Consider the following 1143987-nt stretch of genomic DNA (forward strand, 5'->3'; position numbering starts at 1 on the left):
AAGAGCTGTGTTTTATGGAATTCTTCCCGTGTTGGACTTAGGGTGCTTTACGTTTTATGCATGACAGAAATATGAAATACAGGAATGCAAATCCATTGTTTTTAACTGAGGCATCTGTAAGAAAGGATGTAACATTTGAACAAGATTTGCGCAAGTGACTTGTTACTTTGGGATATGCATGGGGAAACATTAAGAGTACTCCTCAAGAGGCTGAGGAGACAGACATCTGCCTCTGCTGCTCCTTCTCCTCAGGGAGACCACTCCTCAAACTCTTCTCCCCTGCTCCAGCACAGGGTCCCTCCCCTAGAACACAGTCCTGCACAAACTTCTCCAACATGAGTCCAATCCCAAGGCTGCAGATCTTCACATCCTGCTCCAGTGTGGGTCCCCACAGGTTCCCAAGTTCTGTGACCAAACCTGCTCCAGCATGGGCTCTTCTCCATAGGTCCTGATTTCCCATGGAGTCACGACCTCCTTCAGGCATCCTGCTCTGATGTGGTTTCCCTCCAGGGGCTGCAGGTGGATCTCTGCTCCACCATGGACTTCAGTGGGCTGCAGGAAAATCTGCTCTGGTGGCTCGAGCACCTCCTCTCTCCCCTTCTCCACTGAACTTGGTGTCACCAGAGTTTCTCTCATGTATTCTCACTCATCTCCCCAGCTGCAATGGCTGTTGTGCAGGTTTTCCTCCACTTCTGGAATAAATTCTATCCCATCCACTGTTGCTGATGGGCTCAGCCCTGGTCAGCAGCAGCTCCATCCTAGAGCTGGCTGGCATTGGCTCTATCAGACACGGGGGAAACTTCTGGCACCTTCTCACAGACGCCACTCCTGGAGCCTCCCACCACCAAAGCCTTGTCACAGAAACCAAATCTGTTGCTAAACCTGACAGAACTCTGCAGCTGCAGTACAGCTGGCCCTCCCTCTTCTCTCCCATACTTATGCAATTCTTTCAATAGATTTTGTGCCAAATCACACCTATTTTAATCTTTCCTGTTTATTTGCTCTTGCTCAGTAGAAAATAATCTAGAAAAAACATTAAAAATGTGTCTAGAAAAAGAAATGAGAATGAATTAACAACTTGACAGTGGCAAGTTGTGAAGTACTTTCTTCTGTAGATACAGAAAATCATATTATTTTGTAAGATCATTTTGAGCTATACCAGTTAAAAAAATAGTGTAGATTAAATCATTTGCAGTGTTATTCTTTGGTCAAGCAAAAGGACATCAGTGTATATATATCAGGCACTATATCCAGCTGAGGGCCCTGCCCACAGTGTCCCAATCAAAAAAAATGAAGTTTTAATTAGCTTTGAAATACTTAACTGTCCTTGACAAATATGGGCACCAACTTGTTTTTCTGGAATAAGAGACTTTTTATTAATAGATTCCTGTTTCACGTCCTCCACTGAAGATGAGAGAACTAAGTGCTTACAGTGAAACAGTAGGGAGGCTTATTAAATCAATACACATCTGTTAGATAATGGGCTCTAAGTCAAGAATGTTATTCTGAAAACCTCTCAGCAAAATGCTGCTTGTTTGGCACTGTTTTCTTACAGCTATTCCCTCGTTGAAGAATCCCCTCCAGAGCTGACCATCTATTTTGTAGCGTTCAGTTCCTAACAAGCGTGTCCAAACATCTCTGCCAAATGGAAAGGATTCTCCAAAAATGTCAGACAATATTCTCAATTATGCCAGCAAGTGACAGCAACAGGCTGTGAAGTTTAAATCTCTTCATCCTACAACAGAAGGTTAAGGCCTTAAGAACACCATGTAAAACCAAAAAAAAAACACTATACCAGTTGCAACATACAGTGAACAATTTGTAATGACATCTTGAAATACGACAAAAATTAGACACATATATATCATTACACAAATATAAAATAGAATTAAACTGTATTAACTGTATAGAATTAAACTGTATTAAATATATGTTATATGACAGATACTCCTCAATTAAAAATAGTTCACTGTTGGGACATGTGGGCCCTTCGTGTGTATGATCAGCATCTGTCAGCTCAGTCAGCAGACACTGTTCCTAAGCAGTCCACCTATCTCTTACAAAGCTCCTCTAAAAGAGTCATTTCCCAGGCTGTGTGTGCACTCTCATCTTTTGATTGTCTTGCTTATTTTTGCTACAAAATGTATGAGGTAAAAATTGCTCCTTGCAGTACCTATGAACCGCTCAGCAATTTCGTTCAGAGTCCTTAGCCATTATTGTAATAAATCTGAGTAAAATAATATTTACCTGGTTAGAGATGTGTAAACATTTTACCTTTATCATCCTAAAATAAACACATCTTGATTGCTAGCTGGTATGCCTGTATTACTTCAGAAAGGAACAGTAAAGAAACTTAAAAATTAACTTATATTTAATGATGTAATTGTAATGAATAGGAACTTGTACAAATGCCAAAGCAAGATGCTCTGAAAAGATGGCAGGGAATACAAGAGATCAGCTTATGCTTGTGACACTTCACTCACCCATGGTATTTCCATTATAAGCGCACATTTGGCTGCTTCTGTAATACTTGAATTTGTATTTTACAGTGGGCAAATGTTTTTCTGCAGTAGGAAAACAAAAATGAAAAATGTACCTGTAAGGCTGTCATCTACTGACTCACCATGGTAATTCCTCATACAGTAGCTTCAGTGATAGCACTGAGCATGGGCAGAAGAAATATGGGATGCTGATGTTTGCACACTAAACAATGTGAATCATAACGTGATATCAATATTAATCTATCCCTTATAAAGTCTTAAGGCCTTTTCATTTAATGAATAAGATGCTGCACAACAATAATCTGTACTTTTCCAAATTAGCCACAAACCATCTGGTTTCTCTCCAATTACTTCATTTTTTTTTTCTATATCTCTAAATGTTCCTGACCTAAAAAAGATTTCATCAAAGGCGGTAGGAATCCTAACCCCTCTAGCAACTATTAAATTGGTCCACTCTGTGTCCTGTGCTGACAAATCATTATACTCCAGAGCCTTACAATCCATGGTAGTATCTCAATTAGGGATAAAGATGGAGCAACAGCGTTCCAAATTCATCCATCCATCTAAATTTATTCTTAAATAAAACAAAAAAAATCAATATACAGGGATCCCTTAGTTGGTCATTGCTAAGTTCACCCATAACAAAATACTGTTTCTGCAGTAAACAAATCAAGTGGTTTCAAAACAACGGTTTAAAGTTAAGTGTCCTGCCTAAGTTTAATGACATTGGAAACAGCAAAATCTTCCTTTTTCTTTTGTTTTCTTCCATTTTGCATTGTACAAAAGTATAGCTTTTAATTTAATTTAATTTTTATTTTTATTTTAATTTAGAGTTTACCTTGGCAAGTACTATGCCTAATGAGTGAGGTCAGAGGTAACACATTCTGAAATTCAGGGTATCCAGAAAACAACAGTGTAATTACTGAAAAATACATCTGCTAAATTCTATTAATTTCTTAATTTTTGTTAACTGACCATCCTAGTACAGAGACCGGAGTACAGCTTAGCCCTTCTATTTCCAATGCTAAAGCTATTCCCAAACGTGTTATAAGGACCACAAAATTTATTACCTTTGGCAGCAATACACTGAGATATCACGTGCCAACTGTTCAAGAGATTTCAAGTAAACTTGGAAGTGAAATGAGACTTTTTTTGGTCTTTTAATAGGCAAATACACACATGGCTGAGCCATGCTGTCTAATGCTGAGCAAGAATGCCTGAACAATAATAACTATACTGCTTTTGGTGGCTCTTTTAAAGCCTAAATTTCAGTATGGTGGAAGTAGGCTCTTGTGGCAGCAGAAGCTGTTGTGGAGAAATGGAGCATTAGTTGTGCCATTTCTGTAATTCCTATTTCCTGATTTTAGAAATCCAGTCTATCAGAGGCAGCAGCCACTAAATGGCTGCAAATACAGAATCTTCAGTTCAGAAAAATAAGCAAGCCCATTTCTTCTCAGAACAGCATTTCAGTTGACTCTAACTAAAAGAAAAAGAAAGAAAGGCAAAAAAAGGCACAATTGCAGTGGGACCTGTGCCATCTGAGCAGGGAGTCTCTGTGGAGGTACAATGAGCACTTCCAACCTACTGCAGATTTTCTGGTGTGTGGTGTCACTGGTACAATAACACTTTTTTACCTTGTGGAATTATTTAGAGGATGATAAATACAGCTATGTTTCACTACTAAATCATCTGGCACCTGCTGGAACAGTCAGGAAAATATCTGGCAGTCTTTTTGCACTCCCTTTTATTAGAGCATGTGAAGTTAGACTACAAGAAATTCTCCTTTAGGCAACAAACATTCTCATTTGTCTCTGTATTTGGGATACTGGGAGCCAACCAATAGAAAGCTACTTGCAGTGACAGCTTTTCCACATTGCTTTGGCATCATCATCCCCCACTTGTCTAGGCTAAAACAATAAATTTTAAACACAAAGTCACTCCCTGAATGGGCTCCATAGGCAACTAGATCCCTAACTCCCTGGGTACTTTGAACTTGTTGAGATGCTCAATATATTTACTGGACTTAGATTCTGTTTTAGTCAATCTTGAGAGAATGCTGAAGATACCTTAAAGATTTTAGAGCTTCCTGAACTCAGATGTTTTTAATAAAGTCTGTAATTCACCTATTTCTCATCTTACAGGTGCCTCAATGAACATGACTATTGCAAATTAAATTTGAAACAATCAGTAGTATGTCATCCCATTGTGGGAATTTTCTGCTTATGTTTTACCAGTATCTTCAACTTAGTCATCAATTTTTTGTTTCAAAGAACTTGGCAGATCCCACACACACATTAACTTCAGTAGCAGACCAAGTACTGACCTAATTAGTAACTAATCTGATCTAATTATTGACAAGCTGTCAGTCTAGGAAGGTTAGGTAACTGTAGGTATAGTTACTTCCACCAGTTCTATCCTGAAATAAAACAGAGGTTGAGAGAAAACATTAGCTTTAGATAATTCCAATATCAGGGTGCAGCTAGTTGCCCTCATGCATTTCAAGCCATGATTACTTTTATGTACCACACAGAGACCATTCTGTTAACTTGGCACTCCTAAAAGGGAAGCACTAGAATTACATGCCATGGTGGGCACAGAAGCAAAACATTTAGCTTCAGAAAAGGAGGACTCTAGTTGCTAGACAAAAATTAATTCATTCATTTTGCTTTTTCAAAGGAAAGTACAAGCCAGATACTCACATTGATGCTGACAGTTCATCCAATTGGGGACGATGCAGCTTTAATGGTTTACCTGCAGCTTTACAGTTATCTTAAGATGTGGTTGCTATCTGTTGCTATGTTGTTCACTTAAAAGAAAAACTACAGTTTTAATACTAGAATTTTTATTCTGGATAACCTTTTTTCAGTCAATGCAGTGTCCTCTGTATTGGTGGATCAAAATTCATAACAAATTTTAGTTATCTTCTTAATAGATATGCACAATGAAATGCTACACTGTATTCCAGTGCTGTGGAACAGGAAGCGTTACAGCAGTCCTTCTTTGGCTAAGTGGTTTTTTGATTCTAAGATCATTAAGCTGTTTTTTCCCCTCTGCAGTTCAGAACTAATTCTTCTAATAGTAACCCCATATTTTGTTATCAATATGGGAGCAGTGAATATTTACACTGTGGGTGTTATGTACTGTAAACAGATCTCTGGCATAAGTGTCACCAACTTCAAAGGCCTTTGAAGCAGCCCTGGTTCTGACTACCCAAATCCATCTCAAGTACATCACTGTCTGTAAGGGAACAGCGTAATACCTACTGTGAAATGAATATTCCTGCCATATCAATCTTTCTTGAATTTAGTATTTTATTGTGACCCATGACTTAATTCACCTTTTGTACTGCTCTGTTTGATTATAATTTTATCTATTAATCATGTTAATCCAATAGATTGTGACTTAATCAAATGCAAGTAAATTACTTCGCCAAATTATATTTTTAATGAAAGACATTTTTTAAGGGTGACTACCAATTAGGGATGTGTTTAGAGAAGTGTGGACAGCTTTAGACCATGGGAACATTTGACTCTGCCCTGAGAAGGTAGTTGTCCTATCCACTTCCAGGTCAAGTAGTTTGAAGAACACTTCTGAACACTGAACAGCAGGCAGTTGTGCCTGTGCACCCACCTAAAAAAATACCTGCATGTCTGCATGCTGTCAGATCCAAGGAAGGGATTAGGCTGGGAGGACTTTGAAAAAGAGGTCATGACTTACCACATGAGAATTGGAGGAAATTAAGAGGAAAACTGCACGGTACAGCTCTGACTTGGAGAGGTTTGCTTGCTTCTGATACACTGACTTGCCTAACAGGCTTGTGCAACGTCAGCAGTCCAACACCAGGATACCAAATGGCACCATCAAGTTCCAAAATGTACTCACCTTGGAAAGGGAAGGTTGTCCTTAATATTTGGAGACTGCTTCAGGTACCTGTGCTTGTGTCTCTTTGGAACGACAGCAATGTGAACCTGCAGAGAACTGAGCAACTATGATAAAATACTCTGACTTCATTAAGGGCAAAGTGTTCAGCTCCTACTCTTGTTTTCCTTTAATGATCCATTACACATTTTCTTCTAAATCTGAGCAGTTTTCAGCTCCCCCCCCTCCTTCTTTTTTAAATTTCATTTTCCAGGTGAGACACTTGATAAACTTCACTAGAGCTTGAGTTAGACCATAGCCAGTATCAAATCTCTAAGGCTCCAAAACAGTAACAAGAGTGATTGCATGAGGTTGGCAGGCAGGAAGGCCCAGCTTCACACTAGTTCCTCTCTACTGTATATCTCATTTTTCTTATTGGGACATGTCAAGCTGATCCTTGGTCCCATCTTAAAATATTCTGATTTTCAGTGCAAACATTTGATACATGATGCAATTATTCTGTTGTTGAAATGGAGGATGTCACTTAACTACTAAGGTAATTCCACACAGTGAGCTTTTAAATGCATTTTGTATGTCCTAAGAAGTTTTCTTTCTAGGATGAAATTTAAATAATTTGGCTTCAATTTATGCTATGCAGCTTACCAGAAGGGACTCTTGTTGGAAAATGGGACTACTTATATCCTTCTTATATATATATCCTATGTATATACTTATATACAGAGGACTTGGAAGGCAACAGCTTTCCAAACTTTGAATTTGCATAGTGAAACAAACATTAGTAGAAGACTTGGTCTAATACTGAGTGACATGAAATACTAAATACATTTATTCTGCAGATACATTGCCTACCGAAGAGGAATATTTCAAGGAAACTAACCTTTATCACTTAAATTAGGCTTTTTGCATTATTTTACTGACAAATACCTTACTAAAGAAGTAATCTCTAATTATATTACTAATCTCCAGTTTGAAGTAAATTAGCAATTTACACACATTGACTGGTATGACTTTCCTGCAGCAACCATGCAGTAATTTTTAAAACATCATGTCCATTTTATTACTGTGATTAGACTTAAAATAATTTTATTTACAAAACTGTTTTAATATTCTAAATTCTTTTCCTTAAAAATTGAATAGTTTTAATTTGCTGTTAATTGAATCTCAATAAATATTAAGTAACAGAGACATTTGGGGCTTTTAAAAGAAGTTATGCCAGTCAGCCAGAGCTCAGGTTTTCTCACAAAACTGATTGATGGCATGGAACATAGTAAACAATCTATTTTCTATCTCCTAACAGCTACATGATGTCCTTGATTCTTATAATAACAGGATTGCCAATGCAATATTGACAAAGCATCACCAGGCTGGAGCCAAGCTGAGCTCCCATCTCCATTTTTCTTTCTGGGTACATAAACCTTGTGCTGCAGCTCAGGAACAGCCAGCCCACAGCAGTCCTGTCAGAAAGACAGAGCTCTCAGGGCACCTCAGAACACCAGACTTGCACTGACTGGATAAAAAAAGCCACTCAAAAATGAAACTGGTTTGGGTCATTGTCTGGGTGCCAGAAGGACTGTGAAAGCCAGGTGTTTTCCTTATATCTGTACACACTTTTCTGGATTTCTGAAGTGCACATGGTGTTGGTTATGCACAAGATACTGGTTACCCAAGCACTCCCAGGAACTGTGTGTCGTCTGCTGGGTGTTGTGAGTGGAACCCTAAATTCTGGCAAGCTTTGCAAAATTTCTGAACAAAAATATTTCCTTTCTCGAAGTTCTGAACAATCAAAAAATCCTTCTGGTCCAGGACTAAATACCAAATCATGGTTAACACAAAGCAGGACAAAATAAAACTATCCAAAACATCTGCAATTAACTTCAGGATTCTATAAAATCTAAATATCCTGAATGTCTTTTGTGGAGGTTACACAAACTTATCATCTGAAAATACACATATGAAAGAAATTGAGTAAAAAATGCTGTATATATAGTAAATCACTGAATCCCTGTGTTTTGGAGAAGGGTGTTCTGTACAGCAAAGCCTCATGGAGCTTCCCTACAAAGAAAACTAAATCTGTAAATAATCTTCAGCTCAGTATCACAGCAATTTTTGTTTATTTTGCAAGTGTACATCACATCACAGTGGTTCAGTCCTTTGAACCACTGGCTGTTGAACCAGAATTAGATGCTTTTTGAAGCAGTGACCACTGATTTAACTGCAATTGCCATGAACTTATATTTTTACATCATAAATTATATGGAATAGATTTATATAGAAAATAAAGACTATTACAGTCTGTAATAAGCACAAAAATATTCTCAAGGCTTAACTGTCCAACACAGTGACTGAATAATAAATTTATGTTTTATTTAGCCATGTAAGTGCTGTTAGAACTGGGGACAAATTTCTGTAGGGTTGTCAGATACCAAATCCACACCAAATTCCAATTTTTTTAATAATTTTTAATTCTGACAAACATTCCACCCTACTCCCATCCGCCAAGACCTTAATGATTATATTCTTTTTCCTGGAAGCCTTTTTGTCAGTTACAGTGTCTGAAGTGTGTTAGCCTCTGTCTGGGACCTTGCAGTTTTAGCAGGTGTGGGATAAAGCAACTTTGATACTCAGTGCTGCAAAACTCACAGCCATACTTCTTCAGCCTCCTGTTCACCAATTATCCTGAATTTTTCACAGTTCTAAATTGGTTCCAGTTAATACAGCTCTAGGATTTTTCCCACCTTTCCCCCTTACAACATCCTTTACTTTTAGGAATGTGCAGCCAGTTGATACTTCAGGTGATTGGTACACATGAAAAATGAAGCCTGCTTCAATATTGCCCATTAGTACTGCAGTACTTGAAGTCTCCCCAAATGATCCCTACTCTCATTTACATGACCTAGATAATTTTCCCGTCAACACTTTCAAACAGAAAGAAATCTCCAAATTTGAATGAACAATCTCAAGCTCATCTCAGGCTGATTACTGGGCTTGCATTAATATCCTAAAGTAGTTTCCTTCACAAGTAACAGCCACGCAGCAAAACCCCTCCTGTGCTGGCTCCCTGGAGCTGGTCCTTGCTGCCCTTACAAATGACATCTGGGTGATTTTCTCTGACACAAAAGGATACTTCCATCCCTCTTTAACCCTGGCTGGAGATAATTAAACTGCACCATTCTCTTGAGCCCACGGTGATTTAGCACAAGAGTTTTGCATTTCCATCTGGACCTACTGGAGGAGCCAAGTGCCTGACTAATTTTGTGCATGTCAGTACATGAGTGTCTGAGCAGTTCCATTTACAGCAGTCACACTACTTACATGCTTAGGATTAATTAGACATTTAAGACAGATTTGCCAGTGATTACCATTAATTGCAACTGCAGTGACTTAGGTCCTTCCATGAGAGTTAGCTAACTGCAAATGTCTCTTTCTTTATAAAAGTTCTTGAAATATTACCAACTCCAAACATACTGAAAAATGACAAGTTAAAACAGTAATTTTATATTCTGTATTAAATTGAATCTAGGACTGTTCACAATATGACATTTTCTTTTAATTTCTGCAAAGGGCCATCTTTATTCAGCAAATGCGTGTGGAGGAGGCTCAATGAGGCAGAGACACAAGAAGAAAATGCTGGGTTAATAATGATAAAAAGAGATTTAGACTTTTAGGAGTCAAGTCAATTTTCATCCTGATTGATCATAATCAAATACAATAATTACCAGTTAAAATACCACTCCAAGAGGACTCAGTGCTGTAAGGCAGCATCAGGAAATCTCAGCTTCAGCCAGCATCTCTTAACAGGGTTACTTGCACAAACTAAGGCTTTGTATGAAATGATCCTAAACCATGGGCAAACAAGTATGGAAACAGAAAGTTACTTTGTCAGAGTAAGCCTGGGTATTAGGGCCTGACACTCCTGACAGTCCCATCACTGAGGGCCTGTGCACACTAGGACAAGAAAAATACTGATGTGTCCTTTTAGGAAACCATTAGAACAAAGTGTTAGCATTTCTTCACTCTTCCTTTGAGCCTGATTTTGTGTCACAATACATCCACCCTGAATGTTATAATACCTTACTGGCTGCACATCGATTGCTATTCAGGAGTTTTTATACTGGCATCCAAAAATGATCAAATAAGTAGCTCAAGGAAGGAAGGAAGGAGAATGTTGCACCTGCTTCTTTGAAATTCTTTTCTCCTCTTTTTTTTTTCCTGACTAACCTTCTTCTCCAAAACCATGTAAAATGTTTTCAGTTAGTAATGGCTCATCAGGAAGAAGAAAGTGCCTTATTCAGGCAGTGTCTCCAGTGCCTTATTCAAACTTAGTAGGGTTTTTTGAGAACAGCAATGAAAAGTATCAGTTCAGCACGTATGACAGCTAAGTGGTGAAGATATCTGTTTACATTATGACATATATACATCTATACAATAAATACTGCCATAACATCTCTGTTTGTTAGTGATTACCTAAAACATCCTTATCTTCAGAACCACATTTTCTAAAATAAATTCCAATCAATATTTTTTATTTGCCTAATTTTATTCAACTTGCCATACTATCAGTTAGAACACTGTTCAAAAATGTTCTGGTGTTAAGTTTTGACAATGAGAACACCTCTTTCTAATGACTAAATGAAAAATTAAAAATAATTACATATATTAATTTATAGCTATTTATTCATAATTAAATCTATATCTACGTGTCTCTGTGTATAGCTAAAAGACACAAGGAAATGAGAAATCTATAGTTTATCTATACACATAATAAATCCAAAATAAATACAGCCTAGTCATTTTATATTATCCTTTTGATCTTAGGCTACCAGTGGAAGACATAATCTTTTATTTATATTATGTGAGGTTAAATTTTGAAACAGGATTTTCTGTGTCTATCTTCCTGCTCACTTCATAATTAAGCCTGTAGGGCTGCATGATTTAGTTTTTAATGCTGTACTTGTCAATTTCTATTATCACTAATTTAAAGTTCACAGCTCCATATATCATATAAATATGAGGGCTCAACAATCTGTATATATTAAAAAAAACCCAACCAACAACAACAACAAAATGTTTTACATTAACGGGGTGTCTAAGTTTTCCTGTGCATTCTCTTGATGATTTAATTTCAAACAGTGCTGATTTATAGAGAGCACCAAGCTCTAATGACATGCACTTTCCTCCACACCTCCATATCTCTCCCCATATATATATATATATATATTTATATTATATATATATATGACTGAGAAAAGAATATTGCCTTCATTAGTATGTTAGCCTTTTAAATTTAACTCCAAACTTGCTAACACAGTCAGTTCTACCAAGATCAACCATGACACTCACTATGAAGAAAAAGCATCTTCTATTTTACACAAAACATTACAAGGTCATATCTGTGCCTTTCATCTCTTCCCACCTTCACCAGACTGAACAATGGGCAGCAACAATCCTGTGATATCCACAACTAATTTATCCAACAAGAAGACAGGTAGCACTCTGAACCGCACTGCTGCCTGAATAGGTGCAGTAAATAAGCAGCTTAATGGTAGCCTTTCAGGCAGGAGGGCAACATATCACAGCATGGCATTTTTATAATCTTCTTGGCATGCCTACAGCCAGAGCACCGAGCTGAGCGTATGTTCCCTCTTCTGTCGGGCTGAGGATGCATGGAATCGTTAGATTGTGACACATTGTGCCTTTAAGCAAGTTTAACTGTTTTATATCCCCTCTGATCTACAGCTTTGTACATCTGTTAAGTTGTCTCTTAAACTTCAGTCAGCACATCTGTGGATCTGATCTTTCTGAAGCTCATTGCATGGCTTAGGTTTTGCTCCGTGTTTCTTTGTATCTGTCCAGTGTTTATTTGCAAGGAATACCCTTTGTATTAGTGTACTAGCTGAGCGGGAGCAAAAGCCCACAGTTAAATCCATATGGGACATCTTCGTCTGGCAAAAAATGAATGGGACACTAGGAACTTATTCCAATAACTTGAATTATAAATTGGTGAAGTAAGTTGCCTTTTCTTTATTTCCTCTGTCTGAGCAGAGGAAATGTCTTCTCCCTGCTCAAAATTCATTTTGCTGTAGAGGCATAAAGGAGGCAGTTACTGGACTTCTCCCACAGAGAATACGGATTCCCCTAGGAATACTGATGAAATGGTGCTGATTGTGGATAGATGCATTAATTTGCAGGTGCACTACCCCCTTAAGGTGACTACCCCCTTAACCTCTGAATGATGTTGGCAGGATTTCAGCTGCTATTACCTGCTGACCAGCCTCAGCATTTTGTCCTCTGGCAGGAAGCAGCCCTGACCAGCCAGCATCCCCCAAAACTGCTGCAGGGAGCCTTATGCAAGTACTGCTGCATAGCAGATTGGGCCAGCAAAGCAGAAATCCCTTTGAATCCTAGGAATAGTTGTAGAATTCCTCTGCAAAGAATATATGTCAGCCGTAAAGGCAGCCTGGAGATCTCTGCAGAAAGGCTCATGCTAGATGTATTTTACACCACTGTTTTATTGTTCTACCACTCTGCATTGAGAGCCTTCATAGAAACTGCAGGTGTATGGAAGGAACATCTGAATGGTCCCCAGTGCAGCAGGTCTGGATAATGCACAGACTGAGCAATGACATTTAAACATCCATGTAAGCATAAACTCAAAGGTCAGAAGGGCCTCACAGCTTCTACCACACAGCCACCAAAATGCAAACATGCTCCAGTAAACCTTAAGCTAATACAGTTCTCTCTGCATGTACTTGTCAGCTTTCTACATTTTTTTTCTTGGGGAGCTTTTCCAAGTGACAGAGGAAATGGTGCAAATAAGTAATGTAGAAGGTTATGAATCTTTAGGTTTATTCCTGCCTTGTATTGAAAGGGATGAACTGTTATTTAGTGAGTGAAAAGTTATAAACTGCCCCTTACAAGCTGCTGACAGAGCCTTTATTGAGCCAACATCATCAGTGGATGTTTGCAAATAGTTCTTGTCCTACCCCAGCAGTCAGTACAGCTCAGTCCACGTGAGCAGATAGAGAGCATAGCAAAGCCCTCACACCACGACAGCCAGAGTCTGGCTTCTCCAGACAAAACTACTGTGGGCAAAACCATGCCTACACTGACATCAGTGGCAGAACTCCCCATTACCTACTTACGTAGTAAGAGAAATTCAGGTGCTAGATATCTGCTTTACCACAGAATAAATTGTTTTGAGATACCACCTGGACATGGGTGCAGCTTTTAGTTACTATTCTGCCAAGATATTGATAGAGATCACATAACTATTCACTTAAGAAAAAATAAAATTACATTGAGCTACAGAAACAGCTTTTTGATTAGTCTCACAGTTGGGATTTCAACTACTCTTGTAAAACTATCTTTACTTCAAATCTAGAGGCCCAAGAACTGAAATAGAACTAACTGTTCAGGTTAGATAAGATCAAATGAGACCAAAAGCAAGTGGATGAGGAAGTGTGTGTTTCTCAGAATGACTCGGATGCAAGAGTTCATTATCTAAAAGTGGCATATGCTGCTGAACAGAGCCATAAAGGAAAAGAGTCTTCTGCTGAGGCTTCCCACTAGGATCCTTTTGTACAGTTTGGCATCCTGACAAACATGAGCATTTGATTTAGCAGTGCTGCTTAATTGCTAAGAGATGTCACAACTACCTTTCCCAACACAGACATTCAGCTCCAAGGTTTGTCTCTTTAAGCAACTCTTGTTGCTCAGATGAGTTTTCTCCCTTTCTTCCCCCGTGACACCTTTCCTGCTCTCCCCAAAATGATCCCCTGTGTTTATATATGATGAATTTTCCAGAACAGTGAGAACAGACTTCTTAGTGCAGCATCATTACCCCTTTGCTTGGCACAGAAGTAGAAAAGAGCTTGTCTGAGCTGGCAACCATCAAGCTTTACAGTCTAACAAGTTCCACTACTATAATGAAAATCCAAAGACCTGGAAACAATATACAGAGCTTCCCTGACTAATTTTATTACATAGACACACTTAATAGCTCCTGTTACAATCACATTTATGGCAGGAAAACAGTATTGGATTGTGACTATCACACTAAATCGACATGGATTATCAGTCATTAAAAAGGAACAAAATTAGCAGCAAGCAGCAATATTTTACACTTATCAAATCTACAGCTGGTCAAGGTTCATTACAATACTGTGCAATAAAGTCAGGAAGCATTGGCTCATTCTACAGAACATTTAAATCTCTATTGTATTTGTGTAGGATATAATTTCTGATAGTAATAAAGCCTAATAAAAGTTACACCCCGATGAATAAAGTGTTAATAAATTGACCCAAGACATTTAAATGGCTAATTATATTTGAGATAAAGGAGGATTCACTTGTTTCTATAGATTGTTTGAAGCTGTACTCTAACCAGCTAACTAACCAACTACAGAATTATTTTATATAAATATATCTGTGATATAAAATATTAATTTTTCTAGCTCCTTTTTCAATAGATTAATAATTAATCAGAATTTCCCAACACATTTCCTATTCATCAAACGACTCATACCTCTCTTTAAAATGTCCAAGTTTTGCATAACTTAACTATTCCCTAGATTTGATTTTATTTAAAGGTATTTATCCCAACTATGTTTAGTTTTTCCATAGGCCATTTCGGTAATAAAAGGGGTATTTTATTATAAAATACCAGCACTCTCTTACTGTATGTAAAGTTTGCATGGTATATAAAAACCAGACCAAACAAGCACTGACCAGGTCTGGGTATTTCTGCAGGATAATTACTGTGATGGGCCTCCCAAAATCCTGAGCCTGACTGAAAAGTGGTCATCCTTTAAGTCTGAACCAAGAGCTAAATAGACAGTAATCCTACAGTTAATTCCTTATAAAAAGTGACCTTATAAATTCAGAAGTACCTCCCTAAAGTCGGGGCATCACAGGAGCAGATGCTGACACACATCCACACCCCCCTTGCCAGCGTTTGGGCAGGGCCAGAGCCCGGCTCCACAGGTGGCACCAGCTTGCACAGGCATCCAGAGAGCTGGGGGAGCAAGGATGAACTAAAGAGAGACAGATTTCTGAACAGAACTGAGGGAGCAGTGAGGACCTGGCTGAATCTTGACAAACACAAGGGACAAAACCAACGAGCAGCAGGTCGACAGAACAATTTCTTTGGTGTCATTCATTGCTGAAACTACACCAGAGAGTTTTGGAAATCTTTGGTGATTTGCTTTTCCAAACCACTTCAGACACAACAGTTAAAGTAGCAACAGGCTTTGACATGAATGGAATTGTCCACCAGTGTCACTGTTTTTCAGGGTGCTGGTTTCCAGATACTGGAGAAATAGTGACTTCTGTGTGGAAAATGACTGGAGCGATAAAAAAGGGAGGCAAAATGAGTAACCTTGTCAAACCCTGTTAGCAGATACAAATTCTTTCGTTAGTCATCAGGGTGAAAAGTAGCTGATAATATTTACAGTTTAAAAACCCTGTATATTTTTAAAAGGTATGAACACATGAATCACAGGTGGCTAAAATTTCATTTGCTACATTGCGCTTACACAAACATGTAATGAAGTACAAACAATTCACAAAGGCATTTGGCACTCTAAGTCTAAATCAGTTTACTAGCTATTGATTGCAATAGCTTGATCTCCCAGGTCATACTTCTCTTTTGTAATTGAAGCTTTAAGATCAGGTACAGGAGAGGCAAACACTCAAAATATAGTTACTTGGTTAAAACAAGACCATCCTGCAATTCCATGCAGAAAGTCTGATTCTACATTCAAAAGCAAATCTTGCTCATCTTGCTAAGGAAATCACACTGTGTGAAACATGCAATTGATATTGCTGTTGTTAAATAAAATTTGAAGTGTCAATAGCTGCAAAACCAGTATTTACTTTTCCCTCTTTGATGTTTTTTCAAAATTCTGTATTAAAATCCCAAAAGCCTAAGGGTGTTTGTTCTTATTCAAAATAGCTTCAGTCTCATCAATGCATTACCTTAATTCTTTGCATGCTCAATTTCCTTCCTAAAATATATCTACATTGTGTGCTTTTGAAATGGGTTTCCAAGCAGGTGTTTGCTTGGAAATGCAGTCCAAAGCAGAGAGCAGCAAGTGAGCCTTCCTAGAAACATCCTGCCTTACTGGGAACACTGGGCAGGCACAGCAGTGGGGTCCATGCTGGAAACCTGCAGGGTTGTCTTGGATGACTCTTCATCAGTGCTCAACACAAATAGAAGGTTTTATGATAGGTGCCATTACTCTGCTTCCCACTGACCATCTTCCTGTGGACCTCAGTAACCCATCCCTCATTTGTTTTATTAGAGTATAAATACTTAAGGAAAGGATTTGGAGGGGTCACTAAGAGGGTTGGGAACTTTCTGGACTACACATAACTATCTCCCATAGATAGAGTGGTAAAATATTTCCACTTTCCCCCAGGGCATGTAAACATGAAAACTGCACTGTGATTGCCCTGAAGTATCCAGCTCCTCTGGGAAGCCTGGGACAGGTTAAACATCTGCCTTCTCTATCTTGTAGAAAGTATCTCTAACTTCTCCAGCAGCATTAAACCATTTGACCTGCAAGCTAAGTTACAGATGCTCTGGATTGTCCAGGTTCGTCTCACCTACACATTAAGTATCTCCATTTTCTCACAGGAGCCTCTCTAAATAAGCAGCATGAGATCTAACCAAAACTTATTTCAAATATTGCGTATTTCCCTGCTTTTCTTAATCAATGGTAGAGTTTCTCTAGTTATTCAGGAAAGGTATGCTATAAAGGTTTAGGTTGCTTCTGTCATATTGACCTGGCTCAAGACAACTTAATTCCAGCACTATTAGCAGCAGTTAAACCTGTCAAACTCTTGAAAAGGCAACTAATTGAAAGTCACCGGAATTATTCATAGCATTTGCAAAAAAAAAAAAAAAGGTTGCACAATCTGTCCTTTCTCCAGCAAGCCATTTAAATAGCCATCAGACTACAGCACTAGAGTAAACAAAAATCATGTTCTAGAAGCACAGCCCACAAACATGAAGAGAGAATCCCATGAGAAGTGGAGGAATCATCTCAGGGAAGACAGATCAGTCCCTGAAAGGCAAAATGCAGTCACATTTATTCAAAGACGACTTTGATCTTTTCAGCTGAAGGTTTATGAAGCTTTAATTTTTTTCCTGAATATCAAAGTGTTTTCATTACAGCCTCATTCCTTGAACAGGGAGACTGAGAACTTCAGCTTACAAAGACCTGTGGGTACTAGAATTTCAAACCATCCACTTGCACTCAAGTCAGTCCCTGGCAAATTCCAGAAGTTCTGAATGCTCAATTTATCCTCAGCCTTATTTATTGTAGGTAGCTCTTCTCAGCAAGTGTACTACATATCCGTACTGAAAATATTAAATTAAAGATGAATATTTATTAAGTGAATTAATAATCCAGAAGTTTTCCTAAGTAACCATGGAGGGGGGGAGGAAATTAAAAGCATGCTTAAAACTATGGCAGCAGTACTACATGAAATACAGAGAGAGGCACAATTATATGTGAGGAAACTGCTCTCAATGGAAAAGAGGAGCCAGCTCCATTTCCTTCACACTTTCACTGCTCACAAGCATCTGCCTCTTCAATGGCTGCTGCAGCCACCTCGGCAGGAAGCAGAAATCCTTACCTCACTGGAAAACATCTCAATTCAATCTTGAGTCCAGTTTTGTATCTGTAACTGGGCCTGTGTGTCTTGCTTTATTTGTTGCTAGAGGACACATTTGCGATCTTTCTTGAAGACAAAGGGAGTTGCAGGTGAATGTCAATTGGAAGAGACCAGCTGACTGGTAACTTAAAAAGTTGTGCTTACCCATGCAAGGGATTTGCATGACTTTTCAGAGAAAAAGCACAGACAGCCCTCAAAACTGAAATCCAGCAAAAAGGAAGAGAATTTCTTCCTGTGGAAATGCTGGCCTGCAGTACAGCAGGAAGATGGACCCTGTACAGAACCAATGTACTGAGGCAAGTGTAGCACAAATTTGTACAGAACCAGAAATCCTCAGCTGCAATCAACTGGAATAACTCTGTTGTAGAAAACAAGGTATTTCCATAGTTTCTTCCAGAAAACTCCTAAACCAAAACTGACTAACTTCAGAGAGGGCAGTTTGTAGTAAGGAAGAGCCAGTGTTGTGGTGCTGCCCAGCTCTAGCACCAGCACCAAGTCTCTTCTTCTGAAAGGCAGATAAACTGCACACAGCACCACCAGAATGGACCCTGCTCCAGGAATAGTCAAAGTCATAAAACACCAAGAACTTATGGGCCTTGGAACCACAGCATGTTAGCAAGGGCCACCGCAAATAACTGGATGCCAGCTGCGACTGAAGACACATCTTTTTTCTAACTTGTTTCAACTCTGGGGAATCATGGATGGTAGCTGAGAAACATAGAATAGAAAACAAACAAATGAAAAGCAGGAACAAAGAGATCAGTGAAAAACAAAAGTAGGGGGTAATGAATCAGAAAAAGGCATGACACCTAAGTGTTATGCATAGCATCTAATGCTGACCTGGTGAAGAATCTAAAGAGAGAAGATTAAAAAAAAGTCATAAATCAAACATGTACTAGCTAGGCAAAAACCTCCTTCAAATTACAGTGGAATTAGAGGAGAAAATAGAGGACAAAGTAAAGTTTTTAATGGAAAAATGTTTATGCAGATAAATTATTCCAACAAAATTATTCCAACAAAATTATTCCAACAGCGAGTTTCCATCAGTTCCACCCATCCCATCTCTCTGCCATGTTCCATCACATCATCCTGGGATCCAAATACTGACTTGCACAGATCTGTCATGGATGTAATGCAGATGCACACTGCAAGAATACGTTATAATCTAGTGACAGTTTTGAGAGACATTATTCCTGCAAGTCACTGCTGGGAAATGAGCTGGAAACACACACACTTTCTCATCAGTAAGTTTCCAAGAAAGGAACCCTTCAAATACTTACTTTCCTAATTAATCTAAATCTCAGTCATAGCAAGATTGTTGCTTAGTGCCTCTTTTGCACCCTTGGTTTCAGTTTTCTTTGGGTGTCTAAGTAGGAAGCAGAATGTGCAGAGACACAGAGATAATTTACTGAATTCTCAAGGACAGATAATTCTCCTAGATTAAACAACATTTACTCTCTGTCAGAAGCTTCAAAATTGCCAAAGCATGAGGAGAATAAAGTGCTGCTTAGACCTTTCTGTGCATGACAGGATAAAACGCAAGACTTCTATGCCTAAAGGAATCCAGATAACGAAATAATCTTTAATCTTTGTCCCTTCAAGGCACTCTCAACACCTGTTATCCTTGATACTGTCACAGGCAAAAAAAAAAAAAGTGTGTGGATTCATCTCAAGGCTGGTAATTATTTCAGCTAATTGCTCATTTGGATGTGGGGCAATTACCAACACTCCTTCAGGTACAGCAGTAGCCACTTTTATTCCGGCTGATACTTCACAAAGCAGGAGAGTTGATGTTCCCTCATCTCTGTTCTTACAGGAAGATGAACTCCCATGCTACTTAAAATTACTGCAGTGAAATAGCCTGGCCAACTGGTTAAACCCAAATCTTCAGCAATTCATTTTACAGTCAAACACCACTGAACTCATTCAATATTATTACACACAGCAGCAGTTCAGTATCTTTCTTGAGTAGTGTGTTTATCTGGCACTGCATTTCCAACCACCCTTCTAGTTCCTATAAACAGGAACTAGACCTCTAACAAATGTATTTAAATTTGACTTTGTTTTTCCGAAATCAATAGTGGTTGCAAATCACAAATACTCATGATGAACTGAAAGCAAACACAGTTTGGAATCAGGGATTTTGGTGCAGCTCTGCAAAGGCATAAAATGGGGGAAGTTCAGTTTTAAAAGCACAACGATGCCAAGACAGTGCCCTTCCTTTGTATTTTCAAAACAATTTCAGACAAAAAATCCTTTCCAGGCTCTTCTTGGGGCTAAACCCAATCCGAGTTGTTTTCTTGGTCTGCTGGAGAGCTCAGACTGCTTCTCCTGTACTATGCCTTCAGTAAGTATTCTACCTCCATCTGCCCAGAAAAGAATCAAGCAAAAGCTTCTCAGCCTTCAGCCAGGGTGAAAGTATCCAGCTGTGTTTTGGTGTGGAGACTGCTCATTCCTCTCAGCTACTAATTTCTAATTCACAGCAGTTCAGGGCTGTGGAGACTCCAACACTACAGATATTCAAAACTGGGCTCAACGCAGACATGAGCAACCCTCTCCAGCTCTGAAATCAGCCCTGTTTCCAAAGATTCCTCTCAAATTGAATTATTGTGTGGTTTTTTGTGTTTATTGGAGGAATTGGTATCACTGGAGGGCACCTACCCTTTTGCAAGTCACAGGTATAAATAAGCCAGTTGGTTGAAGGTCGCTTTTCCAGAGTGTGACTGCTGTGGGCAAGAGGGAGTGGGCAGGAATACCCAGAGCTGGGCAGGGAAACCACTCACCAAGCAGCTGGGACTGAGTCAGAACACAGCTACCACTCAGTGAAGGAAAGGCACCAGCAATACTGGTTCTGCTCAGCTTGAATTCCCATTCATGTGTCTGTACAAACAGCAGCACAGGTCCTTCAGCACCGCTTTTCTCCACAGTAGGCCAAACCTTTTAAAATTTATGTCTCATAAAGAGAAATAAAGGAACAGCATATTCCTCATTTCTGAGAGAAATCTCCTTAAGGATTCCTTTAAAATAATAATAAAACCAATTTTTTACTAGGAAGAAACCATATTTTTTTATTTGTTTAGCTGTCTTTAGTTTTCTAAATGTTAAATTACATAAAAATACAGTACCATATAAACCAGTCATTTTAGTGCACAATATAGCACATTGCTTTGATTTTTCTTTTTAGTACTCACCACTCAGAGACTGCTTCAGGTTCTTAAATAATTGGGAAGACAATTGTAGCCCCTCAGATTCCAGTGGTCATTAGCAGCTAAAGATCCTAAAGAGCTGCACTGCTCCAAGCAGCAGAGTGGTTTTATACTCTTAAAGAGGCAATTAATACCTCTGTATTGTTTTGTTCTCATCAGCTGGAGAACGGTCTGTGCTTTAGCAGAGGGCATTATTTATGGTCTAGTTTGCTACCGAGTGGGATTCTCTGCTGACCGATTGATGTCTTCTGACATGTCTGACACAGGAGGGACACAATATTGGAAAGAGAAAAGTAGCAAATAGTCCATCCTTTGAGAGTCACCAATCAGCAGCACAATCCCTCATCATTAGCATCAGTGCCACATTCTCTACAGCATCTAGTTTTGCCTGGAAGATAAATGTACAAGGATTGAATTTTTTTTTTATACTATATTTAGGCAATTAATATTATATCACCACATGTGTCTCTTCAGGACATGATCTAAAAAATGAACTCTGCTCTCTCCATACTTCCAGCACACATTTTGATAACATCACAGGAATTTCTCTTTTTTCTGTTTACTGTCTACAGTAAAGATTCACTGCCATTTGGTCCTCTGGCTATTCTTCCCATAATACTGAGCACAGTAATAGATAATACTGTAATGGTTCTGATATTCTAATTGTTCTTTGTCTGTTAGCTGATCAAACTGGTGAATTGTGGCTGCTGCCACCTGTGTCTGACCCTTTTCCGTAGGAAATTCTCTCCAACCAACTAGTGCCTAGAGTGTTCCTAGGGAGCCTCAATCTTGTCCCTTAATTATTATCCTTATTCTGGTCCACTTTCTGCTCCTCCACCCCTGAAGAGGTACCTTGAGCTGCACAAAGGGAAGCCCTATTTCTTCTTTCCTTGGCAGGAGACCTGCTTTCTCCTTTCTGATCTCACACATACAGATATCACAGGCTCCCAGTTCCAGTGCCTTCCTTCCTGCTCCTTGCCTTCTGTTTCTATAAGCCAGCTGGAAGGATTTTCTGGGATCCTATCTCCCAGTAGAATGCCTGTATCTTCTCTGTATCTCACCTCAGAAATTGTCCCTTTTGTCTTCTTCAGCTATCAAAGATTTGGTTGGCATCCTCAAGATTCTTCAACCTGGTCTGTCTTTGGATATTACCTTACTCCTGTGTGGTCAGTGTGTTAATCAGATACACTAACCAAGACAGCCCAGGAACACAGAGACTGCAAGCAAATGCTGCAACTTCTTTGCTCACCCAGCCAAGTCATAACCAAGCACTCCTGGTTCCACAGGAAGAGTTTGAACAACAGATGTCCCACATGCCTGCTCCCTAGATCTGAAATAGACTCACAGATACATTGTGATTGTGTAAATATTTCAGAACTGTTTGTACCAACAATCACAGTAAGATGATTTAAGCAGATATTTCATGGGGCTTATTTTACTTGAACTGTCACACTTTTGTAATTGAAACTTCCAGCTGGCTGAACTCAGGTACCTTTTTTTTTCCATACAGCAATATGGTCTTTCTCTCCCTGGATAGATCTCTTTCCCTCACTATCTTTCACTTAAACCTTTCCTTCTTTTCCTGACCAGCATATAAGCAAAAATCTAGAACTACTGGATTAACAGTGAGATGGTCTATATTACTTTGCTGCCTTCTATGGAAATATTAAATATGGAGATGAATCTAAGATCATAATTACATAGCAGCAACAGTAAAAGAGGCAGTGCTTGAACTGACTGCATTAATTAGACTTGGCAAATAATATTATCTAATTTGCTAATATTTTGAAACCAAAGTTTTCTGTTAGCCACTGCCAAACTCATAACCCAGAGGAAAACTGCCCATTTAAAAACATCTGCGTTGTACACCTTTGTAAATGAGAATACAGAAAACCTCATGCCCTGTAACTTGCTAATATGATACCCTGGCATTACAGAGTGAAAATACTTTGACAGCTTTAATGTGTCCTTTTCCAGTGTAATGACTTGGTGCTTAAAAATGAATGTTTTTCTACAACATGATCCCTCAGCTCCTAGCAGAAGATTTCAGCTCATTTTATAACACATGATGAAGCATCTTCCTTATTATAATGTGACAATGGCACTACTGAGCACAACAATTTGAGCCTGAATGTGCCACTGCAAGACAGAAAAAATCTGAAGAGGCAATTCCACCTAGAACTATGCAGCAAATGCATAAGAAAGAGGAAGAAGAATGATTAAAGATGCATTAGCACAGTCAGACAAACACGGCCCTCGACAAAAGAACGCTTGGTCCTCTGGTAAAAGGGGAGCAGCAGAGATTATCTGAGTGAGACACAGCCAAAGAATCTGATCAAGTCTTACAAAGTCTCACGTTTTGAAGTACTTGAGATGAAAATGTGTCTGCTCAGACAAAGTAAATTCTAAACAATCTCACTATAAAATATATCACTTCTGAAAAGCTTTTTAAGTCTAGAAAAAGACCTCTTTTCCTAATTACCCAGCCCAAGTATTAAATTTAGCTTGTGGAATAGCCAAAAATACGTTACACATGACCTCGATACTTTAATTTCAAATAAATTAACATACAACAAATGGGTTTAACGTCTCATGCCAGCTCATAACTCATCACTTCTGCAACTTGTGTGTTTGGTCTCAGCTCCGGATCAGGAGAAATCCAACCACAAACACCAGCAGTTAGTGAGATTTTGAATCAATCCAGGTCAGACCTGTAATAATTAGTGTGCCCTCAGAGAGAAGCAGCTGCTTGGATATTTTCTTTTGGTATGGACTGACCTTGGCTTACAAAGTACCTTTAGAGAGACTGCCCCAAGGAAATATAAGTAAAGCCATATCTGTATTTGACATTTTAAACCCCCTTTTTAATCTCAGTTCTCCCACACACTATTTTCAAAAAATAAACACCACATTGAATCTCCTCTGCTAAGCAGACTAAGTCATCTTCTGTTTTGCTAAACTGCAGGAGGACCCACATGTGGCCTCAAGAAATGACTGGTCCCTCAACCTCTACCTGTGTGATGGAGCATTACAACCACCTGACACCGGTTTCTAACATATTTGGTAGCAGCCTTCATTTGAGTCTCTGGATTTCCAGGAAGGAATACATTACCGATTGCTGAACCAGTTAACCAGTTCTTCACAGTCTCAAAATGAAATTAAGACATTCAAGATTCAGACTGGGGAAAGATACCTGCTTTAAAACATAATCTGATGAGTCTCTATAAAGATCTAAATACATTTTTTTAGAAAAACTCACATTTTACATATGATTTGAGGTTTGCAATTGCCACATTAATTAATATCACTTGCTTTTGCACAGTGCATGGACCCTTCAGAACAGTATAAACTACTTGTATACACAAGGACGGAATCATTCTATTTTAAACAGAAGGCAGTATTCTTTCAGCTTTTGTAAATCTCAAAATCTTCTTGCCCCTTCAGTAAATCAGCACTGTGCACGAAGCTGTTCTGCGTGCCCCCCTCGGTACAGAGCAGCAGATCTGTGCAGATTGCCAGCCTCAGTTATTAGTAAGTCCTGCATCATTTACTTGTGTTTCCTGCAGAATTAGCTTGTGAAGAGCGTGGGAGATTTCAGGAGTGATGGACCACCACAGCTCCCCTGGTTCTGCTGCAGTGGATAAATGCCCAGCACCCTGGCATGTCTCACAGGGATGCATAACCAAACTGATCAGGATCTTCCTGAGGGAACTCTTCATTAAATCCTAGCCATTTATAACACTAACTCATTACAAGAAATAATTACCATAGCAACCAGTGCACACCATGCATTCGCTGGCACTAACAGTGAGTCTTCTGGGTGGAAGAAGTAGGAGGGAAATGAGTCAAAACAAAAACTTCTGCAGAGGCTTGGCATAGTCAGGCACAACTAGATTATGTTTCTCTGTATTTTATTTATCAAAATACCATATCCTATATTAAGGATAGTGTTTCAAATAAGCAGCAAACATTTTTGAATTTAGAAATACAACATAGTATGTCAACATTTCACACAGCATTGTACCAAAGCCCTTTGGTGCTTTTATATACAATAGCACTTTACATACTCTAGTTCTTCCGATCTCCCTTAGAATGCCGAGGCAAGCTGGACTGCAGCTGAAGATGTGAGGAACCTGGGGTTGTCTGGTTTTTTCCTTTTCCTCTCTGTATCAGAAGGCCAATGCAATTCCCATTTAAACCCAGACACTCAAAAGACATTTAGTTGTGTTTTGCCCCAGTTCCTCAGAGGACCCAGTCACAGAAAACAGAACACAATTTCCCACCCATAAAAATGGAAGTGGCACTGCCCTAACTGCTTTATTGCAACCATACTCTAGACTCTGACATCCTTAGATTCTCAAAGTAGTGGAACCACACAACAGGTGACAAAGACAGATGCAGAACCAGGGCCAAGAATGTCTTACAAAAGACAGACCAGGGGAGTTCAGATCTTCCCCAGCATGAAAAACAGAGAAAGAGATGCACTGGGGACAGCTCAGTTGCCTTAAACTACCTGAGTCAGCATCATCAGAGAAGCCTTTATGCTCCTACAGAACTCACCAAGAGCTTTTTTCATTATCTCCTAAAGACAAAATCTATTTCCACTGGTCAGGATTTCAACGACTGCAAGACCAGCTGTGCAAGGCCAAACTCTAATACCTTGTGAGACACCTAATGTGTCCAGAGAGACCGAGACAGCTTTAGCTAACCAGTTACGGTTCCATCTGTTGTTTTTAATGCCTAGCTATCACAGAACAGGGAACAAGACCTGGGACTTGTGAGGATGGTGTTTGTCATCTGCACAGAGGAGTGGAGCTTCTCAGCTGAAGGTTGTCCAACCAGTTCAAACACATTCTTACTCTTTGCAGTTGTGAGGCTTAGAAAAATAACTCTGGAGTTTCTGGCCTCAGAAGGCTGGAAAAGTGTGTTTCATTGGGAAGTTTTACAATATCAATTATAGATTCCAAAGGGCAATAAGGCAAAAGGTTCTGTCCCCTTCTGAGCTCCTCCCATTTGTTAAGCTTTCCCTTCCTTTCTACAGGAAAAAAAAATCACCATTATTTTACTTTACAGGATTAAAAAAAGCAAGAAAGTGAAACCCTGGGGGCTGGGAGACTTGGACTTTAAAGGACTCTGTAATGAACTGTTTCATGGTAGTTAATCACTTTAATCGTGCTTCCTTTCCTCAATAAAAGTTTCCCTGTCTGTACTCTCCAAGTGATCTCCAATCCTTCTCTAATACAATGCCCGGAGGGTTAGAGCATGATCCAGCTCTGGAACATTGGCCTGAGCAAAGGGCAAAAATCCCTTATTCTTCTGGCTGATTATTTTCTGAATTCATTCCAGAATTACCACATTTAAACTCCAGTGCCATGCAGAACATGCTCATATTATCAATTACAACAGGCTCTTATTGTATTGCTTTTCAGTCATTAGCTTTCCATTTTATATCCGGGTTTATACTTACATTTCACAAATTATTTTTAAAAAACTTCGAATGAAAACTGGATTTCTTTCATGACTGTATCTCTTCTTAGTTTGGAAAAATAAGCTCAGGATTAAAAAAAAAAGAGAAATAAGGATTTGAGACCCACTGCAACGGTTTGGGGAAATGGGAGAAAGAAAGGAGAAGATGCCTTATGAGTTTTGGTCTTCTGTCTTGTTGTCAAAGGAGATGAGAGTCCCAGTAAACTGCTGTGTGCACCTACACAAACCTGATCATCAGTGCTTTTCTGCAATGGGAACAAAGGATTCCTGTTAGTAGTGGGGGCTCATTGAGCTCTTCTGGCATCTGCCTGACTCCCCTTCTGCAGTCCTTGGTTTGTACACAGTATAAAGCACAAGCTTTCAGGCATTCCTCAGTATTAACAAATTATTAACACTGTGTCTGTTTAAGTCAATGGTTATCGGAGGGGTTCCTATTTTCAAAATAGTTTCTTTTAAGCTATGTCTGCATTCAGTCCTATTTTGAATACAACTTTTAGTTTATTATCCCAGTGGAATAAGTGCATCCCTTTGTCCACATTGAAAAGAATCCATTTCTCTCCAAACACTGAAAAATTTCTGTTCACACTGAAATAAACACTGAAACTTAGAGCAGTGTCTTCACCTCCACAGCCTCATCCTCCCCCCCACATTTGCTTCTTGACAACTACTAACAATAAATGTAAAAGTAATCCTAGTTTTTATTTGAAGCTATCTCAGCTTTAAAAGAACCTTCCAAATATGATTGAGGCTATGATTTAAACCCATAGGTAACCCCTGAAATCTGCTTTGAATAGCAACAAATGCCTAACAAGATCTTGAGCGCTTGCAGCAAAGAAATCTAATCTCTGAACTCCTAAAGGTCAAGATTTACTGCCTGGTAACATGGCTCAAGTGTAAATGCTCTGTAATGCTACAGCAGGTGATTGCTTTGCTCTCTAGACACTGTCAATTTTGCCCAAGTAGCAGCAGATGTGTCTAGCATTAAGCCAGAATGGTGTCAAGGGCCCTTCTTGAACAGAACTGCTTCTCAGAGAAACTGGTCCTAAAGCCCTAGTCTATTAAGACCATACCCAAAAGACAGACATTTAAAACTTAAAGGATGCTGGAGAATCAGGTGCTTTAGAGCCTTGATTCTAAATTTCAGAGTCCAGTATCCTGGGAGAAGAAATTCTCTTGTGATACAAACACACATCCTCAAATGTGCAAGCACAGCCTCTAACACACAAGCCTGCCGGGGTAGCTAAAGTAACTTGCACCAGAAAAGTGTTTGGCTCTGAATATTCTTCCTTCCAAACGTCTTCCTCCTGAATTTCCTCATTGAGGTGCTGCCATGCTGTCACAGTTAATGTCTGTGCTCCCACCAGGGGTGCTCCTGCATCCCCCTGGCTCCCCTACCCAAGCCATTTATGCCCAATACCTATGGCAGCTATGAAATCCTAAATCTACTTGTTGAAATCATTCATCATTGCTCTGACCTCTCCAGGCTACAGAGACACAAAAATTAAAGATTTCATTACATTAAATACTACCTGTTTTTATATGATACATTCTAAGTCCAAGAATAAGAAGATAGGGAAAACACATTCCATTTGCAAATAAAGACCTGTAATCAGTTTGTAGAGATCCAGTGCACTTTAGTTCTACTTATGTAAAAGAAGCAACACAAAATGATTCCAAAAGCAGCAGTGGAAGTTCCTCACACACTTTCCCATATCATACTCCAACACTTGTGGCTGCAGGCTGAACCCTTTCCCAGCAGAGCTTTTATCCAGCTGTTGATAGCCCTTCCCACCTTGGTGCTGCTGGGCATAGATACTCCAAAGGCTTCAGAAAACACAAAACGGGCTCACAGTATTTCTCAGGCCTGCAGTCTCTAAAGAATATTCATGGAGAAGTTTAGGACAGCTTGAGGGCCAGCTAAAACCAAGGACAGCATTGCCCAAGAGTCTGAATTTGGTCTTGTTTGCTTTTCAAAACAGGTCAGTGAAGACAAAGAAGGAATGCAGGTATGATTTTCAGGATGTTGCTGAGGACAAGTTTTCCTTCCAGGCAGATCCTGCTTCTGAAAGAGATGATTCTAAATACCTGTACCTGGGCTGAACAACATGGAAACAACTTGGCTGCCAAAATGCAACTTAGTCTGTTGAATAGGAATTTAAGCGGAATATTCTCTACTTGTTACAGGGATTAAGTTGCCCTGGATAACTTGAGATTTTATGTTTTTCCTCCAAGAACGTTTAGAAAAGGTTTTCATAGAATTCACACGTGATTAATAAATATTTTGACAACTGTGTAATTACCCAATGTGTATTCCAACAAATTTAGCCCATTCTCTGATTTCATCCAGCTGAGAATTCTTTGCACTTCACATAATACAGTTTATTGGATGGGGTTGCTTTGTGTTGCAATTCCTGTCTGGGGTGCTTTGTGCTGACTTGGCATACACACACTTCATGTCTGTAACTTACCTGTAGATATTTAAGATACCTAGTAGGCTTTTACACACCAGTTCTACATGCAAATCAGTATTACAGTGACTGAGGTCCTTACGTAAACATTATTTCTGCAAGTCTGAATCTTGATTTTGGGCTTCCCAAGAGCAGAAAATAATCTCTCCCTCAGATTAAACTTTTCATGGAGGCCAGTAAGCAGCCTTTAGAAAAAGCTCTGACAGACTCTGTTTATGTGTAGAAGTCATACTCGGACAGCTTAAAAAAATGAATGTAAAATCCTACTGCAATCAACAGAGTTTAAAATTAATTACATTGGCTGAGTCTCTGGCTTTAAATCATACAAGTAATTTCACTAGTGCTAGCAGAGTAGGCATCTCTGCCAGACCTCACTGGGAGCTTGCTCACCTATATCATTTGAAGTAATCCTTTTGAGGTCTTATTTATGGATGCATGGCAAGCACAATGCTATCCTGCGCCATGCTGGGCATGCTGTCATTAAGCAGTGAATGGCAGCAAATGCAATTTAACTTCTCTGAACAGCATCATTTGGAATAGTCCCAGGAAAACCCAGCCTAAAACTAATTTCTAGTTGCATCAGATATGTAAGTATTTACAGAGCTCTTTGTAAACATACTGCAATTAAAAACATTTAATAGAGAACAAACCCACTTTACCATATGGCAAGTCATCTTCAGTTAAGGCAAGAGAGACTTAGTGTCTGACAAAGAGGGCAAGGGAGACAGACTGTAAATTCCAAAGACTTGACAGAAAAGGGGCCCCCAAAATAGCTTATCTGTGTTGGAATTATGACGATGACATAGAAAAAGTAGCACCAGGCCTCAAATCTTTGCCATGGGATACAAAGACACCTGTAAAAATCCCTGAGTAGGACCAACACATCTTACCTGAAAAATAATTGCTTCAAACAGGAGGAAGCATAAGGTGCAGCATTATCCCAGAATATCCCAACCTGTTAGTGCTGTCAAGAGCTGAATCAGGAGATTATTCTCCATCTACACAAGGCTTTCGCTCAAGTAAAAAATTCCCATACAAAGTTGGCGTGAAGGGAAGAGGCTGACAGTGGAATGGAAGATATACTCGATTCCTGCAGCAAGACCCTTAGAGTCCTCTTTCAGGATATATTTGGTACAAGATAATAAAAAGATGACTCAGAAGATTCAACCAAACTCTTGATCACTCAAAACCACAGATTTTTCCAAACAAACCTCAGCTCCAGCAGCAACAGCTCTCCCTCTGTGCCACAGAAAGCAAAGGTCTGCTGCACAGGAAGATGTCACCAGGGGTACCAGGATTCAGTCACCTTCCAGAACTCACAGTGGCAGGAGTTCAGAGGATGACCTCGGTAAAACGCAAGCAGGGATGGCCAATGCTTTGCAGAAAATGCCGTAAAATACACAGAGAAAAGAACAAGAACTGGAACAGGCTGGGCCTAAGCCCAGGGAGGGAGAAGCTGCCTCGCTTCATCCCCATGCTGACCCACTCTCACAAAATTTGTCAATCTGCAGGGAAGCACATCTGAACGTGCTCAGAGTGAGCCTTGGCACAGCCAAGAACACCCCCCCCCCCGCCAGAAGCCCAGCTTAGAACCTGCAGTGATCCTGGTGATTAGAAGTACCTGTATAAAGTCAATTTTTTATGTAACTTTGATAGGATGTCTGAGTTGTCAGATGGCTCAGAAACACCTGAGTAGTCTTCAGTGGATTAAATGCTTTCATAACAGGTTGAAGTTGAGTGACATTTTTAAGCTCCTAAGTGAACCAACATGCAAAACTAATGAGATCATAAATTTTTCCTCCAGTTAATGTACTAGATGGAGGATGGAGAGCAGAGAGAAGCAGGAAGATGAGAGGCTGCCCAAACACATGAAGTTGATTAAACTAATTTAATCGGCAACAAAGAATAAGACCCACAGAAGCAGAGCTATTATTCACTGGGCTGCAGTATCCCCACCAAGGATACAGTCTTCAGCTGCTCTGCCTGCCCAGGGTCCAGACTAACTCAGTGCTTTTAAAGTTACAGCAAGAAACTGAAACACAGGGTTGTTGAACAAGAAAAGCACATCCCTTCATCCCTTTTTCTTTTAAGGTTCAGTAAAATAACGTGCTGCTGTCACAACCCAATAACTGCAGTTTTCTGTGTATCATCTTTGGAAAGCAATGGGGATGGTCTGGCAATGGCTGTCACTGCAGGGGAGGCAGGGTACACATGTGCACCACCTGAATTGCTGCTCCTACAGCTGCAGCAAACAAAATGCACAGTGTCACTGCAAAAGGCAACATAACGTTATACCTTGTCTCTGTTAGCAGATACCACACATCAACAGAGACAGACTGAAGAAACAAGAGCTAGATCCAGAAGAAACCCACTCAGAGCAATGCTTCAGCTACTGTGTTAGTTACAGTAACCATCAGAACATGAGACCATCTCAGCCAAAATTCTTGCTGTTTTTAGTCCTTACAATTCTCATTTGAGATGAATGATTTGTATTCTCCAACCAAAGGTACTGTTTTGATTATATATACATACACAGACCAACTTACCAAAATTAAACCTATGCACATTAAATTGCTCATTATGTAAATTTTTAAAAAATAATAGTATTTTGTCTTAGCAAAAAATTAGCTGCTTGCAAACTAACTGCTTATTTCAAAATTTAAGTTCAGTAAGCCTAAACTTTGGCACATTTGTGAAAAAGCATCCACCAAAATCCTGTCTTTTCCTGGAGGCAGAAGTACCAAGCACTGCCACAACAGTCCTCGCTGCCAGATGGGGAATGGACTGGCATTGCACAAGGTGTGTTACAGCTGCTGGGAGACAGGCACATGCAGGCACTTAATGATCTTTCTGCCTTGTTTAGCTTGGAAACTCAGCAGTCCTTGGAAACCTTGAGTGTCCAAGTTGAGACTTGCTTTACTTTTTTAGGGGTTCCTCCCTTCTCACCAGTCACAGACTAGAGTAAATCCTAAGCATGATGCAATTGTGGTGTTATTCACATGGTGCTTGGCGAAGATGATCAGGTTTTGGGTTCACCAGGACTTTAGACATGTGCAAGTTAAACACAGGATGAGCAAACTCCACGTTTGTTTGAAAGTTAATCCCATTTCCCCAGACATTCCAGGATAGGCTCATGCTAATTAAAGTGGAAACAGTCACATTTACTCACTGCAGCATCATCTCTTTGTGCTTCTTCCTCAGGGACAGTCAAGGTAACAAGTCACAAGGAAGCTGGAGTTCCCAACAAACCTGAACTGACTACTTAGACCTGTAAGTCTGATCACAACAATTGCTTTTCTGAATCCCTTTCAACAGACCTGTAACATTTCCTATATTTCCATACAAATTTCTTTCCTTTTCCCAGCTCAGTACTGAAAGAACACTACACAACACTCTGTTCAGCTGCTGCTTCTTTCCCTGTTGATTAACACTGGTTTGAGTTTCCCTACACAACAAGGTTTGCATCTCAAACTCATAACTGAGACAGAGAAAGGAAAGTCCACTGCCTGGCAGGCAATCCCAAAGCACAGGAAACCAGATCAGCCCCAAATTCGTTTGTGAGTTCTGGTAAATGGGATACAGCAAGGTTCTCAAATCTTAGCTCCAGCCTCTGTGTCTCAAATCCTATTTTTTCTCAGCCTTGTGAGTGAAGTTCTTAAGAGACTAAGTTAAGGCAATCATATTAAGGAATCAAGACTTTCCAGAGGTAAAGCCAGACTATAATATACTCTGTTGATGGATGATATGTTAGCCTTTACTTCCCGCATCACCCAACAGATAGGATTTCACATTGACCCAATTCTTGCCTTAAACACACCTTTTTCCGTGATAACACCTAAATTCTTATGCTGTTCACCTGCAGATCATCTCTTTGCCTTGTGCTGTGCACCACTGGCTATTAAGGATTGAAAGGAGACCAGCCTATCTCTATTATAGCCTTGGATTTGAATTACAGAAGTGTTAAAATTCCCAGCATGAGACCACAACTGAAATGAACTAGGCCTTAATTAAACAGAGCTGAAGCTCATTGTTTAATTAAACAGATGTAAGTGCCTAATCATTCAACTATTCCAAGAATACACTGCATATCATTTAATCTCCCCACCCACAAAATGAAGGCACAGCTCTAAGACTTCACTGCAATCAAACCATTTCAAATAAGCCAGCCTATGCTTTCAACACAAAAAAAGAAATTTCCAATGACTGGATAAGCATGCAAAAGAAGAGTGAATGTGAATTTACTGAGAGAGTAATTTCCAGTACAGTGTGTGTGAAATGACAATCTCTCTATGGTGCAGCACACCCACACCTCTTGATTTTTCTGACTTACAGAGGCCACACGATGAAAGGCTTTTCAACACCATGAATGTCTTTCAAACAACACTCCTGCAACGTGTAGGATACTGCATAGATCCTTGTTTGGGCAAAGAGGATACATTTTCCTCAGAACACTTCCAGAAAGCCTGGGCTGTGTGTGCACACATCCAGGCAATGTCTCAGTGATCTACCAGAGGAACCAACCTACAGTGCTACACTCTGCCTTGTGTGGTCCAGGGGAGAGGCCTGACAGCAGAGGAGGGAAATAGTTTCCTATAGATCCTTTTTGTGTAGCAGCCATAAGATTACTACTTCCTGGAGCAAAAGAGTTCATCTGAAAGGAGTTTGCTGCATGGAGGGAAAATCAAAATTGATACGTTGGGCAGTCAGCTTTTTACCCCAACCTAACAGATCCAATTGTTTATGAGGAGAGCAGAGGGAAAGAGATTGACAGATTTCTCCAGATTCCTCAAGTCAGCTGGCAAAACCAGGATGGATTCCAGAATGGATTAAAAAACATGGACAGGGAGTCTAAATTATAATATTTAGCAGTGAAAGGAACCTAAGACATAGGCAGAGAAGCTGTAGGTACATTCCATGTTCGACAGGAGAGTCACCAAAAAAGGACCCTCCTGACATGTCCAGCCACTTGTTTCCACCCCTTGTGCCAGTGGCTACTGTCTTCTCAGGCTGCACTATGGCATGCACTGAGGGTGGCAGTGTGACAGAAAGCATAGTCCCTTGTCTCCCTTATCCAGTGACTTCAATGTCAAAGCTGTGGTGCCAGCTCATATCCCAACAACAGAGCATTTCTCAGCTGGATCAGGTTTGGCTGAAAAGAACGCACTGGCCTAGACCAGGAAAGCACAGGGAAAGTGAAAAGATGAGGAGGGTGTTAGGGATTGGGTTGGTTTTGTGAAACAAATCCATGCAGATTTAAGAATGTACATCAGATTATTTCTATTGCTATAATTATTTCAAATGGCAGTTAATTTTTAATGATCTAAAAATGAACAGTCAAGTTCATTTCTGCAGTGTTGTTCAGAAGACAGATGAGACAGCAGCCTCACTGTAGCAGGAGCAAGAGGCAAGAGCAGCAGCAGCAGAACTTCTCGGATGAGCTTTACCCAAAGGCTTCATAATGCAGACCTGGCTGTGCCCAGCACTACCACTTTGACCTGAAGACTCAGGTACTTGCAGCCAGGAAAACTCTAAGTTTTAACAATGAGATAAACAGGTGGAGTGTTCACTGCTTCCTTACGGGGAGGCAGGATCAGACCTTTGCAAGGGAACAGAAGTCACTTATTCATAGTATCAAGCCAGTGGCCTGACACAGCCTAGATGTGTCAACAATCCAGTAGTGAGCAGAGCAGGCAACCCCACAGCACAGAGAATGTGCAAGAATTTATCACACTTGGCAGGAGGGAGTCCTTTCTACTCTTATTGCCCAGATAAGCAGCCCAGGCTTTAGCCCTTACAAGTACCTGAAAATTGTCTGAACTTTTACAGATACCCAGCTATGAAGTTGATTACTGAAAAAGCACAAGACACACTTGCAGCAATTACTTTTCTGAAACCACACATCAGGTGGGAAATAAAAATATGGCAACTGTTACATGAGGGAGAATCAAAGACATTTGAAAACAAATTGTTCTAGCTCAGCTTTTTTGTTCCTCAGTGGTAACAGGGTCACACTTGCCTGGCATGAGTCTTTCCACAAGAGACCAAATAATTTTGGATAGGTTTCAAAGTGAATACTACAATGACATCATATAGGGTTTTTTCCCATATGTATTGCTTTTGCAGGGAAAAATAAATGTACCAGGAGAGAATTATTCCACAATGGTAAATTTGCAGTCTTTGTGCTGGGTTTTTTTGCAGACTGTAAAGTAAAAAGAAAATCAGAAATTTAATCTTCCTATCAGCCAGTGCTAACAAATGACTGTGTGCTCCCAGTAATGTTGCAAAGTGACAGGATTCCTGTTGTTAAACTTGATGAGCAGCACCATCGCCAAGGAACACGTAACAACCGGTGAACTTTCCACAAAGACACTTTGCTTCCCATAGATCTCCATACATAACCTTTACTGGTCTCAGTAGGATCATTACATCCATTAGACTGTGGACTCAGCACTGCTTTAGCTCTTAAGTTAATACAACTGAGACTTTTTTTTACTTTCCTATTGGGAAGTAGCATGTGCAATTTTAGTGATTTCTTAGATCATTCTATAAGTAAATCAAATATTCTTTCAAGCCTAGTTATCAAAATTGTGTCCTTTGATACTACATCCTCCATCAAACTGCAGTAATCCAGATCAACACATTTTAAACCTCCACTATCTCTCCTAATATCATTCTAGCAGATAGAGTAATTAAATTTGTACATTTTTTTAAGTCCTACTCAATAAATCTGAATAAATTAACAACGCATTACTAAGGCTGCTACATTAAATTTGCATAGTGCATTTAATGAATATGCAACTGCAAGTGAAAAGGTCTGCTACTGTGAACCTTCCACATTAGCATAACTACTTCCAGCATGTTTCTTAAATAATGCACTCATTTGCACATCACTGACTTGGCTAATTCTGACTTCAGTCAGGGTAGCCTTGTAATTAAGACTCTTGCTTTAATTTTTAATGAAGTTTATGTTACATCAATCCTGACAGTAATGAGGGGACATGGAAACAAAAAGGCTGCTAATAATTAAATTCACAAACCAGTTTGAGGGATAATAATTCCTGAGGAGAAATTACATGACTAATTATTAATTAAATATTCATACTATTGCAGGGCCATCTCCCTTAACTGCTCCTTCTTGTTGGTAATAATGCTGAGATGTGGATGCCTCCTGCAACCATTCTGATTTTAAGGTCTTTGGTTAATTTTAGTGCACCATTAATCAATATGACACAAAAAATAAAATTGCTTTAATTGGTATCACTTTATTGTTTCTAAATATTACTACAGTTGGTTTAGTTGTGTAGAATTAATCTAGTTAGTCGGTGCCCATTTAATGGCAACATAAATCCAGTTTATATCCATAAACTTCTAATGGCAGGACAACTTGACCTTTTTTTGTAACATTACTGTTTACAGATAATTACACCAACTCTTTAAAAGGTTGTTTAATAGCTTTGCATTCATCATAGTAAAATGAAAAACATGCATATTATTTAACTCCAGACTGTTCTAAGAAGGTCTCAAAGACCCTAATTTACCCCTGCTGAAAAGTAAGCAATATTAATTTGTGTATTTTTAAGAAATCTATGAGAACTTTTCCTCAAATGCATACAAACAGATCAAAAGTGTTTGTGTATAGATCTCTATTCATCTTTCACACATTAGATGATATATATAACAGAATAACAGCCCTTCAATGACACCTTTCACAGAAAGAAAGATGTTGGTGTGTGGCTTCTCTATCACACAGGTCTTGAACTGATAGTTTTCCAATCTCTCATATACAGATACCATAAATTCACATAGGAATTAGAATGATTAATCCTAATTTATGTCAACATTTCTATCAGCCAGGATTCTGCTTACTAAAAGTAATAGGCCTTTAGGATTACATGTTTACTCAAATAAGTCTAGTTTGTAGGAAAGTTTAGCAGGAGGAAAGAAATTCCTTAAATGAAGCTTATTAGTCACCAAACTCAATTGGATTATGAATTTGTTTTAAAGTGTATGTTAGTGCTTTAAAGAGAGAGTATTTTGCATAGCATAAAATTGATTCTCAAATTATTAAAAAGACATAAAGCATGTCCTTTTATCCTGAAGGGGTATTTGGAAATTCTGAACCAGGGCAAACATTTCATTTTTCTAATAATTCAAACCAGTTGATTCATCAAAGTGAAACAAGTCCATCACCATACATGGGGCAATGATTCCCTTTAGCAAGCACTTGTCACATTACTACAATCTGACAGGTTTGTAGGGCATTATTACTAGCTCTGATTTGTACCAATCTATCCCTTTTACTAAATCTTAAAAATCTTTTTAACTTTTCTTTCTTCCTCTACTCTCTTAAACTAACACCTGAAGGCAATTTAAATATACCACTCCATAATGAAATAGCACTTTCATTCTCTCTAGAATTAAGATGTCATTATCAACCATCTGTTCCTGGTCCTGCTCTCTATTTCTTCCATCAAAGAGATAATTCCAGGCATGAAACACCTCATTGGAGCAACAATCACCTGAAACTGCTGGAGTGCTGCAATATGAGGGTGGGCCCGGCTTGCAGGGGAAATAGCAATTGAAGAAACTTTTTCAGGTAATTTGGTGTCCCTTTATGCAGCAGTTGAGGAGAATTGCTACTGGGTCTCTCTCCTCATTCCTAGTCTCTACAAGCAGCACCATTTCGTTGCTACCTGTGCTCCTGAGAGTGCCATGACTGGTACACAGGACAAAAAGCATCTGAAGAGTCCTTGGGTCAAGCCCCAGTTTGAGGACCAAAGATACAGGGCTCATACTAAGCCATCTCAATGGAATTCTGTGGATTCTGAAAAAGGATTTGGTTGTAGCAGTCAGAAAAGCACAACTACAGTTGTGCTTCTCTGAACATCACCAGCAGTTTTGCATTTTTACACACACAGGCTGTGTGTAAAACCTGACGTGATTTGCTGTCACAAATCTAACATCCTTCTGCAAGAGAATAACCACCCTGTGGGAGGGAGAATCAAAAAGGAAAGGCAAACTTCATGGGTTGAGATAAGAATGGTTTACTAACTAAAACATAATAGTCATAACAAAAAGGAGGGCTAGATAGAAATAAAACCCAAGAGAAAGAGCTGCTGTACAGAACAATTGATCACCATCCACTGACTGACACCCAGCCTGTCTCTGAGCAGCAGTCAGCACTCCCCAGTTGACTCTCCCCAGCTTGTGTGTGACATTCCACACCTTGGAGCGTCCCTTTGGCCCGTTCAGGTCAGCTCTCCCAGCGGTGCACCCCACCCACCATGCTGTGTACCTGCTCACTGGCAGAGCGTGAGACACTGGGAAGTCGCTGATTTAGTGTAGACATTACTCAGCAACAACTAAAACATCTGTGTGTTATCAACATTACTCTTGTACTGAATCCAAAGCACAGCACTGTAGCAGCTACTAGAAGAAAGATCACTCTCTATGAGCCAAAACCAGGACAAGAGTGAACTCTGACGCAGGTAGAAAATCACCCTTGAGAGCAATTCCTGTTGTTCCAGTGTCAAACTCCCCTGTGGGGTTGGGCTCTCCATGCTTTCCCTCCTGCATTAGTATCAATCCATACTTTCACTACTGACTTGGATGAAAAGACAGCATGCCTATAAATCTACTGCAAGGTGGGAAGGTGAGTGCTCTCAAGGAATAGAATTCAAAGTAATCTTACCAGATAAAAAACACGTAGACGTGGAAATAAACCCAGAGGAAGACAACCAGATACAACATAACATTAGAACAAGCAGATCCCACTGAGGAAAACTGAAACAACTGTGGTTCTATTTGTCCCGGAGAAGAGGTTTCTCACAGGAGAGAGCTAAAGGGTGATACTAAGGAGATTATTTTCCCCCACATCCATGATGATTGGTAATAAGAAAAACTAGTCATGTACTTCAGCAGGAAAACTAAATATTAGCATTAGTACTGGAATATGTTGTGCATCTTAATTATCTAGGTTTAAAAGCAGTGTAGACAAAAATCAGTCAGGAATGACTTCTGTAGAACTGATCCAGACTTAAGAGAGAGACAAGCTACATGTCTTCTTTGGGTATCCCAGTCCTGATTCTAGAATGAGTTCAGTTTTAAGCAAAAGCTGTGGTTGTGTGCACAAAGCCTGTGCACTACAACTGCAAATCCATCAGTATGACTAAATAACTACTAACAGAAACTTGAGGTCAGTTTTGGGGATTCAGAGGAATTACAGTGTTTAAATGAGGCCTTCAGCTCCCTAAGAAGATAAAATTATAGGTGCTGAATAGAAGAGTGTAGATCACTCCCATTAGACATGGAAGTGAAAAGGATGAGGAGGGAGTTGGAATCAAAGGAAGGGACTGAGGAAGGGCTAGGAAGCAAAAGCTTCCTTGTGAACAGGACACAAAGAAGGCCAAGGATTCCTTGCTGTCTCTGTTTCTTCTTTTTGTGCTGTTCACCTCAGAAAGTGAACCTCTTGAGGTGAAGACAAAGTAAAACTCCAAGCAGTTTCCCTCTTGCACTGCTGTGGGCTGCAGTGGCTCCGTGCTGCCTGGGACAGAAAGCATTGCTGCACAGGCACGAGATGCGCCCGTAAACCCAGAGCTGATCTGTGAACCACAGCTCAGCTCTGAAGCCCGAGCCTGGCCTCTTTGCTGAGTTTGCCAACAAAAAAAGTCACTGAGGGGATTTTGTGGAGACCCACCAGCACTTCCCTCTCTACTCAAAATATGTATGTTTTCAAATATTCCTGGGATATTTTTGAAATAGGTTTGGCTTAAAGTGTAAAAAAGAATGTTTCAACTGACTCTTCGTTCTCCAGCTAATTCTATTTACTTGAAAAGAAGTATTTTAAAATAAGAAGATGCAAATATTCAATTTGACAATGTTTGTTTGGTTTGGTTTTGTGGCATTTGGTTTTTAATTAGAGCTCTCTTCTCCCAAGCATACCGCCATTAAAAACAGCACAGTTTTTGGAAAAAATCATTCCCACAAAAATATCTTCCAACACACCAAACATTTACTAGAAGATTTTTACTACCCTGTACTAAGATTAGTAATACTTTATTTTTCACAAAAATTACTGTAACTGAAATCTATTATTAATGTAGTAATGAATTAGGTCTTAGATGTGCAGCCATGATGAGTTCTCCCTGTGTGAGAAGATAATGGCCTGATCCTATGTGAAAGCAACAACAAGAATTAAGACAGCAGATAGGATCCTCTGAAAACTATTTGGCAAGTGAATAATGATTTTATTACATTGCTTTTAAACAACAATTCAGTAAGAATGATTTGCTGAAAATATTTGAGTAGCAGGATGGTTTTTAAATTAAAAGACACTCTCTAACCAGCTGGGTTTTAGCACAAATCTGTATAGCTTTCAGAAAAAGTAGAAAATACAGAATCCTACTAGCACTGAGGAGCACAAGTGGAGTGTTAGCAATATGAACTGCAGCGTGACTGAGTAGGATATCACGTTATTGTAAATCTGATGAAAGAAATGGCACATGGTACAGAAAATCAGTATCTATACAATGCCACTTCACCAATCAGCCCCTTCAAACACTACCTTCCCATTAAGAAATTCCATGTAAAAAGTTTTTTATACGTTCATTTTTCAGCAGCCACCATGTCAGATAAGCTTACATATTAACATTCAGTCCTGCAGGGTGTCAATATTTCCTAGAGGAAAGTGGCCTCAGCCACCTTCCAAGCCACTTACAGCTACAGCATTCTGACCAACATGGGAGCAAGGGCTCCAAGTCAGGGAGCCTAAGAGTGCCTGGCACAGGAAATCAGCTTGAATCTGAGTGTCCCCTAATTATATTTTCCTTCTACAAATTCTCAATTTTGGTAGTACCATCAAAAGCAGAATAGGATGCGAGGGAGCAACCATACTTGAAAATTTGTGTGCAGTTCTTTTAGGAATACACAAACTCAAATTCTCTCACTTTTGTCCTTCCAATTGCACCCCCACCCTACTGGGGGTGCAGTGGCTGTGGGTGCCAGGCTGCCTGCTGGGGTTAAGCCATGACACCAGTCAGCACAAATCTGCATTTTGGCCATGCACAAGCCTGCCTGTAGCCTGCTGGTGTCCATAGTTGTGCAGCACAGCTGGCTGATCAAGTTTTTCAGTCTGCATTTACAAAACTGCAGTCCATGCCTCCATGCAAAGCTGCCAAGACTTTTAACCCTCAATACACCAATTTCAGATGCCACTGCCCACTCCTCCCATGTGCTTACATAAAATGCCAGTCTTGGAGCAGTTCACTTTCTCACTCTACAGAACAGTGTGGAAAGCACAGTGTGTCCCAAACATCTCTTCTGCCAGAATTTGGGTCCTTAGCAAGAATAAAATAATACTCTCCAACACTCTCTTTGCTTACTGCAGACTCTGATACTGTCTGATAATGATAATTCAGTTTCTACTAATGACTAATTCCACAGTACTTTATTGTTAAGATCTAATAGTTTAAACACCTAATGACAGTAAACACAGATTTACTCATGCAGTGTCTTCCCATTGTTTAAGATCCACAATTTCAGTGAGCATTCCCAACATGGAATTTATTTCTCAAAACTGGAACAAAAAAATAATCCCAGGATCAAGTGCAATGAGAGCTCTAAACCCGCACAAGAAACTCATGGTTTCCAGGGGAACCTACATTAGTAGAGAAATCTGTTTGTAGCCTGCAAGATGCAGATACTCTTTTATAATTATAGTTTGAGTTTTACTTTTTCAATCAGCAAAGCAGAATTTTCATCATACTTTCTATGAACTCAATTTGAGTTTTGCTTCTATTATTACAACAATACAATGATGGGAATTTCTTTTCTTTTACCCTTCAACATCATGAACTAGTCAGATGAGAACTTTGTATTGCATAATACATGATGCCCTGCCTTACATGTGGTATGCTCACAAAAATCTTAGACTAATTGTGAAAGACTACTGTTACAAAATATTCTCATCACTGGCGTGTTTAATTGAGCTCCTGAGAGGCAGTATCAGTAAGACTTAGGGATAAATAACTGGTAGTCCCATTGGTCTCACCAAGAATCCATTGATGTTTCATAAATCCTAGTCAGTACAAATCTAATTGAGTTACCATGCTGAATTAGCTTACATCTAAATGGCATTCATGTCTACAAATGGAATAATTAGAGGCTAGAAAATGGGACGTATGAAGTGCTATCCCAAGTGACAACAGCAAGACATTTGTATTCATTCAATCAACTGCTTTAAAAAAGCAGATGCAATACTTGATTTGGGGTTGATGACAAGACAGTGTTATTGAGTCTAGCAATGATATTAGACAGAGAATGTTAACTGCTTCTTCATATCTGTCTATTTATATTTATTCTAAGAGATTCTTCACTTTGATTCTTTCAGATTTTGCTTTAGGATACAAAGTCATTACATGACTACCGTGACTACAGACTCCCTATTTTATATCTAGGGTAATGAAATCAGCTACGCTCATTGGCTCTCTTCTTTCCACTACTAGAATTCTAATATGAATAGAAAATAAATCAATAAATAACAGAGCTTCAAACAGAACTTTCAAAGCTACTAGTATTTTTAGCCTCAGTACTGAAAGAGTCTTTTTCAACAGAATAAAGCAAATAGGAGTGTTAATTTTGTCACCTTGCTTAGCCACTTGGTTCTGTACACTAAATTAAATAAGATACTGTCACACTCACACTGGAGTCCAGTGTCAACCTGCCAGTGATACCCTGCATTACACACTGGCATTTATCAGATGCCACTAGTTGGCTGGTTCAGGCTTAGTTAAAGACCATCTAGTTTTTTCAGGACAAATATGAAACATGGCTATCTCAAACAATATATAAAACCTATTAAATTAGGATGAATCTTTGCAATGCTGGATAACAGATTCCTTTAATTCAGAAAGTAGTCTAATTTGCATGCATATTTTATTTATTACACCAATTAAGTTTTGCAAATAGTTTGCAATGAGGTCCCTATGACCTAATAATTCACAATTACTCCTGGGATATCCTGCCCACTTTAGCATGTTTTGAATAATATTGCTACCTCCTTGAGAAAAATAATGCATTTTTTACATGATGAATTTATTAAGAGTGCACACACCTCTTTCTTAACCAATTTTACTCTAGACAGGGTTACTGGAGCTACTTCATAGACCTTTGTCGTTTTGGTTAATGAATGCTTTCCTTCAGTTTCCTCTCTTTTCACATACTTGTCTCCTAAGCTCTTGTGGAAATCCCACATATATACAACCTAGATGAGCACTCCAGGTGGTAACACAATATAAATGAATAATAACCATTTGAAGCTCCCAGAAAGAGAATCTCTTTCTGCTCTGGCATTAAATAATGGACAACAGTTGAAAATGGACATTGTGGGGCAAACTTATTGCAGTCTAACCTCCCCAAGACTAGCAAACTTGCTTTAGATTGATACTGCAGAATTCAACTTCTAAAAAACTGCATCAGAAAATAAAAAGTTGATAGTTACGTTAATCTATTCAAATAATGACAAGTTACATTGACTTAGTCCATAAAAACAAACTACCACTCAGATTGCTTTGCTTTAGAGAGCTTTATAAGGAATTTTTGACGAGCTCAGAGTATGAGAAAGTGCTTTATTTTGGTACAGTGTTCAATCAAGCATTGGCATTTCCTTGTACTTCACACATATGGCTTCTTCCCTTAAAGCATTCAGCTAGTAATCTGCATTTATATATTTTAATTCCAACACAAATAAATAAAACTCCTCTTTCCAAAAAAGAAAATTTGTAGCTTGCAATGGCAGTTATAGAAGATTATATATTTGCTAAAAAAAGAGAAAAAAAATTAGGCTTATTTTTCATGTGACTTTCACATACAAACTTGCATATCTGACTGTTTTTGGAGAACGTGATTTCTACAGGAGTAGAAATCTGCTCAAGAAGGGAGTACCCTACAAGAGAATGTAATTTTCTTTTTAAACTGTCTATAGTGATATGGATCATCTTGGTATTCCTACGTCTGTTTTTTAGATCGTTTACTTGGACACACTCAGATAAAACCCTAAAGCAAATATGCCATAGTGAAAAGCCCACCTTCCTAAGTCCTTTCAGTACTTTTGCTAACCAGGGGCTTTCCAGCACTTGAGAAGAGCAGGAGAGGCCCCGAATTCCCTCTGCCCACCAGCAGGAAGGCTGGAGCTGCCTGCCCGCTGCCCCGCAGGCTGAGGGAGCCTCCCTGGACATTCCCCTTCCTTGGGTGTGATGAGCTCTGCTGTCACACTCTGCTCGAGCACAACACTGAACACACCCCGTTCTTTCCCCGTGCTAAGAGCTCCTCAACACTTGTGAGCACATCTCAGCTTCAGTCTTCACAGAGCAGCAGCCTTTTGTCAGAGCTCACCCACCTCACCCCCTTGGTGGCAGATGGCAGCTCTCTCCTGAGGGGTTTACACCCCATCGCTGCTCTCTGATACCCAAGTGCTGAGCACTGGCACTCCTCGCAGAGCCAGGCACTGCCTTCACACGGGGGAACCTCCTCTGGTGCTCTGTGCACACAGAAGGCAACATCTGCAGCTCTTACACTCCAGGTCTACTCAAAAATAGCCAAAATCCTTCCTACTGCTGCCTTCAATCACTACTGGCTCATGCTGAGCCTTTGCAATGGCCCACCAAGTTTCCTGTCCCATCCCTTGGCTGATCACCACCTTTTCCTCAGCCAGTCCCTTAAGTAATCTCAGTTCAGATTACTTGCCCAGCAAAATGGCTTCATTGGCACCTTCTACCTTTTCTAACACCTTTAGATTTAGATACTTTTCTTTATGTCTGAAGTTCCCCTTGCTAAAATGCACCTGACAATGTCAGCAGTAAAACGAACAATTCCCAATTAAGCAACTACAGGGGATTGTAAAAGTATAGGTTGTACTTTTAATTATTTTTTTTAAGTAGTTATTTCCTTATCCCCAGCAAACAGTTTCTAAAGAAAATGCTGCAAAAGGCCTTCACATGGCTTTGCTTAGAGTGGGACATAGCTTAAAGGACGACAAAATGAAGGAGTGACATCTGCATTTTGGTCTACAAAAACTTGTATTTAACTAGCGGGACCTGTGTTCATGTGCATGAGAACATAATCCAAACCCACAAAAGCATGCAGAATAAAAGCCTCTTATGCAGCATAACTCTCAAGTAGCTGGATTCACTGGAGCTATGAGGAATGAAACTGAACCCCTCCCTGGACGAGGGATGTAATGAAAGATCCTACAAAGCAAGCTTAAAACAAAGCATGTTTACAATAGTCATAATAGGCAATAAGCACAAACTACAAAATATTCCAGCTCTTTGAGGTCTTTCTATTTTAATTCTGTGCAATTTCATTAACCCCCTTGCAAGGAGAGGTGCTTGAAGGAACTCTATAATATAGGTCATTTTTAGTAGACATTTATATTCCATTGTTAATTGGCAAAGCAAGGAGGAATGAAATAGCCTGGGAAGTATCCAACAGGGAATAGCTTGCATTGGCAAACAAAATGAGCAAGTAATCTCACAGATATGTTTCATTTTCTAAAATCCTTCTACAGCACCACATTTCCAAGTATGAGCGTGAAATGCAACAAATTAGGATTAGTACAGATAATTTTGTGCTGTGCCAACAGTTAAGTGATGAGCAGGGCAAGAGAACCCAACCCCCATTTCTTCTGTGCACCAAGCCAACAGCTGGAGGTGGCAAACACATGTTAAGACATCGACCCCAAAAATGCTGTGGCAACCATGTGAAGCCAAAATAGAACATTTGGTTTCATCGTGATGGAGGGAGAGCTGGTTGGACTACATTTCCCATCATGCAGAGTGTAGGAATATGATTGACAGTTTTGGCAACTTCATAAAAACAGTCTTGTGACTTGGCTTCGAGAAAAAAATACTGTGCGAAATTGCTTGGTGTTATTTAAAAGGACACAGACTAAATGACTGCTTATCAGTACACAAAATACTGAGTGGAATTTTCACACAGGAGTAGCAGCCTGAATAGTATTAACAGTGCTTTAAACTGTAATGAATTCCCAGTCTAATTCACTATGAGGTTTCAATTTATACCACATTTAGAGTACTCCAGGTTCAAGTAATCACTGCAGTAATTAGCTTACTTCCAGTCCTCCAAAATAAACCCACTAATTTTTGCAATCAGCCTTCATTTGGTTAATCACCAGTTTAATTGATTTAATTAGTTTGATCTGCAAAATTAGTCAAGTGTAAATACTGTTTTGTAAACAGAGTTTAGCTCCAAGCTGTAATGTAGGGAATTCTAATTCAAAGCTAGAGTTAATAATAAAAACCAACACACACATGATTTTGTTCCAGTAACCAGCAGTTTTAAGTCTGCAAGACACAAATTTACACTTTTAATAGATTATGTGATTTTATATTAGTGATAAAACTGAGGACATTGTCTCTCAGAATTTTATTCCTGACTTATGATTTTTACACTCCAGCAATTGACGCTAGAACAGTGTTCTTACTTTCTCTAGGTTAACAGAGAAAATTTTCCTTTTTAACTTTTTCATTTCAAAAGGTAATAAAAGGCATTTATTAATAAGCTAAACCAAAGGAAAATTTATATATAAGGAAAGCTGCAGTTACTCCTAAACAAACATTTCCAAATATTTAAGAAGGCACAAGAGTAAAAGAAGTAGACCAAGCTGCCAACATATCAGGCAGAGGGAATGTCTAAACAAAAATAATGCCATGAAATCAGAAGTTGAACAAAATTTGAAATAGTTCTGGAATCAAAGATATGGCATTCTAGCACAGCTTCATCAGCTGCTGATACTGACCATCCTACAAGTCCAGTTGATCCCTCTGAAAATCGCTGTGTGTTTTCTACAGACACCCAAACTCACCCCGCACATGAAGCTCTGTAGTGTCACCCCAGAGGCTGCAGAGCATTTGCTCAAACCAAGGAAAGATGCTCAGGACAGGCAGGTTGGCACGTCCCTGGGAGGTGACAAACGCTGTCACCCAGCACGGTGCGTCGCTGTCACTCAGCAGAGTGTGTCACTGCCACACACAGCCCAGCCTTCCACCCTGGCCATGCAGAGAAAGGGAGTGGCTGGGATTTACCAGCTATGGCCACAAAAGGTTTCTTCCCGAAGATACAAATCCAGGATGCAGATAAGGGATCTGTTCTTAGCTCTGCTGGGCTGCTTCTGACATCACCATCAAATCATTTAGATTTCCTGAATCTCAGTTCAAACAGTAAATGTAAATAGTGTTCATTCCTAACTCAAAAAGAGATTGCATCAATCTATTACCAAAAAGGGGAAAATAAAATATCCTATTGAAAAATCAGACTCTATGGACAAATCATCAAAAAGTTCTCAGATTATTTTTCCCTATAAAAGTGTATTTATATTCCAGTTTGTTTTAAATTAATTCTCTATTCTATTTTAAATCTTCCTTTTTTGTAGCAAGCTTTACCACATCTCTCATCTCAATCTTGTGCCTAAATATAAAAGTATGTATACAATTTACTTTTCTCCCATTTCCACCACCCCCTTTTTCCAGCTGAAACCTTTCAAAGTATTTTGAAATTGAAGAAATTTAACCACTATCCTCAAACACTTCAGGATTTCCTCCTCTGTCTAATTTATCTCCTGACAGCAGTCCATTCTCCTAACTGCAGAGACATTACACTTCCAGAGGAGGAAAAGGAAAGAGGGAAGAAGGAAAAGAAAAAACATATGAAAACCCAATTACCATTTTTTTTCAGGTCACATCACTGTATGAAACGGAACACACCTGACAAAAGATATATTTAAGGAAAAAAATTCAACAGTGAAAACAAATTTCTGTTCATTGCAATTTGAATTTCTCTCCCACAAAACACCTGCAAATTCACATCAAATGTTTTCTTTTAAGTATATTTAATATTTTGTTTCTTTGATTAGCCACTTAGGGGGGAAAAAGCCAGCAACAACAAATCCAAGAGCATCTCATTGGAGCCCTTCAAATTTTAGAAAAGCTTTCATCCAGTTCTGGATGGGAGCAGAAGCCAGCCAAGAAAGCTGCAGGGATTGCACCAGCCCTGTGCCTAAGCTCAGTGCTCGACTTCATTCCACACACTGCATCACTGCTCAGCCCACGTTCCACCCTGGAAGGGCACTGAAAACATACAAGGTTTAAACCAAGAAATAGGCTTAGACTGTGAATTCTGGTTTGTACATGTGTGGTTACCACTGAGGGGGTTCACAGTCCCAGGTGTTTTTATCCTCATTATTTGCATTCACAGTCCCAGGTGTTTTTATCCTCATTATTTGCATTGATCTCATATTTGTCAGTTCTAATTATTAATCAAATTGAATGAACTAAGTCAGCCACTCTGCAGAACACCTATTTATACACGTGATCAAGAGCAGAGCCATGGTACAAAACCTGAAGAGGTTCCCAAACCTCCTCAGTGATGGGTCTTTTCATGGAAGACATAACCCTGCCCAGCCCCATCTCCTGAGCAAACACAGCCTGTGTAAGTCCCTCAGTCTCTCCGCAGGATTTCTATGTGAATAAGTAACATTTGCTGCATGAAAACAAAACCTCTAATCACCCAGCCCTTGAAGAACAGCACCCTGTGGGATAGATTACAATATTTTAGCATGTTCATCTCATTTGGTGTTTCTACCAGTGCTGCTTTAGCAGCAATACAAACTGCACATGGAGTACTCGTTACACCACACTGGAGAGAACAGGGATCTTGTAAATATGCATTAAACTGGGGCTACATATTCCTCCCCTGCACACTGTGTCTGAGCTATGGCACAAACTTGTGTCCTTGAGAGCGGGAGTTGGGGCACATTCCTGGCACGCTGCCGCTGTCAGTGAAATATGTCCTTTTTACAGATGTTCCTTGTACTTCTGGGAACAAACTGCTCATCCACATGCACAAAGACATACCTAGGTAGACAGAAGGTACGAAGAAGAAAAAAATTTATGTCTATATATTCTGTGAAATGTAGGTTTAAACATACTCAGTTTGGAGAGCACTAAGTGTGGACAGCTCCCATTTTCTTAAACACAAGTCAGTGAAAAAAACCACACATTCTACACAGGTGGGTGTAGAAATGTGCATCATTTGGTTTAACCAAATGCAAAGTAGAATTAAAGCTTAATAGCTTTGTTAACATATATAAAAAACTCTAACTAGTTCTACAAATAAACTCCAATTTGTCCCTTCATATCCTGTTGAAAGATGTCATATGACTATGAACACTGGGAAATTTCCAGAGTTTCTGAAGCCAATTCCTGCTGAAGATCCAGCACATTTCCTTTTTTTGAGAAGTGAAAGGTTCTCCCAGAGCTGTTTGATGAATGGGCTGGACAAGAACTTCAGAGTGCACAATGATCTGACATCAAAGAACCCTGCAGGTAGGACAGCTTTATTAGCTTATGAGACTTTTAAAAATATTTTAGCTTTTGCATACCTATAAAAACAACATTTCTAAAAGTTTAGAGGATGGGAATCTATTTAAGTTCAGAGTCCTGTCTCCACAATCACCAGGGCTGGATCTCTGCATTGGCATTTTAGGAGGATCTCCATCTCCACAGTTCTGTCAAAGTTGCCAGAATATATGAGATAATGTTTAGACCAGATTCCTGCTCTCAGTTTTATGCTTTCTATGGAAAGGTCCTGCATATACCTGGAGGCATGTGGATGCAAGATATGTAGTCCAGAATAAACACTGCTAGTGCAAAGCCCTGTCACCAACATTCTTTAAAAATTCAGTTTAGTAGAACAAATTTAATATTGGCTTAATAACATGTACTATGTAGAGACAAAGTTGTTGCTTTAGTAGTTAGAAACCCTAAGAGCCTTTGTCATTGAATTTTATCACTGAACTTGGGCTCCAAAGTCCTGACCACATCAACCATATTTTAACTAAACTGCAATTTACTTTCTTTTATTTATATAGCAAGTTCTTTTAGCTTTGCTCTCACAAGAGGAAGAAATTAAGGGCTTGAAATACATTCTGTATTCTTATTTATCTGTGTTATTCATGTTTCGCCCCATCTGATGGATTTTCTAATTTGTAAGATTTCTTAGGCAATCAAGAGTAACTCTGAAACAACAATGAATGGATAATGAGCACACTTGCTATATTTGATTTAATGCATTTGGCCAGGGTGAACCTATTTGTGTTTGTTTCCTCCAACCATATGTTAGTAAAGTTTCATTAAAATGAAAAAGGATCATACATATTCTTGTAAGGCATACTGCATAATCTTCAGCAGGTTTCAGGCCAGGTAATTTCCTGTTTTGAAGGTGCAGACAAGCCTCAACAGAAGCTTTAAAACTTACTTGAATTTTAACATTCACATGAACTCATGTTACTGATCATGAATGCTAAGAACTGATTAAGACTGGTCCATAAATATAACACTTAAAAAGGAAAAATAGAGCTACACACAGCAAGCAATTCTTGTTGGAGTCACAACAGAGATTTCCCCTCACCATGCCAGTACCGGTTACCCTTGTCGTCCCTTTCCTTATGGTCTGTGGCTTCTATCAGAGGAAATGAGAGCACAGTGCAGAAAGCATGCAGCATTACAGCCCATATGGATCAAGGAATAAGAGACAGTTACATTCCAGGAGCTCTCAGAATTTCTGGCAGCAGATTTTAGGCGACTTTGAGCACAACATGGTCCCAGACAATTGTTCAATGACCACTCAGGCATAGGCTCAGTCTCAGATACACACCCGAGTTTCAGTCTTAATTTTAAAACGAAGTTGCTCACCCTCTGCCTCCGATCGAGGCCTCAAAGTTCTTTCAAAAGAAATGTCTCCTCGGCCATTGAGGACTGCATCCACGCAAACATTCCCTGCTAGATGTGGAGTGCCCCCCTGAGCCGGCCCAAGCCCTTCTTCTGTGGCCGGCAGGTGCTGGCTCCAGGGCGCGGCAAGCTCCTGTTGCAGCCCTTGACTCCAGGCTGCCTCCAGACCCGCACCTGCGGCGCAAACCCAGGCGATCTCCCACCAGGTGTATCCCGGACAAGTGATTACACATCAGTACCCTCTCCTTTCTCTCCTTCGCACCACCTCTAAACAGAGACTCTTCCCAGTCATTGCGCTGCGTAAGAGGATGGCTTCAGGGTAGAGAAAAGTAAAAAAAAAAAAAAAAAAAAAAAAAAAAAAATTAAAAAAAAACCAGCCTAAAATGGGTGGCAAGACTAGAGAAAAAAGACTTTTACAAACCTCCTGGCATTTGTTTTGAATGCTAATTAAGACGACCTCACTCTTCTGGATGCCTATGAGGTCAAACCCCCACAGCAATTTTCACAAATGCTGACAATCACTTACAAATGCAATCAGCAGTCCCTTGAGCACCCTGCATCAGGTGGCAGTCCTTGCCTTTGAGACACCGACAAGGCAGCAGGAACCTGCACAGAACTTTTCCATGGCATATAAACAGGTTTTTAAACGAGTGAACCTCACCTCAGTTTTTATAATCTCTATCTATAAGATCCCTATAGTCATGTTTTATTGGCCAAATTTATCCCTCTAAATCATATATCATTTTCCACGGGTCTGTTTCTGCAGATCTAGGATTGCTAATTTGCCCTGCAGCACGTGGCTGTATGCGGAACTGTAACAGCCAAAATGAACTAAGCAAGCTTCTGAGGATACTGGGTGATACTTTGTATTTCAGACTTCTAGGAACGCGTTGGTTTTAATGACGAATCCATTCCCGAGCCTCTCCCCTCAGGACTTTTTAATAAGTAGGTGATATCACATGACTGCCATCATCTTCAAAGAGAGGTCATTATGCTGAGACCAATAAGCCACAAGGAGCAAATACTAATATTTTTAAGATTATTAATGGAAAACAGGCCTGAAAATTGCAAGAGTCAGAGAGACACTTGTAGGAATAATGCAATCCCAATTAACAGCAACAGGTTTATATAACCATATCTGAAGATAGCAAATGTCACCCATAAAGGAAAACGTTGTCAGAATAAATTTCTTAAAAGTAATGAGAATAAATGAAGATATAAAATCTGCCTGGAGGTGGGCACTTCACCTATTCCCCCACCTTCTGCCTGCACCATACAGTGCCAGTCAGCTGAGCAGAGAAAGAGTTAATAAGTTCTCTTCATGCAGTTCTGTGCTTTCATATGATGTTTATTTGGCTATATTCCACTTGCTTTAAGAAATTATGTTTTCATAAACATAAACCAGTGCCTTTCTTGATCAGCATTTTAAAGCATAGCCACAACTCTAAACCTGGGTTGAAAACACAGATTTGGAAAACATTGACCTGTCTTCAAAAGGAGCAGCCTAACATTCCACACATCTGTGTGCACACACACATGCACAGCACATTGGCTACACGTGACAGAAGCTGCTAAGACACTTCATAGCACCTCAAACCCTCATCTTCCTGCAACAGAGTCCCAGGATAATCTGGCAGATGCTCTCACCCACTACCCCCAAGAGCTGCAGCTTTGGATCCCTACAAGCCCTGCTGAGGTGTGTGTAGGCACGGATACAAAAAGTGCCACTGAACTGATCCCAAGTCTCTGCTGACAACCCTGCTCCCTCTGAATGCTCCCTCAGCTGGGTGGCTCTGCTGCTCCTGCTGCTTCCTCACCTTCAGGAGCCTTTTTGGTCACTGAAGTCTTCACAGTCTCTGGGAAGTTTTGTCCATTCTAAACTATAGCTTCATAGTCTCTCCAGTGAAGCAGCTATGTCAAATAAATGTTTTACAAACAGTGGTGTTCATTTGATGTTGAGGTACCACAACCACTCGAAACACTCAACTCCAGTCAACCTTTATAATGCCTTTTTTTTTCTTGGCAGCATTGCACATCCTTATGTAGTTACCGTGAATATTCAAATACTGTAATTGGAAATGATTTACTTTGTTTTGAATTAACTAAAATTCCATTGTTAAGCACAAATACTGCTTCACTAAATCATCAAGCTTTTAATAGGTCCACGTGAGCAGGTTACTGAGCGTGTTAGGATTTATAATGCTCCTGGGGAGCTGACCACTGTATTATGCTTCCTGCTGCTAGGTAATATGCATGACACATTTCTGGACACTAATTCATTTATTTAATAGTAGCAGTATGCAAAAACAGAGTTCAAAATGAGGCTGACAAAGAAGGTATAAAAGTTTTATTAATCCATAGCTAATCAAAGGCCAGAGGAAAGCATATAATGGTGGCATTTACAGACCATATCGAATGTGAATAAATTAAATTTTTGTTTCCTAAAATCTTACTAATAGGATGTATTCAGCTTGAAACATTTATACTTTTAATTACAGTGGCAGCCAATTTAGAGTAGGTATCTGGTTGTACTGCACTTAAAACTTTGCATCAAGGATCTCCACAAATCCCCTCATCAGCTATTCTTTGAATCCGATTTGTTACTGTGTGCACTGTGTCCATGCTCAGAAATAATAACATTATTTACTTTCTCATTTAATTATACAGTGACAGGGGGAAAGGTCACTAAGGGAAAGTATTGTCTTCCTGTGAGAGAAATCCCCCTGAAAGACTCAGCATCATGTACATGCAATCTAACTTTGCAGATCTATCCTTCATATGTTTCTATACAAGAACAAATCAATGGAACTTCTCATATGGAAACAGTCACTGCTCAGGCAAAAGTTTTCATAGGATCATAATCTCATTTCCAACAAGTTATCAAACACTCAGATTGCACTGCAGATTTTGTTTGAAAAAATACCTAATAATTACTAATAAACATAAATATTAGATCACTCACAAATATGAATAAAATAAAAAGGAAATTAATAGAAAAATGAGATCATACTAATTTGATCTGTGTTCTGAAATTCCCTTAAAATTTTAATTACTTTGATCCAAACCTTTCAGAAAGCAATCCAGGGAGACAATGCTCCGATTAAGAAATGAGGGGAGCACAATGCTTGTATGGAATATTTCAGGATGAATTTCGATAACACTGTCATTACTTCCTGTTCTGCCCCACCATTTGGAGATGGGAAGATAAGACATTTTGTTGGAAATACAAAATTATCATCTTTGGTTTACTTCAGAAGCAAATGCACATGTGAAATTTGTAGTTCCATGTCGCTGATGAGCCCTAAGCTAGCCAAGAACTCTGGCATTTCCCAAACAATACAGCAGTTTATGCAAATGGAGGTGACTGTCGGCTGCTTAAGTGAAGGCACACCCTTCAGTGCTCTGCTGAATCACAGAGTTTTTGCCACACACAGAGAACCTTCTTGCAGAGCTGGAAAGAGAACTCACAGCCAGCTCAATATTTTAACTGTAGCTGTCCTGTAAGAATGATCTAAAGCTTTCCCAGAGAAGTAAAGCTCTACAGAATTGTGGCATTAGATTTCAGTGTCTAATAAGGATCACTTTGTAAAAATCTTTACTTTCTTCTTCAATGAGTTATGCTTGCTGCCAACTGAAGTTCTGCCTTTATTTCTTACCAGATTTCTTCTTTAAAATTAATTAATCATTATTTGTGCCACCAAATAAGCACAGGACTCTTGATAAAAGCTGAAGGCTAGAAGAGGTTATTTTCATTTTAAATTTTGAAGGCAAAGTAAAACTGGGTTAAGACGGCAATCTTAGTGTTCACATTATAAACACTATTGACTTGCATTCAGAGCACAAGGCTGTGACTGAGCAGCAGCAGTTGCTGCAGGCAGTGCCAGGGAAAGTTCAGCAGAATTCACAATGGATTTGTCCAACATCCACGTGCAACAGCAGTGAATGTTTGAGAGATCAAGTTATCACTGCCTTAAATCCCCAGCCATGTTAGCATGCACTTCATAAACCAACTGGACAGGCAGACAACATGGAAAACCTAAAGGTTAAGTACACATTATTGACCCCAAGGACGCTGCGTTCTACAGATCATTAAATAAGTTGTGCTCTCCTCTTTCAGCCAGTCAGACTGAGAAGTGCCCTGGGAACATTATTTAATGCTTAGATGTTCTACCTACATTTGTATGACACAAAATCAATACCTTTCCCCTAACCTCACTTGCTTAGATTATTCTCAGCTATTAGCTGCTGTTTAAACCACAATGATTCCATCCTTTGCACACCCCTGTATGAGGCCTTTCCTACATTTTAATGACAAATAGACACAGATTGGGAACTCCCCTTCCCACATCGGGTACAGCCTTCTCAACACATGAAACAGAACACAGATTGGAACAAGGCATTTTTTGGTTCATTGTTTTGCAGAGGCAACTCTGCTTTTTAGGTGGGAGGGATCCCACTCCCTGAGGGCCGTGCTGGTGCCACACAGCTCCCAACAGGTGCCCTGTCCCTGCTTACTGCACTGCACCACTCCACTCTCTCTCATGGAATTCTAAACTTGGGCTGAGACTTATGCCATAGAATTCTCCTGGCATCCCTAAACAGTGCATAACACTAACACTAACTAGGGGCAAAACACTGATAGCATCCCTCACTTTTCTTTGGTAGCTCCTTCTGAGAATTATTTAATGATTAGGACATTTCATTCTCAGAGCTTCCACTTTAATCTAGTCCTTAACTCTTGACTGAAGCCTACATCAGGAATGTGGCCATGTGCCTGGTTTACATAATATCAAGGACAATATCCCACCAGCCGTTCCCAGGCTACTTTGGCAGCTCCTCTCAGTGTCATTCTTACCCATTTCTTAGTTTAAGTCTTCTGGAAAGCCTGACCCCAATCCCAGCTCTAACCCTAGACTAAGATTTATGCAGTGGTACACACAGCTCCAGGTTAAGGGTTACTGAAGTGAGGGCAGTTCTCACTTCATTTTACCATTTATTTCTGAGTTCCTCTGTTGCTGTAATATGTCCCAGTTGTCTGCTTCCTGGAACTGTTTCCTATGGCTCTTTGGGACCACAACTTCCCTGTTCCAGAAGAGAACAGCCCATCTCAAACAGCTGCCAACCTCAGATACACAAGCAGTGATCAACAGCTGCCAAGTGGGAACCCAGAGCACCACGGACTGGGGCACACCCTTGGGATACTCATCTACTATTGCTTTTCCCAAATACTACAAGGTGCATGTGCTGAAAGGCTTGGGCTTCCTACTGAAATAGGAAAAACTCAGGCACCATGTCAAATCCAATGATTATCCAACGCAGAGTAACCATTTCTACCTTGGGAAACAGTAACTGAACACAGACTTATGGCTGCACATTTCTAGGACAAGCCCAGATAACCAAGGAAATGGAAATACTGGCTTTAGTAAGAAGTCTGTTACATCATGCTGTTGACTAACCCATGGTCTGGGAAGAACAAGGAGGTATGAGCAAGCTTAACACAGGCTCAGCAAATTACCATGTTTAAATGTCCAATAACCAAATGCAGGGCATTTCAAATCCAGTTCTGCTCTTGTGGGATTAACTCTACTTTCCTTGAGATGTGTCATTTTGATGTCTTCAGAGGCTCTAAATTCTCAAGGAAATTTTCATTGATATTTTAAAAATAAGTTGAAGCTGCTTATTTCTCAAATCCCTTCAATTTCTCTCAGTCAGAAAACTGACAACACTGATTTGATGTCAAAAAACAGGAAGACTGAGATTAGCACTGAAACTACATAGAGTCAGTACCTGGCTCTGGAGATTAACATGTGAAATCCAAAGTTCTCCTTTCAACTCTGGTATGAATTGAATTGCCCAAATTCATACTTTCAGATATACACACAGCTGTTCTTGGAAAACTGCAGTTCATCTCCTGGTGAAGGCAGGCCAGAGGAGGATGAGAAGCAAAGCAAAGCTGAACAGTATTCAGCATGTGGGAGATATGGCCACATTTCTGACCCTTGGCAACATCTGCACTGGGAACCATTTGTCAATTACCAGTTCCACTTCTCCCCTAAAAAGCTATTATTTACTTAATGATTTCTCTGAATACCAGCAAAGTTGTGCCACACTTTTAGTCCTGATTTCTGTTAACATTGTCAACTCTCATTTGTTTGTAGGTGTTCTTCTGTGCACAGTAGGCCAACCCCAAACAGTGATAGTATTAAACATATGAATAGATTTCAAAGCACAGGCCATGTCCTACATCTCGAGGGAGGATCCAGATATTAATAAACTTGAACTTTGGAGCACCCATCAGTTCCAGTAACCCAAGTCTGAGCTGGCATGAGTTTTTTGTTTTAACACTTGGGAAAAACACCAAGGAACACTTTTCTCAGAAGCAGTTGCTCTACACACTGCATATCAGGCCTCTTAAGGAGTCTGTATGCCAGAGCAACTTTTGTGCCAATCCGTGACAGTCTATTGCCTTTAGTGCACCATCAATTTTTCATAAATTTATGAAAAAGCTTCAGTAGGAAAAAAACCAACCCAACCACAAATAATCTCTAACCCACAAGCTAAATGTATCCCTTCTTCTTTGTAACCCTCCTGCATGTTGTATCTTCACGCTTTTCAGTTTTGTCCTTCCATTCACTCCCTCGTCATTTTCTTTTTTAACTTCAATGCACTGTATTTATTCCTTTTCATTTTTTCATGGTCATCCTTATTAACCTGCTTTGGAAATGTACTTACACTGCTTATCCACTTTTTCACCCTTTACATCAAAATATCCCTTTTCTACATTCTTTCTTTTCTTTTCACACAAGTCAGGGGGTTTTCCTTCGTTCACTTTGTATTCCAAATTCCCTTTTGCAGTCCTTTCCTCAACCTTCTTCCCATCTGGCATCAAACAGTGTGTTGGAATTTCATGGGAGTTACAATTCAGCCATCTCCTGGTCCAGCCACAGGCTGCTTTCTGAGCACATGGTCTGGCATCAGTCATCCCCCACTAACTGGGGGTCCCCATTTCTCAGAGCTCTGTTATGAGCCAGACAAAAAAGAGACTTTGCTACACATTGTGAAACAAAGTCACATCTAGTGAAGCACTGCAAGTGTTGGGGTCACAGTCAGAGCATCACCATCACAAGTCAGTATTTATTACCCTACCCATTCACAAATTAGATCTGAAATCCCACTGCTAGAAAAAAATGAAAATATTTCTCTCTTGTCTGTGGAAAAAGCCAAAATATTAGAAAGGTTATGACAAAAATTGCCATTTCAACCAATTCAACAAATAATCAACAAGACCATAAACTATCAGTAACACTGAGAGTTGTTTCCACCCCAGGAATACCAGCTGATCTCGTAATTGTCTGTAGGGACTGTTTCTCTTCCTGCTGTTTTTAAGACTCACCAAAAAATAAATCCTAAAAGCCACTGAATAGTGATCTATTGCCATTTACACAGATATTCTATCAGCATTGACAGCAAGATAAGTAATTTTATTGGTCTACTCAAAAAGATTGCACTTCAAATGAAGTTTTATTATTTTATATTAAAAGGCATTCCTTTGCTCAGCTCCAGCTGCAGTGGCACCTCTGCTAGGTGTCAGGTATGATTTTATATTTCCAAATGAAAATAGTTTCTTATGGCTACTGACAGATTCCTGCCTTTACTTGGTGTTAGATACAGTGCTCCAGATACACCGTCCCAGGTCATGTTTTGTTACACAGAACTGTGCAACTGTATTGCTTTACAACCTAGAAATCAATTAGTCTATATCTGTTATTATGAAGTAAAATCAGTGTCTGTACTTGATCTCTTATGTTTCAGCATCACATACCAAGAATAACCACTGGAACCATGTTACTGAATACAGTTCCCAAATTATGAATATTAGACTTTAAATGCACTTCAATACATGAAACAAGTCAAATACAGAGACATTTGTAAAATATGACTCAGTTGAGGTGTCAGGTCTGTAGACACACAAACAACAGAGCTGTGTCCCTGAAGGGTCCCCTCTGATTTTCTAAGGGAAGAGAAAGGTCCTCCCCACTGGTTCTGTGGGTGCATTTCTAAGACTTCTGAAAGCACATCCAGAATCCAAGGAATTCTTTCTGTTTGGTGATGGGTAGCACTGGTAACAGAAGCTTCAATCATGAAAATGCCATTTCACTGAATATTTATTTCTCATAGTAGTCATAAACTTGCAAAAGTGCACTGTGTCACAGTGCCATGAAAATGCAGCCTTCCCTAAGGACTTCAGCATCTGAATAGAGACATGACAAATGACAAAAGACAAAACAGACAGAGGAAGTGAAGTGCAAAATGCAAGATTTTCAGTTATCTTAAGGGCATTATGGTGGTCTGGTTTTCACATCCATTTCAGCTGTTGCTTCTGTCTAGATAAGCATGGTGAGGGGCCGTGCCCTTTGATGTTACATCAGTCGATCTGTGGACATTATATCTAGGTTCAGAGACACTTGTACACACCTATATACACATTTATATACCCTCAAGAGCATATTTCCAGGGAATCTGGTAAATGAATTTTCTACCTAGATTGCTCAATACTTTCAGCTTTAGAGGACATCTGTGACCTCACTTTTGAAAAGTTCTCACACCTCCATTGTGTGTAGAAGGCCTTTGATAAGCAGCCCTGCAGGTGGTGAAGCGCCCTTCCTTTGTCTCATGAAATCCCATTCAGTTTTGGCAGGGAGATAAAGAGGAGCATGATGGTTTCCCCTTTCTTGCTGGCTCTGCAAAAACAGTTTGGCAGCTCGCTGGAACTCCTGGAGCTCCCAACACGGGCTTCCCATCACCACCAAAGGAGCTGCAGCAGCCAATGCTGCAACTGATAAAGGCAGTGGGGTCCTCAGCTTGTATGGGGAGAGGGAAGAAGATAAACCAGAGAAACTCCTGGTCCCACCAGTTCACCTCCCCGAGCATTCTCACTCTTCCACTCACTCCTCTTTGTCATCTCTGCCTTCTCTTTTCTCCCTTCTCTGAGCTCAGCTGCCCACAGGAGGGTTTGCTGTGTCTCAATTACACTCTCTTAGTGAGGGTACCAAAGGCAGGTGAAGTTCTGTTCAGCCCCATGCCCATCACACTCTCTGGAAAATGACCAAGATTACCAGATTACTTCCAGATTTATTGAGCAGGAATTCCAGCTAGGCTGCCAGTTCCAGAAAACAAAGAAAAATGAAAAGGTCACCTTGGGGAGGTCAAACAAAGTGGTGACACAAGCAAGAAAATCCAGAGGCACAACACTGCTAGCTGGGCATCCTTGAAGAACACCTCTGCACAGCAGCTGCAGGTCAGGTCAGGAGTCCTCCGCTGTGTCCAAAGGAACACAGGTTCCTTTGCCACAAACAGCTGTGAACCCCCAAGACAGTAGTAGTAATAATAATAATAATAATAATAATAATAATAATAATAATAAAGTTTCTCCTCCTACTGTGTTGGCCGGTTCACATGGAATATAAAAGACAACCATTGTTTTGCTTGTCTGAAAACTCAAGGTGTGCAGATCTATACAACACATTTAAAGGAATCGCTACTGTCTAAATGAATATAAATTTATTTTCACATTATTTTACCTTTTATTGTGGCTTATTTACTTGCATTTTAATTGGGAAATCTTTTAAAGCAGCTTAATTGAAAAGTTAAGCCCAGAAAAGCTGTCTTGATAGCTCTAATTTGGCCCCTTGTGACTACACACTACCATGTAAAGAAAAAGAGAGAACTGCAGAAATCACTATGACTGCATTTCAGTGCTGAAGCTTTGATTTCAGTAGATGTAACATTAGTGACAACAAAACAAAGCAAAACCACTTTTTTCAGCCTAGCTGCAAACACACCTTCTGTGCCCACAAACATCTGATCTACTTTGTCAGAGCTTCAATTAGACCTGGAACTTCAGGAGCATCCCTGCTGGCCTACTCAGGGCTGAGGAACAGCACAGCCTCAGAACTGGGTGCAGAGGGTCACACTGCTGTGGTGCTCAGCCCATGGGAGAGAGGCCTTTGCCTTTCCTTCCATTGCATGCAAGATGAGCATCACCCATTTTTAACATTATTGCACACACTTCTATGGTCTGATCTCTGTGCTGTAGCAAGCTTTAGTGACTGAGGATGAAGAACTGTAGATTATTAATTGGGTTTTGTCTTATTTCAGCCACCACCTGTACAGATACTTAAATTTCTCTTCTTATTTTACTCCATGGACTTAACTTCAGGCATCTTCTTAACAGCCATTTTGCAAAGATTTTTGTGGTCTGTGAATCAGAGCACTGGAGAAAAATTATTTTCCTTCATGAATAAATGTTACAGTTTAATGATAATGAAGCATTTCCAGGGAAATATCCACAGTATTGCAGCTGATGCACCATTAACACCACAAAATAATAGAAAACAAATATTAATCCACACCTCAGCTTCAAAAGGACTTTGAATTGGGCAGTCCATGACATTCTATAGAAACACTACCTCACTCATCCTCATACTCCATGAAGTGGCAAGAAATCAGGCAGAAGACTGTGAAACAATTGCACGCCCATCACAAAGTGAATGTGGGCAAATACCAGGTGATTTTGTGCCCTGTATATTCTTACTAAATACAATCAATGATGTTATTTTTGCTCATATACCTTAAAAGCATAGGAGCACCAGCTCTGTGAAGGAAGGGTTCACATTTAAAGGGATCTGTTCCCTTCTCAGTACTTCGAGTGGTTCACCTCGATTTGTTCCTCATTGAAACCCATGTCCTGTTCCCCTTGTGGTACCTCCAAACCACTCAGAGATCTGCCTAATTCCACCTTCCCAGGCTCCATCCTCATCTCTCAGACCACAATAACTTCTGCCTTAGTCTCTCACAGAAACCTGCTAAAACACTTGTATGTCTCTCTTCTCAGTTCCTCTTTTCCTTTCCTTAATGGCTACTCATGGATATTCCTGATCTTTCAAAGAATCTGCCTTTTTGTTCTTCTTGCCACCGACACAATCAGCTGGCTCTAATCTCTGTCTCATCAGAACCTAGGGCTGCTGCCTGCAGAAGCCAACAGCAAAGCCTACAAGGATTTCCTATGGACTTCAGAGACACTGGTTAGGAGGTCAGGTGCTCTTCTACACAAACAAGAAAACACTCAACCTCAGTTTTGAAAAAGTCAGTAAAAATGCACCAGGAAACATCTGGATGAAAAACATTCCCAAAAGCAATAGTACTAAGTAGAAAATGTAATTATCCAGATGTGGCCTTCCTGAGGCATCCTTCCCTTTCTGGGCAAAGTCCATGGAAGTCTAAGCTCAGCAAGGTCACTAAAATGATTTGCCTGGCTCCTGTAAGAGGGTCAGTGAAGCAGTAACTGTTCCATGATGCTAGATTGAAATACGTGCCTGCAACACCACACCTGGATGATTCAGAGACCTGCAATGCACGAATCCCCACAAAGATCCATCCTTAAGCATAACCTCTAAATTGTAATTTTATACTAGGCTCTTTTCCACCTGTTTTCTCTTTGCACTGAAATTCCTCCCCCTCAGCTGTGAGCAGTGAATCTTCCTTTAGAACACAGCAATATTTATTGACTGTATTCTTTGTTCACATCTGTCAGACATGGGAAGTCACCACTGCTTTACAAGACTATCAGTTTTAAGTAATGCCATTCATCACAAAGTGGAATAGTGTGAGCAACATTTCCTCAACTGCAATGAATTTTACAAGGGTCAGCAAGCTGGAGTCGCGGTTGGCAACACAAACATTGGCCTCAGGTAGCAAACCCATCTTTGCAGCTGTTCTCATCCATATGGGTTCAATGAACTGCAGAGAGTACAGGCCTTTGCTTATTGAGAGTATCTGCTGGAACTATTTCATCTAACCAGCATCATAAAACAACTCTGAAGTAAGGTGAATGCTATTCATCTAAAGCTTGTCTGGTAGCCAACTGCTGACAGAGGGGGAAATAGAGATGGCAAAACAGCAGAAATGGTCGGGAGATGCAGGAGTTCCTGGATTTCAAAATGCAGAGATTAAAACCACAAGAAATGGAAACAATGCACCTGTGATTCACAGGCATCTGGTCACCCCAACAGCGCTCAGCTTCCTGACAAACAATTTCCAGGAGCCCTCAGTGAATTTCCTCACCAGCATAGTGCCCTTTTAATGGACATGCTGTCAAGCAGATTTGTTTGGCAGCCACCCAATTAGCCCTATTTTTGGTCTAAACCAGAAGATTTTGTTCATACACATGGTTTTGCAAGTAAGATTATTCTGTGATTAAATACAGACATTTTCCCAGAAGCCCCATCGCTTGTACACAGCACACACAAGGCTGGTGTCCCTAATGGTGTCTGTCTGCTTTCTGAATGCCCCAGCATTCACTAAGGTTTTACTTCTAATAATGGGTTCTGCAATAAGTTCATTTTTCTAGAAAAGATTTAACACCAGATTGCATTCCTCAGCCTTGTTTCCCTTTTCACTTCCATCAGTATAATCAGATCCTTAGCAGTTTTCTATTTAAAACTGTGCTTGTGTGAACAACTGACCAAGAACGCCAGAAGTCCTTATTGAATTGGTAACCATTAACTGCAAAAATACTACAAAGCTGTCTTAGACTAAAAGAGGAACAGATTCAAAAGACAAGGCCTTTAACAGAAATTGCTTCTATATACAAGAAGCCTAAAGATGCTTGAATTTTCTTTCCTAATGACATTTAACCTAATAAAATTAATTACAAGTTAAGCACTCCCAAGAAAAGAAGAAAAGCTTGAAACAGAAATATCAAAGCCTTAAATGTCAGTTACTAACAGCAATAATTCCCAAGTAACACCATTGACTCAGTTTGCTTAGCCCAAAAGCTATAGCATTTTGGACTGTTCACTCAAAAAACCAGGATCTTTAAGAGGTACAGTCTCTCTAGTTCAGGATTAGGCTAAGACAGCCAGGTGAGTATCCCATCTAAGGGATAACAGCCCCATAAATCGTCTTGGTATTAGATAAAATAAGCAAATCCCCTCAAATATGGATCCACTGTACTGATGGGTCGTAGAGGAAAATGATGACATTAAAGGATGGCTTCATGACCATATGTGTATAACATTTCATTCTTTTAGATGTTTCCTGAGATGAATTAAATTATGTAAATATATGTTAACAATAATTCATAATATTTCAATAAAATCTTTTTCTTTCTCTTGGCTTCTTAGAAGTGCAGTCCCAGGTGTCCTTAGGGTGGTGGGTATTTTGTTTTTACACTTTAAGGACACACAAGGTTATACACTTCATAAGCAAGGAAGCACAACTATTGATATATAATGCAGATAATGATGCTGGGCATCCTTTGTCTGGTATCATTCCCAGTTTTTGCTGGGAGCACTGTTCATCAACAAAGTGACTTGGTATCAAGAAAGAGGATTCACATTTTTCAAGTTTTCTGCCAGACAGCTATTCTGGGAAAGAAAAAAGTATTTTGATTTTCTTTTTTCCCCTCTAGTGGAAGATTAAACAGTGAAGGTGTCTTTACTGTTGACAGATTTTGTATTTGTAAATGCAATCAAATGTACCTGAGACTCCTGCCTCAAGTGAACTTACTCACTGAAAGTGCATCCCCAGAGACACTGCTCTCCACATGGTCCCCCTGTTCAGGCTGTGAAAGTTCATCAAGTTTAAGGTGACCCTTTCTTCAAAATAAAAAATAGTAATTTTAAAAATTGTAACTAAGTAGCTGCATAGGAGTTATATAAGAGATACTTTTCAGTGCTGCCAGTTTCATCATCATCAGGATTCTAGCACAGGAGGGAGGTGATCCTGTGTCCTGGCATGCAAAAAGTTTCTCCACAGCAAAGCAGCTCAAAGAAGCCTCACTGGATCCTGAATGGGACCAAGCATACACCAAGTCTGACTACACCCACAAATATTGACAAGTCTAAAAGCAGCATTAGGGTGACAAGTTTCACTGCTTAAAGCACTCAGGATCAGCTAGAATACTAGAAAACAATATAATTTTCTCATGTTTTCAAACTCTTCAGACCACTCAGCACAGGATTGCTTTAAACAAACTGATTCTTCCTCAAGATGACAACTTTCCAAAGCTAATGTAACATGAGCAATATTATTTTCCAAGTGTTGACACACTAATGTGCTGAGTACAGAAATATAAAAAGAACACATAATTTACAGGGGAATTATTGTGGGACTAAAAACTTAGCTACATTTTCCATTGATACCACAGAGTCCAATTAAGTTACAACCCCCACCTACAAATCTTGTCTACCACAGTTCTCAGATCTGAACAGTCACAGCCAAACTTCTGTTTCTCAGTGTATTTTTATTACTTTTCTCTTACTGCAGAAAAAGGAAGCTCTAAACAATATGAAAATGTGTCACAATTGTATCCCCATACAATTTCAGAAGGCTTTAAGCATTCCCCCATACACAGTAACACCATACCTCATCAGAAGGCTGCCAGCATCTGCCCTTCTTGCTCTTCAGCCCAGCCTTTCATACCCCTCACGTTGATGCAGTGCACCTGTGTGCCCTCTGTTCCCTTTGGTGGTTGCTCAGTGCCCCTGGGCACTCCATGGCTCATTGCTGTCACTGCTGCTCACCTGCTTCTCACAGCTGTGCCCACTGGGGATGAGGCTGGGCTGCAGCCCCACTCCCAATCACCACAAACTGTGTGCCTACAACAGTGCAGGAAGGACATTTAAAAATTCCATTTAGGCCAGTATTTACAAAGGTTTTCATCTTCAGGATTAAATTTAAGCATGTGTTTGCCAGTCATTGAACAGATGAACTGGATAAGCCAAATTCAAGTTCCTTTAGAGACTTAGGACTCAAGTAAAATAGGCTTTAGCAGCTTTAAATTACTTTTGATCCCTTGACTTTTTAGAGCTACATAAACTTCTGTCAGAACATGACAGTGGTCCCAGCTCCGGCCCCTTTGCTGGATGAACCAGCCACGGGCTGAAGAAAGGCCTTGCAGCTTCCCAGGTAACAGGACACAGAACAGAAGGTGGATGGTTGGGATGAAGGGCTGAAGAGAAGGATACACAGCTTTTCAAATGTGATGAAATCCACAACAAACATGACTGTCTAGAAAATGGCACTGGAAAGACTGGTTCTGTAGACTCTTCAGCCTACTCAGCTGATTGACTCCTGCTGCTCAAGGCCCTTGGGGCTGAACTGGGGATATAAAGAGAATTGAAGAGTCGAGGATTGTGGCCACTGAACAACCCCAGTGGTCACAAAGCTTTGCAGAGAGCAATCCCCAAATGACTGATTCCACATCCACAAATTAATAATCCTCACTCTAAACCTGACCATAGAGAAAATACACTTGATTAACATAATTCCCTAATATCAGACCAGACATGATTAAGTAAATTAATTTTAGTGTTGTTATATGTTAACACATCCCAAGGTCCCTTCTTCTCTGCCTGTTTACTCTGTCCTCCTCTCTTTTGCTAGAGGTTCTCATGATAAAGCACTTTTCACTCTAACAAGGTCTCTCTTTAGAATAGCATCCTTAAATTATTTAAATATTCATCTGGTAAACAACACAATATTTTTAGCAATAAAGTAAAAATCATGTTGCTTTATGAACCAATCCCAAGGGAAATGTTGGATTATACAAACTGGTTTATTTCTTAGTCGATAGAAGGTGTGCTCAAGGAACTGTGAGCATCAGGACTTTATGATTAAAACCAAACTTAAATTTCTAATTCTATGAGGAAAGAAATGCCTACAAAAGCCCCCTGCAGTAACTGCTACACACACACAAAGTTGATGAGAAACACAGAATGCTCTTGCCAAAGATAAGGACCATACCTTCAGCATCTGCAGAATATTCCTTTACGCTCTGCAGAATAAGAAAGAAAAAAGCCTAATCCCTTACAAAAGCAACCAAGAACCATTCCCACTTTTACCAGAGTTACCAAGGCAAAAAGTGCCACTGTTCAGCTGTCGCGTACCTCACCCACCTCTGGAGTAGGATGCGCCTCTAGAGGTTCCTGGGATGCCACAGGATAGCATCCTATGGTGAATGTCCATCCCCCCGCAAACAGCAGCCCATCAAACGGAAGTCTGTCATTATAAGGAAAAGGGGAAGACAGAAAATGATCTGCCTGTGCATAAATCCTTGCCAGGACTTTGCTCATAAATGATTAACATCCCGTGTGGCAGCAGTGACTCTGCTGCAATCCTGTGATCCCTGAGCTGGAGGATGTGGTTCTGCAAGTGAGACCCTGAGTCAGTATCAAAGCTGAGCAGCACCGAGGCTTCCCTGCTCTGTTCCTGTGGATCCAGCACTGTTTGCCTGATTCCCCACATCCTCCATATGCAATATTCTCATTCCCTGCCCTTCTGTCCCCCTGAAGCCTGCAAACTTCTGAGTGAAGAAGATACGTTTTCTCTTTTTCCCCCGTAAGCATCTTCTGACTGGACACAGGGTATTTGAGAGGTTACAGAAATTAGACATGGGAGGGCAGGTACACATGATGAGACAAAAGGGCCATTTACCAGTTTACTACAGCCATAAAACCCCCACAAAGACACTATTTCTGCATGAAAAGAAATCAGTTCCTGCTCTCTGAGTCAGTAGGCTCAGTGTAGGCATAAGTTCACTGCTGACGTAGTTGATTTAAGACCCTTTGCTGTGATGGCAGTGTTGGTAAAAGCTTTAACCATAGTTTTTACGATGCTATTAAGTTTTAGTCATTTGTGGGTTTTGCAGTATATGAATACTATAGATGCCACCTTAATTAAAAGGTCTTGTCATCTTGTGCAATTAAAAAGAGAAAATGTACTCTCCTATGAATAGCCAGGAACAAATTGAGCAAGCTGCATTATACACGCTAAGTACACAGCAATTTTGTGCCCCTTCCTGTATCACATCTATTCTCCAGCATTCAGTACTCTTTAATATTCCTCTTACATTGTTTTATGTTTAATTGACTTCTGAAGTAGCAGTGCCATGGCATCTCTGACCATTAATGACAACCAAGTTAAACAAAGTTCTACTTTGCAAATGCATACAAACTTTACATGCACAGCACAGAACCGCTGCATCTCCGGATTTTTGTGTACTCTCAGTAAAAGAGGCATTCTTTTTTTCAGAAGAAAATATATAACGGATTATCAGACAGTCTCTTCCTAAAGAGCACATAAGACAAATATAACTTTAAATAGCTTTAATATCCATGCAAGTATTTAGTTGGACAGCATATGCACATAAAGTAAATCACACACATGGCATTCACAGCCTAAACATGAAAGTGCGCTTCCACAGCTACCTGCAAGGGATCCCAGCAGATGGTTACCAGCATGTGTCCACTCTTGTCAGCTGCAAACGCATTCACCTTCATCAGTCTGGCTCATTATTTCAATTTTGACTCCAGCTCAAGGTCTTTCAAGATAATGAAGCAGCAAGTGATTGGCTGCCTTGAGTTTTGTGCCCAGAGCAGGTCTTCTTCAGGATCCACTAGTAACTTTTGACCATGAGAAAAGTCCATCTATCATCCATCTGCAGCCTATGCCCTGAATGCCCGAGGGTGTTATATTGACAGGGAAGCAAGAAATCCAGGCACACCTCCCTGGGCCAGTTAGACAGAAGCATTCTCAGGATTTGCTCTAGGCTACAGAGTCAATAATATTTATGGTGATTTTTGACAGACATTCCTATAGGTCCATGCATCACAGCTCTTATGTCTGGATCATGAAGAAACTGAACATTCAGAAGGCACATGCAATTCATGTGTTCATTACCATTTGCAAAATACACCAATTCCACTGATGTAGCAGAACCTCCTGTCCTTGGGCTTATTTTTAAAGTTATATAACTCCACTGGAAAACTTGTCCTTAAAAGGTGCTGGGTAAGTTAGGCTCAAAAGGATGTTATCTCCAAAGTCTTTACCATCTGACATCATGCAGATGAAAACACAAAGTTTACATAAGTAAGGAAACCATTTTTTCCCTTGTGTCTTGCAAATAAAGTAGGGTCTTCAGTTTTGGAGAGCTGACACCTACCACCATCCAAACAAGTAACACGGTGGTCTTCAGGTTGGTACAAGACCGCCATAACTTGGGGGCTGAGAGCTTACCCACAGCTGAACAGGCCATGCTCTCACCTCTCCCCACCACGCTCCCCCTCGGTGCTTTGACTCGCACAGGAGTTCCCCACACAGCTGCTCTAGCTTCTGGGAAGATCTTCACAATCTGCATAGAGGATCCTGGCTTGCTGCCTTGAAGTGCCCAGTGCTCCCCTACAGAAGGAAACTCCAAAGCTGCTCCTTGAAAGGAGCTTTTCCTCTTACATCCATGCCAACAGCCACCTTTGGGGCTTTGAGGCCCGCAAGCGCCTGTTTTCTGGCTGCTGTGAGCCTGCAGCTTCTCCTTTGAAGTGCAGCAACCTTTGGGGAGCATCCTGGGGCGCTTCTGAGCTGCACAGGCAAGCAACAACTGCTGCAGCTTAGACAAGCATATGCTCCAGAGGAAGAGGTGCATTCTAGATGAGGGATGAGCAAAGTTTTGATCACAGATAAAATAAAGAAGAAAGGTTTTCAAAGGAACTGGAGAAATACTAAGGTTACAGGAGGATTCAAGGCAAAAACTGCAATCATCTTGGCTGTGATAGTGTAAATGAAGTATAAACTAATCAATAATCCAACTGACAAGCTACCGATGGTCAGAATAAATACCCTTAGGCATGGCTCCAAGACCCGCGGTCCCACATGGACAGGAGCCCAGCAGCCAGTGAGCAGCCGGTGCAATGCCAGAAACATCCCAGCTATTGAGCAAGGGTGATGGAGCCACATCACAACACACACTGTCCTGGCAGCACCCTCGGGGCCAATGACACCTCTGGACAGGAGGCTGCTGGCATGACCGGCCTTCAGAGTGTAAAACAATAACCTAAGGTTACTTGTATGTTGAAATGACAGATGAATGTGTATTACTATGCAAACTCTTATTAATTCCTGACAGTCTTCCCCTCCCTCTAAGCAGACACAGCTGTAATAGATGAGTAGCACCCAATCACTGCTGAAGGACTGTTTGGAAGACAGCCACCAAGAACTGCATCTTTGAACTGTGGGCATGAGAGTAAGGGATATTCTCATATGCCTTGGAAGCTGGCACTGTTGAAGTCAAAGACAGCAAGACAGAGTCAGTACAGAAGACAAAAAACACCCCCAAACCTGCAAGCTGCAATAAACTGACTCGAGAAGAAATACACAGCAGTCATCAGTAAGAGAACGTGCCCCTCCTTCAGCACTGATGGAGCAAGCATGTCTCATTCACAGGCTGGAGCAGCTGCAGAGCCCTTCCAGCTGTTTGAATGCCCACTGACAACAGGTACAGACACAGACAGGCTCTCCTTAAACCTCCAGTCACCCGAGGACAGAACCAAGGCAGAAAGTCTGAATACAGATCAACAGGCTCATAACTTTACTTATAAGTGTGCTGCACATGGGGAGGCTGAACCAGCTGCTGCAACAGTGTCTTAGTAGGGCTCCTGTCCATTAAAGAAAGAATATTTCACAGGAAGTGGCTTCAGAGTGGATCAAAGCACAAAGAAGAGAGAAAAATATAATTTTGAAAAGAAATGCATAAACCCCACATTTGGGCAACTGTGGATTGGTAAACTCTACTTCCTCTCCACCCTCCAATTGAGCTGCAGCGTCTGTCTAGTCTGAGCAGCATGAATACCACTTAGATACTAACTATGCCACCTTCTGTACAAGTCTGGGTAAATATACACTGCTACATGAGATACAAGTAGAAACATATCCTAATTATAAAAAAAGAAAGCCAAACCAGCAACAACCCAAAAACCCACAAAAATGTGGCATATTCCTGGATATTACTGATCATCACCACTAACTTGTGCACCTCACTACTGGTTTAAAGCATGAAATATTCTATAACAACCTTTAAGTTACAATGTGGGATGAAAGACTGCTTCATCACTTCCTATTTTACTGTTGATTAACTACTCTAGATCACTTTTGTCCTATCATTTTACCTGAGCCAACTATATCCAGCATTCAGATGCACAACCCTTGCTTTTGAATTAGTGCGTGATCTATAATCCTTTGTGGATCCAGCCATGTAAGCCAAAATTAAAGGGGACAAAAAAGAAAAAAAAAAGGAAGAAAAAAAAAAGGAAATAAATCAACAGAGAGAAAAAGTAAGCAGGAAACTACTTGGCTTGAAACCTAGAGGGTGATGTCCAAGCTGCACAGGCTGCTCTCATTATCGTGCCCTGTTACTCTGCACATGAGCAGGTTCAGAGTATGCTGCCTGCTTGTGAACTTAAGATGCTGAGAGACTTTATGAGCAGAGCTGTTGTTTTATTTACTCTCAATTAATCATGCTCAACTGTAAACAAAGTGTCTGTTTTAGTTCTGTTGACAATTATCCACTTGTCAACATCTCCCTCAAGTACCTTCAGCATCTGGCAACAGCACAAAACTGCTACATCAAAATGAACATTTTGTCTCAATAAAAAGATAGACGTGTGGCAGGGTTTCATCTGTTTTCTAGCCCATCAACAGTCAGGCTGTATTGTCATGGATGCAACCAGACAGTGGTCTATTCCTAAGGAATATTTACTTGCAAAGGGGAAGGAAAGCCAGATTTTGTTTGTATCAGTAAGGCAGACTCACAGAAGAAACACGAACTCCCACACTTCCCCACAAAGGCAGGAGCCAGCCCTCCCTGCAGCCTGCCTGGTGCCTCCTATTCTGCTGGGGCAGGTCCAGTCCCAGCTTCACCAGTCACCTAGCTAAAAGCTGCAGAGTAGGACTTGTTTATTTTGTGGTGTTCAGCAAATCCCAGTGTAAATGCAGACCACTTACTGGTGCCTCCCCAAGTACTCCCAGTGTGATAGTCTTTCCACTACCTGCTACATAACCTGGGCTTTTTTCAGATCCTAGGGCTCCCATGCTGGTTTGAATTTTGCCATTTTAGCTTGGAAGATATAATTATTCCCATCAGCTAAAAATCCTTCCTGAATTTTAACACAGCCTCCCTCATGCTTAAACTGAAAGCTACCAAATAAATGCAGTCTGGCACCTTTTTGGGTACGGTCAGGTTCAAACTGGACACTCCTTTTATTCTGGGGGGGGGGGGGTGGGGAGTAAAGGATCTTGTTAGGTAGCCTCTCTAACAGGTGAGGAGGTGCTGGACCTGTAGAGAACATCCCCTCACACCTCCAAGGCACCAAAACTGTGTGCCATGGCTCTGGCTACCTAAAACTGTTAATATTATTTGAAACTTGTTCCCACTGTTGCAAAGTAATAGGAAAATCTGACTAACTCCACTGGAAAACACCCCAACCTAATGCCTGAAGAATCACAAACCTGGTTTTTCCTCCCAGAATAAAATACTCAGGGGAGCGGGGAGGGCAGGATGCTCCACGGAACGGAGCGGTCAGTGCAGAGAGCGCATCCCGGTCCCGGGCCGTACCGTGCTCGGGGCGGCTCCGGCGCTCCGGGCTGGGCTCGGCAGGGCCGCCGCGCCCTGACGCGCGCTAATCAACCTCCGCGGTGTAATTGATTCTAATGAGCGCGGCCGGCTGGCTCCGCGCTAACGACCGCCCCGAGTTGGCGGCGGCTCCGGCCGCGTTCCCCGCCCGCAGCGCTCGGCCTGGCCGGACCGCCAGCCTCCCCTTTAACCTCCTCCTTCTCCCTCCACAATTAATTGAGATATCTTTTATACTTGATGTGTTGTAAAATTAATGCCTAATTTATGTAATTAGTCAATTAACTGTAATTCTAGCATATGGTGCCAAATGCCCAGAAGGTGTTCTTGTTTCCCAGGTACTTATTTTGATGTCATGAAATGCAGCTAATTAATTTTACATGCATATTAATTTCGGATCTATTTAGCGGCTCCCTTTGTGAAGGCAGATTTAATATTTGTCTTTCTAACCTTTTTGGGCAAATTCCGCGCTCGGTGCTGAAATGGAGGTGACTTTTAAAACACATTTCCATCGGTCTCCCTTTTCTCTGCGGAGCCTTTGCTGACACCGGGTCTATCCTTCCTGTGTGAAGATGCACAAGGGCTGATTATCTATAGCTTCCCGCACATCTATAACTGTCGCAGGATACGGCTATTGAATTTAAATCCGATTAATATTTAATATTAAACATTTCTGAGGGAATTTTTGTTTGTTTTTTGCAAAGCACAATATCCCACGGACATTTTTTTTAAATAGCTGCTCTTAATACAATGCTCCTTGGAAAAATTATGAGAATTTAAGTATTGCCTAATTAGAAAATGAGCGTAATCCTGATCACTGGCTTCTGATGTTCGCAGTTCTCCTGACTGCACCGAGAAACTGCGAGCCCGCTGCCAGCGCGCCCCGCGCTTGGCTGCTCCTGGTCTCGGGAAGCATTCGCGCTTCTCCCCAGCAAAGCGTTCAGGTTACGCTTCTGTCTCTGTCGGAAAAGTGATCGCATTCGATTTTGTCCATAGTACTACGAAAGATGAGATTACGCCTCTTCTTTCTGCATTTTTTTTCCCTGCGCAGAGATTAAGGGGTAAATCGCATCGTGGGCTTTCCCGCTCCCCAGATGCTGAGAAAAGATTTAAGTAGAAAAAGAGATGAAACTCGAAGACTACGCTTCAAAATCCCAGCGATACCCTTTTTCCCTTTGCTGCAGCAGCACTCACTGCCGCATTACACTTATCTCTGGGGTGAGGGGAGATAAAGATGCACCTGGCTGAGGGGCGCGGGACTCCGCGCGTGGGGCGGCTGCGCTGCCGCTGCCCGGCCATCCGCCGGCCCCGGGGAAACGCTTTCCTGCAGAGCGACAGGGCGGCACTTCGCTCTTTGGGGCGTCTACGAGAGTGCTGTGGCGTCATAAAACTTTTTATCTCTCTTTCTGGATAAATTAATGAGCAATTTAATTAATAAAATCAGAGAGTAGCGTAAGTGCTATGATAATGAAGTTAAATGAGCGCGCAGTAAAATATTCACTAATCCAGCACATTGGCAAATGCCCCCTTAATTCTGCTTAGCACTAAAAGGGTTTTGAGCACCATAATGAGATTCCTCTGTCTGCTAATTAATTGACACTCTCCTGAATATTCATATGTGCTAGCACCAATACGTTCCTAATTGCACCGTGGAATGGATCTCAGAGGAAAGTAAATCGCCATAGACTTAATTAAAATAATGTATGCCAGATCCAGCTCGCTGAAGACGAGACATTTGCCATCAAGCGGTGTAAGAAAGTGGCACCTGGTTTGTAGCGAAAAATGAGGAGAAAATCTTTATCCCTCCCAAGGTGAAGTCAGCGGGGGCTTAGAAGCGCCAGGCTTTTCAGCCTGAAGATCTGAAAGCGAGAGCTTCGCCTTCAACCACTGCTGCAAGTGCGCAACCCGTGAGGGCGGCGCGGAGCCCGTTCGCGGGCGGCGGAGCCGCGCACGGAGCACCTGCGCTCCGCAGTTCAGAGCGGGGGGAGCGGGCTGCGCACGGCGAGGTGGGAGAAATCTGGTCAGGGATGCCCTCTACAGAAACGTTCGGGGAAAACCGTTTGTCTCCGGCGAGGGAGGGAGGAGGGGGAGGCAGGGAAGGAGGGAGGGAGGGAGGGAGCAGCCACATTTGTAAACTTTTCCTTGAGGGGAATCCGGTGCCTTTGAAGCTCAGTCTCTGAATGGATTGTTCTTTGCACCTCCAGACTAATACTGTGAGCTAATATTGTACATTTAAATTGTTCTGCTGTTAAAAGCGTGGCAAGTTGCACTGAGAAATGAGTGCCTGACGCTGCCTGGCCGCGGCCTCCATCCCGCGCCGGGGGAGCGGGCGGTGGCTGCGCCCGGCGCGCCCCGGGACGCGCTGCGGCGGGCAGCCAGAGCCCGGGCCCGCGCATCCCCCGCTGTCACTGAAAAGCAGATGTGAAGCGCTTTGCTAGGTCTTTTCCATCCCTACCAGCTCAGGAAACGAAAAGGAAAATTGGTTTCTTGGAAAAGACAGCTTTTAAAAAAATCACCACAGGTTAGAAACTAAAAAGAGTTTATTTGAAGACATACAAATGCATATTTATTATACACATGTAGGCATTAACAATGTAAATTACACCGCCAGCACTTGCTGGTTGTTTATTCATTAGATCTTTAGAAAATCTACATTGCCTGCAGATAGCGGGATGATAATGTGAAATACACAAGCAGTTTACCCAGGCAGCTCCGCCCGGCTCCGCGCAGCTCCACGCGGGGCTGCCAACAGGTCCGCGGGGCTCAGCGCCGGCCCCGGGTCCCTTCCGCTACCGGGGGCGCTTCTTACAAGTGTAATTCTACCTTGACGAGAAAACAGTCGTGCCGACTGAAAAGCTGCCGTCACCCAAAATACAGAGCAAGGCTTTTACAGGTCGCGGCTTAAGAGAGCAAACTTGGACGGAAATACTTCCTCATAGAAGAAATACGAAAGGGCTCTCCTCTGAATGACAGCGCAGACATCTCGCTCTCAGAGCCCAAAAAGCTTTGCCATTCCCAATGCCTTTTATTCCCATGTAAAATCTTTGCTCGCCAAAAGGGGAAAAAACACTTTATCAAATTCTATCCTCTTTAACTGGTTGGATGCTACATGAATACCATTTCTCTCGATAATAAATACGGAGAAAAAAATACATGGGAAGAAATCGCTGGGGGGAAGTCTTTTCTAAAGTTAGATCCAAAGAATTTCTTCCAGGAATGAAATATTAAAGAAGGTTAATATGGTTTTTGCTGCAGAGCTGAGGGTTGATGGGAAGACGGGAGCTTTGCTCGCATCCTGAGTATAGCGGGCGAGAGCTGGGGCGGGCGGAGGATGTCAACAGATAGAAGGAAGCGATGGAAGCCGTTGGACTCGGGAAACGCAATCAGCGCTTCGCCTGCAGCCGCCAGGCTGGCCTGTCACCGTCCCGCCCTGCTGCACGGGCCCCGAGCGTGCGGGGCGCTCCACCGCCGAGCCGCCTCCCGCAGCGCTCGCAGCCCCGAGCCGGCCCCGCGGATCCCCCTCGCCGCGGGGTGGGCGCTGAAACCGGCCCACAGCACGGGGAGGGGCGAGCAGCCCCTCTGCTTTCGCGGACGCACGGCGTGGCCGAGGAAGCGCTGCCGCTTCCCCGTGGGACGCAGGTGCGAGTGCCGGGGGGGCTCTGGCGGGCGGTGCTGCCCCGTCCCGTCCCGTCCCGTCCCGTCCCACCGAGGAGCGGGGCCCGGCGGGGCCGCGGGGGCGGGGAGCCCCGCGCTCGGGAATTGTGTTCCCTGGCCCTGGGCAGCTTGGTGGGTGGCGGCCGGGCGGGGGCGGCGCGGGGCGGGGGCGCTGCGGCAGGAAGGGAAAGTGCAGAGCCCCGGCGCCCACACAGTCACACCACCCCCCCACCGCGCTGCGGCTTCGCGGCGGCAACTTACGGATCTGTTTGCAAACATGCCCCCCGCCAACAGAGAGAAAAACACGAGCATTCAAAGTTCTGACCCTAATTAAAGCCCGGCTCGTTAAAGACTTCACACAATGCAGGAAAAAGTTTGTCCGAGCCTGAATTCCGCAAGCGGTTATTACTTTTGCTTATAAAGAGGGGAAACAACCGTAACGTGCGCGCCATTATTCTTGTGGATATGCAATTTAAAATCATCGTCAATTGTCATAAAAACCATTTCACAATGTTTGGCTAAGTAATAACTTTGTAATTTAAAGGTGTTTTTTGCCGGGCGACACGCACATGCAATTCAAGAAAGATTTACATTGCTTACAGATTTTGAACCTGAGAACGGGACTCAGCCTAATATTTTTTTGCCTTCTGGTTTTACACAGAACACCAAGGCAAGAGCAGACTGTAGGAGAAAGAGTAAATGGGATGAGCATGTCTTGTAAAAAAAGACTCATGATAAAATATAAAGTTTATGAAACGGATGGAGCTGGAAAGAAGAGTCCTTGAAAAAAATCCAAAAAAAAAAAAAAAAAAAAAAAAGAGAGACAGAAAAGAAAGAAAGAAAAGAAAGAAAAAGGAAAATCAAGTTTGCTCCACCCAGCTATTAACCAAAACACAATACCTTTTTCTGGGTGGTACTGCACAGAAGTTGATTCAGTTTTGACAATGTTGTTTAGCTATCATTTGCTATTTTGAATGAATGGGAGCAATCCCCCTTTTTACAACAGTTGTTTCCTATTATGGAGAGGTGCAGCAGTTGAGGGCAGACATGTGAAAGTGGCTGTTTGATTCCCTTTTTCATCCCCCTGACCCTGCCTTTGTCCCTCCTCACCCTGGGAATGTCACGCCTCACTACTTCACTTTGAGATGCTCTAGAAAGTGGCTTTGTTATTCCCTTTTAGACATACACGAAATTGTTCTCATTCCCCCTGCTGTAAAAGATACTTCAAATTGGGACTCGGTTCACAAGTGCAATGCAATTTGGCTTAGCTCAACCTTTGTTCTGCTTGTACAAATGACCAAACAGTGCACACATTATACAGTTGATCTACTGCTCCCTTTACACCAGAGTTAGCGGCTGGGAGAAAAGCAAGTTAATCCCTTCAATACTAAGGTGGCATTTTCAATATTTCCTACAATGTGAAGAGGAGAAGAGAGGGCAGCTTGAAATGCGACATTTGTTTAAAAGGGAAGATTAAAAAGAAAAAGTTTGCGAGGCCTCCCCTGATACTTCTCCAAATAAATAAATAAACAAACCAATAAATCCCAAACGTGTAGATAAATACTCCAGCACCGCCGGGAAGGCTAGAGAAGTTTACCACAAAGACAGACGTTCAGGGCAATAACGTCGAGACTCAAGCTGCAATCCGCGCTAACCGCACAGTACTTAACAAAACGCCGTGGAGTCACGGCTGCTGCGCTGCCTGAGCCTGCGGCCCCGGCGCGCACCTGCGCGGTCCCGCGGAGGGGGGCCCGGGCCGGGCCGACAGCCCAGGCGGGGGCAGGTGCTGGCAACGAGGGGTGCGGAAGCGGCGCGGCGGGGGCAGCGCTGTGTGCCCGGCGTGCCCAGCCCGGCGTGCCCAGCCCGGCGTGCCCAGCCCGGCGTGCCCAGCCCGGGTTCACGCACTCGGTGTAACCCTGGCACTCCTCGGAGCCGTCCTAGGGAGCTCTTGGGCATGTGGAGGGAGGGGAGGCTGAGGTGCTGCGTTTACCGGCGCGTGGATTTACCGCCGGCGGCAGAGGGAAAAGAAGTCTCCGGGAAACCGGCTCCGATGAGGAGCCAGGTGCTCCGGAGCAGCGCCAAGAGCCATGAGCGGGAACAGCCTCCTCTCGGGGTTAAGGAATTCGGGTGGTCCCAGCGCGGGCTCTCCGAGCGCTGGAAAATGCGAACGGCTGCCCGGGGCCCAGGCCCGACGGCGATGAGCTCGGGACACGGGGGACGCTCCGTCCTCGGGTGCGCCCCGGCGGCGCCCAGCGGGACCAAGCGCCGGCTCGGGCTGGTGGCGCTTGAAATCCCCGACGGGGCAGCCGAGGACAGCGCATACCAGCAGCCGGCTCTCGGGAGGGTGACAGCAGCGAGGAGCGAGCGGGCGGTGGTGGCAGGGCAGGGCAGGGGCGGCCTAGTGCGTTGCCCAGCGCCGGGAGCCCCGGGTCCCCAGCGGCGCAGCCTGGCCCGGCCCCCCCGGGCACAAAGCGCACTGCACATCCCAAACTATCGGGAATACAGGTTTGGGGAACCGTCCTCTCAGTCCGGCCTTGACAGGCAGAAGGAGTTTGTTTAGTGCTCATTGGGAAAGGAACAAAATCCTTTTGAAAGGGCGCTAAGTAGTTTCACGCCAAAGTGCCAGATTTGGTGAAGAATGTGGGGTGGGACAAAGCCCAGCCGTTCCCAGAGCGGCCGGAGCTATTCGGGAAACCGCACCGGGAATTCAAGCACACAGAAAAGCAGGAGACCTCAAGTATCTTGGCTTTCTCCTCAGCCCTCAAGAAGCAGAAGCAGAACCATTAAAAAAAAAAAAAAAAAAAAAGGCAAGGCTTAGCCGAAACGCAGCCACAACCAACACCCTGCAGTTGACTTTCCAAAACGGGGGAAGCTTGCTCAGACACTGGCATTGTGTTTTGCAGCCTAGGAAACCCTAAGAAGCTGGTACTTCCCCCCTCCTTTTTCTTTTCTCCCAACTGGTTTGTAAATATTAACAAGGTTGTGAGTATTCTCTCACACAGAGTGGATTTTTTTATCCTTGGATTTTTTTATTCTTGGCTTCCTCCCACAGCCCCTCTCCCACTCCTCCCCTCTGCAAAGCTACACACCTGCTTGCAGCCACAAGGATTCAAAATCAATATTGTATTTGTCACTTTTCTGTCTCCTTTTCCTCTCTCAACAGTCCTACTTGCCACTGAGGCGAATTGTGGATTTATGGAGGAAAATTAGCATAAATTATTACCAAATCTGTAAACGTGTGTGGTCTTGCTTGTGGGAAAGGGGGCTATTGCAAACCTTCCATGCAGAAAGGTGGTCCATGATGGGCTCCATGCAAGGGCTGAATGGCTCTTGCATGAAATAGATTTCCATTGGGTTTGAACATTGATATAATTGACTTATGTGTATTTTATATAGTTTTCCCAACACTTCCTCTGAGCTCCTTATGTGAATTAGACTTCAGAAAAACGACTATTTGTTTTGGTTTTCCACACAATGGATTTGGATTCACTTCACCTTCTCCTCCTCCCTAATGTTGGCTTTCAAAGTAAAAGGGAAATGCTACAATTACCTTTAAATCCTATATTGCCCAAGTCTATCATCTGTTGCTTGCTTAGCACGAGATGAAACTTTGGGTATCAATTACTGGGATGACTTCGGCTGCCCTACCCCTCCAATCAGACATTCCTTCGCAATGGAAAAAAAAAAAAAGAAAACCAGGAAAAAAACAACGGATGCCTTACAGCCATACCTTGTTTGCACTCCGAGTAGCAAATGACAACGGAAGTCGACTTTCCTTTAACTTTACAGCTTGTGGGTTCCTTTTTGCATCAGCTGATTCGGTTTTTTCTTTCTTGGAAAAGAAAAGGTACCGGCAAAGAGAAGTGGAAAAGTTTTTGTCAGTTTGTGGATTTTCTGAGCTGTCTTTTAGATAGGTAGATAGGCATCCCAGGAGTGAACTTGGGCCGAGAGACAAAACCTGAACTGAGGGGTCTTAGAAGTTGGGGATGGGGGAGCTGGTTGTGTGCTGTGTGTGGGAGGGCAGTATCCCTTACACCCACTTATTTGGGGGCTCTCAAGACAAAAACAGAAGCCTCCTGTCCAGTGTTAGGGGATGGTGGGAGGAATCCCTCTGCATTTCAGAGTATTGTCTTTCCTACCCTCTAACAAATATCCATAGTCTCAGCATCTCTTACCCACCCCACCCACCAAAAAAAAAAAAAAAAAAAAAGTTGGAGGCTGCCTGGCTGGATGAAGCATCTCGGAGCCGATTAACTGAGGAAGGCTACTCCCAGGCTCTGAACAGCACAAACACTCCCGGGCCCTCTCTGCAAGGGGCAGAGGGTGGCATGTGGCAGGTCTATCCCCTCAAAAGGGCTCGGTTAGCTCGGCAGCGCGGGGCCCGTCGGCTTCTCGGATTCCTAGAAACACAATTATTTACTTCTTATTCTCTAAACGACATCCTGCCCCCGAGAGAGTAGGATTAGATGGGACCGAGGGCAGCCGGGTTGGGATGAAGGGAGCACGGTTTAACACACACGAAGTCGGCGCTGGTCGCAATGTGAAAATGCGTTTTGAGGCCAGGTTTGAGGGAGCCCTGCTTGATGGGGACCGGCCCTCCGAGAGGACTGCAAGGCTCTCGCAGAGCCCGTCTCTCAGCAGCCACGCTGCACAGAGCTGGTCCTGCTCTCCCTCCCCCAGCCCGGCTATTTTTGCTGAATTAAGAAGGTGACATTATTCTTCTTTTCAAGTACTTCTGTTAATATTGAAAAACGTGTGCTTGCATTTCAAGCGCGCGCGCTCAGCCTCAGCGGCCATTTCAATATTAATGAAATTGTTTAATCTCCTAAATTCATCGTGTTTAAGTTACGTTTTGGTGAGTTATTGACCGACTCCGAAAATATTGTTAATGGAGTTGATGTGTATTCACCACAAAGGCTCTTCCTCCCCGGGCTCGCAGCTCTCCAGACAATCTTCGGTTCTGGCTCTAGGGTGACAGGATGCACCGCAGCCTCGGGAATACACATCATGCAAACTTCCCTCCTGTGCCAGGGCAAGCCTGGGACCTTCCGGGCCTGATCCTCCCCCCAGGACACACGGCTGGCAGTGAGCTGCTCTTCTGGGCTGCGGTTGCAGGATGGGGCCTTGGTTCCCGGGGAGGAGGGAGTACCGTGCACCAGAAAGAGCCGCAGCTCGGCTGTTACATGTCCTGCCTGCTCCCACACGCACAAGTGCGCACCGAGAAGCACACAGGCAGGCGAACAGTCTGACACTCATCACGCAAACCCCGCAGAAGGCGTCAAGATGACGATGTTTAGCAGACACGGACCCACGAGCCCAGACCGGCTCTGCGGGACCCTCCAGCCTCGAGGCCGGCCGGATACCCCCCGGTCCCGCGAGCAGAGCAGCGGTGTGACGGTAGCTCGTTACCGAGCACACCGGGACCGTATGTCCGGTCATGAGCCCGTTCGCTCTGGTGTACTGAGAGCAACTCCGGCGTCTTTACACCAACAGGTTCGCGGAACTAGAGCAGCGGTCCTGCAAGGGGTGGGGCGGGGTGCTAGGGGAGGGAGGGGGACGGGACGGGACTGACTTCCCGGGGCGGCTAACGAGGAGCCCCGATCTTACCGCTCCTCGAAAAAACCTTCGCTCGGGGAGAGCGGATTTGGCAAGGAGAAAGTCCCTCCTTACAGGGGAAAAGGCTCGCCTTAAGTCAGCCAACAATACAAATCAGATAACAATGCAGAACAAACAGAATACCACAGCCAAGCAATTTCCATGTCAAACATCCCACTGCTCAGTACCTCCATTTGTAAGTGTGAATTGCAGACTAAGCTTCCTGCAAAGTCCACACAGAGGTTAGTGCATACCTTCCCCCCACCCCCAGCCACCGGGTACCATCGCACTGCAATTCCGCTGGCGGAGCCTTTTCACCCCTCGCCTTGTCTTCAAATGGAAATGATTCCCATTGGCCCAAGGTGTCCATGTAAATAGGTGTAAATGAAACCAGATTATGCCTTTCTCTCCAGCCCCCTCCTCCCTGCTCCCCTCCCCCTGCTCCCAAGGCGATTGTCATATGATAGCAAAGAAGTGGCACATTAATGAAGCGCCTCTACAGGGGTCTTTTCTGCTCATGTCACCACATAAAACTATCAGATGGTTAGAGGAAGGACATGGAGGCAACTAGTTAGCTCATCGCCGCTGCAGAGAAGCAAACAAGCCTCTGCTACAGTGCAGCTGCCAGTGGTGTAAAAGAAGCTGATTCAGCCCGCGGAGGCGAAGGGAGGGGTGTACAAGAGGATTCCCAAAACCAAGCCAGCCCGCTGCCTCCTCAGGACTAAACCGGAGCAGCGTGGCCGCGGAAGGAGCGAGAGACACGCCGGAGGAGAGGGGTGGGAAAGAGTCCGGACTCCCAGCTGCGTCCCGGATGCGGACTGTCAACTTCCAGCAACTTTAAGGTGGGCACATGCAGGGGCTGGCATGGAGTTGGGTGGGAGTCGAGGGGAGGGGATGGGGTCCCCTTCATCCTCGCAGAGACCAGAAGACAGAGCTATCACTAGAGTAACTTCACGGACGCGGGCTCCTGCGGGAAGGCCAGGCTGAGGGAGGCCAGAGCTTGGAGAAGCACATCGCTTTTCCCTCTGCGGCCGCACAGGGCTCTGGGCTGTTTTCTCCTGCCCTCATCTGCGCCCCACTCCACCCCCACCCCCCCCACACCCCGCGTCCCCCATTTCGAGGGCTGAGATCCACCGCGCCCCTTCCCTGTGCCCTTCTTTCTCCAGCCCAGCCCCAGAGCCACCGGATGACCCGACTGGGTATCCGTGCAAATTCTCTCGGACTCACCCCTCTACCCCCTCCTCCCGCCCCCCCTCCCCTTGTCGCTGCCCTTCTGCAGATCTCCGCGGGTCGCCTAGCGAAGATGCCTCGCCCGGGCAGAAACACTTACAGTGATCAGAAGCCTCCCTACTCCTACATCTCGCTGACCGCCATGGCGATCCAGAGCTCCCCGGAGAAGATGCTGCCCCTGAGTGAGATCTACAAGTTCATCATGGACCGCTTCCCCTACTACCGGGAGAACACACAGCGCTGGCAGAACTCCCTCCGCCACAACCTCTCCTTCAACGACTGCTTCATCAAGATCCCGCGCCGCCCCGACCAGCCGGGCAAGGGCAGCTTCTGGGCGCTGCACCCCAGCTGCGGGGACATGTTCGAGAACGGCAGCTTCCTGCGCCGCCGCAAGCGCTTCAAGGTGGTCAAGTCGGACCACCTGGCCCCCAGCAAGCCGGCGGACGCGGCGCAGTACCTGCAGCAGCAAGCGAAGCTGCGGCTCAGCGCCCTTGCGGCCACCGGCACCCACCTGCCCCAGATGTCCACGTACAATCTCGGCGTGTCCCAGCCCTCCAGCTTCAAGCACCCCTTCGCCATCGAGAACATCATCGCCAGAGAGTACAAGATGCCCGGGGGCCTCGCCTTTTCCACGATGCAGCCCATGCCGGCCGCCTACCCCCTCCCCAATCAATTGACTACGGTGGGCAGCTCCATTGGCACGGGCTGGCCCCACATGTACAGCTCCGGCATGATCGACACCGCCACCCCCATCTCCATGGCCAGCAGCGAGTACGGCGCCTACGGCGTGCCCATCAAACCGCTCTGCCATGGGGGGCAGACTTTGCCGGCCATCCCCGTCCCCATCAAGCCTACCCCTGCCGCGGTGCCAGCCCTGCCCGCCCTGCCCGCGCCCATCCCCACCATCCTCTCGAACTCGCCGCCCTCCCTCAGCCCCACGTCCTCGCAGACGGCCACCAGCCAAAGCAGCCCTGCCACCCCCAGCGAGACTCTCACCAGCCCGGCGCCCGCCCTGCACTCCGTGGCTGTGCACTGACCCGGGCCGCCTGCACGGACGCTGCCTTCCCCTTTCTCCCAAAGTTTCCTCGGAGCTCTCCTCCCCTCCCCTTCTCTCCCTCCTTTCGCTTCTTTCCCCTCTCCTCTCTACTCTTTTCCTCGAAAGCAGAGACAACTCCCCGCGGGAAGCTGAGTTCTGCCGTTCGCGTGAGCTCCCTTTCCTCTTCCCCCCTTCAGCCGAGCCCTCCCTCACGGCTCGGTTTCTCCCCTGGTTCTGAACTTTGTTTTCCGTTCTTCTGAGGCGAAAGGAACCGGCCCGGCCCTCCCCCTCCCGCCCGGTAGGAGCTGCCACTTGCATTGCTAGTTTTCCAAAAGTACTTCAGGCATCTTCGATTTGTCGGCGACCAGGCAAGCCTGGCTCGGCGATGCCAGGCTCCCTTCTTTTGTCTGGGGTTTATACAGGACCAATCTTTAGTACCGCAAACAAGGATGGCTGCTGTGTCACTGCATGAGAGCAGCGACGTTTCCAGCCTCCAAGCAGCAAAGGCTTGGATCTTGGAAACGCCGGGAAGCGCTCGGTGTCCTTTGTGTGGGTGCGTGTCCCGTGGCGCCGCCAAGGGCAGCGTTTCGGCGGGGGAGGGCCGCGGCCCGGGGCTGAGGCGGCCCCGGGGCTGAGGCGGCCCGGGGCTGAGGCGGCCCCGGGGCTGAGGCGGCCCGAGCACGAGCGGGGCCGCGGCCCGCAGGTGAGGGAGCGGCGGGGGCGGCGCGGAGCGGGCCGGAACCGCGCCGGGCCGCTCACGCCACCCCTGCAATGTTTACAAAGCGCCTGTGTTAATGTAAATACTGAACCTGCATCTGTACTGTACACCAGATGAGGTCCCTTTTGCAGTACCTGTTGTAACGTGGATGTTTACTGTAGTTTTCAGGTGAAAGAGAAGGAGGAGTTGACTTGTCTGTTAACTTCTGGTTAACCCGAAGGTTTGGGGGAGCTGAGGTTTTCTTTGTTTGTTTTTTTTTGGTTGTTGTTGTTATTTTTTAAAATTTTGTAGCTATTTACTTCATAGCTTAAAACCAAACAACAACCATAATTATAATAAAAATAAAGCTGTTACCAAGCATATAATCCGACACAGCTTAAAGAAAAGCTGTTGAAGTCACTGATAAAATGTGGAAAAGTAACACAATAGCAGGTACAAACTCTGAAAGTCATCCTGATTTCTGCTGGAGCTTTGCAGACGAGAGGGGGCTAGGGAAACTGTAAATGTTTGTGCATATGAATGATTATAAAATGTGTAAAATGCACTTTTGTTTGATATACTCCTTTCTAGTTTTAGGTAGTTTGCTGGAAACTGAACTGTTGTTCTGTTGTGAACTGCTTAAGTTAAGAGAAAAAAAAAATGAACACGCCCTCTAAACAGCATTAGTGTTTATTGAAACTGTAAAGACATTTATTTTAATTTTTTTTCCTGTACAGAATAAGCATGGCATTTTAAATATTGATGTTCTTGTTCCCAGCATGTGTGTTTTAAGACAAAGGTTAAGAAGTGTCTACGTTAAATTATGAACCTAGTCGTCCAAATAATATTTTCTCATTAAAATATGTAAATTCAGATTTAGTTTCTTATTTGTCTTTTTAAAGAGTTTACACGAGAAAAGTAAAAACACTAGTTCATGATGAAGGAATGGTGTTATTCCAATATTTAGATAATCTAAACAGCCTTTTCATGCAAGCTTAGTATAAATATAGTTATTAATATAGCACAACTTCTTAGAATTGTCATCGCTGGTTTAGCAAAGGGAGAACATGTTCTGTGGGGTTTATATCAATATATCTGTACATCTGTGCATACACACACATCTGCATTTGTGCCCTATACACTTATCCCCAATATAAACACGTATTACATTCATGCCTGGGTGCATGTATACCCATCACCTACTTCCTCCCAGCTGCATTTTCTCTAAAAAGTGTAAAAATTAGTAAGCTTCTGCAATACAGAGCAAACATAAAAAATCGTTAAAGAATTAGTTACTTTTTTGGGACTGAGAACACTGAATTTTTTTCAGTGGTGTTTTTTCTTACAAGTGGCATCACAAATTTTTTTTTTTTTTGAGTTAAAGTGAGTTATTGGAGCCTTTTACCTGGCGTTTAAACCTGCTCAAGCACAAGTTAGTTCAACCACTGCTAGAATTTCTCCATCCTTATTGATCAACACTTTCCCAAACCGGTAATTTGCAAAGTGTAACACAATTGTACCACTTTTTCTGTAATTCAATACACAGTCCCTTTTAAAAAGTAAGGGCAAAGTAGTTACAATGAAAACTGGATTCTGAACACTCTAGTAGGATTCCCCAAATCTGCTAGGGATTTTACAAGGATTCCGCAACTGTTGAAAATTAGAGAAGACATCTAGTGAAATGAGTAAATAAATGCTTTGGAAATGAGGCATTCTGCGAGCACAGTTAGAAGACAACTGAAGCACTAACTAGCAAGAAAACGACATTGTATTCTAATGAAGCGGCAGGATTCACGAGTTCTACGGCAATGATGTTACGGAGGTTTTGTCTCCGACTCATCTCTCTGAATTTCTGGACCATAAACACGGTAAGCGACATCCCCATTTCCTTAATACACATCACAAGGTTCTTGCAAAAGTTTTAAGATTAATGTAGAGGGCAATTAATCCAGTTGTGACCATTAAAACGAAACAAAACAAAAAAAACCCTAAAAAAACCCAAAACGGATCCCACACACAGAAAAAAGGTGGAAAATACATGAATCATTGGGCTGATTAAAATGCATGAAGCTGCTAAAGCTTGTCGGATGGGGGACAACTGAACTCATTCATCAAGTCCAACCCACGATTATATCAACACGATCAGTTAAAGAAAGCATTCAAAACTTATCACCAGATCAGTGGACACACAACTCGACAAACTTTTCCTAAACAAGCGATGACCTACATTTTTAGACAACGATGAAGCTTTTCCTCCTTCCCTTTTTTTCTTTAAAGATCTAGCAGTCAGAACAAATCCTCAAAGATGAAATCCGAGCCCGACTAACAAGATGAAGCTGCAGTCTTTTTTTTTAAACTATACAGTAACGGCGGAGATAAAGATCTGAAACGATTGTACCCCAAAGCAAAATACTTTCAAAAGGTGCAATAGGTTTCTCGCTGCACAATGCGAGTGTGCGACTTGCCACCGTACATTTAAAGTGCCATTTTCCCCTTTATCTTTGCGATTGGCCGAGACTGCCCCAGCCCGGGGAACCCTTCTCCCTCCCGCGGCCCCCAGCGTGCAGCCCGCCGAGCCGCCGCGCTCCTCCGCGCATCTCCGCCCGCTTCCCCAAATGTTGTGATGCTGATTTCAAACAAATACGCAGCTCAGCGCGTCGCTTGAATTTACTGCTTTGACTTGTTAAATCTCCCTAATGGCTCAAGTCCAATGTCAATAAACACAGATCTGAAATAGAGCAGCAACAGACAACAGCGCGGAGGGAAGGGGCGGATGGGGGGTGGTGGGGGGCGAGGGACGAGGGAACCAGCCGCGGCCGAGCCCTCCGTCCTGTTTAGACATTTCGTGGGGGGTCGGGGAGGATTACTTGTGGGTTTTTTTTTAATTTTATTTGCCACGGAGACATTACAAGCTAGGCGTACTTAATGCAAAGACACCGTTCATTTCAGGCAAAAGCTCTTTTCTTCCGGAGGATGGGTTGGAGCCCGGCTGTGCAAGGTAAGCGCGAGAAGCCAGCCGGGCTTGGCGGCTCGGGGGTTTGCTTCATGTCAGCGCATGGTGTGTGAATCCTTTCTCGGAGGCGTTTTTTTTCTTTTTTTTCTTTTTTTGTGGTCTTGTTTTGTTTTCTCCCTCCTCGACATGTGACAAGACACCACCCCACAGGACTGAATCCTCTATTGAAGGCAGCCAGCTCCTTCTCACTCAGAATATTTATTTTCTCTCGAACCGCGCCTTGCAGGGAAGGGCGGTCTGTGCCAGGTAGGGAGAAAAGAGCTCCCCGGCGACCCCTGAGAGGGAGTTTTATGAGCCAGACTTTTTTCAAAAGTGGTCCTTGGGAAAGGGAGAAAAAACTTAGCAGCTTCATCAACTTCAGTGCCGAATTATCTCGGAATCTTAATATAAATGTCACTTTCTGGGTTGGTTGTGGGGTTTTTTTTGTTTTGTTTTTGTTAACAAAAAGAAACCGAGGCTGTGAAGCTTTGGAGAGGCTGTATTTGTTTCTTTTAAACTAACAACAAATTATCTAATTAATATGTTTCAATTACAGCATGAAAAAGGGAGGCTTTGGACCGCCTGCAGTGGGTTTACAATAGCCCCAGAGCCCACTATAAGAATTTACAATAACTTCACATCTGTTTCTTTATTTCCCACTTTTCGAGTCTAAAACTCCTCTTGAAATCACTTCAAACCGTAGCCCAAGTTATGAAATATGGTCTCTCAGCCAGGAAAAAAAAAAAAGATAGAAAGAAAAAAAGGACAAAACTTTGCAGATCGAGGCTTCATTTGCAAGCTAGAAAGTGAAAGCCCCATTGAAGAGCATTAAACAAATATATTAGAATTCTGTCACTTTATGCAATTGAGTAGATCAAATAAAGGGTCCCAGGCCACTTCATTCACTCTCATTCACTTGAATAGAAAATGCAAAGAATAGCAAACCTAGACTGGGCCACCGATGTAGATTTAGCCCTTTTTTCTGAGAGACAAAAAGGCTGAATTTTCACAAACACATTGCTGACTCGGGGACTAGGAAACCAGCAGTGAAACCCCTTTGGAATTTAAATTCATTTTATCTTCTTCTCTCTTTCTGGGTCCCTTTGCGCTACAGGGCGAGTTGCACTGGCACCCTTGCTTGGAAAAAAATACAATACAACAACAACAACCAGAAAAAAAAAAGTTCCAGATTTTTCCAGCAGAGTCACAGTACAGTTTGGAAGGTGACATTTATATTTGCAAAGAGAAAAGAGGGAAGAGCTGCCCTTTGCCCTAGAGATCGCAGCCTCTTCAGCCCCTTCTCGAAATGCCTGGGCAGAGTGTTCCTGCCCGGCTGCTCTCCAGGGCTTGGGGCTCTGTGCACACCAGGGCTGCCACACTCGGGGCACACAGAGAGTGCCACACTCGGGGCACACAGAGAGTGCCACACTCGGGGCACACCAGGGCTGCCACACTCAGGGCACACAGAGAGTGCCACACTCAGGGCACACCAGGGCTGCCACACTCGAGGCACACAGAGAGTGCCACACTCGGGGCACACAGAGAGTGCCACACTCGGGGCACACAGAGAGTGCCACACTCGGGGCACACCAGGGCTGCCACACTCGAGGCACACCGGGGCTGCCACACTCGGGGCACAGAGAGTGCCACACTCGGGGCACACCAGGGCTGCCACACTCAGGGCACACAGAGAGTGCCACACTCGGGGCACAGAGAGTGCCACACTCGGGGCACACAGAGAGTGCCACACTCAGGGCACAGAGAGTGCCACACTCGGGGCACACCAGGGCTGCCACACTCGGGGCACACAGAGAGTGCCACACTCGGGGCACACAGAGAGTGCCACACTCGGGGCACACCAGGGCTGCCACACTCGGGGCACACCGGGGCTGCCACACTCGGGGCACACAGAGAGTGCCACACTCGGGGCACACCAGGGCTGCCACACTCGGGGCACACCGGGGCTCCTGTGCTGCGTGGGGCCAGGGCTGTGGCTGGGAGATCCTCCCCTTTATCTAGTGCTGGCCTTGCCCTGGCTATGCCCGCAGGCAAGGCCGGGCACTGTGCCCATGCTGCACTTCACAGGGCACGGCAGCACAGCCATGTCCATCTGTGCCACTGGGAGCAAGCAATGGACAGCAGAGACACGGCCACTCTTTTCACAGGGGTGGGCCAGGGGGTGTCAACTGCTGTATCAGGACCAGGTGACCCTCCCTTTTCTTCTGCAGCTTCTATATGTGAAGGTTTTTATCTGCCATCCTCCCTCTGCTGGGGCCCTCAGCACTGAGGCAGCCAGAGCAGGGCAGAGCACCTTGGCACCCAAAGTGGGCCTCGCCACCTCCTCCCTTACATATCCCTAACATGGCCACACCAACGTGTCTGACAGGTTAACTCACACCACAGCTGCAGGCACTACTAAATAAAGGCTCTCGACTTTGCACTATTTTGTAGGGCCTCAGTATTAATTAAGTAGTAAGTAGAGTATTTTGCATTAATTAGAGCAGCTCCTTAGAGAGATATTACAGCCAAGACTAATCTTATATCATAGGAAAATGCTCAGCATTTCCACTGCCCCCAATTACCAGACAGCACAGACCATCTGCATGTGTTGGACTTGTTTGCAAGCACTAACCTGTAGACATTTTTCCCAAGGATGACATCAAGGCACTTTGAGGTTTGCAGCTTCCATCCTCCTTGCTGGCTTTAATGACTACTAGATAGACAATAAATAAGTAGGGATTGAGTCCAAAACTCAGACCTTGTTCTACTCTTAGGTGGGCTCACCAGCCATGGCCTTGACAGCTTAAGGTGCCTTCTCAGACTTTAAAAACCTCTAGTACAACTGCTTCTTGCCAGAGGATCTGGGAACTCTTGCTCCCAAGGCTGTTCTCCTGAGTCCATGTTAGTTCCATATTTTAACAGCCTAAGCTACTAATTAGGGGGCACATTTATTCCTATTATCAGCACTGCCACTGCATTACAAATTAAACATGAAACAAATACAAACTCAAATGAAACAAGAAAAAAGTTACCCGAGCCTGTTTTCTGGAATACCTGAACATAAAAGCACACAAAGTCATCCAACTTTTGGCCAAAAAGATCTGCTTTAAATGTTAGGTCAGACAAGAAACTCTGCTGCAGAATATCAAGGTGGACAAAGCATCCATTTCAGAGCAGGGAAGACAATTCTTCACTGCTAGCCACAGATGGCAACCATTTCTTCACACAGTTGGAAGCCCACATCTTCCACACCACAAAAGTGCAATTTTTTACCAACTCGAGCAATATCACCATCAGATTCTCTCCCACCTCTTCCTGTATTTCTCTCCTGCAGGAGCATTCTCTCTGTGGCTCTGACTACCAAAGTTTCACCTCAGCTTAATGATGTGTGTTGCTGGGAGAAGAATTCTGAGAAGCTGAAAGGTGCTGTCTGCATCCTGGGGTCTTTAAAACATTTTGCTTTCTGCCTTGGAGACATCCCTCCCTGAAGGCTAATGGGGCATGAACAGTTCCCCCAGGTGTTTCCCACTGGAGTGCTGAATCCACAGAAACATGGCTTGTGTCTTGTCTCCCTGTGCTCCTGCCTCTCCTTGGCTTTTCACACCAGTAATGAGCCTGCTCACACACAGAAGGATGGGAATCAGCCTGCATGGACCTGCTGAAGGACACCACAAACAGTTTCTGTTTCTTCTCAATTTGTGCTGACTGCACTTGAGCTCTTGTTGAACATAATTTCATAATTAACTCATATAATTTTCAGGTTAAGGAGGTTCTCTGGAGAACAGGGAAGAGGATCAAGAGAGAGCTGATCCCTGTTACACGCAATTTGGCTCCAAATTGCTGTTTTGTTTGCATCTGTGAGAACTCAGAGAGAGAGAGGAATTCTAACAGACTTGAAAGCAGATTTGAATGATTGCTACACCTGCAGAAAGTTTTTAATAGCCATACTCATTTCCTTATTGAGCTAGAGCTTCCTCATCTTTGCTAGACCTAGAAGGGTTGGGTATATCCAGAGGCTCAGAGAAGCAGACACACTCCTGAACGTAAATGGGGTTGGGGACAAGCTGGACCACCCTGAGCTGCTCTCCTCACCAGCCAAAGGATGTGTTTTAGAGGTACCTTATATTCAGCCATTAATGATTTGCAAGACTGGCACCAGTAGTTTCTCCCTAAGAACGACAAGTACTGTGTATGGCAGAGGAAGACACACAAGTCCCTCAACAGATGATTCCCCAGGAGGGGAGGCTTGTCCCTTCTGGCTTGCCCTACCACTGCTGAGTTTTCTCACCTCTCAGGCATAGAGTCCTGTAGTTACAGCACAGCTCACCCAATTCATGCTTGCAAATGCGTGCACTAAGGGTGAGGTTCAGGGTAAAAATTTAACTGCATAAAAAACCACAGAAAGTTCCCGGTGAATTAAACAGATTTAGAGTTTCACTATCAAGGTTTTCCAGAGCATTCCGATGATTTTCTGATTAGGTAAGTAATTTATCTTTCTCTCAGTTTGGGGTCACATTCAGTGGATATGGAAGGTCACACGCAGCTGTACACAGGTGCCCTAAAGATTCATGGTCATGGGCATCTCTGAAAGCTGTGGAAAATGTCTACATTCTTTGTCATTTTTTCTTCACGTGTTAGTCCAGTGTTTCAGACCATAAGCCAGAAGCCTTTTTTTTGCCTCACATGCAAAAGAACTTGCCAAAGAAGGGCCAAACCCAGACCAAACCATGTTCCTCTCTGCCTATAACAAGGTTTGGGTGTTTTTGCATTGGCGGTGGGTGGGTTTTTTTGTTTGTTTGTTTTTGTTTTGTTTTAGTTGGTTGGCTGGTTTGAGTTGTTTTTTAATCCTTGGAGGAAGAAAGTACAGCTCATTATCCATTTTTAGGATGTTAGGGTACTTTTCAAGATGTGGACTCATCTATATGAACATTAATAAAATCACTGTCCTAAATATTTTTGATAAAACTCTAGAAAGTTTTAAGAAATTATCTTTTCTATGTTTTGACTCCACCTTCTCGATGGTGAGGAATTTTTCAAATCCTTTTGCATCAAAACCACATCATCTGCTTCTTATCAGTAATACCTCAAATGGATTTCCTCCCTCCTTTTCTAACAACAAAGAGATCACTGGAAATTCTCCAGCATTCAGGTTCTCCAGGATTGTTAAGCAAAGCATCAGGCACTGTAAAACCTTTGATAAAGTCTTACTAATACTGGATTTTCTTCTGAAAGCATGACTAAAAGAGCTGGAATTCCAGTGAAGAATCCAGAGAGGGTTTAGCTAAAACAGAGCCATAGGACTGGTCATGTCCACACGGGAGTGACAGCAGGGCCAGAGAGGAGCAAGAGGGCACAAGGAGGGTGAAACTCCTGCTCTGCCCCCACTCAGCCAGCACTGCCCAACACAATCTGGAGAATGGACACCACCAGCTGCAGTCAGCCAGGGGCTGACTGCTCTGAAATTGCCTCGTTCTCTTCCCCACTCATTCAGTGAACAAAAGGAGGGACAATTAACAGCAAATTCCATTGTCTGTACATAGTTTGATACTACAATTTCTCTTACTGTCTATATATACCTACATATTATAAACCCCTTTATGGTAAGATGGTTTGGGTAAGTCTTTTGAAAGCACAGGTTCATCTTGCAGAGCCTTGTTTTTGAGGAATTTGGGTTAGGGGTTTATTTCTTTTTTTTCCTTTTCTTTCTTTTTCTTTTTTTCCTGTCAGAAGATATACAAAGATATGTCTTTTTATCAGCTTGGCATTACTCTGAGATTTTTCCATAAGCTCAAGATCAGGCTCTTTTGAAGTCATTGCACAGGAATCACCAGGGGCACCTAGTGCATGTTCAAATGAAGGCTCTCCATTGGAAAATAAACCCAGTGCTGCCTGTAGCACTCCAATTCTATCAAAGTGCTCCTCTTTCTCTATCTGCATTGATGTGTCCGAGTTGTATTTCGGAGAACAGCATTTTCCTCCTAACTGGTCACAGGCATAAATTATAAAACAAAATACATTCTAAAGAGAAGTAAAGCCTTGTCAGACCATGGAGTGTCTGACAGCCATCAGATCACACAGCCACCCAGAACATTAGAAAAGAAGAAAGCACATGAGACATCTAGCACTCTCGATCCCTCGTTAGCCCTCCCTTTGCACTGAGGACTGTGTATATCTAAGTGCTGCTTTTTCTTTTGTTCAGAATATCAAAAGTCCCTCAACATTATTCTATTTTCCTGAGCATTCTCCTTTGTCAGTTCCTACAACTAAATAAAACAAGCCAAACCCCAAACTATTTCTCCATGATCAAACTCTGATTTTTTTCTTTCCAAGTAAAGATATACTGCTTAAAAGGACAGTTTGGGGGTCAAATGCCGCTGCAAAGAAACTCAATGGGATGAATTTGGGTCAGTAACAATGCGTTCTTTAGTTCTCAATGCAAGTCAGGGAGGTTATGGTTCTGTGAATGTGGATGTGGCACTGTTGGGTAGGAGGTCAACAGCACAGAGTTAAGTACTATTTTCAGCATTGTCTTCTCCTTCATCCTTTTGAGGATACAAAGCAGAAGCTGTCAGTATTCATCCACTTGAGCTCTGGAAATACGTCTTAGGAAAGCTGGGAACTGATCTTGCAGGAAAACAGCAAGCATCATTATATAAGCCTGGATCCTTGGAGTATCCTGGCATAAGGTGGAATTCCTGGTGTCTCTCAGAACAGCAACAGTAAAAGCCTTTCTCCCTGGAGTGGGGGATGCAAACATGCCTGTCCATTTCTTCACAGTGTCAGGTGAAAGGAAAGGCTGCCCCTTGCACTGCAGACCTTGAGGCAGTGGGTTTGGTCATTTGTTTTGTGTTAGCTCAGGTAATTCATGTACGGGTAGCAGCATGAGGCTTCAGAGAGGCTGATTTACCTCTCAAAAGCTCCAAACCACAGCCTCTCACCCGGCTGTGAAAAGAGTGGAAAATGTTCCACTCTTCCAAGCATGCTACACCATGCACTTTCTCTCTTTGCATCAGTAAATGGTAAATGTTATTTTGAAAAGAGAAAACTCCTTTGTTACAAATATTTTTTCATTCTGCCTAAACTTTCTCTTTACTCTGATGGAATTATGATTGACTCATATTTTCTGTATGGAGGCAAACCCTCCTAATACACTGCTTTAACTAGAGTGAATGGACTGAACAAACACTAATCTCTATAGCAAGCTACCAAAACCTGCTTTGTGTGCTCCTTATTTCAGCCCAGCAGAGCTGGGTGTCATTTCAGGTGTCATTTCAGCTGTGCAGAGCAAGACTGTCAAACACAAATTCATGAACAAAGTTCCTGTGCTGCCAAGGTATGTATGCAAGTAACCACTATGTGCACAGAAAGCAACAAGACCATTACGCTCAAGAAAATGGGCATGAAAATGCCACCAATTTTGTTTTCTTTTCAAAATAAAATAATATTTCTCAATCCTTGTGGACAGTTTAAAACTTTGGGCAATAAAAAAACTTTTGGCCATGTATTAACTTGTTCCTTTCAAGGCAGCCAGCAATGCAAAGCACCATATACAATTGTGTAAACCAAAGGATTCAGACTATTTTGGATGTTTCCATTTAATCTTTCACTTACTGGCATTGTGTAATTAACACAAAATCACTGGAAAAATCAACAGTTAGAAAAAGATCTGCTAAAATATTGTTGTTAAGTGTTTTCTCAACTAGTTGCAGCATCCAGACAAAGACATAAAGAAAACTTTAATTTGTTCTTACAGGCCCTCTCCATGACCTTGTTGGGAACAGCACAAGGATTTCATTCTGGAAATCCTGTAAGGAGCTGTTAGTACTGGCACTCAGGGATCTTTCTCTGGACACAGAGGCTTTTCAAGATTGTACATTCCCATTCTTTATGCTGTTATCCTTTCAGTCCACAATACAACTCCCATTGATCTCAGTGGGGATGGCTGACAGACAGCAGTACTGAAAAGCACACTGTAGTGTAAGCACTGGAATAAATTTACCTGATACCCTACAGATAATGGTCTTTGTTCCCTAAACTATACCTGCCTGAAGAGCCCTCCTCCCTTATTTCTGTATGATAACCTACCCAACAAGAGCAGAGGGAACAGAGCTGCCTGCTGACTTGTCAGAGGAGGCACCACTGATGGCTGGCTTGTTACTGCCACACACAATGAGCAGTGCTTGAGTTCAGAATGGCTTTCCCTCTGGGACTAATTTGAGCCTATCTTTTCTATCTAGTCAACATTTTAAGAAACCATTTAGGAGAACACTTAAAAAAAACTAAGGAACTTCAATTAGTAGAAAGAGGCATTCCACTCCTCTCAATTTTGACTGAAGCTGGCCAAAACATTCAACATTGCTTGGGTTGAGAGGAGAGAATATAAAGGCATAAAATATGGTCTCATAAGCCCCACTTCCTCAGCAAACCAGGATAAAACTTCCAAGTTAATTAATACCACCAAATCCCATGTAGTCACTAGGATCGCCCAGGAAATATTCTCTACCTCCACAACTATCTAAAAAACCCAAGTAACATATCAATCTCATCACCAAACTGAAGCAATTCTGTTCAACCTCTAGTTCATGCTCTGACTGATGCAATTTTCAAATGTATTTTCTCCTTGTCCTACTCTTTGTCTTAACTCCTTTGAACTCCTTGTTCAATAACAGCAGATTAATATTGCATCTTACAAAGAGGAATTAGGATGGATTTCATTAATGCTAACAACTTGGCTATGTTCTCACCATAGGAATATGCCATAAGTAAAACATTTTTTATGTCAAATCTTGGGCTTATGAAACACTGAATTATTTTGCTCAAAATCCCTGTCAAGTTTCCATTAATTACTGATAAATGCTAAAATGGTGCAGCAAATAATCTCCGCCCATTTGGAACATCTGTACTCTCTTTGGGACTGGCCTATTTACAACAGCTATGATGTTCCACAGGCTTGGAAAGAACATGGGATTTCTTTCCTTCACGCTCTGAAAGCATTCAGACTCTTTTTAAGGTATGGGTTTTTTTTTTTTTTTAATTTACTGTTTTCCTACATTTCCCATAACAGGCATGAAACTTTTTTTTCCTTTGATCTGAGTATAGACCAATCCTCCACAGGCAAAGAATCACATCTCCTCCATGTGTGGATGGATATTTTAACTTGGTCCCTGATTGTTATAGGCATATCAGGTTCAGATATCTAATCTCTGGAAGACTCTGCTCTCTGCATCAACACTCATTCCACTGGTAACATTATTTATTATTTATTTATAGGATAGGAAATTCTGAATTTGTGGCCTAAACCTGAGTCTGTACATTTGTGATTAGAGACAGAACTACTCCCCTCAGAAAGAGGAATGTCCTGCTTTTAAGGAGCAACAGATATTAATTGATTGTTGCTGAGATCCCAATTATTTATCAGTACCTGTGGAGAATTGGCAAAGGAAAGAGATGTCACATGACAAGTTGTGCTGTGTGCTATGCCCAAAGAAAATGTGGTCTCTTGAGTGTCTCAGGTAAAGGCCCGCCTCTTTCAATCTCTTCTCTTCTGCTAGGAAATCCCAGGATCAGTTTTAACTCGCAGCTGGACTTGTGGCTATCATATCTACATTTCTGTTACATGACCCTAACTGCTAATTCTGCCTGGCTGTACAGATACAGCCATGTAAATACATTGAACAGCATCTTAATTCAAACAGAAAAGAAGGCTGCAGAACTTGATACATTTTCCATGGAAAACAGGGGAAAGTGCCTTCTACCAGTTCAATGTGAAAAAATAAATAAGAGTGAATCAAAACAAAAATGTTTGGAATTGATTCTGAAGTATCTGAAGACATGAAAGTCATTAATATTTATGACATCAAATATTAGTTATATTTGATGTCTAACAAAGACTTATCTGTTCCATTGGAAATAGCTTTCTTATTTTGTCATGAATACAGAGGCAGCCTTATTAATAAAACAAAATACCATAAAAGAAAACAAGCAGAGACTGAAGGTTCTGCTAGTTTTTAAGGGTTTGTATTCTGCTATGTTATGTACTTATTTTTGATGGTTTTCCCCTTAAATTATGAGCTTGGGGAAAGAGAAGAAAATAACTTGAGTGTAAAGTTTAAACTGCTTATAAATAAGACAGATATGTTTGAAGCTGCATTTCCTTGTCTGGGAAAAAAAAAAAAAAGAGCTACTACACAACACTCTTGAGGATCATAAATCAGTTCACACACACAGTCCCTGCAGTCACCGTCTGGAGCATTGCCCCAGCTGTGGATCCAGTCCTGGGTATTGTAGCACATGAGGTCCCAGAGCCTGAGCAGGACTGGCTGCTGGGGAGCCCAAGGCCCAGCTGTGTTGGCTAAAATGTGTCTGCTCACAGCTACCACATCTCTGGCTTTTGTGGTTCAGAGACAGAACAATGCAAACAGAAATACACTTCCTAAAACTTGGGAAAAGTAGGTTAATACTCCAACTCATTCATGGACTCCTGAAGTGCCCACAAGGTCTCACAAGGAAAAAAATATTAGAGCAGATGGATCTCAGAACACTGTAGAATCATTTAGGTTGGAAAATACCTCTAAGATGGAGTCTAGTCTTAACAGAGCACTGCCAAGCCCACGTCTAAACCATGTCCCTCAGTGCCACATCTACACATCTTCCAGTGTCTCCAGGAATTTTGACTCCACCAGTTCCCCTGAGGAGCCTATTCCAGTGCTTGACAATGCTATTCATGAAGAATTTTTCCCTAATATCCAATCTATATCTCCCCTGGCACAACTTGAGTCCATTTCCTTTCATTCTGTCACCTGTTACTTTGGAGATGAGGCCAGTCCCCGTCTGGCTACAACCTCCTGTCAGGGAGTTGTAGAGAACAAGATTCCCCCTTGAACCTCCTTTTCTCCGGCTAAACTGCCCAAGTCCCTCAGCTACTCCTCGTAGGACTTGTGATCCAGACCTTCCCCTGAACTCTGGGGAGTCCTGCCCTTCTCTGGACATGCTCCAGCACCTCAGAGTCCTTATTTTCATGAGAGCCCAGAACTGGACCCAGCACTCGAGGTGTGGCCTCAGCAGTGCCCAGCACAGGGAGAAGGTCAGTGCATGGCTCCTGCTGGACACACCATGGCTGGTACAGGCCAGGTGCCATTGGCCTTCTCGGCCACCTGGCACACCTGGCTCAGGTTCAGCTGCTGTTGACCGGCACCCCCAGGGCCTTTGCAGCTTTCCAGTCCCTCTGCCCCAGCCTGTGGCACTGCAGGGGTTGGTGTGAGCCAAGGGCAGGACCCAGCCCTGGCCTTGCTGAACCTCACACAGCTGGCCTCAGCCCACTGAGCCAGCCTCTGCGTACAATGGTTTTCCTGTACCCAGACAGCCTGAAACAGGCCTGGACTGCCTTGAAAGCACTTGTATAGTCCCTTCTCTAAATTTACAAAGGGTTTACAACACCTACAATGCTCCAGTATCTAAATATCTTTGTTGCTGATATTTCTGAGACATGACCTATATATTCTTTGCTGCAAATATTATACATTGGGCCCCTTTGTGCCTCTTCTCCATAAAGAATCTAGTGCCATTTGCCAAACTCACAATAATATTGTGTAATTGTGTGCACAAATATTTGTGAAGGATTTGAATCCTATGGTAGGAGGAATCACAGAAGTATCTAAAACTTTGAGTATAAGGAGCCTCTGAGAAATGTGAACCTCAGCTGCAGGAAGCCTCAGGCTCAGAATACAGCACAGAGCTGATGAGCTTTGGATGGAATTCTCTTATCACAGAGGGCCTGTACAAAGGCCAGCACCTGGAAGAAGTGAAATAGAAGTGAAGAAACTTGCTCTGAGTACCTGCCTGTACCCTAGAAAGACCAGTTAAAGGAGGCGCAGGTAAAGACAGTATAAAAGCTCTGCGTGGGACAGTTCAGTATCTCAGACCTGCACTTTCTCGTGACCTCAGAAAAGACAGAAAGCTCTCTGGCAGTATTCAGTTTGTTCCAGCCCCAACTCCCACTGCTGGGCCAGCCAGGGCCAGGCTCCCAGCTACAGCAACAGTGCCCTCACCAGCCAGAATTGCTCTTTTTGTGCCCTGGCTGCCACTTAGATTTATCTATGTATTTTATGTCTTCTGTCTGGGTAGGCAGAAAGGTTTTTTGGGTCGGTACCCTATGTAAATTAGAATACATGAATAAATTGGAAAGCTTATTTAATTATCTATGGACAAAGGAAGCATGACAGTTGTTTTGAATAGATAAATAATTTTGTGAATGAATCAAATTCCAGTGAAAAAAGATGTTGCACCTGCAGTACACTTAGTCTGATGACTTCACCAAGTTTGCTGCCCATTAACCATATTATATATAATAAATTGGTCAGTTGCATAATTCCAGCAGCATAGTAGGAGCATGCTACATCTTGTTCCTGAGGTCAAATGCAGTAAGCTGGAATTTTGCCAGGACAGGGAATGTCATGGTGTAGATGAAAATAGCCTGTGCTTTAAGGGCTGAATTTGACTCTGTGTTTTGGAGATATGGGTTGGACCTGCATGACTGAGGAAAAAGAACACACAAAATTCCTGTTTGCCGGTTACAGTATGAGGGACCATAAGAAAGTGAACCAGGACATACGCCAGGTGTCACGTGCGCTGTGGGACATTGCACCAGCAGAAATGAGTACCTAGGCCAAAACCTGGTTCCACTTCTTTTTTGTGGTTGAATGGCTTCTGGGTACAACACTGATGGCTGTGCATCATGGAAGTTCTTCTTGGGGTATCCCTCATGACAGAAATGCTGATAGATACTTAAAACTCATGGAAAATCCTGCATTATTTCTCAATACAGTGAGAATGCTCTGGTGAAGAAACAGGGTCTGAAACTACTGCTACATGAGTCTGGTATTGGGGGACCATCAAGAAATCAGAAATGTTCTTCTGTAAGCTGAATCATACATGTCCTGGCAGAGCTGCAGCACAGTAGCTGTGTGAGATTAAATCTCTTTAATCTAGCAGTGGGTTTTATCTCTGTTACTGAGGGAAGGAGATGCTGTAAGTGCTTTTAGGACACATCTAAGTCATATTTGCTAGGCTACCTTATTTATTTACCATTGTTTTTTTTTAAGTGTGTGGATTTCTTATCTCATGCACACATGCAGACAAACAGAGGGGAAAAAAAAGGAAGACAGAGCCAGGTCAGCTCCTCTGTTGAATCAGCAGATGTTTGCAGTTGAATTGCCAGTGTTTCACTGGTCTGAAAACAGCCCGGTTTGTCACTGTTGGCACAGCAAGGACTCTCACTGCAGCCACCAGGTGCAAGGAACACAGGACCCTGCTCTCTCAAAACCTGGAGGAAGCAAACATTGGTGGGAAGACTTGGAGAAGACTGGAAGATCTAAGAAGAATATAGGAAAAAGGAAGAATTTGGAGGGCTCAGACTTAAACCAGACCAAGAACAGGAGGCAGAATTCTGCATACGAGAAGAAATTAATCTTGAAGCTTTGGCTTACACATCTTCCTGTCCAGATGGCAAGGTCAAGTGCAGAAAATAGATAGCTGTTAAAAAAAACTATACAGCTTTTTTGTTTTGTTGTTTTTTGTTTGGTTATATAATGAAAACTAAACTCAGACTCCACGTTTCTCAATGAAACTTCAAAAGAAAAATTCAAAAATAACTTTTAAAAATGTCTTAGTATAACTTTGTCAATCTCTCTCCTAAGTGAGACCCAGCTTTTACCTGGACACTGACATTGGCAGTATTGCTGGGCACCTCTTAGCCATGAGGTGTGGTTGAGGTGTTTTGTTTCAGTGCTGCCAATTATAAGAAACTTGTCAGGTAGCTCAACTGGCACCCCCATCAAAACTGCACCCAAATGGTACCAGATGTCACACTCTCTTGAGCCCTTCATGAAGACCATCATGTTTCAACTTCATATTTCTTTCCACAGTGAAGCCAATTAGAAATTTATCTATCCAGCATTTGGGGCTGAGCCCAAAGCCTCCTTTGCTTTGGCCTGTTCTGGGATGGAACAAGGTACTGCAGTAAGCTGAAAAACCCCCTTAGGCTTCCACGAGCCTTTTGCAAGGGAGGAGAGAAGATGCTCACTGAAAATGCCCCTAATTCTAAACTAACTGGCCTGAGAAAGAACTGGCAGTTTACACACAATGTTTCTGCTGCACATCACAAATTGTAAGGCCAGATACTGGCTGTATATTTTGTGTGTGAGGATGTGTGCAAGTGAATGTCTGTGTGTGTGTGTGTGCGTGCAGGGATATTCCTAGAATTTCTTTTGTTTTTAAGATGTCCTAGAAATTTAACTGAACTCTCACATGGAATCAATTTTAAATAGAAGACCTGGCATGGCTTTACTTGTATATCTTTCTTATGCATTTGTCCAATCAAAATGATAATGTAGACAAACTGTGGACTGCAAAGCATATTATCCAGCAATATCTCATTATTATGCAAAAAATCAGATATTCACAGCAACTGTCTCATCTATTTATTGTTTGGTTACTCATCTGGAAATTTTAATACTTTCTTCAGGGGCAGGGGCTGGCAATAAAAAAATAGATCTATATATCAAACCTTTAACTTCCAGCCATCATTGTGTGCCATAATACAGATGGAGTAGCTATCAGCTCTCTTTACCTTGTTGGTTTATTTACTTCGACTAAGAATAGAGATTTAAAAAGAATACAATAACAAAGTCCACTGCAAGCTAAATTTTCATGCTCCAGTGTGGAAAAAACCTTGACAAACAACAAAAATAATAAAGAATAATCGATATACATCTCTATGACCAATTAATTTATGAAAACTATAGACCCAACCTTAACAACCTTCAAACTTCCCTGTTTTTCCCAAGTACATCGGTGGGTCTGCTGAGCCACATCACCAGGCCTGCACCTCTGTATGTCTAAGTCACATCTTGGCTGCAGCAGCATTATTCAAAAATTTTGCTCCTTAGTTTAATGAAACACTGAATCAATTGCTCGCCTCACTCTAAGCACCTGACGGATCCTATTGAACTCTCCAGCAGGATTACACATCCTCTTTAAAAGGGTCACAGCCCCAAAACAGGGAGTTCAATACACAAGAACACACAACTGTTGGGAAGCACTTCAGTCTGGTCACCAAATTCAGCATCTGCAATTGCAGGAGTGAGAAAGTGCCTTTGGCAGCCTGAGCTTGTGAAGGCATTACTACTGCCACCATGTCACTACAGCTTCATAAGACACAAAAGGACATAACAAAAAGATACTACCTTCTGAAAATTAATCAAGCTTGATTTTAAGGGTACAGCAGGATTTTCTGCAGTCATATACAAGAAATGCATGATTCAGGAAGATCAGCCAGACTAAATTAGAGAGGCAGGTGGGAAACTGCTGCCACACACACAGGCTTTTAGCCCCCTTGCCATAAAGAATCTTTTACCTGCAGTGGGGCAGGCCTGAAAGAAATCAATAGACCTCCATGAGTAGTTCCCCTAGGTACAAGTATACAGTTAAGATGATTGTCACTTCACACCCACAAACCAGCTTGACTTGGAATTGCCACATACTTACAGAAGAATGGAAATTTGAGGAGACATGGAAGAGTTTCAAGGAATTGTATGAGTACTAACCTATTCCAATGTAATTCAGAATTTTCCTGGTTATGTATTTGGAGCAAAAGAAAATCTAGTTTCTATTTACTGCTTTGTTTTGCAAATTAATTAGTGTAGAATTTAGAACCTGAATAAAATAATAGTCAACATTATGTATTTACTCCCTGCACCTTCAAGTGTTACAAAATGAAATGACCCCTATGCTTTTGCAGATTCCTGTTGAAATTAAATTCTATGTTGCTACAGGCATTTAAACACAGCAAATAATTCACAGGATCATCACTTTACTTTTTAAAATGAAACTTATTTTATATGTTGCTTTCTGCTGGAAAAACTGCAGGCAGATTTGGCATGCTGGTACAACCCAAACAAAGCATACAATATCAGGGTACACCAGGCTGTGTTCACATCACCCACTGCACACACGCTTCTGTCTGCCAAGCATGCATTTTCCTTAAATCTTCATTTTCTTTAAACTGTAATAAAATACCAAAGGGTTTTTAATTTCCATAAACTATTTTTGGTTGTAGTGAGCAAACAATAATCACTGAAATGTAACATTTAAAAGCCAGTCCTTCTAGCTAATTCACAGCTCTCCTATTTGTTCCTGATGCTCTTCAATAGAAGTAATCAGTCAAGAAAGGATGCACTTGCCTTGGTGGGGGTAACTTAGTCTGGCAGCCAGGAGCTCTGGAAAATTTGTTCTATGTCTTAAAAAAGAATCTAACTGTATTGCTTGAAACTGGTTGTGAAACAGCAAATGATTGATGGGGTTATTACCATCTACTGCTTCTGTTTACCCCAAATTAATCTCAAGTAGACTTCCTTGTAAATAATTTAGCTGTAGGTATTCAGTATCCTTAGTGAAAGCAGGAGTGAAGTTCCTCTCTCTGGCAAGAAGGGAAGGGTGGGGAGAAGGTGCTTTAAGATTTAGTTTTATTTCTCACTACAGGCAAAGCAGAAACTGTTTGATATGACAACTTTACATTAATCTTCTTAGATAGCCCAACTAATTTGTCTTAATAGCCCAACTAATTTATGGTCAGAAGAGGGTTAGAAATTTAAAAATTTAAAGAAGAAGAATGCAAAACCATGTCTTTCATCCACAGGATATGCCCAAGCGTATATTCAGCATGTGAGGTGATCCAAACTGCAGCACTGTTTTAGGAACTGCTATAGCAGGCAGATGTGAGCAGCACTTCTATGCTTTCAACTCACACAAACACCAGTAATTAACGTAATTTTACCATGTTGCAATAGAGAAGGCAGAGGAACATCCCCCAGTACTATTTCCCCATACAAACTGCTGAAGATATGCAATAAAGGCTGAAGTCAATCTTTTATTATCTCAAAATAACTTTGTACGTAACAATGCTTTTTTATTTCTGCTTATGGATCCTGATCTTTGGATTTACTCAGTACCCACTTTGCCACCTAGCAGTGCAACCTTTTAGCTGATTCCCCATGACACTTAGGGGGAAGGTAAACAGTTGGGCTGCTATTTTCTCGATTCTGCTAATTCTGTTCTTACGTGGAGGTTTGAAAAGCTGCAGGAGTGCTGAGCAAGTTCTCTGATGATTAGATGTGCAAGTTAAGATACACAGCGGTTGAATTCACCCCTCGGAGCAATGCTGTCTTCAAATATCTTTGATATACATGCTGTGCATGGGTTCTTGATAACTGGTGCTGAGAACCTTCTGGTGTGGCACCGTGCCCAGCCAGAAGGCAGCTAAAGCCATTTCACTCACCCCTGTGTGTCAGACAGGGGCATTCACGGGAGTTTGGCTGAGTCCTCTGCTTTCGGTCCCTTTCCCTACACCAATAAAGTCCCGTTGGTTCTATAAGCTGCTTCTTTATTTATCCCAAGTGTTAACGCTTCCATGCAAAAATAAGAATCTCTGATCCATGGAGAAAGACAGGCAGAGGGTTTGTAGGCACTGGTAGCTGCCAAAAAGACAGGCTGTGAGAAGGCAGGCACTTGGGAAATCTATTGAAACCAGATGGCTTGTCAAAACATATGCTATATAAGAGCACAGCCTGCAGGCACCGAGAGGAAGACAAGCCTATGGCAAACAATGGCATCAAGGAATGACTGAAATCACACAGGAATCACTGCAACGAGGAGCAAAGCCTAAACTGCAGATTCACCCAAGGAACTGCAGATGAGATGAAATCTGTTCCAAAGTGCATATTAAAATTCATTCCCCAAACAGGAGATAGAGAGAGATGCAACATTTGCATGCCAGCAAGTTTTCAGCTTTCTAAAATCTGGCTCTTTCTACATGGAATAAACAGGTCATATACAACGAGCACAAGTCTTTAAACTCATTTTCACTGTAACTGAAGACTTTGCTTTCTATTACAATATGTGAAATTCAGGTGTTGCCACAGAAGACCTCAGAAAAAAACCTAAGAATGGAGTCAAGCACAAAATATTTAAACAAATCTTAAAAGTTAGATTGATGCCACATATACAATACATTATTCATTTCTCTTCCTAACATACCTTAGATTAATAGTGTGCAAACACATAAAATTGTTTGGATACACCGAATACATAGGAGCATAATTATTCCTATTGCCATGGAATTATAGAATGGTTTGGGTTGGAAGGGCCTTGACCGAGTTTTTTCCTGTATCACTAAAAGTGTTTTTTCTGGTAGGAGATAACCACGGCTGTATGGGGCAGCTATTTATTTCAAACAAAGCAGCATGAAATGAAATGAAACAACACCAAAGAAATCATAAGGGTGAGACCAAAGGATGAGCATCAGAGGGTTGGAACTACCAACAAACAGTGAATTTAAACCAGAAAATTCCCATTTACTTGTGTGGATGTGCACTTTGGCCAGTGCACAAGCAGCAAACAATCAAACAGGGAGCTGTGAAGAAACGGGCAGGACACCATGTTAGATCAACAGGGAAAGAGGAGGACACAAATGTGCCAGCATGACTGGCCAGGAGCACACCTTGCTGTTATATGCACTGTGAAGGAAGGTGAACTGCATAGATGGGAGAGAAGAGATGTCAAGATGGGCAACCTTTGCTATTTTCCTTAAATACTCTCTTATCAGCCACTCCTTTTTGACCCACCAGTTACTTGTCTGGCAATTGAAGCACATCCAATGAACAGTTTCTTTATTTGGATTTTGGGAAGGCACAGAGGCCTCAAAACTGCCAAGAACAGGTAAACAAGAACAAAATAGTAAACTCCAGCAAAGGGCAAAAGAGAAAGGGCACATACAGGCTTTGCTTTTAAGAATCAGAATCAAATGAAGCATTTCGTCTCTGCTGCTATTCCTGCTATTAAGCTAGTGGTGCTGCCACTGTGGACAAATCCTTTGCAAGGAGCAGTGTAACTGAATTGTTGTGCCCTGAGCACTTTTGAGAAGCCAAAGCCACTTAGAAAGAACATACTTGGGACTCAGATAATTCTGATGGTTTACCACTAATATAAAATGCCAAGTAAATGAGAAGTCCTGGGAAATTATTTATTTGTGCTTGTTTTGGAAATTACCAATACTACACCACTCTTTAGCTTCATTCCTTCAAGAATGCCTATCCTTTCCCTGTGTGTTGGCCCTTGCCTTCCCGACACAATCATAGCTTTTCATTGAAGAATCTCATTTCTTAGCACTGCAACAGAACATGAACATTTTTCAAATTTCCCAGTGATAGCAAGGGTAGATTGCTCTTTGTATTTACTACTTAAGTGAATTAAACCAACTCAAATGTGTGATCTCTCCAGACAAAGATGAAGGTTACATAGTTTAAGGATGAAATATAGACCATCCTCTACAAAACCACTGTGTTGCAGTTTAATTAAAAGAATTCATTAAAGTCATGCCCCATCCAAGGTAATTAGTATGCATAATTTATGCTTTGCCTAATACACAGGGGCAGTAGTCTGAATAATAAACTCAAGTTAACCTTAAGTGGAAGAGATTGAATGGTCAGATGTTTATTTAGCTCAGGTTTGTTCAAGAGCTAAGGTTAAAGAGGTGAAATTTTATTATAGTTAATTAATTTCTTAAATTTTCTTCATAAAATGCTGCCTACCCAGTAGGATGAAAGGTTTTTTTTTCTTTTCTTAAGGAAGGAATCCAGTAAGTGTCTCTGGTTCCCATCAGCTACCAGAACACAGAGTACACTTATCACACACATGTAGTTCACAAGGTTATGTCTTGAAGGAGGGCTCCCATGAAAATTTTCACCAAGGAGTAAATGTAGCAAAAGTTTCCAAGCCAGCAATCCACAAAGTAGAAATTCACAATCCAAAGTCAGTGGCTTCCATGGCACCCTGACCTACTGCCTTTCCACTCCCTACTTATTCAAGCTCCTGACTCCCTGTCAGTGGCACAGCCTCATTGCACACCAAACCAGCAATATGATGTGACCAAACTCCCAAACCAACCCCACCCTATTCTGATCTCTTCTCAGTAGGATGCAGTTCAGTGAGCCCTCATGTGCCACCATCACTGAGGTGCCCACCAGAGGATCCTCCACAGTGCCTTGAGCTGCTGTTGCTACTGGAGACCCCACTAACCTTGTTACAATGTCCTGAGCATTGAGCAGCTAGAAGTCTCTCTTCCACAGAGTGACCTGAATCTGCCCCCTACATACAAATTACTGTATTGGAGCGATACTGCTATTCATGAGTGACATCCCTGCTAAGCCCCAAGGACCTGAAGTTCAAGCCCTGAGCTCCAGTGAGCTCCTGTCACAGAGTTCTGCTCTGTATGAGCAATGCCAGAGGTGTCAGGCAGATTTGTGCTAACAGGATCTCAGTGTTTGGGGCAAGAGATATGAGGCTGGCAAGACTGTCAGATGCCAGATTTGTCACTCCAGCGGAGGAATTATAAAGTTTATTGCTGGAAAAGAAGGCCCCAAAGTCTTCTGGTAAGACCAAGGAAACAAGCTTGACCAAAGATCTTCTCAGCTACAGATCCTCTTTCAGCCAACAGCCTTACTTACTTACTCAGGACAAGCTGTATGCTGTAAGGCTTAAGGCAGGATAGGGGCACCACAGGAGCCACCTTCACATCTGCACTGACTTGCAGCACAAGTTCAGCTTTAAGGCACAGGGGTGAGGCCATGCGGGTTGGTGGACGGGAAAGATCTTGGGGGGTGACAGGAGGCAGAAGTAAAGCTGCAAGGCTCTGCAAGATTTGAAATGAATAAGTCTGAAAAATGCTCTGTGTGCTACTTTTTTTTTCCCCTGATCATTTTTTTTCCAATTGCAGAAGGGTTGGATGTGATCTATTCATCACTGGAAAGCATAAGAAATGTTCATCCTTGTCAAAGGCCAGTTGAATTAATGTGCCTGAAATACAAATTTCACTTAGAGGCAGGAAGTTCTGTTAATCAGAAACTCATTAGCTCTTACACAGGTAGATTATTTCCCCCAAATGCTTTTGTCTTGTCAACATATTTGACTTGTTTGCTTTTGCATTTCCCCTTAGTGTCTACTCACACTAAGAAGTCTTCATAATTCCAGCATTCAAAAAAAAAAAAAAATCTGTGCTGGATTTGGTCATGTCTTCTGTTGCCTGAGTGGGGAAAGTCCTTGAAGCACATGGGGTTTGGATTAGGCCTAATACTGAATGTGTGTTTTCTTTTCTTAGAACTTACATTTGATTTTTGCTGCCTGTTGCAGAACAGCAGAAAAGCTACAGGCATTAGTCTGAGGTAACACAGGAACTCTGCACCTGGAAGTAAATCCAGGCTTTGTGCACCATCCTGTCCTCATGTCACCTTCTTTCCTGGACAGACAAGTGGAAGAATTGGTATAGTAGATCATGCAACAACCTCCAGATGCTTTTTTTTTTTTTTTGAGTTGCATTCTTGAGTAATTCTGAAGTATTATCTGCAGCAGGATTTTCACTCCAAAACACAGGTATGATAAAAATCAAATGTTTATTTTGGAGTTTGTATCACCAAATGATCCTTATTTGCTTCCTCTCTGATTTATTTGTATCAATAGCCATATGCAAGCTTTCTGTACAGGATTAGCTCTTATTTAGGGATCCCACTCCACGGCTCTAAACAACAATCCAAGTGTTGGCTTAAACATCTCCCACTCCCACACTCCCAGCAGGAAGAGGCATTAATAAGAGTTGTCCTGTACAACGGTACGGGAGGCCAGTTCCCAGTCTCACTGAAAGTGCTGGCAAAAGACAGCTCTTAAGAAAATTGAATCTATGTGAAACGAACTCTTAGAGCCAACAAAAATCTACTTTCTTTGGATCAGAATACTCTGTTCACATGGAAATCCTTTATCTTCTGCCATTATCTCTCAGCTAAGGCTTGGTCCCATAATCACTAAAAAAAAATCTGCAGAAATCTGTGTATATTACGATTTTTTTCAAGTCTTCTGGAATATGTAGTAATACAGAATGCCAGCTAGAGAATTACTGCAAATTAATGTATTACTTGTGCTACACATTTCTGACCTTTTATCCTCTTTTCTGTCAACGTTCAGATAACTCAGAGTAACTAAATTTTAATGAGGACACATGGTGGAAGAAAATAGTTCTCAGTCACAAATACATATGTTTGTATAAATTCAATTGCATGAATTTTTGTCACACAAAAAAGAAACCAAAACACAGAAGAGTCTAACTTCTAAAAACAATAACCATCACCTAACCAAACTCACATTGCTAAGGCTAAGACTAAGTAGTGTCCAAGAGATACAAATGTATTTTTGAATAATTATCCCACATTTTTTTCCAAAATGTGAAAATTCTCAAGTGTACTTCCTTGAAAATACATTTGTGAAAATTGTTCTTGGGGAAAAAAAAAAAAAGAGGTCAGTGAGCAAGCAAATTTTATAAAGAAGAGACTAGTTTGCTGCTGTTAAACTGGAGTCCTGCTCAATCCATCAAATTATGCAAAGAGATCATGGCATTACAGAGAGAAATTTCACTAGAGCTGAGGTTCAAACTGCAGATGTTCCCATTTCATAAAATACGATTAAAACTAAACACAAATTTAAATAAACGTTCTTGTATTTCCACATAATAAAAGAAGACCATTTGAACTGGATACCACTCAGCAATCCCCAAACTCAGAGTATGATCCAAAGCCAACTGTTCAGACTTTCAGGTTCTGGGGAAGCAACTAACTAGTTTCAGTCAGGAAAATCATCAACTACGCAACAAAAAAAGAGGAACAGGTTTTCTATAATTCATCAGCATGGATATAACTACACTATTGAACCTTATTATGAACTACAAGACATAAAATCATGACAGATTTTATTAGCTTTATTATTAAAGGGTTTTTATTTGTTTTAGCTTTGTAGCTAGACTTACTCCTGAAAAATCACAATAATTCCATTAACTTAGTTGTTTTCAACCTATTTTTGTTGGAATGCTTGTTTTCCTGAGGTGCCTTATGCCCTTAAAAGAGCATAAGGCTCTTTTTAAAGAGCTGGCCACCCCCTCCTCCTCCCCACAGCTCTGCCATCCAGCTCAGTGTCATTGCTTTTAATAATGTGGCACGTGTCCAAAGCTTTATCAGCGTCAATTCACTGGGCACCTCAGCGAGTCAAAAGGTGCTCAGTGCATGAAGCCATTTACTTCTCTTTCTTGGACTCCATTTTTAATTTTAATTAGAAAAGAATGCACAAATAGAAGCAGCTATGAATATAGCACTTATCCAACAGATTCCTTCAAGGCAGAGATTTAACAGCAGACACAGCTTCATTAAACTTACAAAATTACATTTCATCCTCTGATTTTTTAGAATTCAAGTATTATTGAAGTGCCTATCAGCAAGTCAGTAAACAGAGTATACGAATATGATGCTCAGAGTGAAACTCCTGTAATGCTCTTTTAGTATCTGGAGCAATGCTATTTACAAATCCTGGCTGGAGTGAGTGTGCAAGACATTTACATCAATCTTTATCCATTTCAATTACCAACAAAGGTAATATCACAGGCAGCACACATTTAACATTAAATGGCACATATCTGGGCAGACCTGAGAAGCTGCAGAATAAATATTGATATATTAAAACAGAGTGTATTACTCACCTTCTGAATAAACCACTGATTTTAATTTACCTACAATTTTGCAATAGCATCTTTCCAAGGAGGAAATTAGGTTTTTACATATCATAGCAAATCACAAAGCCAAAATGTCAATTTAATATATCAAGCAATTACTTGTACTGTTTATTTTTGGGGAAAATTTTAACATATATTTACTTAGAAAGCCACATGGGTCCCTCCAAAATAAATAGGGGCTATAATTCTTGCCAAAAAAACCCACAGTTCCAGAGATCTACTCATCAATTTCCTGCAGCATTAATGAGGAAAGGCGCTGAGACAGTCATTCATACTGTCTTTATGATAAGACTAACCTACAGGGCAAATCAAGATTAAGGACAAAGGGAAGACAAATGAATAGAATCCAGAAAGAGGTTTTTTAATGCCTTGCTTGAAATTTTTGTTTGCCATCTTAAATGTAAGTACTACATTCAAAGTACACATGAAAATGAAAGATATTCTCCCAACAGGAAACTACATAAATGGAGAGATTGAGTTATTTTTACCTAAAGATTTATTTGGCTAGAGGTGAGAGGAGGGGGAAGAGGCTGCGTTACTCATTCCTTAGAAAGCACCTGTGAAATTGCTATGAGATACCTTTATAAGAATTTATAAGAATTATTTATAATTCTTCTCAGAAAGGTAACTTGTAGCAGCTTGCAGCAAAGGTAACTTGTAGCAACCTCAGTTATGAAACAAAAGGTCAGAAGTCACAGTGATCTGGCTCTCCAAGGACATTGCCACTGCTGAAGGCTTGTGAAGTTGCTCAAGTCTCAGGAAACTCCTTCCAGAAATATTTGCATTCATACTCTCAACTCTACCAGAACTATATTTCCATCTGAATATTTCAGGGGTTTTGGCTTCATGCTACCTGGAAAGGAACCAGCAGCAGCCTATTTTAATGCACAAGAAGGTCTCGAGGAGTCTTATACTCTTAAGAAAAAAGGATTAGAAAGGATGCAGTAAATTCATCCCCAGGCATTTGAGAATACAAATCCTTGCATAAACCACCCTCAAAGTGGGCATGGTTAATAAAATATGCAAGCCACTGGCATAAAGAACAGTGCCAAACATAACCCTCTGTCATATGCTCACTTTTCCTCTACTATGATCTCCATGAGATTCATGCTGAGATACAGACACTCTTTTTTAAAACCTTGTGACATTGTAATTTTTGTAATAGTTCCTCTGTACATCCTTGCCAGGTTGAGACAGACTCTATTTCTGAAAGAGATGTATCAGCATTAGGAAATGACCAGCGTGCTGGACTTAGGCTATAGACTATAGGCTGTAGACACTGGAGATGGTTCTGCCAGTGCTAACCTTGGCACCCAAAGGTTTGGGGGATCAGTCCAGATGAATCTGAGCTGGCTCTCTGTGACTCAGCTAAATCCCAAAAACAGAGCTGCAGTGTGGATGCTGGCTGAGCCAACGAGCCTGCCAAGGGCATTTATCACTTCCCATCACTGTAAACCTGCCCGTAGCAGCTCACAGCTTAGCAAACATGACCTGCAAACAAGGCCTGGCTTCTGCTCCTGACAGGAGAGGCACAGTCACATGGAACTTTCTGAAGCAATAGCAAGGATTTTTCATTTCAGTTATGGCACAAACTGTCTCACACACTAAAAGAGTCCACCCAGCATTCCATGAAGGGAGGTGATTATATTCTTACCCAAAATCTAAACAAATTGAGGCAAATAGATGATATTCAAACTGCTTCTAATGACATAAGCTTTCATGAATGAGACGGGCAAATAGTACCATTGTGTGTTTTTAGTCTCAACATGTTGTTCTTATTTTCTCTACCTTCTTTTTCACTGCTTTCTGGTGCTTTTGCCTTCTCTCACAGACACCACCTTAGTTACTCTCACATTAGCTACTGCCACTTCAGTGGAAATAACAAGACAGAATTTATCACTAAGCCCCTCTAAATGTGCTACTAAGCCCTTCAAGTCCTAATTGATTTAGGAGGCTGGCCCAGCTGATAATGTTCTCTAATCCAGACACTATATGTTTGACCTGATGGAATAAAGAAACCTTTGGAGAGATTTGAAATGCTTTAATCAACTCTGAGGCTTCATATGCTCTAACCCTACTCTTGGTGTCTGTGCCTGCATCCCTGTGGCCCTGGGCTTCCTCACAAGGGACACGATGACTCCCAGAGCCACCCCTGGGCCCCCTCAGGCTCCTCCACAGCAAGTGTTCCTGCTGAGCTCTGCTCGTGCCTGCACAGCAATATCACTACATAGCACATTACTAAACCCTCTTTTCTCTCTCTTTACCTTACCTAAGCAGGCAGAAAAGCTGCAACTTACAGTCTGGTTTTCTCAAGGAATTTTGAAGTTCAATCTAAAACTCATGCATCATTATTTTGGTTGCAATTTGGTAGGACACCAGCCAGCATCAGGAGCTACACAGGCAAGTGCCAGCTGATCAGGCTTCTTCTCTGTGAGATGCTAAATAGCTCCACTGCCAGGTTCTCATTATACAAAAATATCCAAACCAAAAAATTCTCCCTTCCAGCTCTCTCCTTCTGGACTAACCAGATGGCTGAAAACAAACAAACAAATAAATAAAACACTGAGAAAGAAAAGCAAAACCAAACCAAAATAAATCCTGACCACTTTTTGCTTAGTAGCCAGTTGATAAAATCTCCTGCAAGGCCAAGGTCAAGTGGGCAGGTCCAGGCACAGACCACATTTGACACCTGCCAGCCCTGAATGGGCAGGAAGAGAGTCCTGCCTGCTGGCATGCAGAGCATGTAGGGAAGAGGAGTGGGTCTCTTCCATACCTTGTTTCTTTATTTGGGAAAAGGAAGAGCTGAGGGCAAGCCAGAGGGCTCTTTCAAAGCATAGGGGAGACCACAGGGAGTCCAAAAAACCTCATTAATGCCTCCTGGGAGAAATACAAATGCTGACACATTGTCTTGCAGAGTATCAACAATATTAACCTGTGAGGTTTTTTTCTGACATTAAATACATACAAATTGCAAGGACATTGAGAAATTGTAGGTTGTCATAAAAACGTCCAACATGCCCAGAGTCTGAAATACAATGACAGAAAGCTGATAAAGAATACAATAATTTAGCAGCTAGACTCATTGCACCATCCACATCCAACTTGTTTCCTTTTCCTATCAAATTATTATTTTCCTCTAGCTGCTAATAGCAAATCTTGGCAGATTCTTGAAACTCGTTGTAGCAGGATGTGCTGCCTAGAGTGGAGTAAGATAATTGACCAATACCTGATTAGCAAAACTCTCAGTGGTGAATGGAGCAGGGTTGTCGTGCTGCATTTGGTGCTGAAAAATGCAGAAACCAGCCTGAATCATCAATCCCAAAGTTAAACACTCTGAGGAAAAACAAAGTACCTGATAAAAGGAACTAACAAGTGATACTACTGACAACTTATCTAAAGATGCTGAGCTGACTCAGCCAGCCTGCAGACTGGCTTGATCACTCAATACTACCCAAGCACAGTCCCACTTTTTAATGGCAGGGTCTTCTAACATACCCCTTTTCTTGGAGTGTGTGGAGATTCTTCCCTTGTGTGGGGATGCCCCTCAAGGTTATTCTTTGAGGATGAGTGAAGATTTGCCTAGGGTTTTTCGTGTGGGTGAATAACATCAGTCTCTACTTGATAATTGGTTCTGCTAGCTTTAATATAATTGTTTCAATATTGCTTCAGCAGGCTTCCAGTCTGAAATGTTCACGTGTCCCTGAAACAGCACATCTGATACTGGCAGGGTTTGCTCAGCTCTCTGTCCTTCTGAGGCAAGTAAATTTGCTTCTGCAAAGTTTACTGAGCATCATTCTTCTGGACTAAAACCCCACCAAGTTCCTTTTTATGCTGAATAAAGATCTGTCACATCTCAGACACAAGGACTTGCCCAAGTGTCTTAGCTGAAATCTCTTCCCTTTGCACTGCTGCAGTATTGCCCATGCTAGCTAGGTCCTGAATTCCAGCTCAGTGCAGACAGCCTGTTAATGGGCTGTGCATGCAGAGTCTGGAATCCTTCCACAGGATAGGAGATCTGTATATGCTTCTGTCCTCACACAGTTCAGTCGTGGCACTCCTGTCAGATCCAGGGATGCCAAAGCTGAAGCACTGGATCACAGCCACAGGCAGTTCTGGACCACGATGAATTAACACAGAGGAATGTCACATGGCTCATGAGTACCTATTATTCTCATCAGTACTTGATAACAATCCAGATCTTTCAGAGCTCCCAAACTCACACAACACTGGGAAAGCAGCAGGCAGGTATTTTTATGTTTGACAGTTTGCTCTGTTCAACCATCAGGTGCCACCAAGCTCCACAGCAACTCTTTGGCATCCTTGTCAGCAATTCCACTATGGAGCTCTGAGAATGTTTCTGCCATGTGCCATTGGAGAGTGCCTTTAGATCTGTGAATAACTATTCAAAGCCATTCTTTTGGCTTTGCTGTGACTTTTGGGTGCCTTTCAAGAAAAACAAAAGACTTTCTTCAAAGCAAAATAAATCTGCTCTTTCACCACAATTAACTGCACTTTGTATGGAAGTGAAACAAAACTACAAAATGGAGACAGAAAAATCCACAGTGTTCATACCTGCAAGCTTTTACTGTATTTGTAGTGAAAAGCTAGACTTCTGAGGCTGACTCTGCCATGATTACCCCAAGAAGCCTCAGGATTGCACTTGACACTAACTGAAGTGGGAAGCAGTTCTCTTCAGAGAGAGCAACTGGCAAAGTTGTCCATTCCATGGCAGAGCAGACAGCCAGGGCTGTCCCCAAGGCAGCCCACTTTGGCCATGCAAGAGTCACAAGAAGCCAGGCTTTTTGCTGGGGCAGAGCACAGAGGCCATGGGAGGCAGCAGTCCCTGTTGGGGACAGCTCTTCCCTGGCCACCCCCAGCTCATCACACTGTGCCAGCTGCACATCTCTCCCTTCCTGTGGCAAAGGCAGCTCAACCCCAGCCAGGCCACATCCTCTCTCTCTCTCTTCACGATGACAGCCTTGCACTACTTCCAGGGACAGAGTTATGGGACTAAAAGGAGAAGAATGTTTGAGCCTTACGGCCTTTGACCAGTGTCTGGCAGGTGGGTGTCTGAATCTGGCTGTGGTTTTCTCTCTGGCCAGTGTGCTCAAAGATTAGGTGCATATAGAGACTGAATTTCATTTTAGCTCCAGTGGTGGCTGCCTGGAGTGAGGATTTTGGTGAAAGATCTTTGCAACAATCATTAATGGACATCAGTCCCCAGGAGCAAAACTGTGACAGCTTTCAACTTTAAGCCAGACAGAAATAAACAGTTTTGAGAATAAACCCATCTATTTCATACAGGAGTTATGAGAAAAATCTGTTAAACACAGTGAAAAAAAAATCAAACAACAAACCAACTAATTGCAATTTTTGCTGTAAACATGCTTGGCCAGCCTCTAGTACAACGAGAGCAGTGTGAGCTCCTGGGCACAGGGCAGGGCTGTGCAGCTTTATCCAGCCCCAGACTTTGCAGGAAGGTAGGAACTTCCCTTTGGGCAGCTGTGAAAAGGCCTTGTCTCCCTGATTTACACAGGTATGGTGTGAATGGCTGAGAGGCTGAGGCCTGCTCAGCCAAACACCCATGTGTGCATGAAATTAGAATGTCAACATTTGATTCATGCTGCCAGGCTGTGACTGTGAAACAAATTATGTCAGTGGGTGGCAATTGCAATATTAGTCTAAGCAGATAACATTTAGCTAAAAGGAGGGGCTCAGTTCACATTCTCTCTACCATTTTAATATGTCAACATCATTAGACTTAGAAGGCCTGGAATTTTGTCAGAATGGAAAAAATATGGAGACAAACAAAGATGTTATAGGTTGAGAGCAGGTTTATGATAAAGCACAAGCAGCATAATCCAGACAAAGGTTCAGCAATTTCATTGCTGCTCCTTTACCACATACCTTCGTTATGAACAGTTCAGTCTTTGAATTTTGTCACCCCCCCTCCACCCCAACCCACCCCCATTTAAAGATTTTAAGAACAGTGACTGACCAGAGTAGAATGGAATGGCAAATAACATCACCTACAGTATGTTAAAAATTGCCTCTTTAAGGAAGAAATGCCATTTACTAATTAATTTTTTTTAAAAAAAGCCTTGGAAATGTTTGGTTTGAGCAACCAAACTTTTGAACACATGAAAATAAGGCTCTAAGTCTGGCTTCTTTCCAATTCAAAGAAATACAAATAGGTTTTTTAGAAGACAGAAAACCCCCAGGTTTTTCTAAGTTGCTCCTAGCATTTCAAAGTGCAGTCCTATGAAATCAACAGTTTTTGAGATGTGAAGTTAACATTTTGTAGTAAAATTGATTTTAGAAAAAAACCCAAAACATATCTGAAAGCAATACAGGATACTTAAAAGTATCTGGGTTCATTACAGAACTAATTAACAACTACACAAAACACATCATGCTGTAAAGGTAGAAGATAACCTAAGAGAAAATAGTAGTTTTTCTGGCTCTCATTTAATTATCAAAAAGTGCCCGTATCAGAAGACAATATTACCACAGAAACTATCATAATCTTAGCTTCATTTTTTCTCCCTTGTTTTAACTAGCAAAATGGCAGAACCTCAACTTAAGGTTTTAATCCATAGCAAACACCCATGTTGTTAAAGTTAATACTGTGAAAAATCTTACTTGTAGCAGTGAAATATTTAGAGAAGCAGCCACTCATTCAGTTGCAGAACTAAGGATCAGCAATCACCTTTCTAGGTAATGTACAGAAATAGAGTTTTTAGGCGTTTCTACCAAAAATTAGTTTATCAGCTTGATGTTCCAGCTTACAAAAACTAGCTTTATCCAAAAGTCATTCAGAGGGAAATGGACTGCAGGCACCTCCACTGGCCATCACCCTGTGCTCTGTATTCCAGAGCAGTCACACACCTGTCCCAGTGCCCCATCCCAGAGCCATGCCCAGCTCAGCCTGGCTCTCACTGGGACAAATTCCCACTGCCTTCCTCACCTGAGAAATTCCACTGAAGGTGATGTGCCAAATGAATCACTGCTGTATCTGCATGGGCTGCACCAAAGACCAGTTTGATTCAATAGGAATTTTCAGCATGCCAGGACTGGATGCATGGACTTCAATGGGACTTAGATGGGCAACATAATGAAAACCCAGATCATTTATCTGTCAAACTTTGCAAAGATTGATTTAAACTGACTTTGGAAAACACACGTTGCAGTAACACGTACACGTTTGTGGCCTAGCTATCATTTTACAAGCTCAAAAGTCAAACTGTGCTACCAGTGCAGTTACTATGTGGTGTAACAGGGATTTCCAGAGCCTTACAAGTTAAAGTCCTTATCGTGTTTCTCCAGCAGAGTATTTTAAAAAAAGGTTTATGTGAAGGGACTATACAGACTCAGACGATAATATTTAACTAATATAATATTAGTTAACTAATTAATTAATTAATTAGTTATATTAATATATAACGCAGACTATAATATTTAACTCGGAAAAAACCCAACAGAAAATGCAGCTATAACTGACTCCCTTAATTCAATTACACTTATTGTATTTTTAACAGCTGTTACAGTGTGACCTTTACACATAACAACAACAACAACAAAAGGGAAAAATTCATAGTAGAAGATTGCAATTTTTCTATTGCTTCACCTACTTCAGGGTATGTGTTTTTGGAATATATTCAAAAGGGAGGATTTCTCATTCAAATTTTTTAGAATTGTCCAAATGAGCAAAAAAGGTTCAAAAGTGCTGATTTTTTTCTCTCTGTGATATAAACTGCTGAGTTCCCAAAACCTTCATTAAAAAAAAAAATCTACTTGCATCAGAAGTTACGTCTTTGTCACAATGGAAATGTCTCTCTCCAGTTCAGCACACTTGCCTGTCCATCCCCCCACCCAGTAATTAATAAGGATATAATAAGCCAAATAAAACAGAAGAAAAAAAGTACACAAAAACTGCTGTGGAATTGAAAACTATTTTTGTCTCTTTGGACTACTTGATGTTGAGGACAAATGTCTGGAGAGAACACTGTAGCTCATTTTAAAAGCTCAGCTATTGCCCCTGTATAGAAAATAAGTGTAAACAATCAAACTTCTCCAAAGGTAATTTGGTAACAGCGTTTACAAAGAGGAAAGCAGAAAAGACAGCAGTGAGAGTGCAGGAAAGATTCTTTCTTTATGGTGTAGTGACAGCCTTGTAACTTCTCCATTATGATGGGAACCCCAGCATAAAGATTGCATTATCATCTGTGGTTAACTGTCAAATGCATTTTAATGCTTTATTTGGGAGAGCTAAGTTAAAGACAAAACAATCCTTCTCTTAATCTATCCATCTCTGAGAATGTAAATACAGCTCAAACTTGTGTGTCAGAGTGTGGGGAGTTAACTGTATTCTTTCAGCTTTGTGTAGATTCCTGAAGATCAGAGAGCTGAGTAAACAATATTTTGATGTAAACAGATTATCAACATGAGAGGAATGACCGTCTGGTCACCTGTGGGGGTTTATTCACTTAACACTTCCACCCCATAAAGACAATTGTGTGCAATCAATGCATATAGGGCCTTTCACTGGGTTGCTAAGTGATATGTAGTGTCAACAGAAAAATGCATGATGTACAGAAGGGCTGCTCAACAGCCAGCAGAAAACAACACACATGGATGATATTTTAAACTTAATTCAGTGCGTTATGAAGATTGTGACAGGCACAGTGGCTGACCAGAAAGCACTTGAAAAATTTGACTTTATAAAGTTGGATCTCCCACGTGTGTAAAGAGTTTAATTTGGTAACAAGTGAATCACAGCGCAGAGCTGTAGCTGGTTCAAATAGGAAAAGCCAACCCAGCAGGGAAGCACTGAATATTCATTCACTGGAAGGCACAGCAGTCATTTTACAATCCAGGCTTCAATATATGAGCAGATCATTTGTCTAAGATTGTATATGCATTCTCTCATTTTCTTCATCTCTGGAAACTATTTTAGTAAAAGCCCAGAAGCTGTTTTCAACAGTTTCTTCAGAATTTCTAAAGAAAGGAGAGAAAGTTGAATGGCATCACATTGCCCCATACAACCATGAAAACCTGTTTTGTGGGACATTCTTGAAACCAACCCAGAAAGAAACCCTTAAGAGGTTTTGTATTTATTTACCCATTCTCTGCCCACCACCCACTTGATAGGTTTTATATTCAAATGCAAAATACCTCTGCTTTGTTCTAAGGATTCAATCTGATTTTGGTCTGATTTACAGAACAAATCCTGAGAAATTCAGTCTTTTGCCAAATTTTATTTTTCTAATAGCTACACACAGCAAACAGAAAACATCCAATCCCCCAAGCTTCTCTAAATCACTTGCAATGATAGTTCAGCCTACTGTCATATTCAAAGGTTCCTCAGAGACCACAAAGCTTTGACCAAACATGTAGCTTGCTGGAACATTAGTGCTATTTTCTGTGGAATACAATTCCCAAACTCTTTTTTTTTTTTTTTAACAAGATATCAGAGAGCTCTGTGTTCACCAGGCTGCTCCTGACAGTACATGGGCAAAGTGAGGATCTGTGGTAACAAAAGGGGTAACCCCATATGTATCAGACAAGTCTAGATAGGTTGGTAAATCCCTGAGCTTTCAAAAGGATATTTTTTACTAATATACAGAGGTCTCTTCTTTGAAGCAATTAGTATTTAATATATTTCAGAGGAATTTTCATAAACAGGAAAACATTTTATTGAGGGAATCTCTTCTGAAATGCTACCTAGGTTCAGGTCAGTGAAGGTTGTTACTAGTGTTTCTGAGCTACATGTAAGCAGATGGGATCTACTCAGAAGACCCAGCTTCCCAAAAGCACTTGCAGGCTTCAGCCCAGGACACACAAAGCAAAGAAATTTCTCTAAGTCCTTCCACTGGAAGGTAGAAAAGTACTGAGTAGAAAGGAATCAACCTGTTCAAGGAAAGAAGGACAATTAGGTTTTGAATTGTGTCACGAATCATTTCCTGAACAAGTCAGGTTGCTGGATTTATAAACTGAAAACATACCAAGTCAATAAAGAGAAGTTTGGAATTCAAATTTTGGCAATATACTTGGGTACGTGACAATTTTCAGGACAGTAGAAATTTAGCTCCTTATACAATCAGCTTGCAACTGAATTTGCATTAATAAGTTAGATCTGATTCCTAATAGAACTAACTGAGAAGATAATTTCTTTTAATAATAATGTGTAATTACTAGAATAAAAATATTCCAATAGTTTATCAATATTAATAAAATTAGCCTACTGAGTCAGGAACAGAATTTTATGCTCATTGTCAATAAACTATCAGATTGCCTGGAAGATAACTACAAAAAGATTTATCTACCCTGTAGAGAACTCCCACTCTACTTGGAAAAGCTCTCTATAAAAACTAAAATTAGAATATGCAGCTTATATACTGGTAAAAATATTACCCAGCAACCCCTCCTCTCCTCCCATATGCTGTGCTATTTTTTTGTAACAATTTTTGAAAAGGAAAAAAGAGAAAAAGGCACAACCCAGAAGTGTAGCAAAGCTTTGAAGCCATTCACAGCAGTCAGTGCGGTGTAGCAAACACCGCTCCAAGTGAAAGAATGAAGGAAATGAGGCTGAGCACAGATCCTGCTTCTGAGCCACACACAGTCTGTGGAAGCATCTCAGAAGCTGGCAGCAAAGTAAAATCTTTTAAGGGCAAATTCTTCCACTACCTGGACCTGTGTAAGGAGTGTAAAACCCCAGTCTGAATTTTGCTGGTTCCAGGACCCTTGGGCTGTGTGACACAAAGACAAAAGAGGATTTTATCTCTTTATGCCAATTCTCCTCTAATAACAAGCCATAAATCAGAGATGCTGGAAGGGGTGGCTCTGGGTTACATCAGGCCCAGAATAACTTGGGAATAAAATCCCTATATCTTCAGCTCAGTCAGTGTTGGGATGAAACAGTTTTAATTGTCTAACAACAGTTCTTGGTGCAAAATTAGAAAAAAAAGTCTTCCTGTGTTCACTTGTCAATGTCAAATGACACATCCCAAGCCTTGTTTTAGAAGTCTGGGTCTAAGACCTGCTTCACTACACAACTCTTAGTCTTGGAGCTCAGTATTTAAAGATATGTGTGTGCCAAGAAGGGCAGTGGCACCTGGCCTGTACCAGCAATGGTGTGACAAGGCCAGGGATGTGGAAGATCAGACAGCTACAGGAGCTGAGCCGGGTAGCGCTGCCGACCCCTTGGTCCTGGTACAGTGGAAGCTGTTGGGGAGAAACTCAAGGCAAGAACCCAAGTGAAGACATCATGTCTGGTCACTCTGATGAGAGAAGATGTAACAAGGACATTGCTAGTGCAAAAGAATCTAACAAGGACCTGATAACCGAAAAGACTGCATTGCTATGGGACCAGGGGCAAAGGGGTCCAAGTGGAAAATTTTGTACGGAACTCTGAGAAGTAGAAATACGAGTGATGAGTGTAATCAACTGGCTGTGCTTGCAAAGCATGGCCCGTGTCCCTCAGCTCCCGCGAGTGGTGCTCCGTGGGAGGAACGACATTTCAGTTCCCCTACCTGGCCACCCAGCAGGGAGCCCCACGGGGCTGGAAGTGCTGCTGAAAGGAAGCAGGAGCTCCATCAATCAAGTGATTGTCCCTCAGTACTGGGCACTGCTGAGGCCACACCTTGAGTTCTGTGTCAGCTCTGGGCCACTCATGAGAAGAAAGACATGGACGTACTGGAGCATGTCCAGACTGAAGCGATGGAGCTGGGAAGGGTCTGGAGCACAAGTCTGATGAGGAGCAGCTGAGGGAGCTGAGAGTGTTTAGTTTGGGGAAAAGGGGGCTTGAGGGGGATCTTATCACTCTCCAACTCCTGAAAGGAGGGTGGAGCCAGGTGGGGGTTGGCTTCTTCTCCCAAGTACCAGGAAGAAAGGAAGTGGACTCAAATTGTGTGATGGCAGGTTTGGGTTGAATTAAAGCACAGACAAGCACTATAAAGGGTTGCCCAGGAAGCAGAGTAGATTGGAGTGCCCAGAGTAGATTGGAGTGCCCAGATGGAGTCCCCATCCCTGGAGACACTGAGAGATATAGGGTGGCAGTGAGGACCATGATTTTATGGTGGGTTTGTCAGTGCTCTGTTAAAGCTTGGACTTGATCTCTGAGGTATTTTTCCACCTAAATGACTCTGTAATTACAAGGACTTGGTTATGCATTTATAAGTAGATGTTTTGCTTTTGGTTAATGCAAAAATAAAACGGGTCTAAAGTTAAAAATTTATTCAGTCTTTTATTTCCTGAGTCAGCATATTGCTCTTTGAACACCTAAGTGTGCAATTACACAGTCAAGTATCAATTTGTTTAATTGTGAGACTGCCCCACGTTCAAGGTAGCCTCAGCAACACCAATTCTGAACTGCCTTCCTGCCCCCATTTTGAACAGGAGAAATATTCTTACATGAATCTCTAGAGGTTTGTTCCAAGCAGCTTGTTCTTTCTCACACAGAACATGTCTGATACAGCCCCACGATCCCCAAGGCTCAAGGAGCAAAGGCTGCGAGTCTCACAGAGCTTGTTCACCTGGAAAGGTCTGTCAAGAAAAACTGGCAGCTGCTGGGACTGTGGCAGCAAGTCTGCTCCTGCACTGTCACGCACAGAGGGTCTCACCAGTAGTTGGACCACTGTTCTTTCTAACTTGGTTTTTAGGCTGCTCATAGAGTGGAGGATGCTCTCAGCACCACTGCATTGAGGCAGTTCTGCTTTAGAAGGCAACATTAAACCTTGTAACTCCTCCACCCAATTCCCCCCATCCTCTTAACACTCAAGGCCAAAGGGTTACTGCAGCTGTGAGGAGCATCCCCCAGCCCACATGGAGGGATGGGAACTTTAGCACCCCCGTTGCTTGGAGGAGATTTCCTAGGAAGAGAATGAGAGTTTTGATCTGTTTCCATTTAACAGGAATACAGCATTAAAATGCTCTTTTATCTTAAAGCACTGATGCAATTAAGTTCAGACTAGCTGAAATACCAGGCCAAACTCAGTAACATTGCTGGACAACACTGCTAGACAACAGAGGATACTTAGCTGGACCTAAATGAACAGGTAGCCTGAAAAGCTGAGTAGAGATCTTGGCCACTGGAACCATTGTTAGGACTGACTGCAGCTGGGGAATACTGGAAAGTAAGCAACAAGGGCTGAAGTGGAGGTATCTCAGGGGAACACTTGACCAGCACTAGATTACAGCAACCGGTCTTGGGGAAAGCTATCCTCAAACTATTCTCAAATCCCCTGTCACTGGAAACAAAGGAAATGTTTGCTTCTAATTTTTGAGTCTGTGGACAGATGAAAGGATTGTACAAGTGTTTCAACAATACCAAAAAGCTTTTCCATATAAAGTAGCAAATTTACTGTTATGGTTACACTTAAGTCAATTAAAATGCTTTATTTGCAAGGATTTGAATCTCTTACCTTCATTAACATTTAGCAGTAAATGGGAGAAAAAAGGTAAATAAAATATTATCTGGCTTTTTAAAGGTCATTCCAGCTTGATCATTATGAAAAACCAGGTAGGAACACAGAATGTGCCCCTTTGTGTGGATTTAATACAAGCAGCCAGTGCAGATTAGTACCAGTGGAAGACAGCAAACACCGAGTCACTAGCTGAGAGTCTGTAGTGCTCGTGTTTAATACATGCTTAATTACAGCCACCCTTTGTTCATCTGACTCGAGATAATTTTCCTTTTTTTGCTCAAGCTTTCCATCATAAATCACCCTCATCACAGAGCATTTTACTGATGTACCTATTCTTAGCACCTGCTTTTAAACAACCCTAGGCTAGCAATCCAAACTGATGAAGTGACATACCTAATACTTTGCATGCCTTTACCAAAGGAATAGTCAGCAAGGTTCTGGAATCTGGGTCCTACCTAGGCTGGAGGGTGTGTAGGAGGGCAACTCCTCCACTGTAATTATGCAGTGATTGCAGTGTCTTACTTCAAGAGCTTTTATATTCCTGTTTATTAAAAAGAATAACATGGTTTTCAAAATTCATTACCACAAACCTCTTTCAAATGAAGATTTTTATTGTTTGTAAATAGATATAAAACTAATGATGCAGGAACACCCTGAGTTTTGAATACATAAAAAAAATTAGACCAGAAAAGTAAGAAATATTTGTGCTCCTGTGGGCAAACATTTATTCAAACACACAGTTTAAATTAAGCTTGCTTCTTTCCCTTTTTCTACATCCCTCACTGCTGATAGTAACAGGAAAATAGAAATTCCTCACAAACCACAGAACATTCACAGAAAAATGCCACCTAGTACAATATACAGTTATTTTCCATCACATCACTGTTCTTGGTAAACAAATTGTCCTCAATACAAAACTACAAATAAAAAGTCTCTACAAATGTTTAATATGAGGGTTCAAATGCTACAAATCTCCACTCAATGCACACTGTAAACTAAACCCCTGCCCCTAAGACCAGAGGAAAAGAGACCCTTAAAACTACAACATCTGAGAGACTTTCCCAAAAAGTTGACATCAGTCAGGAGTCCTGCAAACAACTGAAGAGCTCAAATCTCACCACCCTCATCAAAGAGCACAAGTTGCAATGAAATCCCCAGAGCTCCAAGGCAAGTGCAGACTAACTGAATTTACACATGGGTGTATACTAAAGTTTTAATGAGTATTTAGCTAGTGACAAATTGCTCTGTCTAAATTAAATTTTCATAACCAGGATATTTTCAAGAGGATTTCTTTCATTTTCAAGAAAATGAAGACTCCCAGCAAATATTAAATGCCTTAGGAATTTGCAGTGGATACTTCAAATGGTTTTGCTGGGTAGTGATTCAGTGATTAAAATCAAAGGATGATTTGTTTCTTTGTTTATTTCTTCTCCTTGGCTATCTATTCTTCACACAGGTGCTTCAACCACTTAGTATTTCCTGTGGAGGAACCAAGTGGTTCCTCTTGTCTAAAGAAAATAATTAACTGCTTGCTCTTATTTCCATAGGAGTTGTGTGTGTGAAAAGCCAATAATTCAAGAAGCAGGATTAACAGACATGGGATTAAAAATATAACCTGAACCTCGTAATCAAATTTTAAGCCTTCCAGTTACAACCTTCCTCTATCTAAACTAGTAGACAGCACAGATTGCACTATTAAAATAAATAAATCCACATAGCATTCTATGCAAACACATAGCACCCCAAATCTACATAGCACCCTAGCAACACACACAACATAATGTGATGAAATGTTTCCCTCTCATTCAAAGCAGGCCCACCAGTGATGAAAGCTGCAGCAGTGCCAGACCCACCTGGTGGATGCAGAGCAATGCCCAAGCTCCCACATCCTGCTGGGTCAGGATGAGCACTCCTGTGGTTCAGAGAGGGGCACCTTCCCCAAGAGCTGCCACCATGCACCAGGCTGGCTGTGTAAACTTGGGCTCCACATAAATTGCAAGACCTGGATGTTTCAGTCAAGTTGAAGGTCACTTGCTAGAACCAAGTAACAAGAGGGTCAGAAGTACCCTAAAATTGTTGCTGAGATGAAAAATAAGATACAAGTTACTATGACTGAGACACAGACACAGACTTCATCTGATTCTACAATGATTGTCACCACCACAGCACATACTGAAATGGGACTTGGAGAAAAGTGAGGCACAAAGGCTCCTGGCTACTTCCACAGAAAGCCAATCCAAAACTGTATTTCACAAGCAGCTGCTAGGAAATGTTTATCCAAGGGTACTGTAAGAACTGCTTCAGGCAAGGGTGACCATTACATTGCGCCCACTTTCTTGGCAGGGTGGGGAGCAGAAATAAAATATTTTATTCCTTTCTGCTGCTATTTACAGAATGTAAAACATAGAAAATCTGGCAGTGAGATTTTAATTAGATTTAGGAATAGCTGATAATTAACTTACATTCTCTTCAAAATGTAGTTTTCTCTATGACCCGATAACCAAGCAACAGGAAAAGTAACAATAGAAAAGTGTGATAATAAAGCCTTTTTTTATAAATACAGAAATTATATTTTCAAGCATTATTTCTTATTCTATGTGTAAATTTATTTCTGTCTCGTACTGAAAGGGCCTGGACCAAAAAAAGGAAATACAGTTAACATTAAATAAATGGAATATTTGGGAACAGAATTAGGCTACATCTTAATGTGGCCTGCTGTACAGTACTCACCAGCAACATCTTGCCTATGTTTTGCCAGGATGGAATACACCCACAGAGGAGAAACACTATGTGCTGCATTGCTCCTTTCCTAACAGAGATAAGCAGGACCAAGTGCCAAAAAGTTCTGAACTCAAGTCATACCCACTAATAGAGACTTAAAGGGAAAGTATGTGCAACAATATTTTTCAGTGTAGCTGTCCCGACTCTGACCTAGACTATTTTGCCAGCCCATGTCCATCCCCTGCATCAGCACCCAGAGCACACAGAATCACTTTTTCCTTCAGGACACAGACAGGTGTGTGCAGGTTGCCTCAGGAAACAACTCCTCGACAGCCAAATCCAGAATTCTGAGCACCACTGAAAGACTGGGGAAGAAACAGCATTCTGGCACAGAAACATCTGCAGATACATTTCAAACTGAGTGTGGGAAGGTTTACACAGCCCTTAGGAGGTGTTTTCTGCTCTTTAATTTGAGGAACTCTTTCTCAAGAGCTTTGCTATTTAAGGAACCAATTCCCAGCTTTCATGTGCTATGTCTTTAACAAGATGGGCCTAATCAAGTCTTCAAACATAAGAAAGATCAAAGCCTATATCTGTAATAAAACAAACGATATGTGTCTGGCATGTATTGACAAGGCTACATGGCTTCAGCCATTCAGTCTCATTATTACTGACATTCATCATACAAAATCTGGGATGGCATACTAGAAGTTCTTCCCTAACTTTCTAGCAAAAATGATGTCAAACAGCAATAACACTTGACTTGACCTCAGTTTTACCCCCTTAATACCTGCAGTGATTTGCAAGCTCAAACAACGCAGCAGCACTTAGGAAAAAAATGAACTTGTCATTATCACAGTAAATTTGAGGAACAATAATTTTATGGTAAAAACTTTAACTATTCATTGACACAAACACAACACAGAAGGGCTGTACAGCTCCCTGATGAGCCCTTTAAAATGCTTGCTGGACATCAGTTAAGCCTGACTCCACGCCTTGAGGGAGGTTGCAGTTACTGGGGCATTTTCCAGATAGGCCTGTCCGGGGCTTGAACTTAATTGAGCTCAGAGATCTGATTCTCCTCTGCTCTGACTAATCAGCAATCCTATGCCCCAATTAAAGGAGTGAGCACAATCTCTTGCATTCCCTGGCACATTCAGTCTCAATAATTCTTTTCTTTCCCTCTCTTCTTGTAACTTCTCAGTCTGTGTTTGTGTAATAGTTCTTTGGACTTGCAGCACACAGAGTGGAAGCACCAAACATCAATTTTTCTTAACTTTTAAATAATGGCTATAACAAACATCAATTTTTCTTAACTTTTAAATAATGGCTATAATAAATCAGATTTTAAAAATCTTTTGTCAAATTGAAAATTAACAAAATCCAAATTTAACTACTTTAAAATATTTGCCTTTTAAGTCACAAAATAAAACCTAGACAAAATTTTTAAGAATCACACTTTCACATTGCAATAATTTGAAAAATTTGAATCTCAATTTGGCATAATTGCATTTTACTTTTAAGGTCATCCTAGACCACCTAGGTTATTTCCAGGAGTCTTTCACTGAAAATATGTCACCGCTTGTCCCTCAAACATGATACAAATGAAGACCTACTACATTTATGTGACTAACAGGACAACCTGCTTTGTGAATCCTTCCTCTGGATGCAGGAGAAACAGGAAAAATAAAACCACTCCCTCCTGAAACACCGTCTCTGATATTACAAGAAAGCCCTGCAGAGCTGAAGTGACTCTGCTGATGGCTCGAGATAACCACAGCAGCTGGGTTCCAGTTACTGGCATTCAGCTAAGGTCCCACACTTGTATCTCTCACTGAAGACAGTCTCTAAAGACAGAAATTTGTTGACTCAGGATTGTGAGTCGCAGTATTTGTGCTCTGTGTTTTGTCTACCACAGATCACAACGTTAGTGTCAGACAAAAAAGAAAGTAAATTAAGAAAATTCATTCAAGATAAAAGCTAACAGCAAATGATTCCACAGATCCAGCATTTAAGAATCTTTTAAGCTTCGCTGAAGGGAACAAACACTTCAATACGAGGTTTACTGGTGCTTTGCATTTCAATTGTGTCACCCTCTCCTAATTGTTCTAATGTCAACAATGTCCTATGCTGTTTCTGAATAGTCAGTCTTTTCTCAGATAAAATAACAAGGTTACCACTTCATCCCACACACTGTACAACTGCATAGCCATTTGTTAGGTCCTGCCTTAAAGCCAATTCAACCTTTTTCTATGATCTCTTTTCAGAAGTGTCAAAGTTCTAGCAATCTAACTTTTTGCAGTTTCTTTTAACAGCATTATCTGGCTTTTATGGCAAACTAGCTGTCCACGGGTTAGAAGAGCCTTTGCTCCTCAAATGTACTGTATCTGCCCTGCTAATTATCTGTCAAAATCCATATGGAGTGGACAGAAACCAGACTGTCAAAGGGAATTGATGCAATCTATTTTTTTCAAATTTCTTACTGTGTGCCTTACATCAAGACATACCTTATTCTGGGACATCAAAAAGTGCTGGCACAGGAGCAATCCAAAGCAATGCCTCAGAAAGGCTTTGAAAGATTTTTATGCTGGACAGACACCTATTTAGCCAGTGAGTGAGAATAATTCAATAGGAATTTTTGGGAACATCTATAGAAATTGTTTTCACACATCCTAGTATATCTGTATTAGTGATTACTCCATTGTTTGTCTATTTGCTTTTCTCTTCACACCACAGTTCCTTTTCAACCCTCAGGAAGAAGAGTTGTCCAGACAAAGCTCAGTCATTTCTTACTTAGTAACAGCACATTGAGATGCCAGCCAGAAACAAAGGGTAGCAGCCCTCAGTCAGCGCAATCACCATTTCCAGGGATCAAGTCAATAGGGAGGGAAAAATGGAACAGAAAAATTCAACATGTATATTACCACAGATGAACTAAGTGTAATTTCCAACCAAGTTTTTTTGTTGCTCTTTAGTAGCAGATGACAAGAGAATCCTGCCAGCACTGCAGACTCAAGGAAGAGAGGGAAGAGAGCAAACTTGGGTTACAAAGCAATTGTGACTTTTTATACAAATCCTTTCACACCACCTAAACAGAGGATTCCAGTGTGCCCACTTTGCAGAGTGAGCATTGTGCACGTCAGAAAACAAAAAACGCCCCAAACCCCACCAGAATTACAAGGTTGACATATATTCTGTTTTGGCCTAAGACAGGAACAGAATTGAATCAATTTATATTAATAGCCAACTAAAAATATTTACAAATAATTATAGATATATATGAATGCAAGCTAAGTAAATCTAACATAAAATAAAAATACTATGAGATGATGCAGTTTAATTTTCTCTTGAAGGAATCCCTTTGTGCTACGCTACAGACAAGTGTATCTAAGCATATTTAACAATTTAATGTAGAATCACAACTGCCCAGTGAAGTTCAGATCATGAGGGACAACCAGTATGAAATTCAAGTGCTCAAAAGGCCATGGGTCTCTGTGTCTGTTTTTCAACTCTGGAATTCTCTAGTGAAGCAGACAGGCGTCAAATTATTTTTTGAGGTAATAAAATCATAATTACATAACTAAAGGGGACTTAAAAATAAAATAACTGGCAACATTTAAAAGTGATAAATAATAGGGAATGAGGTCTTCCCAAGAAAGCTGGCTCACAGACCAGAGCAAGAATAAGGCAGCCATGGTACAAATCCCACAGGCATCATGATTATGACAGGTTTCTGTCTCCCTCCACCACAGAAGTCCTTATTTTCTAAGGAAAGCAGTTGTGGGGTTTTTGTTGGTGGGGTTTTTTTGGGTGTTTTTGTTTTGTCTTGTTAGACACACTTCCCTGTAACATTTAAATAGAGAGGATAAACTATTTTAAGCATCCCTCCTTAACACAAAAACCCCACCTGCTTTACACTCAGAAGGCAAACTCCCTTTTTGCTTGCGTTCAATAAAGCAGAAGAATATCAAGGACAGCCATCAATTTTAAACAGACCTCTTGACTGTGGAATGCCTTGCTACCTGACTTGGAGCTTCACTGAGGAGCAGATCAGGTCTCTGCTCTCGCTAAAGCTGGCAATCTGCCGATCTGGCCCACTCGTGCCTATCTGAAACATGTATTCACTGCTTCTCCTGCCTCCTTTTGCTGTTTACTCTCACATCCTGAGAAGGTCTGGAAAGGGCATTTGGCATTTCAAAATGCTTTTGTTTTTAAGAAGAAACAGCAGCAAATTAAACAAATGTTACTTCAAGCAAATAAAGATCCTAATTTTCTTTGGCTTCAGAATATTTCCTGTCACCTGGCCTCAAGACTTATTTTGAGAGCAATGATGAGAATTTTCTATAGGTATGTAATTTGCTGTTCTTGCTACAAGAGTTTACACAAACAACTTTCAAAGCTTGACTGGAGAACTGGTCAGCATATCATTCTGGTCAATTATTTGCCATGCTAGAAATGCATCAGGATAATGACACAGGGAGGGCCTGTATGGCAATATTGTTCCCCAGAAGCCTTTGTCTAACAAGGTAATTTATGACCTGTTCTGGAATCCAGTCTTTACAAAACCATTAATTCACACTTGTATTCAACTTCAAAGGGACCATTATCAGTAAAGGTGGCAGAAGGCATCAGACTGCTGCAAGCCAGATAAACAGATAAGTGAGACTTTCATGGTTTTCTCCTCTAGGTCTGCTCGCAGGACAAAGGTACCCAAAGGTGCAGCTGCCCCTCGGCATTTGGTCCTGTTATTTGCAAAGTTCATCACTGAATGTGCTACTTCCCTTTTACAAGGTGAGGAAAACCTTACTCACTCAAGTGCAAAAACTCACAGCACTAGCAGAGCTTTGAAAGCTCTTTCAAGAACCTGTCAACGCTCACCTGGGAGCTGGTGCTTTCCGATGAACATAATGACACGTAGAGCAAAACCAAAGAAACAACAAAACCCCCACAAATCAGTGCTTTGCATCCAGAATAAAAATAAAATTAAGGCCCTGCAGAGCAGCACGTTTTAACTGATGCCTGTCCCCACAACTGGAAAACTTCCTGGGCTCTTGCAGTGGGCCCTCTCTGTTGCATTGGATGAGCAGTACATGTAGTTGCATTGGTGCTCCCAAGTTGGGCTGAACCCCTTCCCTGAAGGTGGGAGATCAGAGCCTCTAAGGACAGTGCTGCATGTGAAAAAAGGGTCACATTCATATTCAGTGCCTTTCAAACAAAAGCCTGCTAATTTTGGACAGTTATTCTTGTCACACTGGAAATTCACAGCACAATACATGTGAAAAAAATCCTTGAATAATCCCATTTTACTGGAGCAACCAAAGGGTGATAGGGAAGGCAGGCAGCTGCCCCAGGTGATTAACTGTGCTCGGTGCTACCAATGTGCCTGATTAGGCACCCAGACAGCAGGGCTTAGTCAAGAGCCACTGAGAGAGCAGCACCTTAGAAACACTCCCTTGCTGAGAGTGAAAACTTCCACCTACCCTTCCATCTCTTCTGGAGAGATTAATTAGTTAATGTTTGCACAGTGTTATGAAGATCTAATGAGCCAAGTGTGAGCATGGGTGCTGACCAGAATGACTTCTAATTTATGTGCTGGAATAGAATATGGCATTGCTATGGGAAGGTGTGAGGGGACAGAACAAATGGCCTTTTTCTGGCCCAAATCTCCAGCAGTGACAGTGCTCTCCAGCAGAGGACCTGGGACAGGGAACAGAAGCTGGGCAGTGCAGCCAGCAGAGGAGGTGAAGCACAGCACAAGGGAGGGATTCAAATAAGGGCTCCCAACCCAGAGAACACAAACCAACCCAGGCAGATGACTGCAGCTACTCTCCTGCTGAGGCCATTTATCTCCTAACTGCGTTTTCAATACAGCTTCATGCAGAACTGTCTTTTGATTAAAGTTCAGCCCTGTCTGGGATAAGACAGAAGGAGTTGTGCCCATTTAAGTTTTATGTACTGAAAAAAACGTAGGCTACTAATTTTGTATTCCAGGCAGGTAAAAATGCCTGGCAGAAATGTTATATGTAATAATACTATTGATGAATCCTATCTGAAGTTCTAGATCACAAGCAGTACAAGCAGCATTAGCTAAGCTCTGTGCCCTGAAAACAAGCCCTTAACACTATTATTGTCCCTGCTATAACTTGGACTTTTTAGCTGAAGTTTTTAAGCCATCAGTGGCAGAATTAGCTGGTGTCCTCCAGACACTTCACTGGCCAGTGTCAAGGTTTAACCCCACCAGCAGCCCAACCCCACGCAGCCACTTGTTCACTCTCCCAGCAGCTGGATGGGGCAGAGCATCAAAGGGGGAAAAGCTGGGAAACTCATGAGTGGAGACAGAGTTTAATAGGGAAAGCAAAAGCCATGCACAGGCAAAGCAAGACAAGGAACCAATTCACTGCTTCCCATGGCTGGGCACTGGTTCAGCCATCCCCAGGAGAGCAGGGCCCTGTCACAGGTGACTTGACACCATCAGTCCAAACGTGTCCCTCCTCCTCCTCCTCCTTCATTGTTGCCCAAGATAAAATTATGTCTTTAGCCGTTCAAAGTTTTTTGCAAAAGCAGTGATAGCACTGATGTTTGATATGGCTGTTGAACAAAGAATTTTAAAAATGTTCATGTACCAGGACCTGGTACTGTCCACAGTTCATCACCAGCCCGTGTGTCTGCATTTACTCTTTCCTAACTTAGTGACACATTTCCCACTTGATAATTTATTATTTAAAGAAATAACAGTTATACTTAAGGTTAACCAAAAAATCTCTAGCATTAAGGAAAACACAAAGTGTTGGGGAGCTGAGAATGCTGTTCAGTACAAGTATTCCAGCAAAAATTAGTAATTCCCTGCATCACAAATAATGGCTAACTTTGGTTTCCCTCCATGACTTCAATCTGTTTTTAAACATAGGCCATTGAGAAGAAATCACTACTGTTCTCAGCAGTATCCAAGAAGTTCTAATACTTCCACAATAGCCAGTCTAAGTAAGACATACTGACCTCCTTAATTTCCAGTAAAAATCCCTGATTCATGAATCTAGGAATTGCTTGCTAATTGACTGGGGGAAAAAAACCCCACAATCCAAAAGCAAGATAAGGGAAAAAAAAAAAAAAAAAAAAAAAAGCAAGCCCAACACAACAAAGCCAAGAGCACAAACACAGTCATATCCTCAGGATAAGGAATGTTTTCTGTCCCATCTCACTGCTCTTTCTTGCAGGGCAAACTCCCCACCTGAGCCAACACTGATGCAGTGGGACACCCCCACACTCAAAGCAAAGAATGGGCAGAGATAACTGCAACAGCAGCACTCACTCGGCCTTGGCTACCCCTCTGCAACCCTGCTCTTCCTTTCCTTTCCCTCTGCTTTCTCTACTCTAGAGGCCCAAGCAGCAGAATAAACTCAGCCTGAAGAGTAACAAACCTTGCTTGCTTGTTGTACTCTCAGTTCCCACTCCAGCAATGCAGAACACAGAATAAAGGGCCACCAAAAATAGGCTATCAGATAATAATCATCAAATCCCAGAAAAGCTCAGTGACAATCGAATGTGCATGTCATAGCACAAGCCACGTGGTTTTTGCTTTTCTGACAGTAATTAGTTAACCTGATGCTTTATTTTGCAGTTCAATACTCAGATGTGTTTTTTAAAATTGATACAGGTAAGCACCTTTAACTACATAAGCCAAAACCATGCAGCAATTTGCTCTTTGCATCAAAAAGGTTACCATTAAAATGGTTCCATGATAGACACTACTGTCAAATGCTTTCAGGTTGTGGACTTCTGAGCATAAAATGTAGGGGGAAAAACCCCAACAAAAGCCCCCACCACCTTGAAAAACTCCCAAACTGCAAGTTTTAAATGCAAACAACCAGCATGCAAATGGCATTAGTGATGAAAACCCCAACCCTGAGCAGCACTGTTCTGAAAGCAGTAACTTCACAGAACTAAAGTTTGTTTCTCAGGGCTAAAGAGAAAGAAGTTTGTCCTTTCCCGGGGAGCTGATCCCCACCAGCAGATACACCACCACCACCCACAGAACTCTGTTAACAGGCCAACACATCCCTGCTCCCACATCTCGTCTGTCAGCTTATCCAGCACAGAGGCTGCACTCTCAGTGCCACAAATCACCAGTTAAAATAGTTCTGCCTCTTCAAAGGGGAAGGAAGGACATTCGGGGGGTGGTGTGTGTGTTGGGTGTTTAAACAAGAGGGAGAGATGCTCAAAGTGATTTACAACCCCCCTTTGAGAACAAGCCAGACCTGGGGAAAGTAATTTTTTTGCACCTGGACCATTATGAGGCAAAAAGGATGATCTCTCAAGGAGCAAAAGACATTCAAATGTACAAGTCAAAGACCAGGACGATTCAATCTTTCCTAGGATCAGCCTGGCTTAAAGAGAAAATTCTGGGAAAAATATACATCTCTCTCTTCCACAGAGTAAAAGGGAAAGGAGATTAGGAAACAAGAGGTCTTGAGTATTCAAAGTGCTAATTCAGAACTTCTCTCTCTAAAGCACTCATGAAACATTTTAATTGTCTGACTTTGCATTCAAAAACCTTGTTTGCAACTCTTAATTGCAGACAGCTTTGAACAAATAATTGAAATGCATGACTTGTGGGGCCTGCTTAAACAATTATAATGTGCTTTGCCAATAGGTACTTTGTCCCATTCTCCTCCCCCCACCTTTTTCATAATGAAAATGAGCTAGCATGATATTTGGAGCAAAGTTAAAACCTTGCTAATTTGCAGCACTGCGATCTGGGACTGTGACAGTGGTCGTACCTGTACAACTGCTTATATCAGCAAAAAATACACTAATAGCTCAACTGAATGCAAAAAAGACCTTTTCATTTTCTGCTGAGAACAACCCACTGGGAGATTATTTTCTAAATACAAATCCTTCATATGTCTGTTAGTTTTGCATTTCCTAAGATTTATGTAGCTATTTTCCTGAAAATTCCCTTTGTATGGTTTAAGCAGAGCCACCATAAATATAAACAATCTTTTCACAGAGAGTTTAGAAAATAAGTTGAATCAAACCGTATCCTTCTCAGAAGAAACACATTATTTTGGCATGGTGTAGTCAAAACCATTCTAAGCAACTTTTTGTGCTCCTCAAACTGTAATAAACTGAAAAACTGAGAGCATTTTATCCTCATTCAGAAAACAGTCAGCAGTTTATGCCGATCCCTGAAGGCAAAAGTGCCCTTGCAAGAAAAGTGAACTTGGTTCAGGTCAGCTTATTCAAAGTCCTGACTTCAAACGGTCTCCTTTTACCCTGCTCTGCTCTTAGTCTGTTGAGAAAGACCTTCCCTGCTCATTTCTGGATGTGGAATGTGATTCCTGTTCTGATGCCTGACATTTAATCCAAGTCTGGGGATGATTCAAGCACATTTCAAACTGTCTTACCTCAGACACTTGGTGCTGGGTGCAGACAGGACAGAGGCTCTACAGCAGTTCCTAGAATGTTATTTGCACTTCAGTCTGTTGAATTGTTGGTGTGCTGATAAGCAGTGCTGAGTAACTCAGAATCAGTATTACTGCATTTGCCAAAACCAGGACCGCCTGTGTTTCAAGGCGGGAGGAGAGCAACTAATGAGGCACTCACTTCCAGTTAACCCAATTTCCTCACTACACAGACTCGCAGCTGGGCACAGGCAGCTCGGACACCTGATAATCACTGTCACTCAGCCTCCTCCATCTCCAGCACAGGTTTCAGCTCCCTTGAACAAACAGATCTGCAAACTCAAGGATTTAAGAACAGCAAATCTAATTCAATGAAGAAATAAAACTGTAACTGTAAATCAAATTTAATCAAGATCTAAAATACAATCAAATGAGGCTAGTAAGAGCTTTTCTATATGAACTCTAGAAGCTGGAAAAGCTGCAAGAATTTTAAACAATACAGAGATGTAGCATCCAGCCATCTGCCACTACAAGGTAAAGACCTTCTGCTGCTATTGCTCCTGGCTAACATGCTAAGAAAACAGGAAAGGAGTTTTCTGTAGGCCGCGTTTTATATTTCTTGCTTTACAATCCACTGTGCAAGACGATGACTATCTTGTTTTTCCAGCAGTATAAAAAGTATGAAAAGGATTCAGAGCTCTGCAGGATTAGACCAATACTATTTCTGCAAGTAAATTTCACCAAGACTTCAGATATGTAAGCAAGCTACTTTGGGTTTTATTTACAGAGCCACGTTTCAGTTTAAATAAATACCTTCTGAATATAGAAAACAACCCTATCTATAGGAAGCATAGGTATAATTTCACAGGAGTAAAAAAAAAATTGCATATATGCATTAGCAAAATTTAAGCCTAAGTTTATAAATCACCATGCAAGTTTATGGGGGCACATAACAGTTTTGTGATAATTATAATAAATGCAATCTCTGGCAGGAGTTTAATAACTCATTCTGAAAATGCTTCCCATGTTCACTACCCATTTCATTGGCTACTCCCATCAATAACCCAACTAACATAAAAACAAGGTCAGCCAAGCAACTGAAAGACTGAAAAAGAATGTTGAGAAGATCAGATTCTTACAAGCACACCAGGCCTGATAATTCAGTTTCAGATAATTCAGAGAGCACATAATAACAAAACCCGAAAATTGCACAACTGGAATGCAGTATGGGCCTGTCCAGGTAGCATTTCATTTGTGGTTCAGTCAGCCAATGTGGGGCACACCATCCACAAAGCAGCAATCATCCCCCTTCCCAGTAAGTTCTGTAATGGCATAATTCCCACAACAAACTCATCCTCCACCAGCAGGAGTTTGAGTTCCCTCTCCACGCACAGCCAGTTCTCAGAGGCGGCTCCAGGCATGGGCACCTGTGCAGCAAGTCATGAGAGACACTTGCACAGAATTGTGCCCTTAGTTGAGAGGCAAAGGATTATGACTATTCCACTCAGAGTTCTGCTGAGAGGCAGGCTGCATCACTCAGTGAAAGCTGTCACTCAGAAAAAGAACATTTAACAGACACTTTCTGAGTGGTGTGAGTGTGTTGAGATAAACAGAGTAAATGCTAACAGAGATCTTCTCTCATGTACTCAGTAAGAGAGTCTTGCTAGTTTTACTCCCTCTATTTTAGTACATTGCATTTAGATTGTCTTTTAGTTTGGACAAACTAAAATGGGAATTTCTCTGTCCCAAGACTGCAGGACAGCCACACATACTAAGATATTAAATGGAAAATTAATTTCCATGGTAGAAGAAAAGTTCACCAGTGAACTGGGCAAGTAAAGGATTATATTACAGAACTGTGATAGAAAACTACTGTGTGGTACTGTATAAAATATGAGAAAAATTGTGGCAATAAGAGGTACTTTCATATGGTCTTCCAAGGTCAGTCCCCGATCCCATGAATCAAGCCCTCTTGAGGGAATTCCAGCTGACACCTAGAGCTCTGCATTCACAAAGTACAGGCTGTACAGTCCCATGAACAGACAAGAATTTTTTCACTTAATAAAAGAATTGTTTAAACATTAAGCTGGCTAAATATATTAAGGTGAAAGCCCGTAGGGATTTACCATTTGAATTGCTTGGTACAGACCCAAATTTTGAAAAATGTTTAGCAGACAATTTCCCATGAAATTACCCCGATTCCACACAGGTAATTTAGTCTCACAGTTATGTCTGTGCACACAGCTTTGAGTATTTGGGCTTCCTGTTTCCTTTTCACTTCCTCCAAGCATCAATAAAGCACCTCTGCCAAAGTTCAGAAGCACAACAAATGAAAGAGGGGACCACACCCCTTTAGGCAGACTTTACTGGCTTCTTTTATGCAGGAAAAAATATACAAAAAAGCCCTGAGAGGTGAGAAAGAAGAAAGAAAGGGACAGAATTCTATCCTGCAGCTGCTCAATGATGCAAAGTCCCTGGCTGAGCTCAGAAGTCAGTAAGTACTGGAAAAGCTCTCTTCTCCAGTCAGGATGCCGTCCTCCATCCTCATCTTGCAGTCTTATTCATGCAACTCAATCTTAGCATCTCACTGGAAGTCTTTGGCCTGTCACAAAAGCAACAACCCACCCATTGCAATCAGCAAGGCTTCTCTCCCAGCTGACAGCCTGGGCCATCACTACATTCACAGCATTTTTCAGTAGGATTAGCTTGATTTAGATTCAATAAATGTAGAACATAATGAGTTATTCCAAGAGAATCTGCATTTCTAATAAAACAACCACTTCACTGATCTCTAATTACAGTAAGACTCAAGAGTCTTCCTTTTGATTTGTAAGGTGTACATCAACAATACTTTTCTGTGCAAATATTTCACTTACATTTTGTGTTTTATCTAATATTCCAGCTAATAACCATTCCATAACCAAAACAGTCCCTCTGAGAAATGTCTGAATCCCTGAAAAGCTAGTAATTATAAATGAAAAAAAATTATTTTTATGGCACTGATGAAACATTGATAAATGCAAAACATTGAAAGATTTTTTAAGGTCACCCATTATTTTAGAAGAAGAAATAATATAAATCTTTTTCTGTTTAAGAATTTAAATTAAGTTCTCTTTCAAGTGAAATTTGCCATGTCCCACCACCATAATTTTAGATGGTGAAAAAAATATAGACATCTTCAGAGCAAGATATTTCAGCTAGAAATTTTCAGGAAGAAAACTGGATGAGTTTACCCTGAGATTCATATTGCTGAACAGTGAATTTCAATAGGACGACTTATATTACTAATGTATTTTATTTATCTCCAAACAACAAGAAAAATTCATGTATTGATTTGGATTTGGGCATTGAGTGGGACGCAACACATTAATGCCAAAGCAGTATTCTAGAATAATTTTATGTATGCAGCTGAGAAAACACCTCACTGTATCCTGCAAAATTACAGTTACAGGGCAGGGAAGAGAAGGAGGATGGCAAGTGCAAGAAAAAAGTAAACACTGGGCAGCTGACAGTGTAATTGCCAGCTCTGTCCCATTCATGCACACTATGGTTGTTTCAAAATGGCATGAATTGACATTGCTTTTTAAAATTTCTCCAAAAAAAGAAAGGTTTGGAGTGAAAATGCCAACAATTATTACAGCTCAGGTGCCTGAAGCGAGATAATTATTGCTGAGGTGTTTAAGTGGCGTGTGATTTTCTGTTTTATTTTCATAGAGAAGTGTGATTTTTGAAGTAACTGCTGCAATTGATGTGCAAATTTTGACACATTTTGTATGACAAGTGACTAGCCCAGTGGTACCTCTGCAGATCAATAATAGCACATCTCAGTTACCTGACTAGTGGGTGTTTGGAAGGAAAAGGGAAAGGTTTGCAATCATGCCCAGCAGCAAAATGATTCCCAGAGGCTTTTGCTCTCTACATAACTGAACACCTGAGCTGTTTTTATGGAACGAACTCAGACAGCATTGCTAATTCCCTGGTGTGAAAGGTTTGGATTCATAGAAGCAGAAGTCAGAAATATGTGGCTTCACTGATGTTAAATCACTCACTGATGACCTAATAGTTGACATATTCCATTGGGACATGAATTTCAATTTAATTTAATATGCAACCCAAAGTATAACAGGAAAGTTCCACCAGAATTCTCTGGAGATGTAGAGGCACTCACCTCAAACTGTTTTTTCAAAGAACTGGCTACTTTAATACAAAGGAATAGGTACCTCAAGGCCCCTTGGGCTTACCAGGAAATAAAGTGCTGAAAAAACCCACCACAAGCAAGCACAGTAAGATACACCATTCTTCTACACGAGTGCAAATAGCAAAGAGTTCCTATTCCTGTTCCAGAGCAGCTTTCTGGAATATTGGGAGCTCAAAGAATGCTTAATATTTTGCATTGTACAGTTTCTTGTTTCTTAGGGGCATCTTCCCCTAAAAGGCCAATGTAAAAACTTCTAAGATTTCTTAATCTCAAATGTTTTATTTGTTTTGTACTTTTATTTTTTTTCCTCTCCAAAGGGAAGGAGGTACAACTCTATGAAAATTGCAATGGGCTTCCTATGTAAAATGCTATGCAATTGTCTCTGCTAACATTCTTTAAACACAGAAATTTACTGATAAATCTTGGCATGCATCTGTGAAAAACAGATTTACAAGACAAATGCAAGACAGTTTTAAAAAACACTGCATATTGTGTGATTTTCACAGAAATGTTCCCTTTCAAAATAGAAGTTTAATAAAATGGAAGCATTTAAAATAAATATGTTCATCTCAACAATACATTTTATGAAACCCAGTCTAATTATGTTGTTAAAATGAGATATGGTACACATGTCAAAATATCAGCAGAATAAAATATTTCTTTCTTACTTAATAATTTACAGCAATTTCATCTCACTCACAAGAAGAAAAACCCAGGTGAATCGGGTCAGCTGGTGAAGAAGGTTTGAATACCTGGGAGAGGTGACCTCTGCAAAGCTCATCAAGTTCAACAATGCCAAGTGCAAGGTCCTGGGCCCGGCCAGGGCAGTCCCGAGCACAAGCAGAGGCTGCACAGGGAATGCAGTGGGAGCAGCCCCAAGAAGGACTTGGGTGTTGGTGGATGAGAATCTTGTCTTGACCCAGCAGCATCAAGACATCAGCTGTGTCCTTGGCTGCATCCAAAGGAGTGTGGCCAGCAGGTCAGGGGAGGACATTGTTCCCATCTGATCCATCCCCTTTGTCAGAGCCCCCTGCAGTGCTGCACCCAGCTCTGGGACACTCAGCACAGCGAGGACATGGACTGGAGCCGCTCTAGAGGGGCCCATGAAGATGATCAGAGAGCTGGAGGAGCTCTGCTGTGAACACAGGGTCAGAGAACACCCTGAACCCCAGCTGGCACTGTTCAGCCTGGAGAAGTAAGGGCTCTGAGGAGAGCTTAGAGTCCCTCTCAGTGTCTAAAAGAGCTTCTAAAGTGGGGCCCAGAGAGGCTGTGGCTGCCCCATATCTGGAAGTGTCCAAGGCTGGGTTGGTGGGGCTTGGAGCAACCCGGTCTAGTGGAAGGTGTCCCTGCCCATGGCAGGGGGGTTGGAAAGATATGATCTTTAAGGTTCCTTCCAACCCAAGCCATTCTATGATTTTTGGGGAACTGCAACTGCTAAGTCATGAGAGGAACAAGGACCTGGTGCTGTAGTCAAGGTAATGGCACAAGAGGAATAAAATGAGTCCACTGACTTCTAACTTCAGCGATACAGTGTTTGTTAACTTCTTAGAGATGATGAATACAAACACAGCTGAATCACATCTTTTCAACTGACCATGATACCTCTGACACAACACAGGCAGGGACAGAGCTGTGCTGAAGGACAACTGGAGGAACTTTAGTGTTAGAAGTTAAAATTCATTTGTCCCTAACTATAGTTCTATCCTGCCTGGAAGCAGCACAGTAAATTCTCTTACCTTCCACTCAATAAAATGCTTTGTAAAAGGGTTTTATAACATAACTTTCTAAGCCTGTTCATTTTTGTTCCTCCTGTCTTTTCAGCTTTTCTAGTACACAACCTTTCTATATAAATTTATTAGACAACAATTTATAGTATTACCATCAATGATTCTTCCTGCTGCATTATAAACATGCATAATGGTTTACATAACTGATAAGGCAGGTTCCTGCCCCAAGGGCCTGTGTTAGTTATTAAATCAAGTCTTTATACTTTTTACATTAATATACTTCAATACAAATTTTAAAAGGCATTATTATGAAAGAGCAAAGTGGATCAATGAAAAGCAAAGTACCAAGAATTACCTACTAACAGATTCTAAATAAGAATAACAGTGTTTTGACAATACTGTCCAAAAGTTCTTAATGTTCAAGGAATATCTACAATATTATTGCCTTCAGTTCAGTTACAACTTACTGATATCAAACTTCACAGCACCTGAAGCAACAGGTGCTACATACACCTGTAGCACAACTAAATACAAAGAGTACAACTAAAACAAAGAGTTTCAAGCTATTCACACTGAGAACTGGCCTTCAGTCATTTCAGGACTGAAAAGAAAGAAAAAGTGTTTCTCAATTTCACTGTTATGAATAAGCCTGTCTTACCCCCCTGCAATTCTTTAGCTCCTTGCATGCAGGCAAGACTCTGGGCCAGCACATGAAAAACAGCAGGCTGGCACATTCTTCATGCTCCCTCTTTTCAATTTACTATTTCACTTAAAAACAAAGTCATGACAGTTGATGTGAAAGCCTCAAAAACCTGAGCCAAGAGCCGAAGTTGGTAAGATCTGCCAGCCTCCAGCAAAGCCTGACACATGACTCTGAGAGCAGAGGCCTGCACTCTTTCTCAAAGGGTGGAAAAACTGAACATGGAAGACAAAGAGGAAGATCCACATCACAGAAAATTCCACAGGAGACCCTGAGCAAATGCAATAATGCTGTGAACCTGCAGTCACCCCATTTGACTGGAATGTAATGAGTGGAGCTCATCTTGTGGGAGGAAAATGAGGAGGAAGCCCTGGGATGGGACAGACAGCAAATGAATCTGAGCAAAAGGAGCTAAGGAGGCAGTGAGATGGGACAGGGACAGACCAGAGAGGCCAGAAAGCAGGCAGCAATCCACAAGATGTGGGCAAAAGAAACTACCAGAATTTTCACCATCCCACAGCCCTGTGATGGAATCCAAGGCTCCTCAAGTATTCTCACTGCTCTGCTCTGGCAGCAGTGCCTCCCACCCACCTGCCACAGGGAAACAATTTGCTCCCATATCAGGTGCAGTGGTATCACAGTCAGCAGAGTCCTGGGTCATGGGCACAAACGTGACAAGCACATGACAGGAGGACCAGGGTGGAGCAGGCTGAAAGTGTTTCTGTTATCAGGATGCCACCAGAGAATGAGAAGTAAAATCGGATAGGACATACAAATATGGTGCTGGGGAAATATTTCAGGCTTACAAACCTTCAGAGGTTATTTAGCATTGGGAATGTATCCCAAACCACCACTGAGTTCCTTATCAAAGTAAGAGTGAACCAAACTTTGAAAGTTTTTCATAGCACACCCTTCATTTCTAGATTCATAATGTGATACCTCAAAATCTTATTTGATGAAATCTTCATTTGTGCCCCAAATCAACAGGCACTGTGTCTGAATAAAAACATGGCATTTAATGCTAAGAGAATAAAAAATGTTGCATCTTGAAAAAATGTTGCACACAAATTTAGAGATTACTTTTTAACACTGTACCTCAGCCAGTAATCCCTATAAAGGGAATAATCCTATTCATTCACTTCATAAAGGTGAAAACAATTTCATTAATGTCTGAAAAAGTGTATAAACTCCAGGTAAATTAATCATTAGTTGTTCAAAGTAAAGTTTGAAAAGCACATATTAAATAAATGCATCATGTTTGAATAAGGGCAAAAAGCCTACTAAAAGGCAAACATATGTTCTGGGCCCTGAAAATGGTCAGGGTCTTGTAGGAAAAGAAATACTGCCTTAATATTCATGCTGATATAAAGCTTGCACTATCTGTCATACAGGTAAGGGAAGTCAGCATTCAGGGTTTGACTTGGTAAGCTCGGTCATGGGCTTTTAATGTGGCTTCCTGAGTGTAAGATGCAGAGCAAAAACCTACATTTTGCTAATCATGGTTCTACCAATTTTCCTCCTGCATTCTCAGAAGACACTTAGAAAAGAGACCAATGCCTTGTGAGCCAGCAAAAAATCATCTGTGTGACAAACCTCTTTCTTCCACCTCTATGTGATACAATTTCCTGTTTGGTCAGCATCCTTTAAACCCTTTCTTTGTGGGTGTCCATAAAATGCTGTGGTATCTTAAGCCTGTTATATTCAGAAGCCTGTGCTTCTGAACTCCTCCCCTGGCATTTACCACTCTGCATGACACAGTTCCTCCTGAATCCTGCACATATTTTATGTCATCCTTTCAGACATCCTTAAAGTTTTATTCAAAAGAAACGCTCACAGTGTTTCTCAGTTTCTCACACTCCATGGCTGTTAGTTCTAGCCAAAGCTCTGCCACCTAACCAAAGCTCACTGAAAATTCTGAAGTCCCCCCCCGCAAAAAAAAGAAAAATATGTGACATGAGCGGGTTATTAAAACCCTGAATATCTACAAGTTTTGCTCAAGTTTCTTTCTCAGATATAAGAGACACATAAAACAAGTCAGGGAAAAATTTAAATTAGTAAGAAGTTATTTTTATTATCTCATCAAGATTGGGATGGCAGAAGCCTCAGCTTCCATCTGTCACACCAAGAGGCTCCACAGCAGCAGTCAGAGCACACAGGGCTTATCTCTTGGCACACAAGAACAGCCTGTCCTGCCCCTTTGAGAGTTCCTTCTTGGAGGGAGGAGGAAATTAATTAGTACTAATTAGTTAGGTCAGAAGGCAACAAGGATTTCCAAGCTATGCACTACATGAGCACCACACATGGACTTGCACACACTGACACAGAGGTTGCCCCACTTGGTGTCTTTCTGAAGGACAGAGAGCAGCCCCAGTGGCCGTGGTGTACACGAGGCCGTGCTGGTTTGTACATTCCCACAGGGGAACTGTACAGCTCCAGTGAGGCTCACTGGTGTCAAACATCTCCCCATTTACACTTTCATAGCCAGGAATGGCCTTGATCTAGAGCCTGTGGCAATGACAACCTAAATTAATATCAGGGAAACACTAAATTCAGCAAGTAATGTTGAGATAAACATGAAAGGCCTTATTAAAAGCTACCACAAATCCTTCTGCAGATTCCAGCAAGCTTTGAATCAGGCCCTATTAGAGCAGCGCCCAAGCTCTGACTCTGCTGACCAGATTCAAGGCTCCTGCCCTTCATTTTACCAGTTCCATTTTCCTCTGGTTCATGATCTCATGGACAAAGACCAAGGTCCCCATGTGAGACCTTCCTCAGAAACACAGGATGCGACTAATGTAGAGAGATAAGCAAAACACAAGACCCAAGTTGGAATAGTCACGCTTACTACTGTGTAAGCCAGTGTATTTAAAAATGAGCATAAAACTAAGTGCAGACAAGAATAATTTTCATATCAGAAGACAAATATCACTGGTATAATAATAATGTAAAATTAAAATATTAGAATCAGCTAAACTTAGAAGATAGATAGCAAAATGAATAATATATGCAAGTACAATCCAGAGTTCTGTTTTATGCATACAAGGGGAATAATTAACTGATCTGGAAACATGTAAATGAGGGCTTAAAAGCATTTTCAAAACAGCACATCCAATTCCAGTTACACACGCAGAAGTTGCTACATTATAATAATTAGATTTTTTTCACAAAAGATTTATTTATTTTGAATAGGAGTATTAAATATTATACTAATTACTAGTTATTTTACTTTGTACCCAGGGAAAAGGAATGAATATTCATTAATTCCTCAAGCTACCAAACCCCAACAGACCAGATGATTCCAGCATAGCTACTGATAAGTAAGGAAAAATTTTGGTACAAAATCAGTCTTATCTCTCTCTCTCCACAAATTACAGCTCTGTCTTTTTTACATGTTAAATGCACTTCAAGAAGCAACAGACAACAAATAAAATCACAATATATCAGTGTTTTTCCTTTAATTTCTAAATCTTTTTGTATAATGCCCTCCAGTAAACTTTTTGTTAGTATTATTTTAGGAGTATTATATCACTTCTGCTGGGGTAGCAAAGGTAAAACTCAGTGTATTCTGGACGTAAATAATAATCAAAACTTCATACACATATTCATCTGTCCATTATTTTTTATGGCAGCAGAAGCTCTGCTGGTTTTCTGCCATGGTTATAGCAAGGGTGGGAAAGGCCCTTGTCCCTCAGACCCCAAGTGGCCCAGAACAACCCCACCCTAGGGGAGCTCATCCCTGAACACCACAGAGCCCAGATGCAGGCACCAGTCACGGTGTGCCTCAGGCTCAGTCCCTGCACAGCTTCAGCCAGGGCCTGGAGGCTCCAGCTGTGCATGGAAAACCTCCCCAGGCTCCTTGGAAGACCAGCCCTGCCTGTCAAAAGATCTTAAATGGTCAGAGATGGAGAGGAACTATCTGCCTGGAAGTTAATTTGATATTTATGTTTTAATTCCCATTTGTGGCATTTCATTCACATCCAGAATAGTTGCAGACCAACTAAATTTATTTCTCAAACTAGACCTAAATCTTACTGGAATTAGGTGGACTCTCTTGACAGTGTCTTAGTGGAAGACATGAATTCTGTATGAGCCTGGATGCTTTCTGTTGCACTATTTCACTCTTCATTTTAAATTGCCTTTATTTTACAGTTAGAGACAGTGCAAGATGAATTTTTACATGCAAGTTCAGAATCTGATCATTGACATAGTAGTCAACTCATTACTTTATAATTTGTTTTATTAAAACATTACTGTTTATTAAAACATCATTGCAAAAACCCCTCAAAATTCATGAATTGCTTCCACATACTTCTAAGAGGCTAAAATTTAAAAAATAAATAAAATAGGCCTTAAGAGAATTTTTACTTTAGCTGAAATTTAAGTATTTACACTTTGCACTTTGAAATCAGTCTGCAGTTTCACATTCAGATGTTCTCACAGAAGGTTAAAATCTCTTATTTGGACACTCAATCCAAACAGACATAAGAAACTCCCTCTACTCCCTATAAGCAGAATCTACATCTGATCTAGTGACTGAGATGCAAGATTCCCATGGCTTTGAAGAGCATTTAATAATATACGTAAAATATTTCTTTCAAGCCGCACGAATTTCCTACTGATCCTCTCACTTTAAATAACCCAAATTTTCTTCTCTCTTAAAGACCCCTCCCAGGTCTCATGCCTTGGAGTGGCAGTGTAAAACAGCTTTTCTTGGATTGACTGTTTGCACTTTGTTTTCCTTGCACAGGCATAAGAAGTCACCTCTCCCGAGTCCAAAGTATGAACTGCAGACCATCTGCTGAGGAACACATCCGTGTCATTCCATACATCCCACTGAAAAAGGGCATTCTGGAAGACAGTATGCACTAAAGCTAAATGACATCAAGTCCCTTGCCAACCCCCAGCACTCTGAGAACGGAATATGCTTCTTTTGAGTGCAGAACTGGACTCACTCTTAGCTCAATGGGAAGAATAAGGAGGGTTCTTTTGTTTGCTTGCCTTGCCTCAGCTAAAATCTAGAAATACAAACACATGAAATCCCAGGCACTCCTCTCACACTGCACATAGTTTCCAAGATATTGGAATGTAGTGTAGTTCTGAGCAAAGCACAGAAACATACAGTGTGGTGTCAAAAAGTGTGCCAGGGCCTGATCACAGATGTGCAGGAACAGTACGTAAACTGAAACCAAATTCTTTTCAGCTTGGAACTAAGTCCTCAAAGACTAACAGCAATTCAGGGACCATGCTCTAGCCCTATATATATATGAATGAATGGTGAAGTTCTTTCCTGGACAAGAGGATATGTGAAGAGTTGTTTTCAGAAGTTAACCAATTACATGGATTTTTCTATTACTTTTTTTGTTTTAAACTTCACTTTTTCTTTTATACTCATGAGGACAATTTATAACATGCCATGATTAGTAGGAAACAACATAGTGACATGAAGCATGTCACTGCTTTTTAAAGAACCTGTATAGATAAATAATATAAAATAAACCAATTAAAATAAAGACATTGAAGTATAAATAATATAAAAAACCATAATTTAACAAGCTACTGAAATAAACTAGTAGTGTATGTATTTACTATCAGTCTAACCCAATGTAGTCAGAATCAGGTTAAGTGAGTTGTGTGCATGCAGAGGTGATACATTGGTCAGAATTATCCTTTACTAATTTGAGATGCTACTATAAAACATGCAGTGAAATATTTCAAAGAAAATGTTATTATATTAAATGTTACCTTTTTTTGCTATTCAAGTAATTAATTATTCAGACTGTTACGAGGAAGTCTAGATTCACACACTTGTAATGACTAGGAGGATATTTAAAATTCATTACAGTACATTAAACTTCCACTGATTAGTTAGCATCACTGCAAAATAAATAAATAGCCAATTTGCTTTGATCAGCAGAAATTCTGATAAAATCAGCAAAACACCAATTAAAATGTGAAAAATGCCACCTACTGTTGTTATTCTAATGGAACTAAGACATATAGAAGAAACTGATTCAATGTTTATTTTCATATCAGCTGCGTCTTCAAACTGTAAATCATTACAGCTTTTACTTGCATCTCTTCCTCACAAGCCCAGAATTAATTCTGTAGATGGATTTACTATGGACTGCATCGTACTGGAATAGACCATCCTATCATAAACAGAATAATAAGGTCTTGCTGCACTTCTGTGAACTCCTGTTGGGAGGGGCAGTGGGGAGCAGCAATTCACTCAGAAATATGGTAAGAGAGATGAAACTTGACATGAGGGATTTTTGCCTGAAACTTTGTTCTTTGGTAGCAGGTGGAAGAGAATGAAATGATTAAGTAGAGGTGCTATATTTAGTTATACACATTTCTTATTTATTGGGTTCCTCAGCTTTGAGGCCCTGAGCCTGAAAATAACAATGCACTTGCCTGTAAATTGGCTGGAATGTTCTGAAGACATGGGAGGTAAGATCTCAGTAGCTGGTCTGCAGTTTTTAGCAGCTCTAAAGGGGATTTCATAGAATGAACAATACTTTTACCTACACAAGCTTCTGACAATGCCAGTGCCTCTAATTTCACACATGTAATCTTCAACTGGAGTGACTGCTGGGTATCCAGCTAACACAACCTGAGTAAATCCCTGGAGCTCCTGGCTGTTTCAGCTGAACACAGACTGCACCTTTTGAGCACAGCCTCACATTTTGGGGTGACACAATTGCAGCCTTCCGGTACCTACAGAGAACCTACAGGAAAGATGGGGAAGAGCATGGAGTGACAGGATAAGAGAAAAGGGCTTCAAACTGACACAGGTTTAGATTAGCTATTGGGAGGAAATTGTTCCCTGTGAGAGTGATGAGGCCCTGGCACAGGTTGCCAAGTCTGCCCCATTCCTGGCAGTGTTCGAGACCAGGTTGGGTGGGGCTTGGCGCACCCTGGGAAGGTGCCCCTCCCCGGCAGGGGGTGGACCTAGATGATCTGTTATGTCCCTCCCAACCCAGGCCAGTCTGTAATTCTATGATGGCTATGATTGATTTGAACTACTGCATTCTTACCATCTTAGAAGTCTTGCCAGCTCTCAGAAAAGAGAGCCACACCATCTACCCAACATACCAGTTGCCTGCACTGCAGCCTGGGCAACATAAAAGGAAAAGCTGTGGCCCACGAGAGCCAAATAATTAGTGTTTACTCTTTCCCTATGGGAAGTCATTTTGGTCAGATATCTTCTGCATGAACCACACCACATGAAGTGTTTCTTTATGTAGACAAACCAGCTTCCTCATGGCTTATTTGTCCATTTAAACTCCAAAATGGGAAATTTTCATAGTACCCGGAATGGAAACTGAGCAAAGACTTTAGTATTTGATCCACTGCAGTCACTAGGTCCTGTACTGACTGTCAGCAGCAGCTGGCACTTGTTTAGAGATAAATCATGGACTTGCAACCACAGGGAGACACGGTTCTGGAATAAAATATCAGCTAACAGGGAATAAAAAAGCTTAATCACAAGCATATTCTTCTCTTGGAGTAGAGTTCCTGTGAGAGATTAACTCTGAGTGCCCTTGCAAAACAGGATTTGATATCAGAAGGACTTCAATGGAGAGAAACTAATGATCTGGCACATAGGAGGAAAAGAACCCCAAACTATCACAGGTTTGGAGAAGTCAGCACAAAGATAAGAAGAGCTGAGACATGAAGGGAGAAAAGCCAGAGTGTGCATGCGCCAATGCAAAAGAATGCAGAGTGCACAGCACCTTGGAAAAAAAAGGAAAAACTAACCTTGAAGTCAATGAAGGAATTCAACAGTAAAGACCTGTCAGTTATGGGGTAAAGCTCTTGAAACAAATTCACCAGGTAACATCTATTTTCCCAGCTCTCATTACCTTTCCCTTGCTGACAAAATTTGCTCAGATGGCAGAGCAACAAAAAAAAACCCTACCACACATCTCCCTAAACAAGACGACTTTGGCCCAAGGCTTATTTTTTCTCATCACCTGCAGTTGTGGCAGCAAAAATGTGAGCAAGGCGGCTAAATAGATGGCTAAACAAATACAAAGTGCCTGCTACAGCCAGTGTCAGGCTGCCCTGAGACGCTTATAAAGTTCATTCATTTTGGTCTCATGAAAAACCAATATATGCCATAAGAGCTTACTCTAATTGGTATTTTGATTTCTAATGAGGAATCATAGCCTAAGAATAGACAGCTTGTACTCATGCTGCAAACCCAGCTGCTGACCAGAATCAATAGCAATCAAGTAGATATTTTTGTTTCTTTTTTTTTTCTGTTTAAGCAGCAAGGGAAGTAGGATTTATTTGCTCAAATGCCTATTAACCAACACATCGCAATATCTAAACTAGCTCTTCATGAGGGCCCAGGTCTATTTGAACACAAACAAATAGACAAGAACTCATAAAAAATAAAAGAGAAACATTAATATATCAATCTGTTTTTCTTACTGTCAGAGTCCCCATGCTCACTTTCAAGCCATAAGGCTGGTAAAGTGCAGACACTGCTGTAAAATGCACACCACATCAGAGTCCTGCCACCAGCGCACAAGGTACCTTTGAGCCACATGCAGCTCCTTATTAAGAGGTTTTGGGTACAGTCAGGAAAATGTTTGAAACATGACACAGTTTTTGCTGCCCACTTTTTCAGCGTCCAGCACCCACAAGCCTCATGACATAAACAGGCCTATGCTATCTCTCTCCAGCCCATGCCTATATGAAATTTTGTAAATGATTATGTTAACAACAAGGAAGGAACTCCATGTGTAGTCTCAGCCATGAGAAGAGAGCACCATTCTATAAGAAGAAGACAAAATTTCATACCGGATCCACAATGCAGGTAAAAGTTTTAGAATGAGAGACCTGGCCTTACATCTCTCCCTGTGCCTGCATATAGGATGTGCAAAGAAGACATTAAAGTTGATGGTTCTGGGCTATCAAGGAACCCTCACAGCCTGTGGATCTCTGTTTCTCCAAGAAAGTGCTGTTTTAGGATAAGAGTGCAAGGTGCAGCACAGACTCGCAGTTACCTTATTGTCCTTGGGTGTAAGTCAGCCTTTAACACAGTGTCCTTGCAGAACTTGCAATATAATTAACTTACATCCTCTGCTGTTCATTGTTTATGAAACCTGCATCTTTCACAACTTCCTTTTCAACTATTGCAGCACTTTCAAATACACAGAAAAAATAGATACTCAAAATGAAATGTTACTCTGAAGTTCAGTAATTTGGAAGAAAAGTTACAGATACACATACACCAGCAATCGTAAATGGTCTGAGGTTTGAATGATTTTTCCACTTCAGTTAAATATATTGAGAAGTATATTCAAATAATTAAAAAGTGCTGGAAATAAGCAGTATTTGGAATTAATGGAAGCTATATATTCACCCTGTTGCATTCATTATTTTTAAATTATAGTTCCCACAGATTAAGAAACGCAGTGAAGTTAAAATGAAGCAATTTTGTTGCTAAATATTGTCATTTAGATTAAAATATATGTGTCTGTTGAATCCAAAAGCTAAACAGTACTACTGCAGCTGCTTTTATATTTGCAAAATCTAAAATAAACTGCCAACAAGCAATGAACAACAAATGGGAAAACATTTAAAAAGAATAAAAGCCTCAATATCCCCATCTCCATGGGTAACTGTTTTCTTACATGGTACTTGTTGTCAATCGTATTATGCAGACATCAAGAAAGTCATGTTATATTAATTGCACATTTCTAAATAGCCTAATAAGGGATATTTACCTTATAGATGCTGAAATATATGGTTGAGTCCAAAAGGTTGTTCATAACCCTCTCTTGTTCAGTTACTGGCTAGCACTCTGTAATTAAGTACCACCTTCATCATTTTGGCAACGCAGAATATAATTAAAAACATTTGATAAGCCCTTTTAAAATGAATATGACTGATTGGAAGCAACAGTGAAAGAAAGAATGGAAACTCTTGTCCTGCCAAGAGTCTCACAGGATCCAGGTCACACAATTGCACAGGTCTACAAACTCAAACATCATTCTTCCAAATCATCAAATCTCTATGGACTTCTGAACTTTTCAAGTTAGATCCTCCATCTGGGGGAGCAGTCATTCGAAGCAAACTACCAGACAATTTTACCCATCCTTTCAGGATATTGGTAAGACATCGAATGTTAGCAGCCTGTGTTCACTAATCATGGAAGAAAAGGTCTTCCACAGGACAGTGGAAAAATATAATTTTAAATACATCATCACACAATTCAACACATAAATAAATCCACATTCACGGCTCAAGTTTCATTTACATTAAAGACCCTACTGGTTCCTTTTGAGGCACAATTTCATCCCAACAACTCCAGAGAGAAGGTAAAGTTTTGTGTAACCCATTTTCTGTTTCAAAAACTTCAGTGTATTTTAAAGGGAAACACATAATATACATTTTACATTTACTCCTTCACACTAGTATAGAACTTACAGAAATGTCACCAACCAGTTCTTACACATTTCTATGGTTCCCTAGAGACTCTACCAATTTTTTTTTTCAATTCCATTCAATAAATGATGACATTTCATATCAGATCTAAACAAACCAGCTACAGCAAATGGGGTGGGGATGTATCTCCTAAATGATTTTACTAAATAGGTTACCATTACTACATTTTCCTACAACCTTTCCATGCAGTCCTTCATAGGCATAATCATCAGCAGAAGTAACACAACAATACTTTAGAATAAACTCTCTTCTCTGCTCATTTGATGCAAAAAGTGAACATGAAATTCTAGAAGCTCCTTGAAATTGTGTGTTTCAAGGATCTCACCAGTGGCACAATGTGAAATGACACCAGAAGAATTCAGCTATGAGGATATTGGGGTGGGGTGCTTACCTGGCTCAAGGCTTCTGGGCTGAACTGTAGCTGCAGTATTTTACATTAATTGCCACTCCTTGTTCTCCTCACAGCAGCTCCAAAACCAATATGCCATTCATTAGCTGGAAGAGAAAAGAGAAAACATAAATACACAAAAATTAGAAAGATAGAAAATGAGAAAATTTGTCTGTGTGTTTTACAAGTGAGAAGAGTTTGTTACAGCATTTAAAAAGAAATAATTTCCTGTAAGCACATACTCAGAATACTATGAAATCTTTAGGGGTATATGACTAACCAGTCAAGGAAACAAGTTCTGTCTTTATGCTACTTGGTTATCCTGTTTATTTCCTAATAGTTCTACATCCATAAAAGGCCAAAGGACTCTGACCTTGGCAAGCTAACTAAGCAAGAAAAGGCAATCATGTGTGCAAGGTTGTCACCTACACTACAAATTATGATAAAATATATCTCAGTATTGGAAAAAATAGCTGTATGTCTTCAGTGACATCCACTGTAGTACATTTAAGAATTTGAATAGGACAGCAATTTATTTTGCACTAAAATGTTTTATGGTTATCATAAAGCATTATGTCTTCAGAGACTGAAAGGAGATGTTTTTATGGACTGTTGCTTCTTGTTGCATTATCTTCGTAGATCAAAAATTATTCCTCTGGTTTTTTTTCCTTTTTTTTTTTCCAAGCAGCCCCCATTGCCCCACTAATAATAGATGTCATACAGTGGTTCAGTCTGATAAAAAGGAAACTGTTAAACAAAGTGTACAAGGAACATATTTCTACCACTAAAGAGTTTTACAATGAATGATTATCCAGCTAATTAGTGAAATAAATAATAATAATTGCCTGTCCCTTCTTATTAGACTCCTAGAAAGAAAATGGAGCCCCAAAGCAGACTTCTAGCTTTTGATTTGAAAAATTGGACTTTGTTACAATTTTATTATCACTTTGCCAGAAATCCAGTCCTCTTGCACGTGGAGAGGTGGAAAAAATGACAGGCAGATTGACTGATGGGCAAGATGTCCATATTTAGCTTAATAATAGATTTGAGATGGTAATTGAGTAACCTTATATGGTTACTGTGCTTCTGATTTATTCCTTGTGGAGAGTATGAACTACCAGTGAAGATTAGGTGGAACAAATACCCAGTGTGTGCTTTTGACAGGGTAATCTGATGGATTTCAGGCTTATCTAAATATATGTAAATTGTAGATAGTGTCTAAGTTGATTATGCTTCAATGCTATCAATATATCAAAGCTCTTTCCCTTTCATCACATGTTCTTCAGCCTTTGACCAAAATTCTGCTAGCACATGGCTGACATTGGTCTATGTTTCTGCCACCTTTGGATTGTCCTCTTTAGTCTGTCTTCCAGACTTTTCTGAAAATTCTCCACTTTACACAGAAATAGAGTGTCTGCAAAACAAAACACATCTAAACACATTACTTGATGCTGGAGGAATTTCACTGGCTTCTAATGAGGCAGCCAATCAGCCTGGAGGGTTCTGGTTCCAATGTGATGCTGGCATTAAACTGAGTTATTCATATCACACAACCGATCAACCTCTCTAGATTTTAATATAGCTCTCAACAGCGTTTTACTGAACCAGAGGCCTTCAGAGGATTAGCACAAGAACCTTCTGTCCACTAATATGATATTACACATTACCCCCAAGTACCAGCAAGATCTTTGACGACTGTTGTCAGATACCAATAAACAGAACAATCAAGATCCCCTACATAGCCCAAAAGAGATAAGGCTAAAATATGGATATGCTTTCAAGAAAATACATGGAATGGTTGTTTACTTATTTTAACATCACTCCTTGCCATAATCCCAGTGTGATCCATATAAAATGTCCCATAAATCCTTATGCAAAACTGTGCTCCCAATCCTGGATACCAGTTTAGGTGCAGAATGTAATCAAGACAGTGAAGAGGACACCAGAGTTTTAAAGAGCCTCCTCCAGGCTGTAGTATTATACCTCTGAAGCCCTTCCAAACATTTCTTTGTAATGCTTTATCATTTTAGTCTTTCAGATATTAAGCTTCAATTTCCAATCTAAAAAAAACCCCAAGAAACAACAAATCGATCCCACTACCAAACCAGCAAAACCCTCAAGATAATCTTCTAACTTTACCATCCTTTACAGATTTTTAACTTAAAATGTCATGTAAAGCTGCAGACTTTTACACATGCTAGATAAGGAAATTTACTCACTGAAGATATTCCAAAGTCTTTCCCACCACAGGATTAAAAGTGGCATTTTTTGAAGCGTCATTTCAGATTATATTACCAGAGGAACATTTATACTTCTCTAACTCCTTTGTTTCTTTGGCTGTGCTCCCCAGTAGAGTAAGAAACCATAATTTTAATCATCTTTGTACTGCACATAGCACAGAACTTCTTTTGTCATTATAAAATAGTCCTGGAGAAAATTCCATTGACAAACACACAGAACCTCTAAATAACTTTCATTTCCCAAACAGAAAAGTGTGAGTCATAGCACATGAACAACTGCTTCTCTCTAACTCCTGCCTTATATCTTCACATTAATAAATGCTTTTTCAAGTTATAAACAGCAGCATATTTTCCTAGGGTTTTTCTTTAACTCCTGAATGACACATCTCACAGATGACATGTAATGTGCAGGATGGAACTGGGAACAGCTAAAGTGGAGGGAAACAGCCCTTCAGCAAAAACTCATACAAAAATGGAATTCCTAAAATGGAGTTGCTAAGGTGTCCACATGAAAAGCACACCTCCTACATTCATTTTTATGTCATGTGCTTCAAACTATGCCTGGATAAAACATAAAAATTCCTCATTCTCATGCCAGAAGGAGTGGATTTGAATTAAACAAATAATACTTTTATATACCTAAAAGCTCGGATGAAAACCCTGAAAAAAACTCAGAGCTGTTCAGAAAGGCATCAGTGTTCTTATTCCCCAGATGCTCAGCTTGGGCTCATTTGTGATCCAGGCTTGTGAGATCAAACTAAATTATATGTTTCTGTTTGGTAAATAGCTATATTATTTTAATCTCCCTGTTCCAAAATAAATTAGTGCCAGCAGGATTGTTGCAGCATATGTCACAGTTGGCCGCAATACACAGAGTATCCCCATACAATTTCAGAAGGCTTCAACCCATACAGAGTAACACCATACCTCATCAGAAGGCTTCAGCCGTCTGCCCACACCATGGGCAGATTACACTTCAGAAAGCTGCAAGCATCTGCCCCTCCTGTTCTCCAGCCCAATCTTTCATACCCCTCATGTTGATGCAGTGCACCTGTGTGCCCTCTGTTCCCTTTGGTGGTTGCTCAGTGCCCCTGGGCACTCCATGGCTCATTGCTGTCAGTGCTGCTCACCTGCTTCTCACAGCTGTGCCCATTCCCAGTGACCACAAACTGTGTGCCTAAAGAGGATCAACTAGATCATCACACCACAGTATCCCAGAAAGCTGATCATTTAAACAGTTCAAACCCAGGGCTTGCTGCAATCAGTCTGAAGTCCTATCCAACAGCAAGAATCTAGTTATGAAGGCAAGTCCGTTCAGTTGCTGAGGCCTCCAGACCACACTCTGAATTACAAATGCAAAGAGTTGCCCATGTTCCTCACCTGTCAGGCAGTGATGGGTATCTGCTGTTCGCACCATGAGACCACACCAACTCTTTATTTGTCACATCCATTTAATGTTAGTATGCAATAAAACGGGAGATTGTGTCCACACATCTCTACACAAAGATAAAAACTGTCAAAACAAAAACTTCTTTAAATGCTACTCAATCAGAGGGAGAGCCAAAGCTCATTAAAATCAATGGAAGTTTTTCTTCTTCACTGCAACAAGGAAGAGGCTTTTCCTTTCTCAATAATGTACAAAAAATGTACCACACAAAGATGTGTTCCAAGAAGAAAACTGCATCAAGGCAATTGCAACCTACCAAAAACTGGACAAGCCAGGCTAATTTCAAGCATAGTTTTGAATGGAAGTCACGTTGCACACAACATCTATTTATCATAATACTTGTACCACACATCTAAAATGAAAAGTGAAAATACTCACAACATGTTACTTTGTGAGAAGGGCAGCTATTTTGCCTGAATCTTGAATAAAAGGGGAACAGACTCCTCTCTCTGAACAGTTACCAAAAGCTCTCATTAGAAGGTTCCTCTGTTTTCATTGATTATTTTGTTGCAACAAGAACACCTATAAATCTGATTGAATTAGGTTTTTAGACCTTTATTCCAGGTAATTTCCTCTACTCATTTGGACTTTCTCAGGAAATGAGATTTAATGAGTCATAGTTCTTACTGATAATCACAGGAGAGCTCATTAGCTTTCTGTCAGATTTGTACCCACTATTTGCCCTCAATATGCTTGTGACTTACTAGAGCTAAATAGGACACAACAGAGAAAGCAGACTTACGCAGATGAAGCAATACAGTGGATTTGAAATACTATAGAGATAAATATTTCTCCTTAATTTATTTAGAGAACTTAAAGGAAAAAAATCAACATGCTTTCTCTCCTTTTTTAGCCTACTTTCTCTGTTGTGTTGGCATTGCTGCCAGCAAGACATGCAGAATTAGAGAAAATTAAGAATGACATTTGAAGACTACTTGGAGATACTGTAGCAGAGAACCAGCCTAAACAGTCCGAAATACAAGGCACTGGGGACCAGAATACATTTCTGTTCTAGAATATAAATTGTGATTTACCACAATCCTACAGAATCTTCAGGCTATCAATGACAGTGATGCACAAGGAGGGGCAGCTGAACCTGTTTTTTGACCTATCCCTCCCCTATTTACAGCTCTTGATGTCCATTTCAGACCTTGCAGGTGGGGTTTTCTTCCTCTCAGCCCCTCACTGGCACAGCCTCCTGCTGCTGCCTGCAGGGCTTGGCTCTGAGCTGGGCTGTGCAAGAACTCCTGAGCCCCATGGCTGCAGCACTGGGCACGACGTTTCTGCTCTCCAGTGCTCAGTGGAGCAGCAGGGCTCTTCTGAGAGACCGGGAGATGGGAACTGTAGATGGAGGAACAGTAAGGCCATACACATCTGAAAGCAGAGGCTGAGGGAAGCTGTCATTCTTGTTTCCTGGCTGGTTCCCAGCATTACTGATGGAATGCTGGTGGTTCCTGCAAGGCGCTGGTCCCAGGCAACTTCACAACTGGTCACTTTTTTAGATAGTGTTTGCTTTTATCTCTCTCTACAGCTTTCACAGAATTTCTTAGCTGGAAGGGAAAACTTATCCTGCTTCCTAGAAAACTGAAGGTCACGCTGCACTCTCACAATCTGCTTTCACAAAATACCCCCTTTTCCAAACATATCTGAAGGTCACCCAATATGCAGGTATTGAACTCAGCAAGGGGTTTTACCAGATTGTAAGTATTCCATTTTCCCAGAAAATAATCCATAGCACAAGAAAAAAAACTAGAAATTAACATCTTTCTCGAGCAATTCACTGTAGTTCCAATCCCCAAAGCAACAAGTACTCTTCTCAGCTTAACAGACAATAATATTTTGTTTTAACCCTCTCCCCTCAGCCATCCTTTGTACAGCCTTTCCTGTTCTTCACTCCATCTTCTCTCCCCATTGTGTTTTCACATTTTACACAGAGAACAGCAGTGATTGCAAAGGGACTGATGAGGCTGGAAGGGGTGACATACAAGAGTTGTCAAAGCAAAAGTAATTCTAAATTTCCTATTTCCAGAGCTCATCAGAGCTGACACAAGCCCCTTCTCCATAAAATTCGATTGATCTCCACATATTATAATGTTAACAAAGTTTAAATAAACCATGGGAAAACTCTGAAGATGTGTGTTTTTAAATGTATTGGTAAGTCTGGTCAAGTAAAGGAATTATCACCAGCAATGAATGTGACTACAAATTTCTAGCATGTTTATTTTAGCACCATTAACAGACCCCAGATGGACCTAAATTGAATTCCATCAGACAGGATGAAGATAAAATGTAAAAACACATAACACATTTTGCTACTTATTTCCCAACTATTTTAATGACCTGCTTATTCTCTATAAAGAGGATTGTTAGAAAACAGAAACTTTCAGCGAACAGTGAGTTAAAAATGATCAGAGGTCAGTGAAGAAAACATAATTAAATGGGACCAAAGCCTTGATCCCACTCCTTTTTCAATTAGAGCTGTCTGTTCAGATCTATCCTTTAATTTCACACTTGCAAACTTCAACACATATTCCCTGTGTACCTACAGCACCCATAGAAACATGCAGTCTTTATTTTACATTTGGGAAGTAGATGTGCAAATGGTTATTTTTGCTGCATCAGGAAGAAAAATCAAATATGCACAGCACCAGCTACTGCTTCAGAAGTGAGACCTTGTAAGACTTTCACAAGGCTTCCATTCCACTAATGTCTGAGCACTTCCATTACTGCAATTTTTGGTAGTCATCTTCACAGCCTTCCCTTAAGGTAGGAAATGTTTTTATTTTCTTTCTTCAGATGAAGAAGCAAGTCAATCTCCCAGTGTTCAGAAAGGAAAAGGGGCACAAGGGTTTTATGTCCCATGCTAGCTTACTTTGTCATGAACCAGCCCTGCAAGGTCATCAGGTCGCTTGACCGTACATGCAACCACTCAGTTCTTCACCCAGGAACATGACTGAAAGCAATGAGCTCAAATAATCCAAATCCCTTACAGTTTATAGTGTTCTGCACCAAATCTCACTTTTCTCCAGCTTGAATAAGCTTTTGATAAAAGTTTAAGTGATAATGAGCTATACACCCATCTTTGGCTTTTTAAGAAACTTACCTTGGTCATGAGGTAGACTAATGGGCAGAGTAACTAACTGAGACCAGGAATTACAGTTCTATCACTGCCTCAGGTCAGAGCTTTGAGCAAAACAATCCACCTGTTTCATGCACCCTACTATAAGTGCAGGAGGGGAACCAACCTGTAAGAGTTTGAGATCAGCCAGTGCAAACTTGTATTTATACAAGCTATAAAAGCTCTGCATTTTCAATGAGTAATGTTGCTTTTATCACCAGTTCAGTAGGGCTAGTGGATAAGTAGCAGTTTTATACGTCTGCTCCTTCCTGTACTTGGCATCTCTCCCCTCCTCAGAAACTTCATGTTGAGATAGTATTTTCTTCCCATTTAGAGTGTTTCCTGAGGGGCCAGTGGTGGCCACTGAAGCTGGAAGTTCCCTAGCCCAGCACTGAGGGAAGCAGAGTCGGCTGTGCACAGGAACAGGTTGTACTGACATAAGGTCTTCCTGAAGATCCCAAACAATTTGCCTAATCAGACCAGTTGCACATTCATGTACTTTTCATCTGTCATTTTCACGGCAACAGAAATTATCAGTTTTTTATGCCATTATATAAGGGATTTTTTTCCCCCAGGAAGCTAATGGTTTTAAAGTCTGAGACATTGCAAATAAGGATTGCAGGTGTGATTCCAGCTCAGGATGACTTCAGGGTTCCAGAGCCAGTCATTAATCACCCGACCTGCACTTTCTGGGTTTATGATTTTGACAAAATCTCTTCATCTGAATTATGGCCTTGTATTTAGAGCATGTGTTCTCCACACAATTTTTAAATACAAAGTGAAAGAGCATGGAAAAATTAGGATCTATAACTTAAAAAAATCTAGTCCTTTTATGGCATTGGCAAACAGAACACTCTTGACTTTAACCTATGGGTTCCACTTCATATGTGGTGTATTTTTCATACATCATGGGGTTTTATAAATTTGCTGTATAAAGCACCAGAGCTACGTTACCAGCAAAATAGAAGGAAAACAAATATGTCAGGGTAATGATGCCAGGACAATTCCTTATTGAAAAAAAAAAACAGTTTATTAATACCTTATTGCTACAAGCTAGATCTTATTATCATCTTGGGTCATTTAGAATCTTATTAGGTATTCTGATGGTGGATGAATAATCCTGTGATAAATTCTTTGCCATGTCCTTCACAGTTGTCATAGCAGGATCATAAACAGCATTTATAACAATCTAGCCTGGAGGAAAAGGCTTACAATGGTCTGTTTAACATGCAGGAAATATTCAGATCGGCCGTGTCTGGTTAAATTTGAGACCCACAGGAGAGATACCAAAGTTAAATGTAGCATGGGTTTCTCTGAAGATTAGCTTTAGAAAAGGCTTTGGGTCAGGGACAGGGGGACTAATGCCAATGATATGGCCACAAGCAGCCTTCTTTCAAGAAAGTCAACTTGAATAAAAATGGTGGCTACGAGTTACTTTCTTGCTGAAAAATCCCCATGTCAGGTTACTTGAGCTGTTACTTAAGGAGCATGGTTGAAAATATTTGTCGTTGAATTTCCTGGACCTCAGTCACCTACTTCAGTGATTATTATATAAAAAAATAGTGTATGCACTCACATAGTGAAAAATATGCAGATTTTTCCAGAGCTATAGGATATCTTGCTTACACCGTGTAACTTCTTGAACTCTTGCAAGCTCAGGACTGAAAGCTTCAGAACAACTACAAAAGTAACATGGGTAAAGTAAACTGTAGGAAAAAAAATTTACACTGCTTTGAGTAGGTACTTTAAAAAAAAACAAACTCAAATAATCTAAGCATATAAACACACTAAACCCAGTGAATCACTTATATTTGCTGTCACTCACCAATTCTCCAAGCCTAAGTGCAGCCAGTGCCTGTCAAACTGCTAGAATTCTTCAGGACTGGCATTCATTTTAAACACTTTGAGTGGTGCAAATTAAAGCTCAGCCAAAACTAATCCTGCAGGACCTGTCAGATACATTTTCAGGAGAGCAATAATAGAAAAGGGTGGTTCATTGGAAGAAATTGTGGTGGCACATTTGAGTCCAGCCAGATGCATACACAAAGGTCTTTCTCTACAATAGCTGATGTTGCTCTCTGCACAAGGAACTGAAGTTGCCCCTACCACCTACAAAAATGGATTTTGCAGATATCTATGTGCACACACATTCTTTATACCAACGCAGAGACACAACACTTCCCAGGACAGCATACATCGCAGCAGACTTAAATGGGTGCAGGTCACAGTCTCCACATGATGAGCTAAGTACTGTCATTTGCTCAGAATTTGTTCCCAACTCAAAATAAAAAATTGTCAGTAACTCTGATGTTTTTATCACTTTGGGAATGTACCAGCAGAAATAAAACTGCAGTAATCACAGAGAAAAAAGAAAATGAGCTTTGAATAGAGAAGTTAGATCAGATGGAAGCCTGCAGGACAACATACTCTCCAAAGGCTCTAGGCTTGGGGTACTATGTAAGTTTAGCTGAAGCTGAGACACAAATTTTCCCTTGTGACTAAAATCAGTCAGTCTGGTTTGGTCTTTAGAAAAGTCTAGTTAGGCTGAAGAAGAGCTCACCTGTAGCACTCCAGCTGCCACAGCAGAGCATACCTGTGTCAGTCACACTGCAAACAGGATGGTACCTCAGGTTCTCACATCTCTAAAGCAATGGCAGGTCGGATACGGAATTAAAGCACTCAGGAAACAGAATTACAATGGCCTTTTTTTTTAACTAGTAAAATTACTTCCTCTTGAAAAGCCATGCTTCCTAGTGAGGAGTAAAGGTTTTAATTATTTTTTTTTCAATTTGAGATTCACACTGATAATCTTCCTTATTAATTAAAAAAAATCTTAAGTATACTATGACTGTACACAAAAAAAGATAAAATTATTTACCTTCTTGGCAAAAAAAAAACCTCCAAGACACCCACAGACCTTTCCATCTCTGTTTTATGACAGAACAGCAGTACAAAGAAGTACCACATGTGAAGATTACTATATTGAATGCACAGATAAACACTTAACCAGACTGAAAAAGCAGGAACATAAAATTAATACCCTTAAGACTGCAAATTAACTGAAAGTCTTTGGAGATTAAAAATTGTTAGTACCTTTCTATAAGTGCACAAAATCCCTCCAAGGCAACTCTCTTGGCATAGTCACCTAAGCACATGAATTTACAAAAATCTCCCAATGTCAACACATTTCAAATTCTAGGTTCTAGTTAGTCTTCGACTAAAAAAAACTTAACTGTGATGAAAGAATCTCTTTTACAAGCTAAAAAGCCTTTTCCTTTTGTCTCTAAACTTAAAATAAGTAATATCTGCTTATCTTAAGATAATGTCTCTCTGCCTTTGGAACACATCCCTGCAGCTGTTTCAGGCTGAGGTGGGATCTCAACATAATGCAGTTTTCTTCCCCATCCACTGCTCACGTAAAATCCATTTTCCTGCTGAAATCAGTGGGACTTCTGCCTCTGATCTGGTCTCATCTGAATCATACCAACCAATTTGCTGTCAGTTTTATTGCTGGTATGAAAGCACATGTGGGCCAGCAAGACCATCTCTGTTTGATTTCATAGTATTTTTACAGAGCTATGCAATGAAATAATCTACTTTATACAGATATGACCCAAATTAACATTATTTGACAAAATTTGAAGGTTGCTCTTAAATTGACATAAGCCAGATATTGACATAATCTAGCTCCACTGGGCTGCTTTTAACACTAAACTCATATTAATTTTTTTTTTTTTTTTAATGCACATTACTAGATTCAAAATTTTTAGCCCTTTTTCAGTGTTTTCATTCAGCTTGCAAAGCCCATGAAGGTAAGTGTCTGGACAGCTTTCACAAACAATCCTGTACAAATCTGTCTGGGGAGGCTGATTTCTAGCCAGGTGCTTGCCCACAGCATCTTGAAGTGTCCTGGTAAAAGGTGCAGATATAACCTATGGCCAAAGGCAAAATACAACCCAGTATGAACCCACTCAGATAGAACAGAGCTTGCTTGAGTTTCCTGGCAGAGATTCTCAAGTCTCTAAGCTGAGTTAGGCAGCCTGCTCTAGGGTAGGGTGATGATTATGACACCAAAAGCACCTTCCCTCTAACCTACTAATTCCCCTCAAACACAGCTCTCTGGAGTTTCTAGAAAAGTGCTATGAGGCTCAGCAGGAACCATCAGAAGAAAGGTTTTTAAAGATCAGGCACTGTCAACTCCCAAATCAGGGGCTAAAGACCCTCAGAAATTTTGTGAGTTTGGGAAGTTAATTTTCAATTGGTACCTGTGACAGAGCCTTGAACAGCAACACTGCAGAAAGAAATTAACATTCAACATTCATCTCATTGCCAAGGACCCTCTCCTGCTGTATACAGACAGATGTAGTACACAATCCTGATTAAGAATGGAATTGAAGTATGCTTGCCAAGTGTGCTGATTAAAATATGAGCCCCAGCAACTAAAGGTTACGTTTCTTTCCCAGGTGCTAAGGAGAAGGAGAGTTGGTCAGTGGCTTGGGGAAAAGGCTGAGTAGGGCTGTCCCACTTTCTGGGGCAGAGGGTTGCAGCCAGAGGTCCCTGCTGTAGCTGTAGGCCAGGTGTAACCTATGGTTTGTGTGGAGTGAAGCTCATCCAGCTGAGCCTGCCTTGCTGCAGTCACAGCTTCAGGTGCCTTGAGTGGAGCCAGCATGTTCAGGGATATGAATCCAACCCTGGATCCTGAGTAGCTGTAGTCAGTTCTAGTTGCAGTAGGCAAAATGTCTTAGAATTATGTCTTGGATGTGAAAACCCTATAATACACTAACAGGGAAGCTGATGCCTAGGTCAAATCAGCTCAGAGGTCAAGATGACAATGCTACTGCTCCAGAATGGGTGTGTGAGAGCAATGTATAAACACTGCAGAATATTCCTCATAGACACTGCACTAGCTTCCAGGGAACTGAAGTGACAGATAAACAGTGGGCAAGACTGGCTTCCAAATCACTTGGAGCAAAACAAAGAAAGATGGTAAATACTAGTGAAGGAAAAACAGTATCCCAGTAATTCCAAAGGGAAGAGATTTTCAAAATTTCCCTTATTTTTCCAAATTAACTTGCGTTTGATTTTATATCCTCAAGTCTGAATGAAACCCCCCCTCCTCACTCACTCCCCAGAAAACAGAAATATTTGTTAGGAGGTTTTCTGGGACCTGGCTTGGCTCTCTTAGTAAAACACCTCTTCCGTTTTCCTTATGCACTGAGATTCATTTTCAAAACCATTTTCATTGAAAATGTAGATATACACTATAACTCAAAATGTGCCCACATCCATATTTCCCACTGGAAACCAGTCAAATGTCCAAACTGTAGCCATGCTCTTCTGCACCTTACTGGGTATCTGTGAGTACCTAAACCAGCTGTCCTTTGGAGCCACTCAGCTGTAAATGCTTCTGGAGTAAAGCATTGATTAGATCAACTGCCGATACAATTCCCGGTGAGTGAATGCTCTGTACACTCCCTGTCTTAAGTGTTGCCAATTAGAGCTTAAATGTCTAATTAACAAGACATAGACAGAGTTCTCTACTGCTGACTTTGGAGGAGTATGACCAATAACTCTACCTGCAGAGCACAATGAGATGGAGAAAATGAGAAAGTGAGAACTGAATTAGTTTAGTAATGTCTGGACAGCCTTAATGTGTGTGTACAAATATAAATAAATAAATTTTAAAAACCATGTATCTTTGTATGTGTGTGTGTGTATATACATGCCTGTAAACATTCCAAACCAACCTGAATGCATTCCTGTGTCACCTGCTCCAGGTGACCCTGCCCGAGCAGGGGGTTGGACTGGATAATCTCCAGAGGTCCCTTCCAACCCTGACTATTCTGTGATTCTATGAAATAATGTGGGTACAAATTTTCTTGGCTTATTTCTCAATACATTGTTTTTTTGTTTTTTTTTTTGAATATACCATCATTGGTTTCTATTGATTTCTGCTTGATTTGCCTTGGCTTCTCCAAGAAAATACAATCATTTTTGAATGTGAAGTAACTACAAAATAAGAACCTATAGCACAGTTAATTTGGCTGTAATAATAGTAATGATCCTGGAATCTGAGTGTTTGAAAGCATCCTTGTAAGCAAATAATGTATGGATTAAACTGTACTTTTCCTTTAAAAACATATCATGTATTATTGACATTCCTCTTGCAACAAATGAGACAGAGAAAAGGCAGATTAAGAAACTCTACAATGCAAACTTAGTGCATTCATTGCGAATCTGAGCAGTTAATCAATACACATTATGAACTGCTCTGGTTGGTTTAGAGCCAGTTGCTCAGTATGTTGATAGATACCTTGCTCACAAACAGCCCCAGCATTGTTTCTCATGGTTCAAAGCAATTTTCCCCTCTTGACCAGGATTAGACTTTACAACTGCCAAGAGCTACACAAATAAATGCAGTGCTACCTAGAACAGAAATCTGCTGAGAAAGACATTTGAAACTGGCAATAGATGCAGGCACTGGAAATAATTTTTCTGCATAGACAGATGATGCACCAGAGACCAGCTCTTATCATAAAAAACTACAATAGCATATGTCAGTGAAATAATATTTAGCAATGACATGGACATCCTACAAAAGTCAATGAGGAAAAAAATCTGCTCAGATACACGTGTATGTTGTTAATCATAATTAAGGCAAGTGTGACAGTTTCTTGGCAACAGAACTGAGTTCCCTTCCCTGACAAACAAATCCTGCAGGAATACTCTCTTTCATTACATCAAGCCTGCAGTTCTTTACACTAATATCCTCCACTTGGAACACCCCAAGTCATAGGGAAACTTTTGTTTTGTCAATTGTTTTTTTGCTGGGTAATCCCATGATGACCGCCACCAAAGAGAAGAGCAAGTTTCTCATTAGCAAAGTAAAAAGAGCTTTAAAAACCAGTACTATAAACAAGCACACATTATACTGTTGCAGGCAGGGGTGGAAGAACAGGGACAAAAGAGAGATTCACAGCATCCAAGTTAGGAAAATAATGCCAACCATATCCTACAAGGAGATTCAGAGCAGCACATGGAAAAGCAAAGCATGACTGCCCTAAAAGCAGCAAGTGGATGACAGTCACTCTGAAATGTATTTTTACTTGCATAATATATCTGATATATGCATAATAGTATCTGTAACACCTGGCTATCAGCACCTATGTGTAAACACTGCCAAGAAAGCAATTTATAGTACATGACTGTATATTATAAATACATATATATACATATACGTGTGGATATATATATATATATAAAGTAAGTATACAAATATATTTACTACTGACTTTTGAGTAATCAGGGGATTACTGATTCTTCAACAACAAAAACCTGATGGTTTGGAGGGAAGCAAGCATTTTCTGAGAACGTCTGTTATCCTCCCTCCTTAAAAAAAACCAAAACCTTTTTGATGGCAAGGTTTTGGTCAGCTGAAAGTTTTTCACTCAAAAGAAGTCACCTTTTACTATGATACATTACATTTTTTTATAAAAGGAAAAAAGATTTAATAAAGAATGCTGAACCATTTAAAGAATAAGCCATAAATGCATGTATTGGCTACAAGGCTTGCAAAGAAAAAATGGTTATGATTCTAAAAGATGGTGTAAATACCACAGAGAGAAAAGAAATCCCTTACAGTATATATAATTACATTACTGATAATTATATCTCAGTAATGAGGAAATTACACTAGAACACCAGCAAAGCATCTCACAATAAATTGCACAAGTTTATGGAACAATCTCTTTAGGGAAGTGTGGAAACTCCCTACATCATCTGAAAGCCATAAAACACAGGAGACAAAACACATTCACAATGTGCTGTGGGGACAATACTGAGCAGGAAGAGAGATGGACTGGCCTTTTCCATCTCTCAGTACTGTGCCATAAGCCTGGCAGTGGGGTTTAAAATCACCACCTCTGCTATCTTCCGATTTTGTTGTCTGTTCCTGGCTGTATCTCATGTTAGTGAGATCCCACTGGGTTTAGCAATTAGCATGAAGAAAGCAGTATGATAATCAGAAGAAATTAATGGTTTAAAAACATAATCTTACACTTCCCGTGAGACTTGCTCCATACAACGATTCTCAAAAAAAAAAAAAAAAAAACCCAAAAAAAACCCAAAACCAAACCAAACCAAAACAAAACCAAAAAAAAAAACCAAACAGGTAATTGATTCTTATTAAGAGAATGATCTGCCACAAAATGCTATCCATGTGAAAAAGATGTTCATTTTAAGTGCTCTCAGAGTTGGTGTGAACCTCTTCTCTGACTGGCTTTCCGAGGAAGAGAGGGATCCTCAATGCCACCTTTGCTTTTGCACCTGCTTGGAACAGCTGAGCAAAATGGGTTTTCATCTGCTAACAACCAGCAGCTGGAAAAGGGAGCATGATGTGACAATGAAATAGAAATCTCTAAACCATTTCAGTGAGAAAAGACAATTTCTCCATCTTTCTCAGTCAATTGTGTGGAGAAGATAGGCGAGCTCATGAGTCATGAATAAGCTATATTTATTGTGCTTGACCATGTCCATTGCTGAATTTTTATATACCTTTCAGGAAAACTGAGTTACAGACTTTATTCCTATGGTTAACTACACTATTATTAATAACACTTTGTGTGTTATTTATTCTGGCTTAATTCCTGTCTCACTGCATTGTTTAATAATGTAAAAAAAATCATTTAAGTAAAGCAGAAAACTCTTGGTAAATGTCTTGTCCTACTTTTATAAGTGTTGAACCTAAGTGGACCTCCTAGGGACTTAAAAAAAAAATTAGATAGAAATGCTCAAGCACTTCAGACCAAAATAATGCTTCCTTATACTCAGTAGATCAACCCGCTCTTGATTAAAATAATTTTCAAGATTGCCATTCTAGGGGGAAAAGAAATGTTTCATATAAAGCTTTTTGACAAAACAGTAGAGGTTCTTCAACTCCACCATTTCTTTATACAGTTTTCTCTATGAAGCGCGAGCAGCATTTTTCTTGCGAGCCTTTTCATTAGCCGTGCATGCCCTGACTCACACAGAGCAGCCGTGCCTCAAACATTCGCTGCAGTCGAAGGGAAAGGCTGCGTGCTCATTTTCGGTGTTGCGGCAAACCCAGCCCCGCGGCGCATCAGCTGCCCAGCAGCTCGCACGGCACACAGCAGACTGGAAGTCCGTGTGATCCAACGCCACCTGGTGATCCCTGTCCCCTCGCACAGGGGGACTTCAAAGTTACATTTCTCGTTTCCAAGACGGAAAGGTTAAAAAAAAATATAAAAGTAGGTAACATTCCCAATCACAAAAAGTTGTAATTAAAATTTTAAACTGTCTATAAAATGTAAAAACGTTACTGTTAATTCTAAATCTCAAGACCCCAAAAGTTGGTTTTGGTTTTGGGGGTTTTAAATTATTTTCTTTTGTTTGTTTGTTTTTAAAATATACGGTTTGTATTGTAGCATGGCAAGAACAAGTCACGTGGGGAAGGCAGATCAGGAGACTGAGATCAGCAAGAGGCAACTCAAACCAAACTGAAATCAGGCACCACCAAGACACCAATTTATCCTTTGCCAAACCCGCCGGTTTCACAGCAGGGAGAGAACGGTGCCCTCCCTGCAGCCGGAGTGGCTGCTGGTGCCTCCTCACCCTGCCCTTCCTTCTGCCTGGGACACGAGGCCCAGCGCGGCCCCGCTTCAGCTGGGAGAGCTGCAGCACATTAACCTAAGGAGCTCTGGGTGGAAGGGATATCTATGCCAGACATCAGGAATCTCTGCATTTCTGAATTACAGCTGATTTTTACACACACAGCTGGTGTTCTTCACAGACCTGGAGCCCCCTTCAGAACCAGACACCAGCTTACAGCATCATGCCCTTAGTGGCTCCAAACACAACATCTGTAATATTAGTCCAGGAAAAATCAGAACAAGTACTGTATTCAGACAGATGTCAAAACAGTTCCTTTTCCCCAGGGACAGTCTGCCTGACTGCCCTGCTGGTTTTGTCATTCTGAGAGCTCAACACAACTCTATTAGGTTAAATTTTGTCATAAGATGAATTGCATGCTCAAAATGCCTCCTGAAGTTTCAAAATCCACAATTAACAATTTCATATTCATAATGGTAAACATCAATACATCTTCCTTGGAAAGAAACTACCATCTGCATAAATTTAATGAGTACTTCATTACAGTGCTATTGTGGTAGCAGACTCATGCCACTATCTCTCTTGTGAAGTCTGAAAATATGTACTAGAAATATATTGAGGACATTGTGGTTTCCTAGGTTGTTTTCACAGGCTACACAAAACAAGCAGATACGTTCACAAAATGTGTTGATGATTACAAGGGAGAAACAGACTTGACCCTCAGGGAGTGATAACAGACACTGCTTTTTTGCATTTTAAAAGACTGGACATTTAAGGCCAATGGAAGCTCTCCATGAATTGGGCTGGGTGTTTTTTTTTTTTTTGTTTTTTTTTTTTTTTTTTTGTTTAATTTATACTCTGCAACAGAATATCAACCTGCAGAGAAGCTAAAAAAGGAGGAAATGTTGAAAAGACAATACCTTCTAAAATTCAGTGTATTTAAAAGAATGAATATTTGTCAAGTATCTTTACCTGGAGGTAGCCAGTCAGACCAGATGATAAAGATACACATGGAGTAGCAGATCCAGCAGTTCAGTTTTGCCCCAGATCATTATGGTTATACAATTATACTCATGGCATACTGTAAATAAGTCTGATCTGTATCAAAGATGCATTGCCCCCTTATTTGTAAGAACAACTTATAGCAGAGACATTCCAACAAGTCCAACTAATACTATTAGAAATATTTATGTTTACTATTTCCTTTTATAAAGGAAGGATTAACACCACTATCAAAGAAGGAATGGCAAAGAGCAGTTAAAATAAGTCTTTGATCCTCTGCCATATGGTTCACCAAGCCTAACTCCATAACAGTCTTCTCTGAATCTATTAAACAATTCCATAATTTTCAGACTCAAAGTCAGCCCAAAGTGTACAGAGCTGACTGCAAATAAGAATTAGTCAGAACTCTGAGCCACAACAGAAAGCAGTAGCTTATTTTTTTCCCTGAATTTCTAAGAAAAACACCGTGGTGAGACGAGGTACACAATTTCAAAGCAGCTGCTTCATTGGCAGAAGTAGGATTTATATACACCGTATAAAAAAGGAAATTTTCCATAACTGTACAAACAGCCACCCTCTGAAGGTTAATATGCTGTTGGTTTCAGAGGCACTGATGCATTATTGTTATCAAGAACTTATGGAAGTTGTGGCAATGGAAGATATTCTCTGACTTCAGAACAAGAGACAGGCTGTTAAACACCCAATCATCTCCAGCATTCTTTCCTTACCATCTAGTTTGTATTTTTATTATGAATACTGTGTTCAACTTCTAATTTTCTAATCAACTGAAACAGCAAAATACTGATTAATCTAAATGATAACATAATTATAGCGAAATCAGATGCGCCACTGACTGAAGGCAGACGTAATCTGAAGAGAGTGATTGGTGCCTTAAAAATGGCATCTTGGGATAACAGCAGGGAACCTAAAAGGATTTTTAATGCTAATGTTACAGTTGGTAAGTAAATCCTATGACATAGAGCTATTTAGAAAGATAGAAGGAAACAAGATTAGGGTGGAGTGGTTTTGTCACAGAATCTCCTAATTCTTTGTCTAGGAAGTGCCATCAGTGAAGGAAAAATTATTCAGTAGAGGATGTTCATTATTAAAATGTTTCATCTACCTCTCATTCCAAATCACTCCAGCTACATGTTCTGTCAAGGTCATTTGAAATTTCTGGTTTATTTGCTGATCTGGTAAAGGAACCCTGGGGTTTCTCCCAAATTAGCTTTTGCTCCTCTAGAAAAAAAACATTCTATTTCATTTTTCTTTTCTATTCCATACATCTTGGGTAGCTTCTGACTGATCTGGAAATCATAAGACTAAGTTAAAAATGGTGGAGATGGCTTTTTAATTTTTAGGTGGCCCTGATTTAAGTTGGACTTCCATAACTCCAACATTTCTCTTCATTCCAGGTATCTAATCAAATTTTTCCCTCAAATAATTTTTAAATGACCAGTGATGTACTCGAATGGCTATTTAAGAAGTCATAACATTCTATTTAAAAACCCAAGCAAACTAAAGAAACCCAGAATTATGTGGCAATAAGACCACTAAACCTATCACCACTGTAGTATAAAGTTCCATCTCATGTCCTGCTTTCAAGTGACTCTGGGCATGTCATTCTCCAGCCTTACATCCTAAGAGGCTTGAGCACCCCAGAGCATGGGCAGAGGAAATCAATCTCACTCTACATCTGTTCAGATACACAAATCTTCCTTGTGCCAGAAAAATGTTTGTAGTGCAAGCAGAGTATCATCATGTTATAGACTGAACTCCCCTCCTCATTTCTGGGTTTATTCTCTCAAACAATTCCAATACAAGTTATTTAATTGCCACTGCCTAAATTCCATTTTTGGTAGCTGAATATCATATTAGTGTCCACTACCTTACTCCAAAATGCAGAGTAAGTCACGGTGCTGTCACAGAAATAAGAAAGGGACCCCAGTTACAACTGTGTGAGCACTTGAATGCTGCAACAGGCTTTTGATCCACCACTTTATGTTGCTCATTACTCAAATTCCCTTAGAGCTTACCCTATTTTATTTGTTTTTTACTTAGGCATACATGCAGGTTTGAGATCAAGATTCCTAAGTTTCTATACTATCACTTCAGCTCTGATTCAACAGTTTCTTATCTGATCATAGAAAAGATTAAAGCAATTTTAAATTTAATTTTTCTTTAAGCCTTATTACAGATGTGTGTATAAGAAGTACAGGCCAATTTTCTAATAAAAATTTTTCAAGTCAGAAAACTGAATACAGTGATGATACATTTGGAATTTGCTGTTCGAGCACACTTTATAAATGCTTTCTGATGCTGGAAGGACCTGAAGAATTTTGACTGGTGAAGCAGAGCAAACCAACTAATGTCCATCTGCCTCCGTCCTTTGCCTCTACAGCAAATAATCCTCAAGGTACCGAGAGCTTGGAAGCTGCTGAATACACTCAAACATATTTTATTACAAGAAAGGAAATTCCATGGTATTTCTTTCTTCAGAGCAAGCAGTGTCTGTAGCATTTGTTGTCATTGGATGAAGTTCCACACAGAACTTCCAGCCCATTCCCATTTTCTTTTTAGAGCTTCTGTTAGCACTCAGAGCAATCTGTGATCAAATACAGGCTTAGCATTCTGATATAAATCCATCGTATTGGAGATTGCCTGAGTGACACCTGAGTTTTCTGAACTTAACTTGTCTCCCATAACACAAAACAATTAAAGATGCACTGCATTAATTTTACTAATCCTTAATAGATATAATTGGAATTAGATTCTCTAAAGGGAGGGTTTGAATATGTGTTTACCAGTAGAAGAGTGACAATGATTGATCAGAAATAAAACCAGGATGTTTAGACTAATTAATTTCTTGGTTATTTGAATATAACTCACATTTTATTTAAGGTTGTTTGTCTAGAAAAACAAGATTGCCACTGGAAACAAGAAATCCCTTAGCTTTCTTCTTTCCACTGGCAATCTGCTAACAGCAGCAAATTACATTTAAATTGCACATCAACTAGTATTAGTATTAATTGTAAACTAACCTCAGTTCACTTAATTGTGGGCATAATGAAGTATTACAATTAGCCATAATTTTTTATTTAAATAAGAAATATCAATATTATTTAGAGCAGGTGCCAATTACAGCAGGCAGTGAAATATGCTGCCAAAAAGGATTTCAATTAGAAATTCAATTTCAGGGAAGACAAAGGTTCCAATCACCCTGTGAAAGAGCCAAGAGCCCCAGTTTGCATGACAGGGAGGGCAGGAACGTGGAGCTCACCCGCTCAGTGCACTGTGGATTTCAGGGGAGTTCTGGAAAGGTGGCTACAGACACACCTGCAGAGCAGCTCAATACAGCACAGTACAGGAGAGAGAAATCACTACACAAATCCACCATGTTCGACCTTAAAATTCCTTTGGTCAAAGTCACATTTCATATCTTTATAGTCACTACGGCTTGAAATTCTCTTTGCTTAATGCAGTGATAAATACAAAACCTAGTCTTCAAAGGATTTGGATGCAAAAACTCTAGGGCTGAATATGTGTTCCTTTTTCAGTATTTTAGAACTTTCAAGATCTCTTCCTGGCTTCTTATTCCAGTTCTCTGCAGTTTTGAGCAAAGTAGTAAATGCTGAAATTTAAATCCCTCCTGACATAAATTTGGATTGAAGATCCTCAGCTCTCCTATTAAAAAGGAATGTATCCAGTTCAGTCATTCTACACACAGTTTTCTATCAGGATGAGGACATTCACTCAAAATACTCATGTCAAACTTACTATTAGATAGAGTAAGCAATGCTTTTGTCAGAATATGTTTGCCTTTGCAGTAAGGAAATTGCATCTACTAGAACAGTATCTGCCAAAGTGGAAACAAGAAGCATTTATAAAACAGCCTAGAATAATTTATACTAATTAAACTTTATACTGAAGATGACATACTTGTGCTGCTAAAATCTATATTTCTCAGCTCTCACATATTCTTACTTCTTCCTACCTCAGTTTGTATAATTATAAATTAGATGTAGCAAGTCCAGGTTAGCAAAGCATGAAACATCTCAGGGGAAAAAGCCAAAACAACAAACAGGTTTTGTGTATTCCATTAGGGCCTAGAAGTGCTCCTAGGTTATGTTGGACTCTAAAACTGAGGCTGTCAGATGAATGTTGCCAACAACAAAACATGGCATCAGTGATTCTTTTAATTTTTCTGGTACCTGAGAGCATTAGTCAGTTCCTGACTTCATGTTGCAATAAGACAAAGCAAGGAAAAGATTTTGATTAGCTAGGAAATGTTGAAAAGAAAAATTGCAAGCTAAAATATGCTGCAAGTATGCTCAAGTTTCAGCCACAGGCCCATGGTGATAGAACTTTTCTTGCTGTACATTAAGATAATTTCAGTATACTACAATTATGTGCCTAATTAAAATTAAGAAATTAGAACACAGTTAAAAGGAATGATATTTTGCTCACAGCTAATTTCATTAAAGTATTAATGAACAGGACTCATTTTATGGCTAGAGGGCAACTACTTTCTGCAAAGTACTTCCATGCTAGCTAATTTATTCATGCATGAAAAACAATCCAATGAGAAATGAGTGAGCCGGGAACTGCTGGTCCTAATTAAAATATTTAAAACACCATGTCTATTCTGTTCCATCCAGCCAAAGACCTAAGCTAGGAGCCAGCACGATACCAATTAACATGGAACAAGCAAACACACAACACCCACAGATTCTGATTAAAGTGCATATTATTGCACCATACAATATATTGTTCTACACATGTATGTAAATGTTTAATTAACCCATGTCTAAATCTCTGTAATGTTCGAGAATTGATACTTTAAATCCTAAACAAGTGACAATCAGACTGCATGATGCTCACTTTTATTTATAACAATGCTTTCTTAGCACACTCATTGGAGTCATCCTGCAATTACGTGGTGAATTTCTGAAGGGAGGGAGGTGAGGCAGAAGCACAGGAGGAAAAAGGAATAGGCAAAAGATTTTCTTCTCTGCATTTTAGACAGCAATGAGATTGCTGGTTGCCAAAGGCTTGGAAATGGAACGAAATGTTGGGTTAGCCTCAGGTAATACAATATTTTTCATTAATAATTGAAAGAAGAGCCTGGGACTAAACCCATTTGTCAGTCTTGGACGCCAGCAACAAAAACAAAATAAAAGCGCTTCCTTTATAAACCAAAGAACTGTTTGTGGGGGAAGAACCCAAGGGATGGTTCCCACTAGAGAAGAACACTGCAAAGGCTCAGAGAGAGACTTACAAACTTACTAGAAAGCAGGATCAGAAAAACAGAAAATTCTCTAAACTTTACTTCATACACAGATGAGAAAAATCTGAGTTCAAGGAGACTTGAAAAAGCAGAAATTTGCCTCAGTTTGCACCATTATAGGTCTTCCTTTTTGAAAAGTTTCTAGGGTCGTTCCTCTCCCCTTAGTTAAAACATTTCATGAGAAATTTGGTTCCCCATAGATGTTTTTTGTATGCCATTCCCCTACAAAACTCATATACCAGCTTCTTAATTAAATGCAGCAAGTGAAAGAAATTAAATAGCCTTCCCTTGCTTTTTTTCTGTCCTATTGGGTAGATTATTTTCTACCCTTTACTAAATGACAAGCTTTGCAACGTATTGATGTAACTGTCCAAAAGAACCCAGAGCTGCCAGAAATCTCACCAGAGAAGCTCTTACAAAAATCTTCCTATTATCAAACCATGCAAATCTGTTATCACAGCCAGTACCCATGCAAACTGATGTGTGCCCAGTCTTCATGCACTGGCTGTGGAGAGGTGAGACAGGAGTGAGCCCACACCCAGGCCAGGTATTTTGACTCTTCCCAGGCCAGCTATTTTGTGCCCTGGACTTGCTCCTCACCTTTCTCTGGCTCAGTGGCAGAAACTGAGTGCTGTAATCCTTCAGAGACCAGGGATGCAAAGATACATGGCTGAAAGGGAAAGAGGCAGGAAGAGCCAGGGAGCTCAGAAAGACTAAGGATTTGGAGGGCAGGTGAGGTCTGAATGCAGAGGGCAGTGAAAGGCTGCAAGGAGCTTTTAAGGAAGACATACAGGCCAAGAACAATTAAAGTTCCTGGCAGAGGGAGCAAAGAGAAGTGTTTGCAGGGGAAAAGAGGAAATAAAAGATCTGAGGAACAGAGAAAAACTGAAGGCAAAGAAAACACAGGTACAAACCCAGTGGAAGGAGATCCTTGCGGCCAAGAGACATGAGCACATCATCTCAGGTGAACACAAAGAACAGAAAAACTAACAAGACAGCAAAGGAATTACCCAGAAGTACTGAAATGAACAGTTTGTGTTACAGTGCTGGGATGGAAATGGCAGTTGAAATCCGCTCGTGCCTAAGGCACATCTAAACCACTCCACAGAGAGGTCACCTTGCTCTGACAGCATTAGTTTGCACCAGGAAGTTATAACTTCCCATGAAACAGATTTGCCCCAAAATCAGTTTCAACACCCCTGCTGCTGCCATTTACTGAAAGTAAATGTAGACTGTAGCATCTTCTATGACAAAACAATCCTGTAGCCTCCTATAATGTCTTCAGTCTCCACGTGTACATTCTGGTCTTTACCAATTTGAGCAGCCAGCTACACTACACATCCCACTCCAGTTCCTATTCCCTGCTCAGTCTCTCTGCTGCCACAACAGCACAACCGAGTCAGATTCAGGATCCAGCTTGAGGTACAAGACAGAAAGATGTCTTAAGGTTGCTTTAGTCCATCCTCACCCTCTGTTGTTCTTGCGCTCAGGACAATTACCTGACCAAGTCCATGTATCGGGACCAATGCATAATCATTTTCAGACATCATGGTTGTTTATTGCCAGCTAATGTTGTTTCTCTTTGTCAGTATTTTTGGTGCTAAACTGGAAAAATATACAAAAAGGTTCTGTGGTTCCATATTCTAAAGCCTGGAGAACACCTTTACTGTCCTTACAAGACTATAAATTTTTTGTGGTTTGCCCCCACTGCCCAGACTCTTAAAACATTATCTGCACATCACTGAGTGATAATACATTTGTGACCTTTGTAACTCTATACATTTAAGATAAAATTATGTCTCACGCTAAATAATTCTGCTGCCTGTCCTTCGCAACAGATGTACTTGAATGTCTTGTGTCCCATGGTAACCACTGAGGGAGTTTTGCTACAAACTACTGCATGTGGAAACATGATTCTGCTCACTCAGCGTGACTGGCAAGATCAGGACCTAAGAGAGCTCGGGGTTGTCAGTTTGGAGGTTTTTTTTAATTTCCTAATTCATCCCATACAAGTAAGCATGAATACAAAGATATATAATGGGCTTCATCAGTGTTGAAGATCCTTCTTGATATTCAAGCAGCCGATAGAAAAAGAGCTTTTACTTTGTCTCAAACTCTGGTGGAAGTGAAGAAAGGTTTTCCAAAAAAACTGTGGGTATTTTCTCAATAAGGTGTCATCTCTTTGCAAAGACCTAATCTTTTCCTTGAGATCTGCAATGAAATTTGAATAGCCTCTGTATACTGCATACAAAGGCAGAAGTTACTGGTGACAGCCAAACCTCTAAACAATATACTCCTATGGATTTTGGGATTTTTAAAGACACTGCAAAAGCAATGTTTATCTGAGATACCAGATTTCCTGCATTCTCTATTGGGAAACTGTGCTTTCACTTGTGTTCTAAATTATGTGGTGTAGGTTAATTTCAACATTCTCAAGTAGCAGGAGCAAAGAGCAAACTTCAAAGAAGACACTACATTTTTATGCATCTTTAGCCAGACAAACATTAGTCCTTTCCCCTAACCGAAGCAGCTATTCTAAAGAACGTTAACTGTTTTCTAAATATTCAGATGTTCTGTTGTCATAGTTTCATAAAGTAATGAACAGCTTCTTAATATTTAATAAACCTTGCCTGCTGTCCCCAGGCAGGGAGCAGAGACTGATGATAGCCAGCTACTAAAAGTCTATTAAAATACAATAGCTCTCCTTAAAATGTACTTCACAAACAGGTTTTATCACCTGGAATGAAATGTTAATTGCTTCAGCCACAAGACTGAAATGGTCTTATCCTACAAGAAACAGATGGGGAGCAGGGAAAGCTGGTACTTCCTGCACTCTGTTCTGGCTCTGATGGAACCCTTACCCTGAGACGAGTGCTTGTTACTGGTGCCATTGCACTCTGCTGTGTGGCAAAGTGACGAACCAAAAGAACTGGGACAGTCAAGGAACGCTGCAGAGGAGCTATTTATAAAGCTGCTGCTAGGGAGTCTTGTTTATTATCTCTTGTGTGCAATGCAAGTCAGAACATATTGCAATAATGATCTGCACTAATTGGATACAGAAGTCATTGATACAGAACAATAATATTTGCACACTTTAGTTGTAGCTTTTTATGTTCTCAAAGCAAAAACTAATACTAATGGGATGTGAAAGAAACAAGGAAAAACATAAATGCAGCTAGGTCCAGATATCACCCTTTATGGTGCTGCCAAATTTGAAATCCATCTGTGCACTGGACCCTAGCTGGACTGACAGCCATGTGGCCTAAAGATGTGTCAAAGAGCTGTGAAAGAAAAGTGCCACCAAAAAATGTGGGAAATTTCTACCTCCTCCTGCCTGATCCATACAGGTGTGCAAAGGCCACATCCAAAGAACTGTTCTGTATCTGCAGTTATCTGTTGATATCATCTTTATCACCTGCTCTCCTCACAAATTACCTACATTGCCAACACAGATGTCATCAGTTTGAAATAAAAGAAGTATGTTCATATCAAAAGACAAAAAACTTACACAATCAGAAATAAATATGAGAACCAACTATTTCTCCAAAGGCCCGTGTAGTTGACAAGGAGTTTGGCTCTGGCTTTACAGGAAACACAGAAATAGGAGGAGGATAAGTATTCTGCTTTAACAATTTAGAGAGTCTTTAAAACTGATCTCAATTAACTCTGTAAGAATTTTGTGCAAAGAACTTTATAATTTTAGATTTTATTTCTTGGTATCAAATTGGTTCGGTGGCTGAAGAGAAGGAACAAACTTGATTAGAGAAACACAATCTGCCTTTTGAAATCAAGATTGTCTTAGAATCTTGAATCCCTCTTGAAAATGAATTGGCTTCAGTTGGCTACTTCAGGGCTTTTGAGCTACTAGACTCCAACTAGGCTACAGTTCATAACTTAAAAGCTTGTAGAAATTACAGGGCCAATCTATTCTAGATAAACTCATACAGAATACAAAAATCTCATGTGTTCCCTGCAAGACTGCAAATATAAATAGGGAAAAGGTTAGTACAAGACATCACTGATTTATTTTTCCACTTCCATATATGTTGGTCCTTGGCTGCAGCAGCCTGTGATGATATGAACCTGGGTTCATATCTGTCCCAAACTGACCAGGAAGCAAATTGGAAATAAAAATGTTCTCAAAGGCTTTTATTTCTACATATCCATGAAACAGGCAAGCATCATGCCTTGAGAAGAAAGAGCACCTGCTAAAAGGATCCAAAGTAATAATAAAATATTTTATATTTCTTATCTAAGTACCACTGTCCCTTATTTCTCACTAAGATTTCGACACATCTGTTCGTATAACCAACTACAACTGTATATTTTAAAAACACTCCTAATCTAACCAGTTGTATTCATCCTGTACAGCTTTCAAAGTTTTTAGAAGGTGCACAACAGTAGCTTCCCCGGGATATTCTCAGAAACAGTTTTGAACTCTGGATGCCATTTTTGCTCCTGGTCATTTTCTGATCAGGTGAATTAGAAATACAGCAATTTGATTTGTTCATAGGTCTTGCATGGCATGAGAATGGATATGGAGAGAGTTTGCATGCTTGTGGGGAAGAAGGAAAAAGAGAATGAATTAAAATATTTTTCCCATAAGCAAGGACAGTTGTTCCATATCTTTCAAGTGAGAACTCTCGTTTGAGATCTTACAGAGTCACTTCAGTCAGATGAGCCAAAAGCCAGCGAACTTCAGATACTGTGAGGAAATAGTGGAATAAGGCATATTACACTGAAAGCACAAAATTGTGATGTGATTTTGGTAATTTCTTTCTCTAAACCTTTCAAAAGCATTAGAAAGATAAAGAACCTTTTTAAGGACTCAATTTTTATCACTCAGATACACTATGTCTACTGTGGTGGCATTGAATGTCAGCAACAAACTAAAAAACACAGGCACATCCAGAAAACAATGTAATGGCAATAATATTTATCTAGAGACTGGCTTTTCCTTACCTTAAAGACAAGATAGATTTAGAGATCTCAAAGTAGATCAAACCATGGATCTTCCTGCTAAGAGACAGTAAACAGCAAATAACTCTCACATTAGCCGTGAGTTCAAGCCTCAGTTTCCCCCACCTTGTAGCAACTGCTGGGTGTGAATGCCCAATCAGCCAGGTTTAGTAAACTGAGCTGTGGCTCTCCATGTGATCAGCTGCTGGAACCAGTAGCTCTGTCCTGTTATAATCCTTGGGTAAGTCTCCTTATAAACAACTAGGCATGGATAGTATGTACCCATGCTTAAAACTGAGGTCTAAAAGCAGCAGATGTATCCACAACCAGAAGGAAGAATTAGAACCTAAGCCTAAAATCTGGGAATGCATGCCATATCCCTGGGCTCTGGGCTCTACCCAGCCAAGCAGGAATGACAGAGGATGCTGCCCTTGGCAGCCCATGAAAAATGACACCGTCAGTGTTTGCCACAGCTTGATGGGGGAATGTAGATAAGCAGTTACTCTCTCCCTGTAAATGACCTGAAGGCAGACCACAGAACTGCTATAGATTAAAACAGTTTTGTTTCTCAGACAATTCACCAAACTCACAATACAAAATCTCATCTGGGGCTCCTCAAAAGTTGCACTGAGATTCTGATGAGAGATTGCCTCCCATGAAGCTGCTGTTGAGCCCGACTGCCAGCAGCCTGCAGTTTCCAAAGGGAATTTCTACCACATGGAGAAGTAAATATACTGCCTTTATACACTACAGTTGACTGTTACATATTATGGAGGAAAGTAGTTTCAGCCTTAAACTTCAGAAAATAAATATCGCATATTAAAATATTTCCTTTGTAGTTCAGAGACCTTGACACCCTGAGATTGAAAGACTCCCACTCTGGGTAGATACTGTAATTAAGATAAATAATCATGAAATGGGTATTGAGTAAAAGTTGCAGCTTACAGCAGTAGGCAGAATAAACACCCCCAAAACATCAGATTTCTGAATTTCTTCAACTTAATAATGATCTGCAAGTTTTTCAAGACAAATTCATTTAAAAGTTCCTGGTACTAGGTACCTCTGTCCAACATTTAGAATTTTTTTTTTATCATAACATGGCTCAAAAAAACTCCACTTATACAAAAAAGGCTTGTACAGGAGCTATGAAACTGTGTGTCCTAATGGTGGATTTCCATGACACTGCACTTTCAGCTACCTCGATATTCATAGAGGCAATTAGGCAACATCTGTGAAGAAGAGACTTTAAGGCAAAGAAAATCAAGCCTTAACAGTCTGAATTGAATAATGGATAAGAAAACTTGAAGCTTCCAAACAAATAGAATGGCTGACTGCCTGTGGAACACGGAATCTTGAATAAAGATGCCATGGGTGCAGCATTGAGAACTTTTCTTTAACTAGACCTTCCACAGCACTCATTACACACCAGAACATTTCTTGAAATTGTATTGTTCAAGCTTACGGGAGTTCTGAGTAAGGAATGCTGGACAGGGCCCCATCTCGCCCTTGCATTGTGATTGAGTTTGATTTTAAGTCTGTAAATAGTTTTATTGATACCTATACATTTATTCTAGCTATTAGTCCAAGACGCTGGCCCATGAGATTTTAGGAATTTTCACACAGACATCTTTGACATATTTCTTAAAGATGCCTATGTTAACACTCTGCTACCTGTGCTGTGGCTGAAATCAAATATTGAGAGGTCAGTATTTGTATCCCACATGGCTGGATGCACCAACATTTGAAGTAAGAGCCCATCTCCATAAGAAAAAAAACCCCAAATTTCTAAAAGCATTTTATCACCTGTCTGGTTGTTATTTGAGATTTTTAAAGAATTTTTAAAAACACAAAACCCACTTTGAGCTTAAAGTTCTGTAATGATTGGTATCTGACTTTACCAACACTCTTAAATCAAGAACTTATTTCTTTTTCATAAGAGTCCATAAAAGGTAGTTTCATTTTCCTGCCACCTAAAAAACTTTTTCTGTGGAGGAACATTCTGGAGATTATCAGCTTCCAAAGCAGATGATGTCTCACACAATTAAAATGTTGCAAGTGCTGATTGCTGGTGATAATATTAGCTCTCAATAATTAATTTCTTTAAGAAGATATCTGATACTTTATTTAGAAAATAATTATTCCTATAAACAATCATTAGAAATATACACATGCTGCATAAACTGGAGATGCCCTGAGCAATGATCCAAAGAGCAAACCTATCAGAGGAACACGTCAACAAGCCTGTCATCAAAATAGCCCCTTCCACCAGCCACGGATGCTGCACTCTAATTATAACTTGGATTAACTTTAAAATATATATAACTGCTGCTAGAATTTTAAGTAGAAAACAGCCTTTTTTATTATTTTGATATCACAAAACCATTACAGACAACCTTCTCCCTCTGAACAAAAGGACTTTATGTATGTACTGTAACTCTTTTCTCTGTGGGTTTGAAATTACACACAGTAGTGCCAAAGGTAAGTCATTTCTAGAGGTTTAATACATTTCTGATTTTTTTCCTCCCTCTTGTGAAATATATTTGTGGCCCACAGCAATCACTTTAGACTTTTTAGACACGTCCGGATAGAGATAGATGACACAAGTAATCTACTTATCTTCCTTTTCCATCACCAATAAAAGTGACAGCCTGCCTAATTAGGCCTAATAAAGCAGCAGCCGAGAGAGGGGCTCCGCAGCGATCTAAGGAGGAATGGCATTGACCCACAGATACAGGTGCCGCCTTGAGGCAGTACTGGTATTGCTTTATCTTCAACACATTACAGCCAGCTCATACCATATTCAAATGCAAGTAGCATGTTTTTCTCCTCAATTCTTAGATCAAGAACAAAAAAAAAAAAAAAAGTCTCATCTAATCAAAAAAGGCACTGACAATTTTTCAGCCTCACATTAAAAGCAAAGAGTCATTCAGAACAGTGCACTCCATATTCTATTTTATAATATCACTTTAAGCTATTTCTTTGGATCACAGACATTTCTTTGTTAGGAAGGAAAATCAAAAATTCATCAGAAGAAGTTCTCAGGTTTTTTTTTTCTTTTTTCCCCACCCCTTTTTTCCTTCCCTCCCCCCCCTCCCCCTTTCCTTCAAAGAGGGCTATTGCATGGGGTTTTTAGCTGGAACCAACATTTATAGAAGTTAGGGATCCTTAAGCAATTATTAGTGGTGAGACTTTGACATGCCTGAGAGTTGTCAACAACTGACTTTAAATAAAGTGGAAGGGAAGGGAAATAAACGGTACTCAGCAAAATTAATACACAGCCCTGCAAATTAAAGATGGTGTGTTTTTTAAACAAGGAAAAAAGTGAACTTTGCATGAAACAGCATTTTAAGCATATCTTTGTAAAAATTATCAGATTGTCAAATGGCATAAAAGTAAATCAAATCTGCAGCTATGTGTGATATTTCTACATCTGCTCAAAACAAAACAATCTTGTTTTTTTCTATCTGCAAGTGTTCTTCATTCTTATTAGTCCAGACAGCCAAAGGCTGTTTTTGTTCAGCTGGTACTGGAGTACCACCACTTTCAGTACATTCCTAGCCAGTGGAGGGTTTGTACCAGGAGAGTTGAATACACAAAGGACGTTATTTCAAATTATTATTCAAGTTTCTATCTTTTCTGAATGACGTGGAAAGGCTGCTGTTCTATGGTCCAGAAAGGTTGTCAATGTTTTGCATAAGAACACCCCCAAGTACCCCACTTCAAATGGCAGCTTGTACATCTGTCAGTGGTATCTGTGCAGGCAGAACTTGGATTTGCTGTTCAAAATGGATGCAGAGTATTGTAGATGAAGCAATCTCCTTCCATTAGAGAACTGTGTCTGTGAAAATATGCAGTACCAGTCTGTGCAAAAGGTATCATCAAGACTAAGGCCACTGGAGGGGAAAAATAAAAGAACATTATCTAACTAACAAATTTCAGAAGGAACCAGACCTTCCAGTTCAGGGCATTAACTCACCTATGAGCACCAGAAATTACTGAAAAACACCCTGACTGTTGTTGTTGTTCCTTAATAACATAAGAACTGAAACACACATTTGCTGACTGGGAATCCAAAACACTTTAATCAAAAGATTTCAATTTATGCCAATGTCCTTGATTGAGATTTTTTTATGACTACAGGAGAAGACTGTTGTAGAAATTTAAAACACAGAAAAAGCTGACGGTTTGTGAGAATAGAGAATATTATCACAGTGACATTTTCTATCCTTTCTGCATCATAGAAAAATGACCCTTCACACACAAGGCACTGGATAATGACACACTAGTGGGTGCCAAAGAGCAGTTTTACTTTTAACTAAGCTTATCTTGTTAAAGGAGTCCTTCAGAAGAAAAGTTTAACTAATCCATAGTTACTCTTGAAATTAAATTCCTACTTAGCATAAAATTAAACAAATAATACTTTTCATGCAATCACTACACAAAGGTGACATGGAAGATATAAATGAGAAATCTGTGAAAAGCTTCTTCAGGTATGTGATATAAACCTAAACTTAAAGTTCAGGGGATGATGTGTCAACAGGCACATATTGAAGAAGGATATAAAGAATTGAGACCCATTATTCTGATTTGACTGATCCTAGTGAAACCACATTTCAGCCTAAAAGTGTTAATATTCTACTTCTCATTCATCAGTATATACTTTCACAACAGCTGATGTCTTGTCATTGTTTGATGAAGTTTCTTTTAAAGGAAAGAGTTTTTCCAGTTCACTATGACAAAAAAATTCAGAACTCAGACCTCACTAAAATATTAGTTACCTTAGGAGCCATAGAAAAGGCAGAACCACTGCTTGTTTAACAGGTTTTCTTCCCCTAATTCTATTGAAAACAGAATTCAGTTTAAAAAAATTAGCTATCCTAATAAGCCAAATGATGTGCAAATTATGCTGAGCTGTAACATCAACAGATTTGTAATTGGAAACTGGAGTTGAATAAGGGACAACAGACTGCTGACACCCGTTTTAGAAAGAATATGGGTGTACTACCAGAAGCATTTACACAGAGCAGGAAAACAGAGCTGCCACCAAATAAACAACACAACACAATGAACACAGAAAAAACCATAAAACCAACTAGTTAACATCAAGAAACCACTGCAAGGTACTCAATATGTTCAGCTTTGAAGTAATTTATGGAGGGATGGAGCTTATGTTAGGCTCAGCTACCAGAATCAGTCAAGCTATTGCTATTATCAGCTCTAGTGCACTAAAGTACTTGGAGGCCTCTGACTCCAGCCTCAAAGTTCTCAGTGTATTACCAAAATATGAGTACCTGGACTAAGCAAAAGCCAGACAATTTGATTAAAGAAAGTTCTCTGCAAAAATGAGAGCATTTTTGGTCTGCTTGCATATTCATCTTTTGTTTTTAGTGGCCTGTTACCTGTTTCAAAACAGCCGTTTTGCACAGAAACTATGGAGGGTTATCTAAAGGGCTGAGTGCAGCAGCTTTGGTGGCTCAGCAGCATAAATTCAGATGGGCTTAACAGAGAGGAAAAATAATCCCTCACTATTACATTCAAACTACCTCAAGATTCAACCTCTTAGATCATAGTTCATCTCACTGGTTTAGTATTCTTGGGAAAAGATGAGAGTTGACGAAAAAGAGGTGCTGCTCACAGGTAATGTCCCACCATAATCACAGGGAATAGTAATTCGTTTACTATATTTGTTGCTTCTGTTTTCTCCACATTATGGAGGACAAAAAGTTATTCCTGCTCCTCTTATATGATGCTGATTTTCTTACTATGGAGAGCTAGGACTTCTTCCATAAGGATGTGGAAACAACCTTGAGCAGGCAAACATGAAGTCAACATGGACAGCTCTACAGGACTGGAAGAGTTGACAGAGGTAAGTGAACCAAGAGCAATCAGAAGGCTGAGAGGTTTAGATTAGGAGGGGACAATTTTGGGTCACTTCCTCTGAGAATCAAAAATCTGTGGACAGAATCAGTTATGTATTTCTTATTGCCCACATGACAACTGTACGTACTCAAGTCACTGGTTTATAACACAAACCCCAAGCACTTTCCCAATCAGACCCCTTCAGCACTGAGGGTGATTGTGCTGGAACAGAGGACATCCACCTCTGTGGCAGCCCTCAATAATGTGGCATGTGCTGGCTCAGCACTGCTATCTCAGCCTGAATTGGTAATAGACTGACATAAAACCCTTAACCCTTAATGAAGTGAAATAATGTGATTTGCTGAAAATGTTGGGCCATCTTTTTTATTGGTATTATTTGAAAGGAAGTAACAGATGTAGGTCAGGTTATGAACATAACAGATGAACAGCATTTCACTGCCTCGTGCTGGTCAAAGCTAAAATGCTCTGCTGGGACTGTTACCTGCAAGTTTGCAATGTGCAACATCTTACTCATTTCAAACTAAGGTTTCCACTTCAGTACATTCATGATAGAAGGCTTGTCATTATATAAATTTATGGGTCAACTGGGCATGAAAAACCCATGTACATTGTCCTAGGTGTTTCAAGATTTGAAAGTTTCCATTTTCACTAACAAGCCCGATTTAAATAAATCAGATCTTATTAGCAATTTTGTGCAGTGGTGATAGCCCCTCGTGAATGAGGTCATAGCTCCAGAAGTACAGGGAAGTTCACTGCCAGATCCTGCATTAAGAAATGGAATTTTCCTGCACCAGCTTTCAAAGACACTCCAAAGCTTCCTGACTTGATTGAAACCTGGTGATCCGCTGTTTTGAAGACTTGACCCAAAAGACATCTCTTAGCAAATTCCAAGACAAAGTTACCATATCGAGCCTAAAGTTAATAGCATTTTGTTTGCTGATACCTACCAAAGAGACCACATTAACTTTAGCTGAAAATATTCCTCAGCCTCTTAAGGAAGCTGTTATTGCCTTCTCATTTTTCAGTTCAATGATTTACTCACATAAGAAAAATCTTTACATTTATGTTATGAACTTCAGGAAACAGGAAGAGAAAAAAGCATTTTATCTAGTTAATCCATTGAATGATTTTTCAATCTGAGTCTCAGAATCACCCTCCTTGATACCTAGGCAGCAAATTGCTATGGCTTTACTCCCAGTAGGTCCTGGTTAAGAATCAAAAATCCTCCTACATTCCTACATCCTCCTACAAGTACACATTTATGGTTGAACAGGTTACTAGTTCCACCCATGCAATGACTTGTCCACCTGAAGTGAAGTCAGTGTGCTTTGCTAGACTGGATTTCTGGTGCACATCTTGTGATCAGGAACAAATGATGAAGAATGAGGCCTAGACAGAACTGGTGAGCAATGCCAAGTGGTTTTCTAAACACCTGTCTCACCTACATCTTTTCTTAGGCTGATTCTACATCACCTCCCCATAAGCAGAGAAAGTACATAAGAGATTGACAAAGATAAAATTTAAGATAAGCTACTGTAAAAAGCATTTTAAAAACTGGTGTTTTGTATCAAACCTATCAAAATCCCACTTCATGCCCACAGAAATACAGTCTTCAAAAGCCCTGTACACTTACCCGTGCTTTATGACCCTGTACCTCAGAGATCAAGGGCATAAGAGGATACAAAGCTATATATTTATGAATCCATCATGTGTCAGAATTTTTTTTCCTCCTTTTTCTTCTCTCTTTTTGTGAGGGATTGGGCAGGTTTTCTAGAGAGACAGATATTTGTAACAATGCCCTGAGGGTTAAATAATGATGTTGAGGGGGAAAAGTTGGGTCAACCTGCATAGTTTCATATGGCCTTAGTGACCAGAGTGGAGCTGATCACCACAGCTAATGATTACATGGAGAAAAAAATTCCCTCAGTGCTCCATAAGTAAATAGAAAATGCTAACCTTAGCATATTCAAAGGAGCATTTTAGCATGCAGTCATTAAGTTATCTCTTGGTTATTTATTTCTTCTGCTTGTTATTAGCTGTGTGAAGAATATTATTCTAATTATGTCAGCCCAATCAGCAGTATTGCATGTCCAGGCTCATTTCCATTAGTTTGAGCTTTGTCTTTCACACTGTGATACTAATTCAATGAGACATCAAACATTTAAATCGACCCAGGATGCCGAGGTCAGGCAGTTTTGCCCTTCCACTCTATTAGCACTCGAGTGTAATTGTGTTTGTCACTCCCTGCATGACTAATAGTATCAGGGTGACTATCAGAGCACAAATGAGCAATGCACTAATATATTATTTTGTTCTATAATATCAATATGTGTTTATTCAGTGGTTGTGTTAGCCAAGTTGAAATGTTCGCTTTAATACAGTAACCATAAACTGTTCACTTAAACAGGGGCTCTCACTCATACAATTAGTTTACAGCAATAGCATTTTTACTTTGCAGCACTAGAATTTTGCATAAGTGGGAAAAATGAAAACAAAACATTTCACTTTAAAAAAAGCTTTCAGAGAAGCAGCAAATCTCAATTTGGCCTAAAAGCATCAGGAAAACTGTGCATAGTTCATACAAGAGCATATAAAACAATTTGCAGTGTATAAATATAAATGTATTATGAGCTATATGTAATCAGAGAGTGCATATACCACTGAAGCAATTTAAAAGCAGTTTGCATCTTTAAGAACGATTGCTAAAAACTTTAAAGCACCAGACCTTGAACTAGAATATTTAGATACCCAAAGAAAAAGAAACCAAGGGATTTCCTTTACATCACTGCAATGACGCAATCCGCTATGGAATTTCAGCATGTGGCAGACTTGAAAGAGTCAGGTAATCGCCAGCTGATGCTGTTCATGTACTTACAGCTATAAATTTGCCTTAATAAATTCCTGAAAGGGAGACACGCTTAATTCCCCCAAAACTTACATAAATTTGGGAAAAAGAAGGGGAAAAAAACTAATTAGGAATTCAGCACATCTGATAATTATCAAATCTGATAATTTCAGAAAAAAAAGAAATTCTCTCTTCTCGGTGCAGTAAAGCCTCTGAGTATTTTAAATGCTGCATCATTAACAGATGGCTTCAGAATAGCTATCAATGTCCTTATTCATTTTCTTTTCTAGTTCACGTTTCAAAACAAGGTAAAATTTATTGTTTATACTTTCTAGGGCAGAATTTGCTCCAGCTCCAGGGAAAGTAAGTTTTCACCTATAGCAGTTGTGCTTTTGCACTTTCCTTCTCTAGTGCAGAGGAAAGAACACACAACACCTTTTGTGCCAGCTTTAAAAATGCCAACGGTAAAAAGTATTACTTCACAGCAGCATGACATAATCAGCTCATTCAAGGTTAGAGATGGATAGGGGAGCTTTATGTCTTCATTGAACAATTTGCTTCTCAATAATATACAGTAATTTTCAACATTCGTAATGCACAAATAAACTTCATAAAAATAATCCAAACTTTTCTCATTTTTAATCATATCCATTAAACAAAAACAGAAGGACAAAATATACACAACCAGTCAACTCTGAGAGCCATCTGCCAAAGTTCTGGGATGCTCTCCTGCCTGCCACAATGTATGTGCAACCCTTCCTCTAGGCAAGGTTTCAACATTTGTTGAACTTAAAAACATGTTTGGATTCATTAGAGGTAACATGCTAAAATCTCCCAGATTTGAATACAGACTCTGAATATTAAGGTAGACGATATCACCATCATTGTCAGCCTCCCCCAGGAATGTACACTGTGTTTACTCACAGCTGCCTGCTTCACTCATGCAACTTAAAGTACAGGTAAGGCTCTTCCATGAAAAAGTATTGCAGCTCATGTCACAAATTGTTTTAGAAGGAGATCCTTGCCCTGTGACATTAACTAGACCTAAGTAACTTCTGAAATTTCAGACTGAATAAAACCCACTCAGTAAAATTCACTTCAGCATGACAAGTTAGAACCAACAAAGCACAGTACACCTGGCCCAACCCTTTTTCTTACCACATGGTTTTATTCCTGACTTTTCTTCAGCAGGATATACAAGACCCCCAGCAAACTCCACCAAAATTTCTTCTGACTTCAGGCCAGAGTACAGGGATTTAGGAATTGCTTCAAGCTCCAGGAATGGTACCTGAGCTGAACTTTTAAACATTTATACATCACTGAGCTTTAGTGATCTGCACCCTCTTTACATTGTCAGCTTGTGATGAATCTGCAGCAGACCAAATTTGGCATCATGCCCAGTCTAACTTATCTATCTTCTCCAAATCATAAACTTCCTAAACAAATGCTTCCCTGTGCAAAGATACTGGAAAGAGGATAAATCTTCAGCCATAGCAGCCTGTTAAAATTCACTGAATTTCATGGGTTAACTGAAAAAAAATGGTCTTTATAAATATAATTTTTAAAAAAGTACATTTTAACAGTTTTTTTATTGACCTTTCCCTATATGAACAATCTCTCAAGAGAGCAAACACATCTAACTTCACATCACTTCAAATATTTATTAACGTACCTAATTTGTGCAGGAACATTCTATCTCATTTATTCCTCAGACAAAAACTACATTTTTGTTCAATCTTCACAAGTTTCTCAAATTAAAAAAAAACAACAAACCAAACAAACAAATCACCCCCCACCCCTCTACTTTTATGGAACATAGAACAGATGGGGCAGCTGTTTTCTGGCCTTCCTAAGAGTAGAAACCTCAAAGTATTAACCCCCTCGACATTGATTTACAACACAGCCTTGGACAAATTACTGAAAAGTATCTTTGTATGTCCCTGTTCCCTGTGTGTTGAAGAGACGCTATAAGCCACCAAGTGAAACTCAAGAGTTGTGTTTGTCTACAGTATGCTTATCTTCTACCATGCAGCAAATGTTTCTGTTCCCTTCTGTGCCCTTCCCAATTAGAGTTTTATGTATTTCTAATGAGTAAAATTAGCTTTCTTTGCTTTGAGTTTAACTTCAAAGTTTTCTTTTTTATTTATCTTTGTCTGTGACAAGTAATTACTATATATGGTAGAGTTGGTGCATGTTTTTCTATCAAAATATTTATTTTGATAAAAAACAAGGAAAGTGTGGGTGGCAGGAAAAAATGCATTTTCTGCCCAACTCTAATTATATATGTATATACACACATATGTGAAGAGTAAATGTACTGTTTTGCATACTTTGTTTTTGCCTACCCATCCATGGTAATTAAACCCATGTGTATTATATTTATTCCCCTGAGTTCAACCCTCCCTTTTGACAAATCAAATGATTAAACATACACTTTACTTCTAACAAGACTATGCAACGCTAAACTGCTGCCACTTAGTTGCAAGAGCTTTGCTTTTTATAATAAACAACTAAATGTCTCTATTCCCCACCCCCTTTGACTCGTGCTTTGATAAGCAGCAGCCCTAAGCTCTGACAATATTTTGCTTCCTCTGGGGAGGGCATTACCCTTCATTCTGCAATGCAACTTCTGTGTGCCAGCCCTTGGACCACTGGCTGCTTCTAAGGCAGTCACACCGGCATTTTCAGGGTGATGCACACACCCCTAACTACATCCAGGGAAGACCATGAAGTAGTGATCTCATATGCAGTAAAATCGGAGCACAAAAGAAACTGTTACCACTGGAAAGGCCTTACCTTAGCAGAGGAAGCAGCTCGGCAGACTCCCCACTGCAGACAGCACAGGCAGCCTTGGGGCTCCTGCCAAAGCACAGTGGAAGGTTAATAACAGAACTTCCTGCTCAGGCCTCCGTATGTTTTGTTGATTTCAGTTTCCATAAAATTGGTTACTAATTCATTAACTTTTTGGAAAGGAAGATGCTTAGGTCAAGCAGCCATTTGACTGCTCGATCAGCTAGAGGACTTGGATTCCAAATCGGTGGTGCTTCTGTAAGTTCTGCAAATGGATTATGCAAGTATGTCATGTTTGGAAACAGGTTTTTTCAGAAAAATCACCATGATTCTAGAGAGAAGCAAAGGAGTCCCAATAGCAAATGAAATGCCCCTTCAGAGTAAAACATGGCCCATAGAATCAGGACGATGGCCTGGTACTTGAGCTAACAGTGAGGACTCTGTGAGCAACCAGTACAAGTGCCAGCAGGAGTGTGATGGTGCAACTCTTGTCCACCAAAAAAAAAAACAAGGAAGTATTTGCTCCTGTCACAGATAAACAAAAATGAAGTTAAAACCCCCTTGAGTTTCTTTGAAAATTCTTCATAAAGACAACAGTGGTTATAACAAAGTATCCAAAAATTTGTATACTCTTTCTGTTAATTAGTCAGACAGGCTGTGTGTGGAGGGAGCTCACATCTTTTAAACATTGCAAATTGACAGACTATTCTGCTAGCCAGAGAATGAAAACTTAGCTTCAGGCAGATATCCTGTTGGACCTCTCCTTCCAAGAACAGAATAAATGACAGGGGTGAGGGGAGCTGGATAGAACAGACAACTTAAACATTCACATTCCCTGCAGTCCCTATTTTATTGGGAAGGGAAGTGTCTCTCCTCCTTTCTAGAGGTTCTTCTTTCACACAGGGTCAAGGCCTGCAGATTCTTTATAACTTACTCATGACATGTAAAATACTGGCAGTCCAGCTGACCAAGAAATCCATAAAAGTAGCAGTACTACTCCCAAGCCCAAGAAGAACTCAAGTTCTGTCGTGTCTGCACTCCATCAGTATCCTACAGTGGGCTTGTGAGAGGGTTACATGTGATCCATTCCCAAATTCCACATCTTTTAGAAGAGGACATCTTTTAGATTTGGAGAAGATTACAGTTCATTTGAAGGATTAACATAGGTACATGTTAGAGAAAAGCCAATGTGATACAGGAAAAAAAAAGGCAGGTGCTTTTGAACTAGTAACATAGGAATTTAAAAATCAGAGGTCTCAGATAATTTCCTTATTACAGTCTGCTGAAAATATCCATGTTTTAAATCCTCTACTAATAGTTTTCTGGTTAGTTTCTAATACAGATTAGAATGTATTACTATAAAATGCCATTAACTACAGCTTTGAAACTCAATATCCATAAATTTATATATATACCTCTGTAAGACAGGGTTGGTTTACCTCTGTAAAGTGAAACACACAGGTATGACACTTCAAAGGGATTTGCCTTTATTTACCAGACAAAATTACAGACACATCACATTTGCAGTTGTGGCCCTGATTCCACTTTATGTGAAATATGTTGTCCCTTTGTTTGCTGCTGACAAGCGTAAAGAGCCACTTTCACTGCAGATAATAATGGTTAATTTATCACACAGAGCAGTGGCTGACCTCTGTGCGTCCCTGGCCCTCCATCACCTTCACACCTGCTCAAGCTAATTGTTAGAGCCAAGTGTAAATGAAAATCAACTGGGCTAATAATGAATGGAGGCCATTACTCGCAACAGCACATTGCTTTACAAAGGTTTATCAAGTTCCGATAGAACCAGTCCCTTAGTCACAGCTCCCTGTTTTATAAATGACAACAAGGCAAATTCTTCAGGCCAGGAAAGAAAAGCAGGCAGTAAGGTGAAACACCTATGTTTGCCACTGGTTTTATAGATCTTAGCACAGCAAATATCCTGACACTGGAAAAGGCAAGCCAGAAATGCTGGTTCATAAAGCAGTGGAAGTATTTTTAAAATTCTGGAACTGGATAAAGTGTTTATTCATTTAACATGGTACTGGACTCTTAAGATTCATGGGTGCAAGTATACAAACTAATGAACAGGCAAAAATCTGTTGGTGAATAGGGAGGAATTGGGTGAAAATCCAGCCCATAAGTCACACTAGAGACTTTCCCTGTAAAGAGCGCATGACAATCCACTACTTCAAAAACTAAAATGTTAAGGAACTTTACCTTGCTCAAAACAAAACACAGAACTTGCTATATTTTTTTAGCGAATCTGATGTCTTCATCCATTTATCTTCAGACAATAAGGACAGAAATTATAAAAATATCACAAATAATCATTCTCACACAATCAAAAAATTGTAGAATTTAGGGAATGGAAGGTTATCTATAACATCAAAACTGAGAACATAGAAGATATAAAGATGTAAGAGCTACTAAATTCTCTTTAAGATCCCACCTCTGTAATTGTTTTCTCATACAAAAAGAATTGTGAGGCCATCAGTACATTTTATGTATTTCCTCCAAGCCCCCCAAGAGAAAAAAAAAAGACAGCAGTTACATTCAGAATCATACAGCATATAAATAAACAGCTTGATAAAGATTAAAACAAAAACCAAATAAAATTCCACTTCCAGCTTCTTATCCACGTTCAGATTATTTTTCAAGCAAAAACTCAGGACCTACAGACAGTGAACACTGTGTAAACAAGCTTTAAACACATCTGAACTGGGTCCTGCTGCCTTCAGTGATTTACTAGTAGAAAAGCAAATACCTGTTTTTCTGTATGACTCTCATTACTCCTCTGTACACATCACCACAATTTTGACTTCTGCTCATTTGAAGGGAACACAGTATGTATTAAAATTGTTCATAATCTGATAAATTAATTTTATTTACCCAGTGGAATAATTTTTATTAAAAGCAAATCCATACTCAACCTTCCCACAGAGTATCATAAAAGCAGAACTTCTGATCAATTCAAAAGCATTTTTTCATAAAAAGTTAATACAAATAATGAAAACATGCATCATGTCTTCAACCATGTATACTGTATTAACAATCACCTAGATGCCTTCAGATTAGTAAAATGAAGTGCTTTCTTGCATGGATCTACAGGACAGAATGCAACACCCTATACAGATAAATAAAGGAGCTGCAAACAGTTATTGAACATCACATTGCTTGTGGCAGGGCAAAGCTTAAAAATATGGAAATGAAAACCTGAAGGTGTGACACAAACTTGGGACAACAAAGTCAGCAATGCTGCTGAAAGTTCAATGCACACAAGCTGGAAGAAAACTGTATATGTACATATTTCACAGGTTCACAGTGCTATCCTGATTCTCCAGAATTATTTAGTAAATTTGCTTGACTTACACTTTTGGTCCCTATTACATTTTCTCTTGTTTTCCCATCCTCATCAATATGGAGCTAGCATAGAATTGTGCACTATGAGCATGGCTCTCTATTGCATGGCGAGGATAAGAGAGAAAATTCCTCTGGTGTAGCCTGGACACAGCCAGAGCATGTCCAGTCTGAACAGAGTTCTTGGGATCTCATTACACTCAATAACCCCTCAAAGACATGCAAAACAAAAACCCAAATTCATGTTCCATTTTCCTTAAGCGGAAAATATTTTGCCATATTTGCCAGTCTTATGAAAAAACTGTAATTCCTTTTGCCCTTCTCATGGTCAGACTTGTTTTATGGCACAGCATGGTACCCTACACTAGCTAGTGCTGCTTTTCCACTGTACAGGGTCCAAAATCTTATTTGACAGGAAGTGCCATTCACAAAGCTGTACCTCTTACCCCAGAATATGTGTGTGTATTTCTGAATAAGTACTGAGCTATCTTCAGTCTTTTCCAAGAGTACTAAAATACTAAAGAAATGTAAGCACATAGAACTGTTGCTGTTTTTCACAGAGGTTCTTTGCCATTTTATATTAGTTACATATGGGAGGGACTTTCAGAGCCACCATATCTGTTCCCCATGTTATGACCAGAAAGAGGCAATTATATTTTATATAAAGTGATAACAGATTGCTAGCCAAGCTACTCTAAGTATTCTCCATCAAATATCCTTAGATATCCCATTCCTTTCCCATACATTGTCACAGTTGCACATGCTCCGACTGCAATATCTAACACATTTTCTATAATTCAGTTTAAACTTGGTATTCTTTGTTCAGTTTTAGCTGTCAATTGAAGGAAATTGCTATAAAAACGTTGAAGTAAAAAATAAAATCTGTAGGAAGTAGTCAACAAACTTTATGCCAAGCAAGCATGAAGTCCATGACTTCAGAAAAGAAAATATATGTACCAGAGTAAAGGAGTCTGATAAAGCAAGTACTGTGCTCATACTAGCAAACATTTTGTATTATACTCCAAGAGCAAGATCATCCTGAATATATAACTGGATTGTATTTTTAACTTTTATACCCATTAAAACTTCAAAGTATTTTATGAATAGAAAATTTATGCTACATATCCCATGAAGCTGTGCTAACCCTTTGGAGAACTAATCATCCCACTAAACAGAATTTTCCCTCTCAGTAATATTTAATACAGTAGAGAGGCTGATTGTGATAGCAAAAATATGTTTTAGTTTCCTAAAAAGAAAAACCCTCAGAAAGTCCAGGCTTGAGCAACTGTTTTCTTACACAATCAAGTTTAAAAGACAGGGAATAAAGCTTGGAGTAAGGTTCTATTTAAACTGCATTGCATACTCTTATATTAGTGAAAAAATGTGTACTTGGAATGGGGGGGAAAAAAACCAATCATCTAGATTATATAGTTCATGGGGAGCATGTGATTCATTAATGGTAGGGGTATTCAGTAAATCCAGTTAAGGAAGGCAGCCAAAACCAGTTAATGCAATCAGAATGCTCTCCCTATCTATTAGGCATACAACATTTAAGAAAATTTACAAGCAGCAACATAACTACTGTTCCCAGCCTTTACAATTTGTAAAATGAACTCAGTCTTCAACAGACAGAATAATTATGCTAATAGAAGAAAAACTTTCCAAAAAAAAAGGCAGCCAAATCTTAGAGACCTGTCAATGCCAGTGTCATCAGTGGAGTGATAACTAGTAAAGAGCAGATATCAAAGGCTGTCTTTTTCTTCCCCTCCATGCTCTGTTCTGTTTGAGCCCATGGTGGTCACAGCTCCTTTAACAATATTTATAATGAAGGAACAACGTTGGAGATGTCAACCCTGATTATTCATAAAGGCTCCTCCTGCCTAGCTCTCCCCTTAGGCTAACTGTAAAAGTACCTGATTCCCAATTCTCAAACACAAAAGCGCACAGAGCTTGAAAGCTGAGCTGACTAATAAAGTTTGCATATCCCTAAGAACAAGAGCACACAATGAAGAAGAAAAGGAATGGCAAGATTAAACAAAAACAGTAAGCTTGGATGGGAAATAATAAAAATTTAAAGAGGCAAGAACTTAGATACCCCTCTACCCCCCCCCATACTCCTGTTCATTTACATTTCAGCATGTCCTAAGAAGCTTCTGTTTTATCTCCTGACTGCTGCATCAAGGTATAACATACACCACAAAACCTAAATCACAGTTTGGAGTTGGAATGATGAGAGGTTGTGAGCAATGTAACTTCTAGGTCATGGAACTTCAGCTCAGGAGGAATCTAGAACAAGGGATAAGACTGACCCAGCAAACAAATCTGGGTTACTGTTTCACTTTGGACATTTATTGTATGTAAAACACGCATAAATATGGGAAATGCCTTCAAACAAACAGGAAACAGCATCCTTACCATAGTACCATGAGCTGGACTTGTTTGCTGTAGAACTTCAACACATTTCTGAGCACTTGTCAGCAATAGTAGCTCAGGGATAGACCGCCAGAGATTTTTTTTTTTCTTATTCACACACCGGAGTAAAAGAATACAAGGCCATCTTTGTCTCTCTGCTCTGCCTTACTTACATTATGACTGACTGCTGGAAAGGGCAGGGGCCTCCTGCCCAGCACAGGCAAGCAGGGAAGAAGGAAAATCAGGGCAAGGAGTCCATTTTACCCCAAGCATCCAGCAAGCTGCAGGAGACGCCGCTTCACTGCTCCTTTCTGGAAGCTGGCACCACAGCATCACCTCACATTCTGAGAGGCCTGCCTGGTCAAATGAGATATGGGAACCTTGGAGGCTGCCACCTCCTCCTGAGAAGTGTGAAGCTGGTGGACTCCACTCTATGTTGCTTAAGGCAGAAAGAAATAACAAAACTACTGTATCTCAAGAAAGCTGCAGGGGCATTTTGAGGTGGAAATAGCAAAAGTACAGAACCTTCCAATAGAGAGTTTGAAGAGGATGCTGGGAAGAACAGTCTAAGCTGGAGGAATGGACATGACATCATCTCTGCCAAGCTCCCTTCCTGCTGGTTACTTCCATGGCAGAGGGGCTTAGGGCTGAGCAGGCACAGGCTGCCACATGCCCACAGAACTGCTGACAGTCCCCCGGCTGGCAGAGCCACGTGGAACCACATCTGAGTCCTTCCTAAGTGAGTGCAGTGGACCACACACCTCCTATCCATCTGAACTGCCAATGAAAAGAGTACCTATAAATAACAAATGGGAATAAAATTGATTTTATTTAATCTTTAACAAAAATTGAGTTTATTTCACCTCGCTTTCATAGACTAGAACAGTAATGGAAGACGGGAGCTAACTATATTAGCAGGATAACACTTTCAAGCAACCTTGAAAACTCTACAGAAAGTGTGAATGAAAAGGAAACAATGAAACAGAAGGAAAGATACATTCAGCAGTAATATTTTAAAACAACTGTTACTGTACAAGTCCACTAGTAGTAATTTTTTTTAAATCACACATGCACTACACAACCCTTTATGAAGCAGTGGCATGGGACTGGCAAAGCTAGTTAATCATACAGGATACACAAAATATCCCACAGAAGGCAATGGGGAAACAGCTGATCCATGTAATTTTTTCAGAGCATTTGAAAGCAGCTACCCCCCTCAGCAGGCAGGCTGCACTTACAGACCATCCATAGCAATTGATCTATGTACAGATATGCCATCCCAGTGGGAATGGCAGAATATGTGTTACGAGAAGCAAGGTGTAAAGCATCTGAGCTTTACAAATACAAGAGATAGCAGTGACAAATTAAGCTGGGTTAAAGTTGTAGCAACTGAAAAAAACACATTTTCATTGAGAAATTCACATTACCCATAACAACTTTTGTAGACTGTAATAGTCTCTCTAGAACAGCTGGAATAGTCCTCCTTAACAGCAGCAACAAAGGATATGCTCTCTTAGTGCAACAGCAGACATTTTCCTTTTTGTGAAAGAATCCTCCATGCTATGACAGGAAATGGGCAAGGCCTACCTCAGTTGATTTTGCCAACACACACACGTCCTTGTGCACATTTTCATGGAAGAATTAAAAATGGGTAAAATTTCAGACTACCACAGCCTAGACTAGTTTTTATCTTACCCTTACAGCTCAAGTTATGCCCCCTTAGATGGCAGGACAGTCATAGTACTGGCTCTGGGATTCAGCAGCCTTTCCACCAGCATTGTCCTGCTTTGGTTTACTGTAAATCCCACAAGGAGAAGGACAATACTGTGGGTGGTTTTTACCCACAGACAACATATTCTGTATTGAGATATGCAAGGCAGCATTGCAAAAGGTCAAACAGAATCTTCCTCAGAAATGTGGTTCACTTTAATCATTGCTTGTAAACAGTTCAAGAAAAACTGGCTTCCATTCTAATAGTTTGGGAAGTTTTGTGCCTTTGAGATGTAATAGCTACTCAATCTGAGATTTCAGATTCTGTCTGTTGATTCCCCTACATATAATGGAAGCTAAAAAAAGCATTTCATTTTCTATGAGATTCTTTTTCTATCACAACTGTGTTAACCTGATCTAAATGAGAGATGGCTCCAAGAACAACTTAAGCATTGAGAAGTCCATAAAGTTTAGAAACTGGCGAATGGACTCAATTATACATGATCCAAATGAAACTATTTCTGCTCAGGGATCAATATTGTCCATTTAAAAAATCCCAGCTCTATCACTCCAGAAGTTTTTCTTGAATTACAAGTCTTCATACTTAGCTGCTGCAGGAGTTACAGACCTTTGTCTAGCTAGACAAACAGCTGTGTCATTACACAGTGATGTGCAGGTGTTTACAATGTCACTGTCCTCCTCTGCTGAATTTTATTCATGTATCTTTGTCATCTGGAAACATAACAGAATACATTCACCTCAATTGCCACCCTGACGACCTCAGTGTGATTCTAGGAGGAATGTGCTCAGCCCAGTATTCATGATACACGTCTCACATCTCTAGCAAGAGGGCAGTGCATCGAGTGATCAGGGAGATAAGGGCAGTACCTGACTCAGCTCAGTAGCCATAAGGCCATGGCCTTTTTATTAATTAGCATGATTTCAAAAATAATTGGCCCTCTTGACTATGCCACAGTGCATCAAATGAAGTTGAGTGCTAAGAAAGTGGCACAGTAAACTCATTACTGTGTACTCATTCGCTGCCAAATTGTTAAGAGAGGTCATTTAAAAGGTCAAGAGTGATACTACACTACATGAGAGCTTTAATCTAAACATATAAAAATTGGCAGCACCTAATTACAAAACCAGAATTAATAGGGAGATGGTTCAGAACAAGAAGATAAGCACAATACAGTGAGAGAGGAGTCATTAACCGAAACAGTCATATATCTTGAAACAAGCCAGCCCTACCTTTCTAGTCATTGTACAGTACTGCTGATCAATTTTAGTGTACCTCACTAGCCATTCACTGAACTGCTACCTGGAGCTATACACTATTTTAAACCTCTGCAACCCAAGTAGAGATAAGGATGCTAAATCCCCCTCTTTTGACATTGTGAGGCACCCTACTTTAGGGCAGTATCAACTCACAGGGCAGTGCTCCTGACTTGAGTCTTTAGCCTCCCTCCATACCTCACAACAGTCCTTGACAAAGGACTGTCAGCAGCTTTTGGTTTGCAAATGAGCTTTTTAGGAGAATTGTGGTAGAAGTAAACACCTCATGCTTGTTCCAGTTTTTAAACATAAGAAATAAACCTTCAATTTATAAAACAAACGTACAAATCTCTTGCCCTTTTACACCTTTCCACTGCTCTTTACCAGGAGCATCCTTAATAAGGCACTATCCAGAGGAAGCAGGAGCTGCCTTTGGTGAATTGGGGCCAGCTGATTTTCCAGGTGGTTTGTGTTTGAAAGCTTTTTCAGTGTTTGATTCACACCCATCCCAGCTGCCCGGTCTCCACTCTGACTTGAAGATAGAAAGGAGAATGCCTATATACTGAAAAAGAGTTTGCAGCTCACGAAAGGCACATACACATATTAAAAACAAATTTAAAGTAACACTCTCACAAAAAAGACAAATCTTGCTCAATCTCTTTTCTTAGTACACAGCCTTCTCTGTAAAAACACCGTGCCTTAGGAAAACAGGGAGGGAAGGAAGAATCACATAAGCAAACTCTCACACACCACCACCTGAAAAAAACCTTTACTTTAACCCTCCCTGTCCCAGCTGCCTGCCTCCCAGGAGTTACTGCCTGTCCTAAACATTCCAGCAAAGCAGTGACATCTTTGCAAGGCTGCGCATTAACCATCACATTGGAATTTCCCATTCCACCAGCAAAGTTGCATTTTACATCTGACTACCTAGAACATTTAATCAAACTCCCACTAGGAGCCAAGTACAGGTCCAGAAACTCATGGCAAACTTCAGTGGGTAAATGAAGTAAATTTTTAAAAACATTAATTTCCCAGCCAGTCACTGTTGGTAAAATTAGCTTTATAGCATCTGCAGCCAAACATGCAGACATATGTGACTAAAGAAGCCAGCTCTCCATTTCCTAAACCACACATTCAATTTAGATTTAATAAGACAGTAATTGCACATTAAGTACTCATTGATTACCTAAAATACATTTATTAAGAAATAACAGCTATGTAACGCATCTCTTAGATACTCACATATCTATTACAAAGCTGTTAAACAGCAATAAATGTTTATCTAAAAAATTAGCATTCGGCTAACATAAAATACACATCCTATTAAATCCAAGAGAAATACACATTGAAGACAATTAAAGCCCCTGTCTAGTTGCCTCAATTCTTCTGAGAAATGCTGTTCTCCCAATGTCTTGAGCTGCAGCACCAAACCTTTGAATAGCAAACTTCTTCTCAAAAAGATTCAAGAAATTTTCAAGAAGAAATCTCCAGCCTATCAAGAAATCCATCTTAGAGTTTCGTTTACTTGGTGAGAGAACATCACTCTTCACAGCTCTGACTCAGGGGTACAGAGGATGGCTTTTTACCACACTCCATCCTTCAGTGAAGACAGGTTCCCAGGAAACTCATTTCCATGGGACCTCAGAATGGTAGCTTCAGATGGAAAAGGAATTTGTGTATTGCATCCTTATTTCTGTGTCAGTAAGGAAAGTACTTGTCTCTGCTGAACAGGTACACACAATGAGGTGAGCAAGGGAGGTGGCATTCAATGAAGTAAAGAACATTGCAGTCCCATGAGATACACTGCACAGAGCTAAAAATAACACTCAGCCATATCTGACCAGGATCAAAGACTTCTGAGAAAGAGTTGGCAGGATTCTGGTGAAAGATGCCAAAACAAGCACCAAAAGGAAAACAGAGTGTGGACCTTAGGGACAAGGGCTCTACACAAACATGAGGCACTGAACAAATACATACAAAATGGGAGCTGCATTCTGAACAGTTCCTTTATGCCCAGAGAATTGCCTTTAGAGAGACAAAAGCTATGGAGCAAAATGAGGTACATTCTGTCCAGTGGGCACTCCCTGGAATCAGATCTGAAGCACCTATGTAGGGCAGCATAATGAAACTTTATTTCTGCTGGTCACAATTCATCAATTTTCTGGCTAAGTCCAAAACTCCTACAGACTCACTGGCCTCCTGCTGCAGCAATTAACTCACTTTTCCAACTAACTTATTAATTAATTTTAAAAAGCCCTTGCTATTGAGCAATGCATATACATCATTAACATCAGAGAACTCTTTTATTGCATTATTGTTTATTAAAACACAAAGTCAGAAAAAGGAAATTGGAAAGAATGAAGGTTATAAAGCAAAAACACCCAGAGATGGGTCTGGAACATAGGCATACTCAGTCATGGAAATTCTGTTTGAAGCTTCACTGTCTGTTTTATTATGGATTCCATAGGCAGCTTCTAATTTAGTGCAGCTGTTAACACTCCTGCTACATCAAAAATTCCCTCTGCTGAACTTTTGTAGAGGTTTTTTTTTGTTAGACAAGAACCAGTCCTTTCCAATTTCACAGTTTCCTAATGATGGTATTGCAGTTCTCATTTGTACTATAAACCTGATCAGATTTTTTAAAAAACAGTAATTTACAAGTGTTGGTAGCACTGTTTTTCCCAGCTGCTGCATTTACCCAGTGATACATAAAAGGTGAGCAATAGCTGGTCAGTAACCAGCTTAGCAAATCGTGTCTAAGAATATTGCTGTGAAATATGCATTACAGCACCTTCGGTGACAAACCACCTGTAAAAGCTTTGATCTTCAGTTGCTATTCAAAGCCTCAATACTAATTTCTTTTAACTGCATACTTTAAGAAAATGAATATAAACAAATAGCTCAATTACCAACAAATGAAGGGTAAAACCAAGAAGGATTAATGCACTAATTGGACATTTAAAGCTTTAATAGCAAACTAACTCTGAATGACTAATAAAAAGGCTGTCACTGTTAAAATATGTCTGATAAACAAGACAGATTTGTTTTTCTTCTTCTATGTTTACAATAGCCACCTTTCTGTCCAATCACATCCACAGAGGTATTTACCTTTTCTTTAACATATTGAGTTTATTGTAGACAAAACAATTCATATCTTTTTCCAGCAATAATGGTTCAGGGCCCCTCAGAAGTATTTGTTCTGCAAAGTGACATATTGTGACAAATACAATGATAATGGGGAAATATGGAAGTCTGACAGAAATATTTTAATCCCCGTTTCTACTAATGAGAATAAAAACAATGAGAGACACCTATCAAAAAATTGCAGTAAGCAATTTATTTGGTTGAAGCACAAGCAGTGCTTTTTCTTTCCTTACATCCCTTTCCCTTACTTTGCTTAGAGCAGACTTTTCATTTTTTTTCTTCGTTTTGCTTTATATTGTCAACCAAGAACAGAGTTCCTGAGGAGACAAACAGGGGGTAAAGAAGACAAATCTGTCTCCTTTGTGTGAGAGCTGTAGGCCAGAGTTATCAACTCCTCTGCTATTCAAGATAGATTTGCATATCCAAGGCCACCCGAGGCAGAGAAGGCATTTGGAGTCTGATTTTTTTTTTCCACAAGAACACATCAGGGAGCTAAGAAAAATAAGGAAACTCCGAAAAAATACAAGTAACTGCTGAAAAAAGCCCCCATCCAAACCACCACAAAACTTTGTGGATGGAAAAAACCTTTTGTTCAAGAATTCATTTCTTGAAAATAAGACATTTTATACATAATTTGGAAATACTATTTTTAAAGAACTTTCATTGTTAGAACTTGGCACAAGAACTGCAGATTGACATCCATGCTGCTTCTGTCTATACCTTAATACAACACAACTTCTCTGGATTCAGGAATCAAGGAGGATGGAGCAGCCAGTCTGCAAACAGGTCAGTCACCTTCCCAGCAGTCTCATCCCAAACACACAGACAAAGCCCCTGTGGTGGGTACACGGTGCATCAACTCTCATTAATACCTACTCTTTGGTAGTATTGCAGAAATGTCACTGGTGAGGGGTGAGGCTCCAGTACAATCCATCCCTAATTGCAGTGCTTGTCTTCTTACAGGTGCAACGCTGGAATTAATAGATCTCATGATAGCAATGCAGTGCCTGCAGAAATTACTTTTAGAAGTGTTCTCAGGAAAATAACAATTAGTACAAATACGTTTAAGTTAAAGTTCACTTTGTGTATATCACATAGATACCAGGAATGTGCATGTAACCTACAGGATGCTCTGGAGACTGTACACATTCAGTACTTCCATTAACCACAAGTGCCAACTAATTGGCTGCTAAGCTCTGCTGCTGCCCCGTTACCTGTTTAGTCCAAGTTGGAGCTTCTTGTGCACTTCATTTCCTCCCCAAATCCATTTTCAGTGCAAAAAGGCTGCCATCTACAATGGCATAGGAGCACACTGGCAGATCAAGGTGCTATAAACCTGAGTAAAGACAACTAAATTCCATTCCTCAATAGATTCCTCAAAAGATCCTAAAATCCCCATTCTTGTCTGCTGCCCACACTGAACTGCTGTTAAAAGAATCATCTTGACTTCCACAGAAGTCAATGAGTAATTTGTTCTTGATATTATGAATATTATAAACACCTGTCTTAGCTAGACCTGAAACACTACCCAGCTGCCCAAATCCAAGCTGTATATATATGTATATACAGCTAGACCATGCTACAGAACAGTTCTTAGGAAAAAGTAGCACACAAAGACAACATTTGTTTCAGCAATTTAAAATCACTGTTCTGAGTCTAAACTTTTAACCTGTGATTTGTTTGGTTTAAAAAGAATAGTTGTGGATGTAACATTTTCATAAACATTTATCACTAGCATGAGAAATTTATCAGTAATTAAAAAAAAAATCAGAAAATCAGAAATTTATCCTTTATCAGTAGCATGAGAAACACCTCCTGGAAACCATTAGATCTATTCATATCCATATTGCACATTAGAGAATTCTTATTACATTAATTATTTATTAATTTATTTAGGCATACTTTCCAAAGAAAGCGAGGAATGTAAGTTTGCTGAAGTAGAATCTGAATTTAATTTGTATTAATTTATCAAAAACAAAAATAGAGATTATTTTAGAGCAAAACAGTGTGTGGTTGAGGAACTAGCCAAAACAGACAAAAGTCAGAACACCAGAGTCATGTGAGTCAATCTCCAAACCAGCTGATTTTTTGTTTTGGAGCTTGTGTGTGGTTATCTAAAACCAATTTTTGGGGTTTTTATGTGTATTTTGAATTATGGGGCTTTATACAGTAGTAGGACACATTTTTCAAGTGTTTCTTTATAACAGGATTTCTGAAGGAGTGTATTAGAACTACCTCCCACACAAAACCAAGCAGTCCCCCACAAAGCCCCTCAAAATCACTGATCCACATGGTGCTGAAGTTGAAGAAAAGGAATAAAGTCACCACCAAATACTCAGAGATCCGTTGAAATACAGGTCACAGGTATTCATAGCCTGGCATGTGATTTCCATGCTTTCTTATATGCTGGGAAATATTAGTAAAATGTCAATGCCAAGAGAAGAGGAGAGTTTTGCTGTGTGAGACACTGGCTGGGAGCAAGTAAAGCATCAGAACTCCCTGTCTGACCTTTCCAGTTGCCTGTTGCCACAAAGAGTTAAAGGCTGGTAGATGCAAAAGGATGAGAAACTGCAGCAGAACAGAGTAGAAACTTGGAGCAGCTCAAGCTTTTCCTCATCTATTTATACACCACCACATTTCTTCTCACATGGCACATTAACTATTAATGTAGTACAAAAACGAACCTGTTCTCTCTTAGAAGCTTCCCAGAATTGGTGTGACTGAAGTGAGATTCTTCTTTCTGTGCCCAGACTGGATTCTTCTAATCAATTTCCTATCTCCAGGATAGTAGTTACTAGAAGTGAAGAATATGGCCTGTAGCTTCTAAAACTAATTGGAGGGCAAGACACAAATGAAAATCTGATGGCACTACTTTGCAATCCTACAATCCATCAAGAGTAGAAAAACTAAAATTCATATAATTAATATAACTGGTTTTTAAACCTATGAAATTACTTCAAAGTGAGGAAAGGTCTAAGTTCTATTCTTACTCCATCCGTTTCATAAGCATTATGACTTTCCAGGTATTAAGAGACTAATTTTCAATAGCAAAAAAAAATTTATTCAGCAGGGAATCTTGAACAAGAATATGCAAGTCACACATCAGGCTATTCTGCAGGAAGAGGATAAACAAAAAACACACATATATAAAACACTTACTCTATGAATACTTAGTATTCTTTCAGGATAAAGAACACATCGTTGATGGTAAAATTGTGCAAGTGCCATGAGCCACACCATTGGAAGTACAATGTCCCAAACCAGACACTATTTAAGGACAATTTGGACCAGTTTCAAGTAACTCAGCACTTTCTCTAAAACAAATCAGTTCATAGGTGTCACAGCATATGTCACAGTTGAAATGGCCACAATACACAGAATATCCCCATACAATTTCAGCAGGCTTTAAGCATTCCCCCATACACAGTAACACCATAGCCATCTGGCCATACAGCATAACATCACTTCAGAAGGCTGCCAGCACCTGCCCCTCCTGTTCTCCAGCCCAGCCTTTCATACCCCTCACGCTGATGCACTGCACCTGTGTGCCCTCTGTTCCCTTTGGTGGTTGCTCAGTGCCCCTGGGCACTCCATGGCTCATTGCTGTCAGTGCTGCTCACCTGCTTCTCACAGCTGTGCCCACTGGGGATGAGGCTGGGCTGCAGCCCCACTCCCAATCACCACAAACTGTGTGCCTACACATAGGTATATTAATGAGATTTCACTGCTTTTTCTTCCATTTACAAGGGTCAGCTTTCAGAACAGCCCAGAATCTTATCAATGTACTGCTTTCTTTCCAGAAAATCTGTGCTAGAGGAGAAGCTGCGGGACAATGTAAGTCCTGACAGACTCTGTATGGAAACACCTGTCTTGGTTTGCTTGGGTGTCACTGCTGGGCTTTTTCCAGCCAGTGCTTTTCAAGAAATAGCTTATTTCACCCTTCCTGGACAGAGGCAACCTGCAATGATTAAGGCAATAAATTGTTTAGCGCCTACATGAAAATATACAACACCATCAACTATAAAGTTTAACTCTTCTTTGAAAATGGGGCTGCTGAGTCCATTGCAATCAGTTATAAATTATAAGGTAGACATTCAGAAATAGTAATTCAGAGCCTTTATGAAGCTAGAACTGTAGTTTCTTAATCATTTAAGGTCCTGTTGAAAAAGCTGCTAGAAAGTTACACTAAAAAGATCATAGGTAACAGACAAGGTTAAGTCTCATGATAACTGCCTTTAAGACTGATCTCAGGAATCAGTTCTTTACCCTATGTTTTTCATACTGCAGAGATTTCTTTTGCCAGAGTTGGTCAACTCTCTTACATCTTTTAAATTTCTGTTCTTAAATTAAATATGCTAAATACCACCCTTCTCAATGGAAGCAAGTCAAGTAATTGGCTGTTGCAGATAATGGAGATTTTTTCAGCTAATGTAAATCAATATGCTCAGTATATAGATGCTCAGACAGATCTACATCTGTCCTGCATTTGGTATAATACTTCATTTGCCATAATATTCCCTTTTTTGGCAGGTGTTCTTAAAAATATTATCTCACATAGGTCTGTGAGCAAGAAGTTGTATAAAAACCTGACAGTTGGATGTTCTGAAATTGAGTCCAATATACTTTGTTTGAGAATCAGTGAAGTGATCGCATTTTCATTTCCATATGCCCCTTTAGATTATAGAAATGCAGGAACTTCATTTGTTTTTAATTCACTTTGAAAATATAATGAAAAGTATTATTTTTGAGCCAATACAAATACCAAGTCTCCCTATTTCTTCCCATCTCAAATAATTTTAAAAGCATTTGCTCAGCAGCAGCTAAATGTAGAATTGGGAGAGCTTGAGGAGAATTTGAAGATATATGTAAAATTAAAGTCCTTCAGTTGTAACGTTACTTCAAATATTCAAATGTTCAACGACAGTAACATAGCACCAGAAAATTAACTATCTTAAAATTCATGTCTTTTCTAAGCTCAAATGGATTAGCAGCAGATTTGAGGTAATTAATTATAATTACAAGTTTCCTAGGGAAACATGGTATAATAGACTCATTAAGTGAAATGTTACATTTGTTCTGTGTTTGATTCTCAGATTATTTTAACACAGTGCAACATTAGTTAAAGTTTTTTGGGCCAGACACCTTCACTTATGCTGAACAGTTGCTCCCTCAATGAATAGCCCCAGCTGACATCAAAGCAAACCTACTTGGGCCCTTAATTAGACATTTTCAGCCTACGAAGGTAAAATTCATTCCTCCTCGGTCAAATTCTGTGGTGTCTATTGAATGTCAGTCAGTGGGAGCTTTTCTCTGGGAAGGACCATTGAATCTGCCTCACAGTTACTTCCTGATACTCTCTTCAGTGCTGACAAAAGATTTACCACCTAACCAAATATCTAACTAAATAGCACCTGCACAGTTTGGAAGTAGTCTTTAAAAAGGGCGCAATTATGTTTTTAATTTTTCAACTATCTTCTGTTTGAGGCTATTGCTAAGCAGAGGAGTATTTTACATCTGCCTTCCATTATGAAGACATAAATGCCACTGGACTCTTTATGAACTGAATACGCAGAAAACTCACTGCAGTCATTACTACATTCAATACATAGAGAATTCCACACAGCTATTAATAAAACTCCTCATACAAGCCATAGCTCTCAGTCTAGACAATGCCAGGAACACGAAAGATGCCTCTTGATGCATGCAGAAGATCCCTCTTTGATTCCCCTGTACCATTGTCCTCAGTTTGAAAGTCAAGGGAAACTGATGATGCACTTGCCAAAGAAAGTAGCTGCAAAAGTGAAGTAGTGGCTAATTAAACCAGAAAGGACTATTTATTTTATGGTCTTCTGTGCTCTCGGGAAATTCTGACGCACAGAAGACAAATTAAACAACGATTCATTTTGTGTCTGTGCTTTGAGAACCATGCCCAGTAAGATTACAGATAGGACAGTGATAGGTCCAGCAGGGATTTCTACCAATTAAGCTTCCACACTCTGGGTGGGTTGAGGTGTTTTGTGAGCCATGAGTTATTTTTGCACATTTCATGGGTTGCAGTGGATAGCCACAAAAAGGCTACATTAGGAGCAGTGTTACAGGCTTTGCTCAGAGCTACTGTGTGTTCCTGCAAGTCCAGACCTCTAAGAAGATTTCAGTGACAGAACTGAGAATGCTTAGTTCTCTAATACTATCAAAAGGTTGATAGGCATGCTTTTAGTTACCCAACCTTTAAATTTCTGCAATCAAGAGGGAAAAAGAAAAGATTACAAGGTTTAATTGAGAACAGATACAGCTAGATGATGCCAGGTTTTGTTCCACTGAGTATTTATGTTTTTGCCTATATGCCACCTAGCATCCCCAGAAGCTGTATGTCACAGTCTCTTTGTAACTAAACCAGAGCATTCACATTACCTTATTTTTTTAAAAATGAAAGACACAGTTTCTACACAGAAATAATGGTAGTATTTTAGGCATTTCTATCATATGTTTTAGGAAACATAAATTCAAAAAACAATGAAATGAAATTAACAAATTCTGGGTGTGTCTCAGGGTAATAGCAATATCCTATTTTGTAGAGTGACAATTCAAAGTTACACACACACAGAGAATTCAGTAAAGGCAGTTTTCCTTTGATAGTTCTACAAGTCCACCAGACCACAGCAAAAGTATCAATGTATGTATCCACAGAAAGTGTGATGTATATCATACAAGTGTGGCACACATCCTGAATATTTCATCTTCTCTTTAGAGGACTACGATCATAAGGCAATCCCTGTATTATACTTTTGTTTTTCCTTGTACAGAGCAAAGACCTGTGTTCGGCACAGTAAACATTTTGGCTTAGATTTTAAGCATATTTTGAAGATCAGATGCTTTAGAGAAAAGGTAAACTTCATGCTATTGTAAAAGCACAGAATCTGGTGTTGCAGGCAAGGCTGGCATACGGTGCCAAAATGCGAAAGACTAATGAAAGAAAAAAGCAAAGCCACTTTGATGCAAAACCTATACAAGATGGAATATATTCTATCAAGAGACCAATGGAAGCAAAAATTTACTGAAGGTCATGGGACAGATTCAGACAGTTGCTTTGATTTCGAATGTCTGTGAGGAAAGCATGAGTGGAAACGGATACTTGAAAGTAAAAAGAACAAATGGATAAAGCCACCCTGCCTGAAACAATCACATTTTTAAATCACAAAATACAATTTCAAAACAAAAGAAAGAATTTATTATTAAAACTTTGTTTTTAACCATTTATGCAAATTACCCAGTCATAATTTCCCCTTCTCAGGAAGGCATTCAAATAAGAAACAGAAAAAAATATATAATTAAACAGGATATGTCTAAAACTTCCATGTTCCACAAAATTTTCTATGTTTATTTTACCCTTTTGTTAAGGCTAACTGAAGTCTTAAAATGCCTCAAGAATGATTTTCTGGTAAAAATAAGCCAGAACTACTACTAATTTCCTCTTATCACATACCTTACACATACATCATAGAACCATAGGCACGCTTCGTTTTGCTGTCCTAAGGCCAGAAGGAGAACCTGCACACCTGCTGGGATTCATGTTTGGCTTACTGCCTGAAGGAAAAACCTCCTTCGGTCAGTCTCAGCATAGAGCTGTTTTACTAAGTTGATACATAAAACTAGGCTTTCCTCCAGTTAACAATAATTTGTTTTAGTTTGATAGGTCTTTCTAAATAATGGTGTGATCAGTAAACATCTGGCTTCTTCCTAGCAGATTAAGCCTCCAATGAGGAAAGCGTGTTTATAATTCTAATTTGAAACACTGCACATTAATATGCTGATTCTCATAATGTTTGCCTTAACCTGTTTGGAGAAATTATGACTACAAATATCTTGTACACAACACCTCTAAACTACCAGCTTGTACAAACAACACAAGAGCGGCTGCAGTCTCATACAGATGATTAGAACCACTTCAGAGGCAATCATGATTAGCGCTTTGGCTTGAAGCCATATTTTACACATAAACAAAGCATCTGTTTCTGAGTTCCTGTCCCAGGCTAATAGACCCACCTCCACTATTACTAATAAGCTCATTCAAGAGAGCCAGATGGCCTATCTGAAACAGCCCCGGCTTCTTCCTGAGCGAGGCAAACCAGAGCAGAGCCATGGAGGCAGAGCTGGCTCTAAAGTGTATTTCCTTGGGCTCTAGGAGCCAGTAAAACATGGCATAAACTGGCTCCACTAAAAAAGAATACAAATGCTGCTACCATCCATTATTTAGAATTGGTGGGAGGCCAACATCTGTCCCTCCAGAAGATCCTTTCATGTAGGTACGATGAAGGAAGATGAAAAGTACAGCACACTTCTGCAGGAGTCGGTGCAGTGCAATGCTCAGTGTCCCCATCCCTTGCGGGGTTTTTTTGCAGACTTTGCAAATCCCTGCCTGCAGCCAGCACTCCTGCTCAGCTGTCTTTGCTGTACATTGTGTGTACTTGACAATTGGCTGGTTTTACATATTTAATAAAAGTGTCATATTTAATTAGTAGAACCGGTCTCTAAAAAGGATCTTGTGCTCCTTAGCAGCAACAGAAAGTGTTGAGAACCAAACAGAAAAGCACTTGGCTCGTCCAGTTTTAAGATCTCTTTTTTTAACCTGTGATCCAAGTTCTCATTTAACTAGTTCAGTTTCTAAGTAGATTACAGTCAAGATGCTCCACAAGCCAAGGAATTGATGCTGCAGGGAAACCCATAATTGACCCAGACAAGGAAGACTCCTTATATTTTACTTCAAAGCAAAAAGACAGGTGAAAGTCAGTGACAGGGAGAGATGGCCATTTAGGTCACCTGCCCCAGCAAAGCACATGTGTAAAGAAAACTCAATTTCCCCCTTCCACTATGAGGCACAGACTGCTTTATTCTACTGTGCTGACAACTGAATTTCAGCAGAGTATGTGTCTGCATGAACTATCAAAGACAATTCACTACACCAGGAGCAAATGAACTTCACTCTAAGAGCAGCAGCAGGTCACGTCACCCCTGCAAAAGTAAGGAAGTTTTGCAGAGATAAAGTCCTTTCAGAACAGCACAGCCACAGTGAGCATCCTTCTTGTGTGCTACTATCCTGAAGCTACAGACAAAAAATCCTTTACTTCTGTCTCACGGGGATACCAGCAGAGTTGCAAAGATACAAACCTCCCCAAACGCAGCTCTCCTCCCCCTCCCCTCACCATCAGAGACAGAAAAATGAACCACTCTGTGAGAGGAAAAACCCTCATGGAAATGTGCTGAAACAATTGAGGCCTGTCACTCCTCTTCATTAAAGGCAGGTTCCATGGTAGTTACTGAAACTCTGTGGGATCTCTTGGGATAAAAGCTAGAATAAGATGTGTAAAGTATTGTTCTTCATGTCTTTTTGCCATACTGCCAGTCTTGTGAGCTATGAACACAGGGCATTCCTCGATTTAAAGGAGAGCCCTGAAGAAGTCACATTTCAGTACCCAGGTCAAGTGTGACCCCCAGCCTGTGCCACTGTCCACACCAGCAGCTGAGAACAACCTGATTTTCCTCAAGAGCCCAAAGGATTTACTCAAAGGTACATAACCACAATTGTCCTTCTACTGCAAGGATTTCAGCTGTTTTTCCTTGAAGCGATTAATACAGTGCAGGTAAGCAGGAGTATGAGATTTGAATATAAAAAAAAACATCTTTCTGCATATCTAGAAATGTAAGAATGCACTGTCTTATGCATATGGAAATAATGACATGTAAGTTCCAGGTTTTCTCTCTCTTCATATTTTGAATTGCACAACACCAGTCATTTTGTAGGGGTAAAAAGAGATGGGGTTTTTTTCTCACTGAGGGATAGAAAGAATGGGCTAAGTAGAAAAAAGGAAGAGAGGAAAAGTGATCAGAAGCAAAACCAAACCCATTGTTCCAAGAAGAAAAGCAGGTACAAGGTTCTTACAAGCTTCATATAATTAACAAAATGCATAGCAGTTATATCAAGCACGGTCCACACCAGGCATTACTGAGACCAGCATTCTCTTATATTCTCTGTACCAAATGAAGTTATTTAGAATAAATCTTTGGGATTCATTCTACCCTCTGAGAAAGCTGGTTTAACAGAACAATTGGGAATGAAGTCTTAATCCAGCAAAATATTGTGTGCCCAGAGCAGCCCGTTCCAAGGGACACAATGGATTTCCCAAAGTTTTTAGAGGAATTCAACCTCAGTCTGCTACCTCTGGGGGAAAAGGAAAATAAAAAGCCCTTTGTAATTTTGACAGACTATGACATTCTCTGTATCACTGCTGGACAATTTCACTCTGACAAAGAGCCTTTCCTCCTCTGCCACAGCACCCTGCTCTACCAAAGAGAATTTCCCCATGGTGCCACTCAGTCTTTGCTTCCTCTAACACTGATCACGAGATCTTATCAATTTTATCACAGCATAGGGATTTTCAATCTAATGAAAAATCTCAATGTGTTGCCATTTTTCAGAGAAGCCTTCAGATGCTATTTCCACTATTAATCTATTTGAGTAAGAGCACACCAGACATGTCGTGAAACAGTGTGAAACATACACTATAACTCCTTTTAAGCTGAAGACTTTGAGATCTCTTTGCTTATTACTCCCCACCAAATGGTAATGCACAATTTATTTAATGCCTACTCTGTGTGCGCTGAATTAGTTCACAACGCTGCTGAGTGTCCCTTGTGAGCATGTGCTCCATTTGCACATGTCAAGCATCCTGGTCTATTTAGTCCTATCCCAACTGCTTAATGTCTGAAACAGAAGCATCCACTACATTCTGCTTGATCTAAACAGATAATTTAATACCCTTGGACAAAAGGGACCTGGTGTTTTGGTAAGCTCCCATGGGTCTAACTATCACAAAGAAGAGATTGTTGAATACACACACACACACAAAAAAAAAGAGATAGGAGGCAGGCAGTCTGATCTTTATGACCCACTGATTATTCCATCAGTAAGTAGCAGCATAAATCTAACTCCCAACCTAACAAAATACTATTTTACTTCCCTTTACTCTATATTTTATCTTTTATAGCCAATAAAACATTAAACATTACAAAAGGTTATGTTCTCACCAATATTTTCACTAAATGACAATAAATTCCTAGTTGAGCCAAGCAGACGTTTCAGCAGCAGCTCTCCTGACTTTGCTGGACACTCTTCCTGCAATTCCCTCTGAATACGCTGGCGCCACTAATACTGAGAAAGCCCATCTGGAAAATCTGACGCTGAACTTGAATCAGTGTAATGACCCTCTTAATGATTTAATGGCAAATCTATACACTAATACAAAGCTGAGCTCTTTTCCAATGATCTGGGCAGTATTTACCACAGAAAGGAAAATTCCTTCCTTAACCTTGCTTTTTTGAACATCCCCAAATAAGAAAATCAGTATCAGCCTTCTTAACTGATCTCCCTGAGCTTTTAGATCAAGGCTCTAGGCTTGTTCTCATTTTTTACTCCATGAGTTAAGAGGAGAAAATTAAAAGAATTGTAGATTAAATAAAAGAAAAAGGAAAAAAAATAAGAGAGATTAAGGTAGTTCAGAAGGATCAGGAAGGGACGAAGACTACACCTTCAATCTGCTCTCAAAGCAAAGCACACCATTTACCTGGACTATATGTGTATGAAAGCCACGTAGATTGCAGAAAAGATGTGAAAAACAATACACATTTCACGGTCTATTTGGGAGAGAACAGCAGAGCACGCAGTCATTTCAAAACAGATACAGAAAACCCCCACCCAGAACCATCAATGACAGAAGACTCCCAAAGAAGATTGGCCAAAGAGCGTTGGAATGACAGGCAGGACAGTTCCCCTATCACGACACAAGACTTGCCCAAATATTTCAGCCTTACAGGTTCACTCATACACCAGCTGCTCCATTTATTCCACAGAACATTGCATATTGTGCATTGAACTGTGCATTCTCATCTGAGCTGCCTTGTCCCAAGTTTTCAGATTCACTCTTGCCCTAGTACAAGGTAGGACCAAGACCTGCAGCCTGGACAACTGTGGAAGTACTTGTCCACCTGGGGAAATAACTCAGATACACAGGCTATGAAAATTGGGTCAAAGCTTCAAAACACATTTCCCAGGCAGCATTCGAGCTGAAACATAATCATTAATGTTAATCAGTCCTGAAGAAGTGAACTTGGGAACTGAAAACACTTAATGAAAACAGCTCATCAACTGCTGTAATAGGTTTGCTGTATCAGGAATTACTAAAAAACATTGGGGTTTTTTGTTTTGTTTTTTTTTTTTTTTTAGTTTAAAGAGAAGAAATTTATCTCTGATTTAGAAGGAAAACAGAAACTGAGATAAACTAAATTACCTGGATAATATCATACAATAAATAGATGAGGAGAGAAAAAGGAATTGCAATCAGATGATTTTGTCCCACAGAGTGTTTATTTCTTTTCTTCTATCAATGAGTCCAAACTGCTGCCAGAATAATTAAACAGAGAACAGTACACCTTGGTAATACTGTTTCAAAGCATGCACTCATGCCTACACATGAAAATATAGCAAATGTTAACTATCATTTTGCTGGGGGGAAAAGAGAACAGATATACTTATAAAGCACATAAACTACTGTATTAATCCTGAATCAAGAGCATTTTCACAATCAATTCATGCCTATTTATAATTGGTAGCAACTTCTTCCAGTTATGATTTTTACTAAAACAATGAGATTTTCTGATGACATAAGAATATATGATGACAAAGATTAAGGTAAGAGACAAAGAAAACTGGGATCAAAAAGCCAGGAGGTCTGCAAGCCCAGTATTTGCCCTATAAAGAAAAAACTCTGAACAAGGTCACTGGGGCACTGTCCTGGCTGAAGGGCCTGCAGCACTTCAGAACCTGATAAATGCCTGATGTTAGGAGGCAGTCACACAACAGGAGACTCAGCCACTGAAAGGTGTTTAGACACCTAATTCCCATTACTGAAAATGACAGGTCTGGAGCTTCCAGGACATTGGAGTGCCTCATGCTTTATACTGCAGACACAGACCTGAATTTACAGCTGACTCAAGGCTCCAGCTGAGCATGCTACTCACACGGACAGCTTGGGGAGGCCCTTACCAGACGCATCACACCAGGGCCCCAGTGTTCCTTTCCCATCTCAGCGATTTCCTTCCATAAATTGCACAGCATATTCCCTTCTTTTCTTTCTAATATTGAATCAGAGGAGATCAATCTGTGTATGTACTCAACTTCCTGTCCTTCTAAAATACAGTTCTTACACACAAAGCCTAGAGAGGCAGCTCTGCAGCTTATTCATCCAACATCAGGGTATTTTCTGAGCTGTGACCTCCACTAATCCAAAATACCTGCCACACAATTGCTTAAAACAAAAGAAAGGCAGATTGCAAATTTATTTCCTATGTCATGTTCTACTAAGTCAGAGCTCCACTCATAACACACAGTCTGAATTTTTTTGTTAGTTCACCACTTACCTTAGTGGAGTTAATTATTTTCAGCCTTGTGACTCCTATGCAGATCTAATTCCATGTTTTAAAACACTGCATTAGCATTATCACCAATTACAGATACAGCAGTTTATATCGGAAATAACTGCACTTCTGATTTCTCTCCACAATCCCGTCTCCATGTCTATGGCAAGAAATGGTGGAGGGAGAAATAACTGAAAAAGTACCATCCTATTTTATTAGGTTTTTAAAAATTTTCTTCTACATTGCACTCTCAGACTAATACAGCTCATGTCCAGGCTGGTTTTGAACCAGCAGGATATCCAAGCCTGTTTTCTCAAAGTAAAATAAAATAGATCAAGGCAGAAGAGGAACAGAAAAAAGAAGAAAATTGTCCCATCTACCCACATTAAACATGTAGAATGTGAGAGCTGAAAGCAACCAGAATATAAAAAGCAGTTTCTTTAGTAAGACTTTCTCTAGTAAAAAAATCTAAAACCCACCCAAAACCCAAACCAGGGCAAACAAACTCTGCAGTATTCCAGGTGTAATTATAGCTCACCTCAGCCTCTTTTTGCCTTGATTTACCCTAAAGATTTACTAAATAAGATATTTGTATATAAAATGTTTAAAACCGAGCTATTAAAACCTTGATGTGTTGAGTGCATTTGCAATATACAAAGTTCCAAGAGACCAGGAAACAACCCTCCTGTAATTCATCATTTGCAATAATAGCACTACAATGCAGTCACAGTCCAGAACCACTACAGGGTACAGACTGTTTCCTGCTTACAGGGAAAACCTTCCTACAATGAGGAAGAAAATTCACAACTGAGTTCACAGTAAAGCCTAAAACACACATAAAGAGCTCCTAACATTTTTTATTTTGAGTGTGGAGGAAAAAACTGGAAAGAATTTAAATCCCCTGTTATTAATGTATTTGTTGTACAATGCCAACTGTTGCTTTACTGATGTATTTAAGCACATCATTGTTCATATATCTGGAATAAGTTAATTGCAATACCTTCTGACAAACAAAATACAATTTACATATATATTCACAGAAAGCCTATAAATTAATAGAATTTAATATTTTTTTTACAAAATGTTAACAAAAATATTTTCCCAGAATACTCACCCATCTTTATTGCTTCATAGATCTAAAATACTTTAGTATTTGTTTTTTAAAAAAATCTATTAAAGCTACCTTAAATAAAACTTTCTCCTTCACAGAATGTAATCACAAAATATTTGATAAGTTCAATATTTAATAAGATGCCTATTTTGAATCTCCTAATTCATCCTGATTTTTGTACAGAAGTGATAAAATAGATTCAATGAGTATTCAATAACAATATTAAAACTGATTTTCAGATAAGTTCTGTGTATGCTTAGAAATAGGCTTCACAAGCCTTACATTTTATTTTTACCTTACAAGTAAAACATTACCTGAAAATAAGTGAGTATAAGCCAGCCAGCTAAGGACACTTAGCAGAGGAGAGTTCTGCCCACATTCCTCAGCAGTTATTCAATCAGGAGTCACAGCAATAGTCTGTGTTCCACTCAACCTTCTTAAATAGCTACATATGGTGTTGGTTGGTTTGGGTTTGTTTTTCTTTTTTCTTCTGTGTTCAGCATTAAACAGGACCTTACATAAACCATACTCAAAAGAAGATTAATTAATATCTTCTTTTCTTGATCCTAAAAATGAATAAGATGAACTTAAACAGCCACCTCACGTAACAAATTCTTTCTATATTAAAATTTTAAAAACATTGCCTATTGTGAACAGATCAAAGTGAGAGGAAAGGAGGGTTAATACACATGAATAAATCGAAATATCTCCTTTAGAAAAGCTACTTTAATAACACATTTTTTTTTTATTAGCAAAGATAGTGAAAAAGCAATGAGTGTGCAGTGCTCGCAATTTTTATATTATGAACGCGGCAAAAGATATGGGGTTGTGTTTAATTTTCTACAGAAAATAACAGTATACCTGATTTAAGTCAGGAAGCAGCAGCTAATTTCAAGATCGAAACCCCTTCCTTTAAAGAAAAGGAAGAAAATTCCTTTACACTTATTGTTATTATTAACCCACTCTTTGAAAGGTTCTTTCTAGAAAACCTCTCCGTTTTGGAAACTCACAACATGGTTAGAACTTAAGAAACCGTTTCGTTTGCCTACACCTAAAGACAGCAATTATTAAAATTGGTGAAGTATGTCAGAGAGGAGAGCAGGAAGAAAATACTGGAAGATGGAACTGAATTTTTGACACGAAGGCTTAGAGTCGGGGAATGTAAATGTTTGGAGAGAGCAGAGTTCGTTCGCAAGGATTCCAGCGCTCGGTGTGTTGTGCTTGGCCGCGGGAACACCTTGGCGCTTTCTCCGAGCTCCCTCTCGTGAGCGGCCGCTGCCAGTGCACCCAGAGCGGCCCGCAGCGCTCGGGGCAGCCGCGGCCGCACCGCGAGCTGCTTCTCGGCCCCAGAAGGACCTTGCGAACAAATGTCTGCTGCCAAACATGCCACCCAAATACGGCCCTTTCTCTAGAAGCGACAGGATAGAAACACAGACACGCCGGACACCCCACCCCGAACCAAAAACCCCACCTCTGCTGCTCGAGGTGGTGCTTCTGAAGAGCTCATCTGTCCCCACTGCAGTGGGAAAAAGCTACACTTGAGAAACAATCCCTACAAACAATCAAAGCAGTGTTCAGGGAGCAAACATTACCCATTTGGAAAACGAAATTATAGACAACTTTTTAATATTAATTAAGAAGGTGTTTTAACAGCAAGGACTCAAAGCTTCCATCTTGCAATGAACCTTTTCTTTTACCAGAATGCAAATGTTGGCTTCGGTTTGGCTGAACTACATTTAAATTTAATTAAACCATTCTACATCTGATTCTCACTTGTAAAACACCTTGCATGACTCCTCATCTATGCACAGCACTAATAAACTGCTTGTTTATAAGCTGTTTAGATGCTGCGCAAATGAAGGCAGGAATTGCAGAAATAAGGAATATGGCTTAGTACAAGCATGACAACTATTCTTTAGTGATGTTCTGTTGCTCTGAATTGGACTGTTTAGAGCCTGACTTAGAAAAATTCCTCTGAAATATGAGTGAGTTCTGAAAGAAACAGTAAAATCTCCCTTATACATTGGATAAGGAACCACCTCTCCATGTTAGAAACATCACTACTTAATAAGAAAGTTTAATACTGGCCCAGAGGTACCGTTCTTTAGCTCTATATTCCAATGTCTGTGTTAAACAGTAAGTCTGGTAAGAAATACATCAAATTGAATCCGACTGCTGCTATTTGCTGTGCAATTTGGGGTAGTTAAAGAAACACTGCCTATGAAGTGTAAAACTTCTGGTTATTGCCTGTGCTATTGGAATGGGAACACCAAAGAGCAAACACAAGAAACTGAATCAAGATATGACCTGAAAAAAATTTCTTCACAGATTCTTGGGACAACAAAGACTGGGAACAGCAAATTTTAAGGTTTTGGGGTTTTTTGTGGTGTATTTTTTTTTGTTTGTGAGGTTTTTTTTGGTTTTTTTTTTTTTTTTTTTTTTTTTTTTTTTTTTTTTTTTTTACTTCTGAACATAAATAGATCTTAGATAATGGTCTAAATTACATTATCAACTACTGAAATTTTGTTTGTTTTTAATCATGTATTTAATTTGCCATGTGGGGATTTACTAATAAAATGCTGCAACACTGTCAAACATAATTCCTCAAGGTATTCCTATCTTTCAAAGTCTTGGAGACCTGATTTTTGCAATACATGATGGACAGGGACCCCTCTTGCTTATTAGCAAGGCTGCAACCTAACGACAGGATCAACATCAGAGCTTGGAAATTTATTCCTATCTGAAACATCAATAAGCCAGTAATTAAAAAAAAATCAACAATGCCAACAAACAAATTGAATTTCTAGAAATTTTTTAGATATCACAGGAGAGTAATTTACTTCCTAGTCTAAAATAAGTAAATATAGTCTTGGCCTTTGAAATCCTGCTGATTTATTTAACATGGTTTTGCTCCTGAAGAAAGCCTGCAATTCTGGACATCCTGTGGCAGTGAGGCAGAGCATGCCAGCCATCAAATTCTAGTTGTTCATTCCACTGGAATGGACACTGACTGGAAAAATGCTTGCAGTTTGATTTCCTTTATAAGGCCACATATGAGCAAGCAACATTTATAGAGATGACTTACCTAATTAGATTCAAAGAGTGATTTGCTATCTCAGCAATAGTTTTTAAATGTACAAATCTAGACAGAAAGGCATTTTGTAAACAGGTGTGAATGACACTGCTCCATCAGCCATTAAATTGGAGCTGCTCCTGAAAAATTGTATCATTTGTGCATTTAAGTTATCAACATTTTACCAACTGCAGTGTTTTCACACCAAATATTTTTTGTGGTCTACAGCCAGTGATATTTAAGCAAAATCTCTCACCCTTCTAATGGTGGCATGAAGCCTCCTCGTGTGCTTTTCGTATCTCTGAGGAGATCAAAATGACCTCTGAGGAGTACCCGAGCCTTTGAAACAGACGAACCAGATAATGACAGAGGGAAAACACCTGATAGTTACAGGCAGTTTTGCATTTCCAAAGGAGCAGCAGCTGTGAAAAGAGGAAACCATTTTACCTCCTGACAACTCTGCGATACTTCTACGAAGTGGTGCTGGGGATGTGCTCGCCAGCTCCCGGAGAGCCCCTGGATGGCCGCTCCCCTCAGCCTTCACCCGCGAGGGCAACGCGCCGCACTCCCAGCTGGGGGCGAAAGATTTGCTCTGCACACCTTTGCCCTAACACTCGGGTGTGAGTTTCATGCTGTAGCAGGAAAAAGTCTTAGTAAGACAAGAGCAGCACATCCTACTGGCTCTCGACTGGGCCGGGCGGGGACGGTCCGTGGTGTCGTCCGTCGGCCGCGGCGCGGTGCCCTCAGCCCGGCCCCGGCCCCGGCCCCGGCCCCGGCAGGCAGGCAGGCGGGGCTCGCCCCTCACGGAAAGAGCCGTGCCCACCGCGCTCCCCTCCGGCTGGCCCGGGCCCGACGCAGCTGGACAGCGATCCCGGGCACGGCTGTGCTGCAGAAAACGCTCCCGTTACACACAGGCCGCTCTGTGTTCTCAAACTATTGCCCCTTGCATACAGGCACACAAAGTGTTTGAACGCTGAGGAGGGATTCAAGTGTTGGCCCCTCACAGGCAGGCAGAGAGGGCTATGGCTCAGGTTTCAGTGGCACTTAATTAGGGGAAAGATGATCACAGAACAGTCAGGGTTGGAAGGCATCTCTGGAAATCATCCAACCCGCCTGCCCAGGCAGGGTCACCTGGAGCAACTGAAACACATCCAGGTGGGTTTGGAATGTCTCCGGAGAGGGAGACTCCATGACCACCCCGCGCAGCTCTCCCAGCGCAATGTGAAGTTCTTCCTCGCGCTGAGGTGAAACTTCTTGTGTTTTAGTTTATGGCCATTGCTCCTTGTCCTGTTGCTGGACACCACTGAAAAGAGTCTGGTAGCATCAACTGGCATCCACTTTCTAGATGTTTGTAAGCGTTAATTACATCCGCTCTCAGTCTTCTCCAGATTTAACAGGCCCAGCTCCCCCCGTGTCTCCTCATCAGAGAGATGCTCCATTCCCTTAATCACCTTTGTGCCCTCCACTGGATCTACTGCAGGAGCTCCATGTTTCTCTGTACTGGGGAGCCCAGAACTGGACCCAGCACATCAGATGTGGCCTCAGTAGGGCCAAGCAGAGGGGCAGGATCACCTCCCTCAACCAGTGAAGAGACAGGTTTTGGATCTGCTGACAAAGCAAATCATTAAACAGATGAAGGGCTTGAAGGAAGAAGGTAAGTTTTCACCCACAAGTAGTGAACCTGAGGAGGATGGAAACAACACAGCAAATGGACAGCAAAAGCTGAATACACATCAACTGTTCAGACAGTTCTCAAATTAAGGTCTGAAAGACCCGTACTCTTAAAGTAAAACACCATTTTTATTTATTTTATTAGAAACATCGCACAGAGAGACAGAGCTTTTCACAAGCACGTGTGAGCCCGTTTCTCCCTGGAGGGTTAGTGTCTCTGGCTATACACTGTTAGGACCTTTGGCAGAGCCAAGCACAGCTGCCAAGAGGGGCATGCACAGCGCAGGGGAGCGAACTGCAGCAGGGCTCCGGCAGGGAAAGGGCAAGTCAAGGGTAGCTAGGAAATTCAGGTTTTCTAGGATTACAGTAAAATGAAGAGCAAAAAAGGCATTTCTCTGGATTTGGGTTTCTTCCATCACAGTTTTCAGTCCTCTCCACCACACAGGTTCAGCAGTGCCCTCTGGTAATCCCCTTTTGTGTCTTGCTGTAAAGCAAGGGAAGAAAAATACAAAATACACGTCAGGAAACGGCCACAAAATGTGAAAACATATGAAAATTCTATTCTAAACCTGTGGGACAGTCTATGATCCACACTGAAGACTTCTCAGCCTGGAGGAGACTCTCTTGACTGAGTTTTACTTATGTGTGAAGTTAAATTATTTAATCATTCTTGTAATACAAATGCAAGGCCAAGAAGAGAGAAATTTGGGTATGAGAAAGAGTAACACAACAAAGGAAAGCTGAAGGACTCAATTCTGCTCTCACTGATTACTGCAAAAATCATACACCAAGGGCACTATTAAAAAAAATGCTAATAATCTAAAATTGACACCTTCAGGAAAAGATTCTGGGTTAAGATTTTGACTCAGCTTTATCTACACAAGGAATAATGTAGCATATGCTGTTGAGGCTGAAGATTAGCTTTGAAACAGACACAGAAGCTCTTTACCTATGCCCCATGTTAGACAAAACCTAGCACCTGTAGCTCCTGTCTAATCACAGAAATGGACAAAAGTGACTATCTAAAGAGCCTTCTCCTTGAGCACTGAAATGAAAGGGAGTAGCAATTTAGATGCTCTATTTTCATTCAGCAATCACAGAACTATTGACTCTCCTTTTGATCTAAGGTTAGGGACTGATGAACAGAATTTCCTTCCAGAACCCATCAGTTGATTGCACAAAGCCCACATATACTGTCAAGTGGCTGACAGGAACTGTACCAGCTGTGGACTGTGAAGATAAAGGTGGGTTTTCCCATAGTACATAAATAATAGAATACTCTCAATGTGACCTCTAACACACCTCCCATGAATTCTAGTGGTACCATGAATCCAATGAAGACTGCTGCAAAGGCCCATGATATAAAACCTAAGATGAAAAACTTGCCTGGATGAAATAATAGAGAGATTTTCCATATTTCCTCTTGAATTCACTCTTGATTTTCAGCATGTCAACCTCACAGCGGGATACCATAATCCTGATCAGGACCTTGTCCCGGGTTCCCTTGCCCTGCAAGCAAACACACATTTAGAGCTGCAATAGCTGAAATGTTACCATTAATTAAGGGTAGGACAGCAAACTACAGGCAACCAAGATGAGCAGTAAAAGATACAATGAATCAAATCTTCTAACGAAGGTCATTATCATGATCCAAGAATTTGAGCATGAATGTACTTCTCTCATCAGCAGTATTTAACCAACTTGCAGTCACAAATTTAGCTTAGACTGTAAGCAGCACTTCTGGCTCACCAAGTCTTCCTGGAATAGCCTAATGCCTGTCACCAGGTGTTTCTCTTTCATCATGTTTCTACACAAAATGTTTTGTGGCCAATTTAGTATCTTATTTTGGTATTCAATGAACAGCTTTTTCTGTTATCACCTCTTGGTTATATGCAAAAGATGTGTCTAACTTTGCTAATTATAATCAACTGATCTAATAAAGATCTTTATAATGGGACCCTTTCCTACATTTCCCTATACCAGAGGAATCTGAAGATAATCCAGGCTCATAAGGGTTAAAGAAAACTTTTGAACAATATTAGATAATTGTTAATTTATTCACATGCCAGTCACATTTCATATGAACAGAAGTTCCTAACAAAGACAACAAAAAAAAATAGTAGAAAGAAAAACCAGTCTTTCCTACCTTCATGGAATCATACAGTCTGTCTGCAAAATACAGCTGCTTGTTCTGAATGCACTGGACTGAAGAGAGAGACAAGAATAGTTAAATATCCTGCCCATGCACGGGACACAGAATATTGCAGCCATTTTTAAAGATATAATATGTAGTTAAAATAAGGTTTTCATCAGAAGTTCCTACAAAAAGGGGTCACAGAGAAAATATTTTTACCTGACTTGCTACTTAGAAGTCATTTGGTTTGGCTTGTGACTGAACCACAGATGCTCACATTCTTCGGAAGGGTTTCCTTCCATGAAAATTGTATCATTTCAGAATTGTATAATTTCAGAATGATAGCCCTCCTCCACAGCTCCCAGTTCATGGTTCCACTTCTAGAAGCACTCTCTCCTCTGGAAACACTCCTTGTATACTCATGCATGAGAAGTCTCCTTTTCAAGGCTGAGCTCTGTTTATACTCCATTTGCACTACACAGCTCTCAGTACACCCTTCGTCTGAAACGGATTTTCCCCTTAAAGAACTCCCTCTTAAAACACAGTGACAGCCTTGTCATCTTCACCTCGTGGCACAGTATCAGCCTTACACCCTGCCTCCCTATTTCAGAGAATTCAGTGTCAAATCAGCTCTTCAATTAGCCCCCATCACCCCTCACTGCCTGCCTGTCTTCTCCTCTCACACACACCCTGTTCTTCCTCCAGCCTATGTGGGTACTGAACAATTTCTACCTTTTTGTTTGCTTGGGGAAACAAACATAAAGCCTCTCTATTGAATAAAAGTGGAACTAACAGCCGATCACAACACAAATGCATTTTAACTGGAAAAGTTTATGTCTTGCACAGGGCAAAAATAACCTGCAATATCCTAAAATACACCAGTGGATCCAACAACACCAGCACATCCGGCTAATTACTCATCCAGCAGGGCGAGTCTAGGCCCTACCTTTATGATGATACATTGCAAGAGCCCTGAAAAGATCCTATAAAAAGACAGTCTTCAGGGTAACTTACCAAGATTAAGAAAGGCATTCTCCAAATCTCCCTTAACCTCCTTCTTGATGCTCTCCAACATATCATATGGGCTGTAGCTCTTGTACCTGTCAAACACTAGCACAGAAAAGAAAGTAGGTGAAATCAAAACCAGACCAAGAACTGGCAGAAATAACCAACCAAAGCATGAACGCAGACATAGGAATGTAGAGACACATGATTAATAAATATCAATGCGAGTCCTTCTGAGAATCTCAAATACAAGCAGAAGTTTGTAAAGGTCCCATGCCGTGGCCTTTTTGTTTTCCTTGAACACCTCCATAATCTGGGAAAATACTATCTTAATCCTGTACTGGTATTTTTTTGAAACAACAGTGATTTAAGCTCTGAAAAGTCTTCAAATGGCTTTTCCCATGTGCTGCTTTACAGCAGTATCAGAGCTGCTTTTGAGTCTTCACTGACAGATTTAAGCACATGATATAGCTAAGCTACCCTGGCACAGAGGTAAAACCTAAAGGACTTCTCAAGGTATCCTGCATCCATATTTTCTAGGTTTGCAACATATTTGTTTTCAGTGTATGTGACATGTAATTGAGCATTGTTACAACTATGTAAAAAAGAGCTGTACACACTTAAAATGTGAGATCAACACATCCACAGAAATAACTAGATTTTCTTTAAAAATTAACACCTTGGACATGAATTAAAATTTATGAGATTTCCTGTGTTTTTCAGTGCTTTTCACAATAATTTAAATCATATCTGGGATAAAATAGTTACCATTTTCTTATAACTTTCTCTAACAGGAAAATGTCTGTCTTTAGAATAGTACCTTTCTGCAGGTGGGGAACACTTCTTTCAGTCATAATGTTAATCCACTTGGGGACATCAGTTCCCTTTCTCTTCACACCAGCATCGTAGAGGTCCTGGGGTTAGAAAGAAAAAAAAAATCACAAAAATTCAGGAAATGCACAAGAAGCCATTGCAGATGTATACAATTTCCTTATTGGAAAAACAAGCACTACTGAAATTGTGTTTGTGAGAGAAACACACAGGGACACGTGGTTGGGCAGGTCACCAGGACAACATTTAAGGATCTAAATCTGACACTAAGACTAATTGCTTTGTATTCACCTCTGGCTACAGCTTTACTCTTTATTTAGCTCTGTTTACCTCAGCAGAACTGCTCTTGACAGATGCAAATGTAACAAACAAGCACTAACAGCCACTAAGTTCACTGCAATGGATGTGTTTCCTTTTGTTAGAGGCTCTCTCTCTTCACATATCTAAAAGAAATACCAAAGAGTTTCTGTAGAGTGGGTAAGTACTCTGTGAAAGTTGATACCTGAAGGCATCAGGATTGCAACTAGCAGATTCACTGACACCACGCAAACATTACTGTGCAGGACAATCTGAAATACACACACCTACTTCACAAATGCTCTCCACTTCCACAGTATGTTTATGTTCAATATCCCCCAAAGCCTGAACAACTGGAGATATTTCATGGTCATTACCAGCACTTACCCTGGCATCTTGGTCAATTAGCTCATAATCAATCACAGAGGTATCTTCACACCTTTTGCCCTTCAAACAAGATATCAGTATTTTAGTAAGGTTTCATAGAAAGTAAGCAGTTTGCTATGCATATATTCAGTTTTTTTCTTTTTTTAACCTGAATTTGCTAAATGAGTAACTGCATACTCCACCCCCATTATGAAGCTAATGCTGTGAATGCTGCATTTCTGTTAAAATATTTTGCCCTTCAACATTTGAATATTTTTTCTCCCCAAAGGTCAATGAAGACACAGGGAAATTTAAGAGTGCATCAGAAACCAAATGGTTTCACTGGCAGCCACCACTCAGGCACATCAGAAAAAGTGAAAAACTATGAACAGCCCTACCTTGGCCAGGGCAACCATTAGCTTGCGGAAGTCACCAGATGTGTCTGATATGATGTCCTTTTCCAGCTCTGTCTTGTACACTAGAAAACAAAGAGCTCTTTTCAGGCAAAGGGCTGTCTCACAAATATTCCTTTGCAAGAAAAAGGGCTGCTAATTACTTGTAGCTGTTGCTAATTACTTGTAGCTGTTGCTAATTACTTGTAGCTGTGATTGTAGCTGTTTATGTGCTGTTTTATTCACATAGACAGCTACAATCTAAGTCAGGTGTGGAGGACAATCAAAACGAGCCCACGCTTTCCTACATCAAACCCAGCATTGCTAGCAGCTAGTCATGAGGTCCATGTAATCAGTCTCTCATGGAAAGCTTACAAAAAAATTTCATTTAGACACAATTTGTATTAGTAGCAAATAGCCTTCAGTCTGTTTGCTACCAAGCAACAAGACAAAACTACATAAACCACACAAATATCCAGAACACCAGTATAAAATGGCAAAGAACCAAAGCAGATTTGAGTTAGCTTTCTAATAACGAAATTCACACTGAGGGGAATTTATCCAAGTAATTTAGTGTAAAAGACATAGTACGTGGAAACTTGCAAAGTAAACTCACTTTCCCTGTAGACTCTGTTGATTTCACTGAGCTCCTGGTTTGTTCGGGAGCAGATGATTTCAATGAGTGTGTCTTCATCAGTTCCCAGCCCCTGCAATAAAACAGGACTCAGGAGCTAGCAATGAACAGGAATGCTTAAATGGTTTAAAAACATTTTACAGACATCTCCTCTCTCCCACTCTAACAGTTCAGGGATATTTTTTGCCAACGGCTCCTGAGAAAAAACAGATGGAATACTTCTAGTGGCTTACAGATCCTGTAGATGTTCTCTCTGGGCAATGTGCATCTGCTGTGAGTGTCTAACAGTGGCCTCCTCACCAGCATAACTGGAGAAGGTCTGCTTATCATGGCCTGTGTGATTTTTTTTCTATCCACTGGGAGCACAGGAAGAAACTCCAGTCTTATCCTCCTATTAGGATGCTGTTTGTTAAGCCCATCTGTAACAGAATGTCATTTTGCAGGTGGCAAAAATGGGCATAGTTTCCACAGGATTTCAAGAGAAGTAACATCCTGGGAGAAAGTCTCGTGCTGCAGTCTTGAACGTGTGGAAAACAGAGGCAATTATGTGGCAAAGTACCATTTGGGTAAAATGTCTCCCTTGAAGGAACAAGAAAGTGGGACAAACCAAAAAATAATAATTAAAAAAAAAGTGGGGTAAACCAAAGTAATTTTATTAACATGGCTTAAAGCTAAGAGAGCTAGGAGAGTTTTCCACACAATAGCTCTAATAAGCATCTGGGGGAAAAAATGAAGATTAGCAACATATATAATTTTCTAAATAATTTTGAAATATTTTCAGGAATGTGTAACAGAAAAATAATTAACTCCTCAGTGATAACTTTGCCTTCCTCAACTCTGATGCCAAAACTTGTAATGCCCTATGTATCAAGCCAAATTTAAGCTCAGGTAAATTCAGAATTGAGAGGTTTTGCTAATTCAGACCAGGTCAGGAGTAATGGGAACTCCTTGGGAGATGGGAAAAGCAACCCATGGAGAACATAGAATAGTCTACATTTGGGACTACTCTGATGAAATTGTTTGGTCTTTAATCCCAAACCCCAGACTAGTCTGAGTCATAATAAATTATGGATAGGCTGTACTCAGACCAGGAGAGGGCAGCATCTGATTACTCAAACAGGGCATTTGGCCCACAGCTGAAGAGTTACCATGGCCATACTGGGTTGGTTTGTTGGGTTTGGGGACTTAAGGAGGGTCAGGGTAGTGTGTGTGTTTATGTGGTGGACGGGGTGGTTTTGTTTTCTTATTTGTTCATTAACTCCTTTTTAATCATCTGGAGAAGTTAATGAATTGGTTTCATTGACATGTTCTAAATTTCAGACATAACTTAGTACTTGTCTTTAATTATTAAAAAAAAACAAAAACAACTTGAACAAGAACATCCAGAATATAAGCAATGATTAGGTAATTATAACTACAATTTCCCACACCTTAGTTTGCTTACAGAGGTGACTCTACTGGCATGAGCACCTCTCAAGTCTTGTTTCAGAGGCCTGCAGAGCAGATATTTCTTTCTGCAGAGACTGCTTTTGATGCCCCATCTTCCTCATCTTCTACATGGGGCAGGTCTGGTACAGGATGTTCCTTCCAGATCAGGGATATGACCAAGTAACTGGAAATTACTGTTTAAACCTATAAATGCCAGCAGAGGATCTGATGGCTCCTGCTAACAGCTGCTCTCTTAAAGGTTTCTCATACTACAAACCTGTGCATTGTTTGTAAGAGCAGTCAGCAAAGCAGCCAGGCTGTTACTCTTGAGCTGACAAGAATGAATTTTTCCTTAAAGAGAGGATTTAATTAAGAGTTTAAAAACCACATAGTTCCATGATTTCTCTCATTTTGGATGCCTTGCAGCTGGATATTTAAACTGTAGCACTAAAAAAATAAAATCAGTTTGAAAATTATGGCCCTGGATATGAAGTCCCTGTTCTTTCTGAGACAGCGACATCAGATCAACAACAGTAAATTTCAAAGCTTATTTACCTTCATGGCAGCTTTCAATTCAGAGGCATCATACTGTGCTGGTGTCTTCAGCAAGCCCAAGATCACTGCCTCCAAATGACCTGAGAGAGCAGACTTGAGTGCTGCAGAAAGTTCCTGAAAATAGATGGGATGATGGAAGAAAAGAAATTAAAGCTCACTTCTGATCTCCAGAGAATTTAACCTGCAGGGCTTTAAGTCTCCAAGCCTGCAGCAATGTTTCTTACACAACTGACAAGAAAACAGAAACATAAAAAGCTTTCTGGCTGTGGAAGCCTAAGAAAGAAATTAGGGCAAAGGATTTTTTTTCTAATCCTCTGAAAATAAGAAGAAATGCACCACTGTCTGATAAAGTGCTGGAAAGCACAGTGCAGACACACCTAACAGCTTCACTCCAGTCCCAAAGCACTGATGCTTTGGTGGAGCTAATAAGCACAGATGGATCTGAGTTTGACTCACTGTGGTCACTGCTTCTCCATCATACTCCCACACAGTCTTCCCAAGACTGTATTATATGTGGTTTTCCTCTTATCCCAGCCATTTACTAGCTAAGACATTGGAAAATTGACTGCACATTTATTCCACTGTAAGGCTCAGATCCCAACCAGCTATCTGAGGAGATAAAAAATCATCCCTGAGCACTGAAAAATTAAGCCTGTCTTCAAGGAAACTATCAGAAGATTGTAGCCTAAATCCCTTATTGTTAATTGCCAGTCAGGCCTAGGAGAAGAAACAGTCAGGGATGTTCACTGCAGAGGATGCAAATCTGCACCAAATAGTCAGAGCCCATGTCCTCGTATGAGTTTCATAAGCAACCTGAATTATGCTAGTTTATCAGCTTCCCTGTAGTGTATGTTACAAAGCTGAAATCCCCAGGATCAAGTCTGAGGTTCACACAGATCCATGTATTCCCTAAGCTGAAGTTAAATCTGTAGCATTCAGAAAGGAATTGCTGCATTTCAGTTGCTGGTTTCTCACTAACAATCACCGAGCTGGAGAGGCAGGGGAAAAAGGGGTAGAGAAAGTGACCTCAGCTGAATTGCAGAGAAGTTTGTGTCACCCACTTAATCCAGAGCACTAATTTATGCTAATACTGTGTGCACCTACTGCATGGATTGAGCAAGGTAGGGAATGGGGGTTTGGAGCATCTGGCTGCTTTAGACCTAGAAACATTTTAGTACAACCACTCCATGTGGGATGCAATGCTCCAGCCTTTCTTTGGGTGAAAACAGATTCTTCAGAACAGCCACAGGAAAGACAACACACATCTCCATAATAAATTTTAAGGAACAAGTTGCCCAGAGAAGTTGTGGCTGACTTATCCCTGGAAATGTTTAAAAGGCCAGGCCAGGATGGGGCTTTGAGCAACCTGATCTAGTGGAAGGTATCCATTTTGGGCACCTACAGTCCCTTCCAACCTAAACCAAGATTTTCCATCAGACACTGCACATCCCAAAGGAATTAAAAGAGAGGTAGACTATGTGGCATTTTAAAATCATGATCTATTGACAGATCCTGCAACACACAAAGCAAGAAGCCTAGTACAGCACAACACATTGCTAACAAAATCTGCACAACTGCTGGCAAAGAAAACCATCAGACACTGTCCCTAGAAGATATACCTACGTGTCTTTTCATATCCCACTTCCTCCTCACATGTTTATCTGAGTGGTTTCTACTGCACATTTCCATTGTTTACACGACTGTTTTATTCTTTGGCACTTGTTAAACTTCTGATAAATTCAGTTTGTTCTTGGGTCGCAGCAAGGGAAAAAAGTGAGAGAGAAACATGAAAAAAGTTGCAGATTTTCTTGACTGTGCATTTTTGTGGTCATGCAGAACATTTAACAAAGCTGTAAGTGACACATTTCATGACTGGGGTCCATTTATGTGCAGACTGTCCCGGTGTCCCCAGGGCAGGATGTGCAGGCATATGCAAACATGCATGTGTTCAACCTGGCTGTGCCTCTGCATATGCCTCTATCAGTCATGCAGAAAAGCTGGTGAACTCCCAAATTTAACTCTACATTTACATTTGGGCTCAGATGAGTATTCTGGGATGCTATTTGAGGACTACCATTTGGGGTCTGGCAAACCTGGAAGAGATACATTCATCATAATCTGAACTCTATATAAAGTTTCCTCTTTTTCACTGGCATGAAACTTCAAATATGGTAAGATTCTCAAAACTTCAAACTTTCTGCCTCCCAGACAGCAAGACTAATTTTGCAGAATTCTGCACACATCTTACAGATTTCTCTCCATCAATAGATCAGTACCTAAGGTATTTCTGCCAGGAAAATTTTTAATGACAGTTCAACTCATTACATCACTATTCCACAGCTGCAGTGCTCGTAGCACAATTGACTGCAGTCCTTTCTCTACTAAGCCAGCTGTGTGAACAGAAACCGAACACTTCCCTTATGCTGAGTTATCTTAAAAAAATAAACAAAAAATCCACCACCTCCCCCAAAAAATCAACCAACCAAAAGAAAAAAAAAATCCCCTAAAGCAGCTCTCTTTCATTTTTTCCTTCAAATTGAGGCACTTCATGCCAGTGACTTCTCAGTATTTTTAGCACATTTCACCAGGGAATCCTGTGGATTCCACTGTGATTTCTGAAGGTGCTAGGAAACCACCATCTCCAAACAGATCACAGTCCCAATTGTGCATATTCAACATATTTCAAAGTTCTAACAGTCCTAAACTGTGACAGCATGGACAAAGTAGATGCATCTTGAATTTCAGTGACAAGACAAACCCTGACAAATCTAATTGTCCACAAGAAAAATATTCAATAATGACTAATTCTTCATATTTTATTACCTTTTTGGTTCTCCTCTGATAGGCAAAAGCAATGTCCTGCCTCTGTTCATTGCTGCGGTTTGTCAGGATGTTGATGATGGTGACCTCATCCACACCTACAAAGACACAAGGCAGAGAGTTAGAGACGCTTTCTTGTCACTTGTTCTCATGTTCTTGTATCAGGATGTTCTCCAACTCTCCAAACACAGCACATGTGCTGTCTGGAGCACAGCTCAGCAGCTCCCACCAGTTAGTGTTTATCCTGTCCTGGCCGTGGGGAAAAAGCCACCAATTAGAGCCCAGACTTCTCATGGGATGTATATCTTTGGACACACCTCAAAGTCTAGTTTGTGACCAGCTTTGCCACTCTGTCTAGTGCTTCACTTTTACGTCTGTGCACTAGTTTTCAAGCACTCGGAATTCTGCAAAAAGTTGCTCAAGAACACAGAGTTTAAAACTTGTACTTACTAAAGCCTGTCCTGTCATTTTAGTGGAGTTTTTTCAATTAAGACTTCTTAATAAAGCAGTTATATTTTCAATTTAAGCCATTTAATCCATCACTCCAAACACAGAAACAGGAAAATAAACCAGTACATTTAATTCAGTAAGTTTCAGAGGCTCAAAAGACAGAAAGGAATTTTGACACTGGAAGAATTAAGTAGGCGCTACTTCTTTTTGAAATCACTAGAAGATCCATGCTGAGCTGTAACTGGCACACCTAGAGGACGTGGATGCTCAAACTCCCAACTATTTTTTTAAGTAAGTGAACTACACATCAGCAAAGGTTTACTTTCAAGGGAGCCATTCCAAATCCTGGCACGTCAGTGCAACTGTCAGCTTTTGAAGCAAACAGGTGGCTCCAATCTAGAGGTCAGAACAAGCCCAGATCTTCACCTGAGCTCTCTCTGTTTAATGAAAGCATTATGAGTCTCTTTTCCCACACTTGCACATCCATCAGTGTAAAAGATAATTTCTTGATAAAAAACCCCAGAAAGTAAGGATTGGATCAGCAGCTACTAGCAGGACTCAGATCCCTGCCAGAATTCAGCTACATTTCTTTTCCCTATTACCCAAAGTAACCCGAAACAAAGAACTGCAACCAGTATTAAAAAATGAATCATATAAAGTAGGAATCTTGCAAAAAACCTTTTATCCCATAGCTGCAGAGCCTATAATTGTAAGTCAAATCCAAAAATTCTCTCTCTTTCTTCAGCACATTTTTCATGATGAAATACTACATTTGGTAGCCTCATGTCCTCAGCTTGTGCTGCAGCAGACCTACATCAGTGCTCTTATTCACACAAGCTTGGCTTGCAAATGATGCCATAAGGTCCTGGAAAGCATAATGTGTCTAAGTTACAGACTCTGAGTTGAAAACAGGCTGACTGCACATTTCAGCCATAATCTACTCCTGCACATTTTAAAGTGTTCCCACATTATAAAAGAAAACAAATTCTCCCTGTCCAGAAATGGCCACACACAGACATTGAGCCTTTCAGCTGTTGCAGGCCCACAGTACAAGCCAATGTCTTAAGCTTTTTAATAAATTCTGAATTTAAACCATTCTTGGCGTTCAAAAAAGCAAATGACATTTTCAAGTTGTAGCACAATCGCTTCAGATTAGAAGCTCACAAACGACTGACTGCGTCCAAGTTTCTCATACACATGCCATGGAATTATGAAGTTAACTCATTGCTCTGGCATCCAGTGGAAAGTAAGGGTTTGTACTTCATTCACACTGGGGAATCGTGCTGCACGCACAGGATGCTGACTCACAGCTGCTGAGGTGGGGCAGAGCAGGACAGCAGCTCCAACACTTTCCTTTGCTGTTTGCTAAAGTCTCTGAAACTTTCAAAGCAATGAAAGAGTTTATTTTCAAATTTATTCTGGCTAGGCAGATTTTATCCCTGTATTTCTATCAATGGGGAATGGAAAGAAAAATTCTGCTTAATAACAGCTTTTCCTGTGAAAGAGGCAACGTGTGGTGACATTGGTAAGATCACAGCATTGGAGCTCAGTCAGCAAAAATGAGGAAATGAACAAGAATGGAGTCAGAGGGACAAATTCAGATAAAACAAGACCATAATTTCAGCTCTGCTATTTTGCTTAGCAAGGGTTCACCAAACCCAAACCATGTTGCAATGAGATATTTCTATAGTGACAGTTTAAATATTTGGAATATGTGACTGATGCAGTTTGGTGGATTTCAGGCACTGCCCTCTCTCACCAGCAAGCCAGCAGATATCCTCTAAAAACTTTTACTTCATAATCTTAAAAACTCTATCAGAAGTTATGGGCATGTTGCATATACTACATAAACAGAAGACCTTTCTCTAAGATTGAGCTGACTGGTTCCCATGTCATCATTGTTTTAGCAAATTCTGGATATAATGAATTTATTACAAATCTATGTTCTGAGCCCTTTCCTACAACAAACCTGTGCCTGAATTCTGCCAGCCATGGAATAAAAAAGTATCCCACGAGTCCTCAATAGAAGGCTGCAAGTAACAAATACTCACAACCTAGTCTGACAGAATTATTTAACAAGTACTTGATACACACAAAGTGTCAATGCCAGGAAATAACTCTGAAACAGAAGAGACACTTCAGCAGTTGTCTTTGCTACAAGAAAAAAAGGAAAGGAAATCTAACATAAACTCTGTTAGTGCCCTTCTAGATAGTTTCTTCTGCTTAGGTTCATGTACAGCAGCTAATCTAGACAGAGAGCACAGCAGAGCATTATACAGAAATTAAACAGCTTCTTGTCCTATGCAGCAAAAAGCCAACACTTACAAAGGACATGCCAAGGCACTAAATGAATTTGCTGCAGAAACACTAAAGAGCAAAAAAAAAAAAAAAAAAAAAAAAAAAAAGAAACATAGCCATGGCATTTATACCAAAAGGAACAAGCCAGAACTGTAACAAGTTATTTGTACTATGCAACCTCTAGGTTGAACAATTGTTAACTACAAGGTTTTATATGACCTGGAGACATTTTTGGACATTTCCCTTCCTAGGCTGGTGGATATATATAAACCCCCTGCATTTAATTCAGCTCCACTCAAAGCCCTGAAAAGTGCTGGACAATGTATTTGTGTAGTATAGTTTTTGCAGGTAGATCTAAGCCTAAATAAACACATCAAAGTATTTTCCAGAGGTCCCCACAGATGAACAGATGGCTTAGGAACCTCTGAGGAATTAATCTGAAGGGTGTGAATGAATGCTGAAATATTTAGATATTACACAGAGCAGAAAAGTCACACACTCTGCCCTAGATCTTTTCCCTAAACCAAATATATACCTGTGATTAAGCAGTAAACTAAGTTTTAGCCATTTTACACAATAATCACTAAAATGGAGATTCATGACTCTAATTCTGGGAGTTTCCATTACCATATAATAATTACCATATAATTATTTATATGGTAACTCTCCCAACCTGGCCTGCCCTGATGGCAAACACCAGACTTCAGGCACTGTTTATATAAGGTATAGCCAGAGATAAGATTCCACAAGTTATCATTTCCAAGACAGTGCTATAATTTCCAAGCTATTAGAAAGACTGCTTTGGTGAGTGTGAAATAAAAGCTCATTATAGCATGTACAGACCTTGATTTCCAGCCCAAAGAAAGCCCAAGGGTTCAGATACCAGGTGTCATTTACATGCTTGCTGGGTTTTTTTTTAATTTTCAACCACAAACCAGCTTGTATATATATTTATAGCTTACCTCTCTCACTGATTTAAAATCAACAAGTCATATTCCTCTGCATCACTCTGTGATAACTTACATGGCTTATTTCTACTTCCCATATCCAGTGTAAACTAATTGCTAGAAAAATGGTGGTATTTCCTAGGAAAATGGTAGCTGCTGTGGATGTAGACAGTTTGTTTATTATGGGCATTATATTTTTAGTTCAAAAACTACTTAGATATTTCCCAGAATTATTTTAAAACTTGTTCTTGCAGGTAGCTCTTTTACATCACTGTTCATAAAAACCAGTTCTTGTCTGGATAAGTTAGAATTTTAATTTGAGGAAAACCCTACATATATTTTAGAGCTCACATGTTATCAAATCTTCTGAATTAGCAGATGAAAATATCCTGCTCCAAAGCATTCAAAGTGCAAGGAAACAGTACCTGGAAGAAGGGTCATAACTCTCTCATACTTAATTTTCCACAAGAATACTTCCATTGTGAGATTCTTTAGGGTGGAAATCCGGTATCAAAACCATAAAGAGATTTTCCCTTTAAAGCCACCTTTCCAAAATAAGGTCTGGGTAACAAACTAATAAACAGAGAAGCTCAAGCATACAAACATGCAGGTCCCTGAATAAATTCCTTATTACTCCCTCAGAGAGTTGAAAATCATCTTTTTACTGAAATGTTTTTATGTAACTTAACTGCCCTGCTTAAATTGCTGGGAGAAAGTGGAAAGATAACATGAGCTTGACTTTCCTGACTGGAAAAGCTTTGTACTGCCTAGGAGACTGCAATTTCCTTTTACAACAATTAGCAGCTTGAGAGTTCAAGTTTGTCCCTACCTGAGAGTCTCATGGTGTATTTGAAATGTCTAGATTTGCCCTATAATCAGACCTGCAAAAAATTATAAAGTCTAGACAAAACTCTACATATATACAAAGCATCTGCTGCCAAACCTGATGAGATATATATAACTCTCTCATCAGGAATTTTTTTAAAAAAAAAAAAACTATAAATGATTAAAAATTAGAACTGAACCCACTTTAATAGGGGATTTCTCTAGTTACATTAAAAATCTTGTGAAAGAAAGCCTCGTGCTTGTTATGGAGGGGATATCTTTTACATTTTATAGCAAGTCAAACACATGCTTTGCTGGCACTGATGGAAGACTTAGCATTTCTTTCTGATGAGAAATTGTTTGGCTTTTAAATTTCTCTCTGACATGAAGGCAGAAGAATTGCTGGTTCCAGTTAAGCCCAGCTGCTGCTCCTCTGGTCTGGAGCAAGTGTGGAAAGGATGGCACTCCCTGTCCCAGGACAGGACAGGATCACAGCCCCAGCAGTGCCACCAAGACATTACTTCAGAGCTGTAGTTCACACTCCCAGCTCTCCTGATGCTTTCAATATACCAGAGGGAAGCCTATCTAATATCCCAGCTCAGAGAAGCTCACATTGCCCTGCCCCTGAAATACTGCAAACTCATTTCAGAAACTAGTTTTCAGGACCTTCTTTGACCCCAAGTTAATACAAGATAAATGAGTATTTAGTTCAAAATCCAGGAGAAGAATGTTCAAACCACCCCTATGCAGCTGTCTGGAAAGCTGAAAGGAAGAAGAAATGTCCAACCCAACAATCCAGTAGAAATCCATGATTCAGAGCCCACTCCCAAACCACTGCCAAAGGAGCTGACACTTCATTCTCAAGTGACAGAAAAGAAGAATTTTAAGTACTGATGAGTCAAGAGAGAAAAAGTGGACACTTTCAGTGATAATCTCAACAACTCATAGCTACAAACTTAAAAGCACATTCAAAGCACGCACTTACAGGGTTCAAAATCTAACGTGGCAAAGGTTTCAGGGAATCCAACATCTCCTAAAGTAGGTATCCTTGAGTAAGGATATCAAAATGTTGGTGTTGAGACACAGTCCTGTTCTGGTTTTTGCAAGCCAGCCTTCTACCTTGCCCCAGGATGGAAGCCCCAGGCCCTGGTGCTCACCTTTGGTCTTGATGGCCGTTTCGAGGGCCGCAGCATCCCGGTCAGCGTCGAAGTTTGAGTAGGCCTTCACTGTGGCATAGGCACTTGGAGGGAGAGAATGCTGGAAGGAAAAGAACAAAAAGTACAAAAAACCCTTCAGAGTTAAACTGTGCAATTAATAAAACACATGGCTTTCAGTTACCTGGTGTTCAGCCCAATGTTTAAATGCAAGAACTATCATCAGGTATCTGTGAAACTGGATTTCTACTAAGAGCCACTGAAGTCTCTCCTCCTCACGTGTATTGCCCAGAAATCCACTCACAGCCTTGCTTATTATAACACAGAATATATACAAATAGATATTATATTTATTGCAGCAAAAACCTAACACCTTCCAAGCTTACTCACTGAACTTCAATAGTCTAAAATCTGGAGTTTTCTGGCTAGAGTTGAAGGAAAATGACTACAGGAAGCTAATTCCAAGAAAGTTAAAGTCTACAGTAGTTTAGATTTGAAGTCAATATTTTACTTTTGATTACAGGCTACAAATAATAAAGACAAAAGAAAGAAATTGAAGATTAACAATGATAAAGTCAGAAAAAGTTTTCTGCACTGTCTCATGAACTTTAAAGATAACACAAAAAAATATCTATTTAAGGCCATAGTTCTAGAAAGCAAAAGTTATTCATAATTTTTTGAAACTCTTGGCCTCCAGATCCTTGCTTTAAGCAGCATGAGGCTTGCAAAACCAAATGACATTTCAAATTATCTCTGCTAAGAGTAAGAGGACTTCCAGGTAAGATCACTTAGTAAACAGATGCAACATTTTCCAAATTACCAGATTTTATCAGCTGTTTATCATGGTCCTCTCAACTCTTCTCAGCTGCTTCAGTGTAAGCTAACAGCTTGTTATCGCCTCCCAGGGGAAGGTTGTGGATATTCTCAGTTCAGTCAGAGAGAAAAAGAGAAGGTTTTCTAACCAGGGGAGAGCCTGGGAGACAGCTGGGAAAGAATGTAAATAATTCTCTAACCTTGTTGTTCACATTGTTTATAGATAGGTTCTGCCACCGTGCGTCATTCACTGCACACCAACGGTGTGAGATGTTTTTACTCTAAGACCAATGAAATTAGTCTGCACGATGTTCTCTATAAATAGAGCGGTGCATTTGAAATAAAGGAGAGTTCATTCTCTAGCCTTTGCCTTGGAGTCATTCTCTTTACCGTCCTGCTCTACAGCAACAGAAGGTTAAATTAAACCACAGATTTTCATACAAGTAGCTGGGGAATAGTCACAAATCCCATTCTGCTGAGTTCAATTTAGAAACCTAAACCTCTGGCAGAGAGGTAGAGCTACTAGCACCTGAAACTGCCACAGCCATTCTTAAGTGAATGAACAACTAAGCCTTCTTGGAAAAGATCCCCAGAAACTTTTGTTTCCATCTCTAACTCCAAAAGGAAGCTGGGTTCATGAACAGAACTAAGATATCCTAATATGCCTGGAAAAATTTTTTGCATGCAAATTTTTAAGAGGAGCACTTTGAACAAAAAAATTCCATGGTTTCTGACTAATTTTGACTCCATCCCTGTAGAGGTCAAGCTGCTCTGTACACATTCCTCTGGCAGCAACCCCTGTGCCTTCTGCAGACAGTCTGTTTTATGCTGTGCAGATGGGAAGTCAAAAAAGCACCAATAAACTGAATCATTTTCTTTTGTCCCTTGCCGTTAGTTCAGTCCAGCAAAGTGGCCCCAGTTTGGCCCAGAGCCACACCACAAAACACAGCCCTTGCTTTTAGTGGATCAAGTTGGCAATGGAAACAGTAAATGGAGACGTGCAACACAGCCTTGGAGAAATCTGTGTGCCTGAAAGGTTCCTGAGCCAGGCTTCCACCATCCTGGGGCGCTGCTCACTAACCGGCACTCTGCATCATCTGAAGCAAGTCACCTGGTGACCTTAGCAGAGCTGGGTACCTCTCCTTCCACCCAGCTCTAAGTATTTTCTGAGTAATTTGGATGGAGTAGTTTACTGTAAAGATGATAGCATACACTAACAAAATCCACAGCATATTTGTAATTTGGTGGCCATTTTTCCTCTGTCCCTCCACCCAGGGCATGTACCAAGTCAGACTGTGTTTCCCTGACACCTGACAGGTCTTATCAGGGTGTCTGCCTACGAAAAGCAGCCATTTCAATTCCAAGCTATTCAATTACTCTGGTACACTACTGTACCACAGTACCAGTACTCTGTGTTTTCAGACAAGACAGCTTTCAAACTGACTTTCCATTTAGTTCAGAATAAAATTCTTTACAATGTGGCAGTAAAAGTCCAGATTTTTGGCACCACCTGTCTGGGCCAGACTAAAGCAGAGAAATTGGTTTTCTCCCTATGCATTTAGTGTGCTTCAGAGGTCCTCCATTTGCTTTACTTCCTCTGAGATTGAGAAATTTAATCCTATTGGGAAACATGAGGGAGAAGCAAATATCACTAATGGCTATGGAGGCTTACTTTAACCTAAAACACCAGGACCCTTTCACAATCTCTACACCTTTGTATCCTGAGAATCCTTCTGTACTCTTGTGGAGAGATCCAGAAACTGGGAGCACAGATCAACCTCAGCCCAACTCCACCCTCTCCTGAAAGGAAGGTCCTTTACCTTCACTCAAACCAGCTGCTGTACCACTGATGCAGAACACAGGACAACACTGGGGTTCAGCCACAACCACTCTATACCCTCAAGGTTAAAACTTTAAGATTTTAATTGCTGGCCCAACTAGTCTGTTTAACATCAGTTAATTTGCTACATCATTGCTTAGAGGAACTGGTCTAATGCTGCAGAGCTACACAGGCCAGCTACTCAGTAATTCTGGCTTCCAACTTACAGCACACACCAGCTGCCTGAGCCTTCTGACACTCTGCAGCACGATTTCTGATAGAAATGCTGCCATGGAACAGTATTCAAATCTAACTCTTGCAACTGCTTGCAAGAATCAAGGAAAAAACATTTCTGCTCTTGAGAATATATTGCTTAATTATTATTCCAAAAGTAATTCTCCATTGAAACACACAACCATGAAAGCTGAAGACTTCACTGCTTTTGCACTACAGAACCAGTTTTACTACTCACCTACAGTGCACTGGCCAGTTCTTTGCAACAGCTCTTCTACAAACAGTCTGGTATAATTAATTTCGCAACAAGTAACAAAAATTGGCAAAACATTTGCTTGTACCAAGCCCAGATCCAGAGCTATCAGCTGTAAGATTTATATGTGTAGCAAGTTCATTAGAAATGTGATGAAATAATGCATGGATAGGATTCACTTCCTCTTCAGTGACAATCACAAAACCACAAATTCATGGCATGATATACTGATACCACACTGGTAATCAACCATCTGACTGCAACTTAAGAAGTCAAACAAAGTGGCTTTCTGGTATTTCAATAAACTATAAACCAAGTGCAGATGTGGTGAAAAACACAGAAAATAAGTTTGAGAAAATAATTTTTTTTTCAAGAGCCAGTTTGGTTTTGGTAATAGCCAATACAGGAATTAGATCCCCAATATTTTTGTTCTCATAATATTCTCCATTTTTAACTGGAAAAAAAAAAGAAATTCAGAGGGTATCAGCAAAACCAAACATATTTCCATCTTCTGTTCTCATCCATAACTCACTTGTTTCTTTGGAAGAAAGAGGGACACAGATGCAAACCAGCCATTGTTTGCCCTGTGATCTCTTTGATAAGGCCCAGCAGGAAGATACTGCTTGTGCTGCTGGCCAGTTAGAAAAACTCTCATTAAATCATGTAACTGTCCTATGGTTTACATCTGGTTTGTGGATAAAAACTGATCACTGATTAGGTTTTTAGCCAATAAAAGTTTAAGACATGTGTGGAATCTTGTAAACTGTACAGCCCAGTACAATTGTTGGTGCACGGTCCTGTAAAAGGAACAAGATGAGACATTTAAGTAAAAGAAACTTTTCTTGTTTAGATAATACTACTTACATCTCCTTCAAGGCTGAGCTTGCTTAAAATTTCATGAACAGTGGACATCTTGAAAGAATGCTGGAGGAAGAGAAAAAAAGACAAAGTAGATTTAAATATATTTACAGTTGCATCAGCGTGTTCCACCAGTCTTGAAGCACTGCAGCGCTTCAAGTGACACAGTCCAGTGGATCTGCTAATACCAAGCAGGAAAGAAGATTAAAGAGTTTCCAAGCCACACCACCATTATTAATGCAACAACAAGAGGTCTTCATTCCATTGTACAATAAAAATTCCTTAAACAAGCATTTCTTCTACATTTTAAATACTCAAACAGGAATTGAGAAACCTCTGCCTCAGAAACAGAGCTGCCTAAGCTGACAACTCAGTACCAGGAGAATTATTTAGAAACATTATAGCTTGGTCCAGCTCAAAGTCAAAGAACAGCAACGACTATTAACATTTAAATCACATGCCCAGTTCCTCCAGTACTCAGGAAATGCAGTGGAATTATTTATTTTCTTGCAGGCATTTTACAAAACCATAAACCTGTTTAATCTTTAACCCTGGATGCTGTGTCTTGTGGTTTTGTTGTAGCTCTCCAGAACAGACACCACTTAGTAACACGATTATCAGAGATGAGGTAGTAAGGACTATGTTAAAATGATAGCTCCAAAAAAGAAGAGCCATTGTGGCAGGTTAATCAGCATCAATGCTCCATTGCCAGGACCTGAATAACATCTTCCTTGTATATGTAAAAAAACAGGGAAAATCCCAACGCTGAGATGGATTATATACATGGCAGAAATAAGCAGTGATGTAATAAACTTATGTTACAATACTTTGCCTTTTTTCAACTCAAGGTTTCTGGTCAGGGAGTGTGTCAGAGCTGTATTGCTGTTTTAGTGAAAGGGTCTGTCAGCTGAGGAAAGTTTTTCCAAAGGCTGTAAGCCAGGGGCAATATTTAACAGGCCTGATGCATTCCCAAAACCCTGCGCTCAAATTTCTCTACGGAAAGGACAGACACTGCTACACACACTGCTACCCAGTCACCCAGGATGGCTGCTGAAATGAAAGCTTTTTCCCAGGACCTCTACAGTCCAGCTGCAGAGAGCATTATCAAACAGGGAAACGAGCTGGCTTAGGAGAGGACAGGAGAAAGGGCACCTCAAAACCAGAGACATTCCACTAACTGGTAAGTGAGCCCGATACCAAAACTGCCCTGTTTTCAGCTGGGTGCCACGCCCTTCATTCCACACTCTCACCGGTTCCCCAGGCCAGCTCCTTGGCTCCATGCCCCACAGACAACTCCCAGCTTCTGTGCAGCCAGTGTCCTTTCAACTGGCTTTCAGATGGCTTTTAATCCTCCATCAGTCACCCTTCTGGGTTTCCTCAGGACCAGCCAGCCGGGCCAATTGCCCAGAGAAACCAATCTCCTCTCCACTCAGTGACCAATTAAGAGCTTGGAGAACCAGAAAAGTTTGAAAGAGTTTCTTGATAATGGTGATCTGGGTAAAACTCTAGGAAAAAGTGTTTTGTTCCTGTTGTTGTTTTGTTTGTTTTAGATCCTGTAAGGAGAAAAGCAAAGAAATCTTTTGGCAAAAATAGCTAGTGCTACAAGAATAAAACACAGCAGCAAAATCACAGTACATTTGTAGTGTAACTGCTGTTATCTCACATTTCCTCACTTAGAACACAGAAAGAGAATCTTCCATCTTGTGAAACAATCTAAGTTTAAGTAACAAAAGCAACTTTATTTCAACAAAAAATAAGATTCTGGGGGAAGAAAAATAAGATAGAGAACAAAATGACAGTCATGCACTGATCTATTTGAGAATAAATGTTTTTTCAGAGTAAAATCCAACCCAGGCCTCTAAAGACAGGCTGCAGAAGTTGTAATAAGCTGTTACCTGCTGTTGGCATTATAAACCATGCTGGGTAGAGGGGAGTGAAATATATTCCTGAATTATGAAATTCCTAATGTTTACACTTCATAAAATGAAGAGCCTGTGAGACCTTTGTACTCTGACAGCATTTCAGCTATTATCAAAGATGAGCAACTGAAGTCCTTCAGTCTTTCTAGTCAAAAAGAAAACACCAGTGAGAGCTGAAGCAAAGCAACTGCAGCATAACCTTTCACATGAAAAAAAAAAAAACCCACAAAAATCACTGAACAGCTTTTTGCAAGACTACTGTTTTTAACCACACTGAATCAGGTTTCTTGGAACAAAGCACTTGATCAGAATCCAGGAACAGAACTAACACACCCTCACATAGAGCTGGAACTCCAGGTTCATATCACCAGAACACAACAATGCTATAGCAACTGACTGCCCATCAACAGCAAGCTGGCAAAAGAAGAAAAAAAAAAAAAAATAAAGGGAGTTCTTGCAAGAATCCTTACAGAGAAAGATTTTTTACCCAGAGAACAAACACAGCTCTTGTCACACCCTGCTCTGTAAAACCCTCGTATTTGAGAACAGACTCTCACTGTTCTCTGATGGACTGCTTTTATCTGATGTAGTTTTGACAAGTTCTGGATGGGTTTGAACACGTAAAGAGAAAATACTTGCACTAGCCTGTTCTTCCTTACACTGGAAAGGAATCAAGTTTTACCTTCCAGCTGTAAACTAATACTTCAATACCTTAAGGCAAGTTTCTACAACCAATTTCGAAATGCACATTACACAATCCTGAATCATATTATTCTGCTAAAACAGATGGCATGTTTTGACCTCAGCCCTCCCAGAAGGCACTGGTTTATAGGTCTGTTACTATAATGGCCCAGTCTCTATTCACCAACTTATCCCTGAAACTCTTTGGTAACGGAGGAATGCGTGTTTAAAAGCGGCCCCATACCTTGATTTCCAGGGCCAGCTCACACACATTATGGAAAATCCCCCTGTGATCCATGGAAAAGTTTCAGGTATGCACAAACAACTGCATTGCTCAATAAGCAGAATTAGCATTTTAAGAAGCACTTATTATACTAGGCAGAGATATGAGCAAAGGGTGTTCCCAGACATCTGAGCCAAGGAAACGGCATCCCTGGAATGAGAGAATGGAAACTCTTCCACTTGGAGCACATTTGTGACCACAAACTAGGGCAAGCCTGTTAACAGAGATGAGGGAGAGTGAGGAAGACCTGCAGCATCTGCTGTAGTTGAAACAAGGGCTCAAAATCATTCAGATATATACAGTGCTAAGCAGGAGTACAAATAGGCCAGGCAGCATCTCCCCAAATCACCCAATTAGGTTTAGCACATAACTTCAAGCCACTATTTGGAGGAAAAAATCTTCTTTAAAGAAAAGCATTTCAAAATCCATTAAACTGCACTACCACAAACATACTTGAACCATTTTCTTCCACAGACATTGCTAATAACCCAGGAACTTCCATTCCAGGAAGATACCATGCACATACAAAATTATGGACTTTTGCTTCTTCAAACTTGAGTTATTCTCACTTTTGAGACTTTACAAGAAAACCTCTTTGGGTTTGGTTTTTTTTTTTGGTTAATCAAGGCAAACTACACAAAATATTGGCCAATGGAAACTCTACCCACTAGGGCTGTTTATCAAAACCAGCTCCAGTAGCAGAAGGCACACACAGGAATGAATCAGGGCACACTGGTTCCAGTCTTTCACTCTTGACCTGTACATCGGGGTCTGCACCGCTGTGTAGATACAGCATTTGAATATGAACATAAGAACTAATGTTAAGATGAAGTAAAGCTGTCACGTATAAGCACACAACTCACTTCTATATAACTATCCTGAAATCATTTCACTTCTAGTTCAGTTAAAATACCTGGCAACATTCCTCTGCCCTACTTCCCCTCCTCACTCGAAGGGGAATTGGTGGCCGAGCTGACTCACAACCCAAAGGGCAGCAGCAGGATCTTCGCAATTCTGCTCACGGCCGGGCAGGGTGGGAGGCAGAGCCACGCCCAAGCCTGGCCGTGCGAGCAGGGAGGCGCACGGGGCTCCGCGGCGCATCGCGGGGGAGCGCAAAGGCAACGCCCGGGGAGCGCTGCCCACCGCCACCGCCCCGCGGGGCTCTCCTGCTGCCCGGGCCAGCGGCTGCAGCGGCGCCGGCAGCCGCGGCCGCACCCTGAGCGAGAGGGGAAGGGAAGGGAAGGGAATCGAAGGGACCGCTGGCCCTGGCGGGCTCGGGGCTCCGCCGTGCCTGCGGGAGCAATTCCTGCCTCGCTCCAACTGAATGAACACCGCCTCCAGCGAGCCTGGCTGGCCGGCACAGCTTCTCTGCAAGCCTCCGCACCGAGAAGCGACCTTGCAGTTCCATGGTCAACCCAGCCAAGCCTTTGTGTACCTTAACGACGAGAAGAAATTACTGTCAGGGGAAGTTTGGCGAAGTTTGGGACCGGTTCCTCTTTCCTGAGCGCTGTCGCCACACCGCCCAGAGTTGCTGCGGGGCGCACGAAGCTTCCCGAGGGCTGCCTCGCCCGCGGCCCCACCGTCCCAACGCGGAACCGAGCGCATAAAGTAACAGGCGGGCAGGGCCGGAGGAAGAGGAGCCGGGCGCGGGGAGGGCGGCGGCCGCCGCAGCCACCGCCCCGCTCCGCATCCTGCCCGCTCCGAGCCCGCTTCGCTCCCGCAGCAGCGGCTCCCGCAGCGCGACCCCCGCCCGCAGCCCGGCCTGGCGCTGCCGCCTGCCCCGCTCCTGCCGCGCTGCCGCCGAGGGCTCACCTGGCTGGGGCGGGCTGGGCGGCTCTGGCGGCGACTCGGGCGGCTCTGGCAGCAGCTGGGGCCCGCGGCAGCCCGGGCGGGGTTTTGTAGGGCCGGGCGGGCCCTTCCCGCCCCGGCGCCCCCCCGGCACGGCGCTGACTCACCCGGCCGCGCCCGACTCGGCCGGAGGACGGGGTGGGCAAGGGTAGGGCAGGAGCAGCCTCTCCCTCCGCACCCGTGCCCTGCCGGACGCCCAGAAGCTTCCGAGGTTGCGGCGACGCCAGGGGCAGCACCCTGGGCTGCAGGGGTCGGGGCTCAGCCCTCACGCCCCGGCCCCGCTTCCCCACCTGCCCGCTGGCCGCCCACCGGCCCACCGTGCATATGCGACCCCCAGTGCCTCCGGGGAAGGCGACCTCGTACGCCTCCCCCCAGCCCTTGCCCCAGCAGGTGGCTGTTTGCAGCCCGGGCTTTGGGTTCCTCAGAGCAGCGCGGCTGTGACGGCGCCGGGCTCTCGGGGCAGAGCACAGCAGCCGAGTCCCAGATGCCAGCACAGGACCCGCACCTTGAACGCCCCCGCCCCGGCAAGCCGGGCACTCCCTGAGAACTGGGCTCATCCGCAGCAAACCACGATCCCTACAGTGTGCAGGTGCGGCCCAGCCTGCTTCCTGCAAGCCGTGCTCAGAGTTCAGAGGTATCTGAGCTAGAAGAAGCCTAAATGACGTCTGACACAAGCAATAAAAGCTGGAAGAATGAAACACAAGCTCTGCTCTGAGGCTGACTCGTTATCATGCTCAGATAACCCGAACAGGCCTACCACACCCAACACAAGGACAGGAAATCAAAGCCTCTCCCAGCCGGTAGTGAAAACTCCATTATAGAGTCCAGGTGTTACACTTGTAACAAAGGACAAATATAGTTTAAAAGTATTTGCAGATCTTCAGTTGGATCACTTGAGATGATTGTTTCCACCCGACAGCATGGACAACTGATGTTAAATGCTGCAGAAAAAAGCAAGCACTCCCAATACCAGCAGTTATTCCTGTAACTTCAGCATAGTTTTCTTAATCTCTGCAGGTGAATAGATGTACATAGTTCTTTCAAGAATATGTGGTCACTCAGTCGATTTGATTCTGCAAAGAGGTATTTGTCTCTGCTACTAGAAGTAGGTTTTTTAGGCATAGACAGAGATGGCAGACATGGGGTAAAAAAGTTTTAGGCTTAGCCAGGTGCATAAAAACAGCAGTGGCAAAAGCTGGAAAACACGAAAAAGACAAGAACACAGGCTGAGAGACACAGACTGTAATTGCTAGGGTAAAACAAGATCAGCAGTACAAAAAGGGAGAAATATTGGAAAAACTACATTCAACTTCAAATATGGAAGCAGCAGAGTGGACACTGGTCACTCCAGAAGGTGAAAATAATGTTAATACACCTTTCCTGGTGAAACAGAAGTAACATAAAGGGGAGAGCCACAGGAAAAGGCATATAATGGAGCAGCATTTTGTCAGAAAATGCCAGTGCCAATATTGCATTAGTCTGACACATTAGCCTTGTTTTTGGCAAGGCCACTGTGGTTATTTCTCTGTGTATTAAGGAACCTGTCTTTCAAAATTAATTCCTGGCTATCCCACTTCAACCAGTGTCTGACAATAGCAGTTAAATAATTTCCCCCTGCTTTTCAGGATTCTTAGGAAAAAAATATCACTGGCAACTTGGAAAAGTTATTCAGAGATCAAAACTACTTAGAGTCCTAGAAGTAACAATCATTCTGTACTGCAGTGTTCATTAGAGGCTTTAAATAGGGATATGCAGCCAGAGAGCCCATTTGTCTCCTAATGGCTGCATAATCCCTCAGGGATAGTTTTTTTAACCCCCATCTCTTGTCAAACATTCTTAATACAAAAGCACACACAAACCACAACACCCTCAGCTAAAGAGAGTGTCTTCAAACATATACACTGCATTTTTGTGTACAATCTGCTGAGTCACATATTAGAATTGAGGAGGAACATAATCATTCTCTAAACATTTATCTTTCAGTCCTCTACTGCAGCCTGTTTCAATGACACTACTACTTCCACTTCCTTAGAAATTTATCTTTTTAACAATTCAATACATCTTAAAATATGAAGTAACTTATATAACACCATTAATTTTGGCTAACTACATCTTCATATGAACAGTTTGCAAAAAGCTTGATATCAAGTGAGCTATTATTATAATCAACAGTTTCAGAAACATTTCTAACATTCAACTCAATCATCAGTTATTCAACCTCAGAATCACACCCTGACCTCAGTTCAAAACAGACAGGAGCCTCTCTGAACTTATATAAACTTCAGGGACTGCTGAAGTGATTTCAAAAGAAGAAAGACTGACAATAGAAAAAACCCCAGTACATTCAGAGTCATGAAGATGCAAACATACCCAAACATGTTACAAATTCCCTCAATTGCTCTCTGTATATGTAGGTCAACTGACATCAAAGGCACTTGTCCCAGCTGGGGAATTTAAGTAGTATGAATAGCAGAAAACACACTCACGCTTTTGGCAGAACAACCAAACCCTAAAAACAAAGCCATTGATCCTGCCCATGGAAATATTATATATTCTTCATACCTTCAAGGAAAATGTCTGCAAAATCAGTGATTTAAGGAAGGCAGCAATCAGACTGAGCAAACAGGAAAGCCTTCTGTTATCTGCCAAAAAGGGAAAGGGAAATCATTAATGGGAAAACAGCAGCTAAGTGCCTGTATCACTTTTTAAAATGAGACCTAAGCCTGTATGTCATATAGGATTACTCCTGAGGATTTACCCACAACTTGGAGGGTTTGTGTAACACCTGTCCCAAGGGGTTCTGGTCCACACCACTGCTCCTGAGCACTACTGCCAGCTTTAGGCTGGATAAAGGGCTGGGACAAGGACTGCACTTACCGCAAGCCCAGTGTCTCTGTGTCTGCCTCACGGGTATTTACTGGAAGAAATGTGCTTCAAATAATAAGTAAGGCAGTGCCAAGAATGGTTTTAAATTTGTTTTCACATTGTTTGGCCCCTGCACTCCCTTAAAATATCTGCATAGAAGGCGGTATTTTAAATTGCCAGCAACTCGTTCAGCTGCAATTCCCTATTTGTGACCTGGCTTCTTGCATGCTGACCACAGCAGTCCAAGAGAGCACACTTTGCTTGGCTGGGGCTGCACAGAGTCCTGTGGATGGAAAAACAAATATAACTGTGCCAGCTCCCCTTTCTTCCCTTCTGACTGTTCTCTGTGATTGAGCTTCAGCCTGTAATCTATGGACATGCTGTAGGTCCATTTGTTCTATCTTCTCAATGACATTATCACTGCCAACTCTACCATTCCTTTGTTATTGCTTTAGTATTGTTTGATACTAATTTTATCTTTTTTTTTCCTCCTTCTCTCAATTCAAGATACCATTTTCTTCTAACCTCACCAACATGATTTTTCCTGTCATTATCTTCTTATCACATTACTGGAAGCTTGATGTGCTTAACTTGAATATTCAGTTTAAGCTCCCCTCCGACCCAACCTTATCTTTGCAGTAAGGTCCTTGCATATGGGGTCACTCCAGCTGATTTTTCTCTCACTTCTGTCTATTTTGCTCCTCCATCTACACAGATGTTGCTCACCTCTTTCAGGATGCTGTCTACAAACAATCAACCCTGCATTAACACTGAAGGTATGAAGGACACAATTCTGCCAATATGTATTGCCTACTTCAATTAAAAGAGAGGGGAGGGACCAGAAGAAAGGACTTTCTGGTCTAGGTGTGACTGAGCCTCTATCTAGTGTTGCTCCCTGACTGTGTTGCAAGAGGATAATATAAATTCCATTCTGATAAGCATATGGATCAGGCAGACCTCTGGGTGTTGTTTTTGCACCTTGATTATTTGTGTCTAATTTGGGAAATGCCATGATACAAATACACACAGATTTGTTATTTCCTCTCATGGTAATTACAGGTTACAAAGACAGTTAAGTAAAACTTAAAAGTTGTGCTAGTTGGGTTCCCAGTGTAACACTTGGGAAGTTATTATGTCTGTGGCTACAGACGAAAGAAGGAAGGACTCCTGCTTAGCACACCTACACTGCATTGCTAAAACTCTATAAACACTGAAAGGGTTGTTTTGCTTGGAAGAAGGGGAGTTGTGTTCTGGGCTGTTTGGCTTTTTAGGGGGGTGGAGGGAGTTTACTTTAAATATTACAGGATTGTAATCCCACATTTTTGAAAAACAGATTGAATAGCAGAATACCAATGCCAACTTTTATCTAACACAATACCAGAGAACCAGACATCTTGTTAGGTGCTCCACCTAACAACCTAAGCCCTCAGATCAACTGTATTCTGTGCACTGTCATTCCTACACTACATGCACATTCCTACACAAATGTTATTCTCCACTCAGAATTTCATTTACTTGAAATAATCCCTTTTAAAGAGCAAGACTTAATCTCTGGAATGATCTTCTGTGTTGGCCAGATCTCTAGTATTTTGTTACGTGTGTGTTCTACAAATGAAGCATTATATAACAGGTAATGTGGCTGGCCTTGGCTGGTTCAGTGTGGGAACAAAAAGTGAATGTAGGCATAAGCAGTGTGCTTATGAACAGATCCTCCAGGTTAAACACCGGCCCCCCGGGCTGCCTGCCTTACAGTGCTGTGACTTGCTGTATGATCTTAGACTGTTGCCTTCTGACTGATCAAGCCCCATCTTTCTACTGCTAACTCTTCAGAGCGAAGTTTAAGCATTGCATCTGCTAAAGAAAATGGAAAACAACATTAATTACTTCATCAAGATACAAAAATAAATTAGATGCATCAAATTGTTTCCAGTTTATCTTCATCTGTTTCACACAAAGCCTATGTTACAAGAAAGGTGATGTAACCTTGTTTAAGGGCTGTATTTTAGCAGTCAGTGTGACTGACAAAGACATGACATGTTTCACATGCCCTGAAGTTACTTCCCATGCAGAATCTCCAAGTGCCTCTCCTAAGAGGCTGACAGCAAATGCTCTTCAGAGTTAGTAAAACATCTACCTCTCCACCAGATGGCTGCATCTTGAAGGTGACCTCTACAAGTTTTCTTTTATATCCTGATACTGTTTCTCACCAGATTTCCCTTCAGCTACTTCTCAACAATTGTCTGCTGTTCAGTTCCCCTCTTCTGCCACCTTTAAGCATATCTGACTACAACCTTAGCTTGAAGTCTAATTTATTGACAACTGTTTTCTTAGTTTGAGCTCTAACTTATTTTCAAGTATTTTCTTTCTCACCATTGTAAATAACACTACCATGCTCATTCTTTTAGCTTTCCATCTCAGTGGATCCTTCAACTCCAAGCCTATTGGCACATGGAGTTTGCCCCCACAAAGAGCCAGATGCTTGAGTGACTTTGGATCCCAAATCAAGACAAGGGAGTAACAAAGCAAAATATTAGCTAAGATTATAGTTACAGTCAGAAAGAAACTCCTTTAGATACTCACAAAAGCTAGTAACAAGCAAAGCTGTCTTGAGACAGACATAGAGCCTAAATAAAGTCTCTATCACTTGACAAAGCTCATGAAGTTTAGGTCATTGTGGTGTAACCCACTGCACTGGCTGGCCACTGTTGAAGGCAAAGAACATGGAATCATCTGTGCTCTGTCAAGATGCTCAGAAGGAAGCAAACCCCTCTATTACTCTCACCTGGCTGACACAGCTAACACTGGCCACCAAATTCAATTGTGTTGTAGGCTTGTCCTCCTGACTCAGCCCAGCCTACTGCACCTTCTTTCCTTCTGTTTGGCATGAGAACTAGAGTAAGCCAGATGGGTTTGCACATTAAGTGACACAGAGATCCAGCCAGGAATATGCATCGTGAACAAATGTAAACCAGCAACTCAGGTAACAAGTGTAGCAAAACCTAGAAAAGTAACTCCTCTGGCATATGTTTCTGATGAGTACTACTTGTATCTGGAGCTCGAGTCCATTTCTAACCTCTACTGTGAATCACCAGCAGTTTGTGGTTTTTCAGTGCACCTCATGGGAGTAATCATCTAGTGACTAGGAGAGGTCTCCTAGCTACACACAAACACAGAAATGAAACACATGCCAAACCCCTTGTACTGGTATTGGAGGATTGAATAAACGCCAGTATCATTGCACTGAATGAAAGAGTGGCAGGATGTAGAAACAAACAGTCACTATGTGTGTAACTATGTTTCAGTGCATTTCCCCAGTCCCTGGGGACTTCCTGATGTCCTGCTTGAGAGCCAGCTGCCTTTTCATGCAAAAGATCACGCAGTCTGAGACAAAACCAGGACTGTAAACCCTTGTTAGATATTCATGTTTACTTTCTGTTCTCAGATTATCATGAATACCCTCAACCACAGTTTAATGTACTTTGGGTTGGAGAGCTGCAGTTCCATCTGAATCCAGCTATGATGCTGTCTTTGGTCCTAAAACTAATCCTTTAACTGGCTAAAAAGATCAAATCTCAAAACCAAACCCACTATGCTGAGTTCAGCTTTCTCAGTAATATCAGCACAATGCTGCTGGTATAACAGGCTACCAGTATATATTACAACATTAAGGAGAGATTTTGAACCCATTTACATATCACCGTGCTTGAAACTATCACAGCTGCCAGCTCTAAAATATGTTCCCCAGACAGCCCCACACTGGAAAACACTGTAGAAAATATTACCAGTGCACGTAGGAGCCCCTGACATCATCCAGAACAGAGCCGCATGAATAATCACTGCAGAGTTTTTGGCCTGTCTTGCCAAAGGACAGAAACAGCTACAAAAGATGGAAGCTGCCAAAAGTCCTCAGGGAATTCTTTCCTAGGAATAGTGTTAAAAGCTTTAAGTCTGTTGTGCTTCATTGTTTCCCATCATTATGTGCTCTTTCCACTTTAGTGACTCATAACACAAACAGTCCCATGGTTTGTATTAGTCTCCTGGCCTCTGCCAAAGTACTGGGGAGGCTGTCACACCTTCAATGTGGTACCTAAGAATCCTGGGGAATAATTCTGAAAGGTTTAAGGAATCTAATTAAGCACCACCTAAACTCTAAAAATGCTTACACACCAGGTTCCTATGGCAAATGCACAGGCTGCTAACTACATACTGCAAAAATTATCTCCTTGTTGTTTAACATCATACCCCCTCTGAAATGACCCAGGAAAATTCATTTTAACATCACTTACAGTGAGAAGTTCATTGAGAGAAGTCAATATACAATTTCTACAGCAATCTGGAACACAGCTGGAAATTAAAATCAATGATTCAGTGAAATAGCAAGAAAGGGTTTTTTTGTGGCTTGTTTCAAAACATATCAACTTCATTTTAGTACGAAATGGCATAAACCACAGGATTTTGAGAAAGTTGTTGCATGATCTGAACTTCATTACCTAAATTAGGAGCAGCTGAGGTACTAGCTGGGAATGAATGATGCCTTGCAAGACAAAGGAATGCCAAAGATTCCTAATTACACAGTACTGTCTACACTGATGTTTTTGTTGCTCTTTCAAGTGGCATCTTACAGATTTAGAGAAAAATTAAGGCAAGGAAAGTTGACTTCAAAAAGCTGCTGATTGAGTGGCTGCTACCAAGAGATTAATTTCTGCCAGGCAGGCTAAGACTTGTTTTTCCAGGTCAGAAGCACAGGTGTGAATTCTAAAACCAGAGATCTCTTCCTCTAATGAGTAGGAAAAAGTATATTAAAAGCCTATAGTTTTAGCATGGAGTACACATAATACTTAACATTTTCACATTTGATTGCAGGTAAGCCTTTCAGTAAACACTTCTACTGGAGCTGGGTGACTTTCAGTGCTGTGTCCTGCATGTCAGTAGCCAGTGCTCACATCAGGGACAGGCGAGGAGACAGAACAAAAGGCTGCAGTGCCAACACAACTAGAGATAATTTTTCTAACAACTTATCAACACTAAGGTTTATTTTTCTAATGCTGCTACCCTCCAGGAAGTTATTAATACAAGAATGAGCAGCCATTGGTGTGTATAGAGTAACTGAGTTCAGAACAGCAGAGGAAAGAGCCCAGCTGGCTGATCAGCAAGGACAGACATGGAAAGCCAGCCAGCCATCATCCTTCCTCTGGGGGAGGGAGGCTGGACCAAAGAAAGCCTTTGGGACCAGTTTGTCAGTACAGAAAGTTAGAAGCCCAAATTTAAGCCACAGCCTGAAACATGCCTGAACACACACACACACAAAGAGGAGCATGGAGCTACAGACACCCTTTAGGCCAAATAGATGTGTACAACACTTTATTGTCTCAGTTTGTCTGGGCTGGTAGAAAGCCTATAAATGGAAAACAATGTATTTTTTGATAACTAGGATATTGTGTGAATTATCTTCCCTGCAGAGGACAGGAAACAAATTTATTTATTCATGTACTCACATGCAAATTTTCTGCTTGTTATTTAAATAACCAAAGAGGCTGGTGACAAGTCTACTGACCCACAAGATGCTTCTTCTCCAGAGACAGCGACAGCATCAGTACAAAATTCTCTTCAGGTTTCCCAACCTCCACGTGCTGCTTTTGCACTAAACAAGTCACTCTAATCAATCTCACTGTGCATTCTGCTTAGGTTACTTGCAAACAAGCTGAAGAATTTCAACCGTGATGTGAGCACTTGTTAATTTACAAATGGTTACAAAAGCTGCTGAAAGTAGCACGTGCAGCTTTGCAGTAAACTATACCCCTTTTTAATTTCATTACTTCTGCTATAAACAAAGAATATCCAGAGAGCTGCACAAGGTTACTGTCCTCCTGTCAGTCACAGGAACAGAAGTGCAGTTAATGGCAAGGTTCTGAAATAAATAGGTTTTGACTGCTGAGGTAGCTTTTAACTACAAGACCTGCTCAGCCATGGGCTTCTGACAGCTTTTTCCTTCCCTCTTTTTTTAAGCTCAAATTTAATCCAATCATTAAAATATTTGTGGAAGTGCTCTGCTTGGCAGCATAGTCCACACCACAGAGAGTGATGGGTGATTTATTTCAGCAAGAATTTTTTTTGCATTCCTCCAGATTGTTTTTTTTTTTTGAGGTGTTTGTGCAAAGATTTGGTAGGTGGAGCTTTTCAATCAATTGCAGCAGACCTGGCACATGGTGGCACTCATGCTGTTCACTCATATATGGGACAAACAAATGTTAAAGATAAAAATTATGAACAAACAGGAGTTTACAACCTTTTCAAGGTTGCATTATTTCAAATCATTATTCCAAATTTTGTTTTCAGTGATGAAATTAAATTTTAAACATGTATTCTAATTTTATTTATAGATGCTTTAAAATAATTTCTGAAAAATACACCAGAAGCATTGATCTCAGCATGAATTTGACTACACTGACTGTTAATATGGGTATTTCTAAATTTATTTTCTGGAAATCCCTACACTGTTCTCTCTATGCTAAAGTATATCAGAAGAACTGACATGGGAAGAAGCAAAGGAACTTCAGTAAGAAAGGCTATGCTGCACCATTCCTTTCAAACCATAGCAGAATGTACTGCAGCAGCAGCTGTGGCAGCAGCAAACCTTAGAGAGAAGAGAGTAACAGTCACAGCAAGACTTTCTGTTGGATCTGTTTGGGAAAACAGTTGAACTCTCAGGTACACAGATGCACCCTCACATCAGGGAATTCATCTAGAAACATAAATTCCAGCTGAGAATATCTGCTGCCAGCAACTGATTCTGTGCCTGGATATAGAATTCAACACTTTTCCCTAAAGTTTTAGGTCTGAAAAAGCACTAGAATGGTCAAAACCTTTTTTTTTTCCACAGTTGATTGCCTAAAGGTACTTGCACATGAACCTATATATAAACTCTGAAAGTCTATTCTGAGATCACAAAAAGTCTTTATAAGGAAATGCCCACACATTCTGACTGTGTTTGTACAGAGGATGGGTATTTTAACCCTGTGACCTCCCCAGGAACACCTTTAGTACCTGTGGAATAGATGGGACAGCCTCCATTTGGCATTACTTTATCATCTTTGATGCAGTTTTGTGGAGGAATTAATGAGTTCCTTTTCTACCTGAACATACAAATCTAACTATTCTCACAGTGCTCACACAGTGCAGTGCTAGCACAGGAATGACTGCATTTAGATAACGTTATCAGCATCCTCGAGTACCACAGAGTCTCATGTTTGTTATTTATCTGAAGGCATTAGTTCCTAGAAAACTGAAATTATGCAAGAATTCAGGACTGTGCGGACAAGGCAGTGGTGGGGAATGGACAGGGAGTCCACAGGTGTCACTTCTAAGTAAAATTTCAAAAATACAATTTCAGTTACATGCCCTTCAGTATCAAAAGGCTTGAAACACTCATAAGTATTTCAAGGTTTATTAAAACCTACAGCTATTTTAAAACTCTAGATTACCTTTGTTAAAGGTTCCTGATGATACCTGCCATGGTAGAGCTTTCTCTTTTCTTTCTTCCCAAACTGTATTCACTTGGCAATATGTGAGAAATGAGAGGCTTGTGGTATGTGCTTGTTGGACACTCATGCTGCCACACAATGGAGGAATCTCATGCACAGGTGAAAAACTGCTGAGCAAATACCTCTAAGTTCCAGTGAAACTGAAATGTATTCATGCATGTTTTGGAACAGCTGGCTCTGTGCACTGCAGTGAGAGCCACCCTGTCAAGCTGAAGGAAGCAAAGAGGCCAATTAGATTTTATAGCTTTGGTCAACACCAGGATCCTTTTCCTTCTGGCTCCTCTTGACAAGGACATTGCCCATTTCAAAAAATAAAGAAATACTTTTCCTCTATTAGGGCTATCAAAAATAGGAAATGCACACTTGTAAAAAGATGCTGTGAATACTCAGAAGGATGTGGCTGCTGTATTTCATTTCAAGAATCAGAGAAAATGTCACTAGGGTCTGTAACACGCCCTCCCTTCCCCACAGTTACAGCTACCTTACGTTTTTTAATACTGATTTTAAAGTGACACTGTTCTTTTAATATTTATTGAAACATTTTAATCACAAACACTAACAAGTTTTCTCTACTACCTCTACTGTCACATGTCAGACAAAGCTGCCATGCTGTCTTGGGGAAGAATGGCGCTTTCAGGCCTTTTTTTTCACTCACTGTTAAGCAGAAGCATCAATACTGAGAAATGCCCTGAAGGCTGCACTAGGACTGCTACTATTTAATAATCATTACACTGAGTTATTCCACAATTTAAAAACTGGCAGTATATTTTATTCCATAAAACCAACAAAAAATCCCTCAGCAAGGTATATCACAATGTCTCCTCAGTCCTACAGCAAGATGGGGACTAGCTCACCCTATAGACACTGCTATGAGTAAGAGCAGCCTGAAATTTATCTACAGACCTTCATAAGGCTCAGAATGGCTAAGTAGGGCATAATTCAAATGCTTTATGCTTAAATAGACTGTCACCTGCCCATCAAAGGTATTTTCTGGTGTTGAGAAGGAAATTTAATTTGAGATGTATAATACAGCAATGTATTTTTGAAAACATTTTAGTGCAATGATTTGGATATACAGGAACAGAATTTGAACTTGCAAATAAAGTTTAAGAATCTCTGTAGAAAAATACATTTTAAGAGCAACTAAAAAAAAAGTGAATATATTTTTAGGACAGAGAAATTTAACATACCAAGCAATGACAGTGTTTCTGGGAAAGACTGTACCCACACTATAGGAAAGGACATATTTCATTAAGAAAGAAAGAGCTTAGTTATATAACTTCTCAGAGAAGCATCTGAGAAAGTTACATATGCAGACTTCAGCAGGAGGAGAGACTGAAAATGGTGCAACTTCTACCAGTAGAACGAGAAGCAAGCTTAAATGCAGGTCAGCACTAAGCATTTTGAAAGACTACACCTGACCAGACTTTTATATTCTTTTGGAAACAGGCTGCTATTTAAAACACAGGGCAAACAAATCAGAAGCAAAAGAAATACCTCTTCAAATGGCTCAAAAACTGCTACTGAACTTCACAGCACGGAGGTGGGCAGAGTCCCTTGCTGCTGGCATTTCCCACCTTCCAGCACCAGAATGGATGACTGGTCACTTGGTCCCAGTTCTCTGTGCTTCCAGCTGCTAGGCTACATTAGAAGAAGAGAAAAAATGCAGCAAATCTTCCCTAATATATTTTACATAGACAGCTTCTATTGTATTCCTAAAAGTGTTTGCAGTCAGACAGAAAAGGTGAAGAGATTTAGCCAGTCACGTATTAGAATGGAAGCAGTTTATCAGTGCATAGTGCAAATGACATCTAAAAACTCTCATTACTACAAAAATAAAGAAAAGTCAGACTTCACAGCAAATAACCTACTCAGAGTAACATAAAGAGCTGTTAAGTTCCATGGTTTTGCATACAGGCAAATCAATCACCTCAAATGCTAGGTCACCACATCTCCAGTCCTCCAAAACTAACTTCAAACTGTCTGAACACGATACAAAGCCACCAATTTCCTCTCCTAATGAACACCAGTGAATGGGGAGAACCAGATCTCCATCAGTGATCTCACACAGCAAGGAACACCTCTTCTCAGAGACCTTCCTCCATTTCTGGGGGTTTGTAGCTCAAAGCTGAACCAGGAGAGCTGTTCATGGACAGAGATTCTTGGGGTCTGGCACTACTCAGTATTTTTGTGTCAGCTGGATAATGTGACCAACTCAATTTTCCTTGAGTTTGCAGATGACACCAAATGGCAGAAGAGGGAGGTAGAGGGGACAGATGAGCACTCTCCAGAGGGACCTGGACAGCCTGCACGACCAGGCCAACAAGAATTGCAGGAGCCTTAGCAGAGATGAAGCCCTGCACCCAAAATGCAACAATGCCAAGCAGCAGAGGCTGCTCCATTGCAGTTCTACAATTAGTACACTATAATTAGCAATATAGCAGTGTAAGGTAACAGGCATGGAGACAGATGAACAAACAGACCATACATTTCTATCTCATGAAACTGCATTGGGAAACCAAATTCCATACAAGTCTGGCAAAAAGTTTTATATATACAAACTGAAAAGTGCCTTGAATCCCCCAGAGTCTGGGAACAATGACTCACAGCTGAAGTATTCCTATTATGAGAACTCTCTAAGGGCATTTAGGATTTTGAATCAGAACTATTTGTAAATTGCAAACACAAGTTCAGCTTATCAATAGCTTAATACTGCAGATAAAACAAGCAGTGGTCTAAAAAAAGAATAAACTGAATAACTGAATAAATACATCTAACAGTTGGAAAAAAGCCACATCAGAAAATGCTTTGTATTTCACAGATAAGTTTTTAATATGCATTCATTATTGAAGCCTGATTTCAAAAAAATCCCTACCTTCAGGATTTCTTTAGTAGGTATACTCCAGTAAACAATTTTTTTTTAAAATTTTTACCCTCATGACATTAAAACATGTCCTATCAAGTCCCAGTGAGTAGAAGAATGCTTGATCAGATGTGTGTACTTGGTAACTTCCTCAGTCCAAACAAAAGACTTGGAAGAACACCTTTAAGACCTCTGCTTTTTGTGACAGCAGTTTAAACATGCAAAAATGTAGCTCTCCTGTTATTATTTTACTTCTTTAGCTGTACTTTTAAGTTTTCCAATGCAAATTTATGGCCCTTACTATTCAAATAAACACAGCTTTTGTCCTTCATTTGTTACACCATTCTAAAAATGTATTTTTGTGAGTTATTTAAAAGTCAGTAGACACCATGTGACAAAAAAGCTAGATAGTTAAATCCAAGTTGTTCCTCCTATACACAATGCATGAAGTAAAATATATCTTTAAAATATGTGAGAACAAAAATCTGTAGTGAATCTGGAAGAACTGGGAAAGCTGAAAAGCTATTTTTCTCATTACATGGTAGTAGAGGTTGTTGTCAGCCACTGCTTCACTGTTCAAGATGCAGCTTTTCTATAAAAATCACCAGACCACCAGAAGATACTCTGCTCCCCATAACCAGCCAAGTGGCTGCAGCCACATCCTTTTTTCCTCTGACTGATTTTGAGATTTTCACTTGAAACATGTTCCTTGAGGTACCAGAGGGTTAAAGGTTTAGAGAATGCTTCAGCTACTGGAGCCATTTCCCCTGCCAGCTTGCTCTGGCTCCTCTGAAGCTGCAAGAAACCTCAGATTTTTTTGTGTCCTCTTGTTCTTCTTCAGGCTTATTCCTACTTCAGTTGCATTTTGTTGAATTTAGTTTTCCACTTCTTCTTCACTTTTCTTTGCTTGCAGAAATTCTTCCTCAGCTTCTTTGGAGCCACACCTTCATTTCTAACAGGCTTAGCTGGCTTGCCTTTTGTTTCCATAGCTACTGGCCTTCCTTCATGGGGTGTGTCCGACTGTCCTTTCACCCCAGCCATCTACACACACAAGGGGAGAGAATTGGAAAAAAAAAACAACTCAGAAAACCAAACTGGAATTACCAAAATTAATCATCTTCAATCTCTGTAGAGCACAAACATACACAACTACATTCAGACAACTGCCTTCTAATTCATGTTGTTTCAAAAAGAGTCACAGGGCACATCTGCACAGCTGGCCTTCAGTCACCCTGCCTATGTGCCTGGATTTCCTTCCGGCAGAAACCAAAGTGCACAAGGTAATTAGGAATGGATACACAACAATTTTGCCCTCATATATGAAGTCAGGCTGTGGCTAAAACATGTAACTCAACCTATAAACCATCTCAGAGCGCACAAAGCTGGGCACAGTTAGCACACGGCTTTTACACAAATGATTAAGTCTCTGCTGAAGAAAAATAATGCTTGAAAATTTTCTTACTTTTAAAGGGCCATACTATCTCAAAAATAACAGAGGTAAAAGCAGGATCTTTGGGAAATTTCCAAAGCATGACAGGCATCACTTATTCACCAACACGAATTACAAAACAAGATGGATTCCCAAAAAGATTCTGGCCCCCAAAGATGACAGAAAAACTGTATCAGCTGTTCCCCAAGGGACCGAAATAGGTTATTCTTAAACTGCTGATCTGTTTTTCCATCAAGTGAGATACTGACCTTCTGTTTCCACCCTTCCCGGGGTGCAGGTGGAAAGGTGCACGGAACTCTTCCATGAATGATGTGGTAGGGCAAAGGGAGGCTGGGATCCAGGGGAACCCATGGGACTGAGAGAGTGGCAGGTACAGCAGGCAGATCACAGTGAGCTTTGTGCAGGTTATAGGATGATCTCGTGCTCTTGTCAAGAGAACTCTTGTAAATTGCAACTGATGAATCTCCTGCAGCGTGAGTCAATAAATAAGAGCCCTCCTCCAAACTAAAATGAGAAAAGTCCAGATGAAAAATATTATTTAAATGTTTTTTGGAGTTTTTTTCTTTGATCAGAATAGTTGGTATGTTCTAAATGCAAAAGCGGAACATCTTTAGATGTCTAGTCCCTTTAGATGTTTTATAAAAAACTGTGCACAAGAAAGCATTAAACTGTTTTGATAAATACCTACTGATTAATGTGTTTATAATGTATTCATAATGTACTAATTTATCAACAATGTACAGACTGTCATCATATTCATCTAAACATGTAAGCATACACTGAAAACCATCCATGTTGGGCAAACTGTAATTTCTTAACCAGCATCTCACAAGGAACAATGCCCATGTGGACACAGACACAAAGAACAGATGAGCTTTCAACACACACAGGACTAAACAGGTTTTCAGGAAGATGAAGGTCAACCAACTGCCCATACCAAAAATCTTAGTCAAAAATCATGAACCTATAGAAATTATAAGGAGCAGGAAAACCCCTCTGTAATTTGAATGAAAAGGCTTCACACTCCATGCAAGAAGCATGCTTCACAAAAGAAATGAAGACACTTGCAGGCTGAAAGCCTTGAAGTAGCTACGCAAGGAAGCAGGAGAAAGGCTGCAATGCTGTACAGAGAAAGGCTGCTGTAAGTCAAGGTAAGCAGAAGTGAACACAGTGTTATTTCTACAAATCAAGCAGAAAGACTGCCAAAACCCAAACTCTATGTGTCAGCCCATGGACGTCATATTACACCTCACTCCTGTGAACTGTTTACTCAGCTCCTAAGAGTCCGGCTTCCCCTCTTGAAAAACTGGTTCAAAAACCTCAAGTGCTTATTCTTTTGTATCATTTCTGCAACCCTTGTAATACCAAGCACATTTTACACAGTACTGCACTATGCTATGATAGACCTAAGAGAACCTGTAAAATATTAATTTCTTCATGTAGATGAAGAAATAAAAATCAGAGCAGCCAAGCATTCTACAGAAGAAACAGGAAGAGCTGGGCAATGTGGCAAACAAATACAATGAACAAATACAATACAAACAAATACAATAGAGAACTTACTCAGACACCTTCTTCAAAACATGATGAAGTATATTTAATGAATTTGCAGGTCTGCGAAAGAAAAAAAAAACAATAAAAGTAGTAACTTGCAAAGCTTGTTAGGGTTTGAAAATCATTGCCAAACAACTTACTAAAAATACTCACTTAATCAATCCAAGTTTTTCTCTTAAAGTTGCTGGAGAAATCTTTTCTAGCATAATAAGCTTTGATGTAAAAGCATCAATATGTCCTGAAAAAAGACATTCAATTAATACACTAAAAATAAAACCAAACAAATGTAAGAACATAATTTGCAGACCTAATGCCTTTTTAGAAGGATAAAAAAGCTTTGCTCTTTTGGCATAGAACAGTGAAAAGTAGTTATCAATGTTGCACCATAACAGAGAGTAAAATGTGCAGCTGCTTTAAGTACAGGCATCTGTACCCTGACTGTCTTTCCAAACCAAGAGATGCCTGACTCCAGCAAGCCTTACATCTTGGGTGGTGTGTGGGACACACATCCTTATCTTGCCCTGGCCTTAATCTCATCAGTTAGTTTGTATCTTCTCAAGTTCATTTGACCCTTATCACTTTGCTTCCTCACTGGACAGATCCCAAAAGCTGATCTTTAACAACAAATTTACTTTTTGCATTTAATATACTTGCTTTTCTATTCTGATCTATTGCATGACTTTCTGGGGATGCTGATCTTTGTCTCTTGATTCTTCCCCACCTCTTCACCAGAGGAATTACAATTTGCAACTCAGGCCTTGATCATAGCAAGTTGTTAAAGACTATTTGACACCATGAGAAGCAACAATTCAAAGCTCTCCTCATTACATATTTAAATTAAAGGTTGCCAAGGAGTGTTTAGCCCACATTTCACTTGATGAGCAATGAGGATCACCAGCATAGCTTGGACATGGATTTGATGATGACTGTACCTTGCCTTCTGGTTCTTCCCATGCTGAGGTTTCCCCAGAAATCTATTCTATTTCAGCTCCCACAAGGAGGATGAGGAAAAGGCAGCATAATAAAATACAGCCTACTCAGTGCAATTTACTGTCTTACTACAAATCTGCTCTCTTAGGAAGAGTAAATGCTTCAATTGCACAGTTTAAACTGCTAAATCAAAGCATTGCACATTCCAAGCTATCCATCACTAAGTTTATGTGTTGTGTAAGAAGACTAAGTAATAACTCTCACTTCAACAAATTAAAAAAGATGCACCAGGACAACTGATTTCTTTTAAACATTTGTTACTTTTCTTGATATCCGTATTTTGTGCAAGACTAAGCAGCAAAATTTCATATTCTACATTGCTGACTACAAAAAGAGACCTGAAGTCACTATTAAGAGTGTAATTAAAAAAAAAAATCTGTTTGAGTTCTGTATTCCTCCACCTCAAATCAGACTTCTCTACTTCTAAACACACTGACAACATAACTGGGAAAAAAAAGTAATTACAAAATATCTATGAACTACTTCCACCTACTTTATATAACTGTATCTTATATTCAAGAAGTGACTGAAAATACTTGACATGTAGTAAGTTACCCAAGACTAAGTATTTTTTTTCCTACCCATTCTTCAAATGATGTTAATTTAAAAGTCAGTATTATTCCATTCACGTGAAGGTAAACTGTTCTTGCAGAAAGTTTTGCTTAGGCACTTAATGCAAATAAATGAATAATGGTCAGGGTAAAATGCACCTATTAATCAGCAAAGCTTATCACAAGTTTATTTACTGCTTAGGCAAGTACAAGGGCCTTATTTGGGAAGCTTGTCACAGAGAGTACTGCCTTTGCAGATGCAGGATTTCCTATCTGAGCAGCAAGGGGACTTTACCACCAAGCCAGGTGGTTTGCTAGCAAGAGGAAGACAGCGCTCTTTGTTTGATGATAGTATCTCTGCTTTTTTTTTTGTTTGTTTTTGGTTTTTTTTTTTTTTTTTTTTTTTTGTTTAGGAGAACATCCTAAAATAAACCTCAGCTTCATCTTCCCCCCTGCAGCTGCTGCAGGAGGCCATGGTTTCACATCTGATATCTGTCTCAGCCCCTGAGTCAAGGCAGAGCTGAGATCCTCCCTCTGTCACACACAGCAGTGCTGGACAATTATGGGGCATAGACCAAGGTCCAAAGAACTTTTCATCCATACTTACTTGGCAATACAAGAGATGGTTGAGACAGCAAATTAAGCTTTTTCAAGAGCCAAGAACACCAATGCAGTTTAACACTGAAATCTGCTTAAAACCTAGAGGCTTAATGGTCTGATCAAGAATGCAAGTTTTAGTTACTGTGTTAGTAAGATGATAGTTTTCAAACCATATTGTTCCATACTTCCACACTCATACTGTGAGGTAAACTTAAAAAGAGCAGTAAGTTTATGGCCTTACAAAATGTTTGATTTAAAAATTCTTTTATTATAGAACACAGCATTTCACTTAAAATAATTCAAATTACAGCATGATTTCAGAATTTCTCTGCCTCTCTCCTTACACTGAACAGATCACTGCAGTAGTCTTACTATCAGGTATTGGTGACAGAGAATGAGAGATTCACCCCATTTTATGTTGCCTATAACATCAGGATATCATCACCCTCAGAGAACTGTCCCTGGAGTTTCAGGACAAAGCTCTCTGCTGCAAAGAGCCCTCTGAGTAAATCTGGACACTTGCAACACTGCATTTTTTGCAGCTCCCTTAGGAATACAAACCGAAAGGCAGAATTTCACAGCTACCTTGCAATATACCAAGAGCAGAAGACTTCCCAAGTAGAATACAGTAACAGCTTCCTATTAAAAACTGTGGTAGATGCTCTTTCATAGAATGGATATTTACTTCCACATTTTTTTTTTACCTACTCTGTAAGAAACTACATGGCAGTACCAAGAATCTGCCCCACAGGCCGGGAATACCCTTTTACTGTGCAGGACAGTGACAACCCACAGAATCCTGTGCCTCCTCAGAGCCCACAAAAGGAGAACTCATGTGCGCCCCAGGGCTTGCTTCTGGAAAGAGTGTATCCAGAAGCTGACAAACAAATATGACTGGAATAACCAGTGCTTCTCAATCCCAAGGATCCTTTATCACAAGCAAGGGAACAGAGATGTGCTGGAGGCCAGGCCAGTGCAGCCTGCCAGCCCAGGGCACTGCCTGTTCCACAGCAGCAGTTACCTACAGGAGATACACAGAGGAACGCTGTGCTGGAAGGGGAGGGCTCTGTGGCTCTTCATCTGCAAAAATGCCTGCACACCCAGCCTGCTGTCTCCTACATTCCCAAGAATATCCATAAAAAGAGGTGGTGGCTGGATGAGCTGTCTGCAAACTCCTGTGCAAGCCATACCTTCAGTTTCCTGTACCTGATGGGAGATTAGATAGACACTCACTCCTCCACTTTGTGTACTTTGCAAACATCAGCCCTCTCTCCACAGTTCACTGTTTCCTCACATTGCTTACCACTCTGGAAATGTTAATAAAAACCTTGATAACATTTCCTACAGGAAGCCTGACTGCAGTGCAGTTCGGTGTGCTGGATATATCTGCAGTATAAATATTCAGAATGCACTCAGTAGAGTGCTCTGCTTGTCAGAGAGAAGCAACACCTCTGTACTGTACATTAAGATACAGTTACAAATAGAGAATTCTGTACATCATCAGCTCTTCATAGGGATTTCTTTTGTAATGGAATGGAAAAACCACACCAACTACTGCTTTTAAAGTTTAAAATTAGAAACATATTTTCCATTGAATAAAGAGAGCAGACTAAGACGCAAGTGGCGAATACATTCGATTTCACATCATCCTAACAATTCTATGGTAGCTTGCCTAGTTTGTACGTAGAAACTGGAAAACAGAGAACCTAGCATTTCTAAAATAGCTCATTTCTAAATTCTGATGTGAGCCAACAACAGCAAAAGTGTAATTCAGTGCACAAGTGGAAAGGTTAGGCAACGACAGGCCACAACTGCTGCCATAACAACCCTAAAACCCAGATTTGTTTCTACAAAAAAAGCAAGGCAACCCTCACTGCAGAACATTTACTCACTGTACAAACAGGATTGCCCTCACTCAGTAGCATGTGCCAAGCATATTTTAAATATCAACTAACCACTTTATTGCAAATTTTCCCTTTTAAAATCTTATTAGTTACAACATAATTGGTATCAGAAAGCTCTCCATATATTAAAATGGTTGTTAAAATAATCTGGTCACATTCTTTTTATGTATAATATTAATTTCTCTACACAACTTATATCTCAACAGACATAAAAACTTCCCTGACTTTTTTGTACAATGACAAAATGTCATTGTACAAACATGAATACAGCATTTTCTACAGGACACGGATACTATTTATCTAAAACCAAAGCTGGAATTTCCTCATCCAGCACCCAAAAGAAATTTTAGACAAAGAACTTACTGAAGACAGACGTGAAAAAACAAAACTAGAAAGCTGAAATAATAAAGGATATATGGAAAAGACCTCTAATATATGTATCTCTTCTGTTATTCTACAAATACTCACACATATGTGTCTTAAGCAAAAACTCAAAACATGAACTTACCAATATAAAATAAGCATTTAGAATGCAGCATACTCTGTGTCCACAGCTGGCACACTTCACTTTCTGTAAGAGCTTCAACACCATAGTAGGCTTGATACTCTAGTTTTGGCAACAGGAATATGGGAGTTGGCTGAAAAAGAGAAGATAACAGAAAAATTAGCACTCACTGTCCAAAACCATCCACAATTTAACCAGATTTTGTAGTTAAAATAACCACAGTCCTCCACCACAGCTGAAGTAACAAATACGTTTCAGAGATTTCGTCTGAAGGTTCACAATTTATGAAATCCACAGTACAAACTTCAGAGTACAGAGAATTTATAGAGAAAGGTGAAATAGACAGGGAAAAAAAGAAAAAAAAAAGGCCTGGGCAAGCTCTTACAAATAATAAAATTCTGACACTTAGTAATTTTTCCATGTGACTAAATTAATTTCAAGTTTGCACTTCTGTGCTCTACTGCCCTCTGCAGCAATTTAAGAAAAAACACACAATATTTCTCATTATCCTATTATTAGCAGAATTCTGCCATTTATCACTGCTGTCAGAATCTCACCTGAAATTAGAACCTAATGCTTGGACTCTCATTTGAAATCAGAGGCTATCCTAACTAGTGAGTTAATGAGCACTGTCAATTCTCACTGACAACCCACAGTTTAAATTTCAGCAGAAATTTAAAACAAAAATAAACAAGTAATTGGTTTCTGAATAATGAAGCAGTTATTCCCAGGCATTTATGAGCAGTGGATCAATAGCAAAAAGATGGTATTTCTTCACAATAAGATTCTAAGCACAGACTCTTGGCAAGTAATTGGCGTTAAAATTATTATTTCCATTTCAATGAAGCATAGACACCTCACAAAACACCTGCCTGCTGTAATTCTGGGATTCTCAGGAGGGACATACCACAACAAATTTGCTGAATGATTCACAGGACTCTAAAAAATTGCAAATTACTGAGAATTACAGAATAAAGTTTCCTTCTCTTCATGCTGCAAGGAGGATTTTGATTACAGCTGCATTCAAACCACTTAATTCCATGAGATAAACTATTTGCTAAGAAATGCCACAGTATTTTCAAGCAGAACAAATAGAATCTCTTTTTGTGTTCTCTGTTGTTCATTTTATCTCCTATTTCTCTGCTTAACAAGGCATAATAACAATGCTGAATCCTGTTTGAAAGTATTTATGATCACGAAAATTCTCAAATCCTTGGGCCAAACCCCTAATTACTCCATTAACTTTTAAGAATAGTTCAAAATTACATTTTTTTATGTAAGTATCTTCACCCAGGCATATTACTGTAGTCAAAAATGAAGAATCACTTCCTTAACTTCTAATCAAGTAGCTTTAAAGAGATCACAGTTATTCTTCCCTGTCCTGCTACAACAAATATTTACTTACAGAAGACACATGGCAGAGTCCCAACTGTCTCAGTAAAAGCATAAATGCTATCAAGGACTGGGAATCCCACAAATGCCAGTTGAGCACAATTGTTAAAAAAAAAAACCAAAAACCAAACCAAAACAAACAAAAAAAAAAAAGCTGAAAACAAAATCTTTACCTTTTGGGCTTTTTTCTTTTTCTGGTATTGTGTCGGTGACTTGACTTTCTGCACACTGCAGCGCACGAGTAACAAGAGATCATTCAAACTGAAGAGCTTGTACACAACATTGCCTTCCTCAGGTGCTTGATACTCTGAAGGGTCTTCCTTGAGCAGCTGAAGTTCACTTGGCAGCTTTGCTAGAGAAAAAGAATAAACCAGAAAATTACAAGCTTGGACATTTTTTACAATGAAGCTGATTAGCTTTGTTCACTTGCAGTAGAGTTTTTTGTTCAGGTTTTTTTTTTTTTTTCACTCTAGGATCTGTTTTGTTTCCTATGATTTAGGGGGGAAAACTACTTTGTTAGGCACAAAAAATTCATATATTAAAAAAATTAAAATAATTACATTTGGGAAATGTTCATTCTTTAAGAGTACATTTTTAAATAATCCCACATCATTAGATTTCTCATGCAAACAAAAAGAACTCCAAATGTGAGACTCCGTTCTTGTATGAATATAGTTCAAAAGCTGCTTTTTAAGCCACAGTCACTCAGCACAAAGGAGAGAAAAAATTTATTTCCAATGAATGGCTCCTGAGAGCTGCCACCCATTCATCAGGCACTGAAGTAATGCAGGTCTCAGGTCTGGATGGCAGCACAAGTCTCCACATCACAGAGTTCAATCTGGACACCAGCACATTCAAGAGGTGCTACTGCATCTCCCAGGGCAGCTTTAACAAACATCCCTTCAACCCTTAGAAACATTTTAACAAAACCTTTCAAATAAACATGGTAGACTCCACATTGGTTTACTGAAAATGTTTTGTCCTGCAGCTATGTCTCAAAACCACACCTACAAATAGGGATTGCTGTAGTGCTATGAACAAATACATTTTTAACATTCAATTTAGAGTTTATGAGCATGCACACTGTGGGAGATATTATCCAGGGAACTGGAAATAATTTTCTGTTAGTAAAATATATAACTCAAATCTGGCTCTGTGCAAAATAGACATGCAAAGAGGTTTCTCAGCTTGCTATAGAACTTTCAAATTGCAGAATTATGCTTTCTATTCCTACAAAGTCACTTTTCAGCACATTGGCATTATTGGTTTCATAAGCTCTATTAAAAAAAATTCTATTATAAAACATCTGAATTCTATACTCCATCTTTTTAACACAGAGATAAATAAAGCATCATTCCTTTCAGCCTTTCAAATTCAGGGAGGAGACATGGTCTTAGTGATTATTCAGTTGAAGCAATAAAAATGTAGGAAATGGTAACACAGTTTCAACTAAAATGGAATTAACTGTGTTAACCTACAGATTAAGTCATTAATTCCTACGTGATCAAATACACCTCTCCTCAGAAAATACCAAACATGTTTTCCCAACAAAAAGCACAGATTTGTTGGAATTAAATATCTAAGAAGAGTATCTTTCCTGACACAACCTGTCTGGTTTCCTGCATATTTATCTAACACAATAAAGTGTTCCTAACTTCAGCTGTACAGAGTTCAGATGCAACTTGGGCACGTGAAGGAAAACCTCCAGGGCCATGGTCCCCAGGATCTTCACGACTTGTAATTCTGGGCTAAGATCCAGATGCAGCATAGATTCAATACCCAGCTAATGGCCTGAAAACTTGGAGAGGTGGATTGTAGTGAATCCTCATTTGCTTTCTGGGACAGAGTGCTGGGAGTTAAGCAACAGCAACTGAACCAGGAAGCTCAAAACTGAAAATATAGAAATTTAATTTCCCCCCCCATTTTTAATTGCATAATTTGATTAATTTTTATTCTACAAAAAATTAAAATAATTCTACTTTTGATTGACAAGAAACTACTTTTGCAAACTAGTCTACTCAAATATTTAAATTTCCATGCAAAAAAAACTCATTCCACTACTAAATTACTTATCTTCTTAAGAACCTGGGTATAACAACTTATTTCTCTACAAGAAAAGAGTATTTCACATTCACCTCTGTGGACAAACAGCTCCCAGTGTTCCCTTCTGTGTGCAAGACAGTAATTCCCACACAGAAAAGGTACTGTTAACTTGAGCCACATCTCTAAATAGATGTAAGAGATGCACTATTGACATGCTGGGTTCAATCTTCCTCCTTACACAATGACCACACTTACTCTTTGGCACTCCCTCAAAAAGCCACGTCCAGGTATTTCTACAGGAGCTGGGGGGATTGGAGGCTGGGGCTGGCACAGTTTCTGTGCTGGAGGTCACCAAGGTTTTTGGAAACTGAGGCAGCTGGGCTGGCACAGCATTAGAATTATCACAGCTCATCACTGGCTCATGAGCTTTTTGGGAAGGGGACTTGAGAAGTTCAGTTTGCATTTTCAAAATTTGCCCAACAGGATCCAATTCTTTGGATAACTTTCTTGGAGGTTTCTTGGAGGCTTTTTTCGCCTGATCCATGGTATCTGAGCAGTCAGTGATGCTTGCTAAAGGACTCTGTATAGTGCAAGGAGATCTTCTACCTTCTTCTGAGGTAGAAGAAACAGCGGTTGGTACAGCTGGTCCACAAGAAGCAGTGGTTTCACATTCTGAATCAATCACCAAACGCTCTTCATCCGTGTCACTATCACATAAAGAAGTGTAAGTCTCTTTTTTCTGCGCAGCATCAGGCTCTTTCTCAGAACTCAATGCAACACATAAAGGATCTAATTTTGTTTCACTGTCCAGTACTTCCTTAGAAACGACATCCGGTGCTTTGTTCAGTCCTACCTCCACTGACTGAAAGCTTTTACAAGGAGAATGTTCTTGAGGGCTGAAGCGTGGAATGCCATCTAATGATGGAAGCTGCATGCTGGCACATGCTGAACCTTTTTGCTCAGAAAGGGTGTTTTCCTCTTCTTCATCTCCTTTGTTTATGGCAGATGAATTCTTCCCCTCCATTTTTAGGCCATGAGATAAAATTTTAGCAGTGTTAGTAGCTGCAGGAAAAGTAGTTTCCATTTTACAAGCTCTTGAGAGCTTGGTCGTTGCTCCAAAAGTTTCAAGCTCTGTAACATCATCATCAAAGTCCATCCCTGTGTCATCTGGAGGAGGAACTGTCCTGCACTGGTAGGTGTCAGAACACACCTAACCACAGGGACGAGAAAGTCATAAAATTAAAAAACACCAAAACAATTAAACAAAACAAGAAACAAGACACTGTCAAACTGAAAACACAAAAAATGTTCTACCATCCATACTTGACTATTAGGAAAGAGGACCAGTAATTGAAAAACAATTTTTCTTGTTTCCTGTTGAGTATCTTGGGTCCTATGAGTTGAAAGGCCTTTCTAAAGAGTAAAAGTTCACAAAACTTTTTCCACTAAAGCAAACTGATCAAAAGACATTTTATTAAGTAAACATTAAAGCTGAGATGCCCATGTAGAAGCATTTAAAGGAACTAGACAGACATTTTCTAACAGGGTCTAACTCAGCAAGAGAAAAACCACTAACAGAAAACCTGAATTTCTCTTTATCACAGGAAAAGCAACTTAGGAATTTTAACACAGGTTTTTGGTTTTGCTTATTTTTAATAATACGTGAATCTACATACATCCCACTGAAACATGTTGTCCTCAGTTGGTTTGTCCATTGATACATCAGAAATTGGAACATAAGAAGTTTTAGTTGCTAGGAAATCCATCGGAACTTCATGGAACATTTGATTCCTCTCTCGTACTGTCATTTCTTTTCTCAGAAGAGGTGGATCAACATAAACCACTTTAGCTGGTTTGCTACCTTTTCAAGAATGAAAAGAGATTGAGCACATATTAAATGAAAGGAAGAAAGACTTATGTAATTCAAATAATAAATCTTTCAGCTTCCAATTACAGTCAAATCCACTGCACATACACACCAGAAAAAATGAAAAATGATCCTTTCATTCATTAACAACAGAAGATAAAAGTATGTCCAGATATGGTGAGAATTATTATGATCCTGCAGCAGCAATACACACCACATTAACAGCTGACCGTATTTCAAACGCAGTTCTAAGCAGAGAATTTATAAAATAAGAACTGAGGATTCATCATTTCCTATACAGCATCATCAAATGTATCCTGTTTTGCAAAAACATCTTTTCTTCTTCCTTGCTTGAAAGTCAATTCTTTTTTTTTTAAGTCTCATTGCCCAAGTGATAGCTGCTGTTTATTTCTCTTCTAATCACTTAACTCTGAGCTCTGCTGCCCCACTCCTTTGTTTGCACCTTAACTCACTTACCCATGTGAATCACCCAAAAATAACAAAAATAAAAGCAATACCCTGCCCATCACAACAGAGAAAGCCAAGGCACATGGTGAACACAGCCTCCCTGTTTTATGAGCACAAGTAAATTACAGCAAGGGGTTGGTTACAGGGAAACGTGGAAAAGGAAGGCACAGGGAAACCCTTCAAAACCACTGTGTATTTCTACCACCATCTGAACACGCTTTAGGTATTAATTTTGGATCCAAAAATTAAGTTTAAAAACTGTAATGCTGCTACAAAAGAAGTCAGGCATTATTTTTACTGATAAAGTAATTTAATTTCCATAGGAAAGTGAAAATTTGTAAACGTTGCAGGTATTTGATAGCTTATTTACTATCTGTAAGTCTGCTACAGAAACCTGTATAAGAAGCACAGAAGGATATTCCAACACAACAAACATTATAAACATTTGAATAAACCATACTGTGTTTAAAAAAAAAGTGTAAGGGAGGAAATTTATATTCAGATTACTGAAGAAGTGACAAGGAAAGTAAAGTAGTCAGGTGAGTTCATCACTTTATTAAAATAATTTCTCCTGTAATTGAAAAAATTATCTTCATGGACATTCATTCCTTATTTACTATGCTATGATGTAAACAGATCCTTTTAGTTCCAGAAAATGTTTGCTCTTTGCTTTTTCATTAAATTTCAGAATTTCTCTGGTTTCTTATTTTACTGAAATCAGTTCACTTGATAATTTTAACAGCTTCATGCAGTTGTTTTCCTTCAAGAACAACAACTTACAGTTTTGAAAAGCAAAACTGGTTTTAACTAGTTTTTGGATTTGGCTTTTTTTCCCCCCAGGTGGAAAATGTCCAAATTCAACAGTTTATGGTGGTAATTGCAGAGGTTGTTACTCTTCTCAGTAACAAGGTGGAAAAAAGTATAGGAAACAATATCCAGTGACCCTGGATCAGCTTTCCAGCTTTTCTGGACAAACTGCACCCCCTCCCCCCCTACCCAAAGTTTTAATAACAAAAACATCCCATACCTGCAACAGTGATCATTTTAACACAAACTGGAATTTCCCACTGTTCCTTGTAGTTCAGTCCATGATTATTCAGTAAAGTAAATAATGACTGATTACTTAAAACAACTTGAGGACAGTATTTCAAAGCAAGTTTTTCTGCATTTGAATCTGAACTAATATTCTAAAGAGGAAAAAAAAAGTTATTTCTTCCAAAGTTGTTCTTTTAAGAAATACACAAATTTAAATTTACAAGAAAAACTCCAAACCCAACCAAAAATGGATATATACAACCCCTACCCCCTCAAAAAGTCCAGACTACCAGAGTGCCAGGCTTCAATTTGAAATGAAGGTGAAAAAAACATCCCTGAAGGTTTTCAGCTGAATCTACTGCATTCATTTTGCAGCATAAGAAAATACAACTTTTAAACTTGCATTTTCAGTTAGACACATTTCAATTACTAGGCTGAATAGGAATTTAGATAATCATGAAATATGGCAGTGTGCTGAAGCAAAAAAAAAAAAATCCCCCAAACCAGATTAACCCACAAATATACACAACAGATCTTCTTACGAGTTAAGCAACAGCACAATAAAGAGATCTAATATTGAAGCATGGTTACAACTGCACAGCTGTTTCAATATTGATTAGATATAAAGAACCTTAAAACAAATATAAACCCATCAAGAATACAAATTCAGAATTGAAATAATAAAATTGTTACATTTTACAAGTATACATTTCCATGAAGGAAAGAGGCTGGGAATGCTCATGAGGTTGAAGAACATCATCAAGGACTGCTAAGATAATGGGAGCCCAGGAGCATTGAGGACCATGAGAAAAGTAAGAAAACCCCGGTTATGCTCTTTTTCCTGCCACCTCAGACATCACCAGAAGGGCTCTGTTTACAGCACTAACATCTTTGAGGCTTATACCATTCTCCTGCATCACCTCTGCTCCTTTCTTCAGCAAGTGTCTCTGAAATTACAGTGCTTCTGTCTAAAGATTCATTTTTGGTATGCGAAGAAACTCATTAAAATAGCTGATAAAAAATTATGTGGTATAAACAGTCAAAAACCTCAGTTCTACAGAATGAAAGCTCCCTGATTTTCGCAGTAGAACACAAACAAACACCAGCTATTTAATGGTCCAAAGCAGTCTAAAAACTGTTCAATACATAAAAAGGATCAGATTGCACTTTTGTAAAAAATATGCCTTAAAAATAACAATAAAAAGGTTACTTACATTATGCATAACATGAGCCTTTTTTTCTGGGGTTATAATAGATGTAACAGTGCTATAATCGGTGGGCAGCTGAACAGGCATGGAAGGGAAATCTGTTTTACCACGTCTTGCTGTACCCTGGGGGAAATCAAACAGCATCAAAAAACAGCTTTCACAGCAATCATGCTCACCCAACACTGCATTTCTTATGAAGAAAAGTATTAGAAATTTATACAGGTCCATTATAAAGTTACCTGATATGAGAAAACGTACTATTAATACAATCTTTTTATGGCAAACATCTGGTGAAAAGGGTTAACAGACTTATTACCAAAATAATTTTATTAAAGTTTTAATTAATAATTTAAACTATAAATTATAAAATCTAACTCAAGAACTGAGAAATAATTGCAAAAATCCCTAATCCTTGCCTAACACAACTCTGATGTAATTCTACTTAAAAACCCACAAACCCAATCTGTGTACATAAGGTATTACCATTGCAAGAAGATTTTTTTCCAGCCTAAAGGTCAGCTGTGTATGAAACTTTCCTCCCATGATACTCATGATCTCCTGCAGGGTGTAAAACTCTGGATACTTCTGCACATGTCCAATACATGCATGTAGCAATTCCTAACACAAAAAGAAAAATAATTTATGCATTTGTATCTTTCATAAGAAAGGGGGATTTTTGGGGGATTTTTTTAATTTTGAAAAGTTTCTTCTGCAATTTCAAGTGGCATTTAAAAAACTTACAGGTACCAATACGGATCTATAATACTTTCACAATCACTGCTATGAGAACTACAATATATTCCAGGTTCTCCTCAGCCCTTCACAAACAAGGCTGACAATGTATGCACACAACTCAGGCCAATCATTAAAAACATGCAGTTTAGTACAGTCTGAAATGTGCTAAACCAGGTAATTTTCTTTTTAGTTATTTATCTTGGCTTTTAGAGGGAGTAATTTTTTTTTTGTGTTACCACCCAGCATACACTAAGCCAATCCCAATATTTAGGGGGCAAAAAAAAAAAAAAAAGAAAGCAAGATGTTTGTCTTCACATGTACCCAAACTCTGTGTTAACCCAGTAAAGAGAAAGTTTAATGAGCTTTTTTCAAAACCATGCTATAAACCCAAGAATGATGCATGAAGTTGCATCCATGTTTGATCTTAGAATCATCAAAGTGGATATTTAACACAGCATGAACTTGCAGAGGGTTATGATTAAAGCCTGAGTAACTTCCAATTAAAGTCACTTTATAACGTGCTACTGTGACATGCTACTAAGCTTTCCTGTGGAGGTAAGCTTAGCATTCTGTCCAGCGGTGTAAATCTAGGAGCCACCTCTTAATGGCACACTTAAAATGCAGCTCCTCCTTTCCCGAATATAAAGAAGCAATTTATTTATCTGATGAATAAATATTTTTGCAGTGATTCCATCTATGACATCTTTTTGGCTCCAATGACCCGTGGGCCAAGCCCCGCCGCGCAGCGCAGGGGGAACAGCCACCTCCCTATCTCATCCCAACAGCAATCAGCAGGGCAGGGAACATCACATCCCAGTTCTAGCTACCCTGATCATGATCCCAGGATGATTTTTAAAAAGGGCTGGAATTAAGCATGGCACTGGTAATTACCTCAGTATAACGCAGGGCATCTTGAGAGATGGCATCATAATCTTGGGCACAGCTCTTAGCAGCATTTTGGGCAAATTTCATAAATTCTGCAATTTCATTGTTTACTACTTCTTTCATTTGCTAGGGGAAGGAAAAATCTATTTTAAAGACAAAACAGAATCCTCTATACTAGATATGTAACCAACAAAATTTCCAGAGAAACAGTACAGGTTAATGATATGAGGGAAGGAATAGATTCCACTTGCTACTCAATTTGACAAGTGTTCAGTTTCACTTAAGAAAAAAAAAATTTTGCAAGGCCCATTTCCTTTAAAAAAATCCCAAACCAACAACACACCATCCCCAACAAACAGCAAGTTTCCTTTGATACAGTGATTTATAAATAGAGAGGTTACAAGACATGGGTGATGAAGTTTACATGGCAAAGCCACAAATATATCTGAGTTGTGATTTAATGAGAAATTTTAAGTAACAACAACACAGTAGTTACTGATGTGTCTGGAAACAATATTTCCATTGTTACAGCATAAAACAAAGAAAGGAGCATTAATAAGGAAGCATGGGAAACCAAATACAATGGCTCAAAACAATTTGCTGATTAATTACATGTTACAGGACTCAACTAAAATGATCCTCCCACCCAAGATTAAACACATTGCTGAGGCTCAGCAGCAGGGGTGAGCTCAGCCCTTCCCCTGTGTGAGCACAGCAGGGCAGCACACAGGACCCTCCCCTGCTAATGAGCAAAGCTCCCACAGCTGGCAAACATCACATCAAAGTGCATCCACAGCCTAACACTACCTAAGAATGCTGCCTGCCACTTCAAAATGCTAAAATCACAGTAAGGACAACTTTTAACGTCCTCCTCAGAAAGAAAGGGGGTTTTTGGGGACTGGGGGGCTTTTGGTCAGTTGTGAAAGATCTACACTAATCCTCAACTGTTCAGATCACTTAAAAAAACCACAACAAAACAAAAAAGTCACAAAACCCCAATTTCAATGAAATTACCAAACACATTCAATTTCTATTAAAAAGCTTATCCTGAATACTTCAAACCTCTATTACCTTTCATAAATACCATGAATTCTATGACAAATTAATTATGACAAATTGAACTCAAGAGAAATTTTTCCCTTTTCCTTTATTCTTCGTAAGAAAAAACAAAGTATGACTCCATCTGTGATGGTAATATGTTCATATCTTACCATATATGTGAAAAATTCCCTTTGGCTTGCTTCATTAACTTGGAAATGGTTTCTTATTTTTGAGAACTTAGTCATCAGATACAAGTATGTCTTCTGCTCCTTCTCAGTCAAACAAGAGGTAAATGGATAGGGGAGTCTGGGTTCTGGGAGAGGATGCTCATCAGCTGGGCTTTTAGCCTCCCCCTCCAGTGACTCTGCAGCCTGCATGCTACAAGCCTGTCTGTTTTCTGAAGAGTTTGCCAATGCCTCCACGTTTTTATTCGCCTCTCTGAAAAAAAAGTAACAAATGAAGGAATTTGCAGCTTTCACATAAATACTAATATTAGTCAGAAACAATAAAGGCAGCTGGGCAAGCCTGAACTGCTCCAAGAGAGACTGGTATTCCAATTCCAATCTGTGCCAGTGGACTGTTCTTATTCTAAACCTTCACCTGTACAACCAGACTAACCCTCAGTGCCAGCAGCAGGTCTGCAACTGGTTTAAATCGAACAAACAAAAAAGGTAAGGTTTTCTTTTTTTAAAAAAAAGAATGGTGCTAACAAGCTAAATATGAAACACATTCTTTGTTCTGGAAACACACATAATTAATGAAAGGATAAAGAACCTCCACATTTCATCAGTCACTGATGGCCACTGTTCAGAAACTGCACTCAGAAAGGTCAGACTTGCCAGTCAGTTCTGACAGTAAAGGAGAAAGATTTAACTAGAAAAAGCCTTTCCTTCATTGCAGAAGAAGAAAATTTAAATTACTTCATTGTAACAATAGAAATTCCAGATTTCAATGAAGAAATTCTTACAGTGTACACAAATCAAGTATTTAATTTTCTACTCTAAATAATGCTGGAATCAGTCACTAAAAATAATAGTAGACTAGGGCAAGGGGCATGGCTGTTCTAACAACAATAAAGAAGTAACATAAAGCTCGTTCTTAAAACAGCCCCAGTAAACAAAGGCCAAGCAGCCTAGCCCATGTCTATTTAAAATAATTTTACTTAAGAAAGAAAATATTTAAGGCTAACAAAATGAACATTAACTGCTGATCTTGGAAAAAGCATATTTTTAAGACACTATTTCAGCAGTAGAAAACATCTCAAGTGTCATTCAAACCCAGCAGTATCACATCCACAGTTCTTAATAACACTTCACAGCTGTCTCTCTAAATGTGAGAACGTGTCCATCCTTGTGGCACAAACTGGCAAATTTAATTAAGCTGTAGCAGCAACAAGATGCTGACTCAGATATGCCAGTGTAAGAACATCAAGAAATTCTAGCAGCTTAAATTGGCTATATTCAGCACTGAATGAAATGGCAGCACATCAAGATCATTTCACTATGCACTGCTGTCACAGTCTTCATTGGGGTGCAAACCAAAATAATCTGACAGAGCTTTTCTGTCCATATTTACAGCATTATACTTTATTTGAGCTGACGGCTTAAATTTTCCCCCTTCATTTTATCAGCAACCTGCTTTCACTGCTTCTGCACCAAGAGAACATACACTTTTGTAAATATCTATGAGAAACTCCCCAAAATTAGCAAATTTCCTCCAGCTTTTACTTCCACACTTGCTTCAACTTCTTGACTCTGGTCACACAAGCCAGCTCCATCCATTTCTGATTTTTACCAGGTGCAACCTCTCTGGCTTCTTCTGGCTGTGGACCCACTCAAACCACACACAGCTGGCCACAATCCCCACTGAGGGTCCACTCCAGAAACTCTTCTAAGGAAGAATCCCACAGCAGTGTCAGATGTGCCAATAACAAGCTGTGAGGCTGTGCTCTTATCTTGGCAATTCAAGGAAAATTGCTGCAATAGGTATGGACCAGAACAGTGTTCTCTAGCTAAAGATGTGAGATGAAGCCATGTGATGTAACAGGCAGCCCCCTCAAATGCACACTCTCAGTCAGTTCATAAAAACACAGTCATTCCCCTTCTGAACAAACTGTTTCCCACATGCTGAACTCCCCATTTACACGGTTTCCCATCCACATTCCTCCCAGAGTGAAGGTTCATGCATCTGGTGTCATGTTCACCTCCCTTGTCAGCTTAATAACTTCTTAAACCAGGAGTCTAAATACAATCCTCCAAACGCTGAGAAGCATGAGCCACACTTCTCACTATGTGAAATAAATGTTATTCTACCTCCTCAACCTAAGGAAATATGAAAATGACACCAAAAGTGCAAAAACAACACGACCTGTACCACCTGTCTTCACACAGCTTCATTTCCCAGAGCAAAGCACTCGACCCGGACTCCTCCTGCTTTCTGAGGTTTCACAACAGACAAAGCACAGGCCAACTAGCTCTAACAAATCCTTGTGTGCCAGAAACGTGCAGCTTCCCCCAAAACAGCATGGGGATGTACCCACAGCATGGTAACAAAGAGCAGAAAATGATAAAATAATATACCTGTTTGATAAATGCCAGAGTTCAGAGAGGCTCGGAGATAAGGAATATTTTTCATAAAGTTCATGGGAGAAAAATACTTCTTGGCCATTTTTTGGTGGAATATCCCTAATAAAATAAAAATTAAAAATAAATCTATTGCAAAATAGAAATTAAAGGCCACACCTGCTCCTGAGAAACAAAAACAAGAATTATTTTATATTAAAAAAAAAAAAGCCACCTACACATTTGTTCCAGATTTCCTCTTTATGGCAATTATGTTTGTACTAATGCTTTATGTTCTTTGATAGTAAAATATATATTCTGCACAGAACAAGAGAATTTCATTAATACAAAACATCAATTTCAGGTATGTTGAGAGAAATTTTGATGGAAGTTTCACACTTTCACAGGCTCATGAATCAAAAACAAACTTTGGGTTGAAATCGCTGGAATTTTTGAGAAAAATACACCAGTTTTAGCTTTTCAGAAAAGATTTGTTATTTTCTACGCTAATCTGATCTTCTATATTGCCTTTTTATTTTTTCTAATAGAGCCGTTCAAGTGAACAGGGTTTCTACAACCCCAACCTCCCTGACTAATGTGAAGTGTACGAGCAAAGATTTTATTTACGTTTCACCTCACAAACTAATTCCAACAAACCCCGCCTCTCGAGGGTTAAAGAGCCGAATCACATCTTTGCAGAGCTTTTCGCGTTAGAACCGCGAAGCAGGTCGGTGCCCCGACGCCCCGCCGTGGATTTACGGGACCTCGGAGCCCCTCACGCCGAGCCCGGCCGCACCCTCAGCCCGGCGCTGCCCCGCGCTCCTCCCGCGCTCCTCCCGCGCTCCGCCCGCGCTCCTCCCGCGCTCCGCCCGCGCTCCGCCCGCGCTCCTCCCGCGCTCCGCCCGCGCTCCGCCCGCGCTCCTCCCGCGCTCCTCCCGCGCTCCTCCCGCGCTCCGCCCGCGCTCCTCCCGCGCTCCGCCCGCGCTCCGCCCGCGCTCCTCCCGCGCTCCTCCCGCGCTCCGCCCGCGCTCCTCCCGCGCTCCTCCCGCGCTCCGCCCGCGCTCCTCCCGCGCTCCTCCCGCGCTCCGCCCGCGCTCCTCCCGCGCTCCGCCCGCGCTCCGCCCGCGCTCCTCCCGCGCTCCGCCCGCGCTCCTCCCGCGCTCCTCCCGCGCTCCGCCCGCGCTCCTCCCGCGCTCCGCCCGCGCTCCGCCCGCGCTCCTCCCGCGCTCCTCCCGCGCTCCGCCCGCGCTCCGCCCGCGCTCCTCCCGCGCTCCGCCCGCGCTCCGCCCGCGCTCCGCCCGCGCTCCTCCCGCGCTCCGCCCGCGCTCCGCCCGCGCTCCTCCCGCTCCCACGCCGGGAGCGACGGGAAACGGCGCACGCGCCCTCGGGGCGGCGTCCGGCGGGGCGGGAACCGAGCCCGCCCCGCTCCCGCCGGGAGCTCCGCCCGTTCTGCTCCCGGCGGGGCAGCGCAGGGCTGCGTCCGTCGCCCGTGCCTCAGGCCGCTCGAAGAGAGGGAGACGCGCTCACCATGTCAGCGGCGGCCCCGCGGCCGCCATCTTGGCAGAGCCCTCAGGGCAGCAACTTCGCCTTTCCTCGCCTCACCGCCGTGCGAGCCCGCTCAGGGCACGGGCCAATCAGCGCCCGGCCCCTGGGTCAGGTGTTCTGAGCCAGCCAATAGGGACACGGGCTAGAGTAGCGCCTCAGAGTGTGGTCGCCATTTTGTGGCGGGCGGGGCGGATGATGGCGCGGAGCTGAGCTGAGCTGTGCTGTGCGTGTTCACAGGCGTGGCCTGGGCAGGAGGTGGATGTCTTGGGCGGCGCAGCCCGCCCCTCCCCGGCTGTTTCAGAGGTGGGGGCCTGGGCAGAGGATAGCTATCGCGGCTGGCTCCTCCCGCTCGGGGTGTGCAGTGGTGGGGGACAGTCTGTCACTGAGGGGTTGGAGGCGCAGGGGCTGAGGTGCCCATAGGGGAGGCTGGGTTCAGCAGCTCCCTTCCTCTCTTAGGCGTTCAGTTTCCCTGGCTCACGTCTCGTGAGCAGCACCGCAACACCTTTCTTAACGGATGAACAGGCTTCCGGTGTGGTAAAATTTGGAATTCGGGTATTCTCAGAACCCATAGGTCTGGGTGATGGAAACTCATTTGATTGTGATGTTCCAAGAAAAGGTGATGCCAGTCACTGCTCTAAAGATGGGGAAATGATGAGGGCAGAGCGTGTGCCTGATGTCCTGTGATAAAAATGGGGCGCTATTACACAAATCTCTGGGAAAACCCAGAGATGATTCAGACTGATTTCCAAACCCACCAAAAAGGGAGTCTTCAGCTTGCGTACGGATCAGTTTTAAGGCTAGTGATATTAATTCTGCCCTCTTGATTTGTCTTAGAGAAGCAGAAAGGTTTTCTATCCCACTGGATAGACGGACCCAGAGCCCCGCTGTGGAACTAGCCCTTGTGAGGAGTGATCTTAGTTCCCAACCCAGGTATGGTCACAGTTCTGAACCATGAGAATGCTTATCTTGGTGAATGTGGTAGCTTAAATCCTACTTCAGGCTGAATCGCTCTAAAACCTGTAGTATCTTTTTCTTTTTTTTTTTAATAAGATACTTCTGCTTCCTCTGGTGATCTTTGTACTTCCCTGATACAAACATGAACATCAGGAAACAGGTTTCCACTGTGAGGGTGACAAAACAGTAGCACAGGTTGCCCAGGGAGGTTTTGGAGTCACCATTCTTGGAAATAGTCATAGGCTAGGCATGGTCCTGGGCAACCAGCTCAAGGAGACCCTGCTTGTGACCTCTGAAGTCCCTGTAACCCTCTGTAGTTCTGTGGTTCTGTGAAATAATCAGAGGTCAAACCCACCACCTCCTAATGTACAGTTCAGCTTTCCTAATGGTTTCCTTATGGGCAGCCACAGGAGGGAGTCTTCAGTTTGTCTCACTTCAGAAAATTCCTGTGTTTTAGATAGAACGATAGTTCTTGATAAAGCTGTTCCCTAACCTGTATGTTGACGGTTAGGAACTCTCCTATGACTGGGAAGACTGGGCAGGATCATGTCCTGAGGATAAGAAACTTAAATCTGTGTTTTCAGCGTCTTGACTGCTGTAGACATGGAGGTGCTGTAGAACACATGGCACTGCTTAGTGCTACCATTCTAGGAGTTATCACTTACACTACTTTTTTTGTAGAGTTGATCTGTAGGTGAAGGCTGCTTCTAGATACAGTGCTTCCAGGATGAATGCTAGAATCTATTTCTGGATCATGGTCAGGCATATAAATACTGAGCTGTTAAAAGCTCTGTCAAGACTAAGGCATTTCTGAGTAGCTGCAGAAGGAGACTTTCACATGCCTGAAGTCTTAAGACCAAGCATGCTGCTGACACATTCAGGTATTCCCAAAGTTAGCACAGCAGAGGGGAATGGTGCCTTTGACTTTTGATGCCTAAATTGTATTAAAACTTAAATTTTAATACCCAAATCCTCATTTAGATCTGACCTCAAACAGTATTTCTGCTGGGGGTGTTCACTGGGAGGGTTTTGTGCCAAATTTCTTGTATTTCGCACGTGATGTAGTGAACTATGGTTTCAAACAAGGGACCTTCACACAAAGGGAAGCTACCTTAATCCATGTTCATTCTGAGAAGGTTTAAAGCTCTCGTTGGCCAAAAGGTGTTTGGGGGTCATCTTGTTTTCCTGCTGACAAAACATGATGTACGTGCTCAACCAGCTCTAACTTGTGTAGTCTAATTTTGCATCAGTGCATTCCTTAAGGAATAAATCTAATAAACCATAATTCAGAAAATCAAGGAAGATGTGACTGACAAAAAAATTAAGACAGATTTTTCCATTAGAAGCTGAAGTTTTATTACAGGATAAGAGTACATAAAGCACATCTAAAATCGATGTGTTCAATGCACTTAATAAAGGTAATGTAATATTAAAGGTACGGTTTCTAAGTACAATATAACAACATTCATATTAGAATGAAAATTGGAGTATTTAAAAGACAACATTAAATCTCTTATTTTTACAGTCATATTTACAAAATGAATCAAAATACTTTTTTCGGGACCGAGTAAAATAACAAACTTGAATATAAGCAGGCTATCGTAAGAGTGAGTTGGAAAGGTCTATGGAAGGGAGAAGTGAAGTGACTGGGTAAAGATCATTAGCAAAGGTTTAGTACAATACCACATCCTCTTGATGGCTTACATTTTACTGTGGCTAGAAAAGGAATTTATACATACTGTACACATAACAGACAGCACATATTTACATGTACAGTATAATTGCATTAAACTTGTGTGTATTTACAGAAATTTGAGCATATCACTCAACGAGGTTTTTAAGTCTGTGTGCTTCATCTTCAATCTGATGTATATCTGTAATCAGCATTTATTCTGGCGTTGGTATGTTGAACATTTCATAAAGAGGGAGGATAAATGTTAACCAAATGGTTTTGCATAAATATATCAAACTATTAAAACAACAGGGAGAATGTGTTCCTGGCATTACCTACAGGTCGGTACGTACAAATTTAAGAGTGAGTTCTTCTCTTTGAAAATATCAAAAGGTGACTTAAATCAAGAAGGGAAAACACAATTGTCATGGCTTATATTTAAATACGATTGTAGCTTCAAGAGGTTTTTATAATTGTCCTGATAGTGTTTGCAGTTAAACATTCCACTTATGAAAATATACCCATGGTGCAGTAAAGTTTGTTTTTGTTTTTAGGTCAACAGTATGTTTGCTGTTTAAAAAAAATTATTTATATATATATATTCCTTGGATTGAGGGTATAAAAGCAGTGCATGGAAGCCAAGAACCATGGCTTTAAAATTCACTACCTTCTATTATCAAAAAGTGCAGTAAACAGAAACATTGTTATTAATAAATTGCTCAAAAATCTTTGCTAAAGATCTTATAAATTCAGTAATATTACAGAAAAATTCTAATAAATATTTAAAAGGTTAATTACCTCCTTAGTTAGATATTTGATATCCATCAGTTTTTAAGAATGAACATGAAAATATCTAGAATGAAAGGAACAGGGGACAGGAATATTTTGAAGGGTATATGACTACGTAAATTAAGGTATACATGAAAAAATAGAAACAAAACCCCCATACCTGACAAAACGTTGCAAATTCCACTTCTTAATTAACTTTTGTTGCAATTGGCTGTCCTTGGATATGCATGCATGGTGTATAAAGCATATCCAGGGACTGAATTTAGCCATCCATCGTGGCAGATTTACAGAACATTCCTATTTACAGTATCTGGAGTTAAGTGTGTAGGCATGGCCCAGTAACATCCACAGTCTGAGCGTGTACAGATCCTATTTAAAGTGAGGAGGGAGGAAGGCACCCAGCAGAATAACATCTATAAATTTCCAATGCAACAACAGGATAGAATTCTTCCAACAAGCCAAATAACCACCTCCCTTTCAGACAGACAGCATTTTGTAATTATTTTATACTGGCAGATCAGATGTTTTTCTTATTTTTAATACAATACAGGCAGACTGTTTTAGTAACCAAAAGGATAACAAGCTGGACAGAACAATTTTAATAACATTAATAATTAATAATGTTAATAATGTAGAAAAAAATTCTACATTTGATATCAAGTATCTGTACCGGTGAAGTAATTTTCTCCTTATTAAATATACTATAGAATAATTTATATAATGACACTATGCATTTAAAGAGAAAACCATGTCCCAAATCTTGTACTCTGATACAGGTACTTGTTGGGCATATGTTGGTGTATATATATATATACACAAATATATATATTTATATATAGTTATACTCAGTGAAATTAACAAGACCCAAAGGTGGTATTGTCTAGGAATAAAAGGGGTTTGTTTGTTTTTGTTCACAAAAGTAACTTATCTAGCACCACACATCAGAAAAACACAAAAATAGCACACTCTAGTTCTAAACAGCTATGTCTAAAATAGATTATATAGTAAAACAGATATTATACAGCATAATGTGGTATTTGATAAACAGATAAATATTTGCACTGTGTAGGCTGTTTATAGTATAATTTTATCTATACAGAATGAAAGCAAAAAGTTAACTGTATAGAGGTGAGCAGAACAACATTAAATATTATGACTCCAAAGCAGAGACAAAGTTAGAGTTGAAAGAATAGAGCAAGATAAAATGTTTACAGGCCATTACAAGTCCTTAAATTAGTAGTAAAATAAGGAATCAGTTGCTCAAGTTTAAGAAAGCAGTAAACAAGAGATTTGCATTTACATGCAGATGTCTAAAACTTGTATTTCTTTTAAATCTATGCACAAAAAGTCATTTGTTTTTATTGCTTGACATTCAGTTATGGCTAGAATATTTTTAACCTTTTTTTTTTGTACTTTGGAAACAAGAATATTGTTAAAGGTGCCATAAAAATGGACAACATTGAAAACAGTTTGCAAATAAACCACCTAACACTGCAGTTCTTTATACATTTTAAAAAGCCTTGTCTGGGGTTTGTCATATGTTAAATATATTTAATCTGGGAAAATACATTGTAGCTTGAAGCCTCCCATTGGCCCAAACATCCAATACAAAAACACATCTCCAGAAAAGGAGCAGGCAGACAATACAGTTACATATAAAGAAGCAGCCAGTTAATGTCCTAATACTTCAAATAGTGACCACTGTTCTGTACCTTGTTTCTAAATCAATGTAGAAATGAGGAACATTTTGGATTTCAAAAGGTGTACAGTACGTATGCCTTTTTGTGAAATAAAATTCACTGTATTGCTTATGAATTCTCTGCATTAGATATAGATAGCATTACAGACTGCAAGCTCCTGTAAAGTTTGTGCATCTACATTAAGACTTTGTGGGGTAATTCAGGGTAGTGTTTCTCAAACCGAAAGTCACAACTGGTTGTTTGAATGATGCCCAAGTGTTTAGATCATGATCAAAACACCCGGCACACCCAGCTCGGTTCTTTGTGCAGCGCAGGCTCTCCAGCGCGGAGCACTTGCTCGTGCTGGCTACAGGAGCGCGCTGGGCAGGGAACTCTGGAGCTGCGGCTCAGCCCCACGGAGAGCTGCACGGAGCAGCTGCAAGAGCCGGCTGGGGACTGCACTTTGCATTTGCAGCGGCCGGAGAGTTCCCAAGTACCTGCAGCAGCTTGGTTCCTTCAGCTGGGAAATGCTGCCAGTCATTCCAGCTGATTCACACTCCCTGCCCCAGGAAACCTAAGTCAATTCCAACACAGAGAGCCCTGTGCAGAAATATAGCTCATAGAGATTGTGCCTTCAGAAACCTTGAGAAACACTAACATAGGAACACAAGTATACATAGGACACGTGAACACCGAAAACATGCAGATGTTAACAAAGTGTGGTGTCACACATCAAGTTGAACAACTTGATTGTGCAGTTCAGCTCGAAGAAGTAATAAGACTATGAGGGAAGACATACAAGTGAATATTGTGGCAGAAGAAGTGAGCCTATGAGTATTGATCTGAAGCCTTTATCATGTTTTTTTTTTCTTATTTGGATAGCCTACTTATTGCTATAAAGTTATTGCTATATTCTACCAATGATAAAGGCAAAAAAAAAAAAAGGACAAACAGCAACATTATAGATGGAAAAGGTAGAATACAGCTTCTGTTTAGATGTTAAAATTCTATTTAGTACCTGAATAAAGTTCCAGAGAAAGACTGTAAATTATGTTATGTATTTTTCTCCTCAAGTCCAGTGACTTAGCATTATGTAGCAAGCCGTTATCACAGTACTAGAATTAAAGCACATACTGCAAGGATTTTTAAATAAATACTCATTTACATTTTAAAACTTTTCTTTTTGTTGTTGTATTTGGTATCTATATGCATTTGCCCTCATTTCCACCAAATGATTAACTGACAGAAATATTTAAACAAAAAGAAAGTAAGAGGCTAATATTCAAATTATTAATGGATGTAAAAGTGATATTAGTATTAATAATTACAAAATAATACTAATAGTTATGTTTCTCCAGCTAGGGAAAATAAAAGATGTTCTGTGCAATCTGAATCAGCTAGCACAGGTAGAATTCCATACTCAAGAGAAAATTGCTTATTATTTTTGGATATTGTGTAGTAAGTGCTGTTTCTGGCATTTATATTAATAGGTTTGTCTATATTGAGGAGTTTAGGAATGTCTAGGGGAAAAAATACACATCATGTGCACAGCTTACACTGTGTAACTTGTTTTGTTCATCAAGTACAGACTGGAGATTGTCTATGCCAATCCAAAAAAAGATACTGTAATCATCCCACTACACAGTTCAAACATCTTATAGGTTGTCCATTCTAAGAGTGTTTAATTGATGTGCAAGTATGTAAACACTAGGGTGCACTGTCAGTGAGCAGCAGGAATTCTCTTCTGCTGAAGATGCCAGAACACCAACTGATCACACTTGCTAAGTGCTAGTCTGCCTTGGGAAGCCATTCCAAGCTAAACTCAGCTGTCAGCTTGTGAAACCGTAAGGATGGTTTCCCTATTTATTAAGCAATCTAAAGTAACCAACTGGTAGCTTTATACCCGTGGGAAAAAAACCCTCAAAAATACCAGAAAACTGGGGCTTTCTCCAAGCAGACACATTGGATGGAGAAATCAAATTCACTCTCTTTCCAATGTAACCAAGGTGTTGCAGTCTTGCTCATTTTGTTTGTAGTTGTTTACTTGCATTTTCAGAAGAATGTGAAGCCATAAAGCAAAACTAATTGGGACAGGCTTCAAGCATCCTATAGTTTGGCACTGGGAGACTTCTAAACATTGCTGGGTTTTGGTGCCATTGTAAAATCACTTGGGATTGCTGTATTTGATGTACTAGATATGAAAATTTATTCAGCCTCAGTGTTTCTTTCCAGTCAGGTTATGGTTTACCATGGAACATCTGCAACAATGACAGACAACATCTGAAGTGTTGTTCTTGTATTCCTGCAGACCTGTGCTCCTTTCTATGTGACCTCACTGATGAAACCTAACCATGACCTTTTCATTCTTACTGTATTCTCACGAACTGATTCATTTTCTTTGATATTAATTTAAATACTAAAAAGCCGCTTTCTATTGCAGAACACTGAATTTCAGCTGGAAAACTAGTCCTATCATTATAAAAATGTTCAGAGGGTATTGAAATTCATTTCAGTCATTTATTTAGTGGGTCAGCATTTATTTTCTAAAATATAATTGTAAAATCTTTGCACTATTTGGAGTACTTCTGTTTTAATCACAATACCAACCAAAAAGCAGCTCTACTGCAAGAGTGAGCAAGAGAATGAGGCACGCATAGAGCATTTAGTTAAAAAAAAATATCCAGTTCTCTTGTGCCTGGGGGCAGGGGGAAGGGAAGAAATACTAGCATATTTTTTAAAAGTAATTTGTTCCACCAGCAGTACTGGCCACCCTGTTGAAGAGTTTTAGAAGATCCCTGAGCACATTAGTTTCTGACTTATAACCCCAGCTCCAAAATGATAGGGCCTCTCTTGTTGATAACGAGATGGATTGTCATTCACAGTTAAGTCAATCATAAGGTGCTTAATCTATTTACCCTTTTTTTCACCAATCAGCACAAAGAACTGTCAGAAAATAACTTTTATTTTTCTTTTTTAAATAATAAAAGGGCACAAAATTTAAACAATCAGTGTTTTTTGACAGTGGTTTAGGATTATTATCTGGCTGCCCCTCAACAACAGACAAGTGATTCAATCGACATTCCTTAGCAAAAAAAAAAAAAAAAAGAAAAAAAGGAAAGAAAAAAAGGCAAAAAAAAGAAAAATCCTGTACAAATATGTATTTTTCCCTGAGGGATCAAGGTTACACCCGCAAGTGCTCTATGTACATATTGCACTGTAGAGGAATGAAGAACATGTGCAAAAAAAGCAACAATGATTGAAGCTTACTAATCAAACCTTTTAATCATGACTGCTATGTCACCTTGCATTTTGGAATGTCGGAACACAGCTATTCCTTTAATCTAAAATGTAAAAATAAAAAACAAGAAAGAAAAAGAAAAACGCACCTCTACTATGGCACATTCAATGAAATAAAAAGTTTTCCAAAGACAAATAGACAAATTCCATCAAGAAAATAATACAAAGTTCGTTCGTTTGTGGTTTTTTTTTTTTGTTTTTTAGAAAAATTACATTACTTTCTTTCATTGTTTCACATTACAAAATCTTTTTTTTTAATGTTTACACAAATCACATTTTATTGCAGGAATATTTCAAGTGCCATCAAACATTTATAGAAGGGTTAAAAAAATAGAAGTCTCTCTAAAGTGGTCCAGACAAGGCTTTGTATAGAATAAATCTTTTTACCACCTTCTATTTTTGACTTAAGTATTTTGAATACATTTTCTTTATTCCATTGACACTTAACAGCCTAGAAGCAGCCACTCACGCATCCCACACACACACTCAATGTGCGCACACAATGGACTCCCTCACACACACACAGGTGCACATAGACAGATATCTTGGTATTCATACTAAGATAAGCTAATAAAGAACAACCAAACTTAAAAACAGCCTCCCTTTTTACCTAATTCCTTATGTCAAACAATGCTGGAGGTGATGACATATATTAGGGTGGTTCATATGACAGTATAGTCTAGTAGCTCTTCCTAGAAAGCCAGAAAACATCTCCAGGGATAGATATAACTCCCAAGGAAAATATATTTGCAGGACTAGGTCCTCTAAACTTAAAATATTATGTTCAGCTATCCTAGTGTTTTTATTTGTAGTGAACTGGGCAGATGATGAAAATACTCAAGTGAATATCCATTGACTTCCAGTGGTGTTTAACTGGTCGATCATCTGATACCAGGCCACAGTGCCAGGGGTTTTGCAGAGGGCATTTCCTCTGCTGTGCTAGGTTCTTACATGGCCATCTCCGACCAGCCACTCTGGTGTTACCCCTTGCATAAAACCCTCCTTGGCAACAGATGTCTTGCTGGTTTTTCCCCTCTCCATGAAGGGCAACCCAAAAATTACACTCTATTGCCAAGCGGCTGTTAACTGTGACCAGGAAAGCAGAGTTACTTGGGGTGTGTATGTTCAGCCTGATTTAACAAGGTCCCAGTACGCATGAGCTCCCACAAACAAAAACAACAGTACTTTCTGGCCTGGAAGATCAGTCTCAGCTAAGGCCCTATTTGAAACCTTTATATTGTTACATATTTTATTAGTAAATGCTCCAAGACTTATATTGTCAATGATTTATGAATGGAAATATGCTAAACAGATTCCAAACAAAACCACTAACACCTAGATGCCTGGTAATATACTAATATTCATCATGAAAAGGTAAGAACAGGATGTGTCTGAAAACTAATCCCCATATTTTGCCTGGTAGTCTACATTGTCAGAAGTAGGAGGTGTATCTCACTCTCTAAAAAAGTAAGGTGTTACTTCGCTATTCATTAGTTGACACTGAGATTAAGTTTAGTTGATCTTTACAGGACTAGCACCTAAGGCTGGTCACATTCAGAAAACATTTGTTAGTTTAAAGAGGTGCTTCAAAAATAGGAATACACATTAGAATGCAAGTACCATATCATGCCAGTTACTCCAATAAAGTAAACAATGATCCTAGGAGAAGTGTTTCAGTGGGAGCGGAGAGAGCATGTGCTGGCTGTGAGCCACCTCTTCAGGAGCAGGCAGGATGGAGCAGGAAAAAGACAGCTCAATGGACTTTTTCCAAAAGCCCTCTCCTGCCTCCATCCCAGTGCTCACAGCACTGCAGGTGTTCCCCTCCCACACTCCAGGGCACACTGCTCTGAGGAGGAAGTGTGCTGTGCTCTTGCCCTCCTTTCAAAGCCTAGAGATGAGTGATAGCTGTAACCTTCCCTGATGTGCTAGACTGAAACATTTTTAATAAGTGTCATAGGTAAATGTTTCTATTTGACCCCAAAGGAAACATGTTCAAATCACAGAATAAACCTATATTTTGCTAATAAGAACCTGCTGATCTGATTCTGCTTTTTACAGTACTTAGGCTTCGGTGTGTGTCTATTCACTTGTTACTTCTCAACAACTAAAACATATATAAGAGATTGTTTACCCTTGGAAGTTAAAGCAGTAGGGCACATTCTGTCTCATTCCTTTTCACTTTTTGATGTTCCTAGCTTTTTCTTAAGTACTTCATCAAAACTGAATTTGCTATGGCCTCCAGGGCATCCAGTTATGCATCTTCATCTCATCCAAACCCAATTATACACCTCTGGCTCAAACAGCCACAGTTTGTGGTGTTGTTTATGTGAATCTGCTTCCTTCAGAACTACATTTACTGCCAGCTTTGCTCAGAGACAGAATTCTTCCTGAAGGGAATGGTCATTAATAACACTGCAAGATTCAGTTTATTGGTTGGTTATGCAATACAGGAATCAGAATTACAGAATGCAGGTTTCTGATATTAATGATTTCCAGGCTTGTACTGAGTACAAACTGATGTTTTCTAGCAACAGTGTGCCTTTCCTTTCTTAGTCTGTCCCCATCTGATCAACTTTAAAGTGCGTCTTTTTAAACAAGGAGAGACCAGACTTCTCTGCTCAGCTCCCTGAAACTGAACTGCTGGATGCTGGAACAACAGGGGTCAGTGTGTCTCACCTCACTGAAGTCAAAGACAGACCTATGGATTTTGATAGGCTACACCTTGGCATTTGAAGGCATTGTTTACGATATGGAGTACAAAAGTATGTAATATTACATGTAAAAATTACTTTTCTGCAAGCATGTCATACACACGTACTTTTACTGTAGATCCAGAATTGAATAAATACTTTCAAACCTGGATTTATCATGGGCAGGAATACACTATTTAATAACCTGATTTTCAAAGATGCTCTGTTACTAATTTGTAAATGATCGGTAATTAATTAGTTCAACTGTGACACTGGAAATTCAGAACCTTTGAAAATGAGGCTTTTGACTTTGAAACATTCAGGTTTGAAAGACTTGAAAATAAAAGTACCTTTGAATTTAGCTTCTGAAAAGATTATTTTAATGTAGAAAATTGTCATTATTTTCAGTTCTTTAAAAAAAATCTCTAACCATTTCAGGATATGACCAGCCTCTCTTTAAAAGTAACATGGAAAACAGCAGCATAAATACCTCCCAATGTACCAGTACCTGCCAAACCTTTTTCAGTTAAACTTGAATTTCTGGTGCACATGCAACACAACAATGAACACGCTAGCATTTAATTTAAAGAAAAAGGTGCAAAATGAAAGTGCCTTATCAATTCAACAAGAAAAGCTATACCAGTAACTACATTTTATATTAATTAAAACAATATATAAACAATATCTCTTTTGCTATATATAGTCTTCATGCCCATTTACCCTGTAATATATTATAATGCTATTGTTGCTATTGCTATGGACCCTTTTCATGCCGTTCTGTCTACTGGCAAACAGTGGTAGGTGAAAAAAAATCGTCCTTCATGAAACAATGAGCAAGTTGTGCAAACTGATGCTGAAATCTCTGCAATGCACACCAGTCGCTGATTACTAGGTGGACTCTGTTCTGACCAACAAATTGATTGTTCTGTCAAAAGTCTGGGCAGTGAACTACAGGAGAAAACAACCTTCTGACATTAGTACCCTCAGTCTGTGTAAACAGAGGTCAAGGATTGAGAAGTTGAGACAGAAAAAGGGTCCATATTTGTAGGCATAATGGAAATCATATGCATGAGAAAAACAAGTTCAACTTTGTTTCATTGTTTCCCATCCTTCGCCTGACCCCGACCGCCAAGAGATGTGCAGTGTGTTGGCTCCCTAGGTCTGTGCAGGGCCATATAAAGTGTCTTGGTTTTCTTTCTTTTTTTTTTTTTTTCCTTTTCTTTTCCTTTCTTTTGTTTTAATGTTTGTACTTCAGACATTCTAGAAGTGCTTAGGTGATACGTTTACCCATCAATTTGCATTGCTGGCTCAAACTCTGAAGTGAACAACTCCTTGTAAAGTGGAGGAAAATGAAGTCGCACAATGTCTGGGTATATTGCTTTAAATGCCATAAGCTTTTCTGTATGTCGTCCACACAGTGCTCTTAAAGTAGACACTTTGCATATTAACTGTAAAAAAATGAACACAAGTCACATGGTCATACATGGAACCAGGCCTCCCAATCTTGCTGTAAGGATTAAAGCTCTCCCAAACCAAATTATTAACTTAATAAGGAAATTTCAGATGCACAGCTATGGATATTTGCTAGAAGTATTTAAGTAATGGACTCACAGCTATTTTTTTAAGTTCTTGGGAAAATGTGGCATTAGGTTTCCTCGCTGGATTGAAAAACAAGTATTTCAGGGCTGGATTTTCCCTCAATAAATTATCCTCTTGGAAGAAGGCAATCCCAAATGCTTTTAAACCCACTCTGACTATTATGGAGGGAACTGGCAGTGCTATAGATCATACTTATTTACCTTAATTCAAATAAGGTCAAAAATATGAGGGTACTCCCTGAAGTTACTGAGTAAGGTATTTGTATCAAAGCATATGGAAGACTCTTTCTTCTGACAAAGGTATCCAAAGTGTACACTGAGAGAAAAGTACATGACCTAGGATTTGAAATTAAGAAAATCTGCAGAGCCCGGGCTGGACCACCCTGCTTCTATTTTAAGTAATTCTGTGGTGTGGAACGAAGCATAAGCTCTGGCTGTGCAGAGGTGTAAAAGGAGCCACCTCTGCAAGCTAAAAGTAAAGTGCTTCTATTTCCCCAGTTCTTCAGATTTACTTGTAACATCACACCAGTTTCCCATTTCTGAGAAATTACATGAAGATACTTTAGTATCATAGTAGGTAGTGCCTCTTTTTCCTAGGCATTAAATATTTGGAAGAACTGAGGAAAAAGGCTATGTGGGGAACTTCTCACGGAAGTCTGAAAAAGAAGCTTCTTTTGTGTGTTGCATGTTCTAACAACTTAATTGTCATGCAGGCTGAGATTCCACAAATACTAAGGCATGCATGTTGTAGCACTGAAATAGTATTCTGTGTGGCAGGAATGTTTTGTAGGAGAAGTATCATAAAAACCTTCATCACTTTTCATAAAGTTCCACATAAAAATACTCCCTTTCAGACCATGATCAACCTTGTTCCCTAGAATCTCATCATTTCACCTCTTCTAGGTTTAAGTAACTAGGTTCAACTGAGCAGCTCGGTTTTGAACAAAGAATTCTGGCTTTATAAATAAATTAGCTGCGTATGAGCTTTTACCCCATAATCAGGGCAATGCTCAGATGAAGACACTTTCACAGTCCTGTGACATGGCACAGGATTACTCTTACCTTTGTTAGAATTCCATCTTCTCGGTGGTTCTTCTGTAGGACGTGCTGAAGTGCTAGCTGGATCTTCTGCTGGAGTTTTTCAATTTTTACTTTCTCTTGAAGCCATGAGCGATCTGAATATAAATGGAGTTAAAACCTCTAGTAATGCACACATGAATCACAGCACACCAGGAAGTACTAAGTCTGTTACAGATTCCTTTGTCCTGTTTGCAACCTTCCTTCCAGTTGTGATATACTTTCATATAGAAAATGGGCTTCAAAATTAATAGGTTTTGAAATATATTTATTACGTGCACTTAAAGTTACTTTTATAAAACCCTTATTTAGGAGAATGTAATGCATCTGAGTAAGATCTATTATTCATATGCTAAGAAAATCTGTAAAATGCAGGGTGTTAAATGAGGCTAGCAACGTTTTACTGGGAAACAAATAGAACATATAATGAACAACTAGTTGGAGAGGATCTTCTTGCTAAGATCTTACAGAACTTACAGAAAACCAACAAAACTTACACATCTTACAGTGACTGACAGAAAAATCAGATGCAAAGATTCAGCTATTAAAAAAAAAAAGCAACTGAACTTCCTGGCAGAAAAACAGTATTAGCTGCCACCTTCCTGGTGTGACAGAACTGTAGGGCTCTGTAGCTTGCTAGCACACTTCCTGTCGGGCAACAGCATGAGAACATATTTATGATAGACTCAATAAACCCACCACTGCTAACAGAAATTTCCATCACCACTCCTGAGTCCACTATGCTGCAGTCTGAGCTCACAGTTTCCTTCCTCAGGTGTCAGGCCAGGCACAAAGTGACTTTCTGCTCCAGTACCTCGTTCCACCTGACCTAAGAAGCCTTTCCAGGACCTGGAGCACACTATGCACACTCACCTGTGATTGATAACTTATTTTAGCCACAGGCATGGCAGACCCAGGCTGACTTCTGGGGTGACTTGGATGTCTTGAACCACAATTCTCAGTGTCCCCAGTCACACTAAAATGGCAATGCTGGAAATTTTGTTGTGCTGCAGCCGCAAGCTTATACACATGAAAAGCTGGCTATGTGAATTCAGTAACTGCCTGTCTCACCAGGATTGGCTCATGAGTCTCACTCAAATGCATTTAAGCCTTTGCAAAGAAGCTGAGTCCTCAACAAGGGGAAAATGTGGAAAATAAGGGCTTAGATTAGGATTTTCAATTTAACAAATTGGTTCCTAAATTCATAGTTTTAATGTGTTTATTAAAATTAAAACTATGGTGAGGAGACACTCAAAAAGGTGGTATTTCCATAGTGTCTGAGAATTGTAACATTATCATTAAAAAGGTCTCAAAATAAAAACAACCCCTACCAAATAAATCTAGAGGAAATCTTCATCTCTTACCTGCTGACATTAAAACAAATGCAGAAAACAAAGCTATCTCATCTTCTGTCAGGTGCATAGAACATAAACTTTTTCCAAATTCAAAGACAAAGCTAATGAAGTCTTCACAACCTGCCAAAAAAAGGGTAAGCTCTTGTTACACTGTTTAAAACTACTTCAGTGCTACAGAGTTATTGATTTACTCTGATGGAGATGAGAATAGATGTAAAACACTTCATAGGTGGTCTTCTCCCTTAAGGACTGTGAAGTGATGGCAGTGAGATCTCACTCATCCTTGAGGGTATTACTCCACTCTCACAAGTTCCCAGCTCCCACATCCTGGCAGCCAAGATTCTGAAAGTTTTGCACACTGTATCTTTTCTACATTGGGTTCTCAAGGGGTAAATATGGATAAATCTCAAGCCATTTATTTTCAAGCTCAACATTGTTCTTTGCTTCTGTTCTAAATGGAACTTCGTCATGTCAGTGTGGACTGAAGAAATTCTGATTTTAAGATTATTGAGCACACAGAGTGGGGGAAGAGAGGCACACAAGGGACATGCAAGAAGCAGAGGGAGAAGCCAAGGTCTGACTGAATATGGTTCATGCAGAAGAGGAACTCTGTCTCCTTCCATCCAGTCTCTTGCTCACACAGGTGTTATTCAGGTTACTGCTGCTGTCACACATGCAGGTACAGTCTAAAGTGAGCCCTGCTCTGAAGAGCATCACAACCTCAGAGAAGAGGATTTCCTCAGCCTCCCCAGCCTAAACTTCTAGATACAGCTGGTAACACATCCAAGTTGTATTTCCTTAGAACCCAGAGTTGTTTGTGCTCTGACCTTGTACCTTGAGGTGTTTTAGAAAGGCAGAGAATACTTCAGTAATTGTCCACCATTCTCCACTGATGTATTTTTACTGCCTCCAAAGTGGCTTACAGCCCAAATCTATACCCAGTGAATAGATCCTTTTAATATTAGCAAAAATACGTGGGAAAAAATTCAAAATTGTATGTAGTTTACTTTAAAAAAATGATTTACAGTACTTTACCAGCAAATAACCGGATTTAGCAGATTTTAAAACACCATCAACATCTTCAAAGCAGTAACATCAGTATGTCCCAAATTAACTTAAAACCTGCTGCCTTTTACAACAGGATATATGAAATGTTATATTAGATATGGGCTTCTCAACAAGTGAGTCCAAACTGCTCTACCCTAATCAAAATGCTGAACTTCAGCACTAACAGTCCTTTACTGCACAGAGTTAAGCTGTTTTACCTCCTGAAATCAGCTTGGCCTCAAACAGAGCCAGCATGGCAGCTTACAAAACAGCAGCTTGAGCTCCACAACTCTTATTTGAATACTATAGACTGATTTTTAAAGGCAGCTGTTTCCCCTTGCTTTTCCACCTTATTATTTTTATTCTGTGTTTTTTTGGGTTTTTTTTGTTTTTTTTTAAAGACACAACACTTCACATTTCCTTACCTAAGGACTTGAAAACCTCTGGGCTAGCATACTTGCCATCAAAGTAGACTGTGTTGTTCTGGGAGTCAAAGGCACGGCACATTCTGATGAACACAACCTCTAAAGACCCTAAAACAGAAACAACGCATGTTTGACTAAGGAAGGAGAGCCTTCAGTTGCAAAGAGCAAGTGAGGATTTAATAACAATGCTCTGCATTCACTGTCAGTTAGTAGAGTAGTAAGTTGCTGTGGTGTAACAGAGCATAGTTTGGTTTGCTGGCAGAATTACAAGAATTCCCATAAACCCTTTTAGAAGTTTTCGCTAAAGCAACTTAGCTAATGCTAATAAACTCAGTGATTTCTTTTAGACTAATGAAGTCTCTGAAGCCAAAGCAGCTCATTTATATATATGTTCACCAGGCCTTAACAGCTTGGTCCAGTATTTGTAACCTGAATTACTCCTAAAATATCTTGCATAGAACAATTTGGATTTTTACCTTGAAATATTCACTATTAGCAATTAAAAAAAAAAAAAAAGTCCAATTTTTACATCTTAACGCACTCACTGGTCCCTTTATCCATAATGAAAATTTAATAGATAGACTTGAACTCCTTCTCCCCACAATAACTAAGATGATGCAACTTCAAAGACAGAAAATTTGCAAGGTTTTCCATTATTTAATTTTAAATGATCATTGTACTGCGTATGAATATATATGAATGCAACCACTGTATGTAACACCTTTCTCAAGCAAAACTAATAGAAGCAGACCTTAAAGCTGACCCACATACCTGCTTTTAAAAGCACAATTTGATCATTTTGACACAGTTCCATAAAGCCATCAATGCGTTTGGCAAATTCCACTACATACTGTATAGCTTCTGTTATTTTGACTGCGCATAACTGCCACATTACCTCCCTTTGCTGTTTGAGAGAGAAGAGAAATTCCAAAATTACTAACCAAGCTTTGGAAAGATCATTGTCAGAAAGCAAAACCGAGCTAAAGAAAACCAAAACCAACAAAATGGAGTGAGTTCTTTCCAACACTCCCGGCTACAGTCTGCTTATAAGACAAGGGGAATTGACCTCAAAACCAGAGCCTCATGTGGATGAGTCACAATGCAACCATGGAAGACTTCTTCAGTCATGTCAGAAGAGATCCACCTTGGAGTACTTTTATCATAAGCCAAAAATGTCCAATTGTAATGATTTTGGTCATTTCAGTGGGAACTTTATTCACTGTATGAAAATAAAATGCCAATTTACACCAGAAAGGCATGATCATATTTTTCCTATCACCTTCTCTATTTTGTACTGAATGAAAATTATCAACCTAGCTCATCTTCAGAAGCATACAAAGATGTCCATATATGAAAATCATCTTTATAATAACATAAAGAAGACGTGCAAGTAGTGAGTTTTTCCAGTGTTAATAATAATGCAGAATGAAATCACCTAAAGTAGAAAAAATTATACTCCTAAAGGTTAAATATTTTTCAGTGGAAATGAAAAATACATTCAAAGAACAGTGTGCTTCAGCAGTGCTTCCCAAGGCCATTTTTCAAAAGTAGCCAATTGGTAGCAGCTTGTGGATGGAAGGCATGTTGGAAATAACATTGATTAGACCTTACAACACCCTGCTGGCATAGCAGCACTGTGCTGCTGCTCCACAGGTAAAACCCAAACACCGAGGGACAAGTGGAGCATGAATCAGGATTACAGCGACCCCGGAAGGCTGGAAGTCTGATGGAGCTCTGTGTTTATAAACTCAAACAGAAACACAGCATGTAACATCACAAACTTGGTGGCTTTGGCTTTTGTTGTTCTTGATCCAGGACGTTACAATTTACAAGAAGAAAAGAACACGCCAATTAGGATTGAAAAAATTCCTATTATTTTCCATCCTTCTTTATCACAGACAGATTTTAGGGGAATGACTTTGCCTTTTCCTATACCTGTAAAATGCAAATGATATCCTGACCATCTTGCTGTTTTTGATTCTAGTGTATTATGTTTTTTAAAACACACAAAAATACACATTCCTGATAGTAAGGAGAAAGCAGTGAAAAAGTGAATTTTGCAGTGTGTTACGGGAATACCATGCTATAAAGAAACCGTGCCGTAGCTTGGCATGCTTTTATACCTTGTTCTGATAGTTCTCAATTTCTTCCTGCAGAAAAGTTTGCCATGTTATCTGCTGTAACTCCTCTCTCAAGTACTGGCAAGTTTCCATGTGTGACTTGGAAATATTCTGTGCAAGATGTTCTAAAAGAAAGAGCAGAAAGCGACACGCGTTAGAAATGCAAAGCTATACCTTCAGACACGAGAAAAGCTCGTATATTCCAGATGCAGCAGGGGGAGGGGAGAGGGTGAGCCGAGAGAGACAAGCGCTTTGGTTTGAGTTTCCCCGGAGCCGGCTTCGGGAAGCGCAGCCATTTAACGCCCGGGCGCAGGACGCGGCCGTGCCCGCAGCCGCCGGCAGAGGGCGCCGGTGACCCAAAGGTGGGGACCAGCGGCAAAGCGGTGACAAAGGGGGACACGGCCACCTCTGGGGCACACCCGTCACCGGGCCCCGAGGTTCCCCGTGGAGCACAGCCGCAGGAGACTGCGGGAAGAAGCGGGGTGATGGACCCCGCGAGCGAGGGCACACAGCTGTCCGGGGCAGGGCCGTGCTGAACGCAGGACACTGTCAGGGCCAGGACCCAACAGCACTGCCAGCCAGGCAGAGCCGCCAGTGCCAACGCTTTCCAACAGGGAAATGCAGTTACCGCCTGTCTAGCGTTCTCTCAAGCAGGACTCTGGTTCCATCAGGCTGCCTGGGAGGGAAAAGTGTCGTGGTTTTTTTTTTCTACTCTCATATAATTTAAAAATTATCAGGAAAATGCATCTATTAGAGAACCCAGATGATTAAGATAACACACTAAAAAATCCCTAACACTAGGGGTTGTTTTCCTTCAGCTTTAGAGTAGTCACCTAGTTTACTACACATGATTTTAAATTTCCATGCAATGTTTTAATTCCAAATAAAATTATTTTCTGCTACTATACTTGACTAAAAGATGCATAAGGCAGATTTACATTTATTAACAAAACCTGGTTCCATTAGGAACACTTTCAAAAGCCTGAATAGAATTTAGATACTCTAGTTCCACTTTTATTTAACTTCCTTTTTCCTACCCTGACCCTTCAGGTGGGCATGTTCTCCAGTTTTAGCATGTGACAAGTAGAGGCCTGGGGACTTGTCTTACACAATTCTGCTTTGTTTGGCCACTGAAAATGAAGGCTCAAACCAAAGAGGAATGGTGGTCACTACAACATGGAGGTATTCCGAGGGACTGCAGTACTGGGTCTTCTATGGAACTGGCTTTGTTTGGTAAAGATCAAACCCAGCTCTTCACAACCTGAACTGCTGGAACAATGTCTGTCAGCAGTGTGATTAAGATACTACCTGAAAAGTCTTTAACATACACATGAAGTAAAAGCACATGTGCTGCCTGGGCAATCAGTAAGGTAGAACAGAACATAATTTATACTTTGTCTCCATAGCTTTGATACGTTTCAGAGCAATTTTTTTTTTTTTAACAAGTGTGTAGTTAAAACACTTGTTCTCGGTAGCAGCAGCTGACAGCATGATCCCTGTGCCCTTGCAGGATGCAGGAGGTGAAATATTCCCATGTTATTCACAAACCTCCACCTCGCTTCGGGACTGTACACACCTAAATATTTTCATTGAACAGCCACACCTTTCTAAATTGAAACCTTCGTCTGGCAGACAAACATTCTTCAAACATTGTTCAGTAATGTTAATGCTGGGCACCCAAATCATGCTGTGCAGGGTTTAAATGAAGCACTATGTAAATAAAGGTAAGCAGCAGGACAAACTTTGTTAGGCCAGTGCTCCAAACTGAACACTGGGCCTACAAAGGAAAAACCCTATTTTTTTTCCCTCTGAGTTTAATGTATATCTTTTTAATACCTTCCATGAGAAAATCAGCAATCATTTCACTGAGACAAAGCTGGTAGTGTTGCCTTTGTCCTGACATTTTCTTCTTTTTACCTATCTGAAATTATTTGAACTGATGCCAGACAGAATATTTTGGCTGTCAGGACAAATTATATTGTAGAGAACAGCATTCTGCAACATAAGGACATTAAAAAACAAGCTTCTCTTGACTTCCTCTCTGCAAAACTTCTCAAAAGAACATAAAATAAACTACACGAAATTTTAATACGGAATACCTGATTTTTAAACTATTTTTCAGTTTTCATAATAAAATAATTAGAAAAAATGTTGCTTCAGCAGGTTTTAAGAATACATTTTAAATGCCTGGCTGCTTACATAAGTAATGGAATCATGAAAGCACTTCTTTAATGTCCTGTTCCAATTTGTTTATAACCAGTTCACACAGCACACTCTAACTCCAGTCTCAGCTGTTGACTAATCATACTTGTGGAATTCAGCCCTAGTGTAACCATTAAGGGAAAAGTTTAAAATAAAATGTGCTAATTAATGCAGTTATTATAAGGCTCTTAGAGAAATTATCAAACTTGCTACATTCAAAAATGTCCTTCAGTATCTCTGGCTAGATCCTCTTCAATAAGTCACAAGAACTGCCCTCAGATTAGCCCAGTGCTTTTCTCAGGTAAAGAGCAGAAGAAAATCAGCATCATCACTTTTTGTCAGTATTGAGGTAATGAAAAAGGAGATAAATTGTTAAAAAATAATCTGCAAAGAAAGAAATGTCTGGTCTGTTTTCTCAACACTAAAAATTAGCTTCTTAATCAGTATTCCAAGGGTTCTATTGCAAGGACTGAAAGCAAAAGCAACACTGGTAGCACTGATCAGCCACAGTCCCCTGGGAGCTTTATCCAGAGCAGTAAGGAGGTCCCCGTGTGCCCTGAGATCAGGGTATTTACTGTGCACTTCACACAAGAACGCCCATCCATGCCCACAGCTCTACTGAAGCAGCATTCTCACTATCACCTGGCTACATGTGCCACTTTAATCCAAAGGGTACTGTTAATACAATTACAATGGAAGCTTTTCTCTCTCATTACCTAATTCTGCCATGGACACAGTTGGAGAGGTCTCCCCATTTGTAAAAGAACAATAAGGGAAGAAGCCCGATGCTGGTGTGTAGTCACATATTGGTTCTGGTTTGATTCCATTAATATCAAGACCCGACTGATCTGGAGAAGGCTGTATGTCTAAGTAGAAGCTGCTAACTGCAGAGTCTGCTTTGCTACCTTCAGGGGTATGCCCATCAATGTAATTACTGAGGTCGTCATGTAGCTCTGTTAACCCATTGGTGGTGATATTGTATGTTGGTGTGAGTGGTTCTGCCTCTCCTGGCTGCTGCTGGTGATCCCGCTGCTGCTGCTGCATTCGGTGTTTCTGCACCTCGGCGTACAGGCTGTCCCTCTGCTTTTTTGACATTCGACCAAACTTTACAGCTGAAATACAGACACACAAGAGATTACATCTCTACACATCCACCACCACCTTTTCATTGTGAGTCTTTCAACATTACATGGAAGGATAGAGCACAAACCCCAAATCTGCAGGATGGGCAGACCTAAGAACCACTTCTCAGTTACAGGTACACAGCTGCAGCACCTGCTCTTTAACAGACTGTCTTGACATGCCACTGAAATGGACCACTAGAAGTCACTGGTTTAGCTTAATTCATTGACTTTCCGCTTCTGTACTGGAAAGATTTTCTCTTGTATGTCCGTTGAGGTTCACAGATGCATCTCTTCAGCATTCAAACCCTACCTAGAATAGCAGAAGCTAAACCAGAACACACTGGCCTGAGACAACTGTGCAGTTCCAATCAGCTGTACATTCATGCTGTGGAATGAACCTAGAGTGTGGTGCCGACATGTGGGGTCTCTCTGTGTATCAACAGCAAGCTTTACTGGGACTGGGACTAAAGCATGTGGGAAGAAGCACCAAACCTGCCTTCAGTGCCTCTGTGGCAGGCAAAAATGTTAAGTAGATGAGTAATTGTTAAACCAATGTGTGTGTGCACACAAGTGCACGTGTGTGTCTCCACAACACAACTACAACTTTGAGGAGCATTAGCTGTAAGCCAGCAGCAACTGGTTTATAGCATCCAGGGAATTCCCAAGGATGCAGCATGGGATTTCAAGGACCTATATCAGCTCTAAAAGCTTCATCCTTTGGAAAGGTGACTACTGCCTTCTGCTTTTCTACAGGAAAGCAAACATTTTGGAGGAACTAGTCATTACATGATCAACTGTTTCAGGTTTTTAGTCTCATGGCCAATAAAAAAAAAATAAAGACAATGTAATTCAAGAAGTAAATGTAATCTGGGAACAATCTCCTTGATCAGGCCTCATGTACCTAGAGTAATGTGTATGTATTTGTAGAACATGCAGCGGTAAAGACTGAGTCAGATCTTCAAATGGTAACTGGTGGCAGCTCCATTCCATCTGTGGGGGAGGCGTGCAAGTCTCAGCTGCAAAGCCAGTTCTGACTGAATTACATAAGCAACTGTTTGGCAGAGGAGGGCTTTCGTCACTACTCGAGCTGCAATTTTGAGCTTAATATTTAACAGCACTGGAACATCTTTTCTTCAGAATTCTATCTTTGAAAAAACACTGCATTATTTTTTTCTTTGCATTTTTCCATTATTCATTATACACATATTTAACTTCAGTCGATACTGGGAAGCAGCTCTGATTTGTACCCATGCACCAGGCAGTGCTACTTGCAACTACAGGAGGTCACTTAATCTGGAATGAATATATAGAGGAGGTATTAACATGAGACTAAAATACTGCATCTTCAAGGAAATGATAAGAAACAAAGCTCTTAACTGGGAACTATAATAGGTAAGTAGGAAAAAAGATAAATCCAAGAACTTTGTACATGCCCTGATTTATATATATTTGAGTATACAGCAGCATCGAAAAACATACAGCATATAACAGAGAAAAATATGAAGCAACACCTGAAACTCACGTGATGATCTCAGCTATCAGGCCAATGCACAGTTAGCATGTAAATGCTATGTTTTTTGGTTGACCATCCATCATACCACACGTTATGTTAGTTTTTGGCAGCCAGGCCCTGAGCTAGCAGTGCTTACCATCCCGAGACATCCCCACGGCAAGGCATTTCTGTAAGCGACAGTGCTGGCAGCGGTTCCGGCTGGTCCGGTCGATCAGACAGTTCTTCTGCCGAGGACACGAGTACGTGGCATTGCTCTGCTGACTCCTCCTGAAAAAGCCCTGCCATGCCATAGCAAAACACAAGTCAAGGAGCTGTTAACTGATGGAGCAAAGAAAGACTCAGAAAGGTAGTGTACTTAGCAGAGAAGAAGTCCAAGCGCTCTGTAGTCAACTAAAGGACGTTAAAACTAAAGGTTTTGTTGTTTATTTTCCTCTCCTAGAAATAAACAAGAAATTAGCAAGAAATGGTTCATTAAAAAAGCATTGTAACACATAAAGGAATTACACTTTTTATTCACTGATTTTACAGATCCCATATTACATATGGTTCACCAGCTCTTTCCAAATGAGATAAAACTAATTATAGACCTTGATTTCTTATCTTTCCTGGGTTGGCATAGTTCTCCAAAATAGGGAGGATTCAACAGCTACCACCCTGTTCTGCTCTCTGGAGTGACAGTGGCAGGCTCTGATGTTCAGCCTCACTCGTGTGTGTATGTGTTTAAAAAGAAACAGCACAATGCTGAACAGTTTCTCCTACAAAGATTAATTCCTTAACATGTTTTTTATAGACTCACAGAATCATTAAGATTGGAAAAACCTTTAAGATCATAAAGTCCAAACATTATCCCAACACCACTGTGTTCACCACTAAACCCCAACTGCCACATCCACATGCTTTTCTAAACACTTCCAGGGATTGTGATGCCACCATTTCCATGGACAGCCTAATCCAATGCCTGCCCAGCCTTTCAGTGAATTTTTTTTTTTCCTAATATCCAACTGAAACTTGCCCTGCCACAACATGAGGCCATTTCCTTTTGTCCTGTTGCTGGCTCCGTGGGAGAAGAGCCTGACCCCCACCTGGCTCCATCTTCCTATCAGGGAGTTGTAGAAAGCAAGAAGGTCACACCTGAGCCTCCTCTTCTCCAGATTAAATAACCTCAGCACCTTCAGCTGCTCCTTAACAGACTTAAATCCAGTAACAGACTTGTGCTCCAGACCCTTGCCCTGCTCTGCTGCCTCCCTCTGGACACACTCCAGCCCCTCAGTGTCACTTGTCATGAGGGGCCCAAAACTAGACACAGCACCTGAGGTGCCTCACTAGTGCCCAGGACAGAGGGATGGTCACTGCACTGGTGCTGCTGTCACCTATTGCTGCTATTGTGTGAGTTAGTTTGATGCTGACAGCCCAGGTTTTGTTCAACTCTGTGCAGGATTTGGATTCTTAAGGAGGGGAAAAGCTAAAACATGTTTTATGTAAGATCGCTTTCCTGAGTAACCCCATCTCCAAAGAAAGCTGGAGCTGGGAGGTTCCGCACAGCTACAACTTTATTGTCTCCTCCAGAGAGATGCATGTCATTAACCACTCTGCAGCTGTTTGCTTTGAAGTCCGTTTCATGCTTTTGCCACAGACTGCCCAAACATAAGCTGCTGTGTGTGTGTAATACCTACTTCACAAGGATTCTGCATAGATGTAGTCATTCTAAAGAGGCATTTGAGAGCAGTGAGCACACTATTTTAGTTTTACGTTGCCACATAATGGATTAATTAACAGTGCTGCAAAGAAAATAGCTCCTTGGAAAGGCTGGGCACCTTTTAATTAAAGCTGGACTTTTACCAATTTGTTATTTACTCAAAGGTTTCATGCTAGAGTCCCTCAGCACATGCACAGATACTTGGTGAAGCAAACACAGGAAGGACTTCTGCATGACAAGTCTCAAGCAGACAAGTAGTTCCATACAAACTGGCTGCAGACAGAAACATGGCAAAACACTGAGACAAAGCTCCTGCTCAGTCTTAGCAGGAAGACACCAGTCTTTGTTGACTACACTCCTTTTATTAAAGCCTTACTAGGGAAACATAGAATATTAAAAAAAAAAAAAAAAAAGAAAGAAAGAAACTGAAGATGCTGTCTTTAATCCTGTTTTCCTGTACATAATTTCTTACCCTTTTTTTCTGGTCTTTCTTTCTATATGACTGAACTTTGAACCACTTTTTTCATGTTCGTCAATAGATGATTGTCACGAAGACTAAGTATTGCACATATTGACTTCCAATTGAATGCATTTCACCCTATAATAATAATTCAACCTGAAATACCATGGAAATATCTGCTGTTCTAACATCACAAGTGATCCCTCTAGAGAAACCAACGTAAGTAGATAGATTAATTTCCAGTTCTGGGAGTACTGTCAGTGGAGCCTGTCACTCCAGTGTTCACCACTAAACTCCAAGTGCAATGCCATTCACCAGAAAAACAGGATTAGGGATTGAGCTGACCAGTGACTGGTCAAGGTTCTGCATCAGTCCCTGAAAATTTGAGTTCTCCCAAGCACTCTTCTAGTTACACTGAATGACATGCTCATACATGACCTGCATGAAACCTTCTGCCACCTCTGAGATTCTGCAAGTCAGCCTAAACAATATGTGAAACCAACATGTCCCAATAACCTCAAGGATCCATATGTTTTCCTTTAGCTGAGATATATATATATATATATACACACACCCCTCGATTCTAAATTGCCACTTCGGCATATTTTATTAAGAATAGCCTTGTCAAGCAGAGGATTATTTTTAGTATTATAATGGGGAAAATACTGGCCTTCTTCCTTTTCCAGATTTTCCCTAGAGACACAGCTGCTCAATACATTTTAGTGTACAATATATCAGCTAAGTTACAGCTTGAAGCTAAATTTCCAGTAGAGCAGAAATGCCTGAACCCAGGCCTTTAAAAGCACTTGCACTTTACAAACCAGAGATACAGCAGAATGCTTTTAAAAACAAACCCAAGAAAACATCAGCAGTAGGTAAAAGAAAGAAGAAACCTTGCCACAAACTTCAAAAACTAATGTAAACTTGTCCAGAGCTCAGAAACACAGGTGTTTTGAGACTTGGGAGTGAATTGACAATGAAGGTCAAGTGAGGATTTTTTGTTCTATGGTGCTGTCATTTACTTGTGAGTTTTGTAAGCTTTTGGTGGTCCTTGGGCTTTCACATCACTGTAAGACACAAGGGGAAGCCCCTATTACAGGAGCCTTCTGTAAGTACCTACAGTTTCTTTCTAGGCTTTTTCTCTCCTTTATTAAAAGGAGAACACTCTATTGTGTTGTTCTATTCCCTCTCTTTTGCCAGAGGCACAGAGCTGGCTATAATTTTTCCACCAGGAAGGAGGAGATGGATGCATCCTTGGCACACGTGTATATGTTCAAGCCTTATGCAAGCCAGCCCAGGCCACATGCTTTTTATTGCATGCATGTTTACAACCACTGTTTCATGTGACCTGATGGGCCAAGGCAGAGCCACCCCTCCCGACCAAGCACAGAGACAAAGCTGGTGCTGCACTGAAGCAGCCCCGGTGCTGGAGCACTCTGGTCCATGGCACTCTTGGGCCAAGTCTCGGCCCCTCCTGATGTCAGCACGAAGATCCAGCCCCAGCCACTGAGCTCTGCACATTGCCTTTTCCTGCAGATGGATGCTCTTGGTGCCAGAAGAAGAGCAGGGCACGGAACAAGCCGCAGCTTGGTCCCTGTGTTTCAGACTCCTATTTATACCAACACAATCTATGGGTGTTCGTTCGCTGCCACAAAATCAGGTTTGGGGAAAAAAGTGCACAGGAACTTTTCATCTGCAAGTCAGTTGGAATAACAACTTGTTCAAAATGGACTTTGAAATGTAAATAGCCGTTTTTGCCAAGTCTATTAATAGTTTCAGTGACTCCTCTGCTCAGCAGCTCAGCACTGGAGATGTTGGTGTCTGAGCCAGTTGTGCTTCCCTCGTGTCCCAAATGGCACCGCACACGCTCCCTCTGCACCGCGCACGGGCTGAAACGCTGAGCTCATGTTTGGTCTTTTGACAAATTTTCATTTAATGAATTGATTCCTACAGTTCATTAACATACCCACTTCCACTTCTGTATACACATATGTCTTAATTAGCTGCTCATTGGCTGTTTAATTACAAGAAAACAGCTGACAGCTGCCTTGCTGCATCCTAATGGCAGACGTTTTGGAATGACTGTATGTGAGCCTGTGACAACAAAGGCTTATTCATAATCCCATGATTTATGGCTAATACTTAAAGACTTCCACGTATCATTAGGTTTTGCAATATTCTGAGCAATTAACAATTAGTTGGGGGGGAGTCATTCTTTTACTGTTTTCTAAAGCAAACCAACACAAATTTTCTTCAAAGAAACATCAGAAAAATACACTGTAATACAAAAAGCAGGCAAACAAACATTCAAATTGGATTTTAACCCTTTTATGACTACCAGCACATATTTTAGTTGCAATGGGAGGAGAATGCTCTGACAATATTGTTTAATAAACTGTGTTAATAAAGGATTTGGTAACGAAGTCATAGTGTCACTGAAAACAGCAAAACCAGTCAGTTTTACATAATAATAAAGACAGGAATGAGCTTGTGTTTGTCAACAAAAGAAAGCAAGATGGGCAGGGACAGCACACCACCTATTGTTTCCTGAAGTAAAGAACTCTTCTTTGCAGTTACAATGAACAAGATCATCTGAAGCCTTAGAAGACACAAGAGACAAAAGCCAGTACTGATTAACCTCTGAAAGCATCTGAAATGCCCAGAAATGCCCTGCATGAAGGTTTTTGTTAGATCAGCTACCATGCAGTCAGGTAAAGAGAGGGACTGCTACTGCACTGGTGGGTCAGCTGGGCATGAACTATTGACAGCAAAACCAAGTAACTGTACCTGCAAATTAAATTATATAGTTCATTGTATGACAACGTGGAACTGAATTCAACTTTCAGCTAGGAAAATAGAACATGGATGTATACAAACCACTTTCCTTTCCCAGCATGGTCCTTCCTACAGCATAAAAGGTTGTTAAGAAATGGTTGAGTGAAGTGCCTCACACAGGTACCAGTTTTGTCAGTAGTGCTCCTGCAACTAGCCTCTCTTAAAATTTTTATTTTATTTGTAATAAGGCACAGAAGACCTCCTAGATAAAGTATAAAATACAACCTGACTAAAACCTCAAGTTTTCAGTTGAGAAGATGATGAAGGGGTGTTAAATTTTGCTTTTTTAAAGGCAGATTCAAATTGAGCTAAACAGGCTGATGGGTGGAGAGTACTCAATGCCTTTGCAAAACAGTGCCACTAACTTCATAAGAACAGCCAGCAACACCATGGCAAGGGAGGAAATGAAAACTTCCCAAGACACACTAATGGGTTGTACTACAAATCTTCAAGTTTAGTTATGTGAAATGCAATGTAACAACTCAACCTGGTCAACTTTCAACTCTGAAATGCAAGGGTTGCAAAGCGGCAGAAGGGCAACGGGACCAGAAAAAGTCAATCTGACAAGTGCTGGTCTGTGATTTCATCTGAGATACAGATTACATTTTGAATAAACTGTATTTCTGCTGTTTATCAGTATTTACAGAGTAACATTGCAGTTAACATTAGGATTAAGTAACATTGAAGTTCACACTAAACTGGAGTGAAACCAGTCCAAACTGAAAACATCCAACTTTGCTGTGGCTGTTGCTGCCCGTAGATCATTCCTGACAGGCTTGGCCTGAGGGCAGCAGCACAGCTGTTCCCTCCTGCCAGCCACAGCCCTGCTCCTGCCATCTGATGCACACAGGTGGGTTTGTGGCACCTGTGCAGAAGTCACAGTCACCTCACTGACTTCTCTGGGAATGTGCAGGACATTGCCTCCAGGAGCCAAGGTACAGGTCTGGGAATGAGCTCTTTGTAGCCAGGTACTTTTTACAAAGGAAGCTTTAGCATAACATGAAGAGCAACATAAGCATGCTCAAACCTGCAGCAGTCACAGCCACAGAAAAGCTGGGAAAAGAAAACCATACCAATCCACACCCGGCTGCTTTGGCAGAAGCCAAGCTATGCCAACCTTTTCACCAGCCAAAATAGTTCTGTTGGGTGAGACTTTGTTGACAGTACCGTGGAAGAGTGTAGCAGAAGAATCCAGAGAATCCAGAATCCACAGCCACAGTAGTCATTTCAAATGCTGCCTAGGCCATGATCATGTAAACTCTTCCTGTGACTTATGCCCACTAGCAGTGCTCCAGCCTGTCACTACTTGCACGTCATCTGGGCTCGGGCACTGAAGAAGACCGAGCTTCTTTAGGAGTGAGCTTCTCAAAGGAACATAACTTGGTTAACTAAGTTGATATTAATTGGCTTTAAAATTCTGTCTGAAATTGTATGGCTACAAAACTTCATTGTGCTCCTTCAAGAGAAGGAGAAAATGCCTAAACCGTTCACTGGGCCACTCTTACTTCTCACCTTCCGCCTTCAAGGTTCAGACGGGTTTCAGTGTGCTGAGCACCTCTGCCTGCTTGCCCTCCCTTTTGCCCTTCTCACCAGCTGACCCTTCTGGTGAAATTCTGAGAGGCAGAGGATTGCACAGAGCTCCAAGAGAACTTGATTTATACAGCACTTGAAGGAAAATTATTTGTTCTAAAACATAGTATACTGCACACACATTTCTCACTAAGTGCATGAAAATGAAGGAAGGAAAACACAGCTGGCAGCTTCCCTGTCCTTGGGCTCCTGCTCTGCAAGAAGCCCATGAGGGGAAGCCCAGCTGAGCATCAGCACCACGTTAACCCTGCTGTGTCTGCACTCAGGTTTCGATGTCACGGATCTCTCCCCCAGGTACTCTGGTCCCAGACCATCTGAAGATTAAGGAGCTCTCAAACCCTGAACATAACTTGACAGTCAAACAGCAGAACTCTCACAACAAATGTCTGCACTTCCCACAGCTGAAATTTGACAAAGACTGCTTAACAACATAAAGTTGGAAAAAGTCACCACTCTTATCAATGCATTTTTAGTGCATTTCTTGCATTTTTCCATAGCAACAGCAGTCAGAAAGGGCAGAAGGTGCTGTTCCCATATCATTCCAAGATTCTTAATTTAGCTTTTTGTTCCTTCATTGTTACCAATACTTCCACAAGACTGAGAGGATGTGTTAATGGAAACACAAAAATCTTCCTGGGAAAAACACAAAAGAGACCTTTATAATGTGAATGCAAGGAAGTTACTTTTTGAAGATGGGTTGTAGTATCAAGCAGGTCAGAAAAGCAGACTGAAAACTATCACAATCATCAATTCTTCACACCTCAAGTATAGATTAAGAGAAGAAAACCTATCAGCATGGGATTGCAACATACATCCATGAAGAGAGCAACAAGCCAGAGCATGCTGTGCACACTGTGTCACCCCAAGCCAGCGCTCTAATTCTGCACTAGAGATCAAAAGGAGTGATCACCTTCACTCCTGCCTGGTGTTGGCACTGTCCAGTTTAATGCCTGGTTGTGACAGATGCACTGAACAGAACAGAAATGCTTCTAGTGCATTCCTGGTTCACTAGATTTACCAAAGGTACAACTCTAGGAAAAACTTAGCAGTGTGCAAAAGAAAACAGAGAGGAAAGCTTTCACCTATTTCAGCAGAGCTTCATAGCAATTTACAGAGCAAAACCAGACAGGGAGATTCAAGAAAGCCAGACTCGTGCTCCCTCAGCTGAATGCACTGAGCAGGCTCTTGGTGGTGTGCTTGAAGCAGATCATCTCTCTGTACCCCTTCTGTTTATGCAGAGAGAGACAATGCACAGCACACCTAGCACAACTGTGTGATTTTGAGGATTGTCCTAAAATCTGCAGCAGTGTAATTGTGTGTGTGTCATGGAAACATCCTATTTAAAGTCCAAATAAAACCAGTACTTCCGAATCCCCAACTATTTTATATTCAACTTAGGAGCAATGCTTGCTCTTTAAAAAAAGAAGGAAAATTATCACTATCAAAAGGCTAAATGCTTCTTTCCAGACTTAATATTTTAGAAGCTTACCTTGCAGCCTTCACATGTAATGACACCATAATGGATTCCTGATGATTTGTCTCCACAGATCTTGCATGGAATAATTTCAATTTGAGCTGCAACAGAAGCACGCAACCAGTTAATTACATTTTCTTTTAAACACCTTATAAAAGCATTCCCTGATCAGCATTTGTACAGTGAAAACTAATAACCTGCTAAACATTATACTGCATTAACTATTCATTGCTGAACTGCAAGGATCCCCTAGAGCTTTGGACTAAATTATGGCTGCTCGTTATATAATAGCTTTTGGGTTATTAAAATGGGTCATTTGAGAAGGTGTTTAAGAACCCACAAGAAGGCTAGAATCAGCATTTCAAAGCCAAAAAGAATAGGAGAGTTCACATTTTGGCCAAAGAGCTAAGATGACACTAGAAAGGTTTCTTCCAACTGTATTCCTGCAAGACCATGGCAGGTAGCTTTAAAGCTTGCCCTGCCTGGAAGCAAATGCAGCACCTTCACCACAGCCACCAACATCCACCCAGCTCACACGACTGGCCAACCCTAAGAGAAGTTACAAGGTGAAAAGAAACCCCATTTTGCATGAGCAGTCCAAAACTTACCTATCTGAATTAAAAGGGAATTTTTGATAGCTATTTGTGTATTATCTACCACAGAACAAACAAGGCAGGAAAACACAGCAGCACTCAGTTTACTGAAACCAGAGGAGTAGGCAGTCTGGAAAATGCCATTCTGTTATAAGGCATGAAAGCCCTGATAAACATAATTTCATACATATAAACCCTCCTGCTGAATTCAGTTTGGTGTGTGACTATCTCTAAATCAAGCACCTTCCCATGTGAATACATGGGCCCAAGAAGGGACTCCTGCATGCTCAGGGACACCTCTCAGCTGCTTCTGGAGTAGTGGCTGCAGTTGTTTTGCTGGCAAGTTTGGACACACTGTGCACAGGCAGTGCTTTAGTGATCTAACAGCAGCAGGGCACACATCACACGTGCCTGGTGGCGCTCACAAACACGGGCCACACACAGGTGGGTGACTGAAATCCCAGGAAAGCCCCTGCTCTGTTGCAGTGTGTTAGGATGAAGCTGCATCAGTTTTCTGGAGAGGGCTTAGTTGGAACAGTACAAATGCAACTCTTGCTGTGCCTATAACTGTGACACATTAACAAGTGCTGTTCACCTCCTTGAGGAGCTCAAATGCATTCACAAGCTGCCCGACTGTTTAAGAGAGCTCCTCTTTCATCCAATTTACCGCTATCCAGTCTGTGACAACACACAGAATCACATCTAATACCACTGTCTTACAACACATTGGCTTAACTTCAGCTCTACTCTGCTCTCAAAAGGTCATGTCCACTCTAAAAGCATTGCATTTTGCATGCCATTGAATCCCTAACTGGCTGCTTATTATTAATCAAGAATCATCTTGCAGCGCTACTGTGTGCTCCACTCCACTGCAGCATGACACAGCTCAGGATCTGGCCCAAAGCATAAGATAATTATAAAGCAGAAGCCCTGAAGACTTGCAGCACAGCACCAACTGTGCAAAAATATCCCTTCAAAATATTCTCCAGGTGACATCAAATGCAATAATGCTTTCCCTGAGCAGCACCCAAATGGGACCTATTTGCTCCTGGGAACCCAAAAGCAGCTAAAAAACTCTGCTGGGGAAGGCTACAGGGCCTTTGCCAGGCAGTTCTGTATCAGCAGCTTTCCAAGTAGTCCCATAGAGCAGGACACCACTGGCATCTGCTTCCATCACAAGGACCTCGGCATCCCTGACCTTCAAACCCCACCATCCCTGCAGCGATAAAATAACAGGCTGAAATTAAGTGGTCTGTTTAGAACACTTAAGGAAGGAAATATTTCTTCCCCAAAAATGGCTTTAATTTCACTTTGCTTTCAGCTAACACATTAAACACAATGGAGCAGGAAGTGAACTAATAAAAGGGAAAAAATAATGCATGTGCTGTTTCATTAATGTGCTACATTAATTATTACTGGAGCCTCCTATGTTTATGAGTCTGTAGCAGAAAGGGTGGCATAACCCCCCCTTTCACATCAACAAATTGGAGAACAGACTGAAACTCACAGAAATTCGGAATTTGTATCATGTGCAGTCCAAATTCAGAGAGCAATCCTGTGGGCAAATTCCAGAATAGCTCTACCAAATCCCAGTTGTGTCTTTTCAACATATGATTATTTTTCTCCTCTGCTGCAGTGAATCAGCAGCCTTCTGCAGCTCCTTGGACAGGGTAGTGACAAGGCTTATCTCCACAGCTACATGGCAACGTATTTTTTACATTTCACTTATATATACATAATTACTGCCTTATTTTGAATAGGTATGATATAATTGGATCTAGTTTATCTACAATCTCCAGCATGTTAGTTAAATCACCCATGAAGCCTGTCTATGCAATCCCTATTTCTTAAGCAACAGGACATTTGCAGAGCGTTTCTGAAGGAATGTAACATGCCTTCAAAGTGATGGCCTAAAGCTAGCTTAGTAATAGTCTAAAAGGTGCCATAATTAGTCCCAAATGCATTTTCCAGGGTGCTTTGCTGGTATAAGAGAATCTCCACAGATTCACAGGCTCCAGCTGTGCCAGCATTTGCCCAACATCATTTTTATGAGTGCTGGCACCAAATCAGGTATAGTTTTAGAATTCCTGATTTCCTCAAATTTACATCTTCAAGGTACTTGCTTTCAATTAGGCACACAGTATTTAAAACTGCAACTTACTGCTGCACTCTGAGATGCAGGACAATGGGATGAATCTCAGAAGCACAAATCGCTGGGGACTGCCACAACCAATTGTAGTACAAATTAATGCACAGAGAGATCAGATCAATTACTGCTCCACGTGGTGCCTGTGCAAATCAACTCATTGAAATGGAACCCCTGTCGCAGGTTCACACACTTCCCATACAGCATGAAAGGACTTAAGATACTTTAAACTTACTAAATGCAAATTGCCTGTGCCAAGATTATGCATTTTTTCTTACAAGGGTGAAAATATTTTCCCCACTTTTAACTTTGACATGCAAATATGTACTTGCTAAAACCTTGTTCTTATGCAAACAAGGCAGGTGGGAAATATTTTTACATGTCAAGAATATGTTCCGACTTGGTTTCTCACATTCCCAGAGTTACTTAAAGCTTCCTACTGTGCTCAAATTAATTGTACCTGTTCTCTGCTTACATTTATTTATATGGTATATTTTTCAAGATTACATAAAATACTCTAATTCATGCTTTAGACTAGAATTAGCCTAAATTACAGTTTACAATTTCTGTCTCCTGGGGTGGTGCTCAGGCTGATTCAGGCTGGTTCATGCATGAGCAAATTATTTCTTAAATATGAACTGCAGAAAAAAATAAACTCTTGTGGTTGCTTAGGAACCGCCACAGATACCCAGGTGACAGATGTAGTTTGTACTCCCAGATTAAAGGCCTAAGACTCTTTCACACCCTGAAATAACAGTGCTCCACAATCCCACCAAGGCTGTCCTGTGCCAAAGGCAGCAAAGAGGAGGAATAAAAGCCCAAACAAATCACCAAGAGCAACAAATGGAAGCTCAAGCACCGAGACCCACCACCAAATAAGATGCTCTGGAAGGGCTCCTGAGAGAAAGAAGGGATCCTCCAGGGGGTGGAGGCAGCAATCCCTACAAACTGATGTCAAACAAGCTCATCTCCATAGCAAAGGGCCTCTGCCATCCACCAACACCCCTCAGTTCACGGTGCCTTCACTTGGAGCTGTTCCTACCACCAGACTGCCTGGTCACTGTCCTGCTGTAATGCCAGACGAGCTTCCAGAAAAAGGAGTGTGGACCCTGATCTGCTCAAAATCAGACTGAACAGGAACTTGAGCCCAAGTATTATAGGGAAAAAAAAAGCCAGTGTTTTTCCTCCTGAACATTTATTCTTCCTCCATCTGAGTATGCTTAAATGACACCACTGCCTCCACCTAACTCCTAGGGAACATGCCAGCAGCAGCCAGCGAGAGCACTCAATGACATCTTCTGCTGGAACAGGAGAATATGCCTTATTCCCTCCTGCTCCAGGGGAGTTTGTTCCCCAAACCCAGAACAGTTTCACTGGGTTTGCCTGCCTTTTCCAAGTTCCCTCCCCCAGCCAAACCCCCTAGAAAGCCTCTCCCTTTTTATTAATTCCCACATCATGAAATGTTGCTTTATTCCTTGTCCATTTTTTTCAGTAGACAAGTAAGAAAATGTAATTCTGTATCTGTAAGGGAATGCACTGTACAATTCATCATAATCTTTGATTTCTCTCTAACTCTCTGGGGCAGACAGATCAGGGCAAGAGCCTGTACAGCCAAGCAAAGCACAGGTCACCTTTCTCCCCAGTTCTGTCACTTAAACAGAAACACACAAAGCCTCAGCACAGGAAAGTGTGTTACCAGTTCACCTTGAAGAACACACTTTTTAAAAGAAAAAAATTGTTCTCCAAAGACAGAAGTTTTTTCCTCTCCATTAACATTTGTGAATAAAATACTTGTTTCTAATTAATTGTCCTGGGGTAGAAAAAGGATTTTTCCTTTCCTCCTTCTGCTTTCACACTGTTATTTTAAAACTGTACATGCACACAAATAACAATTTTTCCCAATTCACAACAGGTAGGAAACCTCAGTCTTGGTATCCTGGGAAGGGCTCTTCAGTGAATGCAAAAATTGGTCCCATGTCTGCCTTTTCTGGGAGGTCCACCCAGCTGACCTGGGTGATCTAGAAAGTTGGGTAATTAATGAAGTTAATTGTCTTGTCTGCTCCAGAGTGAAGGCAGGAAGAGACAAAAGGAAGGGAGAAAGAGAAAGCAAGAAGGAAAAAGAGCACATGATTCATCTTATTCATAACAAACAACACAAACGCTTGAGTGGAGAAGCCTCCTCTTCACTGAGTGAAGGAATTTAATGATATTTTAATTGCAAGCCTAACTTTAGAAGGTGAAAGTCAGGTAAATCCCACTACATCTTAATATTTCTGAATTAAAAAATTAGCATTTTCTGGAAAGGAAAGCCTGTGCAGAAGGTGCTCCCTTCTCCCAGGGTCTGTGGGGTCCCAGCTGCCTGGCACCACTGAGCAGCACCACGAGCACTGCTGAGCAGCTCTGGCCACAGCTCCCAAGGCAGCCATGTGCAGAAATTCCAGGGATACACTCCTCACTCAGCACGGACACACTCAAGCACATGCTGCCGGCTCTGCCAGACCAGTCTCTACTCCTTAAAGCCTCTGTGGGCACTGCGCATCCTCCTCACATGCACGGCTCTCCAGGGAAACACCCCCAGCTGAGCACTGCTGCCCGCTGAGCTGGGACCTGCCCAAGGCTCCAGGGGGGCACAGACAGCAGGCAGGGCTGCAGCTGGGACTCCTGGGGCTCAGGAGCTTCAGGAGCCCCCTGCTTCAGGAGCAGTCCCTTCCCTGGCTGCAGCAACCCTGCCAGGAGCCCTTTCCCGGCGTGTGGCTCACCTGTGCCCAGCCTCTCTGGGTGTGTACGGCTGTGCAGCTAACTCAGAAGGGCTCTGCAATGAACATGACACACACAAATTGGGCCAACCTGCTCATAGAGGGATGCAGTTTGTGCCAGACATCCCTGCTAGTGCTGTTTGTAAGTATATTGATTAAATTAGGAGGCATACATATTCAGTGACATATTCATCCATATTCATTGGCTCAAACAAGGGTACTGCATGTAATGTGGTATTTAAAGCAACATGAGATCTGATCACAAACTGAATTAACACGGAATGATTTTACTATATAATATTCTAATCTTCCTGCATTTTCAGCTTCATTACCTAAATAATTTGCTCTGTCATGTACCCTAAGTAATTTGAGCTGGCTGCAAATTACTCGCCTCCGAACACCTGCAGCTTCCAAAGGCTGCAGTTCCACCGAACCGAGCACTGGTGGCAGCACAGCTCTGCCCACCCCATCCCTGTGCTCCGTGAAGTGACCATCTGTCCCCTCACACAGCCGGACCACTGAGACCCCCCAGGGTGCTTCTGGGGATGTGGGTGCTTGGGAGACATCTGAGGCCATTCTAGAACGCACGGTAAGTGTTTGATCAAGAGCCTGCTCACGCCTTGTGTGAAGGTGTGTTTATTCCATACACAGTCCCCACCACCAAGACATTTTGAGCAGGCCCCACTGGAGGCTGCAGTGACCTGGCAACAAACAGCTCCAAAGAACAAACAAAAGAGATCTGTGTCTCATGGCTGGATTTTTCTGGGGTCCAGTAAGGTTGAAATTCCAGAAGAAGCCTTCCCAGCACATCGGATATTCTTTGCCTCCTTCTCTCTGTTACAGATTCTCCTCCCTGCAGCTGAGCTGGGCTGCACAGTGTCCCTCGGGGGGGTATCAGATGGGGAACTTGCTCAGATTTTCAATTTTCACATCTCTGGAACCACTGATGCTCTCAAGCTTGGCTGAAATGTTTTGGAAATGGGGAGGACTGGGGTGATGGGCAGAAAAGCAGACAAACACAAACAACCTTTCCAAGCCTTGTTTCCTTAGGAAATCACACTGGTAATAAAATAAATACTGAGGTTATACTAGTACAAATCCTTTGAAGTCTGTGGGTGTGATGGGTGGAGTAGAAACGAACATGGCCACCAAAGTATTAATTAAAAGTGAAGTATGAGCAACACCTCAAACACACAAGGCAGAAATGCTGCAATGCCGAGACGAGCTCTGTGGGCCTGGGCACATCTGGATCCCTCAGCAGGTCACTGACCCCGCTCAGCATTCCCAAATGCTGCAAACACCCATACTGAAGGAGATACAGGATAAACAGCACAGCACCACCTGAGCACTGCTGGGGCCTGGAAAACTGACTTTGAGGGATCAATATAAATTCCTTCAACATCTGTTTGATTTGGGCACATGGAAGGGAACAGTGCAGTAAGAGCACATATTCCCATGCCAGGATCACTGATGATCAGGGTTATTGTTTTCCTTTAAGCCACACAAAATTTTACTGACACATACTTTAATTTAAAGAACTAGAGCTTTGCTATTACATGAAGCACTGGCTTCAACCAAGACATCTGAATGTCTAATGAAAGAAGGCAAGATGGAAAACAGCTGGGGTTTTCTAAAAGGCAAAACTATTTCAGTGAAGTTGTTGTGGTGAGGTCTCTATTTTTAATGTTATATTCAAACAGGAAATCACTGTAAACCCTTAATATCATAATATCACCATAATATTCTAAATTCCTATAAAGAAACATCAAAATGACGTCCCAACACAAACAATGTAGGACTTCTGCAAGTGTTCAGGAACACAAGCTAAAAACTGATCTAGGGTTTTTAGAGGAACGCAGAGAGATGATGTTTGCTCCCTCTCGTTCACGTGTTCAACGTTGTATGATTCGAACGTCTTTCTGTATAACACTCTTATCTCTCCACTATCTTGTCCTTATCCACCCAAAAATATTCTCACTCTCCTGAGTGAGCAATGAATGCGGCTGAAAGTGAGACAATTTGATTTTCCTTGTTGAAGGAATGACAGGAAGAGACAACTGCAGCTTGGGACTCCAGCCATGTTATTAAACCACACCACAGACCAAAGTGCAACATCAAACCACTGAAGTCAAAGCCTGGGCTCAACCCAAACAGCCAGGCCTGCCACATCCACAGGGGTTCTGCTGTCCAGGAGCACAGATAAGCAGTCCTTGGGACAGTCAATCCCTTGGTACATCTGGGGCACACAGTCGGCATCTTCCCACTCCGTGAAACCGACGGAGTTCCCCAAGCTCCGGCTGTGTCGCTGCTTCCATGAACTTACACACAAATAATGAAGATGGCAGAAATGTACCCCAGGAGATGTACAACTGCAACAGCTTCTTCTGCGGGTTCCCTTTTGTCCCTCACCAGGCACAACAGAGGGACACAGTAACAACACATAGCAAGCAAACATCGAAGACTGATGCTTTCCACATGGTCAGAACAGACTTCCAAATTTCATAAAACACCAGTTTGTTTCTGCCCCCTTTTGGCTTCTCACTTTCTTAGTGCTCAGGTGCTTATGAATAAACACTTGATTTGTTAAGGATAAACATTTGCTTCTTCTTCTCTGGTTGAAAATTAACAGGAGTTACACTGGCTATGATGAACACAGCTCGGGGCATAACTAATTTCACCAGGCTAGATGGAATTCTTGTTAAATAAAGCAATTCAGAAAAAGTTTTTGATAAGAAAATACAGTGACTCTGAAATGTGATTCTCTAATGAAATATAGTTTTAATCATAGCTCTGAACTGCATGTCAAGAAAGAGGTGCTACAGAGACTGTGATCTCCCTAGTGCTGCTATGCTGTGAGCATGGGGACACTAGCTGGTGTTTCATTTCCACTGTCTATGTAAGCAGCATAATCACCCCTTATCTCTACCTCTAGCTACCTCAGATGACTGGTTCTTACTGCCAGATCTTGGGTTTTGGTCTTATGATCCCAGGGACCAGTGAGCAGAGCTCCATCCCCACAAATCGGCAGTGTTCTGCATTGCTGAGGGAGAAGCTGCTACAGAGCTGTACAAGAGGAGTGCTGGTGGCCTGACTTCTATTACTTTGCTTTTTCACTTTCAAAACCAAAGCTTGCAGGTCTAATGACACACCTACAAAACATTTCTCTTGATAATATGACAAAATACAAGTTTTAGGAGCAACATAGGTGTAAGCTATTATCACAGGAACTGCCAGCACTGGCTTTTGCTACTCTAAAGTGCTACTGCATTTATCCAGTAAGCAGCAAGCTGGGGTTTGTATCAATCATGTTTGTTTTTACGAGATTCTAGAGTTCACTCATCTTTCGACATTCTTAATTTCTTCCTACAGATGATTCCTAACCTGGAGCAGGTGTCAAGACAAACACCTGCAGCAGGGCACAAGGACAGTTCTACTGTGATCCAGCCTGTGCCACTGTGCCACCCAAACCAGCCAGTGCATACGGTCTGTCAAATGAAAAATGACATGGAGAATGAGCTGGGGGCCAACACGTGTGTGCACCTCGAGGCAGTCAAAGTGGCCTTGAATGCTCAATCACACTGAGGTTTCTTGTAGTCTTTGCCACTTACTGTTCTCTTGCATTGGGAAAACCAAATCTACACCAACTTCTCCTTCCTGGTGTCTGTATGCTGGTTTTTCATGATCTACCACTAATGGAGAGGAAAACAAGAAGTGAAATCTGCAGGAGAATAGGACTAATTTATTTGCTGGTGTTAATTAGACAATACTAAATGAATTCTCCCCCTTTCCTTCAAAAAGAAACCTGTACTGAAAAGCTTAAATATATTTGTACTTCTGCCCCATTTCCTAGATCTCTGCAAGAAACTAATAAAGACTTAAATAAAGTCTTGAAGAAATGTAGCATTTTACAGTCAAAAGTTCAAATTACTGTAACATTTTCTTCAGAGATTAATGCACAGATGCCCCATTTGATGTCATTTTCTACTTTCAAGTGTTGGACCTGGTCTTCTGAAGACTGGAATTTGTTAACTCCAACACTGTCCTCCCACCTTCTCTTCCTCTAATTAATTGCAGTAGCTTAGCAGAAAATCTGGCATTCCTGTTTATTTGCTTGTAGTAGGAAAACAAAGAACTTATCAACCACTCACCAATGTTAAGCAGCAGTTCAGCAAGTCAGCTACAACGCAGCTATAACAGCTCAACAATCTCTGCCTGAATTAGTTCTCCTAGGCTGCAAGCAGCCCTAAATGACCATTTGTCAGAAGGGAATAATTCTGGCCCTATGTCCACGGGCAGAGTTCCGTACGCAGGAGCGCGAGAGGCGCTCAGCTGGTACCGGAATTACAGCAGCGCTCGATAAGGAAAGGTCTTCTAGAACAGCTGTAAAGAGGGTCTGACCTCCTTCTATACAACATGAAAGCTCCATCACTGGATTTGTTAAGAAGCTACACACACTTGTGCTAGCCATTTGCAAAATTGCATCTCAGTTCAGTGATCATATCAGACTGCCTACCAGAACAGACCAGACGACAGCCACAGGTACCTGATTAAAAAAATGAACAAGGAAACAACAAAACCCAACCAACCACTCAGAGCAGACAAAAAACAATCATTTGCAACATAGTGGCAAAATTATTTCCAATTTCAACTACACTCTTTGGCTAGGTGACAGGCCCAGAACCTGAGGGAACCACAACGATCCTACAGCACCAGCTGGCTGTGGGTGGGTACCACTGCAGCCTCACCACCCGTACAAATGTACACCGAGCTTTCAGACCAAGCACTAACAACTCCTGACACGACTCCTTAGAAGGCTGTCTCTGATTAGCAACCCAATCCCCACCACAGGTCCTCCATCACAATGCCCATGATGCTTTTTCCTTGGTACTTTCCATTTGGCCAAGTCAAGTTCCACTTTAACAGCTCATTCCTTGGAGAGAAAGGGCAGTTTAGGAAGAGGAATACGGAACTAACTCAGAAGAGGTGACAAAGCAGTGGGAAGCTAGAAAGTGTCCTTTCACAGTGTATGCCATGATTCAGCCTTGTCCTGCTGTTTTACTGGGCTGAATGGATTTTATAAAGGGTTTGACCTCTGCAGAAACTGCAGGATCTGTCACTGTGCATGGAGAAATGGGACTCTGCACAATTAAGTCAGACAAACGTGGCTGGTGCAGAAACCATATCCCTACAAGAGAGCTGCACTTTGATGAAAAATCACTCAAAACATGAATTTAATTCTAGAAGAAAAAAGTTGCAAGGAAGAAAAAAAGTATTTCACCCAGACTAGAAACTCTATCATTCTGATGTGACTTCATCTGCATTTTTAAGATATTTTCTTTTTCTTTTTGGCTGTACATGAATTTGATGTCATTAAAAAGGCTTCCTTTGATGCTGTATGCCAAGTAGAATCATTAGTTTCTCACAAAGGTGCACTCTAAATGTCTAGTTTAAATTTTCATTTTCGGATGATTCATCTAAAAGATGAACAGTAACAACCAAAACCAACTCCAGAAGTCTAAACAGTAAAAAGCCTTTGAGCTGCACTCACTCATTTATTAACTCCCTCCAACACCTCCTTCCTGGATTCATCACCCAGCAGCCAGTACTGAGTGTGATTTCTTCAACTCCAGCTGTGATTTATGGCTATTGCAAGCAAATCACAACCAGATTCCCCCAAACCTCACACAAGAGGTTCTCCTCAAGTGCATATTCTGCATCTTTCTAGCCTGACACTGATCACTTGTTTTTAATACAAAGATGTTTTCCACTACGAGTATTTCCAGAGTATGTGGGTGGTTTTGTCAGAGCTCCTCTCATGAGTCCTGTGCAGGGATCATCAGAGGATGAGTGAAACTGATGGACACTAGAAGCGGCCACATCCTTGGCTACTCCTCTAGGTTTTTAAGGGGGAGCACAAAACAGACCAACTATACCCATGTTCCCTCAATTTCAAAGAAAATATTACTGAAGTTCAAAACCAAGCAGTGGTTTACAGCTGATAACTGTTTCCTGATACATACTGAGACACCAGCAAATACATTAGATATTAGAGAAACTCATAGCCTTTTTTTAGGACAGAAGGTCAAATCTCTGCTGAACAAATATACTTGTTTTTCTCTCCATGAAAGAAACCCAATTCAGCCCCTGCCCAACCTCAGAGGGAGCAATATTAGTGTCTATGTGGGATCAGAAGGATTCCTCAGATGTTCTCCTGGAAAAGGGCATAGGAAGAAAACACTATGACCCATCCCCAAAAACTGCACCAGGGAGAACATACAAGATGCTATCACTGGAGATGGAAATCTTATGGGCTTTGGCTTACAACAAAATAAATGCACCATCAGTCTATCAAACAGCTTCAAAAACATTTCTGTCACAGAGAAAGCTTTATTCCCAAACATTTCCTTCAAACCATACATTACAGTGACGTCCCCCACCAACTACGCTCACACCATCTCCCTGGACTTAGGTCTGTTTCTCAGCCTCTTTACACCCTCATGATGTCTATATATGATATACTCAGTGTCTGAAAACCATCTTCATTTCATGACAACGATCATAAGAGGAAAAAAAATGTAGCTGCCCACAAAAACGTTTTAGAAAATTACAAGCTTGTGGAAAGAAAAGGTCTAGCAAAAGCTCTTCCTTTGCTACAATCAGATTAGGTGCTACGACCTTCATTAAAACCCTTTCTGCCTTCTCATTTCATAGGGTTTAATTTCCTGCCTCTTGATGATTAAACCAACTGAAAGGTAGTAGATAAAGCAAGTTTGCTTGCTGTTCCAAACAGATATATTAATGCTTTACGCTTAAAAAGCTTTCGAAGTGTCTTCAGAGGCTGATTAACAAACACCATACATAAACCCAAGTCTGAGGTCAGACTGTGGCAGCAGATATGTGACTGAAACTTACTCCAACAGCTCTATTCAAGGCACAGAATACTTCCACCGCATACATTAAGGAAGCTTAAAGTTAAGCTTCACATATTTAAACACTAACAAAGTCTACTTAATGGCAGTCTTCAAAATGACAGTGGCCTCCTAATCTGCTGCAGATAAAGAAGTGCCAAGATTAATGATTACATAAGTGCATCGCAGAGCCCAGAAACAATAATCAGCTCTTCTGTTGTTATTTGTGTACAAAGGCTATTAGAGTCATCTGACATTCCAAAATCCAATTTAAAGTTGTTAAACCCCTTTCACGTACTTATTTGAGGCTGGAAAACCGAGAGGTTCAAAAAGGGAAAGGAAGGGCTTGATTTCCTAATTCTTTTCCCCTTACTGATTTTGCTCTAAGCCAAATCTCTCTTTAAGAATCGCAAAAAAAAAAAAAAAAAAGCTTTTAAACAATGCCTGGAGTAACCAATATCGCTGTTGAAGGAATAATACCAGAAAAACCTTAACATGCTTAGATAGCAAAATTTAAAATAAGGACTACAAGCAAACTAAGTAACTATTCCACAGAAAGGCCCCATTGCACTGAGGGTGCTGCTGACGTTGTCTGTGCAGCTCTGACAATCTTCGGCAAATCAGGGTGAGCACACGAAGGTGCTCAGGCACCAAACACCTACCTTGGTCTGTTAGAGACCAAGCATTCTGGGTGACACAGAGAATTCGGTGACAATTCTGGGTTAACACAGAATGTGCCAGAGACCATCCTGCTCTCTGCAAAGCAGGGCACGGACAGCTCTGACTGCAGCCTCCCTGCTCACCACACACAACTGCTTTCCCACAGAACTCCTTTAAAATCCAAAACAACCTTTGATTCTGACAGGTTGGAAACAAAATGAACGAACTGTCTTCTCTGGCTGCCGCACTTGTCCCTGGTCTGGGCAGAGAAGGGGCTGGGGAGAAGGGGCTGGGAGAAGGGGCTGGGGAGAAGGGGCTGGGGAGAAGGGGCTGGGAGAAGGGGCTGGGAGAAGGGGCTGGGAGAAGGGGCTGGGGAGAAGGGGCTGGGGAGAAGGGGCTGGGGAGAAGGGGCTGGGGAGAAGGGGCTGGGAGAAGGGGCTGGGAGAAGGGGCTGGGGAGAAGGGGCTGGGAGAAGGGGCTGGGGAGAAGGGGCTGGGGAGAAGGGGCTGGGGAGAAGGGGCTGGGAGAAGGGGCTGGGGAGAAGGGGCTGGGGAGAAGGGGCTGGGAGAAGGGGCTGGGGACAAGGGGCTGGGGACAAGGGGCTGGGGACAAGGGGCTGCGCCTGAGGAGAGCAGCTCGCTCGCTGCCTCTCTGCGGAGCGCCCATTGCAGCCCCGCTTGTGGCACAGCCGCCTCTGCCGACCTCTGCCGGCTTCCAACCCCACGGGAGGGGACGCAGAGGCCGGGCCAGCTGTCACACAGGGTGGGAATGGCCGGCAGACCCGGCGCCAGCTGCTGAGAGCTCAGGCTGAGGGCAGTGCCGGGCCCGGCGCTATCAGCCCCGCCGAACGAGGCCTCGCTCCGCCCGCCCGGGCACGCCGAGCCCCCGGGGCCCGCACAGCCGAGCTTGTGACGGCAGAGCCCACGCCGGCTCCGGCCCTTCCCTCAGCCCACACCAGCAGCACAGCAGCCCCAGAGCCTGCTACAGCCCCAGAGAACCGCTGTGGACCACAGGCAGAAGTTTTTTTCTTCGCAGCTACAAAGTGCTTTTCTAGTGTAAAGGCAATTAAGTGATAACTGCATCTGTGCAGTGGGTATTCAAAATGCTAATACCCCCGCCCAGATAAGTCGTGAACTTTGCCTGCTTATTTATCTCCAGCTCTTAGAAATTATTGCCATGAATGCTCCACTGCCTTCTCCCATTATCTTTGCAATCCCGCTTCTTCCTCAGAAAAAGGCAAAAAGCAGAGCACGTAAGAGCTGCACCGCTCCGACCACACTTGGGGCGTAAAGCGATACCAGCAAAGAAATATCAGCTGATCTCCCGCAGCACAGCCACCACCATGGTCTGCAGCTCTCAAAGCTCGCTCAGCTCTTCATCTAACCTAGAGAGGGAAGAAAATCTGCTCTGCCATCAGAGGCTCACATACTCTAGAAATAACAGCAGTTTGCATCATGAATTATCTAACACTATTTACCACTCGAGGAAAAGACAGTCTATCCTGTTTGGTGCTGTGCCATTTGGCCACCAGACTCCAGAATTTTAATGTCTGTTATCTCTGCAATGAAGATAACACAACGCTGGTCTCGGATATCTGGCTCAAAGGTGGTTTCCTTACCTCAACACAAGACATCTTGTGTTATGTAAGTCTCTGGTCACATGCATTATATGTTTTCCAAGGGAAAAAAGCCCACAAAAAACCTAGGAAACTCACTACTGAAAACAAAGGAGCTTGATGGAACTTACCATCAACACCTATATGAATGCCACAGCACTTTTGTTTATAAAATTCACAAAACTGCAAAATGGCCACCAAAAAAAAAAAATCCCCTAACAGGAAACACTGACACCTTTTCAAACAAGTCTGACAGTTCAATAAGGAGAACACAATCCTATGACCCACAGAACCAGGCAAAATACAAGAATGAACAGGAGAACACAGAATAAGATTGTTGACTGAAGTAATGCTATGTGTTTTAGATAGATTAAAATGAAAAATCCAACTTGCTTCACATCACTATGTTCTAAAGGCCAAATCACTCAAAAAGGTAGAAGCTGGCAATTAGTGAATGTCAATTTGTGTTCCCTCCAAAAAAGAAGGCTTGATAAAAGTTTGAAGAAAATAACAACACCTGTATTACTGCAACCATTTCAACCAAAGAGAATCCAAACCTGTTCATGCGCTTAGCTTCATCTTTGTCAGGACAAGAAAACCACCTTGTAACCAGAGCTGAATGAAGCCATACAATAACTTACCAAGTGATGAACACAATCTCTCAACGCTTTCAAGACAGTCTTTACCCATCATTCCTGCTGGTGCCTCTTCCTATGCTTGTGTTCTGCACACAGCTGACAACAGACAGCAACGAACACCAGGCAACTCCAAATTTTGCTGGAGTTTTAACACTGTTCTATTTCAAAAGGCTCACATAGTCAGTTACTGTACTGTCCTTGATAAAGACCCAAACCATTTAACCAGAACTCCCCCCATCCTACTCTCTGAAGAGTACTTGCAGCATAACTTTGATTATCCAAAGCTCCCAGGGGACAAATGGAAGCAGAGATAAGTGGAGGAGCAGCCAGAGGTCTTCTGAGAATAATGGAAGTGAAAGGAGAGGAAACGAACTCCACAAAGAACTGTTGGCTCAGCTCAGCCCTAAAGTTTCCCTATTCCTGAATGGAGCATTCATGAAATAAAATAAGCTTCTTTAAGCAAGCATTCCAAATGATTGCAAAAACCATTTGACAAAGTGAAGAATTATTGTTCAACTTTGGTACTTGACTCTCCAGAGGGAGACAGGTGTTGTTCTTACCGTAGCAATTTCTTAAGCAGGGGTACAGCTGTAGCAATGCTCCTAGTAGTGCCTCAGTGCTTAACAAGCAGCCAAAGTCTTTCCAAATCCATGATTCCCTAAGTAGTATTTGGAAGACATTGCTAGAAGAAGTTCCAAACTGAGTAAAAAAATACAGATTTATCACAAGCCTAAACATGGGGGGAGAATACTCACATAGAAGAAATCTGTTTCGGGAGCTGTGAGTGCTTCACACAGAAAGTACAAGTTTTTATTTATATTACTGCAGCACAAGTTAATGCCAATTAAGTAGGAGAGTCACTTTGGATTTAGCACAGAACCTGGCCCAGGGCACTGGCACACAGAATAGGAATAAATACTAATCATGCTTGCTCACACTGAGAGGATTAGATAACGACAGATGTAGGAAATTAAAACCACAACAAGATGACCCCACGCTCATGATTTCCCTGTTGTAGCAGATCAGTCAATATGAATAATCGACAATGTAAATTGAAATCCTCAGATAAAAATAATGGTTTTACTGCTTTATTCCTCTTCACTTGCACACAAATTGAGTTGACTATCTCTGACAATGCCATGGTTTAGTATTCTAAACACACTATCCCCTTTAACAATGCCTGGAATAGAAACAAGCTGCTGAGCCAGATCCTCAAGGGTGAAAATCAACATTGCTACACTGACTTCAGTGGAAGCACATTGATCTCCACCAGCTAAAGCTGTGGGCCCAAGTGGGCAATTAGGTTTCTATTATATGCTAATTTAAATAATGTACCACAGAACATTTGCTGTACAATAAGGCAAGTCTCCATTCTTCTGTGGAGAAGGGCAAGCATTTGCTGTGGCATGATGAGAGTTACAGATTCTGGTTTCAAAGAGCAGGATGAAGTTTCGGTATAAACTACTCCTCATAATAACATTTTTAAACCTGCAATTACTCATACTATACTCCTTTAGGAAGCCTATAATTATTTGTTAAGTTCTTACCAATGTCTAGTCTAGATCATAATTGCTAACACTGCCTCCTTCAAAGGAACTAGTGATTATGTTAAAATCTGGTTCTTGTTAGGTTCCTGCTACACAAAGTGGCTGTGCTCTAAATGTTACGATCTGTGTTCACTTGAGGAGGAAAATTGAACAGATTTATGCCCCAATCTTGAACATTTGAACAAGGCCTGAACAAAAAAACCCAAATAAAAACCCAAGTAAAATCCCAGACACGTTTCTTTTGAAGCTTCTGAGGTGGCTGGGTTGGAAGAGGGGCCGTGGCTGACACAGGCCAGAGGACAGCAGCAGTTTATGGCACAGGACCATCTGCAACATCCTCTCACTCTCTTCAGCCAGGACTCACACTCCAACCGCAAAACAAAAAAGCAGGAAAGCTGGGGAATAGGGTTCAGCAACGAACATGGCAAGAAAGGTTTTCAGGGGTCATGAGGCAGTTCAAGTGAAAAGGTTACAGATACGTTAAAGATATTAACAGCAGACATTAAAAGATGTTTTCTCTTCTGCAGCCATTTTTTAAATATGAAAATTCCTTTCAGTCTCCTTTTAGATGTCATTGGCACCCTTCTTCCTGCCTTAGTCATCAACAACCAAGTTATTAGCATACCAAGGGCCCTGCATAAATTTCTGTGGACTTCTGATGCAGTCAGGAGGAGGGCATCATTCCACAGTTACACATTCTCCTACGCTGCAGTCCTTCAAATGAAGCAGCAGCATTTGGTACTTTGTTTTCAAAGCTGGATGTACACCTCAGCACAGCAATTGGGAAGCCCTCTGAACACCTCTTTTGAGAGAGGGATCATCAAAATAGGAGGATTCTCCCCACGTGTCTGACTCATGTGAAAAGTCATGGCAGACAGGCTCCACCTGAAGACCAAAATCATGCCCACAATTCCAATTGGTCTTTTCTATGGAACCACTCAGGGCAGAAAGGCAAAGGCATGTGGGCTCACGTAGGTCAGCATGGTGCAGGGTGAGACAAGGCATCCAGCTCCACATTTACAACACTTTATTCCCCTGACAAATGTTCTTATCCTGGCAACTTGCTTCTTCCCTGGTTGCATTTGCAACTACTCAGAAACAGTTTAGCTTCAAGCAGGAAAAGGTTATACAGAATCAAGCATTTTTAATGATAGTAGCCACACACAAAAAATTTGCCATGCAGGGAAGATGTAAATGTCCCCAGAGTAAAGACTGATCCAAAAACCTCCTCTCTGTTCTGGACACAGTTTGCCACTGTGCTTTGGGTGGGCTCTGCAAACATGGGGAAAACTCAAAGCACGTGATGTGTACTCCAGAGAAAGAAGGAACTAGAACTTATTTTAGTTAAGGTTTTCATGAACTTGACCCCACTAAGTCCACAAGCATTTTAAGCAGCAGAAACCTCCCAGTCACTGAGCAGAGCCTCCCCTCCCTCTGCCCCCTTCAGTGGTGCCTCTGCAGCTGCACTGCCAGAGCCAAATGAGGAACACTCAGGTTGAAACTGCTCTTGGGGGATTAACTTTAACCTGAATTAGTTTCCTGACTTAATTCCCCACGTGACAGCAGAGATGCTGCTTGTGCTCACACAAGGGAGGGGTGCGTTTGTTTGGCAATGCCAGCTTATGGGAGGCTAAAATACACACAGGCCTAAACCCTTGGCCTGCTAAATTGGTCCGAGGAGATCTGGGGTAGCAGGCAGAAGGACAAGGAACACAGGCTTGGTTTTCCAAGAAACAGAATAGTCTATGAATAAGTCATTGGTTTCTATGGCCAGTATTGCTGTGAATCTTTAAGCAAGTCACTTATTTGATGTGTCAATTCCTCCCTCAGCTGTGAAATGAGGACAAAGCTTTCTTACATCACCCAAGTGTCGTAAGTTGAAAATTAATGACTGAGGCACTTGGACACTCCGGTGCTGAAGGCCAAGTCAGTCCGGTGCTGAAGGCCAAGTCAGTCCGTAGCTACAAGAGCTGAGTGATTAGTGACAGGGAGGGGCTAAGGAATCAACATATTATTTTTGGTGGACTATTTCCTTAGAGGATAAATGAGAGTAACTGCTACTTACTTGATTGCAAGGAATTGAAAGAGCTCTCTGTAGCTCCCTCGTGGGTGGACACCTAAACAATTAAATAGCCATGACCTAATTTTAGTCAGAAACCTTATGTCACAAAGAATTTACAGGGAGGCGTCTTCCGTATGTGCAAAAATAATTGCACTGTGCCAACGTGTTAATATAGCTGTTCAACATTTAGGGATAGACTGTATCCCATTCTCCTTCCTCATATTCCCAATTCCAAAATTTCTGACAAGAAGATGGTACAAAACATCATAGGATTAGGACTGAAAGAAATTCTGTGAACGCACGGCTTCCAGCATCAGCATGATGGAATCAGTTCAAGGAAAATTTACATAAACAGAAACATGAGGGTGGTAGATAACATTATGATCAAATTCACCTTCTGTGTGATAGAGATGATGGAATTTCACTCAGCAGGTTTTGTATGGACCAGATATACTAGAAGGTACTTCTTTTTTAAGTGCCATAATTATGCACACAGAGCCATCAAGTGATAGAACACACATCCTGTTTCTAAAAGAAGTTGCTCCAATAGCTTGTTTTCCTCACAGTTACAACCTGTCCTTTCCTTCTAGCCTGAATTTTCCTGAATTCCTTCAGAAGTAAATGGGAAACATTTCTTCCTCTCAGGCTAGCTCAGGACTGCTACTACAGGATGGCAGAGATGTGACTCCAAGACCCTGTGCTTTAACAAGGATTGTGTATGTGAGCCACAGAACTATCCCAGAGGTGGGCACACACTGTAAAATGTGCAGGACTTGCTGAACACACCATGAGTTAAATGACTGAACAGCTTCACAAAGCTGGGCACATCCTTTCTGTAATTCAGTTCATACCTGGAGAATATTAGGATTAGAGGCTTCCTATCTGCAAGGATCTATTAAATACCATATTGTGCTTGGATACATGAATAGGAATAGAAGCCACGTAAATACTTCAAGTGGTAAACAGTGTTTCAAGTCTTACTGAGCTTATTATGTCTCAAGAGTCATTACGTCCTTGCTAGACTAGAAGCACATATTCAAAAACAAACACCAACCTAAGGAAAACAAGAATTCCCAAAGACAGCTTTAAATTGAAATACCAGCCTCAGGATTTTTGCTCCTGCCTTAAGATTTTGAGGCATTGGGCTGATATTCTAAAAATCCCTGAAAAGGGTTAACACTCAGATTCTATTTCCTTAGTCCTTTGGGTGAGGGCATCAGGCATAAATAATTATTATGAAGCTGTACCAGTGAGTTTAAAAAAAAAGCACCAATAGAAAGTGAAAATCCAGCACTACCAAAACACAAGGCAGACTACAACATCTGCAGCCAGCCTGGTACCTGGCACTCAAACCAAGAGGAATTCTGTTGGACACATACAGGGTGGGACTGAGTGCAGCCTCAGCAAGTTTGCCAATGACACCAAGCTGTGCAGAGCAGTCCAGCCTGGAGCCTCTGGCGTTAAGGACCTGGATCTGCTGGATGGAGCAAGGCCAGGAGGCCACGGAGATGCTGCGAGGGCTGAGCAGCTCTGCTATGGAGACAGACTGGGAGAGCCGGGCCTGTTCAGCCTGGACAAGAGAAGGCTCCAGGGAGACCTTAGAGCTCCTTCCAGTGCCTACAGGGGCGACTGGAGAGGGACTTTGGACAGGGCATGAGGTGATAGCACAAGGGGGAATGGCTTCAGACTGAAAGAGGAAGGTTAGGTCTGGTATTTGGAAGAAATTGTTCCCTGTGAGGGTGCTGAGGCCCTGGCACAGGGTGGTGCCCAGAGCAGCTGTGGCTGCCCCATCCCTGGAAGCGTTCCAGGCCAGGCTGGACGGGGCTCTGAGCAACCTGGGACAGTGGAAGGGGTCCCTGCCCACGGCAGGGGGTTGCAGTGAGCTGGTTTTCAAGGTGCCTTCCAGCCCAGGCCATTCTACAACTGTGTGGATGTAAAAGCATTACTGGCCTCCCAAAGCAGATCCTACTGCTTGTATGGGCAGAGAGTTAAGCATCCTGTAAATTGTACTCAGAACTCAAATCCTCAGTGTTGCATCTGCTTTTCTTCAACTATTTATTTTCTAAATTTGAGTGGTTAGGCAATGAAATGTGAATCTCTTGATTCCTGGCCATGACACAGGCTTCTTGTGTGGCCCAAGCCACGTCCCTTAAGCTATGCTTAAGTCCCCTACTTGTGAAACAGGTAAAACACATCCCTCAGTGATGTTTTATGCATAAATTAACTCATGGAAGCCGGTTTTTCAAAGAGTTCACTAATTAACATTATAGACAACCCTACAGATAAAGAGATTGTCAGAGAGCTCTGTCTGGCAGCCCTGGCCCAAGGAAAAAACACATTCCAGAAGTGATGATACAATCTGCATACAATTCCAGAAACCAAGTTTACTGAATTCCACAAAGTGGGGTTTTTTTAAGACTGTACTTCTTAGTAACACAGCATAAGGATTTCATACAATGTAGGGCATCTCCTACATTTAGTTGTACTTGGAATGAAATGCCACCGTCACTTTTCAGCACAATTTGTATGTGCCATCTTGACAAACTTTCACTGGAGAAATTCTAAAACATTTAGAAAACATTCACATTTGGAACAAAGACTTCAGGGGTGGAAGCTCTATTTCTCACAAATATACAATTTTCTGGAGAATGGAAAGACAGTTCTACAAATGCCATGTTGATTACCCTGCATTTCCAGATATAGGCTCAACAGGGCAGATAATGTATTTTTCTGTTTATACAGTGTCAAGTGCCTTGCCTGTGCTTAGAACAAGTCCACAAATAACTTTATTTTCTAGTATTCATAAACCAGTACAATATCTAAGCACAAAACAAATTAAATACAGTTTTCATCCTAAAATGACCAGAAACAGACCAGAAAGAGGACCAAGCGTTACTAATCCTTGTTCTGCCTACACTGACTAAACAGGGTAAAGTGAGAAGGACTAAACCACAAATTGTTAGCCATTTCCTTCCTTTTCTTCAAATGGTACAGCATAGAACTTGACAGATTTACAGCCTTCACTATCACGCAATTTACTCAACCTTGAAGTCTAAGACCTTGTAAAATCAGGTCATTTAAAAAAACACCTTAATTCAAACAGTCAATATTGAAAGACAAACAGGAGAAAGTTTTTACTAAGTCTGCAATTACAGTTTTCAGGAGCTAAAGTAGGAGCTGAAATATACTTTCAAACAACAGCTGAATTTCTGTCATGAGTTATCACCTAGCCCACACAGCAAATACTTCTGGTTTTCTTTGAAACATACGAGCTTACTGATTACAGGAACTAAATAACAATTACTGCCTTGATTTTAAGACCATAATCCACGACTGGAAATTGATTTGTCACTGTTGCTGTGTGCCAGTGAATTCACTTGCTTCATTTCCACCTGACCATCTCTCTGTAAGGCAAATACCTGAGCAGTAAGACCAGTTGATGACAATCCTCAGAACACAGATAACAAACTATTTTTTTTAGCTTCTCAGTCAAAACTCAGGTGAACTTAGTCTTTGTCTGGTGCTTGCATATAAATGATGTAATTAATCCATCAAAAGCTCTGTTGCAACATGAATGACATTCAAAATCAGCATGCACAAATATCGTCATTAAGTTTATTTAAAAATAAATTGCCTATGATTTCATGACCAACTGACTAATCGACACCACCACTTTGCTAAAACACAGACTCGACTCCACGTTGTGCAGTATTACATAAGGGAGGGCCTGGCTGTTCCTTCACACTTCTGGCCCAGAACGGACAACTCGGAGCTGAAACTTGACCAGGGCTTCCCTTTTGGCTTCCCACAGTCCTACAGCTGGAAGGTGGCCAGCTCCAGGGGAGTTCCAGCCTGACGGTACCTCAGTCCCATCAAGGGCAGTATATCATCTTTACACAGAAAAGAACAGAAGGGCCACCAGAAGAAATAAACACGTTACAATTCTGCAACTTTCAGCTTTTTGGAATCACTTTTTTATATCATGGAAGGGAGAAGTGCTCCTTGCCCTGACAAACTAGGCTTGCCACTGCTAAATTCAACTAAATTAAAACACCCATTTTGGAAATATTCACTTAGTAGGGCACCAAAGTAGAATTTAGAAGCTCTGAATTGCCCCCAGTGAGGAAACAATACGAACTTTTTAATCCATTCAGCTATTTTTCACTAGTTTCACTGAGCTTAATGATAGGATTTTTTTGACAACATATTTCTACATTACAAGTGGAGGCAGCAGGAAAGAGCCAGGCAGAAACTACCCATGACCCAGAGTACCAGGGCAGACATACCTCTTAGGTGTGTGGCTGCCTGAGTGAGAGGGGTTAAAAAACATGCACTATCAACTAGGCTGAAATTTTCATCTCTGCCCCTAAAATTCAAAGTCTTCCCCAAACTGAAGAGAGCAGTTTGAGCCCACACAAACACAGGATTACCAGCCCCTGTCTATGCCACAGATCCTCCCAGATGAGGTGTTGCTCAGGAAGAGCAGTGGGAAGGCACAGGCCTTGCCACTCATAGGCAGTGCCTATCTTAGATACATTCCCACGGTTTTTCACCTTGCCAGAGAGCGGAAAAAAGCCAAGCCAGGCCAGCAGTGGCTCCCTGAAAAAGCTGGGAAAAAGCAGCTGTGGCTCCCACCCTGCGGTGCTGGGAGAAGGAGCCTCCCCTCACCCCAACACACAAACTGTGGTGGCCCTGCAGTCTGGGGAGCCAGCCTGGGCTGGCAGCAGCTCTCCAGAGGTGGGAACGATCAAGGAATAGGCAGTGACTCATTCGGAGTGATTTATTGCCAGGCACTGCTCCCAGATGTGTTAATAAAATTGCAGCCAAATAAATGCACATCCCTTAGGTCTTGTCTTTGTTCCAGCATGGCCAAGACAATTGAGTATTATTTTTAAGTAAAACAAGAATGAGATTCTAGACAATATTTCTACCACAATTAATATTTATGTTTCACTGTTCTACTTCACAGCACTGCCAACTCTTGAGTATTGAATAAAAAAAAAAGCACAAAACAAGAAAGAAGTAAGAATACACAGAGACACAGAAAGCTGTAAGATTTTTGACTAATATTTTTTAGTGGTTCTATTTGGGTTTTAGTTTATTTGGGGTACTTTCAGGTTTCAAAGAGAACAGAAAGAAGCATTCCATAATCACCACATTCAACTGAAGCAAGATGCCAGTATAAAACCAGTTAACTCAAACAGTCCATGGCAAAGCTCTAAGTGAAGGTCTTCTAGAAAGACAGAAACAAAGGAAGTACAGAGGAATGATGAGTTTGCAGAACGGGCTTTCCCTGCTATTACCCACAGGTAGTTTCTGAATTGAGTCTGGAGATTCCCTGGTTTGAAAAACCAGATAAGCTGCACGTTAGATGCATACAATCACTATATAAATAGATCTATACAAGCTATATCCATGATTAAAACCACCAGGAATATTTTCAAACAATAGCTGAGAAACAGCTATATCCATCTGTTTCCAAAAGCCAGAGCTGGACAAAATCAAAGGAGTGGGGCAGAACATGGAAACACACTATGAAGTGTGCAAATTAAAAAGAAAAGCATTTTCCAATATGAATTTTGTTTCTTATGGACAAGTGGAAAATATATATTATCATAAGTTTGTCAAGAAACTGCAATGAATGAATGAATGAATGAGAAATCGTTGGATCTACTGGACATTCTTAGATGTAGTGATTTTATTTTTTAATGACAGGGGTGCATGACTTTTGAGACCACTGCTCTAACCTACCTGATACCCCATAAATAAAGTCTCCTGGCTATCAGTGTTAGCAAACATGCCAGCACTGGGAAGTTAGCAGCAAGGACAGTGGGAGAAGCTTGTTCACCACTGTTGATTGGAACAGAGCTGAGGAACCACAGTTTTGGAGGACCTCATGCATAAAATAGTGTATGTAAAAAATGCAGACAAAAAGAGGGTCCCCATTCCAACAATCTTTAGTGGAAGATACAAAACTGTACCACCTTTTGCATTTTCCTTGCTTCCTACTGTTCCAAAACTGCTGACCAGCTCACTCCACAGTAATTCTGGTTCTGTGTACCTCGTATGTGATTTAAGTGGTGTCTGCTGTGTTTTGTAAAAGGACTTAAGAGAAAGTCCAGACAGCTTCCTTGCTTCATGCTAGTTCATTTTAATAAACTCAGATTTGCTGGGAGTCTACAAGCATGGCAGAGCTTTCATGGAGACTTTCCTAAAATCGAGTTTGTGGTTGATTTCTGGTTAATCACTCTGGTAACCAGAACAGTTTGCATATGTTTAGGGAGCTCATAATGAACAATTAAATGCTTCAGATACTGCAGCAGCTCAGCAGGGTAATTCCACATCTCTTTCCTCCAACACAGCAAATCTGAGAACATCGGTTTCTCCTCAAGTAAAACAACAAACAAGAACAATTTAAGTTTCCTGAGGGTGCCAATGATCATCTAGGGGTGCCCCTGGCACAGAGTGCCACAAGGTGCTGATGAAGTCAGAAGTATTTTGGGGATGGTGGGCAGGAAGCAGAGCTTAAGAGACCAGACATGAATTTTGGTAGATGGAAAGACAATTAGAAGTCCGGATGGAGAGACAGTTTCTTGCAGTTGTCACGACCCTCTGGTGTTCTTGGAACTATTCCAGCAGGCTACTAAAGCACCCAAGGTCTCTTGAAGAACCAAGAATGCAGTGTTAGAAGGGTACAGCACAGAGATGTCCCACAGGGCTCTGTCTTTCACTCTCACCCCCATCTGAACCAGCTGGTTACAGGGGCCTAAAATGTACAGTCCTGTTGTTACCCCTCAGTACACTGATAAAAAAATTAAATAAGGCACTGGCAGCTTGCTTTCAAAAGAGAGTGAAAGAAGAACACAAGAAAGTGAATTAGAGATGAAGAACGTTAACATGAAGGAGAAGAAATGGAAGTAATGAAATGAAAGGGAAGAAACTAGACAGCAAAGGAAAGAGATCAGGCAATTACACAGCACTTCAGCAAGATGACAGTTCTGCATGCAGCCCATGCGATCCCAGGGCAATGTGAACTCCAAGCAGGAAAATTCTTGTATCCACCTAAAGGGGATAGCCAAAATGGAAGGATAAAGATGGAAATGGCATAAATACCATGCTCCAGCCTAAAAATATAGATACACTATTTATTTCCTAATCTGCCTTTGGGAAACTGCAATGAGCAATGCTCAGGTCTATTATGTCCTCTAACTCTTGGAAACACAAAATCTTATTAATAAAGCATAATAAGCAGGCTCACACTAACTGCATGAAAATTTTGGTTTGTTTTTTGTTTTGGTTGTATCTCAATTTCACTTCTGATGACTGGTTAGCACTCCATCTTAAGTTTCACACTATACACACACACACACACTATAAGAAGTTACAGTTGTAAGTTTTCCTTCTTACCTTTAGTTGACTGCAACAAATCACTTTTTAATCAGAAGAAATTTACCTTGAAAATTTACCAATCTGACACGAGCTAACTGACTTACGATGAAGAAACAACTTTTTTCCTGCACAAACAAGTAGGGTCACTGCATAGCCAGATTTTATTGCAAAGACCTTAACATGATAAAGGCAAAAAGCATTAACTGTATTAATGGCTGTTCAAAATGAAATGTCTTTGCAGTATAGCAATGCATTATCTAGCTTCTGTTCCCTTCTTTGATTAAAACACCAACCAACCCAACAAACCACACAATCTTCATAGTATAAGAGGCCCAAAGCTCTTTCATGAAACAATTCTGTTGTCACTTTTATATAGAGTTAGTTGATGCCTTCCCCCTTTTTTTTCAGTGAGCTAAATATAAGTAATGACTTCAAAATGGAATTAGTTCAACAGCATTCAGCTGAAAGCATTTATTTATATGAATCCAGTTATAAACCATAACTCAAAGGCATATTGTAAAGAAATTTACTTCACTGAAAATTCAAATAGCAGCCTTCTATATAAAAGTGGTATTAAAGCTTACACATTAGTACAGTCACCATAAATTCTGATTTTAACAGGCTTGGATAAACATATAAATTTTGGCTCAATGAGTCTGCTTCGGCTGTCAATACTCTGAAATAGATACAAGCCTTTAACAAACCTTTAATTGTAAAGCCCATTACTGTACCAACTGAAATAGAAAGACCTGAGTATCAAAGAGGAGTTCTTCCCCACTTTCATGGTATTACTTCTGTAAGACATCAATTGATCTACAGCCCTGGAAAGAAAACAGCTTGCTTCCCTCTCCTGGATAAAAGTCAGTGCGGTTTCTTCATCCATGACAATGTAACGGCATCAAATACACCTTTTGCATCTGCTTAAAACAAGGAAATAAACACCCTGCAAGTCACAAAGCCATTCCATGACATGCCAATTTACTTTTTCTGGCAGATTCACTACAGAAATAAAATGTTTTCATTAAAAAACCTAAATTAAGGTTTTTTTTTTTTAAAGCAATCAATAAGAGAGAAATGGGGACAAAGAGAAGGAAGAATTTTTACACATCTGCATACCACTAACGTTAATCTGAGGTGCTCTTCCACTTCATAAAGAAAACATGAAGAGATTCCTGCATCCAATGTCCTGAGATTTAATAAACTGCCAGACTGTTGGTTACTTAATGACTAATAACATCCACAACATTTAGCAGCAGCTGATTAATTGTGTAACCAACTTAATTTACCCTCTCTCTTGACATTAAAACCAGTTACTGTTAATAAATAATGTCTTAAAACATTTGGGTGGGTTCTTTAATTCAATGAACAATGTATTTGGAACTACTGTGATGGCATTAGTGGGCAGGTAAACAAATACCTGCTTATTTTCATTCCCCCAGCCCTGTTGATACGGTCTCTTTTAGAATACAGTCCTTTGGTTTCCTGTGTTCTCTTACTACATGCTCTTTCCCCTGAAAAACATCATAGTATTTAAACTCAGCTTCTTTTTTTTTTTTTTGTATGGGTATGTTTTTTATTCTTTCAGGCCATGCTAAATCCCCTCTGATTAGCTTGTTCAGGTGTCTGATCTCATAATGAAAATGGTAGGATTTTGAGTAGCAGTAACAAGCACATCTTCACTGAGAGCCCTCACGGCATTTCTGGCCCGGCTGAAAGGAGGGAAGAGTTCTTCCCCAGGAATCGCACAGAGGCAGCTCAGCCTGCATTTGGTGACAGGGACCAGCTGCACGTTTGGTGCAACTCCACTGATACGAAGAGAAATACAAACAGGACCTGCTACACCAACCTTGGGGCCAATTGCTGTGAATCCAGCCAAAGAACAACTTCCTCTACACAGCCTTTGGGACAACAAAACACCCTTGAGAAGAGGTGTAAATGCCTAAAAGAGAGTAAGTTTGGAATCATTTCTCCCCTTCAACTAACGCAATTTGTGAGCATTCAAATTGCCTGGGACATGATATTATTTTCAAAAGGAAAAAAAAGAGTAGGTACTTAAAACTAAATGAATCTCAGGACTACTTTCTACTGACATTGCTTACAATTGGCTTAATTATTTATGGGAAGAAACCATCCCATTGTATATCTGCTAGAATTTTTTGAAATACAAGTAAAGGGAATAAAAATGAAAATCTTGTTTGCAAAGCACTGGATTAGCAGCAAGCAATCTGGGTTTTGTCTCCTCGGATAAATCTCCTAGATAGCTGGATCAAAGAAGTCCTTTGTGAAATAGACACTTTACTGAGATGTTTGGAGACTTGGAACATTTTCCAAAGTGATAGCCGTTTTGGTATCCAGCTTAAGACAACTTTAAAAGCATTTACTGAAAACTGGAATTAATTATAATTAAATTAATTCTTCTCCCACATTATATTTGGTGATTATATTTGAAGTCCTGCTATGTAATTTCAATTATTAAGGTGTTTTTACACTAGAAACAGATAAAAGTCCTCAGAAACTCTAAAACTTCCACCAATGAAAAAATGCTTGGCTAACAAACACTGACTCCAGTTCGAAACTAATGCCTTTGCCAGCACACAGCAACACTTCTCATGTGAGATACACAGCTTTATGCCAGCTTTGGACATGCTCCTAGAACTTTAACTTTAGGCTCCACAGAGACAATCTGGACATCTGTGCATGTTGCTCATTCAGGACATTCATTCACACACAAAGAGATCCCACCCTCTGCTAAAACGAAATCTGAACTTAGCACAGTTACCCCATCGCTAATGCTGCGGCAACAGCCCAAGACAAGAAGTTAAGACGCACAACCCCACATTATTTTTGCTGGCACCTCCCTAAGAAATTTTTCAATTCAATTCAATGAGGGAAAAGAGAAATGTATTGAAGGATTTCACTTTGGGATTTTGATTTTAGGAGCTGCTGGCAACTGTTCCTGGGCAAGAGCATACACATGCTCAGTGACATATATTGTTAACCTGACACTCCGGGTATTTTGAAGGTGGGAGTGAGCCTCAAAAAGTTCATTATTGGTGTGTTTCATCTTTTGTTGGATTTTTTTGGATAATTTGAAAGGGAACTTTCCTTCAATTTAGCATATAAATTGAATTCATTTGATTAGTCTAAGATGTAAACTCTTGTCTTGTCCAAACACAGTCTCTGCCAGCCAACAGGTCAGGACTTGACACACCGAGTGAGAAAAGCTCCACCTTCTTCAAACAGCACAGCACAAACATGGCTGCAGTTCATTCTGCCACTACATTCACTTGACAACAGTGGTCACTATTTAAAGCAAATTATTATCCTTCCCTAAGAAAAACCTTGACTTCAGCATGCTGAGCATCCTCAAGTCTCCCCAGTGCCCCTGTGTTCAGAATGAGCAGCCTGTGCCACCAGGACTCCAGGGTGACACAAGATCCAGGGAAGCCACTTCGTTGGTGAAGCTCTTCAAGCACAGCCCATTTCTCCCCATCAGCCACACAACAGACACAGAAATGGGCCTCCTTAAAAATAGCTGCATGATACTTTTCTCTGAACAGAAAAACATGAATTGATCGTCCCTGTAACGTCTTCCTCAAAATCCCAAAAATGTCTGTTTCTGAGGGGCCGAAAGCTCGAGGCGATAGCTCCTTCTTCCTCCTCCTCAGCCACAGGGCCTTGCCACGGTACATGTACTGTCCCACAGTGGAACTCCTTCTCCAGGTGACACCACTGCAGTGTAAGGATTGGTTTAAAACATATTTCTGGAAGAATAATTCATGGATGTCGTCATCACAGCCACCCAGATCTCTACATACACAACTGCTGCACCTCTTTGCAGTAACGTTACAGAAGATCCTGACTTTTTCCAAAGAGATAATTACAGACTGCTTCCTGACAATTACTTCCAGTCTCAAAGCAAACAAGACAAACAATGGCACAAATCAGTGATCCATGTCATATCTTGGGCAACTACTTAATTATCAGAATGAATGTATTTAAAACACAGCATTAACGAAAGGAACATTCTAACAACACTCTACCTGACACTGTTTCACAAATGTAAGAGCATAGTCCAGGGAGCTATCAGAATGTCAACTTGAAGGTAGTATAAAATACTGTGACCAGTAGTAGCAAAGGTGTTTTATTGGCAGAGGAAGTGCTAAGCACAAGCCTGAGCCTCCCTTCACAGATGTCCCTGCCCTGGCCTTTTGGAGAATTTTCTGTCCTTCCACCAAATGCAAATGCTTGTCTCTCCTGAGGTGCTCAAATTGTTATTTTCAAGCCTTGATGTCTTAACACAATTCCCAGCAGTTCTTCTTAGCCTTTTACATTCTGACTTCTGTTTACTGATGCACTACTTCTCCAAGTGTAGTAGCACATCAATTAATTATACAGCAGTCTGCCTAATCAGGTTTCCCCAGGGTTTTTAACAGAAACCCTTTGTATTTCTTAATGATTCCACAAGATTGTAACTATTTTTAGTTCTGCAGTAAAAGAAATGAGTCTGCTGACAATACTATCTCCTAAAAAGGTGGAACTGCTATTAAAATGGTTGATCCAAGCACACTTGAACTTTGGAGAATTCAGATTTAGTCTGGATCTTATGATTAACATTTCTTTGTATAACATATGCAGTCACCACTTACAGAGATACAAATAAAGTAGAAAGCCTGGGACTGAAGAATAGATGTGACCTACTTATCACTTTAATATTAAAACAGATACATTCAAGTGAATAGCAAAGCCTCCACTGCCTTCAATACAATTCACCAACTGGTCAATTAGAGTCCAACAATTTCCTTGACCAACTTCTCATGACCCGTCTTGTCCTGATACCCAAGATCACTCTTCTTTAGTTCTAAGGCAGACATACACAAACTTTCTCTCTAATTTAAGGGGGAATTCAAGATTAATAAGGAAAAACAACAAAACCCCACCAAATGACAGAACCACAACAAACTACTACAAATCAGTCTAAATACATCAAGCTTTCACATTAGAAAAGCTCAGAAAAACAGTAAAAAGCAGGTGGAGGACTTCTCCTGTGCCAGAGCTGGTTACATATTTGGCTGAATTGTGTGTTGTACTAAGAAGACCATAATTAAAAATATTAAGTAGACAGCGACCTTACTACAAAAGAGTTTTTCTCACAGATCATAAGAAGAATCTGTGTTGGAGGCACCTCTGGAGATCGCCTGATGCAGCCCCTGCTCAAAGCAGGGTCAAATAAGGCTCAGGGTTGTGTCCACTTGAGTATCTCCAAGAATGGAAACTCCACAACCTCTCCGGGCAACACGACACAGTAGCTGACCACTGGCATAACAACAAATAAATCAAAAGGCAGGCCTTTCCCTTTCATTAGAGCATCTGAGGCCCCCTTTGCCCACCCTCCCCAGTGACACGGCACTGCTGCAGACACAGCTCCCATCTGTCGGGCAGGCTGGCACACCTGAGTCACAGTGAGACACACATTGCAGCGCTGACATCACGTAAGCTCCGACGCTCTTACCGAGTGCACTGGCATGACTGGAGCCTGAGACACTGCTCCTAATTCTCCTACCCATTCCCCAAATCAGAAATGAAGATGTGCCAGAGATCATTTCCACATTATGAAAGCAGCTCTTTACAGCATTCCACGGGGACCTGTCTGCAAGGATGAACTGTATCTCTGTGCAGTTCCTTTTGTCCTGTATTTGTTCTTTGATGTACAAATATGCCACAGACTAAGCGGTGATCTCTTTGATGTTGAACTTTTATACTTTATTGCAACTAGCACACTTACAAGAGGAGCTGCCAGTCATTTTCCCTTCCAAACATTCAAATTTCATGAGACATTTGCTTTATGAGTCAGATTTATTAGTAACTTGTCTTAAGAATTTCCAGAAGAACTGTGCTACTCTTCTGGACTGATAACTCGATTAAAAATCAAGACCTGATCAGGTTTTTCAGGCAGTACAAATTAATACAAGCATTGGCTAATATATCTTAGTATATTTAACATAAAGAATAATTATGTAGTCAAGTATGTATTTCTTCACTCTCTTTTTGGTAGTTCTGGATGGTGCTGGAATCCAGCAGTGACCAGGAGTAGCTGTACTGGGAACAGGACAAACCAAGGCATGCAGGCAGTGGTACCTTTCTGGCTACTCTGCCACCTCCAACCCTTTACAGTTCAGGGACTTCCAAAGTCAGAGGCAGCCTCTGCAGTACAGTTTTTCATAATGCACCATGTACACATCGAATTTTAGGCTGACAATACCATGGCAGATTGAATTACAAAGTTAGTTACTTCTGCAGCAAAACAGTAATCAACACTGGCAGAAATAACATGTTAGGAAGTGCAAATTTACCACCACTAAATGCTACAGCTTTCAGTGTGACATAAAAAAAAACCATTTCCATTCTGAAGCACTTCTGCGAGGGTTTTTAAATTGATCCTACCAGCTGAAAGTCTTTGGAGTGAGATTTTGGTATTCAGAAGGTCTCTGCTTTAGAGTGACCTTTATGTTTGGCTATTTTTCCCTTCTGTAAGTATAAACACTGTGGTTGAGAGGGAAAACATCAGAAGAAAATTAGAGTATTTTGGAACAGCGACATCAAGGAGGGAACATTTCCCCATACTGAGCTCTAGGTTTCCACAACAAAAATCAGTACTGCTACTGATGGTCCTCTCCAAGCCAAGTAGTTTAAAGGCGCATTGTCAGTGTGCTGGCCAGAGAAATGCACCATGCTGGACGTTTTAAATCTCAAGTCATAAAGTGAATAAACCATACAATAATTTTAGATTGTTTAAATAAGTGAGCAAAAATATTTAAAATTAAACAAATCTGTTAAAGATACAGACTCCTCTTTTTCCAGAACAATTCGCAGCTCAGAAAGGAGAAGAGTTGTTAAGAGCTAGTGAGGTGTATGCAAAGGGGGTAGCGCTCCAGCACCTGCCATGCCAGGCAGCCAGGTGCTGCACTCCACCTTTCTGGCTGGGAAATGCAAAGTTAATCCCAGAAATACCAGCAGATTTTAAAGAAATCTGGACAGAGCTAGCCATAGCAATACCAGAAACACAACATTTTCAGGGCCTTTTTCAGGTTCAGGCAGAAGTTATTTCTCAGCGCTCACCCAGATTCTATCATGTGCAATAAAACAACTCACCAAGAAAAACACAAGGGTGAAATATTGCTCATGTTACTGAGAGGCTTCACACATAGTGTCCAAGGAAGCATCCCATGCGGGAGGCAGGAGAGAGAATTTTGATCCTCCTTGAAGAGAACAATAGAAAAATCAATTCCTTAATTTAGCTCCCCGAGCTGGCCCCTCTCCAGCCCCCGAGGCACGGTGGCAGCCCCGCGGCAGAGCCGAGCCGAGCCGTGCCAGGGGCGCTGCCAGCCGCGGCTGCTGCCCTGCTATCGGCGCGGCGCATCTGGGAGGCAGAACGCCCTGGGCCGGTTTGCCTCCGTCATTTAGCAGGCGCCTATGTATATGAGGTTTCTCAAATGAAACATCTCTGCCTCTTTAATTAACCTGTCTGACTTTCTTATTATCTGTTGATACAAGAATACGTCCAGTAGTTACAAACATCTTTATGTGCTCATACTTTAAGCAAATATTTCTTTTAATTCAATAAGGCACCCACGGTAGGAGAAAAACTCTCCCCAAAATTTAACACAATGCATGTCTGTCAATGTAACAATTGCAGGGTGTGTCCCTTTGACAGAAAACAACGCTGAGCGTGAGCTCAGCTCCTCCAGCCCATCACAAACAATCTGCCCCACTCCACATGGCAGAGGGTGCCCCTGCAGCAGTAGGGGCAAACACGCCTCCCCAGCCCTGGAGAGCTCCAGCCTGACGTTCCAAACCAGTACTGGGCAGTGGTTTCACTTACATTTATGTGCTCCAAAACCGGTAACATAAGGTCCAGCATACGGTCAATTCTACGGGACTCTAGAAGGAGGTGGTCCAAGGAGAGGAAAAAGCAGGGGCACTCTACAACAAGCAGTTTTCTGCAGCGCACAAGATGGGTTAATTAATTCCCAAGCTGAGCAAAAAGTAACTACAAATTCACAAGAAAATGTGTGTTTTCTCACAATAGCTACTCTGACAAATCAAACACAGACAAAGATGGGCTAATTAATTTAGCTAAATGGGAAAATGCACCCATTATGAGAAGCATTACAGTTGTTACAGGAGGACAGCAGCTACTGCTGCTCCTGCCAAGTAGTACAGCAATTTATACCGTTCAAATTTTCACCAGAACTAAAGTATGCGAATACCTATGAAAAAAAAGGAAACTCCAAATGTTCTGATGACCAGACCAGGGATCATTTTTTACTGGCTTTCAACTCTCTACCTAGGCTAGAGGCTCCAGGCGAAGAGCACCTGGGGCTTAGAGAGAATTTAACCTTCTTTTGGGGTGAGAAGAAGATAAATGACCCTTTGAATCACGTCACATTAGGCACAGGGCCAAGCAGAGGAGGCTGGACACGAGAGTGCTCCTCTCTTCAGAACTAGGAGTGAGGTAAACAAACTTATGTAAGTTTTAGGCACACTTAACCCGTGGCACAGTATCACCTCCTCAGATCCCTGGCAGTCTCACAAGAGGTGTGAATTAAGTGCCACATGAAATGGGAACTTGATTTCTAATTGGATCATGTAAATCGTACAAGGCATTAAACAGCAAACGATACTCGGATGAAGGGAGAAAATTGCTGAGCCAATGAAATACAGGAGCTCTCGGTGTCTGCAAGAGCTGGAAGCAGAAGCCACTGCCATAATGCATCGCTCCCCATTTCATGCTGTTAACAAAACTACAGCGAGAGTAGTGAAGACTTCAGGGCTTCCAGAACATCAGAGTACACTGCAGAAGACAGCATGTGCAAACGGTGACAGGACCTTTTCTCTTCTTCGGTCGAGTGCAGAAGTATTCTGCACACAGCAGGTGTGAGCAGAGGTGGCAGGAGGTCCAAGCACACGGCTCTGGGCAGGGTGCCCGCAGTGCCTCTGACCAGCACCACCTAGAGCCGGTGAAAAGCAAGGCTGGCATGCAGGAACACGACCCCTGCCTCTCTGGCAACCAGTCTAAATTCCAGCTTGTGGTCCCTTCAGTTTGAAGGAACACTCTCACCAACCCTTTGTCACAGTGTATCTGTCTATGTAAAGACTTAATGTCACTTTCCCACCCCTTTGTTTGAGAATGATCAACTTCTTCTAAAGTACATAAATAAAGAGTCATGCAGTTGGCTTTATGAAGCATTTTGTCCCAGGATTCAGTGGCAAGAAACAGCACAGAAGAACACAAACAGTACACAATAATTACACAGCTGATACCCTGTAAGTATGCTGACTATTCTATTTGCATTGTTCAGAAGTGAAGAGGTTAGACTTATTTACATCCAAGTAGCTTTAATTAAGCTTTGAGATAAATGCTCTTAAAATGAAAGCTGGGATGATTATACCTCTCTCCACATTGATTTTAGCCTAGATGGCTATTTTGTCATGCTTTGCAGCATGACAAAAGGCCCAAAGGCTAGAATCACACAAACAGGAGAGCCAGCAGCGATGGGTCCTGCACCACTCACCATCACACAGGAAAGAAAGGAAAGAAAACAAAAAACACAGTGAAACCTGAAGTTGACTGCTTCGGTGCGGTGGAGCCGGGCCACAGGTGCAAGGGCAGCAGCAGTGGGAGCTGCTGACCCCTGCCAGTCCCCACGGAGATGAAGTGCTCCAGCTGCACTCACTGACAGCAGAGAGAACACGGGCTACACACGACCCCAACAGTGCTGGGCAAACCCCAGACTTCTCTGGGGGGAATCGTGCACTTGTGAGAGCTTTACATGTCAGAGGTTCACATTAAGCTGCAGCCAGAGAGTGTGAGGAGCATTACCCATGCCAGACACTGCAACAGCATGGGCAGACCAGCTCTGTGCTCCTGAGTGGCAGCACACAGGCGCCAAGAGAGCGGTGGGAGAACCTGAGAGAGATGTCCCAACTGGCAGGGCTCTGATTTCCCTGCATATCCATTTGCTCCTGTCAACATGCCTGCTTCCCCTTCCTCTGGCACTGAAAAGGAAAAGGGAAGCAAACGCTAATTTAATGACATTTTTCAGGAAAGAGGAATCAGTGGTAACCTGTGCAGGCAGACAAACTCGGAGTAGAGTGGTGGTACCTCAGGGGGCTTTCTGCAGTGCACTGAGCTCTCCATCGAGCTCCCTGCTGCAGCTAACCCCCACTGTGGAGAGGGGAACAGCACAACACCCCGTGAGTCACAGCTGCCCTGAATCACTCCCTCGTGTTCTCAACAGAAGGTGTGGGCAACTGGGAAACAGCCTGAAACTGCACCGAGCTTGCCAACCTGTATTTTGCACAAGTTCCCAGCCTAAATGCCTCTAGCAAGCTACAGACTTTGTTCAGCACAGGCAGCTTACAGGATGAAGCACGAGGAGAAAGTCCATCTCCAGACCCCCTAAAAGGCTTTCTGCTTCAACTTTCTAGTTAGTGCCTTAATTCATCCAAAAAGCAGAAGTCTGCGTGGTACAGACTCACCTTTTTTCGCATAACTTAGTTATTCTTGGAGGACAGAGTGCTCCCCTCCCCTGCTAATGTTTATTGCAAAAAGGAGAAAAAAGGCTGATCTTCAAAAAGGAAGAAGACAGTTTCTGTACCATTAGTTATGTGCATATCCCTTAGATATCAGTCCTCAAGGAAAAGACAAACCACAAAAGGAGAGAACTACTGCTTGCTTGATCTCAGGAGTTATCAGCTGTAATTGCAAATTACAGCTCACAGATAAATACAAGAAAGGTGAATACTTTTTCCTTTCATTGTGAATAAAAAAAACCAGAAAAACATTCTAAAATGTATCAAGTCTGACTGTAATAACATTCTTGTCATATGCAGTTATTCTGCACACTACAGAAACTTATCTCCTGGGAATGGAAAGGAAAAAAAAAGAACACACTGCATCTCAACTTCCTCCAATACTAGATAGAGAATTACAATGTATCTACTCAGGAGAGACACAAAGATTCACCAATTTTGATTTAGTACATATAGTTTACAATAAAATACACCAGTTTAGAATTCTGTTGTGTAGTCAAGACGAAATACAAACAAGCCTGATGATAATTACTACATGATAGCGATCATTTTTACACTGTAGGCAAGAGAAGTAAAAAAAAAAAGATTTAGAACTGCTTAAGGTTAAAATTGAGTGCTACATCATCCTAGAAGAAAACCCTCCAAACATGCTAGGTTCTCTACAATGGGGAATGAGTAAAGAAGTCAGTCTTTTTCACACACAGTGGGGAAGTACTTGATATAAAGAGGACTCAGTTCTTCACTAAGGTCTCTAGACACTACCCCCCAAACTAAAAAATGCCAAAACAAATATTCAGCTCCCCATTGCAGAGCCAGGCTGCAGAGCTGCAGGCCATTCCCCTGCACCAAGTGACCCAGCTGCCATCTCCCCGACACCCCGCCATCAGCTCACTGAATAAAGCACAAGGACATTTCATATCTGCCAGAGCCCACACCCGAACACCAGCCTCCTCTATACCCTCAGGGAGTCATGTTGTTTGGTTTCACTAAAAAAGGGTACAGAAGTCCTTGAGTTGTGTCTGTGGACCGCTTGAGTTTTGCCCCAGTTATTCAGAATTATCCTGGAAGAATTATTTTTAAGGCTGTATTATGAGCCATTGGGAACAGGCTCACCATTTTAGCTAGAAAAGAGCTGTATGTAAGTTTAAAGAGCCTGATCTAGTGAGATGTTCAGCACCCACAGTTTCTGCTGACCTAAACAAGACAGAATCTCCTTACTTGAAATTAGTGTCCCCAACTGAGACTTGTACAGAGCATGCAACTGCCTTTGATTTTCACAGAGCGAGATATAAAGACAGATTTCCTCTTTTACCTTTAAATCTCAAGAGTCTTTCAAAGAGCCCGGAAAGTACATTTCAGCAATAAAACCTCAAACCAGTCTTATCCTGTGAATGTAATGCAACAAATGTCTTAGAGACAAGCAAGTCATTCAGATCAGTCATATGAAATTAAAGCAGCAAAACAGCCTGTCAGCTAGCAATTCCAAAGGCCAGATTCTGTTAATATTTAGTCAACAGAAGTTCTGTACTGGAGTATTTGCTAAATTGGATTTAACTTTCAATAGTGCCACAGTGAAGGTAAATTTAAACACACTTCAATTTGCACAGCCACCCTTTTTTAAAAACGCATGGCAAGATATTTTTCCATAGGCATTTGTTTACTGGTGAAAAACACTGAGTAATTACCAACGTGCTGGGAGGCTGGTGCCAGGACACATGACAAAAAACACGTCAAAAGGTCAGGCTTGACAGACTGGGAAAAGCTCACCCAAATGAAGCAGCAGTGTGTGCATCCCTGTCTGCCCCAGAGCAGCCCGGCTCTGCTCGCTTCAAGGAAAGCACCTGGGGCAGTGGGACAGCGGCAGCCGGGGAGTGCTGCCCCCCGCCCCGCTGCAGCCGGGGAGTGCCCCCGCTGCAGCCGGGGAGCTGCTGCCCCCGGCCCCGCTGCAGCCGGGGAGCTGCTGCCCCCTGCCCCGCTGCAGCCGGGGAGCTGCTGCCTCCTGCCCCGCTGCAGCCGGGGAGCTGCTGCCCCCTGCCCCGCTGCAGCCGGGGAGCTGCTGCCCCCTGCCCCGCTGCAGCCGGGGAGCTGCTGCCCCCTGCCCCGCTGCAGCCGGGGAGCTGCTGCCCCCTGCCCCGCTGCAGCCGGGGAGCTGCTGCCCCCTGCCCCGCTGCAGCCGGGGAGCTGCTGCCCCCTGCCCCGCTGCAGCCGGGGAGCTGCTGCCCCCTGCCCCGCTGCAGCCGGGGAGCTGCTGCCCCCTGCCCCGCTGCAGCCGGGGAGCTGCTGCCCCCTGCCCCGCTGCAGCCGGGGAGCTGCTGCCCCCTGCCCCGCTGCAGCCGGGGAGCTGCTGCCCCCTGCCCCGCTGCAGCCGGGGAGCTGCTGCCTCCTGCCCCGCTGCAGCCGGGGAGCTGCTGCCCCCTGCCCCGCTGCAGCCGGGGAGTGCTGCCCCCGGCCCCGCTGCAGCCGGGGAGTGCCCCCGCTGCAGCCGGGGAGCTGCTGCCCCCTGCCCCGCTGCAGCCGGGGAGCTGCTGCCCCCTGCCCCGCTGCAGCCGGGGAGCTGCTGCCCCCTGCCCCGCTGCAGCCGGGGAGCTGCTGCCCCCTGCCCCGCTGCAGCCGGGGAGCTGCTGCCCCCTGCCCCGCTGCAGCCGGGGAGCTGCTGCCCCCTGCCCCGCTGCAGCCGGGGAGCTGCTGCCCCCTGCCCCGCTGCAGCCGGGGAGCTGCTGCCCCCTGCCCCGCTGCAGCCGGGGAGCTGCTGCCCCCTGCCCCGCTGCAGCCGGGGAGCTGCTGCCCCCTGCCCCGCTGCAGCCGGGGAGCTGCTGCCTCCTGCCCCGCTGCAGCCGGGGAGCTGCTGCCCCCTGCCCCGCTGCAGCCGGGGAGTGCTGCCCCCGGCCCCGCTGCAGCCGGGGAGTGCCCCCGCTGCAGCCGGGGAGCTGCTGCCCCCTGCCCCGCTGCAGCCGGGGAGCTGCTGCCTCCTGCCCCGCTGCAGCTCGGGCTCTCCGCGAAAATGCAGCAGATTTCAAAAATCCTGTGTACTAATAAGAAAACCATTGGAGTCGTCTTCCTTAAACAATGACTGAGTTTTCATCTGGAGACACTGTCAGTAGAAAGGCTTGTTATGTTTCCAATGATCCAAGCACAGACCCTGAAAGCAAAGCAATTTCCCTTACAGCCTAGGAACAACAGATTCTACTCATCTGGTCCATCTTCCACAAAACAGCAACAGACTGAACTTTACATCAACACAGCAGTAGTCAGATTTAGCACTTCAAATGCCACCTTAACACTAAATACACCTGGGTTGAAATAGCTTAGAAAATTTACATCAGCCTACCCACCAATCTCTATTTAGGAACATCCACAAGAATGATAATGCAACTATTGCCAGGTTCCTGTCCATACTTTATAACTCATCAGTGGACTGAACCGTTCTGTCCAGGCCTGATGATGGTACAAGACAAGTACCTGAGCTCTCACCAGCACTGACTGACACACCTCTGTACAAAACAGGCACCAGAACGTGGAACAATCCCACAGCAAGGAAACGATCTCCCCTGGTCTTGGGCTCACCTCTGGTTCTGTACCGGCCTGACAAACGAAGCCCTCTTTCTACTCCAGGGCAGGGTATGTGCTCATCACTTCAGCACTTAGCACTACTCTCCCTGAGGTCACCCCTGATGCTCCTGCCAGGGAAGACTCTTTGGAGTAAGATCTGCACCAGTGACTACAGCGGCAGAATGATCGGATTTCTTTGCAAACTTCACTGGCGAGCACAAAAAGTTGCTGGGTCCCTTAATACTGTCAGCTGCTTAGCTGACTTGCCTGTGTTACAAACTAAAAATGCAAGGCTTCCTGGATACTCTACAGACTCAGAGCAGTTGATAAATAATGTCTAGAAGTTGATAAATAATTTCTAAAAGCCCATCAATCCAGAAAATACTTATTCAGTCATTAAGCACTTTGATGCTTCATCTCTGCCTGTTTTCTTAGAAATCAGTTGGAAAAAATCCTCTTTCTGCTCTGCCCGAAACGAGAGTTTCATTTCCTGACAGGCAGCCTGTCTCAAAGACATGCCCAGGCTCTTCTCTGGACTGCTCTGTTCCCAGCACTTGGAGTGTGTGAGTGCAGCTCTGCGTGTGTGACAGCTGGCCCGTCTTTACCCACCCAAAGCTGGACGCAGGCTCAGGACTTTGCAGAATTAAAGAGAACACATTTGCCAGCACGTTGCGTTGCAAGAAAAATACAACTCACAAATTAACTTCATGTGGTATCAGTTTGGGCTTATCTAAACAGCAATAGGAAAGGCATTAATACTCCCCCTTTTTACTCAAAAAAGAAAATTAAATCAAACATGAAAATCCCATATTCTCCTGAAGACCATAATTTTTTGCACTTTAACTTCAGAACTGTAAAAGATTAGAAGACGCCACCACAGAATAGAGAACAAACAAGATACCCAATTCACCCCCAGATTTTGCATTTTCCCCTTTTACTTTCGAGCTTAAACAAACTCCATTCCCTATTCTATTGGTCTGCTTCTCTCAAATCATAATATTGGCCTGTGGATCTATTATTTCATAGCAGTCTGAGGCCCTTTTAAGACAAATGACAACACATTTCCTCTAGCTGAACCCTGTCCAGCAAATTAGAGAAAGGATAAGAAACCAAGGAAGATTTTCAATGCACTAGAAAACTAAACATTATGAAACATGAATTAAATGTACCACAGAAGTTGTCTGTAAAAAGTACAAAGACCTAAGCATTTCCATAATAAAGCCACTAGGAATTACACTTTAAAATCCGAAAGCTGGGCTCTGCCAAGATTTTACATCAATGTGGAAATTGGTTTAAATGAAACTCCCAAGAGAAGAAAAATATATTTCGAAGTTGAATTGCTGTAAATCATCTGCCCGCTCTTTTAAAATACACCTTAAATCTCTGTCCAGAAGCACACAACATAATCACACCCCCCATTATTTTTGTGTGCGTACTTCCCTCCCTCTTTTAAAAAATTAGTTTATTTAATTTCATGGTTCTAACAGGCTTATAAGGGATACACTGAAAAACTGTTATCAGAATATGTAGAATTCTAAAGGACTGCTAAAATATCCATGTAGTTTGCACTTTAAAAAATACACTTCCTTTTGTTACAGATGCAAGTATTTGAATCAACCCAATTACATTTTCTTGCCAAATACATTCAGCATGGCTAATGATTAATGAATACAGTGCTTTTCTTTTTGTTCACATAGGCTTCTCTCCAAGAAGAAAAGGAAGCCGAGTAATTGAAAATTACCGTCCTTAAACACTATGCTGCTACTGGAGTGCATTACCTAGTGCCTTGCTAAGTGGAAAAAAATAACCAAACAGTCTCTAACTGAAGCAAGACTCAGTATTCTTTTTCAAAGTAACTAAATTTTTTAAAGAGAAATTTTGCCTAAAATTCATTTTAATCAGCACACGTTTAGTATTTTAGCGGGGGCATTAAATTCGTATGTCTTTAGATTACCGTGAAAGAATACTGCATCTAAATAAGATGGCTACTTGATATAGATTTTTTCCTTATATATATTTTAAAAAAGCCCAAACCTATGACTTTAAAAATACTGCAATGCAAAGCTCTACCGTGGACCAAATTTTATTACAGAACAGGGCAGACTACAAACATACCTCTAAACTTTTGGTATCTCATCAAAAACTTCGTTTGACTGTCCTCAGTCTGCTACTGCCCCTCATTAAGGACTCGAATCCGCGAGAAAACTCCAGGTTTAGAAAAAATAAGTCACTAAGTAACTCTGGTCTTTCCTTTTATTCCAAAGCCTTTAAACGATGAGCAGCTGCCTGAAGACGGCATTTTAGCCCCATCAGCTGCCCAGAGGATGCCGCACGTCCTTTCCTCTTTGCTAGAGTCAGATTTTACAGAGCACGTTCCTCCGCGGGTTTGCAGGAAGCCCCAGAGCATCTCGTGTCCGCTCGGAGCGGTGCAGCGCAGCCCTGCCTGCCCAGCGCCGTGCCGGCACGTGGGCTCTCCCCTCTAACTTCAGGCTCCGGCCGGCAGCGACCCCGGGCCGAGGGCCCGTCCCCCCGAGCGCTGCCGAGAGCCGCCCGCCGCTCGGGGGCCAGCGCCGCCCGGCCCGGGGACGAGCGGGGCCGGAGCCCGAGCGGCGGCCCCGGCGCGGGGAGCGCGGAGGCCGCGACTGCGGCCGGCCCCGCTCGCCGCCCGGGCCGCGCTCGCCCGCGGACGCGCCTACCTTTCATCGCGGCGAGCACAACGCACATCATTTGTCAGCGGCGAACGGCGGGGAGCGGAGCGGAGCGCGGCGGGCAGGAGGCGGGGAGGGGAGGCGGGACGGGCCCTCGGCGTGAAGCGCCGCCGCCGCCGCCTCAGCAGCGGCCGCCGCTTGCCAGCGGAGAGCCGCGCCGCGCCGCCATCCCCCGGCCCATATGAGGCTCCATGTGACCCGCTGACACGGAGCCAGCCCCGGCCCCCCGCCTTGTTTACACCGCTCGGCCCGGCCCGGCCCCGCCCCTGCCGGCGCCGAGGGGCGGTCACGGGGCGCGCCCGGCGCGCAGCTCCGCCCCCGCCGGCCCGGGGCCGCTCCGCCCGGCCCGGCCCGGCCCGGCCCGGCAGGTGCGGGGCGGCCCGGGGCTCTGCGGGGCGGCCCGGGACTCTGCGGGGCGGCCCCGGGGCTCTGCGGGGCGGCCCCGGGGCTCTGCGGGGCGGCCCCGGGGCTCTGCGGGGCGCCCCGGGCTCTGCGGGGCGCCCCGGGCTCTGCGGGGCGGCCCCGGGCTCTGCGGGGCGGCCCCGCTGCCGGGCCCGGGGCAGAACGGGGCGGTGGCAGCAGGAGCGCTCCCGCAGCGCCCCAGAGCAGCCGCCGTCCCTCGGGTCCCGGCCCGCAGCTCCGGTGCGCGTTTGTTCCCCACTGCCCCCCCGAAGTGTTGTTTTAAGTAAAAAATAACCGTGTTGGCGCTACAGCTTGGCACGACGCTCTGCACTTAATAGTGGCTGACTCGATCAAGCAGAGCAGCATTTACATTTTAAATCTGTCTGGTGATGGGTTCATGCTTTCTTAGTATTTACTTGGAACGTCTGAAGCATGATAGCACTGCTGGAGTTTTCATCTATTCTATAGCATCAGATGTCACTGTACTGTCAGTTTGCAAGATGAAGTTTTACATTCATGGATATACACACATCCACACTACAGGAGAGATAGCGCATGACTGAGCACACATACAGACACAAAAATAATCCAGCCTATTAAAAACCCCCACACTTTGCTGAAAATTGCATTAACAAAACCAGTATTTTTTTCCCAATTCCTGTCTTAGCCACTGGAATAAACTGTCACGAAATATAAAGCCACACAAAAAAATTGATGCATTACAAGCTGTTTAAGAGGGGACAGAATATATCATTTAATCTAATTGAATCAGAATGTAAGTATTTAATGAAAATAAGGGAAAATAGTTACAAACAGAAGGCAGAGGAACCATCTTAATATTTGAAACAAAGCCCTATATTTAGAAAGCCTTTATGAGATGAGGACACCGTAACAATCTACTATTAAATGGCCCTTAATGGCTAATTCTTACCTGTTTCTTTAATGAGTTCTTAATACAGTATGCTATTATTCAAACGTGATTTGATCCAAGTGTACTTACCATTTATCAGTCTAGTCATTCAAGCCTCATTAATGCAAAATACTGTTTTACATCTTCCTTCTTTCAAAAAACATTAAAACATCAAAAATTCCAAGAGCTACTCTGCTGCAGTAGTATAAATTCAGCAGGTATCTTTGTCATAAAATTTTTCATCTGTATTTGCTCTCCTTACATTAAGTTATTCCTACCAATAGCACATGTACAGTGAGATACTGCTCAGAAAATTTACAGTGGCAGACCTGGTCCCAGATGGGTTTGTGCTCGTGGAGTTTTACCTGCAGCACAAGCTGTAAAGTTGCAACGTACTGAACAGAAACCTTACAGGGCATTCTGGACTGAATCAAATCCCTCTAACAGTGGTGCTCAGAGCTCTTCAGGGCCTGGAAGATGCTGCTTTTACACATGGGCCAACTGTGGAATTTAGATGCAGCCAGAAAGCTTGGAGCACGAACAAGAGAGAAGAATGATGTCTTAATGCATTGTAATGTGGAGCTAGATCTTTGTAAACATTTTACTCTGACACAGCAAGTAATGTCAGACCGATGGCCTGAAAAATGTCATAGTCCATTAGCACTAGTTGTCTTGTCAGACATTTAACCGTAAGGTACACAGCATTACATTATTACTGATCTGGATTTGTTTCCAGTCCAGCTGAAATGCAACTGGTAATCTGGAATGACATCTGATGTGCTAAACGGCTTCAATAATAAGCAGAGGACACAGATTTGCATTCTTACAAATGCCTTACAAAGGCTACTTCATAAAATTATAGAAGATTTGTCATCAGACATTTTAAGTGAGAAGAGCATACCTAAAATAGTTTATTACTTGTTATCAATATCCCATCTAAAGCAATCTGCTGACTTTTGAATATGTAAACACATCCATTCACACTTGGGTTTTCTGTCTCAGATTGACCTCATCGTGAAAACTCCACCCAAAATCCATTTCCTTCCCCATTTACCAAACTACTGCAATAGTGAAAGTCTCACTGGAGTTCAGACACGGTATCAGTGACAACACAACGTGCCAGTCAAATAATACTGAGCTGAACATTACAGTACACTTGACAGGCAATTGCTCTCACTGTTTGTGCAGCAGGGTTTCATCTGACTGATAGGAATGCTTCCCAGCTTCCAGAAGCTTGTCGTCTATCCTGCCTGTTCCTTCAGCTTTTGATAGATACCCATGAAACGCTGCAAGACTGCAAACTCTTCACAGGAGTGAGAAACTGCACCTCAGGGTACACTCAATTCTTGCCTTGATTTCTGCATTCAAAGACCTCCTGAACACGTCAAATGTATTTATTAATGGTTCAGACTGAGCAGTGGCCTGCAAATAGACCCTGACCACAGCACGTGCTCATCTTTGAGCCACTGTGGCACAGCCTGAGCACACCCAAACATCCAGGAGCTACAAACCTTGGACTGCAGCTTTAGGGATGGGAACATATTGGGGAACCTTATCAAGCATTGCTCTGTGTTGTACTGACATAAAAGGTGTTCAGCTTGTCAGCCTAACCACAAGCCTCTGCAACAATCTGAGGGAAACAACTGTTTCTAGAAATCTTTTCAACTCTGCTGCAAAACACAGAAGCGTTCAATTGCTAACAGAGAAAGGGGAAACACCTATGAGCTGTCAGCACTGGTAATGCAAGAGACAGCATTAATTGAGTATTCTGAGCACAGGACAGAAAACACTGAGAAGCCTCCTCCACCTCTTTTTAAACCTACTGAGCAAAGTAATAAATTCAGCTTCCAAGAGGAACCAACAACTACTCCTAACTATTTGTCCAAGGACATCCCCACACAGAAGTAGTTTAAATGCAACTAATTAAAGAAAGATGTTTATGTTGTTCTGACTTGAAATGTGAGTGGGGAGCATTTCTGCAGACTGTTGGGTCAAGTTTTGCATTCTTGCCTAAGCTGCATGGTTAGGCTTAATTTAGGAATAATTTTGAGACCTCATTATCAATAAAATTTAAGATTTGAATAATAAATATGGGGCATAACCACCACCCTTCTTCCCTACCTAACACAGAGGAAAAAAACATTCTTAAAAAAGAAAATGTGTCATGTAATCACCCCCTGTCTGAAGGAGCTTTAGCCACACAGGGTTGTTATGAAGCTGAAGCTGTCAAACCACTCTGAGGTACAGCATTTCCCCACTGCTCTATCACTGCTACAAACACAACTGCATGCAAACCTCATGCAGGTCATGGGCTGCATGCTGCATTCTCCCATGGAGATGAAAACCTACTTACTGGGAAGGAAATGTGATATAACAGCACTTCAATAAATCATCCAGAGCCTCCACATTTTCAGCTTTAGCAAAGACAGCGTCCTCACTTCTTTTAAAATGACCTAGAGCTAGGTTTACATATATGTTTTCACTTATGGGCTTAGACTGGCAGTATAAATCCACATAATCATGCATATTTTTAATTGTTTTTTCTGCAGGCTTCATAGGCTTGCAAAGTTTTTAAAAATGTTTAGGAAATCTTACATTGATTCAAATAGGCAGCAATAACATTTAGAAATGCTCAAGTACTCTTCAGGACTTCAAACATCTATAGAAAATTTAAAGTGCTCCTCTGAGGAGTTAAACTCTGCCCAGAGATGGTGGCAACAGCTGCTGGTAAAAGGGAAGAAGCAGGTGATACTGAAAGCAAAGGCTTTGTCCAATTGCAACCCAATCACATGTCCTACTAGCAGGGGAAGCATTCAGCTCCCAGCTCACATTAGTGCTGCAGGTCTAGATGTGACCAGAGTTTAAAACTTACAACAAATTGCAAGCATCAGAACACTCTGCTTTTGCCCTTCTGGCTTCTTGCCCAACAACAGCCATATGTGAAACCATGCAGGTGCAGTGATCACTACATCCTTGTTTACCAAATACACCCAAACCAAGTGTAGGGAAACTGTAGCTCTTGATAATCTTTAAAAACACAATTCACAATTCTGTCCACCCTGTTGGCAATGAATTTTTAAGTGGCTTCCAACTGATATATGCAATACCCCCAAAAGAAAATGATTGCTCCCTAACACATGTCCCCCTCTAGATTTAGTGGTATTTATTTTAGTCTTCATTTATTTCTAGCCCTACAAGTAGCACACTGTTGAAGATGAATCTAACTGGGGTTGTCCTCATTAAGTTGCCTCTTTTTCATCTATTTAAAACTGCTACTATGCTGACCCTGCAATCATTTCATTTTGCTTCAGACAAAATCCCTGCCTCAGTTCCTGCTGAGGAGGTTCCTTCTGTGCCTCGTGGGCCTGCAGCTATATGTCTTAATCAAATCATTTTAGAGACTACCCCACAACTCCCAATTAAGTCCATTGCTATCCCAACTGTTGAACTGCTTGCTGTGCTTAGCCAAACAGCTGCTGCAGTTCTGCACCTGGTGAAATGAAGTATGAGTTGACAAAATGTTTTGGGGTTCACCTGGATGAAAGCTAAGCCCTTCATTATTATCAGCTAGGCATGCTGTTAGTAGCAAAAGATTTTAAAGATCTAGTCAACCGAATTTTCACCCAGCTTCCTCTCACCTTGAAAGGCTATCATATTTGCTGCTTTTCAGAATCTAAGGTAACAGCAGTACACTTTGGAAATAAAGTGATTAGAAAGATGAGATTATCACCAATTCATCATCTGCCATCAACTGCAAGTGGGGCCATGGGAAGAAAACAAAGTTGTCAAGAAATAGATCAAACTGGACTTGGTAGCCTCCCCCTTTTGTCTACACCTAGAAGGGCATTATGAAGTGATTAGTATTGGATTACTGATCACACTGCCACTGCAGAGTCCCTGTTTGATCTCAGGAAGATTCTCATTAATACAGTTTTGAAAGATCAAATCTTCCTGCAGTACCCTGACATTAATGTGGCCAAAAAGCAGGAATTGTTTGAAAGCTGTTAGAACTCTCTTTTTCATGCATAGTCTTACCAGAGTATTTGGCCAGCGTTGCTTGCCAAAATCTGCAGCTATGTATTGTTCTGTATATCCCTTTAGGTGGGGAAAAGTCAATAGACAGGGTATAAACCAACTGCTGATTGGCAGCATCACAAAGAACAGCAAGATACTAATTATCCTCAAAGAAGTAATTATTAGACCCTTGTTTGAGGATCCTTGCCATATAATAATTTTTCAGAATAGACAGGCTCTCCAAAGAGCCACCTTTTCCTGTAAATCAACCACAGAGAATCATGCTGGTTGTAGTGGAACATCTTCAGTGTAGTTTAGAATCTCCCTGACTCCTTTTGCTCCTTATCACGTTGGTGTAGGCTTCTGTAGCACAGAGACAGAGAGGGCAAAGCTGCTCAGTTACCAACTGAGCATCTAGCATCTTAAGCCTAACCATTTTTAACTCATAATTTAATTCCAGATGAGAGCAGATGCCTGGATGCAGAGATCTGTCAGCTGGACAGGGGCTGGGGCCTTCAGGAGGCCTGCTGAGAGTAGACAGAACCTCTAAGTGCTTTGGTCCCTTTCTGAAAAATACCTTAGCAGTATTAGAAAAGTTCTCACTTCCCTAAAAAGCCTTTGGTCTATAGAGTTTTTATTCAATTTTATAGGTAACAACTGGGTTTCATGAAGTGTTAGGTCCATTTCCCAAACTTTTGTGCATACAGCCATTCACAGAAAAACTGCAATGCTCACAGGGATGCCCAAGACCAGCCTGGAGCATTTGCTACCCCCAGCAAATTTATGACTGATCTGACTACTGGATTTAGATCATTAGACAGTTACATACCAGGGATTAGTAACATGTTTTTGGCATTTTTTAAATCCCTGGGCTTCCCTTTCTGCCCTCTTTTGCATCATCAAGGATAGCCAAGGCAATAGTAGTAGTGAGCAGAGCATGAGATGAAGTGAGACAGGTTTCCTCACAAATGTGTCTGGCCAGATGCAGCACCAAGAAGGAACCCTGGAGTTTCCTGGCCTTCTTCTGATGAATAGTTCAACAATCAAGATGATATGGGCATATCCCAGTGGATCCTCTGCCACTCCATGTGCCATGGGCATTCACAGCACTTCAGCCTCTTTCTTTCCTTGCTGCTTATGTTCTCATCTGTCGAACAAATGGAATGCTTCAGCTATTCTTAAGAATAACCAGAGAAATGTTAATCTACAGCCAGCCAGAGTTGTGCTTTCTGCCCATAAACTCTGGAAATGATGTCTAAGTCAAGTTGCCAGAGAACAATTGAAGCAGTCTCACACATGGGATGAGGATGTTCCACAGAAGGAATTTGTGTTGCACCCACTCCCAGATTGAGCAGACGTAACCCAAGAGCAGCTGTAAAAATGCCAACATTTCAACTGCTCCATGTCATGCCCAGTGACAGTCAAACCTCCCTCTTAGACTTTATGAGACCAGCAAGCAAATTTTGCCCATTTTCAATAATGCAATTAAAAATGTGAGCATTAGTGGGATAGATAAGCTGTGCTGGGCACTCAGAGAACTAATATGGAAATTAATTTTCTTTCATGGAAAGTAGAAGCACCTGTCCAGCCAAGCAAACCAAGCAATGATTCTGCATTATGAAATACTCTTTTTATAACTATTGATGTTTCAGTTGGTAGTGCCACATGTCAATAGTGAGTTTACTGCTTACATTTAAAGTACAGCTTTCAGGACAGGATTCATCTAAGCTGACATTGTCTGATCAGCAGCGTATTTCCTGCTCCTGTGAGCATATACATTATTTATACAGCTTTGCACTATAGATCTTGTACCTTTTCTATGTCTCAATGCAAAATGCAAGCTCAGAAGCAGACATGCTTTCTAGGACAATTAAAATTCCGTGCTGGGACTCTCTCCAGAATTAAGTCTTCAGGCCACAATTATATGGGCTTCTAAGCCTGTCTGACCCCCTCTTTTCCAGCACAGTGCTTAACAGAGAGGGGGTAAATACTGTGCTTTAGAATTTTCCCCAGGTCCTCCTCAGATTAATACTGAGCTCCAGAACAGAAACATTGGCAAGCAACGTATTCTCTGCTCATGTACTAGTAGATCATTGCTAATTTCTCTCATTTCTCACTTCTTCAAACTTTAGAGCCACTTCAGCAGCCCTCACTCCTGATGTCTTCCTCCACAGCACCATTACATTCTCAGAATTATCAAAGAAAATTCATTAGTAAAAAAATTCCATTAGTAAAAAAATAAATGGCAGCTGATTATGGCTTTTAAGGCTTCAACTTTAAAGAAAACACAAACTTTAATGATCTATTTTCAAAAGTCAATACACCTTCAACTACTGTACTTCAAACAAAGAAAACACTGCATACCTACTCAGAGTGGTAAATAAACGATGATACAGTTCCTGGGCATGAAATCCATACAGATAATTCCTTTGCATAATTCTGATTATTAGACATGATAACGTGACACTGTTGAAGGATACTAGACTTTAATAGAAGCAAAATAATAAGATGATTCACTTAAAAGGAAGGTAATTATTTGAGAGCACTGTTTTGCTAATAATCACCAAGTTCAGAGAACACCTGCACAGAACCATCTTTCACTTTGGAAAGGGGACTGCAGTATTCTAAGCTGATAAATTTGATTACAAAGCAAAGCACATAGAGCAGAACACCTGTAGAGAATCATCTATTGCTTCATCTAAAATTGGGGTTTATAATCTGCATTTGTATTAATTTAACTCATGACAGTATTTTTTTTATCCTATTTAGAAAGCAAAACAGGGGAAGGATTTAGAAACCTTCTCATTTTCTGTTTTAGTAATTTGATCTGAGCTACCAGCTTGATAAGAATAATTTTAAACTTATAATTTAAACCTTATTACCATACACCCATCTTACAGAAATGAAAGTGCCAAGCATTTTTTACACAGGCACATCATTGCTGATTATTTCAATTCCATTTTAAAGGCTCTTTGACAGGGCTACTGAAAGGCTTGTCAAAGAACAGGGAAACATTATGATATTCTTTCCCCATATCCCTTTCCAGAGCATGAAATATGAGGGACATTTCTAATAGAATCAAGGCTAATCTAAGAGCTGTTAATCTTGACTTTAAGGCTGCTGTAGCTGGGGAGGTGCCTCTAGCACAGGACAGCTGTTCTTCAGCACATTTCTCTAGTCAGGTTCTAAGACATACACAAACTTCTTCACTCCAAAGCCCACGCATTGCAAGCATGTACTCTGCAAGCTACAATTAGCAGAGACACTTGAATTTCAGTACTGCAATTGTTTGAGTTCTTAAGTGTCCAATAATTCAACAATGCTTTTAATGATTCTATCAATTTTTAGCTAAAGGACAAAGCATTTGGGGTTTTTTAAGTGACTTCTGAAAATCATTAAAAAAGCCTTTACTGACATTTTTGGGGTCTGTTTCTACAAACCAGTGCTTTTGCTATTTTAAGAGTAGTTTATCTGCTCTCTAGCATGAACTACTGAAATCGATCTGCATTTTCAGTTCAAGTCCATCATCAGAGCTCTTATACTTTACATTTGTTCAACCAACTACTTCAATTAAGCAATCCACAAGAAGTTGCATGATAACTGCAGGTAAGGTACAGCCTGCAGCACCCATTTGAGCTGTCCTGCTAAAACCCATGGGGCCACGCTCACCCTTGTGGGGTGCACAGCCTGGATCCAGAATGCTGGGGCACTGTTCTTCTACAGACTCCATACAAAAGGACAGATGTTCTGAAATATCTGCAACAGGTGAGATAAAACTGAGACGTGTATGAGCCAGGGTGTGAAACAGTAAAAAATGAAATACCTGCCAAAAAAAGAAAAGCTCAGGAAAAGAACTACTCACAGAAGTAGGAAGAAAATTAAAAAAAAAAAAAAAAGTGAAAGAAAAAAAAAAAGGTGTACAAGATCAAGGTATGTTAAGTTCCTCTTATTCACCAGAACTACAGCAGCCAGAAGCACCTTTCCAGTTGACAGATCAAAGTGCCAGCCTGCCCAGTGCTGAGGACAAGGCAGGTGAGGGGTGGAAGGAGCCTCTGTGCATGTGACTAAATGGCTGCAATGTGCTCAGTGAATAGATGGCAATGTTTTTTAACAAATTACAGATGAATGGAACCTGGATCACTTCTAACAGAAGAACACTTCAAAAGGAGGTGAAAAAGAACTGAAGTTCAGAGATATTGATGAGATCGGCACCAAAATGCAGAGGGAGGAAGCTTCTGAAGCACTGCTGAAGATAGTTCATATGATACAAAACTAACAGAAATTGATATCAGGAGGGGAAGTACCAATGTGAAATAGATAAGGTGTGGCAAACTACCTCAATGTGAAAAATTGAGAGGATTTATGCTATTGTTACTCAGAAATCATTTTTCTTCACAACCTTCCGCTTAATTTTGAAAAATCATAGAGGAGAGGCATATGGTAAAAATCAAAGGATATTATGATAGAAGCAATTACTTAGGGATTACATTTTCCTGTAGCATGTTTCTGAACAACATGAAACACCAGACAGCTCTTTCTGAGCCTCAGTTTTGAGGGAATGAGAAAATACAGTATTCCTTGTGACAGCTTCTTGACTCTCCTCAGTATCTGTGCTGCATCTGCTGCATTTCCATTTAGTACAGAAGGGGAATAGGGACGAGTAGCAAATGGAAGCTGGAGATAACAGAACCTGAAAACTCTGACTCCAAGTCAAGTGCACTACAGGAGTGTCCAGGAATGCTCAGCAATGCCCAGGACAGAAGAGACACAAGCAGCAAGTGCAGGCAGCTGCCTGGGAATGTGTGGGTGCCTGTGGTGGGGTCTGCCAGCATCCCACAAAATGCTGTAGGATCCCATAGCAAGGGTCACCAAACCCTGCTGGCAGGGCCACTCTATTCTATTGTATTTGATTCTGGAGCTGGGAATTTTTTCTCCAAAACAAGGAAGGAAAACCAGAGGTAATTCCAGATCCTCGGTATCTTTGCCCATTTGCACAGTCAAGGGCTTGGAGTCCCCTCTGAAAATGAGAGAAATTACACAATGCCCTATCTCTAGAGAGCCCTAAGGAGGATGTTAAGGGAAGGGAGGAGCAACCACTCCTGGGGCCTCAGTGCCTCCTTTTCCAAATGCCCTTTTGCTCAGAAGGCAGGATCAGCTGGCACCAGCCTCTGAGGGAGGCCATGGACCCTCCCAGCCCACAGGAGGCTTTCAGATGTGCAGTGACCTGGGACAGGGAAAACACACCATTCCAAGGCTCTGGACACTCGACTTCTTTCTTCCCAATCTTGTCTTTCTTGCTTCATCGGTATAAATGTTGGTCACGCCACACAGCATTCAAAGCTACACAAAAGCATTTATTCCATGTTGGACTTTTCCATGCAGGGCTGGTACACTGCAAGGAGCAATATCAGCAGTTTCATAAGGGGCAATAAGTGCATTATTTTCACCTTAACAGACTTTAGCCCTTCCTCTTTAGCTGTCTAGTGATCCCAAACTGAAAACATGCCAAGGCATTGCAATGTAAATGCTTCACTGGCTTTGTCAACCAAATAAGAAAACAAATGTATTCAGGCAATGATTATGTTTAAATTAAGCCTGCAAAACATTTAACAGTACTAAGAAGGAAAAAATACACTGAATTTTTATATGATGAAATTGAAAGGAAAAATTTATAAAGCATACTTAAGATTAAAAAAAAAAAAAAAACAAAACCATAAACCCAAACAAACAAAAACAAAAAAAAAAAGACGAACCAGTTTCCCTGACACAACTAATTCTCATATCTGCCTGCAAAAATCCATGCAGGATCAGTGAGTGGTCTGTATGAAAGAGGAGGCAGCTGGGGTTCACAACATGGGGACTGCAGCCAGCATGGTAATCACAGACAGGCCTGCCCTTTTCCTGAGTGAAAAAGATGCTGTCTTTGTCAGGAGAAAAGCAGAGTATGTTTCATCCTGCTATACCAAAAACCTATAACTTTAGAGGTGCATCACCAATGCTTTGTGAGCACTAATGACCACACAACTGAAATAATTACATACTGTCACAGATACGTCTCCTTCTTTAAAGGCTCAGATACTTGTTTTCACTACTTGCACTGCTGATTAAAGTTATTTCCCACCCAGTCATTTAGGTGCTTTGCACATTTGTTTTCTCATGAAAAGAGAAGGACAACTTAAGGAAGCACCAGCTTGACATTAGTTGGTCCTACCAATACTTCGGTAGTTTATTGGTAATTTCTTTTTATGTGCTGTGATACTGAGTAGGATACAATCACCCAAAATTGTGAAATAATGTTCTGCCACATTTCATATGCTTGTTGCTGGAGATGTGACAGATTACTGATGTGATCCAAAATGCAGCAAGACATAAAAACAAACTTAAAAGACACTGGTAGCATGAGTGGCAGAATGCCTGTATGCTTCTCACTCGGCTAACCCAGGTGAAAAATCTCACTAGAAATAGGCCTAATTATTCTCCCAACTGATGAAGATAAAGTAATCAATAGGCAAGGACTGGCAAAAGCAGCATGATAAGAACTGCTGGAGTACAGAGGGTTCAGAAGAGCGAGGATCAGGATACAGCAACACTGCAGTGTCTCGGTGCTCACAGTGCTCTTATAAAAACCCAAGCCAAACACAACTAGGTCACATCTGAAAGCAGTACCTTGCCTTTTTAAAGGATATCATTAGTTTACTTCTGGGTTATTATTTTTCCCTTATCACTAGGACAAATCAATATTAGCATGAATATTGTTGTTGCTTTATGGAGATCCTGAGTTTTGCCAAAGGGGATTGGTGGGAGCACTGTGCTGTGCTTTCCCCACTGGCATCAGGCAGTGCTGCAGGATGTGATTCCACACTGTGTGCACAGCACTCCTACACGTGCACGTCAGCTGCATCCCTCTGAGAGCTGCATTTGCAGCTGGGGCTTGCAGGGAAGTGATGCTCAAAAGGCACATGCAGAAATGAGGGGCAGGACTGCCACCAACTCCCTGATTTCATCAGGTCTCTGGCTGAGTTACTGTTTCTAAACTGGAACTGCTGGCTTAGGGGAGTTCTCCTCCATATCTGTGAAACCAGCCCTGTGCTGTCAGTGTCATGGCTTGTGTTCAGATTCAGCAGGGCTCCCTGAACAACCGTGGTGCACCATCCTCCCCTCTCCAATTCCCATAACAAACGTGGTGGTGTCTTTACAAAACAAAACTAAAAGAGGCAACACAGAGAATACAAAAGCTTCCCATCACATCACTTCAGGAAGTTTGGAAAGCATTCATTTTTTGAACAGTAAATACCAACCAATCCTTTCTCCTGTTTTCAGCGTGGCTAAATATGGATCCTCATTTGCTGTCTCAGCATATTTCGTTCAGATGTAAGTATGATAAAATAGTTTGAGGACTAAGACTTAAGATTAGAAACTTAGCAATGGAGCTTATAATGTGTTTCATGAGGTGTCAGATGGCCTGTAATGGAACATTTGGAGTAGAATTCAAACAGATCTGAGGTTGTAAGAGTTATTCAACAGTGAGTTAATGAGAGCACTCCTTTATAAAATGAAGAACTGCAGAGTACTTTTATTGAACCATACGATTTTTGAAAAGCATTTACTATGGAAACCAAGTTCTATGAAAAGATCCAGAATACGAGGGAAACCACAGGTATGGCATCTGAACCAGCTTTCTGACCAGAGAAAAAAGAATTTTAAAGCCTGGTGGTAGGGGGTGATTGGATAGGAAGATAAAAAAATCCCTGTTTAACAAAAGCAATGTTGAAGCTTGCAGTTTTTAGTGATAAAGAGCAAGCTGTTGCACTCCTCCTGTATATGCATTTTCCTGGCTTGAGAATATTTCATTATAGAGGGTTTTGTAAAAGACTGAGCCATTTAGAGTGGTTTTTTCACTCATCATAGGGAATTGTAGGCTCTCTTGGTCATTCTCCTAGTTGACCTCCCTATAGAAAAGTGCTGGCAACACCGTTACAGAAATTAAAAGAAATCAGCTCCACCAGGAATAGCTGGATGAGCCAGTGGAGGCACAAAGTAGAAACTGCTGTGAAGTGGTACAGACCTGGTGCAGGCTCAGGAAATGACCACAAAGCAAGAGCCTTTCACCTCTGGGAGCCCCAAACTTACAGATTAAACTGCCATGTACTAATAATTAATAAAACCCATCAGAACATGGATAAATGGACTTCCACTGAGTAAGCACTCTACTCCTCAGCTAACAACACTTTATACACCTGAAATGTGCTTTCATGTGCACACCTGGAAGGTGGCAATTTCCTTTGTTCTCTGCATCTGCAAAAACAGCTTCATGCAAAAGGCTTAGCAGTTACAAGGTCACAAAGGTGCAGTACCCATAAGTGCAGTGTCAAAATATGAAGAAGGAGGAAGAAAAAAAAGCCCACTTAAGAAAAACAATCTACTGGGTTTGTACATCAGATCTAGATAGAAAGCAAAAGAAAATCTATGCTGCTTTGCAACTTCTTTTTAACCAAATGAACCAAAAATGTGCTGAGCTACATATTTCAATATTTTATGCCCACACCCAAAGGGTGCACAAGGGGTGGAGAGGAACAGGACTGCCTGTTCTTTTTTCAAATTGCAACTATTATCTAATATACTGGTAGAAACATTTCCCACAATAACGATATGCATACACCTCAAAAGCTGTTTATTTGGCAGCCTTGACGTATACTTCATTAAAGCACTGCCTGGCATACCACCTTGCTAGCTGATTGCAATGATTTAGGCAAAAAATCCAGAGCCATGTTCTGTCCACGTTGTAGCACAGCAAAAGCCAAGCATGATTGACATTTTCTGGATAGATTTACGTAGCTTTAGAAGCACAGACTGTTTACATGGATGACACAGCCTAAAGTGTTTGTCCTGCATTGCAATACTCTTAAGTGAAGACAGCTGGATTCTATTCTTCCAGGAACATCAATCAATACAGCTGCCAACTAAATTCAAATGAGGAAAGCAGCTATCATTGAAAAAAGTCAAAGAAGAGGCAGAACTGGATGCAACTAGATCACAGACTGTGTTTAAAAAGTTTAAAAAAATATCCACCACTACTTGCAAATTGTATGAATTAGATGTGAGAAGAAAACAAAAATGTTGCACTTGGAGTTGCCAAAGAGCATAATGGCTCCACCAGTAACATCAGCAATTCTTTCCCACCTTCAGTAGGCTAGGAGGAAGCAAAGGGTACCTTTTGAGTGCTGTGTTGTTCCTGGTGTTTCTGCAGACCAGGCCTGCAAGCTTTCCACAGAGTTCAGAGAACACTTCCTCTTGCACATGACTTGCAGAAGACTTCATTGTGCACTCAGGAGCATTTACTTCAGATTACATCCAAAAAGCATCAGCACAGCCTTACAACTCTGGGTGTTCAGTTCTTCACCTGCACATCCTGCAGGATGGCTCTCAAACACCTTTGGCAAGCGGCACTGATAATGATGTGCTGATTTCACTCCTCTAACAGAGAACTGCCCCAAACGCTTAGGGGCAAACTGTTTTGAAAAGAGCCATGCTGTGGGAGCAGTTAAAGAATTATGTAAAACAAAATACTCCATTCAGCTTGCAGCTTAAGCAGGGAGTGAAACAGAAAATATACTTTAACACACAAAAAAAGCTGGTAGGGACCTTCATATATTTATCTCCTGTGGCTTCTCTTTGGGTCAGAAATGACCACGGTGCCAAATGCAAAGCACATCAGTGATTACCCAGTCGTATTTATATTTCCCATGTGCCAAACAACTATGACAGAAGGCTCACCATAAACTCCCTCATTTTCCGTTTATAAATAATACACAGTTTGCTGAAAGGATTCCACAAATAGTAGCACTGCACATCTGCAGTAACATAGGAAACTCGGCAAATGTGCATTATTGGCAAGTTGTTAAAATACCTTATAGGCAACTTTGTGGTTTGTCTACGGCTGCATTTAGTGCAGCTCGCATGATCCAATCTGTGCATATTTACTGGGTGTAATGTTACTATATTTACATTACTAGCATATCCAAATATATTTTGGGAGGGTAGAAAACTGAGGGAGTGGTGACTGAGTCAGGATCCCACATATTAGATTTCCATTTGGAATAGGTTTCCCAAGGCATCTAATTTCACTTGCAGCATTGTATGTCTGGGACTTCTCAACATCTAATTGATGGAAAATATTATGTCTGTGTTTTTATCCAATTCCTAAAAGGCATTCCCTTTATATGGTTATAAGTACTTTAGTCGGGTGTGCCAGCAGACTTTTGGTATTGCCATACCAAAGAAAGCATGCTGGATTTTCCATAATGGGCATAAATTCCTGCAGCTGCTGGGTCTTGGCTTTTTAAACTATCAACAGTATGTCCAGCAATATACCCTAAAGCGTCAAAAAGTATTTGGAACATCAAGTATTTGAAAATAATTTCCTAAAGATCTGTATGGATCAAAAGAAATTCTTGAGTTAAGACCGAGTCCTGCAGGAATGAGGGAGAAGAAAAACAAAATATCAGGAAATCTATTGCCAACTTTGGCATGATAAGAAGGAATGAGAAATATCTCCAGAGAAGCTTCATTTGTTAACACTGAGTCCCTGGCTGGGGAGGTACGTCAGAAAGAAGCATTTTGCTAGGAGAAGTAGAGGTATTTTTAATTTAAGTTTACAAGGATCACATTTGCTCCTGATTTATCTCCATCCAAATTGCACTTTACAGTAGGAATGACTTTGAACCATCAGACTGAAATCTGATTCTGCAGGAGAAGCCCAGGGATGGACACCTGCTTCATTACCATCTTCTTTCCAACTTAGACCAGCAGAATGGACCCAAGGGAGATAAATCAATATTATTATTATTAATGCAGAACTAGAATTCAGCTGGCATACCTCTGCTCTACGAAATTAATCACTTTGTCTGGACCTGGATCACAGAAAGGATCACTGAGGAAAAACTGCTGATGAATTTAAAGAAAGCGGAAAACCAATGTCAACAGAAGATGTGCCCAAAAAAGAAATGGATAGATCCACAGCACCAGTTTCAATTACCAAATCATCTCTTTGGGGTTTCCTTTGCTCCAGCTATTGGCAGGGCCAGCACACAGTTCAGAAGGAGCTGTGACATTTAGCTCCTCAGCAGGCTATTCAGCAGCTCAGTGATCCATCCAGACCTGCTGCTCTGATCAAGGCCCACCCACACTACAGCAGATGAAAGAACACTCCAGCCAAGGTGTTCCAAATGCTGTTCAGCTCCAGAGGGGTAACAAACAGCTTACTCATAAACTGCAGATCCAAAACCCCACCAACTTTTTGCATAAGTGGGAAATAAATTAAATATGTGATTTCTGAAAACATAGTTAGCAGTTCTGGCTTTGTATTCACTTTGCTTCAGGAATGTACAGTTCAAAAGCTGAGACTGTCAGAAGCTAATGTTAAAATAGTTATGATTTATAGACATTGTTTGTAAGCTAACAAGTCAGACATGCTTATTTGTAAGCTAAGGACAGAATTGATCACATTGAGACAAGGGTTAAAGATCTTGCCATCACTACAAATAACTCCTATTAACTGAGTGTATAATGGCAGGACAGATTTTTCCCTATTTTCAGTATTTATGGCATTGAAAGCACTGAAGAATTACTGCTCAGGGAATGTCAGGATTTATTAACAGACCAAGAGTGCAAACAACCTGTATTCCAGGAAGAAGAACTATATGAAACTGCCATCTACATTTGCTGTACAATATAGACAGAATTCAATTAAACCCATGTAAACAAAGTTTCAGACACAAGAACAAAACCAATGATGATTTTGCACAAAAAGAACAGCTCCTTTGGGAAAAGATGAAATCAATATACTTAACCTTTACATTCCAGAGGACTGCCAAATCATCTCACTTTGGCAAGCATTCTCATGTAAACAATCACCAATTAAATTAAAAATCTGGGAGAAAAATCTAGTTACATTCCTTCTGGGAATGACTTTTGTGGATATAAATCAAACACCAGTGGAAGATAAGAACACAATAACAATTTCTATAAATCCAAGGCTTATAGCCTCCAACCATCTAAGTCCATGCAGACCCTAAAAGCCATTGTCCTGTAGGAATATTCAAGCAAGCTCCAAACATGCTTACACACGGAATACAAATAGCACCTCTAGCTCACTTATCAGCAAGGTTTCAGCTGGAACATGAAGAAAACAGTCAAAGATGCTGTGACACACTGAGTTGGAGAAGCCTGGGTAATACGCTCCACAGGCTTACTGTGAGGAGGCCTTTAATAGCTGATTATCACTGTGGACTGCACTTGGATTTTCACCAAGCACTTCTATGCCCTGCAACACTGAATCTGGCAGTGCTGACTGCTGGTGGAGATTTGTTGGAGATGAAACAAAGGTTCTAAAGTTTATCTTAAAATCCATCAGCAGAGGGCATGGGAAGGAAGGTGGGTCAGAGCAGGAGAGAAAGTCTTCCTCATTCAGGGAGCTCTTGATTTGGCTCCCTATCTTCATGGGACAAAGCCTGAGAGATCCTAAGTCAGGAGAGCACCAGGGAAAATGCATGCTTCTCCTAAATCCTTAGAGACGTAAAATTAACTGCAATTCCAAAGGCTGCTATGCAAGGAAAAAAGGCTTCTAGTTTGGGATGAACAGGGCCATGAGCACTGTGGAGTGCAGCCTTTGACAGGTTCACTGTTTTGAGGGTGTGAGTGTGACACCATTTCTCCACATTTCCCTGGAGTATTACAGAGGAGATAATACTTGCATTCAGTTTTTCCCCTTCAAACATGCTCTGAATGGAACATACAGAGTGTTTCCTCATCAGCCCATCACACATGTGGCGAGCTCTTGGCACACACAACCAGCCTGTTTGCTCAAGAAAAACATACACACACCTATGCAAATACAGCCCATGGCAGGTTTCTTCCATTATCATGTCTCAGTCTCTCATTGCAAACCCTCAAGAAATCCTAATTTATTCTGGCACTGTTGCTTTGATACCTCCATTTTGCAGCTAGTGGACGTGAGACAACTGGAATTAGATATGCCCTTGCCCAAGTCAGAGGAAAGTTTATGGCCAACTATGTTCTCATTAGCTTTCTGGCAGAGATTCTGGAACTATTGCTGGCCTGTACGTGCCTGTATTAGCAAATGGTGTGCATAATGTTCCTACCACATATCTAGCTGGAAGCTGTTCTGGCTATGGCTTCTGCCATTTTGAGTACTAAACATGCCTTTGACAGGTTTAGGTGAAATTTTAAAAACAGTCTCAGGAAGACACGCTCAGATAAATTCTAGCTCAACTAATTTTTGTTCCAGTTCAAACAGGACATTATAAAAGGTCAAGTCGTGTTTGGAATATCAGAAACCACATTACTAAACTAAATTTTGCAATTTCTAAGCAATTAATACTTTGGTTAACAAGTCAGAGACCTTCAGACCCCATTTCCTGTCTGTGCTTGTCAGCCAGGTTAAGAAAACCCAGAGCAGAAAGAATGAATTGCCTGGCTCTGTGTTCATCTCCAATATTCCTGTCACTGAGTCATTTACCTCTGCTGCTGACTTCACAGAACACCAGTCCCATCCTGAGCTAGTGCTGGCTTCAAAACACAGACACACTGCACTGCAGCTCTGGAGAGGCTGTCGGGCACAGGAAATACTTATCTGTATTATACATTGATCCTCCCCAGCTGGACAGCACTGTTACCTTCCTGGGTGTGTGGATGGGCCATGGAACTCCAGTGGGAAAGACTGCTATTCCTGAGATGCACTGTAAAACTTGGCTACAAAGTACAGCTGTGCACTACAGATGGCAAACCCTGCAGTGGCAGGGCCAGGTCAGCTGCTGTTTCTCTCAGTAATAACATCAGAAATCGATGTATCAAGAATCAATCCTGTCTTCTCCTCCAAAAGTTAGATTTGTACAGTTTTGTTAATGAAGAAAGGGACAAGTCTTGCAGAGAGACAATAAAACCAGACACTGCAAAGCAGTGATGATTCTGCAGAATGAGCCTCTTTTGGGAAGGTGCAGGAGAGCACATAAGAAAGTAAATATGTTTAAGATGGGTCTGAGAGAGAGAGAGAGACAGGATCCTCTTCTGCCTGAATCTCTGCTGAGGAAACCTTTCTTTCCTTCGTAACCACCTTCCTCTTGTCACTTAACAAGTAGAAAGACTGACTGAGGAAGAGCAGTAACAATGCAGGAGCTATCTGAAGAGGAGGCAAGGGTGGTATTTAGGCAAACCACAAGTTCTCATGTTCATTATCTTCTCACCAAATGAAGTCTTCTTACCCACCTGTGCATTGTTCTCATCCAGTTGCCCTACTTCTGTTCATTATGTAGCATTCATTAACTGGTCCTAGGGATAGCAATTGAGAATGAATAATTATCTCCCTAGCACAAAGAATAAGGGTCAGATTCTTAAAGGTGACTGCTGGAGGTTTAAAAAAAATAGAAATGAAAAAACAATCAGGCCTGTTTTGTCGCTTGGTGGTACATAAAGACAGCCTCTTAAAGAAAGAGATAGATTTTATTTTTAGTCTAAAAACTTTGCACTACCAAAGCAGATTTTGCTGAGACACTCGCAGATTTCAGAGGCTCTATACTGTCACTTCTCCTTTCCACCTAGATATCTATGGCCACTCTGTGTGCCCTTTATTCAGGTCAATTCAGTATCAGTGGTAAATCAGTTTCCACATCTGTCCCAGTAAAACCTTAGCACAGTTCTCACACCTCTGGGTATTGTGATTTAAAGCAGCAGCACAGCTGTGGTAGCACTGTTTACCAGTGACTGAAGGGCAGAGCTAAGGCCACTGAAAGATCATTCATCTGGAACATACCAAGTGCTGCTGTGAGGTGGCTGCTGTTGTTACCCATGCTAGTTGTTCTTTATTGTAATGCAAACTTTCCTGGCTAAAAATACTGCCATTGTTACACTTTGTTTTAGTGTTCCTGGAGTAATCTCCCCACTAGAAATTACAGAATGCAGTGGTGAATCACAATGGTCCACTGTAGCCTAGCAGGGGCAATCCCAATCCAGAAAGTCTTGAACAACATCACAAAGGTCTCCTTTGCAGCAGTGAATGTTTCAGACACTTGATTCTTTCCTTCATCACAAACCATAGTCTTACCTTCTCTCGAGACTCCTTCCAAAATTCCCAATAGTCCTTCTTTTGGCAGTGGCAGGGCCTGGCATTCTGCATGGAAAATATTTTTCCTAATAATAAATATAACTGTGTTCTTCTATATAAACAATAATGTAAAAGTCTTTCTGCTGAGGAAGGAAGAGAAGAGAGGCTTTCCAAAGTATTTTTTTATATTTCATGAAGCAGCTATTAGTAAGGACAAGCCTGGATTTCATGATAGGAGGATGGACAGAGGGGAAAGGATCACATTCATGAAGTATCTGATTAAGTTCTGTAGTAAGGGGGAGAGAAAGAGATTTGCAAAGTGTGAGTAGTACAGCAGAAAAACATTTTCTGACTGGAAATTGTTAGCATTAACACAAAAAGAATGTTAAGCAGCATCATCAATCAACATTACTTGCTCCCTCCTAAAGCAGTTCAGAGTTAAAGCTCAATCTAAAAGCAGTACATTTCTTACAGCCGGGATATCTACACCACAAGTTGCTAATAAAAAGTAAAGCAGTTAAACTGAAGTGTCAGCAGGGGCTACTTGGTCCCACAGAAATTTCAATTAGCTGACAGTGCCAAATGTTTCCCTATTTGCAGATGTTGCCAGCAGCTAAAAAGAAAAATAAGAAGCATACTTGGGAAACAAGTAGGACCCAGTGGGTCTGTGAAACAATTGGAAAGTTGTCTCTGAGGGGAGGGATACCCGGCATCAAGGACTCTCACAGGACAGGAGAACACGCAGCAGAAACGGGGGTTCCTGGGACCACCAAGCAGCACCAGAGCAGGAGTCAGAAGAAAGAGGAGAAGCTTCCAACAGCAGCTGAGAGCGCTCCTTGGCCTTGCCCGGGCGCAGGAAAAGCTCCTGTGCCCCAGGACAGCCGTGCCCGAGCAGCACCGGGGGTTGGCACTGTGGACAGGGTCAGTGTGACCCTGAGCAGCACACGGGGTCAGTGCTCACCCTGAGAGCAGCACACGGGGTCAGTGCTCACCCTGAGAGCAGCACACGGGGTCAGTGTGACCCTGAGAGCAGCACTCGGGGTCAGTGTGACCCCGAGAGCAGCACACGGGGTCAGTGTGACCCCGAGAGCAGCACACGGGGTCAGTGTGACCCTGAGAGCAGCACACGGGGACAGTGTGACCCTGAGCAGCACACGGGGTCAGTGCTCACCCTGAGAGCAGCACTCGGGGTCAGTGTGACCCTAAACAGCACACGGGGTCAGTGTGACCCCGAGAGCAGCACACGGGGTCAGTGTGACCCTGAGAGCAGCACACGGGGTCAGTGTGACCCTGAGAGCAGCACACGGGGCCAGTGTGACCCTGAGAGCAGCACACGGGGTCAGTGTGACCCTGAGAGCAGCACACGGGGCCAGTGTGACCCTGAGAGCAGCACACGGGGTCAGTGTGACCCTAAACAGCACTCGGGGTCAGTGTGACCCTGAGAGCAGCACACGGGGTCAGTGTGACCCTGAGAGCAGCACACGGGGTCAGTGTGACCCTGAGAGCAGCACACGGGGTCAGTGTGACCCTGAGAGCAGCACAAGGGGCCAGTGTGACCCTGAGAGCAGCACACGGGGTCAGTGTGACCCTAAACAGCACACGGGGTCAGTGTGACCCTAAACAGCACACGGGGTCAGTGTGACCCTGAGAGCAGCACTCGGGGTCAGTGTGACCCTAAACAGCACACGGGGTCAGTGTGACCCCGAGCAGCACTTGGGGTCAGTGCTCACCCAAAAAGTTGTGGGGCACATTCGCACCACACCACAGCTGGGAGCTGAGAAAGGATTTGCATCCCTTCAGCCTGCATGTCTTGGTTCTCCTTCTAGGGATGAGAGTGCTTCCCTGCCTTGTTCACATTCTGAGCTACCAAAAGCTGTGCAGTGCTTGCCCCTGGCAGTAATGAGAGCAACCCTCAATACAATTACACAGATGGACAAATTCTGCTCAAAATTTGGCATTTGTCATTTTTCACACAACTTGTGCAACCAACACACTCCCAAAGGCCAGACTGGTTCTTACTGGCAGGTATGACCCCCTTGAGACACTAATTCCTGAACTTTTTCTTTTTCCTTCCTACTTGGTAAGGCTCATCACCAGTTAGCTTAGCTTAGCTAGACATAAGAGCAGCCAATCTTATGCCTAGACTCATCAAGTTACTACAAAATACCTTTTCATTTATACTTAAATTGACTACTTTTCTTTTTTTTTTTTCTCTAGTAGTCACTATTGAGTCCTACAAATTAATCCTTGGAACTGTTAATGTGAAGTATGAGAAAGAAGGTAAATTTAAACACCCATTGGATCCTACATGAACCTCTTCACAATAAGTACTCAACTAAGCTATGGCTTCTGTATTGGAAGCCCACCAAATCAGTCCTGAAATGGGCCAAACTCCACATGCTGATCAGGAATGAAATAAAATATTAATGAAAGTTTCAGAGCACTTTGTAAAGTCTTGGCAACAACCTTTAATTATTAGTGCCCCAGAGATTCACTCTATGTATTGAGTATTTTTCCATTTCCCTATAATGGCAATTTTATTTTATTTTTTTTTTTTTTATTTTAAGATTGAATTTGAAAAGTACAATATTGGAATCAGGAATTATCCAATAAAGAGCAGAAAAGCACACAAGGTAATCCCAGGCTCTTGCTTTTCTGTAATGCCTCTGCTTTTCACCCCTATACTGGCAGTGGAGCACTTTTCTAGAAATCCTATTGCTGATGGATGAAAAACAGTTCCATATGTGTGCCAGCAGAGATAAGTAATTATGAGAAGCAGACACACTAATCCTCCTCCTCAAAGCAAAACCAGGTTTTTTGTAGCATGGGTTTCATCACAGTGCTTTTCAGGGGAAAAAACATTCTGTCTAGGCTCCCTGTGGAAATGACACTTGTTTCCAAGCCGAACTACAGATTTGCACTGTCATCCAGAAGGACTTTCAGAGGTCTGAGCTGACAAATCCAAGCTCAGAGGAGTGGTTCATAACTCTTATTAGTAAGCAAACCAGACTGTGTTTAGGAAGCAAAGCCGAGATTCCTTTCCCCAGAAATAAATACATTTGCAGCAGCTAATTGCTAAAGTCATTCCAGTGCTTTTGGAATCTCTAATCCTCTACTGCCAAAACTACCCCAAGTGTTACTCAGCCTGCTAGCTGGGGAGCAGGGGAAGGTACAGGACCGGGGCCTAGGAAAACATTACAAAAAAGAGTACTAACAGTAAAAGTAACATAAATATTCCCTTCACAGGCACTTGGCTATGCATCAATACTAAAGCACAGATGGAAACTGATTTGCAGTCACTGGCAGAGGCCTACACAGGAATTTTTTTGTGGCTAACATTTTTAATTAAAACCTTTGTCATTATAACAATAAGATTTTGTAATGTAGCTGCTTACCTAAATGCTTTAAACTTAATTTACCACCTCCCCCTTCAGCTGCCAAATTACATTGGAATGCAAAGGAATTAAGAATTGCTTTTTCCCTGAGGATTACATGGTTGCTGGCTAAGAGAGAGTCACAAACACTGCACAAAGGAGTTAAAAAGCTCAAGAATGCAATGGTTAAAATTCTCTACGATGAAAAATGTTACTACTTCTGGTGCACTGGAGTCAGGAAGGATGGGCTGTTTGTACAGGAGACAATAGGAGTATTCCCTGGCTTACCGCCAGCTCATAATTCAAAGAGAGGCATTATCAGCCAAAGTTAATTTTTTTTTTTTTTGAATCATCATCTGCCAGAACTTGAGAGTTTGTGGCTAATTGTTCCATTCTTGACTACAGAATGAATTAGAGATCAATGTGCAGTCCTAAGACAGGGAGGGAAAACATAAAGCAAACCCCTGAGCACACAATGAATAGTTCAGACGAGTTGGGTTCTTTGCTCCTCTGTTCATACGATGTGGTGAAAATCCACTGCTCCAAGGAACAGCACGCACAAGTGATAGATGTTAAACCCTACACCGTGTGCTCCCAGGTTACTGGACTCACGTTGGACTGCTTGGTTTATGGAATAATGGGTTTAAGCAAGGAAGAAAGGAGAGCAGGATTACATGAGAAGGTTAACTCAGATTTAAGAAATAACTGACTGAGGCAGCAGGTGTCCAAGGAATGATGAATGGGCAGCAACATAAAACAGACACCTTTCATTATAGGTGGATGAAAAACACTGTTTAAAAGGATATTACAGAGCAGTTCTTGTGGCTATTTCTCTGTGCTGGCAAGATAAATTAAAGGTCTCTCAGTACCAGCTTGTGTAAGTGAAGGACTGAAAACCAAAATTCTCAGGTGCACCAACCACCATTGTTTGTGCCTTCTCAGCCAAATCACCACATTTCCAGTGTAAGGTTTTTTCCAATTTTTTAATTCTTTTAAATGTATTCTTTTCAAACAAAAAAAAAAAAGTAACATTAAAATTAAAATGTAAAGAAAGAAAAACACATTAACACATAAGCCATAATACAGTCATTGTCCATGACTCCTCTCATTCACCTCAGTAAAAATATGTCTGCAAAAGAGCATGGAGAAAGAATATGAAAGATAAATACATTGGAATTCTGAGGGGGAAAAAAAAAAGAAGAGACATTCTCTGCTTGGGTTTCCTGTTTCCATTGAAAACGAAGAAGGAAAAGGACACATTTTGCACTGGCAACAAATAGAACTAAGAAAGTAATAACCAAAAAGGGCAGCAATGTTTAGATTAAACTTTCAAAAGGAACACCAAAGGTATAATGACCTAAACATAAATAAATGCTCCCTAATACTATTAAATGGTTTTGGGTGAAGAAACAAAGTTGACTGACATTAGAGAATGAAGCAGGGCTGACGCAGAACAGAAACAGCGACTCAGAGGAAAACATGAGGAGATTCTGCAGCCTCACTCCTATGTAACACTATAAAAAAGGACGGGTAGGAACATCTGTATTTAGCTCATCATAGCCATGCAAATGGATGGAGGCACCAGAGATTGCTGAGCAGTTCAATGCACCCAAAAGTCAGTGTGAGGAACTACTGACACAGTTACACAGAGCCTGGCAGCAAATCACAATCCCTATATTCAAATCTGAAAGAAAATGTGAACTTGTAGGAGCTAATTATTGCAGTCTTTTTTACAAGTTACTCAGCCAAGCAACACATTGTCAGCACTGTACAAATCACACCAAGTTAGTATTTACTTGGGCTAATTTCGAGTGAGTAAGCCAAGGCAGCGAAACCTTTCCTGCAGTACATTACGCTGCCACAAAAAATTTCTGAATCAGAGGCTCTGTGTGCACAGATAACGACAAGAAAAAGGTCGCACGTGTACACCTGCAAAAGAATTGGGCTCTGTGTGGAAAGCCTTTCCTTATGGTGCACCTCCTTGTTTTCTTCTTTTCTCTGTATATCTCCATTGCTTTGAGCACTGGAAGCAATAAATTCCAAAATGAGCAATATAGCTTTTGGGCCTGAATCCGTACAAGAACAACAGAGAAGAGCATTAAAAGCTGTATTTCACTGATCATTTTTATGATGTACAGGGGAGACAAAATAGCCTTTCTCCCTTTCACCCTACCAAATGTTTTCTCTGTATGTGGTAATTCATATAATAATTATAACAACTACTACTACTACTGATAATGAACTCTAGCACTTCTTTAAAGAGTGGAATGAAATTCAGGTTCTTATACTGGATATGCTACCCCACAGAAATAGGAACAAAAAACCAGAAGATCAATCTGAATTGCCTTTACAAACTGAAGAACAGTATAAAGAGCGTTCTCCAACCACCAGTTAATTCTGAACAGAATTTAGAGGTATTGCTAAAAGTACATGATTAACCTTCAGTAGTCATTTTACAGTAAGTAATGAACACCTCATCCTTTCCCAAAGCTCTTCACTTGACAATGCACCTGTGCACACAGGTGGCCTCTGGAGCAGCAGAGGAGCCCTCTGTTGCTACGAAGTGACAGAGATGGGCAGCAGCCATGGGGACCGTTCCAAGAGAACATAAAGGCTAGAGGCAAAGAACACTTGGCAAAGGCAGTTTAGCAGAGCTAGCACAGCAAACACCACTTTGGCCAGGAGATTTCCCATCCCATACCCAAACTGCCCTTGCACCTTTTGAGTGTGTGTCTCCCAGAGTGCTCCCACTGGGAGCAGGAGGGTGCTTTGTAGCAGTTGCTCACAAAACTTGCCTTGCTTCGGTTTGAATCTGTGGCCCAAGGGCACATGAACAGGGTCCCTTTCGGAGGAAACTGGACTGAAAGGTGCCCTCCCACACAATATGGAATGCACTGCAAGAGGCTTCCTGCCACCACATGTACTCCAAAGTCAACAAACAGACCAACCCCAAACAGTGGGGATGTCAGATCCTCTGGGGCAAGCACTGGGCAGTGTTAGATCCATTCCCCTTCATCTGCACCACTTGGCAAAGCAGACACAGCTTTAGAGTTCTGCAGTCTTTACACTTGATTCCATGTTCAGATACAAGTAAGTTGTAAACATGTACAGAGAAGTTTGCAAAGAGTGTATCAACATTAATAAAAACAGATATTGATACATCTCCAGTAAATCTCCCTCTGGCTCATGGGTGAGGCTAAGAAATCAATTTCCTTTAGTAACACTGTTAGCATAAGAGATAACACAGAGAGAAAAGCTATTCTGAGGAAAAATCAGAAAATTATTCTGCTGCTATATGGAGAAAAAACCCCAGTACAAATACAGAGTCTAGGCACTACAAAGTTTATGACATCATAGCTCAGCACCATTCAAACAGTTTCATCCTTCCTTTAAAATTAAATGACAGCTTCACACCAAGACACCTGATATATTCTGATATACAGTGCAAGACCTATGTATGTGTGTACTTACACAGGTCAACATTAAACAAATACTGGCAAATGCAGTAGAATATAGCCAGGCTCACGAATCCACTGTGTCCATCAGCAAGGCAAAATGATAAACAGCTCTTACACAAATCTCTGTAAAAATTCATTGCCTCTTGCAGATAATCAAACACCCATTTCAGTCACAGAAATTGGAAAGTGATAAATTCCCTATGTGCTCTGTTTTTTGTGTGTAACAATAAAAGAACCAGCACGTGCCCCGGAGGCCGGGATTTCACGAGTCATTGAGCCTGTCACCAGGTGGATGTCTGTCATTAGCCACAGGCAGAGCTCCTGGGAGACAGCAAGGATAGCTCTGGAGTCACAGGGACCAGTGCTGGGGGCACAGTCAGGCTCTGCCATCTGAGCTGGGAAGGGCAGAGCCAGCACCTGAGAGAGCTCAGCCACCAAGGGCTGACCAAGAACGGGGCTTTCTCACAGCTCCCACTCAGACTTCACACAGGGGCAAGTGCAGACCCCAGAAAGATGAACAGCTGTTAGACAAACTCTGAGAAAGGAACTTAGAGCATCTTTACTATCATAAAGTCCATTTCCAACAATGAGAAATTGTCTTTGGTTTTGGCACATGGAACAGAGTCAAAAGAATATTGAAAGACATTTCCTGCGTGATGTGAAAAACTGGATTTAAATCCCATCCATTAGAGTGCAAAACAAACCATTTAGCTAATTCCACTGTGAAATTTAAAATTCATGGTAAAGAAATATATTAAAGGCTTTTTCACAATCACAAGAAGATGAAATATAGTTCAAACATGCATGTAAAATGTGTACATTTTCCCTACAGAGATAATAAATACGCTAAATAGCTATTTTCTTCCTAATTATTTGCATAATGTGATAGGATAATGTATGCAACTAAACTCATAAATTAATCCTGAAGATTTTTGCATGTGAGCTATTTCAGAGTAGAGTTATATTGAATTCAACCATAAAATCAACACCAGGTTATTCTATAAAATATAGCACAGCATGATAAACGCAAAATTATTTTTACTGCCTATTAATCCACATATATGGGAAATGTCAAGCTTAGTGGGGTGCTAGTGCTGTAGGTATTGTTTGAAGTGTAAGGATGATGGGGGCTGGAGAGCTAAAACAGATTTTCTTGTACCAGTATTTCCTACCTTAGGTTAGGGAAGATAAAATTCTCTCTACTGTGACCTGTGCATTTTGTTCCAGATGCATCAAATGCTTCCTTCATCTTTTATTTAACAGCCTGATGCCCACCTCACCTGCCAGCAGAGCAGTGACAGACTGGGATGTGAGTGCAGTGTCCATAAAAAAGGATCACGTCCTGATCAAGCACGGCTCATCCAACACGCCCTTCCTCACTGACACAGGACTGGGCCAGAAACTCACCCAGGAGGCTCCTCTCTCTTCCAGGAGCCAGCCTTGCTTTCAGAGGAATTTTTCAGCCTATTACAATGTGACCCTCAGTTATAATTGCAAAATGGGTAAGCAGCGCTCAAGGCCTCGCTACACAGCCCAGAGGATCCAGCAGCTCCAGAGGCACAGGGTATGCAGAGCCATGAGTGCAGCTCCTCCCAGCTTCGCTGCTTTTTAAAGCAATTTCTGCAATGCATGAGCTGAGTGATAAAGTTAAATGTGCAAAGACACTTCAGGCTCCACCAGCAACCCTGATATTTATAGTCAGCCCTTAGTAAGCACAAATGACTCTGACTTCAACATTGACGCCACCTCTTTATCAGCTTAAATATTTGAGGATACTCAGACTAGAGAGTTTCTATTAACTTAATACAAACCTCAAACAAATGTGCCTAAATTATCACCACCTGCTCATTGACAAGAGCCTAATTCCTCCTCCCCCATGTGTGAGACTTCAGACCTTCTAATGTCTGAACATTGACAATGTGACAGTTTTAAACTTACATCATAGAACACTGACACAGTGAATGTGCCAATTTCAAGATGACTGCCAGGAAAACATAAACTGTTTGACATTTAATAAGCTTGTGTTTTCACAGAAATACAATGTGTTCTAGATGGTTTGTTTCCATGAAAACACATGGTTAGAAACGACATGAAGAATAGTTCTCTCAGCACTAAGCACAAAAAATTAAATTAAAAAATCATCTGACAAAAATGCACTAAAAATCAAGTAGCTTAGGATTCGCATTTATATTAAATAACCAATGAAGTGTTAAATAGAACAGCTCATGGAATTGTTGTTACATCTTTTAAAATGAGGAATAAAGACATTTTTTTGAAATTCATTTTAAAGTACCAAGAGTGCTCCATTTGATAACTCAAAGTAAAGAGAACTAACACAAAGAGAGGGCAGTTTGGGAGAACTCTATTACCCCAACTTTACTGGCAAATAGTCTGATAAGATCCTGGTTTCTTTCCTTATCAAAATTAATACTTTTATAATAGAATGAAAAACAACTTAATACAGTATGCTGTACCACAGTGGAAATAAAGGAGAAGCTACAGCACTTGACAGTGAACAAAGTGGCTCTGAAGTGGCTCTTCTGGCTCTAAAGCCAAGGGCAGCTTTTCTACTGATTCCAAAAGATACAAAACTTTCCCATTTTTTTCATGTCACTGCACCTTTCTTTGATTGTGCCTTTGAGGGAAAAAGTTTTGTGAGGAAAATGAAGAGTGCAACAATTAAAGAAGTGAAGGTTTCTAGTAAAAAGAAAAAGGTTGTTTTTATGAATGTGATATGTTCAGAGCATAGACAGTGTCAGATTTCAGTTGGTAGCTGCTGTTGCACGGAGAGATTCTTGGACTGTCCTAGAAATGCTCTTTTGAAAGAGGCTAAGAACTCATACTCTGATTTTACAATCTGGGCATGCTTATCTTGATGCGTGGAAGTAGAGGTGTGATGTGTTACAATCTCAGTGGAAGCAAACAGAAACTTCAGATATTTAATGGATCAAATATGAAAGCTGAATATGAAAACTGCCATCATTCAGCTCCTGTGGTCTTTCAAAACACTTTGACCTCCTGCTTCAGCTGAAGCTTCAGTTTCTCTTCCTACCTCCTGAACAGACCATTTGGTTGACAAAATGAGCACAACCAAGTCTGATTCGGAGAGAAGCATCATGTGCCAGTGCCATGAAGTCATTTGGATCATGCAAGCCAAATCTGACACCACAGAAAAAACAGGATTTACTGGACATGCAGAGTGTCTTTTGGGCTGCAGATATGCAGAGTCTTTTGGGCTTATGCAGAACATACACTAAAAGATCCATCACACTGAAATGCTCAGCTGTGTGATTACAGGATCTTGAGAAAAGGAAATAAGCAGTTACATGTAAATCCTACCAGAACACAACACCGCTTGCTAGGCTGGATCCCAAGTTTACCTGCTGACTTAATCCGGAGTGAGGAAAGCAGTTTATTTATAAAGCAGGTGCTGGGTTCCCACCTGCAATGCTGTCATACAACCTCCAATATCCGTGAAAAGCAGCAAATAAACCCACAGTAAAGGGAATTTCTTTTGTAAACTGGGGCTGCCAGGTCTTAGTTGCACAAAGAATAATAATAACAACTTCCCAAATTTCTTGTTCTCAAGTTGAGGTTCTCTGTCTCTCTTTTAAAAGGTTCCCTGTTAGAACAGGGATTTTTTAGTGTCAACATTGCTGTCTTCTCAAAGACAAAATGTTCCAGAGAAATTTACATTACTGCTTCTAAAGACAGTATTTCGTGCTAAAATGTACTCTCAAAACAGCTGACAGTGAGGTGGTGAAGTCCTGTTGACAGGACGTGGAAATTTAAGGTTGAAGTACCTGAAGTGCCTCATTTCTAGGTCAGCTCTTAAAGTCATGCCACCACCATCCCACATGAAGGACAACTCACCCTGCTCTGAGTTAACAAGGACTTTTCTTACCTCCCTTCTGAAAACTGCAGGAAAAAATGATATCTTCAATGAAATATTTTTTGAAATACCTAAAGCTCTGTTTAACAGGAAAATTATTTTCAGCCAGCCTTTAGTACCCTTATATCCTCCAACTGCATGTAAAATTGTCTTTTTGAAAGACCTTTTTACTTCCACCTTTACTTCAAGGACCATAACTCTGGACTAAGCCACCAATACAGGCAGGGAAAAGGAAAAAAGGGTCAGAGTGAAAGAAATGTGAAGACTTTAAACAGGAAACTTGCCTTATCTGTAGAAGTTGCCTTTAGAGCCAGCAAGTATCACACCTCCATATCAGTTAGGTAACATAACAAAGACAACGAAACAGTTCTTCAGACAAACATTGGTGAGAAGGATGGTTATCAACTGATGGCTTTATCTAAGAGGAAATCACTAAATGCCTTTGGTCATGTAGTGGCTTTCTGAAACCAGAGGTTTCCCTACCTCTGTTGCATAGAGATTAAATAAAGGCTTGTTTGAATTTCCAGAAAACTGCAAGAACACCACCACTCTTGTGAACTGACTTTTGAAGTTAGTGGTAAACACCTCAAAAAAAGAAAAAAAAAAAAAAAAGAGAGAGAGAGGAAATTGCTTTGCTTTGAGGGCGTGCCTAATCTGTTGTACAGCAAGTGACAGTGCTGCACCTCACAACTGATAGTTTGTGCTCACTTTAAACAAAAATTTCTCATACACACAGGGGAAGCTAAGCCAGATAACAAAAATGTCTCACAAGTCTTCGTTTTTTCCAGCCAAGTCATCATCCTCTTGGTCAAGGCTTCCTATTTCTTTCAGTTCTTATGTTTTTTACAATAACTCGTTGAAGGTTCAGTTCTAGGTCAATTTGAGAATCTAGCCATTAATGGCAGCAAGGTTAAGAAAAGAAACTTCCCAAAGTCCCAGATGCAATCCCTTAAAACAGTAACTTCTATTTAGGTGAGATCCTTTCCTTTGATCAAGTGAACTGTGAATCCAAACCCAGACAATAAAGTAATTTAAGGCAAGGTGACTGCAGTGGGGTTAAAGACCAAATCAAGGTTCTACTACCATGTGTTTTAAAAGCAAGAGGTAAAGTAGCAATGGATATTTACACTCAATTCAAAGGTATTCACACTGGAGAATGTAATTTTGTTACTGACATAGTCTCTCTCTCTCCTCCCCTGCATAAAACAGATTTAGGAAAAAGGCTATTTCAATGCTGTGATGCTCATTTCGATGTGCACTAATCAGCACGTGCCAAAACACACATATTTTAACTACTCTTTTGTAGTGAATGTACAGTTAATTCCAAGTAAGTAATTTTGGCATTACAGAAAAATGGCGTCATTTTGTCTTATTGGGAATGCACTGTATATTTTCTCATGCTTTCAACTGAAACACAACTACTAAGACACAAGAGAACATTTAACTACTCCTCTATACCAGACTAACACCAGGCACCATTTTTCCCGAGTCTTTCAGTTTAATGAAGAATTTTGCAGAAGGAATTTGTGTGTGGACATAGTTTGGGTAAGCAGGACCATCCTCCTATCCCTTGTGCAAATTACAAAAGCAGCTGACATTTAAGAACTCAAACTCACACCAAAGTATCTGTCACTATGGTTTGATCCATGTAAACATCAAAAATCACCTGTTCTCCTAAATGTAACTCGTATCTGGCAAGATTTCTGAAATGCTGTCAGCACAGTTCTCCCTCCTTGCTCTCCCACCACCCCCAGTTAAGCAATATACACAAATATACATATTTGGCAATATAGCTCAAAACTATTCAAGTGTTCTGAAAATAAAAGGAAAAAATTTGAAACATTGAATTTTAAGGAGTCTGTATCCCAAATTCCCACAGGATTCTATTTGATTTTGGGTTGATCCATTTCTGTTCCTTTTCAGCTGCAAGTTTTAGCTCTTTAGACCAACCCACACTGTCCTTTGAAACTTTTTGTCCTTTGTACTTCATCACGTTAGGAGACTTATAGGGAGAAAACCCTGAGCAGCAAAACTATATTTAAATTAGGAGCTTTACAAATATCACCATCATTTGGTCATAACATTAAGAACAAGCTCCTCATTACAAGTTGAAGTGATTATCTGATCTGCCATGAGGAGCTGCCTTAGTTACTGTCTGCATCAGACTGTGCTCCCAGCTGGGTCAACATTTAAATAATTCTAGGCTGATGTGCTTAGAGAAAAGCTGCAAAACTTCCAATGTTTTCACAGTCCTTATTAAGCTTAGCTATCAGCATACATTAAAGAGCCCTTTTCAGGTTCAATAGTTGTGTCAGGATGGCAAGTGCTCAAGTCTAGCAATGCACTGTCAAATAAATGAGTCTATTAAGAATGATGGAATCAGTCCTGGTTCCAAAATTCAGATAATAAAACGTGCTTTTTTTGGTTCAGATACCAACCTTGGAGAAGTCCCTATGACTGCTTGCTTTAGAATCATTAGAATTCAGCCTTACTACAAAAAATGCAGCATTGTGTTTTAAATATCATTAAGTGTAATGAATGTAAGCAGAAAACTCCACAGATTCTTCTCAAAGCGTGAAAAAAGGTAGCAGCAATAAATCTGTAGGAAAAAACATCCACTTGGACTTTTGATGTTTGAACAAATGGTATAAAGATCATGTTTTAATCCTAATTTTAACACTAATTTAATCCCAACACTTTGCTGTATATGGTGGCAATCCATTCACAAAGATTCACCTTCCTATAAAGACTGAGGTGACTTTAAGGAACCGTTCAAATCAAACCAAACGGGTCTTGCACAAGTCTTGTTTAGAAAGTACAATTATTTCTTAGGGAGCTATTGCAAAGGATGTAGTCAAAAGTATTTCTCTGTAAGCATAGTTAGAGCTGGCTAGATTTAGACTATTCAGAGCCAAAATATGCAACCCATATATTGAAGAAGAAAGTCATGAGCAATAACACTTCCTATTTGCTTTCACATTGTTTGCATTGAAAAATATGCAGAATACAAAGGTAGATTTGGAGAAGTCTCATCTGTCAGTTTTCTGGTGCCCTAGACACTCAAAAGCTGAAAAAAAAAATTAACTTAATGACTTTGCAAAGAACAACTCCTAGTGCTCTCAGAGTTGGATTAAAGTCACAGAATGTGAACAATATCTGCTATTTTAAAGCTTAGATTCAGCCCATAACACAGCTCTCTTCTATAACCAATGAACACACCAAAATTGTGGACAGCTGTTCTTATCAAGCTGGAAACATTAACTTCAATGTAACAGCTGCAAGAGTTCTAAAGACAGGAGATTTTAAAAACAACCAAACAAAAGGCAATGCTAAGAGGGCTGATGAAAACACGTTTCAGCCAACAGGATTCACTGAAGCAGCTGCAATAGGATTCAGAGCAGTCCCACGCTTCCCCTGTTGAAGTGCATTGCACCACAGGAGGTGGTCATGACTTCATTCACCATTTCCTACATCGGAGCAACAGCTTTAGGAATTAAAAAAAAAGAAGGGCACAAAACATGCAAGAGCAACTTCTGTGAATTTATAAAGCAAGACTTAGCAACACTACAGGCATTCCCAATGTATTTACTGCCTGCATACACAAACAGTTCAAAGTTATTTTTGAGTCATGTCCATAATCTTTTAATACCCATCAACCACACTAACAGAATTCAGACCCCTAATGTCAGAAAACCCTTAATGTTCTCCTAACACTTCATCATTCTTTAAAACATGGGCCTCCAAGTACTTTTTAAACATTAAAGAGAATACCTCTGCCCATCTTGTCTGCTTCCACAGGAGCAACCAGAAAAAGAAATGAAGTGTGAGCAGAACTGGAATTGATTTGCAGATTGCAGTGATTTGCAATTTAGAAGTATCTGATCTATAATCCAATAAATTTTCATACTGGATTATTAACATTTTGCAAATACTTATCAGTCTTCATTTGTTTAACTTACTTTTCAACTCATTTGCTGTTTTTCCCTTGATCTGGTTTGCATACTACTTCATTATTAAAAGCTCCAAGAACCCTATCTGAGGGTATTTACCAGAAAACTCACAGTAAAGTAAGCCCATAAATAATGGTTACAGCCAAAAACCCCAAATAGACAGAAGCTGCTCCATATACTCAGAACAGAACCAGAGAAGAAACCTGATATTATCTTCAAGTGCAGCTAATAGACAGAGCTCCCCATGGGACTTCCAGGGCAGTACATTTAATTGCCTGTTCTATCAGCCTTAGAGAAAATGAAATGTTCCTTCCAAGTGTGCCAAAGGGCTGTGGCCCAGGCACATGCCAAGCTTTTGGGCAGCTAAGAGAAGATTAGAGGCAACAGGTTTGTCTCAGCTCTGACCTGTTACTCTGTGAGGACACAAAACATACGTGAATAAAAATTCTTTTGATACTTTACCTTTATCCATGGCTGCTTCCATATGGCTAAAAGGGCTGGTCTTTCTCACAAATGTTGGAATTCTTACAGAGAAAATATTTCATTGGTGCAGAACTGCCAGGAAGAACCAGATCATCCACAGATTTCACCCACAGCCATGTCATGGACATCACACACGCACACCCACTGCCATTCTCTGTACCCTTTCTCCCAGGCCAGCCAGAAACCCTTTCTGACTTTAAAAATATTCCCTCCTCTCCTCGTTATTTGACAATAACTTCATCTTTGCCCCTGTACTCAATAATTTGGCCACCCAAAAAGAAGGCAACAAACATGTCACTGACACAGTGTTTTGTGCGGCAACCAAAGCTTCCACAGGGAGGGCCTAAAAGGGGAATTAAAGACACAAAGCTGAACTGCTGATGGAGAGGCTTGCTTTGGCTCACAGCAGGGAAGTTTAAAAAATTAGAAAAAAGTAAAATGAGAAAAGGAAAAAGAAAGAAGTGTAGCTGTAGTTCAGTAAAAGTTTTGAACAAGAGAACAGCCCTAGATAGCTGTCTTCAGGTTCTTCATCAGGGCAAACAGTGCTTCAAGGACAAGCAGGAAAGTAGCAGCTATTTGAGGCAACTTCATTATAAAATCATTTTTAATAAGCAATCTGAACAAAGAGAGGGAATGCTCTTGCAGAGAAGCCCCCAAGGGATCTTAAGGCTGCCCAGTAAAGTTATTAGGAGGTTACACACAGGGGACCAAACAGCTATTTTATTGGCCTCAGGGGACAGGGTTTAGTTTTCACCTGTTCTCTTTAGGCCTTGGTGCTAACAGCAGATCCTGTTAACCATCAGTTTTCTGAAGGCTCCTGTTTTGTGAAGGAAAAGTATCATTTACTTACTTTAGTCTGCACATGAAACACGTGAGGTGAAGTCAACAGTACAATGCACAGTAGGTAAGTAATTATAAATCAGATCAGAAAAAAAAATCACAATGGCCTTCCCTTTAATGCAATTAAATAAAATAACTAGCAAATGTTGAAAAATCTTTAGCAGTGGCAGGAAATACAATATGGAAAGTAAAATCAGAGAAGAAGAGAAATCTGGGTCTTGGGTTCCATTAAGCTGCAAACATTAATATATGCTTGTAGAACTTTGGTGAAAAACAGTTCTAGAAATGTTGGATATCTGAGAAGCTGAAGAGCTGTCTTCTGCCCCAAATCTGCCTCTGCATTTTTAACAAGCACTGTGCTCCTCTTAGCAACTGCTCAGAGTTGAAGAGAGGAAGGCCATGATGCAGGCAGGGCTGTCTGCCCAGGACAGTGTCAAGTGCACGCCTTTGGCTCCACGAGCAGGACATTCCCTTTTTTTGGCTCATTGTGCTGCAGCAGCACTGCAAGGTCCAGGGCTCAGGGGCTTGTCAGGACAATGGGCAGTGGTGGAGACACCTGAACTCTGGCACTCCCAGCCTCCCAGCTCTTGGCACACACAGTGGGCAGTGAGCAGTGAGCAGTCAAGCTGACCTCCCGATGGCACAGTCAACCAGCCCAACGGCACTTCCCAACCTGCATTGTAAACTTGAAATGTGTATTTTCCCCCTTAGTCCAGAGTTCCCGTGTATTCTCAAAGAACACTGAGCCAAGATACACCCAAGACCAACACCTACAGCCAGATGGGTGTAGGAACAGCCCCAGAGCTTGATGTGCGAGTGAGGAAAGGGCTTGGGATCTCAGAGAGCAGAAGGGATGGGTTTACTTCTACCCTTTGCCAACAAAGTTGCCAGTTCTTCATGCAAGTAGTATTATTTAGTGCTAAAAATTAAAAGCACACAGTTTCCACTTAATTTTCCTGCAGGAGCTCATGTCATGAAAATCAGCACCTAGCTTTGGAAACATTTCTTATCTGCCAGAAAGGATAAGAAAGGATCCTTAACTGAAAGGATAATTTCAATTTAAGTAAGGAACAGTTCACCCAAAATTAAGGAATTCATACAGAGATGCCTACTGATATAATTGTTTAAGAGAAATTACTCTAATTTAAATATCTTGATAAATCACAGGAAGAAACATGCTCTTTCTCTCCAAATGGTGGTAATCCAGTCTAAATGAATGAAGCAGTTGTCACTTCTGGCCTCAGCTCAGAAAAGCCATGCTCCACAGTGGTGACAGTGCAGGAGCACTATCACTACAAAGCTGAACCCAGTGAGCAGCCCCTAGCTCAAAGCAGCACCTGGTTAATCCAGGCCAGGTAAGAGCAGCCCTGCCGGTCCCCACCTCTGCTCTGACGAGTGGGTGTCACTCAGAGCCAGGGCTTCTGGTGCTTTTCTGCTGTGAAACAACATTCCAAAGGAGCTCTGGACAGAAAACTGTGAGGAAGGCTTGTAAAATCTGTGCATTTTTTACTATCTTACCAATGCAAGGTAAGCAAATGACTGCGTGTGTCTGGCCATCAGTACAGATATGAACTCCAGCTATGCAATCAAACTCCTTCAAAGCTTCTGACTGTGGCTCCTCACATCTCAACAGTGAGAGGAGGAAGATTCCATTGCATCCTGGACTCAGTACAACACTCACCTTCTGCGCGCATCTCCAGGAAACCCCTTACTTTGAAAGGCAGCCAAGTTCAAATTCATTTAAGAAAGTCAGTGCCCAAGATAAATCAGGGATCTGAAGAAAAATAAGGTGATTGATTTGTGTGACAGCTCTGAGTCACAAGCGGTCTGGTAGACACCATGAAACTAATTACACAAAGTGTGGCAAGATTTAGATTTAAAATGCCAGAAACAAAATACTCCACACTTCAGGACAGCCGAAAGCCCAGTTGGTCACTATTAAATGCCAGGTCCTTTGCAGCCTTCTGTTTCCCAGAATTTCAGATTTTGATCATCACTGATACAACGGTGCCTTTCTGAATTTGAAAAAAGGGTGAAGTTGTGCGAAGTTACAATCCACTTCCAGTACTTTTCTATTCAGAACATGAGACATGGCAGGAAGAGGGTTGCTTTACAAATATTACTGCCAATCAAATGATCAGAAAAGCATCTAAATGTCAGTCATGTCTTTCTTGAGTCAAAAAGAACTGAAAGACCAGAAGTCCCACTTTGTATGGAAGATGAGACAGGACTTGTCCTCTACCATCTGACAGACTACAGCTTATCTAAAGTGATGGTTAACCTGACAAATAGCCATGTGAGCTCAAGAGAATTATTCTACAAACAGAAGGCATGTATTTCTTTCTTCAAAAGGCTGTTTAATCTTAACTTGAACTGAGCAGAGAAGGGCATTTTGGGGTGGACAACATTTATTCCCTTAGTGCTCCTTGGAAGAATATTGCACTCCCTGTATAAAAGTGTCAGATTTTGAAACATTTCCACTGTAAGAAAAGAGAAAATGTGGAAAAGCACCAATGAAGTGGAATACTTGGATAAAATCAGTTGCCTCAAAAAGGATAAAAATCTCTCAGGTTTTATTTAGATAGCTACATTATGAAAGACCTGCATTTCTTCAACACTACTATATTGCATGTGTACAAATGTTAAGCTATTGTTAGATTCAGAACCACCTGAGCACCTGCCATCAGCACAGGAGTTCAGTTTCAGCTGACTGGACACTTCTGTCTGACTAATATAAAGAAGGGGATAAAACGTACCCAGACCCTCAAACAATAAACCCAGGAAAAATTAAGTACTGGAGATAGGTCCCCACCAATTTCAAAACCTGCACAATTAAAACAGCTGTTAGGGTGAAGTCTGAAAAGGATTAATCTGATGTTTGAAATGCATCATGTATCAAACTTTTTGGCATTATGTTAAAGAAGTTGGTTTTTTCTCCACTAATTTCTTTCCTCTTTCCCACTTATTTTGTCCACTCCATTTCTTTCTCCCTAATTAAATCACAGGTCATTAGAAATAAGTGGTAATTTACAGTCAGTCAACACTCTCATATGCCATGCATTGTAAAATTGGAATAAGGCAATTTCACCCATATTTCTAAAAATCAGAGCAGGCAAGGTATATACACTACATAAAGTGTTTGCAAGAATGTTTTTTGAAATTTCTTTGCAGAAAACTTACTCTATGTAACTTCATTTGGATAAATTACTTATACTGATACAAAGTGATAGGCAAATTCTAGAGCATATCTTGGTGCACAAACTCTTTCTCTGTCATTTGTAGTTGTTAACAACTCAGAGTTTGTAATTCTTGTATTTAGGTGTTTATATTAATTTTTTTCTAACTCATTCCAAACCTGTAAATTTTATTGCCTTTTTCTATTCAATTAAAAAACCTAATTCTAGGCAACAAGGGCAAAAAAAAGCTTATTACTGTGCATGATGATGAAATGCCAAAGATGCACAATTTACATTCATTCCTACTCTAAGAGAATTTGTCATAACAGGAATGAATTCTAAAAGAACTTCAACCAAAACAGAATGAAACCTCATACATATTTGCTAGCAAACGTAGCTTACATTTTCATCATGCCAATTACAGCCTATTGCTCCTTCTATTTTAATCCCTTCTTAATGGGCAAGCTTATCTTCCCATTATTCAGGCAACTTTTCTGTTCATGCTTCAGCAATTGCATGACAACTGATTAACAAATCGAGGAACTACTCTTTGACAGTTCTCTCAGAAAAGCAGAGTTCTCAACATGAAAGACACTGGGACCCTAATTTCTGTTTGAACTAGATGAAAGGCCTTGTATGGTGAGCACTACTAATCATCTCTCACAGTTGAGAAACACATCTTTTTTTCATCACAGGCCTGAAACAGCTTCAGCTGAGCTACAGGGTGACAAAACTGCACCAGTCTGGGGTGGCTGAGGATCCTGTTTCCTGTGCTCTTTAGCTCTGTGCTCACTACTTCATCTTCCCTACAAAATTCCCAAAGCTGGAGCTGGAGCCGTGGCTCTGTGGGTCAGATCATGGCACTGCTGTACAAAACGCAGGGTGGTTTTGGCTGATTCCCAGGGGGTGTTACAAACCAACGTTCACCTGTACACAAGAGAGCTCAGCACTGAGCTGGCACAAACACCAAGCACCTCCAGAGAGGGGGTGGCCCCACACAGGGCTGAGCCCGTGGGCAAGGCTGTGCAAGGAAGCTGGACACTGCCTGGCCTGGAGATGCACGGAGCACTTCAGTGCCCTGTGCTGTGAATGCCAGTCAGCACGAGCTCAAATAGTCCCCAAAAACACCAGGGTGAAATTCTGCCCTCAGCTGCCTGCCTGTAGCTCTCACTAAGTTCAACAAAACCATCATTCAGCCAAAGAGGGTCTGGCCCTCAGAATGCATTAAGCAGCAAGCCCACCCAAGCAAAGGAATACCATCATGCTCTGAAAGTTTCAGACATTTAAAATTTGTTTCAAAACTCACACAAATCAGCTTCTCATTTGAAATTCTCAAATCTGGTTTTTAACTCTACACAGTGAGAGTTCATCATCTCAAGTCAGATTTTTCACTCCATGCGTATTATAAAACCAGGAATGAAGTAAGAATGAAAGCCATGTAAGACACTTTACAACATCCTAGCAGCTGTGCTGAAAATACTTGAAAATGCAAAAAAAAGTGTATATATTTGTAAATTTTGAGCAGCCTAGCACCTGTTTTGTGAGAGAGCTTTTATGAGAGTAATAGCCTCGGCTTTAGCCTACTCCTATTTCTTATCCTGGGCAAGTAAAATTCTTGAACTACCAAACTGCCAAACCTCCACAGTATCTGAAGAATCTCAACATGCCCCTTCAGCTACAAATCCCAGCATTTTCTCAGAACTGTGCTTCAAGCTCCCTGCAGGACAGATAAGAGTTGATCCCCAGAAACGATGTCTTTGAAGAGGATTTGGAATAAATGTATATGTAAGTAAATGCACACATCCACAGCCATTTCCAAGGTCACCACTTATGGGGGCTGCTTGCTTTTATGGTTGAGAGCAAAACAAGAACCTCCAGTTGTTCATCAAGTTCCTCAAGCACAGGCAGAGAATGATTTATTTTAGAGATGAGTGCATAGGAAGGGACAGAAGCTCTACAATTAAATTATTTTGATTTGAATCATACTGCATATGTAACAGACATAAAAATAACCATTCTCCTCACCTGCATTTTCTGGATATGTTAATTATCAGCCAGCTGTAAAGTAGACATACTACAGTATGGAATTCTGCCTTTCCTCACAACTTTCTTTTTCTGCCCTCTGACTTAACAGACATGTGAGTACCACATACACAGACACACGTTGTACATCCAACAACACTTTGGGCGAGGACTGAAACCCTGAAGGCAGAAAAACCACCAGAATTTTTAAAATGGAGCTTCCTCAGGCCAGACTAACACCAATTAGTCTGAGCACCACAGCACAGCCTAACAGAAATTCCATTTGTGAGAGAAGGCCAAATCAAAAGACATTACTTACATGTGTGAGTCTTCTTTGTTACAGAAATACCTGTAGGGAAGAAACGACACCGGTGTTAGCAAAGCAACCAAAGTAAATTCTTCTGACATATAATTCATCATTAATCTATTTTATCAGACACACAGCAGCCACTCTAAAGCAGGAATGAAAATTGCCATGATTTGTACGTTAAAGGTGGAAGGATCTCCCCTCTGTGTGAAGATTTTAATGGTATTTTCTCTCCTTACACCTCCCCAGTAAATGTTCCAACATGCATTGCTTCAGCTTTGTTGCTGCAATGCATATCTCCACAGTGCTGGTTTAAAACTGGAGCTGATACAAAAAGAAACCAGTAATGCTACGGAAGCCCCCTTTATTTTCCATGGCCAAAAATGTTCCCACACTCCTATGACCCCCTGCCCATTAAAGCACCCGGACAGAACGGATTTGAGCAGCACAAGTCATTTGCTGTGTTATTGAGTCCAAGCAGTTCCTCGAATGCAAGCTGTAGCTTATGCTCATTACAGCCAAACAAACAGCTCTCTCAATATGACTTTTGCTTGTCATAATTCCTAGCCAGATGCAAATATCTCCAAGCCATTAAAGACAGACTTTCTGAAGTAACAAAGATGTTTTCATGCTAGACAGGCATGTGGCAGCAATCACCAAGGATGGTCCAGTGCCAGTGAAATTTGAGAGGCATTTCAAAGAAAGCAACAGTGAACAGAATGAGGCAAAATTCATAATACCAAATAAAGATAAAATTAACTCTGCTAAATGTCATTGGAATTCATGCTTGAATACAAACAATATTGTCTCCACTTTAGTAGATAACTGATGACATACTCAGACCCATCAGTATTTAAGCTTCACTCTCCTTGGGGGTAATTTTATGAGATGATGAGAAAGAGGTTACTGGAAGCAGTACAAGTATTTGAAACATTTCATTTGTGATCAAGGCCTGTAATGAAATTTTGGAATTGGGATTGTCTGGCTTAATATTCATGAAAGAGAGAGAGAGACCTGAATCTCCTTTGCTACCTTCCAACTCCTTCAACCATCTCTTCCAAAACAAATTACTATGGACAGAAACAGGCTTTTATTTCAGGCTTCTTGGTTGTGGAACATCTAAGAAAGGCAGTAAATTACAATAACTCAGAAAAATGTAGACACCTTATTTGCAAATACAGAGCTAACTTCCAAAGCAAACTTTTGGAAAAATAATTTGCAAAAATAATTTGCTTTCAAATTATTCGTGTTTTTGAGATACATAAAACCCTAGTGCCAAGCCCAAATACTGAGCTATCAAGTTTGACATAACTGTCATGAGGATTTTTTTTTTTTTAAATGGCACTTAGGTTGCTGTTGGCATTTGGTTTTGAGCTACCAAGCTGTACAAGGACCTTTGTTTTCCCTGAAAAGCTAAGAGGCTTCAGGCTTTGGGAAGTGAAGTTCTGAGTAGTTCCTTTGGGCAGTTTTGCAAATGTGAGACACTGGTAAGCAATTTACAGAAATGAGAATACTAGAACTTGATTATGTATGTGTATTAACTTAAATTGAAAGGCCCTGGCAACATGCACGTGCCTCACACAAGGAATCATATTTGTTATAGCCACAAACTGTAGAGCCAAGGTAAGCAATAAAACCAAACCAAAACAAAAACCCAAGAATCACAAAAATAAACCCCTTTAGATATAAATATCTACTACAGGGGGCAAATTCGTCCTTTAAATTCATAATTTGTAAGAGCAAAAGGTCTCAGGTTTTCATTCTAGTCCCACCATCACTGGCTGGCGCAGAGTAGGGGACAGGACAGGAGGGTGTGACAAGGACATGAGCACTGTTCTAGAACAGCTTAGGGCAAGCAGAGGGCCCGAGTGAGAAGCAGCAGAGAGAGCTGAAGCACCTTCATCAAAATGCATTAATGGGATTCATGCAGTGTTTGCTATGAGTGCAAGGCTTTTCCAAGGCTCTGGCTCACCCCGTGAACTGGAAATTACAGCTGCTCTTGGCCCACTGGCTCTTCCACCAAGAAAGAGCATTTTTGCTGCTGTTTGAGTTCTTGAGTGATCTCTGAGCAGCAGGTACAGCTCCTGACAGCATCCTCATCTTCACAGACTGTCCTAACATCCCCTTGGCAGACACTCTTGCCTGGCCCTTGCCTATCTGTCTGATTCCTATGATTTTAAGAATGTTTTATGGAATGGAAAAGCAGAGAAAAAGGTCTTTAATCTGAACACCATTTGCAAAACTTCCTCTCCCAACACTAGTGCTAATAAATGGGTAGAGCAGTGCTCTTTCAGCATTATGGGAGCCATATGTGTACTTTTCTCAGAAAATAATGCTTTCTGTAAAATCACTTTGAACAGAAAGTGCTTAGGCTGTCACTTCTGATTACTCACAGCCTCTTCACAATGGGATTTGCCACAGCACAAAACAGACTTAGCTGTATTCGCTGACTGAGGACCCACTTTCCCTGATACATGAAACACTGCACTGATGGAAATATTACTGCTTATATTTTTCTACCTTTTTTTTTTTTTTTTTTTAACGTGAGATGCGTCGTGGGTTTTTCCAAATCAGATGTTTCCATAATAATTACCGATTATCATCTGGTAAAACCTTTTAGCTGGTTTATGCAGATATTTTTAGATAACCTTTTAAAGGAACAGCTTAGAGGTAGATATTTTTGCATCTCCATCATTCCACTGGTGGTTGCATTGAAAACAAAGTATTTTGCTTTGAGCTGTGGTTTTAAAGTAGCTGCAATCTGGTGGAACAAGGATAAATGTTGCCAGTGAATTCAACAGGATTGCCTTTAAATTAATCAGTAATCTTCACTGATATAAAATAAATTATGAAGTTTTCAGTAGTCTTCACACAGGTAACTCTAAGTCACTAGAAAAACTGAGCAAAAAAGGTACCAGCATATCCAAAAAATAGCTTGAATTAGATATAAGATCTTAGTTATAATGTATCTTATATTAATTGTATATTATATTATATGTATATTATGTATCTTATAAGATACATTATAACTAGTGATTTAAATGTAAACATTGAAGATGCAACGCTGTGATCAGGTTTCCTTGCATTGCAGGAAGCCAGTGACTGCTATGCATAACATCCAACGTAGGCAATAATAACCTAGAAATGAGTGTATTGTGGAAAAAAAATCAGTCAGAAAACCACTTAATGTAAAAAGGGGGAGTTACAAGACCTCTGGCTCTCTCTGGGCCTACATGCTTCTACACTGCCACTTGCTTCTACATGTGAATGCCTCCCCTGTGAAGTCAACACATCAGCTCTCTTAACATCAACAGGGTCTCTAGAGAAACTAATTCTGCAGGTCCAACATACACCAGTCATTTTCTTCACAAGATCAGGCACGATTACCAAGACTACTCTTGTTTGTAAAGATTTCTGGGGCAGGACGACCAGTTTATGTAGATTTGAGTAGACACCATAGAACAAAACTACACCAAACACACCACTGAAAGACAGATTTATTTTTAATAAGTAGAGCACAAAGAAGCTACTGATTCATTTTAAAATGTTACTTAATATAAAATCCCATTTTAAAATGGGTTTCATTTCAAAATGTGATAGGCTGGACAAGTGAGTGACTGCTTGCCAGTATTAGCACTCTCCTACACTGCCAGTATTCCATTCTCACTGAACAACAAATATAAAAAACATAAAGAGGAAGACACTAACAGCAACACTATCTTCAGTGTTGCTAATACAGAAAGACTTCCTGACTTAACCAACTAGACTTCAAAGTAAAGCAAAGGAAATGTCATGAAAATATCACAGTATATCAGTGCCATGGTTATCAGTGAGTGAAAGTTTCAGTATTACAGTTATCACAGAATGTATCACTTCCGCAGTGCAATTTGACATTCCTGATCAACACCAAATCTTAAACAAATTAACTTCTTACACTTTTCATCGTGGCTATGCAATGCTCTTTACAAAAACAATCGATTTTTTTTAAATGAAAAGAACTTGTACACCATTCCCCTTCCCCCTCCCACTAACAGTATGTAATTTGCCATGATGGGTGGTATTTACAAAAATAGCTTGCTGAATGCAATGAACTTTGAAAAGAGTATCTACCAACAGAGACAGGATATTCTTTTGCAAGCAGTTAGCCTGACTGACCTTCACTAGCCAACTTCAAATAGAGATAACAATGTCTTAAAGTACAAAAAGAGACTCAGATATTTTATACATCATAAGCCATTTCTCACAGTTGCCCATCCAAATAAAGCAGCATAATGAAACACGGCTTACTCTGTGAACCCAGATCCCTGCTGCTGTTGTACAGTTGTCAGCTCCCCATATTTCAAGGGGAAACACCCTTTGATGTACAGAAAGATAAGTAAAAAGGCCTTTGTCTGGCAGAATACATTACTCTGCAAAATATCAAAGAAGAATATTCTTGAGTACAATTTTCTTAAACCTCCAAGAAAACTCTCCCTCAGAAGTCTGTATGGATAAACACAGGCATCACCAGCAGAGCTCACAACTCATCTCCAGGACTTCTGTTAAGCACCACCGTGTTTGCCCTGGCTCTGCTTTTTGTGTTCAAATCAGGTGATGAACACTGCTCTGATGACAGCACATTCTGCAGATGCTCTGGGTATAAGATGCTTTGCACACGTGGGTGTGTGCAATCAATACATGGGTGGTTTTTTTTTTCTTTTTTTTTGTTTTTTAACTTTCTCCTACCCTCCCCTCAGGCCAGCATTATGTCCCTAGCATGTTTTGGAACTCAGGCATTTTAGGGGGGGATTGGAAATCCCGGAGAGAAAAAAAACCCAAACCTTAAAATTTTCAACTCTAAGCCTCCTGCCTGACATATTGTGTAAAATCAGAAAGAAAACATATCACAGGCTTGGATCCCACTGTGTTTCATCCTGTCACTCCAATTCTTTTTTACTGTCACCACACAATTATGGCAGAAAAGCTGGCAATTATGGCAGAAGATTATGTGTAACACTGGGACACTTGCAGAGAACCTACCAAGGCAGAATAATAGATCTAGGAGTATTCAGAAAGGAGTTCATTCTCTCAGAAACTTTAATAGTGGTTTCTATTTAAGTCTGTATGGAGCTCTGGCTTGAAGGAATTCTGTGATCCTTGGGAGCTACTGTTTACACTGACCAAGGTGAAATAACATGTATTCAAATACTGCAAATAGAACTTAAATGAATTAACATCTGAAATAAAATCATGTAGAAAACAGTGTCCTTATCTAGGACAGAAGAGCTGTTAATGATGATCAGCACACACCACTGAAAGCACTCCAAGTAATTTCACTATTTTGTTTCAAAACTAGACTCTACTGCTTAAAGTTCACTCAAGAAAAAATGAAAATTAGATTTTAGGCTAGCATGGATCAAGGACAAGAGCCACCAGGCATGGATGAACAAGAAAGCTTTCAAAAATTATGACACCAGCCCTCCAAAATAAAACCAAACCCAAAAGTCTCTTTTAAAAAACCCCTCAACTTAAAATATGATGACATAAGTTTTTAAACATTCCAGATTTTCCCAGACTTTTTCACATCTTTTATTGAAAAGGAAAGATCTTACCATGTGAAACAAGGTTCTAGGTTTTTTCAACAAGTCTAGATCACATTCGCAAGTCCATAGGTATGTAGTAAAGTCAGAGGAATCAATGTTGACCTAAATGCTTCAGTACTGAAAAAAAACCCCCAACCTTTCTATCCTAAGATTCATAGCTGTTCCTTGTACCTAAGTTCTATCAACAGATTATTTACAGCTATATTTTTAAGGGGTTGCTTTATTATTACTGCTTGAATCATATGGTTATATCTGAATTAGCTACAGAAAGTTTTCCAGAACACAATTTTTTATTGTTTACTTAAATGCAGATACAAAGTATTTGAAATAAACAGATTAAAAAACCCAAAGATGCTTTAAAAATGTTTTGACATTATTTTACTGAGGTAGATGACTTTTTTAGCCCTTGGAATTCAGACTGGCTTCCTACTTCTGAGAGTGGCTTCCTGCATCATCTGGGCATTTTATTTCATTTTCCAGCAGCTGACAACCTCCCCTACCTCTAAAGTGAGAGTAGTACCTGTGAAAACGTGAATACATATGACTTCCTTCAAAGTTACAGAGTACTCATAAGAGAGGAGTCACCACTGTCCTGAGTTATCACCGGTACAACTGGCAGTTAAAAGAATTCCCTGCTCTTTCTAGACTTTTCCCAAATAAAGAATTCTTAACAGACTCCAAACTGATTTTCTGATACAAAACTGCTCCTAATTGTAAAGATGATGAACTTTAACCATTTCTTCCTTCTTGCACAACCTCACTGAGAGTCCCTCTGAGCCTTAATGTATTTTTGTCCTCACAAATAAAGTGTCTTTTACATGAGGAAAAAATAACAAACAACTTGCATAAATCACCCATAATGTTCTTACATGACAAATGTCACCAGAGAGTAGATGAAATATCTATCCCACATTCATACTGTATTCCACACACTAAAAGTCAAAGATAGTTCAGAGCTGTATGTAAGACTGTTTCCAGCAGAGTCTTTATAGGAAGGCCACAGATCAGCTTTGTTTTAATGACTACTTCTTACACAACTGAGTCAATGACAGGGATTTCCAAACAGCCTTGCAGAGCAGCACAGTTACATGGCCACAATCCAGGCCAGTGTGCAAAGTTGCACAAATCCAGGCAAGCCCGTCCAGTCCTTGGGACGGACAAACAGGGTGTAAGCAAATCCAGCATTTCCTAAAAACAGTCGCAGACTTCCTGAGTGTTCCATCCCTGCTCCAGCCTTGCTGCAAGAGTTTCACAGAGTTTATCAGTGACAGAAGAGCCTTGGCAGGAGCATGGCAGACACCACTGTAGGCATCACACTTTTTCCTTCCTGTGACATTCAAAGAACAGAGTCCCCTTCAGCTGAAGGCTCTGTCCTGTCAGCACATTAATAGGAACAATTTGTTCAACTTGCATTAGAGATACAGGCAAGAAGCTCTACAAGGTGCGCAGTCTCCTGAGGGGAATCAATCATGGAATCATTAAGGCTGGAAAAGACCTCCAAGATCACTGAGGCCATGGCCTACCACTGCCAGTTTTACCCCTGAGCCATGTCCCATGTCCCCCAAAGCCAATCCTCACTGCTGGCCAGCCCATTCACTGACTGCAGTCCTGTCTGAGCGTGAGCTTGGCCAGTGAAAGCTTCCCAGCAGGTGTGAACACGACACAAGCAGCACCATTTGTGCAAACTCCTGCTTGCTGATACTAGGAGGAGTCAAGCAGCAGCAGGTTTGGCACTTGCACATGTTCATGTGTGTGCTGGAGACCCCACAGCGCACACCACTGTACAGGCAGGGATGGGGCTTTTCTCCTCCATTGTGAAGAATAAAATTACTTTTCACTTGTCTCCTCTCCCAGATCTCCCCTACCAGACATCTTATCCAAGGATGCTTTTCAAGTCATTTCAAAGCAACATTTCACTTAAACATTGCTCTTATCAAAGCCTTTCAGGCTGCTTTGTTCAAGACTACTGACAACCTCACATTTAAAAGCATGGGTCTGGCCTCCAAGAGTTCAGGGTGTTTCCATAAAATCCAGAAAACTGTCAAGCTACAAACAAAGTGGAGGGTGGGGGCTGTCTTCCTGTATGTTACCTCAGGCCAACCGTGCATGAAGTCAAACTGTCCTTCCAGCAGAACTGAAATTCTCAGAGAGAGGCCCAGGACCTGAGATACCAGCTGAGATAACAACCACAAAGCTGCAGCAGTCCTGATTCCACCAACCCTCACCTCGAGGCAGTCCCTCTAGATGGGAGATAAGGGAAGCCTCAATGCCCCAATTCTGTGCCTTCAGGTACCTAGATCTGCCACGTGAACATCTTCACACAGACTGCTGAAGCTCCTTCAGTATGCAAACAAAACCAAAATGTAACAAAATCAAACGGCTGCAGTCCTTTTTACTTACAATTTGTGCAATATTCTTTCATTATTTAAGAACATTGCAAACCTCAACACATTGCATTATGATTTAAAATTATCTGATGGATATTCTTACATCAGGCAAGGGGAAAAATGGGTTTGTGTTTAGAACGCGCTTCCATATACATTTTTTCTTGTTTTTCTTATTATTCTGTCCTATCACATCCTCCAATAAAAGCTGCTGTTTTAATGCATCCATTCATCTTCTATGCTCTCACAGACCCTTCAGAGACAACCAATGACATGTTTGACCAGAAGAAAAGCTGTTCACGAGTTGTCCATGAGTAGGATATGATGATAAAACTCTGCCAACGCTGGCATGGAAAGCAGCTGGTGTAGATGGGCTGCAAGGTGACCTGTGCTGAGTTACATCCAAGTGTTTTCTCTCCTTTTGATCTTAGTCAAATAGGTTTTCTTGTCTTTAAATAAAGAGGTCATCAAGACTGCTGTCAGTTCAAATTCAAAAACTCATTACCAGTTCAAACATCAGTCTTAACTGCTTGGTTCTCAGGAATAACCATAAAAAAAAAAAAGAGTATTCAAGATGAGTTCTTAAAAATAAGCAAAATATGACTAATAAAATATAGATAACAATTCTTCTAACACTCTTCTGTGAGATATTAAATTTGTACACTCATTAGTGAAATGAGAGAACGACCTACAATTTATTCATGTATTCAAAGCAGAGCAATACTTTTGTGTGGCCAAACAAAAATTCTACTTGTTCCTGCCCCTTGAAGCCAGTGGTGATGGTGTATGGCAGGCAATTTCTGGCCAATGGAAGTCCTCATGGAAACACAGTAGAATACATTAAGGATGTTCTTAACCCATGTCAAACCAAACGTTCAGCTTCAGAGTTTTAACTGCCACACAAAGTGAAGACAATGGACAAGTATTATTTGTATCACAAATTGCCAACACCAATGAGAAGAGCACCTTGCCACTAAGTTTTTTTCTGTACCACAGGCCAATAAATTTTAGCAGTTCCACTGTTCTACAAATACTGCCTGGTCAGCTCTGTGATGATGATCATTATAATGACAAACAGATCCATGGGTATTTCAAATGGGCAACGCTGATGGCAGTGGAGAGAGGCTGGCCGGGTCATAAAATTGGAGTGAAAAACTATGTAGGAAAGTTACAAAACAACTGGAACTCACTGTATATGTACTCACTGTGCATTTACCTGAGAGATGGCATTTTGAGGAGCACAATCCCCCCGACAGAACACTGAGAGGGCTTCTCTGCCAAGCTGGAGGAAACGGCACGGGTGAAGGACACCACCAAGTGATTTATCAACCCCTTTTGCTCTGACATCCAACTCACTCTGGGACATCTCCAATCCAAATATAGCCACAATAAAGTCCAGGCTCACTTTTGAGAACAAGCAGGAATATCATACAAGGTGAGATGCTTGCAAGCTACCAGCATTTTTTTTTTCTCAATTCTTTCTCTAACTGACAATCAACCTGGGCAATTGCACTTTACCAAGTCACTCCTGTGATCTACTATAGGTAGAGATGCAATGTTTGCAAAGATGTGAGGAATTCAGTCAAAAAAAAAAGGACAAATGAACAAAAAAACCCAACAATGACACTCAGGCAAATCTCATAATACTAAGATTCATCCCACACTAAAAAAAGCAGGCAACTCTACCATGGTAGAATGTTCTCCTTGGTGTTACTGTGTTAGCTTTTTTGCAGAACTTCCCATCATCAAGTTAGTGCTTATATACCCTCAAAAACCAAACCCTATCTGCAGTTTACAAAGAAACAGAAGCTAAGTAGTTACGTAACTACAAGTCGTGTATTTATAAACTGGGCTGCCTGGCTTATAGAGCAATCTTAATTTAAAAACTCCCCAAGCAAGAATTTTCTCACTGCATCTTTCACAATCAGTTCATGACTTCATCAAGATGACTGAGATACCACAAAATAACCAATCTAACGTGTCTGAGGACCAGAATTTTAATGTGCATCTCATACTGCAACCCATATATTTTAGAAATTAAATTTTGGCCTCTGTTTTAGAAGTAGCTCCTGTAATAGTCTGCTGCAGTCACAGTATTACTTACGTACTAAGATCTCAAAATGAATACACAGAAAATAAATGTTTATTGAGTGTTCTTCAAATCATCCTGTAGTGTAAAATAGATAATCCCACACTGACTACAGAGGACCCAGCATTGTATGCTTCTACAGGATTTAAAAAGACAGCTGTCTCATATGGTGGATATTCCTCCCTGCAACTCCTTTCAAAATCAAGAAGTGCATTAGGCTGGCTAAATTCCTTTGTTCATCACAATGACTTTCATCTATTTAACATCTTGGATAAAACTGGCCCATTGTTCATCAAATGAAGCCAGCTTTGGGTATCAGGCTCCTACCAGAACCAAATTATTTTAAAGTTATTTGAAAGGTCATCAATATTTTGAATACAGATAATATTTTCTTTGCTCTGCTTTTCTGCAAAGTATTTATAAGGTAATACTTCAGATCTAGAAAAACGGATTCCTCACACATTACTTTATCAGTCCCAACCGAATACTTTCACTCCAAAGTGCTTGTACATTTGCCTTTCAGTATTCTTCTGAGGTTGTCTGCTATCACAGTAACTTTCTTTTTTTCTTTAATATCAAAATATACTGAGGTCGAGTCTCAACTTCTCATTGCTTTGCTCTCCTGAGGAAAAGAAGTAAGATTCTATTATGTCGTCTTCAACAGCCGTGATGAATGAGGGGAAAACAGGGAGAGAAAAGGATTTGTGCTAGAAGCTCATGCAAAATTCGAGACTTGAATATAGCACAAGTAGCACTTCAACATTTCAGACTCCTTCAGAGCCAAGATCCCTGGAGAGTTGAGTTTAAATCACTAAACTTATTTCAGGAAAGTGGAGAACACTCTGGAGAAAAGTCTGTCGACTCCAGCAAAATTAATAAACTGGTTGCTCCTGATGTGAACTACATTTCTTGACAGGAGTTTGACAAATTCTAATTCCCCCTTAGCTACTTGTGAATGCTGCACTTGTTGCTCCTTTTTAACAGTTATTTAATCCTATGGCACAACAGAAGTAATAAGAATTGTTAAGTTTTACTCACCTTGCACTTTCAGTGCCATTAATAAAAAGGAAAACTATGACCTTCCTCAATGTCTGTCAAAAGAGCAGCCTATTCTTTCCTGATTTTAAATGTTCATGTACAGAAAAAGTATGTAACCCCCATTGGGTGACTGAAGAAATCAGAATCAATAAATGGAAACAAATCTCAAATGAAAAGTCCATAATATTATGCATTTTTTTCTAAAATCAGGGCCAGGTGCCTCATATTTACTGCAAATCTAAACAGAATTAATGGCATTTAATTGTCTCGTAACTGCATTTATTTAGCACAACGACACTGAGTTTGGATGGACACTCGCTCTTCAGGGGTTTTCTTTACTCATTCTTATTAAAGAGCATCACTGGTTTTGCTTGTGTTCAGGGTGCAGAGGTTTTGTAGTGCTCACTGCCCTGCTGTCAGGGCTGGTGATGCACAGGACAGTCAAAACCTGTCCCTGCACTCAGGGGCTACTGGGAAAGCCTAATTCCTTTACAGAGATGATAATGCTGCAGAGCTCCAATGCAGCTCACAATATAAGTTCTAAGAAACAGAAAAAGGTGTTAACGTGCCCTTGACCTTTAAGTATGTTTTAGAATTTTTGTAATAACAGTGCCATGACATAGGTGAATTACACTGAATCAAGCCATAAAACAAGGTAGAATAGAGTGGATTTTCTTTTTACAGCACATACTAAAAAGGGGTATTTATTAACTCAGAAAAATCCTAAGAAGATAAGCCAAATCAATGCCCCCCAAAATGACACAGTTACTTCACAGCACTTTTTATTACAGTATAGTAAAGTTTTGTTTACTGTAATGGTAGGATTAGAGAGCTCAAACACCACCCCGATGTACTTTTCACTTCCATTAGGGCTCTGGAATGTCTGTAATGGTATGGCCAAGTTAATGGTTATGCTTCCCAGGATCCTGGACCTAGGGGCAACTTTCCATTAAGTAGGAAAGACCTTCCATGAGGAATGAAGCTTTTCTCTGAAGCTCTACTCAGAAGCAGGAAAATGCCTGCTGTGGATGGAGGGGGGAAGAAAAGGTTAAGAAGTGTGCTAGAAGACTGCACGGAGCCATGTGCTGCACACAAAGCCAGTGATCACAGCACAGCTACCACCACCTGCCACGTGGGACTCTGTGCTTGTTACTGGTGCGCTGGCAGCTCTGCTAACAGGGAAATGTGTTCCTGTTTGGTGGCTGGGTAGGGCAGCAAAACCCCGTGTTCCACTACTACAAAACTGCAATTTCTGACTGCAATGCACCCAGGCTTCAACCTGGGGATGGGATTTGCAAGGCAGCCCCACTGCCTACCAACCTCCACATGATCTGGCCAAGTCAGTCTTGAGTTCTTTCAGGTCTGAAAGGTTTCTTGTCTTTCATACATTACACTCAAAAGACAGCAGAGTACCTCAAGCAAGTATTTACCACTTTCAATATGCACATCAACTTGGCACTGAAAAAAGAAAGTTAATTTTAGATAAAAGCCCCAAGCAAAAATTCTGCTTCCAGCACACGTTTCAGCCTGACTTTAGCCTTTTCCCCCTCTGTGCACTGAACTCAGGGAAGCTGTGGGTGCCACGTATCTCTGTCCTTACACCCAAGGCTGAGGGAAGGGACCTGCTGGTGTCACTGCTGGGAGTGACACAGCAGGGCTGGACCTGCCAGGCTGGAGCAGGATGCACTGAGGCCTCAGGGACTGCACTCACCTCCAGCTCTGCCAGCAACTGCCTGTGCAACCATTGCACAAATCTGCATCGTTCCTACATATTGTAATCTCCTACCAATAAACAGGGCAATTCTGCCTGTTCCTTCCTCTTTGCCTTATCAGTCCTTATGATAATGTTTTTAAGATGGATCCTTATTCTTGATACGTTTGGATCAATTTTATTCATTCGTGCTTCTTGATACTTACAAAATATTCTGTAGAGCTCAAAATCACTGGGGAAAGTCACGATAATTTTTTTTTTGAGAAAACAAGAAAATGTTGTTAAAATAGATAATTTTTAGACTATTCTGTACTTCATATCACTGTTTATAACACCTACCAAAAACTGCAACTATCTCTAACCACATTTAGCCAGCAAAATTCTTTCCTTAAACTTTCTGTTCTCTGAAGACAAGGATTCCCTTGGGAATACAGCAAGAGCTTTTACAAATGTTTGGAAGCAATATGAAGCTGTGTATCAGTGTTAAAAAAAAAAAAAAAAAAAAAAAAAGAAAAAATCCAAATAATCCACATTATTTATTCTAAGGGCTCCAGGGAAATTAAACAAGGGTGGTGGAAAAGGCATAACCTTCCTCCTTTACATAGACAGCCGACTTTCACCAGTATTAGCAACTGAAGCTCAAGACAAGAAAATTGAGCACTGGTCTGTAAATTCATTCTAATGACATCACTGCCAGGATTATCCTTTTGGGGATGGCTTGTGTAGGGGGCTGGGAGGAGAAGGCAAGGGATTGAGCAAGGGAGATTTGATTATGTTTGAGCTATTTCAATTTGAAGATGCTCTTAACTGACAAAACAGAAAGCGTCTTATCTGAGAAGGGATTTTGCTCAGCTGCTTTAAAAATCCTCCATACATGCTGAAAGTCAGCACATTCCCTGGAGGATCAATGGGCTTGACAAACTCTAGACTTCCTCTATACCATCTTAGAAAAACAAAAAGTATTTCCATATAAAAACTTTCTCCAGGCAAAAGCATGACATGCAAAGGGTTGTCCTGGGGCAATTAAAAAAGAACTTCTCATAAGTATATTTAGTGCTTGCAAGAGTTGCTGCAGTGACAACATTTGCTACCAAAGGGTTCTCTTTAATCCAACAAGCTGCAGCAGGGCAAATGTCTCCCCTGCCACTGCTCTCACAGCAGAATGAACGAGATGTAAAGGTGGGGTGAGAGCTCTTCAGGCTTATTCATCAAGAAAACTGACTTTAACTCACAAGCTGTCTTATTGATTTAAAAAAACCCCTCTCATCCAAACATTTCAAGTGCTTAAATGACTTCCTACATTTTAAGTAGTGAAGTGTTGGTCTCTCTGAAGGGGCCAAGGCAACTGCCAGCTGTAATCAACAAAAGACCTGAATGCAGTTAGTACATGGTCAGTGAGAAAATGACATCTGCTTCAGATTTCTTACATTTCCTGCACTAAAACAGAGTTTATCTAAGATATTACCAAACAGTAAGCAACTTCAACAAAGCTGTTTCTCTTATTCTTAAAAAGACAAAATATAGGAAAAATGTAATTTAATAAAAAAAGCCTTCAGTTTTAAAAATCTGAAATTACATATGATTATCCTTACAGGTAGGTTTATGATTGGAGAATACAGAAAATTGAGCAACTACCTATTTTAGAATACTAAAATTTAGCAACACGAGCAACTGGCTGAAATGTGATGCCTAGCTGGAGATCAAGGCAAGGGCTGCCAATTCACAGCCAGGAGGAAGGATCCCCTGGCAGCTCTCAGTTGGGTCATCAGCTGAGCACTGCCAGTTCCCAGACTGGATCTGAACAGCCCAGACTGGAATCAGTCATGCTCACGTGCCTCAGCTAACCCAGAGCTGCTGCAGCTGGGCCATAGAGAGAGGAAGGGCAACTTAGTTGAAGTTTAGGTACCGGACGAAGGCGTCTGGAGTTCCTATAACCTGCAGACAGAAATGTGAATGATACCTCTGTACATCAACTACTTGATAATAGTTGAAGATTCACTTTCCTTTATCTGTCCCTGAGAAAACTGAAGTCACCACTAAACAATTCCAGCATTCCCCCTTCTTTTACACCTGGCTGCTGCCAGGTGTGGCACCAACTGAAGAAACAGGAGTTGGGGATTTCAGCTGTTCTCAAAGGGGACTTCACAGTTGAGGGATTCTGAGATCCTGTGGGGCCAGCACACACTCCACGTGGCAAAGCCCCACGCACCCACTGAACGTGGCCAGTATGGGATGAACACACCCTGACCTGCTGGCTCAGAACTGTGTGGTTTGGCATGTGCATTAAGGCAGACAGCACAGTTTATCATGTTCACTTTGGAGATAACACAGCCTGCCTGCAACTCTGGGTAAACACCTCTACCAGTTAATACATGAATAAACTGATCAAGAAAAAAACAAGTAGGATGAGCTACATTTAGAAGAAAATAATTACTCATTCTCACTATAGTTATATCAAAGTATGCATTAAAAAGTGATGGGATGTCTCCAAGTGGCTCTTGTGTTCTACAGCCTTAAATATGAGGCTTTGCTACCTGAAAAATTATTTGTTAGGAAATATTGCTATGCGTTTATCTCACCACAGTACAGTAAACTGGACAGACTTACTTTAGCATTCTCTCATGTCCAAATATTTATGCTAACCCAAGTATCCCCAGGAAAATGTGCACTAAATGTTCTACCAATACTTTAAGAGTCAAGGTGTTTTTGTGTTCTTATATCTCCAAATTGCATCCATTAAAGAATAAGAAGCTTAGAGAAACTCCTGCCTAAGACACTTGACAGAAAAATAACATGTTACCTGGTAACATCAGTAGCACTGAACAGATGCAACCAGACATTGAAACAAAAGGTAAGAGAAGGACACAGGAGAGACAACTAAAAAAGAACCCCAAAATTAAGTTTGGAGAACTTTGAAAGCACAAATCCACTAACAACTAATTAAGAACATTAGATCAATTCTCCAAGTAACTCCAGTGATATTTCCAAAAAGGAATTTGATGTTTCAGTGCTCACTTTCATTTGTGCATTTCCATATGTGTGAATAGCTGAAAGGGTATTTTCCCACAAAATTTGGTCAGTGCATCCAAGGCAAGGATTTGGATGTGCCCACGAGACAGGAATTCAGTTTCTGGTTCAACCTGCATTACAGGGGTAACATTGCCTCACAGGATTCTATTGGTGAGGACAAACACAATCACGTTTGAAAGGTACTAATAGATCCCAAAAAACTCATATAAACATCCTGATCGGTTTCTAACCAGCAGCATCATGGCACAACATTCAGCTGACAGATACACGACAGTAGCAGCCAGTTGGTTTAAATTAGTAATTGCTATCCATTGTTGGTTTGTTTGTGGGGTTTTTTTCCATTTTCCCCTCAAACTTCTGGCAAATATAATGAAAAAGGATGACATGGCAAAGTGGAATTCAGAAAAAAAATCTTCAAAACCAGACAAGATTTATATTTAACTTTTTGTAACCTGAATTGCCATGTCCAGCATAGGTCAGACAAGGAATTTGTTAACATTTGGAAAGAGCCTCCTTTGGAAGCCCTGAAAATGAGCTGTATTCATTACTAAAAATCATACACGACTTGTATAAATATTTACTGAGCTGAAAGAACACGCTGGCCAATGTTTTCCAGAAATCAGTGGAAGGGAGTCTCTAATTAATGAAAGCAAAGCTGTAGGGTTTACTAGGCACTTAGGGCCAGGGCTGGAAGCGGAACACAAATGCCATGGTTCAAACACTGCAGTCTATTAAGCCCTAGTGCTCTCGCGCTCCCGGCTGACTGCTCGCAAAGTGTGAAGAGGATTAAGGTGGATGGGATCACTGCCAGCTTGAAGTTGTTAAATGACTGCATTAGCAAAAAAAGCTCCATAACTCACCGCTGTTGAATATTTTTCCTACAAAATTCTCAGCCTCTGGAAAGATAGAAAGGGAGGGGGAAAGGGTTTGGATGGGGGTTTTCTTGGGGAAGTTCAAGTGCATGTACTGCACTGACAACAGCAGGATCATAACCACCTGACCCACTGAATACAAATAATAACTGGGGGAAAAATGCAATAATTAATGACCAAGTCTTTGTGCATTCCATCAAGTACAAACAGCTGTCATAAACATCTTAATTGAAAGAGCTGCTGGATAGGGAATTTTAGCACTGTAAAATGCTTCTTCATTCTGCTGCTCCACAGAACTGGAACATATCAAAGCTTTAAATTTTTAAACACAGCTTTCATATTCTTTGGTCCACAGAAAAATCTCTGAAAAAATCAGCTTGTTAAGAGATTAATCTAGCACAGCCTCCTACCTTCCTTTCTGTCTGGAATGCTTCCATGCACTGAACAGACATCTCTCTACTTAGACACCTTTTTAATAATAAATTCTAATTGTTTAAACACTACATAACTTAAGGGGATACTAATTCAAGGGGATACTATTCCTCATTATATGCAGAGTGTGAGAAAATCTTCTGGCTAAATTGTCACATCTGAAAATTTGGGCAGACCTCAAGGTTTGCCTCAGTTTTTCTTATGGGTAAAAGAGTTGCCATAAGAAAAGGGTGAAATTTTTGAAAGTCAAAAAGACAGATAATTTCTCAAACCCAGAGTGTAGCCAGAGAAAATATGGAGAAGGAAGACTGACTCTACAGTTTTAGTAACAAGTTGAATAGAAGAATTTTGTGCATGACAAAACCTTCTCAAAAGGGCAGTCCACTGGTGTCTGCTCATTACACACAACATTTTCGAGATGAACAGATCCTACCACTGCTGCCTCCTCTATTAAGAAAAGTCACTTTATTTGCCACACCATATTTGAACATCTGGGGTTTTTATTGCCTCCTCTTGCCAGTAAAGAATGACTAATAACTGTAATTTGTAATTTCCCAGCTTTTGTAGTTTCTGTGTCAAGCAGTGTTCCTTATCTTTTCTAAGTTTCAATTTGGAGAAAATTGTCTTGTATACCATTTTCCCCCATTTTATGTCAAATTAAAACCTTCTGACTCCTGACTATAGCATAGGTGACCAACACACCACCCAACACAGTGACTGAGCTTTTCTGTTTTCATAAGGGCATCAGAAGCATTATCTGCCTGCGTTGGTCAAGAAAAGCAAGCTAGAATCAAACTGTCTTTTGAATTTGAGACTGAACCACAAGGACAGGTACCAAAACAGGAAACACCACTTTCCCCCGACCCTGAGAAAGGCTTTTCTCTTCAAAAGCACACACTGCAGTGTCCCTGCCTAAGGTTGGCATTCATTTTTTCTCTTGGCAGACATTAATTCCTTCCTTTAGATGCACAAAGCAGCTGACTCAGGCCTTTGAAGACCTGGATCCTCACCTCCCTCCCAAGCTGTAACTTGGCTCTTTTGCTGCACAACCCCTGGAAAACAGCTGGGGACAGCACAGGTCACAAGGAAACTCTGGGCCTATCCTCTCCTCACTTCATGTCTTCTCCACAGGTTACTGAAGACAAGAACCTGTTTTATACAAAATACTGATTGTTCTTTTGATCTACATCTTAGAACATGAACCACCATGCGTGTGTTCCCTTACAATGCTCCTCAAGTCTTATTAAGCTCCACTATGAATTGCTTATTTAAACTAGAAAGCACAAAATACCATTTGAGTTATACCAGCTTACTAGGAAAGATATTAAAAGCACAGATTTTAAGGAATGCAGGCCAATCACCACTGCATTTTCTCAACTCTTTCACATCTAGAACATGGGAGCTTAAATGTTTCCACTGGAAAAAAGCCACCAACAAACACAGAAAACACCACAAACCAAACGAAAACCAAAATCACAGAACTACAAAACTAAACCAAACCCCAAAACTCTAAGAAAAAAATGTTTAATTAATTTTGTACACAAGCAACTCTTCAGAGAACAGCAGAAGGCCAATTTCTTCCTGAATTAGAGGCTGGTAAGACATTGGCTGGCACAGAGGATCTCGGGCCTTGAACACAGTGCAGAAAGGCAGGCCTGGCCTGCAGAAATGCCTTGGGGTGGGTTTCTTACAGCTGTGTTTTCAAGTTAGCCCCTCAATCACCCACACACCCCAACACTCCTGTTCAAGTTATCTCACTTGCTAAACCAAAAACCAAGGCTCAGAAGATGACTGGCTGGAATGTAGGCTCCCGCCCTCGTCCCTTTTGCAGGCACTGTGGATGTAATACACAAGGAAACTCAAAGCCATGGTCAGCTTTGGCTCACAGAGGCAGTGCATGCAGAGTCTAGACCTAGCCTTCAATGCTGGCAGGTTTGCACAACAATCTGCAGTATCTGAAACCAAGAGAGCCTCTACTGTTTCACAACCTTGGGGGAAAGTGAAACATTATTCATTCTGGTTAACACAGAATAAAAAGAAGGAAATTTTAAAATGATGGGAATATCTACTGCTTCCCTAAAAATGCAGAATTTAAGCAGTTTTTTGTTTCCTTACTTCCTTCTTCTTGATCTTTGGCTGAGGGTGTTTTTTATAAGCAGGAAAAACAGAAATGGCAATCGCTCATTTTGGAATCAAGTAGAGAAGCCAGTAAGGCAAGGCAAGGGCACGCTGGTCCCAAGAAGCCAAGCTGTGAGCTGTGCACACGCAGCTCTTTCATCTCGAGAGCACGCTGCCAGGGTATTCCAGGAACGGCGCCCGTCTGCTCCTTTTCCTTCTTTCAGTTTCACAAGCATAATACAAACCACCTGAAAGTACCACTCCGTGCTGAGACACAACCAGAGACAGGAGGGGAGGAGTGAAGAAACTCGAGTTGGACTGTACCAAAAGAGTGCTCCAGAACTCCCTAGCTCAGCTCTCTCTAACTGGGACGTGCCAACAGAAAGGTTTAGAGTCTACCAGTGCCATGGCCCAGCTACTCACTGTCAGCACTGCCCAGATCTCAGCAGCGATGCAGAACTGGAAAACTTCCCAGAAGTCTTCCTACCTAAGCTTCCAGGTCTGGCAGCCTGAAAAAACCAGTTTTTTCGTTCTAAAATACCTCAAAATGAGTACAGACACCCAAGAATGTTATAAGCGTGGCAGCCAATGACTTCCAGCAAATGTATATTGCCCATGTGACACAAATACTCTATTGGCATGAAAGTTCTAGACTAAAAGAAGAGATTTCTTCCTCAAAAAAAAAGTAGCATCAAATATTACAAAACACAGTAAGGTGCACTTAAAACTCATTCAAAAATTATTATTTTTACCTGGTAACACTTATAAAACACCATCAGTATGGTGTTTTTCCACATGAAAGAGTAACTCTGTGCTCTTTGGCTAGGATTGCTTTCTTTAGTAGTATTCAACACCAATACCTCAACTAATACTACCTCTGTACAGACATTTTTAAGAGTTTGTTTCTGGCTTCCCTTCTTCAGATGAGCTTATATGAGCTCCTTCACACTGGCATAAAACAGGCAATGATGACATTCTTGCACCCAGCACTCTGAACAGCAGTAAACTGGCTGGTGCTCCCTAACCAGATCATCCTTTCTCCTCTCCTGGCCCCACTTTATGTCTAACAACATGTGGCTTTCCTAGCATCTGCTTGATAATTACCTTCAATGAAAAGCAGACCACAGACACTGAAAAACATGAAACATAACAGTAATTCTACCTCAAGAAACAAAACTATCACTTCACCCTTTCATCATAAAGCCCTTTTCCAGGTATCCATGAGGTACTACAGACTCAATTCCATGCTAACATTCACACCTGCTTAATCAAAGCCAGCACTGCAGAAGGTGATGGATCATTCAGGCTTTATTTACTGCTACTTGACTGTGTTTTCACATCTAAAGCTGTTCAAGTCTCACTTTTTAAAATTAAGGTGGTTAAGGAAATTTCATCCCAATATTTATACAAGCTAACACAGAGTAGAAAACTTTATCTTCTTAAAAGTTTTCTGATTTCCTTCATCCTCAACCAGCACTAATGAATATGGTTCAATGCCACCAGATTAGTGTCACTGTGCTGAAATGGCACCTGTGTGACTCTTAAACCAATCTGTTTGGCAAAACACCTGCACAGAAACACCAACAGAGAAACTGCCTTCTTTGCCTCGGTCTTTAGGGGGAGGACAGCTTGTCCTCAGGACAGCTGTCCTCCTGTGCTGGCAGATGGTGTCAGGGAGCAGAATGGTCCCCGTTATCCAGGAGGAGGCAGTCAGAGAACTGCTGAGCCATTTGGATGTCCATAAATCTATAGGAGCAGGTAGGATCCCTCCCAGCATGATGAGGGAGCTGGCAGATGAGCTTGTGAGGCCGTTCTCCATCATTTACCAGCAGTCCTGGCTCACTGGTGAGGATCCAGGTGACTGGAAGCTGCCCAAAGTGACACCCATTCACAGCAAGGGTGGGAAGGAGGATCCTGGTAATTCCAGGCCAGTCAGCCTGAGCTCAGTACCCGGTAAGGTCATGGAACAGTTCATACTGAGTGCCATCACACAGCACTTCCAGGATGGCCAGGGTGTCAGACCCAGCCAGCAGGGGTTTAGGAGGGCTAGGTCGTGTTTGACCAACCTGTTCTCCTATCATGACCAGGTGACCCGTCTGGTGGATGCAGGACAGGCTGTGGATGTGTCTGTTTGGACTCCAGCAAGGCCTTTGACACTGTCTCCCACAGCACACTCCTGGAAAAGCTGCAGCCCACGGCTGGGCCAGGAGCACTCTGTGCTGGGTTCAGAACTGGCTGGATGGCCGGCCCAGAGAGTGGTGGTGAGCGGTGCTGCATCCAGCTGGGGACAGTCACCAGTGCTGTCCCTCGGGGCTCTGTGCTGGGCCAGCTCTGTTCAATATTTGTATTGACCACATGCATGGGGGGATTGAGTCCTTCATTAGCAAATCTGCAGGTGACACTAAGCTGGGAGTGTGTGTCCATCTGTTGGAAGGTAGGAGGGCTCTGCAGAGAGACCTGGAACGGTTGGATGGATGAGCAGATTCCAATATGATGACATTTACTAAAGTCCAAGGGCTGAGTCCTGCATTTTGGCCACAATAACCCCCTGCAATGCTATGGGCTGCGGATGGTGTGGCTGGACAGTGACCAGGCAGAAAGGGACCTGGGGGTGCTGGTCAACAGCTGGCTGAACATGAGCCAGCAGTGTGCCCTGGTGGCCAAGAAGGCTCCTGGCCTGTATCAGGACTAGTGTGACCAGCAGGAGCAGGGAGGTCATTCTTCCCCTGTACTCGGCACTGGTGAGACTGCATGTTGAGTGCTGTGTCCAGTTCTGGGTCCTCAGTTTGGGAAGGATGTCGAGACGCTTGAGCGCGTCCAGAGGAGGCAACAAGGCTGGTGAGGGGCTTGGAACACAAGCCCTGTGAAGAACGTTTGAAGGAGCTGGGGGTGTTTAGCCTGGAGAAGAGGAGACTCAGAGGTGACCTTATTGCTCTTTACAACGTCCTGAAAGGTGGCTGTGGTCAGGTGGGGTTGGTCTCTTTCTCCAGGCAGCACTGACAGAACCAGAGGACACAGTCTCAAGCTGCACCAAGAGAAATACAGGTTGGATATTAGGAAAAGTTTTTTACAGAAAGGGTGAAAAAGTACTGGAATGGCCTGCCCAGGGAAGTGGAACACATCCCTGGATGTGTTTAAAAAAAGACTGGATGTGGCACTGGGTGCCATGGTTTAGTTGAGGTGTTAGGGCTGGGTTGGACTTGATGATTTTGAAGGTCTCTTCCAACCTAGTGATTCTGTGAACTATTCCATCAGCTGTAACATCCCACTTGGGATGCACTGAGAACTGGTGTAATTCAGTTGACTTGCATTACTGACAGAGTGAAAAACAATGACCTTTCCACTTAAGCATTAAAATGCTGAACATCCTAAAGAGAAAACTTAATTATATTTCAAGTCCTATATTTTTAGCCATGCAAAGAGGCTGAACTGAAACATATGCACATGATACTTTTGTTCAGGAGACTACCTAGAGGAAGGGATGTAGTCTGAGAAGGTTGGAAACTGGATTTTGACAAGTCTCATGCAAACCCCAAATACAGACAAGAAATCATCAGTATTGGTTACAGACAGGGTAAATTTGAAGAGAGCTCACAGTGCCTTCCTTGCTTATGAATTTAGAGTTGCACAGAAAAGTTATGACCAGTTGTTGGCCAAGTGGAAACACAACCTCACTCTACTTGCACACGTGAAGTACAAACTTATTCAAGCTTGGAAAAAACAGACAATGAGTAGAAGATAACAATATCTCAAAGTACCACAGCTCTAGCCCTTGCCTGAAATGGGCAACAATTTATAAACAGAGATGGCTGTCTCTTCATTAGACTTAAGTAAAGGATATTAAATGAAAACAAGCAAGAATATGTCCTTAATTTCATTAGCAACCACCACTGTATTTTGAGGTGCCCCTCCCATCGGTTTTGAAGTATACGCTGAACAATATTAACTGAAAGGCACCTCAGGAAAATAACAACATCTGATTGTCCAGGTACAAACAATGTTCCTTCTCAACAGAGTGAACCTCCACAAAAAATTTAGCTCCAAGAGAAACATACAAAATAGGGATATTTATTGAACAGCAAAATATTAGTTATTACTCCACATGAAGGAAACATAAAAAGGAAATAAACCTTGTTTTTCATGGGATCCAAAATAGACTGAAGTGTCAGGTCCTGCCGTCCTCTTAAGGATCCAAAGAAGTGAGAAACTTACCCTCTGGAAAAAAAACTCAGCCTATTGTCCTAACGGTAATAATAATAAGAAAGAATATTCCAAAAATCCTATTAAAGGATAACTGACAATAGCCTTTTATATTAAACTCTAATGCTCGCAGTCAGACCACTGAAGCAGCCTTGGAAATATCAAAGATCCACTAGATCTTATCTTGCCAAGATGTAAAATACACCCCAAGGAAGTTCTCCTCTCTCTCTGCTCATTCTCATGCACGTCAGTTCCTGACATGTCCTTGGAGACTGCTTTGGGACAGGCAAGAAGCTGCAGTACATAAAAACTCCAGGGATTCCAGCGAGTCCCTCTATGGCTCCTGGAGCTCTCACAGAAAAGAATTTCCCAGCGCTTGGTAAGCAAGAGGTTAATAGCCTATAAAAAAAAACACCTCTAACAAAAATGTTATTCCAATTGCATTACATTTAGGAGCCCTGAGGGTCATGGGGTAGATAATCAAAAAGGACAAGGAGGAAATTAAAAAAGGGAAGAAGGCAATCAAAAAGGGCATTTAGAAGGACCCATAATCCTCCATAGGAAGAATACTAATTATACTACTGCATCATCTTATAATTAACCCTGATCTAAATTTTTTTTTTTATTTTAGCTGTAATAACTTTCACATGTACAATGATTTGATTGCTAATTCTTGCCAGTTGTTCTTGAACAGCTATTTTAGGGTTTGTAGCTACTTTTTCACAGCAGTTTAACTCTCACTTATGAAAAAATAAGACAAAATATTTAGATAACTGAATTTTTTGTCATCAGCCATTCCAATTAGCACACTGATTTCCTTTTATTCTGACAGTGCTGGCTGGTACACTCCTTTTCTTTCCCCAAAAGTCTCTTCTATTTAGGAATGAAATTAATCTCCAATATAAATCAGTGTGTTGCACCCAGTTCAGCAGACAAACTTGGCCATACATCTTTGTGATGACTTCCATCTGTATTTCCTATTTCATTTAATAAACGTGGGATATCACTGCAGGCAGCAAACTGAATTCTCAACATACCTTCATTCCACAGCAGACCCCTGCTTGGGCTCACCTACATTCTTGGGCAACTGGGCACACATTGCTATGATATTTCCCATGACTTAGAAACAAGTCTGAGCTCTTGCCAAGCTGCAGAAAAGGAGCAAGGCCTAGGAGAAGGTGCTCCCTCCTGCATGAAGGCTTCTCATTCATGTATGAAGCCAACATGAAATCCCAAACTACCTGAGATGTTGACACACGTGGTGATTTCATAAGAAAATCTGGCAGCGAAAATATTTAAAAAGTGGACTCTAGAACCAATCTGGAGGACTGAAAAGATCCAGAAAACAGCTTGTCTAAAGTCAGCCCCCAAAGGAAGGACTCTACAGACATCACTTATTTTTTCCCTTGATCCTTTGGATTCATTCTAGCCATACATCCTCTCTGAAGAGCAAAAGCAAATCCCCTCTAAGATTGAGATGCATGAACAAGGACACATAGCAGCAGCAATTACTTCTAACTGAATTTTTGTAGCATGATATGAAGTTATCCTCTAATGTTCCATACATTCTTCATCTAAAGCGCCTTTGTAATCAGTTCTTACTGGTCACTAGATTCTCACACAATTAACTTCTGGAGGACATAATTCCCAAGCCAGGGCCAATCTAAGGAAGGCAGTCTCTAAGGCTTCCTCCAGAGGCTGTGTCATGGAGCAGGAATGTTTTCTTATCATTTTTTAACAAACACCTTACTACAGAAAGGCAGGGCCCGAGGGTTTTGGCTCACATGGTTTATGAAACATCAGCTTCACAGAAATCTGGAGACTGCACTGTGCGGTCAGCAGAATGTACTGTCTGGAAAAATATATTACTCCTCTGGAGGAAACAGAACAACAGTAAAAACCAAAAAGGCAATCCCTGTTATTAACACTGATTTCCTGCTGGTGAACCAAAGAAGGCATTATTTTCAAAGCAAGAATTAAACCCTGATTAAAGGGAAAACCCCAAACTTCAGTTGTGCATCAAGAAATGTCTAGGCACGGTATTAGTTTGCAGAGAGCAAATAATGCAACAATTTCTTCCCATATCAGTCAAAATATCTGCATAAGAATTCAGGAAAAAGGAATGCTACCTCCCTAGAAAATGAGTAAAAACAGAACATCCTAAAGTGTGAGCAGACCTGTCTGAAAATATTAAACCTTTTTTGTTCCTTTGAAACCCTATCTTAACCTAAATGCATGTTCTCAATCAATATTTAATAACACCAAAGTCACATCACCCTGAGCCATTCAATGTATTCTCCTATTCCTATTATTTTCTATGTGATAATATTTAATACAGTCACTGAATAATTTGAATTGCTAGTTGCACTCTGCAGATAATCCTAAAAACTGAACTTGAAGGCAAGTGTAAGCTTCTATTCAGCCTGCACCACCAGGCTGCTGAAACTGAAGTTACAGAATTAGGGAGGAATTATTATTTAATGCAATGTCTCCTCTGATTCAGAAATACTGAGTGCAGCTGCAGTGATTTTGTCACAGGAAATTGTCACACTAGTCAGTGTGTTTTCTCTTTGCTGCCTTATCTCACAAGGTAGTAACACAGCCAGCAGTGAAATGAAGCACAGAATTACCTCATTAATGACCTATCATTCCTAATGCCTTCTTTTCTTACTCAAAAAAAGAACTGAGAGCATGCACACTAAACAGCTAACATTAGGAAACACTGGGAAATGGCCAAAAATGGCCACACTATGAACGAAGGTCAGCTCTGAATGGTGAACAAGCACACCCTGCTATGCCCACTCAGGCTGTGCATTCACAGAACGCAACTCATGATTTTCCAAGTTTTCTTTGTTAAAAGTTGTGCAGTTATTAGCACTTTTGCCCTGAGTACCTGAAGGTGGTGCCTGCTTAAGCACCTGCACACTCAGCAGTCACAGTAAGTAGGAAGGAATTTTCTGCCTCTGTGGTTAAACAGAGCCCTCGTGTCTCGCCAGAAGCCTGACATGGAAACATTTTTCTGTGACTGACAGAAGCAAATAAAGGATTAATTCACCTGCTTTCAACTATTGCTTTTATGAATATAACAAGAATATAACTAGAAAGGGTAATTGCCACTGAGAGAGACTACCTGCTATTGATTTTTTTTTAACCCACAGCAAGCAAAAAGTACCTCTATTATAAAGAATAGGTATTGGTTGCAGTTAGAGAATTAAAAGAATATAAATACATTTGGCAATACCTAGAAAATAACAGTGTCAGAAGACCAATTTGCATAAGAAACAAAACTTAAAGGGATTATCAGATATTTTTTGGTGTGTATGTAAAACAATTGCTGGCTCAATTAAATGGCTCCCCTTTAAGAAAAAGAATCATATTGAATCCACTGTGCAAGTAAGTTCCACCATATGGGCTGGGGCTGACTGATATGGAAAAAAATAATCCTTGTTGGAAATGTTCTTAAACATTAAACAGCATTTTGGTGTGTGTGTGCATTCTTGAAACTACTGCTGCTGGGCTGCCCTGTGGTGCTACAAAAATGCAGCAACAGGGCTGTCTCCTGCCCAGGGTACATTTGTTTTCAAAGGTGTGCAATGTGTATTTTCTGGTTTGAGGCAAAAAGGTTTAATGATGTTGCTCAGAGAGCCAGGAATCATCTGAGAAATAAGCTTAAAGTACCAGTCAGCTAAATAAAGGCTAAATTGATGCTAAGGAGTAACTCAACGATGACAATATTAGCCTGGAAACAGGGGTGGGAGATCTGTATGTTCAACTTCTGTTTTCCTCCACATGGAAGCCCTTTTCTACTTCTTCCCTAAGAACCAGGCATGGTGGGAGCCCCACCTCCAGGAGCTATTGAGATGGGACACTGATCTTTGCAGACACTATAGCATCTCCCTGCTGGCTTTTCTGCAGCTTTCAGCATGTATTGAATGCTGATGGCAGCTAGAACCTGATTCTTCTCTCACTCATTTGTTAAATAAGCAGGCTCCCAACTCCCTCCTGTGCAGCATAAAACAAAAAAGGGAGACAATAATTTTAACACTTTAACTCAGATAAAAATGAACAGAATACTGATGAAACATTTCTTTACATAAATTTCTCCCTGCTGAATTGCAAAAGCATTCTGCAAACAACAGATGTGTTATTCTAAGGGGGAAAAAAATCTCATTTAAAATGTTAGGCAACCTAAGCATAGGCCCACTACATCTCCCCCAGCTTTGTTATTGGTTACCCAAAGCCAAGCAAGCCTGTTACCTGGATTACTGACAGGCTGACAATGGAATTACTCCTAGTATAAAGCTGCTTTGCAATCAAATTTAACTTCTGAGGTTTGTGGGGATTTTTAACCACTGAACTACAGTTCACCTACTTTTTGCACAGCAAACAAACCTACCGTTCTCAGAATTTCAGTTTATCAAAGTTGTCCTGAAGTTGTCAAAGAGGCAAAAAAACCAAAGAAACCACATAAGATATTCCCCCCAGCTCAGTGCAAGGGTATCAAAGCTCAGAGGATTTGTGCATTTTCCTGACACCGCTCTGTTCCTCCCTTCTCTGAGCATGCTCCCACCAATAGAGATAAGAGCCCAGATAAAACTCTCCATTGCTTTGAAGACCCTCACCCTGTGAATGAACTCAGAAATGCTGTCATGGGCCCTGTGCACTCAAAATATGGGCCTGAGAAAATGCAGGCTTGGTTACAAGAGCTGAAACGTTTTTCCTGTTTCAGAAAAGCTCTGAGCTCACACAAATGACACTGAAAGACAGAACAGGTTATGCAGATTTACATTTCATTGGCAATCCTGCGACATAACTTGGAAATTGGTAAGGGAGAAAGGCAGGAAGAGAGAAAGATACTAATTGGTGAATATTCCAAAGAAAGTTAAGTGAGATTAGCAGTAATTGATACCCTGCTCTCTAACTAGGTTGCTCTGTCTAAAAGACACTCAAGGCAGATAAGGACATTTGGATAACTAGGGAACTACACCACGGATCTGCAGAGCCCACAAACAGGCAAGCTACAGGCACTCCAAGCCTTTGATGCAGTTGCCCTGAGAGCAACTGCTCTCCCATAAACACCTTTTTTTCCCCAGCAAGATACCTGCAGGTGACTAAATGGTTTTCATGCATTTCCAATTGCAGCTGGTTTTCTTCTCATTCTGCTGTAACTGGCTCATTTGCTTTCAGAAATGCTTTCAGATCTGACTTCAGCCTCAGTGACTTCTAAGCAGCATTGCCAGACTGGAGGAAGAGAGCCATTAATGTCACCAGGTGTGCTCTGCAGCCACTTTACAGAAGTGAAGCACTGTGACCTATAAACAACTGACACTCACTGAAATCTCTCTGGATAGGAGAAATAGAATTTTAGTTACAGACTCTGTAATATGCAAAGTATACCTGAGTGAACTGTTCACAGAGAATAATCTTTATGGCAAATTCTCCCTTTTTCCTATTTATGAATAGGCTTTGGCTTTCATGAATTCACTTGTGATTTAAAGGAGTTTGACCTTTTGAGAAGAAAAGATAAATTAGCCATTCCAGTCAGGATCCAGTCTCTCAGATCACAGCCATGCACTTGATTATTTAACCAAGGGGGATGGTCCTGATTCCTGACTGGTTACATGTATGTTTGTAATTAAAAAAGAACACAGAAGGATGGATTAAAGACTTATATAAAATGACTGACATTCAACTACTGGAGAAGACTGAGCTCATTCTAATACACACCAGAGCCAGTTTTGAAGTGAATGTAGAGGGTGCATGATCTGTACTGAGGGGACTCCCTGTCTCCTCAAGTGCGAGCACTTGCCTTGCCAAATTGTGGCTTTGGGTGGTGTGCTGCTTGTCTCACCTGGAGGATATTTAGCAATCTGGCAGTGAGGTCAAGCCTGCTTGGGCTGCTTGTAAAACACACTCCATATCCTCCTCCCCATAATGTTCAGTGCAAACAGGAAACCCACTAGCCCTAAGTTTGGGACCAAGGCTTCTCAATTGTGTCTTGAACTTCCTTTTCACCAACTTCTCAATCTCTTATCGAATATGGATGAGAACAGAAAAATGTAAAAATGTTTCAGGGATTTGCTGGAAAAATAATTGGAAAAAAAACCCCAATAACTTCCTGATTAAAAAAAAAATTAAAAGCCCTGTGCTTTTCAAAATAATCTAAGTCATTTCATCTGAACAGTACGTTTCAATGTTCCTCACCTGCACTACCCTATGCTTCTGAGACAAGGCCAGTGATTCCTGTTTCTCAAAGTTTTAACTGTGAGTGAAAAATGAGCATGAGCTACCAGGAGCAGAGCCCCCTCCAAGAGGCAGAGTGACAGCAGCTGAACCTCTGCCCCTTGAGCTTCAACACAAACACAGGAAGTCAAGGTTTGGCCCTTCTCTCCCACACAGCCTCATGTGACAGAGAGACTGCACATGAAATCTTCCTGCAGGACTTGTACTGATCTACCTGGCACTGCACGTGCTCAGCTGTTCAAGAGAAATCCCACTGTGATGCAATTCTTCACTTGCACACTCTGTGTTCTCTTTGGTTGCCTAATCTCAAGTTGTCCTCTGCTCACCATGTGTTTTATTAAAAGTTAGCCATGAGAACGTATCTGCAACAGCTCTAATGGGTAACATTATTTCCCCATGCCCTTTCTTGCTTTACAGCACCCATTTCATAATAATTTCCACAAATGGGTATATATGTAAGGCCTATAGCATTTTCTATTGATCAGTTTATGAGACTTTCACATATTTGGGTACAGAGAAATTAGCTGTCATATATTCAAGCTCATGATCTCTACATGACTGGCATCTTCCAGTGTTTTTGCCTCCGGTTACACTGTATTGACAGAAGGTTTATTTTCCACAGGTAGCTCTAATTTATTCCTGAGTATTCACTGGTCGTTAGTCAAAACATAGATCTGACTGAAACTAAAACTCTGTCTGAGAAGAAAGGTTATGATGGAAAAATAAAAAATAAAAATGAAAAGGAGAATCAATTACCGTCCCCACAGACCTTTTTAGCTACGGGAACACTTGAGGTTGTACACTCCATTCTGTAGGGTCATTTTATAAATTACCATCAGATTTAATGTAAGGGTCATTAAAGTCTCTGAACAATGCTAAACACTTAACTGCCCAGTGGAGGTGGAAACCACAACACACAAGCTATACTTTCAAAAGCAAAATAATCCTACACAAAAAGCAGTCAAATAAAATAAAATAGCTTCAGGGGCATGTAAACTAAAAACTGATCTTGTGCTAGAACTCTGACTGTCCATATAGAATACAGAACTCACACTATATCTAGGCTTATGGTTTTGTTTGGAAAGGCCATTCATATTCCTTGATGTGAACCAGTGCCTGGGAGCTCATTAAAGGCTGGAGTAACAATTCTGTTAGGTTTGGTCAAAAGCGGCACAGCCTCTGTGAAATGGCTCTCTCTGAGTGAACAGAGGTAAATAACAGTAATTGCTTTGTTCGACTGCATGCCAGAAATAAAGCCTTTTATACTTATGCAGAGTAAAAGTCCAAACCACGGCAGGAAGACTCAATTTCAGCAAAGAGCCTGTAATGAAATAATGCTGCTGGTTCTTCTAGCCAGAAGCTTATTGGGGCCTTTGAAATGGTAATGTCCTTTACTGTACAGCGGAAACCTGCTAAATGAAGAATCTTGTTGCACAGAAATTGATATTCTTTGAACAGATCAGTCTATTTTCCATAACAACTCTATTTTCAAGTTAGTTCCACTGCGTCCCTTCAGCCTCCCCTGCTCCTATTCTGAAGGCTTCCCACAAGGTAACCAGTGTTTGCTAATCCTATTTGGGCTTGACAAGACAGTGAGTCACAAGGAAACTCTTCCTTTGCCCGGCAAGCACATGTGTTTTCAACATCTCACTCAAACATCAGGTTCTTGCACATGCAAAGAAAGTCTGAGTCATTTGTGTACCTATGGCAATAAGGCCACCTGTGGTGTTCTCCTTGCCATGCTCTGCCTCTCCAAGAAAGCTCTTTTCTTCCAGACTTAATAGCAGGTGTGTGCAAGGTTCACGGTTAAATCTTCTAACAGATATTGTTTTTGCATCACCAATTAATTTCTGAAAGAAACTAGGCCACCATTAGGCAGTAACCATTTTTTGGGCATTAAACTGGGCAGCATCCTAGACAATAAAATTTATAACTCCTTACCTATGCACCCTATGACACATTACACTGCTTAATGCAACAGACAATCTTTGTACTCTAATAAACAGCTTAGCTCTCAAAATAACAATAAAATCTCCTATTTAAAAGAAATAAAAAATTAAGATATCACATGAAGCAAAAAGTGGAATATAAGGTTAAGTGACTCCAAAGTATTGTTTAGGTTCTGCCACAATGACCTGGCAGCATAAATGATGTTCAGTTGGCTTTAACAAAAGGGTCAGAAACAGAAAGCTTTGAAATCCCATCCCAGAGTCAGATTCTGCTTTTCAACACCTGAGAAACTCTGTGAGTTTTTTAAAATTTAAATTTTAAATGGGATGGGGGTGATGGGAATGTTTGCATATGAGGATCTGACAACCAAATGTGTCAGTTGGGTTATGTGGTGCTACAGTACTAATCAATATCAGGAATAAAAGCAAAGGCCTCACAGCTCAGGCTTGGTTCCATCGGGCCTTCAAATGTATTGTTCTGTTTCATAATCCCCTCTCTTCCATTTACTTTTCCAGAGGAAATTATGCTAAGGAGGTCAAAGCATGCTGCAGAGAACATCTGCGTTCACTCATTCTGAGGCCAAGCTGGAATGCAGATTGCGCTGCATTTACACAACATGAACTTTTGTTACATCTAAACCAGAAAGCGACAACAAGCAAAGTGGGGTCCCAAGCCTGCACACTTTGTACACACTGAGTTGTGTGTACTCCCTGTACAAGTTTCTGAAATGCTGCCTGAAGTTCACACAGTGTAGCTCTGCCACGGGCTGCAAGAGGGAAACTTTGCACCCGGAGTACCACTGGCAGAAGAAAAACCTGTAAATATCGAACTCATCTGCGAGGAAAAACCCTCTCTTTTCTCTGATCTCGGCTTGAATGAAAGATGTGGAGGTTACATTTCATGAAGCTAACTCCACTCAGAAAAGATTTAATGAAACATCTGCCAGTAAGCTCCTGCTAGTGACATTAATCAAAGAGACGTTTCAGAGAGAGGACTATGGGCCCATCTGCCTATTTGCTTTCAGTTATGAATCTGTTTACTCTCTGAGAAGGACAGCCAGTGGTAGCACAAGATCTCACATTCTCATAAAATGCAGATAAACATATGAGGAACAAGATCAAAGAACGCTTGCTTTTTTTCCTGCCATCTTCCACTAGAAAATCGAGCACTTTGCAGCTCTCTGCCTGAGACAAAAATAAAAACCTCATGAATAATATTAGATGGCTGTAGTGAGCAAAAGGCTCTAACTCTCAGACAGCTACGCTGTCTTCATCAGAGTGAGACTGACTGCTACAAGTGAGTACTGGTAACACTGAATCTCAGAAGGGTTCCAGTCCTGACCAACAGCCTATTCCACTGACTCCCTTTCACTATCCAGAATGTTCCCTTCTGTTATTTCTGTCTGTTCTCAATCTTGTGATGTGATTAGAGTAGATGATTACGCTTACATAATAGTATCAAATTAATTTGCAGAGCACAACAGCAGAGGAAATTGTTTCGCGTTCTGAAATCTCCCCCTCCTCAGTTTATTTCAGTGACATCAGGGGATTAAAGCAAAATGGGTCAGTAGAACACTGCTGGGAAAACAACCAAAACATCAGTCCTGACCTTGTAAACCAGAGTGAGAAAGATTGCAAACAAAGCAAGAGGCTTATAGCGTGTTCTGTGGAAAGAGCCATCAAGGTGAATCAGCTTTCTAATTGCCTATCAGCTTCTGAAAGCTGACACAGGATGGCAGGTAAAGCCACACTGCACACAGTCTTTCAATAGAATCAGGTGTTTGGGGAATATTTATCCAAAATTCTGGCATGCAGACTCAACTGGAGTTTAACTTTCTGTTAGAAGAGAGCTTCACGTGGCCAGTAATAAAATTTTAAGTTCCTGATGCTTTAAAGCAAGGTGGGGGCATTCAATAGCCCCTGCTCTGTGCATTCCAAGAGGCCTGACATGACCCATCTCAGTTCTCTGGCTCCACTAACTCTGCACAGCTCCTCTGTCACTCCCTGCACAAACAATTTACTGCTGCTGGGACGCTGAGATGGGAATAACCTTAGAGGGCTATATCTATGTAATTTTTTTAGCACTCCAGAAAGTCTTCTGAGAGTGTACAAAGATGGTGCCTAATAGCATATTCATACTGACTGTTAAGAGTTGACTTGGTGCAGGAAAACAGCCACTAACCAGGCTCACCACCCCTCACAGCTGGAACAGCTGGTTTGTGATCACTGCTAACCCTTTATGTACAAGGCACCCACAAAATATTTACCTTTCCTTTGGAAGATGTTTCTTCAACAGCTACTCCTTAAAGCAGGCTGGATAAATAAAAGCTGGGCCTGCGTCCAACTTCTCAGAAATAGTCAAATGACTCCTTTTGCTAGCTGTTTGTCTTTTCACTCTTCCAATGCAGACACCTACTTTCCATCCCAAATCTTTTAATAGAGTTAAATTAACATAACTTCTGGTTTAATAACAGCTTCACTTTTTACACTCGACATGCCATAGCAGCATATTTTGTGTTTTGCCAGTTCCACAAGCTGAGCTAAGCACAATAACTGGGAGTGGTGTGCATTTGCATGCCAGTGTTGCTGGCTGTACCAAAACAATGGCACTCCTGCACCTGGAGAAAAACAGCTTTTTAAAAAGATATCTAGGCTCTCAAACATTCTGATTTTATCATGACACCATTTAATTTCTTTCTTGTATTCTATTAACCACTCCATTGCACATATATGCTTTATATTAGATTTATAATGTTCAAATTGTAGATTTCCATTTTTACTGAACTCAGCATCCTCCAATAAGGGCACTGTCACACATCCATTCAGCTCTCAAAATAATTCTGCATAACTGGAAGTTTTCTGCTACAGCACCTACTTACTATATTTGATCAAGTGTTCAGTGTCACAATATGTTGATGCATTTAGTCTCTTTTTTCACCAAGGTTAAAAAACTGGCTTTTTATTGTTTCTAGAGCATATGAAATGACAGCAACTCTCCATATGAAAATTTTATCAGTGATCATGGTGAAAAATTATGAAGATCACACAGAGGCAAGTACTCTGCAGCTCTTTCCTCAAGTGTTGTAAATACAACAGAAGGTAGTCATGCTGGAAGCATGACCTAAACCCACTTTTCCTGTTCCTTCCTGTTTGTTGCTCTCTATCAACATTATAATGCTTTGATGAAATGTAAGTATGAATACACAGACATGCTGTAATTTGTAGTGCTTTTCCTTTCCCCTGTAATGTCTACATAACTAAGAAAACTTGTATTAATCTAATTTACACATAATAAGAAACACATAACTTTGTTCCTTTGACCATATAATCATGAAACTTGCCTGTCATGTTACTGGATTACAGCAGTATAACCTGTGGTCACCTTTATTAGATGTTCAGTCTGCTCACAGGTATTTATATTGCACATGTTGAGAAGAAAGCTTTAAATATTAAAAACTTTACATATTCTTATGCTGACACTCTCAACAACATCCACACTATTCCATACTGCTTTCTGTAGCTAAGACACAACAGCACAAAGAATAACGTAGAAAAGGAAAAACACCAAAACAGGAGTCATATTTTATGCTTCCTCCAGTCTGGCTTTGTATACTTTTCTTTCTTTAACGTTGCCCTAAGGACATTTGTCTTACATCATTTCTCCATATAAAATGAAATGGACTTTCATGGGGGCAGAATGAAGAAGGAATTGTAGTGTTTGTAAATTGTCTAAATCAGAGAAGCTTCCAATGCTGTCAATGAAGGATTTACATCTGAAACACAGCCAAGATGCTTCCTAAACTGATCCATCACCAAGGTTTTCTTAACAGAACATGTTATTTCCTTCATGCTCATACTGCTGGATAGTGCCAAATGATTAGTAATTCAGAAAGACAGGCACTTAAAATTCCATAAATTTCTCTCTGTTTCTGCTTGGCCACCCTATAATCGGAGTACCAAAACCAGCTAGACAGGCAGGAGAATCCCTTACAAAATTATTACATTTATTGATACAGAAACCTTTTACTTTTTTAGCACCAAGGGAACATTTCACTGCAGCCTTTTGACCCTCACACCACTACCACCAATGCTGCTTGCAAGAGCCCTTGCTGCAGGTCTGCTCTCACATCAAGCCTGAAGCCAGCAGGGAACTCAATACCACCAAAGGCAGTTCCTCTTCCCCACCAGATCTGGAGCAGTTGTTACTCCCATGGATATACTACGAAGACTCTCAGCAATACTAAATATCACTGAAGTTCACAGGCTGCACTTAATAATCTTCAAATACTGAATAAAATAATTGGAAATCTAGGCTCCAACTTCTGTGGCAGGCTGAGCTGAAAAGAGCAGCACTGGATCAGACAATACAAATTTTGGCTCGTGACTTTTGTACAGAGAGAAAATTGTGGGCAGTGGCAATATCTTGAATAATTCTGGTTAAACTGCTGTGGCTAGTCTGCCAGAGCTCTCAACTGAAAAACTTTCCTGGACCAAATATTCATGCTTTTAAATGGAGGTTCACAGTGTTGGCTACTAATGCAATCAAGCCATAAGAAGCCTTCATATCTCGTTTCTCTGCATGTAAAGCCATAAGAACATGATAACAGAGTCTAATCTATCAAACAGCCATGACATCTATGACAAACAGCTGCTGAAGATAAAAGCAGGAGATCAGGCAAAAAGGATGTTTTGGATGGCTATCTCTATTGCTTTATCATGGACTGAAGAGTTAATTGTAGTAGATGTCGGGGCAATTTTAAAATAGACAAAGATCTACCAATGCAGAGCACTTCTGCCACACCCTTTAAACCTTCCTATTGTTTCAAAGCACAAAGGGAAGAAGACCACAATGCCTCTTTTTGTTTTGTTGGTTTTTCTTTGTTTGGTCCAGCAGAGGGGAAGTGGAGGAAGAGGCAGGAACGGATTCTATTGCAGAAACGCCTGGAGGGTCACACGGATGGTTGAGGTTAAGCAAAATGCCAGATATTTCATCCAGGTGCTTTGAGCAATGTTTTCCTTAGGCTTGCACTAAAACACCAATTCTTCCCAAGCATTCCAGCCAGCATCTAGTGGTCAAGTCCAGAGTAGGAACCTTTGCAACAGTGTGTTTACCCTTTCTGATGTATAAGCAGAAGATAATGCTGAGTTGTAGCTCTTCTCATATTGAATTTTTGCCTAGGAGAAACTCCAGTCTCAGACTCCTGTGTACTCAAGATGGATGATAGTACTTTGAGGTGACAGCTGAGGGCACTGTGCTGTAATATGCAATTTATGTCTCTAATGTGCTCTTAAGCCACTAGGAGCTAATCACAAGGAAGCAGAAATCATAAGATACATGCAAGTACTTGTACCATCTTCCTATCTTTCTAAATATTTCCCCAAGTATCACAAAGAGCACCAGAAGTAAAATGAGATTGGCATAATCTGGACACTTGACTGAAATGGGCAGAGCTTTCATAAATCAACTGTTGACATGCCTGAGTCTTATACCACTCAAACTTCTTGACCACAGTAGGGCCAAGTATTTTGCAGAATTAAAAACATCCAAAAAGAGGGTATTATTTTACTAGACTTGTGATTTTAGGAATACTTTTAATAGAAACAAAGCAGAATTACATTCTAAACCAGCTGATCAGCATCTTGTCCGTTCGTGGGATGTGCTCTAACACACTGAGAGACCCAAGACAAATCCCTATTGACTTTCATGGGGGTTTGCCTGAGCAGACAGGCAACAGGGCTCCTTTAAAGTGTGTGTACTTGCCAGTGCAAGGAACCATGTACTGATTTCCTCAGACAGCAGGAGCCAAATGAATCTAATGAATGTCATTTTGTCTGCTGCTGCGGCTGTTTATAATAATAAAACTACTTCATTCCTTGGTCTCTGCAATTTCTCTGGAAGTTGACCCAAGATTAAGTCTCCAAGAAAGAAAATATAGAAGTGTTAGAAATCACAGCTGTATCTTCCCTTTCTGCTAGATGCTGTCTAATGAGTTCAGCAAATGATATTCAAGATGCTGTTTTGTGATTAGAAGTGCCACTACCTGATCCCTAAAGGCCACAGCCATGCCCCTATGTCCTTATGTGCAGACTTTTTATTAAGTTGTGGTCTCTGCTCCTTGTGTTTGAAGTGTTCAAACCTTCAAAGAGTCCAAAAATGCTTAAAAAAAATTACACCCTGTAACAAATACTCCATGTTCACAGAGGAGACAGCAGCCATTTTGATGCCTGACATTTTGAGCAAAATCAGAGTTTTATATGAGTTTCTGGACCACAATCTGAAAAACAATTCTCTCCTGGATTTACCCGTTTTTTTTCAACCTATGTATGTAACACTGGACAACTAACCTAGAAATCCAAAAATCCTAGTACCAACCACAGTGTTTGAAGATTGATGACACAGATTCAGAAATATCTGTGGAAGCATGGAGAAACAAAAGTGAAAGGCTATCTTCTATGGCACAGTCTGATACAGTCTTCAAAGACCTAATGCATTTTTTTTCCTACAGAAACAGATAAATCCAGAAACTAGAAAAATTGGACAGAAAACTAGTGCTGGCTTCCCATGCAAAGGAGTGAGATCTTTTTTAAAGTAGCCATAAGACTTCCTATCAAATAATGCCAGCAGATATTTTAAGAGGACCAAAAGAAGAGAAAGTTTATTCCTGCTCCTCAACCCACAGAAGCACTTTTTTCTCCTCTGGGTTTTTTTGCTGTAGTTCAACAGAACTGCAGGGTTACCTTACTCATGCCCACAGCACCTTGGAGCTAAACATACCAGCCTAAATATTCATATTGAAGTTGTGGCTATGAGATTTTTTTCACTCAGCTGCTTGTCTGATTTGGAGAGATGGAAAGAAGAAAGTGCAGGAACCAACCATCTGTGTTCTTACCTGACTGCCATGTAAAACTTAACCCTTACGAGTTCAATGTAAGATGGAATTCATAACAGAAAGGAAAGAGGAATACCATAAGAATCCCATGAAAACAGAGATCATGTTTGAGTTCTTCCAGCACCTCGTGTTTGACAAATACAGCAGCATCCACACGCTGGAACTGGGCTGCACAACTCAGAACCATCCCAGTTTTACTAAAGAAATAAAACAATTAACTGTGAAGAGGCCATGAAAACAAACAGACATTCAGAAATTACTCCATGTCCCACGCTGTTGCCAAGGCCTCTCGAGCAGCAGCAGTGCTGCTGTAATGTTACAGCAGCAGGATTTTGAAGTTAGCAGCAACTTGGCCCTTCCAGCCAGGCTGAGTCACTCCCTCTCATCAGACAGAAATGACTTTACACCCTGGAACATCAGAGCCCTGATCTCCACCGGTGTTTCCTCTCTCTTAAGCCTATTTTTTGCTTCCTACCTGCTGGTGCTGGTGGTTGTGCTCTCCCAGCAGGCTCGGAGCGCCGCTCCCAGTGTGACTGGCACGTTATTAACGGAGAGGTGGCTGCTGCCTCTCATTACACTTCCACTGAGTGAAAGCACCTCAGAACTAATTTAGCTTTCACTCACAGGGGAAGACACAGCACTCCACCAAGAAGTTCGCTATTCTGCTGCCTTTAGCAATAAATTCCCCTTCTTTTTTTCTTTTAACATTAATAAGGTGAGAGAATAGAGTATTTCCAAAAGAAATTAAGAAATGCAGAAGATAGATGCAAGTGCAGAGGCTCCCTGTGAGTAACCACCAAGCCCAAGTCAGAGAGATAACACGAATACTGAAGCAGATGTACAGGGTGGAGAAGAGCTCCACAGGCAAACAAGCAGTAATAAAGCCTGTGCCTAGTGCACGGAGTTAAGCAGGTCTCTCAACCATTTAAACTTTCTTCCCTGTTTGTGAGAGTTCTCTGTGGCAACAAATGCAAAACTCCTGTGAAATTAAGGACTGTGGAAATAATTTTGCTCCCCAGGCTGAGAAGGTCAAACAGATTCAGAAAGTACTTCATATCCATCACTGTAAGAATAGAAACCTAATTAGAGACCAGACTTTGTCATCTAAAAGAGATCAAACTCACTTAAAGCTATCATCTGAAACATATTTTTTACAGACTTTCCCTTGATTATTAATTCATTTACTTGCACTGCACACAGGTTCACTTAAATGAACAACCTCTTAACTGTCAATCATATTGGATTTTTGAGGATCACTCTTTGTTGCACTTTCTTCTTCTTCTATTTCTAATATGTCTCCTATTTTTATGTTTTGGTGGTCTTTAGGACAGGATATTTTACGTTTTGTATTCTTCTACATAACTTTAACAATGTGCATTATATGCTCACGATTTTGTGTTTTACTAATGGAGTACCAGAACCCCAAGCTAACAGATTGTATTGTACCCATGGGATTGGGCACATTTACATGCAAAGATACCACAGGGTCTCTTCTGCCATGGAACCAAAGCCAGCAAGAAAGGGGAATTGAGAGAGATTTCTCTAGCCATGTGCATTTAAAGATTTTCCACCTCTGTCAATTAAACAGAGTCGTGGAGTGTCAGTTAATCATTGCATAGATGGATTTGGATCAGTATCAAGGACTGACATGTGTATAAGGAAAACTTCACTGATTTTAATGGGTATTTTCTTATTCCTTCATACTTGAATAAATTTAATGCCCAGAAAAGAGTAAAAGAGATTAACAATTACATCGGGCTGGAATGCTTTAAACTTATTGTACCACTGCTTCAGCTAAAGGGGTGAATGTTTCTTTAATGGGCAATGAGGTTAAAATTGAATGTACTTTATCTTCCATTTCACCCTCATTTGAACAGCAGTTAGACTTAGTTTTTAAGCCCAATATTTTGCAGTGATATTTTGGTTAGTGTTTATCTCAGGCTCATACACCCTCTACTTCTGACTCTGTACTAAACACTGAAGATAAAAATCAAACAGAATTAGATCTCTATTCCTCAGGCTAGTGATAGATGCTGGGTAGGGAATCTGAGTTAAAATTTTTTTCTACCCCAAAATTATCTGCATCCAGAAAATTAAATCAAACTTCCTCAAAAAAAAAAAAAAAAAAAAACCAGATAAAAAGTTAGAGAGCAGTTACACAACGCAACTTTGTTTGTAGATAAAAATATTGCTGTAGCTTTTTGCTTGTTACTACCTATGAAAGTATCAATTCCTCTTTTGATTATGCAGTTATTCCTGGAGAGCATTACCACCAGACAAATGACTTTGGAGATTTGAACCACCTTATTTATCTGTGACATTAAAGTTCAAAATTTGATCCTGAATTATCCATCTTTGGCTTGCCCAGCTCTGTGTCTGTAGATGTTTGTACAGATATATAAACAAACCCCAAACCACAGCTATTAGATCTTGGAGTGCAAGCTACACCAAGACGTCTCACTATCATTTCAAAAGGCTTCCCACTGTCAGGCTGAAATGCCCAGGTGGGAAGGCTGCTGTGAAATATGTAGGCGATGCTGCTGACTGCTTTTCAGAAGATGAGGAGCATTTGAAGGCATCAAAGATTCCTGTGTGGATGTGTGTACATTAATCCCTGCTTTGTGATACCTACACTGAATATTGTAACACGTTGTTTAATAGATTGCAAGACTCACCTCCTCACAGACTGAACCCTATTCAGATGTCAGTGCTCCCACCAGGCTTCTGACTGATTTTAGCTATTCCAAACTTAACATAATGCTTGCTGAGAGATTATGTTGTTTGAAGGCTGAGTTTGCATCTTGCTTCCAGATTTTTGTCTCCATTCCACTATTGGCAGAACTAGAAGTTCTAAATGTCCCTGAGACAGAAAACCTGTAATGAAGAAAGGGTAGGGTTTTCCTGAAAATGGAATTCAGCTTATGTTTGCTTTAATAAGAAGTAATAATCTATTGTTAAAAATTCATATCCCTCCCCCTGCTGTAAACAGAAGAAAGATGCTGGAATACTTGTTTTGTTTGTGGTGAAATATAGAGAAGGAAAGCTCAGATGTGACAGTGAAGAAAGACACAAAACACCCAGGCTTCAGTAACAGCTTTTCAAAGGAGTAGTTTTGAGTTTTCATTACTCTGTTCCACTTCATGGTTTCAACTTCATTCTTCATTATGGCCTTTCAACAAACAGTATAAAGGTAAATATGTGTTTATCCACCTCACAGAGCCAGCTGCTTTCAGTTCACCACAGCCTCCCACAGCACTGAGGAGTGTCACACTAAATAAGTATATTTAATAGCTCAAATAAACTAAAACCCCAAGCACAATGTAATTTAAATACACATCCCAATTTTTTCAGCATTACTAAGTGGTTTTATGGGTAATGATAGGACTGAGCACCAGCCTTTGCTGAAAAAGAACATCTCACTTCATGAAGGCCTGCAGGCCTCCCTGCTCTCCAACCACACAAAAAAAAGGTGGGAGAATGTGTAAACAGTTTGTAGCATTGGCCTGCACCAGTCGGGACTCATCTGGAAGTTGCTAACAAACATACCCAGATTTTATGTCTATTTTCATATCCTCTCCAGGACTTGTAGCGCAGCACTCGCAAAGATCAGTCACTGCTTTCTTTATGTGAGAATGACTTCTGGCTCCTTTTTAAATCCCTTCTGGCCCTTCCATGTCAGTGTAGGAATTTTCCACTGATAGGACTTGCCAAACTTCCCCTACATCTATTTCCATTTCTCTTCATTTTTCTTTCTCCTTTCATTTTTTCCCTCTGCATGCTGACTCCCTGGTTCCTCTTCTACTGAATTATGCTCTATTATTTCCACAGCCTGAAGAACTCACAGCTGAAGCATTATTTCTAACCTTATTTTGTATTCCTAGCACGTCCTATAATCTGTTTTGAGTGTTATTTGCCGCCAAGATGCTGACACAGCATCAATTTTGTTTTCATGGTTTGACTGGGTAAAAGTGTGCCTTACTACAGGCACTGGGTTAAAAACAGTCAGCTCCCTAACAACAACACAAACACATTTAGAATGAGCCTTATTTTTTCAGGTGGTATTGTTTCTAAATGGCAGCTAAAAAGCCTCAGCCCATCTTGGAAAAAAAGGGGGAAAATTATTAACTGAAATAGTATTTTTGTTGCATATTCTTTTTATTCCTTTCCCAATTTTAGTATGCCTTTTTTTTTTTCCACAGAGAACAAGCATTCATACCTGACCCACATCAAAAGTAACTGTTAAGCATGAGAGGGTCCCCAAAAGCTTTTCTGACCTGTAAAAAAAAAAAAAAAAACAAAAAAACCAAAACAAAAAAAAAAAAAAAAACAAAACAACAACAACAACAAAAAAACTTCTTTTTCTCAGAAATTCCTGAATTCCTGGTACCTAAATGGAGTCATTTATACTACAGTTCCTTGTTGCATGTGCTTAAGTATCCAAGGTATTCCCACCTCTTTTTCCTCTTTTCATGTGAAATTATACTCTATGAATACACTTAAATCTAGAATCCCATATCCAAGCCTTTCTGAAGTTTTAGAGGAAGTCTGGTATGTGAACCACTGTCCCATTTTATAAAAAGACCCTTTTAACAGCCAGACCAACTTCTTTAGCACTTTGAAGAAAGCCAATAAGAACAGTGAAATATTAACTCCTGATAACCTACACTATCCTTTTTTTATGAAAGTCTAAGGAAGTTATTAAGAAAGCTTAACTCAGTGAGTCACTAATAAAAAATATTGCAAAATCATCACGCTTAATTATTTGATGTATAGATTGCAAATATTAAGTCACTGCCAATCATGCAAATTCAATGCATTAAAAACAGTCATGGTGATCACTCTTCTACTACAGCTTGTAAATAAGCACCACGTAAACTGGCATTAACAATTTAATTAAGAAATAAAGCACAATTACAGAGGAGTCAAACACCTGAGTAACTACAGGGTTTAATACGCAGCAATACAGGTTGTGTCCAAAGATGTATCACTTTCAAAACAATTAACGAATAATGGCACTGGAGAGCCAAGCTTGCCTCTGAAGAATGAGATAACTGTGGGATGCACACTGTCTCCCTTCTGTTTAAAGCAGAGAGGAGGGTACATGAACACTACGAAAGATGCCCGTTAGGGTGTCTGGCTCCTTGACTTTCAGCCTGGCCTTGTGGAAGAGAGGTCACTAAACGACAAAGTGCCACGGGTCTCCTCAGAGTGATTCAGCTGTTCTGCACCCGGGACAAACACTGCCAGACCCAGGACAAGTCACTCAGCAGGGCAGCCTGGGGAAAAGGCTGCTCAGGGAATTTCACATCTAAGACCTGCTACCTGCTCTTGTTCTGGCCATCACCTTCCTGCTTTAGGCACAAGCTTTGCACACTCAAGGTGCTGCCCTTTGTCAGCTCCTGCATTCACGTTAAGAGGCACAAAGGTAGGTGTCCCCATCAGCTCATCACCAGGAGCCGCGTGCAAGGCTTTTGCTGCCTTTACTATTTCAGCTGAAGAACCTACCACAAAGGTTTCCTTAGCTAGCAATTCCCAGGTCTTGGCAGGCACACAAATTCCTTCTCAAACATCACTTGGAGGGACCCTGTGCTACCCTCTTGCTCAGTGCAGAGCCTGCTGACCCCAGCAGGCTTTAGCCCAATAGTGGCAAAAGAGGCTGCACCCGGACACAGAACTAGCAGAGCACGCTGGCTTTCAGTCCTGTCAGAGAACAGACATGATCCAGTCACACCCTCAGCCTCCCCAAGAAGGCAGCTCCTGGCTCAGGGATTTATTTGCACCCAAGCAGCGCCTCAGCTCCTGCCCAGGCCCTTGAGGGACCTCCCATCACACAGTGAGGGCCACTTCACCCCTGCTGCAGCCAGCTTCAGCCTCCCCCAGAGCCAGTGCCGAGCTGCAGGGACCTCGAGGGGCCAGTCTGACCGTGTGCTACCTGAGCAGGAATCCTGGCATTTCGTGACCATCGCTTGTGACTCCTTTTTACACCATGGGGGGCGGAGGGGGAATAATCCAGAAAGCATGGGAAACCCAGAATTAAATAGTCTTATAAAACTACATCTCTTACAGATTTCAAGTTCACAACTCCACACTGGGGAACAGTTATGTTTCAGCAGCATAAATAAGTTATAATCTTGGCATCTTGGTTCAATATGAATTTTTATTTACTTTCTTTCATAGCAGAGTGATTTTTTTTTCAAACTTCTTCAATACTAACTCTAATGCCAAAAGCAAGAAGAGATGGGTAGGCATAATCTGACCAACCGTACTTATATTCAGCTTGGAAGTATTCCATTTAGTTCACCTAGACTGAATTCTCAATGATATACCTAATTATCTTGGTCTTAAAATTTTTTTTATGACCCATTTTAGATATGCTAGTTTCAGTGCTAGCAAAAATACTTACTGATATTGATGGGCTTCTGCTATTTTTTCCCAATTTACATTAAACTACCCAGGAGGTCCTCTAATTCTTACCACAGCCAGGAAGCCCCAGTAACCTGACCAAACCAGGTTTTCTACAGCTTGACGCACCCTCCTTTTCATGTGGCTTTTGTTTTCTGTTGGCTCTGCCTTTTTCTCTGACTCACTGCTGGCTACACTGTCACACAATCCCACACACTCATTCTCTGCAGCTTCAGCCTCAATAACCAGCCCGTTTCCATTTTCTATACGTGCTGTATCCATTTTTTACCTCAGCAAAATACTGATTTCTATCTGACCCTCCCTTGCAGGGTACCACACCTGCTCTGCAGCATGAGCCAGCTCCAGGTGCTGATTCCAACGCCCTGAAGGAACCCACCCCTTGTGCATGATTGCTCCATCACTTCATCCCTCTCTCTTCTTTGGATCCATTGTGTTATTCTCACTACAAAATCTATATTTCAAAAGCAATCTTTGCTTTCTCTCCTACTTCTGCTACACAGACAATTTTTTCATGCTGAAGAACTAGAGCAATCATTTCTGTGTCCCTCAAATTACACCCTCATCTTTTATGTACATTGTATTCTCTGTTGAACTAAAGTCTCCAGTCTTTGGGACTCCTGTATCTATTATCCTGTTCTGCTCAACTGTAGCTTCTTGCAAAAACATCTGAAGGCTTTCTCCTTTCTACCCTTTCTCAGGAACTTCATCAACTGCTCAGGGAGACTGTAACCCCTTTCGTGTAATCTTGGTAACACAGATTATTTCCCAGTTGCTTGAACTGTGCATTACTGTCAAAGGGGGAGAAGGGAACTGCAGAGCTTCTGAAAAACTGCAGCTGAGATTTACTCTCTCTCAGTCTCATGTGCAGCTTCAGAGCACACCCTTTGAGGTACCACTGCTATTTCCCTACCTCTGCTCGGGCTGCTGCACAATAAAAATACAGCTTTTGCCTGTGAGTCTTTGGGTGCTACTGAAATACATGTGCTAAACAACACATTGCATAACACTGCCTCGTTGGTGTTTACTTCTTTTTGCCTTTCACCCAACATCTGTATACCTAGCAAAGTATAGCACAATTCAGCAGAGATAGCTGAGAAAAAAAATCAGGATTCCCTTTTTCACTTGGGGTAGTGCATTATGCGCTGTTTCTTTTATTATATTTCATAACTAATTTAGCTGCTTACAGTACATGGTGCATATGAACATGGTGAGAAATTTTTTTTTGCTGTTTATCATCTCATCTTTCACAGGAAGAAAATAAAACCAATACAAACAAAACCCTAATATTTATGTCAATGCAAGAATAGATCAATGGATCAAAGCCAACATAGTCCCAAGAGGAAAGCAATAGTCTCTTTTTCTGTTAATGAACAGTCTGTTGTTGCAAATTCATGTAGGCTTTAATTTAATAAACACAAATGGATGAATGTGCTTACAGGATGTCATCCCCTTCAGGCTTGAAATCACTGACACGGAAGAATTGTCACACTTCAGTGAATTGAGTGCTACTCCCTACCCTTTCAAACCTCATTCACTGTGGCAACACAGACATGAAAAATAAAATTTAATTTTAAAACTAATTCTTATGCCTTTTGCTGAGTTTCCCTCTTTTGCATTGGAATGTGGATTTTAAAAGTTACGACCTGTTTTACCTGATTTGTAGATAAATTGGCTCAGTCTGACTAAAAAAAAGGTAAATTAAAAACTCCCTTAGCTTGAACACAGAATTTTAACAAATTAGAAAAACCAAAACCATTTGGAGTTCATTTGACCTCATGTGGGTAGCTTCAGAAAATGAGTCCACTAATGTCAGTAAGCTTCAGTCCCCACATAAAATTTAGTGCAAGTTCAAATGTATTTAATTACCAAATGCTCTGACTTTCAATTAGAGGCTAAAACTTGCAATCTACAATGAGCATTACACAGAGCACTGTTTTTAATCCACTCTACAAAACAAGGAGCAAGTACTAAATTTTGCCTACCATGCTACTCTAGCTGGCAAGGGTTAACAGTGCTTTTGCAAGCACTGCTTTCCTTTGCTGAGCCAACTGACACTCTGCTCCAGCACCAATCAATTAGCAAGGAGTACATTTTGGGAGGAAAAATGTAATATAGAAATCAACTTGAAAAAATGATTAGGAAATCTTCCTCATCTGTTTTACAGTTTGTCTAATACAAGCTTGTTAACTCAGGCATGCCTCAAAACTTTTGAGACAGAGCAGATTTTTGGATTGTTTTGGGGGAGGGTTGGTTGGTTGGTTTGTTTTTTCCAGGACAGTCTTTTCAAAATCCAATCAACTTTTCCTTTGTTGGTTGCAGGAGGTATACCTAGCTATAAAAAACTGCATTCAAACATTGCTTCCTTTAATCTGCACAGAGAAATTGATCCAAGTACTAATTCAAAAACAAATCTGTGACTTAGCAAAATAAGATCTAAGACATCTGCATCTTGCTGTTGTCTACAACTGAGAATTAGTTATCAGAGAAGGAAACAAGAACCCAACAAAAAAAAACAAAACCTCCTAAAAGTGTATGCTGATGCTTCTAGCATGGAACTCTGCCCTACAGAAATCGTAAGAAATGTACAATGTACATAAGATCCAAATTTTGCTGCTCCTAGAGCTACAGGGGGACAAAAGAAGCTGGAAAAGTGGAGGAAACCAAACATTCCACAAAAAATGCAGGCTACAACCTTCATACTACATCAGCTTCGTTAATTTAAAAGTCATCTTCAACATTTTAATGGAGTGATTACCTAGCATGCCAACCACCTCAGTCATATCACCCAGTAGCAAAGAATATTTTAACTTAATTCATTGTAAATGTCTTGCTTCAAAAATCTCACCTCATGGGATACAGAAAATTCAAAAGTGTCAAGCCCATTTCTTGCGAAGAAAGCAGCATGTGAGCTACAGCTTCGTGCTTGTCTTTAGCCCTTATGAGACACAAATGGCAAACTCTGCTGGGTACCACAAATGGTGGCAATAAAAAGTACCACAGAATGGACATTTTAAAAATAAGCTAAAAAACTCACGCTTGCAAATGATGAAATATATTGACTGATAAAGTTAATCCCCAAAACGTTCAGAAGACTGAAGTTGATAATTCATATGAGGGGAAAGTGACGGAAAATTCCAAAAGGGACATAACAGAACCTCAGCTACCCTTGGAATGTTCACACACATTTCCTAAAGAAGGTGGAGTCACTCTAAGTACATCATTAACTCGTTCACAGGCTTATTCTACCTATTAAACTCATTAAATCCTCAAGACCATCTGAGATCAGCCTACCTGCAGCTTTGTAGGAGAGATAAGAATAGGCTCAACTCACAGCCTTCACAGCATCTCCTGATAGCACAGAAGCCTGTTCTGGTACCAGCTCAGGCACAAAAGCAGCAGCTCAGCTGGACTGACACCCTGTTTCTGAGGAGCAGCTTTGCAGGGGCATGCTGAGAAAACACAGAACTTCTGGTTTTTCACTTAGGCCAGGCAAGGCTGGTGGATGGATCTCAGCCAGTGTGCCAGTCTCAGGTAAATCTTTATTTCACTTGAGCAAACCAAGCAAGGAATGTTCTTCCTGCTTCTTCTCATCTTCAAACACATTTCCTTCACTCCTTTGTTACCACTGCCGACCACCACGGGTTCAGGGCTCTGACAGACCCAGCACAGCTGGAGACACAAATATCACTTGCTTTGGGATGGCTAAAGGTGCTGTGCTCTCACAGCTGGCAATCCTCTAAATTATGCACAAATGACCCCATGTTTGCATTAATGAAAAAACTGGATTCTTTCCACATGAACACTAAGCTATATCTTCAGATGAAGGTGACAATTACTGAAAAAAAAAAAAAAAAAAAAAAAAAAAAGCCACAGCCATATTATGGAACTCCATGCTGCCTGTTTGCATCCCTGGAATTTGACCAGGTTTGGAGCTGGAGAACAAAAGACCATCTCTGTGAATCACAGAAGGTGCTTCTGTAAATCTGATGATAAAGCTCATGCTTTCAAGTTTTATAATTTTGGCTGCTGATCCAATTACACATCAGCATCCAAATAATTAGGTGCTTATCCTAAGTGAGGCAATATTTTCAGAATTTCCATCTTATCATGCAGCTTTTGGTGCCTTCTTGGTGTTCTAAGCAGCCTCCTTCCCAGGTGAAATTAAAAGGACAAAAGGATACATTGCAGCATTAGGGCCCCATCAGATCACCTGCTGCTTGTTAAATTTTTTTTTTTTCAGAATTACAGCTTATGTCTTCCCAATGTTTTAATCATTAATTGTTTCTGCTAAGTGAACCAGCTCCAACAAAAAAGACACCAGGACATATGTAGCCCAAACCTACTCACTGAGGAGGTGAAAGAATAAAGTTTCAGTTCTATTCTGAACCTTGCTTAGTGGCAGTAGCTGGTGAGGCACGGGTCTGGCCCAACAACCTTGACTGGAAATTGCCTCTGTGCCCTAAGAGCTGCATCTGAATGATCACATTGAAGGCATTGGCTCTAGCAAATTGGGATTTCCTGCTAGGAAGTCATTTTGTGGAAAGACCTTCTAAGTGACTCAAGCTAGAACTCTCACACAAATTCCCTAAGCCACCTTTCACTACAAAACTGAACTGACCTGGTCTGGTTTTGCACCATTCTGTAGCTAACACATTTCTGTGCACGGGAACTAAGTAACTCTTAAAGTGTTAGGTAATGAATGGGAGGGGGATATTGGTCTTGGACAGATAGCAGCAACAGTATCTCTGGATTTCATTTAGCACATGTTTACAGAAAATATTAAAGCAGGACACACAATATAAATGCTAATCTAGTACCAGAATTTCCATGTGCAATTGTTAGATATACAAATCATTCTAACACTGATATGTAAACTCACACCCAAATTTGGTTCTGCAACTGCTATCAAGTGCTGTCACTTACCCAATCTCTAATTTCAATAAATACATTACTGAGGGGAGCTGCATTACAATGAGTAAAATCTTCAGTTTTGCTCTCCCTGCTTAATGTATTTCTCACTGACTGCTGGAGATACTTAAGGCCATACAAAATGCAAGCAGTGCCCACTCCATGGCAATGGGTTTGGAGAACTCTAAGGAACAGACGTACATGCCACTTGGAGGAGTTTTTGCACACATGGGCCTTTTTAGGTCCACTGGTCTGTGCCCACCTGGAGTGATTTGCTGTGAGCATTCCCATGAGACCACAGAGCTGCTGTAGCTCGTGGTGGCTGACGCTGTGCACGGGCAAGGAGTGGGAGCAAACCACGCAGGGCACGTTAATCGGGTGCTGGAAATGAAACGTTGGCTGAACCCTGGCTAGCACAAACTTCATGGTCTCTCATGAACTTCCTGTGACCCTCTAAGGAACACTGAGCTATTGAAACACAGACCTACTTACCTTTCCTATAGCTGTTGCTATTTTCTTTGAAGCAGTTTTTCCTGTAAGCTGAAGTGGTTTTTTATTGAGACTGACTAATGCTGATGGTACCTAATTTTTAGGTTAACTATACCTCTAAAAAGGCATTTTCCACATTTTAGTACAAACCATTGCTCTGAAAAAGAAAAGTCGTAATGTTCTAGATAGGCAAAGAAAGTTACTGTGAAATTAAGAGTTTTTTTAGGGATAACCTAGGGGGATTGACATAATCCTTTCGTATATCAGCCATAGACCTTATTTTCAAAGTACATTTGTTGAATATTAGCAAGTACTAACTTCTCACTGAATGTCTATAAAAACATACCATTATTCACATTTACTTCAGATTTACCCATGCCTGTACAAATCACTTCCATTTAGAGCAATTAAGCTGAAGGAGGCTGAACGAAACAACTTTGGAATTTAAGGTTTAAGGCTTTGGGAGCACAAGTAAAAGAAACCAAAACCTCAGGCTGCAATGCAGTGCCTGTGCAGCCGCATGCTGTTGGCCGTTTCACTGCTGGAACACGAGGGGAACGCTTTCTTTACTTTTCTTTTTAATTTTTTCCCCCCCAGGGCGGAACATTGCATATTTGAATCTCCACAATGAGGTAGAGCTGTGAAGTGAATTAATCTCAGCCACTGGTATACATGCTTTATTTAGGCTGTAATCCAGAGAAAAATGATACTGAGCACTATTGCCCGCACTCCTCAAGTAAACTTCAGGAGCAGGCAGGTAGGAATTAAAGGATTGTGCAGGACCAAGCCACAGACACCTGTATCACTGCTGGAAATCCTGAGTGATACAAAGGAAAAGTGGCTCATCTAGAGTCACCAACGTGATTCAATAAATGAAATTAAATGACTGATTCCTATCACAATGGTACTTTGGGGGGTTTTTGCTACAGTATACAAATCACTTCGCGAAGGATAGGAGCACACAAACAAGTGTGAGATGATCAAACATTTCTCAGTGGTGCCTTCCAAACATGATTTTGTTCAGAGAGACCCTCAGATTTTGTTATAGGACAAAGCCTGTTCTTGAACAAATACAAGTGAACCGCTACAAGCAGGATCCTATCAATTTATTTCCACTTTGAGATGTGGCCCTATGAATCCTTGGCAGCAAAACAGTTCAAAAGCAACAGAAATTATAATTAAATAAATCCTCACTCTTCTGAAAACTATCCCAGCTGATAAGGATTTTGGTACTGCTACATAAATGTTGGATTTAAGATAAGCAATTGATTTCCATTTGCAGTGTAACAGAATTCTGTCATTATTAATCTAGGTTGCCATTCAAGTAACTATAAGAAAAGGATGAACAAGGGGAAGGAAGATCAACACTTCAGAAATGTGGCATCTTACTCTGTTTCTCTGTTGGGCCTGACTTAGACTTCACAAAGTAAGATGAAGATTTCAGATTCTTCTGTTGAAGCAAAAAGAGGAAGAAGTCTAAAAGAGAGTTTTTCTAGAGATAAGAGCTTTATAAACAGCTTTGCCTAACAGTGACAACAGCTCTGTACTCATTTTTACAGCATTGGAAGCTACAGAAATAAATACAATTTCACATCAGAGCAAAAGTACGCCATCTTCTTAATTCACCAAAGGTATGGATAGTGTTATGTGACTAAATTAAAAAAAAACAAAACAACCCAAACACTAATTTATTTGGAGGAGATTTTTCACTGCCAATTAGGTGGTGGTCAAAATCTTGAGTATCACGATTTTATTTAAAAATTATCTTATCTCCAACAGAGATGTATGGGATTTGCAGAAACCATAACAATTTTAAGTGGTAGTGTTGGCTGTTGTGGCCTTTGCTTGCTTTGGTTTTTTGTTATGTCTAATTCTAAACAGAGAGAATTCTGGAAAATCCAAAAGACACTATTCTCAACAGAGAATTCTAGCCCAAAAAAGAATGAGCTTCTGTAATTTTAGATATATTTTCAAAATTCCAAACCGAGGCCCAAGTAACTCATAACCTGTGCCAGTGAAAAGTCTGGACAGCTGCACAAAAAGGAATATGCAAAAACCAATGTACCTGGAAATCTGGCCTTGGACATTACAGCAGCAAAGGCAGCAAATACAGGTTACTACAGCGGAAAGGATCTAATTCTTATTTCCTGGTAAAGGAAAATTATAAAGGAAACACAGAAAACAAAACAAGTCACACAGTCACTTAAAGGATCTACATTTGATCCCTTAGGTTAAAGGACAAAACCAGTTCTGAACAACCAGTTCTGGATGTCTTCCTACATGCACTGAAGCCCCTGTACAAAACAGAATGAATCAAAGAAAATTTAGAAAATAAAATTGAAGAACAGAAAGAAAATAGTATTAAGTAAAATGCAACTCCTCAAAGAACTGAGTAGCTCTCAATAAGGAAAAAAATGCAATGGAGGAACTTGATAGGATCCAGCATACAGATCACTCCAGGTTAGCAAGGAGCCGTTCCTAATCTGGCAAATTACTTTATTCCTGATTAGGACAGTAATTAATACTGCTCTTGCTACATTTCAGTGTATCTGTAAGCACAGAGGAATTTTACAGAGCATACCAGAAATTCTGAACTAGGAGTAACCTGACTGACTCCGTGTCCATCATGAAGAAGCTACCAGCAATGTACAGCTCTCTAAGGATCGAGTAGGTGTAGAACACCAAATTGTGACATTTGAAGGGGAGAGAGCAATGGCATGGGTTTTGAAACAACACAATCCAATTTCTTGAGTATTTCAACTCTGTTGAAAACAGCAAGGTAATTTACAATGTTTCTTTCAAATAATAAATACTTTAAATAAGAGAAGAGGAGATTTGGATTTTATCTGAAAATCATGAAGGGATAAGGAAGGCAAAGCAGTGCAGCACATGAATACCAAGACACCTTCTATCATCCCCTTTGTCACAAACACACCTAAAAGTAATGGGCATGTAGAGAAAAGTCCTCGAGTCCTCCTGTTGTGAGGTTTTAGTATAACATTCAGAGGATTCCTTGGTCACCTTCACTGATCCTTTGAGACTGAGCCAAAAAGCTTAAATACTTCAATTATGCCGGGAAGTTCCAGTCAGTGTCAAGCAAATTATGTAGTTAATAAGGGATATCAATTTGTGCATCCATGTAAGCACTGACCACCCTCTGCTTGTTTTTAATAGTTTTGAGAACAGCAACTGAAGTCCTGCTGTCTGCTCCTGATAGTTAGACTCTACTACTGTGTGCACTGCTCAGAAATATTCAGAAGCAGGGAAGTAGGACTCTCACTGATTATTATGTAATGCAAGAGCACAAGGGGCTCTTCAGAAAAACACTCAGAGCCCACTCACCACCTCACCTGCTGAAGACAACCCGAGGGAGAATGGGGCATTAAATTCTGCAAGCCCCATGAGAACAATTTGCAATATGAAGGTGCTGAGAGGGAAACAGTACCACCAATTTGGAGGAACACTTGGACATCAGACCAGCACAAGACAGAAGAACTAACAACTGCAAAAACAAAAGGCCTGCTCACTTATGGCTAAGTACTGGAGCATGAACATATATAGTACTGTCAAAGCACAGGAAGTAAAAGACAGACAGATGAAATGCATTAAACAGATCATCTGCATTACAGAGAAACGTCAGATTTGTGAAAACACTGTTTATCTGAGCATCACAAGGATGAAGGCCTAGGTAAAAATACATCAGACTCCCAGGCTTACCAAGAGAGGTTATTTAAGAGGGAGGTTGCCAGGAAGTAAAGCCAAGGTTCTTCAGCAGCATTCTAGGGAACACAAGGAGGCAGGAAAACATTCTTGGAGCTCTTACTGCCCAGTAAGATCCACTGCAAAACCCCACCCCCAGTGCCAGCTGGTCCTTTTAGAAAACTGTTCAGCAGGGTTTCCTCTCAGGTGATCTGCTCTGCCTCCAGAGTCCTTTAGACTTGAGTGCCACAGAAGCACCTAACATTCTGGGTGCTGGCTTGTAGGTTTGTTTAAGCATCACTTGGAGCTTCCAATCTCTTCAAATAAACACCACAGCCCAAAGTCTCCCATTACACGTTAGGAAATGCTGTGGTCCAAAAAACATAAATTGTTGTGGGTTTCACTGGCTAAAGACACTAGATAACATCTTGCCCAGGCAGCCACACCGAGGACATTGCTCCAAACTCACCTATCACTGCATCAAAAGCAGAGGCCTGTTTGGTTGTGTCCAACACAGCTCTTCATGGCATTATTAAAATGCATCTGATTCTCTTTATAAATGTATCCAGAATTGGGAATATCAAAATAGGCTCTATATTCAGACAACAGATGAAATAAGCCAAAACAGGATATATTTAGTAATAGGAAAAAAATCTCTTTATTAGTGCTTTTTTGTTTAAATTAGAGAAAATTGCAATGTATACACCAGTGCTGCAAGGCAATCTTCCAAGAGAGCTAAGTGAATGTATGAAAATACTTTTACTGAAATAACTTATGCTGAATTAAATGTTTTGCTACTTTATTTGATTTGGCTTACTGATCATTTAACTGTCACCGAGTTCTGAACTGAAGAAGTGGCAATGTTTAATGACAATAAGACACTGTAGATCATGTGTTAATGCTGATTAATGCACTTCCCAAGCGTGCTGGGAGCACTTGGCTTGCCTTGTACCTTACGCTGTGCACCCAAGGCATGCATTCATCAGCACTACTGCTCTGTCTGTCATGTCTTATTGCTGAAGTAGTGCACCATTCCCAGTATGTTTGCTTTGAGCCTGCCTCAGTCAATTTACATTACACTGCCCACCCAAACCCACATTTTTGAGGTTCACCCAGCTCTTGATGATCAGGGCCCTGTATGTTTAATAACGTTTTGCTCTGCCAGTCTAATTAACTCCGGCACTGTATCTGCAGTCAGATAAAATGCTCATTTCACACCACATTAATTTTTATCAGCTGAACATTAAGCAACACAAAGCTATCTATGCTTGGTTTAATTTACATACTGACAGAGCTACAAAGAATTACTGCAGTGACTGCAAAGCAAATAAGTAGAACTGGCATCAAACATGGCTTCTTCAAAATGAAATATTGATTTGCAAGGCTGGCATCCCAAAGCAGAAAAGAGGAAAAGAAAGAGAATGAGAAATTACTTTCCCCTGTCGGCACTAGGAAAAAAAAATACACAGTTTGTAACCTGTATTTCTTTAAATGTTATAGCTTGAGAGGGGTATTAAAATTAAAACTCATTCTTCAATTGGCCAAAAAAAAAGTTAGAGGTGTTGGTAACATTTCTAACAGCTTAGAAAGAAAAGGAAAAAGGGGTCAGGAAGGTGGGGAGGGACACAACGACTGTGTTAGAGAATAGAACTTAAAAGATTTTCCTGCCCTTTTCACTGGCAAAATTTAGCTGAGCAGTCCTTTTTTTTGTGGACTATGACCATGAGTCAAATTTGAAGACAGAACATATGAAAGACCCTGGAATTCTAATATATGAATAAGAACACAGAAGAAAAATTCTGGGAGCCTGGGATTTTATTCAGAGTCTAGCAGTGACCCTTCAGTGCTGTTTAAAAGCATCAGTGACCCCACAGCAGCCAGAATAGTAAGTGTTCGTATGAGTTAATCTGAACACATAAAAGCTGGCCATGCACATCAATCATTGCCAGCTTTTCCAGAATGTTGCACCACAGTAGTGAGGTGAAGACCTTAGCTCCAAAAATAAAGTATCCTGTCTCTGCTCAACTGGCCAAAGTCAAACTTTCACTAAAGCTAATTATGAATTGCACACCATTTAAGTGTTACAGAATACATCTTCCTTTGGGCTTTATCTAGTCTTCTGTTTGAGGTTAAAAAAATTAGCAAGTTCAACTGGGCTGCATTGCAAAAATCTCACAGATTTAATAAATGAGCAAAATTAATAGAGTAGCACTCTGCCACTTCTGCCTGTAGGTTAACATCATCTTTTCAGTCCTGGACTTGGTGTGTGCCACTGAGTGATCCTCTAATGCTTTTTTTTCCTGCTCCTCAGCCACCCTAAACATTAGGAATGATGCTTCAGTAGCAGGAATGTTTCCACTCCCAAAAGAGCAGGAGGTCATCAGCACAAACAGCTCCCTTGTAAGCAGGCAAGGAAGACAACTCATAGATCCTAGAGGAGCACTGAATAGCTAATGTTCAGTGTTCCTTTCCTGAGGAAAAATGTCCAGGGAAGAACTTGGTAAAACTTCAAGAGCTTTCCTGAACTTTATTTAGTTTGCTGGAGAGCTATGATTTGGGCCCTGTTCAGCTCCATGGTTTTCTGGCTGCCCCAGAAACTACCCTTGGCACTGATGTAGTTAAAAGTCCGTGTGACATTTGAAATTGTCCCTGTCCCTGTCTCCATGGCTTCCTGTGTTTTCCTGCCCCTGCTTCTAAGTGAGCAGAAGAGCAGATCTACATTGGACTGGGAAATCATGGCACTGTTCCCTGAGGAAATTGGCTACTGCTGTGAAATTTTCCTTTGCTGCTGAAGTCACCTTTATGAGGAGCTCTTTTCTCTTCAAAGAGCAAATACAGTTAATAATCTCCTACCTAGAAGCACTAATATTCAGCTTGACTGGTAAGTGAAAAATAATTTCAAAACAGGACATGGTATTATAGCTATTTCTATTGACTGCAGCGCAGTTTATTATTGTATTCCAGCTATTTTGGGAAACAAGTCAACTTAAAATGTCATATTAATTATTTACAAAATACTGACACAAATGAAATGAAGATTTGACTGAATAACAGTTCAGTGCCTCACCCTGCCTTCTTAATGAACGTAACAGGGAACTGCTGAATAATTTTCTGCTTACTCTACCACAATCTTTCCTTCTCCTTCCCCTGCAAAATAGACCATCAAAAAAAACCTCCGGCTCAGACATCTCTGAATCTTGGACAGGTCAAACAGCATAATCAAATCTCGATTGCATCTACAGCTAATGCTGGGGAACTGTTTGGTTTATCTTTATAGAACATTCCTTCAACATATGTTACAGTCAGTGTCTCAGGGCACACTTTATTTTGAGCTGTGCTTTGAAATATGAGAAGAAAAATAGCCCTGAAATACCACTTTAACTAAAATCAGTCATTGTTTTGGAGTAACTACAATGCAAAGAGTATTGACCCTTTCTGACTTCTTTGTCAGATTAGGAGCTGGCAGTTTTCTAAAACATTAAGTCAGTCAGAGCCCAAAGGATAACATGACTTCTAATTCAAGGTAACTGGAATAAAGAAAAGAGAAGAGAGGCTGATTAATTAGAACTGCATAGTGAACTAATTTGCATCCCTATTCTCACTGGTTTTCTAAAAAGAGAATCAATGTGTGTTTGTGCCTCACATCATCTGGCTCCTTCCCACATTAAAAATGACAGGTTTTGCAAGTGAAAAAAAAAATTCCTATAAAAAGGTATATTTCCTTTTGGGACACAGATGATTTTTACTGAAGTAAAATTTTCTTCATCACTAGTGAGTTTGGGATAAGAAGCATGGAAATTTATTCTTGGATTTCTTCCAAGAAATAGCAGGACTTCCAGCACTGCTGTTATAGAAAATTTGAGAGGTTAATCTAAATTATTTCATGCATCCTGCCACCACATCATCTGTCATGTCACCACTTCTGCCCAGCAGACAGAGCAGTGCAACCCTTCCTTGTAACTAAAGCCTCACCTGTGCCTGAGATGGGCACCTGGCAGCACAGAAATGATGCAATTCTGCACCTCCCCAGCACCCCTCCTCCCTTTTCCACCCACAAAAAGGATATCCATAACAACTCTCCCTAGAGAGCAGCAGGGAAAATAAGGGGATAGACCAAGGAATCTATGCTCCTAGCTCAAGAAGATGTAGAAAACAGTGAGTCATCACACTGAATTTTCCATTCAAGACTGCTGACTCGAATGATAGGGCTCCCAGCTGCACAGTAACACCATGGACTGAGTTGGAGGAGATCCCTCTCAATCCATCCACGTTTCTGTTTCAAATCACGTTTTTACAGTGCTGAAATTTTACTAGCAATCCCAGCTGCTTTACTCAAGTGTTTTGGAGGTCCAAAGATCCTCATCAATTTCCCTTAGCGTTTAAGGCTACTTTAACTCATTTGAACTGAAGTGGTTCTGATACTTGGAAATAAATCTCACTTTATGACTTGGAAAGACCTGGGCAAATATTAGCCAGTTAAGTCCCCTGTGACTCCCTGCCTCAGAAAGTGATATGAGACCTTGCCAGAGCTATCAAACTGAACTTGAACTCTGCTTCATGTCTGCCTGAAATGCAGAGGTGGGAAGAGTGGTTTCATGGTCGACTGGTCTTATGGTCCACTGTCTCTGCAACAACTAACTAATCAAAACTTTCTTTTTTTAAATTTCACTAACCAAAAGGCTGTTTTTCAAACTAAGACAAGATGTGCCATGAACTGTTGGCTTACACCCTAGGCACACTTTCTAAAGCATTCCCCATTCTGTATAATGCTGGGGGGGTTGTATAACATTACTTTCTAGAAGGCGAGAATGTAATTTGTCTCTCTGTACATATCTAATGTTAAAATGAAGAGATTCCTTTTCACCACGCCATTCCATCCAACTTTCTTTCTCTGGGCTCTGCTTTTGCCAGCACTTTGTGTAGGCTCTGTCTTTGGTGACTGAAGTCAGTAGTTTATTGCTATGCAGGCTTCAGGAGTGAAACGTCACTGGCTGAGAGGGAGCAAGTATTGGTCTTGACAGTTTGGATGCTGCTTCCTTTCTCAAAGATGACTTTTTTGACAGCACCAGAAAGCTTTGTCTGTTTTCAAACTCTAAGATATGACAGGGATTTAGAAGGCAGGATAAGACAGACCATGCCAGGTCAGTGTTTTTTGTCTACACAAGCTTACGGTCTCTTTGAATTTATAAACTAGGAGAGGAAAAGATGCTGGGGAAGAGGAGGGGGAAGAGTATCTCAAATGCCTGCAAAAGGTCTGCTTTGCTCAGTCATACCCTGATGTATTCAAGAGGAACCACACAGCCTTTGTTAAGCTATACATCCCACACTTAATTGAGAAATGATTTCTAATAAGTCCTGGAGAGCTACAGGTCTTTCTATCTCTCAGATGGGAAACAATCATATCTCACGGCAACTCATTACGTATTCTTTTTGTACCATGAGTTGTTTTAAAACCGTGAAATTAGTTCTGGCAGAGTGTACAGAGAAACACCCATGAGATGAGGCTGAACGAGTTATGTAAGGTTTCCACACATTCCTCATCAATGTTAACTCTTCATGGCTGGAAGTCAGCTTTTTTCAGATGGAGAAATATTCACATAGTATATAAGGAAACAGCTTTTTTCTCTCCCTCACATTCTCTCTATCCAAAATCTCCATAATTACATTTGGCACAGAATCCTCCTTGCTCCATTGTTTCTTTTGATACTTAGTAACCATGAAATATAATTTATATACTGATTTACTATATTTATAAATTAGTTGAGCTGGAGCTGCCTATGGTGCCAAGTAAATGACCCTTCTGTGGGTATACTGCAAACTTTCAAAATGGATCAGAATCATTGATCTATAAATTGTCATATAGGAGCCCGAGTGCCAGAACACAACATCAGTGTGCTGATTTGTCCAGTGGGCTGGACTCTAACCTGGATACCCTGGACCCTCCAGCAAGGGTCACAAGCCTTTTCAAAGACTATTGCCACTCTATTAGTGAGCTTTTAGCCTCTCTAGGAAGATTATTAGCCTTGGAATGCTAGCAGGACATTTTTTGGTAGATGTCAGTTAGTGAACTGAAAGCTCTTAAAGGTGGAATTCTTCTCTTGTCCTGCTCAGCCTGGAGAGCTTCAACAACAACTGGGGTCAGGTTAATGGCATTGCTCAACAAATGCTCACTTGGAGCTGGGAAGAGATTCCTTGTGCTGTCCTGCAAGCGGGATGGAGGGTCAGGAAACTAAGGTAGAACTGGAGTTCAGCTCTGAGAGCTGTGAATGAGGTCAGGACAGAGCTGCAGCTCAAGGAACAGCTGAGACAGGATCATTTGTCACTCTCCTCTTAAGAGTCCACTGCTGACTAACCCAACTAGCCTGGCTGTGGTACACAGTCTGCAGAGAGAGAGGGAAGAATTAGTGAAACTGAGTGTCAGGACACAGCAGGGTCTGTATAAAAGCACATACTGCAAAGCCAACCTTGAATTGCAGGTACAATCGTAATTTCTCAGTATGGGAAAAAAAATCACAGGAAACTTGCAGTGAAAGCTTTAATTTGTTAAATTAATGTTGAAAAGATTCTGTGTAAAGTCCTCACTGCTTGCTAAGCCTTTATGAGTGCAATCTAATGAATGAACTGCCTTTGCAGACCTGCTGAAGAACAGATGTTTAAAATGCACTGCCTTTTACTTTTAGCATTTAACAAGAAATTCAAATTCTTTGATAAAAACACAGCAGAACTGAAAAAAAAACCCAAAAAACAAATAAATCAAACAGAATCTCCTACCACAACAGAAGCACTCCAGTAGAAGGATTCTGTAGCGTAGATAAATACAAGTAATACATTTTCACTACATACCAGAAGGTGAGCATCCCTTTTGAAAATAAAAAAACATTGAAAAATCTACAGGTTACATACATCTTAACTTTTAGAATTTCTTAAGTTTCCAGGAGAGAAATGGTCTCACTTAAGGCCATGTGATGCTAATGAAAGAAAAACAGTAAATCTGCATTTTACTTCTGACAATCTTCTGTTGACACACTCTGTTACATACATAATGAAGAACAGAAGTCAGACACTTCCTGTTAACTGATGGGAATTGGAGTTCTCAATGTTATACAAACAGCAAGAAGGAAAAAGTTTCATTGGCTTGTACTAAAACTCAATTAGGCCATTAAAAAAGGAAACAATTGAAGTCGCCTGAACATTTCTCAAAGTAAATGGCACCCTGTAGTTCAGCAAAACTGTGGAGCTGTTTCCAAACATCTTCTTTTCCTCTCTTTAAAAGTTATGGAAAATTGCTCTGAGTATGATGCCAAAATGTAAAACTGAAGAACACAAAGGATATTAGGACTGTCTGAATTACAGATGTCTCTAAAGACTAATAGCATAAATATGTGAAGCAGGTTGACCTTAAATGTCCTTATTCTCAACCTGTTGGAAGGTCTTTGTTTCCCATGGTTTACTTCTGTCCTCAGGCTGACTGGAAATGATGATAAACATTCACAGAAATCTTATAAAAATAATCTAGAATTGCTCCTTCATGCACCTGAGCCCACTGCATGTGCTAATAATGGGTGAGATTGCTAAAATCCTCACCAACTTTTCTCTACAAGGAGAGGAACTGTCGAGCAACAGACACATCCAAATCAATATCCCCAGTGGAGTAGGAGAGCTTGTGGCACCAGTCAGCATCTTCTCTCAGCCATTAAAATTTAAAGAACCATTCAGTCACAGATGACAAAAAAAAAGAAGAAGAAAAAAAAGGAAACAAAAAAACCTCCAACAACAAACACTTCTGGTGATAAAAAAGGGAAGAGACAGAAAATCTTTCAGGATGTCCTTCCTTGTTTACTACTTCAGACACTGCCACATGAGAGGGCACAAGGAGTGAAGACAGAGAAAGACTTCCAGTGGTGTAATTCAGCTTTAAAGTTACAAAAGAAAAGAACAGCCCATAGCCCTTGGAGTTATTGCATGCTACCTTTATAAAATTCCTGTTATTTCATTGCCCATTGCCCTTAACAATTTTTGGTTTATTTTCTGTAATGAAAGCGTTATCACTGAGGTTTGGAGAAAACTAAGACAGCTGGTTGCCATTGTTTTAATTGCAGCAAAATAAAAAGATAAATAATTTAATCATTCTCTATTTCTTTGTCCATTCCAGAGAAGGCCAACAGAACTGATTTCTGGATGCAGTCATGGGCATGGCTAGAAATCCCTTTTTTGCTCCAACCCATGTTTTAAAGATAGTTCTCACTTGATGCTTCAAAATGCCTTTCTGTGTGCCAACTAAACTGTGCAGGGACAGAAACTCAACCTCTCCCTCCAAACCTCTAGGAGGGAAAGGAATCTCCACACCACTAATGCCTGCTGCACTTCAGTAAGGTATTTTTCATCATTTGGTACTTCTTTCCAACCGACAGTGAACTGGGACTGCAGCTCTGAAGGCACAGCAATGCGTGGCACGCACAGCAATGCGTGGCACGCACAGCAATGCGTGGCACGCACAGCAATGCGTGGCACGCACAGCCGTGTCTCACACTGAACAAGGGCAGCATCGGAGAGAGCCCTCTGAGAATCTGCTCTGAGTCACTGGGAACGTGCTCTGGACAGCCCTGGGTCTGTTCTTAGTAAAGCTAAGCCACAGGATGCCTTGCACTCTTCTCTTCACAGCACCACACCTGCCTGAGTCCCAGACACATTTGGCCAATGCTCCAGGCACATGATGTGATCCTTCGAGCCCTCTGCAGGGCCAGCATTTGAACTCACTGATCCTCGTGAGCTGCTTACAATGCAGGATATTCTGGGATTCCTCATAGCTGCTTTCACTTTGGTAAAACTGAGATGAGATGAAGAGTCAAATCTTCCAAGAGGTGAGGTTAAAACTAATCTCTCATTGCAAAAAATGACCAGCAATTTTCTTCTCCTCCCACCATTTGAGCTTCTCTGAGTTTTCATCTGTGTGTGCATTTGGGGAATAGGTGGAACAGGAAGAGACCACCTGCAGTCAAGTGAATATTTTTGGCAGAAAATACTTTTTGTCTGACTGTGAAAACCACAACATGGCTTGAATTGTGATTTTATAGAAATTATGATTACTTCAACGTAATCTACAGCCTAATATGTGTGTCCAGCTCATGAGTTTCAGACATGATTTATCCTAATATAGCTAAACTTTACCTCCAACAGCCAAGGGAAGACTCTCCATCACGTGAATTCTTTCATTGCTCACAGTTAAGCTGACAACTCAAGATACCTCACTCCCAAAGTAGGCAACAGGACCTTCAGTTGTAAATGACCAGCTATTCATGAGCCCAATCCAAGATCCAGTATTGCAGCACATAAAAGGAAATGCAGACCCTTCCCTGTTAAAGCAATCATACCAAAACCAAGCCCAGAACTGCATAATAACAAAGTAGAAGAATAAATGACTATGGAAGTAGAAGACAAAAACATTCTCTATTTCATATGATTTCCACATTTTTATGGTAGAAGATCAGAATAAACCATAGCACCTTTTAACAAGACTGGAAAGCAGAATAATTCATTTGCCTTCACTTGCACAAGTATTTCAACTATGACTTTATGGCTCATCTCTAAAGAGCCTGGGGTACAGCCAAAGCATCTTTCATATGTATTTTGGTTGATGAAATACTGCTTAGAACGCTTTCCTTTTTCTTAGAAAAGGAAAAGCTGTCAGAAGTCTAAATTTTCCACCCTTTATTTATAAGGCACTTAGGGAAATACCCATCAAGATGAAAATAGAGCCTAGTTCATTGTATTTTTTTATAAATTCATTTTCCCTCACCAAAATAATGCAAGTGACCAGAAGGAAACACACTGTGCAAACACAAGACTTTCCACGTTAACAGGGTATTTTCAAGTGTCAATTATAAGTAATGAAAAATTAAGAAAGCACAGTTTGTTCTTTCCCTCTTGGGCTGCTGTATGTTTTAAGGATTTTCAGGCCCACATGCTCCTAAACCTTATTCAAGACACTCACACCTATGAAGGGCAGTGAACACTGCAGTCCTCACACTGGCTTAACTCTGCTGTGTAGGTCATTATCTTGTATCTAAATATATCAGTAGTTTCAAACTTGATTTTTCTACCTCTAGCATTTCCCCTCCCTTGGAGGAAGGAAGGGGGCATACGATTTTTTCTTTCTCCGCCTCCCCGTTTTTTTAAAGCTACTCCCACACTGAACAGTTGTCACACAGTGTTGTAGCTCTCTGAAATATGCCCCTGAGTTATGCTTTCATTTACAGTCCTTTAAAGAAACAGCTCCCCAGCTGTGACAATACCAGAGGCTGAGTTAACTAATAAATACTTCAGGAATTTAGTTGGGAGATTGATGATCCCTTCACTAAAGTGGAAGATAGAATATAGATGGAGAGCATTCCTCTTTACAATAAAACATATTTCCCCTAGAGATTTGGACACAGCACACAAAAATCTTTCTCTCCAGTTATGAAGTTATTTATAAGGAATATATTGAGACTTAAAGTAGTTCCTGAGACTTGTTCAGAAAACTACTTTTCTCTTCTTCGTAGGAAGTCAGAAGAAGCCTGACAGCAATCTAATCAAAACATGCAAATGAGGTCAACTTTCTTGAAGGGTTGTAGGATTTCTCCAGAGAAATTTACAGAATGTCCTGGCACAGAGGTATTTTCTTAAGTTGCTGACTTTGTCTTCTGTGGTTCTATACCATTCTATAAGGCCTCCTTGTCAGCTTGTACTCTCTGCTGGCTACAGATGCCCCAGCTGGGGAGACACTTCATTTTTAATTTAATACTGAACACCTCAAAGGATGGTGAGCTTCAGGAAGCAATGGAATGACAGAATCTTACATTTAGCCTTCCAAAGTAATAATAAAAATAATTTAAATAATACAGTATTCAACAGTCTAACTTAAATTATTTGATTTCATTTAACATCAAGTACAAATCCAAAACAATTGTTTTGTCTCCCTTCTGATTACACTCTACTGCAGTTCATATAGAAACTGACTTTGCATGCAGACCAGGACGAGAATAAAATAAAATCTCCCTGTTTTCTTGACTCTATTCCTTCTCTTTGCTGTCTGAACCATCCCTTTCCATGGCATTTGGTGAGAGGCTGATGAGCTGAAGAATCTTCTAAGATGCAAGTGCTTGCAATGAGCATTAAGCAGAAGGCAGAAATTACCTTAGCTGAGAATTAGAATGAGCATTTGGGAACCCTCCCTAACCAAAGGAGGGGGTTCTGCTAATAAAAGGAAAAACAACCAGCACCCTGCCATGCAAGGGTTTACACCAGGGACCTGTTAACATGAAAGATAAAAAATATCTCTGGTTTTCCAGCACAATAAAAGCACACGTTTCCCTGGATTATCCACAAAAGCTTACACGGAATATCAAAGACTTGCATGGAATATCCAACCACCTTATTTTGGTTTCCCACAGGTTGACTAAATGGATTAACACATTAGTCTTCCTGCAGCTTGCATTTAGAGCAAACTACCTGATCAAGGTCTGATTTTCTCAGGTTACATACAGCTTCCTGCTCATCGTGTGTCTACTGAAAGAGCAGTGAGGCACTCTGGCACCCAGCAATTTGTATAAAACCACACTCAAGCTCCTCTCTGCTGACAGACCACATTGCACTGAGCAGTACCACATAGGCTGGCCCCTCTGATAAAGAAAAGCACTCAAGAGACTTGAGCATAAGCAAAGCCAAGTGTCTGAGCCCATCAATGCACAGGGGACAGGGCTTTTAGAGGCAGATACAACAAATACTGCAACTTCTATGAAACAGGGACTGATCAAACACAAATATCCCCATGCTGTAAATGTGATCTAATGAGGGCACTGTTACAATTATGTTTATTATTATATCAGACATTATCATAGCTGGGTTATTAAAATACACATCAGTAAGGAAATGCAATGGCATCAATCCCATTTGCTTATTATGTAGGAAAAGACTGTGATACTGATGCATTTTTAAGGCTTCTGTTCATTAAACATAATTGAGCAACTAAGTAGTTTTTCTGCAGAATTGTCTAAGTACTTTATTTAACCTTTTATTTTTTATTATTTTTCTACTGCTTATTCTAAAAGTTGTCCCTGTAATTCTTACAGAAAGTATAAACTTCTGTCTGCCCCTCAATTCACATGCAAATCTGAAGAGGCAGAATTTATCTCCATAAACAAATCTGTAATGATTCTGATGTCTACACACTTACAAAGCAGATGCTTAACATTCCGAGTTGTGCAACTCCAACAGCCTCTGACAAGTGGAAATAACAGCAGAATACTGATCATGACATCAGGACTACCTGGAGATTTGTTTAATTCCTCCCTTCTCCCACCCCTAAGCTCTCAAAAGCAAAGCCAGGAAAGGAATTCCCTCAAGACTTGTACTAGGAGACAAAGCAGGGCAAACTCTCAGCTATAGTGGTGCGAATTACAGCCCAGGTAAGTGAGGGGCTCTGGTTTGTTAACCCTTAACAGTTCTGACCTGGACATGATCAGCACGCGTTTTCTAAATCATGAACCAGCTACACATTCCTCAACAGCAGGTTGCTTGGTTGCATTACATTAAAACTTAAAAAAAAAAAAAAATTGACAACTCTTGACACTAAATCTCATTTCACATAAATGCTAAAGGAAGAATTAACACGAAGTAAAAATTTTCTCTTTGCTTTACTCCTGCTCCCCATTGAGAAGGATGTAATTTATTGAAAACTGGCTGATACTTTCCTGGCACAGGATGACAACTTTTATAAGAACAGTATCATCTTTTCTTCAGTTATACCACAAGTGCAAGCATAACTCTAGACTTGAATGTGAAGTCATTTAACGCTTGCAACACTTCCGAGCCTCAGATCAAACAGCATTCATTAAACCCCACATTTCTCTCAGGTTTTACCATGTGATCACCCTTGCTTTATAGTGGAGAAACAATGAGCAGATTCCCCAATGCCAGGCAGTGGCTTAGCCAAGACCAACACCCAGGAATCTGGAAGTACAGGCTCTCTCTCTCAGACAATGGACCACAGCCTCTGGCCTCATAAAACCAGAGTAAGTTAATGCATCTCCATGGAGTCAGAGCCACATGTAAGTACAATCGGAATCAGACACAAAATATTTAATTAGATGTGGATTTTTTTGCACGTGGATTTTTCAGCCCACAGTGATTTAATAAAACTGAGTCACTCATCCATTACAAAAAGAACAGTACTAACTTCTTATTAAGAGGACAGATTATAGGTAGTTGAGATGAAAGCTGGGGGCAAGGGGAAAGGTTTGTTTGATTCCTATACAATTCTGATTTTTTCAATGGATTCATGCCAGTGTGAATGCAAACAGAACCAAGCCCAAGCTAGAACCCCCAAATCCTAAGGAGTTGGTTTCTGCAAGTATGGCATACCTGGCCTTAACTACTGAAGCCTCCATGCCAAAGAGTTACTAAGAGCCCCACTGAATTCCAGGAACTAGGCACACACTCAGTTTCAAGAAGATGGAGTGACACTGCTTCATTGACCCTAAAAGCCACCCCACAATTCTAAATTTATATTATTAAAAAAAAAAATTACCTTAAAAACCCAAAGAAGAGGTACAGGAGCTACAACTGCAATGGCCTTTCTGTATCTCCAGATGCCAGCTCATCAATCTCAGCCAGCTAAAGTAAACAGCCACAAAAGCAAAGCACATTTGATCCTGAATATATTGATTTAGGGATTTCAGCTGTGGTAACAGGTCAATTGTTCCACTAGAAGAGCAAGTGTTCTAGGTGTCAAACTGCATTAAGAATATAGAATACTACTAGGGAGCCTAGTTTAAAAAAGTTACTAAGGAACTACATGAAGATCAAACTCAGGGGTTTTACAGCCCAGATTATGAATTCAGACTATGAATCTCTTGGTTTATGGAAGAGCTTCCAATTCACATTAATACCTTCAGAATAAAGCCCAGGCTTTCAAATGCACACAACTGAATCCTGCAGTTATCATTTAATTAATAAGTTACTTGTGGATTTAGAGCCAAAATGCTTAACAAGGGGGAAAGAAGGAAAGCACAAATAGCTTCTCTCCTCAGTGTGTGCTGGACCCTACACTGCCACAGTGTGTCTGGAAGCACATTGCCTAGGGCTGGATCTCAGTCAACTGGACTGCTTTAGAATTTTATGGACTTCTCAATAGCTTAATGAATAGGTCAAAGAAATCCTTGTTCACTTCCACAATCTACTTACCCCTGTGAAACCAGTCATAAACGTTCAGCAGAAATTCTGAATAAGCAACAGGACTTCTCCACAGATTTCAAAAAGCTGTCCAAGGCACAGGCATAAAGCCAACCGTGGGGACGGAAACTGAGCAGATTTCATTCTTGCTGGATGGCAGAGTTGCCACTGCAACATGTTCTCCTCGTCAGCAGCCCACAGTTCTGGCAGGGTTAACCATGACAGACTCCCTCTTCAGAGTGGGCTACTGTACAGCATCCAGACACAGATTTCAGAAGGTTCTTGACTGTACTGAATCAAAAGCAGCTTGTCTTTCCTCCCTTTCTGACACTTTCTTAAATGTGTGACATTGTTCCATTTTAAAATTGTTTTCATCTGATTACTGTTTGTATCCATAGTGCCAAGTAGCAAGCAAACAACAGAAAATAAGCAGTCCATCACCTAAGCAGAATGCAAGATTGCCTACTTGAGAAAATTGTCCAATCTGACAAGTAAATATAACTGAAACACAGCCTTTAAAGAGGAAGGAGAGGTGCTATTCTTAAGATGATTTTGATCTTGTGACATTTTCTGAGCCCAAAGAAAAACATCTTTATGGAATCATCCAATTCAAACTCCTCCCTCCCCAAAAAACCTGAACTCACTCGACCAGAACTTCCAACAGTGCCAAAAATTTAAAGGAAAACAAAGAAGGATTAATACCCAAAAACAACAGGGAGGCAAGAAGCTTATCAAATGTCAACTGATTCATTACTGATCTTAGGCTTTGCAGGTAACAAAGGAAAAAAAAACCCTAATTTGGGTGTCTCTATGGCACTGCAAAGCCCATTTCAAGCTTTGACAGAGTTCACATATTTCTCCACCCTGTACAGGTATTTGAGCCTACCAATCTACTGTTGCTGTTCTTGTGTTGGAAAAGCAACCTGGGATCACAACCCAAAACTACAGAGTGAAAGAAACAAAATTTATCCACTTCTATCTATCTAATATGCATAGTGAAAAACACCCAGCAGCTTTTATGGCTTGGCTTCTGCCTTAAAGAAACTTGAAGAGCTGTTGGCAGTTTAAGGAACACCAGGAAACAGGTGAAAAGCATTTTTGTTTCTTCTCTGGCAGGGATACATAGAGGAAAAACTCCTCAATTCTGATACTACCTTTAGGTATTTGCTGCCAAGAAATAAAGAAGGTTGGCACTGTTACTTACAGTGGGAAAACCAGATACGGTTTAGGACTGCTAATTAAATTTTTATGCTACCTTAGTATATACTAAGTTTCATATTTTTACTTCATTACATAAAAATATCTGAAAATGTAAATCTAAAGCTTCAAAACATTTAGCATATTAGAAATCCTAATGTTTTAAACACATCAGTATTTCAGTTTTAGTCTTTCATGTTGTCCTTAAAAAGTTTTTGAACATTGTGCAAGACAGTCATCAAAAACTCTCCATGGAATCAAAGGCTAATAAAAATGGATACTTGAGAGTACACTCCAATGTGACCTTTGAGCATCTGAGTTTTACCTGAACTCAGACCCTTTGCTTGTCATCCTCACGATCAAAAATACTTCTAGCCAGACTGGTGTGAGCTCTGAATTTATGGGTTAACTCCTTTACTTCATCTTAGTCAACAGACCCCAGTCACAGCCTTTGTAAGAGCGCCATCTTTGAAAAGAAATGTTAACTTTCAGTTTTCACTGTGACAAGCAGAGTGAAAAACATGTTCCAGTAAAATGAGAATTGACACAAAACTTAATTCAGCTCTACAGGTAAATTTAAAACAGAAATAAAGTTTTTCAAAACTTTAATGCGACAGTACACTCTTATTCACTTTCAGGTGTATGCCTCCTTCCCAATTTGTTTCCTACTATCTGGAAATAGTGGAAAATCATAAGACAAATTACTTCCAGTGTAACTGTAATTTTTTTCTTGCGTTGTGAGTATACTGTGATTTGCTTTGATACTCATCTGTTAAAAAAACCCTAAATGTCACAGCTTCTTTAATGCTTTTATCTTCATCAACAAAAGCAAAGAGCCAAGTACCACACATCTCAAACTGAATGGCAAATTTTCACTATCACTTCAATGACCATTATTACAAGAAAGTTGGGTTCAACTGCTATCAATGTGAATACAATTAAATCCATACCAAAAAACCTAAACTCAAAAGCCAAACCCACCACCGGGGAAATTGGTTTTCCCCCATATGTGTTTTATCCACTCTAAAACAGGCTATAATTTATAGACTGTCGATCAGATAGTTATTTTTCATGTATGATTCAATGGCTAAAATATAGGAACATCAATGCAATCATCACACAGATGACACCAGCCACTAAGTACTAGTCAGCATATGAATACAAGCACTGTTTGCTGCTATTTCCCTCAAGCTGGGACAAAACTACTGTCTTTTCTAAGATGCCCAGCATATTTAATACTGATTTCTATAAAAAGGGAGCTTCCTATTTTCTATGTTTCTAGTGCTTGCCACACTACAAGCTTGGTCTCGGGAGACAAAAAAAGCAGAATATACTAGATGGAAGCAAAAATACCACTGAGAAACAAACAGCTTTTGTGAAACAGTTCTTGTTTTGAGGTGATTTTTAAGGTCTGGTAAGCAATTCAACTACTGCTGAGGAAAAATGCAGGTGAAATTCTTTCTGTAAGACAATAGTTGTGGGGGCAGAAAGCAGCAAAGCGGAGCGTGTTAGTAAACGGGGGGATTTAAACCGGGCTTGTCTATTGACTCCACGCGTGGGGGGAGGCAAAGTGCTCAATGAGACTGTTCTATTTGTTCAAGCGTGAAATCGTGACTTCCCCGCTGTGCTAAGGACTGGCAGGAGCCCCAGGAGGGCGGTGGAAACGCGCACGGCGATGTTCGCCAGCCCCGCGGGCCGGGCCGGGCCGGGCCGGGCCGGGCGCTCTGGGCAGCGGCTCGGAGCCCCGCGGACCGAGCCGAGCCGAGCCGAGCCAGGAAAACCTGCGCCCCTGCTCCCTGCAGCCGCCTTCGGAATCCCCCGAGCTCCTGCGTGTTGCCACCATTTAATCTGCCTTGTCAGCTAAGCGAGCAGTGATTAGAGTATCAGCATCATCTCCCTTACGTGAGCTGCTTCAAGGAGGGGTTTGGGTGTACACTTGCCTGTTCTCCACAGAAACAGGCACAAGGTACTGCCAACCCTGCCTAGCAGATTAGTAGAAGAGGAATTCCTTTGAAAAAAAACCCAAGCAAAGCAATATTTCAAATTGAGTTTAAAATGTTTGTCACAGAAGCGAATTGTGAGGAGTATTAGCTTTAATTTTTTTACTGCTGTTTTAATTTTTTTTTTTGCCTTTCAAGAAATTTCTAAGTGTGACAACAGATATAGCAGGTACTGCATTTGAATACAGAAAAAATATGCAAAGCTCCTCTATTTGTTGTTTGCATGAGACTCTAAAATCAAAAACCAAATGTCATAATGTAACTGATAACAAAATGGTCAGATAAACAGTTTTTTGACCCATGTCTTTGTGAAAGCTTAGTAGTTTCTACCAGATTGCAAGCACAATGATACTGGCATCTAAGTAATGGGGAAAAATGAAGGGCTCTTTGCCCTGCACCCCAAAAGTGTCTTCCAATACAAATAAAATAACACTTAAGAGTTTAATGCTGTTCTGCAGGGCTGCACAGCTGATTGCAGGACTCTGCAATGCTGGTACAACTAATGAGCTGCATCTGCATCTTGGCATAGTGTGGAAAAAAGCAAGCAACCTAAAAAATTGATTTGAAACTTAGCCACACAAATATTTTATTCATTTGACATGCTAAAATAAGGTTCCTTAAACTTTGTTTCTGCTGTAGTTAAAATTACCATGCAGCTATAGATTGACAACTTCAGAGAGACCACGACTGTCACTCATGAAGCCCGCACACACCATGAAGGCAAAATTTTATTGAACTGTTTGTGACTGAAAAGCTGACTAGATAGAGTGGGGTTTTTTTTCTTTTGGGGTTTGTTTGGTTTTTCTTTCCCTCCAATTACTAAGTATTGCAGGAATCAGGAAGGCTCAGAAAACAGCAAAGAGCCTTTTTAGTACAATCATGTATGGGCAGTGACAATCATCTGAAACAAAACAGTAGAAATTTCTGGTTAAGTAGTTAAAGAACAATTTGTCAATGTCAGAAGTATCGTTTTAGATCAGTGTTTGCCTTCAGTCTGAAGTGGCTTTATATGTCCTAATTCTTGGCTTCAAGTAAAAGACCACATTTTGGAAGCAAGAACTTTAATGTGATCCACTCATGTACTGTTGAAAATATATCCAGGATTGTGCCTGTGCCACCCCCTGACTGCAAAGCACTTCAGAAAATCCAGATGGAATCTGTTCCTTGTCTGAGTCTGAGTTCCTGTCTCTTATGAATCAGTTTGCAATGACAACGGAACCGACAAAGGGGTGAAAATATTAATCCATTACAACCATTTTGAAGTACTTATCCTTTCCAATAATTTTCTTCTCACAACTACAAAACAAAACTCCCAATTATTATGGGTCTGTATTGTAAAAACTGTCACCCACAGGTACCCTGAGCTGCTCAGCAGCAAAGCAATACTGGAAGGGCCATCAGCACCCTGTGGAAAGCACATACCAGGACAAGCAAATAGTCAGGGGTTACACAGTCCTTGCGCAGCCCTCTGATGTCCTTACAAAGAGCTCTCAACTGAAAGAGGTTTGCTGGAGAGCTGAAGAAATCATAGCTATCCCATGGCATGGATTAGTTCAGAAATGAGGAAAAAGATTTATGTTTTGATTTGACCAAAGTGCTCTGCATATATGATGTAAAATTCTCATAAGCTGTTCCATCGAGAGTTACACCATGAGTAAGGGGAAATACTCTGCCACTTTCATGTCATTCAATTCAGGCTGAAAGCTGAAGAATGACTAATACTGCAAGATTTCTACTACACCTATTCCCGAATGAGTCCAGCCTAACTTGAGTAGCTTTTGCCCATAGAGCATTGCTGGTTAGAGGTGTGATTCTTTTTTTCCTTTTTATTTATCCACAGTACCATACCATCAGAAACTGTAGCACAGAGCAGTTATACCACCGTGAGTGTTTTTGCTTCTGTTCCTTACTGTATTCAGGGAACTGACAGAAGCTGCATCATCAGCGACTCTTACTCATTTTTTCCACTACAAATATTTATCCATAAGCCTGAAACTAATCACCAGAACAAAAATGGTATTTCCACCCCTCCTCGCTTGGGACAGGGGGAGGGGCAGAGCAGGGAGCTGCAGCAAAGTAACAAGGGTTGATAAGCACTAGATAATCTGTGGGTTTAAAAATTCTAAGTACAACGAAATCCAAAAAACAGTAGAGAAGACTAAAAACCTCAAAAGGGCAAAAGCAAATGATAATCTGAATAGAGAACATATCTAATAAGAAAATCATTAGAGTTTATATCTGAGGCACATGTAGGATCTGCACAACAAAGGGGCTCATTCGTTAAAGCACTGCTGATGATTAAACCAAGTATTTATTTCCATTCATCTGTACAAGGACAGATAGAAATCTCTACAATCATCTTGGCAACAAGCTCACTTAGAATATCACTGCTTGCTGACATTATCACATTACTAACACAGTGACTGAAGGGGGGAGCGAAAGTGATCCCTGAAATTACGCTCACCATGTAAAAAAATCCCAAACCCCAAACCAATGAACACTGCAAATAATAAAACCCCCAAATTAAAACACCCAGAACCAACATCTCTGTCCTGCTTTGGACCAAAAGGTCATTATACCACGGCCCTGGCCAGCAGTTTCACCTCTAAAGTTTAGGTTCTCTCAGCCCCACTCAGAACATGCTGCAGGTCTTGCACTGAAAGTAGCGTCAGCACATTCAACATAAATCCAATAATCTTAAGTATGGCACAACTTCAGCCTTTTCACTTGGGTTTCTTTAGTTACCATAAAGCAAAATATAAGACATTTCCACACTCTACAAAAGGCTACAATTCTAACTGGATGAGCTACAACCAGCCACAACAGTTTTCCTGTAAAATTTCTACCAGGTGCTCAGTAATAACGAATAAAATATAATTATAATAATTTTTAAAGTAACTAGTAGGAAAGAAAGGGAATTGGGTAAAATATTTAAGGCCATTAACCATTCATTTCCTTGACTGTGAGTGTTGAGCTGGCATTCTGGTGGCAATGTGCTAAGATTTGTTGGTACCTCTGCCGTCTTTCAGCTTCAGGAGATAAAATCTATTTTTTAATGTGAACCAATCTGTTGGACTCTGGTTCTTTAACTGTGGCAAGATTCAAAGCTGCCCCTTCAATGAGGTCTAACAAGAATCAAGCACACTATGTACAGGACAAGGCTGTGTTACAAGCAGAGAGTAGCAATCTATTTAAGTGAACTCAAACATGGAATTTAGTGAAACTCTCTGACATCTGTAACCATGCCACTTTCATTGGTTTGTAGGCAACATGATAAAGGTGAAGTCCCAGATATTCACCACAACCTGAACTGTGTCAAGGTTTTGGGTCAGCTTTGAGCTGAGTTACAGAATCGTGCAAACCTTGAGGTATTGCATGAGCAAACCTGTGGCTGTCCTAGGGTATGTTAACATTTTGGAGTCAATCTAAGTCCTAAATAAAGAAGTAAACCCGTGGAAAAACTAAGCTCAGATGCAATTTCCCTACTGCCCAGAGGACCAGAAACCAGTGGGTTTTGCTGAATGCAGCTATCAGCCTCCGAAAGCAGACAGATTTGTAACTGTCACACACCCCCACATTTTAGCTTTGCATGCCCGACATCCATATGCAATTGATCTAAGTAATCTCAGTAGCAATCTTGACCACACACAGAAGCACCCACATACTTCTCACACCCACAAACACTTTCTCCCAAAAGCAATTCATGGAACATATAACAATATTATTAAATAAATGTTTCATCATTAAATGCATAGCCCAGAATTAGTGATGTGGGGAGCACTTACTTTTGAAATGAAACATCAGACTAACCAAAAGTGCAGCCCAATAAACTCTTCTGACTAAACAAACTAAAAATGTTAGCATTTTGGACAAAATCAAATCCTGAAGATGTATGGGATTTGCACAGCGCTGATTTGTTGTTTTTTTCCATTGCACGTGGTAGCACATTATTCAATAACCTGTTTGCAGACACTGGTGTTTTACACAGCAACCTGAAACGGCAGAACTTTTGGGAAGTGTGGCAGTTCCTTACAGCCTTTGAATTTGTGTTTATGTCCCCTCAGTAACAAGCAGGCCTAAGGACATGGGGAACAAGTGTGGCATCAGGACAGATGGAAGTGTAACACAGATCCTCCTCCCCCTCCTGCTGCAGAGACTGGCTATAGGCAGCTCACAGTGCTCCAAAGTGCAGCCCTCCAGGGGCCACAGTTTTATTGGAAGAGAACTGCTGGAAGGAGACTCCATGCCCTGGGACTTAGCATGTCCACAGGGGTTGTGTACATGGTGCATTTTTACCTAGTGCTTGGCCAGAACTGCACCTGTGCTGCAACATTCTTGGGAGATCCCTATGCATTCCATACTTGCAGTAAAAACACAATAAACACAAGAACAATTGTACTATACATCACTCCGTTTTTACTGGAGACATAAATTTGGGTCTCTTATCTGAGGAATTAAACCAGTTTTTTCAACCCAAACCAGAACTGGCACCACACATTTTACTGATGGGCTGTCAATGAACTGACATTTCTGCTACTGATTTACCTCCAGGCCTCTCTTTCTCCCTGTGGTGTGCATGGACTGAGTGCTTTACTCAGTTTACTCTCTGGTATAATAAAAAGATGGAAGGAACTCTAAGGTCCAGGAATCTGGAAATTCTCAGAGAAGTCCTCTATTTCTTTCAAAGGAGTCCACTGCCTCCTCCACCACTCCCATTCCCACTATATCATGCATGAAAAACCTGCAGAAGACTATAAATAAGGATCTGCTCAGGACTGCAATATTTAACCCTTCCAATGCAAGAAAAACCCCAGTATTTCTAAATATCTTCTCATACTGTTATGTTCATACTCCATCTGCATAGAATATTCAGTGCAATGGCCTTTCTGAGCTAGATCACAAATTTAAGCTTTATGGGTATCTGGAACTCATCTTTTGAGCCAAGAGAATATAATGAGAATGTCTGCTGAAATCTGTGAGACACCTGTTTTCCACATTCCCCTCTACTCCCTGGAGCAAGATGTATCAAAAGAAAACAACAATGCTTTATGAACTCCTCTTTCTCCTTTCATGTTTTCTGAGAAGATAAACAGCAGTTCCCTAAAGCCAATGGCTATTGCACAAGCACAGTAACTCTATTTAAGACATATATATATTTGTATCACAGAACAGCTACAAATGAAAATTTAGAATACTTACCTTACCTGCAGACTATTACCAGTCAATTTCACAACCATGTTCTATGTTCACCCTTTTTCCCCACCCAACAGAAAATGTGAATTGAAATCCTGTATTTTTAGATTTTTTTTCAGCTATTCAAAATATTCAACTCCAATAATCTGAGAACTTGAATATATGCATAGTGATACATTTTAGATGAATCTGTGCCATCTATGAATATCTTACCAAGATAAGCATATAAAGTAAAATGTGCCAATTCTCAAAGGTCACTCAGCATTATTTTAACAAGGTTTTCACTGACTTTCCATTAAGTTACTGTACTGGTAAACAGGAACAGGTTGCCCAATGCATTATGTGCACAGGCAGTATGTTCTTCTCATTTCCCAAGATATGTGATAGAAAGTGTGGCTGGAAAAAACATCAGCTATCAAGCAAAAAGCATTTTCATACTCAAGGTGACTGTATCAATCTATTTATATAAAGCAATTTAGTAGAATATTTATGATTTAATGAAGGGAAAAGTGTGTGTCTTCATTACCTAAGTATTTAACTATTTGGTTTAATTTTGTAAACAATCAGAGGCAATTAAAAAAATAAGCAAAGTCACTGTGATTCCTCTTATCTTAGACTGTCTGAGCTATGCTCAGGAGAGCAGCCCACTTGAACTAATACACTCTAAGTCAGGTTGCCTTGTTTCCCAGCTTGCAGAAATTCACCGTGCTTCCCACTGGAGCTGAGGGACTTGTGCTCAGGGTACAGGCACAAGGACAGGCACCAGTCCTTGGTGGTGCTGCTTCTGCCTTCCCTCGCTCCCTATTTCCAATACAGTAACAACTAAACTCTTTATGGAGAAGGCCCTTTGTTAAAAGAGTGTTGAGCTTTTTCATGGCCTAATTAAAAAACCCACAACCCAGATGCTACAACTGAAATCAAGTTTTAGAGTTCAGTTGGCATTCTCTGCTTTTCTGGAGACTGGCTGCATAACTTGAAACCATTACAAAGAGCCTTCAACCACATGTCCCAACACATTTCCACTCAAAACACCCAACAGGGACAATTTTCATGAAATAATTTCTTCCAAAGCTTCCAAAATAATCTAGTCTATCCAACAATAACCTGGATTGTCTCACAGTTTATCCATCTCATACCCTTGCCTTGTAAACTCAGCAAGCCTCTTATTCCTTAATGAGAGTCCTCCAAAATATGTTAATCTCACACAAAACAACACTGCCTGAAACAAGTGGTGATAACATCAAATTCAGATTGTTTATAGTGTTACAAGAAATGCACAGCATGCTTTGGCTTTCATTCTGATGTCTTTATCTGCAGGATCCTCAACTGATTTTCATTTTCTGTCCCACTTTTCAACCATCAAGGGGAATACAGATCTCTCCACCAATAAACTTGTTGACGGTATTTAATAGATTTGCACTTAGAGTGGGAATGGTGGGCCATCCCTGCCCATCAGCTTACCTGTGGAAAGTGCCTGAGTGTGCTTCACAGCCTCTTGCAAATGTGTTTAAGATATTTTTCACACACAAAAGACTAAAGCAAATCTTCTTCTTCCAACTGAGGCATATACCTATGAAGAATTAGTTGAAGGCCACATAACTTCTGATCAGTTTGTGTCTGTAGCTGATTTCTCAACTAAAATGCAGAGAGGGTGCTTAGCCCATACTGCAACCTTAATCCACCACAGGTGTGAACAAAAGACCAGCATTCCTTCTAAATCCTGCACACATGGTAGCAATGTGGAATTGAAATCACATCTATTCAACAAAATGAGTGCCAAGGGAAAAGCCTGGATCTTTACTAGAGCTGTGTGTCAGCTTGCATCTGTAGCACATGTTGGTCACCAGGGTGCTACAGCAGCTCCAAAGGCAAGGACAGAGCCCTGACTGTCAGTTCTGCCAAGCTTTCAGTCGCTCTCAGGGCTGACATGTAGGGGTGTGGCTGCTTTGTGCTTTTGCTATTTACTGCTAATAGAAACAGTGGCATAATTTTAGCATGAAAATACACAGCAGTTCGGCCAAAGAGAAAACAGACACTGCCCTCTGAGCACAGCTGGGGACACAGTGTGTGCCCAAGTGACCCAGCCCAAGGAACCACCTATGCAGCACAACGGGCCGAGGTGGGATGGCATTTACAGTCCAAAGCATGAGATGGATATGACTTATTTCTAAGGTAATGGTGAAGCCATTTCAAAATTGTTCTCATGCATATGAGGACAGGTTTGAAACACACTCCAACGTGCTCTAGCATACAACAGAATCCAGGTACTAAATAACCTCTGGAATATCTTTTTCACTTCTTTCTACCAACAAAATCAACAAAAACTTTCTTTTGGTTTCCATACTACTTTCCATGCAGTTCTGTAATCCACCACACTGTGATGACTTCCTTCAGTGCCCTTATATTGTCTTCAAAATTGTCCAAGATTTGTTAAAATGTGCTTGCCTATGTAAGTTACGTTGTGTGAAGAAATGATGCTACACACAAACTACCAAGTGAGAAATTCAAAGAGCCTTGACACAAGGAGCCCACAAACAGTCAGCATATTTTCAAGTATGTCCTATTTTAGAGGTCCAAACTTGAGTGAATTTTGATTCAATGGCTCAACTTGTTACAAGTTGACAAGAGGAAGCTGAAGCCAACACAGAATTGTGTTAGTTTCTACCTTAAACCAGAACTGAAGTCCATCATCGTAAGACCCTCTTGTATTGTTCACGTTTATAAATGGCTATCTTGCAGTACTGCACACAGATAAACCCCAAACTGTTGTTTAGTGACATATCACATTTCCTTAGTTACAGCAGTATAACACATTTATAAGGCTAATGTAATGAAAATAGCTAGAAAACAAAAAACCCAACCATTGTATTTTCTGCTCTGAGTACAAAAAAATCCCAGAAAAAAAACCTTTGCAAATGAAATATGGGGGTTAGGGAAAGAGAAAATATTCTAGGTTCCTTAAAACAACTGAGAAAAGCTGTTTATATGTAAATATCCTTCTAAAATGCTGTAACTGCTTTTTGGCTGTACAGGAGCTCGAACTGCTTAGTTGGGAGACATTAACCATTCCAAGGTACATTCCCATTTTGCTGAACACTACAGTCCATTGCAGTGCTCTGCTCAACATCACACCACATCCTTCCAGGCTGTGCTCTCCTTTTACCCTTGGTTTGGGTGTCTCTCCAGTGAAGGAGAGCAAGCTGTAAAGGGTAACCACCAGCAGGTACTCAGTAGCTGTAACTGTCATAGCTGAAGTACAGCAATTTGGGTTTAGCAATTTGGGTTTTACTAAACCAGTGGCACCAATGTGCTTCCACTTAACTTGGACATCTTATATTGCGTCTAGAACAAGCTACTCCATTACATGAAGACCATAAGCAACACAGTAAGAACTCAGAATATTTTTCTCCATGTTGATTTGTGTATTTCTGATATTAAGAATTAGGCATTTGGGTAGCAGTAAGTCTGGGACAGTAATGTGTTCAGAGCTACAGTCACAGGCTCTGCTAGTAATGATAAACAATGGTGGAATATCCTCCACATGAAGGGCCGTACCACTTTCACAGGAGTCATCAGTATCATCTCAAAAACCTTTTCAGGAAAGCATTTAGCACCTGATTTATGCACAAAAATGCAACTGTGTCCAAAATACAAAGTTATAAATGACCGACAGTCTGCCCATTGGAGTCTATTAAGAAAAATACAATATATAGTAGGACAGAAAATTCTCACCCAGTTACTGTCGAAATATTTATACAGCAGATCCTCACAGAATTATCTTTTCACCTCTCCATGTGGGAATACAAATCCCTTAAATTTAATGATGCTCTTGGTACCAATTGTCAGGGGATACACATGCATAAATAGTGTATAAATAACCGTCATGTTCAAATTCAAGGAGCTGAAATACAAGCAGATATACACTTTGCTTGCAATTTTTTCAACCAGTTTTAAGCAACATCACAGAAAACTCATACTAAATCTATGTTAATAAAATGCTCAAGATCTAGGAAATTGGGATAAGGACAAACCTACATCTTAACCATTAGGCTGGCACTTAAAATCACAGTAAGATTTTTAACTGTTATGATCCTCTAAGAAACATTCAAAACAATGGGAAATTTGCACAAATTGACCATTCACTAAAGCATAACAAGCTGAATTATGACCTCTATTTTAACAAAAGTTTTCATGGCTTTAGGCAGCTTTGGCTCAACCCTGAATTTTTTTTTTTTAATTATACCTTTAAGAAGAAGTACCTTTAGAATGATAACAAAGCATAAAAAATTACTGTCTGAACTCCTGAAAATTAATGTTGAAGCAAAACATTTACTCCATTAGAAATTAATAATACAACTCATCTATAATCTATTATTGAGTGCTTGAAGAATAGTTTGTACTCAAGTGGACAGAAATTCTCTCACAACCCATTTATTGGGGAAGAAAAAATTTAAGAGTAGTGTCACATTTTGAAAAATGTTATTTTATTGGCTGTAATTTTTCATGGTACCTGTGGGGACTGGATGACAGCTCAACACTGCAATTGTCCTTCATGCTGATATCCTTTTTTTAGTTGAGACTACCCTGGGAATACACTAGAAGTGATTTATTTGTCCCTGGACCTGTAAAAGGTTTCAGGAAGGTGGAAATGGATGCACAGCTAGTTGAGAAGAAATAAGAAATGAGCCCAGCACACTTACTTAGGCAGGAAAGTAACAACCAGCAGGGAATATTTAATCACTTCGTATTACAACTGAGCAAGACTTCTGATGGCTCATCTCCTGCTTGCTGCTTGCGGTGCAAAAGCCAGGCAGCCCAGCATCAGCAGCCCTCTGCTCCACAGTAATGAGAGATGCTCTGGCACCTCCTTTACATTGTCATCCTCAGGAGCCAAACCTGCAGCCCTGTGCTGCACGTGCTGCTGGGACCAATTTTCCAAAGGAAGCAAGCCTCCCACGCCAGATTTGACTTAATGGGTAGTATTCAATGTTCCCTACCAATGGCTCCTGTTTTAACAAAATCAGCTGGTTTAAGATGGATACTTATGCTTTTTACCATCCATACAGCACACTTATGTTCTGCAGCTCTACTGGACTTGCTGACTATTGAGTCAATGAGAACAACAGCTGGCTTTCCCTCAGTCAGAGCAGGTAAGATGGCAAAAATAAAAGAGAGGCTAAAGTCATATTTGAGCTTTGTAACAGTTTTATAATCATCAGACATCCTCCTGAAAGCAGGTGTTTGCTTAAAGAAAGGAGGAGATATGCCTTTAATTTAAGTAGGCCAAGTTTTATTACTATTTAATGAAATTCAGCCTTTTGGAATAGCACATTTCAAAAGCACCCAGACAGCACTCTGCAGTTCAGCTCAGGCTGGAGACTGGGGGCTGAGAAGGACTGAGGCAGTCTGTCTAGACACAACCAAAGGCAGCATCAGAACTTTGCTCTACAAATTATAATGGTAGAAAACCCTCATTTGGTTTGATTCTCAGCAGGTAACTCACTAACAACAGTAATTATAATCAACTGTTAGTGACAAGACAAAGAACTAGAACAAGTTCCACAGAATTTCCTGCTTTTGGGTTGTTCAATTTATTGCACCATACCTACACAAGGAAATTGTCTACTATACAGGCCTCCTTCTCCCTCTCAAGCCCAGTTATTACTACCTGGACTATTCAAGCAAAGCATTCCCAGTGGCATTGCTGCTATTTAAATACTCTTAACAGGAGCTGGTACAGCCCCCCTGTAAAAATATGCAGGTTTGGAAAGAATGCATTGAGATCACCAGTGCTTATAGCATGCTTTAAACTGAAAAAAAATTATGAAAACAGAAATAGAATGTCTGAAAAATCCAAATCCCACATGCAAATTTCAGCTCCCGGGCTCCACCTCATAGTGCCGCAATGTGTAGCATCTCTCTAATATATAAAAATGAGTTTAAATGTATTGTGAAGCATAACTAATCATTATAGTTCTAATACCTTCAGCTGAAATGTGGCCATACTGTATTCCTCGGATGAAACAATCACAGACATGCAAACACAGCCTTCTTGACCCAGGCAGAGAGCGTTCCACCTGGAGCACCACATAGCATCTCACCCAGTACAACACGAGGCCCTGACCCCATCAGGGCTCACACGGACCTGTTATCAACAGATTTGTACACCATTTGCTGAAAAAAGACAGCAGGTTTTGTCCCTGCTGCAAATTGTGTTCTTGTGCAGCAATAATCAAGTTATACCCTATTTGCAATACACTGTCATTTGTTTGTCCAAACTTGTTACTTTGGATGATTTCTTAAGAACATTTCTCACTTCTCATTTTCAAAATACATTTCAAATGCTCAGCAAACATGAACTTACTCCCATTTTGGTTCACAACTTTTTCAAGTAATTGAATTAATTTTATACTTCAGAAAATTAGTTTCTATTTATGCAGGGGAAAAAAAAGTCTTTATTCTGAACTACAATGAGATCATCTTTTCTTATAAAAATCTATTCAGATAGAGCCTTCAGCCTTCAGAAATGATGAAGTCTACTAAAACACTAAGAGAATAACAAACTAATTATCAAGGTAATGGATTTGTTATCCCTAAAGTACATAAATCATAGGATACTGATAGAGCAAGCTTGAATATTAGTAGGTTTGGTTTGAGTTTTGCTTCCAATATTCAGGGCTACTGTCACAAAAAGGAAAGCACAGCTTTGTGACCAGGACATTACACAGAAACACAGCATTTCTGTTAACTTCTCTCTTAATTCAGTAGCTGTCCTAGGCAAACTGCATTGCTGCCAAATAATTTTACATTATAAAAACAAAGTGCATTCACAGAGATCCAGAAATGCTCTGAATTTTAGTCTTTAAAATCAAAACAGTAGCACTGTGCTCAGATAAGCACTCCGAAATTTTCTTTTCTCCCATACACTTGGACACCTTCAAAATTAGACCACAGTAATTACATGATTAGACAAGGGAAATAAGCATGTAGTTACTCATTTTAATCTTCAAACTATAATAAAAAAAATATAAGTCTAGACAGTTTCTGTCAAATTAGCTCTGTAGAAGCAGTTGTTTCCTGCAATTCAAGTTATATTAGGCAAAACAAAGCCAGAATGACTTGGACACTGCCACAAACTGATACTTCAAAGATAAAACAAATGGATAAAGAACCACAGGCAGCTCCAGACCTCTAAGGCTCCATGGGCAGAATTTATGTCCATTTATCTATAACAGAAACTATTCCTGCCTAGTTGTAGTTTTGAAGGACTTCTCCAGAAAGCATCAGATAACAATGTTTAGCTGTCAGGATCCTGACTATTCTTCTAATGATGCTCCCAGGAGCCAAAACTTGTAGGAATGGAACCATTTGGGATGCCTGACAATTCAATAAATCTCTTGACCATTTTGGCTCCATTCTGTTTTTAGAACCATAGAGCCCTTGTAGGGGAAAAAAGTTTTTTTGAAACTAAGGGCTGTGAGTTTTGATTCAATATTGTTCAAGGCCACTCAAGCAGATTTCTGGAAGTCTGCTGCTAAGCTTTTGAGCTCAGCTCTCAAGTGCAATGTGCTCTAAATACATGACCTGCATTGAACTGCTGCCCCAGCAAGCTGTAGCTATTATTCACTTCACAATACAAAGTCCACAGCACTTGAAGGTTTGATCTACATGATATATTAAATACTTCTCCAACACTTCTTCCTGTAAGAGAGCACAGCCATCCAAACTGTGCACAACACCATTTATCAACTACACCTCACAAAGACATTTTTCAAGTTCTCCACCTCCTTTTCACCTAGATACAATTCTTAGGCAGAACACTGTAAAAAAATTTAAATTTTGTGTGAGATACAAACCTACAGTATTTGCTGTCATTGAAGACTTTCCCTTTAACTCCCATTACAATCTCTGTCCAATGTTACCAGCCTTTCTATGCTCTCTCTTATTAATAATTTGTGGACTGACTCAATGGGTTCATAATTAATTGTTCACAAAGTTGAGGAACAATTTCTAAACAAATGTAACATTACAGTTTGATTCCAGTGCTTTTGCCTTGATCCCATGTAACCTTACATTTACAAAATGAATTCTCTTAGAGATTAAGGATAGATTTTTGTCATTTCAAATCAAAGCTATGCATGGCAGGAAGTAATCACACAAATCAAATTTCTCCTTCGTTTTAATTCACAAAACAAATACATCTGATCATAGGACATTTGAGGCCCTCTCAAAACATAGAGAAAATGAAAGATTTATTCTGACATGAATGAAAAAAGATGCTTTCTCAACATACTGGTATCCTACAGTGGTTCTGTCCAAAGAATATTCATGAGGTAACTGAGCAAAAATCTCTTTGAATCAATTATGGTACTAGAAATGTCATCAGAATGCTCAAGACTTGCATTATTTTTCACCATGCTGCGAGCACCTGTGACTTGGTGACAACCCATTTATTTGCAGTGCAGGAGACCTGCAAGTCCAAACCTAACTCTGCATCCCAACTCTCCCAGGACACACCTTCATGAATAACAAGCGTAAGAAGGAGCAAGCCCTCATCAGCTACACTTGGTAACAGACTGATGAACACCTCAAATACAAAAAGCAAAAGCACTAAGAAAGGACACAGAAAAAAAGCTTTGTGACTGAAGGAAAATTAACATTGTTAAAGTTCAAAAAAACATAGATCAAAAGCTCTTAAGCTCTTTTTCTCTTCCAGTTTGGTGTTGTTTGTTTGTTTTTTAATGCAGTCCAGGATCAAAAGTTGACCATAACGAGGCATTAGAGAAACCCAGCCTTGGGAGAGGATGGAGGGAGCAGACAGCTGGAAACCCTGAGAACTGACTCTCATGATCAGGAGAAGGTAAGGAAAGGCTACGCATGGCTCCCTCAGCTCCTGAGAATCATCTGGCTCTCAGAAGGACAAACAGGGAATGGAGACCAACCTGTGGATTACTGTAAAATCAATAAAGCTCCCAGGACAAACTCGAACTAGCACAGGTCTGTGCTGTACATTTTCACAGCCTGTGTGAAGGCAGCAAAAGGCATTTGAAGGATGCAATCCCCCAGTCAGACACTGAGACCACTGAGAGTGCCAGAATTTGGAGCACCATGGAGCACAAACATATTCCATTGTTTCTCCTGCAGGACCCTGTGAGTAGCAGTGCCAGTGCTCCTGGTCATCAGGCACTAAGAGCACTTGCTGCTCTGTCCGGAGCACACAAGGAAGCGATTTATTCCAACCCTGATGCTGTAACTGCTCACTGGCTTTTCTACACAGCTTGGCTTGCAGAGGCCATAGGACATGCCAGATAGTTCTCCCTCATAGACTTCCACCACTTTCCCCTTATTTAAAATTGTGATGTCACATTTTACCAGTGTAGCTACAAATGTAGGCCTCATCCTCTTGATCTCTCCCTTCTTTAGGATATTAGAGAACTGTGTGACTTCTGGGTCAAATTAAAACAAATGGGTCAAGATTAATTAGTATCACTGGAAGTTACCATGGCTAAGTTGGAGTCTACTACTTTATTCACATATCAATGTGGGCTATACCTGGTGGAACTAGGGCCCTGCTTTATTCTCAAAATGCCAAATTTCATCTAGTAGGGACAGGGCCCACATTTCCTCACATGCTCTCCATTTAGCAGTTGCCTTTTTTAAAATGCTAGCAGGGGAAAGCACTGCTAACAGAGTCAGTGTCTGTGTGAGGTGCAGGATGCACACACGATGTTCCCTCTCCTCCACCAAACCTGCTGTGGGCCCTTGAACAGACCTTTGTCCGAGGGCAGCTTTCTTCATCTTAGAAGCAAATACCTCTGGAAGGAAAAGGAGAGGCTACTTCTCCCCCTTCTCTTGACATTACCAACCTCCACAGAAGAATAAGAGAACCCTCCCTGAAGATTCTAAAATGCCAGTTTTTCTTCATAGCTACTTTTCTACTCAGATGTAGGTATTTGCATATCTGTGTTCCAGCTCCACCACGGTAATTTCCATAATAGTTCAGGAACAGCTTTATTCAGAACATTTCCAGAACTGCCAGAAGTGAGAAATACCTGGTATTTTACCAGAAGCTCATTCCCTCAAGAGCTTTCTAGACAACTTTATCAGAATAAGCTCTACAAGCTGTCTATTGTAAGGTTTTGTACTCTAACAAAAACTATTTCTTGAAAAGCGGGAAGTCAGGGCAGAATAGAAATAATCGTAAGAAAAGCAGAATAGTTCCCTACTTGCCTCTTTGGTGTCAGATAGGTGTCACATGAAATTTTTATCACAGAAATTATCCTTTATCATAAATAAATAATGAATCTTTTTTTCTAAATTAAACCATGTTATTTGCCAAAAGAAACAGCTATGTACTTTCCAGACCTGAAATTGAAACAGGGTGGTATTTGCCACAGTGCTCATCTGTTGGGTCACTGACAAAAACAAGGTGTGAATGAGATTTGGGATATTTAATGGCAGTCACTTGAATTGTCCCTGAACTGAGAATTTTTTTTCTTAAATTTTTGTAGACTTTAACTATGGGGAGTTGTGCACTTCTTCAGCATGTCTCTAGCATTACAGCAAAATTTACACAGCTCCCAAGATACAAACATTACATTATTATGTTTGCTATAAGTTAATGTGATTTTTCCCTGAAATGGTTTGCACAGTCTCTACAGCAAGCACAGACTTTTGATTTACACCAAGTACGTTCATTAGAATTAAGGAAAACATTTAAAAGTCAGTAGTTGAAATAAATTGAAGAGGTTTAGAGGCCAGACTTGCCTTTCAACCATAACTGTCACATCACTCCAGTATGCCCTGCAATGTTTGGGTTTGTTCAGATTAGAAGAGGAAAAAACCCAACTACATTAATATTAACACTGGTTAACAGTCAGTTGTTTTCTGAAGCACAGCCAGCAGATGAATCAAATACAGTGTCACCAACACAGAGCCTCTAGATCAGGGATGAGGCAGCTTGGCAGGACAATGGGAAATCATGGGAATGTGATCCAAGATCTTTTCAGCTAAACAGCATGACAACCTTTGTATTAGACAATATTGGTAATGCAGGCCTGTTGTCCTGCATAGTGTGCAGGAGAAGCACATGTGCACGGCCACAGATAAGAACTGGGAAACCTGACACAGCTGACCTGTTCTCTGTGCAATCTCAGTACTGACTTGGACTGTAAAAAGGGACACGTAGTTGGATACTTGAGTTCTTCGCAAAATAGGAGCAAACAACACAGAGGCATTACAAGAAAGGCATTAGAAGAAAGTTGGTTTATTCCCCTTAACTAACACAACCATCACAAAACCAGGACTTCTGGTCACCTGTGCAAAATATGAGAATGTGGATTGAAATCTAATACTGGGCATTACTCTGAACACAAGGAAAAGCCTTCATGCTTAGAAAGGGTAACAAAAATTTATAGTCCACTGTCAAGAAAGCAAGATGCACTTCCACAAACTGCTGAGCAGGCCACAAACACACTAAATGAAATCCAGACTCCAAGTACCCTGTGCGCTAGCCAGTGAAATGGAGATCCAGGAAAATCCAAATCTTCCTCTGCTTTTTCACAGTAAACAATTCAGACTGGCTTTTCCTCCCCATTTCTGGATGTACATGAACTTCATTAACAAACATGCATCAAAAAGGTGCTTGAGGATAAATCAGTAATTACTCTTTTATAACAAATCAGAAGTTACTGAGAAAATGTTCCATAAACAAGTCCTTGTCAAAACAAGTCCCTTAAAGATTAGCAGAAGCTAAATTCTCTGTCAGAGACCTTTTTCTCAACAGCAGTAAAAGAGTCTTAGTATCAGAAGATCTTAGAAAATATTCTTTCCTGCTCTCAGAAGAGGTATCTGAATAGTGATGCCTTGTTCAGAAGTACAGATTCTATTTTCTCCCTTTTGTTTTTATACAAGCTCTACTTTCCACAGCAAATACAGCATTTAGCAACTACTAGAGCAACACCATTGATTCATTCCTCATTTCACTGGCAGTATTGTACTAGGACAGTACCTTTAAGAACATTTGCCTAGAATCAATGAAAGGTAGTTAACAACATTTCAGCTAGCTATATATTTTCAAATAATAGCCCACATCATGTCTAGGGATACACAGAGTTAGTTATTTATTTTTTTTATTGCAGAAAGAGTAGAGAGTCATCTTTGCTAGTCATACAAGCCAACATTTGCTCTTTCAATCTGTAAGAAATTTTTGTAGAAGATTGGTTTTAAATAGTCAGAATCTTGACACATGTCAAAACCTTTCAAACTCACAGTTTGAGAAATTAGTATTTAACATGCTGTCAATGAGGAGCCATCATGTTTATTGTCTTAAAGTAATTTGGACAAGGCTTTTATTTTGACTTGTCACTTGAGCTTATATCACTAAGAGAACGAAGCATCTGTCTCACTCTGAACTGCTGGGAAATAAATAACTGCCACTGACAGGCACTAGGAACAACACAGGAGCTCTCCCTCCACAGCAAATGGACCAGCATGTGCCAGCACCAGCACAGCCACACTCACCTCCTGGACTGCAACAATATGTGTGCTTTTCTGACTGGAGTTTACCAAGCTCCCCTGCACTGTATGCCCTGAGCACAAATCGATAGCGAGACAGAAAATCACTCCCATGTTTAGCTTATGAACAAACCCCCTTCTTTGCCAATGTTTATATTTGTCTAATACTGTCCAAACAGTTTCCAGCACTCAATTTTCTTTTCACCACAGCAATTCCTTTCCAGGAAAAAAAAAAAAAACAAAAAAACAAAAAAACAAAAAAAACCCAAAACAAAACAAAAACCTTAAGTTGGCAAATTATGTACCACCAGAACTATTAATCAACAGTTGGTGTAACCTAAAAGCAAACAAGGGTTTTGTTTCTATGCCACAAGTGGGCCATTAAGGAAAAAAAAAAGAGGTGGCTGTTCACTGAATTGGAGCCTTTTTCTTCATCACAGAATTGGCAGTATTTTCTGTGCAGAAAGGGAAATCTCATCTTGAAACCAGCTACTGCAGATGGAGAGGCTCCACACACTGCAGCCCACCAGCCTCCAGAGCACGGCTGCACTGCCACTTGGAAAGCAGAGTACCCACACAAACACTTGCATTGTCCATTGGTTTTGTGCCAATCTCCAGCTGCTTGTAAAAACCATACACTTGTAAATGTTATCACACCCTGGTTCATCAAATCAAGCAAACACATGAGTCCCATAGATTAACTGCCTGAATTCATGATCCCCATGTTAAGTCTTTTCCGTGAACATCTATCATGCAACGTACTTCTATCATTAATATCTCAAAATGCTCAAGAGAGTCCAAACTGCAATGCAGAACTTTTTCAATGTAAAGCTCAATACAGAAATAAAAATAACTTATAACTGATTTAACAACAGTAACCTATTGCTATTTCTTTTTGTTATTAAAAAGAACATCTATGGGCTGATCACGAACAGGTCACCAAGTTCAGCACTTGTGATTAGCTGGCTCACTTAGCAATTCTGGAACAGATGAATCATATAGAAGACACTCTTAAATCACACACAGATCCTTCTGGTGCAAATACTGATGGCATACAGCACCAAAACCTTGTATATAGGAAAAACCAAACTCTAAACTTTAAACCTTGTGGTTTCTGGTTTTCAACATCTTAAATAAACATGAAACATAAATGCTTTTCCTTGAAAAAAAACTTGCTTCTGAAGGTCTTGGGAAGACAAACTCAACTGGCTCCTGACTGACAAGAGACTGTCAGCAGAACAGTCTCCCAGTGGTCAGTGCCACTCTTACAAGAGATGTGACAGACACATGTTGGACACACAAACCTGTCCCTCCTGTCTGACAGAGAACACAAGCATCAGCTTAATGCAGCTACCAGGAACACTAACACTTGAACATTTTTATAGAATCTCTAAAATGGGAGCAGACATCTCTTCAGGATCTTGGCTGCTCCACCAATCCATACGCTTGAACACCTACTGGATAAATCAGAAATCTGAAGAATTTGCACAAGGTACTGCCTTAATCCACATACATTAAAGAACTCGTGGCAGCACTGCCTAGGCACTTACTATAATAAAAATTTCAAAGAGTTAACATGAGCTGTTCCATTCATATATCATTCTTTATAATTTTTATCTGGTATTTTCCAATAATAAATAAAATAAAAGCTATAAAAACTAAACAATATATACTGTTACAGATTAATTTTTTTGCAGCCTAAATTCTACAGCTGTAATCCTTAAACTTCCTGAGAATTTTCCAAGAGATGCAACTAAATGAGCTAGTGAATTCTAAGCTGATGAGTTACAGGCATCCTTCTCGAGTCAACAATCAACGGGACTGCAAAACTGTCAACTACAACATTACAGATTTGTTCCAATTGTAAAGCTGAATGCCAAGCCTCAAAGGGACCCTACTAAAAGAAAGCACATTGTCTGTCTACTTCTCTTGTTCCATTCACACCATACATGTTACTCCATATAAAGATGTGCTTTTCTTCAGGCATGCCTAAGGGGAATCAAATTAAAATACAATGTTTCCTGGTTAAAGATGTTGACAATGTAAATTTTGGCCAGTCAGAAGTTCCACGTTGTTCGGACATTTTATAATTTAACAGTTCCAAACTGTTCAGACGTTTTATCTTTACAATAAAAAGCTGCCTTAGGAAACCTTATCAGTGGCCTAACTTTAGATTCAGAGGAGACGAGTTCTCCCAAAGGACCTGATTCCTTGAGATGATACTTCCTAACATCATATATTAAATACTTCACCTTGCACCCTTACCAAGGCAACACATGGCCCCTAAAAACCACTGCTTGGTTGACTTATCTGAAGAGCAAAAGAGTCATTAGCATTCCTCAAGACAATGAAAATTCCTTGGTTATTCTACCTTAAAAAACAAGAAATCAACAGAAAATTCTCCTTGTCTAAGTCCATAAGCTGATTCTATGTCTACAAAATAAATCACAAACTTCAGATATTTTTCTGATTCATCACTAACATACATCGCAGAACATTTGATAAATAGTTTTCTAAAGCATTAATAATTCTGGCTTTCCTAACAGACTTCAAGAGAAAAACCCCACTGTCCTAGATTTTAAACGAAACACCTTGTGATAGGCAGTGAGTTGGTGAAGCACAGTCAGGCTTTGAATGTGACCTGTCCTGTTTGCATCAGCTCTTCAGCTCCCAGCCTCTCTGAACCACACTTCCATTACAGACTCTGCCCAGACCATGGGCACCTCTCTCCCTAAACTGCCTTGCATCAGGTACAGCAGCTACCTCAGGAAACTCACTCAGGCCCCTGTACCTCTCGTCCTACGGGAACTGTGGAGCCTTTTGCTGTGCTCTGACTTGCAGGAGCACCTCTCAGTGTTGCAGTAAGCTGAGACCATCCTGACGCCTTCTCACAGCTCAGGCACCGTGCTGCTGCAGCGTGGGCTGTGCCCTCCTTGAGCAGCATTCTAGCTGCTGTCAGTGCAAGTGGAGCTTCTTCCCCAGCTGAGCTCGAACTGGCTGCAAGCAGGGATCAGCACAGACAATCAGGTGCACAAGAAGAATGGGGCATAGAAAAAAATGCAAATAAGAATGCAGACAAATTCAAAGTGAAGCCATAATATAAGAAATGAAGAAATTCAAATAGTTTCCAGAAATTGAACAGGAAAGTCTTATATGAACTCTCATCTCTTTTATTGAGAAAAAACTCAATAAAAACCTTGAATAAATCCTGATCATTACTGAGTTTTGAAGCAACAAGCTTATGTACTGAGCAAGGACTCGGGAGGGCATTTATAAAGCTTCTCAGATGGGAAAAGCATGACTTGTGTCTAACAAAGCTACGAACCAAGGCATGCCAGCCTTCACACCACAGATACACTCAGCTGGAGCAATAGCACATAACTGGCATTTACAGACACTCTGAACTCCTGCACCTGCCTTAGAAAACACAGTGGAACATCAAAATTATAAAGTCACAACCTGAAACATTTAACTCTTAGAAGAAGAAATTCAGAGTATCTTTGTTGGTCTAAAAGAGCAACAAATGATGCAAATGAGAAGTATCAGTACTGCAGAAGCAGTGTAGGGATTGGCAGGTACCGGTTCTCTTCCTGTGGCAGTTCCATGAGCTTGGATCTTTTTCAAGCTGGTTACAAGAGTTCTGTCAGACAGTAACCTTCAGACTTCAGACCAATTTGCAAACAATGTCAGTTGCCTGCTGCCTTAGAGTTCTCTATTTCAGTACAATAATTCATGGGTTTGGCACATTATAGAGAGCAAAACTGTCAAGGGACATAAACATTGTATCAAACAAACCATCCCATTCCACAGAGTCTGTCCTCTGACACCCACCAACTGGAGTGTTCTACTTACCATCATTTCTATTTCTGTTCTCATTTACTCGGCTCCCTGTTCACATTTCATCCACCATTTTTAAAATCTCTGTTTACTAAATGTCAAATGGGCAGGTAACTGTCTAATTTTGGTGATATTTAGGCTCAAAAGAAGGAGAGAGTTAAATAAGAATAAAATTATTTGCATTAATAGGACTGCTGATGCACTGAAGTTATGGAAAGTACTACTACACCACACTAAATATATCTGGAATGGGAAAATGCTGCACCAGTGGAAAATACATTTTATGGCCTTGGCTTACTTTGGGATTACTAAACCATGGATGCTTTGTACAGTTATTTACACAGTCCCATGATGTAAGAAGCTTTCTATTAAACCTGAGCAGGGAAAGTTTTGGAATAGCAAAGTTAAGTAACACACCCCCAGATACCAGAACATTCCCTTTGTGGAAGGGAAGCTCAGTGCAACCAGTCTGAAAGCTCAGTGGAGCTGCACAGGCAGCTCAGCCACCTCCTTCAGGAAACGATCGTACCAAGTCTTGTCCTCTTGACCAAGTAACTCAGCTCTTTCAGGGGACTTGTCTTGATCTCAGGAGCACTAAGAGCAAAGTCTTTGTCTTTGAGCAGAAGTGACCAAGAAGGGAACAAAGGGAGAGATGCTGCATAGAAATCATCTACTTGTGAAGAGAATGCGACTGATTTTGTGGAAGAAAACTTCTTTGTGCTTTTTACATAAACGTCTCATCAGCAGATATCTGAATTAACAGTCACTTTTGTGAAAAAAGAAAATCAAATAAGTGATGAAAACATCCCCCCTCTTCCAGATTAAATCCCTATTAGTCAATTACCTTTTTACCCCATCTCTTAACAGGTAATCAAACAGCTCAGGTTATCTAAACAAGTCCTATGCAATAAAACTGACTGCCTGAAAACGTTTTGCCAGTACTTGAAATAATCTAAGTAATTATGTTTTTCCCCCAATACTTTAAATAATCTAAATAATTACAATTTTTTAGAAGTTTAAACTACCCAAATTCAACCCTCAACTTATTAAGTTTGAGCACCAAGCCAGCTAAAAAAGCTGGCTGATTGCTGAATTATCTCATTCGGTGTGACCAAAATTACCACAAACTCTCACAGAAGCTTTCTGAGATGTTCCAATTACCAACCAACAGTCATGAGAAACTGCTCTGCTGCTAAGTTCCCAGTCAGCACCTTCTGAAAGATGGATTGTTTAGAGATGACACAAAGAAAAAGAAGAATCTGAGAACAGAAACATTTAATTATAATTATTCACATTCATAAACACTGCACGCTAGACAGAGTCCCTGTGCAATTTGAAATACACCTTATGTTTATTCACACCTCACAGGATATTTGTTTGAAATAGGTCCCCAGCATGAACCTCTGAACACTTCCTACAGGTCTGCCCAGTATTTAATTGAATGACAGACCAAAGAGACATGGTGGACTCAGCTATGAAAAAAGCAGAAGACAGATAACAAACAAACTACAAAAACACAACCCTGAATAATTTCTAGGCTAAGAATTCCTGTGTTACTTTTCTTTTTCAAACATAGATATATATCTGCGTATGGAACCATTCACATCTGCTTGAAACAAAAAGAACAGTATATAAGTAATTAATATACCAGCTGAAAGGCATGTCTACAAATCCTGGATTTGGACAGCAAGGATGACCCTTCCAGAGATTACTCTAGAGCTCACTGTTAATCTCTGGACTGCTACCACTGCTTAAACCTGTTACTATTAGTTTTCATCTCCCACAGCTACTAACCAATGAGGCTATCAGAAATAAACTATTGTGAACTGAAGCCATGCATTTGGAGTTGCAATTGCATGTAAGCAAGGCAAGCTTCAGCCAGAACTCCTTGTTCCCATAGAAGTATCCCTGAGAAGAGGCGATGCCAGATAAGGAAAATATTCAGCAAGAAATACAGAAAAAACCAAACTCATATGAGAACAAAGAACCGAGGTTGTAGACCTCTTTAACAATTTCCCCCCTCATGTAGGTGGCTATGTAATTTATTTAAGAATAGACCAAAGAAACCAGAAATCAAGGCATGAAAATTAATTTAAAGTCAGCTGGAGAAAGCTCAGCTCTTGCAATAGTATGGCTTAGGGCAAAAAAGTGACAAACATTTTGTTCTCAGTTACACATTTCTCCGTAGCAACTCCAGCAGATTAAAGGCACAGCTGCCCAAAGCTTTCCATGAAGCCTCAGTTACCACTGGAAGAAGTTCTAAGTTTCAATAAAGCAGCTCCAGCTGGTGAGAGACAGTCTTTTCCTTGGCTCCAAGACTAAAACCCCTGAAATAAAATCGAGACTAGCGCACCGCAGGAACGGACGCAGCCGGCAGCGGCGCGCTCAGACCGTCCCCGCGCGGCCCGCAGCCACCGGCCCCGGCCCGAGCCGCCGCGGCACCGCCGCCTTCTCCCTGCTGCCACCTGGCGGCCGCCGCGCCGCGCCGCGCCGCCCCTCACGGCGCCGGGGCTGCGAGAGCCGGCTCCCTCCTCCCGACTCTGGCCGCCGAGACGCGGACAGCTTTCCGTGGAACCTTTGTTTCTGTGCGATTACAAAAGCACACCGGCCCCGCCGCTGCCCGGGCGGGCAGCACAGCCCCTCGCGGGGGCTGCTGCCTCCCTCCGAGCCCGGGCGGGCTCCCGAACGAGCCAGCGCTGCCATCTCCGGCCGCCGGCGGGGCCTGCCTTCCCCACCGCGCCATGGCACGGCTTAGGAGCGAGTGAGAAACACCGCCGTTGTTTCTGTTTTGTCTGCAAGGAAGAACTACGGTGTGGATGTTTTGAAAGGAGGTTCTGACACAATGAAGAGCCTGTTTTGTCATGTATAGGAATTTCAAACACGATTTTCCCCTTCCTCAAATGAAAGGGAAAGGTTGCTCCTGTATATCATCTCTACAGCTCTTTTATCAATCAACCGGGTTTTTTGCTGCCAACGAAAAAAAAATGCTCTTTGATAAAAAAAAGGCAAAGCAATATTTTTCTAACACATTACGTTGGAAATCCCTAAAAAGCTCCAAGTCAAACCAGCAATGTCCCACAAGCAGCAGCCAGCACTCAGGAGAATCAACACAGCAGGTGTCAGTGACCAAACAGACGATTTAATACGATGTAAGTGTCCAGTAAAAACAAACCCCAAACCATAGTTGGTTTGTTTTTTTCACATCAAGAAATATCAGGAAATAAACAATCTATTATTTTGAAATCTAACCAAGCATAGGACAGAAAATCCAGCACATTCTCTTCATGTAACTAGCCCGCTTGGCCACTTCAAACATCTCATATTACTGCTGGTTAACCAACCGTGTAATTCTAATTTTTTATCACAGAGCAGGTACTGTACATGCTTATTTAGTCCATCCACATGACAGGGTAATTTGTAGTTATATAATTTCATGGTAATTATAGTTGGAATTACTATGTACAAACTGGGCATTTCCAATGTAATTATCAAAAACTAGAGGCTCAGTATTGATATGATTAGTGGAACCCTCGCAAAACAAGTATTGTGTAAGAGTGACTTGGAGGTTGTTTTCCACTCCTCTTTTAGCTTTGTAATCAACAAGGAACAACAGTGCAGAAACACAGAGACCGAAGCCAGTATTTTGTGGTGTGGGTGGCACTTACCTCATGAGTTGAATAAAGTTGCTGATTCTACTCACATTTCTGATCAAGGATGACACAACTGTCCAAATGTTACCCCTCCACTGTAAAATTTTAGTGGATAATAAGAAAAATTATTTTCATATTAGACTTTAATTGCTGGATTTCAAACAGACACCAGTGCTAACACCCTTCTTTCTGCTGTATTCATTACCACACAGTGCTTGGTTTCTACCTGTGTCACAGACACAAGAGCACAGAGATAGCTGTGGAAAAAAGCAGCTTCAATATCTGAGACACAGACATGTCACTGCTGTATCTGCCTCATTTTTGTACAAGTGGTCCAGGAATTAAAGGGCCTCTCAGGCTCCATAAATTCTGTAAACTGTTTCTCCCCAGTTATCTTCAGTTTGCAGCTTATGGTCTCATTTGAGAGAGTTAATTCAGGGGAACATCTCCCAGGGTTAGAGTATTTGAAGCCCAAGAGATAGTGCTGTGTTAGTGTGCTGAGATAGTTAAACCTTTGTATGAACATCTGGAAATGAAGCACCGGGCATACACAAATATGCAGAATATCAATTCAAGTGTGCCAATAATATGATCAATAGAAATAAAAGCTAAAAATTGGAAAATTCACAATCACCTCAGGGTTGAAAATTCATGGCAAACAACAAAAAAGTATTCTCAAAGTCTGCCTATTATAGACAAAGACTTGTGAACTTTGAGTCTCATCAGCAAGGATGGAAAAATAGGTGGCATAAATTAACTTGAATGCAGTATTGAACTAGAATTATTTCACTACAGCTCATCTCATACAGATATTCTACCACACTCACCATGACATGCTGCAAGTATACACCAATAGTTGCAGCAGTGAGCCAAAGTGAGTGTACTTGGTCAAAATCCTGGAAAACTGACAGCCAGGGAAGACTGAAGGAGTGGTGAGGAAACAGCAGCTCCACAAAGCTATTTAAGTGAATGTCCCTCATTCATCAACTTGTTTATTGTGCTAGTAATGTGGCCTATGTTATTACAAGTAGTTTTTAATCAAAAGAAGAGGGAAAGATGATCTGTCAGTGAAAACTTTGAAGAAATAGCTTAATACTCAATTTGTTCGATACTGTAAAAAAAAAAAAAAATCACACACTGTTGTAACTGAAACAAAAGCCAGCTGGCTGGGGAGAAAATGCTATAGGAAGGGCACAACCACAAAATGAAAAACAAACAAGGTCTTTCTAAGCACCAAACTCCCAACCAGAAGATGAAGAAGAGAGAGCAGAACGCTGTGCTGGAGGTTGTTCTGCCCTACTTCAATAGAACTGGATGTTAGTTACAGCTGTTTTCAGAAGTGATGGTTGAAACTAGCCTGCAGCAAACTTTTTTCCTACTTGCTTTATTTCTCTCAGACTTTTCCTATCAGTGTGGTTTCCTTCTCCTTGCTCCCACTCAACCTGTAATGTCCCACTTCCCGGCTCCAGAAGTAGCTGCTAGTATTTTGGCAATGCAGCCTCTGGTGTGAAGCACATAAGAAGCCCTGTAGGCAACACTCACACGGAAGTTCCCACACCAAGGAACACAAGAGGCAGGGTGAGCGAGAAGGCAGCACGATGCTTTCCAGCACTGGACAGATCCCTAAGAAACCAGTTTATCAGGCCAACAGATTACATTGCAGCTCAGAACAGAACGTAAAAACATTTTTCAGCATTTAAACTTGAAACCTATCCAGGGTGGAACTCCTGCTCTAGAAGGTGGCAAACCCAAGCAAATTGGTGTGTGCAAGTTTTACCCCAGGGTTCTCCCTTGCTGTGGGGTGCTCTGGGGACTAGGGCAGGGGAAGGACCCCGGCAGCCATCCAGTGAGACACTGAAACCCTTTCAGACCAGCAGCTATGGCAGCAGTGACTTGCCTGAGGAGAAAGGCACAGGCAAGTGACCAACAGAGGCTGCTGCCACTTACCATGGGGCTGGGCTGCTATTTGAAACAGCAAACAACCTTGTGTTTTGGGTCTGATGCTCCCTTGCTCTTAATGACCCCATTGTCCAGATCCAAACAACAGCAACAAACCCCTTACAGTTCCATCTTTGTTATGATTGCAAGCCAAATCATATTGCTTTTACATCACCTCGAAGAGAAGGCATTAGAGACCTCCAGGGAAATGAAAGAGCAGCATCTGTTCCTGGGCAGAGCCGCAGCCAGGAGCGAGCGGCTGACGGCAGCTGCCCGGCAGGCACCGCCGCCAGCAGGCACGGCCGCCCCCGGCCACGCCGCTGCCCGGGAGGCTCCACGCCCACAGGGCACCAGGACACAGCCGGCGTGGGTGACAGCCCGGCTGCTGTACCCACCCGCACCTGGACTGTGCTCTGAGGCCGCTTCTGCGGCACGCAGCGACAATTCCCCGGAGCTGCGGGAGAGCAGCGCTATAAATAGAGCATTCCCAGAGCCTCCACACGCACATGCCTCTCCGCTGCTTTAACTCCTCTATCAGCGAGGGCGCAAACCCGGCAGGGGCAGCGCCCGTGCTGCTCTCGCCCACAGCCCCGCAGAGAAGAGCGGGCTCAGCCGGGAGCAGAGGGGCCAGCGGGCTGTGAGGCCCGCAGCACCACAAGCTGCCATCCTGTTTCCATACTCACTGCGGAGCTCTGGCACCCTCCAGTGAGCCACAGCCCAGCTCCTGTGCAGCCCAGCGCCGTCCCTGTCACAGCAGAGCCCGGCAGCCAACAGCACTGCACACACAGCACGGAGGCTCACAATGGAAACCACGGACACTGGACACCCCAGGCCCAGCCACAGAGGCACTTTTCCACTCAGGGACATGGCCAGCCTTCCAAGGGGCAGCAGTGGGGAGCTGTATACACAGGAACTGGGCTTCACTTCCCAAGAGCTTGGCAAAACACACTGACATCCCCACTGACAGAATGACAGAGGCGCTGCCCCTGCACCAGGAAATCCTTCAAGAGGAACAAAGACACTGCACCTGTATTTCACTTGAGAGGCTGGAAAGCTATCAGAAGAATAATTAATTTTCATTACCTAGTTAAATTCTATCCCTGCCAAACCACTTGCTCAGTCTCTAGCAAAGGCAAATGTAAAGGCAAACGTGAGAAAAAGACACACACCAAACCATGAGGTTCAAGAAGTTTGACTGTACCTACAATAAGCTGATTAAGGAACTCTGCCACAGTGAATCTCACATCTCTTGACACCCAGCCCAACTACTCCCTCTTCTAGACCCTACTAACAAGGGACCTGTCACTCGCTGTTTTAACTCTCAACCTTGGCACTACAGAAGGACCTGGCTCCTTTGAGAGGAGCCCGAACAGCAAATCCATAAATGATGCTGTTCATACTGCCATGGAAATGTGAGAATTTCAGATGGTATTCTCCAGCAAGGAGCTGAATGATTATCTCAGAACCCTTTCATAGGCAAACATGCTCTTTTCCTGGAGCATTATATTTTTTCTCAAAATACTCATGCATGATAAATACTCTGAGGCGTTAGTTTACTTAATTTTCTTTCAGGACAGAGCTTGTTAGAACCATTTCAGACTCAGCATCAAATCTATAATTCTTCACAGAAACAAGCCTGTCTGCCTCAGTATTTATCCACTGAAGATTTAGTTCTCTCTATCATCCCCCACAATGACTTACAGCTATATTTCCTGCAGACAACTCTTGCACAACAAGTGTAAAAGAGAGCCACACGCTCAGATCCTGTACCTCTCCCTTTCCTGTTTACACTGCTCCTTCTCAGAGAAAATGTCTGCCTATGCTGCCACAATAGGATGTTTGGTAGCAAGACCTTGCCCTTAGCCCTGGCAGAGAGCTGGAAGGCTCCCCAAAAGCCTGAACCAGGCATATATTGTCCCACAAGAACAGAATTTTGTGTTGCTATACAAATGTGATACTTCTGTGGTGTTACACCAGCATCCTTCTTTTTCACCCACTGTGTTATCAGAATGTCACTCCAGGAAAGAGAGTACAAGGAAAAATCAGTGAAAACTGCTGTTAGGGAAGTGAGGGATGGTCAGGCTCAGAAACACGGGCCTTCACATGGGATTGATAACCCACACTTCAGCAATGCACAGAGCAGCACAGATACGAGGATTAAAGGTGGAAACAAGACAAACATCCAGGCTTTTAACTGGGAGATCCACAAGGACTGAACGGGAATGTTTCTGAGAGGACTGAGAGCATTTGCTGCAGTTCTGGACTGGTCTCTTACAGCAGCCAGTTCCTTTCAGTGGCGAGTACACACATGCATATATTACTTTACCTTTTTCGTTCTTTGGTTCAGGTTCCAGCCTAGTGGAAATGCATTGTACAATCCCCTGCTGTGCTACAAGTCTCCTTTTCAGTTCAATTAACGAGCCATAAATAACACGATGAAGGTGTCAACAAAGAGCGCAATTTATCATAACTTGTCAGAGCAGCGATTCTTAGGAGGAGAATGCTCATTCACAGTCTGGTGTAACACACAAAGATTTATTCCTTGCCTGGTACCTCCCTCTACTCCCTTGGCATGCCAAAATTTATCTTGTGCTGCAACCCTCACAGGTGTACCACTTTGACAAATATGCTGTGAAGTCTGGTATTCATCACAGGCAAGTCTTTGTTGGGAAGGAGGCCGGCAAGAAATAAATTTGTTTTAGAAAGAAGGTGCTTGTGATTCAGTGTGCTCAGGGGTATGGGGAGAGGCAGACAGGCTCATTATTTTTAACCTCCCTGTGTCTGCAAGAGAAGAAAACGAGGTAATGTAGTTGATGTGACATTACAGTTCCTGACTTCATTACTTGCTGCCTGGTTAAACAAGCACCTAGGCAATTACTACTACTGCAGTCTTGCTTAGCTGTGCTTTTGCCTCACACTTGCCTCCAATATGAAGGGCAATTGATGACTGCCAGGGCATTTTATGGAGGGGAATTTTGCTCATGGCCAAGTCCTTTACATAAATTAAAATTCATCAGCTCAAAGGCGGTTCTTAGAGGGCCCAACTGGATATGAAGCTACTAAAGTCGTTGTGGACACCCAAGGCAGCACTGTAAGACGGCAGACTAAGGCAGAGGAGAGTCTCTCAAATAAGACTGAGACCTGGCTTTACCTCTATGCAAGGGTAAAAAGCTAAATCGGTCTTACTGCTCCAGATTTACACCACTTCAAAACCCAACTGCAGTTTTGTGTCTTCCTTGTGAACATAAAGTACAACATTTACTGAATGTGGCCTGAAACGGAGACTCATAGATCCAAACTGGAATTTGCAGCATGCAAGAATGAAGGCAAATTCAGCTGCACCTGAATTGGATGCCTGCAAGAAGGCACGCTGCCTGTAACAGCCTGAACCAGGCATGAAGATTTATCATTGCCAGCAAGTAGAGTTTGACATTCTGAATGCAAACTGGCACAATTCTACCAGCACTGCGAATAAAGGTAACTTGAAAGTAATTCCTTTTTAGAGTGCTAATACAAAAAACCCTCCAAACAGTCATACTGGAGTGATACACGCCTAGCAGTCTTTTAAGTGTGATACAGAAAGAGAAGCAGAAAGCTCAACAGTAGAACTTTAAAAAAAATCCCCAAAAAACTACCTTGTTATGATAGAAATATTTGCTGGAAAAAAAAAAAATCAAGACCAAAGCATTTTGTTTTACTTCTTGATCTTTGGACTGACCAAATAATGTTCTGACAATAAATGTCATCCCCCTAACCTGTTATCCTACAGGTTTGCAAAGTGGGCTCCCTCACCTCTCCGAAGAACATGCAGCTTGCAAGCAGAGGGCCTTTCTCAGCAAAACAGTCCATTTCTTTTAGAGCATTGAAACCCTTATAATTTAACACAGTTCTGTTAATTTTGTGCTTCTGAGATTGACCTAGCGCTACCAGAGTGTTTTTATTAAAAAACGAAAATGAGCTTTGTAGTGGCTGCAAAAGCCAAGCACATAGAAAGGCACAGGCAGCCTAGAATTGTACACTTGCAAGAAGCTTTCATCTGCCTTTTCCTTTATTTTTTTTTTTCCTTAAGAGAAAGGTTTTGAAATTTGGAGCTGACAATCTCTTGGTTCAAGAAACACCTAATTAGCATAACAGCAGCAACATGCTAAACAAATTAACTGCTGTGGGGTCACAGTGGCCTCCCACTGACACAGATCCAGGCAAGCATTTATTTTGCTTTGTTCTAAAGGTTGCCCTGGTTTGAGTCTCCACTCCCTCACATAATTTACTACCAGTTTCCTACAAGACAGAGTCGTTCCACATTAAAAATACTTCTAAAAGCAATTAAATCTAAGAAGTTGGATGTAGCTCCTGGTTCTTACCTAACACATTTTACAAATCACTTGGCAGACAATTTCTGGAGAAAAATTGCTTTCCAGTGACAGAGCAAGGGCATCAGCTCCTTATACACCTCTGATAATTCAGTGTTAGGCCATTTTCATCACAGTACAAGCACCTCAGTCTCATTTTGCACAGGGCAAATATGCTCCATGTTAACATATGAGAACATGTAGGATACTAAGCAAGGATTTCTAAAGAGAGCCAAAAAAAACCTCAAAAATGCCTCATTGCAAACTGCTTGAAGACACAATCTGCAAAAAATATTTGGATTTGCAGGATACATATCAGGTTTATGTAAATATGCACAGGGATAAACATGTGAAGGATATGTACCAGTATCTTTAACTGGAAAAAAAAAGCCCCACCGTTCTAAGAAAATCTTTTGATCAGAGCATGTTGTCTCTCAGCCCCCTGTCAGACTTAATTAAGGGAAGCACATGTACAACACATGCAGGGCTTAGGTCCCAGCATGCCTGACACAGCTCCAGAGGTGGGTGGCAGATCAAGCTTTAGGCCACTTGTCTCTCCTCCCTGATCCTGGTGCTGACTGGAGTCCAAACTGACTCTTGCCAGAAGTTAGTTGTGGCTGGCACAAAAACAAGAACTGTATTTCATTTAAGAGTTGGAAAATACTTTCCATTCTGTATTGGAAGAAAGATGAAAGCCTTGAGAATGTTGCAGAAGTGCTTTCGTAGAACAGTTGACAGTCTGGTAGCCGAAGCAGATACCTGAGACAAAGGTACCAAAACAAGCAGAACTGGGCCTTGAACTTCACCAGCCCATAGCTAGAGAGTCAATTACCACCTATATTTAACCCAGCGAAGGATTAATCATTATTTCAAGTGGTTTATTCCCCAAATCAGACTGAGTAGGAGCAGAGCTTGTGCTGATTTAAGCACACCTGTTCCCCCCACAGCCCAGAAATTTCTCTGGCCATGCTCTCAGCTGACAGCATCCTTCCTGCCTTTCTGGTTGCACAGCACTGACTAGTCCTTGTGGAAATACTCAAACTCCCATTTTAGGCAGTGGATGCTGCATTTCAGTTAAAACAAGATCTGCATAACTTGGGCTCCAAACTGAAAATTTTTTAGAGTCGGCTTTCTTGCACTTCTCTTTTTTACCAAGTATACTAAGAAAGCTAAAATGTATTAAGAATAGTATTTATCAATAGAATATCAATAGATTTATCAATATAAATTTAGCTTTTTATCAGACTGCAGGTTATGATGTGATACCAGTGTCTAGCAATTAAGTACTGTCTGTTATCTTATATCAACATTCTAGGTACATTGACCCATGAAAAATAAAATCAAGGAAAAATAATGTACATTTACACAGTTATTTGCTTATATATATGTACTTGACAGGCCATTTTTGTAAAAGCTGAAACAAGCTCCTGTACAGACCAGGATTGCTTTGAGCTCTGTGTATCTGAACTCATCTTCTGACTTCAGCACAGCAGGAGCAAATACATTTGCTTGTAAAACAAAGGCAGACCTGTTTGGAGGTGGACACAATAATCAATCCACTTGCCACAGAGGCAGGAAGTGTTCATTTATCATTATATGACCTGTAGCAATGCATATTATGGCTTTTGCCAGCAGGAGCCTGGGCAGCTGCAGCAACAACAACTCTGTCAGCAATCAGTCACAACCATCCTTGGCAACCTTTTGATTGCTGCTCAGTAAGGTGACTTTATAACAGCAGGATGGAACATTTTCTGGATACCATCCTTGAGTTCTAAGTGCTAATGTTGATGCTGCTTCAAGTCAGCATTTACCATTAAATTTCCCTATAGATTTCCTCTCTTGCACCCCCACTCCTAGTTCAACTCGGTGCAGTGTGAGGAAGGCAGCCCTTCCTCCAAGCAGGAAGGAAACCCTCTCTGCTGTCAGGGCCTGTGTTCTGTATGGCTGTCATATCCAGAAAGGGCTCCAGAGAACACTAAACTCGTTTGGAGTGCTGTCCTTACTAAATTGAGTAAGGAAGTTACTAAATTCAGTCTGAGATGATATATACGCAGGAGATCACAAATTTTTCCTTACAGTACTGGAGGCCTGATTCCCCATCCATGATGCCAGCAGACCTGGCAGATATTCCTACAAAATTTTAATAACTGTTTAACAACTTAATTCCTATCTATTTACAAATAGAACTACTATATTGGAATGTGTAATTTTCTTCTTTTTTAAATACCATTAACCCCATCTAAGGTTTGATGACAGACAGAATCCATTATTCATGCCATCAAGAGGCAAGCATCGGTGGTCAGTAACCAATACACAAGCTGGGGCAAGGCCTATCAGCTGCTGCACTAATTGCTTCTTGAATGTAGGCACTGTCAGCTGCAAGTTTCTAATGTAGCATTTTTTTTCCCCAAATATATCACCCACCTTTAGGGGGAAAAAAAAAGTATACTTCTGCAAAATTATAAACTGCCAGTAATCAGGTAAAATACTCTGTGCCCTACCATCAGTGTAGGTTTTACCTGGGCCTCTTCCAATCACCAGGAAGACAGAAGAAAGCAAGACAGGCAAAACATCCTGATTTGGGCTGTGCTGCATCACAGCGTGCACTTCTGCAGACTAATTGCAGCAGTACAGGTGAGACTGGGTCCATTCCCATATTCACAAGCCTCATTTACAAATTACAGCGTCTCTAGAAAGCCGTGCAGTAATTCCAACAAGCCACTTGCTAATCATAACTCCTCATTTACTATAATTTGAAAAAAAAATCCAACACAAGAAGGTATGCAATCTATAGACTTTTGCTATAACTAAAGTGCTCAGGCACATGAATACTGCTCTAGAGGCTCTAAAAACATAAATACTGCAAAACTGATTGATCTGAAGCCTCAGAGAAAGCCTTGGCATTTTTAATTTCTTAACTGCATTTACATTTTTTATGACTAAGATTTCAATAGATTTTCTTATAGTCTTTATATAAACTATTTATATAATTTTCAATTAAGAAATTAAATTTATGAGGAGTGGTTTCAATTATTTTATTGTCTCATTTAACATCTATTAAACATGCTTTTCCCAAATACCAACTTAGTCTTATCTCACAATCATGCCAAGGAGTGATTTTAATTTTATTTTGCTTTTAAGAGTGTTTAAATGAATGCTTCAGCTCAAGGTTGGTTTTTGGGTTTGGGGTTTTTTTTCCCTTCTCTCTCTTCACTGATAATAATCAAAGACCAGCCTCAGCTATTTTATTTACAAATCCACCTCCTTCATGAAGCACAAAATCAGTTCATGGTCTCTTGCTTTCTTCTAGCTACCTCATCAATCCATGGTTAATTGGAGCACCCACGTCTTCTCTTCTCCCACCCCCAGTGGTGCCTTGTCAAGAGCTGGGGGAGTACCTGGTCCCTGGCACCATTTGCCTGTCTGAGCTCATTGCAATCTGATGCAGGGAGAGCTCTGCTGGCAGGGAACAGTGCTTATGGCCACAGAGGAGTGCTCTCCACATTTCTTCCCTGTCATTATCTAGAAAAGACAATTACTTAGAATTTGAAACTATGGAGACTCATATTCATTTACTAATGCGGTATTTACAAATGTTACACAATAAAAGCTTACAAGTGATAGGCAAGTATGTGTAAAAGTGTGGTATTAAAGCCCTTATGATCTCTCTCTCCTCTGTGGTTTACAGTTACAAAGTCCATCTTAATTCTCCTCCAGGTCAAGATGCTTCAAGCTAATCTACCTCATGTATTTTTCAGTTTTTCTGAGTTATGAATGTTGATGCCAATATTAAGACTGAATGCTAAATTCCCTTAACAAGTAATCATCTGTGAAAAGTTTCCCTGGTCAAACAACATATTGAAAGTGATTTCCTAAGGATAATTTTTTCCCTACACTGTCAATGCAGGAAAAAATAGGTATTTTTTCTAAATGACACCAAAGGTACAAAGCAGGAGCAAAAAAAAGGGAGGAGAGACACATATTTACAAGTCTTGAGAAACAACACACGGGTATGCCATCCTAGGGCCTCCTGGCTTAGCACTAGACAGATCCATCCAACTGATCAATCCTAGCCTTATCAGTAGGAAACAGTAAATATACACCAAACCCAGACACACAGTCCCTTGCACATGAATTATGTACCAGTCCTACACTGGTTCCAGTTAGACAACTGAAACTACAGAAAGGTTGGAAGGGTCAGATTCAAACTATCTAGGCATGAACTTTTTAGGAGGATAACAACTGTCCAGGGACGAAAGAAATGTTGGCATGCTAGGAAAACGTGTTTTTACTAACTGGACTAAGTCTTCTGTCAGTATTTCTGTTTAGAAAATAGTCACTTAGTAGCAACATTTCACAATAATTTTACTGTGTCAACAGTCTAGAGGTGGGACAGGTCACAAGCAGCATGAATAAAGAGGAGAATTTAAATGATCACAAATTGGAGAGTGATATGAAATGAATTCAGCAAGGATGAAGGCAAAATGCTCAGCTTAGGTGGTGTAAGCAGCTGCAGAGGGACTCTGGGGAGGATCTGCTTCTAAAAGCATCTGAAAGAAAGGTGCTGCTTGGCTGGAAAGATCTCAGAGGAGCAGGAAATATGGACATCAGGAAACATCAAAAAACTCTTGGATTCATGGTCTAGATACCACAAGACTATATAAATATTACATGAGCCTCTGAATAACTGTGAGCTTGCCAAAGGGTCATCACCTTTTCCTCCGTGACACCTGAAGACAGCACTGCAAGTACTGAGCTTGAACTTCAACAGAGCAGATTTTCATCAGCTGTCAGAAATACCTGGCACGGATCACCTGAACAACTACAGACTGTCCATCTCTGGAGTTCAGGTGGACACATCTGCTAGTCAGACCTGGAATGATTCCCAGATGAAGTTGATATGTTCAGGCCTAGGAATGGCTATGTGACCTCTCAAGGTACCTCTGTGTTTGCCATGGAAAACAGCACTGGAGAGAGCAATAGCCTAGAAATGATCCTAAAATCACTGCATCTAGATACATGGCTTATTAGAATAGAAATGGCTTTGATAAGTGCCTCAGGGATCTAAACAAACAACCCAGAAGGTGTTCTGTCGACCACTGACTATTAAAACTAAACAAAGCAAGCAGATGCTCTGTATCTTGCAAAGAAATTAGTAATTAACAGCATGGCCTTCCAACCATGTGCAGGACCAATTATTCAATTACCCGTGGCCAACTGTGAGCTAACTGACAGTATATGGATTTCCTGCTTTATTACACACAGTACCACAAACTCCATTTGCTGTAACACTCCTTCCTTCACTCCTCCTCGTGTCATTGTGCAGTTGTAGCTCTGTGAATCTCTACTCCAGTTCAATCCGTCACAAAAGCTATTACAAACATTAAAATCATTGTTAATAGTAACAGGACAATGAATAAAGTTTCCATACACCTACAAACAAATAGAAAGCAGACAGGACACAGACATATCTAGCTAGATGATGTGCAACTCATTTTTTCAGCTGAAAAGAATCTCCATTGGTGGTGTAAATAAACAAATCAGAACCCAGCTAATTTTTATGAGAACAAGAGATGAAAATGTTGTACCAAGGCTCTCCTACACTCTTTCCTCCAGCAGCTTAATGATGTTATGCACATGAGGATAACTTCCTTTGATATGTGGGGGCTGCCACGTTTGGAGCTGAATTCCAAGCCGGTGGCATCAGCAGCTTTTGAGTGGCTGTGATGGATCCCATAGTGACAAGAAAGAAAAAAAATCTTAAAATAGAAGTGGATAACTGTTGAAGGTACTATAAAAGCTGAACATAATATTTTTGAAGTGCTTCTTAAGCCAAGGACAAGAGCTGTCAACATTTTCAAATGCACCCTTATCATTTTTGCAAGTACTTTAAGAGCTTGAGTCCCACAGAAAATCAATGGGACTTGGTGTTGTTTGCATAGCCCCATTCAATTCAAGTTAAATCAAATTAACTAAAGTGAAAATTACTATGTATTAAAGATCATTGAACTCTTTGAAAGACTCCTCATTCAGAAGCAAAGTGGCTTTCATTAGTTCTCATTTTAATTCGTTTTGCAAGTGTTCATTTTGGCAAAACATCAACCTTCAGACTCTTTGTCCCAAAAGCACAAAGACTCAGATTAGAACCAAAAGAGTAAGAATAGAGGTTCACAAAGCTCTTAGCAAAAGCAAACAAATATTGCAAACAGTGGTTTTATCAAAGACAACATGGCAATTATTAGCTAGATTGTTTTCCTGGGCTGATATCACACCCCCAAAACCCAAAACAAAACAAAACAAAAAAACCAAAACAAAAAACCCCCACCCACTGAGAAACAAAGAAACAAAAAACCCCCAAAAATCAACCAAACAAACAAATCCTTCACACCTGCTGTACATTTGGAATAAAAGCAAAACCCCCATACACAATTCTCCTTATGTCCTGAATACAATTTTTTTCAAATGCAATTACACTTTTTACTGCCACGTTGGACCTTGAAGTCCTGAATGTCTGACAATATTTTTCTTCTGAGTATCATTCAAAAGAAGGGAAGGAAGGGATGGTAGGCTGGGGGATGGCCTAAGTGATGTCTGAAGTAACAAGTGACTTGACAGAAAGAGGTCTCTAAATAATCAAGTGAAATTGTTCCATAGGTATTTGCATTGCAGGGGTGTCTTAGTCTTGTCAGGATGGGAACCTCAGTTCTCTGGGCAACAAAAATGAGCAGAAAACAACCAGCACCTCAGTGCCAAGGAGCCAAAAGCCTTCCAGGACGAGGGAAGAAGAACACAGAAAAGCACAAGTCTTTACCTTCTGGTGCAGAATCAGACTCCCTTCCTGCACTTCGGTGACGTGAGTGATCCTACTCTTTCTTAGCAGTGAACTACAGGAAGCTCACAACTTGATTTTGAGACAATTTTCTTGTCATTCCTCTTCAGAGAGTACCAGAACTAAATACAAAATTACACCTTCAAACATCCAAAGGAAAACATTTTTTTTCTAACTTGCTTAGAAAACAGCAGTCAGGTGGGACCAGCTGAATGACTATGCAGTGATTTGAAGGGCAGCACTGGGTAATTCTATATCCTGAGTCAGATATGATCTTTATTTCACCAAGCAAAATGAAAATACACAGCAGAAAATGTGGGCCACCAACTGTGGGTCACAATGGTAACAGTACTTTAAATACTGACACTTCTAAAGCCAAGGTAAATTAAACAGCAGGTATTATTGCATGAAAATGAGAAGAGAAATGTTTCCCAATGTGTCTCCAATTGCACAGAAAGAACCAAAGAACTTCCTTTTGTGCCCTGAAACTGTATGTTGCAGTAGTGGTGCAATGCAAATTCTCAAACCAGTAGTCAGTGTAGTAAAATCAGCCAGGTCTCAGGATTCTGTTTTGCCAACAGGCAGTGGAGCAGAGAAGTATCCCTCTTTAAATGGGGGTGTCATCACACAGCAACGTCTCCCACGCCTGGGAATTCAGACTGAGCTAAGACCAGCCTACTTTGTTAGTGCATAACCTATTTCAAAGAACATATATTAATTATGCTGAAAATTGCAACTTAACTGAATAACATGGAAGAAGAGATTTTTATTCAAAAATAACCCCCAGTCCACATGTACAATCTGCAGTAGCTTAAGATGAGAAAATCCTCAAGCTCAGATATTTACTGCACATGGAAAATCCAGGAGTCTTGTTGCAAAACTACTTGACAATCACTTCAAAAAACAAACCATCACAAAACTCATCAGGACTAATTGCACATGCATGATTTCAAGTCTATCTGAAACACAGCTATTACATTGCCTTGCTGCTTTATTACCTCTGTCTAAACACTGATGTAGCCATTATGCTATTTTTTGTTCATTAAACCTGAGCCATATTATACTTTTTCCTTAGTAGGGATGAAAAAAACCCTACTTAAGAAAAAACAAAAACCCAAAAAGCCCAAACAAGCCCCAAAGAAACAACAAAAGTGTCCTGGGGCCTTAAAATCGAATTTCAAGGTAAGTCTTCCTGTGCTCCTTGCCAGAAGGAAAGAGGAAGCAGAAATATCCAGTGAAATATGCACAGCCAAACAGAATGAAGAAAAATCCCCCTCAGCTAGCATTAGGAAAAGAGCAGAGATGTGGAGAGATGAAAACATCCAAACTAAAACAACATTTCAAATGTTCACCATTCTGTGGAGTGGTGACTTATTTTGCCAAAGATTAATTCAAATGGATGTTTCTGTTCCTGTTGTCCTACCTCTGGTTCTTTGCCTGGGCCTTCCTTTACGTAGAAAAACATCGAAATATTTTTAGCTGACCCACCCTGAGGGAGAAGAGACTGACTTCCGAGAAGCTGGCCACAGTCAATTTTTTTCTTTCCCAGCAATTTTGTTATTAATTCATTGTATATCACAGCAACAAAACCTGTCTTAGCTATCAGCTGATTTTCTAAGAATTCTGCAAAGATTGGCCCATGCCATTTTAAAATGTAGTACTTCCCTCCCCATGGCTGCAAGGACAGCCGTGCCCTTGGGTAGGAAAGACTGGGACTGAGTAAGCAAGATGAGACTCAGATCTGATCCAACACCTAAAAAGGAGTAAAATACTTTAAGTTTAGCTAGCTGAAAAACTCCTTGAGAATGTGGTATCTAACAAGGTAAAAGCAAAAACAGCACACGTTGCAAGATGTAAATCCTTCTGGTTTTGTTATCTGATGAGCAGAGCACAGATCTGCGCAGTTCTCAATAACGTGGGTGATCACAGATTTGACGGCATAGGAGACCTAAATGATGCAGCTACAGAAAGAACCAGGAGACTTGTACAGTTTTTCAACAACGCTTCTTCCAGTTGTACACTGTGTATTCCAGACTGTTTATAAAAAAACAATCAGCTCTGCTCAGCTGTGGCTTTTTCCTTCCTCCCTTCACATTTAGAGACCATTATTTAGTTATTTATTTTTGGTAATAAAGTCTGCAGGCATCACTGTCCAAATAAAATCACAATATCCCCACCACAAATGCAGAAGAGTCTGGCACTTTCTTCATTGACTAGAGAACGAGCTGGCAAAGCTAAAAGCTTAAGCCATGCTTTTAAGATTTTTCTGATTCCTCTCTCTCTCATTCTCCCCCACCCCCTGCCCCATTAAATCTTGGAGTAAAAGAAGATTAGCGCAGATGGATGAAAATATTTTTTCCACTTCAGCATTTGCTGTCACTATTCAGTGCTAAGCGGGTTCTCATATAGTGTCACTGGTAAGATGGAAATTCCTACACTTCTCTTAAATATAATCACCTTGCCCATAAAGCAGGAAAAGAAGAAAAATTGGCTATTTATTTTGCCTGGATTGTGTGTGATTTATCCACCAGAACCTGTAAACATTGTAACATCTCAAATTGATGCGTTGCCTTTCATCGAAGTTCAACTGGCTGCTTCTGCACCACACCAATCTGTTCCTGGCTCTCTGTGCCCAGCCAGTAAATTGACCTGGACCCAGCAAAGATGAAAATATGCAGACTTAAAGTAATCCCCCTTGCTGAGCATGCAGGCACATGGTGGGATTAACTGGGGAGGGAGCACGGGGCGGGGGGTGGCTGGGGGCTGATGGTCACCCCTCCTGCTGCAGCTGCAGGAGAGACAGAGGGATGGCTACAGGCACAGCACCCTTTCTGCTGCAGCTGCAGGAGGGATGGACGGAGGGATGGCTACAGGCACAGCACCCTTTCTGCTGCAGCTGCAGGAGGGATGGACGGAGGGATGGCTACAGGCACAGCACCCTTTCTGCTGCAGCTGCAGGAGGGATGGACAGAGGGATGGCTACAGGCACAGCACCCTTTCTGCTGCAGCTGCAGGAGGGACAGAGGGATGGCTACAGGCACAGCACCCTTTCTGCTGCAGCTGCAGGAGGGATGGACGGAGGGATGGCTACAGGCACAGCACCCTTTCTGCTGCAGCTGCAGGGGGGATGGATGGAGGGATGGCTACAGGCACAGCACAAGACTGGGCTGGCAGGAGGAGGGAGGGAGCCAGGCCCCATCAGCAGAGCTGCACACTCACTCACACCCTCCTCAACAAGTGCACACAAGCCAACACAGCCGCAGGAATCTGAGTGCTGCCTTGCCATAGATAAAGAGGCCTTTCACCAGGAGTAACCAAAAGGGGGACAACGGAAAAAGATCATCAGGATGATAATTTTACACATTCCTAATATTGCAACATCAAATAAATGTAAACCAAGATGTGAACAAAATCTTTCATCCCTGACCGCTAATTAGAAAAGAATCATCTTGCTAATGACTTCATATTCCTAATAAACATTCAGACTGCAACTGAATTCAGTCACAGGTGATCACCCTGCTTTCACAAATAAGAGAAATGGTCACACTACAGGTTCAATGTAGCAGCATTAAATGTCTTCAAACCACCCTCATCTCCAACAGGGGAAAAACAAGTAGGTGCTTAGGCAGTCCTGTAAGGATACATTACTATTGCCACAAACAGCCAACGTTAAGCTCTACTTTGGTTATTTAACACTATTAAATACATAGTGAATAAAATAAAACAAATCTTTTACTTAGTAAGTATGGTATAATAATTAAGCCTCAGTAGTAACCACATTTCTTCTCAGCTGTAAAATACACATTTTAATTACCAACAGTTCTGCATAAAGAGAAAAATCCACTTCAGAAATCTCTGCATTTGATCTAAACTAGCTTTGTCATTCACAATGAGAGTATCTTCAGTTCTGAAGTCCATGGATTACCTGAACAAACAAAACGAAAGAAGCCCATGATACTGGGGAGCTCTACAGGCCATCAGCACATATGGGCACTATGATGTTCGCATCTTCCCTTTTCCTGCTCCTCCTGTTGTAATCCTGATTCCCCTGATTCCTTACAGCCCATCTCTTCTAGCTATGAAGCCCCTTTAGCCTACTCTGATTTTACATAGGATGAAAACCATGAATTTATTTTTAATGGATGCAGATTATCATCAAGGCATTATATGCACCTTTTTTTACTCTGTATAAAATCTGTGCCACTTTAGTTCTTTTTGTATTATAGAAACTTCATGGAGATCTCCCCAGTGCCCACCAACAACACAAATCAGACTTGGATTTGCTAAAACATTCTGACTTTTAGAAACAGAGTAAAAGATTGCTCCCATTTCCTTCACCCTTCCTTACCAAGGCCAAAGCTGATTTTTAAAGGTGTCCTGAGCAAACACCTTAATCGAGTTTCAATTCAGATACATTTTGAAGCAGGTACATAAAAAAAAAACCAATACTGAATTGCAGAGAGGGTCAAGTGTTTGCCTGTTCTCCCACAGTATCATCTGCGGTGGCAGGTCAGGGTTGAAGTGCACAACTAACACAAATTGTTCTTAAAATATCTTGATGCCAGCTTAGGAAGAGCTGTGTATTTACATAACACTGCGTTGTGGATCTGAACAAGCTAAAGGTCTTTTAACTGCCCAGCTGATTCCAAATAGCCAAATATTTCGGGATTGACTGAAATTCAGTGTTTTTCTTCCTCAATCCTGGCAACCAGAATTCAACTACGGTAAACTAGTTCCTCCATAACTTAAATACACCCAGATGATCAGAGATAAAACCCACGAGGTAGGAACTATCTGAAGCAAATTTTGCAAGTATTTTGCTAGGCATTGTATGTTCCTCTCAAAGCATCTTTCACATATTTACAGATCACAGACTGTATAGAAAAATCTTCTAAATTTTAAGAGATTCAGGAAATCACATACTTTTGCATCTGGAATTCAGTAATTACTTTGCTTCCTTGCTATATTAAGTGTATTGAATTATAACACACCAACTAGTTTTAAGAGAAGTCACACAATTCTTTTTTTTTGGTCATACTGCTAACACTGATCTTTTGGAAACATCTCATTTGAATTTACTGGACTGTAAAGTATCACTGCTTTCCAAGATTGGAAAAGATACTGGAAAAGTTCCTGGAAGCTCAGTTACAATCTTTATCTGCATGTCAAGATATAAAACTGTATTGTATTTAAATACACAAAATCTTTAGATAAGTCATTATTTCACTGGTATTCTTAAAAGAATTGGGTTACCTTCTGTATATTCAAGAAATGAAGATTCAAACTGTGCAAAAAACAGCATTCAGATTTCAGTAGAGAGTACACATCACACTGGCCCAAATGTGCAACAGTGGAAGCCTCAAGGGTTGAGATAAGGACGCAGAGAGATCACTCACCCTTTACCAGATGGGCCAAACAGACTCACCCTCAGATCTTTGTGTCTGCAGAGCTGTTTCTCTCAGATATGTCACTCCCCTCCCCGTTTGCAATCGCTGTGCAGGCTTTTCCTCTTGGTGGATCTGTTGTCCCAGAGGCACAGCCACTGTGGCTGATGGGCTCAGCCCTGGCTAGCAGCAGCTCCATCCTGGAGCCAGCTGGCATTGGCTCTATCAGAAACGGGGGAAGCTGCTGGCACTTCCTCCCACTACCAAAATGTTGCCACTCAAACCAATGCATGAGCAAAATAACATCCAAATAATCTGCCAAAAAGACTTTCCAGCAAACACAGTAATGAACACGCAAAGTTCCCCTGCTGCCACTGGTTCCAGGTGACAACCTGACCCCAGAACAGCAGGATTATACAGAACTGTATGTATGCTCTTTGGCAGAATCTACTTACTGAAAGAGAAGGGGGAGAAAAAAATATTCACTACACTCACTTTCTTCTGTAAATGCTCATTTCCCGTGTGTTTGGTGAAAGCACGTGCTTAAAGAATTGACACATGGAATATCAACACAAACAATTCCACAGCATAGCTCCACTACACAAATTATTTTTAATATCGGAAGAGAAAGAAAAAGCTTTTCTCAGAGAACACTGCATCCTCAAGGGCAGTTCAAGGTCACCTTCATTATCCTGTATATACTGTCACATAGTTTCATATTATTTAATATAACAACTCAGTATCTATTTGAGATACTATATGCTCAAAGGCTTTGAAAAGAACTCTATCCTCTGAGGTAGGAAAGGGTAAATAATCCTATTTACAGCCAGATTTCCAGAAGTATTTACCCTATATGTGTCAGATGACTCAACTAAAGTGCTTCAAGTTTTTCCTCCAGATTTTACATGTTTAAAAAAGTAGCAAAGACTGTTTCACCTAGCATACTCTTCTAGCCGGTGATCAAACACCCTCATTACATCCAGGCAATTTAAATGACACTATAAATAGAAGCAAACTTTATGCTCTCTCAATATGTAAAACACTAGCTTCCACTCAAAACATATACAATAGAAATAATTCCTTTTATTTGTTTGGTCTGAGTCTGTGCAAGAGTTATTTTTAAAGGTATTTGTAGCATAATAAGTGTTACTGTATTGTAACTTCCACTACACCCATTTCCTACAAAAAAAGGTAATTTCTCAGTGATGGGAACCCTATGTGTCAGGACACAGAAGAAGTAAGTGGAAAAAGAAAGTGCATTCCATCATTAGCATCCTAAGATGCTATCGGATGACAGCACACCTGAAGTGATCACAATAATCTGAAAAAGTCCATTTTATTTGCCCCCTTAGAGTCAGGGTTCTCATGGTGAGCAGGAGGCCCTCTACCCCAGTGTGCACCCCTGTGCTTTGGTTATGTCCTGCAACACTCAGCTGACCCCATCTGCTCCCAGGGGTACGTGCACAGCCAGAAATGATCTCTGAGAAAGGCGCCATGAGCAGCAGCTGGGACGAGGGTCACCCTTCTGCCACCCATATTCAGAAGCTTACAACATGCAGAACCATTACAGATTTGTGGCAATTATGTTTTTTCTCTATCAATCCCTCAAGAAGTCAGTTTGAACAGAACCTATTAAAACCTTAAGAGTCTGGAAATGGGTAAGGAGTTCCAAAATTCCCTTATCACAGAGTTCTGCTCCTTACCATGTATGTATTCCTCATATGCAGGCTTTGCCTGCACTATTCACTGCACAGACTTGTTCCACATTTCCACATCACTGTTTTAAATCTTTTTCATCTGTCATTCCTTTGCATTGAATCTTAAATCACACTGATTTCCTTTGCCACAAATCATAAGGACAACAATAAAATCAGATTTCACTGTGAACAGATTTAAATTGATTTTTCAAGGGATTCAGACAAACAATTCTGGTAGCATCTATTACAAATCCTTGCCAGTAATTAGAGCTGTTAAATAAGAGCAACCTGTTCTCTTCAAGGTGCTATCAAAAAGAGGAAAACACTTGTCCTCAGGAGGCCTGAGCCAAACCTTGTTGTGCACATCCCTTTGCTCTGTCCCAGGACCCGACAAAAGTATTTTTTGCCTGTCCCACCCCCCTGCCCATCAGGATCCCCTAAGGAACTGAAGAGTGCCCACCAGATACCACCACAGATCACTGCAACTCCATTACCAAGACCTTGCCTGGGACATTTCAGAAGCATGTGCTCTCCCACACCCATCCCGAACCATTGTTCAGGTACATTCTGAGGCAACTTTCATTTACTCATGTGAGACAACAAGTTCCTTTATGACCATGGTATTAGAGAATCATCAGCAGGTTTGAGTTGGAAGGGACCTTAAAGACCATCTAGTTTCAACCCTGCTGCCATGAGCAGGGAGAGAGAAACCTGTCCCTGGCTGTGCTCGAAGCACCAGTATTTCAGTTAACAGCCCATGCTTCAACATTTCTGTTAACAATTGTTCTCAGGCCATATTAGATTCATTGTGTGCTCTGGATGGCTAATATTTTAATCAGTAGTAGCCAGTAAATGAGTAATTTTCCACCACTGCAACACTCTAGCAATAAGTTACAAAAATACCTAAGAAGCTGAAATGCAAAGCAGACTGCCAAGCATATATTTAGGAGTGGGAGTACTCCATAATGAGATCCTTACTGACTAATACATGCTCATTCAGAAATTGAACAGCTTTCAGAATCACCTTAATTAGAAAGGAAGATGGATTAAAATACAATCTCTCAAATAAGAATTTCACCTTACTGAGGAAATCAAATTTTTTTCTCTTTAAATGTAAGCATATATTACTGACTTTGAGTAGAATAGCTCATTTTTAGCTGTAAATATGAAAAGTCCTAGAAGGATCATCTCATTAACTCCTTCCCACACAAAACCAAAATCATAAAAAATCCTGCTGCTTAACAAAGATCTTTACAAGAAAGCTGTTGGCTATTGAGTGTATCCAACAATACTGAGCTCAATTTCACAACTCATAAGCCACCAGGATTGAAATATTACGATTGCAGGACTTTTGTCACTAGAAACATCACCTGAGAGCCATCCCTTTACCTATCTACTGAACTAGAATAAAATGTGACAATAAATGCTTTTTGCCTAACAGACACAGTGTGTGCATGTACATCCTAAAGTTACCTAATTGGTATTTTTTATTTTTAACAACTACACATTCCCTGTGTGCTTGGTCTAAGTTTATCTGTACAAATTATAAAAGGCTTACTTACAGGTGTGTGAGAGCAAGAAACCAAAATAGGCACTAGGAAATGTAAAGAAAAAGTGGTAAGTGCTTTCAAGGACAGCAGAGTGGCACATCAATGCTGGTGAGGGACGACTGTAGTGGAAATAATTTGAGAAGAAACACAATACCATCTCTTATTACAGTTCCTCTATACTTAAGACTCACTTCAACAATAAATCTCAAGCTTCAAGTACCTACATTTACAGTGCTTTCCACATGGAGGAACTTCTGTTCTCAGCTGCCATTATAGCACAGCTTCCTAAAGACCATTCAATGTGATGTCAAAACTGGGGCTTGATGCATGACTGAGCGACACCTGAGTCACAGCACCTGTAACCGAGTCCTGCAGCAGGGTCTTCCATGGTAAATGTTCCCAAGCATGTGACTGGATTTGCTTCTCCCAATGATTTCGTTTAGTTGCTGTTTTAGTGACTCTGCCAGCTGTACAGCTGCTGTCTCCAGACACCAGCAGTGCCATCACCCTGTCAGTTCCACCACTACCTCACTCACCAGCTATTATAGCATAGAAAATGTTACTACCTTAACACAGGATAAGATTTATTTCCAAGAGCTCTGTCAGAAGTTTCTAACTGCAGTCACAGAGGGGAGCAGGAACTTTCCCCTTTACCATCAACCCCCAAACAGTTAGTTTCCCATTTCTGAGCAACTGATGCAAACTTGGGGAGAGGGGAGGGAAGGGGCATCTCTGCTGACCCCTAGAAAATGAGCTGTAAAGGAGACCTGGCATATTCTAATCTTTAGATGATGCCCAGAAGCATTTGGTCTGGGGCCAAAGAAGGTTCTGTAGCATTCCTGGCTTTGTGTCTAACCTGCTGGCTGACCTGGGACAAGTCACCTAACTTTATGAGATCTTTGAAAGCACCTGTGCCCATCACAACGTGATGTGCAAACATCTGTAACTGCCTCTCCGGTAGTACCACGTGGTGGATATGTGATACATGGCCTTTCAGTCACAGCCTTACTCTCTGGGTACAAACCAGAAGGCAGTTGCTATCAATCGATAACATCCCACACAGCTCAAGCAGAAGTTGGTTGACATTCTTGGTAGAATTTTTTCTTGTGTAGACCCTGACAGTAACGCTTTTGTGGGAAGAAGACTAAGCAGCTTGTGAGACTTACAACTCAATCACCACCACCCCAACAGGGAGTGCTTCATCAGCCACTTTAACTCATCCTCCCCTCCAACTCCAGCAGAAAACCTTCTCTGGTGCCATAAAAGATATTAGACTTTAGCAAGGGCTTCACTGGGATTTAGAGTATATAAGAGTTAGGTAACTTCAGGTCTTTACCAGTGGGTATTATAACGTGATGCTGTCAGGACAGCGCATCTCCCTGTAGGAGAAGAGACTGGAAAATGTTTTCAAAGTAGCAAAGGAAAGCAGGGTTATAAACATAGCTGAAGGAATGAAAAGGGAAAAAAAGGAAAAAGGACAAGATGAGAGGAGAAGAAACACGCAAGAATAATGACTCCAAAACTTTTTCTGGGTTTGTACTTCCCTGTTCAGAGGCACACAGCTGAGACAATGTGGCTGGCTCGGTGACAATTGTGAAAAAATAAGCCAATTTGAGCTGGTTGTTAGCACTCAGAGCACTGCATCTCAGATAAATGGTTGTCTGCTCCAGGTATGGCAGCAGAACTTCCTGAACCATTCCTAAGAGATTTGCCAGGATTGCAGCAGCTTTTAGCCATCAAAAGCAGCAAGAAAGTCCTCTTCAATCTCCCATCCTTGTGGTAAAAGGTGACCTTGGAGAAGATTTTCTTTTTCTTCATTGCTCTCTGCTCCCCATGCCAATTCCATCCTTCCTCCTGTCTCAGAGCTAGACATGTTGTCTTATTTAACAGTAGATAAACCCAACGCTTTTCCCCAGCACAGTTGCTCAAACTGAGCTGTGTGGGTTGTCACACCTCCAACTGTATCACTGTGTCTAACTCAAAGTGGTATTTTCAGCCTGCTCTGATGTTTGCCAGGAGTCCCAGTTTGGCTCCAGAGCTCTCGGCTGTCTCTGCTCAGTTGAGCTAAGGGCCGCCTGTGAGGGAACAGCATGTGGAGAACAGCCCATGCCTGCCCCTGTGCCTACCTCCCTTTCCAGGCAGCACACTCACTGAGGCAGGTTTCTCCCTCAAATACTTCACCCGCTTCACCTATTACTTTTTATCTCCTGAGGAAGAAAAACAAACACATGACACCCACAAAGAAGGTGTAAATAACAACTACCCCCTATTAGTACTGTTCACCCACCCTTCCCTACAAAGTCTTACAAAAAAGAACATCATCTTTCACTAATTTCCTAATTTCACAGTAAAAGAAGCCACACAGGGCAATCCTTGTCAAGCACTGAGGAAGAAAGCTTGAAAGAAAAAAACACAGGAGGAATTGAGGAGGACAAAGGACCAAAAAAAAAAAAAAAAAAAAAAAAAAAAGCATTAAACTCCTTAAATCCTGAGGGAAAGAACCAGACATTTCAGCTCAAAGGAGAAACAGAGCCTGGGGCCTGCTGACCACTTCTGAACAACCACACAGGGCCAAGGAAGTTTCTTTCAAGGGCCAGACTTCACTAAGAGAAAAGTAACTGCATGTACAGAATGACAGGCCTAGGTAGGTCAGCGGGCCAGCATCCACGCTCCAAGGCTTCTTGTAAAACATTCCCTACTCAAAACTTCCTCCTGTTTGCAGACTGCGCTGTGGTTTCCTTTGTAAACACTCATATCATCACACATAATGAAGTATGCTATTTCCAAGCAATAAAACAGTATGATTTCCATGGCAATAGCTAGGAATTTGGCAAGGCTGTTTGATAGACTTCGTCTGGTGAGAAAGTTTTTGAGAAAAATAAGACATAATTGAATCTCTAACCACTAAGATATTGTAAAATTCTCCATATTACCTTTCCTGTTGACCTGAATGCTCAGGACCCTCTTATTTGGAGATCTGCCCCTAAAGACCTTATTTACTAATAGTAACATGCCAAGGCTGCACTGGAGCTAATCACTGTACCAATGTAAGTGAATGTCTGCCTCAAAGAATTTACAATACTACTTTTAAGACAAAACATTTAGTATTCCAAATGGAGTCAAAGCTCCTTTGGGGACACCACATAAATTTCTGTGAGTTACTGCGATTTGTCATGCACTTGTGATTTTAACCTTGCACTCCAAATCACCACAGTGCAAGCCAACTTCTACTCCCAACAAGCGACCTTGACTTTTTATTTTACAGAATACTACAGAGTTTTACAGACTTTTTATATTACAGAATATCACGCCAGGTACACATGGGGACTGAGATAAATCCAGGTCAGATGATTCACCCACAGCCACCCAGCAGATCAGTGACCAAGACAGCAAGAGAAGCCCCAGGTTCCCAACTCTGCACTCTCTGCTCTCAGCAGCCCTGAGCCTCTCAAGGGGGGAAGATTTAAATCATTTGGAGATGACCTGCAAATAACCCATGCTTAAACAAAAGTAATCCATTCAGAGATCTACTTTTATGAATATACAGGCTTGTTCTCCTCTTTCATTTCCTTTGAGCTTCCATGAAGGCTTCAGCAGTCTCAGCCTTATGGGACAGGGATTGGCTTGTGGCCACAGATTTCACACTTGGTTTCATGAGCTAAACATAAACAGGCCTTGATTGCAAAGCCCCTTGCAAGCAGCTGAGTTGCAGATGGATTTCTGGGGAGGGCAAGAGAAGTCAGAATTAAAAAAAAAAAAAAACCAACAAAAAACCTATCAAAGATTTTGAAACACTTAAAAGACTAGAAAAGCAACTTCCTGTATCACAGTTAATGTTTCAAATGTTTCAAACCATTTTTCAGCTGGAATAGCAACCCACTAGGGTGAAGAGCTAGTATGTTTGTGCCACTCGTCTGGTGGAAAATTGTAAAACACATGAAACTTGCAGAATCTGCTACAGGAAAGAAAAATAAGTTTCCATAAGTAGTGCTTGAGTGGGGCAGGTTTTTAGTATTTTATAAAAATAAAGCCTGAAAGAAGGTAATGACATTAGCTACACATTAATCTCCAAACATTAAATAAACTCCCATGTAAGAGCAAGCATGAGCAGTAACTCAGCAGTTTCATTTCAGAGGGGCTTATGCTATCACCTCAGGTTCTGGTGCCAAAGCCCCATGTCTCAGAGTTAAGTTACCAACCAAACAACAGTTTAAATTCATCAAAAGCAGGCATTACATTTAATGGGATTTCAATTAGTGATGGACCAAAATCCAAGCCCTGCAATCCTCTCAAAATGTAAACAAGCCTACAAACCCAAGGCTTGGCCTGTCTCATTTTGAGATCAGAACCAATACAACAAACAGCAAAAGTAAATCTTGCATTTTTTCCAGGTCTGAACAAGTCCCGGGGCCAAAAACTCTTTGCAGTTCTTGCAGGCATATCACAGAAAACAGCAGAGGAGTTTAAAAAAAACCCACAAGTGTGTAAAATTAAATTAAGAAACAACCAATTATAATGTCGAGCAGTGACAGTCTCTTGGTACAAATCCAGCAGTCACTGATGGAGATCAGTGTCCTGCGACCTCAGAGCTCTGGATACTTGAATCAACATGAGAACACACAAACATTTTGTTTGTAGCTCGCTTTTGCATTTGGCCACAAAAGGAGACATGCACATGCAAAATAAAAACCGTAAGATAACTTCTGGATAATGAATATTGTGGGCAGAGGAGTAACAGATGGAGGAACAAAACAACCTCACTTTAAAAAGACAAAACTTCCTTATGATAGGCTAGAACTAAAGAGGTGTAGAAAAGAATTCAAAAGCAGAGATGCCAAACAAGTAGGGAGGGCAGAGGATGGTGCTGCCAGAAGGTGTGGCCCAACCCCTTCCAGCACCCTTTTGTGTTACCATAAACATCGCAGGGAATGTTCCACTGAGCCAGCAGTCTGAGGCACAGCTCTTCAAAAGGATTTGCATTCAGCAAGCAGTAAGACAATGCACATTGCCTGAGTCATGAAAACACCTTGTGAATTTTTAAGCATACCCAGGCAAAGTAAGAAAGTCTCACGGAAATTAATTTACTGCACTAGAGAAAATTATTGACTTTTATGTCACAGGCATGTTGTTTTTCTGACTGATCGTGTGTCCAAAGCTCTTATGAAAAATACTTCACATTGTCTGACAGACACATACTCTGTGTGCTATGTGTGTACATACAGACACTGTTTAAGTTTAACCCCATAGTACAGACACTGGCTATTAGGTGGAAATTGTGGGATCTCAGTGGTATTTCTGTAACATGGCATGCTTTATTTTGTTTAATTTAACAACAAACTAATTATATTAACTGAATTCAGTAAGAACAGCAGGGGGAATCCTGTTAATTTCGTCTTGAACATCAGAGAGCTTCTGAGGGTGCTAAAAGAATACACTGAGAAGGAAATAGAGGAATGGTTTCATAAAAGGAAGGAATCTTCCATTTCCTCTGAAGGCTCATACTGAATTTAAAACTGCCATGTCTGATTTGATATTAAGAGGCTTAGACATATGGTTAGTGTTTGAGACAGGATGCTGGGCTTGATGTGACCTAGTACAGCCCTTGCTACATTTTTTTTAGTATAGAGAAATCCTATATAGTGGTTGCCATAAAAAGACACCACTTCTACCCTGGTTAGGACCTGAGGAATTTCAGCAATGCCATTCTTCCTCCTCCTCTGAATGTGCAAAGCAAGAACCATCTCCAGCTCAGAAAGGAGCTATTAGATCATCACTCCAGTCTCCTCCTCCATTACCAGTGACAAAGTCTTTGGCTTGAAACTCAAAACATTCTTCTCAAATTACTTCAACAAGGATTACAGGAATATTCACTCGTTTCTCCACTGTATTAATTTGTGCCTTTCTTGACTTTCTGTATTGGTAGGGCACCCTGGAGCATCTGCGGTCCCTCCTCCACCTCCTTCTATTTTATTCACCTAGCCAGGAAACCTGCCACTCCCTGAAGGCAGCAGTAGCAGCAGCAAGGGGAACAGCCATACCTTGCATTAACAAAGCTCCCCATAAGCAGATCCAAGAAGAGAAACTGGCAAAGAGAGAGTAAACAGCCATAGTTATTACTTACATAGGTACTTCCTCTGCTCCACAGAGGTGCTAACTGCTGAGCCCTGAATACCCGTGGGGATCCAAACACTTGCACTGCCCAAGTAGAAACAGAGTGGTGTCAAAGGGACAGTGTGCCAAGGTGGAATGATGCTTTGTGATGAAGAGTACCATTCAGCAACAGCAAAGGGAAGGGTTAGAAAAAGGCACATTTCTTGCCGTAACACGGGAGCTCAAGTCAGTGCCACCAATGGAACTTGTGTCAGCCAGGGCCACCTGCCTTCTGTCCCCCTGCCAGGATACAATCTACACCTCTGGAGCTGGGGGAGCAATGTAGATGACCCAAAGACATATTTATAAACCAATGAGGATCACAATTCTGGCAGATTTCTGACAATTGACAGATCCACCCCAAATGATACTCCCAAAATGAAAATTTAATTAACAAATATGCTTAACTGCAGAAGAAATTGCAGTTGTATTATCTGCAACAAACTACCAGCTGTATAAGGGATCCCATGTAAGTTGGTGATCTGATCAGTTGTCCTTTTGGAATGAAATTCAAGCTAACTTTGATAACGGACAATACCAGATGGAAGAAAAGAGACTACCTTTGCTACATCCTGGATTAACCATTCATCTCCTGAGCTATACAGACATGGTAAGTAGTTTGTTTAAGTCTTCTGCAATATTCAACATAAGGAATTCAGCTGTGAGTTTTCATAAATTTGCGACCTGAAGAAAACACTTGGCAGCAGTCAGTGCAGACAGCTCTCAGAAGGGTGAGCTTATGGGCTTCTGGCACATCACTGCAATTAACTCTGAAAAACACAGCAATTTTTTTTCTCATGCATTGTGGGCATCTACTAATTAAGCTGGTGAGAAAAGTATTATTTACACATTTTCTAATCGCAGAAAGGGAGATAGAGACAGGTTATAAGCCTTTCACAAAGTCATGTAACAATCTGGTCACAGAGCTATTAACAGATGCCTGGATTTCTGAGTCCTTTTATCCCCTGCTCCCTTGGCACAGAACACACCATTCCTCTTAGCTTCTAATTTTGTGTGGAAGATGTTTTTGAGAAAGTGTTGTTGAGAAAAAAACAAAAAAAGATATATTGGGAAGCAGGATTTTTCTCTGAACTAAAGAGATGGGCCTCAACTACTGTGGCCTCCAGGTACAGCCAGGACTTATTCTTTAAGTCCAGCTGCACAGAAAGCTTAAGAAAAGCTGACCAGAATGGAGTAACTCTGGCACACTGTGTGCAGGGGGGGTTGAGGGAGGGCAGGGAAGAAAGGTAGGAAGAGGAGAGCAGGGAGGAAGAACACTGACAGTAGGATAGAAGTAAACCCAGAGGCACACCTCCAGTCTCTAATGGAACAAGATTTCTACTGACTGTTCTCTTTCTACATCTTGGTTTTAATTCTAAAAAGCTCAAAATATCATAACACCACTTATAAGGAACATATTCCCTCATTCTACAGGTTTTCACACAGAAGAAACAGTTTACCATGGGTTGTTTCTACCTGCAGCAGGAGCAAACCCCAACATGCATGACAGTTGCAATATGAAATTTCACTGTAGGAAACCACATATGCCTGAGAAATTTGGGCATCTGAAATGTGAAAAGAAATAATCCGATAGCATAGAAGTATTTCTGAAATACTGGCAGTTTATGGAAGGTACAGAATATAACAGCTAATGCTTTTATACAGGAAAGACCAGGAGGGGACCCAGCCAAGCTCACAGAACAACTGGCAGAACCCAGTGCCACAGGCCATCACAAAGGCCAAGAAAGCAGGAGAAACCCTGGGACACTGCACAATGAATGCAGCTCCTGACAGCGGGGTGAGATGAACTGCTGTGCTGTGCTCAGGCTGTATCTTTTTCTCAAGTGGGGCTGTCCCAGACAGACACGCGAACCAGAGCGCTGATCCGATGCATTTCCATCACATCCTGCCGGCCAAAAGCAGGGAACATCACAAGATCACTGAGGGAAGACAAACGTGTTTTCCTCCTTTTGAGCACAATCTCCCTCTGCTGTTTCCCCCGTTGGTCTCCTGCTGCTGCTGTTTTACCCTGCCGTGCCTCGGGGCACCTGCAGTGTCCCACCTGCCCTGATGGAGTTCTGAGTGCTGCCTCCCGCCAGTGCCGCTGATCACAGACCCTTCCTGCATGGCCCTGTCCCACAGCCTGCACAACCCTGCACCTGCAGGATGCCACAGGACAAAACATGCTAATTCTTCAGCACTTCTGAATACCTCACAGGCACTCACCTCATAACACACAACAAAACCACCTTTTTTATTTCCCTATTTCCACTATTTTCTTCCATTATGTAAATGACCTGTTATATTCCTACTTGTTTTGACAGTATTTCTTGACAGAGGAAAGATTAATTTACTGTTAAACACAGAAGATATAGCATCCATTAACAAAGAAAACATGAAGGCAAAGAAGAATTCTCACCATTTTAACACGCAAAAATACATATTTTTCTTGTTTTGTGGAATGAGCTTGTGACCTTTTCTCCTCCTCAAGGCTACTTATGCTTCTGAATAATCCTGTATACCTGCAAATGCCTCAACAAGCATCAAGTCAGGACATGGAAAAGGCCCCAAGCCAATGCAAGGTGCAAGGATCAAGTAAAATTCTTTGAAGCCAGCTCCAGAGTGATCTTTATAAAACTAATGCACACACACACAAAAAAAAAGTAGGAAGAAAGTACAAGTAAATTAACTCCGGTGCATCTTGTGCTGTTGAATTCTGAACAACACTACATGCATTCCCTTCACCACAGTTTCTCTTTAGGCAATAGGATAAAATTTATGTCAAAATTAATGCAAGACCTTTTTCAAAGCTCAAAGTCTGTAGAAGAGCAATAAAACTGCATGCAGACTACCAAGACATGGTGAACAGAAGTACATTTAAAAGATCCAAAGCATCCATATGTCCTGAGCACAGTAGAGTTCTGCAAGGGCAGAATCTGGTCACAAGGCCACTTCTGCCAGTGTTGGTTTGCATTTTGATATATTTGCTGAAGTGCATTGAGAGATACAGCTATAGCAGGTCAGACCATGATGAAAGTTCACCAGCTTATTAATTTGCACAACTTGATGGAAAATAAATAAAAGGAGGCATATTAATCAACACATGAACTGCAAACACTGCTAGCTTCTCTCCCTTAGAACTTTTTAGGAACAATGTGTCCATCTGCAATGCAAAAAATGTTCAGAAGCTTTACCTGAGTGACCAACAAATGGAATAAACTGACAGTGGTCTCATTTCCTGAGCACAATTTCCTAAGTAATTTCCTCTTCATGTTAAATTTTCAAATTATTCAGTTTTGAACCCAAATCTACCTAATTAAACATGGAACAATTTTGAGCATTAAACAGCTAATAGTAGAAAACAGCTATGCAAAACCTCCCTATTTCAGCTGACTTCTAAAATACTTCCTGATTGGTAATGCACAGGCTGTCAAGTACTTTACAGATTCCCAGCTTAGCCTGCGCTTCTGTCATTTCAGAGCATAAATTTAAGCACAAATCACTGCAGAGATTTCTCTTACTTTCCATTCCAGCTCTACTAGATGCAGCCTTGCAGTCCCCCTCCTCAGACACATTTATCCACAGCTCCTGGAGATCTGCATGCTGCACGCACTGACTGAATACACTACAAACTTCATTTTCCCCCCAGTATTAAGAGCACATCAGATTGCATCAGAGGCAGTCTAAGGAATGTTGAACACCTCTTTGACAAGCCATACGTTAATTGCCCAAAGGTCAGAGTAACTATTTTGGAAAAATGTGGCTCTCTGTTTAAATGAGTAACAGCCAAGCAATGCAATTATGAAATAATGGCAGCATTCCCAAAAGATCTCTATACAGTGCATGAAAGGAGTACAAAAGATCCATGAGATTTTGTGCTTAATTTCTCACAATTTCAAAATATTGCCTTTAAAAGTTAATAGCAATTCTTAAAACATGCACTAAAAGAACATATGCCACCATATTTCCAACATTTGGGAGCGCATGTGCTACAACAACAACAACATTCCCTTGCTATTAAATGCCAAAGGCTGTTTGGTGATAAATTCAAATAGAAATCCAGTAATTTGCAGTAGTTTTCATTCAGAAAGGGCCATGAGACATTGAAAACCATTACATGTAATTTATAAACACTGTAAGAAGAAAATTTTATTTCATTGTAGGCCAGTAATGACTGGGCTAAATTCAAAGCTAGTTCAGCTTGCTCAGGGCCACAGCCAGTTGGATTTGAAAGTCTTTAGGGTTGAAGACACAACACCCTCCCTGGAAAACCCACTGAGGTCCCTGAGCACTCCCATCCCAAGCAGGGACTGCCCTTGCTGCAGGTGTGCACACACCTGGGGAAGGTCACCTCCTTCCTCTACAGCTCTCCATTAGAAAGCAGAATAATTCACTGAGGTCCCACCCTGTACTACAATCCCCCTTTCCCTTGAGCCAGCTGAGCATACCCAGCTCACTGGCCTCTCCTTATGCACCAGTGCTGCAGCCCCCAACCACCTTAATGGCCACAAAATCCCTTGGTAACTGAGGTTTGGAAGGGATCTCTCCTTCTCTTCCATATATTCTTTCCATAGAAAGACTTTCAAACGTCTCAATTTTGGCATTTATACAACGGCAAAAATTTAGAGGTCTTGAGGCAGCATCTGGGAATCACCCCTTCCTCTCTTTAGGGGAATTCACTAGTAGCTCTTAAATCCTACCCCAAAGTCTGAATTTATACTTCCAATCCTCCCAGGCACATGGCAGCACTAAGAAACGTGCAGGACAGAAAAATGTGCACGAAGTATCAACACATACATGGCACCTGCCCGAGTCTGCTGACAGTCTGAAAGAGTATCTGCATACATGAAGGGCCTGACTGATTCCAACGATCTAACATCGATCTGTAAGGATGGCATTTTAAATACCAGTGCAACTAATTATTTATAGCTGGTATCAACAACAAAGTCATGTTAACTAATTCCCAAAAAAAACTCACCAGGTGACAAAAACCACAAAGATTTGGTATTTATATGTACTGAGAAACAGAAACCTAGAAGCCACTCATTTCCTTCCTGACAAATTTTACAGTGCAGTTAAGCTTTAGTACTACAAAGTAAAAAGAGCAGCACAATCAAAATAAATTCTAATCATCAATTATACATAGAGCATTCTGCATTGGATTCAAACCTCTCACTTGTTTACTGTGGGAGTTTCTTTTCCTTTTCCCTTTCCTTTTTGTGCTTAATCTGGAAGATTTTCATTAGTAAAACATGAATTTTTTATATTCCATTTTCTGCATTCTTCCCTCATGTTTTAGTTTCTCATCATTTAAGATAAGAGCAGTATCTGCAATCACTCTCCAGCTTTTTCAAACCTCACAGAATAGGTTATAAGCCACACACAATCATCATCCAGATAATTAGAACGTCTGTCTGTAAATATAAAAGCAGAAATGTTACCTCAGAAGAGCACTCTCTAAGGAGGGGGAACTTCAGAGTTCATGGGATTTGAAACTAAGCTCATATTTTACTAAGCAGATACAAAAATAATTTTCAGAACTTATTTTTATGGACTTCATATGGCATAGAATGCACTTACAGAAAAGCTGCTCTGAAGGCCTTTTGTCTGAAAAGGGCCATTTCAGAAAAAGCTATTTGATGCCTTTGAATGAGATGATGTTATTAAACAAACAAACAAAAAAAAAAAGAGAATGCCAGGAAGCACAAATTATTATACAATTAAATTACTTAAACACATTGTAGGATTTTTTGGGGGCAGTAAACCAAGCTATTTTCAGGTAAATTTTCCCACAGCCACAACAGATTAGAGCCATTAGAGATCTAGGAGATGAATCAAGATTCATAACTTGGTGCTGTCCTAAACATGCAAAGGCAAGGCAGGTATCACACTGCAAATATATGATAATAATATAATAATGTATACAAGCAGATGCTGCATTGCCTGCAGGGAAACTGAAGCCCAGGACAGAGAAGGGAGCAGGAAACCAGTAAGGTCTAACAAGGCCATAATCCTTGACTTGAGTATTTCTGAAGTATTAACCTTGCTAGAAATCTCTCCCCCGTACTTTTTAAGACATAAACATTCACATCACTGACAACCCAAGGTACTACTGGTCAGCATAATGGTTATTAACATGAAATGTTACTGGATTTTATAAAGGCCCCATATAGTCAGGATCACAGTTGATTAAACTGCACATGGCCATTGTCATCCCCAGTTAGTTACACCAGTATCACAGTGGTTAACCCAGTGTTAACAACCCAGCTTGACAAGGGCAGATCCAGCACTGAACTGGCTCAGCCAATTTCACACTGCTGTAGGAACAGTAGGTCAGCTCAGAGCTTCTCTCAGGAGTTCAATTGTGCTCAATTTGCAGAGGAAACAGACTGGAGAAACTTGTGACATCGAGTTTTAGAGAGTGCATGGCTTAGAAACCCTTTCCATTTATCTGGGAATACTGCAAAAGTGAGGATTTATTCTGCTCCCCACCTGACAGAGGAACACAGGTTTCTACAGCATCTGACCAAGACAATGGACAAAGGCCAGTTAACTTCAATATTGCAAAATCAAATCCTTAATTCATCAGCTTGCCAATTTCCAAACCTCAGCTGCCTGTGATGTCTACACAGATGAACAGAGACAGATAAGTAAACGCAAAGAAGTCAAACTATTTGCCTGTAGATGAAAAGATTTTATTAATCCTTCTTGATTTTTCCCACTACTTAACCACCAAGACATAAATTAACATTTGACTCTGCTGCTTTGTGCAACTCATCCATAGCATGAAAGTCCAACTCCCAGTTTCCACCCCAGAGATCAGCTCTGAAGTCTGCCTGAAAAGAATATGCCTCTGTCTGATCTTTACTTGCCTAAGCACCAGCTGACTTCAAGCACTTTTCATGCTTTTTTTTAACAAGTCTGAAAAGGTTTTGCCATCACCACAATCATGAAATGAGAAGTGTTGATCCCCCAAACAAAAAAAAAAAAAAAAAAAAGAGCTGAGTTTTGCCAAGTAAAACAGAAACACTTCTGTTGGCATGTTTTTAAAATGGACTATTCAAGATGTAAATCTGCATCTCATGGACTAAATGTTTGGCCTAAGTGTCAACACACACAGATTCTTTGCCCTGCAAGGTAAATCACTTTTTTTTTTTTTTTTGCTGACTTCCTGCTACTAGTAGAGTCCTCTTCTGATTTAAGTGAAAAATTTAGCAAGCCAGTGTGCTTCCACAGGAAACACCAAAAAGCCCTCAGGATTTTCCACAATTGACCATTGGCAGTACTTCTGAAAACAAATTAGTAAACAAACTATCTTTTATATGCCAGAATGAAAATACAGTAACCTCAAACTTTCCCAGGCGTCTGATCTTTAACTACCATTTAAATTCAGATTGGGCACTGCTGAAGTACCAGAAACAAATGTCCTCTGGGCATCCTGACTGGCCATGGCACCCGTACCACATTGTATGGGCTCAGACCTTGGGTATGTTTTGGGTACTAGAACACTTTCACAGTCTTGCACACGTAGTGTGTAGTTGAAGTAGGAGCTCTAATCTTTAAGCTCCTCTCAGTTTCTTGTGGGAAATACTCCAACAAAATTATGATGTTAAGGAAGAACACCTGATTTCTCCAAACTGCTTGACGCTGACAGCGGTGTGCACCCGTATGTTTTTGTATGCTTACTCCCATAGCCCCCACATATTCTGCATGGATATGTATATTGACTGTCAATGGTACTTTGTTAAAATGATTATTGCACACAGCATGGCCAACTTTTAAATGTAAATTGTATGCAAATATATGCAATGCCATCTTTAATGCAGATGTAGCAAAAAGTATTAAGATGTGTAGGGCCTAATTAGGTCTTACATCAAAAACTACATAGAAAAACATGACTCCAAAGTCTCAGCAAAATAAATGTGAGCTAGAAATCCCAGCGTACACTCCTAGGGAAGCAAGGGGAGAAACTCTTTCCCTGTGACTTCTAAAGAAGGCAATGAACTCAAACTAACAATTTGTCTGTTTTTTCTTCAGACAAAGCATTTTCTTTTTAAACAAGATGCAGACATGATGGCATGGATTCTTCATTCTCTTCTATTTCCTAGTATTTAAAATTATTAAAGAAAGCCTTAATTTCTTATCTAGACCGTATATGAAAATCAGGAATAGGGACACAAAAATTCCTGGGCAATGTAAGTTTCAGCCTAAATAAAGGAAAAAAAAATCCCAGAAAACCACAGCTTATTTTTTCTAAGCCAGGGGCTGCTCAGCACTGGCCCTGCCAATGGGACTTTGATTACTGAATTCATCAGAACAGAAAAGCATTTTTACACAGCAAATTCCAGAGATAAGAATCAACCTCAGGGACTTGCATTATTACTATACTGAAATAAATGAGGTACTTGACAGCCACTGATCAGGTGTATTGCATTGACTGGGATTTCCCCCACATATGCACACTTCATGGCTTTTCAACACCTCTGCTCCTACAAAGAGAGGGTATTTTTGGGGTGTGACTGGTGAATTCCACGGAGGGCAAGGATTGCACAGGGCCTGTGTATTTCCAACAGAAAGGAAACCCATCCTGCATCACCTCAAAATGAAAGCCAGTGAAGACATATATTTCAAGAAAGATACAGGTGAGTGCTGTCTCTAATTTAAGACAAGTCTACCATCAGAGACCAGAAAAAAATCTGACTCCAACCCCTTTCCTGAAAGGAAGCAAGTTTCAACTCCAGTTGTTCATGAGCAGCAATGGAAAAGTCCTAATACCCACTCCACCCTCCAGAGGTACTGGAAGAAAAGGACATTTGACCGCAGTAAATGCATATCCCCTTTTAAGGAAGGAGCTAATACCTTCTCTTTCTGCACCAGCATGTACAAACCTTGGCCAACTACAAGCCAGAAGCTCTCATCCGTTCTCTCCACCCTACTGTCTCCTCTTTTCTAAAACACATTTGGAATCCTCCTTTAGCTGAGCTGCTTGGAGGCATCTCCTAACCCCACCCCACAGCTGCCCACAACTGTGCCTTTTCCCAAGTCACAGAATGGGGCTGCCATAATTTGGATATTCAAGTGGATTATAAATCTGCAGAAAATTTTATGCTGCTTGCTTCGTATCTCTAGTGGCAGTCCAATTTCTTTGAGGAAAGATGCTACAAATTATTCACTGTGAAATATAAAGCTTGCTTTTCATTTTAATTTTGTTCCATTTCTATCTCTGAATTTCCTTTATAGCTATGTTTCCAGCATTAAAAGAAAAAAATCCGATGCACCACGTCAGCCCAGTCCAAGCCAGACATAACATCCTGCATATGCTGCCCAGGGTATTATAAAAAATGCCTTTCATTTCTCTCCCCCAGCCATCGTTCGCAAGGCCCGTTCCCCTCTGCTGCCCATGAGCCAGCAGCACTTTCCAGCAGGCTGCACACTGGAATTCCTGAGCTCTCACATTCCTGCAGCACAAACACAGCTTACTGATCTCACAGAAGGACGGACTCAGCAAGTGTATTCCTTCCATCTACCAAAAAAATACAGGGTGGAGGCCTGAACTGGCCACAGTTCCATTTTTTTTCCAGCATTAAAAGATACCAGCAATCCCTCTCCAAATCCTGTCTAGGCATTGCTTCAGCAGCAGAGGAGGAAGGCAGGCAGCTCCCTGCTCCGCAGCGTGTCGCGGGATGGGAGCGGATCTGGGCAGGCTGTAATTATGAAACGCCAAGGAACGACGCTAAGGGTATAAAGGAAAGCAAAGCTGGCCAAGCCCTCATTTCCCAGCACTGACAGAGCAAAGGAGGAAGCAGAGCAGCTTCAGAGAGCAGATCTCGAGGACAGTGGCACCTTCCAGCACAGGCACCACAGCCACCTGGGCTCTGCTGCCTTTGTACAGATGATTTGCCATTCCCGCATTCTTGCCGGCACTGCAGCACTGTTCTGAGCCTCCTATTTGAATTAACCAGGCCCAGAGGATAAAACTTTCAAATTAAACACATTCCTACAGGATTTCAGGCTCATTGTGTATGCACCAAGGAAACATAACATCCTAAAAATAATACGTATACAGAAAGAAAGCACATTTTGCAGGCATATTAAAGTGGAATATGAATTATAAGCAAGCTCATGGGAGAAGACATCAGATTCCATGCAAAAAGGAGCTTTTGTAAATAACATAGCATCATTCTTTGTAAGCTATTGCAATTATCATCAGCCATTTAATTTAGCTCACCAACGCCTCTTCTCATTGCTGAAATTGTCCATTTTTCCCCCTCCTGAATTGTAGAGCCCCAGATTTTAGAGTTCAAGCTAACAGCTGTATAGATTACTAATCAAGAGCTAGAACTCAATTTATATTCATTTCACTAGATACATGTCTAAACAGCAAACATGAAATAGCAGCTCACCAAGCTGCCATCATTAGAGTACAATACCCAGAAAACCCTAAAGCTTTTGTTTAAGAGTTAATTGGTGTCAATGCTCTAAGTTTGTGTGTACTGATTTGCATTGAAATCTTAATTTGTCACATTAAAAATATTCAAATAATATACTATTGCTCCATAAATTTTTTTAAAATGTCACTAAAGGCAATATCTGTTTAGTTTAGAATATTAAGGCAAAAACTTTAGCATTATTTTTGTGGGGTTTAGCTTTTAGACACAGATTCGCAGGGTCCTGGTATTTCAGACTGCTAAATATGACAGAATATTTAAGGGCTTTGCACATTAAGCCCAATGAAAACTTCAAAATCCCTCACTGGAATTAGTAATTTAGCCTCAAGCTAATCAGAGATGTTATTCCAGTAGAACCAAAGTCTTCCAGTTGGCCCTCAGCTTAATTTCACTGATTAAAAAATATTAATTCAAGTCAGTTTGTTTTGCTACAGTCCCCTTACAAGTCAACTGAAGCTGGTACAGAGAAACTACAACCTGAAAAAAAGCCCCAACATTTTGAACATCTGAGAAGCACTTATTCTGTTATGTCTTATATTAACTTATGACTGGCTTTAAACTCAAGTTTGGAACTAATCAGAAGACAGTGAATGGGAAGCTCTTAGTAGCTGAAGCACACATTGGAAGAGTTAAGGCTCCTCCTCCCAGCTGTGACAGGACAAACTCTCACTAGTGACCCTTTCAGGAAGGGTTAGTCATGAGTTCAAGTTCATGACTTCATGAGGCACTTACACCAGTGGTCTCGTCTTCAGAAGCATCAGTCAGCTCGGGCTACACAACCAAATACTCACAAGCTGGAAAATTCAGATCACTTTTGGAGCTTCAGCTGTTCCTCCTGATTCTTAAGGTATCCAAATGCATCACACTATGTCCACAAAACATTCTTATGCTAAGACAAATAACAGTCATAAAGTGAAATAAATAAATGCAAAATTATAACATCAATAGATGAGAAATGGTGTAATTCCACTGCCACCAAATGTACACAACCTTTTCCAAAGGTCACTGTTTCATCCAACCTCTTTTTGAAGGGCTTCATGAGGAGTGCACTGCCCTGGGCCACAGCTCCTTCAGCCCGGTCAATGTCCCTTGAGACTCAGAGCTGCCCGTGCCAGGGACTTCAGGTGTGTGGCCTAAAATAAACCCAAGTTATGCAGTTCAGGCAGCAGAATGATGAGACACATCATATTATATTAAAAGTATGCTTGGAGGGGAGAGGAAAAAACCAACCTACCAGAGAGATCTGGGCAGAAGTTGGTTTCTGAATGGTACTTCCAGCCCCAGTGTTGGGAGTTAAGATTTTTCCTTTTGCTTCTCTCACGATATTTTGTCCCATCTGTTGCTTAGAGACAATAATGACCAGTACTTAGGAGCGACAGGAGAAATGGTCAAGGTGAGGGAAGGGTGCAGCTGGCTGCTCTCTTACTCGGGGGCTTTTCTCCTTGGATACCTGGAGATTTTGGCCAGGGGGGTGAGGGGCTGGGCTCAGCTCCTCTCCCGCTCTCGTTCTCCACACTGGACAGGAGACAGGCCGTGGTCGCTGAGGGGACAACTCGCCTCCGCTGCGGAGCTCTGTCTCCTGCTGCCTTCTCCTGTGAGTGAAGCTCTGCTTGTGGAGCAGCCATTGCACTGGGACCTTATTAACACCCTGCTCACTAGAAAAGGACCCTCAACATCTGCTCCGGTGCCTCAGGGGAAAAACCAGGACCCCAGATCCCCCCCACCCCCTCCAAGGGAGCCTCTCTCAGCTGCGTTCGGGAGCCTGGCCGCCACTGCCCAGCCCCACTGCTTCTTCACTACAGTGTAACCCCACACGACCTGCCTGCCGGGATACCCCGCTACAGCTGCGGGGTTTCTGATACGCAACATGCGCTCCTCTGGGATCTGTTCATCCCTGCCAAAGTTCCTGCTCAGCCCACGTTCGCCATCCATCCCGCCCGCCATCAGCACGTGAGGGAGCGGCGGCCGGGCCGCGCCACAGCGCCCCCTGCAGGCGCGGGGGAATCACCGCACCCGCCCTGCCCGGCCCGGAGCCAGCAGCGCCCCTGGCGGCCGGGCCCGGAACTGCAGCAAGGGGAGAGGCTGGCACTGGGATCGTGCTCGGTCTGTGCCAGGGCCAGAGCTGGGGTTTGTCTGCCCTGTTACACACACGTACTACTGAAGAACTGTTAATCCTTTCTCCATGTCTTTGCCTGAAAGCTCCTTAATTTCAAAGTTACAATAACTGGGAGGGAAGGGGGTCATATTTTTTCCATTCCAAGGGAGGTTCCTGGTTTCCTTGGCAGACACCTGTCCTTCAAACCAAGACACCCAGGAACAGACCCAGAGTGAAAGATGCAAACTCTTTACAGAGATCCAAAATTTACACTCAGCTGTATCTACTGAAGTATCATCTAGGCACACTGGACCTGTACATACCTGAATAAAGTCTCTCTAACCACAGTTAACAATCAACATTTTTGTCTCTCTCTCAAAAATTATGATATTTTTTCCAGATGTTTAAACCTGGGTATTGGGTTGATTTGACTGGTTTAAAGCCTTGGCCAGAAGAACCACTTCTACACTGACACAGAACTACAGGAAGACAATTATTATCTGACTAGCTGCTTCCAAATTTTTCTTTTTACCAGTGTCCTTTTTTTTCCCCCCAGAAAACTAGATAAAATATATTGTTTCAGGTATCTCACAGGTTCTCAGACTCCAAATATCTCATACCCAAGAAAAAAAATTAATTAAAGAAGTGATTAGGGAGACATATACCTCTAATTCTAGAATCCACACTGTGATATCTACAATGCTTCCTTTCTCAACAACCATGCATAACCCTTTATAAACTAGCAAAAATAAGAAACTAAGAAGAATCTAAAGCAAACACTATAGCAACACCCAGAGTCAAACACAACAGCAGACACTTTTAGCTATTCTTTAACTAGAGCATGGCAACACTGAATCTGTGAATAGGCACCAGAAGCATGTACAACACTGCATCTCATAAACCTTGGACTGACGAGCTCCCATTCTCTCTTGGAGCTCATGCCCTTGCCATCAAAGAAAAATCACTGCCTCCTATGGCACTACCTGCAAGGAGGACCAGCCATGCAGTGCCTCACCTTGCCCTCCAAGTCTGGGAAAACACAATTCCAGCAGTGCCTGGCATTGCCTAACATGACAGCTTTTCTACCAGCAGCTGTAATTAACTGTGGGACAAGACAGGGATACAGCAGAATACACAAGACACATGGAAGGGCATTTCCAAAGCCTTACAGGTGAGTTCTAGTGACCAGCTTTTGTACACAAATAAATCCAAGCCATAGTCAATGTGATGTGAGCCTGCAAGCAATGCCTTGATTTAGTCCTTTTAGATCAAAGCCTTGAGCACATTTTGCATGCACTAAAAAAATTTCAAAATCCTGATGCCAAAGATGCTCAGTGTTTACAGACAGACCTTGTAGCCATCTATCTGAGTTACTGCCCATTGACAGACTGGAGTACAAAGGGACACAATTGATACAAGACAGGTTCATGCAAACCAAGCCAATCTGTGAAGGCAGCACAGCCCAGTCCTTCCTCTGGAAACAAGGAACTGGTGTAACACAACACACTGCACTGCTCTAGGTCTGCCTTAGAGGCAGCCCACTGCATTGGTTTGTCAGCAATACATTGTTTAAACATTGATATCCCCACCCTTACTGTGCACCATCTGCACAAAAACCAGCATTCCCTTTATGTTCTCACTGAAAGGGACTAGTCCATGCATACGTGTACATGTGTGTGCATGCTTGTGTTTATGCACAATCCCAGAGGAGATGCAAGGATTGGGAGGGTGGAGCAGCAGGCAGAGTTTCAATCGCACAGTGTTACACAACCACATTGCCAGTGTTTAGATCTATTTTTAACTCAAAGATGAAGAATTATCAAATTCCCGTCAAAACCTGTAACTTATGGATAGCTTTAAGGACATACTAGAATACATGAACACTAACAGCAATCACATAGATGAGCTAGACTATATACAGATCATGGACTGGAGAGCCTAGATAACAATTCAATTCCCTCTCCTAAAGGCAAATCTTTAATTCTTGTGGTTTGAGTAAATAGCTGGAGCAATAGTAAAGCTGAAAAGCTTTAATTCTGTCTGTAATTTAAGGCAGATTTTGGACCAATGTCCTCAGTCTACATCACAGCAACCACAAAACTGACCTTAAAAGCTACCTGCTCAAGAAACTTGCCCTACATCTTGATAGAGAATTTATCATTTTTTTCTGTCTTCCCAACCACACAGGCAGTTTCTGTTTTCCCAATCATACAAAACTGTGAATATAACATAACCACTCTCTTCCTCAACAATGTCCTTTAGTCCTAAAATAACAGTGCTGCAGTGAAAAGGAAAAAACAGAAAAGGGAAATAACGAAAACTACAAAAAAACCCCAAAAACAACTAGCAACGAACAAAAATAAAAAACATAGCCAAAAAACCCAACAAAGAAACCTCAAAACAAACAAACAAACATGCACAAAAAACCAAGCTAAAGCATTTCTTTGGCATTTTCGCTCCCTGGCAAAAAAGACATTCAAGTAAGCCAAAAGGAGCATCTGGATTTGAAGTCAATATTGCACCAGAACATATGAAAACACCAATGCAGAAAAGTACAATGCCTAGATTACTAGAGGAAAATGATTATTTATGGGATACAATAGCAAGAAAAGTTTTTGGTTTTCTTTATTCTCCAGTGCTTAGTGAGTTCTGCTGGCAGCTTCTCCTCAGCCTCTCCCTGTAAGCTTGCTTGCATACTTATTGCATCTGCTTCTCGTTTAATGACCATTGTTTTGGCCTGTCAGAAGAACTACAACAAGTATCCAAATCTGCAAGATTAGGCAAATATTTTGACAATGCTCTGCGTCTCATTTTCTTGGAGAGAAAGAATAAAGAGGATTTTCACTTTTCACATAACTTCACTGGAGCTCTTAATCAAAATGCTACAGAGAATCAAATAGCAGATTGAACATACTTCTAGTGACAAAATAAAGCATGCCATTTTGTTTCCGAGAGCTTGCCAATTCCCTGCACATTGCTATCACAAGAACTCAAACACAGGACTTTAAAATATCATTCACATCACATGGCAGCTGTTTCTAAGCTGAGAAACCAACAGAGCCAGGGAGCAGCAAATGACAACTAAATAGTAATGTAGGCTATCAGGAGGCTCTGGAGGGGAAAGGAAAAAAAAAAAACAAAAGAAAGGAAAAAAAGCTGCTACCAACCCTAGGCTTTTACCCTGGGAGTGCTGCTTGTTCTCTCTGTTGAGGTTTTTGTTTGACTCACTGCAATAGCAAATATTCATAAAATGTAAATTCACATCCAGATGCTAGAGCTCAAGTCTCATGTCAATGCTAATATTCCAAGTAGGGCCCTGCATGTATTCTAAAGGAAAACACCACCAGCCCCGACTCAAATCATTATGGACTGTAAATCAGGCCTGGATCAAGCAGAGCTTCAACTGAAATATATTACTGGAGGAGCTGAACTCTAGGAAGTATATTGAGAAGCCAGCAGTAGCAGTCACTTGGCGGTAAAGGAGGAGAGCTCACTTAACACACTCATTGAGAAGCAGGAAAGCAAATGCTCTGAGGAGGGATGAAAACCAGGGCTACAAGCTTTATGAGGAATTGGTGTCTCACAAATCTTACATTTTGTTCAGCTTTTCAAGGGCTGCTTTACTCTCGTGTCCTTCCAAGGCCTAGTTCTTCTGGAGCTCGTGAGCTTAGGCCAGCTGCAAGGCAGTCAACAAGTTAAACATCCTAAATGGCAACTAAGGATTGTCCTCTGTGCTGCTGCCTCTGACAGGCCACTCGCTATGCTGTCAGGGAAAAGAAACCACTCGGGACCTAGTGGCCTCTGTAAGCAACATCCCATTAAGGACCCAAACACATGAGGAAATTGGTTAAGCTATGAACTTGCTTTTACTTGCAGTTCCAAGAGCTCATCTGGGGAATCAAAATCAGAGAGGCCTTTTTCTTGTAGAATTTCAAAACCACCTCTGTTCAGCCTGTAAATCCTTCTACTCTGCTTCTGGCAGGGAAAGAATTATTTACTGTAAGGAGATGGCTTAGTTTGGTACTTCCCACATTTTCTGAATCAACTGACAGCTATTTTAGACATATATGAAAAAACTTTTTGCTCTGAATGCTTCACAGCCAGCCAAGATTATATCCAAGAATACACACAACTTCCTTTTGCACTTCTTTTACACCTTTCCATCTTCATTACAAGAGAGTTATTAATTAATAAGAGCCAAATTTGGCCAAACTCACCTACCCATGGAAAGCAAAAAAAAAAAAACCTACTATAGAAAAAAATTCTTGTATTTTTCCCATTGGATGGCTGGTGTTTCCTCAACAGCCACCTGGGAAACACATGCTGACCACCACAGCTGGCAGCCACAGCTTTCTGTGGCTCCAGAAAGTGTCTGCTGCAAGGGCTTGAGTGAGGACAGAAATGATCCTCTCAGTCAATCCCTGTCACACATGAGAAGCCAGCTGGTCACTGGTTCCATCAGCCACACTTCAATCTGGGGAACAATCTCTGTGGAACAGTCAGGTCAAGAGTGACTGCAATTGTAGAAGCAATTTCTACACCAAGTGTGTGGTATGCCAGGCTCCGAGATATTGGAATTCACAGAACGTGGGATAAATCTGCACCAACCTTTAACACCTATGGACAGAAAACACTCTTCTGAGCAGCCACTTAAAACTTCAGGAATGGTTGATGTGTTCAGGCAGTCTGTGGGAGCCAGGGCTGCTGGAGCAGCTGGGAAGGGTGCAGCTCTCATTTCCCCCTTCCTTTGTGTCCAGCACAGCTACAGCAACCTCTCAACCACCAGAAGCCCGGAGTTTCACCTTACAGGCCAGGGTGTTTTGCGGTTGGATTTTTTTTTAGGTTGGTTTTTTTTTTTTTTTTTTTTTTTGTGGGTTTTGTTTGTTTTTGTTTAGGGGGAAGTATGTGTTGTTTGGGGGTTTTGTCTGTTTGTTTTTAAAGACACTACAGACATTCTATGGGCTTGTTTGCACCTTTCTTTCTTATTCAATGACACTTTTGTCACCGTGACAGGTCAAATGAATAAATGAAGTAGTGGAGCTTCCTTTCCTATTCTTCCTAAACTTTTACTGATATCACTGAGTCACTGCAATGCAAGACCAGAAAAGTCAGAGATGATTCGGTCTCAGATCTGGCTCCTGCTTCCTTTCACACCGTGCCCTTCTGCTACCATAACACAAACTGAATGACCAAAAAAAAAAAAAAAAAAAGAGACTGACCTCTTCCAGTATAAACACTCCTGTTTGGCCAGCTTCCCTGCAAAACAATCTTTTTCTCTGATTTCACTGAATCTTGCATCACCATCATGTCTGTCTTTTAACTGCATTTGTCTCTTATCTGTCCATCTCCATTGTTTTTCTGCACAGGATTTTAATGATTTCTTCAAAGAACACTGGCAAGCGTAACAATCTTTCCCTTCCTTTCAATTTGACACATGCCTAATGTCACCCTCTTTTTCTACCAAAGATAAAGGACACATCCAACATTTTTTTTTCCTCCAATCATCTGTTTTCCCTATGGCAATACTTGATCATTTTATCTTTCTGGTGCCCACTATCTTTCCTTCCTGTCTACTCTTATTCCTCCATCTTCTCTTTTGACTCTGATCCAAGCCAAGCCTTTATCTTTTCCATATTAGAAATACTGACTTAATGTTATCACCTTAATTCTCACAGATTTTTACTGCTGAGAACTCTTGCCCCCGTGCACTGCAGGAACTGCAAAATGAATTCTCTGTCACGTGGACCAAGTCTGGAACCAGTGCAGACTCTGATCCACAATTTGGAACCAATACTTTACAGCTCCTCTCCTCAACCTGTCAGCCATCTTCGGTGTAGCCAACTGTGCTACTTCTCTTTCAATAACATCCTTCCTTCAGCTCCCAAGTTTGGTTTTAACTCATGCATCTTATTTCTTCGACACTCATTTGCATTCTCCTGGAAATCTATCTTTCCATGGGCTCACACAGCACTGCTCATTTCATTCACAACGTATATTTAGCCACCAACTCTACCAATTTCTTAACACCATCTCCATCCATCCTACTCTCTCTGCTTATGGCTGCACTGCCACAAATTCATCTCTCAGCATCTCCCTTTCCAAGCTGTTCCATTGCCTCTTACATAGCTCACTACAGACAAACACCAGGCTCCTATCTCACACTGCCAGTGGTAACACAGCATCTTATTTCACTTACCCTGGGTTTCGAATATTAGTAAGTCGCTGGGTCTAAATCCCATGAGTACTGACTCATGGCTTCATCAAGAATCTGTCTCTTAGGAGTGAACAAGGGTATTTCACAAGTCAGAAAGCAGAACTTGGCAGCTCAGCTGCCTGCAGGTGTACAGAACATGCTCAGCGTAAGTTACAGGAGGAGGAAAATGCTATGAAATTCAAAACAAATAGGGCTAAAGAAATTCCTAAAAATGCAGTTAAGTCACCAGCATTGAGGAGAGCCTCAAACCACAGTACCTTGTAAGTGAAATTTCAGCCACATCCAATCAACAACCATTTTGTCAATAGGCCACAAATTCCATTTTTTCTTCTACATCTTATCTACACTTTGACCTGTATTGGACAGCTTGTCTCATCTAGGATTAACAATCTCACCTTCCTAGAAAGAAGCTGCTGCATTTTGCTTCCTCCATAACTGCAGTAACATCCTCTTCCTGGTGGCTTTCATCCACACAGATCTTCCTCCCAGATTAAATACCAGTTAAAAATAGAGAGAGGGGGAAAAAAAGAGGAAGGAGTGCCTGGTGGCTTTTCAACAAACTGACTTCACCACTGGGGCACCTCACAAATAATTCCCACTTTTTCCTCAGGTAATTGTTACTTTGTATTTTCCCTTATACTATCTTAAAAATTCACCTCCTTAAACATTTGACATTCCCCTCCCCAGGTTTCATCTTAAATTTCACCTTCATTTTTCTCATTTCACTCATACTCAGGATTTTTGTTTCTTAGGTTGGGGTCCTTTAAAAATCATATATTTATGAGTGCACTTTTTCAGAGCACATCTTTAAACACATTAGAGAGATGGGTGTTATTATCATCATGCTAAAAGCAATAAAACTAACACAGATTTATAACCATCACACGAGATGGAGCAAAACCAGCAGCTAACATAGTTATCCCTGAACTCCCTGATTTCTAACTGATTGAAGACTTGCATGCAGAAATCACTACCGACTTCCTGTGCACATACAAGTAAATAAATGTTTTTTCAGTTGAATACAGCAAGCAGGTTGTAAAATCACGATGCAACTTTTACACTATAACACTGCTATCAAGAGCACTCCTGGCATTTGAACTAATTTTATAGTATGACACCAAACTAGAGTATAACAAAAACTCTGTTTCTGAGTGTTCCTTTATTTTCAGGCATCTGGATAGAGCTGACCATTTTCAGATTGTTTCTAATAAAAATGAAGCATGCTATGGACAATAGAATCTTCAAAGCTTTCATTTGTAAAAGTGGGAAAAAGGTGTTGGAAGCAGTTTCAAAGCATCCATTTCCCTGTACTTGTTTTTGTGACAGGAGAGTGCGCAGACTTGTCCACCACAGGAAATTATTTGTGTATCTTGGGGGCTGGGAAGGCATCAAGATAGCTCTGTAAAAAATGCTAGAAATACATAATGCAACTCTTGCAGCAGCTTTTCTTACCATGCATGTTCTGAAGCACATTATTCTTCTATGGCCAACTTAGAAAATTTTCCCTGAAAAAGTTTCTCTTTTCAGTGCCCTTTTCAGTGTTTCCTGTTAAAGGGAATTTTGCCTCTGTGGTTTTAAAGAAACCCTACAAACGAGTTTCACTTTGGAAAGTCCACATAGATGCCCCCACGTTCAACTGAGTAGCTTTGGAAGCACCAGCATTAAGGAAGTCTGTCCTTATTTATGTTGACATTTCCACCATCAGTATTGATCAGCTTCATTATCTACGGCACTAAATGTGCCTGGCAAGAGAGGTAGAAAATTAGGGGACGTTAAAGGTACTTTCCTTAAGTAAAAGAGGCAGTGTGTAGAGTGTTTACCTCATATGTGCTTCCACAGAGCTAGTTTAAAATAGTTTAGCTTCAGATTCTATTAGTCATATGCTATGATGTTAACCTGTAGTATCCCCTGATCAAACTGAAACAGGTTCAAATTCTACTGGTTTTGTACAAAAATTATTTTTGTAGAGACTGCACTACACCTTTGAGAGATTCTGGCAGACTAAGACAAAATAGTGCTCTCCACAGAAAAGCAAACAGAAAAGGTAAAATCTAAAACCTTCTTTACAGCTCTGAGCTACACAACTTGAGAAGTCCTCGGCCACTCAGCCATTGAAAACTTTTGACAACAGCAGAATCTGGAAGGATATGTGGAGAGGTGATGGCTATGACAGTTAGTTGGTGTCCTTCCCATCCGAATCTCATTTGCTGATCTTGAACCTTAGCAAGAACAAAGCGAGCACAGCCCAGTTCCACACAGGTACCAACACTGAATTTATCAAGTGGCTTGTGCGAGCAACTCCGCATCCCAAGTGAGAACAATTCCTGGCACCACTCGTGCAAACGTTTCACTCTAAAACTCCTCATAGATCATTTCTGCTATGTGCTACACAGAAATTTTTTATGCAAAAAGCAGGAGCAGATGGTGTACCTAAACATGACCTCTCCACTGCAGGAAGGAAAAGAAGAAAGCTTGCCCTCAGCCTTGTCCTCACCTCCTCCACGCTGCTCCAGAGAAGGAGAGGATGTCTGGCTGGGCTTGGTGTTGCCTGTCGTCTTTACATCACATCCACTGCCAAGATGAAACCAGCATTTCTAAAGCAAACACTTCTCTTCCCAGCAGGATTAATGCTAAGAGGGTTTGACTTTAGGCTGTCTAGTAAGATCCAGAAAATATCTTCTCCATTTTTAACTTCCCTGTTTCTAAGTCTGTTTCTTCTCATTTCAAGAACACCTTGGAGCAAGAGTCAGGGGATGGAACTCTTTCAATTTCTTAACAGGCATGGAAGGAAAAAAAAAATGACGTGGAGATTTCATCTATGTTTTTCCATTGACCTGTGGCATTTTTTTGGCCATTTTACTTTGTGGATCAAAGCAAAAGGGGAAACAAAGGAAAGAAATATAAGGCATAGAGCAGTACAGCTAACCACAGTTTGGGGTACATACTTACCAGCACACACAGAAATACATTATTTGGGAGTACCATAAGGCCAGAAGCAATAAGGAAGAGGAAAATGGACCGACAGCACTTTCAAGACACATGGAAAACAAACAAACAAACAAAATAACACAACAAACCAAAACAAAGGCCAACATGGACAAAGGATATGCACAAGGAAGAGCTATGTTTTCCACTAGGAATGCTTTTATTTTCACACAATGATGTGGGAAGAGCTACTTTTCTTCCTGCAAAAATCTCCAGTGCATCAAATCCAGGGAGCCAAGCCTGCTTGTGGTTATTCTGCTCAAGAGGAAGGAACTGCTCATCTGCACAGCTTCAGAATTTCTCTAGTCCCAGGCTGTGGGCGAGTCTGACGTCAGTCCCAGTGTGAGCCATAAAAATCCCCTTCAACAACCAACACTCTCCTGTGTGGGAAGCCTACAGCATTATTTTAAGCAAGGACCCAAGATTACCCTGGTGCTTTCTCGCAATATTTATCAGAGAGCCAGGGATGGGACCGTACCCAGAGGAAATGCATGTGTGTCCATCTCAAATACTTCCTCATGGAGAACGGTACATCCTAAGGGGATGCACACATCAAGCTCCCCCAGTCTACTCTAGGATCACCACTGTTGTCCACTGTCTCAATATAAATGTTTCTGCTATATAAAAAAATCTTATCTTCACAGTGAAAATAAATGTGGCATTTGTGCAATATTCTGACAATGCGGGGCCCTTGGAAAAAAAAAAATCTTCATTTCTTGTTATAGGCAAGTTATCTCCAGTCCTCTATATAGTTAATGCACAGCCCTGGCATCTCTTTTACCCAGACTACTCTGATTTTCTAGAAGTATTTTGATGAGAGATCCTGGAAGAGACTTTTATTTTGTTTTTGCTAGGAGGCCAGAATAGGTTTCAAGCTACATTAACAGCAGTAACAATAATGCCACCACAATCTCTTAAAACATCTCCCCTTACAAATGAAGTTGAAGCCATGTTTTTTTTTAAACAGCAAAAAATTTTAAAATAACTGTCATTGCACTTGAAAACACCTAATTGAGGCAATTAAATATGAATACAACCCATACCTATGATTTAAAAGAAAACTATTGCCTGCTTAACTTCTAAATCATAACTCCTTCTTGTAAATTTAAACCCACATTTTATTCTTAGAAATCCCTACCACGCCACCTGAAATCAGTGCTGAGAAATCAGTGTGTCTGTGAACTCACGTTGGTTTAGAGAAGTGAATTGACACTTCAAAGAGCAATGAGTTTACTTTAAAAATAGACACTCATCAGTTACTGAGGATTTTCTGAGTCTTCCAGACTAAAGACATTCTAATTAAAAAAAAAAAAAAAAAAAATCCCAATCAAGCAAACAAAACAAAAAAACACCTCAGAGTAAACTGAACTGAGATCCATCTACCTCTCTCATACAGTCCAACCTACACTTCAATTTCTACCGAAGGAGAAACGAATACAGAAACCATCAGATGCCTTTCAAATGTTCCCCAACTAGTTTCATAAATAAAAACCAAGAGAAGCCCCAGCTCAACAATATGCTTAACTGCTACTGAATTCTAAACACGAACTTTATAGCACTATCCTTCATTTCACTATTGAAAACACTTAAACTCATGCTTAAAACATAAGCACCTACTATCAAGTGCTTTGTTTAAACTTGGATTATATACAGGCATAAATTCCAAAAGGCTGAAATAGACTTTCACAGGAGCCTGGCAACTCAACAGGCAGACTAAGGTAAGTGCCTGGTAAAACAAGGTTTCGAGAAGCTTTGGAAATACAGCTTCACATCTTTTCCCCAGTGATCCGACCGCTCCGGTCTGCGGCGGCAGCGGCCCGGCAGGAGCAGCAGGCAGGGACGACCGGCGCAGGGATGCGGTGTGAGTGCCTGGGACACGGGGCCGGGCTCCAGCGCTGCAGCCCGGGCAGTGCACCAGGGTGGCTGTGCCACCTAGTGATGCTTGTCATGTACTGTCGGAGCCGAGCGGCAGCGCCGGCAGCCCGGGGCCCAGCCCGCCCCGCCGCCGCTCGGGCACTCGGAGCGGCGGGAAGGGAACAGGAGCTGGCCGGAGCCCCGGTCCTGCAGCCCCCGGGGCACAGACACAGCCGTGCCCTGGAGCTCCCCGGCACGGACACAGCCCCTGTCCTGCAGACACAGCCCCTGTCCTGCAGACACAACCCCTGTCCTGCAGCCCCCGGGGCACAGACACAGCCGTGCCCTGGAGCTCCCCGGCACGGACACAGCCCCTGTCCTGCAGCTCCCAGGCACGGACACAGCCGTGCCCTGGAGCTCCCCGGCACGGACACAGCCCCTGTCCTGCAGCTCCCAGGCACGGACACAGCCCCTGTCCTGCAGACACAGCCGTGCCCTGGAGCTCCCCGGCACGGACACAGCCCCTGTCCTGCAGACACAGCCCCTGTCCTGCAGCCCCCGGGGCACAGACACAGCCCCTGTCCTGCAGACACAACCCCTGTCCTGCAGCTCCCAGGCACGGACACAGCCCCTGTCCTGCAGACACAGCCCCGGTCCTGCAGCCCCCGGGGCACAGACACAGCCGTGCCCTGGAGCTCCCCGGCACGGACACAGCCCCTGTCCTGCAGACACAGCCCCTGTCCTGCAGACACAGCCGTGCCCTGGAGCTCCCCGGCACGGACACAGCCCCTGTCCTGCAGCTCCCAGGCACGGACACAGCCCCTGTCCTGCAGACACAGCCCCTGTCCTGCAGCCCCCGGGGCACAGACACAGCCCCTGTCCTGCATGCAGCCCCCGGGGCACAGACACAGCCGTGCCCTGGAGCTCCCAGGCACAGACACAGCCCCTGTCCTGCATGCAGGTCCCAGGCACAGACACAGCCCCTGTCCTGCATGCAGGTCCCAGGCACAGACACAGCCCCTGTCCTGCATGCAGCTCCCAGGCACAGACACAGCCCCTGTCCTGCATGCAGCTCCCAGGCACAGACACAGCCCCTGTCCTGCATGCAGCTCCCAGGCACAGACACAGCCCCTGTCCTGCATGCAGCTCCCAGGCACAGACACAGCCCCTGTCCTGCATGCAGCTCCCAGGCACAGACACAGCCCCTGTCCTGCATGCAGCTCCCAGGCACAGACACAGCCCCTGTCCTGCATGCAGCTCCCAGGCACAGACACAGCCCCTGTCCTGCATGCAGCTCCCAGGCACAGACACAGCCCCTGTCCTGCAGCTCCCAGGCACGGACACAGCCCCTGTCCTGCAGCTCCCAGGCACAGACACAGCCCGCAGGCTGCCCAGCCACCGGCTGTGTCCCAGCAGATGCGCAGGACAGCCTCGATCAACCAGGAGCAAGGAGCAACAGCACCAACATCAGCGGGGCAGGATCGGCAGCTGCTTGGGAACGCGGGTGTTATCCCAGCAGCTGTTTATGACTTGGTTTCTTCTCTCTATACACTGGAGAGTTTGTCTTTTACACAGGAAAAATATGTTTAAATTAAAAAAATTATGAAAGCCTCCAAGTTGCAGGATAGTGCCCATCAAACCCAGAATCTTTGGTAAGAAAACCTCGGCATGTTCAGTAGTGCTTTTTGTCCAGAGAGATCCTAAATGAATTCCAAGTAAATGTAGAGCAATAACCCTATCAGGAATGCACATGAAAAAAACTAACACACGAAATCTGACAAAATCTCTAACTGCTCGTCTAAATTACAAACCACTCTGCCTGTGTGAGAACGCAGTAGCTCTTTAACACATGGCACACCATGCCAACACTACAGAAACCCAGCTACTGCCCAAGCCCTGCTGTTCCTTTGCTCAAGCAAGAGGTGAAAGGAGACTAAGGTCACAGAAATTCAAAGAAATTAAGCTAGTGTCACTTAAAATCTAATTAACCAAAAGTATTCCAGTGGTATCACACTTCGTAGCTAGGCCATCCTCACAGGCTGCCTACCTGCTCCCCAAAAAAAACAACTTTAAATCACTAGTTCCCAGCTTCTCCCAGCAGCATGGGAGCTCCCCTATGCAAACACTGACACACCAGCTTGACAAACACCTGGCAAAATGACAGGTATGATGATCTTCCTCTGCCACAAAGTTAACGGGCAGAAGAAGAACCAACGAAGCAAGAACAAAACCTCGCTGTACACATCAGACACTTCTTGCTTTCTAGATGCTCAGGAGTGCTGTGTCCCCTCCTGTGCCTGCAGCAGCCCCAGCAGGTCGCTGTGTCTCAGGTAAGGGCTGCACTGGGCCTCGAGCGCTGCTCTGCCGCAGGGGCTGTGGCACACAGCACCCTTCTGTTTGCACAGCTATAAGCTGAGTTTCTGTTGGTACCATTAGTGATAGGACACTGATAAGAATCAGCCATTACATGTACATATGCCACAATAACAGTGACAGGCTGGACCATAACATTTAGCATTAGAACCTGCCAGAGTTTACAACCTGCCTGCCAAATAGTAAAATGGCAACGGGCTGTTGTGGTACACATTTTAATACATTCTTAGAAAACCTACATCCTGTTATTAGAAGTGACAAGAAGAGGATTTTTAAATGGCCTCATTATCACTTACTGTACACAGAAACTTACAGTTTGAACAGTAAAATGAACTCCTTTGTTGAATTACTTCAACCTCTTGACTAGGTGGATTTAAAATAGCACTCCGTGTATGCCTAGCACCTCTACCTCTTTATTTGGTGCTAAATGAAGACAAAACCAGGCAGCTGAATAGAGCAGTTAGCCCTTATTCCAGGGCTATCAATAGACTGCAATTGATTAAAAGGAGGTAGAGAGAGACATCCTGTGACACACTAAATTTAGGCACAGTAACCCACAGCCGTTTCTTTGAAATGCCGAGGGGCTGGGGAAGCTGAGCTCCACATCAGCTAGCCCCAAGGCACTCGGCTCCCTGAAGCCACTGCAGCAAGCGGAACTTGGGAGCCTAAGCTGCTCTGCTGTTTACAGCTTTCCTCCTTTACATCCTTTCCACTTCAGCTCAGTAGCAATCCAATTTTTAATTTCAGTTCTGCCTCAATTATGGCCCTTCTTGAAGTTGACCGTGACTTTCTAATTGTTTTTTCTGCCCTCAGCTTTCACACACCAATTAGATATGAAATGCTCTCCAGCTGCACCTTCAGTTCACACACAATTAGGGGATGCACAGAAAAGCAGGGCTGCCTGGTGACAGAGACATTTCCTGTGTTAAAACCGTAGGAAATGTGACACATCCTTAAGAGCACAGCTTGACAAAGCACGTAATCCCAGCCTCTCCTACACGACAAATGTGAGGACACTGGAGCGAGTTACCTGACTTCTCACTGCTCACTTGCAAGAATTATTTGTGGGGAGAAGAGGAGGTGAAGAGCATCAAGCTCGGTAACCAATTAAATTACTTATCTGAGTTCTGCTAAAGAGAAGAGGTGGAGAAAGGTCACCTCCTTTTCTAAGTGCCGTCACTAAGTCTAAAGGTTTCACTGCACCAAAAGGAAACAGAAAATATAATTCATTACTTGGAAATTGTTTTTAAGAAACCCCAAGCAATTTAAAACATAACTTCTATCTATTCCTTCAGCATGTGTCCATTCAGAAGTCTTTCAAATACACTATTTGTGGTATGATAGATAAACAAGCATTTTTTGCCAAACTAAAGAACCTTTTAGAAAAACAGGTTTCTTACTAAAAATAATATTTGAAAACCACTACAACATTTAGCTTTCTCCAGTCAAATTTACTGCATCAACAAAGAAATTAAAATCCCCATACAAAGTTACAGCATTGCCTCAAGACACAGATCTTGAAGGGAAGGAGAAGAACCAAGAGTAAAACTGTTTCAAAAACATTTCACTCAGGCATTTGCAATTACAGTTCATTCCAGAAATCAGAACGGATATTCAGGATTATTCGCGATCTCCAAAAAATTTGCATACAAGTGTTTCTCTCCCTTCACATTTGTCTTTCCCAAGACTGAACACAAATCAAATGAGGGTCTCATGCACAAGCAGGTGAAGGTGTTGCTGTGGATGCAGAGCTATTTAAAGTATCCACAGCAATCCTTGTTCTCCTTTCTCCCCAGGGAGGGAGGGCAAAGCCTTCCTGCAGGAGGGGTTCTGCTGCCACAGGCACCCACAGCACACGGTGACAGAGGGCTTTAGCTGCAGCAGGAGCTCTAAAGCAGCCCTTCTCTCATCCTTCTGAAACCATTCTAGGTGCATCCTTGAAAAGGCATTGACTTTAATGGTATAAAATTCAACAAGACTTGAAATTAACCTTTTAGTGAATCTTTCACATTCAATGTGAAATAACAGAGCAAGTTGTGATGTGACATTTTTGTAGGTGAAAACATCAAAGGCAGCCCTGCCACAGACTGATCTACCTTTGAACACCCAAGGGTATCTGAGACTGCCAAGTCTCTGTAGACTAGACAGAGAGAAAGAAAAAAGGAAGAGAAAGAGATCTAAGATATTCCACTATTTAAGGTGAAGTCATTTTAACTAGGATTTAATTCAATCTTTTACACTTTGTTACTGCTGGTGGTTTTTTAATACACAGTCAAAAGAGAAGATCGGGATAAAAGGAAAAGAATATTATTTCTGACTGTCAGGCCATAATAAGGCATAAATACATGAAAATTTAACTGGCATCGCTTATTCTTTCCTTCCTCTTTAGCATTCTTGCCTTAGGAATTTCTATCTATTGGAGTTATGCAATAAACAAACCAAAAAAAAAAAGGGAAAAAGAAAAGAGCAGTATCAGCCTTTCAAAGGGCTGCAGAAAAGGAAAGTACCTGTCTAATAACTCAAACAACTGAATTAATGGACACTAACTACTCCTGCCCTTTTTCCCAAGTACACACATTAAATGCCCTCCTGGTGTTGAGACTGGGGGCTTGCTGGAGTCAAGTCCCTCGTGAAAGTACTCCAAGTCTGATCCCCTCCTGACCCTCCTGTGCTCTGGCATTACAAGAAATGCCATGCCAGTTTGTGGTTTGCAGCTCCTCCTGTGCTAAGGGGCACCTTTGGCACACCCAGCCAGGCCAAGCCCCTGACCCAGGAGAGCTGTGACCAGTGAGCTAATGAAAAATTCCAATTCTTGTTAAAATGGTGCACTACTGGATCCTACGAGGTTACAAAGCACAGTGAGTGATAGAAAAATAGCCTTTATTTAAAAAAATAGCCTTGACTCATAGGGTTCTCCTTCAGAGTGAAAACACCAAATGTGAGGTGGTATTGAATCAAACCACACAGCCCAGTTCAGCCTCTATGAGCCATTATGTTTGGGGTGCTGGAGCTGGGGTTTGGCTCCTTGCTTTAGAGTAAGGCTTTTCTGTTCCACCTGCAGCAGAAACCAGGTCAGCCAGCTCAGAGGGGCCCTGGGCTGGGCCTCCTGGCTCTGCTTGAGAGCTACAGGAGAGGAATTTCAGGCCACCTGCATCACCTTTGAGCAACAAAGCCATGAAGAAAACTGTACTTTGATACAGAAATAGGTTAAATTTGCCAGGTATGGCATCTGGCTGGGAACTCAGCACCTTTTTCTGCTAACAAGTCAAGTGCTTTATGTAAAAAATGTGCTATGGCAAAAGGCTAGACTAGGTGACAGAAAAGAAAATAAGAAAAAGACCAAAATCAGAGCCAAAACAGGTTGAAGAGAAGCTCTGAATATCCACAGGAGACTGTACAGGCAAGTAGGAAAGAAGGAAAGGTGACACCCCGCTTCTAAAGCTGAAATTGTTGTATCAAGCTTATTAAACCATACACTCTCTGAGAAGCAGCACACTCCCCACGGAATTTCTGGCAGAGTAGTAAACAGCAAAACCAGGAGCAGCCCCGAATTTTGCTTGGGTTTGAGTCACAGACTCTGGCTTTCTGAACAGTGGAGGTCTGCACAAGAAAACAAGAGTCCACATTTCTCCCACTCGAACCAGGACAGATTGCCTGACAACAGAGAGGTCTTCAGAGAGAACAAGATGAGGATGTAAAACAGAAACTGCCTCCACCAATACCCAAACCCAGCCTCCCAGAGACAGTGGAACTTGTGTCTGACATACACTAATGACATTTTGATAGCTAAGGCTATTAGAGAACATGCCAGAAAGTAGAGAGAGAAGAGAGTCAAGAAAGAGAAACCTGCCTTCAAACTAATACCAACTTCTTTATAAAGAATAATCCCAGCTCAGCTGTGCCTGAACTTCTTCACAAACCAATGTCCTACACAGCCTGTGAGGAGCCTCAACAAGGAGGAAATTTCTCACCTCCTTCCAGAGCAATGTGAAATGAAGTGAACCACTTCAAAAAGTCAAGAACTCTTACATGGCCTCTTTTCTGAATCAGATTGAATCTATTTGAACTTCTCTTCAAAAAGATCCTGAGATCTCACATAATGGGGAAAATTATATATATAAAACAATTTCTCATGGCTCTTTCACAGTCACTAAGAGACAGTGGAAGAAAGACAACTTGGAAGTGAGCTGAGACACAAAGCCCTAGGTGAAGTTGCTAATTCTCACCCAGCTTCCTCCTACACATTGTGGTATCTTGACCTTGATTTCATCTCTATCAATGATAACTTCAATGCAGCAAAGATTTTTCTGATGATCATTTTCTTTCTCAGAGTCTGTGATGCCACAGTAGAGGTAGGATATGGTTTCATGCATGAAAAAGCTGAACTGTTAAGTTTAAGATCAAAACTGTCAGTTTTTATCCTACTTGAACACAGAATTGTGACATTTTGGAAAAAAGTTTCATTTGAAATGCTCATTGATGCACCAGTGAAGCTCTCAAAATCATCTTAATAGCATGAGCTAGGTGTTTTCTTGGTGGATTGAAGTTAATCAGCAAATTCCCAGCAGCAGAGCAGAGACTCCTATTTTCACCAGACCTCCTGAATCACCAGCCAAGGTTCTTATCATCTGCATTAGTTCTTCTTTTTATTGCACAACAACTGCAATTGCAACTTACTCTTATCTGCTCCTCTGAACTGCCTTTTCAGCTTTCCTCTTTGGACAAAGAGTTACCACAAAATAAAAACAAAAAACCCAAAAACAAACTCCCCAAAACATAGCAAATACAGGACTTTATGAGTCAAGCCACATTTCCAATGAGTCAAAAATTCAGTATCAGAGCACACCACTATGGCAACAACTTACCAGCACAGAACGATATGATCAAGGATGGAATTTTTCTTTATGTCCCATTATCTCTTCTTATCACTCTCTAAGGGAGAGCTGTTAAGTTTTTATGTAGCTGCATAAATTCTCAGAGAAAGGAGAAAAAGAGGCCTGTCCGTGGCCCAGAGCAGAGTTTCTGGAGCTCCCCCCACCCCTGGGCAGGTGAGACGCCAGGTGAGGCTGGTCAGGGCCATCAGTGCAATCAGAGCCTAACAAGCATCAGCTGCATCCAATCCATGGCAGAGACAAACACCAGGATCTGCTCCAGAGCAGTCCTTCAACAGAAACTTCTGCAGCATGGCACTGAATGTCTGCATGTTGTTACTCGACTTGTTCCAGAAAGCAGAAAAAGAGGCTGAAATAAGGCTTGTGGAAGCATCAACCAGCTTCCTTGATACATATCAAATCCCTTCCTCACTTATTTTGAAATAAAGTAAAAAAAAAAAAAAAAGAAAAAATAAAATAACAAGGATATGAGGATTATATCAGCCCTTGTTTTGGAAGAAAACAACAAAGTGTTGTGGCTTGTGGGGGGAAGATAGAAATGAAGGCTTGTCTGATGCGTTTGGGTATCAGGAGTGTGCACGTGTGATTAGAGAGTGCTGTACTGTCAGGCATCACTCCTGCACTCCTAAAAGCCTCATGTCTGAAGACACACAAATGAGTGCACACCAGTAAAATATTTTATTGATGCCTTCTACACCACTTCTTCAGGGACAGTCCCCAGGGTCGCTGCTCACAGCCAGACTGACACAGCACCACCCAGGAAAACACAGGCCCAGCAAAGCATTTTCAAGGCCCCAGTCCTGGAACAGTAATTGTGGGCAGGCACTGATGGAGGGTGCCAGAGGCACACCTCTCCCAGCAACCTAACAGAAGGCACAGAGCCAGGGAATGACTCTTCATTCCTGCCTACAGACTAAAGCTCTGCTCTAGTGCTGTGGGAAGCTTATGGCTCTGCCTAAATTTCTGAAGCAACTGGTGATCTGGAATTACCAAAGGCTAACTTGGAAATGGACTGGTTAATAGAAGTTTTTCAGAAATCTTTCCCATTTCTGAAAATTGTGCTATTGGAGGAGCTTCTCGAGGGCATGTGGGCCTCAATGACCAAATGATTTAGTGGGAAGAGAGGGACAAAGCAATAAAAATGGATAGTGCAGGGATATTCCACTGCAGACAAAAAGGGAAGGAATTTTCACATGTTAGTAGCAGGTACACTCAGAGTTAGTTCTATTGATGAACCTGCTTCTTCTATTGCAGCCAGAGATTGCAACACACAATAATTAATAGTTAATTTAACCTTCTGGTTTTTACAGCCAGGGAGACTAACCTGACAAAGCCCAGCAGTTCATGACATACATGTGATACATTTCCTTCTGGAAGTGTGTCTGAAGATACAATAAAATGTCTAATAACTAGTAGGTTGTTTAGATTCTGACCTGGTAACAATAAACCATTCCAAAAAAGGGAAGTTACCAAATGTTCGAATCTCTGAGCAGACACTCCTGCACTCTGTTCCTTCCTGCTCATGCACTGTACTCCCACACTACATCCAGGGGCATGGACTTGAGCAGAGGCAGCATCAGGCAGTGCTGCTGCTGCTCCAGCACATGCAGATCTGCAAATCCACAGCCCAATTCCTTCCTTTCTACTTGTGCAAAATTTCCACTGGGAGACAAGAGACACACTGAGAAAACCTGGGCTTGTGGCAGCTCTAAGTTTGTATAATGCAGCCACCCAACATCACAGACAGGCTTTGCACACCATCCTGGTTGTGCACATTGCCTGTGTCTTTCCATGAACCCGGTCTCTTTGGTGGTTCAACAGAACAAAAGAGAACTAGGGGTACAAAGAAAGATTTGTCAAAAATTGTACAACAGAAAACCTCTATGGGTTGTTTGAAGAATGATGAAAAGAACATTAGAGTGAATAGCATACATGTCCTCAATGCATTTCATGTCTGCTCAGTTTAAAGAAAAAGTGTCATTTTGTTTCTGAATTGATATAAGCATTAGCCTTCACTTTTCTCTCCTCAATTCTGTGTAGACATTCCTTAACTAAGAACTAGCTGTGGGATGGTACAGCAGGGAAAGACAAAATCCCAATTTACCTGAAATATCATTTTGATTAAATGCAAGATCCAGTTTACCACTGGGATATACCTTGAGTCACACACACAAGTAGCAAGTGCATTTAAATGTTTGCTTTAAGTCCAACTGCTGTTTGCCTTCATCTTTGGAGAAAACTGGTCTTTGGTAATAAAGCAGAAGAAAGAATGCTACAGTCCTTTGAGAGAGTCCAGGGTTTCTCACAGATTCTAAAAATTATATAATCAAAAATCACTACAGTTTTGAACTAGTTCTCAGTCAACAAGAGGATTTTAATGCTGGTTTGAACTGCTAGTCAGAATCCTAAATCTCTGGGATAAAGATGGAAAAAGCTAGAAAACTCTAAAAAGCTTTATCCTGCCATATAAATGGGGTCTCTGAGGCTTGCTTAGATCTAGATACTGAATTTATGCCTTCTAAGTCTCCCTCCCCAGGAAAAAAAAAAAGGCACTGTCAGTATAAAGTCTGTAGAATGGGATATTCTTATCGAATGCCCTGGCAGTAAAAAATACAAAACAGGAATTAACAACATCAGGGATCTCTCTGAAAACTGCACTGCGTAAATTTGGAATTTTCTCAGTGTAACATAATTCCAAGAGAGACACTCGCAGAGGTGCCATTTTCCTACCATGTTTTCAATACACATTTTCCATTTCCTAAATAAGCCATACGTAGTAAGCAAAGAGACTCCTCTGTAGGGAAAGCATTAGCAATAGTACAGGATCAGCCATTCCATTACAGGCTACTTCAATACAAGAGACATGATTTACAAGGCTCAACACACGTGGGTGCTTTCTGCTGTTTCAAAAAGTTAGCAAAGCTGACTGCTGTCTGAAAACAGCAGATTTGTTACAGAATTTTTCACACATCAGTTTTAATTTAGAATAGTCTGCCATCAGAGGAGCCACACAGACAGGAGGGAGCATCCATCCTTCAAAAGCCTCCAACTGCTTAATGGGAAAATAATACTAAACAGCAAATTGTCCCCATGGGAGTTACTACTAAACACCCATCCAGCCTCTCTCCAGAGGGATAATGGCCAAAGGCTTCCAGAACAAAGCCAGAGCACCTCACCAGTGGCTTGGGCCAACTTTGTGCAGTGTGTGTAGGTGTCTGAGCACACAGATTTCCAACTGCCTGGGACATTCTGCAGTCCCTGCTGCAAAGGGTCCTGAAAGTCAGCACAAAAAATACCATGGAAAATGAATGTGCCTGGTCTTGCATTGCATCTCCTTTCTTCTGTATTGCCACAAATCAAGAACAGCCACTGATACCACATTGAAAACTCCAGATGCAGGTGGCATGACATACTCAGGGTTTACCCGTACTTATCACATAGGAGGGCAAAAAAAGTAGGCAAGAGAAAAATAATTAATTCTAGAAGTATAAATGGCCTAGGAAATTTATGAGCCACTCCCTTCTGGGGAGTTATTTCTCCTGTCATCAAGGTCTGGATGCACAGCACAGAAGTGTCATCAGGCTGACCAGGCAGGGCAGAGCAGCAGTGGAGCAGGGTCTACAGCACATCTGCATGCAGAGTCCTCCCACTTTGCCTTTGTTACCTGCATTCTTTGTTATCATTTTTAAAAGAACAGGTGGGGTTGGCACAACAAGAGTAAATGTATTTTCAAACTCCTTAAATTATTTTTACAAATTATCTGATGAAAGGGTACCTTCAAGCAACATCTGAATTTGCTTCCTAAGACTTTATGTCTGCATTACAAATTAGGCTCAAAGTGATAAAAATGGACCTCAACAAACATACCTAAAATAATGCATTTTGAAAGTATTCTAGGAAGAAACAAAGCCAAAGCAGAGACAAGTGACAGAAACTGCAATCCCAAATTTGTTTTACGAAGTCACAATAAAAAAAGGAAGACATGAGAGAGGGAAAAGGCTGGTGCATCCAGGGAGAGAAGAAGGGGTGAGTGGAAACAGCTGGAATTGTTCAGCTGTGTCAACATTGGGCTGTTTCACAGATTGACTAGCAAAGTGTCATCTGAAACCAATTACATTCCCAAAACCCCATGGACCCAGTTCATAACATTGATTAATCCACATTGCGAAAACATCCCCAAGCAAAACTAGAACAGCTGTCAGCCCTTGGAGCTCAGAAATAGCATTTGATTGAAAAAAAAAACCCAAAAACCCCCTCCAAACCACCAAAAAACTACATGCACACTCTTGAACACCATCTTTGTGATTTACAGATCCTATGCCTGCCTCTGGCACTTAACAGCAAACACATCTCCCCCAGTGCCCTCCCTGCACTGCCATGGCTGTGAGAGAACAGGCTGGCAGCAAGAGGCCCAGGCCACTCCTGACCCCCAGACGAAGCACCTGCCTCACAACCAACTCACTCCTGAAATGCCTCTTCCTCTCCTTTGCAGCCCCTGGGGAATCACAATTTACCTCCTGAAGGATGGAGAGGTTCTGTCCCCACTCCAAATGCCCTGAAATGATCCTTTCCAGGCAGACTAGTTCTGCAGAAGGCATCGGCTGAACTTGCCAGGCTGCCAGCACTACCTGGGCATGGATGAGGCTCAGCTGCTCCACTCACGGAGCCCTGGGTCAGCTCCCACCCCTCTCCCTCTTCCAGAGCTCCTCCTGCTCACCCCCAGCTCCGAGGAGGTGCCTGCTTGGGGAAGATCTGTATGGGATGAGCTGCTGCACTGCTGCCATCTCCAAGGGCCCCAGGGCCATCAGCTCCTGGCCAAATTCCCACTCTGTCCCTGCCAGCAGCACCCACCCGGCTCCCCCTCCCAGCTCCTGACTGGCCACACAGACACCATTTATCTGTCCCACTCCCCAGGAGAGATCAGACAGAGTCCGATCTGAGTCTACCGAATACTTCCAAGCCAACCAAAATCAATGCAGGATAGGAATAGAAGGCTGCATAAATAAAATCAAACGAAACAAAGGGGGCATGGAAAGATTTTCAATTTCCACAACTTCCAGTTGAAGGCTGTGGGTAAAAAGAAGCTTTTTCTTGGTTGCATGTTAATCGAATACTTTGTTAAAATAAGTTATTTTTGCATGGGTTTTTTTCAGATATATTTATACTTATTTTATCAGCTATTCTAAAATAACATTTAGAGAAGCAGGAATGCTCCATCAGCTATTATCAAAGATCAAGAGACCTTGCATTTGGACCTGCAATATTCTTCCTGCAATTCTATCAGCAAAAATTGCTGTTACTGTGGAACATATAGAGAAATTCCATCCTGCACTTACATTTTTATTTCCCAACTTCAGAGCAAGGACTCATAAGACCAGCGAGGTAAACACCAGAGCAAAGGTGCACAGAAACAAAAGCAAAAATCATACTGCACCTGTATGATTTCAAGCCATTGGTGAAGTGACAATTCTGCTTCCAGTGAGTGTTAGGTACATGTAACTCATTCACCATGCAGCTTTTGGAAGAGATCTGCATTCAAATACAGTTCCACAAGAAGTCTTTAGCATTACTGCACAGCCTGTACCAGAATTTAAATTAATAAAGTCAACATCACTGGACTTAATACACTCCTTATCCTGACTACAGAGAAATACTTCCCTGCTTTAGAGAAGCTGTTTGAGAGGACAGAAATTTTATCAGAATATCTTTTGGCTCATCCCTTCCTTCACTCAGTCCTCTTTTTTTTTTTTTTTTATTTATTTCTAAGGACTTGTCATAGATCAAAAACCCCACATTGTTCAAACTCCAGTATTTCATTACCATTTCAAAATCAAACACAGAAGACAAACACACAATCAATTTTATCAACTCATTACTCAGAAAATAAGTTATGCTGGAATGGTTATTTGTGTGGAGACAATGTTGAAAGAATGTATATTCAGAAAGGCAAATAAATTTCCAAATGTAAGAGAGGAAATTACCTTCTTACTCTTTACAAAAATACTTTACAAAATAGTATTAAGCATGCCAGTAATAAGTTACGCTGCATCAAGCAAAAATAACAGAAAAAAAATACTACTTCACACATTAGAAATTCTGTGAAGACACTCACAAGCTGTCCTTGCTTCCCATAAATGTTGGATATAAAAAAATAGCCACTGGATCTAATATTTCATATTCTGCAACATGATAGACAGTGGCATTAAATACAAACCAGAAAATTGTGAGACCACAGCAACCCCAAATTCAGACAGATGGTTCCCCTGCAGTAGCCAGGCTTTTTAGAGGGACCAATACCTGATCTTCAAAGAACAGAAAATTCAAGAGATGCCAGGTATGGCACTCTGTGCTGCTGAACATGCAAGCATTGAGTTATATTTTCTGAACACTGAGACTTATTATAATTTTCTCATGAAAAAAGTTGAATGTCTCGACATTTATCTTCAAGAATGTAGAATTAAAAGTCAAGATTACCTCCATCTTATCAAAATCCTGCATGAGAAAGTGAATTTCCCAAGTAATTCTTACAGCACCAATGACTGGATTCACATGGGCTGTTAATAGTAGCTAACAGACTGACAGAATAATGTGTTAGGTATTCTTAAGGTTATAATGAGAAAAATGTGTACAAAGACTTGTAGAATTAGGGCAAAGTACAAAGAGATTCAAGCTGTATCACTAGCGGACATCCATCAATTCATAGAATCTAAAGTTAAAAAAAGACAAGTGGGATGATCTATTCTTGCATATCCTAAGACGTGCACATCACAGGTCATTGCTTTTCACATCATTAACCCCAGCACTGGGCCCACAGTGTTTGATTAAAACTTTTCTTACAGAAAAACATCCAAGCTGAAGCCGCAGATGTCCGGAAATGGTGCGGCAGCTCTTCCTCCCAGTAATCCCTTCCCATATTTAACCAGATTTAGAATTGAATATTTTCACCTACTCTTGATTTGAATTCATCTATTTCAGCCACTGGTTCCCATTTCCTCTAGCACCCAGTATTTGCTTTCTCTGAAGACTCTTACACACTGCTGCCCTACAGACACCCGCTCTTCCCACAGACAAATGTGAGAGATGATGCTCCAAGTGAAGACCAACCATTTGATCCTACCCCAAGAATTCTGCGCTGACTTCCTGAACTTTACCCTCAACATCCCTCCTCAGACATGGATATCAGCATGACAGCAACTATTTTAGAATTGTCTTGCCAAGGTCCACAGGCATAAAAGCAGACAGAGCTTCTCTCCCAGCTCCCATTCCCACGTACACAAACAAGTATTGCATCACAGCTCTCCACCAGCAGCCTGCCTGCTGGCAGCTCTTAGTCAAGGGGACCATCTCTGCTCTGCTTGGCAGAGTCTTCTCCCACTGGAACATTTCTTTTTCTTAGGCAAGGACATTTATTTACTTTAGATCCTCTACTTAAACAGGCAAAACAACTCAGAGCTTTTTGTGTAAATTGTCTACTACCTTCTTATCTCACATTCTGCCACTCTGTGCTACCTGGAAATGAAGCAGCAATAACTAAGAAAGATTATTCCAAGTAATTGACAAAAATATTGAACAGTGTTGAAACTAGTTCTGATCCTTGTCAAATTCCTGTAGCACCTCACAGTGATTCTCCATGAACATGTGTCTGAGATGAGGCAGTTTAGCCAGAGCTGCATTTAGTGCACAGACTGCTGCAACAAAAAAAGAACTTGCAAGAAGAAGCAAGAAGGGCTTCAGATCAAACCCCAGAGAGCACTGAGCACACCCTGTCACTGCATGGACTTCTCTGTCAGAAACAAATGCTACAAATGACTTCACAGAAGTTCTCAAACCCAGGAATCACATCTGTCACCTAAAGGTGAAGATGCACTGATATAAAACAGTAATTAAAACAATCGGGAATTTTTAGCACAGCCACCAAGAGTCTTCCTGGTTCCTAGTTTTCTGAAGAAAATATGGATCATCACCACAGATTGGTTATCTTTAAGGGTCAAGTGTTGAAGAGGAGGTATGAAATGGGTGACTAAAATAAGCCAAGGAGAACAACAGAAGGAATGGCTTCCCAAAGAGAGGAATGACCATATATAGCATGGCTTTTTTTAGCTGTAGTTGATGTGTTTGATGTCTGAGGACCTTTCATCAACTCTGTCATCAAGTGGTATTTCCCAAATGGAGGGCTGGTGTTCTGTGAGTGCCAGCAGTTATTTATTTGAGCTTTTGAAAGCCTGACTGTTCCATTCATCCTTGCAGGGGCCATTACCAAAGGGCATTCTGCAGTACCTGCCTCCGATGTGAGGTGACTGTGCTGCTCCCTCTGTCCCTGCTCAGAACAAAGGGACCTTCCCATGCAGATCACCTGTCCCCAGCTGGGGAACGGTGACAACTTGGTGACCTCTGAGACCCCAGGAGGTTTCCCCAGGCACAACAGTCACTGGGCTGGCTTGTGTTTGCACATCTTTGTAAAAATAAATATGGATAACACCTCAATGTCCACAATACATACCTTTAAAAATATTCCTGCAGGCTTGATCTTTAATATCTTCCAAGACAGTGCCCAGAAACACCTAAAACCACACCTCTGTAACCAAAACCAGTGTAATATAGAAATAATAACAGTAAAAACCAAAACAACTGGCTGACATAACAGTTCTTCAGATGGCCTAATCCACCAGCAAGAAATGCAGCAGGTTCTAATACTCAGATATATCAAAAAGACACATCATTTTTGATGCAGTGAAAATACAAGATACAATGAAAAAGTGAATCTGAATAAACACCCTTCCTTTCTTGCTCCAGAAAATCATCTTCTGCTTCCTTTGACTATATATTGAGGAAAAAAAACCACAAAATCCAACAGAGGCATACTGGATAAGAAATAAGGGAGTACAGGTACCCTAAACTGATCTTCTTTAGCCTCTGCCCTGGGACACCATGGACTGATCAGAGGAAGGGATACACATGTCAATAAAGCTGACAAATTTCTGTTTGATCTCTGCAAAATTTGGCACTGAAATCACCAAAACACAAAATGCTGTGCAAATAGCAAACTGATTTTTTTAGTACTCTACAAAAGGGTCTAAAGGCTAGAAATTTGCTAACAGAGAAAGGTGCCAAGAAAAAGTCATCAACACCTTCAGCTGCCCTTTTTTTTTTTCCCCTCTAAACCTTTAGGAAGTATCTAGCAATTTAATACAACACTCAGATGTAGAAGCCATGTGGGATTTAATCAGTTTGGATTTAACACGACAAAAACTTTCTTTTCTCTGCACAAAGCTGTGGCTGTCCTGCCTGCATCTTATGCAGCCTCCAAGATCACCCATGGATATGATGGAAACACTGATACAAACCTGGGTGCAGTAAGAGCAGAGACCAAAATGTGCTCTGAGTTCCATGGCCCAGCTCAAGGGTGAGCAGGTTAATGCAAAAGGGAGACCAAAGCTCCCTGAGGCTCAGCACAAGGCAGAACCAGGGGGGAAGGTTTGGGAGGAAGGACCTTCAGACCCTCAGTGCCTCCCCACCTGCCACCTTCCAGCCCTGCTGGCTCATTTTTAAATCACCTTCTGCTGTTTTCTCACAGACATGCTCTAAGTGCCTTTGCTCCTATTTCTTTTTTATCCCTTCAAGTCACTAATTTTACAAACCAAGGTTGAAGTGCAAAATACCAAACCATCTATTTGAGCTGAGAAGGATCTGATTGTTGAGCTTTCCAAGCAGGCCAACCTCCCATGTTACATTTCAGTATGAACTATGCCTTGGTACAAACACAGCTTTTCTAGTGTACATGCTAAGAAAAGAGGAAAAACCCAGAATCCACTTGAGGACTTGTCCATATTATACCATAGGTGAAAAAACACCTCTAAGATCTGAACTTAGATTTAACTGCACAAGAAAACCACCACACCACTGATTTATCTGCTTTTCCCTAGATATCATTTTACAAGTTGCTTTCATATCAAGACTTCTATTTAAGTTAAATTAAAAATACATTTAAAGATTTACTTGCTAAAAAATCAAACAAAACCAAAGTGAACGAGTCTGCATTTTGCTATTACTGAAACACACTATCACCCACACCAAAGATTGTCCCACTATATATGACTCTGCAAGAGGGAAAATGTTTTCTGATAACTGGGAATATTATCCTGAAGGTTTCTAGAAGCTACAGATAAGTTATATCAATGAATAAAATTGAACTGTAGTGCTTAACCCTAGAAATGTTAAAAGAAAAATTTTATTTAAAAGAAAATGCTTTGGTGACAGCATGATCTGAAAGGTCAGCATATAACTGAAGTTATATTCTGGACTTTTACAAAAAATGATCCTGTGCTTTCCACAGAGCTCATAGATTTTATGTTAAATCCTTGAAGCCTGTTAAGTTCTTGAAGAAGACATGATTGTCTTGTTTTTGTCAACACACCCACCTACCCAATCAACCTTCAAAACATCAAAATTCACTTTACTCCCACTATCTCCTTGATGTAAATTATTCTCCTATTAATAATTCTCTTTTGTTATAATCAACCTTTCCTACCTCACATGAATTGCTCTAATGTTAATATGACTGAGTTTGATCTAACTTCTTGAAGAAAGTCCTCATTGGGAAAAAAAAGTAAAAACATTAGGGGCAAAATTCTTGTCCCCCTTCAAACACTGGAAAATATCTTGGTGTTTGTGGTGAATTTCATCATTGCATCTGCAGGACTCAAAAGCATCCCTGTAACTAATCCAACTGGGCTCCTGACACTGGAGAAACTGGCCATTACTAACAGGTTTTTGCCAAATCACTTTATATTCCTGCATTCCTGGAAGTGACTGAAGACCTGCTTTGCTCCAGGACACTCCTCCCTCTCCAGGTCTTGACAATTCCCAGCATCCCCAAGGGGGCAATTCCTCCTGATGTCCAGATAAGCCACATTCCAAACCACTAAACATACCCTGAATGCCTTCATGGAGAACAGCACTGAGCAGTGCTCAGGATTCGTTCATTAATCCCACATTATGTCGCCAGTGCAAAGCAAAATTTGTTCCACCTCTGACTTATTCTTTTCACCCTCACTGAAATGGGGAGCTTTATGCCACGAGGCTGTTGTGCCACTCATGGAACACGAAAGGTATTGCAAGAGTTAACCTGTCTATTACCTGCTGCAAGCACCATGTTCCACACGTGGAGAACTGCACTTGTGTGCAGGGAAACTGAGGATGCTCCCCAAGCCAGATGCCTACAAGTTCTCCACGAGGACACAGGCTTCCCAGTTTTGCAGTGAACTTCCTTTATTATACTCAATCCTTTCAGTGCTTTTCCAGTTTCATGGAGATATTGCTAAAGCAGCCCATCTCTCTAAGACTTCACGATCTGCTCAGCACCGGCAGCACAGGGGCAGAGGTGCTGCTTACAGCAAGAGTTGCAACACCACCAAATCCCATGGAAGTCCCACAGGTGGAGAGAAAAATCTATGGGTCTACACAACAAAAGTTTCTGACTGGTGCCAAACCAGAGTCAGATAAGATAAATATAAAAGTTCCTTTCTGAAATCTATTAGAGATGCAGGAGTGTCAAATACAGCCTTTTGTGTTCACAGGGTTTTTTTCTGCCACTAGTTTTAACAAGCTGTTTATGGGACTGGGGTTTGTTCTGATTTTTTTCCTTTCCCCACCCGCCACCCCCTTCCTTCCTGGCTACCTGAAGTCTCCCCAGGCACCTCTGAGTTTGCAGCAGCAATTCCCAGGAGACTGCTCTGACATGATAATAACAGCCAGACTGCAGCTACCCTACTGTGATGTCCAGCCAGTGATTCTCTGGGGCTCCTGTGTGGGCTGGGGTATTTGGGTTTGTTTGGGTTTTCCTTAATCTTTTATTTTTATTATTAAAGATTTTTTTTAATTTCTCTTTGTTATTGTTAAAGATACTTTTTTACCCAGGGAGATCATTCAGGTTGTCAAGCAGAAGAGGATTTTAAAATGCAAAGGCAGCCAGTGAATTGTCCCTTTTCCTGCTTCTCCATCTTCCTAGATGCTTTTAGCACAGATTTTTTTTTTTTTCATCAGGCATATATACTGCTGTATAATAGGAGCCAGAATCAAATCTCTGATGTGCCCAATAGGCACTGAATTACAGAAAGTGTCCCTGCAGCAGCTGGTGAGTTGGGCAGAGTGGCTTTTTGTATCATCACTGCAATATACTGTGCTGACTTTTCTAAAAACAACGACAACGGGAGTTTTCAACTTTGGTCTGTGATCAGATTTTAGCTTCTCTACTGCACCTCATTTCTATGGGGTAACAGCAAGAGCTAACAAACACACTTTCTAACTCGTGTTTTATGTGAAAATCCAAAAGGCAGGCAAATTTATGAGTACTGCTGGGAGATATATGACTGTCTGCTGGCAATGAACACCGAGTGATGAATTATTTTAGCAGCACAGGTCAAACAATAGAACTGCATGACAGCTGCAAGCACACACAATAGCAAGGAGCACAGTTTAGCTGAAACCGAAAAATGGCTCCTAAAAACTCTGTCCAGCATGACAGAATGACTTTTTTGAGGGGTAGATGTGAGGGTAAAATTTATATGTTTTTTAGAAACATTTTTCTATTACACAGTTAAGACTTTGAAAAGATGGAGTTTTCCTCCTCCACACCTAAGTCTTCCATTTCAAAATACCAGTATGGAATAATACTTGCAGGATGCAAAGGAATGTAATCACAGCTGAAGTAGCATTCTACCTCAGACACTCCTTCACACCTAAAACCAGTCATGGAGCTGTATTCACATGTGTAAACTTCAAGAAACCCCTTACATACAGATATCCTTATGTTGCTAAATAAGGAATATTAGCAAGACTTTGATCCACATGCTTAGAGCATGTTGGCCATCAATGCTCTTAAGATTTATGTTCTATTACTTTATAACATGCTTTAGAAAAAGTCAGGAAAATATCCCTGCCTAGAAGAGTGCAGTCCAGATTTCCAGGAGAAAAAGACAAAACTAGGGAGAATGTTCCCCCAGAGAAGGGCTGGGGCCCTGCGATCATAAAACAAGCTTAAATAACGTGAAAGCAGTTGCAGAAAGAATACAAGTTACATGCTACACACGTGTGTAGGTATGTATTCTCTTCCTGGTGGAGTTAACTCAGGGATGCATTAATTGAAGAACAAAGCTATGCATTAGCTATTTATACACTTATGCAATCAATACTGAAATACATCAACATATAATTACATAATTATCACATTAGGAAGTCCATAATGAACGATTTAATCAAGTTAAAAAAGAATATCATATATATGGCCAAATGATAATAAAACTGCACCATATGAATAAATCTGAGTGGGAAAAGGCAAGTACCCAGCAGAAACTGATAGGGGACAACTAGTTTACACATCAAGATGTATCACAACTATAATATTTAAGAATCCTGAGGACATTTCTGTACTTCAAAGAATGAAAACAAATAAAACCCCAACCCACTGACACAAGGACTTGAAAAAAGAAATTATTACATGTGGATTAATGTTGTTAGAGGTTAGAGCCATAAAAATCACTAGTTGCTTGTAAAGACAGATGCATGATAAGATGACAGATTTTTGAGAGAGCTTTTCTGCTCCAAAGACTCATTTCGTGGTTCTATATTCGGAGACGGCTCCATTCGTTTTGTTTGCTTGGACTGGTTACCATCATCCTCAAGATTTTCAAACTATGTCTACGCAGCTCAAAAATGAATAATTTATCAAGTTCCCTGTATTTGCATCTGGAGCTTTTACTCAGGGCTGTGTGGAGCTGGCACTCCGAAGGCTGAACAAAGCTGGCTCTCCGGGCTGCACAGCAGTCCTGGAGCCCTGCAGTGTCCTGGGCACGGCGGCCACAGGGCCCCCTGTGTCCCTGCTCCACAAGTGACACACCTCAGGGCTGGCAAATGCCACCATGGGCACAGAATTCACTGAGGCCCTCGCTCTGCAAACACCTTACAACTACAGAACTGGCAGATTTAGCCAAACATGCCAAGTTCCACTGAGCTGCATCAGAAGAGCAGGTCACGGATGCCAAAGAGGCAGCGCAGCTCCAAGAGCCCTGGCAAGCTGGTAGGAATAATGGCACAGAACTGGCACCACTGGGGGTGACTATGGAAACAACCACGGCGGGGTGAAGAGCAGGAAGAGACGGACACAGAGGAATGAAAGCAACAGGGACAGTTAAAAGATCAATAGACAGAGCCTAGTGAGGCCAAAAGCCCTCCCCCACTCCTTCTGCAGTATCTCGTGCTCTATCACCACTGGAGAAGCCCTCTCCCTTCTGCTGCCTTTGCTATGCCAGTCACTGGAATTATGTCCCAGTCCAAGGTGGTAACCAGCAGTAGTGTATTTATTAATAAAGCCATAAACTGTACCAAGCTTTTGCTGACTGACAAAAAGGTTGCTACACACACATTTCCATTATTCTTTAATTTCAGCAAGGAGAAGCAAAGAATTGGATGGGAGAAAAGGACACGTTAGGGAGTGGCAAGGCACAGTCTCTGGAGAGCTCAAACCAACAAAAATGCATAGTCTCCACTGTGGAAAAAAATATGGCTTAATAAATCATCATCTGAAGTTGCCATGGTAATAGTAAATGTCTAGTTCCCTATACTGTTTAACTCCATACATCCACTCCTGCAGGAGGGGAATAACACCCATTTCTCCTCCGTACCAAACACTGGAGATTCTTATTTAAAGATGAGGACAGAGTGTGCAGCTCAGCACAGGCAGGCTCACGACCTGCAGGGTACTTGAGGTGAAGGAACACTTTCTTTATGCAAGTCAGCTCCACACCACACACCCGCTGTACTTTTTGCAGAACTCGCTTCCTGGTGCAGTTGCCTCCAAACTGCAGCTTGCCAGATCACCAGCAAAGCAGCCCTTGCTTTCTAAAACTGGAAACTCTGCGATCGGCTGAGCAGTGCAGCCCCACATGGAATGCTGTGTAATAAATTATCATAGCTGTAGGTAAATATAGATACACAGACAGAATCCAAAAGAGCTTTCTATGTACCAGCGACTTCTTGGAGGGAGGGGCTTAAATAAAAAGAAAGGATCTGACAAGGAAAAGGATGGTGCGTGGGTCTCTCGCAGAATAAGGTCAGCTCCCACAGACTTCCTCAAGCAAGTTTCTTAATGTTCCCGTATCTCGGTTCCCCCATCTGTACAACAGTGTTAACATGTACTCTGCTTATCTAAGCTTATTAGCATGTAGAAAGTGATTTGTAATCTGAAAGTTCAGAGCCTATGAAAAAAGAAAACTTTTGTTTCAAAACTTCACTGCCTCTAAGAGTCTGAAAAAAAAATAGCCTGGCTGGCAATCCCTGTGCCAAAAAGCACTGTCAGTGTTTGTAAAGCAGAGATGAAACATTTCCACATCACATAAAGAAGCAAATTGACTAGTCATACTTAAAGCACTATAATAAGATAAATGAGCAAAAAGACAGTCAAGAAAAACCAAAGCGACAGTGGCACTAGGAACAACCACTGACTGAAGAAGTGCAGCCCAAAGGCAAGAGGAGAGAGAAGGTCAGGTTCAGCTTTCCAGCAAAGGAACACGCCAGTGCTGAAATCCAGCAGATTTCAGTGTCTGGAAATCAGCTGGGTTTTTCTAATATTCATTTAAAATGCTTGCTGTCCCACCTCGGATCATGGTCACACCTATGGCACGTGACAGCAGTTTACATCGGGTCAGGTTAAATATCTTTCCTGGCTTCTCTTAAGTGAGGTCCCTCAGACCACATACACACCATGAAATCTCATTGCCAAAACCCAAGCCACAGTTCTTGAAATATAATCTGTGAATGAAGAATACTTGTTTTCATTAAAACAGGTCCTAGAAGGCAGTGCCAGCACAGTAACTGTAAGAGTGGGCAATTCAACTGCACTCTCCTTGGAGGCTCTTAAGCCTTTGCTACTGCAATTTCACATTAAATAAGATACGACGTTAGCCCAGAACACAGCTCTTGTAAAACTGGGATTTTTCAAGAGGAGCAACCAGATCTGTTCCTCCTGACTGTTCCAGGACAGAGTCAAGCACCAGTACTTTTCTCTCAGTCTTTACAGAAAGCTCTGTATCAGGTTATATAAATGCAACGTGTATAAAAGTAGTTCCTGGCTTAGAGCAATTTATCACAACTCCACATTCTCTTCTTTAAAGGAATATACTATCTAAAAAATGGGATAGGAATTTAACCAAACTAAAACCTACAGTGAGTCTGAATGCTTTCTAAAATTAGTCTTTTCTTAACCTGTAAAAGATTAACTAAAAGTAAAACTTCTCAAGACAATGATACAATTTCACACATTGTAATCAGACAAAATCATCACTTCATTACAGACTTGATCTCACAGGTAGAGGAACAGATGTGCATCTGTTTGCAAGAAGTGCAGCAGCTGAACATTTGACTTTCTCAATAGAGTATTTCAAACACCCATTTCCTCCTCTTTCTGCATGTGTTCTGTGTTCCTGAGACACAGAAGTAATGCCAAACCCTGAGAAAAGCAGCAATGCACAGCTGTGAGAGGCTCCTTGGTTCAAGGTGTACCTCACACACCCCGAGCTAAAAGCTCAGGGTTTTGGGGTGCCCCCACTCCTCCCTGACTCAACTGATCCAGCCTTCACTGTCTTCTGATGCAAACCCAAACTCCAGATAGAAACATAAATTCATAACAGGTTCAGGGCAAATATCCAGCATATCAAGGTTACATCACAGCAGATGCAGTGTGCAACTCCAATGGAAAGACAGTGAAAGGAATCAAAGTGATCCTTTGAGCAAAGTGTGATGTACAAGCTAATGCAAAACCAGAATTCTGTGTCCTCTGCACAAAGACATCTATGGCTTGACATTAAATATGTAAAAGATTTGAGCTTGGGCAATTTCCTTGGAAGCTACTAAAGCTATCTTTCTGCAAACACTTTGCCTTCACCCTCAAAGAGGCCAACATATCAAAATATTGCCAAACTGCAGCATTTACAGGTCAAATGATAACTCACTGAATTAAAAAAGAGGACACTATTACTTACCTGAGAAAACCTTATGCCAACAATGGACCAAAAAAAGGCCTCTAAGTATGTAACAGAAGAGGTAAAAAATAGTGAAAAACCATAATGAATGTGCAAGTTAAAATCCAAGAAAATCTTCATCCCTTGTACTCTCTCTCTTTTCTTCCCTCTCAAGGGACACAGGACTCATGAGGTCTGCTAGGCACTTTCTGCCCAATGTCAAACAAAGCAGACAGTATCAGAACACTCGGATACTAAGCAAGAGACAAATATTTTGAAAATTATTTTGTCTCTTCTGAACAAGAATGCTGCCAGTGTCTTCAAAGACAACCACAAGCTTATTTCTGTGTAGTCACATTTACCTCAAATTTAAGAAATTGCTAAAACGTATGGTATTTTTAAGATGATAAAGGTTTCTCAATCATCTGGCTCTTCTGCAGGATCTTAGGTTTTCTGGAATGAAGGTTAAAATAGACACTACAACACAAAGCAGTTACAGTTTGCTATTTCTCTTGGCTAAGAGAAATAGTCAACTATTTTTGTTCTGTGGACAAAAGACAAAAAGTGTGCAAACATTCTAGCTCCTGGTGGGCTATACTAGAACAGCAGTCATTCTGCAGACTCCACTCCAGAGAGGGGAGCTCCCCAGAGGGGCAGCAGGAGCAGGAACACCCAGCTCTGACACTGCCCCATTTCCACCCTTGGAGTGGCACTGTTGTGTGACCTGACACACGTGGCACTGCCAGCACTCCTCTTTATGTGCACAACAGGCAGGACATGCCAAGGCTGGCCAGAGATCAGGGCACAGCCTTGCAAAGGACAAGAAATCACACAGGAACTCTGGTCAGAAAGCGCTGAAGAGGTTAACAGAAAAAAAAACCAAAAACCTGTATTAATAAAACATGAAGTTATTTAAAATAGTTCAAGTGTAGCAGAACTCACTTTCCGTTATGCCAGACTGGATGATGAAGTTTGTGTGATTAATTCCATTCTCTTCCTTTTCATCTCAGAAAACTGTCAGCTCTGTTGTAGCAACAACATACTGTTACAGTGGCATCGTGAATAGCTCTTGGATAGCAAACAAAAAATATTAAGTGAGCTTTGCCAATTACCTACCACAGGTTTTGCTCACTTAAGCTGCCTTATTGCCTTAAAATTCTATTGTCAGTATATTTAACCTTTTTAAAGTAATAGGTACCACTTAAAAGCAATTGCTGCTTTAATTGTGAATTGGGGTCGTAAATCCATTCTTTAAGAAGCATTTTTACAATCTGCTGAATTCTTTTGAATGTGCCTCCTTTAATTCCCTTGCAGGCAACTTCTGCTATAATGAAATTTTTCATTTGCAAATTAGATTTGCTTGTAGGTAGAAACAAAAAGCCATCATCAGAGAGCCAGTAAAAGGAATGCATCCTTACCTAGTAGGAACAATTAGTTGCAGTGACTGCAGTTGTAAAGGCTGCCTCTTTTCTTCTTTCTCCTCCAGCTCTAAGATCTGAAGCAGGACTCAGAAACATTGGCACAACAGGAAATTGTGTTTCTATAGTACAGTAAAATAAATGCAGAGCTGTGCCTCTTTATAGGGTCTTAAAAACTGGACTGTATTAGGCAGGATCCATTGCTAAACATCATTTCTACCTGTGTGTACATATCCTATGCATACATATCCATGTTACAGTAGAGAAAGGAAAATATAACTATTAATGCAGAACTACCACCCAGCAAGGAGCTGAAGCAGAGATTCACATAATAATACTCTTCTTAAAGGCAACAGTAATCGGCCTGACCAATGTCACAAACTTCACAGTGTACTCAATTTGGTTTGCAATGTCTTATTGACAACAGAGAACTCAAAATAACCCAGCAGCCAACCCCACCCATAGCCCACTTTCTCAGGCAGAAACTCATAGTCACTTCCATTTGACTTCCAAAAAACCTGCCAACAGCAAAGAGGCATAAAAACATCTATCAACTAACCCAAAGCTACTCAAGAAGTTTGCTGAAGAGTTAAGTACTGAAAAAGGATCTTCTAAGTTCCAGCCTTGTACCTTGACATGCACAAACCTGGGCTAACCCCAGAACACAGGGCATGGTTTAGACTTGAACCTATGTTTTCCCTGATATGCATTTTGTTTTAACTTGTAAGACTTAATTCTTCCTTGAGACCAAAATAATCCTGAGACTGTACAATCCAGTTGTTATTTCAGTAACTAAACCCGGTGCGAGAGTCGAGTATTGTATTTTTAGGTTCCCTGCAAGAAGCATTGTTCATTTTTATCCTTTCAGTGGGTGATCTTTATCTCTGGCAGCCTTTGGGATCTTTTCTTCCTGTTCAAACACCAAGGACATTCTTATTATTCTTCACTCTAATGAATCCTGTAGCCTTCGGAGTGGGCCACAACTCATTTGGGGAAATTAGTGAAAGGGAATAGCTACCAGATGACAATGAGGAGACCTGAGAATGATCCCATTTTCAGGCATGAAAAGGAAGTCGCTGGAAACATACCTGCCATTAGGCACAGCAGGAGCTGGGAGCTTTGAAACTAACATTGCATAAAGAGAAAGTTCTGCTTTTGGAAAAGTGGAAGATTTTATCTGGATACGTAAATCTGTCAATCGCCACATGCCGTATTTCTCTTTGCAGCAGAGAGGTTTGCAAGGGCTTTATTTTTTTCTGTCAACCATTTCAAACACAAAATTCTGTTCTTTTTTCCAGTCAGCCCCGCACATCAAGCTCAGGAACCCTTGCTGAAAAGCTCTTCCGGCCTTTTATCCTAAGGCCTGTAGAAACCAATTTGAGAGCCATAAACCAGGTTATGTGGAAAAGCGCTGATGAAACCATCGCCCACCGCTTTGCACGGCAACGCTTTGAAAAACTAAAGATCTAGAACTCTCTAAGTCTCCTCCCTCTTCTGCAAGGAGGCTTTGCCAGCGCTCACAGACCACTGGGACAGAGCAGCCAGCAGAAGGTACAAGCAGAATTTGCCAGACTCTATCAAACCACAGTGCCACAAACTCTGTAACCTGCCCAGAGCCACACACAGCGCCTGGTGAGGGGGAAATACACCCAGTGTAACTGTGGCTCCATGCCAGGCACACCAAGCTTTGTCCTGGAGCAGCAGGGAAACGGGCTGGGAGCCTCTGAACTTTGCTCCACCTCTACCACTTGGTGACCAGTTTATACAGGAAGCCTCAAAGAGCCCACACTCCCCCAAGCTGCAGCAGGATCCAGCTCCTGGTGCTCCTGCCCTTGAGTACAACACTGATGGGTCTGAGCATCATCACGACCCAGCACTCACAGATGATGATCCCAGGCAGCCTGCTGCATCTACATTCAGTCCCGGAATGAAGGAGGACACGTTGACAGCCATGAATTTGCAAATTAAAAGCTGCTCCTAGGCAAACATGCTGACCAAGCTGGCTGATGTGTAGCAGTCAGTTGAAAAGGAATCAAAAATGCTGAAGTCAAGTCCAAACACCACACTTCTACTTTTTCTCCTATCTGATAGACTGAATTTCAAGGTAAAATAGATTGACTTCAAGAGGGTGAGTTAGGAACCTAGAACAAGTGCAAAGTAAGCAGTCAAGCTTTCCTGTTCACATAACATTTATTCCTACTTTAACATGAAATCTGGCACAATAAAAAAAAAGCAAACCTGTAAAATCCAAATATCTTGGATTCTTGGCAAACTATTTTTGGTGAAGCTCACTGTTGTCCCAAAGGTCCCAGGAAGACAAGGACTTGAACAACCTGTCCATTACCAGCTCTGAAGAAGTCTTGGTGTAATTTGTCTTGGTGTTAATTCCTCTAACTTGTGGCAAGGTCTCCAGAGCTCTTCCACAGCCTTTCATCCAGAATGGAGCACTCTCCTGAACCCTGGCTAACCAGGAGGGGGCAGGAAGCCACAGCAACTCCTTACACATGGTAGAAAACCTGAGATCTCCTGATCTGCACATCTCACAGAGGTCCCCACTTGACATCAAGAAGTCAGTCCTGCCTCAGGCTGTGCACTGGGTATTGCACCCTTCTGTAGCACCAATGCCATTACACAGCTCTGGCTCCCCAGATCACTTTCTCTATTTGCCTGGCTCTCATTTACCCTTTATCTTGACAACCATCATTCCTGTGCAATAAACACCAAGATCTCCTATAGAAGTACTCTGGTTTTCTTTTTCTTTCTGCCTTATCACAGTTATAGTCCTCTCCATATGCTGGTGACATACATGGATGCAGCTCTTCTGGAAAGAACATAACATTAAAAGGGAAAAAAGAGAAACAAACAATCAGAAGAAACAAGCGAAGGCAGAGAAGAGGGACTGGCAAGACAAGCTACAGAAAAGAAGATGGCCTGATGTGCTGCCAGAGGTAAAAGAAATGGAATCAGGTGTGAGTTACAGACCAGCCATATATCACAGCTCAAACTGTGATTCCATTTCAGCTGCTCAGACCTCTGCCTATAGAAAAAAAAAAAAAAAAGTGTGTTAAGGATGACCCTGGGGAAAAAAGCACAGAAAACCTGCTCCCAGAGAGTGATTCACATGTAACTTCACACAAATTGACCAAAATTTAAGCACCCCAAAACCAGAAGAGAAGCTCACCCTTTCTGGACCTTTACAATTCTAGCCTCACCCCTAGTACTGAATAGGTCCAGTCTCCAGAACCTGACACAGCCCCATCCTAGAACTACAGAAAAACTGACACCTCCTCCCATCTGCCCTTAAAAGTTCTGCAGTACACTGGCACAGCAGAAGTGAGAACAAGGAGGTGACACTTCTTGCCCTCTCCCAGCATGTACCCTTGTACCCTGGAGGAGCAGAAGGAAGCCCCACTGTTATCTGAGTGTAGGAGGCAGAGAAGAGAGGTTCAAGAAACAGGCCAAGGCTGGAGGGATGTCCTGACTGCAGAAATGGTCCAAGGTGGCAGCACACAGACTAGAAAAGAACACTCCTCTTGCATCTAACAAGATAACAACCCCAGTTTTCAGCAAACCTGGGAAAGCAATGCCTCTAGCAGCCAAAGGTAACTCGCTGTGTCTCCTCCTGCCTCCCCTGCTGGGCCCGGCAGCCAAGGCTGCTGCAGCTCCTCCAGACCCCAGGCAGCAGCCAGCTCCAGCACAGACCTGAACCCTGCCAGGGCCCTGAGCCTAAGCCAGCACAAATCTACAAAAGCTGCTCTGTCACGTGCTTGTACATGCTTGAAAACAGTTACGTTCATGATTTTAGAGGAAAGGAATACGATCAAAGTATTTAAATATTTTGATCATGAAAGTAAGAAACAATACTTTCAAAGGAAGGGAAAGGACAGAGGTGTCTAGTCTAGCATTTTAAACTACAATGCACAGCATTCTGCAAATTTTAACTTACATATAAGAATATATCCCAGAGACAACAGCTTCCATGGTGACTGTACCTCACCACAGTCTGACAAAGTTTGTACAGTCAAGGGCCCCAACAGCTGTAAATGGTAAAGGCCAGCTGGGCAGCAGAAACAACAGGGCCAGCAAAATGGAATGTTTAGGTCAGACCAAAGCAACGAGAGCCTCCTGCAATGTTACAGGGCAAAAAGCCCCAAACCTCTGAAGCACTTCGAGGTAACCCCAGAGGAGGGCTGAGTAAAATCTTTGAAACTGGCCATCGGTTTTACACACAGCCATACTAAGCCCTCTCTATTCTCTAACTAATTCTTTAAATAGCATTCAAGTCATCTTCTCATTTTCCATTCTTACTTCAAGCTAATGACTTCCCTGTATTTTATTTTATTTTTAAAAAGCCTCTCCTAAGCAATTATTTTGCCTAACAATTTTTTTTTTTTTATTGCTGTCATGAAACATCTTTAGATTTCCCCCTGGAGGGCCATCCCTCCTGCCTCTATAACCGATTTCTTGGAATCCAGGGGCTCCATAATTAATCTGAGAGATACTTTCTGTAAGGGATGTATGACATTTAGAGTTACAGTAACACTGCCTTTGGTTATGTTTTGGCTTTGTTTAAATCTTTGATACTGAACTTTACTTCAATCTAAGAAGAACTATGTGAAGTGACTGTTAAATGCTCTTTATTTTCCTCCATCTTGAAGACATTTGTTGTTGTTGCTGTAAACAACTTGCACACTTCCTGAAGAGTCCTGCCAGTGATTCTGCACAGGCACAAACTAACAGGTACTGGGTATTAAGTAGGACATTCCAATTCCTATCACATTCATTGACTCTTGGCTCCAGCTGCACTGGAAACCTGTGTCCCAGAAAGTTGGCACACAAAGAAAGCAGCCCATGAACAGTGCAACTTTGGGTCATTTGCATGCGGGAAGGGATGAAATCCCTTTCCCTTAAACATGCTGCATTTGCCTTGCAACCACCCTAAAATGCCACTTTGCAAATGTGGTATGTTTCATTAAGCTAGAAAAGATGCAACATCAATCTTCTTTTCATCTCAAATTTGATAGAAAGGGTTATTTTCCTGGTTTCTCCCCTCAAATAAACAATATGCTGATCCTTGTATTTTTATTTTTATTAAAGTTAATTTCTTCTTAGGAATAGCAAGGAGTCATGTGCTTATTAAATCACACCTTTGAATGAAAGCATCTCAGGCTTTCTATCTGCCCTACCTCTTATTTCAAAACCCACACTTGCTTCGCATGATCCACAAAAAAGAAAAAAAAAAAAAAAGAAACCTCCTTTTCCCCAGCCAGATTTAAGACTGTTATTCTCTATAGATCTTATCCAGGCAACTAGGAAAATTAGCAAAATCACACAGGTTTGGCTTTTTAGTGGGTTTGGGTTTTTACTAAGTCTCAAAGTCAGTAAGTTCTATCAGTTTCTTTCAAATATAAATTCTGACAACTTTTTAACATCAGCTCTCACTTAAACGTCTTTAATTTTCCTAAATATCTTATAATGAAGCTTCCAAAAGCTCTCCCTAAACAACAATGCTTAATTACAGAGATGATAACCCTGATCCCAGGGGATACCTAAAGATAACAACTCATCTTTCATTTCTTACTAATTTTCTCCAAAAAAAAACCAAACCAAAAAAACCTCCCCATTTCTGTAACTTGAAAAGGTGGCAAGACTTAAGGCATTAAGGCAGGAAATGTATTTCTCACCTGCCTAATGAGCACGTTCTGCAGCCTGGGTGCCTGGCAGGGCACAGCCTGCTGTCACAGCCCTCAGCTCTTGCTGCACCCCAGCATCAGCCCCCAGCTCAAACTCCAAGGGGCACAAAACCCAAGTGGCTCAGAGCTCTGACAGAGCCTCCTCTGCCTGCTCCCCATGAGGAAAAAGGCTTCATTCTGCTCCTGGGGACCAAAATCCAATAAAAGAGAGCATGAGAGGATGGATACTCTAAGTATAACTACAATATGTCTTTTTCTCCACTGAATTAAATGGGATTTTGCCTCATTAATCAGCCCAAAATGTTTTATCTAATGAAAACAAAATCAGTGCTCACACTAATCACTGTGTCCTTGCATCTCCTCTCTTCAGAGATCTTCACATAAAAACTACATACAGTGAAATAAGCCCAAAAATGCAGTGAGCTTTCAAGTTAAACCACAGACAGGTGTTGATTTATTTCTCTATAAAGAATTAGATTTTTAGAAGCCTCTGTACACAGTTCATTTCAAGAAGAGGTCCTGGCACTGCAAAATGTGTGCTGGGCATTTTGCTCAGTTCAGGAGGGCTGAGGGGCACAATATGCTGGGGGATTTCACCTCACCTGTTACCAAGGGAAGGCTGCATAAAGGATACAATTTCAACTCAGTGCCTTCAATATTTCAACATTATGAGGAAAAAAAGCAAACCACAACAAGAATATGATTTTCTTTATACACACCTGCTGTAAAGCAGCAAAGAAACACATGGCCTGGCATTTACCCTCACTTGCCAAAGTAGGATAATGCCTTGTGATAAAATTATTAACAAGGGAAAACAAACATTTCCACAATCCACTGTTTTGACTGTTTTAAATTCTTTCTCATATTCCCTCTTAAAATTTAAACTTGGGATGTTTGACAAAGTATATAATGATTTTTTCTCCTAGCTTATGATTTGTAATTTATGCAGGCTCTCATAATGTGAATAATGAAATGATGCTTTGCATAGTTTTATTCCTATGGGTTATGAAAGGAAGAGCATTGGCACTGTCCTGTCATTGCAAATGGTCCTGGATTTCTGATGTCTCACTTCAATTGATGTTAATGAGAAAAAGAAAACTCAGGCAAAATCTGCTGTTGGCACAGCATACAAGAAAAAAGCCTCACAGAATCCCACAAGGGGGAGGGTGGAAGCAGGCAAATCTCTAATGCATAAAGTAATAGAGTTTCAAAAGACCTTTACAAGCTGTTAAGTAGCAGTTGGAGAAGAGAAAAAAAATTTCAAATTACCTAAATGGCCACACAAGATTTGGGAAGACCTGTACCTTAACTAATATTTCCTCATCCCACAATCTGTATAATCCTGCACTATGAATGAACAAAATTAAACATTAAAAAAAAAAGTTTAAAAAAAGTTCTGTCACTCCATCTGAAATCATCAGAGAGGTCTGACAATTTCTTTGGGTAATAAAAGTTAAGATATTAATTTCAACAATTTTGGCTTAGACTACACTGAACTTTACTGACAGAAAATGGCAAAGCTTCAGAGGCTCAGCCATCATAAGCACTGCAATGAATCAAACTGATTAACTGGATTCCCCATAGACTTCCAAAACATTTCTTCGTAATTCACAAGCAAATACACATATGTGCCATGAGCTTGTTAGATAGATGACAAATGAAGAGAAAAGCCTCAGTGTACATACAGCTGTTCTGAGTTTGAAATGCCTGAATTCAAAGTCTTGGGAACTCCTCTGGCACTGTTCCTCCCTCGAACACTTTGGTGAGAAGGCTGAATTTCTGGATGAACACTGCTCATTTGCAAGTGGTTTCCCTCCATGATTACACATCAGTAAACTCATTAAGGATCAAATCATTACATCCAAAATTACAGGGTACTTTTTTTTTTTTTTTTGGTGAAAAGTCAGATGTTGCAAGTTAAGACTGAAAAACAGAGGTGAAGGAAGAAGGATCAAGACCCTTCAAAAAAACCAAGCAGGAAAAAGGAGAGGACCATGGGACCCCTCACAGTGTTTCTTTGAAGCCACCAGGTCCTGATAACCTCTCAACTTCTAGAGAAGAACCTGGTATGGAGAAAAGCTCCCAGGGCTGGCAGGGCACCAAGCTGGGACCCGTCCCTGCAGGCTGCAAAGGAGCTGAGGAGTGGCTGTGCTGTTTTACTGGGGAGAGGAGGGAAAGGTTTGTGTGGCACAGGGAGAAGGGAAGCACAGCCCCAGATGTCAGCAGCTGTTCTAAAGCATGCTGGGCTACACTGAGAAAGGAACTGAAATATTGGAGGACAAGGTAACAGCATCCACCAGGGTAACCCTCACCAGAAAGAGAGGCTGTCCAGAAGAGGGCTCGTTCATTACAAATCAGTAAGGCACTCATTAAGACTTAAGGAAAACATTCTTTCTTTCAGAGATGCATTTCAATATCCACAGTGAAGCTCCTGGATATTTTCTAGAACTATCTGCATTAAATATAACTCAGAGGAATTCACATTCCTATGATGTACTGAGAAATAATGTGAAATACTGTATTGTTTTAAACATCCAGCCGTTATCTATTTCCTACTTGGAAGCTGAAGGACTCGAGGGGAAACTGATTAGGGTTCTATTTTTAGTTAAAGATGCTTAAGTGATAAGTAAAGCAAGGTTCTAATATACCTATCTTTTGCTTACTAAAAAATATTTTATGTTTTAAAAAAATCCTGCTGTATTGTTCCATCTTCAGAGACAGCATATATACACAAATACTTCAAGTTTGTGATCAGTACCTGATAAAAACATGCCACCTTTTGCAGCCTGAAGAAAGTATTTCGAGCTAAAATATGTGGCTTGCGTTGAGTCTATTACACATGAAAATGGGAACCCTCTCCCTCCCACTCCGATCTCCTGCCTTGGAAATGCCCCCTGCGACCGCGGGGAGCTCCACGAGGCCCAAGCTTTCCATCTTCCCATCAAAGTGCTGGAAACTGCCACATCCACACATTCTGCTCAGATGGGATGGAAGAGCTGTTAACCATCAGCAATCCAGTTCCACATCTTCCTTCAGTCTCTCCTTATGCCCTGTGATGAAGGCACTGATGTGGAAGGCAAATCCTATGTTCTGGTCATGAAATATATAGGAGCCCGGGACTGCGTGTGCACATTCCAGGGATGTGGTCTTTCTCTAGCACTACCACTGCCCTTGAAACCATAGCAACTCATCACCCAGACTGATGTCAAAGTGTTTCAGCTTCAAACACTAATGCATTCCTTGGGACACCACTAAAATGAAAAAGACAGTTTATTGTAGCATTTGTTAAAGTACTCCTCGTAATGAAATATTGAGTAAGTATCACTTCTTAAAGGCCTTGGAATTCATTAAAACAAAAACCTACCCCTCTAAAACCTTCATGGGAACATATCAAACCAAGGGAAAAGCCTGTATGAAAGTTCCTGCTGCAATTTTGAGGTTCATCTGTATGTGTCTGGATGACACTGTATCAGCTAACCTCAGAAAGGCCTTGAAAAAGAAGCTTCTCTTAAGGCACCAAACTAAGCTGGTACCTGGGTAAGTTCCAGAAAGAGTGAGCCAAGGGGTTAGAACAAAGCACAGATTTTCCCTTCCCTCAGCCATCCCTGGCTGCCTCTCCCACTCAGCTGACAAGCAGTTTGCAAAGAAAGGAAACAAGAGCAGTGCATCACTTTGTTCCCAGGCTTCTGCTTACCTCAGAGATTCCAGATCACAGTAACTGTTCACTGAGCCTTCATTTACCTAGAGAAATGCCTCATCTGATTGATGAGCTCATAAAACCAGTCTCTAGCTGGTGATAACTCCAAACAGCCTACTCTCCGGCCTTCTTGCCTTACAGAAACAGTTCCCACTCAAGCCTTTGCTGCAGCTGGAGACTCTCCCTTCTCTGGGTTTCGTATTTCTGGCAGTGCAGAAGTTAGATAAGAATGCCAGTGCATCTCCACCTGTAGGACAATTAGGTGCTTCTTGCTTTAGTCACCTGGGAGAGGTGGTGTACCTCACCCACAACTCTTCCTCTACATCCCTCAAATTGTGTGTCCTTCTGTTACAAAATCTGTAAAAATAGTTCTTTTTAACTCTTTGGCCAGGTACAAGTGCATACCCATCCCTCCATTTCCTCTGCTCTTGGATACTCCCTTGCATACAATCAGTTGGGTCATTTCTGAAGTCAGGGACAGCAAGAGCGATGAATAACACTTGGTGAAAGAAATAAAGCACTTGCATAGTACATACCTTCAATTAGAAGGCAAGAAATTATTAAACCAATCAGCCAGTAGCTTGCAGCTGGAAAACTGGAGCCCAGACTCATACAAAACACTGCTGTATTTCAGTAAGAAATGGAGAGATGGTGTTCTTGTCCACTTCCAAGGTGTGGGTAGCTATTGTCCTGTCCTCAGCAGCTTCATTCCACCTAGAGCTGGCAGCCCAGGAAGAGCCCCAAAGCTGTGTTTGGGTGTCTGTGCCCAGAGCAGCCCCAAGGCTGCCAGCACAGCACGGACTGCAGCCAGCACAGCACGGACTGCAGCCAGCACCCAAGGGAGCAGCCTGGAGATCCAAGAGCCCCTGGACAACCACAGATGGTGACTTGCCTCACAGAGCCACCTCCCTGTCCCCATCAGGCTCCGTTCAGTGTTTCCCTCTGGTGTCAGGTGTTGCCTCTTCTCTCCTGTTCTGCAGTTCCCAACAGGGAGTGGGAAGTGAAAGGTGGCTCGGAGGAAGCTGCTGCCTTATGAGGTGGAGATGTGGGTTCCAGGACAGGACCAGGGAAGGAAGGAAGTGTGCCAGAAAAGAGAGGAGATGAAAGAGTGATTGTCACCCACTTCAACACCCTCTTTAAACACTTGGCGTCCTCCAGGTTCCTCCCAGAACAACCCTACACTCCGACATCTTCCCCTTTGGTGTCACACATCTTTACCTGCATTTCCAAAGGGGATTTTGCCTGTGTGACTCAGAGCCTCAGGCTGTGCCTGTCTTGGATGAACTTCCTCACCTGAACACACACCTTCCATCTAGCAAAAATATTCCTCCCACTCGAGACTACAGAGCAAAGGTAGTGTGACGTGGCACCTGTTTGTCACCTCTCTTGGATTTGTTGTCTCTGACTGCAGTTTTAAATCTTCCTTTTTAAAACTCAGCAGAAATTATTTCAACATATTTAGCATTTCAGCTGATGAAGGAGCCCTAGCTTTTATTTTTCCCCCTCATTAAAAACACCTTTGTCAGAATTAGTTAGAGCATGACCAGATCATCTCTGTGCCAAAGGTCAATTGGAAAAATCAGCTGTTCCTTCTCTTATGGCAGCTCCTCTGCTTTTGCACGTACTCTGATGGAAATGATTCATTAATTTCTCCAGCATGTAGGAAAACCTCTTTCCTCTTCATTTTCCTAACGCAAGATTTTTCTTCTTAAAAAAGATATTCTTCCTACTCAAAACAAGATGGGATATAAAAGTACAGAATATGTCTTATTCCTGGTGGGTGTGAAATGATGTCTTTTATTAGGACACGCATCATCACTCCTATATGAAACAATTTTTCCCTCTTGACAGTAGAGCTGTTTGCTCAATTTCCATTAAGGATTCTCACCAAATTTTTAACCTCTTTTTACTCTTTTTACTTTGCTACTGGTATTTTGAGGCACACTGAAGGCTTCTTATATTTGGAGAACAATTCTGTACTTCGTCAGTTCTATTTTATTTAGTAAGCCAGACAGCTGGAAACCTGGAAACCAGCTCAGCCCATTTATTTTTACTCTTAAGTATTTCAGAGAAAACCCCTCTCCCATTTGTAAATCAGAGGAAGTCAGTGACTATCATTTCTCCTATTTTCCTTCTGAACTCCCCCTCCACAGAGGACTATATGCTCCTCCCTAATTTTAATTCTCAGGCAAATGTTTGAGGTGAACTTCAGTTTCAGCTCAGCATGATAGAGAAAAAGGGTACCTAAAACACTTTGCCAGGAGAAACAACTTTCCTTAACAGAAAAATGTGACATTCTAAAAGTGCCTGTAGTTCAGTGACAGCTACCAGACAAATTGCAGCAATGTCTGGGGCTAAGTACTGATGTCTCTTTGGGCATTACAGTAAGGAACAACTGGAGGACAAAACTAAAAAAGAATACAGCTAGTATGGATTGTCAGCATCAAGTAGGGAGACATTCTCTGGCAACAAGGAGAGCTCATTTCCTTGGAAATGCATCAATTGCAAACATTCAAGTGATAGTGCAGGTACACAATTTTTAATGCTTAAAATTACTGACAAAAATATCGAGGTTTTTCAAGTACCAAGAATAATCCAAAACACCCTCTAAATACTAATGTAACTGAGAAATCCCATTCAAGAACCAGGACTCCACTGGGCACTCCCATGGAGAGCTGTCTCAGCCCAGGTGAATGCATGAACACTGGCTCCTGCCTACCTACAGTCATCAGAGTCTGTTTCCAACAGCCAAATGGAAAGATTTCCACTTGCAAGCCCACAGCTTTCCAGCAGAGCTGGAAGCTGCCACATCCTGTGTGTCTGTGTTGGTTAGAAAAATGCAGTGAGGACTTGAATGTATTTGGGAGATAATTCCATTTACCCAAGATGCTGCAAAAGCACCTGGTCTAAAATCAGATCCTTAAAGGAAGGCTGATGTGTTGTTATTTCTCTGAACTGAAAATGCTGGAATTAACAGAATTGTCTTATTTTAACAGGAATAAACTATTACAATAATTCAGTTTAACCTGCCAGAAATCTGCAGGGTAACATATGCTAGAACCTTGGTACATTAAAAAAGTTCTCTGCTCTTTTTAATCTAACCATTTTCTCTAATTCTTATATTTTATCATGTTTAGTACAGTGTGCCAGGGACCACCTCAAGACAATTATCACAACACGAATGAATATTAGAAGACAGACAAAGAATAGAGATTTAGATGCACAAGATAATTGGTGTTGCAACATTTAAAAAGGATTTGAGATTCACAGAGCTACTGAGAAGAACCTGTATTATGTTGCACAGAATTCAGCCAATGTGGAAGGAATAGAAATCCAAATGCTCTCTAGCAGAAGCCAGTCTTTAGCTGAGATGGAAAAAATACCATGTACAGCCACATGACTCCCTAATAGGGTGTTGTAGGTTTTCTTACACTTTCCTTCACAGCAGCCAACACAGGGCATTGTCAGATAAAAGAGACACTAAATAGGGCAGAGACCTGATTCAATTAGATAATTTTCATCTGGATGGAGACAGTCTAAATTTTGGGGATATCCACCTTTAATGCAGCAACTGTTTTAAACACATAAACCCAGTTCAAAGCAGTGCACATTACTGCCTGTATTTCATGCTGAATCATCATAATGTCTTTCTACAGAGAAAAAGGAGGATTTTATGTTCCCATGTACCTTTAGTTCATCTTGTTCCCTTTTTCAAGCCCTTGTACTGCAGTAGGAGCACAGAATGATGAAATCACACTGCTGACCTGCCCTTTAACAGGACCTTAACTTTTACACTCCTCTGCATTCAGCCAAGCTAGAGAGATGAACGGCTACCGTAATTTCTGTCATCTTTAACTCTAAAAGCCAGTTTATCTTGGTTCCACTTCATATTTTTCCTAACCTACCCTTGTTCTCTATTCCCATCATTTATCTCCTGTCCATTTCTATTTTCACCAATCACTTCTCTCATACATTGCCTGCACTTTAGTGAAGTCATCTCCTGCTCACACACTAACGAGCTACAGCCTCCTGGACAGAGTCGAGCGATCTGCTTTTACAGGTACCTGATCAGGCCTTTTCCCAGCCTGTTCAGGTGAAAGGACAATCTGAAAATCACTCTTCCTGCACTGCTATCCCTGATCTGTGCCAGGTTAACCATGGCTGTTATTGGACAGGCCCGCAGGAGCCATTCAGCACAACGGTTCTTGGCTGAATGGTTAGAGGTGCTTGGGGAGGCCACCTTCTCCATCTGTGCCTGTCCCTCAGTACTCAAACAGCTCTTCTGCTCACCACAGCTGGCTCCTCTGCCCTGCATATGTGCAGATGATATGAAATGCCTACTTAATTGTTTCCATTTATAGCCTATATTATTGGCAGAGTCATCACAGAATCACAAGGTTGGAAGAGACCTTTAAGATCGAGTCCAACCCAGCCCCAACACCTCAACTAAGCCATGGCACCCAGTGCCACATCCAGGCTTTTTTTAATCACATCCAGGGATGGTGACTCCACCACCTCCCCGGGCAGGGCATTCCAGGACTTTATCACTCTTTCTGTAAAAAACTTTTTCCTAACATCCAGCCTGCATTTCCCTTGGTGTCACGTAGCAAGGAGGAGACATTTGTGTATGGCACTGCTGTGCTGACACCCTCCACTTAGAGAAGTGAGAAATCAGTACTGAGATAAAACACACAAAACACCCGTTCAGGAAAAAAGAAAGGGAAGCTAGTCTTTGAACAGCAATAAATCCTAATCTCTGAGCTAGTTTCACAGCTGCTATGATTCTCCAGCCTGTGTTCAACAATGCCTGCAATATAGCTTTGTGCAGAGAGAGCCAGCTCTGAATCTCACGACTGAGTAGATTTAGTATCACTATTACTTGACAGTTTACTTTGGAAGACAACAAAGAAGGATTAAGTCGTCACCACTCAAATTATCAAACAAGTGAAACCGAGTGCACACCACAGAAATGCTACAGGTTACAAGGCATGGGATTGTCTGATGTGAAGATAAATGATATAAAGACACTCCACATTATGCATTGTATTGGCCCATTGTAGTAGTCCATAACAACCAAGAATGTTATCAGTGTTATCTTCAAGACTCAAAAAACAGTAATGGAAAAAGGCTTGCAGCTGAATTGGGACAAAAATACTTAAACTACTGAAAAAAAAAAAGTTTTAGTTTCATAATACACATGGAAACATGTCCACATGTACAAAACAACAAAAAAAAAAAAGACTGAATATATGGGTGAGGGGGTGTTTATAAAGATGAAGCAACTTGATTTCACAAGCATACAACTTGTGCATTACACAGTGCATAAACTCTCAAGGAAAGGTGGCTTCATATAGATTTTAAATCAACTTTCATAAGTGGTTGGGTTTTTCTAAAAATCACCAAGCTCCATAAAATGAAATTAATTAAAACTATAAACATGAATAATAGCTTTGAAGTTACTAAAGCTACATGATTTCTCAGCTGGGCAGAAAATCAAAACATACCTCTGGTGTTTTCACCAGATAACATGGCTCTATTCTTTATTTTGTCCCCTGTTCCTGGGCTATTTCCCCTAAAGCAAAGAAGTGTCATCAGAAAAAATACAGTAAAATAAGCACAGCTTTGGGGCAGAGCTGCAGATAAAGTGACAACTTGTAAGAAACAAAAACTAATTTGGTTCAGTTACAGTGACTGAAGTTTGTGTTTCATGGAGGATCAAATGTGAAACCAGTAACGAGGAGGACCCCCACAGTACCCAAGAGCTACTGAGTAGGAAAAAGCTTTTTTCAGCCTGGAGGAGGCTCCAGGAAGACTGAACTTCTCCTTTCTGGACTAAAAGAAAGAAGGGCACCAATTTTTAATAGGACAAGGGGTAACAGTTTTAAACTAAAAGAAGGCAGATTTAGATGAGACATGAGAAGAATTTTTTTACAGTGAGGGTGATGAAACACAAATGGGCTGCCCAGAGGGGTGGTGGATGCCTCATCCCTGGAGACATTCAGGGCCAGGTTGGTCAGGGCTCTGACCAGGCTTCAACCTGAGTTGAAGATGTGCTACTCTTCTAAGGGCAGGTGTGGACTAGATTACCTTTAAATGCCCCTTCCAACCCAAATTATCCTTCCAACAACTTTAACTGAAATTACTCCAGAAATGCAAAAAGTATTTTGCTGCTTCTAAATCAGAACTAGAAACCAGGCCATTTCCACTTGTTTTTTGTGTTTGATTTTTCACACTGCAAATCAGTTTCATAAAAACAGTAGCAGGGTAGGATCCAGTAGCTCAGTGCTCTCAGATTGTTAGGAGGAATTGGGGCAAAGGACTTCACAGGAGCCTGACTAATAACCAGATGATTTCTAATGACAACACTGACATAAAAGGAATAATATCAAAAAGGAGGAAAAACATCATCCTTGAGGAGAAGGAAAACACAAATTCGTGCTGCTGCTGCAGTGTCTGAGGAAATGAAGCACAGCAAAGGATTCCACAGCCTATTGAGTGTTTCCCCAGACCTGCACAATTTCCTTACCCACAATGGCTGGCACAGCAGCTCACACCACTGATCTGTCAGACCCGGCTTCCCAGCAGAGGGCAAAATGCTACTTCTGTATCTGCTGTTTAAGCTGCTTTAAGGGACACCAAAAAGAGGATGAAAAGCTGATGGTCCTGAAAGTAACAGCTCCCAGAGAGGAGAGGGCACTGGAACAGCGCCCGGCTGCCCTGGGGACAAAGGAGGGAGAAGCCAAGGCAGGAAAAGGAGCTGGCTCTTGGAGAGGGGGCACAGCATCCGGCCCCATCCTGCCCTACCTCAGCTTGTCAAAATAAATACTGCATCCTTATGTTCCTCCATCACCCACACAGGACCAACGGCTTCTCCCAAGAGGATATTCTGTTGTAAAATACTAATTTTACTTTGCAGAAGAAAAAAAAAATCTTTACAGCTCCTGAGAGTAAACAGCATCAGTAATTAAATTACATTGCAGAAAGGATATCTAAAAGTAAAAGAGAGAAAAGTGTTTGTATCTAACAAACAACACATTCAATATTAACAATTCTAAAACAGTTGAGCACATGGAATACACTGTAAATAATTTAGAAACCAGTGCCCTCATTAATGATTTGATACTGTCAGAATGTTGCTCATTCCATTTCATCCCCCCCTCTATTTTTCACTCCCCAAAGTGGTTTTATATTGATATAAGGCAAAATACATATTTTGTACTTGCCTGGAGGGCTTCAATATTGCTGTGAAAATAACCCCTACAATCCCTGGATTTGCTAATTTCAGGACAAGAAGATACATTTACAGCACCTTATCATGGATGCAACCCACTAGACAACATGAATAGTGATTGCTATATCCAATTAGAGAGTATCAAAGATAATAGAGTTAGATTTGCAGAAAATTTTCAAAGATGTCATATCTTTGAACAAAACTTATTAGGGCTCCATCAGCCGTTTGAACCGTTTTAATGAAGTTGAAACTCAGCTAAGTATGGAGTTATTTTACTTCATGATTAACTTTGAAGAATTTTATTTTTGAAGCCCTAACATCCTGTAATTAAAAGGAATCCTTAACACATTGCAGTAATTCAGTATTCAGTAATTTATGTTACAAGATCTACTTCCAGAAATGGTCTTGATATATAGCCAAGTGCTGTTAACCAATGGGTGCACTTCCATTTATTGCTACTGGCTTCTTTAATATTTTACATCTCTTGCAGAAAGCATATTCTCAGCTTCCCATTCAACACCAGAGCAATACATTTGAAAAATGCCCTTCTTTTGGCAGCCAGAGCTTTCGCCTGCAGTGTTTGCTGCATGTTAACATTTACCTACAGCAGCGCCACGCAAATGCCAAGGTGCAGGCCCAGTCCAAGGCATTCCTGGGAAAAGATGAAGTATTTGCAATTATTGATACTTATAACCACTTGAAGGTGCATTTTAACATCATCTCAATCCCCCTCTCACTCGCTTCATCTGGGTCCCTCTGACCTGACTCAAAATGGACACCACTCAAGGCAGCATTTAGCAGCCTCCTGCTACTTTAACAGGAAGATTGGTTTTTCCAGACACCAAAGGAATCCACTAATGCCACTGCTGTTTTACCAACACTCTCCAAGAACACGACTAAAACAATCACACCAAAATAACAGATTTTAAATACACAACACAACTAATAGCTTGGCTAAATTTCACAAGCCTTGTTTAAAAATCACACTGAAAGGATTTAGCAGCTCAGGACTCAAACCAGCTCCTAACAGTGGATGCTGTTAGCCCACAACTTTCACCACAGCACAAAAGGACTTACTGCTACAAAGTGTATGGTACTTTAAAAACTGAGTATCTTGCATTCTCCTTCTAAGAAAACCCTCATCTTCTTGGTTTTCTCTAGCTTCAGTATTACACATTATATTAAAAAGTAAAAAGAATAGATGTAATAACAGAAAAAAGAAGCACTATGTAAGTAATTACCTACAAGCAAGAAATAAGAATTCTCATCCTTAACACTACAAAGTATTTGCAAGGTATGTTTTTGAAGGTTTTACAGGCACTGCAAACATTACCCCTATGATTCGTATATTTCAGAGCAAAACTTTGACATTTCAATTGGGACAAGGATATATTGTAGCCAAATAAAGATACAGTAGAAGAAAGCAGAGAGTCATGTCAAACCTGTTAAGAGAGAGCAAGAATTTCTCACTGAACGCACCAGGGGAAGGTTTTGAGCTGTCCTAGTACATGTACACAGACACCAACCAGCCAGGAACTGCAGCCTGAAACAGTTCTTGATAAAAACGAATATTTTCTATTTTTGGAATGGAAATGATGCATAAAACCACTGCCATGAACTGAAGAATTAGCTTTGAAAAACATCTGTATTTTATTTTGCTTTGCAAAAAGCCTCTTTTTGGTAACATTCCTTGGCTTTGATCCATATTCAAGAGTCAGCCAACTCTAATATCACAGTAGTAGCTAATGAAAGACGTGGACCCCTTCCTTTGTGACTCTGGAGTGTCTGTGTCCCTTTTCTTTCCCAAAGGGAAGCAATGAACAAAGGAAATCTTCGTGTCAGGCCGGGGGTAGTTTTGTGGTGGCCTCCATGCTGGGAGCTGAGGGGCACAATCCATCCTAGACCTCCCCTAACCCTGACCTGGAGCTTTGGGGGGGTCCAGCCTACTTAGAGAACACTGGAAGCTGTCCTGCATCCCTTGTTCCTTGCCAGCAGGACACCTGACCGAAGGGAAAGCAACACAGCTCTGTCTCCCCTGGCAGGTCCATGATAGAACAGGAAATAAAGCAGGAGAAAAGCTACTGGAAAGAAACAAATGATAACTAAGGGGGAACAAAAACATTTCAGAGATGTTTGTTATTTCCCTCTTCCCTCTATCCTTTCTCATACACACATTCCCGCCCCCTACATTTCCAATTATTATTATTGCTTTCAGCTCTCCTGACCTGTGGGGAGATATTTTGGGTAAAATGAGACAAGTCTACATGAAATGCAAGCTTCTGATGTAGACAAGAAATCTTCTTTTTTCCCCCCAGAATATTTGGCTTGACACTTCAAAGGCTTCTTTCTCACATTCACAGTGATTCTTCTATAAATATATCCATCTATATGCACATAGCGACTGCAACAAATCCACGGTCACACAGGACTTCACAGTCATTACATGCACACCAAACTGCAGCCCCACAGACCTCCCAGCAAACCACAGGGAACAAACTGCAGACCTTCTGCAAACACCCCAGTTTGTGCTAACGGGCTGGAGAAAAATATGAGATGCAGCCCTCCCAGATACAGCTCCACGTTAGAGGAGCACAACGGGGGCAGAGCTACTCCTTCCACTGCAGAATGGGGACTGGCTTTACACCACACCTTACACAGGCACAAGGTGTGAAGACACCCATCTTTTTTGTCTGCTCCCTCAAGATTTAAATAGGGGACTAGTGGAGACAGTTTGCAGCATGTAACAGTGTGACTCTTTTTTGGATGGGGAAATGTTCTGCAAAAAGCAAGGACGCATTTGTCTGTTTGCCTCTCAACCCCAATAGCTCTGTGCATCTCATTTTTGCAGGGGTTATACTCTACTGGTGTCTGGTATCAGCCCACACCCAAATCATACTATTAAGTCTTCCAAAATGAGTAATAGATGAAAGGAGGTGCTGCTGAAAACAGTGACAAGCAACTTATCAAGAAAAGCTGTTTTTCCACAGTAAGAAACCTCCTGCTCAAAAACACTAAGCCATACCTATCATCATACAGAGTATATTCTATTTACAGTACACCTATCTGGTTTTAATCACATCAGAGGAGTGTAAATTCTAGGAGTGAATCCTTTTATCTTTCAAGTCAAGAGATGTATCAAAAGTTAAAATCACAGTATCAAAATATTTTCATCCCATTTTGAGCTTCATCACAAAGATGTATTTATAGCATCAACGAGGGGGTGTTGTGCAGACTTTCTGAACCAACTTTTATAGACATGCCATACCTATGCATATTATTGTCTGAAGTACATCCTTCATCATTTGAAAAAGCCCCATGAGCTCTATTTTTACATAGACATCACTCTGGAATTTAGCTCTCATTCTAGGTTTGGAAAAACAAGTTATTTGTAAAAGGATGGGACACTTCACTAAATGCAGCAGGATGTATTGTCCTTTTTCTTTTTAGTATAGCCCAATGAGCTTTTAAGCTGCTGAAAATAACAAAAAAGTGTATAGTGCAGTCTTCACTTAAAAACCTCAGTGCAACAGCTACCTGCATGTTCCAGATACATGGAATACTGCTTATATTTGAATATATTCAAGAGGCCATGTTTCATATATTGATATTGTTTTTGCATTAATACATGCTTTATCAATTCTACATCTAACAGCTCCCGGGCCACGTTATCAGAACCCCTTGAGCACATCACAAACCCCAATGCTCCTTCTCACATCACTGCAGAGTTCTCTGCCTGCTTCACAGAAAACAGAAACAATCCCACAAGATCACACCAATCTATCTGCCTTCCCAAATTCTCTGGGAAAGCAGAAAGCTGGACTTGGACCCCTCACCTTGCAACGTTGAATTTATTCCTGTTCTCTGCCCAGGTACAGGAATCTGCTGCCAAGTGAGTCATTGCAGGATAAAGTCCTTTAATACTGCAGGCTGAAGACTCACAAGCCCCTGAAGGTGCCAAAGCATGGATGCTGTAAAGGTCTGAAAGGATCAGCACCAGCACAATAATATTTTACAGTCTGCTTTATAATCTAAACATGAATAAAATTCCAAATCCAAGCTATCACAGCATTCACTCCCCTATGGCAACTTCTCAAGAAGAGGAGGAAGCAGACACTGCAAGTGAGTCAGAGACAATGGCACTGAACAAACTCCTCCATTCCTGCTCACTTGAGGCATTTTTTCAAGGTCTACGAGGTTTACTATTTCTTCCCTGAGGCAATCACTGGGACTGCATTTTTCCAATCCCCCTTCAGCTCATCCAGCCACATCTGTCATCTCTCCTGGCATCTCTCAGCTCCTCGGTGATATCTGCTAGCTCTTCCATCTTCATCTTTCATCTCAACCAGGCATATCTGTTAGCTCTGTTATGATTGATCTAATTTTGACAATTAATAAACATGACACACTTAATGTCCTGTTATTTTAACACTGAGAATTCCTGGGAAGGCACTGTCTTTAAACAAGATTTTCACAACTGAAAATTTCATCAGAAACAAAATGAATCCTACTTTCAGGTACAGTAATATAATTTGCTGTCTCCAGCTGAATTGCCACATCTCCAGTGATAGCCACTCCAGAAAAGCTTCCAATGACAGCAAACACCCACCCCTGACATGTGTGACTGCACAGATGAACTGGACTGCACTCAGAGAGCTGTCTAGAGCTCACCTGGTCAGAATACAGGAAAGCAGTGAGCATTCTTTATATCCAGCTCTTCTATTGTAGCACAGTTCCTGATTTATGGTAAGTTAACTCCTGCAACACCTGGTACAATGACTGTCACTGTAGTGCAAGGTCTGTCCAAAGGGCTGCCAAGCCTTCCTTCACCATCCTCCCTGTCAGGACTAGGGGCAAGAGTGAGTATCAGAGGAAATGAAGAAAGAAAAATTCTTTGCCTCAGTTCCTGGGAGGCAATCTTGGGTTCTGGTAACAGGATGTGACCTGTGAGGCCAGCAGAATTCTGTCCCTTCAACAAACCAAACTCAAGCCAGGTTAGAAATAACAACAAAGGAAATAAAGAGCTGAGTTATTTGTGCTGGCATTCCAGTAGGGAGGAAACTACAGCATGTCCTGAGGACAATGTGCTGTAAGATAGTTTGAGCATTTACAATGATCTGCAAAATCAGCATTACAGGGAAATTCTGCATCCTGTGTGCTGGGCATCTGGAATGGCCCAACCTGCAAACCTCTGTGGAAGACACATAGAAGATGAGATGGCAGGAAAATAATAGTATGGCAAAAAAACAATTAGTGTGGTACACTGTCTTCTTCTTTGATGAATAGTGATAACTTCTGGGAAGGCCCCAGATACTACTGGAAGCCTGAGACCATACATGTACTTAATAATGGAGAGCGATAATGTTTCCACAAGTTTCACTCACTTTTAAAATGCATCCATAACCTTTTCTCTGACTCCTGCACAGGTACCCACCATTTCCATAAGATGCAAGACTTCTCTTTTTTTGTGCCATATGCTTCAGAGAAGTGGATAAATCACATTTACTTGAACCACAGCAGCCTGTTCTCTTTCCAGCTGAGCATGACTGAAAATGCAGTGGGTGAAAATGGAGCAGTGCAGTTTGTGCTGTTATTACCACATGGTCCCCTACACACACCATTTATACAGCTGTAAGGGAAAGAGGTGAATTTTCCAAGCATGCCATGAGTGATGAGCTCTGTTCTCACCTCCTCTCGAAGTTAAGGATTGGTAAAACTGTAGAGGCATGGTCTCATTTGATCCTAAGTCACCAGAAAGAAAACATACTGTTAAAATTGCTGGAGATTAACAGATTTTCCTGGAGATTTTTTTTCCAGTGTCTAGATGAGAGAATAAATTGCTATGGCTTCACTGTCAGTTTATCTCGTCATCCAGACCCTCCAGTTGAGATTACTTCTGTTCTCCACTCCAGACCATCTGTTTCCCTGTATAGAAAGGATGTATGCACACTGGTGTTCATTAGTGTACATCAGGAGTGCCCTCTTCTTGCACAACAGAACCAATTAATCGATGTTGCTTAAAGCTCCAAAAGAGCAAAGTGGAGCCTAACACCACACATACACACTGACAAAAACCCCACTTTCATGTATAATTTAGGAAAGTGGATGCAGTTCAGCAACAGTTAAAGACTAATCTCTCATGCTTTTCGTGCATTTACATAATTGATTTGCTAGATAATGCACTCTGCTCCCTTATTTAATAAACATGTTAATGATTTCAGACAATTACGCCAAACTGCCTACAAGTGTCTGTCTAAGAAACACACAAAAAAAATTAAAATGAAAATACACACCAAAAGGCACATCCTTCATATCGCATAACACAAGATATTAAGTCAATATGTCACCCTGTCAACAGTCACTTGCTACCTGCTGTTATACATTTATTCCAACTCTCGTGTATTAGCCAGGGCTGCAGCACTGACTAGACACCCATGTGGGCTAAAAAGGGAGCTCAAGAATCAAACTGGTGTGCTGTCAAAAGTCTGCGTGTGTGCGAGCGGGGAGGGGAGCTGTGAGACAGAAGGAAAGGAGGAGGGAAGGAAAATAATGCAGGGTGGAAGAGAAGATTAGAGAAGACATCTCTGTCGTGTAGTCTCCTTTGGGCTACAGGGGGGAAATTATGGAAAAACTAAGCTTGTTCTATTTTTCTCTCTATAGCTTGAAGAAGGCCCAGCAGACAAATGCATCACTTTGAATCTTGTAAGCCAGCACACATTTTAGCCACTCTTGTTCAGTTTCAAGGCACAGGAGAAACTGCTGATTGTAGGGCTGGGACTGGGGACCCACATCCCACCTCCCTCTGCTATTCCAGCCTGCAGCCAAAGGCCCAGCACCAAGAGCTGCCACTGGATGACGTGGAGGAGATGCTGCTGCTGGCTACACCTGCTCAGGGCAAGCTCCACAGGCAGGGTATTTGTAAGCCAAGAAGTTCAGGGCTTCCCTTTCTTGCCCAAGTGGCAGTAAGGATTTCTACAGACATATTTAAAGGGAGCCCAAGTTGAATTGAATAAAGTGGGAGGGGAAACAGAGCAAACACCAACTGACATAATAACTGGTATCACCATTACACCAGAACATCTAATCCTGCATTTAAAGGAAATTACGGCACAAGCACAGCAGGTCTGATCTCCTACTTGACATAAAACATTACACAGCAAAGGTCAATTTGCTTTTGGAAAACTGGCTAATGCAAGGTGCTGCATAAAACCAGCAACAAAGCTGTTTTCAGGGCCCTCACTGCAAAGACATCTAAGAGGGCACTACTTGTCCACCCTCTCAGCTGGTGGTTAAATTGCTCCAAATCTGACAACCTAGAGAGCAGAATAAAAGAAAAATTGTCAGTATTTTATCTACAGTTTTTAATCACAACAGGTATTTTAAAAATAGCTATTCACTCCTCTCTGTGTTGGCTTAGCAATTCAGGGAGGGAAAGGAGGGAATCAATAAAAAAATATTATGCTACACCACTGTTATCTTCATCCAAGCAAGGTTAATGGAAAAGTATCAGCAAGATGTTTCACTAAGCTGAAGTTAAGAACAAGAACGTAGGTATGGCTGTGCAATAAAAGAAAATCAGCACATTACAATGAGAAAAAGAGAAGTAGAATGGTTTTCTTGTGGCAAAATGAATAACTTGGCCACTGTACAGTGGCAATAGCAATACTTCATATTTCCAAATTCATTACTTTTTCATATTTTACTTATATGAACCATATCCACAGCCTGGACACAGCAACAATCCTCTAGAACTACCTGCTTATAAGGTGGGAATTAAAACTATCTTCCTGATCTTTGCTAATAATGAGCAAGTGCAATGTCAAGCATTTTGATCATCACTTCTATATTGACATTCCTTGCATTCAGGAAGACACAGAGACTTTTTACACTTCTGTCCACAGCATACAAATGCCACACTTCCACAAGACACATTTTTAAGCTTTAGAACTGGTTTTAAGCGTAAGCAGAGAGTGTGTTTCCTTAATCTTCCATTGGTTTGGAATATCTTCAAATTCTTACAATGATTCTGTATTTCATGTTTGTTAACTTCCCTTGGACTGGCAAACTTTTCTGTGCACTGGAAATATTTTATAACCACCTCTGATGGCATATGGACTGAAAAGGAAAGTTTTCCATAATTCCAGTATCTTTAAAGCTTCCATAACCAAGCTGTTGGCCATTAATGACTTCTGACATTTTACGAGACCTACTGAATGGCAAGGACATTACTGCCCTAAAAAAATAATTGCCACAAACAAAAAAAATCTTTCATTCTCCATGTTTCCATTTGCTTTTTGTTTCCAGCGAATAGGGAATAAGCATCACCACACTTTCAGGTCCTAAATTCACATCCACTCCCAGCAGCAACAGGACAATGTCTCGTCATCCTCCACAGATGACCATCTGAAGAGTTAAAAACTTCACCCATATTCCATCACACCCCCCTCACTTGTCTCTGATGCTTAGGTTCATTGCCAAGATTCCAGTTCCCAACAACCTTGTTCTCATTCTCCCCAGGTGTCACTGGCAGAGGACACAGGGAATGTTCTGAACAGACTGGGAGCACCTTGCCCACTAGACACCAAGGACACAAATGCAGTGGTGGGGGGAAAGCCTCTTAATTGAGCTGTGCAGCTTCAGAGCATGCCCAATTTTACTCAGAACAAAACAGCATTGTAATAAAAATAAGTATTGTTGCAAACCCTTTGGATCTCCACTCTCAAGTAATGTAAAATATCCTATTGTATTTGTTTAGCTGAAGTGGGCATATAAATTGGCCAGAAGTACCAATTGAAATTGTACAAGTGGTTTTACTTGTCCTATCCAAACATATTACATTTGTTACTATTTGGTCAACTAAACCTTTTCTGATCCATCACTTCTGCTCAGCTTTCATTTCTAAATGTTCTTTCTTCCTCAAGATACTGTATTTGTTGTCCTGCACTACTGGTAGTATTCCACCTGGAGCAGATTCAGGATGATGACAAGTAAAAATACTATGAGCTCTAGAAGTGAAATACCAAGGCCAAGACTGCCTTGCAGTCAAAATAAAATACAGACAGCAAGTAAATGCTGATAGATTGTGGCTAATAAATATAATGGCAAGTCACAGATTAATACCTAGTGACTCTCACATTTATTTATTCTTTATTTCAAAGACTCTTAATAAGCAAACAGCATAAAAAGCAAACTTTTTGCATAATAGAAAAAAAAAGAAACCCACCATACACAAGGAGCACAGCATCCATTTAATCGAAAGTGCACCAAACTAAATCAATTTTGTTGGTCTGGGTTATATTTTCTCCTGTGTTAGGAAACCTTAAATAAGTGTAGCATCCCATTTGTGCAGTCTCTTCAAGCCCCTGCATGTGAGAAGACAGGGAAGAGACAATATGAATAACCCTCACTGCCTCAGCAAGAGGAGCAGCCCAGTAAGCTGCTTCTGTTGTGCATGACACACCAAAGCACTCGCTGAGGAGCAAAGGGGCAATTCAGATTGCAAGGCAAAAGGCTTAACACAGGTAAGAAAACCTTCTTTTCCCCTCTAGGTCTATTACCTTCTCCTAACTGCTCCCACTGGGTTATATCCTCAGCTGGAATGAATGAAAATCAATGAAGCAAAGCTTATTGACACTACTTGTTCACCTATTGTAAAATCCCCTTGCAAGCAGCATATTCAGGCAACTCCTGATGCCTAAGACAGCCCTTCTAACACACAAAATAACACCCTTCTGTTCCTCCACAAAACTCAACACCAGCGAGTCTGTTCAGTGAGCTCTGCTCCAAAACATTATCTAATTTCAATTATAATGGCAGTGAACAATTTTCTTTCTAAAAACAAGAAGCTGATAGTCCTGGTCTCCTGAGATTTATGCCCACCTCCCTTCCCCCCTACCCACCACTTCTCTCCTTTGTGTTTCTCCTCTATTCTTTGATCCTTTCTACCTGGTTATCTACTTCATTTAGACTATAAGCTCTTTGAGGCAAGAGACAGTATTCTCGGGGGTTTGTAAAACATCTTTGCAAACTTAGGGCATTCTATTAAAGAGCTATTTATAAATAAGGCTCTGTTGCAGGATGAATGTGATTTATCAGTCATGACACTGACATCAATGCAACATATACCTTGTACAGTGGTTAAGCTCACTATCCTAGGAAGGGGGCAAGGTGTCATGCAGTCTTTCAGATTCAGTGTTTTAAGCCCCTACACATGTTCATTTCATTGCAGAAACTGCATTTTTAAATTAAAAACAGATGGGAAAAATTCCACTTCTGTAAGTAGAAGAGTTCCAGTTGTGAAATTCAAATGTTATGTTTATTTCACACATTAAATTATATATAAGGTGTCATGTTAAATTATACATATAGAAAGAGCTCATATAAGTGAGGTAAAGTCTCTCCAGATTTCTCTACTTTTCTCTTAAAAAAAAAAAAAAAACACAAAAAAAAACCCAAAAGAAACAACACTGCTTCCTCCTCCTTTTTATTTTGTCAGCAGAAGGCAACACTGTTAAATTCTGATCACAGGCACATAGCACAAGCCTTTAAGGGACATTTAAGCTTCATCATGCCCATCTGAACCTAAGGCATTTTCTGCCATTTGAAACACCTCAGCAGTGTCTACACTTCCAAGACAAGAAGGAATCTATTTTCTCCCACGTATAACAGTACCCTTTAAGAGGCTGCTGGATCCTGTATTCCTGCAATCAATACTGGGTTTTTCAGGCAGTGCCATCTGAAATGACACACCTATCAGCACAACACCAGAATCAGGAAAAGGTGGCCTCACAAGAAAATGACTTAAAAAACCACTTGCAGTCACTTTCATAGTTACTTCCATTTCATCATCACTGCTGTGCCCAATATTGGATAAATATTGAATAAATATATTCTATTCAGACAACATCATCCATCCCTTGATGAGATCACTCAAAATAGGATGAAAGTCAAGTACAGTAACAGGCAAACATGTGGACACCACTCAAAAATTCATTACCAGGTCTACTGAAAGCCAGAATTGTGGCAATTATGAGGTTTGGAAGCAATTTATTGAGGGTACATAAAGTACTTCTTTCAACTGCTCATTATTGCTGCTACCCAGAAGAATCATTAACAAGTACCACAGTGATGAACAGTTTCAGTGCTCACTTTGTTTCCTCTCCTGTTGCTGGGTCACCATTCTCCTTCACATTCTGAGCAGCTGCACAGGTGACCTGAAGTCCTGGTCCCAAAGCCACAATGTCTGTGACATAAATCTGTACAAAGAGCTCAGCAAATTTCCATTGAATTTTGGAGGGAGACAATAACTTGTGTCCCAACTTCTTTCTGAAAGGTTTTTCCTTCTCTAGCACTTCCAAAAGCTTTTGTCTGCTATTTCAAATTATTTTTGCTTAAATTTTACCTAACAGGGTCTTGCTAAGGTACTGAGGGAAGAGATGGGAAGATGACAGGAGCTGCATTGTTCCCTACAAATGTCTGGAAATGTCTGGAAAAGTCTTCCAGCTGGAAAGAAAAAATTCACCAACTTTACTTCTGCACCAGCAATTATCACATAAGAATAAAGACGTAGTGAATGCTGGGAGATGTATTTTGAAATTAGCTTTCAGCTGATCATTCTGGGACACCAAACAAAGCAGCACAGAGGAACAGCATGAGAGATAAGAGTCATCATCCAGATGTCAGGAAACAGGTGGGCCCAGGAAAGTTTCTTCACTCTCCGCTAAATGGCCTAAGTCACCTGAAGAACAGATTCCCTGGAAATCTCACAAGAAAAACAACCCCTTCCCTGCCTCAGCCACTGTTAATGTCTTCTATCCCAATGCATACCCTCCTTGCACCACCCCAACCTTCCTGCTTCCACCAGGTAGAGAGATGGAATCTTTCTTCCCTCCTTTTGCCTTTGGAAAGACAGACTGTCCAAATAATTCTGAGGCCTCAACTGCAGTCCCTCTCCAAGCACACTACTACTGTATTTGTTATTCACCCTTTCCCCACATTCCCTAGAGCAACCAAGTTCATGGGAATAAGAGGGGTTTTCATTTCTAAACAGTAGTCTGAATTCTGACTTTTTTTTTTTTTCTGGAGAAAAACACCTTGAGAAATACTCCTTCTGCATGTTAATTCCATTGCAAATACCTGATCTGAATTCTGAGTCATTAGAAAATGAGGTGACCTGTGACAGAACGGCTGCCTTAATATATGTATGGAAGCTTATCAGAGAAAGTATTTTCAGATCAAGAACCTATATTGCCTATAAAGCTTATGGGATGTGCAGGAATACTGAAGAATATTATTTATTTACATAAATGAAACATTACTTCAATACCATCTTGGAGAAACATCAAGAGACTGTGCATTATACCCAGTTTGAGTGAACCAGCTCACCTCATTACACTAATTACAAGCACATTAATCTGCACTTTCACATTTTAAAAAATAAACATTAGACTCATAACACGATTTGGGTTGGAAGGGACCTTTAAAGGTCACCTAGTTCCAACTCTCTGCCATGGGCAGGGACAACTACCACCAGACCAGGTTGCTCCAAGCCCCATCCAACCTGGCCTTGGGCACTTCCAGGGATGGGGCAGCCACAGCTTCTCTGTGCAACCTGTGCCAGGGCCTGACCACCCTCACAGGGAAGAATCAAACTTCTCTGCTAGACCAAAATTACACGTTCTTATACCAAGACACTACAATGAAGCTATTTCCCATTCAATGTCCTTAGTGCTCTTACTTCAGTTACAAGCACTGAAAAGGAATGTCTGTAGTATAGGAGAAATCAACCGTTTGCTGGAGAAATTAATGTTTCATCCAATGAGTAATTCCCCATCAGAAAAATAAATTTATTGCCAGGTTCAATTTTTGACTACACTTTTTTGCAACAAACCAACACAGAAAAATATTTAAATTTGGAAGTATTAAATAAGCTTTCCAGGCATAGTAACTGAGCAGTCTGTTCACTTATGGCCCACAAGCCATTTTGAAGGCAAAAAACATGTGCCAGTATATATTTATATAGGCATATATGTTCTCACTTACACCACAGGAAAAGACAAATGTGTTCTTAGATGTTATATAAAGTTTAGAGTTCATGGGGGTTGTTTTTATTTTAAAAAACAAATCATCATCTATGCAGAGGGAAATCTAACATGCAGAAGCCCATGGTTAAAACTTTCCCCAAAACTCTGAAACACCATGTTTTCATATTCATAACCCTGTATTAAATATGAAACATTTCAAAGCAAATGTTTAAAGCTGGTGAATATATGACAGAATCTCTAGACCTTCTCAAAATGCATATGATGTCCTTCAGTGAACATGAAGAAACTTTGAAGAACTCAGGCCAAGAAATGACCACTGGAGCATGTCTTAAATTCACAATTAACTTGCTTCATAGCAAGGTAATCCCCATCTCACTTCAGTTATACCAGCTCGAAATGTTCATCCTGTTGTCTTTTGCAGAAGGAGGGAACTGTTTCCAAAGAGACCCAGCATGAGGCCCCAGTAGCCCAAAATGAAGCGTTCAGGAGGAAGCTGCTCAGATTTCCCAGCCTGGTCCTGCTGGCTCCGGTGCCCAGGCTCGGGGCTGCCTCCCCCGGCTGCTCCCGGGGCAGCAGAGCTGCTGCCTTTCCTTCCTTTCCTTCCAGCCTCTGCCTTTCCTTCCTTTCCTTCCAGCCTCTGCCTTTCCATCCTTCCTTTCCTTCCAGCCGCTGCCTTTCCTTCCTTTCCTTCCAGCCACTGCCTTTCCTTCCTTTCCTTCCTTTCCTTCCAGCCGCTGCCTTTCCTTCCTTCCTTTCCTTCCAGCCGCTGCCTTTCCTTCCTTTCCTTCCAGCCGCTGCCTTTCCTTCCTTTCCTTCCTTCTAGCCGCTGCCTTTCCTTTCTTTCCTTCCAGCCGCTGCCTTTCCTTCTTTTCTTTCCTTCCAGCCGCTGCCTTTCCTTCCTTTCCTTCCAGCCGCTGCCTTTCCTTCCTTTCCTTCCTTCCAGCCGCTGCCTTTCCTTCCCTTCTTTCCTTCCAGCCGCTGCCTTTCCTTCCTTTCCTTCCAGCGTTGCCTTTCCTTCCTTCCTTTCCTTCCAGCCATAGCCTTTCCTTCCTTTCCTTCCAGCCACTGCCTTTCCTTCCTTTCCTTCCAGCCACTGCCTTTCCTTCCTTTCCTTCAAGCCGCTGCCTTTCCTTCCTTCCTTTCCTTCCAGCCGTTGCCTTTCCTTCCTTCCTTTCCTTACAGCCACTGCCTTTTCTTCCTTCCTTTCCTTTCTTTCCCTCCTTTCCTATCCTTCCAGCCGCTGCCTTTCCTTCCTTTCTTTCCTTCCAGCCGCTGCCTTTCCTTCCTTTCTTTCCTTCCAGCCACTGCCTTTCCTTCCTTTCTTTCCTTCCAGCCTCTGCCTTTCCTTCCTTCCAGCCGCTGCCTTTCCTTCCTTTCCTTCCTTCCAGCCGCTGGCCTCCCTTCCTCCCTCAGGGCCGCCGTGGGCCCTGGAGCTGCCCAGGCAGCCTCCCCTCACGGTGCCTTTCGGAAATCTCAGCCCCCACGGCTGTACACAGACACTGCCCCGCGCAGAGCCACCGGTGTCAAATGGCAGAAGCTCTGCCCGTTCCTTTCACAAGAGATGCCTTTATCGGGCACCCATTCAGTGCAATAATGCAGCACCATCTATTCACGGTATTGTTTTACACAGGCTTTCCAAGATGGTATTTTATAAAGATCAGGTATCTTTTGAGCTTCAGCTCACACAGGTGAGGAGGCAGTATTTTCTGTAAAACAGGTACTCTAGAAGACAGATGGGTTTGGAAGGATTGATAAGAGGTGTAAAAGATACTAGAGAAACCAAGTAGGCAGGTGGAAGAGCTCTGCTCCAGCCAAATTTTATCACTCAACGTAAACAATGCAAACCTGGTTCTAGGATTGCACTCCGAGAGCCTCTATGTAAAGAAGAAAAAAAAAATTACTGCCAAGCTAAACACAGCAGCCTGCAACATGTTAGTAATGGCCCCAGGAGGGTTCTTCTCTCATCCTTTCCCTCACACGAAACCCCAGATATCCACACAGGCCTCAGTGCCACGGCACCTCTGCAATCATTTGCATTCTCTCAACAGTATCTCTGTCAGGGAGTGTTTGGGGCAGGGGGGAATCACAGAAAAATGTTCACCTGAACTATCTTTTGCACTGGGATTAGAGCTTGAATAGCGAGCAAGAAGCCTTCTCTCCTTCCCCAGACTCTATCTCCCCTCCACACTACAGCAATGCCTCCTTCCTTTGCTTTTTCTCAGTTATAATATTGAGCCTGCAAAACAGTCTGTTCAGCAAATGGCAGCTGAAGCATCTTTTACTTCATTTAAGCTGCTCTTTCAGACGTCCCCTCCACACCGTGGGAAACTGGCAAGTTGAAAAGAGGTCATCACAGTCTGCATCCCATAAAGACAAGAAGTTTTCACAGAAAATAGGTGGGATGCCCAAACATCCCCATCAGACAGGACCAGCACACCCCAAGAGCAGAAAGGGTTTTTCTGATGCAATTCTGTACTGCAGAATGGCAAACAGGTAGGTATGTCCTGATGTATAAGGCAGACACGAGAACTCAGCTACATTATTTATTCTTTTTACATAATAGATCAAGGGAAGGAGGAGTTATAGAATGGACTTCAGCCTTAACATAAACATAAGTGACTACAGAAATAGCTTCAAGGTAGGAAAACAGACCTACATGCTGTTTTCATAAAAAAAATATTTCTAAAAATCTAGACAACAAATCAGCCAAAAGCAAACACATGCAAAAGCATTTTAAAAAATTGCCTGCAAAATGGAAAATGGAGCAGTCCTTCAAGTGCTAAATACCAGATGCTTAAAAAAACTAAGCATAAAAACACCATTGCAAAGTACTTGGAAGTTTGACTTAAGAAAAAAAAAAAGTTCTACACAAGAAAATAACTTTAAAAAGTCTACATAAAGCTAAACTGATTCCATACTTCATTAAAAAAAATAGCTCCATACTGATTAAAAAGCAAGGAAACTTCTTTCTTATGAATTTAAGTCCTTACTCCTAGACTGAAGTGTCAGAATTCACGACTGTTGAATAAATTCCAATTCTATTTGAAATGATTGCACAAATGAGGAAGTAAAAAAGATCAGCCAGAGACATAACACAGGCACTGGCCAAAACCATTTCTGGGTATGTGGCACATTTATAGACACCCCATGTTTCCTAAAACATTTCTAGTGCCACAGATTTCTACCTGGAATTCCGTGCAGTAGCTTTACCTGCATGTAGGGCCTTTCAGAGAGGAAGAGGAGCTGAATTCAAGGAGCTCTGACGTAAACCTGCTGCAGTCAGAAATTCCCCAACATGTCCTGAATCTCAACAATATGATTACAGCACTGCTGGGAGGTTTTAAGATCTAAACCTGTCTGAAAGAGCATGAACACATTAGCATATTGTGGCAAACTGGAAATTAGGATTTTCAGCTTTAGACAAGAGACTATTTAGCCTCTGTAGGATCTCTTAAGAACAACACATACTACAGACATTTGAATATTTTCTTTCCCCAGGAAAAAAAAAAAGGGGGGGGACAGAAACAAATAGCCTATTAAAGGAATCACACAAAGTTAGTCCAAATTTCTGACAGAGAAACAGAGTATTAAACATTTTGGTTTTAAGACAGACTCCTTTTCCTGGGTATCTGCATGATCTAAACAATAGGCATATCACAGGATGCCAAAAACTATGGCAACCAGTACACCCGAAAGGTATTTTGTTACTCTCTACTTGCTGCAGCAGCAGATTCTTGTGCTCTTCCATAAAGTATTTGGATAACCAGAGCATTTGAGGCAAGAGGATTCCTAAAAACAACTCTATAGAAGAGAATGGTAAGAAGCCATTTTGTAAGATTTTCAGTGCATTTATACAGATTTATAAGAAAAGGGGTGTAAAAGTACTTCTGCTCTTCCCAGCACCCTCTCAGTATCTGGTTGTCACAGTGGGTGTGAGACTTCCCTAGATAGGCAATACACTTGGACTACCAGTTTTCAGTCAAGGAATAACGTATCTGCCACTAGCTCTAGAGTCAAGTTTTATTTATTATGAACACTTGAAAAGCACTTTAAGATAAAAATTGCTACGCAGATTTTACACAGACACTTTATGTTGTTCACCACGTTATCACACATTACCCAGGATATTTTTGCACTACTTTTAGTATTGCAAGAACTTATGTACCCACAAAAAACTCTGTGTATTTCTTGTCATTAATGATAACCTGGTAGATACCACACTGGAGTAGCTGCAAATGGCTTGACTGTGCCTTCCATAGCCACCAGAATTCTGCTTTTTAGAGCTGCGCTTCTGAAACTGCTGTTTCCAAACTGAGCTGTACCTGCCAGCCCTATCCCTGTCTCGTTCAGCATGAAGATGAACATGCTGGAACTTGTTCTGTTTGCCAATATACATTACTTAAATCCTTCATCACCACCAAGAGAGGCTATCAACAGATTATTCCCGTACTACATTTATACTAAGCACTTCTGGGAATAAATCAGAAGTCATAAATCCTTATTTAATTAGCTTGTGTAAGAAAACACAAAGACTGCACTAGCACTTACACACCAAGGCTCTGAAAAATCCAAAGGCAGAGCAGTGCTGCAACTATCGAGCCTCACCAGGTAAATCACACTTTTTGTGTCTGTTTAGCCCTGTAGAACATTACCTGGAAATCACAGAGAGACTGAGAGATTGACAAAATTATAAAATACAGGGGGAATCTCCAGTGCTTAAGGCTGTCAAATGTCAAAGGAAATTCAAAAACTTTTAGGCAAGTACAAAATGCCAAAACTTTCAACTAGTTATGTCCAGTATTAATTCGCAGTTACCAATACATGATGTATTTTTTTTCTACAAAGTGTATGGCATGAACCCAACACAAAAGAGAAGATTCCCAAGGTAATGGCTCTGTAAAAACCTCAAATCTCGATTTAGCACTTTTTTCTTCATGCACAACTTGCTTAAATAATACAGAGAGCACTGTATATTTATATCATCATCAAAAGTAACAGAACCAAGAACGATCTTATTTTTTGATGAATGAATTTTACAATGAAGCAAAAGTTGAGAATTCTTACAGATAATAAAAGTGCAGGAATCAAAGCCTGCACTGCTATTTCATTAGAGAGTAAACAGCCAAAGATATGAGTTAGATGCCAAATAGTATTCACCCTCCAAAGCCTATAATTCAATATAAGTTTAAATGGTAAATAAGCTCAGCACTGAACAATGCTCTAGAGCCACCCAAACCCAGTCAAATAAATCATCTCTTTGAACAAGTAAGCTTTTAAACAGGCATACTTAGAAGAGACTAGGCTCTAAATTATTTTTCCTAACTTCCAAAATAAAGCTACAACAATAACAGAACCAACAAGATATTTTAGAATATTCCCTGCATGCCAAATTGGAGCACTAAGTCGTATTTCAATTTTCTTTTCCATTTCAGCTTCTGACTCACTGAAACATCCTCCTTGATTTTTACATTCCTTTTCCACAACTCTGTGTATAAAAGGATTCACTGCACTGCTACAGACAAACCAATTCTCTTTCCCCTGCTCCCCTAAGCACATTTATCAGCAGAGGGGCTGGAACCTGTGGAAGGTCCTCCGCAGGTGAAGCTCCCTGAACAGCCCAGACCACTCTGCCCAGAGAAGTAGGGAAAGGTGAGCTGCCAGGGTCTGTGCTGCAATCAGGGCTTGAGCCAGAGTTTGGGTCTGACACACACCAGGTGTTTTGGGGTAGAGACCACGTTTTCAGAGAGCCTTCCCCTACACCCAGGACTGCTGTTTCTGACTACTAACCACAAACCAGTGTTGCATTTTCCTCTCTCACCAGTCCCATTTGAGAAATTAGCTGTACAAATGCTTCCAGACTTCTCACTGCATTGTATTAGTCTCCAAAAATTAGTGCAACACATAGCACTGTGTTCCCTAGAAATCCAGGAATTTAACTACGACAACACTTGGAGTTCATTTTTACAGGGGCACTTTTGAAGTTGCATTCAGGTCATACTTTCCTTGAAAAGAACTTACACAAGTATTTGGAAGGAGACAAGAACCCCAAGCAAGCAGCCCTTCACACACTAAATTCTGACTTGAAAGCACCTCACTTCTAAATGAAAACAATTGTACCAAAATGTGGTTAAAGAGGGAATAACCTTGGAGCAAATCATCTCAACAACAGTAAAAAAGACATGATACTTCAATACCCTGAAACAAAGGCCTCTCATTTACAAGAACAACACTGCAAAACTCCTATCCAACAGTAGCTTTGCTCCCAGCAGCACCTGTGCCAAACCCAAATCTGATTTCTCACTCCTATAATCTACATAACCAAGCTTCCTTGGGTGCTGCTTAAACGCCCAGTCATTTTGTCACAGGGAGTACCCAGAGCTCCTCTGATGCTCTCTCCTAATCCTCAAGCACAATCACCACAAGACAGCTCTCCTACACTGCTGATCTCTGGCAGCAGCATCCTCCTGCCTTCCTCAGCTACACCTTGATTTGCACAAGAGGGTAACTTAAGAAACCAGCATCTGCCTTCCTCCAACAACATCCTTTTGTGGATTATACCTTTAAAAAAAAAAAAGAAAGAAAACACCACTTAAAAAAAAAGTCTTTAGGTTAAGAAACAAACTATTTGCTTTTTTTTTGCCGAGAATACGTGGATTTGTTTACAAAGAATCAGGGCAAAGATTAGCTTAACTATTTCTGTGAAAGCAAGTGTTGTTCCAAAGAAAAAAATGCAGCCCTTTTATTACCAAAAATCTTCCACAAAGAGAGACACAAACATGAGGGGGGATGGAGGGGCAGCCACAGCAAATATACAGAGAACACTGCAAATTCCAGGAAGAACAGAGGGTCTTGCAGATCCTGCACTCACACATCACCTCTGACTTCACAAATAAGTAACTTAAAACAGCAGCATGCAACAAAACTGGAGAGAAACACTTCTGCTCAGCCACGTTCTTATTCTTGACATACCAACAGAAATTGAAGGAGATGGCAGCGGTTGAAAGCTTTTTCAGTAATGAGGGAACTGAAGTTACCAGTTACAATTCCGGCCAACCTGCCTCCTTTTTCATGCTGGGGGGGAAGAGACAACCACTATATTTTCTGAGACCACGAGGCTGCCAACTGGCTGTTCTGCTGGAAAGGATTAAAATGCAATGTCAAGGAGAACTGTTGGAAGAATGAGACTAGGAAAAGCATACAGCTGGGAGCTGGGGACTGTTCCTTGTGTCTGACAGTACAACATGGATTTTAATACTTCTCCAGGACCTGCAGAGCAAGGGGCTGCTCTCCAGTAATTTAGTACTGACACTTTTAAGTTTACTTGGCAACAAGACCAGGAGGCAAATTCTTCTTTATAGTTTCATTGGTGTAGTTCCAAGGCAGTGACAGTGGAGTCAGTGGCACTACGTCACCATAAAAGAATTGGGAGTCAGTTCCCATCTTTTACCATCTCTGCAATGAACAGGACAAGAAATCTGAAAAAGCAGCAACTTCAGATATATTTGACAATTGATTCCTTCTGCCAACAGAAGATTATATTTAATCAGAAGCACTCCTTCCTTTTCTAGCACCTGGTAGATATTAATTGCTGCAGCTCCACTCTGTGACTGCCAAGGCACTGTAAGCACTGGGAGGCACTGGGAACTGAGAAGAAATGTGTCTCAGGTGTTCCTGAGGACAAGCCCACCATGCACACACACACATGGAGTTATGGAAGCTTCGGTCTCAATGAGGTGTTCATTGGGTGCTCTCACCACTGCCATCCTTTTCCACCTCCAACCCAGCATTTGCCACCTCCTCCAGCTTCATCTAACTCACACAACGAGTTCTGCCAGAGAATCCACCTCTGTCAGTAAAGCAACATCCACAGCCATAACAAATTAATAGTAATAAATGAGTAGTGTCTTATATTGACAGCAAACTGGTGGGTGTGATGAAGAAAAGCTACTCATTTTCTTGATACATTGTGGGATATTAAAATTAATGCTTGGTATTTGCAGCTATGGACCTAATCAATTGCTTTTATAAGCTGAAGCCTTCTCCTTCCTTAAAGCACCAAAAAATACCTTAGCCTAAAAATAATCTCTGATTATAAGGAGGCACATTGAGAAAGCTGACAAGAATGGTGGTAAGGTGCCAGATACTTTTTTTTGTCAGGTCAAAAAAAAAAAAAAAAAAAAAAAAAAAAGCTTGCTGTTTGCAGTTTGTTTCCTTTACATTCATGTTAATGGTTTTCATTAATTTTTTTACAGTAAAAATTCTCTGGCTAACTTCATATTCAACCATATTCCTTGTAGTAATTTCCCTTCTGAATTACATCTGTATGAAAGGTGGTGTCAGGAAAGAACTGCAGCTGCCTGGCAGGAGCAAATGAATGGAGAAAGTGCTGCACAGGTGTCAGACAGAACATTCTTGTTTATAATGATCTGGTCATGAATGAACACACACCATGACATCCCAGAGCACCAAGGCCACCAAGGCCTGCCTTCTTTAGCAGAAGAGAAATGTAGTGGACAGGTCTCAATGCTAGAGTGTGCAAGCAAATAGTATTTCTGAAGGGAAAGAGAGGACTGAGAGTAGAAGGCAGAACAATATTTTTATGCAACACAGACCGGCTCATACTACAAAATTTCACTGGCACAGTTATGTCAGTAGCAAGAAGAAAAAAACCAAAATACGCCCACAAGTGGCATCACAACGCCAACAAAGCCTCCCAGAGAGAGAAGAAACTTTTCAGCAAGGCTGTCATTTGGTCAGTACAGTTTCTATCATTTAATCAGATGGTTTTAAAACAGCCAAAGGGACCCATCTGACAGTGCTTCATTGTCCTCTCGAGCAAGGAAGTACCCAACCTACACCTCCTGGTTTGTGCACGTGTTGGATGCATCTCCCCTAAGTGCCCTGTGTGAGCAGCACAAGCCTCACAGCCCAAACCACCTCTCCCAGGCAGGGCTCAGCCTCCTCTGGCTCCTGACACAGCACCCAGACAAGCCACAGGTCCCTGTCTCGGAGGCTTCTGAAAGGAGATCCTACCTAGAGATCTACAGCCTGCTAATCTGCTGCCTCTGAAATGCAGAGCCACTTGGTCCAATTAGAACTGCAGGGAATATTCATCCTGTCCCTGACTAAGATGAAGCACTTCTTTCAAAAGCTACTATGGCACAGTGCCAGCACTAGGGAGTCCAAGTGTTCTGTGTGGAGCCAAGAGTTATTAATTAGTTTTATTAGTGGCAGGTCCTTAATGTGAAGTGACAGGGAAAGAGAGAATATCCCATCACTACTGAAATATAAATTGTCCAGATTTCAGTTTTGTTGTTCCACAACACATACAGGCGGCCAGCCAGGGAAGAGTGAGGAAGAGTGAACACAGCCAAATGCCTGTATTCAGTGTTCCTGTATATTAATGGCGCACTGAAAAGACTCTGTTACCTCAGGTGGCTCTCTGGGGAACTGTTCATGAATTTTAATTATGAGGGAGGGAGCATTTTGAAAAATAACGCCGCCTGCATGTTAGCATCAAGCATGGCCTAAGCTACAGCAGTCACTTCCCATGAAAATAAAATAGGCAAGATGAGGGGGACAAAGCCTACTCCCTTTCTCTTCAGTAGGACTGCTAGTCTTGTGAGAAGGGGTCTTGGCCTCAAGGGTGGACTCAGCTTTCAGAGATCAGCCTAAGAAATGCCTGAGCACAAGCAGTATTAATTCCTGTACGCACCAATGCAGCCATGTAGGCAATACGGCCGCAGACGGACGCTTGGACAAGACAGTCCCATGTCAAATGCCTCAGAGGAGGGCTCACTCCTGAACAGGTCAGCGATGAGCACAGCTGTGCCCAGTGATGCCTTCAGGCCTGCAGCTGGCTCATGGTGTGCACTGTGAGCCTTCCTGTGAGGCTGCCCAGGAAGGGAACACTCATAAGGAACACCAGACACAGGATGGAAAATGCAGTATGAAAACAGGTGAATTCAACTACATGAAGTCACTTCACAACTGTTTTACACAGAATTTACCCTCTGCTCTACTCCTCTACCCTAAATCTGGAGATTACGTGACACATGACAAGAAGGTTGCTTCCACCATCCACTACAGTATGGCTCCTCCACAACACAGGGAATAGGAAGTGTGAGTACAAGCCTGCAGCCAGACCTCCAGCTAAATGAGCTGCCATTGTTATTGCTTAAAACTGCTCGTGGGAAAGAGAGGAGAGTCTCTCTAGCAGTCCCCTGCTCCTTTCCCTGCCAAGTAAAGCCAAAAAATCCTTGCAGCAGAAGGTAAATACTTCCAACAGTCCATAGTGCACCACACGACTTTTTCACTTGGAAGGAAAAATATGGGTGGGGGGTGTAGGGAAGAGAGAGAGAACAGAAGAAGAGAAAAGGGGTAAATAACCAACCATTCAAAACAAATCCCTGTGTCTGCTTTGCCATGAAGCCCTCCAATCCCAGCACTGCTCTGCAGCAACTGCTGCAGATCTGAGCAATCACAGTTATCTCTGAGTAACAGCGTACCTGCAAGAAAAGACCTGGAAAAACATTAATCTGATGGAAAGCTTTAAAGCAGCCGCATTAAACAAAGCCAGCCAAGGCTACTCTTGCAACTTCTGAAGTAAATAATTTCCCCGTGGAAAAGGAGCCCCATGGACTAAACTAATAAAGAGAACTGTATGATCTAATGGTAATATTTTTAATTAAGTTAGCTTTATCAGATTGGCAGGAATGAAGTGATACCCTAAAGAAAACTAACCTTCAAACAGGAAAAATAAAGGGGGGGGGGAGGGAAAGAATAAATTTGCATTCAGACACCCATGAAATTCCAGGAAAATTTCAGAACATCAGTGACAGAGCTTGTTGCATTAAAATATCTTCTGAATGTCGTTGCAGCTGGGAGACAAGCAGCTTCATGCTGTGTCTTTTCATAAGGAGGAGGTGGAAATAGTTACCTCGTTTAAAGGAAAAAAAAAGTCACCATCAGCAGCAAAAACCCCAAAACCTTTCACTGCTCTGCTTGCTGGGCCATTGAGGGAAGCACAAAAAAAACCCCAAAAACAACCCCACAGCAACCTCATGACACTGCTCTCAAACCAGAACTTCTGGCACATGGCAGATTATTCCTACTGACGAATAAAAACACATAGGGGAAGGAAAAGGTTTCAAAAAGCCAAAGATGAGCTAGGCTGTCAAAGGCACTGACCATTTCCACTTTGCAGATCTCCATAAAGTATTTAAACTACATGGCAGTGCTGCTCAAGAGAATAAATCATGAATTTAAGCAGCCAATATATAAAGATGGACATCAAATGTGTCTGAAAAGGGTGCTGTCTTTATTAAAAGTTCCATTTAACAGTCAGAGGTCAAGCCCAGACCCCTTCCATTGCCTTTTTCTGAAAGCAAAACCCTGTCATGCATCAACTCTACAGTTACTAATGCTTTAAAATCTCAAGTTCATACTCCAAAACCACAACTCTATCATCTCTGGTTTCATTTTTAAAGAAATGATTCAAATTAGCACCTTCATTTTTAAGAATTTGGATTTAACTATACAGAAAGGAAGCTAGGAAACACAGCTATATACCACAAACAAAAAGATTTTTCCAGTATGTTCAAGTGACAGCAATTGCTCTTCCTTGTCATTACTTTTTTTCTGCAACACTCTCTTGAGTCTTGTCACCCTGAAAGTAGCAACCAAAATGGCTCTTCATGTAACAGTGTCCAAGAAATGGAACACAAATTATGAAACACAAGAGAGCTGAATAGGAAAGGGAAAAAAAAAAATCAAGTGTTTTATAGCTCCTCATTCTAATTGGGATGAACAGTACATGTGTTCACTGAAAAGAAAAAATAAGCCCATTAGCTCTCAAATGAAAGACAAATATAAGGGAACTCTCACAAACAGAGCTCTGTCCATCCAGAATGAAAAATACAAACCAAAAATTTTAATCCATTATGCTGGGGTTTTCAGATCATCCTGTCACAAAAGTGAGCCCCTGAACACTCAAGTATCTTCTAACTATGGCTCCTTATTAGCTCCTGTAAGCTTTGCTTGAGGCAGAAAGAAATAAAACATTTTGCTCTTGGACACCTATTACAGGTGATTTTTTTATACTGCAGCTTTGGCTTAAGAAAATAATTTTTATATTTTTATGAATTTTTGAGCAATTGGTAAAAGCTCTAAATTTAAAGATGGATGTGCAAGAGATCAAAAGTAATGTATCCATGTAAACAATTCAGCATACTCTTTCCAAAACCAGCATTTATCTATTTGAACAATCTTAACAGTTCTATGGATAGAAATTAGTAGAAAGTCTACAGTTAGGAAAACCCAAATAAATTGCACAGTTAAGAATAACATATGTAAATTGTATTTACCAAGAGCTCTGGACATGCATTTGAGTCGTGGGTGAATTTAAATTGGTGTCCCTGTCCATTCGACCATGCTTCTGAAAGCTCTACAAACAAGTTGGAAAAGCCTGGACACTAAAATGTCAACTTCCTCCACTGGCAAGACCCCGTGAGGGCTTATGGTAACCTCTGTTCTTTCAGCAACTGGCTTTTATCATCCTCCTTTAACAGACTGCAGGCTTCTCCGCAGCGCCCCGAGCCATCCCTGGGGGCTGCAGCACGGCTCCGCAGCCTTGTCCCGTGGTGGCACCGCTGCCCTGGGCACCCTCCAGCCCCCTTCCCTCCCAGGTTCACCCACCAGGGCACTGTGCAGCAGAGCAGGAGAGACTTCAGTGGCTCCTTGCCAGGCTCCACTGCAGACCATGAGCATTGTGCCAGCAGAAAGACAGAAACCCCAGCAGGGATCATCCGGGTACAAACATCCAACCTTGGGGCCCTGCCTGTGACACAGGGGTGATGCACTGCTGTTCACCATGGGGCAGACATGGTGCTAGCAGAAAATACACAAAGGCTACTGCTGCCTCACAGCTCTCTAAGGAAAAAAAAAAAAGAAAAGAAAGGAAGAAAAAATGGAAGACGGGGAAGGCCAGGAGCTCAGCAATAATGTGGAGGAAGTTTCAAGGAAATACATGGCCTGTCTCCCAGCTCCAAGCCCTTGAAGGAATACAAATCTTCAGCACCCTCGGCATTCTTCCCTAGTACCTCTCCCCACTTCTTGGGAGAGTTCCTATTTTGATTAAACACATGAGAAGCTGGAGAAATGTCTTTATTATTTAACAAGGCCCTGCAAACACTCCCTTGGGGACCCGAATGCCTGCACTCGCAGAGGAAGCTCACCAGTGCATGTGGGCTGCTCTCAGCAGGGCTCCCAAGCTGAGCCAGAACACACTAATGATACCATCCATGACAGATGATCTGTCCTCTGTGCACTAGTGAGCATGCAGAGTAATTGCTTCACCCCAGCACACAGATTCTCCTCCGAGTACACCTGTGGGGAGCTGGGATAGGAGCAGTTTTGGAAGAGTCCATGAAAGCTGAGCAGTGTTTAACCTCTGCAGCACCTTACACCACGCCAGCTGTAACGCTGTTATCTAAAAGCACACAGCGGCAGATGCATGTTACACACAACCATCTTCTCACCCGTCTTCATAACACAGAGTTGTGCAACAAACAACATCCTCTGCCATCACATCTCTCAGAGCACCAAGCGAGCTACTCGATGGTCAAACATCCAAGTCGTAGAATACCATCAGCAATGTGGAAAAGGGAATTTAGAAGCTCTGTGCTCCTGCCTATGTAACATACCAAAACCAGGCAGCTTTTCCATGGCCTGCTTTATCGCTGTGTTTGGATTAGTGCAATGTGAAACGCAGCAACTGCTGTTATGTAACTAAACCCTGAGTATACAGTTGTCATTCTGGGTAAATTTAACTCTGCAGGTTTAGGACAGAGGTCTATCGCCAGGCAGGCCATGTGAACTAAGAGAAATTTAAAGACACAGGGCCCTTTTTTGTTTGCTTCTTGCACAGAAATAATAGGGTGGGTGAGTCCTGCATCAAGGCCCCAGTCTGCCTGTCACAGAAAGCTGGTGGTGACAGCCACTGCAATAGTGAGCTCAAGAGCACCAAATCCTGGGGAAGGCAGAGCTGCTTGCTCAGGCAGCTGGCTCCCTTCTCCATGTGCAGGCACCAACAACACAGACAATTCCAGGGTTTAATGCAGCGAGGAGCCGAAGCGCACGTGCTTGTACCGTGATGAAATCATAACAGGGAGCCTTGTAATGAGAATAGAGTGTATTATTAGCACTGTTAGGAAACTGTTTTGGCACTTGCAATTAGTGCTTCCCTATGACTATCAGTTAATATTAATCTATTAATCTGTTTTCATTCTTTTATCATTTAGCAAGAGTAAAGTAGTCACTGAATTACCTTTAGCTGAAACTGGTGAATAAGCACTGACATTGGAACGGTGTCAGGGAACGATATCATTGCTCAACCAACATCAGAAAATAAACACCTGAAGCAGTAGCAGTAAATAACTCAGAACTGAAATATTTCTAGAAAAGCCTCCCTGAAACTGACTATAGATTTATTTTAACATCTTATCATGCAACAGTCTAATAAATTTGAAATACTACAAAGTTATTGGTTTGGGGTTTTTGTTTTTCTTTTTTGCAATTTACACAGCTGAAGAGCTTCTTTTAGGTGAAGAGATCCTTCTACCAGCAGAGATTCCTCCCCTGTTCTACCAGCATAGCTGCACCACCTCCTGATCAGGCCAAGCCTCCATGTTTTGCTGGGAAATGCTTCCACGTATTCGAGAGTAAAAACCAACTTCTTGATTGATAGAATAGTTTTCACTTCTCTGAACAGAAACTTGTTTTCAGACTTAAATGAATGAGGACATTGCAGAATAAAAGAAGATTGTAGTGACTTCCACTGGATCACCTGCTGTTGACAATTTATCCTCCAGTTCACAGGTTTGGAATAGATAGTGACAAAGCTTTTCTTGGATTATACCATTCCAAAGAAATATACTGAAACCCTGAAAGCTAAGAAGCTGACTGTGATGTGACAAAAGCATGAACTGAAGCAACATATGTTTTAACATATTTAAAAGACAAGCACAATTGACTGTCTCTTGAAACTCATTAAAATAATTCTCTTCACAAGCAAAGCACAGCACACTGCAATAGGATGAGAACAGAAAAAGAAGGATGGAATGGTGAACAAAAACCAACAACTTCACAAAATTTAAAAAATAGTATCCTACCTGATAAATTTATAAACAGTCATCTACCATTTGTGTTATGAAAAACGTGTTCATTTTCTTTCAACTGCAAATCTTGTTGGGGTGGAAAAGCAGGATTTACAGAATTTAACAGGGATTTCTAGACATTCTGCAAGACACCCAAGGAAGCAGCTCTGACTGCACTGCTAGGCAGCTCCACACCCACAGGGATCCTGCTGCACACGCACAGGTCACCTGTGCACAGCTGGCCAAGTCCAACCACTGCCACAGCAGCAGTTTCACTGCTCATCCATCGTACAACAAACATTATTTCTGTTTCTCCATCTTCCCTTTAAGGAACCTCCAGAAAGAAATTTGAGAGCCTCATCAATTGCCCAAATGCATAGGTTCTATAAATAAAATGTAATGAACTCTCACTACCACCAGACTGATGTGTGGATAGAGATGTAGGTGCTACAGCACTCTGGATCCATGGATCTCTTCCCTAGAGGTAAGAGCTGTTGGCCAGAGTGCTTTTCAGCAGACACTGGATGGCACAGCTTGGGCCAAACCAATCCTACAGGTTCAGAGCCTGTCTGACACAGACCTGCCTGTGGAGTACCACAGCGTGCTAAGGAAATGCAAAGGTTGAAATTGACAGTCACTACCATAATGCTCTCTTTATTTTCACTTTCACTGCTTCCACCTTCAAAACATTTATCTACAAGGAAAAAGTGAATCTCGAGTGATGACAATCGAGAAAAGAGCTCAGAATCACGTTTGACCAAGTAATCTTCAGCTTCTTCAATCCCTAAGTTATGTTCATATCAAGATACATGTGAACTTCTTCCACCAGTATCTGCCAGAAGAATTATATACTGTTAGTATCAGAACCATTCCTTTGCAGCACCACTTTCATGTAGCTAGGCCAGACAAATGCACTGCTTTTAAATACTTCTTTCCAATTTGTACTATTAACCAACAATTCTTGCATTAACAAGCGAACTCAAAAATGATCTCTCAACCTGGAACAGAAGATGACAGGAGCTGGCTGCCAGCCTCTGTGTACAAGCTGGGCACCAGAAGCCCTGCCCATCAAGCAGATTAGATCAACCCAGACACTCCTCGTACATTCAATGCCTGTTGATTACACCCACAAGCCACACCCATCTTTCCAATTACTCCTGGCTTCATCATTCCTTTTCCCTCTAGGCTTGTAGACAGTTCTGTATCTTGTTTCCTAACAGACGTAACAAGGTCTTTGATGTTCTCATCACTCCTCTTTAACTTCCATTATAGTCAGCATTTTCATTGAGACTGAAATTAGAGCTTAATGCTTCTAGTTTAAAAAGACTTTCAAATAAGTCAATTAAAGGTATCAAGTGACATATGTATGTTTTTTAAATGCAAAAAACCCTATGCAACTCATTGGACTGGACTTTTTTTTCACTTTAGCTGACAATGTTCCTTTCAGAATCGAACTGAAATGCCAAGAAAATAACACAAGTTCTAAAAATGCCCATCCTAATGAGGGAGGGAGAAATTTTAAATATATACCTCCTTGCTGAACTGGTTACATTTATTTTATGTGAGTTTGGTATTGTGCACTCCTCCGTGACTTACACTCTGATGACAGCAGAAGAAACAGGGTAATATATAATTATAAGGAGGGAAAACTGGAAGCAGTTGCTCAGGAAGCTAGCAAAGCTGGCAAGGAGCATGTGTCCAAAGTAGAACATTAACTTTTTGATTCCCAGGTACCCCTAAGTCACAACACAAAAGATTCATGGGTAAGACTTGAAAATTTCACATTTCCAATACATTTGAGGAATGGAAATGGAAGCAATCAATTAGCCATCCAACAGAAGCTGCAAGTCAAGGGCTAGCAATGTATAACAAAATGTGTCTTGGGACACAATTATTGTAACATACTGACGGAGGCTCCTGCCTTTGTATTCCATCCAGACCTCATCCTCCCAAGGGACTTCTTGCTCACATTAAATTTAAAATCACAACAGTTTGTCAATATTTCTAATAATTTTAGACTATGGAAATTATGAGTCTTCCGTGAGCCCATGTTTGAAGGCATACAAAAAGCATTATAAAGAGCTGTGTGGTTTGATAAGAGCAGTTCATATGCTTTGGCACTAGATGAGCACAGCCCATGCCCTGTCCCACTCCTCCTCTTGAAAAGGAAATTTAGTGTAAGGGCAAGGTAAACTTTTCCCCCCTTGTCTCAATTAAGAAAGTATAAAAGTCTTAACAAGTTTTCTTTCAAGCATCCTGTATTTCTAAGCACACCCATATATCACAGCCTTCTCCACAGGCACTCCATGCTTTGGCTTTTTTTTCTCCAATGTCTGCTATTCTTATTTCACAGTTACATTCAGGATTTTAAAATGCCCACAACTCCTTTTGAGGTTGGCAGCAGACAAGTGGCTTCTGTTTCATCCATGGGCATATGTTGCCTATTTAAGCCAGTTTCATTTCCAATTTAGGTTGGACAAAGCCTGGTGCATAGAAGACACCATTCAAGTGGTTATGTATCATCGGCAGGACCTCCTCATTACTCCACAGAGTTCATGAAACCCAGTAACTCATGATGAAATGGAAGCTGCAGGATTGAGTAGAGGGAACAGAAAGGCAAGGTCTTGCCTGCTCAGTGAGATCAGCACCAGGAAGAGCTACTTTAGTGTTCTTGGTGGGCAAAACAGGGTGAAAAGCACACTCCAGATTTGAACTACAAATATCACATATGGATATCTAAATTATCAGAAAGGCACCACAACCATAATAATCTATTTGCAAACAACTGAAATCTCAGAGCAAAGGACAGTTTGTTACGGGACTGCCTGACAGCTCCATCATAATAGCTCATTATTTTCATGCTTTCATAGCCTAAGGACTTCGGGCACATTAACAACAAATAAACTTCTGAGGATAATTAAAACATAACAAGAATTCCTTCCGTAAACGAATACAAGAGTGAAAGCAAAGAGTAGTTCCCAATATGCCATACCAGTATGTGACAAAAGGTAAAATCAATGAAGGTAACAAAACCCTGGGAGTTGTTTTATTTTTAGGCACCTCCCAACCTTTTCTTCTGCTTGCCAGAGTGCCTTGCTGGCTGGCTGAACTAGTTACTCAAAGCACCTGACAGTTTCAGCTGACTCAAGGAACACATTTAAGCTTTATCTGTGCAGCAGAGTTATTTGCATCAACTCAGAGTCTGTGCTTTTGACAGTTGTCTCATTTAATTGAGTAAAAAAAGCTGTCAGTCTAAAGAAACTGAGCCCAAGGTAAACTCACTTTGAACTAACCATCTGCCAGAGCATCTCTCAGGACAGTCAATACTTAAGGATATGGTGAATCCAGTTCTCTGCATCCCTAATTAGATCATTCCTGAATTAAACTGTCAATGGCCCTAAAAATTCAATGTGCACTTTGCAACTACTGAGCTAAGTTTCTTTTCCCTAAAGACAAGCGTTAGGGAAAGCCCACAAAGTCTCTTTGATAACTATTTCAGCAGAACAAAAACATTTTCACAACAGATGAAATGGCCCATACAGATGTATGTTCCATACAGCCAGTCCCCAAAATATCAATTTCTATGAGTATGCTGCTCCAAATACAGGTTTCCATGTTATCTCATAGCATTAAAACAAAAAAGCAGCGATATCCCAGAAGAGAGGAGAAAAGCAGATAACATTGCCCTGGGGAAGATTTTTCTTCATTTCCCAGCAGACTGTGGATCAGGCCTGGTCAGGGAATTTACTAATTGGAGTGCACAGACAGGACTCTCAGTTGTTGCAGGGCCACAGCCTTTCCAGCTGCAGAAGTAAACAAATTAACTCCTCCACATTAGCAAGCCAGAGGATGAAGAACCAGATTTACCACTAATGCAACTCATGTTCCTGAGCCTCCCTGGTAAATGCAGCCTGCTGCACACGCAGCACACAGCCTGGCACTGCTAAAATAAGATTTCACAGGGATCTGATGCTCATTATCAATCACAATCTCCACTGGCATTTTTTTTTTTCTGCAGAGGAATAATTTTTAAACTCACTCCTCTATATGGATTCTCTAGTGTCTAATAATAAGTACTTTCATTTAATTGCTTGCAATTAAGCCTCTTCTGTATGCCTGTTCTCAGAAAACTTGCGGATATGTCATTATCTTTGAAACATCTGTCCTTCTGTCAAACATGACCAAAACTGATGGATTGAAGAATAGCAGTGGGAGGGGAAACATATCTAAAATTGAAATCCCCATGAAAGAATGAGAATGAAAGGAAATATGAAGATGACAACCTTGAGGGTAAGAAGAGTAGGAAAGGAAAATGAATGAAAATATCATACGATTAGTTTATTCACAAGAAACAAACAGAACTTGGAAATCTGTCTATGTTCATTCTGGTAACTAATCTGCCACTTCAAACCTTCCACCTTTTTTTTAAACCCTGCTATTTTCATGAAGAAGCAGATGAAACAACATAGCACTGGAATACAATTATTAGAGAGCCTCAAAAGCTGCTTGGATCTGGTTTAGCTTCTCTAGAAAGTCTAGACAGGCCATTTCAGGAGCTGGAGCTGAGTGCTGGAGAGCTATAGATTCATTCAGCACTCTTAGAAGATGCAAATTAACGCTATTTATCTTTATTTGAGATTAGAGATGTTAGTGTCCAGTCTTGCACAGAAAATGAAACCCTGAAATCAGCACAAGATGTGACTAAAAAGGAAAAGTAATAAAGGCAGCTACTTCTGTGCAATTCCATTTACAATACAAGGTGGGAAGACAGGAAAAACAAAAACTTAGCTCCACGTACAGCACTCCTTTTTCACTGTCTTACTTTCATCCGCAGCATCTTGGCTTATCTAAGAAAACTATTTGCCAGCTAACTGAATTCTCAAGTCACTGAAAATTAATTCCACATTTCTAGTTTCTCTGGTATATTCTCAACCCTTTGAAATACACGAGGAATTAATCCATTCAAAGATCTGTTGTTCAAAGCTACCCCTTCTCCCATTTTTTTTGAGGAAGGATTCAAGTAAATATAAGAGCCTGGGGTTTACAACATGCATTTTGTACCTGCCATGACCTGCTAATCTTCAAAGTCTATTGATCCATGAATGTTTCTGGAGTAAAATCATTGATTCTTTAGAGAGCCAGAAAGAAGCAGCTAAAAGGAGAATGTCTGGAGGACCCGTATAAATAAATGGTGAAGTTTCAAATTACTGTAATGAAAGACTTTCAGGCATTAAAATGTAGCATGTATTATGACAATTTCATGAGGATTACTGGGTTTGGGCTTGATTTGGCGTTTTTTTGTTTGCTTTTTGTTAGCTTTAGTGGGGTTTTTTAACAATACAGTAGTATGTAAAGGGCCAAATTCTACACTCAGTTATGCAATGTGTAGATTCTGACAGCAGCTTCCTAAGTGCACGTGAAAGTACATTTAGGCCCTAGAGTCAGCCATAAAAATTTAAATGATATTGCATATGTAGAGCTGGAAGTGTCATTCTGTCTGAAATATTTCCCAATCGGTAGCAGACATAAATCACTTGAAAATGAAAAATATTACATAGGGCTTGAATAAAAGGAATTTGAAAAGGTCTCAGTTTATAACAATAATTGCATTAGATCTGACATGGACTAACTGCAGTGGGCCACCTATTCTCCACATACAGTTTTGACTATTTCTTTTTTTGTTCACAATGGATTACAAGTATGAGTTTCTCTGATTACTGCCTAAGACTGTAAAGAATGCAACAAGGAAGGACTCTTCCTGCATGAACAAGAAGATGGGGCTGCATCCCTAAGTGAAATCACGTTCAACTTTACAAGGTTAACAATGATGCTCAGGAATTTGAAAATTATGTCATTTAAGAAAAAAGATCCAGTACTCAACCTCCCAACAATTATTTTTTTTTAATTTTGGCTAGAAGGAAAAAGCAGAAAGAGATCACTTGGTCTCAATTTATTTTTGCTCCAGAAGTGCAAGTGGGGGAAGTGCACCCTAAATGAACTCGCCCATCTCTAATTCTTTCCTGTAATTCATGCTGGTGAGACAAATTCTTCTCCTGCACCTGGACTGAAGCACCCATGGTGTCAGTTTGTGAATTTGCAGTACTCTAATACAGTGGGCTTGCTTAAATTTGTATGGTTTAGAGGAGAGAAACAGGTATGCTCAGGGTGATTCCCTGACTTAATTCAGACATCAGTCTTCAGAAGAGTTACCCTCTTGATTATCTCCTAAAGGTGCCAGCTTCTGTATGTCAGACAATACAGGGCATTTTGAAGAACTTAGATATACATATCTACTGTGCAAACACCATGGATTGTTAGAGGAATCCTATATGGCATGACTCTTCCCTGTGCTGCAGTTTGGGTGAGTAAGGAGGTATCAATATTGCATACCTGGAGAGAAGTACTATTTGAACACCCTACCACAGCTATTCACAGTGGAAAGTGAAACACAATAATGCTTCTTATCAGCCATGGAGACTTGCTCCTCTCCTTCCAAGGCTTTTTAAACAAGTAAGAAAGGGAAATGATCAAAGCAGGTAATGCAGACTGTACTTGCCATTGGCAAGGAAAATGGCTGGAGCTCCAAGGCCACTACAGCAGAATAACTGAGGAGCAGAAGAGCTCTAAAGGAGCAGAAGAGCTCTGAAGTCTAATTTTGGGAGGAAGCTGGGTAAACCCCTTCCAGTAGAGAGCTTTGCGTTGCTGGACTTGTGACACACAATAATGCAGCTGGGAGTCAGCAGGCAGGGCATTCCTCCATGGCTTGAAGTAACTATTATCTACACTGAGCACTTGAAGCAATTTCAAAACATTACTCACTCATTTGGTTTCCAGACATCAGAAGCCTCTCAGAAGAGGTTTCTCTCATCTTCTGCTCTTTCTCGTTCTACATTATGCAGGGTTTTTGATTTGCCCATTGATCAGCTATGACACAAACAATATTTTCATACTTCTTTCCTCAGCCCAAACAGGAGCTCCCATATGCTCTTCAGGATTTATGCTTCCAGAGACAAGCCCCACTCAGGATATCACACTAGGATTTTTCCTCATTTCTGCCAGAACTCTTTAGGGTCATTGGCATACACTGAACCTCCATGAAAGATCACAGGGAAATCTGATGTAGGCAGCAGAACATACCCTCTCTTACTTGTCAAATCTAAACTGACGAGTATTAATCACTCTTGGAGGAAGCAACTCTTTATACTTCAGGCTAGACACTTCAGGCAGCCCTACCTGCCACAGAAGGTGCAAATTCCACTCATCAGCCTGACTGGGGAAGAAACAGAGCCTACATTGTTTTTTTAGTTATGACTATTACCTTATCATTTAAAGCAAGAGAAAAAGTAATGACCAAAGTAGTCCCACTTCAGGACGTCCTTATGTACATTGCAATGCCATTGGTTTGACTGTGTGGTCTGTCAATGACAATAGCAGCAATGCCCCTCTTTCAGCAACTCATTTTATGAATACTGTCTTGCTGCCTGTAGGAGCCCACAAACTTTATTCTGCTTGTTTGGTAAGACTTGTTATTTTGTGTTATTTACATTGCTTGGCTATTTCATACCACACAATACCGATCACATATCCAGCGCCACCACAGCAAAAGCCAACAAAGCACTACTTTTACTTTTTGAAAACTTTACACAAACTGATTTAAAAGTAAAATGAAACATTCCAAGAGCCACTGAAACCCCTGCATATGTTTATTGCCACTTCCAGTGAGCAGAGGCCATTCACATAGACTACACCTGTGCAGCTCTATGGTCTGCTCTCATCTAGCCTAAGCAATTAAGTTTCAGAGGATTTCACAAAAAACATTCCGTTCCCTCAGGCTGAGTCTTACAAAGACAATACAAACAAAACAGAAGTACAGGTAACTAGCCTCATGGCAAAAAAAACCCCTCTTGTGATGGCACCTCAAAGCATGGCTGGGCTAGCAGCCCCCTTTACCACAGCACTTGTTTTAATGGGGACTTTGCCTCTTTAACATTCAGAATTGGTAGTGACTACTGCCAGCCCATAATCTTAGATATTTTCAGCAATCAGTTAAAGTTACCTGAAAAAAAATCCATACACAAAAATGTCTTCAAAGACATTGGCACTTATTTTTGTCTAGCCAGAAGGAAGGCTCTTAGGACAGAGAGGAGCAAAGCTAAATTTCATTAAACTATCACACAGTTTACTCACCATGAAAAACACTGGCTATAAATGAGGAATAAGACACATAAGAAATAAATAAGTGAGAAATACCTACAGGCAAGAGACTGAAAAGGCTGGAGAATAAGCAGCATAAAGAAAAAGCAAAATAGTTAAAGTTACTCTAACACAAGGCAAGTGTAACACAGCTTATTAATTCTCAGTGGAGGGAGACTTCAATTCCATTACGCTTTCAACACAAAAAAGCATACCAGTCAGTAAATAACAACCTACTGGAACATTATTTTTATTAGTCTGATTGCCAGTACTTATCTTACTAAGACAAAAATCAACACTTCCTCTAACTCTTTCCCAGCTGTTTATCTTTCAGAAGCAGTACTCCAATGCATCCATTTAGCAATTTATGAGCAAACCTGCATCTGCTCCAGCTGTTCACCACATCCATTTTCTGAAACAAAAACATCTTCTTGTCTCCATTAATTGGTCACTAAATTTGGATACCAACAGTTCATCATTTGTTATAATTTTGTCAATTAAGAAAAACCAGCCTGGAAGATGATCTCTACCAATGGGGTATCACTGCATCTGCTGTTACCTGAAACCTTCTTTTGCTCTTTTAGAATTACTTGATAAAACTACTTGTTAAATGCTTTGAATGGAACAGTCATACCTTAATTTAGCTGGTTAATTCTACTGAGATAATAAAAAGGAAGGATGAAAGGATGACTAACAACATTTTGGATATCTCCAGTTTCTGAACTCTACTGTGACCCACCCTTAAGGGGAAGGAAGTACCTACCCAGACACTTCCATCTTCCAAACTGGCACTCAGTCTAAAATACAGAAAAGCTTACAGATCCCATTTATAAAAATGGTTCAGAGTTTCCAAGTGACACAGACCCATAAGGGGAGATTAATTTTCACAACTGTTCCACGAAAGCAAACACAGCACACGCGTCATTATCAATTAAGCAATGTTCATTTTCTTTTCCTAATGATCCACCTTTCCTCCAGGACTATAAATATTTTAAAGTTTAATATCCACCAGCTCCCACCATCTTAATGTTGGAAGAAAAAGGTCTTTAGAAATCTGCTCAGCTCAGAAACTAAAGCTGAAACAAACTGTTTGAATAAACATAAGCACATTTTAGAAATAATTCTTGTTGAAAAATTACTCCCACTTGGGTGTGATAAATGCTAAGAGTAAAATTTCTTATGCTTCTTTCCACCATACAGAAAAGAAGGAAAGAAATCAATGTTATTTTGCTGCATATTTAACACATAATATCTTAGTAACACTTGCATTAGCAAGATTCAAACAGCAAGGAGACCGGAAGCTTACCTAATCTCTTGGGATGCAGTACAACCTACTTCAAAAGGAAAACATGTAGGTATTGAGGAAGTTAGGAGAAAGAATTTCAGATATTTCTACTCCTAAAATGGGAATTTTAATTCAGACATCAGTGATCTCAGGAAAGATGCAAAAATTAGAGAATCAACAGAAACTGAAACCATTTTTAATAGCTGCATATAAAAAGAGTTCTCAGTAGAACTGACAAAATGTTGATGGAGCAAGTAGCTGAAAATCAACTGACATAACAGTGATGAGAATTAATGGAGAGTCATTACGTTATTAACAGGATTTGCATGATGCCTCAATTCAAGCTCCTCATACTAAGATTGGAGGGGTATTGTTGATATTTGGGCTGGTTTCTGGAAGCTCAGTTCCATTTCAAACTGCGCCTGAATTTGATCCGTGTTTGAAACATGAGGTGCACCATGCACAGTGCAATATTCAGTTATGGTAACTGCTGCTTTGGAGGTTGACGTGAGAAGTGTCCATTTCAACTGACAGCCAAGATTCCATCTCTTCTCCAGCTTCTGGAGGGTACACAAATCTGCTTTTTACTCCAAAGTCTATCAAACACAGCTTCTCCAGTGCAGAACACATGAACTAAAAAGCAAATCTCAGGTTTGTTTCTCTGGCTAAAGCCCACAGCAGTGATCCATCTCCCCTTTATGGAAAAGGCTCACTTAAATACACCTTCAGACTGGAACTAACAACCAGATTTCCTTTCCCATTTTAACATCACCTGTCTCAGCAAGATACTGCTAACAAAAAGCTGAAAGGATGACTAACAATATTTTGGCTATCTCTAGTTCCTGAAAGTGCCTTTGGATAAAATTTGCCCTTAATCCTTCTCAGTAACACAACTGCATACTAGCAACTCAAAGTTACATAACACACTGTATTTCAATTCTTTTCACATCTCAGATCTGAAACTCCAGTTCACATTAAACAGTCTTTGGTTAATGATACCAACTTATGTGGAGCCAACACTCACATCTGAAGCTCAGAACCTGCAGCAGTGTCGGATGTGGCCACCAAAGCAGAGCCTTCCCAACAGCCTTTGGGCCCCGAGCACTGCCAGGACCACCTCCCGCACACTGCACAAGAACACAGCGGTGCCCAGCGGGGAAGGGGGCTCCAGAGAAAAGGAGGTTTTAAAGCCCAACCATCCCTTTCAGTTTCCAGGTATGGATTTGACCAGGCAGACAGAACCACAGGAGACACTGCTGGCAAGGAATTCAGAGTTTATGGTTCTTGCTTCCACACTTTCCTCCAAGACCTTTGCCTCTTGGCAACTCAGTGGCCACAGTAAGGACTCTTATCAGAGACAGCAAACTGAATTAACCTCTTGCAGCACAAAGGAATATAAAGTACGGACATTTCAGACCCTGTCCCACCATACTGAGCACGGCAAGTCTGGACAGCTGGGTCCAGGTGAACAAATGGGATAGTCAGAAAAGCACATCACATCCACACCACGTCCTTCCAGTCTCACCATGGGAGGTTTGAGACAAACGTGAAGGAATGCATACTCTCCCATTTGGAATATTGATGAGAACATTCAAACAGCAATAGGAAACAAGTTAATAACTGCATCTGTGTCACTGGAAGGAATTTTTCCTCCAAACTGTCTTTAAGGAAAATGTTAAGAGACTAATTATTATGGCAATGCCTTGAATAAAGTGTTTTTACATGTATTAGGAACTTCTCTACAGATCAGAAGCCTACCTGATTTTCCAAAACTGAATGATTGCTATATTGCTCTTAACTGCACATTAGAAGACAAATTACAAATAAAAGTGTAATCTCTAAAAGTTGTCAAGTAGAGTGCTTAGTCCTTAATAAAGGCTGGTGGAAGTCATGCAGAATAGCTTTATATGATTTAAATCTAAACTATGTTTTAAATTTAAACTACCTCCAAGGTATTTAAAATCTCTAATGCTTTAATTTTAACACAGCCTAATTATTCGTTATGCATTCTTGGTTTATGACTATAAAACTTCTCCCTCAGTAAGGTCCAGCAGTTATAAGTCTCTCTGCTTGAAATATGGGGGAAAAGGGCAAAATAGGAAAAACAGGAAAAATATGAAAAAAAAGGGCAAATCACAAGCAACATGCTTACATCTAAAACACTACATTGGAAAAACATAAGGTAGAAATGTTTCTTTTTATGGAGAAATATCACATAGAAGTGTCAGGATTACACAAAAAATTCAACTGCTTACATTTACATTTAAATGTGGTTGCAAAAATCAGACACTATCAGAGACAGACTAAAACCAAGTTTCTCTGTGCTCATCTGGTCAAAGTATGCTGAAAAATATCACATAAGAATGTCCCCCAAAAGAAGGAGTACTGCTTACCTCCTACCACTGCCATTCATCTATTTCTTATCAAGTTTTAATACCTAACATACTGCAAAATATTTTTGTTGCGCACCCAGGTCTGTAGTGTCCAGTTTGCTGGGGAATCTGAAGTCTTACATATAAATTAAACCATGTAACTCCACTGAGCAGCAGTGGTATAACTGCACCTTGGTAAGGGCTAAGCAGAGACAGATCCCTGCAATCTCCTGAGGATTGTTAAGCACTGCCTGTAGAGCAGAGCCTCTGCTAACACAGCAATGACAAAGTTGCTGTCCTCCCCAGCCCCCACTACCTCCAGCACAGCAAGCTATAACTCAACAGAGGACAATTTTTAAGGAAAAAAAACCCAAAACAATGATACTGGTATTGCTACAATTGGACACACAACTGAGAAATGCCCCCTTCTGCTGGCACTGCTGCACCCACAGCAGCAGTTCACACTGCAGTGTCAGGGAGAGTGTGGAATTGTCTATTCCTGTGCCAAAAAAACCCACAGGTATCCCAGGACACACACATGGAGCTGGTCTGACAAAAGGACACCTAGACCAGATGCTGGGCAAGAAGAAAAACCATTAAGGCACAGCTGCTGCCTCCTCGTCCAACATGGACAGAGGGAAAAATGCCAAACTTCTTCATACCTGTCCTTCTAGGGGAAATGAACACCTAAAAAGTCAGACTTTCAAGTACCTTTATAGCACTTCAATGGTCTGGTGCTGCTAACTCAGTCCACAGACAGGGAAATAATGGGGCACCTCTCTTACACCTTCTGCCTTCTTGTGTCCCCACAATTGGAAACTCAGCACATCTCAGCGTAGAGCTCCATAGAGTGTGGCCCACAAGCACTTCCAAGACTTCTCAACTCTGATCATGACCTGAATAGACCTGAAGGAGCAGTGTTTCTGATGCCTATTCCTTATTTCCATGCAGGGAAATAAGAGGAATGAATGAAATGGGAACAGAGTCCAGAACCCATAAAATGCTCACTCTGACATTCTACCTTTACTCTGCCCCCTCTCACACATTACAGTGTCTTCTCACATATATTACAATAACATGTGATGCCTTAATTACATTACTGCCCAAACACAGTCTTAGGCACATCATGTCCACAACAAATTCATTATGGCTTTAGACTTTTTGTGACAAACACCACACAGCTAGGAGAGCCGTTATAAAGTATCTTGGAATGTTATGACACTAAGATTTAAGTAAGTCAGTATAAATAAAATTACTGCTGTAACTAAAATATATTCTGCTCCTAAGGGAGAAAGGACACAAGACAGGAATTCAAGACGCAGAGTAACATGAATCCTGAATTTGATGTGTATCATCACTTGACTACTTTTTAAAGTAATTTCTCTTGCAAAAAAAAACCAGTTGGTAGTAGCCTCTAATATTATGTTCAGTGCTTTTCTGAAGAGCCCAAATTCTGTCCTAGGACTGCCTACCACAAAGCAAAAGCAGCCCACAAGTCACTGACAAGGGTTTGAAGAAGGAACTTCCGAGATGCTTCACAAGTTAATGTCAAATGGCAACAACAGGTACCTTAGCAGAAATTACCAATCCCAAACTCTTCCCCCAAATAAAGGCACCAGGGAAAACCAGAGAAGCCTTTTCAAGAGAAGCTTGTAACTTCCCATCTCACCATTTAGGTGACAAGATGTATTTGCTTCATAAAGAGTCCTCACAGCACCTCACAGTTAGTTCACAACTCTTTTCCTTTCCTTTATTTTTTTTCCCAAATATTTGCACTGCTGCTGGACCATAAAAACAGGCTTTCATTTTAATCTGCTTAACACACTGTGGGAAAGGGCTTCTAATTTCCCAGGACCAAGATAAGACAAATAATTCATATAACACATTAGCACTACATCTGTGGCTAAAGAATTTAGTCAGAGCTCATTGGAAACAATAGGGTGCTGAAGCAAATCTGAGGCAACTGTTTGAGACCACACCGTGCACTAAAACACATTTTATTACATCCCACAGCAAAGACAAGATCACAGAATAAGAATATATTAATTGTTCAGAGGAAATAAGGCAGTAAATTCCCGTCCTCTCAGCAGACACTGTAGCTTCCCACTACTCCAGTCCTTTTGCAAATGTTTGGGGTTTTTTCCAGGCCATCCTCCAAATCAGTCATCTTTCTTCTGTGCCCTTTCATTACACTTCTTCCTTAAGTTCCACATCTTTCTTTTGCTGTTCATTACCCAAAACTACCCTGCACCCCCTTTGGCTTCGTTTACTTCCTTTCTGGGTTTGTTTTTACATTTTCTATTGCTGCCTTTCCAGAGCCAAGTTTGCTTCCAGTGTGCGTTCTGCTGTGTGCAGAGAAAAGCAATGCAACAAAATATTTTCAGTATATTGGCATGAGTCCCCACCTCGCCACTTGTGATCATTTGCTCTCAAATCCCTACAGACATTCTGCTTTGAACCTCTGCTGTGGCAAAGAAAACAAAGGATACGTGGAAGAAATTCTGAGGAGACTTGCCAATTGCAGAGATCTGTGACAAGCCATTTCTACAGTCTCTAAAGTGGGCTGGAAACAACAGGAAGGTGGACTTGGGAACGCTGGAAACCCAACACTGAGGCCAAATAGAGCTTGCTAAATGGAAGCCCGTGGTTATCTGTAAACCTAGCTGCTCTGCTAATCCTGCCTTCATCCAGAAGCTTTTGTCCTTACCCTCTCTAAGGTGAATGTTGTATGGGGGAGCATTCTTCAGAGAACTGAAACCAAAGATTTTAGTGACAGACTGCCTTGAGCACTGCTGTGGAAAGTTAATGACTAGCTAGAATTTTGGAAGGATTTTGCGTCTGTTTCAGAAACAAAACAAAGAAATCTTCCCTTGTTCTTTCACATAGCCTTAGATACTACACTACATGTCACACTAAAGCATCTCTGGGATACTGCTCACCTGGCCTGGTAATTTCAGTGGGGTATTATTATCCAAAAAATTAGCAACTGCAATTTCTCATGAACTAGAACTGTGAATCTCTAAAAGGAGGCCAAGCAGTATAGTGTGATGTACTCAGAAGAAAAAAAAAAAAAAAAAAAAAAAAAAAAAAAAAAAAAAAAAAAAAACAGGAAAATAATTCAGTTATGATCAAACCATGTTAGAGGCAGCCAATATTAAGAGAGAAATGCCAATATGGCAGGCCACCTCAACAGTCAGCTTATTAAATTCTTTGAAGCAAAATCCCTACAATCAGTCTACCTTTCCCTTCATTTTTTTCCATCACAAACAAAAAAGACTTTTTGATTATTTTAAGAACAGAGCTAAGATGTCAGTGGCTACAAATTAAAACCTTTAGTAAACTTAGCAAACACACTCCATATACAGCAACAGGCAAGTGCAACTCAGGTTCTGTACCTGAGGAAACTCTTGCTCATCTCCTAACAGCTGTTCTGGAGTAGGGATAGAAATTCTTCTCCAGCAATGAAGCCACACTATGATCCTGAAAGCAAAATTATAACACAGTAACAATGTATCTGCCAAAATAATTACAACTACTCACCCAGCCCTACCTACCGTGAAAACTACAGTTAATTCATCTCTTATCCAGAGTCCTTTTCATTGGTGCCAAAATTTATTTTTCTTAAACCATTTCCCAGTGTAGTTCTTGATTACTTGCAGCTCTCTCTTGCTCTTAGTACACATGCACCCCTAGTTTTACCCTACACTGAAGTACCATCACCGACATAACGGAACCGTCCAGGATCCTCAGTATTAAGCACACATAAACTGCCACAGGATCCAGACTTCTGCCAGTAGAGCAGAACACCTCTAACAGTCAAGGGCTGCTTTCATGCTGCCAGGATAGGACCGACCTAATCTGACCTCTGGCAGATCCACACTCATGAAAATCAGATCACTTCTTAAAAATACACCTGATTCCAGCAGAAAATTACAAACATTAAGAGTGTTGAGTGGAAATTAAATCTCTAGAAACAACACAGTGGTTTGGTTTTTTAAAGATTCTCAAAGTGTAAGGCCTGTCTGGCTGTTGATGGATTGGCAAGATTGCTGAGGAACTGAAAGTACACCACCACTATACATTGCTTTGTCCATTATTCCTCCAAGCATCAGTCCTGAAAAGAGTTGCTTTTGTGCTCTGACTTCCATGTATTATCTCAGAAGCACTCTGACTCCACTCAAGATGTCAACAGTCCAGTGTATACTTCATTGGAGTTTTTAAAAGGACTCTCTAACAACCCAGGTAGTAAAGGACCCTTTCCTAAATTCTATAATAACACACATGACTACTAACAAAACTCCTCTTGAAGATGACACAAATGAAGCAGGACTCAGAGAGAGGTTTCTGATATGCCCTAGTTTCCTTTGAGATTGGTTTCATTTTATTTTATTTTTTAATATACAAAGGATTTAGGAGATGGTTTATGCTGACAGGTTTTTTACTTCAAGTAAAGTATTAGCAAAAGCTGTACTTTAGCCTGTCTTATCAAATTTCAAGACTTCTTACAAAGAAATAGTTTAAACCTTACCTTTCTGCCCTTAGTAGAAAGATGTAATGCAGCAGAGGCCTCTGATTTACATGTGGTACAGACTTTGGCAAAGTCATCTATTGGTTCATAAAAAGGCATTCTTTCCTACCTCTACATTTGAAGAGAAACTCTGAGGGGAAATCCTACTTTAAAGTATTCTTGTAATTCCACTACAGGAATAAAATAAACCCCATAATCAGTATTTCACAAGTCTTGGCCTTGGTTTTATCCTTGACTGTATCTAACAGACCTTGCTTCAGCGCCAAAACAGTCAGGCCAAGCTCTACTAATACATAATTTAAATCTTCCCAATGGTGTCTAGAGTTTTGCATATATATTTATTTCAGAAGTGCATGGCATATACTTCTACATAACTATGGAAAAAACTCCTCTCTCACAGGTCAGGAGCTGGCAATGCTATTGGATACACATCAACAGCACTTTGCTATATGGTCTGCCTCTAGGGGTTGATTTTTATTTTTCCTCTCGTCTTCTTTCAGCCATATTGTCAAAACTAGCTGCAGAGTTCCGGGCCATATATTCCCCATTCTTCACACAAACCACCTCTTTGGACAAGCATGCCATTTTTAAAGATATTTATAAACATAATAAAATTAAAAAAAAAAAAAAAACAAACAAACAAACAAAAAAAAACCAGGAGAGGGGGTTCTCTGTCCAACTTCCCTCTATGAGTTATAATTTCCATCACCTCTGCATATTAATTAGTTTCAATACATTTGAGCAGTTGCAGAACTAAAGCACACAGACATATTGTTAATTAATGCTGTAAATACCCCACAGTCTGTATGAAATGAAACATTTAAAAAGAACAGCAGCACCACAGTTTTTCACCCCATGATCACTACACCTGCCTCATTAATCTCCTGCACCCATGTGAAGTAAATACATAGTACAACTACAAACTAAAAATCAACAAAGCCTTTAAAATGGTTTAATTTGATTCTGCAAGGGAGGTTATCATAATCCAACTCTGCTTTCTCACATTCTGCTGGCAATTTCTCTCAGCTCAGTTTCCACACTAACTTTGTTCTCCATCTCACAATCTATCATGCTGTTATAATGCCAGCTCAAACGCTGTTTGTAACAGCACAGCAATTTCTCAGAAGTTGCCAGCTTCATAGTGTGTTCCTTTAGAAGTGCATGGAAATTATTAGATTAAATTACAAATGAAAGACTCTGCAGTTGGTCATTATTACCAGGACATTCATGTACATTCAGTTGATCAGGAATTTTGACTTCTGTTCCTTTGCAGATCTTCTGTTTATACTGTTCTGCTACATTACATGGGAAGTGAAACTGAAGACAACTGGGAAAGAGCTGTATTTTCCCCACAGTCACCAATATCCTCACAAGACAAGGCTTGACACCCACCTCCCCCATTCCCTACTGGCTCAGTGTCAAGAGATCCCCTAGAACCATTTTTAAAACCTCTGTGAATACGAGCACGTTTCACAGACAGCAACTCACTTTAAGGAATTCACCAGTAAAGAAATTTGCTTTACAAAGCAAGACCTGCAACATCCCAGGCATCCCCCCTGGTTTATAAGATTTCACATGCCAGCATGGAACCAAACAATTAATACATCCAGAAATACCTGAAAACATTGATCATTCTGCAACTGGTGATCACAATAGGGTAAGCAGCAGGATCTTCAATTATCTCACTGCTGGGGGTATCATTTTCAGGAAGGTATTTCAAACCAATTTCTTGACCATACACTGCCACTGAAAATATCTAGTAATTTTCTGCAGGAATAGAGCTGTTTGACCCAATTCCAATGAAGATAATTATATTATCTGTATCCAAAATCCCTCTGAGTGTTTCAATCAGGTATGGTATTCTTCACTTTCCGTTCTGATCTGCTTAGCATGGCTGAGCACCATTAAACAGCTGTCAGATTCCACACAAGAAGTGGCTGGATTTCAGTAATAAGCAAAATGGTTCCCAATAGTGTTTAAAACACCTGGGGATCCTTCCAAATGAACAGTGCAATGAGGCTAAACTATAAGATTAAACTGCTGTAAAATAAGCCCCACAATTTCTTCATGAAAATACACACCCCAATACACTTAGTCTCTGAAGAGCTCAGTTGTTGCCAAGAATGAAACATACCTAGATGAGACTTCAGATAACGGTATGAGGAATAATTCACAACCTTTACATTCAAGAAATTAGACAATTAACTCCTCCTGACACACAGCCCAAGCTGTTCTCATGTTTCTATCAGCACAGACCATCTACAACAGATATGCTGAAGTGCTAAACCGTGAGTCATTGAACAGAGCTCGCTGTTAGTTCAGCTATCACAAAATAAAATACCAGGCTCTTCTTCATTTTCAGTCCACAGAGGTTGTATAGAAAACATTTAAAGAAGCAAGTGCGCTAACTGATCAGGAATACAGTTACTTAGAAGCGAAAAGGTGGTTTCTAATCATCAGACAACAAAGCTGTAGAGGAGCCTCCTATCAGAACACTGGGACCAAAAAAAAATCCTTAACAACCCTAAAAACAAAGTGTGATCTATTTCTGACACCGAATGTGCAACATGGGTCTAGTGAGAGCAGGGGGCTCATACTCTGCTCTGCAGGGCCCTCCTCGACACACCTGTAAGAATCTGTGCAGGTAAGGATGTGTGACCTGTCTGCCAGCTGTGAGTACATATAAAACCAACAGCCCTGTACAGTACATTTCCAGAAGTGATTATCAGGGCTAAAAAGGCAGTCTCATTAATAGGTGAAATGCAAAATACTTGAAAAAAGAGTCTAAGAAAACAAGATAGCAAAAGTCTGCATATGAAGTGTGGATGCTTCCACGTATTCAGAAAGTTTCTTCAACACTTTACCCTCCAGAACTTCCTCTTCTGCCAAAGCCACAGAAAATACAGAACCTCCAAAGGAAACTCAGGTCCAGGTAAAACTGTGACAGAGAAAAATAATTCAGCTTCTCTTGAGAAGCAGACACTGCTCCCCACTCCAGCATCCCACCCAAAGGCCCTGGGCTGACAGGCAGCCTCTTGCCAAAACGCCAGGATGGACCGACAGCTGAGAGGGTGACAGCTGCCTTGCAGCACGGGAATGGAAGGCCCTGAGTCAAGTGCATTGGGGCATTTTGACAGCTCTTGTGAACTACCTGGGCCCAGCATTCCCCTTTCCCTGCTGCAGAAACAGCTGTGTGACAGCAGCTGCAGCTGCCACTGCAGCCCCTTTGCTCCCCGAGCAGCAGCGAGAAGCACAGAGCCTGTAAACAATCCCCAAGCTGCACAGCACCCACACTTCCCAGTGCAGTTAGATATTCTCTGAATTCCAACTCTTTTTCATGTCTGTTCCTACAACTACCTGTCACTGAAAACACACTCTTAAAATATTTCAGTAAAGAATGGATCACCTATTCACAAATTACTTTCAGGAGAGATACAGATATCACAGTAATTTAAAATGAGGTTGGGTTTTGCCCCTTTTCACTGGGATAGCTCTCAGGTTAAATCCAACAAAATCGACTGAGTCATTTCAGGTTTTTCCCAACATGTATTTTTGTAGCTTAAAAACAAGTATCAGAAGGGAAAAATAATTAAAAAAAAAAAAAAAGACAACCTCCCAAAGCTGAAATTGCTCTTTCCATTCAGATGCAGTGCTATACCCAAAACTGAAATTGTCACACAGCCTGTTAATCTCCATTACAAACTATGTTCTTTATTTAGTAAAATTACAGCATTTGGTTGAATGATAACAGTATTTACATACTGGTTTATGAGCTCCTGAGATGTTTCTCAAGCAAATAAAATAAGAGAACAGGTTACGGTTTATTGGAATAAGAGAACTGCATTGTTCCTAGGAGAACAACATACTGCTGCTATTATTGCTCCTATGCTACAAACGTTTAAAACAATGCTGTACTTTAAAGGGTTCAAAGCACATATCATTTACCAAAATCGGACTAAATCAGTGGTGCATGCAGAATAGTCCCCAATGATGACAAAGGCAACCCAAAGAATCTACAGAAAGCATCCAAATTTACAAAATTCAAAGAGTCCTCCTGAAAACAACTTGCAAAATTTTGTATTGTGGCTAATCTCTGTAGAATAGTCTAAATCCAGAAATGGATAAAAACGAGGGGGAAAAAAAGGAATTTCTAAAGAAAAGAACACCACAAACCTATTGTTGTCTCTATTAATGATGCTACATCCCTACTTGTGGAGCATCACCCAAATTTTTAAAAAAGCACAATAGCAAAATGCCACAATCTACCAGTAGAGACAGGATCAGGATAAACAGACGACACCCAAAGTGTTCTGGAAAACAGCAAATACACTCAGAACCTCAACAGCAAGAAAAGAACAAGTACCTAGTAACTATATAGCTGCAGTTTTCAATTATTAAATATGAAGCATCATAAAAGTATTTGCACATAGTATCATCCAATGATGTAACAGCTGTCTTAAATATTTTTCAGCAAGACATCCTCTCTTGACTTACCTCTGAGACCAAGAGCTCAGTTCCATAGGAACTAAGCATTTCCTAGCAAATTTTAAAGCTTTTTATGTACTTTGCTTTTTAATGAGACAGTAGTTCTCTACTAAAATAGAGTTTATTCAATTACAACAATTTCTAGGGGGACTAATAGAATATTAAGCCTCAGACTGCAGCATGGGTAGAACTCCATGGACATCCAAGCCTGCAAAGTGAAATAAATGTCAATAAAAGCCACAGTCCAGAGCCAGAGCTGGCGAGGGAAGCATTCCTTCTACCAAGCATGGCAAACCACAAACCCTTGTTGCAGAACACACACACACACACACACACAGAGAGAATGAAATCCAACCTGCTGGTCAGTGACTGGTCTTCAGAAAATTTTAACAACTACTGTCAGCAGTAAAAACATCCCTCTGGGGGAAAACTAGGCCTTTTTATCCATTTCCTGCTTTCTCCAGTACGGTGACAATTTCTTAACAATCAGTTTTAGTATCAGACTGCAGGGAATTTTTTGAAGCATGCAAGTATGCATGCATGCCCCTATATACTAAATATGTCACGTAACAATTCCCCATTTGAAAAGTGCTTTGGTAACTCAGAATTTACGTTTTCAAGTTAAGTATTCTACACAGCAACAAAACCAGTATAACCTCTGCAAAATAAAAACCAAGTTATGTAAGGATCTGGCAGTACAGACAGGTTTGCATATCAAGCAATAAAGTATTTTGAAATGATAATATTATAATAACTAAAGCTTAATTTAAGAATTTATTCCACAGCAAACTTTCCCCACTTCTCCATCAACAGTGCTCTCTTTAATTTTGTTTTCCTCATTCCTTATGTACACTGGTTATCATAAACCCTGATGTATCAAAGCAGCTTTGCAGTGTGTGCAGCTATGAAAATTAAGGACATGAAACAAATATTTTCAGTGTTTGCCAAGTCAAAAATAAGGATTTTTACAGTTGGAGAGGTGTATAAATGTGTACATATACCTAAATATCTACATATTAGTATCTCTCCTCCACACAGCTCACATGAGAGTCCAGAGCTGCCTGCTTACAACACATAGCAGGATTGGGACCCAAACAAGTAAATTTTTGAACTCAATACACAGCTGAACATATGAGCTTAAAAGGTAACAGTTCTAAAAATAATTTCACCTCTACTAGTCACACATTAAGGTCACATTGTTGCCATAAGATATAAAGGACCCTATTAAAAGCAAAAAGGCAAGAAATCAAGTGCTATTTCAATAGCCTAAAAAAAATTTTAAAAACCCCAAACCTACAGGTCTAAAGGGACCCCTAGCACCTAATCCATCCATCAAGTCCTGACTTCAAGGAAGCCAAAATGTTGTCATTGTCATGTTTTCCTGTGTGGTTCTGTACCTCCTGGTTTTAACTATTAGAAAGGCAAAATCAGCTGGTGTGTATTGTATAGGTCAATCTACTTCCAATACACTAATTCATGCAACATTAGCACAGAATGCCAGCTACAATTCTCTTACTGTTTGCACTCTAGGAGTAGACTTGTATTTTCTGCCAACTCCATTACATCATCCGAAAAAACCCAAACACTTTTTTTTCCCCCCAAATCCCTGCCACTCTCCTTTTCCTTCTCCCCTCTCCTTTCCCAAGCCCTTCCAAACCACACGCCAGTCACTGCCGCGAGCTTTATTTCGCTTTACAGCCCGCACAGCCCCAGCGCGCAGGGCTCTGGCCATTGTGTTGCCGGGGATGCCTCCATCACTGACCTTCGCTTTCCCACTCAGACTGTTACATAACGCAGTGCCTGCCTGCGTGCGGCGACTGGGAGCCCGGGCGAGTGGCGGCGTGTGCCTGGAGTGCCTGGCCCCCTGCTCCTTCCCCTTCCCCAGCGAGGCCCGGGGAGGAGGGACATGTGGGTCAGCAGGTTAGCAGTACCAGAGCCCAAACAATTCGGGACCGCCAAGAAAACACTCTCACCGCCGGAGCCGCCCGGGCTTCCCAGCACCCCCCTCTCCTTTTCGCATCCATACAGAAGCGACAGCCGAGTGTTACATAATTTATGGGATCCCAAAGTTGCCCCCCTCCCCAAACGCGGCGGAGCCGGCTGCCGGCTCCCCGCCGCCGGCCCCGCACCCCGGCAGCACCATCTGCCCGCGCCGCCGGAGCGCTGGGCCGGAGAGCCGGGAGGGGGGGCGTTGTGTAACACCCGCGAACTACGGCCGGCTCCGCAAACATCCAGAAAACTCCCCGACAAATTAAGGAAATTTTCTCCAGTGTTTCTGATTAACCTCGTTACATAAGGCGCTTGCATTCCAAATCCACTCTCGCAAGCTCTAAATATACCCCGCGCAGCCAAACGCTCCCTGCGCACACGCCCGTGGCCACCCGGCCTCCTCCGGCCGAGCCCGCTCCTCCTCGCCTCGGCATCCGCCGAACGGCGCGCTCCCTGCTCACAAATCGCCTCTAATTAAATGTTTCGGCGTGTGACATCTCGATGGCTTTTACTGTACGCGGATTCCCTGAGTGGGAAGCTGCCTGGGAAGGGGGGGTGTGGCCAAAAGGGGAAAAATACTGTAAAACACAAGCCAACACATGATCAGCCATATTCCAACCTACAACCCAAACCCCCTCCGTCCGAGGAGAGACGGTCTCGCCACCGCCGGCGGCCGGGCATCGCTGCCCCAGCCCCGCCGGCGGCCGCCGAGGGGGCTGCGCTCCCGCCGGGCACGTACTTTTCTCCGCCCGTCATTTCCTTCAACAGCCGTGTGTATTATAACATAGCGTTATTTAATTCATTTTTACCCATCACCGAGGGATTTTACCGAGCGAAGCCTCTCTAGCGCGCTCCCCCTCTTGAAGGAGCAACGCTTCATAAATTATTTACAAGTAATTAAAGCCGCAGCCTCCTCCCTCTCGCACGTCTCGGCAAACTCCGGCGGCGTTTGAAGCCGGGCCCCGGTCCGTGGCCGCGGCGGGAGCAGCCCGCCCCGCACGGCCCCGCACCGCTCCGCCCGGCAGCGCGCAGCTCTCCCGCCGCCGGCGCGGCTCGGGCGCTGCCGCGGCTGACGCCAAACTTCAACCGCCCTGAGCACCTCCGGAGCCGACCCGCACGACTCCGAGGCGCAGCCGGAGGCAGGAGGGCTTTGACAGCTGGAGGCAGAAAAGGGGGGCTCGATTGTTTGCAGCGTTTTATTCGGGGGCCGGCGGAGAGCGGTAAGAGAATCCCAGGGCGCACGGAGACCCTCTGCGAAGTTGTGCACCCTCAACAACAGCAGCTACGAGATCATCCGCTCCGCGATGAAATAATTTTTAAGATACACTTAAATGAATTAAGAGAAAACAGCGCGCAACAGAGTGAATAAGTCACCCGCAAACCGCAAATCTCCTGTTTAATCACAGATCCCCCATTCACAACAAGCCACAGCACACCAGTTGAGAAACTGTCAAAAGGAGACAGACGAGGGGGAGAAAAAAGGGGGGGAGGAAGGACACTGCAGCTTTAAAAGTTTGTTCCCTTGAATCCCAATACTCCTGCTGTTGCTTTATATATTTATAAAATTATGTAATTTCAGGGGCACAGTACCCATCCGGATACCACAGGCAATAAACGAGAGGGAGAGGAAAGCACCAAACACCGCTCAATATTTTCATTGCATTTGTCCCTCCTCCTGCAGCAATTAAAAGAAGCTATAAAAGTTTGCAAGGTTTTGCAGGGGGTAGAAGCCCGGCTTGTTTGCGTGCGCGGCTTCAACCAGCACGAGCAATAAACCAGGGGATTAAATTGCTGCATTTCCCCCTTCTCTCTTACCCCCCTCTTCCTATTCCCACCCACCCCCCGATCCCACTCCCCCGGCCCCCTCCCCCTTCCCCAAGTCTCCCTACCTCTGCTGCTGCTGCTGCTGGAGTAGCTCTGCCTGCGGACGGGAGCCGGCGCATCGCTTTTCCGGGCAGGCTCCAGGTTCACCGGGGTGTCCCTGGCGCCGGCGGCCGCCTCGGAGACGCTGCTGCCCGGCTCACTGGCTGCTGGATCGGGGGCTGCCGGAGCCGACTCCATGTTTTTCCCAATGTAGATCGCTTGGAGATGGCGAGCTCCTACACTCCCTCTATCTTCTGTTTCCAGCGCAACTCTATGGTAGGAAAGCAGAAGGGAGAGAGCGAGCGTGATCCAGATGGGATGTGAGCTTGCCTGGCTGTGACCACAAGCAGCGCTAGCGAGAGCTGCACACCCCCCCGCCCCCGCACCCCCCGCGCTCCGCCGCCAGCCCCGCGCCCCACGCCCGGCACCGCCGCCCTCCGGCGCGGCCCCGGCCCGGCCGCGGCACCCGCGCCCGCCGAGGCAGCGCAGGCTCCGGGAGGGGCGACGGCCGCGGGGTCCCTGCGGCCCCCGAGCGGGGCCGGGGCCACAGAAGGAGCTGCCATTGCCCAGGGCGGGCGGGGAGCCAGCCCGACCTCCGCCCGGACCGGCAACGACGGCTCGGCGCGATGGTGGGGCCCGGCCAACAGGGCCAGCGGGCCCGCGAGGAGCTCCCCTCTGCAGCCCCGGTACCAGCGGGAAGAGCTTCCACGCAGGGCTGTCTTCCCTCCCCCATGACTGTTTCAGCTGAAGCCGCATCAGAAGATGCCAGCTGTATTAAGCGTCTCAAGACCCACATGTTTAGCTGCCACGCAGCCGGAGAAGGCAACATTTCAGACAATACCTCTCTCTCAATGAAGTGCGCTTTGACATAGAACAAAAGGTGAATAGCAAGGTGCCAGAAAACCTCCAGATCTGGTCTGACTTCTGCAAGGACCCTTGTGCAGTTCAGAGTCTCGGTAATGGTCAATTCCTTATCCGCTGCCTGATGTTAAAATCCAGTAACAGCTGCCACAAACACACCCTGGAGAACACATCGCTCCTGTACAACAGAGGCCATGTTTCATGCAGCCCTACTGCCTCCTGCACAGAAGGTGCTAAAGCTGCCTGCTTTGACTGCTCTGACTAGAAGCATATCCCGAGTAGACCAAATCATGATATTTTTACTGAAAGCGGTTCAAGCTTTTTCCAAATGCCACTTGATCATGTGCAAGCAGCTGATGTCATACCTTCTGCCAACCAGGACTGCTGCTACAGCTTTCAACACTGCTGGTGCTGGTACCTGATGAAACTTTTAGGTAAACCCTGGGCAATTCCACATTTTGCAGTATAATCACCAGTACTGCACTGCTCTCCCACCAATGGTGTCTGCTCAAACAGCTGTGAAACCTACCATGAGTCCTACTTGCCCCTGGATCCTGTCCACAAATTGGATTTACATCTTGCACTGCTGATAGTTCTTTTGGTGGAAGGGTAGAATCTTGGGTCAGTTGATTTAGAAGTCCTGAAGTTCCAATTACCCGTGTCTGGAAAACAAACACCACAACAGTTTTGATTATCTCTTGTCTGCTTCCATCTGAGAGGAATGGGCAGCGATTGCAGAAGACAGAGTAACATTAAAAAATCATTCTGCATTCACTTTCAGAGCATAAATAAATGTGAGGTGGTCAGAGCTGGTCTTACAGACCTTGCTCGCTGAGTAAAACCAGGTCTTGTTCTTTGTGATTAAGTACTGGGGAAGGGCAGGCCTGGGAGCACACGGGCTATGGACACAAAATGCTACCAGGTTTTTCACCAGCATCAAGTCAAAGGGTCTCAGGCTGGATGGAAGCTGTTCCTAGAGAGCAGCCTGAGAAGGAGAGCGGGTGGAAGTGACGAGGGGAGCAGGAACACAGGTTGCTCCCCAGGACTGGTGTGGAGACTGTGAGCATCCTGGAGCACACACTGGCACAGGCAGGGGCCACGGGCTTTGGGCATGATCTCTCCAGAATCTGCAGAGGGCAGCAAGGTGGTCCTTCTCTGATGCAAGTTTGGTGGATTAGAGCTGCAATCTCCTGCAAAGTCTCTCCCTTTACTTTTTGCTAATTGGCAGCCTCCAAACACAAGTAAGAATTATGTGATCTGTGGAAACCCAGCTGCCTGTTAGCCCGAGAGAAAGCTTATCCCTCCCTCCTCAGATGGGGGTTTTAGCAGGCTGACCAGGCAATGTGTGTTGGGAAACTTGCCCGGCTAATAAAAAAAAGAACTTCATTCCTTAAAGCTGCCAGACCACTGCCTTTCACCAGTGCTGGGAACAATTGGACTACTTGCCACAGTAAGGGTTATTCCCCTGAGTGTTTTGCAGGACTGGTTGTAGTATTGCTGCTCCTTCAAATTATCAGAGAGTTTAGAGTGGGTTTTTTCTCCTTTTATCTGTTAAAGGCTGCTGATATTTTGTACACCTACCTTTGTTACACAGTTGTCATTTAGTGCATTTAGTGCATCTTTTTTAGTCATTTGGTGCATCTTTTCACCTATTTTCTAAATCTAAACAATTTTTCAATTTACTTAGAAGAGAAAGGAGAAGGAAACATTGAAAGCTACAATAGGTCAACACAGTAGAGCTTTTGTTTTCAAAGTAAATTGTGAGGGAGGGGAAATCACAGGAGTAAGCCCAAATGCTTAGAACATCTGAGTTAATGGAGAAGAAAAATTAATTTTATGTTTTTTCACAACATCTCTCTCATAAATCACCAGCAATTAGAACCAGCTAAAGCAAGACAAATTCAAAGCATGTTTATAGAGGCCACAATCTAGGAGCACCTACACAAGGCAAAAAACAAAGCTGATTTGCTCTAGCAAAAAGAGAGGCTGCCCACAAAGTGAAAGCACCATGAGCAAAGGAAATAGGTGACAGTTAATTTGAGATTTATATAGTGGATGAAAACTATCACTTTTGTCCAAAGCTCCCTCTCCATGAACCTGTTCTGCTAAGACATTTCCTGGGCATAGAAAAGGTCTTCCTCGTTCTTCAGTCTATTTCTAGCTTCCAGTCTCTACCAAGATGGTTCATTAACTTTGATCACTGAGCTTGTTTCAACAAGTGAGATGGCATTAGCAGCAAAGACAGGTATGCTGAGAAACTTGAGGATAAATGTTTAGGTAGATGAAAGAGGGCTTTAGAAATTGCTGCAGATACTACCTGCAACAGATCCTACCAGAAGTATCAGTAGTGGAACAAAAAGAGACGAGTGTCACCAAACATCTCCTATTGACTTAGCTATTTTCATGTAGATACAATGATTAATAATTTTAAAAATTCTAATTTAAAAAGTCACATAAATCTGACGTGATTCTGGAGTAGAGGAGGTAGGTATAAAGATCATCTGGACACTTTTTCAGTGGCAGAGGAAGTGGCAGAAGAACTGTAATGCACACAGTCACCAGACACACAGAAAGCAATTCTTGGGCAGGACAGGCACGAGGTAGAGAGCACACAAATAGGTGCAACAAAACCACAGCTCACACAAGAACAGCACCCCAGCATTCTGTTCACTGCCTGTCAGTGTGCAAACCTGCTTTGAGCCTGACTCACTAAGGGTCTTCTACACACATAACCAATCCAGCTGTTCAAATACCTCCCTCCAAAAAGAATGCCCAAGTACATTCCTGACCCAGGAGTTACATGAAACCATAGAATATCTCAAGTTGGAAGGGACCCATAAGGATCACGGAGTCCAACTCCCTGCTCCTCGCAGGACAGGACTAACACTAAATCCTGTGACTAAGAGCACTGTTCAGACTCTTAAACAACAGCCCACATTCTGGGGTCTGGCCTACCCCTGGCCACACCACACACATGTCAAAGGGGGCTGTCAAGCCTTCCTAGGAAGCTTTGTTAGCTCCAGTCTAGCAGTTGTACAGAACACATTGATGCAGAGATCAATAACCATGAGGACAAAGCTTGAATAACATGGCAGAGTTACAGCTGCTCCTCCTCTACAAGTTGCTTTAAGCAATGCACTTTCCCTTCCATTGGGCACATCCCTGTGGTTTTGATGTCTTTGCAGAAAAAAAAATAAATTAAAAAAATCATAGATGGAAGACATTTAGAAGAGCAAGTGTCAGAGTCAAGCAAGGCATAGGACACCAAGCAGGTCTTCAGTACAGTTCTGATGCCATCGTGCTTATGTACCAATATTCAAAGAAGGGTTTAAAATATATACATCTATTCTTTGCAACTGCATTTTGCAGCATATCTTTTAATGGTTCACAAAACTTTAGTTAATTAAATTTTACAGCAGGACAAGAAACTGCTTCCACTGGAAGCTTCCACATACAGCAACCTCCTCAAAATTATGCAACCCATTAAGCTTGCTTCAGCAAAAACAGGCAGACTGGTAAACTACAGGTATGGAACCTGAATATTTGGCAGTAATTAAATTAAACACTACCTGAACAGCATTCTCTCATATCCTAGAAAACAAAGTAAAAAATAATGGGAAAGAAATAAGACAACTGTGCTGGAGGCACTTAGACTGGATGCAGCTTCAGTGGACCCTTTCCCACAACCTTTATCTCTAAGCAAAGTGGAAAGCTCATCAAACAGTTGATGGAATTTGCACTCACAGACATAATTTTGTTTGTTTTAAAGACTGAGGAGCATTTGTTAACCAGCTAGCACAGCACAGATTCAGTGGAATCTCCTTCTTCCTGCTGTAAACTGATCGTGTAAACTATGAGCTGCTTTTCATTGTTTGTTAAGCCTCTATTTCCACTCTCGTCTCTGCCATTTGGATTCATTGCTTCTTGGATTTTCTTTTTCTGAAAGAAAGTGGAGAAGCACACAACATACAAGTAAAGAGTCCTTTGTGCTTATCTGTACAGCCCAATGTCCACAATCACCATCTCCTGATAGAGAGTAGCACAGGTCAGTTTTTAAAAATGCAAGACTTTCTGTGAGTGAATTAAGGTAAAAGGCCCAAAGATATCCACCTTTCTCAGCAAGCTGGTTTTGCTGCTGTTTTTTGCAGATTGTTTAAAAAATTATTGAATATTTTCCTTTAGCCAGATGAAGACTTGCTTTCCATACACTTGCAGACAACTTCTTCCTCCCACAAAGGTAAGCTAATTGAATTAGAGGAGCAGCTCAGCCTGCCCATATTCTCTGGAGAGTTGAAGGGAAACAGGGAAGAGAAAAATCTGATCCAGAGATACATTTTTGTTCTCAAGAAAATGGAAGATTTTTTTTAGTGAAGATCAGTAAATGAGATGCCATTTCTGAAACCTTGGATCACTTCAGTCCAAAGGGGGTGTGGTTGATGTCTAATTAGCTCTTGCTTCAGCACTACCTTCTTCACTGTGTTTTTACTTAAGAGCTGTTTCCTCAAATACCACATTTATTATAGAATTCATCCATAATATCAGACACACTTGTGCAAAAAGACACACCTCTCTAAAAGTAAAAATAGCTTAAAACCAGGGTAAAGCAAGGAGAAATAAATAGCTTGTCCATGATAAAAAAATATTTCTATTGTCTAGATGATAATTTTGTACATGCCTTCATGCATCTTTGTCATTCTCCCAATGAATTTCCACCAGTAACCTCACCATTTCCAACAGCACACCTTCCAAAAGGTGGGGAGGTTATTGTACAAACTGTCTGCCCCTTCCCAGCCATCTCACCAACCTTCTGGACAGCTGGAGCAAAGCTCTCCCAGGTTTCTCACTGCAGCAACAAGGAGCTGCACCTGTACCCATTCTGATTTGCCTTCTTTTTCTCCAGGTCACAGAACTTGATCTTCTAGCTTAGAAACACAAAAATTACCTTCATTGTACATGTAACAAAAAAAATTACACAGCCCATCAGTATAATCACGCAGGCCAAATACACAGCAGAGACATTACAGCTTAGATGAGCATTAAAATTGAATTATGCCAAAAATTCAGAAGAGAAAGTAGTAATTTTATTTTAAATGGTCAGGTTTTACATAATTTGAAGCCTCATTTGATTTATTTAAACATTGTATCTAGTAAAATATTTTTATTTCAAGGAAAATGGAAAGCTGTCTACTGCATGCAAAGATCAACTTGTATTAAAGAAAACATATATTCTGCTGCCTGCTTTAACTCTTTGAGAGCTTCAAGCTCCACAATAGAACAGCTTGTGTCTTTTATAACAGTAAGTCCAAAATTTTATATATTTTATACAGACTAGAAAGATTAATATGAAGCTTCAAGTATTATGCTGAAAAAAGAATACTTGGAAGAGGAATTTCATAGTGAATATATTCCAGCATGGTAATGGAACAAAGGTACAGTAAGACAGAGAGATCTGTTTTTCTCTGTGTTTGGAGATGAGAGGGAAGAGGGCAGAACTATTTCGCTTTCACAACTGACAGTTCTAATACCGTAAAAACAAATTTGGTTGTTGTTAGAGTTGTCTTCATGTTCTATAAAGCACTGAAACCCAAAATAAGCCTTGCTGTTTTTTCAGCTTTTTTTCATCTGATGAAAAGTAAGTACCTTATAACCAAACAAAATATTTAATTCGACTTGAAACTAAAAGATGCGTTTTGTGCCTTGATTTTTTAACATGCTCATAAAAATTATGTTGAGATATGTTTCAAAGTAAAACAATATTTTCTGTAAAAAAACCAAACAAAACCAACCAAACCCAAAGCAAACTCCTGAAACACATTTAAAAAGGAACATCAAGGTCTTGCATGTTTTTCAATTATTTCTTCTTCAACTGAATAAATCAATCAGAAATTAGAGTTCATTCAATTGATCCAAGCATGGATTTTTCTAGCTGAAAAAGTCACTCCATTTGGGTACAGCTCTGGAGAGCTCTGTGGTTCCTTTGTGCGGTGAACAGGGGATTTTTACACATTATCAAGTACACAAGTGCACACAGGCTGCTCAGGAATAGCCATGAAAGAGACTCAGTATCTGAAACGAGGAGCCTCAACCATCCTCAAATCAAATTTCAGCCTAAGTAAGCCTAGCAGTGAAAAATCCCAGCTCTCTATTTCTGAATCTCTCCAGGCCTGTGAATGCAGCCCTGAGACTGCTAATGCATCTCTCCTCTTTTCCTTTTTGAAAGATTCATCATTTTTCTTTAAAAGAAAGCCATTATCTAAGAGCAAAAACGGGCTATGTAAAATATCCTCACAAATGTATTTGCACACACTGTATGCTCTCATTTAGAAAAAAAATGCCTTACAGGTTTCATGTAAAAATAGAAAGCTCTTTCCTACACAAAGTTTGTTTTAGTAGTTGAGGTTTGAATCTTGTGACTGGGAGACTTCATGATAACCCACACAGTTATTTTGAAGTTTAAAGCAAAAGTAAAACCTGCTGTACTCCATAGATTCTTAGAGTACTCATCCATTCCAGCTTGTAGCTTCAAGTACATTTTTTGTTACATTTCTTTCTCTCTTTACTACCTTCCATAATATGTAGGATTCTTTCATGATTCCTCATCGCAATCCTTGTTGCTATTGTAGACATTTAACAACCATTTGAAAATGACGTAAAGCAGAAACTCAGGCAAAAGTACCAAAGATTAAAAAAAAGAAAAAAAAAATTAAACTAAAATCCTAGGTGGTGAATAATTAACATGAAAATCAGCTTGCTTACAGAAAAGATATATATATTTAAATATTTTATATATTTTAATATTTTATATATATTTAAATTATTTTCCCACATGCTTCATGGCAAGGTTATCCTATGGACATAGTAACAAAGTCCACAGGGCTTTTCCCGGATTCTTTTTGCACTTTCCACCATGTTTCATCCCTGCAGGCCTGCCACTACTCACCCAAAGTAATCAACACAGATTTTACAGTGTGCTTAGCAGGATGGCAATCATTTGCCTCTAACTCAAGGAGAGAAGGAAATAATTAAATATTTACAACACTAGCTTTACACTAATACAATTTTTCTGTAAGTTTTCTATAACCTTTATAATGCACTGATGTTTTCCTGGTGCACATACCAGTGAACACTACTGCTGTGCCTCCCCCTCCACTGAGACTCACAGCTTCACAAGTTCTTTATTGTGATTTTCAGTTACCATAAGGAACCGACAGATCACAGAACAGTTTTCAAAGGAACAACAAGTGGTTCACTTTAAAGTTCATTTCTAATGTTTGTGGCTTTTCATAAATCGATACAAGCAGGCAAGAACAACACAGCAGCTCTACTTCAGAATTTTGGATTGTCTGAGTGTAAAACTGTACTACAAACAAATGTTCTCTTTAAACTAGCTTTTTTTCCCTAATGCTCTGAAATTTGTCTGAGAAATTGTTGGAAATCAATTGGTTTAGACTTTGAGAGCCAAAAGATTTATATTTCTCCCAAAAAAACAAAAGCCAACCTACACTTTATATACTAGATACTTGATATCTAGTGATCACCTGTTTTCCACTGGGAATTTTAAGCTTTCCCTACTTTCTATCCACACCTCAAAAAGTGCCAAAATCTAACAAAACCAGGAGAAAGAGGTTTAATGAATAAGGAACAATTAACAGAAATATTAATACTAGTACTTTATGCCCCTCTGCATCAAGCAGATACGAGGCAAGCAGCAGCATGTGATGATTTTCCAAAATGAATGGTATTAGCTATTCTATCATTTCAGGTTCACAAATCCAGGAGAGCAATCTTACTTCAGATTAAAAAGCCCTTAATAGTTTTCAACTTCAAAATCTTCCAGCTACTTTATGGGATCTTGTGTCCTTTCATTTGCCATGCTGGGCCCCCGTCTGGTCAGCTCTGAGCTTATGTTCCAACTCAAAAAACAAAAATAATAATTTAGGAATGCCCTTTGCATCGGTGCAAAAGAGTAGAAGCTTCATGTGATATAAAGTTTACATTCCTTCTAATCTCATCTCATAACTCTATTCCATGGGGACATCTTTACCAAGGAATAGATTCTTGGCCTAGGATGCTGAAATTAAAAATTCCTTACTAATTAATTTTTAGTTGGCACAAATCAGAGTCTTTTTAAGTTCAGTAGGAACTGTAAGTCTATTCTCCTTGTTTAACCACTTATAATTAAAGATAAATAAATAGCTCAGCTCTGTTTTTTCCCCAGATGAACGTACTGATTACCACAGTAGGTTTTTCTGCAGAACTTCAGTCTGGGGATGTGAGATTTTTAAGAATCCAACTCTCCAAATGCTTTCCCCTGAGAGAGGCAGGGAAGGGGGAGGTGAATAGTTCTGAAAAGATCATAAAAACTTTCCAGCAATATTTTTTAAAAGCTCATAATTGTTTTTAATACTCAAAGATGGAATAGTTGTTTAAATGACCATGCTTGCATGCAACCCCTTTAAAAGCACATTTGTGCACACTCTGGACTGCACACACAGACACAGGACAACCACACATTTAGTCAAGACTTTCTGTATCAGATAATTAGAGTTATGTGCCCCTTTTGGCTACACACAATTAATAGAATGTATACCTCAGACTTCATGGGCAAGCAGAACATCCAGAAAGCAAAAAATTCAGTGTCAATGGATTTACACATACTTATACCAGGAAAGACTGGGGGCTTGGAGAAGTAAGACTTGGGAAACCATATAACTAATAAAGAGTAAAACTAATAAAATACTTCACATGCTACATGCCTAGGTACTCAGACCTCACAAATACCAGGAATAGGGTCTTTAATATTCTGGGTTTGAAAATGAACTATTAAACCACAACATATTTAAATTAGTAAAAAAAACTTCCTCCTGAGGAAAAAAAAATAAAAGGAGAAAAACCCTAAAATATAAGATCTGTCAGGGTTTTTTAAAAAAACATGTCTCCTCTTTGTGAAGTTTTCAAGCTCAAGAAACTGAGTGGTACCACTGGCCACAGAATTACACTAAACTGTTTTAGTATTGGAAAACGAAGCTGTCTTTTTTGAGAGGTCACCTGATAGCAATTCTGTTCCCTTGACAGCATCTATGGAACTATCAAGAGGAGAGTCAGAAGAAGCCATGACCGCAACAAGCCTCTCTATGATGGCTGCACTCACCCTGAAATCAATTTCCATACATTGTGTAAGCTGACTGCTCACTGTATGGACTTGGTACTTTGGTTTCTGGACCATCAGCAAAGGAGAAGAAACAACACAGAGGTTCCAAACAAGCCCCTTGCTGAAAACATATGTGGAATGATTTCATGCTTTCAGAATTGGCTCCAAGGAAGCCTAAGCCAAGTTACAGTACTTGTTTTGCCAGTAGCAGGAAGGAAGACATCAAAATAACCACAAATAGTTAAACAGTATCCCTCTGTTCTTGTCATGCAGAGTGACACAGATGCAGCAACCTGCTGGAGCCTCTGAGAGGTTCCACCAGGGAGCTGGCAAACCAGGGATGGTCAGCACAGCCCTGCCACTGCACTTCCCCCTCTGCCCTGTCCCTTTTGCTTTGCTCTGTTCCTGCTTTTAAAAAGCAACACCCTGTTTTAGAAGTGCTGCCCAGTCACAACGGGAATAGCTCCAGCTCCTCAAATCTCCATGCTCAGGGTTTCAAAAAGCAGGATTGACCTACAGCTGGAGAATTTTGGGCGCCACCTCAGCACTGCCAAAGCCCAGGAGCTGTAGCAGGCTCCTGATAGAAGCCAGTCATATCAGAAATCATTTAACCACAATACCTGTCAGCTTTTTCACAATTCTCTTTATTCCCCATATGTATGACACTACAAAGTAGTAGTAGAATATATTTAAGCTTTTATCCAGGTGCGCCTTGGTTTGTGACTGTCTTGAATTCACACTTATGCCCACCTTCTAAAGTGCTTAAATGGTGGCAGAAAGCTATTAAGGCAAATAGAAGAATGAACAAGAGCATGCATGGTTGACATAAACTAATTTTTATATTTAACTGCATACGTACAGTAACTTGACCATGGTATTCAGTGATCTGCAGATTGTGAAGCACTGTTGTCCACAAACACAGAATTCAATAAATAGCTTTCAAGGTATTCATTAAATTTCTGGTGTAGATAAATAATGAGTAAGAGCCAGCTATCCATTAGTATGCAATACCTGAAAATATCTGTTATCCCTCTTGATCAATCTGACCCAAGGTCTCCCTGCCTCTGGGGGGAACTAATATTGTAGTTAACAGAATAGTGTGCTTTACCTATAAGAAACCAGAAAGAACAAAATGAGTTAGTTACTCAAATAAGCAAGCAATTTACCCCAGATTTGTAAAAAGCTATGGAAAAAATTCCTTTTAGGAAAAGAGTTCACAGCATGCCACTGGTCTAAAACATCCAGAGAGCATGCAAGCCTTCCAAGATGCAGAAGAGGTGTCAGCTCTTCGTGACTTAGTCAGCAACAAGTTGTCTGCCTAAGCCATTAAGTCTGTTGCCTATGAACCCTCCCTGGCAACAGGGAAAGGGAGAGAGGCTCCTGCATAAAATCCACTTCATAATTTCAGAACTTCAGTCCTGACTCATCCCTGCCACAGACTTGCTTTTGGTTACAGAGAATTTGTTTTGTTTGATTTTAATTTCATTCTGAATTAGAGCAACATTATTATTCTTGCCAGGAAGTAGAAGGGGTTAGTGTGCAGCTATTTCATATTTAAGCAAGATTGTGCTTAATGCTTTCATTTTTAGTGCCACTGCCTCTGCAGAATCCCAGATATTTCAGTGTTTGGTCACTGCTACTTTCTTTATCCCAGCAGGTTCCCAATGCAGGCAGCTCATACACTGCTATGCTGGCTCAGCCAAGCAAGACCAGGAGTTTTGTGTTTGTACTGCCTGTGTCTAACCAGAGCAGCAGCAACTGATGAACATTCTGAAAAGCAAAACCTCTAAATGCTCGAGAAAATAGCTAAAGCATTTGGCTCTCCAAGAAGAAGAAAAGATCAGATGGGTGTGCAGTGCACAAAGTGCTATGGAAGCCACTAATGGCAGAATGTTCTCCATGCCCTGGAAGGACAAAGAGAATTAATACATTGCTGCAGTTGCCCCCAGGAAGCCCTGTAGATTCCCGAATGGGTCCACACTGGCTTTATTCACAGATGAGCATTTACATTTGGCCATTTACTGGAATGTTTCTCACAGTTGTTTTAATTTATGGACCAAGAGCCACACTTCTAGACTCTTAAAAATGATTAAAAGAAAAATTGGCAAGCTTTGCATTACCTCCCTTCCTGTTTTAACTCCAGAAAGGGCAATTTCTGGATGAACTAACTTGGGCACATCTCTATAGTTTTATTAGGAAGAAGGATGCTCAAGTTACAGACTTTGAAGGGCAATTTCAAATCACACTTGGAACTCAAGGGGGTCTAATAAAGTAGAGGGCTATGGGTATACAGAATGATGGACACTTCAATACTGAATGTAAAATCTTCTGTGCTGTTTCTATATTAATGTTTTAACTCATTAGTGGGTTTAATTATGCTGCACAAGCTAAAAATGGAGTTTTCTCAACTTATTTCTCTATATAAGTGATTTGGAATCTTTTAATATTTTCTGCTCGGGGTCTTTTATATGATGTGATAAAATAAACAAGCTAGAATAACAGCCATATATTAATCTGTGAGCATTCACAGAAAAGAAAAATCATCTCCTGTTTCAAGTTTCTATGCACCATTAAAGAAGCAGAAGAAGCAAACAGAGCTGCATTCTGTACTGGAGCCCTAGGGGAGTCTCTAAGGGGAAAATGGCAGGGGTTACTCTTCATAAAGGGAGAGAGGGATTTGCTGAACAACAGGTAAATAAAAAACTAAATGCCACTTCCTGGATTCTAGTAATCTTCACAAGCCACTCATTTTACTACATTTTTCAGCTTTCACTTTTATCCTTTCTCACTGATAAAAATACCTATAAATGCTTAGTTTGCATCCATCTCAGCTTTACTAAAATGATAGAGCAAAACAGACTGTAGTCAATGACCTTATATCAACTGGGCTACATTATGCATCTAGAAATACAAATGAGATTTGACACTAAGTCAGGTTTTCAATCAGGGAGAGTTACACATCTTCATAAATATCACCCAGTTTTATGCAAGTCTACTAAAAACAGGGTTGTCCTGAAACTTGTTTTTCCAGGGAATGTTCTGAGTACTTAGCTTTCTGACAAATTTAAATTATGTTTCCTTTAGTCAGAACATGGATTTTTCTACTGATTTATCTGAATTTTTCTCAAAGGCATTGGCACAACATATGAAATGGGAATATGAGAATAAAGACTACTTACAGAGGTCATATCAAGACAGAACATAACATAGCAATACTGAGAATGGTTACACTGGAGCACAACCTGAGAATTATTTTTGGATAGTGCTGATTGTCTGCACATCATGAAGCTCTAGTCCCTTTTCAGTAGAGGCTCCTGTATCACCTTTGAAAATCAGGCTTAGAAAAAAAAACTAAATCTTTTCAAAAGCACTCATGAGCTTTTGGAAGAGAATTCACAGAAAGGTTTCTGCACAATGACACTGAGCTTCACAACGTCTAACTCACAGTCAAACAAGGCTTAAAACAATCCCCAGGGCCCAGTTTGGTGCCCAGGGCTCCTCCTCAATGCAGAAGGAGGGTAAGCAGAGATGAGGTTCACACAGAGCAGCAGAGATGTCTTAAGGCTGCAGACACCAAGTGAGCAAATCCTCACTGCAGGGAGGCTGCTGCCCCCACTCTCTCAACTTCCAATACAAAGGCTTTTTCTGCCATAAACTAGAGGGTACACCTGTCTTTTATAAAAAGCTGCAGGGAAAACTCTTTCTTTATCTAATAGCTCAGCAGTAAGAGCTCTCACAAAAGTTTTAGGACAGTTCTAATTCCTCCTTCAGCTAAGGTTCACATCTTTTACCCAGGGGAGCATAAGGTAGATACATCTACAACTTCTGCTGTTGAAACCAGCAGAGGACAGGTGGGGAAGAGAATGGTGTGAGTATAAGGTAATAGGGACGTGCTGCTCCTTAAGAGACATCCCTACACAGAGTCCTGTCCTAGAGGCTGTGAACAGACTTGATTAGGTAGGGGACTTGCTAAAGTGACAAGAGCTAAGGTGCAAATACCACTGTCACTGATACCTGCCCTTCTGGGGGAAGACATCCAGAACATGCACAGATTTTCCATCCTTGCTCCCCAATAACAAAAATGTCCCTCCTGTAGCATCATCAGGCTGTGGTTCCCACACCTAAAACAGCTCAGGGACAGACCTTCCTTCCACAGACACGAATTTGCTGATTGGCACCATCACATGTGATCTCCAGTGTACAAAGATACAAATCTCAATCTTTATTTCCATGTTAGAAAACAACTGTAAAATGGTCATTGTGACAGGACCTCTCAGCTCTTGCTGAACTCTTAATAAGCAGAAACTGAGTTGGAAGACAGTGCCTTTTCAAAAGCAAATTAACTTGCTTCTCTGTGACAGACAGTGGTGTCCTCATCCTCCTGTATTCCCAGCTTCTGTCGAAGTTAAAATCCAAGAGAAGCTGGGATCCAGGAGACACCTTCTCACAGCATTTCACATAACCAGCTGCAGTGTACAAAGGGGAAACAGAGATGCTGAGGAGCACAATGACAGCCCCACAGTGCCCTGATTCTAGCTGGGGATCTACAGGGGCAAGCTCCAGGGCAGAGAAACTTTCCAGTTTAGATGCAAATTAACCTACCAGCATTACCCCCACAACCAGTGTTGGTGTGACCATAATTCAGCCCGTCCCAGGAGGGTCACAGTGAGCAGAGGAAAATTCTGCTCAAATCCAGTGAACATGCTCTTGACTGGTTTAACTGCTTAGCTCTACTTGTAAATTAAATGGGCCAGTTTCAACTCCTTGCTCTCCAATATTTGGGGAACTGTCATGGGATTGCTAAACACACTCAAAACTTCCAGTTTAGCTTCTCATAAATTCTATACAATCTCAATCCAGTAAACCCTTCCACCTCTGACCTTGTGATTGCAGCTCCTAAAAAAAATCTTCACTGCCAAAAGGTTTGGCTGCTCCTGCTGAAATTGTTCAGATGTCACCATGGCCTAGAAGCTTCCTGCAACTTTCCAGCAGCCACTGGTATAAAAGTGCACTGCAAGCTCAGACAAGAATTACAGACACACCAGCATCTGAGAAAGTATTTTTTACTGGTTTGTGTTGCAGTGGAAAATAATTCTTTTGACAATGCACAACAAAAGGGTATATAATTCATAAAAGAAGTCCATTTATCATTTATAATGAAAACTCTTGTGCTTAAAAGTATGATGTTCAGCATTATTTTTTTCTGACTCAAACTATGTATCGATGCTACTTTTGGACATACAAAAGAAGTTTCTAAAAGCTGTGATAGGAAGAACTTTCACACCTCAACATTTCTAGTATAAAACAATATATAATTTATACTCTTGGTGCTTTAAACCTCTTTCAGATGAGAAAATTACAGTGAGTAAAGTATTTGAAATGTCAGACACTAGTATAGACATTGTCAGACAAATGGTATTAATTACAGACACTCTCAAAAAATCAAATAGTTTTTAAATTAAAACTTGATTTAAGTTTCTTGTCAAAATAAGAAGATTGTCTAGGTCTTAGCTGTATTTAGGCAAATGTCAGCAGAGTTTTAAGGCCTGGAGGAAAATATTAAGAGTTTGGTGCATCTGGTTTGGCCATTCACGTTCCTCATCTCATTGAGTTCTGTCCCCAACAGATGCTTGATGAAAAAGCTCAGCTGCCACACATTTCTACAACTACTGTAAGTCTTGGGGGGAAAAAACCAAACTAACACAAAACAAAACTGGGAAAGGTACCAGAGAAACAGTGGGAGACAGAGAGACTGCATATCTTCCCTTTTTCTGAACTATGGAGAATTAAAAGGCTTAACTTTTTAGAAACCAGATGTATCAGTCTACCTGAAAATCATGCAAAGAAGTGCAGTTCATCACGTCTGTAAAAGCAGCTGCCGAGGCAAAGGTGAAGTGCTGGAAGGAACCCTGACCTGTGGGTGTTTCTCCCAGGGCACAGAGACAATTCATATGAAACACACCAGCCCTGGCAGCTTTTCACAACTGTTTCGACCTAAAGCTTGAGGTGGAAAGACTGACAAATACAAAGGCCTTGTCTCAGCTCCCATCTTACTAATTTCAAACTTCCACTGCCTTGAGAATTGTCAGAAAGGGTTGGTCTGTGAGCGAGGCAAATGAGCTCGCCTGCTCTGCCCATACAGCCAGGAAGAATTACAGAGCTGTCGGCCAGGACCTGTCCTTGCAACATTTTATTTCTCAGCACACACTCCCCTGACGTGTCACTGTCCCCTACACCCACAATCCTCAGGGTTCTTGAGCAGATATTTTCACCAGGAAGTCACCTTTATTAAACTTTCCCTGAGAGTTTTACCTTTTCATTATGGCCATTTTTGTGTGATGTTATTCCAGGAATAGATGTGTTACAAACCAGAACTAACTCCACCAGATGGTATAAATATGTCTGACTGATTATTCCAAAAACATAAAATGCAACTTTGCTCACAGTTGTGTTCATTAAGATTGGCAAAAGCTTGCATTTTTGTTTAAATCCTGGCTGAATTCAGAAGAAATCCAGCCCAGACCTCTTGCTACATTCATTCACAATTCTTTTACTACAATTGAGAGTGGAAGGAAAGCAGAAATTGTGTAGGTGTTACCCTGAACCGATACACTGCATGCACTCAGTCCAGTTGCAGAAAAAGAGACTGGGACCGAGGTTCACTGAAGGAAGCACTCTCTGCTACTACTGAATAAATGAACACAAAGACACTATGTGCTTATAGAACTGGAGAATTCTTTAAAAGCAAGAAAGAGATTTTCATGTACCAGACTCAAACTTCAAGAGTGCTTTAAGGAAACTAATGCAACATAGAGTAAGAGAGGTCATGACAGTTCTTCTCTAATTTATCCTTAACTGCAAGCTAAAGTCTTTTCTCTTTCTAAAACCAGAGACAAATAAGTTGAACAGATAAACTTCTACACATTGCATAATTTGTACAGCTCATCCTGTTCTTTAGTGGAAAAACTTGGATGGAAATGCTCTTGACTCTAAAAAGAGGTATTGCTGTGATCCCAAAGAGAATTATTTGAGTGCATCCAGTTAAAAGACACGTGGCAAGAACTAAGGCTTACTGTATTTTCAGAACTGGAGTGCAAACATCACAATTCATCTACGACATTCTTCAAAGAGCCTCAGAAAAAGACAAAACTTCTCACATTCTTACCCTAAGACATGAATGTTTCTTTTTCCTTGTGCAACACCATTTCCAAATCAGAACTTTCACAGGCTGGAAAACTTAGCAAACTCTTCACATAAGAGCAGACTTTAGATCAAGCCCAAATATATTAATTTTTGGATTTTAAGAAGCATGTATAGCAAGAATTTTGTTTGTTCTATTCCCATGTTATCATAGTTTCATCTTCTATTTCCTGTTGCAAAATTAAATTCCATCTGATTTTCGTACACTATAGACAAGAAAATCCCTGAAAGAACTTTTTACTGATTAGACTTCTAAGAAAATATTCTCAGTCACTATAACAATGAATATTGACTCCCAAATTCAGGCCTACAGAAAGCAGTCACAGAAAATTGTGAACCATACAAATAATTTGATTAATATGTTTCATCATCCTTTCGGTTTTAAAGCTCTCTTCAGATTTTCTTAAACAAACTCCTTAATTGTATTTGAAATATTTAGATGTGATCTTGATACTAATTTTATGTCAACATAAACTTAGATAGGGGTGGAGTTTTTTTAGATTTACTTGCTTATTACACCACAATGACATGACTCTACACATATCCATTTAATTGAATTCACACTGCTTGGTGTTACTTAACCTACTCCGAGCAAAATGAGGCAGATAAACTGGTTTTCAGAAAAAATAATAAATTTCAGTGGCAGTTTATAATCAGCTTTCTTTTCAGAGTTCTTAGTATTTCAGTGTTTGGTTCATTAGTGCTACAAAGAAGCACTTATTTACAGCAGCTCCTTCAGAATGAGTTTTTAAAGGAGTCTCCAAATTCCATTTTAGCAAATGCTTACCTTGAGGTCAAGCAGGAATTTTCAGCTATAGTAAAATGCCACACTCAATTTTCATTAAAAAATCAGGCTGCAGCACCAAAAAGATAACAAAAAAAAATCCTCCAAGAGAACCAAAAAAGAAAAAAAACCAAAACAAAAGAAATAAACAAGCAGGTCAAACTAAGAACATCAGTTTGTGAAAATAAATCAAAGAAGCATCAGAATAAAAGAATAAAAAGCCATCTGTTTACTCTTACTCCTTCATGAGGAAATATCATAGCCTTTGATTATACAATAACACACAATTTTTTTCATGAGATTCCTACCTCTTACAAAAAAGTGTGTACATTTTCATTCTGTGTGTGTAACTCCTGCCTTACTTGCCATGTAATCTTCAAACTTCAAGGAAATTATCATTTTTGCCTTGTTTCCAGGATTATTTTTACCAGTTGTCACTACATCATCAGTGCTTTTTCCATGTCTGCTTCAGTTAAGATTGGAGTAGTATAAACACATCCTTATGCACATATACAACTATACAGCAAACAGGCACCACAAGAGTGCAGTAAGAACAAGAGCCAGCAAAATTGTAATGAATTTCTGGATTGAAAAAATTATTTTCTAGATAATCTTTATGTTAAGAATTTATGTTTCTTCCAAATTTCAGTACAGTTTAACTACTCCAGTTATTTTCAAGAAAATCAGCTTTATATCCTTTTTGGTCTTTCTGGTTTAGCCTTTATTTTTTATAATTTCTTTTGTCACTCACCATTTATCACTGTCCCTCCTCCTTCCCCAGTTAGCTTTAATACGTTTCATTCTCCTGGAGTATTTTTTCCATCTCAGCTTCATTCCCTGTCTCCTATTTCTGGTTCAGCCTTGAAGTTCCAAGTTGTCTCATTTTCACAACAGAGTTTGTCACAGATCAAGCATAATCTCAGCTGCACCCTTTTCCCACCCTTTTGATCCCTGCAACTTTCATTGTTTCTCTGAGCAGAAGGCTTTGAAAAGGAGTGCTGTATTCTGATTCCAAGTCAGAGATGCTGCTCTCCTCTTACTTCCTCTCAAAATAAGTTAAGAAGGAAGATGAAAAAACACATCCCTGATTCATCAAAACTTAGGGAGCACAGAATTAAAAATGACAAAATTTAACTTGCAAAGAGTATCTTTTTATATCTACTTCATCTTTTTTGGATTTAAGGCAAAGCTGAGGAAAAAGCAGGAACACATAGGTCCTACATAAAATGAAATACTGGACTTCAACATCCACTGCTTGTGTGACAGGCAGCCCACAGCTGCCTTGTGCCCTTTGAAACAGGCCCATCCTTGTCTCCTTGGCAAAATTTCCCCACAATTCATTCATTCATTTGCATTCGAGTGGAAGCAGCACCTTTAGAAATAGATCTGAAATTCAAGAGTATGTACCACCGCATTTTGATCTGTTTTGATCTGTTCTCTGATATCCATGGGGCATGTAAGCAGCTTTGGCATGTTCACAGATTCCAAGTTCTCCCTTGCAGGGCTCCATTGGGGTTTGGATAACATGCCCTGGGGGTATGTAAAGTAACACAGGAAGATCGGGATCAAAAAGAAAATCCTTCTGCTATATTTGATAATGGGAGAGGTAATCACTTCCTGCCAGACTCCAATGCAAGTCTTACATTCTAGAGACATGTTTATTCCATGAAAAAGGCAAGCTCTTTGCAGGCAAAAGCAAAACTCTTCTTATAAGGGACAGCATTAAGTTTACTTCTAGTATTTCTGCCCAGACACAAACTGAATAACATCAGCAGTAGCGTTTTTGGTGGATGTTCAATTCTGTGTCAAACTTTCCTTAAACAAGGCAATCATGCTGCTTCTTGGCTGTGAAGCTCAAAGGAGATTATTCCACCAGCACATATTTCTGAGGTTTGCAATCAAATGCTTTCTTTGGGAGATGGAAACATTTGAGAATCATGTTAGACCACAGAGAAGCATTTCATCTCCACTACATCATCTCTGCACCATTTGCAAAGGCTATTGCCAAGGAGTTGTCACTCCCATCTCGGGAAGCCCATGGAAAAGCCATTTTACACTTTTGTCTTTCTTCAGGATTAGATTACTCTAATTCTTTATTGACTGCCATGCACAACAGGGCTCTGCACAACCTCCAGCAGGCACAGCCTCCTGCTCTGTTTTTTGTGAGAAAAGGATGATTTGAACATATTGTGCTGATTGTAAAGCCTTTCCATCAGCGGCAACAAAGTCAAAGAATTGATTATAAAATTGTTCTGTTTACTTAGGTCACAAATTATGGTCACTGCCTTTTCGCTGGCGAGTTTAATTGGAACTGACTGGTTGAATCCTTACAGAAATCCTGTACTTTATGGGACATATCACACCCTCTCTTTTCCCAGCAGTGCTCCAAAGCTGCTTGAAGCAAAATATGGCCACTAGAAGCTCTTAAGACGTACTGTTCTACACCTCCCAGGATGAATGGGGGTTTATTTTTTAAAATCGAAGCTGAAAAAAACCCCACACTTTCTAGCAGCTCATGGTGTTAAAATTGATTTTATGGTGGGCTATTTCACTCAAAGTACTGATTTCTGTGTTTTATTAGCCATGTTTTTGATTGTTTGCTGTATTCACTTCCAACTGCAGGATTTGGATTATTTTCTACCCTCTCTGTTGTCTACCAAGATAAATTGCCAATTGCACTTCATATAGCAGGAGACTCATTGCACCCCTTACAGATCAAACTGTTACTCACATTTACTCTGATAGCTCAACTAATGCTTCATTTACTCCTGCAAATTAAGTATTGTTCAACTCAAGCTCAACCTGTTTCCATCTAAAGAATCTAGAGTTAATACTCATTGTCCTAGACAAGTATTTAGTCACTTCTGGCTCTCAAACCAGGATTAATTCTGTTAAACCTAGGAAGGCATCATTTCTCCAGAACGGTAAAGTTAATTAAAAAATACACACACAAATATATATATATATACACACACACACACACACACACACACACACCTATATATTGGCCATATTGAGAATATTCATCAAGCTTGAAGTTCTGATTGTCAGTTAGCCTTTCCAAGTTCATCACAGGGTTTTTCCAGCCCTGGTTCCTAGTTGCAGCTTCCTGTCCCTGGAATGCCAGATCATTTCCCACAAGGTGTTCCAAACCTTATTTCTTCTGGGTCTGGTTCCTTGTTTGATGAACAGAACTCTCCTGCCCACATGCCTCCTGATTAATTATAACATGCTTTAACTGTTGTTCATTATTTGATAAAGCAACAGAGGGATAACTCCGGCAAGACATCTACCTCAAATTTTGTGTTCATGACTCCCTGCTTGTATTTGTTCTTGTTTACATCTTCAGCTCTGTACAATGGGGTCCTGTTAGTAAAGCACAGCACACTGGTGTGCTTAGCAAGGAACACTGAGCAAGCCAGGAGGACTCAAAGGCCCTCTTAACACATTTGCAGTGAAAATTTCCTGCAGCATAATAGGCTTGGTGCCCACTGACACCCACTAGAAAGTTGACTAGTGACAATTTGTTATTCTAGTCAGACTTGTTCCCAGCCACTCCTGACATTCAGAATTGTAGTAAGAAAGTATATTTTTATTATACTGAAAACACTCTTTGAAACAGATTTAGAATTGCAGGAGATCTATTGATGTAATTCATCTCAGCTGAAACTACAGAGCAGTGTGAGGCTTTTCCTTCCCTTCTGTGTTTGCATATTTGACAGTAGCTGTTTCTGTATGCTTAAAAAAGTGATGTGTCTGTCAGTTATTATTTAATTCTCCTCTCAATCACATTAGGCTGAACAAAGACAGGTCAATTACATACTCTTTTTTAAAAGACACTTTCATTAAAATCAAGTTTGATCAAGAATCAACATTATTTGAAGTCTTTTCTCCTGTCATCCCTAAAGCACACAGAGATTAGCACTCAAGTTCCTTAGCCAGAAGCACTGGAGAGACTCCCTCACCTAACCTTTCTCTGGAGAGGAAGACATGGCAAATGCAAAACTGCCATGCTATAGACTATATTTTTGGTAGGATGGTACTATATTTTTGGTAGGATGGTACTATATTTTCTGCATAGATTTTGACCACACGGAAAATACACTAAATAATACAAAAACCCATCAAAACATTCAAAATATTCATAGGAAGATGAGCCCACTTTCGAGCCCAAAATGTATCTTGCAGAATTTCATCTGCTTTCTGAATGAGGATGGTTTTCCCAAAGCTTATGTAAATATTAAAAACTCTTAAATATTTGTTATATGCAAATGGCTTCTCAGAAGTTAAAAACAGTGCAAAAGATTGAGGTCTGTAAGAATTACTTGGAAAAAAGAAAAAAGAAAGAATATATATTTAATAAAGAATCCAATCAGATTGAATTAACACAGGTTGAGTGTATCTGCTTGCTGCAAGAGTAAATCTCCAGGCAGGAGCCATGCTGGGAATGGAGCTGTGAGATTTTGGACCCAGAGTAACAGAGGGGATGACAGAAGATCCAGGCCCTTTCATTTAGCTGGTAGTTCATGACCAGACTGCATTACCTTCTACTTACCTACTTTTAGTGAGGATAGCAGAATACATTTTCTTTAAGCCTGATTTACGTTTGCAGTCTGCTCTCATGCATTTTGGAGAAGTTTTGAAAGACAGAAGATCAATGGAGGACTTTAAACAGAAGATCACCCCCTCTGAAGGTGAAGCAGAAACTGGGACAGTTTCCAAATGTTTAACACAATCATCTAATACTTCTGGCAGCTCCAGAGATCATTACAGTCTTGAATGAGAAAGTAAATCAGGGAAATATTGCCAGGACATTTAAGGAAAAGACTGGCTATTTAGGGAATTAAATACAAAAAGTGTATCAAAAGAATACTACATACTAAAAAATAATTATGATGTTGAAATCTCTGTCACCTAAAATTATTAAAAAAAAAAAAAAGAGGAGAGGGAAGACCCTCTGTGCCAGAGCACCACACAACATGGGAATGGAAAAATGGAGTGGTGCCACATCCCTGGTTTCAGCTCCTTACTTCCGAGACAGGCTGCCCTAATTTATCCTGCCTCCTTTAGGTTACTCTAATTTATGCTATCCATGAATGACTTAAAGAATCACAGGCCAGACAAGGATCAGCAAGCAGAAACTAATTTCTGTCCACTTAAAATTCTCTCTCTTTCTTTCTTTCAGACATTTGCAGATGAAAATCTCTTTGTTGGTGCTGCTTCACCAGTTCAAAAGGGCTGATAATGTGATAACCAATCCAGCCTTCCCTCTAGAAGCCTTAGTTGTTTACAATAAGAGAGATTTTTCTATTTAGAATACAGCATTTGGAGAGGTTTGCATATACAGATCTTTCAGTGTAACATGTTACTCGCTCCAAAGACTGTCAGAGCAATTTAAGGTATTAGTGCAGGTGATGTTTGGAAACAGTGGAGATACCTTGCAGAAGGTCAAAGAAAGATAGAGAGATTGCCTGAAGATTATCACAGAGGTGAGTTTCACAGAGCACAATAAAAAAAAAACCAAAAAAAAAAAAAAAACAACCCAAAAAAAACCCCAAAAAAAACCAAAAAACAACAGAGCATGGAACAGAGCTGCAGAAGAAGAAAATTAAATAGTGGAAGGAAACAAGGACAGAAATTCAGCTAAATATACATTATAAATCTCAACATTTTAGTGCCAATGAACTACTAATCTCAAAGAAAAGTAGGTTTGATCATGGTATATTGTTTTCTTTCCAACTTCCTCCAAGCTCATGTAGCTTTTCAGAATTAACCCGTCCAGCTCCTCCGTTGTAGGTCAGTGCCACACAGATGCTAAATCTCCTGAAAATCCCACCAAGAACATGCCAGATTTGGTGACAACAAATTCTTGATGCCTGCTACAATAGAGCCAAACCAGAAAACAACAATTCCTGTGGAAATATATAATCTTTCTAGCTTTTTGATAGCTATTTAGATGAAATACCTTCAACTGAAAAATCACACTGGTTGTGACCTGTGTCACGAGGCACTTTGGGGCACACAAACTCATCTCATGCACAGATAAAGGCCCTCCTTGTTACCCAGAAGATGCTCCCAGCCTATTCTCAGAGACAGGCATGAACAAAAAGGAACATGTGCACAGGCAGAGCTGACAGAGGTTTACAATACAAACAGATGCTGTGAATACTGCCTGGGCACTAATCAGCAAGCATCAGGGTTTCAAGAACAACACATTTGCAGAGTGATTTTTCTTATTTTAACGTGCCTAGAAGTAAACAAAGAAACTTTCATTGAGGGGTAAATCACATCTATTTGTAGTACAAAGTCCACAGGACTCCTGTCAATCACAAGCAGTATAGAAACATTCATAGGCTAATCATGGCTAAGCTAATTTTGGCTCTTTCAGAGCCAAATTATGGTGGCTTGTGCCAAACCTTATTATAAATTAATTGCAGTCCTAGTGCAGTCAGGAATTCGAAAGGCAATACAGAAAGGTGTTGCTGCACCTGGACACCATTCAGAGTTCTGCTATTCAGTTTTTCATCTTAGATAGAGGAAACAAAGCACATCAGGCATAATGCCATTAAAATTGATACCCAAACCATCCAAGAAATTACTGCAGAATGTTTTGACAAATTAAGCATTAAACGTCTCCTTTTGCAACTCAGATGCTTTAGAAGTAAAGACTGAAGAACAGTTTGTGGTAGAATTCCCAACTGGCCTTTCACATCCTCCTCCCCAAACAACCAAAAATTGGATTGAGTGCAAACCCACAACCATGGAGCAAATACACAGCACCTTGCTCTGGGTGCAGAGTGCCTCCTGGGATGTACCTCCCTGTCCCAATGTATGGCTCACACTGCAGTCATCTCTAACTGCTTGGTGCCTCTTTTGACAGAAAGAAGCAAAGTTGACTTAGTTTTGACAGTTTTTGATGAGATGAGGCTAAAAATGTTATAAGGAATTTTTGCTGAGAAGAATTTGTCCATAAAGACAGCAGTTCCAGCAGTTGTTCTTCCAGTGGCCAAAGGGTTTGGGCACTGCAGGTTGAAGCCTGTTTAAAAGATCAGGAAGGAGAGTAGAGATCAAATTCATCTGAGTTCAACTCTTTGCCCAGCAGCACACTGCTTGTTATTGCTACAGCTAGGAACAGGGAGCAGGTCAGAATTGTTCCCAGAACAAAAGAGCAGAGGAGGATTTTCGCTAGGCAGAATACAGTGTCCTGGTCACAACACAAACTCTTCCGAGTTGATTTTGGCCCAACTGGCCAGCTTATCCTAAAAATCCTCCCCACCCACACACACAAAAAATGTAGAAAAAACCCAGATTTTGAATCAAGAGTAAAAATAAAAAAAAAACATACAGAAGGAAAGCACCCATCTGTCCTGAAATCAGTCCAATATATTGAGAGACATCACCTGGTAGCTGGCCAGTCTACCCTGGGCAATGACATCATTTGTTAGCAGAACCCCCACTCTTCAAGGGCTGCTGTAATTTTGGATGATGTAATTTCAAACTTCTACAATTATCTGCTAAATTAAAAGAAAGACTAATTTCACAGAAGTTTTTTGCCTTGGTTTGATAGCAGCTCTGGTCTATATGCTTAGGTCTGATATATATATAGCAAATACTGCTAAGCTTGTGTTAACATCTAAACCTAAATCTAAGCAGACTCTTAAGCATGCCAATGCCTCTACAGAAATATTTTTTTGCTCTATAAATTTAATGAGTAATGCTATAATTTAGTCAACAGCCTAAGAAATGTATTATTAACCTCCTGAAACATCAAACTTGTTATTAAAGCTAAAATTGAATTCACTTGTTTTTTTGACTGCCTGACTTTTGACAAACTGATCCTAATAATTTTCCGAACTGGTATAACACACTAAAAATTTGCTTTTTTTTAATTTTGCCACAAATACATAAATCGCCAGATCAAGTCTTCTGATAGAAACAGCACTGAAAGCATCATAAAAAATACAGACAAAATGAAAAGCAACTTTAAAGATATCCATGGCTAATAAAGATAAAACAGAAAAAATAATTTCTTCACTGCCTCCAAGGTCTCATTGACTTTTACTGTCTTAAAGGATAAAAAAGGAAAATCAGAGAAAACCAGGACCAAACTGAAGTATTTGGCAGATTTATTTAAGAAAAGAGACTATTGAGCCACTTAAAAGTTAACTGATATGCATGGGTTATCATATACTCCTTGTCTTCAAGGTTATAGACTGTTTAGCAGAGCTCTGCCAAACGCCAGTTATCTGAAGAGAGCTAGAAATCATCTCTGCTGATGACAGACCTCTGAGCAGATGGTAAGTAAATCAAGGTCCTGATGTGAAATGTTAAAGCTTTTATGCTGGAAGACACTGTTAAAGCATTATCCAGGTTAAATCAGATTCTGAAAAATACCGGTTTACCAGTAGGCAGGCGTGAAGTCTTCCACTGAGGAATTCTACAAGTTTGGAGGCTTAGTTTATTTGGGGAATTTTTTTGCTTTTTAAAAAAAATTCAGATAACTTGTTTTTTTAAATTTTGAGTAGCCACTGAAGTAGTTCTAGCAAAAGGGGAGGGTGAGCAAGGGAAGGTAGGGGTATTTTTTTGTCATTAAAATAATTTCTCTTCTTTTTTCTTCAGGCCAGTAGGATATAAGAAAGGAAAGCATCAATGAGAATATAGCTGGGCAACATACTAGATTTTCTTCTAAAATTCCTACTTAGATATGCCCAGGCATTCAAAACAATATTTTGGAACCTAAACCTTTGGAAAAGATCTAATATCACAGAAATAAAATAAACACTTTACTCTGCTTTAAAGAGTACAGTAATCAAAGAGTCTCTGCTAGGCCCACATGGGAAGACTGGGAAAAGCTCTGTAAGTAATTCTGTGTAACTACAGATGGGACGAACCAATTTCATTGAAGCAGAGGAAGCAATAATGCTCCTTTAATTTGTAGTGCACAAATCAGCTTGACTACCAAAGTTAAAGCACCAAAATTTAGTGCCATCACTAGGAGAGAGCAGCATTTGATAATTTGATAATTCGACTTGATAATTTGGACTGCTAAAATTCATTATTAACCTACATCAAATAGAGATTATGACTCAGTGACTTGGGTCATTGCCCCATCATGGTCCATGGCTGATCCAAGCCCCTCCTGTTGCAGGAAATTGCCTTGAAAATCATGTTGAATTGATTGACATCTCTGAGCACCTGATTCAAGTTTATGGCTACAGACACGGCTAAATGCCTCCAAAACCCTTTGTACCGCAGCCATAACATTCAGTTACTCCAAACCTTGAAGTCCCAATGGGAATATCATGGGTAAGTGCTCATTATAAAAAAAAAGCAAAAACAAACAAACAAAAACCCGTCACAAATAATTATAGAACCTGTCTAAAGGACTTGAATTTAATAAATTACAGAAAGTCACAAGCTACCAGATCTTGCTACCACAAGCTACTGATCTTTCGCTGGAAAACACACTAATCCACAATATTTTTTGTTAAAATTTTCTTTTGACACTTAAACTTGCAACCCAAGTATTTATGTACCAGCTTCAGAAACAGGTTTTGCACGCTCTTTTCAGGGACCTGAAAAGCTTCATTTGGATAGAGATTGCACTATTGCATTTTCTTATGTAGTGGTGGGCACTGTTCTAGCCACAAATTTTAAATTTCTATCCTGCCAGTAGTATGCCTCTACCTTCTCCCCCCAGCCCCCATCTTGCACAAGAAGATCCATAATCCCTGTGCTAATGCTTCCATTGTCCTTTAACTTCTGGAGTCAATTCCAGCTTATGCTCCAAGGAATGGGGGGAGGGAGAAAGCAAAGTACATTTTTGACAAAGACCCTAAGTGATGAATACAGCTACAAGGGGGAGAGATTCCCCCCCAAAACCTTTAGTCTTTTCACTCACTCTCCAAATGCACTGAGATTAATAATGCCTCTGGGCCACTGTATGCAGAAAAAAGATTATAATTGAATACCCTATTTTGATGGGCAAGGAAAAAGAAAAGCAGACAGACAGACAGGGCTCAAAGGCTGAATTGGCCTGGTTTGGCTTTCAGCCCACAGCACCTACAATTATCCTGCAATGATTTTTATTTATCTATTTAGTGTTCCCACTAGGCAGAGAGGGAATCTAGCATTAATTTAGTGGTCGTGCTTAGAGAGAGAGCTTTAAATTGAAAAATGTTATTCAAATGGATAATGAAATGTGGTTGGAGCCTTAATGTCCTGCTTTGAATGAAAATAGTACAAACCACAGCTCTTCTGCAAATGTTTTAGTCTCAGAATTTATGCAAAAATTCTGCTAAATTACATTTTTACAGAACAGCCTTACCAGTGTAGCACCAGCAGACCTTTACGTAGACAAGCAGCTAAGCTGTTGCCAAGCATCCCAGAGCCTCACAGCAAAACAAGAAGTGAAGGGCAGGAGCAGGAGAGAAAGCAGCTCTGACATAAATGAAGGAGAGGATAAAACCTGAAAACCAGGAAACCAGGATGGCATGTCCACAGCTATTCACTACATGAAGTCATCTAGTTTGCTCCTAAGTATCTATGGCAAAACATTCTCTTCCGAATTAGTGCTGGGTATTGCTGGGAGATTCTGTTTGATGAGGACCTTGTCCATATCAGCATCTGCCTATGACCCTCAGCAACACAGGTGACAGGAGTAAGAGACTGAAACACCAAACAAAATTCTCTTCTTTAGACCACTATAAATTTAGATGAGCTCCATAAAAAGCACCTGCTTGAGTTAAGCTACTGCTCTCTTCAAATTCTGGAAACTGCACTTCATGACAGGAAATCACAGCATAAAGAAAATAGTTGCTATCTTAGCTGCAATTATTTCATAAAAGCACTCAAGAAAATATCAACATAAGACTGCTTGAAAAAAAAGGTATGTGAAGAAATTCAGGGAGGTAGCAGAATGCTGATTGCACAATCAGGAACCTGCAAGTGTTGATCAGGACAACTGAGAACGATGGCTTGAACAAACACAGGGACATTTCTTGACTCATCCACAATTTGAAGTTTAAAATATATTCCATAATTCTAAAGATCAAGTTTAACTTCCATGGAACACTAATGCTGCATTCTAGAAAATAATCTAAATTGATTATGTTAACTGTATTGTCACTGTTTTTTTGAAAAGACACTAACCACCACAATTGCTCCATTACTTACCACAGTGTATAAAATGTCTAAGGCTTTGGAAAGCAAATAACAGAAAAATATGGATTAAACTGATAAAAATGATAATTCCAGACATGATTAGATTCACTGTGTTGTGTAGCCTGCACAGCAGGTGGGGGATCCTTCAGAAGAATTAGAGAAAGGTTTAGGGAAAGCAGATTAATGGGGAAAAGATTAAATGGGCTCTAAAAGCAGGACAAAACATATTTTTAAAATGACAATTCTAACAGCAGTGCTTAGGGATGCTCTGGAATGCAAAGTACACATACTCCATTTAAATACCAGATGCACAAATGTCTCCTATTTACAATTATGCAGTGCATTGTATGACTTTAAATCATAAGCTGAATAAGCATTTGACATTAAGTGGTGCTAGTGACAAATATTAATCAAAATATAGCCAAAGAGTTTCTAGAACGCAGTAGTCAAGCTCTATTTTGCCCTTCTCTGCATGCAACTTTTTACAAAACTTATCCTACAGATAAAGGTCTACCAATCTGTTTCATTTTCAACAGCAATATATTTCTGGATATAAAATGAAACACAGTAATAGCAATTTCTAGAATCCTGAATAATACATGTTGATGCCACAGCCCCCTCGTCAGTGTTGAGGGCTTCCTATCTTCTAATAAGATGCTGTACATGAAAATAGGTAAGAACAAAAACCACAGTGGAAAGGCATCTTCCTAACATCATCTCACAGGAAGAACATTCCCTTTTCCTCAAAATCATCTCGGATACGTGTGTCACCCAAGGCTGATTAGTCAGGAAATGCATAAAAGGTAGTTGGAGGTAGTTTGAGGTAGAGCTCTTGGAGCTGGTTGCTTCTGCTCCCCAGTGACCTGTTGGTGCTCCACTGTCTGCAGTACTGTGCTGGCAAAGACCTCTGGCGTCTCCACAGCTGCACCCAAGTCAGCCAAATCTCATTTGTACCAGCCTTATTTTGTTGTCTGTGGTAGATGAACCACTTTTAAACTGCCTTCTTCCTACCAGTTTGAATTAAATGCTGCTTAGCATTCTTGATCTGTGTCCGTGATGCTTCTCAGACCTGTCCCTGGTTTTTAACTCTACAAATGTGACACAGAGAAATCCCAAGCCTTACAAAACAAAATCCACAGCCATAGCAAAAAGATTTGCATATCACTCCCAAAGTGACCACACAGGCTCGCAGCCTTTCTCCCCTTTTCATTTGTCCCAATCTCTTTTGTTCTCCCCCATCAATTTGTTCTGTTGTGGTTGTTTTTATGCTCTATCTCCTCCAGGCAAGCACGTCCTTCTCTATGTTCTGCAAAGTGCTTTTTCAGGCAATAAAGCAGAAATTGTGTCTCTGGGTTTCCCCATCTGAAGGGGCAGCAGAGGAACATAGTGCTCACCTACCAAGGCAGCTGGCAGGTTAAATTTGTTAATGGTTGCAAGCATGTGGAGATCCTCTTATGGAGGGCTCAACAGGAGTGTGAAGCATTGTCAGAGGTCAAAAGTGAGGCTAACAGCTTGAGTTAGTTTCCCATTCTGGGTCCCTGTGTCTTTCTATAATTAAAAGGGGGTTAACTACAGAGTAAAAGGCTGGGCACATCACTGAGGAAGGAGGTAAGGGGACTGTCTAACAAATACACCGCTATCATAAGGTGATGAAGGAAAAGAAAATATTTCCTCTTTACCTCCATTTAGCATTAGGATATGGGATAAAGTGCCTCATAGGATGTCATTAAATTCAAACCAAGCTTCTTATCTAACAGTGTTTTCAAAAAAGAAATCTAGACTTTTCTAGTTTCCGTGTAAAATAAAACCCATGTAACTGCATACTACATTAGGCATACAGAAAGGTATGCTACTGTTAGGAGTCCAAGAGATTTCAGCCAGACAGTCTGATTTACAATTTATTTTTTCATAATTAAAGTTGAAAGTGCTCAGCATGCTATTTCCTTAAATTTTTCATAAGAGTGTAAAAAGTGTTTGGAATAGGTCCAGCCTCACTCTAAGCTTCTTATATTCAGCCCTCCCTTATGGTAACTATTATATGACCAAACATCAATTTATAAGGGTCCTTTCCCTCTACTTGTGTTTTTATTTTATTTCAGGACAATATTACAAAATCTGAAATACGAATTCCACTCCAATCTTAGATACAGATATTCTCTGTATCCATAATTGCAAAGGACATTAGAAGCAGTACAGCCAGAACACTCAGTTAAATTGGGCCCCTCAAGCCTTTGCTAATCCCACAAAGCTGTAGCACACTCTAAACTCTGCTCCACTCCCCCCCAAACCCAAACATTCCTAACAAGGACTCTCCACTGCTGCACTGAGATGCAGGAGGGGGAATCCATTTTCCTCCTTCCCTTCCCTTCCCATTCAAGCAGGCAGCCAAGCAAAGCTATTGTACAAGGCACTATAGCATGACAACACATTAAGCAATAAAGGGTAACTTCAGGGCAGAGAGAATGAGGAGAAAAACGTGCTGCATGTGACAGTGAATTTGTTGGGCTTTGTACCATTAAACCACATTGAGAACAAGTTGTCCTTCTCCCCCACCCACTCTGTAATGGAGTAAATTTTAAAATGTGCAATACTTACAATTATATATTGCTGAAAAGCAAAATCAGAAAATATACACTATATTAAACAATATAGAAAGTCTTACCTCTCTTGATTTCCAGCCTGTGGTTTTATTTTCACATCCTATTTCACATCTTGCTTGTAACAACTGCACTCACCATAAACACATCCTCAGCATTCCAGGAGAAATCTGCTCACAGAAGGGGGATGTGCTGGTCCACAGGAAGAACTCCCAACTTCAACAAGACTCTTGCCATAGAGAAAATCCCCTCTTGTACTTGAACAGATGACGTCAGATTCGATTTACCCTGCAACAGGGAAAAAAACACCAGTGTGTTTACAGGAAAGCAAGTAGCTAAAGAGAGCTGTAAGCTAGACAACTTATTTGAAGGCTGTCACTGATGTTGACATCCAGGTTATAGTTAGTGTCACCCCCGTGTGTGCACAGATCTCTCTTTGTCACACTTTCCTGGGACAACTGTTGTCATGAGGCTGTGAAACAGAACCTTCCTGAAACCCCAGGAGAGCCATGACTGGCTATGAAAAGCCAGGTGACTGAGTACTGCACGTCACAATCACACAGCCCAGTTACATAAATTCAAATAATCATACAGGAGCACTTTGCAAGGCCATGATGCACAGGGAGCACCCAGCACTGCTCCTCACAGGGGAACTGGGCTGGGCCAGGCCATGGAAGATACAGAGTTGTCACTTTGCCCAGGCAGTCCCACATCATGGGTCAGTGACACAACTAGGATGGGTTTCAGGGGTGGCCTGATAACATCCTGTTAGAGCTTGTAAAATATCCTGTTGAGCTAACACCTCTTTTTTGTGTTTGCTTTGATAAGTACTCAGAAATTAATTCCCAAATAGTTCTTGGGAAAATAAATCAAATTCAGCACCTTATAGATGTCCACCTAAGCAGGCTGTCTGCAGTTGTGACCTGGCAGGGACAGATTCCTGCACACTCTGCTTTGTGCACTAGGATGGACACATGGCCTGCCAAGGCCACAGCTGTCTGTCTGTCCATCTGTCTGTCCAACTGCTGCAACCCCTCTCCAAATGCAGCAGAGGGTCTGCAAAGCCACCTCAGAAGAACAGAGAGAACAGTCACAGCTTTCACTACAGCTTGAGAAAAGGCAGCACAAGTCAAAGGCATTCACTGCATGTCCTACGTGGAGGAAGGATAAAGCTCTCTTCATACAGCTTCCTTAAGAAAACCTACACACCCGAGTTCCCAACGACAAAGCAACAGTAAAGAATTATCTTAAGCATTGCTGAACACTGAATCACAGAATGGGTAAGACTGGAAGGGACTACAGTGGATCATCTGGTGCAATCTCCTGGTTCCAACAGTCCTCCCAGAGCACATGGCACAGGACTGCATCCAGACAGTTCTGGAATATCTCCAGGCAGGGAGACTCCACACCCTCTCTGGGCAATCTGTGCTCAGTCACCCGCACAGCAACACGCACTCCTTATGGGGTTCTGTTTATGACACTGAAACATAGGTCAATAAAAGAAAACATTTAAACTTAATTACTTTTAAAAAGCATTTCTCTACCTGAAGAGTCCTCGCAGTTTCTAAAGAAATAGAAATGGAGAATATGCACCTCTCGCAGCAATACATCAACGCATTTCCAAGTGGTTTTGTATATTTTGTTCAGCATCTGGCAGTTTCCACCAAGACCCAGTTCTTGGAGTAAAAAATTTAACTACAATTGAACTTTCTGGGAAAATAGGCATGTAAACAAGTGAAGAAATCTTAATGCTCAAGAAAGAGTCTGAATACTCAGACTCCTCCATGCCAGCTGTCAACAACCAGCCTGGAACACAGGCACACAGTCCAGCATGGCATCCAAATAAAATGCGCAGAAGGTGACTTCTCCCTTCCTTGGTTTCAAGAGTTTCCTTTGACTCTGTCCTCTAGCTGACATACTTTGCTCTTGGTGAAGACTCTGTTCCCCATTTATTTCCCCAGAAGACTGAGCAATGTTAAGAATTCAGACATGGTTCTTTGCTTCATTGTATAATTGAGTTGCTTCATATTCCAATAAGCTTTTGTGTTATTTTAGAGCTGTCTTGAAGACAACCATGCAACTAGTCTCAACTGCAACAGTATGAAACATCTGGGAGCAGGATTATTTCTGTCATGTGCTGCCAAAATAATATTTTGCTTATGGAATTAAAATTTTAGGGATTTTCCCAAATCCACATAATGTTCTTGAATGCTTAAATTTGCATTATGACATTTACATTAGCATATACACGTGTAAAAGACCATCTTGCCAGCCAACTCCTATTGGTTATTCAAAAGCTTAACTCCACCTAAAGCTAGGATTATAGCATGTTCCTGAAACACTTCAGTTACAGCCATAGATTTTCTTCAGCTAAGTGCCTTTTCCCATCTGCTCTTACAATCACATCTGCATGTGTCTTCAGTGATCACCTTGCCGTAATTATGGTCACCTACCCAAACCCCTGGACAGGGATAGATTCCCTGTTTTGCTGATGTACTATTTCTGTATACATTGAAATTTCAACTCCTTAGGAGAAATGACCACAACAAAATGCTGAATATGATGCAGTAAAGGGTTCTACTACTTGCCATAAATGCTTCTCAAACAGAAATGCTTGCTGAAAAATAAACCAGCTTTTGAATTCTTTGCCCCTATATCCCAGCAAGTGCAGTACCCAGCTAAAGGAACTATGTATTTGCAATGTTTATTTTCTATTTCTGTAGGAATAAGTTCTTCTGCTGAGAGGAACATTTTGCTGTGTTGTTTCAAGGTGTTGTAACAGGCAGACCAACAAGGCAGTGCTCCCACTCAGCTACAACCCCAGATTAGAGAACAGAAATCTTTTACCCTTAATTCTTGTAGTTAGAGATAACCAAAAAAACACTAATTGTATAAGAACCCAGTCCACACAACATTACTGGATTTGTTGAAAGTCAAAACAATAGTAATGCAGAGTGTCAATTACTCATACATTTCAGTCGAATTGCAAGATGAAACTATATTGTTTGCTCTTTCAGTGTTGAAGGCATAAACAACATGCTTATACCCAGCTTCCAAATTATTTCCCACACCATTCCCAACACTGATAGTTCCCAAACACCCTTTACTCAGCTGCCAGAACTTCTCACTTCCCTATGACAACCTCTATGGTGCAACTATATGCATTAACACAAATCTGTCATATCAGAAACAAGAAAGGGAAGATAGTGCAACATAAACTCTGTTTACTCTCCAAATATCTGACAGAGGATGTATCAGAACTGCAGTACCTCATTCCCCAAGCCCAAGGTGTTCCCACTGCCACACACTCTATGTCCTTACTGTTCCTAAGAATGGATTCTTCTGTTTCTGGCTTTTGCCACCGAGGAAGATGCTCTGGAATGATTGTGCTGGAAAATAACTGTCCTGCATTGATCTAAAAGAAATGGGCCTTCAAAGAGCTGCTCCTCATAAGAGCCTCATGCTGCAGAGCTGGAAGAGGTGCTGCCAGTCTCAGACCTGCACTGATGGGCTCTGCAGCCCAGAGTTTACTTGCTTACCTTTTCTCCCCTCAAACCTAAGAGTCCTTTTTCTACTTTCTTAGTAAGAACAAAATCAACAGCTTCACTGGCCAGGAGAAAATTGGTAGACTGATAACTGCATAGACAAAACAATAACCAAAAACTCTCTCATGTCCCACTTACGCATTGCAGTATTTTATTTGTTCTGTTGAGTAAATGAAAAGGGACTGCCCAGAAACATCCATCAGACCACTGCAAATGTCAGATGCACCTTTTCATAGCCAAAGAAGGGAAGACAGGCCTGGCTGATCACTGACAGGCTAATGGTCAAACTGACTGACTTTGGAAAACCAGCAGATTTCAAGTTTCATAATTAAATCCTGCTGGCAAACCTAAACATTCAATCATAATTTTTTTTCAGGCCAAATAGTCTCTCTACCAAACCATGTTTTCCCCAGAAATACCCTTGTTCACATCTGTGGCAGAATCCTCATTCAGCACAAGACATCTTTACCCTCCATCCCCCATAGCATTACCTCCTTGTTTTCAGCTCATCTTTTTAAAGAGCATGGCTATAATTTACTGAAGCAATATTACATGAGGTCAAAACGTTCACACAAGTCATGTGATTCACAGAAGAGTTTATCTTCTCACACTCACCTCCAATTATAGCCCAAACTATGTAACAGTGCTGCTCATAATAGCCCAAACTAGGTAACAGTGCTGTTCACCTACTGCTCCTGCAGACTTCACACTTGGTTTAATACCCACTGTACAAATTGTTCACAGAGTGGAATAGTCTGGGGCTTTTTAAATGCCAAAAACATGCAGCTAACAAGTCTTCAAATTATCAAAGCTTTTACAAAGGTCATATTTGCTTTTGTTTCCTTAAAAATTATATACATCTTTTGGCAATTTTTGTTCCTGATCATTCACACTTGACATGGGAAGTACATGACCTTTTAACTCTTATTAATAGTTTATGCTACATCACATGTGAATTCCCCATTCTCCTCTCTTACTTACCTGAACTGAGTGAATTTTGTCATCTAATTCACAGGCCTTTAAAAGGCTCCAGACCTCACATGCAATATACTGTGCTTTTCCATGAATTATTCAAGCACCAGTTTTCTTCCATCATCCATCTCTGGCTGGCTCTATTTCTTCCACTCTATTGAGGTCTTGACTTACGAGCAGACTTATGTTATTCTTTCTTGATTGTCACACTTTATTACAATTAATATTAATTATGTGGATTCTTGTCCAATACATAGCTTTGTGGGCATAAAAGATTGTCATGTTGTAAGATTTTTTTCTTTGCAAACTTTATGTAATAAAGCATTCTCCTGTCAGGAGCTGTCAGCACCACATATATCTACTTGATAATAACTGTACAGTAATAGAGTTAGCTAAAGAAGTTGTGTGCAAGCCGACATAATTCCCATGGAGAAGCCAATCTTGTAGCTTATCTGTGATTTCCTATGGCTGACATGCAGTTAAACACAAAGTGTTGCAAACAGCCTGCTTGACTAAATGAATAACCTGTTACAGCCTTGAAAGAAATGCTGGCCTAGGATGTTAAACTTCTGTTGGAGGCTTAGGTATAATAAGTAGATTCTGACAAATACTGTTCACACAAATGTTTGCAGAATGAGAGCGTTCCATGAATATTAATGAAAACACATTTTCCTGAGTATCTGCAATCCACACAGTACACTAGGAGTCTTTGACCCTTCAAGTGCGTTGTCCACATTGGAGGGACAAATCTGATGTGATTTTAAACTAAGATATTTTATCCCATGGTTGAGAAGTAGGAACACTATTTGGTTATACAAATCAAAATCCAAAGCAGACCTAACAATAGTTACAGGAAAAAAACAGAGAGAAAACTACAGTTGTTAAAAGACAACAGTTACATATTGTGCATGTTCTCCTGTAACATCACCAACTTTAGCAGTGGCCATCAGTTATGTATTACAGGAAGATTAACAATAAAAGAGCAGATTATTTATTAAACCTGATTAAAGGGTCACACACACACACAAAGGGTTTTGGATTGAAAACAATGAAGACAAAACCCAGTCTAGAAGCAGCTGGTCAATGCACAGTAATGGCAGATACAAAAACCCACTACACTCTGTACTGCAAGGAGACACTTTCCAGGAGAGGAATGATGCAGTGTGATAATATTAAATAGCATTTAAACTCAAAAATAAATCATGTTGCATAGGAGACATCAGGAGAAGTGAGGGCACCAGCAAAAAGACACTGAAAGACAAAGATTCAACTTACCATGCAGCTGTGAATTAGAAACAAAGTATGATTAATATAATTCAAACTGGACCAGTATAACAAGGGAAGAACAAGTACTGCTGCCCTGTCTGCTAAGTACAAAGTAATCATTTCCCCTCAGGTAGGACCCAAAATTAAATATAAGAAATCTGAGAGCATCACAGCCCAATGATGTCTATTGGCAGGGTACTGGCAAGCAGCCAAGAAGAAGAAAAGAAAAAAATATGTGTTCTATAAAGGTATTTTTAACTACGAGAATGAAACATTCATTCCTTGCTGCAGCAATTATTTGTAGTAAAAGGAGGAATACAGCTGGAGAGCACTAGTCCAAAAGTAGCCCACTGAGCACATGTAGTTCTGGGGACAAACAGAGATCAAGTAGAGATGTGTTGGGCTTTACCAGCTGAGCTAAACATGCAATTCCCTAAGGGGAAAAAGTAAAGCCGAGCACATGATATTGACAGTCTGCTGCAGTTGTCATCCTGCCAGCCAAAGGAGCCGCAGCACACACAGCAGTGATTCCACTTCCCAACATAACTCACATGGAAGGTTTCTGAGTATCAGTGGTCTGTGTCACTGCTCAGTTATCCCACGGGGTGTTTGCACCAACAGCCCCTTTCCCTCTCAAAGGTCAGCACAGCTTGGTTTGGCTGCTCTGGAACTGCCTGTACTCCTAAGGATGCTTCTCCTCTTGCTAATTATACCTTTAGATTGTGTTCTGTTGGTTATGATGCCTGTTTACTAGAGGCATAAATATTTTGAGAACGGGGGGCAGAAAAAAACTCTAAAATAGAGAGGACAGTATTAGAGTGAACAGAAAAAGTAAATAAATCAAGGCCTGGACCATAATACTGGTTATAACTTGACTGCTGATGTCTACATCGTAAGACCAAGACCAGAACTTCTCTCTAATGATATCAGAAAATTTCTTTGTGTTTGAATGTGCTGTGCATAAAGTCCTAATAAAATTCATCTTTGACAATTCTTTGACAATAAAATTCATCTTTCTTACATCTATCCTTAACTTAAAAACTGCTCAAAGGAACAGAATACATTGAGTGGCTGGCAGCTTCCTCAACTGAAAGAAATCCTCTAACCACTGTTGTTCACATCATGTGATTGAAAGATTACCTGTAACAAAAAGAAAGCAGAAACAAACTCAATGGATTTTTCTACATCAAATAACCCTTTTATAGACAAGACACATGCCCTAGAAGTCCTGCAGGCTCTAATGTGCTTCATGATAGCAAAGAGCAAAGCAAAACGTGTTCCTTTTAATTCTTGCTGACTAGACAGCATAGTTCCTTCAGAAAACTCAAAAGAATGGCCTTGAAATAAGTTTAAAAACAATTTTTTAATATGCAAATTTTTTTTTTTGAGTTTGGCATACAATTGCACCTGCACCATGATGATGTATTGCCTCAATAGCCAGGTTTCTCAGCTGAAATTACTAAGTGACCACAACTGTGGGTCTCAAAGCTCGTTTGCTAGTGGAGACGTTTCACCTCCAGTAAACCCTCAAGGCACAAGCAGAAGGGCCAGCATATAAGGAGGTTGTCTTGCACAAGAGAAAAATATTTCCCCCTCTCAAAGAACAAGTTTTATTGTTTGCTAGCACAGCAAAGCTCCTATTCAAGGGGAAGAGAGGAAAGGGTGCAGCAGAGGCAAGAAAAGTGAGAACAGATTAAAAATAAAGACATTGAAATATATTAGCCTGCATATGCCAAGACATTACGGATACTTTTCAGCACATCTATCTGTCTTATCAGTCCCCACAGTTATATAGTGCTTAATTATTTTTAAAGAATTTTTTGAAACATTGCCCCAGTGTAACTGGGAAGCTACAATATTTATTTCCTCTGAAATTCAAAAAGCATTTCTGTTACAAATACCAGAAACCAAGACTCAGCATGCAAATGAACTATTGCAAACTCAGTGGGGGTGTGAACTTACAGCACTTGGGGCTCTCTGGTGTGCCTGGAGAATGGAACTGGTGCAGGCTCTCCCCCAGCAGGAAACCTGGTCCTTCAGGGGCTTTGCAGGGTAAGAATACACACAGCAAGTGCTGCAGAGTAACCAATGCACTGTAACACACACCCTGCCTCCTCTCTCAATGTTTCATGTGCCCATGTCCATTACAGCACCCTGCCACTCCGTGCAAGGAGATACCCTAACAACACAGCTGAGCTTCCTTTCCAGGAAAGAATTAATCACCAAAACCATATGCCTTGCAACAATGTAGAAAGAAAGACATGCAGCTTTTGACATTTCTGTGCTTTTGATCAGTCAAAACAGTTATCTGCTTTAAATTAATTTTCAGCAGTTACATGAATTTTCCAGGTAAGAGACATTATGCAAATATCTAATGTTATTTAGTCACACCTCAAAAATATTATTGTTAAGCAAACAGGAACACAGGTGTAGACTGTATCCTGGTCCAGACCTCCCTGAATACTGTTAAAAACAGAACTGGTTTCCATGAGCGCTGGATGATACTGTGATTATGTCGCTATCAGGACAGTAATTAAATACTGCGTATCTGTGAAATCCAGCCTGTGGTGTCTTGTCTCTTGAGTCAGTGGTGATACTCCTCTTTCCCAATGTGCTGTGTAGAAGTTTTCCACAAACGTGTTAACTTATCCATTAAAGGATAAGTTACCTTACCCTACCTATTTCTAAATGCAGGAGACTACTCATATAAGGCACTTCCAATTTTTTTTTCTCTCTGGATTGAGCTATGGCCACAGTTAGCACTTCCTCCAGGACCACTTTATCAACAGCTGCTAGAAAAGGTATTAATTTGCACCTTGCCAAAAATCTGGGTGTACCAGTCAGAAATCCCATCTGGCACTGCCTTTGCCCTCCTCAGGTCAAACCCAAGGAGTGCAGTCAGATCCAACAGCCACACTGGCAAGAGACACCGTGGTTACCTCCAGAGCACCAAGAACATGGCACGAGGACTGTCAGGAATATGATGCTGTCAGGAATATGCATGTGCTGATCAAATCCTGAGCAGTGGCAGAGCGAGTGCCCAGCAGCAGCTCAGAGCTCAGAGAGGGCTGCCCTGAGCTGGACCCAACCCACAGGGCCTGAGTCAGGGGGCACAAAGTGTCGGTCTTCAAACTCAGCCATTGCCACTCTGAAAATCTCACAGGCTCTCAAGATCACAGTTTTTCCTTTAAGTTAGTATAACTGGACACAGCTGTGCCTTTAAAGCCTGACAAAATTTACTGATCACAAGCAGGACAATATTCCCTTCTGCTTTTTCCATCATGCTGATGCACTTCAGGTTGTGCATCCACAGAGAATTCCCATGATAAAACTCTACACATTTATGTCTCAAGAAACACTGAAAGCAGCTGAGGGACAGAAATTGTGTGTTTCAATGCATCTAATTTTAAAACAAGCACACATACATCAAAGCAAAGTATTTACAAGGGAAATATGTACAAAAGATGATCTGACATTTATCACCTTCTTGTATTGACGAGTGGGCATCCTCTGACCTTCCCTTGACAGCATTTGCCAGGCAACAAACAATGAAACAAACAGCAGTTTTGTTTTTTTATAATTTCTTCCCAGACTATTATGATAGTGAAAACGGTCATATCTGTTCTCCATTCCAGGTCAATGGGGTTAATAGTGAGAACTTCCATGTTTAGATTCTCACTGTGCAGGGGCTGTGGCCTGGCTTGAAACAACCAACTTCCAGGCAATATAGGGGCTAACACATAACCAGTATCAAGAGAATTGTACTTCACCATCTGTGCAAATCCCACCTGCTGAAGAAGACCTGTACTAGACTAGTACTGTCTCCTTGTACTAGACTTTGTGAAAGCGAGGTACTCAAAGCAGGGACCCTTGTTACATGTATGTCCAAATAGTTTTATATGAAGCACAACACAACTACGTTTTCATCAGATCCAGGCATGAGATCTTTTTTTTAGCTGATATTCCAAATTTGGTGCAGCTTGATACTTTTTGTTGATAAAATATTCTATATTTTTTAAATTCATGTCTGCTTAATCTGCAAATTCAGTAGATGCACGTGACACTTAAAGTGTAATGAATCATGCATTTTTATAATGAATCCAACAGTGAAGGTGAAAAACACTCTTTGATCTTTCTTCTAACAGCCCAGTTATTCCTGGGTTTATACACAGTAGGTGTCTATGGATTACTTTCAATTAAACAACCTATTTTACTTTCTATTCTGCTATGAAAGTAAACCCTTTCAAGTCTACAGTGACATAACACATGGCTCAGTAGTCCTACTTGAATAGGTGGAATTTTAAGTTCCTGATCCCCAATTTGCTTTACTGTTGCTGAAAGACTGCTCCCAGCCCACCAAACCATCCTCTTTAGGAGTGGGGAAAGAGGACCAGCACAAATCTATAAGCATTTCACCATTTCTCTGTTCTTTCTTCTCCACTAGCAGTATCACAACAAAAAGCAACAGATATTTATTACCCTCATTCCAGCAATAAAAGAAAACTTATTCCATGCTCTGCTACTGATCACAGACCTGAGATGAAATATCACAGGATGTGCACAAATGTGGAAAGCACTGAAGAGAATAAGCAACTACAATGGTTTGTGACAAAATAGAGCTGTACCATACTTCAACAGTTTGCTTATTTCCTTATTTCGCCCAGCTGTCCTTTCTGGCCTGCTGTGCAGTCACGAGAGCTTTCCATCTCCTGTCTGGGGCTGAAATCCTCACTCTTTTGTTGTCCTGCATGTTGAGATTGTGACCAAAGGAGTGAGAAAAGCTGCAAGAAGCTGGGACAACAAATCAAAGCAACACTGCTCCAGCTCCTCCATAAAGTTATGGGGCAGATTCTTTTGAAGCCATTTTTTCTTCTTGAAAAACATGCTCTAATACCCTTTTTGACAGTTTCCTCAGAAATTCATGTAAGCCATTCTACAGAGGGCAATTTATATTTGCAAGTACAGATGAAAGATATTACTGAATTTCTAATGTGGATTGCAAATTTAAGTTCTGATGAACTGTCAGTGCCATTTGTTGCACAAATAAACACCCACTGATTGCAGAAAGCAATAGGGCTCTTTCATACCTGCTATTATGTTGCTACAATTGCTTGCACAGGAATACAAACACAATTCACATTTCTCTGGTTATTTAATTGAAAAATAATGCATGTTGTAGACCTTAGCATGGAATTAATTCAGCAGACCCTTTCCTAGCTGAAAAATCGTGGATCCAATATTGTAATGTGTGCAACACCTGCACTGGGAGATCTCCTTTGTTCTGGACACTCAGAAGAAAGGACAAGATGCATAGACTGTGATTTAATTAATAATAAGTGTGTTTACTAACACTCTACATGTGGGAATTCTCAGCAATAGCTGGCATGATGCTGACCCAAGGTCCCATCAGCTGTGGTGAACTGCTGTTGCCCACTGACATTAACTCCAGAGTGTTCCCTACAGATGACTTGGGCCCTGCCAGAGTCATGGGACTATTGACAGCTACTTACACGGAGTGACAAGGGTGCTCTCTCCAGATGTGACCTTTTTTGCAGTGTTTCACCCTCTAACAGCCTTGGTTACCCCTTTGTAAGACAGAGATCCACTGCCAACCCAGCTGCGCTCCCGACTGCTGCAAGAGGCAAAAGACTCCACTAATGTGGAAGCTGGAAGGAGAAGTGTCCTTGCAGTGCCAAAGCTGGGAACTCCTGATTGCAGGGATGACACAAAGCCAGACCAGTGGGATTTGCCATCCCTCCCACAGGCAGCAGACAGCATCCAGGCTGTTCCACACATCACACAGTACCAAGCCATAAATCGGAGGAAAACTGCAAAAGGATTTTCATTTCCACATGTTCAAGCACAGTCCTCTACCTGAGCCCCGCAGAAGTCACACTGAAAATGAACCCCCCTCATCCCAAAGAGGTTAGATGCACTCTCTGCCCAGTAACTGCCCAACCTAACTCAAAGATCATGTAGACACAAAGATACTTTCAGAACACCTATGAATGTGCATATACATAAAGCAGATACAGCTCAAGCTATGCCTGAAATCAATAAAGTAAAAAGTGATTGTAGGTGTTCAGAGTGACTACAGTTATTCAGTTCCAGCTACCAGGAGCAGTGAGTTTATATGCTTATCTACTATAATTAAATATATATTTTAAAACATATTTCTAAAAAAAATAAAACTTAGGAATAGTTAACTTCTAATTGGAGTAATGACTATAGATGATTTAAAAATTTCTGCATAACTGCTAAAGGTAAGGCATGCAGTAAATCTCAGTCCAAATGGCATCTTGTTATGTGGAACTTCAAATCAAGTGGAACAAACAATGGTTAGAGGCATGTTGTGTTCTGCATAATGCGCTGTTGTATCTATTGTTTAGCATATATACAGATCCATCTTGAATCTAGTTAACTAGTAATTAAAGGTCTGCAACGTTCTGTTTTGTCTGAGATACTGCTGCAATACACACTATTTCACATGCTTTTGTAGTGGCCCTATTTTGCTTATTTGCCATTACTTGAAAAGAAACACCTCATATTGCAATCTGAATTTAGAAAATATATGATCTTTACTTCCTGTGGTATGAGATACCTGCACTTGAAAAGTACAATCATTTTCAAAACCAGAACTGTCTATTGCACAAGATATTAGTTTCCTTCTTTTCCCAGAAAATCCATGTACCAGCAGCCCTGCAGAAGTGTCCATTGTCACAAGTCCATTTGTGACTTAGTCAGAAAAGCTTTGTTGAATTCTGAGTAGAAGTTCATTATGAATACTTGACATAGAATGTGCTAATTTTGTGGTTAGAACTAAACATTTATCTTTGTCTCCTTTAACTAGTTTCAAGGACAACAAATATCTACTGAAACATTGGTTTCTCTAAGAATTACCTAGCTAGTTTATGACAGTACTGTTATTCTGGGGATTGCAAACATTAGTTAGCATCAAAATGCAATTCAAGGAATTATTCTATCTGAAACTCTTCTGAGAAAAAATTCTAAAATTTAAAAAATGTTTGTGGAACAACCAGCCCAACAGGCCTGAGTTCAGATGGACATTGCCCTCTCTTGTAAGAGCTCAGTAAAGAAAGGAATTTACAAAATAATCCTTAACACTGGTCTTTGCAGTTCAAATAGCCACAATAGTGAAAATAAAGAGTTCTGGAAAGCTCCTTTTTCACTGTAGTTTAGAAAATGACTATGGAATGAAATCTAAAATCTTTGCAGCTTTGCCCAACATCTTAGCTTTTAGAAACACTTTAGAATGCATTGGACCAGATTCTGTCAATATAATTGAAAACCTACAAACAGCAGCAGAAACTCCTGTTACCTAGCCTGACTACAAGGCTGCTACAGTAGAAACATGTCCCAGTCTTCCCACTGTGAACAAGTATAACAGAAGATGACCAGATAAAAATCTACTGAGCAAGGTTTATTTACAATATCAATACCTTTCATGAACTCCACACTGTGCCATTAATTTCTAGCAGTGTTGTGTATAACTTCTATAAAATCATCCTTCTGCTTTTCTGATGTTCTGCATGTCGATTCTGACTTTCTCAGCACTTGCTAATTACTGCAGCATCTCCCCAAAACTTTAATGTACTATTAAATATTTACATCATTCACACACAACATTTTCAGCCATTACACTTGCACATTTAAGCAAAACAAGCCAGAAGCTACTAAACCCAGTCAGATGTTAAAGTTGTGGAAAAAGCATGTCTTCCAGTGCTTTCAGACAAACCTGGAGCAGAGAAGGAAGAAAGGCAGCACACTAGAAGCTCTCAGAACCACCGCCAGCCTCCTTCTTTCCTCCTGTCTGCTGAAATCCCTTACACCTGGCTGCTGCAGAGAACATACCACACGCTTTGAGATAAGAGATAAGATTGGCCAAAACCTACAGGCCAGGACAAGGTGCTGTGCCAGTGGATTGACAGCCTCCTCATCCTTTATGCAAAGGCTGTACCCGCCCGAAGGGGAGGGCAGGTGCGTTGCCAGCCCCACAAACAGCACTGCACGTCCTCTCAGCTCTCAGAGGCAATGCCTGAACAGGCTGCCACAGCCAGAACGGAATGTACGTGCCCCAGGGAGCTGAGTCACCCCCAGGTTCAATAAAGGACTGGGAGACAACAGAACCTTAGTGGCACTGAGTTTTGGGGAAGTGCAGGGTGTGACACGGGGTCTGGAGATGGTATTAAATTGGATAATCTGCTGACAACCCTTCCAGGAGCTCCATGAGAGATCCAGTGGGAATGATTTACCTCAGGCTGCAACCACTTGAAGAAATATTTTTTGAAGGCAGAGCTGGCTGACTTGAGTTATCCCATGTTCCAAAGGCAAAGCTAAGCCATGATTCCTTGGTTTAGCCAAATTGGAAATACTGGAGCTATAGCTGTTGTGTGGAGACCTCTAACGGGCCATCAGAGGTACCCTGAATTCCTAAGGTAGAGCTGAGAAGAGTATCAGCCTGGAAGCTCATGTCAAACCTGTCTTAGCAATCAAAGTCTGAAATAACAAAACACAAAACAATGTCAACATTTGAGAAGAAAAGGTCATATGCCTCCAGCCAAGCTTTGTAGGATTTCTCCTTTGAGTAACAGCTGGTCTGTCACTGTCTTACAGCCAGCCTGGCTTAAAGACAATCACAGGACAAAAATTAAGGAAATAATCTCCCTGCAGCAGGTCAGTACTGGCAACCCACAACTACTATTTCAAATACTGTCTTCCACTTTCCTGCATTTTCACTGTTTGTCTGCTCTAGCTGAGAGGTAAATGTGTTCAATCTCATCAGCTCTACAATTCTAAAAACACTGGTATGCAGTGTCTATATGGCTGAGTATCAGCCATCAGTAGCACAGGATCTCAGAGCAACTTCAAGTTACTACAGAGATATGCTCCATAGGAATATAAAGGCTAAAAGATTTCTGCCATATCGACCTGAGAGTCTAACAAAGTTCACCCAAAACTGCTGTTTCCACCCAGTCACCCCAAGTTCCATGCTTAACAGAATTAAGAACAGCTGACAGATCTAATTAAGTCATCATGGGTATCTTATCCTCATCTTGTAGTAGGTCAAAGGAAGCTACCACTTGCTTTGTGTTTTGGTAGTATGGACAGAACCTACCATAAAGCCAGTAAACAGATTAATCCCTGCACAGAGAAACAGTCCCTTCCCCCCAGAGGAACTAATTGTCTGATTAAGAAATCCTGTTCTTTTTACTGCTCCTCAATCACAGTGCATACTATCTGAACTTGAATATAAGCTTCATGTGTTTATGTATTGCAGTGCAGGTTATTCATACGATATGCAGCTCAAAATCTAGCCAAGGTTATTTAAGCTTGTGCTCCTTTAAGGCTAGCTGTAAGGGAATTAAAGTTGTTTTGTAATTTAAATTCTTCTCTGCAATAACTATTACATGTGCACCTGTCACGGAATAACTGGCCTCATTAGGGAAAACAGTCCAGACAGGACAGCAGACATGCAGCAGCCTCCTGCCTTGGGCCTAGCAAAGGACATGTGCTGCCACAGGAACCTGCACTGGCCCTGGGAGAGGAAGGCAAAGTGAACGAGACAGGGGGGCTGAGAGGCTCACACAGGGATTCCAGAAGGAGAATAATGAAAGCTGGATGAGCTCTGAGGAATTCAGGAATGAGAAGTATCTGAGACAAGGGCTTCCCCCCTCATCCTTTCTACAACAAAGGTCATGAGGCAATGAAGCAACCAAGTACCTATATATTCATCCCTGAGCAAGATGAAACCCTGCAGTGCAGACACTCTAGAACCTTACAGGACTTCAACAAAGTCTGCCCATTATTTAACTAAAAATAAATACTGGCCAGTGAATATCAGCTCAAATGTGACCCAAGGCTTATCAGTCATCCTGATGTGTAGAGAAAGCAGTGCAGGACTCTGATCAGAAAGGAGCAACAAGAGCAAGTCTGGCAGCATTTTAACCTACCTTAAAGTTGTAAACCATCCTGCACAAATATTGTGCCTTTCTATTTTACCAGATGGCTGCTATCATAAAAGGAGTCTTTGGTCCCTGTCACAACTTTTCATCACTGTGTACAAAATACAGCAAATATTTGCATCTTTTAGCATCAGTTACAGAGCATTTTCCATCATCTCTGGTGTGTACAGTAACATTATATGGTAACATGACTGGACTGATGAATATTGCTTTATGCCTGAGAAAACCTACCAGAATTTTTCTATCATATCCCATTCAGACTATAAAATAAGCTCTTACACTTGGATAGCATCTGCTCTCCTCCCTCATGTCATTTGGAAAGACACATGTATTTTATTTGGTTCAGCTTGCCTTGAACTGGAAAAGAGGATTCATTAGGGTCACAGCAATTAAGCTGGCTGAGACGCAAACAGATGTCTACACCAAATTCTATGCTCTCTTGACCAGGTAAGGAGGTTTTGGCACACTGTGAACAGCATGCCCTGCTGACCAAACACTGCAACACTGCTGCAACCATACCTGCCATGAGCAGAAAATGCTGCACTTCTCCGGGTCAGAGCAATTTCCCATTTTAAAAAAAAACATTCCTGAATTAGCAATCTGAAAATTAACCCCAAAATTAAATTATAATGTATAACCATGTTATTGCAAGTTGGTTGTTTATTTTTTTCCTGTGTACAGAATTGCAGGCCAATAATGTGCACCAGACAGCATCACGCCCACTGCTACAGCTCTGCAGAAGTAGGTGGTGTTGGTGATAATGGATGGCAGAATCACACTAAACATTGTAATCGTGCTTTCAGAACTGCAGTACCTGAGAAGTGCAGTTAACACCAAGAATATCTTGTCAAGAAGATGCCAGTAAATTTAATAAGTATGCAACTTCAAAACTTTACTTTTTCAAAAGCAGAACACCAAATCATCACAGAACCACTGGCAAAAATATTTTATAACTGCCAGAAGCTTTCATTAAACAGATGAAAACTGAAGAGTTGGACTAACAGCTGCTACTGACACTGATACACTCAGTACGAGGTTAGCTACTAGAAGAAAACATCACTCACCTTGTACAGCACTGCCAAATTCATCTGTTGATGCAGATTATTACCACATAAACTCAACCAATCAGCTTGTATTTAAGTAATTAAAAGCTTATGTTTAGACTTTCTAGTTGCCAGAGATCCAAAGCAGTCCCCACTAAGAGGGCATTAAAACAGTCTACACCATTCAACAGAAATCCTCCAAGCATTCCTCACCACTCTAATTGCTAAATCTTGCAGTTGCTGCCCACATTCAAAAGGACAGAAAGCGGCAAGTTTAAAAAGAAAGAATAGAAGCAATTCCTTCTCTATCATTTACATTCTTCTAGGAGGAAGCCAAGGGAACCAGGAAGTTCCTCAGGCTGCCGGCAGAGCTAATTAACTCACCTGATGAAAACTCCTCCCTTGGAGGAGTTAGCTGAAAGATTCATACATGAACTTCTGTGAGAATGTGGAAGAGATCCCTGCAAGATTGGTCATCCATCCATCCTAAATTTCACCTGTCGTCACCAACATACACAGCTCTTCACTGTTCCTGCCACACAGGCAGGTGTGGTTTGAGCCACTCCTGATGTACATTTGTAGCTCTGGAACACAGCACCGATCTCCACTGCAGCGACAAACACCATGGACTTGCAGCACATGCTAATAGAGGACATGGCCAGGTTTTCCTAAAGACAGTTTTGCTGAATTTAGGGGTTTTCTGCAATACAGTCCTGCCATGACAGCTCAGCAATGCTGGATGTTCTACCAAGCACTGTCCCAAGAAGTCCAGATTTGGTCATTAGCACACAGCATTAGCATTGTTGGTCGAGGAAACAGCATAAAGACAAAATAAAACAAGTTAAATATCTGCTTCTAGCTCTCCTATAAACCAAGATTTTTACCTAAACTCCCCTCTCTGACTAGTTACCAACATTTGTCACCTGCCCTCAGCTTTGCACATGGAAAAAAGTATTTCAGAACAGGCTGAAAGGTGCAGAGGTGCTCTGTGCTTGCCATCTTCCTACTTCACTCTTTAATACTCAAGCCTGGACAGACACCTGCTCTGTAGTCTCTTCTAAGTTCTGAAAGGCCTAGGCAAAGGAAACCAGCTTCCTTCCTAGGCCTCACTGGATTCTTGTTGAAAATTTTTATGCTTTTGTTTCCTCATGTTTCTACTTAGGCTTTCCTAAGGAGAGTATATCATGCTCCTTTCCTAAGGATACATGCTAAAAATACATATTTTGTTGGCTTGTCATTTAAAGTTGATGTGTCTGAAAATCATCAGAAATAGATATTACAGTAACAAAGGGAGATTTTGTTACAGCAGGAAATAAAAATATAACAAGATATTCAAAGCATCTGTTCATCTTACGATTCAGAGGCCTAACCAGGTAACAGTAAATCCCCTGCAACAGAAAGAGCTGTTCTGCAGTTAAGTATTTTGTAACAAGACAGTATTGTTGATACAGCATATTTAATATGGAACTGAAAGACAGAAGTTACACCCAGAGGTACCATAATTACCTTTTCTCTCCGCTGTGGTCCTCAGCCCCCAAGCTGCACTGCACAGCCTCAGCCAGGTGAGTGAAGAGGCCAGGGCTGGCAGCCGCGGGTGGCTGTCCCCAGAGAGAAGCAGCTCCCTGTCCCGTCCTGACAGGCGTTTGTGGGGCAGCAGAGTGGGAACACATCTCTGCCTTGCAGGCGCTGCTTTGGACGGTTCCGTTAGGCTGCTATGAGAAATGGGTGTCAATGCCTTCGCTAAGGACTCGGTCGGAAGAACCAGTCGGGTGCTGAGGAACGGCTGCGGGGGTCTGCACGAACATCAAGCCGTGAAAGCTTGTTACAGAGCCCGCACAGTTTGAACTTTTGAAAGGGGAAAGTGGCCACACGTGCTCACGGCGGGGATATGGGGTAGGTGGCTCGGGAAGGCTGTACCTTCCTGGTACCTCAGCCAACAGGGAAAAGAGGAGGGCAGCAAGCGGCCGGGAGTTCACTGCCATCAGAGTCTGCGGTCTCCGAACACTTGGGACAGAATGACATAAAGCCACTTGGGTAGGCTTTATGTCATTCTGTTTGCAAAGCTGTTGTGATGCTTGTAACTCTTGGGACTCAGATCCCCTCCCCATCACTCTGAGGGGATGTGGCCCAGGGGGCTCTCTCCCTTTATTAGGATCAAGTTGCAGAACTTCTGTCTCCTTTGTGGACCCTGGCTTTTCTGAGCATAATTTTCCACGCAATGCTATGAATGTGAATATTCTAAGTATACAATGCAGCCCAAATCTCATGAAAACAGTAATGCTGATATTTTACAACGCATGAAGTAGTACATCTACATCACAGCTACAGCAATACCTCTCTTAGGAGGGAGAATGGGAAAGCACAGGAGTTATTCCAGGCCGATACAAGGCTCCTGGACACCTGACGTACCTGTCAGCACACCACCAGCAGCAGCAGCTCCCTTTCTGAGAGGAGAGCCGGGAAGGGGGTGCAGCCCCGGCCCTACCCTGAGGGTGCCAGCTCCGGGCACTGAGGAGCTGAGGGCCGGACACGGCCATTTGAACTCGGAGCTCCTTAAGCGCCGTGTGTCTCACAAAGTCAGCTCAGCTCCGCAGAAGCTGAGATCCAGATCGCAGCTTTAGGCTCCAAGCCACATTCTAGCACATGTGAGAGGAGGGAGAGGGCCAGCTGCTCCCCGAAGGGTGCAGAGCAGCAGTATCCATGGCAGGGCAGAGACACAGCTGCGGCCGAGCTGCAGAAAGGCACAGCGCCGGGAGGGCTCCAGCCGGGAGGGAAGACCCCAGGCCGAGCTCCACCGGCTCCCTCATGGCCAAGGGCAGAAGGTGGGGACGCCCCAGGTGAGGCTCACCAGGACAATCAAGGGCTGTCAGGCACCTAATGGAGAACCGCCACTTACCTCACAGAGCATCAGCTGTGCTGCTGCCCTCTCACGCCCAGAAAAAAAGGTATGAGCTATTCCTAAAATCCCTTGTTCTGACTGCTGCCAGACCAGCTCAGAGGTTCATTGCTGACAAACATGTCTATAGCAGACCCTGCACTCTCCTACCATATTTTCTGCTTGTTTAAGCATTCACTGCCCATTGTATTTCCGCATCCTAAATTGAACAAACTCCAATCTGAGTAGCAGCCGTCTTTTGTGCGCGTCGAAAGTGACATTTTAAGCCAGTTCTTACTTCATTGAAAGGGATTCTCTTTTTCCCTAAATCCCTCTGAGAGTTACAAGGTTTCTGCCTTTGAGACATCTGAACTGAGGGGTGGGCACAGAGCTGTGTACCCCAACACCACAGTTCCTCACCTTCCCCAGCCCCAGGAGAGTGGGCAGCAGCTTCAGGCACTTGCTTGGCTCCGAAGGGGGCTCGCAGCCGGCCCAGCCCCAGCACCCACTAATTGCCTACGAAGAAAGTAGGTTGCGAATGAAAGTGTGACAGGCACCGTCACACAGGGTGATGAGAAGGAACTGTGGCAGTAGAGAAAGCACAAGGATATAAATGTGGATAATTGGAATGATTTAATTTGCTAATGTTGCATAAGAGGCGTAATTAGTTCAGTAACAGTGAGAGCAGCGGAGGAATCAGACTAGTAATCACAAATAATTACGTGCCAATTACACATAGTAAGGGGGTTTTGTTGTTATTGAATGGTCAGAACTTGGGAACTAGACCAAATAACAGACCTCACAATCTCTGTTTCAGTCCCTTTCTTTCCTAAAGCAGCAAAGCCTGTCTACCTTTTCTGTGGTAAAAAAGGAAAAAACAAAACCCTTGAAAACCCAAGATGTGATGTGCATCCAAAATGGACATTATTCTTATCAAGAAAGATAAACTTCTAGCATCTTTCCAAAGCTCCCTTTCTGTAGCCAAAATCTTTGTCTTGTCCACACTGTCAATACCATCTGCCAGCAGCCTCCTCAGCTCATAAGCCATCTGCCAGCCATTGACCTAGAGCTTTGCGTGCTCTCACTGCCATGCTTGCCTAAGCTTCTGCATTTCCACATCTCTCACTAGCCTCCTACCCTGCTCTCACACATCCTCCCAGAAGAACTGATCCAGACAAATATTACTAAGCCAACAAGAATGGAAGGGGTTGAATACTGGTTGTCTTTCCTGTAAAAAATGCCCCCTTTTAATTTTTTTTTTCTGGTTATTTCCTAGGTAAAATAATATAGGGCCTTTGAGTTGTTCTGCATTAAAAAAAAAACGAAACAGTAGTAGAATAATTCACTATTCGTTATGAATCATAAATTAGTTTATTTAAATAGACTATTTCTTCTTAATTACAAACCTAAAATAAAAATCAAGAAAATGGAGATCTATATTTTATTATCAATGACACTAGTCATATATTTATTCTCATATCTGACAGTCTTTAGCTGAGGGAAACTATAACTGCCTTGAGTTCTAAGTTGGACACTTGAGTTTACTGCCATTAGATAGAGTTATTATAACAAACTAAGAAAATGCTGTATATAAAGATGAACAATGCTGCCACTACCACTTCAAATCTGAAATTATGTACTTAGAAATATGAAAACAGCTTTTGTATATTTCAGGTGTGCACAGAAGAGAAGGACATCCCTGACAGCCTCCACTTTGATTCCCACACATCCATCAAAGCACAGAATGTTGTGCCCAAATGAAAAAAGGAACATCCTACAATTGCAGATAACACATTACCACTATGAAAGTCAGCGTCTGGAAATCCCTATCATGATTAATTTTCCTAATGTAAGAAAGTATCAGTACCCCTTTCCTCAGGAATCTCTTAGACTGTAGCAGAAATCACCATTCCCACAGAAACCAGTTCACTGGATCAGTTTGGACACAGCCCTTCTAATACTAGTTTTCCTTGCCAGAGGTTTCTTGAAACTACTTTTTAAACAAGGTTTTAAGATTTAGTCTGTGTGTTGCTCTTGCCATTTATTGAGAGATCATTTTAGGCAGCATTTAGTTTCTCTCCAGCACTGTGAGCACATCAACTCTTGAAGGTTTTGAGCAAAGGTGTTACAGTAATTTTTCTTATAAGTAGGAACAAGCATAAGAACAACACGACACAACTGAAGAAAGCCTATTTCGCATCAGAAAAATTAAAAAGCAGTTTTGTCCCCAGTTGCTAGCCTGCACAAATTTATTATCTACTCACAAATGCATGCTGCTGGTGTAACCTCATAGGGGTTCACGTCCCTGAATCTTCAGTAAAATTAATTGGGCCAGTATAATGTATGATCTAGTTCTTTTGTTCATTTACCTCATTTGTGTAACTTTCTGAGGATATGTTTGTTACATGTTTCCTGGTAGAATTGCACAGATGAAGTTGCTTTGTTACCATGGGATGGGGGCAGAGGAATATTGTTTCTTCTCAAACCAGGTGGCAAAGCAGGGCCACAGCCTGTGCTGTGCTGCAGCTTCTCCCCTGTCCTGGGAATTCTCAACACAGTTAAGTGGCTTCTAGATTGTGCACCTGAGAGTTGCAGAGGTGCTGCAGGGCTGGGCAGAGGATTTCACAAGGAACAGAAGCTTTTCTGCCCCTTCCAAATCTGCCTACACATTCCCACATTGCAGGGGCCCCATGAGGTCTTTCCTGCACTGGGGGAGGCTGAATATTATCTCCTTTCTCCTGCAAAAGATGCCTTATCTGGGAAATCTCAGGTAGATATGAATGAGTAATGAATTTAGGGAACATGATGGAAATGTAAGGTTGTGGAGGAAATACACAACTTTAAGTGCCCTGTACATGTTTGCCAGCCTCCCGTGTCACAGTGCACTCAGGGCACCAGGAAGCAATCTCTCTGCGTGTACCAGCCCAAGGAGCCACTTCTCTGTATCTCTTTCCTCTCTTGACAAAGGCACATCCATGCAGCATGTCCAAAAAAAATCTCTAACCATTTCTTCACCAACCTTCCCCTCCTCTCAGAGCTGCACAAGATCCCTCTGGGCTGCCTGATCCACAGCTATGCTGCATCACTTAAGTGCTGCCTTAGCTCAAGGTTCACTTCCCACATTTTATTAAGTAAAACAGGGAATCAGTTTCACTGGGGCTTTATTTGAGCTTTTTTGGAACTTATATTGCAAGTTTCCTGGAATACACTTGCTTTAAAAAATGGTTCTGATTTCTACCCCACATTCCCTTTTCAGATGTAAAAATGTTCCTTGTTGAATTTTTTCCCATTATTTCCTCTGGGGAGGTGCTGACATGACAGCTTGGTAGGCTTTATGCCATTCTGTTTGCAAAGCTGTTGTGATGCTTGTTATTTTTTTCTTACGTATTTTCCTTTAGAAAAATTGAAAAGGCTTGTTTTTTCTCCCTCTGATTGATACAAGGAAATACCTGTCTACGAGAATTCCCTAGGAGAACCAAGAAAGCAGAGTTAGAGGGGCAGAAACCTCACTTGCAATATTGAAGAGAAACAGAAAGTCCCTTGGCCCTTCCCTGCTCTGCAGCAGGAGCTCTGTTGCAGTTGGTTCATGGGCTGTTTCAGCCACTGGGAAGTGCACAAATGAATCACAACCCTGAGTTCATCAGAGTTTTATCCCATACCTCTCCCCTTTGTCCTGTAGCAAGTCACAAACATCTTCTAGTTCTGCAGAGAAACTTGTGATCCTTTTGCCAAGAGTATGTTACTTATGTTTCCCTATGGATCACAACTCTGGCCCTTATGTTGCTCTGGGGTGCATGAAATGCTTCAGGCATTCGACCCCAAGTCAGCTCAGATAATGGAACTCAGATATTGAAAAGGAATGAAAAACCCAAATTATGCAAATCCACTGCACCAAGTAATTCACAACTCCCATTTCCTAGCCCCGTTGGCAGTTGCAGATTTCCTGTGTGTAGGTGAGGAGGAACAGATTTAATTAGAGGAGGCTGCCATGCCTAAGTGTCTGTGTTTGTCGAAGGCAGGCAGCAATCGATGCATGAGGAGCTGCAGGGCGACCCACGACATCTCACGGGCCTCAGTTTCCTGCCTGTTGTTTCCCTGCTGATGTTTTACTAAATGAGTCAGTGTCAGCCTGATTTATCTGCTCCTAAGGGAGTTATACAACAAAAATACTGACATATTTGATTGTTCCACAGATAGAACCAAAACAAGTGCCATGTTGGTTCTGCCTTACCATTTAATAACCAGGTTTGGGTGCCCCAGAAATTAGTTTTCATCATGAAAACTACTTGAAAGGCTCTCTTTCTCCTGTTATAAAATACCAGCATATTCACATCTTCTCCATATCTTCTTTTAATATGGACAATTTCTTTACTACTTCATTGTAAAAAGATAAGGGAAAATCATCTGTAAAGCATGTCAGAGCCTTTCTTTCCATCTGCTCAACAGAGAGATGCCTTGATGCCCCTTGTAGCCCACTGCCTGTCTGCACAGCAGCTCCCCTGTGGGCAACTTTCCTTCTGTGGACAAACCCAAAGAGTTTGGGTCAGTGCTCTGCAGGTTCCAGTGCAAGAATCTGCCTGGGAACTTTCCTTTGCCCACCATAACTTCCTTCGTATATTCAACATACAGCTCAGGATTCAATGTACCTATAGAGAAGGGAATCTGCACCTTAATGAATTAAAGACATTTTAGCTTTAATAAGCCATTAAAGCTTGAAATTTGACACACAAAAACCTATGGGTTATTAAAGTCTACGTTAGTTTTGCAAAATGCTAGTCATGCAGGCAGAAGGTGTATTACAACAACCATTTCTCCCCACCGTAACCTCTGGGTCAATGTATCAGCTCTTCACTCACATTTTCCAAAATTGCTTTGGAGGCCTTCTTTCACTGGTTGTTTGAACATCATAAAATACAATGCCTTTGTGCCAAACTCCCCGCGATTTCCAAAAAGGTCCAAAAATACTCCTCAAAACACTTCAGAGCACAAGGGTAACTAAAATAAGATACAGACCTGGTGTAATCTGAAGGGGTTGCCAGTTAGTGTCAGAGAAACAGTGTCACTTCAGCTTCCCCTGCTTTGTGAGAGATTTTGCTTTTGCAAAGGACTTTTGTAAGGACTGCAGCCCCAGTGAAGCTCTGGCTTTGGCCAGGGCACACACACTGAATTCCAACAGAAGCCTTTAGCTCCACTGTCAGTGTTTCTCCCTTAAGAAGCAGAAGCCTCCCTCCAACGTTCCCTTAGTTAACATCTACCTGAAGCTTTGGAAGAAAAAGACAGACATATCAGGTTTTAGAGTGACAAATGTCATTCATTTCTCTCACATGCAACAAAGGAAATGTTTAGAGAGCACTTGAGCTCAGAGAAAAAAGATGCAATTAGAATATCTAGTGTTAAACCCCAGCAAAGAGCTCCCAGGAAATTTGATGCAAGCCACGTGATACAGAGGTGTGAGCAAGTGAGGGGAATGCCTTTCTTTTTGTCAAAATGCAATCAAAATTATAAAAATGAGAAATAGCAAAACTGTTTCTGGTTCTGTCGACTTGGGACCAGAAGCGGCAGGAAGCTGAGTGACACAGGGGAAGTGGCACTCAGGGACAGACCCCACCAGCCCAGGCACAGCCCTGGCAAGGGACACACAGGCTCTCGAGTCAGGTGTTGGCACAGGCAGCCTGGCTTTGTCAAGCACACAGAGGCTCACAGAGGAAAATCACTGAGAGAAAAGAACACTAACTTGAGACCAGATCTGAAGATTTGATTCAAGTGAGAACAGTTTCCCCCTTTAGAAAAAAAGAGACAAAAGAAATGCCCTTCTGTAATCATACTCTTTTTGCTTGAGAAGTCTCTTTTTTTCCCTGAGAAACAAGTCTATGTGGTAGCTGTCTAAACAAAGAAGTTGGAACTAAGCAAATAATGTGATGAAATTGGCTCCCTGTGAAAAAAATAACCAGTGTCTTTATTTTAAAAACAAATTTGATACTATTTTTATGGAATAAAAAGCTAGAAAATTAATTAGGAAGCATAAATAAGAGAATTTCCCTGCTCAATAAATTTACATAGATTTGCAGCTCTCAGTAAATCATAGGTTTTGCTTTCATGACACAATAGCTGCTTAGTGCTTTTGGTGCAACTCCTCATGGAAATACAACAGTTGGTTCCCACATGTACATCTATATGAATCTAAAATTCTCTTTCTGTAAATATTCTTCCTAGTAAAACTGGCTCCCCAGCTTGCTCACATAAAGATGAGCTGTGAGAGAATTGTAATTTCAATATCTGAATTGGGATCTACAATACATAAAAAGGGCAAAGCAGATTTATTATATTCACTGTAAATAAAGTCATTTGAGGGAATAACAGATTTATGTTTATTCAAACATAACTGAACCTATTATTCTTCAAATGTCAACAAAATCATAGGAATAGCTCTCTGCTCCGTGGGGTAAAATGCTCAGAAGTTTTCATTTTAACTAAATGGCTAAATGACATTCTGACTAAAAGCAAGGGCGATCTATGATATAAAACACCTGCTCGGGCCACAGTCAGCATGACAAAGTTGTACTGGGTGTGGAGAGATTTTATCACACTTAAAATTTAACAAATATTCTGTCAAGGTCTCTACATGCCCAAAATTGACCTGTTAAAACCAATTTCTTGTATCTTTCTACCCTACTCCACTTTTCTTCCACTGTCTCAGACAAGCTCCTGTAATTGCAGTCTTCTATCCAAAGCTAAATCCTACCCTTGCAAGGCTAAACTAAAAAGAAGACTAAACAAAACTCAGCTCTTAACCTGAGCTTTCTGTGTTCCTTCCACCTTCCTGCTTAGGTCTCACTTCGAGTGTATGAACAGTATCCTCTTCCCTGGGCCTCAAACCGGGAGTCTTTCCTGGACCTTTGAAAGTTTTGTTTTACTCTTTTCCTGGCACTGTCATTAGATAGCTTCCATACACATGTGACTTTTCCCTGGAAAGTAATATGGAGCAATTCCTACCACGATCCTCCTTTTCCATCCTTTTCCTACAGCTGTACTGTGATCTTCTGTCCTACAAGGCAAAAAGAAACAGTGGGAGTGCTGAGGGTCTTAATCTGCATCCCTCTAAATGCTCCTCTAACTTCTCTTAAAGAAGTTGTTCGGCAAAAGACAAAAAGTAACATCTTGAGTAGCTTTCAAAAATACAGAAAAAAATATTTTCCCTGAGGAGTAATAAGTGAGGAAGCTTCTGGAAGTCAGTGCATCCACAAAGGGCAGTAAGTGAAGAAGGTTTTGTAGGAGCAACAAACAGCTAAAAATCAAAGAGCATTTGAAAATAAAAGAGTTTTGATATGTTCATTGCCCAAGTCTCCACCCATCTCAAAATCTTTAATCATTAATATAATGAAAATCTTTGCTGTTTCAAGGAACTGACTACTCCAGTTGGCCAAAAGGGAGAAGTCAATATGAGCAGACAGTAAAAACTGTAGGTGCCCTATGAAAGACAGATTATCAAGAATTTATTATATTATAGTATTTTTTCTCTAAGTCACAGAAATGAATCTACATTTTTAGATTGAGCACTCATGTATGTCTTATGCTCAGAATATGTCAGGTTGAAACACCCAAAACATATAAATTAAAAGCCATAAAGTGACATTGCCGATTTAAGAACCTGAGGGCCAAAACTGTGCTATCATAAAGAACTCCCTACTACTATTCAAGGAAAGTTAAATAACTAAATATAAATATAAATTAAAAAAATATATATAGATATATAGTTATTTAACTTTCCTTGAATTAGCTGTAATAAACAACTGGAGAAATATATGAGGGATTTGAGAATGTGTATGAAATAGAAGAAGAAGAGAATATTATAAAGGCTGAGTAAAAGAAAAATTCAGAAAAGAAGATGACTGTGGTCATTGGGTCTCAACCATTAGCCAGCACTCTATTCAGACTGTTAAGATCATGTAGGGACCTGTAGGGGATTGTTGTTTTTATTTATCAGTGGTCAGACTCACAACAACTTCAATGGGAGGATTTATCTCTTGGCAGTAGAAGTTTTATTTCTCTCATTAGCCTGCTAGTGCAAAAAGAGTCCAATCAATATGAATATACAGATACATTCAAAACAGATGCTCTCAAGGCTCTCTATTAATCAAAAAATTCACTGCTACTTGTAAAAGATTCATCATTGTTTTCAGAGCTGAACAAATAATTCATGAGTAACTTACTCACTAAATTCAGCCTACTTTGGTTCAAAGATTATCAATGTGAACATCATGATTTCCTCAAATGTATTCATGTTTGAAGGCGATGAATATGTTAGCACATAGTTTGCTCTGTGGATCCTGATAATCCAACTGTAAACTGTATTCTTTGCTGTGATTTGTCAAAATAATCAGATGGCACTTGGTGTTTGATCAGGGAGTGTGAAGGTACTGCCAAACAATCGAGATCATTCCCATGTTTGTGTCCATAACGCTGTAACACTCAATCTGAGAACTCAGAAGCTGGAACATGAAAAGTAAAAATGGCATCAAATTTGAAAACAAATTTATTTTAAAACAGATACACTTTACAGAGAAGCAAAGTGTATGGTTCAGAAAGAAAAAATTACATGCAAATTTAAGACAAATTTTTTGCTCTTCAAATTTACTCTAGATAAGTATTGAAGACACTATTTGTGTTTTAGTCTACTACAAATGTAACAGTACTTATTTTCAAATTAGAAAGCTCAGAATTGCAAAAGGAGCCTCCACTTGTGTCTGGGGCTATACAAACCTTCAGCTTAATTATGCTGCATTTCTACAACAAACTTTAATACCTTTTCCAGGTCTAGTCTTTTATCAGTTTAATCAAACACATTTTATTTCAGGTGATACGGGTCCTGTGAAGAAGCTGTGATCCAGAGACCAAAGAGCAAAGAACTATTTTTATAGCTCTCAAAGAACGGCTATAGTGATATCAGTGTAAAATCCCTAACAAAAACTATAGTCACAGAATATAGTCCCTTTTATTATACACTTCCAAGTCTTTAAATAGAAAAAAGAACAGATGCCAAAGCAGAGCCATATGTTTTAAATGTAGCTGTATACAAGCATGATTTTATTTTTTCTGACAGAAAATCTATAACTTGAGTGGGAACTTACTGAGTGGAATCCTCAATGCCATATTTCTGGCTAAAGAAATAAACTCCCTATAGAAAATGTCAAAGTCTGAACTGAGAGATTGAGACATTTTGATAACAACTCAATACTTGTCTCAAAACATCCAATTGCTTTGAAGTAATTGGTGGGAGGAGACAAACTGTTAATACTGGATTTATTTGGCAGAGTTTGTGTCTTACACTACAAACAACCACTAGCTCCCCTTGAAGTTGTTGGCAGGTAGCATGCATTTAAATCAATGGTTGGAGTCCAAACTAGCCCACTGCTGCAACAGCCCAATAAGCCTCTCTCTACTTAAAAAAAACATCTTTTCTGAATGGAGATGATGGGAAAGAAAATGATTAATCAGATCTCAAATGTCCCATCAAGTTCCTATGCTGGCTGCAAAAATTACATTTTCTGTAAATTCTTACATCATTAGATCAACTTCAAAGGTGTAATGGACACACTGATGCCTTACGGTCAATGAACCTCCCTGATGCACCTCTGAACGTAAATCTGGGGTTTATAGCCCCTTTTAGCTCTGGATCCCTGATCTAGAGCCAGGAGTCTCCTAGGAGCTGGAACATTGCAGGAAATTTCTGGTTGCATGTGAAAAATAGCCACAAATTAAACACAGAAAAATCATTCAGAAAATATTTTCAGAAGATTAAGGGTATGGACGCACAAATACAGAGGTAAAGTCTGATGCATAAACTGGGAGCAAATAACACTGCACCAGCTGTGTTTATTTGCAAGAAATGAGCAGGCTGTATATTGAAAAGTCCATCTGACAGATTAACAAATTCAGCATGGATTTGTCCAGAGTTAAATCTGTCACTGGTCTGATGGTGCTAAATTGCTTTTAGGAGTTCACAGCTTTTTGAAACTGGGACACTTGACATGGAAAAGTGAACATGTTAACCTGAAGTAAGGGTTTAGAACAAATTGTTTTTGTGAAGTGCATTTATACAAAGATCTGATTAAAAAAAAAAAAAAAAAAAAAAAGAAAGAAAGAAAAAAGCCCTTAATGAGAAGAACACACAACAGAAGAAAACTTCCCATATGATTCAGTAACACTTCCAGTGTAATGGTGGGTTATAAACAACCTGCATAAATTGGGAGTATTGCTAAAACCTATCAGTCTTCATATTATTGAAGACTAATTAAATACTATTTTTTTAAAGGAGGGGTTTTCCTACTGACTTACTAAAATATATTTATTTATATTTTAGAACTGTCATCTCCATCAGCTTCTCAACACACTGCACCTGATCTCAGATACTTGGACAACACAACCAATGACAGGCTGCAAGTCGGAATTGTTGCCAAGGATGCAATCCAAGGAATTATGAAACATGCAGGAGTTTAAAGCTCACAGACAGCACAGATTTATGGCGTAACACATGAGAGAGGTAAGCAGAGATTACTGAAGTTGCAGGAAGGTGAGCTGTTTATTTAAAGAAAGCAAATGGTTTTGCTGTTGGCCATTCTTAAACTGTTCATATTAATGTAATGACTAGAGTGTCTCTGACCTGGAAGAACTAGGGAAATTCTCTGTCAACATGATTACCTAAGCATACAGACAATAACAAGAGATACATACACACAGTTGAAGACAGAAACCAGGTTTTATAAGCCTTGTAAAACTGACAGCAACAATCAGAGGTTACTAAACAGGGGGAAACAATATCAGGGAGCATCCGGGAGCTGCTCTCTGCTATTACACAGTGCTCAGCAGGACATCTTGTCTTCAGCTGATTTCAAAACACTGGTGGTAATTCCTTCTTTCTAGGCTAGTAGACTTCATCAGCAAAAGGGCACCTACAGACATGGCACTGGGCATGGCAGCCTCAACATTTCAAATTATGAGCCAGAAATAAAAACATGAAATGAAGTCATTCAGCTCTGTGACTAGTACTAACATGGCTGGAGAAATGAGCATTCCCTGTCTAGCTGGGACAGCCCTGTCTGAGGTCATTGTAACAAATCAGCCCCCTGGAGCGAGTACCCGAAAGCTTTTCACTAGAACAAGAAGGGCATTTTGGAAAGAGAAATATTGAAATTGCTGCTTATTCAAATCCAGAACACAGGTAAAAATCAAGCAGATATCCAGCAGGCTATTGCACTGAGAATTTTTTTATTTCCACTTTTGTGCTTTCTCTGCTTCAACACAGGTTTTAAGTGCTTGTGACAAAGGTACAATATCCATGGCAGGGTGCCCTTTTCTTGAAATTGCACATTGGCTACAAAGATGAAAGTCATCCAGATCTTCACATGCTCTAAGTCTGCAGTATCACAGCAGCCCATCTCGCTGTGGTGTCAGGCAGTGCCCTCTTAAGAGGAATGTGATAAGGAGTACTTTGGGAGGCAAAAGTTAGAGGAAGAGAGAGAATCAACCTTTTGTTTCACTCTTCTGTCCCTCTTACAAGCCCAGAACTGAGGACTCTGGGTGGCAGGAGGAAGTGCAGGGTCCTGTTACAAACCAGAGGCTGTCTGAAGCATCCCTCCCACACAGAAAACGCAGAGGCTTGGCTGTGGTCAGCCCTGTTGTACTGCAGTGCCCTTTCTTCCCTCTCCTGCTTCAGCACAGAGGCAGGGACAGTCCCCTCCCTGTCCTCAGGGAGGTTTGTTCTGTAGCACAATTACAGGGGAGCATGGCAAGTGTGACCCTAGAGCCTTTCATATGGGGATAGAATCAGAGAGTCATTTAGGTTGGAAATGTCATCGAATCCAGCCATTAACCCAGCACTGCCAAGCCCACCACTAAACCATCTCCCTAAGTGTCACATTTACACATCTTTTATATACCTCCAGGATGGGGACTCCACCACCTGCTCAGGCAACCTGTGCCAATGATTGACTGATAGCCAAACCAAAACCACCACCTGAGGAAGCTGCTGCCCTCTGGGGCAGTGTCAATTCATTAGCAGCACCTACCTCACTAGAATAGGAGACAGCACAAGGTGACAGACATGGGACAGGGACCCCAGACCAGAGTCCTGCATGCTTTGTTGCTGCTTCCTTTGCTATGGACACACCCAGCCACAGCTGGGCTAAAGCCTTTCCTCTAACAGCAGCCCCTCACCCAGCTGCCAATGTTGGAGAGACTGAGCGAGCAGGATGCCAGCAAGCTTCACAATTATGTTCCCTCTGTGAAAGACACCTGCTGCAATTCCTTTGTCATAGTGTGGCTCTGATGTGAAAAGGAAATTGGGTTTTATTACAAAATTGAACTTTATGAAAACACACCCTCCCCCTGCTATCAAATGCATTTCTACAAACAGAAAATCTAACTCTGCAGTAGGGTTTTTTTTCTTTTTCTGAATCTGAATAGTACAGAGGACACTGTGATATAAATGGAAACATTACAATCATGTAACAAAGCAGTGCTAGGCTGTATCACCCGATCACTATGGTCTCCTTCACGAAAAGGAAAAGACTGAGTGACTATAAAAGAAAATATTAAATAGCTGTAGTTTACCTACAAAGCCTTTAAAGCACAGATGGCCATTATCTAGGGGATATTGATGCAGAGAGATAACATGGGTCATGCACTATTTAAAAATAATAAGACAAGGACCACATCTGATACTGTATAACAAGAAATAATTTGCTCTTTCAGGGGGTGACCAGACCAAGACTGTAGTTTGGCTCCCAGAGCCAATATCATTATTTAAAAGCACCTGTACCCTCAGTGTAATGCACCCTTTGCTGCTTTATGCTAGACAAAGCAGCTGGGCATTCTTCTTATCACCTCAAGAGATGGTCTTTAATTTTTGCTCAGAAATTATTTTTAAGTAGTTTCAGGAAAGTGCTTGTTAGGCTTCTGTAAAGGTGTCTGCAAAGACATCAAAGCGTGTGTGGCCTGCGCAGTGACGCACCTTCCCCACGGACACACAAAGCTTGGTGGGACGGGGCCAAGGTTACACCAGCCTCCCAGAGCTCAGATGCTCTTTGTAACAAGACCATTTGAAATTAAAAACATCAGCTGAAAAGCTCACAAAAGTAGATGTCTTCAAATCAAGGATGACATTATCTTTTTTCTTCTCTTTTCTATTTTTCCTTTTCTTTCATTCTTTCTTTTTAAACATTTTGCCACTGGTTCAGTTTTAGAAAGAGGCTCCAAGCCAAACCAGAGCCAAGGAGGAAGCAAGCTCATGGAAGAGCAGAGTATGTGGTAGGCAGTACTTCTTGGTCTGAACTCAACTTTGAGAGTTTTTTGGTAAGTCTGTTGAAACAGTCTTTAAGAACAAATTTAATTTTCATTTAAGGTATCCTCTCTCTTTGCCAGAAAATGATGTTTTAAAGCAGGACCAGCTTCATCTGTACAGCTGTCAGTTTTCACATGAATCATAGAAAAAGGCATTACTTGAATCCCTATTTCAGAGATTTTTGCCATGTCTTGTGGCAGTGTGGGTATTGAATATCCTTATTCATCTTAGGAAGGGAAAACAGAGGATTTCCCTCCTTCCTCAAGAGCTTTGTGTGAAAACCTCCCAGTTTTTCTTTTTCACCAATACTTTCAGGAAGTCATAAACCTGATGCACTAATGACCTTTAGTACAAAAATCATTTTTCAGTACTTGTGAGACAGTTAAATTCTGTCCCCCCTTTTCACCAAGCTCTGTCTTGAAGGGAATGAAGAGTTGGCATTATTATGCCTTCCCTGTAAAATTCTCATAAGTACCCTATATGCTGCAGCACTATTTCAATCAAACACAAAAAACAGGGTATCCAATTCTGATTTTATTATAAGGCACACAGTATTTGAAATCTTTGATTCATAGGGCCCTTAGTTCTCTTTGCTGTGTAAATTCTAGCCATTTTGTCCAAAGAGAAAAGAATGGGAGTGCAATCCCAGGACACCCTACAGACACAAATACCAGGAAGCAAATTAAAATAATCTGCAGCACATAAAAATCATGATGTTTCAAAGAATAATAACAAGTTAGTTAATGCTGCTCCAGAAATAGTAATTTTGTAATTGCAAGGTCTACTGCTAGGAATGCACTGCTAGGACTTAAACACTCATTTTAGCTTCCAAGAAGCATTTTAGAAAAAGCAATTTCATCCCTATGCTACATAACCAGCTCCAATCAATATGTCCTTCTCCATGTAATATCTGTTAAGTGCATCCCTTGGTGACAGAACAACACTCAATATGGACACCACAGCCAGGAAACAATCCACAGTATCAAGTCAGCATCTGTGTACCACTGAAACTCCTCTCTTCATGTGTGCAACCTATCACAAGAGTGATTTGTGCTTGGAATTGTATTCCAAGGGGTCTGCTGCAGGAAAATGTTTGTGGTGCACCTACTATGGCCAGACCACTAAGACTTCCCAAGGCAATCAGCTGGCTTATGCGCCTTACAAGCACCATTTGCATGGTAAAGACCCTGCATTAATCACCCACAATATAACTGCATAACCCAAATTAACCCTAAAAATAACTTCCCATACAGAGATGTGAAATACGTAGTTCATGTGTGTTTTCATTTCACAAGAGCCTTGTTACACCAATTACTCTTGTTGGTTTGGCAAAAGTTAGATTTGCTGAGTGCCAAATTCTGCACACAGATGTATGTGCCTGGCTACTGCTGAAATAAAAATCAGAGGCTTTGACTTCCACTTTTCTTTTTATCCCTCTGGTCTGGAAGACAGTCTGTCAATCATGGGCAAATTGAATATGATGCACACCCACATGCACGCCCAAATGGCTTTATGCACACAAAAGAAAAGGGGGCCATTTGCATTTAGAAGTGCTTTTATGAGGTATGCATTTAGTAACTATGTTTACAGCTGGGGTCTGGGAGATGATTTCAGGAATGGCATCCAGAGAATTGAATACAGCACTGGCAGTTGAATAAATGATTGCAGCAGCCTGATCCTCATCCTGAAAGTGGGTGGTATTCCATTTTTTTTGGCAAGGATATGAGATCACAGGGACTGGATAGTGCTCTTACCCTTTCTACCCCTTCTCCATGCTCTTTCCCCTTTTCCCATTTGGCCTCCTTTAACATATTCAAGGTTCTGGGCAAAATGGTGCAGAAAAGTAGTGAAAGACAAACAGGAACCCACCCAAGTGAGCTTTCTTTTTGTTTGTGTGGTGTTTTTTCCCTCGTGTTGGAGCTAGTTAAAGAGAGAAACCATTCAGCATTCAGCTGTGGGCTTCATCCAAACCTCCACCTTTAGGTGCCTTTTCACCCTTGTTTTCTGCCCTGATCCCACAGTTAGGCCAGTCTGGAAGTAATTCACAGCACATCCACACGCTCTTCGGGGACACCTTCTCAAGGGGCACAGATAAAAAGTACTAGTGTCAATTTTGTATGCCTGCAAGCCCATCTTCCTGAGAGAACTGCTGTCCCTAAACCCTGTGGATGTCCTGTGGTGCTTCTCAGCTCACACAGAGCTGTGGTGAGCTCTCAGAGCAGGGTGCACTTTGCTGACCAGAACGATAATTAAAGCACAAGGCATCACGCTTGAAATGGCAACGGCAGCTGCTGCTTAGCTGTTGAATAAACTTTTAAGAATTCAGTCTGTGATCAAAAATACCCCACAGCTGCACTGTATTTCAGTACCTGAAGAGATCTGCCTTATGTATCACCTGGGAGTCTGACCCCACATTCCACGTTTTTCATTCCATCCCTATTAAATGGACCTGAAGTTCTGGAAGGTGAGGACAGCCCAGGACTGCACATCCAGACATGAGCTCCTGCCCCAAAACACAGCTCCTCCTTTTTCATAAGGATGAGCCTGTCATTCTGTCTTTAATAGTCTGTGGCTGAGGGGAGCACCTGCTTTGTAGGCCAAGTTATCAGGTTAAGTACAAATTTGAGAGAGTCTGAGACATAATGATAAAAAATTCTGCTCAGAACTGTAACTGAAATGCTCCCAGTCCACCTCTTCCTAGGATTATTAGGCAGTAAAAGGGGAAGCAGGAGACACAGAAAGTAGGTGTGCTGCTCCCCTTGTTTAATTTTACCCTCTTATATGAATAAAAAAAAAAGATGAATATTTTATAACCTTTGCTTTCATCATAAATAATTTTGTGACAGTTCAGCATTCCTGTAGATTATTTACAGCTTTTTGGTTGATGTGTGCTCCAAAAACATTTTAAAAAATAATGTTTTTTTGGATACTGCCACAGTAGCATTAGTACACCTTTGAGATTTCCTATATTAATTTCAAGAACACTCCAGGCTGAGGGTCCACAAACTCTCCCTTTTCAGCTGTTCTTTGATAAAACACCAACACTCTTGCTCCAAAAATGCCAAATATAGTTGAGAGAACTCCTTGATAACATATTTTTGCAAAAAAACTATTTATATTCATAGATTCCTGACAGTTCACTTCATTTTGATACAGTTTCTGCATTTAGCCTTCTGATTCTAATTTTTTCAAACCTTGTTTTTGGTTTAAGATTTGGAAAAGAAACTACAGCTCTAATCAGGGAAAAAAGATATATAACTACGTAAATGACTTACTCTGTGAGCACAATTACTTGTAAATAGCCATGAATCTTTCTTTAAAGCAAGACAAAACATAAAATAGTCTGCTTAACTGTAAATTTAGACCTATTTCACTTTCAGGCTTCACCACTTCCAATATGAATCAGCCTATTATCTTTAAGTATGAAATTAGAAAAAAGATTTGCTGTTTGTGTACACCCAAAGATTAACATTTCCCTGAGATTAACAGTGTGTTTCTTGACGATGAAAAGCACATAATGCCAAGAAACACAGTTTAATACTCCTTCTCAGGAGCAATTTTGTTTTTATAGCAAATGCAGCTTGAGATTAAGAATATGCTTTAAAACCAACTAGTGAAAAAGAGATACCAAACCAATGATGCTTTGTGGTGAAAGCAAAACAAATTATTACATGGCCCAAAAGTTAAAGACATAAAATCTGAAGTTTACAGTACATTTGCTTACATCTTTTTGTGGTATGCAAAATAATGCATAAAAATTCAGGATTAAGCATATTTAAATGTCACTTGAATCAGAATTAGATTAAATGTTGGAATGTTAAAATAAGGCATCTGTTTGGAGTAGTCTTTGCTCTATAATTGCCTGGTCAATATATTGAAGTTTGCTGAGGAATATCTAGCCAGGGGAAAAGCAGAACACATCATTGTTCCTTCCTTCATATTGCCCAATCCTTCAGTCTTTCCAGGAACAGTAAAAATATGAAAATACTAACAACATGTGATTTCTCTGCTAAGTTTGCTTTGGGCTAATTCTCATCATTGTAAGACACAAGGACAGAGCAGGCTACTGCATTTATTTCCCAGAGATTTACATACAATATAAAAGTAAAATATGCTGTTTACTTTTTACTTATTCCCTCCAATTTGCTTGGTTTTTCTTTCTTACTGGGCTCTCTCTTGTCTTTCCAGCCCCCAATGGGCCCTGCACTAACACATAAATACCAACTCAAATATAACACACAGATACTGACTCAAACATAACCCACAAATACCAACTCAAACATTACACACAAATACCAACTCAAATACATTATTGTGGGTAACAATGGGCTGCTAAGAGAAGCTGATCCCATAAAGAACTGATGCAGCTTTAGCTAAAAGCTAGAGAGCTTCCTCATGCATTGGCAGTGGAAGTGCCCTGTACCCTGCATTCCTCTTCTGCTAAAGTCTGGAAAGGCTTCTGGCACAGCACTTGCCTCTGCTGGCCTCAAATCCTTTAGCAGCACTGAGGCCACAAAGATACCACGTAAGGCCACAAGTATTTATTATTTCTGCTGTCCTCCCTGAATCTGACCCACTTCTTGTCAGAGCACAGATATGCTGCCCCTGACTGATGGTGCTGGGCTGCAATCTTGTCCACTAAATTCTCAGTGAGTTCTGACACCCTTGCCCACAGATGTTCTCTTGTCATATCAGGGCCAAGGACCTGGGGAGCAGGGCAGGCAAGGAAGGAGGGGCCATGTGCTGCTATGTGTGCTTCATGATCATTCTAAGGCACCTCAAAGTGGCCAGGATGAAGTCACCTACACTGTGCATTGCATGCTGGATGAGAGATGGAAATACAAAGGGAGCCTGGGAGGTGTGTGGGGTGGTATGTAAGGGCTGGGAGTTTCACAGATTCATTCCCTGAAATTTCCGTAGTCAAGTCCTTTACCTAATAGTGGCTAAATCCTGATGGGGGGATTTTCAGACAGGAGGAAAAATTGGAAACCAGAGGAAACACAGGTTGTTTGTAGTTGAAAGTATAGTTCATAAAACTTGTAAAATTTGATCAGTGTCTGCAATGCTGGATAAACCCCTAGTTCCTACTTAACATGTAGAATCCAAGGTCTATGCATAATTTTTGCATATCAAGCAGCCCATGGTGCTTGAAGTTGTATATGTGTGCAGCAAAAATAATGGCTATCTGCCAAAGATTTCCTGAGCTGCTTGAGCAGGTTCACACAGAGAACATCAGCCTGCCTGACACCATCCAGAAAACCCCAGGAAGGGTGTTTGTAGCTCCAGAGTCTAGCTGTGTTGCCACAAATATTCATCTGTTGTTTCTATGTTCTTTCTCTCTTCCTCTTTGTTATTGAAATTGCAAAACAGGCTTATACCCACTTCAGACAATGGAACTCTGTCTGGAGATTCTTAGCAAGGTGTCTGGAAAAGGTGTACAAGTAAAATAGGATATGTTACACTCAGACTGAATTCTAAGAAAGTTGTTCTTAAAAGATACAACTTTGTAATTCTTCAGAGCAATTCTCAAATGCTTTAGATACAGCCACCTATGGACACCTCAGTGCAAACAGATCCTAAGCCTGAAGTCACAACAACTCCACTTTCCATTATCACTGGAGGATTAACTCCTTTAGCTGTGTTATTTAGAAGCAAAAACAATGAAACCCTACCACAACAAATACCTGGAGAATGACTACTTGACCTTTAACATCAATAAACTCCTAAGTAATGAGAGGCAATAAACAAGGAGCTCTATGAGGCTTTATTTAGTGCTGTTGTCCAGAAGATAGCTCTATTCTGATTTATTTTCTAGGTTTTGCAGTACTCTTCCTCAGATAACACCAGTCTTGGCAGATAACCTAGCTTAAGTATTTAGAGAATCAGTTGGCATCAGAAAAATCTTGATGGTGGAGTTCAACAAGATGAAAAGTTCACTGGGAGACATTACACAAACTGGCCCAAGGACCAAATGTCCTGTGAGCAATGGTGGAAGTTGCTACCAGTCTCTTGAAAAACAGTCATTGTAGAAAGGAGAAGATGTGAAAGCGAGGGAGTTACCTTTTTGAGAGTACTGAATCAGTGGAAGGAATGACTAGGGAGCAAGAAAATAAGAGGTGGATCAGAGGAGATTACAGACAGATGTAGCACATATGGTTTTAAACTCTGCTGAAGTAGATACCTGCCCCCCTGGATTTCTAGGCAAATGACCAGTTCATTGTTTCATTGTTGTATTTCATTGCCAGCCACGCAGAGCAGCTGGAGGACATGTGCCTGAGCAGTGCTTGTGGGCAACCACTGCAAAGCAGAGCAGTTTACACATCCACACTCCTCCAGATACAGAAAGCAGATCCAAGAAATACACACTCCTCCAGAAACAGAAAGAAAACAAATACACATGGCACTGCTCAGAGATGGAGTACCTGACAGCAGCACTTTAAACTGAGTACTCTGGGAGATGAACATCAGGCTTGCACAATACCTCATGGGAAAGCAGCAAGCAGGGAGAGGACAGGAAATAGAAACACAAACTTTCTCACAATAGGTCTAAGTTTTGATCTGAGTGACAATCTTAAGTGAGACTTCAAAAATCAATGGTTGGAGTGTAGTATAAGCAAACAGGAAAACTACAGGTCCTAAGGGATGAACAGACTCTCTTTACCCTGGTCTTCTAAGCAAATGACCACTGAACTAAATCTTCATACAGATGGCAAATGAAGGGAGCCTTTTCCTCCCCACTAGGCAGACAACTTCAAAGGAGAAAGTTAACCTTTCTCTACAACAGCAAATAAAGTATCAAATCTGTTGTAAAGACTGTTCCATTAATTAAGAATGTTGCAGATTAGCACAACACAGAGAAATGTATGTCCAAATACAAGGAAGACCACGCTTATTTCTGGATAAGGGAGTATGGCTAAGTGCTGTAATGATTAAAACTCAAGGAGAACCTAGAAAAAGGTAATCTGTGCCAATACTTCTCCAGATGCTAACTTCTTTTTAGCAGCACTAAACTATTCCTAGAATGATAACTTTTCACTTCCTAATAAAAGCAGGATTTGGGAATCTTGCAACTCAGAAGTTAGTTAGGATTTTTATTTTGAATCAAGTCCTGGACCAGTTTCCTGCCTTGACTGCAGAGGGCAGGCCCCAGTAGCAGGTATGGTAAGGCTCTTGTTCCTAATGTACAGGTGACACAGGTAAAATACTTCCCTGTGAGACTGTGCCACTTCTTATATAATTCTCCAGGGGAAAAGGGCCAAAAATTAAGAGAACATAATCTTCCTAGGGGAGAGAAGTGATTAATCCCTAAATGAGAAACCTATTAGCAGTAGATTGAGGAAACTCCTATACAGAACTGGAGGTTGAAAATAATTATTTGGAAATACTGCGATCCTCACCAACAGCACTTTTCATGAAATGTCTGGAATTTATTTGGAAGTTTAATTTCAATCGGAACCACAGGTAGATTTGGCAAGCTACTGTGAGACTCACTGATGGTGTCACACATTGTTTTTACAGGGTTACTCCTCAGATAATCTGAAATCTTAGTAACTGTTGGTATTGCTTGTGTCTTTTCAGACAAATCCTTTTAAAGCTGAAATTTATCTTACCCTTTGCTTCCCTTAATCCTGACAAATAGTGGTTTCATTTGCAGCAATACCCACGTTCATAGGGAGGGAGACACTTCCTAATGCAGATCAGTGAGCAGAAGGCCTCATTGAGAGCCTCAGCATCTCTGTGTGAGATGGATGGGACCTCTCTGAAGTGAGCAAATGAGTGTCAAAAGCAGATGTGCCACTAACCAGTTACTGTGAGTTACACGATGAAAAGAGATGTTTAAATGCTCTAAGTGATAAAATGCCAAAAAAGGAGGCAGAAGGAATGGGCTAAAATGGAGGGCTCATTTGAGTGATCCAGTCCCACAAAGTTCAGTTATGCTGTCCTGATAAAACAAAATCCCTCCTAGTTTCTCCCATTGATCATATGTTTTCTATACTTGCCAACAGAAATGTATATTTAGTAAGTCCCTGAAAGATTTACATCTATTACATTGACAAAGAATACAAATGAGGCATTTTAAGTGGCATTTGATGGTTATGTTGTAAAACAAATTGCCACATCTGTTTGAATTCTTGTTTTACCATACCCATCCTTCAGTCTTCTTCAGCTTGTCTTTACTCTGAAGTCCTTCTCTTCCTCAAGCCTTTTTTATACCAACCAGAAGCTCATGTCTATTTTTCAACTTTCTTCTGTTGAATATGGCACTGGCAGCTCTGCCACTTGCCATACATTCCAATAAGTGGAGATACTGTTCCTGTAACATAACAGAGGAACAGCACAGACACAGTTTTTTTACATGATGTCAGATTAATCAATCATTTTTAAATACCAATGGGCATAAAGTACAAAAGTACTTGAAATCCAGTGTATACTAAGTGCTTTCTTAGAAGGTATAATTCATCACTTTTGCCATGGTATAACTGGTACTAATTTTGCCCTTGCACTTCAACAGTGGATCACTTCACATGCCTTGGTCTGTGCACATTGCTAAGATGTGTAGGCTGCTAAAATTCTACATCCCTCACCATTCAAAAAAGACAAAAAATAGCCAAGTGAGAAACTGACTGTATTTCTGTTAAAATCACATAGTAGTTAGAAATGGCACTACAAGGCCTGGTAAACTTCTGAAACTAGACATCTGACAGAATTACTAGTACACTGAGCAGGTATTGCCCAAGAATCAACTACTCAGCAATTCCTACTTTCTCTCCTCTGACTTCTCCATCCTTCCCATTCCTGCCCTTCTCTTCCTTTTCCAAGCTCAGTTCTCCTGTTAGGTCTAGAATGCAACTGGGTGGAAAGAAGAAGGTGTAAGCAGCAGTCCAGCACAGAACAGCAGATCAGAAGCAGTGTTTTCTGTCTTCCTAGAGATATCTGCTGTCCACTGAGCACTGCTGGTTCCAGCTGCCCACTCCCATGACCAATGCTCCAAGCATTAACACACAGGCCCAACACCCATAAACTAATCATCATCAACAGCCCTCTCACTAGCACCATCCAGGGCATCAATGGATGCCACATTTACCATCAACTTCTCCACAGCCTGTCTAGAGAACCAACAAAAAAGGTCTAATATTTTGCTTTTCAGTACATAAATGTCACCAATTCCCTCTGACTCCTCTTCACCTACAATGTTGCATTCGGTCACATTTTCCCTGACCTGTGAACACAACTGGAGATCTCAAGCTGACTGAACAATATGCCCATCTCATTTTGTCCCAAAGGAGGGGTTATTAATAACTACTAATAATATGAGTGTTAATAATTCTAAAGATCATCTACTTCAGTGACATTGATGCCATCTTCCTCATCTGAACTATGAACCTGAATTTCTTCTTTCACCACAACCTTAGTGAACATTAGCTTTCCATCAGATTGTGCCTGGGAAACTCCTGGCACGCACACTAATTTCCTAGTGACCTTAGTCAACATAAGCAATAATATATTATAAACTGAAGTATGTAAAAAAAAAAACCCAGCTGCAATTTAGAACATGGAAACATGACTGTAATACATAACCAGCCTCTCAAAAGGGTTAGATTTTGCTTTCAGCAATCTAAAGAGTAGTTTTAACCAAGTGTAACAATTTTCCAGGGACATAGGTCACATTTTTGAGCAAGCCACTCACTACTGTGAGGTTATATATAAATATATATATATAAAAAATATTTATCATCATATATTATACACTACCATAGATGAATCCACTTCATGCAGAAAGGAACCCCAGGTGCTCATAGGTCCATGCATTGCTGTGTCTCCCCTCACCTCCTGCAAACACCTTTCAGCCTTTTCAGTGAAACCTGCCCGTGTCATTTATGTGAACATGAAGGACATCTAGTGGAGTTTTGCCTGCTCCCAGCAGAATGCACACTTTTAGCCTCTGCTCCCCGACTTCTTATCCTTGCTCCTGAAAACCAGCACATGCTTCTGTTCTCTGAGGACAGCAGGGAAGTGCAAAACAGCACAGATTTCTCTCTTGCTGTTGTCAGCAGGGACGTGCAGTTCCTCTCTGGCCCGCTGCACTCCCTCTGCAGAGCACAGCCCTTTGTCAGTCTCCTGACCTGCGTTACCTCCTCTCCACTCACTCTCCCAGCACCAAGAAGCCTGGAGCAGTCAACACCACAGCCTGCACAAGATTCTTAGTGAGAATATTGTGCACTTAACCTATTCTGAACTACCAGGGATTACAGCCAGGTAGACTTGCACTCTCTGGACTCATCTACACTGTAACACTTTAGGAGTGTAATTCATGGGCAAAACCCTCTTAATTTTATCCTAGCTCAACACCTTAGCACAGAGATTACAGAGGGCTTAAACTTCCACAAAAAACAACAGAATACTTTTGTAGCTAGGGAATCAAACTCGTGTATATGGCTAGGCACAATTAAGTCTGCTGTGGAAAAAAACCCAAAGGCTTATTCAGATTGCCTTGTAAAAGCTTAAACATAAATATTTAATTCAGAATATTTTCTAAATTCACTTTCAAAACCCATCACTCACAGTATTTCAAAGGCTGAGGCACAGAGGTGTTTTATCTCTAAAAGAACAAGTAAACAAATGCAAGTTTCTCCCTGTTCATTTAGCTGAATATGTCAAAGCAAGAAGTTGCTAAAAAATTAGGAAATATGTAAATAACAAGCATTCCAATAAGTGGGTATTTCTCATGATAGCGATATAAATTGAAAAGGAGGAAGGGCATTCTGTGTGTTGTCTCTACTGCAGTGAAAGCTGGGGTTTGTGCTGGAGTTAATGTCCCCTTCCCACAGGGCATCTCTGGTTGCCTGACTGCTGCAGTGGGTGCCCTTCAGGGACTGGTGGGACACACTTGCCCTGCAGAACCTGTGTTTTCCAAAGGCTTCCCCACTCGGCCCCATCTTTCCCAGCCCCTAGACAGCAGCCAGGTCCAGGGTCAAATTGTGAGCACTTTCCCTCTGTTACCTTCACTGAGGCCAACCCTACAGCAAGTCAAGGCAGCTGAGCCCAGTGAAACCAGGCACAAAATCATTAAGGAATTCCTTGTCTCAGATCCTAGTGTTAACTGCAATGGGTATTAGGACTCATTTTCTCAATTCCTCTGTACATCCATGTAAGAGCTTTGGATGGCCAACTCTGCTGGTCCTTGCTCTGCAGAGTGGACACAGCCCCATCCCCGTGGCCCCACAGGGCGAGCGCTCGACATGTGCACAGCTCTGCACGCTGAGCCTGGCACCCAAGTGCTCCACAAAGAGTGACTCACATCGTGCTGAGAAGAGACACAGTTTCCATTCTCAGCTACAAATATTTTTAGCTGCTCTAACAAACAGAACAACTTGTCAAGATGACCCAGGAAGTGTTTGAAGAAGAAAACACAATAGAATTTATGGTCAGAGACACACAATGAGGATGCCAAGACTCTAAATCAAGGAGCATCTTGTGTGGATGTCTCCTGGCCCAGGCACTGGGTAACCTCAAGTCCAACACTTACATGTACTCACTTACCCTCTCCAGGGGATTTCATCCATCTTGTACATGAAATTAGCACATTTGTGATGTCTAGGAAAGACAGAAAGGGGACATCCAGAACTCACTACTTCAATGATGGAAACACTATCAGCAACTAACTAAATTTTTAACAGTTTTTGAAACAGACTTTCTAGGTTTTTATATAATATGATAATTTTATTTTTTCAGAGACCAAGATTTGTTATGTTCAATTTTCTCTCTTCCCCCCATGGGAGCAGGATTCAGTCCAAACAATTCCTCAGCAGAGCTGACCAACACCAGTTTGGCTTTCCATCAGCTACTAATGCTGTCCTACTTTCCTCCCTTTCAAATTTGAGGGAAATCCACGCTTGATTTTCTTAGTAAATGAAAAGGTCATCTATCTCACCTGAATGCCAACACAAGTGTTGCAAATTACTCTAAAGTGGGATTAGGAACCTTTTATTAATTAATCATGGTGCACTGAATTGGTGGAAACCTTAAAATTACATAGTGAGTAATGGCTCCAGGAGTTACCAAACACTTCACAGAATTCTCCCAGACTGAAATTTTTCCTCAGCTTCCACAGCATCCTCACTAGGTCTATGGCCTTTTTGTCACTGCCCTTACAGCTTAGCTTTCCACACCAGTCTGGAACACGTTCTGCTGCTCAGAGCAAACGTCCCCAAGCAGCACAAGCAGGATGTCACACGGCAGTTTGTGAGAAGCCATTCTGCTGTTTGCAGCCTAGGGGAAGCAGACTGAAAGGATTTATGGTTATTATTTAAGTAATATTCAAGTAGATTTCCAGAAACACTAGAGGTGCAGTGACTGCAGACTGAGAAATGCTCCTGGGAATTTGCACCACAGTGTCTAAATTTTCAAAGCAAGTAGCAAAGTCTGAGTTCTTTGATTTCTCATTGTTCAAGGGGAGACAAACAGAGAAGATGGAGTGAGGGGTTAAGGTGGCTTCACATTTCTGAAAATTGAACAGGCCTGCCTCAGCCTCAGAATCTGAGAATGCCAGGTTCACTGGAGATTTTGGGAATGCATATGGATGTGGGTACACATATGTGGAGAATTGTGCTTCCAATTCAGCCTTGGAAATCTGAGGCTGTTTATATCCAAACAACCTTGGATATAAACACTGATCCAGAGTAACCATCAAATCCTACATGAATAGCAGGAATAAAGTACATAAACACCACAAACCACTCCTGCACCCACACATGTAGGAACTCTTTTGCCTTCTAAAGATGCCCTTTCCTCTGTAATGTGCTTCCTCTAGACTTTACAGTTTTGCAACTTCTCAACTAGAAAAGTCACTAATTACAATAATAGAAGTAATGCAGAATACATTTAACAGCAAGGTACCATATCCTTGGATATGGAAATTATTGCTTTGTATTAATAGTCATTGTTTACCAGCTGTATAATAGGAAGGTTAAATGGTCTACTTGAGTCATTTTGTGAGGATGCATTTACACTTACAATGTTTAATAAAGCATTTGCTAATAGCTATCTGAATTATATGTACACATTTTTAGATTATCCCGTGGGCCAGTCTGTAGAGCAATGTATCCTGTGTTATGCAGGTGTGTTTCAGTCACTGCTGTCCTGCCATTCTCTCTCACTCAGACACTCTCTCCAGCTTAACTACAGCAGAACTCAGTGGTCAGGATGCTCTGTGAGAGGAGTTACATTAGAAAAGTGAGTGGTTTAAAATTCACACCTTGTCTTATGTAAATACAGCTTTCCAGGGCCCAGATCTGTAATCCTGCTTCACAGAAATTTTACAGACATGTTTCCACATGCACTCATACACATTGCTCTGAATTTATACAGAGCAACCTGCATTGTTGTCACAGAGCAGCTATGCTCTGGCTGGGAAAATTTAGGTTACTACATGTGAGAAAGCATCCTATTGTTTATCCAAAACCAAGGATCACATCTGTGCCAACTGGCAGTTAGGCAGAGCCATCTGTCATTTTGGGGTATCCTAATGGGATTTGGCATCAGAAGATGAGGTTCTATAACCAGGTAAAGATCAAGGGACAAGAATGCCCCGAGGCCTCAATTACCCACAACTTCACATTGTGGTGCCTTCAGAAATCTGTTCTGGGAGCCATGTTAAATGCAATTCATTGATGCTTAGGGCTCACATTTGCTGTTCCTGCAAGCAGAATAGCTTGTAAAATTAGCAGCCACAGAAAAGGGGGAAAGCTGAGAAAAGAGAAAAAACCCATTTGAAATAGTGGAATTTTGATTTTATTTTTTAATACTTCTGACTGGCACAAATCAAATTTAAGAACACTACTTTGAAAATGCCCTTTATTTCCAGGTGATCATTCTGTATTTACACCCTTTATAGGGTTTATTTTATACTCTGTGTACAGTCTGTAGACAGAACTCTAGAGACCCCTGCTTCTGAAACATTTTCTCTTTTTAAATCCTGAGTGCTCTCTGTATTGGTAGACATTTTATGAGTTTGGAATTGGATATTTTGAGAAATCAAATAATAAACAAACGTATCACCACAGAGACTACACAGTTGTGGTGAAAAAAGGTGGATAATTTCCCACCTATTATTCAACAATAATCCAAAGTGGATTATTCCAATTAGAAATGTGATTCTGTGGACAAAGCACTGCACTGACACACATAGCTATTGGTACAAATTTGAGCTACACAGTATCTTCACTGCCCAGAGGAAAGCAGAGGAGTCCTCAGCAATATTAGTAATGTATAATACTATTTGCAGAAAGGACAATTTGTAAAAACTTGTCTAGGTGTTAGGAAAAAAGCTCTTTTATGAAAGAATCCACATTCTTGAGCCTACAGACATAGAGATGCTATTAAAGGTTTAAGGAAAAAAACAATCCCCAAACCCCTGCAATGAGATGCCAAACCAAATATTCTTCCTGACAGGAGACATCAAGTATTCAGGCCTAAAATGTTTCTAATATCTTCTGGTATAGAATAATCTGTGAATCTGTTTCCACATAACTTTGGAACTGTCAGTCTAATGAAGACAACACTAGTAACAATGCCTTGAATTTTTCTCTGAGAGCTGTTGAAGTTCCCAGTAGATGTAAAACCACTTGATAGCCACATGCTGTGAGGACAGACTGCTTGGGTGTAATTCACAACTGAGAAACAAAGTCAGGACCCTTGGTTATGTACTTAATTTCCTCTGAATTATTTCTGTAACAATTGTAGTGTGGATAAACGAGGATTTACCCACAACTTTTCCACTCAGACCTTTGCTTAAATGCAGCTTCAAGAGGACAACAGCTAACAAGTTCCTAACATAACCCTCCCAGACATGACTGTTCCCTTGGCCACATGTTTGCTCCGTGCTCAGTCAGCTTTGTGGGGCTGCCCTGCCTCCCCTGGCTCCTGTGCTGGCTCTGCCCTCCACCAGCCAGGCTTGCTGCTGTCTGGCCATCCCCTCTGCACCACTGTCAGCGAGTGCTTTCCCCCTGCTGCCCAGCCCAGCTCCCCAGAGCTCCAGCTGGTTCTTGAGCTAAGTGCTCAGCACTCCCTTTGCAGAGCTGTGCTCCCCAGGACAGCAGCTGCCAGGTCCTGTGCATGTGGAAGGAGGAGGGCTGGAGTGCTCTGAGCACCCATGGCACAAACCTCATGCCAACAGGCTGCCCCTTTGGTGCTTGTGACGGCTCTTTTCCCAAGCTAAGCAGCACAGGACACAAAGGTTGCCTGGAAACTGGACCAAACTGCAGGATGCTCAAGAGTATTGTTGCAGAGTAGCACTATCACAAGAAGGATGAGATTTCCATATTATGTTAAAATAGCTCAGTTTTTTTGGCATGTAACTGGAACTTTCCGTGCATGTTTTTACTAAGTTTTTTAAGGTATTCTCTTACCAAATTTTCAAGTAGCCAAAGGTCAAAAGTAGAAAAAAGGCAATAAACTGGGAAAAGTCCAGGGAATAAAGACTGGTTTTAATAACTCCTGTTAATTCCACACAGCTATATTAAAACAAACAAACAAACAAACAAACAAACACACACAAAAAAAAAAACCCCACATAATTGTGAGAGGAGCTTCTGTCTTTTCAAGAGCACCCTGCAGGAAGTGCACATCAATAGATGCAAGTTAAATTTTTATATACAGCTGCTTGAACAGCAGATCTCACCAACAGAAATAACGGCCCTGGCTCAGTTAGAGAGGTGTCCTGTGTGGGACCTGCTGCCTCTCAGCGTGTTGTGACCTGTGCCCTCCCCCTGCCAGCCCCCTGCAGCAGCAGAAAGGGGAAGGGATGTTCAGAATGGGATGCTGGGAGAGCCCCGAGCTTATCTGCAGGACCCAAGCAGCCCGCAGCCACTACCAGAGAGAAAAGCAGGTTGTCAGCAAATACTATTTTCTGCCTTTGAACCTGGAAGAGAATGCAAGGGCCTTGTGAATGTTGCAAAGAAAGAGGAGCATACACATCCAGTGAAGCTTTTCTTCAGGATTTAAATACTCCTTTTCCAAACTTAAGAAAGCTCCATTGTTCATGAAATTTAATGTTCTAACTTGGTCCATTTTCAGAAGGTAAATCCTAAAAAGCTCAGTGTGGCATTTTTAAACAACTGCCTCCACAAATCTCCAGAATTTTGTGTTTCTAACCTTGCTTTTAAGTGCTTGCATGACTAATGAAGTGTGACATTGCTGAGATTTGCTAGCATTCTTTTCTGTAAAATAAGTTCTAGCTGACAAAAATATGGCTAAATTTAGATACCTGAAGCAAACAAGAACCTTCAAAACAAAAGCAGGCTTAAGGATTAAAACTGGCTATGACATGTTTGTGCTCAACACAGGCAAGTTCACATAACCCCTTGTCTGCTGCCCCACGCAGTCGCGGGCTGGCTCGGAGCAGCAGTTTGCTGAGCACTGGCTGTAAAAGCATTACTTAGTCTGAAAGGCTGCTGTTCCAGCAGGTTGTGCCAGTGTGGCAGGTGGAGCCTGCTGTGCCTTTCAAATACAGATTCTTATTTTTTCTCAAATAAGTCATTAAGTAGGGAAAAACAGATGGAAAAAGACCATGTCTGTAGGTAACAAACTGGTGCTAAGGAACATGCCTCGAACAGCAGAGGGGTCTCATACCAGCATCTCAAAACTCCAAATGCATTCAGATACTACATTGCCTTTCCCCAGATTTCTACTGTCTATGTGTTCTTTAAATGGGTCAAATCCAGCTGAATCCTTGCTTGATTATCCTTATACATTTCCTCACATATCCCTGAAATATTCAAACCACAGATCAGTATTGGTCAATAACAGTCAAAATGAAGTCAGTTGATGGCTTATCAGACAAATATAAAATGTCTGCAATGGGCATTATCTAGTTAAACTCCAGAAAAAAAAAAAAAAAAGAAAGAGAAGTCTGAAATCCTGCAGCTGAGTTTCAAATGTCCAATTTCTCCTTTTATCTTCTGTTTTCTTTTTTTGCATTGTGCCAGACAACTACCTTAGCAGTCACAAGGAAATTATATATAAACACCACTGCTTTCTAATACTTCTGCTGGTAGAATTAACCACATTATTCAAATGTCAATTTACCGCAAAGATAAATTCTTTTAAATCAAAGTACCATTTCAAATTGAATTTTCAAGCCATTAACTTTACTAGGCTAGTCCTGCTGGCATATTGAATGTCTACTAAGTATTCTCATAACAAGGTCACTTTTTCCAGCACAAACTTTGCATTAAAGCACCCTAAGAAAACCAGTGAGCTCATGCAACAGCAGAAATTAAAAGAAGCAGTCTAAATAATCCAGCTGCTGTGGAAGAGCTGCCTTCTTTTTCTTCACAGTAAAATTCAACCTTTATTTTCTGGGGAAAAAAAAAGCCACCCAAAAGATGCTAGGACCTCTCTGTAGGAACAGTGAATGAAAACTTACATATTATGTTTCCTATTTATTTTCTTTGCAACTGTGTTCTTAGTCCTGGAGAGAACACTTCCTGCTCTAAGTACATATTTTGAATTCACTGTCAGATTTAAAAACAAACAAATGAAATACCCAAAGAGAACAGCAATCCCAGAAGCATTTGTAGCCTCTTGTCCTAGAAAAAAGGCAGAGCTGCAGCTCTGTGGGAAACTCCTGGCAGGTCTGATGGCTTTGTGCTCTCTGTACTCCAAATCTATGCACACTCCCACCACCTAAATAACTACACAGAAGTCATCACTTTGGGGAAGTATCTTCCTAACAAAGCCAAGACTTTTCTTACAATCTCATTTTTCTTCTGGCAGCTGTAGGACCTCTGACACCTATTTCTGTATTTAATCAAGAGATCTCTGGAGTTTCTGAAATCAGCAATACTTCAGGAATGTAAAAAAAAAAAAAGCAAGCAGTGAGGTTAGGGTTGCTCCCCACCATGCCATCTTCTTCCTCCTCCAGGGGAGTCAGGCCCATTCTGCAGTCCCTCTGGAAGAAGCCCTGTCACGACCACTGCTGCTGTGTCTGTCACCCACCCCAGCACTCCGTGGCTGCCGCGCCGTTTGCTGTCCCCGGGTGAGTGGGACACAGCCCTGCTGCCATCAGCAAACAGCTCCTCACAGCAGTGCAGACAAAGGCAGATGCTGCTGCCTTCCCTCTGTACTGGGGCAACCAGCCCTCGACCCAAAGGGGATCAGCAGAGGCCTCATCAGGCTGGAGATGCCAAGTGGGAGGATGGCCCCAGGCCACACATGCTGCCATCCAGGCCCTGGCTGTTCTGATGGCCCAAGAGCTGAGATTAACTCCTCTCTGGCTCAGCTCCCCCTCAGTAGCAGCACAGGGACACAAAGCAGGACCCTACTGCATAATCAGACCTCTCAAAGGATGAGCAGTGTCCTCAGCTGTTCCTGTGATACCCAGTGTCATCAGAGACTTATGGCCCTGTCATGCATGGAGCTTGAATAGCAGTCAAATTCATCCCACTGCCTCTAGGAAAAAATGCCAGGGGTCAGGAAAGGGCACTGAAAACGGGAGAACCACAGAGGAAGGTACGCTGTCCTCTAGTGCAGAGGAAGAGCAGAGATACACCAAAGAAAAGCAGGGCTAAAAATATCAAGAAGAGGGCAGAGGTGCTCACACGGTGCAGGCATACTGGGGCCACAGAAATGCTTTTGCAGCTAGTTCTAACCTGCACTGATAGAAAGACAGGTACTTGTGTGGGGAGAGTTGAAAAAGATGTTTTATTTCCCAGCTCTCTGTACTTTCTCCCCCACCCCAGTGTTGTCCTTGGCAAAAATAAATTAAATCTTGAAACAAGGGACAGAGAACAGGGAAAGAGAACAAAAATGGGAGCAGGGAGAGGTCTTACAAAACCCAGTTTTTCACTGAGATTTTTAACATTTAGGGATATAGTTTTGAAAACAGAATATCATGCTTCCTTTGCTTTTAATTGAAAGAAACTCAGCCAGCCCAACTCTTAATTAGCTTCCAGATAAAGAAATTGTTAAATTACTGACAAGCAGAAGGCAGAATAACATAGTGTCATCAAAACAAATAAAATCACTATAGGAGAGAACTAACTACAGATCTGTCCTCCATGCCCACAACAGAGCAGAAACACCTAAACCATCAACTCAAGAGATGAGAACTGCAACCTCCTATTGTAGCGACTGAGAACAAAAGGCAAAGCTGTAGACTCAGGGTTTCAAGCTTCCAACACTAAAATTAGTTTTGGAGCAACTGGGAGTGCAACACTGACAAGTCAATTTACAAACTAACAAAAATTTTTTAAAAAACTACATTCATTAAAAAAACCCAACCAGCTCAACCCTTCTAGTACCATTAAACTTGATCAGTTTGGAGTATGCACCTTGCTAACATGGAAAGTAATTAACTGAATCCAACTCTCAGATGCTGGGCTCTGTTTAAGAATGGATTAATTCATGATTTATTTAAATTGAACTATGATCAGATTACCACTGAAAACTGTGGATCTGCACTCCTTCCACTCCCTGTGTTTTCTCAGTTGCTCCCTTGAAAAGGCTGCTCAGTGAGACATGAACTGTTTGAAATCTTTCCTTTTACTTCATGGCTTAAATTGCGCTCAGATCAGCCTCTCACCAATATTAGGATAAGGAAGAGAGGTGAAAGAGGAACACAGAGGGGCTAAAATCTTCCTTTTAGTGGCAAAAGAAATGCAGAGATCCTTAAACCAATGCTGAAAAGGCACCTCACTTTTGGATAGGTGTTTATTGTAGAAAATGTTATATGGGGTGCAGATACTGGCCATAACCACAGCAAAGGTGGAAAGCACCCCTTGTTTGCTTCTTTGGATGGCTACTAATTTGTAAAGCCAAAGTGTATTTCTAAAAACTTATTGACTTGTTTGTACTTGTTAGCAGGTCCTTCACCCCCTCTCCTATCTCTGTTTACAGAGAGAAGACCTGCCCAGATGAACACAGGCACTCCTGGGATGTTCCCTCTGTTCATCTTTGGAGGGTCAATGGTTTGGGTATGTTCCTGGGGAGGCTGCTCTCAAGGAGTCAGGATTTCCCTGGCCACTTCTCCCACTGAGTGAGGAAGGGTTACGAACTCCTCTCTCTGCAATTTGAATATAGTAGCAAAATACTCATTCTAACTGGAAAAGAAGATGCTTTTCATCTTTTATCTTTCATTTTCATTGATGGCATTCATGCCATAGTTCAGAAGACCAGCTTGTTCTTGCCTGAGACATAGTGCTTTTAATTTATAAATTATGTCTTCTTAGAAAAAGAAAAAAAACCACTGCATTCTGCCAGTCATATTGTCCTTGTTTTTTAATTACCACCACCAAAGAGAAAAGGCTTTAATGCCTAGAAGAAATGTGCACATATTTTCTATCACAAAGAAATTCATCAATGTTTAGCACAAGGCATATAATTAATAGTTGTACTTTAAAATCCCAGCTAGGCTTATTGTAGTTGTTTGCCAAGAAATACATACACTAGTACTGCCATACAGAATGCATTTTTCCTTTTGTTTCTGGTTTTCAGTAGGTAGCAGGACTGTGAATACAAACCAGTGTGGCCATGGCACAGCAGTACCAGAACAATTGGCTGTAGCAGCCCCTTCCTCTACTAAGATTCACTCCACACAACAGCTACAGGAGAAAAAATGAAAGAAACAATTGTCTCAAGGCTGCCCACCCACTCCACTGAGCAACTGCCTGTTGCTCTCTGCTTTCTGCTCTTTATTCTTCCCCACCTCACCCTGCTTTTTTTTTCAATTAGAACATAAGGATACTTTACAACTGCACTGAACAAACCCTTTCTTAGGTGCTGCTCCCAGATCTGACCCTTTGTTTTCAAAGAGCTGATCACTGTCCTGGCAAATGGCTGTGGGATATAATTTGCTCACTAAGTGTTCACTGGCAGAGAAACAAGGCTGATAAACCGAAAGATGCTGTGCATGCACGGCTTAAATGAAGGGCTCCAAGACACAAGGCATGGTGGGTTTAGCTGGCATTAGTGTCCCCTGCTGTGTCAGTCTCCCCTTTCTCCACCCTCGATCTCTGCCCTATTGCAAAAGCAGCTGAAGGCTCATATGCTTACTCTAGTCAATCTAAGTGTTCCACTTACACAAATATTTCCTTTACAGCAATGAGGGGTGCATTGTGTATCCCTCTGCCTAGCTGCTTGTTCCCACCCCCAGAGATCTCCACTCTCATTTCTGTCCGTACAGCTGAGTGTGGGAGCTGAGTAACAGAAACCTCTGTTAAGGCAGGGGGCCTTTGATTTTCATTTAAACCAAAGGGTGGGATCCTGCTAAGAAGTCAGGTGTGAGCAGGGATGACTGGGGCACAGGCAAACATTCCTCTGGCATAACAGGAGAAGCACCTTTGGACAGAGCCTGCACTGATGGTTTGGCAGGGACAGCCTCCACTGCCACAGTCACATCTGCCAGGTCTCACCTGACACTCTGCCAGCTTCCAAGGAAATGGCACAGGCAAGGTCTGCTGGAAATTAGGCCTCTTATTTACAGTCTGGCTCACTGACCTTAATAATGCACTGAGAAGAAGTCTGAAGTGAGTTTTGTTAGCATTGTCTGGCAGTGATCCTTTCCCCGAGTTGTGCTTGTTTCTCTCTGCTGATGCCATGCTGATGGCAAGCTAACCCACGCTGGAAGCCAGGAGGAGAATCCTTGTCTGCAAGCAGCAGACATGGAGGAGAGAGCAGCTTACTAAACATGATACCATATCTGAGGAGTTCAGACCCAGCACGTTCATTTTTCATGCTGTCACATCCAAGGAACCCTGTTCCTGTGCTTACACAACAGATTTGCCTGTGCATTCCTGTGCCCATTTACTCTTCCAGCTGTGCTTGGTGAGGAAGTGGAGGTTTGAGTTAGGAGCTCCCTATGGTCTCTGAAGTAACAAATCCCAGATATCACATACAACACAGTTTTTCAGTACTGCTGCTTATGTGAACTGCTTTAGACCAGTGTCACTTGTGACAGACTAATGGCTTTTGCCTGAAATACCCTCTGCCAGGAGCTGCTGCTGGTCCTGCAGGAAGTGTGCAGTAGGTTTTGCTGACTCAGTGGCAGGGCTGACTTGCTACCCCACACTCCTGCTCCAAGATGCAAATCAACTTGGAGCAGCCTCTGAGCAGCAAAACCCAAACTTACATTTAAGGACAGGCATGGGCAGGAAATGGTACAAACCCTGAGTATAGCTAAGCCTAAAAACAAAGCTTATTGTTATTTTCAGAATATTGTTAATTCATAAACCAAACTTCAGAAATATGGCTTTGATCTTAATATGTGCGTAGCTTCAAATAAAATTGGGATCTCCAGCTGTTTACAAATCCACTAGTTCAGGAAGCAGAAAAATTGAATCAATTATTTGTTTCCCTGTCTACTCCCAGCTCCATTTGCTTGCAACTTCTGCAGAACAGGGACATTATTTTCTCCCCTGAAGTTGTATAGGACCAAAGAACTTCAGATGCACACAGCAACCCAAGGGCAATTGCTGTGCAAATTAGAATGTTACTAGTCCTGTGTACTGGTCAATATAAACACAATGCTCAAAACTTTCGTTGCCACCAGACACTTAAAGATCCTGACTGCCCATGGAGGGTGGGTTCCCACTCGGGGCTAAGAGGTCTCGCTCTTGTTCTCCAGAGCAGCCAGCCCTTAGCCACAGCATCTCTTCAGATATATAATAATCTTCTACTCTTGCCCTCAGTGATGACTGTCTGCTTTTTGTATTCAGTTCCAATTAGTTTTTTTTAAAGGCAAGTTTCAAGATGTGGAGTTTGTAATCCAGAGCTTATTAGCCTAAAGAAGAAAGTTCAAATTAACACAGTACTGGTTTTCTTTTTTGTACATTATTTATATCCTGATTATCTGCCCTTTTCATCTTTCTTTAAAAGTGGAAAGTTTGGCTTTTAGTCTTAAATATTGGGAAATCTATCCAAAAGCACCTTGTCAAGTTGGTCAGAACTGTCACCTGTCAGTCTTGTTGAGGAACAATATAGAGATTCCATAGAGATGAACATGCTGTACACATATCTATAAATAAAACCTTCTATTATATATGCACCTCCATGCATACAAGGCTATAAATAAAAATTAGTATCTTGTTCACGGAGTTGAGTTGGACTCAGATATGCTAATTGTGTCTCTCTCTGTTTTCACAAGTATGTACATATTGTCAGTATATACACCCTGTATCTAGGACACCAGATTTCTGACACAAAGCTTATGGCTCTCAGGTTATGGTCACCTGCAAGGATCTCATCTCCTTACGGCTCCTTTCTAAGGGGAAATAAGAAAGAGTGGAGGGAGGACACCAGAGTAGAGAAGGCTCTCACCAAACACAGATGTGAAAGACAAAATTCTCCTAAAAACTTTTGCCATAACAGACTTGCACATAGAATGAGAGGGAGGAATAACTCTGGCCAGTCCTGGTGGGCAAGACATTACTATAGCACAAGATACTGCTGAGCACTGACTAAGCCAAACTGAGAAAACATGCAAGGCCAAAGTGTGCACACAGGGAAGTGCAGGGAGATGTGGGGCTGAAGGCCTGCAAAAAGGAGACTGCTGCAGTCCAGCTTCACATGACTGATGCCACATCAGGGGATGGTGAAAAAGGCAGAGAAAAGACATGACATGACATGGCAAGGCATAGCATGAGCTGCTCTCCCTACTTCATCTCCAGCAGGTAACATACAGCACTCCAGTGTGACATGCACTTGATGAATAGCATTACTCAGATTGTTCATGTCATTTCAAGTTGCTCGATCAATACAGCTCAAATTCCCATTGTAGTCCCCAGACAGGCAAAAATCCTCCACACAGTCCTTCAGCCAAGAGTCAGCCTCAGCTACTGCCAGACAGCTCTGGAACTGAGATTACCACAGGCTAATGTACACCTAGGCACACCACGTGCACCCCCACATAAGAGATAATGATAGCCAACAGATAAATCAGAGACTAGGCAGGCATGAAGACACACAGATATAGTTCAGATAACAGATGGGCATCACAGCCCATGGACACGAACAGGCAGCAGCTTTAATGGGAATGGTGGCTAGGGGAAGGTCAAGTGTATCTTTCCTCTGAGCTGACCCTCTAGTACCTCCTTCATTCCTTCCCATTAGTCTTCACATATAAAGAAAAATGTCTTTCATTAATGGGTACTGCTCCTGGGAGACAAATGTTGGCTTTGGGGCCAGTTATTTTCTGTCTGTCCCTAACACCAAGAGGACAGAGTGGACTCTGCTCACAGTGTCAGGATTACACAGTTTCAGAAGAGCTTTTCGATAACTTTTTTTTAAACATTTTTCATTTATTCCTACGGGACCTCCTTCTTAAAGATGCTTCTTGTTCTCATCAGGTTTGAATGATACTTAAGTCTATCTTTAATCTATTTCATTTCATAGGAGATGAAATAAATGGTAGCTTGTGCTGTGGCCAGCAGGAGCCTCCAAACCTTTAACTGAGAGTTATGGCAGACAGGCCTGTGGAAGTTGCAGGAAGCTGACATTTGCAGAAATCCAACCCTTAGATTTAAAGGAATTGCTTTGAGCAACTTTAGGTAGACTTGTAAATGTTTCCCATTATATTGGCCAGAGTTAGTGGCTTTTAAAGTTCATTCGCTCTGTCTTAACTCCTACCCTCAGTAAACTGTATTAATTTGGTTGAGATTACATACTCAATTGTTGCTTGCTAATAACCCATGCAACTGGAATCTCCATGCATTATGGAGATTTTCACCAGCTGATCTGTAATGATGAACATATTCAACGCATTTACCTCAAATCTTGTTAAACTGATAGCTTTGGCTCTGTTTAGTCAAGACACTGCTTTTAGAAAAGTCCTTAAGGAAATGTGTCTTGTACATACAGCACCATGAAAGAGCAACACATTACCACAATCTGAACTATTGCTCATGTATTGTGCAATCTGGAACATAGCACAGCCAAGCCAGAATCACAGATGGTGTTTTACATGACAGCAGTCATGACTATTGGCCCTCGAGTCATTTGGAAAAAAACAAAACAAAACAACCAAATCCTCAACATCTACCAGGATCAGGTCATACTGGAGGAGACAGAAAAAGCAGCATCACAGAATCACTAGGATGGAAGAGACCTTCAAAATCATTGAGTCCAACCCAGCCCTAACACCTCAGCTAAACCCTGGCACCCAGTGCCACATCCAGGCTTTGTTAAACCTAGGGATGATGACTCCACCATCTCCCCAGGCAGACCATTCCAGTACTTTAGCACCCTTTCCATAAAAAACTTTTTCCTAATATCCAACCTTTATTTCCCTTGGCACAGCTTGAGGCTGTGTCCTCTGGTTCTGTCAGTGCTGCCTGGAGAAAGAGACCAGCCCCACCTGAGTGCAGCCACCTTCCAGGGAGTTGTAAAGAGTGATAAGGTGATATACATCTGGTTTATAAAATCTGATTTGCACCCTAATAGGTAATTATGGCACAGCTGGTATGAAAAAACAAATACTTTAAATAAATATTAAAATGAAGCATTAACTTAATCCAATCAACATTGCCTTCTCTGCACTACATAATGTCATTTTGATATGAGAAGGTCTGGAGCAAAAATATTATTTTGACAGGTTTTAAGGACCAAGTCAGTCCTAAAATTCCTTCTTCAATCATGTGCATATATAGAAACTTTGGTAGATTTGAAACAGTTTGAGGTGCAGTTTGTTTGTCAGAACAGGTCTTCTATGTGATAAAGGCAATCCAGACCCAAATATAGTGTGATTCTCCCACATTAAAACAAGGCCTTGAGCAAAATTCATGGACTGGCTAAGGAGCATCTCATTAACGAAACAGGCATCTTCAGAGAATTACTCAAGTCCCAAGCTCCTGGTTCAGGAGTGGCCAGAGCACATTTTGCTTTTGTTTTGCTAAATATTTCAGGTTTGAAAATGTATCAAGCTCAAATAGATAATTGATAGGATGAAGCATTGGATTTCAGGTCACTGTATCCTGTGTGCTGCTCTCAAACCACTTGTAGCAAATCTATGCAGAGTGTTGGACACTGGGGCATCCAAACCTAAGGCCAAGTCCCTGCAAGGACACCCTGAACACAGCCTTACTTGCACAGGTGAGGCAAAATCCCATATCCATGTTAAAAAGGCCAAAGTGAGTACCTTTCTACCCAAGTGCCAGAGATTCACCCGCTTTATCCAAAGTAGTTGCTCAGAAGGAGGGAGCCCCTGTAGTTGTTTAACAGCTCAGCACAGAAGGCAGTTTGTATCCATCCTTGCCTCTGAATGCCCCCAGAAACACCCCCTAGGTTAAACTCCATGGAATGCAAATGAGAGAGGATGGTGTTTGTAAGGAGTCCTTATGCCTGACACTTAGGAAAAATATCTACAATGCAAAGCATGTCATACTGCTAGTGGGAATTGCAGGAGGAGAGGGAACATTTTCTAAGACATCTGCAGGGAATATTTTATGACTTGATTGTGTTTTCTCTTAGGGGCAGTTCCATCACTTCACTTGATTATCTCTGATATTTTAACAGCCATTTTTAAAATGGTTTTCAAAAGAATTAAATTTAGTATCCAGGGGATAGGCAATCCCAAAGGAGATGAGTGTTTTGCTTAGGTAGCCACTCATAACATTGGGGCATCTTGAACAGAAGTAGGAAAAATAAAGGAGTCCATGCAAAAATTAGAGACTGAAAAACCAAAATGAAAAAAAAAAAAAAAAACAGTATAAATTTCTTACTTTGAACTGAAAAGTGTTCTGAGAAATTTAAGCTAAGATAATAAAAGAGTAAAGGGGCCCTTACGATAATTCCCATAGTATTTCCCTTCAGATCACACTGTCCATTACAGTATAACCCAGCATAACTGGACTAAACCCAGCAGAAGCAACACATTTCTCTGCAGGTGTTACTCTCCAGTAAATAGTTAAGCCACAACTGGAGGCCTGAACCCACTCACTTCCTGATCAGACCACAAGACTTGTCACTGCCCCACTGGCACTGGTCTGCTAAAATCTGTTTGGTTTGTTACACTTGCAGAGGTGCAAGACTGGGGTAATGCCAAGTAAACAGAAGTGCAGTAGCTCAAAGTAGAGAGAATGCTGATAGTTTAAAATTTCCTTTCACCTCTCCAGGATTTTCACCATAGCTGCTGAAAGCTGTTCTAACACAGACAAGGTCCAGGTGTTCTGGACACTGCTCTGCAGGTCTTCATGAGCTTTTCCAGCCACAACCAAATCCTGTTAACAGCCTCACTCTCACATTTTCCCCATTAGCAGGCAGAGAAATTGCAGTGCCTGGATGTATAAGCAGAAATAATAGACAGCAGCTGGAAACATACTGTCCAAAAGAAATGTGCATTTAATGGGTTACTCCTCACATTGCTTCCAAGTGTCCTTTAGTGACAACGTGAGAGAAAATGCCAAAACACTGCGGTATGATGTGGCTTCTTGATGGAACTAGGAGACAAAAGGTTTAAGTCATTTGATGAGGTGATTGAGAACCCATCCAAACCAGCCAAAGAGCAGGGCAGGGACGTTCCCAAAAGGAGGTGCTTTTCCATCACTCTCACAGTACAGTCCTGTAGCCGCTAGCCAAGGCACAAGCCCTCTTGTCCCAAGGCCAGAAGTATCCTGGTCTCTTACTGCCTCATCTGCCTTTAACTCCTCCTGCTGTTTGCTCACCAGTCAGATCTGTACAGGTTTCCAGGAGAGAAACAATCTAAACCCAAGTGCTTCCTAAGACCAATCATCTTTCCCAGTTTACTGAAACCCATCAGTAAAGGGCGCCCCAGTGAAGGGCTGGAGAGCCTGGCTGCTATGCCCTGCCTGCTGCTGTCCTCACCTGGAATGAAAATCAAACTGTTTCTGCTAACTCCCACTCCTAACCATTTGTAGGAGACAGAATGAGAGCAAAAAAGGGATTCCACTGAGCAAACAAACCAGGAGGGCACAGGCAGCAGCAAAGCAGCCGAGGAACAGAAGGCAGCATTTGTTTTGACTGATGCAACCTGACAAAAGCCAAGTAACGTGTCCATTTGCACAGCTGCATTTTGCTGTAGATGTGGCATGGACCACACAAAGGATATTTAATGTAACAAATCAGTAATACAAAAAGGAAAGGTTTTTTCCAGTTTCACACATAAAAATTTAATATGTATCTATTTCAAAGAGATTTACACCAGCCTTTTAGGCAAACCCTTTTTTTAGAATTAAACATATGATGGGTTTTATTGTGCAAAGTAGCATGGGTTCATGTGGGATCAAGCTGTGAACAGTGACAACACCAGTTGTTGTACTTTAGAAAGTCTAGTGGTTGAAACCTGGGTTAGTAAACCACAAAACATAAAGAAATGCCTGTGCACAGCTGGTTTAGGTTCCCAGAAATGTGCGCAGCATGGTCAGAGGAGGAATGCTCAGGGAGAAGTAAGCAGCTCCAGTGTTAGCCTTCACTGCTTTTGGTCCCCTGGGAAATGCAAATCACCATCTGGTTACCTTTTTGGTGAAGGAAGGGTTAAAAACCAGGTGTAACTGGAAAGAAAATTTCAGCTTCACTGAAGAGACACAGGAAAAAAAAAAGCACAAACCTAGCTGCACAAAGGCATCTGGGACTCTGACTGCATATGGGCCTGAAGTGGGATTGCACCTCACTAAACAGAGCTGGGGCAGCTCTTAACTGGGGCACAGGGAAACTGGGCTGCCTGCACAAGAGGACTCCCACTACCAGCAGGGCCAAGACCAAGCTCTGATCTAGGTTGCCACAAGGATTCAAATTCACTGAACATTAAAGCAGAGGAATGCTAGAACCTCTTAACTAAACAGTTTGTTTCTCCTCCCCCTTACCAAGGCTGTCAGACCTTACTTTCCTGCTTAACAGGTGAGTAATTACTTATCAAATTTACAGCAAGCTGTTGATAGAAAACATACAATTTTGGAATTATTTTTATGGCAATCTTACATTAAGACATTACATTATTCAATCTGCCATTATTTTTCAACAGCAAAATATTTTGATTGAGCGAATACATTTCCTTTATCTTCAAAACAGGACAGTTGAAATAGCAATTTCCCAAGAACAGCAGGAGAAAAAAATATCCTCTGGCAGCTCATCTGCAGGGTTTAATGCATGGACTGCTAGAGCACTACCAGGGTGGGCTGTTTTCCATGCACAGTGAGCCTTATTGTATGTGCTGCTGGTCCTAATTGCTTTAGAACCTAATTGCTGTTACACTATTGAACCCAAGACAGAAGTGTTTTGTTGTGTTTTATCATGGCTTTTGTTGTTGTTCTTGTTGTTGTTGTTTTAAATTAAAGGAATAAACAGACACCCCTCCCATGCCCCACCACACAGGAAGCAACCCTTCGACCACAGCTGCACTGAGCTAATCCAGCAACAAAAGTGTGGCAAGTGGAGAAAACCAAGCTTTCAGCCACCTTACACACTGCTCCTCCTCCCCAGGGATGGCAGGGTGCACTGTGGCACTTCTCAGTTATTTCTCTAGAAGAGGCATACAATTTTCATTATATACAAATGACACAGTCCCTAGCCACCTCTCCTTGCAGGTTCCTCCCATTCACATGTTTTCTGAGCATGATGACAATCTCCAGGTTCTAAAACGTCCTAGGAATAAATGTAGGCTACTTTGCTATAGGAAAGCAAGTCCTTGGTCTCAGACTGTAAAGGAGACAGGCCTGAAAGGTCCGCGGGGGTGTGCTCAGCCACTGGGCTGGGCCTGTGCAGGAGAGATCACCCAGGAGAGCCAGGATCCACACCAGCCACAGTTTTGTCTGCACTACAGCCAACATATTCTTTCATAATAATTCATTGGAATTAATGTGTCCCATAAAGTCCTGATGAACCACTTCTGCAATACACAGGATGTTTAAAATGCAGAGGATGTTTTCTAATATAACTTTCCTTTTCTTTGTCAAAACTGAAAATGCAAGGAGGCCCAGGTGCAAGAAAGTACGACAGCAAATGCTTTTAGGTTAAAAATTTACCGTGTTCTACATTCTTCTCACATGAAGAGGACAGCATCAATTACTTTTGCAATGTGCAAAAATGTACAGACAGACTATATTCTCCTGGGCTGAGGCTTTGTACATACAGTCAGCTAGACAAAGAAGCTACTTTGGGGCCTCAAAATGTATTCCAACTGATTTCCAGCTCCTCTGCTATGTTGACATCTTCCTGTGACAGGTCTTTTTTGCACTGCACAGTTCGCTTTGCTTGGAAAAATTGAATTATTAGCTTGTGTACAACTTGCTCAGATGATATGATATGATATCTGCCCTGTCAAAAATATACCTTAATTAGTTAAGACAACAGGCATTTTCCAGACCTGGCCTGTCGGATAACATATCCTAGCATAAGAGAATCTTAAGGGTGATTTCACTTACAGAGCTTTAGTGAGACTATATTTCACCTTCTACATGCAAGTCTTTTCTTTACCTTCTTGAGGGCTGATACAGCTTATCTTCAGGTCACTGAATATCATGAGACATCATTCTTAGAGCTTTAGTAATTTTTATTGTTTAAATATTTAAACAACAAAACCTCCAGGGATGCAGAATTGCAGTAGAATACCTACCAGAAATTTAAGGTGGAATACATGACAGATGTGTTTTAATTGCTCCTTGGTGTCCCCTGTTCCCTGTCTTCCTAGAACAGCATTATTTACTGAGATAAATCCTAATAAATTTAAACATACTATTATGATAAAACAGAGGGATCACAGCACAAAAGTTTATGCTTCCTAGCACCACCAGAGCAAAAAACCAGTGAAGGCAACCTTACAAATCCAGCCAAGCAAAACTGTTCAAAGGGAGCAGGGACCATGAACCCTGCCATACCTTTATTGTGCCGACAAGCTCTCAGTAAGGTCACAGAGAGGATGGTGATGTGCTCTCCTGTTTAAGTTTCTCTTTTTGAAATTAACCTGAATGTCTGGTTTGTTGGCTTTCAATAATTGCTTTGGGGACAGTCAGAATTTATTGATTTAGTGTTCATTATATTTATTTAGTAATGAAGGACATATTAAAATCTGGTTTAAGGTAACAAGACTTGTACTCATGCAGCTGCAATGCCAACAGCATTAAACACCTGAACCTGGTACCCACTAACACAGCAAAGAAATGCAATCCTCTGCAATCCAACACAGTGCAAATTTTTTAATTTTTTTGGGGGGCAGGGGGGAAGGGGGCAGGGTGCATGGGTGTTTCTGCTAACTAGGGCAAAGGAACCACACAAGCAGCCACTCCACTACTGGGAGCAAACTAACCCAGACAAACTATAGCTCCGAAGTGGTCAGCTTTAGTAGCAGGCTACACTATATGCTAATCACATTTATTTTGTCCACTCAACTCATACACGCTGTAGGTGGTGTGGTGCTAATAACCCATTTGCTGTTCCTATTCCCTCTGTGCAGTAAATTGCTGACCATTACTCATTCTCTAAGTCTGTTAAAAGCAAGAGAAAAGACACACATGTGAAATGCTCAAAAACAATGCAAACAAGAATTCAACAGCTATGAAAGGCTGCTACCTATAAACACTTGGCAGGACTGGCTGAATTGGTCTTGGGTTCCAGTTGTGTGTGACACAGTTCTATCTGCAAGCAGTGCTCAGGAGGTCTGAGCAGCAGCGGCAGCTCTCAGAATATCTGACTTTTGCCATGAATGAGTAGGAATTGTGGGGTAATTGGGAAAATGGACATGAGGAGTCATTTGAGCCTAAGGTGCAAAACCTGGGAGACAATTTAATGCCAGTTATAGCAGACTGCATGAGCTCATTAGCCTCCCCAAAGCTCATATAGCCAAGAAATAACAGAAATATTGCAGGTATGACAAGTTTATTTTGATACTAGCCTAGCTATATCTCCTCTCTTTTATATGCACAAATGGAGACAACTTCAAGGTGTGTCACATTTTAGGGGAATCACCTTGGTCTGTTGGTGTCAGAACAGGGACTACATAGGCAGGAGCTAAAATCAACGCTCCAACCATGAGCAGTGCACCCACAGAAACTCTGGAACCATCTGCAGCCTGTGGACAAGCCAGCCTTACCCTTGCCAAGACACCAGGGTGTAGGGAGCCTGTTTCTCTTGTTTCTCCCACATCCCTTCCTTTTGCTTTGTAAGGGACTGAAGATTTGGCCCTTAGGAAGTATAAAATAAGTTTTCTCCATAACCTCTCCCACTCCTAAGTGTCTTACTTTTATTTTATCAATCTTGTTTGGTAGTAAACCTGTAAGTCTGGGGGATTTATTATCTGCAGGTTTCCAAGAGCCATGAGGAAAGCAGGAATGTGCACTGTCATTCCTTGTCCTGAAGCCCCCTTCCACTGCTGAATGAGAGGTTCTTTCTAAGTGCCTCTACATTGCTGTGGGGCACTTCACAGAGAGAACACTAAGTGTAATCACACACCTGGATGGGTAATGATATACCTGTTGCAGTAATTTTTCTTTTCCTTAAGCTGTTATTTTTTATTCTCCTTCCCTGGGAAACAAAGAGAGGTTGTTAAAAAATCTTGAGCACAGTCACACAGTAACTGTAATGGTAAGAGACCACAGAATTCAAGCATTCACATCAGAAAATACTACAGCATACTCTGGAGGGGGTAACAGTCTATTTTTTCCTCAAGAAAATATTTTCTATAATAAATATATCTGGACAGTTTACAGAGTCCTCAGAGGCTAACCAGTTAGCTGTAACAAGTTCTACACCTGACACATTTTTCTTCAGGGTAACTTGCTTCATTCAGAGTTTTAATGTTTAAATAAACTGCTGCCCAAATCAATAACCTACGAAATCATTCACTCTGGGAAAGTCCTTCAATCCTTCCCTGTTTTAAGTCAATTTATATGCTAAGCCACAGCTACCTCCAGCTGCATTTCATTACCTTCCCACTCCATCTTGGAGCAGCCACTCAGGAGTTTTGGCTACTATGTTCTCAGTGAGGAGGTCCACAGTACTTTATTTTGTGCCAGCTTGTCTCAGACAGCTGAGAAGTCCTTCTGTCTTGTCTCGGGGTTTTAGATCACTGCTGTGTTCCAGCAGAGACAGTGAAATCTGAGGCCAAACAGCTGGAATGTATCTGCTAGTCTTTCCTAGGGACAGTAACTGAAGGAGTATCATTGCTGCTGGCTTTGATAATCTTAGATAAAGCAGGTGTGGGAAGAAACAAACCTAGCCTGTATTGATCCAATCCTATCTTGTTTCCTTCTCAGCTCCAAGTTTGTAGACAGCTGCTCTCCTACTGCAACATTTTTTAAAGATACTTATAATGTCTATTAACAAAATAGTTTTCCAAAGACTTCACAGAACACAGAACGGTTAGCCCCTTCAAAAACCTTGTAACTTCAGTGGTATGCAGTCCTAAGCCAGAAAAGTATTGAAGTAAATGTTTTGAACTAAGCTGGTGGGTATTACTGTGCTAATAGAGATGGGACCACTCACACTTGAATCCTCTTCCATAAACGCAAAGGCTTCTTCTGTGGTCAAGGGGTGTCCCTTGAGCAGCAGAAGGTGTTTATCATATCCAATTTCCACATCCCTCCCAGGCATGCAGCACCACAATATCCTGAGATCCAATCAGAAGTTTGGCCTCGTGATATGAGGACACAGAGGCTACAGAATGTGCTTCATCTCAGACCACAGAAAACTGGCAGTGGCTGTACAGGTGAACAGCCTGCATGGGATCAGTTCCAAGCCTTGCCTTTTGCCTCCTCACCCCAAGGCCAGGGAGGCTGTTTTCCAGTTGTCTGAAGCAGCAGTTACCAAAAGGAGAGGCAGGAGCCAGAAGTGCCTGCCCTTAATGCTCTGCACAGCCTCAGGCTCCTGCTCATTCATCTGAGATTCTCAGCTGTCAGTGTGAACACTCATACAGCAATTCTGTACCTCTTGGAGAAGACCCTACACACTGTGAAGACCCTTTACAGCATAGGTTTCTGGTGGAATCTACAGGAAGAAGCAAGCCCTTACCACAAAACAGGAGATAGAGAGAAGAGATCCTATTATTTTAACACTGCTTGTTAGTGAATCCTTACAGTCATGCTACCCTCCATCTTCTTCAAATTCAGAAAGACCTCCCTCTACAGCCTTAGCTGAAAAAGTGGGAGCAAAAATAAATTACTTTAGGAAAGTTTTTCCATTTATGCCTCCCCTTCTCTATAGAAATAATGTTGCATTTCTCTGTAGATGAACAGGAATCATTAAAAGGAAGGGAAACAGATTTCCCTCAGGCTCACTTCTAAATACACTGCTAGCCTACCTTAAGTAATGGCCCTCATTTACCAAACTGCTGAGGGCCTGGCTGTTCCCACTGATTTCAGCTGACTCCATGTGAACTGCTGCATACACTGAAAGGCCCTTACTCATCACTTGGAAGTTTGAGGTTCCTGCTTCTGAAAACCTGCAAAAATCCTGAAAATTAGTGGGCAATGCTTTACATATTTTTTTCAAATCTCTCTAGAAACAGAGCAATGATGGAAGTACTCAGAGCCACAACATCAAACATGTGCCTGTGAGCCCCAGATGAGCTGTGGATGGCCACCCCTCCTGCTTCTTCCATCTCCACCAGCCTTGGAGCTGCAGCAAGAGCTGCAAACACACAGAGCTGCTTCTGCTTGTCTTAATCTCTGAGGATGATAACTAGCTGTGAGTTTCTCCTCTCCTTTTTTTCCACCAATACAAGATGAAGAGCAGCATGCTTCCATTTACAGAAAATCGTTATGCTTAACTACATAAACTCAAGAAGCAAGTGTTTGGAAAAAGTACAAATTACATGAAAAAATGAAGCAAATAAAAAGAGAAAAACTCCCCAGGCCAAGGAAATATCCAGAAACTACTTATTTGCTGCCGCTCACTATTCTGAGACTACAAGCTCAGAGATACAAGAAAAAAGAAAAGAACAAGAGATCTTTAGGTTAGAATATTTTTTTCCCAAAAAAAGCCTTCAACCCTTTTTATTTTATTTCTACTTTGGGAGAACGAATTATCTAGACTTGATTCTACCTGTCAATCACTGTGGACAGCAGCCTTCCCTGGCAGCTCAGTCATTAGGAGCAGTTAATACATTCCCTCTCCTCTGCCATCTTACAGCAGAAAAGCTCCCAGCTAATGAGGTCCATACCAGGGCATGATGAGGTCACCTCAAAGTAAAATACCAGAGAAGAATACTGGCCAGAAATATAGCAGAAATTTTTGCTTTGCCCATGGCTGTAAAAATGGATTTTTACTGCCAAAGAAGCAAATTAAAAACACCTTTAAAAGCCAACTGAAAACTAGAACTAGAACTTTCTCCATTTGGGAGAAAAAAATCCAATAGAACCAAACAAGGACTTTCATATAGATTTGCCCAGATTACCAGGAAAGCTGTGGAAGAATGATTAAAGAAAACATCACAAAGAGCCAGAAAGATTCTGTATCCAAAATACTGTCATCCCAGAATAAACCTGTCAGTTTGTTACATATCCAGGTGGTGTTTTCCTGTAGCTTTTAAGATATTTGACATGCAGTTCTACCCTTGAGATGTGACACTGTGAAGATGGTACCTTCTTACTCAACAGATCATCTCTGCATGGATTTGCAGTCTCACCTCTGCTTATGTTAGGATTTCATCTGCCTTTCATCATCATTGTGCTGCAGATTCTCTGGGATTCTGAGGGAGTTATCTATAGCCTTAGGTTCCCATGTCACTGGAGAACAATCCTGGGCTGGAGCATCTCAGGAACTGCTCAGGGACCAGGTCCCTCTTCACTCAGATGCTCGCAATGGCCACAGAGCACAACAGCAAAGTGGCACTGCCAGCACTGCCAAGCTCAGGTCCTTGGACCAGCTGAGCAGCCTCTTGGGCTTCAAACTGACACCACTTCCACCTGTGCAACCTCTGGGAAAGTCAGAGACTGGCACAGGTAGAAATGAGAGCAGCATTTGCACTGCAAAAACATTTCACGTGTGAACCAAGCAGCTCTTTCAGAAAGTCAACTCTTCTGCAAAACCCAGGGTCTTACAGAAAGCTTTTTTAACCAAGTTTAAGGACTCAAGTGGCAAAATACATGCAAAATCTTACACAGGCAATAATGTAGGCCTCACTGATGTTACTTGTGCAAAACTACTGTGCAGTGGAACAGTTCAAAATAAGTCAGCGTCACCGCAGTGTGTATTTTCAGAGAGGAAGGGAAAAAACAACCAGATCTAACATTTCTGTATGGAGTTGCAGGGTTTGCTATACTGGAGCATACAAATCATGCAGTTTCATTCCCTATTTCTGGAAGCAGCTTACATGGCATGGTTTGAGCAGAGCCAGAAAACAAAGCACTGCCTTGTGCTGCATGGAGCCGTTTGTGCCAGACCTGACCCCTGGAGAAGAGCTGCTCTCTGACCCTTCAGGTGATCTGACAAAACCCCACAGCCTCATGTTTTGCACTCCAACTCACCATAATTTGATCTGAAACCAGGATCAGAAAATAAACCCAGGAGAGGCACTCTTGAACTACTGTTTGTTGAAGGACAGAACATGTTTTGAATCAGATATTTGCACTTTTTTCTTTTAAAAGATAGCATAAAGTAAGAGATAAAAACATCAACAGAACCAAGTGTTCTGCTTTTTGTCCTCTTGCTCAGCATACTCTGTAATAGCACTTTCACTTGAATTTAAAGTCTGCTCACATAATCTAACACTCACTGAAAGGTAGAGGAAGGCAGAAGACAAGGACAGAGTGTGAGTCCATCTGAAGCCAGAGGAGGTGCACACACATGTATCAGTCTGTATTTTCTAGCATATTTCCTACTGATCTTAACTCATCACCACCATACACAGCTAACCAGAAAAATGTCTCTGTACTTCTTTCTGTAGAGAGGGACAATAAAAATTATTTTCTCAGGAACATAAAGCCTCAACAGAAGACAGGATATGACAAAAAAAAAAAAGGAATACAAAAATAAACTACGCTGTATATTTGTTTGACATGTGCCACTTTAAATCATTTGGAGTTTTTTTAGGTTCAAGCTTAAGGAACAGTATTTTAGGGCCAATATTCAAGAGGCACCAAGTTACTACACAGTGCTGGATTGTACTTTGGAAGTGAGAGCAATATAAAAAGAACATGGGATTGAGAATAGATATAGCAAATCTCAGTTTCCTCTGTTTTGTTGTTTACTGAGAAGTGAGCAGGAAGAGAATGGCATCCTTTTACATGACTTACAAGCCCTTTACATCTCAACTTTTAGAGTCCCCAGAGAGCAGAGAAGCATCAGTATCCATGCAGCTTGAGCATGCATATCTGTACATAAGGAGCAATCTTTTCATGTTCAGCAGGTTTGGAAGATGAGGCTCCGTAGAATGCTTCAAATACAAGACACAAATCAGTACCCATAGCTGCAGACTCCTTGAGTGGTTTGTTTCTGCCTTGATTCAGAGGATTATTAATGTGAATCATTCCTGATACAGTTTCCAGGATCAGCAATCAAAATCTGGCATGTCCATGTGTGTGCCTGTTAATCTGTGCAAGCCACAGGACTGACAGGAGAACTGATGTAGGCTCAGCTAGAGAAAACTGCTGAAGAAACCCAAAGAGCCCTCAAAGGCTGCACACCTGAGTTCATTTTTCATTATTTGGGGACAATATTATTCCAGCAGCTGGCAACAGAACAACTGAATATTCACAGCTGGATAATATCTGGGTAGAAAAAAGCTTTTTAATATGGAAAAGTAATTTTACAGGAGCACGTATGATTTTTCCAGTACAATGCACAAACACCATGGTGGTTTTTGACATGGGCACTACCCAGACAGAATGAGAAGATAAAGAGAGACACAGAGAGCACAAATGTCTCTGGGGTCTGGATTTTCACATATTAGGTCACTGGTGAAACAATGGAACATGACCCAGATCCTTGGGAATCTTCTTCAAGGCCTTTTCCTTATGTCACTGTAGCTGAGAAAAAAACAGTATTTCTAACAGACATAATGATGGGATTCCATGGAAGAATATTTTGTCGGTGGAAACCAGCTCACAGCAGCCTTTCCATTTCTTATTTTAATGTGTCATCAGTTGAGAACAAAGAGAAGCATCATGATATTAAAACAATTTCTCTTTGACCTGTAGTGATCTCTAATTCACTGGACTCTGCAATTTGCTTTGTATTGGAGGTTAAGTATAGCTGCTGTGGCTGAGGACTGAAGGATGGCATTATATTACTCTGCTGTTTATGTTTCTCTCTGCAGTGCATATATCATTTTTTACTAGAATGTACAGAGAAAGGAAGTTCAGAATGCATATTCATACTAGGATGTACTCATGCTCTGAAGATGGCTTTACTATAAAGCCAAAAAGTAATATTAGCTATTACTAATATTAGTCACACAATTGATTCTTGAGGAACAACTTTCTTTTGAATAGAATAATTCTGCTAGCCAAAGATAGTTTTTACTTCTGTTGAAACCATATTTCTACTGTGATCAATATGAATTGCATAAAAGCTTTTTGTAACACCCAAATTGTATTCAAAACATAAAACAAAGGCAACTCTAACACTGCACTGATGCAGTAGATACAATGGAGATGTGCCTATCAACATATAACTACATTATAAATGTATTCAATGGATTTCCCAAACTAATTGGTTTGTCATCTAATTGCCTTTTACAAAGTAGAGCTGACAGGACCAACGGGGGCCTCATCCTTTCATTCACTTTTTGGAAAACCTAATGGAGCTCAGGTCTGGGTGTACCAGGTTAGACAATGCAGATTGATGAGGCAGAAAAGCCTGAAAAGACAGCCTTCTTCCTGAGACAGGACATCAGAGGCCTCTGTGTAGGATGTCTTTCATGGTAAAAGGCTTTCTCAGGGAATGCACAGCTCCTTGCTGCCTACAGAAATAGCTCTGGTGGAACAAAAGTATTTCAAATGCAGCAGTGTGACAGCAGATTCAACTGAAGGTGCAATTCAAAATCGCAGGACAGCCAACAGAAAAGAGCTCCCAGAGTAATACCTAAGATTAGACCTGCTGCTCTACCACACTTTGGCTCCAGGTTCAGGATATCCCCTCCAAAAAATTCATTGCAGTGCCAGCCACACACAGATGTCAATAGCTAAAGAGGGTCCTGGATATCAGACAAGTTTTCCTGCTTTGTTGAATATTCCCAACTGTCCAGCAGAAATGCAGCACGGGCCATGGAGCACTACCCTTTCAAGTACAGAAATGTGGACATAGTCATGGAGTTCACGGCAAAATGAGGATTTAGGAGAGCATGTTTGGCAGCAGTCCTCTCTTCCCAAATGCACTAATCCAGTGAGCAGTGAGTTACCCATCAGTTACTATGCAATTTCTCAGAACAACATTTTAAGATGACCTGAAGGTGGTCCAACCTAAGCTTGTTAGATAACACATATTGGTAAGCAAAATCTAACAACCAGGAGTGCCAGAATATCCTGAACAGAGGGGATGTTGAGCCTCAGTTTTGAAAAACAGGTGAACTGAAGCACATCTGCAGCTCCTAGGGATCTGTATATGCAGCAACACACTCTTGCAGATGTCAGGCTTGTCTGCCAATGCCACAACTGAAGGACAAAAGCCTACAAAGCTTCTGGAAAGGACTTAAATAATTTTAATGGTCTTTCTGCTTGCTTGTCAAACACTTTTCTTATCTGAGTTAAATGTCATTAAAAACTCATTTGTTTAGTGTTCAATTTAAAACAGAAGGGAATCAAACTAATCAGTTTAGGTTTGAATTGCATCCTTTTCCAGTTTATTCACAGGAATTAAGCCTAGAGTACTAGACTACATCTCACAGATCTGCTTTATCCCTCTCAAAGATTTGTTTCTCTTACCCTGTGTCTTAGTGCATCTCTCTGTGTGGTGGCAAAAGCCAGCTCAGACAGCCTAAACACCATTCTGTTGTTAGATTTCCAGCAGTGCAGGAGATTACTTAACATTAACATCCTCCAAATCTCAACATTCACTAATACTTAAAACAATAGATAAGAGATGCTTTTATTGATAGGCAGTTTAGCAATACTTGACAGAGTTCCTTTAACATCAGATTTCACCAACAGTTCAAAATTTTCCTATATAAAGTGGCTGCCTCACCTAAGTTTTTATGGCCCATTTATAGGCCTGAGAAAAAGGTCTTTAAAATCAAAATGCTGATGCAACATTAACTACAGCAGGCATCTCCAGATGATGAATTTGATAACACCTAAAATGACTGGGTTTAAGGGTGTTGTTATAATGAGAAGGGAGGGTATTTAGAGCTGCAGGTGGCATTGTTTCCAATCTAAGAACACAACTGGGTGCAGAAAATGATGCAGCTCTTATTTTCAAGTAATAAGTGAGACTTGATATGTGTTGCTCTGAAAGGCTGTAGACAGAGAAGCAGGTGGAAAGGGAAGTGTTGCTAACAGGGATGCAGCGGTGAACATCTGACTTTCAAACCCCAAACCCACATTCTGTACCATGACCTTCGACGACAGGCCACGTGGCATTGCAGCAGATCTGCCCTGGGATTTTGCTAAACATTAGAAAATGTGCCACTCAAATGTTTGATCCCTGAAGTTTTCCCAGGGATCCATATGCCTGCACCCCCCCAGACCAGGAGAAGAAGGTGGTCTCCACAGTCCCTTCCACATTTCTCTGCAGAAATGGGCACCCCAAAGTACAGCAGGGCCAGGGACACCAAGCCAGCAAAATGGGGACATACAAACTTTCCAAAGCTTTTTCTTTTACACACAAAGGAAGGATTAATTTCTTGAATGGAAAGTACCAACCTAATGTAAAAAAAGAAAAGGGACAAATGATTTATAGAGAGAGACATTTCCTTGCTTGGAGGAGGATCAGAGTAGGGCTCCTTCTCTAACAAGAATGAGGGATACCAGAAGCAGGAAACAATCTCAGTGTGTGTGTGCGGCAGTTTGGGATTGCAGCAGTTTGTCGAGGTCTAGATAAGCATACATGGATGACATGAGATGACCAGCTGGAAAACTACTGTCTGGTTAAACCTAGGATGAATTTGTTAGCTAAGAAACCCCTTATTTCCCGAAACAAACCCTCATTCCTTCTGTTCAAATCTTTGTTTCACATTTTTACCACCACCTTACAGTGCCAGTTTAGTGGGACTGCTTTAGGGCCTTATCAAGCTTATCTTTTATCAATATTGCCACTCCAATCAATCAATCTAAAACAAACACAGAAACACCTTACTACACATATTTCCATTAATTTTTTGAGGCAATCACCACTGTGGCAATGGCAATGCTCTTGTCCTTTTTATTCTGAAAACCTGAAAGCTTGGAGCTGAGCAGATTTTAGACATTGCATGGTTAGAAGAGAAATCTGCACCCTTTACACTCACTGGTGGGAATTCAACCACAGCAATCACTCAAACAACAAAGTCTGTTCCAGAGCAGTTTGACCACTGTATCAATCTTAAAATATCAAACAATATTGAAATGGTAAAAAAGTGAAATGGTATAATACTGAAAAAAATTATTACTTTAAAGGTTATGTTGGTTTTCTTAAAATTTTCAACTGCTACATGAGGAGAAAACAAAAGCCTGAAATCGCTGGTTTTTATAATAATTTTTGTTCTATGTGTTGTTTGAAAATAGTTTTTTTCTGGAATTACAGACACAATATCCTTCATCTGATCTTGCAAATAGGAATGTAATCTATTTAATTCAGACATTTCAACTTTGAGTTTAGCTATCAATACCAGAAATAAAGGAAAACATTCACACAATTTTGTTTTGTTTTTTTTTTTTAGCTTGCATCAAATTTACATATGCACATAATATTATAAAATTACTATGGAAGTAAAATAATAATACACATAATAAATATATCTGGGTTGAAGAACAAGCATCTGGGCATCTCTAATTCTACTATTCATTAATATTTAAATGAATAAATGGTTTAAGAGCTTAATGTTCTAATATTCTCTCATTCCTGCTTTCCGCATGCAGTAGAGTACAAAATGTTACCAGGCATTTCTGATTTATCCACTTGTAAAGCACAAGAAACTGCCAGGCAGCAATTAATTTGAAAATATAATCCCACAGTGCCCCATTCTCCTGCCCCACTGACAGAGCTGACCCGGAGCTCAAAAGGCATCACTGCTGTGAGGAGTTCAGCTGGACCCAGGCAATGCCCTCTCCTTCCAGTGAGGCAGCAAACATCAACCGCCACGCTGCAAACATCAACCACCATGCTGCAAACATCAACCACCACGCTGCAATTCCCACTTGTTGCTTCAGCACAGAAGCCAAAGTTTTCAGGTTTTTTCCCCCCTGTTCTAATTAACATTGCAAATCAGTGTAAAAAGAATTTGCCAGATCTCATCTGTCAAAACACTTATGGATATCGTGTGAAATGTGTGTTTCTACACTTCATATTAGATGCAAAAGTGTGCTGGAGGAGACCTGAAGAGCAGTTAGCTTGAGAATTCTGACACAAAAGATGAGCTCACCATTCTGTTCTTTGTGAAATTGGTTAAGAACAGCATTTCCACAAAAGCCAAGATTTCTTCCTTACTCAAGAAGCCTAAAGCCTTGTGCTGCTTGGATCCCACACCATATATCCAGATACGGGGGAAATTGGAAAAGATTCAACCAAAGATTATTTTTATTGTTCTCTCTTATCTACCAAAGGACAAGTTCTGCCTTGTGAGTCTCAGGGGAAGCAGAGCATTATCAATGCAGGAAAAGGAGGATACCAAGTCAACATTAATCAAATACAACCAGTGAGTAACGAACGGTGCTGCTGTAAGAAACCCTAGCGGACTGAATAAACAACTCTACCACACATCACTTCATTAATACTTTGCCTTTTTGCTTTTTTAACCTTTTTTTTTCCTTTTGATTTATATTATGTGATAGAAGCCTTGAAGACATTAGTCTTGACCACCACTCCTCTCCAGCACACTTTTAAAATTTGTTTTATATTAATCATAATTGGGAAATCAAGGCTTTTCTCCTAGCCTTGCTTCTAGCTTTTGGGGATTTATGAAGGTTGATTTTATAGTTTTTCCTTGGAAGGGCAGGAGTGATGAATCTGTAACAGAGATTTCTTTTCTAGCTCCGTTAGAGGCTGAGGATGGCAACAAATATTTCGTACAATGTTCAGTTTCCCTGCCAGTTAGTCTGTAGCCTCTTTTCTCCATTGCTCCTCAGCAGTAAAAAAACACTGAGATGAAATTTTGCAGTGAAAAATCGTACTACAAATCCTCCAGGAAGAATGAAGCACACTCTGGGAACCCAGCCCATGGGGGGAGGTGTAGCCATCCATTACCTCCCCTACTGTGTCAGAGGGGATACTTTTTATTAAGGTTTTATGAGGTGAGTTTTGGCAATGTCCTTGGGATCACTGCCTTCCTGCCAGGCAGCAGAAACAGAAGCACAAACCATAAGAGAAGCTGTGACTCTGGTGGGGCTCTGCATCACTGACAACATTTACTTTTTTGGGTGCTACATATTTCAGGGAAGAGAGATGTGCATTGCTGAAACATGATGCTGTGTGCTGGACCTCTGGGTACAATACATGGCCACATAAATCTTGCTCAGTATGAAAACATTTGTATTGAATACTGGTTATATATAAATACTCCGGCACTTTAAGAAAAATCCATATTTTATGGATTAAAATATGCATAAGTTTAAATTTATCTGTGCATTTCTTCTTTGGAAACTGTTCCTTGAGAATAGCATTAATATTTATTACATTTTCCATGTCTGAGCAATTATATGGGCATAAATTCTTCAAGAGCTGATTCTGCAGGACCTGAGTGGTTACATGGTATTCTATTTATGTCAGTGGGACTGCAGGTAGGGACCTGTGCAAGATCTGTGCTTAGCCTTTAAGACAGCCCATTCCTCTAAATCCTTCTGTGGGCTTTGTTTGTGTGGGCTCTGACATGCTTTGTGACCTCTGAGAATTTATTCTCATTTTCTACAAGAAAATATAGATCTTTAAGCAAAAATTGAATGAGCACATGGAATTACCAGGTTAGCTGGCATCCTTGATTTCTTCACTGAATCTAAGGAAGGAAGCTTTCTATCAAGATCACCTTGTCTGTTGCAAAATACTTGATTGTTTTCTGGAACTACAATTCAAATTTCAACTTGCAGCAAATCTATAAAGCGAAAGACATTTAAATGTAATTAAAAATAAGACAAAAGCCAAAAAATCATGGATCCATGCTACCTGCACCCTTGAGAGAAACAGCAAATCAAATTACACTGAATGGAAAAGTAAATGATGAATCTACTAAGTGAGAATGATTCTTCATAAGATGAACAAATTAACTTCCCAGTTCCATTTCAATAAGTACACAACTGCACAACTAAAACCCCTCTCTCCTTCTGCCTTCAGGAGAGTGTACCTTCAGCTGGCAGAGACAGAACGCTAGCCACTCCGAAAGGTGACTTTTTTGGACAAATGAGGAAACTTTAATGAATTCCCCACTCTGCAGACGGCTGTAGTATATGTTAGAGCACCTGCTGCAACTCACTTCATATCACATTGCAGTTATGAAAAATAGTTTGCTATTTTGGAACCCTCTGGCAGCCAAAGTGAATCACTGAGGGCCCAAAGCTCATTTATCTTTTGTCAGAACTGAAGCCAAATGAACGCCATCTTGCCCAGCAGCTGAAGAATGGGGGAAAAGCACTCTGCAAGTAAAAATAACAGAAGAGTTGCAAGAGTTGCAAAGACAAGTAACTTCTGGCAGGTAATAAAAAGCTTTTCACAACTCACTCAAGCTTTTTAGACCAAAGTATTTCATTCAACGTCCTGAGGAGAGCAACTGGGATGGAGGAAGCAGGGAGGAGAGGGAGGAGAGGGGAGGAGAGGGGAGGAGAGGGGAGGAGAGGGAGGAGAGGGAGGAGAGGGAGGGCCACACTCACACTACCATGGCTGGGTGACCTGCTGGCTGCATACAGAATGACAAGTTTAGGTTTTAGATCCAGGTGTCACAGAGATGTAAGGCAAGGGCCCTGACAGGCACTCCACACCTCCAAAGCAGCAAAGGAAAACATGGACGATGCTGCTTGGCAAAGCCTGTGGAAGTTGTAGGGCAGGTGGAAGAAATTGAGTACTATGGATTATGAACACAGGGGCAAGTTGCTCTTTCAGTACTTTTAACCAACAGACACATTATTTGTGCCACTCTCAAAGATGCACACTGCTTTGGCTCCCCACAACTCTGTTGGTAACAATACTTTCACCACTTGCGTGTTGACGTCCTCCAGGATTTTATGCAGTTCTTAACAGCTGGCAAAAGGCAGAGTGCAAGGTGATAAACTCACTACATATACCACAGTTGGTCTTATGGGATCCTTCCATATATTTCCATTTTGAGTATTTCATTGAATAACTGACTGAATTATTTTATTCATTATATTTACTGAATGGAGGCAATGCTAGCTGCATTTGCTTCTAGCAGATCTCTGTGGTCACTGACATAAAGCAAAACCAGCTCTTCTACAGCCCTGAAGTCCAGCAACATATTGGTATTTTTTCCTTACCAAAACACAGTAATAACACAGGGAGAGGTAGAATCTTCAACTAGACCAACTAGAAAAGCTTGAAACCTAAAAGGTTTTGTCGCAAAAGCCCTTTTCCTCTTCCTGCTATGCTTGCAGGTCTAATGAAAGATAGGCCTTCTGTAAACCCTGCATTTTTAAAGTATGCAATAATCATAGAATCTGAATGTGAGGAATATCTCAATAGATGCAGACACACTAGCTTTCCTTTCTTCTTTCCCTTATGTCTGGTAAAGCACATGTTCATGAGCATGTTTTGGTTGTACATGCAAGCTTTGAAAGCAAATATTTTATTCTGTGGCCATGAAGGATATACAGGAGTCCTTGCAACCACTGTAAGAGGAATTTTAAGGCAACCTATTTCAGGGAAAAAGATAAAACCAGGCATTAGCCCTATTTCATGTATGAGATTATTACACAGGGTTCAAGTTTCTATAAGAACACTTTCCTCTCATGCTTCCTAATTATCTTTTCCAGCTATTAAAGACACTAATCATGCATTATTAGATACATAATAATAAATAAAATGCACAAAATATGGAATGATCCACAGAATGAAGTTACACTTTCAAGTTCAGTAAAATCTGAACACAGCTGTTGTACTTTTCCCCATCATCCTTGGATTTTATAATACAAAGAGCATTAAAATAAAGCATTGCTCTGTCTTTTCTGCAGAATTAAGTGTACCTCTACATAACAGGATCTTCAGGACTACATGCCCTGATACTAATGTTTACTTCATATACAAAACTAATTCATGGAACAATACAGGAAATCAAACACAGAGAGATCAATGCTTTTAGGTAGAAAAACTTTGAATTAAGATGTCAAATTATTTAATTTATTTGGCTTGCAACTCCTTCAAAACTTGTGATTTCTCTAGCTTACAAATAACCACTGAGTTCCAGCCATTGAGGCTTCTCTTGGTTTCCCTGGGACCCAGATCAGGGCTTTTCATTACCTTTGATTCTTTGCCATTTTGATAAAATGATCTTAAACACTTCTTGTACTGAACTTCAGCTGGAAAGCTGAAGAGTTTTAATTGATTCTCACCAATCCAATTCCTTTACTTGCAACAGTTTAAGTACACCACAGACTGTTCACACACTGAAAAACTCTCAGAAGAACAAGAGGAAAGCAGGAAATGAGCACTGGCAGCAGCATCATTTACAAACAGAACAATAACAGCCTCCCTCTTAATGACCTGAGAAAATCAACATGGGATTCTTACACAACAGTGTCAGTGTTCATGACACTTTGAGTCACTTCTTTAAAAATCTATTCTATCAAAAAGTCATATAAAGAATAGAAAAGCTGCCATTATAGAGCCCAAATCTTCTTTGAGCTGCAGCAACAACATTTGAACAGTGAAATCTTATATCCTGGGTTTAACTTCAAATTGCAGGAAAAAATCTTATTCTCCATATATAGCTAAGCAGCACTAACTTGAGAACTCAGTTCCTAAGGTAGTTTCCAACATGTTCAAATATTCTGCTCCAGCCCAGATTCCCTCTGCTGCGTTGAAGGTGAATGGAGTTACAAAATACACAGATTACGTGAAATTATTCAGGTTAATCATGACAGGAAGAGTATGAAGCTCTTAAGAGGGAGCCTGGTGAGCAAGCAACATTGTCAAACATGAGATCCAAATGCAATTAAATGCCAAATACTCTACACTGGAAGGAATAATCTGAATCACAGCAGCATCTTACAGGCTCTGCATTACATTGTGACAGACGTGCACATCTTTGCAAATAACTGAATGAAGAAACAATCCCAAACAAAAGATAATAAAAACCCGAAGATGCAAAATACATTGTACAGAAAATAAATTAGGAAAGTAATTTTGATTCCATAAATGCAATTCAGAAATCTAATCTCCTTTATTGGATTGGGGGTTTTTGACTTTGAAAAGAAGCAGGAAAACATGATGGAGTGCTTTATGGGTGGCAAATACTAAGAATGATCAGAAGCACTGAAAAAATCCTCACCATATATGAAGCTGAAAGAGTCAGGGGTTTAATCCTCAGACAACCTAAATGCAGGGAGATGTGACTATTTTGACCATAGTAAACAGAAATCTGGTGAGAAGACTTCTAGTTAGAAAACTATTTCTCCAAAACAGTTAGAGGAAAATAATTTTCTTTTTGGTTTACAGTTAGGTTGTACAGCTTATTTCTAGAGGGTGAAGGCCAAGAACTTCACAAAGTTCCAATATGCTGAGATACAATGCTAGGGAAGAAATTGTGAAGTAAAGTATATTCAGAAGTATATTCACCTGGCCTGAGCCAGCCTTCAGCCAGGGGTGAGCAGAGAGCAGCTTCACTAATGGACAGTCACACACAGTGCTGAGGCAGCCACAGCATCCCTGCTACAGACAGTTTTTACTCATTCAACATCAGTGATTTCACAGACTACAATTCTCCAATTCTGTCTCTGCCACAAGTTTCTTTCATTACTCTCCCACTCCTGCACGTCAAGCTTTTCTTCTAGCAAAATAAAAATAACACTTTAAAGAGGAAAGCTGTAAGAACAATGCATGCCACTTTGCCTCACACCCTGCTTTAGGAAAGTCTTCAATGAAGAGCATACCAGAACAAGTGCACCATGCAGAAAACCAAGAACATTTAATGATATCAGTGTGACTGGGAGGCATCTCAGAGTCTGAGAATTCATTCAGTTGCAGGTCTCCATGCCAAGAACAGATCAATCAAGATACTCATGAGGTGAACTGAATACTGAGAGTAACATTTTTTAAAATGCTTGTTGTGGACTGAGTCTCTGTTCTTCTGTTTCAACACTTCATATGTAAAAATCCACCTGCCCCCTTCCTTCCCCAGTCACTTCTTTAACTGTAACTGCAGCTCCAGCCTAAAGCTGCTGAGGGGCCAATGGGCACAGTTTCTAAGGCTCAAGGAATTCTCTTCCAGTTACCAGGCTGAGGGATTGCAGCAGAAAACACCTCACCTTCAAACAGAAAACATTACTGATTTGGATAGAGCCTTTTAGATTTCTGATGGTGCTCATCAGTCAGACATTTGGACATGGGCCATGTTTGGGCTCAGAATCAGACACCAGCAGTTCCAAGAGTCAACTGTTCAGCTACAGGCAGAGGTGTGCGGGCAAAAGGGCCAAGAGCACCCGCGGAAATCAAGGGGTAAAGCAGCAAACCATCCCCACAGGGGCTATACTGGGGAGGAGACGGTGTGCAAGAGAGACACATCCCAGTCTTCTGTTTCACAGGACAAGAGCTCTCTTAACAGGGATTGGGACATCTTGATATTGGTTCTGTTCTGCCCAGGGACCTTACTTAAATAGAGGTCTGCCTCTCTGGGAACAGATAACATCCAAATTGACAAACAAACCTTACATTATATATACATAATACTATATTCCCCACGCTACTTACAGCTTTTTAGCTGAAATTAATATTTGTTCTTTAGCAGAGTTATTCAGGTGCTGCAGCTTGCTTCCATTTCACTTTTTTACATGGAGAAAAAGATTCTGCTTTCCCCTCCTATTCTGAAGCCATTTCACCACTCATAATTTAAAAAAAGAAGAATGGGATATGTCACTTGAAATTTTCTCCTGAAAATATTTATTCATTGAAGAAAGCAGTGCTTCTTCCCCTCCTTTAGAGTCTACAATATAAAATTAATCTGGGAAAATCAGGCACGTCAAAGCAGATCTCCCTATAAACACATTGCAAACAGTTAAATGGTCCCATGGCGCTGGAAAAGCCCCAGGCAGTTATAGCAGAAATGAAATTATACCAGCACTTACCCTGGTAGCAAAGCCTCTGAACTTGGAACCCAGTTCAAGGAAGTACCATAGCTCTGGTGCATGGAATCTTGTGAACTGTGTTCTGCTCTTTCTCCTGCCAGAGAGGAAAACTCTACTGTGTTACTCCAGTACTGAATTTCTTTCCTATGCAAATATGTCAGGAACAGCATAGCCTCCAGGGCACTGGCAAAACCTGAGAGGCACCAGACTCCAGGAGCTGCTCATTAAAGGTATGTTCTGACCAGGACAGCAATCTAAAGGGATTCAGGTTGAACCCACTCTCTTCCTTCCCACAAAATACAGGACATCTAGACTTTCAGAAAATTCCTGATCAGTTCTAGTTTCCTCCTCAGGAAATACAAATGCAATGGATTGCTCAAAAGCCAGAGAGCTTTCCTAGGAATATATTGAGTTCATAGACATGCTGTTCAGAATGGGTTTCCTAGGTCCACAGGGCATTTTCAGGTCAAAGAGAAAGGCATTCTTCCATCTCCCTAGTCTCTAGCAGCCTGGCATCTGAAGAATGCCAGTGGGATGGGAGTGACTGATCCAACACAGGCACTGAGGCTCAGGTCTTTCCTCACCCTCCAAGCACAGTACTGGGAGGATTATTCCCCTCTGCAGACACACCAAGGGATGCTTTCAAATCTGAAACCATCATGACTAAATCCATTTCCTACACAGCTCTAAAGAACCTCCCATCACAAGTTTCCTTCTGCCAACACAAAGGTTATGCTGTGCCATCCTCCTGCCATAGCACACAAAATAACACTTTGGGTAAAAATGCCCTTGGCTGCTTTTGCCCTCAAACATAAGACTGGGCCTATTTTTCAGTGGGATGCTCAAAACATTTCAGACACAATGGATAAATTTTTGAACTAACATGATATGAAATAAAAACAACAAAACAACCCAAAGAACCCTACAACTTTAAAGGTAGGAGAAATGAGGTATGTTTGCCCTAGAGCACACAGGCAGCAAGGGAGAGAAAGGCTCTGCATCTCCACTTCTGACAGAAAGAAGCACCTCCTTTTTCTTATACATACTTATCATAAAAATTTGCTGCTACCTGTGTGGGTAGAGAGCCTGTTGTATGTTGTTTAAATGATCTGGCTCACACTTCTGCAGAAAAGTCTTCTCAAATAGCTTTAACTACTAAACATCTGCTGGAGGTGTTTCTTATGCCAAAAAAATGTCACATCAAGAAGGTCACTCACATTGTGCTAACACCTTAATAAGTTATTCTTTCTTTCTTTGGCTTGATGCTCTAATACTTAGAGACATTTGAAATTTTCTACACTACTAGCAAGCAGCTTGTTCAGAATTATGGAGTGAAGGTTACATTGAAAGTGTCCTTTTCTTTTCAGATGAAGTTTGTGTGCAGTACTCCAAAGCAATCTAAGAAGCTCTGTCCTCATTAATCTAAGTTTTGAGTCTGAAAGTGCAGTATCAAAAGGCTTTGCTCCCCTGCCTGTGCTGCATAATTTCTCCCTCTTTGCTCTCCTCCTCCTCCATTTTACCTTTGTAGCCATAATAGATAGCTTCTTAATGTTTCTGTGTTGGGCAACAACCTGAACTGTGCACAAAGAGATACAAAAGAGAGAGCTGTCTGTACTTTCAATTTCAACTCTTTTGTAAATTCTTCTTCTTATGGTCTGTCCTTCACCACTTTACATTACTCACCAACAGAAGGAAAACAAAGATCACTAAGTACAGGACTGTGAAACTTGCACCCTGTTTCTGTATGAAAATTGAATCCCTGCTTACAGGAATTACTCACTATTTAGATAATGCAAATGAGCTGTCACACACAGAAAGAAATTTGGCTCTCCATGTTGTAAACGTGGCTGTGTTTACAGGCAGACTTTGAAACTCAGCTCTGGGGACTGCATTGGGTTCTTGACGAGGTATTTTAAGAAGGGTATGAGTCAGTACACCAGAGAAATAAGAATCAGAGAGCAAGACAGATCTCTTTCTAGTAAGGCAGTGGACAGCAACACTGCACATTCATCCAGCTTTGTGGATAAAAGGAGCAGAATTTAGCTAATCCTCACACACAGAAGCAGTGCTATTACAATTGCTCAGTCAGCCATTCTGGGGTGAATCTGGATCATTTGGGTTTTAAGACTATTATGATGGCTTTACATTTCACTGAGTAGACTATTACATGTATAATTCAGAAAGACAGTGAATACTTAAATGTGGATTCCAAGTTCACTGTACAGAAGAAAACAGTGGACAGTTCAGACCTCTGTGGATATCATCTCCTACCAAGTGTAAGGACAAAACTCCTACTGAGTATCAGGACTATTTCTAGTAAAATATATACAGCATTTCCACACACTTTGGGAGGAATGATACCAACATACTTTTGGGAAGAATAAATAGTCTTTATATGACTTTTGTTCCCTTTAACTTCCCTTTTTTACATTAGAAGAAAAATGAAAAATTATCTGACCTTTTATGTATATGAAATTTAATTTCTGTATTTTACTGCACTACCCCAATATACTCATTGTTTGTTCACCATTTCTTTATCCCTTCAAACTTAACCTCCTGATTATTTTCTAATCAGTAGATTACTGCATTTTGTACTTCACTGCTTCAGAAATACAAAATTTTCATTTGCTTTTATGGTTAGAGCACAATATCTGAAAAGCAAAAGGCAGATTACTGAAGAGAAAGAAAACTTCCTAAGATACACTTATATCTGAGCGCTTTTAACCAAATACTGCAAATGTAATCAGTATTCAGGTGAAAATAGCACAACATATTTTAAAAGAATAAGGCACAGAATAGAAAGGATAGCCTTGTATTTATTTGGATTCAAAGCACTGCTTCTTGCCATCATCACAACACTGCCTCTGTCCAACTTACAAGTAATTTTTAACAATTGGACAGCTACATTTGTGTCTTCCTGGAAATTCCCTTTTGAATAGTTGGTTTGCTTTCCTCACATTTGGCCTTGAAACCAGATGGACCCCGGTGGAAAGATGCCAGAGGGATTCCTTCAGCAGAGATAACTGATCTAAGGCAACTGCACCCAGTGCAAGGGCCCATGTCAGAGTCCTGCTCTCAGTGGAGACCAACAGCAGGTCCCCAGGGCAGAGTAGAAATGCAGGACAGGCAGAAATGCTGCTCTTTGGAGCACTGACTGCAGCTGAGTCCCCAGGGATTTGCAGCTCGGCAGTTTCCTGAGCTAGAGCAGTTTCTGTGTGTTTAATATCCTTCAAGGATTTCTCTTCCACAAACTTGTGCAGGCTCCTCTACAACAGCTCTGCTGGACTTCCAGAGAAGTGGTTCACAAATAAATACAAAGCAATTTTCCAGCCAAGAATCTATGGAAAGAGGGGAGGCAGGGCCTAAAGAATACACGAGGAACCTGTAGCCTCTTCCAGATGAAATCTGTATCTGCTCATTTCAAGTTCATGCCATGCATCAGAAGTGAAGGCACAATTTCATGCTGCTGAAACATCTTGGTGATCCACAGTGACCCTTGAGCAGGTAAGGTCTGAGGGATCACCACTGTATGGAAGAGGTACAAGGGAAGAGGGAAAGCTGCCATCTCCTGTGGCCAGGGAAAACAAATCCCAGGTAAGTTTTAAGTTTTCAGACCTGAACAAAGCATTCTGACATACAGAGTCACACCCTGGCAGAGGGTCATCACCTGTGAAAAAAGGCATTCAAACAAGAGTGGACAAACCAGTAAGGGACCCTCCAGGTCCTGCAGCTGGGGCATTCTGGATGCTTGCAAAACTTCTGTGTTTGAACCTTTAACAAGGCTGCTTTCTGCACACACCCCAGGTTATTTTACTAACCTGCACATGCCCTAATCCTAAACAGACTAGAAATTCCCTCTTCAGGCCACATGCTCAGCCAGCTGAACTCCACCAGTGATGCCATCCTCATGTCCATGAAGGGGAAACAGCTTGAAGCTCCATAAGACATTCCACAAAGAAGATGTCAATTACCCATATCCACTCTTAAATGTCCAAAGCATTAGTCCTGATCTACTGCTTTTATGAGACACAGTTGAAGTTTAACTGATACGATTCAAAGGATTTGGTTTTTAAATCTTTCTACAAAGTCTGACCTCTTTTAATGACTCTCAATAATATTGCTTCCTTATAATATTTCTCAATAATATTGCCTGTTAACACCTTTTTATTTCAAAATTGATACATTCTTTTAAACTACTTCTCAAAAGATTAATCATTATTGACAGTAAAAGCCAGAGCATAGTTCCCAGTCTTTTTGGTCAGTCACAAAAAAAACCTGAAAATCATTAAGATGTGTGTAGGGATCACACAGGATATAGGTTCGACATGAGACCACAAAGACTGTAGTACCTTATGGTAACAGCAACATGGGGCCACACGCTGTTCTAGAAGACAGGTATCAATGTGATGTCTAAATTAATCTGCCCTTTATGCCAAACTTCTATTGACATTGAAGAATTCTGCATACACAAAAAGAGTAGACAGAATATAATGCAAAAATAAAGCGGCAGCGTCAACTGAAGTTCCTTGTTCTCCTGAGTTTGTTAAGGCTTTGTTACTTGGCAGCTTTTCATACAATATTTATTATGGCTGCAATTTTTCCCCATTAACATGTTTTAATCTGGGAAAAATGTCACATTTTTCTATTTTAAATCTACGAAGTCTGACATTTTTTGTGAGCTCATCTTTAGTATATCGCTTTGTGTTCTAACCTCGGAGGATTGGAGAAAAGATGCTTCTCCTATCTTCTTACTTCTTTTTCCTTTGAAGTTTATACATTCCCTGAATTTTGGGGGTGTGTGGTATACAGATTCTCACAATAGAGTGGAAGTCACAGGCAGTGTTCAGGCCTTAAGCTATTATTGCTCAAACTACAAGTGGATAGAAAACCTCTTTGCTAATATCAAAGACAGACCAAGTCATATATCAAAGAAATGGGTCAGAGCTGACTCCTCGGGCAGCCTAGATTCTCTCTGGTGGATCAGCATTTCAAATTAGCAGGTGCACATGTGCACAGTGTACAACAAACTGGATAATCTACTGCTTGACAGCTCAAAAACATTAGCATTCAGTCAGATGGTACTTTATCACTTACTCCACCATAGATGATCAACATTGCAAGCAGCATGGGAAAAAAATCTAAACATGTCATAAGAATTCGTTTAGAATTCACCAAAAGGTACTTTCTCTGAGCTAGTTTTTTTTTTTTTAATAGTTGACTCATACAAGCTGAAATTTGTATCTGCTCATCTAGAGTTCATGCCATGCATCAGAAGTGAAAGCATAATTTTTATCCTTCTACATGAACTGAATTGTTGTTAACCAGTTTTCCAGATGTGAGAATCTGTCATCTCTGTCAATGTTTGTGTATCTAAATTTGTATTTCAGCAGTCTGGTTCACAGGTCTGGAACCATGCTGTGCAACTAAAAGGAAAAGGTATTTCTTTCCCTCCTACAAGGAATGTTCCATTGTTATGGAAAAAAAATTTGTCACTAGCATTGTTTTGATTAGAGGTGTAATGCATCTAACATATTTCATAGCCTTGATTTCCTTACCTAATCTGTTTTCTTAAAGTTCAGAAATACCAGTTTGCCATTTAAATATCTGTGGAGATCATTCATGAGATAATTTTTTCTCTGTGTAGGCAGACTACCCAAATCATGAAGTGCCTCTGAAAGGCAACATTTACATTCACAAATATTCCATATAACAATCTTGTTCTGAATAAACAGATAATATTGCAAAAGAAATACAGCAAGTTCTGATTTCAGTCTTCAGAGTGAAAGATCTGTAACCTACATTTAATGTCTTGAGGAATTGATAAGACAGCACTATTTTACCATTAGCAGATCAGATTCAACAGGATATTTGCTGTTTTCAGCATCTTTTCCTCTTCAAACACTGTTTAATCACAGTGCAAACTCATTCACTGAGCTGCTTACACACAGTATTTGAAAAGAAAATTCAACTTAATATGCATTTTTGATTTTGATATAACTCTCCCAAGGCTCACCTAGAGAGGTGGACCAAAGTGAAGCTTTTTTGCCTGTCTTAAGGACAGCAGAAGACACCCCTGACAGAGAGCAGAGTGCCTCACAAGAGAATGCCTGAGGACTTCTGACCACATATCCACAACCCAGCTCTAGATCCTGCTTCTGTTCCCAGCCAAGTCTCTTCCACGGAGCACATCTCTCCTTGTTAGTGCCCATGGCCTTTTCCAAAGCATTGTGTCAGCAGCTGCATGCAAAACAGCTGAGAGACATCATTAAAAATACATGGGAATCTCTGTGCTGATGGCATGCTGAGAAATAGTCAACAATTCTGGTAGTGCAAGCTCTGTCTCACGTTCAGCTGTCACCAACACTAAACAGGGGGCTGCACATTATGAGCGCTCTTACCGTCTCTACTTCCCCATATTTTCTATCCTGATGAAGTTCAGTGTCAGCCTCCAGCTGGCAGAATAGTCAATATTCACCACTGAGTGTTTCTGCCACAGCACCACAAGACAAACAAGAAGAGGTTCAGGGACATGTTAATTCCAGATCCTGGTAAGAGATTATACTTCAAAACCAAATGCTGATTTTGAGCATTATGTAACTTGAAGGATGAGGATAGGTGGAAATTATCACTACTGAGAGGGTCATATCTGGAGAATTTACTGGCTACCTTTGAATCTCTGCTAAGGAAATTTTAAATGAAAAAGTGTTAAAGTCATAATTATATGAAATCTCAGTTATTCACATTCTGGCACATCTAAAGCTCTTGGACCCTTCCCTGCTGTCTTTCAGAAAAAAGTGCAAATGTTACTACTTAGAATTGTAGTAGATGATATTTGGACACGCACCTGAGGCCTCCCCACCCATCCAGTTGTCACAGCATACACCACAGCCCAGAGGGCCACAATACAGAGCATCTCCACACAACTCCAGAGAGCTTCAACCCCAGCACAGCAACACCATCAGAAGGCTCCAGGCATCTGCCCATATAGAGTAACAGCATGTTCCTTCCAACACTGCCAGCACCTGCCCCTCTTGTTCTCCAGCCCAACCTTTCATACCCCTCATGTTGATGCACTGCACCTGTGTGCCCTCTGTTCCCTTTGGTGGTTGCTCAGTGCCCCTGGGCACTCCATGGCTCATTGCTGTCAGTGCTGCTCACCTGCTTCTCACAGCTGTGCCCATTCCCAGTGACCACAACTGTGTGCCTACATCCAGTGGCTACCATTTTACTTCTTCATCTACATGATGAAGAAAATAAAGTATGAAGGTACAGAGCAGCATGGAGTCTAAAATTAAATCCTACACTGCACAAGGAATTTGTTTGTCTTCTGCACCAGCCCACCAGAGTGCAAATCAGACCTACTGGACAAGTGCTGGAGTCAGCAGTTGTGGAAACTGCAGTGCCACTTGACACACAGTTTTCATCTAATACATTATAAATGTTATAAATATTTTACTTTATAGGCAACACAAGGCAGCAGATATTTTACCAACTGACTGCTGCAGGATTTTGCTTCAATTCATGAGTAAAAAAAAGTTGACTTTTTAAAGGAATGCCACTGGTTTTGTTATCCTGCTGTAACAGTTATCCTGGCTTCTATTCCAGCAGCCTCTTCTGCCAAAGTGGAGGGCACTGCACAGCTTTTTGCAAATCTTCTTAGGCCAAGCACGTACAGGAATCATATAGATCCTTGTGCAAGTAAAGAGGGATCAGGATTTTGTTGATCAGGAAGGAACTGGAGGAATCTTTCCTCTTTCAGACCACCATTCTTTGACCTTAGCTATTCCCCTCAGCAATGTGGTAGCCCCAGAAATATCTGAGTCAACTTCAGTTGCCTTTCTTCCAGTGCCAAGCTCTCCTTTATTCTATTTATGATTTTCTTCACACTTTCTACATCATCAGCTCCATTTAAAGAGCACCAGTGGAAGTCATTTCCCCCCAGTTAGCCAGTTACTGCTCATATGGAATGGAGAAGTTAAGGCTACTTTACACCGGTACTGGTGGGCTCCACTCTGCTCCCAAAGCATTCCAACAGCTCTCCTGGGGGCTCACAACCTGTCAGTTAGATAAAATTTAGATCCAAATTTCACCTCACAGGTGCACCAATACAGACAGAAAAGCCTTTACGTGAAGAGCCAACGCATTTCTTTTTACAGCTGCCCAGCTCTTAGGAGTAGCTCTGTGCCATCCAGTGGGCAGAGAACCTGCCTGAGGTTTAAAGCAAACTTCCCAAAGTGCCACTGTGTGCTGAGAGGGTTCAGTCTGTGCCTCCCCTCTCCACAGCCTCTATTGTTCTATTCTATAGAGGATTCAGATAGAATAGGGCTGCCTTCAAGGCCACCCGTACACAGAAAATTGTCTCACAGCAAATTGTTCTGGATGCTCTGGAACTGGAAACAGAGATTACCTTAATTTAACAAATGCAGATCTAGTTCTTGATATTTCACAAATAAGAAGTTCCCAAAACTTCAGAAGCTCATGAAAGAATGAAGAGCTAATGCCTACTACTACTACTTTTTGGGAAGTCATTAATCCAATTGCACTTGGATTAACTTCTGATTCTGTCTTTCATAAAAAAAAAAATATATATATATATATATGTATATATATATATACACACATGTGTCTGCTGTTTTTTAGGGCATGATTTGTAAACATCTGCAAATGCCAGTACTCATGAATGGCTCCAAACAGGACTATCTCCAAAGAGTAGCCCCACTGTGTGTATCTTGCACAGGACCGGGCATCCAGTAACTCTTGTACAGCACTGTGCCTGTGAGGGGCACAGACAAGGGCAGACACAGAGCTGCCAGGGGCACCACAGTGCCCAAGGCATGAGGAAAAGACAAGTGCAAGGAAAGAATCTTTACTGCTCTGCAAACATCAAGTTCTTTTTATCTCTGCGGGCTTGCTCAGTGTCAGTAACTTGCAGAATTTTTCTCTGGCAAGAGAGGAGGCAGAAGATGAGGACACGAGCTCACTTTGTGCCTCACTGACTCCATCATATGCCTGGAAAGCACAGAATCTTGGGACTCAATGCAAGCTTTGGATTGGAACAGCGCAAAAATAAGGACTTATGGCTAAAAGATAAGGCATCATATACTCCAGGAGAGTCTCTCTGTCTCTTCACCATCCAGGCTATGAAGAAATCCCAACCCTCCTGGAATGCACTCAAGAGGAGATGCAGCCACACCATCAGATGCTTCACACACACAATTTTAAATAAATGCACAAACAGATGAAATCTGACTGTTACAAGCTACATATAGTCAGATACCACATAAATATCAGCTGTTATTTTCTTATAAATTCAATTGCCAACGTGTAATAAATAAAAGAACAAACCAACACTCTACCCTGCCAGGCAGGAGGGAGCCAAGACAAGAGCTCATCACTAAATTTTATCCTGCTGCCACTGCTGAGCTGCACTCCAAATTTGCCAGGCATAAGCTTCAGGTTTAAAGTAACAGTGTCTGTGAGCTAGAATTAAAAGCAAAGCCAAAAACCTTTCATTCCTGCAAAGTAACTGCACTGAGTTTGAAGTACTCTAATGGGCATTTTGGGGTTTTTTAAACAGATTTTCCATTTTCAATCTAAAAATGAAAGAAGTTGGGTTTTTTTTAAGCTTTCTCCACATCAGTGTTTCAGCTTTTCTGCTCTCATGGTTACATATACATAAGAAAATATTTTTCCTGTGTGTGAGAATATTTGTGTTCGTTGACAAAAATAACCATAGAGTCATTCATATCATCATTTCTTACAGTCAAGTACCGAGCTGAAAACCCAGATCCTGCCTCTAAAACATAGCTGCAACTGGAAATAACCCCTAGAAAGAAGTTCCAGATGTCAAGCTAACTTGGCTGCTGCCTGGAGGATTGTTAGAAGATGGAGCTATCCTTTGATTCTCCCTTCTGCAAAACAGAGAAGGGCTTGATCACAGGGAAGTCTGTAAAAACCACTTGTTGAGTTGTTGATTTTGTTTTTTTTTTTTAAACCCAGTTCTTAAGCTAAGTGGCTGATCACTCAAAGGAAGTGTGCAGTTGTTTTGATTGATGATTGAATTTTAAATACTTATGATGGATGAAGTGTGTATCTGGAAGTGTCTGGGGGTACTGCTGTTTGTTGTATGCTTCTCATCAGGACTCTACTGAAAATGAGATAATATCACTGGGTTTAATTCCAGGATAAAATACTGTAAGAAATTGTACAGAGAGATACACTGTATGTGTGTGAAATCTAAGTAGCTAAAAGCTAATTCACGACTTTTCAGACAATTTTGAAATTAACTTTTTTTTCCTTAAAAGCAATTTTCTGATGACTTGCTATTTGGTGTCCTCTTGAATCACAACTTTTCAAATGCTTTTTTAGCATTCAGCAGGAATTTGCATCACCTGTGTTCCACCCGAACTGTTTGAAGCAAGGAAAACCAAAAAGCTGGGTGGTATTGGTGACCACAGTGGTACCTGAAGAGAAAGGATGGCCACGTTGCCTCAGATCCCGTTGCTGAAGCTGGTTATTGCCTCCCCACACTGAGCCCACAGCTCTGGGCCTTGCTAGAGGGCAGAGCTTGGCAATCTGGTACCCTGCGTCCTCCTTCCTCAGCAAGGAGGACAGGGGAGAGGAAGATGCCACACAGACCAGCCCCACATTCTTCTTCTCTATTTCCTCTTCCCCCAAGGAGGGTAGCAGAGGTAAAAAAAGTTTCCTCGTGTCTCCTTTTGAGCTGCCAAAATGGAGAACATCCACTCAAATTCTTTTATCTTCCATCCAGCATTTTGGAGAATTTTATACTGCCCCAATGTGGGGTATTTTTAGAACAGTTGGCAGATTTAAAGAGATCCCCAGGGAGGATCCAGCACCTGGTAGATCTGGGCATGTGCAGAGGTCACAGCTTCCCCAGGGAGTGTTCTGTAAAATGAAATAAGCCCTGACACTCAATGCAGTTCAGAGCCCAGCTCGTGCCTCCTGCTGGCAGAGAGGCACAGCAACTAACAAGAAATGATAAAAACAAACCCCAAACCTGAATTTATACTGTTGGAGCCACAGTTCTTAGAAGTCTGATTGCATTGATGAATATTTGAAAGTGAAAAAATAGCAATAACTGGCTATCTGAGATAAAATTAATAAAGAATATAAAATACCTGCACCTCATATTGTTATTGTACTTCTTTGGGAAAAATCCTCCCAATGCCTAAGGACTTTACAGAAAATCCTATCTATCATCTGCACACATTTATCTCTAGTATAATGTGAGGATTTTTTTCATAAAAAATATAGGAGCCCAATTTTCCACAGTCACTTGTGCTTTGTTAAATACTTATGAAGTAATCGGAAGAACTGCTCTGCAGCTTTCTGCAGCAATGTTTTCACATCAAATGAGCACATTTTGGTTCAGTCTCTTATGACACATCTCTAGCTGTATTGGTGGGCAAGTATATTACAGATTACAGTATCATGTATTATTGATCCATTGTAAAAATTCTGTGAGTGGAATTTAAATTTTCAGATGGTTTTTTATATCTTTTTTATTTTAGACATCTTCACCAGGGCCAAAATTGTTTATCATAAACTTCAGCCTAAGGCAAAATTCCAGACCTGAGCTAGGATCCATTAAAATACATGTTGGAAAGGCAGGTCTGGACACCCCAAGGAACAATTTGCCACTGCAACTGGAGTATTTCTCTTTGCCCAGTGACAACTAAAAACATCCTTGAGATTTTCCTGATGCTCGCTTATTGAAACGTCTCAATAATTACATCCTGTACTTGGCAATATACAGAAATTATTGTCTGCTGCCATGAGAAATGTTTAGGATGAAAATATTCCACCATTGGCACCTTTCTGTGTGGTATTAATACTAGGAATGTATTTATATTTAGGTTTCACCCACGAGAAAAAGATTCTTGTATAATTCAGTACTACACTTAGAGACGAAAAAACCTCTAGGCCACAATATGTAGTTAATATTCAGAATTAAGTCAGTTTATTATGCATCAACTGGTAGGTCAAACTCAGCTTTGTGTGCTGTAATTTATAATACAGCTTTATGCCCAAAGCAATATGGAAGCCCTGAAGCAACACAGTGAATTATTACAACTGAATCTGAACACTACCACCAAAAATGTACAGCATTTCTTCTATTTCTCTAGTGTGCAGGCTATAAACATGATGTCAGATAGCTCTGTGCTGCAAGGACATCTAAATAAAATAGCAGTTCCATGACCAGTGTCAGCATTTGGCAGCCTTAGTAGGGGGTAGTGCAGCTGCTTCAGCTGATTTAACTAATTCAATAGGAGTGATGGGAGGAGCTTTTAAACAGAGGACCTCTTGAACTCTCTAAGAACTAACAGATTTTTCTCTCCTAATGGTGTAGCAAATAAAATGGCACATACCATTCTGCCCAAGCTCAGACTTTGCATTTACATTTTGTGACCCAAAGACACAAAGCAATATATTTCTGGGAATCCTCAGGAGCTGCAGCACCTTTCCTCCCTTCTGCTTGCACACTGGCTCCTGGCTGCTCCAAAGGGGACGCATCCAGGGCAAAGCCAGGCTGTCCTTGCAGTGCCACCACTGTGGTGAGCTGGGAATAGTGACACTACCCTGTACACAGCAAAGGAAACTGGAAGTGCACACCATGGACCCAGCCAAATCAGTTACAACTCTTCAAATGCTGGAGAAACGAGCTGCTCCTCTCCCATCTACCCACCCAGCAGTCTAGAGACAGGATAACTGCAAAACACACAGTGCCTTTGGCAGCCCTGAAAACCAGGCAGGGTTTTGTTTCTATCAGTTTAAAACACAGCTGAGCTTAAGACCTTAGGCCAAAGGTGCATTGGAAGTATCACTCTGAAGGGTATTTTCAGCCACGAGGTTTTTCCTTCCCCAATCTCCTCCCATCACTGAGCTCTACACATAACAGGTGCATTAGCACTAAGTTTGCCAGCTCAGGCTTGGTAGCCACTTTTGTACACTCCTTTTAATACTTTTAATCCTCTAGTAATATGCCACCCTATGAAGAAGTAAATTTTAAAAATAACCAAACTCTGTAATCAAACCCCATCAACATTGGCTAATTAATGCTGAGCGTTTTGATGTTGTTTCTCACCACTGCATAGCATCTCTCTCTGAACTCACAAAGAGCCTTATTTATACATTCCTTGGAGCAGTTCTTCACTGCTGTATCCCTATGACTGCATTAGAATGGATTTATACATCCTCCTGACTTACACCTCTTTGAGAGAGCAGAACTAGTCCCAGGAGGTTTACGCCTCACCTAAATTAGTTCCCAATGTGAAAGAATCTGCAAATAAACTAATTAGAGATTAATTGGCTAATACATATAGATAAGTTAATTAGAGATTAATTAGTGTTTATATAGTATGGTCCTTAGAAGATGTAAATTGCTCTTAAAGTACTAAGTATCACATGTCAGTTTTTATGGCTGGCTGACAGCTCTTGGTTGCTGTTGTATCTACCAGCTCACACAACTCCTTCTGTACAGTTTGTCATTATGAATTTGATCTTCTCACCCTGAAAAAGAATTAACCAAAGAAAAGAAAAATAATCAAATTAAGTGATGGTGCACTATTAAAATGCACACATCTCCAAAGAAGAAAAAGAAATGTCCCTCTCTGTTGTACAGAAGGGGCAAAGGAAACCTGGCAGCTCGTGCTGAGCTCTAAGTTCTGTGGCTTCACAAACCCCTGGAGAAAACCAGGTCTCTCCAGAGTTCAGATCCAGATGCTTCCTCATGAACTGTTCTCCTTTAACCCATCAACCTTCCTGAGATATGGGCAAGAGCAAGACTGTGCCAGTACAACCTAAGAACATGAACTGCCTTCCTATTCTGCCTGCCTATCATTTCCCACCTGGTTTCAACTGCTACAAATTTTCTTTTCCTGGATCAATCTAACTCCATCCAAGAGCTGCTGTGATTTCTCAAACACTTGAATAGAATGGAATATGGAATAGAATGGATATGGACTTTGGAAAAACCTATGTTGTTATTACTTCTATTTGTTAAATGTATTGTGAATCTTCTTTTATCAAGGTTCTCTGTCTCAAGCATTTATGTTCCTAGATAAAATTGCCAGTTCTGAACTGGTTACTAGGATGAATTTTGAGGAATGTGGGGGGATGTAACTGAGCTTGAGTCAGCCCCTGGGAGAGCAAAGTTTGAACTGCAAGCTTGTCATGCCATGGTTTCCAGGTCCTGTAAGATTGTCTGACTCTAAACCTGGTATTGGTTTTACACGTACCAGCACAGGCTGAACACAAAGCCAGTTAATTAGCTAGTTAATGCAACACTCCAAACACAATGGACATTCAGGATAACTGTTCCATTTTACAGATCACTTTGCTGATGTGCACACAGGCAGAGCTATTGCACAGATATAATTTCCTATTGATCAAAGCTGATACTTGTAGACCACAAAGGACAGAATCATAACTAACTTGTTAAGAAAAAGGGGAAAAAAAAACTTTTTGGGTAAATCTGTGCCCTGAGAAGAAAACCTTTACAATCTTGACTCTAATAGGTATTAATAGAGTCAGTAATGCAAAGTTAAGAACTCTTCAAAATGAGTTTTGAGCAGAACAATTATTGCAGGACTAAACATCAGCCAGGAAAGGCTTTCCTTGCACAAGAATCCACATAGCACCAGCTAAATGAGATGTATATGAAATCCCCTGTTGTTTTCAGCTACATGCACATATCCCACACACTAGCAAAGTAATCAGAAAAAACCTTTCATATAACTCACCTAAATTGAGCTGCTCACTCAGGCTCCTGAACCTTCTTCTGGCTATAAACAGAGAGTTCCTGCCACAGCATGCTGCTTGTAAGCACCTCTGGGAATGATGAATTGGACCAATAATTCCTTTCAGGTGCTTTCAATTTAACAGATTTAAATAGTTTTGTTCTGCTGGCACAGAATGGGACTTGTTAGGATAACTCCACAAGACAGTCTGAATAACTACCACAAGGATGCTTTTGTTTTTTCCTTCATTTTGACTGCACAAGCCAAACACTACCATTAGCAGGCAAATCCATTAACTGTGAAGAAGTTGGTCAATACAATACACAAAGTTCTGAAATTATCTTTTCCTTTGGTCTTCATAAGAAGAGTTCTACCTTATGTTACCATTCTGGGGCAGATGACAGACACTTGAAAACAAAACCTCCATAATAAAAGCATTTAAAGGCCTAGGCTTCCTACAAAAATCCATGTTCATGTAACAAGACAGCACAATAAAACTAGTCAGCTAAAGAAGTTTGTTGAATACTCAAACATGCAGTAAGAAAAACAGAAAAATCAAGAATTGTCCTGAACTATTCTGGATACCAAGGATCAACAACCCACACATGGTGTAAATAAGAGAGGATTTCAAAACCAGAAAGTAACCACAAATGAGCACCAGGACAGGAACACCACCTCTAGTACCCCTTACACACACAGTGGGTAACAGCATGTAGCAGCTGTTTACAACTAAGCCTCAATTGTTCTCTACTGATCTGCAGAATGTAGCAGAGTTTTCAATTAGTCTGAATTCACCTCCAAGCATCTGATCTGCTTAATCATGAAACAGCTATGGTAGGAAATTGGATGTGGAGTTGAAAATTCATTCCACTTACAAACTTGTTGCTATGTTTTGTATAGCTTTATACTTTCTCTGCTGTAGTGTTTCTACCACATTTAACAAGGAGTTGACGGAAATTTCAGAGCATCTGCATTTGTTCAACTACCTACAAAGCCCCAACTCTTCTTGTTGTTCACCCATAGTCTTTTTTTTCCTTTTTCCACCCCCTGTGCTACTGTCCCTACACTTTGCTGACAAAGGATATTGGCAACAAGGGGCTACGTGACTATGGAACACGCTCAGCTTCAAACATAGGTAACAACAAATCCCTCACAGCACAGTTTCTGTATCTAGGGTTAGTCTCCAGCCCCAAAACCAAGGCAATTGTGAGGTCAGGAACGTTTGGGTTTGCCTGTAAGCATGAAAGAGAACCATGTTTATGAGCCAGGATCACCTGCTGGAACAGTGAGGGTGATGGAAGGTGTGCTGGGTGGGGTGGCAGGTGCAGAAATGGCAGGGTCAGAATTTAGCAGAGCAGGGGCTGCTGGGGTTCTCCACTGCTGAGTACAATCAGAACAGCCTTAACTCAGGCAGAACGGGACAGATTTTCAGAAACAGCAGAAGACTCACTGCCTGGGCTCTGAGATTGAGCCATTCTGCAAAGAGCAGCAATAACTTAAAGGCAGTAGCTGAATACAAAGTTTTCAGAGTGCACACTTTAAAGATCCTGATTTCCTCCTAACTTGCCTTTCTACCCTTCCCCCTTTCTCCTTCCACACAGAAAGCCCTGCAGATACATAAAATAAAGAGTCTGTGCTATTTCTAGTCAAGGTTAGCAAAACCCTTTTTTGTATTTTTGTCTTTAAAGAATAACTTTTAAAAATCATTATTACCCTTACATGGATGGTCTTTCTCAACACAAAGCCATGCCTGTAAATCACCATCCTGTTTATAGGTGCAACTCTGGCAGCTGAAACAAAAACCAAGAAAACCCAAAACCAAACAGCCAAACAAACATTTTTCCTATGTAAGTATGTATTTCCCTGGCAAGGCCGTGGTTGGTGCATGTCCTTTACTGTTACCTTGGCACATGGGAAAATTATTCCTGGATCATTTCTGATTTTTCTTTTAAGTTCATTTAATGGTGAAATTCTCCAAATCATGTTCCCCATCTGGACTGTTCCAGGCTTTTCCAGGACATTTGTAAATGCTTTCATTTCCCCTCAGTGAGTACAGCCATCTTTTTCAAGTGTAGCCTTTTCCCTGCAAGCAGGCACCACTTGCTGAGCTTTCATACCCAGAGACTGTAACATGCAGTAGAAAATGTGCAAAGCTAGTGCAGGATGAGTAAAAGCTCTTAAGTGTATGTTGCTCATTAATTAGTCAACACAGTCTCCAGCTGCCTCTCTCATTCAAGGCTGTTTTTCTTTGCTTTTCCTTTTTTTCCACCCCCACTCCCACTCCTGGGAAAACCAGTTTCATATATGCAGCTTGCTTTAAAGAGATTTCTGCTGTGTCTCTGATATCACCTATATCTAGTGCTCCACACAAAACCAGAGAGCACATGCTGACTCCTTTTCCTTGGAATAATTTGTAACATTTTTACTCTTTTTTTTTTTTTTTGACTGCTGAATTTACTGATATTGCACAGGGATGTACTTTATTATGGACAAAACGTGCCCGTGAGTGGAAAATAGAATCAAGGCACTCTATAAAATAAAATCATGTTATCCACTCAAACATGGGGAATCAGTATTGTTATTTGTTTTACAAGAGAGTTCAATGGCATCAATGCTAATGATCAGCTTTAGCAGCTCTGGACACTAAGCAAAAAATATTAATAGCTTTTGACTCCCAAAACTCACTGTACATGCTAGTGAATAAATAAAGTATATAAATGTGGAAAGTGAATTTTTCCAGGGCCAGGAAAATAATTGCACTGCAACCCAGAAGAGAAACTTGTATCCCCTGGAATACACACTAAGGCTGTAACCTATCATCTGGGAACTGTAACAATTGCTAACATTTCTCCAGAGCAAGCAAGAACTAAAATATTGCCATTTCTCTGAGCATAAAGGCTCATGTATTGGCATCATACATCTAGATGTATAAACATTCACTGCCCAGTGAAATTTCTCCTCATCTTAAATAAAAGCTGAGGTTATTTTAAAGGTGGCTGAAACGTTTATTGGTTATTCCATTTATCTTGTTTCTCAGTTTAAAGAACATATCAGGTAGAAAATAATTTGAAAGTTCATGTAGAACATTTTGCTGGGATGTCAGACATTAACACATGAGGGAAGTTTAATTGCTCTGCTTTTCAACCTAGTTCTGATAAAGGACCAGCCAGCCTCTAAGTGTCCCATTCAGAAATGCTTTTGGATTGTTTATGTCTTCTTTCACCAAATTTCTATGAAGGACAATCTTGAGCCATCTGGTGCCTATTTAATTTTTAACCACCTCTCACTTGGAATATTTCTTTCTTTATACTTATTTTGTCTTAACAAATTGGCCATAAGCTAAACTGCACCATCTGTGACTTCCAGTAAATACAACTGTTGCTAATGAAATTACCCAGCTTCATCATTTTGATTTAAATGCATTGCCTGCTTTTTCTATGACCTTTCATTGCTTGCCATCAAATCACAGCTTTCACACATTTAGATACAAACTCATGTAGGTCAGGCTTCAGGAATAAATCTTATCTGTGAATCTCAAGAAGCCTGGCCAAGCTTGCTCAGCAGGCTGGCATGAGCTACCACAGCCAGGGCCATGCTAAGAAATCATTATGGCATTTGTGACCATGCAGCTCAGGGGCTGAACTCAGTGTGTTCCATGCTCCAGGGCAGATCCCCTGCCATGTGACCAATTGGTCACTGCTTCTTGTTCTCTTGCCTCCCATTTGTTTGACTGACTGAATTAATGATTCTGGATGCACTAGCCCGGTCTTTTGGCTAGCCTGTCTCTTATTCAATCACAGGACAAAATTGACCAGATTGAACTGGAGGAAGAGACTGGGACCATTACTTTAAAGAAAAAGAGAAGGAAACTAAGGGAATCAATGGAAGAGTAGAGGTGGAGGAGGAGTACATCATCATACAAATCATTTATATAGGATTTTAGGTATAAAAGTAACCTGGTGTGATTAATTTGAACCAGCAGACTCCATTCCCTTACTCTCACATTAAACTGGATGGTGCCAGGCCTTTGGAAACTGCACCACAAATTACACCAGGAGGAAAAGATACAGGTGAAATTCGTTTGGTCAGAGTGATTTACTCAAGCAGGTATTCATCGAGTAACACAGAGATGATTCAATGGCCCTTTCCATGGCTCCTGCAATAGTTTTTATTCATGTGCTCGATACCAACGGAGCCTCAGTCCTTCAGAGAGATGGAGTCCCAGTGAGCTGGAGAAAGGAGAAGAATCTATTTCAGAGGTCCCCAAAGTGCTCTGCTAAGGCTTTAGTCCACTATGGATGCCCAAGTACCATCCTGACATTGCCATCCCAATGAGACATGGCTATGGTCAGACTTTCCAGCCCCACATCCAGAGGTACAAACAGTTTTAGGATATTTGTTACTGAAAACACCAGTGGGGCAAGTGTAAGAGAAGATCTGAGTACATCATACACCTGCTGTACCCCTCCCCAACCTTCTCCTTGGAAAACTAGTAACACCTCTCCTACAAATGATGTTCCATTGTGCTACAGTGTGGCAAGACCATCCAGAGGAGAAACATGAATGCTGGAAGGATTAAGGAAGGAGCAGCCAGGTTCCTAGGTCACATAAATTATTGGCTCACTGTCAAGCCACATATCTGCACCAGTTTGTCAACCCTCTGCCATGAGTGAGGAACTCATAACCATGGTGCAATTTGCATTCTAAAATGAACCCTTCTTTCCAGTTACTGTGGCAGAGAGTATAAAGGAAATCAATGTAATACTTAAAAACAATATATGAAAGTGAAGAGCTCAGACTAACTTCTCTTAAATAAGAAAGAGGAAAAGCCAACAGACACTTGCAAAGCTCAAAATACAGCTCATATTTAATCATTTCTCAGCAATCTAAGAACTAGTCAGCATTAGAACCATAAAGGCATAAAGACAAGCTCCTCTGTACATTTATTCTCCCCACAGCAGATGCTCAGGACTATGACAATAGGCCAGTGCAGGCATTGCAAACAGCTTTGGGTATGGGAATGCATTTCACCAAACCATCCACTGCATCCTTCCTAAATGGACACAGCTCCGCTGGACTCGCACTCAGTGCCTGCTCAGCACTTCCTTCTGCTGCAGTCAGTAATGGAGCAGGGCCACAGCCCCTCCTGCTCAAACTCCTGACAGGTCACAGCATACTGCACGGGCTACCATGGATGAGGAGGGCTGGAGGAACAAGGAGTTACATTTATCCAGAGCAGTATGTTTGTATCCAGATGGAAAAGGCAGGCAGAATAAGAGCAGATGGCAATTGCACTGGCACTTATTGTAAGATTTCCAAAGTAGGTACGTTTTCTTAGAAAAAGGGGTTTTGTAAATATGCTGGATACTTTCTTCCTGTCAAGGAAGGGAAATTACCTTTGCAAATACACTTACTAGTTTTACTTGAACTTCCAAGAAGCCTGGTAGTACCAGCCAGTCTTTGCTGTTCCTATTTCCAGCACAAAATACATTGTTCTATTGCTCCCAAAACAGCTGTCAGTGCAAACTACAAGTGAAAACACTTTATTTGCTTACTCCACTAGAACAATCCCAGTAGCTGCTCATAAAAATTTAGAAAGCTTAATAATTCATTAAACAAAAAGCACTTTTTGCTGTAGATATGACACAGTACTTTAGAAGACCAGCAAAAGAAAGGCATTCATACTTTATGCCTGGAATTAGACATTTTATATTGGGGTTGGACTGGATGATCTCCAGAAGTCCTTTCCAACCCTATCAATTCTGTGTTTCTGTGATTTTGGCAGTGCAATAATTTTCATGATGTCTGGCAACATGAAAGTTTCTGTAGCATCAAGCTGATACACAGAAACTAGTCTGTTAAAGGAAGCAGGAAAAGAACAAAAAGAAAATCTGTAAAAGAACAGCATTGTTCAGTGCTGAAGACTTGCAGAAGCTAGCAATATTTTGTGTACATCCCACCGAAACTGTTAAAATCTCCCAAATACAAGATGCTATATGGGCACCAGTAGATAAGCTGACTTCCTGTATATATAAAGAAAAAACTGAGCTAAAAAAAGAAAAAAAAAAAAAAAAAGAAAAAAAGAAAGTGTAGACTCCAGCCAAAACCTCATATTCTCATATACCTCATATAAATCAAATATACTCAGCAACTCCCTTCTGCATGGAGGTGCAATATTCAAGCAGTAATCACAAAAAGCCTAGCCAGGATTATAAACCAAAACTTCAGAAAGGGAAATGGTCCAATTCCCATGGGAAGAAATAGAGCAAAAGGAATGTACTGCCAGAACTGACTCGTTATGAACAGACACAGAGACATCTGAAACCCTCAACAGTTTGGGTTACACGAGTTCTAATCTATATCAGCATGTCAACAACTGATAACAGAAAATCATGATATAATTCTATATTTTTTCTTTGATGGCACTGGGTTTACTGGAAGAGATAAGGTTCTGCAAAGCCTTCCCACAGTCAAGGCAGACACAGCTAAACCTGCCTGATCCCAATTACCTTGCAGTCAGGATGTCTCACAACACACCCCTCTTATAGGGCTGGAACATGATGACATTTAAACTCTCCCAGCTCATGGCTATTACAGCTACATGGATTTCTTTGGGACTGTAATTGTCTTTAATATTAGAATAAAAACACTAATCTTGTTCAGTAACTCCCAAGAGATTCAAAGCTGCCTTGTCCTGCAGCCATGAGTGATATGCATCCAGCTGAACAACAAAATACTGTGTAATCAATTGTGTTTTATCTGCACATTTGAGTATCAAACTGTTTATCATTGTGCCCAAAGGAAATAAAAAAAAAAACTCTCCAAAAAGTACCTCAAGTAATTAGAATGATCCAAGAAGAATCAGAAACTCAAATATCCCAAAAGCAATTATGAACAGCTATTTTTATGGCAAAAGTTATTTTATGAAAGTCATTATGCAACTGTTATCACAGTTTATCAGCCTCTGATGTTCTGTGTGCCTTTGTATTTTCAGACAAGGAAAGAAGGCAGGCTAATTGGAGAGAGCTGCATCTAGAAGAATAATATATGGTAGGAAATGTTTTGTGTGTTTTGTAACACACATTTCTCCGTTGTCAACAGTTTCAGTTCAAGTACATCAGGATAACAGGGTGACAGGGCTACCCACCCAGGCAGCACAGCTTCTCAGAGCAGCACTAACTGCTTCCACAGATGCAGCCAACACAGAGCTACAAACATCTTTTACTGCAAGGAGGAGAAGGCAAGGCTGCATCTTGTTTGAATTCAGGCCCAGCAAATTTTGGTATAATATTTTAAAGTGAAAAACTAGTTTAAGAAGGAAGCTGAGGGGAGGATTAAGCTATGTCTTGTTATTTGAGGTATTCTTTGGAAAACGATTGTGGGCAGTTTATATATGGTCTCTCATAGAGAGGTTTCTCCAGAAGACAAGTTTATCCCTGCATTTAACAGCATACACAAGACCAAATACTAATTCGGCATTGCTAAGATGACAGTTTTTAAATAGCTTTTATATTTCATCCCCTGCTTTTTTTTAAAACCTCCATGCTATGATTGTAACAGGTATCTCCAGGATAACTAATTACCTCTAGAAACAGATTTGCTCAAGGCAACACAGGCTCCAGGTCTAAGTTTCAAAAGTAGCTTTGCTAGTATTTTTCCCTTTTAACTTTTAAATTTCACTGCTGTGAAATTTAAAAGTTCTAAATTATGTAACTGGAAGCCTTCCTAAATATATTTTCACCACTTAATGAATGATTGAGATAGCACAACAGTAGCAGAGCTGGCATTTTAAAGGGCAAGCACTCTGACCTTCCATTCAGAAGGATAATTTCTCCCTCAAAAAACTGACAACACACATTATTCCACTAACATCAATTATTTTTAATAGTTCACAACTCTAATTTTAAAAGTTTTGTGTCCTGGTTTTATTATTCTTTCACTAATTCCTATTTATATTTATTTGCATTTTACATTTCATATTACTTCTAATGTTAAAGTTTTCCTTCTTAATTCTTACCTCAACCTTATGCTAATGTATTGATACAATATAGATGCAACACAAGAGAGGTTTAAATTGACACTTTTAAACTACTAAGACAAATCCATTTGGATTTAAACAAAACAAATTTAAAAATAGTTCTATAAGTTAAAAAAGTTTAAAAAGTTTTAAGTTAAAAGTTAAAAAAATATTTCTAATTGCAAATTTTTTCACGTGTGCTTATTAAAGATCTCTGTTGACCTGAATTTCAACCTGGAGCTTTCCTACTAACTCAGCCCTCTGTTTTCTGCACCTTGAAAAGACAAAGTTGGCTCAGTATTTGTCAGGGCAGACATGTAAAACACATTGGTATGATAACGTGTTAAGTCTACACAGCTCATGATTCTTTTAACACAAACTAGCAAAATCCTAGGAGAACATTTCATGCAAGTCAAGGTAAGAGGCATCTGATGAGCTGAGTTTCAGCACACCTCAGTCAGTTCAATCTCAAGAGGGCATTCCATGTGTAAACCTTAATCGGGAATTTCTCTTTTTCCTACCTGCTGTCCCATAACAATGCAGCTTATGAAGTAAAGCTGTAGTACAGGGTTCTGCCAAGGAAAGGGACAGACTTTGTTCCTCTGGGAGCCACCTATACCTGACAGGCAGTTTAGCTCAGCAGGTGAGCAGAAAACCCTTCTTTGTCAGTTCCGCCCATAGGCCTGACCTTAGGAAGAATGTGAATTAATTCTGAATTCATTTTATTTAGGATAATCAATTTTTTTCACATTGTGAAACCACTCCAGTTCTTTTGCTGAATGAAGGATGCATGAAAAACTCATCACATGCTCTTCACAAAGCAGATGGATCTATCCACCCTCTCTGTAAAGGGTTACAAGTGAGATTTCACAATAAATTTTCCTATGGGACAGGGGAACCCAGTCAGGAAGGGTTGCTCCACAGCACATAGTATTCTGAGGAAGAACTCTATTTCTGACAGCACACAGAGCCAGAATCTAATACACCAACTTCAGTTATTGTCCATACACTGGGAGTTCCCTGGCCATTCACTTGGCCACCTGCTTTCAGAAGAAACACACTGATAATATACATTTGACTCTCAGAAATACCTAAGAAGTTATATCAAATTTTGCCAAATAAATAGCCCTATGATCTGCTGAAATGTCTAACTTCAGAAATATTAAGGAATAGTGTTCAGGAATATCCTTCATGCTAAGGAGTTCTCAGGTTTTGTGCCTGTAGTGGCTTAAGGACAGTTACCTCAAAACCTAAGAGAAGCAGACTGAATTAGTATGTTAGGAAGGATATCAGGCCCCCAGGATTTGCTGTTCTGATATTGTAACTTCCTAAGAAAGGCAAAAGCAATTTTTGAGCCGTGGTCCTAAAAAGAAAATTAATTATGGTCTGGATGAAGCTTAATGCGAAAATTAATTGATAATGCTTGCTGAGTAAGAGAAATATTCTAAATGTAGTTCTTATTCCCACTTTTAATGGTTTCTGTAATGTTTCCATAGCTATTTCTACAAGTAAGAACTGTATTATCTGTCATCACCTCAAGGCAATAAGTTCAGGCAGGCCTTCTTTGTCCTTCCTGAGCAAAAAATTAATCTGTGTTTATGTTAAAAAAGTATTTCTAATTGTAAATTTTTTCACGTGTGCTTATTAAAGATCTTTGTTGAATTAAATTTCAACAGACACTTGAATTTCAATAGCTAAGCCTGAAAAAACAACTTTGTACATGCAGTGGAACATTTAAAGTTTAGTTCTGTTTTCCTAACTTAGTTATTTTTAAAAGTTATGGGTTTTTTTAATTATTTCATTTTAATATCTCTTCACCATTTATGGCTCTTTCACTTACGATTTCACAGTACGATAGTACAGAGAAAATTAACTTTGTCTTCCTAGAAACAGTAGCAGAGCTCAAAAAGATGAAAGTTGTTCTCTTGTGTTCACAGGTCTGAACCAGATGCCTTTCACATTTAAGCCATCTGCAAGGGTTTACAGGGGCTTGCAGATGGAAGACAAGTATATTACTCTACAGGAAATTAAATCCAGGTTGTTACAGGAAACAACCTTTTATTTCTATCAATATAAATGTGTATCTTTGGAAAGATAAAGAAATACAACATGCCACCCAACTGTATTACCAAAATGGGTCTATCACCTTTGTGCACCATCTTTGATTTTTCAATTTACCATGTTTATCAAAAAAAAAAAGCAAATTTGCTCCTGCTAAGTTTCATACATATATGTACAATTAATCACCTTCTTCACTGTATGTCTTCCAGAGATTCTGAAGAACAGAAACGGAATGATTTCCAGATCTTCTGTTTAGAACTTAAAGGCAAATTCATCCGTTCTTCCCCAATTTTCTCTGCAAAAAGTGGTTTTCTCCCGCCAGAGAAAAGAATAAAACAGCATTTATATTACAAATTTGCATAAACCCCCTCAGTTCTACAGCTGTTTAGTACTCCTGGTAAATATTTCTGCATTCAAAGAGAAGCAGATTTACAGGTACAACATACCTACAACCAGCTAGATTTTAGCTTAAGGTGGCTGATCTGCACACTTCTTCAGGAGCAACTTCTGCTTTTTTAAAGCTACTATCTTCTAGATCTTCAAATTGCCATGCAATATTCCTGTTTTGGGAATACATATTTTTACTTGCGAGAGAGAATTAGATCTAGTAAAACACTGTTTCTACTTTAAAAATAAAACCCACAGAACATAATCAGCAGTGTGTCTGGTGATGCTTTTTCAGAGCATCACTTACTCATTATTTTGTGCAGAATGTGTGCAGGAAGACAGTTTGATGTTTAAGTGGGACTTGACTCAGCTTTCAGAAAAATAAGCTTACAAGTACTTCATCAAGTCTTTTTAGGGATTAGTTTGTTTCAAATATATCCTTATTTGCATTTCAAGTTACCTAAAAGAAACTGCTATCAACGTTTCAAAGTGGATAAAGCCAGACACTTGGTTGTGAATCAAGACATTTGATTGAGGGGAAGAAATATCCATATAATAAAAGAAAGACACAGTCACAACAATAACAGAGATTTGCTATGCTACAAGTTACTCCGTTACACCATGGCATGACTCTTCTCACCTACTGAAGGTGGTGATAACAGGGAAATTTCCATGGGAAATTTAGTTTTTTCCATAAAAATACTAAGTGGAAAGAGGCTCAGATCCACTGTGCAACTTCAGCAAGCTTTCTTTGCCTGTGTGCATTATCTGCAAGTCTTTAAACTTGTGATGGGAGCAGGCAACAAAATGATAACTCAGGGAATAAAAGTGTAATGTCCGGGAAATATACTGGAGAGAAAAAGGTGCCTGTAGCATCCCCTTGCCCGTTCTTCCTTTCTGAGAGAATCTGGAAAGTTTCAGGAGAAAAAGACCATACACAAAAAAACAAATTTCCTGTCATGTTTCCTACTCTGGCTTTTGCTGCTGGCTCTGTCCCCAGGAATCTGTGACACTGTGCAAATTACACAGGGCAGAAACTCTGTGGTTTCGATTTCTTTTTCATTTTATGAGGGTCCATCTTGAGTAATGTGATCCACAGAATCTGAGCACTGTTCATCACTACAAGAATTGTCCCTGCAGTTAAAAATAACAAAAGATGGGTAACTGAGGTTCTGAAAATGTCATCATCCAGTAAAGCATGTACCAGGCTTTTGTCTGCCCCACCTGTCCATTCCATAACTGAAAGGAATGCCTCCACCTTGTCTAAAAGTGGTACTGCAAAAACGAATTCTTAACTGTGGTTGATGAATTTCCTCATGGAAATCATTATTTCTATACTCAGTACACTGTGAGTACTGCACAGTAAATAGGACATGAGCCTACGCAATGAGGATAAAATGAAACACTGAAAACTACTAATTTATTGAGTTCTGAGTATACAGCATAGTAAATGAAATGAGGTCCTGCAAAAAAGGTATGTAATTACAGAATAAAAATCACCTTATAAGTACCTTTTCTCTTGAGGAGGCTAACCTGAGGTTGTCTGGGAACATCTTAATTTTGACATGTTCTAATTCGAACATTTACCTTCACGATATTAGAGACAAAATTAACTTCACTGGTTTATATGAAGTGCTTTGCACAGCTGAAAACTTGCAAGATTCAGAATGTGGGCCCATTTCAGTGGTTAACACTCACGGCCTGATGCCACTCAATAACTGGGCTGAGTCCACTAAAACAGATTAAGTGGACTAAATTCACACCCACTGAGCACTCCCAGGGTGAGTATCTTAAGAAGTGAAGACTCCATCTATTCAGCACTGCTGAAAAAAAAAAGTTTAGTTTCAAAAGAATTTATCTAGAAAAAGGGAAGTGGATCTGGCAAGAGTTTGACATTGCTGAAGGCATGCACAGGTGGATGAAACTGCAGGCCAGGTCAAAGGAAAGAAGAGATTTATGTTGTGTGCAAAGAAAAGGGCAGAAGAAAAATAGCCACTCAGGCTGGGCTGCACTGAAGTGAGTGAAACAGCTGTTCATACAGGGAAGGAATGGTCAGGTAAGACAGGTTGGAAATAATAATCATAGGGCCATCTGCTGCCCTGGGACTTTGCACCCTCAAGGTATGAAACAAATTTTGTCTTCTAGGAGCTCAAGCAGTGTAGCTGTTACAAGCCTGTCAAATAAACAATGCCTGAACAGGGCATTCAAGTTATCTGAGTTTCCTGCAAAAGTTGCTAAGCTAGTTTAACTTCAAGTCAAAACTATATCAAGTCCTTTTAACCAGGTTTCCTGTTTTAACCAAATGCTCTGTGAACACAGAAGAAATACACTACATGAAGTGACACTACTATTTCCTGCTTAGATGAAAGAATTAGCAGCCATTTATTTTGTCACTTCCTAAAAAAGATATGTTCTCATACTGATGCTAACTTTTCATTTTTACCAGGACTTTTTTTCAATGATTTCAACAAAGAACTTTAAATAGCTGGAATCCCTGGAGCAGGTATTTCCTTGACCTCTTATCACTTGGATTCAGACTTTAGAAAGCAGTAGAAAAGCTATGTTTTGAGATAAAAACATTTTCTGAATTAGTTATTGCTTTCATCCGAATCATACAGTTTGCTACTGTCTTAAGAAGAAAAAGAATGTATCGTTCCATCTCCAGAAGCTCTGTGAGCTGTTTCTGAGATCACTGTTCATGGCCACTTGACTGGTGAACCTGTACTGCACTGCAGGAAAAACACAGGGGAGAAGAATTCAAAGCCGCAGTGAGACCTTGGATGGATTACAAACTGGTCAATTGGACTTCTGCAATAAAGCCTGTCCCAGGCTGGAGGTGACCCAAGTCTGTTTGAGTCCCCTTTCTTGCTTAAGTAGTGTATGGAAGCATCAGGAGGCTGCAAACCAGCTGACATCCCTGGTACCCACAACTCCCAGCAGTACTTTTTCTCATACTCCAGCAGGAGAGGTGACGAGCATACAGCATCACAGGATCACTTAGAATCATAGCAGGACAGTATTGTTTAGATTGGAAAAGCCCCCTTAGGTCATAGAGTTCAATCTTTAACTCAGCACTGCTAAACCCACCACTGAACCATGTCCCAAAGCACCACATCTGCATGGTTTTTAAATAACTCCAGGGATGGTGACTCCAGCACTTCCCTGGGCAGCCTGTTCCAATGCTCAGCAATCCCTTTCCTGAAGAAAGTGTTTGCAATACCCAATCTAAGCCTCCTCTGGTGCAACTTGAGGCCATTTCCTCTCATTCTGTCACTTGTTACCTGGGAGAAGAGACCGACCCCCACATCACCACACCCTCCTTTCAGTGGCTGTAGAGAGGGAGAAGGTCCCCCAGCCTCCTTTTCTCCAGGCTAAGCAGCTCCAGCTCCCTCACCTGTTCCTCATCAGACTTGTGCTCCAGACCCTTCCCAGCTCTGCTGCCCTTCTCTGGACTCGCTCCAGCACCTCAGCTTCCAGAACTGGACACAGCACTTCAGGTGTGGCCTCACCAGTGCCCAACACAGGGGCATGGTCACTGCCCTTGTGCTGCTGGACACACCATGGCTGGTCCAGGCCAGGTGCTATTGGCCTTCTTGGCCACCTGGGCACACCTGGGCTTATGTTTGCATGCCATTGCTGTCATTCCTGGAATGAGCCTGGTTCTGTATTCCTCAAAAAGAGCTGGAAGGGTATTTTACCATGGTCCACAAGTGCTCAAAGAAGTTTGGGCACCAAATGTCTTTGCATTGGCTCAATGGAAATCATATTTGTCAGCCTGAAGAACACACTGCAACAGGCACACCCCTTCTCCAACTCCCCTGCAAAGGAGCCTTAGTGTGTTAGGCTGGAAGAGAACAGACTCCAGGATAGGAGTTTTTAAAGAAATGTGGACAGACATGACCTTGCATTTGGGTTCCCTGCTGTTTGCAGGCATCTCCTAGAAAAGGCACTTTCAAAATTATGCAGCATCATAGCATATCAAGTGCAACTGAATGGGAAAGATAATTTATTTAATTTAGTTTATTTAAGTTGACCTGCTGGGATGGGGGGAAATGAAAGAGGAAGTGGGAATGGCCTTGCATTAATGAAGATCACAATCTATTGGAAAAATAGCCAGGGACTTTGCTCTAAGGAAACCTGCAGCTGCCAAGTCTTGCCAATACCAATGGCTACCATTACGCCCATGTGTGAAAATGAGCCAAATATTAGCTAAATGAAAGTAGCTGGGACAGAGAGATTCATGATGTAATCATAATACACCAAAGCCAAGATGAAATGTCATCCCAGTATCTCACTCAGCAACCACTGCTAAAACAGTGTGAGACACAGCCCAGACACTGCGATAAAAGGCAGATGCCAGATGACTCAAAATAGCCAAATCCAACCCAACAGCCCAGGCCAGGCAAACAGTGCTGGTTCTGGGGTTTTTGTGGAGTTGGATTTTGTTTTGGCTTCTTTTGGCCAACACCACAGGACAATAGCTCCTAAGTGACCTTTCCAGACAGGAAAGTCCCTCTCAGATCAGCTATTGCCACTCACCTGCACAGAGAGAGATAAAATATCCCAAGTCAGAAATATCTATGCAAGTGACACAGCAGTCAGGCCTTGCATCTCTTAGAGTAAGTGTGCAGCCTCATGGACTGGGAAATCCATTTCAGCATTGCCAGGAAAACTCCCCATTTGGGATAGTCACACACAACTAAAGTGTATTAATAAGCCCAAGCCACAGTGTATATAAATGTTTTAGCATTAACAAGGCAAAACCATGGAAATCACGTTCCTTGAGTAACATCAAATTTTGGACAATCTTCAAGCTAGAGGCTAAGCCAAAGGCAAACACATTTGCTGTAGGCATTATTTAATACAGATTTTCAGCTTTTCTTAAAAACAGTCTAGCAGATGTTTAATTTATTGCAGCTGAAAATTTGGAATGTATATGGGAGAAAACTGCAAAGCAAAAATCAGAAAAGAGTGACTGAAGTCACCAAGAGTATTTTTACCCAAGATTCTCAATCATGAAGCATTAAGTTTAGGTAAGCTTTTTCTCTTTTCCATGTAATTTAATATACTGCATCACACAGAGAAAAGGCCTCAGGACAATCTACATGAAGAAACAACTGGTGAGATAAGAAAATCAAGGTTTTTAAACTCCTCATATAGCCTGTATATTTCCACTTGTTAATTTTTTCTGGAGACAAACCAGTGATAACTCTTCCTTAGAAAATTAGGATACTTATAAGTTTAAAAACTGAAGCCACATAACATACTAATTTTTTTTCCATTTTCCTCCATTTTTACACCACTGCTCCCACACATTAAAGAATGGCATTTAATCCAGTTTGAATCCAGGACAAGTCAATGCTTTTAAGAACTGTATTGATAGGATTATTTTTACAATTGGTCAAGTTAGGATTCAAGCTTCCTCAATTTTGATCTCTGATCATATTTTCATTAACTTTTAAAGTATAAATACAGATTTTTACAGAGAATTGTCCATTTAACAAAGATCCCAGCACTCCAAGGAATACACTGCTAGATGGTAACAATACTCATGTATTACAGTGATTTTTAGAGCTATGTTCAGTCTGAGATCTTTTCACAATTAAACATCCTACAGGTAGTTTACCTGTGAAGAGATTCCTTTAATATTCATAGTATTTGAGAGACCTTGCAAGTTCATGAGTGTGACCAACATACACATGACCACATCACATAAATATTTGACCTAAAATGCAAAGATACATTTCAAGTATCTGTTGAAGTTTTACAGTAGAAACTCTTTGTGCTACTGCCACCCTACAGAATTTTTATTTAAATTATCAAGCAAGAATTTTTATTTAAAATATCATAAAATAAGTAACTTCATTTTTATACATATTTTTATATATAAAATTGGAAAAAAAATTCCTACTAGGGACCTTCCCTGAAAGCAGTGATATTTCAGGACTTCTAAATATTACTTTCTTGGTTAATTCTCAATTCTTTTTATACCTGTTGACAGAGCATGCAGTCCTTAGTGAACTGGATTCCTTTGCCCAAGGAAGTAGTTCACACACATCATCAAAGAAATGCCAGACAACATTGCAAATTTGTCTTGCACATCAGTAACACCAAGAGAGACTCTGTGTTTTGCATTTTTCTCTCCCGTTTGGGGACAGGGGACAGAAAGAAGGAGAAGTCTCATGACAAAGCTGCACAAAGCAGCTTCCCCTTGTGTTCCATGTCCTGTTTCTTTTTGGAAAAAGGAACATTTTCTAAAGCTGCACGGACACATCTGCTCCTTCCCCTGACCTCTCTAGAGCCAAGTCAGCCCCCTTCATGCACACACAGAGAAACCGATTTGACTTGAGGCTCCAAACCAGGTTCCAAAGATGAGCTTGTGGAATGAGCACTAAGACACCAGGAAAACTTTTTTTCAGCCTTCCTTGATGTTTTCACTGAATTGCTATCGGCAGTACCAGAGTGCATGCACAAGCTGCTGAACCACTGTGTGGCTAGCTAAGGTTTCATCTTGGTGTTGCTTGATTTATTCACAGTTAGAGGATAAACAGATTACCAGCTCTGTGCTCAGGAATCTACTTGATTTCACATTTTTAACACCACCAACACCTTGTAATCTTTACAAGGTTATCCTCATAACTATCATCTCCAGCAAGCTTTGCATCACCTAATTTACAGGGTATTGGCTGTGAAACTAGTCAGTCCCTTCAATAACTTCTGTGTAGGGATGGTTGTTCCTTTTTCTTGTTTCTAATTGTCTCTAGTCACCAGGACAAATTCATTCCCTCTCCCATGGGGTCATGACTGACACTGTGGGTGGAGTAAGATGGGGTGACTGAAACAGCAGCTCTGCCACGGGCTCCTGTGTCAGCTGCAGTAACAAAATCAAGATTCATTCAGTAAAATAGCACTTACCAAAATCTTCCCGCTGGTCATGGAGAATAGCTTGTGTCACTTTGCCTGCCTTGCCACCAGCATCCACACCACAGGCACCATCAGGACAGCTGAAAACAGCCCCTGTCAGCTGAACAGATACTTAGCATCTGACATATTACTATGAAATAGCTCTCAATAAAATAGCTTTTAAACAGAGAGAGTAGAAGGCTGCACTGTATCTTCAGCAGCCCTTTTTGGTGTGCATGTTGGCAAGCAGAAGAAGAGGAGAGGACAGCAGAGCAGAGGACTGATGACAGCAACTGTGGAGCCAGCCGAGTTGGATTTGCTGCTGAACACGAACAAAAGCTTCAGAGTTGCTTTTTCAGTAGAAAGCCAAACATGAATTATGGCTCAGATATGACCACACTACAAGTCAGCAAGGCTGGAAGTCCCTGGGATCATACACCTTCACTACCTGCATCAGCTCCGCATATACTCACAATATTCTGCACATGCTCTGCTCAAGCAGCTGGAATATGAGCTATGGAATAGGTTACCACAGGTACAAATTATATTTCCAAGTTATTCACCAGATTGTTTTACCAGCCTAATTTTTGTTTCAAATATGTGTTTTGTTTTAATCAGAAATCAGACCTGTTCCTTGCCAGTTTCCACATCAGAGCAAGCAAACCACTCCTATAAATCATCTTTGGCAAGTTTCCTACAACAAGAGGTGTGCTGGACAGGCAGCTGGGTGTGCTGTGGCCACAGCTGATTAATCTTCATCCTACTGTCACTTCATGCTCCCCCACCCTGAAGCAGTGATGCTCTCTTTCAGCTTACCTTACAGAACAGTTAGGAGACACTCAGCTTTGGTGCTCTTCAGCTTTGTCTTACAGTGGCTCTGAACTTATTGGAATTGTCAACACTATTGAATATTATATTTATGGCACACTTCAAGCTTATGCAAAAAAAAAAAAAAAACCCAACCAAACAATTCATGGCAAGTTCTGCCTATTTTATTATTTACATTAATGCATATTCATCTCAATTTGCACAGGAATGCATCAATTTGCAGGGGCAAAATTTGTATTTCTTCGCCACAAAAGGTATAACATATTGCAAATTTTCACACTGCAAAATGCAGTATTTTTTTTTTCTGGGTAGAATCATTATGTTTTGGCTACCCTGGTGTGTCTGTATCTACTAAAAGACTTTTAGTTCACTGGCTAGATCCCTAATTTCCAGACATATTTTTGTTCTGTTCTCCAGCTTCTTAATTTAATTAATTTTGGGGTTCTTGTAGTCTGTCTCCACTAGGAAAAAACAAGAGGTAATCTGGTATTTCTCTGATATATGACATCACTTATAAAGAGAACATACAATTCCTGTATTCCTGATCATGGCTGACTAGGAAAACACCCCATCACATACCAGAGAGAACCTTTGTTCTCAGACCAGACCATTTGAACTTGTCTTGCTTAGGATATGCTTCCAGATCAAACCATTTTAACCTGTCTTGCTTAGGACATGCTTCCAGATAGCACCTTCATATTCATGTTGAATATGAGTATGAATATCCCCAGGAGGGATTCCACCTGGCTGCCTCCTGCTGCCCCCAGGCTGCCCATGTGCTTGTGCCAGTCCCACCGTCTGCAGGGCCAGACTGTGCCTTGGACAAGAAAACTGAAGCAGGTGAAGAAGTACTTTTTTAACACTTCCTTGCTTTGTTCACAAGCATAGCTGCATAAACAGTGGAGATGCCACAACAGAACAAACATTCAGCTCCAGCAGCAGCAGGATGATGACTTACTGAGGCAGTCACAGTATTTGCTCCATGGCAGTGACTGGTACCTGGGGAATTGCCAGGTCTCTACTACCAACTCCAACTGCAATGCAATGTTCTTGGTGGTGTTTGAGTATATCACTGGTCCTGACAACTGGCAAAATAGTTACTGGGTACCTGTAACACTGAGAAGGAAGCCATGTCCAAAGTGGACAGCTGGAGGGAGAGAGGAGGCAAAATCTACGAGCAGAAAGCAGAATTGTGCAGCAAAAGCAGCCTGTAAGGACCAATGGAAGGTAACTCCTGATAATCAAATAAGGTACAAGGTACCTGCTGACCCAGCTCATACTGAACTGTTAATAACACTAAAGATGTTGGGAATTCGGAGAGTCAGGTTCAGGAAGGCCTCAACTATAATGATGCAGTCAGATTCCAACTCAGACATCATGGCTCACTTGGGTTCTTGCTCTTTACTGTGAAAACAACACTGGAAGTGCAGCGTCAGATCTCAGACTTGGATCAGCTTATGGTAGTTCAAATGCTGGGGGGACAGTATGGTGGAAATAAAGAAGTTTACACTTAGTTCAACAACCTTCAAGGGCTCCAGCAGGACTGGGAGATGTTCAAGCCTAGTCAGCCATTTGAGCATATGGCTACACATCCCTTCATAATTAATGAGATCATTCTGAAAGCTGCATTGAAGCTGTAACATTCCTTTTTACTCCTATCAAAACCAAAGAACATTTTTCACATCCAGCTGTAAGCATATTGGGTGGGAGCCCAACATGTCACAAATGTGGAACCTGGCATTTTAGTGTCTCCCTTGCAGCAGTTTGGAGTTACTTAAAATCAATAAAAATTCTGACCATGCTTTTCTCAGATGCAATATAGCAGAAAATTCAAAGGTTCTTTCTGTAGCAGATTAAGCATCAGCTAATGCTGAAATCTTTTGTGAAATTTAAGTGGTGTATTTGCTTTATTGTGGCAGTGTCACTGCTCTGATATGCTTGGTGTGCTTGTAGGACTTACTGTCTTCATAGAAAGATATTGCCCTTTTCTTTTTTTTTTTAACCTGTCAGTGTATCTTGATCACCAGAAACAGAGGAATTATTCACAAACAAAAGTGGCTTTAAAGTTCACCTCCATTTTGAGTAATGAAATCTCCAAACCAGTGCACTGTCCCCATTATACAAAATTCAGCTGCCATCACTGTAACAAACGTTCTCTTGAAATAAGGAAATTCTTTATAGGTTTCAAAAATTCATATTCCTACAAACCCAGTCACTATGTGCTCCTGTTTTCACAGATTTGATAGAAAACTACCCAAGATCGAATTGCTACAGTCTGCTAATTGAACTTCATGAAATAAACATGAACATTCAACAGAAACAAAGCAAACAAACCAGAATTTAATTCCTTAATCCCTCTAAATGGCACCTGATTGCTAGCTTCTCTCCTCGGGCTAGCGCAGGATCCAGCCCGGAAGGTATTTTCTACAAACAGATTGTTCCATGTGGAACAATGTCTCCTTAAGACAGCCTCCACTCTTGCTGCCTATGTGCAACTGAAATGTGGACCCTCACAAAAATAACTACTCAGCAGCTGTCTCTCTACAGTACTTACATTTCAAATAAATATGACCAGAGGAAAAGACAACTTGGTTCTTTCTCAAAATTTCTGGATTTCCTTACATGAGTCACTGCCAAGAATTGTGGTCTAACACAGAACACAGATAGAATACAAGGTTCTGTGTGGAGGAATTCAATAGCAAACCATGGAAAAATTGTTTTTAAAGTAATTTTATCATCAGGTTTCATTAACAGCATCAGCCCCTCCCTAGGCTTGCTTTGAGCAACAAAGTTCTTGAAAGGTGGTTAAAATTTGGTATCAGAACTTCATTCTTAGAACTGCCAGCGGTAAGACTTCCTACTGAAAAGGAACACCACTGAAAAACACCTTGGTGGGCAAGATGCACACTGTGTACAAAGCTAGCTTCAGCCCAAAACAGAACTGAAGCCCAGACTGACTGTTCAGACCTTCCTGCACATAATATTCTGTTTGGAGAAGCAATGGCAACTGTCAGGTACCATCCATCATTTACATTATGTTTAGAGCAAATCTTAAATCATTGTCTCTCTGGAAAGAAAGACAATTGAGACAGATAAGGAACTGTCACAAGCAGAAAGGTCTGTAATTGAGGGTTTTTCATGAAAACTTTTCAACTTAAACAGTGGCTGGGCAGGCCATGGAGCTTTTACACATCATGATGGCTCACTAATAGACATGTATCTGTAGAAACTCTACACAGGAGAAATGCTGGGAGCTTCACTGTGAACTGGAAATAAGTCTGGTGAAAACTACGCATAATCAGAGCAGAAGCCAGTTTTCTTATAGCATATATGAAATAAATGGCTTAGAAAGTGAATTTCAGCATGTTGAGTGGGATTGAAGGTATAATAAATGGTGCTCACTGGTTTGGCACTGACAATAGTGAAGACAGAAACAAGTAAAACACATGTAGCTAAATTTTGGCTTTTAAAAGTTTAAGGCTTTTTTTTTTTTAAACCTTGGGAAAAATCTTTGGAGGAATTTACTTATTATCACAGAGCTATGATTTTAACTAACTCAATGTAGACTTCCAAATGCACAAAATGAAGAGTTCTGATGTTAAATATAACCTAAAAATATTCCTAAAAATAACCTAAAAATATTCCATGCTTTTATTTACTATGCTTCTAAAGTTCTTAGGAAAATTCTCCAGATAAGCATTATATTTTTCTAAAAAGAAAGAGCTAGCCATCTCCATTTCCTCTACAGATCAGAACCCTGTTTTAATTCTCAGACTGTTACAGAAATAGCTCACAAAGAAGAAAACAAAGTTTAAGCAGTTTGCTGTCCCTACAGATGGCCAATTCAAATGCTCAAACACCCACACAGGAGAAATATAGCTCCAGCCTCTCTAGAATACTGGTGTCCTGAGGAGAATTCAGCATTGCCTCATGTTCTCCATTCCACAGTATCATGCAAAGAATTATATACTCAGCAGACAATTTTTTTCCTAAGGCTTAATAGGAAAATGTAAGAGGAGGTTGACTCTAAAACCCAGCTTAGATTAACAGCTATGAAAAAAAAATCTAATTTCCTGTTCCAGTAATACCTTTTTCACTTTTTCCTTCAGCGTCCATTAGGACAAAACCACTAAGTTTTGAAGGTTTCATGATACAATCAAAGAAAGAAAAGTTTTATCAGCATATGGGTACCTGGAAGGGAGGCTGGTGCTCTGATCCACGTGTCACTATTCTTCGTTGGGGGAAGAGGGACAGAAGTCTCTTCTTTTGATTTCACTTCTTAACTGAACCCAAGCAACTCTTCTTCTAATCAGTGTGTCAGCATATTTAGCCTTTTAACTAATCTGCTTTCTCTCCATTAACAAAATAGTAACACAATATTTCAGTTATGAAAATAGAAAAAGAACACTTTCCTAAATTTTGCATACATTATTTGGAAGGATAACAAGCTGCTGTGCTTAATTTTTGTGCCATCTCTGAGAGGTTTGGCTCAAGACATCCAATCAGCTTTGCAAAAAATTCTTAAGTTTGAAACTTTTGCATTTACTAGGATTGAAAAAAACACATTTCAAAAAGCTACTATTCCAATTTTTGTGTGCCGCTGTAATAGGGAACTAGATCTGATCCAGCAGGGAGTAGGAGGTCCAGATAGCAAAGAATCACTTTGTCTTTAAACCTATTTCTTAAAAAAAAAAAAATCCAGTTTGACATAATCCAGCTGTTAAGATTTCTGGGAATGTTTTTATTAAAATATTGAGCAGCAATTATTGTTGTATTTTAAAGTGCCCCACAGGAACTCTAATTGAACTAATTGTTACAGAAGTGAGGGGCAAGGTGTATGAAGAGATATATTTGGCATGTTTTAGTTTACAAGCATCAGCCAAAATAAGCATGTGTAAAGGGATTAATATTTCTGATATTTATAAAACATCAAAGGACCAACAAACATCCATCATCCCTTGTTACTGATATACGTGCTCTGTCAATGCACAGAATCACTTGAACAGAGATTTAACTGGAGTTAACAGCATCTACATTAATTACATTTGATTATTTGACAATTTTAAACATCAAACACCAGTCAGTTACAAAAACATTGCAATCCTGCTTGCCAGATGGGAAGCCAGAGTGTTTAAGGGTGAGGCTTTGAAAAGCACATAAAAACTCTGCTGTAAGACACCCTCAAAGTCAATGTTAGCAACTGCACACCAACCCCAAAGTAGCACTGTCATCCCCAGCTCTGCCTTTCTCAGTGAAAAGCAAGTGCCTAAGCCAACCACCTGGGAAAGAAAACCTTAAATTATTGTGATCAGTGGCTACAGCATTGCTTATCAAGTGGCTAAGATACCTTCCATATGTCTTGTTGCAGAAGTCTGCTACTCTCACAGCATTCCAATGTTCCAAGCTCAAAACAGTTCTTATGCTCCATAAGACACTATTCTTGTCACAACTTCTTTGGAGGTCTCAGCTACCTCATCTTGTATGTCACTTAGCTTCTATAAGCTGACAGGATTGCAAAAGACATAAAGCTCTCTTAATTTCATATTCTAACATCTCCACTATATTCTAATAGAGACCATATGAATTAGTTCTCACTAGCACAAGGCACCGTCATCAATTCACACGAATCTCTTAGTATTTATAACTTTCAATACAGAAGTCATTTTCCCTATGATCCACTCTTCCAACATTTATTGTAACTTTATGAAAGAAATGTAAGACTATATTGTGCTTTCCCCTCCCCATTTTAGTCCAGAGCGAATGCTAAAAATGGGGTTTATAATTGTCTTAATTATAAAGAGGTTTTTCCCAAGCCCTTACCACTTCCAGCAGAGTAGGCCTGGTGGAACAGCTGAATAATATATTATGCAGGCAATCACTTATGCTATGATCTCCTGCTTCTAAAGAGAAGCATATTTTCTCAAGAAAGGCTGGTAATAAAAAAATTCACCTGTGTTGCAAGGACAATGCCATTCTTCTGTCCTGTATTGCTTTGTATCTCACGAACTGAATCTATTTCAGGTTCCACTGAAAATGCACAATAAGTCTCCTAACTGAACAGCTAGAAATTCAGGTGCCCCCAGTTCAGATACACGCTGTGCTCTCACACCATTTTCTTTGTATATTTATAAACATGAAATGTGAAGAGGTCTTTGTTCCCAAATCTCCTCAGAAAGCCAGTGGATAGCTGCCCTGCTCCCAAGTGCATAGGTATGGTCACACCTTGGACAGGCTTCATCCTGCAAAGCTTTTGTATCAATTTATCTTCACGGGGTACACTGGTGACTGGATCCTAAATCATGGCCTATTTACTGCCCACTGGCATCTCTTTGACTAATGGCATTGCAAGCACTTGGAGGCTGAACTGCCTACCTGGTGCTCATCTGGCAGGGGCCTTTGAAAATGCCACACACTTGTGTATCTGCTGGTGGGGGAACCAAGAGCCTGCCTGCCAACAGCCTCCCTGCTAGAATTTCACACTCCTTTCTTTGCTTCCTGCCTCTGGTTTTGGGGCATTCTGTTGACTCCACTCTGCCAACGGGAGCATTATCGATCTGCCCCAGAAGCTGGTCACAGACCTCAGCACACAGAAAAGAACCAATAAAGCCTCTGAACCTCATATCAGACAACACTGGAACACTTCAAAACCAGACTATTTCAGCTTCCAGATGATTTTTTTTTAATTTCTTTTCTGGTATTCAATTCTTCAGTGTCAGCAAAAACGGAAACACTGTAGAAAGGAGTCACTTCTCAATTCAAACTTCATTCTAATGAAAGTCCCCATTTCAGCATGCAACTTGAACTAAAAAACATGTACTAATTCTTTAGCATTTCTAACTTTTGCAATGAAACAGCCAACATAAGAGCTAAAGGTAGAGCATGTAATACATCTAGAGAGCAAACCTGAAGAATTCCTCCACTGACTTTATCTATAACCAAAAAAAAAAAAGTGTTACCTCTATCTAAAGCAATGTTTTAAAGAACATCTTACAAGTCAAATATAAATGTTTATGCCATCTAGATTATATTAAGGTTTTAAACTTCGTGAGATCACAGAGAGCAAGTACTGGAGACAGAACATGATCCTCAATTTTCTTGGCCTATCCAGGTTTCTTCACTTTTCATTCTCCATTCTTCCTTTGTTCTAAGCACCCAAATCCTTCAAATGTCACTAGATTAGTCAGGAATGGGCCACAGAAATTAAGAGAAGGAAATGAGAGGCCATCCAGAATTTGTTACTCAGGTTATCTCAAGTGTGTCAGTGCTACCACAGCTGGCTATTTTGTGCCAATGGAAGCCTTAATCTTTCCCTGAAAAAGGGCAGATATTAACCCAGACACAATGTCCAGCAGAATTCCATGAATAAAAAGGCCAAACTGGGAACTAAAAGACAATCTTTGTTACTTGCTGGCTACCCTGGATACATTAGATGGACCACAAAGTCACAAGGTAGTTTTTCCTCCTGGCTAGGATGAGAGCAGCTGGGCAGAGTCTAGAAAAGGAGTAAGGCAGCAATCTCATTGTAAGTGCCTCATCTCCCTTTTTCCTGCCTTCTCCTCAGCTCTGGCCTGCAAGCCCTAAATGCTACAAGGTTAGGAAATTGTGAGTGATGGCAGGAGGATCTGAGCAGCCCTCAGAATCCAGCACAGAGAGCACCCTGTGCCTGTTAATACCAGAAATAACCTGGTTTAGAAATTAAGACTGTCTTTTCTCTCATATGCCCTTCCAGGAATATCTTCTCTCACTAAATATTTTTTTGCCTGTAAAAGATCCAGCCAAATTATTAAACATTGAGGTAGCCTTACTTTGCAAAGAATTGGGAAGAGATCTTTAGAAAGAAGGAACTGGAAAGGATCCTAAAACCAGACAAAGAAAAAGACTTGCAACAAACAATACAGACACAAAAAGGGCAAATGAGCTTATGCATCTTAAGTTCTTGCATGCTGCAAAGGAACATCCATGACACTCTGAGCCCTGGAAGCTCAGGGGTGTGAGAATGGCTCCTACACACAAGTGGAGTGAGGACTCATTCTCTTTATCAGCAGTGGCAGTCCCTAAAGGAAGAAACAGAAGTCATGACCAAAACACAGAATAATATTTCTGACTTTTCATTTTTTTGTTTGCATTACTCTTAGATTTTTAAATACTATTTGAAACAAGTGTAGTATCCACCATAAAGTACTAAGAAAAATTAGGTTTGTATTAACTTTAGCATAAAGTACACAACCCTGTTAAAGAGGCCTCTGATGGCTTCTTGGGCTGCCTTAGATCTCTCTGAATTTATCACATACACAGGGAAAATAGGACATTGCCTGTTACACAGCCACCTACAGATCAATAATACCATTAGAAGAATGAACACATAAGTGAAAACCACACAGAAAAGCTTTTACACTAAAACATTCCCCACCAAAGAAATCTGTACCCATGGAAATCTGCACCAAATCAGATTACTTATTACACTGTGTACAAGTAAGAAATAACAATGATCATGTGAATGATCATTGTAGTATGTCTTTTCAACACTTGTAAAACTGCAGATTTGGATCTACAGCTTGAAAAGCTTCTGTCAGGCTCTGATTTACTGCTCCATGCTCTGCATTGACCACATCAAGCAGGTGATTTTAAAATCCAGGCAGGAGGAGGGTGGGCAGGTAAGATGCAAGACAACAGCAGTAAAATACAAAGGTCCATTCCCCCACCTTGTGGGTAAATACTGGAACAACAACTTACAGCAGCATCCCTTCATTTGCAACCCTGCCACTCTCATCTGTGTTACTCCACACAGATTTCTGCCGTGCTACAGCAAGTGTCCAACTTTAAAACATCTTTGTGATCAACTCCAAGTTGTTTTAAGTAATATGCTGTTTTATTTTTTAAATTCCACAGCAACTTAGAGCATGTCCACTCTCGATGTTTATCAGCATTACTCAAGGTTGGTGCACTCTGTGAAAGTGTTGAGAAGGTCCTAAAGAGTTAGCTGCTCAACTGTTTGAAGTTCCTCAGTATACTAAACCTGCATTTTCCTGTTATTTTATGATATCCCTTTGTGCTGCTTTTAATGACAATTAGACTGCAACAATTCTACGGGATCAGTTGCAGAAGTCTTTTTGGATTCCTTATGAGCACCTTAGTGTAATGTCATAGATTTTGAAAGTCAACAGCAAATTTCTTTCTAGCAGGGAAAGGGAAAGCACAGCCAGAGATGAAGATGACAAACACAAGAGGAAGCTTTATAAGCACAATCCAGTCCTCATACATAACAAAAGCAAGGGCAGATTCAGGGCCACATTTATCAGTGCAGAGACTAGACCTGTACAGCTCAGTGATTTAGCTATAAAGATTTTATTACATGTGAGAGGAATGTATGTCACACCTGGTGGGGAGAGGTTTCAAATCCCTGGAAACTCTCTCCATTATTTAGTGCACAAACTGCTTCCCTACTTGTCAAGCCTTTTGTTTTGGACAAGTGTTTTGCAGACTTGTACATCTTTACTGTACTTGCCTCTGATAAACAGCAGAGTCTAAAAACAATGTGGACACACACACAAGACTCAAGGAATTTGAGAGTTGTCATTTTAGCAATAAAGTGCATTTTCAGTGCTCTATCTGCTGACTCCAGTGAAGTACCTGGGAATGGCTCTACTTCTCTGAATGAAATCCAAGGAAAAATTTCTTTTCCTTGTTAAAATCTAACAAAGTTACTGTTTTCAATACTGCTGATGGTCTTCACAACTAGATATTTTCCCAATTACTGATGTGAAAGCAATTTGTGGCAGGATACCAAATTAGCTTTTTAATAATTTGGTTTTACCTCAGAAGGCCTAACCATCTCACGGATTTATCAGTACCCTGCTTTCACCTTCCTCCACTCTCAACCTACCATGTCAATATTATGAGGTTCCTCTCATCTGCCTTGTTCCCCTGGCCTCTATGCAATCTAAAGACCAGATCAGGATAAACAATTAATCATCTCGTTTCATAATAAATAACATAAAATGTTGTCAAACTAGAGATTTACTTGTGACTTAGAGGAAGGGTGAGGATACAGTGAACTGAATCAAGTTTTAAATTCACATGTTCCTTACAATTTTTTCCTTTTAAGAGTTATTTCTGCTTTTATGTTTCAGTTTTTCTCCCTCAGACAGCTGAAGTTACTAGATTAAGCTACCACCTTACTTGACAAATTTCTAGAAAAATCCAAAACAGAAGCAAATTGCAGCACAGAGATAATAAATGCTAAAGTCTGGACATGTGTGTATTTGCCTCACTGTTACTTAGTGATTGTGCAAATAAGATCCATAATCCAAGGGGTGGAATTGCATTAGGATCATTAGTAATCTAAACAAACATTCATCTACCTGGAACAAATTTTAATAAGACATCTAATTGTAAAACAACTTTCCCCCCCACCTCCATCTGTCCTTCTCCTGCCAGTTGGCATCACAGCTTTAAATGGGAACTGCCCTCTCCCTCCAAAGCATACCTTTGTACAGGAAATCCTAATAAACAAGCGTAACAGCTTTCAAACAAAGCTTAATAAAAAAGCTTTGATTTTGCCAATGAAACTTGAAGTTGTATGTGTTGATTCTGAAATCCCTCCACTTGTTTCTTACGACAAAGCTTCTCTGGTCAGTCCACTGGAGTCTACTCCAAATTAAGTCTTCACACTCAGGTTTGATGAAATGCGACTTTATAAACTGTTGAAAGAATTATTTTTTCAAACAGATGTTAGCTAGTTTCAAAAGGTTTCACAAGTCAGTTTACACTTTTAAAATTAAATCTTTTCAATTTTATTTTTAAATCTGAGTGACCCAAGGTAACCTTATGTAAATAATCCTTGTTGCCAAGCATAGCCCAAGATTAGGATACACCTACTGCAATCTCTGTTTTACTACACTACAACAGAAGCTTATTTACTGCCAGAAATGAAATAAGAACATTGGTACTTGATTGTTAAGCTGAATTATTTATCCCTTCCTTCAACTTCACAGTTTATCCCCTTCAAAATGATTTATTCTCTTACTACTAAACTACTCCCTATTCTGTGCCTATTAAAAAAAAACAAACCATCTTCCACACTCTGCAAATTTTGAGAAAATGGTTAAATGTGATGGTGGGAGGCATGAGTTCTTTTGATGCATATACTTTATCACTGGAAACACAAATGGGTAATTTTGGGTAATTTTCCAAATTCTCCTGGGTGATTTTCTTTGGTGCTGGAAGGAGAGGGGGTATTTTAGATTTCCTATTGTGACAGAATCCCAGATTAGCAGGGCTTCGAAGGCATCTCCTGAAACTGCAGAGTCCAGGCACAGTCAGGCAGAGAGTGCTGTCCAGGAGCACGTGGACTCAGGCTGTAAACATCTGCAATGATATCCCACAGTCTGAGGGGTTTTGAGAATGGTGTGATGCTATTTGTTTCTTAAAAATTCCACATAAGTACTTGTTAGCAGTTGGTTTATTGTAATTCTGCAGAGAATAACTGGCAGTAGTCAATGACTATAGGGTCACTTTGAAAGGAAAAAGCCTAAATAAAATCCACTAAAAATTCTCATTGAAAGAGAGCCTAAAATCCCCTTAAACAGCAAAATGGACCAGGCTCATTCAAGAAAATAGTAAAGAAGCTGATTGCATTTTTAAAATACATTTCAGCATGTGAATATTTATTTGTCTCCAGATTGGGCAGAAACTCAAGGAAAATTATCAAAGTAAAATGTTCCTTACAGCTCACGGGTAAGTGGAATTGATAGCACTATCCTGGGAAGAAGGACATACAGCCATTACCTACTCCTAAGGTTCTCACATCATCCTCTCTTTCTTTAAAGAACAAAATGGCTCTAAAAATGTAAGCACAAGCATATTAATGTGTTTTTCAATGAAACAGCTTGACTGTATTATCATTTTTCTGCTACTGCCTTTTTAAAATGGTTACTAGGTCATAGATCTACATTGAGGAAGGCTGTACTGTTCTTTACCTAGGGGACAACTGAGCATGCCATGGCACAGAGAGCATGGCACAAGGGACTGAGCAAGTTTCAGAAGGGTTTCAGGAGGCTACAGCTGGAGCAAGAGACTGAGAAGCAGTCACAAGGACTAAACATTCACCCATATCTTTGGAAAAAATGCTTTTGAAGAGCTGGAGAAACCTATGATGAGCCAGAAAGCAAAGGAGTAACAGCAGCAAAGCGAGGAGCCAGGCCTCACCTAAATGCTTGGAGTTCTAATTAACACTAATTTTATTGTCTTAATATTCAGAACAAAATGGCCTTTGAGACAGCAAAAAGCTTCTGGGCGCTCACTGAACGGAAAAGGTAGGAACATGTCAACAGCTTGGGAACCTGGTGTGCTCAGTAATACTGAAATCTCAACAGCTTCACAGAGGCATAAAATCTTTAAGGTATGGAAAAAACATTTTGTTGCCAGATAGTTAAAAAACCAAAATAAAACACAAAATGAATAACAACAATAAAACAAACAAACACCAAAATCTTTGAAAAAGCTTTTCACTTGCATCGCAGCACCTGGTTGAAATTCATCACTCAAGACTGTCTGAAAACATACAAAAACCCTGCTACCCCAACAGATCATACAAAAAGGATTTAATTCTGCACCTGTTCTTATGCTGGGCACACAGTTAGGGACTAGACAAGAGACTCTCCTTATCCCTTAACTTCTTCAGCCAGCACTCCAAGAAAATGTACCAACTTAAGAAAAAGAACTGGCAGGGAACAGGAAAGAAAGTTCTCCAAGTCAGAGAGCAAAGCTCAGGTAGTCAACAGCATCTGCAGCTGCAGAGGATGCAACTATGCCAAAGGCCACTTGAAAAACAAAGCAGAGACAGAAGGAGACATGGTGAAGTGGAATGGAACACTAGAGGTAAGCCCAGGACAAGCACTGGAAACCCAAACATCCATCTTCATTTAAGCAAGAAATGGAATTCCTCTCTCATGTCCTCTTGATCCAAGTGGTAAAGAAGGTCATTCATCACTCCAGCTGGAGGGCATCTGCCAGTTCAAATTCAGCTAGCAACCCCAACTGCAAAGATGTGCATTTCAAAACAAAATGACTGCTTCTTCAGACTGTTTTAAATAGGAAGTTTCTTCATTGAGCCTAATTGCATATAAAGTGAGAAAATGAAATACCTGCTGTTTACAATTCAAGCCAGAAAGTTTCCCAAAAACATGAGGAAGTACGTAAGGGAATCAAGCAGCAGACTGGAGTCAGAAAGGTGTCTTCAGAACTGTTTTAAGCACCAATTCACCTAAAACCAGGCACATGATACTGTCTGAACATGCACCAAGCAGACTGATGTGACTTCTATTTTCAAGTATGAACTAAGAGGCAGTACTCATACAACTGTCCCTAAATGTCAGAACATAAGATGCAGAAACTGCTGAGCTGCAGAAAGCTCTTTTGCAGTACCTTTGCACTCTGATGGTTTTCTTGCAGTGTCAGTGATGAGGCAAACCAACAGCACATAATTCACTTGAGAATCAACAAAATTTTAAATCATAGCACAAATACTTGCATATAAAAATTTATTGTCTTTTTTTTTAAACATGAACTTGATATACATACAAGCTGGACAGGGAATTTATTAATTGTTTGAGCAGAGCTTTCTAGAAAACAGGTGATAGCACAGAATTAAAGGCTGTACCACATTTTTTCCCTTGTATCAAAGTGGATTAGTAGCCATGTGCATACAACAACAATAAAATCATGTGTACAGTGCTCTCTACAAGTTTGGCAGCTTACTTTCAAATGCCTTAAACTAGCTAACTTTGGTGAGCCATAGGTACAGATTAAGAGTGCATTTATACAATGCACCAGCCCTTAAATGCAGAGTTTAAAAATCCAGGCCTGGTGCACTTTATGGATCTGTAGAAAAACATTGTCATTTTACTTTATCAAGTTTGTATCTACAGCTGTTATCTAGCACAAAACAGAAGTAAGAAATATTCTTTCCAAGAACATTAAATTGGGAAGGTCAAATTTTCATGAGTTTTTGCAAGGACACTGATTTTCTGATCTGACAGCCAAAGACTGACAGCAAAAGCTCCCAGTTCACTGATCACTGAACTCAAATCTGTTTGCTCATCTAGTCCTGACTCAGTTAGATATGGATGTGCCTCCTGTTAAGAATGGAACTTGTCTCAAGGAAGTTCATACCAGGCACACACTTTGTGCTTAAATGTTGTGTTAATCTGAATGCTAACAGCCTTCAGGAAGAGAAGCTGCAACAAAAACGTTGCATCAGAAGTGAGCTTTAACTCAGTGAGATGGCATTCTTCCATATATAGTGGAGCAACTATACTCTGAAATATGGAGAGCTAATTTCTTAGATTTAAGTTTTTGACATACAATGCTAAACCCAGTGTGCTGTTCCTCCTGAAGAATTATTTAGGCTACAGGGACACAACCAAAACCATAAACAGGCACGTGACAGGGGAATAATATTTTCCATTTTTAAAGTGCAGCTTTTCATTTACAATGTGACAACACTTCAAAGTAAACATTTCCAGACAGCAATAGCCTTTTTCTTTCATATATAGTAATTATTACATTGCTTCAATGCAGTATTTTCTAATACTAAACATTCAGAGATGAGATTATATTAGCTAAATTGTGTAGAGTAATTTAAGGAGAATGTTGTCTAAAATAGAGTTCTTAATTTGTTTCAATCACTAACGGAAGTGCTTCATCTGAAAAAATACCAGAACCACAACCACTACGACTGCTCTGTAAACCATACCCTTAGAGTGCAAATAAGATAACCACTTCATTTTAAAATCTCTGACATTAAAAGGGTAGAAAATAAAATTTCAGAGTGGGAAAACAATTTATCAAAAAATGTAATTTTTAAACTGAAATGCACATTTTAGAAACCCATTGTTTCCAAAAGATGCATCACTTCTGAAACTAAAGTGTTAATGGTTGCTAACTTTGAAAAAAGACCTCAGATATTTTATTTTTACTTTTTGCCCAATGTTTCCATGTTGTTTCTAATCCCTTTTAGGGAGAAAATTGCATACCAAATGTCAAACCCAATATATCCTGTCATTATCAAGACAGTATTTAAGTTTTCCTCAACTGCAAGGATGCTCTCTTCACCAGCTTCTCTTGTTTCCGTGTTGCCTGGGCTTCCTGAATGGCACAACAAACCCTCTGCAAAACAACACAGTGAAAGCAAAATACAATTAAAGCAGGTAGCACTTTTCTTCCATAAGATGCTACTAAAACATAATTCAACAAACATGTAAACCCACACACACAGAGGCTGGTCTAAGTTGGACACTTAGCTCCTGATTCATATGCACAATATTCAACTGATGAACAGAAACAGAAATCCACAAAAAGTAAATGTGTAGTGTTGCAGTTGGAAGCAGAAAAATCGGTTTTTAATGAAGAGATACCAGCATAAACATTAGCAAAGCCAAGTGAAGTTAGGAAATAATACCAAAAAAGGTAATTAAACACAAGGAAGTCTCCTTCTAGTGTGACCTGTGTGTTCTGTGCAATGCTCCAGCTTTGGCCATGCCACTAAGATACAGAGAAACTAAAAGGATTTAAATTACTTAATGCCAAGTGTGATTTGGACAACATGCTCTAAGAGAAAGCTGAAGGAACATTTTTTTAGACAAGACACAGTGAAGAACTAAGATAGATTCTTCCAGTATATAAAGTGCCTCAAAATTATAGCAATTTTTTTCTTTCCCAGTCTAACCCATTATTTCAGGAGGCTCAATCAATTTAATAGCAGCAATTTGGCCCTGATTCTGATCCCATCTGCTGACTTGCCATTTACTGCAGCTACAATTTCAAGCATGCTTCCAAGACACTGTGGACCTAATTGATTTCACATTTGGTATCAGGGAGAACACCTCCTTTCTCACTTTAGTAACACACATGGTTTCCTAGGTAAATTTTTCTGTTCTTGAAGTACCCTGGAATTTATCCAAATTGATGGATCACCTTAGGTAAGTTACCTACAAGATCCAACCATCCACAGAATGAAGGCTCACAAAAGGCTCCAGCCTCCCTGGCACCAATAGGAACAAACATTTAGAGATAAAGGGTAGAAAAAACATGTGTGGGGAGGGAGGAGGGAGGAATTTAAGTAAGCATTTGCATATAAGGTCCACTTGTACTGGATTAGGTCATCTTGAAATAATGAGGAGGTATGTGGAATCCTACAGACTATAGGGAATTTAATACAACCCAGTAGTTTAGATAATGGAATTATTTTCCTTTAATGAGCTTTAACATGCAAACCCTAAGACTATGTAGCTTCAACAATAAATTATTATTGCATAAACTCTCTTCAATGCTTTGGACTATCTGGTCCAATCATACTCTTGGTAAAACACATTTTTTAAACACAAAACAATGGTAAATGGTCCTCAGGCACAGCAGCCTATTTAACAAGTCTCTGAACATTACCATCTCTTTTACACGCTGAGTTTCAACAAGTGTTAACAATATCATAAGAAAAGAAGATTAAATTAAAGAAAGAATATACCCTTGCTGTGGCTTCATCCCAAAGCGGAACGGTCTTTACACATTCATGACCTGTACTGTCCTTTCTTTGGAACATCTTTTGATCCTGCTGCAGAGGGGAACAAAAATGTGCTTCAGATGACTCACAAAACAAGAATGCAGAATCTCATACATAAACGGTCTGAATGCCAACTTCAGGTGAGATTTCAACATGGTCTCTGTCCAACCCAACTGCCATACTCACAAGAAACCTTCAGTAAATCCTGTCACACAGTCCCTTAGTTAGCAGTAAGAACCATAAATAAGTTAAAAGCATGTATGGACCTCTAGTGAGTATTAAACAGAAGAAAATTTACATTATATTCTTACCAAAACAGTAATTTTTAAAATATTTGCTTCATAGGAGGGATAATGCATGAATTCTTCATATAAGTAATCCCACTCTGTTGTTAAGTGGCCTAAGATTTCCACTTCTTTGACATATATCACTCTCCTGTTCAAGAAAAAAAAAAGTTCATACTCAACTTCTCCCTGGGACTACAACTTTGCTAGAAAAACTAAACAAAATGAAAGCATTTGTTTAAGAAGGAATTTTCTATGTGGATTAAAAGTATCCACTCAGCCACAGGGGACCCATATTTCCTTAATAAATTCTGAGACAATCACTTGGTCTTTAAAAGCCATAGATGATCTCAGACACAGCACATTATGAGCAGGCCAAGAACTGGGATAAGGAGAGAAGTGTACATTTAACTAAGGCTGCAAACTAAATTGCCCAATTATCATCCATGGCCTTGGTCAGTGCCTTGAAATCTTGTCCATCTGCAGCCTAAATTCTGAAGTGTGCTGGTCATTATTAAAAAAAAACACACTGTGAAGACTCCATAGTCTTATTTTGGATGAGCCTCTCTCGTACATTCAAGCAAGGTGCAAACTGGAGACCTGTGAAATGTGGAGATCATAACCCTTTTCATTATCTAAACATATTTAGAAAGTTTTGAGTCCTCAAAATCATGACTGCCAACATCTTGAATTCTAAAACTTGTCAGATGAGTTAAATAATAGTTTTCATGCTGGTAGACTTATGACTTCATTTAGAATATTCTTTAACTATCAAGATTATAAACACGTATTATTAAACTGTTAGCTTGACTGCAAACACTTATAACAAGCTAATTTGAAAAATCAAAAACTAAGAGGAAAAAAAAATATTTCCCTTCACTACGATGAAAGGGTCACTGATCTCAGAGTAAACCACCTTCCCAAATTCCCATCCAGCACTGACATCACAACTAAATTACATTTTCCATTAAGGAAACAAAATAAAATATTAAAAAGATCAAGACAAAAACAGAGAAGGAAAATAGATAGGCAGAGAATAGTAATCAGTATAGACTTAGCCAGATGTCTAATTCCCAAGTTGAAATCATGTCAAGCCCTTAGAAAGCATTCAAAATTCAATACCTGTTGGTAACAATAAGGTTTGCTCTTCTGCCTCTTGGAATTGCACAGTGGTATCGATACACCTCCTTTTCCAACTTTCTGATGTGCAGCTTCTGAAACAGAAAATAATTCTGGGGCTGTATGAAAACAAACAAAATAAAAACCTAAAAACACCAACCAAAGCAAAAAAATTAAAAAAAAAAAAAGAAAACCAAAATACAAAACACCAAAAAGCACAAATCAAATTGGTGTCTTGAATTCCAAAGCCTTCTGAAAAGTTACCTCATTGTTAGTTCTTTAAAGAGGTTCTCACAGTGCTCTCAGTCCTGAAGCTGAGTCACTGAGAAGTCTGATCCATTCCACTCAAATGTAGAACACTGACACTGTTGTATCAGAGTATTTCTTCAGCTTTGATTTCCTTTCTGTGCTAGTAATTGTTTAATAATGTTCATTCTGCTACAGCCCATGCTGCAGGCTTCATTCAAGAGTGAAAACCCTGCAAAGGTCATGTATTTTTATAAGGCACATGACTCAGACCCTCAGAAAGAAACTATCGAGATACAAATTCTCAATGCTCCTCAAAAATGAGGCTTCTGAAGCACTGAACAGATATGACTATTCAATACCCAAAATACAAAGGTATATGAAAGTGCAGATTAAATTACTCATCATGTTTTGATCAGACAATCACAACTCAAGTGGCAATCTACAAACACAGAAAAAGTTTTGAAATAAAGTATTGAAGGATAGGATCCTATGACACTCCTAGGATTTTTTGGCAAATATTAATTGATTTTTTTTTTCACATTTCCCATTCAGTACATACTCTTTGACTAAAGTAGAATGTTTCCTAGAGCATGTCACCAGGATTACAATATTCCACCAACAACACAGACCAGCACAGAAGACAGGCTCACGGTCATCCCCACATCAAGCTCCCCATAACACTGGATTAAAGACAGCAAGACTCACAGAGTGATACCTGAATGTATTTGTGGGAAAGGAATACACATCAAAACACCATGCAAAAAAAGGTAAAAGTATGAAATTAATAACACGTGACCAGTGGGAACCCAACCTCAAAGTGAGTATGAGAATAAATCTGTGTCAACTACTGGCTTTCCTAATATGTAATAAGTCTTTAAAAAAAGACACTTATAAATAGTGTTTAATTACCAAAAATTAGCAAGACAATTATAGAAGTATAAAGTCAATGCATGTTAGCTTAGTACCCTCCAGGTCAACACAAGCACCTTATTTATGATACAATCTGTTTTAAGGGAAAATGGGCAGCTCCTGTGTAGAAACATGGGGAAACATAAGGAAGAATGCCTGGATGCAGAATGCATCTCAAGTCCAGAATCTGGACTTCAGATCAACCTTTAGCAAATGGGTGCCCCAAAATTGGTTTGATATTCTTCAGAGCAAAGTAGGATGGCTTTCAGTTCATTTCACAGCTGTTACTGTGGAGTTCAGCCTCTCTAACAGTAAATTCCTCAAGTTCTGACAAACTAGTAACAATAACCTAAAGAGGAAGGACTAAGAATTCAGTATGTTTTTAGTTACTTCTTGTAAATAGCCATCTCCTTCTTATTTCCTTAGAAGGACTCAACCAATGAGATGACAAAAGGCTCCACTTGACTGCACAGTTGTCGGTGTGTGTTTAACAGATTTAATTCTATGCAGCTTAAGTAACCAAAATTGAAAGATCAGCTTACATAAGAATCAATTGGAAGAAAGTTCGACTTTTTTTTATATTTGCATTTTATTTTCATATATTCAAAAGTTCAACAAATATCTTAAAGCATCATCATACATCACAACTGACTCAAAAAAACCCCTTTAATCTCAAAAGTGGATGAATATTCAAGAACTGAAATCAACAGCATAGTGTTTTCCTGGACTTGCTCTCTAGTGATGTTATGTTTTGACATACATTTTAATCCAGTGTTTTTCAGTAAGCAAAACCACAGGGTCAACCAACATCTTCTATAAAAAATATCCCTTTCTGACCATCTTAAAAATTTCTGAAACTGTAAAATGTACACAAAAGGAAAAAAAGATACCAGGGACTGCTTATCCCAAAGCCTCTTCAAAACATTAGAACAAAAATGGCATTATATGACTAAAATGAAAATACGAACTCACATTTTATACCTGAACCTTAGCTGTTTCAAAAACAAGTAAAAAATTGAAGAACTAGAAAACCCACCACCATGTGAAGACTGTAATTCAAAGGCTACAATCCATATTCTGAATCTTTTTGTTGAATATGAAGAAATTAGACATGCCACATATTTAAACAGATTTATTCATAAGCAAGTTTCTCTATTCAAACTCAAAGCTTTGGAGAGAAAGCCTGTTTCTCATAACTTCAGAAACAATCCCAATAGTATTTTTAGATTTTACATGCAATATGTTACCAAAGTAAGAGTTCCCACTGAGGCCTGTGCCTAAAAGATGCAGTATTTCTGAGCTATTCTCAATACACCTGATGGATGCCAGCACAATGGTGGTGGCACTATGTAAAAAGGGGGTTGCTCTTGATGTAAATTACTCCATGATCTGCACAGTCTTAAAACTTAGACATCTTAATCAAAAGCTGTTATTTTATGAGCATACTACAGCACTTTGAAGAAGTTAACTCATTCTTATTTTACATGGAAATGAAAGAACCAATGCAAATTTACACAGCAGAACATTGAGTCAAGCAGAAATAGAATCTGCACTTTCCAGCATAGTCTATGCTCTGCCACACAACACTGTCTCACCACCCTGCCTCAATTATTCATGAGGTGTTCTGCATTCTTTATAAAGCTCCAAGCTTTAACTGGGAAATGAAACAAAGTAATGCCACAGGCATTGAATAATGTATGAGTGACATCATGGCAGCCCTGAGGAGCTGGGCGAGCAGCAGCCCCCGCCCCGCCAAAGGCTCCCAGCACCTGCTCCAGCAAAGCTCAGCTCAAACACTCCTCAGACCACGATTAGAACTCTTGAGAACTGATTCCTTGGAAACCAATTCTCCTAGAGCTGCCCTATTTGCCCTTTGAGTTCTGCAGGCATGCTGTGCATTTATGTGTAACCAAACCGGTCCGTGCTACCCAGCCTCACCCATGAGCTGAGGAACAGCCTGCACCACGGCACACCTCACCCCCAGCTTTGGGATCGACTCAGCACATCCCCATACAGCCCACAAACATCAGATCCAGCACCTCTGGCACAAGGAACTACAGAAACTAGCTTACACAACTCAACTGATCTACTCCACCTGGCTGTAGCTCAGTTTGCACCAAAACCCTCCCTTTCCTGTGGAATAAGCACCTTTTCTTTTAAAACCTGTTTGCTCCTCTAAGACAAGCTCTAATACCTACATTTCACACAAATGTAATTAAGGAAAACATTTTTCCATCCAATCACTGGATGGTACTGAGGCATCTGATCCTTAAGGTAACCTTACAAGGTTTCCACTCTTTATTTTAAAGGGACATATGCATTAAATGTAGGTGAAGTAGATAAGAAGATGTGGGTTCTGGTTGAACTACTTGTAATATAGGATCAAAACTGGATACAAAAATAAGCAGCATTTGTACCTATTGTTAAATTTGTAAATGCACGTAGGACTGGCTTTCTGATTTTTTTCATTAAATATCCAATTTCATGTAAAGACACTGTCCTGTCTTGCTTTACATTGCTTGCTAACTTACATTAGAAAACAAAGCCTTCCCAACAGTGACCTCTAGCATGAAAATCAACAACAGTTAATTAAACCTCTCCTGTATTCCATTAAGTGACTTGTTGAAAGAAACCAACTGTATTTAGTTAACTGTACAGAGGATCTATTCCTGGTTTGTATCTCGTTCCAATCTACACCTCTTAAGAAAAACACAAATACCAGATGTGGAGGAACTGCATTATATCAAATTTCCTGTGTTGATTGTGCCACCTTTTCCTTTTCCCCAGATGTAAAAAAATAGGGGAAAAAAAACCCAAAACAAAAAACTCTAGAAGAAAAAATTTAGCCTGCTTAGTATTATCACAACTTAATTTCATTTAATCCTCTAAAAAGCTTCACTAAATGTTCTTTTGAATAATTTTAAATTGACCATTACATTCTAAAAGGCATTACCAACAAAGATGCTTCTGTTCAACATTTTTTCCCATATACTAGGCAAAAAATTTGCTCTGACAACAGCTTGTTAAGCTTAGCTTACTAATTTTTAAGATGCTGTATTAGTGGCATTGCTTAGTATAGAAATACATATATACTTATTTATACATATGTGTGTGTGTGTAAATTCCTCTTAACAGCTGAAAGTTGATACTTTTTTGAACAGCAAAGCCCCTGAAGATTCTGTGAATAAAAAGCCAGAGTCAACTAAGCTAGCTGTATGTTTTAACTGAGCAAATTCATAAAGAACCAGCAGCAGTAACTTGAAGGCGTAGGGGGTCAGTAGACATGTAGCTGTCAGGGCTATGGCATAGTACAGAAACCACAAGTACAGGTTTTCTCAGCATTTCCATGAAAACTTGAAATTACAAGCATTTTCCCAGAAGTAACTTTCATTCTCTATCACAATTTTAAATTTTGCTCAAGATGTTCCTCTGCCCCTCTGTCCACAGCCTTGCCTCTAGGAGAGCACCAATAAATAAATGAACTCAGGATGTAACCTACCATGATTCTTTTTTCCAAGTACCTTCTGTTGTTGCATTCATAACGAGCTAAGCATCCTCACAAAAATAAATATACAGGAAACAAACTCTCCCTGTCTTTCCCATCTAATCTTACTGAAGATGGTTATTCAAGTTTGTTTTCTGAGCCTGGACAACATGAAAAACAGTTTTATTCAACTTCTACACAGAAAAGACAGAGAAGAAGGGGAGAGGACATGGTAAATGCAATCATGCCCTTTATCCAAATACTTAAGGCAGATGAAAAACCATTACAGAAACAGACAAGAAATATGGAAACTGTTTACTCCATCATTCCAGTTCTTGCTGCATGCCAGGAGAGAAGGAGAAAGAAAAGAAATGTTAGAAATAGAACAGGGAATAAGGATTAAAAAACCATGTACAAGCAATAAGCAAATATCCAAGTTTTGGTCTTAAAATGTTAATGGAGTCAGTTATTTTACTCCAACTTTTTAGCAACAGAATAAGCATTTAAAGGTAAGTATTAAGAACACAAAATCTAAGATACAAATTAACCAGATTCTGACTACCAAGAACTTGAAAACTCGTGTTGTTCATCTTCCATATGTTAGGCACATCCACATGAGAAAGCAGGCTAAATGTCCACACAGTGCCTGTAGCTATGACAGATTGCTATTATGAACAACATAAGGAAAAACCAAACAGCAGTGTTATGAAAATTCATGTAGCTTTTCTAACTGCTGATACAACCAAACAATTCAAGGTCTATTGCTTAACTGCTTAGTCTGTAAGACAACCTTAGCTTTGTTATAAAGACAAAAATCTGTAACTATCAAAATGGGGGGATTTTCACATATTTAAATCTTATTCCTTACAATTTTTAATCCTCCTACCTGCTTCCAGAGTATGAGAAGTAACTACAGAATATAAAATGGAGAAGACCATAGAGCAGCAATGCTGCAGTTTCCATTTTGCATTCAGCTTACTCCAAGCACTGGGCCCTTCCTGCTATCCAGGCTTGTTTTACGAAATATGCTGAGGCAAATTTTTACTGCAGATAATGACTGCTAGAAATTGATTGCAACTTAATCCTTTATGGAACCCTGCAGTTTAGAGAATTTTAACTGTGTTTACAATGCAAAACATACCTCAAATAAATCATACCCCTCAGCTTCCACCCTGTTGTAGGGCCGGATGATGCCATCCTCACGGATGAGGCGTGGGGGACGGAGATTTGACACTTCTTCAGTTGATTCTGCCACCCTGCCATAGACAGTGCAACATGATTCTGGTAAGCTTAATGCAAGCCTGAGTTTCACCAATACATCTTTAGAAGTCAGCCTTTCACTTGCCACACATCCCACTTACACATCCTGGGTACCCTGCAGATGTAAATAGTAAAGACACACTGCTAATGATGAATCAAAAGTAGCACTTGTCAATTAAACAGCTACAGAATAAGCTGGAGAAGTTTATTCCCAAAGGCAGGTAACTTACTGAGGCTTCTCAAGTTTATTAACACACTAACCAAAGGTCCCATTAAAAAAACAAGGAGGCCCTGATGTGCACTGCTAACTAAATTTCAGACTGGGAAGTTTTACTCTGAAAATTTCAGTGGTCTATTTTTCACAGTAAATTTAACTGACATTTCTCCTCGGGGGAAGGAGCAAAATGAAAAAATGGATTAGGTACTGTGTACCTGAACTACCACACTGCAGCATGTTCTCTGAGGCAGCAATTTCCTCAGCATCATAAAATACATTCATTACAGGCTACTGGACATTTCTCAACCTCGCATATCATTCTGCCTTGTGTATTTAACAAATAGTTGTGTGGCACTACTGGAGCACTCTACCACCAGGTATCCAACATGGGTAAGTACTTCCAAACTTCCTCTTGCACTGTACCTTTGAATTCCCTGGAAGGTACTGCTTGCCATATCTACAATGCCTCCCGTCGGGCGGGCTACCACTCCTACAAGCCCCTTTCCAATTCCTTTGAAGAATCCAGCTGCACCTTCTTTTTTAGCCCCTTTAAAAGAAGAGAAACAGAAAAATAAATGTTTTCATGACCTACTTAACCACAGAATGAAACCGTTATTGCTACAGGGGAGCTGTTTTGTATTGGAAACAGCCCACAGCCACTGATTGCATAGAGTACTATTGTACAAAGAGCTGTCTGTGGAAAGTCACCCACTGCTTCCTGTCTGCTCAGACACATCACTGTTCCCTTAATACCTCACCAGCCTCTGAAGGGCCCAGAACTGAGATGTTACCAAGATTCTCTTTCTCATACTTTCTATCTGGACTATAAGCCAATAGATGAGTTTTTTATAGGTTGACAGTAGTAACAAAATATTCTGAAGACACTAAGATGAACAAGTATGATAGAACTATTTCTATCTCAAAATTGCATGGTTCTGGTGATATATAACTATGGGAGAACCAAAGGAGTGTTCAGAAAGCAGGTGTGGTCACCCACCCAAGAGACAAGGATTACATATCAAAGTACCATGCAAAAGCTGTAAAATACCACACAGTTACAGCTGACTCCCAACATTTAAATCACTGCCACTTGAAGATTACTAAGAGGCATTTTATCCTGGATATTTTTCATCATCTATCATTTTCTTGAAGTAACAGGAACAAATACTGACTTCAGGCATAAAACCAAATTTGCTTTCTAAGATTTCTCTTACCTTTGGAGTCCCAAAAATCTTTTCAGCTGGTAATTTTTTACTTTATTATTCTTACTGTCTTTATTCTGGCTTCAGACAATAAATTGGGTACTACAGCAGGCCTAACAAAATACATCATAGAGACAACCTATTCTTAACTCATACAAAGGTTTAAAAGCCAACAACAGATATAAAGATATTTGAGGAAATCATCATGTAAATTCCTATTTGAATAAGAAATATAAAAATCTTGGTATGCCTTAGCATCACCATACTTGGTTTGCTATTTCTTAATAGTACAAAATAAATTGTCAAGTATTGAGAAACCACTTAAGCAGTGCAGTGCAGCCTTTGTCCTTACCTTCTACTGGCTTAGTGATGATGCCTGTCACACCTCCAACAACACCCTAAAACAAAGATAATTTAGTTTCCAATGAGAAACTGAAATGCTCTCAGTCCAACTGGGCAATCTGTTGTCTCACATCTTTATTTTAATACTTTATAATGTAAAGTTCAGTTTCAGAAACACTGTTTGCCTGGGGGTTTTGGCTTTGTTTTTTTTCTCTTACTTTATATTTTTAAGAAAACTATAACTGAGGCAAAGAATTGAATGACAGAATTGACTGCAAGGTCAAGTTAGAGCCTGCCACAGCACAAGTTGAGATGGCCACAATACACAGAGAACCATCCTACAATTTCAGAAAGCTTCAACCCAAACAGAGTAACACCACACCACAGCAGAAGCCTACAAGCATCTGCCCCTCTTGTTCTCCAGCCCAACCTTTCATACCCCTCATGTTGATGCACTGCACCTGTGTGCCCTCTGTTCCCTTTGGTGGTTGCTCAGTGCCCCTGGGCACTCCATGGCTCATTGCTGTCAGTGCTGCTCACCTGCTTCTCACAGCTGCAGCCCATTCCCAGTGACCACAACTGTGTGCCTTCAAGGGCCCAGTTACCTTAATTACCTAACACATTTGTTGAATATGAGTAACTATTTATTTATTTATACAATTCACAGGCGAAATTGGTGTTATTTACCGTTCCAGATCCTAACTTCAATTCCTCAGGTTACCAGAAACATGACCTCAAACACCACAGCTGATGCACTACACTGAGTCTCCTATAAACCCACTGCCTGTTTGTCTCTTCTGCTTAGTTAATTAACTGACAAAAGAAAAAAGATATCAAACTTCCTGCAGGTGATTTTCAAGCAAGTTGGCACATGAAACACTCATCTCCAATTCCATACCCTTAACAGGCCTTTTCCTCCTTTGGCCAGGCTCTCCCCAAAGTCTTTTGGCTGCCGACCCATTTCCTCTCTCCTTTTCTGCTGAAACTCTTCATCCAGAGTAATGGCAGCCAAGCCTTTGCCAACAGTACCAGTGATCCTGGACACCATCCCTGCTGCCCCACCTGAGGGAACAGGGCAGATAACACAAGTTACTGTGCTTTCACAGCTTAAGAGCAGACAACACACAGGAAGCCAACAAGTTCATAGCAATTGCCCTTCATATTCAGTTTAGATGTGATGGATTCACACAGAGCCACGTTATTGATGAGAAGACTCCAGAATCTGGTCTGATATCCATACATAGAGCAATAGGGAACACTTACAGCACTTTACTCCATGTTACATATCAAAATGGATGAAATAGTGTTTTCTCTACTTACTGTCAAGACACAGCTGAATAAAAAATCTAAAGTAATTGTAACAAAACACTTCTCAGGCTTCCCCAGACATTTTAGAACCATTAAAATTATGCTTCTTAATTATTCAGAGCATGTTACTAATTTAGTTGTATATGCAATATTTTTCACATTGGTTGCTCAGTCTACAAACAGATATTTAGATGGTCTCAGGTAAATGATGTGTGAATGATCTGTATCACAAACACTGAAAACAGTATGACAACCTTAAATACCCACTAGAAAAATACTGTGGAAATTCACTAAAAAAGAACACTATGACACATACCCACTGTGTGCCCAAGAAGACTTCTAACACCAATTACGAAGCCTTCAGCAAATTCTTCAGGTCCTTGAACAGCACCCTAAAAATAAAATTTATTAGGAATAGCAGAAAACTACACCATGATGCATCTGTTTCAAGAAAAACTAGCAATTCCTTTATATTGATGCAAGTAAGGCCATGTGAATAAGTTATTTCTTTGAAATTCACATTTAGAAATTACTGCTGCCTGCCGGTTCAGGAGTACAGTGACAACAAACTATAACCCTAGCAGTACATTCAATCAGCCTTTTATACAGACACAGTTAAAGAATCAGGAACTCATACCTGGAATGGCTCGTAGAAGAAAGCTTCGACTCCCTCAGACAGACCTCTGATCAAACCAAATGGATTTCCAAGAACATCTAATCCAAGTACAAGAACATACATCTGTTTCAGGAACTAAATGATGAGAGAGAAGAAAAAAGGCAAACAACAAAAGCAGTGTTACAAGCTGTTGTCACACACATCAGAACCTCAGCCTGGTTCATCTTTTAATTACTACCCAAGTAAGGTATTAGAGTGCCCAACTAAGTATTTGGTGAAGAAAAATGAAATCTTTAAGACATATACTCAAAAATTTCCACAAAGACTTGACTAAATAAGCTTACTTGTTCACTGTAATGTCTAATAACTCTCATCCTCAGTTGATCTCTCTTGTAGAACTGGTACTTAATTTCAAAGAAAGCAAGTCTGAAAGACAAGTTATCATACATTAGTTAAAGATACTCTTCCTCATTCAAATACTTCTCTGCTTTCCTTCAGAGAATCCTGAAGACTATTGCCTTCCCAAACCCCATCTTCTCTCCATTCCTCCCTTTCCCCTAAGGCTGTATAAATTTACACTAGTCAGTCAGCAAAGTTTACCATGCATCCAATCATTAAGTGTACAGCAGTCAAAGTATTATACCAAAAACCCAAAACAACCCCAACCAATTGTATTGGCTTACTTGAAAATAACATCATCCACATCTGTTAGAGTAGCTCCAATACTTTTCAACAGCAAATTCAGAGAATGGATGGCTATCATTTCTTCCCCTTTATCTGATGCTTCTCCACCAGAAGCCAGAGACAAACTCAAATGCAACTGTCAAGGCAGAATCAGTAAAACAAGACAAGTCAAGACCAAAGAAAAGCCAAACCAGAGCAGACAGGTTGTGTAGTGCACATGAAAACAAATCAGTGATGAACTTTGAGGAAAGCAATAATTTTATCTACTGATGATTTTTCTTCCCTTGTGCCAAAAAAATCTAACTGCTTCAAGAGAGACATGAAGATAATCCCATTAAAATGTATTTTAATACAATTTATGATACATTACTTTATCCAATATTTTATCTGCCTTTCAGCATTATTATACCCATTGATTCTCCCCACTTAGTTATGGTTAAAGGTCTGTTTGTACACATGGGCAACAGAGGAAGTTTTCCAACAACGTATTAAATTCTAGAGAATGTAAAATCCCCGCTAGGGACATATTTACTGTAATGAATTAATTGGATGATTTATTAACCAATAATCTCTCTATCGCATACCTTAATTGGAGAAATATGGAAATGTTCAAAGAAGCTGAGCATTGACATGTCTGTTAGGGAAGACTCCATTAGCTCAGTGTTAAGTGCATCCACATCTTGCTGAATTAATTTAGACTGGTTTCAATATTAAAAAAAAAGGAAGTTAATCTTATCCATATATGTAATACAATTAATCATATTGTAGCTAAATGTGTTTCTATATATAAATAAACAGTAGAAAGAACAATCATTGTTAAATACAGTTAACTAACTTAAATATGAGTGTACTAATGAATCCAGAAATAGGAAAAAAAAAAAAACCAAAAAACTCATAACAGACACAACATTTCTGGGTGGTTTTCCCATTTTATATTATATTGATATTTACTTAAATTCCTCAATCACTTATGGCCCCATTCCATCAAAAGTCTGTTTCTCTCATACATTACCCTTTGTCTTTCAGCTTCTGGGTCTGTAGACGGAGTGAAAAGTTCACTAAGTGCTCCTAAAAAACCTTGATCAATTTTCAGTGCCATTTCCTGGATAAGAACCATGAAGTACCTAAAATGGGAAAGAAAGTGTATACCTAAATATTAGATGCTTAGTCTACACAAGTGAAGTCTTGCTGTGCAATGTCACATATTAAGATGTACAATCCACAATATCATCTCTCAATTTATATAGAGTTAGAAGTGCTTTCTGGCCAGCATTGCACAACAGACACACAACTCTGATACCACAGTACAAGAAGGAAATAATTCTGATTACTAGAGAATTTGCATAACAGTCCCTTCATGTGAGCAGTCCTTATTTTCTAGAAGTAAGTTCCTTTTTAAATTGGAGATATTTAAAAACTCAGGCTGAAGTCAAGAGTGTTTGGATAGGAGAATAAACTTTAGAACAAAGCTCCCTTCTAAAATATATTACATCTCTAAAATCATATTACAATTCACTGTTACACTCACTTGAATTGCAGGACTTGGCTGTATTCATTGAATCTAGTGATGATGCTGATGTCAATGAAGGGTTTTGGTTCTAAAGAGAAAAAAACACTTAAAAACAAATTGCCAAGCTCCTATTTTCAAGGGTGAATAAATCTGATATTACTACAGTCTTTCTCTTACCTGAATCCAAAGCAATGGACTTGGGAGGGGCTACAGGGTGAAATACAACAGGAAACATGGATCCTGGTAATTGATTATCAACCTAAAAAATGATTGCATAATTACAGGAATATTTTAGTGACATGATAATCAAACACAGTTCCCATTTCAGAAGGCCTGAGTAACTTGTTTTTAAATTGTGTTCAAGAGGAACGCCCTACTTACTAGAGGGGAAGGAGGAAAGAACAAAGATATAATTGTGGAATGTAACTCATTCAGTTATAAAAGGTGAGATGGTTGCAAGTGTTGCACAAGGGATGCTTAGAGAGGTTCACACCCTCAAAGACTCATTTACAAGGTCTGCAGCTGATGGCATACACCAACTGTATAGTGAAAACCACCTTTAGGCAAAAGTAAAAACAAAATGAAAGGTAAAGGAAAAGAGCAAACTTCCCCACCAGCTGGTCAAAAAAAGCACCAGGGTCCTCAGTGAAGGGCAGCAAATGGAGATGAAGCTGGCAATGATGATGACTCAACATTATTTCCCCCTAGCACTGAACACTTCTTGCTAAAGTGCTCTACTGGCAAATTTAGCAACACTATTAGTACTGACAGGACTATGCTGATCTGCTGCAAATGCTGCACATTAATTCAGTGTTAATATTACATGTAGATACATTACTGCATACTATTTTAGCATATTTAAATGCCTGTTCTCTACTTCCCGTTAGGAAGGCAGTTTTTTACTAAAGGTCTCTAAACCCCTAGATATACTCCGTAGAATAATGTTACACTTATGTGTAAAAACTACAGTAAACAAATTCTGAAAAAGGTTGAGGTCTGTTTTAAGACACCAAAACACAGTTCTTTAGAAATAAACTCTCCATCATAGCACCCTGCTTTACATTAGCACACAGTTTGGTGGAATTCCTTCCATACTATTTCAAAATGCTGGGATGACAATTCTGCAATACTTTTCCATCACAGCACCCTCGCTACTCTGATGTAGCGAGCAAAGCACCACATGCATAAGATTTGGAGATACTTCTTCACAGAAATGAATTAAATCAAAGCCTTCATGTGCCTGCTTAGTTTCAAAACCAGAGGAAGGCTGGTACCTGCAGCCAGTACAACTGAGCCCGTAAGCTCCTTTGGTGAGGTGACTGCTTGAATTCAACCTGAATTCCTGACAGGAAGTTACGGCGGATGCTGCATCTGACTGGGAGACGCATTTCCATTGGAGACTTGCTAAAATTCACCTGCAAATATAAGAAAGCAGAGCTAAGATACAGTTTAATTTGGGAAGCAATAAAATGGTACATTACTAGTTAACAGACTAACAAATCAGCCCTGTGGTTTTCTTTATTATCAGATCACAAGGCTACTGAATTTCTGCATATAATTAACTGCATGGAAAGTAGTGAAAATCACCAGTTAGTCTGACAAGGACATCACACTGCAGCTTTAGTTGTCCCAAGCAGGAACCTCTGTGTCGTGTAAGTAGCTATTTCTTTGTGAGTTATATATTACACTGGCATAATTAAAGATATTTATATGCAGCTGACTTCTTTCCCAACTGACGTTTTCCCCCGATCCTGAAATTTTTAAGTTATGAAAAACAGAAGCTTAAAGCTCTCCTTTATTGAGAGTGAAATGCAATAACCTACAGATAAAAGATTTGATACTGTGTATTATAAATGCACTACTGCAATGGTCAAAACTCAAGTATTCAAAGAGCTGAGGGTATATACATGTTTTTCAAATGAAAGGATGATATAGGAAACAAGCCCGACCTATGGTACTATAAAATGGTTGTATTGGACTTAGCCATTTGAATACACTCTTTATTATGGAATACAGGTATGTATAATTCATGTCTGAGCAAGCTCAGGTAAGTGGATTAATTTCCAGAGTCCTTGAACACTGCAGACTCCTTTACCATATCAAGTAATGGGAATTGCACCTTATTAAGAAGTTAAAACCAAAATTTCTGCAAAGAATTTAAGGTATATACTGCAAATACAGGTTCACAACTAACATGCAGACACCAAGCAATCTTTTCTACCACACAAAAGAAAAATGCTTTGAAATTCTTACCTCATAATATAACCCTGGATAATACCTCAGTACTGCCTCACTATCACCACAAGACAAAAACATTCTGCTGTATAAAATGTGTAACTATTTAAATAAAAATCTTGCCTCCTGTTTCTGTTTCTCTTCACACAGCATCTATCCCAACTTAGCAAACAGAAATCTGTTTTAACTGTTGTACTTGTTCTGCCAGCATTTAAACACTAAAACTCAATACATACCTCAGTATTGCTGTCCAGTTTATGCCAACCAGGACCTTGGAATGCACTCTTGGAGAGATACTTTTGGTATGCTTGTTCCAGTAGGTTTATTTGCTTTTGATTAAATGGTTTCCACTTTTGCCTTGGTTTCCGTTCCCAAACAACATCAGAACTTCAAGAAAAATAACAAAGTTAACAATTTTAGAGTACTTATATTTTTCTTATGCATGCAAACCATGTAAAATACATTTTTCTAATTTATCAGGCTCAACAAACCCTATTATGTCTTTTTTTAATATAAGTTTAAAAAAAAGGCAGTTAAATCCTATTGGTTCTAATTCCACAATAGGAGTAAATGCAAAACTTAATTTTAATTAAAAATGCTTCAATTCATTTAACTTGAAACATATCCCCTTCAAGTCTATTGCTAAAATTATAATACACTGCCAAATTTTGATTATTCAAAGGAATATTTACAATTCCATGGGCAGTACCTAGTAATTCCTATGTAAGAGATTTCTTTTTTATTTTCATTGTTTACTAGAGAAAGTCCAAGACTATGGATCGACAAGTTTATTTCTTGATCAGGTTGCTCCAGCTCCTCTGCTTGTCGTGCTTTAGAAACCAGCGCCACATCATCTGTGAAAAGCAGCACTCGCTGGCGTCCATCCAGGAAAGACACCCAGTGAATTTGAGTATTTGCATTGTAAGGGAACTGGCCACAGTCATCCTGTGTCAGGGGGGAAAAAAAAGCATATTACATGAGTAAAGCCCTGATGTTGGTCTATGTTTATAAGCAAGTTTACAGACAAACACAGACCAGAACTCTGTATTTTTCCTCTTTCTTCAGTTTACTGCATTGTCCTGACTTGGTTGCACCTTATACCCTAACACTGGAAACAAGTTGAGGTTGGGATTTTTTTCTCCCCTTTTGTAAACTAAACATTCCAGCAATATTTATGGTTTAGAATAATATTGGAAATCAGTAGGAAAAAAAAGCCTTCAGAACAAAGCAAAATCTTGGAATCTTAGTAATGGCAGAAGAAGGCAATAAATCATATACCATGAATTAGTAAAACCAGTAAGATCTCTGCTCTCCAAAAGCAGATACTCCTTATTTTTAATTTGTAAGGCAAAACTGAGATAATTGAAGCCCTTTTCTCAAAAGCCCAAAGAATCATGAATGTAACCATAATTATATGGTAAGGAAATTAGTTTTAAACTAAAATAATTTTTAAATGTGAAAAATTTGACCCAAGGAAGTGCTTATACAGTAAAGCACACTGTAACTGGTTCTGTCTGAGTTCAGATGTGCAAAATTAAACCCATTTCCAGTACAACTGAAACTTAAGTTTGCTTTCCTGGCCTTTCTTTTGACTAGCAATATTTTTCAGTTTTGTCAACTCTGTGCTCTGTGCTACTCAACAGAAAAACCAAACCAACTCTGAAGAATTCATTTTAGTGTAAGGTGCAAGTGGGCAGCTAATTAAAGACAGACACAGTGGACTATCAAAACATCTAAAATCTTGCTTCTTGACAGTAGTTGTAAGTCTCCTACAGGATGAGACAAAGTTACTGAGGAAGCTTTCTCCCAGATAGTTTTAATTTTGGAAGAGCCCTAAACTGGTTCAGCATCTGCTTCTCTCCTAATGAAATTTACCTTAAGTAGGTCATGTTCACCAAAACATTGAGAGTAGACCCAAGTCAATTTTCTTGGTTTGGTTGGATCTGTCCAGGCAAAGAGGCATACTTGCCTTGGTTTCAACTCCATTTCCTCTTGTAATCCACTGCAGGTTAAAGGAAAAGGAGAAAATAACAGCATTCACTGGTTAAAAGCAGTGATGGAAGTGGTGCAAGCAAACCCCAGTAGTAACTACTCCAGCAGTGAGGCATGAAGGGCCTAAGCTATTCATCCCAGGCAAGTCCAGCTGCAGGTATATCAGCTCTTGGTGGTACCCATGTGACAAGTTATCTTAACCAGGATATCCTCTGCTTAAACCAGCAATGGTGAATTGTTTCTTTCACATACCTCTGTTTGTATCTGAGGGAGTCCCAGGGAGTGTGGTTCACAATCAGAGCTGGGGCAGCTCCCTCGTGGTAATCTGTGAAGCTTATCACAGTAGAATGCTCTGAGACATTCACATCTACCAGCAAGCCCCCATTCTGGAGAGGAAGTCAGACAAAGCCCAACATTTGTTCTATGCATTAATCCAAGTTAGAACTATGATAAGCATTATAGCCAAAGACTTTACTGAACATGGTACCTTTATAAACACATTCCCTAATGCTAGGCTAAGGTGAGTTCTGAAATGATAATATTCTTCATTTGAATCAAATCAATTTAACCATGAACTGTGTGTCTCCAACATGTAATAGCTAATCAATAAATCCTAAAATAGAATCTATTTTTGTTACCTACTTAAACAAACTGAAGGCACCCAAGACATACCCTCTGCAAAAAGCCCAGATGTCAGAGGTGCAGTATACCATTGTAATCTAATAGCAATAGAGCTGTTCAGTTTCCTGTAAGCTTGTCACAAGTAAATCACCTTGACTACACAGCTATGAAAACATTACAACACCACAAACTTTATTAATAACTTTTTTAATGCAACAGAACTGAAGGAAGTGCTGTGTACCCATAACTTAAGGCACAAGGTTTTGACCTTGATGATTTCATTGAGTCAAGCTACCACAGGGCTAAAATGGAGAATTAACAACAGAATACACAAAGTCAGTCTCACCAATTCTTCAAGTTTCAGCAGAGTACCATTATCCTGGGCTTTAAACAGGAATGGTTTGGATGAGCTTTCACAGCCAACTACTCTTACACAAAGTTCACCAGATGAGTTTTCAGGCCAAAATGGAAGACACTGTAAGACAAGAAATACATGACTTTAGCATTTCATATATGTTCAATATGGTAACACAGCAGTAAAACAAACAGGTTTGTGTGACTGAAACTATTTCACATGCCTTAGTTCTTAGCCAAGTATCTCCTGAGGAACACATCCACATGTACTAGCTTACCTAAACTGAAGGATTTGATTAATGTACCAGCACATCCAACCTGTACTGTTCAAGTTCCCTTGGGATGTGAAATATCCATGTCATACCACCAGAAGAGACAGCTTCCATAAGAGAACTCCTCTTCCCTAAGTGACACCTAAACACCAGTTGTTCATCTACAGTGATATCAAAAGGAAAAAAACATGAAGCATTACCTCTGAAGCTGAGATATAATTCCATTTATTAGTTGGAAGAGAACCATCAGGACCAATTTCTCCAACTTCAAGTTCCAGAGAAGATTTGTTTGCTATTGTGTAGAATGGAGTGAAGGTAACTATCCTGGTAAGGTTGAAACTGCTCATTCTGATGCTAACTCCAACCTGTTAAACATGGAGAATTTGAGCAAATAATCAACGACAAGCTAAGATGAAAAGTCAGGATGAAAAAACAGAAAAGCCAACATCAGGGTAATTACAAAGCCTAACACACAACACTCCTGTTCCTTCCACCTGAAGTAAAAGCACCAACCATGCAGTAAAATCAGCAGATTATGGAACACAACTAACACAACTAGCACAACAGTTAACTGACAGACTTAGCAGTAGCATTTTGCAGCTGTAGCTTTTGTGGGGAAAATCCACCAGAAATCCCTCTAGAGTAAATCCTGATGATTTAAAATTACCATTATCACCCGAAAACAGTTAAAGAGTACATGAAAACACAAGTCCCCATATCTCTTTACTCTGCCCAGTTGTGGAAATGCAGTCTTGAATAAAGAGTGCAGATCTGAACACTTGCAAACAATTGTGAACAATTATCTCCACTATGCATGTTCATAATTGTATTTTCAAACAGCCAAGTACTACATGATTGTGAAAAGTCAAGCAAAAGAACACAAAGAACTTCACAAATCACTGCAACAGATCTTACCAGGTAGTCCATGTGATTAGCTGGACATCTGACACACCCATAGCTTCCCACAGTATCAAGGGAAAAGCTGCTGGACCAAGTGCTCGTCGAAACACAGAGCTGGATCTACAGACAAAAAACAACAACACGCAAAGTAATTCAGTAAACTCATTTTCATTCTGTGGTTCATGCATTATAGAGTGCCATTATATCACATATAGCAATGTAAAGACAACACCTCAGTGCTTTTAACACCTTCTATAAATTAGGACAACCTAATAATGTAGTCTCACTATTCATATTCTGATTTATTAATCCGTGATCTAGTTCTGGGAAAGATGTTACAGTAAAAGGTATCAAAGCAGAATAGTCCTCATTGACTCATGCTCATGACAGCACACATAGATGGGGAAAAAAGCCCACCACTTTGGGGTGCTTCACAAACTTTAAACAGATGGAAGGAAATAATCAAATGAACTGTTTTTCAACCATTTCTTCAACTACTGTTAGGTAAAAAAAGTTATTTAAAAAATTCTAAATTAAAAAAAAAAATCCAAATATTTTTCCAAAATCCAAAAGTATTCCAAAAAAACTTCTACTGCAGTACTCTTCACTTGACCATGTAAACATCACATCACACCAAAATCAAAACAAAAGGAATGTGTGTAACACAAAACAGAATATTTACAGTGTGCCTTTTAAATGTCCAAGTACCAAAGAAAGCAGCAGTCAAATTAAAACCTTCAGACTTAAAAACTACATAAAAATATTCCTTATATAAAAAGTGTGTGTTTTCTCCCTCAGAACACGGCCTAAAGACTGCCATCTAAATTAAGCATACCTTGTTCTTACTAAAAATATTTTTCTTTTTAAATGAAAACAAAACAATATCTCTGTAGTCTGCTGGATGCTTGACATGAGTGTCTTCAGCTCGGTACTGGAGAACTCGGGAAGTCTTGTTGATAATCCAGTAGGGACTGAACACAGACAGGACCATATGGCTCCCGATCCACCTCGAATGGATGTAAACATCCACTGTCATCGCTGAGGCACAATGACATGTGAAACGCACAGGAAAAAATTCAGACATCCCATCACAAATTTTAAGATGGCCGTGCCAGTCTTTGCCTTGATATTTTAACAATGCAAGCTCCATTATTTCTCCACTGATTCTTGAATGAAAAACATCTGCAGCACTCCCTTCAGTTAATTCACGGTCTTCTGCAGTTCCCTGTAGCAAAATCAGACAAGGCAAATCAAGTTTTCAACTCTTAAAATTTAGGTGTTCAAGAACCAGTATTTTATTCTCTTGTAGGATGTACATTTCAGATACCTCAGTAACCCATGTCCTAATCTCCAATCACTTGAGATTGATCCTGTGAATAATTTGAGATCAACAGCACTTGACTTGCAGAGCAGTACAGACTCCTTAATTCTGGATCTCAGGAGGGCAAACTAGTTCTAACATATCCCCTGTTTCCACTCCCTCCCTCTCTCCTCCATGATTCCCAAAGGATTTTGGCAATGATTTATTATTGATATTCTTACAGTACTGAGTGTAAAACTGCACTGGACCATGCTGCAGATACACTGTCAGGATTTTTCACACTAAAGAACCCCCAAGGCACAAACTTGCCAGTTCTGCCATACTATTTTCATAGCACAACTCGGCTCAGGCAGCAGCATCCAACAACAATAGCTTTCCCAATTTTTACTGATAAAACATTTTTACTGATAAACACTATATTTAACTGTATGGAATAGTAGCCAGGCTTGATTAGCCCAGGGATGTGAAGACAATAAGCACAAGCCCCTGTACAGGTACAGTGACTTCAGAAATAGATATGAATTACTGGTTTCTAGCTCCTCAATCAAGGCAACAGCACTCTGTTCTACATTCTGTTATTCCAAGTACTGCAGTAAAATAGAGGTGAGGAAAACTGGGAATAGTGCCATTGGGATGTTGGACAGAAGTGAAAGAAAGATATAAATTAATGTCACAGCCAGTTATGCAAGTAGGACAAAACAGAACAAACAAGGATGGTAGTTCTAAATGCTTACACCTGTTGCATTTACTAAAATCACTCTGCCTTAATGAAGAAATACTAGATACTGAAATTACTGAACGGACAGGAGGAAAACCATCTGTGTAGCATTCTTCAAGGATTCTTCCAATTTCTGTGAGACCTCACAATAGTCACTAATAAAGAATCAGTGTCAGAATTGAGAGAATTTGCATTTTATACATGGAAAAAAAAAGCTCTAGAAATTACAGGTGTTTTCTCTTATACCTCTTCTTCTGAAGCTAAAGACAGCTTGCAAAACACAAACAGAATCTCAGAAGAATATAAAATAAAAAGTGCCACTACCAGATTCCTGTTAAAGGAGCAAGCCAGAACTGGTCAGGTACACACAAATTTAAAACAACCCCAAAATATCCATAATGAATTATCAGCCTCGTTAATTTACAATAAAAATACAAAATCCAACATTCAGCATCTTCCACACTACATTCACTTTCACTTCTAAGTAAATGCATTCTTACTCAAAACCAAGTAAAGGATTTACAAATAAAACCATAAAGTAACTTACCTCAAGTAAAAATCTCAAGGAGTATGGTAGAAGATTCCTCACAGTCAGTGTAGGGCAAAGGTGGATAATGTAGGCAGGATCCAACTCCTCTACAGAACTAGAAATAAAATTTAGTTCATCAGGTACAGCTGTTGAGCTGATTATTAGAGGCAAGAAATTGGTCTCAGTGGCTGGGCACTGTAACAAGCACTTGACTTCATTGCTCCTGTGTAGCTCTTCCCTCCAGGCAATGTAAGTTGTAGACTCCTTGTACTGACCCTCAAATATTCCTGTTGGTTGGACATACAGATGGCACCTGTAAGAAAACAGCAGGAATTGTACACAATGGCTTTTCAATGACACCTAACTTCCTCTATTTTAAAGTCATGGCTAATATTCTGAAGTGCTTTTGCAGCACACTAATTACCTAACAAAGCACTTTAGAGTTTTAGTCCAGTCAGGAAGACTTTCACATGCAAATTAAGGTTTCAAAACTAATACTATATTTGTGCATCAGTGTCACAGAAACTGGCTCTACACAGCAGAGAAAATGTACCTGTATGAATGCAAAGGAACATGAAACTCTTCTTCTGGCTTGGATATGCCAATTGGCTTCAGCAACTTGGAGCCTTTAGCCAGCTGGTAGATCACAAATGGAATTGAGAAATGGTTCTTGATCTAGAATCAGAATGAGAAATTTTTCATTACATTTCCATGGAAGAAATTTCTAAAGGGAAAGGTATCAGTAACAACAAGGAAAACCAACATTAGTATTTAACCAAATTCCTCTAGAAGACAGACATGAGCTGTCTTAATACACAAGTATATGAGAAAACTCTATTCAAGTCCCAAGAATTGAAAAACATGGTTAAAATGTCACGTAGCATAAAAAGCATCCCCAATGCTGAGGATATTAGAAAGCCAAACAGAAAAGAGAAAATCAAAGGAAAACTCATGCAACAAACAGAACAAAATACTTTGTGACTGGCCTTTAAGTAACATTTTGGAAAAGTACAATCTCGAAGAAATGCATTAAGGAAGAAAAGGAAGGTGACTCGTGGAAGGGCAGTGCTTTCAGGGGTTGGTTTCTGTGGCTGGTTTTTACCTGCAGAGGAGAGCGCACAGTAATGACCTTATTTCCTTCCGCAGCATCGATCTGCACCACGACGGAGTCCGGGCGATCGGCACCATCTCTGACGCTGTACAGGCGGCGGCCTGGCTTGGCCACGGGAATGCTGAGCGCCTCCTTGTATCCCTGAAGTTCTGACCCATAAAAACAGACAAAAGTCTTGATCAGCAACACAAATCACATTTCCATTTCCTATTTGAACAGTACTTAAGCTACTCAAAACTCAGCAACAACCAGGACCGAAGTATCCTCTGGCAGAAGGCCCTTCAATGGTACTTGAGTACCACTGAAGGAAAGTTTTGGGGTCCAAATACTCCTCAACTCCACAACTTTAGATTATGATTTATACACAGCATGGGAAATACTGCAAGCAGGTATCAAAGGTATTTGTTGGCTGAGTTAACACAGAACAAGCCTTGTATCATGACCAATTAAGTTCATATGGGATGTGCTGGAAAGGGAAAAACTCAGATGATTACGTATTAGTGGCTATTGTAATCTGTTTTCTTAGGAATATTTCCTGGCAAAGCTAAAAACACAGAATTATAACTGGTCTCAAGTAGCTGGGTAACTACAGAAAGCCAAATAAAAGTAGTGATAGGAGAAATGGAAATCCTATTTAACAGGAGTGGGAGCACACAGACCTATGTCACAAGGGCCTCTACCATGGTCTATCAATGACTCCACTAGGATGCCTTCCCGTTCTCCCAAGGGGTAGAAAAAAAAAACATCACTCATTTCACTTTCTGAAAAACTGGAGCAGAGGAATTTTCTATCTTTTTTAAAAGGCCAGCACCTGTTTTATGGTGTTTTTTTAATTGGCATCAATATTCAAAGGTAATTCCAACACAACACACTTGACCTAAATTTCTACCACATTGAATTTAACTCCCATCTTCCCATGCACACCCTGTCATAACTAACAGCATTCCTTAGCATAATACCTAAATTTAAAGAGAAGACAGAGCTTTCCTGTCGGTGCAATGCAGACAACCTTCCTCGCTGGGGTGCTTCAAAAACAGAGTATTCCAGTTCCATGCTCTGACCAGTTTCTATTTCATTCATGTTTTCTTTTCCAATTGAAGCCACTATCCGAAAATTTGAGCTAGGAAGCACTTTGAGAGAAACACCCAGGGCATTTTTCACTATGATAGGTGCTGTCTCTTTAAAGGAATAGCCAAAGGTGGATGCAGTTGCTTCTGAAAATGCCTGTAAAGAATAACATATACAGTATATCATACAAAAACAGCCACAACAACATACCTACAAGGGCTTTAAAAGACAGCTCCCAGCAACTACCCTTTTAAAGAAGAGAGGAATTATATACAGCAAGACCTATGTTTTGTATAGTAGTATTTCAGGCAAGTACAGGTTACTTCCAGAGAATGTAATTTCATTCTGTGATTTGCAGTAAATGTTGATGCTACAATAAAGCATTCATGTGCCTCACAGGGAATTTTTCCAAATCTTAGGTTGTTAAGAGAAACATAAGGTCTGGGACATAGAAGTCACAAGGAGATGGAACACGTACAAGCTCCAAATTCAATCACAACTTGTACTTACAAACTATTGTTTGGTTACACAGAAGCCACAGTAACGGACTGCCAATACAGACTTACAGTGTAAGCAAGTACTTAGAGAACTGCTGTTCATTCAGACTTTAAAAAATAAATAGACATAAGTTACATTCTGTACAAACAGCTTGATTTAGTGACCAAAATTTCCTCAACCCAGAAAAAAAAGCTGGGAAAAGCAGCCTCGATGCTCATAAGCATACCTACTATCACATGAGAAATAGAGGTGAAAAGTGTTTTTAATACACAGGACATTCTACTCCTGCAGTTTAAAGGCCAATCCTAAAATGCACACTTTTCTTAGTATTCAATTAAGCAAAAAATATGGAAAGGAAGTAAATTTCTGTTTTAATATTTCAGAAGGAGTATTGTAGGAAACAGCTGTGTTTATTAGAGCATTTCATGTTTATTTAACCTGCACATATGACACTTCCTTAAGTCCTGCATAGGCACATTTGCTGTTCTAACACAGAAGTTATTTCTTTCAAAAGATAACCCCATCTTTTTGCTGAGCCTAAAGGAGTCATCTGAGTAAAATTCCTCAGCCCTTCCAAGTAACATTTGTCAGAGCTACAGAAGAGGCATTGATTGGCAGCCAATATAGTTCATAAAACAAAGATAATTCAGAATTTCCCATGGAAGCACATAACTGAGCACCTTCTGCCTGCTGGGGTTACCTTGGCTAGGTTACTGAACACAGAAAGACAACATTTGGATATTGTTATATTCATTGTGTCCATCGAAGAGATGTTAATTGCCGTTTGTGGCTCAGGAATAACAATGAAATCATCCCCAGGCAGCAGACTTCTCTCCTGGACAGGGTTAGTCTTCATCTAAAAGAAAATTCTCATTAGACAATTACCAACCTCTAGGTTACTTTCTCCTTCATTGAAACAGGAAAAAACTACTTGACTTACACTTGACAATTGTGCAAGCAAAGTAATATCTACTTTGTTTTGTAAATCTCAGGTGCTTTAAACAAACACGGAAATTTTATACCAACACGGAAAGCAAGTTCTTTCTCTTTCTCTGCATGGTTACACACTTCATTGTGTCCACGCACTGGTAATTCACATTATTCAGAAAAACCTTAAGCTCTCTAAAGATTTTTTTTTTCTCATGTAAAACTGCATAGCTCCTTCAAGCAACAGCATTCAAACAGTCAATGCCCCATAAAACTTTAAAGAAATTAAAAAATAGCTGCCTGTACAAACCATTTCATATAATGTCAAGTATCTTTACATACCTCCAGCTTTAAATTCCATTGCTTCTTTCCTCCTTCGACTCGTTCAATAAGTGGCTCCCACACTGCATAGGTTTCATTGTAATAATGAACCTAAAGAAATAAACAGAATTAAATAAGGTATCTAAATACAAAGCAATTATTATGAAAAACATTAATAAAAAAAAAATCTTCATTTCATGTTCTGGAAGTCTAGTATTAACTTCTAATGGTTTTAAAAACTAATACACAGAAGTGTAATATATCATATATTTTTCACAAATAACACAATTTTTCAAGAGTTCATTCCCTGGCTTGCTTTGAGAGCAATCAAGCATCCTGGTAACACCATATCTTTTTAACACTTTCAAATAACATAATCAAGTCTCTTATCTTCCCCCACATGGTTTGAGAGAATGACTTTGAGACCAGGAACTTCAATGCCACAAGTACTTTATAGCACTATGAAATAACAATTAGTTTGAGCCAACTATAGTCTGAATCCAGTCCACTGGAATGATCCCTCTAACTCATAGCCAACACCGAGTTTTTAATTTGCTTCAGTCACTGCAAATCTGAATAGAAGCTGTGGACTCAAGAGTTCTGCATGCTCCCTGTCAGCTGTTTTGCTCATTCCTCATGGAACCAAAGTGACTTCCCCCCAGAGGTACACAATCAATCATCCAAACTCCACCATGATATGCACATGTGGCAATGGAAGAAGGCTACTTATATATGCAAGAACAGAATGAAAAATGAGGTAATTTGCTAAAATGACAAGGGGTAGTAAATGCATTGCATAGAGCAGCTGCACATCTGGTTGTATGAAATTTTAACATGTTGTCTCCGTAAGAGACTTTTACCATCTCAGAATGGTATCTCATTTTGCCAAGAGTGTAACTTCTACCTTACCAATAAACACAATGCTGGAGAAACAAACAAAAGGAAGGGGCAATAAGAGTTAAATATGACTATTCAAGTAAGCCAAGCTCATTGTTCACACAGCAGAACTTGAATATGCAAAAATACAGAAACACGGGACTAGATTATTTCACATTACAACTGCCATTAAAATCTATTGACTTCCAACTTTCTGTACAAAGCATGTTATGCTTACTTGCCTGACTAAAGAACTCCTGACAGCATTTCATTTTCAACCTATTATTCATTCAGCACATATAAAGTATGTATGTTTCAACCTATTATTCATTCAGCACATATAAAAGTTACTTGAACTCGGGAACTCTACAGAAGTGTTTTAAACTGCTAACAGTTTGACCCCACATACCTCCAGTGACATATCAGCAGTGACCTCCATCAGCGAGGACCAGTTTTTAAGAACACCTGAAAATGTAGATTCCACTAACAATAAAGGGACAGTTCGATGGCCCAGACCACATTCCAAGGTCATCTGAACTGATTTTACTACAATATCAAATTTCTCTTGCTTCAGAATTTGTTCACGGTCCTTAAAAGCTTCTGTTGCTTCTGTGGCTATGTCAACACCAAGAAACCAAGCATTGCACTCGTCTACAGGCTTCACTTGCCACAAATTCTCAGAAACTTCAGTCGCTCCTCTAGAATCCTCTTCTGTTGTTTTGGGTTTTAGGGCAGCCATAATGGTCACGACAGTATTCAAAATTATTGGTGATATCTCGAGAAAAGAAAAAAGTCTTCAATTAAAAGACCAAATCTATGATAAATGGAAATAGCAAACATGAAAAGTCTTTTAAGGGATGCAACTTAAATTTCCAAAGAAAAGAATCCATTAATGGACCTCCTCTTGTTTTCCCTTCCTGTAAAATATCCCAAAAACAGTGGTGGGAGCAGCAGGGGGAAGAGTTGTTTTGTAACTTTGGAGGGAAGTGGTAGGAGGAATCCTAGAATCTGAAGTATTTAACTTATTCCTTTTTAGTCAAGGGACTGTCAAAATGACAAACACACAATGACTTTTTCCAACACAGAGCAGTTCTAAAATGCGTATTTCTGGAATTAAACTAACAGGGAAATAAAAAAATGTAAATAATATGCAAATAAAATATTTTTTTTTAATTTTAAAAATAATAATTTAGAAATAATTTTTTTAAAACCCCACACAACAAAACCAAGCTACAGCTTGAGAAATGGAGCTGTTCTTCCAAAGAGAATTTTAATAATCTTACCTTAATAGTTAGTTCCTCTATTGTTACTGCCACAGTGTGTAACCCTGAAGTGTGCACCATATTTTCCATGACCAAGGAGCATGGCCGTAACACCTGAGTGAAAAACAATTTGATTATTAAAGTGACTCCTTAAATCTAACCTTTGCATAAGGTCTTGTATTTTTTTCACTCCATAGGCCAAAGGGGCAGTTGATCCCATGAAGCAACAACATGTTTCAGAGTAAAAACATTCCATAGAGAGCAACAATCCCACATCCCAGTTTGCACAAGCACCATTTTGTACTGGAAGTTTAAAAGCCAGTGAGATAAAAGCTTCTGACATAACGCTTAAATACCAGGCAAAACAAAAGCCCAACACACAGACAGTGATAACATAGTAAAAGAAACCTGAATCCTTAAAAAACCTAAATGCATAAGGAAAGAAAAGCACATGTGAGATGAAGCACACAGGCCACCTTTATGGCTCAGTGCTCCCTTGGCAGGAGTGTGCCAATGAAGCTCCAGACAAAAGGCTGCTCAGGACTCTACTGCAACAAGGAAACCAACAGGTAATGAGTGAAAGACACTGCAAAAGGTCTTGGGCTTCCAAACCCCTCATACCGTTTCTTCACCAAGGAACTTTTAATGCAATTTACAAATGCACAGCACAGGTTTCAGACAGAGCTTTAAGTACTCAAGTCCTGCACCTGCTAATAAAAGATTCACCTTTAAATGGCACAGGACCCTCCTCTCTTCTGAATAATCAATGATATGAAAACAGAGTTGTGAGTGCTGTAGACATGCCACCTAAGGGATGTGCCTGCCATCCATTCTAATTGTTTTTTTCATCACGAAACACTGGTTTCCTTACCGTAGTAACATTCTTGCCTTGTTTTTCTTTGAGAAAAGCACAGGCCAACACTTTGAAGGCCTTCACTTGAGCAGTCATCCTTTGTGCAAGCTTGTCTGATGTCAGAGAAAAGTCACATTGGAAGGAAACTTTTAAGGCAGGGGCATCAGCACTGGTCAAATTAGCAACAAATACAATTTCTGGATCCATAATCACAGCTTTTACAGTCATGTTTGGCCGTACAGATATCTCTGTGAAAACAAGTTTAAGAAAACACCTTGAATATAAAAACCAGAAAGAGGAAAGCTATCTACTCTGTCAGTGGCCAGTCTACACATCCTGAAGAATAAACTAATTTCTTAAGTCTGATGCCAAGACAACATCTTGAAAACTTTTGGATGAGTAATTTTCAGAATGAAATCAGCAAAGGAGGGAAATGGAGGTGTCTGGAAACTGGTTTTACAGACCTGAATCTGCCTTGGATTTCCCAGAAGCAACTTGCTTTAATTGGAATTGTGCAGATCCTTCAGCTGAAGATACTGGCATTGACTTAATGAAAAAATGTGCTACTGTCAACAAAAATTCCATACTAGCACATATGTACAGCTTGTCGAGGACAGCAACAACTTCAGTTCCATTTTCATCCTGCTTATATCTTATATCAATCATAGAAATGTCATTTGTGTCATCTTTCTTGTCTATCATTCTGGAAAATAAGTTCAATAAGAAACATCTCAAACATCATAACTCACAGATCTAGGAAAACAAAGATGCATTAATACTGCCATGTTTTCTCCCCATGCCCTTTATAAAGAAGAATTACTACATAAGCAAGCAGTCTTTCTTCCAGAAATAAGAGGGTAGAGGCTTTTCTATCAGAAGAGTAATTTCAATTTAAGACTAATGTGCTACACTTCTGAAAGTATGCACACAGCACATAACAATCACACTGAAGTTTCATTGCACACAACTCTCTAGTTGAGGCTGGGTGCCCTCTATTCAGCTGTTCTACAGTTTACTGTAACATTCCAGCCTCCAAGATTTCTTTTGGTTTGGATAACCCGAGAAATCAACATAAAAGAGTAGAAACTTCTTGAACATTATTAAATTACATTGTTCATCACTTAAGCACAGAGTATTATAGGCCACAGCTGACAGCACTACCGAGTTTTATCAATTCCATGAGAAGCAAAGTATAGAACAAGGAAAAAGCCTTCCTCTTAGCTGGAGATTTCTCATTTCTGATGCATTCAAACCTACCTTGCAGTCACATTCTGAATTCCTTCTCTGAGATCATCCAAGGTACATGCTTTGAGTTTAACAGTGGTATCCATGGAGCCATCTGAGAACATCTCCCCTGCCGATGCCATGAGATGCAGCCGGAGCTCACCAAGGCGCAGTTTGTCACTGTGCACCGAAAGCAGAGATTCCTACAGAAGGACAGAGGGCAGGGTTACTTATCACTGAACAAAACAGTGAGACATTTCCCTTGCTGCTAGCCATGTGCATCATCATCCAGCAATTGAAGGATCTGATTAGCCTGTTGCTGTCATCAGTCCTCCACTCATACAAATGAGTTCAAGAAATTCACCGAGAAAACAAAAAACCTGCTGGGTGCGGTGAAGTTGTTTCTGCACTACACTGCCAGCAGGTGCTCAGAATGCATCATTGAAGGATAATCCATTTGAATTCTAGGTCCCTTACCAAAGGATCCCTCCACTCTCATCACACTAACTCATCTACAAGAGCACCTCAGCAACAAGTGGGAATTATATGACAGTTGAAATTAAATTAAAATCCCATTACACTGTCCTTCTTCCCTGTGATGCTCATTGCACAAGAACATCTTAAAAATTATAAACAAATAACATTCACTATACACAAAGATGTATAAAGCAAACACCTTCATATCTACACAAAGAAGACTTCATTAAGTCATAAAAACAGGACAACATTTCACATCTTTCTCTTCTGTTTTCAGCACAGAGAGGATGCCTATGATTGCTCACACTCAGGGATACGCAAGAGGAAATTATGGGCCATATACAACTTGGATCTGCTTAATAACTCTAGAGGCACCATGCATAGAACTAGCACTGTCTGAACTAACAATTCCTGCTTTTCAAATATTCATTTCTATTTTGGGTAACTGGAATCAAAGTTTGAATGACCAAATCAAATGCTGGGTGGTTTTGGTGGTTTAGTAATATTTTTAGCATGACTTTCAGCAATGCACACACCTTCTTCTTCTTCTTAAGGACACTGTCTGCCCAAGAAAGTTCAAAGCTCCATTAGGAAAGCATTACAAAGCCAATGCAGCTGATATAACTTCATTTTTCTGACCCGAGTTCTGCTCATGTGAGAATCCTTAGCTGCCCATCCCACCTGTGTGATAAAAGCTTTGTCACAAACCTGAGTTGGGTCACTGTTGTAGAGAGTTACAGAAAGGGACTCAAAATTGAAGTCAAATTTAAGCAATGTATAACATTCCACAGAAGACTGAACTGCAGAAACACTTTTTTGTCCAGAATCAACAAGGGCACCTGTCAGTGAAAAGAAGATACTTTTACATTTCTTTTGAACACTGGGCTTGCTTTTGGTTTTGGGGTTTTTTTTTTTTTGTTGTTGGTTGCCTATTTTTTTTTTTTTGGTTGGTTGGTTGGTTTAGTGTTTGAGATTTTCTAAACTAAGATAAGAAAATCACAAAAAGAGGGAAATCTCTAAATCCAGAAGACTACTCAAAATAATTCACACTTTAAATTTTGTTCTATCTAATGCATGCTAAAATTATCTACCACAGAGTGGTTTAGAACTTTAAAAGAAGCCGTCATTAGTTTACTGAAGTTCTTCGTTCATTTCAATGAAGAACAACACAAAGTACCAAGTCTGCTCCAGGAGTCTGAACTACTCATCCTTCCAGTTTCCATTCACAGTAAAGCAATACAACTATTGGTTAAACAGCAACTTTTTGACATTGAGAATGTCAAGTTCGGGGAAAAAAGAGATTTTGGCAAAATGTAAACAATATTTCACCCAGAGACATGCACTGATTACATTGACAAACTATTTGAATACAAATATCTTCCTCGATTGTTATAATTGTCATAAACATTCTGGGGTAGGTGATTTGGCTTTTTTCTTTTTTAACCACATGCAGTTAGAAGAGTGACTGACATAAACTGAAGAATACCGTCGTATGAGAAATTAATTACAAAAAACACATCACACAAACATCTGACCATCAGGAGCTCACACTCCATGTAAGTCCATACATTCTTATTTATAACTTTTCATGTATACAATATATTTGTAACAGTTAAAACAATTTGTAGGTCTTCAGAAAAATATGGTATTTGAACTTGCAAACAGCCCTCTGCCTACACATATTCAGCCTTTGAATTGAACATACCCTCAGAGCCACCAGATTCATGTGGAGCTTTCCCTTTTTTAGCTATCTGCATATCCTCAATATTCCCTTGCACAGTATTTGGCTGGGAAGAAGCCCCTCCAAGGTTTTCAAGTAAAATTTTCATGATAACAGTTAGGTCATCTTCACTGAGTGCAATCTGTAAAGTGATAAAACCACAAGCTCATTTTTGGTGACAACATTTCTTGCAACACAGTATGCAAGCATTGAGGAGAAACAATGGGCTGCTTCCAGCAGAAACAAAGTGGGTAGTCAAATTTATCCTCTCCAAAATAATCTAAATTATCTGCCCATTTCTCCTATATAATTTTTTACTTGTTATAAACAGGAGTTACAAGAAGAAATGATAGTTCATATGGTAAACACTGTCTAGACTTGTAAAGGATCTTTACCTATTAAAAATATGGGTAATTGATAAACATAAGCACTTCTCAACAATTCAGTAATCCAAAGTAATGACCTGAAAACATTAAAGTCAAGATTTGCATTGTATACACTAAAGCAACTGCCATTCAGTAGGCCTTCAAAGATTTATTGAATAAGTATCCAATCATAACATTACAGAATCACAAAAAAGAAAGCAGTACTAAGTGACAAGATGCAGTTACTTAGCCCACGGTACACAGTGTAAGAATATTTTTCCTACATTTGATTAATTTTGCTGGTACTCTTTTAAATCTCTTATTTCTCTGTGCTTCACCAGTGTGACACTTGGCCACAGCACAGATACAGGAATGAACAAGTAAAAGGGCTCAGGAACGAGGAAAAGGTGCCCCAGTTTGGTTTTACCCACTAAAATCCACATAGTTAATGCAGGAAAAGAAAAATAGAGCCCTCCCTCTGAAAGATAATTTTAAATTGTTGTGTATTAGAGATAACCTTTTCATTCTTAGTACATCTACTAAGCATTCAAATAACCTGAATGTTACAGATTAAACAACTAGAATTGTCAAATTTTATTTTTAAATGGTAACTCAACAAATAACCTCAAAGATTTTACTAGCAGTGGAGTCCATGTATAGCTCCAACGGACCTCCAGCCACATTTTATTCCATTTGCATGCAGTTACACCAAAACTATTCTTTATACAGTATCAAAATTCTAACAAATCTATAAACTGGATGATCCAGCTGGAAGTCTTTCAACATACTGTAAAGGACACAAAATGAAATGAGTTTACAAGCTCCTTAACTAAGCTGAGGACTACTCTGAGAACCTGTGTAACTTTTGATATAGTTTTAATTACTCATGATATTACCTGCATTGGTTTTAGGTCTCCTTTGATACCAATTGTTGGGCTTTTATGATACCATGTTGCTGCTAAATTTCTCTGGACCAGTAAAGTCAAACTCACAGGACACAGAATTTCAGAATCTGGTTGTGAATCTGTGGATATAATGCACCTAAAAAAGACAGTGGAAGTAACAGAGGGAAAATGTTGACTAGCTGCAGAAGACCAAATAATATCATATTAATCTAGCAAAATTACAGGCATAATTAATTTAAGAATAAGCTCATATGCACGTATGCACTCCAGATGAATTTGTGTTACTGTGCTATCATTCCTTTGTTTCCAAGAAGGTTTAGAGACTGAAGACCTGTGATTCTATCTAAAAGCACTCCTAAACTTAGCTTGGCAAGGTTACTTACTTGGTTTTACTATGTTCTCATTGCCTACCATGTTCAAATAAGAGAAAAATGCTGCATACAGAACACGGACACTTTTCCTTTACAAAGACACTTCAACTCAGGAAAAAGCTTCATGTTCACCTTGATAATTTCAAGTGAGTCAGCTGCACATCCATGTTGTCAATGACTGGAGGAAGAGGAGATTCTTCTGAAGACACCAGCTTGAATTCATTCTGAACTCTGATTAAGCCAAGATCAGCTACCAAAGCATTAGGGGAAACTGAAGATTCAGGGACAACTATGACTGGAGCTTTCAAGTTGACATCCATTAGGAGGCGGAAGCTCTTTTTAGCAAAGTCCTTCATGCTGGAAGCAGCCATTTCTGCTGCCTGCACAGTGACTGCAGTCAGGGCTGCCTGTGCCGCTTGGAAGTTGTTTAGGAAGTTCTATTCACAGGTAGGGAAAAAAGGAAAAAGTCCCATGAAAGCAAATAAGTGTCTCAAAAAAAGGCAAGCTCCAGGCAAAATGTAAATTTAAGAAAAATTAAGACCTTTGGTATAAATATGAAATTCCTAATTCAACCATACTCATTTCAAAAGAGAAAGACATTAAAATCATGAATAAGCTTACACGTTATTTAACTGTGTAATTTTTAAGATACTGTTAAAGCTATCAGCTCTATTCATTACTTCTTCTGTCATCATTCTCCTTAGCAATCTTCTCTAAAGCAGTGCAACTTAAGTGGTAACTCTTCAGCAAAATACTTCTATGTGCTTGCACATCAGCTCACCACCAGGTACAGGTCAAAAAGAGCTGATTGCATTTTATCTCATTAAAAAGAACTTTTAATGTCAAGAAAAGAACTTAAACGAATGTCTTACCAAGAGAGACATAAAGAACTTATGTAGGTAAATTATTTGGATGCAGCCCACTTTCAGAGACATTTTACCATCCACCCTTGACATATCAGCATAGGCTTCCCCTGCAGTGGCATCTGGATAAAGTGACATGTGAAATCTAAACACTTCATCTCCCATTATGGAGACAGCCTAGAAGATCAAGTCCACATGGTTAATACTACCAGGTATTTCTGAAACAAAAAGTATTTCCCCAAGAAGATCAATGGCAGCTTATGAGCAGTACTTGGACACGTGGTAGGCACAAAACAGAAATCACCTATTTCTTAGTACATGCCTCTTCTCACTTGCTTATCTATAGCCCATTTTATATTTAACCCCAGCTATTCAAAATTAAATATACCAGTGCAAACGTAATTAAAAAGAACTAAACATTAAATGGAAGAATGTTTTTTTTCTCTGAGGGGAAGGAAATTAACCAATAAATTTTGCTGAGTATTACATCATACATTGCATTCTATTACACAGCAAATTAAACTGCAGTGCTGTCACTAAATCACTTGAAAAACTGGGTCTCTTCAGCTGTTTACAATCTGCTCAACACATTACCTTTTTATGGATTGTTTTTGGATCAACATTTGTAATTACAATGTCCTCAAGTCTGGAGAACACTTTAATCTTTTTAGGCTTCATAGCCACAGATGCATCCATTCCTGAATGAAATAAAAGAAAGAAGGAAATAAATGCACTTCAACAAATTTCTAAGTAAACACTTCTGCTAAAAAGCAAACAAACAAACCAACCCCCAGAATTATTTACTACTGAATATAAAGAATAATAACAGCTTAGAATCCAGCCTTCTGCTATGTAACAATGAATGCTAAGCCTGAGAGAGAAGTCAGGGCCTTACTGCACATGACAAAGTTGCCAACATAACATGATTCCAAGAGTAGAATACAATTCCCCAACATTACCTAGGATTAAAAAAAAGCAGTCTGTGTCATCTAAAACACAGTGCCTTCACTTCTTTTAATTTTACTACACTTCGAAATTGTCTTTGTTTTCTGAGTCAAACATTTTTTTCCAGACCATTTCATACAATCAAAATATATTTAAACATGTTAGAGACATCTGCAGTGCACACACTGGCCTTTTAGAAGTGAATGGAGGGAAACAGCCTATTTCTGCCTACAGACAGCTTCATCTAATATTTAAATTAAAAACACCTCACCTTGTATTCTAATGTCTGCAATTCTACAGGTCTGATCACACACTGTAATACTGAATGCATTTAGCTTTGCAGTGAGTTTTAGTTCAGAGACATCATCATGGGCTGCATCACCAGACACTGGATAGGAAACACAAGAGACACACCAGGAGTTCAAGTATTACAAGCCCACTGTTTAAAACAAATATTAGACTAGTAGTTTTGTAAATAAAAGAACTATTCAAAAGCAACCTGCAGTCATTCCCTAAAAGATATGATAATCCTTAGTCAAAATGTGAAAAAAGTCATTTATTAACAGTTTCCTTCAGGCACACAAACCGTCACCAACCAACACAGGCAAAAAGCCATCAAAATGATGTCTTTTCTCCTCATTAATACCTACTTTTCGTGCATTAGTTGCTGAATGCAGTATACACTACATTATTTGAAACACTGTCTCAACACATGAGAAATGCTCCTCTCTGTGTCAAATAGCAAAGCCAATTTAGGCATATTAGCTACAGCAACACTGTACAAACACAAAACGTAACAGCCACTGGACTCAGTCCCAATAGTTTTAAGATTAGAAAACCTTGAATTTCACAAACAACGTTATAAGCACAAGAATCAACAACACAGGACCTGACGAAATATTCAGGGGCTTCCATGCAAAAGGTCTTACTATTTCAAGTTACTAAGACCCATACTTAAAATCAACACACCACCCCTTCAGTTCAGAATTTCCCTTTGCTTCCCCAGAGCAGTATTTATTTTCAGCAATGTAAGCACTCTTTAAAGCCTTCAGATTGCAAAGCTACATGGTTGTGACACTAAACTTTTGGCAAGGCTGCATACTGCAACATCATTTATTCACCTTTTATTATAAAAATCAGGCCACCACCCAGGGAAAAGTGATATTGAGTAAGGAGAAGTTGTAAGATTAAGCAACAGGAAAAATGTCTGCTGGGCTTTTTTAATGAGATTATTTTCTCCTCATTTACAGTTGTGTATGCTTTGTTTTACACCAAATAGACTGCAATGCTGTCATTGGAAATAATATCCTTTGAAACTGCAGGTGAGATTCCGTTAAACAACAGAAGTACAGCCCGTCTAATATGACACTACCTGCTCTAAGAGTACTTCCTTTTTCCTGTTCTTTCATTTGAGGCTTGTGGTCTGATGATTTATCAGTACTGGGAAGACCACCTGATGGAACACTGAAGGTGAGGAAACTCATGATGGAAAGCAAAGCCTCTGTGTGAAGTACTATATCCAAACAGGAAAAGATGACCTAAAACCAAGGCAAGGAGACAAAGTCATATTGTGATTGAGTAGCAGTTTATACCCTAACAACTCAGAGTTGCTGCCATAGAATCAAGGAAAAAAGCCTCTTGCTCAATTTCACAAGTATTTGACTCTTCTATCTCCATCCCCTTCAACTTCACAAGCTCCAGAAGAGATGAGGGAGCTAGGGAAGAGAAGCTTACAACAACTACAGAGGAACTGTTGGCCAATCTAAAAATTGATGCCTCATGTGGTCATGCCTCTTCAGGACACTCTCTTTAGTTCTGCTGCATTTCATTTCATTGCATTTCATTCAGCACTTTGATTGACAACTTCAGAACCACGTGTGAAGTTGTTTTAGGAGATATGGTACAACAACAGAAAAAAAACCCCTAAGATTCAAAATTTGCAATCAGAACAGGGAGTATATGAGCAGCAACTACTCCTGCCAGTATTACTTAGTGAAACCCAGCACCAGCCACTTATTTCACATAAGGCCCTCAAGAAGCAGCTTGACCCACCACTTTAAAATGTTTTAAAGGAAACATTTTAAAAGCAGAATGACATGCTTATTTCAGAAGTCACTGAAGCCATGGAAAATTACTCATTAATAGCTGCTTTCAGGAGAAGTAAAAGGACTAATTGCACTCAAGACCCCTGAGAATGCTGCTTGGACATTCCAGCTCACATCTCAATTTCACCGTTACTGTTACAAGCTCAGAAACACAAGGCTGTGGTTTAGCTCTCTGCCAAGTGTATCACTCCAGAAACAAAGCACGTGCTAACAGTTAAAATGTAAAAATGTATAGCAAAAAATGTATAGTTTTTAATTTTAAAAAATTATTACAATAAATACTTCCTTAAAAAAATCCTTTTTTTCTATCTGGATTTGTCTTTGAAGTAGTTAAATATAAAGCAGTAGGTTTTAATAATGAGAGTCAGGGCTTTGGTTTTGGGGTTGGTTTTGTTCCCTTATTTTTCCTCTTCAATGAGAAGAAAAAAGAGAGAAACTAACACTGCTGCTATGATTTGAAAAACTTAAAAAAACAAAATTAAGTACATCCAGTACTTACATTGATGTTTTGCTTGGTGCTTTGGTAAGTAGTAACAAAGTCTGGTCCATCAGGATCAGCCTAAAGGGGAAAAAAAAAGAAAAGGGATACTGTGAGTCTCTACTGAAATGGCCAATAATTAATAATAATTATGAATAATTTTATTAACTGAATTATTTGAATTTAGCCCACACGAAAGGATTATTCCAATTGCAAAAGAAAACATAGGAAAGTGATGAAGTCTGAACAAACAAGTTCTTCAAATAATGCACAAGCAAGATAACCAGAATGGTTTACTCACAATGCTCTGCTCAGAGACATTTCATAGCACATATTTTGTGAAAATTCAACTGGCTAGTTACAAAACTTTGTCTCATCTAGAATCTATTTAAACTGGATCAATTTATGCTTAACACTTTGCCAGTACAAATTAATCTATTTTTCACTACGTAAATGATGCCATTCCAGATAAGAGTATTGAGGAGCCCACTGGTTCTACAATCTGTCAGATTCCCAAATATTCATGCAATTTTTAAAGGCTTTTTTAAGCTACCAACATATCACTCTTCAAATGCCAGTTTTATCACCTGTAGGTTATCACTCTCCACTTGCACAGGCAAAGGCCATCACACCTGTTAAGTTTCACACAGGTACGCATTTGTGCTGTACACATAGAACACAAACAAATATTTGTCTTGCCAGTGATTTCAGTAATAACAGTGACTTATGAAGCAAGAACTATATGGAAGCAGTGGAGAATAAAATGAAATGTTAAACTGAAAAACAGGTATTTGGGAGAAGACCTTGGTAAGTTTTAGATACAAATCTACAGGCTAAGTATGGAAGCCTCACTTTATTCCCCATGTAATTTTACTGAAAATGTATTGAAACCTTAATATATTCCATTTTCAAAAGATGTTCATCTGTCTCACTTGAGGAATTAAGAATGCAAAGAGGATCTCCTTTTGAGTCTGCAAACAAAGAAATAAAAATGTGAAGTGTTTCCACTCAAGCTTTACTCCACCTATGCAATGTCTCCATGCTAATTCTCTATGACATACTAATTAGATACTATTCTTGCTGAAATAGTGAAAGTAAACAGCTATTTTAACGGAGAAGCTACACATGAAGCATTATTTTGTGAAATGTTATAGTCACTTCATTTTAAATTAAACAAGTAAAACTTACCTTTTTCTTGAAACAAGATTTAAAATGGAAAGTTTTTTGTATTCCTACCTTCATGTTTTCACACTCTGCTTTGGATAAACGGCTGTTTCAGTTATCACTTCACTGGCAGTTTGAACTGTTACTAGATTAGTCAAGTCTAGACTACTAGACTGGCATTTCCAGTGCTGCCAGAACTGGTCATAAAGCACAGAAAAGAAGCTCATCAAAACTCACTGAACAGATGGAATACTTCTCAGGAACACCATTCTTGCTTAAATACATTAACTCCAGCAATGGCAGTAAAACTTGGTACCAGGTAAAACAGATTCATGCTATCTAAATTGCCCTTTCCCCCACCATTATTGGTTACTATATGTTATCCTCTGGCTATAAATCCAGTTGCACACACTCTACTGACTGTATCAGTTCCCTAGAAGACTTACCATTTATTTCAGTGCATCTCATTGTAATTTTTTTCAGATATGCAGCTGCAGCCAATTCATGATTTCTAATTTTGGTTTTGGTCCCAAGCTGTAGCACAGTTAGAATATGCAATGGATATCTCTCCTTCTGAACCTGTTTCATCAAGGTTATTACAACCTTGAATATGGAAAGGGAAGTAAAGTTCAATATTTCAGTGAAGTTGTTCAGACATGCCTGGCAGTTATAAACAGGCTAAAATGTGAAACATAATATTAATCTAGACATTTTGCATTTTTATACACAGACCCTACAGGGCCAATTTGCTAAAGATTTCCCCTGGCCCTTGCTCTGGTTCCTCTTGTTTTCTTTTAGCTGCCAAGTCAAACTATTAAAATGGACTTTATAGCCCACTAGTTCTAAGAAGCAGATGAGTACTGGGTTCAGATTGAATAAGTTGTACAGATGGATACATACCTCTTTGATTTCAAAATTAAGCAGCATATTGATTACATCTTCATTTAACGTTAGTTTTCTCTTTTCAGACAGCATTCCTTCTGAAACACTCTTATCCTGAATCCAAACTGATCTCTCCAGTTCTTTCATTTTACCTGGAACATTCAATATATTGCTTAACGTTTGAAACTGCCACCATTTGTTTAGCTCAAGAAACACATCCAATTCTTTTATTCATTCAGATGGATTACATTCACCTAAGATAAGTCAGTAACAGTTCCGTAAGCAGAGCCTTTAACTTCAGAGCATGAAAAGGAAATAGAAACATGTTCTGGCAACAAGATGACTCTGACATCTCAATATCTTGCTTGGCAAGTTCCTTGACAACTTAGCTAACACAATTACCAAATTTTGTCTTGTAATGTTTCCAATATTTTGAAGTATCAAAGTATGAACACTGTGCATGCAAAACTAAAAAGAAGACTTTATCAGTTAGACTCAGCTTATTACCATACTCTCAGATCTAAACTTTCTTTCCAGATAATAAATGCTTTTCCTTACTCCTGAAAGCAAACACACTTAGTATTAATGACAAATTCTATCTCTGACCTTCCTTTTGCAGTACTGATTTTGCATCCTTTTGAGTTTCTTCTGCTTCACCCAGGTTTTCCGTCAACACTTTGAGACAGACGTTCAAATCCTCTTGACTTAACACAACCTAAAAAGTTTTGCAGATCACAATTCTCAGGAAAACACATTGTTCCTTGGACTTATCACATGCTGACAAAGGAGAACAATGTTTCCTAGCAAGAAAAGTGCATATTTACAACTAATTTGCCAGCAGAATCATCCCTTCAATAAAAAAATTAAATTCTTTCCACCACTTATTGTAAAAGTCTGAGGAGATTAATGGTTTTGACCTCCAGTGCTGTATCAATATACATTGCAGCATTTAATGTACCTATGCTTTTAACACATTCCTGTCAATGACATGCCCCTTCATGATATTTTCATTTCAGTTTCACCCAAGATGTCCCTGATACTTTCTTTCACAGTACATAAAATGCCACAAAAAACAAGTATCCCACTCAAGGGTGATGGGAAAGTAGGAAGCTGGAGTTACTAAAGCAAATGTTTGCATTAATTTAAACTCCTCTCAAGAAGAACCAGTTTCTAAAAAAGACAAAACTAAAACACATCAAAGAATTCTTCCTCAGAGAACTGGTCACAAAACCATTTATGTGATCCTTTCAAACCACTACATTCATCTAGGCAGGGTTAAATCCTATTACATTGCTGAAATCCACTCCACACCTACTAAAAATCTGCAGCTTGTTGCCCCTTTGTGCCCAGAAATAACATTAAGGGTTGCTCTCACACTAAGTATTATCACCACCTTCTCACAAGACTTACATTCATTGTATCCAGATACCCTGTGACCTCCAAGACTGGTAACTTGTGAAACCAAGCTGCAGAGAGATTTCGTTTCACAGAAAGGCTTAAATTAATAGGGTGAAGTATCTGAATATCTGGATGTGACAAATCTGTCTCCAAAGTGATCCTTGAAACACAGAAAGGAAAGAAAAGAAAAGAAAAGAAAAGAAAACAGTCGGGAAGTTGGAAGTCACAGGTTAGATTTTTGCAAATCTTAAAATTTCAAATGTAGCACCACTTTCCTAAGCAGAACAGTTTCTGATTTTATTATTGATCTAGCTGCTCTAAGATAAAAGGCATTTTACTACCAAATATTTAACACTAGCACCAACCACAGTTTCTAGGCAAGAACATTAATGTTCTACAGTCACCCTACCTCGACAGTTTCAGCTTTGTCAGCTGCACATCCATTTTGTCAATGACTGGAGGGAGTGAACTGTCTTCTGAGGACACCAAGACAAACTGATTCTGAACCTTAATCAAGCCAAGATCTATTACTATTGCATTGGGGGAAATGGAGGACTGGGGGATAACTATAACTGGTGCTTTCAAGTGAATGTCCATTGCAAGCCGAAAACTCCTTTGGGCCAGGTCTTTCACACTGGTAGCAGCCTTTTCTGCAGCCTGGACTGTAGCAGCACTCAGTGTCTCCTTGGCTGTCTGGAAGTTGTTCAAAAAGGTCTAGAAAAGCAGTTGATGAGAAAGGAGAAATATCTGTCAACAGTTTTTACTCTAGGTTACTTTCTCATTGTACATCATCATCCACCAATTATGCTGCCTACTCTGTTGAATTTTCCACAGGAAAAGACAACTGAGTACCTTCTGTCATGACCTCTAATGGAGGGTCAAAGAAGTACTAACCAGTGCAATCCAATTATTCTAAATTCATCTTTGTTTTTATTTCTTTCCTCTAGCTGCAAGACTCCTTAGCTCATTAGCTTTTAGGGACCCAATTTTGAAAGCCCTTCTTGCCCTCCCTGAATACTACTGAATTCCTATTAAAGAACCTATTGAATGAGAGAAAGCCCACTGGTGTTTTATTGAAAAAGCTATCATTAGGGTACTCAAACACACCGATATTTACACTGGTTAATTTGCAGGCACCATGACACTTACCTTGCAGAAACATTTGCCTCTAGTGTTAGCTCTGATATGTTTGCAATGAACTTTGAATTTTGCTAGGGTGGAAAGGACAACAAACATAAAACCCCCAAGCTACCTCAACAGCACCAAGTTTGTCTCTATTTCCAAAACTGGGAGTGGGAAGTGACCCAACTGAAATTTAAATCAGTTGCTTACCAAAGTTTTTAACAGTACACAGGAAAAATTAAACCCATCTCTTCTCTTTTAGAAACTGAAGCTGAACACTTGTACTGAGAGCACAGCCCAGAAGACTAATCTGAGAATGCTGCAGAAACATACAAAGGGAAATAAGACTCACCAGGAGAGACATGAGAAATTTGTGAAGGTACACCAGCTGGATGCAGCCCACTTTCAAACATACAGTTCCATCCACTTTTGACATGTCAGTGTAGGCTTCTCCCTCAGTAGCATGAGGATTTAATGTCAGATTGAAACTGAAAACTTCATCTCCCACTATAGACACAGCCTAGAAAGAGAGAAACAGCACCCACCAGCCATCAGCAGCTTCTACAAAGGTAATAACACAAAGAACAAATGATACCATCAGCCTATCAGACTACAAACTAGATTACTAGTTTTTCTAATCCTTTCAAACATCCATACTTGTAATATGAAAATTATTCTTTACAATGTATCTTATTTGAAAGTACTTATTCATGACACATCAAATACTTTTAGAAAAGTGGAGTGTGTAATACATTTAACTTTTATACACATCAAACTAACCAAGAATCAAGTAAAAGTTAAAATCTGGTAGTTGAGTACTTTTTTATGAAGGGTCCTTGGATCAACATCTGTGACAACTATGTCCTTAAGTCGGGCAAAGAATACAGTGTGGCTTGGCTGAAGGCAAAGAGATGAGTCAAGACCTGCAAAGTACAAAAATAGAAACAGTCTTGCACAGCAGAAGTAACAGTGATTTTCAGGGTGAGGACACCAGCAGAGGAAGTGAGGAAAAGTTACTAAGTTACTTAAAGAATGACTGCACTACAGCTTCAACGAAAACAAACTGGAAATACTTCTAATACAAATACTGTCTCAAAAACAATCATGTCTGGAAATAACTGAGCTACTATTCACAGAAAAAGACTCAATCAATCATCCACTTCTTAATATGCAAGCTATTGAGTGAATGCATTGAGATTTTCTATCAGGAAAGATGTTACTATACTGAACTATTTTAATCCAATATTTTTGCATACACAATCTTGTGTGGGTACATTATATGATTTAGAGATGGGCACAAGTGAAAGACTTTTGAACTGCACTATTATTCTTGGCTATCACACATTCTTAAGTATTCATAAGAGAGTGTTACCAACTATGAGGATGGCAGTTAAAGCCAGACAGAAGTGAAACTCCCCCAAAGAATTATTGGTAGCCCTTCCAAGGGGCAAAACCAATCAAGCAAACAAAACCAAAACAAGGAACCCAAACAAACCCCTAGGGTTAAAAACTAAAGAAAACAATTTGAAGGGGTTTTCTTATCCTACATTATTATTTATCCTAAATAACATTACGGTATACCATAAAAATATCCAACACTTAGTCCAACATGAAAAGTCACCCACAATCAAGCTCCCTCAAAGGATGAACCTAATTATTTAAGTAATAACATAGCACATCTTTCTAGCTGGAGGCCAAAACATTATGACAGATTTGAAGGCTGACTTTGAAAATGGGACAACAAGCCATTCTTGCACAGATAACAATAAATAAACAAATAAATAAAAACAGATGCTACATATTTACACCATTTTTTTAGTCCAATGATTAGCAATTGCTTTGAAATTAGATTACCAGAGCAGTTACTTCTAATAAAGAATTCAATACCTTGTATCTTGATCTCTGCAATGTTCTTTTTTTCATCACAAATATTTAAACAAAAGGCATCCAGCTTGGCAAAAAGCTTGAAGTCAAACACATCCTTATCCTTGGAAGGTTTAGACACTAGAAATAAGAGAAGGTGGGATTTTTAAGGCACCTATAACTCATATTTTCACTTTCATCTTTGTTTCTACAAAGCTAATTGTGTTTCTCTGGATTTGCTTTGCCAGTATTCAAAACATCCTTCTAGAACCATCATTTGGATAATCACAACTGTACCTTTCTTCAATCTAGAGTCATCTTCTTGCTTTTTTTCTTTGGATGGTGTCTCTCCACTTCTTTCACTGCCTGATGGACTAACAGCTGTTAGAAAACTGACAGCAGACATAAGGGCCTCTGTATGCAACAGGAGGTCAAGTGATGAAAAAGTTACCTGTTGAAAACATGAGAGTGCATATGATCAGTTACTTAGAAATGTCAGAGTCTGACTGAGGTGCAAAAGCACCCAGTGCAACAGAACCATTCCTTGCAAACAGAAAAGCTGCATGTGTGGCCAGCAACAGATCATAAAGGAAAAAGCTTTCTGTAAAGCAGAAAGGAGTTAAACTTAGAAAGTAAGGCAACCAAGCAACAACCCAGCTCTCAGAGCTGTAACTGCTAACCTATAACCTCCTCAGTACAAAAACAAGCGATGCAAAATTGATTTTTTCAAACACAGCCTTGGGCTTGAATGCTCCTGCAGTAACAGTACTATGGCAGGTGGCTAACATGTAGGTATTTTGAATATTCCTCAATAATTCCACTAAAGAGTCTAAAAGGTAAATAAGTGCCTGCTATGTAGTTTAATAAAAGTTGTCCACTTAAATGGGATTGGAACTGGAAATAGAGCCCAAATGCAATTCTTCCAGGCACAGAAGTCCCATTGAAGAGCTGCAAGGCAACAGCAGCTCCAGATGATGTACAGAAAATTCAGTTCTCTTGACATTAACACTAGCCCATAGTATGAAGACAGGTAACTCAGCAGCACTGAACTCTCATCTCCTGCTGCAGCTTCAGGGAAAAAAGCTTTTGCTTTTTGGCAAAAGGATTTCAGTAACTAAAGCTCTCAGATGAAATCTATGGACACTCTAAAACTATTACATAACAAGTGAAGTATTTCAGTCTTCACACTAAAATAAGGCAGGAAAAATAATGTCATAAAGGTATAAAGAAGAGAAATGACCTATCACAAAAAACACCATCCTTTGTACTTTATTTCAAGAATGCCTCCAGTCACTCTTTTTTCCTTAGACTAAAATCTGGCTCAAAGACACCATTAGTAAAAAAAAAAGCCCACACACTCAGACATGGATTTAGACACCTTATAAAAGATAGCCAACAGAGTGCTGAATATACATGGCACTCACAACAGAGTGCTGATTATTTGACAGAAAAGAGAAAGACTTTGTGACTCCACTATAGTTTCCCATACTGGGGCCCTGAATGTCATGATCCCTGATGCATGAGAACGTTCATTCTTACAGCGGTTTGAATTTAATCCACATGAGCTAGACAGACACTTTTTCAGAAGTTCAACAGACAAAAATTCTGTTCTTAAGTGGTATAAAAATTTTCAAGGACGTTTTAACTCCTGAAATCTCCTGCTGGAAGGCAGGAAAACAGGAAAGCAAAACACTTCTTAATAATTCCTCTGTTCTGAGCAAACAAACCAAAAGAAAATAAGCAAAAAAAATCTGTAAACACTCACTTGAATCATCTGTTCAGTGTTGTTAAAAACTGTCTGAAACTGTGGCCCGTTTCTGTCAGCCTGAAAATAATGATTTGCATGAAGGTTAATATTAATTCCAACCAGTCACTGTCCTCTTCAAGAGATACAGAATAATCCACCTGGCTCCGAATAGTAGGTTTAGGACTAGCTATTAAGAATGCATAGAAATGCTTTAAAAATAATTTTAAAAAGCTTTATGTATACCTTGATATATTCCACCTTCAGAAGGTCTAAGCCAGGCTTGTCTGAAGAACTAATTAGATGAATGGGTGCTTTTTTACCTGTAAAACACCACATGAGATAAACAAGAATTAGGATAATTTCTGTTCTTTCAGAAAAACAAACAATTTTTGCCTTGAAGGTAGGGATTAAATTTCAGTACCATTTGCTAAAATACATTGCACCACAAAATATGAATCACTAGTTTCTCTTTGCTAAGTCCAAAATGGCAAATCCCTTCTCCATCCAAAGACTGAGCTTTAAGCCATTTATCTATCCCATAAGCATTATGGTAAGAGTTTAGAGCTTATCAACTGTATCAATGGCACAAGCACTGCAATGGACAGCTGCACATTAACTGGGAAACTGAAATAACATTTGTATTTCAGAGAGCACAAGGCACAGGAGAGCTCCAACTAACTGCTACACACTCAGAAGTCCAATTCTCTGCCACTGCTTATTACCTCCAATTCCATAGTAATCCAAGCTTATTTTCTTCAAATAAGATACAGCTGCTAAATTATAGGTTTTGACAGTAGCTTCTGTCCCAAGATGCATTACATCAAATACAAGTACTGTTTCCTCAATTTTCTTTTGTCTGGTGAGTTCTACTAAAACCTGGATAAACAAGAAATGCAGTTATGCCATCTTTTCAAATGCAGTATTCTCACCATTTGAGCCAACAACAAAAGTGCAAGATTAATGCCCTCCCTGCTTTGTTGGAAGCACTGTTTTTATTACAGATTTTAGAGTATATAATAGAAAGAAGCAGTGATTGATGGTGAAAGATGTAAATACAAAAAATATTTGGGGATTTTCTCTTTGCAAGAGACCTGCCAGGGACTGACTTTGTTTCTCCAGTACAAAATTCCCACTCCCTACCCCCTAATTATGAGTTGGTACTAATTTTTTCTAGTAAAAATACTCCAATAATGGACTTTTTTCTTTTTTTTTTAAACATCTGTGTGTATGCATCATGGTTTTTTTATATGCATCCCATACAGACAAGAAATACCTCATATGCATAGAAATATGTACGTGTGTACATGAGGGTTTTTTGTTTGGTGATTATGTTTCTGCATCCACGAATCTGGAGAATACTGGTAAAAGAATATTGGATTTTTTTTAAGTATTCTTTAGGCAGGAGAAAACAGAATTAGATACCTACTTCTTTAATTTCAAACTTGAGGTGAAGATCTGTCAGTTCCTCCTGAGCAGGCTCCTCTTTTGTTATTTCTTCTCCTTTAATTACTGAACTGTCAGTTGGTTCAGAGCCTTCCTCAAAATCAAAATATTCTTCTTCAGAGTCTACAGAAGCGAAATGACTTTGTCAGTAAACTTTTTCCAGAAACAGGGCTAAATATCCCACCCGCTCTTTCTCATTCCAATTGCATTTTTAACAGCATGATCACTTTAAATCTAACTTGACAAAATATACTTTAGATCTATAGTGCTCTCTTACCCACTGGATGAGAAGTGAACAAAATTAAAGCCCTATTAAAGATAGTACTAGAGTCTAAAGGCATCATTAGACTTTCAAGAACACAAAGAACAATAAGAGAAGCTCCAGGAACAAGTGTCCGGGTTCCACTATAGGAAATTTTTCTCTACAACAGCCATGAAAATAAATGCTCAAATCCAGAGTCAAAACAGTAATTTCTCAGTAATGTGTTATTCTAGTTCTGCCTTTTCAGAAAATTGAGAGCTTTGCTAATGCAAAAGAGTCAGGATAACCTAATACAGTATTTACAGTTCACTTTAAGAGGTTGCTTATGCATAATACTAATTTTTTTTAAAAAGCAGGTTTGCTTTTTAGAAAAAGCAAGTTTATTCATCTGAGGTAACATCAGCATCTTAATCAAATCTCCTTATGCACTTGAGGGTAGATACGACCCACCATGCTCATCTCTGCTATCCTTACATGTTTTAACATCAATAACAGCACAAAAATATTACCTATTCCCTAAGTTATGGCCTGCTACCTTTACAAAGACACATCTGTAGCTTCTTACCTGACACTATTTCTGCTAACAACTGGGGTGTACTAAGCAACCCTTTACCAACAACTGGAATTGTGGGAATGGCTGGCACCTGGAGGGAAGGAAAAGAGAAAAATAACCAACACAGTATTTTAAAGTATCTATAACTTGGTATGTTCATATTTTTTACTGATGATCAATGTTCCACAATGCCTTCCCCACATTGTTTGGCAAGGTCAGGTCTGCCAATACTTATATTGAAACCAGCAGGACAATGACATAGGCTCCACCATTGCTTGAGGAAGCCCAGAATGTTCTGATGGTAAGTCAGTGAAGACACTAGTGATGTTTTTTTGCTTGTTTGGGTTTTCTTTAAAGATTTCTTAGTTGTAGTCAGCTTACCTTTGTGCTTGGAACTGACATAGATGACTTCTGAGGCAGTGGAATGCTATCAATCAGATCAGAGATTGCCTTGATTTTCTGGTCAGAGAGCCTGACATGCACCAAAGGAAGTCCTCCTGATACTTTAAACCTTTATTAAAAAAAACAGAAACAACTGATTAAACTCCTATACAAAAAGGAACCAATTCCTCATTTAAATCTGAACAATATGGATACTCCTATATAAAGATCACATCAGAGTAAAGCCAGGGATTCTGCATTAAAACAGGGCTTGGACTTAAGCAGTAGTTAGTAACCAGCAAAGGCTTCAGGGAACCACCACCCAAAAAGAGATTTTGCCAAGAGTAGTAACCTATTTCAGTTTCTTAGTTAATGCCTTCAAATTACAAAGTGCAAATGAACCTTTAGGGAAAGGACAGCTTTCTTTTCTCTAAGTGCCAAGTAATTCTAAATGAGTATTTTCAACATTAATATATTACTTTGCCATCCTGGAATCTCTTTCCACCATTGATTTTGCCAGCTGTACATGAATATCCATAGGCTGCAAAATGTGCAAAGTTGATGGATGTTGAAAACGAGCCTTCTTCCAGTCTTCACCTGAAAATGTCCAGTAAATTTAGATGAAAAAAACCATCATTTGCTAATTGCTTTAATTAAGGCATCATTAAAGTAATCAAATGGAATCGCTAGGAGGGTAAAAAACCCACTCACCAACTAAAGCAACCTAAAACAACTTAGGTCAAGTATTTTAAGAGCTTTTAATCCCATTTGTGAACACTACTGCCTTAGCAACATTAAACTCATTTCTACTAAAAGATGTATCTACATTGACCCCAGAAAAACAAATGGATAGACAGATAAAAGACAGAACAGCAACCTAGCATTCTACTGATTACATGAAATTAAGTGTAAGTGAAGAACTAAGGCCAATTTTAGGTTTTCCTGTATATGATGGAAAACATAACAGTTCCTTTTATTTACATTCATTGCTACCATTGAAGCAATGCACAGATCAAAACAAAAAATGAGCAGAAACTAACCAATTTTTTCAAAGTTTGGCACCCAAGGTGTACTATAACCTATCTCTTCGTTACCTACTGATTTTAGTGTGTCTTTTTTTCTTTAAAAAACATATTTATTTATTACAGGTAGGTAGTCTTTGACAATCATTTGCATAAAGAGCAGCTATGTTGCTTTGTTACCTGTTCTTCCAAAAAGAAGTTGCACATTTTTAATTTTCACATCAAATTTGTCATAAGCTTTGTCCATAATCTCTTCTAATGATGAAAAGTTAGAAGCTTCATTACTGCCTTCATTTATGCTGTTCAGCTAAACACAAAGCAAACAAAATGAATTTAAATCTTTAAAACAGATATGTGCTATTCATTCTAGTTAAGATGAAAAGATGATTCATAGGGGTTAATAATTGACATTTGGACTGTTACAGAGAAATATATTAAATCCCTTGACATTTCACTTAATCTTGCTAAGTTGATTTTTTTTTTGTTGTTACTTCTATCAAACCACTTAATTCAAGCTATTCAAATTTTTTTTCACTAATCTATAATTTTACTTATGGAATACAACTAAAATACATATTTAATCAGTCATTAAATCAAGCTAAGTGAATACAATCTTTCCATTTCATAGAAACAAGGGAATTAATTTTCAAACTTCAAGAGAAAAATTATATTCTCTTTTATTAATAAAAGGCTATAATTTTACAAGACAGGAAACAAAAGTTCATGTATTCTGCTGAAGAAATGAAAGATACTCAATGATAAGTTATTACAATCATGATTATAACATGAACATATTTCCTGGGGAGGATTAACTAGTCAAAGATATCTTAACAACTCTGATCAAACTGCTGACCCAAATCTGTTGGGTTAGAAATATGATAAGTTAAAAATACGTTGACACAGACGTTCACCCTGCCTTCTGAAAGCAAGATGCTTCCAGATGACAGCTACATTAAAAGAGAATATTTGCTTTCCCGGAGCTTATAAGAGATGTCATTTATATACCTGAAATGTACCAAAGTCCAAAATCAGCAAATCTGAATTTTCATGGTAGAAACCAGTCCGTGGAACCACAAGGTAGGAAGGTTTCAGATTAATCTTCAAGTCAAGGACTTTCCGCATTTCGATAATATGAGCTAATCCTTAAAAAAAAAGGAAAGGCCATGGAAATGTAAATGCTATTCACAAGGAAAAACAATTGTGACAGCATACAAAAAGATGTTATCTGCAAGATAAAGCCTCCTGAATCAAGACTTTCATAGCATTCTATTGATTTCTTACTAAACTCAATGCTCCTTCCCACAAAATATTTACTAAATCTCCAAGCAACCAAGTGGGAAGAAATTACCTCTATCCCAGCAGAAATGAGGGCACCAACTCAAGAAAAAAGCCCCATCAACATAAGCCAAGTATTTGGGTAATCAAATGGAAACATTTTAAGGGTTCACCATCACTGAGATGTATTACTATCTTACCTGTAGCAGTTCTTTCCTTGATTTCTTCCAGTTTCATTAATGTGGCTGTTGTTAATCTTTCAAGATCCATTCCCTTACTTGTCTGAAAGAATTCTACCATCGCATTTATTGTTCTCTTAAAAAAAAATACAAGAACTAGCATTATATAGCATTATACATATAAGTCACTCAACAAAAACTCAAAATCAGATCTGGACAGAGCCAAGAGATTAAGAGCAGGGAAAGAGGTCTCAGAAACACCTGAGAGTTTTTCTTACTACTCACTGCATCATATTTTACTTCCACAGGCTGTGATTCAATAGTAAGGCTCTGGTCAGCTGTACTGTCCTCTGGGTTAACATCAAACTCAATCTTAAGCAGAGAAGATTTGCTATCCCCTATGGATGCCACAAGAGATGGTACGATGTTTTCCTGTCTCAGGCCTGTAACATACCAGTTTTCAAGCTTTGCTTCAACCCTAAAGAAGACAAATAGTTAAAAATACTTAATTGGGCAAGCATTAGAATCAGTTGCAAGAGAAAAGGCAGAATATTTATGTTACATAAATGAAATGCATAGGAATGTTTACTACTGTGTGTGGATGTAAAAAGCAGTTATAGACTTCTTTTGGTGCAAATGGGAATTCTGTACTGAGAACTGCTCTGACAATAGTGTTAAGTAGAGTCTGTAGGAAAACACCATTGAAGGAAGCCATTGAACACCACCAAACCACACCACCTTCACTCGTCCTTAGAAGTACCTATTACATAAGAAACTGCTTTTCAGGTCCTATGCCTCCACCATTAAAATCCCTGACTTTGGGAGGCAACATACATGGCCATAATCAGTGTCATATGCCTGGCTCTGTTGAGATAACTGAACTACATTTTTTTTTTTCAGAAACATAACACTTATAAGACTATCTGTTCTACTGCTTCAGTCTTGAAAACTAAATTTTATGGCATGCATTTATGTAAAATAATGTTAAAGCTCTTTGTTTCTGTGCAGCATTCAAGCTGCACCTTGAAAATTCCCCAGAACAGTTTTCAGCAAAAATATTTCAAGACTCAGTGGCTGAGCTGGTGGTCTTATGTATGAAGCCTGAACTGAGGAACTGCAAATGAAAGCAAAAAGTTCACAGATTCATTTTCCAGACAATCTTATGGCAATCTTATGCACTGACTGTGTAATCCAATGATTTTTGTTCAATATTTCTGGTGTGCCCTCTCTTAAAACACAGGAAGGTCTCAGTATCTTATGCTCCAGCTGATTTTACACCTACAGCACAAACACATAATTTCTCATTTCTGTAGGCAGTGAGTAACACATTCACTAGCTTGGCTGTAGTGTGCTGGCCACACCCTTTAACATGGCTTAGCTATCACTTCCCAAAAGTCATATTCAGCACTTCAACACCTATATTCAAGAAAAAGGTTTCCATTGTTCATGAAAAGTAGCAGACAGCATTCCCTTCTTCCTTCCATTCTATGTTATTCACCACATTATATTATTTGCCACAGAGTACAATTAAAGAATGCCAACAAATTTACAAGGCAATATACAACAAGCACCACCCAAGAAAAGAAGCTAGGGAGTGGGGTGGGGAGGGGCAGAGATGTTTCTACAAAGAGAAAATACCAATCCAATTACTTAATGGCTTGTGCTCCTGGGCGCTGTGATATTTTGGTACTCAGATCAATTATCTGTACTTTTAGAGTTTCTGCCACATTCTTGTCTTCTTTAATTGTAAGAGAAGTGCTTAACAGCTTCAGTGTCACAACATGGGCAACATACTAGTGAGAAGAACAGAGGAAACTGAAATTAGTCATCCCAATATGAAAAACGTTGTACAACTCCTCATTTTTACAAATTAAAATGTCTTTCTAAGCTTTTCCAGTCAACTAAGATTAGAAACTCTTCTCTATGCAGAAAGCAAAGTGCAGATTCTTTACTTTATTCAGTGTTTACCAATCATTTCTTTAACGTAAAATAGTGTAGTTCAACAAATGCAGAGCAAATACAGTCTCACTCTTTTCAGCATTAAGGAAATTCTTTTAAAACCCTGAAGCAAGCATAGCTAAACTACATTCAGTAGAGGACTCACTAGATCAACCAAAATCATTATAATCCCATTAAATAACTACATTTCAGAAGATATAGCTTGTATGCCTTTATTGTTATTACTGCTAAATGTCAAATCTTGGCCTTGCCAAGAGACGGTTCTGACTTCCCAATATATGTACCATTTTATGACTGCATAAATCAGCAACTTCAGAAGGCTCAAATAATATTTCCTACCTGAATTTGAAGCCTTCATCTTTCTTCAAGGTAATGAGAGAGCTGAAGGCATCTTTAATTTGTTATGTGGTTTGTTTTTTTAAACCAACCCATAGGTTGCTTACCTGCTTCGGTAATGAAAGGTGATGGGAGCTGTCACTATATCCAATAGCAGTATAAAGTTTAGCTTTCTCCTCTGGTGTCATTAGTTCATCAAGAGCTAAAAAACAAAAATCCATACAACTTGCACCTTAGTAAGTAACAATTACCACCTGTCCTCGTATTTGCCTCCTACTACTTCAGCTGTGGTGATACAGTCCACTGATTCTTCATATTGCACTAAATTCCAGATTGCAAAATAATTCACAAAAGAGTCTTCATACATATGGAGGTACATATGTAGCACAGAAATCAATTTTATTTTTATTACAGAAGTATCCATAGCCCCTCATGATGACAATAGATTTCAGGAATTTTAGTAGATCAAACCTCTGATCCAGACAGCAAATCACCAGAAACAGAGTAGTCCAACTGTTGCCAGTTATCACTATAGCTGTAAGTGCCATGTTTTTCTCCTCACCAAGGTTCTGAAAAGCTTATGGCCAATTTAGAAGAATGCCTTATTTGCCAGCTCAATATTCAGTAAGAGGTGCCATAAAATGCACTGGTTATGCCATACCCTCTCCTGCATAGTAGGAAGCAAAAACACTGTATTCTTTTTAATGTATAAAAATACGTACAATCTCTCTAGTGCATTACAATTACACTTACTTTCAGGTACAGGTGATTCTTCATCTTCTTTAATCCTAGATTCTCTTTTACCCCAGAAACCACTAAACCATCCTCCACTTTTTTTCTCTGCTTCAGTGCTTTTCTTCTTCAATAATTTTTGTCCTGATCTTATTGTCTACAAACCAAAAATTAAAACAAATTGGACAAAATACATAATGCATAGTATTGCCAGTTTTTTGTAAATAATCCATATATGTGTGCATGTTGAACATGCATTTAACTGAGGGAGAGCAACACCACACCATAAGGAATTCAGAGCTCTTTGACTCACTAGGCAGAAGCAAAAAGAGGATCAGGGTGAGTGACATGTCTCTGTGTATCTGTGCATGCACAGACACAAGCACACCTTATTTTTACTTTGGACAGTTTTTTCTACGCATTTCACCAGCTTTTAGACTACAAAAAGGTAGGAACCATGCAAAATGACAGTATTTAAGAGAGTACAAAAAGCATTTGCATTCCTTAAATCTAGTAGATTTCTTAACCTAGTAGTAACAAATCTGAGGATAAATCCTGTACCATTTAAAAATTTTGAATTTGTTTTTGAACTGGTTTTCAGTTTGGAAATTATTCTACTCTTGTCCCGGAAGGATAGGAAACTTGTCTTCCAACCTATGTATCCTATCATACACATCAGCACAATTTTTAAAATAATACTATCATGACAAAACCATCCTATATGAAGTGCTACAATGTTACTGAACAGAAATGACTCCTTACCTCAACTTGTGCTTGTTGTCTTGCTAAGATTGTATTGAAGACGTCAAGCTTTCTTTCTAGGTCCTACAAAAATGTATGGTCAAATTATTTGCTGCTAAAACATATTTAGGAAAGGCTCTCCACTATAAACTTTCTACAAGCTCCTTCATATTTACACTCCAATTGATTTCTAGCTCTGCTCATTTCTATCACAGGTATATCCCAGCCCCAGATGCAAAGTTCACTAGAAGACAAAATTAATGTTAGGCAGTCTAGTTTTTTTTCTTAACTAGATTAGTCTTGCACTTCATTAAAAGTATCCATGCTCATTCATCCTCAACCAAAGATAGATTGTTTCTAATGGCTCTTTACTAGTATTTTATTTTGTTTTCCACAATAGGTTACACAGAACTTCGGATTAAGAAGGTATTTTCACAGACCTCTTGTGTTCTTGTAAAACCATCAACCTGGATTACTCTCAATTATAGATAAAGAATTATTTCTTAGAGGGACCAAAAGATAATTCCTCTAAAGAGAAAAGACTCATACCTGGATTTGCCTCTGTGTTTCTTCTGACAGTTTACTCTGTGTTAGCTTGCTCTTGTACACATTTTTGTAGCTCTTCAGAAGCTGCCTGTGCTGTTTTATGTTACTCCATGACCACATTCGAGTACGTCTTCTGATGTGAACTTCAAGAACACTGTTACCTGCATATTTCCACCTACAATAATTTCATATTTGTGAACAACTTCCCATTTCATTTGTGCATGACAACTTAAAGGTTGCAGAGGTAGTTTATTAGTATGCAAACACTTTGTTTACCACTTGAGATTTGAGTAACTCAGCTTATAAAATTTTTATGTTTTCAACATCACTTTTGAAAAATGGACAGAGGGCTTACATTTAATGCATGAAGAGCTACAAACCTTCATTATTGAGTTCTACATGTTTGCAAATTTGGGCTGTTACAGCACTTTGATAATCATTAGCAGTTAGTACTTTGAAAAAAGCCAACAAAAATCGTATCAGTTCAAATCTACAGCTGACATACATGTTTCCCTTGTATAACATTTGCAAAGTTTCTTCTTTAGCCTTTCTAAAATTACATTTTAACCTCTAGTGAGACCACTGGCATTTTGTTCAAATTTTGGGGACTTCCGCTTATCAAGTGAGATTTTCATCAACTGGATCTTTTATCACTTGAATGTAAGGGCTAAGCAAAGCTCTGTGGAAGTTATATCAGCATGGGATCTAGTTTTAAAACTACTTTTAACCATGAAGCAGAATGAAGAGACTGGAGAAGACTCCAGCATCTTCCAAAGAAGGCATGAATGTACATAGCTTACCATTCCCTGGCATTTTTATGGAGAGATACATTTGGCCTAAATCTTCTGTACGGTGCATTGCGAACCATGTAATCTATGGACTCCAGCAGGTCTATCATGCTGAGGTACTAAACACAGGAAAACAAGTTTCTTAGCAGAGGTTCAAGTTTTGCTTGCAGGCAGTGCTTGAACTGCATGTATACCATGGCCTTCAGTATTCCTCACACTACACAGAAATTTAAGTCCATGCATCTTCATTAGTACCTGAAAGTGGATCAACTGCACCCATTCTTCTCAAAGGACACCACTTTGAACATCTGCTTCCCTCCAAGAAGAACTATTTGTAGTTTTACCATCCTGCTCAGCACAAACTCTCAGGCTTTCTCAAACCAACCTTATTCATTTGTCAATGCAGTTTTCCTCATTTCAGAGCTGCCTTTACATTAGTGAACCCTACTGGTACAGTTCTGAACTCAATATATATATACACTTAGACATTGGTAAGAGCTAAAAAGCTCTTTAGCCAGCTAACTGCTAGTTATCTCTGAATCAATGAGAACAAAAAATTGCTGAGGAACCATCTAAATTAGTTTCTTGATATTTCAGCAAGCTTTGTTACCAAAGCCAGCACCCTCCATTCATTCCCACCCTTGCTTGTACTTTGGCATCTCTGCAGTGTTAACACTGGATTATGGTTTAGTAAAAAAAAGGCTACTCATGATTGCATTCTCTAGATGAAAAGAATGCTACTGGAAGGGCTGAATACAGATCAGGTGGGTCCCAAAGGGTCCACAGATAAGAGTGTCAGAGTACAAGAATCACCAGGAAGTGATTGTTACACAGAGGGGAACAGATCCTACACTTTTCCCACAGGTACTGCTAAACTGTTTAGAAATTCTACAGGCATATAAGCACACAAATCCCTAAAAATGTTTTCCAGTGGAAAAACACTATAGTTCATCACAAACTGAAATGGGTGATAAATACCAAACCAACTTGCCTGTGGCTTAGTGAATTCAATGACAATTCTCTGTACTTCTACATTACAATCAATTTTAGGAGTTTTCAATTCTACTTCTGCATATGGGTTGATATAGAGTCTTGCAGAGGCTGACACTGGTCTGAAAACTTGAAGATAAAAAAAATTGAGATGGATTTTTTACTTATTTATAACAAGGAATAGATCAACCATATCAATAGATAACATGCATGCTCAAGCCCCACAGAATCAGGATGCAATTCTTACCAACAACAACTAAGATAGCCCTGCGATAGTCAAAAAGCATACAAGCCCTAATATGTTCTATTACATTATGGTTTTTCTAAAATGAAGATAGTATGGCCATGCCTGCAGGATCAGATCAGGCTGTTGTACACTAACATGCTCAGAACAGGTTACACTCACTCATTCTTAGCTCACTTACTGTACTGGTAGTCTTCAGGCTGGTGACCATGACAGGGAATTCCTCTTTTCAGCTGATCCTGTAAAGGGATACAATACTGCCTAACAACTGCTGAAGAGCATTACTTGTTTAGAGTTCTCAAAACTTTGAGTAGACAACTCAAGTTCAAAATGTATATTTTGCAGACTTCTGCAGCTGTCAATTCAAGCTGTGTATCAATTTGTCTTTTCACTTCAGACTGAGATTCAGAGAAAAAAAAGGAAAACATCCACAGGCAGGCAATGCCAAATGAACTTGGCTGTTCTTGGACAGCTGGATGGTTTTAAGCACTTCAGAGTTTTGATTCGATCTTTGATGTCAGAACCAAGTTCACTAGATTAAGTACATTATTTGTTAAGAGCAAAATTCAACAAAAGTAAAGGTATCCATAAAAGATGAGCACAAAAGAAAAAGGCAAAGTGGTAGTATTGTTCAAGGACACACAGAACACCTTTATAAACATAATAGGTGAAAAATACATCATGTCTAAACCCTACAGGGGTTGATAACAAATGAGGTTCAGAAAATATTATTAACAATAGTGCAATGGATTATCATATGATCCTGAACACAGTGACCATATGAGGAGTGGGGTACAAATCAGTGTGGCCTAGCTTTGAACAGTAATTCATGCATTTTCTTCTACATTACCAGTATTTGTTCACGGGAGCCATGATAATACATTTTGCTGTGAATGTTCCAATAAGCACTGAGGCTGTCCAGACACAAAAGCTGCACAGGAAAGAAAACATGCAACAAACTGCATACTCTGTATTCAACCCATTCTAGGAATTTAGCTTTCCATTTGTGAAAATAAAAAACATATGAAAGGAGATAAGACAGCAAAAGAACCATTAGTCTTGAGATGTATTTAATCTGACAATACTATTTTGGAATGATAATTGAATTGCAAGTTTTTAAAGCACACTTTCATGCACATCTGTTAAACATGACCCTGGATTACAGGGACGAAGGTGCACAAAACTGGTACTTGGCCTAACGAAGAAGCCAAGACTATTAAACCCTTCTTAGATTGTTCCTATAATTCCCTAGATTTCTGTGTACTCCTTTCCACACAGGCTTGGGGGTGGTTCAGGAGGTGGGCAGGGAGAACAGAGAGACTACTTAGCTCCCAGAATCCCAATTACATTAGGAATACAAATTAGATTAGGAAAAGGTAATTTGACAACCTGTTTGAAATCATAGTTTCCACTCAGGCTTGCTGTATAGTGCATTGAACAAGAGGATCAGCATTCACATGTAAGATAAATTATTTAAATTATGGAGTTTGTTTAAGTTCATGCCTTACATAAAATGTGTTATTTGTGCTCTACTTGTGCTTCAACATACATCAAAAATAAAGGAAAACAGGAGAATTCAAAAAGCAAACTATTTTTTCAACTTTATTTAGAGCCCCAGGTTTACTAGTCTCCAAGATCAGTTGCTTTCTTCACTTGTGTAGGAAAAAAACCCACAACACATTACCTTGTATATTATTTTTGCAGCTTCATTCAGAATGGAAGGTGTCCAGTTCTCATTTGTTGTCTAAAAGTTCAAAGTGATAAAAGCAATTTTGTGCATCTTAGCTAACATATTTGTGGTTTATCCTATGCTTCCAAGCAACAAACGCATCCAGTTTTTCTGCATACACACACATCAAGATAACATACAAAAATCTGTCAGTTTACTTTCATACTTTGATATTCAACTCCTCATCTTACCCATAAAATGCTTAACAGCTAAGGCAAAGAGAGGTTAGCTGAAATTTTCACTCCCCATTTCTCAAAAGGCCTGGCAAAATACCAAATTCTTGATCACCATGATGCAATGTTTGCCCTCATTTACTATGCCTGGACATAACCTGCCCAGCTTCAAAGGTCACTCAGATCATTAGAACAAATCACCAAGTCTCAGAAAGTGTTATGTTCCTTGATCCTCTTCCCTTCTGCTTGCTCAAACTGCCAGTACTATTTGCATGAATAAAAGATTGTCTTCACTTACAGCTGTATGCACACTGTCACTGTATCTTCTTACTATGTTCCTTTTCCTTTCTGCTACTCCAAAGACAAGCAAACTGAACACACAAGAACATGCATTCACACACACAATTACCAGTAAACTAAGCTCGCCCAACGTCATTCCCAAGGAAATCGGACACTTTGGGTCTGTGATCTACAAAAACAGAAAAAGAACAGGTATTTATTTCTCTTGCTGGAGATAAATGTAGCCTAAAGCTGACTGAAATCCTGAACTGTTCTGAGCAACTTCCTTTGCTTAGTAAATCTAACTGAAACATTACTGAAACCCACTAAGACAGGCCAAAACTAATATGGCTGTATTGTAAAAACTTAGAACTTCAATTCAAACTGAAAATTTTCTTTTGGATTCTAACATCATCATAAACGGAAAAAAAATTATAATTAGAGTACCACATCTCAGTCAGCTATATCACCTCATGATATGTACTTCTATGACCTCTTTAACTTTAGTGTCTCTGAAAACAGTCCCAAAGAAAGGTTTGAGAAATACCCTATTATCCAGTGCTTGTCTTTTAAACTCAATTGTCTCATAACAAACTGCTTAATTGTTTTACTAAAGGAAGGTAAAACTAGAAATACCAGTTTGGTTCATTTAAACAAACATTCTTGTTCATCAATTAAGTGTTTTCAACGGTTTGCTTTCAGACCCATCTGTAAACCTTTCAGCTTCTGCCATTCTGGACTCTCCCCAGGACACTGAAAAACTCTCTGCATCCACTGCACACAGCAATATGTGACAGCAGACACTGCCCACATTTAGTGAGCAAGGCAGCACTGGACAAGGGGAAAGAGAACATCTGCTTCACATATCCATATTTCTGGCATTCAGTCATATCTGGGGCAAGTTATTTGAAGAGATGCAGAAGAAACCACAGCAAGTTTTTCAAGGGCACAAATACAGTTTCTCTATGGACTAGAGAATCAGAGCTGCATTGAAGTCCAATTTAAAATGAAGACAATATGCCCCAGTTACTTACATCATCTTCGTATTTAACATGAATGCCTGTGATTTTGACTTGCACATTTTTTATAACTTGAGTTGCAAGTTTTTCTAAGAAAGTATCCTTCTTCTCCTCCTTTGGTTTGTCTAGAACAAGAATTTTTTAAAAGTCAGTATTTAGTGTAATAATTGCACCTTGAATTTCATTACACTAAAAACTACAGCAATGTAAATTTAGTATTTCCTCTAAATTAACATTAGCTTTCACTTATTTAGATTACATATTTATATTTTTTTCCTTTTCTGCAGATCCATATTCTGAAGATGTGATATTAGCTGCCCATGCACAACTTAACCACAAGAAAATACATGTCTAAATTTCAGTCAAAACAGTTTGGTGCACAGCAAGTTCTGGATTCATATACTCCTTCTACTCCTTCCAAGGGAAAAGATTCTCTCTTAAAAGTCCCTCAATGAGGGGTTTCAAGAAGCAAATGAGTAAGAGTTATTTAGCACAAAATACCCTTGAATAATACATGCAAAGACAAGGATTAATATTTACAGTCCCTCATTATTTCACTATAGTGATATGGCTCTACCATCTCAGGCTGCATTGCAGCATTTTACCTGAAGAATGGCTGGATGAGTGAGCTGCTTGTCCTCTAACTGCCTTTACAGCCTACACTGTTGTGTTCAGTACCCTCCCTACAACGTGGCTATTCCAGCAAATGCCATTGATCATCCCACCAAGCTCATACATTTTTGTTGGAAATGCTACAGATGGCTCAAGTTGAAGAAATAGTCATGGCTATAGAGAAAAATAAGGACTACAGGTTTTGACTCAGCTTACTTGAACTGTTTCTAACTTTTTACATAAGCAATGCACAGTGAACAAAGCAGGTATCTAACTTTGTACATCCTGCTAAAAGAATGAAAAATTTTCTTTAAAAGCTTTCAGAGGGTCAGGAAATCTGCATAAAAATGAAGACTTCATTCTTGAACGTGATATAACACAGTTTTAGTCAAGAGAGCATTTGATTTCAATTGAAAAAACTTGCCCAGAATTCAGAAAAAACCCAGAAACATTGTATCACTTTTACATGCAACACACATTTCCTCCTATTAAATGACTAACAAAAAAGGCAGTAGTCCTTATCAAAGTTTCATGATCTCTAAGTGCAAGGAACCCATTAACATTTTTGCAGCCATATGCAGCTACCAGCAGCAATTTGTGTGACACCTTGCAAAGCTTATCTTGGGTCTCCACAAGGTTTTCCCTCCAACTGCAAGTCTGTGTACAGCTGCAGCTTCCTCCAATACAACAACACGGGCCATGTCAATTCTTAGACACATGCTAATGCTGAACCCTGCACAGTTTGATGTTTATAGACAATGATTATCCTCTTGGGGAATAACATCAATTTCATTCCTGTTTAAATATGTCATAGCACTAAATCAGCCATTTACAACAGAGAGACAAAAGGTGGTGAAAAAGACTGTTTACTGCTATAGCACCAGTTTCGGGTTTTCCTGACCTGTTAACTGGAATCTTACAAAAATCAGACAAACAGACCTAACTCACACGTGCAGTTTTTCCAACAGTCACTGTGAAGTGCCACTAGTTTACAGTTCTGCTGCAAATACTACAGATAGCTCAAGATGAAGGAACAAACACAACTATCCAAGTAAAGAGAAACAAGGACTCTCTTTAGTCTCACTGGATCCAGATTACAGATACACAGCAAAAAAAAGCTCCCTCCAATTTATATCCGCTCTTTCAAACAGGAGGAAAAAGGTCTCATTGGATGGACAGCCAAGGCTATTAAAAACTAATCCAAACAGAAAGCGAAAACAAGCCTTAAAGTTAAAAGCCATAACTGTTACCCACCTTTTGAGTGATCGCGACCTCTAAAGGGTCTCTTAAAATGCTTTTTGTACTTTTTACGCTTACGTCCTTTTGTAATGCAAGCAATTGTTTGGAAAAAGGATAAGATTCAAGTTAGTAAAGCAGAAATGTAAGAAAGCATAAGAAAATATGGAAGAAGGTTTAGCCTGTCTTACAGCATAATGGCTTAGAAGGTCTCATTCAAAGCTTTTCAAGAATTCCAGCTGTGTTAAGCAAACACTCAGCTACTTCTCATAGCATAATATATAAATCTAGAAGAGGCTTCTACCATACAAGAACATAATTTTCAAGCTAAGATACAGATGTATGTGGAAACCCAAAGAACACTTTTCAATAGGATTGTCATGGTAATCAACAGTATGGTATGAAAGCATTCTGAAAGAACAAATCCAGCAACCACAAAAAAGACATACAAAAATGATGATTCTAAAAGCTGCATATGAAATTAAATTCCATCATTTACACACATTTTACAACCCACACAATCACATATCATTATTTAAATGATGCTCGTACTTTTCCACAATTCTGAAGAAAACCAGTTTGGTGAGTTGCATTGTCTCTTGCCCCCCTCTGGCCATCCCAGCAAAAGTAACTCAGCAATAGTGCTGCCTGTGCTTATCTTTATGGAGTTGGAGCATGAGAAGGGTGTATCCCACAAAGCAAGAAGGAAGCAAATATAACAGTGTACCTAACCTAACCATGGGGAACACTTGATGTCATTTGCAGCCTTGTTCAAACAAAGGAGGGAAATTGCCTGCCAAGATTTCAACTGTCTTGCAGGTAAGGTGATAGGATGGTCACTATATAAATAATAAAAAGGAAAACCTGGACAAATAGAAACATTTTACTTTGGATAGTTCCTTTTAACTGTACAAGTAATCCTTTATCAAGGTTACTTCAAAAGGACAGCTTCCTTCACTTACTATTGAATTTGCAGGTCTCAGGCTTTCACTCCCATGTATGACAAAACTAAGGAAACAGGATACTCCTCTTCTTCACCCACATCCACTACTATGGAGAAACTAAATGTATGCTTTTAAGTTCATTTTAAACCTGTGCTCAGATAACAACTCAAGGAAGAAACTTCGGCCAAGTGTAAATTCCTGAAAATCAGGTTTCAGAAGTTAAAAATAAAGCATGTCCAAAAAACAATAGTTCCCCTGAACTTCAAGGGAAGCTGTTTCCTTGCCTAACTTGAGAGCAATGCAAATAAAGAGAAACAGAGGAATGCCTTCAATAGTTCATTTTGTCTGTCCCTGGCTTCAAGACAGCCTGGTCTTCCATTATCTTAAGCCCAGACACATTAAGGAAGGGTAATCACTCTCCAAACAGCTAAAGATGGTGTTGTAAAATTATAGTAGAATATTGTCAGCATTTTATAACATTCTTGAGCTCAACATGACTGATGGAAATCTAAGTGATCTCCTAATCTTCTCAAACAGCCACTCAATTAAAAGGGAACTAAGTAATTGCAAGATTCCACTTGAATCCACATTCATTAAAATCTTATTTCTAGAACCACCAATAAATATATGGATGTTTACCAAACAAGTATTGTTTTCTCACTTCTACATTTGGCTGCTTTGGAGAGGGGGACTTTTAAACATCTAAACTGCCTGCTCCTCATGCATGTATAAAATGCAACTAACCATGCATACCCACCAGGCTTGGTGTCCTTGTAAACCAGACTCTCCAACCCATACAAGGAATCTTGTGAATGCGTGCCTTGGTCCACACGGCAGCAAATAACCAAAAAAATGCATTTGGTTTAAAAGAAGGAAATCAACTTGTGATTTAATATTAAGTTCACCAAATCTGTATGAAAAAGTAGTATTTCCATTACAGTATCTGACAGCCCAATTCACTTCAGAATATGTAGTTTCAGTGATTGCCTACACAGGAAAATCATGCCATTTACATTTTTTTCTTGTAACCAGCAAAAGACCTGCAGCCTCTGGTCTCCATATATGAGGTCTGATAGAGACAGACTATAACAGCTTAGAAAAAAGAAAATTGTTTCAGCAGCTTGTGTCAGCAGTTTCCACTTCCCTCTCACACTACCTTACCAACAGTGCCATGACCATTTTGCTGAGTATTTGAAGAGCACATAAAAAGAAATTATCTCTAGGCCTATTTATACTCTTAAATCCAAGGACTGAATCAAGATTGCAAACATGTTAATATAAATCAAGTATAAATCAGAAAAGAAAATACAACTGAGAACTCATGAACCCTGACAACTTTCTATTCAAGATATTTCCTAGCTTTTCAGCAGCTATTGTATGCTCTTTAAAGCCTAGAGAGAGCTGAATTTCTTAGAATTTTATGGTTCAGTAGGGCAACATTGGCTACAAGATTTCTATACCTAGCAAAAGCAAAGGATCTGCTCATGCAGGACTTACACAAGTCCTCTTGAGTACAATATTCTAGTACAGCACCACAAACACAAATAGCTACCACTGAAATATGATCATAGGATAACAGAACTTCTCAAGTTAGAGTAGAAAATAATCCAATTTAAATGTTCCTCTTGCTTTTCCTTCTCAAGGATTAAAGTTTAAAACTGGAGAACATGATTAAAACTAAATCTAATTCTCTTTCTTTATATAACCAGTTGAGCTACTAAGGTATCATTTTTCTATGACGATTTTTTTCAAAAGTATTACAAACACTGGATGTAGTAAGTTTTTACTGAAAAAGAAAACTGCCAGTGGCACACAGATTCATTCTTAAATACATGAAGCTCCAGAATAAGAATTCCTCAAGCAGTACCCATTAGGTTAAGTTCATCTTATTACACTATCCTTTCATCCTATTGCTACTGCTGCTGTACAGGACCCACCTACTACATAACTGAGGTTAAACTTCTACCAACATTCCTTCACCCCAGTATCAAGTAACGGCTGCAAAATTCATTCACTGAAGTTGTCTTAGCCCTCATACATTTTCTGGCATATTAAAGACAAGAAATAAAGCAAAGCTCCTTTCTTCACTGCAGACAGATTATCAGATTGCCATTTGAAGGAAACTGTACATGTACCTCTCAAAGTAGCAGAGCAGGAAAAAGGCCACTGACTCTGGCCTTTATGACTCTGGCCTTTTTGGAGTCTTTTGACTGCTCCACAGACTGGAGAATTAAATGAGCAAAGGGATTACAACCAAACTCTTTTCTCCAAGTGTTGAAAGCATCATCTCTTCCCCAGCAACTTTTCCATGAGTTGCAGCATTACAATTACCATAGAAAGGCATCTTAAGAAGCATTACACAAGCCAACAAACAGGTCTCAATTCAGACAAAAACTTCAGTGATAACTTTTTCCTCCAACAAATGTTCTGTCACTGGTTCTGAGCTTGGAGCTTAGTTTCTGTCCAAACAAGCCCAACTGATACCATAATTCTATTAAAGGTATGGGTTATGACAATATAAGCAAACAGAAAAAAAAAAATCACCACCACGAAACATGTTAACAGGACTTAATTGAGAGCTTAACACTTTTTATGACCTAGAGCAAAAGTTTAAGGTTCCTATGTTCGTGCTCAGTTGTTTTGTTGTGTCATGAATTATTTCCTGCTCACAAGAGTTTCATTTCCCAAACCAGTCCAAACTCAATACATCATAAAAGCACAGCAGAAACTGAAACAAAGCGTTATCATTGCAGTAAAAGTTTACAAGCTTTACCTCTCCCCTTAAAGGTCCCTTTCAGCAAAGAACAACCTACCTCAGGCACCTCTAAAACACACAGTTAAACATCTATTATTATGGTGCTAAAGCAAGATAGCATTACCCTCACGCTATGTACTTTCTATTGTTCTGTATGGTCCTGTTCCCCTAAAGCACCAAGGAAAAAAAATAAAAGACATACCAGATGAATAAATTCCCATTTCCCATGGAAGCTGACTGGATAAATGAATGGTAAACAAACAAATAACATTTCTTTCAAGATTTAGAGTAAAAAGGCTTTTCAAAGCACTGTAGTAAGATTAGCTAGACACTTGAAAAAACAAAATTTATTAAGTCAATTAGAAACCAGGACTTTTCTTTCACAGCACAGCCTAAGTCCTCAAATTCCAATGGAGATTTACATTATTAACTCAGTACCTTTTTCTGCTGCTTTCTGCAAGGCTTCCTCGATTCTTGCCAGTTCCTTTTGTTTATTATCCTGCAAGTATTTTTCTTCCTTCTCTGCATCATATTTAACACCTGTAAGCCAAGTTGGGAAAGCATTAATCCTAAAACTCAAGTTTATATAAATGCATTATCAAGCAATGCACCTTATACAATGTCATGTTGCAAAACACCTTGTTTGAGGGAAAGGTTATTCTTTTTTCATTGCTGAACACTGCAGCTAGCCTCCAAAACTGCTGTTTTTACACAATTACACATTATCTCACAGGAGAATTCTTCTGTGGAAATTCAGACCCTTAAGAGTGGTCTGCATAATGTAAGACAGACTTAAGTTCTTCTATACCTATATTTCATGCTCCAGGAACTTGCAAGTTTTCTCATCATACCAGAGGTTCTGATTTCAGAGAAAACTAAAAGTTGTTTGACCCTCTTCCCTCTCCCTATAAACAGTACAAATGGAATTATTACCTTTGACTGTTATCATTTAGAGGCAGATAAACAGCTAAAGATCTAAACCATGCCACAAAGCTGGATTCAGGATAAGCAAGTTTTAGAAGAAACTTGGCTGTTGAATTGAACTTGGAATGGGTACAACCAAGGAGCTCCATAAAAGCAACAGGTGCTGTTTTCTCGAGGGAGCAGAATGTAAAAAGGGTGCCTCGCATGAACTACTTGCTATTTTAGACTCATATACATGGTACCCTTATATATTTATTCTTCCATTATTTAAGTGTTGCTGAGAAGTTTACATACTTGCTCCAGGAACTATCAGAAGATACAATCCTTCTAGAGTTGCAACGACTGCCTCCCCATAGAGATTCTTCCAAGGAATCTTCAGAGTAAGTTTATCTAAACAAAGCAGATACATCAAAACAAACATCTCCACTGCGCTTGGTCCGAAGAACACCTTCAGCATTAAAAAGCACTAGTCCTGTATCTTGATGTCCTAAACCCCTTGAAGGTTAGGAGAAACCACATGGGCATGAACATTTTATAAAGACCTTGAAGAGATATAATACATGCAGAGGAAACATAAGCCATAATTTTAAGCAAAATTCACAATCTGAGTCAGAATACTTCAAATCAAGACCTGAGATCATGACTGAAGTTCAATTCACTGGGATGAATATGATTTTCCCAGGAAGTAGAAGAAAAAATACTACACATATATAATTCTCCTACAAATGTTTCACGTGAAAAAGCAACGCTGACTACCAGGGAAAGGAATTTACAAAAAAAAAAAAATCTAAGAGTTCCTAAAGGTTTGGCATATTCGTCAGTTTCAGGAATTAACTTGAGTTCTCCATAGTCTCAATCAGTCCTTTAAAGAACAACGTATACTCTGTCTACACTAACCAGCTCCCTTGATCATTCATGTCTCTGGGAAGAACCTCTCAGATGCATTTTTCATATCAACCTGTAAAGTTCCACAAACGGGGTTTGCCAGATAACATCGATGGCAGTCATGTTGAATTTCTATGCCAGTTTCAACGGTGCGTATAATTACACTTCAGAAAGCTTGATAAAAGAAATTCAGGGGCAAGACTGATCTTACAGCTTATATTAAAATTTCCATTGCAATAGTTGTGCTGGAACTAAAACTTACCTATCTGACCAACTTTTATTCTAAAAGGTAAATCCAGTTCACTCTGTAAATGACAAAAATAAAGTATTGAACAGAAGTATTAAAAATCAAATAAATAAATTTAAATTACATCTGCAAAGTACTGTATTTACATACAGAAATTAAAAGCGAGTTCTTTTCTACAGGAAAATCTTAGAAGGAAAACAAGACAGCAGCAGACAGGCAAACTAGAGGAAAAAAGAACTGGACCATATAATATTCTTTTGATCCCTTCTTTTTCAAGAAAGTGTAGGCTGCTTCTCTGAAAGTGTTCAATATTGACCTCCCTTTAATTACTTTTGCATGTATATCTAACACATTGCAATTGTAAGGCTGTCAGAACTATCCCTTACTTTATGTTCTTGATTCGGTCTTGGCTCTGGTCAGTCACATACATGACTTTGCATTTTTGTACATCAGAACTGCTGGAATCTGAATCAACCCCCATAAGAAGGAAATGCATGTACAAAGTAACACTTCTTTCCTTTCTTATCCACTAGACATGAAGACATTTGTAGCAATTGATTTGAAGTACAACAAAGCCATCAGGAATGGATGAAATAGACAAGCAAAATATGAAACTTCAGAATAACAAAAAGACCTTTATATCAGGCCATATAAAGATCCAATGTGTTTTCAGTGCACAGAAGAGTAACAGTTCTCTTTAGTAAAGTTGAAACCCACTAAATTTTGGAGCAAGATTCTCTCAGTAGTACAGATGTTCATTATCCAAATAAAGGAACATGAAAATTAGCCAAGTAATTGTCTTTTCCAGACAAGAGTATGGGAACTTAATGCAAGTTACTTCTGTTTTTCAACCACAGCTTTTCTTTCTCTGTTCCAGTAAACTGAGCAAAATTAGAAGCAGTTAACCAAGAAGTTACTTCCTATAACCAGTAAAAAGAACTCAGTGTATCCTTTTGTGAGACTACAGTGAGCAACATTTTATCCTAAGTCTCAGTCGTTAGACTCATAAAACCAATATGAAGTTATTAGGATACTTACTAATGCATTCTCCTTTATCTGTAAATTATCAAGTGCCACATTACCTGTTTAGAAGAATGGGAGAAGTACAGAAAAAATTACTTCAAGTGTTACTCATGTTAGAAAAAGGAACACAACCGCAATCCTACCAAGTACTTATGAATAAAACCTGAAAACCTTATTCCAGTTACAGAATAGCACAATAAACATGTAATTTGTGAGAACCACTAAACATGGGTTATAGAAAAAAATTCAATTGGAAGAGATGATAAAAACATCACCAACTTAGACATCAACATGTTTCTACTCTATTAAATACACCCACAAGAATAGGAAGTCTTTCTTACTACTCACTTAACGTGAATGACAACTGCAGTTCTACCAACGTAGGGTAGACTTGGAAAATGGAATCTTGTTTTTCATGATTCCACATAAAAGAAAAATCATGAATCACAGAGCCACAAAAACACATGCCTGTTTTCACAAACACATTAACTTTTCCTGACATAGACAACGTAATAGGATTTCTAAATGAAACACTGGCACAGAATTATACCTGAGGAAATCCCATATACCTCTTAGTCCTTTAATGTCAGATTCCTTAGAGCTATATTCTATTTCAAGTATAGGTATTAATATTGCATAAATGCTAAAAGATGTACAACCATGACGAGCAAAACTAAGGTGATGACCTACCTACGGAAGGCACCTAAACCAGCCAGCTTCCCTAGGCAGTACTTCAGCTGGTTTTCTGCATGACTACAGCATAGCGAACGGCAATGTTTTGATACTTTCACCGAGCACAGCTACTCCACGCACCTGCACTCTCCCGACTGTTTAACACGAATTATTTACACCGGTAACTGAAATACACGGTTCCCCAAGCACCCCATCAGCTGCACCGGCACCCAGCGCTCCCGGCACCCGGGGCACTGCGCCATGAGCCCGCCCACAGATCCAACAGCACCATCGTGCTTCCACCCAGCACCCGAGAGAAGGAATAGCAGAAAAAACAGGGGGTTTATCGGTGTCGGCGGCTTCCTCCCTCGAAGCGCTCCGAGGCCAGCGCCGTGCGCCCGTGCCCCCGCCCCACAGACCGACGCGAGCGAGGGGCGCCAGGGACGACGGGCACACAAGGACCGCCGGTCCTCCAAGGCAGCGGGGACGTGTGCGGCCACACACCGACCGTCCGTCTCGGAGGGCCGCGGCCCCGGAACTCGCCTTCTGCTCACAGGGGCCCGCAAACCCCCCGCGAACCCCTCAGAGGGGCCGGCGGTCCCACGGCCCGCGAACCCCTCACAGGGTAAGCGCAGCCAGCGAGACCTGCTCCCCCTGTCCCCGGTAACTCCGGCGGCCCGGCGGACACGGAGCAGCAGAGGGAAGGGGCTCCTTACCCCCCCATATGCCCAGCTTGAGCTGAGACTTGTTCAGGTTCTCCACATAGTCGCCCAGGAAGCGGTTCAGCAGATCCGCCACCACTGATTCCAGCACCATGGCGTAGGCGGCCCCTCAGCCGCGGCCGCCGGCTGGGAGGGGAGCGGAGCGCAGGGGAGGGGGCGGCGAGCGCGGCGTGACCCAGCGCGGGCGCGCCCCCGGCAGTCAGCTGACGGGGCGGGGCGCAGCCCGGCGCCTGCCGGGGTGCGGAGGTGCGGAGCATGGGGGCGGACTTGGAGCGGCGGAACGGCGGAACGGGGGCAGTGCCGGGCGCGGACGGACCCCGGGCGGCGGTGGCGGATCCCGAGCCCGCCGCCGGCGCTCGGAGCCGCGGGGCCGAGCGAGCGCGCGGAGCGGGGCGGGGTCGACGCGGCGGCGCATGGCGCCCCCGTGCGGCGCGGGTCCGGGGCTGCAGCCGCGGCTCCCCCGGCGCTTCGCGGGGCCAAGAGAGCGCGTGAGGGAGGAGCGGCTGCGGGCGCCGTCCCGTCCCGTCCCTGGCAGCGCGCCCCGGCTTCTCGCCCGCAGGCACCGTCCCGTCCCGTCCCTGGCAGCGCGCCCCGGCTCCTCAGCAGCCCCGGGGAGCCGTGCGGGTTAGACTGGAGGCTGGCGGGGCCGCGGGGAAGGCGGCCGGCCCAGCGGCCCTCGGTTCCCCCTCAGGCGGGTCCCGCCGAAAGCCGCTCGGGTACCGGGTTCGCCTGTGTGGGGCCGCGGCGCCGCGTCTGGGGCCCTGCCGGTGCTGATGCCGTCCCGGGGCGAATTGTTCACGTCAGTTCACCTGGGATTGACGGAACCGGCCTGTGCTTCCAGTGCCTTAGAAAACTGTTTCTGATTTTAAAACTGTTAACTAAACTGTTTAAACAGCTAAACGGGTGAATCTAGCAGTTCAGGAAGCTCACAGAGGAAGTAAAAAATGAGAAAAAAAATCTCAAAGCCCAGATGTTTTGGAGGAAATAGCACTGCAGAGAAAGTAGTTAACAATATGCATGTGGGGAACCTGCCGGTAGCAATGTCAACCCCGGAACAAATTTTTAAATCTCTGGAGTGCTAATCCTCAAATTGGTTCTGTAAAGTCATTCTGAACTCATAGGAGCTCAATTATTCATGGAAGTACAGCACTTGATAGCTCAAAATGGCACATTCAGTCTAAAAATGTATTCCAGAGAGCAGAGAACAATATTAGCAATAGGATTCACCCTCAAAAGTATGTGAAAATACATCAACACCACATAAATATGATCACAGTGAGACAAATATTGCTTTAAACAGCATTCAAATATATTGCAGAGCTTAGTCCAAGCAGATTTTACAAAACCACAAAGCTAAAGGAAAATATTTGACAAAGGAAAGGTCCATCAGCAAGTGTTACCACTCCGGTTCTGTTGCAGCCTGTGTTTCAGGCTTGCAAGCTCCCTCTTGCTGCAGTTAAGGTAAATCCACAGAGCTTTGCTAGGAACACTTTTGACTTTATTTCAATTGTGGACACTCACCATCATCAAAATGCATGTATAAAATTCATTTTCAGTTTATCAAACCGCAGTAAACCACAGAGTGCAGACCAGAGCATGCAAGCAGTACAGAAGGTTTTATCACCTTTTCACACAGTGTTAAGAGGCTATATGCCTACCTTTATGTTCAATTAATTTGTTTAATTGTTTTGTAGAGTCTTGGCTTTTCCCACCATAGAGAAGAGACAATGGAAGAAAACATGTCAGGAAATTGTGAATAAACCTACTGCTGCCATTCTATTAGGTAATGAATTTTCATTTGTGATTTTTAAAAATGAAGGTCTGAAAGATTTTAATTTCTGTGTATACAAACCACAGCTGAATAACTAAAGCTTAAGCAAAAGTACTGGCTAATGGGGGCAGTTGTATGTCAATTTGAGAGCAGTTGTGCAAATCAATGGTAGTAAGTTTTCTCTGTAACAATTATACAATATAGCCAGGATGATATGTCCATCTTCTACTTCATTTTTCATCATGGTCATGATTTCTGCACAGAAAAAAAAAAAAACCCAAAGAAAATTTAATCACAACTATAAAGGGTGTTGAAAACCACAAAAAGTAGGTTTTATGTGGTTAAATAATATCCTGACTGATCAAAGTGGTGTTCTAAAGAACTTAAAGAGCTCCATAAATTTATAAAATCGTCTGTTTTGAGGAAATGGCCTCACGTAGCCCCAGGAGAGGATTAGGTTGGATATTAGAAAAGATTTCTTACACGAAAGGTTACCAAGCATTGGGATAGGTTGCTCAGGGAAGGGCTGGAGTATCCATCCCCGGGAGTATTCAAAAGACCTGTGGATGTGGCTCTTAAAGACTGGTTTAGTGGTGGCTTGGGCCCTGCAGAGCAAAAGTTCTGCACCTTGAAGGATCTTAAAGATCCTTTCCAGCCTAAATAATTCTATGCTTTCCCAGAAAACATAGGCATAAGATGTAGTGGATCAAAAATTGCTCCTGAAGGAGTGTGGTTTAACCTGGACAAGATCACCAGCCAGTACATTTGTGTCAGATATCTCATCTCAGTAAATCCTACATAGATTTTTAAAAATAAAAGGAAAATGAAATGGAATTAAGAATGGAAAACCTGTGAGCAGTTTTATTAGCTATTTTATCAACCATGTGTGTGGTTTAAATACTGCAATATGACTTGGAAATAAAGACACATATTATTGCACCTCGATTGCCAACAATCCTTTGTTAATCTGCCTGAGCCTCCCTTGCAGATAGGACACCACTCAAAAATTACTTTAATGCTGTTCTGTCTGTAGGTAGGTGCCATTCCTTGTGTGTTCTCAGTGAGAAAAGTAAACAGTCCAAAACGGGATGCAGGGGAGGGAAACAACCCCAAAACCCCCTCATCCACAAATTATATGACGTAAGAATTCTGTATCTAGAAGAACAAATCCAGGACAAACAGAAGTATTTACCCACCATTCACGGAATACACAAATAATGTTGATTCTCCCTGGGGAAAACCCCAGGCACTCTACTCACCTTTTCCTAATGATTGGTTTGATAAATATGAATTGAATAATTAGTTACTCAGGTGAAAGTCATCAAAAACATTTTTAGTTGCTGTATAAAGGCTTATTTTGTATTTATTGTAGCACTCTATTAAATATCAGATGATCTGTTGATTCCATCACTGCACTAATTTACTAAAAAATATATAAATTTTTTTATTGTGACACTTCACTTTTTAGGTATGCTATTTTATTTGATCAAACTTCTTAGGGAAACCTTTACCAAAAATATGAGGCCTAAAAAAAGACAAGAAATCGGCATTGAAAGTATCAGTTAGAGCTTCAGTTTTATGAGTAACTGCAACAACAAGTATTTGTTTAGAGTTGCCTATTATGCAGTCTTGCATACATAAACAAATAAAAGCCACAGCAGTTCTAATCTGAGGTGGGTACATGGGTGAAAGCTCAATAGCCAAGCTTTCTTCTCCTGTTTTACTACATTAATATTATAAAGTCTCAGCTCCTACCCTCTGACTGTTGGCAATTGAACAGATGGCAAATTTTATCCACTGTACCTCACTAAACAGAATGTATGCCTATTAGCAGTTGGGAAATCAGCCAGGTAATGTTGCATTGACTCCCATCACAAAGTCTACAGAGATAAGAGGACTTTGTGGTGAGTTAGATCAGGTTGCCAAAAGCCAGAAGTGCTCAGACAACTTTAGAAAATCTCCAAAACCCAATTATGCCACAGCCTCTCTGAGCAGCCAGTTCCTTGCTGACTCTGATTATGAGGGATATTTCATTCCTTCCAGCTACTGAAGATTTCCCTTGTCACAATTTTGGATTTTTACAGTCTCAGAAGTAACTATACACTTAAAGCACATATTTTTGGACCTAACAAATGGAAAAGATTAATATTAATCTTGCCAATTTGTCTTTTCTAAAGAAAAGTTTAGTATGCTGTACAAGTAGTAGTATTTGATACTGGGGTTAGTCTTATTTATCTTTTGATTGTAAATTTTTATGATAACTTCATTTTGCACTGATTTTAGTTGTTTTTTTTTCTAAGTAATACACAGGAGATTTCACTAGTGCTGAATGCACTTGTAGACAATAAGTGAAACCAAAAGATGCTTAAACAATTATGTCAAATACTAGAATAAACACCCAAATTACATGGACTAGAGTAGCAAAATAGTTAAAACAACTGATACTGCTTAGAACACTGCTAATAATTAAGACATTTCTTAGAAATTTTTGCAACACTTAATCTTATTAGCAGTAAGTAAACGCAACAGATTAAGATATTTTAAGATGTCTGATGCACTAAGAAGATGCCAACACATAGCAATCTGCTTTCCCTTTTCCCTTGTAACAGCTGGAGAGTCTCAATTCTCAGAGGAGAACTGACATCTGCAAAAAGCTGGGATACTGTTTCACTGTGTGTCCTTTCTCTCTGTGATCCAACAACAAAATATAAAAGACTTGCCATGCACAAATATGTATGAACTAAATGATATGCAAATAGAAGCCTGTCTTATTCATAAAAATAACTTCAATCGTCTGCAGAAACCCCAGTTCTGTTTCTCAGAATATTTTTAAATCAGACATGTTTAAATCCTAACACAATGATTATATTTTTCCTCCTATAAAAATGCCACATCTGTTTCTAAATAAATAAATAAATTTGCACCCATTATTCTTCAAGACAAACCCTGCATACAATTATCCTCACTGGCTTCTATAAATACATTTTCAGAGAAATCTAGATTTTAAAAATTGGAATTCCTTCTGACCTTAGACCTTAAAAGACTAGACCCAAAGATATTTACAGCTTTCATGTGATTAGAAAAAACAAGGACAGCAAAGTGTAAATACCACATGGTATGAAATAATGCTGTATCCACAGATGGTGACAGCTCCATGGCCAATCTGACTGTGACAGGTGGTTTTCAATAGAGTTTGAAGAATCATTTCCTGTATCTACTGCACCTTATCAGCATCTGAAAGGTTTATCATAGAATCTGCATTTCTGCATGAAATTTCTAGGCCAAGAGGCTTAGTTTATCTTATCAGTATTGACCACATGCATGTCATATCAGCTGAAGTTTGGAATCTAAATTACGTTGCTGTATTTTATCCTGAGCCAGAGAATCTTCAAAAAACAGCTAAGTTTTATCATAAGAAGAATCTAACTTAATTTTTCATGAGGGTTTGTCTGACAGAATTTTTGAGTCATAGCTTTTTGTTTCAGTGATGTGCTGTGAAGATGAAAATGCCACTAGTTAGGTAGAAAATTGGTTGAAATAAAAATGTGCTTATATTAATGAATATGGTGCCTTTAAGTGAGGAACAAAGCAATAGTAGTCTAGTCTGGACAAAACATATTTATTTTAAATTATAAGTGTAAATTCATTCATGGATAAGAACTTGAATTTTTTCATTGTGAAAACACACATAAATATCTATTAATCCAAGCTATTGCCTTTCCTAGAAATTTCTATTTTTTGCACATGCACTTGGACATTGTAAGAGTCCCCCAGCAAAACCCACTAAATCATAATGAGAGAATTATAGCCTTCTTAGCAGTTTTTTAATGCATATATGTTCTTTTTCTTCTTTACCCTCTTGTACACTGGCTGGGTGCTTCAAGGGGTGCAAAACCTGCTATTCAAAGCTGAACTTGTGGAGGCTACTACCCTCTCCAGACCCTGCAAGGCCACACTCAAGAGAGGGTAAGTTGCTGGGTTTGGGGATACATCTTTCCACACAAATCTGCAAGATTGCAAAGACTGAGGGCTACTGTAATCTCTCATTACAGAAAAATGTGGTCTTTATATTGCCACTTAATTGTTGAAACTAACTTTCATATGAGGAACTAACTTTTAAATGGCATTTTTGAAGCTTATCTAAATTCAGAGTTTATTGTATTTCAATTGAAGTACACTTACCATTCCAACTTTATTGTTTTATATGCATAATCTGGGTATTTATTAGATCAGGATTCTCACATAAGAAGTAGTTACGTAGCCAAATGTAAGTAACAAGTTACCAGTTATTCCAGAAGTGAGGCACTTCAAGGTCACAACATACAACATATTTGAATACTGTACTTGAGCACATAGTATCTGCCCTTAAATTCTTTAGTTCCTCTCAACAGATAAGAGATACTAAGCAGCTCAAGCCTGATTTTAAGACCAAAAGTCTGCCTCATATTTGGCCTTTCAATGTTCTCTGTAACTTTAGTATTCTTTGGCTTTTTCTAACTTTTAGATACTTAAAGCTGTAGCCAAGAGTTGCAACTTTTTTCCCCTGCAGGTAATGTGACAGTGCAACACTGCCACCACCCAAACAGGAGATTCATGTAAGTATTGATACTGCTCTAGTGAAATTCTGACTTCACTTCCATTGGAAACTTTAATAGTGATAGTTCATAAGATGGTTGTAGATGTCAAGTTTGACAACCAGATTGTGCTGAACCCATGTTTTTCAAGGCTGTAATACAACTGTGCCAAATCAGAGAGTGGTCACCTCAGCAGAAAAGCTCCTTGTTTGGTACAGCTCTCCTACAAATTAGTGCTACTTCCTTTTGCTTGCCTTTCACTTGATATTTTATGAATAAAAGGCTTTCCATGAAAACAGAGAGGAAAAAATGCCAAAGAATCAAGTTCTTTGGCAGCATCCTACTCACACTGATTTTTGACAGTTCTAGCTGTATCCCAGTCTTTGTGACCTCGTAGGTACAAAGTGGATTGTCCCCACAGCCTCCTGTAACCAGGCCCAGACTATATGTTAACCATTTGTAGAAAACACTGGAAAACACAAACCCTTAATTTTCAAAATATTGCACAGCCCTAAATGCTAACATTCAATAATGAAGCTATTTATAATTAACCTGATTTCTGAAGCTTGCCTTTCTCATAAAACATTAACCCTCTGCACATTCAGCATACATGACCTGGAAAGGCTGAAGCCTGTGGATACAAATGGTATTTTAAGTTATTGTACATATTGTAAGCTGTCACTTATCAGGAGGAAGCTATTTAATAATACCTAATAAAATAATAGCTTAACAACTACCTTTTACAGGTAATTGGGTTTTTTAGGTGGAAGGTTGTACTTGGCAGATGAGAAAGAAATTAGAAGCCTCTGCTTACTATGTTTCTACATCTCTATTTTGACAGCAGGAAACACATGTACATTTTTCCCGGTGTTACTATAACAAAGAAGTACTCTGTTAAATAAACATGTACCTGAATTAGGCACTCACATGATGTGCTGCAGTAGTCTGTGCAAATCAGATTATTGGAATGACAAGTCTCTTGGTTTATGCATTAAAGAATGCAAAGTAGTAATCCTGAACTGCAGACACACATCAAGTTGCCTGTTACCTTACACATTATACCAGATCCTAGTCACATAAGGGGTTAACTGCATGGACACAGGGATCTATCTGAATTCCACTGCTCAACAGAAACCACTCGTGTTCATACCTTTCTTTATTTTAATCTCAGTTAAAAAATCCTTTAAATACCAAACTGAATATTTTTGATCCAGCTGGCACCTCTAAATAGTAGTCTCCAGCACACCTTGTAGCCTACCTGTCCATGCTGCACTTATTCAGCTTATTCACCTATATAATACCAGATTCTGTCCTGGGTATATACCCAGGTATTTTGTCCCAGCATGAAGCATTTCTCCTGCAGGCAGTCTGTGTCATTTCAATTTTTATTTTCTCTCCTCTAAAATGCACAGGATAAGATCTACACAAGAGTTAAAATTAGTAAGAATAGGTCAGTCCTCACTTTAAAGACCAAGTACTGCCAAACATGGAAGATATCTCCTGATCCTCTGGAAGAAGTTGAAGTCAGCATGGAGATGCACAGCCTCCAAGCAAAATTCAGTTTGAAAGCTGGCAAACTCTCTGGTGAGACAGTGTTCTCCTATGAGGATCAATGCAGTTGAGCACACCTAAAGATACAATGCCCACAAAACACACAATCCATGTAGTTTGTCTGTGTTCATTTCATGAGAACAGCGAGCACAACAAACACTTGCCGTTACAGCAACCAGCAGACCATATTCTGTGTTCAGCATTTTAGTATAGCAGCACAAGAATAACATGGGAACTATGACTGTGTTGTTGAAATTGTTTGGTCTGCAGTGACATTTCTTCCCTGTAGAGGCTCTGGGACCTGTGAAACTGGTAGCTGCTCTTGGAAAACTCCATGGAATAAAACTGGGAGCATGAGATTTTTGTGTACGAAGTACAGAGCCGGTCAGTATAAGTGCCTTTGGTGAGCTGAATTTTGCTGTCATCCTACTTCTGAAACTTGTCACTAGCATGAAAGTCTCTGTCAGAGTTTGGAACGATCCTTCCACTGCTCTAAACTCCATAGGAACACTCTGTGTGTACTTCTGCCATTAAAACAGTCAAATCTGAAGATGACACTACTTCTCTTGAGACCAAGAGAAATATTTGGAGTCAGTGGAATAATAATGATTTCCATGCCACAACAGTTTGGCCAGTAATCACATCGAATTTTATTGACTTTGAGAATGCACAATTTTGAGAAAAGCAGCTTTAAATTATAAGAGACTCCAAGAAGTAAATAAAAACATACTTTGACACATAAGCATTTAGGATATAGTCACTGAATAGTCACTGAAGTGTCCTGTCAACCACACCCTTGAACTCAGCTGGCATTGTCAGCTTAGGGATCGTCTGAGAGAATCACCATCGCCTGATTTCCCATTTCATTTTAACAAGGTGATCTGCAGGAACAGATGTATTTCTTGCCTAATGCCCTCAGTCAGCTGCTTTTACCACTGAGGTAAAAGTTATGCACGAAGGAAAACACTGAGCAGATGGGGGTGTTTACAAGGGAGTTAAACTGTGTGCAGAAGCACCACTGTTTCTGGGAATCAGTGTAGACAGGAAAGGATAAAAGCATCTCTTAATTAATTAAGGCATCAGTCAGTTCAATCATATAGGAGTTTTTCAGGCTGTGATTGGGAAAAAAGGGTTTTTCCAACTTTCCGTAATTAATGCTAATAAGCTGTATAGAAATACATTTTTCACTTAAAAATGTTTTCTAAAACACTAGCTTTTACTGAATATATGAGAAGCACTAAGAATATGTAACCATAGAATTTAGACTGAGGTTTGAATAGTTCAAACTCCAAAATACAACCCATTTATGTACTGTAAAGACAAGACGTGGAAACTTAGGTACATTTACAGCAGTTTAGATTTTAACTTTTTTTTAATGAAAGAAAATGCGTTCAGATTACACAAAAACTCCAAAACCCCAGTGGACACAGAAGAATAATCTTGACAAATATAACTGGCAAATAAATTGTTACATGTTCTCAGATGAACTAAAAATAAAAAAAGAAGATTTTTTCCAGTTACCTAACCTAAAATAGATAGTTGGATTCTTTCTGAGATTTTCATTTGTAGCATAGAGGGATAAACTCCAGCTCTGAAGAGGACATAAGTTTAAAGATTTCCCACTTGGAGAGGACTGGGTTCCACCGATTTTGTCCAAAGTGCACAATTAATTTGACTGTCAGCCAGTGCAGAAAATCAGGCAGTACTGGTTTGTAGAGACAGTCCATAATTAGCTGAAAAGCAAACCTCAGCTCATAATGCTGTTGATGAAATTGAGATCAAAACAGAGGGATCTGAAAGTTGGCCATATTGATCTACTGTTGTTAATCCTGAGGCTGGTCCAGAGATGAGCCTTTATGCAAAACCATTGGCAAGCTTTGTGCTCATGTAGGTAAAGGCAACAAATAATGAAAAGGTAAAAAATAGCTCTGCAGCTGCAATGAGATTTTCAGGAGAAAGTGTTGGAACAGAAAATGGCAAAGGGCCTGCTTAGATCTCTGTAGTTCCTTAACCCTGGCTAAAGAGGCTTTATCCTCTCTTGCAGTCAAAACCCTTCATTCAGCAAACCCTGGCCCTGGCAATCCCAGGTTGCTCAAGTCCTCTGTTACAGACAGGCCTTTGCTAAAGGGAAGCAACGCCTGTGTCAAACACCTGATGCAAAATTAACAAATAGCCATTCTGCTCTTGGGTAGGCACATGCTTTGATTACATACTGTACTAGATTTATGACTTCATAAAGTTGTGAACACACAATCTAATCTGAACTGTCATTTTGTTGGATTATAATATTGCTCATTTTAGTTTATAGTAGTTGAGCCTATGTGATGTGCTTCTGTGATGCTAATATTTACTCTTATCATTTAAAATAATAAAATACAAAAAAGCACACAGAACTAGATTATGTCTTCATATTTAACAGCCCTTTGCATGTTTCTCATGAAACACAAGTTAGGACTTCTGAAAACAAAGGCCTTCATTACAGTTGGCCACCCCTTGAGAAGAAAGATGAATTCAAATGTATCAACTAACATGGTCAGAGGACAGGTGAACATATTGTACAGGAGAATAATAAAAGAGCTTCACTAGCAAACTGAAGAATAATAGGGATACAGCTCAGTTCTTATGGCTTCTGCTTTGGGGAGAAGTTAATTCTAAAACCAGAGCTTATGCTTTTCTCATTTTTTATTATTTGGATCTGATTTTTTTTTTTGATGTTTCTTTACTTTAACAAGGCTCCCATTCCTGTTTAGCCATACCACCTTCTTTGTGGTTTAGTCTTTTTGAAAACACATTGGATAGGGGTGCATACATCTAAATCTTTGATAAGAGTTCTTTAAATCCTCTCTGCATAGCTTGTATTAAATCTCCTTCCGGAAGCCTCTTCATTTGTCTTCTTTTCTGTATTTCTGTAGTAAATCATGTTTTTCCTCCTCCAGGGTTGGTATTTGAGTACTTGATGGTCTCTACTGCAAATCACAGCTATTCATCCAGTATTACGTATCTTGCATACTGGTTTAGGAGTATGTCAGGACTGATTCTCATGCTGTGGGTATTTGGCTATTTGATGAACCAAGAAATTACCCTGCCTTGTGTCCCAGCACAGCATTTACTCAATATGTCCAGGCAGCTTGAGTTTCTCAGTCTCACATCTGTTATAATTTCATGGTCACCATTTGGGTTTTATGACAGATAATTTTACTTCAACTGCTCTCACTTCAAGCCCAGCATTTCAATTCATAAAATTTGAGTGCTGTCATATACTTAGCAAAGAAAATAAAATTTAAAAAATAAATTACACACAGAAAAAAAGGAAAAAAAAAAAGAAAAAATCCACAAGAGTTATCAATTTTTATAACATAAGAGTAGAGTATGAAATATATGGCATAGACTTCTTGCATGCTCCTCAATCCTTAACAGGATTGTAACATCCTCTGGTTTCCTTTTCTTCACTGTGAGCTCAAATTTGTCCCTAAACTGCAGTGCTTAGCCATGAAATTTTCTGTTCTCTCCTCCATCAGGAATGCTGGATGACCACTTTCCTGGAAGATACTTATGAATAACTCTTTTTCTAAGGCAAGCAGGAACTGTCTGGTGCCAGGGTGATTCTTTTAGATCCTGATAAATAGGGTTGTGTCAGTATTAGACAATTGAGAGAATTAATTCTTTTCTTCACTAATGATGCTCCAAAATGGTTTCCATGCAGTTTTACCTAATCCAAGCAATGGGCCCTTAACTCTATGCCAGCACGGAGTGGAGGAGAGGGGTGTGTGCCAGATTTTCCAGACCAACCACCCTGCTCAGCACAGAGCCACAGATAGTAGAGTTCATGGTAGCACCTCCTCTGTTACCCTCCTCCTTTTGTCTCAGCCTTCTGTAACCTGAGGCTCTGTTTTGAAATACAGCAGCATAACCCCCACTCAGACTTCCGAGAAAACCACCAAATTGTGAGCAAGAGCTGTGTGTCAGCTCGGGCTGGACAAAATGAGAAAGAGAACTTTACAGACACAGGCAAGATTTTTGAGATGAAGAATGTCACTTCCTGGAAAGGCATAAAGACCTAAATCAAAAACAGGGATTGAAGGATGGCAACTCAACAACTCTGAGGGTGAGCTGAGCTGGTACCAGGGAACAAGAGAACAGTGTTTTCCGCTGTTGCTGTCAGGTCCCTGCCAGCACTCCTTAGCCTGGGAACTTGTCTGTCTCAACTATGTGCATAAGGCAACAAATAATTGCTTTGTAACTTAAGGGTGTGTGTATCCTGCTTGCAGCACCTCTTTCTACACACTCAGTTGCCAAAGGCAAACGACAGAGAAGAACGAGGACACGTCCATTATGCCACAGCTGCCAGCATGGCCAGGATGCCTCACAAGATGTCACCCTGAATGATGGCTCATACTCTGCATACAAGCAAGGAAAAAACCTGTTGGTGCTTTGATACATGCAGACAGACTGCCACTAGATGGAAAAAGCAAGATCTATTCACTTGCAGCAAATGCTGGGGGGAGGGACCAAACCACAAGATTAATACAAACCACAAAATAAACATCTGGTCATCATTCATACCTACTTTATCTGAGTATCAAGCTTTATGGCCTACCAATTTATCAGGACCACTGCCAAAAACACCTCCATTCCTCATAGGTGGCGGCACAGAACATGGAAGCACAGACCAGGAATCCTACTGATGCTCAGCAGACACAAGGTTACAATGAGAGCTGCTGTTTTCAAGTATGATACAACTTTTCAAAGAGGACCACACTAATTTTCGTGCTTTATCTGTAAAGATCCTTATTTACCTATGTGACTGTGGAAAGTTTGTTGCATTTATCCACAAGCCAAAGGGAAGTAGTAGTCTTCAATGTCAGACAGAATCTGAATGTCTGCCTAAACAAACACAAACTAACTACTCTATAATCTTTCAGTAAATTAGTTTTTCTGTGACTGAAGGAAATACCGATAAACTTAAAAATAGGAAGCTGAAAATAAGGCACAAGCAAAATGATATCATTTGTTTAACACAGTAGGGAGGAAAATTCAAGAAATGTGGTGGCCATAAGGTGGCAATTTTTCCTTCAATTTGTTCCATAATTTGGATTTGAGAAATTCTTCAATGAATGCATGTAACTTGCAGGCATTCATTGCTAACCAACAGCATTCATGAGATTTCCTCTCACTCAAAGTGACTACCACGGCCTTCCCCCATCATCCCCTGCCCTTTGACCAACAATTTCTCACTCCCAATATCCTTCAGAAACAACTTGGGAAGCTTCTGCTCCAGCAAAGATCTGGCTTTTTCCTGTGATGGTAGCAATCATATTAATGTTATATTTTTGAAATAAGTTGTTTTAAAACAGCTTTCAGAAAACACACATTAAAGAATAAATTCTATTAACCTGGGATATTTTGTCCTCAAACCCAAAAAACTGGTTCTGCTGCTTGAGAAACTGCTGATATTCTTGATTTCCAGTGCAGCTACACTCCTTCCCAAATCTCCATTGCTTTACCTCTTCTGCTAGTTTGACTCTCTTCCCTCTTTTGTCTTCTCAGAGCCCCAGTTCTTTGAGCTGTTTTCCTGCTGAGTCCTTCACCAGCTGGGCTGGTCCCCCCAGCGACCACTGTCTTCCCAGAGTCATTACCCACTCCTGCAGAGGGCTGCCATGTCCTGCCAGCTCCCTGGGGTGACCGCTCCCTCCTCTTGGTCTTCACTCCTCCTTATCATACATCCATTAGGTTCTAGCACAGGATCAATGTAAGCACAAAAAATACAAGCTCTGTGCTGGGCCCAGAGCAGCTTTGATGGGCAAAATCTGACTCTGTTTGCATGCACAGGCCAAACAGCCTTAATTACTCTTCAGAGTTCATGTACACACTGCTTGTTCAGAAACAAGAAAAACGAATAATTTTCTCACTAAAATACAGTCTGAAGTTAACATCCAGGCTAGAAAACATGCGACCAAAAGCTTATGATTTGACAAAGTTAACAATGACTGAAATCCAGCTCCAATGACAAGAAATATCAAGCAACCTAAATAACCAGCTTTATGAGCTACAATTGTAATCAGCTTCCTAATGTTTCTGGTACCTCTTCATTACCTGTACTTCTCTGGAGCCATTTTTCAAGAAAAAATTATAAAAATAATCTGTTTTCGTAGGTTATTTTTACACAGCTGTTTAGAGCATGATACATTCACTTGGTGAAAGGATGTTAAGTCAGCTTCACAAATATTTAATCAAGCTCCAGCACAACTTTGCTTCTTTCTATAAAGGCAAATAGCTGTGCCTCATGGTTGCTGTAGTTACATCTTACTGGAGCAGCATCCAGGCTGTTCTCCCTTTGGGTTCGAGACTTCCTTCCTAGATCTGTGGTCAGCTAAAATGCTAACTATAGCTTTCTGAGAGAAAATCTACTATTGCCAGGATTTCACTGGCTTTGTGAGAGAGTGTTTATGGGTTTTCAGGAGTTTAAAGTGAAGTGTGGTTTGGTAAAGTTAGATTTTTTTTTATTATCTGAGAGTGCTGAAATAATAACTCTGTACAGTTCATTACTATTATATTTACTGAAATGAAAGGTCAAAACTTATGTAATGAGATACATAGCTGTTACTCTTCTTTATGAGGTGTAAATTTTGTTAAAGCTAGTAAAAAACAAATCAGAAGAGATTTAAGCACTGCATGTTGTTCCTCAAGAGCTTTCATGTTGTTCCTCAGAAAGTCTTTCCCAGAAATACAGTGTTTTTTGGTTTTTTTTTTTTAATTCCAGCAGTGAATTCCACTCAAAGAATGGTAATTATTTGTGGTTTAGGTTGCATGTATCAATGTTCAGACTTAATTAGATTGTTGACTATGGCTGCCTGGGTATTTGCATGAGTGTGACTGCGAACGAGCTCTCTGCTCCAACAGATGGTGGAGTTCCAGCATGGAGGCTGTTTCACTGCTGGGCAGTGCCAGCCCTGCTACACTGAACATGTGCCAGACTTGGAAATAGAAGGGACCTTGTTCTGCTTCAACCTCCCTTGTCCAGCATCATGCCGTGACACTTGGAGGTCTTTCAAGAATGTGTGTCACAGGCCCTGCTAGAGCAGATAGGAAAAATAGCGTAACTACTGTACAGCTCTGTGCTGTATGAAAGCTGCTCCCATGCATGTTTACAAAGTTGCTACTTTGTAATAATGCAAGGACATTTGAAAACATCTCTTTCTAAAGACATGTATGAAATGTATGTTTTCCCAGTACTAAATGAAAGTGAATATAGTAGAGGAAGTAGTAAAGATGGAATTTGCTTTAGGAGAGTACCAAGGAAGGAGGGAAAGGTAAGCAGTATCTAATAAACATGACATGCTTGTTAAACTATTGCTGTTACTCTAATTCACTAAACCTAGCTACACCCATTCTTTTGTGTCACTTTAGAAGTCACAGTCAACAGCTCCTAAATGGATCACTAGGGGCTGGATACTCTCTTTGCTGAGTTGTAGCCATACAAACCCAGTTCCAGGGCCAACACATTACCTGCTGCAGACAGGTGTTTGGAAATGACTGAGATAGGTAAGTAAATTACTGATGAGTTAATAGAGGAAAAAGTGATAAAAATAGCATGGAGTCCCTCAGGCTGCAAAACACACCAGATGATAGAATAGCCTTGTAATATCATTGGTGACAAAAGACAGTGAGTAGGGAACGATTGTCCGGTGTTTCTTCCAATGAAAGATCTGCAGATTGTCAAATTAAGACAATAGCTATCTCAAAAGAAGGGGAGACATTTTTTCACGTAGTGCACAGCTGAATTATGAAGCATTTTGTTGCAGGAATGAATGTTTACATAAATTCCAAAGTCTCTGCAAAAAATTGTTAGAGGAGAAACCTGTCTGGCATTTTTAAACACATCAAAATGGACTGTGTATCAGAAAGCCCCAAAGCAACCTCAGCTTTATAGTTTGGGCTGTGTTACCAGAGCTGCTCTCACACTCCTCTGCCAGTCACTATTGCAATATCCTGCCTCATCACAACGCTGCACTTCAAGAGCTCTGGGTTTCACCAGGTATGTGGCCGTTCCTATCTTCTGTCATTTGCCTGCAGGACCATGAACCTGACAGCAGCATTTGTGGGCAGTACAGTGGGCAGAGCATGGCACCACCGTGGACTTGAGCTCTTTGTATGAGGAGTTCACTTGCCTGTGGTTTGAGCTTACCACATCTGTAGAGAGAGAGACAAATTTGTCCTATTGCTGTGTTTATTTCTAGCAATTTGCTCAAACATGGACTTTCACCATTGAAATGTAACAGCATGAATATGTAAATAATAAATCCCCGTCAAAAAGTAATTTAGGAAGACGCCAGGTACCTTATCTCTCCTCTTCAATTGCATCGTGACTTATCACAGTTGACATTTCAATGAGGCTGTAGTAGCAGATCCAAATTTGAACATCCGTAGAGAGAAGATGCAATACAGCAGCTTTGATGTCAATAGAATGTCAGTCTGTGTCGACTTCGTTCAGATTGAACTTAATTGCAGGAACTGCATTAATAGTCAACATAAGCCATCTGTTTAAACGTGTGTTTTGAAAAGAACTGCCATGTACAATAAACATGCTCAACTGTAATGACTCACATATCTGTTCATGCGAAATGAGGATTTGGCAATTTCCCTAACAAAAACATTCAGTTACAGGTTAAAAGTATTTTTATATCAAGTTAATTTGTTTTCATGGCAGGTCCAGTGATCTGACTGTTTTGAGGCAGTCTGGGAGGTATGTTCACTGCTGAGCTGATGAACCAAACTGTTTGGCCAACCTTGTCTCACGAACCTGTTTGGTAAGTCAAAGTTGCACCAAGAAACATCAGCAGCTCATGGCACTAAGTGGCTGACAGGCACATAGTTACAGTTGCAAAGTGTTCTTCAAAACATTTGTCCAGGTGCACTTGGAGGCTGGGTTCTGTGTCCCAGGTGTGAAGCAATTGTTAATTCCAAAACAAACCAAGTAAGCCTGGTGGCACTGGCAGACTGGCTGAGTGCTATCTGTAGCCACCATGGGCTCATGAGAGGGATAACCATTCATCTTGATTATAAATTATACTGAGCCCTGATCATGCATGGAGGGAAACTTACCCTCTCCTTTGCCGGGCAAAGCTGCTCTAAAGCAGCTGAAACACCTGAGCAATTATGTGGGATCACCTGAGCAATCAGAAATATGCAACCTCCCATTTTATCTGACAGACTGACTAAGAAGAACAGACTTTCAGCCCTTTGTTCTTTCTTAAAAGTAACAGCTAATGTGCACTTACAAGAGTGAAACAACCTGCCATTAGCTATTACTTGTGGTGTCATTTCTAAGTAAGCTTTGTTAAATTAATCATTGCAATGCACTGGTACCTGGACTTATTCAGCAGCAGCATAAATTATTAATCTGTTTTCATACACACTGAGCAGGGACATAGAATCTGGCTGTGTGCTTCCCTCTCACGTGTACAGAGTAGAATCCTGTTACATTATTGGCACACTTATGGGTGCCTGTATACAGAAACTCAGAAACTGGAAGGGGTGGGGAAATAGGAGGGAGGAAAAACCCCATATGGTCAAGGCACATCATGAATTAGCAAATCCAGAATCTTTCCTCACCTGGACATTTAGCTTGACATCACCATGGCCTTGCTTTTTTGGTTTTTTTTCACCTCTAGAATAATTTTAAACTACTGGAAGCTATAAATAGGTCTCTTATTTCCTAAATTATTCTATTGCACAAATTGCTTGTTACAATGAGGTGCAATGCTTCACTAAATTAGGAGGTTAATAATTGTGTTTTATGATGTACTTTAATATCAACAGTTTCCTCATTAAACGTTTTTTGCTTCATATACCTGAACAAGTCCTGCTCTGTCAATGGATTTTGTTAACGTTTATATTTCAGTGACATTTAAGTGGACATGGTGTAGAAGAAACCTGTAGAACTAGAGTTCTGTGTGGTGTACCAGATTGCTCCTTTCCCCTTACATCCGATTATGTCTCCTTTTGTAGTTTCCAGAAAATCTGGCAGCACAGCCTGTGTTAGTTTAACCACATGTATATGGCTAACAAGTCTCCTCTCACCTACCACTACTCAATGTGTAAGAGCACCACGAGCAAGCCGAGCTGGGCTGTGCTGCCAGCTTTTTCCAAATCAGAGAACTGTTGCTCACATTTTCAAAATCAGTCACCAGGGCTGTGTGGGACATGTCGGTGACAATTCAGTAGCTTTGCAGAACCCAAAATGCTCATGTCATTAAATATGAATTAAAGTGGCAGTGATCCCCAGCTTTTCTTATGATGTATCCACTAGAAAATTATCTTTTTCTGATTAGCTGATTTATAAAATTGTCAGCACTGTTTTACATGGGGATATTTCAAGTTTTGTTTCAGGGTTCAGGCCTCCCTTCAATACACCCACATTTCTGTTGTTGCTGTTGTTAGGGAGATCTATGGCACATAAGTGCTACTTTCACTTTTTCTTATTCCTCATAATCTGTACAACACAACAGGCGACAATAGCATAATTTTCAGGTTACTTAGCTGGATTTATCCTCTGAAGTCTAGATGCACAGATGTCAGTCTGAGACTACTCTGGTTTTCTCCAGATAGACACATCCGAGGTGTCCACCCACTCACATAATTGTCACACAACAAAATAAGGATAAACAGGAGGGCAGAGTGAGGCAGATGGAGAAGGCTGCACAGTGTCAGAGGGACCATTGGAAAGCAGAAAGGGGTAAAGTTCCCCTCCCATCATACACAGAAATATAGTTCTTACTGCCACGGCTGCTACCACTGACTCAGTCCTGCCTTCTTTTATTTTATGTTGCATAGGTGGTAGCTATAGGCCTGGTATATTCAAGACCATGGTAAAAAGAATTTACTCTTCTGATGTATTCTGGGCAAAAGCTTCTCTTCAGACATTGCTGTATCTCATGTATGATAACACATGTTTATCCAGCATATTATTTTGCAATGAGGGTTCAGGGTCTCTCTTCAGAAAAACATTGAACAACTCCTGTCTTCACTTTTAAGCTGTTGTCAGTCTGGTTGATGCATTTGGAATTACATACTGCAAATCTTTTCACCCTTTCACTTGACATGCTTTGGTCCTGCAGCCTGCATGATCAAAAATCTTGTTAATTTATGTGCAATGAGCAGAGAAATGGATCATCACTGAATCCCAGTGTTGTGCACTGGTAATCTATTGAAGAAGCAAGACTTCAGCTCTGCTAAATTGTTTTTGTCAATATACTTTTCAGGTTTTAAATCTTGCTTAGTTTTGTAACACTTGCATTTTATACTGATGACAGGGCATCTCACATAGGTATTAAAAGTTTTTAACTTGGCACTTATGACATTCTGAGATTCCCTTTGCATGTAATGTAAGCAAGGTCAGACCACAGATATTTGTAATACTTTTTTAAAAAGCCAAGGTAGATGAGACATCTTATATTATTACATTTCTGGTATTAGCAAAACATATAAGCAATGCACAGAAAAGTCATCTCCTGTGTTTGGAAGGTGAAACTGAGTAAAATGAACAATGCTAGTGTGATTTGAGGAAGCAAAGATGGAGCCAAATTCTTCTCAGTGCAACCAGAATGAACAAAAGGAAATGGGTGCAGATGAAACATGGGAAATTCCATTTACACAAAAGATGACACAGGAGAAGGAAGAGGAGAAAAACCACTTTTTTACTCTGGGGGTGGGGAAGCACTAGGACAAGTTGCCCAGAGTGGATGTAGGATATCTCCATCATTTGAAGATATTCAAAATCCAACTGAACATGGTCCTGGGCAGGCTGCTCTAGCTGACCTTACTGTCAGCAGGGGGCTGGACTCAGGGATCTCTGGCTCCCTGCCAGCATCAACTATGCCAGGATTCTGAAGCTGACAAAAATTCATGGGCCAAAGCCACAACAAGGACTATTTTTCTTTAGGGGAAAAAAGTTCTTATCAAGCAAAAGTGAAATGTGAGTCGTATTCAGTCCTCAAATAATATTTCTTTACAACACAAGCACTGAGTGGAAATATAAATAAATGGAACAGATTAGTTCCAGACTGGCAGACCTGCCCTGCATTTTGGCTTTGACTTTATCAGGTTTTTTTCCAGTAACTTCCCTGTGATCATGCTGCATTTTGACCTTTTAAAAAGTCCCGCGGATTAAATTTCCCTTTGTTTTTGTTCATATCTGTGCAATTCTCAAATGTTCTGCTCATCTCCTGTGCCCATGTAGTAACTTCCAAGGGTTATCAGCTGGGCATGTCTGTTGTCCCATAACTTCCACCCAGTCCCATTCCTGAAGCAATCTTAACTCATTCATTCCTAGCCAGATATCCTCAAAACAGATGGTGAAAAAAAGTCACATGCTTTTTTAAAACAATACAGAAATATTCCAGCTGGTTCCTATACCTCTTTGTCTGTATTTACTAGATGTGTCTGTTCCTTTCCAATAGATCTAGTTAAGACAAGTCTTAGGAAACACACTATTGAATTAGATTTGTGCTTAGGATTTAGGCAGACTTGGATAATGATCAATGTTCCCAGTGGGTTAAGAATAGTTCTCAATTTCATCAGCGTTTTCATACTAATGGTCTTGTTTCAGATTCCTCTGGATTATACCAGAGGAAATAGCCCAGCAAAATATTCTGCTAAAAAAAATAGCTGGGGTAATAAGCAACAAAGCTGTGGGATAAGTTTTGTAACTTTTCCAAACTTTCTAGAAATCAGAAGTTTTACCTTAAAAATGCAAAACTATTTCTCTGATGCACTGCAACCTCTGTCAGGGCACGGGGTTAATCACCCATCTGAGAAGGGTGGATATTTTCCTTTACAGAATCCCACTTGACAATGCCTTTGCTCCCACCCAGCCATCCTCCATCACTGCTGCAGTACATGTGGCAGACAAACAACATTTAGGGCTCTACACAAATTGTCTTATCCATTAGAAATCATCTGTGGAGGTTTGACTCTCCTTCCCCCGCAGACCAGCCGATTCAACACTGCTCAGCTGAATTACTGTCTTGAATCAGCTTTGACAGCAGCTAATTAGGGGTGTGAAAGTCAGCATTTACCACTACAGTCACTTTTTCACCATTTGTGACATTGCTTTTGCCAACACTCAGCATGAGCTATTTGCCTTTAACGAGCTCTACTGGGTGATCCTTCTTCTCCACTTCAACTCCATCTTCATTGTCAGCTTCAGCACAGCAGTCCCTGCAGGCTGGGCAGCAGGTCATACTGAGCCCGTCTAACACCAAAGCTTTGTCATGCTGTTCAAGTGTATGCAGGAGCAGTGCTGGGGCCCCCAGCTCAGCTGAGGTTCTGGCATGCAGCACTGCAAAAGCCAGCTGTGCCCAATGCCTTCTGCAAAATGTAAGAGTTGGGATTTCAACAGGAAGCAATTCTCTGCTATGGGCACTGGGCTGTCAGAAAGGATCAAGCAACACATGCTTATAACTAGGGTATCTTCTAGAATCAAAATTACATAAATAAAATAATCTAGTGAAATAACAGAAACCTCAGAGGCAAGCTGAAGTTGACTCTGGGATTTCAAGACAATATCTGCTCCTGCTTTTATATTTACTGGTATGATAAATTCAGGTGTATTGCTCACGGGAAACTGCCAGTGGTTAGCACAGGAAGATTTGACCAAAAAAACCCCACCCCATCAAAACCAGAACAAATATTTGAGTTAAAGGTTTTCACCTTCTAGAACTGTGCACATTCATTAGGAGCTTATAGAAATTATCTTGAATATTCATTCAATGCCATTCTAAGCTACTTCATCTCATCCTTTGCCTCTGCGCATGAGCAAATGAGCACCTCTAGTATAAGCCTCTTACCTGAGTGACATTTCCCAGTGTCTTTCCACCTCTTAAGAGAGGGAAGAGCTCTTCCTTACAGGCAGCTGAGGAACATGGTGACACAGCCATATGAAATCTACAGCACAGAGGGATGCAAGCATCAGGAAACAACTTGTGTGACCTCCTCTAATTCACAGCAACAGTATAAACAGACAGGCTGTGACTTGCTTCCCTGTAAGTGCTTCTTCATCAGATTACCTTCTTTCACCTTGTGCTCCTTCAGATGTTTCCTGACTGCACTGAAGAGGCTGAGAAAGGTAAGTAGAAAAATAATTTAGATTTAACAGAACAGAGGCAAAGTGGAAAATCTCATTCAGTTCTTTCCTGTCCAGAACATGCAATGCTTGACAAGGTCAGGTTCTCACTGTACCACACCGGATAGCTAATTTTGCATCATTAGAATATTTATAGCCAGAAAGAGAAAAGTAGCTGGAGTAGGCATAACAAAACCAGAAGACCAGACATGTCTGGCCACCTATGGTGGTTATCTAAGCAAAAAGGGCTGTGAATTCTATTCATTCCTGTTTGTTGGACCCTTCCTCTCATCCAATTGACTGTGCTCAGTTCCCAGTAGCTTTCCTCAATTGCTATCTATTACCAGCAACCTGGGCTGTAGCTATTTCTATTCTGACAGGAACACAGAACTACTGGAAGCTCTTTTCCTCTCAAAAGGATACCCTAAATGCAAAGATGCAGCAGCACAAAACATGACTTGCTTGTCAGTCCTAATGGAGGCACAAAATAGTCAAAAAATGTAGAGCCTTTCCCCACTCTGCAGGCAGCACTGTGCACAGCCCAGGCTGAAATGGGCTTTGGGGCATCACTCCTATGTTTTACATCAATCAGCTCAATGCAAAGTAGGTTAGTTAGCAGACCCTCCACAATATTAAACTTCATTTTACCTCTGCTACAAGGACAGGTTGTTCAGCATCAGCCTTTGCTTCTAAGGCACTATTAATAATATTAGAGTACATCTCAGTGACAGTCACTAGCATTAAGTCTGTACTGAAATGCCATTCATTTAAATATGCAGGTAACTCTTACACACATTTTTTGTTCAGGGCACACAGAACTCAAAACCAAATAGCCTCTAACTATGCTATTCATTCTGTGAGTGTAAGGCTGTTTGTTTTAATCCTGCTGCAAAAAGCTATCAATAGATGTGACTTGTTCCCTTTCCTACCCTGGCCAAATATCATGGCCCATAGTTCAGGCACCCATGTAAGCTGAAGCTCCAACCTAGATGCAGGACAGCTACCCAGCAGCCAACAGCTGGGAAAGGCATGGTGAGCATGGGATGGCCCCGTGCACACAGCTTGTGGCATGACCTCTCTAGTGGTCCTGCAAGAGAGGTCCTCACACTGAGCGATCCCATTGACACAGATTTCTCCAGGACAACTTCCCCAGCTTGGCAACCCACAGACAGGCTTTTCACAGATTTATACATTTGCCTAATTGTTCTTTCATCGGTTCTCTAAGGAAACTAAGAGTTTGCCCACAGCAATTACTACCTAGACTAAAAAAATAGAATTTTGGCCCCATCATATGCTCAGTCTTTCACCACAGTCACTGTGGCTGACTGAAAAGCCAAGCCCCAGGAGCAGAAGATGAAGCACTTAGAAGCAGCATAGGTGCTGTGTTCAGCAGTGCCTCTCCAAAGGCAGTCCGAGAAATGGCAGCAGCTTAGAAAAAGTGATGCAATAAGCAGAATTTGATACTGCAAACACTGTGTTGCCTAATCCCCGGCCTACAGATCTGTCCTGTTAGGCTTTTTAGGTCACGTGTATTTGCTTCCTTTGGTGTTATTTCTGAATTTTACCTGAAAAGGAGCTCAGTTACAGGAATTGCATTTTATCGTACCATACCTCAGTATATTTCAACTCAAATTGTATTTGAGATAACCTGAGTGGATTTCTGGAAAGAAAAACATAAACCTTGCTTAGCAGTAACAATTCTCCAGAACTGAAGAGGCATGCTCAGAATAACTGCATTTGAAAAGACCAGCAAAAGTATTACTTCTAGTGCAGTTGAAACAAATAATATTTGCTTAGTAGAACATGAGTCCAGGATCTTGGCACAAGGACCTTCTTTTCCTCAAACAATTGTCTGTGTTTTTTTTTAATTTAAATTGAGATGTGATCTTCCAACCAGTGAGTACCACTGAACACAGCTGATCAGACTACCCAAAACAGGAGTTTTGCTTGAGTCATTTATGCTCCCATATTTTCATGGTGTTTTAGAAGTTCCAAAAACTCCTGAAGATAATAATTCTTAACTCTGAGTAGCTGTTTGCTAATGACAGGAGGTTGATTTTCTTCTTGCTGCTAACTCTAACACAAGCATTGAGGCATCATGAGTTTTTCCAGGCTGAAGTATCCAGTTGCCTTTTTGTTTGCTTATGCAGGTGTTTTACGTAATTGCCCCAATAAGGCTGACGCTTACGGAAAGCAGCTGCAGCATAGGCAGTGTTGTAGGTGTTCACCACTTACAGCTTAACTGGCCTCTAAGAGCACAGGAAAACAAGTCTTATGTTTTCTAGTCAGGCTCATTGAAGTGTTCAAATGATATTATGGCTTTGCATTGTTAATAACACCTGATAGCAACACCCCAAAATTCAAAATTAATCAAATACTCTAAAATATAAAGAGACACAATAAAATGGGGGGAGGAGCCCACCAAAACTGTTTTCCATCTAGTGTTACAGTCATGTCTAGTCTAGTCTAGTGTATCTGAATAGGTACTTAATTCAAAGTTCTTATATTAAAGAAGAAAAGTATCAAGAAACACCTGAATCTAAATTACTTACTGGAGAAATGTAGGCAAAGTCCCTCTATCCTTCTCAGGCTTAAACTCAGTCTTTGAATTGGGTCTGCAAGGCTTCTACTGCTTTGCTTTGTCCCCCTCTAACTTGCAGGCCTATCATCAAACTTCCATGAGGAGGCTTTCTCAGAAATGCATCATTTTTTAAAGAGTCTTAAAAAACAGCTGAGTTTCCTTTCAACCAACCAAAGAGGTGGCCTTCACCTGTTTAAATACTTGAACAGATGAGCCTGGCTGGAAACCTACCTTCCTGTGACAGGAAGGGAGAACTTTTTTAAGGACTTAACTCCTTCCCTGCCTGATAAAAGATAAGACTTCAGAAGCATATTTCTTTTGTGGCAGTAACTGCACTGTGCCCACTGGGCTGCAGAAGAAAAGGCTCAGGGAAGATCTCATTGATATGTATGAGTATCTGCTGGGAGGGAGTGGAGAGGATGGAGCCAGGCTTTACTCAGCAGTATCAAGTGACAGGACAAGAGGCCAGGAGGACAAATTGAAATACAGGAAATTTCACTTAAGGAAAAAAAAACCAAAAAACAAACCTTTTCTGCTGGCAAGGTGGTAAAACACTGGAGTATGTTTCCCAAGCAGATTTTGGAGTCTCCATTTTTGGAGACACTTTAAGCCCAATACAGGACATGGTCCTGGGCAACCTGCTGGGGCTGACTGTGCTTCCAGCAGGAATCAGGTGATAAAATCCCCAAAGGCCCCTTCCCCACCTCAAACCTTCCCATCATTCTGTGTCCCTGCAGTCAGCACTGGCATGGCACAGGTCACAGGGCAGAGAGATACCCAGCACAGTGTGACAGTACATGATCCTCTGAGGCCTGTAAGTGTTCTGTATTATCTCAGACAATCTCTCCATGGGAATATACCTGTGAAGAGACACTAAACCCCAAGAACTAAAAATGTGATGGTGGATGAGTGACAAGCCTGAGAGGGAGCCTCTGCCCTCCTTCAGGAGACCCCATGCAACAACTAATTAAATTGGCTTTTTTTGGCAACATTATTGATTCTTTCTTGAAGTCACATTTTTTAATTTCACTTCTCCCCACTTACTTTAAGTTTTCCCTTATGGTCAATTTGCCCAGATTGAAGGATAAAAGTAACAGTGCATCACCTCCATCTGAGCAGTGTGTCAGTACATTTAATTCCTTCCCTTAGCACAAAGGGATTATTATTCCATTTTATTTCAGTTGGCTTCTGGGAATACACCCTGCCATTCACCTGTGCAAGTTGTCCTTTGTACAAGGATTCTGGTTTTAGAAGCATCTCACGTGAGCTGGATCAAGGATTAGCAGTAGGCATTTCTGAGCACTTGTGGTCACAGTTAATATCCTTTGGGCTTTTTCTGCTATCAGAAGGAATTTTCTGCTATCCTTCCTGGAGTGTTTCTGTCTGAAACAGAATCAAATGATTCATTGGCTAAGGAATACCACAGTCTCCCTGTGAGCAGTCCCATGATTTGCAGACAACTAGATTCTTGCCAGAATAGGCCAAAGGGAGGTCCTGCTAAAATCTTTGTGAAATAGCATTTAAGATGTGTATTTGGGCACTAGGAAGGCCCTATTTCTACAGCCTCAAAGGGACCACAAAAGTAAACCTTTGTTTTCTCTTCCCCTTGCCTGCATGGATTGATCCTCCATTAAGGCTTATCTACCTTCATGTAATGAAGCCTGCAGCTTAATCAAGGGAGGCAGCAACAGGCCTGGACTTCCCAGACACTTTTGCCTCCTCCCACTAATTTATCCATTTTACCCAGCTCCAAGTAAACAGAAAAAGAAAAAGAAAAAGAAAAAGAAAAAGAAAAAGAAAAAGAAAAAGAAAAAGAAAAAGAAAAAGAAAAAGAAAAAGAAAAAGAAAAAGAAAAAGAAAAAGAAAAAGAAAAAGAAAAAGAAAAAGAAAAAGAAAAAGAAAAAGACCTCAAGCATGCAGGAGTTCTGCACCTTTGTGTTTCCTATTTCCCCTGGCACTGAAGCAAGTGCTTCAGCCACTCACCGCCTGGTGACAGGACAGATTGATTACACTAATTGTATGACAACGACTTGAGCAAGGTAGGCATCAAGTCATTAGTTGAAGCAGGAATTCAATGCCGAGATCCCAAAATGTCCTTTGCCCTTGCTGCACTGATACCTTATCTGCTTCAGAAAGGATTCAATAGCTGAATTGCTGAGGGCTGGAGCTCTCAGGAACATTCCTGATCAAAACACAATTACCTGGCAACTTGATTCTGTGGGCTTGTGAAACCGACCATGGAAAGAAAAGGTAAAAGAAGATGCTGACGGTGCTGCAACCTCACCCAGGTTGTTCAAGTGTTGATACTGTAGGTCTGTGTAGAGAGCCCTGCCTCCAGTGGCTTTTAGCTGCTGCTCAGCAGCTGATCTTGTTTTCCTCAACACAAACTTACACTGGCTTTGGGAATCCAAATGCACCTGTTGTAAAAGACCTCATTCTCCTTCCGAACACAGGGCTCATTAAAAGATTCGTTTGTGCAAATATGAGTGCTGTCAAAATGGTCCATTGAACTGATCTTGTACCAAGGAGCTGCAATAGAGTTCAGGGTGTACTGTGTGCACAGACTGTTACCCATTTAGGGACCAGGTAGAGTGAAAAACACTTCCACCTGAAGTTTATGGCCTGAAAGCCGTATAGGACAGCCTTGATTTGGTAACAGCCTAATCCTTTATCCTAAAGGCAAACTAGCTCTTCTTCTCCCTCCTGTCAAGATCTCAGTTTGATGTGTTAAACAGCAAAACAAGGCACAAAAGCATGATAGTAACACCAAGCAAGGCAGTGCTTTTAAGCATTCTTAAAAAAAAAAAAAAAAAAACAAACCCAAACAACATAAAAGTCAACCTAAAACTTTATTTAGTAGAAAACTTTCAGAAGACAATTTGTTTGAATATTTGAAGCACTACACTGACAACATACTCATTAAAGACAATTCCCGTTCTCCTAAGGTATAATCTCGTTTCATACTGCACCCTTTATTTGTTGCTTTCATCCTGACAGAGAGGCTGTACAGATCTTCTTCCGCAATGCCATCAAAAAAGAAGTCCTCATTGAAGATGGGATTTCTGCTTCTCTTTATAACTGTGCTTTTCTGTTTCTGTGTTTTCCCTGGCACCAGGGAGAAGGAGATACAGCAGTTTATGGTTTTGGCCTCTACAGAATCATCATATAAACCCTCTGCACTGATCAGGCGGATCCGCAGCCTTTCGTTCTCTGAGCAGTATTCAGCTGACAGCCTCAACACGCCTCCCTTGTCCATAACCACAGTACTCTCTCCCACCAGTCTCTCCCGACTGCAGGTCAGGTCCACTGGAAAGATGGGAGAACAGGAGGTGCTAAAGCTCTGTATGCCAAGCAGCCCCTCAGAGGCCCTCCTGATGGCACTGGGGCTGTTATCAGTGGAGCTGCTCTCCTCTGTAGAGAGAGAATTGTTCCTGGGCATAATGTATTTGCTCTTGTCTTTCAGTGCTCTGCAGAGCAATCCCTCTTGACTTTGTGCCTTGATCAGGGAGCAGGGTCTGGGAGGTGACCTGCTGAGAAGCGGAGAACTGAATGGAGAGGAATCACTGGAAGAGGCAGTGTCACTGTCACAGGCACCTTGCCTGTGCAGAGAGAGATGCTTGGGCGGCAGTCTCACAGAAGCAAAGCTGATAGCAATGGGATTAGACATGCTCCCTTTGCCACTGAAGGTGTTAGCTCTGGATCGAGACAGCTTCAGGCTGGGCAGAGCAGCACGTGGATCACCATGGAAGATGGACTCCTTCCTCCTGGTGTGGGGACTCTCCAGCAAAGTGCAGAAGCCATAGGAAGTGGGGGCTCTGGGAAAGTGGGGCAGGGAGAGTGCTGCTTGGGACTGTGGGTCTGCATTGGTGCTTTCTTCCTCCAGGGCAGAGATCTCCTCTTCAATGCTTTCCACCTGAATGAGATGTGGGCAAGAGCTGGGGCTATAATCAGAAGCAAGAGCTGCATCCACTGAACTGTGATCCTGGTGGAAGCCACTGCCCTTAATGGAGCCAGAGCTGGTCAGCCTGGGGGGAATGCAGAATTCAGGGATTCTGTCAGGAGTGATCACATTTGGAAAAGCAGCAGCCCTCAGTCGGGCTTTTTCTGGCAGATTTTGGCCTTGTGGCAGTCCCAGGAAGGAAGAGCTGGGGAGGCTTCCATTTTCATGTGATGCTCTGATCTTTTCCAACAACCACATCACTGTAGCTGGGCAGGAAGTCCTCAAAGGGGAAAAGTTTGAAGGAGAAATCCACCTGCAGACACACAGAGGAAAAGGTACATGAACATCCTTTTTGGACACACTGCAGCCAAGCAAGGCACAAAGGGTGCCACTCAAGGCAGGACTAGCACAAGCCCATACTCAAAACATCCCCTGCCCAGTGCACTACTTCTAGCGAAGTCAATTGGTGCAAGAACAGAACTAAACCACTAAAGGGAGAAAACAGCATCGACTCACTACTGGAGTCCCTCTCGCATAATCCCTACCGTGTTTTTCCCTTAGCAGAGAACGTACCTTGACAAGTGCAAGCCTTATTCTTTCCAGCAGCCCCGGCTTGCAGCTACCCGGGCTCGTTCTCAGCAGCTGCGATCCGGACCAGCAGCCCGCCCCGAGCCTTTTGTAGCCGTGCCGGGCGCCTCCCAGTCGCGCGTCCGGCCGGGGGAAGGGCGGGGGCTGCCACCGCGCCTCCTGCTCTCATGCGGAGGGTGGAGCAGGGAAGGCGGCGCCGCAGCTGCCCTGCAGGGCACTCTGCTGGGCACCGGGGCCGTGCCCGGAGCAACGGGGAGGGACTTGCTAAAGGGGCCTCTCATGGGAAAGCGCTTTTTGACCGTCTCCTTTTCGCCGCCGCAGATCAGCGGATGTTCCCGGCGCCTGGCACTCGCCTGCGAGCGCGGGGGGACGGGGCTGCCCGGCCCCAGCCCCTCGCCCTTCCCCTGCGTCCAGTTTCTGCTTGATTAGTATCTACTTACAGAGGCGTCCCGAGGTGTTTCGAGATAACTAACAAACCCAGGACAAAAGCAACATTGTTTTGGGGATTCTTTTCTTCTGGAGATCCTGGCAGCTTTCCAGCGTTAGAGCAGTAGGAAGTGGGAATTGCGGTTTTCAAGCTCATTTGTAAAGAACTTTGCTGCCCTTCTACATCTGAATGTGTGTCCACCCCCTCGTTACTCACAAAGAACACGAGACTACGGAACGCTGACACAGCGTTCTTATCGCTGATACTGAGCAGTAACCGAAATGGGAATGCAGGTGCAGTGAGGAGAAAGACAAGGCACGAATGCTTTGGCAAGTCACCTTGAAAAGCAGCATAGCAAAAACCCAGGCCCGCGTGACGCTTAACAGACCCTGCTCAAAGCCAGGTGGGGTCCATGAACTTCCTCACCAACGCAGCAGAGCCTGAACGGACCTCTGCAAACTCTGTAATTGTTCTGCAAGCTGCAAGGAGGAATCTTTAATGCAAAGCCAGGAAGGCCTGCCAAACTGGTTGCCTAAATGTTCATCTGAAGCCTATAACACAGGGATAGTAGACAAATCATATTCTTCCCTCTTCCGATGAAGAGCTAAAGTGCATATTTACTGAGTGCTTGAAATAGACGAGATGTGCTCAGAGAAAACAAATCCCGTGGGCAACAGAGGCAGGGAACATTTTGAACCTGCTGAAAGATTTAGCTAGGTACACACGTGTTCTGGGTGTAAACCCTGTCTCACTCCTGTTTGTTTTATACCAGTTAGGCTTCATTAGCATAACAATATCCTGGTGATTAAAATCTGAGAAAATTTTTTTTGTCGTGCTTTGTAAAAAGGTTCAGGACACCCCAAATATCCCAGTGACATTTCAGATGTAGGAGCTCGTGTAGTTTACTTAGATTAATTTACTTGATTGTGGGTGTGCTTCAAATAATCTCCTATCTAATTTAGAGGCTTCTGGAGACGGTTAGTGCTTTTCCAGCCAATGAGACTTTACAGCAGAGTAGTAAGAGGAGTTCCTGGAGATGCTGGGATGCTTTCTTTTAGCTGTTATCCATTCAGAACAGGCAATACTGTACCATGTATCATGCCTTACAGACCATGTCGTTTCCAAAGAGTAAGTGATCTTGTTCTGTGTGCTATGCACCTCCGCCTTTAATAGCAAAGAAAAAATTAGTTCTAAACATGAAGAAAAATTAAGGAAATTCCACTTTTTAGTGGAAACCTTATTGCCTTCAGTAACAGATCACAGAAGTTGCTCATATACAGCAGTCATGGCAACCAGCCTCAGGTGTACTAAGTTCACAGCTGGCATCGGGCAGTGATGAAATAAAATAGCTACCCTGTTATAGGTACGTGATTTCTCATGAGTCTCTTTAACGTCAGAGAAAAGAGTTAGGGCTTCTCCAGAGATGATCAGAGTCTCATGATCACAGTTGCCTGTCTCCCTCCAGTGACTGTAAAGAGGAAGCAGGTGCCTTTCACGGGGTGGTGGATCCTCCCCTTCCTATGAAAGCCTGTGCTTTTATAGATATTTAACAGATTGCTCATGTGCTGGGAGTTCAGCAACACTTAAGCACTTGTAGCTGCCCCGTGGAAATAGGCACTCAAATGTGTATATATAGCTTCCTGTGTTCAGAACAGATTCTTTCCTTGATTAGCTTCAGAGCATAATTAAAATATGCTGCCAAGAAGACTTCCTGTTGTTATAAAAATGTGGCTACAATAATCCACTTTTAAACCGGATATAATTCGTGGCAAGTCTTTATTACAATTCCTGTACCAACAACAGGTGAAACCCTGGGATCTCAGCAGGGGCTGTAAAAAAATGGAATTTCCTACCAACACAGGAGGAAGTTGGGAATTTTCCTTCGTGTGTTACTGATATGATTTATCTCCTGCCGCTCGGACTTCACTGGGCTCAGGAAAGGTCCGTCCGCGCCTCATCACCTCTGGCTGCGGTCCCGGGCAGCCCCTGGCGGGGAATACATCAGAGCCCAAAACATGGTTGGAGCTGACTGGCTCAAGGACCTGGAACTGCAAGGAGAACCCTTTCAGTGGTTTACAGGGGAGAGAGAGAATGTGCACCAGGGGAGGGGAAAACACTCCCTGCCGGTCAAAATGACGGGAAAGATAAAAACAAAAAAACCCCTCTGGTTCTGCTCTGAAAGGGGGAGATGTGAATGCCAGTCCTGGATGAGAGAGCACATAACAGCTCACTATTCTTAAAGCAACAGCAGTGGCTGTGCATTATATTACCTAAAATATTCCAAATTTCCACAAGCTTTTGTGAGAATAGAGAACCCAGTTCCTAAAGCATGCAGTGGTATCTCAGCTGTAGCTTCTTGAAAGAAGACTTCAATCAACTGAGAGGCACTTAGATACATTTGTTAGAGATTGGTATCATGAACAAACACAGCACATTGTATAGTGCATTAATTCCTTCCTGTCACTTCGACACATGTCAAAGATACCTATTAGCAGACTGCTCACCATTTCTGGCCTAAATCAATGGCAAATCATTCTGCATTACTTTCATAGTAATACAATGAAGTAACAGAGGTTCAGCAGAACTAATCTGACAACCCGACCTTTCTGTTTTTGTATCACAGAATAGCTTATATTTTATCTCATCAGCAAAGACAAGGTTCTGCATAGCTTTATAAGAAATGTCCATGCTCCTTTAAATGAACAAATGAGCAGATGCCCAAGTGCTGGCAGCAAGAGCTCAGGAGTTGCAGGGCCCTTCAGGCACTTGGGGACTTTATGCCAAGTATCTCAAGTACCTTGTGTCACAGCAGTGTGAACTGTAAAAACCTAAAAGCATGAACTGAAGAATTCATTCTTGATAGCATATTACATAGTCCTCTTATAAGAAGCTGAGAGTTGCCATGCAAAAATCCAAGGAAGGTATGCTGTTCCTAATTCCACTCAGCCGGTTTCCCAAAGAAGCTAAATTTCTACAGATAGATAAGCAGGATAAAAATTCAACAGCAAAGTGGAGCAGATTCCCCAGAACCAGAGGGTTTACTAGACAGCCTGGGCAGTTTAGATATGTTGATGGAAAGGATCCTAAAGAAGACTGGAACTAGTTTGCAGGAAGAAGACAAAAGAAAGTGGGATTATTTAATTAAAAAATACAATAGGCAGAAAGACTGCTTGCTTCTGGGAAAAAAAGAGCAGGGATTTTTGAGTTGTGTTACACAGCTCCAACTTGGAAGGCACACGTGACTCTCAGCCAAGGCCTGGCAAACTGCTGCCTTTCAGTGACTTGCAGTGATTAATCTTAAACTTCAGAGGAGAAAAGGGCTCAGGTACTCAAAAGGAGGCTGCTGGTACCCCTGTTATGGCCACCATTGTGAAGCATCAAAGTGTCTGATCTTCCTCCAGGGAATCAATATTACCAATAGAGCTAAAGGATGTCCAGTCAGGAAGATAACTTTGTAGCTGGACATATGCTCACTGAGAGGCCAGCCATAAGGTCACAGCCAAGTCACACAGATGCAGACACAAAGAATGGAAGTTTAATTTCCTCTAAAAGATTCACACACCATAGAATACTCTGCAAGTGCCTTTAATTCAGATTCTTGAAGCCATGGCAGTTGCAGAGGTGCACAGTTTGCAGCAAGACAGAAGAAACACATATCCAAGGGACTACTGCATAAACTGCATTGTTAGTGGATGTTTCATTTAAATCTTATAGGGCTAAACATGATGAAAACCTAAAAATTCCCACGACATTTCCCTCAGTTGCAGCTCTGTATTACAGACTGTGTTTCTTTCAAGAATTCTGCAATCTGGTGAAAGCAGAACTGCCTCTAGACTGTCTTGTTCAGGTGACTCTTCTGTTGTGGAAGAATAACTTATTCCAGTGTCAAACAACTCAATTTCAGGGCAGGCCTCTCCTACTAGGCCAGGTAACTGTATTTTAAGATTCTCAGGAAAAAAAGTCCACCAAACTGATTAGGTCTTCTCCCAGAGATGTACTGTGTTACAGCAATAATGAGCTCCACGCATGTCATGGCTTTGTAGAGTTACTGTGCTGTGGTTTATAGCAGGATACATCCCCAATAATGAAATATGAGAATTACCACTAGTATTTTCCTCAGAGTAAAAATAGAAATTAAATCAGGCAGTACAACTTTATAATTTATAGACCAGACAGTTTTAATTCAAAGGGACCTACAACAATCATCTAAGTCCAACTGCCAGACCAATCCAAGGCTCCTCAAAAGTTAAAAGTGTGTTATTAAAGGCCTTGTCCCAATGCCTCTTAACACACTGACAGGCTTGGGGAATTGATCACCTGTCTAGAAAACCTGTTCCAGTGTCTGAACACCCTCTTGGTAAAGAAATGCTTCCTAACATCCAGTCTGAACCCATCCTGACGCAGCTTTGAACCACTGCCACACATCCAGTCACTGGATCTGGATCCCAGGAGAAGAGTTCAGCACCTCCCTCTCTGCATCCCCTCATCAGGAAGCTGTAGAGAGCAATTAGATCGCCCGTCAGCCTCCTTTTCTTCAAGCCAGGCAAACACAGTGTCCTCAGCTGCTCCTCAGCCACATTCATTTCACATTCCCTGCTTAGACACAAAAGCATAAATAAGCACTTCATGCAACCATCTCTATTCTGGTAGCCTCAATAGAAGAATATTTTCTGCAGTTTGGTCCCATGCCTAATGTAGTCTAATTGGATGGTCATTCTCATGTAACCTAAATTAATTCATTCCATATAAAGTTACATTGACACCTGCAAAATGAATCACACACACAGAGAGAAAAACTATTCTTTCCATCTTCTTTGTGCTCTAAGTAAATTTAAATATGAAAGACAAAAGCTACAAATAATTTTTATTTTCAAATAAAAATGAGCCTTTATAAAAAGAAACAAAACAAAAAAGTCTCCACAAACCTTCAAATCAGTAAGGATCACTTCTATCAAGGTTAAAGAGAAAAAGAAGAAAACAGTGCCAGGACTGTGTATTAGGAAACTAAATCTATGTTTGTCCATGCAAAGAATGTATTTTTTACATCCATTTCAAAAAGTCAAATTAGAGACAAAGCTATGGATCTATGCATACATAATTTTATGCCTCAAAGGAAGACTATATGCAAATGGATAATTATCTACTACTATCACCTTAACCAGGTATTACAATGTCAGTAGTTATTCTTTGGAAGAATAACTCCTAGGATTTCCCTGCTTGCCAGCCATCTTCCTTCAAGACAAAAGCCTAAAGCTGTGAAGTTAGACACCACATGGTGTGCCCCATGATTTGCACAAATAATATTGAGTATTTCCTCAACAACTGTGCCATATAATACTCCTGTAGTCATGCAGAAACTTGTAAAACATGGTAGGGATTTCCAAAAGTATGGCAGGATTCACCTATGACTGCAAAACACTTACTGGCAGGTTTTATTAAACAAGCAGTTCTTAATAACCTTCCTCCCTGTCCAGTCACACCCACAGGAGTCCTTCTCCAAAGAGCACAGATCCAAAGCAACCTTAAACTGAAAAAGAGAGGAAGGATCTCTCTGTAATGCTCCTGAAATCCATGCTTTCAGGATTTCCTGGCTGGCTGCAGTGTGTCCTGCACCTACAGGATGTATGAAGATAAAGGCACCAGATGACGTGTCTGGGTTGGAGCAGCAATGTGCTGGTACACACAGGGCTCATGAGAAGGAACAAGGCAGCAAGCCAAGGACGCTTCAAAAGAGATAATTCACCTCATCAAAACATGCTGGGTCTTGACTGGGAGCATTTAACACTTCAAAAACAGGTGTGTTGGCAAACATCACTTCCCATCATTTTCCATGCCATGAGCTACAAAGACTGAGATGTCACTGCAGGAGGAGAGTTGCTAAGCTCTGCCCTAACAGCAAGTGCAGCTGTCTGCAGGCCATGCAGTCATACTGTGATGGGTTGTGAGAGCCCATCAGCAGAACCCAGCTCCAAGGAGTTGTGTGTGGGGACTGTTGTTCCTCCCTTGGCCCCAGCCCATTCCCAGTGGCGGGCAGATCAAGAACTAGGTTGAGGAATTCTGCCTGCTACTCCAGGCAGCTTGACCTAGTCATTGCAAATTAAATATTAAAAAAGAAAACTCACCAATAACTGAAGGGTTATTTTTTCCTATGGAGAGTCAAATTTAGTTGAACATTTCCTCTACCTGAAGGTGGCACAGCACACTGGTGGAACTGGCCACAATATCTTGATGGGGAGGACATGTAGTCATCAGAGTTATACCTTTAAGTGGAATACATTTCAGAGTAGTCTCACTAACCAGCAGCATCTCATTAAGAAATAGGTGTTGCTTTTGGTACACTGAAGTTCAACCTTCAAAGCAAAGCTCAAAGCTAGACTCTTCACCCTTAGGCTGTCCTCAGCATTTCTGTGTACAAAAGGACAGTTCTTTTTCTAGAATTTCCACATCTCTAGATTGTGGCTTTCTGTCCCCTAGGGTGTGTTTCTGCAGGAGTATTTTCAGAAATGAGATAGCGTTCCACTTGTCCTTTCCATTTACAAAACAGGGCCTGCTATGGCTCTGACCCTGCAAAGCTTTGCACAGATGATTTATGATTACCTCCCTTATCTGAGATCTCCTAATGCCCAAAAAATATTTGGAGAACAACAATCCCTTGGACTATCACTGGTGGGGGGGGAATCCATTAATTAACCTGATACTGGTAAGAGGAATCTGACTCCAGGAATCAATGTGAAGAGCCCTGCAGATTTCAGGCAGCTTTGGGAAAAGACTCAGGATTTTGTGGAAGTGCTGGTTTTGGTCTTTGGGAGCAGAAAGGATGAGAACAGACAGTGACAGTTGTGTTATCATGAGGAAATGGATTGTCTGAAATTTCATTTAAAGGAAAATTAGAAGGAAAGTCACAGGATACTATAATTATATCCAGGGAAAAAGCAGCAGCTCTGGGGTATGCTGTGGATCACACCCCAGAATTCCCACATTAAACATCTGCTATTAATGGTTTACAACCAGAGATGTGTAGCAAATTAGGTTAAAAGTGCTTGGAGAACAACGCTGGCTCACAGCAGCAAGCAAGAAGAGTAGCAGAAATGCAAGGATTTTCCTTGACAAAATTACTTCCAACTCAGGAATCATTAGGCATGAGAAAAACTGTTTAACTACTGCTATTAAACACAGAGTTTAAACATATGGCCAGATATTATTGTACAAAGAAAAATAATTTGCAGCTATTGCTGTCACACACATTCCCATTGGAAAAGCAGAAATAGGCTCATGTGACTATAACAGATTCTCTAGCACTTGGTAAAAATTGTTTCATGGTGAGGAACTTGCTTAAGTGGGGAGGACAAAATTAAATCCTTTATTGTTTGGCTTCCTCATCCTTTCATTCCCTGAAGCAAGCCTGAAGTTTGAATCCTGCCTCAGCCTCCCTCTCCAACCCCCAGGGCCAGCAGGCTCCTGCTGCAGAAGGCAATGTGGAACACATGGCACTTGTGTCATGGGAACCTCCTCCAGCCCAAATGTTTAAAACAGGCTGCAATTCACGTGTAGTGCATGTTTCACTGGAGGCTTCACACACCCAAAAGAAGGACCCAATACTTCAGCTGTTAAGACACTTGTGGGGTTTTTTGCTACCTAAGTGTGTAAGGTAGAAGACGTTTTCCTCTGTTTCCTGGCACTTACAAGTATCTTCCACCATTATTTTGTCTCAATTAAAACAACAAATACAGTGAAAGCTCTGGAAAACACTTCTTCTAGCACCAGTCTTAGAAGGAGCTGCATAGACAGGTCATTGAGAAGAAAGGAGGGACATGAGGGGAGGATACCTTTTCCAGACTGTACTTTTGGGAAGCACAGCTCTCTTCCTTCAGTAAGCAATTAGTAGTGTGCTTAATTGCTTGCTGGGCAGCACCATCCTCAGAGCTGAGTGTGAAACCAGCCAGGTGATCCAGCAGGTTCTGTATCTTCCTCCTACATTAATAAATTATAAACTTCCTGGGCAGCAGTCTTTTTCAGTCCCTGGCATTAATTTATTATGCAGATGATCAGCTGAGGGCAGGGACCAGCCTCTCTCCTGTGTCTCTGGGGCAAAACCCACCTGAAAGCTGCTGTTTCACAGAGAAAATCCCATCTCTGGCCTCCAGACTGAGATTGCTCTTCTACTCTGTGCCACAGCAGTGTCTGCCCCATCAGCACTCTCAGACAGTAGGGCCAGGGTCAGAAAGCCATCAACTTGTCCCTGCTGCTTTTAATTAAGCAGAACTCTTCAGCAAACTGCAGGCTAGCAAATGGCCCAGGCACTAATAAGCCAAATACTCTGGCTTTGATTATTCCCAATATTGAGCTCCATGGCAGCAGCAACCTCACTCTGTGCTGTTTGCTCTTAATTGCTATTTACTGTGATCAGTGGAAATTGGGAAGAACAACTGATCTTAACTAATTAAAAGATTATACTTGCCAAGTTACTGCTCAGCAGCTTTCTTGAAGCAATGAAGACTGTGATTCATTCAGCCCCCCAGATACTTAGCCCACATTGTCCATTCAAAGATCAGCTCTTTCAGACAGACTAAAAGTCATCAACAGCAGCCTAACTTCACCTGTCAACAATTTACTCTCTTCTAAGAAGACAATTCAGATCGCTTCTGCTTGTGGTTAGATCTAAGTCAAAGCCCCTGAGAAGTTGTGAGGAACCTTAGTGACTGAAGGAAACTTGCAAAATAAGCTACAGGTTTGCAGATTTCTCTTCTCGTTTTTGAAGTATTGCCCTGGCAACAGGGAGCTGCTATGACACTTACATGGATAGAAGCCCTTCAAGGATGGTTTCAGAGGTATGATCTTATTGGTACTATGCAGGAGTACATTTCACTCACTGAAAGGCATGCCAGACAAGGGAAAAGAAGCACTCTTGGGCTTGTGCTATTATACTGAATGCTTTAATTTTAAATATTTTTTCAAAATGCCTTCAGTGTACTGCCCAGTGAAATTCTGGAAAAGCATTTCCTCCATCAGTTTAAGTTAGTAGAACATGTCCTCCAGGCAAAGAAATCCTTTGTGGTTTATCTGTACAATAAGATAGCATTAAAAGAAAGAATTAACTGAGGATTACTATCAGTGAATGGCTGACAATAAGAGGGAACATTGATCTGATCACAGAAAATGCAAACAAATTATGCCTTGTGGGGGTCATCAGTGAAAAACAGCATTAAAATAAATCATCAGGTCTCTGTAGAGAAAGCAGCTGGGAATGGGCTCATGCTTCCTCCTCTCAGTCATGCTGGCTTCACCTCTGTGTAATCCTGCTGACTTCAGACTTTCACTGCGCAACTGAGAAGAGAATCACCTGCCAAATAGACAGCACGCTCCCTCTGACCCAGCCCAGCAACTGTGACTCCAGAGTTACCCACATTAGTCCTTCTATCCATCTGAACATTACCCACATTAGTCCTTCTATCCATCTGAACACTCCTTTCACTGGAGCGCTTGAGATCCACACCATGTAACACCAGTGCTTTAAGAGAGCTCCTTTATGAGGAAATGAAAAGGGCTGTGCACAAACCTGATCCTCCCAAGCACAGGTGTGAGCAGGCACACACAGTATGTGAGAGGAGGCCCAGGAGCAGACCCACAACTGCTCTGTGTGATCCTCAGAGCCGTGAGCTGCATCTCACCTGACAAATCCATCAGGGTTACTTGTACTGAGCCATGAACCAGACATGCCATCATTTCCCCACTATTTCTGGCATCTATAGCCAGTTTCTCTAGACAGTGATGAGTCAAGAGGACAGCATTTCAAAACCAAAAGGATATCACAACTCACTGCTCTTAGTTACACTCATTTCTCTCCTCTATAAAGATACCAATTTCCTGAGCCAAAACTATTTCTCTCACTTTCCCATTGTCTTTGCTCCCCTTCTCTGCCCAAATTATGATCTCACCCCTCACTATTTGGTAGCTGGCTTGCAGATTGTTAGATTGCAATTAGATGTACATGTATGGTACCACCTGCTACATGCTTTTTATTTATTTCTGGCTCTGAAACAGCTGTTGCTTTCCATTTTTGCAAATTGAGAGTAAAAGAGAAGAGGGGTTTTTTTTCAGATGATTTAATTTTCTGCAGGATATCAGGGCATGTAACAAACTCAAAAGAAAACCTAACCAGTATTTTACATAAGTTATGTCAGTGAAGCAGTAGACATGTAATGAGTTTACTTAGAGTGCCCAAAATTATTCAGGCCCATGACCACATCTGTTTGTCTCCAGGTGTTTTATTGAACCTCCTGATTTTAACAATATTCACAAAGCAAACCAGGGAATTGGAAATTTTATAGCCCAAAAAAATAGAAAAAGAAATCATAAAGCAATCAATACATCAAAAATCTGCCAAAAGGCGAGATGGTAAGATCTCACTGCTCAGTCTTGAATACCTCATTTAAAAGTGAGGGAAATAAAAGATATACACTACATGATTTTTCAACTCACTGACTCTAAGTCAATCTTTGACTTTATCAATGATGGGGCATAACTTTCTCAAAAGCATTGATGTGTGTGAGCTTAATTGTAACATCTTTTGACAAGTCAGCTGTAGAAATGCAGATAAAAATCCCAGCTTTTACTACTTGATGACGTGAAAACCCCAGTTCTGAGTTATCCTAGGGGAAGTAAACCTGCTATTGCAGAAGCACAGAACTGGCCATGCTCCCTGAAATGATGGCTCCTTCCTCCTGGGGAAACACTCCCCAGTACACAGGTTTGCTTGAGGTTTTGAACAGGGGTCTAATAGAGTACAATTATATTTTGTATCCCAGTATTAAAATCCTCACAAAAACTTGAGAGCTGTTCACTGTTAACATGATTCCAATTAGTGAGTATAAACAAAATGCACCTTACCTCGTGGATTTTGTTTGGGATTATTTTCCCTCTAACATTTCTACATGAAAAACCCCAGAACTGGTGATTAGCATAGCTCCCCTCTTGGAAGGGCTGTAGGTCAACAATGGGTAGGAGGATACTATTCCCTCATTGAATTGCTTAGCAGAAGCAGTGTCTAAGCACACAAAAAACATCTGCAAAACCTGTCCAAAAGCCAAAAAGGGATTTTGAGTTGTGAGATTGGTAGACCCTGTTGCCGCATGGCCAAGTTTCCTGAAGCAGCACAAATTTCATTGCAAAACTATAAAGTTGTAACTGACTCCTTACACAGTCAAAAATGCATAGAAAATCTAATGTTATGCTCTCCCTTTTCTTCCCCCACTCCTTGTCGAATATATTTGCTGTTTCCAACTGTAACGAGTTTATAGCTGTTTTCCCAGCACTCACTGCTCTTGCACACCTCCAGTCTCATGCACCTGGGAAACATCTTGTGATGGGCTGGACTGTACCTGTACTAAAATACTGGAGCTCTCCCTTGCAGTGGGACAAGCTGGCTGGCACAGGGGGGAGGTTTGCACATCTGGTGGGCTCTAAGCTGATTGGGATTTCTGCTGTCCTTCAATAAGACCTAAGCATAGCAGCTCAATGAAAAGTGCTTACAGCTGTTTTCAGGAAGGGAAAGCACAGCAGACCTAAGTGTGCAGTGACAGAGTTCAAAATGTACTTACACTCAGTGATGGGAATAAACACTCAGCAGGGTCTCTTGAAATGAGATTTTAAAAAGCATCTGAATTATGTGACTTGCACTTGTAAAAGCTCAGGTGCTTTTACAGTTCTGCACTCCTTAAGTCTAGCTACACAGGCAATTCCATGCTGTCCTGAATTCAGCCCCTTGGCTGTTCAGTTCTCACTAAAATATACAGCAAAACATGTAGTGATTTCAGGCACACACCATTTCCCCAGCTACATCTGGTCAATCAGCCAGCTCTCTCCAGCCCCTTTCCCAACTTACAGTCAGGACACACTTCACCCCAGCTCCTCCATCTGAGTATTGCAATGTGAACATCGGTACTTCATGAAAAGACACCAAAACATCCCTCACAAGCTACTGTCAATTCCAACCACTGACCAGGGTGTGCAGAAAGCCACCAAATCTTCAGCCCTTAGGCCTTGCCCTCCTTGCTATCTGAGCAGCATAACCTTTGAGACTTAAGGGGTCAGCTGTATGTCTGCATGGGGCTCTGGTAACTGGAGATTCCAAGGGACCAGCCCTGTCAAAGCCTTTTCTTTACCCCTAAAATGACAAGTTTTACAGGCTTAGTCTTTTCCTTAAATTCAAGTAAGAAAGCCAGTTCATGGAACATCACAGACCTGAGCTGAAATTAAAGATTTATTCATCATGACTAAACAATTTATGTTCATCACTTCAGTTTCCTTTAATTCTGGTGCAATACAACAAGATGCCATCTTGAAATTCAATTTCCCCACTAACATGAGTCCTTCATGTACCCAGAAGTGCCTTCATTTTCTTCAAGCACTTAGTCACTATGGCATTTTCATTTTGCTTTCACTGGAAGAAGCATTTTTTCCCCATCTTGATTTAGCTTGAAATCTGACTTACGGCTTTCTCAGATAAGTGAAAAGTGAGTCCCAGTGGAGGCCTGATAGATCCTGGGTGTGTAGAATGAAGCAATAAGCATTGAAGATGGCTGCAGTGGGGACACACTACCTATCTTACAAACAGGAAAGCAACAGTGAGCCCAGCCACCGGCAGGCTGCATCCTGGATTGACCCCTTGTTACATGTCATTGTTAGTTTTCTGACACTCCTTGAAACACTCACTTAAGACCTGTGCATATGCCCCCCTGTCTGAGGGTGGCATTATCTCAGTACCTGGTAATCATTTTCCCTGTACCCTGCAGTGCCTCAACACAAAAGCACTATGGTAATGCAAGACCCTGGCTGCTCTTATTAGCTCACAACAGATGCAAACCCAGCTTTGGAGACCTTTCAGCTGAGCAAATGGACATCTGCCTTACCAAAGTGCAAAGCTTAAAAAGAGAGGGAAACAAGGCTGAACATCAAGTGTAATTAAATATAACTCATGATTTTATCTTGTAAATAACACAAAAAGGCTGCTCTACTTACAGCTAACAGGCTCTATTACTTGAAGAGACTGAGTTCTCAAGGAAAGCCCTATCAGCTTGCTTCTGTAGTTACTCTCAAAGTGGTAAAGCAAGTACCAACCTCTGTCTTCTGGGGAGTTTTCTTGGCCAGTCCTATATGAGGCCAGTATCTGCCTCACAGGAGGGAGATATAACCACTGCAAGTATATTCAAGAGATGCTGCCCAAACATGTCCAATTCCCAGGGTGTGAGGGACATCCCTTTTACTCTCTCCTAGGCAAAGGAGCAGCTGTCCCTTCTGCTGTGTGTTTGGGGCACACACATCTCTTGTTACCACCGTGGCACAGATGACTCCACATTGTAGCTGCAGCAAGCACAGCCTTTCCCTCCTCCTCCCTGTGTTTGAACAACAGAAGTGCACAAAACTGCATTAACTTAGCAAGACTGTGGAAGATAAGAGTATCATAACATTTACAAAATGGATTCCAGGTTCCTAAACCTGTACATGAAGTGCAGTTATAAATCCTTTTCTCATCTGTTACTCCTGGGCTGCAGTCAACAATGATGAAAAAGTTCTGTTTAGGCAGGCAAGAAGCAGAAAAATCTCTCACATTTTTCCTAACTCATTACTTAAGTCTCTTGTCAAATAAGAGACTTAGGAAAGAAGTGTTTTTTTTTTTTTTCCTTTCTACTTCCTTCCTACCCCCAAACATACATGATACACAAGAAGTTCCTGTCCTGTTTGCTAAGGAATGCTTGAGATATCTGCAAAGCTTGCATGCCAGCTTCTGAGGGCAAAGGCTGGCACTGACAGGGGCAAGCACAGCCACAGAGCCTGTTCTGTTGCTGCAGGAGAGATACTTCTTCCTCCCTAGGTGGTTCAGTAATATTTGAACCACTCCAACTCTGACCAAAAAGTAATACTAAGTAAATCCAACTAGAACTGCTAGAATAAATTTGTATTGATACAATTTACTTAAACACTTAAGGGATACAAAACATTTCTGTGCAAGCTGTGTTTCTAATTTGTGTATCTGTAATTGGCACTGTTCCATATCATTTAATGCATGCCAAAACCATTCCTAAGGCAGGATGCTTACACTTAGTAGTAGTGTCTAGTACTATTTGCTGCAGTACTACAACTAACTATAAGGTTATCCTGGCAACCTCAGGAGCAGTGAAAGGAAAAAGCCCAGCTCACTGTCTCATGAAGGTTACAGCTCCCAGTTCTCTAAAAAACACCTGATAAAACAGCACAACTCATCCTGGATGTAGCTGTTGCCTCAGCACCATGCCAGCCATTTTTAAGATTCCCTAAATGCTTGCACAGAGAGAGAACTGATGTCTGACAGGCCAGGGTTCAGATACTACCTCATCCTATGGCCTTAACTCAGCAACACCACAAGTGCCTGTTGGCCACCAAACAGGGCTCTGCCTCATCACTTCATTGTGTACTTTCTCCCTGCCAGTACAGCAATAGTGCCAGTGCTCACCAGCAAGCTGTGGCAATGCCTAATCCTGCCCCACAGATTCCAGCAGGATTTGTTCCATCAGCCTCAAGAGGTGCAGGATCAATCAGTTAAAAAATAGCTTTTTCACAGATAGGACACAGACTGGCAGGACTTGAGCTATTTCAAAATTACAGCAGGGTTCTACTGGCCTTTTTAGGTGATGGGCTCCTTTAGAAAACTGATCCTTGCTCATTGGACTGTTTTTCCTCCAAGAAAATGGATGCCACTATAGACCTAACCAGTTTTTCATTTCCACCGTTGCCACAGTCACAGCTCTGAATATGCTGCGATTGCTGAGACATTCAATCCTGATGCTGGCTGCTGAATCAGGGCCTAGAAAAACAATCTGACACACAGAGCTTTGTCAGAGTGGTAGAAAGAGGCAATGCAAAGAAATCCTGACAAATACTAAAGGGATCTAAAGGGGCCAATAGTTACTAAAGCTCTGTGAAAAATACATTTAACAAAGTAGGGTTTTTTTGAGTATTGTAACATGTAGATCAATTGACACTTAACTGCATGGATGAGTTATCCCCAGATACTGAGTGCTGTACATTGTGGCATTTCAGTATCATTCCTCAAAGAGCAATAGTGAGGGGAAACTCATTTTTTGCCCCTGCTGTGGCATCATTCCTGCTAAATCCATCAATATTTGTCTCACAGAGGTGGCTGCACCTATTATGGTCTAAGTTTATTTAGATATTTGGGAGAATCTACAGTCTAGACTCCTACATGGAAATCCAGTTTAGTGGCCACAAAAGAGATGCCACTTCTGGGCAAGGGAAGAGTATTCCATCTCAGAAAGCTCAGAAGACAAAAATGGTTGGAAGTGTGCCACTGGAGAAAGTTACTCATTGGACTCAGCAACAGTTGGAGACATTATTACAATTTCTTCTGGATAGAATTGTGGAAAAGTAAAAGTAACACTTATTAATGACTGATTATTCATGGACTGATTCTTTATCCCATAGACTTGGTCTCTATCCCTCACTTCCTCCACCAGTTCAGAACAGGCTTCTTCACAAGGCCCCTTCACAAAGACTCCCAAAAGCCCAAGAGCATTCTCCACAACTCTGACATCTGGAGCACTCTCCTGCATTTCTCCATCTTGCCACTTCTGTCTGCACACCACATAAGAGCCCACAACTTGCTGCTCTGCTGGAACAGATGAGTTTCTCCTCACTTGTTCTGCTAATCTTTCATACTTCATTTCATGTGGGTCTAAGTTTTTGTCTGTCTGTAAATATCCATGGGTATCTGCCACTACTCATCAATAGATTTCCCTGACTGTTGTTTTTAAAGCAGTATCTGTGTGATTTGTGAAGTGGCTAATGAGTAATTGAATGCATTCTATTTGGAAGCCACAGTTAATGCAAGCCAACCACCAGAGCTGGCCCAAGGCTTCATATCATCATGAGCAAACTACCCTGTGCTGCCCTGAGGGTGAAGTGCATACATTACACACAGAGCTGGCTTTTTCTGCCACAGAAAAGTGAACAGGATCCAGCAAAGGCTCACATGACCCATTTTTTCCTGAAGTAGCTGCTGTTTCATACATTCTCATCCCCTTTCCTGGCAGCAGCAGCTGCCAGGCTGGTTTTCAGGGCTTTGCCAGAGCCCATTCTGCCATCCCTCTTGCTGCCTCCTTTGCCTGTGCCTGGATCTGGCCCTGCCCAGCACCGAGAGATTAGCCTCATTCAAAAGTTAAGGAAAATCCCCAAATCAACTGTCTAGGATTTCTGCCTATGCATATACTTTCACCTCACTAGAAATTATTTATCTATCAATTACCTTGCCTGCAAAGTTGAAACAAAATTATGAGCAGTGTGTGTCAGTTCCCACCTTGAGTTTAACTCTTACTGAAATCTGCTTCATTATGTTAAAAGGAAAAAAAAAAAAAACAAAAAACCTTTGCCCAAATTGCCAATGTCACGACTAATTGCTTCTCTTTGGTAAATGAGGTAGGCATGTACATGCACAAACACACCTACTGCATTCAAAAGACAAAGAACTTGTTTTGTGCTTTATTTGAATGATCAAATTTTTGCAAGGGTACTTGAAAAAAAATACAAACTCCAAAACCAGCTATGCACAATGCAGGGTGCAGAATGACATGTAAAACCTAAGAATGACACCAAGTTCCCATTAGGATACACACTCCAGTGAAGTTTCGGTTCATGCTTCATAATTAAAAAATATGTACTACACTTAAGAAATCCCTCAACACTCGTCATGAGCACAAGGCTAGAGTGATATAAGAGAACTTGTACTGTTCCCTTGCTTTGGGATACATTTCTTAGCAATTGACCACAAAATGTGTAATAGTGCATGTTCATATGCAATACATTCCAGCAAGTAAAGCATCAGGGCTTTATCCACAGAAACGCTCCAGACCTCTCATTCCCCCTTCCTGCAAGATATGGAGGAGGAGCATATAGCACAATGAAGGCTAACCCATTCTGGAAGGAATGCAGGTCTGCACTTACACAGTGAATTTTGCTCATGAGGTCATAAATGCAATCCAAAAAGAGCAAATAATTTTGTAGAATTCATTACATCTGTGGGAAGAAATCCATGGGTCCATTTTCCAGAGTCGAGACAAGCTGTCTCAGGCCCAGCCTTGCAAAGCATTCAGCTGTGGGAAGGAAGGGGTGGTTTGGCAGAAACAGTAAAGCTGGTCAGGGAGTAAGGGAAAACTGCCAAATACACAAGCCCTGATTACAATTAGTTGATTTAAAGACTCTTCTGTTGTGAGATCTCTAAAATGAAAAAGAAAAGGTTGGGGAATGTTTAGCCCTGTTCTAGTGGTATAGCTGGGTACATTAGCTGCTCCAGGGCACCTCACTTCATTTGCATTACAAGCAGCAGAAAAGCAAAGGACATGGCCCCTTCCAGGGAATAATGTCCGGAGAAGGGGGTTGATGGCAGCACAGGGTGCCAGTGTGGCTTCCTAGAGAAATACAAGGGACCTGTGCTTGAAGCAGAGTGTGGGAGGAGGAGCAGTGCCAGCCATCCTTGCCTCCCCACCACCCAGCAGGAGATGGGACAACTGAACATAAATGAGGCCAACCCTGAGAGCTTAAATGTTCCCCAAAACCAGAAGGTCCAAAGGTGTCACACAGCAGACCATAAAACCTATGCTGTTGCATTTATGTTCCTCCCAGAGCTCAGGCATGCTTTGAAGTAGTACAGTCCTCATTAGTAACTGCTGTTATAATTTTAAAAAGGTTGTTCAATCATTATTGACTTAACACATCAACAAAAGACCATAACAATCAAGAGATTTATCAAAGAAGTCACAGAAAAGGCAACTTACTTTCAAAAACAGTCTAAGATAAAGACAGGACACAAAAAGGATGCACTGATCTATTTTTATAGAAATATAAATTACATGGAATATTCTATTAATTATGTGCTCTCTGTGATCTCATACAAAGAATACAAATTTTTCATTTTACTGAGGAAAAATTAATTTGCTATTCCCATGGCTAAAAAGATGATTATATATGAACTTGACAATCATAATCAGAAATTATTAATCACTTGGTTGAGACTTATTGTTATAAACCTGGTTTCATATGCATGAACAAAATTATGTGCTCTGATTAGAGCAGGAAGCAGAAATAACAGCTCTAGCACAAATGTCTAGAAAATGCCTCTGCAAACAAGAATGCTGCAAGATCTAGACATCACTTCAGTTAAATCCAGGCCATCCTGATGTGCACAGAGAACATGCACACAGGTAGAGGTTGCTTGCTCACCACTGCCAGACAAGGACTCCACTTGCACACTTACCCTTAAGACACATTATGCAGAATTATCATTTATGGATAATTATAGTCTCCCACTTAATGGCAGAAGTGGCTCTTCTCTTCCCACACAGACCTTGTAAAAGCTGATCTACTTCATCAGGTTTTTAAAATGTTGCATTTTTCACCCATTTAGATAGCATTGGATAAACTGACCTTAGACTTTATTGTAGAAGACAGATTCTCAAAAATCTACTGTCTTCTTTATGGTAACTCCTTTTATCCTCCAAGTTACTGGCTATCTAGTTCTATGCAACCACTTTGCTTATGGAGCAAAATTCTACCCATATACTGCAATCCCTTTCAGAGCTCAAGGCTATTCAAACCATTGCCACTGGCTGTAAGGAAGAAGTTTCCTTTTCTTTTGCCTCCCCCTTATTTTTTCCCCAGATTTTAGTATTTGTCAGCAATACAGTAAAATACCATTGAGCAAAAGCAGTGGCATATTTCTACTACACAAAACTTATGCTTTTATGTACATATACTGCTTAACAAAAAGGAAAAAAATATTCTTCCTACTACTGTTTGAGCAGGTTTAAAGTTTTAGGTCACCTAAAAAACAACAACAACGAGACACCCAATAGGAATAGAAATAGCTAGAAAGAATCTCAGGTGTGGGAAAAGTTAGTTTAAACTAAGGCCAGTAAGTGCTATAGCAGAAGCCCTTGGCAGGGCTTCCCTCTTGCTGTGGGAAAGGCCAGACTCACAAACCTGTGCAGTACACGTGAGGTCACCTGCCCCTGCTCACAGCTCAGTGCTCGCCTTACACTGAGTGCAGCACCCACTCCAGCTGTTAAGCATCAAGGTACAAGGACAAGGGAAAGCACCAGAAACAGTCAGGAAGAAACAGACTGAGGAATCAATGTAAGCAGCTTCCTGACAGCACAGATGACAAATGTCTTCCTGTACTCTGACCTACCACATGCCTTATCTTAGAAGTAACAATCCCAAAACACAGCTCCATTTTCCTGTGATTTCATTCCTTGGCTCTCCAGAGGAGATCAATAGATGCAGCAGTGCTGGCTGCCTGCAGAAGCCTGGGGCCATGCCATGGAAATCCCAGTGTGGCCATAAAGAGAACAGCAACTGAATGGGAAGCAGAGGAAGGAACAAAGCTTATCTAATACTTCAGCTCCTCAAACCCCACGTGTTACCGATAAGTAAAACTTTACAAAAGGAAGGCCTTGTAAAATCATGGCTCAGGCCTGTTACTTTGGCTAAGTAGAAAAGGACTGTGGGAAAGAGACTCACCTGAATTAGGGGTAGAAAAACAAGTTATATAACCACCATGTGTTCACATTGTGGTGTATGGTGGTTGGTTGAATTATGCTTGTTATGCTTTAAAACTATGTAACTGATAATGGGCTAACTGCTTTAAAAGGCCTGGTTCTTGCAATAAAGTAGCTCTCCCTTGCATCTGCCTGGGGACTCTGCCTCACTACAGACCCTCACCCAAGTAGAGCTAAAGTAGCACATGGCCCCAAAGCAGATACTTCAGGATGGTTTTGCTTGAGTGAAAAGTTTGCAAATAAAAATTGATTTGGAAGAGTTACACTGCTGGTACACATGGAGTTTACCCTATGGGCCCAGATGTTTGTTTTATTAAACACACACATTAGAGGAGACGCACAATAAAGAATAGTGCAAATGACACCAATTTTTCTTTGGCAAAACTCCAGCAGGAAATAATCCTGTGTCAGCTACAGCTCTGTCCTCTGGTACCACACAGATTCAAGCACATGTTGGATTTGTTTAAATACGCCCAAGTCTGTGTTTCATTTTTGTAAAGACTTCTTTGCTAAAAATCATAAATAGCCAATAATTCTGAACAATAGAACTTGATAAAAATGAGGCACAGTTCTGACCATGCATTGAAGGAGATTATACAAGGAAAAGGAAACAGAGTTACATGTCTTCAAACAAATAATTTAGATAAAATATAGTATAAGGTAAGATGCTAACAACATCTCTCATTTTAAAGGTAAAGAGTTTTGTCTAACACTGAATCACCCTAGTTAAAGAAACACAATAAAAATTGCTCTTTATTCCGGAAACAGAGTTAATGTATTGTAACATCTGGTGATCCAGGGAAACAGCAATGCATTTCCTAAAATACCTGGCATTGTTCCAGTGCTTTATCAGCATCCTGAAAATACAGGCAATTGAAAAAATACCCAGCAATAACTGCATGATATGAATTTCAGACAAAGCAAAAACTTCAGCATAATTCCATACAAGTCACATCCAATTTGGATTCCACCATTAATAGCCAAGCAATTTAGAAGGCTGAATTCTGTTTTTAGTACTGCAATAAAGTATTTTCATGTGTAATTTGTACAGCAAACTTTATATTCTGGATATAGACAAGAAAACAAGAGAGGGTCAGGCTTCTAAAAATCAATACTAATTTAGTAGGTGTTTTTGAAAACAAACTTGGCAAAGCATGTACACTGCTACTCAGGAATCCCTGTATTAAAGACTCTATTACTTACTGTTCACATTGAGAATTATCACTTAGATGGATGTGGGCTTGTGAACAACAATCCTCATGTTCATTTTCTGATCCTTCTTGCAGCACTCTTGAAAACCTGGAGGTGTTCATCAGACCAGACTGCAGCTCAGCTGCAAACAGAAGTGTTAATGTGTTTATCAGAAGCCACAGAGGTGTATAACTAAAAGGCAAATTGGGTTGCCTTCTGAGGGACAGCATTCCAGAAAACACTGCTGGCAGGGAGTCAGAACTTTTCTGATGATACAAACAATCAGAAAACCTGGCTGCTCAAGGGCAGCCAGACACACTGAATACAGGACCAATTTAAGACCCTGCCACTGTGGGTGCTGTGTCAGACACAGCTGTGAGGGATGCTACTCTGGTTCTTAAATCTCCTCACCTCCAACACCACCAAACCTGTGTCCCATTAACTTTGCTAGGACTGACATTTCCTGTGGTAACTAGATCTGAATTAAAATCCTATCCTTCATTCTCTTGTAGCTGTTCCCTTGAAGTTTAGGTACCAAAATATCCTCTTTGTTTTCTGCAGTTTTGGTCTTGAGTGTTCCTTACCAATAATGCCAACCGTGTAAATTTATTTTCTCATTTAGAAATAGCTGATAAATTTTTTGCAGATATAACGCACATAAAAGAGAAATACAATTTCTTTTCCATGTTGTATTTTTGTAACAACAAAGCTGAAAATTAATTTTCTAAGATCAGCTGACCCTGCTTTAACAGACAATGCATTGTCCTTTTGTCATAACTAGAATTAGTAGAGCTAGGAAGAATTGTTAGATTATGACAAGATTGCTACGCTGCTGTGCATTCCCTAGAATACTGTAATCCTCTACCATAAGATGAGAGGGACATGATCCCTTCAGTTATTTAACATCTTTTTTAAGGACTGACATCCAAAGAAAATTTTTTTCTAATAAATTAATTTCTGAAAGTTACTGTGCGAATCTGAAGAGTAAGTTTCAGCAATGCTGTAATGCCTCTTAGTAATGACCTACTTCCTTACAGAACTGGATCTTTAGCAGGACCAGTGAAAAGTTTACAGATAGGCCCAATTATTACAAGAATAAAGAAGCCCATGTAAGTTGAGAACATGGTTGTGGTAGCACAGTAATGCTGTGATTTTTGTAGAGTGCAATGGTATTGAATAAAGTGGATGTTGCCAAAAAGAAGACAGTATTTACACCAGGCAAGCAGCAAAATTGTCACTCACAAATTCACTTCCCTCTCACACATGCAAGACCTTCACTGAATGTTGGACACAATATGTGGCACATGCTATTTCACACCTGCTGGTGGATATCTGGCTGCTACCAGTGGGGGTGAGCAATGGGGAAGAAAATCAGAACCATTCTCCTTCCCCTATGCCCTGCCCACCTGTAGCACAGGGGGGTTTTGCTGCCACTGCCCCTCAGCTCAGGGAGGTCTGATGTTGCCCAAGGAGGAGATTGTTACTACTCTGATGAAGTCAGAGGACAGCAATAACCCTCAAGGGAGCAGAGATAATTTAATCTTCATAAAGCCCATGAACTGCTCATAATACAAGGCACCATGTTATCAAAAAGACACCAATTTAGCAAAGGTAAGCACTGCAGTTAAAAATACCTGTGAGTACTGAGGAAGAGGCTGAAGAATCCAGAATGATGGGAATAATCTGAAGATACTCTCCACTGTCAATAAACTCAGCTAGCAGAGAAAGGCTCAAAGAGAAAATTAAAAGCTTAAATACAAATACCAATTAGAAATTAATCAGCTCAGTATCAGAATAGCAGAGATCAGCTAGAGAGCTAATTGGATTCACAAATTCAAGCTAAAAAGACACTGGAGAGGGCTGCAATGGACTTTGAAAAGCATAAAATTATAACAATGCAGAGAAAAGTACAAAAACCCCAAAGAAATTAGCAATCTTTCTATGAACACCTAAATAGGTGTCAAGCACAGCAAAGAAAAAATTTCAAACTGTGAAGTTACCACTTCAATAATAGAAAGTCTAGATTATAATCCACTTGTTTATTGTAACTAGAGGGAGCAGAACAAAAAGAACCCATCTGAATTAGCACCACAAACCTGGACTGGGCCCCCATAGAAACTTCCTAGTAAGACTGGTGGAATACCAGAACCGGCTACACCAAGAAACTGCAATATTCCCTAGCCCAAGGATTTTAACAAAGGAAAAAAACCCAAAAACCCAACCAAAACCATTCCCAGCAAAACAAGAAAAACTCAGGAGCCACCCTACAGTACGCAAACAAGAGTTACAATACAGATATTAAGACAGCAGACAAGTTCAACAAAGAACCCAAATTTCTAGAGAAACTTGCATCAATAAAGCAGAGCCAAAAAGCCTCAGGCCCAGGGCTGATCTTACACTGAGCACCTGGGCCACGGGGGCAGGGGGTGTGGGTGAAGGGCCCAGGTGAGGTTGGTCAGGGCCATTGAGGGCTATGAGAGCACTCAGAACCAGCCCCACCTGCAATGCTAAATTAATGCTGGCAGTGCAGAGCCTTGCTTAGTATTACTTACCGAGGATAAATTTGACTTATTCTAAAGGTCACTTTTATAAATGTTTTCAGTATAGCTTTCTAAGCTATCCAGTGTAATTATTAAAATAGTCTTGTCACACACCGAGAATCTAGTTTACAGGCTTGGGTATGATTTAGGCTACATTTTAATGGACTTGTTCTGAGACAGTGATTTAAAATGTATTTGAAATGACAGATGGGAAATTGTTTATAATGTACTTCATTGAAGGTCCCTGCACACAGACTGGTTCACCCAAAACATCAGTAAATATGCCAGTGCTGCTCTCATCCACAGGATATTTTGAGGGCCAGAGTAGTTGCAATACCAGGATTAACAGAGGGCTGTGAACAAGTATGACAAGTATGACAGCATTTAGGAATAGTCTGGGAGGGTGCTTCATGACTGTTTTGGGAGATCATTTAATGTCTGTCTCCTGACCTGTGGGAAACGTAAACCACTAGAGACATCCCTGATGCTCACACACCACACCCACTTCACTTTGAAGAAGAACATTAGATTGGTGTAATTCTTTCTGTGATAAAACCCACTTTTACCCCTAATGTTCTGGGGTTTGGTAATAAGAAGATGGAAAGATAAAGTGTTAGAATAGCTGGGATGGAAGGAAAAGAAAACTTTAGAAGTGAAGTCAGGTGTCCAATAGAATGCCTTAATTTCAAAGTATTCTCTGAATACAAATAAAGCCTAGAATTATTACTGAAATAACAAAAGCTGAATCCTCACGTGACAGATTGACGGAATACCTCATTTATTATTGCATTGGTTTTATCAAGGATTCTTACTGTAGAATGCAGGTATGTGCTCAGACCACCTTTTATTTGATATGATGCAAATATAGGGGGGGAAAAAAAGCTGGTTTGCCCCAAAGCAAGTCACCAGCAGGGCAGAAAGGGAGACAGTAAATGTGTCCAGGCACACAGATGTATTGGGAGGAGCAAGACACAGAAAGGACACAGGGGAGCCTGGTCTTGACATTGCACTCCATATTGCAGTGAAATTTTGTTCTTTGGGATTGTGGGGTGCTTTTACTGACATTACTGAACTCTCTTTGCAGACATTGCAAAGGAGTTATTTGGAGGTCAATGCAGCACAGAGATTTAAACAGCCTTCCTGTGAGCTGAGAGGAAACAGAAGAACACAGAAATGACAAGGGCAACAGAGACTGGAATCGTGGCCTTGCATGTTATTATGTGAGAGAACACACAGGTTAGGAAAAAGTTTAAAAGTGAAGACAGAGAAATATAATGCAATCAAGAATAGCCATGGTGTACAAGAAGCTTCTCTTGATGCAGTATTGCAGCCAGGAAATAGGATAATACTGCATGAAGAAAAGAATGAAAGAATGAAGTGTATCATTATGTATTTTTTTAGAGGGAAGTTTAAGCTGTATGCCACACAGGGAAAACCACATTGTTGGAAGCTTATCATCATGGTAGTAAAAGGCCAGGAAAAAACCCAAACCGAACAAAAAAGCCAACAAATCAAAACACCCCAAACTGCTCTTTATGTAAATATTATGGCTGTTCACAGGTAACTTACATGTGCAAAAGTACCTCTAAACCACAAAAAATACTTTTGTTATCACTTCTTTTAATAACAGTTTGGGTAGTATCTCTTTAGTAACAGATGATAACAATAACTCATTTGTAAGACTCGTAATATTGTCAAGTATTGGCAAGTTATAAGGCAAATCCTGTGTAGCCTCTATTTCAGTTAATAGAGCACACACTTCTTGTTTGTTTGATAAAGCTGGCACAGTTCAGGGTAACTATTAGGGATGTTGAAATTGTGATGCTTTTAATTCTGTAGGGTGGGTGTATAAAATAACTTCATTGGGTTTTATATCTATGGACTGCCTTGAACATGCCCACCAAGTACATTGATACAAGCTGTGTAACTGTGTTGGACTGTGTCACCATGCTTTGTGAGTTTGGTGTCTTAAGGTTAATTTGTTGGAGCGAGATTACTCTGAAGGGCAAAGCTCTGATGCAGCTCTTTTTAGCTAGTTACAAATAAAAATATTTACTAGTCACTGTACTTCAGCTAAATCAGGTGAAATGATTTTAACTGCATGTTTTATAACTGTTGTAGTTTTACAGAGGCCCCAGTATATTATATATACATATATTTTTATATATATATACATATATATATATTTTTATTTTTTTTTTTACAGTATATATGGCACTAATTCATGTAAAGGACCTAAGTTGGGGTAGGTATTTATTTTCTCATATTTGTATCAATATATTGGTGTGAAAAGCATTTACACATCTCTAACAGTGTTCAAATGATACAAACTGTGTAAGGGAAGCCCTGAGTGTCCTTTGCTGCTACCGCAGTTCGTTTGCTGCTGGTGTTGGACCCTGGCCTGTGTCAGGAACGCTGTGGCCAGCAGGACAAGGGGTGTGATTCTTCCCCTGTGCTGTGCACTGGTGGGGCCACATCTTGAAATGTGTCCTGTTCTGTCCCCTCAATTCAGAGAGGACATTGAGGTGCTGGAATGGGTCCAGAGAAGGGCAATACTGTTGGGGAAAGGTCTGGAGCACAGGTGCTGTGAGGAACAGCTGAGCGCGTTTAGCCTGGGGGAGGCTCGGGTGTGACTTTCCCACTCTTCACAATTCCCTGGAAGGAGGCTGCAGCCAGGCGGGGGTCGCGCTCTTTTCCCAGGCAACCAGTAATAGGATAAGAGGACATAGTCCTAAACTATGCCAGGGGAGGTTTTGGCTGGACCTTAGGAGGAATTTCTTCACATAGAGGGTGATTAAAGATGGGAACGGGATGCCTAGGGAGGTGTTGGAGTCACTACTACTCAGTGCCACGGTCTGTTTGACTAGGTGGTGTTCGGTCTCAAGCTGGAACTCGATTATCTCAGTGGTCTTCTCCCACCGAATGGGTTCCGTGACTTGTGAGCGCTCGGCACGACGCGCTCCGCGGGCGGTGGGGGTTGCCGTGCACACCTGCGGGCCGCGCCCTCGCCTTTCTGTCGCTCAGGTCCCGTCCCCGCCGCGGCTCGGGGGCTCCGCGGGGCACGCGCTGCCCCGCCGGTGCCCTGCCCTGCCCTGCCCTCGGGGTCTTTCCCCTCCCCGAGGGGCTGCTCCGGCTTTCCTCCTCCTCCTTTCGCCGAGGAGCTGCGGTGCCCTGGCCGCCGCTGTGCCGGGCGGGCAGAGCGAGAACGACGCTACCTCGCCGCCTGGGTGACGGCTGCGGCCGGCGGAGGTGCCTCTCCCTCAGGCCCAGGTAAGGGGGAGCTCCGAGCCCTCAGGTGAAGCGGGCTCTGCTCCCGCCGGTCTCCGGGCGCGGGGCGGGAGCCGCGGTCCCCCAGCGCGGGCCGGGCCGGGCGGAGGGCGGTGGAGCGGCCCGGAGTGATGACGCGCTTCCTGCCCTCCCCGCCGGGGGTCTGCGCCTGGAGTCCGCAGCGGCGGCGGCTGCAGGCGGCGGCGGCGGCGGAGCCGGCGTGAGCGGGCAAGAGGCGAGCGGGGGGAAGGAAGGAAGCGAGAGAGCGGCGGGGCTTAGGCGCTCCGCAATGCCACAGTAACAGCGTTCCCGGTAGGAGCCCGCGAGGACCCTCGTCCTGCCCCGCCGTTGCACATTGCATAGAGCGTGTGGTCTGTGCGGAGCCGCCGAGAGGGGGAAGACTCGGCGCGGGGCTGAGCGGCGGGAGCGCGGAGCCGCTCGGCTGCCGCGGGGTTCTGGATGCGGGCTGCCTCCGAGCGGCAGCAGCCGCCGCTCGCCGGTCCCTGCCTCGCCCGTACAGGCTCGCCCGCGGGCAGCGCTGCCTGCCCAACAAGTTGTCGGTTCCAGGGAGGACAGCAACAGCCCGGCCCAGTGCCGTGCGGGCTGAGCCCCGGGACGGGGAGAGCGGCCTCGGCTCACCTATCGTTCGTCAGGAGCCGGGCCGGGATGAGAGGGAAACAGCGGTCTTTCGGGATTTCCCTGTGCCGTGTAGGGCTGGAGTAGGAGGCAGGTGCTGGGTCGGCCGGCCCCTCGCATCATGCCTTGGGGAGCATGGCGTGACCGGGTCGGAGCTGTGTTTGCCCGGGGAACGGACCTGTTCGCTGCTGGGCGCTATGGGCGACCGTGATGTAGATAAAACCTTTTCGCAATACGTGGTGAAGTGACGACCTCCCAAGGACGATCCTGCCGCGTCTGCATATGCGTGGATCTGTATCTGTCTGTGTCTCTGTCCGCATCTTCCCACGGGGGCGGTGGAACGGCTCGCGTTGGAAGCGGGGCGCAGGGCGGTCCCGTAGGGCCATCCCGGAGGGGAGGGAAGGGAAGGACGCGGCCGCCCCTGCGCAGCGCAGACGAGGATGGGTGGGCGGCTGCTCCGCAGCCCCGCTGTTCTCCGGGCCGGCCTGGGACGTGCAAGGGTCCAGCGGCTCCGGGCTACCTGCCCCGGTGAGGCTTCGTGAGCAGCGCTAAGCAAAGCGCAAAGCCTCCCTTAGTGCGAGGCGGCGTTGTGTGCTTGCAGCGGGGCTGTCCGCGTCCCGGCTGGGGTTCTCCTGTGTGCCCTGAGACCTCTGTTTCTCCCATGCCCTAGCAGATATCTGTCTCTGCGTGCAGCCTTGCCTTCGGGTGTCTGGAGAGCCCTGGCGTGGTGTCACAGCATGGGAACACCTTACTGAGCACTGGGGCCTCTGCTGGCTTTATGCTCACCTTCTATGTGCTCACCAGCTTTTTTTCTGCTGACCAGCCATTTCAGATTTTTTAGGCTTTACTTTTTGTGTGTTAAAATGCTGCTATGACGTGTAGTTAGAAAGATTGTGGGAATGTTCATTGATTGAAAAAACCTCTTTCAGTTTAAACAATTGTCCACTTCCCTCCAAATATTTTTAAAGTTTATTCTGTAGACCTATATTTTGGAGCAAAGTTTGAGCCATATTAAATTGCAAGGCAGTTCTGGGTTCGGAAGTGTGTTACTTAGAGGCGTTGAGGAGTTCTGCATTTTCAGAAGAACCCAATGGCTATGGAACAATGTCCCTATGATTTAAAAAAAAAGAGGCAACATGTTTCTGAGATTGCTCTTGCTTATGTAAAACATGACTTATTTGTATGTTTATGGCAGTGTGTTTTGAGTAGGAATGCAACCTGCCAGTATTAATTAAAAATATCTTACAAATTGTAGTATATGAAAAGCTTTCATATCTATATGGTGTAATAGTCAGCTGTACTTCCAACAGAACAGCTTTTAGACAAGTTAACTGTGAGTTAAGTTGGCTGAACTGCCATTCCTGCTTTAATTTTCATAATGTGATATTTTCAAGGGAGATTCAAGGTTATCACACAGCTGAGGAGGAAGGGGGAGTGTCTCTTGCCTCCAATGTCTCTTGATTCTTGAAAGTGCATTTCATTTGATTTTCCTAATGCCTCATTTAACTCACTGGTCACTGCAGAACTGAAGTGACAAAATTATTGAGCTTATGTAAGAGAAGAATACTTCTTGTTTCTGGTTGCCAATCTAAGCAACTATGGCAAATCTATTTAACTATGGCAAATTTGAATAATATTCAAGTTCTGAACCTCAGTATAAAGTTAGATAAAGTCTACAGCCATTTCATACAGGATACCCCTTCATTTTACCATTCAGATTACAAGAGTTTATCCTGAATAATTGTCCTGTGTGTTTTTGGAGTAACATCTGTTGCATGATATCATGTAATGGAATGTGGTACAGCCTAATTTCAGTTGATTTGAAACATTGCCATTGCACTGTAGTAGTGCCTGAGAGGGTGAGAGGTTTTGTGGTGTGTGTGATGGATAGATTGGTTATGAGTAGACAATATTGAGGAAGATGAACTTGCACTTGAACTGCAAAGGATTAAGTAATTTTACTCTGAGCTTGGTTTGTTTTACAGTTTTACTTAGACTTCTTTCATCACTTGCCAGCTAATGCAATGACTGAATTATACTTATATTAGGAAATCAATCTACAGTTATAAATATAACTTTCAGTACAAAACACCACTACAGTAGAATCCCAGTCTTATTTTGGAGTGGGAGGAGTGGGCTTGAAAGAGCTGTCTTGCTGTGACATAGCTTGAACTGCATGAGACTTAGAAATTTTGCTGTGAAAACTTTCATTTATTTGGTATTGTTTCTACAAAGATTTGACTGCACATAGCAAGGATGTTCTGATGCATTAATATTTGGCTTGTCACTTTATATGCTTACTTATATGATATGTATCTATTAAACCTGTGCAAATGGAGTCTAGATGGGTTGCAAAAATGGCAGTACTTAATTAGTCACCACATCTAGACAGGAGTTCAAACATCTCACCTCCATTCCTTTTGTGGCATTGCAGTGTTAGATAACTGTTGGGTTATCAGTATTGTATGTTCATGAAATATGAGCAATACCATTTGTTGAAGTATCCCTACAATCCATAATTTTAGCATTATGGTACTGAAAACACCATTTGAGCTGATTCTCAGCTGCCAGTCCTATCTGACCTTTGGAGATTTTGGTAAGCTGCCAAATATGTAGACATCTTGATATTATTTTTTTATATATATATATGAAGAGTTTCTTGCTAAGCAGTGTTTTCCAGATGCTGCCTTTGCACCAGGCCCTAATTAGGTAAGAAGTGTGAATGTCTTTACAGACCACTGTACCAGCTTTCAGAAATTCTTTTATCCTCCCTGCTTTTGAATCTGTAAAATTTTTGGCAAGTCTGCTTATGCATGTTTCTACAGACAATAGAATGCTGATGCAAATTGAGAACAGCAAGCAAAGTGTTGGGTGTTGTTGCACATGGGGGGAGGCTGTCTTAATAATGCAGTGTTATGTTTCGTTTGTTTACTTTTGGATTTTAGTGTTTCAGATGGGACAAATGGAGATGAAAATTGCAGTTTCAGGTAGTCCTGAAGGAGAATGCAGGTTTTTGCTTCCAGGGTTCTGATTTTGACTACATATGGTTATAAAAATACACAGTAAATTGAACTTCAAAAATTTTGGGGCAAAGGAGATGCAAATGATAAAGCAGAGGGTATTTTCAGAGTAGTTTATCTTACAACTTCCAGAGGCTATGTTAAGCAAAATAACCCAGGGTTTTGCAACTCAGTGGATGACATTATGATTATGGACATCATGCTGTGTCTTAAGCTCTTTTATACTTGATTTTTATTGTTGTGATTAAACAGTCTATTCCTTTTACACAAAGAATGCCTTGAAGGTAGCCTGTGCTCCTTAGATGTGCAAGTGCTGATTCACAGCATGTGGTGCAATCCTGGCTCTGATCAGTGTTCAGAGTATTGTGCCTTTTGTCTCTCAGTGCAGGGAAGTTCCACCTTTGGAGTGAGCCTGGTATGCTTGAGTATGAGAAGGTGGTAAGGAGCCCTGTGCTTAGTTTTAACACCAGACTTTTAACTGTGTACAATGAATTTTGTAACTTTGTATCCCTGCTAATGCTGCTGGAAACCCATTTCACAGTAGTCAGAGAACATTTCCCTGGGTGTGCTATGTGCACACATGCTTATCTTGGAATTGAGTTTGAATTAGCCTGCATACTTGAAGCAATTGTGATAACATTTTGATATTTTCCACTTCCAGTTGCAAGCTGGAATTTCATCCCCAGAGATCCACCCCCTCGATTCTCAAAGCTCCAGCACCTTCTCACTCAAGCATCTTCATAAAGCTAGAAAATGCACTGACTGACTTCACAAGGTGAGGGTGACTATACAACAGTAAGTCTTGTCTTAAAATATCTTTACAGTATTACAGTGCTGACTTACTTGTAGTCCCTTTACTTGGCAGCTAGCAGTTGGTTTCCTGCCAAGATGGGCCAGGCTGGCACTTGAAACTGCCTTCCTTTCATTTTCAGTAGGTAGCTCATCTTTCTGTGTTCAGGCAGCAGGAAGAAAGTGTGGTCTGAAGTGAATTGTAAATGAACCTTGTGTCTCTCTCTATGGTAACTCTTGTAAGGTTGCGATTTCTTATTTTCGTGAAAAAGTGACAAATAACCCAGGAGCTCAGTCTTCTAAATGACAGCAAATAACAATTGAGATGATTAAGAATCAATGGTACTACATGGACTGATTACTTTTTTGAATTGAATAACAATTTTTGTTTACCAGCTGTAGATTTGATGCTCTAATATATTGAAGAGTTTAGGTTTTTGCTGAAGTATTTGGTGTAGTAGTGTGAGAACCTCTTAAACAATGGCATTGTCTTCAGTTGTGTAATCCTTTTCTTATTGCATATTGTTTATTTTTATATAATGATCTCTCTTCACCTTTCTTGAGAGTTGATAGCTGTAATGTGATAAGTAACCCTTTGTCTCAGCAACCTCAAGTCCAGCCTATCCTGTGATTTGGTTTCAGTCGTATTCTGTACTAGCGGGAAAGTTCTGATTTTTCTGGAATGTGAGATTTCAACCTTGCGTACAGTTGACATAAATATAATCATAAAACAGTTCCAAAAATTGCTGGCTTGAATTTGTTCAGCTGGAAACATTAATTAGGCTTTAAGTAATTTACAGTGAGTACCTTTTACCTTAGTTCAATTTATATGTGCCAAATGCTGTGTAGTAGGAAATGGCAAAGTGATACTTGACAAACAGAACAGCAGGAAGGAGAGATTATCAGTGTCTGATAGAAGTGATGGTGCATGTTTGAGAGAAGATCTGTGATACTAGGAGGGATGGTCTCAGGAATGTGATGGTGGTGTAGGACTGATGGGCATAATCCTTAGACACAATGAATATATTTAGATACCATGACAACCAAAATTTAGCAATGGGCCTATGAATGAATATATGAATAAATTAAATCAGGAGGTCTAACTTGAATATTTCAGTTTACTGTAGCTTGCAATTTCTGCAATTCTTGTAATTCTTTGTCATTTGTGACTGCAAGATTTTCTTAGATGTTATTTTGTTGTGGTATAAGGACATATCTGTTGACAAGGGCATGTCTGAACTCCCTGGGGAAAGGATTGAGTGGGAGTCATTGCTGCACAGCCAGCACACAGGGTCGAGCAAAAGGAACCAGTGGTGTCTCCTGTCTCCTGGGTCAGGGTATCACTAAAGGCACTGGTGCAGGGAGGGAGAGATCAATGTCCAGCTTCAATTGAAAAAAGCAAAGGCTGTGGGAAATGAGATCACTCCGTTGTGATGTTTAAAGTACTCTTTGGAAATGTTACTTGCAACAGCTGAGGATGTACAGACCCCAGGCAAGAACCCAAGATGTTGTAGTATGTACCAACTCTGAGGAATATTTGGGGTTTTTTTAATTAAAAAAAAAAATAAAATTGGTGGCTGTGTTTGCAGTTGCGAGTAAGGTCCAGGTAAGCCCGGTTGTTTGCTGGGTTGTCTGTTCAGCTGCAGTGTGATACTAATGAGACTTAAAACCAGCTGATTAATGTAGGTGTGTGTGCAGAAGACCAGAAGCTGTGAAGAAGGGGTAGTTAACTTTGCCATGTGAGCTTGGGCAGACCAGACTATGGGTTAAGTATGGAACAAATCCAGACATTGAGGAGGGGTTGCAGGGGATGTAATGAATTTTGTCTGAGGCCTTTGTATGTAGTGGACCTGGACATGTAAGGGGTCAGTTCAAATGGATCACAGGTGGTGTATGAGTGAGTGAAAATTTATTCTCTGTCTAGGCAGAGAATGTATTTTTAGATTTTTTGTGTCAGAGCTTTAGCTGACTCTGTAATACCACTCTCAAGGGAGCAGCAGGGCTTTGGTGATGAGGCTGAAAAACACCTCGATTGTGGTACAAGTGTGTGGTTAAGGTGAGCTGCTTATGCAGCAGTTATGCACTTGGAGGTTATTCAACACAGATAAAGGAAGCCTGCAAGCAGGAGGAAGAGTGGATGTGGCCTGAGGAACCGAGCAGACCAGTGCGGGAGCAATGGTAAGGGCAGGCTATGAAAGTGGCTCCGTAATGAGTGTGAATATCTGTGTGGGAACAATGTGTTCCTGCCTCAATGCTATTATCATTCCTTTTCGGGCATAAATTGCAGTTTGAAGCATTACAAATGCCATCTGTGTATGAGGGTAAAAATCCTCTAGTACTTTAGGTTGAAAACTAAAAACAAAGCACTGTTTTCCACATGGATCTTAATATAATCAGCCATTGCCTTAACTTCTCTAGGATAATATTGCCAGCCTACTGGGTCATTTAAGGCAGTGATTTCAAAAGATTTTTTTGATCTCACACCCTTATCAGTAAAAGATTTGTGAGCACACCCACCAAAAATATATGTATTATTTATAAATTTGCACACATACTACTTGACTATTATTATACGCATTACATAACATACACAAAAATTAGAAATTAATAAAAGAAGACAAACAGAATATATTTTTTAGCAAAACCCTTTTTTACTTTCATTAAGGAATAATTTAGTGAGAGCTATGTGATTAAATATGCATCTCAAAATTTTTTTAAAATGTTGGTTCATTGCCTGTATACAGCTGTTAGGTTCCGTTTATTTCAGTACTTGGTTTTAATGACTTTCCAAGCCAAATAAGATGCCTCACAAAGACGGATCCAAGTGGAAGAAATGCATTGTTGGTGCTTACCAAAAAATGATACTAATTTTCCACTCCCATACACTAACTATGCAGAGATTCTTCTTGGGATTCATCTATTAAATTTCCACCTTCCCTGATGTCAATCAGTTCTTCTTGCAGACTAATGGGAAGATGTTGCATTCTTCTCTTTTCCTGAGGGACTTATTTTGGAATATTTTTAAACAGTGTTGGGGTTTTAAAAAAGATTTTAAAGTTTTGGAAATTATGTACAGCTTTCAGAGTTTTTTATAGGAGTTTTTTTCAGTGGAAACATTTGCAAACATCTATTTTCAAAACAATCTCTGTAAAATGAGTTTCTTCTGGAAAGCAGTTTCCTTCTTGCTCCCTGTTAAAATGTCAGCTTCACCTTGAAGGGACACCTTAGGTGTGTATTTATTTGAAAATATCTGTTAGGTAGGATAATGCTGACAGCCTCTTGTCAGCACAAAAAAGAACAGGCAGTTTTGAACAGTTGCCTTTGTAGGAAAAAACACATGGTGTGTCATTAAGTGTGACAACTCTTTTAAGCCCTTTGCCACAAGATAACTAGCAAAACTTACTGTGGGAGTATGAATTTCATGGTCACTCCCCATCTTGTTACAAGGTATTCTACTGCTTGAAGATCTTATTTTTATAAAATTATATAATCAATGACATCCTGAGCACTTGGTGCACTCCTGCCTCCAGTATTGCTGTGTTAGTTTATCTATGAATGATGCAGTGAAAGAATTTCATGTGTGGTTATGGACTGCTTTAACTGGAATAAAAAATAAAAGGATTCCAGTGTAAAGATTACAGATAAGATCACTTAAGTGTACACTTGCACAGTTTTCTCATAAAACATTGTTTCTAATCAAGAAATAATTTACTGTTGACTCTACTCTGATACATTGTTCCTGGAGTGGCTCACAAAAGAGAAGTTCCCAGTGTGTTTCACTGTTGAAACAGTCCAGTGTGTACCCTAAAATGAGGCATGTAGGAAACATCTGTAAGGTCAGCCAACAGTGTAGCACACATCCCACACTGCATAATTTGTTCTAATACTTGTTTCCTCAAATCTTCAGCTGTTTTCTGTGAGTCTTCCAGCAGCATTTGCTGACAAAGGAATGCCATATTGATGTCCATGTATTATTTCAGGCATTTTTTACTGCAGTAGGAAGACCAAATGGTCTCCCATGCTATATGCCTTTGTCTCTTCTGCTGCAAAGTAAGAAACCTTAAAAAAGACTTTTGAAGATTTGCCATTGAGTTCAGGTGGTTGGGGTATTTTAAGTGAAGTACTATATTAAGTATCACGTGACTTGAAGAAATTGTAAAGATTTGTCTTCACCTCACTGGGTACTTTTTAAATATCTTGGTAATCATGATGGCTTCATGTTATCATTATCTAATATCTTGAGGCAAAATATGTATTTAGAGTGAGGTTCATCATTAATGATGGTAGATGTAAATCCATATTTCAAATAGTTATCATCATAATTCCAATTTTTTTGGCCAACTTTTTGTCAGATCTGATTAGATTGTTGATTTTACCTCATAATTGGTGTGACAAGTAGCTTTTACTTGGAATAGGAAGTCAGCTGTTGCATATGGATTTTGAAGCAAAAAGAAGATCTGTCTTGGCATCTGTGTATCTGACATAGTTACACTTCAGAGTCTTCAGGATCAGAGGTGATTTTAGGAAGATTTGCTGCTGTAGAGGGCTCTAAAGGCAGTAAACGATTTGTGTATTTCCCTGGTTAGAGTTCCTTGCCTTCATTTGTCTCATGTTACCATACTTGAAAATAGGGTATTTAGTTATGTGGTCCACATCTGTTGTTGATAGCATGCAAATTTCTATAAGCATGCCTTTGTTAATTGTGGTCTTAGGTTGTGCCAGTTAAACCTTTAGAAATGAGCATTCCTAAATAATGGAAGTTTTATTTTGGTGAGTTTGGTTGGTTTTGGTTTTCTTTGCTTCTGGGACTTGTAAGAAGGGACAGTAATTCTTCTAGTTTGCTTATAGCAGCCAACAAACACAGTGTAGTTCCCATCCTTCCTGAGGCTACAGCAGATAAATTCCAAGTACCTGCAAAACATCTGCTATCAAGCACCAGTACTGTCTTGGTACCCACCCAAAAAGTGTATCTTTTCATGTACAGCTCATCTTTCTGTGGCTGCCAAGGAGTGAAATACAATTTTTGCCCTGAGGAAGATGCAAAAGCAAGGTGGGATTGCAGATAATTGTGGTTTGGGTAGAAAGAGAAGATAAAGCAGGGAGTTGCTTTTAGAAGTTGTTTACAAGACTCTGAAAAGCAAAGGAAGAAATGTAGAATGAAGACAAAACTGATAAAATAGAAAACAAAATGAGAAAAGCATCTTAAAATGCTTTTCTGCAAACTCTAGTTACAGCTTTGTAAAGACTAAAGATTTCTAGTAGTGTGTATTGACTAATTTTTTTTTTTTTTTTTTTTTTTTTTTTTTTTTTTTTTTTTTTTTTTTTTGTTCCTGGACTAATTTGACTCATGCCAAATTTCTAAATTTCTTGCTTCATGTTTACCTCTCATTATTTTAACCAGAACTATATTACTGCATGTCAAATACTCTTTGTGTTACTATGACCAGATACAGAAAGCAACCATGTCATCACAGAAGCAGACCTTACAGAATAGCTGTATTTTGTATCAACACTTATTCTGACGTCTTCAGTAGTTTTGCTATTTCCTTCTGAATTTGAGTTGCTCTGTAAGAACTCTCTAATTTAGCTTTCTTTTATTTGGCACATTTTTCTTTACATGTGTTCTGTGAGATCTAACTCTCCTATGACATGTAATCAGGGAATCAGGGTGCTGGAGACTTGTACAAGTGAAATTTGTCTTCCTTCTGGGTCTCTAGTGTTTAGTAGAAGTTTTGTTTCTTCCTGATCAGTCTACAGATGCTTGAAATACTTGTGCTTGTTAGGAGTTGCCATTTGAATCTAAGCAATTCATGCTTTAAATATCTGCAAGTAGCTTAGAATTAGAAAACCTTTCTTCTGGCAACATTTATGGGATTTTCAACTAAGCAATAGGAAAATGCTTCTTTATAAGTAATAAGCTAATGAAAGCCTAGTATTTGTATAATCAGGCTTGCCTGAGGAGTATGGCTGTCTTGTCAGTAGCTGTTGGAATGCTGCCGTTTGGCTGGGTAGGAGACAATCCTGTGTTTTGGTTGGCGTGAGTGACCGTTGGGTAGTGAAACAGCTGCACAGGGGGCAAGTAGGGCAGGCCAGTCTGGGCTTCTCTCTTAGAGTTCTTGTTGTTGGGAGTGCTGCCGTGAAACCAGCTCTTTCTCCGCAATGCATCTGTTGCAAAATGGGGTTAAACTGAGCTATTTGCACAAAAAAGCAGTATAATGCTTGGTGATGAATGTAAACAGGTGGATATGTGTAATTTTTAGGCATACTCTGGTTCCATAGTGGATGTCTTGGGGAAATGAAACTGAAGTGGGATGTAGATTTTGGTGCAAGTCCCACAGTCTAGTAGTGCAAGGTTGTTAACAAGGAACCTACATTCGGCAAAAAAGCTCTAGTGATGTGTGGAAGGCAGAAATCCTGACTAATAGTTAGCTAAAGAGGGGATTTAGAGAAGGCCTTTTGCAGTTCCAGCATCCTTTTGTCACCTGCTTTGTCAAATAGTACTTCTCTACCATGGAAAACTTTGAATGACCTGTTCAGCACGCAGTGGCCAGTGGCTGATATCTCAATAAAGGGGAATGAAGACTGAGTGTTCTTAAGGTTCTCTAACATAGGTGTTGTACTGCAAATGAATAACACAGTGCTGTATCTTCCTAGCAGAATGAATGAGGAACTAAAGCCCTCAAAGCCAGTATTTATTGTAGAAGAGTTTGGTTCTTTGAGCTGGAAGATAACATGATACGTTTAACTGTTCTGAGATTCTATGGCGAAGTCTGCAGGGTGCTGCAACTTAATTTCTTTGTTTATACTGCTGGTTTCTAAATGTCTGTTTTTGGCTTGTTTGGTGGCAAGTCTTGCAATAGTTGTTTCCTGCAACTGAACAAAGGAGCAGTGTTGAGTATTTGAGAGAATGCTTAGCAGGTAGTCCAGAAAAGGTACTTCCCAGTAACTCAGCTTTGAAATTATTGAGTTGAAAAAAAGTCTTGTTTTCTCACACATGCTCTGCATTTCCCATGCATCTCCGTTGTCTTGCTTTAGTGTCTGCTGTTTAATGATTCCAAATACAGTGGAACTTCGGTTTAGTCCTACGTAATGCAATGTGTAGGCAGGAGGAGGTTTGCCCACTTCCAGATCTCTATGAGGTATGTGTTAATGTTGAATAACTTCTCACATTGAACCAGCTGATTGCATTTTCTGAGCTGTTGTCTCAAATTCTCTTCCTGCTGAGATACCGATGTGACTGCTTTGTTTTTTAAGGTGCTCTTAACAGACATGCGAGCTGGAAATGCAAAATTGAGCTAGTAATAGCTTAGGTCTCCATGGTGACCATGGGATCTGGAAAACTTAGGAAATGATATTTGACTTCCTAGGGCTCTAAGTTACTCCTAGGCCCTAAGGATTCAGGCTTACAGTGGTAATAAGTGTTACTTCAGGCAGTATAGAAAACCATATACAATGTAGAACATAGACTCCAGGTTTGTAATTACAAGAGAGACACTGTGGTAGTGTTCAAGGGAAAAAACAATAGGAAACCTTTGAGGAGGTCTACAGAGATGAATTACACTTTACAAATTACTTCAAAAGAATCTTATAAATAGTATTCTGGGCTGCCTCTATAAAGTATCAAAAGAATGAGCTTGCTGTATGACAGTTACTACACCTGAAGACAATGTAAGTTATTAATGAGATAGTGAAATTATGCTTTCTGTTGCATGTACTTGATATCTTCTAATTACTGAACCCAAATTTTCAGTTATTCATGGAGGCATGAGTCCAAGTCATTGAAGCACTGTTGAAATCTGAGGATGAGGAGGAACAGCTCTGAGGGAATGTGTCTGTAAAATAAGCACGTATATGATATGTCACATCTGTCTAAATGAGTATCAATACAGCCTGTGGCTTTGGCAGTTGATTACTTGCTATAATTCAACACTCACATCAAAATAAATTCACTTATTTAGTGCTGATGTCAGAATAAATATACAATTATTTTGAAAAGTGGAAATAATTTAACTTCAAGATGGTTTGTTTGACTTCGCAAGGATAAATAGACCCAGGAGTACGTGGTGTTGACTTTGAGTACTTTAGCATAGTTATTGTGAGACAGAGACAAGGACCAGTCTTTATGCTTCAGTGACAAAGTGTCTAGACATTCAATTGAAATCTGAACTATTTCTGGAGCCTTCTCTTAGGTAGACTGGAGTAACATACCCATTATCAATAAATTACTGGCATCCATTTTTTCGTTTCTGCATTTTCTTTTGGAGAAAATGTGTTTGATAGTTGAAGGCAAAGCCCTCCTGCCATCTGATGCTTTTCCACAGCATGGAGCCCCTCTATGGGCTCTGTGGCTTTTGGCTGTCAGAGCTGGGTAGCCATATGGGCTGTGGGTATGCATGTTACAGCAGAAGGCCTCAACTTCAGCCACAAACAGTGCAATTTACAGAGAGAGCCTGGGGGAATGTTTTTTTCCTTGCATTGTACATGCAGGCATGGCTAAACAACCAGGATTTTACCCTTCTCAGAAGCATTACAGGCATGTAATTGCTCTGTCAATGGTAACGGCAGAAACCTTGATGGGCAAGGGGAAAGTAACTTTGTATGTCACAGCAAATTGAGTTCCTGAAATGTCAAGCTTGGATTTGAAAATTTAATTTGAAATACTGACTTTGAAGGCATATTCTGACCTACAGCTTGAGTTTGAAGCTTTATTAAACTTGAATCCCTCTACCCTTTCTTTCTCATGCCATTCTCCAATAGTGTTTCATACACTCACTGAGCATGATGGAAGTAACAAATCTGATTTGCTATATTCTGATGATACATGAGAAACTCAGGAAATGGATGTTGCACACCAGTATTAGTAGTGTGAAAAGTCTTTTCTTAATTTGCAGAAGTATATATTTTTTCAGGGAAAAAAGACTAATATACTCGAAATGTTGCAAAAATTGGCAGCAATTCAGGAAAAGTTGAAAATACTCCAGTTCCCTAGAGATATATTAATCTTTTTGTACTCAGGGTTGTAACTGACCCCAACTTGCAGTGATATGTAACTTAAGTTTATTCCAGCTTCCTAAGCATTAATGACACTTGGGCTTGAAGAAGTAAGTAGATTGTAAATATGTTTTTAGATTGTGGCTTGCTGTCTACTTGTACCTTGTTTAGGATTTGAGAAGGTGTAAGTTTGGTTAAAATTAGAACTAAGATGAACTGTTAAGTGCATGATTTTAAGCTACTTGTTTGTTTCTAATGGCTAAATAGAGAAAGTGGAAAGATCTTGCTCAGCAGCTTGCACCTGGAATATGAGCAGCCCATTTTGGTGTGCTGCAAATATTATGCATTCTTAAAATAGATCCAATCTCAGTTATGTTCTCTTACTCTTTATCCTAAAACTCAAAACTCTTCCATCTTGATTATTTGGTTTGGTTCTTCAATTTGTGCTGCCTCACTCCCCCCACATACCCCAGCTTTTTGGGCATTTTCCCCCCAAACTGTTGCTGTGGGAAGCATTACTGAAATACTTACCAGCTGCGTATTGCTGTAGAGCCTGGGACAGTAAAGGGGTCATTCCTTGGAAGGTGAGTGTCTGCCTGCATAGCAAGCCCTCGTTATTCTACACATTGCTAAAGTTTGTATCCCATCTTTCTAGTCTCGAAAGATATAATCCTACTTTATTAAAATTAAGACTTTGGGAAAAAATGTGTCCCTCCAGCAAGGTTAGGGTTTCAATACTTGGGATGAATACCACAAAAATAATTTCCTGTGCCCAGCTACTACTTGCCCTCTGTAAGAAGCAGTTCTTTGTTTGAAGGTTGTCAGGTTACAGGACAGACACTTGCTTTTCTTTGGTTCTTCCTCAGCTGCTCTTAATAGGGAACATCTTTGCCAGTTGCCTGCTGCTAACAGTAAAGAGAACCCTTATTTTTAATATGTTTGGCAACAAATATCTAATTCCAAATCTTGCAAGAAATGTTCATCACCAAGTAACAAACTTTATTCCAGCATCACAAAGCACATCATCCATATGCAATTGTCATTAATGCGGTTTTCTTCTCAAATTGTCTATTCTGTGTGAAAATAGGGGTCTTAGTCATGTACTGATGTTTATTGAATCTTGCATAAATTCTGCCATCAGAGCACATGAAGGGCTGGGATTTAGACATGCAGCACGTGTTTGCACACCAGTGAGGAATCTGTCCTTGCTGTGGGTGTGACACACAGTGTGTGTGTGGTGGTGCACACATTAAAAACTGGGAAGCTGGAGATGCTGGTCTTGGTGACTTGTCATCTTTTTCTTAAACACAGTTTTCAAAAGCCTTGGGGCATGTTAACTCTACACAGGAGGATGGTAATTCAACTAGTGTCAAACTTCTGGCCCCTAATCTGGATTCTACTTTTAACCTATGTTTGAAAGAGAATCTCATCAACAATTAGTATAATTTCATGTGTATTTTGCTCTGGAAACACTTTTGTTTCATTTCAAGTAGAGTTATATTGACATGCTGTTAGTTTGTGACAGTCTTTCATCAGAAGTAAGACTTTTGATGCCAACTTTCAAGAACAGAATTCTCATCAGTTTTCTGTATTAGGTATTCTGGTAAATATGGTTCCAAAGATTATTTCCTGCTTCAGGTGATCAAAGAGAATGCAGAGTTGTCCGCTGATTGTTGTGGTTGTGATTAATTCCTGGCCCATTCAACAGTGCAAAAAGCTGTTGGATGAAACAAGTTTTTACATGTTTTACAGTCTCTTGTGTGCAGAAGCATCTACAAACAAGCTTCCTGATGGGATTAACTACTCTGCTGACCACCTTTCAATTTTTCCTGAAATCAGTAGCTTAAATGGACTCTAGTACATTATCTATCTGCTTGATGGAGATGGGGCTGAAAACTGTTTGGGCAGTGTATTAACAGAAGACTTGGTTGACTTCCAGTGTTCTTCTCCTGAACTTTCAATGTTTGAAAGCATTCTTATGTTCATTCTTTAAATTTAAATGAGTTAGGGAGTGTTAGGAGAGATTCTGCCTAACAGTGGGACAGAAGTTTTAATCAGCTATGTGTTTTGATACTTAAGTTGTGTGAAAGCAAATTAAGTATATCAGTTTGCACACTGTTTTTGGGTTGAGCTAGAAACTGGAAATTCCTTTTGAATAAATTCTTTCTGAGGAGTGAAGTCTGCTTGATGAAGCAGACTTGCAGCCAAACCAAATTGTCAAATGAGCCCAACCAATGCAAAATCTAGTCTGTCTTTCAGCTGGAAAGCTGTGGGAAAGCTAGTATTAGCTTTCCTTGTTTACTCCTTATTTCAGTGACAGATACTTCCAAGTTCACTGCATTTGGCATTAAAATAAATGTTCTACACAGAACACTAAATGTTGACTTTTATTAATTTGTGTTGTAGAAATGATCAGTGTGTCTTGCTGGCAGATGAAGCCTAAGAATGTTGTGTTTGGAATACTTGTACCTTTCATTTTTTCCCTTCCCTGCAGAAAAAGTTGCTTTAAGAACTGCCTGTTAAATTGGAAATGACCTTACTTGCCTTCAGTTATAAATAGCAGTAAAAAGGAAGGGGATTCCCCTGCTGTCAAGCCCCATTCATGGCTTTCTATTTTGGTTAAAGCCATGTCTTACAATGAGTGCACTGTGACTTCCAGCCCTCAGCATGCTGCAACAAATGTAGTTGCATTCCAAAAACTATATGCTTGAGGTCATAAGCAGGTAATGTTGCTCTGGTACAAGTCCTTTTTTTTTTAAGTTAGTGGAGTTAGAGATGCCACAATATGTATTGAAACAGTGCCCATGTGCTAATTTGTGTGCCTCATGTGTTCCTTTGGGCTCTGTTGAATCATGAAAAGCTGTTAATGGTGAAACACTACTGTGCCTGAAATTTGAAGAAAAAAATCTCGTGTATTTAACAGCTTGAAAGGGTAACCCTTTTTCTTTGTTGGTATTGCTTTCTCTTAGAGGGCTGTGGTTCTTGTACTGTTGTGGAAGCAAAGCACTTGAAGTAAATGGCAGAACACCTTAGTCATGTTTTGATGTGTGTTCTTTCTTTAAGACCACATTTAAACATACTTTTAAAAGTCAGTTATATAAAATGTTAGTAAAGATATACCCTCATTTGGTACTAGAAGTGCTAACTGTTCTCAACCATTTAGTTATATATATTGTGTATCTCACTAGCTGATCAGTTATCTTATTAAAATACATTTAATAATGCAGGTTGGTGTGGGTGTCCAGTTTACACCTCACCTTCAAGTCACACTGTTTATATCTTCAACTCTGCAATTATGTCAGTGTGTTGGGAGGAAGCGTTTGATCATTTAAAATATGATCATGTGATTGATACTTGATCTTGTAAGTAGTGCCACTGGACAATTGGATTCCTAATCAAAGGTTTCTGGTGATTGTGTGGAAAAACGGCTCCTGTAAAGCAGTGTAAAAAACTCTGTATCTGTTAAGTGTGTGGCAGGACATAATTAGTGCTGTTCCATTATTTTGTACATCACTATAACCTAGTTTAGAAGGGAGGATGAAGGCAGGCTTGGCCTCTGACTTCAAGTGCTAGTTAAATTGATTTGACATGAATAGTAGTTTTTTTTCATTTCCCAAAACAAGACAACAAAACTGTGGGCAAAGATGGAATTAGTTTGAAAAACATCATCTGTCATAGGCTCATGTCAATCCTTTTCCATTCTTTTGCTCATGTCAGACAAACTAAAACCAGATTTGTCTGGTTCAGCTTCTCTATGATTGACACAAATAGGTTATGAGTGGTTATTGTATTTTCAGTTGTTGAGATTAAGAAACAGCTACAGTTGTGGCTTTTCAGTGCTCTTCAATACATGAATGAAGCTGCTCCTTCATGTGCTTCTCTTTGCAAAGCTATTCTGTTGCAGCCAAAGCCATCGTTTACATGTTCCATGCATAAATTGAGTATTTTGTCCTTTATGAAAGTGAAGAAGATTGTGGAATGTGCGCCTGTTAGTAAGGTATAGTTGTCTTGACAGAACATTAACTATCTCCTGAGACAAGGATAATTTTGAGGTAATTTAGATAATCAGATTTAGAAGTATTAACCACCATCAGCTGTTTCTTACATTTTTGTTTTTGAAGGAAGCAGCAAAAGACCAGAATATTTGTAAAAGTATCAGTCTGGGAGGATGTATGAAATCTAATTAACAAGCTGAACTGCATGGAAATGAAATCAGTTTTGTGTGCTCCATCTGAGATGGCTCTAATGGTTTTTGAGTGACCAGCTTATCACTATTCAGTACCTTGGCAATGTATTATTTCTGACTACGTAACCATTTGAAAGCTGGGTCTGAGCAGTAGTTTTTACTCAGCACGGCAAGGACTTTGACAAGCACAGACTGAAGCATCTAGAAAAAGCGTCTGAATTCTGTGCTGTTTACAGTGTGCTGCTTGTATTTAAGTGCAGATTGACTACAAGTCCTTACTGATCCCTGATCTGCAATGGGCACTACATACACAGGAGAAGGCATCTCTGAGTATTCATTGTGGAATTTTGTAACATAATACTACATTCTGTATCTTAAAAATAAGGGATTGTAGTTTCCCATTTTGGGAACAGCTAGTCTTATAAAAATTCCCCAAGAGTACAGCAAGTTCACCCACTGCTACAACAGTGCTGGCTGTGTTGTGTTCTTCCAAGCTCCCATTCAGTGGATTGCTGAAGTCTTACAGTGCTGAGACCTCAGAATTCAACCTGGCATTTGATGTTTGAGCTGCTTTTTCACTAATATCCCTGACAGGTCAATAATTCTTAAATAAAGTCAGGTTGCTGGTGGCAACAGGCATAGGATCATTCCAGTAAGGACTTTGGGTAAGATAGATACCTAACAATAGATTACAGTGTAGGTTTGTTTTGAATCCCCAGTTATTTCTGGTATGGCTTCAGTTTTCTTAAATAAGATTAGCATTGCCCTTATCTGTAAACTCTTGAGATGAAATTACTTAAAATAACTGGCACATATTTATGAAGTACTTCTTTCTACTGAGCCTTAAAACTGAATGAAAGCTACTGATGCACTTTATTTTCTTTTGATCAAAGGGGAAAAAGCAAATGTTTTCTATTTAGTTTTGTACATTACCCTCAGTAGGTGTAGACTAGTGAATTGAAGGGCAGGAGGGCGGGTGCTCGTTCTGGGAATATCTGATGTCTTTTGGAACGTCTAGCTTTACTGCCTGGAAGAGCAACAGCGCTGAAGTGAATGGCAATGACAGCTGCTGTAGTTTCAAGACCAACAAATGACTTCATTTCCTAGATAATTTTTTTTTTTTAAATGAAAAGTTAAGCACTTGTAAATTAATGCTTGGAACCTCTAACAACATATTGTAGTGGCATGTTCATTACTGAGGTTGGGAGTAATGAAACCAGTCAGGACTAAAGGGTAGGCTGTGTATATGCATGCATTTTAGGGTTGCTTTTGTGTTTGCATCACTGGATAACACTATCAGCAGCTTCTGAGTCCTATTTAAAACACTGTAATTCTTTTAACTTTGTGAGCATGTTGGAAGTTTCAAGGGCAAGTATTAAAGTAAGAAGCATTTGTTAGACTTGCATAATGTGAATTTTAGTGACTTGAAAGGGAGATGAGGTCCATGAAGAAGCACTTTAGTTGTAGAAGGTACACTTCTTCTCAAATTAACATTTCAGAATCAATGTTTTAACATTCACGAAGACTAAAAACCCTTTTTGGATTGCCACAATATACTTACTATATATTTATATATTTACTCAACTGGCTCTAGTGTAATTTCTTTGCTTAGTTTGCTGTGTTTAGCCTAAATATGTCAGTGCTGAATTGATGAGTTGCATGAAAATGAAATGTGGGATTTTTAAAAATATGTAAAACTTGGCTTTCTTAAAGGTACTCTATTAGGATTTGGCAAAAATATTGTAGTTTTTGACAGCCTCAGACTCTGGCCTTCAGGTTCATGGATGTCAGTGAGGACAAATGACATTTAAAGAGAAGCTGGATTCAGAAGCAGTTACTGCTTGAAGCGTTGCTGATCCGCTGTAGTGTTTTATCACAGATATCTTGAAAATGAAGATACCTTGTCTACAAGTAGGTGTTGGGTAATAGAAATAGTGACACTGCAGATCTTAAAATTATCTATCAAGAGTTTCTTTCTTCTCCACACATCTCTAATATGGACTTTCTTGGAAGCATTGATCAAACGCTGTAGGTTTGCTATAGCTCTTGTGTGTTTGGACAGCAGTTGCTGCTGTCAGGTCATTCCAGCTCAGTTCTGCAATTTGAGCTGCCCTAGTTTGTTATTAACTTTACTCTGAAGGACTGAAATGTGGTTGCTTTGCTGCCACAAGTCAAGTTCTTCAAGTTTTTCTGTTATTTGGCTTGGTGTGTCTGTCATTTTTGAAAAGCAGTGTCATAACTTGCTGTTTCTTTCACGAACCTCTTAGCTTAGGTGAAGTATTTGAAGTGTTTTTTTCCCCACAACAGTACTCTGATGTGTGTTAACATCTAAGTCTTGCTTGCTGTTAGACTGTCCTGTAGACCTGTTCTATTATTCAGAGATCTCAGACTGGCAGGAAGGAACCAGTAAGTACAATGGTGTGGGGGAATATTTTACTGGCATTTAATGCTCTACATACCTCAAAGCCAGATAGCACCAGTCAGAGTGATAGTGTGTGTGCTTTAAGAAAATTTGCAAAACAAGTGGCTAGTGCCAGCATTTCATTTATTCTTAGCTTTTATTCTTAGCCTTAGCTGATCAGTAGTCAGAGTTTAGGCACTGCTGTCTTAGAACTGTATTTTACATCTGCATCCCTTAAAATATTAAATGAAAAAAAAAAAGCTAAAAAGATTTTCTTAATGTATCTATCTTCTTTAGAGTCTTACCATCTTAGGGAAAGTATTTGACTGCATAACCTATAAAATTGTATCAACGGGAGGGGGAACACTATAAAATACTCAAAATAAAAGTATGATCAGATTTAATTTGACAGTTTGTAGTTTGCTATGAGAAGCTTTTGTCTTTGACAGGACATCATGTGTATGTGTTGTTCCACCTCATCTCAGTGTTCTTGGCATGTGAGTTATTCACAGGAGTTATTTGTATACTGGTACATGGTAAATACATAGGAAGATTTGTGTTGTAGTACATTTTGTTACAGTTGCTTAGTTTGGAAACAAGTCTTGTCATCTGAGCAGCATTCTTTCTAAATTCCCAGGGAGTGTCTTGTTAGGTGGCATTTCTGCCGAGTCTGGTATTTCTGCCAGATGTCTGAGCTGGCTTCAGGAACTGAAGCACTGTAGCTGCAGCAGCTGACTTGATTTCCCCACTGATCTCATGGTTAGTGAGTTCTTTTGCCTTTTTCTTTTCTGGTTCTCCTCTTGGCCACCTCTGTAGCTGTAGCTTTAGCAGGTATGCTGAAAGGCTTTTCTGGTTTAGGCACATGCAAACTGTGTCATCACCAATGTGTGTTTTCTATGATGAACAGCTGAATGCATCACTCCATCTCTTATTTCAGACCACTGAGGCTGGGTCCCTAATCAGCAGCCTCAGGGGACTACTTGGGTGCCTTTGCTGCTTTGTACTTTGTTTTGTTGTTGCAAAATTGTGGGTAAAACTAGTAATATCATATTTGAACAACTACTCTGGAGGAAATGGTATTATTGGTAGAGGAATGGAAAATGAAGAGAATGGTTACTGAAATAATTGTTCTAGCAAAAACAATGAAAAATAAAAACGTTTGGGGTTTTTTTGAGCAATCCATTAGGTTCTCCTTGCTGGGAGTGCCATAATAAACACGGCATAGTATTCCAAACATCTGTCATGCTGCAATAATTGGGTTCTAGAGAAATACCTGAACTGAAAAAACCTGGGTTTTTTTGCCAGGATTTCATAATGCCATAGTTCCAAAATGGGAAATGCTAGAATATTTTTTATCATTGCCTCAATTTACTATGAGAGGAGGCAGAAACATGAAAATCCTTCAGTCAAAATGTGATTCGAATGTGATGGGAAAGTGCACATCTCCCTTTGAGAGAATCTGTTGATATCTTTGTCAGTTATCTTGCTCTGAAAACAAAGGTTTCTTCATCATGTGACATGTGCTTAGACTTTTAATTTTTGTTATTTTTTTCTCTTTTAATGAAGATTGGCATAGTAATTTAGCTTCCCCAGTATTTTGTTTGAGGCCATTTTTGGGCACAAGAATATTCAAGTGTAAATAAAATTAATTTTCTTCTCCCGCTGCCATTTCTGTCTCCACTGGAATGGCTTTCTTCTGTCAATACAGTTGATGCTCAGTATTAGTTATATTTAATTGTCGGGATACTGGCTTGATTTTGAAGTGCAAACACTCGGACACACTGCAATTTTCACCCCTGAAGATTGTTTCAGCTGCTTACTGCCCTGCTGATATTCACCCCTGGTACTTGGGGCTGCTACTATGTATTCATCAATGGTCACAACTATTGCCAGGAAGTTTTGCTTTTTCTGTTCCGGATTTGAAAACGACTAAGAGAAAATAAGTAGCATTTACTTTCTTTCCTTACCTCACTATGTATATATGTAGAGTAACTCTTAAAAGCTTCAAGGTTAATTTATTTAAAGGCTTAATTAAATGCTAGCTTTTGAGAAGGAGGACAGAGTATAATGCAATGGCCTCTTGTTGTAGATGCTGGCGAACCCAGTGGGAAGAATGATGATGCCTAACTCCAGTTCAGAAGGCTGAATGATTTCTTTATTATAATTATGCTATAATATATTAATATACTATATAAAAGAGGATACTAAAAACTACACGCTACTTTCTCTAGCTATCATATCTAACTAACACACAACTTGTGACCTTCTCTCAAGAGTCCAGACACAGGTGGATCTGACTGGCCATCAGGCCCAAACAATCCACCATGATCCAACTAAGCGATCGCGCTAGGTAAACAATTCTCCAAACACATTCCACAAGAGAAAAACAAGGGGCAGAAATAGAAATTTTTTTCTCTTTCATTTTTCTCTGTGCACCTTTATGAAAAACCCTGAGAGAGAGACAAATGTGCTTGCCCCAGCCTCTCGTACTGAGTGGGAAATGTTGAGCCTCAGAGACCCAAATGAAGCCAATCTCCACTGCGTTGTCAGTCCAACAATAAAGTTACTGTTCAGGCAGAGCTTCCCAACTTGGCTTTTTGGCTTGTGAGGGCTGATCTTAGGGCAGCACTGAAGTTGCAGCTGAAACATTCTTTGTTGTAGTCAGGGCTCGTGCTGTGTCACCAACCCTACAGCGTTGCCCAAGTGTCCTTGACTTCTGCTCAGATTGAGTTCCAGGAAGTTTGCCAATACGTTGTTGTTCAGCTTCTTCAAAAACCTACTACAGCCTCAGGTTATGGATTTGTGTCCTGCTGCCAAGCACGGTTTGTTGCAGATAGGGTTGGTGACTGGATGTTAACAACTACAAAATGTGCAACTTTTGGTTTAGTATTTTTGTGCTAATGGGTTCTGTAGTTCAAAGATGATTCTAAAGATTGTTTTTTTGTAAGAATGAACTGCTCACAAAATAATATAATTTAAGATGCAGAGCCAGTTTGAGCAGCCTAATAAAGAAAACTTCAATACGATGAGTTTTAGAAAGTTGTGTCAGTTCATATTTGAAGAAATGTAAAGCTTGTAAAAAATTGGTGCTGACTGTAAAGTTAAAGGAGGTATTCCAGGGGAGTCTTTCCCTACTGCCTTTTCTAGCAGTAGGGAAAGACCCCTTGGAATAGGCCTTGAACTATTTGTCCTGAACTTAAAGCTAAGGCATTATTCTTGTTTCAGTATTTAAAAAGTCACAGTTAAATCAGGTATAAAATGGTGTGCATTTTAACTAAACTCTGTGCACACTGCTTCATGTTCTCTGAACATCCTAGATAGTAGGAGGACCTTTTGTACCTGTCCACATTTTAGCAGAATTCTTCTTCCTGTTACTCTGTTATTCCAGAGTTGTCTACTTCTCTGCTTTTTCTCCCTTAGATTATTTATGTGTTTGTTGTTCTCAAAGAAAAGCAGTCCAATTTATGACTTTGAAGATGATACTGAACTTAAGTGATCTTGGTAATCAGGCATATCTTATCAGTCAACTCTATTATATCTGGAGAGTTTTCAGATGTTTTTTGAGATCTGGCTTATAGAGAAAGCGTGTTTCCTGAGAGGTAAGAAAGAGAGAGAATTCCAGTTTAAATATTCTGTTCTATCAAATATTTTTTCCTTTATATATCCTTTCCATACTTCACATAAATAGATAAGCAGTTCTAGCCAGTTAATTTCAGGATGTGTCAGAAGCTGTTATGTTCATACGTAAGTGATGAGAAATTAAATATCTTTTGAAAATGTATAAAGAAATATTGAGCTTAAAATATCTGCTTTGACCAAGTTAAATAAGTGGACGAGATACATTTAAAAACTAAGGGGAGACAGAAGGAAAGCTTAAACGTTTTAGGAACAGTAACATAATAGAACCCAAAAGTCTGAGGAGCTACCAGGTATGCTGGGACTGTAGTACCAAATAATGATAGATAGTGTAGAGTGAAAAATCTGGTTTTATATTGTCAGTGCTTTTATTATCATTACAACATAGTTCTTTTCCTGGAATTTGAGGAATATAGGAATTAGAAATGCAGCTAACAGAAGGAAGCTTTGAACAGCTTCCAGTGTTCAGGTGGTCATTGACTGATATTTGAAATAGTTGAAAGGAACTACTCACACACATCTATGATTTGTAGAGTCTTTTCATCAAGGGTCCTATAAAGAAAGATCTTATTTAGATAAGAGATGGGAACAGAGTTTAAGTTGTACTTTCTTGAGTTGAAGTGCTCAACATGATAGAAAAAAAAGCTTCTGCCTGAAATTCTGTAAGATAAAGAACATATTAGTGAAGTTTAATACTTGAGACTTCAAAGATTTTCAATAAATTGGAGTGCCTTATGCGTATTCTCTTTTAGCTTACATAACAAACTTTGCCATGTGTAAAAGAGCTCTGGAGCAGGAGCTGTTTTGCCCTCTCTATCAGCAGCTTTGATTGCTGTCTCAGAACTGGGTTCTCAGCCTTCTGCAAGGTCAGTGACGTGTTGCTTTGTGTGTGAGGCAGCAGCTCAAGAGGGCAAAAGCTGTGAATACCTGCTCTGCAGCTTAGATTTTTTCGTATTTCTGCACCTCTTCTTTGATGGGTGGGAACTTTATAAACTGCTGCCATGATCAGATCCTTTAAAAGTCTAGGGAAACTTTTAGAAAACTCTAAACCTCGAACAGACTCTGCATCATAACCATGGATATGTTTGGTCATGAAAAAATACTTTCCCTGCCTGGGTAAACAAGTTAATGTATACTTTTGTAAGGTTCTTGTGAGAAAGCTCAGTGTAAATTGAAGAATAGGTTGCTTTTGTTTACTTGGAATCTTAATTTTATTTTGCAGTTGGGATTTACAAATGCTACCACCTCAACAATCCAGTATACAGTTTATTAAACTATTATGCAAAACAAAGAAAGCTTCCTGTTTAGCAATTATGTGTGCAGATGTTTTGTGATGAGTTCTTTATTTTAATTATTTTGCTTTCACTAAATGATTAGATAGCTCTCATTTTGAAGTGGATTATAAAATACCAGACTGAATTTTAATTGCATATCTAGACCTAAGAGGGGCTAGTTCCAGAAGGAGCTTTCATCACTGGGATGTACATTGGCATCCTCTTTGTCTTTCTTCTGTAATACTCTTGGCAGAATAGCTGAAATGAGATTCCTTCTGCCCTGCTTTTGCTTGGGATCTGAGGAGATCTTTTCTAGGTGACAAGAGCAGTGAAAGAAAAGCATTTGTTTACTAGGGAAAGTTAAATAGGTGACACAGTGATGATGTTACAACTTTGCTTGGAGTGTGGGACCAAAAAATCTGTGGAGGAATAGGCCACAAAGCCTATTAAATTACAGGTTGGAGAGAATCAAATGGTCACTACTGTAAACTGAATTCCTCTGGAAAATATCCTTCAATACAGAACACAGTGAAGAGCTTGCGATGACTTCCTTGTGGGCACATTTCCTTGCTCCATGTGCCCTCTGCCTTGTCTTCAGTGTTTCTATTGCATGGCTGTTAGCACACATCTCCATCCATGGGCTAGGATAAAGGCATCTTAGAACTTCAGCGAGAGACCAGAGGAGTTAAATTGTATATGGATTCCATGGGAAATGGCAGGACAGGCTAGGGTACTCTCTTGGGCATTTAGGTGTTTTTTCTGTGAAGTAAAGTGCTTCAAATTATGCTGCTGTTGTCTTCAAGTGGGTCAAGTGATTTGAAGTTCATGTGAGTGGTGTCAGGAGGGTAACACGTGCTCATTTAGAAGTGGTTGGAGAGTAAATAGGAAAAAAAATCAAAGATGCATTAGTGCCATGGAAACTAATACATACAATTTCTGACAAATGAATTTTGCATTTTTCACTGACTGTAGCACTTCTCCCAGTGTTTCTGTGACTTGAGCTTTGATAAAACACTTTGATTACTTTCAGGATAGCTAATGTGGTGATGTGCAGTCTATGAAGTTAAAACTGTAAAGGTCTGTTGATCTAAAGGTCCAACACTGGTGCTTGGCTGTCAGTGGTTGAGCTGAACGAGGAAAAGTAGGAAGAAATAGGTGTCTTTTCTTCCTTATTAGAAACACTGAGGGATCAAATTCAGTCTTCACCAGATAGAAAACTCAGTAGGATTTACATTTACTCAGTTTACATTCAGTGAGAGGCGGCCCCTTGGTTTTTAACTGTTCACTTTGACTCTTTCAAACCATCTGGGGATTTTACTCAGCCTCTCTCTTCCTCCAGGGAATGTGGGGAAAAGAAAGGTGTCTGCAAACTTGTCAGTACAGATTTGTCACTGTCAAGTTATATCTGGATCTTGATCTCATTATTGTGAGCTTCTGTTTAGTTTACCAGGAGTTCAGCCATCCTTCCATTTATGCAGGGGGAAAAAAGGAAAACAAACCCTGCATTTTCATTGCAGTTGTTGCTCTAATGTAAAATTTTTAAACTGCTTAAGTCCATACTTGGATGATCTTTAAACAAGAATTTTGTTTGAGGTAAATTGACTTAACTGGAGGGAGAGATGATGGGGTGTCTCAGTCTTTATTTGATGCTTTAATTCTTCTAATGCTGCAGCTGCCTCTGCAACCTCTTTTTCTATAAACCATTGCAACTGTTGTGGTCCTGGCTGTTGTCTTCAGTGTACACTATTGCTTCCATTTAGCACTCTTAACTTGTTCATCACCTGCATGCTGTCAGCTTTCTCTTTTTTACAGCCTGAATTTCCTGACTTGGCTTTTTGCCTGCTGCTGCAGAAGGCTCCTAAGGGAACAACATCAGAAAGGTCAAACTTCTTTAATATGACAGCTCTGTAACTTTTTGTTACTTTAAGTAATATTATTCTCTTTCTCATTTTAAAATACTGTAATTTATTTTCTAAAATTACCCAGAGTAATTTTTCAGTTGTTACTTTGATTTGGTAGTAATTAAAGGTGCCATGCATGTGGTTGAGGTCAGTTTTCGGTTGGGAATTAGGCACAGTTAGGATCTGCTTAATACTCCTAACATTCATTTAGGTACAAGTGAGGGGCTGTATTGCTTCCCGTTGCATCCAAGTGAAGTTGGTTCAACTGAAAATCTGAGCTCTGAGCATGGGTCAGCAAATGGGTGACTTTTCCCTAATACTGAAGGACAGGGGCTCTGGTGGTAGGGCAGCAAAAGCTGTAGTTCTGTTGTGGATTGACTTGCATAAGGCAGTTGTTTTGGAGAGCCACAGAAGATGATTTTCAGGTGTTCAGCCTCCTGCTGTTGTGTCTCTCAAGCTTCTTATCATCAAATGTGAATACCACAGACAGTTTTTCATAAGCACTACATGGAAGGAGGAATTGCTGCCAAACCCTTCTCTTTATCTTCCCCTTCAGCCTGCTGTTTTCTACCCTCTGGTCTTCAGGTTGCACAGTCATTACTGGTCCTTCTAAAGGCTCTATATTTGCTTTGGAAAGGGCACTGTTATTCCTCTCCATATCCAGAGAACAGAGGCAGCTGAAGCAATCTCAAGCTATCAAGCACCTGTGCAAGGCTGTGAAAGATTTCACGGCTTTATATACAAAAGAGGTACTCGGTTCTGGTCCTCTTCCTTTTGTGGTTTGTGTGGTTGGTTGCCCTTTCAAGGGTAAAGGGCTTGGAAACCACAGGACTTAGCTTTCATCTGGGCCTTATTGAGAGTGTGGTGGCCCTATTTATGTCTCAACCTGGTGGAGAAAGGGTCTTTTCTGCTAATAGAATTAATGTTGTAGAGCAATTAAATTAATATTCTAGAGCAATTTAATAGAGCAATTAATCTCTTCCCATCTTGAACTGAGGAATTAGTACAGGCACCTTTGAAGGCTAAAAAGTGTGACAAACAAGGTGTCCAAGTTCTCCACTTGTAAGGACTGATTTTATATCTCTAGAAGGCTTAACCTAGTCCACAGGAACTTTCCATCAGGACTTTCATGTTTACTCTTAACAGTTCTCTTGAACACGTGCATTGCCTTTTAGATTTAAATAGTGTAATCTGAGATGAGAGCAGTTATCAGCACTAAATATATCCTTACAGCAGAGCCCAGAAGTCCAGCATTTGGAATCTAATTTTTGAAAATAGGAGGGACTTTGATTTTTTTATAACAATACCATGTAAACAGTTATTTTTCATGTGGTAGTGTAATTTGATTTTAATTTATTTGTTCATTTTTCTGAGGCACTATTAGGGGTTTAGGAGCTGGTATGATGAAATTAATGTGAAGCAAATCAATTTAGGCTAAATTGTAGTGTTTAGTTTGTGGGGACTATGGATTTGCTTAAGTAACAAGGTGTCAGAGTGTAAGTTGTAGGCTGTCCTGATTATCATGTAATGCCATAATCTATTCCATTTGATGACAGAACTGGTTGAAATTGTACTGAAGTGTCCATAGTGGAATATGTTAACTGAATGTTAATGGAGAAACAAGTGGTTGGTGAAAATTTTTGTGTAATTATTGCATGAAATCTTGCATGCTGATTAAGCAGTTAAATTTTGTCTTGTCATACGAAATGTGGCATAGAGTGGAAATAATGACATAAGAAAGCCTGAATGACTGCAATTGAATTTCATTGCATTTTATAGTATATAAGTGCTGCAATGAAAGACACTGGCCTCTATTTTTTGTTCAAGTTTTACCTATTAACTTTCTAAAGCTGAACTGCTGTTGTATTCCAGAGGTAAGAAAATTACCTAACCTAGCTGGATTTTGCTTGGTTTTTAAACCATAGCAGTTTTCATGTAGGATTCTCCTGGCTGAGCATGTTACACATAATGAGGAGAGACACAGCCAGAAAGGCCAGAAAGAGGCAACTTTGCAAACTGCATTTTACAGATGAAACCTGTGGGAGCACATCAGGAGCATAAATGACCTTCAGTGGTGGGACAACAAGCTCTGCACTTGATTGGATTTTTCTGCATTGCAGATGCTCTCAGATACCTTGGTTGCAAGCTAATATTCCAAAAATGGACTTGGCTGTCAGGTCTTTTTCTACATAGTTCTAGTCAAGTTATGGATGTTTATAAGAAATTGTGGGCAGACATGAGAAATGATGTCAGCTCTGGGAGGCAGCAAACAGAAAGGGATTAAGATGCCAGCTTCCTCTTACAACAGGTGTAAGTTGGTTTTGGTCTTCCACTCAATAAATACATAATTTTGAATAAAGCTATTTGTAGTCAAGGCTGTTTATCAGGTAGGCTAGAAATTATGAAGATAAACAATTAAATGTTGCTAAGAGCATTTTAAAACTTAGATTTCCCTGACTGAGGACAACTACAACTAGTCAACAGGTTTCAGATTGGAAAATCTCCCCATATGGAGAGCCTGATGTAAATTGGTTGCCTCTTTTGCTTACTGGCTGTTCATGCTGTTTGAAAGGACTGTGTTGTGTCTTTGAGAATGCTAGGAAAGAATCAGTGAGTTTTGGTTCATTGACTGTAAACTCCTCCACTTTTGTCTTTCCAGAAACTCTGCATGTAAATGAGGTGGTATTTCATGGCCTAGATTTTAATGTTTGCCTGCCTCTTCATCATGCTCACAACTCTGTGTGAAGCTACAGAATTAGGATCTGTTTTACTTTTCCTTCTCCTTGTCTAGGCTGTCATTTAGCATGCCCAAAGTGCTCTCTTGGGTAGTAGTGCTAAAAAATATGCATATTCAGCTTTCTCCTGGTTCATTTTGTAAATTCATTTTCTGTAAGCTCATCTTAGACTGGATCAAGCAAGACAGTGGAAGGCCTTGTATGAAACAAACCATGCCAGAGTCAGAAGTGATTAAACTGTGGCTTTAAACAGCATAGCTGTCAAATTACCTGAAATTATCTAAAAATGCTCTAACAAAGCATACACAGCATATTAAAGGGTACAAAAGGTATTAATCTTAGCTAGAGCACGCCAGTGGTTGTTTTTTTTCCCATCTCTTAATGAAAACATTAGCAGAAATATTTGTAGTTAAGTAGAAAATGCAGCTAAGTGAAGAACACTGTACGTGCTGGTCAAAAATACCCAATTTTTTCAGAACTATTTTTGTAAGAAACAATTAACTTTTGCCACAGTTTGATTTAATAAAAAGAAACGCCCCCCCTCCCTTGAACTAACAGCAAAACAACCCTTGCAAGCAATTTTCCAACAGAGAACTCCTCAAGTCAGTCTTTATTCTAATCTAACACTAGACATTCCTTAGAAATAAATTTAAGACCAGTACCAGGATGTCTAGTTGTCTAGAAAAAGAACTCAGATTTCCAGTTAGATTTAGCAGGTATCAGGTAGCACAGTAACTAATTGTCTTGGAATCACTATTTCTGTTTTCAAAATTTACTTCTGTTTGGAAAATTTCTGTTTTCAAAATTTACAGTCTGTTTGGAAAGTTGACTACTTGTTGATGAACATTCTGACATAAGTGTCTACAAATCTTAGTAGCAGAAAAGATAGTAAAACTGCTATTCTGAGCATCATTCAAATTCACAGCTTGTGTGGGAAGGTAAATTCCTTGGAAGACCGACTCACATCCCTGAACTTTTCTGGAAACTGTCTCATTATTGGAAGTTTCTTTTTGTGTGAATATTTAATTTGGAGCAGGGACCTTTGAAAATTTAGATTTTATAGTTCATAACCACAGAAACATGAATTTTTTTCCTCTGGGCTTAATTCAAGTATTGTTAAATGCTGTCACCCCACTGCAGTGTATTGGAATAAGGTCACAACTGGAATTTGACCATGTGGCTGAAGCATGCTTTGCTTGTTGACAATGTCTTCTCATTCGCCAGCTCATATTGCTGTGCACAATGCCTTCTGTGAAATAAAGCCCTGGAATTACAGTGGAAGTTTGTTCTGGACGACTGGATTAAAGCCGGGCTTTTGCAGCCACAAAGGAAGATATGGAGGTAGAATGTAACTTCAGTAAGTTTTTACTGGTGTCACTTTTAGCATTCAGCTGTATTGTGCAGTAGGGAGAATTGTGTGGTTGCACAAATGGTAACTTCAAAGGGTAGTTTAGGACCTTGGCACCTCTACTGTAATTGTCACTTTTAAAGGCTGACAGCTTACTCTAGTCCTCGGACTAGAGAGGACTAGTAGAGGACTGCATTCATGAAAACAGTGAAAATGGACCACATGACAGAAACAACTGCTTGTTTTTTGGACCAATGGGAAAGCTGAGAGTGCTTCTAAATCCCCTGTGGAGAATGAGAGATGCCTTGGAACATGTCCTAAAACTTGGTTGTTTCGAAGGAGAGCCTGGTAGGGGGAACTGGAAGGCTATTGTGGAGCAGTTGCTGCTGGAAATGAAAGTTAAAGGGAAAAAACCTCCTTTGCAATTTGAAGATGAGAACTTCAGAGAAACTGGGCTTCAAGTAGAGAGCACAGAAGTTTCTGGGAGAATTATAAACCACTCCATGACCTTGAAGAAAGCTACTGTGGTTTTGTGAGGGTGTATTTGACTCTCTTGTGATGAAAACCCCTGAGGATGTTTTTACACTGGTCCTCTTTGCAGCTACTTCCATCTCTGAAATTCTTAAGAATATCTTTTATTGTCTTAGTATTGAAACCATGGGGCAGGTGAGCATGGCTAGGTGTCCCTTTCTTCCCCAAAGCCTGATTTCTGTGAAGGTTTTGTGCAGCAATGACCTGTCAGTTCAACTGAAGCACAGCTGTCACGACAGAAGGTTCTGCAGATGCAGCTTTTACTGTTTGCTTGATTTTATTGTAAATTTTGATTTTGTTGTTTTAAGTCTACTCTGTGATAGTTGTATAGCACCCTTATACACATTTCCTTTGTACAGAGGCATTTCCTCTCAACTCTTTTGTTTCATGTATCAGTATTACTTGTCAGATTACTTTTTTTTGTCTTACCATTTTTTGAATGTTCTCTCTGCTGCCTGTGTTACAAACAGATTAGGATTGCTAGCATTATACATACCCATATGTCTCGGGAAAATCATGGAAGAAAGAAATGAGAAAACCTTCACTTCTATTTTTTGTCCATTTTTTTCCACCTGTTTCTCTGTGACTAGAAGTTTAATATTATAATTTCATTTAAGTAATTCTGTCACTTCAGACATGTATGTCCTTAGGACGGAAGGCATTAAAGCTCAGAGACATAGACTGTCCATCATAAGGCTTTTTTACTTCCCCACCCATATGGTTGTTGTGAAAAAGTCTTTTCTGTCACCTGAATTTTTTTAAGCCTTCATTTCTGGGTCCATGCAATCTGAGGCTAATACTCTTCACCTTCACAGATTTCTGTACAGCTGCAAAGATATAAGGAGGTAGAAAGAGTGTCAGAATAGATGAGCTTTTCTCAAATGCACTGGCTAAGTTTTAGACAGTCATGGGGATTTCTTCAGATTTAAGATAACAATCCTTGTTCTCTTCCCCGAGAGGGAAGCTCTCCTCTTCAGCAATTCAGAAATTTTTTAGAAGAATTGGATATTGTGGGATTATTTTACATTGCTAAAACTTTGCTCCTCTGCCAATTGTGTGTGTTTCTTGAAGCTACACTAATGTCATGCAGCATTTAGTCTTTGTTTGATCCTACAGTGGTGCTTCTAAACACAAGGCTTGATGTGTCTTTTTCCATGCTCTGACTGATGTGTCCCCTGTCACTTTCTAACCAAGAGAAAATTTTCCTCTGTAAATATTTGCCAGTTGCTGGTTCAGGGCAACATTCCAAGTGGCAAACATGTCAACCAGAAGTGTGTTTCTTCCCACATGCTTCTCCCCATGCCAGTCCAAAAAGAGCATTTGGCTTGGACATTCTTGGCAGAATTGCTTCCAAAAGCTTGTTGTCCATCTGCTTGTACAGCTAAGTGCTGTCCAAGGAGCCAGTAACACATAGTTGTAGAAGACTTGAGTGTTAATCATTCATGAGAGCAGCTGGAGTGAAAGTAAATCCAGAACACAGCTCTTAGTTGGGCTGCTCTGATTTGTCAGACAAGTCAGGAGCTTTGCTTCCAGAGTGCACTGTGACAGAAGTGGAATCTATCTCTTAAAGCATAATGAGGAGTACTTAAAAGTTGTTATAATAAAACCCATTTAATATCTAAACCACAGATTTAGAAACAGGGCCATAAAAATGCAAGATGAATTCAGATATTGGCCTGCTGACCTGTTAAATGTTACTTACCAAAGTACAGTTGCTTTATTTCACCAGTTTTCATGGACATGCTCACTTGCTCTGTTCATCCAAAATGGCTTAGGTATAATGTCATGCTAATCATTTACTTCATGTTGGTTCATACATTCCTGTGATCTGTGACCAAAATGAGTGCTACTGAGCAGGTATTTTAGTTGTTGTATTCAACAGTCACTTGCATTCTTGGTAGACTCTTTTATTTTAATTTTAAGATCTGTGCATTTTCACAGCAAAAGCCCTCTGGGCAGAAGTTTCAGACTTTTTTGCATCTCTGATTAGTGTCTGTTCTCTGATTGCTGGGTTCAATCTGTAGCAGAGCTGTTGCATTACTGGACCTCCAGATCTGGATGCTACACATCAGCTTCATTTGTCATTACCTGGAGTCTGCCTGGATTGGCTGTAGCTCTGCTCAGTCTGTGACACTGAGGTCAGTTGTCACCTATGTGCTAACTTGATCCAATAAAGCCATTAAATGCAGAATTGGACACAGGTCATGATTATCAAATTTTGCTTTTAGTGCAAATTCAGAATGTAGTGTTTTGGCTTTTTGGCAGAGAATGGGATAAAGGTTAGGAGTGTTGTATGCAATAACTTAAGGTCCCAAAAGTGTTTCAAGTAGCCTGCACTATAAGTTTTGGGTTGCATTCATCTTCCTTGTTAAATCTATTTTTTTTGCCAAAACATTGAATATGGGCTTTGTATGCTTGGAGAATTAATGCACAGGAAACATGTATTTTCTGAAGTGAGACTTTGGGATGAAAACCAGAGAGATTTTAGCAGAGCTGTTAAGATGACTCAGCTGAGTTATAACAGTAATTTCTCCTTTCAAAATCTGGAAGCAATAAACGCTTCAGATGTGCTTTTTGAATGCAGTGGAATCTGTCCCATGGGCAGACATTGTATGAAAAAACTTTTGGAATTAACTTTGGGTATCAACTGTATGTTATTGTGAAAATACTGAAATGCAATATGCTGACTGGAGCTAGGAATGCAATGTTTTACCTCTTCCTTTCTAAAGCCTTCATTCTGTGCACACTGATGTTACAGTGTTTCAAAAAGACCAGATAGGAAAATTACTTGATTTAGTTGTTTTTTTTGGCTTCAACTCCAGGACAATGAATGGAAAATCAGTGAAAATACATCTTTCTGGGATCTCTGTTATTCAAAGTATTAGAAGTCAGTTCATTCTTCCATACAAACAGTTTGATGTGTTGCTGACATGTTGAGAGTGCTGAGTAGTTCTGTTCTAATCTTTTTGCATTTGGTGGTTTTGTTTTAGGGGCAGAGTTTTGGTTGAGAGTTTTTGGGGTTTTTTTAGCCACGAAATTCTGCAGCTGTACAGGGCAACCATGCTAACCCCACTTCCCAGTGGCAGGTAAAGGGCATTGTCTCCATCTGCAGCTGCAGTGTTGCAGGTCTACAGTCACCTTAAACAACTGAAGCCAGCTCTGAGTGACTGAGATTGTTGAGTACTTGAAGGTTTTTTTGCAGTATTTAAGTAGCTTAGTTGACATGAAGGCAAACAATGCTTTCTCTTTAGAAAATTGCCTCGGGGTGACCTGATTTAAATTTCTTCACAGCAAGATTATGGGAGTCTGGGCTGGTGTGTGGAGGAAGCTTACAGGAGGTAACTTCAAGGTGAGGCAGGAGATCTGAAATGGAAGCAGCTCCATGTGGGGGTGATAGGAAAGGACATTACTTGGGATTTGACAATCTGTGTACACATCTGGGGGTCTGACTTTGTTCAAGACCATATCACTCCACAAGTGTGATGGAGGTTTGCTTGTTGTTTACCCTATTGAATAAGTATACAATATTTCTATAAGAACTCCTTGTTCTAGGACCACCTTGTATCTAGAAGTAGGGGAAGCAACTTGAAAAGGATTATTTTGTGTTCTCCAATGTAATTCAGGTGCTGTCTCATTTCAGAAACATGTGCTTGGAAAGCTCAGTGTGTCAAAAGAAGGCATCTCTCCCCCATTTACTGGAAGGGGAGAGTGAGAAGGAGGTTGAGCTTCTCATATTTTCAATTTCAATTGGGTATTAACTGTATGCATTTCTTAGGTATGTGTTTTCCAGCATCGCTTCTCCTTCTTGCCCCACTTAAATAGCCCTTCCTGACAGTGTTGTCCCCAAGGACACAGTAAGTGCTCTTCATCCTGTCTGTGAACACTGCAAAGCACCATTTTAGTTCTTTAGGGGACTTGAAGGGAAGTAATTAAAATGACAGGAAGTGCTTGGGACTGAAAGATTTATGTCTGTGGAAAGATACTATGAAATTCAAAGCATATTTGAATCAGACAGAATTGATTTGGCAGCTGCATAGTTAAAGAAGTGCTGTTTCTTTCTGAAATGTTAACTTAATGTCCTCCAAGGCAAATCAGGCAGAAAGGGAACTGCTTTATGCATTTTTGGTATAGTGAACAGCAGTAATGTGTGCAGTCTGTAAACACACTAAATTCTCCGTTGCTGAGGAACACTAATAAGTAGTAGTGATTAAAGCTGCCTTTTAAATTCCCCTTCCCACAGTCACATCAAAAGACATGTACCTCCTTCAAGAAGTAAATGCAGGAGGCAGACACTCAGCTTCTTCATCCGTTTGATGTGTTTTCACTCACTTGCATAAGTGGCTGTTATTTGGACATGGAAGTGTATTCAAAGTAGTTTAGAAATGATGGTTAATGTTGAAATTTTGTGTAGGAAGCTTGATACCAGGTCATGGTACTAGGAGAACATGAGCTGCAAGCATACAGGAAAATCAACAAGTTGTGCCTTGGCCTTTACTTCCCCGAAGAAATGGTTTATTTTTTGTTCTCCACATTTCCTAGTATTCTGAAGTTGTGTCTTTTCCCAAGTGCTGATGAGGTTTTCACCTTGGCGCATGTGTATGCAATAGACTTCCTCCTGTTGGAAGCTTCTTGCCTGGAGCATGTTGACAGTGCAGAGTGTGCTGATATGGTGGAGTGTGTGGGACACCTAGCTAAGGTCATGATGAGCTCTGTAAGAAGGCCATGTGTGCTTGCATGTCTAAAGCAACAACATCTATGTACATATACGTATGTGTTTAGAGTTGGGCCAGAATCACTTTCCCCCACACCTCAGTGAAGTTGCATTTTGTTTGGTAACCTGGTTTCATTCTCAGGAGGTCTAGGACTGGTGCTGTGTGTTTGTTTGTTTGTTTGGAAATTCTCTGTAATGCAGACTGGCCTGGCCCATCAAAGGTTTGTTGGTATGCTAACAGAAAGGAATTTAAATTTGTTTTTTATCATTCTGGTTTGAGTTCAAAATACTTTCTCACTCCATATATCATAAATTTATGTGCTAACATGAACTTTGAATATTTAGTATATTTGTGATTCAGTGTGTTTTCTTGCGGGATAGTTAATGTGTTGCCTAAAGTAACTGCTTAACAACTTGGTGTGAAGATACGGAAATTTTACAAACCACTGCTCTTTTAAAGGAAGCTCTTTAGTCTACTGAAGTAATGAGGATAGTATAAAAATGGAAGATCCAAAGTTTCTGTCTGTTGAGGCTGGGTTGCCAGCACTTTGGGTCTGGACTATACTGACCCTTTGGATGCAAACGTAGAGCAGCCCAGCTTTCAAGGAGTATGTTTGGAAAGTTGGCAAACTTGCTGTTAGTCATGCCAAAGAAGTAAACTGTACGTTTTGTCTGTGCAGTGTGTGGGCCATAGTTCTGTTGTGAACAGATTTAGCTGGCAAACTTTGTTAACGGCAGACAGCTTGAGCATTACACCATTGGAATGGCAGGTGCCTTGTCTTGGTAACACCTCTGAAGAAATTGTACCAACAGCAAAAACCTGGTGCTGTTTTATTGTGGGATTGGTTATTTTTCTTCTCTCTCTCTCTTAGCTGCCCACTGAAAGATTGCTTTTGTTATTTTATTGCCTCTTCAGCTCATGCACCAACCCTGGACATGAAATCTCAGCTTCTAACAGCCATATTGCCAGTGGCTTTATTTGCAGGTATTTAGGCAGAAGTGGATGATGAATTGCATGTCATTCAAAGTGGAAGTGTTCACATTGCAGGCAATCTCATTAGGGATTGGGAGCATGGCCTGTTATATCCTGGAGTGATATGTCTTTTGGGATAAGTAGTTTAAAGGGAAATGTGAACCCACTGTAGAATATTCAGGAGAAAGGTTTGCAGCCTGAGTGATTCATGACTTAAAAACAAAGGAGAAGTGCAGGTTCCCATATTGTTGTTTTTTTGGTAGATGAATTCACGCTTTTTCGTAAAGGTCATGCAAAATATACTATTTTTTATTTATATTTCCATAGGAGGTCAAAATCTCAGCAGGTGCCACTGAACCAGTGAATCTTTGCCTTAGACTGCTGAATAACTGATTCTGTAATGTTTAGCACCATAAATGGATGAGAAATCTGTTTAATTTTGACCTGAGTGCAAGTACATATTAGGATATTCAGAGTGTACAGCACCACAGCATGGGAAGAAAATTGTCCCTGTGCTGAGGGATTTCTGATATGTGGGGTTGTGTTCACTGCTCAGGTCCTGGTATCCTGCAACTTTTCTAAGGCAAGATACACTGGCTGTTCTTATGAAAGCTAGGCTTAGCATCTTCTTTACTTTTGTTAAACTGCTTGCAGACTGTCTTTTTTGAAATAAAGGATAACAATAACATAAACTCCAAATTGTAAAAGGTCAGAAACTACAGGTAGTGTGAATGGTGCCTTGGTGAGGAAAGTGCCATGCACTCATTTTTGAGGACCTGTTGTTTCGCATCTTTACCTGTCATTTTAAATTACTATGCATTGTATTTTACAGTTGTAAATTATGTGTTTAGCTCTGCTTTTAAAAGGCTATATTCTAAGCTCAAATCTATAGCCAGAGATTTTAGAATAAATGAAGAACCATTGATGATGTCTGTAGTAGTTAACTCCTTGCAGATATTACATAATAGTGGTTGATACTTGTCGTTGTGTGGCCACTCCTGTGGTAGTGTTGGGATGTGAGGGTCACTCACATCACGACAGGAGAGTGGGTGGGTTTCCATGTGGCACCTCCCAGTGCCCTGAGGAGAGCAGGAAGGCCTGGCTGCTTTACACTTCACATCATTCCTGTGCAGTCAGGTCAAACTTTCTGCCTCTCATCAGAGGAGAGGCTTTGCCATTTGATGCCAACAAGACAACTGTTCTGGGCAAACATGTTTTAAAGAACTTGCCAAGGGTGACTGAATGTGAATATTTGCTGTAGCTTTTTCTGTAGTAGTAGCCATAATAAAAATCATAGTAATACAAAGATTGAAAGTTACCATTTAACTTTAATCATAATGGGAGTACAACTTACTTTAAACAAGGTTGTCTTTCTCCTAGAAAACAAAATTGGAATCTTTCTTTTTACATTTACCTAGATGGGAAGGTGGAGTTCAGAATAAAGTTTGAATAATAACTGCTCCTTTATGAAAAACTATTGATTGGTCTTGAAGAGCCCTGAACTGAAGGCAAGTAATATTTGCTTGACAAAAAGTTAATATTCATGAAAACAGATGAACATTAATTAGAGGAAGTTGGGTCAGCAGCATAATGTAAGAGATGAAATTTACATAATTTTGAAAATTAATTGGAGTGTAGTTGACTTTAGTGATCACAACAGATACTTTTCTCCTGCTATATACAAACATGAAGCCTTGAGAAGAAATTAATGCCATACTTTGCTCTTGTGTTGCAGAATTTACTTGTTCTACCTTATCAGACTTCCTCAAAACTATTATACCAGATGTGCAGGTTGTTGTAAGGATTGATAGCTGAAAAACAGTAGTTAAGATCTGATAAGAGTGAAGCAATAACAGGTCCTGAGGGGCTGAAAGCTGAGTTTTGGCAGACCAGTGCAGGGATGAGCTACCACCGTCTGTCAGGTTCCCAGAAAGTCTGGCTTGAACCACCACTTTCAAAACTTCACCATTTAAGGGAACTTGGAACAATTGCATTTGAGAGTGTAGTTTCATATGGGGCAGAGTCAAATTTGCCTAAATGCTGAAAAACTTCTACTAGGTGAATTGTGATCATTTATGAAGTAGTCTTGAAGCAAGTAAATGAGACGGGTAAGAAGGAACAAGAGTTTAAAGAAGTCACATGCTACAGGACATCTGAATTAGTACCAGCCTGAAACAGCTATTCAATATGTTTATTATGTGCAAGGAACATAGTTTGGAACTTGATCATAGAACTAAGCTCCTCAGTGTTCCAGATATCCTAAACTAAACTTGCCAGTGTCCCAAAGTAACTACTCCCCTGTCTTTAAAATATTAAGCAATGAGCAGATTCATTTAGCAGAGATGCTACAGTAAAGGGGCAGCGAATGCCAGCGGGATTAAAACATACCCTGTGTAATGGACCATAGACTTGGATTTGGCTGTGGTGAAAAAAACTCCAAACCCACACAATCAAAGAAGCACAAACAAAAAGAACAGCCCACAAAACACATCATAGGAAAAACACACATCATAAACCCAAAGGAAGTACGTGGGCAGAAAGATCTTCCGCATTCAGAAGGTGTAGTATGAGATGATGCTATGATGCTGCAATTTGTGTTTGATCTCAGTGAGCCTGAAATCCAAATTCTACTGAATTAAACTGTTACCACCAAGAATTTAGAGAATACCTAGGAAATATCTATAAAGACAAAACTGTAATTTACTTCTAATTCATAGTATAGGAATCTGCAGTAGAATTGAGAGAGTACATTCTGCTTCAGTGCTTTTATTTATTCAGTTTTGTTGTTCTGTAAATAACATCACTAGCATTTGAACCAAAAGAATTTCATGGAAATGTAGCTGCAGCTAAGGAAAGAGAAGGGGAGGGGGGAACCAGGGGGCTACTGCTAAGAAATACTCCAAATATTCAGAAAGCCCTGTGTAAACTTCTGGAATTAGATGTTTTATGCAGTCATTGCTCCCACCCTCCAATAGATTGTAAACAAATCCCGGGTTCAGGGCAGCTGCTTTGCTGACTGGGCTTCTAGGCAGTCTAGTTCCATCTCTGACTACATTCCAGGAAGTAAGGACAATAGAATAAAAAAACAGTGAATAATATTTTTTTAAGGGTCTCTTTATCTCCCTGTTGATAAGTAAAAAAAAAATATATGGCTGCTTCAGCAGTAATTAACCCACTTAAAAAATGAATGTTGTTTCCACAGTCATGTTTGTTCCAGCTAGTCTTACAATGTATCATAGCACAAGCAACTTTTATTTTCCTCAGACTTCACAAGATATATCCATATTTCTACTCCTAAGTATTCTGATGACTTAAAATATACTATTTAAAATTAAGTTGTCGTTTTGAAACATGGTATTCTATTCATTGAGTTCTTCTGGTAGTACATGCAAATGAATTGTGTTGCTTCATCCCTTGATGTAAAATGTTAATATAGCAGTTGCCTTACCTCCTTCCTTCCTAGTCTCATTAACACTTAAGTAGATAGACCCTCCTGGTAAACTACAGAAAAATAAATTTCTAGTTACTCATGTTTGGTGTACGGCTTGAAAAAAACAAACTATTGAGGGTTCTTTGTGTTTGCTGTTTTTTTTTTTTTTTTTAATTTTTAAGCAATGATTCTGTTTTGGTACTGCATTTGAAAAGGGCAAGTTTCAAAGCAGTTTCATAACTATTTAAATCATCATGATGGTAACAACATGTATTGAATTGGAAAATATATCTGGGAGCCTTTGTGGGGTGCAACTAGAAAGAAGCAATGTTGGGATGGTCTCTGCTACATCTGGTTCTGCTCTTTCCTAGATGTGGTATGTTCTACAGGCATTCAGTTTTTGATAGCAATCCAGAAAGTGTCAGCCTTCATTGATGGTGGTTCTGAGTAGAGGTGAAGATGCTTCAGCTGGTGCTTTGTGCTTACAGAACTTGGGGACTTGAAAGGGCTTCTGGGGTCTTTGTTAACAAAGACTGAGAATGAAGACAGGTGGCAGTTCCAAGTGACTGAACTACTTCACAACTGCACTTGATACAAATTTTAGAACGCTAAAATATATGCAAGTATGGAGAAGGACATAGTGATGTCCAGGAAGCAGGGAGGCTGGTGAGTTATGGGCTGTACTGAACAGGAATTTGGCATGTTACTGTAATGCAGATACTTGTCTTGCAGATCAATCCCTACTGCAGTGATAACAGCCACCTCAGGGAATGCCTCAGGTGTTCTGTGAGCTGAACTTGCTTTTAACCTGACCTTATATTTGAGTGGGAAGCCCATGAGGCGCAGGCTGCTGGCATACCTTTAATGAGATGTAATTGTACATTTTTTGGTCATTACTGGAAACGTGGCAGGCATTGAGAAGTTGGATGAGTGTGATCAAGGATCTAAATTTCAAAGTACTGCATTGCCTATTTTAATGCAGGTGCAGGTGATCAATTGAGAGCTGAAATAATTGTAGTATGTATACTGCATTTACTCTGGCCTGCATTAAATCTGTTAAGCTGTAGTTAATAGTTGTGTTGACATAGAGCTGATATTGCTTAAAAGTCCACTGAAAGAGAAAAATCACTTTTCTAACCAACCAAGACAAGAAAAACATTAGGTGATGAATTTGTTTTATCAGAAATGTTTTTGCCAGCTTTGTTTGGTTAAAATTTGCAAGAATTCTTTTGTTGCTGTGTGCTTTTCTCAGCTAAAAGGCATTCCTTGCTATGTAGCTGGATGAAAGCTTAACTTTATTCTTTAACATCCTGCTCTTTCTAAATTGATGTATAAACTGGTTTCAAATTTGGATAGCTGCTGTGGATCAGAACTTCATTTGAATTTTTAGGTTGTCCAGGAGATATAAAAATGGGATGAGAGCCTTCCATGACTGCACACATGGAACACAAGCCTTTGCCAGCAGCCAGACCTAGGCCTGGATAATACTGTGCCTGGAGGTGTTTGGAGATGCTGGGAGAGAAGCTGGTTTTTATTTCAGAGCACTGTGGGGATACAGAATTGCTAAATGGCTTGTGTGCAAACTGATTTGCCCATCCTCATGATTATTAAACCACTATGATATATTAGCATTTTGTAGGGTAAAAACTGACAAATGATCCTAAGAAACCTGGGGTGGGGGGGAGGATATAAAACAAAGTCTAATAAACAAAGCCTGAAAATACCCAACCAAGAAAACTCACCTCCTTAAAACAGCCAAAGCCTTTGAAACAGAGCTTGTTGTCTTTTAAAAGTAAAACAAAACTCTTTTTTACCTTTTTTTTGCAATCATACTTTCAGAAGGGAGATTGCCCAGGGAGGCTGCTATTCCACACAGGGACAGTAAACCACGGAAAAGCAAAGTTAATGTAAAATAAATGGTTTTGAGAGGTTGGTGTGATAGTTTAATTTATATTAACACCCAGACTCGTGCTACAAGTGTTTTCATAATTGATGAGGCAGTTTCAAAGTGTTTACCTGTAAAAACTCATGAATTCATTTATTATGAGCTCTTATGTGTGAGTAATTTAGAAGGACTGAAATTTATTTTCTTGAGCACAAAGACATTTTGGCAATGCAAATTCTGACTCCTGAAGGAAAAAGAAAACTTAGAACTTCCTGAGTTGTTTTCTTTCCAGTGTGTTGACAGAGAAGGTACTTGAAAAACAGAAATTATTGAACTGGGGATATGAAAGTAACTTGTTTGTATTTTGTGTTACAGACTTGGTTGCTGGAAGCCTTCCATGTGATCAAACAGTACTTTCAGACAAACTTATTTTCTATTAAATGAAGTTTAATTTTCAGGTAAGGTCCTGTTTAATTTTCTTTGTTATGCATATAAGGACATAAAATCTGAAGTAATTTAAAAGCTTCTACATACTAGTATAAAATTTTCTTTAGAGAATATGTGAAATATATACTTCTGTGTCTGTGTTTATGAAGAGAGAAATTGAGCTGAAAGATAAATGTGATGTATGAATACTGAAGTGCCAAGTAAATATTGTAATTAACAGCCTGGAGATTAACCTGGCTATGACAGACATTGACTGTTTTGAAACAGTTGCCAGGGAGACTGAAGAGTATGATCATGTAATAAGTGATTTCTCTAAGCCTTAGGAAAAAAGGCCATGCCTTTCATTGGTATGAAACAAATAGCTGACGACTTAACTCTTTCATCTGAATACATATAAGAGGTGACAAAAAAAAGGGAAAAATCATTGCTAGAATAACTTCACAGATACATTACCATTTCTGTACTGTAATGCTCTCAGAAGAGAATGTCACTAAATGGTAAAATTGGCTTTAGGCGAGATGTTGATAAATCTCACCCCATGTTCTTGATCTGTTGGAGTTACTTTGACCTTGTCCACATTACTGTTCTAAATGTGTCTCTGGCTTTGACTGCTCATCTGGAAATGGAGCTTGAAATACTGAAAGGTTGCTAATGGAATTTTGTCCTGCAATTCTCCATGTTTGAAAAATGTCTTCAGTGAACTTTCAAAGCAGCCTATAATTAAAGCAACATGTCAGTTTGTATCAAATATGTGTAAGGACAAGGTTAAATGAAGGTGTTTTAGGTACATATTGAAGTAGGCTTTGTTAAGAAAAACAACAAAATATGTGAATTTAACTTCAAGCATTTTAAGTCTGCCAAGCTGACTTTGAGCTTATTGGTAAGATGTGCTCTTGGTGAGCACGTCTGGTGTAGGAGGAGGTTTGACTTCACATTAGCACACAGCTGGCAGTGTACTAGACTAAGTACCTAATTGGCATGTCAAATTTGCACACACTGCTACCCCCTGTTAAAAGTTCAGCTGTGTTTCATGATTTCTTTGTTCCTCTGTTCTCCTGTAGAAGCAGTGGATGTTTTGGAGTTCAGTCCTGTTCCCCTCTGAAATCTAGAGGGGAACATAGCTCATAAGGCCTACACCACCTTCTGATTTCTGTCCTTCCTTATCCAGTGGTTGTGAGCTTTTACCCTGGGGATATGGAGTGCTCTTAAAGCTGGAGCTCAGTCTGTGTTGTCCTGTTTTGTGGCTGTCACAGAGATGTTGATTTGATGGATGCAAACACACTGTTCTTGCTGAGCTTTTCTGTTTTCATTGATGTTGCTGATTCTGGTAGTAACTGAGCTTTCTGCAGTCTCTAGCTATAGGTCTTTCTTCCTTTCCTCAACTACTCTTTGTTTTTTCCTCTTTATCCCTCTATTAGTTGTTCAAAGCTCTTTTGACTAGCCATTCCCTGTTTCTTCTTTTGGAAGAAGTGTTCTTTTTTAATAAAAAATAATTTAGTAATCAAAAAGCAGAGTCTGACATCTCTGCCTGAACCTGAAGTTCAAGGAAAAAATGCTTGCAGCTGGCACTCAGCCTTTGAGATGGTGAGAAATGGTTACGTTTTGAGACATCTTCTTGTTCCTTCCCTTCCCTTCCCTCTCTGTTCAGGTGCTGGCATCAGAAAATGAAGGGAGCATGCACTAAGGTCATTCAACCTTGCTGCAGTAGCATTAGCCAAAGCATTAGTATTCTAAAAATTGTGAACTATGACTGGTTTTGTGTGTGTGGTAAACTATATGTGTGTTGGTAAATCTCAAGTAGGTGATGGAGGTTGGAAGAGCAAGAAAAGTTCTTTTTTAGTAGCTGTTAAAACCCATTGGAAGGCAATTGCATGATCTGCTGTTTTTCTCTTTGGCGTGGCACCATGTGAGTTGCAGACTGTGTGTAAACTGTTGCCTGTAGCTTTCCAGCATTGCCAGGCTAGGATGACAGTTCCATCCTTTCCAATGAGGGATGAATGTTGGATTACAATTGCTGTCTTCACTGACATGCAAGTTTTTTATTTTTACTGCTTTTCTGTAAACCGTTTTCTATCTCCATGACATGAAAATTGATAAAGAATGGTAATTTATTAAAAATTGTGTTAATCTCATGTTGATACCAAATTGTGATAGCTTGTGAGAAAAAATTGTCTGGATAGTACTACAGTAGATAGAATAGAGACCTGAGTGTTTAAAGGGTAGAAACATAACTGAATTAATTATAATTTAGATTTAAGTAGTGCTTGGCTTTGGTTTGAATTTCCCAATAGGTATTATCTGGCAAAAAGTGTGCTAAAGTAGTGAACTTACATGATGCTGCTGGAGGAAAAACCCCAACCTGTTGGGCTATTTGAGTTTGTATGGATTGTTCCTCTTATTTCTTTTGTGTACTTAGGTTTTTAAAAACTGGTTTAGTCTGATTACTGTAGGAGAATGACAATAATAGTTGAAGTTTCAAAAAACACTTCACATTCACAGGTATTCTTACTTACCTTAGGTAGTGTCCAGTGTCTTGGTTTCTAACATGCTGCATTTTGTTTCAAGAATCCAGCTCAGCTGCATGTGGAGTAGTTCCAATGCATGTAACCATGTAAAGCAAAGGTTGAAGAAATGCTATTAAGTGAATTGTTCTGGTGGACTTGATTCACCATCTGATCCTGGACAGTCTGCCTCCTCATGGAACTTCCAAAAAGCAGTATTGAAAGATTCAGAGAGAAATTGCATATAGTAGTTTACAGTGTTCACTTGATGGCTTTTCAAGATTGTTACTGCAAGTGTCTCTTTGTTTTGAACTATGTGATTTTAAAGAGCACTTCATTGTACTGTATATGACTCTTTTAACATAGAAGGGATTTTAGTGCATTCTGTGTACTTGAACAGAGAAAAAATGGGCTAGCTTGCCTAAAGAGTATCTGCAGCTTTGACTGGGACCCACTTTGCCATGCTTTCCCTAATATAAATGACAGTCAGTCTCTAAGCTGTCAACTTGAATTTTCACTAAATGAGTGAGCTCTTTGCCAAGCCTCCTGCTTTTCAAATGGGCCTGCAAGAAATAAGTTTTCCGAGTCAGAAATCCCTTTGCCTTCATCTTGGATTTGTGACAACTCTAGGTGAAGAGATGAGGCTTATTGTGGAGATCATAGTTGGGTTGCCAGCCTGACTACCATTTGTGTGAATTCCTTCACATTTTCTGGGCTTACTTAAACAATTGGAATGCTGACTTGCTAGTCTACTATTGCATTCATTCAAATAACATTTTATAAATGTTTATGTTTTCTGCCTCACTATTTAAGTGATCTGTTTTAAATAATTGTATTAATTGATTTTTGGGACAAATGGATCAAAACCTACCAAGAGCAATTTCAGTGCCTGTTAAGTCTACCATTTCAGATGGAATCAATCAGAGCAGAGAACTATTCCTTATAAACCCCAGCACAGGACTGGCAAAAAATTACTGTATTTGAGCCTCACTAATTTTCTTCTGTGTCGCAAAGCTGGTTTAGAAGACTTATCAGCCCCATCTAATTCTGAATGGTGATGCTGATCAAAATTATCAGTGTGGATTTACTTCAGTGATTGCAGTCGCTAAGTGGATTTCATATTATTAAATAGTTCAGATTCTGGAACAAATAAGGGAGGTTGATTATAAAGCCTGTAAGAAACTCAAGCAGCCTATTAGTTGCCTTCATGTTCCCTAAGGTAGATAATCAAGTGGATGTGTATGAGGTAACTGTTGACTGCTGTTCTTCTTAAAGAAAATGATTAAAATTTCCCAGGCAGAATCAGATGATGTTCAGAAGGGTGTAAGGAAAGCAAAAGAAGAATCCATATATGATTTACCATGACACTTTATCTGGGACTTTGCAATACTGTTTCTCTGCCAAAACATGTCACTTAAAAAAAGAAGTAAAATAGAAAATGCAGAGTAATAGTTAGACCACAGCAGTTGAACCCAAGAAGTCATATCCTAGCTGTGTCATTCCATGACTCAAGTAAGAACTCCAAGTGGTTTATTACATCCAACTTCATGGTGCCTCCCAAGAATGGCAGCTGGAGCTCAGAAGTTTGAGTGGTGGCTTCAATTAATTCAATGGTGGGGGGAAAAGCACTGAATTGAGCGTGCTCAGAGGTTGTAGACTTAGGCATAAAAGCTCTAAAATTGTCCTTCAAAACATTACAATATTTAAGCAGTTGAAATAGTGTGAATATACAGAACTGTTCTAGGCTGGATTTAACAGCCCATTTTGTAGTTCAGCCTATTGCTATTCTTAGTGTGATTTAGAATCTAGGTGAAATGTTTCAAATAGTCACATCTGCTTTGGAAAATCAGTTTTCTATCAGCCAAACCTTTCCACAGAATAGGAATTATTTTTAATTGTCATTTATTTTTCTTATCCTATAATTTACCTAGGTACTAGAGATCAGAAAACATATTTGAAGCTGTATAAACATGTATGAATATATCCCACTGTAAGCAAGTTGCAGTGCTTGAGATGGACCTAGATTAACCTTATAGGAGTTGAGTTTAAAAAAATAAATCACCCCTCCAAAACCCAAAAACAAACCCTTTAAAAATGGGGAAAAATAAACCCACAGCAAATAAAAATGTCTTCCATACATCAGATACCATTTTAGTAATAGTCTGTAATACTCCTGTCCTTCCAAGGACTTTGTGGGATGAATCTAGCCAAAGGATGTGATTCTCTTCTGGTTTCTACAGAAACTCATGTTTCTGATTTTGGTTTTCTCTTGCAGTGTTCTTGCAAAATAGGAAAAAAAGTCTGGAAGGCCTCTTCATTGACTGCCACAGCGAAGGCTCTCGCTACTGAAGCTTGTGATTTCTCTGTTACAACTAGCTCCAGTCAAGCTCTTTGCTTATCTTATCTAAAAGCTGTTTCAGTTCTGTCTGGGACAGTGACATTCCTTCTGTAGTTCCTTGTAATTCATACTTCCTTTTGAAGATTTATACAAGCTAGTTAGTTTGCAAATATGCCTTTTGACTTAAAAAGCAAGCTGAAGTTCAATTGCTAATAAGCTGACTGTCCTGTAAACAACTCTTAATTAGACCCAAATATTTTGGTCTCTTACATAATTCTGCTCAAGGGAACTTCCTTGCTGGGTTCTTAGCAAAAGAGATGCTGTTGCTGGATGACTATAAAGTGTGGACTGGGAATGGTATCTATTAATGCTTACTGATAATTACAGCCTACTCTCACAGTAACCTTTCAAAGCTTGTTCTTCGTCTTTGTTTTGCTGTGGGGATTTTTTTCCAAGTAGTTAATTTGTAAAATTCAGTACTGCATTCTATAGCTAAATGCAGTGAATTTTTCCTGAGATTGTTAAAGATTTTTAAGGTAAACTTGCTTATCAGCATGTGTGGTGTGTGTTTACAGCCATAGTGGTTGAGCAGGGATTTTCTTAGGGCAGGGGGGCATGTGAGAATTCTTGCATTTTAATTGTATGTGCATACTTGCAAACAGAATAAACAATGTTTAGCACTATACAGTGTTAAGTTCCTTGTATTCTAAACGATGGAAGGAAGGGTTATGCTTTTTTGGTTGCTTGTTCAAACTTCAAGAGTTCTGATCAGCCACCCCAGACAGTGTGTGGTATCTGAGGTTGTCAAGCTACTTCTGGACACTCCAAGTTGATATCTTTGTACTTACTGCCCATTTAGAACATCAACTTTTCCTCTGGTTTACTGCTCTTGCTTTCTGCTTTAAGCTGATTAGAGGGAAAGTAAGAGAGACTGTTTTGTTTCCTTTCGGACCAGAAGAGATTCTAACCTTACTGACAAGACAACTTCCAGTCCAGTGTCGACAAGTGTGTTGTTTGTGCATGAGTGATTGTTATCCCTGAAAGCACCTCACCACACAGTTCCCGGTGGAATGGCAACAATCAGTAATGACATCTTCACAGTGTCTTGTCCAGCAGGGAATTGATGATGGCCTCGCTGTGACGTGTGGGCATACATTTCAGGCATACAACCCACAGATGGTAGTTTGGTTCCTATATTGTGCTCTGGTGGAGAATCAGCTTCATCTTCTCAGAAAGTCTGTTAATGGCAGCCCTTAAGAGCACCATGGTATAAATGAGTTACAAATTGACAGCAATGGAGCACTGAAGAGAGGGCTCCTTGAAAGGTGCAGTGCCACCTCTTTTAAGATAAGTTGCCAACATAGGTGCCATTGTGAGTTTAGAGTAAAATGAGTGTTGTTATTCTCTAGCCTTGTGCAATCAGCTGCCTGTCTGCCTGCCTTGTGGTTCCATTATGCTTGATTTTTGAAGTATGATGCTTTTTTTGAAGTATACAAAGCTATCAGTTCAGGTGGGTTTGTACTTCAGAGTGCATTTTGCTCACAGAGGTCTTAGCAGACACCAGCCCACTAAACAAGTATTTCATATGTACAATAGAATTAGATGTTCAACCTCTGTGAACAACAGAAAATGTCATCTGTCCTGTATTGCTGGTGCCCAGTGCCAGCAGGTAGTTGGTGGGAATACTGAAAAGAGTAGAGGACTTCTGTTCCACCGGATTTTGTTACAGAGTTAGTCTAGTATAAAAATAGTAGCTTTGCCTCTACTAGCATGTACTCATACAGGCTTTTAGGCTGTGACAGTCTCATGACCTAGATTTGTGATTGCTCAAGCTTAAATGAACCAGTTAAGAAATATCTCCAGGGAGACAGACCTTTACTAAATCATGGCAGAGCTTTGCTTTTAACCACAGCACTGGCAGTGACAACTTTGCTTTAACTGGATGGGTGTGGTCTGTGTTTGGCAGAGTCAGTGGTGGCTGTTCCACGTTGGCTTAATTTTAAAATGCAGGTGGTTTTGGGCTATGTGTTACCTCAGAACTCAGTTGGCAAGGATGTGAAATGCACATGTCCTCATAGCACTGAACTGACATTTTGCATTCACTGTTTACTTAGCATTGCAGTTCAGAATATACAGATAAAATCATGGCCTCATCAGCTCAGACACTGTAGATATGAGGGTAGGAATGATACGAATTAAGCCAGGTGAGTAGGTAAATGATCAGGGAGGTCAGTGTGCACTAACTGTTCTCCCCTGTAAATCCCCCTTCTCTCTGCATCTTTATTTTCCTGTTTTATTTTATTTTATGCTTTTGGCTTGGTGATAGTTGATTCCTGTAGAAGTTATCGGATGCAAACTTCTGTCCTTGTCAGTATTGGGAGAAACAGCTATTTACCTTGTGTTACATGACTCTTGAGAGGCCTTGTAAATGCTTGTTGAGATAACTTTGCTGCCCCTTGCCTTGGTCTGTCTCTCTGTACAGCAGCTGATGAGGTCAGTGCCACCTTCCCAGTCTAGCAGACCTGGACTTTCAGGTACCATTTAGTTTCTTGGGAAATCTTTTCAGGAATTTCTGTAATTGTGGTTTTATCATGTTAGGTAACTCAGCAAGGTGTTGTGGAATGGAGACCTGTTTTGTGCATTACCCAAGGCTTACATTCACAGTATTGACTCGACTTGTGAAATTTTCACTAGTGTAGAGTTGGATCCTACACTGACTTAGTGCTCACTTAATAAGCCTGACAAAAAATCATGGAAACTCTCTAATTAGGGCAAGTCTGAACTTGATCATATGTGTGTCATCCATCTCAATGCTTTTAGCATTCACAAACAGCAGACAACTCATTTTTGCTTACTGTTACAGAAGACTTTTTAAGGAGCTGGTTGGGAAAGCCATTTGTTGGTGGGAAGTGGGACAAGGAAGTTTGAGAGTAAATCCATGCAAAAGCTGTTCATTTACTATGAACAGCCAGTGTGTAGTAGCACAGACAGTGTGTAGAAAATACCTTTCTAGAAATTACTGTTGGAATTGATGGAGGAAGAGGTGCAGTAGGATATGAATAAATTAATTTGTTACTCAGCTTTGGCAGTCCTACTAGATGTTGGTTAGTTCTGTTTTGCTCCTCTTGAATGACACCAGGCGTAAAAGCAATTCTAAATTAATTTCCAGTGGAAATTAAGGGTGGGGGTGTTTTGGCATCAACTTTCTTCCTGTTAATTTGGGAACATTTCTCAAACAAGTATGTTGGAGCTTTTGTTCAAATTATTAGTTTGTGACTTGCAATAGGCAATTCACAGATTTATTTCATTTCAGGTAAAATAGACTTAATATCTTCTAATATGTATAAGTGTTTCATCAAATAACTTTTTTTTTATTTAATGTTCAAATGGTTTCACTGAAAATACCTACTTTACAAGATATGAAGAAATGTTTAATTTTGTAATATTGGTCCTCAGATTTTCAGAATTTTCAGATTTTTCTCTTCATTTTTTAATGAAGATAAATTATTAAAGAAAAATATTTTAATTGCTCATGGAGTATGTATCTGTTTCTAAGCCCACACCTTTGTAATTTATGTAACAGCATGTAATGAAACATCATCCCAGCTCTAGTGAGAATGTATCCTGGCAGAGAGCTCTGGGGAAGGATACAGTAACTCAGGTGAGACTTGCAGGAGGGCTGTGCAAATGGATGGAAGGGTCTGCTCAAGCTTTGTCCTTCCGAGGAACAGGGACCAAAGCCCAGGATGGCCCAGCTGGGGCAGTGTTTGCCTCCTGCTGCTGTGCTGGAGGGTGCTCCTGCCATAGATGATCTGGCTAATTGTGTATACTCACTCCTTAACCCAGAGGTACACATTCCTCCAGCTTGAAGTTGCTTTAAAGAACCTTATTGCTGCCTTATTCTTGTTTTACTTTTCAGTCCTTAATAGCATCTTGGGATAATATCTTATTACTTTACCTTATATCTTATTATCTTGGATAATATGTGCTTGAAATACTTGTGCTTGTTTGCTTTGTTGGCAAGGTATCTCTGTGAGCACACCGAGGCCTGCTCATCTTAATTCAAGCACTGGTTAGAATTCTGTTTTTTTCAGATTTTCCAGAACGTGAGCCCTGTGATGGTTCAGCTCAAGGCCTTGACATACACACTCTGATATATATCTGTAGGCACTGGGTTCTCTGAGTTATGCTCTGTGGCTATTTTTTATGAAGTTGCTGCTATTCCTCCCAAAGCTGTCAGATTCATAATTTATTATTCCAGTCTCCCACCTTACAAGCACAGATTAGTCACAGTCTGATTTAGAAATTTCCTACTTTATTACTCACAGAGAATTAGACAGTACCAGGCAAACCATTCCATGTAAAATTTCCTTAATTTGCAGGATCCTTTTAAGTTTTGGTCAGCCATTCCACAGACTGAGTGATTTTGGGTGCACAGAGTCCATTACTTGCACAGAGAAATATTTCAATGTGATGTGAATCAGTGTATAGAAGATAAAGGGAATGTTGAAGATATTTTCCCCTTATTTTTCTCTGTGGTCTCAGCCCTTTTTCTTGACCAAGTTCTTAGATCTTTTGAGAAAAAACAGCTGTCCTGTTCTGGCTGTTACCCAGGAGATGGAAACTGCCTATCCCATTTATTACTGAAAGCCAAATGGAGAGATTTAGAGCCTGAGGATAATCTGGAGGAAGCAAATGAAAACCTTTCTCTTGAATTTGAGAGCATACTATTGGAGGAAGCTGATAAGTCATGAGCTCTTTTCATAAGCTCTTTTTCAGATGAAGCATCCTTTGGTGTCTCTGAAACCAAGAACACTGAACTGAAGGAAACCAGACCGCTGATATATTTAGGTCCTTCTTTCTTTGAGTTGAATTTGACCCTGGGGAAAAAAATAGGAGTGGTGGTGGGAGGACACAGTAACAGGTTCCCAACTTGTAAAAGTGCATTAAAGATAATCAGGGATAAATTTGCATATGTCTTTATATAGAGAAGGGAAAAAAACATTCATTTGCAGAGTGGAGAACCTAAGTTGAAAACTTGTATGAGGGAGAACCATACAAAATGTAAAAAGAAAAATAAAAATCGAGCATCTTAGCTATGGATATGTGGACTCACATTTTGATGGAGCTTTTTCAGAATGGATTAAATGAGCATCTGGCAGGGACAGCATAGGGATGCATCATTTTACAATGCAAGGCACTATGCTAGGCTGTCTTTTGACGTTCTTTCTGATATGCATGTTTATGGCTTATGTGGTGCACAAAGGGAAAATATTAAAAAGCTGGAAACCTAAACAATGTACTTTTAAAAGAACATTCTCTAAGATACAAGACACCTGCTTGTTTTTAAATTAGCCAGTGGAGCCTTTTGTCGCACTAACAAGAGTACACCTTGCTGCCAGAAAGCCATGGTCTTGTTGCCTTTACTGAAAGGTGGTGGGATGAATCCCATGGCTCGGGTGCAGCTCTTGATGGCTACTGGCACTTCAGAAGGGACAGGACTGAAGGGAGGTGAGAGGTGTTACCCTCTACATCAGGAGAGGGAGAGGGTGCCAAGAGCTGTATCTGAAGAATGCCTGTGAGCAGGTTGAAAGCCTGTGGATAAGAATCAGAGTGTGAGGAAACAAAGGAAAACCCCTTTTAGGTGGGAGGTGTCTGCTGCAGGCCACCTCATCCAGGGGAGCCTTCTGACAAAGTCCTTGCTCCAGCAACAGGAGGCACTACAGGCCCTGGGGGACTCCATCCACTCCTGCGAGCCGAGGGAGGTCCAGGAGGCTCAGGGGAGTGCAGAGAGGGTAACTTGTACAGCAGGTGACAGCCATCCCTTCCAGGGAGGATGCAGTCCTGGTGACCAGCAGGGACTCATCAGGGATGCCGGGTTTGGAGGCACTCTGGAATTGGCAGCTGTGAGAGATATGGGTCAGATGAAAAATACAAGTCAGGCCCCTGAACTTGAGGAAAATAATCTTCCAGCTCTTTAAGTTAGTCACTAGGATCCCCTGGGAAACTGATATTTAAAAACACACACATCAATTTATGCAGAAATTATTTGGGGATTCGAGTGCATTCTCTATTTATGGAGAATGGATTTAAGTTCTGAAGAGTTCTTGGAGATCATTGTGGAAAGTCTAGTGATGGAAGAGTGGTTTGGTCTGTTAAAACAGCAAGGAAAGACACTGGAGACAAAACCCAGACTATCTACAAAATGAAACAATACAAAAAGCATCTGTTGCTTCCTGTTTCTGTAAAAAAATGCTGTCATAGTTGGTGTAGTTTTTGAAATATAGCTGAAATGAAAAAGAACTCATTCTTGAAGCTCTCTGTAGCTGTGCAACCGGCTAAAAACATCTTGCAGGTCTATGTGGAGACTTGAGAAAAACCATAACACTATATTGCACACTTCAGAATCTTCAGGAAAGAGTAGTTATGTGCTAAGAAAATCTTACTTTTGATGAAGTAGTTATTTTAAGCTGTTGGTTACAAGCTAGTCTAGATGATAAAATAAAAATGTATGGTGAGAGAAAAATAATTTTCTGTCAGCTGTAAATATGTTGCCAATAGACCCAATATGTGTGTTGGTTTTTTATGCACCATTTTAACCTACCTCAAAGAAAGTATGAACATCTAGCATGTGTATACAAGTTTTTGAAAAGTGCATTTCCATTACACAAAGAAAATGTTACGCCATGTTTTGGCTAGTTTCTAGCTTGATGATACTAATGAGACTTTACATAGAAGTGCATTTGAATAAAGGTAATTCTACTGAACTAGTTTCATTTATTTAATGAAAAGCTGATTATATTAAAGCATTAAATGAAAAACTGTAAGCAGCAATGCCATTACTGCTTTTTCAGGTACTCTAGTAGGAACTTGCAAGTGGCTTGGCACCATGGTAGCTCTTTCCTTGAAGATCTGTGTCCGTCAGTGCAATGTGGTGAAGACGATGCAGTTTGAGCCATCCACGGCCGTGTACGACGCCTGCCGAGTTATCCGTGAGCGAGTGCCAGAGGCTCAGACAGGGCAAGGTGAGCTCCTGAATGTGTCCTTACCCTCTTCATTGGCTGAATTGAAAATGGACATGAACCCACAGGGGTTTTTGACATTGTCCTGTTTTTTATGCTGGAGGGTTTGGTTGTTTTTTAATTTAAGTTGTAAGGCTCCAGAGGGAAAGGAAACAAGTGCAAACAGATTTCTAAGCGACAGAAAGTAGCTGACTTGTTTTTCTTTCTTTTGTCCTACAATGGATGTTTTTAGTCAAACTTGGACTTGTTAAATAAATATCTTGTTTGCCTAAAAGATGAGAAGTTGCTCTCCTGCTTGGAGAGCATTTTTTGGTATTACCTACTTAAAGCAGTGTTTCTGGCAATGTGTTCTAAGAAAATCTGTGCAGACTTATTTAGTGCCTCAGCAGAGGAAGCGACAGCACGAATGACAAAAGAATGGCTGGATGCCTCCAAAATGTGCAAAGAGAAACGTTTGAAATTGGTTAATAACTAAAATCACCACCATGCTGTGCATACCATAGGTGCTACATGTTAATCAAATGTAACTGACTCTGTACCTATTGAGCAAATCAGGTGAATACAGACTGGGAAATACCACGGACAAAAGATCTGGTTTTAACACAGCCAAAGTTGTAAAAAAATTCAGATACTTCAAAGCCCTTTGGTGCTGCATTGTATATAATGCTACTGGAATGTCATTCTGAAAGCAGGTTGTTTATTGAGGTTTAAGCTCTCAACTTTTACAGCCACTTCAAAAATCTTGGCTTGTTAGAAAAACTTCCTAGTAATGGACTTCATTACTATTACTGAGAATTGCTTCTTCTTTGCAGGAGTCCTTTGGAAATCTAGTTACAGAGCTTCAGTTTTCAGATAAAACTTGTGCATTTTTACCATGCTGGTCTCTCAAGGCTGTGATTGTAAACAGCTGTTGAATTGGGAGAAGTTGAGTGATACGTATCCCTGAACATCATGAACCTCAAAGAAAAGCCAAGGAGTTCTCAGATTTTATAATAGGGCTTTTCCTTTACTTATGATTGCAGTGCACTAAGAGTCTTCAAAAAATGAGATTGAGTGATGAACAGAAATGTTTCCAACATATCCTTTCCCTTTCTTGGTGGCTGTTAATATGTGTGTGTTTGCCTGTTCGTTCAGAAGATTCACAGGGGTACATTACAGTTGCTAAACTGGTTCTGCACAGCAGAAAATATACTTATGGCTGTCAGCTGTGCACATTTCACTTCTCCCACAAGCCTGGTCCCAGCACAAATGTGGCCATGATTTTCTTGTGCCAGTTGCACAGCTCCTGCTGTTTCATTACCAGGTGCATGCACCACAAATGACTGTCAGAGCAGTCTGTGCTTCCTTGGTACTTCTGTGCTCTTTGCAAGGCACTTTGTCTGCTTCTAAAGGTCACAACCTATTTATAGGCACAAATTCTAAAATCTTACAGAAATGATTCTGTATTGAATCTGTATCATAAATATCCCTATATGTACAGATCACCTGACCTTTCAGGGGAGTTTTTAATTAAGGTCAGCAGGAAAAGTTTTTCATCTTTCTTAGTTGTTTGTGGAAGGGTTCTTCCTTTTAAATTGGCTGTCTGTAAGTCAGTTGTACTTCTATCAATTATGTTTAAGATCTTTTATATAATTGCATAAGTAATCGTGTGTTTAGGGTAAATGCTGTTAAATGTAAATTATTGCTATACATGGCATTTAAGGATGAAATAATATCTGAAAATTGTAGGTATTTTTACCTGCCTTTCTGGCCAAAGGGCCACACATGGCTGAAAGTAAACAAGGTAAGGGCCCAGAGCTGCTGTAGCAGACTCTGCCCTGCTGGCCATGAGAAGGGGCATTAGCTTAACCTGCAGAACAGCAAACAGAGCAGCCTCGCATGCTGAATGGTTATTTGTTGTTTGTGAAGTACAATCTGTGTTGGTTCTTCATGCATATGGATAGGCCTTCAACTAACAGTCATGGTGCTTCATTTTGTGTATCTGGAGTTTAGTCTTTGAAACCTAAGCCTGGGTTTGGTTTTGTGTGGCCGTGAAAATTTTATCATTTACTTCTGAAAGAATCAATTTGCATTGTTTAGCCTTCAAAAGATACAAGTTTTTGCTGTGTTTGCTATGGATATAATTCTAGAAGCCTTGTATTGTATATTTTTAAATACCTAAACCTGAATCATCTACCCGAAAGCTTCCCAAGTTTATAATAAACTCATTTTGTGGAGGGTTGAAAGAAATCTGTGTTTTGAAAATAGAACTGCTACTTGAAATAGTACACTGTGGTTAAGGCCAAACTTTGCTTGTATTTTTGGTTAGTCAATTCCAAAAGAGGACCTGTGAGCATTTAAAATAGGTTGTCTCAAAAAAAAGTAGTTACAAATATAATACACAGTAGATGTGACATGTGAAGATGTGATGGCATAGTGAAGCTTTTTTTCAAGTCTTCTATAAACTCTAATGTACCCTGCTATCTGCTGCTAAACTAAATTTTTCCTGAAGCACAGGAAAATATTCTATCCAAGTTTATTAAGAATGGAAGGTAAGTGTAATGTAGGCTTAACCCTGAATCTGAATAGCCCTGAATAAAACCATGTTGGCTTTATTAGGTTTGATATTTTTCAATGTGTCTCTGTCTCTTCTGTCCCACAGCCTCTGACTATGGGTTGTTCTTGTCAGATGACGATCCTCGAAAAGGTATATGGCTGGAGGCTGGAAGGACACTGGATTACTACATGCTGAGAAATGGGGTATGGTGCAAGTCTGTTGCTTCCTTCATCATCATGTTCTTAGAAAACTTGCTTCCTAAATAGCAAGAGGAATGTTTAGCATGTGGAGGGCTGGGAGGGTCTCGGGTCTGTTCCTGAGCTTGACCTAGTCCTCTTCCTTGCTGTGCCTCAGATATCAGTTTTTTCCTGCACTCAGCTTGTGCCTGTGAGCTACTGTGGTCAGTAGTGTCTTCACAGAATGATTAACAGAAAGTTGAAAAATAACTTTGGTTATATACTTTATATTTGACGTGACCTTGTGTTAGAGTTAGTTTCTTGTATACTGGAGGTGGTGAGGTCATACTGGCTCATGTTCTGGCCAGCTTGCTGCAACCACAGCGTTGCAGTCTTTTTGAAATGCTGGACTAGATTTCACAGCACAAAGGCACTTTGGTCTATTCTGCCCTGACCAGGTCTTGCCACTTAGGATAATCCTTGAAAATTGACATTGGCAGATCTAAAAGCAGCCACTGCTCAAGTTTATGAAATGAGTACATTTGTCTATACTGTAACAAAGGAAAAATCCAGCCTGGAGGGCGGAAAAGGAATCCTGTTTTAGGCATCTAAGGTAGTGGCTTGGCTTGTGGTGGCTTCCAAAAGCATTTAGAAACAGTTGTGTTTACTTCCTAGGATATATTGGAGTACAAAAAGAAACAGAGACCTCAGAAAATACGTATGTTGGATGGTTCAGTGAAAACAGTCATGGTGGACGATTCTAAAACAGTGGGTGAATTGCTGGTTACCATTTGCAGCAGGATAGGTAAGGTTTTGGGACCCACATGCTTAAGAATTTGCTTTTCTGTCATATTTAAATTTCGATTATTAGGATGTTATGTGGCTAGAAACTGGAATGCATGTGAAAAATTTAAATTTGTTTTAAGTTACTACTTACCAAACACTTTCTTGAAACTTGTTGTCCGGGTTTTATCAAAGTCTGTAGAGAGTCAGCTGTATCCTTAGACTTCAGGACTTAGCAGTTGAAGGCACAAAGTCATCCAACAGTACAGGTACCATTTTTTTATTGTACATTTACGTACTCTTTCCTGCTATGAGGCAGAGGTTTAGAACTTAATTTATGCTTGGTGTTAATTGGCTAAAAGAGGAACAATGCTGACTTTGAAATGTTCCCAAGCTTAGGACTTAGAGTTGTTATGATTAAGAGTTGATCACAAAATTGTATCATTTTACATACAGAAGCCATCCAGAGCAGCTGGTCAAAAATGTGTCATATTGCTTGTAGTCTGTCTCAACACTTAGCTAAATAGACATTTTTTAAAACAAATTTGTATTTAATACATGCTCTACAAGTATGCATCCAACATGGATTGATTAAGTCTTAAAACAGTGCTTAAATCTCATTTAGAGTTCAAGTGGCCTTAATTTGATTTATATTTTACTTGGAAAGTGATCACCTATTTCAGTTTTGAGGTTTTATATGTTGGATTCTAATTTGCTACTAATTTACCTCAAAAATTAGTTTCACTTACTGTCATGAATGTGGTCATGACATTCATAGGTGAGCATCTAATTTGCTGTCTGGTGTAATATAAACATGCTTTCCCAAACAGAACAAAGAAATGGGAACAACTTAGCATATATGCTAAATATTTTGAACTGATTTTTGATTCAGTTTCATGTAAAATTCACAGCAAGAGTTGAGTCATAACACTTTAAACAAAAAAATCACAGATTTCACATGCTTTCTGTTCCTCAGTTGGCTCTGCCACATTTCTTTTACATCATGGGTAAGCTGAAATTACTTAGTCCTCAGGAAGCAATTGTAGGCATCCATGAATAGAAATTTACTATTGCCTGTCTCCATTTTGAAATTTACTGTTATTTTGCATTCCATCGTGTTTTTAAACTGGCAGCTTCTCTTGGTAGGCAGCAGAAAAAAAAATACCCTACACTTAATACCTTTCTGAAAGTGGCAAATGCAGCATATGACAAAGAAATCATGTATTGGAAAGATGAGGTCAGATATTGGATTTATTTATAATTCCAGGAATAACAAATTATGAGGAATATTCATTAATCCAGGAGAGCATCGAAGAGAAGAAAGAGGAGAGTACAGGAACACTTAAGAAAGACAGGACACTGTTACGTGATGAAAGAAAAATGGAAAAACTGAAGGCCAAGCTTCACACGGATGATGATTGTGAGTAATGTGTTCCAGGGTAATTTTTTTATTCATATCTTTCCACAGTATAATGCAAAGAAGCCAAGCAGTGGCCATTCATTGTGTTTCAGTTGGTTCCTGGCTGTATTTTGCATGCCTTTTTTATGTAGTGCTGTCTGCAGTTGATCTTTTTTTAAATGAAATGAGTGGATAAGTTAATGCCTTTGAGAGTTAGCAGGTGTTTTGAAGTGCATTTTGGTATGTGTTTGGTAGGGGCATTCCAACTTCAGTGTGAAGGGTTGTTTTTGTCCCTTCATTGAAGTTGGATATTTAATAAATGATGCCTACTGAAAGCCATCAAAAGGTACTTTTGTGTTTGAAGATATAAGTTTTAACTGTAAGTGAAGTTTGCCAAAGAACTAAGAGAGGATTTGATTTGTTTTGTGTGCTAAGTCATGATAACTGTTTTTTCTGTGAGACACTAAGGTTAACTGTAAGTGGTAGGATGATGTTTTAAAATTGTGTTCAGGGATAAGAAAGGTAAACAGAATCATTTGGTTTAGAGCTAAAATGTGGTGAACTTATTTTATTGTGAATCTTCGAAGATCTAAATTTACTGGTAAAACATTACTATAGTTGTTTCATCAATATTATGCTCCAGTGTAGCCTTGTTTCTCAGCAGTCTGCTTTTCAGTTCTCATTTGTAGCAAACCTTCAGCACTGATGACTAGCCCCAGAAATGACAGTAACATTTCTTGTGGAGTTTTCCCCAGAGTGGAAAAGGCAATTCTCCCGTGAGTTTCACAAGGGCTCTTACCACTGGCAGCAGTGTGGATTTAACAGTGTGCATGTCTGTGGCTCTGTTGCAGTGAATTGGCTGGATCACAGCCGGACCTTCAGAGAGCAAGGAGTGGATGAAAGCGAAACACTGCTCCTGAGACGGAAGTTCTTTTATTCAGACCAGAATGTAGATTCAAGAGATCCTGTTCAGCTTAATTTGCTTTATGTTCAGGTACAGTACTAGTCTACCTTGTCTGAGGAAACCCATGTAGGTTAATTAGAAAAAATTTGTTGCTCAAATACTCCATCTTCTAGAATTCCAGTTCTGGATGTGCTTTAGTTTTGCTCTTTTGTCTAGCCCTCCAAAAACACATGATGGTACTTTGCTGGTTTTTTTAATCAAATACTTTGAACCCAGTGATGAACACTGAGCCAAAAATCCACTGGCTTTCACATCCTGCTTCCTTAAAATTGGTACATGCCTTCAGTCCCAAATTGCTCTTTTTAGTCTCTCTTCTCTTCTCTTCTCTTCTCTTCTCTTCTCTTCTCTTCTCTTCTCTTCTCTTCTCTTCTCTTTTCTCTTCTCTCCTCTCCTCTCCTCTCCTCTCCTCTCCTCTCCTCTCCTCTCCTCTCCTCTCCTCTCCTCTCCTCTCCTCTCCTCTCCTCTCCTCTCCTCTCCTCTCCTCTCCTCTCCTCTCCTCTCCTCTCCTCTCCTCTCCTCTCCTCTCCTCTCCTCTCCTCTCCTCTCCTCTCCTCTCCTCTCCTCTCCTCTCCTCTCCTCTCCTCTCCTCTCCTCTCCTCTCCTCTCCTCTCCTCTCCTCTCCTCTCCTCTCCTCTCCGTCTTGTGAACAGCTTTCTGTTTCTCATGTCTTTTTCTCTTCTGCCTGATCAGTGTGAGAGCTTCTTCTGCACGCCTTTCCAATCTTCAATCAAACAGCACGCAAGGCAGGCAGGCTTTCCATCAAAAGGGACCATGTCATGTAACACAGTAGGAATCCATCTAGACAGGTTTCCTAAACTGTCAGAGGAGCTTTATGCAGAAGATAATATTTAGCTGAAAGTGCCATTGCAGTTGCCTGCAATTCAGTCTGAAAAAAAAAAGTAGGCTTTAAACTCTTTGTTAAAGTTTTGAGGTTTTTTTAAAGGAAAAAAAATTGAAAGTTTAATGGAATGGGCTGTTGTTATACTTGATATTGCTATAAATTACATTTTAAAAATCTGAGGCAAAAGGTAAGGCTGTTCTCTTACTTGTAAAACAGCAGTACCTTTTTGAAGTATTTTAGAAGACTATCACACTGAGCTGTTCTGCCACTAAAATATTTCATTCAGGCTGGTATGACAGTATGTGTTGATAATGCTTTGCCATTGCTTTGTCTATGGGTAGGTGACCCTTCTACTGCCAAACCTATAAAATCTGTCAATGACCACCAGATTTGCACAGAAGGAAGAAAAATGTTGCATGCCTGTCCCTGTTGCTGTATCTGTAACAGTGATTTTGTTTTTACCTACTAATTATGGAGCTCTTTTCCCCCCCTGTATGAGGCAGTGGGATGAAAGCTTGTCCGTGTGTGTATTTGCACACACATGCATCTGTACATATGTGTGTACATACACAGAAGTGTATGTGCAGGTTGTATTTTATTTACACATGCATCAGGAAATGGCTGTCAAATTCTCTTTTTGATCAAAGCTGATACAATCATAGCTTCAATAACTCTCCATAGGTACTCACAATGAAAAAATCTAGCCCTTTGTTTTATTAGACACATACACATCCAGAATGGAATAATAAAGACTTTCAGAAGGAAAAGGATGTATTGCTGGCTGTATTCAAGCTTTCAAGGAATTTGAGATGGATTGGTTGCCCAGGTATCTCTGACACATCTTTGTTTGTCTCCTCTAGGCTCGTGATGACATTCTGAATGGCTCCCATCCTGTCTCCTTTGAGAAGGCTTGTGAATTTGGAGGCTTTCAAGCACAGATCCAGTTTGGACCTCATGTAGAACACAAACATAAACCTGGATTTTTAGAGTAAACACTTCTAACTTCTAAATTTGGGTGACCTCAAGTGTAACTAATGTTGAGTTGTCACAGATTAAACACATTTTATTACCCCAAGCAGAGGTAATCAGATTCAGTGTGTTTTCAATAGCAAATCTCCCAGTGAAAGGAGCTTTATTGCACAAATCAGCAGCCTCAGCTGATGAGGGGACCTTTGGCAGTGGCTTATTACACAGCACTAATAAGGGCACTAGCTCCTCCCAGGGTGCCAGTTAACTACACACTTGGTACCAGGAAAGTACAAGGGTGGAAAGAAGTTTTGTCATTTGAATAAAGTGAATACTCCTGTGTGTAGAAATTAAATTTTCCAAACTTTTAGTGGCATTAATCACTTGGTCAGATTCATCCTCTCATGGTGTTGTATGAATGGAATTCTAGACCTGTGCTCTTTGTTTCAGGCATGGACAGAAGTCCTGCTTACAAGTGGCACATCCTTTAATCCTTATTGTGATACCTAATTTACTGCTATCAGGAGGGCAAGTTAAGGGCATTTAGATGTCCCATTTTTCTACTGAATTGGGATTTTTTGATTGGTTTACCTGCAGTAGAATTAATCAAGGGCTGAAGTCTGAGGAAAGCAATGTAGGAAGGTGAAAGAGAGCTATTTACTGCCCAGTCCATGAAGCCTTGCCTACATATGAGGCTCATAAATACCTTAATTGGAGGCACACAACAATGGGTGCATATTTGGTTTCTGTCCTGTTCCACTGGCAGAGTGCTCAGTGCTGCCTCAGGCTTCCTTTGTGAGCCACTCCGGGGTTTATGGTATCTCAGGGAATCACTTGGAGGTGGTGTCTTGCTGTGGAATGTGCAGTGCTGCAGCTCTGGTTGTTTGAAACACTTCACTTCTGAAGTCTGTTCCTGAAGTAGCAGTTCAGTTATGCAAATAAATATATTTCAGTTCCAATTAATAACCAGATTTTCTTTTTACTGTCTGACTGCTCCTGATTGACCCACAGATCTTTCCTATTAGAACTACTGATGTCTAAGAATTCCAGAGGCCCAGTGCAACAGCTTCAGTGTACCCCTGGTTTTTATTTCCTAGAACTGTGACCAGTTACACAACAATCTTTCTCTGGGATTTGTCCATTGTCTGCTTATTCTTCCCTTCTCACTCCACTCACTGAAGGGTATTCCTGCAGCAAATCGTTGGGATATTACGTCATGATAAGATAGTGTTGTGTCATGGTAATGATTTCAAGAGTTAGATGTTCCCAGAAATAGTTGCTTTTAATTTTTAAAGCAGCAATTTCCCACAAGCTTAACCAGTGGCTTTTGCAAACTGCTGAACAGCATTCAGTTGCTTAAATTTTTTAGGCTTTTCTAATGCACTGCTGGGTTTTTTCAGTGGAAAGTTTTTCTCTTCCTTTTTTTAAGCCCCATGTAGTGAGTGTGTTTTATGGTGTACTGAAGCTGCTGGCTGGATGGCACTTCTACTTTGTATGCAGGGCTGGATAGTTTGGAGCCCATCATGAAACAGCCATCACTCATATAGCATGCATATCTTTTTTTAATCCTAATAGAGATGAAAGGTATTAGTAACTGAACAATCTGTTAGAAAAATAATGTTACTCCAGTGGAAATGATTTTGAACCAGAATTCCAAAATTCAGAACCTTCTTATATTCTGTAGGACATTTTTCTCTGCTCTTGTTATATTTTCATTTAGGGCTTTGATTGTATTTGAACCAAACTTGGCAGGTAACCAAGTGTAATTGCTCTCTGTCCTGGTGTTTAATCAGTTTCATAAAATTAAGCATTTTTCATTTGGAGGTAATTCAGTTTTCTCCTCTGTAGATGAACCTGCTCCAGAACTGTAAGTCCCTGGTCATTGTCTCCTAATTGGAAGTGCACATGTTTATGATTTAGTGGTGATACCTTTATTTTACATAGCCATCATGACAGCCTTGTTGTGAAACCTCATGCTTTTGTTTTGTGAGTCTAAGCGAACCAAGTGATCCTGGCTCACTATGAACAATATAGAGAAATAGTGTAGTTAAATGATCATTATTTTTTTCTGAAGATGCATCTCTTATCCTTTCAGAAAAAAAACTTCATTTTTTTTATTCCATTGCAAAAGAGTGAGCTTTTTAAAAGTTTCATCCAACTATTTTCTACTGTTTGGTGCATAAACACTGATGCTTTTCAAGTAAGAAAGCAGTTTTGTTTAATATACACTGTATGCTGTAGCTCAATATGTGAAATACTTTTGAGAGGTATCCAGTCACTCACTGAAACCTTAAGATGCTACAGGTTCCCTTAAGGAGAATCTGTCAGCTCATACAAAACCATCACAGGACAGAATAGCACTAGTATTTCATTATACTGTTTGGAAACAGCTTAGTTTAGTTTGCCTGTCTACGATATGTTTGTGTAGAGAGACCTTTTGTATCCTTTTTTGTCATTGCTAAAATATTCTTGGCACAGATGAAGATTTTTGCCTGCATCTTGCTAAGACATTGGTATTGCTTGTTGGAATTCCCTTGAAGCTCATGCCAAAGTAAATTGTGAAAGCATTAATCTATCAATTTAAAAGTAGTCCTTCTTCATGCCCTTTGTGGTACAGGTCTAGTTTGGCATGGCACATACAGAGGGAACCCTGGGGCTGAATTTACTGAGAGCATATCTGATCAAGAGCTTGCAGTGCTCATCTGCAGATAGGAAAGGAGCACCTCAAACTGCACACTTCCACTTCTTTGCAAGCACACTGGCAAACAGATAAGCTGCAAATGATAAGTGAGCTTGATGCTGAGCTCAGTTCTTGAATCTAACCTGGTTTGCTGAATTAAGCTGTATTTTTTGAGAGCACCTTGGTGCTAATGAGAAACAATCAAAGTGTTGGCACTTATGTAACTTTTTAAGGAACTGGGAGATGAAACTCAGTGTAAACCAAGTTAAATCAACCCTGCTTGCTATTGGCTGTTTTTTTTTACTGAGTTCAATGTACACTTTCTAATATGTGTAATTTAAGGGACTAAAGAAGGTTAAATGAGAAGATATTTCCATTGTTTTTGCTAGCTCCATTAAAAAGCTGCAAAATAAAGTGAAACTGTGTCTGTAAAGAAAATATCTGGATTATAGGTAGAGTTAAAATCATTTCAGTCTATTCAAGACTGGCATTTCACCCTGTCAGATGAGGTGATCACTTGCCTCTTGATTTAAAAATAGTGGAAGGTGATAGAAGGAAAAAACTTCCAATCCAACTGCCACCCACATGTGCAGGGGTATTACAATTGTGCTTAGTGGACAAAGCACAAAGTTGTTTTCTTAACCCTTGCTGTTTATGAAGCTCCAAGTAATGTTTGCTTAGCAATTTTTTTTAAGTGCTGTATTAATTAAAAATAAAGTAGACAAGCTTAAAAATGTAACAGTTTTGATAGTTTATCTGCATACAGATAGCTGAGAAAATTAGCTAATACAAGATGATAATTTAAAGTGCATTGATAGCTATAATTTTTTTGTTTATGTAAATCAATTTCCAGAATGAAACTTTGTTTAATTCAGGTTTGGGTTTGTTGTTTTCTTAATTTGCCTTGGAATTGAATTTAACTAAACTGCTTTGAACCTGTGAAATTCTGTATAAAATCACCAGTTGTTTCATAATAGATACACCAATATAGATAGATACACTATTCCAATAGGTACATAAGCTTTTTATGATGACAAGCTGTATTCAGTCCTTATCTACAGTTTTAATTTGACTCTTCAGCCTTCCCTACCCCATGATGTGTCTTTGCAAATAAGTCCCCAAGAAGAGATTTCTTTCTCATGGATACGTGAGATGTATGAGAACATCAGAAGAAAGATTAGCAAGGACGGTTGTTCTTACTTTGTTTTATAATGCTAGAGCTTTATGGAAAAGACAAAATGTATGATCTCAGTACTGAGTAATATTTTTGAAGCACAAAATCCAAATGTAGTATTTTTTGAGCTATTTTTGATTGTCTGCAATGGCAGTCTTTTGTGTTTAAAAACACAAACAAAAAAAGTGCACAGTAATATAAACAAAAAACCCAACAAAAACACTCTCAAGATATAAAAACAAAGCAACTCCCACAGAACAATTGAGCAATTTTTTGCCAATCTTGTTTAAAACAATCCATCCTTCTCAGAAGTCTAACTTTGTATCCTAGTAGGTAGTCTATTGCTTGTTTACTGAATAAATAAGAATAAGGATGACAATGTCCAGTCATACTTTGAGTCTTAATAGTCCAAAGCAGGGGGAATCCTTAGAGACTAATTATTTAAACTGTGCAAGTTTTTTCAGGTGGAAAATGACCTGCTGAATATATGACATGGTTTCATCAGTGTAGAATATTCCAGATGGGAAGGTACAGTCCAGAACAGTTATTTGTTAAAGCATGATGCTGATATGCCCTCAGGTTAGGGTGAAATCTGGCTGAGATAAAGGGTTGTTTTATTGTACAGCAAGGAGGGGCAGATGAGGTGTTGAAGAATTCCTTCTGACTGAACTCTGTCATGGAAGCTGAACTTGTTTAATTTAATCCATGTTCTGAGAGCCTTAGAACCTGAGTGCTGCAGGAATTACAACTGCTTCTTTTTCACTTTGAGACAACAAAGTGGTGTTAAGTGTCCACTTAAATTAGTGTCTAGTTCTTCAGTGCAGTGTTAGTGTTCTAACACTTCTTGGATGACACAGAGAAAGAACTTGGTCCCACACATCAGTAAATCAAAGTGCTGCTGTGAAGTTCCCGTGGTGTCTGAGCTCAGAGCTGGCTCGAGCCTCCATGTCCCCTTCTCCCAGATTACACAAACTGTCGTTACATTTAGATATGAAACCCTCTGAGCTGCTGAGAGACATCCTACAATTTAAGATTGGAAAGTGTCCCGGCTATTGTTTATTTTTGATGAATTTTCAAAACATTAAAAGGTACTACATGGGGCAGCAACTCAAGTAAAGTAACCTCTTACTCTCCTTCGTTTTATTTTGTTGTGGAGATATTTAACACCCACATTAGGGAGTCTGGGGGACCTGGTGCCAGTAAAGATGTATGGAAAGCGTCTCTCCTCAAGAAGGAACCTTTAACTTTGTAATGTTTTTGGTTTTTTTTTCCTTAGCCTGAAAGAATTCCTGCCTAAAGAATATACCAAACAAAGAGGGGCTGAAAAGAGAATATTTCAGGTAATTGTGAGGCTAAAAAAACTACTATAGTTTCACTATCTTTATAAGAAAAATCTGAGATTCCCAGGTGTACATACTTTGTATGTATACAAAGAACTTTGAACTATATAGCTATCAGAACTTTGAACTATATAGCAAGTATTTGACAGCTTTTATTTTATTTCTTCAGCAGATTTATTGTCCTGATCATTTTTCTTTACTGATGATTATCCAATGTGCTTTGTTAAATGGAGAGAGTGAAAATTAAGTATTTTTAGGTTATTTTTGTCAGTTGCATTGAAATATAAAGATGCATATTTGTATTAAAACAGACACATGTTTAGGAAAGCCAGTTTAAATTTCATGCCTCATTCAAACATGACCCTCAATTCTGCTTGTTCATGCTTGAATTCAGTGGTGTGTGTGGCAGTCACCCCTTTGTAAAAGACTGGAGCAGTTAAGTATAAATGGGAACATGTACTGATATTGTTAGAAGTGGTCTCAGAGTCTGAGTGCTTCAGATGCACCCGGTAACTCTGCCCACTGAAATACAAATTTGGCAATACAGTGGAAATTGGAAAATTCCGAGGTCAACAGGTGAGATGAAGTCTCAGGGCTTCTGGAAGGACACACCAGAGATCTGTGATCTCAGCTAGGGAGACAAGTTCAAGAGCAGGAACGGGTCACATCCTTTCTTTTGTCTGCTACACTCCCAACTGAAGAATCCTATAACTTAGTGAGTCTGTTCTACCTTGAGTTTTCAGTACTTCCTTGTAGATGAGTCTGTCTGACACTTTTCTGTGCACCTTTAAGTCAATGTGCAGTGACATTGCAGTTTAAGCAAAAACCAGATTCATTCACTTTTGAGTATTGCAGCCATGCTTTTCATAGCATGGTGTTTTTGCCCATGTCAGATATGACCTATGAGTAATTTCAATCATTATGTGCCTTAGTGCATGGACCAGAAGCTCATCAGTGAGGGCACTGATCTGGGCAAAGAATCAACCAGGTAGAATATGTGAGCTGTCTTTTTGAAAAAACCTCAGCTGTTTCCCAAGCCACGAAGTTCTGGAGCTTGGCAGGTGCAGCATTTGTGCTCCTTGTTCTTTTGGGGTCTTGGTTGTGTTCTCTGCTGAAGTTGACAGATGGGAGCAGCCTGTGTTCTTGGGATGCAAGAGGTTTTTGGAGTTGCAGTTGCTCCTCCTTTGGAAGTTGCTCTCCCTTGGAAGCTCCCACACTGTTGAGGTGGGCACAAGTGGAATAAGAAGGCATTTCCCATGTTCCTGGTGCTCCCCCTGCTGCCACCAATCAGCATGGAAGAGGTGGCAACCAGCAGTTGAGAAGCACGTGAGCAGGAAGATGGGGTGGGATAGAGAATCCCACAAACAGGACTTAAATAGTGACATTTGGATGAGGTCTTCAGCACAGTGGTCTGGATAGGAGAGCAGATGTTGGGCTGAAATTTAAATACATAAGATAGGTACCTGTCATTACTTACACGTAATCATCCATCTACTAATGACCAAATTGTTTAAATAATAAGTAGAGACTGAGTTACAAGACACACTTAGTTGAGTATTTCAGGATGAAATATTCAGAAAAATCATTGTTTGTTCCTCAGCTGTAGAATTATTTTCATGTGATGGAAAAAAATTCTGGATAAGGCTGCAGCTGGCGATAAAGGCCCATTGGAAGTACCTACAAGACATGAGAAATGGTCCAGTACAAAGTGTGAGGCTGTCGTTAATCAGAAGTTTTGGGCACAAAGCAGGAATAAATAATCTGTTTCTGGGAAGAAAAAAAAAGAAAAAAAGGGTGCTGGTACACTTAAACAACTCTTAAAAGCTGAGGCATTAATTGTATGAAACCTAATGGTGTCAAATAGCAGGAATATGTAGAATTTTAAATATGCCAGAAGGGATTTAATGTGCATGGTCTGAGGCACAGATTGAATAGTTGATGGTCAAAGAGGAGTGTTCTATTAGCCCAAGTTAGTTATTTTCTCTCATGTGAGGCATTATATGATAGTTTTGCTAACATTTCTACCTATTATTTTTTTCATATATTCTAATTGTAATGATTATGAACTAAGCATCCTGAAATAGATAAAAGCTGTGCCCTTTTTTTGTTTGTTTCTAGAAAGTTTTGGTTCTGATTGATAATGAACTCTCTTACAGGAGCACAAAAACTGTGGTGAGATGACAGAAATAGAAGCCAAAGTGAAGTACGTGAAGCTGGCGCGCTCCCTGCGCACCTACGGGGTGTCCTTTTTCCTTGTTAAGGTAACGTAGCTCTTGCTGTGACCATCCTGTGTCCTTGGTTATGGATTATCTCAGGTGCCTCTCTAAGCTAAGGTTTGCTGCCTCGACCTCTAAGATATTTCAGTTTCCTGGAGGAGTGAGAAGAGGGGTTGTCTTTTGAACTGAATAGTAAAGATGCACTGAAGACCAGAGCTTCTTAATGCATTGCTTGAAAATCATTGTTTGTAAACAGACAAACTAAGCCTGGAGTTTTAAATTGTCACTGTCTGCATGCCAGGTTCTTCCCTTTGTCGGTATATTCTATCTTGCTTTTCCTTTGTCCTGTGGACAGCTACATTTGAATGGAAAACAATCTTCCACACTTGTTACAGGAAAAAATGAAAGGCAAGAACAAGCTGGTTCCTCGTTTGCTGGGGGTCACCAAAGACTCAGTGATGCGTGTGGATGAGAAGACCAAGGAGGTGTTGCAGGAATGGCCACTGACAACTGTGAAACGCTGGGCTGCCTCACCTAAAAGCTTCACTCTGGTAATCTTTCTGTGTATTCAGAGGACAAGGGATTTATGTGGCAAGGAGACTTAGAGCAGCTTCTGTACTTTAACTTGTTCTATCTCTAATTTTCTAGCCTTACAGAGTCGCTGAATCCTCAAGTAATAAATTGGCACATATTGTAGTTCAGGTTCAATCTGTAGTTTGGTGCTTCAGGACAGGCCAGTTCCTCAGAAGTCCTGTTTAAATCTTTCAACAAACCACTGTTTAAATCTGGTTTGTGCCTAACTAATGAACCAGTTAAGAAAGTATTATCATTCACACTTGTGTAAATAGTTCTGATGCTTGTCACTCATAATGTACTTTGTGACTTGCAAGATACAAACATAAACAAAGTCAGCTGGCTCATTCATGTGTTTGATAATTACGAATTTAGAGAAGTTTCATGAATGTGATATTTTGCTAATTATTTGGTCAATAGGAGACCACTGCAACATACAGTTTGTATATGAAAAGGTTGTTTGAAGTGATGGAACAAGAGGCAGAAGCTAGAAAATTACATTTACTTGATACATGTGCATCTAATTTCCAGTTGCACGGATGACTGTGCTCTAGGATTAAATTCTAAAAAAAAATTTCCTCATCCTCAGCTGACTGAATCTGATAAAGTTAGATGAATTATCTCTTGGGCATTTCAATTTATGAAACATCTGTGAATAAACTGAAATAAAATGCATTTTTCTCTCTTTTCTCAGTCTCGCATACAGACTTTGAATCTTCTCTCCTCTAGAACTTACAGGTTTAGAATCTTGGAGTTTAACTTACTGTTGGATGTAATAAAATGTCTGTACAATTTCAGAATTTGAATTTTCTCACTCATATTTGGTACTGTTTCTTCATTTACTTACTTTGCACTTTCAAATAAGTTTTGAGTTTTTTTCCCCTTTTTCTTCAGGATTTTGGTGAATATCAGGAAAGCTATTACTCGGTACAGACCACTGAAGGAGAACAGATCTCTCAATTAATTGCAGGTTACATTGATATCATCCTAAAGAAGGTACAGTATTAACATCTTGGCATGTAGCAAAAAAAAAAAAAACAATGCAAAAATTCAGATATGTGCAAACTCCATGAGTTTTCTCTCATGGAGTCAGTGCTGTATCTTCTGTTTTGATGTTATATATTTTTACCTGCAAGTAAGGCACTGCTTCTGGAAAAATCAAGGCTATTTATTACATCCCTAGCGTGTGTCAGGCTCAGTAAAGCACTCCTGGGCTTTGTTTTTCTGTCCAGAAGGTGACCTGGTGGCTGTGAGTGTATATCCAGGGAAGAGTCCAAAGCTTCAGTTATGGATTTTTAAACTATAGTGATGAATCAGATGGGAAGAAATTACCCTAGAAGCAGTATTTAAAACTACAGCCAGGACTGCACAATAGTTGTCCAGGTGCTCTTGTATATAATGTAGCAAAGCTGAGAAGGTTTTTGTCCAGAAAAACAAACCAAAAGCCCCAACAGTACATTGCTTTAAAACCACTGTGATTAGTAAAGCAAAGAACTAGACCTCAGTTGTGCAGAGGGGGATAAAATCAGTGTTTGTGAAGAGGTCAGACTGCCTTGGAACTTGTTTTTATAGAATGTGCCTGGCAGGAGAGAGGAAGGGCTGATACGAATTTCCAGTATTCAAAATATTCCCAAGCAAGCAAGTGCAACAGCAAAAAATTGCAAGTTTGCCAACAAACATGGAGCTGAATGCTCCCATTCTAAACATGTTATATAGAAAAGTGAGGTGTTCCAAACAGCACTGATTCATTCTTGTCAAAATTTTACTTCATTGACATTCAAACTACATCATTCTTTACTGTAATAGATTTTAGTAGCAAGAAATCACAAAGTTAAGTAGCCCGGAAGAATTTATTGCCTTTGTTTGTGTGAGCAGTGTAGGGTGTAACATTATGGGTTATGTAATAAAAGGTTGAGGAGGATTGCCAGAATTCATCACACAGAATTCATCACATGCCTTTTTCTCTGAGGCTGTCAGGCTCAGGTTTAATAAACATCAAATAAATTGCAGGTTTCTGTAGGTGCTTCAAAACTTGATTCAAAAGTAGCATTTTTGTCTAGTGCCAAATCAAAGCAGCCTTCTGTCTTGATAGAATACAAATGTGCAAATTTCCACTCCCAGCTCCCAGTTGTTTGCATTTTTTTCTCTACCATCTGCTGACACAGCCAGTTTGAAGTTAATGAATTATGAACCAGTTAAATTCTAAACACCCATGATTCATATGAGAAGCTGCAGTTCATAGTTGTGAGCCCACATAATCTCTGTGATGGATGCATCAAAGTGGGGTTTGTTGCTTTCAGTTGCATATTGTTAATTCTTGCTGTGTTTTGGACTGGCCCAACTCATTTTCTCCAGTGTGCATTGATAGGTACATTTTTTCTGCTCAAGCGTTACTAGTATAGTGTTCCTCCCCACTCCACCCAACCCCTCATGTCCTGCAATTTTAGTGATAGGGCATTAATCAGCTGACACAATACCCAGAACTTGAGTAGCATATATCTAAATTAAAAACAATCCATTTTTTTACTTCTCATTATTACAGAAGTAAAGCACAATCATGACTAGAAATAGGGAGTTTCAGTTCATGCATGAAATCAAACTCTAATAGTAAGAACTTCTTTCTCCAGAGTTGTGTCTTCAGACAGATGTGCATGAGGAGTTCCTCTTGAATGGAAGGTCACAGTGGATACTTCTCTATTTATATTCATCTATATGGACTCAGACTACAAACCATGTAGCAAGAGGGAAAGCAGACAGTTTCTCTGCACGAGGCAACAAGTAGAAATAGACTCTTTTTATAAGGCACTGTTTCTGTGATTTGTAGTTTCCTGTTGTTTCTAGTGGTTTAGACTTACTGCCCTTAGGTATATTTACAAATCTCTCTTAGCACTAAAAAATCCCTGCCTCAGTCTTCAGCCTGAAGTCAGGCTGTCCTGAACTTTAAAGTACCTATGATAAAATGGCTTGGAGACAGTATTCAATTTATTGTCTTTACTTGTGGGTATGTATTTCCTACTGGTGGTGATGCCTTTTTTGGGCTAGAAACAGAGGCCAGACAAAGTTAAAATAATAAAAGTGGATATATTTGATGAAGGACCTTCAGCTATATTAAGGGCAGACGGAGCCTCCCCAGGGGGCTACACCCAAAATGGATGATGGTCACGAGTTTTCAGACAGATATAAGTTTGTTCCATTTACATATCAGGGGTTGATCCTTCAATTACAGCTTCAGGAGATGAAGTCGTATTCCCCCAGTTTGCTCCCCCCAGCAGTTCACTTTTGTTTATACAAGGCTGCAGGGTGTCCTTGGATCCCAGGCCTAGAGGGATGGTTTTGTCTGACCAAAATGTGAAGACAGGTAACTAACACTTTATATGGAGTTTAGAGTTGTGCACTATTGCAGTACAGGATTTGAAAAATATAAAGGCTAAAATCTTAAGGCATCAGTAGGTAGCACCATACAGTAACACTTCAGCACTTTCCTTATACCTTTGTTCCAAAAGGCACCAGCAGTTTTTCCTTTACATGCTTCATCTGCCAGGGTTTAGAACCTGGGCTGATAAATGCTGAGGAGTACCTCTTCTCTGGGGAGGTTGTATTGTCACTCACTGCCCAACAGCAGGGTGTTCAGCACCAGACAAGGCTCTGCAGGTCATTTGTTTACATTTGTGATAAATGGCAAGGAAATGGTGGAGAGAAAGCAAGAAGCAACACACATTGTTTAACTTATCTTCTTTTCCCCTCCTCCAGAAACAAAGTAAAGATAGATTTGGGCTTGAAGGTGATGAGGAATCAACCATGTTGGAAGAATCTGTTTCACCTAAGAAGTGAGTGCATGCAACAGGAGGAAATGGTCTGTTTTTAAGTGTGCCACATTTAGCTGTGCCAGCTTTTTCTAATGAAATAGTACAGTTATTACTGTTAAAGAATGGTTTTCTACAGAGTATTTCAATAGAAGGAAGTACTGTCCCCAGGCAATTCAGCAGGCTCCTAGCTTCATTCAAGGATTGAAGTGCAGATATTTGTCACAAAACTGTTGGCTAGGGCAACCAGCAATGGCACCATCAACTTGACTCTTGAACAAAGGCACTCGGGCTGTAATTCAGTAAAATGCTGGTGCAGAGAGGGAGGATAATGAAGCAGAGCTGAAAAGTTGTAGTATTTTTTTCATCTTCATGTATGATTTACAAGGTTTTAGTTGCTTGTGTCTGCTAGTTCCATGGTTTCCAGTAGATTTGACACCTGTCAGTTTAGTTGTACTCTGTGTTATGAGCAGAGCTGGCTTATTTCACCAGCCAAACCTATCAGATGTGTGGTGTGGATAGAGGAAAGGGTTTGGTACAAGTAGGTCAGGTTATGGTTTTGATGGGAGAGTAACTGAATATAGGGAAACACAGAACAGTAGAGCTGGCCACACTCTTGAAAAGGAATGTCAAATCTTTCTGTGCAGTGAGACAATAAGAAGAGATTTTGACATTATAAGCTGTAATGAGCCACTCAGGTATTTTCTTGGAGCTCTTGAGGGTGGCAGTGTCAGCAGTGTGTATGTGAAAAGTCCATTTGATTTATTGTTAAGCCTACAGTTTATATGAGATAGATTTGTTAGGTATTTCATGTGGCCTTATGGGAAATTTTGTCTTTTGATGGATCACACATGTTCAGATGTGCTTTATTTTGACATGGCCCTTTCCAAATCACTTCCAGAATATACTGTTAGTTAAGTGCTGTGCAGAGAAGCCCAAAACTTGTAGTAGATAAATACAAGATTCTTTCATAATTGAAATCACCTTTTTTCCCTCAGCAGAGTGTTGTTGTTACAGCCTGAATTCCTGTCAACGCTTCTAGCTATTAAAGGTTGAATCATGTTTAAATATGAGCAGTATATCTGGCAAGGCAGTTCAGGACTGTGGATGGCAGTAACTTTATTTATTATTCTCCAGTCCAGTATCTGGGGGACTGCCAGATTATTTGCAAGTACTATGTGTGCTTGTTTGTGTAAAGGGGGAAGAATTAAGTTTTTATCCCAGTTCTAGGGAGTACTTGCAAAAGACCTCCACAAGGTTCATGCTTCTATTTTGTATTGATCAGCCTGTGATACAACTGAAACAAAGCCATCATTATGCCATAAATCTTGTTCTGGTTCTGTCTGCCCTGTGTCTAAAAGGGGTAAAGCTATTGTATCATGTTTAACAAAACTGCACATTGCCATCTTTCCTTTGTTTCTTCTCATTAGTGCTATTAATAACTGATCTGCCAGAAGCCCCAGATTATCTTTTTTCCAGTATGTTAGAAAATGGTTAGATAGAAAAACTATAGTTTTCCAGCTTCTCCAAACGTTGTGAAATGCAATTTAAATCCTAGAGGAAGCACAGCTGACAGAACTCCATTTGCAGGAGCTGACTAATTGTGTGTTGGCTGCGTTTTGCCAGACCCACCATCCTGCAGCAGCAGTTTAACCGGACCGGGAAGGTGGAGCACGGCTCCGTGGCCCTGCCGGCTGTGATGCGCTCAGGCTCCAGCGGCCCCGAGACTTTCAACGTTGGCATCATGCCTTCTCCTCAGCAGCAGGTCACCACTGGCCAGATGCACAGAGGACATATGCCCCCTCTGGTGAGAAACCTTGTTTTGTGTGTGAAACCTGTCTGTGCAGCAAGTAGTCAGAAACAGAGTGTTATACGCCTTTCTCAGACCAGGAATCCTGGCTGCAGTGTCCTGACTGTTCTACCAAACACAACTTATGAGTATCCCTTAAATATTTAGCATGTCACTTTTTGATTTATTTCCTCATTTTCTTTAAAGCAGGCTCTTCCAGCCTTTATTTCTAAGTAGTTAAAACTAGTACTCAAAGGGAAAAAGGTTTAAAGACTGGCAAAAGTAAGCAATTTGAAGGATAAGGCTTACTTTTAGCTTATCACTAGCCCACCAACTCAGAAATTTTTAGCAGGCGTAAAGCTGATAGTGCTTTTTTGCATTTAAATTGAAAGACTTTCACAAACCCTAAACAGCATTTAGAGAATATAATCAGTGCTTAAAATCATGACATATTACTAGAAGTATAGTCCATGTAATGAATTGACCTTGGCTGTTTGCCAGATGCCTGCCCAGCAGGCACTCCTTCTTCTCAACTAAAGAAGTGTGTATGGAAGATATATAAGATTTAAAAAAGCTTTATATCAGTATAGTCAAGATAAAGACAGGGAGATCATCAATTATGTTCATGGGCAAAACAGAGTCAGCTTGAAGAAAATGAATTTAATTTACTGTCAATTAAAATACAGTTGGCTGGTGAGAAACAGATGAAAACTAAAAATTCTTCTCACCACCCCCTTTTTTTACTCAGACTCAATTTCACTCCTTCGTTTCTGACTGTTGTACTCCTTGCTCACAAGTGCTCAACTTGTAACAGTCCCTCTCTGCTTCTCCTTGCTCCTCACACTTTTCCCCAGCTCCAGCATGTCCTTCCTGTGGGCTGCAGTCATTCAGGATAAGCTGGCTCCAGTGGGGGTCCCCCATGACCTGCAGTTCCCTTCAGGAGAAGCTGCTCCTGCACTGGGCTCCTTCCTGGCAAGGCCCTGCTCCAGCACAGGCTCTCCATGGGCTGCAGTTCCTTTCAGGGATATCCACCTGCTGCAGTGTGGGGTCCTCTGGGGTCTGCAGGGCAGATATGGGCTGTCTGCTCCACTCAGCCCTCTGCACAGACTGCAGAGAAATACCTGCTGCACTTGGCTCTCTCCCACAGGCTAAGGAAACTCAGCTCCGCTGTCCTGAGCATGCTCTCCACATCCCTGTCAGCCACTGGCATTTGCAATGTTGTTTCTCAAACTCCTTTTTGCCCTCACTGCCCTTTCTCACCAAGGTTTTGCCCTTTGTCATCAATGTTTTCCCAGAAGTGCCAGCAGTTTGGCTGCTGCACTCGGCTGTGTCCTCTGCTGGGTCTGTTGGAGCTGTCTAGAACCAGCTGTGCCCAGCATGGGCAGCCTCTGGCTAATTCTCCCAGAGGCCACCCCTGCAGCTAAAACTTTTGCCACAGACACCCAATACAGACAGCATCCTGCTCTGTATTCGGTGTCTGTGGCAAAAATCCCTTCAGTTTTCTGTTAGCTTATGCATATTGATGACAATTTAGTTTTAGAATCATCCTTGATTGCTTTGGGAGGCTGTCCCAGGAAATCAGTAATGATCTAGAAGCAAACTGAGTTTTCATGTTGCTCGAATGCAGATCAGTAAGACAGCTCAGTGGGTTTGTGTGTGTCTGTTGGCCATTGTTTGAGCTGAGAAAGCTGAGCACTTTATATGTATGTGAAAGTAGCACACAGTGTAAAATGGTATGAGCAGAATCAAGACTGTGAGAAGAGTTTGAGGGCTTTGCTTTCTCCACTGTGCCAGGGAAAAGGCAGCTCTCTGAAATGGCCCGGTGTGGTTGCTGGACTGCTGTCACTCAGGGTCTCTTCATGCACGTGTGGTTTGTGCTTGAAGTGCCCTCTGGAGCACAGCGCAGCCATTGCCTTGCTCTGCCTTGCAGACCTCAGCTCAGCAGGCCCTGATGGGGACCATCAACACCAGCATGCACGCGGTTCAGCAGGCGCAGGCCGACCTCAGTGAAGTGGATAACCTGCCGCCTCTGGGGCACGACATGGTGAGTTCTTCTGATCCACACAGAAATGAGCCTCAGGGCTTTGGGTTGTTTACAGACCAGTTTAGTCATTGTCCCCAGATCTAAAGTGATATCGCTAACGCTTTTAAGATGGAGTAAAAATTTTGTGCTCTCTTTAAGGAATTCATGTACAGTGGTCCAGCTCACTCTAATCAGTCTCCTGAGACCAGACTTCCTTGCATAAACCTGCCTGTAATGCTACTGTTATGTGGCATATGTACAGTTAAACACAAACTATGGGCAGTATTAATGGTGGGACTTAGTGCCTCTCAGAGACAGGGAAAATAAGAACAAAATATGATTCTGTTGTTCATGATCTAGATTAGGGCAGGAGAACGGAGCCAGAGGGTTATTGCTTATGGGGGACTGTCAGTCAAGAGTGTTTAGCCTTTATTATGGCATTTACCTTAAAAGGGCAGCTGTTGAAATGTGAGAGCAAATCTGTAATGAATGAATCAACAGAAGAAAATGCTCGCATTCATATTTCACTTTAAGGGCCTGCTGCTTGTCTTCTGTTTCCCTTTTAAAAGTTCACAAAGGAATGGGATATGTACCTAGTATCTTGCCTTAGAGAACCTCACTGCAGTCCCTAATTCTTCTTTCCTTTATTGCTCTTCAGGCATCAAGAGTTTGGGTTCAGAACAAGGTTGATGAATCAAAACACGAAATACACTCTCAGGTTGATGCAATCACTGCAGGAACTGCATCTGTTGTTAACCTTACAGCAGGTAAATTTCAATGGGAAGGATTTCCTTGCAGTCTCCTAACTATATGTCAATCTAAATCAAGTCACATATGAACTGAGCATGGGGAAGCTGCAGAAAATTTTCTTTAAAGCACGCCAATAGCTAAGTGCATTGATGTGTGGAACAAACTTGGAGTCCCTCCCAACACAATTTTTCTTTCTTCAGTTTCTCTAAAGGTGTAACAGTCAGTGAATATAAAATCTAGCTTGCTTATCCAACAGAGTATTTGCAAGGTTACTACAAGAAAGCATCATTGATCTGGGAGTTGTTAAGGAGAGATTATATTTTTATTGACTGTGGGTTTTTCTTCAGCAAATTACAGGTTGAGGCAGCTGCAAGTGGCTTAAAGGGGACACGACTGTATTGCCTTAGGTTCTTTTAGTTTTGAAGGAGGCTGAAACTGTGGACTTCTCAGCAAATTGCATTGAATGAAGAAATGTTCTATTAGAGAATGGATTATTGCAGAAGAAATGTAGAAATCAGAAAGTTTATAGCAATCAAATTTTTTTAAGTGACATGTTACTTAGTAGGCATTGCTTGGCTGTCTTCAAAAGTCTCTTTTATCTCTCACCAGAGTGTAGCTTGTTGTAGCTGCTGCTGTTTCCCTTTTAGCCACTAAAGCATTCTGATCATTGAAAAACATTTGCTCTGCAGGGGACCCAGTTGACACTGATTACACTGCTGTGGGATGTGCAATTACAACCATCTCCTCCAACCTCACTGAGATGTCCAAAGGTGTAAAACTGCTTGCTGCTCTCATGGATGATGAAGTTGGAAGTGGAGAAGACCTCCTGAAAGCTGCTCGAACCTTGGCCAGTGCTGTCTCAGACTTGCTGAAGGCTGTGCAACCTACTTCAGGAGAGGTGAGTAACGAAAATCTTCTCAGGTTCCCTCTTTTTGGCCATATTGCTTGCACACTAATGCACAAGTTCCCTGAGGAAATACAAAATACAAGTAAAGCTCATTTTCTTTGAATTAATGCATTTCACTGCTACCTCTTCCCAGCCTCGCCAGACAGTTCTGACTGCAGCTGGAAGCATTGGACAAGCCAGTGGGGAGCTACTGAGACAAATTGGAGAGAATGAAACAGATGAAAGGTTCCAGGTAATGAGGGGGTTCCTTGTCACTGTTAGAACTGTGCAGTTTTGTAATAAGGAGGTCCCTGCATAAAACCAGGCTGCTCAAAGTGGGGTTAGAAAATGCTGGAGTTTCTCTATGCTAATTGAATCCATTTTGAAGTTGATTTTAATTACACAATCACAGAATGCTAATTTCATAGGAACCCCTACTTTGTTCTGTGCATCATACAGATGCTTCATGGAGAGCTTTTTGCCCTCTATTTCTTCTCATTAAATATAATGGGGTTTATGTAAGTGTTTGCTGTGTCTGTATGTGTACATGTAAACATGTAGAAGTTAATAAAATCTTAGTAGAAAAAAAATATTGTATTGCAAACGAAATTTCTTCAAGATGAATAGTAGCAGCAATTACAAAATCATAATGCCTTATGATTTACCAGTGTTTGCTGCTAACAGTTTAAGACCAGTGCTCTTAAATCCTCTGTAAAAAACACGTGTAGATTTTTTCACTGAATGCCAAGGACATGTTTGCACCAGAACCAAGGGAAGGTACTGTTCAGCAGCAGATAGACCTCTGGAGTGCACTGTGGGCAAGGTGTCTGCTAATACAACTTACAGGCCATTTTTATCACTTCATCCAGCAGTGAATCTGTGAACTTCATCAGAGTTCTCATTTGTATTCCTAGTTGAATATATGTATTACCTCTCTTGGCTAAGAGAAAGAATTTAAGCATTCTTATCTGTGTTATGGAGTCTTGGAGAAAGTGGGTAAGGAAAGGTATGGTTTATCATATCTAAAAGCAAAAGAAAAAGTAGTGGGTTTGGTTTTTCAAATGCAAGATTTTCTGCGTGCTGTGAAGTTGAAATTATAAATAAGTGTATTGGAAGTATTTTCTTTACTGGAAAGCCAGGTCATTTTAACAGTAGAGGCATTAGGGAGATTCCATCCTACTAAAAAACTGAAGTATATGGATGGGATTTTAAGTGGGGAAATGGGAAGAAATTATTTTAATTTAAGTGGCTGCAGGAATTAACACCTGAGTGTGTTTTAATGTCACAGACTGAGTTTTCCTTTACTTTACCAGGATGTTCTGATGAGTTTGGCCAAAGCTGTTGCCAACGCTGCTGCCATGTTGGTGCTGAAGGCCAAGAATGTAGCACAGGTGGCTGAGGACACGGTGCTGCAGAACAGGGTCATTGCTGCTGCTACCCAGTGTGCACTCTCTACTTCTCAGCTTGTGGCTTGTGCTAAGGTGAGGCAGTGGTGTTTGTGAAGGGGCAGAGCGTCGTGTTCCAAATGGCCTTGGGAATGGACTGTGAAAAAAGCCTTTTCTGAGTGCTCTGGGTGCTCTCCCCATGCAGGTGGTGAGTCCCACCATCAGCTCCCCAGTGTGTCAGGAGCAGCTGATTGAGGCAGGGAAGCTGGTGGACCGCTCGGTGGAGAACTGCGTGCGGGCCTGCCAGGCTGCCACGGATGACAGCGAGTTACTGAAGCAGGTGAGCGCGGCTGCCAGCGTGGTCAGCCAGGCCCTCAATGACCTCCTGCAGCACGTGCGCCAGTTCGCCAGCAGGGGAGAGCCCATCGGACGCTATGACCAGGCCACAGACACCATCATGTGTGTCACCGAGAGCATCTTCAGTTCCATGGGGGATGCTGGTAAGTTCCTTCCAGGAGCAGTAGCTTGCCACGGTTCACACGTGCACCTTTCAAGTCAAGAAAATAAAAATTCTTCTTCTCTGTTTTCTGCTTCTAAGCTAGTGCTGTTGTCATGGGTAGTGATCCAGCCCATAATATAAAACAGCAATGTGCACATAGATGCGTGCTAGATGGAGTAAATATACAGTGAAAACAATCAATACCATGCTAAGGGAACACTGTAATAATTGTCTGTTTTCTGCCACTGCTTCACTTCATAGTATTGTATAGCAATTTCTCACCTCCAAATAAGAAGACAGGCACCTGGGCAAATACTTCACAGTGACTGGTGTTACTATGCATAGATTTTGTTGTAGATTTTTAAACATAATCTGCCTTTTCTTCTGAGGCGTTTCTAAAAAGTGCAGCTTCTGAAACTAGAAACAAGATGTTTTTGGCTAAAACCATCTTAATGGTGCTAAGTGTTTACTGACAAAGTTCTCAGCTTATATTAGACAAAAGATAATTCCCTAGAAACACAGGAAGAAGATGGGTAACTTTTATTGAAGGAGTGAAATCTTGGCTGCGATTTGAAAGCAAAGTTGTTAGTCTTTGCTGGGACAGGAGTTTCCTTGAACTGTATATTCAAAATTACCTAAAAATACTGCTTGTGTGTTTTTGTCTTACTATCTAGATTGCAAATACTACAATTTTTTCTTCATCTCCACTGTAGTGGTTTCTGTCACTTATATTGGGATCCAAGATATGTTTATGAAACTTTCAAGTTATATGTCTATAATATGTGTATCATTTTCAAGTGAAAAAATACTTCAGCAAATGTAACTTCAATTTTGCCTTGTGAAATGATGCTGAGTTTTGAAACCAAGACTGAAATGCAGAGAGGAGAAGGTAAAGATGCAGCTGTGCTCCCCAGGTGAAATGGTGCGGCAGGCGAGGGTGCTGGCTCAGGCCACCTCCGATCTCGTCAATGCCATGAGGTCCGATGCAGAAGCAGAGATCGACATGGAGAACTCCAAGAAGCTTCTGGCTGCTGCAAAGCTCCTGGCAGATTCCACAGCCCGCATGGTCGAAGCTGCAAAGGTACCAGGAAAAGGAACTGTCAGCTTAAAACTGTAAGGCTGTACACCATGAAGAGAGGGTGTGTGGGATTTAGAAATAGGATCTGGCTGATAGAAAGGTGGTTTCTCTAGTCCTATAAGAGTTTGGCATTTAATGACTTACTCTAGGTACGTTCCAAGCCCCAATTTATTAGCTACCTGGATTTTTTTGGTTTTAAAAGATCATCTTGCTCTGCTTTTTCTTTCCTGTGCACATAGCGGTCATGACTCGAGCCATGAAGGGCAGTTACCACCAGCCCTGAGCCCTGCTATGGTCCAGAGTCTTGTAGCAGTGCAAGTGGAACAGCAGAACCACAGCAATCTCTTACTGGAGTCATTACAAAGCAACTCCCCTCTGTCTAAGAAACAGTTTTCTTCACCTGGGGAATCTTGCCTGTGTTGTTCCCTTCCACATCTTTCCCTCCTTGTTTTCACAAGAGACATGAATATCACAACTTTTCTTCCCTTTCTGTGCTGGAAACCTGTTTCAGTCTGCTAGGGAGGAATATGTCCTTTGAATTGTTTCCCAGATCCTGCACTGAAATGATTTTTACAGCAGCAGGGCCAGCCATTCTTGCTGGGACTCCAGAAGGCCTGTGTGCCTGGCTGCCTATCCTTGACTTTCAGTATTTTCTGACTTCAAATGGAGAATATCTGCTGTGTTAAACTTCAAGTTTTGGACTGCAGTTACTGAAAGACATATTGAATTTGGAATTTTAAAAACTGGGGTTTTTTTAAAAACCTGTATTCATCCAAGTACATTATTTCAGATCAAAGGAGAAGCAGTTACAAAAGGTTTTTTTCCCCAAACACCTGAAGTGGTATATGAAGCAAATGTTCAGCTTTCTTCCTCTAAGTACCAGACATAGACAGTAAGAGCCTTCCACTAGAAACAGAATTTCTGCTTTGAAGTGTTGTAATACTTCAGTGTTCTTCTAACTTTCCTTATGACAATTTAAGGAAAATAATGTAGCAGATGCTGTCTGAACTTAAGTCTTGATGCTCATCCACATTTTCTCCATTTATTTTTACTCAGACTTATGGTTTTTGCTTGGAAATTTTGTGCAGGGAGCTGCAGCCAATCCTGAAAATGAAGATCAACAGCAACGTCTGAGAGAAGCAGCAGAGGGACTGCGGGTTGCTACAAATGCTGCTGCACAGAATGCCATCAAGAAGAAAATTGTCAACAGATTAGAGGTTGGAAACCATATAGTGAAAGATCTAAGCAGAGAATGGCAGTGCTGTAAGCTCAGTTCCAGAGAACAGAGCTTAGAATTAAACATATCAGTATATCATAACATTATCCTCAGAAAATTGAGTAACTTCTATCACAGATGTGGTAAAGTGGCAAAAGGATTTGATTCAGAAGACATTTGATGGTGGCTTAGTCCTAAAATTAACCAGCTGAGCTGAAATGGCTTCATTGCTGTGTTAATTTATCTCTGTGGTGTGCCATTTACACACAGTATCTCTTGGTGCCTTTACTAGGATATAGAGTTCCAGATGAATTTCTGTACAAAGTTAGTTGAATCGCAGCATGTCCAATTAAACTGGGAAATTACTCAGAGTCAAGAAGCAGAAATGAAGTAAAAACATATATACTATCTCTAGTGGCCCAGCCAAGAGGGAGAAAGACAATTTAGTAAGGAGAAAATACCATGGAGGTTTGTTTTGTGGGCAAAGTTTGATCTTCACATTCTCAACTAAAATGAAGAAAAGGCAGATTTAAAAAAACAAACTTTTCATAGTTCTTAGTTTGCAGCTGTGATTTTTGCATTGGTCTGATTCAAACGCAGTAAGGTGGCCGTGTTCCAGAAATACATTAAGTTCCTCTAGAACTAAAAATCAGGAGTACTTTAGGAAATAAAGGCTGATGTCTGTAACTGCATTCAAGTTTTCTAGGATTTTTCTAACTGCATTCAAGAAAATTTTATACAAAGAATATCTTATATGTTTTGCTGTAATAACATATGCTGCCTTACAAAGGAGTAAAATGTGTAATAAACTTCATGCTTGCTTCTATTTAGTGGGCCAGTTAGTGTTGTGCAACATGCTGAAGTACCTTGGATAAATTGCTGAATTTTTATTTTTGTAACACGGAAATGTTGATAATAACATTTGAAGAAGGTCTTCGGAATGCTTTTGGCCTCAGAAGTAGCAGTATTTGTACCTGTGTGTCATTTTAGGATCTTTGCTTTCGCTGTAAAGCAGTCTCAGCAGAAACTGGCTCCCTTGGGTCCTGGGTCAGAGGTATCAATGAAGCAGTGTGCAGCACAGCGTGTGCACTGCCTGTTTTCTCTGGCCTTCATAGGGAGCTCATTGTTTAGACCATTTTTGCTGTTTGTAGTTCACTTATCTTCCTCCTGTTGAAACCTAAGCTGTGAAAGAGTAAGGGCATAGAATGCTTTTAAGTCTGCCTTTTTCTTTATTGGCAAATCAGAGATGGATAACCGTATTCAAATCATTTTCACCTTGAGAGAAGAGCAGTGGTGGTCAGTTGAGGTTTCCTTAAGGCAAATCAAATTAAGGGATAAAATGTATTAATTTGTCATTGTTGTTACTGTCAAAGTTACCTATAGTAATGTGTGTTTCATCCTCTGAATTACTCACTTTTAGCACTGATTTAACTTTCTTTTTCTCCAAAGATTGCAGCTAAACAAGCTGCAGCTGCTGCTACTCAGACTATTGCAGCTTCTCAGAATGCAGCTGTTTCCAATAAGAACACAGCAGCCCACCAGCAACTTGTGCAGAGCTGCAAGGTAAACACAGCACAGCCCATGACAAAGAACTCTTGAACTCTGCTTTGTGGGGAACTGATGAGGATCACCTTCTATAATAGTGTTGCAATCTCAAAAGAAGCTTTAAAAAAATTAAAACAGAACAACACTATGTGTTATGTGCATGGATTCTGGAGAGCTCTCATTTACTGCATTATCCGGGCACTGCTGTTTGTAGGGCTTTGCAAAGCTGACCTACTGTTGGTGCTGTGTAACACTTGTAAAACATGTAAAAGTGCTACACACATCTTAGAAAAGGATGCACAGGTGTGTAACTGCTCAGTAACAGCCGATTCACTTGAAGTAAGTACTTTTACTACAAGTTTTGGTACAGATCAGCCAGTGATGGAACATATGCAGAGCTCTACTGGAAGCACTGTACAGAGGGGTCCAGTTACTTAGAAATTTGTGATTCTCTGACTGATTCTAAGCTTTGGCTCTGCATTCAGTGTATGAGTGTGATCTACAGCAGGGGAGTAGCTTCATGACCATCAAAACAGGCTGTTGAATCATACATGCAGTGAAATGGGACTGAGGTCTGTTGTGGGATAAAGGTAACCTTTGGATTTTCTGTAATGGAGGATGGAGTAGCAATAGTGATTTATACTATAATGGAGTGAAATTCTTATTTAACATATCAGTTATATAGTTGGTCATATAACTAACAACTGCTCCCGCTATTCTGATGTTCCACCTCCAAGCAATTGGGACCTTTAACATCACCATAAAAACATAAGTGACAGACCTTACAGTGGGGTTACCATGATTCCTAGCTTGAAGTTAAAGCTGTAGGATCACAGATTTCAAGGTATGCCTGAAGTCAAGCACATTTTTATACTTCCAAGCTAGAATTCAGAGTCTGATTAGAAGCTGTTTCCTTTTGTGTTTAAGCCATATTTGCAAAAGACAGTTGAATGCAGAAGGATTTTCTTCTTCATCCAAGGGCATTTATTTGGGGGACAAGAACAAAACCATTAAAGATGGCATAGTTAAAAACCACATCAACATTCTGCAATTACTTCTTGTTATGGTGTAATCCTAAGAAATGTTGGAATTAAATAAGATAGCTCAAGTATACTTCAGAATTGTGTTGCAGAGAGCTGCTATTTCAGAAAGAATTTTTTAGAAGTGCAACCTGGTAACTATTGTTTACTGTTTGTTCTAATTTTGTCTTGATGCTCATTTATCAGATGACAAAGAAGATTCAGTTCTTGTTTTTTACATTTTTGTGGTGGTGGTAATTTAGTATTGCACTGCTGAAGTGTAATTGTGAAATGGATGGACAAGGCCCATTAATGTGGACAGTCCAGGAATAAAGTTTCAGCAATATATGCTTGCAAATGCTCCAGCCATGTGTGAAGTTTGTGTTGCTGAAAACCAAGGAAAAGTAAGCTGAGGCGCTTTGTGTGTAAAAGAGAATGCTTTTTTGAAAGCAGGACATTCTCTTGAAAAAAATCTTTTACCTTCACTACTGACATTTGAATATACAAAGGAAATAATATTTGATGTACACAATTCTGCATAAAAATCTTGGATTGTCTTGTAGGAGCCTTTAACTAATAAGTAGATTGAATAATGAGTTCTTAAGTAGAACATCTCTAAAAAAGTCCTATTGTACATTAATTTGGTTCCATGCATGCTAAATTCTGTGACAGCACAGGAGTATTTTACTTAGGAATACTGCAGTTGTCTTCAAGGGTAGCGGGAAGCCTGCTTGTTTTATTTTCAGAGGATTTTGGGTTTTTATTTTTTTACTGAAAATCTTTTCCCTTTGTCCATTTTAGAATGTTGCAGACCACATTCCTCAGCTGGTGCAGGGTGTAAGAGGAAGTCAAGCTCAGGCAGAAGACCTCAGTGCCCAGCTTGCTTTAATCAATTCCAGCCAGAATTTCCTTCAGGTGAAGTGAACCAATCATTGCAGTAGATGTAAAAAGCATTTTTTAGTGCTGTATGTTTTCATTTGTGATAAATAACCAGTAAACTGTTAGGAACCATGTAAAGAAGTTCACTGCTATGAGCCATAGATGGGCAGAATTTCGTTCCTCAGGTTAGGTGGCTAAAATACATTGTACCTATGGAGAGTGAAAGCTGCTGACATTGAGGTTAAAAGTAAGAAGAAAAAAGTATGCTTATGGAGAAGAAACATTCATTGCTGTATGCCTGTCTTCTGGGTTAGAGTTTAAATAACAAAATAGAGAGAATTTAGCATCTCTCTTAGTAGAGGTTTGAGTCTGAATATGTGACAGGCTGTTGTAACCTTTTTAGGCAAGGTAAACTTAGTGTTGCAGCAATAAGTTTCAGAATTCCTCAGAAATAAAAGGGAATACTAGCATGTTTTTTTTAGATATTAGCCTGCATAATAGATCAAGATTGATGGTTTGGGAAAAACACAAAATTTGACTGTTTGCTTTTTCTATAACATCTTAAAATAGAAAGAGAGACTATTGAGTATTGATAATAAAACTACTGGTTTATTGTTAACATTAGAAGAAACACCACCAGAAACCCATTCTGTGTGTAATGGCATGATCATTACTTGGCATCAGTTAGTCTTACCTCACATGTGATGGCTGTTAGCAGGTTTTATGGTCCTGTGTAGGCAGAGGGATCACAAACAATGTTCTCACTCTGTTCAAGTATTTGCTTTATGATTCCCCCTGGAGTCATTCACATGATTGATCCATCTCCCCTGTGGCTGTATGTTGTACAGTGGTGATGATGAGAATCAACAAAGGTTTTTAGTTGTATTAGCAGTAATCCCTATGTAGAGGCATTGCTTGAATTACAGTTTTAACTTCATTGAATTTTGGCAGAGGTTAATATTTAGAAACGTAGAGAGAAATTTGCCATCTCTGCCACCTTGAGCTGATTGTACCACATGAATGCTGAGTGGCAAAATTTCACATTTCAGTATTTTTAAGTAGTCTACACGAGTGTTCAAAGGCCCCGGGCAGACATTGGAACCAATGGAGTAGTCATTGTCCCTGTAATGCGCAGATGAGTCCTTCTGCAGAGGACTTGCAAATGTGACAGAATTCTGACAGGATGTTCCAGCTTAAGGAGCAGGAATGTGCTAGTCATTAAAGAAAAATCTAGAAACCTCATGAGTGTGTGAATGGAGGAAGCAGTTTGTTTATTGAATCCTAAGCCTTCTTTAAAGAAAATGAGCTGGTAAAACCAATTGTGTTCACTGTTGTTCTTTGAACAGCCTGGAAGTAAAATGGTGGCATCTGCTAAAGCTGCTGTCCCCACAGTGACTGATCAAGCAGCAGCAATGCAGCTCAGTCAGTGTGCAAAGAATCTTGCTACCAGCTTAGCTGAGCTGCGAACTGCCTCCCAGAAGGTAGGTGAATACTGCTTTCAATCAGCTAAAGCAAGAGGACTTCTTGTCTCCCCTGAGGGAGTGGCTCATGCTCAGGCAGTGTTCACCCCTCACTGCTGTGTTTTGTGCACACTTTGCTCAGACTCCCAGGTGGCCTCCGTATCATGAGAGAAAGGGGAGGGAGAAGTGACAGGAAAACTGAAAAAGCTTGTGCTGCCCTTTCCACACCACACAAATGGGAGCAGAGTATACAGAGCAGCACATCAAGACTCTGAGCTGCTGTTGGATTCAAGGGAGAGCAGGGAAAAGGGAACATATCTTATGCCCCACCAAACAAGTGAGAACCCAGCTACAGCTCTCCTGTGCTGTAATTGTGAACTGGAATCATCATCTGTAAAATTCAGGGAAGCAGATGTTCTGTGTTTCACATACAGATTTCTAAACTTTGTGGGACATAAAAAAAATGCAAGTGGAGAGTGATCTCTTTTGTTTTTGTGTGTACACTGAGGCCTGAAACCAGGATTGTAACATTGAGGTGGCTACACCTGAGCTAATGCTGGAATTTCCATCTCATACTGATGAGTGTGGGCTGCCACATCAGGGAGTCAGTGGGATTTTGGTCATGATACACAGTGGGGCCACTGGTCCAAGGGGAAGTCCAGAGTGCAGCAGTTACTTTCTCAGTCCCTGGGCTGCCTGCTGTGAAGGGACACGTACACAAGCCCAAGTGCACCTCATTCCCCTGCTGCCTCTTAGCTGAGTGCTGTTTTCTTCACAGACTGAAAATATTGTTCAGGAGTTTGGAATCCATGATGTAAAACACTTAGAGGGCTCACAATGGCCTCTAAAGTAGGAAGAGAAATAATATGGGAGGCAAGATTAGATCTGAAGCATTTACTGTTCTGAAAGTTGCATACAGCTGCTAACAGTGGTACTGATCTGATTTCTGAATAGGCTCATGAAGCTTGTGGCCCAATGGAAATTGATTCTGCTTTGAATACAGTCCAGACACTCAAAAATGAACTGCAAGATGCGAAGATGGCAGCTGTGGATGGACAGTTAAAACCTCTCCCAGGAGAAACTGTAATTGAGGAAGGATGTTCTTCATTTAAAAACAAACAAAGTTAGCTGTTAAAAACTTAAATATTAGAGGCAAAAAGAGTCAGGAAGCTTTGGATAATGATCATGCTGATAGGATTTTGCACTGATTCTCTTAAAAAGAGTATATGTTACTACTACAGCAACAGTAAGTTCTGTAGTAGAGTTACTTGTGGGACTGTAGGGCTTCCTCTATTCTATCCTTCTCTATTCTCTTAACAAATTACAGTTAGCTAACAGTAATGTTTTGGTCTTGTCAAAAAGAATTTCTTTTCAATAGTGACAATGATGAGAACTCAGGACAGCCAGTTCTAGTAGGCTTAGAAAGTGAAATGGTTTATTTGGGGAAAAATGTGCCCTTCTTAGATGAAGGTATTTAATTCCATTGCTAATTATAAAATAGTTTTATTTTTCACACTACATAATATGTTAATTTATTTTACCCTGAACAGGGAAAATAAGTTAGTCAGATTTCAGAGAAACTGTGTGTGTGTGCAGTAGCTGAGGTGAAAGTTAAGGTTTTAGTGGAACGAGGAATTTTTCAGTACTATTTAAAACAAAGTGTATTTTTGTTGAGTTCAACGTGTGTATTTTGTCCTTTGCAATTTTTTACAGCTTGAGAAATGCACTCAGGACCTGGGAAGCACATCCAAAGCAGTCGGTTCTTCAATGGCCCAGTTGTTAACCTGTGCTGCTCAGGGAAACGAGCACTACACAGGTACTGTTTTATTCATAATGGCTCTGCGAAACCTCTGCTTTCCATCAAATACTTGATGGGAGGTTTTCTTGTCACAGACTACTTAAATCAAGGAATGACTTCATTTTTTTTTAGTGCTGATAGTGAATTGTGGTAAGTTACGAAGAATTGAGTGTGACTCATGCTTCATAAAAGAGCAGTGATGCAATCTGCTGTCTTTAATCAGAATAGATCGGGACATCTGTTGTTTTTGTAAATATGTGCCGCTGAAACGCTGTGAAAGGCTGAAGTGTATTGCATTTCAAAGGTCAGTGCCACTGGAAATGTTGCTATGTCCTTACAGAAGGTTTAAAGGATATGTTTTGAAGCAACAGGATATGAACATAGTGGGGACAGCTTGGTGACATTCAGAACTGCATCTCTTCCTAGGTGCTACCAGTTCATAAGTACAATGCAGTTGCTCTGGCTGATTCGTTGAGCACGTTGGCATAGTTTGAGATAAAGCCAACAGGAAACCTGGGCACACAGATTCTACAGTTTATTTTTGTACCTGTACTTTTAGTTTAGAAACAAAAACACCTTAATTATAAAAATGCTCTACAGGAGGGACAAAAGTTTACTCATGGATGTTAAAATGTTCTGTGTCCTTATTTCTGTTAGAAATGAAAGCTGTTGTTGCAAATGCCCCCATAAAATATTTTGTCTAAGATTACTGATAAAATGTGGTATGGCAATTACCACTTCATTGGTTATAATTGCATCTGGGCTCTAGAACTTACATTTACTTTCATTTGAAGCAGATGGAATTTCATCAAGACAGCTCATGTTTCTATCACATAGTTGTGGAGAAGTAGGCACTGGGTGTCAGGCAAGGGAGTACAGATACTTGCAGCTGATAATGAATAGCTAAATCTAGTAGCTCTCTTATCATCAGATTGTAGGAAACTCTACAAAGCAATGAGTTCCTTTTCAATAATTTCATAAATAGAAGGAGACCATTATTCATGTAGTCCTACGCCTTAGCACTGGAGTAGATAGATGTCTTTTAACAGAAGGTAATTTTATTACATCCTGTGACTTCATTCAGTTATTTTTATATGTTTTTACTCACAGTGATGTTAGATTACATCAAGTTGTATCATTCCTAATAATCTCTTTTTTGATTGCTTGAAGTTAAACTACTGTTGTGCTGTGGCTCTGAACATCTGTACACCATTCTTGCAGACAATCCCTTCCCCCATTGCTTGGAGTATGAGTTTTTCCTCATCTACAGGTTTTAGCTTTTCTTCTTTTTCAGTGCTTCTGTGCCCAGAATATGGTCTTTTGGCTGTAACATTTATTTTATGGCTTTACTACAGGCATTTCAATAAGCAAATGATACTGTGTATTTCAAATATCTTCCTGTTTGAAGATTTTCTTTTACATTGCATTTGCAGTGTTATTTTGCAATAGCATCATTACCTGCAAGATCATGTCATGAAATACAAAGATTGACTTTAAAGGTACTAATAGAATCCTTGGTGAAATGTGACCACAGGAGTTGCTGCCAGAGAAACTGCTCAGGCCTTGAAGACTTTGGCTCAGGCAGCACGAGGGGTTGCAGCGTCTACCAGTGACCCTGTGGCAGCCCACGCGATGCTGGATTCAGCCAGGGATGTCATGGAGGGCTCTGCCATGCTGATCCAGGAGGCCAAGCAGGCCCTGGCTGCCCCGGGGGATGCAGACAGTCAGCAGAGATTAGCCCAGGTAAGCTGGGACTTGAGCAGCTGTATGAGTTGTCACACAGTGAATTTACTCCAAATCAGCATTAAATAAGGAGAGAGAAAGACAGAAAATAAGGCTGCTAGGTATGTCAACTTTGTATTCCTTTCTACAGCGCTCAGACAGTGACATCATGCTTATGTTAAACAATGCAGATGGTATAAAGTATGGTGTTTTAGTCATCTCTTAGAAAAATATACAAAGACACAGCACTGTGCTTTTACCCACAATATATGTGAGGAGACTGCTTGGCTGCAAAAGTGAGATAGCCATTAAACTGATAATTTTCAAATAAAAGATCTATATCCTGTTATATTCAAAAAGTGAGTGTATGTTTTGTTCATGTGTGGCACCTCTATGTTGGACTTCCTTAGGAGTGACAGGTTCTATTTTTTTTGCTGATTTGAAAAGTTCTAGAATTGGCCTGCATTGTAAATAATTTCTTATGAAGATACCTTTTTAAAATCAGAACTTTGTAAAAAGTAGCATGCAATGAATTTCTGTGATTAGTACATAGATAACTTCAGAGGCATTCTCTTATCTGCAGTGCTGCAGCCTTTATCCCAGGTGCCAGGAGCAGTTGTGGGGCTGCCCTGCCAACATTATCCTATCCCATGGATGAGCCTAAATAAAGACTTCAGGCCAGCAAACCGAGAATGTTGCAAGCCTCAAAAATGTTCCTGTAAGGGTCAGAATGTAGGAATTGCTGGCTATGGAGTAGAGGCTGTGCCTCCTATTAATGAGAGCTTAAGCCTCTCTCAGTGTGAATGTGTTCACTTGTGTGTTCTAGGTGGCAAAAGCAGTGTCTCACTCCTTGAATAACTGTGTGAATTGTCTGCCTGGACAAAAGGATGTGGATGTGGCCTTAAAGAGTATTGGGGAATCCAGCAAGAAGCTCCTTGTTGATTCGGTAAGATCAATCATGGCTTTTCATGTGCAAATATATTTTAGAAAACTGAACAGCAGATCTGAGTTCCTCATGTGTCAAATCATTATTTGGTAAATGAGCCCTAAGTATACTTCATGTGAGCTGCATTTAAGTTTATGCACCTTTAGGCAGCTGCTGTTTAGACTGAAATACCATTTTTGTGGTTTTATGGGTAAGGTGAAATGTGTCTGTGATTTGTGAAGGCAATATTAAACTTGTCATAGATTGGTATTAACTTTTCAGTTTTGAAAATGGCAGCTATGATTTGACATTCTGAAGAATATGAAAATTAGAAAATTATAGTTCATCTCCCACCTAGAAGTGATCAGTTTACTTAAAGGTGCATTATGATCTGTCAAAAAAATGCTTGGTCATTTGGTGTAAAGAGTAGAATTGTTACTGTGTTTAACTACATTCAGGTCAAAAAACCCTTTTTGCATTGGTAATTTGCCAGAAGTTTATACTATTTGAACAGCTTTTTTTTTCTGCATGTATCACTGACCTTGCTGTCCTGTGAATGAAGGAGGAATTTTATTTTGATATGTTCGTGCAATGCCTTTTGATAAAACCAGGGTGGTCTTTTTTTACCAAACTGATTTACTAGAGAGAGTTTAGAGTAATTTTGAAGAGCTGCCAATATTTGTGTCCCTTGAAAAGCTTACAGACTTGTCTGTCCCTTGAAAGAAACAGCAGGACACAAGCTGCTGGACAGATTTCTGTTTGACAGCTGTCCCGTAGTTCCAGCTCACTGCTCTGTTGCATTTAGTATTCTCGGCATGTGTTGAACTCTCCAGTCATGAAAGGCTGGTGTGATGTGACAGACGGTAAAACAGTGAACTTTGTCTCTTACAGCTACCTCCAAGTTCTAAGTCATTTCAAGAAGCTCAGAGTGAACTGAACCAGGCAGCAGCAGACCTGAATCAGTCAGCTGGAGAAGTTGTCCATGCTACACGGGGCCAAAGTGGGGAGTTGGCTGCAGCCTCTGGGAAATTCAGTGATGACTTTGATGAATTTCTTGATGCTGGTATTGAAATGGCTGGCCAAGCACAAGTAAGTTCTTGATCATGATAATTGAGGGATAATCTTGGCCATAACCTCTGGCAGTGTAGTACATTGCTTTTGTAGCAGTACAGTGCAGCACAGCATGCTGCTGTGTGAGGAGATGTTTGTTGTGAGGGAGTCATCTGGAGCTGGTTATCTGGAAAAAGGAGAACTCAGCATTTGCATCTTTCACAGGATGTTGGGATTTGTTTCTGTGTGCAGTCAGAAATACAAATTCATACTCCTCTGTCTAGTTTGAGCTGCAAAGGTACAAAGGTGTGCTGAACCTCTGAGCTTGTGGAAAGGGTTGCTTCTTTTTGGTGAAACTACCATGGAGCATAATTTAGGTGAACACTGCTGAAAATGTAGCACCTTTCTTTGCTACTTTTGAAATGCTTTAAGTAGATGGAGAAAATGATGCTTTGATATTGCTCTGCGGTGCTGTGGACATGCTACAGAGTGAAGCAAGCACTTGAAGAGGGCTGCCTAAAATGCCATCCTTGGATCTGACAGCAAGCACTTAGACTTGTGTTCAGTGATTTAAAATCTGGCAGAGTTATACTCTGATGAACTCTTAACAGTCAAGGAAAGTTGTCACATATTGCTGAGTTCATTCCTGGTAGTTGGAGATACCACCTTCAGTTTATCTTACGCGATACAGTTGTGCTGAGCTACAGTAATTGGTCATTTGGCAATGATTTAGCATAACAAATGTCAGCATATAAAAAGAAATTGTGTATCAGAAGAGATGGGAGGACTTGCAGAAAAAAGAATCCACAGACGGTTTTACCCTGGTTAGTAGGAGGACCCTGCAAACCTGAGAAATGATTGCCACTGGAAAATAGCCAGAAGGTCCTGAGTGTGTGAGTCCTTTGAAGTCATTTATGATCTGTCTCTCTAGAGCAGATACTTTCTAGATAGAACTGAGTAGAGACATCTGACAGTGGTTGGTGGTGGTTCTCCATCAGAACTTCATCATTCAGGTTCCTGATGTGTAAAGTGAGTTAGGCTCCATATACAGCTGACTCTCTGAAAGTGAGTAGTAGTGAGGTACCTGACTGTTTCTTTAGCTGTGGACCACATTGACTTGTAGAATGTTTTGTTTGAGGCAATTCAATGAAGGCAAAGGTAGAAACAAGACTGCAAATGGCTGCTTGAAATGAGAATCCAGCTGCTGATGACCTTGTGGCCCTTGTGAATTTGCTGATCCTGCTGACATGGGGGGTGGTAACCATCTTAGTTATTAATGGCTGATCTTTCAAAAGAGAAGGCCTTCTGTGTGTAGTTATTTGGCCTGAACAGAAGCAATACCAGGTGTTTTGTGTGACTAGCAAAATGTAGGGGTAGGGAGGAAGTAGAATGTAGCAAATATAGAGTAAAAGCTATTCATAACAGCTGAATAATATGCAACCTCTTTACATAAAACTATGAACAGACTGTTAGAAAAAATGAGTTCACGTCTACTGATCATTGGCAGAAGAATCTAGTCACAGGTGTCTGCTGTGAAGATGCAATACTTTTCTGGAACTGTATTTAAAGACAGGTTTCCCTTTTCAACAATGGCTTAAAATAAGTAATAGAACATCCAAGTCAGAATGTTGACCGAAGCAGGCTTATAGAAAGTTATTTTATTGTGAAAGATGACTTTCTGGAGGATATTTTTGTGTGAGCAATCCCAGTTGGATGCTAGAGAGCCTGCGGGCTGCACAAAGGATGCAAGAGAGCATACACTGACTGAATAATGGGAAGCAGTTGTGCCAGGCAGAGACACATAAGAGTCTTGACAACAAAAGCATTGTTCAACAAGTAGTGAAGTTTCTCCGTTGCTCATTTGTGAATACTACCACTGTTAGAAGCCAAGCTATTTGTTGGTCTTTTTCTGTTATGTAAGTGAAGCTAGTGGCACCTGTCTGGGTGAACAGAGGCTTGAGCCATCCTTCTCTGAGCTCACGTATTCCAGTGGTTTCAGGTGGATAAACAAACTGGGTTTCCTTGTGTGGTTTTAGCACACTCTCTTGATTGCTAATTTTGTACTTAATGTTATGCTGCTCTGGCTTTCCAGACTAAAGAGGACCAGATTCAAGTCATAGGTAACCTCAAGAGCATCTCTATGGCTTCCAGCAAGTTGTTACTGGCTGCCAAGTCTCTGTCTGTTGATCCTGGAGCTCCTAATGCCAAGAACCTCTTAGCAGCAGCAGCAAGGTAAGGATGTGTTGCTTGCTTTGTTTTCCTGGGATATTTGCTTTTCTCTGTGGTATTTATATTGTGCTTATATATTGTACTGCTATTGACAGTTAAGTGAGTGGTTGGAACCTGTAGTTTTGTTTAAATGGAAGTAGACCAGAGAAGAGTTGCTTGTGTTGGAGTAGTTCCTCAACTAGTATAACTTGTTACCCTTGGTGGAAATAGGAACCAGCATTTGAAGACCTGGCCTGGATTTTGAAAGAACCCAGTGTTTTTTACTTACTGTTTTCTCACCATCTGTGTTCTGACAAGGCAATAGCTGACATTAAGCTTCTCAATCCCTGAAAGAAAAGAAATTGAATAATATTCTTAGATAAAAAGTGCTTAAAAATCATAGCTACCTATCACTAACAGTGCACATATGTGTATAATCAGGAATGCTTGAAAGGGTTAAGATGCTACATTTCTTCAGTGGAACATACCCTTACTTTAAGGATTATAAATCCACTCCCTCAGTAAAAGGCTTCCTTAAGAACTTACTTTGAAGCCTTTAGAAGCTACTTTACTTTGTTGTATTTTGTTAAAAAAAAAAATTACATCTGTCTTGTCTCCCTGGAAATAAATAGCGTCTATGAAAATTATAGATAACCAAAGACAGGCTGCTTAAAAGTGAAGGAGTCACATGAGATTTTGTTACTGCTGCAGCATCAAACTGCTCCGGATTTCTGCTTTAGGCTTAGAGCAGTCCTGATTGGAGTGTAGAGGAATTTCACCCAGTGAAATCCAGGTAGTTGTGAGTCCCTGCCAGGTTGGTATTCCCTCTGTGGAAGCATGTAATATAAAAAGGGAGGTGAGCCTGGTCAAGCCTTTAGCTGTTCTCTGTGTGTGCATGTGTGAGACCTTACACACACACCACATGCCTGTGGGAAGTAAATACTGCACCAGTTTGTGTTTAAGGTGCTAAGGAGACACTGGACTTCCCTTCTCAGATCCTCTGCTCTGGCTTGTGACAAGCTTGCCAGGGCTCTCTTATCTTTCCCTGCTATAATGCAATGTGACAAGCTTGCCAGGGCTCTCTTATCTTTCCCTGCTATAATACAATCAGGGTCAAATATCTTTACATTCTCGCTCATGAAAATGAAAGAAGAGGCACAGCGTCCTTATTATAAGATAGCTTTTCTTCTCATTTTTCTCTCATTATCTATGGTACTGTGGATTAGTCTGGGGGTTTTATTTGGTTTGTTTTGCTTTCTTCCCCATTTGCACCAGCTGTAGGAGACAACAACTTTTTCAGTAGTTTTGTCTTCCTTGTGGAAGCATTTTTTCCTTGACTACCTCTGACAGGACTGCAGTACTGGCTGAGTTCCCTGTCGGGTCCATGTATTTGTGTTGTATTTGATGAAAACAGATGTGGCCTTTTGAGTCCTAGCAGTCCTCTTCCTCTCTGGGACTGGTGTTTGAGGGGCCACCTTCCTGGTTCTACTGTGTCCAAATGGTTTTCAGAGTAATATTTGTACACTGGATGGATTCCTGGGAGAGGTACCTCGTGTGTAATAATGATATTTGTGAGACCATGTGGCCTCCTCTACAAAGCTGATAATTCTCTCTCTGGTATTCTCCGAGTCAGTATGAATTGTGTCTCAGATTAAAATCAACAGCAGACAAGGTATTTTTGTGTAAAGTTTCTCTGGGAGTGTGAAGTTTCTCTAGGAGTGAACAGAACTTACAATTTTTGTCATATATTCCTATGTCTGTATGCAATGACTATTTTCTGATGCATAGAAATCACTGATGTTCAGCAGGTGATCACCAAGTCCTCCACAAGGACACCAAAGCTGCTGAAAAGGGTAGGAGTTAAACAAGTATGTCTATTAGTTTCCATTCTTTTTACCCTGGAATTTAACATGAACATGTTAAATTTAATAAGCACATCCTGTTTCCTTTGGTAACAGCCAGGTAATCATGTTCTTGGTAAGTTATCAAGTGCCTGTTTTCTGAAAGGGAAAATAAAGCAAATGCCATTCAGTTTCCAAGACCAGAGGAAAGCATATTCTCCATGCACTCCAATTTCACTGATTTTTCTCTTCTAGATGCCACTTTCCTGGGTTGTTGGTCATGAGTCTGAAATGAATGTAGTTATAATGATTTTTGCCTGTTATCAGAGCATTCATCAAAAAGATAGTGAGTGTTGTATGTCAGGTTCAGCCTATGTCCAAGAGCTGGGAACTCCCAGAGGAACATTTGCATATCTTGTCCTCTGTGGATATAAACCTACGGGAGAATATCAGTTATTAGTTAAAGAGAAAAAAGACCAATTTGCTAAGAGACTACAGAGATATATACCAGGACTGTGTGTATTACAGTATGTCAGACAAGACACAAGACTTTGCTAGAGAAAGGTAAATAGCGTTTACTTTACATTCCACCGTTGGTTTCCATACCACACATTTGTTTCTGGATCCTTTAGGGCTTCTGGGCTGGTAGTTGAGAAATGATTCAGTTAATGTCAGACCTGGAGAAGTGCTGAAATACCTTTTAGCAGCTACACTTTGTCACTGTGCCAATGTAATGAGTTGGCCTTGGCCTGCTGCCAGATGGTGTTCTGTCCTTCGTCACCAGTGTTTTCCCAGAAGTGCCACCAGTTTGGCTGCTGGGCCCAGCCATGTAGTAGATGATCCAAGTGTTATATCTTTATGCAGTATACATTTAATGACAAAAGTTTTGCTAAGAGAAATAGTTCAACTTTAAAATCCACCTTTTTTCCTCCTACTTTCCCCAGAGCTGTGACTGAGAGTATAAACCAGCTCATCACACTGTGCACCCAACAAGCTCCCGGGCAGAAGGAATGCGATAATGCACTCAGAGAACTGGAGGTATTATATTTCAAAAGTTCTTATAAATAAAAGTGGGCCCCACATGTTTGTTTCCCTTGTATTCTGTGTCTGAATAGCTCCTGTTACTATCTTCTCACTTGATATCTGTGGCAGGGGTTTTAACTGTGTACAAGGTGAGCATGGAACCCATGTAAGCATCTTGTAGGTTTGGCCAGAATGAAATTTGCTACCCTGTCGCCATCTCCTCTGTCCTGCCCTCCAAAGATACAGCTTAGTCCCTATTATTCATATTTACTTAAGGAAGAATCATGATAAGATGGACATTTCTACTACCACCAGTGCACTGGAGGGAGCTGCAATATCTTGGTTTTTCCACTTGGAAGATGTTGTTGCTGAAATCCCACTTAGAATGATGTTTGCAATCTTCTACCTTGACCTTTCTTAGTGTAGATTTTTAATGCCTTCTTTCTGCCTTCCCTGTCAAACTGATACGATGTGTGTGTCAATACAGGCTCTTGCAAGATATGTTCTTGATCCTGAGTGAAAGGTTTGGCTGGCTAAATAATGGGTCAGTTGAAAGAGCTACACTGATCACAGACATGGCCACTTTCAGTAGTAGGAAATAATCTTTTCATTTAAACTAGATATTTGTTGTTTACTGTCACGGTCAAAACATCAAGGGGTGACTGGCTTGTGTCGAGAGCATAAAATACCAGTAAACTTTTTATTTCTAGCCCTTAGTATCACAAGGATACAAAAGTCCTTCCAGGGTATTGTGAGTTTTCTTAATATTCAAGTCCATGGTTATCATCCCAAAATATTATAGGAGTTCCCTAAGTGCCTTTGTCCTTGTGGTCACCTTTGTCTAGGTGCCTTTGTCCTTCTGAATTCTTAGTTTCCTAAGTGTTCTCTCCTTGGTCACAGGGAGCAGCAGCAAATCCAAAGAATAGAAACCAGGAAATCAGGCTGCAATGTAAAGGAGCAAGCAGGGGGAATGAAGTGCTATTCCTCAGGACTTCCTGAAACACTAATGGGGAGAGATCAGTGAAATGGCAGGGATGTAAAAGGTGAGAATTTCCAGCTGATGAACCATGGAAAACTGAGAGCTTAGAGGAGAAGTGTAGGGCAGAATAGCCTTAAGAGCCCTTGCAGAGGGTTCTGTGTCAATAGCACAGAATGGCACATGCTGGCATGGATTGAGAGCAGGGCCAGCAAAGGGCAGAAGGAAGATCTCTGGCATCTCGAACTTCCAGAGAGAGAGTATTAGTGAGAAAAGCCTGGATATATGGAATTAGATTAATTTCTGGAAAAAGGGAAACCAAGGCAAAAGCAAACAGTCTTGAAATCAGACTGAGACTCACATCAAAGTAACTGAAGAAACCAATGAAATTTTAGAAGTCTTAACTTTTAATTTCTCTTTACAGTGATTAAACTTTGGCTTCTTCCCTTCATTTTCTGAAGTAATCATGTACTATTCCTAGTCTTTCCAGGGCTTCTTCACTACTAAAAATCGTTGTTTCTGTAGAAAGAGTGTGTCTCAGCATGGATTTGATACTGTCAATAGTCTTTGTGGTCTTCTTTGGAGACTCTAGAAAGCTGTTTTTAGAGAGGACCTTGTTGTCTAACCTTCAATGAGATAGCTAAACTTGCCCAGAATTGCAGCTGAAAAAAGTACCACAGGTGTTGCAGTAATTGTAAATGTATGTGAGTGGGAAGTTTGTGCTGGCTTGTATTTTGCTGTTCTGCTCCTTATATTCTGAAGGCCTCTGTCTCCAAAGCAGTGTAAGTGCTGTAGGAACCTTGTTTGCTTTTCAAGTTGTTATTTAGTAGAGCACAACATGAAGAGATGCTGCAATGTTAGTGAGAACTGACAGACAGAAGAGACAACTGGAAATTGCTTTCTGGATGCCACATCTTCACCTTCTTCTCTTTTTTAATTGTTGTAAGGCTTTAAGACAAACATTTACAAAGCAATAGCTGAGCTGTTAAAAATACTGTAGGTGTCTCCATAATATCTTAAAGTTAGAAGCTGTGTTACAAGAAAAGTCCAAGTGTTTAAAATCATGCCTTGATTTCCTTTAGGTGGAGAGCAAATGTCAGACACAGCTGCTAGTATCTTTCTCTACTTAATTGATTTCACTTTCATCAGAAGGATTAAAAGTCTTTTCTGCATGATATTTGGCATTAAAATAGTGTTCCGTAAGAATTGAAAAAAGGTGTGCTACAGATATTTTTATGTATAAAAGAATTAGCATCCTGCATTTTGCAGCTTTTTACAAGTTTTGTTATCTAACTGCATTCATTCTTCTCAATGAATATGTGACTGATTGTCACATTGTTATTTTCAGAACTCAGAATTACGTCAGAAAAAAACATTAAACCTAACTGTATGTAGTTTCCTGACAACATTTTCCTCTGTTGGGGGAATCTGTTGACATTGTAAGAGGCAGGCAGGTGGTGGATATGTACTCAGTTCAGTAACCCTTTGTGTTTCCAGACAGTGCTCAACAAATGGCAGCTGTTTTTCTTATCACTTCTTAAATCTGTTTATGAAATTTAAAATAGTACTGAAAACATGTGTTACACTGTTGACACTTGACAGAAAACCAGATTGCCTCATGTCAAGCTGAGCACCTCTGACCATATATCACTCATCACAGACATGAGGTAAACCTGAACTTCCAAGAGATTGGTGGTGCACAAACATGGAGTTCCCACAGCTTGGTTCCGTCGCATGCAGTTTCCTGCATGGCCCACCCTCAGGGAGTGTGTAGCTTTGGCTGCTTGCTGCAGACAAACATATAAGATTACCCTGGGATAAGCAGAATAGGTGTGATGGTCTGTGTTCTTCTCAGCTCAGTATTTCAGACTCTGTCAATAATCAGTTTCTTTCATTATTTCAGACAGTTAAGGGAATGCTGGATAACCCAAATGAGCCTGTGAGCGATCTCTCCTATTTTGATTGTATTGAGGGCGTAATGGAAAACTCAAAGGTAATCTCTTTTTCTCACCTCTGTGTCAGTTATAAAGTGTGTTTGGATTTTCAAAAGTTTCCATATGCATATTGCATATAAGAGGTGCAGTCAGTGTTTATAGCTAAAATGTCTGCTACAGTCCTTGATAAACTCTGCCTGAGATAGGTCTCTTACAGGTAATTTCAGGTTTTGGTCACTTAGAAGGTGTATTGCCTCAGTAAGAAATTTTTAATTAAGTCACTGGTACACAATGCTCTGAAAGCTTCTCCTCTCTCCCTTCCTCTCCTTGACATGCACTAGACTGCATGTCATACTTTCGGGTGCTGTATTTTGACTGCAACTATATTAGAACAGCCCAAAGCATGACTAGGAGGGCTTGGCAATGAAATCCCATTGTATTGTTCTGTGCAGAACAGCTTTGCCAAATGTCTGAGCGGTCCAGACACTCCACCACATCAGAAAACCTCTGGGAAACCTCTTCAGTTACTTTTAATCAAACTGTGCTGTACATCTTCCTTTGAAGCACATTTTGTGTCATTATTATTTGATTTGTTGGAATTGTCTCATATTCCTTCTTCTCTAAAAGAAAAAGAAAGTACCTAATGGATGTGTGTGTCATCTTCCATCTAATGCTCTACTGCAGTCAGAGCTCATTTTGGGTTTTAAAGCCAAGTGAACTGAATTCAGTGGGAATTCATGTGCATTCTGACACTAAGATGGTTCCAGAAGTCTAGGTGCAGTTTCATTCCCACTGAGCTTCAGTGAGTTTGGTTACAAAGAAGATCCTGTAGATGTCAACAGCATCTGCAGGACTGTCATGCAGGCTGCAGGAGATGCACATAGTGCCAGGTTAGCTGTGATGGCTAATGGGTGGCAGCAAAATTAACGAGGGGTAATTCTGTACCCTCCTAGTCATTTGAGCTGCAGTAGTGCCTATGTTCCCCGTCAGTCCAGTGTTGGTGTGCATGCCTGATCCCTCACACCACACAGAGGAATGTGCCCAGTTTAGAGAAGTCTAAAAATTCTAGAAGCCAAGTCCAGGGGGGTTGTGGGCCAAAACTGGTTTGAGGGTAGCAATTGCTTGCCTCTAAGTGGTAGGGATGCATATTTGAAGATAACTTTGTTTTTTAATTTCTGAGGTTCTTGGAGAATCAATGGCAGGCATTTCCCAGAATGCAAAAACTGGGGATCTTCTGGTCTTTGGAGAATGTGTTGGAGTTGCATCCAAGGCTCTTTGTGGCCTCACAGAGGCAGCAGCTCAGGTAAGAGACTGAAGGCTGTAAAGCAATTAAGTTTTTATTTTTTAGCAAGCTCATGTTCTGAAATTCACTTCCCTGTGGTCAAACGAGTGATGACTTTGTATTACATGGTGTGTTCTGTGTGGATCACAGAAATTGCACAAGCTACAGGAGGAGCAGAGTGCAATAACATGTATTTTCTAAGGAAGGGAAATGCCATCTAGAAGGAAGCTTTGCTGAGGATAAAGCAAAGCTGCAGCATATGGAATTCATGTTTGCAGCTCAAGCTCAGAACTATTATATCATAGAGAAATGCACAAAAAAGCCACAGTTAAAAGTAATGAATCAAGTTCTAGTTGATCTAGTTCTAATCTGCTTTTAAGGAACACTACAAATTTCAGATATTGGAACTAAGAAGAAACCTGTTTCAGCTGTTCAGATACTTGTGGAATAACCAAAATTCTTAAACTGCTACAATAAATTAGGGTCTGATCTCTGTGGTTTCACTGATCTGATAACTGAGTGAACTATAAAGAGCTGATACAGTCACCTTGGTGAAGGATTTGGCTGTGGGGGATTGTGCTCTGCATCTGAAAACCTGTCCTTGATTTCCCCAAATGTGTAATGCCTTGGTATGGACTAAGTCTCCTCCACATCTAACTCTGAGTTGCCTTACTGGCATATTAAGGTGACAGATAATTGTATCTGTGATAGAGGAATCATCACAGATGATTGTGACAGTTCAGATAAGTTGTGGTTGTTGAGAAGCGTGAAACTTATAACTGAGAGAGGAGATAAGGTTGGCCATCAGACACCTTGGGCTGCAGTGAGACCAGCAGCTGCAGGCCTGATGGCACCTGCACTCAGCACAAGTGCCTTTGCTGGACTGCTTTTGTAGTCTTGACAAAAACCTCCACTGACTCCAACCGTGGCTAATACCGTAAATAATTTCTAGTACCTATAATCTTTAAAGCTCTCTCCATTGGCTGTGCAAGTGACAAGTAATGTTTTCAGGGATAGCAGTTGTCTAAACAGTGGACTATTAGTTTGGTTCCAACTAATTAAATGTCTCAAGTGTAAGGGTATATTTTCTTGGTTTCAGTGGATTCTGGTGATGTATTGCTAAAAACAAATGGTAATTGTATTTCACAGTATGATTTCTGAATAATCTCTGACCACCATGTGCTATGACATATGGCCAGCTTGCCAGAGATCCTAGACAGAATTAGTATGATTTATTAGGATTGTTTTCTTCTTTTCCCCATTTGTAGGCTGCTTACCTGGTCGGTATCTCAGATCCAAACAGCCAGGCTGGTCAGCAGGGCCTCGTTGATCCAATTCAGTTTGCCCGTGCCAACCAAGCGATCCAGATGGCTTGCCAGAACCTGGTGGATCCAGCGAGCAGCCCATCACAGGTGACTGCAGAGGATTGCAGGGAGCCCATCCCTTTGCTTTGTTCCTGTCCAGGCGTTTTGGTTTGGCTCTGTTGCCTGGCTTTGGACACTGACGTTGCAGAGCTGCAGTGTGGTTGCTGTCCCACCCCTCTGACATTGTGCCTGTTCTGTGCTGGTTTTTACAGGTCTTATCAGCTGCCACCATCGTGGCCAAACACACGTCTGCTCTGTGCAACGCTTGTCGCATTGCTTCATCAAAAACAGCAAATCCTGTTGCCAAGAGACACTTTGTGCAATCTGCCAAGGAAGTTGCAAACAGCACTGCTAACCTGGTTAAAACTATCAAGGTACAAATGCTGCTCAGTTGTGCTTTCTTCTTCCTATGTGATTTGGAGGGTTTGCTTGTTTGGTTTTTTCCCCCCCTGTTGAGACAAAATCAGAAAAGTTAGAAATATCTTTTTGCATTCTTGGATATACATGGTTTAAAAATCACCAATTAAATTTTTGAAGATCTGAATTGGAAAACATGTTCAATGGTGTAACTGCTGAATTCAAGTTGAAAAAAGTTGGGCAGTTTTAATATGAGAAGAGGCAGCTGGCCCATCCAGTATGATGGGATTGATATATTTAATGAGCTTGCACCGTAAGAATAATCTGCAAACAACTGAATGTGAAGGGTTTTAATGGTGTTAAATTCCCCAGTATATGGAGGTTTTTGGAGCTGTTTCTGACAGCTTTAACTTATTAGAGAAAAAAAGAAGGAAATAAATAATAGTGGGAACCAAACAGAAGCCATTTATGTTGCTAGTAGTCTCCTCTTAATAGTAACCTTTTATTTTCCAGATTCCTTCCAGCAATTTGGTAGGGGGTAGGTTTTTTTCATGCAAGCAGAAGTAATACTTGTGAAGCTATGGAGAATTCACAATTCTGAACCCTTCTGGAAGCCATTAATCGATCTAATCTGATTTCATTAGCTGAAATGTTTATTCTGAGATTGTGAGAGAGATCAGTTGACTTGGGTGAAAATGAGAGCAATATATTACTGGTTTGCTTAAAACAGAAATAACTAAAAAATTTCAGTATCAGTCCATAGGAAACAGCCACCTTCACAAACCACAAAAAGGTGGGAGTTTAGCTCCTTCCACCCTTTGGAGTGTGGGTCCTGGGACACCTGAGAGACTTGAGTCTCATCAGAGAGAGACTTGAGAGACTCATCCAAGTGCAATAACAGAAAACCTGCAGCAGTTTAAAGTTCAGGGTCAAAAACCAGCTGAGGAAGGAAACACACTCCTAAAAGATCACATTCTTTGCATCAATCTTGTTTGTGAAGGAGCTTTCAAATATCGTCAATACACAGCGGTTTAAAACTAGGAAGACTTAAGCCATCTTCCTTCAATTTTGCTAAAGAAACCCATTCAGACAGAGCTCAATCCGGATTTCATTTCCAGGCACTAGATGGAGATTTCTCTGAGGAGAACCGCAACAAGTGCAGAATTGCCACTGCACCTTTAATAGAGGCTGTGGAAAATTTGACAGCATTTGCTTCAAACCCAGAATTTGTCAGCATCCCAGCACAGATCAGCACTGAGGTAAGGCAGGATACTGCATTTCCATCCTCCAGAAGTTGAACATGTTGAATTAATCACACGTTGGGAGAGAGTGAGTGTAAAGACCCCCGAGTATTACCTTGGGTTTCTGGGTGTTCACAGGACATTCTGCTGTCTCGTGTCTAACCTCTGAGCTTGACTTTTCTACCAGATGGATGCACACTTTGGCTACAGTAAGTGCTGCAAGTCTGCTGTTAGCAAAGCCATATAGCACAGGTGATTTGCATGTTTTAGTAGCTGGATCCTTCCATGCAATACAATAGTAAATATGCCCTTTGTTTTCCCTCAGGAGCAGTTTTAACAAATGGAACCTAGTTAGTTCTGAAAAGAATCAAAGGGATGTTGCTGGATTTTTTCATTTTTGCCCACAAGTTCTCCATCCTCAAACTGTGTAACTACAGCAGAGTAGAATGTGAAGAGACTAATAAAGGATTCAATGGGTTTGGAGTTTTCTCTCAGGGAAAAGAGATAAAAAAGCAAACCCCTCAAGCTCTGTAAAAGCTTTGGAGTAGAGACAGGTCATGTGTTGTTACTGGCCCTCCAAGGCTGCTTCCTGCTTTTGTCAGGCTCTGATCCAGATGGCAGTATCAGATGATGCAGTAGCTGTTGCAGTCTTACAGCTGTGGGGCTGTAACTGAAATCTAAATGTGTCCTCCAGGTCTGTGGTACCTGGGTTTATCAGCTTATTGGCAATAAAATAGATACACAGATGATAACCCAGTCAAGAGTCATCAGTCATCACTTGGAGTTAGTAGTCTGACTGGGGAAAGGGCACATCTGTTGATGACAACAATTTTTGTGACAAAGTGTATTTTCAATGGTATTTCTGTAGTCTGCAACTAGACAAGTCATTGTTTCTCTTGTTTCTCAGCTGGAAAATGCATTTCTTAACTTGAGACATGTTTCTTAAGTATGTTTCAGAGGAAGCTGTTGGAGTGATTATTTTTGTTCTATTTCTGTGTTGGCTATCTGTGAATATAACAGTGCAATGGAGGAGATTATAATTCCATTTTAATGCTGTTAATGAAATAGGCTTTTAGGAGCAGAAAGTGTGGATGAACTCAAAACAATAATTCAAGTGTTCTTTCTGTTCTTATACCTTCCTGACCACAGGGATCACAAGCACAGGAGCCAATTCTGATTTCTGCTAAGACAATGTTGGAGAGCTCATCGTTATTGATCAAAACTGCCCGTTCTCTGGCTATCAATCCCAAAGACCCTCCTACATGGTCTGTACTAGCAGGGCATTCCCATACAGTCTCAGATTCTATCAAGAGTCTTATTACCTCCATCAGGTATGTCTTTTGTAGTAATTGAGCAACTGTTCATACAGAAAAATGCCATATGGCCATTAGCACTGCGTTATTTTTCACTGATGGAAATTACTCTGTGATGCACAATATCTGCCCAGTTACACTGGGTGTTTAATCATAATTGATGACTGCAGCACCCTGCAGCACAGGGCTGTTCTGTGTTCGTATTCTGTTCTCCTTCTCTGGTTCCACCCCCAATTCACTCTAACATAAACTTAATAAAGAATGCTGTGGAAAATGAACACTAGCTAGTATTGCCTCCAGGTAGATCGTGTACCAACATGCAATATGTGGGAAATAGCTTTTTTTTGTTTGTTTGTTTGTTTTTAAGTGGTCCTGTGTGCATTCAGGAAAGACCCTGCTCCTTGGCACCATGCTCAGTTGAGTGTCTCTGTCTTGCAGGGACAAGGCCCCGGGGCAGCGAGAATGTGATTTCTCCATCGATGGGATCAACAGATGCATCAGGGACATTGAGCAGGCCTCGCTCGCTGCTGTGAGCCAGAGCCTGGCCACCAGGGATGACATCTCTGTGGAGGTGAGGCAGAGAGCACAGGCACAAACAGAGGAGTGCTGCACACCCTGCTGCTCAATCACAGCACAATCCACTGCCAGCGAGAGCAGAAGGGTCCTTACTGTGGTCTTTCTGGGCAAAGTCATACACAGACAAAATTGTATCACTTCTTCAAAGATCCCCAAATCACCAGGGAGTAGTAGGGGTGAAAGTAGTTATTTTTTACTGCCACCTCTTACTTCCTATCTGATATGACAGACTGATAGAGTTTTTGTAGTACCTTGCCATGTGGAAGCCAGGAGTAGTTTCTGAAGATCCTTAATAAATTTGTTTCTGAAGCTGGTCTATTACTAGAAGTCCAATGACATAAATGTCAGTGTTCTTTATTCTTAATGCCTAGTTTGTCTTTTAATAAGTGAAATTTGAAGTTGATGTTGATATGTCCACTTTAAGAAAGCTTCCTTCTCTGCCCTCTTCAGTGTCTCAATTCATGTGGAGATTCTCATCTTGGTATTTGTCTTTTCATACTGTTGCTTCTTGAAATTACATGTTTATTGGAGTGGTTTCTTCGGGCTGTTACACTGCATACTAGAAACATGTGAGACCAAATGAAGCTGTGCAAAAGAAGTCAGTGCAGGAAATACATTATAATTCATTCTAATTGAAATGAAGTTATGGTATTCATGTTGAACTGAAGTAAATGCTACCAAAAATGGCAGTTATAAAGTGGTAAAGGAATGTAACAAAGGGCAAAAATAAATTTTTTTTCTCTTGCCTACCATGAGAGTGACCTTAATCCTTATGGCTGCCAAAATATCAAGTGCCTCTGAATTAGCAGCCAAAATTTAAAAATTCATTAATTAAAAATAGTAATTAAAAATCATAATTAAAAGCCAGTATTTATGGCTAAATTAGAAGTCAGTATTTATGTCTTGACCAGGCCACTAATATGCTTTTAATATGTTTACTCCTGTCCTGCAGATTGTATTCATGAAGTCACTTCTCATCTCTGTCCTTCAGAGATATGACATTTTTCCTTTGCCAGTGTACTTGTCCCACTTGCTTCAAAATCTGTGGCAGAGTTTTTTGTTCTTGCATTGTATTTCCTGCTTGAAAAATGTTTCTTCACATTTAAATCAGTGCTCCTGACAGTTTTCTGATTGGTATAGTGATACTAAATCTTTGTCAGAGCAAAAATAGCTTGGGAGGTGTCGGGGCCCTTGAGCACATTGTAGTGAGAAAGGACACCCAGCACTAAGTTGGCTGCTGTCAGCACTCTCTCCTCAGGTTTGTCATATAAACCTAAGAGGAGCAGGCCCATCTCAGCGTTGCAGGTGTTGAAAGAGGATAAGGGAGAAGAAATGAGCAAGTATGTGAGGAATTAGCAGTGTGGATTTCTGCATTCTGCCATAGTGGGTCACTGAGCAGCTTTGAGGATGTTGGCTGGTCCGAGGGTGATTGTCAAGTGTGGTACAACTGGATGAGAGAACAGCTGTGACAGCGACTGACAATTTCTCTTTCTTTTAGGCTCTACAGGAGCAGCTGACGTCAGTTGTACAGGAAATTGGCCACCTCATTGATCCCATAGCCACTGCAGCTCGGGGAGAGGCAGCTCAGCTGGGCCACAAGGTACTGTGCTGCCATGACAAAGGCATTTGAAATCTTGGACAGCTGAATGTTAGGGAAGACACCAATTTCATGGCAGTTTCTCTTCCTATGGGAGAGCAGAAGAACACATTTGTAATGAGAAAAAAAACTGAATTCTCAAATACTCTGAGCCAATACCAAATAAACCTTTTTACAGGCCAGAGGAGAGATATTCTTATTGAGGTTTTTGTTTAGGGGCTTTGTGTAAATGTATTCCTCTGTTATATGGAGTGTAAGTAGAGTCAAACTCATGCTTGTTGGATGTCTGTCCAAAAAAACAAATGTTAGAATGCATATACCAAAAGCATATTTACCATGGTTATTGCAAGATTGAGAAGTTTCTCATGTAGCAAGTTCTCATCCTGTATATTCTTGAGAGTAAAAACTGCAGAGACAACAAAGATTGAGAGGCTCCTCCCTTGCCCAGAGAAGATGCTTTTCAGGGATGCTCTTGAATAGCATGTGGCTCCTGTGACAGTCTTGAACATGTAACCTCAAGGGACCATGTGCTTCTGGAGGAGGAGACACGTGGCTTTGCAAAGGAATTGGACACTGAGGCGAGACACAATCCCTGGGCACATGATCCAAACCCAACCTGTACAGTGCAGAAGCATTGTGCTCCTTGAGCTAGCCCGCATTCCAGTGGTAAACAGGGAATGTGTTTTCTGTTTCACCTGGGAAGTGTGGCTAATGGCTTTCTGGGGTTGTTCTGGCTTTCTTAGGTAACACAGCTGGCAAGTTACTTCGAACCCCTTGTTTTAGCTGCAGTTGGTGTGGCATCCAAGACACTGAACCATCAGCAACAGATGACCGTGTTGGACCAGACCAAGACTCTAGCAGAATCTGCCTTACAGATACTGTATGCTGCCAAAGAAGGGGGAGGAAACCCCAAGGTAAGGTGGTTTTGTGACATTAAGGGTGAGAGAGGAAGGCAAGTATGGCAGAAAACCCAGCACGTGTCTGCTGTACAATCAAGGGATATGTTTGCAAAGTGCCAGTGACAGCTCTCCTGATGTCTCCTGAGAGTGAACAAACATTTCTCCTAGACAGGATTCCAGTATTCTCACAGCATCATCTCAGGGGACACAAAGTCTGGCTATGACAGCAGCTATCTAGGCTCTCATAGAGAAAGCAAATGGTGAAAAACCAGGGCTTGTCTGGTGCATCCCCAATGGGATGGGGACCCTTGCCAGGAAAGAGCAGCATTACACAATCATTCATAACTCAGGTGTGATTTGTGCCTTACAGAGAGCTGCTGTCTTTAGAGACTGTGGCACCTGAGGCTGAAAGTGTTGTGTGCCACAGCTCCTTGTAGGAGTTAACCAGTTTTGTTCTGTCTGCTTTGCTGCAGTGTTTTACTTGTCATCTTGGCCCAGAAGTGTTAATTTCAGTGCCTTTACTCTTTTAATTTCTTACAATTCTGATTCACACTTCTGATTTCAGCCCAGTTAAATGGCTGATTGTTTTGCAGAGAGAACATCCTCTGACTATCTTGGTTTTGTCATTCTGTGTTCTCCAGGCATCTCATACTCATGATGCCATCACTGAGGCTGCACAGCTGATGAAAGAGGCTGTGGATGACATCATGGTCACTTTAAATGAAGCTGCAAGTGAGGTTGGCATGGTTGGAGGTATGGTAGACTCAATTGCAGAGGCAATGACCAAGGTAAGCATAGAAATTGACCCCTTTCTCACTTTGTGCTTGAAAGCTGATCCACATTGCAGAGCTTTGGACAAATTGGTGCTGATTTAGTGGTCAGTCATGAAATGTTGTCACAGGAAACCTGAAGATTATTTAATTCTGCATATTGTAAAATAAAACTGATGTGGGCCATGGTGTTCACATTTACAACCTACATGGTACCGGTCAGTAGAATTCCTACAAAATAGTTTGTTCAGTAATATTCCGGCATTTAACTATCATCTTAGGTCAAGTGACCTCTTGGTTTTGCTTCCTTTTTTTTTCCGTAATCTTTTATGTTAGTCTCTTAAATGAACAGCAAGCCAACCTTGAAGCAAGTTACTTTCAGAGAAGATGATGTCAAAGCCTGAAATGCTCTGCTATACTTTGTAATGCATTCTACTGAAGATCAATAGTTGCAAAGTGTACATAAGTTCAATCCAAATATTTGGGTCTTCCTATCGTGACTTAAAGATTGAAGACTTTACCACATAAAGAAGTCTTACCTTATCTTCTGTCATGAACATTTTGATTTGTTACTGTTGCACCTTCTTTTCTCTATTAGCTGAGAAGAGCAGATTGTTTGCCCTTGCATGAGAAGCAAGCCTCATGCTCAAAAACTGTACTTTGCACTGTACATTCTCTGCATCTTCCATGCTCATAACCTGGGCTCAAGTATTTGCTGAGCTTCTTTGTACATCCTGGTGCCCTATTTTCACTTGTGTATCTTGAGAGAGAGGAGATCATAGAATTGAATATGTAATACAATTTTACTATTGCCTGTGAAGTATGCTGTTTATTGTGACTTTCTAATGCTGTGTTTTTCTCTCTGTCTAACAGTTGGATGAAGGTACACCTCCAGATCCAAAAGGAACGTTTGTTGATTATCAGACCACTGTGGTGAAATATTCTAAAGCCATTGCTGTTACAGCACAGGAAATGGTAAGAAATTACCTTAACAGGGTCCAAACTGTGTACATAAGGAACATGGAATTATTTGCGCAGTGTTGAGACACTCTTGATCATCAAATTTTCAATAACCTTATCTCTTTTGGGGTAATGGAGCAAAAGGAGTGATGATCTTGTCAATTTAACTCTTGCATCTTAGTGATGTGATCATGGAGGGGTCCTCTACAGGAGGAGTGCTGGATTGTACTGTGGCTCTTCTGCACAAAAGCTCTTTATTTGGTTCATTTTTGAGGAGAAATAAAAGGAAAGCCACATGCTTTTTCATCAGCCCATTTAACTGGGCTGAAATGCCACCTTTTGTTTATCAATGACTGTGATAACTTTTTCCCACATACTGTTTCATGTAGCCAGTGAAATAACACCAGTGTTTCTGAGCTCTATAATGCTTAATGTGTGAATGCAGATCAACATCCCACATTGTCCTTTTCTTTCATTTCTATGACTCATCTGGGTTTAAAAAAAGAAAAAAGTGACACCTGTTGAATTTTTTCTTGGCTTGTTACACAGTAATGCATAATGTATCTTCCCTTGGAACAGTACAGAGGTTGCTAATTTGTTCTTGAGAGAATTTAGGTGACTGTTCATGAGTGCTACAGACAGGATTTTTCAATTGCTCTTGCAGTCAAGACAGGTCCATGATTCTGCTATCTATGACAGTAGAAATTTGTCTGAAACTAGTTTTGTACCAGGTATGGACCTCTGTTGCTTTTGAGCAACATTAATTTGAGACAGAAGAACTATCTCTGTTAAAAGGTAGGAATTTTCTAAAGAGAGATTCAGTTATTTATACTGACATTGTACTGAGACATTCTGTGTCATCCTGCCTATTTCTTCTCCATCATGTTCCCTCTTCTGAGATGTGTTTTGCATTGGTCCTAAGATTTTTTCCATTTCCATGCTTCCACATCTCAGCTGAGGCTGATGGGGATTAGCTCACCTTTGACAAAATAAGGTGGCTGTGACACACAAACCCCACTTTCCTTCCCAGTTTGAATAACTGTACCTGGCCAATGGCCCCTCTGTGTCAAAGAGTGAAGTATTGGCTCTAACTGCTGCTTTTGGATTCCTCCTGCCCAGTTGCCATGACTCTAATAAAGCATGTTTGCTTGAGTTTCCTCTGGAATTCTTGCTGGAGGACACGTCCCTTCCATGGCAAGCAGATTATCCCATTTTATCAGCGTGGCCAAATAGATGGGTGTGCTTCTAATCTGGGGTGTATTAACAAGTTATTCTCATGCCTGTCAATTTTCTGTTTCTTTTGCCTGTGTTCTTTTTTCAGATGACTAAGTCGGTTACTAACCCGGAGGAGCTGGGAGGACTTGCATCGCAAATGACCAATGACTATGGGCATTTGGCTCTCCAGGGCCGAATGGCTGCAGCTACGGCAGAACCAGAGGAGGTCTGCAGTTTTTAGACCTCTTTATTCTCTGTACACGGCGGTGTTAACAAGGGTGTTCTTTTACTGTGAAGAGCACAGTAAAGGTGACAAGCCTTGTTATAAGAATTGCCCAATCAAAGAACAGAAACCCTTTGTCAAAACCTCTGGCTTTAGAAAGAAACAGCTCGGGATAAAAGTGGGTAATTCCATAGACCACAACAGAACCTCCTAAATTACTTGGGACTTTCACTTACAGGCAACTTGCAAATAAAAAGAAAACTCTTAAAACTCTTACCTTGTTACTATGTGGCTTTCCTTCAATCTTGCATGTTTTGACAAGCTACAAATATTTATATGCTTTTTTTATCTTGCCTGTAAGTGATTTTAAGTATAACTTGCTATCCTGAAAGTGAGATTCATGCAAGCAGCTGGGGCACAAGTGTCTTTTGCTGTAGGATATCCTCCATAGCTCAGAGTTGGAATGTGATGTGGGAGAAGTATCTTACTTGCCTCGTGTTAAGTGAGGAGGACGGGCTGTTCGTCTCAGTTGCATTAACCTGTTGTGGGAGTTGCTGCATCTTCTCTGAGCACAACTGCACAGCCCTTTCATCCCTCACTTCTTACTGGAGCATAGAAAAACTTTGTCAAGATGGGGCAGAGGGTATCTTACCTTCTCCAGATGTATCAGATTATCTACATAAGTCCTTTAAAGAGTTTTTGATTTTGTGCTTACACATCCTGCTGACACACTTACTTGAATGTTTTGTGCTCAGCAGTATGTGAAAAGCAATGCCTTGCACTTGGCTCGATGTTGTTAAATCGAATTACCATTTCTGCATGTTACTTTGTGCCTGAGGTTAAAATAATTCCATTTGTGATACTAATGGCTGTGATTCCTGCTCATGTATTAATCCCAAATCACACCAGAATGAGGGCATACATGCAGGGACTACAGCTACCATGTTTCAAAACAGGGACCGCACATCTTAGGATGTAGGATTATTAATAAATCATAAGCAGTAATAGGAGGATTTTCCCCATTTCAGTGCTCCACATGGATGTGATTTATTCTGGAGAGTGAAGACTGTGCAAGGTTCAAAACCAAGCAAAGGGAATCGCATATTTATGTACTTTTTGACCCAGTTTCAGCAGTGAACAGTATTGTGTGCTTTTTACCTGTTCCGCATACCTCGAGTACAGCTCATGCTGACGGGGCAGTTCTGGACGATGCAGTAGCGTTGTTTAAATGTCAAGTTGCGTGTGCTTGAATTATGTCCCTTTGACTTGGTTACCTGCCCTACCCCTTCTCTTTCACTGACTCTGGGTCATTCCTGCCCTGTTTCATGAGGGAGCCTTTTATAGGGTTGTGCTTCACGTGTAGATGGAATTACATCTGTGCTTTTTTTCTGATCTTTGGAGAGGATATAGTGGTGGGCAGAATATTGGTATTCATGAGAGGGATAGTGTTTCCATTTCTGTCGACACAGTGTACCAGCATGACATTTATTTATTTGCTTTCTTCTTTCTTCCTTTTTCCCTGTGTCTTCTTTGCCATCTAGATCGGGTTCCAGATCAGGACTCGGGTGCAGGAACTTGGCCATGGGTGTATTTTTCTTGTGCAAAAAGCTGGAGCTCTCCAGATTTGCCCTACAGACAGCTACACCAAAAGGGAGTTGATAGAATGTGCTCGTGCTGTCACAGAAAAGGTAAGATAGCTTTCCTTGTTACCCCATGGTGTTTGTCTACCCAGCTTCCACTGGGACTAAACCAGTCAAACTGGATTCAGGAAACTGTTTCTTTTAACTTTGCATTGTAGTCCAATAGTGTCTGAATTACCCAAAGGTCTTTTTTCTCTTTCAAGCATTCAGTGTTCGTGTGCTGGATTAGCCCATGATTAGTCCTTCCTCAGGCCTTGCAATAGAACTTCAACCTCCTGTCAGAGGGAGATTGGTCCAAAACAATATCCTAAGATGTGAGATGGCTCTTGTGCCTTATGAGGCACTCCCTGGCCATAGTTACTGTGAGGTTGGTCAGTGACATATGGTTTCATGCAGCAATGTTCTCTCCTCTTAGGACAGAAGTAACTGCCTAGAACTGCATCTTGAGACTCTGGGGCTTCTTGTTCCTTGGAAACATCCCCTTCAAATAAATGGCCTGGGTAGTTTTGTTGAACCTTTTTGATGGCATCTCTCTCCTTTTATTGGACATAAATATTGAGAGCTGGTGCCAGCAGTTTTCAGATCTCACTAAAAGGCATTGGTTCAGCCTCAGCTGTACCGGTTTCATGATGTATCCCAGGAGTACTAACAATTCCAAATTTAGACAGGGGTAGACAGTACCTTGTAATTAAAGTTAAAGCTGATAAAGAGAGTAATGATCCACAGGACCAACTTTCTTTCAATGACCGCCTTGTTGCTCTTTGTTGTTTCTAGGTCTCCTTGGTTTTGTCTGCCCTCCAGGCAGGTAACAAAGGCACACAAGCCTGTATTACTGCAGCCAGTGCTGTGTCTGGGATAATTGCAGATCTGGACACCACTATCATGTTTGCTACTGCTGGAACCCTTAATGCTGAGAACAATGAATCATTTGCAGATCACAGGTCAGTGTTGCTGAAAAAGATGGAAGACTGCATGCCCAGGGAAACAGTGGAACTGGCAGAAGAGAGTGGGACATGAAGTTAAATTTTTACCTTTTTTGATTCCTATGAATGAAATTGAATGAGGCAGGGGAGTAAGAAGAGAAATAGAAAACCTGGGATTTGACTTGTTTATGAACTGCATTCTCAAAATTATTTCTTCTTTTACCCGGATGTTGCTTTGGATTTATTGTCCTGACATGTCTAAACACGGATATGGGTGGGATGGGGCGGGGAACCCTGACCAGGACACATGGGTGTTCCTGTTGCCATTCTTCCTTCTACCTTCCTTGCCTGTGATTACTTTAGTTCTTCTTACAATATGCTGATTATTATGGATGTTCAACAGCTGGTACTTTGCTCACAGCATGGCCAGATTTTCTTTTTGTATTCAAATACAATGCTCTCTGATGCTACTGCCCAATCTCTTTCTTTTCAAGATGGGCTCATTTTATTACACTGCCCTGCATTTACCCCAAATGCTCTGCTGCTGTTTTAATAGTTGTTTTTTGGTTTGTTTTTTTTTTAAACTTACACCCTTGACCTGTGTTATGTTATGAATGGACACTGGTATGATGATTTAGATCAGCTCTTTCATGTAGCTGTTAGTTACCATAACACTGGAAAACACATTTTTCCCCTTTTCTCCTTTTCCACTCCTTCCCTGCTTCCTCTTCTTTTGCTACAGGGAAAATATCCTGAAAACAGCAAAAGCTTTAGTTGAAGACACAAAATTGTTGGTTTCTGGTGCTGCCTCAAGTCAGGACAAACTGGCCCAGGCAGCTCAATCATCAGCTAACACCATCACTCAACTTGCTGAAGTAGTAAAATTGGGAGCAGCTAGCTTGGGATCTGATGATCCTGAAACACAGGTGGGATGTTTTAAGATTTTCTGATACTCTTACAGAGAACAGTTTTCATTTGGTAGAATTTTGTGTGACTTAACACTTTTAAGCAACACAATATGGTTCATCTCCTCTGGGACTTTTCTGGATTTACTCAGATATCACTTGTTTAGAATACAGTCAAAAGGCTCAAGCATTGAGTAGAACTACTCAGGCCTTTGTGTAACCCTTCTGCTTTCATTTCACTGCTGTGTTCCAGCTGGGATACTTCTGGCAAAGTATTTGGTTTGTTTTTACTAACTTGTGATTGGAACTCTGGCTCATTCTGGTTTTATTCCAAAGAGCTTGCAGGTCTTTAAAGCTGCTCATCCAGCTTATGTCTGCACTGTGCTGTGTATTATTTGTAGGCTGACAAACTCTTGCCATTCTCCAGCTACATATGTCTTGTTTTTCAATTATCTCTACAACTTTTTCGTGTGGATTATCCCTAATATTTCTTCAGTTTTTTTGTTTGGATCTCAGTGAAATGGAGGCAGGCGAGCATATTGCAGATGTTTGAAAAAGACATAGACTGTTTAACTGTGTTCTAAAAATCACACCCTCATGCAGACACATTTTATTGCCTGAGCCTTATAGCTATTTCTCATTCCATAGGTTGTTCTGATCAATGCTATCAAGGATGTTGCAAAGGCCCTTTCTGATCTCATTGGTGCTACCAAAGGAGCTGCCAGCAAACCAGCAGATGATCCATCCATGTACCAGCTGAAAGGTGCTGCCAAGGTAAAACCTTATTCTTAAATTTTGTTTGCAAGTGGTTGTGCAATCACGTTTGATAAACATGTGGAACTATAACTTCAGCAATTTCTGATTGCCTGAAAACTCCTTTATTTGTTTAATTATCATGGTATCATGGCCAACACAAGAGCTGGCTTTTAGTTCTGTAACAAGTAGAATTCATGAAGTCTCTTAGGTCCTATTAGAGGTAACAATGCTTCCCAGCTTTGCCTTGCTTCATACCCTGCCATCTCTGAAAACAGGAGGAAGGATTCACATGTAATTGTTTTCCCTTCTTTCTTCTTCAGGTGATGGTAACAAATGTCACATCCCTCTTGAAGACTGTTAAAGCAGTAGAAGATGAAGCTACTCGAGGGACAAGAGCCCTTGAGGCTACAATTGAGTACATCAAACAGGAGCTCACGGTACAGAACTCAATTGTTGTTGTGGGTTTTGCAAGTGTATCCATATACGAAGTGGGGAGCAACTGCTTCCTTTTTCTTTAGACCTTAAGCTTTCAGTACAGATATTGTTTTCTCATCTGATGCTGTTCACTTTTTTTGATCCTGGCTTTGGTAGTGTCTCCTCAACATCATTCTCATACTCTGTCTGCAGTTCAAACTTGTTTCTGTTTTTCCCTTATTATGAAATGATCGTACTTGTGATACATGGCCTGCTATTGATATCCTGTGTAAGGAGGAATTAATAATAGTTAATAGTGTGGAATTCTCTCTCAAATTAGGTGTTATACAATGACAATTGTTTTCCTTCCTCTTTAAGACATAAAAGTATAGTTAGGGGTTTTTTTTACTAGCATAATAGTGAATGACATAAATTAATACCTGCATGATTGTGAAGAAGCCTGATTTTTTCCTTCCTTTACTTACAGTCCATTTTTGTTTTAAAAACCCTGTAGACACAGTCTTCAGCAGGAAATGCTTTGTTATATAGGCTGTGGATTAGTAATTCTTACACCATAATTACACTGTGTCACCATTTTGTCTCGTCAAATCCTCTCCATCAAACATCCAGTTTTCACTATGTGAGCAAAGCTGTTGTAATGAGGAAATTAATTTTAAAATACTTTCTATTTAAACACCTGTTTATAGTCATTGGGAATTCATATTGCAGTCACAAAACCTCCTGATCTGGTACCTGATCAGGCATGTTCTGTACAATATCTCACAAGTTACTGTTGTGTGTCCTCATGAAGGCCTGGCTGTTACATTCCATCCTGTACCTCTGAGCTAAAACCTCTTCACATCTGTCATTGGAGGATTGTGCATTATCACACCTTTCTCAGTTTGCTTGGTCTGTTTGAAACGTTCCTCTTGCTTTTGTCAGCACTGCTGAGGGATGGACCTCTGGTTGTGGTGTTGTCATCTCATTCATGGGGAGAACAGAGGGTGGCATGTAGGTACTCAAGAAAATGTGTCAGGCTTGATCTGGAATTCCAGGGGGCTGACTCTGAGCAACATTGAGGGATGTCTTCACATGTGTAACTAGAATTAATTTTTTAACACTGCTTCTATTTCTGGAGAGAGGAAGTGAAAAACTGATTAACTGGGAGCACAGGATAGACCAGGCTCATTTTTGTCCAGACCTTTGCATTCTGAAACCACTGGCCTGCTTAGGTTGCACTGTGTGTGGTCAAGAAACCTGATTAATTGTGCACTCCAAATTGTCCCTGCACAGTAAAAGAATGACAAGCAAATACAGGCTATACATTAAAAGAATGGCAAGCAAATACAGACTAAAGCTCAGGAAAAGAAAATATGCAATCAAAGTAAGGTCGCGCAGCTCTTGTTACCTACATCTTCCCACAGTTCCTGTATTCCAGAATTTGTGTGTTGTCAGGTAATTGGAACTACTTTCACATTATTCACCCTGCAAAATTCTATCTTCAGGTTTCTAAGGGAGACTAAATATAGCCTAAGAGACAACGCTCCACCTCTGTTTTTTTAAGACACATTTGAATATTTTAGTGGTGATGTTCTCAGTCTCTACTGCTCTGTGCTATCAACAACCACTTGGTAGAGTCCAGCCTTTGCAGGGGAAGGATCTCCCCATGTGAGTAGAGCAGACTAAACAGCAGTCAGGATGAGAAAAGAATATAATGAAAGGAACAATAATTCTTTTCATCTGGTAAGGCTCTGAACAGCTGCCTGTAACTATTTTGTGGGTAGTTAAATGCAGATGAGATGAACAATGGGTTAACCTTTTTTATTGTCTCCTTCCTTCAGCTTATTGTTTCTCTCTGTAGGTGAGCAGGCTTATCAGATCCAGGCCTATGACAAGCAGGAATGATATCCAAGTACTCCAAATATGTTTCTAATTTCCTGCTGCTCGAAGGCTGCTTCCGTTTGCTGTCTCTTTCTCATGGTTGTTCTGCTTTGACTTGACTGGTATCAGACTCTTTCTGCTTTCACTTTTAGGTGTTCCAGTCGAGCGAGGTTCCAGAGAAGACATCATCACCTGAAGAATCAATCCGGATGACGAAAGGAATCACCATGGCAACTGCCAAAGCTGTTGCAGCTGGGAACTCATGCAGGCAGGAAGATGTGATTGCTACAGCAAATCTGAGCCGCAAAGCAGTAGCTGACATGCTAACAGCTTGTAAGGTAAAAATTCCCTTCCTTGCCTAAGATTGATCTTGTGTTTGTGTGCCTCTAAATCCATAGAACATTATGTATTTTCAGTTTTCTGCTTTTCATATGAGAAAGTTAAGATAATTTTAAGGAAACCTCTCTCAGAAAGGATTTTTTGTGCCATGCACACAAAAAAAACCCAGCCCTAATATTCACTGTTTTCTTTTTGTGAAAACGAGGAATTTTATTTGAGCTGAAATTTCCTGGTTTCCAGTCAGAAGACAAACAATTTGTGCAAGTAGTAGAATATACAATTATTCCTGTGGTCACAAATATAATTTCAGTATTCCTAGAACAGTGAAAGGATTGGTGAAAGAAATCACTCTGATCTATCTTTAGTAGTTCTTTTCCCCCTGACTAAATCTGTTGGTTTGCTCAATTTCTTTTGTGCTTTTCAAAAATGTGTGCAATTTTTATGGCAGATTTTTAATAAAAATAGCTCTAGCACTATAAAAATAGCGTAGCTCTATTTTCTACACTGTATGCTACATAAATGACTGTTAAGCCATTTGGCCTTGTTCTAATGATAAAAAAAAAACTAGGCATAAATGATTAAAAAATGGGATTATGAAGATCTCATTCCTTTTGATTTTCAGAAGTGACTGTAGTAGTAAACTGCCTTTGCCTGTATATCATAGTTATTTACTTTTGCCTTTCCATGTATGGAAGGTGACAGTGAAATAATGGTGCTCTCTTATAGAATTGCTTTTGGTGTTTTTAAATGCGGCTTCACTCTCTGCGTGGTGTCTGATTTTCAGTATCTGCTCAAATCCTAACTGCCTGCATCAGTCCCAGACTGATTTTAGCCTAATACCGCCCAAACAGAAGGGTTATGTTTGTTTTAAAAATGATCCTCTCTAAATAGTGCAAGTTCTAATTTAGAACTGCCTTTATACAAAACCATTGAATGAAACTTTTTATATTGACTTAGTTTTGTAGCAGGTTTTTTAGTGTCTAACAATTCTTCACCATCTTGCATTCTTTAGATTTTGATTTGTCTTTCCAAACAGACAGCAAATTCTCAGGAACAGAATCCTCTGATTTTAGTAATGTTATACAACACTTCCGTGCATGCACAGCCCAGTACATACTTTCGAACATCTATTTATGAACATTTGTTTTGTTTTGGTTTTAAGTTTACTTTTGCTCCCAGTTAATTTAATGATTTTGAGTGGTTTGTGCATTGTAAGTGGCAAGTGGCTGACAGGATGAAACTTCCTGTAAATTAAATAGTGGAGGTCCGGGATGCTGGAAAAGCCTTTGTGATCTCCCAGGGAATTGCTTTCACAAAGAAAGGAGTCTTCAGAAGGAAAAGGGCTGGGAATCCTTTCACTTGCTGTAATGATACAGTGCCAAGGCCTGAGATCTAGTCTCCTTTCTTAAGACCAAGAGCATTTATTGGACAAACAAGAATAAAAGTCTCCAAGAATACTAATTTTATGCATTATATAAAATGTATTAGAAAATAGCGGTATCATTTAACAAATATTTTAAATGCACAGTTTTAACCAGACTTGATTTAGAAAATCTTGTTCCTAAAAATTTTGCTCAGAGTCTTATGAATCTTATATTATTAATTCTACAAATTGATTACTGGATATGGCATTTCCACAATAAGCCACATTCCTTGAATTTTGGTGATAGGAACCAGCAGTCTTAGCCCTTCCATGCTGTAAATGCTGTGTGATACAATGAGGCTTGAGTTTTGTGATATTTGACAAACACTGGAGAGGTTTTATAGTGATATTAAGGTATCCTGTAGAAATAGCACTGACAGACTGTCAGATTTTTATGTTCTTTGAGCCAAGACAAAAGTGCATGTATATGATCTATGGTAGAATTGTACAGAACATAGCTCTGACTTCCCCAGTGTCAGGAATTTGAATGTAAGTTCTATTTAATTGCCTCTTGCCTAAGGCAAGTAGTATAAGGAGTTTGAATTAACAGTTATGTAGATGCCTGTGCTTGGTCTGCTGTAGATGAATTTACAGTGCTCATTACTAATTCAGTTCTTAGAAGCAGATGCTATTTCAAAAGACAATAAGGATGCTTATTGTGGGATGTACTGAGACAACTCTCATTAAAGTCAATGGAAATGCTGTAATTACATTTATTGAATGTTAGAGCAGGCCCTAAGATAACAATTTCTTTTTATTTATTGCGTATTTGTATAAAATAATGCCATAATTAACCTGTGCACAGTACTGCTTCAGCAGTAGTGATTGCTGTTGGGAAGGAAGCAAGCAGGTATGAAAGGCCTATCAAACCCATAGGAAGCAATGGAAGTGAGCAATCACTTTGATCATTCCATAGGCAGTAGACTGGCAGTGTCAGAGGGAAACAACTTCTCACCTTTTCTCAGCACTGGTTGGGCTGCTGCTGGTGGCACTGGAGGCAGCTAAGCAGAGCCTGGGCTGAAGCACAGGCCCTGGGAGGAGACACCCCAGCTGTGGTTCAGCCAGGGAAGAGACAGCTCCAGGGGAAGCTCACAGCAGCGCCCCACACACCTTCCTCCACAAGGCACCAGTGGTGCTGAAGGGGTAGGAGTTGTACCAGAGGCAGGTAGTGCTGGCTGCCTTACTGCTGGGAAAGCATGTGGAGAGAAAAGGAGGGCTGATAGTGAAGGAAGCCTCAGCACGAGGAAACAAATGTGTGTTCTGGTTCTTCAGACACATTTCAGTTTGACATGTTTGGGCAGACCTTCTGCCCACGGCTGGAGGAGAAGACATTTCTGTTGCGAGTCCTGACTGGTGCAGTGAGATGCTCGGATGCTCCTGGGTTACAGAAATTATTTCCTAAAATGACTTCTGTCACCTCTTTAGGCTGCTGTGAAGTACATAGAATTAATACTGAACCTTTAAGATGCTCTCAAAATACCCTGATACCTGTCTTGGCTACATATGCAAAACACAGAAGGAACTTTATACTTCCCTCCTACAGATGCTTGCTCTAATTCCCTGTGTTACAGTAATATTTAAGTGCAGAAGAGACATTTTAGGATGCCTTACAATGTATGCATAAGAAACACTCGGGGGCCCTTTGTCCCGTTTGAAAATATCAAAAAAAACCTAAACTGTTCTGAACTTTCTGGGCTTCAGCAGCTCCTTTGAAGTATGCTGAAGATGAGGAAAATCAGTCCTGTTCCTCCCATCTCCATCCCCTCAGCCAGGGTGTTGGCGGGATGAGGAGGGGGAGCTGGCTCCTGCGGGCCGTTTCGGTGCTCTGCTCATCCCGAGCTTCCCTGCAGAGGGAGCCCAGAGACCAGCGCCCGCCCTGCCTCGGGATGTTGCGGTTTGCTGGAAGGAGCCGTGAGATAATCCCCATCTCAACGCGAGATAAGAGGCTGCGGGAATGGAAGGAGCTGTTCTGTGGGAGGAAATGCTATGCGTTTTGGGAACTTCCACTTGGCAACAAGTGGTACTTCTGCTCAATAAAAAAGTTCCCTGGAAGTTTATTGTAGAAAGTACAAGGCTTCGAGAGGCTGCAGGTTTTACTTTTTATTAAAAATAAAATGGTTTAATTAGTCGGGCTTATATTAGATGCCAGACATTACACTTAGTGGAAATCCTTACAAAGACCTGACTCTGCTGCAGCTTCTCTCTGTGTTTAAACAGATGGTTCCAGCACTGCTATTGCTGTGTAAAATCTCTCTGTCAAGCTAACACCATTAATGAGCCTTTACAGAACTGGAGCTCTGCTGCTCTTCCAGCACCATTTGCTTACAACAGAAATGGCTGGCCCTTAAGCTCAAATGTCATTTGCACACTATTAAAAAATCTCCTCCCTTCTCTTTTCCCCCATGTCTCTGTGCTGATTCTCTCTTGTGGGAGCCATTTTGGATACTAGTGTTGTTTTGCCTCCTCAGCAAGCATCATATCACCCAGATGTGAGTGAAGAAGTTCGGGAGAGAGCCCTGCGCTTTGGAACAGAATGTACCCTGGGATACTTGGAACTCCTGGAGCATGTTCTCCTGGTAAGGAGTCATCTGCATGCATATACTGCATTGCTTCCAAGGACAGTCATCTCCCTGCCCTCTTTCTATAGTGACTGCTAGTGACACATTTTTATCAGTTTGTCACAAAGTTATGAAGTTTTGTTTCAGAGAAAGCTAAAGGAAACTCAATACTTCATCTCAAACTGTGAGACAGAAGGAATACTGGAGTATTTAAATGGAGCTGCATTCTGGATCAGATTGGAAGCATTACAGATCTGAACCTAAAAAAGGTCCCTGACAAAGAAATTAAAATAAGACATTTCAGCATTCTTTTAAGCCCACAATAAACACTAGACATATGAGGCACAGGCCTGTTCCCCGGACCGAAGAGGTTACACAGTCTTTATGAAGGCACTGTTACATGCCTCTCACAGCCACACCTACTCCAAGCCATCCCCAAATCCCCAGCCAGCACTGCCTCACAAAGAACTCTCCAACACATCAGACATGCCACCCCCAAAGCTCTGCATAAAACTTCTGCACTCAAATCCAAACTTACGAATCCTGCTATCAGTGGGCTTTGCTTGACCATACATAATTATCATGTAGTATATTAGTTATCCCATAATATTTGTTCTTCTGTTGCTATTACTTCTGTAGGAAGCAATAAAATGTGTTTGAACTAATATTTGAGATATTGAAGTTTCTGGAGAAGACTTAAATCAGCAATCAGCTTCATGGATGACCAGCAATTTCTTTTAGGTGGCTCTCAGCTGACATATTGAAGTCTCCGAAACTGAATTTGCAGCCACAGAGTAGAATAACAAACCCAAATCAGTTTTTCTGCTGAGAACAGAACATGTGCATTAACTCGCTGACATTTATATATAAAAGTAAAAGTACAGTCACAGTTGTGCTTGCCGCTAGCAGGTAAAACAGTTTTTAAAAAATTGGAACTTGCTAATGGAATTCTTAGAGCTGTATTGCACTAAGTGATTTAGCATTGGATGTGTGATCCATTTTTAGTTTAGAGGACTGCGAGGAATTTTTCAGATTTGACCTCTAGAACGCTGGCAGTATGTGTTTCAAACTAAGTGCCAGAACAGACCAACAACTTAAATCAAGTCTTGCTCATTTTATTTCTGTCTTTCTACTAAGTCAGGAGCCTGTTACTTCAATAAAATGGAACATGCCTTTCTTACCATAAGCCTCTTTACATTCAGTGCTCTAAAGCCACAAGCAAGTTCTGCCCCCTCGTACCACCCCCTGCCCCTTCCTCAGTGTTGGCTGCCTTAGAAAACTCTGATGGGTTAGAACCCCTAGCTCTGCAATCTCATTTAATTTATAACCTCCAGAAATGCAGATCATGTGGGATTAGCCATCTCTAATTGGTCCATCTGGCACCCTGTGATACAGCTGTCAGTAAGTTCAGTTGTACCCTCAGTGGTCAGGCTAGGCATGCTTGCATGGGTACCTCAACACAGGGGTGCCAAGGGGTATTCAGCAGCCGTATTTCTTTGAAAATGATACTTTTTAGGTGCAAGAGTTGTTAGATGCAGTATCTAAAATTTCTTAAGCCAGTGTATTAACTTGTGTAGAGGTTGCATTGGGCAAGTGGCACAAAAGTGACCTGTTTGCTCAAAGGACTATTCCACTAATCACCTAGCTAGGGGTAGGGCCAGGAACACACTAATTCCAGCTGTATGGCCTGCACATCTTAGTAAAACTCCTTGTAAGTTGTACTAGTGAGGTTCAAGACCAACCTGCCCTCCTGCATATCCATTTGCTCCATCCTGGTCAGTATTGATCCATGCTGAGTTGAGGGGAAGTCTGGAGCTTTGGTTGTCCATGACTGCAGGGATGAGACTGATGACAGTTCTTAACTGGTTTTAAAACAACTCTGGTTTTGGTTCTTTACAGCCTAGTTTTAAAATTTGCTCAATTTTTTCAGTTCCAATATTGTCAACACTAGCACAGATAGTACTAGTGTCACAGTTACTGGAATAAAAAATGGCATTCTTTGTTATAGTCCTGATCACATTTGTGTGGTTTTTTGACATTTTTGATTTTGACCTTTTTGCTTATATTTGGAAGATAACCATTGAGATGCTCAATTTCTGCCATGATAAGAGTTTATGCAGTGTATAAATTTTGGTTATAACTGTGTTGTTATAGTTTGTTAGTGTTGCAGATTGTTTAGGTATTGAAGATTTGTGTACTTGTGATTACTGTGGAAACTTGTTGACAGGAGGCCAGACACACATACGTTGATATGGCAGTTCCAGAGAGAGAGAATTCCTCTTGTGGCAGAGTTCTCACTAGGCAAAGTTAGGAAAATAACACGGTTTAGTTTATTTTGTCAAAGTAAATGGGTTATGCATTTGACTGCAATATGGCATCACTATGGCAAAAAGAAACAATCTGTTTTCAGTATGCACCTAGAGAGGCTTGCAGGGGAGTTTCTGAAAACATTAAGAAGATGCACACCTGGATCTGACTTTAATGACTCAACCATTTGTTTTGGTCTTAAAGCTCTATCTATGTCTGTCACTCTTCTCTCAAAAGGAGCTTTTGAGTATACATAAATTTCCAGAACTTAACATTTTTCTTTACAATATGGTAATTAAAAATGCATATGGTCCTGTTCAGTGAAAGAATTCAACTTCACTCTCGGAGTGTCTTAGTGTTTTTCATTTGAAGAAGCACAGTTTTAATACTTGATGCAAATTCATTTCAGAGATGTTTATGTTTTCTTTCTATTTGAGAGTCTTGGCATTTCCATTGTGTTCACCATTGCTGATTTTTTCAGAACAGGAGACTGGCACTTTCAGAACTCTCTAATTCTGTCCCTCAGAAATACTGATGAACCACTCTGTCAGTACTTGAAAATCACCTTCTCTCCAAGACTGTGAAAAGACTGAGCCGGATGCAAAAGTGTAATGACTAAAATACCTGAGAACGGAGTGCTAAAGCTGCATATTCCTCACAGATACTCAAACAAGTGCCTCCGTTTTGGATAATTCCGTCCTAGGTTTAGGATTGAGAACTTCCAACAACATTGTCAGTTCCTGTAGCTGTGCAAGACAGTGCCACTTTCCTGGTGTGCATCCAACATTGTAGTGTAAGCCTTTGGTCCTAGTGCTTCACTGACAGTCACAGTTCTCTCACTGGGCTCGCAGACAATTGCTATACAAAACAAATCTTTCACTAGAGTGCCTTGGGAATCTTCCAGCATTCTGGAATCCTTACTAATGTGCATTCTCTTTCTCTAGATTCTTCAAAAAGCAACTCCAGAGCTAAAGCATCAGCTGGCCTCTTTCTCCAAGCGGGTTGCAGCTGCTGTCACAGAGCTTATCCAGTCAGCAGAAGCAATGAAGGGTGAGTTGGGAAGCTGGGACACCAGTGTGGTGTGCTCATTATTCCAGAGATGATGATCTGATATTCTGTGTGATATACACTGCAGGGTCTCCTCAGTTATTTCCTGCTGTTAATCACTACATGATCCTTGGAAATGAATCTGAACTATAAGCGATTTTCATATATGAGAATCCATTTTTTCTTTCCTCCTTCTCTCCTTATCTCTTAATATAGTTACTCTTTTTCACAGAACAGTGATCTACATTATGCTATTTCCTTGTTCAAGTAGCCTTATTGAATTCTTCAGCTTTTTCTGCATTCTCTTACGTTTCAAAATTTCCGTTTCCATTTGCTAACAAGGCAAGCCAATATCAGACTACTTCTACTCCCTAGGTGCTTTTTAAAAATCTTTATATTATTCTCATCTTTGGGCACATTTATTAATTTCTGGTGATTTTTTGCATTTTAATCTATATTCACTAAAATAAAAAAGCACTTCTTATTTCTTTTTTCACTTGCTGCCTGTAGAGGATGTCTTTATTCACGTTAGAAGCTTTTTTTGTGGGAAGTAAAATGTTTTTTAACCATTCACAATTTTCTTTCCTCATTTTTATTTATAGGTACACAATAAAATTGTCTCCTAACAAATTCAATATGTAAATGTTTTAACCTTTGTGAAATGCCTTTTTTTTGAAGAGGAACTGCTACATTTTACAAATTTGGGGTTGACTGTATTTATACTTGCTACCTTCTTTTTTTTCCCCTATTTATCTGACAGTATTAGGATTTAATATACAACATCTTCATCCTATTTGAGCTGAGAAATTATTTTTAGACCATGCCCTTAGAGGTTATAAACTTCTGGCTGTTTCATTGTTTCCCTCAATTCAGAATATGGATGCTTTCTGAATCTTGTAATTCAGAGAATGGTGTTAGGAAATCAAAAATAATAATACAGTGACAACTTCCAAAAATCCGAAACCACTTCCAGCCAAGTATTCATTTTGTGGATCTACAAAATTTCTTTGAGAAAAAAGAAATGCCAAAAAGTCAACAGCAAAAGCAAGTTACCCCTCAGATATGATATAGAAACTGCTTTGGCCTTTTCATCACTGTTAGACACACACTAGGAAGCCGATAGTGTGCTTCCTTCAGTCAGTGCTAACTTCATCCCCAACCACTGCCAGCTAGCAGACTGCCAGCTCAGTGCAGGGGTGACTGCACAGTGTGCTGGGGGTGACTGTGTTGGCTGTAGCCTGTTCTCTCTACCACCGTGGCAGACTTCTCAATGTACCCTATGGTGCATTGGTCAAGGTAGGAGCTATCTGAGAGGACCTCTGATAAACACAAGTTGAATGACAGCTGGTTTGTTCCCACTATGGACAGGATCCCTTTTTGAAGCTTCTTTGCTTACACAATTATTAAGTTATTTTCATGAAAGAATAATTCTCCTAAATACTTCTTTACAATTTTCTCTGTGACATAAGCCACTGGTTTCATGCCATTATGGCACTAAAATCAGCTTTCTGTGGTGTACATTCTGTATTGGACACTTGAGGTGTGATTGCAATTCCCCCTGTTTGAGTGGCAGCTCACAGTGACACTGAAGTTATTGTCTCTGTCTCCATTAATTTCAGGAACAGAGTGGGTGGATCCAGAAGACCCAACAGTCATTGCAGAGACAGAGCTATTAGGGGCTGCAGCATCAATTGAGGCTGCAGCAAAGAAGCTAGAGCAGCTGAAACCAAGAGCCAAGCCCAAGGTGAGTGTCCATCCCCATTGTTTGTTTGAGGTTAACAAGGCAGAGGATGCACTTTGCTACTGGCCATAGTAATGGTGTAAACAATCAAAGTTTGCATGAGTCTCAATGCCACAATTGCTCTGCTGCTCTGGATGGCACTTACCCCTGAGGGTAGAGAGGGTAAAAAGGTGCTTTTCAGGGAGTGAGTCAAGCACCAGCCATAAGCAAGCAAAGGAAGAGGAGCCAAATGTTAGAAATACTTGTAAGAGTTATGGCATCTTTACTGTTGATTATTTACCTTTCTGTTTCCAAACATATTTTACTGCTGTGTAGTCATTCTTACTTGCTTTCTTTTGAAGACCCTTTGTTCATGTCTGAATTTGTGTGGTGTAGCAGGAGAAAGCAGCGGTAACACACTTAGGATTCAAGAGAATGTAAATGACCTGCAGAATTTTCTAAGACTAAAACCAGCATTTGTGCCATGCTTAGAGAGTAGCTGTTTCAGTATGGAATCAGATACGTTGTATGATCACTTCAATGTCATTTTCCTGAAGGAAATTCAATTACAGTTCATTATGATATCAAGTAGTGTTGCATGCTGCCAGGTCATTCCAAATGTGTCTCTGAAGATATAAAATTAAGCCAACTATTTTCACATGCGGTACAGAGGCAATATATGAAACTGGTGGATCCCAGAGAATTGTTACCTTTTGCCTGGTGTTAACAGGCAGGTTTTAGTAGAAATTACTATGTTGCATCTCTTTAAAATGAAAAATGTTTTGGCTGTGTAATTGATTTCAGGAAAAGACTATGTATCTATTTTCCTCTTTATGCTGCTTTGTAGGTGCAAATCTGTTTTCAAAGTAAAGCTAATGAGAAGTCTTTCTAAATAGCAGAGCCTCAAGACCATTCATTCAGTGTTGGATGATTGTATTGGTGCAGGGCAGTATTTTGTTATTTAGGAGCATCAGATGAAATAGTTCTTGGAAGCCTCAGCCTTTGAGTACCTCCCACCCCCCACTCCCTGTTTAGTGATAGAAATAAATTAGCTCATAAAAAAATGCTCTTTGTCTGCATTTTTTAACAAGTACATCCATTTTGTTTATAAAGAAAAATGGTCCTTTATAATGAGATTCCACAGGCTGAGTCTGAGAAGTGGAAGAGTCCTCCATCACCTCTTCTATACAGTCACTGCACAATAGCACATGTGTGTTGCCTGGTAACCATGAAGCAGTTTCCTTCCAACATCCAAGCCCCTCCAGGGTCATTGTAATTTCCCAGTGAATACAGTTCTCACACCTGCTCATCATTTAACATGTTAATTTGAGAATCCAGTCTGCTTGTGACTTATTGGTTGGTTTGTCATTTTCTGGAACTAAAATTCACATCCAACTGTTTGTTTGATTTGGGATTTCAGTGGCCTTTGCATCTTTTTCAGATGTTGAATCTCTTTCACAACAGGGATTATAATCCACACCAAAAGCTACTAGCAAGATCACAGAGTGGCTCAAGTAGCACTTTTTCTGCTGCAGACTTGCAGCTTGTATCCTCCCAGAGTAGGATTTCCTGTGGTGAACAGGCTCTTTCTAATGCCCAACTTTGACAACACACAGGGTGCTGCAGTAGAAATACTTAGACTAGGTAAGGGTTAATTGTCTTGTGCTCAGTCTGTGAAATGCAGGAATAGGAGTTATTTTCTACAATGGAACACACTATCTAGACAATATCCTACTTCGGTTAGCAGCAATCCTCATCAAGTGAACTTGCAGAGGAGTCCTCAGTTGGTAATTTTAGAAGGTTTACCTGCAGGAAATCCATCATCTTCATCTTTACTAAATGATGTGGTTGATCAACCACTAAATGGTGGCTGTTTCTCTGTTTTTTTGTGAAGTTTTTTTATTGGTGCAGGGAATGGGAGTAATTTGATTTAAGCTTGAAATTTTGATCTTTATGTTCCAGTTTGTATTTTACCTCTAAAAAAACCCCAGTCATTGAATGTAGGGCTTCTTCTCATTTGTTCCACCATCTTAATTTTTGTTGAACTTTTAGATTGTTTTTATTTGTTATTTTCCTTGTTTCCTCTTCATATTTTTGCACCTATCATACCCCTCTTGAGGTCTTAAACTGACACAAATAGCATGCAACATCTTCATTTTCTGCTACTGGGAATCATCTTATCCCAGAGAACAATTTCTAATGAGACACGGTCCTGCTAACTGCTGCCCGTGCTTCATTGCACAATGCTTATTTTGTTTGCTTTAAATCCTGGTTGTTTGGCTGCAAGTAAATGTTCTCCCAAAATGCTTAGTCCACTAGTCCACAGCCCCATGGACACCCCATAAATATCTGTATGTCTTCTGAGCTCATATCTTGGAAGAACTTCGAGGACTCTCCTGAGCAGCTGGTGTTACTACTGTCTGTAACACAAAACATGTTCAGTATTCTCCTTGTAGTGTTCAAGGTGGGAAATGATCTGAGACACAAGGAGATCTTTATGGTTTATTAAGCAGGAGTTGGCTGTCATGTTTCCTTGAAGCACAATTATTTTTCCTGAATGTGGACTCTTATTTTTTCTACTTTCCATTTGGAGAGTCAGTCGTATTGCAATGCAAACACACATTCCTTCTGTTATGTAAATACGCTACTTCCTGTAAAATAATAACCCCCAAAACGAGTAATTTTCAGAAGAAGAAAACTATTTTGTCTAATAAAATCTTCATGCTTATACTGGGCAAAAACCACTTAAGTAAAAAGGTATGGTAGATGAGGTACAACAGGAGAGAGCATTGCTGTCCTTATCCTGTTCTGTCTGCTCTTCATGCTTCTGTGCAGGCCTCTTGCCTCCAGACACGGGTATCTTGTAGTCATTAAGAGTTCCCTGCTGGTAGCTTTCAGCAGTCGGTCCTTTGTTTTTTTAACCCAAGATGAATCAAACCTGGATGCCTTTTTCTGCAGGACTCTGTGTGATATGTTTGATATATTAGGTTGTTATTTAATCCAACTATATATCAAACATATTCCTACAGTGTCCTGCCCTGTCTCCGGGGGTTTTAACATAGTAGAAGGCAATATGAAGGAGTACAGACACTCACAAGCAGGTTTAGAAGACGTCCTGTAGACTCCTAATCTAATCTGGGATAAAATACACACATGGAGTGCTCCTTTATCAGTAGAGTTGCTATTGGAGAGATTTCAAAGTTGTGTAGGGCTCTTTGTGACCGTGAGCAGCAGCTGTGCCAAGAACTGACTTTCACTGAAATGCTTATTGTGATTTCCATGGCTCAGTGCAGCAACTTACTCATATTGGTTTGCTCATTATAAAGTAGATTAGAGGTGCTTGAAAATAAAATGGTTTGACTTTTGTAATTTTTGCTATTGTTTTGCAATGAGATTGGGAGCTCATTTGTTTTCCTATTAACCCTGACTTTATTTATGCTACCCCTAATCATGGAGATGCTGTAGAAAAATGGTTAAAATACAGTACAAAACCGTATCTTTTTTGTTTTGATTTCAAAGGCATAATCAACATTTTAAGGATATTCCATTCTAAAGACTTTGTAGTGAGCCTAATGTTCTGGTGACTTAATTTTCTGGTGACTTAATTTTCCAATCCATTTATAGCTGTACATGGTTAATAACAGGGTATTAGTTCAGGCTTGAGGAAGATGAGATGCTGGTGTTCATGGGGGCTGCTTGAGGAAGGTGAAGTTAATCACTTTTGTCATATATCTGGTTTTCTAAAGAAACCTGCTCTAAAATCTCATAATGTGAGATTTTCTGCCTTGTATCACATCATTGCTCTCAACTTTATTCATGAAGGCTGTGAACTGGCACGTTGTGAGGGTACTGTTTATGAGTGTAAACTTAAGACAGTCCAGGAGACACACTCTTTTAACAATGGGAATGGTGAAGTATTTACTTTTCTTGTAAGGCATTTTGCTGTGCTCTGTCTTGTGCTGCTTCCTATCCTTATTGCTGAGGAATGCTCTTGGTAGAGCACTGGCAAGAGCACAGTGCTGGCTGAGTGTTGTGCCTCCTCCACTGAATATCCAGCCCTTAGATGTGTGTCACACCTGAGAATGGTGAAGGGAAAACCACAGAGAAGGACTGGAAAAGAAGGATTTGTTACAAAAGATGAAAAGCCAACAGGCATTCAACAGTTTGAGTGCTATGTAAGGCTGTTACAAAAACAAATTCTTCACAGAAGGGATCAACTGCCAAGAGTTTTTTGGTTTTTTTTTTTCCAGAAGTAAAAGAAGTTGAGAGATGTCAGAGAATGCAAGACTTGGAAGTTTGAGAAACCTGACATATGGCTTGATCTCCCAAGTCCCAGATTTCAGTAAAATTGGAAAGAAAGTGATTTGGTGAACAGGGGAGAAAAAATCTGTTACCAGATGAGATACTAAGGTTTAGCTGTCTGTTTTCCACAGTGGAAGTTAATCCAGCCATTGTACAATGGCACTCTTGATAATGCGAGCTTTGATTTCTTGGCATTCTCTTTGAAAAGCAGTAATTTTTGCTTAGGACTTGTATGAAAGATTTAGTCCACTCACTACCCTGAACTGAGTTTAAACAACTGCTTTTGTTCAGCATATTTTTGGTGGCTGTTTTTTCACAAATTGGATTCCATCTGAGCACATACAGAGCTGTCCAATAGATCAGACTATGGCCATAAACATTTTATTAAACGTCAACAAAGACTGACACCTCCTTTGTAATAAGTAAGCAGGTATTGAAGTTCTGACTTGTTTAAGTTTGAATTCCTGACAGTGCTGACATATAAAGAGTAATGGACATAAACTATATTGTGTTGGAAATAAGAATTTAAAAACTTGATAGCAAGAAGTCTTGGACAAAAGTGAAAGTGCAATAACAGTCTTTTAAAAGTACAGTGAGTCTGCTGAGTTTACTGTCAGTGGTATTTTTGTTGATACTTCTGTTTCAGTCTTTAGTCATATTGAAGTCAATAAGGCATCTGTTTTAATAAGGACAGTAATTCTGACGGACTCTACTGGATTCCATTTAATCACGCTGGCAATGTCGTAATTGAAATAAGAGTTTCATAAATAAGACTTGAGGCTGTAGAGGGCCAATGTGATTGTACTTTGGTATAAAAATGGTCATGATGTGGCATTGCAAGCACTGCCAAAATTTTATGTGGAACATGACTTGCTCACTTTTCAAAGCAGTTTCTTTTATTACAGGGACATATACTTTAGTTGATGGGAATAGCCTAATAGCAAGGCAAGACAAATATTCTTCCATGGATTAGATGGCTTTTCCTAAAAAAGAAAAATAAAAGAAAAACTTTGAAGTGCCAAACATCTTTATCTACACATCTGTTTTGATTTTTCAGATGATTCAGTTTTTCTGGTGTCTGTGGATGCTATTGTTTCATCTCCTGGACTTTTAGTTATGTGACAGTTATGTGAAGTGCTGTAGGACTGAGTGCTGTGTGATGGGTCATTTTGTAATTACTTACCATTATCCTTTATTATTTTATAATTGACTATTTCATCAAACTGCAGTAACAGGAGAACTAAACCTGACTTAAATTTAGATGGGTGTGCCTAGACTTACAAATGAAGTGCCCAATTTTTTGGCCCACCTTGGCTGGTGTTTCTAAAGTTAGTTGTGTGACACAAGAACATTGTGGCTGTAGTTAGAATAAACCTGTATTTCAAAAGCCTTGTCTCTCAAAAATAGGATGTCCTGAAACTGTAGCCACTAGCCCTGCTTGTCATACAGCCTTGGATTACAGGAGGCTTGTGATTGAATCACAGACAAAATATATTCTGTTGGAATATCTATATAAAAAACTAGGCCCAGGCCTGGTTCTGTTTAAAATTACTGTTCATCTCTATCTAATTTTGTTAACAGTTCAGAAGCTAGTAAGCATGCTTAGATGGACAAATGTTTTCAATATTTGTTCAAATTATTTGAAAGTCAGGAAAGTTTTTATAGAACAATAAATTTGCATTTTAAATAGTAAGAAACCTCATTAGGAGGTTTTGCACATGCTTGTTGAAGGACATCCTTTGATGACTGAAGTGTTCCAGACAGACCTTTGGAACATCCTGTCTCCAAGATCACTGAACTGGACTGCTGCACAAAGCTGCTTTCTGTGCAATGACAGCTCTTACCGAAAGCTGTTAAATCCATGCTGTTGCTTGATATCTACCTTATATTCCTTACTACAGGTGAATGAGACAACACATATTTATCATTGTTCTTTTTCAATGCCTTAAGTCTTTAAGTATTTAGGAAATGCTTTCCTTAGTTTAGCAATCTCGGAAGCCACTATTATGGCACTATAGAGATAATCTTGATAGGAAAACCAAGAATTTCTTTTCAGATCTGCACTTTTCTGAATGTAGTTTAGACTAGCTCCAGCAGGGGGAACGCATTCAAAAGCTGATGGCTTTGTTTAAGTATCTTGTGTGATGCTCTGTTTCAGTGTGAGCAGGCACAAGGGCAAGCTAATACTTTATGTTGACTCTCAGCTTTAGTCCACACAAAACTCCTCTACAGAAATGATGTTATAGGTCTTACTGACTTTACTGATGTGTTCCAGAATCTTCTTGTCTTTGTGTATGTCCTCAGTCTTGAAAGTATAATTGCTTTCAGGTGAATGTGTAACATTGTTCTTTCTTGGTTATAGCAAGCAGATGAGACTCTGGATTTTGAAGAACAGATCCTGGAAGCAGCTAAATCCATTGCAGCTGCTACCAGTGCCCTTGTGAAGTCAGCTTCAGCAGCCCAGAGGGAACTGGTGGCTCAGGGAAAGGTGGGTAAACAGCAATAGTGGGGGAAAGCATTGAAACTGAATCTAGTTTCCTAATGGTTCTGTTAAAAACAGTAAGAAACTTGGGAATGACTAATGAAAATGTAAATTGTTCACAGCTCATCACAATACATGGTCCAGACCTGGTTCTGTTTAAATAATTCCAAAGTTACATTTATTTAAACCTCACAGGTATAATCAAGTGTGTGGCTCTTCAAATTATTCAGTTGTGGGGAGTTTTACTGTGGAGGTTTTTCACTTCATGAAGATCTGTGATTCAAGCTGGTAACGCAGAGTCCCACACAACAGCTTGGGGATCCAAACCCAAATGTCACCATGTAGAATAGTGCTCTGGACCAGAACAGCAAAAGGCCTCAGTAATTGTGCCCTCAGTACCTTTTGATTCAATGAGGACACAGGCCTGCATGAAAATTCAGGACATTTAATGGCTCTGCTTGTAGTTATTGTTGGAATCAATGGAAGGAGTGTTTACAACACCTTTTGGTGTAATCGGAACTGAGATTTTTTAAATCATTTCATATCCATCACTATTTTTCACAGGCAGTATACTCTGAAAGATAAAATCTAAACATCAACCAGGTATGTTGCCTGTGAGAACAATTTATTGTAGGACCATTGTTGTTGTACAGTTATGGTTTCCATTTTCAGCTGATTCTTAACTCAGAGCAGGCTCTGTCATGGATCCCACAATCAGGCTATGCTGTCTGCTTCAGCCTGGGTTCTGGGAAGCTTATGCTTTTGTTTCTAACAGGACCAGCAAGCACTTCATCTGTGGTCTGCTTAAAAATACCTGTTCAGGGGATGATGAGGCAAGAAAAACTTGAAACCTAAATACTTCAGGGACCTAGTGGGTTTTTTTTGTATAACTGATTTTTTTTTTTTGTTACATACAAGTGTCACCATAGCTATGAGAGAACATATCTTCTGTTTATGTTGATGCTGCACTTAATGATTTAATTCTCTGGAATTCTCATTATGCTCAAATGCCTGTTTCCATTTCTTTTAAAACACAAGTTTCTGGACCATGTTTACATTTCACATCTTTCAGCTTCTCTCCCAAAGCCACCCAGACCCAGGCAGCTGGGGCTGTAGGTCTGGCAACCAACTCTAGAGTTTCACTGCTTTCATCTAATATGGGAAGAAAACTGTCTCCAAATTGTTGCTGGTACTGCTGATGCCATGAGCACTTCAGTGGAAAAGCCCTGCAGAAAAGTGGGCTGCTCTCCTAAACTGCCATTGTTAGGCATGAAGGCACTTAGGGGGCTTCTCTGTGAAGCTTTCTGATCTCTACCTTCCCACAGTGCTCAAATCAGAAGAAATGAAAGAATAATGTACATTCAAATGTATTATGGAGAGAGAAGTAACTTATTTTAAAGCCTGGGACTTAAGGAACTGCTGCTTCAGCTGTTGCTTCGGCTGTGGCTTCAACCACCAGTAGTCTGCTAATTGCTGGTTATTTTGGTAATTACTTCTGTGTGTTCCAAGAATGCATCAGCTGAAGCAGTATACTAAGTTGGACATATCCTGAGCAGGCAGAAGCGTGCTGGAACACAGTTACTCTGACAACTGACTTCCAGTTGGATTTTCTGCTCTTGAATGTGCTGGGCAGAGTCACAGGTACAGGTGTTTCCTTTTTTCATGGATTACTGCTTGTCTAATTCAGAGATAGAGCAATTGTATTTTCTGTTTTTTTGTAAGCTATCTCTGAACTGTTTTTTCAGGTTGGAGCAATCCCCGCAAATGCAGCTGATGATGGACAGTGGTCTCAGGGACTTATTTCTGCTGTGAGTAATTACTTCTCTTGAGAAAGCTGGCACGTTCTCTGAAGAAATAATATCGTGTGACAATACACAGTGACTTTTTTTTACTGCCTTCTAGGCCCGAATGGTAGCAGCTGCAACCAGCAATCTCTGTGAAGCAGCAAATGCCTCGGTTCAAGGCCATGCTAGTGAGGAGAAACTCATCTCATCTGCCAAACAAGTTGCAGCTTCTACAGCACAGTTGCTTGTGGCTTGCAAAGTGAAGGCTGATCATGACTCTGAAGCCATGAGGAGGCTACAGGTACTTGTGTTTTAATTACTGAAAACCCGTGGCAGTGCTATTTAAACACTGTTTCAGCACTCCAAGATTATGCATGTGTTCAACTAAGTACTTCCCTAAGTGCTAGCCTGGATCGTGGTCAGACTCCCTTTGTTTCTAGGAGTCAAGAGACAGCAATTGTAGATGGATCATTTCTAAAATGGAGAATCATTGTTAGACAAAAATAAGAGGAAAATCTAATGCAACATCTCAACTGAAGTCTGAGTGAGCTTCTCTACATAAAACTGGTTCCCTTTTATGTAACACATCCATTAAATGTTGAGCTTCTCTGAACTGCTGCTGAATTAGCACTGTGTTTTGATGGGTAAAATCTAAAGTCTCTAGAAGTTTCATTTGAGGATGGTAATTTTTAAAATTACTACAGCCTTCTCTGACATCATGCCCTGCAGGCTCAGCCTGGAACATACAACCATTTCAGCTGCTTTTTTTAAGACCACCTTTGGTGAAGAGTGAAAATACCCCTTTTTCTTGTACTTGCACAGCTGCTACTAATGGACACTCAGTGCAACAGTTCATGCATGGCTAAGCAGAATCAAATTCAACAGAAATACATATGACCAAGTATCTGAGCATGAGGAACTGATGGCATAATTTTTTCAAAGTAGAAAATTTTTTTAAATATTTAGGAGGGAAAAAAAATACATGAATGTGTGGAAAATCAATTTGTTTCTACAGAAAGCAGTGGTATGTCAAAGGGCAGTTATAGGGCTGAGATGGTTTTAGTGCTTTATAGTGAATCCAGATTGACATTGCCAAAGAGGTGTGGGGAAGGTGGCAGTAACTGGAATAGTGCAATTTGCTCTGTAATATCTAGGTGCCAAGATGGGTCTGAAGGAATGTAAGTGCAGAACAAACAAGAGAAACAGGAAAAAAATCAACTACTAGAGACTTCTCTCAGCTCTGACAGGAGATTTGGGGTTCTCAGTCATTGTGGGCAAATATTATTTAATAGACATCGAATGTGAGAAATGGGAAGGGAATGTGAAAAGGAAACAAGCCCAAGCATGGACTGAAATAGAACTTTGCCATTTTACCAAGTTTCATTATAGTCCCAGAATGAATAATGAAAGGAAGAACAGTTTGCACTTGGAAATCATGTCCTTTATCATAGCAAAAACAATGAGTTGATGTCTACTAAATATTTTTACTGGTGGACATGCCAAAACTACTGAGACTTTTCAGCTGGCTTTGCCCCCAGCAGAAATGTTTTACATAGCTTTTCTCAATAGGTTGGATTCAGGACTTTTGAGAGTCTTGGTTTTTTCCTTCATACCCCAATTTGAACTGTATTTCCCATGAATATAAATTTGGAATGCACTGTACAGAATCTTCCAAAACTTAATGAAGCAATTGGAAATGTTTCCATTCTTTCTGGATGAACTCCAGACTGAGCAGAGCAAATTTCAAATAATTTATCCTTGGGTCATTTCAGTGAGGAAGACTTGAAAGTGAATGCAGCTGGAAATATGGGATAGGACTGGGGAAAGGCAGGGGGACAGGCTCAGAGCTGGTCCTTCCTAGGAAGGATGGAAGGTTGGAAGCTGTGGCTTCCTACTGCCAGTGTGTCTCTAGCATGTTGGAGCAGGCTGTTTTGGGCTGCTGGCAGTATCCAGTTCAGACAACAAAATTTATATATTACAAATATTTTACTGTTTCTCTTTAGAAATCTGAGAATTCTTAGGAAATGAAAGTTTAAATGTGAGATAGCCATGGCTATGTAAGTAGCTAACTTGCCCTGATTTAAGTCCATTAATTTAAAAACTTAATTGTTTTATAATATCTTTATACACTAGCTTTTAGTTTCTGTTCTACTTTCTCCAAAAAAAAGTATGATCAGCATAATATAACTTGTAATTTCCTCCACTGCTTTATTTCAAACTGTAGGGAAAAAAAAAATCTCCTTTTTGACTTCTCCAGCTTTCAGCTTCATAAACAAAGGAATTTTATTCTCTCTGTACCACTGATTTTCAAAGATTAATTTGCTTTTCACTGGGGGTAAAAACCCCATACCTCTCCTGTGCAGTCAATCAAAGATGTTTGTTTAGATGTTCACACAAATCCATGTTATTTATGTATTTTCCTTATTAATAAATGTCTTATCTTTCTTAAAGGCTGCAGGAAATGCTGTCAAGCGTGCATCAGACAATCTTGTCAGGGCAGCCCAAAAAGCAGCATTTGGAAAAGCAGAGGATGATGATGTTGTGGTCAAAACAAAGTTTGTGGGTGGCATCGCTCAGGTTGGTACAATCACTCCAAAAATAAAGCAGGGGAAAAACCATCACAGAAATGAGCAGTGTTACAATGTCCATCTGCTGCACTGCAGGCTGGACAAATCTATTGAGAAATCTGTGATAAATTACTTGATGTCTCATTATCATGGAACCCCTGACATAAGAGCACAGTGGTGTCCTATGTGGTATTGCACTCCTCCACTGAGCATTTGCTGTAATAGCAATCACCACTGTGCAATAGCTTTTAGTTCTGTTCTGATTAAATGAATGGATCTTCTCAGAATTCTCTTATGTACTTTAAATGTTCCCAAATCTTAATGAAACAGTGATTTTGCATACATTTAAGCAAAGAAATAGAGAATGAGAGATAAAAACCAATGATGTTTTGTTACTGTGACCATAATAATTATTGGGAAATAATAACAATATTTAAAAGTAGATTTTAAGGCTCTGAGGTACCAATTTCTAGATTCCTTATAATGAATGAAGTACATCATATACTGCACTTGCAACCTAAAATATACTGCACTTGATTATTTCTGCATGTCTGTACTGCTGTCATTTTTTCTTTGGCATTCTGAGATGCAGGCAAATACTGTGGATATCTGCAATAAGGAATGTTCCATTTTAATGTCACTCAGACATTATGTTAAGACATGGTGCTTATTCTGCATGCTCTAAACCCTGCCCTGCTGAATGTTGGGAGAATGCAGAGCTGTAAAATTCATAATGGATACATAGTAAAGCTATGGTGGTAGATTCTTTTTTTTATTTTTTCCAAGTGGAAATACAATACTTTTCTTGATGGCCTAGTCCTGGCAACTGGAAAAATTTGAGCAATTCCTGATGAAGTCATTGAAATTTGGTGCTTCTCTGGAGAATGCTCATACGGGCCAGCTGTAACTGTGGTGTCACAGGGAAAGAAGTATTATTTTACAGACAGTATTCCCTGCTGCTTCTGTTTTCTAGATTATTGCAGCCCAAGAAGAAATGCTGAAGAAGGAGAGAGAACTGGAAGAGGCAAGGAAAAAACTGGCTCAGATCCGCCAACAGCAATACAAATTTCTACCCACAGAGCTGAGAGAAGATGAGGGTTAACCGTTAACCTGCTGAGATTTTTCTTCCTTTTATTTGTTTGTTTCCTTTTTTTTTTCTCTTTTTTTCTTTTAAAGAAATAAGCTAAAGGGGGACAGCACATTGAGAACTGCTCTGACAGCATACTGATATGCCAAGCACTTAGCTAAATAAACTGCCTGTCATACCTTTGGATGAGCAGAGGGCAATGAACACTTGTTCTTTCCCATCTGCTCAGCTGAGGTGCATGATGATCAAATAATGGTACAGTGTTAGGTACATCATTCCTGTTGCTCCCTTGATTTAAATCTCAGGAGAGAATGTTTCACTTTTTACTAAAGATACTAAGTCAGTATTATTGTCACTTTCCTGATGCTTGAGGTATTTATCGTTCCTTGACTTGTTCTAAAACATTGGTAATATTAAGTAGGAAAAGAGTCAAGAAATCTTTCATATGATAAATATCACATGAGCTGGTGGTTGTCCCCCAAGTACCCTTGTAAAAAGAAGACCAAGATGAAGAAGGATGTATGGCTGAGTGGAGAAACACGCACGAGTGTGGGTTTGAAGAAGAAGCCTATCCTCTTTCAGTGTTATATAGCTGGTTCACCCCAAAACTGGAGGAATTGTCTCTGCAGCTGTTTGCACTACTAGTATTATTCCTTACCTGATACCAACAAGCTTCTGCTTGTACAGTATTTAGGTTTACATAATGTGGCAATAGCCATTCTTTAAAGAGCTCAAAAAACAAAGAAATGGAAACCTTGTCACTGCCTCAATAATAGCAGGTTCATGAAAGAAAATGCTCTTTCAATTATATACCTCTAATGTGTGACTACTTTTACAGTATTATACACACATACACATGCTCTAACATTGGACTGAATAGTTTGCATTTTGTTTTTTAATTGAAATTATCTGGTTCGTACTGTGGTATTTCTGTTAGAATGTATCTCAGTTAAAAAAGGAAATGCCCAGTACAACAAAAGACTATCACAACTCTTGTTATTATTTTAATAATTACATTTATAATTATAATGTTTTGAAACCTGTGGGAATTGTAGGAGAAAAGAGTAAGTGATTTACAAGTAGATTTACAATTTTTCCTGTAATATATTTTTTAAAAATTTGGACTCTAGAGAGTTTGTTTTCATAGTTGCTATTGATGAAAAAGTGTTCACCAAGGAATTGCAGAGAAGGAAAAGCAGCAGTCTATCAGCAATCTTTGTGCAGAAAGGTACAGTATGCTCTCAGTATCTCTGTTGTGACCTAAACAATAGCAATTTGGGTAGAATAAGATATTTTACTGTGTCAAAAAGAGAACACCAATCACAGCAACTTTAAGTAGCAAAAGCTAAACAATTTGAACAACTACAGAAACACTATCTCTCCTAACAATAGTTTCCAACATGTCTCCAACTCCACTCAAGCCCTTCTAAACAATAATGGCAAGTCTGTTTAGGTCAAAGGATGTTGCCCCTCCAGTCCTTCTGAAGACTGTGCTGTCCTTAGACCCAGCCAGGTACGTTCAGCTGAGCCTGACTTGTGTTCTGTGCATACCCACCTAGTTGTTGTTGCTGCAGAAAATACCTGTCTTGTAGACTCCCCAGCAACCCCCTAATAGTAGGTTCATCAGTTTAGATAGTGCTAACTCCTCATTTAAGTTACCTGCATGAGACAGAATTATCAGGAATTTTGTTACACTAGTACTAAATATATAGCAAAAATCTGCTAAAGAATTAATAAATATTGAATATGAATAAATATTTTATTGTCTCTTCTCTGATACTGACATATTTCAGACTTAGTAGAGTTGCTGGAGAATCCCCAGTCATGAGGAGAAAATCCTGGTGTACCCAAATGGAATCACTGGCATTGATGCGTAGGCTTGTGTGCAAATGCAAACCCTGTATTATCAGAGATGTGCAATTCCAAGTTCTCTCATTTGCCACTTAACGCAATTTGGGTTTTCGTTAACTCACTGTGAACAGTGTCACAGTCTGGAATCCTACACCAAGGAAAAGGCTTCCTCTAAGTCTTTGGGCAGAAGGCTAAACTGGTGTTCATTGCTGTAAGACCTAAATAAAGACTGCTTTAGTGATGGTTGCTGCTGTTGGTGGGTCCAACTCCTTTGCAGCTTGTACCTTTTTCTTTTCTTACCTGGATAGCTTCACTTTCTGATCTCTTTCAGAAAGATCTGCAAGACAGATTTGCTACTGCTTCCCTTTCAACTTACCTTTAACTGTTATTTGATCTCATTAAAGCATGAAGAAAGATGATGCTGTCTTTAACACCATGCCACTATTTTATTGTAGGGATAATACTGATGTAATATACTTCAGTAAGGATGGTATTTGCCAGTTTGATATAAGCCAAAAAAAAACTTGTCAAATGCAGCTATGTATGGAAATTACATAGCTAGAAAACTTTATCAGTATGTAGAAGGTAAGAGCATGTTCAAATTGTGCTCCAGAGAAAATTGTTTGGGAAGCCCAATTTAGCACAGCTACTTTGAGACTTCTCTGTTTCTGATTTAGTGCCCCCTCTTACATGACAGAAAGTATTTTTTCCTTAGCTGGGTGTTCCATAGAGGAACCACAGTCAGGTGAATAGCTGAGCTGGACAACTGAAGTATTTTTTTACTAAGAATTTTGGGTCTTCATTTGTGAACCATTAAGAGAATATAAGGTCATCCAAAGTCTTTCAACTTTTTTCTTGCTGTTATAATTTGCAGTATCACTGAAGTTCACATGTGAACATCTGTGGAGTTTGGAACTAGTCCATCCATTTATTTCTTTGGCATGGGAACTTGCAGCAGGAAGTGACAAGTTGGAGTAAGGGGTAGATGCTAATTAATAAGAAGGACAGATGTTTACTTTGTTCTGTTAACTTGTGAAATGATGAATAAGCTCTGCTGTATCTCACCCTTCTTCATGTGGAATTCACTCTGAGAATTGTATGCAAATTAAAAACAAAATGCCTCAAAGTTCTTTGTGTACAAATAGTCTAATGTTATTTCCCCAACTGTTCAAAAAATTGAGTATTTTATCATTTGACTAAACATTTATACTTCAGAAGCCTCTAAAGTTAGGAAAGTTCTGAAACAAAAATTGAATTCCAGACTTCTTTTCATATGTCTCTTTCCCTTTGATTTTCTCCATGTTCATTACTTAATTGCTAATGAAGGGAGGAGTATATAAATCTAGAAACCTCCTCAGCCTAAATATGTTGAGATCATGAGTGCATTTTTGTTTTTCATCAGCCCTTATCAAACTGATAAGATATTCAGCCCAGGAGTATGGCATTTATCATCCCTACATATTTTGTAACCTCTTGGGTTTTGGGTTTTCTCCCCTTTAGGAGTGGGCTTGGTTTAGGGGCAGGTAGCTTCCACTCTAAGATTTCTCCTTATGTAATTGCATCATGGTTAACAAAGAGAGTTATCTGCCCATAACTGTCATGATTTCTGAAACCTGCTTTTCCACATTCACATTATTTACATTAAACACACGTGGTTGGTCATGTTAATGAAACAACACATTTCTGTCGCACAGTTAATGATGCCAAGTGCAAAAACTGTTTAGTCACATGAGTCACAACTCTCTTACAAATTGCCCTCATTTACCAAGCTATAAATAAGTGCCATTTTGTCACTTTTTAAAAAACATTTTAAAAAGTAAAGCAGTACAAACCCCTGTTTTTTCTCAAATTAGTGCACTTTGTTGCTGTGAAAGAACCTTCTGCTGAAGACAGATTTGAAATATTATTGCTGGAGTTTCTAGGGGTTTAAACTCTCACTTTAATGTCTTCCCTTCCTTTTAAAATTTTAACCCCAAGAGAGGCACAAATGAAAAAGTAATATATTTTAGTTTAGTTTGGTCTTCACCAATAATGAGCCCCTTGAAAGATTTTTTTTTTAAGTTTTTGGGGTGGTTTTTTTTTTTTTTGTTTTTTGCCTTCAGGTATTTGTGACTTGTGTTGCACAGGTGGTCATGCAAAGGATTATTTTGCTCCTTAAGCAAAATAAGGCTAAAGTTGCCTGTAAGAGGTTAAAATTCATAGGTGACAGAGAAAATTGTTCCATTTCAAGTTCTGCTGCACAGACAAAACTAGGAGTGCTTACTTTATGATATGTCGGTATCTTTGTATCAGGTATTCTCTGTGACCATTCAATATCCTTTAAGTTTTTAACATAGAAAAATCAAACACCAGTTATTCAAGGGTGTTGGATACTTGGTGTTATGCAGGTTTTTTTTGGGGGGAAGGCAAGTTTTGCTTTTATATTTTCATTATTTACATTTCATTCAACATTTTTTCCAAGTCAAATATAACTCTGTGTGTGTAGGTACTCCAGTTTTCCATAGGAAAACTGTGCCAGAAGTCTTGCCACTGCTCAGCTGCATTACAAGTACTTTAACGCTGTTACCAGAAGGGGCTGTTTCTGGCATAATTACACTCATGTCAAAGTGGGATCTTTTGGGCATTCTATGTGCTCATCAAGTGGCTCACCAGATGTGTATGTTACATCTCTGATGATGTGATAGCTTTTTCCACTCATTCTTCATGACAGAAACAAGACTAAAGAAGCTCATTTTTTAGTGATGGTTAGCTGAATAATGAAGGGCTATAAAGGCCTTAGACATGCTTTAGGCTAAAATATTTTCAAATATCTGTGAAAATAGATACTTTAAGCTACTAAAAAATAAATTTAGTAAGTTTGCTGCCCGTTTGTATTTTTGGTGTAGCACAATTTTAATTTGTGTTCAGAACATTCTAGGCACTACTTTAGAGGCTCTAGGAAAATTAATTGGTTTTGCTTCCACAGTATTGCCTAACCACAGTGTTTGATATGCTTGGATCCCTTTTGACCTTATCCTCCTTTACCAGTTTGTTTGCCTTTGCCTTTCTCTTATGAAAGTTGGGTTCTTTCCTCCTGGAACATCTTTTATCAATATATACACTTCAGTTTTCCACCTGTGCAAGTCAGCTGTGTTTAGTGTGGCAGGGCAAATACTACTATGTGGGGTTTACCCACATACTGTCTAATTTGGATGATGTAAAGCTTATCTTAAAACATGATTTTATTTCCATCCTGCTTATTTTCTTGAAGTATATTTATTTATTTTTAAAATGGATAACAAGGGCTGGTGACTTTGTACCATTCTAAAATGTCCACTGTGAGGGTTTATCCAGGTGAAGGAGATTTCTTTTGGCATGTTTATATATAACAAGTTTTGCTGTAAAGTTAAACATCTCTTTATTAAAAAATTACATGGAGCATTAAGTTTAGAAGGCCAGAACTTATGATGATGAAAATTCACTCATGGTACTGAATCAAGTGTTAATTTAACAGTCAGAGGCATTTTCAGGAAAAGAGGCTGCATTAGGAGAGTGAGAAAATGTCACTGGCTATTTTCCAAATACATTTCTTGCTCTTAAAGTGCTGAGTTTAATAAAACTAATTGGACTCTTCAATGCCACACAGACCAATATTCAGCACTGCCTAGGCTGTTAGTATAACCCTTTTGTTATAGAATAATTGCCTGTACTATGCTCCATCTTCTCTGAACGTGGTTTCAAATCAAGTCTTTGTGGCTTTTTGTATTTTGTAAGTTGCAACTGACCATGTAAAAGGTTAACAGGGAGGCTTCTTCCAGCATTAGTTGATGATCTGTGCATTCAAATTGCATTGCATATTCTAAGTTATTGATTAAAATATTTAATTGAACATAAGTCACCAAACTGTTGACCTGATTAAGTCATGGAAATAATGGTCAGATTCTGGTGCACTGGGTATGTTATAAATATGTATTTGCACTGTATTGTACATTTTCCAGTTCACCCATAAGCACATTATGTGTATTATGGATGTACTGCCAGACAGTAGTTCATCAGCCTTGGTTCCAAACCAGAAAAAGTATTTATATCCCAGTTCACCAAAAGCTGTAGCGCATATTTACATTATTTTTTTTAATCATTCATATTCTGTCTGCAATATAGTTGCATCTATTTGGGATTAAGCCCACGCTTAAGAGATTTCCAAATGACAGTGTTTCAGACCTTTTGGCTGTGGGCTTTACTGCTATGCTGTTAGAACCACCTCCATCATACCCATTCCAAGATCACCATAGCAGATTTAAAGCATTAATAAAAATAATCTACTACAAATTTCTTATTTGTCCTTTGTAGAGCACTGCAAATGAGTCACTCCTCTTTTACAGATGGCAAAATTATGTTGCAGGAAGGGAGATAATTTGTTCAAATCCATAGAGCAGGTTGCCCTGAACACAATAACCAGTCCAGTTCATGTGATCTACATAGAACGAGACAGACCAGTAGAAGCCATGTTCAGCAAAGAGTTAATACTTATATTCCCATCTAGTTCATGTATACATTATTTTATGCATTAATGTTTCTGCACTCTGTCAATTCCAGAGAAATCAAATGCATTCTTTATTGGTAACTGTATAGCAGAGGGACTTAAACAGTGATTGTGATTAGAGCCAAGAATAACCATTTTTCACTGCCAAGGTTTTAGACAAACATCCTGTCTTCCAGAGTTGAATTTAATCTGCAAGAATCTTTGCTCAGTTCCTTGGCTTTGCCTTATGTTGTAACCTCTGCTGTTAAAGCACCAGCCTCAGTTCCCTTCCATTTAGGGCTTACTGCACTCTTTTTCTCTGACTTTTTCTACAAGAGAAGTGACAGCTTTAATAATTTGGACAAAAGCTTTGCAGCTTATTTAAATCAGCCACCTGCTTTCCCAAAGCTGCCTGGAAAATACGATGAGAATCCTGAGGCACTGAAGCCTTTAGTGTGACACTTTTAGCCACAGAACCTGTTTTGAAGTTTACTCAGAGATGCCTTTAGTCAGCTGCAGTGATTCTGCTGTCTGCAATTACTCTTTGCCTTCAGCTATATAAGCATGAGTATTTTCTCTCTTCTAAATATTCATCTTTTGTTTGCATTTTTAATGGTAAATGAGTTGAAATTACTGTTTCTAAAAGGCTAGCACAGTTTCTCGAGATCCAGTCTGATGATTATGTTTTAAGACATAATTTTTTTAAGACTGAACTTTTGCTTTATGAAGTCAGTAGTGATTTTAGCTAAATGTTTGTGTGTGAGTGTAACTTTGAGAATGTTTCTTTTTGCCTTAGAAAAAATGAAAGTGAGACCTTTAATGACATGTTGCTGATCTCATATATATTGCTGATCTTTTCTGATCTGGGACTTGTGTTACTGAGATTTCACATGTGAAAACTGTGGGGGAAAAAAAAGGAGTTCAAAAAGATGACCTCAGAAAAAGAGCTTCATCAGTCATTTCATTGTGTTTGGCTAGCATTCCAGTTGCCATACTCTATCATTTAGTGGTGATAATAAGGCTATTTAGGGTAATTCTCAAACTATACCACTGCTGTGACATGCCTATGATGCTTCCAGATGCTGTAGCTCAGCAATTCAAGCCACAGAGAAAATTTTCTTGTTAGTTTCCTGACTGTTCAGGATTCATCTCAGACCTCTTCTGAATCACAGGAGTGGCTCCTTACTACATAACCAGATCCCTCATATTTTGGTTTGTTCAAGATCTTTTTATTTGAAAACAGGCTAGATGCAAAAATGTATCCACAAAGGATGTCCTACTTCTCTACTGGAACTGGAAAAACTGAATATGCTGAGTGTTTTATAGACTAAATGTTTTGTAAAATACATGAGTAGATTCATGATGTCAGTTGATGAAGACAGCAGGTACTCCCCTTTATTTTGTTGGTTCCTACCCTTCCTCCTCCCTGCCAAAGATCCTGTGTGGTTCCTGGTATCCTGGTTGCTTCTGAGTGGAGGGAGAGCTGCTGGATACAGAATAAAAAGTTGCCTGTAGTTTCCTTCTGGGACTGTAAGGCAGGCAGAGGTTAGGGAGTGGCTTTGTCATTTGCAAAGGTCTCTCTCTGGTGGGTTACATTATTGCAGTGGAACTGAGAAGCCAGCACAGCTTTGGATATGTGCGAATGTGTCCTAGAAATGGGGCTGGCCAAACACTGCAGCACAGGCAAGTCCAAATCCTGTGCTGGAGACAAAAAATAATCCTTGTGACCAAGGGTAGGGGGTCAAAACATGAGGTAACAGCTTTCCATCCTTTAATAGACATAATGAAAGATACTGCTGCATCTTTACTGTATTGCAAAAGGAAAACAGGATAAGGACTGGGGGAACTTTACTTGGATTTTCCTAGCAGGTAAATGCTGTGTTACTTTCAAGTTCATAGAATGGTTTAGCAAAACTCCAAAAATGTGCAAATTGAGATGGCAAGCAGACCATTTGAGGCTTGTTTCAGATATTTGTTTCCAGACAAGGATTATACCATCTCTAGTTGCTCCATGCCAGTAAAAATGGCAGTGTCGAAAGGGTAAGTCAAACTTGCAGTGACATTACTTATGGTGAATTACAGAATTATATTTAAAATCAGGTGAACTCAAATATTTGGTCCCTTTTGATCTTGCAGAAAAGTAAATAGTGGCTTTTGAGACATCTGTGCACTTCTGAGAGTCCAAGCCACCTTAGAGTTCAAACAAAAATATATGCAATAACTGGGGCATGTTAAAAGCCATGACTTCATTTCTTAGAACTTTAACAGCTGTATAGCTCAAAGACAAATAATTCATCTCTGGCTGTTCCCTGTAATAACACAGACATCCAGAAAATGCCTGGCATTTTTTTGTTCACTACTTGGGATCAAATTCATCTGATTTTGTTTCCTTCTGGACTAAGAACAGACTATTCTTTATGTTGCAGCCCTAAGGAGAAATTTTGCATCTCACTGCAGCTTTGTTTCTACACGTTACATGGACCCTGGAAAATTCTCTTGTGTGAGCAGTAATTGTCCAGTCTCATGTCCAGTCCCTTCCATCAGCAGTGAGTTCCTGTTGCTTTGTTTAGATTTTCAAAGAAAAACGCATCTCTTTGCTCAAAAACCGCTTGGCAGCTCTTCAGCCTAACTGCTTCCCCAGAGCTCTGTAAAGAGCTGCTCCTGCAGGACTCATTCTAGGGACCAGTTTTGAATGCTCTGACAACTTTTTTTCCCCTACAGAAACTTCCATGGTCAGAAACCCTAAGCACAGCGTTTCAAAGGGCAGAAATTCTGAAATCAAAAGGAAATGAGAGTCTGTTCTGAGAGCCGAAGGGAGAAGTGTTTTGTTTAAGCATAAGAGACTGAGCCAGATATGGCTCCTCTGCATAAAAACAGCAAGAAGGTAAGTGCAGATTTGGGAATCAGAGTGCTATTTAAATTCACAGTGGTGTTGGCATAAGAGGAATTGATATGTATTGGTCCTAAATTAGGCAGGAAGAAAATTCTGGACTAGTCTTTAAGAGAAGACAACATGCTTTTGACATCAAGAATGAGGAACAGGCTTTAACAGTCACAGTAAGGGTTTGGCCACAGGGCCTTTGTGTCTCTGTCTTTACAGAGTGTTTACTTTGTGATGGGAACCCAATGTTAGGGTTCCAGGGTAATCATCCTGAATGATTGAATCTAAACAGCTGTCCACATGACTGCAGTCCCTGCAGACAAGCCAATGCACATACAAGTGTGTTAGAGTATCCACAAGTGTGTTAGTGCATCCAGTCTATTTCTCTGCTATTGCAAGTGCTACTGCAGAGAATGTTTTCTGGTGTTTCACCCAATCTACCAGTTTTAATATACTTTTTAATCCTCTGCTGGAGATCCCTGTAGACTGCTCTTAAAAGTTTTTTCTTGTCAAGAATCCTGGGTGTTTATAACCTGCCCTTCACCAGTCAGGTTTATGTTGAAATCTTTACACTTGTCTCACAGCCTGGCCAACTCTTCAAAGCTTTGTTCTTTTATTCTTTCGTTCATGGTTTTCACTGCCCCAAATCAAATATAGTCTTGAAGCTGAGACTGAGTAGAAAGGAGAAATTTGAGTGACAGTCTGCTGCTGCTAAATTGCTTTGATGCTTCTGCAGCCCACTGCTTCTTGCAGGGGCCACTTTCCAGCAGAGCCTGAACTGCTGTTGAAAACTGCATTTCCTGCTACACAGAGCTCTCAACCAAAGCAGAAATCAAAACAAGAGCAAACCCAGTGCAGACTCTGGCAAAGATCACCCTCTCTTCATATATAAAAGGGAAGCATTTAGCCTGACCTCATAAAAGACAGAACTTGAAGGACCATTCTACACTTTGAAATTCTATCCTCAGTGGCATGGAAACAAAATGCTGACTTGGGAATTTCAGCAGCTCATTTTGTTCTACTCAGCCCACTCTACTTCCTGAGCATGAAGCAGCTATTACATCATCCCAGGAAAATGAAGGTTATTGGGTCACTGCCTGTCCTTATAATCTGCTCAGTAAGGAATTTCACAAGGGTATAGACTAGTGCCCAGAATAACATTTAATAAGATCTGGAAAATTAGGCCAGCAACAAGCAGAGGCCTCTTAAAAGTTTGCAGGAGGCCTACCATTTGGATGAGTTAGCAGCACACCCTGCTCTATAAACATCACTTAAAACCAGCTGCTTCCAGGAGCCAAGGAGAGAAATCACTAAGGGAGGGAGTCCACATGAGTTAGCTAGAAGCTTAGTAGCTTTCTTAACATACGGGTCTGTGTTAAATGGGGAAAGTCACTACCAGCATCCTACTTGCCTCCAGAATGTGTCAGGCAAACTCCACCCTGGAGTGCAGGTATGGCTGAAACTGTTTGCACTGCCCAGCTGCAGGGATGTGCAGTGGAAAGCAGGAAGAGTGTTATTCCTAGGAAGAGTTTCTGATTTCTCCTGTTTGTGTCAGCTGATTCTATGCCTAGAAAAGCTGCTGCTTGTGCTCCACCACCTCATCCCAATCTATGACTACAGTTCAACCTCCAGCAAGCAATGCTGAACTGCATTACAGTTTTTCTTCAGGTAAAGTGTGAAACTGCAAATATACTAGTGAGCACAATTCCACACAGAATTCTTGCACTACGGAGATAGATGAAATGTCTACCAACAGACAGAATGGTCAAAGCTTGAAAATATTAGTGAAATAATTTCTAGTTAATAAGTCCATTTTTATAATGGGCAACATGAGAACAAAAGGCACAGGGGAACAGAGGCTTTGGAAAATTGAGCTTAATACTAAATTATGTATTTCATATTGTTTAAAAAAACCCCAACATAAGCAGTGCTGATCTGTGATTAGATGAAATCTAAAACATCTGCAAGAACTCCCAAATAAACCATGGAAAGTGGGAGGAATTCACCAAATGTTGGGAAACAAAGGAGCAAGGAACTGGGTGGAATTTGTGGTGGAATTTGTGTGTCTGCTTTAAAATGCCAAGCTTTCCCCCATATTGTTGTCACTATTGCTACACAGAAATTGCACTTTCACTCTTTGGCTGTGTAAAACTTCTGTTAACATTGAGGATTTACAACCCTCAAGTGTGAGAGCTGAATTTCTTCTACCACTGAGCTATATGGCTCTTGGCAATTTTCCTCTCTCTTCTCTTAGTGAATATAGATAACATAATTAATTTTTCTCTTCAGAGACAGGTAATTAAGGTTTAACTTCGGCAAAGAGTTAATTTAGCATAACCTCTAAACTATTTTAAGTAAAAAGGATAACATAACAATTTGAAAAATGGGATAATCTTCAATGCTAATTTTGCCTCTTGTTAGATTATATTTTAATCTATTTTGCTTCCTCTTTATTTTTATCTCCAAAGACATTTGGGTGAGGTAGACCAAACAGTAAAAATTACCTTCTTTAAACATACCTTGGAATAGCCCACAGTTCAGATCCAGCACAACACTTTCCCCCAAGTTACCGGCAGCACAGCCAGGTCCTGTTCCTGTCCCCTTCTCATGCAAAGAGTTCTACCCACACCTCTAAAATCCACAGAAGCACAAGAAGTGGAACTAGTGCTCATCAGGCATGGAGACATAGGAAAAGAAATTATTTCACATACCTGTGGAGAACTCTTCCTATAACCTGGGAAAAGGTTTGTATGGTTAGGGGTCTTTAAAAATTAGAGATTAGTGAAGCATCCTTCTTCAGGTGTCTTAACAGATACAGGATTTGGAGGGGAAACCACTTGGTGTAACGACTTCTGGTGTAAAGCACTGAACTGCATTGCAGGAATGGTCAACAAGATCTTTTCTCTTCATTTAGTTCTCAAATTGTTGCAGACAGCTCTATTTGAACTGTTTTAAAAATAAAATCCAATCAGAACAGTATTGCACACAGGCATGAGACTTACGAAGTACAGTGATAGAAAGCTTCTTCCCTTTCTTCCTCCTCAAACTAAACTGTTATAGTTTTTCTCATTCTTACTATGTTTGGCTCAGAATCAACTTACAGGACAGGAAAAGTAAACAAAATGGGGGAAATGTCTCAGTATTAGCATTAAGGAGAAGGGAGGGACTTCCTCAGAAGTATTATGTTTTTCATATGACTACTTCTGGTGTTCAGTCTCTCATTTAGGACTAGTTTGAGTACCTCTCTGCTATATTTCTCTGAGAAATCCAATTCTATAAATGGAAGAAGCTAACACCAAGTCTATGTATTCCTTCTTGTCAGGATAGTTCTTCTTTGAGGTACAAGTCATCGTGATAAGACAGTCAAGATCCATTTTGTATACAAAAATGCAATTATTAACCACTTCCTCAGTTGTCAGTATGGTCAGGGCTGCAGTTCCACACAATACACCTCCTCTGTCCTTATTTAACTTAGCTGCTGTGCCCACAGTGAAGCAGTGACCACTCCAAAATGCCTTCAGTGTTAACCTGGATGCCAGCAATTGTCCCCAGGGAGCTCTGAAACCCCTCCCAAAGTAGGGCTGTGTAGATTGGTCCCTTCATATTTGCCAACAGACATAGCCTCTGGCAAGGGCTCAGTTGCACTGGTGTGGAAGGAGCCTCCTCTAGCCATCACCCTTGCACTCTCCAAGGCACTACCTTATGTTAAAAAAAATAAGGGGGGGGGGGGGGGGACTGTGTGTGACTACTTGTAGGGTTTTTTGCAGTAAAAATGCAACATTGCAAATGCACTCTGTTGTAGTCCACTCCTTGTTTGTGGTGATGAAAATTTGCTGCTGCTCAGACTCATGCATCTGCAAAGGCATTTTGGAATACTGAAGCAGGACCATATTTGGCCACTTCTCTTCATAGTTCCTGTCTGGTTGTAGAGAATGCTTTTGCATCCTGTTAACATTCCCTGACTGCTGTTAAGCATGCATTAGAAAGCCCTACCTTCCATTTTCAGAGTTGTCAAACAGCCTTAAAGAGATGCTGACCATTTTGAAAAAGAAAGAGAAAATGAGACTTTCAAAACAACTAAAGTCAGCCTCCATGCATTGGGTAATTCCACCACATCCCTAAGGAAATAAGGGAATATGGTAAGAAACAGAGCATCATATTATGGTCCTTGATGAAACAAGGGGACAATTTAGAATTTAACCACAGCAGTCTTGAAGCTTTTTATGCTGCAAAGGCTAAGTGATGGAGACAGGACAGAGAAGAGTAAGTAGCAAGTGTACATAAAACTTTTCATCTGCCCCTAAAATCTAAGGGAAAACAAAGGTGGAGACCAATAAATCTCCACAGACTCTTTGTAATTAACAGACCAAGTAATTTCCCTCAGTAATTTCATGCGATGTCTTTTTAAAAGTCATGCTCAGCTTCAGAAATAAATGTCTATTTGCCCGTACTCATACCAGCCACACTTCTAGTAGCTGTTTGTTACATATTGTTGCTGTAGTTCTCCAGGGTCCCAGCTGGCTTTTGCTGTTTTCCTGAAAGAAGTTGTCTCAATTCACTTGCTTCAGGGTGAAGCAGTGGGAAAGAAGTCCCTGCCAGTGACTACTCTCCCATTAGGATGAAAACCCTTCTCAGTCCTGTGGAACTGTACACCTCAGTCCAGCCTGGTGTCTCCTCAGTGTCATACCTCCACCTAGCAGCTAATTCCGTGTATTTAAGAGGAAGGACAAAGAAATCTTTTGGTGATTTTAACATGAGCTAAACATGATGTAACATCTTTAGCACACTTGAAATATGGTCTAGCATGCTTGACTCTTCCTTCTTTTGGGTGGGTTCTGTGCTGTCATCTGATGCACAAGGAAGGAGTGTTCTCATCTGCACTGCTAATCTTATGCAAAATTAGTTCCTTTGGCTCAGTTAAAGCTACAGGGTGGCACTGGTAGCGTCAGTGTTACACCTGGATAGTCTGGTCCTCATTAGAACCAAAAAGTTGAAAAGGCTAATGATTGTCTGCCTTTCTACCCTAGAGCAGGTCTGAAAGCCACCTGTTTCTAGGAGTAAATGGTGTAGTCTGATGTTAGGGTGCTAGATTCTGCACACTTAAAGACCACACTGCACCCATAAAGCAGTGTTCGAAATTCTGGGATTTATCATTTGGTTGGTTTGGTTTCCTTTAAATTAAACAAAAATCACACAGAGTGATCTCCTCAGGCATAGGGAAAGGCTGGCTGTAGAAACAGGAACTGTTACTTTACAATTGGAAAGAAGGTGCATGTTATCCCTTCAGTTCAAAGCAACGTTCAGTTTTGTGGCCATCTGCGAGTTTTATCCTGACACACCAATGAAATAGACATTGGTAAGATTGCCGTATTATTTAGATGGATACACGGGTAGATCTGCAAGCAGGTTATGCTTCCTTACATAGACATGCCCACAGAATTGGGAAATTTCTAGTAACATGGTGCAGGAGTGCAGAAGTCTTCAATTTGCAACACTCAGTTCCCAGGCTGAAGACAGAGCTGAGAGCTGTCTGGTCTGGCCCTGCACTACCCAGTGTGATACAGACACTCCAGGATGTGGTCTGCAGCTCCAAGTAGCTCTGCCAGGAGACTGACATGCCTACAGGCCTTGAAAGAAAATAGCAGAGTCTGTCCCATGTAAAACTTGGCTGTTCATTTGCCTTTGCAAGAAACAAAGGGGTGCTGCCTCTGAGGGAGATGCTGCATCTTGACCTAGAGATGTCATAGGGTAGCAGTTCTGAAAGTACAATGATAAACTTGAATGAGGTTTGGTAATAGAATTCTAACAAAATTCAGTCCTTGACTTGAAGCATGGGGAAAGCTCATGGTTCTAGGGTTTTTATTCTTTCCATATTTTGTTACTAGAACATCTAATTTTATTTTTTAAAAGAAGCTGGATATTTCTGGCTAAATTCCAAGCTAAATCATTGCATTCTTAATTCTTGCCACATTTCCTTCCCTCAGCATCAGTGGTGTGGGACCAAAACAACATTTGGCTGTTCATGGAGCTCTTCAAATGTCAGTATGTCAGAAATACCACATCCAGCACAGCAAGTCTAGTGTGCAGAGTGTGTTACAATCAAAGGCATTGAACAATCACTATTATTTTCCATTAATAAATATCCTACAGCTTTAACCAAGATTTTCATTCCAAGCGGGTTCAGAGCCTACCATGGCAGGGAGAGGAGTTACATTCTTTCTAGGTTTCCCAAGGAGACTTGCTTTTCTCTGCTAACATCACAGTACCGTAAACAAATGGATCAAAGCTGTAAACCCTCACACAGAATTCCCTACATTCCTTCCCTTTAGGTGATCACATGGATGCATTCACTGTCAGCAGGGACTCCCCTTGTTTTCTTTCAGACCCTGCTGCAGTGATAAAGGCAAACCTCCAGTGCCCCACTGGAGATGGTGTCTCACCCAAGAGATGACAGTAGCAGTTCGATACCTCATCCTCCCACAGACTTCCTGTATGACCTCACTCGTGTCTTTTAGCCTCTACCTCATCTGTAAAGTCAGATAATTGCATGTAAACCTCACAGAGATACTTGGCAAGATTAAATGCTGAGAGGTGAGAGGTGCTTTGATCTTACACTGCTCTAGTGTACACTGTTCCTAGAGAGCTTTGCAGGGATGTGAATATGCATCTAACTTGGAATGACATGAACCCATTTTCTTGGAGAAGAGGAGTTCCCATGGAGCGTGCTGGACAGCTGACCTGCTTTCTTGTTGAATATTTGTCTGTATTTTCTGAAGGAGTTCAAAGCAATCTCTAATTTGTACTCATGTTTTTATCACCACAGATAATTGCAGGTAAACAGGATTAAAGAGGACATCCCAACCCAGTTCCATCCTACTTAGGCAACTCTCCTGGAAGCATTTCTGTAGCACACCAGATGTCTACCAGGTCAGTGTGAGGGAACAGACTGCTGTGCAGTGCTATTCAGGAGTGTTCCTACTTCTGTTTGCCAAGATTTAAAAACTTAACCTGAAGGACAGTAACAAGCTGAGGCTTGCTGCTTACCAGACAATTCCATTAAGCATATCATTGTAGAGAGAAGATACAATGCTGGTAGGATGGTGATAATGCTAAGTTATCTGAACTAATCCCTTGTCAAATTCCCTAGATCCTTTAGGCAGTGTGTGTGCAGTTAAAATGTCAATTGGTATGGGAATGAGTTGGATAAGTTACAGTAGTTGTTGCTGTTGGAGATAGGCTTATCATACTCAGCTCAGTAACACACTTTGTCTGGCACTCACGGGTGTCAAGCACTTCAGTCTGCTGCTGGAAATGTTACAGCCAGGGTTCCTCTGGTGAGGTAGAGTCTGCCAGCACTAGGGAATGTACAGAGCTCAGGGCCAACATGCAAGAAATTATGACATCCCTGCTTTTTAATTTTTGGTTGATATGTTCTGGACCACAAAGGTAAGAATTCAAAGCAAGGAAAATTCCCTGCCCTTACAAGTACCCTTGGGTTTGGGAGCACAAGTAAGTTAGTAACATCTAGTCTTGAACACAAATATCCACATGGTTTTCTTTTCTGTGTTTTCTCACACCAATACCAGTCACTTGATGAAACACAGAAGTGTAAATGTGCCAAAATGAAATAATGGTAATCCTGGGTAAGATTTTTCCTGAGACTTTCAACCAGTGTAAACCAAAATGGCTTCATAAGAATTACCTTAACACAGGCTGTGATAATTCATGCAACCCTGGAGAGCTGACCACTGAATCAATGCTTTATGTGTTTGCCTGTTCTTGAAAGACAAAAGGAAAATGTAACCCAGATTTTGGAAAACATAAAGATCAAATATGCTCAAGCTCCAATTTAATTCATTCCTGTGGTTCAGAGAAGTGCAGGGCCACTGGCCAAATTTGGTAACTCCTCCTGCTTCTTTGACAGGCAGAAGAAGCAATTTCAAAATCAGAGAAAACATGTCGATTGAAACTTGTGGTACAGCATGACATTCAAGGTTTGGGCCCTCCTGCACTGTCCAAATACTTAAGAAAGTCGCCCTCACTTAGCACAGCTAATGCCTTCAGAAAAGCATTGAAAGCTACAGAGTTTCCTTCCAAGCACCTGTTTTGCTCTGATGCTCTAATAACAGTTATGCTTATCACCATCTTCTTCCAGTTTCCCTGCTCCTTCTCATATGCCAGGTTGGGATTCTTTCTTTGTTGTTAGCAACAACTTTGACATTTCAAGGTTACAATTAGGTTACCATTAGGTGCAGTCAACAAACAGCACTGCATTTGGTTCAGATGTGGGAGACATTTCAAATTCCTGACTAATTCTAATAGTGCAGGGACTTAAGTCTGAATTTCTAATGTCAGAGGTCAGTGGGTAGTCCTGGGTAAGTAGGGATGTCTGATGTCAGGAAAAGGAATGTTAACTATAAACCATGAGTTCAACAACACAATGTTATCTTGCAAGAAATGTCAAATAAACTGCAAAACCATCTTCTTCCTTGCTCACGTCTCTAAGCCAGACAGAGTGTGGGGCTACTTAATTATCCAATATACACCACCAACCATTTCTTGCTGTACAAGTTCCTATAACATTTGGATTCTATCCTGCATGGCATTCCAATATACTTAAACTCTACTGCTGACAGGTGAGCTGCAAAGGCAGCTTTAAACTAGCTCCAGTCAAGTAGATTTGGATTAAAGCTCCATTCTCTAACTCATTCCAGTGGCCAGAAAGAAGCATCCAAAATTTACATCATCTTGCTGTCTGCCAGATTGTGCTTACTGTTGCCACTTGCCTCTTGAACAGCCAAACTCCACTCTTAAGTAACTGGTGGTAGCCACCAAATGAAAAAGTGGGGAGCTGGGAAGGAGGTATTTGAAAAAACAGCTACTTGGATTGCACAGAAATTCTCTGCCTGACCTTGGAAATCTGTTGGTGAAGGTTTTGTCATTGCCTGTGTTGTGCTTGAAAAAGCTTGGAAAGTTTAGTTTAAAACACAGCCTTTGTTTATCTGCACCTGAAGCAGAGTGGTGATAGAAGGAAGGAAAAGTGTTTGGCAAATGGAACAAAACCCCCTTAATTCTGAGTGGCTATGTACAGCAGGACTAATCTATTTGTAAATGTGTATCTTTAGCCAAAAGGTAATTTAATCAGTTTTTTTTTTCTCCTTTTTTTAAGTATTCTGAGGAGCTATTACAATAACAAGCAGGGCTTTGTGGCATTCAGGCATATCCCAAATATCCTGGTGTGTGAAGTTTCCCTAAGTGCCTGTCATTAGGATGCTCAGTAGTAATGCTGACATGATTAAGCCGTTGTATTTGTAGTGTCCTGAGCTTACAGGGAGGGTAAGGAACTTCCGTGATCCCTCTTATCCCACTTCTGACTGCTATGGATTCTGTTGCAGCATTCAGGCACTTTTGAGATCTGGGATTTCACTGATCTTTTCTAAATAATCAGACAAGGCCTGGGTGTCAGAATTTATCCCCCTGTCCTTGGCACTGATGGAGCAAAGCATTTGCTATGATGGATCAGAAATGTCTACATGCATGTGCTGTCTCTTTGAAGGATGCAAAGCATCTCTAGTCACAGGTAATAGGTCATTTTTCAGTTGATTCCTTCATGACAGCCTGCCTATGATGAAAAAAAATCTTATGGGGAGATGCTTAAACACAGATTTTTTTTTTTTTTTTAATGAAAATTAACTGAGGTTGTGATTCCAAAAGTCCACAAACACTGCATGTAATTAAACTTTGGCAAAGGCAGATTATACAACTTTGCATCTATAAAAGGCAAGATCTGTCTTTTGTTTATTCCCTGCTAAATCAGTGAGGTATGTCATGGTATTTTAGCATCGACTTAGCATATTTTACTTTCCCTTCCAGTTTATAGGCCAGTGGAAAATAGAGATTGACCAAGCTGACTAATGACTTAGAGACTGCTCATAAAAAACACTGGAAAGCAAACAGCTTCTCAGCTCTACAGACAATAGGCAGCATAGTGCATTTATGGTGAGGCATTACAAGCTTCAGGTGCCACAAGAAAGCTGAACATAATTTAAAATTCTACTAGCCAGCAATGAATTTGAAATGGCATTTAAACACAGAGAGAGGTCAGGCTGCATGTATGTAACAAAAATTACCAGTACAGTCACACTGTTATTAACATCTAAAGATACTGAGGGTTTCTCTGCAAATGGTTATCAGAAGAATGGTACCGCACTGACCACATCACCCATTTGCACTGCCAGTGGCACATAACATCCATCTTCATTAGCATTTTAACTTAGATTCAGGTCTGTAGTTTTGATGTGAATCTCTGTGTTAACCATAATTCCTGTGCTTTTGTCTGCATTGCTGGGTGGCTTTGAGGCACACACACCAGGTACCTTTCAGGTGAGACCAGAAGATGTGGTCAGACCCCAAAGCAGCATTTAGTCCAGACAAGATTGGAGTGAGTCTGAAAAAACCTCATATATGTAGGGCCAACTCAGGTGCTTAGAACCAAATAAATTGCTCCAAAACTGTTACTTTTCCACCACTCTACTCGCTAATGCAGATACTATTGTACTGGACTATCATTACACATACATATATGTATTTTTAAGTATATAAATAGCTTCCTTTGATCATACTTTTAGATGTATTGGGTTGGATATTTAGCTAGCACAAGTCACTGACATTTAACTGAAACCTGCCAATATCAGCAAGTAACATTTCCTAAATATTGCAATATCTTTATAGTCAGCTAAGTTAGCCAGCTCCTCCCCCATGTTCTTTACATTATGACTTGCAGCAAGCCCAAGGACAGATAGCTGGAGCTGTTCTAAGTATTGGGATTCACAAGCCCAAATCTGAGGAAACCTAAATTCAAGTAACGTACTTGGCAGAGAAATATGTGTTCTGCTTGCTTCTTTGAACTCCAGTTTGACATGACCAGCAGACTGGGTAGATGTCCACCTCTTTGTGTGGACTGAAGTGGGTAGTTCACTATAATGTTTCTTCAGTCTCTCATAAAAATACCCATTAAGTGGATTAACTGCATACAAAAATTAATGCCAGGATTAAACCCTGTCACAGGAATACCAGATAAACATTCAGCAGGAGTAAAAGTATTTCCATATTAAGGTATATGTTAAAAATTAAGCTAATGAAATGGGATGTTAGAAATAGATGAGTTAATATTTGTCATTAGTAACAATGAACAAGAGAATTTTCACTGTCCTTTAAAAGGCAAGTTAACATTGAATAAGGAAATGTGGGAGGGCATGAGACTCAATTTATAAATGGGGTTAATGATGAAAGATCACAGTCTTGCTTACCCTGAAGTTTTCCATAACAGCAGGTTTTGAGGGTAGTTGCTTAATTTCAGACATAATCTAATTTCCTCTGTTATTTACAGTTTTTCTATTCTGTCCGATATTGAGAAATACCTTCAAAAAAGGTAATTTTTGGTATCAAAAATTTCAGACAGGAAGAGAAAGAACGTGCCTTAATGAAAATTGCTGTCACAGTATTTTGCTACTTTTTACTTATTCTGTCATTGTCTAAAATGAGATTTCAAATAATCCCAATACGAGAAGGCCAACGTGAGGCGGTGTTCACTCACACTTCCTTATTCAGTGTAGAAAGCAGCCAGAAGTTTGACCTAGTGAGAAATCCCAAGTATGGCTATGAAATTGCATCTGCCAGGGCTGACTGCAGTTTGAGCTCCCTCTGATGCTTTTGCCTCTCTTCAGAAGCTGTCTGCCAAGACCTCACACTGTCACTGGTATCCTAAAGGAGAAGGAGGGCTGTGCAACTCTTGGCTCTCTCCTAAAGACTGAATTCCATCAGAGGACTCTCATATGCGCGCGTTTGCCATTCCTTCACTTTGATGATCGTGTGCACTGCCATTTGTGGTAGCTCTTTCACTTGTGTTAAAATAAACACTGAATTTTGTATGCAGCCAGCAGCAGCTTTAATATAGGCAGGCAGCCTTTTAACATTCACACAGGGGAGAATACACAGATGCAATGAACCACGGCTGGTTTTTTTACCACAGTGATGGTTTTGAAGCATGAGTGATCTCCAGAAATGCTCCAGCTTCTGCACAGGCCTGTGTCATTTATAAAATCATGCATCTTCAGGATCCTGGAGAAGTGTGAAGTCATGGACATACTGGGCCTAATTCTCAAGTCCCTAACATAAAGCATACTGGCATAAAATGGCTTTTGAGATCAAAATCAGGATTTTCACATTGTTGACATTTTAACTGGAGCTACTTCTCATCAGAAGTGGAGTAAAATAAAAAGCAAGGGCAAAATGCTGCCTCAAGCAAAAATCCTGAAAGAGTTGGGTTTCTTTTTCTACCTTAGGAAAGAATGAGCTTATTTCAAGTGTAGATGATGGAGATTCACCTTCTGATTCAAGTGTTGGACCCTCCATGACAAGTTCCAGTCAAACTACCGTTTGCTTTCAGTGGAATTTTGGCTAAATGTCCGAAGATTAATCCATAAACTAGTGATTATTGAAGTGCAAGGAATTTGCTCTTGAGAAAACATGCATCCTGTTCTCTTGCAGGTTTCCTTTCCTGCTTGTGCAGAACTTGCATCCCATTTCTATGTATCATTCCTTTTCTACAAAATCCAGTATGATTTTATGCTCTTCAGCAAGATTTTGCTGAACTTCTACATCCTTTCTCAGAAGGAAAGACTATTATTCCTTTAGTAGCAACAACCACAGCTGTTACACATTCTGAGAGATGGTCAGAATGCCTCTTGGGTGCAGCATCCAGTCCCCTCTGCTTGCTTTCTATTGCTGCAGCTTTATTCTCCATGCCTCCTAATTGATCTCTCTAGTTGTGCTGGTTGTATCTCACACCATCCCCTCTTTTGTGTGGTCCTTTATCAGACTCCATGACAGACCTGAAGTGTTTATCCTCAATCCTAACCTGATATGCTTCTGATTGTTCAGAACAGTTAATCAGAACTGGCTGCAGTGGTCCTAGAGGCTCCACAGAGATCAGCTGTTTCCCACAGAGGCCAGCTCTCAGAACAGAGGATGTTTTAATCCAACTGTAAGGCCCTTGGAGCCATACATCATGGGCACAATGCACAATACAAATATATATGCTGCACAAACCAATGCAAGAGCTTAGAAGCTTTTTGAATACCTCTAGTAAATCTGTTTGATTTAACCAGAATTACCAGCCAAAACTGAAGATGGGGAAAAGAAAGCTCAGAACACCAGGACTTGCTAGAATTCAGAAGGTAAGCAGACCGCTGTATTTAGAGTTGAATCTCAGTGCACATGTTTCCAAGCTACTATCTTATCTATTAGCTTAAGTATAATCATAGGTGTGTCATTCTCAACCATGTATTTTTATTTTCTGTTAACTAGTTAAGTCCCTTTTATTGACCAACTGTTCCCTCAGTCAGGACAGCTGCACAGTTTGGATGAAAGCCAGCCACAAGTGTATTCCAACTAGAACTGTGGTAATTAAATCCAAATAATTAAGACATTCACGAGTGGCATGTGAAATCTCTGGAAACTGGCAATAAATTTTTTTGTGCAGGCTCATGTCACAGTGGGCTGGACATGAGAGCTGCTGTGTGTTTCCATGTGTGTGGAGAGCTGACTTCTGTGACTCTCCTATGGAGGAACGGATCAGTATGCAAATGTCAGCTTCCTAATTAAGCCCTATTTTCATGGGTTATTAAACAAATAACCTCCTCTCCCCAAAATAAACCTCAAAAATATTTTGAAATTCTTTCACCAATTTCAACCATTTTTTGAGACCAAAAAAAAAATATTCTCATGCTAACTTGTATACAAATCTTTGAGCAGACACAATTGTAATGCCAAGTTATTACACCATACTAAAGTACTTATACTGGAAATTGTATGTGACCCTTTGAAAGAGCTTCAGATGCATGCCACACTCCACATAGCACCATGGTGCTATGGATACACTTGAAACTGCAGAAATGTTTAATTCTTCAATTTAGCTTATGAAACTTCTGTAGATTCAGTGTGCTGGACTTTAGCCCAGTCTTTAATATTCAGTCTGAAGCCTTTCAGGGAGCATTCTAGAAAATGCTTTTGGCATTGACAGACTTTTTTCTTACCTGCCCATATAAGACCAGAGAAACACTGGGAAAAAGTATGACTCAGTCACTTTGAAGACTCCAGAGTATAAGGATGTTGGACACAAACAACCCAGTTGTGCTGTAAAAAAGAAAGGGGGAAAAACAAACCCTCAGCTCTCCGGAGTCCAGGTATAAATCATAGAAGTTCTTGTCAGCAAACTGAGAGGCTGACTTCATGAATTACAGAGTAACAAGACTCACTTAAAGTCTCTGTTCTAAGGCATAACAACATCCTCCAAATCAATGAGGGTTGGGTGGTAGATGAGGAGGATTAATCTCAGCCACATAAATAGGCAGAGCCTGATTTTTCCTTCCAAGCACTTCCTAGATTCCAATACTAATATTCTAGTGGATAGAGCCTATCTATTGTTGTTAATTAAAATCAAGCTATAGAAGATAATTTACTTATTTCCTAAAACCAGCAGGATTAACCTACTGCAGTGATCTTAGTAAAGAGTAGTGAGCTAGAGACCAAATCTTTCATTTAACAAGAGGTATTAGGCCATAAACATTCCAGTTCCATTTCCTTAACCCAACTGCCAGGGCCCAAGAAGAGGCAAATAAAAAAAAGGAAGACAAGACACAGTTCTGCTTATCAGTAATGCAGAAAAAAAAACTCAGCCCTTATCTAAATCCAGAAAAGTGGCTATTTTATGTAGTGCTTTGATTACATGCAGCACATGTACACAGATTTTCAACACTGGAGACAGGAATTGGATCTCTGATGAAAGATGTAAAACACTGAAAGCATTTATTTTTCACTTTCAGTTCAGTCAGGAAACACAGAGGTCTTGGAGCCTGCAGGCGAGTGCCCAGCGGTGCCTCCCAGCCCCGGCGGTGCCGCAGCCCCACTGAGCCCAGGATGCTGCTCACATTCCGCTGCCTCCAGCTGCCTCCCGTGCTGTCACCGCCGCCCTGGACATCCCTGGGAGCCTCCCGAGGCTGCTCAGAGGCTCTGTGAATCTGCCCCTGTGCTTCTCTGAGACAGAAGGTGTCCAAGGGTTTTAAAAATGGAGCCCGCCTGTCTCCCCAGGCGACTTTGGACCAGAGGCTTTGAGAAGCAATGCTGTGGTGAGGGAAACTTGTAGGACTCAAGAAAGGTTTAGAGATCAAGATAGAACACATTCTATCTGCTGCTGTGGTGCTGCTTTTGAGGATGCATAAAGAGAATATGGAAGGCTAATAGGCCCTTATCTAGTTAGTGGTGTCTGCTTGCCTCACAATATGAGTGTATTGCTATTTTCACATAATACTCTAACAACCTTTTTTTTTTTTGTTTTGTTTTTTAAGACACTGTAAGTCACAACTGCCTCTTACTTCAGTCAGTAAATTCCATGTGGACATGTTTGGGCACAGCTGTAAAAGTGTACTTAATAATGAAATGGTGCCAAAACTCCAGCCTACCCTGCAATTGCAGGAGGTTTTGTCTTCCGTAATTCTGCAGAAACCATAAATTGAGTCTCTTCTGCATAAACCCAGGTTTTTAGTAACCCTAATATACTATAGAAGAGCTTTATTTTTTGTTAGTGCTGACATAAGACAAGTCTTTCCTCAGATCTGCAGAATGGGCAGCAGATAAATTGTTGATACTGTTTCAATGACTATTCTACCAATTCTAAGGAGCTGTTGCTGTACTTCCTACGGCAGTCAATTAGGTGATTATAAACTTGTGGGTTATCATATTGCTCCGATATAAGCAGCTGATTTAAGAACAATGTTTAGAGGTGCCATGAACTCTCTGAAAGTTCAGGACCCTTAAAATGAGGTTTATCTTACCTCACAGGAAACAAACAAAATCAAGTAAGTAGGCTGATAGCCACATTCTCAAGTTTATACAAAACAAATAATTTCCACGGCTGGTAGTCAACATCTTACCTTAGCTGTTATTTCCCTGCAGGTAAGTATCTCAGAGATGACTTCAGGTGAGTGGTATTCTGGGCTCTGCTCTTTGCAAGGCCTGGCATGTTTTACTTGACTGGAGGCTTGGACAGGCAAGCATTGATTCATCTCACTAAATCAAGGTAATGACACACCTCACTAAAGCCTCGTAAACCAGGACTGTCCTGCTGTCCACTCTGACCATCTGCCAAAGCTTGCTGCCCTCATGGCAGACTCCAGAAAGCAAGAGGCTGTCCTTGAGACCATTACTTGCACAGGTTCATATCTTTGCTCCATCAACTTTTTTGTTTGTTTTGGTTTTTTGTAAATTACACTGGATTACAAACTGGAGCTGCTCAAGGGCAGGGATGTCTTTCCTGCTCTCTGTGCTGTGGGGAATGCCAGTATGGAGGCAGGACCCTTAGGGCCCTTGGATGAGGCTGATAATATTTCAAACTGCTGTGGTGAGGCTCTCTGGAGTGCAGTCAAAGTTTGGGGGCCATTTCATAACCTCCCTTTGCCACTGAGCTCTGATCTTTACATCAGCACAATAGTCTGCTCTATCTATACACATTATAAAGGTTGTGTGGCTGATACTGTATAGTTCAACCCACACGCTGCTGAGCAAAATGGCGCTTTCACTGCCCTTTCCTCTGTGGGTTTTGGCACGTTGGTCTTTCTGTGTAGATGTCCTGTCACCCCCCACTGTCAGACAGGTATGTGGAGGCCTCGGTGGTTACTCGCGGAGCCCGGGTGCGCCCAGGGCTGTCTCTGGCAGGCTCTAGTAGTGTGGCCTGGCTGCTCTCAGCGCGGCACCCTCAGCGCCCGGGCACCTCAGGCAAAGGGCGGCTATTTCTGCCGGAGTGAGGGCGGGATTTGGCAGCAGCCTTACCTTCCCATGACGTCTTTTCAAACCGTAGTCAAAACAAGTCTCACAGCTTTTCTTCACACAGACATTTTCGCCCTTCTATGAGGTGCAAAACAGTAATTTTTGGGCCGCGATTTCCGCCCTCCTTTTGCAGCCCCGCCTGAGGGGGCTCGGGGCGTTTCCCTCGCTTTTGGGCGAGGCGGAGCAAAAGCCATGGGAGAAAATGGCGGGGGCGCCGTGAGGGGAGTGGTGGGCGCCTCAGGGCAGGTACCGAACGTGGCTGCTAGGGATGGGAGGTGAGGATGCTTTACTGCTCCTGAGGGACTCCTTCGGGCTGGCACACCTGTCTGCTCCCTCTCCATCCCAAGTATTTGTGGTATCCCTGTGAAGAAATGGGAGAAAGCCCTAGCAGCCTGCTGCAAGGCGGTTGTGCACCTAGCACGGCTGCCATTGACCAGGGCTGGGTTTGGCCCGACAGCTCACATACCTCAGGGTCAGGGAAGGCTTCTGGTCCATAAATTCTGTACAGGGATTTTTGTACATGGTGGCACGCGTTGCTAACACAGTCCTGAGCGACAGAGCTGACTTACGAAGAGAGTGCATGCTAAGAGTTTGTCCTAAGCCCAGACTCACCTGTAGGCACATGATGAACTCTGTGAGTTTGTGAAGGTATCTCGCACATGACATCCTTTATTTTTTTAATGTAGTTTAACAAAGTAAAGAACATGAAGAAAGAATAACACACTGTTCTGAAAAGTTACTTCAGGAGACTGCTGCAAGAGGGGAAAGCTGCTGGTTCTCCTCTCTGGTTGAGTCCAACAATAGAGCAAATGTAAGCCCTTAAGGAGCACAACAGACCCAGAACTGGCAAAGTACAAAAGGTGAGAATAAAAGGAAATGAATGAGAGTGTGAGATCGTCCCTCAGATGCAGAGCTGTGTACTACTGTATAGTTTAGCATGAGAAAATTATATATTTATTGTTGTTTTCTTTCTCAAATACTTATCCAGTGCACCAGCAAAGCAATCCAGGTCTCTGCTTGGAACTGCTATGTGAAGACATTTTCCCTGTTCTGTGACTTCTAGACCAGAGCACAGTAACAGTGTTCCTTGGTCTGTCTGGTCCTAACTGGTCTAAATTATTTATTTTGTGACTAATTGGCTTTACACTTCTAATTTCTCAATAGTACTATAATTATCGATCTCAGAAATTATCCACCTGGTGAGTTATTTTCTTTTTTTTCTTTTTACTTTCTTGGTTTTCAGCATTAAGCAACTAGTTAACCATGTACTAGACATTACATTATATAGAAAGTTATATATATCTTGTATAGAAAGTATACAAGATATATTGTATATTGTATAGAAAGTTATTTATATCAGGTTGTATAAGTATAAAAAGCTATGTTTCAGGTTATATTGATAGCAGGTTATATAGCTATATTAGGTTATATTGATATCTTGTAACTCAAACTATATAAGCACATTGTAACTTTGACCTAAGTTTTACAGGCATTACTAACAAACTCAGAATTACAGTTTTAATTGAATAAAATTTAAAAAAAAATTGCTGTTATCATTGTAGTGTTCTGCCTGTAATGTTGGAGTCCAGCCAGCCTCCCCTTAGAGCTGTGGTGTCTGAGAAACTGGGGGGTTGCTGTGTTCCCTCTGCCCAGCCAGCTGAGATTTTCTGTGCTTAGGCACTTTGCCATGCTAGGGATGTTCTTGGGCCTGGAGATCACGTCCTGCAGAGGAGATGGGAGTTGTAGTTCCACATCCTCTGCTCTGCAGCATAAGATTATGGGCTTCCCTTGTGAGATCAGATTGACTGAACAATACAGGCTTTGCACAGAAGTGTGCATGTGAGCTCACCTCTGAACAAAGTGTCCCCCCAACCACATTTATCTGTTTGTCTGAGGATTTAGAAGTCTAAAAATCTGAGTCATTGCAGTAACTTTTTAAATCTTGAGAAGACTAGTTTTTGGGGTTTTTTTTCCATCCCTACCATAGATGTAGTGTGCATTTTTTGCTAGTTTTCTTTCCTGCTTCCTTTTTTGTCATAGTGTTCTAGAGCTCTGCAGGCTGCTGATGTGCTTGTTTAAGCTGTTTCACTGGTTTGGGCCTTCTGTGGGTGGTGGACACTGACAGGTTAAAAATTTAAGGTTACACAAAGCTCTCAAGAGAGCACTCCTGCACAACCTTTGTTACTGAACTCTGTCCAAATGATTTGGACCAATCGAGATCTTCTAGTTTGTGTCATCCCCTCTTGCTCAGGGTTACCTTGTAATGTGATGAGGAGAGAGAAAAGCCTTTCCCAAGTCAATTTTAAGTACCTTTCTACACTGGGTCTTGTTGTTTATAAGGTGTTTCTGTGGGAGACTCTTGAAATCAAATTCTGTCAAGCTTCTACTTTCCTGTGTGAGTGGTCCCCTAATTACAAGCCAGAGCACTACAAGCCTATGCTTATTGAACAGGAGCCAGGCAGAACCAAAGAACCGCTCTGCAGTGCTATAAACTCTGGACTATATTCCTTCTATCCACTGTTTGAGCAGTTTTTCCCCATCAGATATCTACCTGAAGTGCAAACAGTTGCACAAAGAGGTCAAGTTTTTTCTCCCATCTCCAAAACAACTTGGAGCTTCAGAAAATGCTGTATATGAAATGTGTGTCCAGTCTCCTGAGTGAGATTTCCCTTTTCACACAGATCTGCCAAGCAGGATGCATTGTGCCACTGCAAGTGACAAACAGGGCAGTGTCTCATAGGCGGGCTGTCAAAGTGCAAATGTGAGTCTCAGTTTGAAAGAGTAACTGTGAGAAAGGGCTGCAAAGGGGAGGCTTTAGCCATGTTTTTATCATAAGTTTATAAAGACTCCTCATATGCCTGGGTTTATTTTTAGAAAATTTTTATATACAGGTCAAACACTCCTCCCCTTTAACAAGGTCATGCAAGGCAGTGCATCTCTTAGCCTGGAATGTAAGTACATAGGGTTTTCTACCTCCATCTTCATCTTATTTTGATATGTAAGTTTTAATCTGGTGTTTGAATATCTAGTTTGCTTATGAATGTGCAGTCCAAACAAGCTCTGCTATGAGATGCCCTTCTGAAAAAGACTCAGTATTTAAATTACATGTGCTTACCCCACATCTTGCTTCTAATCGGTGAAGGGGAGGAAGAAGTTGTTTTGGATAAGTGTAGGTTACTTTGATATTGATGAATCCAGCTCCTAAAGATCACTTTGTTGCAAAAGCTCTGGCTGTTATAGAGGAGGGGGAAAAAAGAAAAGGAAAGTTGTTTCCTTGAGTTCTTTGTAGTCAAAACTCTCCTTTGAATGTCTGGGTAGAAGTTGGCTGTCCCTAAGTATTTTTCAGGGTGTGCTTATACAGCTGAACTGTCAGGGGTCATATTGCAAAGACCAGTGAAATTGGATCCTCTTTCCTGGCAACAGACAATACGTGCCACTGCCAAGTCCTTCTGCAGGGTTCAACCAGGCTGCAGCCAACTCTAGTACACTGCTTGTTTTCTGGACAGCCCCCACCATTGCCAAAGGTAAACTCTAAAAATCTAGTCTGTTAATGACACTATTTGTTAGCAGCAATTTATCCCATGGTCAGGGATTTCCTGGGGAAGTCTCTGGGGTGAGCAGTCCCATGATCTTTCTGCTGTGAGCCTACAGTCTGTTTCCCAGAAGCAGATTAAGCCAGTGATGTTCAAGATCATCTTTGTACTGCTGAAACTTAGGCTGTGAAGTTTTGTTTCACTGGACTCTTGATTAATATTGTCATGTCCATTTATTATTTCAAAGGAAGTTTTATTTCCCATTGTAAAAATTACACTTTTGGAAAAATTCCTAGACAGTAGAACTGAATTTTCCATTCTTAGTTACACATGAGGGTGTAGCTTAAGACTGAAATTCCTGCGTTTTTTAAAAGATCTCTAGCATTGTTCTGCTAAGCAATTAAAGAACTATTCCCTCAAACAGAGAAGGGGCAAGAGATTTACTGCATTCTTTGTGAGCTGTTTAAATTCCTTGCAATGCTGAACTTAGCTTGTTAAAGGCAAGTGAAAGATTTTATTACTGATTGAAGGTGTGTGGACTCATAGTAGAAAATAGCTTTTTTGACAAATAGTTAATTAAAAAACAGATGTCTGATGACCTGAAGAGAAGGCTGTCCCATCCCACTCATCACCTTCCACTATATCATTCTCACAGATATTTGCTCTATATTTAGAGAGACTGTGCCTACCAGTTATTAAAAAACAAACCTACACAAAACAAAACCCCCCAGAGCTGTGACATCTGGGAATTGAATCCTCACTGCTGTTGTATACTTTATACTACTCTCCTTAGTGAGTGGCAGTTTGACAAGGCACTTTTCTCTTGTCCTGGGAGATGAGGATCTGGGTGATATGCTGAAGTGTGTGTTCCTGATAACAGCAGACTGGCTGTGTGTTGGCTCAGCCCCATAATATCTTCCTGATGTTGTGGCCCAAGCTAGACAGGAATGAGTTACCAGAGTGGGCTGCGTGCAACACTATCCAGTGTGTTGTGAATTTGGGAGTGTATTTGTTCAGGAAAGGTAGCATGGAGTCGGGATCTGCTGTCAGGCAAGCCACTTTTTTTCTCCTAGGAAGGAAGCCCCTTTTTGAGTTCTGACATCAAATTCAAAGAAAATTATAGCAAGATATCCTTTTTTCTCCATTGTCAGTGGTTGAGATTTGGTGCTGTGTGCAGCACACTGGTACATATTCTTCCATGGTAGGCAACATCTTCAAAAATTACCAGCAGAGAGTAGTGATTCAGAATCTATTTTCCTCAGCCTAGGGGGAATGTGGTTTATTTCTCCAAGCAATGACAGATGATAAACATCACAAGGAAAGGGGAGTAGATAGTTTTGGCATAAGGTTACCAGCTGGAGGCAGAAAAATTACCAAGCTAAACAGCATTGTTGCCTGATCAGGAATTGAACCACCTTATAGAAGTGAGGGGGCCTGTTAAAAAGGCACAGCTCTGCAGTGAGATGTGGTGGTGATGTCCCTTCTCTGTGTGATGACCTGGCTGCTATATATGCACATCATCAGCCTCAGAGGTCTCTCACCAAGGAAAGAAGGGAACCTAGAAGGTCATACCTAACATCTGTGAGATATCTCAGAAGTAAGACATGAACAGAGATGGACCTGAAATGGATCCATATTTCCCAATTATTTCTTTTCAGAGCTTTGATTTAGACCTATAGGTAGAAGACCGATTGTTAACAATTTATTAAAATGCTAAACAGGTGAAGAAAGACAAGGCAAATTTGCTGAACACAGTGTTGGTTTTTAATCAGGACAGTCATATGCCTTTGTTTACTCTATTCACTTATCCAATTACTCCTTGCATAGATCAAAATCCAATAAACAAATGGATGAATAAAAAAAGCGATAATTTGGCCTAGGGAAATTAGAAGATGTCTTTCAGATATAATCAGCAAGATATTCTCTGCATCGAAGAGAAGTTTAAATGCTATCAGGAAAATCTACTTCATACCACATCATTTCTGTAATTGTGGAATTTGAGAATGATAAACAGGCAAGCTTTTGGAAATCATGTAAACAACTTGAATTGCTGGTACTTACAGACGAGGTATGGTATGTGTATTCAGATTTCCTGGGAAAAACAGTCTAAAGTGAAAACCGTTGGGTGAAACTGCACAATGAAAAATTATTAGCACCCTTGCTACCAATTCTTCATGCTTGGTTAGCCTCCTCTAGGTCTTCCTTGGACTGATACTTTTCCTGTCCTTCAGATCCTAGGATAAGATATTTGAGTTATTTAAATGTCTATGCAGGGTACTACTCTTTTCATGTATCTATTCCAATTGATTTCCTCGAATAAGCAAGACAAAATTCTTGTAAATCCTCAAAAGCCTGTCACAGACAGAGCATCATTTGTAAGAGCCTGTTCTTGGGCCCTCAGGCTGTTCCAAGACTACCACTATAACCATGGTGAATTAAAAGAATAACAGTGGAACAATATAAAAGATTTTTTTTGTGTGTAGGGCACATGAGACTCTCATCATCAATTGGGATCAGAGCATTAGAGGTTGCATCATAGCTCATCAGTGAATCACAGAGCAGAGTTTTCTGAAGGTGTGTCAGTGTTGGATGAGCTGCTTCTGTTTGTTCATAGTTCATGACAAGTCTCTTATTTGAATGATTACTAATCTCCTGTCCTTCTAAATCCTCTCACTTGGGGTGTAACAGGTCTCTCCTCTTTTTAGGAGGCATATGCAACAATTCTTAGCATGATAATAGACTCATAAATTAAACTTAAAATTCCAGAGACACTTCTCTACTTTTGCTGTAAGAAGTTCAGTTGTTTTCAAGGTCTTTAGCTTGTAATACATTTTGTTCGCGTATTTTTAGTTTGTTTTGGAACCTATATTGAGATTATTTGCAAATTAAGCCAGTTAGTAATACTTCACAGCCATGCAAAAAAAAAAAATCGTCTTTCATCCTTTCTTTTCACTAAGCAGTTCTCTCACTTCTTCCTTTTTTTTTCATCAGGCACAGTTTCATTTTCTTCTCAAATGCATTATTGTATATGAAATGTCAATAAAACTGGAGGCATGCTAGTGGGAGCCAACAGAGCAGGTCTCCCAAGTTCTCTTCCAGGGATTTCTTATTTAGTTTGTACATAATGAATCAAATTGAGCTGCTTCAATTGGGCTGCTTCTTCTGTCTTGGAGCATCTCTCTTTTGAGCTAGCCTTTGCTTTGAAAGACATTCTTAGATTATATTTCGCACTTTTCCTAGCTTTATATGGATTAGGTTTTCTTTCAAAACTATAGCTTGACCACACAAATTCATTCAAAAAATAAAAATTACTATATTAAATTCCAGTTTAAGACAAGAACATTGATTTTTCTAGAGGAAACATCTCTAACTGTATTTTTAGAAAAGAGTATTAAGTATTCACTTTCCTGCCTGTCCAGAGTGGTTTGCTTGTAAGGATCCTGTGTCTGCATAGCTGAGTAATTAAGCAAAAACTCCTAGGTGGTGTTCATGTGTTCGTTTTCATGCTCAGGATGTGAGCCAGGGTCTGTACAGGGAATAGTTGTTGTGCTCTGGGTCACATTGCCAAGTTTAAGGTGTTGGGCAAACAAGCAGCCTCTGGGGCTGAGGTTATCAGAAGAAGGGTGTTCCCCTTTCCTTCCTGCTCCTTAGGCAGGAAGGGCAGACAAGGGAATTTGGTGCTTTGCTCTCCGAATTGGCATATCTTATATTTGAATATGGGGTTTGGAAGCAGACCCTGAGGAGAAGGTTGGGAAATGGTTTGTTAGGAGTTTTCTTTTTTCTGCCATGGGTGGGGAACGTTTTGATTGGCCTCCTCAGTATATCTTTCAAGGTTATGGCTGAATGTGCAAGTATGAGAGGGTTCCCTGAGCTCAGCTGTGAGGGAACAGAGCTGAGCTTTGCTACACCTCTGCCGCACAATATGGTAGAGAATATCATATTCTGTGCTGAGTACTAGAATGGACTAGAATAATGCTTCTGATTTCTGTAACTAAACTGTAAGTTCAGCCAGATGATAAGTGTTACTCTGCTTTTTGCTTCTGTGATAGGAACCCTTGGTACAGCAAAACAGGTTAGGATAGCATGTAAGCCACAGGACAATGTGGATTGACTTCCAGCATCACAGTCAGTTTTGACTCTTACAGGTTTTTTCAGTGACTCTGTATATTTCTGAAGTGTGGCATAACATTGTTACTGTGTACACTGTAGATCATCAGAGAGGAACCTCCTGTAATTTATTTATCAGCATAAACACCATCAAGACATTGACCTCTGTAATATGGAGGCAGTAAACAGCAATAGGGAAGGAAACATGGGAAAGCAAGACATGTTACTTAAATAAAGACAACATCCTGTAACATTGTCTATTAACTAGTAGCAGAATAAAAATTTTTAGTGTCTTTACATGATTTTTTTCTTATTCTCCATTGTAGGTACATACTGAGCCATTTTATCTGGACCATTACAGATATTCTCAGTTCACACCTGTTTCCTGGATATTCTTGGAGTGCACAAGTTGCTTCTGGTTTGGGGCATTCGAGTTCAGAATAGCATGAGAGTGCTAGTGTTTTCATGCTACCATCATGAAACCTCTGCTTGATTCTTTTGTTTCAAGCTAAACCAGTGTGTGGAGCAGAAACTCACTTGCATAATGCTGAGGCAGTACCAACCATAATGCAGGATTTGATTTCTGAAGTGGTGTGCAACAAGCAATGGAGTATAATTGTGACATAAAAAACTCGTCAGAAACCATAACTAAGCCTCAAGTCATCCACATTCAGTGTAACTTTCATCTTTCAGCACTTTTTGCTTCTGTGTACTCTCAACTGACTAGAAGGTACAGAGCCATCAGGGTAAAGTCAAACAGGAAATATGAGGTAGGAGCTCAAGGCCTCCCCTTGAAGTTTCGTCCTTTATATTAACTTTATACTAACTTTCTACTATTGCATCTCTGCTTGGGAGTTTGTTTCAGTAGGAAATCAAGCAGAGGTAACTATATGTGCCAGCTCTCAAGGGAGAAAACAAAAATCTAGAACATGAATAGGAAGGTAGCATTCTTCTTTTAAAAGGACATGAACCCTTTGTATCCTCTAAGGAAGGTAAGTTACAAGAGGAAGTCCTACTCAGTGATGTCATCACATGGCTAGAATTTTCAGTTCTCTCAACTCACTGTGACTTCAGGAGCTGGTGATGTCAGAGAGCTGGGATTCCAGAAGGAATTGCTGACCTTACCTCACTTTGAGAAATTGCATGGGTTAACTTTTCCTTACAAGACATTGTCCAGTCTTTCCTACATGAAGGATTTCTCATGTTTCGTTTAAGCTGATTGTGCTGCCTCCCTTTCCTGCTCTCATGAATTAGTACCACTGTGCCTGACTCTATCCACTCTGAAAATAGCTATTGATACAGATCACAGCTATTTAAAACTGCTGGTGTCAACATGACGCAGGCACATGTTCCCAGAAGAAATTATGCCTTTTTACAGCTTCTCCATCAATGCAGTTAAAAAGGCTTCACACACAGAGATAAATTGAACAAAACTTGAAGTGTTCTCCATTCTTGCCTTTCACCTGAAGAAGATGAAGAAAGTTGCATGTTATGATAGATTTGAAAGTTTTATTTTAAACCTACCAGGATTTGCCCCTGCATTTTTTTTCAGCTTTAAAACTGGACTTTTTCAAGCCATGTTGTGTTTAATGTATCCCCAGTGCTCAGCAGCAGATGAGCTTCACGTCCAGGAATGCAACCAGAAATGTTTACCATTCTGATCTAGTAACTTCCTTCCTCAGAAGTAAGTCTTCCATATGCTTTGACATTTTGGTTCCTGAACTGCTGTTGTAATTGTGCTAAGAAAACCTGGTCAGGATTGAGTAAGTCAGAGGCATTTTGTGCTCCAGATTAGTTCAAGGTTTAGACAGAGTCAGAGCAATCTAATGAAGCAAAGAAACATACTCATGGACCAGTTGAAAAGCAAGTGTGGTGTTTCAAGGAGGATGTCTGAAACACTGATGAATGGAAAATTGATGTTGTATGCCTGCATCTGCTGACGGGTAGTTGAAGTGGCAACACATTTTTGCAATTTGGAGTATGAAGATGCACTTATATCTATGTATCTGGGACAGAGGCAGATGAGGATGAAGGCTATTTGTAAATATATTTATACACTTTGTTCAATCTCAGTTTTTTTAGACTGTGTGTTTCAACAAACTCTGGTGCAAAATGCTAGTTCTGAAATAAGAAATATCAAAGCAATTAATTTTTGATATTACTAATATTTCATCCAAAATATTTCAGTGCTCTTTATTTTGCTGTGTGCATTGGATTTTGATAGAATTTTTCACTCTCATGAAACATGACTCACATGACTGCATTGGAGTGTCATGCAAAAGCAACTCATCAGTTTGTATGTATCTGCAGAAGAGTAATTTCCAGGGCTGATGGAACAGGGTAAAGAGTGAGAGAATCAATTTTTCTAACTGCCAGCTGCAGAAAAGCTTGCAAGTCAGTGGGAGCCAAATCTTCCAGCAGCCAAATGTAAGAGACCATGTGGAGTAGGGGCATCAGAGCAGTGCCATATGAGCAAGCTCTCGGAGATGGGTAACAGGAGAAGGGATAAATTAGACTCTTCCTGGGCTTAAGTAAATTTATGGGAAAGTCCCTCTCCAAAAGTTTCAGGAGTAAATTTCAATGCCTAGGGCAAGCTAGAAGCAAGACGAACTTGATTTGGCATTTATGAATTGCAGAGAGTGACAATCCTTAAACAAACAATGACAAAGGGAATAAATATTTCTAAACCTTGCAGTGGGGTGAACTGAAAGCAGCACAGTTGCAGATTAAGAGTGATGACCAGCATCTTAAAGATTAACTAGCTGTAGCATCACTTGTACTTATTTTTTTTTAATTTTGTGAACATGCAGGCAGCTCTCTGACTAATCAGAAAAAAAGACAGAGTTGCATTCTGTGTTGTTCTGAACAGGAAACCAAGTTGTATGCATGCAGGAAAACAAGACAGAAAGTGGCCAGACAGGAATTTCTGAGTATATGAGGTCAAGGGAGCCAGTTGTGGTAAATTTGATGATCCTACAATATCAGAGATAGTTTTGAGATTCCCTTTTCTAACAGAAGATGAGCTGTGGCTATGAAATTTCTGTCACTTTGGTCTATTGTGATACAAACACTGCTTATAGAGCTTTAAAGACTAGCAAAATAACACCATATGAAATGTTCTTTTCAGGCTGGAAGCCAAATCCAGAAAGAATTTAAGGAGCTTATTGTGAATTTCTTTCTCACCTCATAGCATCTTCTAGTAAAAAAACAAAACCACAACAAACCAAACAAAATAATTGAATAAGAAATTAAAACAATAAATGTATCAAACTGAAACATCCCTATCAGATCTCTGTCCAAGAAATTTTAAAAGCTTTAGTGTTTCACCTGCAATGTTCACAGGTAACCTTTTGTTGTTACTGGGAGAGTTAAGAACTGCAGTATGTGATTAGTTGATTACTTCGTTTAATATCTTTCACGCCTGCAATGACAAGCAGCAGAATTCCCATGACTGAAAACTCCTAAACAGTTAACAGTGCAGGAAACAAATTGACATGTTGAATAAGGCACTTGCATGCCATGAATTTTTCAAAGTTCCCCTCTCTGGCACGGAAATGTATAATCTGCTTCTTTCTGGGCTGCCAGTTTTGTGTCCAGGTTTCATTCAGTGGAAATAGCAGTACAACATTGCTGTTTCTTCAGTATGTGATAAACCTGTGTTGAGAGATTCACAGTCTGTTGTGCCTGGTAAGCAATAAAAAACAGAACTGAAATATAGACTGCTTACCCCTCTTGTACCAGCTCTGCCAGTCTGCTCAGTGTGAGTGTGGGCCATGCAGTACAGGATGATTTTCAGTGAGACCCAGCTTTTACACCAATGCACCACCTGGCTCCTACAGTAATTTAAGTGCATAAGAATCTCAGATTAGCCAAAGGTAGGCTGAGGTTGTTTGTTTAAATTACTATGTATGGCAAAAAAAACCTGTAAGGGTGATGTAAGTTCAAAATCTGGAAAGAAGCTCAACTTCAATTTATTATTACTAAAAAATCATAGAAATTAGGGTGTTAGACTGTTCACTTCTGTGAGAGGGTTTGACTTATGATTTAGGAGGATCAGCAATACCCCTGCAATGTCATGCAACTACATCTCCATGTATCCAGCCAACTCTTACTTAGTAGCCACATAGCATAGGTTCACACAAGTGGTTTCTGTTCTGTTTTGAATTATCTGTTTTTTTCTAAATGAAACAAATCTGTCATGAGATTAATAGAGAAGGGAGGAGGTACTTAGCTAGTCCAAAATCTAGAAAATCAGAACTGACCTAATTTTCTTCCTTTCTTCAGAAAGCCTTAGAATGGATGTCCATCACTGGATCTGGCTGTCAGGTATATGAAGTCATTCAAAAACAGGTGAGAAGAACCACACCCTCCAAGTGTGGGTTTGGTTTGTTTCATCCAGATCTCTGTGTTACTTTTGTTGCAGTTATCTGCAGTAGAATCAGTTATGAAGGAGAAAACCCTTCAGGGCTGTAGAAGCACTGAGTAGAGAGGGTCTGCTTCAAGAAACTTTCGCAAACACCGATACACTTAACTCATAGTCAAAAGAACTGATGTGAGCGTGCAGTCAAGTAAGGAAAGGAGTCCAGGTCTTCAGCAGCCCAGTTCAGTGCCAGATAACAACAGATATGGTGTATGATAAACTGTCTTTCCTCATGTACAGAAAGGCTCAGGAGTTAACTGTGCTTTCTGACATCATCACAAATAACCATTTGTTAAAAAACATGTCACAGTGTTACGGTAGCCTTCACTCAAGATTTTTGAGTAGTAAACCTTTTAGATATTGAGGATCATTAAACTGTAAGGCACTTGTTAATGAGAACATGCTTATTATGAAGCAGATTGCATTTATAACTCACAAATTAGCTGTCTAGCACCTGTATTTTCATTAATTGCTTGCATTGAAATAAGTACTTTCCTTTAGAGATATTCTTGGTATTTCATAAGCTTTTTATGGGAAACAGGTGATGTTTGGATGAAGGTGACATAACCCTAACAGTAGGTTTTGGCAGAGGAGTTTTAGGTTTTGTGGAAGCAAGCTAAGAAGATGAGTTGGCAAGTAAAATGAATGTCCACCTTCCAGTTCACAGGCCTGTATGAATGGTGTTTGCTTTTGCCTCATTGTGGTTGTTTCATGTTGCACATCCCCTTTTTCCTATCTCAACTCAGGCTGGCTCTGGGTTTTGAGGTTTAAAAAAGTACAGGTGCTTTGCAAAGCAAAATTTATTGCTCTCAACAAAGGAGTGCTCTGGGATCCTCCTCAATCTCTAATAGCTGCATTCTTTCAAGCTTGGTAATGCATTTAGTGATAATAAAAGTAGCTCATTGTGTTGGTATGAGCGAGGTGTAACATAAATAAGTATTGTGCAAACATATCCAGACTACCAAGGCACATTAGTGCCTTGGTACTAATGTTGATCCTGGCCTCCTGTAAACAGAGATGGATAACTGTGAGGGGAAATTCTTTGTCTGAAAGCTTACCACTGTTATCTGTAGCTCTGGCACCTGGAGATCTTCCCAAGGAGTGAAATGCACGACTTCCAGAGCAGGATCCCTGCCCAAGACATACCTGCCTTGACAGAGTAAATACTAATCAGTGGATTAAACCCTTAAAAACAATTGTGTTTAGAACTAAGCTGAAGATCCAGCAAACCATTAGAAGAGAGCAGCTTCCAAATGCTGCAGATGTAGTGTCCCCTTCCTAGACCTGGAGTTCTCCATTAACATGGAAAAACAGCACCAGAGTAGATCAAAATGCTGCCTGTCGTCGCATGCATTTGCGACCAGCAGGCAGATTGTAGAAGAGCTTTCTGGAGGGGAATCACGAGCAGGCTGGTACCTATGTGTTAGTTAGCTGAAAGCTGTACAGTTTAAAAATGTGGTTGATACCAAGCCTTTAGAATTAACATTAGCCCCAGGCAGAGAAGCATGTTGGAACATTGGCCTCCTCTTCCCGTTGGTCTCATCACTAACCCATCCCCTTGCTATCAGGGCCTGAATGTGAGGAATACCTGAAGCTGTAATAATAAAGACCTGATGAGCATGTAAAACTGGGTGAAGGGGAATTACTGGAAATCTGAGACCCCTCCCTGCACTTACACAGCAAACACCTTTATAATTGATGTGTGTATTTATGTCGTTTTACTAGTTACAAATATATAGTAAATAATGCCTTGGCAGGTCAAACATTTAAGGTGCAATGAGTCATTCTCAATATTGAATGAGAAGCCTTGATCCCAGAATTTTTTATTGAGGCAAATCAGTGTTTTAAATGCATATCTCGATCTGCTTGTTAAAGTAAATGCCTGTGGTATGACTGGGCTGGAAGGATGAAAGAGAAAATTCACTGTGCTTTCAAACTGGAGCATACATTGCCTGCTCGAACTTCAAGTTTTATTGCAAGTGCTCTGGTTTTGCCCAAGTGGACAGCAGCTTGACAGAAATTTTCCACAGCACCTTTTTTTTCTGTATATTTAGCAGCAGTAATCTCAAAAACTACTGAAATTAAACCTGTCAGTGAGACTGTGGTGTAAATCTCTCTGTGCCCAACCCACAAAATGTTATTAGTCATCTGTTGCCCCAGCCAGAAAGTGTTAGCTCCTGAATCTGGGTTGTGTTAGCTCATGAGTCTGGGTTGTGGTAGCTCGTGTTCAGCTTGGGAGACACCAAGTTCAATACATGGAGTGCCAGCCAACATGACTGTTCTGTCAGAAACAAAAGGCCTGTGGCAGTCACCCCCGCCTCTGAAGACAATGTCAGTGTCTCCAGGGAAAGAAGAATGCAATAGACTTACACCTTTTAGCCATTGTGTCTTCCCTCCAGCTTTTATCAAGATAATGTGGATACCACCACAGCAAAGAATCTGTCAAGTACTTCCTTTAATTCCTTATATGTCTGCTGCCACAACGTTTTCAGCTCCATGTTTTCAGCATAGAGTCATTGAATAGTTTGGTTTGCAGGGAACCTTTAAAGGTCATCTAGTCCAACCCTCCTGCAATGAGCAGGGACATACTCAATTAGATATAGTTTGTTCAGAGCCCTGTCCAACCTGACCTTAAATAGTTCCAGGGATGAAGCACCTATAACCTCTTTGGGCAACTTGTTCCAGTGTTTCATCACCCTCATTGTAAACATTTCTACCTTACATCTTGTCTAAATCTACCTTCTTTTAGTTTAAAACCATTACCCATTGTCCTATCACAGAAGGCCCTGCTGAAAATAACCCCCCTTTACTGCTGAACTGAAAGGCAGCAATAAGGACCTCCCGGAGCCTTTTCTTCTCCAGGCTGAACAACCTCAACTTTCCTCACAGGAAAGGTGTTCCAGTCCTCTGGTCATTTTTGTCACTCTCCTTTGGACTGCTTCCAACAAGTCCATGTCCTTCCTATGCTGGCATGTCTATAAGAAATGAAGTCCACTTTCTGGAATGATCAATATGAGAAACTTAGAAGGTTATTTTACACTAAAGACTTCTTTACAGGCATTAGCTTACAGTTTTGCAGAGACTGGAAAGATGATAGTATTATATCCAGTCAGAGAAGCAGAAGCAGCAGAATGTCATTACATGTAAGGGATCTTTTCTCTTATATAGGTGTTGTACTCTAGATCTGCAATAACCAGAAGTGTTTGGAATGATTATGAAGTGTTAAAAAGAGCTTTCATCAGCATCACCTGTATTGCTGCCCTGTCCATAAATTCTAAAATTTATTGACATAAACTATCCAATCCTGTAATTCCCCATGCCATTTGCTGGTATTTGTCTTCATTGCTCTCTAACCAGAATGAAGTACAGCCAAAAACCTATCAGTTATTTCATCTGTGAATAAGAAGATAACAATACATATGTGACTAAGTTGCTTGTGTCCTTTCCTTTCAAATGGATTAGTGTGGAATTTACATCTGGAATCTCCATTTCCAGATGCTTAACTTTTATTCTTGTGACCTATATCACAGAGCCTAAAATAGGGTGAATGTAGATAATGCAAATAAATAATAAACAGTTCTGTTCTCTGTCTTTGACATTGAAACCTTCAAGTACCATGTGCTAGCTTGTTTGTGGGAAGATTGAGTCAGATATGTTGGTGAAAAAGGAGCAAATTTCAGCTAGAAAGAGAAATGTGATAATGTTGGAAGAGATAAAGACCAACCACCACCAAACATTATGGCACTGATCCCAAAGCACCAAGGTAAGTTTGCAGAGCTCAGTACAACAGCTGTCAAAAGACATTAGAAGTCACAATGTATTTCCACAGTTGTTTCTTTGAGATCCAAAATATCTTTTGAGCTATGCTGCACTGCAGAGAACTGCTTTGTTCTTGTAGAACAGATTCAGGAATGAGTTGAATGGGACAGAATCTTCAGCTGGGTTCTTTTTTTATTATTACTAACTGGGCAACCATACAAATATTTGTATTATTGTTGATCAAATGTTTGGGGAACAAGCATCAGTCTTAGTAGATATTAGCTCAACATGATTCTTTCTTTCTTGGGTTTATGAAGGGAACTACAAGTAAATGGCCTAGGAAGTAGCCCTGTGTAAAAGGGGTTGGGTAGGAGATAAAGGGATAGTGGATTATAAACAAGTGGTGGTTTGGGGCTTTTTTTGTTGTGCTTTTCTAAATCAACAGGGTTAAAAAAAGACCACATTGAAAATATTTAATAACTTAAACAAAAGAAAATCAATATGTTGCAAGAAACATTGCCCTAACACAAGAGTGTGTGGCAATTGAGAGTAGAAATGCCCTGGGCCACAGAAGTCTGCTTTCTTGTTTCAGCTACAGGAAATAAAAATAAGAAAGCACAGTTCAAGAACTAATTCCTGATTTGAAAGTCTTCCTGTTGAGAAATACTCCTTTCATAAGCATGAAAATGTGCTCTTCATAATTACAATCAATCTTCCACCTAATTATTTCTTACCAAAGTTTAGAAAATTTAGCAACCTTCTACAGAAATGGTATTATCAGATACTGTTATTTTGTATGCTATGTAAGTGTAACGTGAGCTGTTTTTCCATTTTTTCAAAATCAGTCTTCACAACTTCTGTACAATTCCCACAGTCTCTCAAGCTAGAGAATATATACAGATGCTCATGTATGCAGTCCTTCTGCTCTGCAAGCTGTGCAGTTTTAATGCATCTATTAGTGTAAAATCCAGAAATAAAATTTTGCTAAGCCAACTCCTGTTCTTTTATTTTTTAATATTTTTCTCTTTCTGTTATTTTTTTTCCTCCTCCCCTTCTGTCTTCAAACAGTGTGACATTCAGCATGGAATTTCCTGGAGGCAGAGCAGCAATGTAGCCCACTGCAAGTCTTCCACGTGTTCCATAGTACATGGAAAAGATGTGCTGTCAAAACCAGGTTCCCACCTGTTGCCTTTGGAAATGCTGTTTTGTTTTTTTCTGGGAAGAGAGGCAGGGGCCCTGCTTGATGCTTCTTAGGGAAATAGCAGTTCGCACAGTGTACAGCTCATGCCTCTGAGTTCCTGTGTCTGTGGACTCCTGAGTTTCACACTGTAACTGTTGGCACTCAGCTTTAAAATGATGGAAGGCTGAGGAAGCACACAGGTGTGTGATAGAAATGGGAACAGAGAGCTTGCCCAACCCTGAAGCATTTTGCACAGCGAAAAAGCCAATAGTATCCTTTTGCTCTTGGCTCCTGTACTCAGCTTCAGGTGCCCAATAGATGTAAGAATAAGCTTGCTTTCATTAAAAACATATTTGAATTGAACTAAGGGTCTTCTCTGCTCTTAAGGACTGTTGTAACAGTCCTTACAATATGTTTTGCAGGGATCACAGCATATAATCAGCATGAACTTCAAGAGAAATTTGAGTATAAGACGCACGTGGACAGCAAGATGGATATACTTGTACTGCTTTTAGACCTGGTTTTCAGAAGAGTCAGGCTAAAATTTCCTATGATCCCTTGAAGAATGAGTATTTAAAATATGTCTCTTTTTCTCCTGTTTGAATGGAAGCAATGTCCTTGCTTTGATGTGAAGACAAGCAGGTAACGCATTTCCTGCCGTATGTCCTCCTGCACTGTCTAAACACTGAGCAATGTCCATCATCTGTGACTACCCCTTATGCTGTTATTTGTGATCACAGTATGGTTTTGACTATGCTAGTCAGGTCCTGAGATTTGGACTTCAGAGGCTGAAGTGGTTGGAGTGGTGTGATCCCTCTCTGAGTTGTACAGGGCAGCTGTCACTAGGTGTAGTAGCAGTGCTCTTCTGTGGTAGGTGTTAATGCATTCTGAAAATCAATGTCTGGAGAAGAGTTGAAAAAGTTAAACATGAGAACCTTCTCAGTGTTTAAGTGGCTAAGATCACTCAGTACTCCTGATACCATATATATAATTTTTATTCTTGCTGATCATAAGTTCTTTTCAGTGTGTTGAGAGGCAGTTTTTTGCATGTGCTTGATAATATGTGCAATATCATGAAGTCCTTATATTCAGACCAGTAGTAAGGTTAACATCTGTACTTTACCAGTGATTACAGCGTGAGGAATATTGCAACAGCCCCACTAAAGACCAGAGCAAGCACATTTTTCCTGAGGGAGTAGACTTCTGAAAGCAGCAGTTAGGTTCTTCAGGACATAGCTTCTACCTCAGAAGAGGTATAGACTCCTTTCCTGCCTCTAATACCAGACCTAATTATGCACTACTGTACTTAATGATGCATTACTGTATTGGGTAGGGAAGGTACTACATTCCGTGTTGTGGAGCTTGACACAGTTTATGTTGACTAGTATTACTATTCTTTTCAGCCAAGTAAGGGAGTACTTATTTCCAGACTGATGCAGTGGTATCAGAAATCAGATTCTGATTCTCTGTTCTTAACCACATCATGTTCTAATTCCTTTTTGTTTGTTGATACAGCTTTAAATGAGTGGTTTGATTTTTAGTCAAAGCCCAGGTAGTGCTTGATGCAATATAGGACAGCTTTCCTGTTCCACCTTCTTTTCTTGAAACAAAGATTAATCCATGGCTGAAGCATTCGTTTGAGGGGAAGACAAAATGTAACACAGGATTGTGCTATGGAGTGCATATTGTTGCCAACTATGTGTTATGTAGGGCAGAACAATCATGTGAAGATGGAATTCAGGTCTCAATTAGAGTCTGTGTGAGCCAGTGGGTGATGTTGTTCAAGGTTTTTTGCTATGCACACGTGCAGGCAGGTGCACATCCATCAGTGCAGATGGAGGAGCTCGGCACGGGAAAGGGACAGGTTGGAGAGAGTCCTGCAGGCTGCCAGCTGGAGCACCCTTACCTGTGGGAAACTCTTCAATGCTATGCAGATATTGCTGTTTCTCTGGTGCCTCTCACCGTGAGTCTCTGAGTTGTGTCTAAGGTGTAGGTGTCTTTTACTGAGAATTGAAGGACCAATTTTAGGATCATCACTGTGTCCCAAGAGGCTCCAGCAATATCTGAAGGTGCAGGAGTGAATGACAGAACTAACTAAGCACTTAACTTTACTAATGCTGCCTGTTGGCTGTTGTGCCCTCCAAGTCTCCACTACACAGTGACAAAGAGCTTTTCTCCTACCATCTTTTAGCAGTCAGCAATCTTCAGCCATCTAAGTTTTATTTCTCTTCAAAAGCAAGATGGTCCTCATGGTTCTTAATCAAGTGGGCACAGCATGAAAGGAATCCTGTGTCTGTAGAGCTCTGTAGAGCCTTTGCTGTTGTAGTAGTGGTTCTTAACTTCTAGAAGTTGCCTGCTTTCAGCTAAGGAGGCCTCTTGTGAAAATATCTCAGTTCTGAAACCATATTCATATGTGTCAGGAACTACAGATTCTTTTTAAATCTATGAATATGTTGGAATCTGTGGCTTCTGCAACAACTATGACAAAATGCACAATGAAATATAACTTATGCTTGCTTTAGAATCTACAACTTTCTCAGTCTTGGTTTTTTGGTGCTGCACAAACCAGAAATCTCCCAGCACCTAATTACAAATATTCGAGGAGACGTTCATGTTATTTTACTGACAGTAAATAGTGACAGGCCAAAGTGATTTCTGTTATCCTCCTGCACCAACTGTGAGTCTGACCCACAGTCAAGCAGTTTTCTTACTCAGTATAAAAAGAAGACACTTTAGTCTCATGTTCCCTATGCTCACTTGAAGTTGTCACATTTATCCTACCCTGTCATCTATCCAATGAAGTGTGACAACATAACTTGAAAGTGTCAAAGGTTGTAGCTTTTTTTAAGAGTATCTGTTTTCATCTCTCAAGACGTTATTAAAAAAACTAACGACAAGCTTGAGAATAGATAGAAAGGGAGCACCCATACAAAAGCAATCTCTGTAAAAACAATTACAAAACCCACCAACATTTCTGTGGTCCAGGATAGGGTGGGAAGTGAAAAGATGCAAATTCTCCCTCTTAGGTGTTTTCTTCCTATCTTTTTCTAAGTGAGAGGTTTCTGTATCTGCAGCCATGGCCCCAAAGGGAAAAAATGGATTAGAGTGAGATATCATGTTGCAGAAAATTAGTGTTGCAGTTGTCCCTGTACACAGACAGAGCCTTGGGCCTGAGTCATGCCAAGCCTGGCTTCTCACCCAGTGGATTGTATGTCACTGCACATGTCCATGCCAGTCTTTAATGCACTTGGCAGTGAAATCTAGGGATTGGATTCTCACACATTACTGAGAAGCTTAAACCCATGTCATTCATGACTACAAATCTATTTAGGAACTTTCTGCAGTCAGAAATACGTGAGAAGTATCTGTCTGGTTGACTGTTGGGCTTTACAATGATTCTGCTAATACTGGGTACTCCTGTTGTTTGGCTTCAAGCAGTGAACTGAAAGCATGCCCTATAATGAATAAAACTTAGCTGGAAAGAATTCTTTTGTTCTTACATGGGTTTGCTGTCATCTCCTGAAATTTCATTCATTTCCTTTTGGAAATGTCTACAATAATCAAAGCTTGATATGGTTGCCAGCCATTTGGTTTAAATAAACAGCTGTCTTGATTTTCAGAGATGCTGGGCCCTGTGCCAGCTTTTTCTTTGCATTACTATAGTCCAAAAGGTCCCTGACACAATGTGTCAGAGCTTGGCTAAACTCTGTCTTGTCTGCTACATCCTACTGTATTCCATTTCTTTCTACATGGGAAAGAGGACTGGACATTAAGAATGTAACAATTTATGGTGTGGAAACTGGAAGTAGCCAGCTAGCTCTTGGCTTGGTTGTTTTCATCTCAAACCCACATGTTTCTCAGCCCCTCTGGGAATCCCAGCATTTCCTTTTAAGCTGCTTTAAACATGATTCTCTTTCTCCATCTCTGCTTTTTATATTTTAGAAAGAAAATCCTTGGAAAATTACCTTCTTGGAGACATTTCCTTTCAGAGACTATACTAGAGCAGAAAATACAATTAGAATGGAAGGCATTGACTAAAGGTTTTACACATTTGTCCTTTAACAGGCTATTTTAACTCTGGGAGTAGTATAGCTAAGGCAAAATAAGCTGTAAAATCCATTTTAAAAGTTGGCTAAATACCTGCACTGTGGTTTTTGAGTTAACCTTGTACCACCATGGCAACAGTGCTACCAAGCTAGCTCAGATTTGTTTGTGGGAATGATGGCAGCATAGCCCAGAGTCTTTCTCTCTGCCAGAGAGGCAATGTCCTTTCTGTGCATCAAACAAGGCACTCCAGAAATGGCCTGATAATCTCTGAGACCCTTTAGCTCTTTAAAGCATGCTCAGTGGGGAATAAGCCATCTGGTTTTAAACTTAGATGACCATCAAAAAGGTCTGGCACGTGAGCGCTGCTGTGGACAATCTAGATTTTAATTTCTTGTGTTTGTTGAAAGTCAGAATGACTAAAGGCAGAAAGTACCAGCTGTTCAACCTAGTGGCAACTGTCTCTGTAGGAAACCAGTAATGTGACTTGTGAAGAATGCTGAAATACAAATGTGATCATAATGTAGATGATCACATTTGTTTCCAGTAAATTCAGACTAACATATAACCAGTAGGAAAAAGAAACATAAGAATCTTTATTCCAGTGGCTCGTGATCAGCAGACAGAATTAATCTCAGATTGCTGAGTTTTGTGATTAGTTGATATTGCACCTATAACTTTTTTCACCTTACTCTTCTGGACTTTGATCTTATCAAACTCTTCAGGTCTGCAGGTCTGGGCAGTCTGCAGAACCTTGCAGCATTTCCTGAATCAACAGTGGTTAAAACAACAGCTCCCTTTGGGGTTCTGTCAGCTCATCCAGAATTTGATTTTTGGAGGTAGACTTTGCTACTTGCTACTCTGCCAATGGAAACCCTAAGTCCAGTTGTAGGCACGCAGTTTGCGGTGATTGGGAGTGGGGCTGTGGCTGAGCCTCATCCCCAGTGGGTGCAGCTGTGAGAAGCAGGTGAGCAGCAGTGACAGCAATGAGCCATGGAGTGCCCAGGGGCACTGACCAACCACCAAAGGGAACAGAGGACACACAGGTGCAGTGCATCAACATGAGGGGTATGAAAGGTTGGGCTGAAGAACAAGAGGAGTAGATGCTTGCATCCTTCTGAAGTGGTGTGGTGTTACTCTGTGTGGGGTGAAGCTTTCTGAAATGGTATGGTGATACTCTGTGTGTCGTGGCCATCTCAACTGTGACATATGCTGCAACATCCAGTAGACATGGTGACCTGTTTTCAAATTTCTTCTGACACCAAACTGTGATTATTAAAAAAAAAATAAAAAGGGAGTTGCTCTGCTAGCCTTTAAAGTTTTCCAGGGTCTAGGTTAGCATTCCCTGGCTTCTTGTTCTTGAGTCACTGCAAATTTATCCATACTTGGAAGAGAGCCAGATGTGTCAGAGTAGTGGTCTTGTCCTTTGCAGTTGTGTTCTAGGCCTTCATGTCTCTGCCACTTAAAAATGTGGAGCAATACATTGAATCAGTCTGGTGATGCTGCAGCCTAGAGGTGTTTTGTTTTTCCAGCTCTGGATTTGTACAGATTTTGTTTCAGCGTCTTGATTGTATACATGTAAATTTTGCCTTCTGCTTTGCACGTAGATCTCATGAGGAAGATGGCCAGTAGCCCTCATGTATCTGTTACATATTTCTAAAGGATAAAGGAGCTTTCTGGTTGATCTGATAAACAGCACATTCCTTAGAGAACAGCAGAGGCCTGCAGGGAGCTCTTTGACATCTCTGACCATTGGTGAGGTGTTACAGAGCAAGCTAAGGTCATTCCAGAGGTTATGTTTTGATCTTCTGGTTCTTTAGGTCAGCATTAAGTAGAGGGGATTAAGGGATTTTTAGTAGTCTGTGTGAGGGGTCCACTGCTGGCAATAGCCTCAGAAAGAATGTTTGTCATTCCTGCTGCCTGCAGTGGGAAACTCGCAGGATCACTGCATCAAGTGCTGGGATTTCTAGAGAGTCTTAAGCAAGAAAGAGCCTGAGGCAAGATACATCTTTCTTACCTAGCTGTGACATTTCTACAGCAGGTACTGTTTTACAGCTTTTTGATGGATTTCTCCTACAATCTTAACTCTAGATTTAGGTAGAGGGAGGAGGGAGGGAAGAAAATAAGCATTTTGTCCAAAGTCTTTCTCTTGGTTTTGTTCATGTTAAATTTAATTTATAGCTGTTTAGATCACAATACTTTGAGGGAAAGTTGCTTGCCTTATAATTTGCTATTGGTCCCATACCCTGTGTTAATTAACTAGCTCATGCATTCATATGCTTAAGTCGTTTTACTCAACCTACTGGTGTTAAAAAGTGACATCAAAGTGTGGGTTTGGCTTGAAGGAAATCAGTGCAGTGAAAACACAGGATTCTCTTGGGCCAAGCTGCGAGTCCCAGCTCTGGCACTGTTCACTTTGTGCTGTCATCTGGGTGCAAACCTCCTGCTCCTTGTTTCGTAATTCAGCCTGTGCTGAGCAAAGGATGCACCCACACAGAGTGAGGCAATGTGGCCACAGGAAGGCTGCACTCCTCCACGTACGTTAGTGGTGGTGAGAAACAAGGTTTATTAGCTGGTGTGGCTCAGGACAATGCAAGTTTTTCCACTTCAAGATCTGAACTGGCTTTTGTTTTCATAAAACAGTGTATCACACAGTCCATAGCCAAAAGGCACTAGAGGATGAACCTTTTAACAGTTCTATCAGGATTTTAAACATACACATTTCTGTAGCTTCTACTTTTAATATAATATCCTGTTATTTTATAGAGATATCTATGCCTCGAGGTCTCCAAATGTTCAGATTATTAGCAAAATTCTCCATTTTTGTATCCTTTATCTGTGATCTTCCTTCTACTTGACTTAGCTTTAATGTCTCCCAGTGGGTCACAGTACCGCAGTCAACATCAAAGCAAAGAGCTCTTAATTGTCTTTGCTCTGCACTATACTTATATACCCCATGTATGATCAGAAATCTTCTGAATTAATTCTGTCATTAAAGACAACAAGAGTATGGCATAAAAATCTCTGAATCCCAAAAGAGAATTTTGCATGTGACTATTTGGGGAAGAGAAAGGTTCTGATTAGATTTTTAACATGTTGTGACTTCCTGATTTTCTATCTTGTATTACTCAAGCTATCAGTTACTAATAGCTATTTGTCACAAAATCCCAGTGATATTTCAAGAAATGAATCGTGTTGCTTGAAAACATAGTACACCCCCAGAACAACCAAAAGGAAACAGGTTTTGTGCTTGTATTGCAAGACACAGTGGAACCCGTCTGGTTCACAGATGGGAGGGTCATTTTGTCTTTTTATTGCTAATTGTGTTACAGAATTGGTTTCTTCCATCAGGAACTTATACTAAGATTATCTAACTGTAAATAATTTTGTTCACCAGTCTTCCTTTTGCAATAATCTAATTGAAGTTTCTCAGAAATCTATGACCTCAACTGCATCCTATACTTGATCTCCTAAGATTTCTTCAGTAGTGCTTCTTTCTCTCTCTTACCCTTGAGGATTGATCCAGAAGAATAATTTTTCACTATTTTAATGTCCTCCCATTTTGAAGACGTATCACTTTAATGATAAAATTCTCTTATGCTTTCCAGAAGCACAAGTATTTAAAAGAATAACTGTATTTTTAAAAAATATTAGTAAGAATGAAGGCTAGAAGGTGTAATTAGAGGCCTATGCTGCTCCCCATCACTGCAGAATGTGAACATATTCCATGTAAAATAGCAAGGCCATTGTTGAGTATCCATAACCTTCAGAATGTGTTCTGTCTCATCTTTTCACATAATTATAAATGGGAAATAAAATTAATGTAATAAATTGCTGGCTTTTGCAGATGTATAATTACTGTGTTGGATTCTTGCCTTTTAAAAAACAGCATTGTATGGCATGATGTGATCCAAGAATACTGTTCCATAACTGTTGTTTCTTTCCACACCTCCAAGGAAATCTGCAGGTTGTAGTTGCAGAAAACACGGCCCTTACTGCTGACTATTGCCACATCTGCTCCAACACTGCAGCAGTGAAAGTGTGAAGTATGGGATGCATTCTGCATTCTCAGATGGATGGATGGCACCACCTCCACAGGCTTGCCTTCCTATTTTCTATTTATTTTATTTTTGAATTTCCCTCTTTCTCATTATTTCAGAATTAAGCCACATGAAACCTGCCCCCAAAAATCTGTCTACTGACCAGAGCTGTTAAATGCTGTTGCCAGAGAAATGAGTCTGGCCTGACTGGACTAATTAAATTGGCCAAGGCACTTGAGACAATCTCAAAGAGTCACAGTGGGAAAGGGAGAGAGAAACACCAATTTCTTATATGCAAGTATTAAAGGAAACCATCTGCTCCAAAATACCCTTGGTTAGTGAATGTCTCCACAGGCAGTCTGCTAAGGGAGCAGTATCTGGAGCTTAGTAAAGCTGACTTTTTCAAAAGCAGTACTTGAAAAACAGAAGGATCCATTTAATTTTTTTTTCATCCACCCCCCCACACACACCCTTTGTAGTCATTTGCTTTCACCCTAGCTTCTAACAAATTATACTTTTGGCTTCTGCAACCTTTTTTGCAAGACTGTTAAAGGGTATATGGGACCATCCTAGCAGGCGGGCCCTACACAAGTTACTTTACCCTCAGGGTAAGAGCTATGTGCTAAAACCCTTTTCTGGTTTTGAATAATTGAAGCAGCAGTGGATTGCTTCAATTGCAAAGTTTTTACTATTGCTGCTGGTTCTGTGATTATGCTGCACCACTTCCACCTTTAATGTTTTTCTGGTCTTTTTTAGACAAAAAGATAGAAATAACAATGGTTTGAAAATGGAACCAATAGCAAATGTGAAGCTGAAAGTCCCATGGCTTCCTTGGCATGTCATTGCTGAAGGATCTAAGAGATATGTTTCATGTCTTGTCCAATATCTCTTATAGCATAATTTTTGCAAGTGCTAATAAATTGTATCTCCTAGCTGAAGTCTAGTGTAACTATATTCTGTGTAAAATTGCTCTGCAGTTTCATTTGAACATGTTCTTGACTTTCCAGGTTCAATTGTGTGGCACGTGAATTGCCAAAAGGCAAGTGCCAACTCTTAGCTCTGTTCCAGATGTGCAAACTCTCTGAGAAAGAGGACAGTGAGGGCTTGTCCCTATAGAATTTGTTGTTAGTGATGTTCCTCATGGCTCTTGATAGAGTCCAATACACATCTTCATTGCAATGAGAAAGGAATACAGTGGGGAGTATCCGGCTGAGATTTGTTATGTGATCAGTTGTAATGAGTAAACAAAGCTGGTGGACTCACAGTCTTACCAGAATTCATCCTACAGCTGAGCTTTGTATTGTCAAGTCCTCACAAAGAAAAATGGCTTCTCACCTTTTTCCTTCTTTTTTTTTGTTTTTTGTTTTTTCTTGCTACAGCATAAAAAAAAGGTGCAAAGTAAAAAGGAATAATTAGTTTTTCAATATTAAATAATGTTTTTCTGTATCTGGGTAAAGTCTTCAACTAAATAAGAATCATGAAAGCAAGATAAGGAGTGAGCAGGACTTCCAGAAGACATGTTCCAGCAACTGCTTCACTCTTTTCTTATTTAGGAGACCTGAGTGTAAGTCCCTTCTCTCTGGAGATTTTCTTTACTTTTCTGCATCTCAGCTCCTCAGTTGTACAGTAAGGCTGAGAGCATTGCCTTGCTAGAGCTTGCTGTAGTGAGTACCAGCTCACCCTGTTTTCAAGGGGATATCCACTGGCTGGGAATCATTGCAGCACTGCTGCTCCTCTTTTTTTCTGCTGAGAATATTGGTCTGTGGTTCTAGCAAATGCTATTCCAGACTTCATTTGTTTCTTACTTCTCTAGTCAGAGACTGTAAGAAAGGAAGAGACCCAAGCCAGTGTGATGGTTCTTTTTCAAAAAACTGGTACAAGAGTTAGCATTTTGGGCAAAGTATGAGGGTGTTTGGGCTTTTGCTTGCTATTTCTCTTACTCCACAGAAAATGCTGCAGATTCTTTGTATGTGTGTGCACAGTGGGAGAAAATGCCTGACTGAGATCCAAACACAAATGAAACAGAACTCAAAAAGTTCAAAGTTGGCTGAATCCAAGTTCTTGCTACTAGGGGGAAAAAGGTCCTTTACTTTTCCTTTATTAAAACAAACAAACAAAAATCCCAAACAGTAAAAAACCAAAACAACTCCCACTCCACTCATCTTCCTTTTAAAATGCATGCATTTAAATCAGCACACTGCTTTGGAGATGGAAGAGAGAGTTCTATTCCCAAAGCCTGTTTTTAATCATCAGATGATTTTTGAGAAAACCTCTGAACATTCAGCACTTGTGGTCAGTTTTCCCTGCCCAAAAAATGAGTGGTTTTTGCAGACATTCTATAAACACAGGAAGCTTTGACTGTGTCTCTAACAGATAGGGAAACAGAAAAGTAACATACACACAATATAAAGGCAAAAGCTAAACTTGCCATGATAGCTCAGAGGAATGTATTCCAGAAGTCTGACCCAATAGCCAGAGCCAGATGTCTCAAACAGAATATCCCAAATCTGTAAAGTACAATTCTGACATAACCTTGCCTATGTTTTAGATTTCTTTTTAATTATTGACTTTCTTTCCTGAAGCATGGCACTATATTCTTCTTGAGTCTCTGGTTTTATTTTGTTTCTTTGGAAGGGTAAAAGGGGCAGCATAAAGGGCTAAAAAACTGCTGTGAAGAATTCCCGTGGTGTTTAGCTTCCTCATCATCTCATAACTGGTTTTAATTTTTATCTGACAAAATATTAGCCTCAGTTTTATCTGCTGCAGGAAGTTTCATGGATTCATATTTTATCCAGGTTTTCATCCATTTCCAATTTTTTATTTTCTAGCTGCTTACTGAGTGTTTCATTTTTCTCTAAAGAGTAGCTTAAAAGAAATTCCTGATTATCTTTTCCTGCACTATTTGTTATTTTTATGTAGCCAAATTGTTGTTAGTTTCCTTTATTAAAGAAACACTTAAGTTCCTTTCATCCATGGGATTTTTTTTTAATGAGAATTCTTTACTTTTTCTAATTCCCTCACCAGTCTTTCTCCTCAGCTTTGCTTTTGCCCAGTTGCTCATCAGAACTGAAGCCACAAATACATGTGAAGGTATCCTTTTCTCTTTCAAATAGCCTTTTAATATTGTAATTATTTTCTTTTCCAAATGAATGTTAACCTTTTTAACCCCATCAGCCCAATTAACAGAGATTTTAACAGAGCTGTCAGAATTAGCCACCAGAGCTGTTAGTTTTTAAAAAGTGAAATTCAGACCATTTTTCCCAAAGTACATTACTTCTCTCTGAAAAGTAAAGAATTTTTCTGATGTTAGTCTGTCCAGTTTTTTCATTTCTACCCAGTTAAAACTACAGGAGAGAGCCTTTGACTGAAACATCCCTAACACTTTATGATGATTTCTGTGAATAAATTGTCATTGTTGGAATAGCTGAATCCAAGGGCTTTTAATCATTCTGAATTTAGATTATGGATCAGAATAATGACATGTTTTTCTAGAATCCGTATTCTTTGACAACCTTCCTAATTTTTAAATGGTTTTCTAAAATTCTCTGTCAATATGATTGCTCTCTTCACTGATCCTGTCATATTGCTGTCAGCCTGTTTGCCAACACAAACTCTGTTCCAGAAGTTTTTGTTCTGTGGAAATGTTTGATACTAAAAAAAATTAATCAAATGAGACAAAACAACCTCCCAAGATTTTGAAAACTTCAGCATAGTGAAAAAAATACTAAATCTCTTTCATGGTATTATATAATATTGGTGGCATTCAAATAGCCATGGAAAACAAGAAAAAAACAGTTTTACATTTAGTAACGTGTATTCCTACAGATGTTTCAAATTTCCATTGCACTCTTCTGCGGTAAATTCCTCTGTGAAAAGTTTAGTTACCATTTCATCAAGAGAGGGCTCCTTAATTTTTGTTGTGGTTTTTTTTTACCCCAACTGCTCCGTGTTAACAAAGACAAGTTAAAATATTGTATGTTCTATTGCACTCTACAATAAAGAATTATAACATCTAAAATATTGTGTTCAGAAAAAATCCCCAATAACATATCATTATTGGGTTTATGCTGAAAGCTGTTTCATTTGGTTTCATTCTCTACTAGCATCCCAGCTGTAGTTGTTTCCAGTTAAAATCTGCTTTTGATGTACCCCTGCTTCATCCTTCTGCTTTCTCAAATTAGCTCAATGTGAAACTCATCCCATGACTAATGGACACTGATGCAGCTCCTCCCTACAAGCTCTGGTCCCTGCTCCTTTGGGTGTGCCTTGAAACTGGTCAATAAGAAGGAACGGAAGGCTCCTGGCCCTCCACACTGTTTTATCAAACTTGCTGCCATGGTAGCTTTAGCACTGTCCATTTCCAACCTCAAGCCAGATATGATAAGAAATACCGTGTTTTACCAGGCAGTGTAGTCAAGTGGCAACATAGTGTGTAAGTTGCAAATGTTAAAGTGGTTCAAGTGATGTGCACTAAAGCCTCATCTGAAAGGGAACTGTCAATCAGCTATTCTTAAGAAAACTGTCAGCAACCTTGGAGAATTCCCTGCTGATAATCAAATGTCATCTGACCCCCACCAGGTAAAGGCTAAAAGCGATACTTTGGGGTTTTTTAATTGAAAGCATGCACTATCTGCATCCTTTATTCTGCTGAGCCATTGTTTTCAGCAGTGGTTTTGGCTAGTTCATCCATCACAAACTTCTATGGGAGATGTAAGCAACCCCTGTAAAGGCAGGTTGCAGATTAGATCCCATTCAGATTTTCTAAGGCAGAAATGCAGCAGTGAGACCCCTTTTCACTGGGAGCAGCTGCTGCCCAGTGTAACAAGATGTCTGTGCCACCAGTGTCCCTGACCCCAAGAGGTTTTCACCCACTCCTGTAGTCCTGTGGTTTTGCACATGAAGAGCTTGGGATTCTGTGGACAAAGAGTGCCCATGTTGGTGTTACAGACAGATACTGAATCTTTTTCTTGAAAATTAATGGGGTTTTGTGTAGTTGGTCAAAATTAATGGGATTTTGTTCCGTGGTCAGTGGGATTTTTTTTTTCTGTGTGATAATTAGGCATGGATAATAAAATACAAGATTTTAGCAACTTTGTGGAAGTAAAGGACTAAAGGACCGTTACGAATAACTGTTGCAGTTGTCAACATTTCTATGCTGTTCTGAGGCAATTAATATGCAACCACAAAAATTTGTTCCAGGCAGACACTTGGCATTAAAAGATGCACTCCAGGATTTTTTTTTTCCCCTTATGTTTGAATTTAATCCATCAGGCCATTTTTAAGTAGGAAAAATACTTTGTTTTTGAAAGTTGAGATTCCTGACATAGTTCTGGTTTCAGAGGGAATATTTAGGGAATGAGCAAGGGCCACAGGAGACTGCCTCCTATTTTGCCCCCATTCTGCCTCTCTTCATTAAACTTGTTCTATGTTGTTATGTTCTTGTGCTCTATCACAGCCAGTGATAGGGCCAGATAAAAGTGTAGTGCTAGGTTTGTCCTTCCTCATTTTTCTCTTTCACTCAATAAAAACCTGTGACTGGTTATGCCTATGAACTCTTGATAGCAATTGAGGGCTTCTTTGGGAACTTCTGGAAAATCTCATCTTGGTTATGTGTTGTGTACTCAATGTCTGCTTCCTATGCCCACGTGTAAAATAAATTAAGCACCCCATAATGTCCTGACAGTTGTCATCTTTCCCAGTCATCATAACTGTCTTCCAACAGACAGGTTTTCAGTTATTTCTGGAGTAAATGATTTATTGTGAAGATAGGAGAGCAGAAATTTATCTAGTCCCAATGCTCTTGCAGTCATATTTCTACTGCCAAATTTCTGCTATTCTGGGGGGGGAAAAAATTAGCATTACCGTAGCAAATGTTTCATCTTAATTTAAAATCGTAAGGGAAGTCAGAAGAGGGAGAAAGAGAATGTTTAGAATGTTAAAAATATACTTTTAAACTAGAGAGAGATTAAGAAAAAGAGAATTAAGAAATTTCCTTACTTATAAATTAAGAACCCCTGAATGGAGGGTTCTCTCAAAATTTTGTGAGTTGCAAATGCTCAGCTGGCAGGGAAAATCATTCAGTGATTTGTTCATTTTTCTTTTAATCTTGAGTGTCTAGTTTTGCTTTAAAAACAAGCAGTGTGGGTTCTATGTTGAATTCCAGTACTGAGTAACATAAACCCTGAGGGGGTTTTGTAAATTAAAAAAGAAAAAAAGCGCTGTGAGGTAACAAAGAATCTACTATTCTGGGTCTGAGTTTTGCTTCACATGTCGTCTGTGAACTTAAGAGTATTACTTGTTACTGGTACTCTGCCTGTGTTATAAAATGGGCTTCTGCAGCCCTAAGATCTGAGAAAAAAAATTCACTGCGGGCTGAGTGCTCATATTTGAAACATAGCGAGGAAGAGCAGTAATCCCTGTTTTCCTCAGACCCAGCATGGGCACGTTGGCTTTGTCAGAGATTGCTCAGGTTGGCCAAGACAAATCTGATCAGAGGCTCGGGTAGTCTCATGCCTTGTTAGTCCAAGTTTCTTGTCACCAGCTGTATTCTCTCAAAGACAAGGCTCTCTTAAAAGGAGATTTGGTGTGATTCTATAGGATTTCTGGTCCCAGTGATTTAAATTATACTTCATGTAATTATTTTTAAAGTTTTAGTAAAATTTTCATCCACTTCCCCTGATACTGATGCTATGTGCTGTATAGATGCCTAGAAATAAATAGGATAGATCCTTGCTAACAGCAATGTAGTGGAAGATAGCAATATTCTTAGTTGTGTACAGTTCTCACAGTGCTTCACAAATAGCAAATTTTCAGCCTGTCTTAATTTTTTTCACAGACTCAGAACCAGAGGCACAAAGCAGGTAAGTTAAATGGCAAAGGCACTAACTGGGAATCAGTGATAAGCCCTCATTTAGAAGAAGGTTCCTTCCTTTTATTTAATATGTACAATGTTACATGAGCTTTTATAAAACTTATCTTTTAATTAAAAAATCATGAAATGTTTTTAGAAATCCAATCCATTGAAACTATTTAGTTTGTCCTTTGTTTACTGTATTTAAATTTAAAGGACATGCTTCAAAGCTGTTATGAAATTTGGCCCTGTCATTTATTGAATAAATTATTTATTTGGAGGGGAAGAAACCAAAAATGTCATCCCCCAACTATTTTGTTAGAATTCTTGAGTGCTTAAGGTCTTCATGCTCTGAAAGCAGTTGTTAAACAAAATAAACTTCATGCAGGAAGGAGTAAAATTTAATGTCATACAAAGTCCAAAAAGGATAAAAAGAAATTTAAAGTGCTTATTGTCAACACCAAGCTCCTATATTAATACTGATAATTGCTTCACCTCAGGTAGGAGGTGGAAGAATCCCATTGGTTTTGTTTTTAAATTGTTTGCTAATATTAAATATCCCATACATAACATTTCAGGACAAGTTTTTTATTATATGTTTTTTTAACATATGGTGCAGGACTGTATTATTTTCCCTGTATGTAGAGCACTCAACAGCCAGAATTAGATGTTTGATCTATGCATCCATGCTGAGGCTGTGTTTTGCAGAACAGGGGAGGTTCTGCAGATACCCTGTTTATTTAGAGAAGCCAATGATCAGGTCTGCTTTGCAGAAAATAGCCCCAGATTAGCAATCCCAGCTTCACCTCCAAGCAGGCTGCTGAGTCTGTGTTGGACAGTACAGTAGCATGCAGAGGTGCTAAGCAGAATTTGGTCCTGGCAGTGCTGTAAGTGCTAATTAGAGTTTTTACCTGTAGGTACTGAAGCAGCTAAACATCTTTCAGTTCTGACACTGACTTGTCTGACACTTGCTTGGGGATTTTTACAGGGTGCTCATTATGTGATACACACATGCCCAAGGGATCTGTAAAGTGAACTGGGTAATAAGTGATGCTGTGGGAAGAAAAGATAAATAGTAACCATACCAGGAAGTTCTGAATATATCATTGTCTTACAATGTACAGGAAATGCAATTATACCCTGGAGTATTGTAGAAACAGGCATCTCTATCTTGCTTTACATCAAAGTAATGTGAAGAGTATTTAGAGCAAACAGGGCTCAGATGAAGTGTACAACATGCTGTAGTGATTTGAGCAGCTGTAGACAACAGAATGAAACCAGTACTCTGCTTTTGCAAGGAAAATAACGTGCAAAGCAATCCTGTTTTGCAAAAACATGGTGTATTGCTTTTGTAATCCAAGTTACAGTTTAACTGCTCAGCATGTACCCCATCTTTTGACTTGGGATTTTCAGCAAACCAACAGATCTTATAATTCAGTTTACCTGGTAAACACTCAAATTGAAATACCTTACAAAATGTTTAAAAAGTTACGCTTTTTTCCTTATATTCACTTGTTATCTGCTGACTGTTACTGGATTTGTTAATAGAAACAGGAGCAATGAGGAAACACTGCCAGATCTTGCCTTAAAAATCCTTCAGGCTGTTGTGGTAATAGCCAAAACCTAAAAGCTGCACATAGAGAAATTGAGCTGGCAACCTGTCAAGGATCCAAAAACTGCCTCAGTTTTAGGCTTGCAGTAGTTGTCAGTTTTAACAAGGCCTTCAGAAGGAATAGCATGCAGAAGCCTCATTTCGCTGGTGATGAAATGAGTGAGAATGTCCCGCTCATGAGTCCTGTCATCTCTGTAGATGAGATGAGTGAGCCCAGAATATCTAAATCTCACTAACTCTCAGCAGTTGTATGTTTTGAAGCCTTGGCTCTAGAGCTGTGTACTAAAGAAGAAAGGCTGTAAGCAGCCTTCAGTTTCATCAGGATTTGTTTGTTGTGCTGGTGTTAGAACATGCAGCCTTGGTGTTACAAATCATCATCTTTCCTCTAAACTGCTGACCTGAAATTGCAATCAACAAAGTAAAACTTGTGCAAAAAGGCTGCTGAGGAACTGTGGCTCTGGTTAAAGCTCACTGCTGCCTGCACTGAGAAGGTGTGTGGGTGATTCTTTGTAAAACTTAACTTCAGCCACAAGCTTCCAGGAGCCTTTGGCAGAGGGCTCTGGTGACAGGCCAGTTGTTTGCTAAGCTTGTTGTTCCTGTAGACAAATGAGTGTTAAAATAGCTCCTAATGAAACTTTAGCTCCTGGCTGGCTCCTAGGCTATTATCCAGCCATAGCAGCTATGCCATTTGAGTGCCAGTTTTCAATTCTGCTTGATTAACAATTGCTGCAGACCATAGGAGGGTTGAGATGGATGTTAAACACTCTGACAGGCAGAGGATTACCACTTCCAGCGGGTTTATTGCTGACACTTGCAAACTGCTGCTTTGCCACCCACTGCTACAGTGCCAGTGGGGAACTGGGAGAGGTGTGACACCAGGTCCTTGGCAGATTTCAAACCAAGGTGTGGCTCTGTACAACTGAATGAAAATTTGAAAAAAAGAAGACTTTATCTGCAAAATGAAAAGGAGCTGTGAACTCTAATTATCTGTAATGACCTTAATGCTTGAAACTGGCACCTGCATGCTGAAATGTACATGCTGTGATAGACTGCATTAATTACAACAGTACCTTTGTGATGGGTGTGCAGAGACTGTTCTCTCTGCTATTGCCCAAGGGCTGTTGTGTGGCAAGCCCATGGCAGTCTTGTGTCCAACATCTGTGAGTAGCTTTCCCACACAAATGGAAAGCCGTTAATTTTGGCATCACCAGTATGTGAGATAATTTTGACTAACTCAAAGATAGTTTTTCTCTGAAGAAAAATAGTATTCTTCACTGAATTTGTCAACTTGCTATTTCAGATACTACCTTTGCATCTGGTAATTTGGATCTTATGCTGGAACATAAAAAATATGTCTTCTGAGGTTTGATGAATTTACATTCAAATCAGGATTGATTCCAGGAAAACGATCTGGGAATTTATTTTTTCTATTTCATTGGGACAGAGAGCAGTATGTAAAAGTAAATTATACAGACCCATGAATTCTGCCCAAATAGCTTTTCATAGCAAAAATAGCATGAAGATTAATGAGAACATCAAGTACTTTGTTCTTTAACAATAAAAAACAGTAACTGCCAAGTAACTAGTGAAATGTTTCAGAGGAAGAAAAAGGAGCTAATGAGAGGACAGATTAGTATATATTTGCTATTCCTGTGGATTGGATTTCTTGTGTTTACTACTGCTGAGTCTCATCTGGCATGCTAATAACATATCAAGTTGCAAAGATCTCAGTGACACTGAATGCATGTTTGCTATCAGGGACAATAGGAAAGACCAAGATAAGGTTGTGAGACACATGGAGATAGATGTCAGGAGAGAGTCTGCATCTGGGCTGCACTCTTGTTTCCTGAGCTGGGACTGAACATTTTCACAGCTCTCTTGCTGTGGCAGCTGGTCCCAGGCTGTACAAATATGAGGTCTGAAGTGAAGGGAATAAAGTATTACTTGTTCTGCTACATGATGAATGGTTGTTTATAAGATAAGGCTGCGTGCATCTTTCTTTCCTTTCTCTCCTCTCAGAAAAAAAAAGACTTCTCTGGGTTTCAGTAGACATTTTTTTCTTTTAAGTGTTTGTTTGTGGGTTTTGTTGTTCCCCAGTGCATCTACTTCTGATGGCAAAAAAAAAACCTTTGGCCAGACCTGGCAGGGTTAGCTGTTGACAAAAATTTACACTGTTTGAAGGCACAATCAGTTTGGTTCTCAGGATCTTCCCTGATCCTGAGAAAGGTGAATATTCAGGTCAAATAAAAAGTCTCCTGTCTTCCAGAAATAACCTCTTTACTTCCTAGGCTTATATAATGAATTTTCACGGCTTATTTACTTATTTTCTTGAGCTATGCACATAGTTGGATTGAAGCAGAATCATTCCTGAAGGTTAAGTGTAATATTAGCTTTTTTTGCTATCAGCAAATTTGCTTTTCTCAGAGCCAAAATCACGCAGTAGAAATGTCCCACTCTGCTATTTCTTCATGGTAGAAATCTCTTAAGACTACTGTGTAAAGTCATCAGTCATAGGTAGATAGGTTAATTTAGGTTGTATGAATGTAGACATATTTTCCTACATCCTGTCCTAATTCAGATCAATGCCTTGATGTGTGATAGTTGAGAACCTCCACAAGACAAAACTAAATCCTGTCAGGAGAGGAATGCTCACATGTACAGCCCAACAACTTCTGTTCATTCACTTACTGCAGCAGCTTTTCTTTTTTCCTTCTGTGCTGCAGGAGTTGCTACTGCTGTATGAACTGCTGTGAACTCTGATATATGATTTCAGGACATTCCTAAAACACTTGAATTTTTCCCAGTTGCAGCCAAGAGAAGGGGGATAGCTGTTTGCCCTGATATTTCTCTACAGCATCTCTCTACTGTTGTTATCAAGAGGTGGTCATCAGAAATAAAGTCAGGTTTCTTGTTTCCTATTTTTCACTCTGCTCTGTTCTACTCTCATATGTTGCTGTACCAATAAGATCAGTAACACAAATCTGTTAGAGGTGTGCAATGGTAGTTGCTCTTTGTTCTAAGGAAAAATCCCCTGCAAAGGGGAAGGAAAAATAAAACTGCATTCTAAGGAAAAATAAAACTGCAAAGCTAAATTTCAGGACACCTTGTAATCTTGTAGATATGGCAGCAGATGTTACAGTGATAGTGTATTTATCTATATATATCTCAAAGCACTGGCAAATGAGCTGCTTCACAAGGATGGAACTCTGCCTTTGAAGGTATTGGCCTTCTTGCTGTCCACAACTTTTTCTCAATTGCATTCAGTAGAACTGGGTCTGATATTATTTGGGATAGTGTAAATAGGAAGAGATCACAAACCTTAATGCAATTTCTGCACCACTGTCAGGTCAGGAGAAGACTCTCACCAGAAGAGTTGCTTCTTTTTAGATTTGTTGATTCACAGTTCTTTTCAGTTTGGTGTTTGGGTACAGTTGATTTTAGTATTTTTTTTCCCCTCATTGCATATTAATTGCCTTTTTCTGTTACTTGGCCTCTTCACTGTTCTTCTTTTCTATGGCACAATACCATACTCTAAATCAAAATGGACTGGGTATTCTTTTTAAAGACTATTTTTAAGCACTTTTAAAATAGAAGATTACTTCAGTCAGCTTTAAGTAAGTGACTTGAGACTTCACTGAGTGGGACATAAATCCAACAATATATAAATACAGATAAACAGTTATAAATTATCTATTAATCTTTTCTTGGTCTGAAACTATAAAGAAAAATATGTAGGAAGGCATCTTACCAAGAGTGAACTTTGGGTTTTGTTTCTGTTACTTGTTTTTTGTAGATTTTTTTCAGAGAATGACATTAGTAACTCCTAACTACCAGCTAAAGCAAATCTGATTTTAAAAGAAAGTGTAATACTAAAACTTAGGAGACATGTTTGCTCAGCTGAAACCTAGCAAATAACAGTACTGCAATTAGAGTGAAAGGAGTCTTAGATAAAAAATGAAAAAGACCTTCTCAGAGCTATTTTAAGATCTTAGGTCATGAGTTAGGTCATGTGCTTCTTAGCATTTGGTGTGGTATCTGAGTAGACCCTCGGATTATAGATCAGGGCAGGTGCAGAAGACTGTGCTATAAATACTTTTTTGCTTAAGGAGTTCATTAATTTCTTGAATGACAATCCAAACAGAAACATTAGTTCTGAAGAGGAAAGTTATTAAAATAATTTAAAGCTTAATTTTCCAGCAAATCATCTCATAGTTCTTAATCACAAAAGCTAAACTGCTCTCCACCATTACCTAGGACATGTTACAGAAAACCTTTTACAGGGTTACAGCATGTATTAAGCATGACTGGCATGTTCTGGAGTATTTCTGTACTTGTTTGCTGCCTACTGAGCTGTGCAAAGCACTGGCCATTGGGATTCCTACCTTCTGATTTAGGGCTTTCTCTTCCCTTATGGCTGAAGCATAGATGACCAATTTCCCGAGAGAAATTTGCCCTTTTTATGCTTCTTTCAGAAATATTGTCCCTCAATTTCTTTAGTGCAAAGCTCTTGGAGATCCTTACAGGATAAAATACACTGACTGTACTAGTAAAACCTGCCTGATTTCATCAGTATTATTTTATTTGTTTTTCTAGGTGAATACAGATGTTTTCAATTTCCTATTTTTTGATAATATCCTACACTCATATTGTTGGCTCCCTTTATTCAAAAGGAACATTCCTGTTTTACAAGGGCAGCAGAGGTCTCAGAGACCTTTGAGAAATTGGTTTATATTTCATTTCTATTTGCCTCCATGTGAGGGAACACTCCACTTTTCAAATGACATACAGGCCTGTGAGTTCACTCTGACTGACCTAACTTGAATCCTTACTAGTTTTTTCAGAGGCATGTTTTATAGAACTGGCAGAACCAGTTGTTAGGTGTCATTTCCTGTATATTCCTAAAAAAAAAAAAAAGACCCACACCAAAAAAACCCCAATCCACAACCCAAAGCAAAAAGAGACCTAGGAGAAGAAGTAGGTAAAGCAACTCCAAAGGCATGTTTGAAGTTTTTCCATGTGATTATGTCCACCTAGCCTTTTGTCTCTTATCAGAATCAACCCCCTATGACCAACCCAATCTATGCCCAAAGAGCAGATCCTCCTCAAGGCAAATTTCTGCCCATGTCAAGGGATAGGTGACATGACAGAAACATCATTATATAAACAAGTCCCAGCCTTACTCTGTACGTTATTGTCAGCCTGAATTGTGGCATCACCAGCTCACAGAAGGAGTTGTGAATTTCAAAACCAGGCATCCTTTCTTGGTGCTTTGAGTTTGCTGTCTTGATTTTCTAAAGAGCCCAATTAATTTAACAGAATTCAAAATTAGTTCAGTAGGTACTCCCCAGAAGAAAGTGAAACTATTGCTAGGGAGTTCCTGCACCATTTATTGATGAGATGAGCTGAGCCATTGTGGTGAAAAAACAAGAGGTGACAAGTAACAGAGAATTGGTACTATGTCATAAAAACAAAGTTTGTGCTGCCTTCTTTTTTCAATAAGTAAAAATAATTTGCATACAATCTGTCTTCACATATCAATTAAAGAGGGAGAGACTATACAAGCTATTTCATTTCTAAACCTATCTTTCTTGGCCAGCTGGAACAAAAGTTTCCAAGTAATTGAAATTGTTAATGAAAGGTATAGCAGGCATGTAAACACATGTCTGTACTTTTCATATTCTTTCCAGAAGGAAAACAAAAATTAAATCACCATCAGCCAGTTCAGCCCCATGGATGCAGGTCATCTTGCTACAAACAAAGCTTATTAACTGGACATTTTCATGT

General features: G+C 40.6%; 7 protein-coding genes and 6 long non-coding RNA genes across 49 annotated transcripts; 5 read left to right on the plus strand and 8 right to left on the minus strand.

The window, feature by feature from the left end:
• Positions 1–15651: 15651 nt before the first annotated feature.
• Positions 15652–79969, minus strand: LOC137482046 (uncharacterized). Its single transcript, XR_011003851.1, has 3 exons — positions 79868–79969; positions 72934–73045; positions 15652–15767 (listed from the first exon to the last, which is right to left on the minus strand). It is a non-coding gene; the product is annotated as an uncharacterized lncRNA (long non-coding RNA).
• A 2235-nt stretch (positions 79970–82204) lies between these two features.
• On the plus strand, positions 82205–84174 carry FOXB1 (forkhead box B1). Its single transcript, XM_068203355.1, has 2 exons — positions 82205–82574; positions 83012–84174. The coding sequence occupies exon 2, from the start codon at positions 83036–83038 to the stop codon at positions 83996–83998; it is 963 nt and encodes a 320-aa protein (XP_068059456.1). The 5' UTR covers positions 82205–82574; positions 83012–83035; the 3' UTR covers positions 83999–84174.
• A 140714-nt stretch (positions 84175–224888) lies between these two features.
• Positions 224889–249685, minus strand: ANXA2 (annexin A2). 3 transcript variants are annotated; one of them, XM_068204192.1, is made up of 13 exons: positions 249587–249685; positions 244898–244957; positions 240918–241017; positions 235244–235338; positions 232421–232534; positions 230420–230510; positions 229810–229889; positions 229433–229492; positions 228738–228831; positions 227927–228022; positions 226925–226983; positions 226165–226287; positions 224889–225262 (listed from the first exon to the last, which is right to left on the minus strand). In XM_068204192.1, exons 2-13 carry the CDS (start codon positions 244943–244945, stop codon positions 225203–225205), a joined length of 1020 nt encoding a protein of 339 aa, XP_068060293.1. In that variant the 5' UTR covers positions 244946–244957; positions 249587–249685; the 3' UTR covers positions 224889–225202. The 3 variants fall into 3 exon arrangements, with proteins under 3 accessions (XP_068060293.1, XP_068060294.1, XP_068060296.1); XM_068204193.1 differs by having other exon boundaries at positions 224889–225258; positions 226161–226287; XM_068204195.1 differs by lacking the exon at positions 249587–249685 and adding an exon at positions 249210–249280.
• Positions 249686–263571: 13886 nt separating this feature from the next.
• On the minus strand, positions 263572–285338 carry ICE2 (interactor of little elongation complex ELL subunit 2). 8 transcript variants are annotated; one of them, XM_068204168.1, is made up of 15 exons: positions 285208–285338; positions 283699–283803; positions 281290–281557; positions 280085–280204; positions 278942–279076; positions 278465–278581; positions 277243–277402; positions 275557–275741; positions 274136–275090; positions 272011–272189; positions 270449–270578; positions 266049–266133; positions 265905–265955; positions 264590–264845; positions 263572–263932 (listed from the first exon to the last, which is right to left on the minus strand). In XM_068204168.1, exons 1-15 carry the CDS (start codon positions 285234–285236, stop codon positions 263741–263743), a joined length of 2967 nt encoding a protein of 988 aa, XP_068060269.1. In that variant the 5' UTR covers positions 285237–285338; the 3' UTR covers positions 263572–263740. The 8 variants fall into 8 exon arrangements, 7 of the variants coding, with proteins under 7 accessions (XP_068060269.1, XP_068060272.1, XP_068060273.1 ...); XM_068204171.1 differs by lacking the exon at positions 285208–285338 and adding an exon at positions 284338–284440; XM_068204172.1 differs by lacking the exon at positions 283699–283803 and having other exon boundaries at positions 285208–285307.
• A 2172-nt stretch (positions 285339–287510) lies between these two features.
• On the minus strand, positions 287511–803919 carry RORA (RAR related orphan receptor A). Of its 8 annotated transcripts, none has more exons than XM_068204184.1 (16): positions 802828–803913; positions 797689–797843; positions 677210–677359; positions 646706–646838; positions 646157–646336; positions 645342–645586; positions 401948–401977; positions 316838–316923; positions 308904–309045; positions 306847–307242; positions 303932–304053; positions 302580–302712; positions 301809–301916; positions 300346–300456; positions 298967–299079; positions 287511–297754 (listed from the first exon to the last, which is right to left on the minus strand). In XM_068204184.1, the coding sequence occupies exons 5-16, from the start codon at positions 646183–646185 to the stop codon at positions 297590–297592; spliced, it is 1680 nt and encodes a 559-aa protein (XP_068060285.1). In that variant the 5' UTR covers positions 646186–646336; positions 646706–646838; positions 677210–677359; positions 797689–797843; positions 802828–803913; the 3' UTR covers positions 287511–297589. The 8 variants fall into 8 exon arrangements, with proteins under 8 accessions (XP_068060285.1, XP_068060287.1, XP_068060286.1 ...); XM_068204186.1 differs by adding an exon at positions 656339–656435 and having other exon boundaries at positions 646157–646838; XM_068204185.1 differs by adding an exon at positions 798292–798368 and having other exon boundaries at positions 646157–646838.
• Positions 564454–585633, minus strand: LOC137482048 (uncharacterized). Its single transcript, XR_011003852.1, has 3 exons — positions 585172–585633; positions 565855–565927; positions 564454–564863 (listed from the first exon to the last, which is right to left on the minus strand). It is a non-coding gene; the product is annotated as an uncharacterized lncRNA (long non-coding RNA).
• On the plus strand, positions 606954–611071 carry LOC137481580 (uncharacterized). The gene is made up of 3 exons (XR_011003561.1): positions 606954–607059; positions 607668–607938; positions 610878–611071. It is a non-coding gene; the product is annotated as an uncharacterized lncRNA (long non-coding RNA).
• LOC137482034 (uncharacterized) lies at positions 775363–787528 on the plus strand. 4 transcript variants are annotated; one of them, XR_011003844.1, is made up of 6 exons: positions 775363–775796; positions 777946–778051; positions 781140–781195; positions 782706–782805; positions 786756–787113; positions 787229–787528. It is a non-coding gene; the product is annotated as an uncharacterized lncRNA (long non-coding RNA). The 4 variants fall into 4 exon arrangements; XR_011003846.1 differs by lacking the exon at positions 786756–787113 and having other exon boundaries at positions 775374–775796; XR_011003845.1 differs by lacking the exons at positions 786756–787113; positions 787229–787528 and adding an exon at positions 784100–784276 and having other exon boundaries at positions 775374–775796.
• A 1946-nt stretch (positions 803920–805865) lies between the features above and the next one.
• On the minus strand, positions 805866–880488 carry VPS13C (vacuolar protein sorting 13 homolog C). 8 transcript variants are annotated; one of them, XM_068204202.1, is made up of 85 exons: positions 880236–880486; positions 878863–878906; positions 877840–877882; positions 876987–877082; positions 876207–876308; positions 873771–873833; positions 872088–872153; positions 870237–870346; positions 869333–869392; positions 868706–868765; positions 867872–867952; positions 867203–867260; positions 866779–866906; positions 865800–865906; positions 865003–865174; positions 864475–864537; positions 863734–863869; positions 863088–863182; positions 862336–862478; positions 860971–861163; positions 860707–860821; positions 860237–860373; positions 859412–859538; positions 858689–858806; positions 858210–858339; positions 857841–857919; positions 856997–857136; positions 856293–856446; positions 855814–855890; positions 855589–855648; positions 854121–854274; positions 853848–853964; positions 852780–852883; positions 852313–852480; positions 851248–851552; positions 850851–850998; positions 850047–850155; positions 849459–849592; positions 849005–849161; positions 848286–848365; positions 847416–847475; positions 846184–846349; positions 845083–845199; positions 844461–844564; positions 843876–844043; positions 843136–843440; positions 842624–842768; positions 841348–841504; positions 840351–840481; positions 839199–839368; positions 838406–838644; positions 837960–838189; positions 837110–837202; positions 836236–836601; positions 834972–835061; positions 834403–834558; positions 833096–833360; positions 832128–832285; positions 831579–831700; positions 831044–831338; positions 829293–829682; positions 828473–828577; positions 827758–827922; positions 827278–827406; positions 826563–826696; positions 826194–826320; positions 825028–825263; positions 824555–824705; positions 823358–823498; positions 822261–822342; positions 822102–822171; positions 821586–821697; positions 821158–821271; positions 820573–820709; positions 820234–820315; positions 819911–820024; positions 819590–819665; positions 818864–819027; positions 817976–818021; positions 816845–816968; positions 816086–816200; positions 810306–810397; positions 809211–809334; positions 808864–808947; positions 805866–807509 (listed from the first exon to the last, which is right to left on the minus strand). In XM_068204202.1, exons 1-85 carry the CDS (start codon positions 880333–880335, stop codon positions 807420–807422), a joined length of 11274 nt encoding a protein of 3757 aa, XP_068060303.1. In that variant the 5' UTR covers positions 880336–880486; the 3' UTR covers positions 805866–807419. The 8 variants fall into 8 exon arrangements, 7 of the variants coding, with proteins under 7 accessions (XP_068060303.1, XP_068060301.1, XP_068060304.1 ...); XM_068204200.1 differs by having other exon boundaries at positions 808864–808950; positions 880236–880485; XM_068204203.1 differs by lacking the exon at positions 873771–873833 and having other exon boundaries at positions 808864–808950; positions 880236–880485.
• A 27182-nt stretch (positions 880489–907670) lies between these two features.
• Positions 907671–937225, minus strand: LOC137482055 (C2 calcium-dependent domain-containing protein 4C-like). Of its 7 annotated transcripts, none has more exons than XM_068204219.1 (4): positions 932879–932958; positions 932225–932319; positions 930603–930732; positions 907671–909093 (listed from the first exon to the last, which is right to left on the minus strand). In XM_068204219.1, exons 3-4 carry the CDS (start codon positions 930710–930712, stop codon positions 907740–907742), a joined length of 1464 nt encoding a protein of 487 aa, XP_068060320.1. In that variant the 5' UTR covers positions 930713–930732; positions 932225–932319; positions 932879–932958; the 3' UTR covers positions 907671–907739. The 7 variants fall into 7 exon arrangements, with proteins under 7 accessions (XP_068060320.1, XP_068060317.1, XP_068060318.1 ...); XM_068204216.1 differs by lacking the exons at positions 932225–932319; positions 932879–932958 and adding exons at positions 915539–915655; positions 915918–916055 and having other exon boundaries at positions 930603–931226; XM_068204217.1 differs by lacking the exons at positions 930603–930732; positions 932225–932319; positions 932879–932958 and adding exons at positions 915539–915655; positions 915918–916055; positions 918591–918664.
• TLN2 (talin 2) lies at positions 936228–1078958 on the plus strand. 4 transcript variants are annotated; one of them, XM_068204210.1, is made up of 59 exons: positions 936228–936400; positions 940715–940828; positions 979220–979302; positions 990985–991155; positions 993794–993891; positions 994540–994669; positions 995915–996067; positions 996898–997040; positions 998712–998839; positions 1003948–1004011; positions 1006168–1006272; positions 1006623–1006778; positions 1007695–1007796; positions 1010551–1010627; positions 1012230–1012410; positions 1014323–1014436; positions 1015074–1015182; positions 1015855–1016063; positions 1016206–1016304; positions 1017365–1017532; positions 1017642–1017936; positions 1018850–1019016; positions 1020102–1020230; positions 1021679–1021792; positions 1023595–1023708; positions 1025019–1025153; positions 1026087–1026215; positions 1026846–1026948; positions 1028465–1028673; positions 1029479–1029598; positions 1030469–1030666; positions 1032720–1032859; positions 1035621–1035714; positions 1038579–1038668; positions 1039790–1039912; positions 1041160–1041303; positions 1041468–1041629; positions 1042731–1042871; positions 1044003–1044184; positions 1044605–1044737; positions 1046241–1046342; positions 1047083–1047253; positions 1047880–1048026; positions 1048882–1048983; positions 1050290–1050409; positions 1051948–1052094; positions 1052821–1052987; positions 1053712–1053895; positions 1054523–1054648; positions 1054951–1055067; positions 1057078–1057263; positions 1061156–1061263; positions 1064497–1064602; positions 1066219–1066343; positions 1072984–1073109; positions 1074849–1074911; positions 1075006–1075188; positions 1077339–1077464; positions 1078428–1078958. In XM_068204210.1, the coding sequence occupies exons 4-59, from the start codon at positions 991020–991022 to the stop codon at positions 1078554–1078556; spliced, it is 7629 nt and encodes a 2542-aa protein (XP_068060311.1). In that variant the 5' UTR covers positions 936228–936400; positions 940715–940828; positions 979220–979302; positions 990985–991019; the 3' UTR covers positions 1078557–1078958. The 4 variants fall into 4 exon arrangements, with proteins under 4 accessions (XP_068060311.1, XP_068060309.1, XP_068060310.1 ...); XM_068204208.1 differs by lacking the exon at positions 936228–936400 and adding an exon at positions 936548–936709; XM_068204209.1 differs by lacking the exons at positions 936228–936400; positions 940715–940828 and adding an exon at positions 936548–936709.
• Positions 1078959–1092999: 14041 nt separating this feature from the next.
• LOC137482056 (uncharacterized) lies at positions 1093000–1094105 on the minus strand. The gene is made up of 2 exons (XR_011003858.1): positions 1093966–1094105; positions 1093000–1093401 (listed from the first exon to the last, which is right to left on the minus strand). It is a non-coding gene; the product is annotated as an uncharacterized lncRNA (long non-coding RNA).
• Positions 1094106–1094231: 126 nt separating this feature from the next.
• On the plus strand, positions 1094232–1100227 carry LOC137482057 (uncharacterized). 2 transcript variants are annotated; one of them, XR_011003860.1, is made up of 5 exons: positions 1094232–1094365; positions 1094598–1094701; positions 1096789–1096906; positions 1097170–1097354; positions 1100119–1100227. It is a non-coding gene; the product is annotated as an uncharacterized lncRNA (long non-coding RNA). The 2 variants fall into 2 exon arrangements; XR_011003859.1 differs by having other exon boundaries at positions 1096792–1096906.
• Positions 1100228–1143987: the final 43760 nt, after the last annotated feature.

The sequence above is a fragment of the Anomalospiza imberbis genome, chromosome 13 (genome assembly GCF_031753505.1).
Source record: "Anomalospiza imberbis isolate Cuckoo-Finch-1a 21T00152 chromosome 13, ASM3175350v1, whole genome shotgun sequence".
NCBI lineage: Eukaryota > Metazoa > Chordata > Aves > Passeriformes > Viduidae > Anomalospiza > Anomalospiza imberbis.

Excerpts from the sequence above, each read along its gene's own strand:
- FOXB1 (XM_068203355.1), top strand. The coding sequence starts at position 83,036 with ATGCCTCGCCCGGGCAGAAACACTTACAGTGATCAGAAGCCTCCCTAC.
- ANXA2 (XM_068204192.1), bottom strand. The coding sequence starts at position 244,945 with ATGTCCACTGTTCATGAAATTTTAAGCAAGCTCAGCCTTGAAGGAGAT. Across the intron at positions 228,832-229,432 it reads TAATTGACCAAGATGCCAGG|GACCTCTACGATGCTGGTGT; the intron begins GTAAGTGCTGGT and ends TTCTAACCCCAG. Across the intron at positions 226,288-226,924 it reads GACTGTATGATTCCATGAAG|GGCAAGGGAACCCGGGACAA; the intron begins GTAGGAAAGACT and ends GTTTGCTTGCAG.
- ICE2 (XM_068204168.1), bottom strand. The coding sequence starts at position 285,236 with ATGGCGGCCGCGGGGCCGCCGCTGACATG. Across the intron at positions 277,403-278,464 it reads AGGCTCATGTTATGCATAAT|AATATTAGTTCAGATTCAAA; the intron begins GTAAGTAACCTT and ends TTTCCTCTTTAG. Across the intron at positions 263,933-264,589 it reads GGGAAGGGTGGAAACAGAAG|ATGGCTGGGGTGAAAGGACA; the intron begins GTCAGTATCTCA and ends TTGTGTGTGTAG.
- RORA (XM_068204184.1), bottom strand. The coding sequence starts at position 646,185 with ATGTCAAAGCGCACTTCATTGAGAGAGAG. Across the intron at positions 304,054-306,846 it reads TGTGTCCATGGCAGAATTAG|AACATCTTGCACAGAATATT; the intron begins GTAATGAGAGAG and ends TCTTTCTTTTAG. Across the intron at positions 299,080-300,345 it reads ATTTGTTTTAATGTCAGCAG|ATCGCTCATGGCTTCAAGAG; the intron begins GTAAGAGATGAA and ends ATTTATATTCAG.
- VPS13C (XM_068204200.1), bottom strand. The coding sequence starts at position 880,335 with ATGGTGCTGGAATCAGTGGTGGCGGATCTGCTGAACCGCTTCCTGGGC. Across the intron at positions 869,393-870,236 it reads ATGTTAAATACGAAGATGAT|ATCACAGACCCAAAGTGTCC; the intron begins GTAAGTAACTGG and ends CTGTTTTTGTAG. Across the intron at positions 860,374-860,706 it reads CAAGGAAAGAACTGCTACAG|GATTAGCTCATATTATCGAA; the intron begins GTAAGATAGTAA and ends TTTTTTTTTAAG.
- LOC137482055 (XM_068204212.1), bottom strand. The coding sequence starts at position 930,820 with ATGCTGTCCCTCAGAAGGCAACCCAATTTGCCTTTTAGTTATACACCT. Across the intron at positions 909,094-930,602 it reads GATAATTCTCAATGTGAACA|GTGGATTTCTCCTTCAAACT; the intron begins GTAAGTAATAGA and ends GTGTGTCTGCAG.
- TLN2 (XM_068204210.1), top strand. The coding sequence starts at position 991,020 with ATGGTAGCTCTTTCCTTGAAGATCTGTGTCCGTCAGTGCAATGTGGTG. Across the intron at positions 1,026,949-1,028,464 it reads GGGAAACGAGCACTACACAG|GAGTTGCTGCCAGAGAAACT; the intron begins GTACTGTTTTAT and ends ATGTGACCACAG. Across the intron at positions 1,057,264-1,061,155 it reads ACATGCTAACAGCTTGTAAG|CAAGCATCATATCACCCAGA; the intron begins GTAAAAATTCCC and ends TTGCCTCCTCAG.